This window comes from Mustela lutreola, chromosome X (genome assembly GCF_030435805.1).
Source record: "Mustela lutreola isolate mMusLut2 chromosome X, mMusLut2.pri, whole genome shotgun sequence".
NCBI classification, from domain to species: Eukaryota; Metazoa; Chordata; class Mammalia; order Carnivora; family Mustelidae; genus Mustela; species Mustela lutreola.
In genome coordinates, this window is record NC_081308.1 from 61,861,378 (window position 1) to 62,794,895 (window position 933,518).

Sequence of the window (933,518 nt, forward strand, 5' to 3'; positions counted from 1 at the left end):
GCACGTCAGGGTTCTCCTGATCCAACCTGGAGTCCTCATGACTCAGTTCACTTCTGGTCGTGGGTCTCCATCCAGCCCCTGCTAGCCTCCCACAGGCCCTGTAGGCAGAACTGCCAGCAGCTGCTGGTATTTCCAGCTCTTACTGGGAGATCCTTCTTCTGGCCGCCACTGTAAGCCTGGCTGGTGGCCTCCCAGCCCATGGTAGGGTGATTGCTGTACCCCAGGAGCTGAGTTCTGCCCCCATTCCAGATCCATGCTCTGACCTCGGGGCTGATGCGCTACAGCGGTGCTCATGGATGCACACTTCTGTGCATGTTGGGTACCTCAGCTTTTGAGCCAGACTGCCTTTGGGTGGGAGGGGGTCTTCTCTTTCGACACTGTATTTATTGATCATTGGGTACTCCAGGTTTGGTATAGAGGGATCTGTGACTGCCTTAACCAGAAGCGTACTCTAATTCCCTTGTGTGTCCTCTACGTGCTAGAGCCATCAATTGTCTAACCGATCTCCTAGAGTTGGACTATTAGTTGGTTTCCCATTTTTTGGCTAATATAAGAAGGTAACCAACATCCTTCAAGTACTTGTCTAATTCTTAATGCTAAGTTGCCGGATCAAAGGGTGCAGCCATGTTCCAGTCAGATACATGTTTCTTTTCAAGTGTATCACCCCAGCTGTCATCCCCACTGCCACCCTCAATGCACCATCACCAGCATCTGGCTTATGAGACAGAACGAAAGAGGCCCTGAGAATAAATAAGACTCTGCTTCTGTAAACTCTAACATGGTGTACACAGGTGAGGCATTCATTCTCAGATGGCTTCTTCCATGTCCCCGGGGCTTCTGGAAACCCAGCTCCTTCCCAGGAGTTCTTTCCATTAATTTGCATGACAGGCCCATAAGGCTAGGGAGGAAGGCAAGTCTCAGAGAGCTCAGACTGCCACCACCTGTGCTGTCACTGATAGAAAGGAGTCCACATATTGCCGAAGAGAAGCACAGACACTCCGGGGGGCCGGGGGGGGCACTTCAGGCTTTCTCTGATCCAGGCTTTTAGGGCTGTGTTAGATGTCTGGGTTTGGGCACTCCCACGCAGCCTTCACCCTGTGGGATGACAAGCACTAAATTTGCCAGTCAGGCTCAGCCACTCTAGTTAAGAAGCCATGGGCTCAGGGCACCTGCGTGGCTTAGTCGGGTAAGAGTCTGCCTTTGGCTCAGGTCACGGTCCCAGCCAGGGTCCTGGGATGGAGTTCCGCATCCGGTTCCCTGCTCAGCGGGGAGTCTGCTTTTCCCTCAGCCTGTCCCCCTACTCATGTTCTCTCTCTCTCTCTCTGAAATAAATAAATAAAATCTTTAAAAAGAGAAGAACCCATGCCTTCACCACACTTCTTCCTCTTCCTTCTCCTCCAGTCTGTAACCAGAGGCTGCTGTGCACAGGGGATAGCCCATGAGCTCCAGATTCAGGTAGGCCTGGATTTAAACACCGGCTCTGCCACTTTGCTGCTGTTTGAGCTTGGGCAAGTCGCCTCACCTCTCTGGGCCTCGGTTTCCATGACTGTAGGGTGGGAGGAATAATACCTCACTTGGAGAGGCATTGTGAAGATGAAAGGAAGTCCTGTGTGTCTGGCACATAAAAGAGATTCAAATAAAGTGTGTTTCTCAAAGAAAAACAGAGGCAGACCAAGAAACGGACTCTTAACTACAGGGCCTAAATTGATGGTTGCCAGAGGGGAGGTGGCGGGGAATGGGTGACATAGTTGATGGGGACGACGGACGGCACATGTGGTGAGAGCTGGGTGACGTATGGAAGTGTTGAATCAGTGTATTGTACACCTGAAACGAATAGTACATGGTATGTTAACTACCTGGAATTAAAATAAGCGAACAAACAAAGTCTGGTTCTGACAACAAGGGTAAAAGGCCCCTTCGCCATGACTGCCCAGGCAGTCATCTGTGGCTCATGCAGTCCTTCCTCTCTATCCAGTGTTCTTTTTTTTTTCCCCCTAAAGAACTTACTCATTTATTGGTCAGTGAAAGAAAGAGAAAGAGTGAGCACGTGCAGAAGCAGGGGGAGTGGCAGGCAGAGGAAGAAGCAGGCTCCGTGCACAGAGCAGGGAGCCCAACACTGGACTCACTCCCAGGAGCCCAGGATCATGACCTGAGCCAAAGGCAGATGCTCAACAGACTGAGCTGCCCAGGGTCCCTACACTCAGTGTTCTTCACAGCGTATGAGTGTTTCACATCCCTCTGCCCACCCCCGTGTTCCCTACTGCCAAAAAGGAGGAAAGGACCCATAGAGCCTGGAATGCAGCCACTACATACCTGCCTCCATCCCCTGCTTGTCTCTGTCATGAACTTTGGCAGAGCTGGCCTGGCTGAGCTGCCCAACACAAGTGTGGGCAGCCCACCTGGGACCCTGGACCCCACTGCCAATGTGAGCCAGGTGCTCTGCGACCTGCTGCATGCTGGGAGCCTGGCCAGGCTACCATCACGGGGGATTATTGGGCTGCTGCTGGGGCCTCCAGACTGCCCATGGCCCCAGAGCTGTAGCCTGCCAATAGGCCTCCCCTCCGCTCTCTCAGGGGGCTGCTGGAGGCCTATTGGAAGGCTGCAGGCAGAAAGAGAAGGTCCTTCCTCCACTGGAAGAGCCTGTGTTTGCATCACCTGGGAAGTTAGTGCTTGGGCCTGCCTTGGGTGGGAATCCCTGAGTGTGCCCAGAGCTGTTCAAAGCCAGAAAATCATCTACACCCTCTGTCCTGGACTGAGTGGCAAAGGGGGCCGTTCCCCAACCACTCCACAGATGGAAATCTGAGAAGGTCCATCTCAAGGCCCACAGTGGGAGAGAAGGAAAGGGAAGCCCATACCAAGTGAAGATTTTCCTTTGCTCAGCTCCAGAAAGGTGCTTAATTGAGGGCTCAGTATGAGGGACTGGGTTGACTGTTAGCTGAGGTGATGTAGGCAAACTTGGTGGCCCAGATGACCATGGCTGTCACAGCTGGACACCCGCATCTCAAGTCAGGCAGAAAGACTCTGTTCTGGAAACCTAGTAAGACTGGAACTTGAGGTCCAGGGTCTCCCAGCCTGGGTCACTGACACACTATTGAGGATCTCTGGCCAATCGTCTTCAGGTCTCTGTCCACTCATGACAAGCCGAGGCTCCTTGAGGTCTGCCAGGCCTACAACTCAGCTCATCCTTTCACGTGCAGCCTGCACAATCTCACCCACCCCTCAGGCTACAAGCATCACCTATGTGTCGATAATAATATTAAGAGCTAAGAGTCCTCGAGTGTTTCCTCCGCGCCAGGCACTGCTCTAAGCATCGCACGCATGTGAGTTCATCTTCACAACCACCCAACAAGGTTGGTGTTCTTATTACCCCATCACACAGACAAAGAAACTGAGGCCTGGAGAGGTTTGGGGACTGGCCTCAGGTTGCCCAGCTAGTAAGGGGTGATGCCTCCCAAACCACCCTCTTTTTAGCTGGTTCCTTTCCTTCTCTCCTTTCCTCCTACTGCTCATGGCATACCTTTACTGGAATGTCCCACAGGCTTCTCAAAATCACCAGCCAAAAGGGCACCAGAATTTCCCTTGCACCCACACCCAACCTCAAAATCTCCTCTTTGTCAGCTTCCTCCCAGAGCCTCACCTCCTGTGCTGGCTCTTTCATCTGCTAGAACCCTCAACTTACCTCATCCTCCTTTCCTTTAACCACCACCCCCCCTGTAATACCTAGAGTCCTACGCATTTTAATTCCTTAAATCCCCCTCCTCTTTGGAGAGAAGGGCATTCCTTGGCACTCCTCCCTTCTTAACCTTTAATTCTGGCCTTTGTATGTCATGCTTCAGGTCCCATCTCCTCCGCGACCATGGCCCTTGCTCTCTTGAAATCCTTCTACAACTCTCCATTACCAAATTCCTTCTCCGAGTGTTCAAGAGCCCCCTCCCCAGTCAGAGCTCAAACTATCTGTGGAGCTTTGTTCTTTGCTCTCCCCCTGCAGCCAATCTGGCCTCTTTGCTATCCTTCCATGGGAACTCTCTATGCCTCAACCCCATCTTTGGTGCACCTGAATCTCAGCCCACACACTCCCCCACACCCTCGGAATATTCCCCTCTTTCCCACTCATCCACCCCAAACCTCCATCCTTAAAACTCCCTTCCAAACTCCACCTTTCCTGTGAAACCCTCCAGGCCTCGCCTGTTGGATGTGCTCCTGTCTATTTTTGGACAACAGCAGTGCGGTGTGGGGGTCAGGAGAGACGGTGGGAATCGGAGAAGACACTGGGCCTGACTCCTGACTCTGGGTGGTTGGACATCTTGGAAAGCCCTCTAACTGCTCTGGGCCTCGATTTTCTCACTTAGAAAAAGTGAGACCCCCTCTCTTCTGGATTGTGAGGGCTGAAAAAAAGACGATGGACACAAGGTGGACAGGCCACAGGAGAGCCCCTCTCCTTTTCCCAGTGGCACTCCATGCCCATAGACTTCTGGTCCACCTCCCATCACCGAGGGTTGTTCAACTACCAATGACCTCCAGGAGGCTTTCTACCTCTTAATTTTCCTCCTGGCCCAGCACCCAGTGGCCCTAAGGAACCCATGAGGGAGGGAAACCTTGGCAGGAATGGCTTTGTTGGCCAGCCTCAACTGGGGGCTCGAGGTACAGGTTTTCCCCAGTCTTAGCAAGCAAGGCCTGAGTTGTTGCATTGCATAGGTGATGGTCATGGTCCCCAGCTCTAGTGGGTGCCAGCGGCCTCTGGCAGTAATAATATACACTGGCTCAGGCGACCAAGCACAAACCTCCATCTTTTGTTGGCTAGAGCAGTCTAGTGGCATGGTCTTTTTTCTCAAGAAAGGCTGTTTTGATGAGCATCATTGGATTTGGGGAGCAAGATAGGAGCTCGGACCCAAGAACCCTGTTCTGAGAGGAGGCCTGTACTCCTTGTTCCTAAATGTATACACCATCGGGCTTCTTGGCTTTGCTCCTAGGCCACAGGTCCAAGGACAGGTGGGGCATTTTTCAGTCTGAACGCACAATCTGTACTCTTCTGTGTTCTTCTCTCCCAGCCTAATCAAGGTTCTCTCCAGAACATTATTTCCCTGTTCCTTTAACACTGGCTTCAGGGCCATGCTGAACAGATACAGTGCTGAGTCCAGCAAACTGAGCCCAAGAGGCCTGAGACCGAGCAGCCCTTACACGTGCACGGCCCGTGGTCATTATCAGGCACAAATCCCATTCCCTGATTCAGAGGCCTGTGGAGTAGCAGTGCCAGGACCATCACCTTCCATCATAGCTGGGGAAACTGAGGTCCAGAGAGGGCCAGGGACTAACTCAAAGAGCATTCAGCAAGAGAGTGGCAGGGCCCAGGTCTAGACTCCCAGTCCAGGGTCCTGTCCTTTCTTCCCCACCCTTGACCTTCTCTGAAGAAGTAGTGATAAAGGGTGGAAGAAGCTGGGGGTGGGGTAACTGTTGTAGGAGGCAGGGACTTGAGGGGAAGAATGTGGGATTGCAAAGTCACTTGGAAGCCAAGCCCCTAGCACTGAGTGGCAGCCCACCCTGGAGACATGAGCTGAGCTATCAAGCTGCTTCCATTGCTGAGGATTAGCACAAACATCCCCCAGCTGGGGGCCTCCCTGCTGGCCAGCTGTGCAGGCTTTGGGTGGCGAGCCCCAGATGCAGGAAGCCCCAGGCTGGAGGCTGGACTTTCTCTCTGGTGACGTGGTGTGCTCTTTCGGCATCCAGAGGGCATGGGCCAGCCTCTGGCTCATCTCTGCTGTCAGGCTCAGTGAAGGACAGTCAACACTCCTGGCTGATCAAAGGCACTCCCACCCTCTAGACTCAGGAGTTCTGGGGGCAAAGGGGAGTGGTGCCATCCTGCCATGCTTTGAAGTCCTGGTGCATTCTGGGAAGGGACTTGCTTTGGAGTGGGACCCCTGCAACACAGACCTAATGAAAATTCCTGCCATATGTTGTGACAGAGGCAGGAGAGCCGAGTCCTAACACTTCTGGCCAGTCCTTTCACCTCTTGGGGCCTTGGGCCCCCCACCCCCATCTGGGTCAGTTGGACCCCATAGAGTAAGGGCCAGGCCAGCTCTGCCATCCCGTGTCTCAGATTTTTCTCTTCCTTCTCTCTGAAGTCAGGTGGGCAGGGAGGCCCAGGGTAGGCTTATGGTCAGAGGTGGGTACAGGCTGGACAGGGTCAGTGGGACAGCTGGGAGTGAAGGTAATGTATTCATTTATTAAATCAACTTATGCACCATGAAACACCTACGGTGTGCTTTAGCCCGAAGCCTTGAAACTAGGGCACCCTAGTTCCACTACCCACTACCCACTACCCAGGGGACCTTGATTTGGAATTGGCCCAAGCCCACATGGTGCCCTGAGTCTGTTCTAGAACGAGGATGGGTGTCATAGTTCTTTACTTTCAGCCAGCAGGGCTGTACCCAGCTAAGTTAAACCCCAAAAAAAGATCTACTGGAAGACCTTGGGAAGGCTCAGAGCCTGGTTGGGGAAGGCAGATAACCAACCTCAGGGAAAGGGAAGGTATCCAGCAAGGCAGGGAAGAATGTCACAGAGCCAAGGGCACTGCTCCTCCTTTTCCTCCTCCTGACCCAAGTCAGATGACAAGTGAAGTTGGGAATAATTTCTTAAATGTCCCTGCTTTTTCTTTTTTTTTTCAAATATTTTATTCATTTATTAGAAAGAGAGAGGGAACACAAGCAAGGGGAGTGGGAGAGGGAGAATCAGGGTTCCCACCGAGCAGGGAGTCTGACACGGGGCTTGATCCGGGATCATGACCCGAGCTGAAGGTAGACACCTAATGACTGAGCCACCCAGGTGCCCCAGTGTCCCTGCTTCTTTATGTGGGGAGCAATTGGTTGGCTACTGGGGAGCTGGGAGAGGGAGTTCTTCAAGCTTCTGGACGTCTGTCCATCCCTGCCCCTTCTCCAACTATTGAAGCCTAGTCCCAAGGTGCCTCTGTTTTATAATTGACCAAGCCCTTGGGGCTTCTCCTAACACCACAGGCATTCCAGGACTTTCTGGACCTGTCATGGTCTCCAAACAGCTTGTTCTTTTCCCTTCTGTGAGTGTCCTTCAGTTTAGAGGGGCTGACATAGCCCTCCCCATCAGTCACCCTGATCACCTTACACTTGGCCCCAGGCTAGTTCAAAGCCCTGTGCACTGTCTTGTGGAATCACCTCTGAGCAAACAGTGAAACTGGGGTACCAAAAGCCTCTTCCATCTTCTGAGGGGGGCACCTGCTGGAAAAACAGTTTGACCCAGACCTGTGACTGCCTTCATAAGACTCAGAGGGGAATCGGGTTTGCTCCAGGTCCCAGGGCCTGAGAGGGCCTGGTGCCAGCCTGGCTAGGAGCTGGGCTCTGTAGGGGGGCTGGAACAGGCTGGATATGGGAACCACGCATGAGAACAACTGTGCCGACCGCATCTTGTAGCTATTTGGTGAGCCCTGCTATCAGATGCGAAGGTGATCTCACATCTTCCACGTGGCCCACTGAAATGGCAATGTCCTGCCAAGGTGGGGGCCATGGGAGAAAAGCAAAACCGGCCTCACAACATTAGGGACACTATGTGACTTGTTTAAGGTTCTGTAGATGATAATGAGCAGAGCTGGAACTCCCAGCCCCTCAGTCAGGTGACAAAGTGCTCTAGCGAGGACCACACAGTACAGCCTCCTCCGGAGAGTTTTTGGGACCCCCTCCCACCCCGGGGCTTCCTTCCCCAGGCCTTAACTGGCTCACTTAGAACCACTATGTGTCAGAGCCTAAGACTTCCATTAGCAGTCCAGCCCTCATACACGCACACGCACATGCAGAGTGCAGATGGGAAATCAAGGCTTGACAAGGGAAAGGAGAATGCCCATCGTTGGCATGGGACTCAGTGGGTTCAGAAGTCAGATCTCCGAACTTCTCTGGCAGCCTTTGCTCTGTGTCCAGGCCTAGGTGCCTTCTTGTCCTTCTCACCTGGTGACTCCATCACAGCTTGATGTCACAGCTTGTTACTACCTTGAGTTTTGCATGCAGGGCCAGGCCTCTGGCTGGAGAAGCCTCGATCCTCTGCCTGAGCCCAGAGCATGCTAGGATCTTCCTGGTGGAAGAGCCACTCCACTTCTGGCCTACTTCTTTCCCTTCTGATAAAAATCCGTGGCAAGAGGTAGGCCCAGGCAAAGCAGCCCAGGATGCTAATGGAAGAGACATCTCCTACCCCTTCCATCAAAGCTTTGGAATCCAGAACTGCAAAGGCCCCAGGAAGAAATAAAAGGAAGCCGAGTTGCTAAGTGGCCTGCCCCCAGCCCCAACTGCAGATGCCTGGCTGGCGGGAAAGGAGGGAGGCCAGTAGAGGAATGATAATAACCATCCCTCGAATCTGGACAGCCTTTCCACACACCACTAACTAGTTTCCCACCCCTCCGCTTGTGTCAGCCATGCAAAAGGGTAATTTTCCCCATTAGCCAGATGGAGGCTGAGAGAGGATAAGAAACCTGCCTGAGGTGGCCTAGTGGGTCAATGGGCATTAGGTGCTATTCCACATCCCAGAATTCTGCATCTCATACCAATCCCCTTAGCCTTCTGCCTTGCCTATGAGCCCAGGCCCAGGGTTCTTGAATCACCGCCCCGGCCAGGAGGCAGAGGGCATGGGCCTCTGGGAGGGTGGGCCAGGCTGGGAGGGACCGCAAGAGAACAGGGCGGGGAATGGGGGAAGATGATGAGGGCCAACATGACACAGAAGAGCCAATCTATCCCTTTCCCAGGTTACCTTCCTTGCTCTCTCATCTGAAGAGCTTTCTTTAGCATTTCTTCTAGAAAAGATCTGCTGGCTGCAAATTCTCTTAGTTTTCCTTCATCTGGGAGTATATTCACTTCTGCTTCATTCCCAAAGGACATTTTCACTGGATATTGAGTTCTGGGTTGACTGGTCTTCTCTTCTGGGATTTGAGAAATATTGTGGCACTTCCTTCTAGCCTCCATGGCTTCAGGTGTGAACTCTACTGTCACTCAGGCTCAGCTGTCTTCTGACCCTAAGGGCCTACTCAAAAAGATTAGAGTCTAAGTGGGGGAGGAGACTCCAAGTCTGGGACTGGGAATTGATTGACCCACAGCGCCACCACTTCTAAACTGAAGGATACTGGGTGAGCCTCTCCACCACTCTGAGCCTCAGCATTGACACTGTTACCACAAGAGCATGGGATGGGACAGTCACACTAAGGGCCTCTCTTGTGGCCCTGCCATTCTCTGGGTTTCCGAGAATTACTAGGCTCCCTAGGACAGTGAACTTCGGGTAAAGAGGAGAGAGAGAGACATTACAGAGATATCCCTTGGCTCTGCCTGCCCGTGGAGGAGGTGGGCGAGCCCTGCACATTTGGCTCCCCTCACTCCCTTCACTAGCCTGGCCCATGGAGGCAGGGAGGGGCCTTAGGACAGTTCTGGCTTACCACACCGATCAACTAGGAGAAGCGCCTCACTCCCTCTCACCCAGGCCACTGCAGAGTCCCTTCTACTGGAGGGCATGGGGCAACCTCCAGGCCCACCCCATGTCTCTCTCCACCCTCACCCCATATAATCTACTCTGGCAGCCAAGCTTCCCCAGGGGCGCCCATGCTCCTTCATGCCTCCATTTTGTTTCCTCGGCCTGGGAAACCCTTTCTCCCTTGTCTACTTGGCAAGGCCTTGCAGAAGCTGTACTAGTTCTTCACCACTCTCTGCCTCCGTTTTTCTTCTCTGTAAGGTAGAGATAATAATAATTATACCCATCACATAAAGTTTTTGTGAGGATTACACAAGCTACTTCCTGCAAAAGGCTTTCAACAGTGTCTGGCCCATAGGGATGAACTCATCATTATAATTTTCATTGACGCTATTATAGTGTGGTGGTTAGGCACGCACACCCTGGAACCAGACCACCTGTGTTCAGATCCCTGCTCCAACACTGGCTGTGTTACCCCGGTCCAAGTCTCTTAACCTCTATGTCCTTCCATTGTCTCAGCTCTGAAAGGGGGATGACAATAGGTCCCATTTCATAGGATTGCTAACAGGACCAAATGAACAGGTGTGAACAGGTGTGAACACTTGGCACAGAGCCTCGTACACAATAAGCACTCAATAAATGTTAGCTATTATTTTGATGATCGTCATCCTCATTTCAGCTTCCTTCCTCCTAAGAAGGAAAGGAAGCAAGTGTTCCTAGGAGGAGGTCCTTACTGGAACTGATGCTAGGGAGGGAAACCCATGGACCCATGCCACTCTTGGGCCACATAAGGAACTTGGTTCTGGCGAGGAGGTGCTCTTGTGAGGCCTGTTCTCTATGCCTGAATCGCCCTCTGCCTCAACCCAGCTTCCGTGTCCCACCTTTGCAAAGCCTCCCCCAGCTTCTGCAGGCAACCTGAATTCTAGGGATCCTCCAGGGCACCCTCTGACCTACCATCTGATGTTCCAGCAGCATGGTTCTTCTGCGCCTGCCTGGGGCAGAGTGATTTCTGAACTAGAGCCCTAGATTCTACTCCTGGCTCTGTTCCCCACCTTGCTGTGTGAGCTTGGGTCAGGCCCTTTTCCTCTCTGGGCCTCATTTTTCATCTGAAACATAACAAGTGTGGTCCAGATGGCCTTTAAGGCATCTCTCAGATGGGTGAGTCCTAATAGTACTCCCTGTGGTCATTCAGAGCTGAGCTAGCTCAGTGCCCAACATCATGTGTGTGGTGAGTGGAATCAGACCGAACTGAAGTGGACACGGGCAAATGCCCTAACCTCCTGTGCTACCAGTCTGCCCTGTGGCTGAGTCTTTAGCCATCTCTGGCTCCCCAGCTCCCCAGTCTCTAAACTTACAGGGAGAGGTCAGAGCCTGGCTTCTGCCTGGAGGTTGGAGCCCTGGGGCCCCAGCAGGAATGTTGCTGGGTTTATTCTTGTCCTCTAAATTGAAAGGCCGGAGGGTCTAATTTAGCGCTCCCTGCCTGGAGTGGGAGCCCAGGCTGGGGTGGCCTGCCTTGGCTGCCTAACATGAGCCCCATACCAGACCACAGCCCAATCTCAGGCAGGGCTGCATAGCAACACCCCAGACAACAAAGTCCCCTTAACCCTCCTTCTCTAGCAGGGCGTGGGGTGACTGTCAGAACACTAGGAAGGCACAGACCTTTCCCATGGCCACAGTGGGCACCCTTCCTCTTAGAATCTTGGCAGGGCCCCAGAGGCTGCCCCCTGTGAGCTAGGCTAGACTGAGGAGACATGTGGCCAGGAGAGACTAAGGCCTAGAACCTGACCGGTAGCTGGGCTTTGAGGAAAGGGCCAGCTGTGTTCCATCTTCACTGAGGGAAGGAAACTAACTGGCAGGGGAAACAAGAAGATCTGTGGGTTCCAAAGACTACCCTCTGTCCTAGGCAGCCTGCAGAGACAGCAGGACTTCTGGCAGGCCCCTTCAAGCCACCCTCTGTACTGCTCTCAGAGATACCTTGCCAGCAGACGTGATCAGATTCTCTCTTTAATTAAAACATTTCAGTGGCTTCCGAAACACCCACAGGGGAAGACCCAGCCCTATGTTCAAGGAGCTACGGTCCTTCACATTGTGGCCCCAGCCTACCTTTCCACACGATTCCCACCTCTCCCCACCCTACCCACCCTGTAATATGGCTGCTCTGGCTCCGGGGTTTCTCCAGATGGTCCCATGTTCTTTCATGCTTCTGGTTTGTTCCCTCTGCTGGGGAAGTCCTTTCTATCCTGTCAACCTGGCCAACTTTTTCTTATCCCTGCAGTCCCAAGCCAAACGTTCCTTATTCTAATATAAAGTTAACTGTTCCCTCTTCGGTACTTCCACAGCATCTCCATCAGACCTTTATTCATCCAACCAGCATTTATTGGGCACCTAATATATGCCAATCACTGTTCTAGGCACTGGGGGCAACAGTGGTAAAAAATGATGTCATAGACTCTGTCCTTGTGGACGTTACACATGGGGGGTGGGTGCAGAAAACAAATAAGCAAACAAACAAAGGCAAAAGAGAATCTCAGATAACGAGATGCACAGGGTGTGCTGGTCAATGTTTAATAACCAGCTGTGGAGGAAGGGAGCTCTGAACTGCAGCACCTGCTGATTTCCTTGGTACAACTCCATCCATTGTGGCAAATTCCAAGCCACCAACCTGAAGTCACTGAACACTGAGATGGGAGGTGCCGGTGAGAGACAGCTCCAGCACACTACTGATAGAAGCCCCAAAATAGAAGACAGTGAATTAACAGAAGAAAAAGAAGTAACTGGGGTATGAGGTGGGGGGGGTGTTACTAGATCATATTACGAGGTGGAGGGTAGGGGTCAGGGAAGGCTTCTCTGAAGAGGTGATATTTATAGGGTCATCTGAATGACAAGGAGCCCACCATGCAAAGATCTGGGAGAATCTGTTGGCGTCCTGGGTTTCGAAAAATACTATTCCTATTGATCCTAAGTGTTAGAGCTCCATACATTTTTACCTAAGTATCAACCTATGTAACCAGGACCTAGATGGAGATACAGCACAGTTCCAGGGTTTCACTTTTCAGGTGTCTTCCCACCGAGCAGGGCCAGGATGTGTAGAGAGGAAGAGAGAGGCATGAGGTCACTGAGCCATGCCACTGCCCATGGAAAGGCAGGGCCCCAGGAGATTCTGCATGTGGTCTCTGTCCCCTTCCTACACTTTTCTTAGGAGGGAGGCAGGCCAGCAATTATTTTTGCCACTTTCCAGTTGTAGGAACAAAAGATCAGAAAGAGTAACCGAGGTCTTATCACCTGGCCAGTACTGGAAGAGAGATTCAAACCTGGGTGTCATTGACCCAAAGCCAGTAGGTTGAAGGCATCTAGTCGGTGAACAGGCCTAGGAGGAGGCCTCAAGGAGGCAGAATAGCTGGATAAGCAGGTTGGGACTCTGGTCTGTAGGAGGGCCTTGGGCCTGAGGCCATGGGCTCCAGAAGGGCCTACCTGGGGAGCCCTGCCAACATGTCCCCATGTAGGAGGGCTCACCTAGACCTCCCATCCTCCTTCTTCTCCCTATACCTCCTAGAGGAGAGTGAGTGGCAGAGAAGGAGCACCTAATGGGAAACATGTGTCCTCAATATTCCAGCTGCTGTTTCCTGTCTGCCCGCTTCCCTGCTCTGCCCCTCAAGTCCCCACCAGCTTGTGGCCGTGGATGGCCTTGTCCTTTGTGCTGCCACCTCTGACTCTCCTCCACCTCCACTTTGGTCCCCTAGGCCTCGAAGGCCCATATTTCCACATGCTACCCTTTCCTCTTTCCTTGACCCTTGGGAGCCCTGCCCTGCCCCAACCAGCAGGCAGAGGGAGAAGTGGAGAGCCCTATGCAGGGATACAAGTCACTAGAATATGGAGCTCTCAGTCCCGATTCTGCCGAAGATTCCTGCATGTCACTGTGCAGTCCCTTCTCATTTCCGGCTCCTTTCCCATATCTGTACAATGGGCTTCACTTTGATGGGTTTGTCAGCTCCGGGTGTCTCGCCAGGCAGCAATGGCTGGCACCTGCACAGGTCCACTTCCCTGATGAAGAGGAGCAGAAGCAACTCCAGTTCAGAGTTGAGAGCAGAGCCCTGGAGGGAGAAGGAGGTTGAAGGGATTCTGTTAAGGACAGACATCTTCTGGGCATAAGAGGGGACCAGGATCTCTTTACCATGGGCTTCTTGTCCTTGTTCACTTAATATTCATTCAATAAATTATTGTGGAACAGGAGCTCTAGACCAGATGGTGGGGTTAGTTGCTGGGGATACAGCAGTAGGTAAGGCAAATGTGGACCCTGCTCCCAGAAAAGTGACAATAGGTCCCTGGGTCCTCCATTTGGGCTTAAAACCCCATTCACAATATTCACCCCTCACCCCTGAAGAGACCTAGAGAAACTTGGTGCCCAATTGCCCAAGGCTACATGGAGAGCGAAACCTAAGACAGGGCTCAAACCCAGATCTCCTACTACCACTGGCCCCACTCTCCAAAGTTCTTCTCAGTAGAACCCTAGTCTCACTGGGTCTTCTACAAGTCCCTTAATTGCTCTGAAGAGCCCAGAGATTTGCAAAGGAAGCCATAACTGGACCACACAGCCAGCTGGAAAGCTGTGTGGGCCAGGAGATCCTCCTGGCTGGCCATTGACAGGACTGCCAGCCCCCTTCTCTGTGCACCCAAAGCACGGTGTTTGCCCTCGTTGGTCCAGCATGGGCCACATGAACTCCCAAGGCAAGAGGCGTGGGTTTGCTTTGCGGTTCCATCACTCACTAACAGTAACTCAGGCCAACGACTTGACCCTCGTGAGCCTTGCGTGCTTGCTAATAAGGTAGGGATTCTTGTAGTACTGACTTCATGCAGTCTCTGTGAGGCACCCAAATAGAGTCTGGCACTCAGTAGGTGTCCAGTGTGTGAAGTCAATGCACGCCCAGGAAGTGAACTGCAACCACAACTGCTGCCATTTTGACTTAAGGACTTACAACACTATTTCCCGCGTGGGCTGCCAGGAGCGGATGCTCCTTACATGTCATCTGTAGGCGGGGCACCTCAGCCCAAACTTTCTCTGGCACATGCTCTTATTAAAATGCAGATTCTGGGGCTGCGGGGAGGGGTAACAGGGTGAAGGGTATTGAAGAGGGCATGTGCTGCGATGAGCCCTGGGGTTTATAGGCAACTAATGAATCATCGGACACTACATCAAAAACTAATGGTGTGCTATACAGTGGTTTACTGAACGTGATAAAAAAGTAAAAAATAAATAAAATGAGGATTCTAACCCAACAGGTCTGAGGTTGGGCTGGAGACTGCATTTCTTTCTATTTCTTTCTTTCTTTCTTTCAAAATTTTATTTGTCAAAGACAGAGAGAACACAAATAGGAAGAGAGGCAGGCAGAGGGAGAAGCAAGCTCCCCCCTGAGCAAGGAACCCGATGTGGAACTCGAACCCAGGACCCCGAGATCATGACCTGAGCTGAAGGTGGACGCTTAACTGACTGAGCCACCCAGGCAGTCCTGAAACTATGCATTTCTAATGAGCTCTCAGGTAGGGCTAATGCTGCCGGGGCAGGAACCATGGCTTTGAGGAGCCCAGGCCAGTGTTACATACCAGAAAGGGCTACCACCTCTTGAAAAGCCAGTGTCCAGTCCTGTGCTAAGTGTGTCCCATCCAGGACCTCACCAAACCCTTGCCATAGCCCTGGAGGATATGTATTATCATCTCCATTTTACAGATAAGAAAGCAGAGATATCCGAGAAATCAAGTGACCTTCCAAAGGTTACATGGTTTAGAAGCAGCAGAAATGGGATTTTGAACTCAGGCCAGTCTGCCTTCCAGCCCCTTGTTGTTGTTGTTGTTGTTGTTGTTGTTGTTGTTGTTGTTTTTCCTTCTGGAACATAGCCTCCCTGTGGCCTGGCACTAGAGGATGTATGTCCCATTGAAGGAGAGACCTGTGGCACAGCTCTCAAAATGACAGCGAAAACCACTCCCAGCACACGGCCCTTGAGAGGGCCCAAAGCCTTGGCCCGGCTGTCCGAGGCCCGCCCGATAACCAGGCAGGGCAGGGACTAGAAACCCAGTTGAAAATGGCAAGGACCGAGAGAGCCGTGAGAGTGGCTGTGAGGGCAGGCGAGAAATGGAGGAAGGCCTACTGACTTCCCTGGCCCGGCTGCCTGAGGGACGGCCCCATGCCCCAGGAGCTATTCCTCATCCCTGTCAGCCTAGGACTCCATCAAGGTCACAGGACCCAGGGCCGCTGACTGCCATTGGCCCAAAGCTCAGGGATCTGAGGTCCAAGCCAGAGGGGTTCCATTGGTGTGCTTAGGCTAAAGCACCAAATCATCAGAGATGACATATTTCCATGGGTTCTTATCATAAGGTGAGCTGAGGCAGAGAAAACCTGGTGTTTCTGGTGGCTACTCAGTCCCAGCCATGCCAGGAGACAGCCTCACACCTTCTGGTTCCCTTATTACTCCTATTCTTGTCCCCAGCTAAGCCCACAGAAATTTTTTTTTTCCCCCACAGTGCATAATACAAGGAACATGTACTACCTTCTTGGGTTTTCCCTGGGTCTCCAACCTGAGACCATAGACCAGTAGGGTGTCTGAAAGATGGGTTCCTGAGGTCTAAGAATCTGCTAGAACTGCAGGCAAGACTGTGTGGATGTGTTTTCTGGAGTGGCTCTCTGTAGCTTTTGCCGTCTGTTTATTCATTTAGCAAATCTTGATGGAATGCCTTCTCTGTCTGTGCAGGGCACTGAGGTGGATGCAAGAGGTACAGTGATGAGTGAGGGAGAGATCTCTGTCTCCAGGGAGCTTCCAATCCAGGGGACAATCAGTGAATGAGTAAGCAGATCAAAAATGTATCCATAGAAGGACAAATGGTGATGCTGGATCCAGACTCTGTCAAATCCAGTGACATTCGCTCCGTAAACCGGCACTGCTAACATTTTTGAAGGGATGCTTGAGGGAGGCCCAGGCTGGGGTGGGAGGAGGGCAGGACTCGTCCAAAGAGATACAGAGAATCAGCAGCAGAACCCCAAATAGACTCCCTGGGCTTTAGGGCTCTCAGTGCAGGATGCTGACCACTGCACGTGTGTAACACTAAGTGGGCATAGAGCCAAAGGAGCTGCAGAAGATGACGATCACTTGGGGCCTGGAATCTTTGGGCCCATCACATTTTCTTCTGGTGTTCAACAAAGTCACTCCCACCTCCCTCTATATTCTCAGTCCATCCATTTCCAATGCAGATTGCCTGGCGGAGACCCTCACCCTATATCCCCTCACCTCACAGGCAGCTGGTCTCCTTCTAGCCTGCTGGGTGGGCTCTGGACTTTCCTGGGCCTCACTCCCTGAGAAGGTCCAGCTGGCGGGGCCCGATGGGGGTTTGAGGGAGGATGGGGCCCATCTGGAAGTGGCTCAGAGGGAGCCAGAGGGCCCAACAGGGAGGAAGAGTCCCTTGGGAATAGGAGACATGAGTTGGAAGAACTCTCCAAAGGGCACACAGAAGAAAGAAAAAAGCCAGGTGTCTGTGTTGGCATCATGAGAGCCTTCTGAGGACTGAGAGAATATTTAGGCGTCACTTGTACTCTCCCCACATCCATCCAGGATATACTTCAACTGTTTTTGAATCTATGTGAATCTTCCCAGTTTCCAAAGGCTCTAGGCTGACAATCGACCCCTCTCCTTGCCCCCTACTCCTTGGCACCAGCAGAGGTCTGGGATGAGGGGAGGAGTGGACCATGGTTGAAGAAGTCTGTTCTCTGCTTCAAAGGCCCTCAGTCTCATGGGAAAGACAAAGCCTAAATAATTTGCTCTAATCCTCCACAGTCAGTGCCTTAAGTCTTTGGAGGAGGGAGAGAGTAAATTTGCAGGTGGAGGAGGCATGGAGAAGACAGGAAAGGTTCTACAGGCTGAAGGCCCCCTCAGGCCTCCAGGGTCTGGTCTATTCTGCTCAACTTCCCACGTGATGTCCACCATCCTTCTACCATATTTCATCCGAATGCTTGGCTAGCCTCTGCTTTCCTACTTTCAGTGGTACGGAGTGAGCGAGCGAGTGAGAGAGAGAGAGAGAGAGAGACAGACAGACATCATCTCAGGGTAGCCCTAACCCTAAGAAAGTTCTTTCCCGAATCAGGCTGAACTCATTTCCTTGTGGCTTCTGCCCATGGGTCAGAGTGCTGCCTCCTGGGGCTGCCTAGACTGTTCCTTCTCCTTCCACTTGAAAATAGCCCCCGAGAGGTCTAAAACATCACCATCACTACAACCTCTGAGGCTTCTCCAAGCCAAACAGCTCCTTCAACTGTTCCTCATGGGACCAGGGCTATTCTGCAGTCTGCTTTTGTCTCCCTGGCCGTACTCCAGTGTGTCTGTGGCACCCTTAATATGTGGGGCCCAAAGCTGACACCATATCCCAGGGAAGTCTATCACTTCCTTTTTCTAGAAACTTCCATGCTCTCTGTGGATGCAGTCAAAGCTTCCTTGACTTTGTTAGGAAGCAGATCTCCTCACACTGCTTCCTGCCCTCTCACCAACTTCCCTCTAGCTAGCCTGTGTCTGGAGACTGGGTTTTGGGATCCAAGAAGGAAACCAGCCATTTTCCCTGGTCATACTTATTTTGTCAGCTTCAGCCCCTCCTTCTTGTCTGTTAAGAATGTTTTGATCAGCGAGCAGCTATGTCTGCACATGCACCACCAGGCACTTATCTTCACAAACTCATCCCAAAAGACCTTGTTAGATGCCAGAAGATGAGAACTTAGCTCCCCCATGCCGTGCTGCCTGGTGGCCCTGGGAGTCTGAGGGTATGCGCCAAATATGTTCAGGCAGCCACAAGGGCAGAAGGGGCAAGATACCAGTCCCTCGGCCTAGCTAGCCAGCAACCAGCTGACCTTTCTGGAGGCTTACTGGAGGCTCAGAAAGAGAAAAAAATTGTTCAGAGAGCATGCGGAGACATTGCGCACAGCCTCTGCCCTCTGGGAGCCTCTAGTCTCATAAGGAGAAAATCAGAGGCCTCCTAAGGTAATGGACCTAGCTGAGCAAGGTCCCAAAGATATCAGGCCCTAATCCCTCATACTGGTTAAGTGCCATCTTATTATTTGGAGAAGGGGTCTTTGCAGATATCATTAAGGTAAGGATTTTGAAATGAGAAGATTATCCTAGATCATCTGGGTGGGCCCTAAATCCAATCCCCTTACCTAAGGGAGGCACCCTTATAAGAAGAAGGAGGAGGAAGTTTGACCCACTGAGAAGAGGAAAAGGTCAGGAGATCCCAAGGGCAGAGATTGGCCAAGGAATGGCAGCCCCTGTCAGAACCTGGAAGAGATCAGAAATGTGCCCCCCACCCCAGAGTCTCCAGAGGGAATATGGCCCTGCCCATACCTTGATTTTGGCCCAGCAATATCCAGTTTGAACGTCTGGTCTCCAGATCTGTGCGAGAATACATTTGTGTTGCTTGGAGCTGCGGTATTTGCGGGGAATTGGTTACAGCCACCATGGGAAACAAACACAGGCAACGAGAGCAGCAGGTCTGTGAGGGGTCCAAGGTGAGCCCAGGGAGGCCTGGGAAGCTGGGGGCTGCAAATCTAAGGCAAGGCTTCTTGGACGAGGTAGGCCTGGAACCTGGGCCTCAAGAGAGGTGGTAGGAGGCGACAGGCAGAACAGGGAGACAGGGCTCGAAGGACTTTGGAAATGGGGCTTCTCGGGCCTGGTATGATCCGAGGATGCTGCCAACGCGGACGGGAAGGGGATCAGTGTGTGTGTGTGTGTGTGTGTGTATGTGAATCCCCAGGCAGAGAGCCCTTTCCCAGGGTGGAAAAAGCCGAGATGTGGGGTTAGACAGACCTGATTCTGGGCCCAGCCCCACGCAGTGTATTAGTGCCTGCCGCCTCCTTGAACCTCAGTGTCCCAGTCACTAAAATGGTAAGGCTGATAATGGCATTGTTTCCAAGGACACTTTTTCCCCCTCGTTTTCCAGTTTCCTTCTTTGCTTCAATTCCTCTTTTCTACAAGACGTTTCACGGGCCAGGATGGGGGTAGTGCTTTTTACACAGAGGGCTATCTGAAGCAGGGTGAGAATGCTTAGACCCTCCTGTGAAGGTGTGGTGCAGGTTTCACAAGATAATAGGCTGCTTCAATTCTGTGCTTAATGAACGCCTGTGCCCTCCCGCTCTTGCCTCCAGGAGCCCTGTGGGGTGGTGGGTGGGCAAGTGCCCCAGCTCCCCCAGAAGGCCCAGTTTTCCTCCACAGCCCCTGTCTCCTGACCCATGCGAGCCCTGCTCAGAGGAAGGTGCAGAGGACGGGCCTGCTTGGCTATTTATAATGCGGGATGTGATAAATACCACAAAGAGATATTTCCCGATAGACCAAATACGACAGAGATTACATAAGCGATTAGATCTTCTGAGCTCCCTGCTATCTTCTTGCTCTGAGGCCACCAAAAACGTGTGTGAGCAAGTCTTTCTTTATAGTCAGACATTTATACTTTACAAGGACATAATTGAAATGTTTCAGGAGGGCAAGCCAGCCCTCCCTCCCTACTCTACAACCCACCAGCTCCCTCTGGCCACCATGTGTGGCCAGGGGGCCTCAGGGGCCTCTCCTTCCCACCCAGCTGTGTGATCCCGGGCAGGTCTCTGTCTCTGTCTCTCTCTCTCTCTCTCTCTCTCTGCCCTTTGCTTACCCCTTCTATACAATGGGGACAAGAACACTTACCCCAGAGGCTGGCCTGCGAATTGCTTGAGAAATGGTCTGAAAGCTCTCAGCCTGGCCTATGGTGGGCACTCAAGGCATTTTGAATCTCAGAGTACCTTTCCCCTCTCTGGCCCAGGATGGGTGAGGAGTTTGGCTCCCAGTTCCTCTGGCCCACCCTCCCTTACTCCCAACTGTCTCTCACACCACTAGCCTCTCCCCAAGTGTTAATGCTTGCTTTCTAATTTATTAGGCTGTTAATGGACCTGAAGAGTGGTAATTGTCTCTTGCTAAGGGTGAAAGCTATCCACTCTCAAGGTTCATGCCTCTCCCTTCTTCCTGGCACAAGTGCCAAGACCCAGTGATCCCTAGTGCTGGCCCATCCCACCACAGCAGAATCTTTTGCCTATAAAAATGTCCAGTATCAACCCCCACCCCCAAAGCCTTAGAGTTCAAAGTCCCTGGATCCCAGCCCTCACTACTGTGGCTATCATGACCTGGCATACATGGGTCCAGCAGGCCTGCCTGCCCACTTTGTCCAGGGGAAGGAAAGGAAATGGAATGCATGGCTAACAGAGCCTGCGGTGGCTGGGGAACAGAGAGGAAGCCTGGCCCAAATTGGCACCACTCTCCCTGCTCTGCTTGTTTCCTTCCCACACCCTGAAGCTCCTTCTACACCTGGCCTCTCGCCCTGCAGTTCTCACCTCCAGCTTTTTTACCCATACTGTTCCCTCATCATGTGCTCCTTCCCCATGGAAGAGGTGCCCAGCCATTCTTCGAGTTCCTTTCCCAAGTATTTCCCACTTTCTGAAGGAAACCCTCACCAAGTCCTATACTCCCAAGGACTGTGTGTCACCCCGTCCTGGGACCGGAGCGAGCTGTGAGACTGGGCTTTCTCCCGTCCACTGTGGCCAGCCTGGAAACAGAAGTAGCAGTGAGTGTGGAGTGAGATATAGTCAGAGGACACCTGGAAAAGGAACAGCCATTGGGCCACTCTTAGCGTACTGAGCAAGGACCTCAAGAGGGTTATCAGAGGGTCCCTGGGAATACTGCTGCATAGATGGCAAGCAGTGTGTTCTACTGTGAGGCATAGAAAACATGTGGAAGCTGAAAACCACCACACAACCTGGTGTGTGATCTTGGCTGACTCACTTGCTCTCTCTGAGCCTGTCTGTCTGTCTCTCTTCCTCTGTCTGTACAGCAGGGATAGGAATTGTTGTCTCATGGAACTGTTGCAAGAAATAAATGATATAGGTGAGAGCCCCTGTGTACAAGTACTTGGCATTCCTTATGCACCCAACGAAACTACCATGTCCTTTTCCCACCGGCGCTACTCCCCCCCCACCAAGGAACTCACGGTCTGTTGTGGGGACTTATCCAGCAGAATCCAAATAATAATAATAAGTGCTGATGGCCTGAGAATCAAATTCATGAGTTTGTAAAGAGACATCTTCAGAGAAGGACAGAGCACAAAGGAGCAAGGTGAAAAGATTACAACCTAGCCGGCCATAGGTTAGATGTTAGGAAGATTGCCAAGATGATGAGAACTTACTACCAAGAGACCTTTACAGAGGAAGCACCCTCTAGAGACTTGCCACCCGAGCCGAGACCTGTAGGGCATGAAGGAATCAGCCATGAGAAGAACTGGGAGAAGAGTGTTCCAGACAGGAAATCACAAGTGCAAAGGCCCTGAGGCAGAAGCCAGCTTGTAGGGTCGTGGAACAGAAGGAATGAGGGTAATTAGAACAAAGTGAATAAAAGGAAAATGATCCCAGACCAAGTCAGAGGAGTCAGCAGGGGCCGGACTCTAGAGAGCCTCGCAGGCTGTGGTAAAGACATCACATTTTACTCTGAGTGACACAAGAAGCCCTGGGAGGGTTTTAAGCAGGGAAGTGACATGACGGACTTAGGACTGTAACAGATCACTCAGCTTTTGTGGGAATAACAGTTGGTAGGGAACAAAAATAGAAGCAGGGAGACTGTGAGGAGGCTCCTACAGTGACCCAGACAAGAGGTGATAGTGGTCTAGAGGAAGTGGTGGCAGGAGAGGTGTGGAGAAGTGGTCAGATCTGGGATTTCTTTGAAGATGGAGATGGCAGGACTTGCTGAGGAACCGGAATAAGAAAGAACGGTTACTCGGCATTTATTAATCCGTGAAGCCACCATCTCACTGCCCATCCTGTGAGGTCAAGCTAATTTCCCTCCATTGGACTAATGACAAAACTGAGGCTCAGAGAGGCAAGTGACTTGGCTAAATTCACACAGCAAGGAAGCAACAGACTAGAAGTAAGATCTGTGTGATTCCAAAATGCAGAGGTTGTCCCTAACACCATAACCCAGGCCCAGGCTAGGTCAGCTCTTTGGATCCCAGTTTCTCAGAGATGAGTTCTCTGAAGAGAAGTCTCCTGCTACTGCTGTGCTCTAAACCTGAGCTTGAGCCCTGCTCTGCCCCTCTCATTCTCCTCCCTCACTCCTGAGACCAGCTGCTTCTGGGGGAAGCAGCCTTGGTGTGTTCATCTGTAAAATACAGAACAGCCCATTGTCTCTGTGGTGACAGGAAGACTAAATGAGATGTGAGGTGAGGACTCCAATGCTCCTGCCCAGCGCCTGGCATACTCCCTCCCTTCTTCCCTCCTTTTTTTTTTTTTTTTAAGATTTTGTTTATTTATTTATTTGACAGAGAGAGAGAGACAGAACATGAGCAGGGGGAGCAGCAGGCAGAGGGAGAAGCAGACTCACCAATCAGGGAGACCGACACAGAGCTCGATCCCAGGACCCTGGGATAATGACCTGAACTGAAGGGAGGTGCTTAACAACTGAGCCACCCAGGTGCCCCTCCCTTCTTCCCTCTTAGCTGCTGGGTCTATGTGGGGCCAAGATACCCTGCAGGCTCCCTTTTCAACCCCAGGCCTCCCACCCCCAACTCAGAGGCCCACACCCCTAGCCAAGGCCCAGTTGGGTTCTCTTTCCTGCCCTTTACCGTTCATTTCTCCGGGGCCCAGGCAGATGGGATGAGTCCTATCATGCACAAGGGATACAGAAGAAAGGGGCTAAGCTCATGTCCTCTGGCATGATGCTTTTTATCTTACCAAAAACAAACATCACTGGCATCCACTCTAGGGCCAGGGAAGGGGGAGGCCCTGTGAGCCCCTCTGTGGAGACAGGGAGTAGGCCACCCACCTCCATCTCCCCATCCACACCCCAAGTGTTCAAGTCTCCTCCCACAAAGGTTCAGGAATGATCCACCTAGACGGGACCACGGGATCCTCTGGCTTGCTCTAGCATACCACTCTTCCCCTGTGCCTAAAGAAACCGAGACTCAGGAGGGGCTTGGCCAAGGGCACACAAGGAGACTCAAGGATGTCTACATTCGAATCGAACCTCTCACGAGCCCCACTGTGCCATGTTCCCCGTCCCCAGGACACAAGGTCCCATCGTGGGTTGTCCCCAAGGAGGGGCTCATTCCTCAAGCTGGGTGGGCCCAGAGCCCAGAAATGCAGGCCTGCTGCCAGTCTTTTGGTCTGGCCACCCACCTCCTTTGCCGGGGACGGATCCCTCCCCAGGTTACCGACACACCCATCCTACACTCTCCTAGCAGCCCCGTGGTTGACCCCAATGCAGGCCCCCTCCCACTGCCACCAGGAAGAGCAGGAGGGCATGCAGAGGCCATGAGGAAACTCGTGCTGAGCCGGCCCTTAGGGACCTCACTTTGGAGAGCAAGGAAGGGGCCATGGCCTCTGGAGGCGAGGGAGCCAGTGCGGGATTATGGGCTCCTCGCTTGGAAATGATTGGTCGTGACAAGCTCACTGCAGGAACAAAGCCATGTGAAATTGACCTCATCACCAGTGATCAGATCAGATTGTTTAGTGTGAGGTGAATGTGAGGGGGATGTTCAGCTAGGCAATGACCTAGTTAGGGCCTTAAAGAGGCAGAGCAGCTACCCCACTCTGGGGAGGAGGAGGCAAGAGGCCTCCTGGGGGAGGCCGCCTGCTGAGCGGAGGAAGGCCTGTTCCCAGGCAGGGTCTGACTTGGCCAGGACCAGCTCCTCTGACCCTCTGGCATCCCCAGAGGAGGGCCCAGCCTTAAGGGACTGAGGGACAGCAACAGAGGGGGCTGGGGTAGTAGCCGTGGGCACAGTTTTCATTGTCCTAGGAGAACAACAAGATAGATGAAGTGAGGAAACCCTAAGGCTGGGAGCTGGCAGATGCTAGGAGACTGGGGCTGAATTTATTTAACTATTTGTTTGTTTGTTTACCATGGCTCAGGCCTTATTCTGAGTACTTTCCATATATTAACTCGATCCTCAAAACAGCCCTATGATGTGGGTACTATGAGGGTGCCCATCACCATACAGATGGATAAACTGAGGCTCAACGAGGTGACAGGATTGGCCCAAGGGTACAAAATGGTTCTGAGGCTACCTGGTCTCGGAACCTGTGCTGTTAACTGTTACAGTCTTCGGTGTCTCCTCTGATGAAGGGGTTGACCAAATGTGGCATGCCAAATAAAGACACAAATAGGAGGAGTTGGCCTATGCGTCCGGAGCCTTTCTTTCCCATCAGGCCCTAGGAGCACAGAGAGGGGGCCAGGGGCTGGAGCATGGAAGAAGAGGCCTGTCACGAACTTTAGAACAGGTGCCCGCTTTCTCCTTGGATCCTGTTTCCTGACACTTGCGTGAGGAACCGGGGAGGGGGGCCAGGAGGGGGAGTGGGCTAGGGACATGTGGTCAGCCCAGACAGAGCAGGCCCCTTTCTGCCAAGCACTGCCTTAGGGAACATGACTCCTGCTGCCTGAGGGGTACAGGGGGGATGCCAGAAGGAGGAGGGAAGGGCTTCTGGTGGGGCACATGGTATTAACCCTTTCGTTGTTGATATGTGTGCAGGGAGCTTAGCCTAGGGCCTGGCACAGAAAATGAATGTCCCCATGAATGCAGAGAAAATAGCAAAATCCACTAAGTGTATGCCAGAGCCCAAGCCACAGCATGAAGGGTCCTGGTTGGCTACTGGGAAGAGTTCCGGGGAGGCCAGCAACCTCCCCGCCGGGGCCCTAAGCCTAGAAGAGACCTCCTGTCCCTCAGAAGGACTGAGAAGTGCCTGAGGCCAGCACCCGAGGGGACTGTCTTATAGGGAGCTGCAGGGGTGCTGGGCATTGACAGAAGCTGAAGTACATGGGCAACTAGTCTGCTAGGCCAGGCCATTGCCTAGTTTCATGCAGGCCGACAACTCCAGGCTAGCAGGACCTCGAGATCTCACCTTGCTCCCTGGAGGGTTGTAGCTGAGAAGAACTCTTGCAGCTCCCTGGTCCCAGCATTGAGGACCTAACTGAATGTTCTGTGCCCCCCTTTCTGCAGAGCAACCCGTTCTTAATGGGCCCCCAGGGCAGACCTTCCTGTCCACCGGTTCCCTTCTGCCCAGTTCCGTGGACAGCTGGGATTTCATGTCAAGGCTTTATGCCTCAGGCAGGGATGGGCCTGCATGCCTAGGACTCTATCCCATTCTCCAGCTTTTTTCCTGTCTTCCCTCTTTCCTCAAGGGCCAGTTCCTATTTCCGCACCCCCCTCACCTCACCTCAGACTGGATTTTTTAGATTGACCCAGTGGGCCTTCACTTGTGACTAGCGGCCCCTCTCTGGGATATTCCTGACACGCCTACCAACTCTCTCCCAGTATGGTTTCCGGTATGGTTTCCGTGGGGGTGCCCTCTCTCGGCATGTGGCACAACTACTCCGGGCTGGAGGGCCACTAACTCTGAGGGCCGACACTGAGAGGATGCAGGCCAAAAGGAATCTTGCTTCTTTGCGGAGGCCTCTGAAGAACCGCCAAAGGGCAAAGGGACCCCGAGGACCACAGGTAGGACCCGTGTGTGTGGAAGCGATGGGGACAGAGTGTTCAGTCCACTTCAGAGAAGGACTTCCTGTCCGGTTGAGCTTTCCTTCAAGGCAGTAGCTGTCTTAGGGTATAGTGAGACCCCTCTCCCCTGAGGCGAGCAAGTAGAGGCTGGATGGACATCCATGAGAGATTCTGTACAGAGCTAGTGGAAGAGTGGGACTATTCTTTCCTGTGTCACTCTATGTGTTCATTTTTTTTTTTAAGATTTTATTTGTCAGAAACACAGAGAGAGCATAAGCAGGGAGAGAGTAGCAGAGGGAGAGGGAGAAGCAACTCCCCAATGAGTAGGGAGCCCGATGCAGGACTCGATCCCAGGACCCCAGGATCATGACTTGAGTGAAAGGCAGACACTTCACTGCCTGAGACACCTAGATGCCCCTCTCTGTGTGTTTTTTTGTTTGTTTATTGTGGCAATGACTACAGACCCCCAGGAATGTTTGCCCTCCACTCAGTTTACCTCCCCGGAGTATCTGTGCAAGTCCTTGAAGTTAAAGACGGAAACAATGAAGCTAAGAGTAAATCTAAGACACAGCTAGAGGCGGAAAGGGAACAAGAAAGAGATCGGTAGAAAGGCCAGAGAAGGGAGGAAAATGAGAGAAAGGGAGAGTTGGGTAAGTAGAAAATGAGAAACAGAAAAGGACAGAAAAACAAAGAGAACAGGAGAGGCAGAGACAAGAGAAAGGGGGGGAAACAGACACTAGAGGCAGGGAGAAGGTGGGAAACAGCGATCTGCTCCCCAGCTCTGCTCCTGTGTCTCTCCCAGTAGCTCAGAGGTTTCTGCAGAAGTCTCCTTGCCAGGGTCAGCCTGTGATCCAACCTGTTTCTTCAAAGGCAAGGGAATGACCCCCAAGGGCAGCTGTGCCGGCTGCATTGGTCAGGGCCTTAAAAAACCCCTGTGGTCAGAGGGCCCCAATGGCACCTGACCCAGACCACCAGACCTCTTCTGTGCTGAACCTTTCGGGCAGAAAGCTTCCAGTGGAACACCCGTGGTTCCAGGACCCGGGAACCCAGGAGAAGACTCTGGGGGGATGGGTATCTGCCTTTGCACCCTGCCCACGTGACTTCCGCTCAGTTCTGAGGAGAACGTCAGAGCCAGCAGAGGTTTTTCACGTAAGACCCAGGCTTCTCAAGGCCAAGCAAGGCCCCCATGCTTGGAGGTGCGCTAGAGAGGCTGGCTGAATGCCCAGTGGTGGTGGAGAGAGGGTCAAGCCTCGATGGCTGTGAGTCTGATGAGCTTCAAAGCCCAAGAGAGAGTGGCTGATTCTGTGATTCCCATGTCCTCAGCAGGTGACACATCTTTCGAGCCCAAAGGAGAGAATCCTGCTGTGCTACTTTAAATAGCCAACCTTTCTAACAAGGCTTTAATTCACACTTTCGCATAGGAATGTTTCCCGTGCTTCTATCTTAAGAATTTCTATGTAGCTATGGAGTAACGTCTATAGCTATGTAACTATGCACCTATAATAGCTGTGCATTTATGTATGTCTTTCTGTTTAGCTATGCATCTCCATATCTTTGTATCTAAATGGCAATACACGTATGTGTGCATGTCTCTCTTTGCTATCTATCTATATAGTTCTGTATATACCCATCTCTCTCTCTCCCTTTACAAGAGCAGCTGGCAAAGACCCTGAGGGATCTCAAGCCCCCTGCTTCACCGAGCAGGCCTTCTCCATGGCCACTGCCTACCTTCGTGCCATTTGTGCAAGGCTGGCCCTTTTGCTCCTCCTTCCCGCCAGATGGTGACCATTCCAGGCCTAGGCCAAGGGGTTCTCGCAGAGGAGAGACTGGCCAAAGTCTAGAAAGCCACCCTCCCAAGCCGGAAGCAGTTGCTTTGACTGCATCTGCTGGGAACTGAGGCAGAGAGGAGAGCAGGGAGAGGGTTGTGGGCAAGCGTGTGTAGGGGGGTGGAAGCGCAGGGAATTTGGGAATGTGAGAGCAACTGAGGAGTGGAGAATTTTCATTATGGGAGAAATGGCATTCCCTTGCTGTGTGATCTGAGACGAAGTCCTGCCCCTCCGGGGCTGTCAGCGTGCCCAACCTACACCATGAGCATTTGTAAGGGTGCTTCCAGAACCGATGCTCTTAACTGATGCCCCTTTCGATAGTGGATCCTTATCTCTAGATCATCCCGAGTGTGCCAGCCCAATATATCCACAGGGATTTAGTGGGATGTAATGCGGTGATTATGAGCACAGCCTCTTGGGGCCAGCAGGTAAATGTGAGTCCTGGCTGGTCCACTGGGCAAGTAACCTGAGGTCACTTTTAAGGTCTGTGTTCTTGTTGCACCTGTAGGAAGAGGAGACAGAAGGTACCACTCAAGGCCATAAAGTGCTTGTGGTATGTGCTGCTCTTATCTCCCATGTATGATTTTGCTTGATGGTATAGGTCACAAAATGAATGCCGAATGTCAAAATTGCCCAAGGAGGAGCTCTACAGAAATAAAATATTCTATATACCGCAATGCTTTCTTCTCACTAGCATGAGAATCATGTTGCTTAGTGTGATTGCTTACCACCCTTTGCATTGTGACTCTGAGAGCTTGCTTAGCATCCTTTCTCTGTCTCTTGGACTCTGGCTCTACCAGGGAAGCCTGAGTTTGAGGCTGGCCCCCTGAGCTGACCAGGAGGCCAACCTGAACCTGGCCCCATCCCTCAGCATACAATCCCTCCTGGAGAAGCCCTATCACTCCAGGGGTCCTCTCCCAAAGCAGAGCTGAAGGCCCAGAGAGAGCCGCATTACCCCAGACCCTGAGGGCCAGCGTATTCTAAGGACCTCACACAGAGCCCAGGCTCTGCTTGCCTAGAGGCCTGCCTCTGCTCTGGTCCTCCTCAGCCTAGAGCCCCGGGGGTCAAGGTGCAGCCCACCTCCTCTCCCTCACCATAGCCAGCCTCAGTGGGGGAGGCACCAACCTGCCCACCACGGAGCAAGGACGCCAAGCCCTAGGCTCACCCTTGGCTCTCAGTCCCTTATTGGACGGAAAATCACACAAACTCTCCATTACTGAGCACTCGGTCTGCACTTTCCTAACAGATTTATGATGAACGAGTGAGGGAATCGTTTCTTCCTTTCCCCTCCATCGTCTCCCAAGGCACCTGCTGTTCCCTTCCAGAATTCTGGACCTGTTCGGAATTCCCAGCCTAGTGCGAACGGCTCCCAGTCCCCAGTTCCCCCACCCTTTTCTCTGGGAATGCAGCTCCGCGGGTCTGCACCCCCATGCCCCATGCTCGAGTCTCCCAGAGCCCCCAGCCCCGCCCCCATTCCCGCTCCGGCAGGACCCCTCCCGGGAGCCCCGCCCCCATCAGCGGCGGACCCGCAGGTAATCCCCTCCCCCTTCCTGCCCCCGCAGCTCCAGCCCCTTCCAATTAGCGCAGTCTCGGATCCCCTCTGCTGGGAACTGGGGGGCCCCCCTCCGGCTCCCTCCCCAACTCGGGTCCCACGTGGGGAGCCCCGGTCCCAGGCCTGGCCGCCCCATTCACATCGCCCTCCGCCATTGTCCGCGGCCTGTCACTCACGCATGGCATTAGCATTTCTAAAGCCGACTTCTAGCTGCGGCTTCGGTTTCAGCCAAAAAGGGGCTTACTTTGAAACCCAAGTTTTGGGAGAGGGTGCTTCCTAGGCTCCTAAAATAGCTTACTTTTAGGCCCTTAATTCTCCAGGCCTCAGTCTGTTTGCCTATGAAATGGGAGAACTGTTTTCCCTTGTTTTCAGGCTTAGAGTGCCCGGAATGTCTCGGTTTCAAGAGTGTTCCGGAAATGGGGCGGCGTCCATGCAACTGCCTGTTCCTTTCCCCTGACTTTCTTGGACCCTGCCAGTCTGGACCCTCCATTCCCCACCTACGTGCCAGGCGAGATATGTAATTTTGTCAAAACTGGTTTTCCCTGCCCTAACCCAAGCGGCCTTTGTTAAGGCCCTGGCAGGATGGGGCATGAATGGGGGTGACTTCTTTGCCCTGGCATCTGAAACTTGCCTAAGTAACTTGGGTGGAGAGACAGCACCACCCAGTGGCTCCCTCGGCTCTTTGCCAATCTTCCCTAGGGTACGTGGGTCCTTATGTACCTGAATTCTAGGCCCCCCAGTAAGGAGGCTTACTTGAGAAATCCTTTTAATGTGTGGAATTTCATTTGCATTGGTTTAGCTGCCTCAAGTCCAAGGCTAAATAAAGAGCTGGTGGTTAGAGTCCCATTGGCCCAGCTCTACCTCGGCCCCACCCCCACAATTCTGTTGGACTGATAATGACTCCTGCTCTGGGTTCTGTTGTCCATAGCCAGGGCTTTCCCCTTCCTAGGCTTCACTTTACTTTATCAGAAAAACGTCAGACTATTCCTCACCTCCATCCCCCAATCCTGCGTTACCCTCTGCTTTTCCTGGCTGGCTGGAGAAATTTGTGTGATGGGGAGGTGTGGGTCCAAGGACCAGTCCTCCAAGGCAGTCAGCTACCTGGACCCCAAGAACAGGCTTTGGTCCCATCCATTCGTCACAGCCTCAATCCCTAGCCTTAAGGCCCTGCCCAAAAACCCATCTGACCAACCCCTCTGAATGTTGGAAAATGGGACCCGCCCCTCCCCAAAGCCTACTTTCTTTCGTTCCTGCTCCCTGCTTCTCCCCTTCTCCTGCTACCTGCACTCTCCCCCCTGCTTGTTCGCCCTGTGCTACATTTGTGCCTGCATTTCTCTTCCAGCCTGGTAGGGAGCAAACTGAGGCAAGGGTAATCCCTGTCTCCAGTCAAAGGCCCACCCACCCCACTCCCCCCATCTCCGGGTCCCTTCTGAACCTGCCCTCGCTGAATGACAGCAAAGGGAACCAACAATCAGGCCCAGAGAGCTGGGGTGCTCAAGCTCCATCCTTCCTCCTAGTCTCTACCCACAGGCCCTCCCTCCATGTAGGAGAGGAGACTGAATGGACTTGGGAACGAGAAGAGGCAGATTAGGCCCAGAGTGTCTTGTGACTGGAGTCGGCTTGGACCTCCAGAAAAACTGGACTGATGGAGAGAGCAGAGGAGGGGCGAAGGCTTGGTCAGGGAAGGAGCAAAGGGTGTTAAACTCCAGTATATAGTATGACCTTGAAGCAGGATCCAGCCCAGACTTTTTTTTTTTTTTTTTTTTTTTTTTGTGGTCAGGAGGAAGAGAACTGAGAGCAGTCCCAGCACCATAGATCAGCAGCACAAAGGGCAGGGCTCCGCTGGTCTAGTCCTCTCTAGTTCTGCTCTGAGGAATTACAGAGGACTGTGGCAGCACTGTGTATGAGTGTGGGGTGATGTATTCAAGGGGTGCCCCCCAATCCTGGTTCAGCTCTACTTGGTCTTTTATTTTTATTACAGTTCCGGATGAGATTTTTGTCCAAAGTATTCTGCTACCAAAAAAGGAAGCTGAAAAAGCCCTGATTTAACCTATCCCTACAATATACAAAGGGGGAAACTGAGGCCCGGAAAGGTAAGTTAGGGTAGTCCTAGTGCCTGAAATAGAACCCAACACCCACAAAGTTCTCAATGAACATTTGTACAAAGAGCGACCGAATGCCATGAAATTCTCAAAGAATTTCAAAGCATGAACAAATCCACCTTAATTTGATACATGACAGTGCTATAGGACCTGACACCTTTTTAAACTATCGAAGAAAGCTGCCACACAAGACACAACAGAGAAAGGTGGGAGCTGACTCAAATGCTGGGAATCACCTGACATTACACTGAATTCTTACCTCTGAAGCAGAAACAGACGTAATGCAGAAAACTGGCTGATTGTCCTTATCTGCTGCCTGAGCTAGTATGTATGCATATATTTGTGTAAAGTCTGGTTAGTTTCTATCATGGGTCTAATATTAGTTTGCTAACATCTGACATTAAGAAGTAAACAAGGGAAAGCCTCCTCTTACTTTGAGATTGAAATGTGAAAGATCCAGTTGTATACACCTCAAGAGTCCAGCTGGGCTCCTCATCAACCCTGACACAGCACTTGGGTACTCTAGGGTCTCTCTCAGCCCACCATGGACCATCATGCATCACAGAGCAAAGCCTGTGGTTACACAGTGACCTGGATTCTTGAATATTCTCTGTGATTAACTCCAGACAAAGTCTAACCCCAGACCACTTTCTCTCTCTCTACAGGCGTTGATGGGCTATCAGGAAAGTAATCTAATGTTAGAAGCTGCTTGGGTAGGACATAATGATCAAGAGAAGCCATCTACCAAAAATGAGATTGTGTGTCCCAAAGACAATAGAAATAATTGGGTGGCTAAGCCCGGGTTGGAATTATCCACACCACTGCTTTGCCCTATCCTCCAAGGGCAAATCCCCGTGCACCCAACTAAGTAGGTAAGTAGGTTTCTACTTACCTAGGAAAGTAGAAAGAGCTTTCTGCTACTGACTCTCATTGAATGTGGCTTGGGGTGCATTTCCTCTCTGAGTCCCTGTCTCTCCATCTGTACAAGGAGAGTTAGGAATGAGTCATATATCAAAAAAGTTAAAGGGCAGCCACAGAATGGGAGAGAATACTTACTCATTGTATGCCTGATAAGACTCTATCCAGAACATATAAAGAACTCTTACAATTCAGGAATAAAAAGATAAATGACTCCATTAAGATGGACAAGCAAAAGTGGGAGAAGTAAACTTTCCCATTTTTTTTGTAGATGGCTTCCCTTGATCTTTCTGTCCTACTCTAGCAGTTCCTAATATTAGACATTTCTCCAAGGAAGATAAACCCATTGCTATTAGCACATGAAGAGATGCTCAACATCACAGTCATTAAAAAATATAAACCAAAACCACAGAGATATCGGGATGCCTGGGTAGCTCAGTCAGTTAAGAGTTTGCCTTCACCTCAGGTCACGATCCCCGAGTCCCTCATCAGGTTCCCTGCTCAGCGGGGAGCCTGCTTCTCCCTCTGCCTGCCACTCCCCCTGCCTCGCTTGCGCTTTCTCTCTCTCTCTCTGACAAATAAATGAATAAAATATTTAAACTTAAAAAAAAAAAAAAACCACAGACATGTCACTTTGTACCCACTAAGATGGCTAAAATAAAATAAAAAAACACTTGGAAAATAACAAGTCCTGGTGAGGATGTGAGGAAATCGGAATGCTCGTTCATTGCTGGTGGGAATGCCAACCAAGTACAGCCGCCACAGAAGACATTTTGCCGGTTCCTCCAAAAGTCACACATAGACTCGCCATTTGACCAAGCAATTCCAGTCCTTGGTATGTATTCAAGACAAAGGAAACCACATGTCCACACAGAACCTTGTACATCAAGCCTCATTGGCTTTGTACATCAAGTGGAAGCAGCCCAGTCCCATCCTTTGGTGAACAAGTAGACACAACACTGTCTACCCAGACAAGGGAATAATACTATCTGGCAATAGTAAGAAATGAAGCATGGTTAGATGCTACAATGTAGATGAACTTGAGAACATTCCACTAAGTGAAAGAAGCCAGGTACAAAAAGACACAGGTTCTATGCCTTCATTTCTATGGAGGGTCCACGAGAGGCGAATCCATAAAGACAGAAAATGGATTTGTGGCCACAGGGGCCCACGGGTAAGGGGAGATGGGGAGTGACTGATAATGGGTATGACATTGCGGGGAGGGGGAGTGGGGAGATGATGACAGTGCTCTGGAATTAGACCATGGTAATGGTCACATATACTAAAAACCCACAGAATTGTACATTTTTGAAAGAATGAATCCTCTGGTGTATGAATTACATCTCGACGGTGGGGTTTTTTTGTTTCTGTTTTCATGAATGAACTATATGGTGGTAGTTTACAGATTTGGCTACGTCAGTACTACTCCAGGTCTACCCCACCTCCTGGTGCTTCTGGGCCTGAGGAAGAAAAGGTTTTTTAACGTGCCCCTGGGGTGGTTCAGACACAGCCAGGTTTGGAAACCACCGGACCAGCTCCAACACTCCAGGGTCCTGCTTGTGTTTATAATGAGAGGTACCTGTAAACAGTTGCACACAGCCCCTCTCCCTGTGGGAGTTGGCCCCTCTTGGGTTCTGTATGCCCTGAAACAGCCAGATCTCACACCGCAAGAGGGACCTGTGGCATTAGCCACAGAAACAGACCCTTCTTGTGCTCCTGGGTCCACAGGGGGTTTTCCGACCTCTGAGGCTGGTCTGCTGCTGTTGGCCTTCCCAGGTGTTGGGGGAGGAGGGGCTCCCTCTGCAGAGCCTGAGATCCAGTGCTCTTTACTCTGGGGGCACCAACACCAGACCTACCCAGAAGGCCATGTGGTGGAGGAGCTCAAACCCCACTAGGGGATCTGGCAGGGAGGGGGCCATGTGGATGACCCTCAGGTGCCTGGGAACCACATGCCTGGGGCAGTTTGGCTCTGGTGCCTGGACCAGACTCTGAGCAGGGAGCTCTTACAGAGGAAATCCAGGCCTAGCCTTCAGATTGAAGCAGATGAGTTGTTCTGCCTGCCTTCGGCATGAGTGGGGATGTGAGTGTGTGCACAGGCCTAGCAAGGCCCCGGGACTCAGCTGTAAGCTGAGAGGCTAGGCCCTGCCCCCATTTGTTCCTGGCCTGCCTTACCCCCAACAATGCCCAGCTTGCATTCTTCCTTCCCAGTAGCTTCAACGATAATAACATCCCTTCCCCACACACATAGTCTGATTAAGGGCCAAAGCAAAATGCTTTGTGATAGTCTACTTAATTTCCTCCTCACCACAACTTTTTAAGGTAGGAAGTGCTCTTCTCACTTCACACAAAAAAAGTGAAGCTCAGTTACTTACTCGACTAATATTTACTGAACATTTACTATGTGCTAAGAACTCTGCTAAGTGCTGGATGTATACACGTGAATGAAGTCCAGCCCTATCTGGAGGGAGATGACACTCTGTCTCCAAGCATGGGAAAGAGATTTCTAGAAAGAGGTCCGGCTGGGATGGCAAGCCAGGTCCACTTGAGTCCACAAGTCCTCCTCCCTCGGGCTGCCCAAACCTCCACACAGAGCTCTTGACAAGCCTTCCCCGGGCTGCCCTGTGATTGGGTCTTTCCAGGACTATGAGAAGGAAGAGTGCAAGGCTTTCTAAATGTCAGTGGTTCATAGGTCAGCATCACAACTCTTGCCATAGTTTCATCCCACCTGTTTCATTATTTGCTGTTTCTCTTTAAATGTATGTGCTTTTTAACATGTGAACTTTTATATTTACCTTTCTGTCACAGTAAGCAATGATTTCTGTGACATCACATGTGGCATGCCAGTTGCATTTTTTCCCTAATAAAACTTAACAGGAATATATCGCTATTGACATGTAAATCTTTGGTTAGGTGCCACTTAACATACTCTCACTACCAGCAATATGAGCAGCATACTTAGGAAAAATACTGCACAAGTAAGAACATGTGGGTCCTTTAGACACCTGGAGGTGAGCTTGCATGGAGGCCACCTTTGCTGAGAAGTTGCCTGGGTCATCTTCCTTTAGGCTAGTCCCTGAGAGACTCAGGGCTCAGAAGTGAATTCAACTGAAGGTCTGTCTGTTATTCCTGAGGGGCCACGAGGAAGAGAAGAGGAAGTGCAGTTGGCAAGATGGTGGAAGTTCCTACCTGATGCCTGGTGACTCCTTCCCATGACCTCCACACCCCCACCTATCCCCGGCCAAGTCATTCCCCTCAAGAGAGGTTTGAGGTGAAGAGTGAAGGACCTGGGTCTTGGTGCAGACTGAAAAGAGCAGAATCCAGGCAGCAAACCACTGCATGTCCCAGAAATCCTGGGCAGGGCTTTGGATTCTCTCAAGGTTCAGGTCAAGTTTATCCATAGCTGCTAAGGGCAGAGTTCCTGGATCACAGTAACCGCATGGCCCTGGGCAAGTGACTTCATGCCTCAGCTTCCCCATGGGGAAATGAGAGGGCCTTTTTCATAGAGTGGTTACAAGGATTATGTGAGACATAATGTAAAAATGGAGTTTGATAAAGGTTTATCCAAATATTATTTTATTATTATGCCTATTCAACAAATTCAAAATAAATACTCATTGGCCACTTTGGGGCCCAAAGCATGATTCCAGGCACTTAGGTGTGGGGGAGAGGGAGCAAGGGGTCTGGAGGGGTGTGCAGAGATGAGTACAATACGTCCTGTACAGTCTAGGAGCTGAAGCAGACAAATAATTCCAGTTAAACCGTATGATTTTGCCAATATTTGATTGGCAAACTACAATACTACTTCAGGCATCAGGCAAAGTAAAGTGCGTACAAAATGGCAATGAAGAAGGGAATGATTTTCTTCTACTGGGAAGATGAGGGAAGTTTTCACTTAAGAAGTGACCTTTGAGGGGAACCCTCCTACACTGTTGGTGGGAATACAAGCTGGTGCAGCCACTCTGGAAAATGACATGGAGGTTCCTCGAAAAATTGAAAATAGAACTACCCTATGACCCAGCAATTGCACTACTGGGTGTTTACCCTAAAGATACAAATGTAGTGATCTGAAAGGGCACGCGGACCCAAATGTTTATAGAAGCGATGTCCACAATAGCCAAACTATGGAAAGAACCTAGATGTCCATCAACAGATGAATGGATAAAGAAGATATGATATATATACACACACATATGTGTGTGTGTGTGTGTGTGTGTGTGTGTGTGTGTGTGTGTAATGGAATACTATGCAGCCATCAAAAAACAAAATCTTGCCATTTGTGATGATGTGGATGGAACTAGAGAGTATTATGCTGAGCAAAATAAGTCAATCAGAGAAAGACAATTATCATATGATCTCTTGATATGAGGAATTTGAGAGGCAGGACGGGAGGTCATGTGGGGAAGGGAGAGAAAAAATGAAACAAGATGGGATCGGGAGGGAGACAAACCATAAGAGATTCTTAATCTCACAAAACAAACTGAGGGTTACTGAAGAGAGGGGGGAGGGATAGTGTGGCTGGGTTATGGACATTGGGGAGGGTATGTGCTATGGTGAGTGTGTGAATTGTGTAAGACTGATGATTCACAGACCTGGGCCACTGAAGCAAATAATATATTATATTTTAATAAAATAAAATGAAATAATAAAGTTTAAAAAAAAAAGGAGGTGACCTTTGAGCCTTGAAGGATGGGCTGGATGGCAGTCACCTGCAAACCAGGAAGAAGGACCCTGTGGGTGATGGTGGGGAGAATGTCAGCAAAGGCATGGGAGTGGGTTCAAGTAGAGCCTGTTGGGGAAATGACTGTGGCTGGTGTGCCTAGGCAACTGTACTGCCCAGGAGCCTATAAGCTTGGTGGGCTGCTATGGAGGGTCTTGGGTGCTGTCCTTGCCTTCCCGAAGGAGTTGGCAGCTACCCAGCAACAAACAGGAGATGATCATTCCTCTCTGCTCAGTGGGACCGGTGACACAAAGTGGAGCAACAGCCTTCCTACTTTGCCATTAAAAGCTGAAATGACGGGGCGCCTGGGTGGCTCAGTGGGTTGGGCTGCTGCCTTCGGCTCGGGTCATGATCTCAGGGTCCTGGGATCGAGTCCCACGTCGGGCTCTCTGCTCAGCAGGGAGCTTGCTTCCCTTCCTCTCTCTCTGCCTGCCTCTCTGTCTGCTTGTGATCTCTCTCTGTCAAATGGATAGATAAAATCTTTAAAAAAAAAAAAAAAAGATTTAAAAGCTGAAATGACTACAGAAGAAATTATAATTAGCCAACCCCCCCCAAAAAAAACAACCAAAACCAAACCAAACCAAACCAAAACAAAACAAAACCAAATACACACACACAAAAAAAACAACCAATCCAAAAAAGCTTTCTGGGTGTGAGTTGTGAGAACCTGTTCTAGACTGGCCAAGGAGGCTGAGGAATCTCTTCCCCTGGAGACCTTGAAAAACAGGAGAGATTCTCATCTGTCTGGTCCCAGAAGAATCTGCCCAGAGGCAGGGGGCTGGACTAGATGACCCATTTGGGTTCTTTCCAGTCTGCAGCCTTGATGATCTCATTGTTCCCTCTTCCTCTGGGTGAGTTGCCTCGCCCCAGCTCATACTCACTGGGGTCTTTCCTGTCATCAGAAATCTCCCAGGCCCCCAAAGCCACAGCTCTTCCAGTTAGTGACTCACAAATTTGTCAGCAAGATCATCCCAGTGTCTCGCCTCCATCCTCCTTGCTGTAAGCTTGAGTAAGGCTTGCTACTGTAAGACTTTCTCTTTCTAACTTCCTATCCTAATATAGCCAAGACCTTTCCCATTCAAACTTCCTCCCAGTGTTGCTGTCACCTCTGAAGAGACAGTGAGAGCCTCCCAGATAAGATAGGTTTTAGAATTGAAGGGCCTGGGTTTGACTCTTGACTCGTTGTAAGATTGTGGGCAAGCCACTGAAGAGCAGGGATTAAGTAAACTAAAGTTTACGGAGCACTTGCTGTATGCTCACATACTAGTTGAATGAATCACAGGTTAAGTATTATCCCTATTTTGTGGGAGGGGAAACTGAGGCTCCAAGAGGTTACCTTTCTTGCTCACTGTCCCCCAACTAGTAAGTAGCAAAGCCCAACTGGAGCTCGGACCTCACAGATTCCAAAGGCTCTGCCACTTCCAGCCCCTGGTGGTTCTTCCTGCCTCACCGCACAACCTCATTCCCTGTCGTCTGTAAAATGGGGTTAATACTCCTCATCCCCACAGAGTTATTGGGAGGGTTAAGAACATACATGCTGTGTATGGACGTGATGCATAAGTCAAAAAGCGCTAGGCAGATGCAAAATAATCACAACACTCAAGCCCCAGTCAATTCTCTGGGCTTCTGCCAAAACCTCTGAGAGGCTATTTCTGAGGCTAGCAGGCAGAGGTAACCTCTCACTTCCTCTGTCACTGTCGGATCGGATGAAAGAGACCTCTCTTCCATCACAGATTTTACCGCACTGGGCTGTAGTTCTTTTGTTAGCATGTTTACCTCTCTAATTCAATTATAAACACTTCCATGGCACAGTGCTTAATACAGAGTAGCTCTCAGCAAGTGTAGCTTGAATGAATGAATGAGGCAGAGAGGTTCTGCCACAGACCTGCTCCATTTCTGCTGGTAGTTCAGCTTCCAGCCTCCCTCCCCCGAGCCCAGTCTCCCAATGGGGCTGCCCACTGCTAGCCTTTCAATCCCACAGTCTCATGTCGGCCTTGCCAGTGGACATTCAGAGTCCTTAGCATCTGACCCAGCCCCACTCTCCTTGACACCTTCTTGCCTGCTCTCCTGCCCTCACACTGGCAGGGCACAAACCAAACCACACACCACAGTTTCCCAAACATGCCAGACACTTCCCTACTTCCTCGCCTCTGCTCACACCATTCCTTCTACCAGGAATGTCCCCCTCAATAAAGCCATCTTGTCGAAGTGTGTATTCCGCCTCCTTCATGAAGCTTTCCCTGACCAAACAATGTGTCCAAAATTAAGGCAATCTTATTTGCCCATGAACCCCCATTGCACAGAGTAGATACTCTTTAAAGGACTCCTTAGTATCCTCTACCTTCTCAGGCAGTCGTTTCCATCCCACCGTGTGACCTTGGACAAGCCCCTACCTCAACTCCGTCTCCAATCTGTACACCTGTGTCTAATGGCTCTTCCAAACCTGCCATCCTGTGACCTGGCTTCTTTGGGGCTCCAGGGGACAGTGAGAGCCCCAATAGGGGCCTTCAAATCTTGACAGCATGTGCCCAGCTTCGAGGCCGGAAAATCCGTCACTCAGATATTGGAAGCTAATTGACTTGCTTAATAAAGGGATAAATAAATATCTACTTAACATGGTTACTGTCAGAGGCCTGAGCAAGAGAACTTTTCCATCACTGAAGTTTTATTGCAGGAGAAGCTAATTAGCTCTAATTAGGGAACTCCCAGGTGCTTAAGGCAGAGGCCAATGGAGGGGAAGGGGGAGTGGAATACAGGTGGGGAAGGGGGAGGGAAGGGTGCTTCATGCTCCCCTCACAGTAACTTGCCTAATTGGTATGAAGGGGCTTGGGACTCCCCAGGAACCCCAAGCTTATTGACACCCGAAGCCCCTCACCCACCTGGGATAATGGAAGGAGGCTTCTTGAGAACCTATTATGTGCCCGGCACTATATCAAGTGTGTTCTGCTAGTGATTTCATTTGAACCTCACAGCCACCCTGAGAGGCAGAAATTCTTCATTGACCCATTTCTTAGATGAGGAAACTGAGATGCACAGAAATTAAGCCCCTTGTCTGAGTTCACACAGGAAGGGAAGAAGAGGAGCTGGGACCCGACCTGAGGTTAAGGGCTGGGGCTCTTGTCTTTGGTGTCCACTACCCCACCAGGTGACAGGCTCAGGGGTTTCGTGCTGTTCAGGGAGGGCTTTGGATAGGCAGTGTCTTTTCTTTGCTGTGGTTGTTGCTGAGAGGCACTCAGCCAAGAGGCTCTCCAGGGTGAGCCAAACTGGGCACAACCAAGGCTGGCATGGTACCTGAGTGAGTTGGTTGTCTTTTGATTCAGGAACTCCTCCTCCTTTGATTCAGATGTGGTTCTAGGCTGCAAATGCTAGATGACTAAGGGCTCCCCCCACCCTCAAGGAACTCACATTTCAGTGGAAATCTGTGAACATTTGAATAGCAAGTCATTTAAGTGTAAAAAGGTCAGTAAAGAGATGCATCTCTTCCATCATGTCATTTCTCTGCTTAGAAATTTTCCCTGGGGTTTTGAGGCCCTTAATCGGCACATTTGAGTTTCTTTCCATGAGATGACCTGGGGTACAAAAAAGAGCATGAACTGTGGAGCCGGGATTTGAACCCAGGTTCTTCCATTTATTGTGTGACCTTGGGCGTTTCCCTCTGCCTCTCTCCATGCTACCATGATTCTGGACCAAGCATTGCAGTCCTTATTTGGACCCATGAGCTCCTGGCTTCCCTGTCTGCTTTTCTGCTTCTCTAGAACCCACTCTTTGTGCTATAGTCAGCATGAGCTGGTTAAACAAGAGAGCTCATGTGATAAGGGTCCTTCAAAGTCCTTACCATGACCTGTGACGATTTCATGATCAGACTTCCGTTTACCTCTCTGGTCTCATCTCAGGCTGCCAAGCTCCACTACACCAGCCCTCTTAATGTTGCTCGAGAAAACTGACCTCATTTCTACCTCAAGGCCTTTATACTTGCTGTTCTCCCCCATCTCAGTGCTGCGACCCCAGCCATTTGCACTGCTGGCTCCTTCCCCTTCTTAAATGTCACCTCCTCAGAGACATGTTCCCCAACCATCCTATCTTAAATAGCAGTACCCTCTTTGTTCTCAATTTCAATACTCTTTGTTTCCTTTCAAACACCATGATTCGAATTTTTAATTTTTTTTTTATTTTGAAAGATTTTATTTATTTCAGAGACAGAGAGCATAAGTGACATGGAGGGGAGAGACAGAGGGACAAGCAAACTCCCCGTTGAGCAGGGAGCCCCAACACAACACACAGGACTCGATCCCAGGACCTTGGGATCATGACCTGAGCCGAAGGCAAACACTTAACTGACTGAGCCACCCAGGTGTCCCTATTTGTTATTCTTTTTTAAAAAATGTGTATATTGTCTCCTCTCATTCAAATGTAGGCATCATCAGGGTAGTGAATTTGTTTTCATCACCACTATGCCTTGGTCAGTGTTTGGCACATAGTAGGACTCAGTACAGTTGTTAGATGCATGGGTCATGGTTAGAGCAATGAGTGAATGAACACTTCTTAAAGCTGTTTTGAAGATTAAATGAGCTAATGCATGTTAAATGTCTGGCATGGAGCCCAGCAAAGAGCCCAACTCAATAGCTAATAGTCGAATTTGCATGTGACCTGCTGGCTGGTACCCATCCTAGCCAGCCCATCTTCCACCCAACCCCCTGCTCCCCACAAGGCTCAGCTCCTACTGCCCTGGAATAGAAACAAAGCCATTTTCACCCATGGGCAGCGGTGTGCTGGAGTTGAGAGCCAGTGGTGAAATACTCAAGAATTTAACAAGCAGATCGTTAAACTCTTGGTAGCTTAAGAGTGGTCGTGGTGGGAGTAGTTACACTGCAGATACTGGCAAACGTTACAAATCAAGACACCACCACCCCCACAAAGAGCCAGTTTACCAGTCCACTGCCACTAAACTTCACCCCTGCTGTCCCCCAGTTCTATCAAAGTGCTCTGCCCCACAATCGCAGGCAGGCCTGGGTCAACCCTGCCAGCCTGCAAGGTCTAGATCCAGCAATGCCTGCCCCCTCCCTCTAAGAAAGCACGCAACCTCCCTGTTCTTGCTCCTGCAGACAGCCTCAGTGCCACAGGCTAGGGTACTTATGACAGCATTTCTGTATATTGATTTTTGTCCTCTTTTTCTCCAAGTGAACATGAGAATCTTATCCCTGAAGCTTACATTGAAAATCATGAAAACAGGGACATAGTGGTATATATATTTTTTTCCTTCTAACCCCCCATGATGCCTAGCACAGGATTTGGGACTATGGGGGTACTCAGTAAAGATTCCCTGCAGCAAGCTGGTCGAGTGGTAGGAGTCTAGGGTGGAGAAACAGGAGCTCTGCATTTCAGCTCAGCTGAACCACTGACTTGCAGTGTGACCTGGGCCCCTCCCTTTCCCTTTCTAAGGCCTCAGTTTACCCATCTAAAATGACACTGGTGATTTTTGAAGCTTCCTTCAAACTTCAAAACCCAAAGGGTTTGTTCACTGACTGATAACACAAATGAGTGTTTATTGTTTTATGCAAAAACTCTTAGGGACTCTCAAAGAAACAATTCTTGGTACCTCATGCACCCCGCCCACCACAACAGAAACTTGGAAGGACCTTTAGGGGGGATGGAACCTAAGGCCTCTCTTCTGCAGATAATGATAGCTAGGATCTACCGATCACTTACTATGTGCCGAGTACTGTTCTGAACACTTCTCACTGATTCATTTAATCTTCGCCACAATGATGCCAAAGGGTAGACACTATTGTCAAGGCCCATTTTACAGATGAGGAAGCCAAGGTTCAGTGAAGTGAAACAAATTGCCCAAGTCCCATAGCTGGGAAGTAATAGAACCAATGCTTGAACTAGGCAGCCTGATTCTGAAGCCCATACACCTAATCAGTGTGCTCACTACCTTGTGCGGGCCCTCAGTGGAAGTGTTTGTCTCTCAGAGGCCCTGGGGCCACCAGACAGACAGCTTGCCTTTCCACCCACAAGTCCCACTATAGCCTAAGCTCTACTAACAGGCAGAACACCTTAGAGGGAATGTCACATCTTGCTTCCTCTCCTTCCCAGCTGTGTGACCTGGAGCATGTCCCTCTGCTCCTCTGAACCTCAGTTGTCCCATCTATTTCACACAGGGCTCTTGTGAGGGTTAGGAGAGGAAGAAAATTAGCATGTCAAATTGTCTCTGAGAGAGGAGCCAAGAGAGAGAAATTATCTCTACCAATTTACAGAAGCAAAAGCAGTCAGAAAGGATAAAAACCTCCTTAAAGCCATGCAGTCGGTTGGGGCAGAAACGGGATTCAAACCCAAGGCTTTGTGTTCTTTTGATTTAAACTCAATAAATGGATATTGATACAGTAATATGAAAGTCAGATTTCCTGTCCTTTATCTGTTGCGGGATCCCATCCGGGACACCACATTACATCTAGTCATCGTGTCTCCCTAAGTCCTCTTGGCTATGGCGGTTTCTCGGACTTTACTCACTTTTGAGGACGTTTGTGGTTTTGAGGAGTGCTGGTCCAGTATTTTCTAGAATGCTCTTCAATTGGGATTGGTCTGACATTTTTTCAAGGTTTGACAGGGGTTAGGCATTTGGGAGAGGAAACCCACAGAGGTGAAGTGGGCCATCTCATCATATCACACCAAGGATACACACCCTCAGCATGACTTATCCTTGTCAATGATGGCCGTGACCATCTAGCTGAAGTGTGTTTGTCAGGTCTTTCCACTGGAAAGTTACTCCTCATTTTTCTCCTCTCCATGCTGTACTCAGTGGAAGGAAGCCGCTGTAAATAGCCCATACTTACAGGATGGGGAATGGGGACATACATGCCACTTCATTGTCAGAAGACAATCAACATTAACTATTCACAATTCTTTGTGGGACATTTTCTTCTTTCTTCTCCCTTTATTCAACGCTTATTGCTATGACTATAGGCTCATGAGTATTTGTTTTATATTTTGGGTCATATCCCAATACTACATTATTCTGTCACTCCAGCTGTTCCAGCCTTGGCCTTTGGAAGCCCTTTCCATTGGTCCCTGTGTCCCTTTGACACACCCCCATCATCGTGGGTCTCATTTCCTCAAGCCCTTCCTCCCTTTCTGTCACTTCACGATGCTCCAGGATCATCTTGTTTATTTCCCGGTCCTGCCCTGGAATCAAGCTCTTCTACAAGGAACTCTGGTTGCTTCTGGGCCCTCTCACCTGACAGAATAAAATGAAATGTGTATAATAACTCGGGTTACTATACTGATCTGTAAGTGCAACCGATCTGTAAGTTCTTCTCTGTGTAACTATTTGTATCTATACTACGCTAAACCTAAGTTCCCACTGATAGTTCTCATTCTAATGCATTAGCACCTGGATCACTCCAGCCTTCCTTCTTGCTTATCTGTACACTCCCATTCCAATGGTGAGCATCTTGGCTCCCATCACCCACCATGTGACTTCATGCTCTTTTCACAGCCCTCCTCCTCCATTCCTGCCAGGTTTCCAGGGCCTACCTAGCAGCTGCAATGAGGAAGAGCTGTGTTCATCTTTCCCAGGCTCTGGGTGGCCTTAGGTGGGGGTGGTGATTTCACAGCTGGGGTAACTCTCACCATCTGGGCCAGGCCCTCTCCGGTTTGGTTTCTACAAGCATCCCTGAGGATAGCCTCTCTCAGTCCTTCAAATGGCCCAGGAGAGTTTGCCCTAGTACCTGTCTGTTGACAATTAAGGCTTTTTTTTTTTTATTTGTTTGTCAGAGAGAGAGGGAGGGAGAGAGAGAGATGAGAGAGAGGGAGAGCACAAGCAGGGGGAGGGGCAGAGTGAAAGGGAGAGGCAGGCTCCCTGCTGAGCAAGGAGCCTAATTCGGAACTTGATCCAGGACCTTAGATCATGACCTGAGTCGAAAGCAGATGCTTTACCGACTGAAACACCCAGGCATCCCTATTTTTTTTTAATTTTTTTAAAAGATGTATTTATCCACTTGAAAGTGTGGGGAGGAGCAGAGAGAATCTCAAGCAGACTTGGTGCTGAGCACTGAGCTGGACATGGGGCTCGATCCCAGGACCCTGAGATCGGGACCTGAGCCGAAACCAAGACTTGGATTCTTAAGCCACCGCACCACCCAGGAGCCCCAACTGAGCTTAAAGACCTGTTGGAACTCAGTGCTGCTGCTACAGCAGGCCCCCTCCTCCACTACTGGATGTCTCACTGCTCCCAGCCCCTCACCCCTGCCCTTAGCCAGCCGTGGGGTCTCTGGCTCGGCTCTGCTCAGACCAGCAGCTCCTGGGCAGTGGGCTGGGCTGAGATGTGATGGAGGATGCAGAGAAAATTGGAATTCCAGGCATGGACAATCCACAGCATGGAGGAGCTAAGGCTCCTTTGGCCAGGGTTCAAATTAGTTCGGCTCAGTGGCTGTCACCTTGGAACAGTATGCTCTATAAACCCACTCAAGCAGGGCCTCTGCCCCAGTCTTATGCCTCAGGGGTCCCTGTGCTTTGAAGGGCCTTCTTTCAAGCATGCTCATGTCCCCCCTGATGCCGAGTGCAGTACGGACCAGGGCCAGCACTGCCTCCCGGGTGGAGGGCTCCGAGCCCAAATACGGACCCATGTAGGTCCCAGTCCTCTTTTCTTCTCTTTGGGACATTCTCAACTAGTGACTCTATGCATGGAGTCAACCAGATGTCCCGAGGAGCTCCTGGACTTGCATCTATGATGTCTTCTTGGGGCCCTGGGGCTGAGCACAGTTCCAGGAGGACAATCTGGCAGGCAGATCACTCCTGCTGGGTGGCATAGTACTTTTTTTTTGTAGGATCATGGGAAAGATTAGGTTGCCAGAACGGTGCTAACATGCTGATTTTGGGTGGCTCAAACTGTTTATATAGACGGGGGCCTCATATATATATATATATATATATATATATATATATATATACATATATACATATATATATATATATGTACATATATATGTATATGTACATATATATATATATATCCGGTGTGTTTATATATATATATATATATGGAGGGGTTGTCCAGGGACTACATACTGTAGAGACAATACTTCCTCAAAACCTACAGAGTTAAAGAACACAGAATTTCCAGGCCTCAAGGGAGTTTTGAAGCCATTTAGCCCAAAGCATTCCTGGTGTATATGCATCATCTCTCACCCACCCCCCTCCGCCCCAAAATCTTCTCTGGGCCCCTCTGAGCTGCTGGGGATGGAGAGAGAAATAAGTTCCTGTCCTTGCCCTTCAGGGTCTCCCCGTCGAAAGGGGACACTGGCACAGAAACTGTCATTTAGGGAATTTAATAAAAAGAATAGCAGTAATCATCATCATCATAATGATAATAATAATAATAGTAGCATAGAAACCATCACTTACTGAGCTCTTACTATGCACCAGCCACTGTGAGACATGCTTTGCATGCATCGTCCAACATGCTTTCGGTGAGTTCAGGGAGTGGGGAGCAATAGTATTCCTATTTTATGCAGGAGGCAGCTGAGGCTCCGAGTGTCCCTCAGCTCTGTCCAGCTCCATGGCCCAAGTTCTTTCCCACCCTCAGGCCTGAAGCCTGAAGAGATGGAGGCCAAGTGGGGTAAGGTGACTTGTCCAGAAAGAAAGGACTTGAGCCCATGGCCCTCTGCCCTCAGCCCTGCAGGGAAGCCTCAGTTCTCTGCCAGAAAGAGAGTGGCATGTGTCCACACTCCTGGCTCCCTTTGCCTACCATGGTCTCATCTCCTGGCATGGCCCCAGCCCCAGACTGAGCCGGACAGGCCATGTGGCTAGCACATCTCCCTTTCAGCTCTGCCAAGCCTGCAGCTGGCCCACCCCTCACGTGCCCCCTCCGGCACCCAGCCCCCTCTCCTCGGCCAACAATGCAGCCCTCCTTCCGTTCAGCATTCCTGCCAGCTGGTGTGTGAACCCTGTGCAAGGAGGCTGGGTTGCCATGGCAGCCGTGGAGGGCTGGTATGGGAGGGGGGAGGCGGTCACACTGGTGCAGGGCTCCTGACCTCCCTAGGAAGAGAGGCAGTGGCCCTGGGCCTAGTCAGTGCTCCAGCAGGTCACCCCAGAAGGCCTACCCCAACCCCGCCCTGGCCCTCTGCCCACACCGGGTGTGCTTTAAGAGCTCTCACCACACAGAGAAAGAGATGAGCTACGGAGGAAAAATGCCCAGGCCCTTCAGAGCTCAAGCCCAATACAGCAGAACTAATTTGAAATGTCACTTAGGGCAGTCTCGCTCCCGGCCAGCGAAAAGCTGGTTTATTTACATAGTTGGCAGTGACAGGAGGCCAAGAACCCCACCATGCCAGGGCATAGGGGATGGGTAGCTGGGGGCCCTGTGGCCTGGACCTTGCTCAGAATCACCATCTGGAAACCCCCATGGGCAGAAGGGCCAGCTCCAATAGACCCCACACATACCTTCCCCACTCCAGTTGGTGCCCCCCCTTCCGGGGCCACAGGGCAGCACAGGAACTTCTAGTGGTTGCCTTTTGGCACCAGTCCTGCGCCAGGCGCTTGGTTGAACCCTTGACTCCATTATCTCATTGAGTCCTTGTCAAGCTCCGAGAGGAGTAGTGATTCTCCTCAGGTCACAAGTGAGGAAACTGAGGCTTCGAGAGACACGTGACTTTCCGGGGTGTTAGACAGCTGGCAAGTGGCCGCTGAGATTCAAACCCGGGACAGTCTCCCTCCTTAGCCAACGCTTTGCCTCTGGGTCCATGCTCTGGATCTTGAGTCTCTGGCTTCCACCTGCCCAGCCACTACCAAGGCTGTGGCCCGCGTGAGCCGCTGTGCCTGTCAACTAATTGTTGACGGCCTTTTACTTTTTTATTGAGATTGATTTTTTTTGTTGATGGCCTTTCATAGCAGACCCTACTGGATTGCCCAGTGAGCCACTGGTCTGGAGGCTGAGAGGTCAAGGTGAGGTCGGGCCTCCCACAGGAGAACTGAGGCTCTTCCTGATGCCCACCTATGTGCTTGATACAGGGGGACACCCTGGTGCCTGGCTGAGGAAGGGTTATGTGGAGCAAACAGTCCTGTCTATACTTCACTCTGTTATATAACAAACATACACAAAACATCTAGATGTGTGTGGGACTATGCTGGGTGTTGGGAGTGTGAGTATGGGAGAGACATAGTCCCCATCTTCCCAGAGCTCCCAGTCACTCTCAACAAGAATAGCACACCAAGTGCTAACGTTGAGTGGCCGACGCCAGGCGCTGTTTTATTAAGCAGCTCTAGTGGATGGATTTTATAATCTCTTTAGCAATGCTATGAGGAGTGTGCTTATTATCATCCCCACTTCACAAATGAGGAAACAGAGCCATTGGGAGAGAAAGTGCCTTGTACAGGGTCACACAACGAGCAAGTGACAGAGGCGGGGTCTGAACCCAGGTGGACTGCCTTCGGAACCCCTACTCCCAGTTCCGCATTATCTAGAATAAAAGCCAGAGGCCTGAGCATGGCAGCGAGAAGCATTGGGATCTGATGTAGAGCAGGCTCGCCAAGGGCACTCTGGTTGGCAACTCCAGGAGGATTTTCCAAGCAGGAGACCCTTCAAAGGGCGCTTCTTGGAGCCCAGAGGCTTCAGCCAGCCAGGGGCTAACACTCTGAGGGGACACACTGGAGAAGGGCCTGCTTTCTGTGCCAGGGCCCCAGGGAGAGAATGTGGCTGGGATCAAGATGCTGGCGGGGCAGAACGAGATGGGGAAGAACGTGAAGAAGGCCCAGAACCCAAGGCTGGGGTGTGGTGGGCAGCCACCCAGCAGACTCTGGGCTGAAGGGGTGAACACAGGGCCAGGGGGTAGGGGGTGTGGGAGCTGCTTGGAGACCCTGTTCTCTAAGTGGTCCTTCCCAGGACTCCAAGGTGAAGGGAGCAAACCTCTAGAGAGAAGGCTCAGAGTCGAAATGGAGACTTGGGCTGGTGGGTGGATGAGGGGGCTGGACAGTTCTTAGGCATGAGGCCCCTTGGAGAGTTAGGAGACCCTCATCCATGCTCCACTCTCCTGTGTGCCCCTCTGGGATTTTCCAGAGTGGCCCAGAGAGGAAGAGAGACCTCAGTGGAACTATGGACTAAGATGTCTCCTACCCCTGTCTCCAGCCCTAGCCCAGCACCCACCAGCTATGTGTTCTCTTAGCAGAAAGGAGCATACAGGACTCTCTTGTGCAAGTGCTACCAGCTCTGGAGAATTTTCTCTGGTAAGTGCTGGTTTCTTGACCTAGAAACACAAGGAGGAGTTGGAAGGGGAGTGGCTGCTGTGTGGGTAGGAGGCCCTGACCAAGATCCTTAGGCAGTTGGTTTCGAATGGACCCTGAGACTGCCTTGAGGAAAGGGGGCCACTCAAGACGGCATGTTGGTGACAATGCTGCTGGCTTCGGGGGCCTCATTTGGGGAGGAGGGGAAGGGAAGCTCATTTCCTTCCCGAGTCCAACCAGAAGGACAATGGGTTCGATTAGAACAGAAGGACTGTGTCACCAAAGGTCACTGAGAAACAGATGAGGTTCCATGGAACATTGGCACTGATCCTAGGGTTCCTCTAACCTCCTCAGGTGACTCAGGATCCCAAGGACCCATGAGCACCCCTGGGACGAGCCCCTTCGGTCCATGCCGCAGACCCAGCAGTGCTGCATCTGGCCTTTAGCAAGCAGGTGGTGCGCAAAAGGAGTTAGAACACCGAGTAGGAAAGGAGCGAGCAGGGAACACGGAGCAGCAGCGCCCTTCAGCATTCTCAGAAATGTCATCTAGGGGCCTCTAAGCCTGTGGGATGAATTCTCCAGGCCCCTGTCTCCTTTGATTCCACTCCCCTACCTCCACCTCTCTCCTTACAGTCCTTCAGTGACTCTCCGTGCTCCCCAAGGCTCCCTACCTGCCATTGTGTCTTGCTACCTTCTTGCATGCTAAGTCTTCTGACTCAACATTCAGACAAGCTTGCTTTGAAATGTGTGTTCCCATCCCTTGCCCACAGTGCCCTAGGATCCCTGGAGTAGGTGGCCAGAAGCCAACTGGGCCCCTGTGAGCCCTATATGGTCAGGGTACACATGTTCCGATAGGGCTTCTCCACATGGCCATAGGGTGGTCAACTCAGGCCACTGGAGAGGAGACAAAGGGCAGGGAAAGAGGGGGACAGCCTGGAGCCGCCCAAGCCCAGCAGACCTAGCAACACAGACCCTCAGGCTTCTGAGGCATGTGATGAAAAGCACAGGAGAGCAAAGCAGGGTGCTGCCAAGAGTGGTCTGGCAGGCAGCAGGCCAGTGGGCTGGGGTTCACCTTCCAGTAACGTCTTTTCCCTCAGCTTCCCGTAGAAGAAGTCTCATTGGCCCAGGTCCCAAGTTCCAGGTGAACGCTGGGCACTGGGGGTAATTGCCAGAGCCCTCTGGTTCTTCCCTTCTCTGAGGCTTCTGCTCAGAATCCCTGCCAGCTGCTCAGCTGGGACAGGGTCCTCACTCTCCTTTCCTCAACTTCACCCACGGTCAAGCACAGAAACACCAAGCCCCACCCATCTCAACTCCTACCACTCTCTCCTGTCTTTCCCACTCTGTGCATTTCGCTACCACTGCTCCTGGCATCAAAGCACCAACAACACTACCTATCTGCCACCGAAAGCTTTAGGGATGCCAGGTTCTCTGCTAAACATTTACATTCATTTGCCTCACTTAATCTTCCCACCAACAACCCCCCTGAAAGCCGCACTATTATTGGTTCCATTTTACGGGTGGGAGAGACTGTAGACCAGAGCAGTGAAGTCCCTCGGCCAAGGGATTATGCCTGCTAGAGGACAGAATTGGGATTCCAATGCAGGCAGTCTGCTTCCAGAACAGACACACACACACACACACACACACACACACACACACACAGATGGATTCACTGAGCTCCAGTGCCCCTCCCCTGCCTTTGCTCTTGGCAGCTCTGCCTCTCTCTTGCTGACTGCCAGGGTGGTTTCTCCAAAGCCCAGCACCGAGTATATCTGTTTGACTCCTGGTCCAGTGCCCTAGTGTGACTTTCTCTGAAGCCTCCGCACCACCACCCCTAGTCCCCCCTCACCGCCACTGCCCTAGTCCAGGCTGCTGACATCTCTTGCCTCCCGACTTCTCCATTCAACTGTCAGCTGCTTGAGAGCAGGGTCTGGTCTGCTTAATCACCAGCAGAGTGTCCAGATGCACCAGATAAATACTCACGGAGGCAACAGATGGAAGTAGGGACAGCCGGCCTCCAGTCTTACCCCCACCACCAGAGGGATCTTTCTGAGCGCAGTCCTGACCATGTCACGCCTCTGCTCCTGGCCTGTCCCCAGCAAATTCAACCCACAGATTCTACTTCTAGGAAATGTGTCCTACTGCGGTGCATGCACACACGAGGAATGACATATGCACTGATTATTGATCACAGCATTGTTGGTAATCCCAAATAACTGGAAATAATCTAAATGCCCATCAGTGAGAGCTTCATTAACTCTTGGACAAGAAAACAGTGGGTGAATGACAAAGAATGAAGTGGCATTCTAGGTACTGGCGTGAAGCCGTCTCCAAGGTGCAGTATTTGGTAGAACAGCAGCAACATGCAGAATCGTAGCTATAATGTGATAGATACCATTTATAGAAAGGAAAGGAGGGAAAGAATATATGGGTGTATTTGCTGTGTGTGTTACCCTACCTGCCCCCTACCTTTAAATTGTTACACTGTGTGAATACATTACCTATTGGCAAACTATAAACTTCAGTATTTGAAATATAATGATGCAAACCATAATTTTTAGAGCTGAGGAATGAAAGAGCACCCCATCAATTACATGCCCAACTTTGCTTATCCTGTTTCCTCGACCTAAATTACACTTCCCCAGCCTTCTGACTTCCCTGAATGTTTATACCCACACTCTCCATTCCGATGGTCATAAGCTGTATTCTGGCTTTCATTATTACCATGCTTTCAGGCACCCTGGGCTGGTCCCAAGCCCTGAAGTGAATACCGGGATGGACATAGGGGAGCTACCAACATAGCCCCCAGAGCCTCCCAGCTCCCAGCCTTGCCCCATGCTGGGGCCTGTCCATCCAGGAACTCTCACCATACCTGATTGCAACTCAATCACCAGGGACCCTATGGCCACATCCTAAGGTCATCCTGTCCACCCCTGCCACTTCCCCCATTTGACATGCTCCTCTACTCACAGGACTTGAGGCTATATGGGGGGCAGAAGCCTCAAGCAAGCCTCCTCTGAACGCCAGTGAGGTCTGGAGAGGTGTGACGGGCCTTCTTCTAGGAGATGTGTGTTTGCACCTCTAGGAGACGTGTCTTTGCACCTGTGACCAGCTTGGAAGGGGGCCTCTAGATAGCCCTTAGAAATGGAGGCTGGGTCCAGGGCTGAGTTAACCCCAGAGCAAGGACCATAGAGGCTATGGTCAGAGGGCCACGCTGGTTATGAGGATCAATGTTCTTGAAGCCAACTCTCAGCTTAGGTAAGTGAGGACTCCCCTGGGGTTTTTTGAGCATCTGCAGTATCCCAGGAGCTGCTCTCGGTAACTTCCTATGGCTTGTCTTGGTGAATCCGCACGAGGAGATAGGTATCACTATCCCAATTTATGGCCAAGGAAACTGAGGCTCAGAGAAGTGAGTTGCTCATGGTAGAGCCAGCAGTCAAACTCAGGCTCCATTCACCTACCAACTCCCCAATTCACAATTCCTCATTCATTCATTCATTGATTCATCACTTATTAGGTACTGGGGATACAAATATGAATTAATTCTTGTTATAGGCAAATGCTGAGGGAGAACTGAGGAGGGAAAAATGCAGTGACAGTTGGGAGGGTTTTCTGTCTGTGTGTGAAGTGTGTGGGGGACTCTGGCGAGCAGTGAGTGTCTCCCAGACAAGGCGATCCATGAAGAATAAATACAATTTCACTGCAGTGAGGAAGGGAAACGGGGAAGACGCTTTCGGGGAGGAATAGCTTGTGAAGGCTGGGAAGGCCTGACATGATATGGATGTTTGGTGGATGGTGACAGACAGCGTGTCAGGGAGCACAGGGGACATGTGGTGAGCTTAATGGGCCTGGACTGGATTTGCTGGGCCTGGGGAACTGCTGAGAGTGTTCAGCAAGGTCAGACCCTGTGACGGTGGGCTGTAGGCAGGAGTCCAGACAGAAGATTTCTGAACTAGGTCAGGGAAGAGGTGATCAACTATAGCTATAGTCTGAGGGACGGTCATGAGAGGACAAATGTCCCAAGACTTCCAGGTAACAGGTTAGACAGGAAGGCTTCAGTGCAGGGTATGGATGGGGGTCAAGAATGATTCCCAGGGGGGGCCTGGGTGGCTCAGTCGTTAAGTGCCTGCCTTTGGCTCCAGTGGTGATCCTAGAGTCCTGGGCCTGAGCCTCGAGTCCGGGCCCTTGCTCAGTGGGGAGCCTGTTTTCCCCCTCCCACTCCCCCTTCTTGTGTCCCTGTTCTCGCTCTGTCTCTCTCTGTGTTGAATAAATAAATTAAATATTTTTAAAAAATGATTCCCAGGCTCTGGCTGGGTCAGCTGGCTGGATGAGTTTGCCAGGCTATGAAACAGAAACAGAGGAACAGCAGCGGGCATGTTGAGTGGCAGCGCTAGAACAATTGCATCTGGAGCCCAGAGGTAAGGTGTTGGCCAGAGATGCAAGGGTCCTCAGCTGGTTTCCTCATTCTTGGTCTAGTGCTGTTCTTCCTGTTCCACCCAGCCCGGCCCAAATATCTTCTGTGGATGGAAGGTCCCAGTGATACAAACCATCCTGGATGGCAGAGAATTGCCCCTCAACTTAATTTAGCTTCTAGCTGCAGTCTGGCAGGGAGGCAGTGAGGTTTCTGTGGGGTTTATACAAATGTAGTAAGACTCAGAGTGGACAGACAGTGGACCGGACAGAAAGCTAAGACATCACTGTCTCCAGCTCAGTTCCAGGCAGGAGTGCCCCTCAACCCAGATTTTGATGAGCAGTGCCCTCCCACCTTCCCGCCAACCCCATCAAACTCAGTCAAGAAAAGAGCTGGAAGAACGCTGGGTAGTGCTCAGAGAGGAACAACCGGGGTGTTATTTGCATATAATTTGCATAAGACAATCTGTTCTCTGGTAATTTTCAAGTAAAAATGTTATCATTGCTCCCTGGAGGGTCATTGCATGATTTTTCTTTCCTTTGTTCTTCCACATACACAGACTGCCTAGGACTGCCCTCTAGGAAGGCCTAATGGAGATGAAGGGTCAGAGAGGGCTGAGAGAGGAGGGCCTGCCATGGCCACACTGTGTCCAGGCCTCCCTCCACCAGGGAATGGGGCAGATCTTAGCTTTCCTACCTCTCCTTAGGGCCTTTCACAGCGTCCCCCGACCTGTCTCCCACCCCCTTCCTGTCTTAGGCTGTTGCTTGCCTCCCCCTCACCCCTGGCTGCTGCCCTGCTCTGGGGTCTCCCTTGGGGCCCAGCTGCTCAGTCGGGCCCAGGCAGCTCACTGCATAGCCCTGGCTCTGGGGACATTTTCTAATAGGCAGATAATTGCCTCTGTTAATTGCAATTTGATTTTAGCAATTTTTCTCTAAGAGCCTGGAGGCCTTGGGCCCAGATAAGGAGAGAAGGTTCAGGAGTGGAGCCCTGCAGAACTTCCATCCTACTGGGCCTCCCCCAGGCTCTGTCCCTATCGGATAGGGCATCAGCTCTTTGACAAGAAGAGGCCACAGATGGCTCCAAACAGCAAAGCCTGGAGGCCTTCCTGCTGGAGCCAAGAGACTTGTGAAGTTCTGTCCCATGACCATCCCTTGTCTCTTAATCCCGTTCCTGGAACTACTACCACCATCGCCTCTTCCTCAGCACCCTTCCCTGTTTTACAGGGACCCTCCAAGCCTGGCTGCCTGACAGACCTAGACCGAGTTCCCTCGCTTCTGTGTGTTTTAGTTCCTTGCTCTTTAAGTGGGGAAATAATAGCCTCTACATAGTGTTGTCATGAGGATCAAACATTAAATGTGCGCAAAGCACAGACCCAGTTCCCTAAAAAGGACGGCTGTATTTTGGCTTTCATCATCATCCCCGCTTTCAGGCACCATGGGGCTGGCCCTGAGACAGGCAGCCTCAGGCGACGGGGTGCCTGGGGTTCCAGATGGAACCAGGTGGTAGGAAGCCCTGGTAAGAGACCCTGGATGGAGCAGGCTTCAGAGTAGGGGTGGGGCTGGGGTGGAAGTGGCTTGGCCTGAAGTCTCCTGAGTGGGAGCTCGTCCTTTTGAGACCGAGAACTCCAGAACCGAGACTAGATGATGCTTATTGTCCCAAATACTCTCCTCCACCCCCACCTACCCACCGGAACCAGCCAGTGCTCCTAAGCAGGACAACTTCTTGGACGAAGAGGCCTGCAGGGAAGGGGGAGGTTTGTGGAGTCAGGCGATGGTCTTGAAAAGGCACCTGGAGACAGGTGGACCTAAGTTAAATTTTTTCTCCCACTTGGTGGCTGCGTGCCTGGGGTCCCCCTTGTGTCCACCTCTCCCAGCTGCAGTTTTCCCTCTGTGCTGGAGACACTGTCCCCCCTCCCTCCTGGGGTGGCTGTGGGGAGCAGCTAGAACTCGTGGCAGCCTACAGGTAGGTGCTTAGTGAATAACCATTTCCTCCCCGCCCCTCCCCTTCCTTCACATGTAAGGGGCGCAATTATCTCCCTGTGTTTGTGCACGTCTTTCCCCACCCAATTCCTCAGCACGGAGGTGGAGGTGTCAGGCCACCGCCTTCCTTCCCACTGCACACACAGGCCTCTTCTGTTGCTGGCAAGGAGAGGGGAGGAGGAGGGAGAGGCACGCGATGGTTTGGGGCCCAGGGGCAGTGTCTCGGCGCCTGCCCACCACTTCTGGCCTGCTGCTCCAGGTTGCATGCAAATTAAGCCAGAAGGACCCACAGAACAGAATTGCAGGCCCCCGCCTGCCTTCCCTTCAGCCCCCAGCTGCATAGACAGGCCCTTTGCTTTGGGTTTGGGGGTGGGGTAGAGCCCGGCTGAGCGGTGGCCCAGAAAGGAAACAGAGGAGGGGCTGGCAGGGGTCTAAAGGAGCCTGGCCTGTTAGCAGGACAGGAACTGGGAGATATGAGGAGAAGGCCACAATTTCTGCCTGGTCCCGGGCTGTGCTGGGCCTGGTCTGGCCTAGCCCTGCCTGTAAAAGGAGGTGTTGACAGAATGATGGGGTGGGAGGTACCCTGATAGGGGCACTGCAGGGCCAGCATGCTGGGAGGTGACTGCTTGGTACCTTATCCTGGGGCTTCTGGCTCTACTACCTAGTGTCGATTTGGATGACTCGGGCACGTTGCCCTCACTCTCCTAAGCCTTGCTCTCCTCTCCCAAATAGAGCTGATAACAAATATGTAGTGAAAGCCTGCGTGGGAATGAGGCACACTCAGTTCAGGAGAGAGCTTTCCTCTGGGAAGGGTGGGAGGAAGGGGCCTGGGACTCAAGAGGAGTACGTAAGTGCCCTGATCTCTGTCTGGGTTGTTTTTGTTTTTCATTTTATTTATTTATTTGAGGTGGGTGAGGAGGTATAAGCCAGAGGAGGGGCAGAGAGAGTTGGAGAAACACACTCCCTACTGACCAGGGAACCCGATATGTTTTATTCCTAAAGCAAGATGTGAAACAAATATGGAACAATGCTATGATTTGACAAAGCTGGGTGACAGGTACACAGGCCTTTGTCACTTAGTCTTTCCTTGCATCTCGTCTGCATGTCCGAACTATTTCATAATCCAATAAATGCCCCAAGACAGCGCTTTATGGGGATTTGGAATGTGCTGAACCTAAAGCGTCTCCTAAGGGAGTGGAACTGACGTGCTCTGGGAAACCGTGTTAAGAGGACACTAAGCCTCAGTGCCAACGGCACCCCTGAGGTCAGAAGGGTATGCGATCCACTGAGGAGCAAAACACGTTCTCCAGATTCACATGCTCCTTTTGTGACATGGGTTCAAATAGACGTGTGGAACTGAGGAATAAAGTCAGAATTGTAAGTGCCGTAGTCCCCCCTTTGCCACAGTCTCACTTTCCACGGTTCTGGTTACCTGTGGTCCTCTGTGGTCTAGAAGCAGATGATACATCCTTCTGATGTATCATCAGAAGGTGAGGAGGAGCCTAATGCTATGTCACTGTGTTTACGTCATTCCCCTCACTTCGCCACATCGTGCAGGCAAGTTATCTCACGTCATCGTAAAAAGAGTGAGTCCAGTACAGCAAGTTGTTTTGAGAGGGAGAGAACGAGAACCTTCTTACAACTTTTATTACGGTATAGGGTTTTAATTGTTCCAGTTTATTCTTAGTTACTGTAGTCAATCTCTTACTCTGCCTAATTTATAGATTAAACTGGATGGTAGGTATGTATGTATAGGGAAAAAAAAGAGTATATGTAGGGTTTGGTACTCTTCACAGTTTCACGTATCCATGGTGGGGGTTGGGGGGAGTCTTGGACAGTATTCCCCGAGGATAAGAACGGACTACTGTAGAATGGGTGACTGGAGAAGGGGATGGGACCCCCCTCCAGGCCTGTTGCAGGGAGAGGGTGTGGCATGTAGAAGGCTGCTTCCACTCTGCCTCCACCACTGCCAATTGCTGGAGCACTGGGTCAAACATTATCCCAGTGACTATTTGGGTCACCGGTTCCCGACTCTGGTTGCACGTTAGAATCAACTGGAAAGCTTTGCCAAACTAGTAATATCCAGGCCCCACAACCAGAATTTCCAAGGGTCTGACTTCATTGGCCCAGCATGGGACCTGGACAGTCCTAGTTTGGAAAACTCCCCAGGTGATTCTTCCATGCAGCCAGGCCAGAGAACCCCCAGGGTTTGGCCAGCAAAGACTGTTCCCAGAGGCCCTCAGCTCTCCCTCTCACCTGCTTTGAGAGAAGACTCCAGAGCCAGGCACCGCCTGTTGCCCTGCAGAGGACAAAAATCTGCCACCCAAGACTTTAGAGCCCAGCCCCCAGCAATCCTGGCCCTCCTACCCCAACCCAAGGAGGTCTGTTGTTTTTTAGAGGATTGAGAAGATGGAAAGTGATGATCTCCCTTGCACGAGGCGGGGAGAGGCTATACTCAGAAATCGTTCTGTCCCTTGGCAACTTCTCCATCCACATCTTCTGGGCCTCTGGGCCCAGTGGACACAACAGGCTCCTTCTCAAAACTCTTCCCTTGGCTTCCATGAAGCCCATTGTCTTGATTCTTTTCTGGCTACTCTTGCTATGTGCCCACCCCCCTCGCTACACACACACTGCTTTCTCTGTTTCCTCCTCCTCTCTGTTCACTGACTCATCACAGCCCCTTGGCCCCCACAATGAGGTTCTGGCTTTGGCATACTGTTCCCATCTTATAACACACTCTACTCCCTTGGCTTCACAGTACCCCTATAAAAGAGGCTTTTTCAAATTTTTCTCTAGTTCCACCCTCTTTGCCAAGCTCCAGTCCTACACCCGCAACTATCTTGTGAACATTTTCATCTGGAATTCCCTCCAGCACCTTCAACCCAACACGTCTAAACTAAATTCAGCTCATCTCCCATGTCCCCTCCACCACCCATCTCCAATTTCAGCTTGTGGCACCACTCTCAGGCCAACAAGCTTCGATCATCCTGAATCCTTCCTGTCCTTGTTTTCCCCTTCCAGATCCTCTAGCCAATCGGTTAATTTCAGTCCACAGGCTGAATCACTAAATCACTGGCAATGTCTCCTGTTCTAGAAGATTTCCCTCCACCTCTGTCTAGGCCATGCTAACAGCTGCCTCCCCAGTGGCTTTGCTCCTTCTCGGTGTTGCTTCCCAACTTTCCAGAGACGGGTGGTGATGTCTCAAATTCTTCAGCATGGGAGACACAGCCCTGCTCAACTGACTCCAACTGACCTTCCAAACCTTGAACCCATGGTTTCTGAGGGGAACCTGCCTCTCTAGGCACTTGACTTTTATTGCGTAGCGGGGGTCCTCTCTGTCACTCAACAGTCTTCATCTCGCTTGCTCGTATGGGCTGAATAGGGAAGGGAAGTGAGTCAAGATGGCTGACTTGGCACTACGATCAGGAGTGGTAAGACATGTGGAGAACTGGAGAGGACATGCCCTGTTTTTTTTATTTTTTTTTAAGATTTTATTTATTTTTGTGAGATAGAGAGGCTGAGCAGGAGCTGAGGGGGAGAGGGGCAGAAGGAGAAACAGACTCCCACGCAGAGCAGGGAGCCCTATGCATTGTGGGACTCAACCCCAGGCCCCTGGGATCATGACTTGAACCAAAAGCAGACACTTAACCAACTGAGCCACCCAGGCACCTGAGGACATGCCCTATTTATAGGGGACAACAGCACTCTTCCATTCCTGCTAGCTGTGCCCATCTGGGAACGAGTAAATGAGCAATTTACTGAGTGAAGCCAGAAATCCCAAACTTGAAGGTGAGACGTTTAGGTTTTTCCATGTTAGCCAATCATTCAGATATAGATATATATATATATATATATATATATATATATATATATATTGTTTTACTGGGTCACACAAAATATGTCTGTGACTGGGTACTACTTGTAGACTCCAGTCTTACAATATCCAGTCACTCCTCACACCAATCCCCTGATTGGGGTACCCTCCCTGCACCCTGTGTCCCAAGCCTCCCTAGTCTTCAAGGCCCAGCTGTAATCCAACCAAGTTGGTCAAGACCTCCATGGCCACCTCAATCCTCTCCAACTTTCTGTAACTTTTTAACCTTCAACATCATGTAACCATATCCACGTAGGATGCATAGGGAGGCAGCAGAGCATGGAGTTTAGAGGTTGGGAGTGTGGAACTATAGTTAGGCTACCTGGATTTGAATTCTGACTTAACTACTTATTGGCCATGTGATCTCAGGCAAGTTTTTTGCCTTCGTTGTGACCCAGATTCTCTCTAGTGTGGTCATAATAAGGATTAAATGGGATAATCCATAAGAAGCACTTGGAACACACCCAGTTTATAATAAACACTCAATAAATACTAGCACTTGTTATTATTACCGCTTGGGATTGTACGCTTGCTAGTTACATATTCACTTGTCTGTTAAATAATAAAATTAGAGAGGACAGGAAACATACCTTAGAGCATCCGTAGGCTCCCCCATCGACACCCTCAATGCTCTACTACAGAGCGCCTCAACGCCTAGTTCACATCCAGGAACACAGTTGATGCTTAGGAAAATGCTGGTTCTAATGGACTGGGTTAAACCAGCAAGCATGCATTGTGTATCGACTCTGCGCCAGGTCCCGGTGCCAAGACCCAGGAAAACCAACACCAGCCATTGCATCAGGTACCCTGGAGGTTGCTGCTTTCTAGCTGCCTGAACACTGACCAATGACTTTACCTCCCTGATCTTGAAGTCAGCATCTACAAGATGTTAAGAATGGCTATCCCATGGGGTTGCCTGGGGGCATGAGAAGAGAGGTGTGGGTATCTCTGTCTCAATTTAGGTAATCTTTCTTTGAGATTCAAATGAAAGAACTTAGGTGTCAGTTAATGGGTGAAAAAGTACATCCATCCCAGAGGGACCCTGACTGAGAGACCTCCTCTCCCAGAACCATCGGGCTCTATCTATGGCCCTGAAGAGGTTCATCTTGGGATTGCCTCACTGTGCCACTGCCCCACAGGTTCTATCTCCAGCCACCATGGGTGTGTGTGTGTGTGTTTATGTGTGTGTGGCCAACTTGACTGAAGGCTGGAGAAGATGGAGAGGCTAAGGTCATGGATTCACAAGCAACATTAAAATGAGTTTTAACCAACTGAGCCACTCAGGCGCCCTACAATGAGTTTTAGACACTGTTTTTACAAAGTTCTTGGCTGGGCCCACTCTCCACTCCCCATCCTTTTACTACCCTCAGGCAACTAAAAATATATATATATATATTTTTAAATATATATTATATATTACAATTTTTATATATATTACATATGTCGTTATATTTTTAAGTATTTATTTTTACATTTAGATACTTATGGTAATATTTATTTTATTAATTTATTAATAAAATTTACTTGTTTTTATAAAATAATTTATATTATAATATTTATAAAATTTTCATAAAATAGATTTGTGAAATAAATTCATAAAACAAATTTTATTAATTTATTAATAGATACATTTATTATTAATACTTATTTGTTTATTTTTAAATATTTATTTTTAAAATATTATGTTATATAAATATTATCTATTAATATTGTATATTGCGTATCAATATAAAACATATAATATATCACATTACATATGTATTATATATGTGATAGATATATGAGACATACATATATATATTCCTTCCTTCTCACTTCACTATACTGAGCAAATTTACTTTCTTCAGCTCCTGCTCCCATATGGCTATAAGACTGCCTCCAACACCCCCAGCTCATTAATGTGCTCTACTTCACAATGGACCACCTATTTTCTGTCTCACCCTTTCGCTTTGCGATAGAGAGGGCGGCGGCGGTATTGAAAGGTATTCCCTCTCTCATACCCTATGTAATCTTGCTTCAGTCCCGTGAATGCCAGAAGTGACCACAGTCCCTTGTATTGGAGCGGTTTGTTTCTTCCATCAGAGAGACACATCTCCCACAGTGCCTGGCCTGTGAAAGGTGTGGATGCACGGTGGCTACACTCCCCCCCAGCCTACCCCAGAAAGAGATGTGATCCCTGCCTGCACCCTACTCAAGAGCTCAGGGTCCACAGGGGGAGAGGAAGAGCCAGACTTGCAAATCTGTGCGAGACCAGCAATCTGTACCAAGTACCATCTATAGGAGCAGAAAGAGGGTGGGGGGGGGGTGTCCAACCTGGGGCCGGTAGGAATCCAGCGGGCACGGAAAGTGACCTTTGAGCTGTGAGTCTACGGCTGCCTTCCTAAGGGAAGGGTGGGGGAGCATCAGGTGGTCCTCAGTGGCTGAGGCGGGGCGGGTCGTGAAGGTCGGTGATGGGAGGTGGGATAGGTTGGAGCCAGACTGTGACAAGCCTTGATGAAGGCGGGGTTAGAGAATTTGGACTTCATCCTATAGGCAGTAACGAGCCATCAGAGGTTTTCTAAGTAGGGGAGTAACCTGATCAGAGCTGTGTTTAAGGAAGATTAATTAAAAATAATGTCTGGTGTGTTTAATTCACGGCTAGCCCTGGGCTCTGGAAGAGACAGGAGATGAAGCAAACAAGGCCCCCGAAGAACAGGCAATTCACAAAATAATGGGCAATAAACATATGAAAAGATGTTCGACCCCCCACTACAACGCAAAGAAATGCAAATTACAGCAACGATGAGATACCATATTTGGCCCATCAAATTAGCAGGAATTAAAAATGATAATAGTTGATGCTGCGGAGGGTTTTGCGAGAACAGCCCCAGTGCCCGCTGCGGAGAGGGGCTTGGGGGCGACAGCCACAAATCACCCCTGCCTCTCCAAAGAGATACAAGAAACTTTATGAAAGTGCCCGTTGTGTGACCCAGAAATTCCACCCCACTTCTAGGTATTTCTTCGAAAGACGTCATTGTAGGTGGGAGCAAAAATTTATGTTACCAGTGTCCCAGCCCTGGATATTATTTATAAAAGCAAATAACTGGATTGAATGGGGGAAGTGTTCAGACTGCAGGATGGCGGCCTCCCAGACGGGACCTTACCATTTCTGAATCCTCAAAAGCTGGAGGCGAGAGACAAAACCACTATTTCTTTTTTTTAATTGCCAGTGGGGTGTTGCCCAGGGTCTCTAAAGGGAGCTGCTGAAATTTGTCCTGGGGGCAGACAGGGTCTTTGTTCTGCCCGGACCGCAGGCAGGCAGGCTCCTTGGTCATGCAGATGTACCTCAAGTACCTATTCATTGTCTTGGGGAGGCCCTGACTCCCCAGATGCAGATGCTGTAAATGGGGCCCATAGGAATTCTGTTTAATAATGTAAAAGGCTGGCTTCATTGTGGGCTGGGCCGCATCTCCGCGGAATCTCTTGTGATGGTAAATGATTTTCAGCTCCCTTTGGCTGGGCTCTGAGACAGCATGGGGGCAGGTGGGGCGGGGGTCGATGACAGCACTGGCATGGGAATAGAAAGGACAGAAGAAAAGAGTCTTGGGTTTGAGGAGGCTAGGGTCCCAGCAACGCCGCAGCAGTCTGGATTAAAGACCCTGACCGCCAGCAGTGAGCCCTGGGAAAGGGCAGACATTCTCTAGAGCAATAAGACTGCTGCTCCCCGTTGTAGTTTCCCATGCTGGTGTTACCCCAAGACGAGTTCTGTACATAGAGGATTTTAGAGGGTGCATAGAGGAAAAAAGAAGCTCAAATCTTGCTGAGGAAGAAGCTCAAGTTTCAAAAAATGATTGGGTCTATTAATAGGAAGACTCACATTAAATACTGGTCTATGCGGGACATGAATCTGTCAAGTCTTTGAAGGTGGCTGCAATTCGTTGACGTTTGGGACGAGGTACTCTGCGTTGTGTAGCTGTCGCTGAGGACGTGGGTAAGCTGTAACATGTTCACCTCAGTTGTATGTTGGAAAATTGAGACAGAGGCTATTGTCCACACGTGCGCCTGGGGGTACGGAACGGCCACAGCAGCACAGAGAGAGAAGCGGGGATGCCACAGGGATAGGGAGAATCCCAAAGCAGTGGGCAGGGGCTCCAGGTGGCAAAGGATAAGCCGAAGGACAGAATCCCTGGGACAGTAGAATGATCAGCTCAGCAACACAAGAAAGAACAGGTGTTGGTGAGGATGTGGAGAAAAGGGAACCCTCGTGATGCGTTGCTGGGAATGCAGACTGAAGCAGCCACTATAGAAAGCAGTATGGGGGTTCCTACAAAAGTGAAAAAAATAGAAGTACCCTATGATCCAGCTAATGTATTACCAGGTATTTACCCAAAGATTACAACAACACTAATTCAAAGAGATACGTGCATTCCTATATTTATAACAGCATTATTTATAATAGCCGAGATATGGAAGCAGCCCAAGTATCCATCCATGGATAAATGGATAAAGAAGTGACATATGCACACATGCACACACTGGAATATTATGCAGCCAGAAAAAGGATGAAATCTTTCCATCTGCAATGACATGGATGGAGCTAGAGAGTATTATGCCAAGCAAAATAAGTCAGTCAGAGAAAGACAAATACCATATGGTTTCACTCATATGTGGAATTTGAGAAACAAAACAAACAGACCAAGGGCACATGGGTGGTGTAGTTGGTTAAGGGACTGGCTTTGGGTTTTGGCTCAGACTGTGATCCCAGGGTGGTGGGATTGAGCCCTGTGTTGGACAGTGCGGAATCTATACTAAAGACTTTCTCTGCCCCTCCCCCCATCCTTTCGCTAGCATGCGTGGGTGCTCTCTCTCTCTCTCTCTCTCTCTAAAATAAATAAATAAACCTTGGAGTGCCTGGATAGCTCAGTTGGTTGAGCGTCTGCCTTCAGTTCAGGTCAGCCTGAGCCCAGTGCCCTGGGATCCAGCCCCACATCAGGTTCTCTGCTCAACTGGGAATCTGCTTCTCCCTCTCCCCCTCCCCCCACTCATGTTTGCTCTCTCTTTCTCTCTCTTCCTTTCTGAAACAAATAAATAAAATCTTAGAATAAGTAAATAAATCTTTTTAAAGAAACCAAACACTCAAATGGAAAAAGAGAGAGAGGTGCAAACCAAGAATCAGACTCTTAACTGTAGAGATCAAACTGAGGGTTACCAGAGGGGAGGTGGGTAGGAGGAATGGATTGCACAGGTGATGGGAGATCAAAGAGTGCACTTGTTGTAGTGATCCCTGAGTGTTGTAGCGAAGTGTTGAATCACTGTATTGCACACCTGAAGCTAATATTACACTGCATGTTAACTATACTGGAATTTAAATAAACACTTTAAAAACAAGAACTGGGAACTCAGAGGGGGCTCTAGGCTCCCTCTTCATACCCAGATGGGCTATTTGGCTTCTCAGAGTGATTGCACAAGGCTGGAGAATTTGGAGATGCTTAGGTCCTAAATGCATAGGATATCCGGGATATCCAGATGGTCCGGCAACCATTCAATATTGTAGTTTACAACGCATTTTTGATGGCATGGAGACCGATGAACAATCGTGAAGTGAGAAAGAGGAAGACAAAATGGTTGCAACCTTAATTACTTTAAAAAACAAACAAGCAAAGACTGGGAGGGAATAAACCAAACATTATGAGTGAATATCATGGAGGTGGGAGCCCTGAGGAGAAGTCCTGACCTGCCAGTCAGAGGAGTTCAAGAGACAGACATGTTTCAGTCAGGGATGGAAGAAATCAAATTGTGCAGGGCTACTCGATTCATTACCATTCCAGAAAGAGTATGTCAAGGGCCTGGGGTATGAGAAGTCTGACATGTTGGATCCCAGATGTTGCTTATGATCAGATCCATGTGACTTATTAGAGATCTTGGACCACTGAACAGAGGCTGTATTATGGAGCGTTAGAAGAAGGGAGAAAAGTCCCTCCAAGGCAGGTGACTATGTACTATACTCCTATGAGGCAAACGGGAAAGAAAGAACGGGCAGTGGGTTCAATAAATATTAAGGAGGTAGAATCTAAGGGACTTGGTGACAAATTGTATGTGGGTGAGGGAGAGGGTGGCCTAAAGGAGGATGCTCAGGTTTCTGCAAGGGTTTGGACACCGAGGTGGGGCAGGAGGCCTGGGTCTAGACACAGGTGGCACAGGACCAGGCCAAGGGAAGGCAGAAGCACAGGGCTCGCATCGTTATGGCTTAACTACCAAAGAGGAAACGGAGTTTCTCCCAATGCCTCTGATGGAGGGTCTCACAGAAGGACTCTGATCCGCTGGCTTGGGCCACATACTCACTGCTATGTCCAAGTGGGCTGGATATATTAAGCAAAGAAGGAGGAAACAGAGTCCAGAAAGGATAAAAATAATAATTGTCACAGATTCACTGGACTCGAAAGCTAGAGTGAAGGTTAACTCTGACTATGTCCTTTGACTAATACAGCTTCATCTACGTGTGTCTGCAGAAAAAGAAGGTTACCGCATCAGAAGCTCATGTTAAAATAACACCAGTCCATTCCTGCCTCCAAGCTGCCAATTAGTTACCCTCTCTCTCCTCTGCCACTGCCCAAGGTCAGGCCCTCAATATGTCTAACCTGGCCTCTTGCCCCAACTCCTCCTCCTCTCCCTGCCCCCAGGTTTGTACACAAAAACCTCTTGTGCACACCACATCTGTCACAGTCCCCAGTCAGGCTGGATCAGAGACCATGTAGCTCAGGGACCAGGAATGTGAGCTGTTTCTAGATCCAGGACCAGATGACTTCACGGGTGAATTCTACCAAACCTGGGCGTCTGGGTGGCTAAGCTGTTAAGCATCTGCCTTCAGCTCAGGTCATGATCCCCAGGTCCTTGGGTCAAGCCCCACAACAGGCTCCTTGTTCGGTAGGAAGCCTGCTTCTCCCTCTCCCATTCCGCGTGCTTGTGTTCCCTCTCTCACTGTCTATCTCTCTGTCAAATAAATAAATAAAATCTTAAAAAAAAATTTGAACAAACAGTTAAAGAAGAGTTAATACCTATTTTCCTCAAACTACTCCAAAAAATAGAAGAGGAAGGAAAACTTCTAAATTCATTCTATGAGGCCAGCATTACCCTGATACCAAACCCAGATAAAGATACTACCAAAAAAGAGAACAACGGGCCGATATCTCTGATGAACATGGATGCAAAAGTCCTCCACAAATTATAGCAAATCAAATCCAACAACACACGAAAAGAAAAAAAAAAATCACCCACCAAAATCAAGTAATATTTATTTCCAGGACAGGAGTGGTTCAATATTCACAAAACAATCAACGTGATAACTCACATCAATAAGAGAAAGGATAAAAACCATATGATCATTTCGATAGATGCAGAAAAGGCATTTGACAATGTACAACATCCATTTGTGATTTAAAAAAAAGAAAACCTTGGGGTGCCTGGGTGGCTAGTGGGTTAAACCTCTGCCTTTGGCTCAGGTCATGATCTCAGGGTCCTGGGATCGAGTCCCGCATTGGGCTCTCTGCTTGGCAGGGAGCCTGCTTCCTCCTCTCTCTCTCTGCCTGCCTCTCTGCCTACTTGTGATCTCTCTCTGTCAAATAAATAAATAAAATCTTTTAAAAAAACCCTCAACAAAGTAGGTCTAGAGGGCACATACTTCAACATAATGAAGGCCATCTGTGAAAAAACTACAGATAACATCATCCTTAATGGAGAAAAAATGAACTTTCTCCCTAAGTTCAGGAACAAGACAGGGATGACCACTCTCATCATTTTTTTTTCACTCTCATCACTTTTATTCAACACAGTATGAAAGTCATAGCCACAGCAACTAGACAACAAAAAGAAATAAAAAGCTTTCAGATTGGTAAGGAAGAAATCAGACTCTCACTCTTTGCAGATGACAGGATACTATACATAGAAAACCTGAGAGACTCCACCAAAAACAAGTGGCACAATAAAGAAGATGTGGTACACACACACACACACACACAAAAACACACAATGGAATACTATGCAGCCATCAAAAGAAAGGAAATCCTGCCTTTTGCAACAACGTGGATGGAACTAGAGGGTATTATGCTGAGTGAAATAAGTCAATCAGAAAAAGACAAAATATGATCTCCCTGATATGAGGAATTTGAGAGACAGGGTGGGGGTTGTGAGGGGTAGGGAAGGAATAAATGAAACAAGATGGGATCGGAAGGGAGACAAACTATAAGAGACTTTTAATCTCACAAAACAAACTGAGGGTTGCTGGGGGGAGGGGTGGTAGGGAGAGGGTGGTGGGGTTATGGACATTGGGGAGGGTATGTGTTATGGTGAGTGCTGTGAAGTGTGTAAACCTGGAGATTCACAGACCTGTACCCCTGGAGCTAATAATACATTATATGTTAATAAAAAAATAAAAAATTTTAAAAATGGTACAACTGATAGACAATTTCAGTAAAAATGCAGATTACAAATTCAAGGTACTGAAATTTATTGCATTTCTATGCACCAGTATTGAAGCAGCAGGAGGATAAATCAAAGAATCAATCCCATTTATAATTTCATCAAAAACAGTAAGATACCTAGGAATAAATCTAACTAAATAGAGCAACACTTGTACCCTGAAAACTATAAAACGCTAATGAAGGAAACTGAAGATGACACAAAGAAATGGAAAGACATTCCATGATCATGGAGTAGAAGAATAAATATTGTTAAAATATCTCTACTACCCAAAGCAATCTTCACATTTAATGCAACCCCTTTGAAAATAACACCAGCATTTTTCACAGAGCTAGAATAAACAACCCTGCAATTTATATGGAATTACAAAAGACCCTGAATAGCCAAAGAAATCTTGAAAAAGAAAACCAAACCTGGAGGCATCACAATTCCAGACTTCAAATTATGTTACAAAGCTGTAGTGACAAGGACAGTATGGCACTGGCACAAAAATAGCCACAGAGATCAATAGAACAGAATAGAAAACCCAGAAATAAACCCATATTCATATGGTTACTTGATGTTAGACAAAGCAGGAAAGAATATGAAATGGGAAAAAGACAGTCTCTTCAACAAATGTTGTTGGGAAAACTGGGCAGCAATATGCAAAAGAATGAAACTGGACCACGTTCTTACACCTACACAAAATATAAATTCAAAATGGATTAAGGACTTAACTTTGAGACCTGAAACCATAAAAATCCTTGAAGAGAGCACAAGCAGTAATTTCTCTGACATCACCTAACAACATCTTTCTAGCTATGTTTCCTGAGGCAACTGAAATAAAAGCAAAAATTAACTATTGGAACTTCATCAAAATAAAAAGCTTCTGTACAGAGAAGGAAACAATCAGCAAGACTAAAAGGCAACCTTGAATGGTAGAAGATATTTGAAAGTGACATATCCGATGAAGGGTCAGTATCCAAACTATGTGAAGAACTTATCAAACTCAACACCCAAAAACCAAATAATCCAATCAAGAAATGGGCAGAGGACATGAACAGACATTTCTGCAAAGAAGACATCCAGATGGCGAACAGACACATGAAAAAGTGCTCCATATCACTCGGCATCAGGGAAATACAAATCAAAACCACAATGAGATATCACCTCACACCAGTCAGAATGGCTAAAATCAACAAGTCCGGAAATGACAGATGCTGGCGAGGATGCGGAGAAAGATGCTCGACATTACTCATCATCAGGGAAATGCAAATCAAAACCACAATGAGACACCTGTCAGAATGGCTAAAAAAAAAACTCAGGAAACAACAAGTGTTGGCAAGGATGTGGAGATAAAGGGACCCTCTTGCGCGGCTGGTAGGAATGCAAACTGGTGCAGCCACTCTGGAAAATAGTACAGAGTTTCCTCAAAAAGTTAGAGCTAGAACTACCCTAGAATCAAGAAATCATACTATCATGCATTTGTTTCCAAAATTCAAAAACATTAATTTAAAGGGATCCATGCACCCCATGTGTATTGCAGCATTATTTACCATAGCAAAATTATGGGAGCAGCCCAAGTATCTACCAGTAGATGAATGGATGAAGAAGATATAGTACATGTATACAGTGGAATATTACCCAGCCACGAAAAGAATGAAATCTTGCCATCTGCTATAACATGGATGGAGCTAGAGAACGTAATGTTAAGCGAAATAAGTCAGAGAAAGATAAAAGCATGTAATTTCACTCATATGTGGAATTTAGGAAACAAAACAAATGAGCAAAGGGACAAAAATAAGAGCGAGAAAGAGGTGCAAACCAAGAAACAGACTGTTTACTATAGAGAACAAACTGATGGTTACTGGGGTGGGGATGGGTAACATAGGTGAAAAGGATTAAGAGCACACTTACCATCATGAGCACTGAGTTCTATGTAGAATCATTGAATTACTCTATTGTACAGCTGCAACTAATTTAACATTGTATGGTAACCATACTGGAATTAAATTTAAAAAGTTAATAATAATTTAAAAAAAAGGAATGTGAGCTATACCTGAGTGTAGCTACTAGCTCTGCTACTTACTAGCTTAACTACCTGAGCAATCAATCCGCTTTACCTCTCTGGGCTTCAGTTTTCTCACGACCATTCAAATCTTGTAAGGACGAAATGAGTTAATATTTGTAAGGTGCTGAGAGCAGGATTGGACATGTAGCAAGTCCTATGAAGGTGGTGTCAAAGATATGACTCTGTCAGGGAGCCTGGGCAGCTCAGTCAGTGAAGCGTCTGCCTTTGGCTCAGGTCATGATCCCAGAGTCCTGGGATCGAGCCCCACATATGGCTCCCTGCTCAGCGGGGAGTCTGCTTCTCCCTCTACTCTTCACCCTGCTTGTGTTCTCATTCTCTCTCTCTCAAATAAATAGATATTATCTTAAAAAAGAAGTAGGACTCTCATTCCCCCATTGGAAACCCAATTTATATCCTCTGCCTCTGGTAAACTCACCCCCTTCCGAAAGACTTCCCCGCCTTCTCCTCCCTGGCCTGCAAAGAAGCTTTGCTGTACCAAAACACACCTCCCTCCCCTGTGCACATCAGTCTCCCTTGGGTGTGGGGGGTGGTCAGGGGCTGTCTGATCTACAGCCTGGCCCCCAGCACAGAGCCCAGCGCCTGGCACAAAAGCGGGTCCTTGGTAAATGTTTTGTGCTTTACAAAGCGCTTTTCCCATCAGCGATCTCACTTAAACCACACCACGGTCCGTAGGCAGAATGCGTGTTCCTGTCCCCTTTTGCTAGACAGCGAAGCTGAAGTTCTAAGAAGTAAAGTGGCACAGCCCGGACGGATATGGCAGGGCTGAGGCACGAGCTTGGAGGTTCTGCTGTCAAAAGAGTGGCAAAAGAGTGAACTAGGTTAGTGACACCCATTTCCAATTTGGTTTCTTCTGTTTGAACCTGATCTCAGGCCTGCAGTTTGGTCACCTTTATCCCGAAGGGCTTGGACGAGAGGGGACCTGAGGGCCCTTCCACCTGCAGCATTCTGTCAGTCGCTGGGGGCTGCTCCCTTGAACCACCTCCCTAGTCCTGTACAGCTGCTTGACTCCTGAAATCAGCCCTTAGGAGAATGACCCTGGGGAATGAGGGGGGGGGCGGGGGTGGGTGGGTGTAGGGAGAGGTGCAAGCACTGGCTAAGGCCCCAGTGGAGCCTGAGCAGTTGAAGGACTCATTATATGTTAATGAACTGCAATTGAGCATATTGATTACCTCTCAAATAATTTCCTCCTAATTCAGTCCTCCAGGGTCAACAGGCCCCTGGCTTCTCTGGGCTTTCTGCCCACCTTCCTAACTAAACAGTTAAGGGCTTCCTGTAAGCGCTGTCAGGCTCAAGGGGAGCAGGGCAACCAGAGGGGAAATGCTAAGGTAGGAGCTCCCACATCTGCCTCAGGTCCCTTTCCACCTTCACTTCCCATCTGGTCAGGACCCGTTCCCTGAGTGAGCTACCCATGCAGTCCACAGGACTCCCACACTTGGTGTAATACTTCGCTGTCCCGGCTTCGAAATTCTTATAAGTTTGATCAAGAGGCCCTGCATTTGTGTTTTGCACTGGGCCTTGCAAATTATATAGCATACAGGCACAAAATCGAGAGTTGTTTATGTAAATGGTGCTCACTAGAACACACAAAATGGCCGCCCTGGCTGTGAGGCCCTCTCTTGCCTATTAGTTTAGTCTCTTGGATTCAGGCCCAGAGATGGAAATACACTTGCACAATGTCACACAGCCTAGACAGTCAGTGGCAGTGTGAGGATTATAATATAGATTGCCTTTTGTTTCTCTTCCCTGTAGACCTGCTCCCAATATTAAGATCCTCTGTGCTTCTCTGGACCAAGCTCCTGGATGAGATCACTCCTGTCGCCCTTACTTGACAATTGATCTTGTAAGTGTTCACGGCTGGAGATCTGTGAGGAGCTTACCTTACTGCCACTCCCGTCAGATAAAATGGGCTCTTCCCAGTTTTTCTCTCAGATTCCCATGCTTGCTTGCCTCTAGTTCCAGAGAGCTCATTACCTCACATGGCAAACCATTTTCCTGCTACATGGCTGTAACTTTTAGGAGACGTCTTTAAGAAAGTAAGGTGAGGGCACCTGGGTGGCTCAGTGGGTTAAGCCGCTGCCTTCGGCTCGGGTCATGATCTCAGGGTCTTGGGATCGAGTCCCGCGTCGGGCTCTCTGCTCAGCAGGGAGCCTGCTTCCCTCTCTCTCTCTGCCTGCCTCTCCGTCTACTTGTGATTTCTCTCTGTCAAATAAATAAATAAAATCTTTAAAAAAAAAAAAAAAGAAAGTAAGGTGAGAATTTACTTCCTTATAATACGTTCCAGTTCAATTCTAATTATTTTCTTGGGGAACACAGAATTAAGTCAGTGCTATCTCCTCTCAACACTGAGTTGGAAGCCAGCAAAGCAGCTTTTCCAGAGATGGGAAAATAGCTGAGGTGATATGCGCACCTTGGGTCCCATTAGCTCAAGGCATCAGAGGCTCCGGGGGGAGGCTCTGAAGGGGGCATCACAGTGAAAAGCACTTTGTCCGCCGTGCTCCCACGCAGGAGAGCCCGCAAGAGTTGGGAGTCAAGGTCTTTGGCCATGAGGACTGAGGTGAGCTCCGGGGCTGTGAGACTTCCCAGTTCCCCTGCCTCTCTGCAAATTCTGCTGAGACTTGTTACAGAAATGAGTCCACAGAAGGAATGGAAGCCACGGCACAGGGGGTGCCTTTAGGTCCCAAAAGTGTTCTTAGGAAGAAGGGCATGCTGCCGCCCCCTCTGTCTCCTGACTGAGGGAGAGCCTATGGGCCGGAGTCCCAATGGGAGGCCCACAGTTAGTCCCCTGGAAGGCCTCCGTGTGAGGCTCGGGACACATCTTACTGAATCAGTGCCCATAGATAGCTCTTCGGCCACAGGTGTTTGGCCCTGGCCACCGATCCGAATCCTCTGGGACCTGTTTAGAAACACCTGTGCTCAGGCTTCCACCCCACGCCCACCCCCCCAAAGCGTGCACGTTATCCGTTTGGGGAGGTGGCCTGGGCATCCACATTTTCAAACAGCTCCCTGGTGATTCTAATGTGCAGCTGAGGCTGAGAACTATTCATCCAGAGCTTCTCAAAACTTTCACATGAAGACAGAGTACAAGGAATCTTTTTTTCCAACGAGGACACAGGTTCTGCAAGCCTGTGCAGGGCCTGACATTCCGCGTTCCCAAAAAGCTGCCAGGCAATATCCTTGTTGCCAACCCCTGAGGGGATTCCGAGATGTCTGTAAGGCAAGAATGCCTCTGGAGTTCTAAGTCTGGGACTGAGTGATGGAGCAGGGTCTGAAGCTTGGAGATGGACTCGGTGGCCTCTGGGGTCACTGTGAACCTTCATGGCATGGGAAGCCGAGGTCCGGGTCCTCAAGAAAAGCCTTAAGTTTAGTTCTAAGACAGCAGTACTGATGATGTAGAAGTTTTCCCATCGCCAGTGCAGGAAGCTTTGTGAGCCAGTTCTTTGGAGCTCAAAATTTCTATCTAGAGGCCGAATCCCATAGCTCCTCATCCCCTGATCTTAAGGGCCTCGCCATGCACTGGTCCAGCCCTCTTTCCAAGGCTCAGCGACACGAAGATCCCAGATCCTTGGCTGCCTCAGGAGTGAGGCACCTTCAGCCTCCTTCCAACCCCCAACCTGGCTTCCAAGTTAGGCTTCGCACGGTGATGGGTGTCAGAGGGCCCAGATGAGCCCTGCTCTGCTCTCTTGGGCTGTCACTGTTCCCCAGGGCCCAATTAAGCTGGTGCTTTGTCTCTGGGCAGTGGAGGCAGGCGTCCCTGGCACTATTCCGCTCCACACTTGATCTGTTCATCAGCTGTTGCCAGACAGCCCACATAATGTTGGCATTTCATGCTCAATATTCCTGATGAAAGTGGAACATCAAAACCTCAGCGGGGTGGACACTTGGAGACTTAAGTGAGGCTCTCGCTGAAAGGGCTATCTTCTCAGCACAAGAAATCAACAAAGCTCCTTTTCCAAGGCTGTCTTGTATTACTACTGCCACTCCTGTTGTTGTTATTATTTTTCTTCCCTCACCTCTAAGTAGGAATAATAAGTTAGGCCTTGCTTTCTTATTCTCTCTCTTTCTTGCTGATAGCAATCTTTGCCTCTTGTTATAATAAATATTGATTGGCACTGTTAGGAGACGCCAGGCCTTTAATCTTCCGGCTGCCTGCTCCCTGGCTCACCAACATGGGTGTCAGGGAAGAAGATTGTATTATCTGCTCACACACCTGTTTTGCCACTCGCCTCTCTCCTGCAGCGAAACTTGGGCGATTAATGCCATGGGGAATTGGCTTTCCTGTAATGTTGCTTTCTCTCTTGGCTTTTCTTGTGGCTCCAGGGAAAAGCACTGCCAGTCCCGGGCTCTTCCCACCTACATAGCCCCCAGGGCCCAGGTGAAGAGAAAGGGGTGTGCACAGTCACTTACTCATCTATTCTTTCTTCGTTCTGTCCTCAAACGTGTGCCAAGCACCCACTGTGGAAGCAACCCCCAGCTGGGCCCCGTGAATGCAGGGCTCGGTGGGACACAGTCCTCCCCACCCCGCCCCAGGGCTCCTGGGGGAAGAGTGATCCCATGACAGCACAATCAGTGTGATAGCCGAGAGACAGAGCAGCTGTGTGAGTGGCACAGCAGAGGTGAGGGACATGTAAAGCTCAAGTAGGGTGGAAAGGTCCTCACGTCCTAGCTGAGGGTAACTTTGAAACCAGACCATCTGAGGCTTTTGAGAAATGGATGGCCCAAGAGGGGAAGAGAGGTGTCCAGAACACTGTTCACTTCTGCCACTGACCTGCTGTGACCTGGGACAGGTCATGCACTCACTGTTGTGCTCAGAGGACTTCAACAGGAAGACAGCAGCTTGGATTTCTACAGGAAGGGCAGGCTGAACAAGCACGGGGCCCTTGCAGGAGAAGAAAGAGAAAAGAATGAGCATTTTATTAGTTCTGGCCACACGGAAGGCGTGTTCACATATGAATCCCTGAGACAAGCCTATGGCGCAGGGATGATCCCACCCAACATCACTGAGGAGGAGTGAGGCTGGGGCGGAGCGAGGCTGGGACTACTCTACAGCAGGTAAGGGCAGGTGCTCTGGCTCAGGCTATCTGATCTGAAACTTGGCTCCATGGCTTAGTCACTGGGAGACTAGGGATAAGTTATTTCACCCCCAAGTTTATTCAACCCCATAATGGAGATAATAAGGATACTGACCTCGCTCGGGAATAAATGAGATAATATATGTAAACACCTTGGCTGACACACGGCAAGGGCTCAGACGTCGTTGTTGCTAATGGCAGAGGTCACAGAGTGAGCGCCTGGGAGGGCTCCAGCTTGACTTCAAGGCCAACTCTAAAGTCAACACTCTCAGGAGAGGCTCGGTGCCCTCATGTTTCTGCTGGCTCACTGGCATTGACTTTCGAGGCTTTCTTTCCAACTGGGCAGCATGAAGCAACTGAGGGACTCCTTCCTACCTTGTAGGTGTGCAGAATCTAGGTGCTAGATTTCAGTGCAGAGTGGTGAAAGCTGGAAGGGTAGACAAAACAAGGGCTCGAGGCAAACCCCTGACAATCAGCACTCCCAGGAGGAGAAGGGAAGCTGTTACAGAGACTGCTCCGGGCATTACCACCCTGTATCTGCTCTTCCCCTCCCCCTCCTGACAAAGCCTTGATTTTATCGATGATGGCAATACCCAACCCAAAGACTATACTTTCTAGCCTCTGGCATAACATGCCACTCAATTCTGACCAATTAAATATAAAACGAAACGTCAAGTGGAACTTCGAAAGAAGCTGCTTAAAAGAAAGCTGACTCAGCTAGGATGTGTGCCCTGGCCCTTTTCTGTTCTCTAGAAAGGTGATGTGATAACTGGAGCTCTGGCAGCTGTTTTGAACCCTCATGGGACCTTGAAACCGAAGCTGGCAGCAGATTGTTCCAGCAGAAAGTTGGAAGGAGCCAAGGCCCTTGATGACTCCATGGTGTCACTGTGCCATCCTTAAACTGCCTACCTTCAGGCTTTTTGAATGTGAGACTATAAACTCTCATGCGTTTAAGCCAGACTTTGGGAGGATTTCAGTTCCTCAAACTGAATGCAATTCCTAACTGATTCAGAAAGCTTCCTGGGAAAGGAATAATTTGCATGGGCCTTTAAGGTAAGTAATTCTAAGGTAAGTAATTCTTACCTTAAGGTAAGTAATTCTAAGCTGTCTAAGAAATAGCCAGCCCAAAGCATGAGGGGCTGAAATGTGTCACACATGTTAGAGTTGACAGGGATACCCAAGGAAGTGGACACTCCGAGTTTCAGCCACACAGGACTCCCGGCTAAACACATCATACACTCATTGTAATGTGTGCTCACCTGGCCTCCTCTTGAGTAACTCCAGGACCCGAAACTTCAGTTCTAATTGTTCACCAGCTCTTCCTTTCCTTATACTGAATCAAAATCAACATGACTTTCAGGGAGCCAGGCACTATGATCTCCATTTCGCAGATGAGGAACCTGAGGATTAAGGAGGTGTACTGATCTGACCTGGGTTACACAGCTGGTAATGGCAGAGCTGGGACTTGAATCCCAGTTGGCCTAAGTCCATTGCCCACTATTGAATGTGAAATGCTAGCATGTGGCAAAATTACCAGGAGAGCTCATTAAAGCACAGATTGCTGGGTCCTACCCCATTGTCTCTGATTCAGAAGGTCTGAGGCTGAGCCTAGAGTTTGAACAGCTAATAAGGTCCCAGGGGCTGCTGATGCTGCTTGTCCATAAAACTACTTGGAAAACCACTGGATTGGAGCATTAGCTGGGGACAGGGGTCTCCTTGTGGCATGTACAGAGTGGGTACTCTCAGGTTCAACAGGAGTAATAGGAAGTGAGCTGGCACAGAGTAGTGGGGGAAGTCATCCAAGGAGGAGAGCCCAAGCAGACCTGGAGACTCAGAAGAGAAAGGGTGGGGTAATCGGAATGTGCCTGGCCCACAGCCTCAGGGCAAGAAAAGGTTCTTCAGCCAGGAGGGCTCTGGCCTGGGCACAGGGGCAGCCTGGTGCCTGTGATGGGAGGGTCCGCCCTCAGCCACTTGGTTAGTGTGAATTATCTCCTCACACCCCCTCCTCCTTAGCAAAAAGAAAATAACCTGGGAACCTGGCTGAGTTCTGCAGACATCTTCATGACACACTGGGAGATTTGGGAGAGGCTGGCAAGGCCCTCCCAGTCTCCACCCTTCTCAGTGGCACATGGAAGCCCCACACAGCATCACAGTCCAGCCTCTCCTTACTTGTCTAGGAATTTCTTTACCTCCAAGGAAGGCAGCCTTGGGCATGTGGAGAAGAGCCTGACACTCCACCACTATTGCTTGTTGTGTCCTTTCTGGGTTTCAGTTTGCTCACCTGTAAAATAGAAACCGGGAGTCCTTGCCCATGCTTTTTACCTCTCAAGGTGGCCAGCAGGGCTCCCAAGAGATGAGATGCACAGAATACGGACTGCAAAGTACCATACAGAGATATAGGTTCAGTTTTCACCTGATGGCACAGACTGGGCTGGCCCAGCCGTAGCCTCTCCTGCTTGGTGCTGAAAAGCTTCCAACCTTAACCCCGACTTTCCTGGACACCTGCCATTCTCCTCTGGAAACCCCAGTGAGGCACTATGATTTAGCGAAGGGGAGCTTCGCCTGGAGCTGAGTCCTCTTGTCTGTTATGTGCCAGGCCAGGATGGGTGGCACCTGAACTGAGTCCAGGCCCAGCAGGAATGCTGAGAATTCCAAACTGGTTAGCTGCTGGCAGGATCCAGCTGAAATGCAAACGGACACCGCCCTCAGTCCCCCGGCTGGATTTCTTTGGCTTATTGGCTCCCAGCCTCCAGAATGGCTAATGCTGACCCACTGGGAAGAGAGTCAGGATGAAGAACATTTTTGTAGGCCAGAAACCAATCTGAATCTCATTACAAAGCTCCAACCAGATGTGAGAGATTCCATGAGCCCACAAGAGTTTGCTTGAACTGAAGACTATGGTGTAAATACTTTCCTACATATTCGTGCGAGGGGGTTTTCTTTTTGTGTCTTAAAACGGTGCCCTGTTGGCTTGTCAGTTTCCAGGATATAAATTCCTAGAGGGCTGGGAGTAGATTTACAGGGATGAGGAATTGAAAATAGTGCTGATGGGTGTGACAATGGTGAGGATTATGGTGTTGGGGTTGATGCTGGTGGGTACAGTTTAAGGAGCCAGGAAGAAGAGGAGGAGGGGAGACAGGAGAAGTGGTGGTGCTGGGGGAGAGGTGGATGTGAAGGTGAAGAAGGTAGATGGGAGGCTGATGCAGATGAATACAGTGAGTGAGAGGGTGATGAAGGCAGTGATCTGAGTTGTCCATACCCCTCTGAAGGCACTGTTCCCTCTTCTCTCCGTATATGTCTGCTTCCCCTTCTAGAACCTACCTCCTTTGGGGCAGGGCCTGTGTCTCACTTACCTTGGTGTCCTAGTACCTCCCCCAGTGGATGTCAACAGTGCTTTCTTCTGAATGAAGGAGTAAGGGACGTGGGGAGCAGCAGGTGTGGCAGGGACAGCCATGATGGCTGGGAGGAAGTGGCCATGTTGGAACAATCTTATGTGGGGCAGCAGAGGCACCACAGAATGGAAGTCCATGCCCCTGGAGACTGGAGCTGGCCCCAGGAGGCACAGCAAATGGTGCTCACGACACTGGCTGGGTGCAGAATGAGAACCAGTGTTCTGGGCCCAGTAGGGCGCAGCCTGGGGACAGCAGCAGAAATTTTCAAAATTTGTTGATCTGCTGAGCCTGCCTGCTGGGTGCATACTGTTTTCCCATAATCATCTTTTTTTTTTTTTTAAGATTTTATTTATTTATTTGACAGACAGAGATCACAAGTAGGCAGAGAGGCAGGCAGAGAGAGAGAGGAGGAAGCAGACTCCCTGCTGAGCAGAGAGCCCAACGCAGGGCTCGATCCCAGGACCCTGATATCAGAACCTGAGCTGAAGGCAGAGGCTTAACCCACTGAACCACCCAGGTGCCCTTCCCATAATCCTCTTTTGTCTGGCTGAACAATCGAGATGAGGCGGATGGCCAGACAAGTGGGACATAGCTTGATAGGACCCAGGAAGAGGACAGGAGGCTTCCCCACTACTGACAGACAGTTTCCCACTCCATGTCTCCCTTCCTAGCTCAGACACTCAGCTGCAGCTCCCACAGTGACCCCAAAGGCTGCTGAGAATCATCGGGGCCCCACCCCCAGCCAGGCTGGCTCACATACCTCCCTGCACACCTCTTTCCCTCCAAAGCTTCCAGGCTTTTGATAAATGCAGGCCAGTTCAGCCCTTGAGGAAGGCATGCTGCTCCTGGGAGGAGCCTTGTCGACATTCGACACTCTGGGAGAAGGATGGCCCAGCAAGGGAGCAGGGTGGGGGTTGGGCCTGCAGCCCAATTCCCTGCAGAACAAAAAGAGATTTCTCTCTCCTTTGCACCAGCTGCTGAGTCCCCAGCCCTGGTTCAATCATTTTTCAAATTGTAATAAATTAACATTTTCTGGAGCAGGAAAACCACACAGAGAGGCCAAATTACCAAATTTGGGGATGGACTTGAGCCCCTCTGGGCCTGCTTTCCCTCCCTCCCCCAGTTCTTGCTAGGGACTAGGGAGGACAGAGCCCCAAGAAACAGCTTCTTCCATATCAGTCACACCTTTCCTTGTGCTGGCTGGGCCCCACCCCTGTCCCCCCCCCCACACACACAGCCCTGCCTGTCACCTTCTCTTTGTTGACGTTCCCTCAGTCTCTCCCACTTCACAGAATGTAGTGCAGGCCTGTTTATTCCCATTTGGCAGGACAGCCAAAGGACCTGGGAGAGGGTAGAGGAGGAAGACTGGAGTGAGAACACAGGCTCAGCCTGATCTTGGGACCCTGAGGCAGATATTAGAAGTCCTGACACCCCAATTCCCCAAACCTAAAATCGATTTTTTTCCCCCACTGAATTGTGAAATTGACAGTTTAAATAGGACAAGGAAACCGGCAGGCTCTTGGAATCCTTCTCTTGTCTTAGTTGGGTTGAAGCTCCCCATTCTCAGCCCTCAAGGAATGACATTCTAAAAATTAACTCTGCTCTCTGGAAGTTTTCCTTAATATACCAGATCCTTCCTTGCGGAGGCACACGAGTGTTCACTTATTTGTGACGATGTGGTTGACATTTGCTGAGTGCTTACAATGTATCAAGCAGTAGGTCGGGTGCTTTCCCTGTGTCATCTCATCGAATCCTAGCATAATGGCTCCAGGTAAACGTCACTACCCCTGGGTAGCAAATGCGGTTTCCATGTGACAGAAACCAAGGTTTGGGAAAGTAAAGTGACTTTCCCAAGGTCACACATCAGAAGACTTTCCCAAGGTCATACACATTTGTATCCAGACCTACTAGTCGCCAAAGCCATACTTTCTTCTCCCCACCTGTCCCATCCCCTTTCCCGTGTTAAGGGGGCCCAGCGGCCCATCACGCCCTTCCCACAAGGCTCCTTTCTCCTCAGATCCCAGCGTGTACACACACCTGAACCAACTTTACTGTCCTCTGTCACAAGCTGAGTTGGTGGCCCTCTCAGGGCCACCCAGTCCTCACCCTTAGCAGTGGGGAACTGGACTCTTGGCCTCAGGATGGAACAAGGGGCTGGCTTGAGTGGGAAGCAGACACAGGGCAAGCTGTGTGGAAGGGGACTGCAGACGTTCACACACTGGAGTGGGGTGACTCTCAAGAGTTTTGTCTCACCAGGGCACGAGCTGAACTGGACATTGTCACAGGGGAACTCTTCTCTTTGATTTTTCCTAAAGGCAGCAGTGAATAGTGGAGAGTCCCGCTGTGGTCTGAGCGCTGGGACCGTTGCTCCCCTCAGCTCTGAAAGTGTTACAGTTTGGTGACACAAAGTCCCTCTGGCTCCCATCTACCTTCTGGGACTTATTTCCCACTCCTTGTCTTTATATACTCCAAGGTTCAACCAAACTCAATATTCCTCCTCCTTGCCTTCCTTCCTTCACTTGTACTGCTCCCACTGCCTGAAACACCCACTCTCCCTACTTTCAGCTATGCAAATCCTACCCACCAAGTAGGGCCCAGCTTAACCGTACTTCCTATAGGGAGCTGTCCTTGTCCTCCTCTCCATGACAGTTCCCTCTTCTCTGCCCCCTGAGCTGAAAGAAACTTCCCTCCTCAGAACCCCAACGGCACTTCATCTGACCCTCTCTTAAGGCAATATAGCTACTTTCTCCGTGCAAGTGTAATCATCCGGATCTACTCCTTTGATCCCCTCTAGACTGGGAACCCTCTGAGGGAGAAGCTACATCAGATTCATTTTTGTATTTCCCAGGCCCTCAGTTTCTTAGGAATGTGTTGAGCGTCTCCTTCACATCCTATGTGGTAAGAAGAGCACGGCTTTGGAGTCAGAGACTCCCGGGCCTTAAGCCCCGTTCTGGTTCTTCACAGCTGGTGCCCTTGGGCCAGGTACCCTCCCAATCTGCGACCTGCTTTTCCTCAGCTTTTATAGGATGAAAATAGTACTCACTACCACTCAGGGTTATAGTAAATATTAAATGTGGGACTAAAAGGCCGAGCCTCCCCTCCCTCTTGGCACATGGTTGATATCCAATAAATGTTTGCTTGTCATTCCTCCCTTGGACTGAATCTAATGAATGGATGAATGAACGAGGAGATGAATCAATGCTGCACCTTCCAGATGGCTTTACCCTAAGGTGCGGGGCCTTCCTTGGCCTGGCTGCCCTCTCCTCCAGGCAGACCTGCCCACCAGCAACCACCCTCCCTGACACCCCTCTGTTCTGGTCCCGGCCACCCCAGGCCCACAGTTTACGTGCTGAAATTCCCAGAAGCTGAGACTTCCAAACAAACCCCCCAAGTTTGGATTTTTCAGCCATGCTATTAAAACAGTCATTTTCAGCTGCCTAATGTTTCCAACTTCTGCTCTAATCCAGCGGGTAAATATTTACGGAGCCTGACACCACTCCTAGGCCACTCGCTCTGCTGCCAAACATTCATTTCCCTTGCAGCTCCACTGGTTTGATATTTTTAGGAGCAGGGGAGGATAGCGGTGGGTGTGTGTGCGTGTGCGTGTGTGTGTGTGTGTGAGTGTGTGTGTGTACACGCTGCAAGCGCGCCTGCTGGGTGTGCTTGTGAGGGGTAGTGGCTGGTAAGAGAGGCTCAGCCTTCCTTATGGTGAGTTCCCCAGTGAGGGGAGACAGGACAAAGTAGGCCTTGCTACTTCCTTCTGCTCAGATGCCCCCGCAATGGGTTGGGGAGGCATGGGCTTACTGCACTGTGCCCCGACCCTCAAGCATCCCCCTCCTCAGCAGCTGTCCCGTCCCGCCACCCCCGACCCAACACACATAGAACAATCTGGGGCAAATCGGTATCAGGCTGATTTGCTGTATACAGCCAGCAGAGAAGTGTTGAGAGACATGGACAGACTTGGGGGCCTACCTCACTCCTGCCATTTGCTAGGTGGGTGGCCTTGAGCATGTCCCTTTAGCACTCCGAGTCTGTCTCCTTATGCGTGAAATGCAGGTAAGTATCCTTGCCACCCCACCCCATCCCCCTTGGTAAGAGGACTTGTGGAGAGTGCTGAGCACAGCCCCTGGCTAAGGGGAGGGGTCCTGTAAATGGTTCTTTAGGGAGAAGATGCCAAGGTTACCCCCATACCCGCTGACGTCCCAGCCTCACTGAGAATGACCAGCAGTTATTCTCTTGGCACCTCCACACTCTGGCTCAGTCTCTTCCTTCCATCTGGAATGTCCTCAGCATAACTCAGAGCACATGGCTACCTGCTTGAAGCAGTCTTCCCTCATGGCCCTCGCCAAAACCACCACCACGCGCTATCCCTCCCTCTCCACCCCCACTCATAGACTGAGCTCTTGTAGTAGATGAAGGCTGCTGAGTCCTATTTGTCTCTACAGCCTCCGAATCAAGCAGAGAGCTACACAAAGTTCTCAATGGATTTTCACTGCATGTGTGAATATTTGTGTAATATTTGTGGGGCTGGTTCGTGGAGGAGAAGAAGCAAAGGATGGTTTTTTAGCTTGCACTGCCCAAGACTTTTCTTTATTCCCCTCACAGGGGAGAACAATAGGAAGAGAGAAGGAAAGCAACATTTTCTGACTATTCCATTCCTGCGGGAACCTTGTCCGTGTTATGGCTCCTGCACCCCAGAATTTATAATGGTGTCCTGACCCTCGACGAGCCCCCAGTGTATGCCAAGCGGCAAATGCTTCACAGGGATTAACACCCTTAATTCTTCCACCAGCTCTATAAAGTAGATGCCCCACTTTAGTGATGGGGTCACTGGTACACAGAGAGGGTAAGTCACTCGACTAGAGTCACACAGGTAATAAAAGGCAAAACCAGGTGTTGAACCCAGGCAGTCTGGCTTCAGAGCCTGTGTTCTTCCTACACTATCTTACCTCCCTTAGGAAGTACCGAAGGAATGTTCATTGAATGAAAGAATAAATGCCTGTTGCTGTACAGCTCACAGTCCCGTATAGTCTTATATTAGTGACTCCTGGCACCTGCCTTTCCTTGGAGGGCTGGCACAATCATCTTCATCACTCAGCTGCTGAAACTGCAGCTCAGAGATGTGAAGTAATCTTTCCCAGGTCACATACTTTGGAAGCAGCAAAGTCGGGACTCGCCTTCCATCCCCCTAGCATGCCTTTGGTGCCGCACCTGACTGGAAGCCCCATAGCAGGACCCACGGGGTGCTTTATTTGCAGTGCTTGGCACACAGAAGGGGAACAGCACTTCTGGACTCTGAAATTCAGCACCCCAAGAGGTCAGGCTGGAAATGACCATGGATGTCGTCCACCCTACACCATGCCCCTTGAGACTGAAGATGGAGTTCTGGGTCCAGAGCAGCTTTCCCAAGGCCACGTAGCCCCTAAGCCAGCGTACCTGAGCTCACACAGCCCCCCTGCTCCCCTATCTCTCTCAGGTATCTCCAGACCATCCAAGGGCCGTGGCCTGGCTGGACACACACACACACACACACACACACACACACACACAATTTTCCCTGGGGAATGGGCTTCTGTGAGCTAGAAACCTAGAAGGGTGTAATGAGGAGGAAAGAGTCCAGCAGGGAGAAAATAGGTTGCTTCAGGGAAAGAATTCCAAACAGAATGAGCTGCAATAGAGCCCCTGTTATTAGTAATTGTAGTATCATAAGGATGCCTGGGAAGATGGTAGTGATGACGGTGATGATAACATTGGGGGGAAGGGGGAGGGGGAGGAAGAGCATTGCTCGCTCGTCATGGTGGGCTATTGCCAAGCCTATCTGGCCGCTTGCTTTCCCTCTCAGATGAAAATTTGCTCAGCCCACTCTCAAGAAGGGACAGCCCAGGCAAGGCCACAGTTGGAAGACTGCATGCCTGAGCCCTGCTCAAAGGGTCTGACCCAGATGAATGGCAGGGGGTGGAAATTAAGCCCGGCTCCCTGCACTGGGCCACATGCCCTGCCCCGGCGCTGGCTTCACTACAAGGAGAAAGGGTGTCTTTTTCTAATTGCACAGACTCCATGTGGCTTAGCGGTGGCCCTGAGCTGCAGCGCACAACTACTGGGGGTGGATGGGGTGGTCAGAACGGTGCAATAGCTCATCTCTCTCCTGGCTGGGCCAGCATCCAGACACCCCACCCCCCTCCTCTGCCTTATCTGTGGAGCCGAACATCTCTGACCTGGAATCTGACTCCCATTACTGACTCTCTTGTAATTTGACCTTGGATATAACATGGTGCTTCTCTGAGCCTCAGTTTCCTTATCTGGAGGGTGGGACAGCACCCAGAGGGCCAAATGGCACGGATCACAGGTTGAACAAAGTAGGTGATAAGAACCAAATGAAGTTTCTACCCTCTCCCTCTTCCTCTTTCCCTGGGTGCCCAATCTTTGTTCTGCTTTTGTTTGGGACCCAAACCCCTCCCTGACACCACCCCACCCAGGAAGCAGGGGATGGAAAAGAAAACTTGGCTGGAGGACCTCCAGGGATCTGGAGTACCAATGGAGGAACCTCTAGGTGGTCTGTCTCCTGAGCATTTGCTGCCAAGATCTCAATGTCTGGGCCAGTGATGCCCTGCCTGGCTGTCTGGGAGTCTCCCATTGGGAACTGAGGAGACTGCAAGATCCCTGGGCCTTCCCGTCACGTCTCCTCCCCCTCTCCAAGGCTGCTGAGAGGCTGGGGTGATGGATGGGGCCCTGCCTTCCCCTCACCATTGCTTTGATGAGAAGAAAGAAAAGTCCACCTGAGTCTCAAATCAAAAACAGGTGAATTGCCTAGAAGTCAGGCTGGGCCCTCTCTGGGGTCTGCAAGAAGGTTGGGGCCTGGGGGGAGAAAGGGAGAATGTGAAAAATCATACTGGCAGCTGCGGGTGCCACTGTCCAGCTGTGGTAGGGACCGCCAGCCAGTCCTATGTCTGCCTTACTGCCATGATGAGTGTGCGCCCATCACAAGCAGTGGGAGCCACCAACGGTCTTTACCTACTTCCGCCTCCAACCCCGGCCCCAGCTTTGCCATGCCCGTGGGTGAGGACATGCACCTCTCCCTTCACTTTAGCTACCCAGTGCATGGCCTTGCCCACATCCTCAGAGCCCCTGAACGCCCACGTCTGGGAGGCAGGAGGTCTGGGGCCCAGCCTCACCTTGCCACTGCCTTCCTGCGTGTACCTGGGCAAGGCTTTGGCCCTCTTTGGACCTTGATTTCTTTATTTATACCACAGGGAAGGGTTGGGTTCTTCTGAAAGCTGAGACAGGCTGTGGGCCTTAGGTTTGTATCTCAGGGGTAGAGATCAGGGGGGAATGGGTCCTATGTGGGGTCCACAACCGACGTTTGACTTACCTCCTCCCCGGGCCTCTTCCAGCGTGGACATTCTGCAATTATCTGCCCCAAGTCCTACCCGAGGGCCTCCAAAGGCAGTGAGAGAATATGCCAGACAGATTCCTCAGCACACTGACTTTATGGCCCACGTCCAACCCCAGCCTTCTCCCAGTGCAGCACACAGACACTGGCCGGACTCTGTCCATCACACCAAGGGGAATGATGAGGACAAATCTGAGAAGGCGGATCTGGAAGAAGCAATGCTCAAGGCCTCCTGGGATTGAGACTCATTGCTGAAGAATTAAAAAATAAAATAAAATAAAAATGCAAGCTGGAAGAGTCCTAAGAAATTTAGCACACATTGTCTTGGGGGGCAAGTTGAAGCCCAGGAAGCAGATGGGAAAAGCTACACAGCCCGTAAAGGCCAGAGCTGAGACCAGGCCCCAGTATCTGGATTCTTTAAATCCACCCCCGCCCACTCCCAGAGGCTGCCTTTGCTAAGTGAACTGAAGAAAGTTTCTGACCCAGATCGTCTTTCACTCCCAGATTCCAGCAGCGACTGACTTCCCCTACCTGACTCCCTGTGCCAGCTTGTGGAAGGCCAGGGCTGGGGCCAAGGCCTCTCCCCTGGTCCAGCCTGAGGGGTCACTGGGGAGCAAAGGCAGAAGGGAGAGGAGAAAGGAAGCAGAGAAGGGAGAGGGAAGGCCAGGAGAGAAGGGAAGAGAGAGAAAGAGGGCCATGGGCGAGGAGAAGGAGGGCGTGGACGCTGATAAGGGAGAAAGAAGAGCACAGCTCCCAGAAGAGATTTGAAGCAAGGGCTATTAGAAGCAAGAAGTCAGGCCAGGAAAGGAACGGAGGGTGAGCAGGTAGGAGAGAGACACCCGCAAAAGAGGAAAGCTGAAGAAAGCAACAAGGAAACTGGTTCTGTGGCCAAGGGGTCTCCTCTCCCCACCTTTCATGGAGCTCCCCCAGGGGTAGTGGGGGCCAGTTGAAATGAAACACCTCGTTGCTGGGCCCGGGGATGTGACTCTCGGTATAAGAGGATTAGGGAGACTTCCAAGAGGAAATGGGAGGGTGCCAGGAGTGGGGGAGCGCAACACAAACTCCTGCTGCCCCCTCCCCAAGACGGGAGAAAGCAACCCACCCCCAGCCCGCCCGAGCCATGGAGCGCTAGTGCCCCCTTGTGGCAACAGTGCTCAGCTAGCCTGGGTGGCCCAAGGGCAGCCTGGAAAAATCAGGTAGGAGGGGGTGCCAGATTGGACTCAGGGCACCAGATTGGACTCAGGGCTCCAAAAGGAGGCAGGTGTGATGGAGAACCCAGCAGCTGGGTCATTGACTGCTGGAGACCTCCAAGACTTTCAAGCATTGGTAGAGACCAAAACATTGAGCCTGGGGGTTTTGCCTCAGCCTCTATTTTCCTCGAGGGGAGCTCACAAGGGGTCTGTGTGAGACCCTAAGGCAGGAAAAAACCAGAGCGAGCTCATGCCTCCCACCCCAGAAGGCCAGTTTCAGTCCCTGACATCCTGGTCTCTGCCTTTCTGGGATTCTGGGTGTTTCCTGCTTCACTCCCAAGGGTCTGCATCTCTGGGGCAGGGTACGTGTGGATAGGAGGTCATCTTGTGCACGGTAGGGGTGGGGACGCAAGCGGAGTCACCCCAAAGAGCACACAGCTGACCGCAGAGGCCTTGCAAGGAGCTGAGTGGAAAAGGCAGTCACCTGGAAGATTCTGGAACCCTAGGTTACACTGTGCTTCCCTGGCTGTCTTGCTGTTCAACTTTGAGTACATCCTTGCTCTCTCTGGGCTTCAGGCTACCCATCTGGAACCAAAAGGTCTGGACTCTGGTGATTTCTAAGAGCCCATCCAGCTGTAACCCTCTGCAATGCTATGATTCCTAAGGATGGAGCTTGAAGAGGAAAAGACTCCCCATGCTAGGCAGTGTTGGTACTGCATTGTGATTCTGACACAACCAGAAGGACATTGTACCCAGTCCCCAGCTTTAATTCTTCCAGTGCCCTCAGCAAAGCTTCTACCCTAGATCTGCTCAGAGAGACCCATGGGGGCCTAGTCAGGCTTGCTCGGTGGCACTGGGAGCGGGGTGCATTCTTTCAGACAAGGGGCCAAGGGCAAGAGGCCAGCCTTTCATCAGTCTGTGCAGTACTCTTCATATGTCCCTTCAGAGCCCAGAGCCCCAGGGTGGATGGAAAGTGCAAGGCCAGCAAGATCTCGTCAGTGAGCCCAGCCCAGGGCAGGAGATGGCCTGGAAAAGGAGAAACCTGAGCCTGGCTCAGCCCCCCAAGAGAGGAGGGGAGGGAATGGAGGGAGTACAGGGAGGTAAAGGGCACCTCAAGGAGGCCAGCTGGCTCAGGCAGGGGAGCCCTCAGCCAGCCCGGTTTGTGAAACCCCCGTGATTGAGAAACAAAGCCCTGAAATGGGGTGAGGGAGGTGGGGTCACCAATCTGGAGAAAGAAACCAGAAAGGAGGCTGAGCAAGGGTCTTTGAGTTTAGAGTTGGTTTGGTGCTTGAGTCTGTCTGTTGACCTCTCTGTGCCTCAGTTTCCTTATCTATGAAATGGAGACATTAGTACCTACCTTGCAGAGCTGCCATGAAAATTAAGTGAGTTACTATTCTTAAAAAGCTCTTAAATATTCCCTGGCATCTAGCGAGTGAGTGAATGTATGTGCATATGTGTGTGTGTGTGTGTGTGCCTCTTTCTCTCTATTTCTATTTTCAACCCCCAGGAAATCCTGTCCTAGAGCACACCAGACCAAAAAATCCTGGAATGTTCTACCTGGCAAGAAACTTCTACTCTGAGGGTAAAAGGAATTGATCAGGTTCAAATTCCAGTCCTGGCCCTCCTTCCACACAACGGATACCAAAGAGTACATTTCAGCCCAGAGAGGGAAAGAGACTTGCTTGAGATCACACAGCAAATCATGGCCCAGCTGAGATCTCTTTACTGCCAGGCCTGAGCCTTGCTTTTTGTCCTTCCTCTGATGGGTGTCCCCCCGTGCCCATGCTTGCCAGCCCGAGCCCTGCATCTTCCCAAGAGATGGGCTCTTGATAGGCATATCAACGAGCGGACCATGGCCCTGCGACGGGAGATGAGGATACTCACCTGTGGCTGGTCGGAGGTCCTGTTTAGCACTCAGTTTGCCTCCTTACTCTCATGTTCCTTGGAGCCAGAGACTTTTCCAGCTGGAAAGAACCTCGTGGATCTTTTCGTCCCCAGATTCCCCTTCTATCTGCCATCTGCCATCCCCAGCCTCCATCTCTGTACCCTCCACCCACCTCCCCAGACTCTGCTTCCTCTTGTAGGTATTTAACCCCAAATAACCCAGACCTTCCTTGGCCTCTCGTCCCATTTCCCTGGGGGGCTGACCATGTCTGGTTGAAAAGCTTGCTTAGGCTGGTAATTGACATGGAACAAGACAACCAGAGAGACAGAGGCCTCAGTCCAGTCCAGCTCAGCAGCCCTGGCCCTCCTGCCTTGCCACCGCCCTCCAGGCCGGCTGCTGGCCCAGGTGCTCTTTTCCCAGGTCCTGCTTGGAGCCACCCACCCCAGAGAGGATGGGATTCTGGACTGAGGCCCCGGGAAAGGAGACTAGAGCCCCCCTTCTCCCGCCACCGCCACCGTCAGGGCCCAAGGAGCTCTAGGCACCCTCTCCTCCTTCCAGTCCCTCCTCCTCCCTCCCCTCAGCCCAGCTTGGGCTGGACTATTCCCTAGTGCCTGGGCTAGACCTGTTTCCAATGATTCACGTCTATGCATTCCCACCTCGCCCCTGGGAGCCAGCTCTGCACTCTTAATAGATCTTACGGTTAAGAAGTTTTTCCTGCTACTCAGCGTTAGTGCTTAAAGTGCAGTTACACTCTGAAAATTGACCATAAAATGACACCATGGGGTCCACATTTATCCTCCAGCCACAATTCCAGACCAGCCTGGTTCAGTTTTCAGGTTGAAAAATGGCTTTTGGGGGCTTCAAACTCCACCCAAGTCCTAAATCTGCCTCGGTGCTTCCCCCGCCCCCAGTGGCGCCTCCCTCTCCCAGGCTGGGAGAGAAGCAGGCCCTTGGACTGCTAAGGTGGCAAGCCAGGCAGGCTCAGCTCAGCCCATTTCCTGCCAGAGTTGGGGGGCTTAGGTGGGGGGACAACTATAAGAGCATGAGGGCCGAGACCTCGATGTAAGAAGAGATGGGCCCTGTCGACCCAGGCTGGGAGGCCTCCAGTGGGACTCCAGGCTGTGATGAGCATTGGAATGAGTCCCTTGGCCCTTGGGCAGGACTGGGGACAGGCAGAGAGAGGGATCCCCTCTCTGCAGGGCGTCTGAGGCAAAGGCAGACCTCCATCGCTCTAACTCAGCTGCTCGACAAGATTCCTCAATGGTGTGGCCAGGGAGAGGGTCAGGGAGACCAGTCAGGTTAGGGCTAAGTAAGGCCTGGACTCAGACTCAGCCCAGTCCAGAGGTCACCCCTGTTATAAGTCAGGATGAAGAGGCCCCCGACAGAATGGATGTACGGCCAAAGGCTTTAGGACGGAGCCCTGGGGGCTGCTCCTTAGGCCCCGGGCTGTCCCCCCTAAAGCCCAGGCCCAGTACCTGTGGGAGGACCCTCTGTAGCGTTTCCCCTCTTGTTTACTCTGACAGGCTTGATTATCTGGTTCCCAAGCCCACAGCAAATTAGAAGCAGTAAATCAAAAGGAGGGCAGAGGGGCTGCTGGGAGCAGGCACACTAAAAGTGTCAAGAAGTGAGAGCTGATGGCCTGACAGCAGGGGAGTAGGCAGCAAACCCAGTAAAATACAAAACAACCCCAAGCAGGTACGAGAGCTCAAAGATCGCAAACAAACTGGGGCCATTTCGTGCAGGGGAAACAGGCCTGAGGAGATCACGACAGCCAGGGTTAATAATCATGGGGGGCTTAATGACGATGCCCCCAGAACTTTAGAAAGAGCTCGACTATGCTCCGTCGCAGGAAGCAGGGAAGACAGGGAATATGTTTCCTAAACACTTTCATGGAAATGAGTCACCTCTCTCTTTCTGTCTCTCTCTTTTTTTTAAGTACACATGCACGGGAATAAAACCTCACCTCCCAGACAAATCCTAAAGTCCAGCATGCCTCATTTCTCAAGTCCTGCCAAGCTCAAGTTGGCTGGGTTCCCCCATCCCACCAAGAACCAGTGCACCATGGACGTGCCCGTTTGCTTGGGAGCTGGTCCTGAGACTAACACAGGTTCCACCACTTACTGTCTGTGGGACGCTCATGAAGCACTTGCCTCCCTGAACCTCAGCTGTTTTCATTGGTAGCGTGTTCATAATAATACTTGCCTCCAGAGCTATGAGGATTAAATCAGGGAAACCAAAGCCCCCGTGTCCAGCCCCCCAGTGTGGAGTTGGAGCTCACTCGGTGTTTCCTCCTCCTTTAAGTTCTGTAGCCATGGCGCGCCTGGGTGGCTCAGTTGTTAAGCATCTGCCTTCAGCTCAGGTCATGATCCCAGTGTCCTGGGATCGAGCCCCATGTTGATATCCTTGCTCAGTGGGAAGCCTGCTTTTCCCTCTGCCACTCCCCTTGCTTGTGTTGCCTCTCTTGCTGTCTCTCTCTCTCTCTGTCAAATAAATAAATAAAATCTTTTATTTATTTATTTATTTATTTATTTATTTTTAAAGAAGATCTCTGGCTAGAAGGCTGAAAATAGCAGCCCAGCCTGTGGAAGGACCTTGGGAGTGGCAGCTCAGGGGGTCCTTCTCTCAGCACTTTTGGTGGGGACACTGGAGCTCAGAGGTGATGGCTGGCTCTGGGTAGGGCTGGTGTGTGCCGAGAGGTACGGGGAGGAAGAGAAGCCGGGCCCATAAGAACAAGGGTTAAGGGTCAGGGAGCCCCCTTTGCTTCTTCCTCTTCCCTTGGTTTCCGTAATCTTCCCCTTTAAGACCAGCTTCCCCAGCCTCTCTGATACCTCACCTGGTGCTTAAGCCAGGAATGGAGAGTAAGGGCCCACCTCCCAGGGATTAGGTGCCAACACATGTCATGGGAAAAGCACCTGTAGCACCAAGCAGACCTAGCCAGTGATGACATGGACCAGACAGAACCAGTATCTGCAGGCAGGCAGGTATACTTGGCTCCTACTGGCCTGGGCACTTGTATTCCAGGGACACATGGGACAGGGTCACTCTGCTCAGAGCCCAGCTTTAAACTGCCCCCTCCCTTGTCCTTAAAGAACACCTCCCCTCTGTGCCATTTAGACAGGACAGCAAAAGACAGGAAGGTTCCTGAGGGGATGGGAGATGTGTGGGTCTGTCGCGCCCGGGAGACAAAGTCAACACAGGACAAGTTCTAAAAAGTGTGGGAGCTGAACTAGCCAGTTTGCCAGAAACATGCCATATTTTGAATTTCAGTTATCCCGAGGAGCAAGGGCTGTGGTGATAGACACACTTGATTCAAATCCCAACTTGACCCATTCTTCTATGACTACAGGCAGTTCACTTCTCCTTCATAAGCTTCGGCTTCTTCTTCTACTCCATGGAATTTGTTGAAAAGGCTGAGTGAATAAAAGAATGTAGCATGGTATCTAGCACACAGTACAAATTCAATAAATAGTGGATGTTTGCATGACAGCCACTACTCTGGGTGTGGTACATGGACTGACTCATTTACTCCCACGGCAACACCATGAGACAGGCATCGTTGTTCTTCTTCTTCTTCTTCTTTTTTTTTTTTTTTTTAAGATTTTATTTATTTATTTGACACGGAGAGAGAGGGAATGCATGTGCATGCATGTGTGCACACAGGTGGGGAGGGGCAGGGAGAGGGAGAAGCAGGCTCCCCACTGAGCAGGGAGCCTGACTTGGGACTCGATCCCAAGACCCTGGGATCAGGACCTGAGCCAAAGGCAGAGGGTCACTTAACCAACAAAGCCACCCAGGCGTCCCCAGCCACTGTTATTCCTTTTTTAAAAATGATTTATTTATTTATTAGAGAGAGAGAGAACGAGCTGGGGGGGGAGTGTAGAGGGTGAAGCAGGCTCCCCACTGAGCAGGGAGGTGGATGCGGGACTCCATCCCAGGACCCCAGGATCTTGACCTGAGCTGAAAGCACATGCTTAAGAGACTGAGCCACCCCAGGCCCCCCAGGCATTGTTATTCTTATCCTCATTTTAAAGATGCAGACACTGAACTTCTGAGGGTATGAGTGACTTTCCCTATGTCCCAGCAGCAGAAGCAAAATTCAAACCCAAGCATCATGACCCCAAAGCTTTTTTCAACTGTGCCATAGCACAGATTGAGTAGACAAATGGATGCAAAAGTACTTGGTCACCCCTGATTGCTATACTAATGTGAGGGGCAGGTGTTGTGATTTACAGATCATGTTAGCAGCTAGTCCCTAAAGACCCCCCTGGATGCAAGTCTGCTGAGGGAGAGACACACCTCTCCCAGGTCCATCCAGCAGGGCAGCCCTCCCTATCAGGTCTCCTGTTTGCTGGGTTCCCCTAACCCATGCTCCTGCTGGCCTGGTCCTTTTTCGTGTGGAATTTCTCAACCGACACCCACCCCCTCCCCAGGGACCCAAGCCTAAGGAGGGTGGCTCAGCATCCCACAGCTGCCAGGAAGGAGACGTCAAAGGCACAGCGTGAGTGAAGCAGCTCCTGCTTTGTTTCACAGCCTGTGGGTTTTGTGCTGCACACGCAAGCAGACACACACGGGAGGCAGAGGAGACAGGGACTTTGGAGCTGGTGGTCTGGGTAGGAGCCAGGGAGGAGTAGTGGGGAAGGAGGGGGACAGGAAAATGTGGCAAAAGCCTGGGCAGAAGGAAGAAGGGAGGAAGGAGGGGACGTTGGTGTGGGTGGCTGGCAGGGCATGCTCCCCGTGTTACACTACTTCCGGCAGGACATCAAGCTGCCAGAAGGTTGTGGGTCACCATCACTGGGTGCTTCTTTCATTTATTCATTCATTCATTCATTCATTCATGCGTGCCTTCATACAATCATCAAACAACTAGCTATTCATCCGGAGAACTGCCACCCGCCTACCCCAGTGCAAAGGACCAGTTCTCCTTTATTTCTGAGGACTCAGTATCCTTGTGCTTTTTGAGAGATGATGAGGCCAAGGGAAGAGGTTCCATGCTCAATCAGGGGAAGTCCCACCACTGCTCCTGGCTCCCTGGTGACCCTGCCAGTCCCTTCCCCGGTAGAGCAAAGTGGGAAGGCCCCTGCCTGTGCTGATTCTGCTGCAGGTCTCGGTCGGAAATGCCTCCGAACTGCTGGAGGAAACATGGAGGGACTGTTGGTCATTGCTTACCCCCCACCCCGGCCCTGCCTTGGGGAGCAGAATCAGTGACGCTAACCCTGGGGATATCAACATGCAGAACATCTACTCCAAAGGGGTGGCATGCGCGTCTGCCTCACCCCTTTCTCTGTAGAGAGGCTCAATCACAGTATCACTCTGCATGCTGGGGAGCAAGATGGGCCCTGTTTTGTTGGTGCTGAGAAGGAAACCCTGAGGGGATCTCCACTGTGTCCAAGCAGGAACTGCTGCTTCCTCCAGAAGCCCCATCCTCTCTCCTTCCTCAGTCTGGGAGGACCCAGATGGGAGTGGTCAGCCCTGCCTCCTGTGGTTGCCTCTGTTGTCAGTGATGTCACCAGAAAGGCAGACTGGAGAGAGCAACCAGCTTCTCTCCTATGGCCTCCTCAGCCCCCCACCTTTTGGTGTGCAGAGAGCTTATGGTTAGGACATACTGTCAGGCCAGATGTGGATTTGGGTTCTAATTCTCTTCTCTTTTTTTCCCCCTGAAGTCTAAATCCTTTAAGTCTTTCTTGGTGCTTCCTGAGGAAGAGAAACACATGGTCTTGGGCCAGTGGGGCTTCTTTGCTCCCAGCTGCTGGAGCCAAGCTCCCAAGCCCCAGCCCCAGATCTGCCTCCAGTCTCACTCTGGCAATGGGGTCCCCGCCAGACCCCAGCCCCACCCCCGGGGGCCACCCTGCCACGGACCAGGCCCCGGGCAGCCCAGGGAGTGCTGGGCAAGCCCAAACAGGCCACCGCACAGTGCAGGAAGGACAGTGGGGTCTCTAGTCGTGTCCCCCGGTCACGCTCAGGCGATGATCTGGGCTTCTAACAGGCCATCCTGTGGGAAAGAGAAGGCTGGCAGCCTTGTTTCTAAGGGCCCAGGGCCCTCCATCCCATAGCTCTGGCAACGCCCTCCTTCCCCATTCTCCAGCACCTAAGAGAGCACCCACCCAATCAAATTCTTGGTGGTGATTGACTCACTGGATCCAGAGAGAAAACGTAGATGATAACTGAGGCTCATTTCTGCATGTTAGGGCTGCTTGGAATCTGATACATCATTTCCCCCTGGTATAAGGGGGAAACTGAGGCCTCAGTATAGATGAGGGACTTGAAAACTCATGCCAGGAACCAGGCAAGCCCAATGAACAAGGCCTGAGAGGCCCAGTTGCACAGATGAAGGGAACCAAGGCTCTGAGGATAACTGACTGGTCCAAGGCCACCCAGCTAGGGAGGGACTGAACTGAGATCTGAGCCCTGTGTTCTCTGACTCAAAAGTATTAGCTCTTACCCCCATAAGCAGACCGTCTCTGCACACAGCGAGGTGTGCCGGGCACGACCGCAAAATGAATCATGCCCTGCTCCCACCAGAGGACAAGACACCTCCACTGGCCCATTGGTGGCTACAGCACAGCACCCCCCCAACTCCAGTGCCCACACTGACCCACCCCCACAGTGATGTTCTCTTGCTGCTCTGAACTTTCACAGAGTTCTCCTTCCCGGTTCTACCCTCCCCTAGCTGAGAGTCTGACCCTGTTCCCTAGCACTGTGGCCCCGCTGTCCTTGGCCTCTGGAAGGGATCAGCCATCCCTCTCATTTGTAAAGTGCTATCACTTTGGTTGGATCACTTAGATCTCGCTCTGGGTGACTGGCATTATCTCTATTCACACTTAAAGGAACAGAGGCTCAGCCAAGGTTATATGTGTGAGGCCTCGAACCCAGGTCAGCTGATGGATTCCATTCCCAGGGCTCTCTTTTCATCTCATCTCAGACACCTCAACTCCAGTCCCCGTTGGAATTCCAGGCATGAAATGAACAGGTGGCATCTGTCCAAAAGCCATTTTCCTGGTACGAGTCCCCTACTTTGTGCTCATCAGCCTTCCCTGGGGAATCTGTCTCCCCCGCTGTAACCCAAACCTACCTTTCGACTGGGGAGGGGAGAGTAGTTCTAGCATTGGATGAGACTCTCATTGATGGGGGCCTACACCCACAGGTGCCCCTCCCCAAGACCCTGGGGCCATGGCTACCAGGCTGGGGCTTGGCCTGTCTTATCTAATATGATCCCTCCCTTGGTTTCCAAAAGTCCTCATCAGGGCTGATGGGAGCTCAAGTGGGAATTCCCACCCGTCTTCCCATCACTAGTAAGACTCAAGGCAGGGGAAGAGGGTGAACAGAACTACGAATAGAGGAGGGGGGAAAGAGAGAAAAGTGAAAAGGCAAAACCTAACAGAGGGGGGAGGAGGAGGAGCAAGAGGAAGAGAAAGGCAGAAACTTGATGACTGGGATAGGCAAAGCAGGCCCGTCTGTCATGTCACTGGTCCCCAAGGTAATGCAGTTGATCTGGGTATGGTTCCTGGAGGAGAAGTGCTCCCTGTTACATCAGTAGCACCCAGCAGAGTGCCAGGCACACAGTAGGTACTTAGCATATGCACACTCATTGGAAGGAATGAATGAGGACCCATCTGTCCTCACTGGATACCCTACTCATGACCTTGCGTCCCACGAACATCATGTCCACACCGAGAAGCTGTAGCGCTCCTCATCTGGTGCTTGGCATGGCCTGCCCGAGACTGTCAGTTCTCTTTCCATGTGCTTATGTCATAGATTCCTAGACTGTCAGAGCTGGCAGAGCCTGCAGACAACCTAGGCGCACCCCTCATGGGCCAGATGGGGGCAGTGAGGCCTGGGGCTGGAATGGGACTTGGACCGTGTCACTCAGCGGAGCTGAAAAAAGAAGGCTGGAGTTGGGCCCACCTGGGGGCTCAGCGCACGACTTCCCACATCTCTGGACTTCCCCAGGAGCCCATATGCAGCCATGCTGTGGGTGAGGTCAGAGATCTTTGTTCTGAAGCAGAAGGAATGACAGCTCCCTGTCCTCATGGTCTGGTGGGCAGCCCTGGCCAGCAAGGGGCCCTTCTTCCAGGAGAGGACCGCAGGAAAGACGGTACTCCGACTCTTCTCCCTAAATGCTGGGGGCGCTGATCAGGAGCTGACCCAGTGACCTGGCCTGTCCATCCTGCCTCCCTCTCCTGGCCAGCACGGGATTCCAGGGTCCCAGTAGGGCTGAGGCCCTGAACTTGAACCCTGACAAACTAGGATCTTCTACTTACTTGCTGTAAGTCCCTTCACTTCTTTGAGCCTTGTCAGTAACAGGGGGGCCTAACTCTAATTTCTACCTCATGTGATGTGTGTGAGAATTCAGGGGGCCAACACACATTCTGACAGGTATATGGCACGTGTCTGGCATATAGTGAATGCTTAATTAATGTGAGTAATCCTAATGTCCTTCTTCACCACCCTGGTGGCTCTGCGTCCTCTCATCTTGGGGGCCTCTTACTTAGTCTCAGAGATCCATACTCCCTCCAGCTACAGGAGAGGCAGGCTCTGGTCCCAGGTCCTCTAGGTTCCCTTGAGCTCTCAGAGTGACTGTGGGAAGCCCCTTCACCTACCTCACTTCTCTTATCCATCAGAGGCCTTCATGTGCCTCCACATATGTCCAGGCTTCCCTGGATCCTTCCAGGTTTAATATTGCATTTCTAGAACTGTCTATTTTTTTTTAAGGATTTTATATATTTATTGGTCAGAGAGAGCGTGAGAGAGCGGACAAGCAGGAGGAACAGCAGGCAGAGGGAGAAGCAGACTCCCATTGAGCAAGGAGCCTGATGTGAGACTCAATCCTAGGACCTTGGGATCATGATCTGAGCTGAAGGCAGATGCTTAACTGGCTGCGCTACCCAGGTATCTCTTTAGAAACCATCTTCGTGTGTTGAGCCAAGTCAGACTAGAATAGGCTAGATCCTCACGGTTGAGTTTATGTGTGTGTACATGTGTGTGTTCCTGTGCACTCCTGTGGGGAAAGCTGTGCCGTCTCATACCTCCCCCCTTTCCTTGGGCCAGCTTCTCCCTCACAGGATGAGGAGCCTGTGGCCAGTTGGATCCAGCACTAGCAGACCGACCTGTGATTCTCAGTGGACAGCACTTTGCCCTTGGCCGCTCCTCCTAGCCTCAGGGCTTGCCTCATTCTACCTGCTCCTACCTCTTCCCCCTCTGTCTCTGTAGAGGGAGCTCTTCCTGCGCCCCACCCCACAGTGCATCACCACACATCCATATCCCCTCCAGCCAGCTCACCCACTCCTTCTGTCCTCTTTTCCCAAAGCAAAGCCCTGATTACTCATTTCTATCCCTCCCCCCCACACCACCCCGTCCATCTTGGTTCCTGAGCCTGACTTTCTCCCTCTGCCTCTCTTAAACCGGTTATGAAATGAGGGTAATCGCACCTCCTATCTGCCAGCTTGACTGCCTCAGCCTCTGCCTCACGCCACAGCAAGGAGGAGGAATGGGCTAGAACCGGTGGTTGCTGGAGGCGGCCATGCCACCGTGCCTGGCCCTGCGGGCAGAGGACTGTGGGATTGCAGAGTCCTAGAAGGGACTCAGAGGCAAGAAAGGTGAACTACTCTGGGAATCCAGTGTCCCCTCCATGGGGTTCCCACTGAGGGGCTCTCCAGGGACACTGGGCTCCCTCTGCCCTTCTGAACTGCTCCCACAGAGAGAAAATGGGGCCATCTCCCAGGTGGGTGCTCTGTGGTAGAGGCTGGGAGTAATGTGCAAGGAAGGCTTGGGTACAGGAGGTACAACTTAGTTTCCTGGAGGACCAGGGCAAACCGTCCTAGTCCCTAGTCCCCATGTTGCTCCCCAACTGTAAATTTGCAAGTAAAGCCATTTCTTCGGGAGCCCCTAGGCCCGAGGCTGGGGTGGGGCCAGGGCCCACAGCCAGCCAGGTGGCTCCCATTAGGTGCCGGGCAGCCCAGGACAACAGGGCCATTAAACCCAAGGTTTATGGGGCAGTCCGGCTCGCCAAGGCACAAGGGCTCAAAAAGCAAACGGGAGTCTCCAAACGCCCGCACTGGTTTTCCTTGCCTTTTGTCCTGCGTCCCACTCCCGGCCTTTCTCTTCCATTCTTTGTTTCTGCACGCCACCAGCCACCCAGCCCCCCACCCCCATCCTCACATGGTCTCCCTGCTCTTTCTGCTGGGCCTCTAGGCAACTCATTGCCCTGGTGCCTCCTTGACTCCTTACTCTCCATCTTTCTCCATCTTTCTCCTTCTCAGCCTCCCCTCCCTTCCCTCAGCCTTTCTTCACAGATAGATCCTCTGGGTAGGGAGCTTTCGTAGCTGCAACGTGGGACCCCACCCTTGCCCTGTGTTCTTGCTCTGGGCCTTCTCTGTGCAACCACCTCCACCCCCCACCTTCTCCCAAGCGTCACTCATTCTCTTTTATTCCTTCCTCTTATATCTCCTGGCTGGGTTGTCTCTTCCTCCTGGGCAGCAGTAGGGGCTGAGATGAGCAATGTGGGGAGCAGATGTGGGACACCCTGCCCCCTTCTAGCCCCCACCTGGCAGATGTGGCTCACTGGGGTAGATGAGCAGTGTCATGAGCCCTCCTAGGCTGGGCCTACCAAGTGCGCGCATTCCTAGCCTGCCAAGCTACTTGGGCTTCAGGCTTCAGCAGGCTTTTGACTGACAACAGGAAAGAAAATCACCCCACTGCTCCAGACAGTGCCAGGCATGATCTCTGCCAGCAGCTTGGCACCCAGATAAGGAGATAGGGGCCCAGAGGAGCTACGGGACCCCCCTAAGGCTTATCTCCAGAAACATCCATCATTCCTGTGCTAAAGGACTCTCCTGTCACTGTCCTACCCCAGGGTTCCAGGCTCTCCCTCTTTATCCTGTGGTCCTCTTCATGGTGCCCCACTGGCAGGGCAGACTGCTCAGATATGGCCAGTCACCGGGGCCACCTCTGGTCTTGACCATTGCCGCAGGACCCCTCCTCCACAGTTTTCCCTGTTGCACCCCTATCAGATGCTTCCAGGGCAAGCCAGGCCCTTTGGGGTCACAGTTGCCCCTGCTCTGGTCCCAGGACAAAGCCGTGCACCCTCCTGGCTATTTGTTCCTGGATCTGTGAGCTCCTTGGGCTCTAGGCCCCTGTCTCCTTATCGCCATCTGTTCAAGTTTCTGAAAGATGCTGCTTAAGGACATGGTGTTGGGGACTGGGGAGGCAGAAGGAACCACCGGTGTTCTGGGCTTTGGGGCACCCTTGTCAGGAGCCTGCTGTGTTGGCACAGGGAAAGAGATTTCATTTTGTACCGAGTCCCAGTCCCTTTGGGGATCTTAGTCTGTTATCTGCGTATCAGGGCTTGTTGCCCTAAACTCTCCCTGGGCTCAGGATGAGGCCTAGGGTGCAGTTTGATCCTAGGAGCTTTGGAAGGTAGCTTTGACATCCTACGATGGCTCCCCAGCTCTGGAGGGACTTAGGGCTGGGGCCAATGGCTTTCCTTCTTCGAGTCTTTTTCTCCGTCTGGAAAATGGGCAGAAGGTGCCCAATAGGGAAAACCGTTCAAAGGAAAGAAAGAGAAGAGGCCATGCTTGGGGCCACAGTAGGCTGTGGACTATGGGGGGAGAGCTGGGGAAAGAGCTGGGGGTCAAGTTGCCAGGAAGAAGCCAATTCAGGGCTGGTATGTTGGGTGGGAGAAGGTTCTTCCCCAGCACTTTTGCCCTCGAGTACTTACTGGCAGGCCACCACCTCCTTTCCTTGTTATGCCAGCCTTGGAGACAAGGAGAAGGTGAAGGACTAGAAGGGGGCAGTCATTTGCCCAAAGTCACAGAGCTAGCTCTGCAGGCCCCATCCCACCCCACAGTGAGCTTCACGACTCAGTGAGGCGGCTGCCTCAGAGGGAAGACCTTCTGAAGGAGAGAAGGAAGAAAGCAGGCAAAACCTAGCAACCTGTCTCGGGAAGGGAATGGCCGAGAGCAAAGCGGGAGGTCAACACCTTCTCTGGAACTGTCCAGTGCGGGGAAGGTAGAACCGGCTGTCAAGGTGGAAGTTCTGGGCCTTGGTTAAATGCTCTGGGTGAGAGTTGCCGCTATGTTCTCCCAATACCCCTGAGGGAGTCTATGTGAAGGACACCTCAGGAATGCAGAGAACACTCTGCGAATGCAGTGCCCAATGCGGCACCCTTCCTTCCTACCCAGAACCTGCTATCTAGGTATTCCCAGGCCAGGCTAGCGCTCTCCCCTTCCACAGCTCCCTCTTGAGCCCACGTGGCCATCATCACTCCTGCCAAGGCAGGCAGCCTCTTCCCTGGTCTTATCAATTCTGCTGCTGACCCCTATAAATAATTCATCTAGCCGCCAGAGGGGTGGTGCAAAAATGTAAATCAGGGGGTGCCTGGCTGGCTCAGTTGGTTAAGCATCTGCCTTCTGCTTGGGTCATGATTCTGGGGTCCTGGGATGGAGCCCTGCGTTGGGCTTCCTGCTCAGCGGGAAGCCGGCTGCTCTCTCTCTATGACCCCTCCCCCAGCTTGTGCCTTCTCTCCCTCCCCCTCTCTCTCAAATAAATAAATAAATAAAATCTTTTTTTTTTTTTTTAAAGAAGTAAGTCATATGGTGCCACACCCCCACTCAACACCTGCTGCTGGCTTCTCCTGCCCTTACAATAAAGCTAGGCTCTTTACACAACCCTCAACGTGCTCCACGGTCTGGTTGTCCAGTGCCCTCTTGGCCACCCAGCCATCCAATGCTGCCCCAAGTATCTCCTACTTCCTTCACACTGATTCTGTTATCCTTTGTCCCAAACACTTCTAGCCTCCCTGTCTCTGCTGGTGGCCGTCCCTCCCCCTGAACACCTTGACTTCTACCCCTCTCTCCCCAAGTCTGTGAACCTCAGGAAAATGGGCACTCTGGTTCTGGAAGGGGAGGACGGCACCAGTGCCCTGCCAATCCTTTAAGCCCAGGGAAGGGAACTCGGGAATCTTTTGAGGTAGGGGATGGCAGAGAGTTTAGGGGGTAAGGGGATATCAAAATGAAGACAATTTAGGACTTAATTTAGAGCCTCCATCAAGCAAGAGGGCTAGCAAGATGGGCGTCTGAAGGACAGAAGGCCACTAATGTCCCTCAGCCCCTGTCCCATGCTGGGGGCTCCAGGGCCCAAACTACTCTGGAATTACTGAATTGCAATTCAGGGTGCAGGGATTGGGGGGGGACTGCACCCCTCTTCTCTGACTGAGGCTTTTAGTCATTTATACTTTGAAGGCAGCCTATTCTCACCAGCAGCTTCCCAGCATTTGGAGCCTTTCATCTGATCTCTTGGAATTAAAGGCTTTGTTTCCTGTTAAAAGAATTCCAGGCCCTTCCGAGCCTGGAGAAGGAGGGGAGGGGGCTGCAGCCCCCAAAAGCCTTCCATCCCACTGCGCACTGGACTGCAACCCTCTCTGTGGGCTCGGGCAGGTGAGGCAGCATGGGCTCCAAAGGCCTTGGTTGGACGGATCAAGAGGACCACCTCTGGGGCCCTTGCTCCAGGCTTCAAATGGACACCTTTCCCTGCCTATCCACAGCAGGCCAGAATGCAATTGGGCTGGTGGGTCAAGCAAGGGAGAGAAAGCCAGCCAAGGCGGCATGGGAAATCTGGTTCTGATGGCTTGTTAGCTGTGTTGTTCTTGGGCAGGTCGGCCTCCTCACCTCTGAGCCTCAGTTTTCTCATCTACAAAATGGAAGCAAGGCAATCTCTAATGGATAGGCCCCACCTGCCCCAAGGCTGTGGAAAGTGTTCTGTATTAAGAGTCAGGGAAAGAGAATGAAATTCCAGATGTGTCCCTCTGTCCTTTGGGCAAGAGCTTTCTCCTATGTGAGCTTCAGGCTCCCCCTTGTAAAATGGGCTGTTTGGTTTGAAGGGCTTGCCTCCAACTCTGGGATATTATGGGATGCTGAACCTCCAGAGCCCATTAGCCTGCTCCCTCCCCCTTGCCCTGACCCCAGCCTGGACTTGGTCCTCTGCCCTGTCATTATATTATTTTCATCCTTGTTCTCCAGGCCACCCTGGCTGCACAAGAGACACATTTAGGGAGAATTACAAAAATACCAAGATCAATCCCCAGAGATTCTGATTTCACTGTGTCGGGGTGGAGCCAGGGCCAAGTTTTAGAAAAGCTCCCCAGGTGATTCCAATGTACCACAGGGCTGAGAACCACCAGGCCATGCTGTCCAGCATCTTAGATACAGACCACTCAAAGGTAGATATCGGGAGCCTGGGCCCTAGTTTCTGGCCTTTCCCCACAGAGGCCAAGGGCAAGTGACCTGCCTTCATTGGGCCTTGGTTATCTCAGGTTTAGAAGTTAGGTGAGGAATTCAGTGAGATAATGTATGCAAAGGCCCCCCTTCCCACCCCAGGCCTTTAGAGCAGGATGGCCTGTAAGGTCGGATTTTCCCTTTTTAGTGTCTTTTTAGTAAGAAGGTTAATGAAGCAGGCATTACACTTGGGTAGACTGAGGCCCCAAGAGAGGGAAGTGACTGGTCCAAGGTCATGCCACTGAGGGATCTTTACAGGTCGCTCTATGAAGAGTGGGAGGTGGTAGAGTCCATTAAGCGTGCAGCCTCTGGAGCCAGACTGCCTTGGGTTCAAATTCTGGCTCTATCATTTCATCAGGTAAACTTGAACAACTTACTTTTCTGTCCCTCAGTTTCCTCATCATTAAATGGGGACAGTAATACTACCCGGCCCCACCATGGACACTCATTAAGCCAGTTCCCCTGTCTGTATCCCCAGCCACCTCCTATGCTGTATGTCAGGAAATTGAGGCCCAGAAGAGGAGAGACTCGTCCAAGATCACGCAACGAGTTTCCGGCAGAGCATAGCCAAAACTGGGGTCACCTGGGTGTCCTCCCAAAGGCCGCACACTGCCACTGTTCCTGTACTTCATGTAACACTTTGGTCACAAAGAACATTAAAAACTGGACAGACAGGTCATTGGCAATTTTCTGTCTCCTGGTGTTTGAGGGGGAAGAGCAGAAAAAGAATCATTCTCTCCAAGCGCTCCTATTTCTTTTTTTCCCCTACTCTGTGCACTCTCTCAAGCTGGCTCTCACTTGCTCTGTTGCCTCTCTCCCCTTCCATTTTCTCCCTCTTCAGTTCCCTCTGGTAACTGAAAACCATCTGAATGGATTTAAATAAACTTCTCCTCTCCAATAGTCTCCTTCAAGGGGGAGAGCATGGAAAGTTCAGCCCAAAGGGAGAATATCTTTGATGATTCATAATGAGGGCTGAATGGTGGGAGGGGGTGTGGGGGATGCAGAGCTTTGATATGGGGGGCACAAACTGAGGAGAAGGATGCTGCTAGCCAGGGATCAATGGAGGAGGGTTGGGGGGCCTATGAATGGGGACCCAGAGGAGTCAACACCTGGGGAGTCACAGACAGCCAAGCTTGAGAGGCCCAGAAGCCCCATCAAACCCAGTTCAGCTGTCTCTCCTCAGAAACACACACACACACACACACACACACACACACACACACACACACACCAGATGGGGGACTTTCCAAGGGGTTCAGGAAGTACCGAGTAGTGAAAGATCCTGTTAAATGGCCAAAGTGTCAGCTGGTGAGGGAATACTTTAACCCACTGGCTCTAGTCAGTAATGTGACACAAGTGGGTTTATCATTTACCTACAAAATTGCATCTTACGCATCTACAGTACCCAAGCACTGTGAGAGGCCAAGTAAAGAAAAGGAATAATAATGCCAGCAGCCAACCAGCTCTCAGCTCTTGCCCCGTGCCAGGCACTGTTTTAGGTGTCTTGTACACCTGGATTCACCAGATCTCGCAATAAGTTGAGGAAGTCAGTGCGATTAACACCCTCATCTTACAGATGGGGAAAGCAACACCCAGACGGGCTAAATACCTTGCTGGAGGTCATACAGCAAGCAAGTGACAGAAATGGGCTTAAATTTAGCAGTTTGGCTCTGGAGACCACAAACTTAAAGAGACTGCCACGTGGTGATGAGCCAAATGATCCCTTCCCTCAGAGGTAAGGGTCTCGGAAGAGAAGCCCTTCGGACATTAAAAACAAAACAAAACAAAAAAACACATTTCAGGGTAGCAAATGAGGCCAGATACATCACTCTGGAAGTAAGGAAACTGCATTCCAATTCTGAGTAGTGTGACCTCTGATGAGCTGGGAGGGACTCTTCCTCACAGGCTTGTTGGGATGAGCCATGAATGTGCAAGTGTCTGGGAACCCATACAAAGCTGGGGGAGGGGGTCTTAGCAGTAGCTTCTTCTGTCTGCTTGCTCATGATCCCTGTGTTGGACTCCCCACCCTCCAGTATATACACTGTGCGCTTACCCCACCGGGAACTTCTGCTCCCTGAGCCAACTCAGCCCCTGACAATCCTGCGGCACTCCGAGAAACACCCTTATTTGTAGACACACATGCACTTCTCCCCGCAAACGCATGCACTCTCCTTGTCCGATTGCACAGCACTCCTTGCCCACACGTGCCCGTCCCTATGCACACAACCCCTCCCTTGAAACCCTGGCTGCCGAAGCCTTGCCTGCAGGGCTCGGAACTGTAAATTTTTCATGCAACCTGCAGTTCTGTCATCCTGGGGGCTGCAAGCAGGTGGGCATTCACGGAGGGGGTGGGCCCAGAGATGGGTGGTGTAGGGTACATAGTACGGTGTAGAAGATGTTGGTCAGGAAGACAGCAGGGGCTGGTCAGGGCCGGCCTCTTAAGCAATCCGTTTAGCCCTAAAGCTAAGGAGCCCATTAGCAGCAGCTTCTCATTGCAGGTTTCCCAGCATGCCGTGGCCTGCAGACTGCACACTGTTTATTTGGAGAAGCTGAGAAAAATTGTTTGTATAATTAGAGTGGGGCCAAGGCCTGCCCTTGAAGGGGTTCTCTGCAGGGGACCTAGGCTTGTAGCAGACGCCAGCTCTGAGGCCCCACCACCCACCTGAGGAGTGCCCGGCTGGGGCCCAAGAACAACAGAGGCCTGGGGGCTGGCTGGGTTACAGGGCCTCCACAGTGGTCTCTCTGGCCCCCTCTCTTGGTAGTAACTGATGGGACAGACCACCACTGTTCCACCACAGTCCACCCAAGACTAGGCCAAGAGAGAGAGGGCCAAGGCAGCACGAAGTCAGTGCAGGGTGTGAAGAGCCCAGGCTTTCGATTCAGACCTTTGCTTCGCTGAGCCTCTGTGGGCCTCAGTTTCCTCATCTGGAAAATGGGGACGGTAGTATTCCAGTTAGAGCACGGGGGCTGGGAGGAGGAACAGGCTCCCTGTCTAGCAAGGCGCTGCAGCATCCCATAGATGCCTTCTTTGCCATCCTACTTCCTTGTTCCATCTTTTTAAAAAATATTTTATTTATCTGGGGTGCCTGGTGGCTCAGTGGGTTAAAGCCTCTGCCTTCGGCTCAGGTCATGATCCCAGGGTTCTGGGATGGAGCCCCACGTCAGGTTCTCTGCTCAGCAGGGAGCCTGCTTCCTCTCCTCTCTCTCTGCCTGCCTCTCTGCCTACTTGTGATCTGTCTGTCAAATAAATAAATAAAAACTTTTTTTTAAAAGATTAGTTGACAGAGAGAGAGACACCAAGAGAGGGAACACAAGCAGGGAACACAGTGGAAGAGGGAGAAGCACCCTTCCCGCTGAGCAGGGAGCCCGATCCTAGGCGCTCGATCCCAGAACCGTGGGGATCGTGACCTGAGCTGAAGGCAAATGCTTAATGACTGAGCCACCCAGGCACCCACCCTAGTTACTTCTTCATCCAGATAATCGCCTTTTGAAGAATCAGCTATAATTCGGCCCACCTCTGAGGGTTCAACAGTCTCTAGCAATCTTAGTACCACAGAGTCCCAGGGTAGGAGAGTCCAGACAGTTTGCTTTCCTTCTCTCTCAAGGCAGCCTGTCCTCTATCCTGTGGCCTTTGATCGTCAGAAATTCTGACTGGATCTAAATTTGTCCTTCTGAGGCAACTCCTCCCTTCCATTCTCCCTCATCCCCATACACAGGTGTGAGTTCTACTCCAAGCCACACCTCTGGGTAGGCTACTCTTGCCACAAGTCCTAGAACTGTGAGCCAGGGACCCCTGGTAGGGGCAGATCCCCACCTAACGAAGATTTCCCACTGAGGCCTGACCCTTCAGGCAAATCTGAACACCCCCTTCTCTGGCCCAGCTTCAGCGTGGCGCTGTCTCCCTTCTTTCTCACCAGTGCTGTTGTCCTGAGGTCCTGATTGCCCTCTGGGAGGCCTCCCTCCCTGGCTGTGCCTGGAGGGAGGATAAGGAGCAGTTACCTTCCAAGCTCCACAGTGGGGGCTGAGGTTTCCATTCGGGCCTTACTTTTGTCATCTGTGAAGTGGGGGGTGGGACTAGAAAGACTCCAAGACATTCCGTCCTCTTAGTGAAGGCTCACAAATTGCCTCCCAAGGTGCGTAGGGCAGGGAAGGAATCGGGTCCCCACATCTCAAGGCAGGAAGGGGCAGAGCCAGGATTCCAGCCCAGCTTAGATGAACTCCAGAGCTCCCATGAGTCCAAGAGAGACACCCACAAAACAGAGGAAAGGCAGGAGAGTTAAGCCTCTGGCTGAAGGGAAGCAGCCTTCATTCATTCATTTAGCCATCTATTTCTTCTTTACATTTGTTTGTTTTTAGACTGACATATTCCAGATATGCACAATGGTCTCAAGAATAACATAATAAACCCCATTATCCCTCATTCAGCTTCAGAAAGAAAATATCATAGATATCATCAGAGCTCTCTGTGTACCCTATTTATTTAATTGAGAGAGGGGGAATGAGCAGGGAGAGGGACAGAGGAAGATGGAGAAGCAGCAAGGATGCAGGGCTCAGTCCTAGGACGCCCGGATCGTGACCTGAGCCAAAGACAGATGCTTAACCCACTGAGCCACCAGGCGCCCCCCATTCTCAGACTTAACCCTCTCCACAGTAGCCACTCCCCTGACGTCAATGTGTTGAAAACTTTGCACTAGTGGCCTTCTGTGTATGATTAGTGACTGGCTTTCTGACTCCACATCATGTCTGTGTCTGGGTTAACCCAGACAGCCATAGTTTTATTCATTTTAACTGCTATGTGGTATTCCATTGTACAGATATACTACAACTTATTTATCTGTTCTCCTGATCATGAACATTTAGGTAGTGTCACACATTTTATTTCTTATAATGAAGAGTACTGCTATGAGCGTCCTTGCGCATGTCTCCCGGTGACATGCATGTGAGCATTTCTCCGGGGTCTGTGGGGTCTGTGGGTGTGTGTTCATCTTCATTCACCCTTACAGATGTTGATAAGTTGCTTAGGACAAATGTTTACTGAGTGCTTAGGAGCCATCTTCCTTAAAGTGACAAGCAAGTGGGGAGGGGGTGGCAGGAAGGAGGCAAGTGTAGTTAGAACTCAGGGAGAAGTGAGTAGCCAATTACCAAGAATTTGGGGAGAACTCTATGGGAGGAGCTTTCAGGAGGTTTATGGATTCCTCCTACCTTGGTTGACATGGTGGGGTGGGTGGGAGAGGGGAGAGAACACTTCCGCCTAGCCAGGTTCTTATGGGTGCGATCATGAGATGTGGGTACCGGCAGTCAACAAGTCCCGGTGTTGGTCTTGGTTCCACTTTACACTCACTGTGTGACTTTGGCTGGGTGCCTTCCACTCTCCAGACCTCAGTTTCTCAGTACATGAGATGGGGAGGCAAGATGATGCCCCAATCCTTATCATCTACAGTCAAAAGATTCGGGTTGGAAGAAGCAATGTATCCCATTATCCCTAGAGCCTTGATTTGTTCCTTTTCAACACAGACTTGCTGATCCCTACAGGGCAGGCCTCCAAAGGCTGCCAGGAGTGTGCTAGAAGGGTTACTCTTTTGAGCTGCTGGTCTCCTTTAGGTGCAGTCCTGTCGGAAGGTGGAGGAATGACAGAGACGGCTCCCTGAGTCCCCTCCTGACTTCTAGCTTTGGCTTCTCTCCTCCTTCCATTTCTGCTGGGCCTCTTTTCCAGATCCTGCTCGTACTCCACATCAGCCATCTCCACACACAAGGTATAAATATAAAAAATAAATAAACTCACAGTGAGCCCCAGAACTGGAGCAAATTGCTGGCAAGCCCTGGCCGCTCACTCATTAGCATGCATAGTGGACATGCAACTGGGCATATCAGAGAGAAACACATTTTACTGCAGGATTGAGCTATCAGCATGGGCTGGGCTGGGGAGGGATGCAGAGGGAGGGAGACCCAAAGGTGGTGCTTTAGCCAGACCCAGGGAGCCCAAGAGCTCCCTGGCCCCAGGGAGGGAGGCTCCAGGCTTCCTCACTTAGGCTGCTGTTTCCCATCTATGCTCCCCAAACCTGGGTAGGGGGTTCCCCTCAGTGAGCTAGAACTTGGGTACCAAGTGAGGAGGGTGGAGAAGGTGGGGGAAGCAGAGCCATAGGGATGAGGATCATAGAGGCCCAGGCTCCTGGCTTGGCCGGGTGACCTTGGGCAAGTTCATTCATCATTCCAAGCCTTCATTTCCCCATCTGTAAAAACAGAAGAAGAACAGCAACTGTTTTGTAGCATTGTGATGGCCCAATGAGGCAAATAGCATGCCTAACAAGGATAAGCACACAGTAGGAACATAAAAGGCAGACATGAGCCCTCTTTTTCCTCCTCTGTGGATCCAACAGGCTCCCACTGCCCCAGTGTATGGCTTGGGGACCACATACCAGGAAAAGTAAGGAGCAAGAGGATCATCTGTGTGAAATCTGTAAAGAAAGAAGAAGAAAAGTGAAAACAGTTGGAACGTGCTTTGCAGTCGGCATGATTTCCTTTAGGCTCCTCAGCCATCCTTTGCAGATGAGGACACTGAGGCACCGAGGCACTGAGGGGATGACCGACTTGCCCGATGTCACACAGCTAAGTGGCGGCAGACCTGGTGTTGAAGCCCAGGTGATTTGACTCCAGGTAGGTTTACCACATAAAATACAGGACACCTGAGTTCCATTTTAAATTTTAGACCAAGAACAAACACTGTTTTAGTACAGACTGATACTGAAAAGGACATACGTAGGCTAAAAAGTATCCATTGTTTGTCTGAAATTCAAGCTTCACTGGGCATCCTGTTTTTTATTTGCTAGATCCAGCAACCCCAACTCCAGAGGCTGCATTTTTAACAGCACTTACAAACACTTCCCCCTACTCCAAAGGCCTCGAAGGAAGAGGTTGAGGACCCCCCTGCCCAGAACCCCAAACTTTCTCTTCCCCATTTGCAATTCCACACCTGGTAATTGCACTTCTAGAAGCTTCCCAGGAGTTACTTTTAATGGAGAGAGGGTTGCATCTCAGACCTAGCTGGGGTCCTGAGCGGCCATTGGGACCCTGAAAAGGGAGGGTCAGAGGAACAGGTTGTCCCCCTGTCCCAGAGGCCTGAGTCCCAAGTGCAAGGAGAGGAACGGTGGAAAGTGTGTGCTTACTCTGAAGACCCAAACCTGGGTTTGAATCCTGGAGCCGTAATTTATGTATTGAACTCAGTTCAGGAATTCCATAGACTGGATGGGTTAAAAAATAAACATTTTTTTAATTTTTTTATTTTTTATAAACATATATTTTTATCCCCAGGGGTACAGGTCTGTGAATCACCAGGTTTACACACCTCACAGCATTCACCAAAGCACATACCCTCCCCAATGTCCATAATCCCACCCAAACATTTATTTTTTAAAAGACTTTATTTATTCATAACGGAGAGAGGCAGCGAGAGATGGAACAAAAGCACGGGGGAGCTGGAAAGGGAGAAGCAGGCTCCCCACTAAGCAGGGAGCCTGATAGAGGGCTTAATCCCAGGACTCTAGGATCATGACCTGAGCCAAAGGCAGATGCTTCATGACTGAGCCACCCAGGTGCCCCGAACAACAAACATTTATGTTCCCCAGTTCTGAGGGTTGGAAAATCCAAGGTCAAGGCACCAGCAGATTCTATCTGTGGTGAGAGTCCTCCTTCTGGATAATAGATGGCCATCCTCTTGCTGCATGTCTCACATGGTGGGAGTGGTGGGGGAAGGTGTTGACCAAGCAAGAGTGCAGAGGGAACAGGCTCTCTGTTCTCTACTCGTTAGGGCACCAATGCCATCATGAAGACCCTAACCTCATGACATCTTCTAACTCTAATTACCCACCAAAGGGCTTGCCTCTGAATACCATCCCATTAGGGGTTAGGGTTCAACATATGAATTCTGGGGGCGGGATGGGGGATGAAAACATTTGGCTCACTGTAAACTCTAGGCAAGCTACTTCACCTCTCTCTTTCTCCAACTAAAAAATAACAATAAGAGCACAAAGTTATTGTGGAAAGGAAAGGAGCTAAGGTATAGCATATTAGAAGCACTCAGGAATTGGGACCTGTGGTTACCAAGCACCCTCACGTTTCTCCCTCCTCCCACCTACCCCTACCGAGGGTCCTCTCCCGTCTGCACCACCAGCTTGCAATTTCTCTGGTTTCTCTCCAGGTGGGGAGAGAGAGAGAGAGAGAGAGAAGTCAGCTGAAGACGGTCCAGCCTCTGGGGTCACTTCCTGTGCAGGTGCCATGCTTGGCATGCGGGAACACCTGCTCCCATTCTCCTCCCCGCCCCCATCTTGCTAGCCAAGGCTCCTGAATAATTCAGAATACCTCTTTGACTGGATGGGCACTCTGGACGAGTGGTGTGGCATTTCGCCTAAACTCTGCTTTAGCCACATGGGAGATCAATCTGGGGAAGGCAGAATGGTACAGGGTAGAGAATAAGGTAGCAATGTCCAAGGGTGGAAGGAAGGATCAAAGAGTATAGCTTCATAGAAAACTTAGGGTCCCTATCCCCCTAAATGCTAATCTCCAACTTGGGAAACTAATGCAGACTTGGGAAGAGCTCAGAGCCTGTTTCTTTAGCCACTTTCCTTCCCTGTCTCTCCACCTTTCATAGGTGCACATTAAGTCCCTATATCATAGGGTCGGTGTAAGCAGAAAAGGAAGCTGATGGATGAGAAATCAATTTTTTCCTTTTTTTTTTTTTAAAGATATTATTTATTTATTTGTCAGAGAGAAAAACAGAGAGAGAGAGCACCCTCAAGAACAGCGGGAGAAGGAGAAGCAGGCTCCCCACCAAGCAGGGAGCCCGACTTGAAACTTGATCCCAGGACCCTGGGATCATGCCCTGAGCCAAAGGCAGATGCTTAACTGACTGAGCCATCTAGGCATTCCAAAAGGATTTTTGTTTGTTTGTGTTTTCCCAAACTAACGGTGCCCCAGAGGTAAGCCTCATTGCATCTGGTCCTCTGTTTTGCCAATCTGGAAAATGAACATGAGAATGCCTGTCTTCTGGGGTTGTTTTGAGGATTAAGCAAGATGTCCTCTGGGTTTCTCAAGCTGTTGCCTTTGCACAGGACATCACCTTCCTACCCTCAGGCCCCCTTGCCTGCCCAATTTTTGCTCTTTCATCAGGATGGTTCTAAAGGTTCCCTCTTCCGAGAAACCTCCCCATTTCCTCCCTGCCCCTTCAAGAGTGGCTTGGGCACCCAGTCCCCTGGATTCTTGGGGCTCCAGTCCTGGCTCTGACTCCCTTACCATCCTGGCCTGTTTCAGGGTCTGTCTCTCCACTAGGCAGGGAGCTCATGCTCTTGTTCCTCATTTCCCTTTGACCATCATGGGGCCTGGCAGTGGGTTTGTTCTCAGTAAATGTTTGCAGAATGAGTGAAAGTGCCTGTAAACACTGATATATTGTCCAGATATAAGGGGTTATTAGGGGGGCAACCCTTTGAAACCCAGGAATTTTCCTATCATCATTGACATCATTGTGGAGCTGGATTTTTTATTTTTATTTTTTTTACAACCCTGGGACCTCTCTTCATCTTAAGACTTTGGGACCTTTGTGCCCTGGGACCTGGGCAGTGGGGTCCAGGATGACAATGGAGCTGGCAGGTTGGGTGGGGGGCACCTAGTGGATTCCAGGGCCAGCTGGGGCAGTCTCTGCCAGCTGCCTGTCTCCCGGGCCTCTGGCCTGCTGTTCTACCCTGCCGAGCCCACTGCGTTCAGTCGCAGACACCTCATTATCGCAGCAATGCAGCCAAGCTGGAGGCAGTTCAGAGAAGAGCAGGGAGAGCGATGTGGGGTGGAGGGGGCCTGGCGCTGGTGCTGGCAGCAGTGGGGGGGTTGGGAGGGGAAGGGTGCAGTCCCTGGCGAGGCTGAGGCTGAGGCGCTTGGCTCAGTGGGGCCCAGCAGGGAACCTGAGAAGCAAAGCATCTGCGCCAGGGTCTGGAGAAGTGCCTCCCCAGCAAGGGAAGGAATGAGCTAGAATGGAGGGATACTTGGAACGAAGGGGCCTTCTTCCCACCTTGGGCTGGGGACCCAGGCAGGAGACAGCACAGGACCCTCACCATCACATTTTCAAGCCTTCAAACATCACCCCACCTGTTGCCAGGACTGCTATGCCTGAGGAGAGAGCACTTCCTCATAGTGGGAAGCCAAGAGAAGAGGCTGGCAAATAGGAGGCAATCCCTCCCTCCGCTCCCCTCCCCCATCTTACTGATGGTGACCGTGGCCTAGGGAGGCAAAGGAACTTGGCCAAAATTACACACGCAATTTACATTAGCTATGAGTCAGCGGTGCGGCCTGAACTGGAACCCAGGACCTCCGGACTCGAAGTTGTATCCTCTTTCCACTGTACGTTTCTCTTCCCAGGAACTGAGTGAGCCAGGACCCAGACTGTACCCCTCCATCAGCCCAGGGACACGCAACCCCTCTCCTGCAGTAACCTCTCCCAACACATGCGTTTGCCTTCAGATGGGGTGTTACTTTGGCTTTCCAAAACACCTTCCCAAAGGGTGATGCATAAGATGCAGATCAAGCCTAAGACTCCAGGGCGCCTGGGTGGCTCAGGTTGATAAACACATCAATGAAATGAGAAGCTGGTTCTTTGAAAGAATCACTAAGATGGATAGGGCACCTGGGTGGCTCAGTGGGTTAAAGCCTCTGCCTTCAGCTCAGGTCATGATCCCAGGGTCCTGGGATCAAGCCCTGTCCTGGAATCAAGCCCCGCATCGGGCTCTCTGCTCAGCAGGGAGCCTGCTTCCTTCTCTCTCTCTGCCTGCTTCTCTGCCTACTTGTGATCTCCGTCTGTCAAATAAATAAATAAAATCTTAAAAAAAAAAAAAAAAGCCCAAGACTCCTCACTCATGGTCGACACTCTGGCCTCTAAGCCTTTGTTCTTGCTGCCCCCTCCCTGAATATGGCCTTCTTCTCATCACAAGGGCATCAGTCAGTTCCAACGTCACTCTTCTCAGAAGCTTTCCCTCACTACCCAGTCCACTCTAGCCCATCGCACCGTTTCATGCTCCTCATAGCACTGAACTGTGAGCTTGTTTGCTTGTTGTCTCCCCACCCCCCAGAATAAAAGCTCATGAAGGGCAGAACCACATCTGGCTGGTTTCCTTCCATAACCCCTGCATTTTAGATAGTGCCTGGGATGTGTTTTTTTACTCATGGGCACACCCCCCCCACACACACACATACATTAAATGAATGAATGAATGAACCACCAAACCTAGAGCAACATTTGCCTTCCGGAAAAGATGTTCAGTGTGGGCAGAAAGAATACAAATTCAGGGATGCCTGGGTGGTTCAGTCATTAAGCTTCTGCCTTGGGCTCAGGTGATAATCCCAGGGTCCTGGGATCAAGTCCTGCATTCAGCTCCCGGCTCAGCGGGAAGCCTGCTTCTCCCTCTCTCCCCTGCTCACGTTCTCTCTCTCTCTCTCTTACTCTCTCTCTCACACACACGCATGAATAAATAAAAAAATATTTTAAAAATGTTTGCCCAGCCTATGAAACATAGAACACTTTCCCCAGCTTGGCTGAGGACAAAGAAGTTTGCTAGCTATAGCCCTTTCATTGGAAGTAGCATTCTGTTGCTTTTGCTGTGCTCCTTAATCCTGCCACAGTCCTCCTCACCCACAGAGGCAGTTAGGGTGAGCGAAAAGGAGCCCCATTTGGCAGATGAAAACAAATGAGAGCGAGAGAGTAGTGCTGACGGTCAATGTTTACCAAGTACTTTTCATTGACTCTTCACAAGGACCTTGGAATCCCAGCCTCTTTTGACAGATGAGAAAAAGGAGACTCAAGAGGTTAAGTGAGATTTTCCAAGGTCACACAGCTAGGTCATGGGAGAGCTGGAGTTGAAATACAGAACCTTCTCTCTACCAACTCACGTTTTCCGGAATACCACACTGCCCCCAGGGGAAGCAGTGGGAGGTTAGGAAATGAAGCCCCCGGGATATAGCAAGGTCATTTACACCCAGGAGCTGCTAATTAAGCAGCAAGGCATAAAGGAAACAATGTGGGCTTTAAAATCAGACACACTGAGCTTAGACTAGCAGAGTTGCTGTGCCACCTTGGGCAAGTTGCTTCCCCTCTCTGAACCTCATTTTCTCATGTCTGAAGCAGAATGAAGACTGGCGTCTACTTTGTGTGTTTGTTTGTTTTTTTTTAAATGGATTCAGTAGCATCTCGTGTGGGAAGGTGTCCTGTATAGTGCCTAGCACACAGCAGATGCCCAATCAGTGGGGGTTCTTGTTTATAGACATTCATTGAGGTATGCCTACCGTAAGTGTACAGGCAGAGGCTAGTGGTAATGTTGCCAGCCTTGGTTACCCGCATGCTTGGACAAGGTTAAGGGCTGGGGCTGGGCCTGGGGCTAGGACTGGATGAGGGTCCCAGCTGGTGTGGTGGACCTGTCAGCCTCAGGCCCTAGACTTCTTTGTCCTTCTAGGACAAGGACAGCAGCAACAGCAATGCTCTGCCAGTCCAATTGTTACCTTGGGACCCAGAAAAAAAGCTGGAGCCTGGGGGTCCGAGCCCAGCTTCTCTCCCTGTGGCTCTCATCCCACCTTCCCTTCCTATGGGCAGTAGAAAACAACAGCTCTCATCCTCCAAGCCTCTCTGCCCCTCCCCCGACCTAAGGATCCCCAGGGAGGGCCCAGGGCTGGTTAATGGGGTGGAGCTAGCTTTAATCTGCTCCGTAATGTTTCCAGGATCCTCATTAGAAACCATAATGTCCTATTAATATGCTGATGAGATTCCATTTGCCGGCTAAGGAAGGTGGGGTGGGATGGGGTGCTGAGCTTCACCACAGGGGTCCCAGGGGAAAGAAGCAGATTGGAGCTCATGGTGTCTCCCCCTAGCCCTTGGCAAACTCAGGAAGACTCAGTCCCAGGCCTCATCATTTCCTCCACCCAGGCAACCAGGGATCTGAGTCAGCTGTCACCTGGACTAACAGACATGCGCGCGCACACACATGGCTCCACCCTATAGCTGAATACCACCTCAGGGCCCCACCCCGGAGACCAAGGTTAGTCACCAAAACCTACACTCATTTCTCATTCATTCCTACTACTGGCATCTACACCGAATCCACTGGGGCCCACCACCAAGTTAGGTTCCCAGCTCTACAGACTTCAGTGAGAGCCAACATGGAACTTCTGGGCAATGGAGAGAAGCACCACATGTACAGTGACCCATGTGGAGTCGACCCTCAATAAATTGTGTTGCCCTTGTGCTGTTCCTAGTCTGGTGGGTCAGATGGGCTTTTCCCCCAGCCTCAATTCACCCTATTTCAGCTGCCCCAATTCTGTCTTTGGAATCCGACAGAACTGGTTTCTCACCCGGTTTCACCATTTAACTCCCAGGATTTCTTTGAGCCTAAGTTTCTCTATTTCTAAGCTGGGACTGTGTATCCCTGCCTGAATAGGCTCAATAGAGATAGTGGCCATTGAAGTACCTATCACAATGCTGGTCACTTAGTAAGGATTTCTCCTGCTACATCCATAGAGCCCAGGTATGAGGCTAGTTTGGCTTGGCCCTGAGGGTGAGTGGGTACAAAAGGAGGAGAATGGCCAGGAAAACTGACATGGCGGCCAAGGGTGGCCAAACACCAAAGCAAGCATAGGCATGAGGCAGGCAGTGGTCTCGGACAGTAGTGCCGATTGGACTCTAACCAAAAAGCCTTGTTATAAAGACCTGGTCATTCTCAGCAAGACTCAGGGATGTTTCCTGAAGAACTCAAGTCTACGTGAGGAACATGAAGAGGGAGACTGGCTGGGAAGTGATCCCTCTGAGTGGTGATGGGGACGCAGGGATTGGGAGAATGCTGACAGTGCTCTAATTAGCGAGCAGTAAGTGAGGTGAGTCTGAGGGCCAAGGGTCAAAGAGATTTCAAAGGCCTGTCCCTCTCTGGGACCAAGGCCTGCCTGAAGAGTTTTCTGGTGCCTGCTCTCTCTCTGGATGGACCTGGCTGCATCTTCCCTGGTTGGGGTTTGGAACATGGCAGGGTCTGAGACTGGAGTTGGGGAAAGCAAGGAACCATAACCTGTTTGATGTGAAATATCCCTGAGTTTCAGCCTGCTGGATGCTGGAGCAAGGAAGGACAGGGATGGGGGCAGGGACGAAGGGAGACCTGAATACTAGGCAGCTTTGGGAGGGCTCTAGGAAGATATGGAAAGCCTCAAGGGCCATCTCAAGCCAGTCATCAGGGTTCTCCAAAGCTCAGCTGGTCTCTGGGGATCTGCTCAGATCAGGAAGTTGTCAGTCTAAAAACATTAAGCACTTTCTAAGCACCAGACACCAGGGCTGGAAAAAGAGAGGGGAATTCCACAGGCCTTACATTCTGGCAAGTCACTATCTCTAAGCCAAGGTTCGTAGGGCACAGAGAAGGTGAGGGCCAGGGCCAGGGACAGGGGTAGAGCTCTATCCCCCTCTGCCACTGCTCTTCATAATACAGCCTTCTGCCTCTCTGAGCCTCAGCTTCTGCATCTGTACAATGGAGAAGGTAGGGGAAGCAGATGCTTTCTGATATTCTGTGAGTCTGAGTTGGGGAAGACGTTTGGTGGTCATGACAAGGGTTGGTTTTGACCAGGAATGAGCAGAACCCAGGTTTTCAAAGCAGACAGGGCTGGGAGGCTCTTTCTGATCCTAGGATGTGCCTGCTGCCCCTCAGGCTCCTGGCCCTCTCACATCTCCCAGGAAGGCCCTTTGGACTCCAAGGGGCTGAGACCATCTGTGAAACCCCTGTCTCACATCCCCTTCCACGGAGTGTGGGCTGCCCAGACATCTGCTTGCCCACCAGCATTCCTGCCCAAAGCATTCAGGTTATGGGCTGCAGAGGAGCAGCCACGGAGAACTGACATGGCTGTTTTGCTCAGAGGCCATGGACCCTTTCTGGTGACTATAGGAGGCTAATTAGTAAAGAACAACATGCTTCCTGCCCTGAGCCCTCGCCTACCACTGCCTGTGTCTGCTCAAAGCTTAATGGTCATTTGAGCTGTCTCTGGGGAAGGACGATGGGGCATCCACGGCCTTTCTGGCTCCAGAATGCAGCCTGGGTCCTGAAGGAAACCAGGGGACTAGAAGCAAGGTGCCTGTGGCTGCTGGGGAAACCCAAGATGGCAGGAGGACAACTCTTGGGGCCAAAGGGCAGCATCTGGAGCTGCTCCTGGTGCCTCCCCAGGAACTGATGTTCCCCAGAGTCTCCTCTGCACCCCTGCAAGGCCCCAGCTGGGTCTAAACTGGTAGCGAGCAGAGTAGTTGGCCAGGCATGAGCCTGGAAGGGCTCCTCTTTGTTTGGGAAGCTGCCGGGGCCTACACTCCTGACTGGGCCCTGTGTTCTTTCTTGCAGGTAGGATGTGATTACAAGGCCTTCATCCCAAACTTTCTAGGCTGGTCTGGAAAATCGGTTTGTCTGTGTGGGTGCTGTGGGGGAAAATGCTCAGCTGAAAAGGAGAGGAGCTGGATTGTGATTACTGATGCATTGCTTTGTGGTTTCTCCAACTCTGTGCCTCAGTTTCCTCATCTGTCAAATGAGTATTGCTGGCTACCTTACTGAGTCAGCTGACACAGCCAGAAACAGTGTCCTCAGAAAGCTCAGATAGATTGGGGGCAGGGGGCGTCTGGCATGGAAGGGCAGTGGGGAGGGAATCTGAGTCTGGAAAGATGAAGTCACCTCCTTAACAGGATCTCTGCAAATGCCCCTCTCCAACCTCAATTTGAAACCCAGCTCTGACCATTATTAGCTGTGTGGCTTCAGGCAAGTCTCACAACCCTTCTGCACCTTGGTAAGCCAGGCAGTAGATAAACCTGACTTACTCTTAAGATCATGGGTATAGGGGTGCCTGGGTGTCTTGGTCAATTAAGCGGCTGCCTTTGGCTCAGGTCACGATCTTAGGGTCCTAGGACCGAGCCCCTTGTCAGGCTCCCTGCTTGGGGCAAAGCCTGCTTCTCCTTCTGCCTGCCACTCTGCCTACTTGTGCTCTCTCTGTCAAATAAATAAGCAATTTTTAAAAAGATCACAGGTATAAATGAGGTAAACTTTGTAAAACCCCTAGCAGGGCTCAGACGGAGCTCAAGCAAGCGAGAGGGAGTATGGGAACACTGTCATGTGCAGGAAATGCCTGAAGGAGTCCTCAAGCACAGCTACCACAGACTGCCTGTCCCAGATTCCACCCCTCCCCCCATGAATAATGAACTGGTATTGATCTCCTGGTCGGGAAATTCTCTGTGACCTGTGATAAAAATATACCCAGTCTGTGAGTCTGGAGACCAAGATAGGTTTTCAGCAGCCAGAGCTGAGCTCATGTGCATTCCCCACCCCAAGCCAGCTGCATCAAGACGGAGAGCTCAGTTCAACGGGGCATCAGGGACCAAACTCTAACCAGGGCCCACTGTCCCCTCCATTCCATGGCCAGGGACACAGGGATCAAAGGAGCAGGATCGTCTATGGCAGGAGCCCTCCGTAGCCAGGTCCTGGGAAGAGGACATAGAGCACAGATCTGGGTTTAAACCCTGTCTCCACCACTTCCTGCAAGTGGTTCAGTTTTACCCACTATAGAGTGACCGTAAAATGGAGATTGAAACTCCTTCCTCACAGAATTGGTCTTAGATTCAAAGCATGTTCAAGTATATCAAGTGCTCAGCACAGTGCCTGACAAAAGGAGGCACTCAACAATGGCAGCTCAGGCTTTTAAATTCTCTGTCCTGTCCCCTTGACCTTGAAAAACTCAGGACTGCTTCACAGAGGAATGAACTTGAGTGACTCATTTTTTAAAAATAAGATTTTTATGGAGATATAATTCATTAAACATCAAATTCAATCTTTTAAAATGCACAAGTCGGGGGTGCCTGGGTGGCTCAGTCGGTTAAGCATCTCTTTGTTTCTGCTCAGTTCATGATCTCATGGCTTCTGGGATGGAGTTCCATGCTTAGTAAGGAGTCTGCTTGAGACTCTTTCCCTTTGTTCCTCCTCCCACTCTCTCTCTCTCATTCTCTCTCAAATAAGTAAACAAATCTTTTAAAAAAGTGCACAAGTCAGTGGATTTTAGTATATTCAGAGTTGAACATTATCTACTTTAAGATCATTTTCATCAACCCCAAAAGAAACCCTATACCCATTAGTGGTAACTCCCAGGTCCCACCTTCCCCACCCTGTGCCTCTGACAACCACCACTTTCCTTTCTATCTCTATGGTTTTGCTTTTCTGGAAGTTTAATATGAATGGATTCATGTCATATGTGGCATTTTGTATCCGGTTTCTTCCACTTAAACACTTCTTGCACTTAACATTTTAAGCTTCATCATGTTGTAGCAGGTACCAGTGCTTTCTTCCTTTTCATGGCTAAGTAATGTTCCACCCTAGAGATAAAACACATTTTGTTTATCCACTCATCACTTGATGGAAATTTGTTTTTTTTTTTCCCACTTTTTGGCTATTATTAATAAAGCTGTGCTATGAACCTTCATGTACATGTTTTTCTGTGGACACATGTTTTCATTATTCTTAAGTATGTACACAAGAATGGAATTGTTAAATCATATAGTGACTCTATATTTAATTTTTTGAAGAGCTGCTGGATTATTTTCAAAAGCAGCTACATCATTTTACATTTCAATCAGCAGTGTTGGATGGTTCCAATTTCTCCACATCCTTGTCAACACTTGTTATTAGCTGCCTTTTTTATTATAGCCATCCTACTGTGTGTGAACTGGTACCTCACTGTGGTTTTAATGTACATTCCTCTGATGGCTAATTATGTTGAGCACCTTTTCATGTGTTCTTGGCCAGTTGTATATCTTCCTTAGAGAAATATCTATTCAGATCCCTTCCCAATTTTTTAAATTGAATTGTGTTTTATTATTGAATTTTAAGAGTTCTTTATTCTGAATGTAAGTCCTTGATCAAATATATGATTGGCAAACATTTTCTCCCATCTTGTAATGGGTTTTTATCATTTGATTTTCTCCGTGGTGTCATTTGTAGCACAAAAGTTTGTAATTGTGATGAAGTCCGATTTCTCTATTCTTTTTTTTTTTGGGGTCACCTGTATTTTTGGCATCTCATCTAAGCATAAGAACCTAAATTTTTTTATGATTTTATTTATTTTAGAAAGAGAGAGTGCACAAGCAGTGGGGAGGGGCAGAGGGAGAATCAGACTCCCCGCTGAACAGGGAGACTGACCTTGGCTTGATCCCAGGACTCTGAGATCATGACCTGAGCCAAAGGCAGTGGCTTAACCAACCCAGCCACCCATGCACCCCAAGAACCTAATATAAGTTCTCCATTTTCTCTAAGAGTTTTATACTTTTAGCTCCTACATTGAATACATTTTGGATTAATTTTTGAATATGGTGTGAGGTAGGGGTCCAACTTCATTCTTTTGCCTGCAGATGTCCAATTTTCCCACCATTTGTTGAAAAGTTACTACTCTCTCTCTATAAAGAATATATATATATATATTTATATATATAAAGTTACCACTGTCTCTCTCTCTATATATAAAAATTATCTCTCTCTATATATATAAGAACTTTTTATTTTATTTATTATATATTATATATATATATATACATATAAAATTTCTTCCCTAATTGCCCTGGCTAGAACCTCCAGTACAATGTTTAATAGGAGTGGTGAAAGCATACATCCTTATCTTGTTCCTGACACAGAGCTCCATGACCTGAACCGAAGGCAGATGCTTAAGGAACTGAGCCACCCAAGCATCCCTCTTTGTGTTTTTTTTTTTTAAATTGCTAGTTCAATGTCTTTACTTGTTATAGTCTATCCAAACATTTTAATTTTTATTGCATTAGTTTTGGTGGTTTCTCTCTTTCTGGGAATTTGTTTATTTCATCAGTTTATTTTACTTATTGGCATACAATTTTTTATAGTATTTAGAGTCCTTTTTATTTCTGTCCTGCTTTCATTTCTCATTTTACCTATTTAAGTCTATTCTCTTTCTTGACCAGCCTTTTAATGATTTGTCAGTTCTGTTATTATTTTTAAAGAACAAAGTATTGATTTTGTTGATTTTCTCTATTGTTTTTCTATTACTTCTTTGGTTATTTTGTGCTCTAATCTTTAATATTTCCCTTCTCCTGCTGAAGGATTGATCTGCTCTCCTTTTTCTAGTTTTAAAAAACTTAAAAGATGGGAGGTTAGGTTATTTTTTGAAATCTTTCTTATTTTTTAAAATCAGGGCATTTACAGCTATGAAATATCCTTCTGGGTATCGCTTTAGTGGTAGCCCATAAGTTTTGATATGTTGTGTTTCTGTTTTCATTCATCTCAATGAATTTTCTTTTTCCCATGTTTTTCCTTTTTTAACCCATTATTTAGAAGTGCATTGTTCTATTTCCACATATTTGCAAATTTCCCAAATGTTCTTGTGTTATGGACTTTTAATTTATTTTCATTTTGAGTGGACGACACACTTTGTATTATTTTAATCCTTTTAAACTTAATGAGGCTTGCTTTATGACCTAACATGTGGTCCACCCCGGATAATGTCCCATGTGCATTTAAGAAGAGTATGTATTCAGCTGTTGCTGAGTAGAGTGTTCTATATAGATGTTTGTTAGGTTGGTGGTTAGTGTTATTCAAGTCTTTCTCTTTGTTGATCTTCTGCCTAGTTGTTCTATCCATTAATGAAAGTGGGGTATTGAAGTCTTCAACAATTATTGTTGAATTTCTTGTTTCTTCCCTCAGTGCTTTCTTCATGTAATTTGGAGCTCTTTTGTTAGGTGCATATAAATTTATATTTTTATATCTCTCTATTGAATTAAAACTTTTAGCCTTAAAAAACATTTTCTCTAGCAACAATTTTTGTTTTAATCTCTATTTTATTGTTATTAGTATAGCTACTCCAACTCTCTTTTGTTTACTGTTTACATATGTTTTTCCATCTTTTTATTCCTAACCGATTTGTGCTTTAAATCTAATATAGGTCCCTTATAGGGAATGTATAGATGATCATAGATTTAAAATCTATTCTACATTCTAATTGTGTATTTAATTCATTTATATTTAATGCAATTACTGAGATTGGAATTATACCTGCCATTTTGCTATTAGTTCTCTATATGTCTCATGTCTTTTTTGTTCCTTAATTCTTCCATTATTGCCTTTTTTGTGTTAATTTGATATCTTAGTATAATGTTTTAATTGTCTTGTCATTTATTTTACCACATATTTTTGACTTTTTTGTTTTGTTTTGTTTTGTTTTAGTGGCTGCCCCAGATATTACAATTAAGATCTTAATTTAAAGCAAGCAGTCTGAATTAATATATCTTAATATCAATGGTATGAAAACATTTTGCTCCCATAAAACTTAATTCCCTCCTCTCTCATTTATGCTGTTACTGCCATACATATTTCATCTTTATACATTACAAGCCTATTAACACAAAAATTGCTTTATATCATTTTCTCTTAAGTAAGATAGAAGAAAAGCATTACAAACAAAATTACATTTATACTGTCTTTTATATACTTAGGTAGTTCCCTCTACCAGTACTGTTTTGTTTTGTTTTTTTCTGCTGATTCATGTTACCATCTAGAGTCCTTTCATTTCAGTTTGAAGAAATCCCTTTGGTATTTCTTGTAGGGCAGTTCTGGTGATGAAATATCAATAGGTGGGCACCTGGGTGGCTCAGTCGGTTGAGCATCTGCCTTCAGCTCAGGACATGATCCTGGTGTCCAGGGATCAAGTCCCACATCGGGCTCCTTGCTCAGCAGGGAGTCTGCTTTGTCCTCTGACCTTTACCCCTCTCATGCTCTCTCCCTTTCTCTCTCTTTCTCTCTCTCTCTCTCTCTCCAATAAATAAATATTAACAAAAAAGAAATATCAATAGGTTAGGCTAGCAATGAAATATCTGTTTTTGTTTTTTAAATCTTAGAATACCTTAGTTTCTCATTCATTTTTTTAAATTTAATTTTGTATTTTTTATAAACATATATTTTTATCCCCAGGGGTACAGGTCTGTGAATCGCCAAGCTTACACACTTCACAGCACTCACCAAAGCACATACCCTCCCCAATGTCCATAACCCCACCCCCCTTCTCACAACCCCCCTCATCCCAGCAACCCTCAGTTTGTTTTGTGAGATTAAGAGTCACTTATGGTTTGTCTCCCTCCCAATCCCATCTTGTTTCATTGATTCTTCTCCTACCCACTTAAGCCCCCATGTTGCATCACCACTTCCTCATATCAGGGAGATCATATGATAGTTGTCTTTCTCTGCTTGACTTATTTCGCTAAGCATGATACACTCTAGTTCCATCCATGTTGTCGCAAATGGCAAGATTTCATTTCTTTTGATGGCTGCATAGTATTCCATTGTGTATATATACCACATCTTCTTTATCCATTCATCTGTAGATGGGCATCTAAGTTCTTTCCATAGTTTGGCTATTGTGGACATTGCTGCTATAAACATTCGGGTGCACGTGCCCCTTTGGATCACTACGTTTGTATCTTTAGGGTAAATACCCAGTAGTGCAATTGCTGGGTCATAGGATAGTTCTATTTTCAACATTTTGAGGAACCTCCATGCTGTTTTCCAGAGTGGTTGCACCAGCTTGCATTCCCACCAACAGTGTAGGAGGGTTCCCCTTTCTCCGCATCCTCGCCAGCATCTGTCATTTCCTGACTTGTTGATTTTAGCCATTCTGACTGGTGTGACGTGATATCTCATTGTGGTTTTGATTTGTATTTCCCTGATGCCGAGTGATATGGAGCACTTTTTCATGTGTCTGTTGGCCATCTAGATGTCTTCTTTGCAGAAATGTCTGTTCATGTCTTCTGCCCATTTCTTGATTGGATTATTTGTTCTTTGGGTGTTGAGTTTCCTAAGTTCTTTATAGATTTTGGACACTAGTCCTTTATCTGATATGTCGTTCACAAATATCTTCTACCATTCTGTCAGTTGTCTTTTGATTTTGTTAACTGTTTCCTTTGCTATGCAAAAGCTTTTGATCTTGATGAAATCCCAATAGTTCATTTTTGCCCTTGCTTCCCTTGCCTTTGGTGATGTTCCTAGGAAGATGTTGTTGCGGCTGAGGTTGAAGAAGTTGCTGCCTGTGTTCTCCTCAAGGATTTTGATGGATTCCTTTTGCACATTGAGGTCCTTCATCCATTTTGAGTCTATTTTCATGTGTGGTGTAAGGAAATGGTCCAATTTCATTTTTCTGCATGGGCTGTCCAATTTACCCAACACCGTTTATTGAAGAGGCTGTTTTTTTTTTTCCATTGGACATTCTTTCCTGCTTTGTCGAACATTAGATGACCATAGAGTTGAGGGTCTATTTCTGGGCTCTCTATTCTGTTCCATTGATCTATGTGTCTGTTTTTGTGCCACTACCATGCTGTCTTGATGATGACAACTTTGTAATAGAGCTTGAAGTCCGGAATTGTGATGCCACCAACGTTGGCTTTCTTTTTCAATATCCCTTTGGCTATTCGAGATCTTTTCTGGTTCCATATAAATTTTAGAATTTTTGTTCCATTTCTTTGAAAAAGATGGATGGTACTTTGATAGGAATTGCATTAAATGTGTAGATTGCTTTAGGTAGCATAGACATTTTCACAATATTTATTCTTCCAACCCAGGAGCATGGAACATTTTTCCATTTCTTTGTGTCTCCCTCAATTTCTTTCATGAGTACTTTATAGTTTTCTGAGTATAGATTCTGTGCCTCTTTGGTTAGGTTTATTCCTAGGTATCTTATGGTTTTGGGTGCAATTGTAAATGGGATTGACTCCTTAATTTCTCTTTCTTCTGTCTTGCTGTTGATTTAGAGAAATGCAACTGATTTCTGTGCATTGATTTTATATCCTGACACTTTACTGAATTCCTGTATAAGTTCTAGCAGTTTTGGAGTGGAGTCTTTTGGTTTTTCCACATATAGTATCATATCATCTGTGAAGAGTGATAATTTGACTTTTTCTTTGCTGATTTGGATGCCTTTAATTTCCTTTTGTTGTCTGATTGCTGAGGCTAGGACTTCTAGTACTATGTTGAATAGCAGTGGTGATAATGGACATCCCTGCCATGTTCCTGACCTTAGCTGAAAAGCTTTTAGTTTTTCTCCATTGAGAATGATATTTGAGGTGGGTTTCTCATAGATGGCTTTGATGATATTGAGGTATGTGCCCTCTATCCCTATACTTTGAAGAGTTTTGATCAGGAAGGGATGCTGTACTTTGTCAAATGCTTTTTAAGCATCTATTGAGAGTATCATATGGTTCTTGTTCTTTCTTTTATTGATGTGTTGTATCACATTGACTGATTTGCGGATGTTGAACCAACCTTGCAGCCCTGGAATAAATCCCACTTGGTCGTGGTGAATGATCCTTTTAATATACTGTTGAATCCTATTGGCTAGTATTTTGGTGAGAATTTTCACATCTGTGTTCATCAAGGATATTGGTCTATAGCTCTTTTTTGATGGGATCCTTGTCTGGCTTTGGGATCAAAGTGATGCTGGCCTCATAAAATGAGTTTGGAAGTTTTCCTTCCATTTCTATTTTTTGGAACAGTTTCAGGAGAATAGGAATTAGTTCTTCTTTAAATGTTTGGTAGAATTCCCCCGGGAAGCCATCTGGCCCTGGGCTTTTGTTTGTTTGGATACTTTTAATGACTGTTTCAATCTCCTTACTGGTTATGGGTCTGTTCAGGCTTTCTATTTCTTCCTGGTTCAGTTGTGGTAGTTTATATGTTTCTAGGAATGCATCCATTTCTTCCAGATCGTCAAATTTATTAGCGTAGAGTTGCTCATAGTATGTTCTTATAATAGTTTGTATTTCTTTGGTGTTAGTTGTGATTTCTCCTCTTTCATTCATGATGTTATTTATTAGGTTCCTTTCTCTTTTCTTTTTGATAAGTCTGGCCATGGGTTTATCAATTTTATTAATTCTTTCAAAGAACCAGCTCCTAGTTTCGTTGATTTGCTCTATTGTTTTTTTTTTTTTTTTTTTTTTTTTGGTTTCTATTTCATTGATTTCTGCTCTGATCTTTATGATTTCTCTTCTCCTCCTGGGCTTAGGGTTTCTTTCTTGTTCTTTCTCCAGCTCCTTTAGGTGTAGGGTTAGGTTGTGTACCTGAGACCTTTCTTGTTTCTTGAAAAAGGCGTGTACCGTTATATATTTTCCTCTCAGGACTGCCTTTGTTGTGTCCCACAGATTTTGAACCGTTGTATTTTCATTATCATTTGTTTCCATGATTTTTTTCAATTCTTCTTTAATTTCCCAGTTGACCCATTCATTCTTTAGAAGGATGCTGTTTAGTCTCCATGTATTTGGGTTCTTTCCAAACTTCCTCTTGTGGTTGAGTTCTAGCTTCAGAGCATTGTGGTCTGAAAATATGCAGGGAATGATCCCAATCTTTTGATACCGGTTGAGTCCTGATGTAGGACCGAGGATGTGATCTATTCTGGAGAATGTTCCGTGTGCACTAGAGAAGAATGTGTATTCTGTTGCTTTGGGATGAAATGTTCTGAATATATCTGTGATGTCCATCTGTTCCAGTGTGTCGTTTAAGGCCTTTATTTCCTTGCTGATCTTTTGCTTGGATGATCTGTCCATTTCAGTGAGGGGAGTGTTAAAGTCCCCTACTATTATTGTATTATTGTTGATGTGTTTCTTTGATTTTGTTATTAATTGGTTTATATAGTTGGCTGCTCCCACGTTGGGGGCATAGATATTTAAAATTGTTAGATCTTCTTGTTGGACAGACCCTTTGAGTATGATATAGTGTCCTTCCTCATCTCTTATTATAGTCTTTGGCTTAAAATCTAATGGATCTGATATAAGGATTGCCACTCCTGCTTTCTTCTGATGTCCATTAGAATGGTAAATTCTTTTCCACCCCCTCACTTTAAATCTGGAGGTGTCTTCGGGCTTAAAATGAGTTTCTTGGAGGCAACATATAGATGGGTTTTGTTTTTTTATCCATTCTGATACCCTGTGTCTTTTGACAGGGGCATTTAGCCCATTAACATTCAAGGTAACTATTGAGAGATATGAATTTAGTGCCATTGTATTGCCTGTAAGGTGACTGTTACTGTATATGGTCTCTGTTCCTTTCTGATCTACCACTTGTAGGCTCTCTCTTTGCTTAGAGGACCCCTTTCACGATTTCCTGTAGAGCTAGTTTGGTGTTTGCAAATTCTTTCCGTTTTTGTTTGTTCTGGAAGCTTTTAATCTCTCCTTCTATTTTCAATGATAGCCTAGCTGGATATAGTATTCTTGGCTGCATGTTTTTCTCGTTTAGTGCTTTGAAAATATCATGCCAGCTCTTTCTGGCCTGCCAGGTCTCTGTGGATAAGTCTGCTGCCAATCTAATATTTTTACCATTGTATGTTACAGACTTCTTTTCCCGGGCTGCTTTCAGGATTTTCTCTTTGTCACTGAGACTTGTAAATTTTACTATTAGGTGACGGGGTGTGGGCCTATTCTTATTGATTTTGAGGGGCGTTCTCTGAACCTCCTGAATTTTGATGCTCGTTCCCTTTGCCATATTGCGGAAATTCTCCCCAATAATTCTCTCCAGTATACCTTCTGCTCCCCTCTCTCTCTCTTCTTCTTCTGGAATCCCAATTATTCTAATGTTGTTTCGTCTTATGGTGTCACTTATCTCTTGAATTCTCCCCTCGTGTTCCAGTAGCTGTTTGTCCCTCTTTTGCTCAGCTTCTTTATTCTCTGTCATTTGGTCTTCTATATCACTAATTCTTTCTTTTGCCTCATTTATCCTATCAGTGAGAGCCTCCATTTTTGATTGCACCTCATTAATAGCTTTTTTGATTTCAACTTGGTTTGATTTTAGTTCTTTTATTTCTCCAGAAAGGGCTTTTATATCTCCCGATAGGGTTCCTCTACTATCTTCCATGCCTTTTTCGAGCCCAGCTAGAACCTTGAGAATTGTCATTCTGAACTCTAGATCTGACATATTACCAATGTCTGTATGGATTAGGTCCCTAGCCTTCGGTACTGCCTATTGTTCTTTTTTTTGTGTTGAATTTTTCTGTCTTGTCATTTTGTCCACATAAGAGTATATGAAGGAGCAAGTAAAATACTAAAAGGATGGCAACAACCCCAGGAAAATATGCTTTAACCAAATCAGAAGAGATCCCAAATCGTGAGGGGGGAGAAAGGGGATAAAAAGAGGTTCAAAAAGAAAAAGAAAAAAAAGAAAAAAATAGAAACGAATTAAAAAAAGAAAACGAATAAAGAAAAATATAAAAAAGAAAAAATATATATATTAGATAAACTAGTTAAAAAACGTTAAAAAAGAAAAGGGTAAAAGTTAAAAAAAATTGGCAGAAGAAGAGAAAAAAAATGTAAAGGAAAAAAATTAAATTAACTGCAAGACTAAAAAAATCACAGGGAGAAAGTCATGAGTTCCGTGCTTTGCTTTCTCCTCCTCTGGAATTCTGCTGCTCTCCTTGGTATTGAAACCGCACTCCTTGGTAGGTGAACTTGGTCTTGGATGGATTTCTTGTTGATCTTCTGGGGGAGGGGCCTGGTGTAGTGATTCTCAAATGTCTTTGCCTAGGCGGAATTGTTCCCTGAGCGCTTTCCGTAGAGTTCCGGAGGACGGGAATACAAATGGCGGCCTCCTGGTCTCCGGCCTGGAGGAGCCGAGAGCCTGTTGCCCCACTCCTCAGTGCGCCCTCAGAGAACAGCGCCCAGTTACTCCCATCTGCCTGACCGCTGGCCGCGCTCCGAGTTCACCAAGCCTGCGACCGGTTCAAGGTAACCCCCGAGTTGGGAGCTTACTGTCGGCTCTGTCTCTGTAGCCAGTTTTCCCATTCCAATACCGGCAAGCTCTGTGACACTCAGACACCCCCAATCCTTCTGTGACCCTGTGGGACCTGAGGCCACGCTGACCCCGCGTGGGTTTCGCCCCGGTTTAGCCTCTGGAGCAATGTCTCTCAGTGAAACAGACTTTTAAAAGTCCCGATTTTGTGCTCCGTTGCTCTGCCGCTTGCCGGGAGCCGGCCCCTCCCCCAGGGTCTATCTTCCCATCGCTTTGGATTCACTTCTCCGCCAGTCCTACCTTTCAGAAAGTGGTTGTTTTTCTGTTTCGAGAATTGCTGTTCTTCTTCTCTTCGATCTGCCGATGGATTTGCAGGTGTTTGCAATCTTTAGATAAGCTATCTAGCTGATCTCCTGCTAGCTGAAGTAGTCTCAGCCTGCTACTTCTTCGCCATCTTGACTCCTCCTCCTCTCATTCATTTTTGAAGGACGATAGTTCTGCTGGACAGAGAATTTTGCGTGACAGTCTTTTTCTTTTAGTGCTTTGCTTATGCTGTCCTTGCGTCTTTTGGCCTCTGTGGTTTCTGACAAGAAGTTATGTTCTCTCCATCTCATTAATCTTATTGCTGATCATGCACATGTGATTTTTCTCTTACTGCTTTCAAACTTCTCTGTCTTTTCTTTTATCAATTGTTTATAACATATCTATGTGGGTATCTCACTGTATTTCTCTTATTTGAAGTTCATTAAGTGACTTGCATATGTAGATTGGTGTTGTTGGGTTTTTAAAATCAGATTTTGAAATTTTGAGTCTTTTTTTCCTCCAAGTATTCTTTCTGCCCCTTTGTCTCTCTTTTTCTTCTGGAACTACCATTATGCATGTGTTGGTACACCTGATCCTGTCCCATTTGTCTCTGAGGCTCTGTTCATTTTGCTTCATTGTTTTTCCTTTTCACTCTTCAGACTGGAAAATCTCAGTTCAAGTTGGTTTGTTAATTCTTCTGACAGTTCAAATCTGCTGTTGAGTTTTACTAGTGAATTTCTCATTTTAATTACTCTACTTTTCAATTTCATAATTCCTACTTGGTTCTTTTGTGTTTATGTCTGTGTAGTAAGTTATATATAACATAAATTTAGCATTTTAACTGTTTTTGGGGTGGTAAATATAAATTTATTGTACACATTTTTAAATTAAAAATTGTTTTTCTGTGGTAAAACATATAGAACATAAAATTTACCATTTTAGGGGTTCTGGAGTAGCTCAGTCAGTAGAACATCTGACTCTTGATCTTAGGGTCAGTAGTTGAAATTCTATGGTGGGCATGAAATCTCCTTAAAAAAATAAGATTAAAAAACCTTATCATTTTAACCATTTTAATTGTACATGCTATTGGCATTAATTACACTTACATTGTTGTGAAACCATACCACCATCCATTCCCAGAACTTTGTCATCCTCTGAAACTGGAAATCTCCACCTCAGCCCCTTGGACAACCACCATTCTATTTTTTGCTTCTAGAATTTGATTACTCTGTGTATCTCATATAAGTGGAATCAGACAATGTTTGTCCTTTCATGTCTGGCTTATTTCATTTAGCATAATATTGTCAATGTTCATCTGTGTTGTAGCATGTGTCAGAATTTCCTTCCTTTTGAAGGCTAACTAATACTCCATTGTTCATACATTTTAACCGCTCATCCACTGACAGACATTTGGGTTGTTTTTACCTTTTGATTATCACAAATAATGCTTCTATGAACATGGGTGTGCAAATATCTGTTTGAGTCCCTCTTTTCAATTCTTCTGGCCGTATACCCAGAAGTGGAATTGCTGGATCATATGGCAATTCATTTTTTTATAATTTTGTCCTACTCTTTTCCACAGCAGCCATACCATTTTACATTTCCACTAGTAGTGCACAAGAGTTCTGATAACTTTTCATCCTGGTCAATGCTTATTGTCTGTCTGTCTGTCTGTCTTTTTCTTTCTTTCTATAGTGGCTATCCTAATGGGCACGATGTGGTTTTTATTTGCATTTCCTTAATGATTAATGATGTTGAGCATCTTTCCGTGTGCTTACTGGCTATTTGTATATCATTTTTCAGAAATTTAGATTCAATTGGGGCACCTGGGTGGCTCAGTGGGTTAAAGCCTCTGCCTTTGGTTCAGGTCATGATCTCAGGGTCCTGGGATCTAGCCCCACATTGGGCTCTCTGCTCAACAGGGAGCCTGCATCCCCCTCCCCCTCTGCCTGCCTCTCTGCCTACTTGTGATCTCTGTCTGTTGAATAAATAAATAAAATCTAAAAAAGAAGAAGAAGAAGCAGCTTACTAAAAAAAATAAGAAATGCTGATTCAAGTCCTTTGTCCATTTTTAAATTGGGTTGTGTGATTTTGTTGTCGAGCTTTATATACTCTGGACCTGTTATCAGATATGTGATTTCCAAATATATTTTCCTGGTCCATGGATTCTTTTCCTTATGTTGATAGTGTCCTTTAATGGACAAAATTTTTAATTTTGAAGTTCAATTTGTCTATTTTTCCTTTTGTTGTCTGTGCTATTGGCATCAATGCAATGCCATGAGGTCTTCCTCCCATGTTTTCATCTAAGAGTTTTAAAGTTTCAGCTCTTCTGTTTAGATTTTTGATCAATTTTGAGTTAATTTTTGTGTAGGGTGTTAGATAAGGGTCCAACTTTATTCTTTGGCATGTGGATATCTGGTTTTTTTCAACACCATTTGTTGAAAAGACAGACTGTCCTTTCCCTATTGAATGGTTTTGGTACCCCTGTCAAAAATTATCTGCCCCTACACAAAGGTTTATTTTAGGGCTTTCTATTCTATTCCATTGGTATATATGTTTGTCCCTATGCCAGTAACCCACTGCTTTGGTTGCTGTAGCTTTGTGGTAAGATATGAAATCAGAAAGCATAAGTACTCCAACTTTGCTCTTATTTCTGAAGTGTGTTTTGGCTATTCAAGCTACCTTAAGATTGCATATGAATTTTAAAATGTCTTTCCTATTTCTGCAAAAAACACTGTTAGGATTTTGATAGGGATTGCATTGAATCTGTAGATCTCTTATAAATATTGTCATCCTAGCAATATTAATTCTTTCAATCTATGAACATGGGATGTGTTTTCACTTTATGTGTCTTTTTTCATTTATTTCAATGTTATTTTTTAGTTTTCAATGTACAAGTCTTTTGATCCTTTTGTTTAAGTTATTCCTAAGTATTTTGCCCTTTTTAATGCTATTATAAATTGAATTGTTCCCTTAATTTTCTTTTTGAATTGTTCATTGTTAATGTATGGACATATAATTGATCTTTTTGTGTTGAGCTTGTATCTTTCAAATTTACTGAATTTGTTTATTAGTTCTAGCAATATTTTGTGGAATCTTTAGGACTTTCCACATATAAGATCATGTAATTTACAAACAGAAATAATTTGACTTTTCCTTTCCAACTTAGATGCCCTTTAATTTTTTTAGACATGTTTTCCTCCAGTATAAAACAAAACCAAAAACAACCCATATATTGACCAACCTATTCAGCAACCTTCTTATAGTTGCTTATTAGTTCCAGGAGTTTTTGTTGATTCTTTAGGATTTCTTACATAGGCAATCATGTCATCTGTGAACAAAGGTGTTTTTATGCCTTCCTTCCTAACATGTATACATTTTCTGTCTTCTCACATTAGCTAAGCCCTCCAGTATAATGTTGATTAGAAGTGGTGAAAAGCAGACATACTTGCCTTTTCCTGATGTTACTGGAAAATAGTAGTTTCTCACCATTAATTATGATGTTAACTGTAAGTTTTTTGTAGATGTTCTTTATGAAAAGAATTTTTATCAGGTACTGGTAATGTGCTTTTTTCCTCATCTACTAGTATAATCATTTTTTTTTCTTCTTTAGCCTGTTGATGTGATGTATTACATTAGTTGATTTTTGATGAATGTATTTGTAACAGCTGATTTAAAGTGTTTGTCTAGGGGTGTCTGGGTGGCTCAGCTGGTTGAGCTTCTGACTCTTGGTTTCAGCTCAGGTGGTGACCTCCATGTCAGGATATCCAGGTCCTGGAATCAAGCCCTGGTGGTGAGCCCTGAACTCTGCAGGGAGCCTGCTTCTCTTTCTCTCTCTGTCTTCCTCTCCTGCCCCTATCCCCGCTCTTGTTCTTTCTCTCTCTAAAATAAATAATTCTTAAAAAAATAAAGTGTTTGTCTAATAAGTCCCATCTCTGTGCTTCCTCAGGATCCATTTCTGTTTTGTTTTTTTGTTTTTTTTTCCCCAATGTTCGGGCCATACTTTTTTTTATGTCTCATTTTTTTGTTGTTGAAAACTGATCATTTCAAATAATATAATGTGACAACTCTGAAATTAGTTTCTCCCCTTCCCGAGGATTTGTTTTTGTTGCTGCTTGCTTTAGTTCTTGTTGTTTTCTATTTAGTGATTTTTCTTAACTATTTCTATAAAGTGCATTCTCTGTTATATGTGGACATTGAAGTGTATGCTTTGTTAGCTTAGTGGTCAGGTAATAATTGGACAGAGATTTCCTTAAATGCTTTGAATCAATCAATAAACAGCCACTCTCTGGTAAGAGCCTACGTGTGTGTGCATGCTTGTGTGTTGGGGCACTACTTCAATGCCCCTTCAGTTTACATCTCTACCTTAGTCATCATTTTCTACTTCTAGCAAGCCCCAATGTCAGACAAAGGTGAAAGCAAAGGACTTTTTCAGATATATTTCGTACATATGCACAGCTCTGTATATGCAAGTGGTCTCCTATATCCCAGGAATGTGATTTTTCAGAGCATTTCAAAGCCCCCATGAGCTTCTCATTCCCCAGGTTTTCATTTTAAGGTTTTGATCAGATAGCTTCTTGTTTGCCCCAATTGGTACTGCTGCTGTGATAGTAAACAGTTGTTACTGGTCATTTTCAACAAATGTTAGCAATAGGGCTTTCCCCACTGAGTGAACTGGGTTAGGTCAAATAAAAGCTCTGTGAAAGATGCTTTTCCAAGGAGCAAGTAGAAGGTTCAAGTAATGACAATTCTCTGGGAATTAGGTTTTTTCAAAATCTTCAAACCTGGTCTGCCCCCTCTGGTTACTGATAGGCTACTGGTTTTCAAAGTTATCATATATCTGGGAAGAAATAGATGAAAATAGGGCAAGTCCAAACATTACAAAACTTGCTCTTCTTACCCAGAATCAACAGCGGGTTTGTTTGTTTGTTTGTTTTTTGTTTTTGTTTTTGTTTTCCAAATAATACTCTTTAGATTGTAGCAAGCTTTTGTTTGGCTGCCAGAGTTCTGAAAAAGTTGAGTTTGACCATTTGTACTGGAGTTCTTATTGCTTTAAAGAAGATTTTTGGATGTTCTTACTCCACTATTCCAGATGATCTGCTGTGGTTGACTCTTATAGGTCAGATAGAAATCTAAGAACAAAGCAGAGGGAAATTCTAAACAGAAACAACTGCATGTGCAGAAGATGGAGATATGAGAATCTGTGCCTTATTTTAGACTAACAAGTGGCCCTGAGTGACTGGACCATACAGAAGGTGAGGAAGTGTAATTATTCAGGATTTCTCCTGTTGCAAGTAACTAAAACTCAACTTGATCAGGCTTCATGTTTTTTTTAAGAAAAGTATCAGCTCACAAAGTAGATAAGCTTATCTATAGGTCTAGCTTTAGATGCAGCTGAATATAAGGCTTCACTCAATCATTACAACTCATTCTTCTGCTCTCCTTTCAGATCTGCTCTCTTATGTATTTGTGCCATTCTTTGGTACATTCTCCCTTTGGCTGGCAGCCAACAGGTTCAAGTTAACATCCTCAAAGCTCCAAATTCAATGTAAAGAGAAATTATATCTTCACAACAATTCTTTCAAAAGTGGGTATTATGGAGGGCACATATTGATTGCATGGAGTACTGGGTGTGGTGCATAAATAATGAATTTTGGAACAGTGAAAAAAATTAAATTAAATTAAATTTTTAAAAAAGTCCCAAACTAAGTCTCATTGTTCCCATCTCTAAACTAATTTTCATGGCCAGGGGAGTTATGTGCTCTTCCCTTGAGCCCAGGGTGGTGTCAGTCCCTAACTGAATCAGAGAGACTGAGCATGGGAGAGGGATAGTTCCTTTAAGAATATATAGATCATCTTACCAGAAGTTAAATAGGAAATACTAATCAGGCAAAAAACAATAAACATATCCTCTAGGAGGAATAATAGAAACTGAGAGTAGGAAGTCTCCAGAGAGATCTTGCCATTTCAGGCCTCACCCCATAGGCCTAGCAAACCACTCAGCAAACACTGGTTGAGGACCAGCTCTGTGCTGGGTTCTGTACTGGGTACTGGGATACCAACCCTCAAGAAAGCTCCAGTCTAGTTTGAAATTCTCTCAACCTACGACTTCCTTGCTGAGACTAACCCAATAAATAATTTCAATCAAATTTTCAACTGCTCAGTCTAGCAATTTGGTGCTCAGAAAAGGCCAGAAACCTTACCACTGTCACACAACAAATTAGTTGCAAAGCTGAGACAAGGATCAGGTTGGCCTCTTTGTGCTACATACACAAACCACATTCATTCTTCATATTGTCTTTCCCAACCAACTTTGAGGACCCCTCCCAGAGTACCCCATCCCTGCTATAACCCCCAACTGAATGCTAACTGCCTCTGGGCTCACTTCAATTAACCCATTTTGGGGGACTCAATGTTGTCTTGCCCTCTGTCCAGTCCCAATATGCCTGTCTCTTATTTATGCACTAGGCTACACTGTTCTACCTTCTTTTGCTAACTAAGAAACATTTGCAAGTAGCCACTTTTACATGGGATGCACTGTGGGCAGCCCAGAGAAACAGCACTCAGATACAGATAGTGGGACCCAAGGGGTGCTAGTTATACCTCACTCTGGATAACATGGAACTCCCTCTGATCCCCACCCTCAGGGGAGCTCTCTGATGGACAGAGCAGTCACTCTTTCCACTCCTGCCCTAACCAAGGAGGAGAGATGTATAAGATAGGTCACAAAAAATCCCTGCGAGTAGCTTGAATAAACTGACTGTGTCCTTTTCCTCAGAGGGTGGTATCTCCAAACCCACCCACTGGTGAGGCCTTCTGTGCATGCTCTGGGGCAGGGAGGGCAGCTCTGGCCCTTTCTTGACCCTGTTCTCTGACCCACAGTTCCATGACAACCTCCCCCTTTCTGTAAGCTATGCCATTGGCTTCCCTGCTGACTTCTCTTCCTGACTCACTACAGCCCCTCTACTCCTCCATCACCTCTTGCCTGGATTATGGTAGTTGCCTCTTGACTGGTCTCTCTGCTTCTATTCAGGCTCTCCTCCCACCATCTGTCTATTCTCTAAACTAAAGCCAGGGGGATCCTGTTAAAGCGGAAACTGAACCATGTCCATCCTCTGCTAAAAAGCCCTCCTACGAGACCCCCATTTCAGTCAGAATAAAATCTGAATTCCCTGTAAGGCCTACAAGACCTGCACAAACTGGCTTATGTTAAATCTCTGACTTTGTCTCTTACAACTAACTCTCTCCCACTCTTACTCTTCCAGCATACTGATCTCCTAGCTGTTTTTCTAAGAGCCATTCATACTTTTACGTCCAGACCTTTGCACAGGCGGTTCACTTTTCCTGGAATATTCATCTCCCAGGTAGCTCTTTGGTGTGCTCCCATATCCAATTCAGATCTTTAGTCAATGCTGTTTCCTTGGTGAGATCTTCCCTGACTCCTTTTTTTTCTTAAGTTTTTATCCCCTACCCTTCTGCCTATCCCTTTTCCCTACTTTTATTTTTCTCCTTGGGCTTAACACCAGAGCATACAAAATGTTTTATTGATTGATTCCATTTATTGATTTCATCAAGTTCTATGAAGCAACAACTTTTGTCTATTTCCCCAAATGCTTTATTCCCAGCACTTAGAACAATGCCTGGTACATAGTAGGTACTTAATAAATATTTGTTGACTAAATAAATAACTATATAGTCCCAAAGAATCAGAATTTTGGACAGCTTCTTAGTCATGTAGAGTCAGCCTGGAAGTTACTTAGACCACTTCATCCAACTGCCCACTCCCATTTGACAGGTGGGAGTTAATTTAGTCAAAGTTATAGTGGGAGTTAATTTAGTCAAAAATCAGCAATTTATTCCATAGAATTAAGGAGGCATCCATGGGCTGTTTTCTTGGGATCCATCCTCTACTAAAAGAAAGCCTTTTCCTTCCTTCAAGGAAGCACAAAGCTGAGTTCCTTACAACTCTGACTTCACACATATGTCTATTTAGCCTTTCTACCCTCTATCTTGCATGGCTGGGGTTGGCGTTTGACTCCAAAGAAGTGTTGTTCCAGCTTTAAGGGAAAGCCCTGCCCTATGGCTCTTTCTTGAGAATGGAAGAACAGCCAAGGTTGAGGGAGATTTATGAGCAACTAATGTTTTTGAGGAGAAGGCAGGGGTCATGTGGGGTAGGTGGTAATATGGTAGTGAAGAGTAGCATATTGAATGCCTACTTTGTGCCAGGCATCACACCAGACATTTTATATAGGACATCTCATATTTTGTCATTATTCTTAACACTTTGAATAAGTATTCTTTCCCCCATTTTACAGATAAGCTCAGAGAAGAGACTTGCCTAAGATTACATAGTTACTAAACAACAGCAAAGATTCAGATCCAGGTATGGCTAATAGAGTCTGGAGTTGGCCAGAGTTAGCCAATAGGGTCTAGAGTATTTCTTTTAAGTTCCATCTCCAGCTTGCTCTCTGGGGACTCCAACTCTAGACTGGGTATCAATCAGGGGTTTGGAGATGAAGGCTTTTATGTACCCTGGAGAAGTAGCAGGTCCGGAACAGGCCATGGCAAGCTCAGAGCTGTGGGAGGAGTATCAGCGCACTCCCATATTACCTGGCCCAGGGCTTCCTTTTTCTCTGTCCCAGGCCTATAGAGCTGGGCTTACTTTAAGGGCTGGACAGACATTTTCCCCACAGATTATGGATGGTCCACAGTTAAGCCAAATGGAGGCCCCTCCTGCATGTGGGAGGAGAGGGGAAAGGGGGAAGGGGAGTGGAGCAGTCTTCCATAAGGGATAGCTTTGCTGAGTTTCAGCCTAATATCCTGGAGCTATTCCTAGGTAGATTGTGGTCAGTGGAATTATGCTTTTATCAGGCTGCTGGGAGTTTCAATAAAATCTTTATGGTCGGGAAAGTTCTCTTTATGGAAATCAGATTATTGAAGTGCCTGCTAGGGGGAGGGTTTCACCAGCCTGCCTTGTTCCCCACTGCCTCCCTCCTCCCCTTCAGAACATCTCCCCCACTCAGCTCCTTTCTTCCCTTCCCAGTAGGCCCCCAGCTCCCAGGAAAATTTAAGCTCCTCATGCTGAAACATGAAGAGGGCCTTGGCAAGGAGAGTGGCACTGAGAGGGCACATCAAAGGTGCTGGTGAGACTGCAAAATTAATGTTCAAAATAACCCATTCCTATTCTCCCACAATCACCTCCATTAAGGAGCCCTGGTTTTGCCATATCTGGGTCAATATTCTCTGCTCTTGGGTCAGTTTGTTGGCAGGTCCCAGAATCTGGTCCTGAGCACACAGCAGAGCCTCCCCCAACCATGTCCCATCTTCCATCATTCCCAACCGTGACCATCTGTCTAGAAAGCCTTCCTGCCTGTCATCCTGTGGGGTGGGGGTTGGGATATAACTCCCAGGCAGTGAGTTAGTTGCACCAGCTCTATGGGGCCTTTCTTGGGAGTACCTGGCCCTGTGGCTCTTTCTTGAGAATGAGTCGGCAACTATAGCTGAGGCCCCTCACACTCTACCCCATAAAATGCCTGCTTGGGGAGGGCCTACCCTACAAGGCTTTCCTTGTGGCTTTCTGGGAGGTTTTAGTTTAGTAAAAGGAAAGTGGTTTGGACAAAATGGTCTCTTTCAGGGCTAGAGTTCTTTTTAAAAGCCTTCTGAAATTTGGTGCTTTTGCCTACTCAAGTTCTTCACGGCCTACCTCCTAACATCGTTTCAGCAACATCTTCTTCTACTGGATGTCTAGGTCAGGAGACAACATGTTTTCTCAGGAGAAGAGAAAACTGATGAGGACCGAGTCTTTTGCTCAGCCTTTTGAAGGACTATCATGGGGCAGAGGAAGTCTATCTGTTCTGTATGGCCTAATCAGCAAAGCTAAACCAGGTCCTTGCTAGTATTTTTGCTTTATTATTATATAGAATCATCCCAATGACAATTTGGGATAAGGAGTATTGTCCCCATTTTACAGGTGAAGAAACTAAGGCTCAGGTCTATACAGCTATGACATGGTGGGGCTGCCTTTCAAAGCCAGGTCATCCAGCATCAAAGCTAGCATTCTCTACATCTTACTGCTCTGACCCACGAACAAAGTAGGCAGTGTAATGTTCGATACACACAGCTCTCTGTGTGTATATACATTGTGTGTATACAATATATACAATATACAATATACAACCAGCATCCCCAACCACAGTTATGTGCTGCACTGTGAAGGCTGAGCTTTGTACACCCTCAGGTTGCTCTCAGCAACTGTTTGTAAGCTACTCCCTGTTTAACTCTACATAGCTTCCACCCCTGACCCCATCTAGACTCATGGCCTGTACCCCAGCTCCACATCTGTCCCTAGCATTCCCTTTCACCTAGGGGCAGCACTCATTCTCCCAAATGGACTTGGCACTGTACTTTCTTTACTTTGGCCATCTCAGAACTGAATCCAGCCCAGGTAGTTGCCCTCTGTTTCCATCCTGTCTACCCCTGCCCTCCTGGTTTGACAATAAGGAAGAACTTTCTGTCAGAGCTGTTCAAGGATGGATGGGCAGGGCCAGCTGTTCAGCCTCAGGCATTGTCTGGGGGGCCATCCAAGCTGCGAATCCTTCCAGCAAGTTCTATTGACTTAGGTATTCATTTTCCTATGTGAGCCCTTCTATTATTGCAAAGGTTTGCACTCAGCCTCTCATTTCCCATTCCTTATCTCTCTTTCTTCGTCAGTCTCTTTCTATGCTTCTTTATTTTTCTCTTTCAGTCTCCTTGTATCTTTCCCTGTGTATTTTTACTTCCTTCTACTTCTCTCCACCTCTCTGTTCTTTTCTTGATTTTCTGCTTCTGTCTTCTTTCTCTTGGTCCTATCAGTCACTCTCTCTCTCACTCTCTCTCACTCTGTGTGTGTGTGTGTCTTTCTCATATTTCCCATCTTTCTCTGTTTCTCTCTCTGCCTCCCCTGCTCCAGCCCCTCCCTTCAGAACTTCCCCTGACTTAGGACCTGTTGTACTTGGCACAGCTTGCCTTCTTCAGTTCTCTGCAAAGTAACTACCTATTTCTTATTTTAAAATAAGAAATTTTAATTTTAAGTAAGAAATTTTAAACTACCTATTTCTTATAACTACTTATTTGCAAAGCAACTACCTATTTCATTTGTATTTCTCCAGTTTCTCCAGTCTCCAGCTGTGATCTTAGTAGCTGATATTGTGGGGCTAGATTTGCACAAGATCATCTTGGCCCCTCGGGAAGCTGGAGGAAGTCCTGGGTCCTGCACTGCAACTTCTTTCCCCTCAAAGGGAAGTGACATTTTTGGCTTCCTTCAGGTCCCAGTAGGAGCTCCTGGTCTGTTCAGAAATTGGAAAAATCAGTAATGAGGCAATGACACCTATGAGGCCCTATATTTGAGTCCAGCTCCACTATGGCTACCCTTTGTGCATATCTAGATGTTACTCATCCCTGATGGTACTCTCTTCAGTTTTGGCTTCAGCCTCATTCAGAAGAGCTTGATGCTTGCTCCTGAAGGAGCATAAAGAAGCCCAGTATTGTTGGAGTCTAGATTGTGGAATGGCTACCTGAGAGAGAGGTAGGAGGAAATGTCAAGAGATTGAGACTAGAGAAGTAGGCTGGGACCAGGCCAGGTAGGAGTTTGCACCTTATCGTAAGACTGCTGGGGAGATAGTAAAAGTTGTTAAGCGGAGAAGGAGATGATTTCTCTAAATTTATAAGATCACTCTGGCCACTAGGTGGATACTGGATTATAGAAAAGCAAGAATGGAAGCAAAGAGACCTTTGAGAAAGATGTTAATGTAGTCTGGATGAGAGATGTTGGAGGCTTGGACCAGGATGTAGCTATGAAGAAAGGGGGACTTTTTCTGGATGTGGCAGCAATGGGGGTTGGTGGTTGATTAGTTATAGGCATGGCAGAGAGGAGGATGTGAAAGCAGACTCTGGGTGGCACAAATGGGTGGCTAATGATGCCCATTGTTGGCCTGAAATCACGAGTGAAGAAACAATGTGATGACCAGTTGAATTTTAGATTGGCCATGTGGAATTTGAAGTGTTCATGGACCATCCAGATTGAGATAATGGTCAGGAAATGGTAGGCCATGGAACTCCACTCCAGACCTAAATATATGGAGATACTGGCAAAAAGACAGTCACTGAAGCCATGGGAGTGGGTAAGCTGACCCAGAGCAAAAGCATGGCATGAGGGGAAAAAAGAGAGCTAAGTTTAGGATCTGGGGAAACTTTCAGGAATGAGTAGAGCAGGAGAAAGTTTATCAAGGACACTGAGCAGGATTGGTTCAGAGAGGTAGGAAGTACATCTAGAAAGTACAGGAGCAAAAAAGGGCAAAAGAATATTGTCAAAAGGAAAGGGTAATCAACTGTGTCAAATGTGAAGTCAAATATAAGGAAGAGAAAGTGTTCAGCAGATTTGGTGATGAGAAGGTCCTTGGAAACCTTCATAAGAGCTTTTTCCAGTACTGATTAGCATGGTAGCTGGACTGAGTATTTGAAAAGGTAGAGACACCTCAGTGTATCTGCCCTAAATTCAGCTACATTCCATTCCTTTTAATTGTGTTTCTCTGTTTAGGAGTGAAGAGGAGCCAGCAAGCTTCCATTGCTTTCCACTATCCTCAGGTATCCTCAGGTATCCTCAGGTCTGGTTCTCCCTCTCCCCATTTTTCTCTACACACACACACACACACACACACACACACACCAGAAACATGCTTCCTCACTTTTTTGCTTCAGCAGGCTAAATTCTAGGACTTCCCCTCTCCTTTCCCACTTCAGACCCAGAAATAAATTGCTCACTGCCCCAGTGGTGAAACCTTATCTGGTCTGGTAAAAATGTGTGTCTGGAGCAGCTGAGCTCCATGCTTCAGCCAAGGGGGTGAGCTGGCTGCTGGCTGGCTTACATGCAGTTTGGGGTGGGGGCAGGGTTGGGAGATGGAGGGAGGGACACAAAGCAGAGATTGGAATGGGTGTGAAGAGCAGGAAAGGGGAGGAGAAAGAGGAAAGAAGATGAAGTAGGAAAGGGGGAAGGAGAACTGTGAATGCAGAGAGGCTGGAAATGACAGAAAAGGAACAACTTCGTGGAGTTCCAAATTTGTGTTTAAATTTAATCTTCACTATGTCCTATACCTGTGGGAAGTAACTTTCCTTTCTAAGCCTCAGTTTGCTCATCTGTAAAATGGACTGAATAATCCTACCTATCTCAATGGTACTCTTTATTAGGCAGAATATTTTATTATTATCATCTTATTCTTATATTGGGACAGAGCTGGTGTTAGGAAAAGGCCAGGGAACTTTCCAGGTATCTTTCCTGGGCTAGGAAAGCAATTTCCTAGGGCCCTGTACTCCCTGCTTGGTCTTCCAGGGAGGGATCAGAAGAGTCTGGTGCTGGCTTTGTCAGTGAAGATATACTGAAAAAGAATCAAAGGGGTCACTGGGCCCCAAGCCCAGCAGTTCCTTCAGAGCCTTTATTTAAGCTTTGGCCTAAAGACAGCCTACAGAAAAGAAGGCAGCTATCACTGGGGCTAGAATTCTATGCACTAAGGCCCACATCCCTAGCCACACAGGGGTTCATTTTCAGGTCTGATGCTTATAAGCCACAACCATAACTTTGCACAGAACATCTGGCCAGCTGCTTGCCACATGCTGCCTGGGTTTTGGAGGCTTCTGATGCCACAAGAGAGGCAGGTTGGACAGAAGAGCTAACTAGACTTGACCCCTGAACCCCTGCCCCCATAGGCCAGATGTAGAGGTCAATCTTGCTCTCAGGTCTTGGGCTAGCAATCCCTAGCTCCCCTTGCTCCTGAATCTGTAGGGTTCCAAGGAAACTCCAGCCCATGTCTGTTCCACTGTGATGAAAACACAACCTTGCCCCCAAATCCAACCTCCTGCCCTGTCAGGAGGTTTCAGCAAAGGGAGATCTACTGCTAAGGGGATCATGACAGATGGGAAAGAATCCATCATGGCCTTGGGGTGGCAGGAAGTGGAGAAACGAGACATGCTCTTCAGGTTGGGGGAGTGACACTTCCTCTTGATTGGTAGGGCAGGAAATTGGGGCCTGGATCAGCACAGAAGCCAAGCCAAGAGGGTTCCAGGGCTCCTCCAGGGTCTATGGGGTGGGAGGCAGCAGTGGTGGACTGGATGCAATCAAGCTTGCTATAACCTCATGGGGAGAAGGGGGGAGCTCCCAGAACTGAGTGCTTTGGACCTTGCTCCTACCAGTGGGGAAGGGAGAGGTGCTGTGTGGGGATGAGATATAGAGTATTTAGTGGAGTGAATGGGAAATATGAAGATGGACAAGTCAGAAGAGAAGGGAGAAGCTAGAGGGGCAGCTTCAGGAAAGTAGCCATCATCAACTGACTTGGGAAAACCAGTCTAGGAAGCAGATGCTGGGAAAGGGCTCCCAGCCCCAAATTCATGGATTCCAAGTGCGGCTCTTGCTTGGCAAGGCAGGGACAGCAGCATGTGGCAGGGCAGGTTTTAGATGAGCTCTGATCCCTGCTTATAGGGAAAGGTTGGTAACCCAGGTAGCTGGCAAGGACTCATATGGAAGCCCCCACAGGACCCAGTGTCGGAACACTGGGTCCTTATAGATGATCCTTTGAGAAGGTCTGCAGAGTGGAACATGAAAGGCATGAGATTCATGAGAGTGCAGAAGGACTGGTGAGGGGCTAAAGCCCAGCTCCCATTAGAAGCTGGTGCTTCATGGAACAAAGGAAAAAAGGGAACACGATTTCTGTTCTCAGTGTTCTGAAGGGCTGTCATGGGTGGGAGTAGAGGGAGCAGACAATGTCTGTGTGGCCTAAGACGGCAGATACTCTCAGGGCAAATCCACAGGGAAACAGAGTTCTTCAGTTCAATTCAAGAAAGAATTTTCTTGAGATCTGCCCATGTTCAAAATTGCGGAGGAGGGTGATAGTGAATGTTACATCACTGAAGGCAGGTGAACAAGGACTGGATGTCTACTTTGTGGTGATTCAAAGAGTAGATGGAGTGGTCCCTTGGCATCCTCTGGCCACCCTGTCATGAGTATCTGTGGCTCCAGGAACTATATGGGTTTCGTCTGTGAGCTGGAGTCCAAGGACCTGACATTCCTTGAGTTCTCCAAGTGGCTGTGACTTGAGTCTGCACCTGTCAGACAGCTAACTTGGTAGAGTAGCACCATGTAGTCATTTATTTTGTGGCTTTGCTGTTCTCTCATTATCTGCCTCATAGGCTTCCAGCCTCTCACCACCATCTCACCATACCAAGTACAGTGGACATCTTTAATAATTTTTTCATGCCACATGGCTCCTAACAGCATCAAATGGGGCTCAACACATGAGGCAATGATTAGTTCCAACTTTGTGGGTAATTAAAAATATTCTCAAAGTAATTCTGATGATCTGAAATTGTGCCTTACAGGCTGACTTGAGACACTATGCCCCTGTAGGGCACTGCTCCACCAATGACTTGATAGTGCTGCTAGGCACAAAACAGTGTGTTGGGGAAGAAGTGGTTGGAGGCTTGATAGGCTAGAAAGGATCTGTCTCTGGAGGTGTGGTGCTTCCATATTTTCCTTAACACAGGCCAAATTACCCTCCTGGATTGTCCCTGTTCCTCAGCTAGAGATCCTATTTGTTCTGCCTTCCAAAGAGATCCAGAATCTAATGATTTTTAAACCATTTTTTCACCTCTACCTCGGTCCAAACCATCATCATCTCTCATTGGGACAATCCCATAGCCTTCTTACTGCTTTTTCTTCATTCACTCCTGTCCTCCATGCTATCCATTTACTTCACAACAGCCACTGTATTTCTGTTAAGATGTCAGATCCTGTCACTTGCCTGATCAGAACCATCCAATGGCTCCATTCTCCTCAGAAAAAAAGCCAGATTAGGCCCTACAGGATCCACACCCCATGCCACCTCTCTGACTCATCTCCCATTACTCTCTTCATTATGTATTCCACTCTACTTTGCCCACTAACCAGAAATCCACTGAGCATAGGTCCACCTATATTCCTTTGATTTTCCCTCTACTAGAAACACTCTTTCCATAGAGCTTGATATACCATATCTTCAGGTCCTTCAATCTCTGCTCCAAAGTCACCCTTTTGGAAGAGCCTTCTCCCTGACTGCATGGTATAAAATAGCAACTTCACCACCTTATCCTATCCAGTAGTCCTTATCCATTTTACCTGCCTTTCCTTTCTCCGTATCACTTCTTACTGGTTGTATATTTGTTGCCTTGCCTTTATCTGACCACTAGTGTATAAGGCAGAGTCTTCTGTTCCTTGCTGTATCCTCAACACTTAGAACAATGACTGGCATATAGGAGGTTCTTAATAACTATCGAATAAATGAGGGGTTTAAAATGTACTCCTGTGAGTTCACCAAACAGGGCAGAGAGTCAACTGTCTCTACCCCAACACTGGAGTTCTCCTCTGTGCTTCTCCTCTGTGCTGATGATATATATATATATATATATAGAGAGAGAGAGAGAGAGAGAGAGAGAGAGAGAGATATCTCTTGGAAGGCCTAGAAGGAAACACCTGCCTTGAGAACTGCTTGGTTTCAAGTGGAGACTAGAGCCATCCAGAGTGAAAGGAAGGAAGATGTCAGATGTGTTTAGGGGGTAAAAGAAGGTAGACTTGGTTTCCCTGAGGCTCTGTGGAGCTTCCCAAGTGGTGACACCTGAAAAGTCTGGGAGCATGGCCAGCTTCATGGATGTGTAATCTGGGCACTCATGCACAGCCTTGTGCTTCAGAAAGGCTCAGTGCTCAGAAAGGCCTTGCACTTTGTTTAATGCTTTGATGTCATGGTCCTGAAATTCTTAATTTTTGGAGGCTTGAATTTTAATCTGACACTAGACCAGTTCTACAAGGGATCCTTGAGTCTTGGAATGATGGCCTTTCTCCATGCTTCCTGGTGTCTACCTTCCCACTCAAAGTCCATTCTGTGCATGGCTCCTGAGTACTGCCCCTAAAGCCCAGCTCTGGTGCTGCCATTCTTCTACTCAAGAACTTCTTGTGTTTCCCTATTGGTCATTGTTTCACTCCAAATAGCTCAGCCTCCAGAGCCTTAAAAGTCCTCACTTGGTCTGTTTTCTCAGAACTTCTCCTCATAGACCAACTCTTTCTACCTTTCAACATGTCAACAGTCCTCCAGGGCCTGCCTTGGTCCTCCCTCTGGAGTTTGGTGTGCTGCAAGCCTTCAGCACTTATAGACTGGAGAAGGTGCCAGGGGACCTGATAAGGAATTCTTCCTTTCTGCCAGCATCACCAGCTCCCCAAGAGCAGGGTTTTGATCTATTTTGCTTGCTGCTGTGTTCATAGAATCCAAGAAAAGATTCGGCACACAGTAGGCACTTAACAAATAGTGACTAAATAAATAGTAAATAAATGAATTCAAAGCTTTCCAAATCTGCTTCAACATGCTCCAGACTCCTACATCCTCCAGCCCAACAGAACAATTCCTTGTTCTTCATGTACATCCCGTGCTGCTCCCACAGCCTGCATTGCCCCTCTTCTAATACTCATGTCTTCAAATTTGAACCATTTTCAAGACCTAGCTCAAAATGCCATTTCCTTGGTTAAGACTCCCCTAAACAACACAGCTAGCAGTGACCTGTTTTTCTGGACTCAGTAGTTGCTGGGATCTTTCTTAAGGCAGCTCTCACTTTTTGTGACATAGCAGGAGAAATTAAACAGACAGGATCACGTCATTTTTTTTTTTTTTTTGTCATTTGCTGTGTGATCTTGACCAGCTACTTGCCTATCTGAGCCTCAGATACTTTAACTGCAAATTATACCTGCTTTGTAGTGTTCTGCTATGAATTAAATGCAACAACTTAGTGCTTAGTGCAATCAGTAGTAACGTTATTAACAATCAGTAATAATAATGTTATTAACAACAACAACAACAATAACAGCAAAATGTGTTAGAGAGCTTTCCATGTGTCTGCACAATTATCTTCTGAGGCAGACAATTATTATCCCCATTTTACAGATGGAGAAACAGACCCAGAGGTATAGGAGTCTGCTCAAAGTTACACCGCTAACATGCGGTGAGGCCAAGATTGAAAAGCCAGGCAGCCTGGCCTAGGCGCAGCCTCAGTGCTTCCTTCCTCTCTTACTCTCTTTCTACTCCTTCTAGGATTTCCTAAGGGCTGAGGCTCCCACCCCAGGCAGAAACCAGAAACAGTGTCAGCTCCAGAATTTGCCCTGGCTTGGCCCTACTAAGAGGGATAGCATTTGTTCTGAATCAAAGATGGTTTGTTTTGAAATGCAAATCATTTGTAATCAGAGGGGCAAGGTAGACATAGATGCATCTCTTTCTCTAAACGAATCCCTGGGCTGCTCCCCCAAGGGATATTATTTTCCTCATTCCTTTTTTTTTTGGCCTCGAGGAGGGCATGGTTATAGTGTGGTCTCAATGAGCTCTAAATAAAAGCAAACAAGGGCTAATTCAAAACTGGCTGCCTTGCCACCCACACCCTCATGCTTGCTGCTTCTCTGCCTTCCTTTCCACCATTCTGGCCTTGGATTGGTGACAGTTCAGTGATACCCCAGGGTGACTCTTAAGAGGTGCCATGAAACTTTCCTCTAACTTTCTAAACAAAATGAATTTGAACCTGATTTTAACTGAAAAATTAATGGAAACCATGTCATACTTAACTGAGGAGGCCAGAGGAGGGATGCCTAGGAAGTCCTTCAAAGAACCAGGAATTGTGAGACTGTACACATAGTGAGATAGAGAATAGAACTGATTTTCTCAATTATGAAACCCAAACCACCTCAGTCTCACCTGAACTGGGAACCACACTCACCAAGTCATCCTCAGCAGGGATTAACTCCTTGGCTTCTGTTCCCTGCCCCATCCTTCCTTCCCTACCAAACACCAGGTACTGGCAACACCACTCTCACAGGTGTTATCAAAGAGCAAAACTCTCTTCTCTCTGTGGGCGAGGATGAGGTAAGAGAGACACAGAATCCAGTTCTATGTAATTCAGAAATTTCCCTCCCTTTCCTCAGAGTTCCCTTCTTTGTATGGCTCCAGGTTAAGGGTTGGCTATAAGATGAATTCACACAAGATTTGGTAGGCAGAGTGTAGTGTCAGCCATTGCTCTCTGCAGGTTGATGAAGACATGCTGCTGAAGCTGGCCTATGTTGTTATCAGTCTACTCGCTTACCTCGCTGGCATGGGGCAGGAGTCAGACCTGCAACACTCCCAGCTCCCGAGATCTTGAGCTTCAGTGAGTCCTAGACCAGGAGCACATGCAGCTCTGTGGTGAAGGAGACCCAGCTTCTTCTGTAGGTCACCTACAGTCTTGACTGGAGGTGGTGAGAGATAAGATGTGGGTTCTGATTTGTCCTTACTCTCTCCCATTTCATGTTCAGTTTTTCTTCCTGGCTGCCAGCCTTGCTCACCTGCAATGACTTCAGTTCCTCCACAAGATGCAGAGGACACAGCCTTCCATAGGTTTATTCATCTGCTCCCAAGATGGTGGAAATTCTAACCTCCACACTAAATACCCTTATTTCAGATCATTCACAGTGGTTCTGTTTCCCTGATCTGGCTCAAACAGACACAGAGCTCAATAAATGCTATTTCATTAGTATTATTAGATAAGGAGTTTCCCAGGCTGGGACCAGGTCTTTGTCATCTGTATATATACAGAGGGGGCAGCAGAGAAGCTGTGAGTTGCTTCTGCTGTGTTTGATGAATAGAAAGGATTTGAGTCAAGACTCCAGACAATCGTCCAGTACTCTCCATGACCCACTGTGAGTTAAGTCTTGGAGAGGGCAGGATGGATACATAAATAAAACTGGATGTATTTGATGCACTTCAGCCCAAGAGGATATAGGACACTAACAATCAAAAATGACTAATGGCGAATGATAATAAGAATATCTAGCACTTATTGACCACACTTCATGTTTTACTCCACTTAATGCTCACACTAGCTTCTGAAGCAGGTAGGACTTGTGAAATTCAGAGAAAGTAAGTAGCTTTCCCAAATTCACACAGAATACAGAGTGTGGATTCCAATGGATGAGCCCAGGCTCCAGAACTCATGTGGAGTTGCAACTGCTGCGCCAGGCAGATGCTCCCTTAGTGAGGGAGCCCCTAAGAAGTCTGAAGCAAATTTTGTCCTAATACTGCTGAGTGTGAGAGCTCAGAGGCTGATTGGGGAGAACGCTGGGAAGGGGGCAAGGGCCAAGGGATTCTTCCTGGCAGGATCATGGGGCCGAGTTCGGCCCAAAACCTAAAAAGGACTGAGCCAATTCCCTTTCACAGTCTCTACCCATCTGCCACTGAATTCTATTAATGCTCATTGGAAATGTCTTTAATCCTCCCCTCTCTCCCATTTCAACCCTCCTGTCACTACCAGACTTCAGACCCTCTGCATCTCTGGCCTGGACCCTTGGCCCAGCCTTTTCCACCTTGACTTCTTGGCCTCCAGTCTTACCTGTTCAAATCCATGCTGACTTCAAGAGTTGTCTTTTTCAAACTCAGCTCTGATGATGACATGTCTACCCTCAAGATCATGACTCCACCACCTATTAGGGTCCAATGGAATGAAATAATAACATTAAGACTAAACCATATGAAGTTGCTGATTTTCAACTGTGACTGGTGTACAAAAATGGCAAAATGCTCTCATCATTTTAATATCGGTAATACTAATAGCCATAGACTATTAAACCCATATACTGTTTTAAGGCTAGACACAGTCCTCCAAACACATCATTTCCACAAGTTTCCCACTCTTTCCCCTCTGTTGTCTACCTGCCTCTTTGGGCTTTTCTATCTTACTCTGTCTGCTTCAGCATGTTTCCCTCTTCACCTTGATTTCATTTTCTCTGTTGCTGCTTCTCACGGTTTCCCACACTGTTTTGATCCAGAGAGTTTTCTCTCTGTCTCTCTGATTTTCTATCCTTGTCTCTATCTCTCTGTCGTTAGCTGTATTTCTTATACGTCTGTCTCATTATTTGTGTGCATGTGCACATATGTGCATCTCCAGACCTGTTTCCCGACCTCCCAGGATGCTGGTGTCCATGAAGCCCACTTAAAGCTGAGGCCCAGGGCTTCCCTGACTGGAAGCTTGGGAGACAGAACAGACTGGAGGAGGCTTCTGGCTCAGGGGGCCCAGTTCATCCTCAAGCCCAGACTGCCTTCAAAAAGGAAGTTCCAGAAGCTTGTGGCCTGCCCTGGGGCTGCAGCCTCACCCTGCCTGCAGCCAGCAAGGCAATTGGTGCAGATGGCAATCACTCAGATGTAAAACCCAGCTGTGCAAATTAGCCCAAGGCCTGTAAGAAATTAGACTGGATCTAAAAGAGATCAGGCTGTGGAAAAGGAAAAATGTTAGTTAAAAGAGAAAATTCTTACTCCCACCTCCAGGTCATAGATCACAGAAGAGAATCCTCAAGCCATGAGGGACTTCAAGGGGCCATCTGGCTTGGCTGCACCTCAGAACAGGTCAGGTCCCAACCAGCCAAGACAATGTCTGTCTTTCCATCTTTTAAGAACACAGGCCAGAGATTTTTTTTTTTTTTTAGAGTCTTTCCCCAGTACCTTGTTCTGGGCAACCTGTACTGTGAAGATATTTCAGGGAGAAGCCAGACCAATGGAATCACTCATGGTAGCACCCAAATTTGCACTCACACCCCAAGTTGCCTTCCTCAGTCTTCTACTCATTTCAGTGTCCAATACCACCATTTACCCAGATGCTCAAGCCATAACCTGGGGATCCTCCTTTCTTTCTCTTACCACCTTGTCCAATTATTCAATAATCCTGATAGCTCTAACTCTCAAATATATTCCCAGTCTGACTCCTTGCACAGCAGCAGCACTTACCACCATGGGTCAAAAGCCCCCATATGTCTATCTGGATGGCTGCACACCTCCTCAGTCCCCCTGCCTCTTCACTGTTACCCTGTACTCTCCATTCTCCAGAGAAGCTAGGCACATATTTTAAATGGTTATGTCATTCATATCACATAATTCTGTTCAAAACCCTACTTTGCCCTCTTATCACATCAAACCCCAAGTATTCACTGTGGCTGATGAAGCCTTATGTCATCTAACTACATATCCCCCCCTCACTACCCATGTCACCCACTGTACCCTAGCCACACAGTCCCCTTACTATTACTTGAACATACTAAGCCCATTCCCTTCTCAGGGACTTTGTCATTGCAATTACTTCTCCTCAGGATATCCTTCCCCCAGATCTTCACATGGTGCCCTCCCTTCCTTCATTCTGATCTCCACTCAAAGATCAACTCCTCCAAGAGGTCTGCTTTTACCATCCTGGCTACAATAGGTCCCACTTCAGCTCTACTCACAGCTACCCCTTAGTCTACAACCTTCCTTTAGTTTTCATCAAAGCACTTATCATGGCCTGGCATCATATTTCATATTTATTTGATGATTGGCTATTGCTCAATGCCCAGAATAGTGCCTAGCACTTGGTAGGTAACCAACAGTGACTGAATGGATAAATGAAATACTGTTACTTATAAACTGTGTGACTCTAGGAAAGTTATATAACTACTTCTAGTTTTAGTTTCCTTATCTCTAAGATGGGAAAAATTACACCTACCTTGTGAACTGTTGTGAAGAGTAAATGAGATAATAGGTATGATGAACACAGTGCCTGGCACTAGAAATTACTAATTATTAAAATGATCATTGCAGTTTCCACCAGATTTTTCTGGGTCTGTCCTCAATGGAAGCAGAGAGCAACTACTCCCTGCTCCTCAGGTTGAATAATTCCAATCCTCTTCATTTTTGTGATCTTAGAATATGGTGGTTTGGGAGGCAGGAGATGAAGGGAATAAAGGAACATGGCACTTAGCTGCTAGCTTCTTGGATGCTGCCCAGGGCAGGAGTGAGCCACAGACTTTAAATCAACTCTCAAATATGTTAAAAGACCTAAAGAAAATCATGGATGAAGAATTAAAGGAAACCAAGAATATGATGTATGAATGAGAATATCAATAAAGTTATAAAAGTAGAAATTCCAGAACTGAAAATTATAGCAACTGAATTAACTGCGAGCCACAGATGTCCCTTTCCTCTACTGAAAGGCCATAGGACAGGTGGCCAAGGTCTATGAGTTCGAAGTGCAAATCCCATGAGATTCAAAAAGGAAGTGCTTAATCACCATTAAGATGCCTTAAAATCAAATAGACCTGGGGTTTAAACCTAGCCCTACTGTGTTACTTTGGGCAATGGCTTACTCTCCCTGGCCTCAGTGATGGTAATCCTAATAGTCTGCCAGGGGGAGAAAATGAGAGCCTACATGCAAAGTACTTAGGCCAGCACCTGGCATGTGCTCAACACTCCCTAAATGGGAACTATTATTACAAGTATTATCATGATCTCATCCATCCCTTTCTCCAGGCAGCTCTGCATTCCAATGATTCTCTAGGAGTCTGACTCAAATCCTTTAAACCATCTCACCCTGCTGCTAGAAAAGCCACCTCTGCTTCAGACTAGCCACAACACATGGAGGTTTTGCCCTGCACAGAGCAATAGGGTACCAGCTTTTCTAGCCAAGGATATCCAGGCTGGAGACACCGCCCCTACTGTCTGGTACCTGTGGGCAAGAAGCAATGACCCAAGCAACATTGGCAAAATTGTAGAGTAGGCAGCTCCAAACCCATCCTTTCATGGAAACATCAGAAAGCACACAGAAACCATCAGTACCAACTTTGCCAGAACTCTGGAAAAGACTCAAAGGTATATAGCAACCAAGGAAACATTGAATCAAGAAAAAAAAAGCCACATTAAAATGCTCCTGCTTTTCAGGGAATTCTCTGACAAGACACTAGTTGAACATAAGGCAAAGTAATAGAGACTTCAGTAGCCATACATGACAACAAATATGATCTTTGCAAAAATAGCTTGGAAAACTACTAAATAAATGGAGGACTGAAACTTTTAACAATCAAGAACAGCAAACCCTGGGGAAGAAGAGAACCTGATTACAGGGTTACAACATTATAATATTCAAATGTGCACTTTTTGACAAATCAATAGAAAGAGAAGGAAGATATGGCCCACTCAAAGGAAAAAAAGGAAACTCAACTATTAGACTTACTAGACAAAGACTTTAAATCAACTGTCTTAAATATACTCAAATGCCTAATAGAAACTATGGGCAAAGAAGTAAAGAAAACCAGAAAAATGATACAGGAACAAAATGAGAATATCAATAAGACACAAATTATATAAAAAAATAGAAATTCAGCACCCCAAATCATAATAAGGCTGAATTAAAAATTCACTGGGGGTAAGGTTCAACAACAGATGTAAACAGGCAGAAAAAATAATTACTGAACTTGAAGACAGGATAATTGAAATTATCTGGTCTGAGAGCAGAAAGAAAAAGAAAATGAATAAAAGTAAACAGACCCTAAGAGACACCTGTGGGACACATTAGCCAGAGCAGCATACACATTATGGGAGTCCTAGAAGGAGAAGGGAGAGGAGGAAAAAGGGATGGAAAGATTATTTGATGAAATAATGGCTGAAAACATCCCAAATTTGATGAAATTCTCAAGTCTACACATCCAAAAATCTCAGCAAGTTCCAAACTATTGAAGGCCTAAACAAAGATTTTGAAAGCAGCAAGAGAGAAGTGACTTATAACATACAAAATATCCTCAATAAGATTATGGCTCAATTTCTTATCAAAAACCATGGAGACCAGAAGGCAGTGGGATGATATATTTAAAAAGAGAATACCATGAACAACTGTACACTAACAGATTAGATAAACTAGGGGACATGGATATAAATTCCTAGAAACACACACATTACCAAAACTGACTGAAGAAATAAAAAATTTCAATAGACCTCTTTACTCAGAGGTTGAATCAGTAATTTGTTTAAAAGAAGCAATCAGGGGCGCCTGGGTGGCTCAGTGGGTTAAGCCGCTGCCTTCGGCTCAGGTCATGATCTCAGGGTCCTGGGATCGAGTCCCGCATCGGGCTCTCTGCTCAGCAGGGAGCCTGCTTCCCCCTCTCTCTCTCTGCCTGCTTCTCTATCTACTTGTGATTTCTCTCTGTCAAATAAATAAATAAAATCTTTAAAAAACAAAAAAAAATAAAATAAAATAAAAGAAGCAATCAAACAAACAAACAAAAAAACCTCTCAACAAAGAAAAGCACAGGACTACATAGTTTCACTGGTCAATTCTACCAAAACTTTAAAGAAGATTTAACACCAATGCTTCTAAAATTCTTCCAAAAAATTGAAGAGAAAGGAACACTTCCCAAGTCATTCTAAAGTCAGCATTACTTTCATACCAAAGCCAGATAAAGACATCACAAGAAGAGAAAATTATAGACTAATATGATCCTCAACAAAATACTAGCAACACTAAATCCAGCAAGATATAGAAAGGATTATATACAATGACCAAGAGAGATTTATCTGAGAAACACAAGGAGGGTTCAAAGTAAGAAAACCAAACAGTGCAATATAGCATATTAACAGAATGAAACAGAGAGAGGGAGGGAGAGCAAGAGAGAATATCTCAACTGATACTAAAGTGCAAGGAAAAAAGCATTTGACAAATTCCAATGCACTTTCATGACAAAAACACTCACAAAGCTAGGAAGAGAAGGAAATTTTCTTAACATGATAAAGCCATATATGAAAAACCCATAGCAAGTATATCAATGTCGATGTGCTGAAAGTTTTTCTCCTAAGATTAGGAACCTGGCTACTTCTACCACTGCTATTCTACATTGTACCAGAAGTTCTAGCCAGAGCAATTAGGCATGAAAAAGAAATAAAAGGCACACAAATTTGAAAAAAAAAAAAAAAAAGAAAAACTGTCTCTATTCATAGGTGATATAATCCTATACACAGAAAATTCCAAAGAACCGACCACAAAAAGCCACTAGAGCTTGTAAAAAATTCACCAACATTCCAGGGTATAATTTCAATATTTAAAAATAAGTTATATTTCTATCTACCCAAAATGAACAATCTGAAAGGGAAATTAAGAAAGCAGCTCCATTTACAACAATATTCAAAAGAATAAAATACTTAGGAATAAACTTAACCAAAGAGTATATATAAACTTAACCAATATAGTATAATAAAAATTATACTATATTGTTGAAACAAATTAAAGAAGACCTAAATAAATGAGAAACCATCTTGTGTCCATGAATTAGAAGACTTAATATTGTTAAGATCTTGATACTACCCAATGCAATCTTCAGATTCAGTGCACTATATCAAATTTCAATGACTTTCTGCTAAAATGGAAAGACCAATCCTCAAGAAACTTATATGGAATTACAAGGGACCCATACAGCCAAACAATCTTGGAAATAAAAGTAAAGTTAGAAGACTCACACTTTCTAATTGCAAAGTTTACTCTAAAGCTACAATAATCTCTGGAATAGTGAGGCAGCAGCTCAGGCTGGTCAAGGACTACAAGCTTCCAGGCCCCTCAGGGTGATTTCTCTTTCTAAAAGGAACCTGCTAGTGCCTGCTCATTTCCTCTCTCTTCTCTTGGCTGACACTGACAACAACCTGGCCTTGAACTGGGGCATTTACTGCTCCACACTTTTATGAAGAAAGAATGAGATGGCCACAGGGAAACTCATAGAGGCAGGTTGGAGTCAGGGCTTGGCAAAAAAGGGGGCAAGAGTCTCTGTTCTGTGAACCTTTTCCCTCTGGCCCTCCAAAGACTAAAAAAGTCATGGTGTAGGGGAATGTCATAACCAGAAGGGCCCTTAGACAACAGAGTCCATCCGATTTCATTTTACAGATGGGGAGACAGATGCTTGGAAATGGTAACAAGTCATCCAAAGTCACACAACAGTTGAATTCAGCAGTTATAGGACTACTGGGATGAGAGACATCTTAAATGTACACTAGCTATCCTACCAACCCCAATTTAATGAAGACATGCTTTCAACAGTGTTCTCAATGACAGTGATTGTTGGGATGTGGCTTAAATACTCAAAAACAGGGTGCTCACTCCCTCCCGAGGCAGACCTGTGTTTCTGGCCCCCTGAGAAGAAGTGGGCTAACTGAGGAATTTCCTTCTTATTCAGCAACCCTGAATGACCATGGTAAGGCTCATCTCATGGTATTCCTCCAGGGAGACCTGGGGAAGTCTTGCCTCCCACCAGTCCTCACCCTACTCCCCTCTCACTCTCCACTGAGCACCTTTTCATTTTGCCTGTGGCTGGGATTTTGTTCTAGTAAAGAGTCAAATGGCCTCCATTTCCAGAAGCTGCCTGAACATACACTTTCCGAGTATCGCTAACCTCTAAATGAAGCCGAATGGCTTTCCTCCCAAATCCCCCTTTGGGCAGAGACCAGAAATGGAAAACTTCTAGGGTCCTTTGGTATATTTAAAGGGCTTGCACCAGGGTGGCCTGAATGCAGTCTGAACTCATAGTGCCACACCTGAGATTAGTGGGAAAAGGTATTCCAGAGCTCCCGGGGCTCTGGAAATTGTCAGCACCTCCAGGGTGTACCTTTGTTTGGGCAAAGGCCCCTCTCTACTCTCCCTCTGCCCCATCTCTGGCAGCCTAGTGTCCTACTTCCCTGCTCCCACACCTCCCCACTACGAACACTTCAATAACATCCCCATTGTGCACTATAGTCAAAACCCCAACCCCACCATTTTACAGGCAGGAAAATTGAGGCCCCCGAGGGATTGGGCTGCTAAAGATGTGTGGGTTCAGCACATGGAGGCTCCCAATAGTCTTCAGGAATGCCATCCTCACTCATTCCTTCCAGAGCCCTTGGCCTGACCTATTTTCATACTCTGGACATACCTTTTCTTACCTGACTCTGATGTGCCTAAGGTTGGGAAAGACCTAGGGTAGCCTCTAAGCCTGAACCCCAGGAAGGCCCTGCTAACAGCTTACTGATTATTACCATCATTATCAGATGGCCTTTCCTGCCCATGCATATTTGCCCATAGGCCCACATGTCCACCTCCACCCAGCCGCCAGCCCAACACGAGTGTGACACCAGGGCAATGGGACACACTAGCATCTGTCCAGCTCTGCTCAACCTGCCCAGGCCGCTGTTGTCCCTGGAGCACCCCTCTGATAACAGATCTGCCTGGTGGGAGGTGGAGTAGCAGCCGGCTACCCCCAGCCCACTCCTCTTGCCCTGTTCTGCTCTCTCTCCTTCATTTCCCTCCTCTGCTCATGGAACTTACTTATAAATCCTGAAAACCCAAACCCCCATAAATTCTCAATTCATTCTGCAGATATTTCCTGTGTTGGGGTTTTCAGCAGCATCTGCTGGTTTGAAGTTCCCTCTTTATTTGTCCTGGGGGCACCATTACTCTCAACTTTAGCAGTTTTCCTGCTCTGTAGTCCTTGCCAGACTCCATTGGAGGAAGAGAAAATTGGTGAAAGAATAATTATTATTATTGTTATAAATATATATTTCATTTTGGTTTCTTTTTTTTCCCCTCTAGGCCTTGATGAGAATCCCAGGCAGAGGTTAGCAAGGGGATGGCTTCTTCATGGACCTCAGGGTACTGGGCTTGCCCTGTCAGAGCCTGGCATTTTGCCCTCCCAATAAAGGCATCTGCCAAAAGGCCATTCTCTGCTATTCTGCCCAATTGTACCCAGTTCTCCAGCAGATTTTTTTCCCACCAAAAACTCCTGGATCAAGTTCCCAAGTCTCCAGGAAGTCTCCTTAAGCAAGAAGCAAAGCCCCTACTGCACGAGACACTTTCAATTGTGGGGTTTGACTATTTCTCATCATATCCTTATAAGTAGGTCATTTAAGTCCCATTTTACAGAGGAGGAGACTGAGGCTCAGAAAGGAGACGTTCATGGTTCAAGGAGATCCAGCTAGCAAGTGGAAGCACTGGGATTTAAATCCAGGTCTTTCTGGCCCCAAAGCCAGTACTCGTTCCATTGGGCGACATTCCCTTCCCTCCTATGAGTTCCTGAAGGATCTCTTTATGAACTCCAGTATGTCATGCTTGGAACCAAGTGCCTTGGCTTTCTTTATACTTGTTTCAGGAATCTACATGCTTATATAGATTCTCAGAGTTTGAGAACATTAGAGATCAATTAGTTTAAAGACTTAATACTACAGAAAGAAAAACTGAGGCCCAGAGAGGTCATATAGCTGGCACTTTGCACATTAATGGCTTTCTTCATGAAATATAAGGACAGGAACCCCTCATATTTATTATACATGTCTCCCTGACAGACACATATACAATTGTACACAACACTGAATACAATATTCAACACAAATAAATAAAAACTGTCACTTGTCAAGTGACAGTGACTACTGGGCATCAGTTATCTTATTTAATTGTCATGGCAACCCTACACATTCTAATTTCTAGGTAAGAACACTGAGGCCCAGAAAGGGGAAGTGGCTTGTCTCAGGTCACATAATAAAGAAACGACTGTGTCAGAATTAGAACTCGGGATCTGACAGGCTCTGAAACCCATGTTTTTGCGGTCATTCCACACAACCACTTGAACATCACAACAGCTAACTCTCCTGGGGTGAGCACTATGTGTGAAGGACTAAGGTAAATGCTTTATATGAATAGTGTAATTTAATCTTTACAATAACCTTATGAAGTTTCCTCATTTTGCAGACGAGAAACAAGGGCTTAGAGAAGCTGAGAAACTTGGCCAAAGCAGAAAAACTAGTGAGTGGCTGAGTGAGACTGATTTGCTCCCAGGGTGATCTTAACATTCTATAGGAGATCTTCTTGATCTGCAGATAATTGATACGGGGTGGGGGGGTGGAATTTTGCTTAAAGCAAATCTGTTTAAACTGTCATAGTAAAACATTTTTTAAAAGTGATGGGGATTTAGGGCTACACTAGTCGTGGTGATCACTGGGTATTGTATGGAAGTGTTGAACCATGATATTGTACACCTGAAACTAACATTACACTCTATGTTAACTAACTGGAATTTAGATAAAAACTTTTTGAAAAAGTTTATTTGAATTTGTCACAGAAAACAAAATCAAAAATTATGAAAAGCAGTTTATCTCATATTTCATAAATTTAGGTTGCAATTGCAGCTCTGTTCTATTTCTTGGGTCAAGCAAAGAATCACTCAAGCATTAGTTGCTTTATAATATGATTTTTCTGACAAAACTGAATGGCAGTTTGGCATAACATTTTTATTTATCTTTAAACAGTATGATCATAAAGATCATTTTATAACAAAATAATCCAAGGACTTAGGCTTTCCCAAGGATATCTTTTAAGAATTTGTGAGTCAAATCATTATCCTTTGAAGGCTTTATCTTGTTCTCATCTTTGATGACTTGCTCTTCTTTAACTGTTAACTGATCTGATTCTGCCAGGCTCTCATGTGTCCATGGTTTTTCTGAGATTCCAGCAGTTTTCCAGTATTACTTTTTTGCTGACTTCACGAACTCCTGAATCTTTTCTCATATTTGTAGTTTCACTTTGCAAATTGATTGGCATTGAATTTGTTCTTTACTCTCTGATGCTTATAATACCCAACAACAAGAAAAGACTGTTCTAGTGCTACTGTTAATCTAGGAGGGATGCCAGAGTAATTTAATGATTTACCAGTTCACTAGTGAATATCTTAATGGTCTCTTGCTTTGCTACCCAACCTTCTGACTGCAGGGACTTGGAAAATGAATACTTGGATAAAAAGGATTCCTTGTATAATCTCAGTAAGCTCTTAGCAATTAACAAGTATTCAATAATTAATAAGTAGAGCAAATAGGGAAGTACTATATTTATAACTCAGCTCTGTCCCTTACTGGGTATGTTACTTTGGTCAAGTTGTTCTGTTACTTCATCTCAGTGAGCTTTAGTCTCTTCTTCTGTACAATGGGAACATGGTAGTATTTTAGTGTTCTTCCTTCCATCTTAAATAAGTCAACTAATCCAATTATGTATTTTCCGTTCTCCTTGCTAATAACTGGTTCAGAAATGAACATGTGGCTCAATCCCAGCCAAGGGAACATGAAGGGAAGTCTATCTGGGAAATTCTTGGAGAGATTTCCTTCCTCCTAAGGAGACAAAGGAAGTTTTTCCCTTCCTTCAAGGGATGCTATACCTGGAAGTGATGTTTGGAACTACCTTAAGCATGTTTTCCTGAGGATGGCAGAACCAGAAGGTGAAAAGACCTGAATTCTCCAAGGACATTGTTGAGTCATTGATTTTGCCGGGCTTTAGGTCTGCTGCTCTACCTCTAGACATCCTGTTATTTGAGGACAAATTTCTTAATTGTTTAAGCCAGTTTGTATCGTGGTTTCTTTTACTTTCAGCAAAAAGCATTCTGATATATACAAGTACCTATTTCATACAGATTTTAGAATTAAATAAAATAATCTGTGTAAATGAGTTAGCTTAGGACTCAATACATAATTACTTTTTAGTGTTTGAAATTTTTTTAATTTTTTATTTTTTATAAATATATATTTTTATCCCCAGGGGTACAGGTCTGTGAATCACCAGGTTTACACACTTCACAGCACTCACCAAAGCACATACCCTCCCCAATGTCCATAACCCCACCCCCTTCTCCCAAACCCCCTCCCCCCAGCAACCCTCAGTTTGTTTTGTGAGATTAAGAGTCACTTATGGTTTGTCTCCCTCCCAATCCCATCCTGTTTCATTTATTCTTCTCCTACCCACTTAAGCCCCCATGTTATACACAATGGAATACTATGCATCCATCAAAAGAAATGAAATCTTGCCATTTGCGACAACATGGATGGAACTAGAGCGTATCATGCTTAGCGAAATAAGTAAAGCAGAGAAAGACAACTATCATATGATCTCCCTGATATGAGGAAGTGGTAGTGTTTGAAATTTTAAAAAGTGTTTGCTTATTTATTTACGGTCAAAATGGAGTTTTCTTGTGACTCTTTTTTAGGGAAGGGACAAGGTAACAATTGTACATCTTCCTACATATCTTCATGATTAGGATTTTGCTGGAGTTGGGGTAAAGGAGGAGAGCCTTGGTTCCACAACAATATACAGGTTGATGTCTATCTGAGATATCAGATGGGTTGAGTGCAAGCTGGTTGTTTTGACATACTAGTCATGCCAGTAAAGGACTAGAGAAATAAATAAATGTGAAAGTCTTGTGTGATCTATAAATTTCCCAGTCAGGATCTAGTACAACTCTAAGAAATTCCAGAATTTTCAAAACAGGCCCTCAAAAAAGCATTTACAGAAACTAGAATTTTCCAGTATAAAGAAGACAAGACTGAGGCCAGAGAAGTGTTCTCTATTGTTCATCTTAGAGAATGGCACCGCAATTCATGCAAAAACCAGGAGTTATCTTTGACACCTCCTTTTCTTACTACCCTCTCCCATATACAGTACAACTCCAAGTCCTACTAAAAGAACTCATTGAGCTAATAATGTCTGAAAGTAAGTGCTTGGGAGATGTTTAGTACATATTAAGCGTTCGATAAGTGTCAGTGGCTATCATTCCTAGGCCACATACCAGCTCCAGGATAAGTGCTAAGCTATCCCTTTGGTTCCCTCGAACATACTGATACTGACCAACATTTTCACAAGGAAAATTAACAAGGAGAAGGAAAAGGAAATCCTATAATTTATAAAACTATATGCAATGTGAAATAATCCATCTGGATTAGCTCTAGCTTAATCATAATGTAAAAGCTGATGAGCTTGGTGGACTGCCCCCCCCCCCCGATCCTGCCACTAGAAGTGATAACACTACACTCCTGATGATCTGACATAACTCCAGTATCTCTTTTGCCTGGTATCCCTCCTCCAGCTCCCTGCTTGCTTCAGCAATGTGTCTTCCCTGACCCAGGAACTTGGACTCTTATCTCATTCTTTCACAAGCAACGACTTCCTAACCCTCCCATTTACAACCCCCTAGTAGCTCTGGTCAGTGAGACATGTAGCTCACAGCTGGTTGGCAGAGCCATGGTGACTGAAGCCCTTGTGTCTCATAGAAAGAGGAGGCTTTTAGAAACCTAAGATAGCAGCCATGCTGTAGTAGATGATTTTGGGACCCAGGCCAGATCCCCCTTTCTGGCTGGTACATCTAGTTCTAGCTGCTTTGAGTGCTGTGGCTAATTGCAAGGCCTGTGACTTGCCCTTGGCTAATGGAAACCACTTAATCCAGAATTGTATGGGAGGTTATACCTGCCTCCTATGGGGGTGGGGCAATAAGTGACTAATCCAGGAATACAAAAATCCAGTACCTTTCCTGAAGTTGGTATAACTCTGTTGTGTGATTCATGCCCCAGAGCTCCCATATCCACTCTAGATCAGGTCAAGTCTAGACTTTTACTAAAGACCAAATCCTTTCTGGGCTACTTCTTCCTTATCCTGATTTCCTGCTTCACTTTTGGACTTTTCTAGAAGGGCATGGGCTCAATTAATCACATGTCCTGATCCCTGTTTCAGGCTCCACTTCTCAGGAGCCTGACCTAAGACACTCTCCCACAGCTAGAATTTGTATAAACACTCACTAGAGCAAGCTCCCATGTCTTCCTCCAAAACAGGAGTATCTCTTACAGAAACCCATAGGTCCAGCCCTAAAATAGAACCTGACCTTAATCACATAGTAAGCCAGACATGCACACAACCTGCAGGAAGAAGGGCAGGCTTTCTTTACACTACTTCTCAGCCATTCATAGGCTTCACACAGTTGGATAAACTAATCCAGGCAAAAATGTCAGAGTCAGGGCACTCTCCTGAGAATAGCTGGTTACAAGGATGGAGGAAGTATATTTCTAAGGTGATGGAGGAGAGAAATGTTAAGAGCTAGCCAGGGCCTCCAGGACAGGGATGATAGCTCCTCAGGCCAGCATCCTCTGGGTGCTGCACACATCTCTGATAAATTGATGTTGACCTAAGTAATAAAGATCCAAGAAAATGGAAAGAAATAACATTTGATTCAGCAGAAATGGGCCATACATCTGTTTCAGTCAAAACTTTTTGAGTCCAGGACATCCCAGTGTTCTTGTCAAGACATACCAGGACCAACATCAGTCTCAACACACCTTCCAGGCACCTGACAATCTGTACCTCTTACTTAATAGATCATTATGCACATTTAATGTTTAACAATGGTCTGGGAGTGCTATAATTGACATCTAGATTAACCCTAAGAAAGGATTTCCTGACCAGCAGGAGAATGTTCCGAATTACTGAGTGGTTGCTTAATGTCATATTCCAAATAATGAATACGTGAGCAACTTATCACTCCCATCACTTTTCAAGTGTTAGCAATTTAAATCACAAAATCAATCAGAAAAGGTAGTATCACTAAGGAAAAAGTACATTTCCATCTCAACTGTAATGTTTTCTGAATGCTCCCTCCACTTTCATCATTGGCCATCCGTCTGCTTAACATTTGCTATTTGAGAATGATTCTCCTCTAGGTCTCTGGTGGCCTTGCTTTGCTGCTTTCTCCACCCTTCGCTTCTCAGCAACCAGTCCTATGCAGAACTAAGAATGACTCCAGTAAGAGGAATTTAGGTGGGACCTAAGAAATGATTTTCTGGTTTTAAAAGATACGAAGCACTGAAAAAAAGTAGTAGAGGGAAGTTATGGAATCTCCGTGGGGGTGGCCTTTGACAGTTCCAACCCTCACAGAATCACAGATTCATAGAGTTTCAGGACTGCGGTGAACATAGGGGGCATCCAGGCTAACCTCTGCTCTAGAACTTAAGCCTTCTCTGCAACATTTCAACTAAGTATTCAGCTGGACCATGTTTGCACAGCACCAATCACGGAGAGCTCACCCTCTCTCAGTACAGACAGTTTTATGACAAGATCATTTGGATTCTGAGAAAGTTCTTCCTTGCACTGCATTCACATCTGTCTATCCATAACTACCACCTCTTATCTTGGAGGCACATAAAACATACATACCCCTTGTGTGGTCTCAAGTCTATCAAGTCACTCCTCCAGGCCTAATAGCCCCAGTGCCTCCAACTGTTACTTGTGGACATGGGTTCTAACCTGCTCCCCAACCTCGTCACTGCCCTGTAGACAGGCACCAGGGTTCCCTCAGTGTTTGGGGCCCAGAACTGTACACATATTCCAGGGAGCAGAGAAGGGTAAGTCTGTAACCTACTTCATTTTGGTCTCTTTACCTCTGTTAATACATCCAAGTTCCCACTAGCTTTCAGGGTATCATTTCTGTTCCATGCTTCCTTTCTTTCCTTTCAAGGGCTTTCTCTGCTGGGAATTTCAGCTGCTTACATTGGAGTCTGGAGCCTGCTCTGTACCTAGCTGGGTATACTTGTGTAACCTTGCATTAGTGAGTCCAGCTGTCTGAACTTGTTTCCTCATCTGTGAAATGAAGATTAAAAGAGTACCTACTCATACAGTTGTCATGGGAAGTAAATGAGATAATGGACAGAAAATGCCTGACACATGGCAAGAGCTCAGTATACATTAGCTTTCTTTCCCCTTTCTCATTTCTCAGCCCCAGGGCCTGGCTAACAGCTGGGGGCATCTCCAGGCCTGTGTGTGAAGGGGAAGCCAATGGGTGGAGTAACAGGACAGTAACCAGATGGCTCAGATTTCCAGAGACAAGCTTCATTTAAAATATTCTGTTCTGTGATTGGATGATGAATTAGACAATCTGGTCTGGTTTTTAGTTTGAAAAATATGGTCACTAGAGTTGATGATGACATAGCACGAATGTCCTATCTTGGACCAGCAGACCTGAGATGGCAGAGATTAGGCTCTGGTCAGGAAACAATGTGTCCATGCTATGTGGTAAAATCAAACAGTGACCTCAAGGTGATCTGGCAACAGAGGTAGAAGAAAATTAAGGTCTCCTTTCCAGCTCTAAGATCCAACCTGGACCCCTTTTTCTTTTATTTTTTTAAAGATTTATTTTATTTATTTGGGGGGGCAGAGAAGAGAGGAAGAGAATCCCAAGAAGACTCCCCACTGAGTACAGAGTCCAACTCAGGGATTTATCTCACAACCCTGAGATCATGACCTGAGCCAAAATTGAGAGTCAGAGGCCCAACTGACTGAGCCACCCAAGTGCCCCACCTGGGCCCCTTTTTCATATAACTGGTCCCTGTTCTAGAATGGACTAGGCTTGGGCTGAGGGAGGACAGAATGTTCTAATATGGAAGATTGAGTGTCCTTCACATTTGACTGGCTACCTGACTTCAGGTGGAACCCTAGAATGCAGGCCAGTTGGGAAATAAGCTTGTTGATACCAGAACAGCCTTACCCCACCTGTGTTTGTGGTCTCTCTCTGCTTCTTCCTGCTCCCCTTCTCTTTCTCCTCTGGCACTGACTCTCTTTCTCCTCTTGCACTGACTCTCTATGCCTCTGTCAGAGGTATCTGTCTCCATTTATGTCTCCCCTACGCAGTGGCAAATACTGGGTAGATCTTTGGGCAGTTAAGTATACTGTCCAAGATAGATTTTGGACAAAAGAACTGAAGTCCAGGAATCAGGAAAGGAATCAGGCTGTGGCCTGCTTACTGGAAATTTGTTTGTGGGATCTCAAGTAAATCACATCTTCTCTGAGTCTCAGTATACTCATGTGTAAGGTGGAACATTTGGACTAAGTGGCCTTTAAGTGTCCTTCCAGCTGGACACTTCCATGATTTCAGCATATGTGTGTGGATATAGGCCATGGAATCTCTTTATTTATTTATTTTTTTGTGACCTGTCAGCCCATTTCTCTGTCTCTCCATCTCTCCCTCTCTGTCTCTTTGTCTCTCTTTCTCTGCAGTTCCCTCTCCCTCTTAGGCTCTGTCCAGTAGCCCCACCACCACCACCACTTCTTCCTTCTCAGATGTCCTGTCCTGCCTTTTATCTTTGGTGAGGACGCTGATTTTCAGTAAAGACACACGTATCCTACCTCTGGGTGCCCCAGACACCTCAGCCTGGGCTCTCCGCCATAGGGCCCCACTGCACTCAGGGTACCAAGCTAGCCAACTTTGGGCCTGAGGAAGGGGGCTGGGCAAGCCTAGTAGACAAGGCCTAGGCTGCCTACCATGGTCCTCTGCTGCCACCTGTCGTTAGTCTGGAGTGACATAGCTCTGGGGGCTGCCTATACCCACAGGGGCCACAAATGCAGCTCCCACCAACAGGAATCCATTACACACAGTGTCCTGCCAGGCCTGATTTAAAGCTCATCCTGTAATCTGTCTTGCGCCCCCTCTGGGCCTGTCTCCGGTTTCCTTGCCTGTGAAATGGATGGAAGTTGTCTTCAGCTCTGGCAGAACGACGTGAGGAGTGGGGGCACAAGAACACCTGGCTTTCCATCCTGCCCCTGCCGTAGGCATGGTGGGTGACCTGGGGTGAGTCCTTCCCCTTCTTTGGATCCTGTGAGAGACAGACAAGGTTGAGAGAAAGCGGGCAAGATGGATTCTTATTTCAAACAAGCAATATGTTGCTGAGAAGCTGGAAGTGGATGTGCCCTCTGTGTCTACAAAACTTTGGCCAGGCCACAACTCCATCTTAGCAGCCAAGTCTTTCGTTCACTCATCCACTCCATTACTTACTCATCCATTCATTCTACCAAGTAGCCTGGGCTGTGGGAAACAGACCTCAGCTGGGAATCAAGAGCCCTCCCTTATTGGGTCAGCTCTGCCCCTGGCTCTCTAACCTGGGACAAACTTGTATTTCTCTCTGAGCCTCCATTCTCTCTTCTGTGACAGAAAGGGATTGGGATGGACCAGAGGAAGTCCCCCATTCTGCCATTCTAAGATGATGATTCTCTGATTGCAGGTGCCCTGACAAACAGGCTGGGTGATGGAACAATTACACATCCCCACACAGAGACCGGGATATCCTGCCTCATACTCCCCAGACACCCCTCATCTCCACCCCCCAGGCCTCTGACTGGCCTTCACAAAACCAACCAGCAAGGGAGCCCTTGCTGTGTTCCTCCTTGCTTCCTATAGGGCACTGCTCTAGTGCCAACTGTCAGGTCACATGGCTGGCACAGAGGACTAGACATTATCTAGCTAGCCCTGCCCACTTGGGTCCAGGAAAATCAGTTCCTGGCACTGACACGTGCTTTAGACTTCCTCCTGGCAATGCCAGACCCAGAGTCCCTGGAGGATAAACAGGCTGGAGCTGGTCCAAGTCAGACCCAGAGTCCCAAACTCCTGCCCTGTCAGGTTTGAGGCCATAGAAACCACTGCTGCCCAGCAAATGGCATCTGAAAATAAGGCTTTCTTGGGGAGCAAAAAGCCCATCCAGGGGGCTAGTGGCCCATCCGGCCCATCCAGAGGGCTGGTGGCCTCCTGGCCCAAGCTATGCTCCCAGAAACACTTCATTGAAACCAGGCTTCCTGGGTTGGCTGTGGCCTCTCAGCCTGGCTACTGCCATTGGCAAAGGACCATGCATGGAATTGCGGCCAGGTAGCAACCTCTCAAGAAGAGCTGCCTAGTGGTGTCTGGGAGCTGTTCCTCATCTTCCTGCCCCCGCAAGGCCCAACCCCCCACCCGCCAGCCGCCCATGAGGGAGGTCCTGCCCACATCTGTTCTGGCCGTCACATCTGCAATGAATTACAAGGCTGGCTCTGGCTCAGGCTCATCCCAGATGTGGATTCCCCTGGAATGTGCCTTCTCTCTAATTGTCCAGCCTCTGAAGGGTCCCGGCCCTCTCCTTTTTGTCCTCCCCTGCTGCACCCCAGAGAGCATGCTGAGGCCTTCCTCCTTTCCCACAGCTTGTGCCGGAACAGCCACAGCCGGGACTAGGGCCAGCCCAGTGGGGGGCCACACTCTCCTCCAGCCAGGTCTGTGGGTCTGGGGAGGGAGAGTGTCTTAGCCCATCCCCTCTTCTTTTTTCTTGGGGCCAGGCACTGAGGGGCAGAGGGGGAAATTCTGGAAAACTCACTAGAGGTGAAAGAATTTGGCTCTGCAGTGCAGGCTCCTCCTAATCCCTGGCCCTTCCTGGGAATGCCATTAACCTCCCCAGCCCCACTGATGGAAAGAACAGCTCTTCCCTGGGCCAGGCCAGCTCCTCAGAGGCTCCCAAATGACAGCCTGGTTGGGCGAAGTGGCTCTCCAGGGTTCCAACCGGCATCTTCATCCCCAGTCTGTTGCAACAGCCTCCCAAGTGGTAGCGTGGGCTCCAGTCTTCCTCACTTTAAGCAGTCATTCCTGGAGCCTACTGAGATATTTTTTAAGGCACAAATCCTTAGCCCAGACTTTGGTTTGAAATCCAGCTCTGCCACAAAGTGGCTGTGTGGTCCTAGGCAAGTGACTTCACCTCTCTTAGCCTCAAAAATCCTCTTGCATGAAAGGAAGATATCACCATCATTACTTTTTGCTGACATCTATTGAGTGCTTACTATGACCCAGGCTCTGTTTTAAGCACTTTACATGCTTTACCTCAGTAAAACCCTATGAAAAAAGTGTCATTATTGCCTCTGTTTTCACAGATGATGAAACTGAGCCATTGAAAATTGCATCACATGCCCAAGGTCACACAACTAATAAGGAGCCAGGATTTGAACCAGGCTATCTGATGCCTGAGCCTACAGACAAGAATGATTCCATTAATGAAATCTAGTATATTCTGCATTATTATTAAAAGTAACCTGATGGGGCGTCTGGATGGTTTAGTCAGTTGGGCATCTAATTCTTGATTTTGACTCAGGTCGTGATCTCAGGGTCGTGGGATCGAGCCCAGTGTTAGGCTCCTTACTCAGTGCAGAGCCTGCCTGAGATTCTCTCTCTCCTTCTCCCTCTGCCCCTCCTCCTACTCTGTCCCTCTGTTTAATAAATAAGATCTTCAAAAAAGAGTAATAATCTGAAAATCTTCCTGCTTAAAAACCAACAGGTCTCAAATGCTTCCAAGATAAAGCTTAAATTCCCAACCTGGTCTTTAAGGTCCTTCAAAATCTAGTTTCAATTCATTATTTTACCTTGGTTCTGCCCATTTTGTTCTAGGTCTTTTAGACTACATTTACCAGTTCCTCTCATTTACATTTGCTGTTCTGTGCCTGTGTACATTGTGGTTCTCTCTGCTTGGAATCTTTTTCCCTGTATACCTGCTGTTCTCCTGCTCATTCTTCAAGATTGAAACCAACTGTCATCACCTCTGTAAAGCCCTTCCAGATATCTGATTCCTCCTCTTTGCACCCACAACATTTTATCCATGTATCTATTATTGTTATTTTTATACTTTTTTTAAAGGGGGAAACTCTTGTCCCCTCTCTGGGCATTAGTATCCGTGGCGGAAAGCTTCTAAGGATTCTTCTAGACTGGCCTTCCTATGACCTCGATGTCAGCACTTGAGAAACCTTTAGACTGGATATGTCCCCCAGTCAACAGCCTGGGGAGGGGATACAGAGATGAAGAGAAAAGATAGTGTGGGAAAGAGGGACAAGGTCTTGAGTTCTGACACTTCTCTCTTTCTCCCTGACAGGCTTCTTTCCTCATCCCTCACAAACTTCTTGACAAATCCACTTCCTCCAGTCTTTCCTGCCCCTCTACCAGTCCCAGAAATGGGTCACCCATTCCATAACACCCCAACCCAGGAACAATGGTCTCCAAAACATCCACTCTCAGAAAAGGTTAATCACTGCTGTTTATTGTTTAGCTGAGGGGTGGTCCAGCTAGACATCTGTGCACATGTATCTGCGTCCCTGTATGTCTGTCCATTTTTCTGTTAGGATTGGTATCCTCCATTTGGAGGACCTATGTCCAGAAGCCTGATCTGAATTGAAGCCCTGGTTGAGAGCCCAAGTTAAGCCTCAGGACTACCATCCTTCCTTCTCCTGGACACAAAACTGAGAAAGAACCCCAGGGCACATCAGAGCTAGAAGGACCTTTAGGGCTTATTGCTGCCTCCTACTTGTTCCTCAGTGATGCAAATGGGGAGCTGTGGCTCAGAGAACTTGTTTGAGGTCCCACGGCTCATCAGAAACAGCTAGGAGTAGAATTCTCTCCATAACACAACCGAATCCTCAATTCTCAGTCTCTAATCCCTTCATTCAGGGTCAAACCCTAAGGTGCTTTGGTTGCAGTTAAGGATGGGGCTAAAAATCCCAGTCCAGTCGAAGTTCTTTTAGCACTTTCAAATGCTTTTCCTCTAGGAAACCTTCCCAAATTAGCCCTACACTTGTTCTGACAACTTCTCAACTGTTGCCTCCTTAGCATTTATGCCTTCACAGCACATTAGGCTAACAAGGATAGCCCTGCGTCCCCTCTGCCATGTGGTGTGGTATGTGTTTTTCCTATGGTCTGTGTCCCATCTCCTCTCCTAAAACACTGACTGATTGACAGAGATGAACAGATTGACTGGTTGATTGCTCAGCTGACCAAGAGTGGTTGACAAACAGATGAACTGTCTGGCTGTCAGACTGACAGACTGTCTTTTTGGCTAATAGAGAATGATAGTTGATGGACAAGCTGACTGACAGATAAACTGACAGACCTACTAGCTATGGAAAAACCCCAGAGGGCCCAAGAAAACTAGTACACCAAGCAAAGGGACAACGCATACTGAGAATCCCTCAGCAAGCTTGTGTCAAGACATCTCCAACAGCCTGTCACCAATGAGACACAATGAGACACTGAGAAGTGAAGGAGGGGTGGGGGGTGGGGATAATGGCTAATGGAAACCAGCCGCTGACCTGCCTCAGTGAGGAGACCCAGGTTGGGACTTGACCTGGCTCTTGGCACTAGGACATTCCTGGTGGACACCTTGCAGAAAGGTGGGAAGGAGCCAAGAGGGTACCTTTCCCAGAGCACGCTGAACCTCACCTGGGCTTTCAGGAAGAGGAATCTCATCCTTCTCCCTGTCATATCCTCCATCTAGTTGACACTTAAAAATAATAGACCACATCTGGCTTTTTACAAAGTAACAGGGCCTTCAGCAGGCTCGCAGGATTTTTGAGCTGGTTCCTATTAAGTTCTTTGCAATTGGAAGGCATTCCATTTCTCACTCAAACCCTCATCATTTTGCTGACAAGTGAAAGTGTGCTTGGGGGCTGCTTTCTCATGTTTTTCAGGATTGGTCATTTTGTCCCCTCCATGTCTGTCATGCTGCCTTTGTGCACTCATGGAAGGGGCAGGTATACATCTTGGAGGAGAGAGAGAGGTTTCCTCCCTCCCACCTTTTGAGCTTTACCTGAAGGAGCCTATTTGCTCATAGGATGAAAGCTCAGGTCCTGCAAGTAAAGAAAGTGAGAACCTCACTCCCTTCCACAGTCTTGCTAAGAACAGGCTGAGGCTACCAAAGAGGCCTCTGGAATCTGGGAGTGCAAGGGAGGGAGGGAATCCTGTTTCCAGACTGCTGGGGCCATGGTCAGTCACACATAATTGAAGTCATAACAAACACATTTGAAGCTCACAGACCTATGCAAAACAATGTGATGAATAAGGGAAGACATAAAGCAAATTAGCATGCCAGACAAGCAAATTGTTTTCAGGGCAATGGAGAAAACCAGAGGCCAGGCTGCTATACTGGCCACCTCGCTCCCACTGCACACCTGCCCTACCGACTTCTGGTCTTTTCCACTTAACCTCTCCCTGGCAAAAGCCAGCTGTTATCCACAGTCTAGGCAGCAGGAGGGGCAGGAGGGAGGGGACAAGGCCATGAGCAGTTTGCAGTGAGGGACAATTGAAAGGACATTTAGAGTCAAAGGACACGAGTTCTATCTAATCCTTACTCTGCTGTAGATCAGTTCCATCGTGCTGGTAGGTTAACAGGACACATCTCAGTTCAACACAAGGAAGAACTTTCTGGAAGTCTAGCTGACAAAGAGGGAAATAGTGAACACTTATACTTGAGATATGCAATTAGAGCATGGGTTTTAGCCCATCCATTGCGATGTTGTTGAAATACACTGAATACTTCCTTTTCGTGCTGTGGCTTTACGGCTCTGTGACCCTAGGCAAATCACCTAGTTCATTTGAATCTGACTCTCTCTTTTGGGAAGAAGGAATAATGAAAAGCCCTGTCCCACCTCCCTTACAATGATATTGTGAGGCCTAAGAGATACTGTATACATGAGCACTATGGGAAAGAATAGAGAACCATAAAGGATGATTCAGGGTGTCAGTGCTTCCTGATCACCAGCGTGGCCTGTATTTCTGGGGGAGCAGACAGCCTCCTAGTGCATTCCTTCTGCTTCCCTCAAACCCTTCCCAGCTTCCAAGACCCAGCTGAGATCCCACCTCATCACTTCTCCGATCTTACTAGCCTCCTGACTTCTTTGTCCTGACTGCTACAGATGGTGGCATTCATAGAATTTACTAAATATTCAATTACTTCCTATTTCTTTAATCTCATCTTGAACTGTTTTTAATCACCTCATCACTTGTCACTTGTCTATCTCATCATCCAGACAATATTTAGCTCTTCATCACACACTTTGTTCCAAAATTATTCAAAGCAGAATCTAGACGGCAAGCTCCATGAAGGCCAGGACTGAAACGTATTCATTTTAAGCAGACTAGACATCATATCAGTCAGGGTTCTGGATTACACACAACAGAAACAATTCTAGATAACTTCCTCATGTGGGAAGAATATAGCTCACAGAATCATCTAGAAGATTGGGATCTAATCATTAAACAAGGGAGATGGGATCGAGCCAAGAGCCTCCCTTAACACCAGACTGCTACATGCTGTCACTAACATTGCCACCTCAGAACACTTACCCCTGTGCCAGAAAATTCTGGGTTCTGATATAGCCATCACAAATAATCTCTTGACATCAGTGGAAGAATCTGATTGGCTGTGCCCAGGTCATATGACATGCCTAGAGCTGTTAGAGAGCTGTAAGGAGAAATACCTGTCTCCCTTTGGCTTCTGGACCTATCTTAAGAATGCCACCCCAAACAGGGTGCTTGGAAACTGGTCAGTCACCACTGCCTCCTCCTATCTGTTTTTACAGCAGTCATTCAGTAGTTGTGGTTGGGATTTGATTTTGGTGTTCATTGAGGTTTTCAGAGTCCTTTCAGGCTTCTCTCTACAACACCATTACCTACCACACTGCTGTGGTCATCCCCTGAAACTTGCTGTACAGCTAGGCATTGTTCCAATCTCAGAGAAGCCCCTAAGTGGGACATGGAAACTAATAATCCCTGCTCAGCCTTAGTCTGGAATGACTCAGCTTCACTCAGTCCTCACACCCCACCTTGTCCCACCTTCAACTTTCCAGGCTAAATTCTTTGTCGTTTATCCTCCTGCTTCCAACTTTACCTCACCTTCTTTCTCCAATGCTTTTTAAAAAAAATTTTCCAAATAGTGATCTCTTGAGCATCAGTCCTGACTCTATCCTAGCAATATAATTTCAGGCTGCCTTTGTTAACACCTCACTCCATTCACACCAGTTCTAAGGAAACCCCAACCCAACAGCATAGCTCCATCTCTTCTGTGAACCAGCTTCTCCCCCAGAGTACCATTTATACCCCTACTTCCACTACCAGACCAGTGCAGTCAGACCTGCTAGGAAAAACCTGTGGTGGAGAAGGGGATGTTGGGTAGATGGTCAGCAGTAGCCACTCTACTTGGATCTACTTGCTCATGAAATTATTGTCCTGGATCTCTAATTTTACAGTTATCTGCAGCCCCGTTTGCCTTGAGGAATAGGGCCTGAACTTCCTGGGAATCTACTCCAGAAGGCTTTGGAGAAGCTACACAGGAATGAGTTCTAGGTAGCCCAAAACTCAGATGATTCAACCTGGGGCCCCTTCAGCTCAGTTGGGAGCTTTCCCCCCATCTGAGGGAAGGTTTAGCTGTTCGTAACCCATACTGTCATTGGTGTAGCTGCCAACCATTCCATATGACTCTCCATAGCTATTTCTGCATCAACCACCAAAACCTGAGTTTGGGCCTCAAATGTATGTTCAGTTGTTCCAGGTTATCTTTAATAATAATAACTTCAACCTCAACAGCAGGAAGTAATTTTATCAACAGGGAAAATTCCAGTGCATTGTGGCAGAGAGAGTCAACTGCTCACTAACAATCAGTGCTTCTCTTGCACAGTATAAAGTTTTGCTGGGAACCAACTGCCCAGCTAGGGACTACATTTGCCAGTGTCCTTCTATCAAAATTAGGTCATATTATGGGTTATTGTGGCAACAGGAGGTGAGCAGAAATGATAGGTATCACTTACAGATTGAGATAGTTAATATTAGGTGTGCCTTTCTCACACTGTCCTCTTCCCTTGCAACTTTGGGACGTGTGGCAAAGATGCTGGCATTACAAGATGGATGAAGCTGGATCTCTGAATGACAAGAGGGAGCAGAGAACCCCCATACCTGCAGACCACGTTAAACTTTTATTATGTTAAGCCATTGAGATTTCAGGGTTGGTGTTACAGTGGTCAAAACCTTAAGCCAACTGTGCAGCCTAGTTTTGTCTTCCATAGCTATATGAGAAACTCCAGTCAGCAGTTTTGATCAATGCTTGATTCGTTATGGGGCTTTAGGCTCCCCTCTCTACTCCCTTATGTAAGTTGGTATTTAAACTTATCCAAAACACAGAACTTTGGATCCTCTTCGCCAGGGGACCAAGAACTTGACATATGCTTCCCCAGCACTTTCTCTCCTCCAAAGGACTTATATTAAATTCAACCACTGTCCATTGCTGATGGATTTTGTACTTTGAACACAGGTACCTCCTCATGAATGAGACCCTGGAAGCTTTCTGACATGCCTCCTTAGCATAGTCTCCAAGACATTTCTTTAAAAAAAAAAAAATGTATTCCTTAGAGCTACCCTATGACCCAGCAATTGCACTACTATGTATTTACCCCAAAGATGCAAATGTAGTGAAAAGAAGAAGCACATGCACCCCAGAATTCCTTATTGTGGCACCCGTCTCAGGCTCCTGTGTCCCTTTGGCTCCAATATCTGTTTGGTTCTTTCAGAATTAATTCTACCATATCCCTCAAGGAATATGGAGAACTTCATATCTCCAGAAGCAAACCAAATGTCTATAAAAATTCTGTGCCTGTGTTGATTTTCTGAAGAAAATCTTAGGCTTGAACCAGCCTAGAAAATTCCCAACAAAAAGAGGCTCCCAGCTCCTTGGTGAAGCACATCTATCAACTGTGACCCTCCTCCCAAAACTTTAGTGCTGAGGTCACAGCTCTCTTCACCACATCCCTCTCCTGCTGGGAGGGGCTCCCTGGCACCATTACTGTCTGAGCTGTGTCCACTTTGTCTCTTAAGCCCCAGGCCCATTTTGCTAACCATTTTGAGGCCAGAGGCCCACCCCTGGATTCAGCTCTTTAGCATGCTTTGTTTTAGGTGCAGTTAGATTGCATTACAATTTAACAATCCTGGACAGGGTCCATCCCCTTCGTGCCCTTGTCCCACTCCCCCCATTCCACATCATATAACCCTGTTATTATGCTTTTTAATATCAGAAGAGTAGGCCCATATAGCCCTTTATGGGGGGAAGGGGAAGGTCTTACTATTACCTGCTCAATCATACACAGAGAGTCCAGAACAATGTAAAGAATATTCTACTTCAAGCTCCCATGCCTCTTACAATCTGAAGAATCCTCCCTACCACCCTTCCTAAATTTGGAATTAGCTCCTCTGTCTGAGTCAATGGCCTTAGCAGGCCTTTGCTCTTCCCTTTAAGGGCCACCCACAGAGTTGTCTCAAGGAGCCTCTCCTCTGGAACTGCTTTCTTCCTCCCTCACCCCAACTGAGGCTCCTTGGCCTTTGAAGCTTTCTAGGACTCAAAATTTCATCTCTTCTCTTCCTTGGCATTAGGGTTGGGGTGTCATTCATACCGCTGCATCTAGTTTGCCCCTGAGTGGAGCTAGAAAGGGCTTTGGACACTTACAGGAAGAAAAGGAGATGAAGGAAAACATTGCTTACTGGTCCAGCTTCACTGTCAAGCTATTATAAGACAATCAGGCCTTTCACACTGACAAGACTGCCTCTCACCTTGCCCCCTATGTGTAATGCTGCTAGAAGAATCTCATATTGATCTTCTCCTCTTTGAGTTGCATGGCAAAAGTTCCCCTTGTTTACTTTCCAGCTTGGTATGGTTGGGGCCCAAGAATGGTACAGGGGGAAAAATCCTTCTAGCCACATCAGACAACTCCTTTCATGGGATACTACTATGGGCTTCTTCTTAACTTCTCTAGACTTCAGCTCTGCCCCCATCTTTCTCATTTATGCCATTTAATAATCATTCATTTGTCAAAACTCACTGTGCCAGGCCCTAAGTAAGGTGCAGGAGGTACAAATAGGTACAGATACCAATGTAGTTTCCACTCTCCGTGAGAAAGCACATGACGAAAACAGACAAATACAATATTCTGCACTCAGCACTATGACAGGAGGAGGCAAAGAAGACTGTGGGAACACAGGAAAGGGTCACCTTGTGCAGACTAGCATAGTTAGAGAAGGCTTTCCAGAGGAGGGGGCACTTGAGCTGAGGCAGCATAGGAGGCAACCCAGGCAGAGGTAACACCTAGAGGAAAGGCGGGGTGAAGTGAAGTGAGAGTAGTAAGCTATAGTCAGGCAACTCTGCGTAGTTTAGTGTTGCTAGAACATAACATGCAAGGGAGGGTGCGGTGAAAGGTGAGGCTGGGGAAAGTGGCAGGATGCAGGCCCAGGAAAACCTTGGCACCCAACTAAACACCTGGCTCCTATAACCCAAAGGTGGTAATCAAATATTTAAGATTAGAAGGGCATGCTGTCCAACCAGTAAAAATGAGGCAATGTCCAATTCAGAATAGATGCTGGCTGTGCATGGACCAATGATCGGTGAGGAGAAGGGTCTCATCAAAACTTTTGTTTTGCACCTGACCCCAGGATTTGCTTAACTCTGTTAGAGAAAAAAAAAAAAATCTGTTAATAACTGAGGTTACATTTCCCTAGAGCCCAGGAGGTGAAAATAAAAGTCAGATTTTGATTGATTTAGTGAAAATAAGGATATTGTCTATTTCTGGTACACTTGTCTTTGCCCTTATTAAAGAGTAAGGCAGGTACTAAAAAGAGTTATCCTGGGCCTGGAGTCCTCAGGTGCTTACCTGTGTGTATGGGTGAGGGACAGGGGCAAGAAAAGGCAGAGTTTCTCTCGGTTTGACTGGTGAAGCTCACTTGAAGTGGATTAAAACCTCTGGGGATACCCCACTTCTCCCAGCTTGATAGTATGTCACTTAATCAAATAATCACAGTGCCCTCTGGTGGGCTGCAGGGGTCCGGGGGGGTGAGGAAACCTTAAAATGACAGATTGGTGTGCCTGTTGCTAGTGATGCTCTGGGTTAGAGCACTGGCTTATGATGTCCATCTGAGTTCTGGCCTGCTGCATCTGGCTTCACACAACAGAGCCAGGTGAGATGGATCTGTAGCAGAGTCAGAGGATCACAATTACAGCAGATATGGACTGTGGAATGGGCTACTCTGAGTCAATAAGTGGTGGGGAGATGGGTGGGTCAGTGGTCTCCTCATGGTGGTGGAATCCCTGAGGTTGTCTCCATGCTGGTCTCACACTTGGGCTTGGTTAACAGTAAAAAAGGCATTTGCACATTTCTTGAAGCGCCTCCCCAAATGGGGTCACCACACAGGAACCTGGTCAGAGATGCAGATGCTAGAGAAGTGACTCAGAACATAGGTTTGAAGCCAGGCTGCCAGAATTCAAAGCCCAGTTCTATCACTTAGCTGTGCAAACTTGGGCAAGCTCTGTATCTCAGATTCCTTTTCTGCAAAATTGGGCCACCTATCTCTGGTAATGTTGTAGTGAATTAGATAAGAGGCATAAGGACTTAGAAGAGTAGCTGACACAGAGTAAGGGCCCAATCAATAATTGTTCTTGTTACAAGGGACCCAAGGCCAAGGGGAGTCTTACACTGTGTAAAGAAAGGCCATTTTTGCAGGGATTGTCTGGGAAGCGTGACATGATGACTTAAGGGAAAGGAGTTAAGATTCTTTGTATGGATTTGGTTCCTGTGGGAATTTGAGGTTTAGGGCTAAGTGTAGTGGTCCTTTTGGTTGTCTAGGCATAGTTTTTTCTATTTCTCTCAGCCTCGTGTCTCTAAGACATCTATCTTTATCCCAGTACTATAATATCATGATTCTTGTAGCTTTGTAGTAAGCTTTGAAACCAGGAAATGTGGGAGGAGGAAGCAAGATGGCAGAGAAGTAGAAGACTGAAATATCATCAGGTCCCAGAGGTTCAGCTAGATAGTTATAAAACCATTATGAACACCTACAAACTCAACAGGAATAGAAGAGAAGAAGAGCAGCAATTCTAGGATCAGAAAGTCAACCACTTTCCAGAAGGTAGGACATGTGGAGTAGTGAATCCAAGGCAACATATGGGAAGATAGATCGTGTGGGGAGGGGACAGCTCCTGAAAAGTGGTAGAGCAGCTGAGCAGAAAATGGGAACTTTTAGAAAGACTTCCACTGAGGGATGTCAACCAAGAAGCTAAGCGGGGGTTGGGGGGGTGGTGTGGTGTGTGGAGCCCTTGTGGGGATAGTGTGGTCTCAGGACCCACAGGGTCACAGAAAGACCGGGAGTGTCTGAGTGTGACAGCACTCCCAGGTATCAGAGCAGGGAAGCTGGCTATAGAGACAGAGCCAAGGAGTACACTCTCAGCCCAGGCTTACCTTAAACTGTGATCTGGGGCACATTCAGGCCACTGCTCTTCAAGCAGGGGCCCTGTAGGTGGCAGATCTGGGGAGATCTCCTTCCTCCTCCAGGAGGAGGGGTGTGGGAGTGCCCTGCAGAAATCTGCTGGGTTTGGAGACTCCAAATGGGGCCATGTGCCAGAGATAGAAAGGCTCAGTCACAGGCTGGGTGAGCTCAGAGTGTAACCAGAGACCAGAGAGATGGGAGGGATTGACTGATTTTCTCTGAAGGTGCACTGAGGAGTGGGGCCCTGAGCTCTCATCTTCTATGGGGCTAGAGATTGGGAGGCCGCCATACTCATTCTTGTTCTCCAAAGCTGTACAGAAAGCGTGTTCATGGAACAAAGCTCTGGATAGTAAACCCAAGCAAATTGCTTAGTCTGGCCCCTGGCAAGGGTGGCGCACTTCCACCTTGGGCAAAGATATTTGAGAATCACGGCAACAGGCCCCTCCCCCAGCCAAGACCAAAGTCACAGATCAATGAGAACTGTGGAACTCCAGAGCTACGGGAAAGCAACACATGGAATTCGTGGGTTTTCCCCCATGATCCTTTAGTCTTTCAAAGTTAGATTCTTTAAACTTTATTTTTTTTCTTATTCTACTTTTTAAAAACAATTCCTCTTTCCTATATTAATGTTTTTTGTCTATTTTATCTTATCAATCCCTTTTTTAAAAAAGTCTTTTTAAATTTTCATTGTTATACTCATATTGTATCCCTTCATTGTATTTAACCTTATTTTTTTGTATACATATAGGTTTTTTTCTTTAAAATTTTAGGATACAATTTCTTCTAATAGATCAAAATATACCCTAAACCTAGTGCATGGCTCTGTTCTAGTCTCCAGCTTAATCACATTCTTTCCTCTTTTTTTTTTTTTCTTTTTCCATCCAACTTATCTTATCAATTCCTTTTTTAGAATCTTTTAAAATTTTCATCTTTATAGTCATATTCTATCCCTTCATCATGTTTACTCTTATTTTCATATATATATATATATATTTTTTCTTTGTTTAAAATTTTGGGAGGCAATTTCTTCTAAGAGACCAAAATATATCCGAAATCAAGTGGGTGGCTCTGTTCTATTCACCACTCTAATATATATATATATATATATATATATATATATATATATATAATAACATTTTTCATTTTTTAATTTTTCCCCCTTTCTTCTCCCCCTGGTTTTGGGTCTCTTCTGATTTGGTTAGCAAATATTTTTCTGGGGTTTTTGCCACCCTTTTAGTACTTTATTCTCTCATTCATCTATTCTTTTTTTTTTTTAAAGATTTTATTTATTTGTCAGAGAGAGCGAGTGAGAGCGAGCACAGGCAGACAGAGTGGAAGGCAGAGTCATAGGGAGAAGCAGGCTCCCTGCAGAGCAAGGAGCCTGATGTGGGACTCGATCCCAGGACGCTGGGATCATGACCTGAGCCGAAGGCAGCTGCTTAACCAACTGAGCCACCCAGGCATCCCATCTCATTCATCTATTCTTATCTGGATAAAATGACAAGGCAGAAAAACTCACCACAAGGGAAAAAAAAAAAAGAAGAACAAGAGGCAGTACCGATGGCTAGGGACTGAATCAATATGGATATTAGTAATATGTCAGAACTGGAGTTCAGAATGACGATTATCAAGGTACAAGCTGGGCTCAAAAACAGCATGGAAGAATACCTTTCTGGAGAAATAAAAGAAACAAAATCTAACCAACTTGAAACCAAAAAAGATATTAATGAGGTACAATTTAAAAAATGGAGGCTCTTACTGCTAGGATAAACAAGGCCGAAGAGAGAATTAGTGATATAGAAGACCAAATAATGAAGAATAAAGAAGCTGAGCAAAAGAGAGACAAACAACTACTGGACACAAGGGGAGAATTCGAGAGATAAGTGATACCATAAGATGAAACAATATTCTCCCAGAAGAAGAAGAAGAAAGACAGAGAGGGACAGAAGGTATATTGGAGCAAATTATAGTAGAGAATTTCCCTAACATGGCAAAGGGAACAAGCATCAAAATGCAGGAAGCACAGAGAACCCCCCTCAAAATCAATAAAAATAGATCCACACCCCATCATCTAATAGTAAAACTTACTAGTCTTAGTGACAAAGAGAAAATCCCGAAAGCAGCTCAGGACAAGAGGTCTGTAACATACAATGGTAGAAATATTATATTTGCAGCAGACCTAACCACAGAGATCTGATTGGCCAGAAAAGACTGGCATAATATATTCAGAGCACTAAACGAGGAAAATATTCAGCCAAGAATACTATATCCAGCTAGGCTGTCATTGAAAATAGGAGAGAGAAAAAGCTTCTAGGACAAACAAAAATTAAAAATCTTTGCAAACACCAAACCAGACCTTCAGAAAATATTGAAAGGGGTCGTCAAAGCAAAGAGAGATCCTAAAAGTAACAGACCAGAAAGGAACAGAGACAATATGCAGTAACAGTCTTCTTACAGGCAATACAATGGCCTAAATTCATATCTTTCAATAGTTACCCTGAATGTAACTATGCTAAATGCCCCAAGCAAAAGAACATGCCCCAAAATCTGATACAGGGTATCAGGTTGGATAAACAAACAAACAAACAAACAAGACCCATCAATATGATGTCTGCAAGAGACTCATTTTAGATCCACAGACATCTCCAGATTTAAAGTGAGGGGGTGGAAAACCATTTACCATGCTAATGGACATCAAAAGAAAGGGTAATCCTTATATCAGACAAAATAGATTTTTAAGCCAAAGACTAAAAGAGATGAGGAAGGACACTATATCACACTTCTGTCCAACAAGAAGATCTAACGATTTTAAATATCTATGCTCCTAACATGGGAGCAGCCAATTATATAAAACAATTAATAACAAAATCAAAGAAACACATTGATAATAATACAACAATAGTAGAAGACTTTAACATCCCCCCTCACTGAAATGGACAGATCATCCGAGCAAAAGATCAACAAGGAAATAAAGGCTTTAAATGACACACTGGACCAGATGGACACCGCAGATATATTCAGAACATTCCATCCCAAAGCAACAGAATACACATTCTTTTCTAGTGCACATGGAACATTCTCCAGAATAGATCACATCCTGGGTCACAAATCGGGTCTCAACCAGTACCAAAAGACTGGGATCATAACCTGCAGACTGCAATGCTTTGAAACTAGAACTCAACCACAAGAGGAAAGATAGAAAGAACTCAAACATTTGGAGGCTAAAGAGCATCCTACTAAAGAATGAATAGGTCAACCAGGAAATTAAAGAAGACTTTTAAAAATTCGTGGAAACAAATGAAAATGAAAACACAACTGCTCAAATTCTGTGGGACACAGCAAAGGTGGTCCTGAGAGGAAAGTATATAGCCATACAAGTCTTTCTAAAGAAACAAGAAAGGTACCAAGTACACAACCTAACCCTACACCTGAAGGAGCTGGAGAAAGAACAACAAAGAAAGCCTAAACCCAGCAGGAGAAGAGAAATCATAAAGATGAGAGCAGAAAGCAATGCAATAGGAACAAAAAGAAACTAGGAGCTGGTTCGTTGAAAGAATTAATATGATGGACAAACCCCTGTCCAGACTTATCCAAAGAAAAGAGAATGGACCCAAATTAATAAAATCATGAATGATAGAAGAGAGATCACAACCAACAACAAAGAAATACAAACAATTATAAGAACATATTATGAGCAACTATACACCAGCAAATTGGACAACCTGGAAGAAATGGATGCATTCCTAGAGACATATGAACTACCACAACTGAACCAGGAAGAAATAGAAAACCTGAACAGACCCATAACCAGTAAGGAGACTGAAGCAGTCATCAAAAATCTCCCAACAAACAAGAGCCCAGGGCCAGACGGTTTCCAGGGGAATTCTACCAAACTTTTAAAGAAGAATTAATACCTATTCTCCAGAAACTGTTCCAAAAATAGAAATAGAAGGAAAACTTCCAAACTCATTTTATGAGGCCAGCATCACCTTGATCCCAAAGCCAAACAAAGACCCCATCAAAAAGGAGAATTATAGACCAATATCCTTGAGGAACATGGATGTAAAACTTCTCACCAAAATATTAGCCAATAGTATCCAACAGTACATTAAATGGATTATTCACTACGACCAAGTGGGATTTATTCCTGGGCTGCAAGTTTGGTTCAACATCCATATATCAACCAATGTGATACAATACATTAATAAAAGAAAGAACAAGAACCATAAGATACTCTTAATAGATGCTGAAAAAGCATTTGACAAAGTACAGCATCCTTCCTTGATCATAACTCTTCAAAGTGTAGGGACAGAAGGTACATACCTCAATATGATCAAAGCCATCTATGAAAAGCTCGCAGCAAATTCATTCTCAATGGGGAAAAACTGAGAGGTTTTCCCCTAAGGTCAGGAACATGGCAGGGCTGTCCACTATCACCACTGCTATTCAACATAGTACTAGAAGTCCTGGCCTCAGCAACCAGAAAACAAAAAGAAATAAAAGGCATCCGAACTGGCAAAGAAGAAGCCAAAATCTCACTCTTTGCAGATGGTACACTTTATGTGGAAAACCCAAAAGGCTCCACTCCAAAACCACTAGAACTCATAGAGGAATTTAGTAAAGTGTCAGGATATAAAGTCAATGCACAGAAATTAGTTGCATTTATCTACACCAACAGCAAGACAGAAGAAAGAGAAATTAAGGAGTCAATCCCATTTACAATTGCACCCAAAACCATAAGATACCTAGGAATAAACCTCACCAAGAAGGCAAAGAATCTGTACTCAGAAAACTATAAAGTACTCATGAAAGAAATTGAGGAAGACACAAAAAAATGGAAAAACATTCCACGCTCATGGATTGGAAGAACAAATGTTGTGAAGATGTCTACGCTACCGTAAGCAATCTACTCATTTAATGCAGCCGCTATCAAAATACCATAAATTTTTTTTCAAAGAAGTGGAATAAATAATCCTACAACTTATGGAACCAGAAAAGATCCCAAATAACCAGAGGAATGTTGAAAAAGAAAACCAAAGTTGGCATCACAATTCCATACTTGAAGCTCTATTAAAAAACTGTAATCAGCAAGACAGTATGGTACTGGCACAAAAATAGACACATAGATCAGTGGAACAGAATAGACAACCCAGAAGTGGACCCTCAACTCTATGGTCAACTAATCTTCAACAAGCAGGAAAGAATGTCTAATGGAAAAAAGACAGTCTCTTCAACAAATGGTGTTGTGAAAATTGGAGAGTCACATGTAGAAGAATGAAACTGGACCATTTCCCAACACCACACACAAAAATAGACTCAAAATGGATGAAAAACCTCAATGTGAGACAGGAATCTGTCAAAATCCTTGAGGAGAACACAGGCAGCAACCTCTTTGACCTCACCCACAGTAACTTCTTCCTAGAAATATTGCAAAAGGCACGAGAAGCAAGGGCAAAAATGAACTCTTGGGACTCCATTAAGATCCAAAGCTTTTGGTGGGAATGCAAGTTGGTGCAGCCTCTTTGGAGAACAGTGTGGAGATACCTCAAGAAATTAAAAATAGAACTTCCCTATGACCCTGCCATTGCACTCCTGGGTATTTACCCCAAAGATACAGATGTAGTGAAAAGAAGGGCCATCTGTACCTCAATGTTTATAGCAGCAATGGCCATGGTCGCCAAACTGTGGAAAGAACCAAGATGCCCTTCAACGGATGAATGGATAAGGAAGATGTGGTCCATATACACTATGGAGTATTATGCCTCCATCAGAAAGGACGAATACCCAACTTTTGTAGCAACATGGACGGGACTGGAAGAGATTATGCTGAGTGAAATAAGTCAAGCAGAGAGAGTCAATTATCATATGGTTTCACTTATTTGTGGAGCATAACAAAAAGCATGGAGGAAATGGGGAGTTAGAGAGAAGGGGGTTGGGGTAAATTGGAAGGGGAGGTGAATCATGAGAGACTATGGATTCTGAAAAACAATCTGAGGGGTTTGAAGTGGCGGGGGGGTGGGTGGTCGGGGTACCAGGTGGTGGGTATTATAGAGGACTGGGTGTGGTGAAAAAATAATGATACTGTTATGCTGAAAAAAAAAAGATCCAAAGTTTTTGCACGCTAAAGGAAACAGTCAACAAAAACAAAAAACAAAACAAAACAAAAAAACACCTGATAGAATGGGAGAAGATATTCACAAATGGCATATCAGATAAAAGGCTAGTATTCAAAACCTATAAAGAACTTACTAAACTCAACACCCAAGGAACAAATAATCCAATCAAGAAATGGAAAGAAGACATGAACAGACATTTCTGCAAAGAAGACATTCAGATGGCCAGTAGACACATGAAAAAGTGTTCAACATCACTCGCATCAGGGAAATACAAATCAAAACCACAATGAGGGGCGCCTGGGTGGCTCAGTGGGTTAAGCCACTGCCTTCGGCTCAGGTCATGATCTCAGGGTCCTGGGATCGAGTCCCGCATCGGGCTCTCTGCTCAGCAGGAGCCTGCTTCCTCCTCTCTCTTTCTGCCTGCCTCTCTGCCTACTTGTGATCTCTCTCTGTAAAATAAATAAATAAAATCTTTAAAAAAAAAAAAAAAACCACAATGAGATACCACTTCACACCAGTCAGAATGGCTCAAATTAACAAGTCAGGAAATGATAGATGTTGGCAGGGTTGTGGAGAAAGGGTAACCCTCATACACTGTTGGTGGGAATGCAAGCTGGTGCAGCCACTCTGGAAAACAGTATGGAGGTTCCCCCAAAAGCTTAAAATAGAACCACCCTAGGACTCAGCAATATGATTCAGTAAATATGACTGGGTATTTACCCTAAAGATACAAATGTAGTGATCAGAAGGGTCACGTGCACCAAAGTATTTATAGCAGCAATGTCCACAATAGCCAAACTACAGAAAGAATATAGATGTCCATCAATGGATGAATGGATAAAGAAGACGTCACACACACACACACACACACACACACACACACACACACACACACACTGTAGTACTATGCAGCCATCAAGAGTAACATTGCAATTATGTTCCATGATGGCTTGCAAGAGTAAGATTAATTATAAGATTTTTTAAATAAGTATTTCAGTTATGGAAAACCTAAATACATTTGAAATCTAGAAAATGGTATAAACCATTTCTCCCCTATTGCCATACTCCTTTAGTCCACAGAGTCTGCCTCAGAAAGGTGTCTAGAAGTCTCCCATGCCTGAATCCTCCTCCTTTTCTCTGTTACTCTTTTGCTCCTGCTTCCACTCTCAGGGCTATGGTCCTATTCTGCTTACCTCTGTGGTCAAGTATGGCAGGATCCATTGGATTTTTGTGGTCAAGACCATCAGAAAAGTCTCTTGTCTTTAGGAAGAGAGGGGAAACTTCCAGACCAACAGGCCACTTGATTATTTCTGTTTCCTCTCCAGAAAAAAAAAAAAAAAAGTCAATGTATTATTGTGATAAATGGCCTCCTCCTCACCTGAAGGAATATTGGGAGGAGGAGTTGGGTGACTTTTGTTGTGAAAAGAACCCCTCCCTTCTCACCAGGAGTAAGAATGATGAGGAACAAGCATCCTAGTAGTACCCTTGCAAGGAAGAGTACTGCCACTTCCTTCAGTGAGTTAGAATTTCCCAACATGTTCTTGGCGGACTCTCTCTGGATCCTCCAGTTAGACAAAGAGAGTGTTCTCTTCTCAAATTCACTAGCAGCATTCAGAGTTGTTTCTGTCACAGAAACAACTCTAAGTTCCAAAGACTTAAACTCTGCAGTATTTGGACAATGTTTTGTGGGTGGAAGCTTGCTAATTTCTGGTGCTTTGGAAAGAGCTTCCCACTCATCAAAGATTGAGGTACTCATGGAATACCCTTCAAAATATGTCACAAACACACACACCCTACTATCTGTCCCCATGTTCTCCTTTCTTCAGCAGGTTTGAGAATAAACAACAAATCAAATCATCATCATTATTGCTTTGAGTTTGGAGTATCCTCTATCCTAATTACTTCCCTGATGGATAAACATTGACATAATGCATTAGGTCAGTGATTCTCAAAATGTGGTCCCCAGGCCAGCAGCATCAGCATTCACCTGGGAACTTGCTAGAAATGTAAATCTTGGCCTCACTCCAGACCTAGTAAATGAGAAATTTTAGAATGGGCCTCAGTTAACTGTGTTTCAACAATTCCTACAGGCAATGCTGATGCTGTTCGAGTTTTGAAAACCATTGCATTATAGGTCCAGCTTCTGTTCCCCTTTCCAGCTGTAAGGTGGCAAGTATTCTAAACAGTTAACTACCAGCTACAGAACTGCTGTCCAGCAATATAGCAGTTTTCACATGTAGCAAAACCTGATCTCTGAATAGTCACTTGGGTGTCTTATGCAAGTGTCCTAGTGTTTTTCCTCTGTGTCCGGGGTACTCTGTTGCCCCCATCACCTACCCCATCAGCAAATGGTAATGTATTCCTTAGCTTACCTGAAAACTGAGCCCTTATTTACCCATCTGGGCCTTTGCCACTGATCTCAAACAGATTCCAATAGTCAGATAGGGTTCCCTTCAAAATATCGAAGAGATAGGTGGCAGACATACTCTTCATAGCATTATATGCATGCACTTGACAGCCCATGTGCCCATTCTACCTGATCCTATTATGGCCAGAGAGACCCCACCATGTTTATTAACATTTCTTAAATTTTAATTCAGAGACTCTTTGGATAATGACAAGAGTAATTCTCACTTTTTGATTCCTGCCAATTGAGACAGTTTCCATTACAACCAACTCTCAAACTCTCTCTTGGACAAAACGCATGGAAGTGAAATTGCCTCCTAACATACCTGTACTACCACAGATGTTCTCTGATTCCAGGCAAGTTTCACTGGGCATGACAAGTGTCAAGACACCAATATGTTGCCCAGATGATGACTATTTTATTCTAGGGAAAAAATCAATTAATTCTAGAGTTTTGAGGACTGACTTACATCATTTTGCTTGTGTGGGCAACGATTTTACTGAACATTTGAAATGTGACAAATGTCCATTTGTCACATTTTTCCTGAAATTCCTTGGTTCTTTTGGGCCAAAGAAATTCAATTAGCTTTACATACATTCTCTTTTAAAAAGTTTTAATTTTAATTCCAGTTAGTTAACAAACAGTGTTATATTAGTTTCAGGTGTATTTGGGTATATTTTGGGTGTATTCAAGTGTATTCAGGTGTATAGTGATTCAACATTTCCATACACCACCTGGTGCTCATCACAAGTGCACTTCTTAATCTCATCACCTATTTAACCCATTCCCCTCCTCCACCCCCAGTACAATCAGTTTGTTCTCTGTAACTAAGAGTTTCTTGGTGTGTGTCTCTTTCTTTTTCCTTTTGCTCATTTGTTTTGCTTTCTTAAATTCCACATATGAGTGAAATCATATGGTATTTGTCTTTTTTTGACTGACTTATTTCACTTACATTATACTCTGAAGCTCCATCCAAGTCATTGTAAATAGCAAGATTTCATTCTTTTTTATGGATGAATAATATTTACATGTATAAATATATGAAATATATATGTACCATCTTTCTTTATTCATATTTATATGTACCAACCATTTCTTCTTTATCCATTCATCTATCAATGGATGCTTTGGATGCTTCCATATCTTGACTGTTGTGAATAATACTGCTATAAACAGAGGGTTGCATGTGTGCCTTTGAATTAGTGTTTTTGTATTCTTTGGGTAAATACCCAGTAGTGTGATTGCTGGATTATATGGTACTTTTATTTAACTTTTTAACTTTATGGTAGTTTTGTACTTAAATTTTGGGGGAAACTCCGTACTGTTTTCCACAATGAAAGCACTAGTTTGCATTCCTACCAGCAGTGCAAGAGGGTTCTTTTTTCCTCCACATCCTCACCAACACCTGTTGTTTCTTCTGTTACTGATTTTAGCCATTCTGACAGTTGTGAGGTGATATCTCATTTAGTTTTGATTTGCATTTCAATGATGGTAAGTGATGATGAACACCTTTTCATGTGTCTATTGACCATCTGTATGTCTTCTTTGGAGCAATGTCTGTTCATGTCTTCTGCCCATTTTTTAATTGGATTATTTGTTTTTTGGGTGTTGAGTTGTATAAGTTCTTTATATATTTTAGATACTAACCCTTTATCAGATATGTCATTTGCAAATATCTTCTCCCATTCCATAGGTTGCCTTTTAACTTTGTTGATTGTTTCATTAACTGTGTAGAATTTTTTTTTTTTAATCTTTATGTACTCCCGGTAGTTTATTTTTGCTTTTGTTTCTCTTGTCTCAGGAGACATATCTAGAAAGAAGTTGCTATAGCCGATGTCAAAGTGGTTACTCCCTGTGTTCTCCTCTAGGAATTTTATGGTTTCATGTCTCTTCAAGCTCTTTAATCAAAAAGGTCTTTAATCCATTTTGAATTTATTTTTGTGTATGGTGTAAGAAAGTGGTCCAGTTTTATTCTTTTGTATGTAGCTGTCCAGTTTTCCTATCACCATTTGTTGAAGAGATTGTCATTTCCCCATTGGATATTATCTCCTGCTTTGTTGAAAATCAATTGATCATATAGTTATGGGTTCATTTCTGGGGATTTTATTCTGTTCCATTGATCTATGTATCTATTTTTATGACAGTACCATGCTAATTCACTAGTGCTTTGTAATATAATTTTGTAATAACTTTGTACAGAATCGTGATGTCTCTAGTCTTCCTTTCTTTTTCAAGGATGCCTTGGCTTTTCAGGGTCTTTGGTGGTTCCATACAAATTTTAGGATTGTTTACTCTAGCCCTGTGAAAGATGCTATTGGTATTTTGATAATGATTGCATTAAATGTGTAGACTGCTTTGGGGAGTATAGACATTTTAACAATTTCAATTCAAAAGTATGTAATGTGTTTCCATTTCTTTGTGTCATCTTCAATTTCTTTCATCAGTGTTTTATAGTTTTCAGAATACAGGTCTTTCACCTCTTTGGTTAGTTTTATTCCTAGGTATCTTACTGGTTTTGGTCCAATGGTAAATGAGATTGATTCTCAATTTCTCTTTCTGCTGCTTCATTATTGGTGATTAGAGATTCAACAGATTTCTGTACACTGATTTTTCATCCTGCAACACACTGAATTATTTAACATAGTCCAGTCATTATATCCTTTCATCCATAGATACTTTACATATAGTTCCAAAAAATGAGGACTTTATGTTTTTAATTTTTTAAAATCAATTTAAATTTTTTAAAATCAATTTATTTATTTTTAGTATTCATTATTTTTTCACCACACCCAGTGCTCCATGCAATCCATGCCCTCTATAATACCCACCACCTGGTACCCCAACCTCCCACACCCACCCGCCACTTCAAACCCCTCAGACTGTTTTTCAGAGTCTATAGTCTCTCATGGAGGACTTTATTTTTTAATATAACCACAAACACTGGAGGTATTTATACATGGGATTGTTGTGGCATGATTTGTATTTAAAAGATCACTCTAACTACTGATGGAGAAAAGATCAAAGGTATTCAATGATGGTAGTGAAGAGATTGGTTAGGTTACTTCAGTGGTCCAAGAGACAGATGGTGATCATTTGGATCATGGGTAGCATTGGAAATGGAGACAAGTCAGGCTGCTATAGATAGAAGGTAATAGTAGCTCTTGAAGCTAAGAAACTTTTTAATTATAAGGTTCTAAGGGAGCTCCTTCTCTGAGACCACAGTCACTTTTGTCAGCATTATCTAAATACTTTGAGGATAGTATGGCCTCAGGGAATTCTACTCTGGAGTGGCCAAGGATGATTGCTCTGAGGGTCACACATCTGGGCTGAGGTATAATTAAGCATGCTGCCCAAATATATATCAACTCCATAGCTTCAGAATACACATGGGATGCAGGTCATGGCATGGTAGAACACTCTTGGCACTACAAGATAAAATACTTGACCTGGTGGTCTGGGGTCCTAGCTGCTTGTGAGACTGCTGTGAATACTAAGATCATGGCTTCTGAAGGCCTGAAGTAGGATGGAGCTCTCAGAATCAGTTCTTGCCATACCAGCCAATAGCACTATAGCCACAGAAAGTCCTAGCTTTGGTTAAAATGAAAAGAGGAGAAGTACAAGTCAGAGAGTTGGGATTGAGTGTAAGATTTTACCTGAGGATTAGACTAGGCCATAAGATAACATGGGAAAAGGGAGGAGGATGTAAAGTAAGTCATAAGTTTGAGGCCAAGAAAATGAAAAACAGAGGTTAGTAAACAGTGCACAGCTGGTCAATGAAAGTGGTTCAGGATGTAGGCTGCAAGGTATGTCAGAGGTCTGTTCCAACTATGTGGTTTGAGATTTGGGTGGAACTGGGGGTGGCTGAGGCTAGGAATCCAATTGCGCATGATGAGACATGGCAGATATTCCTCCACTTGCCTTTGGGGTTACAGATGAAGGTATTATGTCTCCTGGTGCCTGAAGTTTCCAGTCTTATGTGGTCATGATTCCAGTACTTAGTTGTCTTAGAGGAATTTTAGTTTACTATTTTGAAGGGTGGGTAAAGTCTTCCTATTTCCCCAGGGATTTCTGTCAATAACAATTCAGAGCATGCATACCTCTGGCCCAGATACAATGTATCCCCATTTGATATAGACTGGACCATGGAAATGAGGAAATAACCCTGTCCCTCCAACTCCCAGGAGGAAGAAGCATCCTGAGCTTATGCTCCAAGAAAATCATCCCAGACACCACATAACTGACCAGAATTTTAGCTACTAACAGGGTGAGTTGGACAGGTGCCTGAGGGGCCCACATTAAGTGCTGACAGTAGATTGAGATGAAAGCCACTGCTTTACAGTGGAAAAGACAGGGAGTGAGTGACCACAAAAATTAGCACATTATCGTGGCCTCTGAGGAAGAAGTTCACGTGTAACAAACTTCTTAGCAGGAATCATGATGGTGATGATGATAATGATGATGATGGAATGGCTACCACTTATTGAGCACGTATTGTAGGTCAGACACTATACTAAATTTTAAATTAATATGTTTTATATTAATTGTCTCACTTAATCAATACAGTAATCCTGGGACGCTCTTATTATCCTCATTTTTACAGTTAAAGAAACAAAAACTTAGAATGGCTCATTAATTTGTCCAAAGTTACCCACTAGCTAGTAATGGGCTAAGTTCAAATTCAAATACATGCAATCTGAGCTCAGATCCTGAGCTCCTAGTTTTTATTTATTTATTTATTTATTTATTTTGCTATGTTGCCAATAGAATGTATCCATTCATAATACAAGATTGGGACAGAGAATCGGTAAGGTCTGATAGAGCAGATCCCCATGAATAAAACTTCGCATTATTCTGGAATATACTATGGCCTAGATTGGCAAGCAAACCCTATATATGAAAATTGGGCAGGCATGAAGATAGGATAGGGGAAAGAGCAGGCCCAGGAATTCAACTGCCCCATGACATAGATTCAATGATGCCTCTCAAAACATGTGTTCTTGGCACATGTTTTAGTAATAGTAATAGATGGTAGAATCACCCAAATACGTGCACTCTTTTTAGCTGCAGGAAGAGCCCAAGTAATAGTCCAATTTATACTAGAAAATATCTGTGGCCTCAAGTTCACATTCTTAGCCATATCCACTGAGTGGATCTTTAAAAATATTTTATTTTATTTAAATTCAATTAATTAACATACAGTGTATAATTAGTTCAGAGGTACAGTTTAGTGATTCATCAGTTGTATATAACACCCAGTGCTCATCACATCACATGCCCTCCTTAGTGCCCATCACCCAGTTACCCCATGCCACCACACACTTCTCCTCCAGCAACCCTCAGTTTGTTTTCTATAGTTAAGTCTCTTATGGTTTATCTCTCCCTCTGATTTCATCTTATTTTATTTTTCCCTCCCTTCCACTGTGTTTACCTGTTTTGTTTCTTAAATTCCACATATGAGTGAAATCATATAATTGTCTTTCTCTGATTGACTTATTTCAATTAGCATAAGACCCTTTAGTTCCATCCATGTCATTGCAAATGGTTAAGATTTCATTTTTTGATAGCTGAGAAATATTCCATTGTGTGCATGAACATTGGGGTACAGATACCCCTTTGGATCACTACATTTGTATCTTTTGGATAAATACTTAGTAGTGCAATTTGCTAGGTCATAGGGTAGCTCTAATTTTAACTTTTTGAGGAACCTCTATACTGTTTTCCAGAGTGATTGTACTAGTTTGCATTCCCACCAACACTGTAAGAGGCTCCCCCTTTCTCCACATACTCACTAATATTTGTTGTTTTCTGACTTGTTAATTTTAGCCATTCTAACTGGTATAAGGTGGTATCTCATTGTGGTTTTTATTTGTATTTCCCTGATGCCAAGCAATTTGGAGCATTTTTCCATGTATCTTCCGGCCATTTATATGTCTTCTTTGGAGAAATGTCTGTTCATGTCTTCTGCACATTTCTTGACTGGATTATTTGTTCTTTGAGTGTTGAGTTTGAGAAGTACTCTGTAGCTTTTGGATGCTAGCCCTTTATAAGTCATTTGCAAATATCTTCTCTCTGTAGGTTGTCTTTTGGTTTTGCTGACTGTTTCCTTTGTTGTGCCAAAGCTTCTTATCTCTATTAAGTCCCAATAGTTAATTTTTGGTTTCCCTTCATGTCTAGCAAGAAATCACTGTGGCCGAGGTCACAGAGGTTGCTACCTGTGTTCTCCTGTAGGATTTTGATGGATTCCTGTTGCACATTTAGGTCTTTCATCCATTTTGAGTTTATCTATGTGTATGGTGTAAGAAAATGATCCAGTTTCATTCTTCTGCAAGTGGCTCTCCAATTTTCCCAATACAATTTGTAGAAGAGACTGTCTTTTCCCCACTTAATATCCTTTCCTCCTTATTGAAGATTAGTTGGCCATAGAGCTGAGGGTCCATTTCTGGGTTCTCTCTTCTGTTCCATTGATCTACACGTCTGTTTTTGTGCCACTGAGTACCTACTTAATGAAATTTCCCACTTGGAACACCTGAGAGAATTCATTGTGTAGGAGCCCTGTCAAAGCCTTCTGAAAGTACCTACCAAGAAAGTGGCATCATCCTAAAGAGGGTTTGCACAAGACTGGAATTCCAAGGCAAAAAAAAAGCCAACTTGTTCCACCTAGACTCTTAGTGGCACATCACCTTTGGTAGAAATCAATACATTACTTTTAATTTTTCCAAGAATCCAGCATAACCACCATGCAGGGGAGATTTTCATGAGCATGCACTTGGAAAATCCAGTGTTTTGTCCTCTCTAATCAAGCTAGAAATCCTTCATCTTTGCTTCCATACTATAAAGTCAAAGCATTACAAAGCTTCATCACAAATCCAGGGGGCTTATCACCATGCAACTGTTCTCATGGTGGTTAGTGTGGTTATAGATTTTTTTAAAAGCCATGCTATGCGATTGATAGTCTTTATTCCTCATGTTCACCCTGATATTCTCTGGAGATTCTTAAGAATCCAATAAGTCCACAATCCACATTACTAGTTAACCCCAGAATATTGTCACATGTCCTTTCAGTGAGCTTGTCAGACATTTAAGCCAATTTATCTGCCTCTAAGTTACCTGGAATGCTGACTAAGAAAATAGCCTTCTATAATAATACAACTTTTCAGAAAAAGACAAGGAGAACTGCTTCTGTACTAGGATTTTGACTATACCACATGTTGATATACCAGAGCCCATATTTGAATAAGATAGCATGGTAGTCATCAATGCTGTTCACCAGTAATTTTTGGTTTTCCTTCTTCAGGCACAGAGTAGAATTGCACTTCCTTCTCTCCCTTAAAGTTAAGCATGGCCATATGACTTTCTTTGGCCAGTGAAAAATGAGTAGAATTGACATAGGTCACTTCTCTGTGGAAACTTAAAGGATCAGTGAGTAATTCAGCTGTTCTCCCTTGATGCAACAGTTTATGGAAATGATTTGAGATGGAAGCTCTGTCAGCTTGGGTCTTCAATGACTATGATAAGTAGAGTTCCCAGCTGACCCACAATGCACATGTAGCATAAACAAGAAATAAACCTTTATTGTACTCGTTTTAGGGACTGTCACTACAGCAAAACCTAAACTATCCTGACTAATACAGACAAGTATTTTCTCTCTCAGAGATGAAAGGTTCAGGAATTTAAGGATACAGATAAGACCTTAGGATTTTAGCTTTTCTGACTCCATTCCTCACTAAGACTTCAGCTCTTCGAGTAGAAGATAAGAATGGTAAAGTATGACTTTGGCAGAATTACTTAGCCTCAACACAGTGACTATAAGTAACCACTTCCTGTTTTGAATAATCTCAGCTTCTTGGGCCAGCTTAAAGAGTTATTCACAAAGTTGGACCTAGAGGAGATGTTTGTGAATACAGGAAGGTGGTGAGTGGAAAATAGCCTTCCAGTTATCTTTGAGGGCCTTGTCTTGCCAAACCAGCCTGAATCACCCCTGGAGCATGTGGCCAATGGCCAATAATGGTGGTCCTTCCCACTTTAGCTCTTATTTTCTCCCTTTCAGCGTTCCCCAATTTTCTACTCTATGTCTTTCATTTCTAGTCTTACTCTTCCACTTTGGACTCAACTTCCCTGATTTTTTTTGATGCTTGGTGTTTACTTATTGGATCTTGCCACCCCTGGACACCACAAAACAACAGCAGCCACAGTATTTCCCATTACTGAACACCCATTATGTTCCAGGCACTGTACTAAGTGTTGCCTCATCTAATTTGAATCTCAAAATAGCTCCTCCCAAAAGTAGGTTTTGTCAGAGTTTCCATTTTATAAATGAGAAAAAAAAATGAGGCTCAGAGAGAATAAGTGAGCTAGTGGATGATAATTCCAGAGTTCCAATTAATTGTATCCCATGTCACCCTAAAATCCATAGTTTACCAACTTTACAAGCATTCAGCTCTGGCCCTTGGATCTTAAACTATAGTAGCTACCTGACCACTGCCTAAATTTTCAAAGGGGTCTGTCTCAGCCCTTGGTAGAGAATCAGTCACTACAGACACTTAGGGAAGTTTGAATAATCAATGTTGCCCTTAGCAACAAATTCTGGATTGACTTTTCTAGCATCCTGGACCAAGGGGCTATGGTAAACCTGGATTATATTACCATTTATTCTCCAAAACTTACCCCCCAAAGTCCCCCAATCTGGGAAAGCCCAAGTCATCCCTACAGCATCACCTCTGAGCCCACACAAAATTATATGCCTGAAAGGCTGAAAATCTTATTCATGGACTTGGGCTTGTCAAATAGCTTCCCAAGCCATCCAGGAAATATTTAAGGACTTATTGAGATTATAGAGGCTCACAACCTATCTGTTTTTCCAGGCTGTTTCTGTGATCCATGCCACTGATGGGCTTCCTAGTAGTTACAAGAGAACTGTTCTATCACAAAAGGCCTCTGAACACTGGTAGAGGGTACTTTGTCTCTCATTCTTGTTTTTCTAGAAAGCTGATTACAGTGAAGATAAACTCTATAGGATGGGAACAAAAGCTGCTTCAGATGCCTATAAGACTTACCTTGGCGGACTCTAGACAATCTCTGACCACAAGGTCAAAACATCACATTCGTAAGCAGCTTCCTCTCAGTCCACATCAATGCAGTTGGTCCCTTTCCTTAGATATTTCAGATGCAAATCACCATCTCATTGTGAGCTCCTCCTTGCTGAGATACTGTGGCCCCAAAGACACAAGAAAAGTTATGTGACAAATAGATAAATGTATAAACCATCAAGATAAGGTTTATATATTTATATATATACAAGATATACATATATTACATATACAAGATAAGGCTTTCCACAATATCTTTCAAAGACTAGAAGAATGGGAGGTAAAAGAGGCCACTCCACCAGAAGACCACAGCCCATCCTATCAAGGAAAGACTTCAGACATATCAACCATTACACAGTCCTAGTTGTGCCTCCATAGACTTCTGGTGGCCAAAGAAGACTTGAACCTCACAAGACATTGGTATGAATGGGAGTTTACAAATCCAGGAGGCTATTGGGGCTATCAAAGTCCCATCGAGATCACTGCAACACTTTCTAACAGGAGATGCTTACCTCATGATCTGTGCTGAGCCTCATTTCCTTCCCAGGGCCATACAGCCTTATGGTGGTGGTAGGTGCTCTCACCATGGTGGTATATTTTACTTTGCTCCAAATTTTCATCAATCCCAGCTACTGCTGCCTTGCAAAGCAGGAAATTCAATTTTGTCTCACAAGTTTGTACGTTTGACAGTTTTCAAAACCCTCTCTGTCCACATTAGATTATCACCTACCATCCACAAACAAGACTATATACTGAGTCTGACAGCAGAATCATAGAAGGGTACCTCCTGATATAGACATTACAACTACCGTGGAGGCTCCACCTACATCCTGATCATAAAGTCAATATCTAAGAACTTTTCTTTCTTCACTAAGCATACCCTGGCCTAATTACAGGCTTCACTCTCTGCTTCCTCAAACCACAGAGTACCATCATAGCTACAGACCACCCAGAAAAACCTAGCATAAATTATGTATGATATAGCAAGAAGCTATATTAGGCACCAAACATCAGCCAAAGCTTGGCTTGTAGGCAGCAACAGATCCATTCAAAAGACTAAAGAGGTGGTTCTCTATATCACTGAATCAGATATGATTTTTTGTAAAGCATCCATTGTGCAAGTCCCTCAACTGTGCCTACTACATTTTTGGAGATGGTCCCTTTAATGTTGTATAAGGAGTAAGGCTATAGTAGTCTAATATGGGAGCCAAAGAAAACCTTCCCTAACCCTGTGAAAGGCTTATGCTTTAATGGAGGCCCTGAGTTTATAAACCTTTTAAAAAAACAAACTGCAAATTCCAATACAGCTCCTTTCTAACTCTTTTTTGCCATTATTGCCATTAATTATTTTTAAAAATATTTTTAAATTTATTTGAGAGAAAGAGAGAGAGCACAAGCATGGAAGAGAGGCAGGGGGAGAGGGAGAAGCAGACTCCCTGCTGAGTAGGGAGTCAGACATAGGGCTTGATCCCAGAACCCTGAGATCATGATGTGAGCAGATGCTTAACTGACTGAACCCCCAGGTGCACTTGTCTTTACTTTTTATACACTACAATTTCACTGACACAATTTTGTTATTATTGTTTTATGCATTCATCTTTTAAATTAGGGAAGAAAAAAGTAAAATCATATACTTTATACTGTCTTTATATTTATCTATGCAATTACCTTTACCATTGCTCTTTATTTCTTCATATGAATCCCAATTACCATCTACTATCTTTTCTTTTCAGTTTGAAGTAATAATTCCTTTTGGTATTTCTTGTACATAGCTACTGGTGACAGATTCTCTCAGTATTTACTTATATGGTAATAGATTTATCTTTTATTTTTCAAAGATAATACTGCTGAATTTAGAATTATTGATTCACAATCTTTTTCTTTTTCTTCTTTTTTAACTTATTTTACATAAATTTGATTAGTTAACATATAGTGTATCATTAGTTTCATATATAGAGTACAGTAATTCATCAGGTGTTTATAATACCCAGTGCTCATTATATCACATGCCCTCTTTAATGCCCATCAACCAATTACCTCATCACCCACCACATTCCCTCCAGAAATCCTGTTTGTTTCCTATAGGTAGAGAGTCTCTTATGGTTTGTCTCCCTCTCTGTTTCATCTTATTTTGTTTCCCTTCCCATTCCCTCTGATCCTGTTTAGTTTCATAAATTACACAGATGAGTTAAACAATATAATTGTCTTTCTCTTATTGATTTATTTCGCTTAGCATAAGACACTCCAGTTCCATCCACATCAATTAAAATGGTAAGATATCATCTTTTCTGATGGCTGTGTAATACTCCATTGTGTACATATACACCACATTTTCTTTTTCTTTCAAAACTTTAAATATACCATCACATAGTCTTCTGGTTTTCTTTGTTTCCGATGAAAAGTCAGGGATCATTTGTATGTGATAAGTCATTTTTCTCTTTCTGCTTTCAAGTTTTTCTCTTTGACCTTGGCTTTCCTCAATGTGATTATGATGTGTCTAGGTGTGGATCTCTCTGTATTTCTTATATTTGGAGGTCATTGACTTTCTTGGATATGTAGATTAGTATTTATCATCAAATTTGGAAAGTTCTCAGTTATTATTTATTCAAATTTTTCTGTACCCTTTTCTCTCTCTCCCCTCCTTCAAGGATTCTCATTATGCATCTGTTGGCATATTTGATGGTGTTCCCCTGGTCCCTCAGGCACTTTCATACTTCTTCATTCTTTTCTTTTTCTGCTTCTCAGAGTAGATAATTTGAATCAACTTGTGTTTAAGCTCACTAATTCTTTCTATTGCGAGTTGAAATCTCTATTCCCCTAACAACAGAGTATCAAAATACGTGACCAATAAAACCAGGATCTAATTGATATCTATGGAATATTTTATACAACAGCTTGATACATGTTTTTCTCAAATTCACATGCAACATTCACCAGATGGACCACATTATTGGCCATAAAACTCACCTTAACATGTTTAAACTGAAAGAAATTATTCGAAGTATGCTCTCAAATAAAAAAAGAATTAAACTAGTAATCAATAACAGAAAGGTAGCTGGAAAATCCCAAAATATTTAACAACACAGCTCTTTAAAAAAGTGATCTCAAAAGAAACTTTAAAATGTGAAAATACAACTTATCAAAATTTATGGGATACATAAAAGTGCTTAGAAGGAAAATTAAGCATTGAATGCATACTTAGGAAAAAAGGAAGATTTAAAAGGAATAAACCAAGGTTACAGCTTTGGCCAATTTATTTTTGACAAAGGTACAAAGGCAGTTCAATGAAGGAAGAATGTTTTCAACAAATTGTGCTGGACCAATTGTATATCCATGTACAAAAAAAAGTGAAAAGAAATAAAACAAAGAACTTTAACCTAAACCTCATATCTTATAAACAACATAATTCAAAATGGAAAATAAACTTAAATGTAAAATTTTAAACTATAAAACTGAGGAAAAATACACAGGATAAAATCTTTGTGACCCAGTGGAGGTAGAGTTCTTACATAAGATGCCAAACTATGATCCATAAAGGAGGAAGTTGGTAAGTTATATTTCATAAAAATTAAAAGTTTTTGTTTTGGTATAACCCTCAACTCTATGGTGAAATAATCTTTGACAAAGTAGGAAAAAATATACAGTGGAAAAAAGACAGTCTCCTCAATGAATGGTGCTGGGAAAATTGGACAGCTATGTGTAGAAGAATGAAACTCGACCATTCTCTTACACCATACAAAAAGATAAACTCGAAATGGATTAAAGATCTCAATGTGATCTTAATGATTTCTCTTCTCCTGCTGGGCTTGTGGTTTCTTTCTTGTTCTTTCTCCAGCTCCTTTAGGTGTAGGGTTACGTTGTGTACCTTAGAACTTTCTTGTTTCTTGAGAAAGGCTTGTACCGCTATATATTTTCCTCTCAGGACTGCCTTTGTTGTGTCCCACAGATTTTGAACTGTTGTATTTTCATTATCATTTGTTTCCATGATTTTTTTCAATTCTTCTTTAATTTCCCAGTTGACCCATTCATTCTTTAGAAGGATGCTGTTTAGTCTCCATGTATTTGGGTTCTTTCCAAACTTCCTTTGGTGGTTGAGTTCTAGCTTTAGAGCATTGTGGTCTGAAAATATGCAGGGAATGATCCCAATCTTTTGATACCAGTTGAGTCCTGATTTAGGACCGAGGATGTGATCTATTCTGGAGAATGTTCCATGTGCACTAGAGAAGAATGTGTATTCTGTTGCTTTGGGATGAAATGTTCTGAATATATCTGTGATGTCCATCTGGTCCAGTGTGTCGTTTAAGGCCTTTATTTCCTTGCTGATCTTTTGCTTGGATGATCTGTCCATTTCAGTGAGGGGAGTGTTAAAGTCCCCTACTATTACTGTATTATTGTTGATGTGTTTCTTTGATTTTGTTATTAATTGGTTTATATAGTTGGCTGCTCCCACGTTGGGGGCATAGATATTTAAAATTGTTAAATCCTCTTGTTGGACAGACCCTTTGAGTATGATATAGTTTCCTTCCTCATCTCTTATTATAGTCTTTGGCTTAAAATCTAATGGATCTGATATAAGGATTGCCACTCCTGCTTTCTTCTGATGTCCATTAGCATGGTAAATTCTTTTCCACCCCCTCACTTTAAATCTGGAGGTGTCTTCGGGCTTAAAATGAGTTTCTTGGAGGCAACATATAGATGGGTTTTGTTTTTTTATCCATTCTGATACCCTGTGTCTTTTGACAGGGGCATTTAGCCCATTAACATTCAGGGTAACTATTGAGAGATATGAATTTAGTGCCATTGTATTGCCTGTAAGGTGACTGTTACTGTATATGGTCTCTGTTCCTTTCTGATCTACCACTTGTAGGCTCTCTCTTTGCTTAGAGGACCCCTTTCACGATTTCCTGTAGAGCTGGTTTGGTGTTTGCAAATTCTTTCCGTTTTTGTTTGTCCTGGAAGCTTTTAATCTCTCCTTCTATTTTCAATGATAGCCTAGCTGGATATAGTATTCTTGGCTGCATGTTTTTCTCGTTTAGTGCTTTGAAAATATCATGCCAGCTCTTTCTGGCCTGCCAGGTCTCTGTGGATAAGTCAGCTGCCAATCTAATATTTTTACCATTGTATGTTACAGACTTCTTTTCCCGGGCTGCTTTCAGGATTTTCTCTTTGTCACTGAGACTTGTAAATTTTACTATTAGGTGACGGGGTGTGGGCCTATTCTTATTGGTTTTGAGGGGCGTTCTCTGAACCTCCTGAATTTTGATGCTCGTTCCCTTTGCCATATTGGGGTAATTCTCCCCAATAATTCTCTCCAGTATACCTTCTGCTCCCCTCTCTCTTTCTTCTTCTTCTGGAATCCCAATTATTCTAATGTTGTTTCGTCTTATGGTGTCACTTATCTCTCGAATTCTCCCCTCGTGTTCCAGTAGCTGTTTGTCCCTCTTTTGCTCAGCTTCTTTATTCTCTGTCATTTGGTCTTCTATATCACAAATTCTTTCTTCTGCCTCATTTATCCTAGCAGTGAGAGCCTCCATTTTTGATTGCACCTCATTAATAGCTTTTTTGATTTCAACTTGGTTAGATTGTAGTTCTTTTATTTCTCCAGAAAGGGCTTTTATATCTCCCGAGAGGGTTTCTCTACTATCTTCCATGCCTTTTTCGAGCCCGGTTAGAACCTTGAGAATTGTCATTCTGAACTCTAGATCTGACATATTACCAATGTCTGTATTGATTAGGTCCCTAGCCATCGGTACTGCCTCTTGTTCTTTTTTTTGTGTTGAATTTTTCAGCCTTGTCATTTTGTCCAGATAAGAGTACATGAAGGAGCAAGTAAAATACTAAAAGGGTGGCAACAACCCCAGGAAAATATGCTTTAACCAAATCAGAAGAGATCCCAAATCGTGAGGGGGGATAAAGGGGATAAAAAGAGGTTCAGGAGGAGTCAAGATGGCAGAGAAGTAGCAGGCTGAGACTACTTCAGCTAGCCGGAGATCAGCTAGATAGCTTATCTAAAGATTGCAAACACCTGAAAATCCTTCCGCAGATCAAAGAGAAGAAGAACAGCAATTCTGGAAACAGAAAAACAACCACTTTCTGAAAGGTAGGACCAGCGGAGAAGTGAATCAAAAGCGACGGGAAGATAGACCCTGGGGGGAGGGGCCGGCTCCCGGCAAGCGGTGGAGCAACCACGCACAAAATCAGGACTTTTAAAAGTCTGTTCCGCTGATGGATATCGATCCAGAGGCTGCCCGGGGCGAAGCCCATGCGGGGTCAGCGTGGCCTCAGGTCCCGAAGGGTCACAGAAGGATCGGGGGTGTCTGAGTGTCGCAGAGCTTGTTGGTATTGGAATGGGAAAGCCGGCTACAGAGACAGAGCCGACAGTAAGCTCAGCTCGGTGTTACCTTGAACCGGTTGCAGGCTAGGTGAGCTCGGAGCGCGGCCGGAGGTCAGGCAGACGGGAGTTCTCTGAGGGCGCACTGAGGAGTGGGGCCCTGGGCTCTCGGCTCCTCCGGTCCGGAGACCAGGAGGCCGCCATTTGTATTCCCGTCCTCCGGAACTCTACGGAAAGCGCCCAGGGAACAAAAGCTCCTGAAAGGAAACCTGAGCGGATTACTCACCCCGGCCCCTAGTAAGGGCAGTGTAATTCCCCCTGGGGAAAAGACACTTGAGAATCACTACAACAGGCCCCTGCCCCAGAAGATCAACAAGAAATCCAGCCGAGACCAAGTTCACCTACCAAGGAGTGCGGTTTGAATACCATGGAGAGTAGCAGAATTCCAGAGGAGGAGAAAGCAAAGCACGGAACTCATGGCTTTTTCCCTGTGATTTTTTTTTAGTCTTGCCGTTAATTTAATTTTTTTCTTTTTCATTTTTTATTTTTTTTTCTTGCCTTCTGGTAAACTTTTTTTTTTAACTTTTACCCTTTTCTTTTTTAACGTTTTTTAACTAGTTTATCTAATATATATATTTTCTCTTTTTTATATTTTTCTTCTGTGTTTTCTTTTTTTAAAATTCTTTTCTTTTCTTTTCTTTTTCTTTTTTCTTTTTTTTTTTCTTCCTTTTTGAAGCTCTTTTTATCCCCTTTCTCCTCCTCACGATTTGGGATCTCTTCTAATTTGGTTAAAGCATATTTTCCTGGGGTTGTTGCCACCCTTTTAGTATTTTACTTGCTCCTTCATATACTCTTATCTGGACAAAATGACAAGGCTGAAAAATTCAACCCCAAAAAAAAGAACAAGAGGCAGTACCGATGGCTAGGGACCTGATCAATACAGACATTGGTAATATGTCAGATCTAGAGTTCAGAATGACAATTCTCAAGGTTCTAACCGGGCTCGAAAAAGGCATGGAAGATAGTAGAGAAACCCTCTCGGGAGATATAAAAGCCCTTTCTGGAGAAATAAAAGAACTACAATCTAACCAAGTTGAAATCAAAAAAGCTATTAATGAGGTGCAATCAAAAATGGAGGCTCTCACTGCTAGGATAAATGAGGCAGAAGAAAGAATTTGTGATATAGAAGACCAAATGACAGAGAATAAAGAAGCTGAGCAAAAGAGGGACAAACAGCTACTGGAACACGAGGGGAGAATTCGAGAGATAAGTGACACCATAAGACGAAACAACATTAGAATAATTGGGATTCCAGAAGAAGAAGAAAGAGAGAGGGGAGCAGAAGGTATACTGGAGAGAATTATTGGGGAGAATTACCCCAATATGGCAAAGGGAACGAGCATCAAAATTCAGGAGGTTCAGAGAACGCCCCTCAAAACCAATAAGAATAGGCCCACACCCCGTCACCTAATAGTAAAATTTACAAGTCTCAGTGACAAAGAGAAAATCCTGAAAGCAGCCCGGGAAAAGAAGTCTGTAACATACAATGGTAAAAATATTAGATTGGCAGCTGACTTATCCACAGAGACCTGGCAGGCCAGAAAGAGCTGGCATGATATTTTCAAAGCACTAAACGAGAAAAACATGCAGCCAAGAATACTATATCCAGCTAGGCTATCATTGAAAATAGAAGGAGAGATTAAAAGCTTCCAGGACAAACAAAAACGGAAAGAATTTGCAAACACCAAACCAGCTCTACAGGAAATCGTGAAAGGGGTCCTCTAAGCAAAGAGAGAGCCTACAAGTGGTAGATCAGAAAGGAACAGAGACCATATACAGTAACAGTCACCTTACAGGCAATACAATGGCACTAAATTCATATCTCTCAATAGTTACCCTGAATGTTAATGGGCTAAATGCCCCTGTCAAAAGACACAGGGTATCAGAATGGATAAAAAAACAAAACCCATCTATATGTTGCCTCCAAGAAACTCATTTTAAGCCCGAAGACACCTCCAGATTTAAAGTGAGGGGGTGGAAAAGAATTTACCATGCTAATGGACATCAGAAGAAAGCAGGAGTGGCAATCCTTATATCAGATCCATTAGATTTTAAGCCAAAGACTATAATAAGAGATGAGGAAGGAAACTATATCATACTCAAAGGGTCTGTCCAACAAGAGGATTTAACAATTTTAAATATCTATGCCCCCAACGTGGGAGCAGCCAACTATATAAACCAATTAATAACAAAATCAAAGAAACACATCAACAATAATACAGTAATAGTAGGGGACTTTAACACTCCCCTCACTGAAATGGACAGATCATCCAAGCAAAAGATCAGCAAGGAAATAAAGGCCTTAAACGACACACTGGACCAGATGGACATCACAGATATATTCAGAACATTTCATCCCAAAGCAACAGAATACACATTCTTCTCTAGTGCACATGGAACATTCTCCAGAATAGATCACATCCTCGGTCCTAAATCAGGACTCAACTGGTATCAAAAGATTGGGATCATTCCCTGCATATTTTCAGACCACAATGCTCTAAAGCTAGAACTCAACCACCAAAGGAAGTTTGGAAAGAACCCAAATACATGGAGACTAAACAGCATCCTTCTAAAGAATGAATGGGTCAACTGGGAAATTAAAGAAGAATTGAAAAAAATCATGGAAACAAATGATAATGAAAATACAACAGTTCAAAATCTGTGGGACACAACAAAGGCAGTCCTGAGAGGAAAATATATAGCGGTACAAGCCTTTCTCAAGAAACAAGAAAGTTCTAAGGTACACAACGTAACCCTACACCTAAAGGAGCTGGAGAAAGAACAAGAAAGAAACCCTAAGCCCAGCAGGAGAAGAGAAATAATAAAGATCAGAGCAGAAATCAATGAAATAGAAACCAAAAAAAACAATAGAACAAATCAACGAAACTAGGAGCTGGTTCTTTGAAAGAATTAATAAAATTGATAAACCCCTGGCCCGACTTATCAAAAAGAAAAGAGAATGGACCCAAATAAATAAAATCATGAATGAAAGAGGAGAGATCACAACTAACACCAAAGAAATACAAACTATTATAAGAACATACTATGAGCAACTCTACGCCAATAAATTTGACAATCTGGAAGAAATGGATGCATTCCTAGAAACATATAAAATACCACAACTGAACCAGGAAGAAATAGAAAGCCTGAACAGACCCATAACCAGTAAGGAGATTGAAACAGTCATTAAAAATCTCCAATAAACAAAAGCCCAGGGCCAGACGGCTTCCCAGGGGAATTCTACCAAACATTTAAAGAAGAACTAATTCCTATGCTTCTGAAACTGTTTCAAAAAATAGAAATGGAAGGAAAACTTCCAAACTCATTTTATGAGGCCAGCATCACCTTGATCCCAAAACCAGACAAGGATCCCATCAAAAAAGAGAGCTATAGACCAATATCCTTTTATGAACACAGATGCGAAAATACTCAACAAAATTCTAACTAATAGGATTCAACAGTACATTAAAAAGATTATTCACCACGACCAAGTGGGATTTATTCCAGGGCTGCAAGGTTGGTTCAACATCTGCAAATCAGTCAATGTGATACAACACATCAATAAAAGAAAGAACAAGAAGCATATGATCCTCGGGCGCCTGGGTGGCTCAGTTGGTTGGACGACTGCCTTCGGCTCAGGTCATGATCCTGGAGTCCCGGGATCGAGTCCCACATCAGGCTCCCAGCTCCATGGGGAGTCTGCTTCTCCCTCTGACCTTCTCCTCGCTCATGTTCTCTCTCACTGTCTCTCTCTCAAATAAATAAATAAAATCTTTAAAAAAAAAAAAAAGAAGCATATGATCCTCTCAATAGATGCTGAAAAAGCATTTGACAAAGTACAGCATCCCTTCCTGATCAAAACTCTTCAAAGTGTAGGGATAGAGGGCACATACCTCAATATCATCAAAGCCATCTATGAAAAACCCACCGCAAATATCATTCTCAATGGAGAGAAACTGAAAGCTTTTCCGCTAAGGTCAGGAACACGGCAGGGATGTCAATTTTCACCACTGCTATTCAACATAGTACTAGAGGTCCTAGCCTCAGCAATCAGACAACAAAAGGAAATTAAACGCATTCAAATCGGCAAAGAAGAAGTCAGATTATCACTCTTCGCAGATGATATGATACTATATGTGGAAAACCCAAAAGACTCCACTCCAAAACTGCTAGAACTTGTACAGGAATTCAGTAAAATGTCAGGATATAAAATCAATGCACTGAAATCAGTTGCATTTCTCTACACCAACAGCGAGACAGAAGAAAGAGAAATTTAGGAGTCAATCCCATTTACAATTGCACCCAAAACCATAAGATACGTAGGAATAAACCTAACCAAAGAGGCACAGAATCTATACTCAGAAAACTATAAAGTACTCATGAAAGAAATTGAGGAAGACACAAAGAAATGGAAAAATGTTCCATGCTCCTGGATTGGAAGAATAATTATTGTGAAAATGTCTATGCTACCTAAAGCAATCTACACATTTAATGCAATTCCTATCAAAGTATCATCCATCTTTTTCAAAGAAATGGAACAAATAATTCTAAAATTTATATGGAACCAGAAAAGACCTCGAATAGCCAAAGGGATATTGAAAAAGAAAGCCAACGTTGGTGGCATCACAACTCCGGACTTCAAGCTCTATTACAAAGCTGTCATCATCAAGACAGCATGGTACTGGCACAAAAACAGACACATAGACCAATGGAACAGAATAGAGAGCCCAGAAATAGACCCTCAACTCTACAGTCAATTAATCTTCAACAAAGCAGGAAAGAATGTCCAATGGAAAAAAAAACAGCCTCCTCAATAAATGGTGCAGGGAATATTGGACAGCCACTTGCCGAAAAATGAAATTGGACCATTGCCTTACACCACACACAAAAATAGACTCAAAATGGATGAAGGACCTCAATGTGAGAAAGGAATCCATCAAAATCCTTGAGGAGAACACAGGCAGCAACCTCTTCGACCTCTGCCGCAGCAACATCTTCCTAGGAACAACGCAAAAGGCAAGGGAAGCAAGGGCAGAAATGAACTTTTGGGATTTCATCAAGATCAAAAGCTTTTGCACAGCAAAGGAAACAGTTAACAAAATCAAAAGACAACTGACAGAATGGGAGAAGATATTTGCAAACGACATATCAGATAAAGGACTAGTGTCCAGAATCTATAAAGAACTTAGCAAACTCAACACCCAAAGAACAAATAATACAATCAAGAAATGGGCAGAGGACATGAACAGAGATTTCTGCAAAGAAGACATCCAGATGGCCAACAGACACATGAAAAAATTCTCCATATCACTCGGCATCAGGGAAATACAAATCAAAACCACAATGAGATATCACCTCACACCAGTCAGAATGGCTAAAATCAACAAGTCAGGAAATGACAGATGCTGGCGAGGATGCGTAGAAAGGGGAACCGTCCTACACTGTTAGTGGGAATGCAAGCTGGTGCAGCCACTCTGGAAAACAGCATGGAGGTTCCTCAAAATGTTGAAAATAGAACTGCCCTATGACCCAGCAATTGCACTATTGGGTATTTACCCTAAAGATACAAACGTAGTGATCCAAAGGGGCACATGCACCCGAATGTTTATAGCAGCAATGTCCACAATAGCCAAACTATGGAAAGAACCTAGATGTCCATCAACAGATGAATGGATCCAGAAGATGTGGTATATATTCACAATGGAATACTATGCAGCCATCAAAAGAAATGAAATCTTGCCATTTGCGACAACATGGATGGAACTAGAGTGTATCATGCTTAGCGAAATAAGTCAAGCAGAGAAAGACCACTATCATATGATCTCCCTGATATGAGGAAGTGGTGATGCAACATGCGGGCTTAAGTGGGTAGAAGAATCAATGAAACAAGATGGGATTGGGAGGGAGACAAACCATAAGTGACTCTTAATCTCACAAAACAAACTGAGGGTTGCTGGGGGGAGGGGGTTTGGGAGAAGGGGGTGGGATTATGGACATTGGGGAGGGTATGTGCTTTGGTGAGTGCTGTGAAGTGTGTAAACCTGGTGATTCATAGACCTGTACCCCTGGGGATAAAAATATATGTTTATAAGAATAAATAAAAAAAAAAAGAGGTTCACAAAGGAAGAAAGAAAAAGAAAGAAAAAATAGCAAAGAAAAGAATTTAAAAAAAGAAAACGAATAAAGAAATATAAAAAAGAAAAAATATATATATTGGATAAACTAGTTAAAAAACATTAAAAAAGAAAAGGGTAAAAGTTAAAAAAAAATTTTACCAGAAGGCGAGAAAAAAAACAAAAAGTGAAAAAGAAAAATATTAAATTAACTGCAAGACTAAAAAAAAAAATCACAGGGAAAAAGCCATGAGTTACGTGCTTTGCTTTCTCCTCCTCTGGAATTCTGCTGCTCTCCTTGGTATTGAAACCGCACTCCTTGGTAGGTGAACTTGGTCTCGGCTGGATTTCTTGTTGATCTTCTGGGGGAGGGGCCTGGTGTAGTGATTCTCAAGTGTCTTTGCCCCATGCAGAATTGCACCGCCCTTACCAGGGGCGGGCTGAGTAATCCCCTCGGGTTTGCTTTCAGAATCTTTTGTTCCCTGAGCGCTTTCCGTAGAGTTCCGGAGGATGGGAATACAAATGGCGGCCTCCTGGTCTCCGGCCCGGAGAAGCCGAGAGCCTAGGGCCCCAATCCTCAGTGCGCCCTCAGAGAACAGCGCCCAGTTACTCCCGTCTGCCTGACCTCCGGCCGTGCTCCGAGCTCACCGAGCCTGCACCGGTTCAAGGTAACCCCGAGCTGTGAGTTTACTGTCTGCTCTGTCTCTGTAGCTGGCTTTCCTGTTCCAATACCCACAAGCTCTGTGACACTCAGACACCCCCAATCCTTCTGTGACCCTGCAGGTCCTGAGGCCACGCTGACCCCGCGTGGGCTTCGCCCTGGTTTAGCCTCTGGAGCGATGTCCCTCAGCGGAACAGACTTTTAAGTCTCGATTTTGTGCTCCATTGCTCCGCCGCTTGCCGGGAGCCGGCCCCTCCCCTGCTGTTCTTCTCTTCGATCTGCAGATGGTTTTGCAGGTGTTTGCAATCTTTAGATAAGCTATCTAGCTAATCTCCTGCTAGCTGAAGTAGTCTCAGCCTGCTACTTCTCCACCATCTTGACTCCTCCTCCCAGTATAGACATTTTAACAATGTTTATTCTTCTGATCCAAGAGCATGGAATAGTCTTTCATCTTTTTGTGTCTTCTTCAATTTCTTTCATGAGTGTTCTGTAGTTCCTCAAGTACAGATCCTTTACCTCTTTGGTTAGGTTTATTCCCAGGTATCTTATGGTTCTTGGTGCTATAGTAAATGGGAATTGATTCTCTAATTTCCCTTTCTGTATTTTCATTGTTAGTGTATAAGAACGTCACTGATTTCTGCACATTGACTTTGTATCCTGCCACGTTGCTGAATTGCTGTATGAGTTCTAGTAGTTTGGGGGTGGAGTCTTTTGGGTTTTCCATATAAAGAATCATGTCATCTGCGAAGAGAGAGAGTTTGACTTCTTCATTGCCAATTTGGATACCTTTTATTTCTCTTTGTTGCCTGATTGCTGTTGCTAGGACATCTAATACTATGTTGAACAAGAGTGGTGAAGGTGGGCATCCTTGTCTTGTTCCTGATCTCAATGGGAAAGCTGTAAGCTTTTTCCCTATACTTTGAAGCATTTTAATCAGGATTTGTCAAATGCTTTTTCTGCATCAATTGAGAGGACCATGTGGTTCTTCTCTATTCTCATATTAATTTGTTCTATCACATTGATTGATTTGTGAATGTTGAACCATTCTTGTAGCCCAGGTATGAATCCCACCTGATCATGGTGGATAATCTTTTTAATGTGCTGTTGGATCCTATTTGCTAGGATCTTGTTGAGAATCTTAGCATCCATATTCATATTGGTCTGAAATTCTCCTTTTTGGTAGGGTATTTGCCTGGTTTGGGGATCAGGGTAATGCTGGCTTCATAGCAAGAGTCTGGAAATTTTCCTTCTGCTTCAATTTTTTGAAACAGCTTCAGGAGAATAGGTGTTATTTCTTCTTTGAAAGTTTGGTAGAATTCTCCAGGAAATCCATCAGGTCCTGGGATCTTGTTTTTTGGGAGTTTTTTGATCACTGCTTCAATCTCATTTCTAGATATTGGTCTCTTCAGGTTGTCAATTTCTTCCTGGTTCAATTTTGGGAGTTTATAGTTTTCCAGGAATGCATCCATTTCATCTAGGTTGCTAAGCTTATTGGCATATAACTGTTGATTATAACTTCTGATGATTGTTTCTACTTCCTTGGTGTTAGTTGTGATCTTTCCCTTTTCCTTCATAATTGTATGAATTTGGGCTTTCTCTCTTTTCTTTTGGATTAGTGTGGCCAATGGTTTATCTATCTTATTGATTCTTTCAAAAAACAGATTCTAGTTTTATTGATATGTTCTACTGTATCTCTGGTTTCTACCTCATTGATCTCAGCTCTAATCTTGATGATTTCCCTTCTTATGTGTGGAGTTGGTTTGATTTGTTGTTGATTCTCCAGTTCTTTAAGATGTAGAGACAGCTGGTGTATTCTGGATTTTTCAATTTTTTTTGAGGAAGGCTTGGATGGCTATGTATTTCCCCCTTAGGACCGCCTTTGCTCTATCCCATAGGTTTTGGACCAAAGTGTCTTCATTCTCATTGATTTCCATGAATTGTTTCAGTTCTTCTTTGATCTCCTGGTTGATCCAAGCATTCTTAAGCAAGGTGGCCTTTAGCTTCCAGGTGTATGAGTTTCTTCTGAACTTTTCCTTGTGATTGAGCTCCAGTTTCAAAGCATTGTGATCTGAGAATATGCAGGGAATAATCTCAGTCTTTTGGTATCGGTTGAGTCCTGATTTGTGACCCAGTATGTGGTCTATTCTTGAGAAGGTTCTGTGTGCACTTGAGAAGAATGAGTATCCTGTTGTTTTAGGGTGGAATGTTCTGTATATATCTAGGAGGTCCATGTGGTCCAATGTGTCATTCAATGCTCTTGTTTCTTTATTGATTTTCTGCTTCGATGATCTATTTCTGAGAGAGGCGTGTTAAGATCTCCTACAATTAGTGTATTCATATCAATATGACTCTTTATCATGATTAACAGTTTTCTTAAGTAATTGGCTGCTCCCATATTGGGAGCATAGATATTTACAATTGTTAGATAATCTTGGTGGATAGTCCCTTTAAGGATTATGTAGTGTCCTTCTGTATCTCTGACTACAGTCTTTAGTTTAAAGTCTAATTTATCTGATATGAGAATCGCTACCCCAGTCTTCTTCTGAGGCCCATTGGCATGAAAGATGATTCTCCACCCCTTCACTTTCAGTCTGGGTGTATCTTTAGATTCAAAATGGGTCTCTTGTAGACAACATATGGATGGGTCCTGTCGTTTTATCCAATCTGCAACCCTGTGCCATTTTATGGGCGCATTTAGGCTATTCACATTGAGAGTGATTATTGATAGATACGTTTTTATTGACATTGAGTTACCTTTGAAGTCTTTCTTTCTGTAGACTGTCTCTATATTTCTGTTCAATGCTATTCTTAGGATTTTTCCTTTTTTATAGAACCCCCCCCCCCCTTAATGTTTCCTGCAGTGTCAGCTTGGTGGTTGCATAGTCTTTTAAGCCTTGCCAGTCTTGGAAACTCTTTATCTCTCCATCCATTTTGAATGTCAGTCTTGCTGGATAGTGTATTCTTGGCTGCATGTTCCTCTCATTTAGTGCCCTGAATATATCTTGCCAGCCTTTTCTGGCTTGTCAGGTCTCTGTGGACAGGTCTGACGTTATTCTGATGGACTTCCCTCTCTAAGTAAGGAGCCTCTTTGCCCTGGTGGCTTTCAAGAGATTATACCTACAATTATAATTCCTCATTTTGACTATTAGGTGTCATGATGTTTTTTTGGAATGTATAATCTTGGGTGGAGACCGTTCAGCCTCTAGTACATGAACGCTGGTTCCATTCACAAGATTGGGAAAATTTTCATGAAGGACTTGTTCCACTATATCTTCTAGACTTCTTTCTTTCTCCTCCCCTTCAGGGATTCCAATAATTCTGACATCAGAACGCTTCAAGGCATTTATTTCCCTGATTCTGTTTTTGTGGTTTCTAAGCTGCTTGTTCCAGGCTTCCTCCTGATCCTTTCTATCTGTTTGTCCTACAGATCACTAATTCTATCTTCTTTCTCAGTTACCCTAGATTTGAGAGAATTTAGATTAGATTGGAACTCATTGAGAGCATTTGAATCTCCTCCCTGATAGCTTTAAGCTCCGCCCTAACATTGTGAACATCCTGTCTGGTCGCTTTCAGTTTGGCCCTAATCAATTCCATTTGGTCACCCATGGCTTTCTCCAACCTAGCTATTGCTTGGATAATTGTTAGCCTGAATTCTCTTTCCGACATACTGTCTATGTTGATAGCCGTTAGCTCTGTTGCAGAAGGTCCATCCTCTGTATTTTTCTTCTGTTGGGCATTCCTATTCCTCCTCCTAGTCATTTTGGTGGGAGATGACTGAACAGATGTAGCTGGATGTATCAACTGTGTTGCAGTCAAGGTGCACCCTGCAACACTTCTGAGCAATCAGGATTCCCTACCCAAACGAGAGACAAAAGAAAAGAAAAAGAAAAAGAAAAAAGAGAGAGAGAGAGAGACAGAAAAGAAAGGGAAGATGAAGGAGAAGGTTCAGCCCAAATGGGCCCCAAGGTAAGATTTATGAAGTAGACAAACAAAAACAAACAAACAAAAAGACTGATACAATTATATGACAAGAGAAAAAATATATATATGCAAATAAAGGAAGAACCTCGTCAAAAAGAACCCCAAGTGTAAGATTTATATGCTATCAGGACAAACACAAAGACACAGAAACACTGGTGGAAGAAGAAGATGGGAGAGTGGTTATAAATTCTCAGTGTGTGTGAGGAAGGTTGTTTTGATTCTTCCTGGATGTATCTTGATATCTTCGTTAAAGGACTCAACTTTCCTCTCCCTGATATGAGGAAGTGGTGATGCAACATGGGGGCTTAAGTGGGTAGAAGAAGAATCAATGAAACAAGATGGAATTGGGAGGGAGACAAACCATAGTGACTCTTAATCTCACAAAACAAACTGAGGGTTGCTGGGGGGAGGGGGGTTGGGAGAAGGGGGTGGGATTATGGACATTGGGGAGGGTATGTGCTTTGGTGAGTGCTGTGAAGTGTGTAAATCTGGTGATTCACAGACCTGTACCCCTGGGGATAAAAATATATGTTTATAAAAAATAAAAAATTTAAAAAAAAGGACTCAACTTTCCTAAGATAAAGGGGATTAAAAATTGGTTTACCTATAGGGGTAGTATTGATTGGGGAAAGGGGATTACTTTGATGTTTAACTCTATATGAATATTAGAGGATAAAAATAAAAAGGAATAAATTAAACTAATCTAAAATTTTAAAAGAGGAATTCAAAAAATAAAAATGCAAAAGAAAAACATAGGTGTATGTATGAAAAAGTTCAGGTTAGAAGGGTATTATGGAATTTGATGTACTGTACAGTTCACTGTGATGGTAAATAGGTTAAAAAAATTATCTATGTGTAAAAAAAAAATGAACCAGAATGGTGGGAACAAGTGAAAAATAAAAATTTTCCTATGAAGTAGTGGTTGTTCTCTTGTAGTCCTTTTTTTTTTTTCTTTCTTGGTTTGTTTTCTGGGGGAGGTGCCTGCCACGTGGGTTGTTAGTCAATGATGTTTCCTGAGTTAAGTCCTCCCGCCCCCCTCAAGGGGGTGGGCTCTGAGGAAACTGTTTTTTTTTTTTTTTCCCCCAGGCTTTTGTTCTCTGGCGGTTTTTATGTTTGTTCACTTTTTTTTCTCTCACCTTGACCACTTTTGATGGTTTTTGTAGTTTTAGAGGAAAACAAACCACACCCTGATCTCTCTCTCTCAGAGAGAAGCCTCAGTCTGGGTGCAGAGCCTAAATAAGTTCCCCCTTGGCTGCTGGCAGAGCAGGTTCTAAGTTGCAGACCCTGGGGACGCAGGATCTTTTGCTTGTACCCAAAGCCAAGGCAGTGGCGGCTGTCTGGGAGCTCCCGACCGTCAGAGAGGTTCCAAGCTGCGATCGCACACTGAGATTTTCCCGCTGGCCCGGGCCGGGAGTGCCTGGTCTTGCTGGGTCTAAGAGTGCCCGGCTTGTGTGCACCTCTTTCAGGGGCAGCTATGGGTCGCACGCTAGTCTCAGGCACTGAGAACGGGGCGCAGGTCCAAAAGCACCAGGCTGGGCTTTTGTGCACCTCTGTCAGGGGAGAGTTTGGGGCGCGCGGCTTAGGCTCTGAAACAATGGCGCGGGTCAAAGAGCGCCGGATGGGCCTTTGTAACTCTCTCAGCATGAGGGATGTGCGTGAGTATCTCAGGCTTTGTAGTAGGGCTCGCGCGTTCTGCCCCTCACAGGAGCCAGAGCCCACGCATTCTCCCGCGCGCTCGAGGCTTAGGGACCAAGACCTGGTTTCTCTGCCGCACTCTCTCTGCCTCAGCACCAGGGGAGGCTGTCCTGGGACCGGGGACTTAAGCCCCCATCCCTGGCCTCCCCGATTCCCACAATTTCCCCCTGCAATCCTTTGCTCTTTTGGAGTGCTTTCAACCAGTCTCCAAGTTAATGCTGGTCCCCAGATGCAGGGCACTCTCGCTCGCTCGTATTGGGGTATTACTTTCCAACTGGTCGCCTCTGGTGGCTCCTCCCCCTTTTGTTTATCTTCCGATATCAGTCGCTGTTCCCACTCTGCTTTACCTGCCCACTGGCATCTTCTGCCCCTGTAGAGATCCAGACGTGTATAATTCTAATCTCAGGCTGATTTCATGGGTGAATGGAGTTCTTTGATAGCTAATCAGCTCACTTTGGGGTACAGGCTAAAAAGGTGCCTCCTCCTACTTCCCTGCCATCTTGTACCCCCTACATATATCTTTTTTATCCATTCATGAATCAAAGGGAATTTGGCTTCTTTCCATAATTTAGCTATTGCTGATAAGGTAGTATAAACATTGGGGTACATGTATCCCTTCAGATCAGTATTTTTGTATCCTTTGGTTAAATACCTATTAGTGCAGGGGCGCCTGGGTGGCTCAGTGGGTTGGGCCGCTGCCTTTGGCTCGGGTCATGATCTCAGGGTCCTGGGATCGAGTCCCGCATCGGGCTCTCTGCTCAGCGGGGAGCCTGCTTCCCTCTCTCTCTCTCTATCTGCCTCTCCATCTACTTGTGATTTCTCTCTGTCAAATAAATAAATAAAACCTTTCAAAAAAAAAAAAATACCTATAGTGCAAATGCCAGATTATAGGGTAGTTCTATTTTTACCTTTTGAGGAACCTCCATGCTCTTTTCCAGAGTGCCTGTACCAGTTTGGATTCCCACCAACAGTGCAAGAGGGTTCCCCTTTCTCCACATTCTCACCAGCATCTATTGTTTCTTGTGCTGATAATTTTAGGCATTCTGACTGGTGTGAAGTGATATCTCATTGTAGTTTGGATTTGTATTTCCCTGATGATGAGTGATGCTGAGCACTTCTCATGTGTGTATTAGCCATCTGTAGGTCTTCTTTTAAAAAATGTCTATTTATGTCTTCTGCCCATTTTTTTAAACTGTATTGTTTATTTTTAGGGTGTTCAGTTTTGTAAGTTCTTTATATATTTTGGATACTAACTCATTATCAGATGTCATTTCCAAATATCTTCTCCCATCCCATAGGTTGCCTTTCAGTTTTGTTGATTGTTTCCTTTGCTCTGTAGAAGATTTTATCTTGCTTTATTATTGATGTATAGAAATGCAACAGATTTGTGTACATTGATTTTGTATCCTGAGACTTTGCTGAATTCATGTATCAGTTCCAGCACCTTTTTGGTGGAATCTTTCAGGGTTTCTAAATAGAGTATCATCATCTGCAGGAGTGGAAATTTTATTTCTTCCTTGACAATTTGGATACCTTGTATTTCTTTTGTTGTCTGATTGCTGGGGCTAAGACTTCCAGTTCTATGCTAAACAACAGTGGTGAGAGTAGATATCCCTGTTTTGTTTCTGACCATAGGGGAAAATCTCTCTGTTATTCCCAAATGATGCTCATATTAACTGTGGGGTTTTCATATATAGCCTTTATTATGTTCAGGTATGTTCCCTCTAAGCCTACTTCTTTTTTTTTATGTTATGTTACTCACCATACAGTATGTCATTTGTTTTTGGTGTAGTGTTCCATGATTCATTGTTCACATGTAACACCCAGTGCTCCGTGCAATGTGTGCCCTCCTTAGTACGCATTACCAGGCTAACTCATCTCCCCACCACCTTTCCATTTAAAGCCCTCAGTTTGTGGGCACCTGGGTGGCTCAGTGGATTAAGCCTCTGCCTTCAGCTCAAGTCATGATCTCAGGGTCCTGGGATCAAGCCCTGCATCGGGCTCTCTGCTCAGCAGGGAACCTGCTTCCCCCTCTCTCTCTGCCTGACCCTCTGCCTACTTGTGATCTCTGTCTGTCAAATAAACAAATAAAAAAATCTTTAAAATATTAAAAAAATAAAACCCTCAGTTTGCTTCTCAGAGTCCATAGTCTCTCATGGTTTGTCTCCCTCTCTGATTCCCCCCTCTTCATTTTTCTCTTCCTTCTCCTAATGTCCTCCACGCTATTCCTTATGTTCCATAAATAAGTGAAACCATATGATAATTGTCTTTCTCTGCTTGACTTATTTCACTTCGCATAGTCCCCTCCAGTTCCATCCATGTTGATGCAAATGGTGGGTATTCATCGCTTCTGTTATGAGTAATATTCCATTGTATATATGGACCATATCTTCTTTATCCATTCATCTGTTGAAGGGCATTGTAGCTCCTCCCATGGTTTGGCTATTGTGGACATTGCTGCTATGAACATTGAGGAGAAGGTGTCACTTCTTTTCACTGCCTCTGTATCTTTGGGGTACATACCTAATAGTACAATTGCTGGGTCATAGGGTAGCTCAATTTTTAACATGTTGAGAAACCTCCATACTGTTTTCCAGAGTGGCTGTACCACCTTGCATTTCCACCAACACTGTAAGAGTGCTTCCCTTTCTCCAAAACCTCTCCAACATTTGTTATTTTTTGCCATGTCATTTTTTGTCATGGTGTAAGGTGGTATCTCAATGTGGTTTTGATTTGATTTTCCTTGATAGCTAATGATGATGAACATTGTTCATGTGTCTGTTAGCCATTTGTATATCTTCTTTTGAGAAGTAACTGTTCATGTCTTCTGCCCATTTTTTTTTAACTTACTTGTTTTTTGGGTGTTGAGTTCTTTATAGATGTTGGATATCAGCCCTTTGTCTGTAGTGTCATTTACAAATACCTTCTCTTCTCCCATTTTGTGGTTTGCATATTTGTTTTGTTGACTGTTTCCTTTGCTGTGAAGAAGGTTTTTATATTGATGAAGTCCCAAAAGTTCATTTTTGCTTTTGTTTCCCTGGTCTTTGGAGATTTGTCTTGAAAGAAGTTGCTGTGGCTGATGTTGAAGAGGTTGCTGCTTATGTTCTTCTCTAGGATTTTGATGGACTCCTGTCTCACATTGAGTTCCTTCATCCATTTTGAGTTTATCTTTGTGTATGGTATAAGAGAATGGTCAAGCTTCATTCTTGTATATATAGCTGTCCAATTTCCCCAGCATCATTTATTAAAGAGACTTTTTCCATTGGATTTTTTTCCTGATTTGTCAAAGATTATTTGACCATAAAATTGAGGGCCTATAGCTGGGCTCTCTAGTCTGTTCTGTTGATCTATGTGTTTGTTTTTGTGCCAGTCCTATGTTGTCTTGGTGACCACAGCTTTGCAATATAGCTTGAAATCAGGCAATGTGATGCCCCCAGCTTTGTTTTTCTTTTTTCAAGATTTCCTTGGCAATTCAGGGTATTTTCTGGTTCCATACAAATTTTAGGATTGTTTGCTTCAGCATTTTGAAAAATGCCATCAGTATTTTGATAGGGACAGTGTTGAAAGTATAGTTTGCTCTGAGCAGCATAGACTTTTTAACAATGTTGCTCTTCCGACCCATGAGCATGGAATTTCCATCTTTTTGTGTATTCTTCCATTTCTTTCATGAGTGTTTATCTCTTTGGTTAGATTTATTCCAAAGTATCTTACGGTTTTTGGTGCTATTGTAAATGTAATTTATTCTCTAATTTTTCTTTCTACAGTTTTATTGTTGGTGTATAAGAAAGCAACTGATTTCTGTGCATTGATTTTTATCCTGCCACATTACTGAATTGCTGTATGAGTTCCAATAGTTCGTGAGTGGAGTCTTTTGGGTTTTCCATATAGAGTATCATGTCATCTGTGAAGAGAGAGAGTTTGACTTCTTCTTTGCCCATTTGAATACCTTTTATTTCTTTTTGTTGTCTGATTCCTGCTGCTAGGACTTCCAGTACTATGTTGAACAACAGTTCTCAACATTTCCCCATTGAGAATGATATGGGCTGTGGGTTTTTCATAGATGGGTTTTATGAAATTGAGGAATGTTTCCTCTATCCCTATACTCTGAAGAGTTTTAATCAGGAAAGGATGCTGTATTTTGTCAAATGATTTTTCTTCATCAATTGAGAAGACCACGTGGTTCTTCTCTCTTCTCTTATTAATTTGTTATTTCACATTGATTGATTTGCAAATGTTGAACCACTCTTGCATCCCATGGATAAATCCCACCTAGTCATGGTGGATAATCTTTTTTTTTTAAAGATTTTATTTATTTATTTGAGAGACAGAGATCACAAGTAGGCAGAAAGACAGAAGGAAGCAGGCTCCCTGCTGAGCAAAGAACCCGAAATGGGGCTCGATCCCAGAACTCTAGGAGTCATGACCTCAGCTGAAGGCAGTGGCTTTAACCCACTGAGCCACCCAGGTACCCCAGATAATCTTTTTAATTTAAGTTGGATCCTATTAGCTAGGATCTTGTTGAGAATCTTAGTATCCATATTCATCAGGGATATTGGTCTGAAATTCTCCTTTTTGGTGGGGTCTTTGCCTGGCTTGGGGATCAGGGTAATGTTGGCTTATAAAAAGAGTCTGGAAGTTTTCCTTCTGTTTCTATATTTTGAAACAGTTTCAGGAGAATAGGTATTATTTCTTCTTTGAAAGTTTGGTAGAATTCCCCAGGGAATCCATCATGTCCTGGGCTCTTGTTTTTTGGGTTTTTGATCACTGCTTCAATCTTGTTACTAGATATTGGTCTATTTCAGGTTGTCAAATTCTTCTTGTTTCAGTTTTGGTAGTTTATGGGTTTCCAGCAATGCATCCACTTCTTCTAGGTTGCTTAATTTATTGGCATATAGCTGTTGATAATAATTTCTGATGATTGTTTCTGTTTCCTTGGTGTTGGTCATGATCTCTCCCCTTTCATTCATAATTTTATAATTTGGGCCCTTTCTCTTTTCTTTTGGATAAATCTGGCCAGTGGTTTATCGATCTTATTAATTCTTTCAAAGAACCAGTCTCTAGTTTCATTGATGTGTTCTACCATTTTTGGGGTTTCTAATTCATTGATCTCTGCTCTAATCTTATTTCCCTTCTTGTGTGTGGGTTAGGTTTAATTTGTTGATTCCTCAGTTCTTTAAGGTGTAAAGAGAATTTGTGTATTAGGGATTTTTCTTCTTTTTTTTTTTTTTTTGAGTGAGGCTTGGGTGGCTATGTATTTCCCCCTCATGCCTTTGTCATATCCCATAGGTTTTGTTCTCATTGGTTTCCATGAATTGTTTAAGTTATTCTTTGATTTCCTGGTTGACCCAAACGTTCTTTGTTTCTAAAGATTTTATTTATTTATTTGACAGAGAGAGGGAGAGATCACAAGTAGGCATAGAGGCTGGCAGAGAGAGAGGGGAAAGTAAGCTCCCTGCTGAGCAGAGAGCCTGATGCAGGGCTCCATCCCAGGATCCTGGGATTATGACTTGAGCCGAAGGAAGAGGCTTAACCCACTGAGCCATCCAGGCACCCCTAACCCAAACATTCTTGAACAGGATGATCTTTAGCTTCCAAGTGTTTGAATTTCTTCCAAACTTTTTCTTGTGATTGAGTTCCAGTTTCAAAGCACTGTGGTCTGAGAATATGCAGGGAATAATCTCAATCTTTTTTTATTGGTTGTGACCTGATTTGTGACCCAGTATGTGGTCTATTCTGGAGAAAGTTCCATGTGTGCTTGAGAAGAATGAGTATTCTGTTGTTTTAGGATGTTGTTTTAGTCCAGTGTATCATTCAAAGCTCTTGTTCGTTGTTGGTTTTCTGCTTAGATGATCTGTCTATTGCTGAGAGTGGAATGTTGAGATCTCCTACTATTAATGCACTATTGTCAATATGTCTATTTATTTTGATTAACAGTTGGCTTATGTAGTTGGCTTCTCCCATGTGGGGGCATAGATATTTTCAATTGTTAGAACTTTTTGTTGGATAAACTCTTAAAGAATGATATAGTAGGGGCACCTGTGTGGCTCAGTGGGTTAAAGCCTCTGCCTTTGGCTCAGGTCATGATCCCAGGGTCCTGGGATTGAGCCCCGCATCAGGCTCTCTGCTCAGTGGGGAGCCTGCTTCCTCCTCTCTGTCTGCCTGCCTCTCTGCCTACCTGTGATATATCTCTCTGTCAAATAAATAAATAAAATCCTTTAACAAAAGAATGATATAGTATATTTCTGTATCTCTAACTACAGTCTTTAGCTTAAAATCTAGTTTGTCTGATATGAGAATTGCTAACCCAGTTTACTTTTGAAGCCCATTATCTAAGTCTACTTTGTTGAGGGTTTTTATCATGAATGGATGTTGTACTTTGTCAAATGCTTTTTCTGCATCTATTGAGAGGATCATATGGTTCCTACTCTTTCTTTTATTAATATGTGTATCATGTGATTGATTTGTGAATACTGAACCACGCTTGCAGCCCAGGAATGAATACCACTTGATCATGGTGAATTATTCTTTTAATGTACTGTTAGTATTTTAGTGGAGTCTTAATCTGGCTTTGGAATCAAGGTAATGTTGGCTTCATAGAATGAGTTAGGAAGTTATCCTTTCTTTTCTATTTATTGGAATCATTTAAGAAGAATAGGTATTAACACTTTAAGTGTTTGGTAGAATTCACCTGTGAAGCCATCTGGCCCTGGACTATTGTTTGTTGGGAGATTTTTTTGATTACTGATTCAATTTCTTTGCTGCTTATCGGTCTATTGAAGTTTTCTATTTCTTCCTCTTTCAGTTTTGGTAGTTTATATATTTCTGCAAATGTATCTATTTCTTCCAGATTGTCCAGTTTGTTGGCATATAGTTTTTCATAATGTCTCTTATAACTGTTTGTATTTCTGTGGTATTAATTGTTATTTCTCTTCTCTCATTTGCGATTTTATTTATTTGGGTCATTTCTCTTTTCTTTTTGATAAATGGGTAGGGCTTTATCAATTTTATTACTTTTTTAAAGGAACCATATCCTGGTTTCATTGATCTGTTCTACTGCTTTTTTTTAGTTTCCATATCATTTATTTCTGGTCTAATCTTTATTATTTCCCTTCTTCTGCTGGCTTTACACTTTGTTTATTGTTCTTTCTCTTGGTCCTTTAGGTGTAAAGCTAGGGTTTTTTACTTTGAGATTTTACTTGCTTCTTAAGGTGGCATGTATTCCTATATACTTCCCCCTTAGGACCACCTTTACTGTGTTTCAAAAGTTTGGGACTATTCTATTTTCATGAATTCTTCAATTTTTTCTTTAATGTCCTGGTTTTGACCCATTCATTCTTTACTAACATGTGCTTTAACCTCCATGTATTTGTGCTGTTCCCATTATTTTTTCTTGTTTGACTCCAACTTTCACAGCATTGTGGTCAGAAAAGATGCATGGTATGATCTCAGTCTTTTTGTACTTGTTGAGTGAGGCCTAATTTGTGATCTAGTATGTGATCTATTATGGAGAATGTCCCATGTGCACTTAAAAAGAATGTATGTATACTCTCTTGCTTTAGAATAAAATGTTCCGAATATATCTATTAAGTACATCTGTCCAGTGTGTCACTCAAAGCCATTGTTTCCTTGTAGATTTTTCTGCTTAGATGACCTGTCCTTTGATGTAAGTGGGGTATTAAAGTCCCCTACTATTACTGCATTATTATCAATGAGTTCTTTTATATTTGTTATTGTTTTATATATTTAGGGGCTCCAATGTTGGAGGCATAAGTATTTAGTCATTAGATCTTCTTATTGGATAGTCCCCTTATTATGATATATGGCTCTTTTTCATCTCTTGCTATAGTCTTTGATTTAAAATCTAGTCTGTCTGGGGTACCTTGGAGGCTCAGTTGGTTAAGCATCCAACTCTTGATCTGAGCTCAGGTCTTCATCTCAGAGTTGTGAGTTCAAGTCCCATGTTGTGTTCCATGCTGGGTGTGGAGCCTTCTTAAAAATAAATGAGTAGGGACATCTGGGTGACCCAGTCATTAAGTGTCTGCCTTTGGCTCAGGTCATGATCCCAGGGTCATAGGATTGAACTCCACATCATGTTCCCTGCTCAGTGAGAAGCCTGCTTCTCCCTCTCCCACTCCCATTGTTTGTATTCCCTCTCTTTCTCTGTCAAATAAATAAATAAGTAAAATCTTTTAAAAAACAAATAAATGAATAAGTGAATGAATGAATAAATAAAATCGGTTTGATATAAGTGTTGCTACTCCAGGTTTTTTGATATCCATTTGCATGATATATATTTCTCTATCACCTAACATTCAATATGCAGTTGTCTTTAGGTCTAAAATCAGTCCCTCCTAGGCAACATATAGTTGGATCTTTTATTTTTCACCATTCTGACACTCTATGTATTTCGATTGAGTATTTAGTCTATTTACATTCAGAGTAATTATTGATAGGTATGTAATTATTGATAGATATGATATATAGATAGATAGTAATTATTGATAGATATGTCACTTTATTCCTTGTTTTGTCACTGTTTCTGGAGATTTTCTCTATTTCTCTCTAGTCTTTGTCACTTTTGGTCTTTAATTCTCACTCAGAGATTCCCCTTTATTATTTCTTGTAGGACTATTTTAGTGTTCACAAACTCCTTTAGTTTTTGTTTGTCTGGGAAACTCCTTCTATTCTGAAGGATAGCCTTGCTGGATACACTATTCTTGGCTGCAGATTTTCCCATTCAGCACACTGAATATATCATGCCACTCTCTTCTGGATTGTCAAGTTTCTGTGGAAAGGTCTGCTGCCAACCTTATGGGTCTTCTTTTGTAAGCTAGGGAATGTGTTTGTCTTGCTGTTTTTAAGATTTTTTTTTCTTTACCACTATATTTTGCAAATTTAACTATATTTCTTGATGTTGGCCTGCTCTTGTTGACTCTGATGGGAGAGAATTCTCTCTGCCTCCTGGAATTTGATGGCTCTGTCTTTCCCCAGATTAAAGAAGTTTTCACTAGTATTTCATCAAATAAAACTCCCCCCCATTTTTTCTTCTTCTGGAACTCCTGTGATATGAGTGATTATACATTTGATGGAGTCACTGGGTTACCTAAGTCTGCTCTCATGATCCATCATTCTTTCTTTTGTTCAGTTTCATTATTTTCCATAATTCTATCTTCTATATTACTTATTTGTTCCTCTGTTTCTTCCATCCTTGTGGTTATTACATCCAGTCAGTTTCAAAACTTAGATAGTGCATTTTTTATTTCTTCCTGATTGTTTTTTAGCTCTTTGCAGTAAGGATATACTTGATGTCTTCCATGTTTTCCTCAAGCCCAGCAAATATCCTTATAATTGTTGCTTTAAATTCTGCATGAGGCATATTACTTCTATCTGTTTCAATTAGATCTCTGGCCATGACCTTTTCTTGTTCCTTCCTTTGGGATGAATTCTGCCATCTTGACATTTTGTCTAGGTCTCTGTGTTCTTGTGTGTGTTAGAAAATCCTGTTATGTTTCCTGTGCCTAAGTAATAGCTTTATGAAGAAAAGGTCATACAATGTCCAGTGTCTGAAACTTCAGGAAGTGTCTCTGGACTACATGGACTCTGCTGCTGTGTTTTGACTGCTCTATCCCTCAGATCAGTCTTCTAAAGAGGTTCTCCTTGCCTGTAGTGGACAGTGTTTGGACCTTGGCCAGAATGTAATTAGTTTTAACTAGGTGTGCTCTGGTCTGCTTGGTAGATGAGACCTGATTCTATTTCCACTAGAACTGAAGCTTTGCAGAACCCTGTGGTCAGTAAACATGGTGTGTGAGGGTGTTTGTGCTGGCCTTCTGGGGAAGGGACCTGCTGTGCTGGTACTTTGGCACACCTGCCCAAGAAAAGCAGTATAGCCCTGCACAGGTGTGCAGGACCTTGTCTAAGCAGGTTAGGCAGCCAGTGCTGGTGCTATGCAAAGGAGGGAAATGTCACCAGTAGCTCCTTTGTCCCCAGAAAGGGGAGTCCATACTTGCTCCTCTCAGAGAAATTCCCTCAGAAAAACAAATAATGTCCCATCATGCATCCTAGGCATTTTCCAGATCACTATTTTCACATTATCTGTCTCTGGGTTGCTTATCTGCCTGGAGCAGAGCAGTGCACTTTGGGTTCTATCCCAGCCAAACCTGCTGACTTTTAAAACCCCAATCTTGGGTGCCTGGGTGGCTCAGTAGCTTAAGCCTCTGACTTTGGCTCAGGTTATGAGCTCAGGGTCTTGGGATCGAGGCCCACATTGGGCTCTCTGCTCAGCAGGGAGCCTGCTTCTCGCCCTCTCTCTGCCTGCCTCTCTGCCTACTTGTGATCTCTCTCTCTCTCTCTCTCTCTCTCTCTCTCTTTCTGTCAAATAAATAAATAAAATCTTTAAAAAAAAATCTTTAGGAACCTGGTGTAACAGGGACCTGCACTGGCCTTCTGGGTGAGGGGTTTGCCACACTCAGACCAATGCATGTTTGACCCAGAAGGGCAGTCATGCTAGAGCCCAAGGATGTGGGATTTAGAACAAAGGAGGCCAAACGGCCAGTATCCAGGTTAGCCAACCTCAGAAGATGTCTCTGTGTCTATGCTGAGGGGCAGAGGAGGGAAATGGTGCCTATAGGCTCTTTTGTTCCCAGAGAGGTATTGCCATTTCCCACAGATATGCTCCAAGAAGAGGGACCGGTGTCCCCTCCCCCTTGTGCCTTAGATGATCCTCAGTTTATGCCATCTGCCCTATGGTTGCTTACCTGCCTTCTTTCCAGGAGTAGGGCAGTGCCCCCAGGTCTCTATCCAGCCAAACCCACAGATCTCCAAAAATCCAGTCTTTGAGTCTGGCTGGTTGCAAAAACTCCAAATTCAGCCCCTCTTTTTCTTCCAGCCAATAGCTTTGGGTAAGTGTTCTCCATACACATATTTCTGTGCACTCCATTCTTGCTTGCTTTTCTCCATCCAGGTCTCCTTCCCTACTGCAACACCCATGGTTTGTTGCTCCCCCAAACTACAACTCTACACTTCCTGCCTTCCTCAGTGTGACCTCTTCTCTCCCTCTAGTTGGGCAGTTTGTTCTATCAGCCCTAAGGTTGATTTCTTGGGTATTTAGAATGATTTGATATTTTTCTAGCTGTGTTCAAGGGACAAGGCAAGGTTAAGGTTCTCATACTGTGCCACCATCTTAGCTCCCTCTCTATATATCATATTTTCTTTATCCATTTATCTATTGATGGACACTTGGATTGCTTTCATATCTTAACTATTGTAAATAATGCTGCAATAAACATAGCAGTGCACATATCTTTTTATTAATGTTTTCATTTTGTTTGGGTAAATACCCAATAGTGGAATTACTGGATTATATGGTAATTATAGTTTTAATTTTTTGAGAAAACTCCATAATGTTTTCACAGTGGATGCATCAATTTATATTCCTAACAACAATGCATGACAGTTCTGTTTTTCCCATGTCATCATCAATACTTGTTATTTCTTGTGTTTTTAATTTTAGCCATTCTGACAGATGTCAGGTGAAAGAACCTTCCAAATTCATTCTATGAGGTTGGCATTACCCTGATACCAAAATCAGATAAAGACACTACAAAAAAAAAAAAAAAAGAAAATACAAGCCAATATCTCTGATAAACATAGATATAAAAATTCTCAACAAAATATTAGCAAACCGAATCCAACAATGCATTAAAAAAACTATTTACCATGAGCAAGTGGGATTTAGTCCAGTGATGCAAGGGTTATTCAATATTTGCAAATTAATCAACAAGATAAATCATACTAACAAAAGAAAGGATAAAAACCATAGTATCCTCTCAATAAATGCAGAAAAAGTTTTGACAAACTATAATAGCCAATCATGATAAAAACTCTCAACAAAGTAAATCTAGAAGAAAAATACCTCAAACTAGTATGTCTTGTAATTTTTTTTGTTGAAAGGGTACTGAGTGAAAGGAACTGTGGTCAATTGACCTTTAGTAAAATAATGGTAAGTGGTGGAGTGTTCTATAGTCCTATTATTAGGTCTCAATCTTTGTTCAACTTGCATTTCTGAACTGTGAACTTCACCAGTGTTTCTCAGTCACCCTCTTCCCCTTAGGTGGAACAAGAGGGTTAGAGGGGGCTGGAGTTGGGTATTTCCCTTCTCACACATGCAAGATGAGTGCTGGCTGGTTTGGATAGTTCTCTTCTCCTGGTAATTTAGGTTCTGTTAATATCCCAGCACATTAGGTTCTGGTTAAGTAATTTGTCCTGAAGGCATACCTTCAGAGTACTCTGGTATATTTCAAGATGGTTCCTTTTCCTCTCCTCTTGCTGTTAGCACAAGGGATTTTTTTCCCCTGATATTTACTCCTGAAATCCTCAGAAGCATAGGGGCCTTACTATGACTTGGTCCCCTTGTGGTTTCTAACTCTCAGACTTGTCACTCTAAGTCTCCAGTAATTCATCAGTTACAGTTCAGATTTCCTACCCTTCCACTGGCTCCCACAGAGATGTCTACTTATTAGTTTCTGTGCTGGTAGGTTGTGAGTCTCTGTTTCTACCTGTCTAACTCTCTGTCCAATTTTGTAGGCAGCTGTCTTCCCGGTGACCTCACTCCTCTGACAGTTCAAAGAAGAGTTGTTGATTTTTCAGTTTCTTCATCTTTTTATTTGCCAGCATGGTGTGGTGACTTCTAAGTTCCTTATATACCGGATTGGAAACTAGAAATCCTATGTGTTAATTTAAAATATAAAATTCTGAAAAGAAAAAAATTCTCTGCCACTCCCACAGTCCAATGATGCCTTATTGCCTTGTACAAATAATGGTGAGAGACATCACTGGGCTTGAGACAAGGGTTATACTTGCAATGATAGCCTGTATGCCCCAAATTTGTCATATGTTCTTGATCACTTTGGGGGTTGCTATTAAAGTACTGTAGGAACTTTGTCCACTCTTAACTGAACCAATGGTTACCAAAACTCAGTGGCTTCAGAACTATTTTAAAATAATTAAAGTTAATCCTGGTCTCCATCCCCAGAATTTCTGATTTAGGAGGTCTAAATTAAGCCCAAGGATTTATTTGTTTGTCTTTGTATCTCTTTTGGATTTTTTTTTTTCTTCTTAGCCATTCTGATGCACAGCAAGATTTGAAAATCGCTACTTTCTATCTCTCAGTCAGAAATCTAAAATTCAAATCCCAAGCCTTCAATATGCATTTCTTCAGTATGACCTGCAGATGGTGCTGCTGTAGTATCTCAATATAACAGACCAACAACTAAAAGGGAAAACAGGTTTAGGGAGGAAATTAATATAAATTTAGGGCCCTAGATCCAAAAAGAATAAAAGATCTCATTGTTTAGATGACAGAACAATAAAGGTTAATTCACAGCAATTATATTACTAATATAATACCTTATATTACCCTCCAGTGGTTCTGAAATGACATTTTTAACCCTTCTAACTCTATCCGTAGGTACCCAGCAGGTTCAGGTTTATAAATACCTAGGCTCCTTTTATAACACCATTGCCTTTAACCACTGGAGACTTGCCATAACCAGAAATCTTCTCATTTAGTCTTTTACCAAAGAAGAAGAAGAAGAAGAAGAAGCAGCCAATGTCCATGGAGGAATTTGAAGATTTAATAAACCTCTTCCATAGATTTTATACATGGATACTTGTGTCTGGACCCCAATATCACTTTTCAAAGATGAACATCCTGACTATAAGACCCAAAAACAATGGGCACCTGGGTATCTCAGTCATTTGAGCATCTGACTCTTGATTTCAGCTCAGGTCATGATCTCAGAGTTGAGGGATCGAGCCCCACACTGGGTTTCATTCTCAGTACAGAATCTGCTTGAGGTTCTCTCCCTGTGTCCTTTCCCCACTCTCTCTCTCTCTCTCTTTCTCTAAAAGTAAAGAAATAAAATCTTAAAAAAAAAAAACTGAAAATCAGTCGAAGTTCTGATAAGGACTAGAACTTCCATTTCCTGTTCTGAAAACATTTCCCAAGTAGGTGACAATTTACTTGGCAAAGTGGGTTATCTGGTCACAAACCTGGTCCTAAGGTGATAATGTTGGCAGCACTTAAAGATGAAGTTCAGGGTCTCAGTTCCTCTAGCAAATGTTTGTAGGTCTCAAGATAGGTATGCCTAAGGTCAAACAGGCACATGGTCAGGGAGGGATTGTTTATATTATCTCTGAGCTTTAAGGGTAGAGGTGCCATCAGAAGCAAATGCCCTTCAATAAAGCAGAGCTTCCCAACATGTGAGCTGCAACACAGATATTAATCCCCTCAGCCTTAGGTGGCAACTGGAGCTTAGAGCAGCCAACTCTGACTGTGAGTAGTCTCCATTTAACCCACTGCACTATACAAATGTTATCAATTTCTATGTGCACTTTGGCATGAGAACGATTGGGAATTTTTAAATAAATTCTGCCAGGACTAGGGCAGGCCTGAGCCAGGTTGGCAGCTTGGCCTACTAGACCCAATTCCCCAATATTCTCAAAGACCAAGTCTACATTTTTTTAAGTGAGTACCACTATGCTCTCTACAGTTCCCTTGACAGCCAGGATATCTCTTGACTCAATGTGAGGCTCAGATAAAATTAAGGTTGTACTTGAGCCTACCCCATTTTCCTGGCACTAGCAGCTAGAATGTTTTCCAGGTATGGGTTCAGACCATGAAGCACAGTGTCCTCTTGTGGCCTGCTCACTAAGATGTTATCAACTAAGAATATCTCTCTCTCCAACCTATATCCTCATGTACTGTCTGAGATATATTATGTATTAGTCTCTATATCAATATGACCAAGAGATAAAGTCAAGTGACCAGCAGGATATTAATTCTAGTGTGTCCAAGAGTATGGCTGGTTCAGTGGTCTAGGCTAGTTTGTCTCAGATAAGACTCCTTCTTGAAAAGCATAGTCTCAAGGTAAGATTGTTCATATAAGTAGATAGGTCAGTAGAATGTGATGGAATAATGGCTTACTGACTTTTACCCACAGAAAAGTCAGAAAAGAGTGGTGTTGACATATTCTATCAAGTCATGGATGTAATGTGGCTAGAAGTATCATGGAATCTTTTCTGCGGGGGCTACCTATGTGTAAGGAACAAATTGTCTTTCCATAATAGTGATCCCCCTTTCTCCATAGGAGCTATGTTCCAAGACCCCTAATGGATACCTGAAACCATGAAATAGTACTGAACCTATATATACTATGGTTTTTCCCTGTACATACATACCTATGATAATGTTTAATTTATAAATTGGGCATAATAACAGATTAACAACAATGGGGTTATGGACATTGGGGAGGGTATGTGCTTTAGTGAGTGCTGTGAAGTGTGTAAACCTGGCGATTCACAGACCTCTACTCCTGGGGATAAAAATATATGTATATAAAAAATAAAAATAAAAAAGAGATTAACAACAATAACTAATAATAAAATGTAATGATTAAAACAATATACTGTTATAAAACTTATATCAATGTGGTCTATCCCTCTATATATCATATTGTACTGTACTCATTCTGTTTGCGATGATGTGAATGATAAAATGACTATGTAATGAAATGAAATGAGGTGAAGGATGTAGGCATTGTAACTAGTAGCATTAGGCTACTTGTGACCTTCTGGCCATACATGAGGAGAATCATCTGTTCCAGACCACTGTTGATTGCAGGTAATTGAAAATGCAGAAGAGAGGACTACTGTGCCTATCTGCCTCTCAACTGTACCCCCTTAGGAGGTTAGTAGATTCATGATAAATGCCACTAACCCAAAAGTTCCACAGAAGTCTACAGTGATAGAGACAAAGCCTGTTGTTGGAAGCCCAAAGGCATTAGCTTGAGTTCTGGGATCATTAGGACTGTGAACACAAAGTGAGTAGCTCTGCCCTGGCCTTTCCTCTTGGGGAGAAATGTAACTTCCCTCCATCATTCCAAATCTTAAGTAATGTCCAATATGCACATTCAGCCTTTTGTGGTGGACTACATTGAAAAAAGGGATAGGGCTTCAAAGTGGGTGTCAGGTACCCTGTCTTCCCACTCAATGAGGCCTCTGACAAGGTATCAACATTAACTCAGAGGGAACTACAGTTTAGGATGTACAGGTGGTGACAGGTTGAAGCAAAGGGAAAGAGTAGCAAGGATAAACACGTGGAACAGAAGAGCAGTACTCACTGTACAAGTCAGTAGTAGACAGACAAACCTCCTTTCCCCCCTCAAAATATACCAGAGGGTATGATTCTTGAGGGAATGTGGATATTGAAATCTTTAAATAGTTCTTATTTTAAATGATGGATTTATTGATATATAATTCACATATCATAAAAATTCACCAGTTTCAAGTTTACAATTCAGTGATTTTTAGTATATCAACAAAACTGTGCAACCAACACAACAATCAATTTTAAAATATTTTCATTCTTAACAAAAGAAACTCCATACTCATTGGTAATCATTCCCCATGATTCCACTAATTAACTTTCTGTCTTATCTCTATGGATTTTACTTTTCTGGACAATTCATATAAGTACAGTCAAACAATATGTGGCCTTTGTGACTTGTTTCTTTCACTTAGCATAATGCTCTCAAGTTTCATGCATGTTGTATCATGTATCAGTACTTTATCCCTTTTTATGGCCAAGTAATATTTTGTTTTAAAGATATACCACTTTTGTTTAACCATTCATCTGTTGATGGACATTTGGGTTTTCTACACTATTTGGTTATCATGAATAATGGTGTTATAAATATTAGTGTACAAGTCTTTGTTTGGGCATATATTTCTATTTCTCCTAGGTTGATACCTAGGAGAGGAATTGTTAAATTATATGGTAACTCTATATTTAAATTTTGGAGAAAATGCCAGACATTTTTTTAAATTTTCTAAAGTTATTATTGTGTACATCTAGTGCTTTTATGATAAAAAAATAAAAAAAAATTATCAGTAGACAGTTGAAATCAGAAAAGCTTCTGTAACCATCATATACTAACTGACTAAGAAAATCACTCCAAGATCATCTTGCCACTTTCTTCACACTTCTCCTTTTGTCTGACCCCTAGTTTCTGTCTTACTGGTATTATAACTAAATGAAGGCCATTATGCCTAGAGCAAAGGCGGGGGTTGCAAAGTCCCTCAGGTTTGAAAGTATACTTGCTGAGCTCAAGGGACAATAGCAAGCAGGTTCATGTAGAGCAGGCTGGATTAGAGCAAGCAAACAAGTGAGAGTGGTAGATGAAGTCAGAAAGGAAACAGTGTCAGTCAAGGAAGACCTCTCTGCTAAGGCAGTATTTGAGCAGATATCTGGAGGGAAAAATTCCAGACAAAGGGAACACCAGTACAAAGGCCCTATGGTGAGAGCATGTTTGGCTTGTTTGAGGAATGGCCAAGAAAGCTGAGGCATGGCTAGAGGACAGTAAGTGAAGTTGAGAGTGATAGGTGAGGAAGGCAGAGAGGCATGGTGTGGGACAGATATTGTAGAGACTTGAAGGCCATTGAGAGGGTATTTACCTTCAGAGAAATCGAGAGCAATGGGAGAGTTTTAAGGAAAGGACATGATCTGACTTACCTTTTAGAAGAATCTTTCTGGCTGTTGTATAAGGGGAGGTTCCAGAGGTAACAGAGGCTCTTGAACAACCTTGACTTTCTGAATCAAATGAAAGGAGCCCTAAGCTTTACAAAGCCTGATACTCAGGATATGTACAGCTACATCAGCCAGAGGTGTTTTGTTTTTGCTTCTGTTTATTACTAACTTAAATTCAATTACAGTGTCCCCTGTTTAACACCTTCCAGTATCTCCCCACCATACTCAATAAATTCCAGTGTCCTTGCCTGATGATTTCTTTGTCCTCTTCACCTTCTACTGTCCCCCTTCTTCTCTCTGTTCCAGCCGCATTGGGCTGCCTTCTTAGTTGTCCTCCCCCACCACATTCATCAGGTTTATTCCTGTGCCTAGGCCTTTGCACTTGTTTCTTTTGCTGGAATGCTCTTTTCTAAGCTTTTTCAATAACTTGCTTCTTATTAGTATTCAGATCTTAGCCAAAATGTCACCTTTTCAGAGAAGCTTCCCTGACATCTCACTATAAAGTAGCCTCCAGAGTACCCAACTTTCTTCCTTCTCAGAACTTATCTATCTTTGTAATTATATCTACTATTTATTTACTATCTAAATTCATCACTAAAATGTGAGCTCCATAAAGAAAAGGACTTTATTTTATTCAGTGTTGTATTCCCAAGAACCTAGGACAGTATTGACACACAGTAAGCAATTAATAAATGCTTGCTGAACAAAAGAATGTAAGAAAATCAAGCCTTCCTCCTCTTAATTTCCCTATCACTGTAGAGATAAACTAGATTTCTTGAAATAAAAGGTACAAAAAGTAAAGGAGGCTAAATATAAAACAAAGAAAGAAAATGCAAAAAGTATAGCAGAGCTTTACAATAAAACATGGGTCAGTAAAAGAGTCAGTGAGGCTACATCTACCTGAAACCAACAGGTAACATCATACTTAATGGTGAAAGACTGAAATCTTCCTGCTAATGCCAAGAACAAGACACAAACGTCCACTCTTGACAATTCTTTTCAATACTGTACTGTAAGTTCTAGGGAAATAAGGAAAGAAAACTGAATAAAAGACATGCAGATTGGAAAAGAAGTAAAACTACCTCTACTTGCAGATGACATGATCTTGCATATAGAAAATCCTAAAGAATCCACTAAAGAACTATCGGACCAATAAACAAGTTGAACAAGGTAGTAGGAAGCTTGCAGGGCAAGAAGGACTGGTAAATGGTGTTTCCTGCCCCTCCCAAAACTGATGGGAGTATCCTATACAGGTCTTCAGGTACCATTTTCATGGAATGAAACAGTCTAGACAGACAAAAACTCTTTCTGCCTTCCTGCAAGTTTATCCCCTGCCCCATTTACATCACCCTTCTGTGAAAAGGTTGAAGGATTGTATTCTCATACCCTGTGTTCCCTGTTAGCTGTGCCAGTCAAGCTAATCTGTAGTCAGAGAATAGTTATCTCAGGATAAGGAATCGGGACGCTGTAATGTATCTTTTCCTAAGCTTTTGTATTTTTTCTCCCTCACTCCAGTTTGTTTTTCACTTGGTTTCCTAGCAAATTTCCTTTTGAGAAATTCCAATATTGTCTCATCTGAACCGAAGGAAATAGGATTTGTCTACATCTCAGCTGCTGCAAGACTAGCTTGGGAGGTCAGAGGTCCCTTGAGGCCAGGTGTGGGGGTGGCTGAAGCCAGCACAGCTGGAGATGCAGGGAAGGGTTGTAGCTGTGCAAATTTGTGGGGTTTGGGTTTTTTTTTTTTTTTTTTTTTTGGATGATGGCTTAAGATACTGAAATGATAGGCTTTTGGCTAAGGATTGAGTGCATCTCACTAGGGAAGAATGTGGTTGCCTGGAGACTTGCCGATCTGATCAAGATGACTTTAACTGGAAATGGGGGTGGGGTGCAAAATGTGCCCATATCAGACTATAAGGACAGATACTATAGACAACAGCAGGCATGTCAGTGACAGAAAAATAATAGTGAAAGACACCCAGTGATTTGAAGAAGAAAATGACTGGGAAGGAAATTGGGAATGGTGTTCCAGCTTCAACTGTCAATGTGCCAATGTAATAAGTGAGAGCAGAAAACAAAGCCAATTGGAATCTGTAATACAAAGAAGTAAAAATAAATCAAAGATATAACTAAGACTTAGAAGAAAGGGATTCGCAACTGAAATATACTCACGGGCACTTCTAAAGACACAAATCTGATAGGAGGATTCAGGTTACCCACCAGTAGTAAGAGCCCTTTGCCCACATGCTCTGACTTTGTGGCATCCTAAGGCTCAGGTTAAGAACAGAGAATCAGGGGAGGAAGTACTAAGAAAAATCCAAGAATTGTGGAAATTCACCATTTGCTCGTTTATTCAGTGCCCTGCACTCATGGTAGGACAGTGAACAAGCCAGACAAAATTCCTTTTCTCATGGAGCTAGTACTGAGAGTAAATAGACAATAAACACATAAGCAAGTAAATTAACATATAAAAGATAGTTTCAGATAGTGAAAAGTTCACAGGAAAAATAAAACTAATAGACAGTGAAAGACAGTGAGGAACTATTATAGTTTGGGTGGTCTTGCATGGCATATCTGTAGAAGTGACTTTTTAACTGAAAAAAAGATAAAAAATGGGGATGGACTATGCTAATATCTGAGGCAAGAGCATGCAAGCAGAGGAAACAACAAAAGCAGGACTTGCAGGAGGAACAAGTTGGACCTGTTGAAGAAAATGGAAGATGGCCATTATCCCAGTTTTAGTTCTCCCAGATGCAGACCCCAGGACAAGGATTTGAGTGCAGGTAGTTTACTGGGAGATGTGGGGAATACCAGTAGGTCTGCAGGAAAATGACACAGGGAAAGAAAGGTAGCTGGTAGGGGTATGTTAATAAGCCAGCTACACAGTGGGTAACAGTCCTAATACCTCAGGGAAATGCTTGGAAATGGACAAAACATGCCTCGAAATTACCCCACTCGAAGAGTAAGAGAGTTGAAGTACTTATGCTCCAACTCTCAGAGTTACTGGTTTGATCACTGTTCTCCATGAGCAGAGTAACCTTCCAAGCCTCCAGAAAAAGCATCCAGGCACAACAATACAGACATTGGTCAGTAGAAAAAGTGCACTGAAATGACAGATCTGAGAGAGATGAGAATTCATTGACAGTGTCTGCTATACCTAGTGAGCCTGGGGGAGCAGTCAGAAAAAAAAGCCAGCTGGAGAGTCTACCAGGGGCCCAATCATCTAAGACCAAGGCTAGTTGCAACCTAGAGGCTGACAAAGGAGTGTGATTTGGTCTGAACAATGTTTTTGTTTATTTTGATTTTGTTTTTATTTGCCAATAATTAGAAATCAGATCTCACATCTAGATCTGGATTTCCAGTTCTCTTGGGGGACAAAATGTAAAGATCTGATAACACTGATTCCTCATTTGGCAAAGTGACAATCTGTTGGAACTGAGTAGCAGATCCCCATTTACAGAAGGGCCATGTGCTATCCACTTAAATAGTCCTCTTCAAGTTGTGGATCAGTGTATAGGCATTGTAGGACATGAGAAAGAGTTAGGGTTTCATCCTAGGAGTATGAGCCAGTTTTAAGCTGGTGATTGATACAATCAATTCTGTGTGCAGAAAGAGTCAAGAGTATAAGAAGGTAAACAACCAAGGAGGCTGTGGGAACAGCCTGGGCAGGAGATAGTGGGGACTTAGAATTGAGTTACAGTAGAGAAGAAAAGCAATGAAAGAATTCCATATATAATTTGGACTGGATTTGAAAGAATGTGCTGATGTAAAGAAAAGGAAGCAGTTTAGGATTACACCCACATTTCTGGCTTTAGTGTATATGTGTATGGTACTACAACTCACTGAGATTGGGAAGACTGGGAGGAACTGGTTTGAAGGGAAAACCAGAAGTTCTATTTTGAACACATTATATTTGAGATGCCTATTAGATATCCAAGTGAAAATGTGAAACAGGATATATGAGGTATCTCTTAGATATGAGGGGGCGAGTTCAGGGAGACAAATTCTATATCAGAATATAGAAATAGGAATACACCTTCCATTTCTGGCAACATTGTGTATGAGATATACTGATAATAACTTCCTCCTACAAAAAAAATAGAAATACTGGATAAAAGTTAATAAATATTCTTTTCAATACATTGCTGAGCTCAAAAGAAACCAAATGAAATCCCCAAGAACCAAAATAGGAGCCAAGCTTAAAAGAAGAGCCCTGGGTTGATGCTGCTTTATGAATACTAGCAACTATGAATTACTAGCCAAGCAAAGATTGAAGAATTTGGGGGTTTGTTTATTTTGGACCCTTTTTGGTTGAAGGAGAGGTGCCTACCAAACATCACATTATCCCTTTTTAAAAAGGCCCTATGCAGTTTTGTCTTTGGATTTACTTTTAGTATCATCTAAATTTTAAGCAATTACATAACCAATTTTAAGGTAAACTATCAACAAAAATAAAACAACAAATAATTTAATGTTAAAATACCAATAGCCTCTCATGACTTGTTTTTTCCATATCCAAACCTGGAGCACATTCATTTTTCTATTTTCCAATCCAATTTTTAAGGTAAATTTTTATTGAAGTTTAAAATGAACAAAAAAGCACAGATATCTCAGTGTTTGGCTTGATGAATTTTCTTAAAGAGGGGACATCCTATAACCAGCACCCAGATCAAGAAACAGAACATTACTCCAGAACTTTTCCCACCTTAGATCTTGTTCCTGGTCACTATCTCCCAAAGGTAATGCTATCCTAACTTCTAACAGTATAGATTAATTTTATCTGTTTTAAAACTTTTTATAGGATGGAGTCATATATTATGTATTCTTTCATGCCTGGCCTCTTTCACCCAATATTGCATTTGTGAGAGTCATCCATCCATGTTGCACTGTGCAGCAATAATCCATTCATTCTCCATTGCTGTTTAGTATCCCATAGTGTGGATATACAATTTAACAATTCAACTATTGGTAGACATTTGAGTTGTAAACATTGCCTCTTGTCTTATACATGTCTATTGATAGACATATATATGTAATTTCTATTGGGCATATACTTAAAAGTGGAAATGTTAAGTGATAAGATATGCATATATTGAGCTTTAGTATATCCAGTCAGTTTTCCAAAGTGTTCTACATTTTGTAAAAATTTACCCTCCCGCTAGAAGAATGTAAGAGTTATAATTGCCCTACTTAATTTTAGAATTGTTGGCACTTAATTTTATTATTCTTTTGCATTTTGCCATTCTAGTAGGTATGAATAAGTATCATATTGTGGTTTTTAATTCACATTTCCCTGATGACTAATAAAGTTAAGCACATTTTCATCTGTTTACTGGCCATTAAGATATTTTCATTTTTCTTTTAGATTACTTTCCATTTACTTATTAATGTGAAAGATAGATAAAATAGATAGAGATGATAGAAACAAAATCTTTTGTTGGATGTATGTAACACTTTTAATAAATAGAGGTTCTTAATTTTAATATAACACATTGAAACAATACTTTTGCTTATGTTTAGCACTCTCAGGTCCTTATTATGGCATCTTTGCTTATCTTACCAATTTTCCCACTGACCTACTGGTATTTCCTACATCTCCCAATAAACTAAATACACTCAAATTCTTGTCTTAGAGTCTGTATCTGAGAGAACTGAAACTGAGATAATGGCCATCTTCCATTTTTTCCAACAAGGCAATCTTGTTCATTATATACTTTAGATATTAACCCCTTATCAAATATATCATTTGCAAATATCTTCTCCTGTTCAGTAGGTTACTTTTTGTTTTATTGATGGTTTCCTTTGCTGAGAAAAGCCTTTTTTATTTTGATGTAGTCCCAATAGTTTGTTTTTGTTTTTCTTGCCTTAGGAGACACATCTAGAAAAATGTTGCTACAGTGGATGTCAGAAAAATTACTGCCTTTGCTCTCTCCTAGGATTTTTATGGTTTCAGGTCTCACATTTAGGTCTTTAATCCATTTTGAGTTTACTTTTGTGTATAGTGTAAGAAAGTGATCTGGTTTCCTTCTTTTGCATGTGGCTGTCTAGTTTTCCTAATGCCATTTTTTGAAGAGACTATCTCTTCCATTACATTTCTTGTGTGATGCTATTTTTATCTGCTGGTTTTAGTTGGTGCTGTTGGAGCTTCCACTGGCTTCTGCTGATAATGCTGAGTAGGCAGAAGGAGTTTCCCCAGGGCATCACATACGGGTAAAGAGTACCTCCTGTGCTATGCCACTTGTAGTGGAATCCACCTTTCTCAGGCCACCCAGCTACTTTGGTAAGGGCTGGGGGTACCAGGCCTGATGATGGTACTTCTTCTGGCCCCTTATTGCCAACTGATTTTCCCTGTTGATGCTGTCAGTTTCATCTGGAGTTGTCATCAGGATTCCCATTCCATCTGGGGAAAGAGTGACTCTACTTAGGCCTCCTTTTCTTGCTAGGTAGGGAATCAGTAGACATTAGGCATAGGTAGCCTTCTTCTTTTGGGTTCAATCATAATATGTCCTGTCAAGATTTCCTCCAATACTGGGGTCTTTTTCCACCTTTCAGAATTCTTTTGATTGCCCCTTGCATTATTTCCTGGGTTTATCTTATCATTGAGTCTGTATCATCTTGTTCAAGAGAAATTAGTCTAGGCCATCTTAGGCCCCTCTCCCATTTGTTTTCTTCTAATCTTTTCTATTTTTTTTTTGTCAAGATTCCCTATTCATTCAATTATTACAGCCATTTTTTTCTTTTCTGTTTTCAAAACAAAAAACAAAAAAACAAAACCCATAACCTGATAAACTCCTTATTCACCAATTCCAAAATATGACTTAACTTGTGTTGGTTTATATTGTCTTCTGTTTCTCTTGACATTGGGTCATATTTTCTTTTCTTCACATGTTGATTAATTTTTATTTTATCTTTGACCTTATGGATTATTCAGTGTAGAGGCTGTAGATTTTGTTTTATCCTCTAAGGAGTGATTTTTGTTCTAGTGGACAAATAAATCACTGGTTGATAATATTGAACTTTTGGGGGCATGGTTTTATACTTTTTTTAGGGTATATCTGTTTCAATTTTACCTTTAGTCTTAGGGTAAGTCACTTATCTTTGGATATAGTCTCCACTTAGAAGTCGATTGTCTTGGGGCACCTGGGTTGCTCAGTGGTTAAGTGTCTGCCTTTGGCTCAGGTCATGATCCCAGTGTTCTGGGATCGAGCCCCGCATCAGGCTCTCTACTCCATGGGAAGCCTGCTTCTCCCTCACCCAATCCCCCTGCTGTGTTCCCTCTCTCACTGTGTCTCTCTCTGTTGAATAACTAAATAAAAATCTTAAAAAAAAAAAAAAAGAAGAAGTCGATTGATTGTCTTCTGGGATTTCAGTGGAAACTTTGGGATATTTACCTCTTTTACTTGGCAGTACTTAAACTGTAAACTCTGTCTTCCCTGCACTGGGCAGCATCTAAAATCTATGTTCAGGATTTTTAAACTTCTAGCTGTTTTTTGCCAGGTCCTTGGAGTACCCCTAATTATGTGAAGTTCAGGGTTAATCAAGGATTTTAGGAGCTCCCTCCATAGTTCCCTTTTTACCAGACTTCCCTTTCCCTTTGCAGTTAGGTGCTCTGATGAGTACAAACTCTGTTTTCTGGCACTTCAAGGAAAAATGATAGGACTTCCTGCTTGAATTCAAGCCATTCTGTGGCACAAGAACTGAGGATTGGTCTTAGGGGATAGGACATAGAATTTTGGATCTCAACCTATGAGATTCTCTTCTTTTTTTTTTTTTTAAGATTTTATTTATTTTATTTGACAGACAGAGATCACAAGTAGGCAGAGAGGCAGGCAGAGAGAGAGAGAGAGAGGAGGAAGCAGGCTCCCCGCTGAGCAGAGAGCCCGATGCGGGACTCGATCCCAGGACCCTGAGATCATGACCTGAGCCGAAGGCAGCGGCTTAACCCACTGAGCCACCCAGGAGCCCGAGATTCTCTTCTTTTTAAGAGTAAGATCTTTTCCAGTTTCTGCCTGGTTTTGTTCACTCAATCTATAACGCATTCAAGTAGTTAGTCATTTTTCAAATCATGGTTTAAAAAAGATTAGTCTCAAGTTTATTGTTGTTATCTATGGGAAACTAATCTGAGAAAACCTACTCTGCTATTACTGGAGCGCAAACTCTCCTTGCACTCTTTTTTAACTCAGAGCCTCATTATCTCTGATCTAGGTTATTGTAATAGATGCCACACTGGCTCCATGCCTCCAGTTGCTCTTGTAATCCATGCTGTGCATTCAACCGTCAGAATGATTTTTGAACATACAAATCTGATCCTGGTATCTTCTGATTACAATTCTTAAGTGCCCTCACCCCTTCAACATACAAAATAAAGTCAAGATTCCTTGGTATGACCAGGTTCCTGCCTATCTCTTCAGCTTCATATTTGGATGGCTGCTCATCTGCCATGATATCTATGCTATAACCATACTGAATTACTTGCAGTTTCTCTATTATATCCTGCTATTTCATTCTAGGGTTTTTGAACCTTGCCTTCTCCCTGATATTAAAACAAACAAAAAAATAGGAGAAAATATATTGTGATAATAATGATAACAGACAACATTTATTGAGGGCTTTCTATGTGCCAGGTGCCACACTAGCAGTTTTTGTGGTATTGTCTTGTTTAGTTTTTGCAACAACCTTATGAAGTACATATCTTTGGTATCCTCATTTTGCAAATGAAAAAACTGGCTCAGAGATGGTACGCAGTAGAGCAGGATTATTCCAGAATCAGACTCTCCTCTACTGTCTCCCACTCAAGCAAAGTATAGGACTTAGAAATGAAAGAACTAAAATCGCCCTTGAGAGTTAAACTGTTGAATTAACATAAGATTAATATTAACAGAGATGTGCTGTAACATCTTAATAAGACAGAATGGTTCCCTTGTCAGCAAGGCTTGACTGTAACCTGATGGAAGTCATTGGCATATCTGAAGAAATAATGTGTCAGACAGAAGGGCAGCTGGTCAACTATGAATGCATACATAGAAAAAGCCACAGAGACAAACATGAGCAGCTCCCTCCAGACACTTTCCAAAGCATGTAGTATTTCAGCCTAAAGACCTAAACCTGATAACCAGCATACTTATTGTGGTGAGAGAGATATCCATGTTTCTTGGCCAAATATTTTTATATATTTAAATCATATAACTGATTTTCTTCACTTTTATTCCATGCTCATTAGATAAGCTTCCTGTTATAATTTTGACTTCTACTTGTCCTTGCCTACAGGTTAGAAAATGCACAGGTAAATTTACATGTATGTTTTGCAACTGTGAGGGGAACTGGACTAAGAGAACATGCTGAGGATGGTGTCATGGCTAGGATGGCAGAGAAAAAGACAGACATATCCTGGATCTGCTATTTCAGAATCACTGAATCAAGCAGCCTGGAACCATCCCTTCACTAGAGTTCTTGTGGGTGAGCAAGTACACGTTCTTTATTGTTTACATGAATTGACTTGACATTTTCTGTTATAGGCTGCCAAAAGCAACCCAACTTATGGAATGAGGCAAATGCCAATCTTTAATAAATGTGGGCAGAGGGGAAATTATGGGGATATTGGCGGATGACAGAAGTGAGTTGGAGGAAGGGCAGTATTATTCATGGCAGAAGCAGGGATTTTTTAACACCAGGATTGAAAACAATGGCTCATATGGGAAAATGGAGAGCAAGAAGGACACCCACCTCACATTCCTAATGTATGTCCCATAAAAGAAAAACCACCCATAGAAAAACTGGTGTGGTAAGGGACCCTCTAGATTGTAGTTAGGGCAGGAGATTGATGGAATGTTTGAAGAAGGTGAGTGAATTTGGCTAATCAAAGGTGTGAGTTCCAAAGGGTACAGTAGAAAGGTGTAGGCTAGATGAAAAGAGGGGAAACATTCAAGATCTGATTGGTTAAGAGGAAGTATGGAGTAATACAGGGAAAATATCCTGGTGATAATGATGTGCTGGGTATTACCTATTTCCTCTCAGTTTGATTACATGTTCTTCTTCTGTAAATGGTTACTCAATTGTCTTTGCCCACTGGCTTTGGCTTATGGAAAACACTGATTGAAATTGGAGCATGGAAGGAAGTCTAAACAAGGGTGTTCTCCCCTCTCTTTTCTTTAAAGAGCATTTTCTGGCAGTGGCTGAATCTTTCTCCATTGTTTCAGCTCCCCACCAGGTATTTCCATCACAGCCCCAGATTCCACCAGCTGGCCTTGGCTTTACCTAATCATGGTTCCCAAGCAAAAGAGACGGTAGAGGCTTCCTGCCATGGCTAAACTCTCAGCTGTTTCACAATGTGTTGCAAATTCCCTATATTAAATATCTTATCCCATTCTATAGGTTGCCTTTTAGTTTTGTTGATTGTTTCCTTTACTGTGCAGAAACATTTTATTTTGATAAGCCCCAAAAGTTTATTTTTGCTTTTGTTTCCCTTGCCTCAGGAGACGTATCTCCAAAGGAGTTCCTACAATCAATGTCAAAGAGGTTACCGCCTTTACAATTTTTGTGGTTTCATGTCTCACATTTAGGTCTTTAATTCATGTTGAATTTATTTTTACATATTGCATAAGAAAGTGGTCCCAGTTTCATTCTTTTCCATGTTGTTGTCCTGTTTTCCCAACACCATTTCCTGGAGAGAATGTCTTTTTCCCATTGGATATTCGTCCCTGCTCTGTCAAAAACTAGTTGACCATAATTGTGAGTTTTCTCTTCTGTTTCTCTTATTGTACAATACAGTAAGTTTCACTGATCTGTCTCTTTTTGTGCCAACACCATACTGTTTTGATCACTACAGCTTTGTAATATAACTTCACATCCAAAATTGTGATGCCTCCAGTCTTGCTTTTCTTTTTCAAGATAGCTTTGGCTATTTGGGGTCTTTTGCGCTTCTGCACAACTCTTAGGATTGTTTGTTCTAGCCCTGTGAAAAATGCTGGTGGTATTTTGATAGGGATTGCATTGTGTGTAGATTGCTTTGGTTAGTATAGACATTTAACAATATTTGTTCTTCCAACCCATGAGCATGCATGTCTTTTCGTTTCTTTGTGTCTTCTTCAATTTCTTCCATCAGTGGGTTGTGTTTTTTTTTTTTTTTTTTAGGATTTTATTCATTTATTTGAGAGAGAGAGCACAAGTATGCATAGAGGCAGGCAGAAAGAGAGGGGAAACAGGCTCCCTGCTGAGCAGAGAGCCTGATGCGGGGCTCGATCCCAGGACCCTGAGATCATGACCAGAGCTGAAGGCAGAGGTTTAACCCACTGAGACACCCAGGCGCCCATTCATCAGTGTTTTTTATTAGTTTTCAGAGTGCAGGTCTTTTATCTCTTTGGTTAGGTTAATTCCTAGGTATATTATGGTTTGGGGTGCAATTATAAGGTGAAAGATTTATATGATCTGAAGAGAAACTAGAGTATTGGGGTGCAATTATAAATGGGATTGATTCCTTAATATCTCTTTCTACTGATTCATTATTGATGTATAGAAATGCAAAGATTTCTGTATGTTGACTCTGTATCCTGCAACTTTATTGAATTTATGTGTCAGTTCTAGCAGTTTTTTGGTGGAGTCTTTAGGTTTTCTATACATGGTATCATGTCATCTGCAAGTAGTGAAAGTTTTACTTCTTCCTTACCAACTTAGATGCCTTTTTATTTCTTTTTGTTGTCTGATTGCTGCACTTAGGAGTTCCAATACTATGTTGAAGAAAAGTGATGAGAGTGGATATCCTTGTCTTGTTCCTGACCTTAGGGGACCAGCTCTCAGTTTTTCCCTATTCAGCTGTGGGTTTTTCATATATAGCCTCTTATGTTGAAGTATGTTCTCTGTCAACCTACTTTATTGAGGGTTTTGATCATAAATGGATGTTGTATGTTATCAAATGCCATTTCTGCATCTACTGAAACGACCATGTGTTTCTTATCCTTTCTCTTATTGATGTGGTGTTTCACACTGATTGATTTGTGAGTATCGAGCTACCCTTGCAGCCAAGGAATACACCTCATTGGATCATGCTGAATGATTTTTTAATGTATTCTTGGATTCAAATAATTATTTATTCAGAATTTTATTGATATTATCTGTATTCATGTTCATCAGGGATACTGGCCTGTATTCTATTTTCTTGTGGGGTTTCTTTATGGCTTTGGTATCAAGGCAATGCTGCCTTCATGAATGAATTTGATAGTTTTTCTTCCTTTTCTACTTTTTGGAATAGTTTGAGAGGAACCCTTCTTTAAATATTCGGTAGAAACCGCCTGTGAAGCCATTTGGCCCTGGAATTCTGTTTGTTTGGAGATTTTTGATTACTGATTCAGTTTCTTTGTTGGTTATTGGTCTGTTCAAATTTTCTATTTCTTCCTGTTTCAGTTTTGGTAGTTAATGTGTTTCTAGGAATTTATCCATTTCTTCCAGTTTGTCCAGTTTGTTGGCATATAGTTTTTCATAATTGTCTCATGATTGTTTGTATTCCTGTGGTATTGATTGTTATTTCTCCACTCTCCTTTGTGATTTTATTTATCACAGTCCTATCTCTTTTCTTTTGGATAAGTCTGGCTAGAGATTTATTGATTTTATTGCCCCACCCCTCCCCACCCCCGCACAAAGAACTACCTCCTGGTTTCATTGATCTGTTCTGTTGTTTTTTTTTTTAAATTTCTATGTTATTTATTTCTACTCTAATATTTATTATTTTCTTCCTTCTTCTGGATCTGGGCTTCTTCAGTTGTTATTTTTCTTGTTCCTTTAAGTGTAAGGTTAGGTTGTTAGAGATTTCTCTTGCTTCTTGAGGTAGATCTGTATTGCTATAAAATTCCCTCTTAGAACCACTTTAGTTGCATTACAAGGGTTTGGGACCATTGTGTTTTCATGTTCATTTATTTCTATGTAGTTTTTACTTCTTCTTTTATTTCCTGCCTGACCCATTAATTTTTTAGTAGCATGTTGTTTAACTCATGTATTTTTGGTCTTTCCAAATTTTGTCTTGTGGTGACATCTACTTTCATAAAATTGTGGTCAGAGAAGGCATATAGTATGATTTCAGTCTTTTTGCATTTGTTCAGGCCTGATTTGTGGTCTAGTATTTGATCTATTCTGCAGAATGCTCTGTGTGCACTTGATAGAATGTGTAGTCTGCTGTTTTAAGATATAAGGTCCTGAATATACCTGTTAAGTTCATCTTGTCCACTGTGTCATTCAAGTCCATTGTTTCATTGTTGATTTTCTGTTTGATGATCTGTCTATTGATGTAAGTGGGGCATTAATGTCCCTTGTTATTATTGTTTTGTACATTTGGGTGCTCCCTCATTGGGTGCATAAATATTTACAATTATTATATCTTCTTGCCAGATAGTCCCCTTTATTATGATATAGTGTCCTTTTTTTTAATCCCTTGTTACAGTCTTTGCAGTGTTTTGTTTTGTTTTAAAGAGAGAGAATGTGGGTGCCTGGGTGGCTCAGTTGGTTGGATGACTGCCTTCAGCTCAGGTCATGATCCTGGAGTCCCGGGATTGAGTCCCGCATCGGGCTCCCAGCTCCATATGAAGTCTGCTCCTCCCTCTGACCTTCTCCTCATTCATGCTCTCTCTCACTGTCTCTCTATCAAATAAACAAATAAAATCTTTTAAAAAAGACAGAGAGAGAGAGAGAATGCATGCAAGCAGAGGGGTAGGGACATAGGGAGAGGGAGAGAGAGAATCTTAAGCAGCCTCCATGCCCTGCATAGAGCCCATTGTGGGGCTTGAGCTAACAACCCTGAGATCATGACCTGAGCTGAAATCAAGAGTTGGATGCTTAACTGAATGAGCCACCCAGGTGTCCCTATTGTCTTTGCATAAAGTCTAGTTTATCCATTATATGTATTGCTATTCCAGATTTCTTTTAACATTGTTTTGACTGAAAAATATTTCTTCATACTTTAATCTTCAGGTGACTTCAGGCCTAAAATATGTCTCTTGTAGGCAGCATATAGATGGGTCTCATTTTGTTTTTTATCCATTCTGGCACCTTATGTATTTTGATTTGAGCATTTAGTACTTTCACATTCAAAGTAATTATTAATTGATATGTATTTAGAGCCATCTAATTACTTGTTTTGTCATTATTTCTGGAGATTTCTCTGATCCTTTCTTGTCTTTGTCACTTTTCATCTCTCTTTTGCACTCAAAGCGTCCCCTTAATATTTCTCGCAGGGATAGTTTAGCAATCATGATCTCCTTTAGTTTTCATTTGTCTGGGAAACTCTTTATTTCTACTCTTCTGAATGATAGATTTGCTGGATAAATTATTCTTGGCATCAGACTTTCCCCATTCAGCACTTTGAATATATCATTCCACTCCCTCTGGCTTACCATGTTTCTGTTGAGAAATCTCCAGCTACTCTTGTGGGTTTCCCATTGTAAGTTAAGTACTACTTTTGTTTTGCTGCTTTCAAGATTTGTTCTGTACCACCATATTTTTCAAATGTAATTACAATATATCTTGGGGTTGACCTGCTTTTATTGATTTTTATTTATTTTCCTATTGGATCTGGATATTTTTTCCTTCTCCAGAGTAGGGACATTTTCTGCTATTATTTTTTGAAATAAATGTTCTGCCCATTCTCTCTCTCTCCTTCTGGGATTCTTAAATATGCTATTATAATTAATGGGGTCACTGAGTTTCCTAAATCTATTTTCATTTTGATTAATTTTTCTTTATTTATTTGTTCAGCTTGAGTGCTTTCCATTATTTTGTCTTCTGGGTCATTAATTCATTCCTCTGTTTCTTCCATCCTACAGTTTATTGCATCAAGCCTGTTTCCAATCTCATTTACTGTACTTTTCACCTCTGATTGATTCTGGTTTAACTCTTTTATTTCTGTGGTAAGGGTCTTACTGATGCCTTCTATTGTTTTCTTAAGTCCAGTGAGTATCCTTATAATTGTTCTTTTAAATTCTCCATCAGGTATGTTACTTATATCTGTTTCACTTAGATCTCTAGCCATCTGGTCCACTGTCCAAATCTTGTTTTTTTATTTGGGGTAAATTCCTCTTTCTTGGCATTTCCTCTGTGTCTCTGCTTTCTTTTGTGTTTTAGAAAAGCCAGTTATGTCTCCTGCTCCCGAAATTAATAGCCTTGAAGAAGAGATCGTGTCATGCCCAGGGCCTGGCGCTTCAGGGAATTTTTCCAGTGTGGACTACAAGTGCTCTTCTGTTGTGTTTGGCTGCTATATCCTTAAATCCAGTTGTCTGCAGAGGCTCTCCTTGCCTCCTGTGGACATTGTTTGGTCCTTGGCTTGGATATGATGAGTTTTAATTACGTGTACTCTGGTCTGCTTGTGAAATGAGACCTGACACTACACCAAAACTGAGTCCCTAAAACTCTGGTCTGGAAATATGGTGTGGGCATGGGTTTGTGCTGGTCTTCTAAGGGAGGGTCCCACCATGCTAGGACTGAGGAAATCTTGACTAAGAAGGGCAGTCCCACCAGAGCCAGGAGGTGGGGCTTGGTGTAAGTAAGTTAGGCAGCCTGTGTTGACGATGTGCTGTTTCCTGCAGGTGGCTCTGTGTTTATGTTGAGGGTTGGGAGAAGAAAATGGTGCCAGCCAATGTCTTTGTTCCCAGAGAGGCTCTCAGTGAACACTGCCTCTCAGGGATGCACTCCCAAAAGAATGAATAATCTCCCCCACTGCATGCCACTGGGCATTCTTCAGATAGCTGTTTCAAAATCATCTACTCCCAGATTGTTTGCTTGCCTTCTATCCAGGAGCACGTAGTGCCCTCTCAGCTCTATCCTAGCAAAGTCCACTGATGTTTAAAACACTGGACTTTAAGCTCCTCTGGTTGCAAGCACACAAAATTCAGCCCCTCTTGTCTTTCAAGCCAATGGCTTAAGGGAAATGCTTTCCTTGTGCATTCTCCTGTGTGCTGTGCTCCAATCTTTCACCCTTCTCAGAAATCACATCTCCCTCCCCTCTGCAGCACCCATGATCCATTTCTACCTTAAACCATGTCTCTGCACTTCCAACCTTCTTTGATGTAGCCTTTTCTCTCCCTGTAGCTATAGAGTTTGTTCTGACACGCTTCACTTTGATTTCTGGGATATTTGGGATGATTTGATAATTATCTAATCGTGTTTATTGGAGCAAATGAGGCAAAGGTCCTCCTAATTCACTGCCGTATTCCTCTCTTTCTTGAAAATGATTAATAGAATGGTGAAAATTTTAAAAATTGAAAATTCCTAATGCTTGAGAGAATGCACTCATTGTTGGTGGGAATGTAAAATGGTGCAACAACTTTAAAAGTCAGTTTGGCAGTTTCTCACAAAGATAAACATAGTCTTATCATATGCTCTAGCAATTGTGCTCCTAGATAGTTACTGAATTGATTTAAAAACCTATGGCCATTTGGAAAGTGTCATGGTTCTGCTGGCATCCAGTTAGCTGGCCATTAAAAATCCGGGAGACAAGGTGTTAATCTTACATGAGACCATATCCATATTCACAGCAGCTCTCCAAGGAGAACAGCCTCTGGCATGTTGGAAAAAATAAAAATATATAAAAAATTTATAAAAACCTATGTGCACACAAAAACCTGAATAAATGTTTATGACATTATTATTATTATTATTATTATTATTTATAGCTTTATTATTATTATATCATCAAAAACTGGAAGCAATCAAGATGCCCTTCAACAGGTGAATGGATAAACAAACTGTGATATATTCATACAATAGGATATCATTCAGTGCTAGAAAAAATTGGCTCAAGCCACTGGAAAATATGGGGAACTCTAAATGCATATTGTTTAGTAAAAGAAGCCAGTCTGAAATAGTCTCATACTATATGATTCTAGTTGTGTGGCATTCTGGAAAAACCAAAACTATAGATACAATGATAAGTGGTTGCCAGGGGCTTGTGGTTGGGGGGATGGAAGAATGAAGCACAGGTGATTTTAGGGCAGAAAATATCTGTATAATAAAGTAATAATATATACATGGCATATATTTGGCATATATATTTGTCAAAGTACATTGAACTTCACAATGCAAAGAGTGAATCTTACTTAATGTTTGTAGTTTTAAAAAATAATTTAGAGGGTCAAGGATATCAGAAAGGAGCCCAGAGTGTGACAAGAGGGTCTAACTGTATTACAAATATATAAGACAGCCTCATGGAAGGGAGATGGTAGGGGGGGTGGTGGATAGAATAGGTCCTGACAGAAGTTAGTTTGGAAATAGGTCTATAAAACTAAAGACATGAGAAAAAAAAAAAAAAAAACTAAAGACATGAGGAACTGTCTTGTAATTGTAATTGCATTGTAATCTAGTTGATGCAGTTTGTTTCCATGGCAGCATGGGTTAACAATTCTGATGGGGTTATACATGTATGAAGGTATTAAAAACTAGATAGATAGATGTAAGATAGTGACAACCAGGTTTCTCACTGTTGGCATGGGAATTTATAGATTAAAAAGGGGAGAAAGCTAAAATTATCCAAGTGGTAAGGGATGAGAATTGAAGATATCAGTATGAGATAATATTTAACTTAATATAGATACAGATAGTACATATAAAAATGTTTAAAGATATGTGTATATACACAGGTTAATAAACATACACACATCTCTTTGCTGTGTCATCTATAGGGCCTAGAAGCAATGAGAACACAGGAGCAAAGAGCACATCTAGCACCCAGATATTGATTTCGAATACTATGATGGTTCCTTAGAGAAATAGCTGATTCTAGGACTGGCACAGGAAATATACAAGATAAGCCTGGTATCTTTTAGCACAAGAAAGTAAGGAAGTGCTTTTAAAAAAATTCATAAACGGATGGTGATATATCAAGGGAGCACAGGACCCAACTGAAAGAACTCTTAATAGCTAAAATTAGGAACTAATTTAATTAGCTAATTTAATTTAAATTATTTATTAATTCAGATTTATTAAATTTATTTATTTATTTAATAAACTTAATTAATTAGGAATAAATAAAAAATAGTACTGGATTATAAACCAAAGCATAAAATAAATACAGATAAGCCCATACTAATACAAATAAATGATTGAATAAATTAACAGATGGGAGAGAATAAAATCTATGCAGAAAAAAATCCAAATAATTTATGTAGATAATCAGCCCTCAAGAAGGGGAGAGTATAATGCTCCACTCCTTAGGTACGGACTACATATAGTAACATTTTCAAAAGAGTAAATTATGAAAGAGGGAGCAAAAATGTAAGTTTACAATGGAAAACGTGATAAACACTACCTCAAAAAGTTCAGCATCAACAGATATAAATCACGTGGATAGTATGCATCTTAGATATAATATGATAAAAATGGCACTTAAATTGTGCTCTTCCTCCCAATAAACCATAACTCTGGTCTTATATTGTGCTTAAGAAAAACACCAGACAAATTCCAATAGTGGAGCATCCTACAAAATACTGGACTTGTGCTCCAAAAATGTCAAGAAAATCTAAAAAACCACCATAGCCAAGAGAAGGTGAAGGAGACATGACAACTATTTGTAATGTGGTATCCTGAATGGGATCCTGGAATAGAAAAGGGGGATTAGGTAAAAACTAAGGAAATTTTAAAAACTATGGACTTTGGCTAATAATAATATAATAGCATTGGTTAATTAATTATAAAAATGCATACTAACTTAATATGTAAATAAAAGAAGCTGGTGCAGAGTATATGGAAAAACTCTGTGACATCTCAATTTTTCTGCAAATTTAAAGCTTTTCTAAAAATTAGTCTATTTGAAAATATTTGATAAACCAAAAGGTGACAAAGTCCATTTTATGGTTCTTATTTGCATTTCTTTGATTAATGGTAATGTTGAACAACTTTTCAGAGGTTTATTGTCCATGTGTATTTTTCTGTCCTGGTTGTCCTGTTCATGCCCTTTGCCCATTTTTTTATTGAGTATTTATCTTTTTGTTAATAGATTGTTAGATAAAGGAAATTAACCTTTGTCGTATGTGCTCTTTTCCAATTTGTCATTTGCTTTTCAATTTTATCTATGACATTTTCTGTTGTACAGAAATACTTCATTTTTATGTAGTCAAATCTGTCAATCATTCCTTTATGGTTTGTGCATTTCATATCGTACTTGAAGAGTCCTCTGCTACCCTGAGATTATAAAAATTTCCACTCAGATTTCCTTCTGTTGGTTTTATGGTTTCATTTTTTTTTCATATTTTATATTGTTATACCAAAAAATTGTATGGTAAAAACAGTAGAGCATTAATGCAGCTCTATTTATTTTCTGAATAATTAGCTGGTTGTTCCAATAAGCTTACTGAATATTTATTTTCCCTAGTAAATTGCAATGACAATTTTATAATAACTTCAATATATGGGTTCACTTCTGGATTTTCCATTTTGATTTGACTGATCTATTTCTGTTCCTAAAATAATGCTATAGTATTTCAATTATTGTGCTTTGCAATAAATTTTAATATTTGATAAGGCAAATTGTCTTTTATTTGTTTTACTCTTCAGAATTTTCTTGCTGGGGCGCCTGGGTGGCTCAGTGGTTTGAGCCGCTGCCTTCGGCTCAGGTCATGATCTCAGGGTCCTGGGATCAGTCCCACATTGGGCTCTCTGCTCAGCAGGGAGCCTGCTTCCTCCTCTCTCTCTGCCTGCCTCTCTGCCTACTTGTGATCTCTGTCTGTCAAATAAATAAATAAAATCTTAAAAAAAAAAAAGAATTTTCTTGCTGTTCCTTAACATTTATACATCTACATAAACTGAAGAATACTTTTATAAAGTTCCAAAAAATAAAAACCCCCCAAACTATTGGAATTTTCATTGGAAATGTCCCTAATTTCTAGGTTAATTAATAGCTTTTACAAAATTGAGTCCATGTAACTACAAGTTTCTATATTTATCAGTCTTCTTTATGTTTATCTTCTTCAGTAGAATTTTATACTTTCTTCCCAAGTCTTGTACTTTTTGTTGAATTTATATTCCTAGATATTCTATGCTTGCAATTCATATTGGCAATTGAATATTTTTTACCATTATATTTTCTAATCTTTATTATTGATATATATGAAGCTATTGAGGCAAGGATAAATACATGAGTTTGCATAAATATGTGTAAATGCATACACACACACACACACACACACACACACACACACCTCATTAAAACGGAGACCTCTAATAGTTGGGACTGCTTTGTCCCTTAAAGATCCAAGCTCCTAACAAAATCAAAAGCTTCTGCACAGCAAAGGAAACAGTCAAAAAAACAAAGAGGCAACCCACAGAATGGGAGAAGATATTTGCAAATGACAGTAGAGACAAAAGTTTGATATCCAGGATCTATAATGAACTCCTGAAACTCAACACACACGAAACAGGCAAACATATCAAAAAATGGGAAGAAGATATGAACAGACACTTCTCCAATCAAGACATACAAATGGCTATCAGACACATGAAAAAATGTTCATCATCACTAGCCCTCAGGGAGATTCAAATTAAAACCACATTGAGATATCATCTTACACCAGTTAAAATGGCCAAAATTAGCAAGATAGGAAACAACATGTGTTGGAGGGGATGTGGATAAAGGGGAACCCTCTTCCACTGTTGGTTGGAAGGCAAGTTGGTGCAGCCTCTTTGGAAAACAGTGTGGAGATTCCTCAAGAAATTAAAAATAGAACTTCCCTATGACCCTGCAATTGCACTCCTGGGTATTTACCCCAAAGATACAGATGTAGTGAAAAGAAGGGCCATCTGTACCTCAATGTTTATAGCAGCAATGGCCATGGTCGCCAAACTGTGGAAAGAACCAAGATGCCCTTCAACGGATGAATGGATAAGGAAGATGTGGTCCATATACACTATGGAGTATTATGCCTCCATCAGAAAGGACGAATACCCAACTTTTGTAGCAACATGGATGGGACTGGAAGAGATTATGCTGAGTGTAATCAGTCAAGCAGAGAGAGTCAATTATCATATGGTTTCACTTATTTGTGGAGCATAACAAAAAGCATGGAGGACATGGGGAGTTAGAGAGAAGGGGGTTGGGGTAAATTGGAAGGGGAGGTGAATCATTAGAGACTATGGACTCTGAAAAACAATCTGAGGGGTTTGAAGTGGCAGGGGGTGGGAGGTCAGGGTACCAGGTGGTGGGTATTATAGAGGGCACGGATTGCATGGAGCACTGGGTGTGGTGCAAAAATAATGATACTGTTATGCTGAAAATAAATAAATGAAAAAAAATAGGTAAAAAAAAAGATCCAAGCTCCTATTACTTTCTCCCCTGACCACATTTCTCTAGCTGAGAGCAATTATCCCAAGTAGAAAAGAGGATTCTTAGCAATCAAAACTACCAGTATAGTGGTTAAAAGAAAGGTCTCTGGGGTCAGACGGTAATCAAACTTAAGCTCCCTAATTGTGTGACATTAGACAAGTAACTTGATATCTCTATGCTACAGTTCTCCCATATGTAAAATGACAATGCTAATAATAGCACATTCTATCACAAAATTGTTTAACATTGGATAAATTAATATGAACAAAGTATTTTTTTTAAAACAATCCATTTATTACTCTATTTGAGAGAGAGAGAGAATGAGCTGGGAGAGAGACAGACGAGGAGAGAAACAGACTCCCTGTTGAGAGGGGAACCCAAATCCAGGCTCCATCCCATATGCCTGAGATCAGGACCAGAGCTGAAATCAAGATTCCAGCAACCAACTGAGTCACCCAGGCATCCCTGAGCAAAGTATTTAAAACAGTGACTTGGAATAGTAAATACTACCTGTGACTAAAATTTCCTTGAGGCTCCTCTTTCTCAGTCCTCTACAGTTCATACATATAATATCACTGTTTTTGTTTTTTTCTTTTTTCTTTAGTTTGTCATGTACAATTAGTGTGCATTGTAGCAGTTTATACTGAGTCAGCTAAGTCATCTAAAATGTTACCTGGTTATATAGCATATAATTGCCCATATGAAAGTGGAAAACAAATGGATTTATAATAGCTTTTGGCCATTTTGTATTCTAAAAGTATTAATAAACCTAACCTTTTAACCCAAATCTGAAAAAAGTTTCCAAAGCATGCAGTTTAGATTTTACTTACAATCTCACCATTTTATTACTATAGACACAATATTGAGGAAAAAAGCAGAGGGGATAAAATGTATTTAATAACATGTTCAATGTAAAAAGAGGACTAATGTAATTAAGTGGTCCACTTCCCCATTTTTACATTCTAAGCAACCATCCCATTAATCTAAATCATGAAAAAAATGTTAACCATATAACATAGTTTTTAAATAATGGCAACCTAAAACCCCTAAGGCAAAAAGAGAAATTCAGTGGGTGCCAAAGTTATGATATCTTCTAGGCAGCCAGACAACCAGAACCACTAGCAGGGATTTGGGGTAATGGGGTTGAGGGAGAGAGAGAATGCCATCTCTCAGAAACCAAAATTTTGGAGACAATGTTATAGGTCCACCCTGGTAAATTATATGACCAGAAAGTTTTTGTTATTGTTGTTGTTTTATCATTTTTTAAATTTTATTTTTTTCAGTGTTCCAAAATTCATTATTCCAGAAAGTTTTGAGGCCTTGTTATTCTGGTTGCAGTTAATGTCAACAATCCATCATAGACATTTGGCTGAAGTATATACACAATCCTGCTTGGCAGAGGTCAAGGGGTCAGCTCAGAGGGCTTCAAATTCTTGTTCCACTAGGACAAGTTATCTTTTGCCCTTGGCAGATACATTTCCTCCCTTCTTTCCTCAAGAAATATTTACTGAGCACTTACTATATGTCAGCCACTATATCAAGCACTGAGAATAAACACATTGTTTAGAAAAGAAATTGTTTCTGTCTTCTGGAAATTACATTTGAGTGAAGACAGTAAATGAGTAAACAAATACACAAGATAACTTCATATAGTGAAAAATGCTAAGAGTATTAAGCAAAAGAATGTGGTAGAGAATAACTGAGGGTTTACCATACATAGGATAGTCAGAGAAGATCCATCTTAAAGAGGTGATATTTGAGTTGACATATTGCCAAGATATGAAAAAAAAATTGTTTCAACAAGCACAAAGTCTTAGAGGTAGGAATGAAAAGAGTATGTTGAAGAAAGAGAAATGCCTGTATGGTTGAAATTCCTGCCACAGCACTACTCCAGAAGTTCATTTCTGTGGTCAGTAAAAATTCTAAATATAATCCAAGAGGATTTTTGGTGGCTTTATATCTAACATGACACTCTCCTGCTTGTACCACATGATACCCTAGTGCCATGATTCAAAGGCTGGGTCAAATGTCTTAAGTGGCTCCTATGCTTCACCCAGAATCCACCAGCCTTGACAGTGAGAGATGTCATTGCTGTCATTTCCCTGCACTACCTGTCACAACTTGGTCAATGCCTTGGGAGTCTCCAGGCTGCCAACAATACCTTGAAGAAAGCACCTCTGCTGATAAATACTGGTCATGCAGATGGGGGTGCTTAACATTTAGGGAACCTGGTCTGGTTCTCCTCCTGCCCCCATGGGCCCAGCCAATCTAATGTAAACTAAATTCCAGGTTTCTGAAATCATTGACCACTCCTTCCCATTACTTCAACATTACCTATAGCATTATTTTTTATGGAGATCTTCAGGCTTCTGCTGAGCTGTGTTCTCTGCTGCCGCAGTAACTCCCACTTCACCACCACAAACTACTTAAGATATATTATACTTTTATTGTGTATTTTCTGTCTTCCCCCATTAGCATGTAAACTCCATGAGTTAAGGGCTTGTCTCTTATTTGATACTGTATTTCTAGTGCCTACCACATAGTTCATGCTTTATAAACATTTGTTTAATGAATAAGTTCCAATTATAGATTCCTTCTAAGGGCTGGTCTCTTGGGTCTATTTCTAGATTCTCTATTCTCTTCCATTGGCCCATTTGTCTACTGCCCTGCCAATATCACTCCATCTTAATCATTATAGCTCTATAGTAATTCCTGATGTGAGGCAGAGTGAATTCCACAACTCATTCTTCAAAATTATATAGTGCGGAGTTTAAGACTGTGGAATCTGAATGTATACACACATACGAAGGGAAAAAGGAGTGTAGAATCTAGAAACAATTTCCCTTTCTGTATTTTCATTGTTAGTGTATAAGAAAGCCACTGATTTCTGCACATTGACTTTGTATCCTGCCATGTTACTGAATTACTCTATGAATTCTAGTTCTTTGGGAGTGGAGTCCTTTGGGTTTTCCATATAAAGAATCATGTCATCTGCGAAGAGAGAGAGTTTGACTTCTTCATTGCCAAGTTGGATACCTTTTATTTTTCTTTCTTGTTTGATTGCTGTTGATAGGACATCTAATAATATGTTGAACAAGAGTGGTGAGAGTGGTCATCCTTGTCATGTTCCTGATCTCAACGGGAAGGCTGCATGCTTTTTCCCATTGAGGATGATATTTGCTGTGGGTCTTTCATAGATAGATTTGATGAAGTTCAGGAATGTTCCCTCTATCCCTATACTTTGAAGTGTTTTAATCAGGAACGGATGCTGGATTTTGTCAAATGCTTTTTCTGCATTGATTGAGAGGACCATGTGGTTCTTCTCTCTTCTCATATTAATTTGCTCTATCACATTGATTGATTTGTGAATGTTGAACCATCCTTGTAGCCCAGGGATGAATACCACCTGGTCATGGTGGATAATCTTTTTAATGTGCTGTTGGATCCTATTTGCTAGGATCTTGTTGAGAATCTTAGCATCCATATTCATCAGTGATATTGGTCTGAAATTCTCCTTTTTGGTAGGGTCTTTACCTGGTTTGGGGATCAGGGTAATGCTGGCTTCATAGAAAGGGTCTGGAAGTTTTCCTTCTGCTTCAATTTTTTGAAACAGCTTCAGGAGAATAGGTGTTATTTCTTCTTTGAAAGTTTGGTAGAATTCCCCAGGGAATCCGTCAGGTACTGGGCTCTTGTTTTTTGGGAGGTTTTTGATCACTGCTTCAATCTCATTACTAGATATCAGTCTATTCAGGTTGTCGATTTCTTCCTGGTTCAGTTTTGGTAGTTTATAGTTTTCCAGGAATGCATCCATTTCATCTAGGTTGCTTAGCTTATTGGCATATAACTGTTGATAATAACTTCTGATGATTGTTTCTACTTCCTTGGTGTTAGTTGTGATCTCTCCGTTTTCATTCATAATTTTATGAATTTGGGCTTTCTCTCTTTTCTTTTGGATTAGTGTGGCCAATGGTTTATCGATCTTATTGATTCTTTCAAAAAACCAGCTTCTAGTTTCATTGATACGTTCTACTGTATCTCTGGTTTCTACCTCATTGATCTCAGCTCTAATCTTGATGATTTCCCTTCTTATGTGTGGAGTTGGTTTGATTAGAAACAATTTTCCTGGGTTTGAGTCACCCTGGCCAAATTCATTATAATCTTTCTGCATCTCAAATTTTCTCATATTTGAAATAGGCACAAAACAGTACCTACCTTCTAGGATTATTGTGAGGATTAAATAAGTTAATAATAGATGTAAAGCATATAATACATGATTAGAACACTGCCTGTAATATAGTAAGTGTTCAATAAATATCAGCTGCTAATTTTGACACTTTTCTCTTTGTTATAACTTTAATAATTAGCTTAAGTTCCACAAAAAATATGGTTTGAATTCTGACTGGAACTGTATTGAATTTATACATTACTTTGGGGGATCACTGACATATTTACAATATTGAGTCTTTCTATCTATGTACATGGCATACCTCTCTCCTCATTCAGACCCTTTAATGTCTTTCAACAAAGTTTTAACATTTTATAGAGATATTAATATTTTGAATAAGATTTTTGCTATGCTCATATGAAAGATCAGCCTGTATTTTTTCTCTTTTAATGTTCTTGTCAATTTTATTTTCTTTATTTTTTTTAAGTTTTTCTATTTTTTGAGAGAGAGAGCTGGAGGAGTCAAGAAGGGCAGAGGGAGAATGAGCATTTTAAGCAGGCTCCATGCCCAGTGAGGAGTCCAATATGGGGCTTAATCTCACAACCCTGAGATCATGACCTGAACTGCAATCAAGAGTCAGATACTCAACTAACTGAGCCATACAGACACCCCTAATGCTCTTGGCAGTTTTATTATCAAGCTTATAAAATCAATTGGGGGAATTTTTCTTATTTTTCTATCCCCTAGCTGAGTTCTGTGAGACTGGATTTTTTTGTTTCTCACATGTTGACAGAACATACCTATGAAATCATCTGGATTGTGGTTTTCAAAGTGAGGAGTATGGTAGAATTTTACTTATTGATTCATTGCTCTAAAGTTTATAGGCCTATTAAGGTTTTCCATTTCAATTTCTTCTGTAGTCATTTTTGTTAAGTTATATTTTCCCAGAATATTGTTCATTTTGTCTAAGAATTCAGATTAATCAGTATGAAATAGTTCACAGCAATAAATTATTTTAATTTCTTCTGTGTTTCTAGTTACAAACTTTCTCTTTTAAAAAAAATTTATTTATTTATTTGTAAGAGAGAGAGAGAGAGAGGGAGAGAAAGCCCAAGCAGGGGGAGGGGCAGGCAGAGGGAGAAGCAAGTTCACCACTGAGCAAAGAACCCTATGCAGGACTCGATCCCAAAAGCCTGGGATCATGACCTGAGCCAAAGACAGCTTAACTGACTGAGACACCCAGGTGTTCCTCTAGTTACAAACTTTATTTCATTTTTTTCCTTTATCTCTTTATTAATTGATGACTGTGGCCAAAAGTTTTATCCATTTTCAAAAAAAAAAAAAAAACCATCTTTTCAAGTATCAATTTGGTAGTTAAATTCTATCATAGTTTCAATTTCTTTTCATTGAGCTCTTGCCCTTATCTTTGTTATTGCCTTCCTTCTACTTTCTTTGGGTTTATATCATTGTTTCCTTTTTAACTTCTTAGGTTGGGTATCTAATGTATAAATGCTCATTCTTCCTGATTTCCTAATTAAGATATTTAAAGGCTATAAATTTGACTCTAAGCACACCCTACAGGTTTGGATGTGAGATATTTTTATTAGAATTTAGTTTTACATTAAGCTGCCTTCATTGTCCCATGATTTAATCAAATATGTGTTTTTAAGTTTCTGTATACATTTTCAAGGTTTATTTTGTTTTTGCTATTGATGTCTAACTTAATTGCACTGTAACCAGAGAATATGGTCTTTATGTTGTAGGTGTGTCTTTTGTAAAAGCATATAACTGGATTTTGAAAAAAAATCAATTATCACTTTGAAATTTCAGTATTTAACTGGTAGACTTCATACAATAACATGTATTTTGATCACTAACATTTTTTTATTTATTTATACTATCTAATTTAATGTTTTCTACTCACTCTGATTTTTCAATGCTTCTTTTTTTTCCCTTTCTTATCTTCTTTACAAGCATCTGAACTTTTATTATTTAATTTTTCCTTCTACTGCTTTGTATGTTGTATACTCTTTCTAGTCTTTTAGAAATTATCCTTAGATTTTAATATTCATACTTAAATGAACCAAGTCTAAATTTAATTAGTATCTATACCTTGCTTCCAGTGATACAAGGACCTCCTAATGCTTTAATGTTGATCACCGCCTCGGCTTACTTATTACTGTTGTTCACTAATTTAATTCCACCTTTTTAAAAACTCCCCAACTCAGCCCCTATATTGTTTAACATAGGTAATGGTTGTTTATATTTATCTAAATTCATTCTCTCATTATTCTTTCTTTCATCTCATTCTTCTTCCATTCTTCTGGAAATTCATTATAGAAGACCTGTTAGTGAGGATCTGATTTTACATGTCTGAAATTATCTTTATTTAGCTGTTATTTTTTCAACATTAGCTTTTTAAGTATAAATATTCTAGACTGACAGATATTTTCCTTTGGCACTTTTAAAGTACAGTTGATCCTTAACATACATTTGAACTGTGCAGCCCACTTACACATGCACTTTTTAATAAATATAGCATAGTACTATAAATGCTTTTCTTAATAGCATTTTCTTTTCTCTAACTTACTTTATTATAAGAATACAGCCTATAATACATGTAACATGCAAAATGTGGGTTTATCTACTATTTATGTTATCAGTTATGCCTCCAGTCAGCACTAGGCTATTAGTAGTTAAGTTTTAGAGAAGCCAACATTTACTTACAGATTTTCAACTGCACAGGGGTCAGCACTCCTAAGCACCCACACTGTTCAAGGGCCAACTGTATTATTCCTTTATCTTCTGACATTGTTGCTTTTGAGAAGTCTGGCCTCAGTTTAATAATCATTCTTTAAGGGATAATCCATCATTTCTGTCCGGCTCCTTTTCAGACATCCTTTATCTTTTTACTACAATGTGTCTATGCACATCTTTCTTTGAATTTGTCCTGCCTGAGATTTGTTGCAATTCTTGAATTTAAGGATTCAACTTTTTCATCAGTAAAGGAAAACTATCATCCATTATTCTTTGAATTTTGCTTTTCTCTCACTTTCTGCATTCTCCATCTAGAAATGCAATTATATTTATCTTAGATTTTTCATTTTATCTTTAATATTTGTTTAATTTCTCATTTATAATTCCTACCCTTCTCTCTCTCTCTGCTGTATTATGAGTAATTTCTTCAGATCTACTTTTCAGATCACTAACAGTTTCTTTATTTCTCTCTAATTTGTTATTTAACCTGCCCACTGAATTTTTTTAAATTGGCAATTCATTTTTTTTATTCTAGAACGCCTATTTTGTTCTCTGAAAAACTTACCTAAACTTTCAAGTGAAAGTCCTGTCCACAGGAAACACACATGAAAAAGAAATAAGAGGCAGCCATAATGGTAAAAAGAAGTTAAACTGTCACTATTTGCAGCTGATAGTATATTATATACATACAAAATCCTAAAGACTCCATCAAAAAATAATAAATGAATTCTGTAGTTATAGGATACAAAATCAATACCCAGGAATCAGTTCCCTTTCTACCCACTAATAACAAAGAAGAAAGAGAAATTAAGAAAACAACATAATTTATAATTACACAAAAAGAATAAAATAACTAGGAATAAATTTAATCAAAGAGGCAAAATACCTGTATCCTAAAAACTACAAAACACTGATGAAAAAAACTGAAGATGACAAAAAAAAAAAAAAATGGAAAGATATTCCATGCTCAGGGATTGGAAGAATTAACATTGTTAAATCATCTATACTACCCAAAGCAATCTACAAATTCAAAGCAATCCCTATAAAAATATTAATAACATTTTCCACAAAACTAGAATACTAAAATTTGCAGGTAACTACAGAAGACCATGAATAACCAAAGCAATATTGAGAAAGAACAGAGCTGGAGTCATCACAATTCCAGATTTCAAGATATACTTCAAAGCTTTAGTAATCAAAGCTTTAGTAATCAAATCAAACAGTATGCTACTGACACAAAAATAGACACATATATAAGTGGAATGAATAGCAAGCCCAAAAGTAAACTCATGATTACACAATCAATTAACCTATGTCAAAGAAGGCAAAGAATATACAATGGGAAAAAGACATTCTCTTCTAGTACTGGGAAAATTGATAGCTACATATAAAAGAATGAAACTGAAACACCTTGTAGCATCATACACAAAAATAAACTAAAAATGGATTAAAGACCTAAATGTGAGACCCAAAACTATAAAAATCCTAGAAGAGAACATAGGCAGTAATTTCTCTGACACCAATCATAGCAGCATTATTCTAGCTATGTATCCTAAGGCAAGGGAGACAAAACCAAAAAATAAACTGTTGGGACTATATCAAAATAAAAAACTTTTCCCCAGCAAAGAAAACCATCAAAAAACAAAAAGACAGCCCACTGAATGGGAGAAGATATTTGCAAATGATATATCTGATAAAGGAATATATATACCTGATATATCCAAAAACATAAAGAACTTAAACAACTCAATTCCAAAAAGCCCCAAACAGTCTGATTTAAAATGATGAGAGGACCTGAAAAAATATTTTTTTCCAAAGACATACAGATGGCAAACAGACACATGAAAAGATGCTCCAACAGCATGAATCATCAGGGAAGTGCAATCAAACAACAATGATGGGGGGGACAAGATGGTGGGGAAGTAGGAGGAGGCGCCTTTTAAACCTGTACCCTAAAGTGAGCTGATTACCAACCAAAGAACTCCGATCACCCATGAAATCAGCCTGAGATCAGAATTATACACGTCTGGATCTCTACAGGGGCAGAAGATGACTGTGGGCAGGTAAAGTGGAGTGGGAACGGTGAACTGATATTGCAAGTTAAACAAAAGGGGGAGGGAGCCACCGGAGGCGACCGGTTGGAAAGTAATACCCCTAATACAAGCGAGAGTGCCCTACGTCTGGGGACCAGCATTAACTTGGAGACTGGTTAACTTAAAGACTGGTTGAAAGCACTCCAAAAGAGCAAAGGATTGCAGGGCGGAAATTGTGGGAATCAGGGCTGCTAGGGACAGGGGCTTAAGTCCCCGGTCCCAGGACAGCCTCCCCTGGCGCTGAGCCACAGAGAGTGCAGCTGAGAAACCAGGCCTTGGTCCCTAAGCTGCCAGGGCACCCGAGAACGCATGGGGTCCAGCTCCTGTGAGGGGCTGGAAGCCTCGCCAGAGGACAGAACACACAAGCCCTGCTATAGAGGCTGAGGTGCGCGCGCCTCTCATTCTCCCCTGAAAGAGGTACACAAAGGCCCAGCTGGCGCTCTGTGACCCGCGCCATTGTTTCAGAGCCTAAGACTAGCGCCCCAAACTCTCCCCTGAAAGAGGTGCATTAAGTCCCGGCCTGGTGCTTTTGGACCTGTGTTCCATTCTCAGAGCCTGAAATGCGTGTGCGACCCACAGCCTCCCCTGAAAGAGGTGCACCCACGCTCTTAGACCCAGAAATACCAGGCATTCCCAGCCCCAGCCAGTGGGAAAACCTCAGTGTGCAATCACTGCTTGGAACCTCTCTGGCAATCTGGAGCTGCCCAGACAGCAGCTGCTGCCATGGTTTTGGGTACAAGCAAAAGATCCTGCATCCCCAGGGACCCCAACTCGGAACCTGCTCTGCCAGCGGCCAAGGGGGAACTTATTTGGGCTCTGCAGCCAGACTGAGGCTTCTCTCTGAGAGGGAGGTCAGGATGCAGTTTGTTTTCCTCTAAAACTACAAAAACCATCAAAAGCGGTCAAGGTGAGAGAAAAAAAAAAAAGTGAACAAACATAAAAACTGCCAGAGAACAAAAGCCTGAAAAAAACCAGTTTCCTCAGAGCCCACCCCCTTGAGGGGAGCGGGGCGACTTAACTCAGGGAACATCATTGACAATGCTCTCACTGAGTTCCAATCTAATCTAAATTCTCTCAAAGCTAGGGTAACTGAGACAGAAGATAGAATTAGTGATCTGGAGGACAAACAGATAGAAAGGATCAGAAGGAAGCCTGGAACAAACAGCTTAGAAACCACAAAAACAGAATCAGGGAAATAAATAATGCCATGAAACGTTCCACCGTCAGAATTATTGGAATCCCTGAAGGGGAGGAGAAAGAAAGAAGTCTAGAAGATACAGTGGAACAAGTTCTTCATGAAAATTTTCCCAATCTTGCAAATAGAACAAGCATTCATGTACTAGAGGCCGAAAGGTCTCCACCCAAGATTCTACATTCCAAAAAAACATCAAGGCACCTGATAGTCAAATTGAGAAATCATAATAGTAGGTATAATCCCTTGAAAGCCGCTAGGACAAAGAGGCTCCTTACCTACAGAGGAAAGCCCATCAGAATAATGTCAGACCTGTCCACAGAGACCTGGCAAGCCAGAAAGGCCTGGCAAGATATATTCAGGGCATTAAATGAGAAGAACATGCAGCCAAGAATACTTTATCCAGCGAGACTGACATTCAAAATGGATGGAAAGATAAAGAGTTCCCAAGACTGGCAAGGCTTAAAAGACTACACAACCACCAAGCTGACACTGCAGGAGATATTAAGGGGGGGGTCTATAAAAGAGGAAAAATACTAACAATAGCATTGAACAGAAATAAAGAGACAATCTACAGAAAGAAAAGACTTCAAAGGTAACAGGATGTCAATAAAAACGTATCTATCAATAATCACTCTCAATGTGAATGGCCTAAATGCACCCATAAAATGGCACAGGGTTGCAGATTGGATAAAACAACAGGACCCATCCATATGTTGTCTACAAGAGACCCATTTTGAACCTAACGATACACCCAGACTGAAAGTGAAGGGATGGAGAAGCATCTTTCATGCCAATGGGTCTCAAAAGAAGGCTAGGGTAGCGATTCTCATATCAGATAAATTAGGTTTTAAACTAAAGACTGTAGTCAAGGATACAGAAGGACACTACATAATTCTTAAAGGGACTATCCACCAAGATGATCTAACAGTTATAAATATCTATGACCCCAATATAGGAGCAGCCAATTACATAAGAAAACTGTTAACCAAATAAAGAAACCAGAGATACAGTAGAACGTATCAATGAAACTAGAAGCTGGTTTTTTGAAAGAATCAATAAGATCGATAAACCATTGGCCACACTAATCCAAAAGAAAAGAGAGAAAGCCCAAATTCATAAAATTATGAATGAAAACGGAGAGATCACAACTAACACCAAGGAAGTAGAAACAATCATCAGAAGTTATTATCAACAGTTACATGCCAATAGCTAAGCAACCTAGATGAAATGGATGCATTCCTGGAAAACTATAAACTACCAAAATTGAACCAGGAAGAAATCGACAACCTGAATAGACTGATATCTAGTAATGAGATTGAAGCAGTGATCAAAAACCTCCCAAAAAACAAGAGCCCAGTACCTGACGGATTCCCTGGGGAATTCTACCAAACTTTCAAAGAAGAAATAACACCTATTCTCCTGAAGCTGTTTCAAAAAATTGAAGCAGAAGGAAAACTTCCAGACCCTTTCTATGAAGCCAGCATTACCCTGATCCCCAAACCAGGCAAAGACCCTACCAAAAAGGAGAATTTCAGACCAATATCACTGATGAATATGGATGCTAAGATTCTCAACAAGATCCTAGCAAATAGGATCCAACAGCACATTAAAAAGACTATCCACCATGACCAGGTGGGATTCATCCCTGGGCTACAAGGATGGTTCAACATTCACAAATCAATTAATGTGATAGAACAAATTAATATGAGAAGAGAGAAGAACCACATGGACCTCTCAATCAATGCAGAAAAAGCATTTGACAAAATCCAGCATCCGTTCCTGATTAAAACGCTTCAAATCTAGGGATAGAGGGAACATTCCTGAACCTCATCAAATCTATCTATGAAAGACCCACAGCAAATATCATCCTCAATGGGAAAAAGCTTGCAGCCTTCCCGTTGAGATCAGGAACACGACAAGGATGACCACTCTCACCACTTTTGTTCAACATAGTATTAGAAGTCCTAGCAACAGCAATCAGACAACAAAGAGAAATAAAAGGTATCCAACTTGGCAATGAAGAAGTCAAACTCTCTCTCTTCGCAGATGACATGATTCTTTATATGGAAAACCCAAAAGACTCCACCCCCAAACTACTAGAACTCATACAGCAATTCAGCAATGTGGCGGGATACAAAGTCAATGCACAAAAATCAGTGGCGTTATTATACATTAACAATGAAAATACAGAAAGGGAAATTAGAGAATAGATTCCATTTACTATAGCACTAAGAACCATAAGATACCTGGGAATAAACCTCACCAAAGAGATAAAGGATCTCTACTCAAAAAACTACAGAACACTCATGAAAGAAATTGAAGACAAAAAAAGTTGGAAGACCATTCCATGCTCTTGGATTGGAAGAATAAACATTGTTAAAATGTCTCTACTGCCTAGAGCAATCTATACTTTTAATGCCATTCCGATCAAAATTCCACCAGTATTTTTCAAAGAGCTGGAGCAAATAATCCAAAAATTTAAATGGAATCAGAAGAGACCCCGAATTGCTAAGGAAATGTTGAAAAACAAAAATAAAACTGGGGGCATCATGTTACCTGATTTCAAGCTTTACTACAAAGCTGTGATCACCAAGACAGCATGGTACTGGCATAAAAACAGGCACATAGACCAGTGGAACAGAGTAGAGAGCCCAGATACAGATCCTCAACTCTATGGGCAAATAATCTTTGACAAAATGGGAAAAAATATGCAATGGAGAAAAGACAGTCTCTTCAATAAATGGTGCTGGGAAAACTGAACAGCTATATGTGGAAGAATGAAACTCGACCATTCTCTTACACCATACACAAAGATAAACTCAAAATGGATAAAAGACCTCAATGTGAGACAGGAATCTATCAGAATCCTAGAGGAGAACATAGGCAGTAATGTTTTCGATATCAGCCACAGCAAATTCTTTCAAGATATGTCTCCAAAGGCAAAGGAAACAAAAGTGAAAATATACTTTTGGGACTTCATCAAAATCAAAAGCTTCTGCACAGCAAAAGAAACACTCAAGAAAACAAAGAGGCAACCCATGGAATGGGAGAAGATATTTGCAAATGACAGTAGAGACAAAAGGTTGATATCCAGGATCTATAAAGAACTCCTGAAACTCAACACACACAAAACAGATAATCATATCAAAAAATGGCAGAAGATATGAACAGACACTTTTCCAATCAAGACATACAAAGGGCTATCAGACACATGAAAAAATGTTCATCATCACTAGCCCTCAGGGAGATTCAAATTAAAACCACATTGAGATATCACCTTACACCTGTTAGAATGGCCAAAATTAGCAAGATAGGAAACAACATGTGTTGGAGGGGATGTGGATAAAGGGGAACCCTCTTCCATTGTTGGTTGGAATGCAAGTTGGTGCAGCCTCTTTGGAGAACAGTGTGGAGATTCCTCAAGAAATTAAAAATAGAACTTCCCTATGACCCTGCAATTGCACTCCTGGGTATTTACCCCAAAGATACAGATGTAGTGAAAAGAAGGGCCATCTGTACCCCAATGTTCATAGCAGCAATGGCCATGGTTGCCAAACTGTGGAAAGAACCAAGATGCCCTTCAACGGACGAATGGATAAGGAAGATGTGGTGCATATACACTATGGAGTATTATGCCTCCATCAGAAAGGATGAATACCCAGCTTTTGTAGCAACATGGACGGGACTGGAAGAGATTATGCTGAGTGAAATAAGTGAAACAGAGAGAGTCAATTATCATATGGTTTCACTTATTTGTGGAGCATAACAAATAGCATGGAGAACATGGGGAGTTAGAGAGGAGAAGGTAGTTGGGGGAAATTGGAAGGGGAGGTGAACCATGAGAGACTATGGACTCTGAAAAACAATCTAAGGGTTTTGAAGGGGCGGGGGTGGGAGGTCCTGGTACCAGGTGGTGGGTATTATAAAGGACACGGATTGCATGGAGCACTGGGTGTGGTGCAAAAATAATGAATACTGTTATGCTGAAAATAAATTAAAAAATAAAACAATGATGTATCACCCTACACCTGTTAGAATGACTAAAAGCAAAAAGATAATAAAGAACAAGTGTTGGCAAGGATGTGGAAAAAAAGGAACCCTTATACACTGTTGATGCAAATGTAAATTGGCACAGCCACTGTGGAAAATAGTATGGAGGTTACTCAAGAAATTAAGAATAGGGGCACCTGGGTGGTTCAGTTGGTTAAGCAGCTGTCTTCAGCTTGGGCCATGGTCCTGGGGTCCTGGGATCAAGCCCTGTGTTGGGTGCCCTGCTCAGTGGGGAGCCTGCTTCTCTCTCTTCTTCTGGTCCTCCCACCACACTCACGTTCTCTCTCTCAGTCACTCTACTCCCGCTCTCAAATAAATAAATAAATAAATACATAAATAAATATCTTTAAAAAAAGAAATTTAAAATAGATATACCATATGATCCAATAATTCCACTATTGGATTATTACCCAAAGAAAGTGAAAACACTAATTTGAAAAGATACATGCACCCTTATGTTTATTGCAGCGTTACTTACAATAGGCAACATATGGGATCAACCTGTCTCCATTGATAGATGAATGGATAAGGAAAATGTGGTATGTACCCACACACACACACACAAATAGACTATTACACCACCATAGAAAAAGATGAGATAATGCCATTTGAGACAACATGGATAGACCTAGAAAGTATTATGATAAGTGAAATAAGTCAGACTGAGAAAGACAAATACCATATGATTTCACTCATGAGTGAAATCTAAAAAACAAAAGAACAAACAAACAAAAAGCAGAATGAGACCTATAAATATAGAGAAACTGATGATTGCTAGAGGGGAAGAGGGTGGAAGCCTGGGCAAAATGAGCAAAGAAGAGTAAGAGGCAGACTTCCAGTTATGAAATGAATAAGTCCATAGAATAAAAGGCACAGCAGAAAGAATATAGTCAAAGATATTGTAATAGTGAGATATTAGGACACATGATAGCTAGCTATACTTCTGGTGAACACAGCACAATGTATAAACTTGTTGAATCACTATGTTGTACATCTGAAACTAATGTATCATTGTGTGTAAACTATACTAAAAAAAGAGAAAAAGAGACAATGCATGGACCTTATTTGGAACCTGGTCAAATACACCAATGGTAATATAAAGTTTACCAGACAATCAAGGAAATTTGAACACTGACTAGAAATTTAATGACATTAAAGATTTAGTGGTATTTTTTTAGATGCTATAAGGTATATTTCTTTTGTTCTTTAAAAGCCTTTTCTTTGGGAGTTATATATTAAAATACTTATAAATGAAATTAAATGAGGCCCAGGATTTGCTGGAAAGTAATCCAGTGTTGGTCAGATATTTGAAGATGGCAGAAGAATAGGGGGACCCTAAGTTTGTGTCATCACTTCAAACCAACTTGGTGATTATCAAATAATTCTGAACCCCTGAGAAATTAATCAGAGGTCTAAAAAACAATTACTGCAAGTCTACAAGTAGAAAAGTGACATTTTGGAAGTTTCTTTTAACAAGCAAACCAAAACACACCCAGGATCTAGTTCTGTTTTCGTTTTTGTTTCATTTTCTTTCTTCTTTTCTTTTCCAGACAAAATGACAAGATGGAGAAATTCACCCCAAAAGCACAGAAGGTAGTACTCACAGCCAGTGATTTAATCAATACAGATATAAGTAAGATGTTTGTACTAGAATATAAAACAACAATTATAAGAATACTAGCTGGGCTTGAAAAAAGCATTAAAGACACTAAAGAATCCCTTACTATAGAGATAAAAGAACTAAAATCTAGTCAGATTGAAATTAAAAATACTATAACTGAGATGCAGCACCAAGTGGAGGACATAAAAATGAGGATAAACAAAACAGAAGAGACAATCAGTGATATAGAAGATAAAACTACGGAAAATAATGAAGAAGATAAAACTATGGAAAATAATGAAGCATAAAAGAGGGAAAGAAAACTTTTAGATCACATGGGTAGACTTAGGGAACTCAGCGATTTCATACAGTGAAATAATATCCATATTATGGAAGTCCCAGAAGAGTAATAGAAAAAAGGAGCAGAAAGTTTATTTGAACAAATTACAGCTGAGAGCTTCCCCAATATAGGGAAGGAAACAGGCAATCAAGTCCAAAATACACAGAGAATTCCCCTCAAAATCAACAAAACTCAGTCAACACCATGACATATCAGAGTGAAACTTGCAGATTGCAAAGATAAAGATAAAGTTCTAAAAGCACCTCAGGGAAGAGGTCCTTAATCTACAAGAGTAGACACATAAGGCTGGCAGCAGACATGGCCACAAAGAGCTGGTAGGCCAGAAAGGATCAGCACGATATATTCAACATTCTAAATGGGACAAATATGCAGCAAGAATACTTTAATCCATCAAGGCTATCATTTTGAATAGAAGGAAAGATCAAGAGTTTCCAAGACAAAGAGAAACTAAAGGAATTCATGAACACTAAACCAGCCCTGCAAGAAATATTAAAGGTAGCTCTTTGAACAGAAAGAGAGATCAAAAGTAACAAAGACTAGAAAGGAATGGATACAATCTACAAGAACAACAACTTTACAGATAATATAATGTCACCAAATTCGTATCTTTTGGGCACCTAGGTGGCTCAATCAGTTAGGCGTCTGCCTTCAGCGCAGTTCATGATCCCAGGGTCCTGGAATCAAGTTCCACATCAGCCTGCTTCTCCCTCTGCTCTTCCCCCCACTCATGTGCTCTCTCTCACAAAAATAAATTTTTAAAATATCTTTAAAAAAAAACAAATTTATATCTTTCAATAATTACTCTGAATGTAAATGGACTAAATGTTTCAATCAAAAGATACAGAGTATCAGAATGGATAAAAAACCAAGACCCATTGATATGTTGCTTACAAGAGACTCATTTTAGACCCAAAGACAATTCCAGATTGAAAGAGAAGGGGTGGAGAACAATTTACCATGCTAATGGACATTAACTGAAAGGCAGAGTAGCCATCCTTATATCAGACAAGCTATATTTTAAACCAAAGACTAATAAGAGATGAGGGACACTATATTGTAATAAAGGGGCCTGCCCAAGAAGAATATTTAACCACTGTAAATATTTATATGCCTAACTTGGGAGCAGCCAACTATAGAAATCAACTAATAACAAACTTAAAGAAACTCATTGATAAGAATACAGTAATAGTAGGGAACTTTAAGATCCCATTCACAGCAAAGGACAGATCATCTAAGCAGATCAACAAGGAAACAAGGGATTTGAATGACACACTCAACCCGATGAACTTAACAGATATATTCAGAGCATTTCATCCTAAGGCAGAAGAATACACATTCTTTTCATGGGCATGGGACATTGTCCAAAATGGATCACATACTGGGTCACAAATCAGGTCTCAACTGATTCAAAAAGCCTGATATGTATTTTCAGACTATAATGTGATGAAACTTGAAGTCAACCATAAGAAAAAATTTGGAAGGACCACAAATACATGAAGATTAAAGCACATGCTACTAAAGAATGAAGGGGTCAACCGGGAAATTAAGGAATTTTAAAACTACATGAAAGCAAATGAAAATGAAAACATGACAGTTCAAAACCTTTGGGATGTGGCAAAGTCAGTCTTAAGAGGGAAGTATATAGCAATATAGGCTTTCCTCAAGAAGGAAGAAAAGTCTCAAATACACAACCTAACCTTATACCTAAAGGAGTTGGAGAAAGAACAGCAAATAAAACCCAAGTCCATCAGGATAAGAGAAAGATAAATAATAAAGATTAGAGCTGAATTCAATGATATATAAATAAAAAACACATTAGAACAGGTGAATGAAAGAAACTAGAAGCTAGTTCTTTGGAAGAATTAACAAGACTGATAAATGCCTAGCCAGACTTACAAAAAGAAAAGAGAAAGGAACCAAATAAATAAAATCATGAATGAAAAAGGAGAGATCACAACAAACATTGAAGCAATGCAAACAATTGTAAGAGAATATTATGAGCAGTTCTATGCCAACAAATTAGGCAATCTGGAAGAAATGGATAAATTCCTAGAAACATATTAAACTCCCAAAACTGAAACAGGAAGAAATAGAAAATCTAAACTAACCCATAATCAGCAAAGAAATTGAATCAGTAATCAAAAATCTCCCAGCAAACAAGAGTCCAGATGGCTTCCCAGGGGAGATCTACCAAATATTTAAAGAATTAATTCCTATTCTGTTCCAGAAGGTGTTCCAAAAAATAGAAACAGAAGGAAAACTTCAAAACTCATTATATGAGGCCAGCATTACCTTGATCCCAAACCCAGACAAAGACCCCACTAAAAGGAGAATTACAGACCAATATCCCTGATTAACATGGATGCAAAAATTATCAATAAAATACTGGATAATTTTATCCAACAGTACATTAAAAGGATTATTCACTAAAACCAAGTGGGATTCGTTACCAGTCTTCAGGGGTGGTTCATTATCCACAAATCAATCAACATGTTATACCACCTTAATAAAAGAAAGTACAAGAACCATATGATCCTCTCAATAGATGGAGAAAAAAAACATTTAACAAAATGGAACATCCTTTCTTGATAAAAACCCTTTACAATGTAAGGATAGAGAGAAAATACCTCAGCATCATAAAGGCCATATACCAAAGACCCACAACTAATATCCTCAACAAGGAAAAACAGAGATTTTCTCTTAAGGTCAGGATCATGACAGGGATGTCCACTTTCACAACTATTGTTCAACAATAGTACTGGAAGACCTACCCTCAGTAATCAGACAACAAAAAGAAGTAAAATGCATCCAAATCAGCAAAGAAGAAGGCAAACTTTCACTCTTTGCAGATGATATGATATTCTATGTAGAAAAACCAAAAGACCTACCGAAAAATTGCTAGAACTGATACAGGAATTCAGCAAAGCCACAGGATATAAAATCAGCACAGGAGTCTGTTGCATTTCTATACAGTAAAAATGAAGTAGCATAAAGAGAAATCAAGGAATCAATACCATTTACAATTATACCAAAAACCATAAGATACCTTGGAATAAACCTAACCAAAGAGGTAAAAGATTGGTACTCTGAAAACTATAGAACATTTGTGAAAGAAACTTAGGAAGACACAAAGAAATAGAAAAACATTCCATACTTATGGATTAGAAGAACAAATATTGTTAAAATGTCTATACTACCCAAAGCAATCTACACATTCAATGCAATTCTTATCAAAATACTACCAACATTTTTCACAGGGCTGAAACAATTCTAAAATTTGTGTAGAACCTGAAAAGACCCTGAATAGCCAAAGTGATGTTGAAAAAGGAAACCAAAGCTGAAGGCATAATAATTCCAGACTTCAAAGTGTATTACAAAGCTGTAATCATCAAGACAGTATGGTACTGGCACAAAAACAGACACATAGATCAATGGAACAAAATAGAGAACCCAGAAATGGACCCTCAACTCTACGGTCAACTAATCTTCGACAAAGCAAGAAGGAATGTCCCATGGTAAAAAGACAGTCTCTTCAACAGATGGTGTTGGGAAAAGTGGACAGCCATGTGCAGAACAATGAAACTGGATCATTTTCTTACACCATATACAAAAATAAATACAACCTGAGGGTTTTGAAGGGGTTGGGGGGTGGGAGGTTGGGGGAACCAGGTGGTGGGTATTGGAGAGGGCACAGATTGCATGGAGCACTGGGTGTGGTGCAAAAACAATGAATACTGTTATGCTGAAAATAAATTTAAAAAATTAAAAATAAATAAATAAATACAAAATGTTGAAAGACCTAAATGTAAGACAGGAATCCATCAAAATCCTAAAGGAGAACACAGGCATAAACCCTTCAAAGCTGTCTTCTTATCTCTGCCTGGATGGTCAGACCAGTTTTCTGGCACTGTAGGTAAAGTAGTACTCTCTCAGAGAGCAATGAGACATTTCCCTGAGGTCTGTGGGGGAGGCTACATCTTTTGTATCAGATCAAGAACCTGCATCCTTTTCTATCCATGCTCTAATGCCCAATGGCATGCAGAGCCCAGAAGGTGAGAGATGGGCTAATACTACATTTCTCCCAATTTATGCACCTCTGGGCCAGAGCTACTTGGCAAAAAGCAAAAAAAAAAAAAAAAAAAAAAAGTTGAGTCATGGCTTCTGGGTTACTTCAAGGCACCCTTAGGAAGGATCATGTTCTTAGATATTGAGATGGGTGCTTGGGGGATAATAGGGGGTTTTGGGCTGGTGATTTTGGGGCTGAGCATGCTCTGAGAGATCATTCCATTCCCAGTATCTTAAATGCCTATTTTTTTTTTCCTTTTCACTTTCCACATTCCTAGGAGAGGTCTAGGCGTGGGGGAGAAATCTGGATACAAGCTAAAGTGGGTGCCAGCACCTTCCAGTCATGACCTAAACCTCTCCAGTATCAGGATTTGACCAAGTTGTTTCCCGCCCCTGACCCAAGAGATAGCCATGCTCCTGGCAACATTGCAGAGATTACTAGGGGTAGCTATAAGATGCTGGGGAAAATGACCAGTAATTTGGAGGTCTGACAGCCTTTTTTCAGAAGTCACCTCGAGTGAGGAAAAGTAACCTTATTTACCATGGAGAAGGCAGCAGAGGACAATTTACAGAATTCTCATCCTACACTCAGAACTCCTGGTTAGAATCTGTTTGTGCATGAAGTTATATCTGTGGTCAGCTCAATCACAGGCAACACCACCTCCCTGCAGGCCAGTACAGACTGACTCAATGTAGGAAGTGGTGAAAGGCCAAAAAGTAACCAGAGAAATCAGAGAAAAGGAAAGTCTCCAGGGAAGTGACACAGCCTTTGAAACAGCCTTTGCCACAATAGTTAAGTCCAAAGCATGATAAGGGAGGAGGGCAGTTATTTGTATATAATTTGCACAGATGCCTCTCCTTCCCTAACTGACTGTCACAAAGAAACATTCGTCCTCCAATTCTTATATTCTAGGCTGAGCCCTCCTAGCCTAGAGCTCCTGCTCAGTAATGTTGCCTCAACTTCACTCCCAGATCATTTTAGCAATGGCTTTTCCCCACATCCACCACGCTTGCCTCTTTGGCCTGGAAGAGCTACCTTTTTACCTTTATGGTCCATAAATTAAGGCTACCCAAATCTAAGGAGAGTTTCACCCTTCCCGTGGGTATAACAAAAAGGATGAATCATTCATCATTTCTTGGGGAAGAGGGCAAGTCTTATCTAATCAAGAGCTAGCTTGATTAGTTACTAAACTCAGAAAACATTAGCCATCTACATTCTGTAAATGAACTGAAAGCCAGAAGCACTCCTGAAAGATAGGACATTACTGGGGGAGTCCATAAGGAAGCTCAGACTTCAGAACAGAAAGAGATAACCTGTTAACTGACACATCAAAGTCTAAGATGGCCTTGGGAGGTCACATAGCTGATAAAATAAATAGGCCCAGCTATAATCTAGACCAACCCATGAAGGTACTGAGCGTCCTTGAGGTATACTTTAGGGAAGCCTCATGTGCTATTCCTCCTAAAGTTCCAGACCATGGGCCAGGTTCAGACCTACCCCGAGACATCTACTGACTTCCTTCCTAAAGGCCTAGGAACTCACCCTCCTTTCCTTTCCTCTCTAAAGCTATCCCTGACACTCATCTCTTTAGGTGGGGCACAGCTCTTCTTCAGACTGGCTAAAAGAGTGAGTTAAAGTTATCCTGGCACTCCCCCCAAAATAAATCTAATGACAATCCTCAGGTAAAGAGCTTTACTGACCACTGATAAGGCAGAGGTAAAATAGCAACACATTGCCCAAACTAGATTCATTGAATTGTTACAGTGGAATGAACATAAAATGGCAAAGGTTCCATTTTCCAAAGTCCCCAGATTGAAGAGACTGTGATTGAAGAGGTTAGGCTCTATCTCCTCACTCCCTTCTGAGATGACCACTAGAAGATCTATGAGGCTTTTCCCTCTGTATTTCTTATCTGGAGGGTGGCAATCACTTCCTCCTAACACTAAGCACACACACACACACACACACACACACTTCTCCCAACTCATGCCTGACAAGCTCCTTTTTCCTTATGGGCCATCTGTATCTCTGATGATATTATCCCCGCAGCCCACAAGCCTCTGCTAAACAGAGAAATTGTCCCCCCCACCCGGGAATTTCTTCCCAACAGAGAACCAGACTTAATAATATGCTGGCAAATGTGTTTCAAGCAATGGAATAGAAAGACACCATGAGAAAATAAAAAGAGAATGCTTACCTTGTCTTACAAAGAATATTTTAGGGTAAACTAAAATGTACTGAGGACCATGTGTGAGGCACTTTAGAACCATCAAGACATTTCATCTACACAACAAATTTATGAAGTAGCTATTTCTCCCATTTCACTGATAGGAAAACTGATAGGTTCTGACCACCTGTGCTCACTGGGATGCAAACCCAGGCCTTTCTGACTCCAAAGTCTATGCTGTTTTGACTACCAGTGTGCTACTTCCTGAAGAGGATGGGGACCATAGACCAGAGCCCACAAGGTCAGCTGAAAGAGGCAACTTCTAGATCACCGCACCATGTCCCAAACCTGAGAAAATGAACCATAGACCCTCCAGGAAACAGGATAGCTATAGAGCCAAAGCGCGGCACATGCCAGGGTGTCAGCCCCCACCCAAAAGCAGTGCAGTAAGAGGTTGAGGGAGGGACTGAAAGAGAAGTCCAATCCCAGGCCCAGGTCATGCTTGGACCAGCATTCAATGTCACTCAGACTCTAGTGCTCAGCCACTTCTGCTGCTTTAAGACCTCTACTTCATTCCCTTCTATATTCAGCTCTGCTGGTGGCAGAGGATGAGGCAGGCAGTGACTTGGTATTGAGCTGTGGAAGATGAAAGCCCTCCCTTCCTTCTCCTCTGATCCTAACTTTTGCCTTTCACCAGGTACTTCCCTGTGGCAGATAAGGCAGGAAGTTGTAGAGGGGAGATTTCTAGCCTTCACAAGCAATCTGCACCAGATCCCAGACCCCAGATCCTAGCCAACCATGGCTAACTCTTCACTGGCACTCACACACTGCCTGTATTATATCCAAGCTCCAAAATGGCATATGCCTGGCTCCTGCCCTCTCTGGCCGTAGCCTATGCTCACAAGGAGACCATTTTTTACCTCCAACCTCAGTGTGCAAATGTTTGAGAGGTGGATTCCTCCCCAACCAATACTGCAGAAACTTGAATCCCAAACTTCCTAGGGGCCTCATTTCTCAGTCCTGGTTTCCACACTAATGAATATATATTTCTTCTCAGGTGATTCTCAGGACTCCATTGTGGTTGATATCATTTATTATCCAGTTTAGGTGAAAGCCAACTCCTTATATTTGACCTGCATGACTTTGACCTGCACAGATTCCACAGTCTAACAGTACTTCAGTTTTAGATAACCCTTAACATCCAAATACCAAGAGTAGCCCATATACAGTGTAATATATGGCACCTCAATTCTCTGTACTGTAAAATGTGGGAACTTACATGTAGCCCAAAATAATAACCTTTAGAACTCTTTGGATACAGCCAAAGTAGAATATTTCCGTCCTTGCTGTGAGAAGCATGAGGAAATAGCTTTTTGTTTTGGTATGGTTTGGGTTTTTTGTTTGCTTGTTTCTAACTCTAAGGACAATTTTATTTTAATTAAAGCAACAGCCTTAAATTAGCTTTAGTACCAAATAGTATCCCAGATTCATGTAAACTGAAAAAAAAAAAAAACATTTGGGTTATTTTCTGAGTTTTGGAATACCCAAATCTTACAAGTGCTTGCCTTCAAACTAATGAAATGGAGTTGTTATACAAATGAATTTTAGCAATACCATCCACAGGTAGAAAAAAATATAACATACATAGATGGATGGATACACATACACATACAAGATACAAACAATTTTCTAGCTTTTGTTCTTAGTAATATTTGTAGAAAAGTCATTAACAGTCTTTTAGCTTTTGTTCTTACTAGTATTTGTGGAAAGACATTAAAAACCCAACGTCCAAATACCTTCCTTTTTGTAAAAAACTTTTCCCTAAAGTTCTCCCTTACTCTTTATTTCAAAGAATTGCCTGGAGTGCCTGGGTGGCTCAATCAGTTAAGTGTCCAATTCTTGATTTTGGCTCAGGTCATGTTGTCAGGCACATGAGATCCAGCCATGCAAAGCCAGCTGCATGAAACCTGCTTACGATTCTCTCTCTCTCCCTCTCCCTTTGCCCCTCTCACCCTGCTAGCAAACACACTCTCTCTCTAAAACAAACAAAACAAAAGAACACAAAGAATTGCTCTCAGATCCTAAAGAAGAAGGTGGGCAGAAAATTTACATCACAAAGGCAGAAAAGGAGTATCCATATTTCCTCCAAAGTGAAAATTTGGTGTGTATCTGTCTGTTACGAGGGGTGCCAGAGTCTGGGCATTCTAGCAGTTTTTCTTTTTTAACTCTTTCTCACTGCCTTCTTCAGTTTCATTCAATTTTAAGCTGTGTTTACATTTAAAGATGTAAAATGTATAATTTCACAGTACAGAAAGAATGCAGAGCAATTTTTGTTCTCCAGAATTTCAGGGTAATTGTAATTTAAAATTAAACTTCCTTTCTCCTAAGTACAGTACAATTTTGTTCTAACTCGATTTTTCACAAGAATAGGTGAGGTTTGGAATTGGTAGATAGGTGGGCCTTGACTTATTTCTGGAGTTGCATTTCTGGTTTCATAAAGATATGTAAGACAAAGAGTTGTTTTTAATTTTCCAAAGAACTAGATTCCAGCCTGAATATTAAGTGATTGGCTTACCTTTTTAACTGAATTTACTTCTTTATATTAGGGAAACTTTTAACTAAAATTGGAATCAAAAGATTTTTGTCTGTATAAAGCATTTTTAAAAGGCCTTCTAATTCACTCTTGGTTTCTATTAATCCCTGAATATTGGTCTTTCACAGATCATTAGTAGGAGGGACTAGGAGAAATTTTGGTCCTCTTTTCCTCTGAAAGGAAGGTAGTAAATAAGTCATCAACCTTTTAAATTTCTTTCACAATTTTGTGGGAACTTTTAAAAGTGGAGGTAAAGGGTTTATAATTTGAAAGTTTTTGCTGCTATGCAGGAGACACAATATATACATCTTTTGCAGTGAGGGTTCTTGCATACACCTGCAATGGACATTGCTAATGAATGCCTGCAGCTAGCGGAGTCTGGATTATCAGTCCCTGAAAGGTGATTTGTTATTTATGTACCAAACCCTAAAGTCACAAAACCTTGGATGGCAAAAGCTTTAGAAGTCATCTAGTCCTCTTGCGGCTATTTAAACAGAGGAAGTCATTTAACTTCTACTAGATACTACTTGCAAATTCCTTCACTGAGGGGAATTCACTACCTCTGGGGGAAATTATGAGAGGAAGATCCTCTGTTTCTGCATGTTGTGGTTGTGGTTCATGTTTGGTATTAAAACACAACCATGATCTGTTAGACACATGTAGCAGATTTGTTAGAGTAAAGGCACACCCCTGTGATGGGGTGGGGATGGTCTTGCTTGAGGTATCTATTTATCCACTCATACATTCATGCATTCACTCATTGAACAAATACTGAGTGTCCATATATTAGGTATTATACTTGTTGCTAGAGAAACAGGGAAAAATAAAAACAGATATGGCTCTTGCTCTGATGAGTTTGGAATGTAGTGGGCAAGACAGTAATAAAACAAGGAATTACAAAAATAAGGTGAAATACAACTGACATAAATGCTATGAAGAAAGGAAGACAGTTCTATGAGAGGTATAACAAAGGAACCTGACCTAGCCTAGAGGGACTGGTCTAGGAAACCTTCCCTGAGGAAGTGATGCTGGAACTGAAATCTGAGTATTAATTAGGTTAGATGGAGGTAGAAAGTGGAGCATGTTCTAGAAAGAAGAACAAACATGTGCAAAGGCCCTGTGGCCAACAAAAAATGGTAAATTTGGAACTTAAAGAAGACCAGTGTGGGTGGACCTTGGTGCAGATAGGACAAAGTGATGTGAGGCTAGAGATGTAAGTTTGGACAAGACCTTATATGACCTTGTAGGCCACATTAATGATTCTTTCCTCAAGTATCATGGGAAATTATTGGAGGATGTTCATATAAGATGATAACACAATTAGGTTTAACTTTTGAAAATATTACTCTGGTTTCTCTGTAGAAAATGGGTTGGAGAGAATCCAGCATGGATGTGTGGAGACCAGTCTTTGTAATAGATAAAATGAGAAATGATAGTAACCTAGACAAAGGTGGTGGCTGACAGTGTCATTGAAAAGATGTGGATATTACAAAGATATGGATGGAACTGGAGGGTATTAGGCTAAGCAAAATTAGTCAATCAGAGAAAAACAATTATCATATGGTTTCACTCATATGTGGAATTTAAGAAACAAAACAGAGGATCATAGGGGAGGGGAGGGGAAAAAATGAAATAAGATTAAATTGGAGAGAGAGAAAAACCATAAGAGATTCTTAACTCTAGGAAACAAACTGAGGGTTGCTGGAGGGGAGGAGGGTGGGGGGATGGGGTAACTGGGTGATGGGCATTAAGGAGGGCACATGATGTAATGAGCACTGGCTGTTATATGCAACAGATGAATAACTGAACTCTACATCTGAAACTAATGATACACTGTATGTTAGCTCACTGAATTTAAATAAAATAAGTTAAAAAATTTTTTAAAAAGAAGAAAGAAAGATGCTTTCAACACAGGAAGAAAAGCAGTGGATGAATTAAGAAACTTTTGAGAGGTAAAATAGAGAGGAATTAGTGATGGATTACATATGAGGGAGAGGGGTTGCCAAGAATGACTCCTAGGTTTCTGAACTGCATGACTGGATAGTTGGGATACCATTCACTGAAAATAGGAAAACTGGTAGAGGACGGGATCATAGGTTTGGTCTTGGATGTATTGAATTTGAGATGTGTTTCAATTATCTCAGTAGACACATAAATATTCAATATATACCATAGGCATGGATAAGATTTCCTAAGAAGAGAGTATAGAGTGAGAAAATAAGGCAACTTTGAGGAACTCCAACATTTAAAAACAACTGAGAGAAAAATGAGCTCCCAAAAGAAACCAATAAGGAGTTATCAGAGAAGTGGGAGAAAAACAAAGAAAGAAGGCTAATGGAAGAAAGTGTCTCAATAAAAAAGAAGCAGTCAGCAATGTCAAATGTCACTGAGAAGTCAAGTGAAATAAAGATTGTAAGCAACCTTTGGAGTTAATGACATTAAGTTCACTGGTGACCTAAATCAAAGCATTTTCAGGGTAATAATGGGGCAGAAGCAAGATCGAAAGCAGATAATTCTTATAGGAAGATTATATGGAAGGCAAGAACAATGAGTGATAACTGGAGAGGAGTGTGGAGTTGAGGCAGGCATTATTTTAAGACGACAGAGACTGTTTTACTTGCTACTGAGAAGGGTTCAGTTGAGAGAAAGAGGTTGAATACATAGAAGAGAAAAGGGATAATTGATAGTGTGAAAAAGTGGGAAGGGATAGGCTACAAAACACCAGTGCAAGGAATGGTTCTCTGAGAAGGAAGGACACTTCCTCCACTGTTAGAAATGGAAACTCCTACGTAGAATGTCATTGAGGTAATGTAGGAACTGGAGGCTCTGCCTGATGCATTAATCTTCTTGGTGAAATAAATGATGAGGTGATCTGCTATGAGAGAAAGTGAAAGTGTAGACACAGGGGTTGTAGGTTTAAGGAAAGAGTGGAGAAGATTTGAAATAGTCATCCTGAAGAGTGAGAGGTACTAATGAAATTCAGTATGAAGTAGGATCGTGAAAAAGTGTTGATGGCTCAACTGAGATTGATTATTTATAATGGAGCAGATCCAGTTTGTGACAATAAAGGTAGGTAGCTAAATGGAGTGGAAAAGATGAGGAAGTTTAGGAACCAGGAGGTCCAAGTGAAGGCTGAATCATCAACATGGATACTCAAGTCCCCTAGGATGATGGCAGGACTTAGAGTAGGGGGTGGGAAAGCCAATAAGACAGACACCAAAGTCTTCACTGAGAAAAAAGGGTGTATTCGTTATTTGGGGCTGCTCTAACAAATTACCCCAAACCGGGTGACATAAAACTACAGAAATTTATTCTGTAATAATTCTGGAGGCCAGAAGTTCTAAATCAAGGAGTTGGAAGGGTTGGTTCCTTCTAAAGGCTCTACACCATGCATCTCTCCATGTTTCTGATAATTGCTGACAATCCTGGCATCCCTTGGTTTATCCTGCAGACCTATCACCCCAGTCTCTGCCTCTATCATCACATTGCCATCTTTCCCCTGTGTATGGCTATGTCTAAATTTGCCTCTTTTTATAAGAACATTAGTCAGCGGCCCACCCTAATCCAGGATGACCACGTCTTAACTTGATAAGATCTATAAAGACCCTATTTCCAAATAAAGTCACCTTCACAGGTTAAGACTTCAACATATCTTTTGGGGAGGGTGACAATTCAACCCACTACAGAGGATATGACCAGGAGGTCTATACATGACAGAAATGAGAAGGAGTTAGTTATACATCGAAATTATGTCTGTCTCAAAAAAGCTGTAGTTTTTGCAAGAGGGGAGGAAACAAATGGTCTGAGAGTAAGTTCTGGCGGTAAGGAAGACATCCACTCCACTTTCTGACCTTAAAGTACTGAAAAAGACAACAAGAAACCTCACATAAGAAGACAGCAGAGGAAAAGGAGCCCTCTGGGTAGAACTAGATTTCTGTTAAGCAAAAGAGGTTGAGAATGCTGATTGGGGAACATCTGGTCAAGAGGGCTCTGGTGGAAGGCTTGGGGAGGTGAAGAAAAACTGGAGGGATGGAGAAGGTCAGGAAAAAAGCAGAGCATTATGAGAACTAATATAAGGGTGGATGTTAGGCTTACACTTTGGGGGTGGACTAATGACTTTGGGAGATGTAGGGCAGGGTGAATTTAGTCCTGGAATCTTTGAAGAGTCATCAGGCTTTGGACGTGGTTGTCAGAAAACCAGCGCTCTCATCCTGGGTTGGTGGCAGCTTCAGGAACTGTAGACTCTACATACTGTAAGCTTTAGGGTAGTGATGACAGCAGAAGTGGCCATCTTGTACCTTTGAGGCCTAGAGTGGAATGGAGTCTAATTCAGGATCACTTTGGCAGTTACCCAGGCGTGAGAATGTATTCCTTTTAGGAGAAGTTGGAAATGAGAGGGAAAGCCCAAGGTACACTAAGAGGTGGACATTTACTTCTCTTGGCCTCGACTGAGATGGTATTGAAATATCTAACAGGCATCCCCTGGGTTGTAGGTTTTAAAATAGGGCCCTCTATCTCTCTGCTCTATTTGCTAACTCATCCACCGGGGCCAAACAATCAAGCAAGCTGCAAATGCTACCTGGCGCTCAAATCTAGGTGATTACCCAGAATCACTAACACTCTTCTAGAGAGAGCATGAACTCTTGTGTTCAAATTCTGCCTCAGCCACTTGTTAACTGTGTGACCTTAGACAAGTAACTTAAATCTATCTGTCCCTCACTTTCTTCATCTGGAAGAAATAACGTCTGGAGAAATAACAGTTCCTGCCTCACAGAATTGTCGTCATAGAGGGTTAAGTGACTTGATCTATGTCAGTGCTTAGAACGGTACCTAATACATACTACACATTATATAAGCATTTTTATTGTTATTCGTTCTCTATCCCATCACCCTACTTAATCCCTTGACACTACCCTGCTTGCTATAATCATCTTGACTCTGAACCCTAACTTGAATAACTACTTCTGATCCTCCCCCTATGGGGGTTCTTCCCTGGGTCTTTTAATTAAGGCCAATTAAGCCCAGGTCCTTCAACTGTTCTTCATATGATGTGGCTGCTGGTTCACTAGCCTAGTAACCCACCTTTGGACACTTTGTACTTTATCTGTGTATCCCTGTTTAAATGGGTTGTCCAGAATGGAACACAGTGCTCCAGGTGGGATGTGACAAGTACAGAGAAAGGCAGAACCATCTTTTCTCTTGTTCTAGTTCTATACTTCTATTAATGCAGCCTACTATCTAATTAGCTCTTTTGGCAGCATCATCACTCTGTAGACTTGTCTTTTTCACATGTGCTCTTGTTAAACCAGGCAGGTCTCTTCTATCTTGTGCTAGAGGAACAAACCAGCTGTAGTTGCTGAAAGGAAGTCAAGTCTAGCAGTCAGAGTCCAGTGTATGAGGGGTTTAGTATAAAGGAAGGGCAGTCCAAGCAAGGAGTTGGTAGCTGGGGTTTATGGCAGATGCTATCAGTTGCTTACCCAATAAGGATTTATCTCTTCGTCCTTACTCACAGAATCCCAACTTTGTTCAGACAAGCAATGTGCCCAGCTAAAAGTAGTGGACTTTCTGGCTTCCTTTGCAGCTGGGAGTGTCCATATGGCACATTTCTAGTCAAAAGGATGTAGGTAGAGGTCACTGAGGAGAGTGTTCCATTCCTAATAAAAAGCCAAAGCCTAGGGCACCCGTGTGGCTCCGTCGGTTAAGTGTCTGCCTTGGGCTCGGGTTATGATCTCCAGGTCCTGAGATCAAGCCTCGTGTCAGGCTCCCTGCTCAGCAGAGAATCGGCTTCTCCCTCTTTCTCTGCCTCTCCACTGGTTCATGTGCTCTCTCTTGTCTCGCTCTCTCTCAAGTGAATAAATAAAATCTTAAAAAAAAAAAAAAAGACCAAAGCCTTTCTAGAAGGTTCTCTCTCCTTAGCCTTCTTGCACAGCAGCTGTTTCCCATTCTTCCTGTCTATAATGCACACATGTGATCCAGAGCTTCAGCAGGTGTCTTGTGACCATGAGACAAAAAGCAAACCTACCCTAAGGATGGTAGAGATAAAAAGCCAGGGCCTGGGGTTGCCTGAGCGGCCCAGTCTGTTAAGCATCTGCTTTCAGCTCAGGTCATTATTCCAGGGTCCTGGGATTGAGTCCCACATCAGGCTCCTTGCTCAGAGGGGAGCTTGCTTTTCCCTCTGCCTGCCACTCCCCCTCTCCCCCCAGCTTGTGTGTGCGCTCTCTCTCTCTCTCTCTCTCTCTCTCACACACACACACACACACACACACACACACATAAATAAATAAATCTTAAAGAGAAAAGGAAAGGAAAGACAAGACAAGACAAGACGAGAAAAGCCAAGCCAATCCAGAGCATTGATGGCATTGCTGAGCTGCCATATCAGCTTTGGACCATGTATTCAGGGACTTTTTGGTACACAAAACAAATAAACATTTATCTTAGATAGCCATTATTGTAGAGCTGTCTATTATTTAAAACCAAAAGCATACCTAACTGACATAGGGTTACCATATAGGAAAACTGGGCATCCAAATGGAGGGCTAACATAAGATAGGAATTTAGACACTTAGAAATACAAGTGGGCAGTTGGGGTCAGAGGAGTCCACCAGTAGGCCATCAGGCCTCCGCCACTTAGTGGGGACTTGGGGTCAGGAATTTCTCCCTATATGGTGGACTGAAAGAGCATACTGGAACTAGGACTTGATAGGATACTGGTGGTCAGGTAGGGTCATTGAATGGGGGACTAAGCCACAGGACAAGGAGAGAAGAGGCCAGGGATTAAACTGAGCAATGAGATAGAGGCTCAGTGGAAACTGAGGGGTTACTTGATGCTGAGTTCCAGTATACAGGATGAGGTTACTTCCATCCTTCCTCTCTTAGGACAGATGTAGCCTGCAAGTCGGAGGTAAAGTATTCCAACTATATGAAGGGAGGAGTGAAGACAGAAGGTGGGATCTAGGCAAAGCCTGACAAGCTATAGTTCAAGCTGTGCTTTAGCCATCCCTACACTCTTCTTACAGGTTCTTAGATTCAGCCTTAATTGCAAGTTCTTGTTTCCATCCTTTTCCTATGAACTTTTAAGATCTGAGCTTAACAGAAAGTTCCGTGTAACCATTTGGTCTCTTTAAATGGCTCCCACTTTTTCTTCTCCCTAATTTGTCGGAATTTCACAGTGGAAAACCTTCCCTTCCTCTTCTACTCCAAGTTGTCTCCCCCCTACCAGGTTTAGGGGCACTCTATCACTCTTGCTGGGCAGTGTGGGTCCCATCAGAAGTGACCCATCCTTAGCCTCCAGCTTTAGCCTCTGCTCACCTGGAGCAGGTAGAGAAAAAGGGCTGGGAAGAAGACTGGCCAGGGCCCACCAGTTCTAGGGAGCAACAGACCCCCTCCCCACTGGGTATTCTGCTGCAGGGGCCTGATTAGAGGCCAGTGCCTTCCCTTCCCCCAATCCCAACTTCTTGTATAATCTAGAGTGAGGGAATGAGAGCCTCCTCTGACCTCTGGTATGCTACCACTTCTCCTTTGTGTGCAGCAGGTACCGTGTAGGTAAGTTATTGTGATATTGTGCTCCTGTGATAAATGGACCTTTGTGAGACACTTTTCACCCTGTGTGTGCTGGGGGAGGGAGGGAGTCTTGCCTGAGTGACTTCTCACAGAAAGCTCCAGAGGTGCTCAGAGCTGATAGTCTAGGCCTGGCAGGCTGCTCTTTCATTGGCTTTCAAGGGTGTCAATCACAGTGGCCCTGCCAATCAGCTCCCAACCAGGTATCTGTAAGAGATTAGCCTTCTTTGTTTAACAGAACACTGAACCCTCCAAGGACTAAACAAAGAATGGCTCTGGAGAGACAGTTCCTAGGGATGCAGGGGCAGTCCTGCCAGTGTCACTAACTGGAACCCTTTGGTTTCATCTTCCTTCAAGCCCTACTTTATTCCTTGCATCTAGGCCAGTCCTAGGACCTTTTAGTTTTCTGTCATTTCCCTCCCATGTGGATTTATTCTCTTTACCTACTCCTGCTTTGCTTAGCCCTTAACACCTCTCATCTGAACTACTAACCAGTCTCCTAACCAGTTTCCCTGCCTCAAGTCTCCCCCTGCCCCTCCCCAAGCTCCATCCTGCAGCCAAATGAATCTTCTAAAAATACAAATCTGATTGTGTCACCTCCTGCTGAAAACCTTTCAGCCTCTTCTGTGGCTCTTAGTATCCCTGGCATAAAGTCCAAACTACTTAGCACAGCACCCAGGGCCCTTCATGATTTGACTCCTGCCAAATCTTCAGCCTCATTTTTGGCAGTGCTCACATTTTACACCTATTCACAATGAACTACTTTGCAGGTTTCTGAACATGCCATTCTTGGCTTTGCTCCTGGGCTTTTACACACCACATTCCCTCTGCCTGGGACATCCTTCACACACCACCTTTTCTCCTGTCTAGCCAATTCTTTCTCATCCCTAAGGCTTCAACTGAACTCCTTCAGCCTAAGACACATATTTTACTCATTCCCATATCTCTGATGCCTAGTACAGCATCTGGAACATAACAAATCCTCAAAAGATGTTTGCCAAATGAATGAATGAATGCTCCCAACTCATGTGGCTGTGTGCAAAGTTGTCTTTGAGGGAAGCTGGCAGAGCTGATCTGTCCTTTCCTTTATGGGAGGAAAACCTCCCCTTCTTCCCATTCATAAATATCCTCATTGCACTGGGTTGCAACTTCTTTAAAATATCTACATCCCTAATTCAACTATGAGCATTTCAAGGGTGGGGTCATGCCTACCTAGTCCCCTTCAGTCTCCCACCTAGTCCCCAGAATAGTATTTGGAACATAATGAATGAATAGGCCTCTCAAATGCCTGACAGATTTTTTCCTTGTCTCATAATCCTCTACTCCCTTCCCCCACAAGCTCTCACCACCAATACATCCAAACTGTACACTTGTGGCCTCAGAACTATACAGGGCTCCTCCTTGTCCCTGAAATATTCACCTGCATTCTTCCTAAGTGGAACGCCCTTCCCATCCCCCACCCAAATCCTGATATTTCTTTAAGAACCAGCTCAAATTTTCACTCTTCCAGAAACCATTCATTCACCCACCTCAGCCCACCCTGAGTAGTGCTAATGATTCCCACCCATCTCATTTAGCCCTTGGCATACCCTCGTGTTACTCAGGGGAAAACCAAGACTCAGAGAAAGAAGGGACTCTCAAGGACACATGCTATGCTCAGTAGTAGAACTATTGCTTGAACCCAAGTCTCCAGCCCATGAATCCTCCCACTAGCCAACTTTCATGCTTTTCCTCCTATAGACTACAATTTCCTTTTAAGGCAGGACTGTGTCTTCCACCCCTTCATTTTTCTGGGGCTTTCCTGGAGTGTTAAGAGAGCTCTAGAGCCAGACTGCCTGGGTTTCTGCCGTGGCTTCATCAGTTACCAGCTCTGGGGCCTTAGGCAACTTAACCACTCTAAACCTCAGCTTCCTCATACATAAATGAAGATAACACTAGTGCCTATCTCATAAGATTGTTGTGAAGATTAAATGAAATAATGCTTGTAAGGTACCTAGAGCAGTAACCTAGTACCTAGTATATGCTCAATAAAGGCAATTTTCTTTATTGCTGTTAGTCTTAATATTAACACATTTTTACTGGTAATGGTTGATTTAAAATTTGAATGGAAGAGTTACCGGGAGTGGGAGGGAGTGAGGAACGGAAGTAGACAACAGGACCAGTCCGAGATTTGGTGGAATCCAAACAAGGTTAGTGGCGTGGCAGGACATTTGTATGTCTGAGTTCCTAGTGCCATGTGACTCTGTAAGGGCCCAAGCACATGGTTCCATCCGGGCGGCGCAGCTTCCCTAACTCTCTCTCAGCTATTCTCAGCAGCCTGTAGGGGGAGCCAGGAAGCTAGGAAGGGGGAGAGGCTGCTGTAAATCTTACTAAGGGCAGAAACGACACCCTAATCTCTACTACCCATCCTTAGCCCACCGTCTTGCCCCCTCCAGGGAGCTCTCTGAGCCCGGTCCTCTGCGGTAGCCGAGCTGGGAGCTGTCCTTCAGCACCAGGGGCCGCCTTGGCCTCGGACAGGGCAGTGAGGGCGACTGCTGAGTTAGGGACACGGGACTGGTCCGATCCGCAGCCGGCTCCAGCATCGCCTAGTCACGGGGACGGAGGAGGCGACCCAGGGAGGCAGCGAGACGCTAAGGAGAAGCCTCCTGCCTCCTGCCACCAAGAATCACCCTCAGAAGTCCCCTAGCCCTCAAGGGGGAGCGAGAGGCCGCCCTGGGGAGGGAGGCGGGCGCCCAGGTGGGCGGGGGAGGGAGAGCTCCGGGGCCTGGGACTCAGCGTGTGGCGTGTGCACGCGGGGAGCGGGCGGATGAACGGAGGCGCTGAAGTGAATGGAGTTGGGGGTGGACTGGAAACATCCCCAAACAGCACAGGCTGCGGCCGGCGGGGGCTGGTGGCGGGGGGGGGGGGGGAGTGGGGGGGCAGCGAGTCCTGAGGCGCAGGCGCAGTCGGGGCCCCAGTCCCGCTCCCTCCTCCTCTCAGTGCCTCTTTCTCCGCCCCGCTCCCCCCCAAACACACTCGCACACGGGCTCTCAAGGTGTTCTCCGCACAGCGGAAGATGGCGACAGACTGAGGGGGCATGGCCAGCGGGAGCCACGGGGCCGTGCGGCTCGGCGGCCGCCACAGCGGTGCTAACGGGAGACGGAAGCGAGAGGCGCACTAAGTGAAGCCCCGTGTCGCCGTCCGGCGCCTGTGGCGCTGCCGGGAGCCAGGTGGCCCGCCCGAGCCGGAACTCCGGGAGCAGCAGGCTCGGAGCCGGAGCGGAGCCGGCCCGGGACCGGCCCGGGCGAAAGGCCAGAGCACGAGCGAAGCCCGAAGGGCCGGGCAGTGGGCCGGCCGGCGGGCCTAGGAGGGCGCGAGCGAAGCAGGGAGCGGCGCGGAGCAGGCAGCAGGCGGGCGGGCTGACTGGCGGGCGGGAGCGGCGCGGCGCGGTGCGAGCGAGCGGAGCGCGGTGGCCGGGCCCGCACGGCGGCGCTGAGGGGCGCAGAGCTGCGCCGAGCCGAGACGGCCAGAACAGAGTGCGAGCCGGGCGGCCACCGGCGCGGAGTGGAGTGGCGCGGAGCGGAGGGCAGCTGAGGGGCCCGACACTATGAGGAGTGCGGCGCTGCCGCCGCAGCCGCCACCGCCCCAGTGCCCCGCACCGCCCCCCGCCGGGACGCCGGGCAGTGCCTAGCGGGCCGGGCGGCGGCGCCCTGGCTGCGAGAGAGGGAGCGCGGGAGGAGCGCGGGAGGAGCGCGGGGACGGCAGGAGAGCACCCCGCGACTCTGGCCTGAGCGGTGCCCCGGGGCCGGCCGGCCGGCCTGCCTCACCATGCAGCCACCGAGGTAGAGCCTGGACGGCGCTGAGGAGCGCGGAGCGGCGCGCAGCCCGCTCGCCCGCTGGTGACGGCCGTCCGGCCTCGCGCCTGCCTGACCTCTCCAGCCCGGACACCCCCCCCGAAATATGTTCAGGGGCGCTTGGATGTGGCCCGGGAAAGACGCCGCCGCGCTGACTATCTGCTGCTGCTGCTGCTGCTGGGCTCCCAGGCCGAGCGACAAACCTTGCGCTGACTCTGAGCGGGCGCAGCGATGGCGACTGTCCCTGGCGTCCCTGCTCTTCTTCACCGTGCTGCTCGCTGACCATCTGTGGCTGTGCGCGGGGGCCCGGCCCCGGGCCAGGGAGCTGAGCAGCGCCATGCGGCCGCCCTGGGGGACCGGCCGGGAGCGGCAGCCGATGCCTCCTCGCGCGGTGCTGCCCCTTCCGCCGCCACCGCCGCCCGGCGAGCCCAGCGCGTCCCCGGGCACCTGCGGCCCCCAATACAGCAACCTGACCAAAGCCACCCCCGCTGCCGGTCCCAGGCCGGACTGCGGTGGCGTCCCAGAGCCCACAGGGCTGGACGCAGCTTGCACCAAATTGCAATCTTTGCAGAGACTTTTTGAACCGACTACCCCGGCCCCCCCACTGCGGCCCCCTGACTCCCCTTCCCGTTCCCCGGCCGAGTTCCCCTCCGCCAAAAAAAACTTGCTCAAAGGCCACTTTAGGAACTTCACTCTCTCCTTTTGCGACACCTACACGGTCTGGGACTTGCTGCTGGGCATGGACCGCCCCGACAGCCTGGACTGCAGCCTGGACACCTTGCTGGGGGACCTGCTGGCCGTGGTGGCCAGCCCGGGCTCCGGGGCCTGGGAGGTGTGTAACAACTGTATCGAGGCGTACCAGCGGCTCGACCGACATGCTCAGGAAAAATATGACGAGTTCGACCTCGTGCTGCATAAATACTTACAGGCAGAAGAGTACTCAATCCGGTCCTGCACGAAAGGCTGTAAGGTAGGGACTGGCGTCCGCGGGCAAAGCACCTCCCTCGGCGGTGGGAGCGGTGGCGGTGGGAGCGGTGGCAGTGGGATCCAGAGACAAAAGGAGGTTTCCCCCCACCCTCTATACACCTCACCTCCTCCCATCACCCCCACCGTTCACAGTAGGGCAGAGTGCTACCTTGGGACCCTTCCCAGAGAGGGGTGCCTCAGAGATTCAGGTCAAACCACCTGGCCAACTTCTATCAACCCCAGGTTTTGGGCCCCTTTGGACTGGGGCTTCCTGGTGCCCCGCCCCTGCACTAGGAGGGAGGGGTCACGGACAAAGGGGTGGAAAGAGGGATCTGGCAACCCCCAGCTTCCCTCCGCAGCCAGCTGGGCCCCTTCCTTTCCGAGGAGCCAGCATTGAATGTCCTGGGTCTAGTGACTGGTGCAGGGGGAAGGCCGAAGTGGGGAAGGAAAAATATTTGGCAGACTAACCCTCACCTTCATCACTGGCCCCTGCCAGTGGGTGAGAGGAGAGGCATTCCTGTTGGTGGGGCACTTGGCTCTGTTGACCTTATATGACCTGAGGTGGAGACCAGGGGTGCCTGTCTTCTCCCAAGGAGGGAACCTGCCAGCTCCTCTTCCCCAATAAGAGCTGGGGAACAGGGCGCAGTGGCTCGTGGGAGGGCCACTGGGGGTTGCTGCATTACAAAACTCCCAGTGCCTTCCCAGCACACTGGGGCACCAGTGGAGGGAAAGCTGGCTGTCTGGCTGCTGGGTACAGGCATTCAGAGGAGTGGGGAGGCCACTGCAGGATGGGCCTGCCTAGGGCAGAGCTGGGTATGGAGGAACTTCTTGACCCTCGGCAGGGTCATTCTGAACAATAGGTGCATGGCGACTGTAAACATTTGGGATGTGTTGCTACTGCTCTGCTTGCTCAGCTTGGCCCGGGTGGCCTGCCTTTGGGAGAAAAGAGAAACGCAAGGTCAAAGGGTCAAGTGCTGAGGAGACCAGGTGGGGTGGTAGCTTCACTCATCCTGGAGCTAAGGGCTGAGAGCTGGAGAGGAAGACAATGACTCCTAGCCTAGCTTGTCTCCTTCTGAGGCCTTGGGGAGGGGCAGAAAGTGCCCCTTTCCAACTAATGTGCCCGCTGTGGACTTCTTCAGGGTGCCATGCTCCTGGTGAGCTCCTTAAGGATTTGGGCAGGGGGTTGGGGAGGAAAGGGGTAGCTACTTGCTCCTGACTTCACTTTCTCATTCTCCTTTTTCCTGTTCTCGTAACCTAGCAGTCTCCCTCCCGCCTCCCTCAGCCTCAGCTGACTCACTGCCTCACTCACACTACCAAATGAGATATTCCACTTCTTAAAGGTGTACAGACAGATAGACAAACACACACTGCTATACACCACCACCGCCACCCCAGGCAAAGTCATGTGGGGATAGAGAGAGGTCGTCACACCCACAAACAGTGCCAGAGAGGCAGACACCCTGTCACACACACACATTATCTCTCTCTGATGCCAGAGTCACACAGGCAGGCGAGGCGGAAGAACTGTCACATGAAGAAGGACACATTTTGTCATAGAGACAGACACACACACCCTTGATGTCAGTCACAGATACACACTCAGTGAGAACAGAGGGATGTGGTCCACAGCATATGTATAAAGGATCTCGCTCTCTGTGGCCCTCCCTCCAGTCCCCGGGCCCTGATCATTTTCCTTCCCTTCGGCCACCAGCATGATTGAGAGACCACAAAACTTTCCCATGGGTTCCCCCCACCCCCGTTGTAGTCGGCTGCAGGCTCCGTCTAATACCACACTCAATAATCATCCCCTGTATTAATTATTTTTACCAAGCGCTTTGATGGAGGAGAAAGACAAACTGATGTCTTGGATTCAGGAGGCCTTATCACCTCTACCACTTGTTAGTGGTGTGACCTTGGGCACATCACTTCACTTCCCTAAGCTTCCATTTCCTCATTTGTAACATGGGACCCATGATCCTGGCTCTGCCCACATCCCGAGTCCTTTGTGAGATTTCAGTGGGAAGAGATAGCTGATAGATAGCATTTTGCAGTAATAATATGACACCTGACGTTGACATTATGCTTAGGGTTGTAACCTCTGTCAGAGATCTGACGAGATCACAACTGCCCAGGGAGGGTGGCAATACCAGTGCCATTATCCCCATTTTACAGATGAGGAAACTGAGGTGCAGGGGGATCAAGCAGTTTGCCCTGAGGCCGCTGAGCCAAAGAGCGGGAGTGCCAGGCTTCCAACCAGTGTGTTCTGCAGAGGAGCAGAGGCCTACTTTTGCCATAGCCTCCCATCAAGTTCCCCATGGCTAGGGCCGTCCCTGCTCTGCTTTGTCTCCTTGCCACGGTTGCTGTCACTGTCACTCTTTTGCTCTCCCTCTCAAGTGAACTCTGCCTGCTCTTTTGCTGCCAGCTGTGCTGGGAGAAGGGCAGTGCCTGCTTTCTCCTGGTGTCTCCCAGTCCTCTCTGGCACCCACTCCCTCTGCCGAGGCCTAGACCCACAGGACTCTGGATTCCAGCTGTATTATGGGCACAGAGGGGAAAGGAAGCCCTGCTCTGCTCCTAGCTGCAGCCCTTCTCCCTTCACCCCACCTCTATCCCAGTACTCTTTGCCCATTCCCATACCTGCCCCCAGGCTCCAAGCCCTTTCCTGTTTAGCCTCTACCCTAGAGGGGATCCCTTGGAGATGACACCTCATCCACAAAGCTTCCCCCCACCACCTGGTGGAGAGCCCATAGCCCAGGCCAGGATGAGGAGTCTTCCTCTATTTCTGGAAACCAAGCTTGGAGCCTCTGCTCCAGGCCCAGGTGACCCCCACCTCCAGGCCCAGGTGACCCTCCTAAGTGTCTCAGTCAGATCTTTCCTGGGCAGCTCCAGAAACCCTGTTATCTCCCTCAGCAGCGTCTGTCCCTGTTTCGGCCATGCGGGGCCCCACAAATCATATACCTGTCCTCACTGCTGCCTGTGACACCTCCCAATTTAGTACCAGCTGCAACATTTCCTTAATGTGAGACTTACTTCCTCTCGCACAGCAGGGGATGTTAAGTTAGGCTGGCCAATGCCCATCCCCACCCTGGCCTCCTGCAACCCCAGGCCACCCCCAGCCCTTATCTCCCTGTGCATACAACCCCCAAGCCCTCACCTCCCCCTCCCCTTGGCCCTCCCTTCCAGCCCTGCCGGAGAACCACCTCACCCCCCCACTCCCCACCCCCGCCCACACACACAGCTCTCCATCCTCTCAGCCCTGCTGCACCCCTGCCTGGTTCCCATCCCCTCTTCCCCCACCTCTGCCCCTCTCTGGCTCCAAATTTAGGACAGTGTGACTAGGGGAGTGGTGGAAACGAAAACAAAACACTGCCTTCTCTCATGGTTCTGATCCGAGAAGGGATAAAAGACCAAGAGAAGGATAGTTCGCTCTCTTACCTGCCATCGGGCCACAGAAGTAAAGGTTGATACCGAGAAAGGATGTGATCATTCTACTCTGTTCTAGACAGACCCAAACCCACATGTCCATTTCATTCTGGATCTCATACTGAACAGGTGGGGAGGAGGCTGGAACCCAGGTTCTCCTGGACAGAGTGGAAGGAGCTGTTTCACCAGGAGAAAAGACGACTCAGGAAGGTGTGGTCTCTGACTTCAAACCGCAGGAGAGTTGTCATGGTGCAGAAGAAGCAGGTCCTGCTGAGCCCCATAGGGACTTCGTAGTTCTAAAGTCCTGGGGTCAGACCCAGCTCTTTTATCTGTCCCTTGCCGTGTGACCTTGAGCTAGGTCCTTTGACTCTCTGAGCCTCACTTTGCTCATCTGTAAACTGGAGCTAATTCATCATACGAGCCCTGTGAGGTCATTATTACTGACAAGTCTACACAGGACCTAGGCCTGGCACATCGAAGTGGCTCAGTTAGCAGCTTTTTCTCTTCCAAAGAGGGAACAGACTGCCCGGGGAGGAAGTGAGCACCTGCTCTCCGCAAATGTCTTGGTCTGACTCAGGCAGACCCTTAGAGGAAATGCTGTGGAGACGACTCTCACTCCGGGTTATGGGAGGAGCTGGTCACCTCTGAGGACTGCTTCAGCACAGGGTTTAGGCCCATGAGCAGAGCCTGCTCCCTGAACAGCGGCACTGGATGGGAGGGGGCGGTGAGGGGGCTGACACCTCCACACAGAGGAGGGGGGACTGCCAGCAGAGCCAGTGCCTTGCCTTCTGCCCGTACCCGTTGGGGCCTTGCTCTTCCTCCACTCCGGCTGGCAGCTGTTTCTGCCTCGCTGCCTTCCTTTCTCCTCCCACCTGCCACAGCCTTCCTGCCAAGCAGGACTCCTGGGCTAACACTGATGCTGAGAGCCGGCAGCTCAGGTCACTGGGCAAAGGGCGGATGCTCTAAGTTGGCAGTGATCCCTATTGCCACCCAAGCTCACAGGCCGGGAGTTGAGCCCCACAGTTGGATTCCTGACCCAGGGTTCTCAGGGGCAAAGAGGGTGCCCTGGGCCATGCTGGGGCTGGGGCAGGGGTGGGGGTGGGGAGGAAGTGGGAGGCAGTCAAGACGTGGCCACCTGGGAACCATGGCAAAGCCTCCCCTGGGGAGGAGCCTTTAAATCCACAGAATTTCATTGCCCAGGAATGTGAGCATTGGGCTTCTGGGACGAGACTGGTGCAGAGAAGAGGCAATGTGTGTAGCTCAGCCAAGGACACAGTGGATTAAATGTGGGAGGGGAAAGTGACCTCATGCTGCCCATACGTCTCCAGACCACCTCACCCCCATCCTGACCCACCCCTACCCCCCATAGTCTTGCCAAATTTTAGCCCATGCCCAACACCTCCCATCCACATACCAGTGACCCCACAACATTTCCTATCTCTTCTTAGAAGATCCCCCAGACCCTTCCCAAACCACACCCCACACCTCACTTGCTGATCCTCACCTCTACACTCCTCCAACTCCCACTTCTCCCAACAGTTACCTCCAGCCCCTCGTCCCATCTCCCATCCCACCCCACTGCCCTCATCACCAACCTCTACCACACACCCCTCCCAACCTTCACCCCATGTCTTTCTTCTGGCCTCTCCCCAAGCCCCCCAACCCTGCACTGTTCCTCTCGCCCTTGATAACCTCCATGTCCCCTCACTCTTTGCATCTCTCACAACCCATCCACACTTCACCTCCCTTATCCCCATGCCTTCTCCTGCCTCCCCTTCTGTCTTCTGGTCCCCTCTTCTTTCCCCTCCCTCCCTCCACCCCCTTTTCTGCTTTCTACTGTTTCCCCTCCCTGCTCAGGGTAGACATGTGTATGTGTGCCGGTACACACACTTAGACACAGACACTCACATGGACACACAGTCTTCTTCATGGCTACTTCCCATCCTTTCCACAGGCTGGTGCCTGACTACTATAGTCACCATAGCAACGGGAACCTCCAGGAAGGATACACTGGTATCTCCTGAAGGTGGGGGTGGGGGGAGTTAGGTGGAGGAAGGGAGCCCAGCAGCCTCCCACCTAGTCTCATGGTCTGGCTGGAAGAGTCTGCTAAACACAGTGGAGGCAGTGAAGATGGGGGTGAGGAAAAGGAAGACAGTGGGCGGGGCTTACAATAAAGGAGGGTCAGAGATCTCTGAACACCTCAAGAGCCCAAGAGGGTGCTTCTAAGTCCTATGGGGGCATGTAGTCTCCTCCCTACGCTCTGGTACCTCATGGAAGGGGCACCCCCGCCCTTTCGTGTGTAGGTGGGGATGTATGTAGGAGGACATCTCAGGCTCAAGGGTGGGAGTTTGCCCTAGAAAATCTTCTCCCTCTGGGTGGTTCTTTTGTGTTCCCGCCCTCTGAGGCTGTTTACTTGCTTTGTGGCTGTGCAGACCTGATATCAGACCTGTCCCCCACCCCCACCTTAGCTGGAGTCTCGGCCACATGCGGACTCCAGCTGTAGGTGTTTGTCTGGAAAGCAGAGGGGCATCTGCTGAGGGGTCTAGACTAATTCAGGCTGCCAGAAGCACCATTGTCCAATGCTGACCTGGGAGGTCTCAGGGGAATGGGTATGTTGTGTTCCTGCGGTTACAGACACTTAGACTAGAGTGTATGTGGGTGGCCAGGAATGCCGGATCAGACTTCTCTCCTTAAGCATGGAGGAGGTTCAGAAAAGCTTGAATTTTTGACACCTTGAGCCAGGGAGGTGCTTAGAGGGGAGTGCAAGGGCACAGGCGAGCTGCAGCTGGCCCCAGGGAGGGAAGGAGTTGCTACAGAGTGAAAAGGGCTGCCAGGACCAAAGCTCTTGCTCAAATGGATCCTGGAGAAGGGAACTGGAACTTGGGTCACAGGTCTCTGCACTAGAAGGCTAGGCAGATGGGCGCCAAAGAAGAAAGGGGGGGGAAAGGGAAAGGGGGAAAGAAAACTGCAAGCTTTTGAAGGCCTACAAGATGACAGGGGCTTTCTTTGTGTCCATAGACTCACCTCAATCCAATCATCCCAGCAGGTAGCAACTATCATTATACCCACTTTGCAAAGGAGACGGCTGAGGCTCAGTGAGGGCAAATGACCCACCCATGCCACATAGCCAAAAGGTGGGAGGACTGCAATACAAAATCAGGTCTGTCCTTTCACTGGAGCACACATGTACAAAGAAAATGTTAATGATCTCCTCCAGCTGTCAGAAGCAGTGCCCAGCTGGCTACTGAAAAACTAGACTGCAAGGCCACCCTAACCACAGAGGAGGTCTAACAAGGCCTCCTGGCAGCATGGGCCCCCCTGGAGTGGTTGAGGTGAAAAGTGGGGACCCACCAGCATCCTCTTTGTTCAGCACCTCAGTCTCTTATCCTTGAGACCCAGCGACAGTCACTGGTATCGTCCTGGGAGAGTGACAGAGGATAGGCACCAGGAAGGGAGGTGTTTGGTCCCTCCTCTTTCTGCAGGCTCTACACAAGAGATGGGAGGAGCCAGGCTCCCCCTGCCTGGAGAGAAGGAACTGTACTATTGGAGGCCTCATCTGCTGGAAGGACCAACCAGTACAAGAGGGGAGGAGGTCCTCCTAGGTAGGCCTACTGCAGGCCCGAGCCCCACCCAACACCTGCTGGGAGAACTGGTCATGGAAACAGTGAAACCTTGTCACCCCAGAGCATGCTGACACCTGTCCTGAGCTTTGGACACCCACTGCCCATGCCAGTGTTTCAATGAGCCCTGGCCTGGGATGGCTAGGCTTCTCTTGGGAGTAGAAGGAAGTGCCAGCTCACCAAGTTCTGCCTGCCTGCTTGCCGAGGGACATGGCATGGTGGTGGGCCTTCCCATTATTTCCTAGAAGTTTATTTGGTTATTCAGATAGCCTGGTGACCTAGCAGATCTGTGGAAGACAAATGTGTCTGCTTAGTGTTCGACTCAACTAGAACTTCCAAACGAGTCAGCCCTCCAGAATTGGAGAACACCCTTGTTTTCCAATTACAAAAAAAAAAAAAAAAAAAAAAAAAAAAAAAAGTCGTTGAGAAATTCTGGAAAATAGAAGTATAACAGGGAAAAGGTCCCAGAGACACTCTTAATGTTATAGTGTATTTCCTTCTAATATGTGTTTTTGTGGCATGTGTAGAGACATACATTCTTTTAAAGATTTTATTTATTTCAGAAAGAGAGAAACAGAGAGAGTGAGCATGGGGAAAAGGTAGAAGGAGAGAGAGGGAGAGAGAGAATCCCAAGCAGGCTCCCTGCCGGGCACGGAGCCGGATGTGGGGGCTCCATCCCAGGACCCCGAGACCACAACCTGAGCCAAAATCAAGAGTTAAATGCTAACCAACTGAGCCACCCAGGCATATATATATATATATATATATATATATATATATATATATATATATAACTACAAAGATAGATATATATATATTACTATATTTATATATATTTTACTATAATGAAAAAACTACAAAGATATTTCTTTGTAGTTTTTTCATTATAGTAAAATATACATAATGAAATTTGCCATTTTAATAACTTTTCAGTGTACAGTTCAGGGGCAATGTTGTATGATCACCACCACCGTCCATTTCTAGAATGAATCCATTTCTGTACCCATTAAACAATAACTGCGTTCATTCATCCCTCCCCGAGCCCTGGTAACCTCTATCCTTCCTTCTCTCTCTATGAATTTGACTCATCTAGGAACCTCATCTATGTGGAATCACGCATTATTTGTCCTTTTGTGTCTGGCTTATTTCATTTAACATCACGTTTTCAGGGTTCATCCATGTTGTGACCTGTATCAGCACTTCCTTCCTTTTTAATGGTTGAATAATATTTTATTGTCTGGATTTTGTTTCTTCATTCATCTCTATGGACACCTGGGTGATTTCTGCCTTTGGGCAATTACGAATAAAGCTGCTACGGACATTCATGGATGAGCTTTTGTGTGGACATATGCTTTCCTTTCCTTTTACCCTTCGTCTATCATGAATGATGTTGTTATGGGCTTTGAGATACAAGTGTTGGTTCAGATCCTTGCTTTCAATTGTTTGAGGTACCTACCTAGATGTGGGCTTGCTGGATCACGTGGTAATTCCACATGTAACTTTTGGAGGAAGCACTGAGCTGTTTTCCACAGCGGCTATACCATTCTACTTTCTTATCAGCCACACACAAGTGTTCTTAATTTCTCTGCATCCTTCCCAACACTTACTATTTTACAGGTTTTGACAAGAGTCACCCTAAGAGAGATGACTATCTATTTTTACATAGTTGAAATCATAGTTTTTTTTTTACCCTGCTCTTTTTCAGTTATTGTTAAAGTTATACTGAGCATCTTTCCATGTAATTAAATATTCAAAAACATCAGTCTTGAAGAGTGTACAATATCCTATCACATGAATTCAGTGCAATTCATTTAAGTCGTTCCCTACTGCGAGATATTTACTTCCAACTTCTACCATTAGAATTAATGCTGTGATGAATATCTTTGTTCATACATCTCTATCAGATCTATGATTCCTTTTTTTAATAAATGCTATTTCAATCATATTTTTCTTATTTCTCTACTTCGCTGAGTTTCTCGAATCACAAAATAATGCATGCTCATGGTACCAAATCTAACAATACAGAGGTTTACAAAGAAAACATTAATAATCCTCTCAGTGCCACTGCCCTGAGGTCGCTGATGTTAACAATTTGGTGTGTATCCTTCTGCCCCTCTCTCTGAGCTTACATAAACATTTGAACACACAATGACTTTTTCTTTCCTTTGTTTTGCATACAAATGGGAGCATAAACATTAATTCCGCAGGATGAACATTTGGGACTCCTCTAACAGAATCAAAGAGTATTAACCTTTTCAAGGCTCTTGACATACAAATTTCTTCCTTACAAATTTCTTTCCACAAGGATTATTCTAGTGTATACCTTCACAGAAAGCATGAGGCTAATTTACCACCCTTTTCCACCATCGAGTATCTTATTTTTAAAGCTTTATTAATTTGGGATTGAAAAATGGCATAGCATTTGGCTTTTAATTTGCATTCCTTAGGTCAAAAATTTGTTTTTCTTGTTTATAGGCCATTTGTATTGCCTGTTTTGTGAATTGTCTGTTGGTGTCTTGTGGGTTTTTTTTTTTTTTTTACTGATTTTTATGTACTCTTTTATAGGTATTAATGATTTTATCCTTTTTCTGATGCCATTTGTGGCCGTTATTTTTCTCATTTGTTATTTCAATCTTAGAACTGAAAGGAAGGAATGGGAAAGAAAAGAACTATCCCAGACCCTTAATTCATATGTCTGCCTTGTGAAGTGCAAAAATACATATTCCCATTTTACATAGGAGAAGACAGGTTCAGAGAGGTTAAATAACTAACCCAAGGTCATTCAGCTAGTAAGAGTTGCAGCTGGGATTTGAATCCAGGTCAAATCCAGGGATTTGATTGCCAGAAGGCCGTGGTACTGCCCAGTCTGTGCGAGAGCAATTAAACTATAGGTAAAGCTTTGTGCTGGTTGCTTTACATACGTAATTTATAGAAAGGTAAGGATAGGTGCGTTTATTCTCTTCCATTTTGCAGGTGAGGAAAATGAAGATCAGGGAATTTAAGTCACTTGCTTGAGGCCCCATAACTGGTAAGAGCAGACCTGGGATTCGACCACAAGACGGAGTTTAAAGATGTTTGACCCCATCACATAGGCTGCCTCCCTAGAGACCACCTTCTTGGATCCACACTGAGGCCCAAAGAGGGAGAGTCCTCTGCTCATAAGCCGCTAATACTAGCCACAGTTGCTCATTAGCCGCAATTTAGTGGCTGAGTCCCCCACTCCTTATAGGTGACTTGTCCAAGTTAACAAAGCTAGCTCCAGAATAAGAGCACAGCTTTAGCTGACTCTCCATATGACTCCAGCAAAGGCTTGGCAATACAGACATTTCTGGGGCATGCTGGGTGGGAGCCATTAGGTAGAGTGCCCTGAGGCCTTTCTGAAGAAATGGCCTCTTGCCCTGGAGTCTTCCAGGGCAAGGCATTTCCAGAAGTCCTTAAATGATAGGACCAGGAACAGAAGAGCTGGTGTCCAAAGGAAAGAAAGCCCTTCTATGGGAAGATAGATGCCCTCCCTTCACCAGTTGCCAAAGATTAAAGCAGTAATAGCGAACCTTCAGCTCTGGGTAGGAAGCTGGTGGGTTTGGATGAAGCAAAGCAGTAATTGCCTCTTTTCGACGTCTTCATCTCCCAGGGCGTGTGTTTCTGTGTGTGTGTGTGTGTGTGTGTGTGTGTTTAGAGGTATGTGGGAAGGGATTGCTTTGAATGGAGAGTGGAAATGGTCATGTATAGCCCCTAGAACCCAAATGTTCTTCCCCCCACATCCCCTTAGAATGAAAATCTTACTCATATAAGAAATGGGCTGAATACACTGATGGTAGAAAATCACTCTCCCATCTAGTCCTAGAAATTTCTCCCCAACTTGACCTGCAAGTCCATCAAAAAGATTTGTTTGAGTGACAAGCTAATTCCTTCCATGGTAATAGTGAAATGGAGAGACCGCCAAGGGGCAACAGGGCATGTAAGAGCTTGGGCACTGAAATCCAGGTAAATCTGGCTCTGAAATCTGTCTTCTCCACAAACTAGTTGTTGAGACCTTGAACATGTTCTTTCACTCTTTTGGAACCTCACTTTCTTCACATTCGAAATTAAGAAGTAGGGTCATTTTGATCCTTAAAGGACATACAACATGCTAATCTCTTAAGACTGCAGTACCTGTGGGATGGAAAATGCTCACGAAATGGCAACCACCATTATTGTTACTGGCTGTGTGGCCTTGGGCAAGTTACGTAAACTCTCTGGTCCTTCCTGTCATCATCCATAAATATGTCTCCACCTCGGGAAGTGGTTACAAGCATTCAACGAGTTAATAAATGTCAGTTGCTTAGAACAGAGCCTGGCATATAGCAAGCACTTAATAAATGGCAGCCAGTATTATTCTCACTTAAATTAAATGTGTTTCATCCAAATGACTGTTGAATACCCAGTTGAGATTGACAACACTGGGATGGACTGCTTAGGAGAAGGGAAAGGTAATTTGGGAGCAGGCGGTGAAGTGTCTGGTGTGGGAGTGGGAGATCGGGAGCCAGAAGGCAACTGGTGTGACTCTAGTGAGTGAGGGCACAAAGACATGCTTAGGTAGGGGAAGAAAGAGGCAGAGATGGAAGGACTCCAAAGCCTTGATTCACCTCATCCCTAGAAACCAAGCATGGCTGACAGATTCTTTTATCAGGTCTCTGTTCTCCCCAGCCTCTCATCTGTCTATCAGGGTACTGCATTTGGAGAAAGAGGTAAGGCAGGGTCAGGGAGCTGGTTTCACAATGATCCCTGTGGAAGGCTAGAGATTGCTTTCTGGGCCTGGGCCCAGGGCTAGCAATGTGTGGCAGACAGCTGTGTCTGGGAGGGGGCAGTGGGACTTTATGCTGCACATGTCTGTGTGCAGCTCAGAGAAGCTACGGCTGTCACTGTCTCGCTGGCAAAATTCCTGTGGTGGCCTGCACAGCCGTTGGGCACAGAAGCCCCCAAAGCTCCTGTCCTCTCACATCATTTCCTCTTTTTGGCTACAGGACCACTCAAGTTCTGTTGGCTTGTTAAGCTGACCTGGCCCAAGCCCATGGCCCAGGCAGTGGGGATGGAGTAGATCCAGGACTGGCTGTGCGGGGCCTGGGGCTTTAGGGCTGAGTCTGGTGAGGTTGGTCAGATTAAGTCTCAGACATTTTTGTTTTATTGTTTTGAAGGTTCATGGATGCAAGGAAGCATTTTTGTTTCATTTTCACTTTATCAAAGTATTGAGTATACATATGTATACTCACTATTCAGAGTCAAACACTTGAAATTCTCCTTCCTTTTTCTTCTGATATTTATCTCCACATTTCTAATGGTATGCCAATACTACTGTTTCTTGACTTGTCTGTTTTAAATATCAGTGCGTGTGTACGTGTGTGAATTTTATATATACACATATATATGTACACACATATACACACACAACACACACACACACACACACACACACACACACACATATATATATATATATAATTTAATGTCTTTCAAACGATAAATATAGATCTCAGTGCTTATATTTAAAACAGAAGCCTTCTGCTCAAACCCTGAGCCTCACTCTTCAGAGTTAAATATTTCCAAATCTCTTTACCCCCGCATTTCAAAATGGCATGCCAATACTACAGTATCTTGAGTTTTTTGTTTTAAATATCTATTGACTTTTTTTTTTATTAGAGGAGAATTTAGCTCTCATACTACCAGCAGCACAGTATGTGCACACATAATTCCCCTCCCTTCATATATCCAATATTGGCATATCACAATTTCTGATTTTATCAGGATTACATTTTTACATTCTTAGGACTATAAATATTGTTCACAGCTGAGTCATGTAGAATACTGGATTACATTTCCTTCCTTAGTCAACTTGTTTTCCTGGAGTTAATATTTGCCTCATTTTGCTTAGTTCTGTATGACTTTTTGCTAATACATGTCCAATTTCCCCATCAGAGCTGTAAAATTCATGCAAACACAGAACATCACATAACCCATTACCTCTACCTTTTTATTGTAGGTCTCCACCTTACTTCAATCTGAACTAGTTGTTGGAGGCTTCATTTTCAAGTGCTCAGATTTCAAGTACTTAGCAAGCACCTTTTCTGTATACCTAGCTCCTTGTGAAACACTAAGGGCAATGTACAGATAAGTAAGATACAATTCCTGTCCTCAGGGAGCCTACAGTTTCCAGAATTTAATTTATACAGATGTCTTACTAGAAGGCTTGGGCTCCTTGCAGGGACTTTGATCCCACTCTCCAGGTGGGTCTTTTCTCTTTCCATCTCTTTCCACTGAATTACCAAATACCAGGCAGTCCCCAGGAGAGCAAAGGTGGTCTCAGGCTGCATTAACAGAGACAGAGCTTCCAGGTCAGGAGGGCTGATACTTCTACTTGACTATGTTGATAAACTATGTTTAGGAATTGGGTTCTGTTGCAAGGGACACAGAAAAATAGGAACTCATCTGAATATGAACAACCAGGATAGAAGAGAGAACTGGAAACCACATCTTATGAAATAATTGAAAAAAAAATGAATGTTTAGCTCCTTAGAAGAGTAGTCTACACATTGCTATCTCCATTTTCCTTCCTTTACATTTGCTTTTATTTTTTTTTCTAAAGATTTTTATTTATTTATTTGACAGACAGAGATCACAAGTAGGCAGAGAGGCAGGCAGAGAGAGGAAGGGAAGCAGGCTCCCCGCTGAGCCAAGAGCCCGATGCGGGGCTCAATCCCAGGACCCTGGGATCATGACCCGAGCCGAAGGCAGAGGCTTTAACCCACTGAGCCACCCAGGCGCCCCCCTTTACATTTGCTTTTAAATTGGCTACCAATTTGTTTCTGGTTTCTGCTGCCAATGCCCCACTGAAACTATTTTCACTGTGATGAGACTGCCACCATGTTTCTAAGTACGCATTTGCTGATCACTCCCTCTTCTTGGAAACTCTCTCCTCCCCTAATTTATAGAATGCTACTCTTTTCTGTTCTCCTCTAATCTTTTAAGCCACTCCCTCATCATCTTCATCAGATTCCTTTCCTCCACCTTTCCCTTAAATGTTAGTGTTTTCCAGGGATCCACTGTTGGTCCTTTTCTTTTTGTGCTCACTCTCCCTAGGCAAGGTCATCCACTTCTTGGCTTCCACTCTTGCTTTATCAGTCAGGGTGAGCTAGGATATGCTGCAGCAACACACAATTCCTAATTATCTGAAGCTTATCACAACAAACTGTTATTTCTTGCTCACAAAACATGTCCAAAACAGGTCAGCAGGGAGCATCTGTTCATGATAGTCACCATGAGACCCAGTGGTGACTAGGTGGAGACCTAGACCCTAGACCGAGACCCCACAGACCTAGTGGAGGGTCTGTTTCAACACTGCTTCCACGGTCAGAAGCAGAGGGAAGAGAATATGCCACATCATATGCCAACTCTTAAAGCTCCTCCTGAAAAGTGATCCACATCACTTCAATTCACATTTCATTGGCCCAAGTAAGTCATAGGGTCATGCCCAGCTTCAAAGGGTAGGGGAAAGTATACTTCTACTGTGTTTCTAATGATTAACCCCTTATCCCTTGGTAATTTGTCCCTGGCCCAGACCTTCCTTCTGAGCTCAGACCATTATGTCCAACTGTCTTCTTGACATTTCTATCTAGCTGAGCCACATATACTTCAAAGTCAATATGGTAAAAAACAATTCATCTTTTTCACTCCCAAATCTACTCTACCTCCTGATTTCCTTCTGTAATGAATGAAACTACTATTCATCCTGCCACCCAAGCCAGAAACCTGGTAGTCATCCTGGACCCCTCCCTCTCCCTCATTCTGCCTCCATAAGTTATCCTGTTGATCCTACCTCCTTGATGTTTCTTCTCACATCCGCGCCTTCTCTCCATTTCTTTTTTTTTTCAAAGCCAATTCTCTCCATTTCGTAATTGTATGCTACTGCCTTAGTTGAGGTCCCCAACATCTCTCACTCAGATTATTGAAGTAGTTTCCTGTCACCCTACCTGTGGTCTTGATACCTATACTCCACCATCCACACTTTCAGGCATCGCCTGAAAAGTTAGCCACAAAAGGGACATGTGATCTTTTAAAAAGATGTTATTTAAAACCCATAAAAGGCTTGGGGTGCCTGGGTGGCTCAGTGGGCTAAGCCTCTGCCTTCAGCTCAGGCCATGATCTCAGGGTCCTGGGATCGAGCCCCATGTCGGGCTTTCTACTAGGCAGGGAGCCTGCTTCTCTCTCTCTCTCTGCCTGCCTCTCTGCCTACTTGTGATCTCTGTCAGATAAATAAATAAAATCTTTTTAAAAATAAAATAAAATAAAACCCATAAAAAGCTTTCAATTATCTATAAGATGAAGCCCACCTCCTCCTCAGCATCCAGAGTATATCATAATATGGGCAAGGCCTTCCTCTGCAACTGCATCTCCCATTACACCCCGGCTTTGTAGCCTCTAACTAAGCTAAACTACCTATAGTGTCTGAACCCAGCACTATTTCACACAACCAGGCCTTTATACCTGCTGATTCCTTTGCTCGAATTACACTTATTCCTGCCCTATTCTGCCTAGAAAACTTCTTCCAATTTTTTCCCAAGTCCCAACTCAAGCCTCCTCCTCATGGAGATGTTTTCCTACCCTCAGTGTTCAAAATACAGTTGATCACTCCTCCCTCTATGCTCGCACTGTATCAAGTACATACTATTTAGCACAGTGGCTTATAATGATTGATTCACATGGTTGTCTCTCCTTCTTCTTGAAGATAGCAATCTTATCTTACTCATCTTTATCATATGCATCCCCTCATTGCAGTGCCAGATATTCAGAAGTTATTCAGATATTCAGATATTCAGAAAGTGATCCCTGCATGAACAAATGAATGGGAAGATCTGACTCAGGGAAGTTTACAAATAACTGCAGGGCTATCCAGGGGGACAGGAAGCTGACTGTAGATCTAGTAAGAGCCATGAGTAAAGCCACAGAAAGGCATTATCTCAGCTGGAAAGAAGGGAGAACTTCTTTAACTGCTAGAGTTGTCTAAAGATACGGGCTGCTCTGGGAGAGAGTAAATGCCCTCTGACAATAGCATTTGGTAGTGATGTTAGAGTGGAAATTCCAAGAGCAGACAGGGAAGTGGAGTGATGACTCTCACAGTCCCTTCCATTCCGGAGTGATCATGAACCTGCCTCCACTGCTCATCTGATTGATATGAATCAGCCAGGCTCCTTAAGAGCTACCCCTGCATTAGGAACACCACTTTTCCACTGAGCAGACTAACCCCTGAACAAGCCAGGCCCACCCAGCCATTGGCCTTTGAGCGGATGGCCTGGGAAGTTTGGAGGTGCAAGGTCCCTCTGGAACTGCACTGGCTTTAAATTCTTACACACCTCTCCAGCCATCTCCTCCAGGCCAGGCCAAAGCATTTGAACCCATGACTGCTCATTCTCTGAAGTAGGAAAGCTGTTGGTTATTTTTATAGCCACTTAAGCAAGGCTGTATCATCCACCTGGATTTGCCCTGTAATGCCTCTAATCCCAGTCTGACTCTGCCAATCCCAATGAACTACAGTTATCTTTAGAGTATTGTCCATGATCTCTTTTCCCTGATTTGGAGACTGACTTTGAACTTACTCTGTCCTGATCCAACTTCTTTGAAAGCCCAGAATCAGGAATAGGACCATGTGGTTCTTTCAGACCCTGCCCTAGGAGGTACCTCACTAAATTCTAGGTGTACCGATGGATATGGTGCAAAGAGGCATGGGGTTAGTTGTCAGAGGATGCATTTTAATCCTGGCTTTGTAGCTGATTTCTTGCATGCCTCCAACTCGGCTAAACCAATCCCTTTTTCTGGGCCTCAGTCTCCTCCTAGGTAAATTATGGGGGTGGGTGGTTACTTGTGTGCTGTGGACAGTGGGTTTCATTCCCCCAGTCCAGCCCAGATTGTTGCTCTGCCTCCACAGGCTCTGCAGCTGTAGCTCCTGGCCAAGGGTCCCAGGAGTCCATTAAGAAAACAAGCAGCCATAAAGATAAGGTCTGCAGGGAGGATTTGGGGGGGGCGGGGAACAGGCCCTAGGGACATTAGCAAGTTGGAATCCAAGAAGGAAACTGCTGACTTTCTGGCTGGCAAAAACAGAAGCTCTCCTCTCTGGATGGTTTTCCAGCTCTTAAACCAAGACGTCCGGGATGGCCTCCTCTTTCTAAACCCTCTGGCCCTGAATCTTGGCTTTGGGCACTGTGTGTGTATATACTCACCTGCGTGGATTCACACAGCATTGTGGGGGCCAGGAGAAGTCAGTCACTTCTTTCCAAAGAAGTATAGGAGTGAGGATGCCCTGGCCAGGGCTGCAAACCAGGAAGGAGGAAGGTAAGCCTTTCTCAGTTCTCCTGGCCCTCTCTAAACTGGCAGCTACAGAGCGCAGGAGGGTTTCTCATCTTTTCCCGCTCCCATTTCAAGAGTGGCTTAGCGGCCCAGTTGGGAGGAGGGGTGGGATAGTCTTCTGAGCTTCCTTTTTGGGTTAATTGGTGTTCCCTCTAGTTACTCCCTGCTTCCTTCCCCTCCCAGTTCCCATAGCAACTTGGCTGCAGCAGCCAGAACTTGATTGAGCCCAGTGGTGGCCTGACTGAGGTGGGAAAGGGGGTTCTGTAGGAAAAGGAGGGCACTGCTGGGTCAAGTCTTCCAACCCCACCCATCCTCTGCCACTACCTGGAAGGTCCAGGATGGTTAAGCTTAGAGGACAGCACATGATGCAGAAGGCTTTTCTGCCAAGGCTAGAGTTTGAAGAGCCTGAAAGCCAGAGCCAGCCTGGCTCTCAGCTGTCCTCCCCGATGCATGCCTTTGTCCCTGAGTGTGGAATTCAGTCATCAGTAAGATTGTCTGGTAAGAAGAACCATGGACTGAGAGCCAAGAAACCAGGTTTCAAGTTTATCCCTCTGTCATTATTTTATGTGACTACAGACAAGTCATTTCCCCTTTTCTGGGCCTCAGTTTCCTCATCTATCAAATGCAACTAGAGGGGCTAATCTGATAGTTCTCTGCGTATTATAATTACCGAGGGTGTTTTGAAAAATTATGTAAGTGTGGGTCCCACCCACAAAGAATCTGACTTTGCTGGTCTAGAGTGCATTTTTTAAAGACTCTCTGAGTCGTTCTAATATGCAGCCAGAGTTGAGAGACTAGAGCAAGAGATCTCCAAGTGTCTCCCAATGGACCATTGTCCTGTTTCGAAACATTTCTTCCTTTTCCCTGCATGTCCCACCTCCGGCAGGCCCCACAGCTTCCTTAACCCTGGCTCTCCTAGCTCTTCCCTGTCCTTACCGTTGAGTATTCAGGCCACCCCCTGTGACTGTCCAAATAGGCCGGTACCCTCTGGCTCAGTCCTCATACTGATCAGTCGGGGCAAGCTACTTAGGCTCTATAAGGGAAAAGGGATGCAGAAACTAAGGTAGGTTTGCTGCCCAGATGGTAGCCCCAAGAGACAGACTTTTCACTTGAGAAGGACCCTAGGCCAACTCCGAAGCAGGCGAGCCAGCAGTAGCCTCAGCTGGCCCTCTATGAGGCCAAGAAATTGGATTACCTCTCAGCCCCTTTTTGCTCTTCCTCTATGTCCCTCATTAGCTCATTGCCTGTTCCTGCCTAACCACCCACAGGCCTGGTGTCCTCCTCAGGCAATATGTCACCCACTTATTGTCATGGTGACCCAGACTAGGGGGTATGGGGCTTGAGGGAGGGTCTTGTAATTAAGGAAAAAGGCCTCACTCCTACTGTAACCCCCGACCCGCCACTGCCAACCCCTTCCTCCCACTCTCTCTCTCTCTCTTTCCCAGCATACAGGTGGGTGCCCAGCCATCATCCCCTGTTATTAGGCCAATCACAGTTGCCTGGGAGGAGGGCTCTAACTCCAGCTGGGCCTTCTCTCATAGGAGCAGGAATATTGAACTGGAAGAGCCCAGGGAGAATCCTACAGGGAACTCTGAACCCAACTGGTGGAAGAGGGAGCGATTCCACACACTTGGAGTGAGGACTGAGGAGGATCCTGGGTCCAGGCTGCTGATATTGGGGCAAGGCCTGTGGACAAAGCCTCACCTTGGCACTCTGGGTTCCAAAAGATGGAGGGGATTCTCTGAGGCACTGGGATCCTTAGCTTTAGGCATCTTCTTTTCTTTCTTGCCTTGCTTTTATTTCTTCTACCTTCCTTCTGCTCTCTTATCCATCTTCTCATCCCTACTTTTTTATATCCCCATCTTCCTCACCCACTTTAATTCCCCTGCTCACTCTTAACCTCAACTTTGTGACTTCTTGCCCCTCCTCTTCACAAACCCCCTCTTACACCCTCTGGTGTCCCCACCCTCTTATCCCCCTTCTCTTCCTAACCCTTCATCTTCTCCCACCCTCACTGCATCCCTATACCTCCTTTACCCTCCATCTCTTATTACTCTGCCCTTTCTCTTCAGGTCTACCCCCATATCATCACCATTTCCTACTCTCCAACTCCCTACTCTTGCTCACTCTCTCTTTCTTACACACTCCTCCTTCATACCCTATTACCCCACTTTCACTCTCTTCTACCCCTTAGGCTCCCTCTTACCAGTTCACTTCTCTCTTACCCTGCCTCTTACCCTCACTTGATCTCTTATACTCTCCTTTAATTCCCTTCTCCTCCCTTTGTACATACCTTTTGTCCCAACAATTTCACTTTTAAGAGCTTGTATAAACAAAATTTAACACAAGATTACAAGAGACATATATATGAAGATAGTCACCAAAGCATTGTTTATAATAGTGAGAACTTGGAAATTACTGAAATGTCCACCTACAGGAGATTGGTACTCTTCCCACCCCATTCATACAAAACTCTCTGTTCTTTCAGCATGCCATGAGTTTACTTACCTCTACACTTCCTTCACCTCAGCCTGGAATGCCCTTTGGCCTCATCTCTACCCATCCCATCTAAAATCCTACTCTGAATTCTAGCTTAACTGTTATCTTCTCACCGAAATCTTCCCCAGCTTTTCTATTTGCTTCCCTTCAATGGCCCATGGTTTACCTCTCCTACAGTATAGATCACACGCCATAGATTCAAATTAGATGCATCTACCTATGAAACTGGAATTTCTTCTAGGGTAGGGATTGGTTCTCATTTGCATGTCCTGTTCATTCAATCAACAGACTTGTTTTATGTATATTGTGCAGAGTACACAATGGTCAATAAGACAAACCCTGTCTGCTCTCATGCATCGTGCATTTTAGTGAGGCTGACTGAGAAAACCCAAACGAAGACGTGGACAAAGTTGTGCTTATGGTGAAGAAACGCTTAAGAAAAAGAGGGAGTAATGAGAAGGCATCCTCTAACTAGAGGGGTCAGGAAGACCATCTCTGAGGACTTGACCTGTGAACAGGCCTGAAAGATGAGAAGAACCTAGCCATGCAGAAAGGCCAGGGCGGGGTGTGGAGAGCATTCCAAGCCAAAAGAACAATATGAGCCAAGGTCCTGTGGTAGGAAGAAGTAGGGTATGTTCAAGGAAAAGAAAGAAAACCTATGTGTGTACATGTGTAGCATGATGAATTTGAAGGGAGAGATAGGAAATGAGCTTGGAGAGACAGATGGAAGCCAAGTTATGCAGGGGCTTGAAGTCCGTGGTCAGAAGGTTTGGGTTATATTCTACATGCATTGAAGGGTTTGAAACAAGGGAGTAATAGGATCTGGTTGTGTTTGAAGATCACTGTTACTCCTGTATGAACAGCAGATTGAAAAAATGAAGAGTAGAGGCAAGGAGGCCAAATGAGAGACTCTTGTACAGTTGACAGTAGTGGCCTGCACAAAGCTGTGGAAATGGAGTAAGAATTGGCAAGCCTCACTGATGGACTGCATGCAGGGATGCACAGAAAGAGAGGCTGACACCTAGGTTTCTGGCTTGAATACCTGGGTAGCTGGCCATGGCACTTCATTGAAATGGTCCAAACTTGGAAATGAGGGCAGATTTGGAGTAAAAAAAAAAAAAATGAAGACCTTCATTGTAAGATTTAGCGCATGTTTAATGTGAGATGTCGGTGAGCTGTCAAAGCACCAAGCAACACTCTGTTCCTCAGGGGGTGGATTTGCACTACAACCCACTACCACCCACCACCACCACCCATCACCACCCCCTGCTTTGGAAAAGGCTTCTGTGGGGATGCATTGTGAAAGTTCCTGTTCACGGTGAAGTTATTTGTATTTTACTGAAAGTGTTTAAAGTCAGCATAAGAAGCTCTGACCATGTGGTTCTTGATATGATGGAAAGGCTTCCGGCAGCACCATGACCAGGACTCTTGCTCGAAATACAGATTCCTAAGCCCACCTCAGGCCTCTTGAAGGTAATCTATTTAATAAGCACCCCAGGGGATTCTGAGGCCCATGGAAATCTAAGTACCTTTGCTGTGAGAAGCAACGATGACAAGGTGCCCCTGAGGATGTGAGGAGGCTAGGGGGCAAGGATAGCCCCATACAGGAGTTGGCTGGGCATCCTGTTGATGTGCTGTGTGGCAGGTCTGGGGCGGGGCCTGAGATCCTGCGCTTCTCACAAACTCCTAGGTGATGCTGAGGCTGCTGATCCACATCCACACTTTCAATAGCAAAGAGCTAGCTCAGCGGTTCCCAGTGGGGGATGATTCTGACCCCCTCCCTGACCCAGGGACATTTGACAATGGCCAGACATTTTTTGGTTGTCACAAAAATGGGAGGGGCGTAGGACTGGCAACTACTGGGTGGAGTCAAGAAATGTCACTCAAGGGGTGCCCCGGTGGCTCCGTCATTAAGCATCTGTCTTAGGTTCAGGTCATGATCCCAGGGCCTGGGATATAGTCCTGTGTCAGGCTCCCTGCTCAGTGGGAAGCCTGCTTCTCCCTCTCCCACTCCCCCTGCTTATGTTCACTCTCTCGCTGTGTCTCTCTCTGTTAAATAAATAAATAAAAGCTTTTAAAAAAATGTCACTCAGTATCTTATAATGCACAAGACAGTTGCCAGTACAAAGGATCCAGTTCATGGATATTTACCCAAAGAAAATAAAAACACTAAATCAAAAAAATATATGCACCCCTATGTTTATAGCAGCATTATTTGCAATACCCAAGATATGGAAGCAACCCAAGTGTCTATTGATAGATAAATGGATAAAGAAGATACGGGGTGTGTGTGTCTATGTGTGTGTGTGTGCGTGTGTAATAGAATATAACAATAGAAATAAAAGTCATAAAAAGAATGGGATTGTGCCATTTGAGACAACATGGACCCAGAGGGTATTGTGTTAAGTGAAATAAGTCACGCTGAGAAAGGCAAATACATATGCTTTCACTTATATGTGGAATCTGAAAAAGCAAAACAAATGAAAAGGAAACAAAGCAGAATTAGACCTAGAAATACAGGGAACAAACTGAAGGTCGCCAGAAGGGGAGAGGTTGGAGAGATGGGCAAAATGAGTGAAGGGAACTAGGAGATACAGGCTTCCAGTGATGGGACAATAAGTCACACGAGTAAAAAGCACAGCACAGGGATTAAAGTCAATGGTATTTTCGTGTTGTATGGTGGCAGATGGTAGCTACCCTCGTGGGGACTCTAGCATAGAGTTGTTGAATCACTATGTTGCACACCTGAAACTGTGTAACACTGTATGTCAACTGTATTTCAATTTAATTAATTAGTTGATTTAAAAGACTTTGTTTTAAGATTTTATTTATTTGAGAGAGAGAGAGAGAGAGCATGAGCAGGAAGGAAAGGCAGAGGGAGGAGAGCTGCTGAGCAGGGAGCCGGTTGTAGGGCTTGATCCCAGGATCCCTGGATCATGACCTGAGCCTAAGGCAAATGCTTAACTGACCCAGCCACCCACACACCCCTTTAAAATTAAAAGAAAAAATGATTTATTCAGTTCAAAATGTCAGCTGTAGTTACTGTGGAGAAAGTCTGGGCTTGATGATAACCAAAGAGTACAGAGCAGGGAACCTCAGAGAGGACCCAGTGCCTGGTTGGAGTGGGCTATATGAGGAACAGGAAGTATACTGAGAAGTGAATCTGCAAAGGAGCGTTTGTAAACAAAACGTGCCATCTGCCCCACACCGTAGCTGAAGCCAATGGGACAGAGCATGGATTCAGTAGAGCTTGAAAACACATGTGGTGCCTGGTTAAGGCAGATTCCTGTTTTCCTTAAAACTAACCCTTCACGTTGGTATTGCACTGCAGAGTTTACAAAAACATTTTCACATGTGTCTTATTATCTGATCTACGTAACATCCTAATGAGGGAGGGCAGGGATTATTCCTTCCACCACTTTCTTCAATTTAGAAACTTTACACATCAGCTGAAGAAGTGTTTGCTGAATGGAACAGAACTGAAGTTTACCTCATTGTAAGTGACTCCAGACAAGTCAGGATACCTCCTGGGGTCAACGAAACCAGTAGGGTTGGATGGGATGATCTGTAAAACCCCTCCCAGCTCTGACATAGAAGTAGTTTTGTGATTTTACCAGTGAAAAGAAAACATAAGCCTTGGAGGACTGCAGGTGAGGGGCCTTAGGACTTGGGGCTATGAGATGGGAGATTTTAGAGGAGGATTAGCGGTCTTTGACCCCCATCCTTCTTCACCCCCACCCCCTGGATCCTGGTGTTGGGTGGGTGGGCAAATACACCCCCTCCTTCATCCCTGTCTTTTGAGGAAGGAAGGGGCTGGCACCTGGGCTGATGCTCTTTCCTCTCCCCTTAGGCTGTCTACAAGGCCTGGCTGTGCTCCGAATACTTCAGCGTGAACCAGCAGGAATGCCAGCGCTGGGTGCCCTGTAAGCAGTACTGTCTGGAAGTGCAGACCCGGTGCCCCTTTATACTCCCCGACAACGAGGAAATGGTGTACGGAGGGCTTCCTGGCTTTATCTGTACAGGTAAAGGCAGAGCGTCGATGTCGAGGAGGGAGGAGGCTGGGGGCCCAGGGCAGACACCAGGTTGGGGGCGTGGGAGCAGGGAGGACGACACAGGAGAGTCAGATTAGAAGAAGCCTGGTGCCTTGAAGAGTGGGCAGCAAGGTCCCCAGTTTCGGACAGGGCCGAGCAGAGCAGGGGCGAAGAGCACAGGGGCCATCTCTCTCCGCAACTTGCCCGAGAAACTGTCTGGGATCCCTGGGAGAGAAGTATCCAGAAAGGGAAGTCGCCAAGGGACAGGGGGAAAGGAGTCTGGGCCAGGGCTACCAGTGCAGTCACAGCTTTGAAAAATCTCCTCTCTAGGAAAGCCACCTGTCCCTTTAGCACACCACCACACCTTCCTTATCCATTGGCAGGGTTGCTGGATACTTCGCCAAAGCGGCCGGAAACCAAGTGCTGTGACGTGCAGTGGGTCTCCTGTGAGTCGGAGAAGAAGAAGTTCAAGGAGACTGAGGCCCCCAAAACCCACCACCAGCAATTCCACCACTCCTATTTCCACCACTACCACCAACAGTACCACCATTTCCACCCCCGCCATGACCCCCCCGGCCACATCAGCCACAAGCCCTCCCTGCTGCCGGTCTCCGGGGGCTCCCGTCTCAGCCCCAGCAGGATCCGGCTCTATGTCCTTGTTCTCATGCTCCTCCATACCATGGTGTCCTTCTCCAGCAGCCAGGGCGGTGGAGGACTGGGGCTGGAGGCACTGCCGGCCCTAGATGAGGGCCTGACTCGGGAAGAGTGACAGCAGGAAGGGAGGACAGACCTCCACCGCACACTGACATCAGCTCCATCCCCCCAGGGGGAGGGGGAGGGGCTCCTCCCATGGGAGGTATAAGACCAGGTGGGGGGCGGGGGGGAAATTGGGGGCCACACATCACCCCCAACATACCTCCACCCCAAAAGCAGCTCCAGCAGTAGGGCCAGAGGGCCCCAGGGAGCTGCAAAACTCATCCGGGAGAACAAGGCAGGAGCAGCAGCTGCCCCCCCCTCAGGTCCCGGTCTATGGGGCTTAGCAAAAAAAGTGGGGGAGTGGGGGCTGGACATATCCACTCCTGCTGAGAGCCCTGACCCTAGGGAAGGAGGCTGCTCAACCAGCCTTGGCCCTGCAGGGAATGTTGGGGGGCATAGAGGGGAGAAGCTCTTTCCACCCTCCACATTCCTTTTGTTGCCACGATCCTTAATTCCCTCCTGCCCATACCCCTATAGGCAATGGCAGACGGTGCAGTGGCCCTTCTCCTACTCCAGCGCACCTTGCCCCATGTGGGGCCACCACAGGCAAGTGCCAGGCTGGGAGGTGAGGTGCATACAGTCATGGCTAGGTCAGGGCCCCGGTTAAGCTGTGCCCTGCCACCCTAGGCAATGAGGAGTAGGAATGGGGTACAGAATGAGTGGTGAGAGAGAGTGGAGATAGAGAAGAGGAAGAAGAGGGAAGAGGAGGAGAGTAGGTGAGGGGAGGGGAGAGGAGAGGAGAAGAAAGGAGAGTAGAGAAGAGGAGAGAGGAGCAGAGGAGAGGAGAGGAGAGTGTGGGAGAAAAGGAAGAGAGCAGGGCAGGGGGAGGGGAGGAGAGTAGGGGAGGGAAGAGGAGAGGAGAAGAGAGCAGAGGACAGGAGAGGAGAGAAGAGTAGGGGAGGGAAGAGAGGAGAAGAAAGGAGAGGAGAGAAAGGGGGAGAGGAGAAGAGAGTTGGCGGAGAGAAAAAAGAGAGGAGAGAAGAGCAGAGGATAGGAGAGGTGAGGAGAAGAGAGTAAGGGAGGGAAGAGGGAGAAGAGCGGAGAAAGAAGGAGAGAGGAGGAGAGGAGAGTAGGGGAGGGGAGAGGAGTAGAGACGGGAGGAGAGAGCAGAGCAAAGGACAGGAGAGAAGGGAGAGGAGAGTAGGGGAGGGGAGAAGAGGAGAGAGGAGAACAGAACAGAGGGGAGGGGAGGAGAGAAGAGGAACAGAAGGGAGGGGAGAGATGTGGGCAGAGAGCTTAGAGAAATAACTGAATGGTTTAGGGGAAGGTGGATCATCAGTGTTGAGGCAGGCTTGAGAACAGTTCCCCAAATCAGAAAGGGTTACATAAAGAGTCCTGTAGGGAAAGAGCACAGGAAGTCTGCTGTTGGGCCTCAAAACAGAAGGCTGATAGCACATGGTCAGACTGCCACTGTCTGAAGGGCCATTATCTTACAGAAGGTGCACATACTCCCAAGGGCCACTCTTGCCCTGGAGATCTTGGCCTTGAGGCCAATGATGTTTCCATTTCTGATCTCCATAGGGAGGAGGGACTTAAGCCCAGTGGGTCAGGCCTGGCCTGGGTCCCCATACACCCTCATTCTGTCCTAGCCCAGGCCTCCATGAAGGAGAACCTGGTGGCATTGCCCCAGGGCTTTCCAGAGATGAGCCTCCCCTGTCCCCAACCTGTCCCCACCCCCAGCCTACCAAAGAGTATTTGTCCCTTCCCATCCCTGACCCCATGGATTACTATCTCAATTGTGAAACAACCAGACTCTCCCTCACCCTGTAGCAGGTCCCCTGATCCAGGCACCCTTGCCCCCTCCTGGAGAAGGTCCGGAGACAGGCAAGAGGACCCACTGAATAAAGAGAATGTGCTGTCTTTTCTTGGCTGAGACTGGAAATACTCCGTCAGGCCTGAGAGCTAGACAAGAAATGAGGCCTCCAAGGCCCCTTGGGCACAAAGGGCTATTAGCCTTTGTGCTGATCTCCTGGGAGTGGGAAGCCACATTACTTGGGACATTTACGAGCCAAGAAGAGCAGACAAGAAAGGCAGCCCGAACTGTGTCCCTGGGACAGGCCAAGGGGCTTTCAGGGCCAGGAGGTCCTGTGTCCTAGGCTGCGTGTGATGCCAGTGAAGGGAGGGGGAGGAGGGGGAGGAGACAGCCTGAAGTAGTTGTCAGGGGAGAGATGGGAGACCTCCCAGGAGAGAGGGTATCATTCAAGGACTTCTGCTGGGTCCCAAATAGGCTCCATGAGACTGGGGAGTCCTTCTCTGCCAGTTTTCTCATTTGTCACAGCCTGTTTCCCTCTCCTGACTCCCGTGCCCTGCCCACACCCTCTCCTGTTTGGCCCACAGCACTTCGGGCCTAGCCACATGCCCCATCCCTAGAGTGCTCTTTTCAGCTGGGGAGGGGAAGAGGTGCTGGCTCCTTTCCAGAGACGCTTCTGTAGATGTGAGAGACCCTAGGTCCTGCCTTCTAACTCCTGCATCCTCAGGAGGGGCAAGGGGACTGGGAAGTAAGGGGGACCTTAGGGCCCCAAAGAGCAGACCCTTGGAGACTACCATCCTCTCTTCCCCATCACCAAGTGCCCAGGAGACCCCTGGCTCAGACCAGCCCAGGGCCTTGCCCAGTGGCAGGGGAAAGGGGCACCTCACTCCACCTCAAAGTCATTTGACTGTCCCTGTCCCCCTCACCACCCAGATCTTCCACCACCCCTCCAGCTGCCCCCTGCCCTCCATCACAGGCAGCAGAGCTGGGCAGCTTTCTTATGCCATTTTCTACACTGTGCTTCATGAGTAGACCTCTCTTGCACTAGTTCCTATGACTGAGTCTCCAAGCTGGATTCCTAGTAGTCCCCTGTCCCTTCTGCCCTCACCTGGCTATGATTCAGTTGTTCCCCTTCCCCCTGCCTCTGTGTTTCGGTGAGAGTCTCTGTATGTGTACTGCTTTCTGTTTTGTTGCATTGTGGGGCAGAGACCTCTCTGCCCTTGTTTAACCCCATAAAGAAATAAATGGTAAGACTTGATGATAACCCTCCCTTCATGGCTTTGTTCCATGGTGTCAAGCACTGGGAGAGAGGAGAAAGTCTAGGGTTTGTGGAAGGGGTGGGACCAGAGGACACTGACCACCCCTGCCCTACTTCTTGGTGGCTCAAGTCTCAAAAAAAAAAAAAAAGAAAGAAAGAAAGAAAAGAGGAAACTCTACAGGAGTCCATTCAGATGAGGAATCACAAAATCAACCATCCTCTGGGATCAGGCAGATAAGGGTGAGTGCACAAGGTGGGCCAGGCTGAGGCGAAGGTCACACTCCAAGTCTGTGAGTGGTGAGAAGGGCACGGTGTGTACATTCCGCAGGGGGCAGCTCAAGTCCAAGTTTGTCTTGTGGGAATGTGGGCATAGGGATGCCTTTTTTCTTTGTGAAGCCCCCTCATTTCTAAATGTTGGCTTACATCTGCAGAAAGCAAATCTCCATGTGGGCTTAAGACATCTGCTGTCCCCACAGGGCCCACGGGGCCTGGGGATCACTGGTTTCCCACATCTGCTGCAGCCTTTGGTTGCAGTCTACCAGCCTCATGTCTCCTCCGCTGCTTCACTGGGGGCCTGTGTACCCAGCATAGAAGTGAAAGGCCCCTGGGAAGAACTGCAGGAAGAGCGACAGACACAGTCCTCCACCGCCACCAGCTTTTCACATAAACAGGGCAAGGGAGGGCATGTGTTAAGAGGGAATCTGGTGTCCTTACCAGCTTCTGAATTCCTGTGCCAAAAAAGCACAAGTCCCCCCAACACCCCCCAAGGTAACAGAGCAGGGAGGTTAGGGCATGGTCACGAGCACAAACTCTAGCACTGATATCTCCTACTTGTCTGGCTTGGCACAAGTTCCTTGACTTCTTTGAGCCATGGTGACCTCATCTGTCCAAAGGGTTATTGGGCAAATTCACACAGCATACCTACAGCACTTAGCACAACAGCATCCATGGAAAGGAGCTGCACAAGTATTGATCATGATTATCATCACGCTCAGTCTTTTTTCTCTTTCCTTCACCTCCACTTAACAATCTTATTTATTTATCTATTTATTTATTTGAGAGAGAGAGAGGCAGGGAGGAGCAGAGGGAGAGAAACAAGCAGACTCCGCTCTGAGTGCAGAGCTGCACATGGGACACAATCCCGAGATCATGACCTGAGCCAAAATCAAGAGTCAGAGGCTTAACCAACTGAGACACCCACCTAGGTGCCCCTTCACTCCCCACTTAAAATGGTCACCAAGTTTTGTCACTTCTACCTCTGTCATGTGTTGGCTCCTGCCCCTCCTTTCCACTCCCTCCGACTCTGCCACTTAACAGGCCTGCGGTAGCTCCTGTCTGGACTACTGCAATGGCCTACCAACTCATCTCTTGTTCAGTCACTCCAACTCCGATCCATCCTCCCCCATCACAGGGTGCTGAGGCACTTAGGAGGCACTCCAGAAATATTTCATGAAAGAACTGTCACCATGCAGCACACAGCTAATCTTCCTAAAGCGAAGAGATTATCCCTGTGATCCAAACACTGGTTGGCTCCATGTTGCCTGTACAGTCAAGAGTACAGGCTCTGACTTTCAAGGTTCTGCATGTTCTGATCCTATCCACCAGTCTGACCTTCCACTATAGGCTACCCCACACTCAAGTCCCAGCCACATTTGCCTGGTGGCTGTTCCCTGAAGGAGCTCCTTGCTTTGTCATCTCCTACCCTTTGGTCACATTGTTTCTTTTTCTTTTCTTTTTTTAAAGATTTTATTCGAGAGAGAGTGAGAGCAAGAGAGAGAGGGAGAACACAAGAAGGGGGAGGGTCAGAGGTAGAAGCAGACTCTCTGATGATCCCTGGGGATCTTGATGCAGGACACGATCCCGGGACTCCGGGATCATGACCCGAGCCAAAGGCAGTCACCTAACTGACTGAGCCACCCAGGTGCCCCCACTTTGTTTCTTCTGCCTGGAGTGCCTTCTCTCCACCTCTACCTATCACTGCCTCCCCTAGTTTTCACAGTCCAGCCCAAATGCCCCCTCTGCTGTGAAGACTTCCACACTCCCCCCCTCCCAAGCCAAAAATGATCTGTACTTCTAGAACACTTTGCACACATTGCACCTTATCAATGGCACTTATTACATCCTGCCTCTATTCAACACAGTCATTTATTCATTGAAACATACCAATGGAGGAAAGCCTATACATGTCAGGCACTGTGCTCCATGCTGTGAATACAGCAGTAAAAGACCTACACACAATAGAGCCATGGGATAACCTGATGTTCTGTGTTCGGCAACCATGATAGACTTACTCTAACTTTCAAGTTTTTCTCTCACCACATGTCAACAAAGAGAGCCAGGCTCTCCTGGCAATGGGCATAGGGAAGAAAGGTGAGGGACTACAGGAGGCTATACACCCATGGTACTAAGGGAGTGAAAGACACCTTAGCCATGCCAAGGAAGTACAGGCACACTTCAGAAATATCAGGTTGTTCCGTTCCAGACCAGCACAATAAAGTGAGTCAAATGAATGTTTTAGTTTCCCAGTGTGTATAAAAGTTATGTTTATACTATTCTGTAGTCTATTAAGTGTACAGTAGCATTACATCTAAAAAAATGTACACACTAGGACGTCCAGGTGGCTCAATTAACCATCTGCCTTCAGCTCAGGTCATGATCCTGGAGTCCTGGGATGGAGTCCCACATTGAGCTCCCTGCTCAGTGGGGAGCCTGCTTCTCCCTCTCCCTCTGCCTGCCACTCTGCCTGCTTGTGCTCTCTCTCTCTCTCTCTGACAAATAAATAAATAAAATCTTTTAAAAAATGTACCTCCCTTAATTAAAAAATACTTTGTTCCTAAAAAAAATCGCTAGCCAACCTCTGAGCTTTCAGGGAGTTGTAGTTACTGATCACAGATCACCATAACAAATACAGTAATCACGAAAAAGCTTGAAATCTTGTGAGAACTATCAAAATGTCACATAGAGACATGAAGTGATCAAACGCTGTTGCAAAAATGGCGCCAACAGACTTGCTCCAGTCAGGGCTGCCGCAAAATTTCTGTTTGTTAAAAGAGCAAAACAAAACAAAACAACCCTGCAGTCTCCGCAAAGCGTGATCAAGTGAAGCGCAATATAATGAGGCATGTCTGTAGCTCTACCAGCCCCATTTTGCTCTTCAACTCCTGGAGACTGCCCAGTAGCTGCCCCCCTGAGCCACCCATTTGCCCTGGGCCCAGGCCCTGGTGCTCTCCCTTCAGACTAACTGCACATAGCCTCAGACCCCTCCAGCCTCAGCATATGCAAGGAGGCGCGGGGGCAGGGCACCATAGTGTAACAGAATCACTTGGAAAGCTCTTGCCCCCCCCCCCCCCCCCCGCCAACAGAGATTCAGACTGACTTAGTCTAGGTTGTGGTCCCAGCTTCAGCATTATTTCACAAACTCCACAGGAGGTTCGAATGTGCATGTGCAGCCAGGCTTCTCAATTGCTGGATGAAGAGGAGGCCACAGCTCCGGCTCCGTCATTTGAGGATAAGTGGTGCTAGAAAAAGGCCACTTACAGTGAACCCACTTCAAGTAGGGCCCAACACTTCACAGTGTAGCGGGGGGAAAGGGCAAAAGAGTTTAGCAGGGACTTTATCTTGAGAAAGAAGATGGAAAACGGAGACAATATTCTTGATTTTTTGAAATGTGTCAATAATTGCAAATGTGCACTCATTCTTAGAATGAACAAAGAATGACTCAAGCTTTGAGGGATAACATAATTTCCTGACCAAAGTGCATGGGAACACAATAGCGCCTCTGGCCCCACCATCATACAGTTTTGTTTCGTCTTTCCAAAATTAGAGAGCTTCTTCGATTATCCCAAGGACCCCTTATAATCCTTTGAGAGTTGAATCATTTGCTTTGAAACCTTGATCTTGTCATTACCCAGGTCAGTGTTCTCTTCTGCCAAGGGTAACTAGGCTATCTCTGCCAAAGAACCATTCATCAAGGACTTCATATGACGTTAGTGATAGTCTTCGACATCAACTTTCACTGAACTTCAGGAAACCCTGAATCTTCTTCAAGGCCCGCGGTTTCACTCTCAAATTTCTATGCACCATGTAATGCTAACAATTAACAAGAGAATGGAAAGAACTTAGCATGATGGGTACAGAGAAACAGAATGGGAGTGTGAAATGGGGGAAGGAATTTACTTAGGACTCAAAATTATGACTATTTTGTGCCATGACTTTGCCTTTCATCAAGTCCCTTTGCTTTTTTTTGAGTTTCAGTCTGCTTATCTCTAAAATGAAGGAATGGGATTAGATGTTTTAAAGATTAAATAAATTAAGTGAAGTCATATATGTAAAAGTTTCTAGCACACAGGAGGGATTCATTATTCCTGCTTTCTTTTCCTTTTAAGACTGTTTTAGAAGACCCTGGGGGACAGAGAAAGGAAAAGGGAGAAGTGCATCAGAGGAACTAGAAAGAAGACCCAGAACTGCTGCCCCAGGCCCTAGTTTCTGTCTTACTGCCACTCTCTGTTGACACATTCTCTGTGGAGGGTCACAGATCTATTCGCTAACCAGTGAGTACCTCTTAGACTAACTGCTTAGGGGTGTAGGGTGGAAATTTGACCATCAGTCAGTCAGGGAATCTGCCCTCAAGAAGCTAGTGGGTTGGTCAGGAGGGAAGAACAGGAATAGAAATCGCTTAAATTATGAGATTCTGACCATTTCTCCTACCTCCATTGTCACCACCTGGACCATGACACCACATCTCTCTCTCTCTCTCTCTGCCATCACTCTCTCCTGGGCCACCTAAACTGGTCTCCCTGCTTCCCAATCTTGTCCCCCTGCCACAGTCCACCCAGAGCTATCTTTGAAAAATGCAAATCAGATCTTGCCTTTCTTGTGCTAAAACCCTCCATTAGGTTCCCATCTCAGTAGGAATAGAATCCAAACTCTTCATCCTAACCCAAGGGGCCTTACCCGACCTGTCGTCAGTCTCACCCGGTACACTCCTCTCACCATCCTCCAGCAACCCTGCCTCATTTCTTTTCCTCTCATATACAGAGCTTGTTCCTGTCTGGAGACCTTTGTACTCGGCCTTCCTCAGTCTGAAATGTTCTTCCCCCAGAATTTTGCAAGGCTGACTGACTCCTCTTCACTCTCCTTCGGAGATCGTCAGATCTCAGCTCCCATATCACTTTTGTACAAAAGCCTTTGCTGACTACTCTAAATTATGGCTGTCCCTTCTTTCTCCAGACACTCAGGCCATCCTGCCTTTTATACGATCTGGGGCTGATAACAATGCTATACATTGGCTTTCTTGTTCATTGCCTCGCTCTTCATTTGCACATAACCTCTGAGCCAACAAGGATCGTGTCTCTCTGTTCCTTGTTCCCCCAGTGCCTTAGTAAAAAGGCCCACGGGGTCAGTGGGTGTGAATGCCATGAGTGATTCTTTTGGGTGGTAGAAGGTGGTAAGATGTGTGGAGTAATAGGCAAGAAATGAAGCTTGAAAGACGTGGAAGACCTTGAAAGTCAAGGTAGGAAATGTGGGCTTTATACTGAGACCCCTTGGGAGCCATGGAAGAGTTTTGATTGCAAGAGAATTATGTATCATCGGCTGACCTAGAGTAAGATTTATCTAGTGCCACGTGCCAGATGGATTGGTGAGCGAAGTGAATGGAGGGTCTGGCTTAAGAGCCCATCAATTACCGTGTACCCTACCTTCATACTCACTTGCCTCCAGGCCCTCCTCTGGGGCCCTGTTCACTCATCCGCCCCCACTCTTTCCGGCCACTTAAGAGCCCTGCCATATCCCGCCACCGGCCGCTGGGTGGCGCTGTGGCTCCTCCTACCCGAGCTGTAGGCGGGGGGTTGGAGTGTGGGAGGAGGAGAAGCAACTGAACCCGGCCTGGCGCGGGGGTCAGTCGCGGCCTGCGGAGCGCGCTCTCCCTAGTCCACCTCTTTCTCCCACTTCCGCGCTTCCCGGGTACAGCCCCGTCGCCGCCCCCGCCCCTGCCCCCGACTTCGACCCCTGCCGCCGATGCCTCTGGCTGTCTTCGGCTTTCGGACCCGCCAGGCCAAAGTGGAGACGAAGCCCGGGGCAGGGAGGGGTGCAGGAGCGGCTGGGGCCGGGTGGCGCCCTCCCTTTGTAGCCCATTCAGGCTTCGATCCTCCCCGGCCCCTGGGATGAGACGGAGCTCCCACCACAGCCGTCACCCTTAGCCGCCCCCTCCCCGCCAGCCCCAGCCAGCCTCGAACTAAAGGGAGGTCAGGGCTACTACGATGAAATGGGGCTACAGTCATTAAGAGGCCCATTCACTGTCCATGTTTAATAGCCCTGCCTTTCCTCTAGGCCCCTGGTGCAAGAACGCAGCTCTCAGGGACTCCTCCTTGGGTCCCTTACACTCCCCTACCATATGACCCAGATATCCTTTATCTCTGTCTGTGTATGTTCTACATCCTCAACTGAGCCCTTCATCCTCATTAACTCCCCAAGTGGCCTCCAGCCTGCTGTCCTTGCAACCCAGACTTCCTTGCATTGAGCCAGGAGCCTCCTGGAGCAGTGGCCTGGCGTCCCGCCTTGTAACAGTTCCCATTGCTTGGAAAGTTTGAAAGCTGGCTTTCGAGACCCTCCACGCTCTGACCTCATTCTTTTGGCCTGGCCTCAACTCAGATTCAGAGTAAAAGGCCTCCCCCGGTAGGCTGCCCTGAGTGGAAAAGGAGCTAGAACAGGAACTGAGCACCGTGGGAGGCTCTGTGGGACTCTGCACAGGGCTGCATAGACATCTGTGTGAATAGTGTTTACTCACCAGCACACTGTCACAACACTGGAGAAATGCAGGGAACACAGTGCGTGCCTCCCCTGGAGCAGAACACTTCCATATTCATTCCTTCACCCTCTCCCTTTGTTTTCCCTGTCCCCTAGATCCACTCTTCCCCAGTCTTCCTGTTCCTCTCTCTGTTCATGTGGTCCGCTCTCCTGTGATCCTCCTGCTGGGACATGAGGATTTTTCTCAACAAGGACACACCATCCTTTCACAAAGTGGTTGATGACAAGAAAACCAGGTTTCTTCATAATGTTAAGTCTTGCTTTCAGCCTGTTTTTTTTCTTTTTTCCCCTTTAGCCTAGCCTGCACAGATGTCAAACTATAGGTTGCTCCTTATGAGCAAAGGTTTGATATTCCTATATTCAATTTAGCCCGCTGAGCCCAATACACAAACATATAAATTAACATGGAAAAACGTACAAGTGAAGCAAGAAAATTGGCAAAGGCAGAATTCATTGGCAAAGAAAGCACACCTGAATTTCAGGCTGCCCTGTGCCTTTGGACTCCAGGAAGCCATGCCCAGAGTTAGATATGTCTCATTTGTGGTCTTAGAAGCATCCCAGTGGACGAAAGAGCTTGGGATCAAAAACATAACCCCGAGGTGGGTGGGATAAGAGGAGACAGCTCATCTTTCCTGACTGCATCTCAAGGTAGCTTCTTCTGGGAAATGACAGCTTGCTGTCCCCCAAACAAGCTCTACTTCTGAGAATATCTTCTTCCATTTCTATTGCACATGTACACGCAGAGTGATGTTGCTCCTCACAATAATCCGGAACGGTAAGAATTATTAGTTTGGGTTTAGAGATGAAGGAACTCAGAATCAGAAAGGCCAAAAGAGAGGCGCCTGGGTTGCTCAGTCGGTTAAGCGTTTGCCTTGGGCTCAGGTCAAGCCAGCATCTGACTCCCTGCTCAGCAGGAGAACCTGCTTCTCCTTCTCCCACTCCCCCTGCTTGTGTTCTCTCCCTCACTGTCTCTCTCTGTCAAATAAATAAAATCTTAAAAAAAAAAAGAAAGGCCAAAAGACACCCCGTCCCCAGCAAAATAAAAATCATTACCAAAAACAAAACAAAACAAAACAAAAAATACCGCAGAGCAAAAGGCCAAGCATGGAAGCCAAGAATTCTAACTCCTAAACCAGCGCCAGCACGTTTTCACCTGCAGTTTTGTGATCTGTTGAGGACCCAAAGCTAGGGCCAGCCTGTACCCTCACTCTGTCCTCAAGAACACCTGAGAACGCCTGCAGTATAACCAAGGCTGAGAAAAGGGCTTTCACCAGGCTCCGTCCAGGTCTATGCAGACCCCTGGCATGGGTCCAACAATGGCAGGGGTCTCAGTCAATGTTGAGGTTTGAAGGACCAGGTGAGCAACAGCTGGATACCCTCTAAAGGGGAGGTGTCCAACTGGAGACTTCCAGAGACACTTTGTTTGGCTTGGTAGTGTTGGTCTGTGCAGTGCTTAAATTTGACTTAGGTTTCCTCAATGAGAGACTTAGAGCAAGTGTTCAATAAAAGTTCAACAAGAGAATGGTCATGAAGGACATGGCCTGAGTTCACATCCTGACCCTGCTACTGGCTCTGCGTGACTCTGGGAAAGTGACTGAAACTCTCTGTGCCTCACTTTCCCCATTTGTAAAGTGGAGAGAAAAGGTAGTACTAAAGCCCATAGAGGTACAGTGAATATTGGGTTAGGATATCTGAAGCCCTTAGACCAGTACCTGCTACACAGGAAGTGCTCTATGGGTGTTTGCAATTACTGTTATTATCATTGTAGTATATAAGTTGAGACGAGTTCACATAAAATCTGTATTTCTAGCTTATTAAAAATTCAAAAGACCTGGGACTCCTGGGTGGCTCAGTCAGTTAAGCATCTGCTTTCTGCTCAGGTCATGATCTCAGGGTCCTGGGATCCGGCTCCCTGCTCAAGGAGGATCCTGCTTCTCCCTCTCCCTCTGCCCTTCCTTCCTGCTCTTGCTTTCTCTCTCTTTCTCAAATAGATAAATGCATTTAAAAATAATCCAGAAGATCTGACAGTACTGGACCCCACTGCCAACTGGAACTGACTCTACCCTCTTTAGATGGAACTTGCTTTATCCTGGTTAGCCCCACCCCCACCATCCCCCATCTGGTTTATAAGACTGAAGCTAAGTGTCAGTTGCCATTTATTGTCTTGCACACAGCTTGTTTCATGGATTTCCACTGTCTGCCTGGTGTCTGAAACCAGTCTGTCATTCGGCCACTGCCTAAATGTCACCAAATAGGAATTGTTGGCCAAGGGGACATTGTTAACCAATAGGGCTTAAACTCCTGCCAGGCTCTTGCCCACCTTCTTCTTAATGTCCCAAAATGGAGAGCTTGAAGGTCAACAAAAGCAGCAAAGTGATAAAAGAAGGCAGTTAGGCTTCTAAAACACTCCAGAGTGTTCCCTCCTGTAGCCTCACACTTGAGCTTAAAATCTGGCTCAAGAACTCTGTAGTAAGATAGACCCACATCTTGGCCAAATTATATATGTTCAAGAATAGTTATGAGTGCCTGTTTGGCTTGGTTAGTTAAGCCTCTGCCTTGGTCTCAGGTCATGATCCTGGGGTTCTGCAGCAGGCTCCCTGCTCAGCAGGGAGTCTGCTTCTCCCTCTCCCTTTGCCCCTCCCCTGCTCATGCTCACTCTCTCCAATAAATAAATAAAATCTTAAAAAAGGAATAGTTATGGCAGCATTTCAAATAATAGAAATGATTAGAAGAAACTCAAATGTCATTAATAAAAGATGGGCTAAATAAATTTTGTTTACACATACAATGAAAGGCTATGTGGTCATTAAAAAAAACATGAAGAGCATTGTATACAGAATACTTTTATTTCTTTGGGAGAAAGAAAACATAAACACACACACAAACATTATTTGTTTGTATTTGTATAGATATCTCTGGAAGGATATGTAAATATAGTACAGGCAAAACATAATCTGTGGAAGGATATATGTATCAAGAAATTGGCAACTATGGTAGTCTCTGGGGAAAGATATGTGACTAGGGAAGGAAGGAGATTTTGGGGTTTTTTTACCCATTACAGTGGATACAAAAGGAAAAAAGTAACAACAATCAAACAAAACTAACTCCAGAGTCTCTCAAGAGACAACCCAAAATCATCTGCCAGTCAAGGACAGCTGTACGGAAAACAACATGGCACCTGTAGTTCCCAAACCCTTGCTTGGTAAGCTGCTTCACAAAGTTAATTTCCACAGTCAGCATTCCATGTCCAAGTGTACTCAGATCAGTTTCACTCTGCTCCTTCTTGCCCAGGCCACCTCCACTACTCTGGTCAGGTTGGATTTGCTCAACTGCTAAAAAATCCTGGTTTGGGCTGCCTCTTCGGCACCCAGAAGTGAAACCTTCTAGAGATTGCTGCCAAAGTGAAAAGCAGCTTGGCAGGAGTGATGCCCCCAAGACCAGTACTTAAGCCCTCCTTCTCCAAAAGTGCTTCTCTTAGTCATCTGGGAGGGAGCGCTGAGGTGAGCAGAGCCCTTGTGTCTGAGTAGATCACCTTCCCAACCAAGGCGCACCTCCTTTACCTGACCAACGGTCCCCAGTTCAATCCAACAGACTGCTTTATAAAATCTATGCAAAGCCCTGGGCCCGGTGTTAAGATTCCAAGGTACTGGGGACAGAAGATAAAGGATACTGAGTGCCAGCCTTCTAGGGATACACAGCCTAGATTATGAAAAAGTCTGATTTGGAAGGAATATGGGGAGATAACTGAGGTAATAGCTTTCACTCAGAGTTCTGTGTGGGACCTTGGGATTTACAGAGGAACTTTAAGGGTTCTGAAAACATTGGAGATGTTGGCAGATTTCAGACAGCAACCAAATGCTGTGACTGTTCATTTCAAACCATTGATTTGATCAAAAGAGCCCCATAATTCTCATTGGTTTACTTTATAATAAAGTAAATGGCATAAATTTGAGCTTAATAAACACATTTCTATTACTAAAGTAATTGCTTTTAACTGCTTTATACAATAGGGTTCTGTTTAAGATTTCATGAGATGGTGAGAGGTTCAGCTGCTCCAGAAGGTTCTCCTTATTTGACAGAGGAAGGAACAGACCCAGAGAAAGGACAGGATTTGTGCAAGGTCACACAGCCTGATGGAAGTAGAGCCTGGTCCAGAACAGGGCCCACTGCCCACCAGTACTAGGCCATGCCCCCTCTACCTCTTAAATATTGATACAAAAGCTAAATGAAGAATTGAGTTGGGTTAGATGTATCCGTCCCTTTGGGATCTTAACAGGGCTAGAACAGATATCCCAGGACACTTTGGGTCTCAACCAGCCCAACAAACCATTATTTTGTCCATCATATGACCCTCTTATGGGGTCTAAGCTTTCAACAGGCTTCAGGTCTAGGCTGTTTTTTTTTTTTATTATTTTTCACTGTCAGAGGCACCATTCTCCTGCTTGCTCTGTTCCTTGGGGCTTCCTGGGATTCCCTCAAGCCAGGGCCTAGGCTAGGAAAGCCAGAATTTATTACTTGCTCAATATAGCAAGACTGAGGGGACTTGACTCCCCGAAGTCTGAGGGGACTTGGGGACTTAACTCCCCAAAGTTAGATCTGAGCTCTGAGTCTCTTGCCTTCCCTTCCTTGCTCACCTTCCTTGCCTTGTTCCCACTCATTTCACCCCCTCCTTCCCAGGTGTTCACTTGCTTCAACACTCACTTGCTGGCAGACACTCTTGTGGGCCCTTCGCCTTAGTCACCACTCCCTCTGAAACCACTATTGCTGCCTCAGACCTCCTGCCTTTTATCTTGCCCCAGAAGCTGAGTGAGCCCTCCAGTACCTTAATTGTTCAGGTTGCTCTTTTCTGAACTCATTCCAATTGAGCTCCATAAATTGAAGATAATTGGACTGTCTCGCTCAGCTTATGAGCCCCTGGGGCAGTGTCTTCTTGGTCTGGTAGAGCCCTGCCCAGAAAGGGGAGAGGGTGAGGGAGAGGGACACAGAGGAAGTCAGCCTAGGAGTATGGCTCAGACCCCTGGGGAGAAGACACAGGGTCACAGTACATATATTCCTCTAATGGCTCAGTTTTGCAGCCTTGATCCCTGTTGCCTGCCTTAGTGCTCACAGGTCAGCTGTGTGAGGGGCCAATCTTTCTCCACCAACAATGCTGGCAGTAATTATCTGGTATACTTTTTTCAAATAGCATCGAAGAAGTTCTAAAATTCTGGTTAAAAGACCCTCATTTGGGGGCACATAAGTGAGTCATCAGTGAAGAGCTAGAGGCTTATGGGGGGAAACTGAGACTAAGGAGAATCCTGGGTAAACTGTCCCTTGGTTCCACCAATAACATCTTCCCAAAGAAATTTATGCTGCTACCCATATTGGGTACTGCTAGGAAAGTTGAGTTGGTCACATCCTAGGTATCCAGGGATATGGGAGATAATTGTTGTTCTAAGGGAGTGAGTGGCTAAAGTAATAATCTTTTGTTCCAGACTCAGAATTTCCTCTTTGCCCACCATTTTATGATGTCCCATTGCCCTGGTGCTGCAGTGGGCCAGACACATCCTGGGGCAGTTCTTTGTCCATTCTTCCATGCTCTCTCCCCACTACCACCAAGGTTATGCTTCACAGGCTCATCTCCTTCTACTTTTCGAAGTCAAAAGCTCCCATCATTATCCATCAATACTCCTGAAGGCAATGGAGCCCATTATCATACCCTCAAGGCCTGGCATGGGGCCAGCATAGAGTAAATGAATGAATTAATACATGCAAAAATTATGATCTGAATTCTTCCATGCTTTAGACCTCTAAAGAAACTACCCCTTCCTTCCCTTGTGGGTGTAACATCATAGTTTTCCCTCATGGGAAGTGACAAAGGGAGAACATATTGTCTGTACCCTTGCCTCCAGTTGGGACTGCATTCAAGTGCTTCTAAGTGGAAGGGTTTTTAAGATTTCCATGAAATGAGGCTGAAAGGGATGCCGCTGGGCTGTAGTTGATTGAAAGAGCATTCAAACTTCAAACCAGAAGACCTGTTGTGAGATTTGCTCTTGCACTCACTAGCTAGAACCTAAATTGAAGGAAAGGAAATGAGGCTAGAAAATAGAAAAGTCTTTGTATGGTACCCCAGAAAGCATTTGGACATCCGTTCATTCAACAAAACTTTACTGTACCTACTATGTCTCAGGTACTATTCTAAAAAATTTTTATCACTCTGGCCACTGGATGAAGCCATTATTGAGGATCAAGACTCCAGACAGGGAGAAAAGTTAGGAGTCAGTAGCATCACTAGTCCTGGTGAAGAGATAAAGACCTGAGTGAAGGCAGGAGCAATGGACAGAAGGAACCACACTGGAGAGCTATTTAGGAAGTAGAACTGATAGAACTTGATGATATTCATCTAGGTAACTACACTCTAGATAACTACACCCAGGTTTCTGTTGTGACATACTGAGTGAATAATGGTATAACAAAGATGAAAATCACTGGGCTCTGGTTTCATAGTTTGATGGAAGAGTATTCAGGAAAATAGTGAGTTTTTTTGTGGGGGGCATGCAAAATCTGAAGAGGAGGAGTGATCCAATAGATAGTCTTGAGTTCAGCCAAAAGGCTTGATTGGACTGAGGGTTTGGGGAGTCCTCCTTATGAAACTATCTAGGGAGAAGGCATATAGAAAGAAGTGACTAGGGATAAGGGCAGGACTTCAAATCTGCTGACTTTTACAATACACATAAAAATCAACAAGAACTGAGAAGAAGCATTCAGAGAGGTAAGAAGTGAGCCATGGTAGGGTAGAATCAAGAGAGCCAACCTAAGTTTTCAAAAGACAATAGTGGTTAGCCCAGATAGGGTAGAGAAGTATCCCAATAAAAGAAAGGTCTGGAAATGTCCCTATGGATTTTGTCCTGATTATTGTCCATGCAGTTAGTGGGGTGGCAGGAGCTTAGTAACTGTGATCTGAGGAGTAACTGAGAGGTGAGGAATTGGCGACAATGAATTAGACCACTCTTTCAAGAAGCTTAGCTGAGATCAAACAAATTAAGTTGGTAGCTGAAGGAAAATACAAGCTTGAGAAAGTTTTTAGATGAGAGAGACTTGCTGTGTGTGCGTGTGTACGTGTGTGTGTGTGTGTGTGTGTCTAGAAACCAGCAGAGGTTGACAACTGAATAATGAAGGAGGTATGACGATAGGATCCAAAACACATAAAGGAGGGGTTTGAGTATGTTAAGAGAGTTTGTTTACTTTTAAGTGGCATTTAGAGAGCACACATTGGAATAAGGGCTACCACACTGTTCATATTGGGGATGATGGGGCTGGTGAAAAAACCAGTTCAGAGCAGTATGAGAGTGATAAAATAAGGGAATGTGATCATAAGAGACTTCTGTGCTCCTCACTCTTCTTGCTTCAGGTTTTCCTTTGGCTTCATGAAGGAGTAATTTTTTTTTAGTATTTAAAGCATATTTATTTTACACTTTTTATTACCTAATCATTGTGGTAGTTCTTGTATTCAAATTCAATCAATTAACATATAATGTATTATTTGTTTCAGGCATACAGGTCTGTGATCCATCAGTCTTATATATTACCCAGTGCTCATTACAACACATACCCTCCCCAATGTCCATTACCCAGTTACCCTATCCCTCCACCCCTACCCCCTCCAGCAACCCTCAGTTTGTTTTTTATGATTAAGAATCTCTTATGGGGGGCACCTGGGTGGCTCAGTGGGTTAAGCCTCTGCCTTCGGCTCAGGTCATGATCCCAGGGTCCTGGGATCGAGCCCCACATAGGGCTCTCTGCACAGCAGGGAGCCTGCTTCCTCCTCTCTCACTGCCTGCCTCTCTGCCTACTTGTGATCTCTGTCAAAAAAAAAAAATCTTAAAAAAAAAAAAAGAATCTCTTATGGTTTGTCTCCCTCTCGGGCTCATCTTTTCCTCTCTTCCCATATGATCCTTTGCTTTGTTTCTTAAGTTCCACATATGAGTGTGATCATATGATAACTGTCATCTTCTGACTTACTTAATTCACTTAGCATAATACCCTCTAGTTCCATCCACATCATTGCAAATGGCAAGCTTTCATTCCTTTTGATGGCTGCATAATATTCATGTGTGTGTGTGTGTGTGTGTACCACATCTCATGAAGAGCTAATTGAACAGGTTTTGTATCCCCTCATTTCAGGTGGGTCTCTCTTTTAATGGCTTTCCCTTTACATTTCTCAATTCACCTTTTCTCTTAAATTTTTCTCGTGCTTTTTGGCCACTTGCTCCTTACAATGTTCTGGTAGGCCCCAGCTTGAAAGAACATCTTTGTAAATTGATTTCACCATGTCACCTTCCATTCAGAAGTCAGAGAGTGAACCCAGTCCCTCTATGGTAGTGGCCTATCTGCAGTTTCAGACAGGCTGCCATGGTCTTTTACCAGAAGGCTTCAGTGGGGCATATTCTTCTCCAAACCTGATTTTTTTTTTAGGCAGAAGGGATGTAGTAGAAGTCTCTGAGAGAAATACAAAAGGACAAAAAGAATACCATGGCTAAAAAAAGTCACAACTAAAAGAAATTTTACCTTTGGGCTTCCAACACTGCTTAATAGCTCAATGTCAGTGACAGAATATGGACTCTGTTGATGGTTAGAAAATAGATCACAAGAGAGAATGGGCATTGCCCACATCAATTGGGCCTATGACAGCCTTCTGTTCTGAGTTGGCTAATCCAAGCTCTTAATTTTAAAAGAAAAGACTCATGTAATAGTGCCCTTCCTCCACCCTATGCTTTACTTCACCACAAGACCTATTTTGTTCAGATATGAGCACCCAGCCCTAACTATGGAAAGGAATGACCAAATCAAATTTCCTTGGAGCTTGGCACACACTTACCCTTGGCATGTACAAATGCACCCAAAACTACTCTCAGCTCCCTGTGAAACTTTCCAAATGAACCAGTCCTCACTTGGACAAGACCTTAGGGCTAGGCAGAGTTTCTCAAACCCAGGTGAGGAAAAGCTGAGTGTGAATGGATATTCCCAACATGTAATAGACAGAAGTCTAGGATGGCACCCCCAATGATCCACACACCCTTATATAATTTACTCCCTCTAAGTGTGGGTGGACCATTAAATATGATGGGCTATCAATCCCATAATTATGCTACCATATAGGAAAAGGGATGCTTCAGATGTAATGAATGCCCATATTCAGTTAATTTTTGGTAAATCAAAAGGATGATTATCGTGGGTGGGCCTGACTTAACTGGGTGAGCTCTTAAAAGAGATAAAAACTGTTTTCAACAATTGATGTTGCTGTGTTTGGATATTCATAGGCAAAAAAAAAAACAAAATAAAAGTTGACATACACTTTGTACCTTATACAGAAATTAAGTCAAAGTAAGTCACAGATTTCAATATAACGAAATAAGTCAAGCAGAGAAAGACAACTATCATATGATCTCCCTGATATGAGGAAGTGGTGATGCAACATGGAGGCTTAAGTGGGTAGAAGAATAAATGAAACAAGATGGGATTGGGAGGGAGACAAACCATAAGTGACTCTTAATCTCACAAAACAAACTGAGGGTTGCCGGGGGGAGGGGGTTGGGGAGAAGGGGGTGGGATTATGGACATTGGGGAGGGTATGTGATTTGGTGAGTGCTGTGAAGTGTGTAAACCTGGTGATTCACAGACCTGGGGATAAAAATATATGTATATAAAAAATATATGTTTATAAAAAAAAAAAAAAATGTAAAACAATAAAACTTTTAGAAGAAAACAGAAGACAATCATTGGGACCTATGAATTAGTGAAGAGATTTTAGATTTGACATAAAAACCATGATCCATAAAAGAATTAATTTGATTTCATCAAAATTAAAGATGTTTTCTGTGAAAACCCTTGTTAGGAGGAAGAGAAGACAAGTTCCAGGCTGGGAGAAAATATTTGCAACCACATATATGATAACACACAGTTATCTAGAACATATAAATAACTCTCAGAACTCAACAGTAAAAATAAGAAACCCAATTAGAAAAGAAGCCAAATGTACAAAGAGACATTTCATTGAAAAGAATATACAAACAGTAACTAAGCACATGAAAAGATGTACAACATCATTAGCCATTAAGGGAATTGCTAATTAAAACTACTTTTCAAAAGGCTAAACAAACAATACATAGTGACAACAGCAAATGCCAGTGAAGATTTGAGAAACTGAATCCCTCATAGGTTGCTGGTAAGAATATAAGATATTATAGCACTCTGGAAAAGACTGTGGCAGTTTCTTTTAAAGTTTTTTAAAACTATGCATATGGGGGGGTGCACCTGGGTGACTCAGCTGTTAAATGTCTGCCTTTGGCTCGGGTCAATATCCCAGGGTCCTGGGATCAAGCCCCAAATCCAAATCCTGCTCCCTGCTTGGTGGGGATCCTGCTTCTCCCTCTCCCACTACCCCTGCTTGTGTTCCCTTGCTCACTGTCTCTCTTTCTGTCAAATAAATAAATAAAACATCTCTCTCTCTCTCTCTCTCTCTCTCTATATATATATATATATATACACACACATATATTTAAATAAACTATGAATATAGGGTACCTGGGTGGCTTAGCTGGTTAAGTGTCTGCCTTCGGCTCAGGACATGATCCCAGTCCACTTCTCCCTCTGCCCCTGCCCCCACTCATGCACTCTCTCTCCATGTCTCTGCTTCTGTCTCTCTCTCACAAAAATAAGTAAATAAAAAAAATATTTAAAAATCTAAAACTTTAAAAAATTAAAACTACACATGCATTTAAGATATAACTGAGCTATATATTTATCCCACCAAAAATGGAAACCCATGTTCACACAAAAATCTGCGCATGCTTGTTCATAACAGCTTTATTTTTAATAGCTGAAATAGCCAAACTGAAAACAATCAGTCCCTCACAAGTTGATTGGTTAAACCAACTGCGGTGCATCTGTACCATAGACTACAGGGGGGAGGGGAACAAACCGTTGATATATGCAAGAGCTTGTATGGATCTCAAGGGCATTATGTTAGGTAAAAACCAACAACAACAAAAGCCAGTCTCAAAAAGTCACCTACTGTGTGTTATATAGCATTCCCAAATGACAAGATTACAGCGTTGGGGAGCAGATTAACAGTCGCCAGGTGTTAGAGATGGTGGGAGGGAAAGAGGTAGATATGACTATAAAGAAGTAGCACAAGGGAGACTTTTGAAGTGAGCAAACAGTTCAGAATCTTGACTGCAGGTGGTTACACAAATCTATATATATAATAAAATGGCATAGAACTGTACGCACACATTGCACCAATGTCATCTGGCTGGGGTGGACATTGTACTATAATTATATAAGATGTAACCATTGGGGAACACTGCATAAAAGATACATGGGACTTTTCTGTACTATTTTTACAACTTCCTGTTATTCTATAATTATTTCAAAATAAAAAGTTAAAAATGAGGGAGGAAGGGATAGAGGGAGGAAAGAAGGGGTGGAGGGAGAGAGGAAGCCTCAGCAGATGCTCTCTTTTGGGCCTTGAGAAGCAAGGAACCATGTTGTGAACTGCCTGTGGAAAGGGTTGTGTGGCAAGGACCTCAGGGTTGGCGGCCTCTAGGAGCTGAGAATAATCCCTGGCCAACAGCCACCAAAAGGAAGGAAGGAAGGAAGAAAAGAAAAAAAGAAATATGGGAACTTAAGCTCTACAATGACAAGGAAATAAATTCTGCCAATAGCCAGTGAGCTCAGTAGAGAACGCCAAGCTTCACATGAGATTGCAGCCTTGTGAACCCCTTGATTTCAACCTAGTGAAATCCTGAGCAGAGAATCCAGCTAAACTGTGTCCAGACTTCTGATGCATGAAAACTATGAGATAATAAATGTATGTTGTTTGGGGTGCCTGGGTGGCTCACTCGGTTAGTCAGCTTGGGTCATGGTCCCAAGTTCTGATTGGGAATGGAGCCCCATATCAGGCTCCCTGCTCAGCAGGGAGTCTACTTCTCCCTCTGCCCTTCACCCCACTCATGTTCTCTCTCACTTGCTCTCTGTCTAATAAATAAAATCTTTTAAAAAATTTACGCTGTTTTAAGCCACTACATTTGTGGTAACTTGTTACACAGCAATATATAACTAAGCCACAGCCCCAAGAGTGAGGTGCCACTCAACAACTGGGAGCTTTGTTTCCAGGGGTCACAGGTGGGGCCCATACACTGTGACAAAAGAAACCAGCAACATCAGTGGGGAGGAGCCAGGCTCCGAGTTGAAACAGATGCTCATGGTCTTTCCCCCAAAATATGATTTTTCCATTAAGAGTCTTGAACTGCCTCCAAACCAACCCAGTTCTGCTGGCTGCTTGACCCAGCAGTCAGCTGTCATATCGCAAATATGCTGTCCACAATCACAAATGAATTGCACATTGATGGCACTATGCACTTGCCTTGCTTCCTGCTTCAGTGTTTCAGCTGTAGCTAATTCCTTTTGCAGCCTTCCTGGCCCTGCCTAGAGAGGTGGCCTCGCATCTAGGGCCCCAGCTGCTCCAGCAGCCCTATCCAGTTCACAGGCAGCTACCTTAGGCCAGCCTGAGTCTCAGAAACTGGCCCTTTCCCTCATCCTTCTAGTCCCCAGACCTAGGCCAGCAGGACACCCAGGCTGGCTCTTGGTGAATGCCAGGAAGGTCAAAGACATAGAGTAGGACTGCACAGGCTGGAAACTTTCCTTCGATCTTGCTTTCTGCTGCTATATTTCATGGTCACCGTCTTATTCTACTCAAGCTGCCACAACAAAATATCACAGACTACACAGTTTCAACAACAGAAGTTGGGGCACCTAGGTGGCTCAGTGGGTTAAACATCTGTCTTCGGCTCCGTTCATGATCCCATGGTCCTGAGATGGAGTCCTGCATCAGACCCCCTACTCAATGGGGAGCCTGCTACTCCTTCTCCCTCTGCCTGCTGCTCTGCCTACCTGTGCGCTCGCTCACTCTCTCTCTATGTCAAGTAAATAAATAAGATAACCTTTAAAAAAATAAAACATACAACAGAATTTATTTCCTCACAGTTCTGAAGGCTAGGAAGTACTATATCAAGGAGCCAGCTAATCTGATTCCTGGAAAGGACTGTCTTTCTGATTTGTAGAGAACTGCTTTCTCATTACTGTCATATTATGGCAGAGAGAGAGTGCAAATGTGAAAGAGAAAGAGAGAGAGAGAGCCCATAAGCTCTGGGATCACCTCCTGTTCTATTGAGTACAGCAGCCTACGGGATTAGGGCCCCACGCTTACATCCTCATTTAACCTTTATTACCTCTACACAGGTCCTATCTCCAAATATAGTTGCATTGGTTGTTAGGGCTTCATCATATGAATTTAGGGAAGACACAAACATTTAATCCACAACAGTCACATTCTGCTGTGCTGCCACCATTCACAAATACTATTTCAGTACAGGTGGACAGGGCTGGGAAGAGGTGGAGACAAGAGCCATTCAGTCATGCCCTCATAGGTTTGAACATCTTTACTTCAAGTATTGGAAGCTGCTATGGTATAGTGGCAAGAGCATGGACTTTGGTTTTAGGCACCTGTTTCCTCTTGCTAGTTGTGAGACCTTGGCAGAGTCATTTAAATTCTCTGAGCCTATCATCTGTTAATGAAGATTAGAATACATATTCTTCATTGGTGTTGTTAGAATTAAAGGAAATAATGCATGTAAAAACACCTATCAGCACCTAGTGGATATTGGGTAAACATTAGTGTTATTTTCCACTGGATCATCTCTCAGCCCATTCCCTATACCATCTACTTTCACTAGGTCCAATGCATGCTCTAGCTACTACACACACTGATCTCCTTTGTTCTGGGTAGAAGATAGCAATTTTCAACATCCCTGAACTGGATGCTGTTGTAGGTAGAATTTCTAAGAATGGCCCCAGAAGTCCATATTTTTATTCCAAGAACCTGTAAATGTGATGAGATATTGCTTGCATGGTTGTGTTATATTATGTGGTCCAGTTGACCTTTAAAAAGGGAGAGTCGGTAGAATATTATTCAACCTTAAAAGGAAGGGAATTCTGACACATGCTACAACATGGATAAACTTTGAAGATACTATGTTAAGTGAAAGAAGCTAGTCACCAAAAAAACCCCACAAATATTGTGTGATTTCATTTATATGACGTACTTAGAGAAGTCAAATTCATAGAGACAGAAAGTTAAGATGGTGGCTTCCAGGGGCTGGGGAGGAAGAAATAGGGAATCATTTTTTTAATGGATATAGAGTTTCAGTTGGAATGATAAATAAGTTTTATAGCTGAATAGTGGTAATGATGGTACAACAATATAAATGTACTTGGTGACACTGAATGGTACACTTAAAAATGGTTAAAACAGTCCATTTTATGTTATTTATATTTCACCACAATTTTTTTAAAAGAAGATTTTTCTGGATGAGCTTAGTCTAATTATATGACCTCTTAAAAACAGAGAACTTTCTCCATCTGGTGGCAGAAGAGGAAGGAAGAAGGGAAAATCAAAGTCAACACACTGTCTCTGTTTTGAAGATGGAACAGGGCAGATGAGAAGAAATGCAGGTGACCTCTCTCAAAGCAGTGAGCAGCCCCCAGGTGACAGCCCACAAAAAAATGGGGCAGACCTTAGACCTATAGCCACAGGAAGTGGATTCAGCCAACAACATAAATCAGTGTGAAAGTGGATTCTTACTCCCAGCCTCTACACAAGAGCCCAGACCAGCTGAAACCTTGATCTTGATTTTATAAGACCCTGAGCATAGAACCAGTGGGGCCCATCCAAACTTCTGTACCTAAAACTGTGAGCTAATTAAATAGGTCTTGTTTTAAGCTGCTAAGTTTGTGTATATGTGTATGGAAGCCATAGAAAACTAATATAGAGGTTTTGAGATTTTAGTAATATGAAGAGGCTCCATCCCAAATCCTAGAACTTTGTTGCTGTAAGCTTTATTCATATAGATATTTATGCATGCACTTTTCTACATATTTATTGAGTGCCTCCTATGTGCCAGACATTGCTAGGCCTTGAGGATATAGCAGTGAACACAGACAGAACTATGGAACTTCCAGTCTAGCCCAGGGGCAGTATTGTCTCCCTCTGGCCTAATCTGGAAGCAAGTATTCTGCCCTGTTATCAAAATCCCATTAGGCCCTCCCAGCACCCGCATGCTGGTGCCAATCCTAAATGATTGTGATGGGAATGGCAGAAAAGGCATTGACAGAAATATACAGGCGGGGAAAATCTCTCTGAGGCCCAGAGCCCGGGCACAGCAATTTTGTTCCATACCACATAGATATTCCTCAGAGATGCTTGTGGCAGTTGGGTAGGGCTGTCAGCATCTTGGGACAAACTGAGGTCCAAACTACTCAAATCAAAAGTTCTACCTGGACTTCTGAGAGACTAAGAGTGGGAAGGGGAGAGATGAAGTGGGTGTTATCTGGGGCCATTTTCAAGGTTCATATCGGGTATTTGTAAAGGAGACCCATCGAGGGAGGCACATGGTGGTAAATATGCTTGAGGAGTACTGGGAAAATAGCTGGGAGCAGTGAGATACTGGCAAGAGATGGCAAAAGTGCACTAGGGAGATGGGCAAGAACCCAGGCTTGAGAAGCAAAAAGACTTGGAGTGGGATTCCAGGTAGAGAAGCCAAGGAAAAGGGGGCAACAGTGAAGAGAGGCCCAGGTCTCACCAAGCTCAGGGCTTCCCTCAGCAACTGAGAGGCTAGGTGGAGCCTGGGCTTTGGACACCCAATGCCTCTTCCAGTTCCTTCTGGGCAAAGCTGGGGCCTAAGTTTGGGGGGAAGTGCCAGGGGTGGGGCTGGTGACAGCTCAGCTCTCCAGCTCTTTAGCAGCCCTTCCAGACTAACTGGTAATCTGTTTATGTGTTTATTTACAAGATTGGTTTCTGCTTCAGTGAGGGGGAACTTGGCTTTTTGCCCTCAGGCCCCCAGTTCTGAGTTAAACTCTCCTGCAGGGCAAGATGCCTGCTCCCTGTCCCATTTGGCTGACTTTCTCTTGCCTTTTCTGTTCCTTTGGCCCCCTGACTGGTGGACGAGAAAGTTTTAAGGAGCTGGTCCTCTGGGACTGGTTAGGGCTCTGGTTCCCTACAGGCCCCAGACATCTGGGGTGGGGGCGGGTTGGGTCTGGGCAGGAACTCAGACTCCAAAAGAACCCTGAGAAAATCACACTGAAATCCTGCCCAGGAAAATCTGCAATTGTCCAACAAGAGCTTCTCTTTAATACATGTGGTATTTTTGTGTGTGTGCTTATTCTGACTGTAGCAGCTGCAGAGCGAGAGGTCTGTGAGGGGAGCAATGTGACTGGAGTGGGGTGACAGGGTGGAGAGAAGGTAAAGACTGGGTTGCCACCAAAGGCCAGAGCCTAGTATAGGGTGAAGGGGAGAGATTCTGTCAGTTTGGGGTATAAGAGAAGAAATCATCATGAAATGCAGGACTGTGTCTGAAGGGAGAGAAGCAGGGGAGGTGCAGTGGCAGCCAAAGGGTGGGGTGAGGGCCTGATTGGGGTGGCACATCAGGCAGAGCAGAGGAGGGAGGGCATGAGAGAGCAACCCTTTTACTGTTGATGAATATGGTCTATTATTATAACTCAGCATGTGAAGTACTTTTCTATTGCAAAACTGGAGAGATAAAATTCTAGAAGGTCATTCCCAAGGATAGGAGAGGGGCACTTGAATGAATCATCAGAGAAACCCTGGGGAAGTAGGGGGAATTCATAACCTGAACTGGGAAAAGCCTGATGATTCACTGGGCTCAAGATCTGTCAATCCTCTCTCCTCTACCAACAGACTGAGAACTGGAGGGTTTCTTCAGACAAGACTCTGGACTTCAGTGAGTGCTATAATGGAGGAGGGGAGTGAGTTTTGAAACAGGAAGAGAAAGGGAGTGATCTTTGAAAGGACCTGATCTGAATTGTAGAACTAGAAAGGACCTCATGATCTCTGATCTAACCTCTTTATTTTACACTTAAGGAACTGGAGCTCGGAGAAGGAAAGTGATTTGGCCAAGGTCACAAATTTGTGTTAGTGAACTAGGCAGACAGACAGGCTTCAGAAAGAGGCCATATAGGCTACCTTAGCTTCAGGTATTAGTCTAGATGGAGTCTGCAAACACTTGGTGCCACCAAACTACTGCAAATACATAGTGCCCCTTAACTACTCTTGCACCTGTTGTGAACATTGCTAATTAGTCATTGCACCCCAACTTCAGTGCTGACTCTACCTGAAAGTCCTTCTTAACTGAGTACTCTAGGCAATGGGTCAATATTGACCTAGAAAGGAAAGCAATTTGTAATCTCAGGACTAGAACAACAGCTGTGTGTCACAAAAGGCTAGAGTAGTCCTAATATCTAATCAGGTAGATATAATTATCTAAGGCCCCTTTGGTTGCAAGCAAAAAAAGGAAGAATTGCCCTCAGGAAGGGCAGGAACCAGGATGGCTCTGTAGAAGCCATCTATGACCCTTCTTCATTAGAGCACTACCACCCACGGGACTCAGCTCCAATAACTGGCTCCCCTGCTTTGTGTCTCCCATTACCAGTTTTAAATTCCCCACAGTGAAGTTGATTGGACAACCTGGAACAGATTTTTAAACCTTGGAACAATAAGTGATGGAGGGAGGGCAGGGCCATATAACATAGGGCCAACTTGACCACTGGGTCTGGGAATTGGGGCATTCCCAGAGATGCTTTCAGCTGCAATTAATAGAAAATACATCAAAAAGAGACATAAGCTATAAAGGAAATTTATTGTCAATACAATATCCGGGGTATGGGGTTCTGGGATTGGTTAATTTGTCATCAAGGACACAGCATATTTCCATCTGTTAACAAAAGGAGTGGGGAAAGAGCTATAGGTAGACAATAAACAGTGACTGTCATAGGGGTGTTGTGAACCAAACCACCACTGTCAGCCGTGTCTACCCTTGATATGCTTCAGGAAAACCAAAAGGGACCAAGAAAAACAGGCTAGGGGTAAAGGTGAAGATGGGCTTTTCAGAGACCAGAGCCATAAAGGCTCTGTAAAAGGAGTTACAGAAACACCTGTGAGGCCTCTTGCAATTCAGGAAAGGCCTCTCTAGGGCTAGATGAGGAAGTGCTTTCATCTCTCTTGGGACCAAGAACTAGGGTATTTCTCTCAGGGAGCCAGAAAAACTACTCAGGACAAGTACAGACTTTCCTGGGACCCAGAAGCAATCTGAAAAATGTTCCCCATATCATCCTCCAAAGCTAAATTAACAAAGCAGGTTCAGGAAAAGACGGAGAATAGCACCTGCCCTACTGGTGGCACCAACTCAAACTTTCCAGGCAATGAGTCCAAGTAGTGTGGTTGAGCATCCAACTGAGACAGGATTGAGGCCAAGAATAAGAATGGGGATTGAGTGCCCTATAAACTGTGCCAGCCAAGCCCATCAGGGGAAAGATCTGAGTTCTATTAGGAAAAGGAATCAATCTTCTGTAAACTCATTTATTTCTAGGGTTTTGTAATTTAAAAAAAAATGTTGTGTTCCCCTCAGCTTCTGAGAAAAGTTCCTTTTGAGAACCCCCATCTTGTCTCAGATCAATTCAAGCAAAAAGGCGTTTGACTAGATGAATCATAACAGCTAGGAAGATTATCAAGCTCCTAAAGGGGAGGAATGGAGGTGGCTGGGATGGGCCACTTGAAGTCTTGAGATGAGAAGATGAATTCGAGGTAGATCAAGAGGTGTCGCATTTCTCTGAAGTTTAAAGGTCCTTCCTGGACTTCTCCCTCATGGAAGTGAAATGATTGTGGTCTGTAGATAGGATATTATTTGAGGGCTCTGAGCCTGAGGGCCAGATGAAGCTGGTAAGAATTCAGGTTGGGGCCCTTTTAAAGAAAGAATACCCCTAGGGAGGCTCAATTCTTCTCTCTCTCTCTCTCTCAACTTTCCCTCTGCTTTGACTATATATGTGAAATTATGCATGTTACCAAATCTCAGAGAGTCCCAATTTCCTCATTTCTTAAGATGGAGATAACAGGTAGGGATACTGTAAGGGTTAAATGAGATAATATATGAAGTGTTTAACATTCTTGGACCCAAGCAGGTGGTGAAAGTCAATAAAGTCAATAAAGTATACTTTTTTTCTCCTTAGTTCAGTGTGTGTGTGTGTGTGTGTGTGTCTTTGGGCCAGACATTGGACCACTGGACACTCTGCAGGAAGCTGGATAATCAGAGATGAAATTATACAGTCCCTTCCCTCAAGTATCTTACAGTCCAGGAAATAGTTAATGAAACATCGTTTATAATACAGTTTCTATTAAAGATATACACATACAGGCTCATTGGCAATATGAGGTAAGTGAGACCAAAGTCTACCTGAGGAATTCACAGAGGAAGTAGCATTTAATTTGGGCTCTGAAGGATGAGTAGAAATGTGCTTAGTGTACAAGCACGGGGATAGTCTTCAAGGTAGAGAAAACAGCATGTGCAAAACACAGAGATACAACAGAACAAACTTAATTTAGTATTCCTGGAGCGTTACCGGTTACCATAGGTAACAAAAAAGGTAAATTTTTCTATTAAGTTTTTAATTTTAATTCCAGTATAGTTAACCTACAGTGTTATATTAGTTTCAGGAGTACAATATAGTGATTCAACAATTTCATACATCATCCAGTGCTCATCACAAGTACACTCCTTAATCCCTTCCCAATCCCTATTTCACCCATCCCCCCAAACACCTCTCCTTTGGTAATCATCATTTCCCTCTATAGTGAATAGTCTGTTTCTTGGTTTGTCTCTCAAAGAAGTTAAATTTAATTCTATAGTCCAGGACATCTTACTTAAGAATTTTGTGTAGGAAAGTGGCTTATCACATTAGCAGTAATATTTAGGATGATTTTGAGGGATAATGAAATTAGAAGTTAGACGAAAAATAACTATTGGGGGCAAAATGGCACTGGTAAATGGAGATGAAGAGGAGATGAATTAGAGAATTATTAAGAAGACAGAACCTTTAGAACTTGAATTAGATGTTATTATGAATTAGATGAATTAGAGGTGAACAACAAGAAAGGAAAGGATTCTAGTATTTGTCTGGTATATGGGCAACTGAATAGATTAGGATGACATGCACTGGGATAGGCAACACAGGAGGAAGAGGGAATACAGTAAGGGGCAGGAAAGAGATGATGAGTTCCATTCTGAAATGTTATGTTGAAGAGCCTGTGGGATGTCCAGGTAGAGATGTGCAGGAGAAACCCGAGCTGGAAATGGAAATTTAGAAGATGCCAGCAATAATTACGAAGGGAAGAACAACAACATCAAAAAGGTGGACAGATGCCCTTTGAAAGATAGACTGATAGTTCTTTAAAAGGCTAATATAGAGTTACTATTTAACCCAGCAATTCTGCTCCTAGCTATATACTCCAGAGAAATGAAACGTTCATGCAAAGCCTTGTACATGAGTGTTCATAGCAGTACTATTCACAGTAGCTGAAAGTTGGAAACAATTTAAATGTCTCTCACTGGATGAATGGATAACCAAATTGTGTCATATTCATACAATAGAATATTAATCAGCCAAAAAAAAGGAATGAAGTACTCACACAGGTTACATTATGGATGTTAAGAAGCTAGAAGCAATTTGCTAGACACAAATAGCCACATATTGTATAATTCTATTTATATATGAAATGTCTAGAATAGGAAAATATAGAGAGACAGAAAGTAGATTAGTGGTTGCCTAAGGCTGGTGAGGATTGAGAAATTGGGGGCTTATGGCTAAAGGGGTATGGGCTTTCTTTTTGTATTAATGAAATCCCCTGGAATTAGTGCTGAAATTGCACAACTTGGTATATATACTAAAAGCCACTGAATTGTATACTCAAATGGGTGAGTTGTATGGTATATGAACTATACCTCAAATAATCTATTGCTAATTTTTTTTTTTTAAAGATGAGCACAGAAAGAAAGGCCCTAAGTGGAAATTGTAAAAAAAAAAAAAAAAATGTCTAAGAAGTAGGATAAGCCAGAGCAAGTGCTAGGGAAAATACATGGAAAATCAGAGCAGGTCAAGAGAGCATTCCAAAACAAGGGTCAAATGCCATGGACAACCCATGCAAGATCACAACCACCTCTTTTCTTCCCTCCTCCTTTTTTCTCCCATCTGGATAAAGAGGTGTCTCCACTATGGTCCCTAGAAGGCAGGAGGGTCAGAGCCCTCTCATATTCAGACATTAGGACCTGAAAAAAGCCCAGGAGTGTGTGAACAAAACAGAAACTTGTTTAGCCAAAGGCAATGATCATATGAGAGGAAAGGACAAGTTCCTTACTAATTAGAAATATTAGGATAATCTCCAGTCTCTTCAGGTGACCATTTTTTTTTTTCCTGGAAGAAATATGATTTTGTCACCTGCTGGTCCCACAACTAAATTTCAGTGGGGTATGATATGAGGGGTAGAATGGCCCTTGAGTACCCTTTACTTTGGCAAAGTCATCATCAAAGAGCACTGAAAAAATCATTTTCTATACACAACTCTACATAAAGTGTTTAACTAAGTGGATCTTTTGCCTTCAATTCTTCCTTGAAAAGAGTTTACAATCCAAATCAGTGAAGGATATGTGTACACTTAGACCATGAGTTCCATCACTGAAAATATCACTTGTGGGGCACCTGGGTGGCTCAGTCAGTTAAGTGTCCCACTCTTGATTTTGGCTCAGGTCATGATCTCAGAATCTTGAGATTGAGCCCTGCATCAGGCTCTTCACTCAGCATGGAGTCTGCCACTCTCCTTCTGCTTCTCTCTCCCTCAAATAAATAAATAAAATCTCTAAAAAAACTAAGAAAAGATCACGTGTCATTCATTTCTACTTGTCCAGCATCCCACATGGGACCTGACACAATATAGATGTTCCTTAACTGACCGATTAACTGACTGAATAGACAAACGAAGCAAATGGACATACGTTGACAAAACAGCAACATGTGTAAAGGTTGGGAGATTGGAGAAGTTAAATTTCTATTGTAGAGGGGTAAGGAAAGTTCCAGCTGCAGTTGAGGAAAGCCTAGTTGCCTTGCCAGTCAGATTAAGCAGGAAAAGTTCCTGAGTGAGACAGTAGGGAGAGATGGACCTGGGAAGAAACAGAGAGACATGCCCAGTCTACAGGCACTCCAGTTCCTACTTTTGAAAGCACTGTGCCCAACAAGTAAAACCACAAGCTTAAGGGCCATACTTTGTAACCTTTAGGAAGATTTCTTAAGAGGAGGTGGCAGTCAGAAATGTTTGAATGAAGGAAGCAAGCAAGCTCATTAAGTTGCAGGAAGTGTGCAATCCAGGGTCAAGTTGGGGCAGATTGCTCAGAGAAAGGGAAATTTGATTTAGGGACACTGAGAGGCCAGTCAAGTGAGAAAGAAGAGACTGAAAAAATAAGGTTAGCTGGAGATACTGGATAGGAGACAAAGTCCCAGTAAGAGAACAGTGAAAAGTCACCCCAGGAGAAAGAGGCATAATTTATCACTCCCTCCATATACAGCATAATATCACAGTTATTTGCTGAGGTGCATGTCTTATCATAGACAGCACAGAGCCTTCATCTGATTGTTCTGAGCATGTGCCCAGAGGTTCTGAAAAAACTTTCAGACTGAATAAACGGTTGGATAAATGGATGACCGGATGAGAAGAGGTGCATTTAATGAGATAGACAGTTTAAGAAACTATCCAGAAGAAGAAAAATCTCTGTGTATAAAGATATTTATTGCAGCATTATCCATAATAGTGAAAAATTGAAAATACTTGAGTAAATGATGGTGTGTCCACTCAATGGAGTATTACATGGCCATTAAAATGATAATTATGAAGATGCTGTAGCAACACGGCAAATGATTATGATATCATAATGCTAAATGACACAAGCAAATTGCATCTATATTATGATTACAAGTACATAAAAATGATATATGCATATGGCCAATCTCCAGAGAGGAAAGCATAAAAAATAAAAACAGATGCCTCAATGGAGTGGCAGGATTATCAAAGAATTATTTTTTCTCTTCTTTTGATTTATGTTAATGTCAGTTATGCCATTACGAAGAATAAAATAAATTTGATAGTTGGGAAAGAAATGAAACCATGGCCTTGAAAATTGGACAAAGAGGGCAGTTGCCAGAAATGGGAATCCCCACAAAATGATGTTGTCGAGGTGAAAGATGGCTGAGGCTGAGGCTGAGGCTGCTGTCATAGAAAGGAGTGAGTTTCGGAGGTGTATATTGTTATTATCTGCCTGCTCCCACTTCTGCAAATCTGTGGCCTTAGCAGGTTGTACCTGTGCTGGAATCAAGAGAGCAGGGAGGGGCGTTTGTGTGGCTCAGTGAGTTAAGGCCTCTGCCTTTGGCTTGGGTCATGATCCCAGCATCCTGAGATGGACCCCCGCATCAGGCTCTCTGTTCAGCAGGGAGCCTGCTTCCCTCTCTCTCTCTCTTCCTGCCTCTCTGCCTACTTATGATCTCTGTCTGTCAAATAAATAAATAAAATCTTCACAAAAAAAAAAAAAAAAGAGAGAGAGAGAGTGAGCAGGGAATTTGAAATCAGAAAACCAGAGTTCTACTGCTTACTAGCTATGTGATCTTTGGGGCAGGTTTATTAAACTCTTGGAAACTCAGTTTGATAATATTTAAAATGGAGCTAATAATCATTAACTTGCAGGGTTCTTGTGAGGATTAAATGGAAGAGAATGCATATGAAAGCCTTTTGTAAATGAAAGAGCTTATACACCCATAAAGAGTTGTTATTACTGTTATCAGTGTCATAATAATTATTATTATGCCTCCCAATTTGGCCTTAAATTCTATTAATTAGAGACTTATTTCCATAACAAACAAATGCTTATGGAAGAATTTGAAGGAGGACTATCAGTCATTCAAAGAGTCAATATAGCCTAGTCCAGTGGGTCTCAAATCTGGCTGCCATTAGAATCATGTGGGAGAGGGGATTTTTAAATTGATGCCCAGTCCCCACCTCTTACAAATTAAGGCAGAGTCTCTGGAGGTGAAACCCAGAAAAGGGTATTTTCTTTTTCTTTCATTTTTGAAGATTTTGTTTATTTATTTGACAGGAAGATCACAAAGTAGGCAGAGAGGCAGGCAGAGAGAAGGGGGGAAGCATTCTCCCCGCTAAGCAGAGAGCCCGATGTGGGGCTTGATCCCAGGTCTCTGGGATCATGACCTGAGCCGAAGGCAGAGGCTTTAGCCCACTGAGCCACCCAGGTGCCCCTGGACAAGGGTATTTTCTAAAGCTCCTAATTTGCAGCTGGGATTGAGATCTACTGGCAAATGGGCCCTGAAGTTTAAATTTTGTTTCCTCCATTTACTCAGTGTGTGAACTTGGAGTAGTTTTATAATCTCTCTAAACCTTACCTCCTTTATCTTTGAAATGGAAACAACAATGGTAACTACCTCACTATGGTTGCGCTGAGGATTGAATCAATTAATACATATGAACCACTTTAGTACAATTCCTGTCACACAGTAAGTGCTGTGAGATGTTAGCTAGTTTTGTTGTTGTATGTGGGCTCTGCTTTCAGCCTCATTCTGAAGGACAAATCTTGACCTCATCAGTGGAAAGAGTACGGCATGGAATCTGCTTCATCATCAGTCTTGCTCTGACTTCCTAGCACCAGGTTCCCCCTGACTAGCTTCTTGGCTCAGATGTTCTAACACCTGAGACTCGAGTCCCTAGCAAATGACTTTTATGGCTGCCCCTTCTTAATGAAAATTGGCTTTGTCTGGAGATCTCACATGCCCATTTTTCTCAATATCTAAGCCAACCATGTGTTATGCACTCTAGTCTTTGTTGTTGCTTAAATAACAGGCAACAGAGCTTGTCTGTTAGGCCAGATCTCACCTGCCCACTTTCACCTAAGTCTTGCCCAGTCAGCTCCCATGCAACCCAAATCTTTCTTCTGAAGCATTTCTGAAAAAGAAAAACTGCCATATTTGTGCACTCTATGTCTTTCTGGAACAAAGGATAGAGATAAGACAAGTGACCCCAGATTTCTAATTTATATGGGAACTGAGAGGATAGTAGAAAAAAGCGGGACACCTGTCTTCACTGTGTATAATCTATATTACTGACAGAGTATCTGCAATAACTCAAAATGCCTGAATATGTTTTGTATCCTGTATTAAATTCCTATAGTTGCTATAACAATTACCACTTGGTGATTTAAAACAAACACTTTGGGACGCCTGGGTGGCTCAGTTGGTTAAGCAGCTGCCTTCAGCTCAGGTCATGATCCCAGCGTCCTGGGATCGAGTCCCACATCGGGATCCTTGCTCCACAGGGAGCCTGCTTCTCCCTCTGACTCTGCCTTCCACTCTGTCTGCCTGTGCTCGCTCTCACTCGCTCTCTCTCTGACAAATAAATAAGTAAAATCTTTAAAAATAAATAAATAAAACAAACACTTTTATTTTATTTACATATCTTTGGTCACAAGTCCAAAATCAGTCTCACTGGGCCAAAAGTAAGGTGTCAGGCTCATGCTCTGTCTGGAGGCTCTAAGGAGGAATCCAGCACTTTCCTTTTCCAGTTCTGGTGGCTGCCAACATCCCTTGGCTTGTGGCTACATCACCCCGATCTTTATGTCCTGGGTCATACGGCCTTGTCAACGTTTTCTCTGATTCCCATTTGTAAGGATACATGCGATTGCATTTTAGGACCAACCCAGGTGGTCTAGGGTAATCTCCCCAACTCAAAATCCTTAGCTTAATCACATCTGCAGTGTCTTTTTCTACCATATAAGATCAAAATTATAGTTTCAGGGAGTTCAGATGTGGATCTCTTTTAGGGGCCATTATTAGCTTACCACATACTCCATGATGCTTTCTCCTTTAATTCCCCTCAAGTTCTCTGCTTGTTCCCTTCTACCTGAGAAATGAAGCCATTCAAGCTTTATGGATTTTGTGTCTTTTCTACGTGTGTTTATGGTCTGTTTGCTGTCTGTTATACATTTGAATGGCCATTGCAGGGCCCTGAGCACTCAGTAGCCTGGGAATTTGAGCATTTTTGTGAGAAATTTCCCTTCTTTGGCTGTATGGATCTGGGTCTCACTGGGGCAGAACTCAAAGGAGCTGAGTGGTTTGTTTCTCTGAAGAAACTAGACAATTTCTGGCCTGGAACTTCCTGCCTCTTCCTGAGTCCCTTGCCCACTTTTTGATTCAGCTCCTTTATACTAGTAATAACTTCTGAGGCATAGCCCAGTAGTCTACTCTGCCATGTAAGACTGCTGTACTGGGGAGATAGATGAGAGATAGATGAAAAAGTAGATAGATAGATAGATAATACATGATAGATAATATATAGATGATAGATGATAGATAGATGATAGATGGATAGATAGAAGTAATTAACAGGGGAGAGAGAAAGTAAACATGATATCAATACAACATGCTACGTGTGATACCAGCAATCCTAAGGTATTATGACTCCACAGAGCAGAGACCCCTGACCCAGATGGGAGGTGTGTGCAGGTGGTCAAAAATGCCTGAGCTGCCACAGATAGAATGGCTATCTCACTTGCCATGATTGTCCCTACTCCCAGATGCTCCAGGGCATAGTACAGGTATAACAGTAATTACACTTGAAGTGGAGCCCTGGGTTTCTCATATTGTTGCATGACTTTGCCAGGTTACACTATCATCTGAGCCTCAATTTCCTTTTGTGCTAAAATTGAGAAAGGAGTGCTTAATCATAATAGCTATACTATCAGTCTGTTGTATGGATTCAGTGAACAGTATAGGCAAAGGGCTTTATAAAATATAAAAATCATAACCTGTTCTAGTTGCTATTCTCAGTTCACCATTTAGTCTTTTCCTTCCTTAACCATTCTCCATCTTCCTTCAGGCTATTTCATGCTAATCTTTTGTTTTAGCTAATTCAATCCTGATTCTTTCATTGTTTCCTTACTCATTCCTTGCTCCACACACACCAGGGAACAATTTGTTTCTCACCTATTATTCTGCTTTCAATCAGTCTCTTGCCAGTCATACATTAACATTTACAAACAACCACATTTATAGAGAGGCACTACTTCAAAGGGGGTTATCAGTCTTCCAAATTTGTGCTCAATCTAGATAAAAATTTTCTATTGAGTTCCAGCCACTCATTGCAGTCAACCAATACTTATGGAGCACCTATTATGTACCAGGTACTACATTAAGCACTAGGGTACAGATGAGAATAAGACAGTCGTGGTCTCTGGCCTCAGGGAGCTCATAGGCTAGTGAAGGAGTCATACAAGAAAACAAGTGTGTTTAGTGTGTAGGTACCATGAGAAGAAAGCACAAAGTCTGTGGAAACAAATAAAAAGATAGCAGAACACAGACCCAAAGGGCAGGGGTGATAGAGGGGAGTGGGGGAAAGAATTTTCTGAACAGAAGGAATGGCATCTATTCTGGAGGAATGGAAAGAAGTTTAGTGTAGCAAGAGTGTGGAATGTGAGGAGGGGGTTGGTGGGTGGTGACCAATTGAGGATGGACGGAGAGAGTGGCAGCAGCCTGATTGTACTGGTCCACATTCAAAGCCATATTTTGACTTTACTTCAAGGTAAACATGAAGTCATTAAGGAGTTTTCAAGATTACATTATCATATCTACATTTAAAAAATCCCTCTCGCTGTTTTATAGGAAAGAGATTGAAAGGAAGCAAGAATTGGATGCAAGGGGACTGGTTAGGAGGTCCACGCAGGGATCCAGATAAAAGAATATGGTGACCCAGATAGGGTAATGGCAGTGGGAAAAGAGCAAGTTAGAGAGCAATCCAGTGCAGGTGCAAAGAAGAAAAAAATATTTAATCGAATTTTGGACCTTTAAAGTGTCTGCAACTTAACTATAAGAAACAATCTGAGGGTTGCTGGAGGGGAGGTGGGTGGGAGATTGGGGTAATTGGTTGGTGGGCATTAAGGAGGGTACATGATGTGACAAGCACTGGGTATTATATGTAACTGAAAAATTATTGAACACTACATCCAAAACTAATGGTGTACTCTAAGTTAGCTAATTGAATATAAATTTTAAAAAGGGTCTGCAAAATATCCAAATTTGTAGAGATACAGAACTAAAGATCAGGCAAGAGAGTTGTGGCATCAACTGAATAGGGCTGATCACTGAAGTCATGCAAGTCAGTGGGATGGCCCAAGGAGAGTATATAGAGAGAAATGAGGAACGGGGTTGAGGACAGAGCCTTTAGCAACCCCAGTTTTTAAGGAATGAGGCAAGGAATAAGAGCATAGAAATTGCCTCATAGTAAATACATAATAAATATTGCTGCATGAATGAAAGAAGACTGAGAAGAATAGGTTGGTGATAACTAACCCTCTCTGAGATGGGGATAAAGAGAGACAATGCTTCAGAAAGGAGGTCAGACTTGAGCTAAACTGAGAATAACAAGGAGTTCACCAGGAAGACAAGGGAGAAAAATTTCATTTCAAGAAGAGTAAAGAGCATGTTTAAAGTTTCAAAAGACAGAAAAAGTCATGGCCTTTGCAAAAGGATTCCTCCAGATTCCACTCATATATTTTTCCCTGCTGACCTGGCTGTGTATTCTTAATAAATCTTAACATCCTTAACAAACCCTTATAATAAATCTTAGCCATGAGTGTGAAAAAAAGTCGTGGTGTACTCAATGAAGATTTTCTGATCTACTGTGTCAGTGTCTTGGTTTTCTTTTAGAGCTGTACTCATGGCTCTCCCTAGAACCAAAGGGACCTGGATTTAAGACTGCAAATACACTTCCTGCTGTGCCCCAACAGAATGGTAGGAATTGCTTACAGTGATATGCTGAAAAGGAGTCTGAGGCTGCAAGTGAACTCAGTGATAGATTGCCATGATTGATTAATTATGTCTTCCATGGATGAAGGAGAAAGGAATTGTAGTACATGTGCCTTACGTTTGTCATGCTGGCCTAGACTTTTCCCTTTTGCTTTGACCTCTCCCTTGCCATCTGAACACTTGGGTGAGAGGATGGGATCTCATGAGTCATGAATTGGCAACTCTCTACTCCTAAAGAATATGGTCTACATGAGAGAATAAATACTTGCTGAGAATATACCCACTGCTCAAACATTAACTGACTGTGTACTATACACTGAGAACTAAAGCTAGTCCCTGAGGGTTCCATATAGAATACATAACTATTCACCTAGCGCGGGCTTCATAATGTTGAACCAATGGAGTAAATCCTAGATTTGGGGATCCATGTTCAAAGAAAGCTTGGCTATCTTTATACCCAGGTCCTGAGAAATGTTCATATTTAACTTTAAGGTACTAGCATGCAGTAAGGGTCTGTTTATTGTGATCTGGTTCTATGTTCTACCTTAGCTTATTGTGTGGTTACTGGCCCAGTGAACACAGGAAAAAGAGCTGCTTGCTTTTAGCAAAGATATGTAAATCATACAAGCATAGTCTGTGCAGTTGAGCATACTTTTTCTCACAGAGAAACTGTTCAAAGCTTTTTTTGTATCCTCTTCATTTTACATGAAGGTGATGCATCCCTCATCCTTTCTGTTCTTGCATAAACCTCTGTAGTGGTTCTAAAACACACTGCAGGATTGTTCTGTATATTGTGTGATGAAGGTCTTGTTATATTGTGGACCTGAAGTGGGTAATAAAGAGAGCTCACTAAACCCTTATAGAAGGCCCCAGGGCCCATTATGGGGACTCAATGATGGCAATCATTTCTTTCCAGCAAACTGGCTATGAAATAGGTAATTGCAGCAGGCCAAACATCAGAATTGAAAGTGTGAACCCTTTCAAGGCCTGGGAAATTTGAAACAGCAGAGTGAGGTTTTTGGCAGCTGACAGATGGAAATTGGGAGACAGAGGTGAGAGAGATTAAGGGCTGGGAAGTCCAGAAGGCCTCATGACCAAGCAGCAGGTAAGGTGTATGGTGGTGGAAAAGGAAAAGGTGAAGATCCCTGCCAAACCACAACAGCTCATCAGTGTTAATTGGTTGTGAACAGAGCTGTTGTTGAATGGAGCATGTTGTGCATGGGAAAGGTGTGGAAGCAGGGAAAAAGTCTTGAGAACCACTGACCTAAACAGTAAATCTATCTCAAGGGTTGGGAACTCCATAAAGAAAGCTTTCACTGCTTTAACTGGGTTCATGGAATTCAAAATCCATAGTGTAGAAACATGACTGTGCTGTTACTATTTTCTTTTCTTTGAGATTTTACTTATTTATTTGTCAGAGAGAGAGAGATCAAGAGAGTGAGAACAAGCAGGAAGAACAGCAGGCAGAGGTAGAAGCAGGCTCCCTGCTGAGCAAGGAGCCCCATGTGGGACTCTATCCAAGGACGCTGGGATCATGACCCAACCAAAGGCAGATGCTGAACTGAATGAACCACCCAAGAGTCCCTATTACTATTTTCTAAAATTATTTACTGTTTTCTCTTAAGCTTTAGTAAAATTCCCTTGGGTAGGTAAGTTATGCTAAGGAAAACCAGAAAAAGGGATTTTTTTCAGAGTGGGCCTGATTTTAAAGGGAGAGTGGAAAATCCCAGAGGGTTGGGCATCATTCATCCATTAATTCATTCATTCATCGAATAGTTAAGTACTTACATGTGCGAGGTACTGTACTAGGTGCTAAAGATTCAAAGAGGACTAAGATATATCAAGAAACTTCAATTCTGGGGGCGCCTGGGTGGCTCAGTGGGTTAATCTGCTGCCTTTGGCTCAGGTCATGATCTCAGAGTCCTGGGATCGAGTCCCACATCGGGCTCTCTGCTCAGCAGGGAGCCTGCTTCCTCCTCTCTCTCGCTCTCTCTGCCTGCCTCTCTGCCTACTTGTGATGTCTCTCTGTCAAATAAATAAATAAATAATCTTTAAAAAAAAAAAAAAAGAAAAGAAAAGAAACTTCAATTCTGGAGCACCTGGGTGGCTCAGCTGTTACGCATCTGCCTTCGGCTCAGGTTATGATCCCATGACCTTGGCAGGAAGACTGCTTCTCCCTCTCCTACTCCCCCTGCTTGTGTTCCCTCTCTCACTGTGTCTTTCTCCATCAAATAAATAAATAAAATCTTATAAACAAATAAAAAGAAAAAAAAAAGAAACTTCAATTCTAATAGTCGAAAGATTCACATAAACAGTAGTTGTACTAAATGATTCAAAATAGCACAGATATATAGCCAGGGTAGAGGATGGTATAATAGTTACATAAGGCTACTTGCTATAACATATGAATTCCCAATTTAAGGGACTTAGAGCAAAAATGTATTTCTTGCTCACATCAGAGTTTATTGTAGGCCAGCTTAAGAAGGGAGGATCTACTCTACAAAGTCATTTAGAGATCTAGGCCTGTTCCATCTTCCACTGAAGATCACTAAGCATCACCTAGCTGGCATATGGGGAGGGCCAGAATAGAGAAGATATATCTTCTTATAACCATTTTGTCCCATAAGTGACAAAGCATGTGGTTATGTGGCCCCATATAGATGCAGGAGGGCCAAGAGTTACAATCTAACCATGTGCTGAGGAGCATATTTGAAAACAGGGTTTGGTGAATACATAGTTAGACTGCACAGATGGAATGGTCTATTCAACCTAGAAGGGGTGAGAATGCCTTTATAGAGGAGATAATCTTGAGTGGACTATCTAAAGAGAAGTAGGTGCTGGGTATTAGCATGAAATAATGGTGTGGGAAAAATAAAGCTCCAGAAGATGAAGTTGGAGTTAATTATTACAGCCACATCTTCCCAACTTGAAAGTCTCTTTCCAGAACTCTCCCCCACTACTCACCCACCGTCTTCTTTCCTACTCATCCCAAAAGTCTTAGTTTAAATGTCACTCTTTCAGAAGTCTTACCTGATCATTAGACTGGGGGAGGGTCTCCTATTAGGTGTTGTAACTATTTAAATATCTGTCTTTCTTCTTATACTGTAAGTGCCATAAGGACAGGGACAATGTCTGGTTTTAATCACAATTGTATTTCTAGTGATTAGCACTGTGCCTGTCACATAGCAGATCTTTGGTAAGTGTTGAATGAATGAATGAATCTGCCTTCAAAAAGCATCTCTTATATAATACTATCCTTAGTCATTCATGTGGTTGATTGGTCAATAGATATTCAGTCCTCATTAAGTGCTAGATATTCTTTTGTATACTGGAGTTAGTGATGAAATACTGTCATTTTTGTTAGATTGTAATTGCTTGTATTCTCATTCCCTCAAAAAAATGGATAGGGCAGCCAACTCATTCTGGTTTGCCCAGGGCTTTCCAGGGATCAGAACTAAAAATATCATATCCCAGGAGCCCTCCACTCTCATTCCCAGTCCTGGGCAATCTGGGACAGTTGGTCACTCTGCAGTATGGTTTCTTTCCTATCTAGCTCCCAGATATCTAGCATTATATCTGGCACATTATAAATTTTTTTAAAGATTTTATTTATTTATTTGACAGAGGGGTCACAAGCAGGCAGAGAGGCAGGCAGAGAGAGAGGGGGAAGCAGGCTCCCCACCAAACAGACAGCCCAATCAGGGCTCGATCCCAGGACCCCTAGATCATAAACCAAGCTGAAGGCAGAGGCTTAACCCACTGAGCCACCCAGGTGCCCCCACATGGCAAGTTTTCAATGAATATTTGTTGAGTATAGGTGGGTAGGTTGGTGGGTAGATGTGGACTTAAGTGAGTGAATAGGTGGCTGGGTGGGTGAATGGATATGCTTGTTTGGGGAAATTTTCAGAATCTGGAGGACAGGCAAAGAGACACCTAGAAATCTCAGAACACTCAAGAAAGGTCTACAGCAAAGAGCTGAGAGGGCAGAGGCAGCCTTCCAGGAGTTTAAGGTAGTAACACCCTCCTTTGGCAACTTGTCTGAGACTGATCTGGAATGTTCTATAGACCCAGAAGTGGGGAAAGTTTGCCCACTGAAGGAAACTCCCAGCTAGGATGATGGGTGTCAGGGTGACTTGGCACAGAAAGTCCCCATTCTGATTTGCCTGTCACTGGCATTATTATCCCCTGGTGGCATCCTTAGAGGAGGTCAAGGTATAAGTATTTCAGGACCTTACTTTGGGGAAGAAATGTGACAAGCTTTGATGCTACTGTGTAGAGGATAGATGTGGACAGGTAAGAAAATAGCTAAAACTTTATTATTGTAGTTAATTATATTTTCAAGAATTTAATTCAGCTAATAAAATTACATTTACTTTTTTCCTGCCCAGATTCCTGGTGGAGAAGTTCAAGTTCTTCAAATCATTATTTTAAGGATATTATGGTAGCTATTTTTTCTTAGAAATTCATTCTCTTCTGTCTTCTAGAATACCTCTCAGCCCAGTTTTGCCCTTATTCCTCAAAGATGAGTCCCTATGCAGAAGCCTTTTTGATCCCTCCTAGCACTCAGAGCACTCTGCTAATACCTTTTATGGCACGTACCCTTGAGTAACACTGTGAATTATAAATACCTGCTCTTCCCATTAGATGGACACTACCTATGGTACAGGTATAGATTCAAGTATTTACTCTGCCACTTATCAGTGTGTAACTTCTAGCTAGTTACTTAATTTCTCTGAGCTTCACTGTTTCTTTCTGTAAAAGGATAACATTATTTGTCTCACAGGGTTGTTACAAAGATTAAATAAGATAATATGAGATATCTCCAAACTGCCTAGCACTACTGGGCCTTGCATAAATGTCAGTTGCCTCCTTTTTCCCCTTCTTTGAGGAAGGAACTGTGCATTACATACTTGTTTCTGGGTATCCAACATAGAGCTTATCACACAGCATGCCTCAAATGTCAAAGAACCACATTTCATTGGAAGATGATATTAAACAAAGGATCAATTACAATGACATGGTGTAAAACATAGTAAACAGAAAGTGGAAGCTCACACAAAACCATTCGCAAAGTTTAACATGAACCATATTCAATTCATCTATTTCTGTCTCTACTGATTCAGTATTATGGCTTTTATTCACTTTTTTGTTCACACTGTACTACTGGCATACTGTGTCTTAGTAATTATCATATTATGATAAAATTATATATTTACACTTTCTCTCCTCAACTGAATTATAAATTCCTCAAGTACAAAGAATGTGCCTTATGCATTATTGTGTCTCCCATACCTAGAATAGGCATGCATTTGTTTTCTTCCTTCCTTCCTTTTTTTTTTTGTTTTACCAGTTGAGCTGTTTTCAGTTACTCTGACATCTTTATTTAGTGAGAAACTTCTCCCTAATGTGCATTTTGTCTTTTCAGCTATATATTTTTTAAAGATTTTATTTATTTACTTGACAGAGAGAGATCACAAGTAGGCAGAGAGGCAGACAGAGAGAGAGAGAGGAGGAAGCAGGCTCCCTGCAGAGCAGAGAGCCCGATGCGGGACTTGATCCCAGGACCCTGAGATCATGACCTGAGCCGAAGGCAGCAGCTTAACCCACTGAGCCACCCAGGCGCCCTCTTTTCAGCTATATTGATAGTTCTTTCAAGTAATGCCTGGGTGGCTCAGTCAGTTAAACATCTGCCTTCCGCTCAGGTCATGATCCCAGGGTCCTGGGATCGAACCCGACATTGGGCTCCCTGCTCAGTGGGGAGCCTGCTTCTCCCTCTGCCTGCCACTCCCCCTGCTTATACTCTCTCTCTCTCTCTTTCTCTGATAAATAAAGAAATAAAATTTTAAAAGAGAAAGTTCTTTCAAGATTGGAAACCATGTTTTTCCTGTAAGACCCAGCACAGGGTGAGACCCACGGTGGGTGCTAATTGCATATTTAGTTGACCAGTGCATATTCTCTCACAATAGGCAGGTGTCATTCTACATCATAAAGAACATTTCTGTATGAATTTAAGATATACAGGGTTCTGATATGGCTCATTAATGTCACGCCTTATCAGATAAAATTTGATTCCAATACAACCAAAGAACAAATACAGTTTTCTTTCTTCTGAGGAAGGAGGGAAAAAATTATATTACTGTTTTTATAAAAATAAAAAAGCAACAGATCACCCAAAATTCTACCATCTAAAAATAATCAGTGTTAATATTTTGCGAACATTATTTCAGACATCTCTCTATGTGCATATTCAGAAAAGAGATGGATGGATGGCTAGATAAAAATGATTTTATGAAAATAGGATCATAGTGTGCAGGCCAGTTTTATTAAAAATATTCAATCTAATTTTACTTGAATTTAATAGAAGACTAAAATGAAACCAAAGGAATTGCTAACCTTTGGATAAATATTATTTCACCTCAAGAGATACTGACTTCACACTAGGGAAGATAAGATTATCACTGTTATACCTCCTCTCATCTCCTCTCCCCCAACCTCCAGATTTTTATTAGTTATATCATCACTCTGTCAATGTTATTAACTGTTACATGTTGCCTGGCTACCAGCATTACCTCCGTCATTTAGGGGATGTATATGTAGTATAAATATTTACTTATATGAATTCAATGCTCCACCAGTGTTCTTCAATCATGGTTTATCTGTTCCCAGACTTTTTAATTTGATTTTTCCCTTTTGGTTGGCTGGATTTTGTAGGTTTTATGAATGCTGTTTTCCCTGAGTTCTACATGTTGCATTTTTATTTGAAAAAGAAGTTTGCTGGGTATGATATCTTTGAGTCTCACTTAAGCCTTCTTTCAACATTTTAAAGGCCTATTCCATTGTCTTTTGGTATTGAATCATTGTGAAGTCTGAAACCCGGCTGATTTTTCCTTCATATGAATATCTTGCTTTTTTCTGTCTACACACCTGAAAATCATTTCTTTATCCTTGATGTTCAATCATGCTTTTCTTTCTTTCTTTCTTCCTTTCTCCCCTCCCTCCCTCCCTTCCTTTTTTTCTGGAGCACAGTAGGTCTTTTCTGCCTACAGATTTGATTCTTCTTTTATTTTAGGGTAGCTTTTCTTTTTTTAAGATTTTATTTATTTATCTGACAGAGAGAGAGAGAGACAGCGAGAGAAGGAATACAAGCAGGGGGAGTGGGAGAGGGAAAAGCAGGCTTCCCACTGAGTAGTGAGCCCAAGGATGTGTGGGAGATGACACACACGTTTGGTCGCAGAACCCTGAGATCATGACCTGAGCCCAAGGCAGATGCCTAACGACTGAGTCACCCAGGCGTCCTGAAATTTTTCCCTATTACGTTTCTAAATATGTTTTCTGTACAATTTTTTGAATTCACCATAGACTTTAGGAACCCTAGCCAGCCTAGTTAGATGGTTTTCATTTTCCATGGATATTATCCTATGAGTGAATTAATCCCTTTGTCCTTTAGCTTTGATTCACTATGATTATCACAATACTGCCTTTCATTATCAGTGATTCTATTTTTAGGCATGGGTATTTTAAGCCATGCTGTTTTCTAATTTATTAGGTCTAAAATGGTATTGCTTTCTCTCTTACTATGTTTCTTTTTCTAAGATTTATTTATTTATTACTTATTTGAGAGAGAGAATGAGCAGGGGAAGGAGCAGAGGGAGAGGAGAGAGAGAATCTTAAGCAGACTCCCTGCTGAGCGCAAAGCCCTGTTTTACTGAGTTCTAAAATACAAAATGCTCAGAATTTTTGGTGTGTTTCTTCAGTTATGTTTTCTTCCATGTGTTTTTATTTTAATTGAACTTTTTATGAAGATCACTGTAGCTTCACAGACACTCATAAGAAATAATACAGGCAGGGGCACCTGCGTGGCTCAGTGGGTTAAGCCTCTGCCTTCAGCTCAGGTCATGATCCCAGGGTCCTGGGATCGAGCCCCACATAGGGCTCTCTGCTCAGCAGGGAGCCTGCTTCCTCCCTCTCTCTCTGCCTGCCTCTCTGCCTACCTGTGATCTCTGTCTGTCAAATAAATAAAATCTTTTAAAAAAAGAAATAATACAGGCAGATCCTGTACACTCTTTAACCAGTTTCTCCCAGAGGTAACACTTTGCATCTTAGAGTACAAATCACAACCAGGATATTGACATTGATACAATTAATCCATTTTATTCAGATTTACTTATATTCATTTGTATATCTGTAACTTTATGTAATTTATTACACGTGTAAGTTTGTGTATCCATCACCACAATCAGGATATAGAACAGTTCCAACATCACAAGGATCCTTTGTGTTGCCTTTTTATAACCACACCCTCCCTCCTGAGCTTCACTATTCCTAACTTCTGGCAACCATGAATTTATTCTCCATTTCTATAACTTTGTCATTTTGAGACTGTTTTACAAATGGAATTATATAGTATGTGACTTTTAAGGATTGGCTTTTTTCAATCAGCGTAATTACCTGGAGATCTATCCAAGTTATTGTACATGCCAACAGTTTGTTCTTATTATTGCTAAATAGTATTCCATGGTATGAGTGTACCATAGTTTGTTTAACCATTTGTTCATTGAAGTACATCTGGGTTGTTTCTACTTTGGAGCTATTATGAGGAAAGCTACTATGGACCATTTGTGGACAGGTCTTTGTGTGACTGTGTTTTCATTTCTCTGGGATAAATGCCCAAGACTGCAATCTCTGCTCCATATGGACTTTTAAAAATTTCTTTCCAGTGTTCCAGAATTCCTTGTTTATGCACCACACCCAGTGCTCCATGCAATACGTGCCCTCCATAATACCCACCACCAGGCTCAACCAACCTTTCACCTCCCTTCCCTCCAAAACCATCAGATTGTTTCTCAGAGACTACAGTCTCTCATGGTTCATCTCCCCTTCAATTTCCTCCAACAACCTTCTCCTCTCCAGCTCCCTATGTCCTCCATGTTATTCCTTATGCTTCACAAATAAGTGAAACCATATGATAATTGACTCTCTTTGCTTGACTTATTTCACTCAGCATAATCTCTTCCAGTCCCATCCATGTTGATACAAAAGTTGGGTATTCATCCTTTCTGATGGAGGCATAATACTCCATAATATATATGGACCACATCTTCCTTATCTCTATATGGATTTAATCTCTTCTTTGCATACTATATTTCTTCCTTTTTCTTCTTTGGTTGCAGTGGTATGTTGGCATGGTAGCCATGTCTTTTCTTTTCCCCTTGCTTGTGCTCAACATGATCTTTCCAGGGCTTCAATTTGTTTTGATATAATTTGGTTGAATCTTCCATGACAACCATCCTAGTGTATCTAGAACCTTTTAATATACTCTTCCAAGGTCTCCTTTAAAAGCAGAATGTTCTGTTCATTATTCTGTAGCCTTCAACTAATTTATGGGAAGTGAAAACAGCTAAGGTTGTGCCTTTCTTGCTGAGGAGCCTGGACTCTGATCTCTGTCCTCTGATGTTTTATTAAATGTCAATACATGACCCATTTAAGCCTGCCAGGAGTATATTCCACTCCCAAAGCTTTGGGTCAATACTTTTAAGATACAGGGATGGAGGGAACCTCTGGAAAAATGCCAAGCCCTTATAGCACCCTCTGCCTTGGCAGACATCCTACAGTAATATGTTGGGACTTCTCCTCTTGGAGGTATGTTCTGGACCCTTCCTCAGGTGCTGTGTTCCTCAGCCCTTTACCCTGTCCATTCCAAACTCCTGTTGACTACCCTCCAAATTGGTGAGGTTTAGTGATGACTTACAGGATTTTGTTGACTTGCCTTTTCCTAAGTGCTGTTCTGGGGCTTGGAACGGTTAGGAACACTTTGGCACTGTCCCAGGGTCTTCAGTTTTCTTCCTTGGCTGCTACTTTTGCAAATTTACATTTTGAAGTTTTACTCTTTTCTTTGTTTATTGCTGTTGAAACTGTTAATGTTTTTTAAAATTATGATTTATCTTTGTTCATTTTGTTAGGTACTTAGTAGGAGTGGTAAGAATTTAAGTAAGAGTCTGTAGGTCAACATTATTCTATCAGCTTTCCCAGGAAATCTCAGATGGTGTTTTTTTAAACTCCTCTTCAGTGCTAGAGGACCTGAGTCTGGAGAAGAGCAACACTTTTAGGAAAGCAAGGAAGTATAACAGAGTTGGGCAGTCATTGCAACCAGGACCAGGAAGGGAGAACCTAAGTTAGGAAAATGTAGCATGGCACACTCAAACATGGAACTAACCTGGGATCCCTTAACTGAATATGAACCTTCCTTCTCTTCACTATCCTTACCAAACTCTTTCCAAGTTCTGTCATTTTGCCTCGAGATTCTTCTCATGTGTGTCCCTTCTTCTCCATCTTACTGTCATTGCTTTTAGTCAAACCTCATGTTTTTTCTCTTGGTTTCTGCAACATTATCCTAACAGGGCTTCATGCCTCTAGTTTCTTTCAAATCTTTGAGGTAGTTATAATTATCCTCATTTTGCAGGCTATCCTCCTCACAATGCCACGGAGTCAGTGTTCCTAAAACGCCACTTTGTGTATACCCTCTTCATTCAAAGGCCATCAGAGACTTCCCAATTGCCAAAAAAATAAGTTCAAACTTATTAAAATGGTCTAAAAGCAGGTAACATTTATATATTTCCCTAATGCTGAGAACATTCTAATTGATTTTTACATATTCAATAATTTCATCTTCAAATCTTTGAGGCAGTTATAATTATCCTCATTTTGCATATGAGAAACCTGAGGTAAGGAGATCCCATAATTTTCCTAAGGTCACACTGCTAGTAAACTGAAGAAATGGGATTCAAATGCTAGCAATGTGGCTCCAGAGTCTATGCTTTTAAATCACCTACATTGTTCCTCAACAATGGCCTTTATTGTCTGCCAGCCTACTTGTAAACTTATCACTCTCTCATTACCACCCATACATGAACATTCTGACCACATCAAGCTATTTGCATTTCCTTGAACACATCGTATTCTTTCATACCTCTGTCCCTTTTCACAAGGTATTCTCTCCATGGAACACTCTCACTATACCCTACCAAATCTACTTGGTAAACTCCCATTTATAATTTTTCTTCTGCTATTTTTACTAAAGTATAAATCTAATTTAGCAAAGCCTGGTTTTCTTTCAGTGAGGATTCATGGTCGTTAGGATACATGCAGCTTTCTCAGTATAGTAGATAAGTCTCTGCAAGATCCAGGTCCTGTCTACCACACAACTGTCATCTTTTCACCTCTCCCTTCATACTTCAAACTCCACCCATACCAAACCACTTCAATGTTCCTAACCATACCGTTCTATTCTATGTCTCTATGCTTTTGTCCTTGTTCTTCCTTCTGACTGGAATACCTGTACACTCTTACATGTGCATCAAGACTCAGTACAATCATCCTCTCTGCAGTGAAGCCTTCCCTTCCCTGACACGCATGCCCTCCTTTACTTTGTTTAAGCAGAATTGGTTCTTCTTTTCTCAGTGCCACCCATGCACCTTGTACATTACTTCTGTTGTAGCATTTGTCATACCACGGCACAATTATTTTTTTTTACATAGCAGGCTGTGTAAAGTTAATAAACTTTCTTGAGGAGAATGGTTATATTTTTATTTCTTTTTTAAAGAGTTTATTTATTTGACACAGAGAGAGAGATCACAAGTAGGCAAAGAGGGAGGGGGAAGCAGGCTTCTTGCTGAGCAGAGAGCCTGATGTGGGGCTTGATCCCAGGACCCTGAGATCATGACCTGAGCCAAAGGCAGAGGCTTAATCCACTGAGCCACCCAGGCACCCCTATATTTTTATTTCTTTAAAGTTTATTTTAACTTGTACTTGGCATATAATAGTCACTCCCAAAATATGTGGTGAATGAATAAATTTTTTTTCAGATTTTAAGGCTTTTTACTTGCATATTTTAAAAAATTGTGCATTCCAATAATTAAAGTCATTTGAACAACAACAACAAAAATGGCACTCTGATTAAATGGCATTTTACAGCCTGCAGAGCACCTTGAACCATCCTGGGGCACCTGGGTGGCTCAGTCGTTGAGTGCCTGCCTTTGGCTCAGGTCACGATCCCAGAGTCCTGGGATCAAGCCCTGGACTGGGCCCCCTGCTCAGTGGGAAGTCTTCTTCTCTCTCTCCTACTCCCTCTGCTTGTATTCACTCTCTCGCTCTCTCTCTCTCTCTCTGTCAAATAAATAAACAAAATCTTTTAAAAAAAAATAGAACACCTTGAACCATCTTGGTTTTTACTCTAAATTTCACTGTCATCCCACCCATCTTCTTCCTTCACCAACATGCAAGTTCTTTTTCTACTCTGCCAGCCAGACAGTCATATGGGAGAGGAAGACACGGCCTTCATTATCAGTAGTTCTTTATCCTTCGATGTGAAAAGGGGCAGCACAGCCATTTAAACTTGATACAAACTCTTTGCATCTTTCAAAGTTAAACAGCTAAAGAAGTAAAATAAGAAGGGAGTGCTTGTGGAATGTACAGTGCATATTTGCAGTGCATGCCTCATTAAGATTCGCCTGATTGCTTCTCCCGTTCAGTCATTTCTTTTGAAGGCATTAGATTTTTCTCTTGCGTTTTTGTCTTCTTCAATTTCAACTTATCGAATTTCTCAATCTCAGCCATATTGAGTTTGTCAGACATGGTTGCAGAGGAAGCAGAGTAAGGCCAGTGAACTAGTGATGCCTGGTTTGTGCAGTGGCCACTTTCAAGTCATGAATGAATCTTAATATTCCTTAGAACAGTTCTAGGACACAGTAGGCCCTCAATAAATAGCTGTTTACCTAACAAATAAATGTTTATACTCTTTTTTTTTTTCACTGTTATTTGTTTTCTTTCCAGGTAGTTTCCTACATCTTCAAATAAATCCTTTAGTAGGAGCCCTTAGTGCCTCAGAGCCAGCTTGTGGGTTATTTTTCAGAGCAAAGAGTGACCTTGAAGAGAACAGCACAACCTAAGGAAACATGGCTAGAGGAAAGAGGCTGGTTCAAGATGGGAGGAGCAGAGAAGTGTAGAATATTTGACAGGACCTAAAAGGCTTGGGTGTATAAAGGTAGCTCTGTAGGTATGGCAGAGTCTTTCTGGTAGCAATGATTCCAAAACTTGAGTGGCCATTAGAATTAGGGAATAATTCTCCATAGATTTCTGTATGTCCTGTGAATAGAGGCACTGACTGCTTGTGCTCCAGACTTTCTTTCTAAGGGTGTTTACCCAGTGAACAGCCTTGGAAGATAGATTGTATTCCCTTCCAGGAAAAAGGACAGGTTTATTTCTGTCACATATAATAAAGATAATCTCTTCTTCTAGAATAAAGATCAGGCATACTTATCACCCATCATAAAAAAAATTAAGTTCCCTAAGCTTGGTGTCCTTTTGTAACACAACTCACTGCATGTTCTTGCATCACTTAGCCCTCCTCATGCCATCCTGTGAGAACTAAGGCATGGAAAATGGATACACTGATACTCTGGCTGTAGGTATTGATGAGTAATAATAACTACATCATCATCATCATCATCATCATCAACAACAACTCTTGTCTCTGGCCCAGGAATTTCATGTGTTCTATCAGTATCCATGAAACCATGACAGGCTAACTTGTTAACTTACAAGTAGGGTAAAATCTCACAGTTCTTGACAAGGATCACCAGGAGAACTTGTTTAAAATGCAGGCTCTTGGTTCTCCTCCCAGTTATGATTTGATAGTTTCAGAATGCATTTTAGATAAGTGATTCTAATGTTAGAGGTCCTTAAACTTCCCTTCAGAAACATTGTTTTCAGGAGTATGCTAATCTATAGACTACAGATTTTACTATAGACAGATGACAACTCTTTCTTCTTGCATACATAGAGGTAATCATAGATTAGCACATGAGTTCCTTTGGCAATTGTTCTGGTTCAAAAGAAACTGTTAATGTAGAAAATGTCTGCTGACTATAAATAATATATAAGAGAAAGTTATGTACTGGCTAGAGTAAAATAGAAAGAAATAGAAATGCAAGTACAAACTTGTAGCTTTGTCACTAAACTCAATTGTTTAATCACTGTCAAAATTGAACTTGGGTTTTTCTTTCTCCTCTGAGAAAAAGTGGTAAGTGGTTCTTCACCCTTAACTCTTTATTAGATTGGTTAATTCAGCCTGACTTTCAAAAAATATTTGCTGAACACCTATTATGTGTTGAGCACAGTTCTAGGAGTCAAAAATATATTGATGAATGAGGCAAAGTCCTTGCGTTTGTGGAGCTTATATTCTAGTGGAGGGACATAGAAACCTCACATATTTTCAGATGATGAAGAAACCAAAACGGAGTAATGGGATAAAGAATGACTTGGTGAGCCAGTGGTTAGTGCTGAGGGACATATTAGCTACAGTGGTCAGAGAAGACCTTTCTGAAGAGGTAACATTTGAACTGAAATCTAATTAAACAAGACATGTATCTCTGTCAGTCTCTGCCTACTAGAAAATTATGCATTTGTAGGAAGTGAAACTCTTTAGCCTTCATGAGGCCTTCCTTAGCACAGCCTCACCCACCTCCTGCCAAGCCCAAACACTTATCAGGAACTTCTCACTGGTAGCTAAAGTTCAAAATTAGCCTACTGTCTGAGTGATTAAAGATAGCAGCAGAGTAGGAGGACCCTAGGCTCACTTTGTACCACGAGTACAACTAGATTATTATTGATCATCCTAAAATACCCCAGAAATTTACCTAAAAACTGGCAAAACAAACTCCACAACTAAAGGTAGAAAAGAGGTCACATTGAAGAAGTTAGGAAGTATGGAGATATGTTTTGGGATAGAAGTGGATCATAGCCACTATAATGGGGAGGGAGCCATAGTCATGGAGATAGGTGAGAGGCAGGCGCCTGGTGGCTCAGTGGGTTAAGCCATTGCCTTCGGCTCAGGTCATGATCTCAGGGTCCTGGGATCGAGTACCGCATCGGGCACTCTGCTCAGCAGGGAGCCTGCTTCCCCTTTCTCTCTCTCTCTCTGCCTGCCTCTCTGCCTATTTTTGATCTCTCTCTGTCAAATAAATAAATAAAATCTTTAAAAAAAAAAAAGGTGAGAGGCAAACTAACACATATGAGAGTGCACAAGGGAAACTCATACCCACAGCAATGGTGTATGGAAAGAGAAGAGCCAAATTTCATGACTTCCGGCAGCCAACAGGGCTAGAGTTTTAATGGTCAGAGACCTTGGCTGGAATAAAGCCTGGAAGACACTGCACTGCTCTTGGAAAGAAGGCAGGCAAACACCTGCAGACATACAGTGTGGAAACAGTAATCTGAATAGTGCCTGGGGCACAGAGTGGGGAGATTATTTGCTCATTTCAGAGTATATCCCAGAGAGGTAGTTTTCACAGGGAAACCTCTCAGAGAACAAAGAAACTAACAGGTGTCATTTCCCTCACCCACCTCTCAACATATGCACAGAGTCACCTACTGGACCCACTGCAGCACTGAGACCTGCTACCTAACTTGCTTATACCAAGACCCATCTACCCCCACACTCCAGTGGATCTACCCTTCCCAGTCGCACTTGCCTCAGTTCCAGCATGACAGGCTCCTTCCCCCAGAAGACTGGTCCAAATCTCTCTTCACACTGGTCCCAAGACAGGGGAGTTCTGTGGGACTCATTCCCAGTGGCAATAGCAACAGGTCTCATTTCACAAAAAGACCAGAGCACACCTAGTTAAAATGCACTGCATTCAGGCCAGGGACCAAACACTGCCCACAACAGGCAAAGAGAGCCTCTGCAGATAACTGATCTGAAGAATAAAACAGCCAGGACAAAATATCAGACCTCACTTAGCACACATTGGAGACATTCTGGAAGCAACAGGCCCTAAGGAAAAGGAGGCACTACATGGCAGGGCATTACAAGACTTGTTCTTCATAAGGTCATTACACTCAAGTACCCCATCCAGAGGTGTAGTTGATGTTCCTAACACAGAGAAAATAGGCACAGAGACTTAAATAAAATGAGAAGACAGAGAAAATTATCCCAAATGAAAGAATAGGACAAGGCCATGGCCCAAGAGCTAAGTGAAATGGATATAAGTAACATGCCTGATGGAATATTTAAAATAATGATCATAACAATACTGGATTTGAGAAGACTGGAAGACATGAGTGAGACCCTTAATACAGAGATGAGGAATAATATAGTAGAGATATAGGTCTCAGTAAATTAAATGAAAAACCCACTTGATGGAAGGAACAGAAGGCTCGAAGAAGCGGGGAATGAATTAATGACCTAGAAGACAAAATAATGGAAACTAATCAAGCTAAACAAGAGAGAAAGTAGAATTAAGCAACATGAGAATAGACAGGGAAACCAGAGACTCCATCAAACATTTGTATTATAGACATCCCAGAAGAAGAAGAGAGAGAAAGAGGACAGAAAATTTATTTCAAAAGTAATAGATAAAAATGTCTCTAAAGTAGAGAAGGAAAGAAACATCAAGGTGCAAGAAGCACAGAGAAATCCCATCAATATCACCAAAAGTAGACCCACACAAATCATATTGTAATTAAATTAGCAAAATATAGCGATAAAGAGGGCACCTGGGTGGCTCAGTTGGTTAAGCAACTGCCTTCAGCTCAGGTTCTGATCTGGGAGTCCCAGGATCGAGTCCTGCATCAGGCTCCCAGCTCCACGGGGAGTTTGCTTCTTCTTCTGACCTTCTCCCCGCTCATGCTCTCTCTCACTGTCTCTCTCTTGAATAAATACATAAAATCTTTCTTTAAAAATGAAACCTTTGGGCGCCTGGGTGGCTCAGTGGGTTAAGCCATTGCCTTCGGCTCAGGTCATGATCTCAGGGCCCTGGGATTGAGTCCCGCTTCGGGCTCTCTGCTCAGCAGGAAGCCTGCTTCTTCCTCTCTCTCTATCTGCCTGCCTCTCTGCCTACTTGTGATCTCTCTCTGTCAAATAAATAAATAAAATCTTAAAAGAAATGAAACCTTTAAAAAATATAGTGATAAAAAAATTTAAAATGAGCAAGAAAAAGAAGACGGTAATATACAAGGGAAACCCCGTAAGGCTAGCAGGGGATTGTTAAGAAGAAACTTTCCAAGTCAGAGGGAGTGGAATGCTAATTCAGAGAGCTGAATGGAAAAAACCTGCAGCCAAGAACACTCTGTCTGGCAGGTCTATCATTCAGAATACAAGGAGAAATAAAGAATTTCCTAGATAAATAAAAACTGAAGGAGTTCATGACCACAAAAGTAGCCCTACAAGAAATACTAAAGAGAAAACTTTGAGTGGAAGGGAGAGACCAAAATTGACAGTAAAAAGGCAGGAAACACAAAAGCAGTAAAAATTAATATTTCTGTTAAATGTCAATCAAGGAATTCAAGAAAAAGTATATAAAATATAACATATACCTAAAATGTGAGAAGGGGAGGAGAAAAGAATGGGCTCAAACTTAAAAAATAATCAACTTAATATAGAATAAAAGGTTATATACAAACCTAATGGTAACTACATATCAAAAATGACTAATAAATATGCAAAGAATAAAAAGAAGGAAATCCAAATATATCACTAAAGAAAATCAGCAAAACCTGAAAGAAAGACAAGAAAGCATCAAAAAAAATCATCAGGAACCACCATAAAACAAGTAACAAAATGGAAATAAATATATATCAATAATTACTTTGAATATAAATAGTTAAGTGTGAAAAGATATAGGATGTCAGAATGGATTACAAAAATGAGACCCATCTATATGCTGCCTGCAAGAGACTCATTTTAGACCTAAAGGCAAATGATAAATGAAAGTAAGGGTATTAGAAAAGCATTTATCATGCAAATGGATGTCAAAAGAAACCTGGTTTATCAATACTTATATGTAACAAAATAAACATTAAAACAAACACTGTGACAAGAGATGAAGAAGGACACTATAGAATAATAAAGGGAAAAATCCAACAAGAAGATACAACAATTGTAGATATTTATGCACTCAGTATTGGAGTACCCAAATACATAAAACAATTAATAAGAAACATAAAGGAACGAATTGATAATAACACAATAATAATAGGGACTTTAACACCTCACTCAAACCACTGGCTTTGAATGATACATGGAACAAACAGATGGACTTAACAGATCTATTCAAAAATTTCAATCCTAAAAGACTAGAATACACATTCTTTTCAAGTGCCTATGGAACATTCTGCAAGAGAGATCACATATTAGGTCAAAAAAACAGGCCTCAATAAATACAAATAGGTTGAAATCATACCATGCACCTTTTCTGACCATAGTGCTATGAAACTAGACATCAAACATGAGAAAAAATTTGGAAAGACCACAAATACATGGAAGTTACATAACATGCTACTAAACAATGAAAAGGGCAACCAAGAAATCAAAGAAGAACTAAAAAATTACATGGACACAAATGAAAATGAAAACACAATTGTCCAAACCTTTGGGATGCAACAAAAGTGGTCTCAAGAGGGAAATATATAGCAATACAAGTCTACCTCAAGAAGCAAGAGAAAGCTCAAATAAATAAACTAACCTTAAACTTAAAGGAACTTAAAAAAGAACAAGTGAAGACTAAAGCCAGCAGAAGGAAGGAAATAATAGATTAGAGCAGAAACAAATCACATAAAAACAAACAAACAAAAACCCATAAAATAGATCAATGAAACTAGTAGATGTATCATTGAAAAAAAAAAAACGAATAAAATTGATAAACCTATAGCCAGACTTATCAAAAAATAAAAAGGACTCCCCCAAAATAAAATCATAAATGAGAAAAAAGAATAACAACCAACACCAAAGATATAGAAACAATTTTAAGAGAATATTATTAAAAATTACATGCCAACAAGTTGGACAACATAGAGGAAATGGATAAATTCCTAGAAACATAAAAACTACCAAAACTAAAACAGGAAGAAACAGCAAACTTGAATAGACCAACCAGCAAAAATATTGAATCAGTAATTTTAAAAACTCTCAAGAAACAAAAATCCAGGGGCGCCTGGGTGGCTCAGTGGTTTGGGCTGCTGCCTTCTGCTCGGGTCATGATCTCAGGGTCCTGGGATCGAGCCCCGCATCGGGCTCCCTGCTCCGCAGGAAGCCTGCTTCCCTCTCTCTCTCTCTCTCTCTCTCTCTCTCTCTGCCTGCCTCTCTGCCTACTTGTGATCTCTGTCTGTCAAATAAATAAATAAAATCTTTAAAAAAAAAAAAAAAAAAAAGAAACCAAAATCCAGGATCAGATGACCTCAGGCCAATTCTTCCAAACATTTAAAGAAGAGTTAATACATATTCTTCTCAAATTATTCCAACAAACAGAAAAGGAAGGAAAACCCAAATTCATTTTATGAGGCCAGCATTAATCTGTTAAAAAAAAAAAAAAAACAGGTGAAGACACCATTAAAAAAATAGAACTACAGGCCAATATCCCTGATGAACATAGATGCGAAACGGTCAACAAAACACCAGCAAAAAATATCCAACAATACATTAAAAAATCATTCACCATGATCAAGAGGGATTACTCTTGGGTTGCAAGGGGGATTCAACATTTGTTATTCGATCAACATGATACACCACATCAATAGCAGAAAGGGAAAGAACCATATGGCCATTTCAATAGATGCAGAAAAAGCATTTGACAATATCCATTTATGATAACAAAAAAAAAAACCCTCAACATACTAGGCTTAGAGGGAAAATACCTCTACATAATAAAACCCACGTCTAATAACGTTCTCAATGGTGAAAAACTGAGAAATTTTTCCTCTGTGCTTAAGAACAAGACAAGGATGTCCACTCTCACCACTGTTATTATACATAGTACTGGAAGTCCTAGCCACAACAATCAGAAAACAAAATGAAGTAAAAGGAATATAAATGAGCAAGGAAGAAGTAAAGTTTTCACTATTTTCAGATGATATGATACCATACATAGAAAACCTGAAAGACTCCACAAAAAAAAAAAAACTGCTAGAACTGATAAATGAAATCAGTAAAGTTGCAAGATGCAATATCAATGTACAGAAATCTGTTACATTTCTACACCAATAATGAAGCAGCAGAAAGAGAAATTAAGAAAACAATAAGATACTTAGGAATAAACCTAACCTAACCAGAGGTGAGAGACCTATACTCTGAAAAGTGTAAAAAACCAATGGAAGGAATTCAGGACAACATAAAGAAATGGAAAGACATTCTATGCATATGGATTGGAAGAACAAATATTGTTAAAATGTCTATACTACCTAAAGCAATCTGTGCATTTAGAGCTACCCCTCTCAAAATATCAACATCATTTTTCACAGAACTAAAATTTATATGGAACCACAAAAGACCCGAAATAGCCAAAGCAATCATGAAAAAGAAAAGCAAAGCTGAAGGCATCACAATTCCAGATTTCAAGTTATATCACAAAGCTATAGTAATCAAAACAGTATGGTAGTGGCACAAAAAAAGATACATAGATCAATAGAACAGAATAGACAACCCAGGAAGAAACCCACAACTATATGGTCAATTAATCTTTGACAAAGCAGGGAAACCTATCCAATGGGAAAAAGTCAGTGTCTTCAACAAATAATGTTGGGGAAACTGGACAATATGAAAAGAAAGAAACTGGACCACTTCCTTACAGCATACACAAAAATAGATTCAAAATGGATTAACAACCTAAATGTGAGACAAAAAAAAAAAAAAAACATAAAAATCCTAGAAGAGAACACAGGGTAACAGCACTTTGACATTGCCCTAGCAATTTTTTTCTAGACATGTCTCTTTTGAGGCAAGGGAAACAAAAGCAAAAATAAACTGTTGGGACTTCATCAAAATAAAAAACTTCTGCGCAGTGAAGGAAACAACCAACAAAACTAAAAGACAACCTATGGAATGGGAGAAGGTATTTGCAAATAATGTATCTGATAAAGGGCTAGTATCCAAAATATATGAAGAACTTACACAACTAAACACCCCAAAAACAAATACTCCAAATTAGGCAAAAGACATGAAGAGATATTTCTCTAAAGAAGACATACAGATGTTCAACAGATACATGGAAAGATGTGAATCATCACTTATCATCATGGAAATGCAAATCAAAATTACAATGAGATATCACCTCACACCTGTCAAAATGGATAAGAGCAATAGCAGAAGAAATAGTAATATATGAAGAAAGAGGAACCCTTTTGCACTGTTGGTGTCAATGCAAACTTGTACAGTCATTCCAGAAAACAGCATGGTGGTTCCTCAAAAAGTTAAAAGTAGAACTACCCTATGACCCAGCAATGGTACTACTGGATAATTTCCCAAAGAATACAAAACATACAAAAACACTGGTTCAGAGGAACACATGCAGCCCTCTGTTTATAGCAGCATTATTTACAATAATCAAGATATGGAAGTGGCCCACGTGTCCATTAATTGATGAATAGATAAAGATATACCACTTCTATATCTATATCTATATCTATATCTATATCTATATCATCTATATATTTATATATCTCTTATATCCTACTGTTCATATATATGTTATTATTTTTGAATGGAATGTTATTATATATGTTATATATATAACATATGTTATATGTATACATATGTTATATATGTATATATATGTTATATATATAACGTATATATTATTGTATTGGAATTCTATTACATCTAATGGAATAATATGCCATATATATATATATATATATATATATATATATATACACATTATTCAGCCATAGAAAAGAATGAAATCTTGCCATTTCCAACAACATGGATAGAGCTAGGAGTATAATGCTAAGTGAAATAAGCCAGTCAGAGAAAGACAAATACCATATAAGTTCATTCATATGTGGAATTTAAGAAATAAAACAAAGGAGCAAAGGATAAAAAAGAAGAGTGACAAATTAAGAAACAGGTTCTTAATTATAGAGAACAAACTGATGGTTACCAGAGAAGAGGTGGGTGGGGGAACAGGTTTAATAGGTGATGGGGAATAAAAACTGAACTTGTTGTGATGAGCACTGAGTGATGCATGGAAGTGTTGAGTCACTATATTATACACCTGAAACAAGTACACTATGTGTTTAAAAAAAAAAAAAGACATATAACAATTCAAGGAAAGTAAATAAATAAATTCAACATTTGTTAAAAAGAATTAGCCTGCTGCCCTAAGGACCTATCTGGTGTGTTTGAGGAAAGCCTTAGTCTGAAGAACTGGGCTTCATTTTTCTGATACATATTTATGGTAAATGTATCTGTGTCAAAAATTATTCTAGGCACTGGGGATATGTCAATCAATGTATAAGAGAGACTCCAAATCTCACAGGGCTTCTAGAAGTTTCTATGGCAATTGCTGGTTTAAATCCCCCCTACCCCACCAGCCAACTGTGAGTTTGAATCTTTTTCAATGCAGAGTAACCCCTGGAATTTAGAAACCTCTACTCAAATTTCTGTGATTATTACTAGTATGCAAATATTACTGTTCTGGTCACTAGACTCCAAATTGACTCTCAAAACAAATGCAACTAAGACTTTAATTAGCCCCATCCCCTTGGACCCTGTGATTTGGACTTTTGTTCATCTCCCTTATTCAGGTTGGGCCCTATACCCTAGAGGTTTCCTTCTCCCCATCACTACTTGCCAGTCTTCTCTGTCTTGCCCCTGTCTGGGTCCCTTTTGCTGTGCCTGTGCCCATGCCTGTTGCTGTGGTTTTGACACTGACTCCCAGAACTGCTTCTAGATTGCTTGCTCATTACCTGATGATCAAAGCTAAATGAAAACAAAGATGATGGAGGCAGCAGCGCCTGCATCAGCAGCTCCTCTCTAGTGAAAGGTTCCTTCCAATCAAGAAGAGGTTGCTGTGGAAACCAGATCTCTTATTTCTAACCTACTCTAATCCCTCTCTTACCAATTCTGATTACAATTGAATGAATTTTGTTTCAAGAGACAACTTTCTCAACCATTTTTACAACCACTTTTTTTTGGCACCAGTTAGGCTTTCCTTACAGGGAACAAATCCTTTCCCTTTCTGAATGCTTTCCAGTAATTATTTCAGTGCTTATTATACGCAAGGAAGTGTGGTGGACCTTGGTGGTAGATATAAAAATGGAAATTTTTATATGATGTGTGCAATTTATAATCTGGACCTATATTACCAAATTGCTCTCTAAAATAATTGTACCAAGCTACTATCTTTCCTTTGGATATATATCAAGGAGTGAGATTAATGGATCATATACTAGTCCTATTTTTAATTTCTTAAGGAGTCCCCATACTGTTTTCCATAATGACCATACCAATTTACATTCCCACCAAACTGTGCAAGAGCTCCCTTTCATCCTCACCCTTGCCAACACTTGTTTTTTCTTGTTTTCTTGGTAATAGATAGTCATGGCAACTGGTGTAAATTAGTATCTAAGATTTTATTTTATTTTTTTAAGATTTTATTTATTTGACAGAGAGAGAAATCACAAGTAGGCAGAGAGGCAGGCAGAGAGAGAGAGAGAGGGGAAGAAGCAGGCTCCCTGCGGAGCAGAGAGCCCGATGCGGGACTCGATCCCAAGACCCTGAGACCATGACCCGAGCCGAAGGCAGCGGCCTAATCCACTGAGCCACCCAGGCGCCCCTGATTAGTAATCTTGAACACTTTTTCATATACCTTTTGTCCATTTGTATCACATCTTTGTAAAAATGTATATTCAGGAAATTTACTCATTTATACTTTTTATTTTTTATTTATTTATTTAGAGTCTACTTAGATAACATAAAGTTTAATATCAGAGTCAGGTGTACAATATAGTGATTCAACATTTCCATACACTTCCCAGTTCCGACACTTCCACACAACACCCAGTTGCTCTTCACAAATGCACTCCTTAATCCCCATCACCTATTTAACCCATTCCCCTGCCCTCCTCCCCTCTGGTAGCCATCAGTTTGTTTTTTAAGTTAAGGTTTCTTTTGTTTTTTGTTTTTTGTTTTTTTTTTAAATATTTCATTTATTTATTTAACAGACAGAGATCACAAGTAGGCAGAGAGGCAGGCGGGGGTGGGGGGGCAGGCTCTCTGCTCAGCAGGACCCTGGGATCATGACCTGAACCAAAGGCAGAGGCTTAACCCACTGAGCCACCCAGGTGCCCCTAGAGTTAAGTTTTTTATAGTTTTTTTTTTTTTTGTATGGCTTCATGGTTTGCATTTCTCTACTTCTTTCTTTTTCCCTTTGCTCATTTGTTTCTTAAATTCCACATATGAGTGAAATCATATGGTATGATTTTCTCTGACCGACCTATTTCACTTAACATTATGCTCTCTAGCTCATCCATGTCATTGCAAAGGGCAAAATTTCATTCTTTTTTATGGCCAAATAATATTCCTATAGATAGGTAGATAGATGATAGATAGATAGATAGATAATAGATAGATAGATAGATAGATGATAGCTAGCTAGATAGATTCTATATAGATATAAATATATCAAGGAGTGAGATTGTTCACTATATGTGGGGTGTGTGTGTGTATGTGTGTGGGGTGTGTGTGTGTGTGTTTCTTCTTTATCCATTCATCAATTAAGGGACACTTGGGCCACTTCCATATCTTGGCTATTATAAACAATACTGTTATAAACAGAGGGCTGCATGTGTCCCTCTGAACTAGTGTTTTTGTATTCTTTGGGAAATTGCCATTGCTGTTGATAGGGTAGTTCTATTTTATAACTTTTTGAGGAACCTCCATTCTGTTTTCCAGAGTAACTGCACCAGTCTGCATTCCCACCAACAGTGCAGTAGCGTTCCTTGTACTGCATATCCTCACCATCTGGTTTTTCTTGTGTTGTTGATTTAAAAAGAAATGATTACAGGAGAAGCAAGCAGGCAGATCCTAATGAGGCATGTGCCACCAAGACAAGGTTTTCCCTTGTAAGTTAAGGACTTCCTTTGTCTTGCTGCTTTCTTCAAGCAATTCATTTTGTAAATTTACTTACAACAAGTCTTGGTGTTGGCTTGCTTTTGTTGATTTTGATGGGAGTTGTCTGTGCCTCCTGGATCTGGATGTCTCTTTCCTTCCCTCGATTAGGGATGTTTTCAGTTATTATATCTTCAAATACTTTTTTTTTTCTTCAAATAAATTTTGTGCCCTCTTTTTGTTCTCTTCTTCTGGGACTCCTATAACATGAATGTTATGTTTTATAGAGCCACTGACTTTCTCTATGTACTCTCCTAATGCATAATTCTTCTTTCTTTTCCAGCTTCATTATTTTCCATTGTTTTGTCTTCTAGGTCGCTAATTTGTCCCTCTGCTTCTTCCAGTATTCTGTTCATTACATCAAGCCTTCTTCCATTCTCATTTATTGCATTCTTCATCTCAGTTCTTTCTCTGTGTTAAGGTTCTTGCTGATGTCGTCTATTAATTTTTCAAGCCCTGTGAATATCCTTATGATTATTGCTTTAAATTCTCCATCAGACATGTTATATTGATGTATGTTTCACTTAGATTTCTCACCATGGTCTTATCTTATTATTTTATTTAGGATAAATTCCTCCTTCTTGGCTTTTGTCTAAGTCTCTGCCTTCTTCTCTATGTTTGAAAAGCCAGTTATGTCTCCTGCTCCCAAAAGTAATGGCCTTGAGAAATGAATGGATTAAGAAGATGTGAGATACACACACACACACACACACACACACACACACATATGCACACACTGGAATATTACTCAGCCATAAAAAATGAAATCTTACCATTTGCAATGAAGTGGATGGAAATAGAGGGTATTATGCTAAGCAAAATAAGCCAATCAGAGAAAGACAATTATCATATGATTTCATTCATATGTGGAATTTAAGAAACAAAACCGATGAACATAGGGGAAGGGAAGGAAAAGTAAAATAAGATGATATCAGAGAGGGAGCCAAACTGTAAGAGACTCTTAACTATAGGAAAAAAAACCTGAAGGACTCTAGAGGGGAGGTGGGTGGGGGCTGGGGTAATTGGGTGATGGGCATTAAGGAAGGCACTTGATGTAATGAGCATGGTATTATATACAATTGATGAATCACTGAAATCTATCTCTGATACTAATAATACACTATATGTTAATTAATTGATTTTAAATTTTAAAAAAGCAAAAAATAATAGAAGCGATGACCTTATGAAGAAGAGCTGCTGTAGTGTGCAAGGCCTGGAGCTTCAGGAAGTGTCTCCTGTGTGTGGTTTATGTACTTTCCTGATGTGTTGTGGCTGTTCTATCCTTCAGCAATAGTTTTCTGCAAAGGCTCTCCTTGTCTGCTACAGGCAGTGTTTGGTCCCCAGCTTGAATCTGGTGAGTTTTACCTAGGTATGTTCTGGTCTGCTTGTGAAATGAGACCTGACACCACCTTCTCAGGAACTGATGCCCGAAAGAACCATCTGGTTGGGAGACATGGTGTTGGCAGGGGTTTGTACTAGTCTTCTGGGGGAGGGCCCTGATGCACTGGGACTGAGGGATACTTGGCTAAGAAGGGTAGTCCTGCCAGATCACCAAGGTGTGGGCTTGGTGTCAGGCAGTGTGGGTGCACACTTCCTTCTGCAGGTGGCTGTCTTCTTTATATTGAGGGGCAGCAGAGGGAAATGGTGCCAGCCAGCTTCTTTGTTCCCAGGCAGCTGTGTCCGTGAATGCTCTCTCTCAGGGATGTGCTCAAGAAGAGTGAATAATCTCCCCATGGTGTGCCCCAATTGTTCTTCAGATAGCTATTTCTGTGGGGTCTGCCCCCAAGTTGTTTGCCTGCCTTCTCTTCAGGAGCAGCACAGTGCCGTCTGGACTTTATTAGAGCCAAATCCATGAACATTTAAAGTTCCAGTCTTTAAGCCCTGCTGGTTGCAAGAACACACAAAATTTGTCCTCTCTTGTTTTTTAGCCAATGGCTTTGGGGAAACCTTCTTATGTGTTCTCCTGTGTGGTCCTCTCTCTTGCTCTTCTCCTTAACCATGTCTCCCTGCAGCACCTGTGATCCATTCTCCCCCAAACCATGTTTCTGCACTTTCCACCTTCTTATATATGGCCTCTTCTATCCTTTTAGTTGTGGAGTTTGTTCCGTCAGTCTTCAGGCTGATTTCTGGGATATTTAGGATGATTTGATAGTTATCTAGTTGTACTAGTGGAATGAGAGGAGCCTAGGGTTCTACTCTGTTGTCATCTTGTCATTTTCCTCTTTTCTCCCTCCTTTGAACCCATTTTTAAATTATATATATGTATATATAATTTAAATTATATTTAAATGTATTATTTAAATTAAATATATAAATATATCATTTATAATAATATGACTTAAATTATATATATATATATATATATATATATATATAGAGAGAGAGAGAGAGAGAGAGAGAGAGAGAGTTCCTTATATGTTTTGGATATTAACCCCTTATTAGATAGATGTTTTGCAAATATTTTCTCTTGTTCCATAAGTTGCCATTTGATTTTGTTTCTTTTGCTGCATAGAATATTTTTAGTTTGATGCAGTCCCACTTGTTTATTTTTCCCTTTTTTTGGTCTATGCTTTTGATATCATTACCAGAACATCATCAACAAGACCAAAGTCAAGGAGCTTTTTTCCCTGTTTTTTTTCTAGGAGTTTTATGGTTTCAGTCTTACATATAAGTTTTTAATCCATCTTGAGTGAACTTAGCTGTCCAGTTTTTCCAATGTCATTTATTGAAGAGGCTGTCCTTTCCCCATTATGCATTCATGGCACTCTTGTCAAAGTTTAGGTGACGATGTATGTGTGTGTTTATTCTTTGGTTCTCAATTCTGTTCCATTGATTTACCTTTCTGTTTTTATGCTAGTGCCATACTATTTTGATTACTATAGTTTGTAGTATAGTTTAAAATCAAAAGTGTGATGCCTCTATGGTCTTTTGTGTTTTTATCCAAAGTTTTGGAATTTTTTTTCTATTTCTGGGAAAAATGCCATTGGAATTTTGATAAGGATTGCATTGAATCTGAAAGCATCCAAATCAGAAAGGAAGAGTTAAATTTTTTGCAGATGAAATGACGTTATATATAGAAAACTCTAAATCTTCCAGCAAAAACAAAACAAAACAAAAAATAAAAAATACAAATAAAAAACCGTTAGAATGAACAAATTCAATAAAGTTGCAGGATACAAAATCAACAAGCAAAAATCAGTTGCATTTTCTATATACTAGTAAAGAACTATCTGTAAAATAAATTAAGAAAATACTATGATGAATAAGAGGTTTCATTTAATCCATTGTCCCTGGAGATGCCCAGTGGAGATAGGGTGGTAATTTCCAGGACAGGGGTGGACCTGGCTCTTGCTTTGGAGGGTAATAAAGGAGAGGGAAGGAGATGCAAACATTTGTTCTTTCTGTGAGTGCTCCATAGAGCTTCCCATATTCACATCAGTTGGGTGGCTGGCATGAGCATTGATAGTATTGCTTTTGGGTACTTGTGTCCTTAGGAAGAGATGGTCCCCAAGGAACTCTCTATTTCTCAGAAAGACCCAGGCACCCAAACTTATAGGCTCTCCCTTCCCAATTGATCTGCAGCTGGATATGAGTCCAGAAACAATGTCATATTGGGAGTTCAAGGATGTGGCAAAAGAGAAAAGGGAACTTAGAATTCCCTTTCTCCCCTTATTTGCAAGAAGGTCTATCACAAAACTCCCTTAATATAAAGGGGATAATGACAAGAGTGGTTAAAAAGATCAACATAAAAATATCCTAGGTGAACCTGGGTGGCTCAGTCAGTTAAGAATCTGCCTTTGGCTCAGGTCATGATCCTAGGGTCCTGGGATCGAGTCCTGCATCAGGCTCCTTGCTTAGTTGGGATCCTGCTTCTCTCTCTGCATGTACTCTCTCTCTCTCTGACAAATAAATAAGTAAAATCTTTTAAAAAAGAAAATATTCTAATAATGGCAAATATGATTTAAAATAATGTCCTTATGTAAAGATTTTTAAAGTATAAATATTTTTTCAATTAAAAAAGGGAAAGCAATTCTATTTATAATAACATCAAAAAGAATGAAGTACTTGTGAATAAATTTAACCAAGGAGGTAAAAAATCTGAAGACTGAAAATTATAAGATAGTGATGAAAGAAATTGAAGAAGACAAAAGTAAATGGCAAGATATCTCCTGTTTATGGTCTGGAAAAGTTAATAATATGATGCCTTTTCTGATGTGTCAGTTTGGCTAGGTTACAGTTCCCAGTTACTTAGACAAACACTCTTGCTGTGAAGATATTTTTCAGGTAAAACTAAACCCTCTAATCAGTTGATTTTAAGTAAGGTATTTTCCCCCAAAATTATGTGGGTAAACTTAACATTGGAAGGCCATAAAAGCAGAACAGGTATTTTCCTGGAACAGAAAACAATTTCTACTTATGGATCACAGCTTTGGCTGGTATTACCATAGAGTTCCATTGTGCTTATGATCTTCTCTTCTTGGCTTCCTAAAGACAGTTGTTTCAGCCTGTGCCATGGGTTCTAATGTGCCTGCGATCTTTCTTTTCTGACTGCCTGTTCTATGCATTTAATATTTGCTTAGCCACTCCTCACATAACTTCATAGTTGTGTGAGCCAATTCCTTGTCATAAATCTTTCTCTTTCTCTCCATCTCTCTCTCTCTCTCTCTCTCTCTCTCTCTCTCTCACACACACACACACACACACACACACACACATCCTACTGGTATTACTTTCTGATGTAAGTCACCCTAAGACTCCCAAGTCATCCTTCAATTTGAATGTAGTCAGACAGCTCTGCTTATCATTTATGGCCCCATCTTCCTCCTCTCCAACTTCTGAAATCCTCCACAATGTTTTGTGGAATTTGTGGACAATCATCACCAAATTCCCCTATATCTGCAACTACTTCTCTGCATATTCCCTTCATCTTCTTACTTAATTGAAATTAGCCTCTTCTGTAAGGTCCTTAGTGTCCCTGAAACCCTCTTAAATGGTATTATCTTCTTTCCCATGCCACAAGGCCTGCAGGTAGAAAAGATGTCCTTGTTGTCACTTCCAGGACATCCTCCTATCTCCTCAAAATAAGCCCAGGTTTTTTGTTATATCATTCACTATCTGTCCTCAGGGTGATCATTGACCCTTTATTCCTTGAAGATTTTAGCACCTGGTTCACTGTTACTCCCTGTAATACTATTCCTGTCATAATTTTTGGTTATTTCAGTATCCATATAAATGATCTTTATGATAGTCTGGCCTCTCTGTTCCTTGACCTCTTCTCTGCAAAATGTCTTATCCTCCACCCTACTTTATCCATTTACCCATTAATTCACATGGCCAAACTATTGACCTTATAATTAATAAAAACAACACAAAATCATTCCTCTCCTTTCTCAATTTCAAACATCCCATTCTTCAGCTATCACCTTCTTTCTAACTCATTCCTTATCATTCCCCCACTCTAACAAAATTTCAACCCCACTCATTGAATCTACTACTTTCACTCCATGTCCTCACTGCCTCTGTACTCAATGTAAATACTGTGGTCAATCATTACATTAATGTCTCTACCTGTACTCACAGTTCCTATGCCCCTCTTTCATTTATTCAAATGGCCAAACCTCAAGTCTGGTTAGATCCAACTCTCTACCTATTATGAACCTAATGACTGAATTTTGAAAAACACACAGCCATGCCTCATTTTATGTTCAGGAGGAATATTGATCTGTAGTTTTCTTTCCATGTAGTGTCTTAGCTTGGGTTTGGTGTTAGGGTAACACTGGCTTCATATTATGAGTTGGGAAATTCTCTCCCCTCTTTTATTTTTTGGAAGAGATTGTGTATGATGATATTATTTCTTTCTCAAATGTTTAGTAGAATTTGTGAGAGGAAACCAGCTGGGCCTGGAAGCTTTTTTACTACAAGTTACATTTCCTTAACAGATATGAGACAATTCAGGCTATTTTTCTTTTTGAGTGAGTTTTGATAATTTGTACCATAAAGGAATTGATCCATTTCATCTAAGGTGTCAGATTTATGGACATAAGGTTGTTTGTAGTATTTCTTTATTATACTTTCAATGTCAGAGGAGCCAACACCCATTAAAATAACAAAACAAAGAGTTATAGCCAAGAATCTAAAGAAGAAGACACAGTAGAATAATTAAAATTATTTCAATAATCCAAAAGAAGGCAGAAAAAGAGGAAAGAGTAAACAAAATACAGATGGAACAAATAGCAAGATGATAGATTTAAATCTAAACACATATAAAATTACATTAAATAAGAATGATCTCAACATTTCAGTGATAAAGCAGATTGTTAAATTGTATAAAAAATCAATACCCAACTATATTTGCTACCTCCAAGAAAAACACTTTAAATATAAAGCTACAAATATGTTGGTTAAAAGCAAGAGTGAGGAAAAATACTATGGTAACCCTGGTCAAAAGGAATCTGGTATGGCTATTAATATAAGAGAAAACTGCCTTCGGCTCAGGTCATGATCCCAGAGTTCTGGGATCAAGCCCTGAATTGGGCTTCCTGCTCAGGGGAGAACCTGCTTCTCCTTCTCCTTCCTACTTATGCTCTTTGTTGCTATTTTTGTTTCTCTCTCTCTCTTTTTTTCTCAAATAAATAAAATCTTTTTTTTTAAAGAAAGAAATGTTGCCTCATAATTACAAAGATTTAATTCATCAGAAAAGTAATAATATTCCCAAACATTTATGCATCTAATAAATGCTTCAAAATACATGAAGCAAAAACTGATAGAACTACAAGGAGAAATAGACAAATCCGTGATTTTGATTGGAGATTTCAGTACCCCTCTTACAATACTTGGATAGCAGAAAATCATTTAGGATACAGAAGATTTGCACAACACTATCAACCAATTTGACCTAATTGACATTTATGGAAAATTCTACTAGATGACAGAAAAATCTCATTCTTTTCAAGTGTACTTAGGATATTCATCAAATAGACCATATTCAAGACAATAAAAGAAAACCTTAAGAAAATTAAAAGGATTCAATTCATACAAAGTATGTAGCCTCACTTTAATAGTTAAATTAGAAATCAATAATAAGGGGTGCTTGGGTGGCTCAGTTGTTAAGCACCTGCCTTTGGCTCAGAGTCCTGGGATCAAGCCCCATTGGGCTCCCTGCTCAGCAGGAAGCCTGCTTCTCCCTCTCCCATTCCCCCTGCTTGTGTTCCCTCTCTTGCTGTGTCTCTCTCTGTTAAATAAATAAAATATTTTTTTAAAAAGGAAAAAAAAGAAATCAATAACAAAAAGATAAATGGAAAATCTCCAAGTATTTAAAAACAAAATAATACCTTTAAAAATAACTCATGAGTCATGTTGTATTTAAGAAACAAAACAAATGAGCAAAGAAGAGAAGGGGGATGAGAGACAAACCAAGACCTTTTTTAAAAAGTTTCTTTATTTGTCAGAAAGAGAGATAGAAAGATAAAGAGTGCCCACACAAGCAAAGGGAGCAGCAGGCAGAGGGAGAAGCAGGGTCCCCACTGAGAAAGGAGCCTGAGCTGGGACTTGATCCTAGGACCCTGGGATCATGACCTGAGCTGAAGGCAGACACTTAAACAAATGAGCCACCCAAGCATCCCAAAACACTCTTAATTATAGAGAACAAACTGATGGTTATCAAAAGGGAGGTGGGTGGAGTCATGAGTGAAAAAGGTGATGGGATTAAGGAGTGTACTTGTTTTGATGAGCACCAGATGATGCATGGAATTGCTGAATCACCATATTGTACACCTGAAACTAATAAAACAGTGTATAGTTTTATTTTTTAAAAAAGGTAATTGGAACATATTTTAACCTTAATGAAAATGAAAATAAAACACATCAACATTTGTGGAATGTTGCTAAAACAAGAAAAAAGGGGGAAATCTGTAGTACTAAAATAGCTATATAGAAAAGAACGAAAGGTCTAAAGTCAATAACCTCAGGTTTAACCTTAAGAAACTGGAAAAAGAAGAGCAAATTAAAAAAAAAATAAGCAGAAAAAGGAAATAATAATAATCATCAATAAAACATAAATCTCTAGCCAAACTGACCAAGAAAATAGAGAAGACATGCATTACTAATAGCAGAAACAAGAGATGGACATCACTACATGTCCATGAAATGTTAAAATGATAATAGAATATTATGAAAAACTATATGCCCATAAATTTGACAATTTAGATAAGATGGACAAATTGGGGCACCTGGGTGGCTCAGTGGGTTAGGTCTCTGCCTTTGGTTCAGGTCATGGTCTCAGGGTCCTGGGATTGAGCCCCACATCAGGCTCTCAGCTTGGCAGGGAGCCTGCTTCCCCTTCTCCCTCAGCCTGCCTCTCTGCCTACTTGTGATCTCTCTCTCTCTCTCTGTCAAATAAATAAATAAATAATCTTTAAAAAAAGATGGAGAAATTTTTTTAACAAAACAAAATACTAAATTCCACATCAGGAAAATTAGATAACCTAAATAGTCCTGTATTAGTGAAATTGAATTGGTAGTTTAAAACCTTCCACAGAAAACATACAAATGGCCAACAGACACATGAAAAAATGCTCAACGTAACTCGTTATCAGGGAAATACAAATCAAAACCACTATGAGATACCACCTCACACTAGTCAGAATGGCTAAAATTAGTAAGTTAGGAAATGACAGATGTTGATGAGGATGCAGAGAAAAGGGAACCCTACACTGTTGGTGGGAATGCAAGCTGGTGCAGCCACTCTGGAAGACAGCATGGTGGTTCCTCAAGAAGTTGAAAATAGAGCTACCCTACTGCCCAGCAATTGCACTACTGGGTATTTAGCCCAAAGATACAAATGTAGTAATCCAAAGGGGCACATGTACCCCAATGTTTATAGCAGCAATGTCCACAATAGCCAAACTCTGGAAAGAGCCCAGATGTCCACTGATAGATGAAAGGATAAAAAAGATGTGAAAAAATATATAGAGAGAGTAATAATATGCAGCCATCAAAAAATGAAATATTGCCATTTGCAATGATGTGAATTGAACTAGAGGATATTATGCTAAGCAAAATAAGTCAATCAGAGAAAGACAATTATATGATCTTACTGATATGTGGAGTTTAAAAAACAAAACAGAGGATCATAGGGGAAGAGAGGAAAAAATAAAACAAGATGAAACCAGAGAGGAAGACAAACCCTCAGAAACTCTTTAACTATAGGAAACAAACTGAGAATTGCTGGAGGTGAGGAGAGTGAAATGTTGGGGTAACTGAGTGATAGACATTAAGGAAGGCATGTAATATAATGAGCACTGGGTAGTATATAAGACTGATGAATCACAGGCCTGCTCCTCTGAAACCAATAATACATTATATGTTAATTAATTGAATTTATATTGAAAAATGTTTTTAAAAAAAGATGGTCCATTAGTTGTCTTCTAATCCAGGACAAAATTATGGTGTCTCATCATCCCTGCTTTATTGTAATTCAGAGTAAAAACAACAGCAACCCACAAAAACAACAACAACAAAATTCCCACAAAAGAAGATGTTTTAAAAAATTAATTTTAAGAAAAAATTCTAAAAAATAAATAAAAAGCAAGAACCTTTCCACACACGCACACACAAATGCAGGCCCCGAATGACTTCACTGGTAAATTCTACCAAATATTTCAAGAATAAACAGTACCAACTCTACACTGGCAGTTCCAGAAAATTGAAGAGGGGGAAATACTTTCTAACTCATAACAACTGATAAAAATCTTTTCTATAAGGCCAGCCCTATCTTAGTAAAAAAGTTTTCTAGACAAAATTTCACCAAATTGAATCCAATAGCATATATGAAGAATAATTATACATTATGATGAAGTGTGGTTTATCTCACAATGTGGATATGGTTTAACACTTGAAAATCAGTCAATGGAATTCACTATATTACCAAACTAAAAATGACAAACCACATGATCGTCTTAAAAAACACAGAGAAAACACTTGACAAAATTCAATATCCATTTCTGATGTAAATGCTTAGCAATGTGAGAAGAGAAGGGAACTTCCCTCAACCTGATGAAAATCATCTACAAAAAACCCTACAGCTAGTATCATCTTTATTAGTAAAAAATCAGAAATAGGAAAAGGAATGTCCAATTTTACCCTTCTTTTCGACATTATATTAGACATTCTAGACAGTACAATCAGGTAGAACAAAGAAATAAAAGACACTGAATTGGAAAGGAAGACCTAAAAAATTGCCTTCATTCATAGACATAATCATCTATGTAGAAAATATGATGGAATTTTCAGTGCATTTATCAAGATTGCAGAATACAAGATCAATACATAAAATTGTGTTTCCATACACTAACAATGGAAAATTGATAATCAAATTAAGAAAACAATAGTATTTACAATAGCACCAAGCACTTAGTGATAATCTGATAACTAACCCAAAATATGTAGGGATGAATTTGACAAAAAATGTGAAAAATCTGAGCATTGAAAACTACAGAGTACTGCTGGGAGAAATCAAAGAAGACCCAAATAACTGGAAAGATATATCATGTTTATAGTTCAGAAGACTCAGCTTTATTAAGGTGTCAACTCTCCCATAATTGATCTATAGATTCAAATGCAATCCCAATCAAAATCCCTTCAGGCTCTTACAGAAATTAATAAGCTGATTCTAAGCTTATATAGTAATGCAAAAGACATAGAAAAACGAAAACAACTCTAAAGTAGAACAAAAAAGACTAATATTACCTGATTTCAAGACTTCTTTTAAAATTATGCTAATATAGACAACATGATATCGGTGCACAATAAATAAATAGATTAATGGAACAAAATAAGAAGTCTAGATATAGACTTACACATATGTGGACAACTAATTTTTTTTTTAATTTTTTATTTTTTATAAACATATATTTTTATCCCCAGGGGTACAGGTCTGTGAATTACCAGGTTTACACACTTCACAGCACTCACCAAAGCACATACCCTCCCCAATGTCCATAATCCCACCCCGTTCTCCCAAACCCCCTCCCCCCAGCAACCCTCAGTTTGTTTTGTGAGATTAAGAGTCACTTATGGTTTGTCTCCCTCCCAATCCCATCTTGTTTCATTGATTCTTCTCCTACCCACTTAAGCCCCCATGTTGCATCACCACTTCCTCATATCAGGGAGATCATATGATAGTTGTCTTTCTCTGCTTGACTTATTTCGCTAAGCATGATACGCTCTAGTTCCATCCATGTTGTCGCAAATGGCAAGATTTCATTTCTTTTGATGGCTGCATAGTATTCCATTGTGTATATATACCACATCTTCTTGATCCATTCATCTGTTGATGGACATCTAGGTTCTTTCCATAGTTTGGCTATTGTTGACATTGCTGCTATAAACATTCGGGTGCACGTGCCCCTTTGGATCACCACGTTTGTATCTTTAGGGTAAATACCCAATAGTGCAATTGCTGGGTCATAGGGCAGTTCTATTTTCAACATTTTGAGGAACCTCCATGCTGTTTTCCAGAGTGGCTGCACCAGCTTGCATTCCCACCAACAGTGTAGGAGGGTTCCCCTTTCTCCGCATCCTCGCCAGCATCTGTCATTTCCTGACTTGTTTATTTTAGCCATTGGACAACTAATTTTTGACAAAGGTGAGTAGGCAGTTCAGTGGATAAAGAATCATGCTTTCAATAATTGATGTTAAAACAATTAGGTGGATATCTGTATGAAAAGAAAGAACTTGCATCCATAACTTGCACATATAAAAACATAAACCCAAAATGGATTATAGGCCTAAATATAATACTTCTAAATAGATCATAAACCTAAATATAACACTTCTACAAGGAAATAGGAAAAATACTTTGAATTTGGGTTAGGTAATAATTTCTTAGATATGACATCAAAATAGAATCCATTAAAATTGATAAATTACACTTCATAAAAATGAGAAACTTTTCTTCAAAAGATAGGTTGAAGAAAATGGTCCACAGAATGAGAAAAAATTTGCTTGTTTGCAAAATATATAAAAAACCATTGAAACTTATCACTAAGAAAACAACCCAATTAAAAATGGGCAAAAGATATGAACAGACATTTCATCAAAGAAGATATATGGATGACAAGCAAGCATATGAAGAGATTCTCAAACGTCATTAGCCCTTGGGGAAATGTTAATAAAATTGCAATGAGATAAAGACTATTAGAATGGCTAAAATTAAATTTTTTATCATATTAGGAATTGGCAAGGGTGAGGAGGAACTGGAACTCTCATGCAGTGCTGATGGGAATGAAAATGTTACAACTATTTTTGGAAAGCAGTTTATCAGGTTTTTAAAGTGTTAAACATATATTTGCCATATAGGTTTTTACCAAAAATAAGTTAAAGCATGTGTTAAAATAAGTACTTGAACATGAATGGTCACAGCAGCTTTATTTGTACTGGCCAAAAACTGGAAACAACTCAGATGTTCCACAATTGGAGAATCAATAAACGAACTGTGATATGCCCATACAATAGAATACTGCTTGGCATCAAAAAGGAATAAATTATTCCATATGATTCCATTTATGTGAAATTCTTACAAATGCAAATTAACATGATAGTAGAAATCAGATCAGTAGTTCTTGAGACAAGGCTGAATGGGAAGGGATTACAAAGGAGCATGAAGAAACTTTGCAGGGTGATGGGTATGTTCAGTATCTTTAAAAAATATATATTTTTTAAGGATTTTATTTATTTACTTGACAGAGGGAGAGATCACAAGTAGGCAGAGAGACAGGCAGAGAGAGAGCGGGATGCAAGCTCCCTGCTGAGCAGAGAGCCTAATGTGGGGCTGGATCCCAGGACCCTGAGACCATGACCTGAGCCAAAGGCAGAGGCTTAACCCACTAAGCCACCCAGGTGCCCCTAAAAATATATATCTTAATTGTGGTAGTGTGCACATATGTCAAACCTTATTAAATTGTGTGCTTTATTTATGTTAATACCTAAAATTGCATTAAATTGTAAATGAAGTACACATTTTAGAAAATGTGAAAATAGAGAAATGTATAAAGAAGAAAACAAATCACCTATAAGTCTGCTATTGTTATGGTTATACTTTCAGTCTTTTTCTATGGGTATAGATGCTAAATTGTATACTTTAAATATATGCAATTTTATTGTATGCCAATTATATCTTAACAAAGTTGCTAATTAAATGATCCCAGCAAAGGCTTTTCTAGACATAGACAAACTTATTCTAAAATTTATATGGAAACACAAAGGACCTAAATTAACTAAAGCAACCTTGAAAAAGAATAAAGTGCGAGGAATCACTCTACCGAATATTAAGGCCCACTATATAGTCGCAGTAATCAAAACAGTGTGATATTGGAAGAAAGATAGGCACATAGATTGTAGCAATGAATAGAGAACCATATGAGTATGCCCAGCTGAATTTTGACAAAGTTGCAAAACCAATTCAACTGAGGAAGCATAGACTTTTCAACAAATGGTATGGAAGCAATTGAACATCCATAGACAGAAAAATGAACCTATATCTAAACCTCAGGCCTATACAAAATTAACTAAAAATGGATCACAGACACCTTATACAGAATTAACTTATTCAATGACATGGATTACCATAATTTGTTTAATAATTCACATAAATGCTATCTATGTTGGTGAAAGCTATCTAAACCATTTCCAAGTCTTCACTGTTATGAGTAAAGCTGCTATGAACACTTGTGTACAGATTTTTTTAAAAATTGAGATGTAATTAACATATCATATCAGTTTTAGGTGTATATGATTTGATATTTTTATATATTGCAAAATGGAATACTACTCAGAATAAAAAGGAATGAACTATTGATACACACAAAAACTTGCCCAGGTAATTATGCTGAGTGAAAAGCTAACCCGACAGTTGTATGCTATCTGATCCTGTTTACATAATATTCTTGAAATGACAGAGAACAGAATTATGGCTGCCAGAAGTTCAGAGTGGGATGACGGAGGGTGTATGTGGAAAGATGATCTGTGTGATTTTAAAGGGGCAAGAGGAGAGATTCTTGCAGTGATTGAACTGTTTGTATCTTGACTTCAGTGGCAGGGATAAGAACCTACACATGTGATAAAATTGCACAGAACAAAATAGACACACAACTGAGTCCAAGTAAAGTTAGGATATCTGAATACATTTGGTAGAGTGGATCAATGTTAATATCAAGGTTGTGGTAGTGTACTATAGTTTTGCAAGATACTGCCATTGGGGAAACTGGGTGAAGTATAAATGGGATCTCTGTATTATTTTTTATAATTGCATGTGAATTTACAATTGCCTCAACATTAAAAGTTCAAAAGCAGAGTCTTTTAAAAAGATCTCTGTTAAAACACCTCCAAAAGAATTAAATGATAAAAGTTATGTAAAAGTTACTGGCATATTTTACATACTTTAGAAAACATTCAGGAAAAAATCATAATCATAACAAATTATCCATTCAATCAATTATTTGGCATATATTTATTGAGGGTATACTATGTATCGACAATTGTTCCAAGTTCTGTGTTATGCAGCAATGAAAAAAATTAAAATGTTATCCACCCTCACAGAACTTACAGTCCAGGGAATGGGAGAGAAAACAAATCAAAAAGCAAAAAAAAAGCAATCATTGAAATTGCAAATTTTGAGATATGCTATGAAAGAAATGGACAGGGTGGTGTAATAGAGAACAACCTGGGTGGATATCCTTTTGACAGGGTGATCTTGGGAGGCCTCTAAAAGGGATAATATTGAGGCTGAGAGCTGAAGGATGAGAAGAAAGAAGCTATACTCTCTCATATAGATAGATAGGGGTAGAACAGTGCAGGAGTCTAAAGGGAAGTCCAAACAGAGGGAATTGCAAGTGCAATAACCCTGAAACAAGAGAAGTTCTATAGGGTTAGGGGGAAGGGATACAGAAAGAAGACAGTTGAAGCAGAGCATATCACCAGGGAGAGGAGATGAGCTCAGAGATATAGCTAAGGTCAAGACCATGTAGTGCACTATAGACAATAGTAAGAACTTTGGATTTTGTTCTGATTAAGATGGAATTCATTAGAGAGTATTAAAGTGAGGAGTAACATGATCTGCTTCATATTTTAAGCAGATCATACATGCTGGTATACACACAGAATAAAGTAGAAAGTAGAAAGGCCTATTAAAAGTTTGCTAAGTTAAGGGGTGTTAGTTTTGCTAGGTTGAAAAGGACTTAACTGTTAGCTTTGGGAAATGAGGAAATGGCCAATATTATGGCTATATTAAGGTTTCTTGTTAATAGAAAAGGTGGTGTTGAATGTGAAGTAGTAGCAAGTACCTCCAGATGGCACTTTCCAAAAGGTGGCTAGAAATCCAAGAGATCAGCAGGGACTGAAGATATAGATATGGGCATCATTGTCATTAAGGGTATCATTGAATGTGAGTCATTGTCATTAAGGGTATCATTGAATGCATGGAAGAGATGACATCACCAAAGGAGAAGAGCCTCAGGAGAGAATAAAGAGGAAAAAGGGTAGAATTGGGGATAGCACCCAGATACATTTTATTTTTCTAGTAAAAACTAATTTTTTAAAAGATTTTATTTATTTATTTATTTATTTATTTTTTATTTGAGAGAGAGAGAGGGCACAAGCATAGGGAGCAGCAGGCAGAGCAGAAAGCTGAGCAGAAAGCCTGATGTAGGGCTCTATCCCAGAACTTGGGATCATTACCTGAGCCGAAGGCAGACACTTAACTGACTGAGCCACCCAGGTGCCCCTAGTAAAAACTAATTTAAATTACAAAAGTAATACAACTATATCATAGGAATTTGGAATGCAGAAAAAAAGGGAAAAATCTACAAAAATCAAACCACCTAAATCAACCACTTATCATTTGAAAGTATTTTTTCCTTGTAGGCTTTTCTTGTACATTTTTTAGTGTGCATGTAGTCTTATATAGTATTTCCTCACTTAACAGTTTCAGAATAACCTACTGCTGGCAGTGGGAGAAGAGGCCCCAACAAAGCCAACAGAGGCAGTTAGCAAAAGGGAATAGTTTAAATGAATAAGTGGCATTAGGCTTTTATTGGTGACCTTGTAGAGGAAATACAGGTATGTCTATAGATGACCAGTTTTTAATTTGCTGGCAAAAGGAAAGAAAAGAACTAAATCTTGAAGCGGTGACTGGATATAGGGACAATTTTTAGAATGAGAAATATCTGAGTATGTTTATAGACAACGTAAGGAAGAAGAAGACAGGGAGAAATTTAAAAATGTTGTTGACAGGATATAATTAATGGTCACAGCCTCTAAAGAAGTGGGAGGGTTTGGGATTAAAAGCGGAGAGTGAGACAAATTTCTTTCTCTCACACAGGAGAGAAGAAGAGACTCTAACATCATCTAGTATAGTTCCTCATTTATAGTTGAGTGGTTGAGGCCCAGTTTAAGAGAGGTGAGCCAATTACACAGCTAGCAAGAGCTAGAGCTAGAATGTGAACTTAGGTCTGCATAAACCCCTGTCCAGTCCAGGAAAGCAAGTTTAATGCTTTCCTTCTGATCTATCCCATAGGAGAGACATTCCCCCATCTAGTCAGACAAAAACGGGCAAAGCCCAGCAGCAGTTTTATTCCAGCTGTCAGTACTCTCCAAAATTTCTGCTTTCTTTTTTTTTTTTTAAAGATTTTATTTATTTATTTGTAAGAGAGAGAGAGTGAGAGCGAGCACAGGCAGACAGAGTGGAAGGCAGAGTCAGAGGGAGAAGCAGGCTCCCTGCGGAGCAAGGAGCCCGATGTGGGACTCGATCCCAGGACGCTGGGATCATGACCTGAGCCGAAGGCAGCTGCTTAACCAACTGAGCCACCCAGGCGTCCCTCTGCTTTCTTTCTAATACTCATCTTAGTGGACAATTCCTATTCTAGAATAGTGGAAAGCCAAATATAGGCTCTCCAAAAAAAGGGGGTTAGAAGTCTTTTTATCTTAATAAGTTAGATAATACTTCTCAAAAGAGCTTCTTTCTGGGGAATCTGGGGGCCTCCATTGGTTAAGCAACTGCCTTCAGCTCAGGTCATGATCCCAGTGTCCTGGGATCAAGTCCTGTATTGGGCTCCCTTCTCAGCAGGGGTCTGCTTCTCCCTCAGCCTCTATCTGCCACTCTCCGTGCTTGTGCTCTCTCTATCTCTCTCACTCTGTCTCTCTCAAGTAAAATATTTTTTTAAAAAGACCTTCTTGGGGTGCCTGGGTGGCTCAGTGGGTTAAGCCTCTGCTTTCGGCTCAGGTCATGATCTCGGGGTCCTGGGATCTAGTCCCGCATCAGGCTCTCTGCTTGGCAGGGAGCCTGCTTCCTCCTCTCTCTCTCTTTGCCTGCTTGTGGTCTCTCTCTGTCAAATAAATAAATAAAATCTTTTAAAAAATTTAAAAATAAAAAATAAAAAAAGAACTTCTTTCCTCTTCATCAGAAGGAAATATAGACTAGCAAAAAATTGGAAACAACTCAGGATGACCAACATTAGGGACTCGGTTTAATCAATAATGATCCACAAGAGTAGGAAATACAATACAGTCATTAAAATGATAACTAGGAATGCCTTAGTGGCTCAGTCAATTAAGCATCTGCCTCTGGCTCAGGTCATGATCCTGGGGTCCTATGATCGAGTTTTGTATCAGACACCCTGCTCAGCAGGGAGTTTAATTCTCCCTCTGCCTGTCCCTCCCTCTCTTTGTGTGCTCTTTATCTCTGACAAATAAATAAATTTAAAAATCTTTAAAATAATGATAACTATAGGGCGCCTGGGTGACTCAGTTGGTTAAGCATCAGACTCTTGATTTTGGCTCATGTCATGATCTCAGTGTCACAAGATCTAGTCCCACATTGGGCTCCAAGCTGAGCGTGGAGCCTGTTTGAGATTCTCTCTCTTCCTTTCCCTCTGCACCTCCCCCAGTAGCACATTCATGTATGCTCTCTTTCTCTGTAAAAAAAAAACCCACTTTAAAATGGTAACAGGAATGAAAACATTCCTATAGAATTGAAAACATGCTTATGATATAATGGTTAGAGAAAACATGATTCAAAATAGGATGTGTATGATAACTGCAGTATGTACAAATCATATGCTCATTGCAGGTAACAGTCAGAAAGGGAAAATTGATTATGTGATGTAATTATGAATGTTTTGATTTTTAAATGGCCTTTATTCTTATAACTTCTATTCAAGTAACATTTAATAAGTAAAAAGTAACTATTATGTCCTCTGCAAAAGAAATACTTATTTTTACAGTTGCTGAAAGTAAATGTATTTTATTGTTAAATAAATTTAAATAGAGTCACAGAGGAGAACCTATTCCACTGAAATGCCCAACTTCTTCAGCATAGTAAACTGAGGCATTCAGCAGTAATAAGTCTTCTGACTGTCACATCCATTTCTTGCATTCCTCTCATTTAGCAACACTGCTTTTTTCTCCCTTTCCTTCCTGTGGGATTAGAAGCAGATGGCAGGAGCTGGTAGCTCTGGAAGGGCCCCAGGGAGCAGCCCAAGGGCAGCATTAAGCTACTAGGTGTTAGGCCAACACAATTTCATTTATTTATTTGCTTTAAGTTTATTTTAAAGATTTTATTTCTTATTTGTCAGAGAGAGGGCACAAGCAGGGGGAGCAGCAGGCAGAGCAGGCAGAAGGAGAAGCAGGCTTCCCACCGAGCAGGGAGCCCGATGTGGGACTCGATCCCAGAACCCTGGGATCACGACCTGAGCTGAAGGCAGACACTGAACCCACTGAGCCACCGCGCTGTCCCAGCTTTAAGTTTATTTTAAACTTGTTTTTTAAACTATGCTCCATAATAGAAAAAGGAAGAAATCATTTTTTGAAAGATTTTATTTATTTATTTGACAGAGAGAGAGCACAAGCAGAGGGAGAGGCAGAAACAGGATCCCTGCAGAGCAGGGGAAGCCCGATAAGGGAATCGATCCCAGGACTCCGGGATCATGACCTAAGCCAAAGGCAGTGGCTTAACCAACTGAGCCACCCAGGTACCTGGAGGAAATCATTTTTATCCTGTAATCTCACTACCAAACACAGTTGTTTCTGGAGATACCTTTTTATAGCATTACAGTGAGAAAGTCTATACAGTTGTATGTTTTATTTTTGCTTCTTAACCTCTGAATATTACTGTATTTAGGCTTTTCTATGTTTATTACAGTTCTCAGAATTATGATTTTTATTGCCTACATAATATTCCAGTTGATATGTATCTTAATTCACTTAATTATTTTATTTTGTTGGTTATTTGGCTATTACGTTTTTTGAGATTATTCATAATGGCATATAAAATGTGCTTTGTATGTATAGTTTTGTCTTTTTAAAAGATCTTATTTATTTATTTATTAAATTTATTTAAATTAAAATTAATTTAAATCAATTTTAATTAATTAATTAACTTAATTAATTATTGAATTTATTTAATTTGATTTATTTTAATTTAATTTATTTTAAAATAAATTAAATTTGAATTTGAATTAAAAATTTAACTAACTTTTAATTTAATTTAAATTTAAATTTAATTTAATTTAATTGTAATAAAAATAATTTAATTTAATTTATTTAGATTAAATATTAAATTTAAATAAATTTATTTACTTATTAAATTAAGATTTATTTATTACTTATTTGAGAGAGAGAATGACAGAGACAGAGCATGATGGGGGGAGGGTCAGAGGGAGAAGCAGACTCCCCACTGAGCAGGGATTTATTTTTTTTAATTTTTTCAATTTATTTATTTTCAGAAAACCAGTATTCATTATTTTTTCACCACACCCAGTGCTCCATGCAATCCGTGCCCTCTATAATACCCACAACCTGGTACCCCAACCTTCCACCCCCCCACCACTTCAAACCCCTCAGATTGTTTTTCAGAGTCCATAGTCTCTCATGATTCACTTCCCCTTCCAATTTACCCCAACTCCCTTCTCTCTAACACCCTTTGTCCTCCATGATATTAATGCAGGGCTCCATCCTGCGACTCCAGGATCATGACCTGAGCCGAAGGCAGTAACTTAACTGAGCCACCCAGTTGTCCTAGTTTTGTCTTTCTTTTGAATGATTACCTTACTGAAAAATTTCCAGGAGTGAAATTGTTATGTGAAAGGGCATGAATTTTTTTATGACTTTTGATATGTATTGTCAAATTGCCCTTCAAAAGAATTGTCCTAGCTTATCCTACTGCTGGGACACATGTAGATCTCTTTCTATCCTCTCCCTCCAAACCAAACCAACAGCATGGTTGATAATATTTTCTGCTTTAATAAACACAAAATGGTTATTGTTCTTTAGTACCAGTATGGTTGAATGTGTTAAATCACATCATCTGAGAACCACAGGAATTTTAGATTATATCTAAATCTGGGATTAGATCTGGGTAGCTCCTGAATTATAATCAAGTGGGTTTCTTTTCTGTGTGTGTGTGTGTGTGTGTGTGTGTGTGTGTGTGAATGATCTGTTCCATACCTTTCACAGTTGTCTAATGGAGTAGGTTGTTGATGGAGAGGAGAGCAGGGAAGGGATAACTTCAAAAGTGTTCATGTTACCCCATGTCATACATTGTTCTTCCATACTATTTAAGAGATTCCAGGATGCCAGGTATCTCCAAGCTAGTCAATGAAGGAATGAGAAAAAAGGCAAGTTGATGAGTATTGCCAAAAAATGGATAAAACTGCCAATGAAAAGTCTCCAGTTTTCTTTGGATTTCTGGACTTCTACTGGTTTTTAGGCATACATAAAACCAGAAGGTGTATAGGCACTTAATAGAAAATCAGTTACACAATACATGAAGTGCTAGAAAAACTGGCAGAATTTTTCACAATCCTCCCTAATGTGTTCCTGAAGTTTCCCAGTGGGCCTGTTCATGGGGATTGTATTTACTTGTACTTTGTTGCTAGGCAAGAGTCAAGGTGTTGTATTTCAACCAGATGTCATGAGTTGGGCCCTGCAAGATAGAGTAGCAAAGAGAGCCATGTGTTTTCCTTTAAACCGACCTTCTCAAGCCATCACCAGCTGCTTTCAGTCTCATGGGTGGATCTCTCCACTTGTCAGATTTTCTAGCTCCCGAGGCTTTGGAAAAGCCACCCTTCATATCTTTAATCATTTAGTCATTGCTAATTCCCTTGTAAGTGTCAAATTACACTCCCAACAGTTTTCTTAGGCCATCCTCCTGGCTGCCTCCTAATCAGGGCCCCAAGGGTTATGGAGCCTGCTGACCTTAAAGCAGTCTTATTGCAACAGTTCTTCTAGTGTCAAGGAAATTTGTGAAAGACTGAATGGACAAAAAGATTACCGGATTTCCTGACCTGTGCACTCTTCTGTGTTACAGGCTTTTTGTTGGCTTTGAACTATTCAACAACTCAATAAATTATAGAAAACCAATAGAAATGCAAAATGTTCTTACCCATAGAAGTGCAAATGAATCTTGTCTGGTGTAATGTAATTGGTTATTGTCCCATGGAGATTGACCAGTTTGCATCTATTTGAAAATTCATTCCAGCTTTCATAATTACCTGTGGGAATCTATGTCCTTTGAATTTTCCTTTGAATTGGTTGTACATCTTACAGCTTCTCTCATTAATTAATGAGTTAAATAAAATGTTTGACATGTGTTCCTTTTATATTTGCATAAGAGTCATGATTTTACGTTTAAAAAATTATCCTTCAACACTAGTTTGCCTTTCTATACGCCCAAATAGGCTTCTCTATTTTCCTGTTTGTTTGAGCTGGAAGCATTCAGCTCTGTTCACTATGACATTTTCAATTTAACTTTTTTCTAAAGGAGAATTCAAAACAACAACTATGTTAGCTATAACTTCAACTAATGCTTCCTCCAGCCAGCTCTTCTCAGAATTCTGTTCACTAGCTTTCCCAAGAGACATATTTGGAAGAAGCAAATTACTTTGACATCAAGTTTTTGGCCTCATCAGATTCTGCAGAAAGAAGTTTCCTGACTTGTCCAGAATATGTCTGATCACCCCCTTGGAGATTGGGGCTTCTTATAATAAGTCAAGTGGTAGTTTGCCAGTGGGGACCTTTCCAAAAGGGAAATTTTATGTAGAAACCATTTGTAGTAGAAACTTTTCATTTCTTCCTCAACTTTAAAAATGTTAAGAGGCAGAGTAGCATTTAAGGGGCAGAGCAGCAGCTGCTTCCTCAAAAATAAATGTTATTAATTAAAAAATTAAGATCAGTTGCACAATCCTTTTTATGGGGAGATTCTGAGACAGTCAAGGTAAGATTAGGATTTGTATTCAACAGGTTGATTACAGGAATAAGACTGGGTAAAATGGAGGACTACCTCAGGGCAAAGTACAAACTGGGCAAATTATTGGGGGTTGGTAGAGAATAGACCTAGAAGTCAGAAGCAAGACTGGTGATTTCCAATCAATTTCTTGTTTCATACTTTGAATTCAGCAGAAGTTAAACAAAAGTAATTCATGTGCTTTGAAAATGCTTTAAGGGACGCCTGGGTGGCTCAGTTGGTTAAGCAGCTGCCTTCAGCTCAGGTCATGATCCAGCGTCCTGGGATCAAGTCCCACATCGGGATCCGTGCTCAGCGGGGAGCCTGCTTCTCCCTCTGCCTCTGCCTGCCATTCTGTCTGCCTGTGCTTGCTCTCTCCCCACCCCCTCTGATAAATAAATAAAATCTTAAAAAAAAAGAAAGAAAATGCTTTAAGATTGTCAGGTATAGATACATAAGCTAGGTTTAGGGGGAAAACAGGGAGGAACAATTGATTCTAGTCTAGTTAATTCATTAACTCAATGGGCATGATTGTTGATCTTTCTGGGCTTCATTTTCCTCTTTCAAAAAATGGATGGGTTGAACTAGGTGGCCTCCAAAGAGCCTTTTAGTTCTGACTTCTTAAATCAGCTGTAGAGGCTGAGAAAAGAAAATGGTCATGATTTTTGGAACTATAAAGGTTAAACAAAGTGAAGTTCTGTTAAACTAGGGATGTCACATCTAGTCTTGCAGGACTAAGAACTTTGGGTCCAAGGGTGGGTAATAGTGACACTTAGAATCATCTAACTTCTGGGTTAGAAGGCTTGCCACCTTCTTCCCTGTCAGAAACCAGCCTCCTTTGTCAAGTAGTTTGGCACATGCCTAAGGGCAGCTTCTTTTCCTTGGACATGACTTGGTGTCCCAAATTCTGCTTCTAAGGATCCTACTTTCTGTTTGTTGCTAGTTAAAGCTCAACTTCCAGACCCCTCCTCCAGACTCAGTTGGTTGAAGCTTATTCTTCAGTGGCCATTGCTATAAAGCATATTTCAATCAAGCAAAACCTGTCTTCCTAGAGTTAGAGATAGGTTCCCACAGGAAAAAACAAAATCCCTAAGTGGACAGAGTTGAGCTGAACTTGTATGAAAAGACGGGTTAAGATGGTGGTCAGAACTGCTGCAGACCTATGACCAGCTGACTTGGGGCTCCTGAGTATTCAAGCATTTGCTCACAATGTTCACAGAAGTTCTGTGAGCATGAATGCCTACAGCCAGTGCACAATAACTCTTTAGAGGTGGAAAGATAAATGAATGAAATTACAAATATACAAATGAAAGAACCAATACAAGGCCTTCTGGGAAGTTTTCACTGAGACTAATTGTGGTAATACTTTGCAAACTCCCTCTGCCACCACACAAACTGCCATTTCTCCTTGGTGCTATTTTATCTAATCTCCTGAGTCCCTATTTTCTGCTCCTAGGGTTTTCTTATTTGGTTTTGTTATTTTCAAGATCAGTTTGGCTTGACTGCAGTATTGTAATCTTCCCATTAAACTGTAATATTATATTGGGATGAAGAAATGGTACCACGGAATGCAAGCTGGTACAGCCACTCTGGAAAACAGTATGGAGGTTCCCCAAGAAGTTAAAAATAGAGCTATCCTACAACCCAGCAATTACATTATTGGGTATTTACTCCAAAGATACAGATGTAGTGAAAAGAAGGAACAAATGCACCCCAATTTCATTGCAGCAATAGCCAAACTGTAGAAGGAGTTGAGATGTCCTTCAACAGATGAATGGATAAAGAAGATGTGGTTCATATGTGGAATATTACTCAGTCACCATAAAGGATAAATACCTACCATTTACATCAACATAGATGGAACTGGAGGGTATTATGCCAAGTGAAATAAGTCAGTCAGAGAAAGACAATTATATGGTTTCACTCATATGTGGAATATAAGGAATAGTGCACAGTATTATAGGGGAAGGGAGGTAAAACTGAATGGGAAGAAATCAGAGAAGGAAAAAAACCTTGAGAGACTCTTGATTCTGGGAAGCAAACTGAGGGTTGTGGAAAGGGAGGTGGGTGGGGGAATGGGATAACTGGGCTTAGGCATTAAGGAGGACACGTGATATGATGAGCACTGTTACATGCAACTAATGAATCATTGAACACTACATCAAAAACTAATGATGTGCTATATGTTGGCTAATTGAATTTAAATAATAAAAAAGAAATGGTAGCACCATCTATTACCTAATAGATTGCAGCTTGAAATTCTCTCAAAACTCCTTATTTCTTGGGTTTCTGAGTGTGTAAAATATATTGTTTATTATGGCATAATGGAAAAAAATGTGGGCTTTTCAATTAGGACAGACCTGCATTTTAATCTTAACACTACCATTTACTAGTTGGGGGGCGTTAGACATGTTCACTTTTCTTTAGGCTCATTTTTCTAAACATGTAGAAAAATAAGCAATTTACCTCAAAAAGTTGTTACTGAAGTTTAAGTGAGATAAACACAGGTGATTTTGCCTAGCATAGTATCTGGCACACACTAGAGACACATACAAGGCAGCTATTACTCTTTTTTAAAGATTTATTTATTTATTTATTTATTTGGGAATGAGAGCAAGAGAAAGAGAGAGAGAGAGAGAGAGTGCCTGTGCACGTATGAGTTGGGGGAGGGGCAGAGAGAATCTTCAGGCAGACTCCCTGCTGAGCACAGAACCCCATGGCAGGGACTCAGTCTCATCATGACCTGAGCCAAAACCAAGTTTTGGATGCTTAACCGACTGAGCCACCCAGGTGTCCCAAGGTAGCTATTATTTTAAAATCTTAATCTATATAGCACTTTCTCTTTTACAAAGCATCCTCTCATACCTTCTCTTACTCATCATACACACATACAGACGCAAACAAGTTTCTTATTAGACACTGATGCCCTAACAGTCCAGTTCAACTCAGAGTTTATCTTCAGGCACTGATTGTTGACCTTTGACCCAGGCTCCCATGTTTCCCACCCTTCCAGGAGCCAAATGGTTACTTCATTAAGTTCCTTTCCTGGGCTTTTACTTAGCAAGTGCTAAGCAGATAAGAGGGGTATGCACATTCTAATAGACCGTTTACTTAGTATTTCTTACACCAGAGCTGCATTCACTAGTTTTCCTGATTTATTTGGAGGAAAGCCTTTGAATTAGTATAATTTATACCTTTTGCTCAATGTTTGGAGATCCTGAAACTATTAGGATATGACCCACTTAGGAGTGTACCTAAGAGTTTGGCCCAGCTCAGAGGTGTAGTGGAAGGAGGGATAAGGCCATTTAAAGGCACTTTGCTATTAAATTGTATGTGAAAACAGAGTTCTTACTATTCAATTATAAATTGGGTAATTTTTTTTGTCTATTGGTGTATCCCTAGCATTCAAAATGGTATCTGTCATACAGTAGGCAGTCTATGAATATTTGTTGAATGAATGTAATACTTAAACCACACAAATCCAACAGTACTCCTTCAATATAATCTAATAGGTCAGGGAAGCTGGTGCAAGATTGGGAAACTTATTATAACTCTAAAGTCTTCCAAGTCCTGTCTCAGGTTGCTTATCACAGTGTCAGTATTGTATCCCAAGGGTCCCTGACTCTCTCTGGCTCAGATCCCTTAATCTGTTCTCTAATTCTCATGATGAGGAGATGTATATTATGAGCATGGTCAATAAACTCTTTGGCCAGATCAACTAGCAAACATAAGTGTGGTGGCCTTTGACAGTTTAGTATAAAAAAGAACCCTAGGCTGAGTCAGGTACCCTGACTGTGTGACCTTGGACAAGTCATCCTATCCCTGAGGGCTTCAGTTTCCTCCCTTTTTAAATGAAGGCAAATGGCCACTCTATATAGCACACATAGTTGTTTGGAGGATGGGAAAACCTATAGAAACTCTCTGCCAAAGATTAAAGCCCTACTCTGCCAAAAACTAAATCTGAGATCTCACTATAATCCTGATATAACATGTAGCAATAGCTCTGTGGAATATGTAGCCTGTTTCTAGGTTACTTGGTGGCCTGAATGGTGGGACTGACACACATTGCAGGGGATGAATGCAAATGACTTTCTGCCAATGACAAGGTTTTCTATTTTTGAATGAAATATTCCTCTCATGAAGTGAGAGCCTCCCCATATGCTCAGCCACCCATGAGTAGCCAAAGACTTCATTGCAAAAATGAATATTCCAGCAAGAAATTTTATCTCCTTATCATTGCTTCATGGACTTCTGGAAACATTCCTATGTCAGCCAATGGCTCCAGCAAGTTAGAGGTCTGCTGCCCTTCCCCTTCTTTGTTGTGTGTTTTAGTTTTTCTTCAATATTAAATGGGCTCAGCATTCCATTTTATTCTACTTATCATCTAGAACATTTGTCTTCTCTCCATTAAACCCTTCTGCCTTCAAACCCTTGCTCAAATTAATTTCTGCAGTCTTTAGTCATTAACAAAGATTTGGGAATCACCTACTTGAGGTAGGCCACGTGGGAGCTAAGACAAATTCCCACCCTTTGAAGAGCATTGGCTATAATTTGGGAGAAGTGAGACAGTCACACAGACTGGCAGAAGGATTCGTAATTGTGAGTGGTATATTCTGAGTGCCAGAGTTGTAAAGGGAAAGTATTCTAGTTGAGAGCACTGTGGGCAGGCAGGATGAAGTGGGGAGGCTTGAGCTGGGGCTTTGAAGAATGTGTTGATTTTATTTATTTATTTATTTATTTATTTATTTATTTATTTTTAGATTTTTATTTATTTATTTGACAGAGAGAAATCACAAGTAGGCAGAGAGGCAGGCAGAGAGAGAGAGAGGAGGAAGCAGGCTCCCTGCTGAGCAGAGAGCCCGATGCGGGACTCGATCCCAGGACCCTGAGATCATGACCTGAGCCGAAGGCAGCGGCTTAACCACTGAGCCACCCAGGCGCCCAAGAATGTGTTGATTTTAAGTAGGCAAAGGGGAATGGACATGATATTGGAAAGAAGAAGGGGGAGTAACGTTAGCAAATGATAAAACAGCAGGAACGTAGACTTTTGTTCCTGGACAATGAGAGTGACAGCTATGCAGAGGCTATATTTTATCAAGGCCTAGCAACAGCATGGCTGGAATGATAGTTTCAATCTAGCCACATTGGAGGGCCTTTGATGTTGGGATAAAAAGTTTGATTACTATTAAATAGTAAGGGAAGGGAGAAGTTATTAAGAGTTACTGTACAGAATAATGACCTGATGGGCCCAGATTTAAGCACATTCATCTAATAATAGTATGTACAGTAGCCTTAGAGTTGGGGTATCCTTGTGTCAGTAGCAGCCAGGCTGATGGGAGAAGAAACTCTGACTTCCAGCTGATTTATCACTGCCACTAGAGGAATCTCGCAGTCTATCCATGTCTAGCTTTATGAGGCTGAATTTTGGATCTGTCTATAGTTGGGAGATAAGTTTGAGAACTGAGCATGGAACATTTGAGCCAGTCAGACTTGGATTTCAAATTCAGACTACTACCTAGTGGCTATATGAATTTGGGCCAGTTATTTAACCTGTCTCTTAAATGCCTCAGTTTCCTCATCTGTGAAATGTTCATAATACTAATCTCCCACAGAAGTTAATGAGCACAGCTAGCACACAGGAGATAAATATTTAATCAATATTCCTTTCCTTCCTTACCCCCTCCTCTAGTTAGTTGCGTGGCCTTTTGCATGTCTTTCTCTGAGGGAAATTGCCTCATATACAATGAGAGAGCTATTCTTTCTACTTTACTATGCTGGAAGTTTTCATAGGACTTTTTCCTTGCCTATGTTGTAACACATCTGACCAGTCCTCCTTTCTCCTTTCTCTTATGCCACTGGAGGATGAAGTCATTCCATCAACAAACCTTTACTGAGATTCTGTTATGTGTTGGGTACTGTTCTTGGTCTAATAGATAAAACAGTGAACAAAAACAGACAAAATTCTTTTCCCTCATGGAGCTGATAGTCTAGCTGTAGCTTCAGGAGAGTCACACAATAAACACATGCATGTATAATATGTCAGATGATGATAAGTGCTAGGAAGGAAAACATAGCAAAGGAAGAAGACAGAGAGTGATGGAAATTTGGTCAAGGAAATGTTCTCTAAGGTGACACCTAAGAAGAGACCTGGAAGAAGTAAGGAAGAAGTCACATAGCTATCTGGGAGAATAGCATTCCAGGCAGAAGGAAAGACAAATAAAAAGACCCTCAAGTGGGAGCATGTTTTGCAAGTTCAAGGAAGAGCAAAGAGATCAATGTGTCTGGAGCAGAATGCAAGGAGAACAGTAGCAGGAGAGGAACCCAGTATGTGGCCATCACTCACATCATGCAGGGCCAAGGCAGGGACTCTGAAGAAGGTGGGGAGCCATTGGAGGACTTGGAACAGAGGATTGATAGGCTCTGCCTTAACACTTTAACAGAAAGCCTCTGACTTTCTGTTAGCCTCTGATAGGGTAGAGAATAGAATATAGGATGACAAGGACAAAAGCAAAAAGCATGGAGACCTGGGAGACAGCTAAAGTAGTAATAGGGTAAGAGAACATGGGAGCTTGGATGATGGTGGTGATAGGGAGGTAATGAGAAATGGTCAGGTTCTAGATATATTTTGTTTTGGTTGTTGTAGATTTTTAAGTAACCTCTACTCCCAATGTGGGGTTCAACTCATGACCCCAAGATCAAGAGTCACGTGCTCTACCAACTGAGCCAGCCAGGCATCCCCTAAGTATATTTTGAAGGCAGCACTTGCTGACAGATTGGATGTGAGGTGTTCAAAGAAGAGAGGATCAAGGGGCATCTGGGTGGGTCAGTTGGTTAAGCATCCAGCTCTTGATTTTGGCTCAGGTCATGGTGTCAAGGTTGTGAGATAAAGCACCCTGTCAGGATCCACACTAGGTGTGGAGCCTGCTTGGGATTTTCTCTCTCCCTCCCTCTCTCTCTCTCTAAAAAACAGAGGGGGCGTTCGAGAATAACTTCACAGTGTTTTTCCTTGGGCAGTGGGAGGATGGACTTGCATTTGTCGAGATGCACAAGACCAAGGGAAGCACATTTTGGGAGAGAAAGGATTTGGATTTGGTTATGTTGATTTTAAGATGTCTATTAGATATTCAAGTGAAAAAGGAGAGGAGGAAGTTTGATACATGATACACGAATCAAGCATTCAGGAGAGGATGATGAGATCATAAGGGTCTTATCTCAACTTCAAGAATGCAAAAAGAAGAGAGCAAGCATTTGGCAAGGGCAAAGCATGTGGATGCTTTTCTGCATTTTTACATGCTCTTGAGTATTGCTATGTAGTTTTCCTCTCATCTCCTTTTGGAGGAAGTCTCCTATAGAACAGGGACTAATATTTACTGTGCATTTAATATGTGCCAGACACTTTGACATATAGCATCCCATTTTAAGCACAGCTATCTCAAAAACATATGTTGTCATTTCCATTTTACAGGTGAGAAAACTGAGGCTCTGCAAGACAGGTAAAAATGATCTGTCCTAAGTCACACAGCTGGTAAGTGAATATGCTGAGATTTAAACCAGGATCCAAGTCCTAAGACCATGTCCCCCCACCCCCCAGCTATCTATCTGCTTATCACCAGCTGGGGCAGAGTCAACTCTGTGATTTATAGCTCAAGGATTTGTTCTGCAGATTTTTTAAAGGATTTTATTTATTTATTTATTTGAGAGATAGAGTAAAAACAGGGTGGGAGGCAAAGGGAGAAGCATGTTCTCTGCTGAGCAGGGAGCCCAACACAGGACTGGATCCTGGGACTCCGGGATAATGACCGGAGCTGAAGGCAGATGCTTAACGGACTGAGCCACCTAGACAATCCTCTGTAGATTAACCAGAGCGAAGAGGTATTTAATAACAGCCCTTGGCCAACACCTTATCATATTCTGCCAGAAGTTGTCAACTTGTTTTGAATGTCTATTATTCAGGCATTGACAACTACATTATTTTAATATTAGGCCCAGACAACCAAAATTAGGAAGGTAAACTTGATGGGACAAAAAGCCTTTGAAGTACTACAAGCCAATTATATTTGAATTCATGGGTTATTTACTTTTCTAGGTTATCCAAAACTCCAACAGTAGTACAAAAAAAGAGGATAATTTCACAGTTGTCATTTGGTTTAATTTTCTTTATATCTTTCCATAATGTGTTAGGCAGTAACACTAGTGCTAGTACCACTTATGAAGCACAGTAGGTGCTTCATAAGTGGTACTAGCAGGCATCCCTTGGCCCACTTCCATTTTTAGATTTCTAGATAATCTAGGTTACCATGGCAGACTTCATGCCCAATTAAGTTGACAAACAATACTGCTGTCTACTATGAGGTGGGTGCTATCTAGTCACACTGGGACTACCGAAGTGGAAAGGGTGTGGTTATTACCATCAGGGAGTTCATAGTTCCATGATGAGAAAACGTGAAAGAAGAAAAATACAATGTGGTTAATGATATTATTGACATGCTCAGGGTACCATGAAAGCATAAAGGAAAATCTGTTTGGAGTGAGCCGTGGGTCTGCACCAGAGGGAACATGTGATATGCTTCTTGAGGAAGTTAATCAGATGTCCAAGGTGGGGGCATTCCAGGCAAAGAAACCAGTTTGTGCAAAGACACGGATGTGTGAGAATTGTCCGTGAATTTAATTTTGTGGGAGTATGGGTTCCTTGTGGGATGGTGGCAGATGAAGTTGGAAAGGCAGATTATGGGTCACGATAAGGAGCTGATTTTTGTCTCCTAGAATACATGTGGCTAGACAGGTAGGGTAAATGAGTGATAAGGGCAGTAATGGAGACTAGAGGAAGGATATGGGTTGACAGTGTGGCACTTGATTGTTCTAAGGGGTTAGTTCTAGGTTACTGTAGCCATATGGGAATGTGGATCCAGTGTTAGCAGGTTTTCTGATTTTTTTTAGAGAGAGAAAAGCAGGAAATCTGATTTTTTTATGTGAAATGTCCTAATTTCTAAATGCTGGTAATTAATTTTTTTAATTCAAAGTTTTAGCCAACACTGCACCAAATACAATCCATCTGTTTGCTGGATGTGGCCTGTAGGCTATCATTTTGAGACCCACACTGTAGGGGATGGGGTATTTATGGAAGCATAGAAGCTATCTGAAGTAACACTTCAAAACACTTGTAAAAAATAACCATGTAGGGGTACCTGGGTGGCTCAGTCAGTTAAGTGTCTGCCTTTCGCTCAGGTCATGATCCCAGGGTCCCGGGATTGAGTCCCACATCGGGCTCCCTCCTCTGCAAGGAGTCTGCTTCTCTCTCTGCCCCTCATTCCACTTGTGTTCTCTCTCAAATAAATAAACAAAATAATAAAAAAATAACCATGTACATTCTTCACCAGACTGCTCCATTTCAACATACTTATTGCATATGAAGACATGTTCTTCCTCTGGGGAACCAGAGTGAGGTTCTAGGTCAGATGCAACTCATAGGTCTTCTGAGAGCAACGGTGCAACCCAAAGTCTCAGTCAGGCTGTTAAAAACCTAGTAGAAGAGGGTAAGCTGGGATCCTTAAGGCCCTCAAGCACCACCACCAGGAGATGGCTTGTTAAGTTGTTTCCTTTTCGCTTTAAGGAAACCAGGGGCAGTCTCTTTGAACTGTGTATACAACCAAATCAACATAGCCAGTGATAACACAGATAAAACACAATATCATAGCTGTTAAAGTGCTACAGTTGGGGAAATTAATGTTTCTGGCCAAAAAGCACAGTGACTTAATCAGAGTGACCGAGCGAACCAGTGGTAAGGTGAGGTCTACTGACTTCTAGTTTAACATTCTAATAATCCTAGGCTGTGAGGGGCACCTAGGTGGCTCAGATGGTTAGGCTTTTGTCTTGGGCTCAGGTCATGATCCAGGTTCTGGGATCTGGCCCCAGCTCAGTGAAGGGTCAACTTGTCCCTCTCCCTCTCCACTGCCACTGCCTCTTTTCATGCTGGTGCACGCTCTCTCTCTCTCTCTCTCTCTCTGTATCTTTCTGTCTCAAGTGGATAAATAAAACCTTTTTTAAAAAAAAATCCTAGCCTGTGATAATGAAGGTAAATCAGCTTCGTAGCTCCCCCTAGAATTCCTAGGGTGCCTGGGTGGCACTTAGAATTCCCAGATGGAGCAGGAAGGACTTGAGATTAGCTTAGCTGGTAAATGCCCTTTTACATTTTCTTATCTGCATGATGATGATACTCTTTGCAAACTTTAATCTTCATGGGTAAAGGCCAGTGAGGGGACAAATAGATCTCTGTGAAGCACTGAGATCATTCACAGAGTGTCTGGAAGAAAAGTTGGCCATGGCTAATATATTTAAGGTTTTATGACCTCTGTAGTTTTTAGACTGGCCTTTCCACTGGGTGCTTTGCTTTTGTTTGTTTCTCTGCTTTTGTCTTCTTTTCTATATCTCCCTATTTTTCTTCTTTCCCCTCAGCCTAGGTCTTAGGCCTATCCTTGACAAGTCAATAAAACTGCTAATCATTCATAACATGGGAATAGGAGTACACAGTGACCAAGAAGCATACAGATTTCCCCTGCTATGGACATTTAGCTCTCTATAATCTCAGACTAGTAACTCTTGTCATTGTGACTCAACTAATCCTTTCCATCCTTCATTTCAGGGTGTATTGTTCTGACATTTGCCTTTTTGGGGGGTTTTGTTTTTGTTTTTGTTTTTTTGGTTTTTGCTCTGAAATATTTTCTCATTGGTTCAGCTGTTGAAGATGCTGCAGTTGCAGCAGTGTACATCTGGAACATTTGGCTGACTTGTTGAACTTCCCCCAGGGACTACTCCAGGGAGAGGAGGGGAGGGGTGGAGAGGCCAGAACAGTTGCCTGCAAATAGAGATGCCAATATTGCCTGGCTGTTCTGTGGACCACCCTTGTAAAAATGCACCTCACCTGGGCCTCGGTTTCCCCAGTTGTGCATTGAAGGCACATATTCTTCATTCAAAACTCCTGTTGCTGAGGCAGAAGAGAAACTCCACTGGCTGTGGATCATCTCCTACAATACTTGTGGCATTGCGAAGGGACCCACACATATTTGTTGAATTTATTAATATATCAAGAAATCTCAGGGCACTGTTCGAACCTGCGTGGGACAACATCACTTCAGTTCCACTTGGCATAGGTGCACTTTTGGCCTCTTATATTGAGGCCCCAGATTCACTCTAGGAGTAGGGCTGCCTCAGTCCCATCCCAATCTCACTCCCTTTGGCTCCCAGGCTTCTGGGTCTCCTTTTTCTTTTGGCGCGCCACAGGATTGCAAACACAGCAGGCATGGTTTCATTCCAAACCAAGAACTGTTTTAATTAGTTTAACGTCTGTTAAACTCTTTGAAGATTGAAAGCAACAGATAAGTACTGGATGATCTTATTAACAACTGCAGTTAATTGCAAACATTTCTATTAATTCTAGTTTCTGTTTCCTTTTCTTTGCTCCAGTTTCTTTCCAAGGTTCCCAAATTCTTCTCGGCCTCCCCCCTCCTCGCTTTCTCCTCCCCCCCAACCGTAAGGCGCTATAGGGTTAAGTTGGGGCGGAGTCCAGAGATGAACGACAGCGGCGGTCACCAACTGGGACAGGCGCAAGCGGGAAGAACTGGGTGGGGCAGTCAGGCAGAGGCGAACCCACACGCCCCCAAGGCCCCGCCCCGTGGCTGGGGGCCCAGGGTGGAATGGCAGGGGGCGGGGCACCAAGGCTTGGCGGGCCGGTGGTTGGGCGCCTAGGCAGCCTCTTGGGGGATGGGGCGGGGTCGGCCTGGGCCACCTCCCTCATTCTCCCCGCGGGCCGAGCCGCCCCTCTCTCCCGCCCCTCCTCCTCCCTTTCCCACCCCTCGGAGTGGAGCTGCACATGCGGCAGCTCTCTGCTCTGTTCCGCCCAGCCTCCGTTGCTCTGGAACGGGTCCCTGCAGCCCCCAGCCGATGGCAGGGCAGTAGCCGCCTGTCAGGGGTCCTGAACGGCTGAGGCAGACGCTGCGGCTCCAGGGCCTCAGAGTGTGGGTGTCTCCGGAGGCCATGGGCTACCCAGAGGTAGAGCGCAGAGAACCTCTGCCCACGGCAGCGCCGCGGGAGCGGGGGAGCAAGGGCTGCGGCTGTCGCGGGGCCCCTGCCCGGGCGGGCGAAGGGAACAGCTGCCGGCTCTTCCTGGGTTTCTTTGGCCTCTCGCTGGCCCTCCACCTGCTGACGTTATGCTGCTACCTAGAGTTGCGGTCCGAGTTGCGGCGGGAACGGGGAGCCGAGTCCCGCCTTGGCCCCAGCACCCCTGGCACCTCTGGCACCCTGAGCAGCCCCGGTGGCCTTGACCCTGACGGTCCCATCACCCGCCACTTCAGGCAGCCATCACCTCAGCAGCAGCAGCCGCTGGAACCGGGAGAAACCACACTCCCCCCACACTCCCAGGACGGGCACCAGGTGAGTCACCTAGGAGGGGCGGCGGCGGCGGAGGCCCCTTCCCCTTGTGGGCAGGGCGGGGGCCCTCCCCGACAGCGCCCTGGGGAGGATTCTGCCACCTCCAGCCAAGTTGCAGGGCCGGACCAGGGAGGGGGCAGACGAGCCGGGAGAGGTTGCCCCGGGGCAGGTTGTCCTGGTCTAGCTCACCCAGACTCCCTCCGGACCCCTGCACTTGGGAACCCTGGCCGGCGGCCGCCGCCTGCCGCCCCCAGCTACCGGCTGCCTTCGGGGAAAGTTGGCGGCTCTCCCGGCCGCCGAGGTGCGGGTGCTGCCCCTCTGGCGGACTAACGGCAGCAGCTTGGCCCTTCTGCTCCTGGTGAGATTCTCTGCCCGCGGTGCTTGTTTTTTCGTGTCCAGAGCTGATGCCAGCAGGAGCAGGCTCTCCTTTGGAGTGGGAGCTGTAACACTGTAACAGCTGTAATCACTACTCCACAGTTGAAACAACTTTTAATCGTATTTTCAGCGCGGGTCCTTGAGCACTGACCAGAAGGTGGGCTTGTTCACACTTACCTGCAATTTGAGACTGATTGTCCTCCGTGTTCTAGTGAGGATCAGCGCCCCTGTGGAATTCTGGTAGAAATATGCCGTCTTGCTAGACAACTTCTGAGCAGCAATTTAAAAAATCTATGGAAATAAACTCACCCTTTGCATGCCGGTTCTCTTTTTTGGGGGTAGATAGGATGAGTGTGAAGTCTATTCACTACTGCTAGTTTGCGAACAGGAATCTTACTGATGGAATAATTAATTACTCAAGAGTAACCTTTCACGAGCAGTTTTGTTTTGTGTGTTTTGTGATCTTTATGGTGTTTGTGCCCTTCTTAGCAAACCATTAGCTTTGGTAGTTGTCTTCCACTTGTTCAGCCCTTTATTCAACTAAATTTAGCGAACTTAAAATAAGTATTTTCTTAACTACCATATTTTGTCCTGTGAAATTTAAGAGAAGCAAGCATTCAAGAATCATTTTGAGGAGGTTAGGAGACTAATAGTGAATTTGTTCCTTTTGGGGAAGAGGGCAAGTTGTGCACATAAGTTTCTTGGAATGAGGGGCCCAGGATTTCTGTATTTACTACCACATTCAGAGTCGTCATTGTGATACTCTAAACATCATTTGTGCTCTTTGACCACCCATCCTAAGCTGGCATCACATTCATGACAAAACTATAATGTTGGGACTGACATATCTTCTACATTGTGCATTGTAAAGTTACCCTGAGCTGAAAAATGTCTTGCTAGCATACTCCAACTTATATAACAGCTTATCAAAGAAGAAAATCAGTAGACATGCTTCTCATACTTGAAACTTTAAACACTGTAGCTAAATGATAATTAACTAGGATTCTGGCTCCCTTTATCTATCCACCCCCGCCCCCACAATGCCCAGTAGAGAAATACTTAGCAGCTGAACATTGATATTCTGTGAAAAGATGAAGTAATTGAACTTCCTTAGTCAAATGGTAGCCAAAGCTTTTTGGTATTTAGGGTGGACAGACCTATGTTTATAGACTGAGGATTAGCAGGACAGCTGCACCCTAGGGCTTCTGTGATGGTATGGGACTCTCAGAGGTCTAGAGTGGCATTTAGTTGCCTGGTATTTGCATGGCACTTTGAATAGTTCTGTCTAGATTTAAATACAGCTCCCCATTTTCTGTCCTTGTGTTTTAATCTTTTGGAGCAGTGAAAACAAGCATACTGGCTCTTTACATTTGCTGGCATCAGTTGGAGTCTCGGATTTTTAGAATTGTGAGGGGCCATGTGAGTCCATTTTGTTTGATCCCCTTGGATTGCACAGAGGCCCTGAGGTAGGGGGAATGATTTGTCCAAGATCAAATGATTTGACCATACAATGATTTGACCCTACAACTATGGTCAATGGTAAAAGGGAAGTTGGTCTCTTGATTCCCAGTTCAAGAAAGTTTGTTTGTTCCCCTGTAGCATACATCCCTGGAAGCCTTCTGGGAGAAAGAGGGATGGAGCTCCATAGTACAATTCTTGCAATGTAGAGGGCTCAGATTTGCATCAGTTTCTTTTACTCCACCTGTATTTTAGCCAAAGTTTAACGTGTTTTCCATACTCTTCCTGAAGATAACTTTCAGGAGAATTGAAGTATACTTTAAAGGAATTTTAGCCCAGATTCAAATTATGATTCTCTTGAGGATATTAGTTTTAGTATACCTCCCATTCCTCCACCCCCCGCAAGAAAAAAAAAAAAAAAAAGGAAAAGTTGATTGGCTATTAGAGTTAAATTGATACTGCTACATCTTGGGTAAAATTTCTAGGGCCCTGGTGCACCCTCTGCTGGCTTTGCAGGGACATTTAATTGCAGTATCTGCTGACAGTCAAGATTCTAAGTTGTGCTGACAGATTCTGATTCATAATCAAGGAAGTAAACAGCCTTGTGGGATTTGGCCACGTAGGTCACATTTTTATATCTTAGTTTTTCAACATGAACAGCTGCTGTTACATCAACTCTTAGATGGAGAGGAAGAAAGATAAAAATATACACCCTTCAGTGGGCGGAACATTCAGGTTTCTCACCAGTTTATTTGCAAGGAGTAATGAAAATAAATGAAATGAAAATAAACTAATGAAAATAAATTGCAGAAAGATCTCAGACCAAGTGGACAAAACAGAGGCACTTCATTTTATAAGGTCATACAAACATATCCATGTTTGTGAGAAGATGGGCTCAGTTATGACTCAAAAAAGATCTAGAAATCACTGAGGAGGTTCATCTATACCTCTCAATTTAAAAACATTTAAAACAAGATACAGAGGAAATTAGGGCAGTCGGGATACAAAGCAGATGTATCAGCCAAGTTCTCCCAGGGGATTGTTAGAAAAGCCTCCCCAGTGGGGACACTGCTAATGAAAAAGAGTGAGAGGGTCCCCTCAGACCTTTTGGAATCATAACGGTATCCTTCAGCTGGAGTAGCTGAGGAGTAACCTGTAGGTTCATCCAGCTACTCACTGAAGAAGACCTAGGGACATCTCACCAACTTCTGAGTCAGACAGTACACAATATGATTGTTACAGTAAAAAATGAAAATCACTGTTGATCATTCTGTGAAGAAGTTGGCCCAGTTGTGATTGTGGTCTTCAAAGCCAATAATATGATAGACATCAGCAGGAAGGATGTTGAAAATGATGACAAAACAAAACCCTTATCTTTTCCACCTAAAAGACCAAAAGTGGATTTGCATCCATAATCATGTAGGAAATTCTGGCGCCTGCTTCTCAAAAAAAACCCATCACCTGATAAAAGTCCCTAGAAACTCAATTAAATTGATCAAAAGGATAGAGGGATTTTCTAGTTGTTGTTGTTTTTCCGGTCTGGAGAGAGAGAGGATTAAGGGAGGGATATGATCAAAGTCTACAAAACCATGAGGCAGATGAATAAGGTTAATATATTGGTATAATTTAACAGTTTAGCTCAATAAATAGCCTGCTTTTAGCCAGACACTACGTCAGCTATGAGATATCTTATAATGGTTGAGAGTTTATTTTGGAATAGAGGCAAGTAAAAGTAGTATCTCATTCAAATGATTGCCCTAAGAGATCATCTAAACTGGAACTCTAAGATTTAGGAAGTGTTTAGAAAAATATATATGGGTAGATTAATGAGGATTTATTTGGGACCATTGGGGATATTTGGAAAATGTTCCTAATTATTTGAAATGATGACATAGAAATCAACTTTATCTTTCCACAAAACATTTCTTGGTTTAACTAGATAGGACATTAGTGTATACAAATTTTACATTACTTATTAAGGCTGGTTGATCAAGAAAATGACTAGGAGTCATTAAGTCCAAGAACTTTTTTAGGGGCATGGAATCCAGATAAAATACCTTTCTATAGGTTTAAATCTAGAGTTTAAGGTGTGACATTCATGGTTTTTGATCAACTAGCTCCATTATTCCTATCCCGTTCTCACTAATTCTACTCCTGCAACCCACCTACCATATCTTGTCTTAGGATCATTCTCTAGTTGTTATTGCTGTTTTTTGGTTTAATAACTCTTGTGTCTTTATATAGAACTCTTCAGAAATCTGCCTCCTTTTTTGTCTTTTTCCACAGTACCTGACTCATTGCTAGTTATTAAGGTATTTTAATACTTGTTGAGTTAAATATTATGTTGGGCCTTTGGAGATAGTCATGTGAAACAAAGACATTTTCTCTGTAACAAGCCCACTTTCCTCAGGTCTTGCTAATAAGCCTGTGTCAGCTTTGCTTAGGTGAGTAAATTGTTCCACTGGCAATGTTTCATTGGTTTCTAGAATTACTAGAAAGTAAAATAGAAAGGAGCCCTAACCACATTACCTTCAAAGTGGTGCAGAAAGCTTTCTGTGATACATCATTTGATGTTTTATTTTGTTTTTAATTCTCACCTCTTTCTCTCTTAGATTTTGTGAAAAAATAATTTATAATTTATCTGTAAATGCCTTATAGGAAAGATCTCCTTATAATAGAGAGCTTCTGAAGCCACTTAATCCCCAAAAACATTATCAAGAAAACCATTTGTCTTGCCTGTTAGGGTGGCCCCCAGAGACGACCAACTTTACCTATTGTACTTAGCTGTTCATTTTTTTCTGTATTTCCCCCACTTTTATATTGAAGTGTACTTCTTTATATTGAAGTATTGCATATATACAGAAAGGGTAACAAATGATATAGTTTGATGAATTATTACACAGTGAACACACTGATATTACCAAAACCCAGGTTAAGAAATAGAACTATCATTTCACAACCCCCACATGCTCCATTCCTATCATTGTACCTTTCCCCTCCAAAGTTAATGACTATCTTGACTTCTAACATCATAGATTAGTTTTACCTATTTTGAGCCTGATGTAAGTAAAATCAAACAATATATATTTTGCAGGGGGTCTGTTTTTTTTTCCTCAACCCTGTGTTATCCATGTTGCATAAAGCCATAATTTTTTATTTGTATTTTTGTATATTATTCCCATGTTTGAATATACTACAGTTTATTTATTTGACTGATAATATTTGGATTGTTCCTTGTTTGGGTTATTGTAAGTAATGATGTTATGAATAGTATCATACCAACCTTTTGTTTATATGTACTTGAATTTCTTTTGAGTATATACCTAGGATTAGAATTTTTGGGATGTAGGGAAAACATATTTTCAAATTTATTGATAATGATAGTTTTTCTAAGTGATTATACCAATTTAAATTCCACCAGAAGTATATGAGAATTCTAGTTGTTCCACATTCTTGTTAACACTTGTTATTATCACCCTTTTAAATTATAGCTATTCTGGTAGATGGGTTTATAATACTATCTTATTGTAATTTTAATTGCCATTTCTCAGAATCTGATTAATGAAGTTCAACTCTTTTTCATATGTTTATTATCCATTTGGATAGATGCTTCTATGGAGTACCTGTACAAGTATTTTGCTCATTTTTAAAAATTGGATTATTTGTCCTTTTTTTGTAAATTTATAGGAATTCTTTATATACTCTGGCTATGAACCATTTTTGCATTTTTTATGTTGCAAGCCCTTCCCAAATCTCTTCATAGCATTCTTTGAGGAACAGACATTTTAAATTTTAATGCATCTATAGGTTTTCATTATTTTCCTTTATGACTGGTGTTTTTTATGTTTCCTTTAAGTAGTATTTTCCTACCTTTAGATAATGTAGATATTCTATGTTATCTTTTAGGAGCTTTATATTTTTGACATTCACATTTAGATCAACAATCCATCTGGAATTGATTTATGTGTATAGTGAGATATCAGGGGCCAAGCTTTATGTTTTCCATATAGACATTCTACTGACCCAGGCCATTTATTATAAGGAATGTCTTTTTCTTCACTTCTTTACAATGTCATCTTTGTCATAAGTTGTCTGCATATGTGCAAGATTGATTCTGAACTGTTTGTTCTGTTCTATTAGTCTATTTGCCATTGTAACACTACCATAGCCTTAATTACTGGACTTTATAATAAGCTCTTGATATCTGGTAAAGCAAGTCCTTCCACCTTGTTTCTCTTCTTTAAAAGTATCCTGGATGTTCTTGGCCCTTGGCATTTCTCTATATATTTTAGAACCAGCTTATCATATTCCACAAAAGAGAGTAATTTTAAAGGGAATGATGTCAGCAAGATGGTAGATTAGGAAGTCCTGAACCCTTCTCCCTGCCCCCAACACACTTATTTAGCAGTGATTCAAGGAAAAATTCCCTTTGTGAGAAATTAAGGGACTAATTGAAAGGCTCCTATACCTGGGGTGAATATAAAACCAAACTCACTGATATCAGCAGGGAGATTTGGGACACCCTCTCACCAGAGTACCTGCTACCAACTCAGGGGCCATATGATGAACAGAGACCCCCCTAGCTTCTAGCTTCTCCCAGGGGAGGGAAGGAGTTCTTCCAGCACTCCCAAGTTTTCAGAGGACTGACTTCTGTCTTGCCAGTCTTGAAACTCTGAATGGCCTGCCTAGGAGAAAATAGACAGTGTCTTGGGCTGGTAGATATCATAGATCATCCCTCCTGCTGAGTACAGAGCAAGAAGACAAAAAAATGCCAACTCTCAATATTTCCTTGGAGAAGAAAAGTTTATCTGTGCATCTGGTGCTCCAATTTCTCCAGGGCTGCCCCAAGAACTGGCATCTGACTTGTCAGTCCACGAGTGCAAGGATCTGGCACAGTCTAGTTATGGAGGTGAACAGAAATGATGGCTAGGACTTATAGATGCCATAGTTCCTCCCACCCTGCTCATCAGAGTGTGTAGATGAAACATTTTTAGTGTTTAGCTTACTTATGGAGATGGAAGAGCTGATTTCTGGTTTCAGTGCCACAACTTCTGCAGGGTTGCCCAAAGATCTGGCATCTGTATTGCCAGTTTGGATCTCTGATGGGTCTGGCATAGTCTAGCTATCTGGGGAAGAATGGAGATGGCAGTTTGGACTGGTAAATGGATAGCTACTCTACTCTGTACAGAGTAAAGAGAAAAAGCCACTGCTGCTTGCTTCTCTTTGGGGAGGGAAAGAATTGATAGAAGTAACCAGAATCTCTGATTGGTGAAGTTCTTTTATACAAGACCAATCCACAGAGCTTAGGAGAGATGTTTTCTTTGTGTAATGTGTAGACACCAACATGGAGAGTCAATGAAAATGAAAAATCAAGGATTCCTGGGTGGGTCAGTCATTGGGTGGCTGCCTCCAGCTCAGGTCATGATCCTGGGGCCCTAGGATTGAGCCCCATATCAGACTCCCTGCTCAGTGGGAAGCCTGCTTCTCTCTCTCCCACTCCAGCTGCTTGTGTTCCCTCTCTCTCACTGTCAAATGAATAAATCTTTAAAAACAGAAAATGAAAAATCAGCAAAGATGTTCCACACAAAGGAAATATATGTCCAGATACTGACCCTAATGAAAGACTTATGAAATATATTTGACAAAATTAAAAAATGACATTATAAAGATGCTCACCTCAATATCAAGGGAACAGTGCATAAATACAGAATTCTAACAAAGAGGAAATAAAACCAAACAGAAAATATGGAGTTATAAAACACAATAATCATGAGCAGGATTCAACAGCAGATTAGTTAAAGCAGAAGGATCAGTGAACTAAGATTGGTCTTTGGAAATAATTCAGTCAGTGGAGCAAAAAGAAAAAAAAAGAAAAATAGTGAGAAAGCTTAAGAAACTATGGGACACCATTAAGCAGAACATTATAGGCATTAGGGAAATCCCAGAAAGAGAAGAGAGGAGAAAAGTCCAGAAAGCTTAGTCAAAGAAATAATGGCTGAAAACTTCCCAAATCTGGGAAAGGAAATGAACAACCAAATTCAAGAAGCCCAAAGATTACTAAATAAATAAACCCAGAGAAAGCCATACCAAGACACATTATACTCAAATTATTAAAAATAAAAAAAAATTTTGAAAGCATCAAAAGAAAACCAACTTATCATAAACAAGATAGCTCCCCCTAGGACTATCAGGAAATGATTTAGCAGAAATCTTGCAGACTCAAGGGAGTGGGATAATATATCCGAAGTGCTGACGGTGGGGGGGAGCCCTACCAACCAAGAATATAATACCTGCCAAAGCTGTCCTTAAAAATAACAGATACAGGGGCAGCTAGGTGGCTCAGTGGGTTAAGATTCTGCTTTTGGCTCTGGTCATGGTCTCTGGGTCCTGGGATCAAACCCTGCATCAGCTCTCTGCTCAGCAGGGAGCCTGCTTCCTCCTCTCTGTCTGCCTACTTGTGATCTCTCTGACAAATAAAATCTTTTTAAAAATAATAGATATGGACATTCCTAGAAAAATAAAAGCTGAGGAAATTTATCATCACTTAGACCTGACTTACATGAAATGCTACAGGGAGTTTATTAACTTGAAAGGATACTAAAGAGCTCTGTGATAGCATAAAAAAGTATGAAAGTTATTGGTAAAACTAAATATATAGACATATACAGAATACTGTATTACTGTAGTGGTTGAAGATAAGTCACTTTTATTTCTGGTATAAAAGTTAAATGGCAAAATTATTAAAAATAACCATTAAAAGTTACACAATATGAAAAAAACATATAATATGGATAGGTGTAGGATGTGACAAAAATAATAGTGTATGAGAAATGTTCGCTTGTAGAGTTTTTGTATGCAATTGAACTTAAGTCATCAGCTTAAAATAGACTTATAAAAAAATTAGAGCATATTAATACAAAAACAAAGGAAGGTAGCAAGAGAGACAATAAAGACAAAAGAATCTCAAGACTAATGGGAAACAACTAACAAAATGGCAATGGTAAATCCTTCCCTATCAATAATTATTTCAAATGTAAATACACAAAACTCCTCCAATCGAAGATATATAGTGGCCAAATGGATATAGTGGCCAAATAGTGGCCAAGACCCAGTCATGTTTTTCTACAAAAAAACTCACTTTAGATTCAAGGATACGCATAGACTGAACATAAAAGAATAGAAAAATCATGTGGTATTTGTCTTTCTCTGACTGGCTTATTTCGCTTAGTGTAATACTCTCTAGCTCCATCCTTGTCATTGTAAATGATTGCAGTCATGGAATTTAAGAAACAAAACAAATGAACAAAGAGGAAAAAAAGTAAACCAAGAAATAAATTCTTAATTATAGAGAACAAACTGATGGCTACCAGAGGGAAGTAGGTGTGGGTGGGTTAAGTAGGTAATAAGGATTAAGGAGTGCACTTGTGGTGAGCACTGCATGATGTATGGAATTGTTGAATCACTATATTGTATACCTTAATACTACTCTGTATGTTAACTTAAAGAATAAACTAGAAGAATAATAAAAAAAAGCTAGTCCATGCAAGTGATAAACAGAAGAGAGCAGAATTGGCTGTACTTCAGACAAAATAAACTTTTAAAACTATCAGAAGAGGCAAAGAAGGATATTATATAATGATAAAATGGTCCATTCAGCAGGATGATATAGCAGTTGTATATGCACTAGCATCAGAAAACCTAAACATATAACACAAATATTGACAGAACCAAAAGGGGGAATAGACAGCAATACAATAATAGTAGAAAACATCAATGCAGGGCACCTAGGTGGCTCAGTCATTAAGCATCTGCCTTTGGCTCAGGTCATGATCCCAGGGTTCTGGGACTGAACCCTGCATCAGGCTCTCTGCTTGGCAGGAGACCTGCTTCTCCCTCTCCCATTCCCCCTGTTTGTGTTCCCTCTCTTACCGTTTCTGTCAAATAAATAAAATCTTGAAAAAAAAAAAAACACTGCTTTAGTTCCAGTAATGGATAGAAGATCTAGAGAGAAGAACAGTAAGGAAACAGAGGACTTCAACAACCGTATAGACCAAATGGACCTAACCTGCAGAAAATTCTGTGCAACAGCATAATACATATTTTCACAAACACATGTTCTAGAAAAGATAACATATCAGGTCACAAAACAAGTCTTAATAAATTTAAGAAGATTGAAATCATGCTTTGTATCTACTCTGAACAGAATAGAATGAAACTAGAAATCAATAGCAGAAAGAAAACTGGAATATTCACAAATATGTGGAAATTAAACAGCAAACTCTTAACCATTGGGTCAAAAAAGAAAAGAAATGAGAAAATACCTCAAGAAAAACAAAACACAGGGGCAGCTGGGTGGCTCAGTGGGTTAAAGCTTCTGCCTTCAGCTCAGGTCATGATCCCAGTGTCCTGGGATCAAGCCCCACATTGGGCTCTCTGCTCATTGGGGAGCTTACTTCCTCCTCCCTCTCTCTCTGCCTGCTTGTGATCTCTGTCAAATAAATAAAATCTTAAAAAAAATTCAACCTACCAAAACATAAGGGATGCAGCAAAAGTAGTATTAAGAGAGAAGTTAATAACAATAGATGCCTACATTAAAAAAGAGGAAAGATCTGAAATAAATGAGATAACTTTAGGGAGCTAGGAAAAAACAATCCAAAGCTGAAAGAAAGAAGGAAATAAGGATTAGAGCAGAAATAAGCAAAATAGAAGATAGAAAAATTGACAAGAGTTTTTTCAAATGATAAGTGACAGCCCCTATCTAGACTAAATTCAAACAACAAAGCCCTCAAAATCAGAAATGAAAGAACAGCTTTGGTGAGTGCTGTGAGGTGTGTAAACCTGGTGATTCACAGACCTGTACCCCTGGGGATTAAAACATGTTTATAAAAAATAAAAAATTAAAAAATTGAAAGAACATTACAACTGATGGCACAGAAATAAAAGAAGGATCCTAAGAGACTACAATGAACAATTATATGCCAAAAATGGGGTAATCTAGAAGAAATGATAAATTCCTAGAAACATGCAACCTACTAAGACTAAATCATGAAGAATTAGTCTGAACATACCAGTACCTCATTTAGAGATTGAATCAGTAATCAAAAAGGGCACAAGGAAAACACCAGGACCAGGTGGCTCCACTAATGAATTCTACCAAACATTGAGGGAAATACCAGGCTTTCTCAAACTCCTCCAAAAAACTGAAGAGCAGGATCACTTCTAAAGTTATTTTATGAGATCAACATTACCCTAATACCAAAGCAAGACAAAGACAACAGAAGGAAAGAAAACTACAGACCAGTATCCCAATGACTATAAAATACAAAAATCTTCAGCAAAATACTAGCAAACTGAATCCAACAGCACATCGAAAGGATCATACATGGGATGCCTATGTGGCTCAGTCAGTTAAGTGTCTCCTTTCAGCTCAGGTCAAGATCCCATGGTCCTGGTATCAAGTCCCACATCAGGCTCCCTCCTCAGTAGGGAGTCTGCTTCTGCCACTGCTTGCTGTTCTCCCTGCTTGTGCTCTGTGGCTTGCTCTCTAACAAATAAGTAAATAAAATCTTTAAAAAAACAAAAAGGATCATACACCATGACCAAGTAGAACTTATTCCTGAGATGTAGGGATGATTCAACATACAAAAACCAGTTAATGTGATACAATACATTAACAGAATAAAAGATACAAATCACATTATCTCAATAGATGCATAAAAATCATTTGACAAAATTTATACTTTTATTATAAAACTCTCAACAAACTAGAAATAAGAGTAAAATACCTCAAAATAATTAAAACAGTATATGGAAAGCCCACATCTAACATACTCAATGCTGAAAAACTAAAAGCTCTTCCTCTAAGATTTAAAACAAGACAAGGATGTTCACTCTCTATTTCTATTTCTATTCAACATAGTATTAGGAGTCCTAGTTAGAGCAATTAGGCCAGGAAAAAAAAGCCATCCAATTAGAAGGGAAAATGTAAAGTTATCTTTGTTTGCAGATGTCATGAGTAAACAAATTCAAAAAAATTGCAGGGTACTGAGTCAACATACAAAAATGAGTTGCATTTCTTTTTTAAAAAAACTCTTTGTCAGAAGAGTCCACCTACAAGCAGGGGGAGTGTCAGGCAGAGGGAGAAACGGGCTCCCCACTTAGCAGGGAGCCCAATATGGGACTCAATCCCAAGACCCTGGGATCATGAACTGGGCCAAAGGCAGATGCTTTACCAACTGAGCTGCCCAGCATCCTTCAGTTGTATTTCTATGCACTAAAAATGAACTATCTGAAAATGAAGTAAAACAATCCCATTTACAATAGCACTGGAAAGAATATAACATTTAGGAATAAACTAAGGAGGCAAAAGATGTCTATACTGAAAACTACAAGGCATTGATATATTTAAAAAGAAACACACAAAAAATGGAAGCACATCCCATGTTTTTGGATTGGAAGACTATTGTTTAAATGTCCATACCACAAAAATCAATCTACTGATTCAATGAAATCCCTATTAATAGTGTAATGGTATTTTCCACAGAACCAGAACAAACCTAAAGTATTTGCAGAATAAAAGACCACAAATGTCCAGTTTAAGGAAGAACAAAACTGGAGGCATCACATGTTCTGTTATCAAACGATATTACAAAGCTTTAATCATCAAAACAATATAGTGTTAAAACACAAATGTTGGTGAGAATGTGGAGAAAAAGGAACACGTGTGCCCTGTTGGTGGGAATGCAAACTGGTGTAGCCACTTGAAAAAAGTATGGAGGTTCCTCTAAAAGTTAAAAATAGACCTATCATCTAGCAATAATACTACTGTGTATTACCCAAAGAATGCAAAAATAATAATTCAGAGGAATACATGCACTCCACCATTTACAGCAGCATTATCTACAATAGCCAAATTATGGAAAGAGCCCAAATATCCATTGACCGAAGAATGGGTAAAGAGGATGTGAGATATTTACTTATATATATAATGGCATAGTACTCAACCATAAAAAAGAATGCAACCTTTCCACTTGCAACAACATGGATGGAAGTAGAGAGTATTATACTAAGTGAATTCAGTCAAAAAAAGACAAATACCATATGATTCCACTAATATGTGGAATTTAAGAAATAAATGAGCAAAGGGTCAAAAAGAGATAAACCAAGAAACAGACTCTTAACTATAGAGAACAAACTGAAGGGTGCTAGGAGGGAGGTAGGTGGGAAGATGGGTTAAATAGGTGATGGGGATTAAAGAGTGCACTTGTGATGAGCACCAGGTATTGTATGGCAGTGTTGAATCACTCACTAGCTTTTACACCTGAAACTACTACACTATATGTTAACGAACTAGAATTTAAATGAAAACATAAAAAATAGAATTAGCACATGATTCAGTAATTCCACCACTGGGTGTTTACCCAAAGAATACAAAAAAACTAATTCAGAAAGATATATGCACCCCTATATTTATTGAAGCATTAGTTAAAATAGCCAAATGATGAAAGCAACCCTAGTGTCCATTAATAGATGAGCAGATAAAAAAGATGCAGTATACACACATACACACACAAACACACAGAGAGAATATTACTCAGCCATAAAAAAGAATGAAATCTTGCCATTTGCAATGACATGGATGGATCTAGAGGATATAATGCTAAGTGAAATAAATCAGAGAAAGACATACCATATGATCTCACTTTGGAATTTAAGAAACGAATCAAATGAACAAAGGAAAGAGACAAAGAGACAGACTCCTGACTATAGAGAACAAATTGATGGTTACAATAGTGGAGATGGGTGGGAAATGAGTGAAATAGGTGAAGGAGATCAAGGGTACATTTGAGTCTTGAGTAATGTATAAAATTATTGAACTATATTGTACACCTGAAACTAATAACACTGTTAACTATATTGTAATTAAAATATTTTTTTTGAAGTATGGTGTTGGCCTAAAGACAGGCATTTAGGCTAATCAAACAGAAGAGAGATCCCCGAAATAAATCTGTCTGTATATGGTCAAGTAATCTTTGGAGAGGGTGCCATGAGTATACCGTGGGGAATGGATAGTATCTTCAACAAATAGTGTTGGGAAAACTGGATGTTCACATGCAAAAGAATGAAGTTGGACCCTTATCCACAAAAAATAACTGAAAAGTGATTAAAAAGTAAAGTGTAAGACCCAAAGCTGTAACACTCCTAGAAGATCACATGGGAAATAGCTTCATGAAATTAATCTTGGCGGTGATTCTTGGTTATGACACCAAAAGCACAAGAATAAAAAATTAAGTGGGACTACATCAAATTACAAAGCTTCTGCAGAGTGAATAGTCAACAGAGTAAAAGCAATGTACAGAATGGGAGAAAATATTTGCAAACTATATATCTGATAAGGGATTAATCTCTAAATATATGTAAGAAACTCCTGTAACTAATAGCAAAAAACAAATTATAGAATTAAAAAACAGGCTAAGGACTTAAATAGACATTTGTCCAAAAAGAACATGTAAATGGTCAGCACATATATGAAAAATGCTCAATATCAATAATTGCCTGGGAAATGAAGAAACCACAATGGAATACTACCTCACACCTGCCAGAATGGTTATTATCAGAAAGAAGATAGGGAAAAACTGGAACCTTCTTATTGTTGGTAAGCATGTAAACTGGTGCAGTCACTATGGAAAACAGGATGGAAGTTTCTCAAAAAATTAAAAATAGAAATACCACATCCAGATTTGGGTTTTTTATCCAAAAGAATTGAAATCAAGATTTTGAGGGACATTTGTACTACCATGTTCATTGCAGCACTATATACAATAGCCAAGATGTGGAAATGATCTATCTGTCAATTCATAAGTGGATAAAGCAAGTGTGTGTGCGTGTGTGTGTATGATAGAATACAATTCAGTCTTGAAAAAAAGGGAGAATCTGCAATATATGACAACATGGATGAAACTTGAGGAATATGTTAAGTGAAATAAGCCAGTCACATAAAGACAAATACTGCATGATTCCACTTATCTGAGGTTAAAAAAAAAAAAAAAGGGAGTGGAATGATGGGTGGGGGTAAATATGGAGTTACTAATCAATAGGCATTAAGTTTAGTTTAAGCAAGGTATGTTCTAGAGATGTTCTGTACATCATTATATCTATAATCAACAATGGCATGCTTAAAATTTCATTAAGAGGGTAGATCATATGTTAAGTGTTCTTACTACAATAAAGTAAAATTAAGGAAAAAACTTCTCCAGAGGGGCACCTGGGTGGCTCAGTCATTAAGTGTCTGCCTTTAACTCAGGTCATGACCCCTGGGTCCTGAAATTGAGCCCCACATTGGGCTCCTTTCTTGGCAGGAAGCCTGCTTCTCCCTCTCCCACTCCCTCTGCTTGTGTTCCCTCTCTCAATGTGTCTCTGTCAAATATTTTTTAAAAATCCTTCTGAGATTTTAATTTTGATTACACTGAATCTAAAAAATCTGGGGGAACATATTTTTACAGTATTGAGTCTTCTAATACCTAAATATGGAATATGCCTTCACTTATTTAGGTCCTTAATTTTGCTTCACAATATTTTATAGTTTAATGTGTGGAACTCTTATACAGCTTTCATTGTATTTATTCCAAGGTATTTGGTATTTTTGAAGCCATTTAAAGATTTTATTTATTTGTTTGACAGAGACCCAGCAAGAGAGGGAACACAAGCAGGGGGAGTGGGAGAGGGAGAAGTGGGCTTCCCACTGAGCAGGGAGCCTGATGCAGGGCTTGATCCCTGGATTCCAGGATTATGACCTGAGGTGAAAGCACACGGTTGATGACTGAGCCACCCAGGCGCCCCTTGAAGCCATTTTAAATGATATCTACACTTAATGCCATATCTATCACCAAAGTCCCACTTCGGGAATGAAAGACCTATTCCATCAACTGCTGAGAGTGCTGTTAGAAGACCTCTCAGTTGACAGTCCCCTTTTGAATTAGTCTTTGTGGAAGAAAACTGTCTCATCCATTGAGATGCCACCTTTCAGGACATCCTACACCAAATGACTGATCAGTTAGGAGGTATGAATGCTTGACTTTCCCCCTAATTCAGGAAAACTTTGAAGGACCATACCAGCTCCAGAGCTCCCTATGACTTTGCCTATGGCCTTTTGGAAATTGCTTTTTTCCTTTCTCTTGCACATGTTGAACTTCCCTTTCTCTTGCACATGTTGAACTTCCCCAAATTAGGAAACAAAAGTCCCGTATGGTAATCCATGTCTCTCAGTCTGCTTCATAGGAAAACCAACCTGGGACTATATTATTTTAAAATCTCATTTTTAGGGATGCCTGGGTGGCTCAGTTGGTTAAGTAGCTGCCTTCGGCTCAGGTCATGATCCCAGCATCCTGGGATGGAGTCCCACATCGGGCTCCTTGCTCAGCAGGGAGCCTGCTTCTCCCTCTGCCTCTGCCTGCCTCTCTGTCTGCCTGTGCTCGCTCGCTCTCTCTCCCTCTATCCCTGACAAATAAATAAAATTTTTAAAAAATTTATTAAAAAAATCTCATTTTTAAATTGCTTCTGGCTGATGCTTAGAAACATATTTTATATATTGGCTTGGTATCTGGAATCTTGCTGAACTCATTAATCCTAATAAGTTATGTGTAGGCTCTTTTTTTTCCTGCATACATTATTATATTATTTTTGACAAATGACAAGTTACATTTTTTTCTTTTCCAATATTTGTACTTGAAAATTTTTTCTTACCTTATTGTACAGAGCTTTCAGAACGATGTCCAATAGAATTAGTGATAGTAGGCATCCTTATCCTGTTCCCAATCTCAGGGAAAAGCTTTTAAAATTTTACCATTAGGTATGATGTTTGTTGTAGGTTTTTTGTTGTTGTTGTTGTTCTTTTTTCTGGACCAGATGGACCTCATAGATATATACAGAACATTCCACCCTAAAACAACAGGATATTTATTCTCCTTGAGCACACATGGAACTTTCTCCAGAATAGACCACATTCTGGGTCACAAATCAGGCCTCAACCAATAGAAAAAGATCGAGATTATGCACTGCATGTTCTCAGACCACAATGCTTTGAAACTGGAACTCAATCACAAGAAAAAGTTTGGAACAAATTCAAACACTTGGAAGCTAAAAACCATGCTGCACAAGAATGTTTGGGCCAATCAGGAAATCAAAGAATATAAACAGTTCATGGAAACCAATGAGAATGAAAACACACCAGTCCAAAACCTGTGGGATATGGCAAAGGTGATCCTAAGGGGGAAATCCTTAGCCATCCAAGCCTCACTCAAAAAAAAAAAAAAAAAAATCCCAATATACAAATTCTCATTATACCTTAAAGAACTGGAAGATCAACAGCAAATTAAGCCTAACCCACGCACAAGAAAGGAAATAATTAAGATTAGGGCAGAGATCAATGAATTAGAAACCAGAGATACAGTAGAACACATCAATGAAATTAGAAGCTGGTTCTTTGAAAGAATAAGATGAATAAACTACTGCCCAGACTAATCCAAAAGAAAAGAGAAAGGGCCCAAATAAAATTAAAAATGAAAGAGGCGTGGTGATCAGGACTAACACCAATGAAATGGAAACAATCATCAGAAACTATTATCAAGAGCTAGATGCCAAAAAGTTAGGCAACCTGGAAGAAATGGATGCATTCCTGGAAACCTATAAATTTCCAAGGCTGAAACAGGAAGAAACTGACAACCTGAATAGACCAATAACCGGTAATCAGATTGAAGTAGTGATCAAAAATCTCCCCAAAAACTAGAGCCCAGGAACTTATGGAGTCCCTGGGGAATTCTGTCAATCATTCAAAGAAGAAATAATACCCGTTCTCCTGAAGCTGTTTAAAAACAGAAACAGAAGGAAAACTTCCAGATTCTTTCTATGCGGTCAGCATTACCTTGATCCACAAACCAGGCAAAGACTCCATCAAAAAGGAGAATTTCAAACCAATATCCCTCATGATAATGGATGCCAAGATTCTCAACATGATCCTAGCTAATAGGATCCAACAGTACATTAAAAGTATTATCCACCATGACCAGGTGGGATTTAACCCTGGGATGCAAGGATGGTTCAACATTTGCAAGTCAATGAATGGGATAGAACAAATTAATAAGAGAAGAGAGAAGAACCACATGGTCCTCTCAATTGATGCAGAAAAAGCATTTGACAAAATAAGCATCCATTCCTGATTAAAACTCTTCAGAGTATAGGGATAGAGGGAACATTCCTCAATTTCATAAAATCCATCTATGAAGCCCCACTGGAAATATCATTCTCAATGGGGAAAAGCTGAGAACCTTTCCCTTAAGATCAGGAACATGACAACGATGCCCACACTCACCACTATTGTTCAACATAGTACTAGAAGTGCTAGCAATAGCAATCAGACAACAAAAAGAAATAAAATTTATTCGGATTGGCAAAGAAGTCAAACTCTCTCTCTTCACAGACAACGTGATACTTTATGTGGAAAACCCAAAAGATTGTACCCCCCAAATTACTAGAACTCATACAACAATCCAGTAATGTGGCAGGTTACAAAATCAATGCACAGAAATCAGCTGCTTTCTTTACACTAACAATGAAACTCTAGAAAGGGAAATTAGAGAATTTATCCCATTTACAATAGCACCAAAAATCATAAGATACCTTGAAATAAACCTAACCGAAGAGTTAAAAGATCTATACTCGAGAAACCATAGAACACTTAGGAAAGAAATTGAAGAAGACACAAAAAAAGGGATAAACATTCCATGCTCATGGATTGGAAGAAAACATTGCTAAAATGTCTGTACTGCCCAGTGCAATCTATACTTTTAATGCCTCCTGATCAAAATACCATTGGTACTTTTCAATGTGCTGGAACAAACAGTCCTAAAATTTGTATGGAACCAGAACAGACCCTGAGTTTCCAAGGAAATGTTGAAAAAGAAAAAGCTGGGGGCATCACATTGCCTGATTTCAAGCTATATTACAAACAGTGTGGTACTAGCACAAAAATAGACACATAGACCAATGGAACAGCGTAGAGAGCCCAGATATGGACATTCAACTTTGTGGTCAAATAATCTTCAACAAAGCAGGAAAAAATATCCAGTGGAAGAAAAACATTCTCTTTAATAAATGGTGCTTGGAAAATTGGACAGCTATATACAAAAGAACGAAACTCAACCATTCTCTTACACCATACACAATGATAAACCCCAAATGGATGAAAGGCCTCAATGTGAGACAGGAACCCATCAAAATCCTAGAGAAGAACATAGGCAGTAACCTCTTTGACATCGGCTACAGCAACTTATTTCAACATGTCTCCAAAGGCAAAGGAAACAAAAGCGAAAATGAACTTTTGGGACTTCATCAAGATCAAAACCTTCTGCACAGCAAAGGAAACAGTCAACAAAACAAGGAGGCAATCCATGGAATGGAAGAAGATATTTGTAAATGGCACTATAGACAGAGGGCTGATATCCAAGATCTACAAAGAGCTTCTCAAACTCAACACCAAAAAAAAAAAAAAAAAAAAAAAAAAAAAAGTTAAAAAAATGAGCAGAAGACATGAACAGACACTTCTCCAATGAAGACATATGGATGGCTAACAGACACATGAAAAAAGTGTTCATCATCATTAGCCATTAGGAAAATTCAAATCAAAACCACATTGAGATACCACCTTACACCAGTTAGAATGGCAAAAATTAACAAGACAACAAGTGTTGGAGAGGATGTGGAGAAAGGAGAACCCTCTTACACTGTTGGTGGGAATGCAAGCCAGTGCAGCCACTTTGGAGTGTGGAGGTTCCTCAAAAATTTAAAAATAGAGCTACCCTAGGACCTGGAAATTGCACTACTATGTATTTTCCCTAAAGATACAGATGTAGTGAAAAGAAGGACAATTTGCAGCCCAATGTTCATAGCAGCAGTGTCCACAATAGCCAAACTGTGGAAAGAGCTGAGATGCCCTTCAGCAGACAAATGGATAAAGAAGATGTGGTCCATATATAGTATGGAATATTAGTCAGCCATAAGAAAGGATGAATACCCAGCTTTTGTGTCAACATGGATGAACTGGAGGAGATTATTCAGAGTGAAATAAGCAGAGAAAATCAGTTATCATATGGTTTCACTTACTTGTAGAACATAAGGAATAGCATCGAGGACATTAGGAGAAGGAAGGGAAAAATGAAGGGGGGAATTGGAGGGGGAGATGAACCACCAAAGACTGTGGACTCCAAGAAACAAACTGAGGGTTTTAGAGTGAAGTGGGTAGGGGGATGTGTTGACCCATGGGTTTTAAGGGAACCTTACCCACCATTGCCATCAATGTACAGAATGATTTAATCACCACAAAAATATCCCTTGTGCTACCCCTTATATTCACCTATCTTCTCACTCCCCATGATTTCTTACACTAGCAATAAATATTTTCTCTATCTCTACAATTTTGTCATTTAGAAAATATAAACATTCGTTACAGTGTATTAATATTTTGAGATTGCCTTTTTTTCCACTTAGTATAATTAGTATAATGCCCTTGAGATTCACACTGCTTGTTTCATGTATTAGTAGTTTGTGTACTATAGTGTGTTTTAATCATTGGCTTCTAATTTATATGATCTATAGTTTTGTCCCCTTTTCATTTGAATATATGGTGTGCACTCTTCTTCTTGGTTAGTCTCATCAGAGATTTATCAAATTTATTAGTTGGTCTATACAATGGACTGCACGTTTTCTATTTCATTAATTTCTGCTATTTAAAAAATTTTCTTATTTCTATTTTTGTTGGCCTTAATTTGCTTATTTAAAAACATATAGTGTATTGAGAAGATGCTTAAATCATTCTTAAATTTAAAAAACTTTTAAAATATTTTAATTATTTATTTGAGTGAAAGAGAGAAAGAGTGAGTACACAAACAGAGTGTAGGGTCAGAGAGAGAAAGAGGGAGAGACAGACTCTCCGCTGAATAGGGAGCCCTATGCAGGGCTGGGTCCAAGGACCCTAGATCATGACCAGAGCCAAAGGCAGACCCTTCCTTAGCGGACTGACCCACCCACAGGCCCCAGACATTCTTCTTTTTTAATATGTGCATTTTAGAGTACAAATTTCCCTCCAGGTGCAGTTCCTGAATGTCACATAAATTTTGATCTGCTATGGTTTCATCACTCAATACAAAGAGTATTTTTGGTTTTCCATTGTAGATTATGTACTCATTTTAAGTGTATGTATTGATTTCCAAACACAATATTCTAGTTATCTTTTTGTTACTGATTTTCAGCTTAATTCCATTGTGGTTAGAGAACATCTTTGTATGATTTAAAGTATTTGTTATTAATGGTGACTTTCTGGCCAGCATGCAGTCAGTTTTTATAAATGCTCTGTGTGTCTTTGAAAGAATATATGTCTGGTAGCATAGTGCTATTTATTTACTATATAGGTGGAATTGTGTTCTTCAAATAATTTTTGACCTCTCTCATTTTGTTTACTCATTCTATCAGTTGCTGGGATATTTTTGTGAAAAATCTCTCATGATAATTATGTATTATCCATATCTTCTTTAATTTTTTAAATTTTTATTTGTATTTTTAAATTTAAATTCAGTTAGCCAACATATTAGACATTGTGTTCAGTGATTCATCAGTTGCATATAACACCCAGTGTTCATCACAACACGTACCCTCCTTAATGCCTATCACCCATTTATCCCATTCCCCCACCCACCTCCCCTTCCGTAACCCTCAATTTGTTTCCCAGAGTCATTGTCTCCCTCTCTGATTTCATCCCAGTTTTCCCTCCCTTCCTCATGATCCTCTGCATCATTTCTTATATTCCACATATGAATGAAGCTATATGATAATTATCTTTCTCTGATTGACTTAGTTCATTTAGCATAATATCCTTCAGTTCCATCTACGTTGATGTACATGGTACATATTCATCCTTTCTTATGGCTGAGTAATATTCCATTGTGTATATGAACCACATCTTCTTTATCCATTCATCTGTTGAAGGACATCTTGACTCCTTCCACAATTTGGCTATTGTGGACATTGCTGCTATGAACATTGGGGTGCAGGTGCCCCTTCAGATCACTACATCTGTATCTTTGGGATAAACATCCAGTGGCACAATTGCTAGGTCATAGGGTAACTCTATTTTTAACTTTTTGGGAACCTCTATACTGTTTTCCAGAGTGGCTATACCAGCTTGCCTTCCCACCAACAGTATAAGAGGATTTTCCTTTCTCCACGTCCTCACAGCTTTTACTATTCTCTGTCTTGTCAATTTTTGCTATTCTAGCTGGTGTAAGGTGGTATCTCATTGGGGTTTTGATTTATATTTGCCTGATGACAAGTGAGGAGAAGCATTTTTTTCATGTGTCTGTTAGCCATTTGTATGTCTTTTTTGGAGAAGTGTGTTCATGTCTTCTCATTTCTTGATGGGATTATTTGGGTTTTTGGGGGGGGGCATTGAGTTTGAGTTTATAGATCTTGGATACTGCCTTTTATCTGTAATGTTATTTGCAAATATAGTCTTACATTCTGTAGGTTGCCTTTTAGTTTTGTTGACCATTTCCTTTGCTGTGCAGATGCTTTTTATCCTGATGAAGTCCCAAGAGTTCATTTTTTTGTTTCCCTTACCTTTAGAGAAGGTAGGAAGTTGCTGCAGCCAAAATTGAAGAGGTTACTGCCTTTGTTCTGTAGGATTTTGATGGATTCTTGTCTCACATTTGTTTTTTATGCATTTTGAGTTTATATATGGTGTAAGAGAAAAGTCCAGTTTCATTCTTCTGCATGTGGCTGAATTTTCCCTGTACAGTTTATTGAAGAGACAGTCTTTTTTCCATTGGCTATTTTTTCCTGCTTTGTCAAAGATTACTTGACCATAGAGTTGTGGGTCCATTTCTGGGGTCTCTATTCTGTTCCATTGATCTATGTGTCTGTATTTGTGCCAGTGCCTTGCTGTCTTGATGATCACAGCTTTGTAATACAGCTTGAAGTCAGGCACCATGATGTCCCCAGACTTGGTTTTCTTTTTGAAAATTCCCCTGGTGATTTGGGGTCTTTTCTGTTTCCATAGAAATTTTTGGATTGTTTGTTCCAGCTCTGTGTAAAATGTCAATGGTGTTTTGATAGGAACTGCAGTGAATGTGTAGATTGCTCTGGGCAGCATAGACATTTTAACAATGTTTGTTCTTCCAATCCATGAGCATGAAATGTTTTTCCATTTCTTTGTGTCTTCCTCAATTTCTTTCATAAGTGTTCTGTAGTTTTTAGGGTACAATCTTTTACCTCTTTGGTTTGGCTTATTCCTACGTATCTTTGGGTTTGGGGGGCAGTTGTAAATGGGATTGATTCCTTAATTTCTTTTTTCAGTTGCATCGTTAGTGTATAGAAATTGAACTGATTTGTGTGCATTGATTTTGTATCCTGCCACATTGCTGAGTTGCTGTATGAGTTCTAGCAATTTTGGAGTGGCACCTTTTGGGTTTTCCACTTAAAGTGTCATGTCATCAGTGAAGAGTGAGAGTATGACTTCTTCTTTGCCAGTTTTAATACTTCAGTATTTCTTTTTGTTGTCTGATTGCTGAGGCTGGGATTTCTAGCACTATGTTGAAACATAGTAGCCAAGTGTGGGCATTCCTGTCATGTTCCTGACCTTAAGGGAAAAACTCTCAGTTGTTCACCATTGAGAATGATACTCATTGTGGGCTTTTTTAGATGGCTTTTATGATATTGAGGTATGTTCCCTCAGTCCCTATACTTTGAAGAGTTTTAATCAAGAAAGGATGCTATATTTTTTCAAATGCTTTCTGTATCAATTGAGAGGATCATATGGTTCTTTTCTTTTATTAATGTGATCTATCATATTCATTCACCACCCTTGTTGAACCACCCTTGCATCCCATGAATAAATCCCACTTCGTTGTGGTGGATTATTCTTTTAATGTATTGTTGGATCCTATAGGCTAGAATCTTGGTGAGTATTTTGTCATCCATGTTTGTCAGGGATATTGGTCTGTAATTCTTTTTGATGGGCTCTTTGTCTGGTTTATTCATGTCGTTTAGTTCTTATAGTTTTTGAGTCACATTTTGAGATTATGTTACTTGGTGAATGCAAATTTAGAACTGTTCTGTCTTCCTTTTAAATGGAAGGAACCTTTTATTATGAAATGTCCTCTTTATAGTAATGCCTTTTACCTTAACATCTACATTGTTTGATATTAATAGTGCTACTTTGTGTGGATACCTTTTATATGATGTCTTCCATCTTTTAAAATTAAAAGTTTTCCACATGTTTTAAATATATTTTTCATAAACAGACATATTTTTTGTTTTTTAATTTAGCCTATGGAACTGACACATTTAATCAATTTTAAATTAATGTAACTAAGTATATATTTGGCTCTAAGTATACCCTCATAATATTTGTATTCTATTTTTGCCCTTTATTCATTATTTTTTCTTTCTTCCCAAGTTTTAGTTTGGGATAATTTCCTTTCACTCTAATAACACTCTTTAACATTCCCTTTAGTGTCCATATGCTGCTCATAATTGTTTTTTAGTTTTTGTCTGAAAATATGTCTTTCATATTTTTACTTTTGTCATTTTATCTTTATTTTCTTAAAGATATATTTATTTTTAGAGGCAGAGGGAGGGGCAGAGGGAGAGGGAGGAAGGGGGAGAGAGAGAAAAGAAAGAAGCATACTCCCCCTTGAGTATAGAGCCTGACATGGGGCTTGATCTCATGATCCTGAGATCATGACTTGAGTCATAATCCAGAGTCAAACGTCCAGCTACCTGAACCACCCATGCCCCCTCACCTTTATTTTTGAAGGACATATTTTTTTTTTACTAGATATGCAATTATAGTTTAGTAATTTTTCTTATAAAATGTTAAAGATACTGTGTCAATGATTAAAGAACTCCATTATTTCTTTTCTTTTAAGATCTTAAATATTTATTTGATAGTGAGAGACACAGTGAGAGAGGGAATGCAAGTAGGGAGAGTGGGAGAGGGAGAAGCAGGTTTCCCGCTGAGCAGGAATTCCCCATGTGGGGCTTGATTCCAGGACCCTGGCATCATGATCTGAGCTGAAGGCAGATGCTTAGCAACTGAGCCACCCAGGCACCCCTAAAGCTCTCTATTATTTCTGTTGGGAAATTTTTATATTTGCTTTTCTGAAGGTAATGTTTGTTTTTGACATTTGATTTTGAGGTTTCTCTTTGTCTTTGGGTTTAGTTTTTGGCTTTTAAAATTTTTATTTTAATTCAAATTAGGTAACATACAATGTTATACTAGTTTCAGGTACACAATGTAGTGATTCCACAATTTCATACAACACCTAGTGCTCATCACTACAATGCCCTACAGTGCACTTCTTAATCCCTGTCACCTATTTAACCCATCCCCCACACCATCATCCCCTGGTAACTATCAGTTTCTTTATACTTAAGAGTCTGTTTCTTGATTTGTCTTTTTTTCCTTTTTTATGTTTTCCCTTTTAAATTCCACATATGAGTGAAATCATATGGTATTTGTCTTTGACTTATGTCATTTAGCATTATACTCTCTAACTCTATCCATGTCATTGCAAATGGCAGGATATCATTCTTTTTTTAATGTCTGAATAATATTCCATAATATATTGTATGTATATGTATTTTATATGTACTTTATATACACACATATATAAATGTATGTGTGTATGTTGTGTGTGTATGTGTGTGTGTATATATATTCCTTTATACACACTACACATACACACACACACATCACTTCTCCTTTATCCATTCATCAATCAGTGGATACTTGGGCTGCTTTCAGAATTTGTTATTGTAAATAATGTTGTGATAAACATAGCAATGCATGTATCCCTTTGAATTAGTGGTTTTTTAGTTTGGGCTGCTTTCAGAATTTGTTATTGTAAATAATGTTGTGATAAACATAGCAATGCATGTATCCCTTTGAATTAGTGGTTTTTTAGTCTTTGGATAAATACGAAATAGTGCAATTGCTGTATTATAGGTATTTCTACTTTTAAGTTGTTAAGGAACCTCCATAGTGTTTTCCAGAGTGCTATACCAGTTTACATTCACACCAAGAATGCATGAGTGTTCCTATTTCTGCACATCCTCACCAACACCTCTTGTTTGTTGTGTTTTGATTTTAGCCATTCTGATGGGTGTGAGGTGATAACCTCATTGTAGTTTTTTTTTTAAATTTTATTTATTCATTTGACAGACAGAGATCACAAGTAGGCAGAGAGGCAGGCAGAGAGAGAGGAAGGGAAGCAGGCTCCCTGCTGAGCAGAGAGCCCGATGTGGGGCTTGATCCCAGGACCCTGAGATCATGACCTGAGCCGAAGGCAGAGGCTTAACCCACTGAGCCACCCAAGCGCCCCTCATTGTAGTTTTGATTTGCATCACCCTGATGGTAAGTAATGATAAACAGTTTTTCATTTCTCTGTTGGCCATCTGTATGTTCATGTTTTATGCCCATTTTTAAATTGGATCATTAGTTTTTTTTTTTCTTTTTGGTGTTGAATTATATAAATTCTTTATGTATTTTTGATACTATCTCTTCACCAGATATGTTATTTGCAAATATCTTCTTCCATTCCATAGGTTGCCTCATAGTTTTGCTGATTGTTTACTTCACTGTGCAGAAACTTTTTATTTTGAATAGTCTCCATAGTTTATTTTTGCTTTTGTTTCCCTTGCCTCAGGAGACATATCTACAAAGGAGTTCCTACAGCCAAAGTCAAAGAAGTTACTGCCTGTTCTAGCATTTTCATGGTTTAGGTCTCACATTTAGGTCTTTAATCCATTTTGAATCTGTTTTTGTGTATGGTATAAGAACATGGTCCAGTTTCATTCTTTTGCATGTTGTCCAGTTTTCCAACACTCTTTGTTGACAAGACTGTCTTTTTCCCATTAGATACTCTTTTCTACTTTATCAAAGATTAATTGACCATATAATTTTGAGTTTATTTCTGGGTTTTCTTTTTTTAAGATTTTGCTTACTTATTTGACATCTGGTCCTGGAGTTTTGTTTGCTGGTTGTTGTTGTTATTGTTTGGTTTTTGTTGTTGTTACTGATACGATTTCTTTGCTGGTTATCAGTCTGTTTTAATTTTCTTTTTCTTCCTACTTCAGCTTTGGTAGGGTGTATGTTTCGAGGAATTTATCCATTTCCTCTATGTTTTTTTTTTTTTAAAGATTTTATTTATTTATTTGACAGAGAGAGATCGCAGGTAGACAGAGAGGCAGGCAGAGAGAGAGAGAGAGAAGCAGGTTCCCTGCCGAGCAGAGAGCCCGATGCGGGACTCGATCCCAGGACCCTGAGATCATGACCTGAGCCGAAGGCAGCGGCTTAATCCACTGAGCCACCCAGGCGCCCTCCATTTCCTCTATGTTGTCCAATTTATTGGCCTATAGTTTTTCATAATGTTCTCTTATAATTGTGTTTCTTGTGTTGGTTGTTATTTCTCTTTTGTTTCCATGTTTATTTGGTTCCTTTCTCTTTTTTTTTTCTTGATATGTCTGTCTAGAGATTTACCACCAGTTTTTAATTTTTTTTTTTTTCAATGAACCAAGTCCTTATCTGGCATTGGTTTTTGTTGTTGTTGTTGTTGTTTTTAGTTTCCAGTTTTATTTATGCTCTAATCATTATTATTTTCTTTTTCCTGCTGGCTTTAGGCTTCATTTGTTGTTGTTTTTCTAGCTCCTTTAGGTGTAAAATTAGGTTGTTTAAGATTTTTCTTGCTTCTTGAGGTAGGCCTGTATTACTACAAACTTACCTCTTAGAACCACTTTCACTGCATCCCAAAGGTTTTTGAACCATTTTGTTTTTATTTGCATTTGTATCTATGTACTTTTTTTGGGAGAGAGAGAGAGCAAGGGACAGTAAGAGCATGAGTTGGGAGTGCAGGGGCAGAGGGAGAGGGAGAAAGAGAATCTTAAACAAGCTCCATGCGCAGAACAGCGCCCAGCATATGGCTTGATCTCACAACCCTGAGATCATGACCTGAGCCAAAATCAAGAGTTGGTTTCTTAACCGACTGAGCCACCCAGGCATCCCTCTATGCACTGTATTACTTTTGTTTTCTTAATTTCCTGGTTGACCCATTCACTCTTTAGTAGCATGTTATTTAACCTCCATTTATTTGTGGTCTTCCCAGATTTTTTCTTGTGTTTGACTTCTAATATCATAACATTGTGGTCAGAAGACATGTATCTTCTTTTTTTTTTTTTTAAAGATTTTATTTATTTATTTGACAGAGATCACAAGTAGGCAGAGAGGCAGGCAGAGAGAGAGAGGAGGAAGCACGCTTCCTGCTGAGCAGAGAGCCCGACATGGGGCTCGATCCCATGACCCTGAGATCATGACCTGAGCCGAAAGCAGAGGCTTTAACCCACTGAGCCACCCAGGCGCCCCGACATGTATCTTCTTGAATTTGTTGAGGTTTGTTATGTGGCCTAATACAGAATTTATTCTGGAGACTGTCCGTGTGCACTTGAAGGTGTATTCTGCTGTTTTAGGATGGAATATTCTGAATATATCTATTAAGTCCATCTGGTTCTGTGTATCATTCAAAGCCACTGTTTCCTTGTTTATTTTTTGTGTTGATGATCTGTCCATTGGTGTCAGAAGGGTGTTAAAGTCCCCTATTATTATTGTATTATCATTTAGGTTTTTTATTATTAACTGTTTTATGTTTTGGGGTGTTCCTATGTTGGGTGCATAAATATCTACAATTATTATATCTTCTTGTCTGATTGTCTCCTTTATTATTATATATGCCCTTCTTTGATTTTTATTTCAGTCTTTGTTTTAAAGTCTTTTGTTTGGGAAAAAAAAGTTTGCTACACTCTGTTTCTTTTGACATTCCTTGTCCCTTCACTTTCAGTCTGCAGGTGTCTTTAGGTCTAAAATTAGTCTCTTATTGACAGCATAGACATGTGTTTTTTCATTCATTCTGTCAACCTATATGTTTTGACTGCAGCATTTAGGTCATTTATAAATAATTACTGATAGATATGTATTTATTGACATTTTTATTATTTGTTTTGTTGTTTCTAAAGGTTTTCTTTGGTCCTTCCCTGCCTTTTTTTTCTCTCATGGTTTGCCAGTATTCTTTAGTAATTTACATGCATTTCCTTCTATTTATTATTTGCATTTTTTAGTATTTTTTGATATATGTTTACCATTAGATTTGTATATAACTTTTCTGCATATAGCAAGCTATATTTAGTTCATGGTCATTTAAGCTTGAACCCACTCTTTACTCTTTCCCTCCCCACATTTAGATGTATGTTGTCATATTTAAATCCTTTATTTTATGAGATCCTTAACTTTTTTTTACAGAAATATTCCTTTTTACTGCCTTTATGTTTTCTACTTTCATACTGTCACTTTTGGAATTTGCATTCAAGGAGTCCCCTTTAATATTTAATTTTTAAAATTTAATATTTCTTACAGGTCTGGTTTGGTGATCATGAACTCCTTTAGGTTTTTGTTTGTTTGTTTTTGTCTGGAATACTCTTTATTTCTCCTTGTATTCTGAATGCTAGGCTGCTAGGCTTGCTGGGTTGAGTATTCTTGCCTGCAGATTTTTCTCATTCAGTATTTCAAATATGTCATGCTATTCTCTTCTGACTTGTAAGTTTTTGCTGAAAAGTCCCCTGTAGCCTTATGGGGTCTCCCTGGTATGTTACTGCCTTCATTTGCCTTGCTGCTTTAAAATGTTTTGTTGTATCACTATGTTTTATCAATTTAATTTCAATGTGTCATGGTGTGGATCTGGTTTTGTTTATTTTGGTGGATGCTTTCTGTGCCTCTTGGATCTGGATATGAGTTTCCTTCCCCAGATTAGGAAAGTTTTCAGCTATTATTTCTTGAACTAAATTTCTATCTTCTTTTCTCAGTCTTCTTCTTTTGGGACTCCTATAATATGAATGTTATTACATTTGATGGAGTCACTGAGTTCTCTAAGTCTATTCTTGTTTTTCATAATTGTTTTTTTCTCTTTGGTCAGCTTGAATGCTTTCCATTACTTTGACTTTTAGGTTATTAATTTGTTTCTCTGCTTATTCCAGCCTGCTGTTCATTCTGTCAAGTGTGTTTCTAATTTCATTTATTGAGCCCTTTATTTCTGGTATGTTAAAGGTCTTATCTCTATGTTCGGGGTCTCAGTCATGTCTTCCACTCTTCTTTCAAGTGAAGTGAGTATCCTCATTATCATTACTTTAAATTCTCTCTCAGGCATATTACTTACATCTCTGGCCATGGCCTTGTCCTGTTCTTTCATTGGGGATAAATCACTCTGTCTTCTCATTTTGTCTAATTATCTCTGCCTTTTTGAAAATGTGTTAGGAATGTCAGCTATTTTTCCTGTTTTTGCAGGTAATGGCCTTATGAAGAATGAGTACTGTGCTGCCCTGCCATATAGTGTCCCCTCTTCTACAGGGCCTGGTGCTTCCTGGAGTGTCTACAATGTGTGCTACATGTGCTCTTCTCTTTTTTTTCTGGCCACTTTATCCTTCAGGCCAGTTGTCTCAAGGCTCTTTTTGTATGTTATGAGCAGTGTTTTGTCCCTTGGCTGAATGTGGTGCATTTTAACTTAGGTGTGCTCTGGTCAGTTTTTGAAATGAGACCTGTTGCCAGTGCTGCTGGAACCAAGACTCTGCAAAACTCCTGTATTAGGAGACTTGTTGTGGAAAGGGATTTGGGCCAGCCTTCTGGGGGAGATGGCCTGCCATGCTGGCACTGAGGTAAGTGTGACTGGAAAGGGTAATTCCACTGGAGCATGAGGAGCAGAGGCTTGGTGTCCACAAATTAGGTAACAAGTATTGGCAGTGCACTGGTTCTTGCAGATGGCCCTGTGCTTATGCTCAGAGGTGGGGTGGAGATATGGCACCTGCCACTTCCTTAGTTCCTGGAGGGATTTCTCCCTGAATGCTGCCTCTCTGCGACACAGTCTGAGATGAGTGAATAACTGCCCCACTATGTACTCTTAAATCACCTTTTCCACACTGTCTGTGGGTCATTTGCCAAGAGAGTTTCAGGCTCTATCCCAGCCAAGCCTCCTGACTTAAATCTCTAAGCTTTCAGTCTTGCTGGTTGCAAGAACTCATGAAAATTGTCCCCTCGTATTTTCCAAGCCAATTGCTTTGGGGATTTTTCCCATATTCTCTCCTGTGTACTAGTCTGTCTCTCACCCTTTTCTGTGATTACAGCTCCCTCCCTATCACAGTGGGCACTATCTGTTTGTCTTTCAACCACATCTCCACAGCTTCTGCCTTCTTCAGTGTGGCTTGTTCTCTACCTTTAGTTGTGGAATTTGTCCTACCAGTCTTCAGTTCAATTCCTGGAGTATTTAGGATGATATGATAATTACCTGGTAGTATTCATCAGACAAGGTGACTCTAGGGTCTTCCAACTCTGCTGCTAATTTTCCAAATGAAAAACTTTATTTTTGTCTTTTAGTCATTTTTCCATGATGTTTAGGTGTGATTTTCTTTATAGTTATATTCACTGGGCTTCACATATTCAAGTACTTGAATCTGTGGCTTGACTTTTTTTGTCATTTTTCAAATATTCCCAGCTATTACCTCTCTAAATGTTATTCCTGCTTATCTCTCTAAGATTCATTTACAATGTGTCCCTGTATATCTCTTATGCACTTTATATTTTGTCCGTTTTCTCTGTGTCACATCCTGGTTATTTTCTTCTGACCTATCATTCAATTCATTGATTCTCTCTTTGGAATTGTCTAATCTATTAAACTCACCCACTTTTATTTTTTAATTTAAATTCAATTCAATGAACATATACTATATTATTGGTTTCAGAGTTAGAATTAGAATTTAGTGATCCATCACTTGCATTCAACACCCATTGCTCATTATTTCAGGTGCCCTCTTTAATGCCCATCACCCCATCTCCTCACCAACCTTCCATCCAGGAACCCCCAGTTTGTTAGAGTTAAGAGTCTCTTATGATTTACCTTCATCTCTATTTTTGTTTAATTTTATTTTTCTTTCCCTTTCCCTGTGTTCATCTGTTTTGTTTCTTAAATCACATATGAGTGAAATCATATGATATTTGTCTTTCTCTAACTTTCTCTGATTTCTACAATTTTCATTTTCTTTTTTCTTTCTTTTTTTAAGATTTTACTTATTTATTTGAGAAAGAGAGTGCATGTGAGAGTAGGGAGTGGGGAAGAGGGTGAGGGAGACAGAAAGGGAGAGGGAAAGAATCCCCATAAATCAGCAGATTCCGTGTTGAGTGTGGAGCCCAATATGGGGCTCCCCAGGACCCTGAGATTATGACTGGAACCCAAACCAAGGTCATATGCTTAACTGACTGAGCCACCCAGGTGCCCCTATCATTTTGTTCTTTTTAAAAATAGTGTCCAGATCTTTGCCAAACTTAAGAAAAGACTATTTAGAGAGAATTTTTGCCATCATGGAGCTTACAGTCACAGGAACAGGCAAATATAATACAATGTGATAATGTAATGTTAAGGTTAATCATAGGATGATCTGGAGAACTAAATAGGAATATCTGACACAACCTTTTGAAATCAATGAGCAGTTTCTGGACAAAGCATCTTCCGAGCTTAGATCTGAAAAATAAGTGAGAATTTTCTAGGACAGGATTGTTTTAATCAGAAGGAATAGCCTGTGCAAAGACCTGGAAGTGAGAGAGAACTTGCCATATTTAGGGACCTGAAAACTCAGTTTCTATAAAGCTACAGTTGTCAAGATAGTGTGGTACTAGCACAAGGATAGCTATATAAATCAATGGAACAGAATTGATTGTTCAGAAACAACCCTCACATTTATGGTTGACTGATTTTTTTCAAATATACTAAGACAATTCATTGGGAGAAAAAAATACTCTGCTCAACAAATGGTGCTGGGATAGTTGGATATGCCAGTTCAGAAAGATCAACTTAGACCCTTGCTGTACACTGTACCCCCAAAATTAACTCAAAATGTACAATAGCAAGGTGCCTTGGTGGCTCAGTTAGTTAAGAGTTGGCCTTTAGCTTGAGTCATCCCAGGGTCCTGGGATGGAAATCTCCATTGGACAAAAATGTACAAGGGCACCTGGGTGGCTCAGTTGGTTAAGTATGTGCTTTCAGCTTGGGTCATGATCTCAGTGTTCTGGGATCGAGCCCTGAATCAGGCTCCCTGCAAAGCAAAGAGTCTGCTGCTGCTTCTGCCTCTCCCTCGTGCTTGCTCTCTTTCTCTCTCTCAAATAGACAAATAAATAAAATATTTTAAAAATGTACAGTAATTTTATTTATTTTTTTCTTTTTAAGATTTTATTTTGTTAGAGAGTGCGAGTCAGGGGGGAGGAACAGGGAGAAGGAGAAGCAGACACCCTGATGAGCAGGAAGCCAGATGCAGGTCTCCATCTAGGACCCCCCGGGGTCATGACCTGAGCCAAAGGCCATCTCTTACCTGACTGAGCCACCCAGGGGCCCCCAAAATGTACAGTAGCTTAAAATGTAAGTGTGAAAACAGTAAAACTTTTAGAAGAAAATATAGGGGAAAATCTTCAAAACTCTGGGCTATACAAGGATTTGATAAATAAAACACCAAAACACAGTGCAAAAAATAGTAAAATTGGTAAACTGGATTTCATTAAAATATAAATACTTGTGTTTTAAAAAAATTAAAAATGAATAAATGTAGCAGATGAGGAGAAAATATTTGCAAAACGAGCATTCAATATAGAATTTATCCGGAATTTTACAAAGGACTCTTGGAACATAATAATAAGATAACCCAAGCACAGAATGGTCAAAAGATATAAACAAATATTTCAGCTCAGAAGATATTCATATTGCTAAATAGATACATGAAAAGATATTTGACATCATTATCCATCAGGGAAATGCAAATTAAAACCACAATGGAGAAAATTACCACATGATCTCAGTAATATGTGGAATCCAACAACAATAACAAAACCCAAGCTCATAGATATAAGAACAGATTGGTGGTTGCCAGAGGTGGAGGGTGGAGGGTGGGTGTAATGGGTGAAGGAAGCCAAAAGGTACAATCTTCCAGTTATAAAATAAATGAGTCATGGGGATGTAATGTACAGCATGGTGACTGTAGCTAATAATACTGTATTTCATATTTGAATGTTGCTAAAAGACTAGATCTTAAAAGTTCTCACTACAAAAAAAATTTCTGAAACTATGGTGAGAAATGTTAACTAGACTTACTGTGGTGATCGTTTTGTAATATACACAACTATCAAATCATTATGTATAGCTGAAACTAAAGTAATATTTTATGTCAATTATATCTCAATAAAAATAATAAATATTGTTTTAAAACCACAATAGTTCTACCATTTCACATTCACTACAGTGGCCATAGTGAAAAAGACAACTCGTGGAGATGTATAGAAATGAAAACCCTCATAAACTGCTGGGGGGAATGTAAAATGATGTAACTGTTTTAGATAACAGTTTAGTACTTCCTCAGTAAGTTAACATACAGTGACTACATGATCCAGTGATTCTTATCCTAGGTATATACCCAAGATAAATGAAAGTATATATGAACAACCCAAATGTCTAATGGATAAATGTAATGTGGTATAATATTTTCTACAATGGAACATTATTCAGTTATAAAAAGGAATGAAGTACAGATACATGCTACAATATGGATGAACTTCAAAAATATTATGCCAAGTGAAAGAAACAAGTTACAAAACACATAATGTATGACTCCCTTTATATACAGTATCTAGAATAGGAAGACCTGGTGCCTAGTTTGGTTTCTGTGTCTCAAATGGAAATAATCCCCTGGGTTTTGGGACAAACAGATATGTAGAGACAAAAATTAGATCAGTGGCTACTTGGGCCAGCTGGATGGAATAGGAATTAAGTGAATATGGGCATGAGAGAGTTTATTCAGGGAACCTGTTGTATTAAACTATTTTAAAACTGATTTAGCAGAGTCAGGGTGGTGGCAGTGGAATTAGAAGAAAAGAAATAATCCAAGAGATATCATGGTTATAGAATTTGGTAAAGTTACTATAAAGCATTGAATTGTATACCTAAAACGGATGAATTCTATGATATGCAAATTTTATCTAAATTTGTTATTTTAAGAAGTGGCACATGGAATATGGTCGATAAACATGTAGGAGGTGGTTGTTTCTGTCTGAGTGATACCATTCTTTAGAGGAAGAGAATCTTCAAGACTGTTCCTCTCAATGACCCTCTGAGTTATCTATCATTAATTAGTGTGCCCAGGATCCCAACATAGATTCAACTCATTTAGAAGCTCCAGGATCCCAACATAGATTCAATTCATTTAGAAGCTCTCTATCATTAATTAGTGTGCCCAGGATCCCAACATAGATTCAACTCATTAGAAGCTCTAGAAGCTCTAAGGGTAGAAGTTTAGTCATGTATATTTTTTAAAAGCTCTGTGGGTGATTCTGGTATATATTCTTGGGTAAGAATCTGTGATTTATGGAATTGCGAGTGGCTTGGTATGGTTCGAACCTAGAGTGCATGTGGTGTCCACTGGCTTCTTGCACTAAAATGGGCATACATGAAGCGAGGAACTTGATGCAAATTAATCTGTCTCTCTCCATCTCATTCTTTCCAATAGAAATATTCCTAGATCCTACTTAGAATTTTTTATGGCAATTATAGGGTTAAAATATATTATACAGATTGCCAAATGCAATGGTTCTTTTTTTTAAGATTTTATTTATTCACTTGACAGAGATCTCAAGTAGGCAGAGAGGCAGGCAGAGAGAGAGGAAGGGAAGCAGGCCCCCTGCTGAGCAGAGAGCCCGATGCGGGACTCGATCCCAGGACCCTGAGATCACGACTTGAGCTGAAGGCAGTGGCTCAACCCACTGAGCCACCCAGGCACCCCAAATGCAGTGGTTCTTAACCACAGGTTCTTAATGCACACGATACATTAGGGAACTTTTTCAAATGCACATTTCACTGGCTACAATCAGGCATACATCATCAGAGCCAGTAGAGTGCAAACATGAGTATATATTGTTTGTTTGGGAAAAGAAAAGGCTTCTTTATTGATGCTGATCCTCATTCCATTTGAGAACTAATGCTCTAAAGGAAGGACTAAAGCAAAGAGTATACATGAGATAACAATTGTTTTCCTATGCCTAACTTCAGTTCCTCTGTTATGGCTTATTTAGTCTTTATCATCTGTGATACTGGGACTACTTTTGAAGATCACTGGGCTATAAGCATGGGTGATAGCAGATTCTTAATAAATATCTCTATGAAATACCATTTGGGAAATCAACTTATAAACTCTATGTATTTGGCGAGAGAGGGGTTTCAATTGCTACTTTCTAAGCTAGATGATAGTTCTGTGTGCTTGGAATAGCCAAGGGATGAAGGTGGTTCCCTGTATCCTGTGGCTTCATGGAGACTTCCCTGCTGCTAGCTGCTGAAACAATTTTAAAATAATAGACTGTTGAGTAATTTTCTCTATGCATATCCACCTGTCAATGGACCTGCACTTCAGAGATGAAGAGTAATTTTTATTGGAGTGATGGCATATAGCAGGGGTTGAAACTAAACAGCTACAATGAAATTGATTTTCAAAAGATTACTTCTGAATTTTACTTAGTACTTTGTAGATCATTATCCTTGTTTTGTGCCGCAATACCAATGGCCTACAAGGGCAAAAAAATACTGAATAGTAGGGTTTTGGATCAATTCACAAGGCTCTGTGCCTAGAAGCACTGCATGCTTCTAAAGCACTTTTTTCTTGGGCCGGGGGAACTTTTGAGGTTTTATTATGGAAGGAAGATTTGTAAAGCTTGACATAGACTCAGGGAGAAGGAAGAGGAGCAGAGTTCAGGGGTTCTCTTGATTGAACCACCACTTCACTGAGTCCATATTATGTACAGGACACATTGATAGTGAGGATTCTATTCCTCAAAGCTGATTTAGCTAACAAAGACTCAACCAAGGAATGCAGACCTCCTTTGTTTTTAATGATGTTAGACAAATCAAATCCTCTTGGTACAGTTTGTTTCTGCTTGGATTTCCAGCTGACGTCTCAAACTCAATAAATTAAACTGAACTTATCTCCATTCTTCCCACCTCCCACCACACACACTGAATTTTACAAAATTAAACCCTAGTTTCATTCTCTCATTCACTCAGGCATAAAACTGTGGAGGTTTTTTTTTTAAATTTAGCAATCAATTGCTAAGTTGATTCATACTTTGTGGAGTTGATTTATACTATTCATGATGTTTCTTGCATCACTCTTTCTTTTCAGTCCACTGCTACCACTCTGAGGTTGTGTTGAGGTTGTGTTTGGCTTAAATGATCTTCAAGGTTCCTCCCAACCAAGAAAATCTGTGATTCTACCTTAGTTCCTTGTTACTTCACTCCTACAGTGGTTATCCAGTTGAGAGTTGCTTTGTTCTTTATATGCAACCCTCAATGAGATAATTTTATTTCAAGTGTCGCTTTGTCATGTCACCCCCTTCTTAATCTTTTATGTCTCTCACTGTTACTGTTCAAGTTTTTTTTTTTTTTAAAGATTTTACTTATTTTATTTGACAGAGAGAGAGAGATCACAAGTAGGCAGAGAGGCAGGCAGAGACAGAGGGGGAAGCAGGCTCCCTGCTGAGCAGAAAGCCCGATGCGGGGCTTGATCCCAGGACACTGAGATCATGACCTGAGCCGAAGGCAGCAGCTTAATCCACTGAGCCACCCAGGCGCCCCCTGTTCAAGTTTTTTAAACTGGCATTTTAAACTCCTCTGTAATCAGGCTTGAGATACCCTGCCACTCTTCTTGCTACTCTACATCTGAATCCTATTCCATCCAGATTGATCCATTCATAGACCTCTCACATTCTCGACTTCATTTACCCATTCCTCAAAATAGAGTGTCCTTCCCTCCAACCTACCTCTTGAATTCCTTAAGGTCCTTTGCAGCTCAACTTAAATCTTACCACTTCAGCAAATTCTTCCTTGTCCATCCATCTCAACACTTTCATCCATCTCAACATCCATCTCAACTACATGCCTCATTTGGCACTGTGTTGTATTATGGGCTATCTTCACTTAGCTAATGAGCACACTTCCTCAACCAGAGGGAAAGTTTTGAAGGCAGAGACTGGGTCTTAGACTTTGCAGCTCCTACAGTTATACTAATCTGTACTCTTTAGTTAAAATTGAAAGTAAATCTTGATGGGCACCTCGGTGGCTCTGTCAGTTAAGCAGCTACCCTTGGCTCAGGTCATGATCTCAGGGTCCTGGCTTCTAGTCGGGCAATGGGCTCCCTGCTTATTGGGGAATCTGCTTCTCCCTCTACCCCTTACCCCTGGTTGTTATCTGTCTCTCTCAAATACATAAAATCTTTTAAAAAAGGAAAGTAAATTTTGATATTAAAATATTCCCCTTAGTATTGGACTCTAAAACAGTTGTATACATTTATTGAGGGGAATTTCATGCTACCTTAGGATCGGTGATTTTTAATGGTGTCTATCACTAGGGCTTCTTTCCTTTTAGAACCCTTCTGAAGGTCAAACACCCTCACAAAAAGCATATGGGACTCTAGAGCCTTTACCCTCAATTTTTTCCCCTCCTTCAGATCTTTAAAAGCCTCTCACATAGCATTCATACTCCACTTTGACCTGCTATGTACTTCCTGATTCCCTCAACCTAGCAAGTCCTTGCCTTTACAATTCTTTTGTAATTAATTTTCCCCATAGACTAGTAAAGTTACCTCAGTTTCTTGACCTTTGTATTCTAACTGGTTTGCCAGGTCACTGGAGGCTCCATACCCAAGTTTCCTTTAAAGTTGAAAGCCCTTCCCCATCATGCGTCAGAGTTCCTAAACTTCTTTTTTGTATTTTTTTTTAAAAGATTACATCTGTTTGAGAGAGAGAGAGCACACAATCGAGATGGCAGAAGCAGGGGGAGCAGCAGAGGAAGAGGGAGATGCAGACTCACCCCTGAGTAGGGCTCAATCCCAGGACACTGGGATCATGACCTGAACCAAAGGCAGCTGCTCAACCAACTGAGCCATCCTGGCACCACTCCCCCCCGCCTTTTTTTTTAAAAAAAGATTTAATCATTTTTAGTTTTTTTAAAAATATTTTTAACAATATCTCATTTAATGTGTAACTATGGGTACACTTAAGGAAAGGTCTCTATATCTAGTATAATACGAAATATGCCAGTGTTCCAAATGATAAAGGCCTAAAGAAAAATCAGAGTTGTGGTTAGGGGTGTGTGTGTGTGTGTGTGTGTGTGTGTGAGAGAGAGAGAGAGAGAGAGATAGGTGGGTGGGGGGAGTAAGAATAGACCATGTGCGTATATATTTAAGTATTAAACACTGGAATTTTGTCCATTGGGAGATGTATTATATATCACAGCTGCGTAGGTAACTTAATTTTACCTTTTGACATCATCCCAGTAAGAGCAATTTCAATGATTTCTTCATTTCTAATAGGATGCAAAGCATATGGTTTGTGACCTGAGGATAATGACATTATAAAGTTATATTTACCAGCCATAGACAAGAGGTGTGTGGATTGAAATATATGCCATTAAATTGCTAAATTGAACAAATAATTGCTCTGTACCTATTATGTACCGAGAATTTCTAGGACAGTGTATTCATAGTTAAAAATAACACCAAGTAGTATTGCTATCTCATAAACTACCCTCTCACACTTCCAATTAACCTATTTTCTCCTCAGCCCCTTTCTTTACTCAATTACAAAGCCTTGCTTCCACCTGCTAAACCAAAGTACCTCATGCTTGTTCTGTTGTATTTTGGAGATTTGCATTTTCTTGGAAGTTGTGGAAAGAGTACTGGAATGAGTTCTGGCTCTTCACATAGCCAATTAGCATATTTCAGTGTCCTTTGCAAAATAGGAAAGGTAATACTTTGTCTGTCTCCTTTACAGTGTTTTTCTGTTTCTCTGAGGATCAAATACAAATAAATGGGAAAAATTTAAAGCTGTAGTTATTTCTTAGGGGACTTAACGATTAATGTGTCTCTTTCTCTCAATGTATAAAATTTTTATTCTCATTATTCCTTTATATATTCCGTATAGTTGTCCTGTCTGTTATCATAAATTCACAGGAATTGGTGGTATTGTAATTCTTCAAGTTAAATGCCTTTATGTATACTTCCTTTTTATATTTGCAAATTCTTTCTTTCAGTGAGGCCATGTCATAATTTCTTTCCATGTATGGTAGAAAAAAACTAAATAGAAAATTAGGAGAAACAGGTACTGGTCCCAGGTATGAGTCTAGTTATTCTCCCCTAGTTAAGTTGGGCCAACTTAGGTAGTAGGTCACTTCACCTTTCTGGTTCTCAATTTTCTCATCTGTAAAGTGTTGGAAACTGAAGTTGATGACCGATAAGGTCTCATAATGCTAGCACTTGTGTCACCACAGCTAAATAAAACCCTCATCATTTTCTTTTCCCCCACATTTTCTTACCCTGTTCCCCTCTTGAAAATCACTGGCCTAATAAATATAGTTCCAATGTTTTAGCTGGCCATTCAAGACCCATGTCATGTTGGTTTGCCAGCATTGTCTACTGTTCATAATAAGAACCCCCCAGTTATACATAAATTGGTTATCTTACTGAATATTCCTACCTTCATTGTCACTTGTGTCATCCTTTCTATTAAAATTATCTTTTTGGCAGTAGAATACTTACCATCTTTTAAAGGCAAGCTAAAATTTCACACTTTAATGTGAAGCCCTTTCTGATTAATTAGCCCTTAGTGATTTTTTTTTCTGTTTCATCTGAACTCAAACCAGTATTTGACATGTTAGCCACTCTACTTGGCATTTTAAGAGATAGAAAGATTTTTAAAGTCCTTGACATTGGAGACAGGCTGAAATTGTGATTGAGCATTCTGAGCAAAGGGAATAGCATGAGTGAAGACTTAGGAGACAGTAGAGTAGAGGATAAGGGCTTATTAGAGCTCATGGACCTTACTCATTTGGTCTGTATATTACAGCAGTTCTTGTGATAGTATGCTACTATGTAATATAAAATTACGGTTCAAATATAACACCGTATGTTAACTAACTCGAACTAAAATACAAACTTAAAAATCAAAATTATGGTTCATTTGTCATTTATTGGTCACCTAGCTTCCATCCTTTTCTTAATAGCACTGTATTTTCATTTTGGAGTAGTCCCTCCCCATTATTGTATAGTTTGATGACATGATTAAGCTTTGTGCCTGTACCCCACAAGAGAAGCCAAAGGGGTCAGGTCTGTCTTTTTACTATCCCAGCAAAACTACAGTGGTAGCCATGGGATGCAAGATCAACCAGCTTACATTCTCTTTTGAAACTCACTTAAATTTTTATCCTTTTACCCGTTATGCCAATTACCCTCTTGTAATTACTCTTAAGCCTCTTGAGTCCTTATTTTCATTATTTCCCACCTTAACAGAACTCGCAAAACTGCAGTTATTCCATTCCCCTCACTCACTGGAATACCTACAGATTGAACTTTCAATTGTACCCACTCCCGTGCTCCTGTCTCCATAGAAGAAGTATGTTTCTTTGGTCCAAGACAAGTCCTTTCACCTAGGCTTTGGATATCTCCCCTCATACTTTCTTATGGTCCTTTCTCTGGCAGTCATTTTCTCTTATTCTTGTATCTTTGGCCTCATTTTTTTTTCTTTTTAGCATGTAATCATGTTTATATCTCAGTGGGGGAACTTACTTTGACCCATTGTTCTTGTATTTATTTATTTTTTAAGTAACCTCTTAAGAAATATGCCTGTATATATTTAGTTTGCTCAGTGAACATCCATTGCTGTTGTATTTATTTTTAAGTAATCTCTTAACTTTCTTTGATCCAGTATCTTCCTAAAACAACCCTATTTTTCATTTACCTTAATAGTCAAACTTCTGAAAGAAATGGAATAAACTTGCTGTCTACAGTTTAACAACTCATTGATACTTCCTATGGTTAGGTTTCTATGTTCCCCTCACCACTGAATCTTTTCTTCCTAAGATCTCTAGTGACCGGCATATTGCAAAATTTAATGGAATTCTTTTGTTAAAATCATATTTTACTTTTCTGTCATGTTTGATACTGCCCAATCCTTTATTTCTTTTCCAGTTGCTTTTTAAAAAAATGATAATAGAAAAAATGAATAGAAGAGAAAGCTGCTTAATGTTATGAATTTACTGGTGACAGAATAGAGTTATTTCAATTATCAATTTTCCTCAGTGAATATACATAGTGTAAAGCTTACATTATGTTTTGTTTCAAAATTGGTTGAGCGGTACCTGGGTGGCTCAGTTGGTTAAGCATCTGCCTTTGGCTTAGGTCATGATCCCAGAGTCCTAAGATCAAGCCCCACATCAGGCTCCAAGCTCAGTGGGGAGCCTTCTTTTCCTGCTCCCCTGGCTTATGTTTTCTCTCTCTCTCTCTGTCAAATAAATTTTAAAAATCTTTAAAAAATAATAAAAATAAAATTTGTTGAGATCTAATTCACATTAGATCATAAAATTCACCCTTTTAAAGTGGTGATTTAGTATATTCACAGAGCTGTGCAATTATTACCACTATCTAATTCTAGAATATTTTTATTACCCCTCCCAAATATGTATCTATTAGCAGTCACTCTTCAATTTCTCATTTTCTCCTGGCCCCTATCAACCACTAATCTACTTTCTGTCTTTCTGGACTTGCCCATTCTAGATATTTCATATAAATGTAATAGTATGTGTCTGGCCACTTTTCACTTAACATAATATTTTCAAGGTTCATTCTTAATTGTAGCATGTATCTGTATTTCTTTCCTTTTTATGGCTCAGTAATATTCTATCATATGACCATACCACTTTTATTTATCCATTTATCTACTGATGGACAACTGGATTGTTCCTATCTTTTGGTATTATGAATAATGCTTCTGTGAACAATATTGTACAAGTTTTTGTTTGAACACTTGTTTCACTTCTTTTAAACTTATACCTAGGAGTAGAATTGCTGGGTCATATGGTAATTCTATATTTAACTTATTGAGGAACTGCCAAACTGTGTTCCACAGGTGTTGTACTAGTAGTATATGAGAGTTCCAATTTCTCCAAACCCTTGCCAACAGTTGTCATCTTTTGTCTTTTTAAAATTCTATCAATCTTAGTATGTGTGAAGGCGTATCTAATTATTTTAATTTGCATTTCCTTAGAGACTAAGGATACTGAGCATCTTGCCATGTGCTTATTGGTAATTTATATATATATATTCTTTGTAAAAACTTTTATTCAAATTCCTTGCTTATTTTAAATTGCATTATGTTTTTTTTTAATATTGAGTTGTAGGAGTTTCTAATGTTTTCTGGATATTAAATTCTTATCAGAGAACTGATTTGCCAATATCCCCCCCATTCTGTTTGTTGTAGTCCTTTATTCTTTAAACTCTCTCCTCTTGGTTTGTGTGACAGTGGGCCTTCCTGTTTGTTTTCCTACCTCTATGACTGTTACTTCTCAGGTTCTCTTAGAAGATCCTCTTCTGCTCATCTTTTTTTTTTTTTTTAAAGATTTTATTTATTTATTTGACAGAGAGAGATCACAGTAGGAGAGAGGAAGGGAAGAGATCACAGAGAGAGGAAGGGAAGCAGGCTCCCTGCTGAGCAGAGAGCCCGATGTGGGACTCGATCCCAGGACCCTGAGATCATGACCTGAGCCGAAGGCAGCGGCTTAACCCACTGAGCCACCCAGGCGCCCCTCTGCTCATCTTTTAAATGTTGATATATCCCTTGACATAGTTGGCTTTTTTCTCTTGTTACTCTATATATTCTTCCAGCATGACTTCTTTCATGCTTTCCTTTACTCTCCTACCCACTGAGCTCCAGTACAGCTTCTATTGGGAATCTCTTGTCCATACACAGTTTAAAATCAATTTATCCTAAACACATTTCTCTCTTTTATACCCCAAACCTGCTTCTCCTTTCCTGTTTACTATCTCAATGAGTAGCACAACTGTCCACTTACTTATCTAAGCCAGAAATGTTATTGTTTCAATTCCTCCTTTCTATTCCTTTCCCAACTAAATTCTAATACTGTCTTAAACAGAATATATTTTTTAAATGTTTCTTCTCTCTTCTTATTTCATACCACCTCAAATTCCACTCTAACCAGTTTAGTTTAACTTTTAGTTTTTACCCCCAAAGTTTAGATGTCACCTACTCCAAAAATTTTTCTCTTGACTTCTCTCTGCCAAATCTGAAATATATGCTCCGTTGTGTTCCCAGAGTGTTCTAGGAATACTCCTCTTCCTATACTTAATGGTAGTATACTATTCTGTGAATGATTTTTAATCTGCTTTCTCTACTATAGTTCTTCCCTACTAAGACCTATCATATGTTACTTGATATCTTCAGTGCCTTGAACAATGTTGTACACACAGTAGGTGCACAAACTTTTTGTTTTTCCTTCAAACCTTTGAAGGAAGGAATGAGAGTGTGATACTTTATTATGAATTCCCAGGCAAAATAAAATTCATCCCTAGGAAAAATAATGTTCAGGGAAACTTTTTCTTGCAACTAGCTTTTTGTTATCATAGCTGTTTATTTATTGAGAAGATTCTGTTCTTGGTGGGACCTGGACTTGTGTGAGGTGAAAAAAGAAGATCAAGTATGCTCTGTCAGATATACTATCTGACTTTTTCCATCTTGCTGCAGTGAAGTGTTGTAAGGTTGCGACACTGTTACGAGTGGGACAAGGGATTGGAGGAAAGTCAGGGCAAACAGACTTTTTAATCAGCATTTTTTTAAAGCATTGCCCTGGAAGATCACACAATAGTAGAGCTGAAGAGAATCTGAAGAGGCTGTCTTGTCCAGGACTTCTACCTTCAAGGAGGTGAATTCTAAAGCATTTATGACAAATGGTTACTCAACAATATCCAATGTGAACAGAATGAAAAGATATAAAGAACACATATAAAAGTGCAAAAAAATAGGTATGTCAAGTAGTCTACAGTTGTACTTCAATATAGAGAAGAGATGAATTAGGAAATGACTATCTAATGTGCAATTTTATATATAGAACCCTATTTTCTCATTGCCTTCCATTAATGCATGGGAGGTTTCATTTTTTTAGAGAACTAAGCACTATTTCTGGGATGGAGTCGAAGAAAATAAATTAGAGAACAAAGACAAACTCAAGTTGCTTCTAAGATCTGGACTAAGGAGTGTCCAGATGCCTTGGGAAAAACTCATAACAGATATATGAGTTATACTGCTTAGGGATCCTTAATTAATAAGCTTGAATTCTCTAGTGACCCTTGGGTATAAAATCTGAGGACTGGTTTAAAAAGATAAGTGCAGGGGCGCCTGGGTGGCTCAGTGGGTTAAAGCCTCTGCTTTCGGCTCAGGTCATGATCCCAGGGTCCTGGGATCGAGCCCCGCATCAGGCTCTCTGCTCAGCGGGGAGCCTGCTTCCTCCTCTCTCTCTGCCTGCCTCTCTGCCTACTTGTGATCTCTGTCTGTCAAATAAATAAATAAAATCTTTAAAAAAAAAAAAAGATAAGTGCAGCCATATGTTTATTGAAACATTATTTGCAATAGCCAAGATATAGAAGCAACCCAAGTGTCCATAGATAGATGAATGGATAAAGAAGATGTGGTGTATATACACATATACAATGGAATATTACCCAGCCATAAAAAAGTTGAGATCCTGCCATTTGTGACAACATGGATGGACCTACAAGGTATTACACTAAGTGAAGTAAGTCAGATAGACAAATATCATTGTCACTTCACTTATATGTGGAATCTAAAAAACGACTAAAAAAACAAAAAGCAGACATATTCATAAATACAGAGAACAAACTGATAGATGCCAGAGGGGAGGGCAGTGGGGCGAATGGTAAAATAGGTGAAGAGGAGGAGGAGATACAGGTTTCCAGTTATGGAATAAATGCATCACAGGAATAACATGTACAGCATAGGGAATATAGTAAAAAAAAAAAAAAAGGTTTGAAGACTAAGGTTGGAACATAGTGTTGTAAAGAGACTGCATTCAGGGTGCCTGGGTGGCTCAAACATCTCTCTTCAGCTCAGGTCATGATCTTGGGGTCCTGGGATCAAGTTCCACATTGGGCTCCCAGCTCAATGGGGAGTCTGCTTCTCCCTCTCCCTTTTACTCTACCCCCTGCTCGTACTCTGTCTTTTGTTCTCTCTTTCTCTCTCCCTCTCTCTCTCTTTCTCAAATAAATAAAATCTTTATAAAAAATAAAGACTTTGCATTCTAAGTGGAGGATTGTGGGGAGGTAGTCCACATGGCATTTAGATCCATGGACTGTGCAGCTTGAAGTCAGGATTTTAATCTAAGCTCTGCCTTTTACTAATTTCCTACTAGCCTTCTCCATTTCTTCATCTATAAAATAGAAATGAAATATCTACTCTGTAAAGTTGTTATGAAAATCAAAGAGGAAATGCATATGAACCTTAGAGTATACTGCTTGGCATGTAGTAAGTGTTCACTAAATGTTAGCTAGTCATAGTAGTTAACAGCCCCAGCAGTGTTTTAATTATTATTGTGCTGTACTGTAGAAGCAAAGAGGAAAAATCTTGGTCAGTCTTAAGTAAATGAAATTCTTAGTTATTTCATATTGGTAGTGCTGGTGATGGTAGCAAAGAAAAAGTACACTATTACACCAGTAACATAAAGGCCTAGAGAACCTTCTTGTGGGTACCTGGATTCTATCACATTTCCAGTTTTAGACAACATTGCCCATTATATGTGGGTTACAGCTATTACATGGGATTTGGCATAAAAACAATTTCCACTGTCTTAATACTTTAGGCTCTGCCTCTCCTCAATACAAACCAAAAAAATAACTGGAAACTATTTTACAAAACAACTTCCTGAATTTCATTTACAGTGCAGTTAGCTATTTTCCTATTTGTAGCATGAATTTTTATTCAGCCTGGCTCATTTGAAATTGGTCTTCAGTAATGCATTTGGGGCTTGATAACTGCATAAATGGTTTTCTCAAACAGCACTGGGATGATGCCAAGTGCTCTGTGTGCTTTTTGTGGCTTCACCAAAATTGTACATTGGACCCTGAATATGCTGAACGAAGCTTCTCTGGGCTAGTCTAAACAGCAACTACTAGGCACTGTACAATTGGAGGTAAGAGCATAGGCTGAAGAATCATAAACCTGCTTTGTTGTTGTTGTTGTTGTTTTTACTGTGGTAATATTTGTAACATAAAATTTATCATTTTAACCATTTTTAGGCATATAATTCAGTGTCATTAAGTACATTCACAGTGTTGTACAACCATTAACCACTATCCCTTTCCAGAATGTTTTCATCCTCCCAAACTGAAACTCTGTGCCCATTAAACAATAAGACCTCATTTTCTACTGCCCCCAGACCCTGGCCACCACGATTCTATTTTCTGTTTCTATGAGTTTGACTATATTAGATAACCACTTTAGTGGAATCATGCAGTACTTGTACTTTTGTGACTACTTATTTCACTTAGCATTGTCTTCAAGGTTCATCCATGTTGTAACTTGCATCAAAATTTCATTACTTTGTAAGGCTAAATAACATTCCATTACATTTTGGTTATACATTCACCCATCATTGAGTACTTGGATTGCTCCCACTTTTTGGCTATTATGAATAATGCTGCTATAAACATGGATGTATAAATATCTATGCAAGTCCCTGCTTTTAGTTCTTTAGGGTATATATCCAGAAGTGGAAATGCTGGATCACATGGTAATTTTATTTTTAGTTTTTTGAGGAATTACCAAACTATTTTCCATAGCAGCTGCACTGTTTTACATTTCTACCAGCAAAACTCAAGTGTTCCAATTTCTCCACATTCTTGCCAATACTTGGGTTTTGTCTATTTTTTTTTTATAATATCCTAATGGGTATGAAGTGGTATTTCTTTTATGGTTTTGATTTGTATTTTTTTAATGATTAGTGGCACATTGAGCATCTTGTGCTTCTTGGTCATTTGTATATCTTCTTTGGAGAAATGTCTATTCAAGTCCTTTGGCCATTTTTAAATTGGGCTGTTTGGTGTTTTTTGTTGTTCAGTTGTATGAGTTCTTTATATATTCTGGATATTAAATCCTTATCAGATAAATGATTACAAATATTTTTTTCCATTCTGCAGGTTGTCTTTTCACTTCATTGTTCGTGTTTTTTGATGCACAAAAGTTTTTATTTTTGCTGTAGTCCATTTCATTTTTTCTTTTATTGCCAGTGTCCATGAAATCACTTTTGGCGTCATGTCCCTGAAATCAATGTCAAATCCATGTTCTAAAGTTTTCCTTATATGATTTCTTCTGAAAATTTTATGGTTTCAGCTCTTATATTTAAGCCTTTGCTCCATTTGAGTTAATTTTTGTATAGGGTATAAGGTAAGAGACCAATTCTATCCTTTTAAATGTGGTTATCCAGTTTTCTTAGTACCATTTGTTGAAAAGACTGTCCTTTCCCCCATTGGATTGTTTTGTCAGTGTTGTCAAAATTAATTGACTGTGTGGGGTGCCTGGGTGACTGAGTCAGTTAAGTGACCAATTCATGATTTTGACTCAGGTCATGATCTCTTGGGTGGTGGGATTGAACCCCACATCAGCCCCACGTCAGGCTCTGTGCTCAGTGGGGAGTCTGCTTGAGAATCAGTCCCTCTGCCCCTCCCCCCACTTACTCATATGTGTGCTTTCTCTCCGTCTCGGTAAAACTTTCTAAAAAATGACTGTGTATATGAGGATTTATTTTTGGGCTTTCTGTTTTATTCACAGAATAAAACCTTGCCTTTGTCACTTATAAGGTGATAATCTGTGGGTTACTCCACCTCTCTGATATCTCCCCATGATAGATAGTAAACTCCATGAGGGCAGAAATATTCTCTTCCAAATTTTTAAATTCCAGCTAGTTAACATACAGAGCAATATTAGTTTCAGGTGTAGAATTTAGTGATTCATCACTTACATACAACATCAGCTGCTCATCATCAGTGCCCTCCTTAATACCCATCACCTGTTCAACCTACTCCCCCAACCTCCCCTCCACTAACCATCAGTTTGTTTTCTATTGTTAAAAGTTTGTGTCTTGGGCTCCCCCCATGTTCATTTGTTTTGTTTCTTAAATTCTACAAATGAGTGAAATCATATGGATTTATCTTTCTCTGACTGAATTATATAACTTAGAATAATACTCTAGCTCTATCCATGTCATCACAAATGGGAAGATTTTATTCTTTTTTGTGGCTGAGTAGTAGTTCATTTTGTGTGTGTGTGTGTGTGTGTGTGTGTGTGTGTGTGTGTGTGTGTGTGTGTGTGTGTACACCACCTCTTCTTTATCCATTCATCAGTTAATGGACGTTTGGGCTCTTTCCATAATTTGGCTTTTATTGATAATGCTGCTATAAACATTGGGGTATATGTATACCTTCAAATGAGTTTTTTGTATTCTTTGGGTAAATACCTAGTAGAGCAATTGCTGGTTTATAGAGTTAGCTCTATTTTTAACTTTTTGAGGCACCTCCATACTGTTTTCCAGAGTGGCTGCACCAGTTTGCATTTCCACCAACAATGTAAGAGGGTCACCTTTTCTCTTCATCTTTGCTAACACCTGCTGTTTCTTGTGTTGTTCATTTTAGCTGTTCTGACAGGTGTGAGGTGATATCTCATGTAGTTCTGATTTGCATTTTCCTGATGATGAGTGATATTGAGCATTTTTTCATGTGACAGCCATCTGGATGTCTTCTTTTTTTAAGAGTTTATTTTAAAGTAATCTCTATACCCAACATGGGGCTTAAAATCAACTCTGAGATCGAGAGTTGCATGCTCTAATGACAGCCAGCCAGGTGCCCCAGCCATCTCTATGCCTTTTTTTGAAAAATGTCTATTCTTGTTTTCTGCCCACTTTTTAACTGGATTATTTGGATTTGGGCTGTTGAGTTTTATAAATTCTTTATATATTTTGGATACTTAGAGGGTAGTAATTTTTATCTTTTTTGTTTACTATTATTAGTGTTTAGAATAATCAATTAATTACAAACAAAAATTTTGTTAAATGAATGAACAGTAACCTCCCTCAGAAGGCTGTTTATAACACGGATGGAATTAGAGGGTATTAGGCTAAGCGAAATAAGTCAGTTGGAGAAAAACAATTATCAGATGACCTCACTAATATGTATAATTAAAAAAAAACACAACAGGGTATCATAGGAAAAGGAGAGAAAAATAAAACAAGAAATCAGAGAGGGAGACAAACCATAAGAAACCCTTAACTATAGGAAACAGGGTTGCTAGAGGGAAGGTTGGTGGGGGGATGGGGTAACTGGGTGATGGGCATTAAGGAGGACACGTGTACTGAGCACTGGGTGTTATATGTAACTGATGAATGAACTGAACTCTACCTCTGAAACGAATAATATACTATATGTTAATTAATTGAATTTAAAATTAAATTTTTTAAAAGACTGTTTTAAGAATTAAACATTCAGCATACTTCCTGACAAAGTGTGTAAGAAATGATAGCTATTTAAAATATCAATATCAATTATATAAGTCCTGTGGATTAAATGAGTAATAGTAAACAGACACTATAATTTGGTGGGTTTCTCTTCAGATATAAGGCACAGGGTGTGTGGAGTTACTTTGACTTTAGTTGCCCTCAGTTGGTAGGCTTTCAAGAACTCATCACAACTATCTTCTCTCTCTTCTAGATTGTTGATACTGACTCCCTTATTTCTGGTACTAGAGACAAAGGTTAGATGAACACCACTTCTCAGATGTCAAAAGAGAAAATGAGGAATTTATGGTAAAGTGGAGGGATGAAAACTGGCAGCTCTTTAGGTCTGAAAGGACCAAAATTAGTATCATCATTCTGTAATCATTTTGCACTAATGTCAGTCCTGGCAGGGGGATTAGAGGGATTTGGATCATTAAGGTTCTACCATGTGCTATGTGCCAACCATTGGATTAAGAGATTTATAGTTATTCTAATGTACTCTCCACAGTTTTTCTGCAAATTAGTTTTTATCCCTATTTTCCAGATGAGGAAGCAAGCTCTAAGAGATTAAATAACAGTAAATAGCAGAACTGGGTTTAAACCCATATCTATTTTAGCTCCAAGGCCTCTGATCTGAAGGAGCATGGATTTTGTTTAGTTTCCTTTTCAAATTCCAGCCCTTCTGGAAAGGGTGGGAATAACTAATATAAATTTTTGGACTCATGTATTATTTTGTTGTTATTTTTCTGATACATAACTGCTTAGCTTTTGGGTTATCCCTGTGTCCTGGTCTCTTGTTTTAAGTGGCAAGTTGGAGGTTGCAAAGCTGCTAACAGTTTTTTTGAGAAATGTAATATTTTCTAAATTATAAGCCTATGCATTTAAAATTTTTAATTTGTGGTAGCACATCATGAAGATAAATAACTTTATGAATAATAATAATAATTATAATTGTCATGTCATCCTGGTACTAAGTCTTGGACCAGTTTGTTTCACTCTGCTTCCGAGCTAGACCAATCATTTTTTATAAACTCATACTATTGCTTACAAGGTAATAAGGGCAGAAAATTCATCAAAAAGTTATTACCTTTGCCATACATTAACAGGAAGGGATAACTTTCTGGGCAATTATTGCCATCTTTATAGAAGGAGAGGCTTGAATGTATGCATGTGTATATATAATGGTATCACAGGAGTTATGCCAGGACTTAAATGAGTGCCTTCCATTTGGACTGTAAGAAGGACAAGAGGTCACACTTCAGAGCTCAACTTCATGGCTTTGAATCTTTGTTCAAACAATAGCTTTGGGAACTTGAACAGTTATTTAAAGAAACTGAGACTCAAATTTCATGTGAAAAGTGGGAATAATAACAGGCTATCTGCCCCTTAGGGTAGTTATTAGAATAAAATAAACCAGTTGATTCTTGAACAACATGAGATTGAACTGCAGTGGTTCATTCACATGTGGATTTTTTTTTTAAATAAATACAGTACAGCACTGTAAAGGTAGTTTCTCTTCCTTATGACTTTTCTTAAAAATATTCTCTTTTCTCTAGCTTACTTTATAGGAAGGATACAGTATATAACATATAATATACAAAATATGTGTTAATGAATTCTGTATGTTATCACCGAGGCTTCCAGTCAATAGTAGAGTGTTAATATTCAAGTTTTGGTGGAGTCCAAAGTTATACATGGGTTTTCAATTGTGTGAGGTATTGGTACCCTTAACTCCCACATAGTCCAAGGGTCAACTGTACTCACAAAGCACTTAGAAAAGTTCCTGGCTCACACTAAGTATTCAGTAAGTATTAGCTGTTATGGTTGTTATTGTTGATTACTGTTTTTATTGCTAGTAGTCATAGCGTTAGTAATATAGATATGTCACAGACTGATAATGGTTGAGGAACTAATACCATATAGCCACAAAATTTTAGCTTTTGAGGTTGGAAGGCCTAAGTTTGATTACTGCTTTAACTTAGAACTTCTCTAATTATTCTTTCATTTGTAAATGAGTAAAATCATACTGTTAATGTTTACATTACAGTATTGTGAAGACCAAATTGAAATTATAAATGTACTTGGTAAGGGAAATACTGTATATTGTATATGTATTTTACTATTAACTACTTTTCTTATAAAGAACCCAAAAGCATTGAGAATGATATTTAGAATAACAAAGCATTGATGCTGCCACAATTAGTACCATATAAAAGATAAAGCAAGCATACAGAACCTTGAATTATTATTATTATACTATTTGTTGAGTATTTTCTTTGTACTAAGTACCATGATATATACTTAATAGATCTTGCTTTGTGTATTCCTTGCAGTAGTTCTGTCAACAGGAATGACAAAAGAGAGCACCTCAAGTGAGAACAACATGTGTGAAGGCCCTGGTGCAAGAGGGAGATGGCACATTTAAGTAGAATTGCAGATAAAATACTACGTGCTCAGTTAAATTTGCATAATTTCTAAGCAGAATTACATCTCATATAATATTTGGGACGTATTTCTATTAAAAATACTTGTTAACTGTTAAGTTCAAATTTAGCTGAGCATTCTATATTTTTACTTGCTAAATCTGGTAACCCTAATTTATGAGACTAAAAGATCAGAATAGCTGGATTAGAGAAGGTAGGCAGACAGGAGACCATGCAGAGCCTTTGAAAGATTTGTGGAGGACTTTGGTCTTCATTTTAAGGGTAACAGGAAACTATTAATGATAGAACAAATTTAAGTTTTGAAATAGTACTGTAGCTACAGTGTGAAGACTTCCCAAAAGAAGGAACTGAAGTTAAGAGAGGTTAACTTGCTTATGACCACAAAACCAGTGACATAGCCAAGACCGGAATCTAGTCCTAATTCCAAAGCCTCTTCTTATAACTGAAATTGGAAGGTGGTAGTAGGATGTGAAAAGATATTAAGGAAAATACTGTAAAAGATGGAGTAGAAGTTGGACATATATAGAATTATTGAAGATAGTGTGATATTGTGATGTATAATAAATATATATTTGATCTCTGTTCCAGCTCCTAGCACAAACTCCTAAAACCTTTGTAATTTCCTTAATATTTCTTAAAAATTTTTAAAAGATTTTATTTATTTGACACAGAGAGAGAGAGAGAGATCACAAGCAGACAGAAAGGCAGGCAGAGAGAAAAGGGGAAGCAGACTCCCTGCTAAGCAGAGAGCCTGATGCAGAAATGGATCCCAGGACCCTGAGATCATGACCTGAGGGGAAGGCAGAGGCTTAACTCACTGAGCCACCCAGGCACCCCACAATTTCCTAAATATTGAGAGCCATCCACATGTCTTTTATTATGTTAACAAGGTTGCTTTTGCAAAGCCCCTAGGTAACCTAAGGATGGAGGCTGACTGCCAGGGGAGCCAACCAAAGGATTAGAGGTTTGGAACTTTCAGTCCCACCCCATACCTCCTGGGAGGGGAGAGGGTCTGGAAATGGAGTTCAGTTACCAATGGCCAGTGATTGCATGAATCAAGTCTAGGTAATAACACTTCCAAAATCCCAAATGGATGGGGTTCAGAGAGCTTCGGGATTGGTGAACCCCTGGATATTCTGGGAGAATAACTCAGAGAGGGCATGGAAGCTCTATACCCTCTGCATCTCTTTTATCTGGCTGTTCATGAGTTACATCCTTTTATTTTTAAAAAATGGTATTCTGCTAAGAAAAATGTTTCTCAGTTTTGTGAGCCACCATAGGAAATTAATCAACCCAAGGAGGTCTTTGGAACCTCTAGTTTATAGCTTGTAGGTCAGAAACACTGGTGACAACCTGGATTTTCAACTGGCTTCTGAAGTGGAGGACTGTCTTATAGGATTGAACACTAAACCATGGGATCTGATTTTTCTTCTAGGTAGATAGTATCAGAATTAAGTTAAATTCCAGGACACCCAGCTCCTATCAGAAAATTGCTTGGTATGGGGAAGGAACCTGCATACTGGAAATGGTTTCAGAATTGTAGATCCTGTATAATCCCTTAATAAATGTCTTTCTCCTTTTAGAATAATGCCTAGTACATAGTAGACTCTTAACAAATAATAAGCTATTACTTTTATGTATAAAATACACCAAAACACATGATAATACAAAGAGCTAGTTATATTTTGAATTCTTAAGAAATAGAATATTAGGTAACGCATATAATAGTTCCTGAAACAGTTTTGGTGAATTTTGAGTGCATAAAAATGTGAAGCTTGGTAAATTATAGCCTGGTCTATTTAGTTCAATTGTCAGAGTCAGTAGGAAAATGATAACTCTATTAACTTATATAAAGAATGTAATTGTGATGTCTATCTGGAGACTAGATACTGGGAACCCACTCACTGACAGATTTAAGAGGTAGGGCTATTATTTCTTCACTTTTATTAGCTTATAGCAAGCACCCCAGTAGAATCATATTACATGCTATGAAATAGGCGAAGTGAATGCCCAAACATAATTCCTTTGTTTCCTTGTAGTATGTGAGGTATAGTCTCTCTCTCTCTCTCTTTTTTTTTAAGGGTGAAGAAAGAGTCCTTATCTCAGAGAAATTCTTCAAACCAAAGAACTGGAGTTGAGATTACCACATCTTTATGGGAAATGTAGCTCAATGAGTTCACTATAGTTTTTGTGTTCATACAGCAAAGAACATTGCTGTTTGGTAAGGTAGAATAGAACAAGAGCATTTAAAAAAAAACCAAGAGCATTGAATTTGGAGTTAGATGACTTTAGTTCTACTACTTACTGTGTGACTCTCTACCTATGATATGGGATAATGATGATGATGGAGCAGAAGACAAAGTATAAGCAGACACCCTGCAACCACCCCTCCACTCCTGGGTGGGTTACCTGTAATTCTTCCAGGAAGCTCCCAACCATCTTAATGTTAATGCTATACTAGAGAGAAAAACAACCTTAGCTTGAAAATGACAAGGCCTCTGGTATCTTGTAGTCCTTTTTAGCACAGGAAAATCTTTTTGAAATCTTTCTTTTCCTTGCTTCCCCCAACTCCCAAGTATATAATCAGCCACTCCTCACAACCCCTGCACAGCAGCTCTTTCTGCCCATAGGTCCTGTTCCTGTGCTTTAATGAAACCCCCATTTTGCACCAAAGATGTCTGAAGAATTTTTTCTTGGCCATCGGTTCTGCACCCCACCCCACCAAACCTCACCTGTATTCCAAAACCACATCAGTAACACCTTGCTTATCTCATAGGATATTGGGAAATCAAAAGGAAAGGATAGATGTTAGTTCATATATTCCTTCCAAGGTTATTATTTAGTTTATTTAAAGTATTATGTATTAGATGCATTTGGCAATGAACAAAATAGATAGTATCCTAGCCCTGACATAAATTATAGTCTAATGACAGAGATAGCCAATATATAAGTAAATATTTGTTTACAAAGGGCTCTAGAGTGTTCTGTGAGAGAATAATAAGGGAGGACTTACTTTAATTAGAATGAACAGAGAAGGCCTTGCTAAGGAAATAGTACTGATACAGAGACATAGAATGAGAAGAGAATTACATATCAAGTAATGGGAAAGCTTATTTGGAGTTTGTGAAGCAGGAAAGATCTCGGAATATTGAAAGAACTGAAAAAAAGAGCAGTGTGACTCGGAAATAGTTAGGTAGAAAGTTATGCAAGTTGAGGTTGTAAAGTCAAGAGGATCCATATCTTCTTAGCCATAGTTAGCAGCAGAGTTTGGATTCTATTCTAAGTGCAAAGTCCTAAAACAGGAAAGAGTTTGGCATGTTCAAAGTATAAGAGGATGCCAGTGTGATTAGAGTGTAGTGTGAGTGGGAATTTGGTAGGGACAAGGAGTTTGGATTTTTTATGTAAATGCCTGAGGATAATCTATAGAGGAGAGATTGAAGATGCATGAAAACCAAAGTGGCAAAATCTTGGAAAGGTATACATGATGGTTTTTGAATATTGGTGAAGTCCAGAGCCGAAGGCCAAGAAAGATTTCTTGAGATGTCTTTGGGGGAAAAGGTGATTTTATTAAAGCACAAAGACAGGACCAGGGCAGTAGACAGAAAGAGCTACTGCGCTGGGGTTGTGAGGAATGAGTGATTATATACTTGGAGGCTGGAGTAGGTAAAGAAAAAGGGAGGTGTCCCAAAAGACTTTCATATGCTAAAGAAGACCCTTGGGATACTGGAGGCCTTGCTATCATCAGGCTAAGGTGGTTTTTCCCTCTAGCAAACCATTAACATTAAGGTAGTTGGAAGTTTCCTCCAGGAAGTTAGGTAATTAATAAGAATGTTTTTTTCTTTCATCAAGATATTTGTAAACTAAGGGTGGAGACTCAAGTCCTGTAGGACTGTAATCTCTAGAAGTTAAGCAGTTGTTTTTCTTCCTTTACCTTTAGGGCAGCCAGGAGTACCTGAGGACTGTCACTTATTCCACCTGGGATTGGGGTGGGGATTGCAGGGTGTCAGTTTGTGCTTTTTCCTGGGAGAGAAATGGGATACCATAGTTCAAGTGGAAGGTTTGACCTTCAAGAGGGAGAAGAGAAGTTCATCTACTATAATAGGAGAAAAGAAGAGAAAATGTGTGCGGATGGAGATCAGATGACAGGTTTAGGGATGAGAAGAAGGGAGTCCCCACTTCTGATGGTACCTCTTCCTTCACTCTCCTCTGCCCTCTACTCTGATGATCTTGCCTCCAAGATCCAAGAGTGAAGGAAGAGATTTGAGGAGGAAAAAATAAAATAATTATCTTGGAACAAAAAGTTAATAGAGAAAAGGAGTAGATTTCAAACAGGCAGCATTTAGTACTTGTCTGATGTCTGTGATCATGAATTTAAGTGTAACCTCTGAACAAGACTGTGGGATTTTCTCTAGGAACATTCAACTGCTCAGATGCAAATTCAGAGCAGATAAATGGTTGGATTTATCCAGGATCAAGGATTTGCCAAACTAATTTACTGACAGAGTGACCAGGACATTGAGGAAGTGATAATAATGGTAGGCCATTGAATATGCTCGATAAGGAGGGAGAAGACAGGAGGAGGTGAGAAACTGGCATGCTCAATATATTATAATCTTAAGTCCATCCGTTTATCCATTCACCAGTGAATTTTAAAGGTTAATATATACAGTAAAACATTAAAAATGAAAAATATTAAAATGGCTAACAGACACATGAAAAAATGTTCATCACCATTAGCCAGCAAGGAAATACAAATCAGAACCACATTGAGGTACCACTTTACACCAATTAGAATGGCAAAAATTAACAAGGCAGGAAACAACAAATGTTGGAGAGGATGTGGAGAAGGGGCAGTGCTCTTACATTGTTGGTGGGAATCCAAGTTGGTACAGCCACTTTAATACAGAAGTAGTGAAAAGAAGGGGCACATGCATCCCACTGTTCATAGCAGCAACGTCCACAATAGCCAGACTGTGGAAGGAGCTGAGGTCCCCTTCAGTAGATAAATGGATAAAGATGTGGTTCATATATACAATGGAATATTACTCAGCCATCAGAAGGGATGAATACCCACCAATTTGCATCAATATGGATGGAACTGGAGGGGATTAGGCTAAGTGAAACAAGTCAAGCAGAGAAAGACAATGATCATATGTTTGTTTTACTCATATGCGGAATGTAAGGAATAGCACAGAGGACATTAGGGGAAGGAAGGGAAAAATAAAGGGAGGGAAATCAGAGGGGGAGATGAATGGTGAGAGACTATGGACTCCGGGAAACCATCAGGGTTTCAGAGGGGAGGGGGTAGCCTTGTGTTGGATATTAAGGAGGGCACATATTGCATTGAGCACTGGGTGTTACATGCAAATAATGAGCCATGGAACACTACATCAAAACCTAATGATGTACTGTATTGTGACTAACATGGCATAATAAAAAACTAAGTAAAACTTCAAAAAAATGGAAATATAGTTAAAATAGCAAATTTTTACTGTATGTGTTTTACCACAATAATTAGGGAAAAAACCCATAGCAGACCCAATAGAAAACCAGCTGTCACTCTGAAAATAAAGCCAAATTAACAGCAACAACAACAAAAAAATTAAAAATAAAAATAAGATATATAACAATAAATATAAAAGATTAATGACCCAGAGAAGACTGAAATTATAATCCATAGTATTGACTAGGATGAGAGGCAAGTAGAAGAGGTAAAAGGATCATTAGGGACAGTAGGAACATGTTTTTGGTGCAGCCAAAAAATAAGCTTTTAAAATTCTAGACATATTTCATATGTGACTACATAATCCTTTAACTTGCCTTTTTTAGCAGGCTTCCAACTTAAATATTTCCAGTAGAAAGTAGCTTCACTATTCAAAAAGCTCATCATTCTGTTTTTGACCTTTTGTCTCTGGCTTCCATGAAGCTAGTCCAGGAAATAATCTTATAATTAACACTTAATCTCTCCAACTGTCCTGTTAAACTACTGCCAATACATACCTATCTCCTAAGAAAGAAATAAGCGATAGTACTTAAAGATAAGTATCAATATGTTAGAAAATTTTATATTGATATAATCATAGAATCAGCTTTTGTTTATATGAATTATTATTAAGAAAAGTCCATACTTGGTATTTGGTTAGCATTCTTGGATATAAAAGCATTTTCCTATATTCATTCACCTAAATATTCATAAGCTCCTACTATTTGCCAGGCTAAGTGCTAGAGATACACTAGCAAACAGGACAGTGAAGGTGCTTGCCCTTAGAAATCTTACATTCCTGTCCCAGACCTTATGATTACGTGGGAGTGGTGTCATGACTTTCTTTTACAGATAACAAAAGTGAAGCTAGATTACTCAACTTGGACCAGAAGCCAGGTCTTCAGACCCACAGTTTTGTCTCTCTCCTATTCTGCATCATTTCCTTATTAGCATGATGACATCTACCTTTAGTTACCGATCACTTTTGGATAAATTTGAAGGATTTTTGACACATTATTTTCCCCATGATACTGAATTCATTTCAGTTGTGTATATGTGGGTACAGGGCATCAGAAGTGTCTCTACCATTATTTACATCGTTATAATATATATTGTACTTTGTGATTTAAATTATGTTACAAAAGGTAAGGGAGGGACAGACCTAATCGTACACAACAAAGTACTTGTTCCCCTGTCCCATTTTTTCATTCTTCATTATTAATCCTGTCCTAGGAGCCTATGGACCTCTCCACCTCACTATCAGTTAGGTGATAATGTACTCCATTGTCTGCTGACTTTGCCCACCATCAAATTTATTGCCAATTCAGGCAAAATGACCTTTGCCTTCCTCTTCTAATTTCCTTAGGCCATTATTTGCCAGGTATATTGCCTTGTCTGCAAATCTTGGGTAGCTCAGCACTGCTTGAGGAAATCTAGGACTGCAGCTGACCTCTAAAATCCCACCCTTGTACTACTTGGTGTCCAGTAAGTGTTCACATGCTATTGTCTGATTAAAACCTGTGTTGAGGCATTTTTGAGCCTTTCATGCACCTTAGCCAAATCCTACCAATCTGATCTTTAGAGAATCTCAGTCTTCTCCTTTTTTATTTCTACTTCCACCACTCTAATGCAGGCCCCTGGCATACAAATGCCCTTTAGCCCTTTTGCCTCCTTTCACTTGTTTTTGTTCACTTGGCAAAATTACAATATTGGCAATTTTCTGTCTGCTTGGTGCTTGTACCTATGTATTGAAAGAGGCTGGAAAAAAACACATGACCACTCTGCCTGGTCTCACTTTCAATTCAGGACCACCACAGAACTCAAGTTAGACACTTGGTGCTGCCCTCCCAGTCCATTTCCTCCTTCCTGTTTCTAGATTTTTTTTCATATTTTTCATATCACAATCACCATCTTCATTCTCAACTGAGAACTTTGCTTCCTATATTTGCATAGTACTTAAAAGTTTACAAAGTACTTTTGCATGCCTTTTCTGACTTAATCTCTTCCTCTTCTATCCTAGGAAATGGCTACTTTGAGCAGCCTTCTTCTTTAGAGCCAATGACTCTTGGTCATTCACTTGGTTCTAGTATTTCCTTTACCTAGCTACATTTTAGAAGTCCTCACCATTTAAGCTGCACAGATCAACAACCTCTGCCTGTATTTTCCATTCTGAAAAAGGATCCTCATAACCTGCTTCTTTCGTGGGAACACTGTGTGAACATTTGTCTGTACTCTGATCCTTTTAAATTTACAATACAAAGGAACAGATTTGTGATCCACATTCTTTGCCAGATTAATGCACAGCACTACAAAAGATAACCACCTTAGACTGGAGATGTAGTGATTACTGTTTGGCTCCAAAGTATATGTTCTGCAGTTTGCTATTTAAGAAAAATACCATTTGCACTATAACCTAGATTAGCTTCTACTTAAATATTGGTGTGCCCTGTTTTAATGTCTCTGTATATTAAGTCAAAAATTTCAGAATAAAATATAAATGAGCTTTATCTTTCTAAAAGTATTCCTTCTCTTACTAGAAGGGTTCCTTTTGGATTAAGCAGGTCCTCTGTAGATTTTAAATGATTTCACTTATAGAAATTCAGTTTACATTTATACCACCTTTCAGGAACATACCTTTCATGAAAAGGGAGCTACATTGTAACAGGCTAGTTCTAATTTTCATCACTGTGGTCTCCCTGCAAATGGTGTTATAAAATGGTCATATTTCCCCACAGGAACAATATTATAATTGAGTGGTTGTGTTCCTGACCAAAAACTCAGCATCAAATAAATCATTGATATAATTGACAGTGCAGCATAAAAGCAAGGATATAGGAACTATAGATTTCTAATTATTTTAAGTACTTACAAATTATAGTCCAAGTCCTATAAAATGAACATAAATGTAGTATATGCAGTCATGCAAGGCACACTGATGGATAAAGCTCTTAGAATACAACTTTATTGTATAGTAAAGTTTATTAAAAATAAACCATTAGTCTTGAGAAATCTATTTTCAGCAATAAATCAATACTTTCTTTTGCTATCATGTAATATAGAAATGGGGAGGGGGCATGTGGGAAATGACCCATCTAAATGACTTAACTTTGGTTTTCAGGCAGGACAGTACATAAGAGTTTTAAAAAGGCAGATTTCTCAGCCTGAACTCACAGAGTAGGCCTGGGGGTGGGACAGGAAAAAGAATATGTGTTTTTAAAAATTCCCTAGGTGATTCTAATTTCTAATACATGGCCAGGTTAAGAACCCTAAGCATAGATATGTCAGCACAGAGATTTTTCTTTTCTCCTCCCTTTTCTTCTTCCAGTAAGCTGATAACATTCAGGATCATTCCATTGGCCATAAAATTTGTACAGGTAATATGTTTATAATGTTTCCAAGGTGTTTCTTCCATTAAAAACATTTTTAGAAGTAAAGAGTGTCTTGAAATTTGAAAAATATTTTTATAAGTCAGGACTAACCACAATTCTCTCCTCACCCACTTCTGTCTGTAGCTTTGAAAAGTCTCAGGGCTTATAAGAAACACATGCTCTTAAATCATATTTTAGAAAGTGACAGTTTTATTGACAGCCATTAGAGTTCTTCACAGTTGATTGGGATACAGTAAGAATTGCTAGGTCTTTAATCACTGTCTTATTAAGGAGTTGCACTTGTCACCTATTAGAGATACTTGTTTAGTATCTTTTTCCCCCCTAGTAGATTGAAAGCTCCATGAAGGCAAAGGCCAGTTCTTCATATAGCCTTTAATCTCCCCCATAAATCCTAAGACACAGAAGAAACTCAGTAAATATTTATTGAACACTGAGATTATAGCACCTCCCCCAGTTGAGAAGACAAGCATCAGATGGTATTTCCTGGCTCCTTTTTGTACACTTTTAAGAAAATATTTTCCTGGACAGGTTGCATTCAAAGTTCCTGACATGTCAACCTAAATTTTATTACCATAGCATTTAGAGCTGGGGGACACTTAGGTAATATTATGTACCTATCTCTTTTTTTAAGATGAGGAAACTGAGGCCTGGAGAAAGTGCTTTGTTAAGGTTATCATGCCAAGTTTTTTTTTCTTTTCTTGTTTTTATCCTTTTTCCCCATTTATTATGTATTTGAGTACCTGCTATGTGCTACCCTTAAGGAGTTAATGGTCTGTTTCTTTTGGGAAGTAAAATGTTATTTTCAAAAAAGGGATAGAGTTGGGGGTTAGTGCTCTGGAGGTTTGAGGAGAGGAGAAAAAATATGAAAAAGCTATGCCAGAAAGTGAAAAATAATATATTGACCAGAAAAACACAGCAAGATTGGTGAGCAGTGTTCAAAGCCCTGATGTAGGTCTGACTTCAGTTTTATATATTGAAACCCATCTGCCTAATGTGTGACTCTCTCCCATAATTAGCTATTAGACACTGGTACAAAGAAAGTGGATAGTAGGAATGATCAAGGGTTGGACTTTGGCTATATGAATACAGAAGTGTCATCATCCTCATCAACAACAGCATCATAATGAGGTGAGAAATTTGTGGTTTTGGCAACAGTGTCACTGAAGTGATGCACTATGGAACCTAAGCTGGATAAGGAAGGAGGTGAAAAAAAAAATTCTGACGAAGAGGGAGAAAATAGAGGAGGAAGAAGGATCAGTGAACTGGAGATCATAATGAGCTGAAAAAAAAATAGTGATAGTGGGAGTAGTTGAACGAGCAATCTTGAAGGTTGTAGACAGAGAATGTCATGTTTGAATTAGTGATTTTTGGAGATGGAATGGTAAAGGGTGATGATAATTTCCAAAGTGCAGGGCATGGGTGGCTGACATGGAATGGGAAAGTCATTGGAGATGAGGAGGTTAAGAAACTAAGAAGTCTCAGTGTGTTAGATGTGCTATAGCATACTTTCATTAAATTATCTTCCTTTTAAATGATAATGAAAAGACAACCTACACACAACAAAATTTTAATCTATTCAGAAAAAATAAATTAGAAACAAAGTTTATGAAGTGAGGTGAATACATCTATAGTCTGAGGAAATTCACGAGAGCTAATAACATTCAGTAACTAATTCCTCTTTGTTTAGTAGTTTTACTGCGAAATTTATTATCTGAATCAAGCTTTTTTTTTAGGTGGAGGATGGAATCTTTATTAATGTTCACAAGAGACATATTTAAATGTCAGCTCTAGGACAGTTATTCTAGGCTATTCAAAGTCTATTCTCCAAGGAATTGAAGAGCTCTCAGAATGGATATGTTAAATTAGCTGTTGCAGTAAGAAACATGTGGATTTTCAATCTCTGTCTCTCTGCTGTCTTCTTTGTCTTGGCACATGCTCAAGTTTCCTCTTCTAAGAAACATTTCCTCAAACCCTGCTTCCCCCTCAAGCTACCCTCTCAACTTTCTTCTTCCTTTCATTGTTATAAATATTTACTTTCCTCTTTATTGGAAATAGCTATTTTTCTTGAAATATACTGGAGGGAGGGGCGCCTGGGTGGCTCAGTGGGTTAAAGCCTCTGCCTTCAGCTGGGGTCACGATCCCGGGGTCCTGGGATCGAGCCCTGCGTCATCGGGTTCTCTGCTCAGCGGCAAGTCGGCTTCCCTTCCTCTCTCTCTGCCTGCCTCTGCCTACTTGTGATCTCTGTCAAATAAATAAATAAAATCTTAAAAAAAAAAGAAAGAAATATACTGGAGGGAAAAGAGCTGTAATCCTGACATCATAACATATTGCTTTTGTTATTTGAGGGTATACTTTTCTCTGTCTGCATGTATGTATATATTTTTCAGTTTTTAAAAAGTTTTATTTATTTTAGAAAGTGGGCGCTTACACAAGTGAGTGAGCCGAAGAGGTGGGGCAAAGGAGAGAGAGAATCTCCAACAGATTCCCGACTGAGCACAGAGCCAGATGCAGGGCTTAATCTCACAACTCTGACTGAGATCAGGACCTGATCTGAAATCAGTGGTTGGAAGCTCAACCAACTGAGCCACCCAGGTACCCCTATTTGTTCAGTTTTAATCACAGACTATTAAGTTTTATGAGAACAGAAGGCCTGTTTTGTCTGCCACTGTATATCTAGTATGTGCCTAAAATATTAGGAAGAGCTCCATAATTAAATGTCGAATAGATAAATGATATATACTTTAAATTTATATTTTTATTTTTTCTATTTAACATATCAAACATTTCCTGATTTTCTTTATATTCTTTATGATAGTTAACAAGTATTTTATTGATTTAATATATCATAAATTACTATTTTCCTATAATTTAATATTTCAAATAGTTTATAATTTTTTATTATGCCTGACAATGTATGTCTTTCTGTGTTCATGTATTTGTTTACTGTTGTTTGTTGAACCATTTTTTGAGATAAATTCCAAAGAGTAGGATTATTAGGCAAAAGAGTATAAGCATTTTTATTCTATGGAGCTTACTAAAAAAAAAAATTGTGCATTTCTTAAATGCCTTAGAATTTGGCTCCTACCCTTGCCACTTCAATGAAACACCACTTCTTAAAGGTCACTAATGGCTTCCTAATTGCCAAATCAACCCGCCTGTTCTAAGAACCCTTTTGACCTCTCTTGCAATATTTAATACTAATTTACCATCACTTTCTTGAAACTCTCTTCACTCTTGGCTTGATGACATGGCATTATTTTGGTTCTCTTTCTTCCTCCCTGACTTTTTTTGCTTTGAACCTCCTAAATGAAGCCTTTCCCAAGGTTTTCTTCTATCTACTTCAACACTATTATCTATATTAATAACCCCCAAATCTGTGTCTTTAGTGTTGACCTCTTTCTTAAGCTCCAGTCTTGCATTGCTTGACTCTCTTTAATGCCCCCATAGCATATGTCATCATGTCTTTTTAAAAAAAATCATTAACATATAATGTATTATTTGCCCCAGGAGTATAGGCCTATGAATCATCAGGCTTAACATATTTCACAGCACTCACCATGGCATATACCCTCCCTAATGTCCATAACCCAACCACCCTATCCCTACCCCCCACCCCCCCCAGGAGCCCTCAGTTTGTTTTGTGAGATTAAGAGTCTCTTATGGTTTGTCTCCCTCCCAATCCCATCTTGTTTCATTTTTTCCATCATGTCATCATGTCTTAACAATGAATTAATTTTCCCTCTCCAGTCAGTTCCCCTATTTTATCCTCTGATAATGCTACTGCCATCCCTGGAGTCTGGGCACCATGGAGACATTTTGACCATTTTTCCTTCCTTGCTCAATCCATTGCATCAGTTGCTCTGTTACAATAAATTCTAATTCTACAGTATCCCTTGTTTCTTTTGTTTTGTTTTTCCTGAATTCATTCATTCATTCATTCATTCATTTAACAAATACTTAGAATTGTGATATGCCCAGCGCTGATTAATGCACCAAGGATATAGGCAGTGAACACAATAGACAAAAATATTGGCCATCATGAAGTTGATATTCTAGTGGGTGAAATATATAGAATGTCAGATAATGAAAGTTATATGACAAAAAATTAGGGAAGTTGGATAGGGAAAATTGAGACAAAGTGTGTATGTGTGTACAATTTGAAAAGGTATTCTTTTAAAGATTTTATTTATTTATTTGGCAGAGAGAGAGAGATCACAAGTAGGCTGAGAGGCGGGCAGAGAGAGAGGAGGAAGCAGGCTTCCCGTTGAGCAGAAAACCCGACATGGGACTCGATCCCAGGACCTGAGACCATGACCTGAGCTGAAGGCAGAGGCTTTAACCCACTGAGCCATCCAGAGGCCCTTAAGCAGAGATTTGAAGGAGGTCAGGAAAGGGTTAGATATGGAATGGCACAATTGAAGCATTCCAAGCAGAAGGACTGGCAAGTGAAAGGCCTTGAGATGGGGGAGTATAAGTGTTCCAGAAATAGCAAAGTGGCATTGTGGTGAAGCAGAGCGAATAAAACAGTGTCATAAGAGGTGTGGTCAAAGAAGGTGAAGGGAGAGAGGGAGAGGGCCAGATCTGGTAGGGCTTTGTATGCCACTGTAAGGACTTGGGCTTTATTTATTTATTTATTCATTCATTCATTCATTCATTCATTCATTTATTTTTAACTTAAGTGCAATGGGAAGCCATTGAAGAGTTTTGAGAAAAGAAGCAATCTGATTTGACTTTTTTATTAATAAAAAAGCTCTGGCTTCTGGGTTGAGATTAACTGTAGTGGGGCAAGGGTAAAAACAGGAATAAGGAAAGAAACTATTGCATTAAGCCGGGAGAGAATTGATGGCTTGGATATGGACAGTGGTGGTGAAACTGAAGAAAAATTGTTGGATTCTGGATTTGCTTTTGAATGAATATAGGATGTGAGAGGAAGCAGCCATCAAAAATGACACCAAGGGGGCGCCTGGGTGGCTCAGTGGGTTCAGCCTCTGCCTACGACTCAGGTCATGATCTCAGGGTCCTGGGATCGAGTCCCGCATCGGGCTCTCTGCTCAGCGGGGAGCCTGCTCCCCTCTCTCTCGCTGCCTGCCTCTCTGCCTACTTGTGCTCTCTCTCTGTGTGTCAAATAAAAAAATAAAATCTTTAAAAAAAAAAAAAGAATCTGTTTAAAAATGACACCAAGGTTTGGCCTGAACTGGAAAACAATGGTTTTCAACAACTTGTGTCTGTGTGTGTCTGTGTGTGTGCATGCACACGTGTGCCTTTTTATACCTTTTTCTTGGAACTCCCATAAATCATATTATGTTACCTGTTACATTACATTATGTTGTATTCCTTAATTACTTTTCACTTGGGCTATGTTAGTAGTCTTAATAAATATTCAGTCATAAATCTGATCTCCTCTCCTAGCCTTTCTCCTAGTTCATCCTTTTTAAAATGAGGCTTTAATCATATGACCATCTTGATGACTTCCAATTACACTTAATTCAGCAGGTAGACTCCTCTGTCTTGCCTTCAAGGCCCTCCATATTATAAGCCCAATCTATTTCTTTAGCTCTGTCCTTTATTATTCCCTTACATGTTCTAAGTAAATTGGCTTACTGCTCCTCGAATATTGTGTTTAAATTGGCATCTAACATGTTATAGATCATTCTTACATGGTGTAACATAATGGTTAAGATCACAGAATCTATAAATGAACACACCAGGTTGGAATTGTGGTTCCATTTCTCATTGTACTTTATTTAACCTCTGTGTCTATTTTCTATCTATAAATAGGGGTAATAGTAATTCTACTTCATAGAAATTTTTTTTCTTTTTTTTTTTAAGTTAAGGCAGGGGTTTTTTTCCTTTTTAAAAATTTTATTTATTTATTTGACACAGAGAGAATGAGAGCACAAGCAGGTGGAGTAGCAGGCAGAGGGAGAGGGAGAAACAGACTCCCTGCTGAGTAAGGAGCCTGACACAGGGCGCCATCCTAGGAGCCTGGGATCATGACCTGAGCCAAAGGTAGTTGCTCAACCAACTGAGCCACCCATGCACCCCCATAGAGATGTTTTGAGGATGAAAAGGTTTTATATGTAAAGCACTTAAACAGTGCCTGACAAAGTGCTCTAATGTGTTAGCTGTTATTATGGTTATTACTATTAGTATTTTTGTTTGTTCTCATTCTCCCCTCTCACTCTCCTCACCTCTACCTCCATAATATCAGCTCCATGAAGGCAGGGATTTTTGTTGTGTTCACTGCTCTATCTGTAGTAACTACAGTAGTGACACATAAGAAACACCACTCGGTAAATATTTGTGGAATGAATGATTGCAGTTTCCTCAGCCTGAGATCCCTACTACTGTTGCCTCTTCCTCCTACTCTGTTCTCTTAAAAACCCATCGAACCTGTAAGTCTCCTCCTGAATGACATTTATTCCATGGAAACCTTGTTATTTTTCTGATTCTTCTCCCCAAACTAAATTTAATCTCTCATTTCTTTGAATTCCTATTATATCTTATTTATGCATTTCTTATATCCCTTATCTTTCTTTCCCTTAGTCATTTGTATCTCATCTTGCCTACTAGATAGTAAGTTCTTAAAGCACGGACTGTATTACTCATTTTTATATTACCTGTAGTGTCTGGTATAATACCTTGAACATACTAGATGCTCAATAAATATATGCTGATTGAATTGAATTTGTCCTCCTATTTATATAAATTTTATATGAATTTTCAGATTTCTAAGTTCATGCTTCAAAGTATTAAATCTCTATGTAATTTATTTCTTAGGTATCCTAAGTGTTTGAGTTTTTAGAAAGACTATATTTTTTATGTTCAGTTGCAGAAGAACTACATTTGTCTTAAACCTTCGTTTAATTGCCTAAAGACTGTGCCAGATCATAAATTTTTCTAATGGTAAAAGGGAGGGTTTATCAAATATGGTATCTTACAGCTGGAATTCAGTGGTCTGGTAACTTCTAAGAAGTAGGATGAAGCGAAAAGGCTTTGTGAAGATATAGTATGTGTCACAAAATCCATGCACTTAGGCTCATGCACTTTATAGGGTAAGCTCCTCAAATCCTCACTCATTATTTATTCATCATTATGCTTAAATCATGATTATCGAATTTCCCCGCCAACAGCTGTGGTGAGGCAATTTAGAAATGTTAGGCTCATAGAAGATAGGAAGGAGGGACAGCTGACTATAAGGAAGCAGACTGGAAAAACAAAATGAAACAAAACAAATAGCAGGCCAAGGACTCACAGCAGTGTGGGACTAATAACCTGTATTGCTTAAATAGGCCTTGAGGGCATCAGTGTGTTATAATAGAGTACAGTAATTGATGTTCATAATAATGACCCAAATTCATCAAAAATGATTAAATTCTGATCACCATATTCTATTTATGAAAATAAGCAGCAAGTATTGTGTTTACATTCCTATCCATCAGATTAAATTAAAAATGGTTTGTTTATAAGGTAATAAGCCTTAAACTAGCTGGACAATGTGGAGAATTCAATTTGAGAGATTGTAGATAATCAAGGTTTTCCTGAATTTACTATATACTTTCTTATTCAGGTTCCTCTAACTGGAATTGAAATACAGTTAGGAGGCAGCATGAGGCAGTAAATCCATAAAAATGAATTGTTCATTTACCCTACATTTATAACATAGGAAATACAATTATAGAGCAGATGTTGACTGATTGAAATGCTGTATGCTCAATCATGTTAGTGTTTATTTGATAAGGAATGCCATTTGTTTAGCTTTGCTCATTTATTCAGTGACTGTGGCCTGGAATTTTATTAGATGCTATATAGCTGTACCCACCAGAATGCTGAGAGATGTGGAGCTTGAATGAAATTGGTAAGAACTTAGAATCTTTAGTTTGGGAAATGAAAATGGAAAGAAGTCTTTAATTTGGAGTTTACAATATCAAACCTCTTGGTTTTGTTTAATTTATATGTGGGTACTGGAACACAGAAACGACTAATAAGATTGGCAATATTATTTTTTTAACTTTTTTCTGAAAACACATTTTCCTAAGTCTTTTTAGTGACTACCCAGAGAGAGAACAAAGAAAATTTCCTAAAATGGAATCATTTACAGCTAATGTGTTTCTGAATAATAGAGAAAACTAAAATTTAATTTTAAAAGTACTTCAATACTAAATAGCTCTTATATTTGAAATAAAGTTTCAACTAATTCTTTATTCTCCCTTGGAGCCAGTTAGCAAGTATCTTTTGTGTTGTAACAAGATTATAGCAAATGATTTCATGGAAACATTTATTCAAATCTTGTATTTTATTAGCTGGTAATATCTGGGCCTTTGTGATATAGAAATGAGTACAATAAATATTTGAATGAATAGATTTAGGACCTAGGTAATTTGGAAGAATTTCAAAACTTGGATTAACTATGATATCTAGAACTAGTGTTTTAGGCCATCTTGCAACATATTGTACAATTCAAGATACAGTGAAACAGATTTTAAAAAGAAAAAAGAGAAAATAAATTTTGGTCCCTATCATTACAAAACTCTTATGTCAACTCTGGACTGGTTACTAGACTGGTTGTGAAAGATTACGTGTTAATTAAGCCATTGGCATCTATCCATTATTCAGTGCAGCTAAAGTGGCATCCTTATCCTAAAATAAAGTAGATCTTTATTTTAAAAAAAAAAAAATTAAGACCTTAAGCAATGTATTTTATTTTTTTCAAAAGACGTATTTATTTTAGAGAGGGGGTTGCAAGAGAGTGGGAGTGGAGGGAGAGGAAGAGGGAGAGAATCTCAAGCAGACTTCTTTCTGAGAGTAGAGCCTGATGCAGGTCCATTTCCCCACCCTGAGATCATGACCTGAGCTGAAATCAAGAGTCGGATGCTCAACTGATCGAGCCACCCAAGTACTCCATTAAACAGTGTACTTTGGAAAGAACTTTATTTTAAATAATAAGATAAATAGGTTTCTAAACCCCCATCCAAATATTTTTGTGTATATTTCACCCTCTTGAGAAAGGCAGAAGAGGATTTTTAATAGTTGCCATTGCAGGTCAAGAGTTTTTAACCTTTACAAGCTACACAGCATAACTGAAATTGGTTCAAAAAGATGTGGTATTTTATACAAATGTAGCATGTTATGCAGCATTACAGGTTTCTTATGATCTCTATAAATAGCCTTTAAAATACATTAATTTATTTAAAAATAATAATTCCAATACATGTTAACATGCTGCTTCCTCAAGAGCATTCCTAATGATTTCCCCACAGGTGAACACAGTGGCCACCAGTGTAGTTTGGTGCATTGCCTTAATCAATGACAAGGTGCTAGGAGTTTTACTCATCACTGCTTTTATTTTCAGCAACAGTTTTATTAAGATATAATGCACATACCATACACTTCACTATTTAAAGTACACAGTGGTTTTTTAGTATATTTACAGAATTCTGCAATCATCATCAAAATCAATTTTAGAGTCACAAAAAAGTCCCAAATCTATAATCACTCCCCACTTCCCTCTAATCTTCCCCTCCTCCAACCCCCCCAAACCATTAATCTACTCTCTGTATCTATATATCAGACTGTTCTGGGCATTTCACATAAATTGAATCATATAATCTGTGTTTTTTTATTATTGTCTTTTTCACTTAGCATAATATTTTCAAGGTTCATCCATGTTGTAGCATGAATCAGTATCTTATTCTTTTTTTGGTGAAAGAATATTCTATTCCATAGATTCTATATTTTGTTTATCCATTCATCAGTGGATGGATGTTTTTGAATTGTTTCTACTTTGGGCTATTATAGATAATGCTGCTATGAACATTTGTATACATGTTTTCGTGTGGACATTTGTTTTCAGTTCTTTTGAGTATATACCTAGGAGTGTAATTTCTGGGTCATATGCTAACCCTATGTTTAACTTTTTGAGGAGCTGCCAGACTGTTTTCCAAAGTGACTGTAGCATTTTACATTCCCACAAGGAACATATAAGGGTTCCAGTTTTTTCCCCACATTTTCATCAACACGTAATATCTTTTTTATTATGTCTATCCCAATGAATCTGAAGTGGTATTTTGTTTGTGATTTTGATTTCCATTTCCCTAAAGGCTAATGATATTAACCATCTTTTTATGTGCTTATTGGCTAATTGTTTATCTCCTTTGGAGAAATGTCTGTGCCAATCCTTTGCCTATTTTTAAATTGAGCATTCATCTTTTTATTGTTGAGTTGTTAAGAGTTCTTTATATAGTCTGAGTATGAGTCCCTTATATATATATGTGACTTAGAAATACTGTCTCTGATTCTACGGGTTGTTTCTTTCACTTTTTTGATGGTGCCCTTTGTAGTACAAAAGGTTTCAATTTTGATAATGTCCAATTTATTAATTTTTTTCTTTTGTTGCTTGCGCTTTAAGTGTTATTTCTAAGAAACCATTGCCTAACCCAAGTTCACAAGGATTTTTACTCCAGTGTTTTTGTCTAAGGTTTTATAGTTTTAGCTGTTACATTGAAGTCTGTGATCCATTTTCAGTTAATATTCTTGTATAGTATGAAGAAGGGATCCAATTTCACTCATTTGCATATGGGTTATGCATGTCCCCACAACATTGTTAAAGACTTTTATTTTCCCTCTTTGGATTGAATTGTCTTGGCATGTTTGTGAAAAATCAATTGATTGTAAATGTGAGGACTGATTTCTGGACTCTCAACTCTACTCCATTAATCTGTTGTCTATCCTTAAGCCAGTCCCACTGATAAATATGTCTCTCTTTATGCCAGTACCACACTGTATTGATTACTTTCTAGCTTTGTAGTAGGTTTTTAAATCAGGAAGTGTGAATTCTCTAACTCTATTTTTTTAAATTGCTGTGCCCCTTGGATTTCCATATGAATTTTAAGATCAGCCTATCAATTTTATACAGAAATTCTGACTAGGATTTTGATAGGGATTATGTTGAATCTATAGATTGATTTGGGAAATATTGCCATCTTAACAGTATTAAGTCTTCCAGTCTGAACATGAAACATCTTTCCATTTATTTAGATCTTCTTTACTTTCTTTCAACAATATTTTGTAGTTTTCAGTATATTTTACACTTCTTTTATAAAATTTGTTTCTAAGTTATTTTATTTCTAGCTTCATTGCAATATAATTAACATAAAATTATATAAATCTGAGGTGTCTGATGATTTTATATACATAATTTATTTCAAAATAATTACCATAAGATTAGTTAATACATAGATCACCTTACATAGTTAACCATTTTTTTCGGTGATGAGAACTTAAAAGATTTACTCTCTTAGCAACTTTCAAGTATATAGTACAGTATTGTTAACTGTAGTCACCATCCTACATCCAATCCCCAGAACTTATTCATCTTATAACTGGAAGTTTGTATTCCCCAACCCTCCCCCACTCCCCTTGCCATGGCCACCACTGATCTTTCTTTTTCTACAAGGTCAGGTTTTTTTAGATTCCACATGTAAGTAAGATCATACACCATTTACCTTTCTCTGTCTGACTTATTTCATTTAGCGTAATGTCCTTAGGTTCATCCATGTTGTCACTAATGGCAAGATTTCCTTTTTTCATGACTGAATAACAACATGCTATAATATGTATAGAATATTCTGTATTCTATATAATAATACACACACACACACACACATATTACATCTTCTTTATCCATTCATCAGTTAAAGGACATTTAGGTTGTTTTTATGTTTTGGCTATTGTAAATGATGCTGTGAATGTGGGAGTTGCACATCTCTTCGAGACAGTGATTTCATTTCCTCTAAATATATACTCAGAGTGGGATTGCTGAATCACACGGTCCCTCTATTTTTTTAACTTAATTCTAGCTAGTTAACATACAGTGTTATACTACTTTCAAGTGTTTGATACTAATTCAACAATTCCATACCCCAGTGCTCATCACAAGTGCCCTCCTTAATCCCCACCACCTATTTCACCCATCCCCCCACTCACCTCCCCTCTGGTAACCATCAGTTAGTTCTCTGCTGAGTTTCTGTTTCTTGGTCTGTCTCTCTCTGTCTTTTTTCCCTATGTTCATCTGTTTTGTTTCTTAAATTCCACATATCAGTGAAATCATATGCTATTTATCTTTCTCTAACTGATTTCACTTAATGTTATCCTCTCTAGCTCCACGCATGTTGTTGCAAATGGCAAGATTTCATCCTTTTGGATGGCTGGGTAGTATTCTATTGTATATATATATGTAACACATCTTATTTACCCAGTCATCAGTCAGTGGACACATGGGCTGCTTCCATATCTTGGCTATTGTAAATAATGCTGCTATAAGCACAGGGCTGCATGTTCCCCCTTAAATTTGTATTTTGTATTCTTTGGCAAAAGAACCAGTAGTGCAATTGCTGGATCTTAGGGTAGTTCATTTTTAACTTTTTGAGGAACCTCCATTCTGTTTTCCAGAGTGGCTGCACCAGTTTGCATTCCCACCAGCAGTGCAAGAGGGTTCCCCTTTCTCTACATCCCTGCCAAAACCTGGTGTTTCTTCTGTTGTTGATTGTAGCTGTTCTCACAAGTGTGAGGTGACACCTCATTGTAGGTTTGATTTGCAATTCCCTAATGATAAGTGATAATGAGCATCTTTTCATGTGTCCCTTGGTCATTTGGGTGTCTTCTCTGGAGAAATCTCTGTTCATGTCTCTGCCCATTTTTAATTAGATTATTTGTGTATTGAGTTGTATAAGTTCTTTATAGTTTTTGAATACTAACCTTTTATAATTTGCAAGTATCTTCTCCCATTCAGTAGCTTGACTTTTAGTTTTGTTGATTGTTTCCTTCGCTGTGCAGAAGCTTTTTATTTTGATGTAATGATTTATTTTTGTCTTTGTTATCCCTTGCCTCAGGAAACATACCTAGAAAAAAAGTTGCTACAACCAATATCAGAAGTTACTGTTCTAGGATTTTTTAGGTTTCAGGTTTCACATTTAGCTCTTTAATCCATTTTGAATTTATTTTTTGTATGATAGAATAAAGTGGTTCAGTTTCTTTTGCATGTTGCTGTCCAGTTTTCCCAAGACCATTTGTTGAAGAGTCTGTCTTTTTCTCACTGGATATTCTTTCTTGCTTTGTTAAAGATTAATTGAATAATTAATTATGGGTTTATTTCTGGGTTTTCTTTTCTGTTTTGCTGATCTGTGTGCCTATTTTTTTGTGCCAGTACCATACTGCTTTGATTATTACAGCTTTGCAATATAACTTGAAGTCTGGAATTATGAAGCCTCCAGCTTCACAATCTTTTTCAAGATTACTTTGGCTATTCGAATTCTTTTGTGGTTCTATATAAATTTTAGGATTGCTTCTTCAGGTGCTTTAAAAAAGTGCTGTTGGGGTTGCCTGGGTGGCTCCGTGAGTTGGTTGGCCAACTCTTGATTTCAGCTCAGGTCATTATCTCAGGGTCCTGGGATCAATCCCTGCATTGGGTCCCCTGCTCAGTGTAGCGTCTGCTTAAGGATTCTCCCTCTCCCCTTCCTACTGCTCACACTACTTTTTCTCTCAATTAAATAAATCCTTAAAGAATTTTTTAAAAATGCGCTTGGTATCTTGATAGGGATTGCATTGAATGTGTAGATTGTTTTGTGTAGTATAGACATTTTAATAATATTTGTTCTTCCTCACATGGTAGTTCTATTTTTAATTTCTTTTTTTAAAGATTTTATTTATTTATTTGACAGACAGAGATCACAAGTAGGCAGAGAGGCAGGCAGAGAGAGAGGAGGAAGCAGGCTCCCCCCTGAGCAGAGAGCCTGATGTGGGGCTCGATCCCAGGACCCTGGAATCATGACCTGAGCTGAAGGCAGAGGCCTTAACCCACTGAGCCACCCAGGCGCCCCCTATTTTTAATTTCTTGAGGAATTTCTATATTGTTTTAACAAGTGTTTATACTAACTAACATTCCCAAAAACAGTGCAAAGGGGTCCCTTTTTTTCCTACATATTTACCATCTCTTGTTATCTGTTATCTTTTTGATAATAGTCATTCCAATAAGTATGAGGTAACAGCTCATTGTGGTTTTGAATTTCATTTTCCTGATATTGACCTCCTTTTCATGTATCTGTTCACCATTTGTATATCTCCTTTGAAAGAATGTCTATCTAGGTCATTTGTCAATTTTTAATTAGATTATTGTTTATATTTTGGTTTTGATGCTACTGCAAATGAGTGTTTTTTTAAATTTAATTTCCAATTATTCATTACAAGTATAGACATGCAACTAATTTTTATATTCATCTTGCATCTTGTAAACTTGCCAAATTCATTTTTTATAGGATTATTTATTTTAGAAAAAGATAGCATGAGTGGGAGGAGTAGAGGGAGAGACAGATTCTCAAGCAGACTCCATGCTGAGCATGGATCCTGATGTGGGGTTCAATCCTAGGACCTGAGCCAAAACCAAGAATCAGATTCTTAACTGACTATGTCACTCAGGCTCTGCAACTTCCCAAACTCATTTATTAGTTCTAGTAGTTTTTGTGGATTTCTTAACATTATCTTTATATACTATTATGTCATCTGTGGGCAGAGATAGTTTTACTTCTTTTCCAATCTGAATGTCTTTTATTTCTTTTATTGCCTAATTTCATAGGTAGAACCTCTACTACAAGATTGAATAGAAGTGTGAGAGCAGATGGCCTTGGCTTGTTCCAGTCTTTCATCCTTTCATATTACAGTAACTCTGGGTCTTTCTGAGGTACCCTTTATCCAGATGAAGAACTTCTCTTCCATTTCTAATTTGTTGAGTGTTTTTTTTTTTTTAAATCACAAAAGGGTGTTGAATTTTGTCAACTTTTTTTTTGTCTTTTGAAATAATTTATTGGTCTTTTTTCCTTTATTCTATTCATATGGTATATTTCATTAACTGATTTTGTTATGTTAAACCTTTTATTCCTGGGATAAATCCCATTTGGTCATGCTGTAAAATCCTTTCTATATGTTTCTGGTTTCAGTAAGGTAATATTCTGTTAGGGATTTTATGGCTATATTTATGAAATATTGGTCTATAATTTTCTTATGATATCTTTGCCTGGTTTTGGTATGAAAGTTACACTGACCCCACAGAGTAAGTGGGGAAGTGCTCCTTACTTTCTATTTCATAGAAGAGTTTGTGAAGGATGGCTGTAAATTGCTCTTTAAATATGTATTAGGGACACCTGTGTGGCTCAATGGGTTAAATGACTGCCTTCTACTCAGGTGATGATCCCAGGGTCATGGTATCAAGGCCCTGCAGTGGGCTCCCTGCTCAGCGGGGAGCCTGCTTCCCTCTCTGCCTGCCACTCCCCCTGCTTGTGCATGCTCCCTTTCTTTCTCTCTGACAAATAAGTAAATAAAATCTTTAAATGTGTGATAAAAATTAACCAGTAAAGCTGTCTGAGCCTAGGCTTTTCTTCGTGAGTTGTTTTTTAATGACTAATCTCTTTACTTGCTGTAGTTCAATTCAGATTTTCAATTTCTTCTTCAGTTACTTTTGGATGGTTTTGTCTTTCTGGGGACTTGGCCATTTCAGTTAAGTTGTCTAGTTTGTATACATACAGTTGTTCATAGTATTTTTATATCTGTACAGTCCCTCGTAAGGTCCTTATTCTCATTCCCAGTTTTAGTAATTTGGCCCTTTATTTTTTGCTTCATCAGCCTAGTGTTTGTCAGTTTTGTTAATCTTTTCAAAGAATATAAATAGCCTTTTGAGAAAGGAAGCAACAAATTAAAAATTAGAAGGCAGCTAAGTAACCACTATATAGTGATGTCACTGGTAGTGTGTTTTGACTACTTGTTTCTTAATATCTGGAGACTAAGTTGCTTCATTTATAAAATGGGGCAGTGAGGCTTGCCTCACTGATTTGATTATAAGATTAGATGAAATAACATGTAAAATCTCAAGCATATTACCTGTTCATGGTAGACTTTCAGTAATTGCTCATACCCTTTTTTTCTATATCTTTATGCTGACCCCACTTTAACTTATTATTCTTTGGTTGACAGTCTAATTCAATAAAATAAACATTAGAAATTACTTTTCTCCTAAAGTCTAAAATATATTTTTCTGCATTTTCTGCCTATCAGAGAACCAAGTTGATATTCATTTTCTCTAAGAGTTAGGGACACATCAATTTATGAATGTTATCAGGTGAAACAATATTAATATTAATCTAGATGATTCTAAAAGCACAGCTGAGATCCTATATAATAAATTATTGTGATCTGTATTATTTTAATCTTTTTTTCTAACTTCAGAAGTAATTTCATTTTCCTATCAGATATCCATAGAGATAATTTCTCTTCTTGAAGGGGAGCACCATCTCTGTGATAACTTTAACGTTTCTGAGAGACCATTATAACCTTTTAATGAACTTTATGATAATTTAGTACTGCTATAAAAGTTATCAAAAGTGCCTTCAAGTTGTGGTATACAATTTATTTAAGTAAAGAGAGGGAGCTCTGCAGTGGGCTGGTGAGAAAGGTACCTCTGATCCAATTTTACTTTTTATTAAAAGTTTCTACATCCCGTTAGTAGAATTGACATTTTCTCTTTCCTGAGTATCCTTTGGCCTAATCTCCTCCATAGGTTCATACTCTCATTGCTTGCTAATAATTTGGGGAAACAACATTTTTCTTATAAACTTTGAGTCCGTGAATAACGACTCCTCTTTAGAAATAGGAATTGAATGTCATTTTCACAAGTATGAACTCAACGTTTGGCTGAGATTCTTCTGAAATGAGGAAGATTTGATAATGCCTCACTTCATATGTGTCTGGCTAGCTGTGGTAATATGTATCTCATGAGCCCCATCACTGGCTTTACCCTGTGGATGACTGACATAGCTGGAAAAATTGAATTGCAGAGTAGGATTATAGTTAAGTTATGATAGGATCTCTGTGGTCCACACTGACACAAGTAGATCACAAAACGGTCATGATTCTAACACTGATGATAGGAAAGCACTCCATCTCTTCAGGGCCCTTATCAGTAGTTACCAGAAGCAGATACTCATCTCAGTATATCCCCAACTCCAGCCATAAGACTTTTTATTTCCCTGTGGGATATAGATAGTGAAGACTCCTGAATGGATGAGAATTCATTTCTAAGTGACCTCTCTTTTAAGACAACTCATACTTTGCTGCAATGTGATCTTAGGCAAATTGTTCAACTTCCCTGAGCTTCAGTTTTCGTATATATAAAGTATAGGTGGTGATAACAGGGTGGTTGTAAAATTTTAACAAGATGTGTGTAAAGTAAATATATATATATGTGTGTGTGTGTGTGTGTGTGTGTGTAAAGTACTTAACATAGTACCCAGTTAATTGTAAGGAATCTTTGCCGAAATACCTTCTCTCTAATGTCCCAGCTGGGTGAGGCAACAGACTTATTAAAGCTTTCTCTGACTACATTTAAAATTTTGGATTTTAGACTATTTGATTTTAAATCTTGTTTAAATGTTTTGTAGATTTGTGCAAGCTAATTTACTACAAGTAACAAACCATGTTTGTTTACCCTGTCCTGTTACTGCAACTAACTCTTGCCACTGATGGTGTTTTTTTGGTTTCTGTCCAACTCATGAGTATACTAATTTATATACTGCCACAAGCTTTTATAATCCTGCTGTACTTTTAGTACACTTTGAGTGCTACTTACTTATCTAGGATGGCTCAGGCCCCCAGCTCATCCTGGCCAAATGGTATCTTACCAATAAAAGTAGATCCTTTTGGCTGGTATGTTTTTTGTGGTAGCAGGAAATGAATCTCATTAGATGAGATTCTTGCATTATAAAAGGTGAGAGACTTACATCTACTTTGATGTTATTACCTCAGCATGTTTACGGTCCCCAAAGGTTCTTAAAATTAGAAGCTACTTTAAAGATTATCTTGTCCCATTCAATAATGATATCAGACATACATTGAGTTTTTATTGTATGCCAGGCACAGTGATACTTACCTGAATCATTTCATTGAATTCTCACAACAACCTACAGAAGTATCCTGGAAATACAATCAGAGGTTAACTTGCTTTGGTTTACACTTCACATAGTTAATCAAGATCCAGATTTCAAACCCAAGTCTGATTCTAGAACTGCATTCCTCAATACATTATATAGTAACTCTCCTATACTGCAAGTATTTCCTCTAGAGTATTCTTGCAAGATTATTCTGTATTCTGCTTGAATATCTTCAAGGATGCCCAGTTTACTAGTCTCCTGAGGCAGTTCTTTTTCCATTATTTGACAAATTTAGTGGCTAGTGGGAAAAATGTTGAGCTAAAATCTGATTCTTTGTAAAAATGAAATCATGCACTGTTAGAGTAGGAGAGACTAGGAGATTGTCTTACTCATTCTCTTCATTTTACAGATGAGAAATTTCAACCTAATGAAGGCAGGTGGACAAGATCTCACAGGACTTCCAGAAATTTTGTCCCCTGGAGCCTGACAGAGTAACTCTGTTCTATGTTCTTTAGTTCAGTACTTTCAGTGTTTAAGATAGCTTTTATGATTTATGATTTCTCTTAATTTTACCTTTATGCCAAACATCCCAGTTTTTTCATTCCTACTTTGTATGAATGATGTGCAGGATTTGTATTATTCTAGAAACCCAACTTGGAATCTACCCTCAGTTATTTATTTCCTCCTTTAAAATGGAGCACAGAGAACTGAACCTCATACTTTAGAGATTATTTGTCCCATCCAGAGTACAGTGGGATTATGCCTTTAATTCTATCATTAGACTTCTATTAGTATAAACTAAGATTACTGTAGAATTTTCTTTTCAGCAGCTATTTTGTGAATTGTGGCCAGATCAAAAGAAATATTTCTGAGGCAAGAGACATTTCTGAAGTCAGAATTCTGAACCTCTAATTCAGGACTTACTTTTTCAGCACTGAATATCTGCATGTTGGTTTTATTAGTAATCTATTTGTGAATAAATAGAAAAATGAAATAGCATTTGTAATTATGTATTAGATATTTTTATACCGATATATGTGCATTTGATTAATTTATATGCACCAACATATTCCACATTTGCATTCAAATCTCATCTAGATGGACTAGCTTATAGACCATTGACTTCAAATGTAATTGTGAAGTTAATTCTTACCTGGACAGTATCATTAAAAGAAAAAGAAATTGTAGAATGAAGACAGAATCAGTTCTGATTAACTTTTACTATTTCTTGGATTATTCAGGAGGGATTTTTAAAGAAGAAATCTTAAAGAGCAGGAGGGAAGCACTAAGGATTGAACCTCATTTTATCCCACTTTAGATGATATCAAGATTATTTTGTTACAGGGCACCTGGGTGGCTCAGTCAGTTAAATGTCTAACTCTTGATTTCTGCTCAGGTCATGATGTCGGGGTCCTGAGATTGAGCCTTGTGTTGGGATTCTTTTTCTCTCTCTCCTTCTGCCTCTCCCCTTGTTGGTGCTCTTCTGCTTGCTCTCTCTCTCTCAAACAAGTACATAATTTTTTTCTAATTATTTTGTTACATTAATGTTTTAATATGTAAATGTTTACTCATTGTAGTATATAGAACATTTACAAATATTTAAGGATTTTTGCCTTTGAAAACCCTTAGCTTCCAGGACTACACTTTTTTGTACTTCAATTTCCTTATTTATGAAATGAGGATAAGAGTACTTAGAATGCTCCTCAGCTTCCTAGTCACCCCATACAGAAATTCCTCTGTCTTCCCACTTAACTTTTCTACTGCTTTAAACTACTCCTAGGAGCTCACATATAAATTGTATAAATTGTGATTACATGTACATATGTTTTATATCTCCTACTAAATTATAGTCATCCAGGTCAAGAGTTAGTTTTTGTCTATTTGACCTTCACAGTTTCTGGTTTAGTGCTTACATATTAAAATACACTTAAATATTTCTTGTAATCATTTTAGTTGCTTTATTTAAATCATGACTTTTGTCTCTTTTTTAAAAAGATTTATTTATTTATTTTAGAGGGAGAGAGAGATCCAGTGGAGGGGGTAGGCTGGGGAAGGGCAGAGGGAGACAGATTCCTCAAGCAGATTCCTTCCTGAGTTAGGAGCCCAAGTCACAGCTTGAACTCAGGACCCTGAGATCATGACCTGAGCCGAAATGAAGAGTTGGCTTCTTAACCAACTGAGACACCCAAGTGCTCCTGTGTCATCTTCCTGTGTCAGCAGGAATTTATTTAGGTATATGGAGCAGAATGAATAAGAAACAAGTAGAAAAAAAGGAAAAAAAAAGAACAAAATAAGTATACTTGACAAAAGAACCAAATTAGGAAGCACACAAGGAACAAAAAATGTGTATGATTTAAATTTAAGCAGGAAAGCATCAATGACTATTTTAAGAAGTCTGAGGGAGAGGACTAAGTGACATTACTCTTAGTGATAAGTGAAAATCAACTTGATTAGGCATGGTAACAGTGTTGTAGAGAAGCAAAATTAGAAGAGATGGGGCAGTGAGATGTGAATCACTGATGTGAGAGAACACTGAAGTCATATTTCTTTTTATCTCTGATAATTAGTTATAGTTCCCGAGTGTTCTGAGTATGAAGAAATCCAAGGAAAGCAACTGCTTTGGAATCAAACGGCCTGGCTTTGCCACTTAATTGTATGAACTTAGCTGAATTACTTAATTTTGTTTACATTGTTTCCACTTACATAAAATGAATTTTTTATCTACTGCAGAGGATTGCTGTAAAGATCAGATAAGGAAGTGTGTGTCTCAGTGTAATTGTGTTACACATTTAAGAAACATCAGTTGTTGCTGGTTGTGTCTTCATGAAATTTATTTACAGTAGGGAAGTGAAAAGGGATAATAAAGTGGGAGGTGTGACCAGAAATACTATGTGAGTGAGCTGGGTGACATAGAATGAAGTTTGACTGGGAAGAACTAGGTGGAATAGTAGTAATAATTACTTACAATATGTAATTATTATTATTGATATATATGTTTAGCACTTAATTTCTGAAGTGTTTTCCAGTACATTAAGTCATTTGGTCTACACTTCACTTCAACCTACTCCAGCCCTCTAGAGATCTGATTGATTTTGGTATATGTGGAAAAGCTGTTGTTTATTAAGATAGTGATATAGAGAAGAGTTGTGATTGTCAAACCTGACACCTTCTCCCCTTCCCCCACTGTCCCTTACTCATTGCCCTAATACCTATGATTAGAGCAGGTTGACATTAGTCAGTTTGCTTACCAGAAAATGTAACAAACGCATTCACCTTTTCTCTTGCTCTCATTTTTGTGACATACACACAGCCTTCACTCTTTTGAGCAGCACTTTAAATAGAGCAATGTTTCAGTTTATGTGTGGGATATGGTCTTTGAGGTGTGAACTTAAAACTTCAATGAAACCACAAGAAAGTAATGAGGAGCATAGTTCAGCAGGTGGAACAAATTTGTTAAATCTGTTTTGGGAAAACAATAACTGGTTTTAGAGTAGTAAATCAGCCTCAGGTTTACTGTTTCATAATCAGGGTGGGAACAAGGGAAGAGAGAACGTATAGGTTTTATGATGACATCTGAGAATATAAGTATTATCTCAAATATGGCAGATTCCAGTGCAGAACAGAACTCCTACTCACATCCAGAAAAAGTGGGAGGCTTGTCATTAGCTCTACTGTGAGGCAGATATGACTTCAAAAGAACCTGTTCACTTCATCTTGTATATGTTGTAGTAGATAACAATATTTCAAACTATCACAAAACAAGGAATTTGGAGGATGAGATTAAATCCTAACATGTATTACATAGAGAGACATGTCTATTCTTAAGACAGAGCTGGACAGAGATATTTATTGTAGGACTTTTATTGGAAAAGAGTGATTTTTCCCCTCCTTTATCTAAAACAGACCAAAAATATCAGGGAATCTCTGTGTTAGAATGGACATAAAGATCATCCAGCTTAAACCCTCATCTCCTCTGTAAATCACCTCCACAACATCTCTACCAAGTGGTGATCCTGGGCTTCAAATGTGTCAGTAATGAAGACTATGCCCTCAACCAGAAACAGTCTATGTTGTTTGCAGACTAATCTAATTGTTATTAAAAGTCTTCCTTATTTAATTAATACTGCAGTCAACTACCCTGTGCCTCCCCTCTACAAACTCATAAACTCTCTTCCACTTGATAGCCTTCAGATAGAAGACAGAAATCACCATGTACCCTTCAGTTATCTCCCACCTGCTTTAGACTGAACATCTTCCAACTGTTCCTTTGTTACTTTGTTGCACCTCCCACACTGTGTTGTCATAATTTTAAAGGTGTATTTTCACACATCCTCTGAGTGCTGAGCTCCATAAGGGCATGGACCATATCTTATATTTGAATGTGTATGATATATAACAAGTATTTGAATGAGACAAACATGGTACTAAATATCTTCTATGCTACTTTTGCTTGGGTGTCCTCTGGTTTGTCTTTCATAAGCAAATACTGAATGCCACTGTGCCAGCATTTAGGAATGTAACAGTGAAAAGAGACAGATATAGTCCCTGACTTCCTGGATCTTAAAATCTATTGTAAAATATAGACAAGGAAATGAGCAGTACAATGTAAGGTGATAAGGCTATAGAACAAAAAGGACACAGCTCATGGCTTTCAACCAAGGCTTTTTGAGGTCAGAGAAGGCTTTTGTTTGGTTGGTTTCTTTTTTGGAAAATATTCTGTTTTCCTCTAAAATGTTTAATAAGAATAATACTTTAGATGTGATCTGACCAGCTCTGATGATCACATTCTTCATCTCGATATATGTCTGTTGTTACAGCTTCAGGTGATGAGCCATTTTTAAGCTTACTACTCTACTTACTACTAATGAATGCTATTCATTCAATAAATTTTTATTGAACACCCACTATGCATGAGGAGCTGTGCTAGGAACCGGCACTACAACAATAATTAGAAGTATATTTATGATGAAGCTAATAAAACTTAAGCTCTAAGGCCCCTCACTTGTAGGTCCTCTTTCCAAGGCCCTCTAGCTAGCTTTGTATTTATAATTTCATATGATTTTTCTTTTTTTAGGATTTTATTTATTTATTTGACAGAGATTACAAGTAGGCAGAGAGGCAGGCAGAGAGAGAGGAGGAAGCAGGCTCCCTGCTGAGCAGAGAGCCCAATGCGGGGCTCGATTCCAGGACCCTGGGATCATGACCTGAGCCGAAGGCAGAGGCTTTAACCCACTGAGCCACCCAGCACCCCTATATTGAACATCTTTTTCATGTACTTCTCTGTCATCTTTTTTTTAAATTTTTTATTTTTTATAAACATATATATATATTTTTTAATAATTTTTTATTTTTTATAAACATATATTTTTATCCCCAGGGGTACAGGTCTGTGAATCACCAGGTTTACACACTTCACAGCACTCACCAAAGCACATACCCTCCCCAATGTCCATAATCACACCCCCTTCTCCCAATCCCCCTCCCCCGAGCAACCTTCAGTTTGTTTTGTGAGATTAAGAGTCACTTATGGTTTTTCTCCCTCCCACCAGCTAGATAGCTTCTCTGTCGTCTTTACATCCTCTTTGGTTAAGTGTCTTTTAAGTGTCATTTCTTTTTTCATTATCTAGGAAGATTCTTCTTTTACTGTTGATTTTTGACAGTTTTTCATCTAAATATGTCCTTTGTCATATTTAGTCTAAATATGTCCTTTGTCAAATATGTAGTTTGCAAATATTTTCTCCCAGTCTTTAACCTTGTCTTTTTATCTGTTGACAAAGGCTGTCAAAGAACAAAAGTTTTTAATTTTAGTGATACTCACTTTATCAATTTTTCCTTTTATGGGTCATGCTTTTGGAGTCCTGTCACCTCTGCCTAACCCTAAGTCCCAAAGATTTTAACTGTTTTTCCTAAACTTTTTATAATTTTACTTTGACACTTAAGTTTGTGACTTACTTTGATTTAATTTTTGAATAAGGAATAGAGATTAGGTCAAGGTTAGTTTCTTTGCCTATGGATATTCATGGTTCCAGCACCACTTCTTGAAAAGACTATGCCTTTTCCATTGAGTTGATTTTGAAACTTTGTCAAAAGTCAGTTGAACATATTTATGTATTCTTATTTCTGGGTTCTCTATTCTGTTACATGGATCTATATATTTACTTCTCCAACAATACCACACTGTTTTGATTACAAGAACTATATAGTAAGCCTTAATATGTGGTAGGATAATACTTCCCAATTTTTTGTTCTTTTCCAAAGTTGTTCTACCTATTCTAGGGATGTGCCTTTTCAAATAATTTTTGGGTAAGTTTGCCTGTCTACAAAATTCTTACTGGGATTTTGATAGGAATTATAAGCCTGTAGATCAGTATGAGGAGAATTGACACCTTTACTATATCATCTTCTAATCCATAAACACAGTCTATCTCTCCATCTATTTAGATATTTGATTTCTATAATCATCATTTTGTAATTTTCATCTTGTACATGCTTTGTTAAGTATGTAAGAAATTCCATTTTCTCAGAGCAGTTTTTCTTCAGAGTATTTTCTTCAGAAGAATTGTGTTTTTTATTACTTAAATATAATTGTTTTATTGGTTTCAGATGTATAATACTATTGATTTGACAATTCCTTACATTACTCAGGGTTCACCATGGTAAGTGTTGTATGCATCTGTCACCATATGATGTTATTACAATATTATTGACTATGTTCCCTGTGCTATACTTTTCATCTCTGCAGAGTGGAGGAGACTGGAGAGATGGGTGGAATAGGTAAAAGGGATTAGGAGGTGTGAACTTCCAGTTAAAAAATAAGTCACAGGTGATATTGTGTTTTTAATTTTGGTTTCTGCATATTCATTGTTAGTATATAGAAAAGCAATTAAATATTTGTGTGTTGATCTTCTATACTGTGACCTTGGAGAACTCACTCATTGGTTTCAGAAATATTTCTGTACTTTAATTGGGACTTCTACATACACATGGTATCTGCATGTTTCCTTCTATACACTGTTTTTTTTCACCTTCAAGTACTATGTTAAATAACAATATTAAGAGCAGGTATCCTTGCCTTGTTTTAATCTTTTTCTGTTTTTCATCATTAAGTTTGATGTTAGCTGTAGGTTTTCAGTAGATATTTTTATAAAATTTCTTTTTAGTGTAACAGTATTCATTGTTTTTGCACCACACCCAGTGCTCCATGCAATCCATGCCCTCCCTAATACCCACCACCTGGTTCCCCCAACCTCCCACCCCCGACCCCTGCAAAACCCTCAGATTGCTTTCAGAGTCATAGTCTCTCATGGTTAACCTCCCCTTCCAATTTCCCCCAACTCCCTTCTCCTCTCTATCTCACCATGTCCTCCATGCTATTTGTTATGCTCCACAAATAAGTGAAACCATATGATAATTGACTCTCTCTGCTTGACTTATTTCACTCAGCATAATCTCTTCCAGTCCCGTCCATGTTGCTACAAAAGTTAGGTATTCATCCTTTCTGATGGAGGCATAATACTCCATATATATGGACCACATCTTCCTTCTCCATTAGTCCATTGAAGGGCATCTTGGTTCTTTCCACAGTTTGACAACCGTGGCCATTGCTGCAATAAACATTGGGGTACAGATGGCCCTTCTTTTCACTACATCTGTATCTTTGGGGTAAATACCCAATACTGCAATGACAGGGTCATAGGGAAGCTCAATTTTTAATTTCTTGAGGAATCTCTACACTGTTTTCCAAAGTGGCTGCACCAACTTGCAGTCCCACCAACAGTGTAAGAGGGTTCCCCTTTCTCCACATCCCCTCCAAAACATGTTGTTTCCTGTCTTGCTAATTTTGGCCATTCTAACTGGTGTAAGGTGGTATCTCAATGTGGCTTTAATCTGAATTTCCCTGATGGCTAGTGATGATGAACATTTTTTCATGTGTCTGATAGCCATTTGTATGTCTTCATTGGAGAAGTGTCTGTTCATATCTTCTGCCCATTTTTTTTTTATATGATTGTCTGTTTTGTGTGTGTTGAGTTTGAGGAGTTCTTTATAGATCCTGGATATCAACCTTTTGTCTGTACTGTCATTTGCAAATATCTTCTCCCATTCCGTGGGTTGCCTCTTTGTTTTCTTGACTGTTTCCTTGGCTGTGCAGAAGCTTTTGATCTTGATGAAATCCCAAAAGTTCATCTTCGCTTTTCTATCCTTTGCCTTTGGAGACATATCTTGAAAGAAGTTGCTGTGGCTGATATCGAAGAGATTACTGCCTATGTTCTCCTCTAGGATTCTGATGGATTCCTGTCTCATGTTGAGGTCTTTCATCCATTTTGAGTTTATCTTTGCGTAAGGTGTAAGAGAATGGTCGAGTTTCATTCTTCTACATGTAGCTGCCAAGTTTTCCCAGCACCATTTATTGAAGAGACTGTCTTTTTTCCACTGTGTATTTTTTCCTGTTTTGTCAAAGATTATTTGCCCATAGAGTTGAGGGTCCATATCTGGGCTCTCTACTCTGTTCCACTGGTCTATGTGTCTGTTTTTATGCCAGTACCATGCTGTCTTGGTGATCACAGCTTTGTAGTAAAGCTTGAAATCAGGTAACGTGATGCCCCCCATTTTATTTTTGTTTTTCAACATTTCCTTAGCGATTTGGGATCTCTTCTGATTCCATACAAATTTTTGGAGTATTTGCTTCAGCTCTTTGAAAAATACCGGTGAATTTTAATTGGAATGGCATTAAAAGTATAGATTGCTCTAGGCAGTAGAGACATTTTAACAATGTTTATTCTTCCGATCCAAGAACATGGAATGGTTTTCCATCTTTTTCAATTTCTTTCATGAGTGTTCTGTAGTTCCTCAAGTACAGTTCCTTTATCTCTTTTGTTAGGTTTATTCCCAGGTATCTTATGGTTCTTGGTGCTATAGTAAATGGAATCGATTCTCTAATTTCCCTTTCTGTATTTTCATCATTAGTGTATAAGAAAGCCACTGATTTCTGTACATTGACTTTGTATCCTGCCATGTTGCTGAATTGCTGTATGAGGTCTAGTAGTTTGGGGGTGGGGTCTTTTGGGTTTTCCATATAAAGAATCATGTCGTCTGCAAAGAGAGAGAGTTTGACTTCTTCATTGTCTATTTGGATACCTTTTATTTCTCTTTGTTGTCTGATTGTTGTTGCTAGGACTTCTAATACTATGTTGAACAAGAGTGGTTCATCCTTGTCATGTTCCTGATCTCAATGGGAAGTCTGCAAGCTTTTTCCCATTGAGGATGATATTTGCTGTGGGTCTTAAATAGATGGATATGATGAAGTTCAGGAATGTTCCTTCTATCCCTATACTTTGAAGCGTTTTAATCAGGAATGGATGCTGGATTTTTTCAAATGCTTTTTCTGTATCAATTGAGAGGACCATGTGGTTCTGCTCTCTTCTCTTATTAATTTGTTCTATCACACTGAATGATTTGCAAATGTTGAACCATCCTTGTAGCCCAGGGATGAATCCCACCTGGTCATGGTGGATAGTCTTTTTAATGTGCTGTTGGATCCTGTTTGCTAGGATCTTGTTGAGAATCTTAGCATCCATATTCATCAGTGATATTGGTCTGAAATTCTCCTTTTTGGTTGGGTCTTTGCCTGGTTTGGGGATCAGGGTAATGCTGGTTTCTTTGAAAGAGTCTGGAAGTTTTCCTTCTGTTTCAATTTTTTTAAACAGCTTGAGGAGAAAAGTTGTTATTTCTTCTCTGAAAGTTTGGTAGAATTCCCCAGGGAATCTATCAGGTCCTGGGCTCTTGTTTTTTGGGAGGATTTTGATCACTGCTTCAATCTCATTACTGGATATCGGTCTATTCAGGTTGTCAGTTTCTTCCTGGTTCAATTTTGGGAGTTTATGGTTTTCTAGGAATGCATCCATTTCATCTAGGTTGCTTAGCTTATTGGAATGTAACTCTTGATAATAACTTCTGATGATTGTTTCTACTTCCTTGGTGTTAGTTGTGATCTCTCCGTTTTCATTCATAATTTTATGAATTTGGGCGTTCTCTCTTTTCTTTTGGATTAGTGTGGCCAATGGTTTATCTATCTTATTGATTCTTTCAAAAAACCAACTTCTGGTTTCATTGATACGTTCTACAGTATCTCTGGTTTCTACCTTATTGATCTCTGCTCTAATCTTGATGATTTCCCTTCTTATGTGTGGAGTTGGTTTGATTTGTTGTTGATTCTCCAGTTCTTTAATGTGTAGAGACAGCTGATGTATTCTGGATTTTTCAATTTTTGAAAAAAATTTGAGGGAGGCTTGGATGGCTATGTATTTTCCCCTTAGGACCAACTTTGCTTTATCCCATAGGTTTTGGACCAAAGTGTCTTAATTCTCATCGGTTTCCATGAATTGTTTCAGTTCTTCCTTGATCTCCTGGTTGATCCAAGCATTCTTAAGCAAGGTGGTCTTTAGCTTCCAGGTGTTTGAGTTCCTTCTGAACTTTTCCTTGTGATTGAGCTCCAGTGTCAAAGCATTGTGATCTGAGAATATGCAGGGAATAATCTCAGTCTTTTGGTATCAGTTGAGTCCTGATTTGTGACCCAGTATGTGGTCTGTTCTTGAGAAGGTTCCATGTGCACTTGAGAGGAATGAGTATTCTGTTGTTTTAGGGTGGAATGTTCGGTATATATATATGAGGTCCAATGTGTCATTCAATGCTCTTGTTTCTTTATTGATTTTCTGCTTTGATGATCTGTCTATTTCTGAGAGAGGCGTGTTAAGATCTCCTAATATTAAAGTATTCATATCAATATGACTCTTTATCTTGATTAACAGTTTTCTTACGTAATTGCCTGCTCCCATATTGGAGGCATAGATATTTACAATTGTTAGATCATCTTGGTGGATAGTCCCTTTAAGAATGATGTAGTGTCCTTCTGTATCTCTGACTACAGTCTTTAGTTTAAAATCTAATTTATCTGATAGAAGAATCACTACCCTGGCCTTCTTTTGAGGCCCATTGGCATGAAGGATTCTTCTCCATCCCTTCACTTTCAGTCTGGGTGTATCTTTAGGTTCAAAAAGGGTCTCTTGTAGACAACATATGGATGGGTCCTGTCGTTTTATCGAATCTTCAAGCCTGTGTCGTTTTATGGGCGCATTTAGGCCGTTCACATTGAGAGTGATTATTGATAGATACGTTTTTATTGAGATCGTGTTACCTTTGAAGTCTTTCTTTCTGTAGGTTGTCTCTATATATCTGTTCAATGCTATTCTTAGGATTTTTCCTCTTTTATAGAACCCCCCCTTAATATTTCCTGCAGTATCGGCTTGGTGGTTGCATAGTCTTTTAAGCCTTGCTGGTCTTGGAAACTCTTTATCTCTCCATCCATTTTGAATGTCAGTCTTGCTGGATAAAATATTCTTTGCTGCATGTTCTTCTCATTTAGTGCTCTGAATATATCTTGCCAGGCCTTTCTGGCTTGCCAGTTCTCTGTGGACAGGTCTGTCTTTACTCTGATGGGCTTTCCTCTGTAAGGAGGCTCTTTGTCCTAGCGGCTTTCAAGAGATTGTGATTTCTCAATTTGACTATGAGGTGCTTTTGATGTTTTTTTGGAATCTATAATCCTGGGTGGAGACTGTTCAGCCTCTAGTACATGAACGCTCGTTCCATTCAGGAGATTGGGAAAATTTTCATGAAGAACTTGTTCCTCTATATCTTCTAGATTTCTTTCTTTCTCCTCCCCTTCAGTTATTCTAATAATTCTGACGTTGGAACGTTTCATGGCATCATTTATCTCCCTGATTCTGTTTTCATGGCTTCTAAGCTGTCTGTTCCAAGTTTCCTCCTGATCCTTTCTCTTTGTTTGTCCTCCAGATCACTAATTCTATCTTCTGTCTCAGTTACCCTAGCTTTGAGAGAATTTAGATTAGATTGGAACCCATTGAGAGCATTCTAAACTTCATCCCTGATAGCTTTCAACTCTGTCCTAACATTGTGAACATCATCCCTGGTCACTTTCAGTTCTGCCCTAATCAATCCCGTTTGGTCATTCATGGCTTTCTTAAACCTAGCTATTGCCTGGGTAATTGTTAGCCTGAATTCTCTTTCCAACATATTGTCTATGTTGATAGCCATTAGCTCTGTTGCAGAAGGCCCATCCTTTGTATCTTTCTTTTGTTGGGCATTCCTCCTCCTAGTCATTTTGGTGAGAGATGACTGAACGGATGTAGCTGGATGTATCGACCATGGTGCAGTCAATGTGCACCCTGGAACGCTTCTGAGCAATCAGGGTTCCCCACCCAAATGAGAGAAAAAAGAAAAGAAAAAGAGAGAGAGATAGAGAGAGGGAGAGACACGAAAAATAGGGAAGATAGGGGCGCCTGGGTGGCTCAGTGGGTTAAGCCGCTGCCTTCGGCTCGGGTCGTGATCCCAGGGTCCTGGGATCGGGTCCCGCATCGGGCTCTCTGCTCAGCGGGGAGCCTGCTTCCCCCTCTCTCTCTGCCTGCCTCTCTGTCTATTTGTAATCTCTGTCTGTCAAATAAACAAATAAAATCTTTAAAAAAAAAATAGGGAAGATAAAAGAGAAGGTTCAGCCCAAATGGGCCCCAAGGTAAGATTTATGAGTGTACAAACAAAAACAGACAAACTAAAAGACTGATAAAAGTACATGAAAAGAGGAAAAAAAAGTATATATATATATATATATATATATATATATATGCAAATAAAGGAAGAACCTCATCAAAAAGAACCCCAATTTTAAGATTTATATACTATCAGGACAAACAGAAAAACACAGAAACACTGGCGGAAGAAAAAGATGGGAGATTGGTTATAAATTCTCAGTGTGTGCGAGGAAGGTTCTTTCGATTCTTCCTGGATGTATCTTGATATCTTTGTTAAAGGACTCAAATTTCCCAAGATAAATGGGGATTAAAAATTAGTTTACCTATAGGGGTAGCATTAATTGTGGGAAGGGGATTACCATGAACTTTAACTCTATATGAATGTTAGAAAATAAAAATAAAGAAGGAATAAACTAGACTAAACTAAAATTAAGAAAAAAATTTAAAAATAGAAATGCAAAATAAAACACAGGTGTATGTATCAAAAAGTTCAGGTTAGAGGTTATTATGGAATTTGCTGTACTGGACATCTCACTGTGATGGTAAATAGGTTAAAAAGTTATCTGTATTTTTTAAAAAAGAAACCAGAATAGTGGGAACAAGTTAAAAATAAAAGTTGTCCTATGAAGTAGTGGTGTGGTTGTTCTCTTGTAGGTTTTTTTTTTCTTTTTCTTTTCTGGTTGGTTTTCTCGGGGAGGGGCCTGTCACGTGGGTTTTCAGGCAATGATATTCCCTGAGTTAAGTCCTCCAGCCTCCCTCAAGGGGGTGGGCTCTGAGGAAACCGGTTTTTTCAGGCTTTTGTTCTCTGGGCATTTTATGTTTGTCCCCACCCCCTTTTTTTTTTCTCTTGCCTTGACTGCTTTTGATGGTTTTTGTAGGTTTAGAGGGACACAAACTACTCTCTGACCTCCCTCTCAGAGAGAAGCCTCAGTCTGGTCCCCTGTGGGTGTTGCAGATTCCATATAAATTCCCCCTTGGCCACTGGCAGAGCAGGTCACGGTGAATGGAGGCGCAGGATCTTCTGCTTGTACCCAAAACCATGGCAGCGGCGGCTGTCTGGGCAGCTCCAGACCGCCAGAGAGGTCCCAAGCAGTGATTGCACACTGAGATTTTCCTGCTGGCCCGGGCTGGGAGTGCCTGGTCTTTCTGGGTCTAAGAGCGCCAGGCTGGACCTCCGTGCACCTCTCTCAGGGGAGGGTGAGGGGTGCGCACATCTCAGGCTCTGTAGCATGGCTTGGCGTTCTGCTGTCTGGCCAGATTCCAGCCCCTCACAGGAGCCGGACCCCACGCATTCTCGGGTGCGCTGGCGGCTCAGGGACCAAGACCTGGTTTCTCTGCTACACTCTCTCTGACTCAGGCTGTCCTGGGTCTGGGGACTTAAGCCCCTGTCCCTAGCCACCCTAATTCCCACGCTACCCTCCCCCCCACAATCCTTTGCTCTTTCTGAGTGCTTTCAACCAGTCTCCAAGTTAATGCTGGTGCCCAGATGCAGAGCACTATCATATTAGGGGTATTACTTTCCAATTGGTCGCCTCTGGTGGCTCTCTCCCCCTTTATATTCCAATATCAGTCCAACGTTCCCACTCAGCTTTAGCTGCCCACTGGCATCTTATGCCCCTGTAGAGATCCAGACGTGTATAATTCTGATCTCAGGCTGATTTTATGGGTGATCTGAGTTCTTTGGTAGGTAATCAGCTCACTTTAGGGTGCAGGTTGAAACGGCATGTCCTCCTACTTCCCTGCCATCTTGTCTCCTCAGTAGATATTTTTATCAAATTGAAGTCCCTTCTATTCAAAATTGTTGAAAGGGTTTTCTTTTTTCACGAATAAGTATTGAATTTTATCAGATACCTTTATTTAATTATTTATTTTTATTTTTTATAAACATATATTTTTATCCCCAGGGGTACAGGTATGTGAATCACCAGGTTTACACACTTCACAGCACTCACCATAGCACATACCCTCCCCAATGTCCATAGCCCCACCCCCCTTCCCCCAGCAATCCTCAGTTTGTTTTGTGAAATTAAGAGTCACTTATGGTTTGTATTCCTCCCAATTCCATCTTGTTTCATTTATTCTTCTCCTAACCCCTTAAGCCCCCCATGTTGCATCACCACTTCCTCATATCAGGGAGATCAGATGATAGTTATCGTTCTCTGCTTGACTTATTTCGCTAAGCATGACATGCTCTACTTCCATCCAGGTTGTCACAAAACCTTTGGCAAGGTTTTATTTATTTTGATGGCTGCATAGTATTCCATTGTGTATATACACCACATCATCTTTATCCATTCATCTGTTGATGGACATCTAGGTTCTTTCCATAAGTTGGCTATTATGGACATTGCTGCTATAAACATTCAGGTGCACGTGCTCCTTCGGAACACTACATTTGTATCTTTAGGGTAAATACCCAGTAGAGCAATTGCTGGGTCATAGGGCAGTTCTATTTTCAACATTTTGAGAAACCTCCATGCTGCTTTCCAGAGTGGTTGCACCAGTTTGCATTCCCACCAACAGTGTAGGAGGGTTTCCCTTTCTCCACATCCTCGCCAGCATCTGTCATTTCCTGACTTGTTGATTTTAGCCATTCTGACTGGTGTGAGGTGATATCTCATTGTGGTTTTAATTTGTATTTCCCTGATGCCGAGTGATATGGAGCACTTTTTCATGTGTCTGTTGGCCATCTGGATGTCTTCTTTGCAGAAATGTCTGTTCATGTCCTCTTCCCATTTCTTGATTGGATTATTTGTTCTTTGGGTGTTGAGTTTGCTAAGTTCTTTATAGATTTCCTTTATCTGATATGTTGTTTGCGAATATCTTCTCCCATTCTGTCAGTTGTCTTTTGGTTTTGTTAAGTCATTACTTTGCTATGCAAAAGCTTTTGATCTTGATAAAAATCCCAACAGTTCATTTTTGCCCTTGTTTCCCTTGCCTTTGGCGATGTTCCTAGTAAGGTGTTGCTGTGGCTGAGGTTGAAGAGGTTGCCTGTGTTCTCCTCAAGGATTTTGATGGATTCCTTTCTCACATTGAGGTCCTTCATCCATTTTGAATCTATTTTCGTCTGTGGTGTAAGGAAATAGTCCAATTTCATTTTTCTGCATATGGCTGTCCAATTTTCCCAACACCATTTGTTGAAGAGGCTGTCTTTTTTCCATTGGACATTCTTTCCTGCTTTGTCAAAGATTAGTTGACCAAACAGTTGAGGGTCTATTTCTGGGCTTTCTATTCTGTTCCATTGATCTATGTGTCTGTTTTTGTGCCAGTACCATGCTGTCTTGATGATGACAGCTTTGTAATAGAGCTTGAAATTGGAATTGTGATGCCACCAACTTTGGCTTTCTTTTTCAATATTCCTTTCGCTATTCGAGGTCTTTTCTGGTTCCATATAAATTTCAGGATTATTTGTTCCATTTTTTTGAAAAAGATGGATGGTACTTTGATAGGAATTGCATTAAATGTGTAGATTGCTTTAGGTAGCATAGACATTTTTACAATATTTATTCCCCCAATCCAGGAGCATGGAATACTTTTCCATTTCTATCTGTCTTCCTCAATTTCTTTCATGAGTACTTTATAGTTTTCTGAGTATAGATTCTTTGCCTCTTTGGTTAGGTTTATTCCTAGATATCTTATGGTTTTGGGTGCAATTGTAAATGGGATTGACTCCTTAATTTCCCTTTCTTCTGTCTTGTTGGTGTAGAGAAATGCAACTGATTTCTGTGCATTGATTTTATATCCTGACACTTTACTGAATTCCTGTACAAGATCTAGCAGTTTTGGAGTAGAGTCTTGGGTTTTCCACATATAGTATCATATCATCTGTGAAGAGAGATAGTTTTACTTTTCTTTGCCGATTTGGATGCCTTTAATTTCCTTTTGTTGTCTGATTGCTGAGGCTAGGACTTCTAGTACTATGTTGAATAACAGTGGTGATAATGGACATCCCTGCCGTGTTCCTGAACTTAGCGGAAAAGCTTTCAGTTTTTCTCCATTGAGAATGATATTTGTGGTGGGTTTTTCATAGATGGCTTTGATGATATTGAGGTATGTGCCCTCTATCCCTAAACTTTGAAGAGTTTTGATCAGGAAGGGATGCTGTACTTTGTCAAATGCTTGTTCAACATCTTTTGAGAGGATCATACGGTTCTTGTTCTTTCTTTTATTGATGTGTTACATCACATTGTTTGATTTGCGGATGTTGAACCAAACTTGCAGCCCTGGAATAAATCCCACTTGGTCGGGGTGAATATTCCTTTTAATGTACTGTTGAATCCTATTGGCTTGTATTTTGGTGAGAATTTTCGCATCTGTGTTCCATCAAGGATATTGGTCTACAGCTTTCTTTTTTGATGGGATCCTTGTCTGGTTTTGGGATCAGGGTGATGCTGGCCTCATAAAATGAGTTTGGAAGTTTTCCTTCCATTTCTATTTTCAGTTTCAGGAGAATAGGAATTAGTTCTTCTTTAAATGTTTGGTAGAATTCCCCCGGGAAGCCTTCTGGCCCTGGGCTTTTGTTTGGAGATTTTTAATGTCTGTTTCAATCTCCTTACTGGTTATGGGTCTGTTCAGGCTTTCTATTTCTTCCTGGTTCAGTTGTGGTAGTTTATGTTTCTAGGAATGCATCCATTTCTTCCAGATTGTCAAATTTGTTGTTGTAGAGTTGCTCATAGTATGTTCTTATAATTGTTTGTATTTCTTTGGTGTTGGTTGTGATTTTTCCTCTTTCATTCATGATTTTATTTATTTGGGTCCTTTCTCTTTTCTTTTTGATAAGTCGGGCCAGGGGTTTATCAATTTTATTAATTCTTTCAAAGAACCAGCTCCTAGTTTCGTTGATTTGTTCTATTTTTTTTTTTGGTTTTTATGTCATTGATTTCTGCTCTCATCTTTATGATTTCTCTTCTCCTGCTGGGTTTAGGGTTTCTTTCTTGTTCTTTCTCCAGCTCCTTTAGGTGTAGGGTTAGGTTGTGAACCTGAGACCTTTCTTGTTTCTTGAGAAAGGCTTGTACCGCTATATATTTCCTCTCAGGACTGCCTTTGTTGTGTCCCACAGATTTTGAACCGTTGTATTTTCATTATCATTTGTTTCCATGATTTTTTTCAATTCTTCAATTTCCTGGTTGACCCATTCATTCTTTAGAAGGATGTTGTTTAGTCTCCAAGTATTTGGGTTCTTTCCAAACTTCCTGTTGTGGTGTAGTTCTAGCTTCAGAGCATTGTGGTCTGAAAATATGCAGGGAATGATCCCAATCTTTTTATACCAGTTGAGTCCTGATTTAGGACCCAGGATGTGATCTATTCTGGAGAATGTCTCATGTGCACTCGTGAAGAATGTGTATTCTGTTGCTTTGGGATGAAATCTTCTGAATATCTGTGATGTCCATCAGTTCCAGTGTGTCGTTTAAGGCCTTTATTTTCTTGTTTATCTTTTGCTTGGATGATCTATTACAGTGAGGGGAGTGTTAAAGTCCCCTACTATTATTGTATTATTGTTGATGTGTTTCCTTGATTTTGTTATTAATTGGTTTATATAGTTGACTACTCTCACGTTGGGGGCATAGATATTTAAAATTGTTAGATCTTCTTGTTGGACAGACCCTTTGAGTATGATATAGTGTCCTTCCTCATCTCTTATTATAGTCTTTGGCTTAAAATCTAATGAATCTGATATAAGGATTGCCACTCCTGCTTTCTTCTGATGTCCATTAGTATGGTAAATTCTTTTCCACCCCCTCACTTTAAATCTGGGGGTGTCTTCTGGCTTAAAATGAGTTTCTTGTAGGGAACATATAAATGGGTTTTGTTTTTTTATCCATTCTGATACCCTGTGTCTTTGCATTGGGTCATTTAGCCCATTAACATTCAGGGTAACTATTGAGAGATATGAATTTAGTGCCAGTGTATTCCCTGTAAGGTGACTGTTACTGTATATTGTCTCTGTTCCTTTCTGATCTACCACTTGTAGGCTCTCTCTTTGCTTAGAGGACCCTTTCAATATTTCCTGTAGAGCTGGTTTGGTGTTTGCAAATTCTTTCAGTTTTGTTTGTCCTGGAAGCTTTTAATCTCTCCTTCTATTTTCAATGATAGCCTTGCTGAATATAGTATTCTTGGCTGCATGTTTTTCTCATTTAGTGCTCTGAATATATCATGCTAGCTCTTTCTGGCCTGCTAGGTCTCTGTGGACAAGTCTGCTGCCAATCTAATATTTTTACCATTGTATGTTACAGACTTCTTTTCCCAGGCTGCTTTCAGGATTTTCTCTTTTGTCACTAAGACTTGTAAATTTTACTCTTAGGTGACGGGGTGTAGGCCTATTCTTATTGATTTTGAGGGGCATGCTCTGAACCTCCTGAATTTTTATGTTTGTTCCCTTTGCCATATTGGTGAAATTCTCCCCAATAATTCTCTCCAGTATACCTTCTGCTCCCCTCTCTCTTTCCTCTTCTTCTGGAATCCCAAGTATTCTAATGTTGTTTTTTCTTATGGTGTCACTTATCTCTTGAATTCTCCCCTCATGGTCCAGTAGCTCTTTGTACCTCTTTTGCTCAGCTTCTTTATTCTCTGTCATTTGGTCTTCTTTTTTTTTTTTTTTTAATTTTATTTATTTATTTGACAGACAGAGATTACAAGTAGGCAGAGAGGCAGTCAGAGAGAGGAGGAAGCAAGCTCCCTGCTGAGCAGAGAGCCCGATGCGGGGCTCGATCCCAGGACCCTGGGATCATGACCTGAGCCGAAGGCAGAGGCTTTAACCCACTGAGCCACCCAGGTGCTCCATGGTCTTCTATATCGCTAATTCTTTCTTCTGCCTCATTTATCCTAGCAGTGAGAGCCTCCATTTTTTATTGTACCTCATTAATAGCTTTTTTGATTTCAACTTGGTTTGATTTTAGTTCTTTTATTTCTCTAGAAAGAGCTTTTATCTCTCCAGAGAGGGTTTGTCTAATATCTTCTATGCCTTTTTCGAGCCCGGCTAGAACCTTGAGAATCGTCATTCTGAACTCTAGATCTGATATATTACCAATTTCTGTATTGATTAGTTCAGTAGCCTTTGGTACTTCCTCTTGTTCTTGTTTTTGTGGTGAATTTTTCCGCCTTGTCATTTTGTCCAGATAAGAGTATATGAAGGAGCAAGGAAAATACTAAGAGGGTGGCAACAACCCCAGGAAAATATGCTTAAACTAAATCAGAAGAGCTCCCAAATCATGAGGGGCGAGAGAGGGGATAAAAAGAGGTTCAGAAAGAAAGAGAAAAAAAAATCAAGAAAGAAAAGAATTAAAAAAAGAAAACGAATAAAGTAAAGTATAAAAAAGAAAAAAATATATATACATATTACATAAACTAGTTAAAAAACGTTAAAAAAGAAAAGGGTAAAAGTTAAAAAAAATTTAGCTGAAGAAGAGAAAAAAAATGAAAAAGAAAAAAATTAACTGCAAGACTAAAGAATCATGGGGAGAAAGCTATGAGTTCTCTGCTTTGCCTTCTCCTCCTCTGGAATTCTGCTGCTCTCTTTGGTATTGAAACTGCACTCCTTGGTAGATGAACTTGGTCTTGGCTGGATTTCTTGTTGATCTTCTGGGGGAGGGGCCTGTTGTAGTGATTCTCAAGTGTCTTTGCCCCAGGCGGAATTGCACAGCCCTTAACAGGGGCTGGGCTGAGTAATCTGCTTGGCCTTGCTTTCAGGAGCTTTTGTTCCCTGTGCGCTTTCCGTAGAGTTCTGGAGGATGGGAATACAAATGGCGGCCTCTTGGTCTCTGGCCCGGAGGAGCCGAGAGGCCGGGGCCCCACCCCTTAGTGCGCCCTCAGAGAACAGTTCCCAGTAACTCCCGTCTGCCTGACCTCCGGCCGTGCTCCGAGCTCACCGAGCTTGTGGCTGGTTCAAGGCAACCCCGAGCTGTGAGCTTACTGTTGGCTCTGTCTCTGTAACTGGCTTCCCTGTTCTAATACCTGCAAGCTCTGCGACACTCAGACACCCCCAATCCTTCTGTGACCCTGCGGGACCTGAGGCCACGCTGACCCCACGTGGGCTTCGCCCCGGTTTAGCCTCTGGAGCAATGTCCCTCAGCGGAGCAGACTTTTCAAAGTCCTGATTTTGTGCTCCATTGCTCCACCGCTTGCCAGGAGCCGGCCCCTCCCCCCGGGGTCTATCTTCCTGTCGCTTTGGATTCACGTCTCTGCCAGTCCTACCTTTCAGAAAGTGGTTGTTTTTCTGTTTCCAGAATTGCTGTTCTTCTTCTCCCCAATCTGCCGATGGATTTGTAGGTGTTTGCAATCTTTAGATAAACTATCTAGCTAATCTCCTGCTAGCTGAAGTAGTCTCAGCCTGCTACTTTCTGCCATCTTGACTCCTCCCCCTCAGATACCTTTTCTGCATCAATTGATATTATCATATGATTTTCTTGTTTAGCATGTTGATTATGGTTGATTATATTGATTGATTTTTGAGCCCTGGATCAGTCTTAGATTGTTGGAATAAACCCCACTTGTTCATGGTATATAATTATTTTTATGTATTATTGGACTCAGTTTGTTGATATTTTGATGAGTTTTACATTTAAGTTCATAATATTGGCAAGTTTTCTTTTTTTGTATTGTCTTTTGTCTGATTTTGGTATCAGTATGATACTGGCCTCATGAAATGAGTTGGGTAGTGTTACTTACTCTTTTAATTAAAATTCTTCTTTAAATGTTTGGCAGAATTCTCAAGTGAATCCAGCTGAGCCCAGAGCTTTTTTTGTCAGGAACTTTTACAAATTGAATTTTTCTGCTGAATAAAACTGGAAATTATAAAACACACTTCTATATAATCCACGAAGAAATAGCAAAGGAAATCAAAATTTCCCATTGCCTATTACTGATTTCTAGTTTCATTTCATTGTTAGATAATGTACTGTACGATTTTAATTCCTTTACATTTATAGAAGTTTTTTTATGGGTCAGGATATGGTCTTTTTCATGAGTACTTGAAAAAGATGTGTCTTCTGCTTTTAAGTGAAGAGTTCTATGTACATAAATTAGATTCTTTTTGTATTTTTCCAATCTTCTATATCTTTGTTAATTTTCTCTTTTGTAGTTCTATCACTGGCTGAAGGCAGGGTGTGTAAGTTCTTAACTATTAATCCTGGATTTTTCTATTCTTTCAGTTTTTTTTTCATGTATTTTGTTTGAAGTTCTGTTGTTTGTTGTGCACAAATTTAGAATTGCTACATTTTCCTGGTGGATTGGTTCTTTATTATTATGTAATATCCTTGTTTGCTTGTAGTAATTTTGTTTGCTCTGAAATCTACTTTATCTGATATAATATAGTCATTCTTGCTTTTTTAAAAAATAAGTTAATTTTGAATGGTGTATCTTTCTCAACCATTTTACTATCAACTTAAGTTATTGAATCTGAAGGGAGTTTCTTGTAAAGAATGTTATTGTTGGGTCATGTATTTTTAGCCACTATGTAAGTCTGTTTTTTGATTAGTATATTTAGACCTTTTGCCTCTCTCTCTCTCTCTATATATATATATATTTACATATTTTATATTATGTATAATAATATATTATAATATATATTATTACTATTATATATATATAAAATAGAGTCAAATGGTCTAAATATACTATGTATGTATGTGTGTGTGTGTGTGTGTGTGTATATATATATATGTGTGTATATATATATATATATGTGTATATATATATATATATATATATATTTTAATGGTGCCTCCTCTAAGGTAATATATATATTAATGGTGCCTAAGTCTGCCATTTTTAATTTTTTTAATTTAAACTTTTATTTAAATTCCAGTTAACAAACAATGTTACATTATTTCAGGTGTACAGTATAGTGATTCACCAATTCCATACATCACCTGGTGCTCATCGTTGAAAGTGCACACCACATGGATGGAGCTAGAGACTATAATGTAAATGAACTCAGTCAGTAGAGAAAGTCAGTCATTTTATTATCCATTTTGTCTGTTTTCTCTGATTCTCATTCTTATGTTTTCCTTGTCTTGTTATGGGTTACTTGAACAGTTTTAGCTTGATTCATTTATAGTGTCTTTTTAAAAAAAGATTTTATTTATTTGAGAGAGAGAGAGAGCAAGTAAGTGAGCATAAGCAGGGGGAGCTGGAGGAGAGGGAAAGAGATGTGGGGATTGATCCCAAGACCCTGGGATTTTGACCTGAGCAGAAGGCAATCGCTTAACTGACTGAGCCACCCAGGCACTCCTATTTATAGTGTCTTTGAGTACATCTCTTTATATAATTTTTGTAGTGGTTGCTCTGGGTATTACAATATTCATATGTGATTAACAGTCTACTGGTAACCTTTTATCCCTTCAAGTGAAGTTAAGAAACCTCATTTACATTTACATCTCTTTACCTTCCCCATAGTTAAACATCATTACCTAGTATCAGATGGTGCTATAATTTTTGTTTCAATTACCAGAAAAGATTTATGTAACTCATGAGAACAAGGACAGTCTACTGTGTTACCTATATTTCTGCCCTTTCCATTTGTTCCTTTTTCCTTCCTAATGTTCCAGGGTTCCTTCTTATCTTTTTCTTTGTGAAGGAAAGAAGAACTTCGTTTGGAAGAAAAGAAGAACTTCTTTTGGCCAGTCTTTTAGGGTAGGTCTGCTAGCAATAAATTCTTTTAGTTTTTCTTCATCTGAAAATATTTGTTTCCCTTTCACTCCTGAAGGATAGTTTCACCAGATACAGAATTCATGGATGACAGTTGTTTTCTTTTAGAACTTGAAAAATATTATGATATTTTCTACTGGCTTCTGTGGTTTTAGAATAGAAACCATTGGTCTTCAGATTGTTGTTTCCCTATAGGTAATGTGTCATTTCTTTCTTTCTGCTTTCAAGATTTTGGGGTGGGGGGTGGCTTTAGTTTTCAAAGTTTTAATTAGAATGTGTCCTGGCATGGATTTTTTTTTCTTGAGTTTATCCTATGTAGAATTCACTCAGTTTCCTGGATGTGTCTTTTACCAAATTTTGGAAGTTTCAACCATTATTTCTTCACATATTCTTTCAGCCCCACATCCTTTCACCTGTCTTTCTAGGACTTAGGTGATACAAATTTTGGATCTTTTGTTACTTTTCCACAGGTACCTGAGGCCCTGTTCATGTTTTTCCAATCTACATTTTCTTTGTTGTTCAGATTGGGTAAACTCTACTATTCTGCCATCAGGTTCATTGCTTCTAGCCCTTATCATCTCCCATCATTCTGTTGAGCCCTCCAGCAGTCTTATTTTTCCTCTCATTATATTTTTCAGTCCTATTGTTTCCATTTGGTTCTTTTCTTATAATTTCTATGTTGAGGTTTTCTATTTTTTCATTTGTTTGAATAAGATTTGTGAAATGGTTTTTTGAAGCATTTTTTTGATGGCTGCTTTAAAATCTTGTCAAAGAATTCCAACATCTGATTCAGCCCAGTTTTGGCCTTAGTTGGTTGTCTTTTGTCCTTCGAGTTGTTATTTTCTTGTTTCTTGGTAGGATGAGTGATTTTTTACTGTATCATACATAAATGCATATCTATCATATTAGGAGATTCTGGGTCCTATTTAATTATTTTATTTTAGCAGACAGCTACATTGCTTAGGTTTAGCATGAGGGTCTGGCCTGCTTTTGTGGGTTCCAGGGTAGTTTGATTTTCATAGACTTTGTGGTATAATTTTGGTTTGCTTGGTTTATCTGGTGCTGCTGGGCTCCCACTGGCCCCTGCTGGTGATGCCTGATGGGAAAGAAGGGGTTTCCCCAGGCCTACCACAGCATGTCTCTGAGTGAAAAATGGGCACAGTGGGTTCCTCTACCTGTCTCTGGGAAGTGTATGGGAGTATTAGGTCTGTGAGGCAGAGAAGCTTCCTGGAACTGGGATTTTTTTTGTGACCTGAGTCCTATGTCTGGTTTTGTTCCCTCCCAGTGTCTTTGGGTAGGGGTACAGAGTTTGGGGCCTGTAGGGACAAAGAGGCTTCCCAGACTAGGCTGCCTGCTATACCTGGGTCCTTCTTGTATGTGCTGCCTGTCATCCTCAGGATTTCTGTGTAGGCAAGGAGAGTTTCAGGCTTGGTGCAGAGAGTACCTCTCCTGGCTACTTATTTCTTTTTTTTTTTTTTTTTTTTTTTTTTTTTTTTTTTATCTTATATTTTTAAATATTCTAATACATGGGTAATTTAAATTGTTTTAGTTTTCAATATTTGGTGATTTTGTTGAGAAATTAGTTTACTTCTTTAAAACTACTGCTTATTTTTTTTTTTTTAAATTTTTATTTATTTATTTATTTATTTATTTATTTTTTATAAACATATATTTTTATCCCCAGGGGTACAGGTCTGTGAATCACCAGGTTTACACACTTCACAGCACTCACCAAATCACATGCCCTCCCCAATGTCCATAATCCCAACCCCTTCTCCCAAACCCCCTCCCCCCGGCAACCCTCAGTTTGTTTTGTGAGATTAAGAGTCACTTATGGTTGACTTATTTCGCTAAGCATGATACGCTCTAGTTCCATCCATGTTGTTGCAAATGGCAAGATTTCATTTCTTTTGATGGCTGCATAGTATTCCATTGTGTATATATACCACATCTTCTTGATCCATTCATCTGTTGATGGACATCTAGGTTCTTTCCATAGTTTGGCTATTGTGGACATTGCTGCTATAAACATTCGGGTGCATGTGCCCCTTTGGATCACTACATTTGTATCTTTAGGGTAAATACCCAATAGTGCAATTGCTGGGTCATAGGGCAGTTCTATTTTCAACATTTTGAGGAACCTCCATGCTGTTTTCCAGAGTGGCTGCACCAGCTTGCATTCCCACCAACAGTGTAGGAGGGTTCCCCTTTCTCCGCATCCTCGCCAGCATCTGTCATTTCCTGACTTGTTGATTTTAGCCATTCTGACTGGTGTGAGGTGATATCACCTGGCTACTTATTTCTTATATCCAGGTGAGGATCCTGTAATATTGTGATTCGTAAGAAATACACATTTGGTAACCCAGATGGCTAAAATATATTTCTCCTATATGGTACCTGTCTCACAGCTCCCCCAACACTTGGAATTTCCTGAGTGACAAGAGCAATCATTGGGAACATCTTTTGTCATAATACTGAGTTTCTTGTCTTCAACCTCTGAAGTTTCTTTGGGGCCATAAAGGTGAAATGGGTACCTTATTATTTATAACAAGGCCTTTTCCACCACAACTGGGTTTAAGTTAATGAGGTAACTTTTGGAAAGAACCTAAGGGTGGGAGCTGGTTGCCAGGGGAAATAACCATGATTAGAGGATTGGAACTTTCAGTTCCACTCGTTGATTTCCAGGGAGGCGAGAAGGGCTGGAGGGTTGAGTCAGTTACCTATAGACAATGATTTAATCAATCATACCTATGTAAAGAAACTTCCATAAAAACCCAAGAGGAGGGGTGCCTGGGTGGCTCCTTTGTTAAGCATCTGCGTTCAGCTCAGGTCATGATCCTAGGGTCCTTGGATCAGGTCTGTGTTGGGCTCCCCACTCAATGGAGAGTCTGCTTTTCCTTCTCCCTGTGTCTCTCCCCCCATACCACCCTCTCAAATAAACAGATAAAAAAGCTAAAAAGAAAAAAACAAAAGGAAAGGGTTCATAGAGCCTTTAGGTTGGTGCACACATAGAGATGTGGGGAGAATACCATGCTCAGTGAGGACATGGAAGCTCTGCACCCTTTCCCCATACCTTGCCCTACGCATCTCTTCCATCTGGCTCTTCCTGGGTTATATCCTTTTATAATAAAACATTAATCTAGTAAGTAAAATACTTCTCTGAGTTCTGCAAACTGATCTAGCAAATTAATCAAACCCAAGGAGAGGGTCATTAGAACCTGTGGCCTATAGTCAGTTGGTCAGAAGCACAAGTGACAACGTGAACTTGAGATTGGCATCTGAAGTGAGGGAAGGGTCAGTCTTGTGAGACCAAACCCTTAACTTGTGGGATATAATGCTGCCTCTGGGTAGACAGTATCAGAATTAAGTTGAATTTTTAGACACCCTCTTGGTGTTGGAGAACTGTTGATATAAAAACAACCTCCCTTCCCACAGGTTGGAATTGGGTACAGAACCCCTTTGGCTCTGAATCAATTCTGTATAGTGGTGATGTTTTCAGGCATACTCCTGTTTGATTCTGGGGAAGAATGAGTCTACCTGGGCTGATCTCTTACTAGTGTAGCAGATATGGAAACACTGGGTCTGGGTGGCCTTTCTCTGTTGGGTGTAGGTATGCAAAGCATCCTGGTGTACTGTTCTCTAGTTCTCATTTCCCCAGACCATTCAGTTTCTCCTTACCACCCTTCAGAGTTCTCCTTTGGTTGCCTTTTATACCATTTCCAGGTTTTATACTTCTATTTAGCTGACAGAAGTAGGAAAAAACACCATTCTACTCATACCAGGAATCTTTCCATTCAACTTGCTTAGAATTGAGATTAATTCACCAGCTTGCAAACATGACTTTTTTTTTTTTTAAATCGAGACTACATTTGCCTCTCTACAGAATTCTGTCCCTCTCTCACTCTGTTTAGATAGCATTTTGAAAATCTTAGCCCAGGGTCTTTCTAGTATCCTGGAATGTGATTATTCTAGGACAACTGCTTCTTAATCTCTTCTTGTGTCTCTGTTTTCATTTTTTGTACTAATATTTGTTGTACACTTTCTTGGTCTTCCAATTGTCTTAGCAGAGGATACATGGAGATAAGGAGGAGTGTTTCCTTCTTTCTCTGCATCATTTAACATTAGATTTCTTTTTATTTCTGATGGCAATTTCATATGCTCAGAATGTATCTCTTTCTAAGACTCAGGGTATTCTGAACTTTAGCTTTTTTAGTGTTTTGCCAACTTGAGATTTATGTTTGAATCTTACCTCTATTTTTTTTCTAGATGTGCAATTTGGGATTGGTTATTTAACCTCTGAGCTTTTGTTTCCTCATCTATAAAGTAATAACTACTACTTATAGGAACTATTTTATAGGATTGTTCTGAAGATTAAATGAGATAATACACATTAACTGTGAAGCACAGTTCCTGACGCAGATTAAATACTCAATAAATGTTATTGCTATTGTTACACGTTTTTAAAATCCAAGATTATAAAAAACTTCTGACAGCTATCTCATTTGATACTTACTGTTTTCTCTCCTTCTTTGCAGTTTTATAGTCAGAATTTCATGTTTGAGAGTCTTCAGTCAGCCTATGTAAATTATAGTTCTCAGGAAAGGAGATTGCATATCCTTTAAGTTGTGAAATTTCATCTAATTTAATTACAACTGGCATTCTTATGCCAGTGGTGTGATGGCCTTCTTACTGAGTAGTAAATGCAAATATTTCACAGCTCTGTCTCCATGCAATTGATGTGTAGGTGTTAAATTAGCCTTTCTGGTTAACCATCCATAAACATTTCAAAATACATACCTCATGTGAGTATCCAGCTTGCTTCTACATGCTACAAAAATTCTTGCTTGTTAGACATTTCACATTATCATATGTCCTACCTATATTTCTTAGGATATTTTAAAGTAAGTTTATGGTTATAGTATATTTGCATACTTCTCTGGTAAAATATGGAGTTTATCAGGCACTTAATTTGAACTCTCCAAACAAAAATCGTATCTAATTTATATTTTATACAGTGTCTACCCTATTGTAATTCAGGTGTTTATCACTAACAATTGTCTCTAAAATGATGTAGCAGTTGTATAAAGGTCAACAAATTAACATTATGAGTGTATTCCATCTAACCTGTTTTTTCCCAAACGTTTTTTTTCCTGAGTTGGTAATCTTTTTAATCTCGGTAAATTCTTTAGGTTTCACATTTGATAGCTATAATTCTGGAACCTCCCAAAACTATCTTAATTAGAGGCATGTTGGAATGTGTTTGTAAATTTTCTATTGCAGTTCAGTTACTTCGGAGTAGTATTATGTAATCTTAAGGATGTGAGTTTTCTTCAGGGATTCAATCTTTCCTGCTTTCTTCCACTTATATTTTTAGCTCCCCTCTTCCTCCCCTGGCAAGAATGGGAACCCAAATTGCTGTTAGTGTTTTGGTGGTGTTTAGAACTATGGTCTTGCTAACTCTAACCTTTGAACATTTTAGATTGTTTTTGGGGAACAACACTGGTATTGCGGCCAAATTCTAACTTGGGTATTAGATTCTGATATCAGAATTCTAATGGAAATGGCACAAGATCTAGTATTTTCCTTCTTGCTGTCATGAAATGGTGGTATGCAGTGGATAGGTACCATCCTTTCTCAGTAATATTTCATTGGTGAATTAATTGCTGGATGTGATTTCCTTAAATGCTTGTTGAGTTTTCTTGAAGCCTTTTGGGGGAGGGGGTAAAGGATTGATTAGTAGTTGTTGGGTATGTTTTATGTTAAGTTACAGAATTGTAATTTGCCAGCAAAAATACAGACTGAGTCCTTGGGCCTGAAATGAGGATGAGCCCTCTCTGTGCTTTCATGGCTTACTTCTCTTTCCTCATCTCTTCCTTTAGCCCAGTCCATGACTTTTCTTTTCTTAGAGAAACATAACCTGGCTTCTTCTTTGTGCAAGATCCTCTTTCTGCTTTCTTCCACCTATATTTCCTGTTTCCACCATGTTTCTGGAAAAATGCCCTCTCCTTTGTCTGCCAAACCCTTTCTCTGCCGTCAGCCTGTGAGAGCTAGAAATCACATCTTCTTCATTAAACTCTGTTGACCTGAGTGTCACAGAAGTGACAGTGCCCTGAGGCATAGATCATGTAAACACTTCTTCTTGTCAGTTTATGTAGGTGTTCAGTGTTTTTATACTGCTGTCTTGGTATCTTTGTGGGATGGTTATCTGTGTTGTCTAGCATCTTAGATTTTTTTTAAAGATTTTTTTTTTAATTTTTTATTTTTTATAAACATATATTTTTTATATACATATATTTTTATCCCCAGGTCTGTGAATCACCAGGTTTACACACTTCACAGCACTCACCAAATCACATACCCTCCCCAATGTCCATAATCCCACCCCCTTCTCCCCAACCCCCTCCCCCCGGCAAGATTTTATTTATTATTTTGACAGATCAGAAGCAGGCAGAGAGGCAGGCAGAGAGAGAGGGAGGAAGCAGGCTCCCTGCTGAGCAGAGAGCCCAATGCGGGTCAATCCCTGGACCCTGAGATCATGACCTGAGCCGAAGGCAGAGGCTTAACCCACTGAGCCACCCAGGCGCCCCTAGCATCTTAGATTTTTAAATCCAATCAAAACTCCTGTCAGACATACTGGGTATTCAGCCTCACAAGTAAGTAGGCATTTAATAGATAGCTGTTTGATGGCAATGTCATTAAGGGCAAATCTTGACAAATAGTCTCTGCAAAATTAGAACTCTTGTTGTTGCTTGTTGAACTTTCTAATAGATAACTGAGCTTACATGGTTAGGAAATAAAACAAATCATTTCAATTCTTGGCCACATAACATTTGCTACAGTGTTGTAGATTTTTTTATCTTTATAAACTAGTCAGGTGACTCAAAGACTTAACCTCATTGCTTAGTAATCCTATTACATTGCTTAAGCATGATAATACTGCCTTTGAATTTATAAGCCATTGACTGGAGATGTCTTAAATTTCTGTTGTTGAATTCTCCATGAATTGGACTGAACATGTGGTAGATATCCACCTCAGGGAATGTGATTACCCATAAACAATCTAAATAATAACTTTTAGGGCAAAGACAGAGCCCTCCACAATCAGAACTCTGTCTGCATTTCCTCCTTTATGTTCTGCCACACTCTATCACTTATCTAGTTCCAATAGTACCAAAGTAACTGAAATTTCTCATGCTTACCGCCACACTTTTACTTATATAATGTTATCTCCTCTTGCAGTGGCTTTCTTCTCTTGCTCCCACTCCTTATTCACCTGGTATATTATTTGTTTTAAAATTTTTATTTATTTTTAAAATTTCTTTTCAGTGTTCCAGAATTCATTGTTTATGCACCACACCCAGTGCTCCATGCAATATGTGCCCTCCATAATACCCACCACCAGGCTCACTCAATCTCCTTCCCCTCCCCTTCAAAACCCTCAGTTAGTTCCACCTGGTATATTCTTGACCTACTTCAGATATCTTCTATTCAGTGATACCTTTTGATTCCTGAACCAAAAGAAGATAATTACTTTCATTTCTCCTTTATAGTATCTTCTAACACCTCTAGTTTTAAACACTTCAGCATTGTATTTTCACTATTTATTTGTAGTCTCGACCTCCATTGATTTTACTGTGAGTTTCTTAAAGACAGGACTTCTTGTTTTCCCAGAGTCTTGCACAGTTATTGACACCTACCATGTGCTTAATACATGTTGGAATGAATGAATGGATGAACCAGGGACAGGCATATCAGTGGAATTAGAAACCACAGGTACGCAGACTTAGACTTCTCGCTTTGACATACTAAACTGTGTCAGACCAAATATCCCTCAGAAAGAACTAGAAAAGTTGGATAAAATTATAAAATACTTGTTTGAAAGCATCAGAAAGCTACATGCAACTAGAGGTCTAAATCTCAGAGAGGAGAGACAGATTGAAGTGAGCACAACATTCTGAGTGATATTTCCTTTCAAGGCATTTGCCAATATAAGTAGTGTAGGTAGAGGGACTGAGAAGGCAATCTGAAAGTAGTAATTAAGAGACAGAAAGCCTGAGCAGAGGCTTTAGCATTTCACAGAGCTATAGAGACAAAAATTGGAGTTTCAGAGCTATTGTGATAATCAGGACTTGAGGGTCTAAGATGCCAGAGAGAGAAATTACAATAAATTAGTTTAATATTTTACACTACCTTCCCCTTGTGTCATTTGCTGATTTCTAAGTGTTACAGGGCAAAGAAGTTGAGAAATTAAGCAGAAAGTGGCAGATACAAATCTGAGTAGCTAAGCAGAACTTTCAGCAAGTTTCACAACACTGGAGAGTTAAAAATTGAAGTTAGAGCCTGCCAAAAAGGAGGGACACTGGTAATTACCTCAAGTTTTCATTTGGGATCTCCAAAGGGCTAAACTCCAGGAGAAAGGATAAACTATAAAAATGCCATTCCTCACAAAGAGTAAAACACAGCTTTGAATCAGTTCAATTTCAGGTAGGATTAAGGTGATCTGTCCTTCAGCGCCTGGCAGGAACAAAAGTAAATCTTCTCTGAACTAAAATAATATCATCCAGAACTCCTCCAACTTGTAATATGCAATGTCTGGCATTTAATAAAAAATTACTAGGTTTACCAGTATGAGTTTAACTAGAACTGCCATAACAAAGTACTACAGACTGGGTGACTTAAAAAACAGAAGTTTATTGTCTCCTAGTTTTTGGATGCTAGAAGTCAGAAACCAAGGTATTGGCAAGGTTGACTCCTTCTGGGGACCATCAGTGAAGGATCTATTCCAGGTGTCTCTAATGGTTTGTAGATGGTTCATCTTTTTCCTGTGTCTCTTCATATTGTCTCCCTTCTATGTATATCTCTTTGTCCAAATTTATTCCTTTTTATAAGGATACCAGTCATATTGGATTGGGGCCCACCCTAGTGACCTCATTTTAATGTAATTATTTCTGTAAAGATTCTTTCTCCAAATAAGGTCATATTCTGAGGTTTTCTAGGTCAGTAGAAAATATTCAGACTGAAGAATCAAGAAAAAAGAAATTACAAAAGAAACACATCAACAATTTTTTGGCTTCACTTTGGTGTACTTGTTTGAAGCCTTGAAAGCATCAACTCAGCATGAATAGTGAATAGTAGATTTACAGTCAGACAGATGTGGTTTAGAATCCTACCTCTACCTCTAACTCTTTTACTATGTGAAGTTGGATTAGTGATCCTCTGAACCACAGTTTCTTCATCTGTAAAAGGAGGACAGTAAAGCCTACCTGACAGGATTGTTGTGAGAATTAAATAAGGCAATACATGTGAAAGTGCTTTGTAAACTGCAGGGCCCCACATGTGACAATTTTGTTCTTTAGTATGCATAATATATAAAACCTTGGAAAATTTCTCCTATTCTGAGCAGAAGTCTACAGATAACTTGTTTTCTAGAGTCAATATGTGCCTTAACAACACTTCAGAATAAAAACTTACTCCATCTGTTGTTGTGCATACTTGGTGAAAAAAAGAGGAGTGTTTGCTGTGCTAAGCATTATTCTGTCAAGTCTCATTTTTATCATCTTTGTCAAAAGTTAAATCTGCTTCTTTAAGGTTGCTGAGATTTTCTATTTTTCTATTCCTAAAACATTTTATAGAAGTATATCTTGTTGGGTATGTTAAAGAATGTTTATTTGTATTTCATGTGTCAACTTGTATTTTTGTTTTATTGCTGTTTCTAATCTCTTCAATTCTACAGTCAACTCATTCAATAAACATTTGTTGATACACTATGTGCCAGACAATGTGCTAAGTGCTTGTGACAAAAGGTGAATAATATATCTAGTGGGGAAGTTAGATACATAAATACTTACGATATAGTGAGATGAGTGCCATAGAGGAGGCACTCAAAAGAGGTCACCTCTACATGTGGTGCCACTGAGAAGTTGACATTTGAGTTATGTCTCTAATGATTAGTAAAAATACCTTGTTGAGGAAGGGCAGGTGTGCATTTCAGGTAGAGGAAACAAGATGTACAGGGGCAAAAGGGAATTGAAGGATTTGATATATTCAGGGACCAAATGTAATTTGGCATGGCCGGGGTATAGGGTATGAGACAAGAAGAGACTGAGTGATAAATTCTGTTGGAAAATTTTGCAGGGCCTTAAAGAGAAAAAGAGGGATAATAATGAAGGGTTTTAAGCAGGGGAGTTGAATAAATTTACATATCAACAGTGATATGGATGATGGACTAGAAAGAGGTGAGGGGAAAGGTCAAGAGCTCAGTTAGGACGCTGGTGCAAAAGCCCAAGTGAGAAATGATGAAAGCCTGAACTAGGGCAGTGGGCCAGTGGAAATGGAGAGAAGAGCCCAGGTTTAAGAGGTGTAATAGAGCCATACCTCTTGGTGTAGAGGTTTCTCCTCACAATGGAGTGGATAGTTTGTCCCTATTATTCTCTTTCTATTAAACAATAAAGTACCCCCTTTGGATGAAGATTTATTGAAGGAATCAGAGCAAATAGAGAGCACAGTTGAACATCTACCAAGTAAAAATCAGTCTGGCTGGGTGGAAATTGATGTGAAGGTACTAGGGTTTGGTAAAGTGAATGACTGGATCTGGGTAAGTTTGGTCAGGGTATCTCCTTGGATGAATATTTGCTGGCCTCTTTTCTGTCATTAAATCTTCATCACATTTTTTTCTCTTTACTCTCAGTTCCTCATTTCTCCTTTTACTGAGAAAAGACAAAACAATCAGTTGGGAACCTCCAAAAGTTCCTACTCTCACACCTATTCACCTACCTGCATCTGTGCCTATTTTTTCTATCTTCTCTTATTACTATAAACTGTACATGCTTTGATCTAAAGTCAACCCATACACTTATGCACTAGATTCCATCATCTGTTGCCTGTTTATAGGGTATAAATGATGGAGGAATGTCCTTTTGTTTTATTTGACAGTGCTAGAGGGAACACAAGGGAGTGAGAGAGGGAGAAGCAGGCTTCCCACTGAGCAGGGAGCCCGATGCAGGGCTTGATCCCAGGACCCTGGGATCATGACCTGAGCTGAAGGAAGATGCCCAATGACTGAGCCACCTAAGTGCACCATAACTGATCTTTCTGCTTCCATCCTTCTACCCTATTTTATTCTAATCTCTAAACAACAACCATATGGTCCTTTTAAAACATATCAAATCATGTTGCTCTTCTGCTCCAGTTGGCTCCTTATCAAAACAGTCCTCAATATGGCTTACATAAAGCTATCTTTTTTACCACATTTTCAACCACACCACCCCTTTCTCTTGGTACCAATCATGCCAAGTATGTCTTTGGGGTCTCTGTACTTTCTGATCCCTCTATATGGAATATCTTTCTCCATCTCCACAGATAGGCACCATATGGTTTTATTCCTCACATCTTTTGGGTCTTTTCTCGAATCACAAATATCCTTCCAGACCACCTTTTATAGCACACAAAAATCTTCTGCACAATCCTTGTTTAATGTCCTTGCTTGCTTTATTTTTCTTCATATCATTTATCCATTAGTTTACATTTTTTTTCATTTATTTGTTTATTGCATGTTTTCCCCCTAAAATGACATAGTTCTGTGAGAGAGGGGATTTTGTTGTTTGCTACAGTATCCACAGTACCTAGATGTATTAGGTGCTTGATAAATATTTCTCAGTGAGAAAGTGAATTAATTAGTGAATCAATCCTGAAGGAGAAGCATCTTGAACATTTTCAAAGCTTGAAGGGATATGACTTGGTGGAAAAGAGGATGAAGGGCATTCCAGACAGAAGCAGTGTCATTTACCAAGACAAGACTGTTAGAATGAGCTCTTGAGGTTTGGGGGATAGCAAGCTTATTGTCTTACTGCTATGAAATGGCTGTAAAGATGTGAATTGAAGTAGTTGGCATTATCTTCTTGCTTCTTAAATTGTATCCAGTCTTCAAACCTTTAAACCATCCATATCTCTCTGGGGCCTCATTTAACACTACAAGTTTTACTTTCATGACTATACTGTTAGTTATTTGGAGGCAAGAACTTTAGTTAAGTCTTGTGTACTTGATAGATACTCAAAATGTGTGTGTGTGTGATGTTGGAAAGAGAAGTTGCCCAGTGTTGTGAGTACTTTAGTAAAAGGGTCTATGTTTTGTGACTTTTGATCAGTGGACCATAATGAAAAATATTTATGACACTTAACCTATCTACTTTATTGCTTTATATAAGGTAGTGCTACTGAACATGTATTAATCCCCAGATATAAGTTTCCTGCCTTTATTCTGGGAAGATAGTCATATATGTCAAACTTCTTCAAACTTTTCATTTAAATTGTTTGAGTTTACTATACTTTAGTTCTTCTTTAAATATTTAGTAGAATTCTCTAATAAAACCATGCCAACCTGCTGTTTTCTTTGTTGGAAGGTTTATAACTATAAATTAATTTAGTAGATCTAGAACTGTTCAAGTTACCTATTTCTTCCTCAATGGCTTTTGTTATTTTGAATCTTTCACAGAATTGGTCTATTCCAACTCCATGTCAGATTTATGGGTAGAGAGTTTTTCATAGTATCCCCTTTCTGTCTTTTTAATGTCTGCAGGGTTTTCGTGTTAGCCCCACTTTCATTTGTCATATTGGCAATTTCTTTCTTCCTTCTTTTTTTTTCTTGGCTTGTATAATCAGAGGTTTGTCAATTATATTAATCCTTTCAAAGATTCAACTTTTCTCAATTAAAAAAATCATTAGGGCACCTGGGTGGCACAGGCCATTAAGCCTCTGACTCAGTTTCAGCTCAGGTCATGATCTCAGGGTCATGATATCGAGCCCTGTTCCATGCTCAGTGCAGAGTTCTGCATGAGATTCTCTCTTCATTTCCCTCTGCCCCTCCCACTTGTTCTCTCTCTCTCTCAAATAAATAAATCTTTTTAAAAAAATCACTGATTTCTTGGGGCACCTGGGTGGCTCAGTGGGTTAAAGCCTCTGCTTTGGGCTTGGGTCAAGATCCCAGGGTCCTGGGATTGAGCCCCACATCAGGCTCTATGCTCAGCAGGGAGCCTGCCTCCCTTCCTCTCTCTCTGCCTGCTTGTGATCTCTCTTTCTGTGTCAAATAAATAAATAAAATCTTTTAAAAAAATAAATAAATAAATTTTAAAAATTCACTGATTTCTCAATGGAGCAGAATTGAGAGCCCATAAGTAAACCCATGCTTATACAGTCTATTACCAAAGAGCAAAGGAGTCAAGAATATCCAATGGGAAAAAGACAGTCTCTCCAATACATGGTGCTGGGAAAAGTGGACAGCTACATGCAAAAAAATGAAACTCAAAATGGATTAAGGACCTAAATGTGAAACCTGAAACTGTAAAATTCCTAGAAGAAAACAGAGGCAATAACTTCTTTATATCAGCCCTAGCAACATTTTTCTGGACAATTTATTCTCATGCGGGGGAAACCAAAGCAAAAAGAAACCATTGGGACTACACCAAAATAAGGTTTTGTGCAGCAAAGGAAACCATCAACAAAGTGAAGAGGAAACCTATTGATGGAAAAAGGTATCTGCAAATGATATATCTGATAAGGCATTAATATCCCAAGTATATAAAGAATTCTATAACTCAACACGCCCCCCCAAAAAATAACCCCAAATAATCTGATTTAAAAATGGGCAAAGGACCTGAATAGACATTTTTCTAAAGAAGCCATGGAGATGGCAAACAGACACAAGAAAAGATGTGCAATATCACTAATCATCAGGGAAATACAAATCAAAATCACAAGATATCACCTCACAACTGTCAAAATGGCCAGTATCAAAAAGACAAGAAATACCAAGTTTTGGCAAGGATATGGAGAAAAAGGAACCCTTATGTACTGATGGTAGAAATGTAAATTGGTGCAGCCACTGTGAAAAACAGTGTGGAGTTTCTTCAAAAAATTAAAAATAAAATTACCATATAATCCAGTAGTTCCATTACTAAGTATTTGCCCAAAGAAAATGAAAATACTAATTCAAAAAGATATGTGCACCCCCATATTTATTGCAGCATTATTTATAAGAGGATATGAAAGCAATTCAAGTGTCCTTGGATAGATGAATGGATAAAGATGTTAGGGAAATAAGACCAGAGATCTGGACAGTTTTTATGCCCAAGATGTCTCAAATTCATTCTTAAAGAACTGAGAACTTCATCTCCAAAAATGTCAAAAAGACCGTCTTATGCCCCACTTCCCAACCCAGCTCCTGCAATACAAATGCTCAGCACACCAGGGTTTGTGGGATACAATCCATATAGTCGTCTCGCCTACAACCATATGTTCGGAGGTAACCCAGGCACCCATGGCCAGGTCATGGCATCCTCTGTTATTATGATTTCAAAACCCCCAAAGCCACCAAATAAACCAGTGTTGCCCTACATGAGGTACAGCAGAAAGGTCTGGGATTGAGTAAGAGCTTCCCATCTTGATCTAAACTTCTGGGAGATTGGCAAGATTATTGGTAGCATATGGCCAGATCTCACTCATGAAGAAAAATAAGAACATTTAAATAAGTATGAAACAGAAAAGATAGAGTACAATTAATCTTTGATGGCCTATCATAATTCCCCCACATACCTTGCTTACATAAATGCAAAAAGTTATGCAGAAGCTGCTCTAGAGGAAGAAAGTGTACAGAGACAGACTTGCATGGAGAAAGGAGAACCTTACATGAATATTCAGCCTGCTGAAGATCCAGTTGATTACAATGATAGCTTTTCAGTGAAGTGTATAAGCCACCACCCATTTCCAGGGAAACCACCACCTTATCATTGAAATCCTTAGTGAGAGTGTGGTGCCAAATGTTCATTTGCTTGTCACAACAGCTAGAATGTAGGTCCTCAAAGGATGGATCCAGTCCTCAATGGTTCATCAATAAAAACTAAAGCAGAACTTCTTCAAATAGAGGAACACAGCAGTAAAAGAAGGGGAAATTCATGAAAAGCACAGAGTAATAACAATGTACTTAAAAGGCGGTGTGGTTTGAAAGTAGAAGTGTATATGGAAAAAAATCGCCTCTGAAATTGCATGGGTAGAGGACCAAACCCACAGAAGACAGGAGAAAAGGGAGAAATAGGCTGTAGAGCAAGCTGAATGTAGTCAGAGAAGAATGGTTCTTGAGGAAAAGCAAGATGCTAGTAAGGCCAAGGAGAAGAAAGATAATGAGAGCATCCCACTGGGATGCACAGAGGAGAAACACTTTGAAGAAGCGACAGAAAGCGGACAGAATGATGAAGAAGGCACATCTACTCCTGAGGACAAGTAGAGCAGGCAGGAGGGGATGGACAGTATGGCTGAGGAAAGGACCAGTGATAGTAACCCTGGTTCAGAGAGCAACAGTGCAACAATGGAGGAACCACCGACAGACCCCACAATGGAAGACAAAGAGAAAGAATAAATGCTGCCTCATTTAATGTGTTCTCAATAATTTTTAAATAAAAAAATTCCATACAAATTTTAGGATTGTTTGTTCTAGCTCTGTGAAAAATGCTGTTCATATTTTGATAGGAATTGCATTAAATGTGTAGATTGCTTTTGGAAATATAGACATTTTAACAAAATTTGTTCTAGTCAATAAACACAGAATGTTTTTTTATTTCTTTGTGTCAACTTCAGTTTCTTTCATCAGTGTTCTATAATTTTCAGAGTATAGGTCTTTAACCTCTTTAGTTTAGTTCTAGGTACTTATGGTTTTTGGTGCAATTGTAAATGACATTGATTCCTTGATTTCTCTTTTTGCTGCTTCATTATTGGTGGGTTAAAATGCAACAGATTTCTGTATGTTGATTTTCTATGCTGCTGCTTTACTGGATTTGTTTATCAGTTCTAGCAGTTTTTTACACACACACGCAGGAATATTATTCAGCCATAACAAGAAAGAGGTCTTGCCATTTGCAATGACAGGGATGGAGCTAGAGAGTATTATGCTAAGCAGAATAAGTCAGAGAATGACAAATACCCTATGATTTCACTCAATGTGGAATTTAAGAATAAAACAAATGAACATAGGGAGAACAAAAGAGAGGAAAACCAAGAGACAGACTATTAGTTATGGAGAAAAAAAGTGGTGGTTACAAGAGGGGAGGTGAGTGGGGAGATGGATTAAATAGGTGATGGGGATTAAGTACTGCACTTGTGATAAGCACTGAGTGTTGTATGTAAGTATTGAAACAGTATATTGTATACCTGAAACTAATATTATACTGTATGTTAAGTAACTGGAATTTAAATAAAAACTTTTAAAAAAATAAGTATTTTTTGAGTTTTAATGGTGTTATGTGGTTGGTTTATTAATACTTTTCTTGTCCATATCATACCACCAAAGGCTTTTGGAACATTTAGCATCATGAGCCAAATGACATAGTCACCTTTTTAAGCCATTGTGAAGATGGTTCTTTTCTATGGGTCTTATTTCTATTCCTCAACTACTGAAAGTCTTAGAATTTAAGTTAATTGAGAAAATGCCCATGTCTTTTAGTTAGTTATTCTTTGATGCTGCACAATCTACTCTTACAAATGCCTTCCTACGACTCACTGGGGTGCTTTCCAAAGCCAGAGCCATAAACCTCCCAGTTCCTATCAACAGCTTACTGAAGGTTCCTTTTCCTGTGTACTTCCACAAAGAGTGCTTCTTGAAAACATAATCATATATAGGTAGGTATTTATTCACTTACCCTTTTTAAAATTTTTAATCAATGTCAAATGCCAAGAGTTGTGTTATGGAGTTAAGAATAGTTACTAGCTTATGAAGTGGTCATTAAAGTGAACATTGGACATATACATTATGTATACTACTTTTGTTATAATTAATATTTAGTATGTTAAGTTCATCCTTATTGCACAGAAAATTACTTTTAACCCACTGAGCCACCCAGGCACCCCCAGAAAATTACTTTTTTACCACATTTTCTAAAGACTGAATAGGTCGCAAAGCTTAAGAAATTGAATATTCTTGTAGTGAACTGTTTAACTTCAAAACATTTAGCCCATTCCAGAAGGAAAACAGTTGGTAATTAAGTTTTCCACTTGAAATTATTCTATAGTAATCAAAACATTCAAACCTCAAGACTCAGGATATCATAGGTCAGAGCCTACTTCTTAAAAAAAGATTGTGTTTATTTATTTTAAAGAGGTAGAGAGAGAACAAGCAGGGGGAATGGCAGGCAGAGGGAGAGGAAGAAGCAGGCCCCCTGGCGGACCAGGAAGCAGGATGCAGGCCTCAATGCCAGGATCCTGGGATCATGACCTAAGCCAAAGGCAGACTCTTAACTGACTGAGCCACCCAGACATCCCACAGAGCCCACTTTTTGATAAACTCTTAATAAAGACTAGAAGAAGGATAGTTTGTGACATGTATGCTTCCCCAAAACTAGATTTTTCCCACTAGAATAGTGGTATATCTGAACATATATGTTTCTTTTTTAAAAAAAGATTATTTTTATTTTAGAGAGAAAGAGAGTGTGTGAGTGGGGAGAGGGGCAGAGGGAGAGAATCTAAAGCAGACTTCTCACCAACCACTGAACCTGACATGGGGCTCCATCCCACGACCCATGAAATCATAGCCTGATTCAGAAAGGATGAATATCCAACTTTTGTAGCAACATGGACGGGACTGGAAGAGATTATGCTGAGTGAAGTAAGTCAAGCAGAGTCAATTATCATATGGTTTCACTTATTTGTGGAGCATAACAAATAGCATGGAAGACATGGGGTGTTAGAGAGGAGAAGGGAGTTGGGGTAAATTGGAAGGGGAGGTGAATTATGAGAGACTATGGACTCTGAAAAACAATCTGAGGGGTTTGAAGTGGCAGGGGGTTGGGAGGTTGGGGTACCAGGTGGTCGGTCTTATAGAGGGCACGGATTTCATGGAGCACTGGGTGTGGTGAAAAAATAATGAATACTGTTAGGCTGAAAATAAATAAATTTAATTAAAAAAATCATAACCTGAGTTGAAACAAGGTGCTGGATGCTCAGCCAACTGAGCCACCCCAGCACCTCTGATGGTATATCTTTTTTAAAGGTCCAAATATAATAATAAATGGGGAAAAAAGATGTAATATATGTATACAATGAAATACTATCAGCCATAAAATGAATGAGATCTTGCAGTGTGTAACAACATGAATGGACCTAGAGGATATTATGCTAAGTGAAATAAGTCAGAGAAAGAAAAATTCTATATGATTTTACCTACTGTGGAATGTAAAAAAAAAAAAAAAACTGAACAAAGAAAAGGCAGAAACAGACACATAAACAAGCTGATGGTTGCCAGAGGAGAGGAGGTCAGAACATGGCAAAATGGTTGAAGAGGATTGGGAGATACGACTTAAAGTTATGAAATGAATAGGTCATGGGGTTAAAAGATATAACATAGAGAATATAGTCAATGGTATTGTAATAGCATTGTAGGGTGATAGATGGTAACTCTCCTTTTGGTGAACATAGCATAATGTATAGACTTGTGGAATCACTATGTTGTACACACCTGAAAGAAATGTAATATTGTGTGTCAACTAAAAGATTTGATTTCTGTTCTTATTATTTCATTTTTCTTACTTTGAACTTCATTTACTATTTTTTTGGTCTAGTTTATTAAGTTGGATGCTTAGACTATTCAATTAAGATCTTTTGTATTTTCTTTTTTTTTAAGATTTTATTTATTTATTTGACGGAGAGAGATCACAAGTAGGCAGAGAGGCAAGCAGAGAGAGAGAGGGAAGCAGGCTCCCTGCTGAGCAGAGAGCCTGATGCGGGACTCAATCCCAGGACCCTGAAATCATGACCTGAGCCGAAGGCAGCAGCTTAACCCACTGAGCCACCCAGGGGCTCCCCTTTTGTGTTTTCTAATGTAAGCATTTAATGCCATAAATTTCCACTAAGCACTGCTCTAGTTGTTGAATTGAAATGATAAGAATGTATATCCTTGTTTTTCTCTTGATCTAAGGGGGGATTTATTAAATCTCTCACCATTAAGTATTTTGTTAGCTCTTGGGGCACCTGGGTGGTTCAGGTTAGGAAACCAACTCTTGGTTTCGGTTCATGTTGTGATCACAGGGTTGTGAGATCAAGCCCTGCATGAGGCTCCACATTCAGTGTAGATCCTGCTTGAGATTCTATCTCCCTCTCCCTTTGCCCCTCCCACTTATTCTCTCTCTAAAACAAATAAATAAATATTTTAAAAAATATCTTCTTAGCTCTAGATTCTTAATTGATGCTCTTTATCAGATTGAAGAGGTTTTTTTCCCCCTTATTAGTAAATAACAAAAATTCAACTGAATAAATGTAAAGATCAAATTGGCTCCATTCAACAATTCACTAATTGGACAGCATCACATCTACCAAATATAAAGGAGCTCCATCAAGTTTCAGAAAAGGAAAGTTTTTTTTTAAAGGAAGAGAGGGAATAAAAAGAAATTATTAGCAAAGAATACATTTTCTTGGGCAAGGTCACCCTCCCTAAGGAGAATCCAGTCAGTAGATTACCTCCTAGTGCTGACCAGGAAATTTACAGGTTGGATAGTCAAAAGTCATATATCTGGGAGAAGTTGCAATTAGGTTAGGTATTAAGTCTTGGTGAGGATTAGCATATGTGGCTCCATTGAGGCCTGCTGTCTCCTTTTTAACACTAGTTTACTTAACATTTTTTTCAAGAATAGATGCTGAAATTTATCAAATGATTTTTTTTGTTCCTATGAAGGATCATCTGCTTTTCCTTCTTTATTCTGTTTATATGGTGAATTATGTTGATTAATTTTTTAATATTTTATTGAAGTTTTTGCATCTATGTTCATAGGTGATATTGGTCTATAGTTTCCTTTCTTGTAACATTTTGTTTGGCATTGGTTATCAAGGTAATAATAGCTTCATATAAAATGAGTTGGGATGTTTTCCCTCTTATTTCTTGGATATTTGTGTGAGATTGGTATTATTTCTTCCCTAAGTGTTTGTTAGAATTCAACAATGAAGCCATCCGGGCTTAAAAGTTTTTCTTGTTAAAAGGTTTTAAACAATGACAACAATATATTTTTTAAAGCTTTTATTTGAATGAGAGAGAGAGATAGGGAGAGAGAGCACAAGTTGGGAGGAGCTGGCCTGATGTGGGGCTCAATCCCAAGATCTTGGGATCATGACCTGAGCCAAAGTCAGACACTTATGACTGAGCCACCCAGGCCCCCCAAAACAACAAAAAATTTAAGATAGATGTGTAGCTATTTGGCTTCTCTATTTCTTCTTTATTGAGCTTTAATAGTTTCTGGAGTTTTGTTTTTGTTTTTTTGTTTTTAGGAATTGGTCCATTTTATCTAAATTGTGAAACTGATGGGCATAGAGTTATGGATAAAGGAGGTGTGTTATATGTATGCAGTGAACTATTTACTCAGCCACAGAAAAGAATGAAATCTTGTCATTTGCAATGACATCGATAGAGCTAGAGAGTATTATGCTAAGTGAAATAAGTCAGTTAAAGAAAGACAAAGACCATATAATTTTACTCATCTGTGGAATTTAAGAAACAAAACAAATGACCATAGAGGAAGAAAGAGAGCCAAACCAAGAAACATACTCTTAACTACAGAGGAAAAAAACCTCATGGTTGCAGAGGTGAAGTGGTTAAATAGGTAATGGATATTAAGAACTCATTTGTCTTGATGAGCACTGGGTGTTGTATGTAGGTGTTGAAACTAATATTCACTGTATGTTAACTAGAATTTAAATGAAAATTTAAACAAAAACCATGTAGAAACTTCCTCAGAATTCAGGAGTCATTTAGGCAATCAAATTAATGGTATTAATTAGCAAAAAGACAACATTAAAAATGAAAAATCTTCAAATGTAAGGAGAATGCTTGTTCTTGTCTTTGATATGCATTTATATGAACATGAGAAAAAAAGTATTTTAATTTAAAGGAAGTCAAGTCTTTGTGCTCACTCTTTCTTCAAATATAATCTCCTGTCTGCATACCCCTCACTATAGAACTTCATCCATACTGACCTGCTATTTCCAGCAAGGATGATCAGCTAACTGTGAAGCTCTCTAGGTCTTATTCTTAGTGTTTTGTTTTGTTTTTTTAAAACCACAATTTAAAACATTTTGGGTTTTTTTTTTATGAACCAGAATATGGTCTAACTTGGTGACTATTCCTTGTGCACTTGTAAATATTATACATTTTGCTCTTGTTGAGTGGAGTGTTCTATAAATGTCAATTAGGTAGAGTTGGTTAATAGAGTTGTGCGGTTCTACATCCTTACCGATTTTCTGTCTACTTGTTTTATTGATTGCCAAGAAAAGAGTGATAAATTCCCCAACTATAGTTATCGATTTTCCTATTTCTCCTTTTCAGTTTTATCACTTTTTGCTTCATGTATCCTGAAACTCTGTTGCTAACAGCTTGCATATTCAGGATTATTATGACTTTTTTGTGAATTGATCCTTTTATAACTGTGTAATGTCCCTATTTATCCCTGGTAATAGTCCTTTTTGTGAAGTCTGCTTTGTCCTTTTTTAATATAGCTACTTCAGCTTTATTTGAATTATATGTCTTTATATTTAAAGTGGATTTCTTATAGACAACATGTAGGTTCTTCTAAACCAGTGTGACAGTCGTCTTTTATTAGGTATCTTTTGATAGCTTACATTCAATGTGATTATTACTATGGCTGGATTCTACCATTTTATTATTTGTTTTCTGATTGTACTATTATTCTTTTGTTTTCCATTCTTGCTTTCTTTTGGAATATTAGTGTTTTCAGTAGTCCATTTTTATTTATCTATTGGTGTTTTGCTGTATGTCATATTTGTATGTTGATGCTTGCACTGTGGATGACAGGTCACATAATATTACATTTCTACTTTTAAATTTATTTATTTATTTATTTGTCAGAGAGAGAGAGAGAGAGAGAGGGAGAGAGGGAGAGAGAGAGTGCACACAAGCAAGGGGAATGGTAGGCAGAGGGAGAAGCAGGCTCCCCACTGAGCTAGGATCCCGATGCAGGACTCCATCCCAGGACCCTAGGGAATCTTAGGATCATGACCCTAGCTGAAGGCAGACACTTAACCAGCTGAGCCATCCAGGCATCCCACATTGTCTACTTTTTTTTTTTTAAGATTTTATTTACTTCTTTGACAGAGGGAGAGATCACAAGTAGGTAGAAGAGCAGGCAGAGAGAGAGAGGGAGAAGCAGGCTCCCTGCTGAGCAGAGAGCCTGATGCCAGGCTCAATCTCAAGACCCTGAGATCATGAGCCAAAGGCAGAGGCTTAACCCACTGAGCCACCCAGGCACCCCCCACATTGTCTATTTCTTTAAGAAAAATTTATTATTTTTTTTATTTGAGAGACAGAAAGAGAGGACATGAGTAGGAGGAGGAGCAGGGGGAGAAGGAGATTACCTGCTGAGCAGAGTGCCTAATGTGGGGCTTGATCCAGGGACTCCAGGAACCTGACTTGAGCTGAAGGTAGACTCTTAACCAGCTAAGCCACCCAGGTACCCTGCATTGTCTGCTTTGAGTTAATATAGTACTACATCAAGCATAATATAGACAACTTACAATTGTATGGATCTGTTTACACTCTTCCACTTATATCAGTGATACATGTATTACCTACATACATTGAAAATTCCACATATCACATCATGAGTTTTGCTTCTAAAAGTCATACAGATTTTATAGAACTTGAATATAATTTTTAATATTTGCCAGATACATACTATTTGTCTGTTTTCTATCATTCTTATAGATCTGAATTTTCCTGCGCTCTTGTTTCCCTTCACTTAGAAGAATTTCTTTTAGAGAAGATCAGCTGGCAATGTATTCTCATAGTTTTCCTTCATCTGAAAATATCTTCATTTCACATTTATTTCTGAAGATTATTTCATTATATATAGAAGTCTTGGTTTATAGTTCTGTTTGTTCAGCACGTTAAATTTGCTTTTCTACTGTTTTTCTGACCCCTATGGTTGTTTTGTTTTGTTTGAGAAATCCATGGTTCTTTGAATCTTTGTTCCTCTATATACAGTGTTGAATTTTAAAAATCTGATTACAATATTTTTTTTAGTTTTTTTTTTAATTTTTTATTTTTTATAAACATATATTTTTATCCCCAGGGGTACAGGTCTGTGAATCACCAGGTTTACACACTTCACAGCACTCACCAAAGCACATACCCTCCCCAATGTCCATAATCCCACCCCCTTCTCCCAAACCCCCTCCCCCCAGCAACCCTCAGTTTGTTTTGTGAGATTAAGAGTCACTTATGGTTTGTCTCCCTCCCAATCCCATCTTGTTTCATTTATTCTTCTCCTATGATTACAATATTTTAAAAAATCTTTGATTACAATATTTTAAAAAATCTTTGACTTTCACACTTTAGTTATGATGTACCTAGGCATCGTTTTCTTTGAGTTTATTATGTTTGGAGTTACCTGAACCTCCTGAATCTTAAAAGCATGACTTTGCCAAATTTGAGAAGTTTCTAATCATTATTTCCTAAAATATATTTTATATGATCATTTCTTTCTCCTATGACTCCAGTGACAAGAATGTTAGAAAGCTTGATGTTGTTTCACAAGTATGTTAATATTTTTTCAATACTTTTCCTCTGTTACTATTACTTGATAAATTCTGTTGATCTCTCAAATTTTACTATTTATTATGTCATTTACATTATATTGTGAGCCCATCAAGTTATGTTTTTAAAATAGAGATTTTGTATTTATTTCTAAAATTTATATTTTTATAGTTTATTTTTTTCTGCTGAAATTACTATCTTTTCATTCATTTAACATGCTTACATCATAAAGCATAATTCTAATAGTTGTGTGTTCATTTTCTATTGCTGCATAACAAATTGCCACATGTTTAGCAGCTTAAAACAACACACATTTGTTACCTTTGTGGGTCAGGAGTCTGGCCATCGCCTAGTTGCTCAGTGTCTCTCAAGACTGTAATCAGAGTGTCACCTGAGCTACATTCTCATCTGGAGCTTGGGGTCTTCTTCCAAGCTTACATGGTTGTTGGCAGAATTCAGTTCCTCGCAGCTTATAGTTCCCTCCCACATGACCTTCTCCATAGGTAGCTTCAATATAATATCTTACATCTCCAAGGCCAGCAAAAAATCTCTCTTTGTAGTCTGCTGAGACAAAGTCTAATACAGTATGGCATAATCACTGAAGTGTTATCTCATCAACTTTATCATGTACTATAATCTAATCACTGGAGTGATATCCCATCACCTTTGTTATAATCTACTGCAAGTCACAGATACTGCCTGCATTCAAGGGGGAGAAGATTCCATTAAGCTATGGCTACCATGAGGCAAGAAATCATTTGGAGGTCTTCTTAGGATCTATTTGCCACAAGAGGCTTTTTAAAAAAAAATTTTTTTTTAAGATTTTATTTATTTATTTGTCAGAGAGAGAACAAGCGCGAGTGAGCACAGGCAGACAGAGTGGCAGGCAGAGTCAGAGGTAGAAGCAAGATCCCTGCAGAGCAAGGAGCCCGATGTGGGACTCGATCCCATCATGCTGGGATCATGACCTGAGCTGAAGGCAGCCGCCCAACCAACTGAGCCACCCAGGCGGCCCAAAAAATTTTTTAATTTAATTTTTTTTCAGTGTTCCAAAATCCATTGTTTATATACCACATCCAGTGTTCCATGCAATATGTGTCCTCCATAATACCCACCACCAGGCTCACCCCCGACCCCCTTCCCTTCAAAACCCTCAGTTTGTTTCTCAAAGTCAATAGTCTCTCATGGTTTGTCTCTGCCTCCGATTTCCCCCAACTCACTTTTCCTCTCCAGCTCCCAATGTCTTCCATGTTATTACTTATGATCCACAAGTAAATGAAGCCATATAATAATTGACTCTCTCTGCTTCACTTATTTCACTCAGCATAATATCTTCTAGTCCCGTCCATGTTGATACAAAAGTTGGGTATTCATCCTTTCTGATGGAGGCATAATACTCCATTGTATATATGGACCATATCTTCTTTATCCATTTGTCCGTTGAAGGACATCTTGGTTCTTTCTACAGTTTGGTGACTGTGATCATTGCTGCTATGAACACTGGGGTACAGGTGACCTTTCTTTTCACTACATCTCTGTCTTTGGGGTAAAATACCCAGTGGTGCAATTGAAGGGTCATGGGGTAAGTCTATTTTTAATTTCATAAGGAATCTCCACACTGTTTTCCAAAGTGACTGCACCAACTTACATTCCCACCAACAGTGGAAGAGGGTTCCCCTTTCTCCACATCCTCTCCAACACTTGATGTTTACCGTCTTGTTAATTTTGGCCTTTCTAACTGGTATAAGGTAGCACCTCAATGTGATGATTTGTATCTCCCTGATGGCTAATGATGATGAACATTTTTTCATGTGTTTGTTAATTTGTATGTCTTCTTTGGAAAAGTGTCTGTTCATGTCTTCTGCCCATTTTTTGACATGATTGTCTGTTTTGTGTGTGTTGAGTTTGAGGAGTTCTTTATAGATCTTGGATATCAGCCCTTTGTCTGTAGTGTCATTTGCAAATACCTTCTCGCATTCCGTGGGTTGCCTCTTTGTTTTGTTGACTATTTCCTTTGCTCTGCAGAAGGCTTTGATCTTGATGAAGTCCCAAAAGTTCATTTCCACTTTTGTTTCCTTTGCCTTTGGAGACACATCTTGAAATGGCCAATGTCGAAGAGGTTACTATCTATGATTTCCTCTAGGATTTTGGTAGATTCCTACCTTACATTGAGGTCTTTTATCCATTTCGAGTTTATCTTTGTGTATGGTGTAAGAGAATGGTCAAGTTTCATTCTTCTATACATAGCTGTCCAATTTTCCCAGCTCCATTTATTAAAGAGACTGTCTTTTTTCCACTGTATATTTTTTCCTGCTTTGTAGAAGATTGTTTGACCATAGAGTTGCAGGTCCATATCTGGGCTCTCTACTCTGTTCCACTGGTCTATGTATCTGTTTTTGTGCCAGTACCATACTGTCTTGGTGATCAGAGCTTTGTAGTAAAGCTTGAAATCAGGCAACATGATGCCCCCAGTTTTGTTTTTCTTTTTCAACATTTCCTTAGTAATTTGGGGTCTCTTCTTGTTCCATACAAATTTTAGGATTGTTTGTTCCAGCTCTTTGAAAAATACCAGTGGAATTTTGATTGGGATAGCATTGAAAGTATAGGTGGCTCTAGGCAGTATAGACTCTTTAACAATGTTTATTCTTCTGATCCATGAGCATGGAATGCTCTTCCCTTTTTTTGGGTCTTCTTCAATTTCTTTCAAGTGTTCTGTAGTTCCTTGAGTACAGATCCTTTACCTCATTGGTTAGGTTTATTCCCAGGTATGTTATGGTCCTTGGTGCTATAGTAAATGGAATCAATTCTCTAATTTCCCTTTCTATTTTTCATTGTTAATGTATAAGAAAGCAACAGATTTCTGTACATTGATTGTGAATCCTGCCACATTACTGAATTGCTGTATGAGTTCTCGTAGTTTGGGGGTGGAGTCTTTTGGGTTTTCCACATAAAGTATCATGTCATCTGTGAAGAGAGAGAGTTTGACTTCTTCATTGCCAATTTAAATGCCTTTTATTTCTCTTTGTTGTCTGGTTGCTGTTGCTAGGAATTCTAATACTATGTTGAACAAGTGTGGTGAGAATGGGCATCCTTGTCGTGTTCCTGATGTCAAAGGGAAGGCTGTCAGCTTTTCCCCATTGAAGATCATATTCGCTGTGGGTTTTTCATAGATAGATTTTATGAAGTTGAGGAATGTTCCCTATATCCCTGTATGTTGAAGTGTTTTAATCAGGAAAGGATGCTATATCTTGTCAAATGCTTTTTTGAGAGGACCATGTGTTTCTTCTCTCTTATTGATTTTTTCTATCAAATTGATTGATTTGCAAATGTTGAACCACCCCTGCATCCTATGGATAAATCCCACCTGGTCATGGTGGATAATCTTTTTAATGTACTGTTGGGTCCTATTAGCTAGGATCTTGTTGAGAATCTTAGCAGCCATATTCATCAAGGATATTGGTCTGAAATTCTCCTTTTTGGTGGTGTCTTTGCCTGATTTGGGGATCAGAGTAATGCTGGCTTCATAAAAAGAGTTTGGATGTTTTCCTTCTGCTTGTTTTTTGAAGCAACTTCAGGGAAATAGGTTTTATTTCTTCTTTGAATGTTTAGTACAATTCTTTAGGGAATCCGTCAGGTCCTGGGCTCTTGTTTTGGGGGAGGTTTTCGATCATTTCCTCAATATCGTTACTAGATATTGTATATTCAGGTTGTCAGTTTCTTCCTGACTCAGTTTTGGAAGTTTATAGGTTTCCAGGAATGTATCCATTTCATCTAGGTTGCTTAACTTATTGGTATATAACTATTGATAATAATTTCTGATGATTATTTCTATTTCCTTGGTGTTAGTCATGATCTCTCCCTTTTCATTCATAATTTTATTAATTTGAGTCCTTTCTCTTTTCTTTTGGATTAGTTTGGGCAATGGTATATTGATCTTAGTGATTCTTTCAGAAAACCAGCTTCTAGTTTAATTGATGTGTTCTACTGTATCCCTTGTTTCTATCTCATTAATCTCTGCCCTAATCTTGATTATTTCCCTTCTTGTGTGTGGGGTTGACTTAATTTGTTGTTGATTCTCCAGTTCTTTAAGGTGTAAAGAGAGCTGGTGTATTCTGGACTTTTCAATTTTTTAGAGGGAGGCTTGAATGGCTACATATTTCCCCTTTAAGACCACCTTTGCCGTATCCCATAGGTTTTGGAATGAAGTGTCTTCATTCTCATTGCTTTCCATGAATTGTTTAAGTTCTTCTTTGATTTCCTGATTAATCCTAGCATTCTTAAGCAGGGTGGTCTTTAGCTTTCAAGTGTTTGAATTCCTTCCAAACTTTTTCTTGTGGTTGAGTTCCAGGTTCAAAGCATTGTGGTCTGAGAATTTGCAGGGAATAATCTCAGTCTTTTGGTATCAGTTGAGCCCTGATCTGTGACCCAGTATGTGGTCTCTTCTGGAGGAAGTTCCATGGGTGCTTGAGAAGAATGAGTATTCTGTTGTTTTAGGGTAGAATGTTCTGTATATATCTATGAGGTCCATCTGGTCCAATGTGTCATTCAATGTTCTTGTTTCTTTATTGATTTTCTGCTTGGATCATCCGTCTATTACTGAAAGTGGTATGTTAAGATTTCCTACTATTAATGTATTCATATCAATATGACTTTTTAACTCGATTAACAGTTGTCTTATGTAGTTGGCTGCTCCCATATTTGGGGCATAAATATTTACAATTGTTAGATCTTCTTGGTGGATAGACCCTTTAAGAATGATATAATATTGGACACCTGGGTGGCTCAGTGGGTTAAAGCCTCTGCCTTTGGCTCAGGTCATGATTCCAGGGTCCTGGGATTGAGCCCCGCATCAGGCTCTCCGCTCAGCAGGAAGCCTGCTTCCTCCTCTCTCTCTCTGGCTGCCTCTCTGCCTACTCTCTATCTGTCAAATAAATAAAAAAAAAAAAGAATGATGTAGTATCCTTCTTTATCTTTGACTACAGTCTTTAGTTTAAAATCTGATTTACCTGATCTGAGAATCGCTACCCCAGATTTTTTTTTTTTTTTTTTTTGAGGCCCATTGGCATGAAAGATGGTTCTCCATCCCTTCACTTTCAGTCTGGATGTATCCTTAGGTTCCAAATGGGTCTCTTGTAGACAACATATGGACATGTCCTGTTGTTTTATCCAATCTGCAACCCTGTGCCATTTTGCAGGAGCATTTAGGCCTTTCATGTTAAGAGTGATTATTGAAAGATACATTTTTATTGGCATCATGTTGTCTGTGAAGTCCTTGTTCCTATAGATGGTCTATCTTCTATATGGTTCTATATTCTGTTCATGACACTCTTGGTTTCCAGAACCTGCTTTTAAGTCATTGATAATTCAACATCTAAATCATATAGGGTATAGAATATGTTGATTGGTTTTCCCTTGAGAACTGGTCACAGTTTCCTTGTTCTGTGTATGTTGAGGAATTTTGCATTGTATCCTGGGCATTGTGAAAGTTCTGTCATGTAAACTGTATGTCACACTATAATCCTCTAGAGAATTTTTTTAGAAGGTACTCAATCAAGTTAGGGTCAGACCACAAATTTAATCCTTCCTTCTGTGGATAGTGATTCTAATTTCAGTTCAATTCCAAGTCATTAGTTTACTGTTTTATTTCTGTTCTCTGCATGTGCCATTCAGGTGTTTGACCACTGGGTAGTAGTTTACTTTTTAAGATTTTATTTATTTATGTAACAGAGACCACAAGTAGGCAGAGAAGCAGGCAGAGAGAGAGAGAGAGAGGAGGAAGCAGGCTCCCCGCTGAGCAGAGAGCCCAATGCGGGGCTCAATTCCAGGACTCTGGGATCATGACCCGATCCAAAGGCAGAGGCTTTAACCCACTGAGCTACCCAGGTGCCCCAGTAGTTTACTTTTTAAAGATTTATTTATTTATTTTAGGGACAGAAAGAATGCATTAGCAGAGGGAGGAGCAGAGAAGGGGTGGGGAGAGAGAGAGAAAATCTCAGGCAGACTCCCCACTGAGCATGGAGCCTGATGCAGGGCTTGATCTTACCACCCTGAGATCATGACATGAGCCAAAACCAAGAAGGAGATACTCAGCTGCCTGAACCACCCACCTTCCCTGGGCATAGTTTAAATCTTAGTGCATTCCTCATGCCCTTTGTTATGATCTTTTGGGTCTTCTCTGCTTCTGTGGAATTTAGGGATGAGCATAGGACTTATATGATTCATTCACAGAATTAGGAGATTATTTTCTCTTGCTCTCTTATATACAGAATTTCCTTCACAAGCCTACTCTTGAGCCCATGGTACCCCCTTTCCTAGTTTCTCTGGACAGAAAGAGTATCCCTTGGCTATTTGGTTGCTTACTCAGCCATCACTGCCATACCCCTCTGTGACTGGGCAATTCTGCTCAGGAAAACAAAACAAAACTGAACAGAATTACATCCTCCTCTTTGGCTCAAATAGTCCCTACTATGGTTACTTTGCCTAGTAATACAGGGGTTTTATTCAGATTTTCACCAGTCATGTGACTATACTGCTGTGTAACTCTGACACTGGGATCCACCCTCAGGAAAAATCTGCAAGAGAAAAAATATATATAGCACCCACCTTGTCATGGGCCCCTTCTCTAAGTTTTAACTCCCTTTCACAGTCTACCGGCTTTGATTACTTTTCAGTCTTCAGGTACTTGGTTTTTTTAAATTTTGTCCATCATTTTTAGTTGTTTATTAGAAGAAGAGATAGTTAATAGTTGGCTTATTCTATTTTGGCCAGAACTGGAATTTGTTCTTTCACTTGTAAAGTATCTGTATATTTATATATTAAGTTGGTTTCTTATAAACAGTAAATACTTTTGCTTGTGCTTTTTTAAAATCCAGTCTGACAATATATGGCTTTCAATTTGAATGTTTATATGATTTTCATTTAATGCAGTTATGGTTATGTTTGGATTTGAATCTACCATTTTGGTATTTGGATTCTATTTGTTCCATTTCATCTTCAGTTCATTTTTCCTCTCTATTCTTGCCTTCTTTTGGAGTAACAGAATTTTTTTGAATGATTTCACTTTATCTCTGTTATTGGCTTATTAGCTATACACCTTTGTTTTTAGTGGTTGCAGTAGGATGCTCTTATTACAACCCCCCTTAATGTGATATTACACTATTTTACATACTGTAAGAACCATATACTTTATTTTGCCTTTTCCATCCTTTGTGCTATTGTTGCCATCTGTACATTTTACTTTTACACCTACTATAAACCCCACAAAGCATTGTTATTATTTTTACTTTAAACAGTTATTTATCTTTTAAGGAGATTTTTTAAATGACAGAAGGTCTACATTTAGCATTTGTGGCACCCTGTATTCCTTTCTATAAATCAAAGTTTGCTTCTGGAATAATTTTTCTTCTACCTAAAGAGCTTCATTTATTTTTTTTTTATAGTTTAGGTCTGCTAATGATTAAATCTCCACTTTTGTTTGCCTGAAAAAAGTCTTTATATAGTGCTTAATTTTGAAAGACAACTTCACTTGATAAAAAATTCCAGGTTGACAGATTTTTATTTCACCACTTTAGAGATGTCACTCTACTGCCTTCTAACTAGCATAGTTTCTGATGTCTGTGATCATTCTTACCTTTGTTTTTCTATATAATATAGCTTTAATTTGAACACTTTTAGCATTTTTCTCTTTATGACTAGTTTAGTGGAATCACATTATGGACACTTTTGTATGGTTCTCTTTTTGTTTATCCTGCTTGAGATTTGTTGACCTTAAATTTTCAGGCTTATCATTTTTAATAAATTGAAAAATTTTGGCTTTTATTACTTTTCTCTATATCTTATTGGCAGTCCAATTATCTACTTATTTTAAAAATTTTTAGTCATTTTGCTCTTGGTGCTTCATTTGGGGTAATTTCTATTGCTTAGTCTTCAAGTTTACTGATCTTTTTCTTCAGTATCTAATTTATTGTTAATCCCATTCAGTATTCTTTTCATTATAGATATCATAGTTTTAATATTTAGACATTCTATTTTTTATTCCTGTAAAGTCAGTAATGATTTCCCCTATTTCTTTCCTGAGTCTACTAATTTGATTATTCTCTCTGTTTTGATTTGTCAGTCTAGCTAGAAGTTTCTCAGTTTTTTAGATCTTTAAAAATAATCAACTTTTGGTTTTATTGATTTTACCTATTATTTTTCTATTCATATTTGAGTAATCTCCATTCTAATCTTTATTATTTCCTTTCTTCTGCTTGCTTTGGGTTTAGTTTTTTCTTTTTCCAGTGTCTTAAGTTATTGATTTGGGATTGTTTTTAATATAGACCCATCTATAAATTTGTACATATTAGTTTAGCTATAGCCCGTAAGTTTGATATGTCATATCTTCATTTTTATACATCTCAAAATATTTTCTAATTTCCACTGTAATTTCTCCATTGACCTTTTGATCATTTAAAAGTGTTTTCTTTAATTCCCACATGTTTGTGAATTTCCCAAATTTAGTTCTGTTACTGATTTCTAATTTCATTCCACTGTAGTCAGAGAAGATTATTTGCATGATTAATGTCTTTAAATTTATTGATGCTTGTTTTATGGCCTAGCATCTAACCTGAGGATGTTCCATGCACATTTGACAAGAGGTTGTATTCTATTTTGGGATGGAGTTCTATTCAGGTCTGTTATATCTATTTGATTTATAGTTTTGTTCAGGTCTTCTGTATCTTTGTTGATCTTCTGCCTAGTTGTTTTAGTCCTTACTGAAAGTGGGATATTGTTGGCATTGCCTATTATTGTTGAGTAACCTGTTTGCCCCTTCAACTGTGTCAGATTTTGCTTCATGTATTTTGGAGCTCTGTTGTTAGGTACATACATGGTTTATTATTTTTTTTAATTTATTTTTTTATTTTCAGCATAACAGTATTCATTATTTTTGCACCACACCCAGTGCTCTATGCAATCCGTGCCCTCTATAATACCCACCACCTGATACCCCAACCTCCCACCCCCCACCCCTTCAAAACCTTCAGATTGTTTTTCAGAGTCCATAGTTTCTCATGGTTCACCTCCCCCTTCCAATTTCCCTCAACTCTCTTCTCCTAACTCCCCATGTCCTCCATGCTATTTGTTATGCTCCACAAATAAGTGAAACCATATGATAATTGACTCTCTCTGCTTGACTTATTTCACTCAGCATAATCTCTTCCAGTCCCGTCCATGTTGCTACAAAAGTTGGGTTTTCGTCCTTTCTGATGGAGGCATAATACTCCATAGTGTATATGGACCACATCTTCCTTATCCATTCATCTGTTGAAGGGCATCTTGGTTCTTTCCGCAGTTTGGCGACTGTGGCCATTGCTGCTATAAACATTAGGATACGTATGGCCCTTCTTTTCACGACATCCGTTCTTTGGGGTAAATACCCAGGAGTGCAATGGCAGGGTCATAGGGAAGCTCTATTTTTAATTTCTTGAGGAATCTCCACACTGTTCTCCAAAGAGGCTGCACCAACTTGCATTCCAACCAACAGTGGAAGAGGGTTCCCCTTTCTCCACATCCCCTCCAACACATGTTGTTTCCTGTCTTGCTAATTTTGGCCATTCTAACTGGTGTAATGTGGTATCTCAATGTGGTTTTAATTTGAATCTCCCTGATGGCTAGTGAGGATGAACATTTTTTCATGTGTCTGATAGCCATTTGTATGTCTTGATTGGAGAAGTGTCTGTTCATATCTTCTGCCCATTTTTTGATATGATTGTCTGTTTTGTGTGTGTTGAGTTTGAGGAGTTTATTATAGATCCTGGATATCAACCTTTTGTCTGTACTGTCATTTGCAAATATCTTCTCCCATTCCGTGGGTTGCCTCTTTGTTTTCTTGACTGTTTCCTTTGCTGTGCAGAAGCTTTTGATTTTGATGAAGTCCCAAAAGTTCATTTTTGCTTTTGTTTCCTTTGCCTTTGAAGACATATCTTGAAAGAAGTTGCTGTGGCTGATATCGAAGAGATTACTGCCTATGTTCTCCTCTAGGATTCTGATGGATTCCTGTCTCACATTGAGGTCTTTTATCCATTCTGAGTTTATCTTTGTGTACGGTGTAAGAGAATGGTCAAGTTTCATTCTACATATAGCTGTCCAGTTTTCCCAGCACCATTTATTGAAGAGACTGTCTTTTTTCCATTGTATATTTTTTCCTGTTTTGTCAAAGATTATTTGCCCATAGAGTTGAGGGTCCATATCTGGGCTCTCTACTCTGTTCCACTGGTCTAAGACAGCATGGTACTGGCATAAAAACAGACACATAGACAATACATGGTTTATGATTGTTATGTTTTCATGATGGGTTGACCTTTTTATCATTATACAGTGTCCCTGTTTTTCTTTAGTAATTTTTTAAAACTTTATTTATTCATTTAACAGAGATCACAAGTAGGCAGAGAGGCAGGCAGAGAGAGAGGAAGGGAAGAAGGCTCTCTTCTGAACAGAGAGCCTGACAGGGGGCTCCATCTCAGGACCCTGAGATCATGACCTGACCTGAAGGCAGAGGTTTTAACCCACTGAGCCACCCTGGTGCCCACTTTAGTAAATATTTTGTTCTAAAATTCTATTTTTTGATATTATAGCCACTCTAGCTTTCTTATACTTGCTGTTTGCCTGATATATCTTTTTTCCATTCTTCTATTTTAAACCACTTTATGTATTGAATCTAAAGTATATGTCAAACTCAACACCCCCAAGTCCAATAAATCTAGTCAAGAAATGGGCAGTAGACATGAACAGATATTTTTCCAAAGAAGAAGTACAAATGGCCATCAGATGGAAAAATGCTCACCAACACTTGTCATCAGGAAAATTCAATTAAAACCACAGTGAGCTATCACCTCACACCAATCACACCAATGGCTAAAATTAACAACTCAGGAAACAACAGATGTTGGTGAGGATGTGGAGAAAGAGGATCCCTCTTATACTCTTGGAGGGAATGCAAACTAGTAGATCTGTTCTGGAAAATAGTACGGAGGTCAAAAAGTTAAAACTAAAGCCATCCTATGACCCAGCAATTGCACTACTAGGTATTTATCCAAAAGATACAAACTTAGTGATTCAAAGGGGCACATTCATCCCAGTGTTTACAGAAGCAATGTCCACAGTAGCCAAAATATGGAAAGAGCTCAGATGTCCATTGACAGATGAATGGATAAATATATAGTATAGATACACAGTGAAATATTACTTAATCATCAAAAAAATGAAATCTTGCCATTTGCAACATGAATGGAAGTAGAGGGTATCATGCTAGGTGAAATAAGTCACTCAGAGGAAGACAAAATAGCATATAATTTCACTAATATGTGGAATTTAAGAAACAAAACAGATGAACATAGGGGAAGGGAAGGAAAAAAAGATGAAAACAGAGAGGGAGGCAAACCATAAAAGACTCTTTGGTATAGGAAACAAACTGAAGGTTGCTGGAGGGGAAGTGGGGTAATTGGGAGACAGGTATTAAAGGAGGGCACTTGACGTAATGAGCACTGGGCGTTACATGCAATTGATGAATGACTGAATTCTATTTCTGAAACTAATAAAGCAGTGTATGTTCATTAAATTGAGTTTAAATAAATCTTAAAAAATAAATTAAAAAATAATGTATATGTCCTATAGACAGTATATAATTGAATCTTACTTTTTAATACAGTATGATAATTTCTGGCTTTTTTTTTTTTTTTTTTTTTTTTATAAACATATATTTTTTATATACATATATTTTTATCCCCAGGTCTGTGAATCACCAGGTTTACACACTTCACAGCACTCACCAAATCACATACCCTCCCCAATGTCCATAATCCCACCCCCTTCTCCCCAACCCCCTCCCCCCGGCAACCCTCAGTTTGTTTTGTGAGATTAAGAGTCACTTATGGTTTGTCTCCCTCCCAATCCCATCTTGTTTCATTTATTCTTCTACCCACTTAAGCCTCCATGTTGCATCACCACTTCCTCATATCAGGGAGATCATATGATAGTTGTCTTTCTCTGCTTGACTTATTTCGCTAAGCATGATACGCTCTAGTTCCATCCATGTTGTTGCAAATGGCAAGATTTCATTTCTTTTGATGGCTGCATAGTATTCCATTGTGTATATATACCACATCTTCTTGATCCATTCATCTGTTGATGGACATCTAGGTTCTTTCCATAGTTTGGCTATTGTGGACATTGCTGCTATAAACATTCGGGTGCATGTGTCCCTTTGGATCACTACATTTGTATCTTTAGGGTAAATACCCAATAGTGCAATTGCTGGGTCATAGGGCAGTTCTATTTTCAACATTTTGAGGAACCTCCATGCTGTTTTCCAGAGTGGCTGCACCAGCTTGCATTCCCACCAACAGTGTAGGAGGGTTCCCCTTTCTCCGCATCCTCGCCAGCATCTGTCATTTCCTGACTTGTTGATTTTAGCCATTCTGACTGGTGTGAGGTGATATCTCATTGTGGTTTTGATTTGTATTTCCCTGATGCCGAGTGATATGGAGCACTTTTTCATGTGTCTGTTGGCCATCTGGATGTCTTCTTTGCAGAAATGTCTGTTCATGTCTTCTGCCCATTTCTTGATTGGATTATTTGTTCTTTGGGTGTTGAGTTTGCTAAGTTCTTTATAGATTCTGGACACTAGTCCTTTATCTGATATGTCGTTTGCAAATATCTTCTCCCATTCTGTCAGTTGTCTTTTGATTTTGTTAACTGTTTCCTTTGCTGTGCAAAAGCTTTTGATCTTGATGAAATCCCAGTAGTTCATTTTTTCCCTTGCTTCCCTTGCCTTTTGCGTTGTTCCTAGGAAGATGTTGCTGCGGCAGAGGTCGAAGAGGTTGCTGCCCGTGTTCTCCTCAAGGATTTTGATGGATTCCTTTCGTACATTGAGGTCCTTCATCCATTTTGAGTCTATTTTTGTGTGTGGTGTAAGGAAATGGTCCAATTTCATTTTTCTGCATGTGGCTGTCCAATTTTCCCAGCACCATTTATTGAAAAGGCTGTCTTTTTTCCATTGGACATTCTTTCCTGCTTTGTCGAAGATTAGTTGACCATAGAGTTGAGGGTCTATTTCTGGGCTCTCTATTCTGTTCCATTGATCTATGTGTCTGTTTTTGTGCCAGTACCATGCTGTCTTGATGATGACAGCTTTGTAATAGAGCTTGAAGTCCGGAATTGTGATGCCACCAACGTTGGCTTTCTTTTTCAATATCCCTTTGGCTATTCGAGGTCTTTTCTGGTTCCATATAAATTTTAGAATTATTTGTTCCATTTCTTTGAAAAAGATGGATGGTACTTTGATAGGAATTGCATTAAATGTGTAGATTGCTTTAGGTAGCATAGACATTTTCACAATATTTATTCTTCCAATCCAGGAGCATGGAACATTTTTCCATTTCTTTGTGTCTTCCTCAATTTCTTTCATGAGTACTTTATAGTTTTCTGAGTATAGATTCTGTGTCTCTTTGGTTAGGTTTATTCCTAGGTATCTTATGGTTTTGGATGCAATTGTAAATGGGATTGACTCCTTAATATCTCTTTCTTCTGTCTTGCTGTTGGTGTAGAGAAATGCAACTGATTTCTGTGCATTGATTAATTTCTGGCTTTTGATTGGATTGTTTAAATTATATTTAAAGTTCTTATTTGATGTAGTTGAATTTATATCTATCACTTTACTTTTGGTTTTCTATATTTTGTCCATTTTTCCCCTCTATTTGTGTTTTGATGCTTTCTTTTGATTAAAATAAATTTTCTAGCATAATAGCTTAATTTTATTATTTTCCACTACATTATTAGTTACTTTACTGCTTTTTGCTCTAGAGTTTACCATTACATTTAGTTTATTATAATCTAGTTCATATTTTTACAAACTTAATTCGTGTGAGAGATGGACACCTTACCCATGTATAGCTCTATCCTGCCTCCCTAATTTTGTGCTATTGTTGTTATATATCTGTATGTGACAAATCCAATAATATCTTATATTTATTATGTTACAGTTTATATTTTTAAAGAAGGTGAGAGAATAACAGCAAAGAAGTATATCTTTATATAGTTTGTCATGTTAATCTTTCTATTACTGTTCTGATTTGCTTCAGTTTTTCCTATAGATTCAAGTCACTATTGGGTTTCATTTCCTTACTTCAATACAGCTTGCTCTCACCCACCTCCTTCGTGCTGCTATTGCCAAACTTATTATATTTCTATAAGTTATATGACAAACAATTTCATAAGACACATATATTTTCATATAAGTAAATTAAAAGAAATAAGAAAAATATACATTTGAGTATCTTTTATAATTATGGAATTACTTTTACCAGTGTTGTGTGATTTTATTGTGGGGATCAAATTATCTTCAGTGTCTCTTTATTTCAGCCTAAATAACTTCTTTTAACATTTCTTGTCAGTCAGATTTGCTAGCAACAAATTCTCCCAGTCTTTGTTTTTCTGAGAATGTCTTTGTTTTACCTTCATTTTTGAAAGATCGTTTTTCTGGATAGAAGATTCTGGTTAACATTATTTTTCTTTTAATACTTTAAAAATATCATCCTAGTGCTTTTCAACCACCATTGACTTTGATAGTACTTCAGCTCTTAATCTTATTGGGTTCCCTTGTATGTGATGAGTTGTTTATCTCCTGCTGCTTTCAGGATTTTAACTTTCTCTGTTTTGACATTTTTGCTATTATCTGTGTGGGTGTGAATCTCTTTACCTTTTTTTAAAAATTAAATTTATTTATTTTCAGCATAACAGTATTCATTATTTTTTACCTTTATCTTATTTAGAGTTTATTGAACTTTCTGTATGTGTAAGTTAATGTTTTTCACCAAATTTGGGGATTTTTTCAGCCATTATTATTTCTAATATTTTTCTGCCTTTTCCTAGCTCATTCTATTACTCTCTTACATGTTTGTTGGCTTATTTAATACCGTTTTGCATTGCTCTGATGTTCAGTTCATTTTCTCTGTTCATTGGGTTGCACAGTTTGCTAGTCTTTCTTCAAGTTCACTGATTCTTCTGCCTGTAAAATCTATATGTAACTCTTCTACTGAATTTTTCACTTCAATTATTATAATTTTAAACTCAATAATTTCCATTTGGGTTTAAAAAATTCTATTTATTTAGATTCTGTATTTGATGTGACATTGGTTTTTTGTGTTTTTTTTTTTCCAGTTTAAATTTTAGTTAGTGAACATACATTGCAATATTGGTTTCAGGAGTAGAATTTAGTGGTTTATCACCTATATACAACTCCCAGTGCTCATCACAAGTGGCTTCTTTGATACCCACCACCCATCTTGCCCATTCCCCATGATATAGCACTGTTATGATAGCTTCCTTTATTTCTTTAACAATGGTTTCCTTTAGTTTCTTAAAAACACACTCATAGTATCTGCTTTGAAAATTTTATTTGCTTAATCCAATATCTGATCCCACTTAAAGACCCTTTTCTATTGCCTACTTTTCCCCCTCTGTATGAATCATACTTTACTGTTTCTTTGCACATCTTGTAGGTTTTTGCTATTGTTAAAAACCAGACATTTTAGATGATTTATTGTAGAAAAATGAATACGGATTATAGTCCCCTCTTCCCAGGCTGCCTTTTGCAGTCTTTTGTTGATTTGTGTTGTAACTTGGCTGTACTAGTTCATTAAAATCTATTTCCCTCACTGTGTCAGCCTTTGATATCTCCTCAGAGGGTACAGGATTGGTGTGTGCATAGTCACCTTGGTATGATAATGGTTTTGGCAGAACATATTTTACTGTCTCTTCCTTTGGTCTCTCTGTTGGCTGTCTCTATTGGTACAATCAGCTATTACCATCATTAATTGCTATCTGGTTGTTTTATTGTTTTTCACAATGTCCTGGAGCATAAGTTTCCATCCGATCCAATTAAATTCAGGCCCTTTTGCAGGGTAGTTTCTTTGTTTGTTTAGGATATTTATTTATCTGCTTATTTTTAAAGATTTTGTTCATTTATATGAGAGAGTGGGGGAGGGGCAGAGAGAGAGAGAGACAGACTCCCCACTAGAAAGCCCAGTGTAGGGCTCAATTGCAGGATCCTGAGATCATGAGCTGAGCCAAAGTCAGATATTTAACTGAGCCACTCAGACACCCCTTATTTATTTATTTGAGAGAGAGAGAGAGACCAGGAGAGGGAAGGATGCACGAAGAGGAAGAGAGAATCTCAAGCAGACTCCATACTGAGTATGGAGCCCAATATGGCAGTCAAAATGCTGAGATCATGTCCTGAGCCAAAACTAAGAGTCAGATGTCCAACCAACTGTGCCATCAAGGCACCCCTGCATGGGTAGTTTTGAAACCAGTATTTGAGATATATTCTGACCCTGGGAGGCCTCTTCTTACCTGTATCTTTCCCTGGTTCTCTCTCTTCAGCTTCTGGCTGATGCATGGCTTTGTTATCATGAAGCAACCAACCCCTCCTGAAGGGCTCACCACGGAAATCTCCATTGTTTTATATAGTTCTCTGAGGTTTGAACTTCCTCCTGCTGTGTTCAAAATAGTCAGTTTTTTGGGAGAGTTCTGGAGTTTTTAATTTAATCATCTTCCTATTCTGCTGGAAAAACATTTATACCATTTATACCATTTATACATTTATACCATTCCTCCAGAGCTGGAGGTATAGACTGTCAAAGAAATACAGGGTGCCATAAATGCTGAATATAAGAATTTCAGTCAGAAGTTCTGAATTTCAGATTTTAAACTTTCAGATTTAAGATTTAAGACTTTCAGATTTTAAAAATCCCCTTAGAAGATAAGTGACTGTTTAAAGTAAAAATAATAACAGTGCATTGTGGGGTTTATATTATGTGTAAAAGTAAAATATATATGTAGCAACAATAACACAAAGGATAGAAAAGGCAAAATAAATGTATATGTTTCTTACACTCTATGTAAAATAGTGTAATATTACATTAAAGGAGGTCATAATAAGAGCAACTTAGTGCAACCACTGAAAACAGTCTGTGTTTTATTAATTATTTTTATTTACATATAATGTATTATTTTCCCCGGGATACAGGTCTGTGAATTGCCAGGCTTACACACTTCATAGCACTCACCATATCACATACCTTCCCCAAAGTCCATAACCCAAGCACCCTCTCCATACTCCCTGTGCCCCCCAGCAACCCTCAGTTTGTTTCATGAGATTAAGAGTCTCTTATGGTTTGTCTCCCTCCTGATCCCATCTTATTTCATTTTTTCCTTCCCTTCCCCCCAACCCTCCCACTCTGCCTCTCAAATTCTTCATATCAGGGAGACCATATGATAATTGTCTTTCTCTGATTGGCATATTTTGCTCAGCGTAATACCCTCTAGTTCCATCCATGTGGTTGCAAATGGCAAGATTTCATTTCTTTTGATGGCTGTATAGTATTCCATTGTATATATATACCACTTCTTTATCCATCATCTGTTGATGGACATCTAGGTTCTTTCCATAATTTGGCTATTGTAGACATTGCTGCTATAAACATTCAGGGGCACATGCCCCTTCAAATCACGACATTTGTATCTTTAGGGTAAATACCCAGTAGTGCAATTGCTCGGTCATAGGGTAGCTCTCTTTTCCACTTTCTGAGGAACCTCCATGCTGTTTTGCAGAGTGGCTGCACCAGCATGCATTCTCACCAACAGTGTAGGAGGGTTGCCCTTCTTCCGCATCCTCTCCAACATCTGTCATTTCCTGACTTGTTAATTTTAGCCATTCTGACTGGCGTGAGGTGGTATCTCATCATGGTTTTGATTTCTATTTCCCTGATGCCTAGTGATGTGGAGAGCTTTTACATGTGTCTGTTGGCCATCTGGATGTCGTCTTTGTAGAAATGTCTATTCATGTCCTCTGCCCATTTCTTGATTGGATTGTTTGTTCTTTGGGTGTTGAGTTTGATAAGTTCTTTATATATTTTGGATACTAGCCCTTTATCTAATATGTCATTTGCGAATATCTTCATCCATTCTGTAAGTTATCTTTTGGTTTTGTTGACTGTTTCCTTTGGTGTGCAAAAGCTTTTGATCTTGATGAAGTCGGAAGAGTTCATTTTTGCTCTTGTTTCCCTTGCCTTTGGAAATGTTTCTAGGAAGAAGTTGCTGTGGCTGAGGTCAAAGAAGTTGCTACCTCTGTTCTCCTCAAGGATTTTGATGGATTTCTTTCTCACATTGAGGTCTTTCTTGCATTTTGAGTCTATTTTTGTGTGTGGTGTTAGGAAATGGTTCAGTTTCATTATTTTGCATATGGCTGTCCAATTTTCGCAATACCATTTGTTGAAGAGATTTTTTTTTTTTTCCACTGGACATTCTGAGGGTTAGTTGACCATAGAGTTGAGGGTCTATTTCTGGGCTCTCTATTCTGTTCCATTGATCTATGTGTCTGTTTTTGTGCCAGTACCATACTGTCTTGATGATTATAGCTTTGTAATAGAGCTTGAAGTCTGGAATTATGATGCTGCAAACTTTGGCTTTCTTTTTCAACATTCCTCTGGCTGTTTGGGGTCTTTTCTGGTTCCATATATATTGTAGGATTATTTGTTCCATTTCTTTGAAAGAAAAATGGATGGTATTTTGATGGGGATTGCATTAAATGTGTAGATTGCTTATGGTAGCTTAAACATTTTCACAAAATTTGTTCTTCCAATCCATGAGCATGAAATGTTTTTCCATTTCTTTGTGTCTTCCTCAATTTCTTTCATGAGTACTTTATAGTTTTCTGAGTATAGATTCTTTTGCCTTCTTGGTGAGGTTTATTCCTAGGTATCTTATGGTTTTGGGTGTAATTGTAAATGGGATCGACTCCTTAATTTCTCTTCCTTTTGTCTTGTTGATGTATAGAAATGCAACTGATTTCTATGCATTGATTTTATATCTGACACTTTACAGAATTCCTGTATGAGTTCTAGCAGTTTTGGAGTAGAGTCTTTTGGGTTTTCCACATATAGTATCATATCATCTTCAAAGAGAAAGAGTTTGACTTCTTTGCCGATTCAGGTGTCTTTAATTTCTTCTTGTTGTCTAATTGTTGAGGCTAGGATTTCTAGTACTATGTTGAATCGCAGTGGTAGTAATGGATATCCCTGCCGTGTTCCTGATCTTAGAGGCAAAGCTCTGTTTTTCCCCATTGAGAATGATATTCTCTGTGGGCTTTTCATAGATGGCTTTGATGATATTGAGGAATGTACCCTCTATTCCTACACTTTGAAGAGTTTGATCAAGAAAGGATGCTGTACTTTGTCAAATGCTTTTTCAACATCTATTGAGAGTATTGTATGGTTCTTCTTCTTCTTTTTTTTTTAATGTTTGTATCACATTGATTCATTTGTGGATGTTGAATCAACCTTGCAGCCCAGGAATAAATCCCATTTGGTCATGGTGAAATATTGGTCTGTAATTCTCTTTTTTGATGGGTCCTTGTCTGGTTTTGGGAAGAAGGTAAGGCTCCCCTCATAAAATGAGTTTGGAAGTTTTCCTTCCGTTTCTATTTTTTTGGAACAGTTTCAGGAGAATAGGAATTCATTGTTCTTTAAATGTTTGGTAGAACTCCCCTGGGAAGCCATCTGGCCCTGGGCTCTTGTTTGTTGGGAGATTTTTGATGACTTCTTCAATCTCCTTATTGATATGGGTTGGTTCAGGTTTTCTATTTCTTCCTGGTTCATTTGTGGTAGTTTATATTTCTCTTGGAAAGCATCCATTTCTTTCAGATTGTCAGATTTGCTGGTGTATAGTTGCTCCTAATATGTTCTTATAATTGTTTGTATTTCTTTGGTGCTGGTTGTGATCTCTCCTCTTTCATTCATGATTTTATTTATTTGGGTCCTTTCTCTTTTCTTTTTGATAAGTCTGGCCAGGGGTTTATCAATCTTATTAATTATTTCAAAGAACGAGCTCCTAGTTTCATTGATTTGTTCTATTGTTTTTTTTCGATTTCTATTTCATTGATTTCTGTTTTGATATTTATTATTTCTCTTCTCCGGCTAGGTTTAGGCTTTCTTTGCTGTTCTTTCTTTGGCTCCTTTAGATGTCAGGTTGGGTTGTGTACTTGAGACCTTTCTTGTTTCTTGAGAAAAGCTTGTATGGCTATGTGCTTTCCTCTCAGGACCTCCACAGATTTTGAACAATTGTGTTTTCATTATCATTTGTTTCTATGAATGTTTTCAATTCTTGTTTAATTTCCTTTTTGACCCATTCATTCTTTAGTAGGATGCTTTTTAGCCTCCATGTATTTGAGTTCTTTCCAACTTTCCTCTTGTGTTTGAGTTCCAGCTTCAGGGAATTGTGTTCGGAAAATATTCAGGGAATGATCCCAATCTCTTGGTACTGGTTGAGACCTGATTTGTGACCCAGGATGTGATCTATTCTGGAGAATATTCCATGTGCACTAAATAAGAATGTGTATTCTGTTGCTTTGGGATGGAATGTTCTGAATATATCTGTGATGTTCTTCTGGTCCAGTGTATCACTTAAGGCCTTTATTTCCTTGTTGATCTTTTGCTTGGATGATCTGTCCATTTCAGTGAGGGGGCTGTTAGAGTCCCCTACTATTATTATTGTCAATGTGTTTCTTTGATTTTGTTATTAATTGGTTTATATAGTTGGCTGCTCCCATGTTAAGGGCATAAATATTTAAAATTGTTATATCTTTTTGTTGGACAGACCCTTTGAGTATAATATACTGTTCTTCCTCATCTCTTAGTATAGTCTTTGGTGTAAAAATCTAATTGATCCGATATAAGGATTGGCACCCCAGCTTTCTTTTGTTGTCCATCTGCATGGTAAATTGCTTTCCACTCCCCACTTTAAATCTGGATTTGTCTTTGGGTCTAAAATGACTTTTCTGCAGACAGCATATTGATGGGTTTTGTTTTTTTATCCATTCTGATACCCTGTGTCTTTTTTTTCTTTTTGAAGAATTTTTATTTATTTATTTATTTGACAGACAGAGATCACAAGTAGGCAGAAAGGCATGCAGAGAGAGGAAGGGAAGCAGGCTCCCCGCTGAGGAGAGAGCCCGGCGCGGGGCTCAATCCCAGGACCCCGAGATCATGACCTGATCTGCCGAAGGCAGCGGCTTAACCCACTGAGCCACCCAGGCGCCCCTACCCTGTGTCTTTTGATTGAGGCATTTAGCCCACTTGCATTCAGAGTAACTATTGAAAGATATGAATTTAGTGCAATTTTATTACCTGTAATGTACTATTATTGTATATTGTTTCTTTTTCTTTCTGGTCTACTACATTTAGGGTCTCTCTTTGCTTTGTGGACCCCTTTCAATATTTCCTGTAGGGCTGGTTTGGTGTTTGCAAATTCTTTTAATTTTTGTTTGTCCTGGAAGCTTTTTATCTCTCCTTCTATTTTCAGTGATAGCCTAGCCTGATATAGTATTCTTGGCTGCATATTTTTCTCATTTAGTGCTCTGAATATATCATGCCAGTCCTTTCTGGCCTACTGTGGATATGTCTGTGGATAAATCTGCTGCCAATCTAATATTTCTACCATTTTATATCACACACTTCTTGTCCTGAGCTGCTTTCAGGATTTTATCTTTGTCACTTAGTCTAGTAAATTTTACTATTAGATGATGGGGTGTGGACCTATTTTTATTGATTTTGAGGGGGTTCTCTGTGCTTCCTGGATTTTGATGCTTGTTCACTTTGCCATATTGCGGAAATTCTGTGTTATAATTTCCTTCAGTATATCTTCTGCCCATCTCTCTCTTTCTTCTTCTGGAATCCCAATTATGCTAATATTGTTTTGTCTTATGGCATCACTTATCTTTCATATTCTCCCCTTGTGGTCCAGTAGTTGTTTCTCTTTTTTCTGCTCAGTGTCTTTATTCCCTATCATTCGGTCTTCTATATCACTAATTCTCTTTTCTGCCTCATTTATCCTAGCAGTAAGAGCCTCCATTCTTGATTGAACCTCATTAATTCCTTTTTTTTTTTATTTCAGCTTGGTTAGATTTTAGTTCTTTTATTTCTCCAGAAAGAGATTTTATTTCTCTAGACAGGATTTCTCTAATATCCTTCAAGTCTTTTTTGAGCCTAGCTAGCTTCTTGATAATTGTCATTCTGAACTCAAGATGTGACATATTACCAATGTCTGTATTGATTAGGTCCCTAGCTGTTGGTATTGCCTCTTGTCCTATTTTTATGTTGTTTTTCAACCTTGTCATTTTATCCATATAAGAATATATGAACGAGAGAACAAAATACTAAAAGGGTGGTAAAGACCTAAGAAAAATGTATGCTAACCAAATCAGAAGTAACCCCAAACTGGGGGGGAGAAGATAGGGGGTAGAAAGAAATGTGTTTTATATGTATTTATATGTATACATGTAAAAAGAAAAGAAAGAAGAAAAAAAAAGGTTGGGGGAGAGAATGTGCTTAGGCTGGAGACTAGAGCTATGCCCTGTGCTAGATTTAGGGTGTATTTTGCTCTATTAGAAGAAATTGTATCCCAAAAGTTTTTAGAAAAAGTAAAAACCCTATATGTATACATAAGTTAAGGTTAGGGGCTCCTGGGTGGCTCAATGGTTTAAAGCCTCTGCCTTCACCTCAGGTCATGATCTCAGGGTCCTGGGATTGAGCCCTGTGTGGGGCTCTCTGCTCAGCAAGGAGCCTGCTTCCTCCTCTCTCCCTGCCTCTCTGACTACTTTTAATCTCTGTCTGTCAAATGAATAAATAAAATCTTTCAAGAAAAATAAGGTTACGGGGCACCTGGGTGGCTCAGTGGGTTAAGGCCTCTGCCTTCGGCTCAGGTCATGATCCCAGGGTCCTGGGATCGAGCTCCGCATTGGGCTCTCTGTTCAGCAGGGAGCCTGCTTCCTCCTCTCTCTCTGCCTGTCTCTCTGCCTCCTTGTGCTCTCTGTCTGTCAAATAAATAAATAAAATCTAAAAAAAAGAAAAGAAAAGAAAAATAAGGTTGCATACAATGAAGGCTAAAATATGACTATAATAATGAAGGTTTACAAAGATTTTTTAAGATAGGTATTGTTAAGATAAACTAGTTAAAAAACCTTAAAAGAGAAAAGTTAAAAAAAATAGAATAAGAAAAAAATAAAATTAAAAAATTTAACTTTAAAGACTAAAGGCCTATGGTGAGAAATCCATGAATTCCATGTATTGCTTTCCCCTATCTCTGGAGTTCTGCTGTTCTTGATTAGTGAGCTTAGTCTTTGCTGAATATTCTTGCCTATCTTCTTGGGGAGGGGCCTGTTGTGGTGATTCTCAAACGCCTTTGCCCAAGGCAGAATTGCACTGCCCTTGCCATGGGCCAGGCTAAGAAATCTGATCAAGTTCCTTCTCGGGGAGTTTTTGTTCCCTGAAGGCTTTACGTATAGCTCTGGAGGATGAGAATGGAAATGGCATCATTCCAGTCTCTAGCCCAGAGGAGACGATAGCTCAGGGCCCCACTCTTCAGTGTGCCCTCAGAGAAAAGGGGTCAGTCACTCCCGTCTCCCTGGTCTCCAGCCGCACTCTGGGCTTACCTGGCCTGTGACTGAGTGTTTCTGTCTCTGATGCACAACCCTATTTGGAGTCTCTAAACCCAGCAGATTCCTGCCTCCAGAGGAGTAAGTTGAGTCTCCCTGGATCTGCCACTTGTGGGGTCCCTGCTCAAAGAGTAGTGTCCCAACTGTGTCATGGATCCCAGTTTAAGGTAACCCTGAACTGAGAGCTCACTCCTGGGCTCTGTCTCTGTAGTCAGCTTCCCCATTTCGATACCTGGGCGCTCTGCCACACTCAGACACCCTTGATCTTTCAGTGACCACATAGGTCCTGAGATTACACTGTCCCTGCAAGGGCTCCATCCTCGCTTAGTGTCTAGAGCAATGTTCCTCAGGGGAGCAGACTTCTAAAAATTCCAATTTTGTGCTCCATTGCTCTACCGCTTGCCTGGAGCCAGCCCTTCTCCCCGTGGTCTATCTTCCTGTCCCCTCAGATTCACTTCTTCACATGTCCTATGTTTCAGAAAGTGGTCGATTTTCTGTTCCTAGAATTACTGCTCTTCTTCTTTTCAGTCTCCTGTTGAGTTTGTAGGTAAACGTTTGGAATGGTTTGATAACTATCTAGCTGAACTCCTGCAACCTGATGTCATTTCAGTCCACTACTCCTCCACCATCTTGCCTCTCTCACTACTAAAAACAAAAACAGTCTTAACTAGCCTGCTTCTTAGTTATATCCCTACTTTATTCATGGTGTTCTGGGTTCAGATGGTAGCTTCTGGACTTCTTGGCTTTCCTCTCTGGAACCTCATCTTATAAGGAAGCTAAGGTGAGGGCATTCTTGATCTACCATGCCTGGAGCAGAGTTTCTGCCTTATGAGTAGTAGCTGAGTGTAGAAATGAGATCCCAGACATTTCTGTCATGCCCATTCAGATTAGAGCTTCTGAAAACAGGGTTGAGGGATGATGATTAAGGTGGGCATCCTTTCACACCCCATGTGACATCGTAATCCTAGGTTTTGATTTGGGGGGAACTGCCCTGTGTTCTTGGCTACAACTGCTACAACACTGAGTTGGGGAACATGGGGGTAAGGGCATAGAATGAATCATATTTTAAAAAGCCACAGACTGTCACTATTCTTACCAAATCTAGATTTTCTTAAAGGAATGTTTCTTGGTTTGCTGTGTGTCCTTAGGACAATTTCCAGAGAGTTTTAATGATTGTTACTTTTTTTTTAATATTTACCAGTCATGTCTGTCAAGCTCTTCATGCCACTATTCTATAAATCATTCCCCCTGTTCCTTTATTGTGGTTTTATCCCCAGCTTTTGAGTACCTTATGCATATGTGATTCAGTAATCATCCAAAAACTCCAGGAGATCTCTTAGTAGTATCTCCGGAGCTCACACTCTCTGTCCAACTCCCTCTTCTCCTGTACTCTCCTGTACAATTTCAAACCCCATTGGCCCCTCTGAACTCCAGTCTGTCTCTTCAACTCTATGAGCTCTGTTTGAATTCCCTCTCCTTGCACTGTGGCCTTGAAACTGCCTCCACACAGTAATACTTACCTTGTTTATTTCCCTTTTGAGGGAGATCACAACCCTATGTTACTTGTCTGGCATTTGAGAAAAGATTGTTTTACATCATTTTCTCCTGATTTTCTAGTCACTTAAGGAAGTAGAGTAAATCTGGCCCCTTTTACTTCACCTTGACTGGAAGTTGAATTCTCCTTCCAGTGCTCTTCTGCTACTTACTTTTGCATAGTGGTTAAGAGCCAGAATTCTAGGTTTGATTTCTGCCTTTCTAGTGGTTCAGGCAGGTCACTTCACTTTTCAGTGCCTCATCTTCTTCTACAAAGTGAAGATAATAGGAGTACCTCCCTTCTAATATTAGGAGGATTAAGTGAGTTAATGGCTTGTTGGGTGTGTTATGGTCAATAAGAAGTTGAAATAAGTTTTAGGTACTATTATCACCACCACCACTATTGCTATTACTACTGTCTTCATTTCCAGTATATCATTGGGGAAATTGCCTACAGCATTACTTGTGGAAGAGATATAGAAGAGGACTAGATCAAAATATCTAGCAATTATTGCTAAATATTAGATACTATAGAGTAGCTGTATTTTTGTATGAACTCTCATTTATTTGTATTACTGTACAAATTTAAGATGCTAGACTCTTAGAGATGTAAGAGATCACATACATTGAGTCACTTATTTTGCACAGGAACAATGTTAGGCCTATAGATATAATTCCCTGGGCTAAGTCAGTCTCTGACTTCCAATAAATGCTTTTGGTGTCACACCATGATATTACTTGTTTTTTCTATACCTCATACTTTCCTTTACCACAATCCAAATGAAAATGGTGCTAGTAAATCTCCAAAATTTTGTGATTTAAAAAATTGATGTATAAGATAATGTTGACTGCCCATATGAAGTCTTGGGGTAATTCACCCTAGGGGTAGGTGAATATGTTCAATACCCAGGCATTAGCAGAGTATCCATGGCCTGTTTCTATTTTATGAGGATCTGGAAATTGTTAAGGTGGCTAATTTTGGAAATGTGTTGCATTTCCATCTGGTCTTAATCAATGAACTTGAACTTTATGCTACATGAAATGGAGACCTTTTTTTTTTAAGTTTTTATTTAAATTCTAGTTAGTTAATATACAGTGTAATATGAGATTCAGGTATACAACATAGTGATTCAACACTTCCATACATCACCCTGTGTTCATCACAAGTGCACTCCTTAATTCCCATCACCTATTTAACCCATCCCCCATCCACCTCCCCGCTGGTAATGATCAGTTTTTTTCTCCACAATTATGAGTCTATTTCTTGGTTTTCATCTATCTCTCTTTGCTCACTTGGTTTGTTTCCTAAATTCTACATTTGAATGAAATCATATGGTATTTGTCTTTCCCTGACTGACTTATACTGTCTAACTCCAGCCACGTCATTGCAAATAGTAAGATTTCATTCTTTTTAATGGCTGAGTAATATTCCAGCATATGTATATGTGTGTGTGTGTGTGTGTGTGTGTGTGTGTGTGTGTACCAACTGTTCTTTACCCATTCACCAGTCAGTGGACAGTGGGCTGTTTCCATAATTTGGCTATTGTAGATAATGCTGCTCTAAATAGCAGGGCACATGTATCCCTTCAAATTGGTATTTTTTGTATTCTTTGGGCAAATACCTAGTAGTGCAATTGCCAGATCCTAAGTTAATCCTATTTTTGATTATTTTTTATGTTTTGAGGATCCTCCATAATTTTTTTTTAATTTTTTGAGGAACCTCCATACCATTTTCCAGAATGGCTGCATCAGTTTGCTTTGAGGTGGAGACATTTTATAAGACACCAGTTTTAGAGACTGTTATATAATGTTTCCAGAATCTTTTTGTGTTTGAAGTTTAATTACTTATCTGGGCACAAATAATGGGGTATTCATACTATCTGATGAAGAAAGCAAATGGATGCCTCCTATTGACTTGGATACCCTGCTTTGAGCCCTCAAACTTTCCCATCATTCCCGTGTATGAATGATGTACTGTATTGGGAGAACAATGCATTTGATACTTTACTGTAATACTCTTCACCCTGTCAAGGTGGTATTATAATAAAACTGATAATCTGTTATTGAATATCTGTGCCCAGACATTGTGCTATACCCTTTACATGCATTATTTCCTTCCTTCTTACAGAAACATTTGGAAGTGAGTATTATATTCCAGTTTTACAGAGGAGGAAACTGAGGCTCAAAAAAGATGAAGTATCTTTTCCAAGATTACACAGCAATCAGGGGTAGATATGGGGTTTTGACCCTAGGTGTCTTATTCTGAAGTCCTGTGCCTCCCACAAGACTTTGAACTACTACTGTGATCTTTGGTCGTAAACTGATGGAAAGGTTTAGAAGCCACTGCACTAATAGATCAGATAAGCAGTTCTTGTGGTTAATGCTGTTTGAGATTGGTGATCTTGCTAGCTAATGGTTCTGGCTCCTGTCTTCCATTAACTCACTTTTAATCAGAGCTATAAAAAAAAATACAAACACGTGGCTTTGAGCTCCAAAATCTTTTGACTTTGTCTCGCCTGTGCTCTGGAGCATCAAAGTGACCTTTTCTTTGCTCATTAAGTAGAAAGAGACCCCATAAATAAAATACTAAAAGCCTCACTAATGGAATTGACTTATCAGAGTTCCAAAACATTGAGTGCTCCAGAAACATTTAGTCATAAAAGCTAAATTATGAAAACAAAGATCTTCTACTCCCCCTTCCTCCTTCCTTCCTTTCCCTCTCTCCCTCTCATTGTCTTTGTTTCCTTTCATTCTCTCTTTTTTCCCTTTTACTTTTTCTCTCTCATTCTCTGTCTCCTCACTCATTCTCTCTCTCTTTTCCTTGTTCTCTCTTTGCCCCCCCCCATATTCATATTATAGCTGCCTCTCCTTTATGCAAACACTAAGCAAGAAGTATGTTTGCTTCAGGTTGCCATGGAAATGTTGCAAGTAGGCCTTTTAAAGAAAATTCCCTGTTCCATTAGTGAAATTACCCAGATCTTCTAAGGTTGGTAATTTAGGGACAGTTTCCTACATAGAAATTACAGCTCAGGACTCTGAAGTTCAGCCACCCCTCCACTTGAATTTCCATTTTCCTTCATATAGTTTCTTCTCTTCTTAGAGATTTGGGTATAATTTTATTAAAGGAAAGGGTGAATTTCTTCAGACATCTATTATGATTTAGTTTTTTTAATCCACAAAACATCTTTTGTGACTTCCAATATGCTCTTTTTCAGAGCAGAAAAGAGGGTATAAATTGGAAACTTAGACATACAAAGCCTGGCTTGGAATGGGAGCAAAAGGGTTTTGGAGTAAAGAGAGCAAAGTCTTAACTCTGGTAAGGAGAGGCAGATAGAAAAAGATTAAGATTTTTGCTGGAAAAAGGGGGTTCCTTTCCCCTCATTTGGCACCAGACCAAAAAAAAAAAAAAAAAAATGAAGAGCAGCACCAGCCTCTGAATGATAGGAAAAGAGGAGGGCCATACTTTCCTGGCCTGTACAAATGGTACTGCTCTGGTCCCAAGTGGGAATGGATTTGGTGTCCCATACAACCATAGAGAGGGGCAACCTCAGGAAAGCCCAAACTTCTGTAAGAGGTATCTAACACCAACAGAGGTTTCTGCCATGCTCTGCAATAGGCAGCTGTTTCCTCACTTCCAAAAATATGTTCTGAGAGTTTAGGCACTGGGGAGACAGCTAGGAATGGACATAGTCCCTACCTTCCTAGAACTTACAGGCCTACTGTTAGAGGTGGTGTAGCAACAAATTTCAAGAATAGTTAAGAAAAAATGTCAGATGGTAATCAATATGAAGAAGAATCAGCATATTAAGATAAAGATAATAATGATGAGAAGCAGTTATGATAAATATTTAGAAGGCCTGTTTGAGGTGATAACATTTAAACTAAGCCTTAGAGATAAGATGAATCTAGCTAAAGAGTTGGGAAAGAAAGAGTGTTACAGATAAAGGAAAAGGTGAGTTCAAAACCCTTGAGATTAGGACAAGTTTGGCCTTTCTTAGAACCCAAGGGAAAATATGAGTGGAATGAGACATCAGCAGAGGCCAGATTGTTCAGATGGGATTTATCGGTCATGGTAAGCTATTTGGATTTGTTCTGAGTTTAGTGGGAAGCCACTGGAAAATTTTAAGGAGGAGTGCAATTGGTCAGATTGTGCTTTAACAAGAGTACTGTTTGCAGAATGAGCATTGGACCTCAAGAGTGGAAGCAGGGATACTAGTTAGGATGCAACTATTTTTGTCCTAGAGAGAGATAATGCGGTCTTAGATTAGGATGGTAATGATGGGGAATGAGAGAAGTGGGAGGATTTGGGTTATAATTTGAACATACAGTCATCATGGCTTGCTGATGAATTGGTCATGGGGCTAGAGAAAAGAAAAAAACTAAGACTATCCTCTCTTTCTAGTTTTAGTATTTGTGAAGCTCAAACTAGAATGTTGGAAATTTGGTGGTTAGAATTAGCTGGTGAGACAGTTACTTGGAAAAATAGAAGCCCAAATAAGACTGGAAGTGCTCAGGAATTGACAGACTAACAGCAGTCAGTTCAACAGCTGCCATGCCAGTGAGGAAGGCAAGTGCAAGAGGATGAATAATAGCCCCTTGGAGAGGAGACTGGTGGTAGAAAGCTGCTTAGCCCACTCCTGTGGTGGTGGGGAACAGTTAGCAGGTACCTGAGAAATCCTGCCTGGCCCAGGAGAGAATGGAAAAACTTGGAGATTCAGGATTTGGGTCAGGGGTACTGGGGTAGTTTGCCGTCTCTTGGTCACCTTCATTGTGATCCAGATATCTTAATTTCAGCCCTCAGGCTACTAGGATCCATATAAACACCTGTCAACAGGTGTTTGGAACAGAAAAACAGAACAGAAAAAAAATCTTTGGATATGAAAAATACATTTTTCTACTTATAATAAAGAGCTGATTAGGTACAGGGATGAGAAATAAGATGATTTGCAAGTTCTGTTTCTACCCATCTCCAGGAATGTGCAAAGCTCTATTACTAAGGACTGTGCTAAAAAGGCCTGTCATGTGGTATGTTGTAAGTGTGCATCATGTAAACAGTGTTAGGATTGGTGGTGCTGGTTGCCTTTAAAGAATCATTGCTTTAATAGTACTACATTTTAAAAAAAGGAAAAGCAGGGGATCTTTAGGATAATTGGTAAACCAACAACCATCATTTGCCTATCTCCTTTATGAAGACAGCATAGTATAGTAGCTAAAAGCATGGACTTTTGAGATGCCTGGGTTCTAATCTGTGTTCCGCCACTTACTTGAAGCATGACCTTTGGGTCAGTTATTTAATATTCTCTAAGCCTGAGTTTTTGTCATCGATAAAATGAGGATAATGTGGGGTACCTTGGTGGCTCAGTCGGTTAAAGCCTCTGCCTTCAGCTCAGGTCATGATCCCAGGGTCCTGGGATTGAGCCCCGCATCGGGCTCTCTGCTCGGCAGGGAGCCTGCTTCTCCCCTCCCTCTCTGCCTGCCTCTCTACCTACTTGTGATCTCTGTCTGTCAGAATAAAAAAAAAAAAAAGATATGTTGATATTTATAAAGTGCTTAAAACACTATCCTATTAGTGTTTGTTAAATAACATAAAATAAACAAGCACTTGGATAGGAGGCTAATCAAAATGTAAGACTGACCCAAAATACTGGGTCACTGTGTAGAGTGAGCAGGACAAAAAAAGCAATTGACTGGGAGTTAAGACGCAGGTGTAGAGAGGCTCTGAAGTAGGACTGGGGGTGCCTGTTAGGACTTGATTAGTCTTTTTCTGGTTATAAGAAAGGAGTTAATATAGATCTCTTGAGGCCCAGAGATAGGTGAAGAATCACTAGATTCTCTAACACTGAACTATATATAAATAATTGAAATAATGCCATGCTGACATTAGAGCTAATAGAATATTCATCTCTGAAAAACCACTGTTTTTCCAAAGCTAAATTTAACTCCTGTGTCCTTCTAGAAATGATGTCCTTACAGAAACCTCACTGAACTTCCTTCTTTCCTTCCTTCCTTTCTCTCTCTCTCTTACTTTCTTTGTTGGAGGAGAGGGAGCTATCATTTCTGTCAGGAGAAGGGATGAAGTGTAAAACAAACAAACAAACAAACAACCTTTTATACTTTATTTTCCTCCTATTAACCGAGACATTTCCTCCTCTGTCCTATTTTATCCCAAGTGTTCTTATCCAAAAGACATAAAATTGCATTCTTTATATATTATACTGAATAGTGCTTATAAACATCAAATGGCAAAAGTCAACATCTGTGGATGGATCATGATAGTAATTATAAGTGGCACATTTAACTTATTCCATCTGGGAATACACAGAGTTAAGACCCTTTTCAGAGTTATAGAGCTACATGGATTTGGAGGGGCCTCATCTATCTTCCTCAACTCTACCTACACCTTTCTAGAAAGATGAATCTCTTATTTTTACAGGGCCCTTGGGAATGAAATTTTGTATCCTCCTCCTAAGTTCTTTATGTCATGAATATAGTTGCAAAAATCCTCAACAAACATTAGCACCGAATCCAACAATACATTTAAAATATCATACACTACAATCAAGTGGGTTTTATTCCTGGGATGCAAGGGTGCTTCAATATTCACAAAACTCAATGTGATATGTCACATTAATAGATGAAAGCATATAAATCATATAATCATTTCAGTAGACGCAAAAAGCATTTGACAAAGTATAACATCCATTCATGTTTAAGGCCCTCTGCAAAGTCTAGAGGGAGTATATTTTAATATAATAAAGGTCTTATGTGAAAAAGCCACAGACATCATATTCAATGGGGGGAAAAGTGAGAGTGTTTCCCCTAAGGTTAGGAAAAAGATAAGGATGTCCTATCTCACCAATTTTCTTTAGCATAGTACTGGAAGTCCTAGCCACAGCAATTAGACAACATAAAGAAGTAAAAAGCATGCAGGTTGGTAAGGAAGAAGCAAAACTCTGACTTTATTCATATGACATGATATTATATATAGAAAACCTAAAAGATTCCACCAAAAAACTGCTAGAACTGATAAATGAATTCAGTAAAGTTGCAGAATTTAAAACAATGAAACAGCAGAAAGAGAAATAAAGAAAGAAATCCCGTTTACAATTGCATCCAAAACAATAAAATATCTAGGAATAAACCTAGCTGAAAAGGCGAAAGACCTGTATTCTGAAAACTATAAAACACTGATGAAAGAAATTGAAGATGACACAAAGAAACGGAATGACATTCCATGCTCATCGATTGGAAGAACAGATATCATTAAAATGTCTATACTACCCAAACAATCACACATTTAATGAAATCCCTATAAAAATACCAAAATACAAGAGAGAGCCCAAGCTCTCATTTTTCACAGAGCTAGAACAAACAATCTTAAAATTTGTATGGAACCACAAAAGATCATGAATACCCGAAGCAACATTGAAAAAGAAAAGCAAAGTTGGAGGTATCACAATTCCATACTTCAAATTATATTACAAAACGGTAGTGATCAAAACAGTATGGAACTGGCACAAAATAGACATATAGATCAATGGTACAGAATAGAAAACCCAGAAATAAACCCACAACTATATGGTTGATTAATCTTAAAGAAAGGAAGAATGAATATCCAATGGGGAAAAGACAGTCTCTTAAACAAAATGGTATTGTTTTGTTCATTCAAAAGAATGAAGCTGGACCATTTTCACCATACACAAAAATAACCTCAAAATGGATTATGGACTAAATATGAGACCTGAAACCATGAAAATCCTTTCAGAGAGCACAGGCCATCATCTCTGACATTGGTGGTAGCAACATTTTTATGGATAGGTCTTCTGGGGCAAAGGAAACAGAAGCAAAAATAAACTATTGGGGACTACATTAAATAAAAAAATTTTCTGCATAATGAAGATAACAATGAACAAAACTAAAAGGCAAGCCGTTGAATGGGAGAAGATATTTACAAACCACACATCTAATAAAGGGTTAGCATCCAAAATATATAAAGAACGATACAACTCAATACCCAAAAAACAAATAATCCAATTACAATATGAGCAGAAGACATGAACAGACATTTTTCCAAAGAAGACATATAAATGACCAAAAGACACATGAAAAGTTGTTCACCATCATTCATCATCATGAAAAAGAAATTAAAACTACAATGAGATATCACCTCATACCTGGCAGAAGGCTAAAATAAAAATACAACTAACAATGTGGTGAAATCTTGCACTGTTTGTGGGAATGCAAACTGGTGCAGCCACTATGGAAAACAGTATGGAGATTCCTCAAGAAGTTAAAATTAGAACTACCCTATGAGCCAGCAATTGCACTACTGGGTATTCACCAAAAAAATACAAAAACATTATTTCGAAGGGATACATGCACCTTTATGTTCCTATGCTTATTACAGCATTATTTACAATAGCCAAATATGGAAGCAGTCCAAATGTCCACTGATGAATATATAAAGACATATATAAAATTCAGAAGTGCAAAAGAATGAAATAGTAACATTTTCAACAATATGGATGAAGGTAAAGAGTATAATGCTACATGAAGTAAGTCAAAGAAAGACTATACAATATGATCTTATATGTAAAATTTAAGAAATAAACGAGCAAAGGGGAAAAAGATAAACCAAGAAACAGACTCTTAACTGTAGAGAACAAACTGATGGTTACCAGAGGTGATGGTGGTGGGGAAATGGGGGTAATAAGGGATGAGGATTAAAGAGTATACTTAATCATGATGAAAAAAAAATTAATAGCATTAAAAAGTCCAAACAGATGACCCAGTAATTCTATTAGGTATATACTTGAGAAATCAAAGCATATATTGACACAAAAATTTGTACAAAGATGTTCAAAGAAGCATTATTCATAATAGCCAAAAGAGGAGACAACCTGAATGTCCACCAATAGATAGTTGGATAAATAAATTGTGATGTCACAGCACAATAGATTATTATTTGTATTTAAAAAGGAAGTTCTGATATATGCTACACCATGGATGAAACTTGAAACATGCTAAGTAAAAGAAACTGGTCAAAAAGATATATATTATATTATTCCTTTATATGAAATATCCAGAAAGTACAAATTCCTACAGACAGAAAAGTAGATCAGTGACTGAGACCAGAACAGGGATGAGGGCTGCAGCAGGAATAAGGAGTAACTGCTAATGAGTACAGGGTTTCTTTCTGGGATGTTAAAAATACTTTCAAGTTACACTGTGGTGATGGTGTACAACTCTGTGTACTGAAAACCACTAAAAACTATATACCATAAGCAGGTGAATTTTATGGTATATGAAATCTGTCACAATAAAAACTGTTTGAAAAGAAAAAGAAAGAAAAGAGTAAGAAGCAATCCAGCTACCTTGCTGGAAAGACTAAATGGAGAGGGCATATGGAAAGAAGTAGCACTGGAACTACATGTGGAAGGAGAGATGCCCTGCCTTCCCAGTGTTAAAATCAAGCTTTCAAATAACTCCAGCCCCAGCCATCAAGTACTGCAATTGTACAAGAGAACCTGAACAAGATTAGCAGAACTGCCCAGCTGCGTCAAATCTACACATAGAACTATGGAATCTAATAAAACCAATTTTATTTTAAGCCACTAAGTTTGGGGATAGTTTGTCATACACTGAGAGATAACCAGAACAGCAATTTGGGAAAAGATACCATAGACTCCAAATGGGTCAGAGATTTAAATGGAAACCTGAAACAGCACAAGTATTAGAAGAAAATATGGGCAAATCCTTCTATAACCAGCATAAGGGGAAAGATTTTTCTAGTTGTGTTTCAAAATAAAGATGTAATAAAGTAAAAGATTGATACATATAATTACTTTTAAAAAGTAAAGGGTTTGCAGGGCAGAATCTCCATTAACAAATAAAGGGGGAGATGCTGCAGACCAGGAACCCAGAACTGCTCCAAGGAAGTGACTAATAGCTCTTCATGTCTACAATTAAAAAAACTTTAAGTCTGGGGCACCTGGGTGGCTCAGTGGGTTAAGCCGCTACCTTCGGCTCAGGTCATGATCCCAGGGTCCTGGGATCGAGTCCCGTATCGGGCTCTCTGCTGAGCGGAGAGCCTGCTTTCCTCTCTCTCTCTCTCTGCCTGCCTCTCTGCCTACTTGTGATCTCTCTCTGTCAAATAAATAAATAAATAAAATCTTTAAAAAAAAAAACAAAAAAACCCCAAAACTTTAAGTCTTCAAGTCCAATAAAACTACATTTCCAAAAAAAAAAGGGGGGGGGGGAAGGAAAAGAAACAGAATTGGAAAAAGTAAAAAAGTAGAAGAAGCAGATCCTGAAAAAGTGGTGGAAAAAGTATTGAACTGACAGTGGGAAGGTGGAATATTTCCTGAGGAGGAAGGGATTTTACAGATGCTGACAGTACTAGGGAACCTGAAGAATTTTTTCATTGTCCAGAGTTAAAGGATTTCTTAATTCTCAAAAAGCTGTTAAAGAAAAATAGGGTACAAAAAGAAAACCTGTATCTGACAGTGAATCAGATGACAGCAAATCAAAGAAGAGATACTGCTGATAAACCAAGAGGCCTTGCCAGAGGTCCTGATCCTGAAGGAAAAATTGGTGCCACAGACAGCAGTGGAAAATTAATGTTCCTCATGAAATGGAAAGATTCAGATGAGGCAGACTTGGTGCTAGCAAAAGAGTCAATTATGAAGTGTGCTCAAATTATAATTGCTTTTTATGAAGAGAGACTAACTTGGCATTCTTGTCCAGAAGATGAAGCTCAATAATTGTGTTGCTTTTTGTATATATTACATGTAAAATCTAGGTTTTGGTTTTTGGATTTATTAGCATGAAGTGACATTCTAATGAAAATCAAGTTTGATATATTCATTTTGAAGTAGTATTGGGGGGGGGGGTTGCTGGGGAGTTTTTTTCATCCAGAGCACTGGTTAGCTTGAACAAATAAAAGCTTTCCATTATCAGAAGAGGATATTTGAGACCATGGTATATTATTCTCCTGCATTAGAGAACACCTTTTTAAAGTATTGGGGGAAATCTCCATAATCATTACACAATCAGAATTTTGTTTAACTCCCATATACCCGAGTTTTTTGTTTGTTTTAGGTTTTTTGTGTGTGTGCGTGTGCATAAAAATACATATGTAAATGGTTTTCTTTCTTTCTTTTTTTTTTTAACATTTACGGAAACAAAAATAGCATTTTATCATCATAGATAAGCCTGTGTTTCTGGGATGCCATCATTTTCAGCAACCTAAGAAATCACTTGAAGTTAAATTGAAATTTTTCTGAAGTCTTAGCCTATCAAATTTTGTAACTAATTGGACAATTTAAATATAATGTAAACAGTTTAAATCGGACAATTTTAAAGCAGCTATATCAGAATCCATATGCCTATCTACAGTCCTATAAATGCAAGTTTATTTGCAAGATCACTGAATAGAAAATTTTATCACTATCAACAACCTCCCCACCCAAATGAGAAAGCTAGACAAGTCCTGATATGTTTTAATTAAGTCAGTAAAACTTACTTAAGTGGACGTTTAAAGGAAGAAGTCAAAATCCTTGCTTTGCATTGATTAAAAGGTCCTGATTCATGGTATGTCTATGCCTTTGTTCATGGAAATCTAATCATAATCAGAAAGTTAGAGATGTTGACCATTTAGGACCTACTGGAATAAATGATTAACAAACTTCTATATTCTAAATTCTTTGACTTGCATGTTTTTCTTTACTCCAACTCATTCCTTAGATGTAGCCTCAGTCTTCTCAATATTTGAGTTACTAATTCAGCAGAAACCAGAAAAACCAGTAACTTTGCAGTAGTCAGAATGTTATCCAAATTTATATTGTTTACTTTATTGTAAGTAATGGTAAACAATGGTCAATAGTTTTTTTGTTTTTGTGGGTTTTTTGTTTTGTTTTGTTTTATTCAGGCTCCATGCCCATCGTGGAGCCTGATGTGGGGCTTAAACTCATGACCCTGAGATCAAGACTCGAGCTGAGATCAAGAGTCAGACATTTAAGCTACTGAGCCACTTAGGTGCCCCAATAAATGGCTTTATTTTTCTTTAAAATAAATAAAGGGCCCTTGGGAATGAAGTTTTGTAACCTCCTTCTAAGGCATTTCTGAATGAGATTTTGTAGCCTCCTTCTAAGCCTTTCTTTGTCAGGACATCTTCTGTTTTATTCAAGTAAAATCCCATTACAAAAGCGAAGGTATTCCATACCCTCCTGATGCTCTATAGTAATAGTGCTTCTTTGCACTGACTGTAGTGGACTACATTACTACAAAAAAACCTATACAAGAAAATGCTTTTTGGGGGTTCTGATTTAGTAACAGCTTGTTTATAATACAAATATATGGTTTTATGTCTGCTTTGTGTGGGGAAGAAGAGGATAAAACTCTACAAGAGGTATGAGAAGTTTGCTTTCATAACCTTTCCTTGTTACTACTAGGTTGTGATCACATCATAATTTATCATTAACAGCATGAAGGGAGTGCTCTTATTTTCTGGGCCTATCTGATTTCTAGCTACACCAATTATTTTAAAAAATTCTACTCAAACCAAAATATGAGGGTTAGTTGAGGGGAGAACAATTTGTGGGGAACTCTGACCTGCATTTAATATGTGTCCCCTTTCTTTTTCCCAGTATTTGTTAGTCTCTGGGTCCTTTTGCTGTTCTAATTTTTCTTAATGTAGCCTAGGAGAAAGTCCTGGTAGATCCTACTGAACTCAGAAAAAAGTAGTTAAACTAAGTCTCCTTAGTAATTAAAGGGTGTGCTTCGAATAATTTAGTAATTAAAGAGGGGGCTGACCAAACTTGGTTGGTCAAGTGTGATAGCTCACAGTTAACATTTATTTAGCCAACTTAATTCCAAGGTTGAGCATAAAATCTCTTTTTCCGAATATTATTGATTGTATGATCCTGAGTATTCAGGATTAAATCATGTTAATCCAATATATCTCTTGTAGGTTATCATCTGGTATACATTTGACTTACTGTAGTCCATACTCCTTTCCTTATAACTTAAAAGATATTCTAACTTCATCCCAGCAGATACGATGTTAGCTCCTTAACATGTCCATAAGGAAGAAAATCTTACACATTTAATTCTGCCTGGAGGGGGTACTGCAAAGCATTATGAACAGAAAGCTGAAGTTTCATAATAAAACCATTGTAGATAAGGTGTCAAAATGCCGTTTTAATCAGATTTTAATCATCTTGACTTCACCTGTTACATCATATTTTATTTTCTATTAGTCACACACCTCTGAAATGCTCAAAGGGGCATTGGTGATAGAATCTACACCTATCCTGATATGTTTGCATGGCCAGGATTTGATAGATCTTTGTGCAAAGATCTCCATATGGGTGCAGTCTCTCCATATGGAATAAACTTTTATGTGGCTACAGATAAGAACTTAGTAGCATCTCTTGGCTATAGAGTCATCCTTCTCAAGCAATTTGCATTCTTGTTGTGTATCACTCTGAAGTAGGGTTATACTGAAATGTACTTTAGATGCTAAAATAATTCATGTTTGTATCCCTCCAGTTCTATTACCATATGCTCTTTGTAACTTTTATTTAAGACTACTTGCAAATGTCAGGTACAGTGTTTAGAAGGTGTCCATCTCCATCTGTATAACAAAGAGTAAGGATTGGGCATTGTGATTCATCTAGATAATTGAGCATAAACTAAAAACTCCAGGGGGATGGAGAGTAAGACTATAGCTCATGAATTGGATTAAATAGGGACCTTATATGAAGTGTTCCAATGACACGGACTAGATTTTCCTAGAGAAAGAAGATTTCGTGTTGAAGTGTTACCTCTATGTTTTTAGAAAGAGTTTGAGAATCACAGTTTATGGATTATTCTAGTATGCTTGCTTCTCCCTCTTCCTTTGCCCACATTTGGGCTTTTTTTTTTCCCCCACTGTTACTTAGGCCTAGGAACAGCATTTATATTCAGCAAATATTTTTTGAGCAAAAGTTTGAGACAAGTTTGGAAAAAAAAAAAAAAACCCCAAAACATTTTTCTCCATGTTGATGTTTATTTAACCAGTTGCTGAAGGGGGTTTGGGATTATGTCTGATTCCCACTTCCACACAATTTACATATTATTTGATTTGTTTATCTTCTAATGCATTTTTATTTTTATTTTTATTTATTTTTTTAAAAGATTTTATTTATTTATTTGACAGAGAGAGAGAGAGATCACACGTAGGTAGAGAGGCAGGCAGAGAGAGAGGGGAGGAAGCAGGCTCCCTGCGGAGCAGAGAGACTGATGCAGGGCTTGATCCCAGGACCCTGAGACTGTGACCCAAGCTGAAGGCAGAGGCTTTAACCCACTGAGCCACCCAGGCACCCCTGCATTTTTATTTTTAAAGTCTACCTCAAGTCATTAAATATTTGCATTAATTGAAGAATGGAATTTATTATCCAATAACTGTGTATCTTAAAGTTGCTTTACCCTCTTTTTTTTTTTTTAGGGAAATCAATGGCTTTATGTTTTGTTAGGCAGCATTGTTCCTCTAATATAGCATTGTAACTAATGATAGTTAATCTTTATATTCAATCATTCAACCAATGATTGAATATATTCAATTCCAAGTGGACCAGTGTCATTTTTCTGTATAGTGGGAGTGAATAAGATTATCTGTAGATTAGCTAGAAAGAAAAATAGCTTTGTGTTTTACCTTTGTAGCAGACTCTTGGAAGGTATTTAATTTGATACTGTTATCTGTAAGAAATAGAATAAAGCAGGATGAAGCATGTACGTTCAAATAAATGTGTAGCTGATGGCACTCTTGAAAGCAGAAAGTGCTAATTTTTTACTTTAAAAAAAATCTGGAAGAGAGCTGAAAATAATTCAGGGGAGGAAAAATTATGTCCAAGAAAAATCACATGACTAAGTAGATAATTCCAGTGAAACCCAGGAAGAACCGCATTAGTGATAGTCTGTAAGTATGTATACACAGTACTTTACAATAGGTTGATTGCACTAAACAAAGAAGAAAATCCTTTCTCTGAGGAGCTTGCAATCTAAAGATACAAGTTAGTACAGTACAGTATAGAATGAGAACAATAAGTGAGCCCCATAGTGGGTGGTCTTCATAGCTGAAATGCTTCAAAAACAAATGCCTTCTTGGAAAGGTAGAGGTTTGAGAGGGAGTGGTCCAGGCGTGCAAAGAAGTGGAAAGCTATTCTTTGGGGGCTGGGAGGTGAGGGGAAGGAAGGAGGGTTGGATTGAGTGTCTGAAAAGAGGCCCAATATAAGGACGAGTAAAAGAGATCAGACTAACATTGGCATAGTACAGTTTGGTGATTTAAAGAACAAGATGAAATGCCAGTAGAGGAGGATTTAGACAGAGGGGACAAACAACATACCATCCGACTTTCTATTACAGCAAATACCACATCTTTAAGACCCAGATATGGAGAATGCTGCTTGCAACAGCTTCTTGCCAATGTGAATGGCTTCTACAACAGAATAGTCCGGAATGGTTCCATTGAGATACTGTATGTGAAAGGGCTTTGTAAGCAGCAAAGCAGTACAAATGTAAGTCATCATCATATTGTGCTTAGCTTTGACTTCATTAAATTTTTGTTTGGTTATATATTTTAAGACAAAAGGTTAGCAGTAGAACTTCCTATTTTCAGATATGTTGTCAAGAACAGATTTGTTATTATAAATGCTTCATTTATTTCCTTGTTAGATTATTACAAATGCTTATAGTAAATGTTCCTCAGAGAGAGCTCTCTACTTTCCTTAGAGTTGGACTAATATTACTGAAGATCTTTTTCATCTTCATTCTTGCTCCCTCTCTTGCTACCTAGTTTTTTCTTTTCCACCTCTGTTCATATGGTCATGTATTTTTTTTTTTTTAGTATCATATGTCATTTTATACTCTACCTCATTCTAACAGGATTTGAGTTGGTTTATTGAGAAATTAATACAAAAACAGGATGAATAAATTGACAGAGAAATGAGTGTGAAAGAATAATAAATGTAAGAAACTGAAATGAGGCCATGGTAAGGTTTAAACCGAGTACACAGTACTGGAGATTTTATAGCTGTGCCCCAAGTTTGGCTCTGAGTGTCTTAGCAGACAGATCAAAGAGGGAAATATTTGCTATAAGATTTTCAGGGTCCATGAGGTTAAAATGAACAAATTTCTCAGAAGAAGCAAGCATAGATTTTTCTTTAGACGTGTGAGAAATTCTTCCCATGGTTTTTATGAATATCAGTTTGGTGAGTTTGGATTTTATCCTGAAGGCACTAGGAAGACAGTGAAAGCTTTTGATCCAGGGGATGACATACACAAAGATATCTTTATAGCAGATATAGGAAAGCTCAAATGAGTTGGGAGAGATTAAATATAAGAAAACAAGTTAGAGATGAACTCTAAGGGTTGGGACGAGGATGTATCAGAAAGAATGGAAAGCAAAGGAAAGCTATAGGAAGGGTTAAAAAAATCGCCAGGGTCACTGCTTAGATATGAATGGAAAGGAAGGAATCAAGGATGCCTATAGGATTCAGTTCTACCTAGAGTGATGGCATCATAATCCCTGGCAAATATAAGAGGAGGAGCAGTATGTTAAATGAGAAAGCACAGAAAATTTTGAAAAAGGTAAGATAACTACTATGGATTCTTATAGTCCCATTTTGGAGTAAGCAGAACAAAATAAATGGAAAGCTACCATTTTTTAACACTTTGTTTTACTAAGTGCTTTTGTGTACAGTATTTTATTTTGTCATTATGACAGTCCTATAAGAGAAGTAGTAAGTATACACATTTTACAGATAAAAAAAAAAATCTGTGACTTAATGCTTAACTGATGCACGTGAAGCCATATGACTAGTAAGTGCCTTGTTTACCCACCCCCACTTTGACACCACCTCAGGAACACCTTCTGCTTGGAGTTATTCATGTAATACTATATGACAAAATCAAGACAAGGTTAGAGTTTTACCAAAATTATGACCTCAAATTTTTCCTTTGCTCTACTATACCTGTTCCACTGGGGACACTCAATATGACTAGAACTGTTTGCCCCTACACTAAATGTCTCTAGACTGCTATGCTTTTTAAATTTCGTATCTGCTTTTTATAGTTCTTTAATCTCTTCCACCACTGTCAGCTGTTACTACTTGATGTATTTGGCAGTTCCCCATTCCTAATCAGTGCCCCTGGAACCAGATAAATATGCTTGTTATTTTTAGACACGATTTTAAGAGTGACTATACATTAAAGACATAGGCAATCCTATTATGATAACCTAACCCTAATGTTATGTTTTGCTATATTTTTATGAGCAAATATACATCTTAATGCTTGATCATTAGAATGTATGTTATTGGCTGTCTTCTAGGTTATTGGCTAGATAGTTGAAGTGTCACCTTGTGCCTAGGTTATTGGCTAGATAGTTGAAGATACTGGATAAGTTACCTAGAAAGGTGTGTATGTGTGTGTGTGTGTGTGTGTGTATATATATATATATATATATATATATATATATATATATTTACTGTACAAACACCGAGCATTACTTTTCAAAAGCAGATGCTGTTGGTGGCAACAGGGAAATGTAACAATGCTTTACTCACAGAAGTTTGTTATTTTTGGTGCATAGCAGTCTAGTTGCCAAAGGCTTGAGATGACTACCCAATCCCCTTTATTCCAGAATGATTTGTGGCCACTTGTCTGAGTTCCCACTGCCCTCTCCTAGAAAGGTTATGGATATTCCCTTTTGTTTCCAATAAGTCTTCCCTCCTGAAACAGCTACAGAAGCTTCCAACCAGCCCTTCCCTGGTTCACTTGTCTCTCCCCTTTTCCTCTCTGTGAGGAAGCTTTTAATAAAGATTTATTGACTACCCACAGGGGCATCGTGCATATAGGAAGCACTGCACTCCTCAGTGTGAAATCTGTGTCACCAGCTGGCTGAATAAAACATTTTGTGACACTTGGTACAGTATGTGCATAATTCAGATGTGTAGATTGTGGACAGCCTGGGCTTTATGAGTGCCTAGCCTACCTCTAAACACAAATGATGTTTTCTTCCAAATTTACTTTTCAAATTTATTTTATTATTTTTAAAATTTTATTTATTTGACAGAGAGAGAGCACAAGCAGGCAGAGCAGCAGGCAGAACGAAAGAGAGAAGCAGGCTTCCCACTGAGCAGAGAGCCTGATGTGTGGCTTGATTCCAGAACCCCGGGATCATGACCTGAGCCGAAGGCAGATGCTTAACCCCCTGAGACACCCAGGTGCCCCTCAAATTAATTTTAAAGATGATGGACAGTCAGTAATCAGTACATTATTAAGCGAACTGAACTGGATGGAAATAATAGAGGAAGAAGATAGGAAAGGTGATCTCCCCTTATATGCTATTGGAAAATGAAATTAATAAAAGTTGTTATCCTTAGAACTCAACAAAGTCAGTAACTGAAATTCTTGACCTTTCAGATGTTGATAGGTAAGATTGTATTCTTCATGGTGTTAGGAAGGGCAAGTGTTTATTTCTTTGCATAGGTACTTTGTGACAAAGAAGCTACTTTTATTGTTAGCTAGAAATACCTACATATCACCTTGTGCCCAGGAAAATGAGAATGATTTTGTATTTGCTGTGGCCTATGGAAAATATAGCTCTGCTACTAGCATATCATGGCTTGAAATTGGGCTTTGGTAGAGAGTTTCAGGATTGAAGGTCTTTGGAACCCATTACCACAGATAAGATTTACAAAGATGATTGGTAGAATACAATTCCTGATGCCCTTACATAAATGCATTTAAGCCATCAAAGTATTTTCTGGAAATAAACAGAGCATTCCAGCCTTCCTGAGAGTGAAGGAGATTTCCTAGAAGCTTTTGGACTTTGGTGGTTGTCCTGCTTTGCAAGTGACCATGTCATTATATCCATTTTTGACTGACCATTCAGGAAAGAAATTGCTTTCCATTTTTTTGCTCTTTTGTCTAAGTATCTATTACAGGAACATACATTTGGTGGGCAATCAAACATCTCTGATGAGATGTTTATTGGTGAATAAAAAATGTTTTCTGAAGGGAGCAAGTGGTATGAGTATGCTCTCTAAAGATAATCAGATTTATCAGTTTGAAAATATGACAATGCAACTGAAATATCTAGATTGAATGGAAAGCTATGAATTATGCCTACAGAATGCTTCAGCTCCTCCCTTATGTAACCTTGACTTTGGCAGTATAATGAAAGTAAATTATTAAATTTAAAAGGCTTCACTAAATGAAAACAATTAGTGGCTTGATGTGTTATATTTGGACCTAGCACTAGAGAGGCTTTACTGGTTATAGTGCTTGTGAGCACTGAAGCCAGCCCTTGATATTTGAGGTACATTATGCACATTTCCCCAGAGCAGCATGATTTGGAGTTCTCTGTCTGATGCATCAGTTAGCTTTAGTGCCCTCTGACTAAAAAGGATATGATGATGGGTGATTATCAGGCATAAGATTTAAACCAATGAGATTCGAGGCTCTAGACTTTAATTGCGTTTCATCTGTCAACTGCATTGAACTTTCCTTTCAAAAACCAGACTAACATTGACCTGCCAGAGTCTATGCAGAGGCTCTGCTATAATGAATCTTGAGTAGGTATCAGTAGATACAATAGGGACAAGCAATGAACCAGCCAGAAAGGGAGAGGTGGGCATAAGGGACATATTTTGAGATGAGAAGAGAATGAGATTAGACCAAAAGAAGTTTGTATTCCTTGTTGTCCTTCCTCTTTGCCACTACCTTGGTCTAGTACTAAACTTTACTTGCAGATCTCTTCTCGTCTTTTCGTATTTTTGTTTTCTTGCACCACTACCACCCCCATTCATTCCTTGCTCTTGGGACTCTGTCTTAGTGGAAATTCCCTATTAGGTTATTACCTAATAAGAGAAAGACATCAAAGAAAACTGTTAGTTTTCCTTTTTTTTTTTTTGTATTTTTGGAAAATACTTCCTACTTTTACCCTCTTTCTCTATTAATGGTACCCAGATAAACCTTTATTAGATAATATTATATTTCATATTTTTATAAAGTGATTTTATTATAAATGGCTGGAGCTGAGATCATTATATTTATCTAAAAGGAACATTTTCTTTATGGCATCTTGATTACTCTGGTATCATGTCCTCTAGGGAGGTATCGCAGAGTATTAACAATCTTATTAATGGTTAGTGTGAATTTCTCCAACCAAGTTAAAGTTGGTTTGGATAAGATCACCAAATCAAATGGTCATAGGCCTAGCACTGCCTAATAATTGGTGCTTTGGAACAATGGTTTTTAAACTATTTTACTTCTGGAGAAAATAAAATTCTATTAACACTCCACCCTAAGGAGGAAAAAAAAAAAAGAAGAATTTATCACCAAAGATTCAAAATTCTGATCTCCCCTAACCATCCATCCCCTCAAAAAAGCTTTTAAAGGCTGAGATAATGTAACAATAATGACATAGATAAGAAGGAAACTGTCTTACCCATTTATTTATTCATTCAACAAACATATAGTGATAGCTTGCTATATACCATCATCGTTCTCTACCTTCTTATTCAAAAGATAATGTTCCCAAGTTTGAAAATAACCATTCTCTAGGGATGTGTAACCTATACTTGAATTAGAGTAACCGTCAATTTTATTTCTCTTTGGTAGTCAGTGATTCAGTACAATGTACTTTGGATACAAGAAGTATAATACTTTTGTTTTCCAACTCTAGGATGTTTCTGTGGCCTGAAGAACCTTATCCATCATTCATAACCTTCATTCATATTTTTTATATTATGCTTCTAGTTATTTCCAATGTCTTGATTTTATTATTTCTTTTTTAACATTTCATGTTAAAATATTTATTACTAGTATAATATAAAACATATGTAACATTTTAATCAATATAAAATTTAATATAAATTTGAATATAAAATATTGAAATATTTTAAAATAAGATTTTATTTTTAAACATTCATAGGAAGTTACAAAAATAGTACAGAGAAGTCTCTTTTACCCTTTATCCAATTTCCTCCAATGTTACAGTTTATATATAGCTAGAGTTCTATATCAAGCCAGAAAACTGACATTGGTACTCAGTGTGTATATAGGTCTATGTCATTTTATCACATGTGAATATTTGTATAACCAACCAAGAGACAGCACTACTCCATCACCACAAAGATCTCCTACTTGCCTCCTATGCCTTTGGAATAAAGCCCACCCCCTCCCATCCTTCACTTATCTCTAACTTCTGACAACCACTATATTTCCATCTGTAAAACTTGGTCATTTCCTTAGTATTATATAAAGAAAATACCATATGTAACCGTTTGAGATTGACTTTTGTTCACTGAACATGATACTTTTGAGACACCCAATTTGTTGCCTGTATCAATATTTTTTCCTTTTTATTGTTAAATAATATTCTCTGGTATGGATGTACTATAGTTTGCTTAATCTTACACCTATTTTATTGTTCTGTTTTCAAGTTTTCTGATTCTTTATTCAATTTCTTCTGCTATTGAACCCATCCATTGAGTTTTTAATTTAGCTACTATATTTTTCAGTTCTAAAATTTCCATTTGGTTCTTCTTTATAACTTCTTTCCCTTTGCTAAGAATTCCTATTTTTTTCTATTTGTTTCTGTTGTGTTCATAATTGCTCCTTGAAGAAACTTATTATGATAGCTGATTAAAAATCTTAATCCAGATAATTCTAATCTCTTGTCATCTCAGTATTGGTTTCTTTTGATTTTGTTTTCTCTTTCAGGTTGTGGTCTTCCTGGATCTTAGTATGATAAGTGATTTCTTATTTTTTTGAAGTTTTTATTTAAACTCAGGGTAGTTAAAATACAGTGTTTCAACCTTTCTTGACACTCTAGTCAGGAAGAGGATGCCTTGTTACTACTAGGCAGAGGTGGAAGTTCAGGCTCCCCATGAGGCTTCCACTGATACCACCCTTGCAGGGAGGAGTGCCTTCTTATTATTAGGTGGAAGTGGAAGCCCAGACTTAACCAAATGGTTTCTACTGACATCAAGGAGTGGGGAAACCTTGTTATGGCCATACAAGGATCTCTACTCAATCTTCTCTGACATCTCTCCAGTGGAGAGGCAAGAGGGGCACCTCCTTACAACTAGGCTAGAGTTAATATCCAAGTTTCCCACTTGGCCTTTACTGAGGGTGATGTGAGTTGGGCCACAGTTTTATCTGTGGTGTTTGGGTAGAGTAGGGAGATGATTGTCTACATGCTTTCTGTCTTGCTAGTCTGCCATTTCCCTGGTCCTTTGGCTAGAAAGACCTGGGTTTTCTCGGGGCTTCATGTTAAACACTTAGAAATCTTTGAAAATAGTTAAATAATTATGAATAGCATTGTGATTGTATTAACTATGCCATATTTTTCCTTGTAGTATTTTACACTTTTATTGAGATATAATTGACATACAATAAAACACATTTCAGGTGTACAATTGGGTGTATACACCCATTACCACAGTCAAGATAATGAATATCCAGGGCGCCTGGGTGGCTCAGTGGGTTAAAGCCTCTGCCTTCAGCTCAGATCATGATCCCAGTGTCCTAGGATTGAGCCCCGCATTGGGCTCTCTGCTTAGCAGGGAGCCTGCTTCCCTACCTCTCTGCCTACTTGTGATCTCTGTCTGTCAAATAAATAAATAAAATCTTTAAAAAATGATAATGAATATCCAATACCCCCCAAAATTTTCTGGTGCCTTTTTGTATTCCCTCCATTCCCTCTTCCCCATCACTTCCTTCCCTTCCAGGCAAATACTAATCTACTTCTTATCACTATAGATTAGTTTGCAGATTCTAGAATTTTATATAAATGGATTCATTCAATATGAACTCTTTATCTGGCTTCTTCCACTCAGAAAAACTATTTTTATATTCATCTATGTTGTGTGTATGAATAGTTCATTCATCTTCTACTGTTTAGTATTATATGACAATCTGTTTTCCCTTTCAACTATTGATAGCTGTTTGACTTATTTTCACTTTTAGCTATTATAAATAAGGCTGCTATAAATATTTGTATACAAGAGTTTCTGTGTACATATGCATTTATTTCCTTTAGGTGAATGGATTGTGGAATGTCTGGGACATATGGAAGGTGTATATTTACCTTTTTAAAGACTGCCTAACTTCTAAATTTTACACTACCACTAGTAATGTTTGAGAGTTCCAGTTCTACATCCTTGCCAGGACTTGGTATAGTGTTAATTGTAGCCATTCTAGTGGTTGTATAATATTATCTCATAGTGGCTTTAATTTGCATTTCTCTGGTGGCTAATAATATCAAACATCTTTTCATGTGCTTATATGCCATCCAAATATATTCTTTGGTGATGTGTCTAAGTAGTAAGCTCAATCCCAGGATCCCAAGATCATGACCTGATGAGAAACCAAGAGTCAGAGACTTAACTGACTGAGCCTAGGTGCCCTAGCATTGTTTTCTTTTTCTTTCTTTCTTTCTTTCTTTCTTTGCATTGTTCTTTTTAAAAACTGTTTTGACTATTGTAGGTGCTTTACATTTCATTATAAATTTTAGGATCACACTGTTAATTTCTGCAAACATTTCCTTTTATGTGGATTTAATTTGTTCTTATTTTACTACTTCATGTAAAAAGCTGAGGTCATTGATTTGAGAACTTTGTCTTTCTTTTTTAAGATTTATTTTAGTAAGAGAGACAGTGTGCACAAGTTGGGGGAGGGGCAGCGGGAGAAGGAGAGAGTATCCTCAAGCAGACTCCCCACTGAACAAGGAGCCCAATGCGGGGCTCAGTCTTAGGACCCTGAGATCATGACTTGAGCTAAAATCAAGAGTCAGCCACTTAACCAGCTGAGCCACCCAGGCACTCCTCCCCTTTTTTTTTCTTTTCTAATATAGGCCTTTAAGTGCTATAAACTTCCCCTGAATTTTTTATTCTAATATATTGCATATTCATCATTATTCATATCAGTCTTTTTCTACTTTCCCTTTTGATTTTTTCTTTGACCCATGGATTAGCTAGAACTATGTGTTACCCTAATTCCCAAATACTTGATTATTTTCCAGATGTATTTCTGTTCTTGATTTCTATTTTAATTCCATTGTGATGAGACAATACGTTATGAGACTTAAAATCCTTTTAAATTTATTGAGCCTTTTTTGGGCCCAGAATATGGTCTATCTTGGTTAATGTTTCGTGTGCTGGTGAAAAAGAATATGTGCTCTTCAAATGCTTACTAGACAGTTCTTTACATAACAGTGAGATCACCTTGGATGATAGTATTTGCAGTCTCTGTTTCCTTTCTGATTTTCTGTCTACTTACTTTATCCCTTATTGAGGAAGGAATAATGAAATCTCTCTATATAATTGCACATTGGTCTATTTTTTCTTGCAGTTCTACCAGTTTTTCATTTATATATTGTGAAGCTCTGTTATTATGTGCATAAACATTTAGAATTTTCCATTTTATGAACTGACCACTTTATCACTATGAAATTCTTTGTTCTCAGTTATATTCTTTTCTCTAAAATCTACTTTGTATGATTAATATAAATAGCCCAGATTTATTTTGATTAGTGTTAATATGTTACATCTTTTTTTAATCCTTTTACTTTTAACCTCTTGTGTCTTTTTATTAAAGTATATTTGTTGTAGGTAGCCTATAGTTGAGTCTTGCTTTTTTGAATCCAGTCTGACAGTCTCTGTCTTTTAATTGGGGTTTTTAGAATATTTACATTTAATGTAATTGTAGATGTGATTAGGTTTTAAGTCTGTCATCTTGTCATTTATATTCTGTTTGTCCCCTCTATTCTTTGTCTTCCTTTCCCTCTTTTTCTTTCTTTTGAATCAAATGAGTATTGTTATGTTTCTATTGCATGCGTTATTAACTATAATTGTTTTTGCTTTAGTGGTTACTTTAGGGTTTTTAGTACACACAATAAGAGAACAATCTTTCGTAATTATTTTTTTTTTGATGCTCTGTATTTCTTTGTAGAGATCCATATTTCTGTCTGCTGTTATTTGACTTTTTCCTAAAGGATGTGTTGTAACATTTTTTATACTTTGGGTATGCTGGTGATGAATTCTTTTAGCTTTTATAGCTCTAAGAAAGTATTTTAAATTAAAATAAACTTTTTACTTTGAAATAATAGTAGATTATAGGCACACATACAAAATAATAGAGATCATGTGTATCCTTCACCCAGTGTCCCCCAATATTAACATCTTGAAAAACTCTAATACAATATTAAAAAATAAAATAATGCCGCAAAGATACAGAAAAATTCCATTACAATTATGATCCCGTTGGTTGCCCTTTTATTAGCCACACTTATGAAACCTTTATGTTTAACTCATGGCAATCACTAATACATTCTCTATCTCTATGATTCTCTCATTTCTAAAATGTTATGTAGAAGGAATCTTATATGTCCTTCTGAAATTGGCTCTGTCCATTCAGCAGTTTCAAGTGAATGTGTGAATCAATAATTTGTTCCTTTTATTGCTGCAGTTTAACCAGTCACATGTTGAAGAACATCTGGTCTGTTTCCAGTTTGGGGCTATAATGAATTAAGCTGTTACAAATATTTGTGTACAGGTTTGCATGAACATAAGTTTTTATGCATCTGGGATTATTGCTCAAGAGCAAGTGTTGGTTGCCTGGTTTAGTTTTGTAAGAAACTGTCAAATTGTTATCCAGTCTAGCTGTATTATTTTGCATTCCCATCAGCAATGTATAAGTGATCCAGTTTTTCTACATCCTTTCCTGTATTTGGTATTTTCACTTTTTAAAAAAATTTTAGCCACTTGAGTAGGTGTGTAGTGACATGTCATTGTGATCTAAGGTTGTATTTTTCCATGGCCAATGAGGTGAAACATCTTTTGATGTGCTTATTTGCCATCTGTATATCTTCTTCAGTGAAATGTCTCTCTTCATGACTTTTTTTTCATTTTCTAATTGGATTTTTTTTAACCATTGCATTTTGGGAGCTCTTTATATATTCAGCATACTAGTCTTTTCTTGGATATGTAGTTTGCAAATATTTTCTCCAGCCTGTAGCTTATCTTTTCATCCTCTTAAGGTCTTTTGAAGAGTAAAAGATTTAATAAGGATGACGTCCAATTTACCACTTTTTTTTTTAGTGGATTATGCTTTTGGTGCCAACCCTAAGAACTATTGCCTAGTCCTAAATTCTGAAGACTTGCTTTCTTTTATTTTTTTTCAATCTCTTATAAGTTTCTTTTTTTTAGTTTTGTCTTCTACAATTTTTTTAATTGAAATTCAGTTGCCATACAATGTTATATTAGTTTCAGGAGTACAGCATAGTGATTATTTTACATGATACACCTACATTCATAGTCTATATTGACTTAAGCTTGTATAAGGGTGAAGTTAAGTTCAAGACTGATACTTTTTTAAGTCTATGGATGTTCAGTTGCTCCAGCATCATTTGTTGAAAGACTATATAATTGCCCCATTAAACTGCTTTTGCTTATCAAAAATCATTTGTGCCATAACACTTAATAAAATATTTATACATTTATACATAAACTTTCATTAATCTTGGAAACATGCTAAGTAAAAGATGTTAGATGCAAAAGGCCACACATAGTATTCAATTTATGTGAAATATCCAGAATAGGAAAATCTGTAGCAACAGAAAGTAGATTAGTGCAGTGGAAAATGTGGGAAAAGAGTGAGAAATGACCATATTAGGGTATAAGGTTTCTTTTTGGAGTAATAAAAATGTTCTAAAATTAGATACTGATGATGGGTGCACAACTCTGTGAATATATTCAGTACCACTGGATTATATAACTAAAAGGGTGAGTTTTGTGGTATGTGAATTATATCTCAATAAAGATGTCATAAAAATAAAATAATTAGGCATATTTTTGTGGGTCCACATGAAGTTGTCTATTCTGTTGTATTGATCTGTGCATGTATTGCTCTGCCAATGTCACATAGTATGATGTTATCAGCAGGTATTTTGTAGATTTTTTTTTATCAAGTTGAAGAACTTCCTCTCTATTCCTAATTACTGAGTTTTTTCATATTTATCTGTTGATATGGTATATTTCCATATTAATAATATAATCAACCATATTAATTGGTTTTCAAATGTTGAGCCAGTCATGCATACATGGAATAAGGCTTACATGGTCATGGTGTATAATTTTACTCAATGTTTGCTTCAATTTGTTATTATCTTTTTTGAGGTAAACATTACACAACATAAAACTCACCATTGTAAGCCATGTTCAAATGTACAATCAGTGGCTTTTAGTACATTCACAATCTTGTATAAACATCTCTACTACCCAATTCCAACGATTTTCATCACCTCGCAAATAAACACAGTAGCCATTGAACAGTCACTCCCTATTTCTTCCTTCCCCCAGCCGCAGGCAACCACTAATGTCCAAATTTATAGATATATAGGAAGTACATTTCATGTAAATGGAATCATACAATATGTTTTTTGTGGCTGGTTTCTTTCACTTAACATAATTTTTTCAAGGTTCATCCATGTTGTAGTATGTATCAGAATTTCATTTCTTTCTATAACCAAATAGTATTCCATTCTGTCAAAATACCACATTTTTGGGGTGCTTGTGTGGCTTAGTCATTTAAGTGGCTGACTCTTGATTTTGACTTAGATCATGATCTCAGGGTCCTGGGATCAAGCCCCACATGGGGCTCCATAATCAGCAGGGAGTCTGCTTGAGATTCTCTCCCTCTCTCTCTGCCCTTCCCCCCACTCACTCATGTTCTCTCTAATAAATACATCTTTTAAAAATGTCACATTATATTTGTTCATTCATTTATTAATGGACATTTAGGTTGTTTCTGCCATTTGGCACATGTAAATAATAATACAGCTATGAACATTCATGTCCAAGTGTCTATTTGAGTCCCTACTTTTACTTTTTTTGGTTTTACATCTAGGAGTAAAATTGCTGAATCATATGGTAATTTCATGTTTAACTTTTTGAGGAACTGCCAGAGTTTGCCATAGTGACTGTTATATTCCCACCATCAGTGCCCAGTGATTCCAATTTCTCTATATCTTAACAAAAACTTGTTATTTTCTGAATTTTTTTTACTTAAATGTTAGTTAACATACAGTGTAGTGTTGGTTTCTGGAATAGAATTCAGTGGTTCATCACTCACATACAACACCCAGTGCTCATCAGAGCAAGTGCCCTCTTTAATACACATTACTCCTCTAGCCCATCCCCCCCATACAGCTCACTCCATCAACCCTTAGTTTGTTCTCTATCATGAAGAGTCTTTTAGGATTTGTTTCCCTCTTTCCTTTTTTCTTTTCCCCCTTCCCATATGTTCATCTGTTTTCTGTCTTAAATTCCGCATATGAGTGAGATCATACGGGATTTGTCTTTCTGTGACTGACTTATTTCACTTAGCATAATGCTCTAGTTCCATCCATGTCATTGCAAATGTTAAGTTTTCCATTTTTTGACAACTGAGTAGTATTCCATTGTGTGTATATGTACCATATCTTCTTTATCCATTCATTAATTAGTGGATATTGAGGCTCTTTCCATAGTTTGGCTGTTGTTGATAATGCTGCTATAAACATTGGGGTACATGCACTCCTTTGAATCTTTATTTTTGTATCCTTTGGGTAAATACCTAGTAGGGCAATTGCTGGATCTTAGGGTAGTTCTACTTTTTAACTTTGTGAGGAACCTCCATACTATTCTCCAGAGTGGCTACAACAGTTTACATTCCCACCAATAATGTAAGAGGATTCCCCTTTCTCTGTATCCTTACCAACAACACCTGTTGTTTCTTGTGTTGTGAACTTTAGCTATTCTGATAGGTGCAAGGTGGCATCTCATTATGGTTTTCATTTGTATGTCCCTGCTGATGGGTGATATTGAACACCTTTTCATGTATCTGTTAGCCATCTAGATGTCTTCTTTAGAAAAGTGTCTATTCATGTGTTCTGCCCATTTCTTAACTGGATTATTTGGTTTTTGGATGTTGAGTTTGGTAAGTTTTTTATAGATTTTGGATACTAACCCTTTATTAGATATGTCATTTGCAAATATCTTCTCCCATTCCATTAGGTGTCTTTTAGTTTTGTTGATTATTTTCCTTCCCTATGTAGAAATTTTTTATGTTGGTGAAGTCCCAATAGTTCATTTTTGCTTTTGCTTCCCTTGCCTCCAGAAATGTGCCTAGTAAGAAGTTGCTACAACCGAAGTCAAAGAGGTTTCTGCCTGTGTTCTCCTCTAGAATTGGGTGGCTTCCTGTCTCACATTTAGGTCTTTGTTGTAGAGACTTTTTTTCACTGTATATTCTTTCCTGCTTTGTCAAAGATTAGTTGACCATATAGTTGTGTTGTTGTTGTTGTTGTTGTTTAATAGCCATCCTAATGTGTGTGATGTGGTATCTCACTGTATTTTGATTTGCATTTCCCTAATGATTAGTAATGTTGAGCATATTCATGTATGTCTTTGGAGAAATATCTACTTAAGTCCTTTGCTGATTTTTAATTGAATTGTTTGCTTTTGATTTGTTGAGTTGTAGAAATTCTTTATATATTTTGGATATAGTTTTCTGGGTGATAGGTATTTTGTATTCCATTATATATTCGTTAGCTCTGTTCTGGGCTACAATTAAATTTCTAGAAAACTGGTCCTTCAAGTACTGCTTTTAAAATTAGTTAGATGCATACAGACTAACCTCAGTCTAGTACTAATTATTTACTACTCTTTAGGCAATACCATATTGGTTATTCTGCTTAGTGCCTTATGAATTATGACTTTTATTCTAGCTGACACAAACAGGCATTATTCCTATGTGATCATTGGGTGTAGTTCCCTCTAATCCTTTTGGACGTTTTTCCTCCCTGGTCTTGGGTAGTCTTCTCACATTCAAGGTACTGGCAGTGATGCCTGCTGGATACTCAAATGGAAACCTTTAAGATCTCCAGGACTTTCTTCCTGTGCTGCCCTTTCTCCTTTCTATCCCTATCTCCTGTACTCTCTCCTGTGAATAAGAGCATGAAACCTTGGTCTTCTCATACTCTCAGTTCTGTCTTCTCAATTTCAGAGTCTTCCAACTGGTAACTGGATTCTTCCTGCACTGCAGTCTGGAAATTCTCTCATAGCACTAAGCTGGGGGCAGTCAGTGGGCTTATTTCATTTGTTTCCAGTCTCACTGGGATTATTCTCCTTTGTTGTCTGATGCCCATGGTCTTGAAATCCTTTGTTTTATATATACATATACATATATATATATTTATATTTATATTTATATTTATATTTACTTCTGGTCAAGATGGAGTAACAGACTGTAACATTTATTTATATATATATAAGTAAATTTATATTTATATTATAAATTTATATATAAATATATTTATATATATAAATAAATATTTATATTTATATATAAATTTATATTTATATATATATATAAATAAATGTTACAGGCTGTTACTCCATCTTGACCAGAAGTAAAGCTGTCATATTGTTTTAAATTCTAAATTTTTACTGATAGCTCAGAGAAATCTCTGACCCCAGAGACTTTCCTAAACTTGCACAGCCTCAAGTTCTTTAGAAATATTTAGAAGGTCAAACATACAGATGTAATAGAGAGATCAACCTAATCATCTCAGTTGTTCTCTTTGTTCATTTTCCAGCCCTGTTACTCAATTAACTGGAAACATTTGCCTATTTGCAAGCTACCCTCTCAAATTATTATTCTGTGTTGAATAATGTTTATTATTAAATGTGGAACAGAAGTATGTGGAATGTGTCATAGAAAGGCATGATTGCTCCTGCTGTCCCCAACCTCCTATGTTTAAAATAAGCTCCATGCCTCCTAGTTCCCCCAGTAAAATATATGGCTCCATTATTCATGAACTTAAACCTTTAAAATATATTATTTATATTTATATTCTGAAACATCTTTTGAGAGTATCTTAAGTTTACTGCCCACCATGGGAAGTACTCCTTCTGATTTTCTTAGTGTTTCCTAATTCATACCCCTAAAATTTCAGACAGAACTATATTCTTCCAGTGTTTTTGACAGACATGTTTGAGTTCATCTCCCCCATGTTGTTCATATAATGACATGTGATAATATCCCATTTTGATCATCATCTTTTAAAACTGAAGAGAACTCATTCATCTTTTTAATCTATTATTACCACATAGTTACCTTCTTTTCTGTCCTCATACTAATCCCTTCAGTTGTTTCTCTGTTTCTATTTTAAGATATAGCTCCCAGAGTATTGTATATTATATTTAAAATATTTATATCATACTATGACAGAGAAGAATATGTTACCTTTTTCCTTTCTTGAAAACTTCCACTATTTAAAAAAAAACTTTTTAAAGTTTTTAGGACATCACTTATACTTGACATCGCATAGGTTTGATATTGATATCTTCTGGAAATATCCCCACATTTCTTTTTGACTTACACAACTAATTCAAAGCACATCACATTGTAAGTTATTTATATTATTATTCACAAAGTTCATTCCATTATCTATATAAAACTCATCTAGTTGGCATAATTTATTTATTTATTTATTTATTTTTTTAAAGATTTTTTATTTATTCATTTGACAGAGAGAAATCACAAGTAGATGGAGAGGCAGGCAGAGAGAGAGAGAGGGAAACAGGCTCCCTGCTGAGCAGGGAGCCCGATGTGGGACTCGATCCCAGGACCCTGAGATCATGACCTGAGCCGAAGGCAGCGGCTTAACCCACTGAGCCACCCAGGCACCCGGTATAATTTATTTTATATGTTCAATTTTTATAATTTGCTATAAAGTCAACAAATTAGGATAACATTGTTTTAATGAACACCAAACTTTGAAATAAGGAGATTATAGATGATAGTTACTACTATATCTATCTCAACATGTATATTTTTTTAATTTTGCTTTCAATGCTTAGTATGGGGAAACTCTTAATCCATGCAGATAAATAATTAAATTCCAACAAATTTTAATATATCATCTTAACAATCATAGACCATTATTTAATTAACTAATCATGAAAACTGAAAGAGTACTAGGAACCATTTGAAGTTGAATCATTAACTATCTGACAAGTGCTCATATTCTTTTTTTTAAAAATTCTCATATTCTTTATCAAAAATAAAAGAAATATCCAGAACTCACAAATAAGTACATTAATGATAATATAGTGTGCTAGCATCTTTACTTGTTATTTTACAACTGACCCTTGTAATATGACAAAAGCATGTGTTGAACAGATGTGCACAGTATCAATTTGATGCCAGACAAGTCTTACGTACATATTACCATAGTACTGTACTTGATTTAAAATTTTATATCAGCAGAAATGCCTTGCCCTGTATAAGATGGAAATTATCTTCCAAATCAAACCTACTCAGAAGAATTTAATTGCACAGAAATGGCAGGCCAAGATTTATTCTGAGGTTTGAACAAACAAATTAATAATTAGGTTGTCCTCAACATTATATATTTTGTATAAAACCTAATCAGGTATTTGTACTGATACGTCATGACTTTTATTATAGATTTTAAAATAGCTAAAAATAGTTTTAAATGATTTTGAAATAAAATATTAACAGAACCTGTGAAGCAACTTTGTATCTTAGAGTTTGGGTGAATACAGTTTTAAAATAACTCAAAATCTAAATATTTATTATTATCCTTTGTCTAACTTATTATTTCTCTCCTCAATAAATTCAAATGTTTCTAGTCAGGGACTGTTTTTCTTTACAAAAACTATGAGCCTATTCTCTAATAGCATATGGCAATGGTTTCTTTTGATTCTATTTCATTTTTAAGGCAGGTTTTAGAAACTTACCCAATATGAAGTTTAAGCTTTATAGTTTGTGGTTCTGTAGAGATCTCTAATGAATGTTGAGGATGGGTGGGTATGTATTTTGTTGACAGTTCCTCAGCTATTTGATATGATGCCCATAAATCATAGTAAGCTATACTTTTATAAATGGTAATTTTGATTTCTCACATGTGTTTCTTTAAAAATTATGAGTGAGTGAGACTGCAGTTATTTTAACTATATATATAAAGTTTATCATTTGGGTGTTAGGAGTTGCCATCAGTGAATTTAGTACATCTAACGTGTGTTTCATGAGCCAATTTGGTAATAAAATCTAATATTCTCTAAGTACTAACTCAGAATTTTTGTTTAATCTCTGATAGTTCTTTTTTATCTATGTCTGCATCCTTTTCACTGTGATATTCAAGTGGACCTGTCACTTTCTTGTATGTTAAATGGTATGACCACAGCCATGAACCAAGATAGACTATGTTGTTTCACTTGTAACGCTGTAAGTGGAAAAAGAGAAGTTTTGTAAAATTGCCCCCAAATTAAGCATAAGCCACTTCCATACAGTATAGTTTTATACTACTCAGCATACACACACAGCTACCTAAGGGAAGAAGAATAGCACTGATACTGGCTGCTTAAGTCGATTACACCAAGCCCCAATCCCCTGTACTCCTGTGGAATTGTCCTTCTCAGTCAAGCTTGCCTTAGTAAACTTAAGCAGACCCCTTCCACAGGAAATTAGCACAAACTCCTACGAGCCCACACTACCTCTTTAAAGCCTGAGTTTTAAAGACCAATAGTCTTGACTGGAATAGAGCCAGGAGGACACTGTGTTGTTGCTGGAGAGAAGTCAGGGAAAGAGAAAGAAAGAGAGAGAGAGAGAGAGAGAGAGAGAGAGAAAGAAAGAACAAACAAACGAACAAATGGAAAGGAAGGAAGGAAAAGAAAAAAGAAAGAAAAGAGAATGGAAACAATGATCTGAAAAACACCTGGGGCATACTGTTGGTAGATTATACCCTATTCTAGAGCCCTTCCTTAAAAGACAGAATTCACCAAGATATCTCTCCAGAAACAAGGGAGCTGATGGTGCCATTTCCCGGCCCTGCCCCTCAACATAAGCACAGAGCCACCTGAGGGAAACAGCTCAGTTCAGACACTGGCTGCCTAATTTGCTTACACCAAGCTTCAAGACCCTGTGCTCTGGCAAGACTACCCTTATAAGTCAAGCGTGCCTCGGTCTTGTTGTGGCAGGCCCCTCCCCCTGAAGACAAGCACAAAACTCTGCCCCCACCAGCATCTCCCAACCAGAGAATTCTGGTGGAGTTGGTGTTGGGTATCATTTTACAAGCAGACCAGAGCACACCTAGGTAAAACTCACCAGATTCAGGCCAGGGACCAAACACTGCCCACAACAGGCAAGGAGAGCCTCTGCAGATGACTGGCCTAAGGGACTGAGCAGCTAAATATCAGGGCACACACAGCAGATGTGAGACACTTCCAGAAGCACCAGGCCCTACACTATAGGACCTCTTCTTCATTAGGCCATCACTTTTAGGAACAGGAAACATAACACAGAGAAGAAGGCAGAGACTTAGACAAAGTGCCAAGATGGAGGAACTTGTCCTGAATGAAAAAAAAAAAAAAAAAAAAAAACAAGATAAGGCCACAGCCAGATAGCTAAGTGAAACAGATAACAGTAGCATGCCTGTTGGAGAATTTAAAGCAACAGTAATAAGGATACTTACTGGGCTTGAGAAAAGAATAGAAGACATGAGTGAGATCCTTACCATAGAGATACAGGAGTTAAATAAGAACCAGTCAAGATGAAAAATATAATAAATGAGATTGGAAATAGGCTGAGACAATGAACAGCAGGCTAGAAGAAGCAGAGGAACAGATCACTGACATAGAAGACAAAATAATGGCAACTAATGAAGCTGAACAAAAGAGAAAGAAGATTTATGGAACATAACAATAGACTTAGGAACTCAGTGACTTCGTGAATTATAATAACATTTATAGTATAGGAGTCCCAGAAAAAGAAGAGAGAAAAGGGGGAAGAAAATTTATTTTAAGGAATAATAGAAGAAAACTTCCCTAATGTGGGGAAGGCAAGAGCCATTCAGAATAAGGAGGCACAGAAAACTCCCATCAAAATCAGGCTAACACCAAGACATATTGTAAGAAAATATACAAAATAAAGAACAAATCTTAAAACCAGTAAGACAAAAGAAGTCCTTAATTTACAAGAGAATACCCATAAATCTAGCAGGAGATTTTTCAACAGAAACCTTGCAAGCCAGAAGAGAGTGGCATGATATACTCAGTGTGGTGAATGGGAAAAATCTACAGCCAAGAGTACTCCTCTCATCAAGCTATCATTCAGAATAGAGAAAGAATTTCCCAGACAAACAGAAACTAAAGGAGTTTATGACCACTAAACCAGCCCTGCAAGAAATATTAAAGGGGACTCTTTGAGTGGAAAGGGTAGACCAAAAGTGAGAAAGACAAGAAAGGATCAGAGAGAATCTCCAGAAACAAGAAAACAAGTGATAACATGGTACTAAATGCATATCTGTCAATAATTACTTGGACTGTGAATGGACTAAACACTCTAATCAATAGGCATAGGGTGTCAGAATGGATTAAAAAAAAAACAAGAACCACCAGTATGCTGCCCTCAAGAGACATATTTTAGACCTAAAGACACCTGCAAATTGAACGTGAAGGAGTGGAGAAAATTTTATCACATAAATGGATATCAAAAGAAAGCTAGAGTAACAACACTTACATTGGACATAGACTTCCAAACAGTCTGTAAAAAGAGACAAAGAAGGGTTCTATATAATAATAAAGAAGACAATAAGGAAGATATAATAATTGTAAATATTTATATACCCAACAAGGGATCACCCAATGATATAAAACATTAATAAAATTAAAGCACTAATTGACAATAACACAATAATTGTAGGGGATTTTAATACTCCACTTACATCAGTAGACAGGTCATATAAACAGAAAATCAACAAGGCAACAATGGCTTTGGATGACACACTAGAACAGGTGGATTTAACAAATGTATTCAGAACATTCCATCCTAAAACAAAATGCACATTTTTTCAAGGGCACATAAAACAGTCTCTGGAATAAATCACATATTAGGTCACAAAACAGGCCTCTACAAGTACAAAAAGATTGAAATCATAACATTTACCTTTTCTGAACACAATGCTGTGAAACAAGAAGTCAACCACAAGAAATAATTTGGAAAGACCACAAATATCCAAAGGTTAAATAACATGCTACTAAACAATGGATGGGTCAACCAGGAAATCAAAGAAAAAAATACATGGAAGCAAATGAAAATGATAATACAGTGGTCCAAGTAAACAAAATAATAGAAAAATTCAGTGAAACCAGGAGCTGGTTCTTTGAAAAACTGAACAAAATTGATAAATCTCAAGTCACATTCATGAGAGAGAGGGAGAGGACTTAAATAAACAAAATCAGAAATGAAAGAGGAGAAATAACAACTGACACCAGAGAAATACAAAGAAAATATTATGAAAAAATTGTATGCCAAGAATGGAGAAGATATTTGCAAATGACATTACAGATAAAGGGCTGATATCCAAGATCTATAAAGAACTTCTCAAACTCAACACTCAAAAAAAAAAAAAACAGTCAAAAAATGTGCAGAAGACATGAACAGACACTTCTCCAAAGAAGACATACAAATGGCTAACAGATACATGAAGAAATGCTCAACATCACTAGCCTTCAGGGAAATACAAATCAAAACCACAGTGAGATATCACCTTATATCAATTAGAATGGCAAAAATGAACAAAACAGAAAACAGCAAATGTTAGTGAGGATGTGAAGAAGGGGGAACCCTCTTACACTGTTGGTGGGAATGCAAACTGTTACAGCCACTCTGGAAAGCAGTATGGGGGTTCTCAAGATATTAAAAATAAAGTACCCTTAAACCCAGCAATTGCATTTCTAGGTATATACCCAAAGATACAGATGTAGTGAAAAGAAGAGGCACCTGCACCCCAATGTTCGTAGCAGTAATGTCCACGTAGCCAAACTGTGGAAGTTGCTGAGATGCCCTCCAAAAGATGAATGGATAAAGAAGATGTGGTACATACATACAATGGAATTTTTTAAAAAGATTTGATTTATTTGACAGAGTGATCACAAGTAGGCAGAGGGGTAGGCAGAGAGAAGGGGAAGCAGGCTCCCTGCTGAGCAGACAGCCTAATGTGGGGCTTGATCCCAGGACCCTGAGACCATCACCTGAGCCAAAGGCAGAGGCGTAACCCACTGAGTGACCTAGGTACCCCTACACAATGGAATTTTATTCAGCCATCAGAAATGATGAATACCCACCATTTACATCCACATGGATGGAACTGGAGGGGATTATGCTAAGTGAAGTCAAGCAGAGAAAGACAATGTGGAACATAAACAGTAGCACAGAGGACCCTTAGATAAAGGGAGGGAAATCTGAATGGGGAGAAATCAGAGAGGCAGATGAACCATGAAAGACTATGGACCCTGGGAAACAAATTGAGGGTTGCAGAAGGGAGTGGGTTGGGGAGAGGGGGTAACAGGGTGATGGGTATTAAAGGGGGCATGTGTTGTGATGAGCACTGGGTGTTATATATACTAATGAATCATTGAATAGTACATCAAGAACTGTATAGTGGCTAACAAAACATAATAATAAAAATTATATGCCAACAAGTTGGGCAACCCAGAAGAAATAGATAAATTTTTAGAGACATAAAACCTACCAAATCTAAAGCAGGAAGAAATGGAAAATTTGAACAGACCAACTACCAGTAAGGAAGTTGAATTGGTAATCAATAAACTTCCAGCAAACAAAAGTTCAGGATCAGATGACTTCACATGCAATTTCTATGAAACATTTAAAGAAGAGTTAATATCTGTTCTTCTAAAACTGTTACAAAAATAGAACAGGAAGGAAAACCTCCAGATTCATTCTATGAAGCCAGCATTACTCTAGTACCAAAACCAGATAAAGAATACACTAAAAAGAACCACAGGCCAGTATCCCTGATTAACATGAACATGAAAATTCTCAATAAAATACTAACACAGCAAATGCAATGATACATTAAAAAAATACCTCACCATGATCAATTGGGATTGATTCCTGGGTTGAAAAGGTGGTTCATTATTCACAAATCAATGTATTAAACCACACTAATAAAAGAATGATAAGAACCATATGATAATTTCAATAGATGCAGAAAAAGCTTTTGACAAAGCACAATATCCATTCATGATAAAAGCCCTTAACAAAGTAGTTTTGGAGGGGACATACCTCAACATAATAAAGACTATATGTGAAAAACCCACAGCTAATATCACTCTCCATTGGGAAAAAACCTAGTGCTCTTCCTTTATGGTCAGGAACAAGACAGAGATGTCCATTCTTACCACTGTCATTTAACACTGTACTGGAAGGCCTAACCAGAGCAACCAGAAAACAAAAAGAAATAAAAGACATCCAAACTGGCAAGGAAGAAGTAAAAACTTAACTACTTGCAGATGACATACTTTATGTAGAAAATCTGAAAGACTCCACCAAAAAATTGCTGGAACTGATAAATGAATTCAGTAACATTGCAGAATACTCAATCAACATACAGAAGTCTTTTGTGTTTCTATACACTAATAATGAAGCAGCAGAAAGAGATAAGGAATCAATCCCATTTACAATAGCACCAAAAACAAAATATCTAGGAACAAGCCTAACCAAAATAGCGAAAGACCAGTACTTCGAAAACTAAAGAACGCTGATGAAGGAAATTGAGGAGGACCCAATGAAATGGAAAGACATTCCATGCTTATCAATTGGAAGAACAAATATTGTTTAAATGTTTATATAACCTAAAGCAATCTACACATATAATGCAATCCCTGTCAAAATACCAACAGAATTTCTCAAATAACTAGAAAAATACTAAAATTTGTATGGAACCATAAAGGGTTCTAATAGCCAAAAGAACCTTGAAAAAGAAAAAGCTGAAAGCATCATAATTCCAGACTTCAAATTATATTACAAAGCTCTAGTAATCAAAACAGGATGCTACTGGCACAAAAATAGATACACAGATTAATGGAACAGAATAGAAAACCTAGAAATGAACCCACAATTATATGGTTAATTCATCTTTGGCAAAGCAAGAAAGAATATGTAATTGGAAAAAGATAGTGTCTTCAGTAAATGGTGTTGGTAAAACTGGACAGTAACATGAAAAAGAATGAAATTGGGCACTTTCTTATACCATACACAAACATAAATTCAAAATGTATTAATGACCTAAATGTGAGACAGTAAACCATCAGGATCTTAGAGGAGTACACAGGCAGAAGAAACCTCTTTGACATTGGCCATGGTAACTTATTACTTGATACATCTCTTGAGGCAAGGGAAGCAAAAGCAAAAATAAACATTTGGGACTTTAACAAGATAAAAATCTTCTGCACAGCCAAGGAAACATTCAATAGAACTTAAAGGCAATCTATGATATTGGGGAAGATATTTGCAAATGACATATCTAATAAAGGGTTAGTATTCAAAGTATATGAAGAACTTGTAAAACTCAACACCCACAAGCCAAATAATCTAATTTAAGAATGGGCAGAAGACATGAATAGACATTTCTCTAAAGAAGACAGAGCTGGCCAAGAACTGATCATTAGGAAAATGCAAATTAAAACTATAATATGCTATCAGTTCACACCTGTCAGAATGGCTAAAATCATCAGCATAAGAGACAACAGGTTTTGGTCAGGATGTGGAGAAAAAAAAGGATGTGGAGAAAAAGGAACCCTCATACACTATTGGTTGGAATACAAACGGGTGCAGCCATTCTATAAAATAGTATGGAGGTTCCTAAAAAAGTTAAACATACCTGTACCACTGGGGATAAAAATACATGTTTATAAAAAATAAAAAATTATATTAAAAAAAAAAAAGACTCTAGCCATTCAAAAAAAAAAAAAGTTAAACATAGAACTACCCTATGACCCCTCAATTGCATACTAATGAATACTAATTCAAAGGGATACATGAACCCTGATTTTTATAGCAGCAATATCTACAATAGCCAAATCGTTGAACCAGCCCAAGTGTGCATTGGTTGATGAATTGATAAAAAAGAGGAAGTATATATTTACAGTGGTATATTGCTTAGCCACTAAAAAAGAATGAAATCTTTCCATTGCAATGACATGGATGATGCTAGAGAGTATTATGCTAAACAAAATAAGTCAGAGAAAGACAGATACCATGTGATTTCACTAATATGTGTAATTTAAGAAACAAAACAAATGTACAAAGGGTAAAAAAAAGAGGGATGCAGATGAAGAAACAGACTCTTAACTATAGAGAACCAACTGATGGTTACCTGTGGGATGGGGCGAGATGGGTAAATTAAATGATGGAGATTAGGGAGTGTACTTGCTGTAGTAAGCACTGGGTGTCTTTTGCAAGTGTTGGATCACTATACCATACTCCTGAAACTGATATTACCCTGTATGTTAACTAATTGGAATTTAAGTAAACACTTTTAAAAAGATCAATTAACATTTTTAAAAATGTTTGCAAAAATGCATGTCAAAGTTGAATGTGCAGCATATGAAAAAAGCTTATACCTTTTCTTGTCCAGGGAATGAATTTTTACTTCCAATAAATAAGCATTCTTATAGATATATTCCTCTGTGTGTGATGTACAACTTCTGTCATAAGACACAGGTGGTGTTTTGTAACAAAGTTTAAATTCCTATTCTTGTCCAATTTATATAATGACCATATCTAGTTGAGTTTCTGAGGTTTATCTTTTAATACAAACCTTTTGTATAATCTTGAATGTACAATTTTTTTCAGTGGCATTTAGATTTGTTTATAGCAGTGTAATAGGAAAGTAAAGGTGAAGATGCAGGGATTTTAGAAATGCTGACAAAATTATTTGACTTCCCTAAATATAGTTGAGATTTTCATTAAACATTTGAATTCAAGCTCGTGAGCCAAAACAAGAATTTTTATAGCTATAGAAAAATGAAAAGAAGTATGTTTTTATTATTAGTCCATAATATTATTGATTGAGGAAAAAATAACTGGAGGTAGGAGGTGAATCAGATTTCTGAACAGATAAATAGTGATCGGAAATTCATACCACTAAAGATTTAAGAGTCTGAATGCCATGAGGTACTTGTTAAATGTCTCCTCCATGATCTACTTAAACTGTTCTGGCTTGTGTGGTCCTTTCATTTCCTTTCTTGAATAGCTTGCTAAGTAAACTTTCTAAAACTTCTTGTGGTAAACCATGATTATGTCCTATGGTTTCAACAATTGAAGGGTTCATTGGATTTTTATGCTGGCTATTAAATACAATAATCATTAGTTCAAACAAAGTGTAAGATGTCTGGCTATCTATTTTCCTTTACTTTTGAATTGCAGTTAAAGCATTTAAGGCAACCTCCTGTTTGATCCTGTGTCTTGCTATTCCAAGTTTTCTTAGTGATGAAATTGAGCAAACCAATAATTGGCCCATGGAACCTTTAGAATAGTGAGATAAAAATCCTTCCTACGATTTTCTGACCCAAACTTCTATGACAGGAGTCAACAAATATTTTCTCTAATGGACCAGATAGTAAACATTTTGAGCTTTGTGAGCCATAAGGTCTCTGTTAGAGCTACTTGACTCTCTTCTAGTACATATATAGCCATAGACAGTACCTAAAAACATGAGCATAGATGTGTTCCAATAAAACTTTATTTACAAAAACAAGCAGCAACATTTCTTCAAAGAGTATGCACAAATGTCCAACAAGTACATGAAAAGATGTTCAACACTGTTAATCATTAGGGAAATGCAAATCATGATCACTTTGTACCCTACTGGGATGTATGTAATTTAAGAAAAATGGAAAATAATAAATGTTGGTAAGCATTTGGAGAAATTAGAATCCTTTTATATTGCTGGTTGGAATGTAAAATTGTTCAGCCTCCGTGGAAAAACGTTTAGCAGTTCCTCAAAAAGTAAAGCATAGAATTACCATAACCGAGCAATCCTACTCCTCAGTATGTGCCCCCGAACAATTGAGAACAGATATTCAAATACTTGTACACAAAGTGTTCAAATAGTGACTGTTCACAGTAGCCAGTAGGTGGAAATGACCCAACTGTCCATCAATGCATGAATGGATAACAAAATAGTTGTATATCCGTATAAAGGAATGTTATTCAACCATAAAAAGGAATTAACCTCAATAGTATTCTGCCAAGTGCAAGAAACCAAACACAAAAGGTCATATATTGTATGACCATATATTGCATGATTCAATTTATATGCAGTATCCAAACAGATAAATTCATAAAGACAGAAAGCAAATTAATGGTTGTTAGGAGCTATATGAAGGCAAGCTATATGTCTGCTTAATGGGTATGGAGTCTCCTTTGGGAATGATAAAAATGTTTTGGAACTAGTTAACCGTGATTAGTTGTATAGCATTGTGAATGTACTAAATGCCACTGAATCGTGCCCTTTAAAATCCTTAATTTTATATGAATTTCACCTCAATAAAAAATGCAGAAAGGGTAGTAACACTGATTAGCTATAGTTTGCTGACCCCTGCTCTACCTAATGCATAATTTCCTTCTATTTTCTATCTTTGTGAATTACCTTCTTCTCTGATGTCATATTTTTACTTGAGAATATGTTGTGAAGTAGTATAAAAAGCTTTTATGGCTATGGTGCAACTTGAGTGCCACAAAATGCCAAAGTATGCACCAATAAATTTTTTATCTGAGGAATTTGTGAGTCACTTTAGTGTATCTTATTTAAAGACAAAAACAAAACTCGTGGTTTCTGGTCTTAATCAAAAATATTTATTAAGTTACCTATGTATGTATATGTGTGTGTGTTTGTAAATGCTCAAAAATTCTGTACCTGACCCTGAGCTCCTATAACATTTATAATGGAAGACACAAACATTAATAGAACATATACAGGTGAAATCTTGTATCTACATGAATGTTGTGTATGTGTATATATATAGCTAAGATTTTTTACAACTTTATCCTATAGAGTAGGAGTTGGCAAACTATGGCTGTCAGGCCATATCCAACCTACTGCCTTATTTTTGTAGATAATTTTTATATAGCAGCTTTATTCATTGTTTACAATAGTCAAGACTTGGAAACAACCTAAGCTGTCCATTAACAGATGAGTGGATAAAGAAGTTGTGGTATATATACAATGAAATATTATTTAGCAGTGAGAAAGAATGCCATTTGTAACAACATGTATGGACCTTGAGGGCATTATGCTATGTAAAACAAACAGAAAAAGACAAATATAATATGATCTCACTTATATATGGAATCTGAAAAAAAAACAAAAATGAAATGAAATGAAGTGAAAAATAAAGAAAAAACCAAGTTCGTAGACACAGGTAATAGATTGATAGGTGGGGGGTGGGGAGTGGATGAAACTGGTGAAGGGAGTCAAAAGGTAAAAATTTCCCACTATAAAATAAATAACCCATGAATATGTACTGTACAGCATGGTGACTATACGTAATATTATTGTATTGTATTATTGAATAATGCTAGGAGGGTACATATTAAAAATTATCATAAGAAAAAACTTGCAACTATGTATGGTGACAGATGTTAAGTAGACTTGTAATGATCATTTTGCAATATATACAAATATTGAATTATTATGATGTATACCTGGAATTAATGTTACATGTCAATTATACCTCAATAAAAACATGCTCTATAAAAAAGAAAAGCATTTGACCATAAAAAACAGCAACTTTATTGAGATGTAATTGAGATATAATTCATATATTATATAGTTTACCCATTTAAATTGCACAAGTAGGTGACTTTTAGTAGAGTTCTTAGTAGAGTTGTGTAATTGTTACCACAATCAGTTTTTAGAACATTTCATCACCCCCACCAAGGAAGCCATTAGCAGTCACTCCCCATTTCCCCCTAAGACCCCCATCTCCTGACAACCACTGTTTTGATTTCTGGTACTATAGATTTGTCAGTGATGGACCTTCCATGTAAGTGCAGTCATACAACATGTGTCATCTGTGACTTCTTTCACTTAGCATAGCATTTACAGGGTTCACCCATGTTGTAGCATATATTAGTACCTAATTTCTTTTTATGGCTTAAGAATAGTTTATTGTTATGAAAGTACATTTTATTGATCTATTCATCAGTTCATGAACATTTGGGTTGTTTTCTTCTTTTGGCTACTATTAATAATGGCTCTAGGAAATTTTGTAAGCAAGTTCTTGTGTAGACTTATGTATTCCTTTCTGTTATATAAGTAACTGGAAGTAGAATGATTGGAGTATATGTTAACTCTGTGTTTAACCATTTGAGGAACTGTCAGATTGTTTTCCAAGGGGGCTGCACCATTTTACACTACCACCAGCAGTTTATTAGGGTTCTTGTTAGTTTCTCCACACCCTCATCAACACTTTTTATTACTATCTGTCTATAAATAAAGTGTTATTGGAACACCACCACACCTAGTCATTTACAAATTGTCTATGAATACTTACAAAGTACAGTGGCAGAGTTGAGTTGCCACCTGCTGCTGTGGAGGTATTCTTACATAGTTGAAGTTAATCATGTTTTGAATATGTTAGTGACATTTGCTAATTAGAGGGATTCTCTAGTACATTCTTTCTGTTACTCTCAAATGGTCTACAGAAATCTGTAGTTGCTTGAAACAAAGTATGCCTGTATAACAAGTATCTAAGATACCTAATTATATCTATTAGGCAGAAAATTGATTCAAAAAGAAGATAATTCAGGGGCACCTGGGTTAAAGCCTCTGCCTTTGTTTGGCTCAGGTCATTCCCAAGGGTCCTGAGATCATGCCCCACATCGGGCTCTCTGTTTGGCAGGGAATCTGCTTCCCTTTCTCTCTCTGCCTGCCTCTCTGCCTACTTGTGATCTCTGTCTGTCCAATAAATAAATAAAATCTTTTTTTTTTAAAGAAGATAATTCATAGTTTATTATAAAAAGCTTTGTGATAAATGGTAAAAACACCAGAATCTCAAAATATTAAATGACAGTAAACACAATATCCCAGAACATGTAAAATATGTATCTTGGAGTATCATAGAATGGGGAGGGCAAGGTTAAGTTTTTTTTTTTTTTAAGATTTTATTTATTTATTGGACAGACAGAGATCACAAGTAGGCAGAGAGGCAGGCAGAGAGAGGTAAGCAGGCTCTCTGCTGAGCAGAGAGCCCAATGAGGGGCTTGATCCCAGGACCCTGGGATCATGACCTGAGCCAAAGGCAGAGGCTTTAACCCACCGAGCCACCCAGGCGCCCCGGGGAAGGTTAAGTTTTTAAAGCAGGAATGGTTTGGGGAAGGGATTTTCAGGGAAAAGACATGTTAGACTTCTAAGGATAAGGCAGGTGCTAAATCTTAGAAAAATCTTCACCCCTCACTTGTTCCCAGAAGCAGCTACAGACAAGTCACCCCTGCCTTGTTTTCCATTCAGGGTGCCAAATACAGACGGGTGGCTAGAGATTTGGAAAGCTGCTGTCTAGATGATTTGTTCTTTTTGATAAAGGAAAAGACTATAAATTAGTACTACCAAGGTGGAGAAGGGTGTGAATGGGGGAAAAAGTAGAAAGGTCAGTCAATCACACAGAAAACTGTATTTCTTGGGTCCTGAGCAGGGTTTTTTTTTTTTTCCCCGCTTTGAATTGTGTGTAAACAAAGAACATTGCACTTGCTAGAAAACATCAAACAGGCATTAAGAAGCCTTAGACTAAAGGGAGAGGGAGAGGTTAAAAAGATTTGCCCACAAGTTATTTTGTTCTTCTGTGGCCACATGAATGTGTAGCTTAAGAACTCTGTTCAACTGTGAGGCACACTAGTGGTGCTTTGTGTAATTACGAAGTGGTATTTGTTTTAAACAGAGGCAATATCATTGTACAAGAGTTGTATTCCTGGAGGATTTGTTAATTGAGGTGTCCCAGTGATCGAGATCTATCTCAAATATATTGTAAGAAATCACGGACTTAGGGAGCAAGCCAATAAAGCACATGAAACCTGGCTTCTCTATTGTCAGTTAACCACCGAAAAGGCCTCTGAAGCCAACCCAGGACTGGGAGAGCTTGACAACATATCTAAAATATAACCTGTCTGAATTCTCAAACTATTATTGGAGCAAAACAACATGTATATACATACTCAAAATGAAAATGGGTTTGAGTGACTGATATGGGTTACTTTTTACTTCCCTGACTTGTACTGCAGAATTATTTCTTGTATAGAATGAAATAAAGCCACATCAACAAATGATTTTCTGTTGATCATTCACCAGGTTACAGAAATTGTTATATTCTTCAGAATTTAAGTCTTGCTTTGATAGGCATGATCAATAAAGCATTACAAAATAAGGAGTTAACATCAGTATATGTCAGAAATAACTTCATTTAAAATTAAACAGTGGTGGGGGGGTGCTCCTGAGTGGCTCAGTGGGTTAAAGCCTCTGCCTTCAGCTCAGGTCCTGATCCCAGGGTCCTGGGATCGAGCCCCACATCGGGCTCTCTGCTGAGCAGGGAGCCTGCTTCCCCCCTCTCTCTGCCTCTAGGCCTACTTGTGATCTCTGTCAAATAAATAAATAGGGGCGTCTGGGTGGCTCAGTGGGTTAGGCCACTGCCTTTGGCTCGGGACCCCCGCCCCCGTCGTTAACTAATTAACTGCTCTTTTGTTGTGTAAGAGTACCCCTCCTCCCCTTGCAATGAAAAGACCCTTCCCCCAGGGTTGAATTCAATGTAACTGCTCTTTTGCCTTTCTGTAACCGCTTGGCTTTTAGGGCATGACACTTGTCTCCTGTTTGAACAAGATACCTTCTCCTAATAGCCGAGGCATGGTCACGCAGGCAAGGGGGCTGCATGGTCACGTAGGTCGCGTAGACAGGGGGCTGCATAGTCACGTAGACAGGATGTCTTTCTGCTGAGTAATAAGGTCAAACTTCTCCTCTTTGTTTCCCCTTCCCGCCTTTCTCTTCGTGCGAGGGGGTCTTCCAAAGCCAATCCGCTAACACCAAGTATGCCTTTTTTCAAATGTTCAAATTGTCAGCCAATCGGCCCCGTCCCATCCGGGACTTGTATGTACCTGTCTATAAAATCCTGCACCACCCCAGCCAGGTGTGCTCAGCTAGCAGGAGCTGCTGACCACCCGCAGGCGCACGCTGACCACCCGCAGGCGCCTGCGTAACAATAAAGAACCTCTTGCTGTTTGCATCCTGTGGCAGTGTTGAATTCTTGGGTAAGGGGATCCGCGGGTCTTTCAGGGTCATGGTCTCAGGGTCCTGGGATCGAGTCCGGCATCGGGCTCTCTGCTCAGCAGGGAGCCTGCTTCCCTCTATCTCTCTCTCTGCCTGCCTCTCCGTCCACTTGTGATCTCTCTCCCTGTCAAATAAATAAATAAATAAATAAAATCTTTAAAAAAAAATTAAACAGTGGGGTTGGGGTTGAGTACACTACTGTCACTGGAGTTAAAAGTTTAAGCAAAGCATTGAAATAGATCTCACTGGATGACAAAGGGATGGTTTATGGAGAAGCTGAAAATTTAGAATATTCTGAATCTCAGAAGAGATTTTTGGTGAGCCACTGTGGTGAACACAATCTAATCTTGTTTCTTAGAGGTAGCAGCAGAATGACCAAACAGAAGGATTAATGAAATTAACAATGATAGTATGTGAAAAAGTCATCTCAGATTTCTTGGGGGCAAAGTTTTCAAATCAATGCTTTAGACTAGCTATTTTTATTTCCTTGCTACCCTTCTTCCTTGTTATTTTACAGTATATCATCCATCCACTGTCACCATTCTATTACAACCTATGTCAGTATAGTTTCAGGCTGAATTTTGAAACCCATTGGCCTTTCTCAGTCCTTATGCTTCCTGATCTCTTTGCCATATTCAATGCAACTTCTCAAAACTATTAATTGTCTTAGTGATACTTGTGCCAACTGAGCTTTCCTTCTGCTTTAAAAAATATTTCTTTTTCTATCCCTCTTTATCTCTTTTTCCTTCCTTTTCTATGTTCACTCTCTTGTAAGGCCATCCACCTTTCGGGTTGCAGTTACATAGTCTCTTGTCATAACTTCAGAAATTAGACAGGTGATTTGTTACCATAGTTAAACATACCAAGCAGCTGATGGCATAGCTTTCCGAAATGGAGAGGGAGAAATCAAGTCAAATAAGTGCTTTATGATTTGGTAAGTGTTAAAATAATGTACTAATTTGGATCTAACTTTAATATAAGTTTCTGATACGCAGGCCTGTTTTAGAGCCCTTTCGAAGATGTTTTTCTAGGTTTATTCTGTCAGCACATTTTGAGCATCCCAAGTGTTTTTTGCTTATCGTGTGGTGGCTGCTTAACTAAATTATCTAACCCTTAATACACCCTGATATCTCTGATTAGTGAGTATTCAAATGAAGTTGGTGAATGAAAAATATAAAGGTAGCCTAGGAAGTAAATGGGACCTGTACCATGAGAAAGCATTTTATGTTTTCTTCTGTCAAGATGTGTGTGTGTATGTGTGTGTGTGTGTGTGTGTCTGTGTGTGTGTGAGAGAGAGAGAGAGAGTTCAGATTATACTTTTGCCCATTAAGTTGCTTAGCTATATGATTTGTTTAATCCTAGTTCAGTTGATAGCACATTAATCAAGAAAGAATATTCAGTGTGAGAGCAACTCAGTGACTGAAATATCCTGCTGCCAGGAGTCCCTTATTATATGTAACACGCCTTCTATGTTTAATAAGACTATTTAGACTCACAAGTATAACAGAACAAAGGATGAGTCACCTGACAACCAACTTTTGTTGTTGTTTCCTCAACTTTGTATTATATTACAGAATTATATGTTTAACATGAACCAGCATCTGACTGTCTTTTTGGAGTAAGTGGAGCAAAACTTCTAGATGGTTTACCCTGCACTATAATATTTAAATATACTACTAGTGCCAGCTGTTCACCTGTAGTCCAAAGTGCCTTGTAGAATTTCCTGGATGAATTGAAAATTTTGGTAGCCAGTGATTTTCTTATTACTTATTTTTGGTTTAGTCAACATATGCTCTAAAATTGTGTAATCTTTCTACACATATACCCCCCAAGCCAGCAAATGGAGTAGTATATGTGAGTGAATTATAGTGCTTTGCTTTTCATTTGAATAAAATACTGCCTTTGGAATGGCATATATGCTTGTACTTAATTTATGACAGAGAAGATTTGCCTCTTTAAGATTTTTCACTCTTTTTGTTCTGGAAAATTCAAACATGTACACATAATAGTACAGTTGCCACCCCATGTATGTATATACATCATATAGCTTCAACAAAGTATCAACCCCTGATCATTGTTTTTAAATTTGGATTTATAAAATTAGAAAATAATTATGGATTCTCTATTTACATCTAGGAACTTGATAGAATTTACAGATAATTAGGAAGTTCTGAGATAAGAGTAATAATAACAATAACAAATATTTACATATCAGTACCAAGTCCTTTTTAAATGCTTTACTTTATTAGATGCTTGATTCTCACAAAACCCCATTTCATGGGCATTAGATTATTATAATTTTACAGATAAAAAATAATCTGAGGCACATAAATATAATGAGTCTAAGGTACCCCACTTGTGACAGAATTGGGGTTTGATCTCAGGAAACCTGGCACCAAAAATCTATGTTTTCTACCACAAAATGGAGAATAACAGAAAAAATAAATGTGATATCCAATTGAAGGTCGGTCATAAATGAAGGCTGAATCATATGAAATTATAATGTACGCCAATAGGCAAATTCTAATTTTATAAAAATCTGATTAGCTCAACTTTTTAAGGCTCTATCTGGTTCACAAAATAAAGACATACCTATAGATTGCAAGGGAACCCAATTAAGATGGCAGAAGCCCTCTCATATGAGTTTTATTTTTAGTCCGCATTCTATCATGTTGTATCATCTTTGTCAGTTTCAGTCTTTTTAACTAAAAGAGACAAAATACACTCCAAGTGGCCTTAACAAAATAAAGTATTTTTACATATATCTTGGTAAGGGGCTCACTATTTACGCCTGTCCCTCCTGTGTATTTTTCACTCAACAAATATTTATTTTTATTTTTTTTAAGATTTCATTTATTTATTTGACAGACAGAGATCAAAGTAGGCAGAGAGGCAGGCAGAGAGAGAGAGAGAGAGAGAGAGGGAAGCAGGCTTCCCGCGGAGCAGAGAGCCCGATGCGGGGCTCGATCCCAGGACCCTGAGATCATGACCCGAGCCGAAGGCAGCAGCCCAAACCACTGAGCCACCCAGGCGCCCCTCAACAAATATTTATTAACTGCTCTTCACTCAGAAATGTTTGAGTTGAAATCTGAAGGATGAATAGGAGTTTAACTAAACAAACAAAGGAGTGACTAGGAGATATTCTGGACAAAAGAAACACCTGTGCCAAGTCTCAGTAGCATAAAAAAATCATGGTATACTCAAAGGACTGAAAGAAGACTGGGGTGGCAAGCACAGAGAACAAAGGGAAGAGTGACTTTTTTCTTTTAAAGAACTTTGTTTGCAATAGAGGCAGAGGTCAGACTGCAGGGTTTTGTAGGCCATAGTGAGGGTTTTAGCATTTAGCCTAATTGTAATAGGAAGCTATTGAAAGGCTTTAAGTAGGGGAATACTGTGATCAGCTTCGCATTAATTTTTTAACTTTTTATTTGTAAATAATTTAAATTCACAAGCTTCAAAAATAGTACAAGGAGCTTCATACCCTTTACCCATATTACCCAGTGATAAGATCTGAAATAACCATAGCACAATTACCAAAACCAGAAAACTAACATTGATATGATACTAATAACTAAAGTATAGACCTTTTTTGTATTTCACTAGTTATAAGTGTTTAAGAGATCCTTTTGGCGACAGTAAAGAGAATGAATTGAAGGACTAAAGTGTATGTGGGGAGACCAGTGAAGAGGCTATTGAAATTGATGAGATGAGATGGTTTTAGCTCAAAATAAGGTGTTGGCAGTGAAGATGCTGAAAATTAGATTCACTAGATATTTAGGAGGTAAAATAAAAAAGACTAGGTGATTTATTTTATGGGATATTGAGGTGGGGGGAAGGTAAGGATAACATCTAGGTTTCTGGATTGGAGAAATGGTAAAAGGTGGTATAATTAACTGAGATACGAACTAGATTTGTGGGAGATGTTAGAAGCTCACCCTTGGATAGAACTGTTGAGTAGGAAGTTGGATATGAAATTCTGAAGCTTGAAAGAGGGCTATGTAGTATTCTGCAGTATGAATGTACTGTGACATACTTATTAGCTCTATCTTATTAGATATCAGAATTGTTTCCAAGTTTTTCCTCCTATAAACAGTGGTACAGCAAACTTAATTGTAGCTACATCTTTGTGTATATCCTTAATTATTTCCTCAGAATAAATTTTCAGAAAGATAATTTCTGGGTTAAAGAATATGTACATTTTATTGTTAATACCTTTCTCTAAATCATTAAAAACAAAATGATACCTCATTAGCAGTTTTTAAGCTAGAATATTTAATGTGGGAAGGTATTGAGAACTTCTAGTAGACTGTAATATTACTTCTAAGCAACAGGAGACATCATAACAAGTCAAAAAAGTTTGTGGTGCTATCTGTGGAATCAGTAGGTAGTCAGGCATGGGACAAAATTCAATATTCCAAGAGAGGCTGGTTAATAGAAGCCTGGTTAATAAAAGAGACTGGTTAATAACAGAAGGGAACTGAGACTTTGGGAGCTTGGGAAGATGATGGGGTAGGAAGACCCTGAGCTCTCTCCTTTACACATTCACAAGTAGATATCATCCACATCAAAGTAAATAAAGCAGAGAGTGTTGCAAAGACTAACAACAAACTCCACAATTACATACGGAGAAAAGTCTGCATCTGAAAAGTTAGGAAGTTCAGAAAGTTTGAGGGCGGCTGCCCACAGGACAGAAGAAACTGCACACATGGAGAGGGCAGAGAAATGGGCCCTCATACCAAGGAGTTCACAGGGGAATGATTAATCCCCATAATGTTTGGCTTTGAAAACCAGGGGGTTGAATTCCATGAGTTTGTATAATCACTGGGATTTGGAGCCTGGAGCTTTAAAGGTCAACTGACTCAGATGCCAAGCTATAGCTGAGTCCCCACCCTTAAAGAGACAGAAGACTGTATGGAAAAGCAAAATAAAAATGCCAGTTTATACAATACTAGTAACAAATGGGAGATATATCTGAATCTTGCTATTCAGCAAGTTCATGCTGAATTTGGGACATGTTAGGAGGGAGCTGGTAGGCACCATTTTCCTCCCCCACTACCCAGCATAAACACAGAGCTACCTGCAGGATGCAGCATTGCACAGACGCTTGCTTCCTAACCAGCTAGCAGTGCACCATGCCCATGAATTATCCTGAGGACTTGTCCACTCCAGGCCTGCTAGCCTTGGCCCAGGGTTTGGGAAAAATTTGATAGCACATGCACTCTGCCCAGCTGCCAAGTGCCCAGCCACCACCACACACCCTACCCCGCCACCAGATGCATAAGCTGCCACTTGGCACCATGCCTAGCCACACGTCAGCACCCACCATTGCACACTGGACCCAGCTGCACCCAGCCATTACCACACACTGTGCCCATCCTTGCACTCCCTGGCTGCCCTGACATGCAGCCCATAGCCACCTCAGTGCTTTGGGAGATCTGGGGTAGGACTAGTGGCCTAGCATAAATTTTGCTAACACCCCCACCCCACTCCCAAGTTCCATGGAAGTCAGACACCCTCAGAGCTGGCCTATGGGTCCCGCTAATAACATAGAGATCAAGAACAGCCCATAACAGGCAGAGAGTTAGTGCAGACAACTACACTGAAAAGAAAAGTGACTCAGACACAACAATGGGGCATAAGCAACACACATAGGATGCCCTCCTGAAGTGCCAAGTTCTGATGACTAGGGAACACTGCACAATAGGGCACTATAAGACCTCTTTGATCAGTCACTACTTTCAAAAGCAGAAGACATAGGTGACTTTCATATAGGGGAACAGACATAGGCAGACACAAAGAGGAGACAGAGAAATTTACCAAAATGAAAGAATGGAATAAGGCCAAGGCCAGTGACCTAGGCAAAACAGATATAAGTAATATGCCTGAAAGAGAATTTAAAACAATGAATGTAAGGATATTCTCTGGACTTGAGAAAAGAGTGAAAGACAAGAGTTAGACTCTTAACACAGAGATAAGGGATAACATAGCAGAGATAAAGGCTCAATAAACAAAATGAGAAACACACTTGATGGAATGAAGAAGATTGATGGCTGGAAGAAGCAGAGGAATGAACTAATCACCTGGAAGACAGTAATGGAAAGTAATCAAGCTGAACAAAACTGAGAAAAAAAATTAAGCAGTATGAGAATAGCCTTAGGGAATTCAGTGACTCCATCAAACATAATAAATCCTATTACAGGAGTCCCAGAAAAAGGAGACAGGGAAAAAGGGACAGAAAACTGATTTGAAGAAATAGTAGCATAAAATTTCCCTAATCTGGGGAAGGAAAGAGACATCCAGAACCAAAAGGCACAGAGAACTCCCAACAAAATCAACAAAAGCAGGCCTACAAGAACACATATTGTAAGTAAATTGGCAAAACACAGTGATAAACAAAAGAATCTTAAAAGCAGCAAAAGAAGTCAATAACTTACAAGGGAAAGCCCATCAGACTACTAAGAGATTTTTCAACAGAAACTTTGCGAGACAGAAGGGAGTGGCATGATATAGTCAAAGTGCTAAATGGAAAAATCTGCAGCCAAGAATATGCTGTTCAGCAAGGCTCTCATTCAGAATAGAAGAGATAGTTTTCCAGACAAACAAACAGTAAAGGAGTTCATGACCACTAAACCAGTGCTCCAAGAAATATTAAAGGGGGCTCTTAGTGGAAAGGAGAGACCCAAAGTAACAGTATAAAGGTAGGAAACATAAAAGCAGTAAAAAGGAATATTTCCGTTAAAAAAAAAATCAAGTAACTCACAAAAAAAGGCGTATATGACACCACAAACCTAAAACATGGGGATGAGAGGAAACAGGAAGGGTTTCAAACAGAAATAACTATCAACTTAATATAGACTGCTATATGCAGAAGATGTTACAAACAAATGTAATGGTAACCATATATCAAAAACCACTAATAAATATGCAAAGAATAAAGAAAAATCCAAATATATCACTAAAGAAAACCAGCAAACCATGAAAGAGAGATAAGAAGGGATCCAAGAGCACCTTCAAAAACAAACACAAAGCAAGTAATAAAATGGTAATAAATGCATATCTATTAATAATTACTTAAATGTAAATGGCCTAAATGTTCCAATGAAAAGACATAGGGTGACAGAATGGACAAAAACAAAAACAAGACCCATCTATATGCTGCCTACAAGAAACTCATTTTATTTATTTTTTAATAAGTTCAATTAGCCAACATATAGTAAATCATAAGTTTTTGAGGTGTAGTGTTCAGTTATTCATTAGTTGCACATAACACCCAGTACTCGTCACATCACATGTCCTTCTTAATGCCCATCACCCAGTTACCCCATCCCTCCACGCCCCTCCCTTCTGCAAACCTCCATTTGTTTCCCAGAGACCATAGTCTCTCATGGTTTGTCTCCATCTCTGATTTTTCCCCAGTTTTCCCTCCCTTCCTCTGTAGTTGTCTGTGATATTGCTTATATTTCACATATTAGTGAGACTGTATGATAATTGTCATCTGCTTTTATTTCACTTAGCATCATACCCTCCATTTCCATCCATGACAATGCAAATGGTAAGCATTCATCTTTTCTGATGGCTGAATAATATTTTATTGTATATATGAACCACATCTTCTTAATCCATTCATCTATTGAAGGACATCTTGGCTCCTTCCACAGTTTGGCTATTGTGGACATTGCTGTTATGAACATCAGGGTGCAGTGTCCCTTCTTTTCACTACATCTGTATCTTTGGGGTAAATGCCCAGTAGTGCAATTGCTGAGTCATAGAGTAGCTTTATTTTTAATGACTGGAGGAACCTCTATATTGTTTTCCAGGGTGGCTGTACCAGCTTGCATTCCCACCAACAGTTTTTTTTTAAGATTTTATTTATTTATTTGACAGAGAGAGATCACAAGTAGGCAGAGAGGCAGGCAGAGAGAGACAGAGGAGGAAGCAGGCTCCCTGCTGAGCAGAGAGCCTGACTCGGGACTCGATCCGAGGACCCTGAGATCATGACCTGAGCCGAAGGCAGCGGCTTAACCCACTGAGCCACCCAGGCGCCCCCCCACCAACAGTTTAAGAGAGTTCCCTTTCTCCACATCCTTGCCAACATTTGTTGTTCTCTGTCTTATTAATTTTTGCCATTCTAGCTGGTGTAAGGTGGTATCTCATTGTGCTTTTGATTTGTATTGCCCTGATGGCAAGTGTATGTAGATATGTAGATGCATTTTAAAGCTAAAGGCACCTGCAGATTGAAAGCAAAGGAGTGAAGAAACATCTATTATGCAAATGCATGTCAAAAGAAAACCAGCAGAGATTTTGAAACAAAGACTATAACAAGAGACAAAGAAAAATGCTGTATAATGATAAAGGGAACAATGCAACAAAAAGATATAACAATTGTAAATATTTATGCACCACAGGTGGGAGCACCAAAATACATAAAACAGTTAATAACAAACATAATGGAGCTAATTGATAAAAACACAGTAATAGGGGACTTTAACTCCCCACTCACATTAATGGACAGATCATCTAAACATAAAATCAACGAAGAATAAATGACTTTGAATGACACATTGCACCACGTGAATTTACCAGATATAGTCAGAACATTCCATCCTAAAGCAGCAGAATACACATTCTTTACACGTGCACATGGAACATTCCCCAGAATAGATCACATATTAAGTCACAAAACAAGCCTCAACTAATTCAAGAAGATCAAAGTCATACCTTGCATCTTTTCTGACCACAACACCATGAAACTAGAAGTTAACCACAAGAAAAAATCTGGAAGGACCACAAATACATGGAGGTTAAATAACATACTAATGAATAATGAGTGAATCAACCAGGAAATAAAAGATTTTTTTAAATGCATGAAAACAAACCACAAAACACAACAGTCCAAAATATTTGGGAAGCCACAAAAGTGGTTCTAACAGGGAAATTTATAGTAATTCACGCCTACCTCAAGAAGCAAGAAAAATCTCAAATAAAGAATATAATCAGGGCACCTGGGTGGTTCAGTGGATTAAAGCCTCTGCCTTTGGCTCAGGTCATGATCCCAGGGTCCTGGGATTGAGCCCTGCATTGGGCTGTCTGTTCATCAGGGAGCCTGCTTCCCTTTCTCTCTCTCTGCCTACTTGTGATCTCTGTCAGATAAATAAATAAAATCTTTAAAAAAAACTTACATTAAAAAAATGACTATAATCTTACACCTAAAGGATATAGAAAAAGAAGAACAAACAAAACCTAAAACCAGCAGCAGGAAGGAAATAATATTAGAGCAGAAATGATATAGACTGATATAGAACCTAAAACACATTAAATAGATCAATGAAACCAGGAACTGGTTCTGTGAAAAGATTAACAAAATTGATAAACCTCTAGCCACACTTGTCAAGAAAAAAAAAGAGAAAGGACTCAAGTAAAATCACAAATAAGAGAGGAAACATAAAAAATGCCAGAAATACAATTAAAAATATTATGAAAAAGCATATGGCAACACACTGGACAAGCTAGAAGAAATGGATGAGTTCCTAGAATTGTATTAACTACCAAAACACAGGAAGAAATAGAAATAGAAATAGAAATAGAAATAGAAAATTTAAACAGACCAATTACCAACAAAGAAATTGAATCAGTAATAAAATGGAACAAACAAACAAACAAAAACCCTCCTAACAAAAAAGTTACCAGTAAAGAAACTGAATCAGTAATAAACAAAACAAAACAAACCTCCCAACAACAACAACAACAAAAGTTCAGGACCAGATGTCTTCACAGGTGAAGACATTGCATCAATAAAAAAAGTATAAGAAATGGGCAGAAGATATGAACAGACACTTCTCCAAAGAAGATATACAAATGGCTATCAGACATGGAAAAAATGTTCCTCATCACTAGCCATTAGGGCGATTAAAATTAAAACCACATTGAGATACCACATTACACCAGTTAGAATGGCCAAAATTAGCAAGACAGGAAACAGCATGTGTTGGAGAGGATGTGGAGAAAGGGGAACCCTCTTCCACTGTTGGTGGGAATGCAAGTTGGTGCAGCCTCTTTGGAGAAGAGTGTGGAGATTCCTCAAGAAATTAAAAATAGAGCTTCCCTATGACCCTGCCATTGCACTCCTGGGTATTTACCCCAAGGATACAGATGTAGTGAAAAGAAGGGCCACCTGGACCCCAATGTTTATAGCAGTAATGGCCACAGTCGCCAAACTGTGGAAAGAACCAAGATGCCCTTCAACGGATGAATGGATAAGGAAGATGTGGCCCATATACACTATGGAGTATTATGCCTCCATCAGAAAGGACGAATACCCAACTTTTGTAGCAACATGGATGGGACTGGAAGAGATTATGCTGAGTGAAATAAGTCAAGCAGAGAGAGTCAATTATCATATGGTTTCACTTATTTGTGGTGCATAACAAATAACATGGAGGACAAGGGGAGATGAAGAGAAGAAGGGAGTTGAGGGAAATTGGAAGGGGAGGTGAACCATGAGAGACCATGGACTCTGAAAAACAACCTGAGTTTCTTGAAGAGGCAGTGGGTGGGAGGTTGGGGGAACAAGGTGGTGGGTATTAGGGAGGACACGTATTGCATGGAGCACTGGGTGTGGTGCAAAAACAATGAATACCATTACGCTGAAAAGAAATTTTTAAAAAAGTATAAGAAACATCATTTCAGTAGGCACATAAAAAGCATTTGACAATGTATAATATCCTGTATGATAAAAACCTCAACAAAGCAGGTTTAGAGGGAACATACCTCAATAATGGCCATATATAAAAAACCCACAACAAACATTATCATAAGGAAAAACTAAGATCTTTTCCCGAAAGATCAGGAACAAGACAAGGATGTCAATTCTCACCACTTCTATTCAATAAAGTATGGAAATCCTAGCCACAGCAATCTGATAATAAAAAGAAATAAAAGAAATCAAAATAAATAAGGAAGAAGTAAATGTTCACAGTTTGCACATGACATGATACTCTATATAGAAAACCTGAAAGACTCCATCCCAAAACTGCTAGAATTAATAAACAAAATCAGTAAAATGGCAGGATACAAAAATCATTGTATATATTGGAATATTACTCAGCCATCAGAAATGACACAACATTTGCATCAACATGGATGGGACTGGAGGAGATTATGCTGAGTGAAGTAAGTCAAGCAAAGATAGTCAACTATTATATGGTTTCACTTACCTGTGGAACATAAGGAATAACATGGGGGACATTAGGAGAAGGAAGGGAAAAATGAAGGGGGGAATCAGAGGGGGAGACAAACCATGAGAGACTGCAGACTCTGAGAAACAAACTGAGGCTTTTAGAGGTGGGGGGATGAGTTGGCCCAGTGATGGGTATTAAGGAGGGCACATATTGCATGGAGCACTGGGTGTTATATGTAAACAATGAATCTTGGAATACTACATAAAAAACTCATGATGTACTATATGGTGACTAACATAACAATAAAAAATAATAAAGATACAAAAATCAATGTACAGAAATCAGTTGCATTTCTATACACCAATAATGAAGCAGCAGAAAGAAATTAAAACAATCCCATTTACAATTTCAGCAAACATAATAATATACCCAGGAATAAACCTAAGCAAAGAGGTAAAAGACCTGTGCTCTGAAAAGTATAATGCACCAATAATAGAAATTAAAGGCCACACAAGCAAAGGTAAGAAATTCCATGCTCATGGATTAGAAGAACAAATACTGTTAAAATGTCTATAGTACCAAAGCAATCTATACATTTAATGCAATTCCTATCAAAATACCAACAAGATTTCTCACAGAACTAAAATCAATGCAAAAATTTGCATGGAACCACAAAAGACCCCAAATAGCCAAAGCAATCTTTAAAAAGAAATGCAAAGTTGGAGCCATCAGAGTTCCAGACTTCAAGTTGTATTGCAAAGTTGTAGTGATCAAAATAGTATGGCACTGGCACAGAAACAGACACATAGATCAATGGAACAGAATAGAAAACCCAGAAATGAAACCACAAATATATGGTCAATTAACCTTTGATAAAGAAGAAAAGAATATTCAATAGGAAAAGGACAGTTTCTTCAACAAAAGGTATTGGGAAAACTGGACCACTTTCTTATACCATACACAAAAATTGATAATGGATTAAAGACTTAAATGTGATACCTGAAATCATAAAAATCCTAGAAGAGAACCTATGTAGTATCCTCTTTGACATCAGCCATAGCAACTTTTTTTTCTAAATATGTCTCCTGAGTCAAGGGAAACAAAAAGTAAACTGTTAGGACTACATCAAAATGAAAAGTTTCAGCATAGTGAAGAAAACAATCAATAAATCTAAAAGGCAAATTATGGGATGGGAGAAGATATTTTCAAGTGACATGACTAATAATGGGTTAGTATCCAAAATATATAAAGAACTTATAATACTCAACACCTAAGAAACAGATAATCCAATTAAAAATGGGCAGAAGATATGAATAGACATTTCTCCAAAGAAGGCATTCAGATGGCTGACAGACACATGAAAAGATATTCATCATTACTTACCATCAGGGAAATGCAAAACAAAACTACAATGATATATCATCTCACATCTGTCAGAATGGCTAAAACCAACAATACAAGAAAGAACAGGTATTGACGAGGATGTGGCAAAATGGAACTCTCTTGCACTGCTGGTTGGAATGTAAACTAGTACAACCACTCTGGAAGACAGTATGGCGGTTCTTCAAAAAAATAAAAGTAGAAATTTCCTATGAGCCATTACTCCCACTACTGGGTATTTACCAAAAAATATGAAAACACTAAACAGAATGGATATTCCTTTATGTTTATTGCAGCATTATTTACAATAGTGAAGATAGAGAAACAGCCCATGTACCCACTGATTGATTAATGGAAAAGTAAGTGGGAGATATATATATATATATAGTTACCATTTGCAATGACAAGGATGAAGCTAGAGAGTATAAGAGTAACAAAAGTAAGTCAGTTGGAGAGACAACTCAGAAACAGATAATAATAGAGAAGGAACTGATGGTTACCAAAGGGGAGAGTAAAGGGTATTTGGTTAAATAGGTGATAGGGAGTAAGGAATGCACTTGTTGTGATGGGCACCAGGTGATAAATGGAATTGTTGAGTCACTTTCCTGTACACCTAAAAGTGAATATGACACTATATTTTAACTAACTTGAAGTAAAATTAAAACTTTAAATAAATACATGAAGCAAGGAAACCAAGTGATCAAAGATTCAGTAATTTCTGTTTTTTCCTTTTAATATTTTTCTAGTGGCTGAAATAATTATGTAAAGCTGATACAGATACTAAGATTTCTGAGATGCATTCATACCAGTGCTTCTGTGAACACTCTGAATTAGATGCTTTTTGTCTTTTAGCATTTCAAAAAGATAATTCAAAGATGATTTTTTAAAAACTTATGTTAGAAAAATGGTCCTCAAACCATGCTTAATGACTAACATCAGTGAATTCTTTGCCTGTAATCATCACTGTCCTAATAATCCTATCTTATATCAGTTGTAAAGGATGTGCTTTACTAATATTACTTTGATATAAAGTAGATAAGATTTATGTCTGCTGAAATATATAACTCAAAGTATCATAGAAATCAGAGTTAAAAACACAGTTTACTCTGCTGAGAAGACTGAGGTTTTGATTTAATTTTTGTCTCCACATCTGTGAACTATTATTACAAATGGATGCCAGCCACCAATTCTCTTTCTTTCATGTGAACAAAACTAAAAGGAACAGGCTTAAAGCATATTGGGAGTGTTAAAACAGGCTTAAATTTTATTGAAAGTGTTAGGTTACATGTAAGGAAGAAATGCTCAATAACACGTTTTATTAAATACTTGATCAGTCAACCACAGGAGATAGCTGAATCTCGGTCCTGGGAAAAACCTTATGAAATAAAATAGGCAATCATCTAACATGATTGAGTAGTGGGAATGATATTCATGTAACTAAATGGTCTCTAGAGACTCCTTCCAAACTTTGCAGTCTGTAAAAATAATTTAATTAAGAACTGTTAACCAAAATAAACATATAGCTTTTAATACCAGGTAGAATTGTTTAATGAATGTTCAGTAAGTGTTTACCAAATTCTTATAGAAATATAGAATACCTTGAAGGCTTATTATAATGTTGTCATAGGATCTTTGTTATTGATGTTGTTACTGTTTAAGTTGTAACATTATTCTAATAGAAGAGGAAACTAAGGAACAGAGTTTAAATAATTTGGCTAAGGTCATAAAGTGGCACAGGACTAGAACCTACCTCCATTTTTACTCCTAATTCAGAGCTTTCCATCTCACTGTCCTAGTGACTCTAGGCTTTCTGTCCTGGGCCTGCTTGGAGATGAACATTTCTTTCACAGGGACTTTCTGAAACATCCTAACTAATTCCCTTGAGAAATGTCCTGGACTAACTTAATGTCAAATTCTGATCTGTATCAGAGCTACAAGAAGTAGAGGAGGAGCTTCAGCAACCTTGAAATTAAAAAAACACTCCAGTTTTTTCTGCCTCTGGAAAGGCCTGTGCTGTTATGTATAGTCAGTCTCACCTACTACACTCAAAGGAACCATATCTGCTTTTTTCTCACTACTGAATCTACAGTGACGGCACAGAAAAGGTACTTAAATATCTGTTGAGTGAGTGAATGTATACAAATGAAATTAACCTTTTTAGTTATCAGACCTGTATTGTGGCTTTGGGCCACTCACTGTATGGTTTGAAGTGGCAGGGGTGGGGGTTGGGGTACCAGGTGGTGGGTATTATAGAGGGCATGGATTGCATAGAGCACTGGGTGTGGTGCAAAAATAATGAATACTGTTACGCTGAAAATAAATAAATTTTAAAAAATTTGAGGAAAAAAAACAATAAATGCATTTTTATAGAATAAAAAAAAAAATAAAGTGGGTACATTCTCTCTCTTGCTTTCCAAAATGCCTTGCCAAGATAAATAATTTTTATTTTTTATTTCTTACCTTCTCTGCTTATAAAAGTTAAACAAAGGTGAACTAAACCAAAAACCATTCTACTTTTTCCCAGGTAAGAATCTCCATGTTGGTTTGCCTTTATGGTAAAGCCAAACTCACTTCAACAATTAACAACACATGCTGTTAAAATCAACACCAATGCAAAATGCTTTAATTAAGCAAGGATGGTGCCCAGCATTGCTGGTTGGAATTAAGCAGCTCTGGTGCCTGCTTAAACTCTAACCCAGGAGCACCTGGGTGGCTCAATGGATTAAGCCTCTGCCTTCAGCTCAGATTATGATCTCAGGCTCCTGGGATCGAGCCCCACATCGGGCTCTCTGCTCAGCGGGGAGCCTGCTTCCCCCTCTCTCTCGGCTGGCCTCTCTGCCTACTTGTGACCTCTGTCTGTCAAATAAATAAATAAAATTTTTAAAAAACCCTCTAACCCAAACATTCCTGCTATATCTGAAAAGTAATCAAAGTTTTACAAATGACAAATAGATATCCTAAATTTATTTACACATATTTGTTTGACTTGGTATACAGTGTGCCCTAATATAGAAAAGCCCAAAATACAAAAATCTGAATTTTCTGATAACCTAATCTAAGGTTTAGGTTACAACATATCTATCATTTATTGACTACCTACTGTGTGGTAGGTATTATGCTGGAGGATCTGTGTGTTTTTTCTAACCCTCACATAAACCTTATATGATAGGGATTATCCTCGATGTACACACAGAGAAATAATTTGGGAGAAGTTAAGTATTTTACCCATTGTCACACTGTATATAAAACAGAATTCTAGGCCAGGTTACCTGATTTGATAATGTATGATTTTTCTATTGTACCATCTACCTTGTGTGATGTAGTAGAAGGGACACTGGAAATATAATCAAAATATCTGAATTGCAGAACTTATTCTGCATTGAAGAAGTCACCCAAGTCAGTCTAGACGTCAGTTTTTTCATTTACATAATGGAAAAGATGGATTATTGTCCATGTTAGGGCATGCTTGCAGTGGCAGTATTTCCTAAATGAATAGTCTTAACTTTTCTACAAATGAGAGTATGTGTTATTGGGATTATCAACATAGCTAAAGCCTTTTTGTATTTTGTTGGAAGTGCACGTTTATTCATCTAACAGATACTGGTTGAGTACTTAAAATATGCAAGGCACTGTGCTGAATGCTGAAATGGGGTGGAGAAAAAAAAGTCTCATCTTCACTGAGCTTACAACAATTTAAGGGGAGAGACAAACATCAGAAATCACCAATAAATGTAAAATTTACAACTGTGTTACATGCATCAAAAGAGAGAATATAATGCCATGAAACCATATGATAGCATGCCTTAATTCAGTCATGACAATGATCAAGATTTTCCTGAGGAAGTGAGAAAACTAACATCTGGAGGAAAAGTAGGAGCTAACTAGACAGGGTTGGGAATAGGTAAGCTAGTTCCAAGCACAGGGAATGAAATGTGCAAGGTCCTATGGTAGGAGGGAGCACAGTAAATTAGGACAAATGAAAGGATTTAGGTTTAGCTGGAGTAGGGAGAGAAAGAGGGAGAAAGTGAAGCAAGAGGAGGCTTTAAGGATAAGTAGAGACTAAACCATGCCAAGACTCACAGGCCATGTTAAGAATGAGGTTAAATTCCATTTGCTAATAGAATTTAGATATTTCCATTGTCTAATTTGCTTTAGTCTTTATGAAAAAGAAATGATGCAATTTTATATTGTATACTTATGTTTACCCAGTAGCTTTACAGAGAAATTATGTTGTTATATGCCCTCCACACCTCAACCAATTAAGGGTAAACAGTATTTGGAAATGCGACTGAGTAATGAATGACATACAGTTGTAAATGGGAACTAGTAAGAAAATTTTATTTAGATAAGGGGAATTAAAATTGCTGACATGTAGTATCTTAGGAGGATTCAATCCATTATGTATGCAAAATTTAAAATATATTGTGCATTTTTGGGACTACTTTTGTACAAGATAATGTTAAATAAGAAAAATAATACTGTATATGAGTATAAGCTAAAGTGACTGGGACAGGTAAGTGCTGATGGAAGCAAGAGAGAGAACAAATGGCTATGGGCTAGTGTAGTCTGGGAAAACATTATCAAGATGATTAGACTTGAATTCATCCCTGAATACTGGGTAGGATATAGATTACTGGAGAAGGGCACCTCTTCCATGTCTCAAAAACACAAATAATAAATTCAGATTTTGGAGCATAGAAGGGAGGCAAGTGATTTCTTAGCCTTTATCTCTGCTATCATAATTCTCCCATCCAGGGTAAATAATCTAATGACAGTTGAGGAGTTATTTCCTAAACTAGAACTTGTGTATGTCTCCCTATCAACCAATTCTAATGCCAAACAGTTTCAAAGTTCCTTAGAGGCCATATGGTCTACTTCCTTAAATGAATAGATTGAGAAACAGGCTCCTGAAATGCACTGGATCAGAGCAACCAGTGTCTACGCATCTGATCACTAACAGGGAATACTCAAAAAGATATCACTTAAAGAGAGAAGTGGTAGCTCAGGGACATCTGAATGTATCAATATAAAGAACATGAACTTTGAAATCAGAAGATCTGGCTTCCCAATCCTGATATTGCCAAAAACCCTTGAATAGATCACATGAGATCTCTGAACTTAATTTACTTCGAGGATATTTTATTTGAGAAAATCTCAAACAACCTAAACTTTTACCTAAAGGAGCTGGAAAAAGAAGAACAATCAAAACTCCAAACCAGCAAAAGGAAGGAAATAATAAAGATTAGAGAAGAAATAAATGATGTAGAACCTTAAAAAAAATAGAACAGATCAGTGAAACCAGAAGCTTGTTATTTAAAAGATCAATAAAATTAATAAACCTCTACCCAGACTCAAATCAAAAGAGAGAGAATACTTAAATAAAATTACAAATGAAAGAGGAGAAATAACACCACAGAAATACAAAAAAAAATTGTAATAGAATATTATGAAAAATTATAAGCCAAGAAATTGGACAATGTAGAAGAAATGGATAAATATCCTAGAAATATATAACCTACCAAAAGTGAAGCAGGAAGAAATAGAAAATTTGTACAGACCAATTTCCAGCAAGGATACTGAATCAGTAATCAAAAAAACTCCCAACAAACCAAAGTCCAGAGCCAGATGGCTTCACAAGTAAATTCTACCAACCATTTAAAGAGGGGTTAATAACTATTCTTTTTAAACTATTCCAAAAATTTAAAAAGGAAGGAAAATTTCCAATTTCATCCTATGAGACCAGCATTACCCTGATCAAAAACCAGATAAACACACCACAAAAAAAGAGAAAAACAGGCCAACACCTCTGATGAACATAGAAGCAAAAATCCTCAATAAAATATCAGCAAACTGAATCAGTACATTAAAAAACATTGTGGGCGCCTGCGTGGCTCAGTGGGTTAAGCCTCTGCCCTCGGCTCAGGTCATGATCCCAGGGTCCCCGGATGGAGTCCCGCATCGGGATCCTTGCTCAGCGGGGAGCCTGCCTCTCTCTCTGCCTCTGCCTCTCTCCCTGCTGGTGCTCACGCTCTCTCTCTCTGACTAAATAAATACATAAAAAACATCATTCACCATGATTAAGTGGAATTTATTCCTCAGTTGAAAGGGTGGTTCAATATTTGCCAATCACTCAATGGGAAATCAATAAGGGAAAGTATAAAAACCATATGATCATTTCAGTAGATGCAGAAAAAGCATTTGACAAAGTACAACATTCATGATACTGTGAAACCAAAGTAGATTTGGAGGGAGCAGACCTCAACATAATAAAGGCCTTATATGAAAAACCCACAGATGACATCATCCTCAGTGGTGAAAAACTGAGAGCTTTTCCTCTAAGGTCAGGAACAAGACAAGGATGTCCACTCTCATCACTTTTATTCAACATAGTACTGGAAGTCCTAGCCACTGCACTCAGACAACAAAAAGAAACAAAAGCCATCCAAATTGGTAATTAAGAAGTAAAATTTTGACTACTTGCAGATGACATTCTTTATGTAGAAAATGCTAAAGACTCCACCAAAAAACTACTTGAATTCAGGATACAAAATCAATGTATAGAAATATGTTGCATTCCTATACATTAATAATGAAGCAGCAGAAAGAAAACAATCCCATTTACATTTGCAACAATCATAATTGGGTACATATGAATAAACCTAACAAAATAGTTGAAGGACCTGTATTCTGAAAACTATAAAACACTGATGGAAGATACTGAAGATGACAAATAAAAACGGAAAGACATTCCACACTCATGGATTGAAAGAACAAATATTGTTTAAAGTGTCTATATTACCCAAAGCAATCTACACATTTCATCCAACCCCTATCAAAATGCCAACATCATTTTTCACAAGCCTAGAATAGACAATCCTAAAACTTATACGGAATGACAAACACCCCAAATAGTCAAAGCAATCTTGAAAAACAAAACTGGAGGTGTCACAATTCCAGACTTCAAGTTATATTACAAAGCTGTTATGGTATGGTATGGTATGGTAAAACAATATGGTACTGGCACATAAATAGACAAATAGATCAATAGAACAGGATAGAAAGCCCAATAAACCTACAACTATATGGTCAATCTTCAACAAAGGAGGCAAGAATATCCAGTGGGCAAAAGGCAGTCTCTTCAAAAATGATGTAGGGAAAAACTAGACAACTATATGCAAAATAATGACATTGGACCACTTTTTAACACCATACACAAAAGTAAACACAAAATGGATTAAGAACCTGGAGTTCCTGGGTGGCTCAGCCAGTTGAGCATCTGACTTAATTTCAGCTCAGGTCATGATCTTGGGGTTATGGGATTACACCCTGCATGGGGCTCTGCACTGTGCCTAGGGTCTGCTTAAGAGTGTCTGTCTGTCTTTCTCTCTCACTCCCTCTACCCATGCCCCTCACCCATTGTCCCTCAAAAAAAAAATGCATAAGGACCCAAGTGTGAGACCTGAAAACATAAAAATCTTAGAGCACAGGCAGTAATTTCTCTGATATCAGTTGTAGCAATATCTTTCTAGACATGTCTTTGGGGGCAAGGGAAACAAAAGCAATATTGGCACTACATCAAAATGAAAAGTTTCTTCACAGCAAAGGAAACAACAAAACAAAAGAGAAGTTTGTGATTGAGAGAATATATTTGCAAGTGATGTATCTAATAAAGCATTAGCATCCAAAATATATAAGGAACTTAAAATGCCCAAAACCTAAGAAATAAATAATCTGATTAAATTGGCATAAGACACACATTTCTCCAAGGACATACAGATGGCCAACAGACACATGAAAGGATGCTCAACATCAGTCATCATCAGTGAAATACAAATCAATAATAAGATACCACCTCACACCTGTCAGAATGGTTCAAATTAACAATAGAGGAAACAACAGATGTTGGTGAGGATGCAGAGCACAAGAAACACCCTCTTGCACTGCTGGTGAGAATGCAATCTAGTGCAGCCACTCTGGAAAACAGTAAACAAAAAATTAAAAACTAGAAGTATCGTATCCAGGAATTGCACTACTGGGTTATTTACTAAAGAATATGAAAATGCTAAACCGAAGGAATATATGCATCCCTATGTTTATTTATGTTTTAAATTTTACTTAGCATATGGTACAATATTGGTTTGTGGAATAGAATTTGGTGATTCATCGCTTACATACAACATATACTTACATACAACAACTTACATACACTTACACACAACACCCATTGCTCATCCCAACAAGGACCCTGCTCAATACCCAGCTCCCATCCAACCCATCTCCCACCCACATCCTTACATCAACCTTCAGGTTCTTTATCTTTAAGATTCTGTTATGGTTTGTATCCCAATCTCCTTTTTTTCTTTTCCTCCTTCCCATATGATCATTTGTTTTCTGTTCTAAATTCCACATATGAATGAGATCATATGGTATTTGTCTTTCTCTGGCTGACTTATTTCACTCAACATAATACATTCTAGCTCTATCCATGTCATTGCAAATGACAAGATTTCATTCTTTTTGATGGCTGAATAATATTCCATTACATAAACACATATATGTAAACAACATCTTTATACATTCATCATTCAATGGACATTTGGGCTTTTTCCATAGTTTGGCTGTTGTTTACAATGCTGCCATAAACATTAGGGTGCCCATGCCCCTTGTATGTGTATTTTTTATCCTTTGGGTAAATACCTAGTAGTACAATTGCTGGACCATAGAGTAGTTCTATTTAACAATTTAACTGCTTAACTATTTAACTTTTTATTTATTTATAAATAATTAACTATTTAACTTTTTAATAATAATTAACTATTTAACTTTTTTTATTTATTTAGTACTATTTAACTTTTTGAGGAACTTCCAAACCATTCTCCAGAGTGACTGCACAAGTTTGCATTCCCACCCACAGTGCAAGAGTGTTTCCTTTCCTCTGCATCATTGCCAACACCTGTTATTTCTTGTGTTTTAATTTTAGCCACTCTAACAAGTGTGAGGTGATATCTCATTACAGTTTTAACTTGTATTTCCCTGATGATCATCCACCCCTATGTTAATTGCAGCATTATTTACAGTAGCCAAACTATGGAAGTAGCCCAGGTGTCCATTGATAGATTAATGGGTAAAGAAGATGTGAGATAATACCCACCACCTGGGTATTATAGAGGGCACGGATTGCATGGAGCACTGGGTGTGGTGAAAAAATAATGAATACTGTTTTTTCTGAAAATAAATAAATTGAAAAAATTAAAAAAAAGAAGATGTGAGATAGATATATATCTATATCTACATCTATAGATATATATAATGCAATAATATATATAATATCTATATCTATAGATATATATAATGCAATATTTTTTTAAAAACACCAAAAATATTTACAAAAAAACCCCAAATCTTGGCATTTGCAACAATATAGATGGTTCTGAAGAGTATAATTCTAAGCAAAATAAGCCAGTCAGAGAAAGACAGATACCATATGATTTCACTTATATGTGAAATGTAAGAAAGAAAATGAAGGGAGAAAAGAGATAAACCAAAAAATAGACTCTTAACTATAGTGAACAAACAGATGGTTGTCAGAGGAGGAGGTGGTTGTGGAGATAGGTGAAATAGGTGAAGGGGAATAGGAGTATACTTATCTTTTTGAGCACTAACATATGGAACTGTTGGAACCCTATATTGTACACCTGTGACTAGTATAACACTATTCACTGAAATTAAAATTTTTTGAGAAATATTTTTAATATTCCCTCCAGTATCAGAATAGGAATAAGAATAATACTACTTCTACAAATGGGCATAAGGATTAAGTAAAATTATACCTAAAAGTTTTTGTAGTAAAAAAAAATTTTGTAAATTATGAGACCTTATGCAAATATAAATTGCTCTCATGACAGGATACACCAATCCAAATTGTATAACCAATGACAGCAACTGTTCTCGCCTTAGAGTTGTATTTTGGCTTCCTCTTTTTTAATTTTCCCTATTTTAATTCATTACTTTTATTATTTATATATTGTATATTTTTTGTATGTCATTTATTAGAGGGATAGCATACAAAAATTCAGCCAAAGGAAAAGACACATACAGCAATGTCAGGGAGTGCTCCAAACATAAAGCTTTTGTTGTCCTCAGGATGAGTTACCCTCCTGGCATCAATACATATCAACACCAAGTATTGACAACCCAGGAAAACTCATTAAGCTTTCATGTCCAGACTTTTTACTGGGTCTTTATTACATAGACTTGATTGATTGATTTATTGATTGCCCATGAGACTGAACTCAGTTTTTAGGTCATCTGATACTACATGACTCAAAGCCTCCATCCTAAGTGATATGGTTTGTCTTTCTAGCATGGCCAGCCCCATTCTAAGAGTCTCAGGTGTTTAATATTTTATCTGCACTCCTTGAAAAAGTTGGATGCATTTAAGGTCTTGCTGACAAAGATCTTACAACAGGGCTATTGATATCCCCTATGAGTAGCCAGGTGTATTGTATCTCTTTGAAGGTGAAGGCAAACTGCTACTGAGCAGATATTGAAATTGGCACTGAATATTAACCAAATCTATGAATGCAAAATATTTTCTGGTTCCTGGAGTCAGTAATTTTAATATTATTATGTTGGGAGACCTTAATTATGAGTACTATGTCAGCAGGGTGATGGTAATCTACTGTTAAATGTCATTTATTTTTATCAGGTATAGACATTAGCCAAATTCGGCTATTCAAGAGGAAGACAATAGAAATAATGGCCTCTTTATTCAGTAGGCCTTGTATAATGGGTCTATATATTTCTATAGGCCATTTTTTAGTCATATTGGGCCATGTTAACTATTTTAACTATGGCTGGATGGTCCCTTGTGTATTATATTTCAAGCTTATAAGTGTCAATTTTGTTTCAATCTACTTTTTAAGATCTTATTTATTTGAGTGAGAGAGACATAAGCAGGGGGGAGGGGCAGAGGTAGAGGGAGAAGCAGACTCCCTGCTCAGCAGGGAGCCTGATGCAGGACTCCATCCCAGGAAGGTATCAAGACCTGGGCCAAAGGCAGACACTTAACCCACTGAGCCACTCAGAGGCCCTCAGTCTATTAGTCTTTAAGTCAGAGCTTCAGTGTCCATTATGAGGTATTTTAGGCCAGGGAGCACCATGAACATGAGATATTTAGGCAAGGTAAGAGTTTCAGTGGTTAAAGTGAGGCATACCTCTTTGTCCTCTATTTTATGTTTCATAACTCCCCTAAGGGGCATCTTGTTTCTATTTAGTGGGATCTTCAGATATAATTATAACTAGAGACCCAGTATTGATTAAGTCTATGAAGATTTGCCAAGTGGTACATCTTGATAGATGTTAAAATTAATTTAGAACCTAAGTTGTAAAGCAAAGCCAACTGATACCCTGTTTACCTTTCTATTGCATAAATAGTTTTAAGCAAATTTTAGATTTCTAATTGTGGTAAAACCATGGACCTCCATTTTAGTTTCTGTTTTCTTTCCCTTTATCACAGTTTTTGTTTATTTGTTTTTGCCATTATTGGACATGCTTTGAGGGGAAGGACATTCTGTCTGCCCTGCTTGTATTTATAAGTTTGTTCTTCCAGAGGGTCTCAGTTCAGTTCCACCAACGTTAAGGGCCTCTCCCATGGTGATTATTGATTTACTCGGTTTAAGGACCTTGGGTTTAAGTCACATTTGAATTAACCTCTTGGTACATTGACAAGCCATGGCACTAAACTGAACCAGAGTCTTTGTTGTTCCCTTTTGCATTTGTCCAATAGGGTGATGGTGTCCTCTGGACCTTTTTAAAAGGTTAAAATAAAGGATTCACAGCTGATTTTCATAAGGGCCTATGCTACCGGGTGCTGTGGTGTTCCTCTATAACCATGAGGATCAAGATGTTCTTTGGTGAGGTAGCAGCAGAAGCAGTAACAAATGCATTCAATAGGGTCTTAGTGAGCCATCTGACTTTCAGAGTGTGGACTTCAGCATGCCACATGCTGACTACTCTTCTTCACATTACCAACCATCTAATGGGCCCACATATTATACAGCATGAAGTTTTTCTCCTAAACACTCTATAAAATGAGGCCCAGTCCTCATTAAGACAGTCAATAGTCATAGGGTAAGTCTTTTCCCTGAGCCTAGCATCAGCCATGCCTTACATTAAAATCAAAACACATGATTCAATATTAAACACACCAATAGACCCTGGCTGATAGACACAACCAGAGTTACTTTGAGGAGGTTCCCAAACCCATACCCCTATCCTTAAATGTCACTTACTGAAACTTCTGAATTAGGTTGGTTAGATCCATAACAGGCTCAATAGGACTTGGCAAATACAGTATAACACATCACACATAGCACAAGTTGGACCACAGGTAGTAGCAATGCTCAAAGTGCACCCTGGCCAGCAGACAGCAAGCCAAAAGCAAGAGAAGATACAACCCCAGGTGGTGATGGTTATTGCATCAACATCCTACTCACAGTACTAGTTGTCTTATAGTTTCCCTGCAAGGGATAAAATCAATCCACTCATCTAAAATGTGGCTCAGGGCGCCTGGGTGGCTCAGTGGGTTAAGCCACTGCCTTCGGCTCAGGTCATGATCTCAGGGTCCTGGGATTGAGTCCCGCATTGGGCTCTCTGCTCAGCGGGGAGCCTGCTTCCTCCTCTCTCTCTCTGCCTGCCTCTCTGCCTACTTGTGATGGCTGTCAAATAAATAAATAAATCTTTTTAAAAAAATGTGGCTCAGACATCAATGATGCTATATAAACACTAAAAGGCTATGAAAACGCTTATTACTCATATAATGAGGTTTTTTGGAGAGAGCAAGTCTGGGTCCCAAGCCAGTCTGAAATGGCTTGAGGAAAGGGAGCGGCAAGTGGCTTTGGCTTTGATGGTGGTTAGGTGATAAGGTTGAAAAGGGGTTTATTGTGCTATGATTTGCATGGTTTGAACTGTCCTGTCAGCATCATGACAAGGAGTGCCCTACATTTTCTTAATAGTTTCCCTGATGGGCAAAAAAGGAAGAGAAGGAGGGATGGGTCTCAAAAACTATCATCAGTATACCTCAAAAATGATGTTAGACTCTTGTAATTTCCATCCCTAAAAATAAATTCCAGCACTACCAGTAGAAGGCAAAGTTGAAGCTTGCAAGCTAAACAAAAGGCTAGCATGAAAAGGAAAATATTTAGAAGCTTTTTATTTTTTTAATTTATTTTTTATTTATTTTCAGCATAACAGTATTCATTATTTTTGCACCACACCCAGTGCTCCATGCAATCCGTGCCCTCTATAATACCCACCACCTGGTACCCCAACCTCCCACCCCCCGCCCCTTCAAAACCCTCAGATTCTTTTTTATTTTTATTTTTAAGTCCCAATAGTATATTTTTGCTTTTGTTACCCTTGCCTCAGGATACAGATCTAGAAAGAAGTTGTTATGTTCAATGTCAAAGAAGTTACTGCTTGTGTTACCTTCCAGAAATTTTTATGGTATCAGGTCCCAAATTTAGGTCCTTAATCCATTTTGAATTTATGTTTGTGTATAGCATAAGAAAGTGGTCCATTTTCATTCTTTTGCATATAGCTGTTCAGTTTTCCCAGCATCATTTTTGAAGATACTGTCTTTTTCCCACTGGATATTTTTTCCTGCTTTGTTGAAGATTAATTTACCCTATAGCTGTGGTTTATTTCCAGGTTTTCTATTCTGTTCCATTGAGCTGTGTGTCTTGTTTTTGTGCCAGTACCATACTGTTTAGATTACTACAGCTTTGTAATATAACTTGAAATCTAGAATTATAATGCCTCCAGCTCTGTGTTTCTTTCTCAAAATTGCTTTGGCTATTCAGGGTCTTTTCTGGTTCCATACAAATTTTAGGATTGCTTGTTGTAGCTCTGTGAAAAATGCTCTTGGTATTTTGATAGGGACTTCATTAAATGTGTAGATTGCTTTGGTTAGTTATAGACATTTTAACAATATTTGTTCTTCTAATCCATGAGCATGGAATGTCTTTCCATTTGTTTGTGTCCTCTTTAGTTTCCCTCATCAGCATTATATAGTTTTCAGGGTATGGTTCTCTCAACTCTTTGTTAGGTTTTTTCCTAGGTTTCAGTACAACAAAGAAAACAATCAACAAAACTAAAAGGCAATCTCTGGGGAAAAGATATTTGCAAATAACATCTGATAAAGAGTTAGAATCCAAAATATATAAAGAATTTATAAAACCCAACACTCAAAATATGGATAATTTAATTAAAAATGGGTATAAGACATGAATAAACATTTTTGTAAAGAAGACATACCAAAGGGCAACAAACACATGAGAAATATGCAACCACTGATCATCAGGAAAACACAAATCAAAGCTACAGTGAGATATCACCTCACACCTGTCAGAATGGTAATGCCAAAAACACAAAAACACCAGGTGTTGGTGAGGATGTAGAGGAAGAGGAATCCTGTTGCACTGTTGATGGAAATGCAAACTGGTTCAGCTACTGTAGAAAACAATACGGAGTTTCCTCCAAAAGTTAAAAATAGAACTGCTCTATTATCCAGCAATTGCACTACTAGGTATTTACCCAAAGAATATAAAAATGTTAATTCAAAGGGATACACACACACCCTGGTGTTCATATAAGCATTATCCATAATAGCCAAATTATTGAAACAACCCCAGTGTCCATTGACTAATGAATCAAGAAAGAAGATGTGGTGTATAGTTCACTCACATGTGGAATTTAAGAAACAAAACAAATGAGCAAAGGGGAAAAAAAGAGGGGCAAACCAAGAAACGGACTCTTCACTATAAAGAACAAACTGATATTTTCCAGAATGCGGGTGGTTGGGGGATAGGTAAAATAGGTATTGGGAGTAAGGACTGCATTTGTCGAGATGAATACCAGATGTTGTATGAAATGTTGAATCACTGTGTTATACACCTGAAACTGATATTACTCTGTACTGTATATTAATTAACTGGAATTTAAATAAAATCTTTTTTTAAAAAAAAAGGTTAAAGTGTTCAGTTTTTTAAAAACTAGTGCTTTAATGTACTGATATTAATAATCTCATATTTTTTATTAAATTCATTCACCATTTTTGCCATTATGATGAAAATTAAAATGTAGTAGTGATACTTATTTCCCTTCTACTATGTAATTCTCTTTTTAGGAGTCCTACGTAGCATTAATAGCATGTTTTATCTTGAAAATACATGGTTTCATTTGTATATATTTTTATCTGTCTTAAAAGAAAGCCAAATATTGCCTCAAAGAAGCCAAGACCTCTGGTCTGCATAGAATGTATTCTATACTACAGAGGTATAGTAATAGTATAGTATGGTATAGTATAATATAGTGTAGTATAATATTGTGTGGCTAACATTTTATTCTGTGTTTCATATTTTCTTCTGTAAATTGACCCATCCAACAAAATGTTTTTAATCTACCATGAGGTAGATGTTGAATGAGGTGCTCAGGGTACACAGCTGAATAAGGAAGGCATGGTCCCTTCTCTTAAAGAGCTCACAGTCTGATGCGGGACATATATATCTGCAGTTGCAGCATGGTATGATAATTGCCATATGAGAAGTATTCACATGGTACTAAGAATAATAATTATAAGGATAATAATCTTTATTCTCCTCACTAGGAGGGGAATAAATTGAGAGCAACCATATTAAAATACTTTGGGATGTATAAAGCTAAACACAAGTACAAACAAATACCCTGCATCCTTTCATCTAATTTATTCATTTTGAGCTTAAGTACTTAGGGATTTTGCTACTCTTAAAGTGTATTTTTGGAATATGAATTATTTTGGGGCAGTATTTAATGTATTTCTAATTAAGATTCAATTTTAATTTCCAGTGTTACGTTCTCCAGATTATAGGATTTGTGTGTTCCTCTTACCATAATGGCTGAATGATGCTCTAGCAAATGACAAAACTGTGCAGAGTGTAACACTATAAAATTATGGTTTCTAAAGACCTCAAGTGGGCGCTTAGCATGCCATTTAGCAATTCTTAGGACACTTTAGCAATTCTTGAATGTATCCTTAATTATTCCCCTCTCCTGTTAGCAGTGACTGCCCTTGGAAACTACTGTCTTTCCCATGACCACGGCTGCATGCATTCTCTTTAATATAACCCCTGCCAGCTTCCTCAATCTTACCTCCCCATTCGCTAAGACACAATTTTGCTCTATCCCTATCTTAACTATTGAGTGGCCTGTGTTGCTTTAGGTATCTGTACCTTTGCACCTCTGCCTGGAATCTACCTTCAACACCAAACTTCTGCTTTTGTCAAGACTCAGCTCCAATATCTCAACTCTGCGAGGCCTTCTTTGACAACCCAAGTATAGCTGATGACTCCATTCTTTGCACCACCACTAGACAAAGTATTTTCTGCTACTATAGAATGTATTATACTCTGTTGCACTTGTTTAGTTTTACAACTATCTCCTCTAATAAACCATGAAGTCCTAGGGAGAAGGAACTACCTCATTTATTTCTGAATACCCAGCTCCTATTGTAGTGCCTGGCACAAATACTTACTGAGTGAGGAAGGGGAAGAAAGCAACATAAATATTAGAAGTATACAACTTCTTTGAGAACACAAAGCCACTTTTTAAATTACTTTCAAACTTTTAAGTTAATTTTCAATGGTATATCCCTGTTTCCTTTTTCTCTCAACCTTCAGGAAAATTTCTTTCCATTTAATAGATGCTGAAAAAAATTTTTAAAGGAACTTTAAGAAAGACATCCGTCTGACAGCTGTATACCATCTGTACTTTCAGGCCTGGGTAAAAATCTCTGGCTACTTGAGAATAGAAGCTCTGTACTAAAGGAGTTTTCTAGCATGGTGGTGATTAGTATTCTACAAATATGCCTTGCATTGTCCGAATTTGACATGATAATGTATACAACTTGTCCCTCTAAATTTTGAAGTTTCTTTTTGCTTGTATACCACAATGAAGGTAAAATAAATGTATTCACATTTTGCCCATAAAAAATGCTTTTATAGTAAAAGAAAACATAGCAGTAAAATTAGGTGATTAATGCAAAGGAGTATGTCATGTGTACCAACTCATTTATGCTGTTAGGCAACAACCTGTACTAAACAGAAATTTCTCTTCAGGCAAAATAATTAAAGTCCAAACATCCTTTTCTTTATTTTTCTGATTTGGAACTACCTCAGAGTATTTCCATAAAAAAATACTTGGAATAAATGGAGTATAAAAAAACCTTTATTTTCTGTGTCAAAATGCTTGCAGTGCTATCTAGCTATATTTAACTCTCCTTGATAAGCCTCCTCTAAACTTGTACATACCAATTCTGAAAAACATCTTATTAGTTACCATGAGTAGCATTACACACACACACACTGTTTATTCCAAATGTTCTGCCTTTAATAAAACTGTGAGTAACTATCAATAATAATGGCATTTGAATTTCCAAAATTGTGTTCAAATACCATATATCTCAGATTTCACAAGTGTGATCCAGGTTCATTCAGTATCATTTATGTTATCTTCTGTAATCAAGGTATAAAATATATCATAGGGGAACCTGTGTGGTTCAGTTGGTTAAATATCCAACTCTTGATTTCCACATGGATCATGATCTCAGAGTTGTGAGACTGAGCCCCATATCATGCAGGACATTGAGCCTGCTTAAGATACTTTCTCTCCCTCTGCCCCTCCTGTCCGTCTCTCTCTCTCTCTCTCATATATATATATATATATATATATATATATATATATATATAATCTTAGATGATTAGTCTCAGTAATCATTTAAGAGCTTAAATGATTAGCCTTGCTTATAATTTAAGAGAAACATGAATTTGGTAATTACTCTTCATTAGCTTAATTTTGATTTTAGCACAGGATTGACAGAAATTCAAATTCTAGTGCCATGATTCTGATGTGTGTGTGTGAAGATAAGAGCAAGCATCAGATGGAAGTCTAATATATTAGCATGTGGTTAATAAAATGAGGTAGAATGCCAGTGGTGCCCAGTACAACACATTTTTTCTTCTGGATGCCCATTATGTTGTATCTATACCTGTTAGAGAACAATTAAGTCTATGACTCTCACTTCCACCAGAGTGCAATTTTTTGAGAAACCATTTTAAATTCAATTTTAAATCTTCCTAGCACCTAACATCATGCATACCAAGTGGTCACACATGACTATTGAAAATGTTTAGTGAGTATACCACAACTCTGTCATTGAGAATTGGGGTCCTCCCCAGCCAGTGGTTGAAGACATGGGCCCTAGAGCAGAGCACTGAGGGGCAATATAGTAATTGCCTTTGAATATTTGAAAAGGAAGAACTAGAGTCAATAAGGAAGACTGGCATCATACCAATTTCAATTCAGATTAAGAAAAGCTTTCTAGTATCTGAGATACTTCACAATTGAGTGGGATGCTTTAAACACTGAAGTTGTTTAAACAGTAGAACAATGACTATATATGTGGAATACATCATGTGGGAGAGTAGACGAAATGCGTTTTAACATCCTTTTGTGATTCTCTTAAAGTTGGAAAGGCATGGAGTGGTAGTCATGTTTACTGTTATATTTTTATTAGCCCATCAGTGAAACAGTCTTCTTCACTTATTTTACATTGTGATGTCATCTTATTCAGCGACAGCCGGTGTACCCTTTACCTTTTTCTGTTTTCTCTGCCCATAGTATTCTTTTTTAAATTTAATTTAATTTAATTTAATTTAATTTTTATTTCTTTTCAGCATAACAGTATGCATTGGTTTTACACCATACCCAGTGCTCCATGCAATCTGTGCCCTCTCTAATACCCACCACCTGGTTTCCCCAACCTCCCATCCCCCACCCCTTCAAAACCCTCAGATTGTTTTTCAGAGTCCATAGTCTCTCATGGTTCACCTCCCCTTCCAATTTACCCCAACCCCCTTCTCCTCTCTAACTCCCCATGTCCTCCATGCTATTTGTTATGCTCCACAAATAAGTGAAACCATATGATAACTGACTCTCTCTGCTTGACTTATTTCACTCAGCATAATCTCTTCCAGTCCCGTCCATGTTGCTACAAAAGTTGGATATTCGTCCTTTCTGATGGAGGCATAATACTCCATAGTGTACCATAGTGTATATGGACCACATCTTCCTTATCCATTCATCCATTGAAGGGCATCTTGGTTCTTTCCACAGTTTGGCCACCATGGCCATTGCTGCTATAAACGTTGGGGTACAGATGGCCCTTCTTTTCACTACATCTGTATTTTGGGGGCAAATACCCAGTAGTGCAATTGCAGGGTCATAGGGAAGCTCTATTTTTAATTTCTTGAGAAATCTCCAAACTGTGCCCATAGTATTCTTCTCCAAGATAGAGCTTCAAATAACAGTGCCATTTTTTTATCACCCATACCTCAAGTCAAATGCCATCACTTCATAAAGGCCTTCCCTCACCATCCTATTTAAAATAGCACACCCATCATCACTTCCCATTACTCAATCATTTCACTTTATTTCTTTCAGATAAATAATTATACTCTGTGGTTTCCTTATTTGCTTTTTTTCTGTCTCTCATTGATCAAATATAAGCCCCATGTAGGCATGAGCCTTGTCTGTCTTATTCATAAATAAATCCCTAGTTTCCAGCACAGTGCCTTACATAAAGTAGGACTTCCGGTGAATATTTGTTATATAAATATATGAAGATTCTCTCTCACAGGTTGGATTTTGTGTTATGTTAAAGCCATTTGGGGTTGCTCACAGACAGTTTGCACTTTTCCACCACCCAAATTTATGTATTTGGGTGTTCAAGGTTGATAAATTTTTCAATTTTTGACATATAATAAAAATTGAATACTGGCTGCTGATGAGGTAATGATTTATTAGGCCACTTAGCCACATGTATATGTTTATTGTTGTGGCTATTAAATCTCCAAGTATTAGAAATCCTCAAAGCTGAAAAAAAATTCTGCATAAACCTCAAAATATTAAACTTCCATAAACACTATTTACATAGATGCCATGTAGATTGCATTTGAAAATCAAAAACAGCACCTGGCTGGCTCAGTTGAAAGAGCATGTGACTCTTAATCATGGGTGATGAGTTCAAGCCCCACACTGGGTGTAGAGATTAGTGTAAAAAAGAAGTGAAGTTATTTATCTATGCTACAACATGGATGAACTCTGAAAATCAAAAATGAAGGAATTCAAAGAAGGGTAATATTTGTATAACATCATGAGTGATAATCACTCAAAAAATATAAAGTATAATAACTGATAGTGTATCTTTTGGGTATCCCATGGAAATTTTTCTTGAAATAATGAGTAAGACAGTTTTTTGTATGAAATAAGCTTTCAGAAATCATGTGGCTAACTAGATATTTGGTGAAATAGAATGTTTCCCAAATTCCGGCCTCTGGTGGAATATTCTGAGGCCTTGAATGTATATATGTTTGTAGAACAGCTTTTATCAAACTTGGTTTTTCGGAACCGTAGTGTAACATATGATATGAATTATTTGGCCTGAGAAAAATAAAGGATTTTATAGCCAAAGAAGTTTGGGGAAGACTACACACTGTATTTTCCCCTTGGATCCTTATAATACACATTAACATATTAAAAGTAGTGAAAAATACCTATTGTTTGCCTTTATCTTATCCATTGCTTCCAAATTTACTTTAAGAAAAATCCTTTTTATAATGGGTCAACTATAAATAAATTATGAGATGCTAATTTTTCTCAGAGCACAGTTTGAAAAATTGTTTTAAAATACCCTCCAAAATTTACTAGCTGGATAAGCCATTCTCTTAGTACTCAAATTGGGAACTTGCCAAAGCTTTTCTTTAGTAAATTTGAGAATGTTTCTGAAGTACCTCATTAGCAAACTGGAAGAATAAAGTCTAGACAACAGTCTAAAGATGAGTATATAGTTAAATCAAAGGCTATAGTCAGAGTTACAGCCCAGTCCAGTTCTCTGTTCTTTATTTCTACAGTCAGTCCATGATGCTGCCACACAACCCTGTCCCACTGCCACAAAACCTGACTTTTATTTTGGATTCTTTCATTTTAATTGTTCCATAAAACGGGCGCCTGGGTGGCTCAGTGGGTTAAGCCGCTGCCTTCGGCTCAGGTCATGATCTCAGGGTCCTGGGATCGAGTCCCACATCGGGCTCTCTGCTCAGCAGGGAGCCTGCTTCCCTTCATCTCTCTCTGCCTGCCTCTCTGCCTACTTGTGATCTCTCTCTCTCTCTGTCAAATAAATAAATAAATCTTTAAAAAAAAAAATTGTTCCATAAAACTTCATTGTATTAATGACAAACTGAATTACCTGACACTGCTTAAGAGACTCATAGGCCAAAGTTAAATGAGGGTTCATAGAAATTATAAAGAATGGAGTTGTAATTATTTTTCTATATGTTAACCCTTGAACATGACTTTCAACTCTGCAGGTCCACTTATACATGGATTTTTTTAATAGTACTGTAAATGTATTTTCCTTAGCTTACTTTATTAGCATTTATTTACCTTACTTTATTTTAAGAATATAGTATATAAGTATATAATATAACATACAAAACATGTGTTAATCAACTATTTATATTATCAGTAAGTCCTCCAATAACATTAGGCTATTAGTAGTTAAATTTTTGGAGAGTCAAAGTTAAATGGCATTCTCTACAGGGATGGAGCAGTTGGCATGTAACCCCTGCATTGTTCAAGGGTCAACCATAATTATAACACAGCCTTTTCTTTTTCTTTTTCTTTGTTAAAGATTTTATTTGAGAAAGAGAAGGAACAAAAGAGAGAGAGCACACGAGCATGGGCAGAGGGAGAAGCAGACTTCCTTACTGAGCAGGGAACATGATGCAGGGCTCAATTCCAGGACCATAGGATCATGACCTAAGCCAAAGGCAGACATTTATTTAACCCACTCTCACCCAGGTCCCGCAACACAGCTTTTAATAAAGATCATGTTTCTCTTTCTATTCTTCAAGGCACATATAAATAAATCCTGTTTCTATTCATTCTATAACATGCTACAGAAAGTTGTCTATGTACAAGCAGCTCAACTGAAAATCAATGCCTACAATTTAAAGTGCCTGCCACTGTTACTTATGAATAATCGTGTAAATACCCACTCATCAGCAAATGCATAACTCTGAAAGCAAATGGATCATATAAGAGAATCAGTGGTGTCTGCAGAATTAATTGTCCCCTTTACCATACCCTGTTGAAATCTGCTGTTATAGGACCTAGTGCTGAATTCCATATATTATTCCTCGAATTAAGCTTTCAGAGGGATCTGGTAACTCAGGAACTAATCTCAATATCATTTTACCATTCCATCTTTAATCTGGCCTTTCCATTTCAGAGCCTGACAATGGTGACACATTTCAGACATTATCCAGATGTTAGATTTCTTTGGGGCTTTTCTTTAAAATTACTATCTGCTTTCTCTATCATAGTGTTTCAATATGGTAAGGGGGATCTCTTGCTTTTGATAGCCACATATCTCCTCATGTTAAACTTCAGTCAACTTTATGGTAAAGAATAGGCTCTCCGTTTCAGTAGACATATAACCTCTTAATGGAATTCTGTTTCATCTACTCTGGTAGGGGATGCTGACTTGCACTGGATGATCAAATACTCCTTACGTTGGGTGGCAGTTGCCCCTGAAAGAGCATTCTATACTACCTTTCTATTCAACTACCAAATGATCTTCTCATCTTATTTCTCTTTCGTTTGCCCTGAAAACTGTCTATCTCTCATGTTAGACCCTTAAGTGATTATTAGTTTTAGATTGACTTTCAGATTCTCAGAATTTTCATTTGCTTTTAGTTTTTGCCAGTCTATTTGTCCATTTTCAAAATGGCATTATCTTAGTCAAGTTCTAATGTAAAGTCACAATAACAAAATTAAATCCAATATTAAATTAAATATAAATTTATTAAGTAAATTAAATAGAAATTATACTTATATATTTAATATATATCTAATATATACTAAATAGAAGTTAAATCAAATATAATTATTAAATAAATTAAATCCAATATTGTAAATATTTAGACACTTCTACTCGTGTTAGATACAAGAACTGTAAATTTGTGACTCCAATTAATCAACATTTTAAATGAGATACATTCTCAGCTATATTTTAAGTCAGACTATACCAATTTTGTTGAATTGTTGAATTCCTTATTTTTTTAAGATTTTATTTATTTGACAGACAGAGATCACAAGTAGGCAGAGAGGCAGGCAGAGAGAGCTGTGGGGAAGCAGGCTCCCTGCTGAGCAGAGAGCCTGATGCAGGGCTCCATCCCAGTGTTCTGGGACCATGACTTGAGCCGAAGGCAGGGGCTTTTACCCACTGAGCCCCCCCAGGCACCCCAAATTGTTGAATTTCTATCCAACTGTTTTCAGTAGTATGGTAACAAATAGGCTGAAAGTTACTTTTTTGTTTAGAGAGATTAGGTCCAATAGGCTTCAGAGCCATTCACAAAACCACTTCAGACATAACTTCTTTTGCTTATATTCATCATCTATCCCTCCCTTCTCAGTAGAATGGATTTATCTAGCTCCTTCATCTTTTTAACGTACACCCGTGGTTGAACCTTTCCAAAAACTATAACTTAGGCTTGGAACTTCCTACCCTAACCACCCTAGCCTCTACCTTTAGTCATTCAGAAAGTTCTTGAAATCCCCACATGCTTATCTGATCACATGGCATTAGCTAACTGAGAGAAAGTTGGTATATCTTTTGCATATTTCAGTCTAAAACTATTGTACTATTGGGCCTTAATTTGTCATATCACACTATGCACTCATTCCTTTGCCTAGTCAAAAGAATAATATGTTATTTCCTTTTGAAAAGATTCTGTTCAGTACTTAGTTATCTATATGCCCTTCATGACCATCTATTTAAATTCTTCCCTTTTTAGACAGTATCTCACAAATGTTTGCTACTGACAAAACTATATGTGATGGAGGGTAAGGGTGAGGAGAGAAGCCAACTCTGGCATCAGAGAAGACATGATCAGTTTAATGGTGAATTAGCCAAAGAATGGCATTATCAGCTATAGTTGGGAAGCAACATGTGATCAAACTGAGTATTTCAGAATTAGAATGGACTAACTATACCAATGTTTCTCAAACTCTGCTGCAGTATGTTAACAAGTGTTAAAAAAAAAAAAAAAGAAAGAAAGAAAAGAAAAGGGAAATGTGGTAATATTTAACCTGCTGCATTTACTTATAGCTCCGTTGCCTAACACTCTTCAGTAGCTACTCTTTGTATTTATAAATACTCTTGTATTTCGAGTAATTTCCAACCTCTCTAGCATCAACTATAAGTTTCTCTCTCCTTCTAGAAACTCATGTGGTCCTTTGCTTCTCTGAATTCAACTATGCTCCAGCCTCAAACTTTCTTTTCCTCAAACTCCCCAAGCTTGTTCCTAATTCAGGCATTGCACATGTTCTTCCTTCTGTCTGGAAAACTTTTTGCTAAGCTAATGCATGGCTGGCAAGAGAAATCACTCCTCTTTCATGTCTGAGCTAACATGCTGCCTCCTCAGAGAGATCTCCAAACCTATTCTTCTCTGTTTATTTCTTTTATAGAAATTATCATGTTTAATTAATTTTCTTGTTTATTTTCTGTCAGTCTTCCCCTACTAGAATAAAAGCAGAGTCCTTGTTTATTTTGTTTACCTTTGTGTCTGTAGAACATAGAATAATGCCTAGCTTACTATAGGAGCCTAGTAAATATTTGTTGAATGAATGAATGCATGAATGAAATGTTAGAAAGAATGTAGTAAATAACCTAAATGTCCAAAATTTAAAACAAATAATTAATAAAAAACTAAACTAAATAATTAAATTGGTTTATTATATTTTATTATATTCAAAATTGTTTTATTATATTCAAAATAATAATTTTCTGTTATTATAAATAGCAGAAATATTAACTTATAGCAGAAATAAGTAACTTTGTTAGGCTAACTGAAAAATGAAGAATACACTGAAATACATATATCCACATAAAGGAAGTATCACATATATGGAATGGGATTATAAAACCTTCACTGAAATGAACAGTATAAATGAGATGACACCATATAATCTGTATGCTACACTGAAATATGTATATATGCATAAAGGAAGTTTTTGTGGGGATAGTGGGCTCAACTGTTTTTTCCTGTTTTAAAATGTTTGTATTACGATCAATGTATCTAGGAATCTAGTTAACAAAAGAAATGTCAGTGGGTTAGCCTTGTTATTATGGAGAATAGTGCTAGAAGACAACAACAGGAACTTCAAAATCCTTGTAAATGCCAAGATCTGTGCATCAAATTTTGTCTGGAAAGGTATATAGAACTTGGAGAGGTTTAGGGGAGTCTGGATACAGAATTAATAGAGAAACACTAAAGAAATTCATTTTCTTCTTCAAGCAGAGTAATTCTAATTTATAGTTCGCATTGAAAACTGAATGAGAATTAAGGGATCTAAATTATAGTAAATTATAGAATATGGAAATAAACTTTAGAAATTAGTATCTTAAAAGCAGGGAATTTGTGGAAAATGGGGCTTGTGACGTCTACAAAGGAGAGCTGTGAGCAACAAGGAATCTAGATGATTGTTTTTTAGTCAGGACTGCATTGAGTATAGTCCCACTGAAAGGAAATGAAAAGATAGGTTTTCCATGAGATTCTTTCAGGCTGGTCATTCTACTTCTCTCACTTTAAAATGATTTTTTTAAAGATTTTATTTATTTATTTGACAGATCACAAGAAGGCAGAGAGGCAGGCAGAGGGGGTGGGGGGAGGTAGGCTACCTGTTGAGCTGAGAGCCCAATGCAGGTCTCAATCCCAGGACCCTGAGATCATGACCTGAGCCCAAGGCAGAGGCTTAACCTCTGAGCCACCCAGGTGCCCCTACTTCTCTCAAATTAAGAAGAAATATATTTTTACTATGTACTGTATAGAATGAATTCATTTCTTTGGATAACTTTTTCAATAAGCATCTAATTTGTTCAGGGTTTGATACTGTAAGGTGAGGAATACAAAGGTATGTATAATGAGGAAAGTGCCTAAATGGCACTTATGAATCGTAAACTATCTTTGATAAAAATAAACAATGGAATATAATTTCCTCTACAAATTAAAATGTAACTTCCCCAAACCATCACAGCAATCCTTTGACAGTCCAAATTTGCTAATTTTACTCTTTCACAGAGATGTAGATTTTCTCAGCTTGTTATTCTCTTCTATTTGACAATTCCCCAAAGAAAGATATTGACTATCTCATTTTATTATATAAAATATTTCTCAGTGTAGTACAGGGGAAAGAACACTAGATTTGGAGTTAAGAGTCAGTGTTTTTCATGCTGATTTTGCAGTAGCCTTACCTATAAAATGGGGATGTTAAGACTTTCCATGCTTACCTCATATGAATACTTTGTAAACCGTGAAGTATCACATATATGGAATGGGATTATAAAACCTTCACTGAAATGAAACAGTATAAATGAGATGACACCATTAAAAAGAGGAGGGGGAAATAAAATATGAGAAAAAATGTAGTTCATGATAAATTTCAACATAGGCTTTTATAGTTCCTAGGCATCAAGAATGGATTTCTGACCCAATTTTGACCCAGTTGAGGTGGAAAACATTAAAGAGATGATGAGAAAACATCATAGAGTCTCATTTCCTTGAAAGATAAATTCTGAATAAACTTAGTTTTTTGGTTTCACTATTTGCTAACTTATGAAAAAAACAAATGGGCTTTTATAAAATATTCCAGTGTGGTTAACAAACACTGTTATATTGGTTTCAGGTGTGCAGTATATTGATTCAACACTAACATATATTACTCAGTGCTCATCAAGATAAGTATACTCTTAATCCCCTGCATGTATTTTGATAGGGATTGCATTAAATCTGTAGATTGTTATGGGTACTATAGCCAATTAAAAAACATTTGTTCTTACAATACATGAGTATGGAATATCTCTCCATTTCTTTATGTCATCTTCCATTTCTCTAAACAGAATTTTGTAGTTTTCAGGTTACAGGTCGTTCACCTATTTGGTTGGTTTTAATTCTGGTTACCCTATTATTTTGGGTGCAATTGTAAATGGGGTTATTTTCTTATTTTCTCTTTTTACTGCTTCATTACTGGTGTTTGATTTTGTATCCTGCAACTATACTGAATTCATTTATCAGTTCTAGTAGGTTTTTGGATGAGACTTCTGAGTTTTCTATATATAGTGTCACGTCATCTGCAAACAGTGAAAGTTGTACTTACTTACGAATATGGAAGCCGTTTCATTTTTCTTTGTTGTCTGATTAATGCAGCTGGGACTTCTGGTACTATGTTGGAGAAAAGTGGGGAGAGTGGACATCCTTGTCTTGTTCCTGACCTTACTGGGAAAGCTCTCAGTTTTTCCCCTTGAGTATGATGTTAGCTCTGAGTTTTTCATATACGGCCTTCGTTATGTTGACGTATGCTACTTCTAAACCTACTTTGTTGAGCGCTTTCATCATGCATGGATTGAAATGATCGCGTGGTTTTTACCCTTTCTCTTATTGATGTGATGTACCACATTGATTGATTTGCGAATACTGAACCCCCCTTGCATCCCAGGAATAAATCCCACTGGATCATGGTGAATGATTCTTTTGATGTATTCTTGGATTTAGTTTGCTAGTATTTTGTTGAGGACTCTTGCACCTATGTTCCTCAGCAATACTGGCCTGTAGTTCTCTCTGTCTCTGCCTCTGTCTCTCTCTCTCTCTCTCTGCGGTGTCTTTATCTGGTTCTGGTATCAGGCTGATGCTGACCTCATAGGATGAATTTGGAAGTTTTCCTTCCTCTTCTAGATTTTGGAATAGTTTGAGAAGCATAGCTATGAACTCTTTCTTTAAATGTTTGGTAGAATTCACCCGTGAAGCTGTCTGGTCCTGAACTTCTGTTTGTTGGGAGTTTATTGTGTACTAACTCAGTTTTCTTGCTGGTAGTCAGTCTGTTCAAATTTTCTATTTCTTTCTGCTTCAGTTTTGGTAGGTTACTGTGCTCCTCATCTCTTATTGGTTCTTTTTTTTTTTTTTAATTATCTCTTTGTTAAGGGTCTCACTGATGTCCTTCACTCTTTTCTCAAGTCCAGTGAGTATCTTTATGACCATTATTTTTCATGAGAGACTATGGACTCTGAAAAACAATCTGAGGGGTTTGAAGTGGCGGGGGGGTGGGAGGTCGGGGTACCAGGTGGTGGGTATTATAGAGAGCACGGATTGCATGGAGCACTGGGTGTGGTGAAAAAATAATGATACTGTTATGCTGAAAATAAATAAATTTTTAAAAAATTGAAATTAAAATCAGTAAAATTCCTGAATGGACCTCTTGTCAGAGAATATGTGGAGGTGGAAAATGAGCATAAGAAAAGATGCTTAAGGGATGCCTGGGTGGCTTAGTCTTCGTTAGGCCACTGCCTTTGGCTCAGGTCATGATCCCAGGGTACTGGGATCGAATCCTGCATCAGGCTCCTTGCTCAGCAGGGAGCCTGTTTATCTCTCACCCTCTACCGGATTGTGTACACACTCTCTCTCTCTCTCTCTGACAAATAAATAAATAAATAAATCTAAGGGGGAAAAAAGAAAAGAAAGAAAAGATGCTTAATATCTGCTTTCAGCTCAGGTCATGATCCTAGGGTCCTGGGATCAAGTCTTGCATCAGACTCCCTGTTCAGCAGGTAGCCTGCTTCTCCCTCTCCGTCTGCCCCTCCCCCTACTTATTATCTTCTCTCTTTCTCTCTCTGTCAAATAAATAAATATAATCTTTAAAAAAATAAAAAATAAAAATAAAATTCTCTATCAGGCATATTATTTATCTTTGTTCTGCTGAGGTCTCTTGCTATGGTTTTGTCCTGGTCTTTCATTTGGGACATATTCCTGTCTCCTCATTTTATCTAATTCTCTGTGTCTGTTTCTGTATATTAGGGAAGTCAGCTATGTCTCCTGCTCTTGCAGGTGATGGCCTCATGAAGTAGTGGTCCTGTAGCACCCTGCAGTCAGTGTCCCGTGTTCCCCAGAACCTGGTGTTTCAAGGGGTGTCTCCTATGTGTGTTGCACGTGCCCTGCTGTTGTGTCCTGGCTGTCTTTTCCTTCAGTCCAGTCATCTGCAGAGGCTCTTTTTGCCCCTTGTGGGCAGTGTTTGGTCCCTGGCCGGGGTGGGGCATGCAATTTTAACAAGGTGCATGCCAGTCTACTTGTGAAACAAGACCTGCAGCTGCTGCCTTGGGGACCAAACCTGTGTGGGTGGGGTGTGCAATTTTAACAAGGTGCCCCTCGGGCTTCCACAGGGCCTGCTGTTGACACCACCACCACCACCACCACCACCACCACCACCACCACCAGGACCAAGGCCCCACAAAGCACTCTGGTCAGCAGATCCAGTGTTGGCAAGCTTTGTGCTGGTCTTCTGGGGGAGGGGACCCACAGCACTGGAATTGAGGCAAGTATGACTGGAAAGGGTGGGTCTGCTGAAGCATGGAGTGGGGGGCTTGGTGTAAGCAAGTTAGGTAGTGCATGGTAGGGTGGCACTGGTTCCCGCAGGTGGCCGTGTGTTTATGCTGCAGAGCAGAGGAAGGAAATGGCACCTGCCAGTCCTTTGTTCCTAGAGGTGTCTTCCTGCAATCCTGCCCCTCTAGGACACCTCTCTGAGATGAATAAATAGATCTCTTTCCTGTGTGCCCCAGGCATTTTTCAAATTGCTTCTTCTATGCTATATCTCTGGGGGCTGTTTGTTGTATTGGCTCCTTAAGGTGGAGGGGGCCTTGTGGCCGTGGGGGAAGGGGGGGACACTCCATTTCCTAACACTCTCCCAGGCTTTCCCAGAGGAAGAGTTGCTGAGTTTTAAAATTCTAGGCTTTGTATAAGTGATGAATCACTGCATTCTACTCCTGAAACCAATATTTTTACATTGTCTAACTAGAATTTAAATGAGAATTTGAAAGGAAAAACTTTTAAAAAATAAGACCTAGGCTTTAAGTCCTGATATGAGGAAGTGGTGATGCAACATGGGGGCTTAAGTGGGTAGAAGAAGAATCAATGAAACAAGATGGAATTGGGAGGGAGACAAACCATAGGTGACTCTTAATCTCACAAAACAAACTGAGGGTTGCTGGGGGGAGCGGGGTTGGGAGAAGGGGGTGGGATTATGGACATTGGGGAGGGTATGTGCTTTGGTGAGTGCTGTAAAGTGTGTAAACCTGGTGATTCACAGACCTGTACCCCTGGGGATAAAAATATATGTTTATAAAAAATAAAAAAATTAAAAAGAATTTTAAAAAAGTCCCTCTGATTGTAACAACATGTGTAATTTGGCCCCTCCTCCTTTTGGAAATGAAATGTTGTGCAGATTTATCTGTCTAGTGTGACAGACTGTTTCTCACCCTTTCTCCATGCCCCCAGCTCCCTCTCCCACTTCAGACAGCTGAGGTCCATCTTGTTGCCCATTGCCTCTCCCTTCTTCCTACCCTCTTCAATGAAGCTTCTCTATCGTTAGTTGTGGAGTGGTTTTCTGGGTTATTCATGCTGATATAAGTGTTATCTCATTGTATTTTTGGAATGAGGTGAGCTTCGGGTCCTCTTACTCTTCCATCTTCCCAGCCTCCCCAAAAGGACTTCTGATTAGCCCTTTTTATAAAAGTGGTAGAAAATATAGGAGGTTTTTCTAAGACTGTTATTGCGGTAATCTGTAGAAGTAACCAAGGTGTTTGAATTTGATGCAGAATTATGCTTCCAAGCATGGTGAGTTTTCCCTGTTTGGGCAGAGCTACCTAGTACACTTAAGTGTTGCATGCTTATCCCTTATACTTCTGCTTTTAGGTGAATTGGAAAAAATGTATCCATCTCTTAAGTTATAACCATTAGTCTTCTTAGATAACAGAACCAATTCTGTAATGCAGGTCTCCATCTCAGGATTATAGGTAGGATCTGTGTAAACTCTAGCCACTACTTGCACATGTTTTCCCTCTGCAGACATTTGTTTAGAGCACTCAACATCTGCTTTTGCCTCCATAGTCCCACAAGCACGATACATTCAGTCCTATATAAAAATGGCATGAAATGAGGATGATGGAACCTGGTGTAGTAATGACCATTGAGTTCTCTCCATTCTTTCCTGACATAAATGCCATCATCTACAATCTAGTTCTAGTCATTGTTTCCTAGCAGTGACCTCAGCATAAGTACATTTCTCCTCTTCAGGCTTAAATTTGATTCTCATGGAATATGTAATTAAAGTCTTGATGAGTTGAGAGTAGGGAAATGAGAGAAAGGAAAATAAGTAATTATCACCAGTTGGTAACCTCATAAACTTGGCTTTTCATGGTACTCATAAAATAGCATGCAAGTGTATTGTAGTTTTTCTCCTACAAACTCTAGACATTGAAGCATTTTCATGTATTAGGGTAGCTCTATTTCAGATAGTTGAATGGGAAAAACATTTTTGGTTTACATTTTTAATTTGAAACAGAGGCTTTGCTTGCATGGTAGTTTAACTATGGATAAGCTTTTACATATACCTTCGTTACAGTTGGTTTTCATGGTTATCCTTGTAATACAGTGGTCTGATTCTTGAATGTACTTTTCATACATTTGGCTAACTAGAAAAGCAGTAAAATTGGTCTCTGTTCATTTGTAGATTTTCAGGATACTTATTCTTCATTTTTCTCTTTGATGTGCTTTTGTCTCTATTGCCTAATTATAGCTCAGCCTTACCTGTACAAGACTTTATCTTTCAAATACTTGACATCCTAATGAGAAAGAAGAATTATTAACCTTAGGTATCATTTCTGTGTTAGCCTTCTTTTGCCAGGGGTAATTGGTTAGCCTTTGGCCTTGATCAAATCTATTAGCTTAGAAGTTATAAAATTCTTTCCTTGACCTGGAATAGTGATAGCCAATCTCCAAGAAGTTCCCTATTTATCCCTATATCCTGGTATTCTAATGCCTTTGTTGTCATTCTTTCCCACACTGAGTAGGGCTGATCTGTGTAGATCATTGTGGAAATGATGGAGTCTGAATTTCAAGGCTAGGTCATAAAAAAAAATGAGATTTCCACCTTGCTCCTTCTTAGATACTTGTTCTGGAAAAAGCTAATACCATGTCATAAGGGTATTCAAGCATTCTATGGAAAGCCTAGAATTGAGGCCTCCTATAAATAGCCAGCAGTAGTTGAGGTGCTGAGGCCTTCTACCAGTAGCCATGTAAGTGCACCATCTTAGAAAACTCCTCCAGCCCCAGTTAAGTCTTCAGATGACTGCTCCCCCAGCTGACATCTTGATTACCATCTTATGAAAGACTTAAGGCCCAAACTATGTAAGCTGCTCCCAAATTTCTGACCCCAGAAACTACAAGATAATAAACATTTACTGTTTTAGGACACTTAAATTTTGGGTCTTTGATTGAGCAGCAGTAGGTAACTAATGCAGAAGTCAAAACTTATGAAATTCAAACATGGTCCAGTTTACTAATGGCCAGGTTCAGTGAAGAAGCACTTTTTTTTTCTCTTTTTCAAATAAATAGGGTTTTTTTTTAAAGGTTATTGAAATCAGAGGGCTAAGGAAGGGAAATTTATTTCACAAAAGTTTTGCTTTTTCTTCTTGTTATTGTTTGGGTTTATTCTGTCAGTCACCAAAATGGGGGAAAAAAGGTTGAGAAGATACTACCTGTGTTAGAAGATACCAACAAAAGTGTAGCCCTCCCTTCCCCCATTTGACTTGATAGTATTGAGAAGAAGGAATATAGATTAGTTTCCATAATACCAAACACGACTTTCAGAGATATTTGGGAGATTCTGGGCCCCTAGGAAGTCTTAAGGAACATTTGTCTAATTAACTCCTGGCATATGCCAAAAAGAAATCTTGGTCTCTTCAGATTCCAGAGAAAAAAAGTGCTTTGGAACTCATTGATACCAGCCTCAAGCTTTAATATTCTCTCACTCTTACCTAATAATCTTCCCTGCAACTTCCCTGCAATTTTGAGTATGTGAAAGTAGTAGAGACTAGAGTAGCTTGTTATGATGTTGATAAGAGCAGAAGACTAGATACTTTGAAGAATTGATGGATAGGCAGATTACCCTGTGAAATAATTTATGTGCATGGAATTTGGGAGAATAAAGTGGATCCTGGGGTTGTAATATGAATTATCAGTGCTTACTGAGAGATATAAGATGGAAATCACCTAAGTACGTTTCAAGTACCAATGAGCAAGTTTCCTAAGTCCATCTCGCCCTCAGTGACCTTGGCTAGACATACCAGACATTAAGGGAACTGACAAATGACTATTTTGTTTTTTTAAATAACATACAGTAAAATTTACTTGTTTGAGAAGGGAGTTTTACCATTCAATGAATTTTAATACGTGTATAGGTTCACTTAACTATTGCCACAAAGAGTAAACAGAAGTTCCATCAATCAAAAAAAAAAAAAAACCTCTTCTTGTGTTACCTATTTACAGTCATAATCTCCTTTCTCCACTTATCCCTTGCAATTACTGATCTTTTCCATCACTGTACTTTTGCCTTGTGTATAAATCCATAAATATGGCATAAAGCCTTTTGAGACTGGCTTCTTTCATTCAGCATAATGCTGTTGAGATTCATCTAACTTTTTTTTAAAATACATTTTTCTCAAGATGCTTAACTCTTTTTTTGTTTTGTTTTTGAGATTTTATTTATTTATTTGACAGACAGAGATCACAAGTAGGCAGAGAGGCAGGGAGAGAGAGAGAGGAAGGGAAGCAGGCTCCCCGCTGAGCAGAGAGCCCGATGCGGGAGCTTGATCCCAAGACCCTGGGATCATGACCTGAGCCAAAGGCAGAGGCTTTAATCCACTGAGCCACCCAGGTGCCCCTAACTTTTTGCTTATAACAAGAGCTCATTACATTTTTACTACTAGTATTCCTTGGTCTGATGTGTGAGTTTATCGGTTCACACACTGAAGAACACTTCAGATGTTTCCAGTTTACATCTAATAAACATTCATGTACAAGTTTTTGTGTGAACATAAGTTTTCATTTTCCTGGGGTGAATACCTAGGAGTACAACTGTTGGTTTGTGTGGTAAGTTTATGTTTTCACTTATAAGAAACTGCCAAAATGTCTTCCACTTTGGCCATGTTATTTTCCATTCCCCCCAGTAATGTAGGAGAGGACTACTTTGTCCACATCCTTGCCACCACTTGGTATTTTCACTTTTTAAAAAATTTTAGCCATTCTAATAGGTATGTAATTATATATTTGTAGTGACTTTAATTTTACATTTCCCTAATGGCTAATGATGTTGAACATCTTTTCATATGCTCATTTCCCTAATTTCTGTTTTGCAAAGGGCATTTAATAAATATAAAAGAATATTTTAACATAAGAAAAGTAAATAATTGTAGTTTCACAAAGGCTCACTACATTATCTCAATACTTTTCATTTTACCTCGGGTCAGTTGAGATATGATTGTGATTATGCATTGGTCTCCTAACAAGCATTTGGGAGCCCTATAGTCCAAAACTTGTTATTTTGGCATTGGCATTATTGTAAGAATGCTTGGATCCATTGTAGTCAATTTACCTTACTGAAAAGTCCCACAGGATAAATCTTCACTGGCTCTATTCCATTTATAGGGTCACATTTAACTGGCACGGTCACATGTAACTGGCATGACAGTTGAGATACTTCATAATTTTTCTTCCCACTGCCTTTTTCAGCTTTATCTTCTACCATTCCCTCTACCACTTTGCTTCCAGCAACCTTACTTATCTGTCTCCCATGGAGAAAAAAAAGCCTATTCAAATCCTATTTATTCTTTGGGCTTTTTTTTAAACTTCAGTGTTTTTATATCATGAAATACAAGTACAAAATACTCTATGAGTATAAGTTTTACTACAAGGAGATAGAATAATAAATAAAAACACAAATTTATTATTCTGTCAGAATCTGTATCACCCAATGCCAACCACTATACCAATGGCATTCCACAGGGATTTTCTACTATTCCCATGAGGTTTTATCTTTTACTCAGTGTTTCACAACGTATATGCTGAGGAACATTGGCACTGGAGTAATCTGGAATTGCTCTAAACATATAGTCTTTTGGGTCCTGCTCTGGCTTTACAGAGCTAAACTTTCTGGTGATGGACCCCAAGAATCTGCATTTTAATAAATGTTCCATATATGATCCTTAGTCTAAATCTAGATTTAGAGACTAGTTGCTGAGGTCCTGCCTCAGTAAAGCTATCCTATGCAACTTATGGTTCACAGCGATTTCACCTTCTTTTGAAGGACTGTTGAACTCCCTTCCTATTTCAATTCATCAATAGCACTCATTTGGGAATTTCTTCTGTTATGTTATTTTGTGATTTTAATATAATGTATGGTTCATCTTATAATCCCCTGAAGGATAGGGATTATTTTCATGCCCTCTTTAACCTGTAGCATAATATAGCATGATATAATACACACAAAATCTTTATATATTTACTTAATTGAGCATAAAAAGTAAATAAAAGAATGTGAGAAAAAGCAGTGAAAGAGAAAAAAAAGCACAAGCATGTGTACACTGTGTGTGCGTGCGTGCGTGCATGTGCACACGCGCGCACACACACACACACACACACACATTTCCTGACTGTATAATGAAATCTTAAATATCCTTTTTCCTCTTCCATTACTCATTTCTTGAATTTGCCTTTTTTTTCCTGGAACCTCTTTGTTCCTTGAGAAAATAAACAGAAGTCATATGTATATACACAGTAGTTAGAAAAGGTCATTTTATTATGTACAGTAAGTGAAACTAGTACATCCTTCTGGGAAGGGGGTCACACACCTTATCTTGTATCTAAGTACTTTAAATGTGTTAGGAAATTGGTGAAATATGAGAATACACTAACCTTCCCTTAAAGACATCTAAATTTGGACATATAATTTGTATCCTTTCTGTAGTGGAGTTCTGAGTTTCAAAGAGATCAACAATGGTTTCTAATCATTTTTTTCAAAGGCATAGTTACTCTTGTGAACAATGATGATGTAAAGCTTAGAGAATCTTGCCTTTCATTTGAGATATTGTCTACTCATAGTGCTGAGTTAATTTAATCCTTTGAACATCCTATTGACGCTTTCAAATATCTTAAATATTTTTTATTTTAAAAAGCAGCAATGTCTTGGGGCGCCTGGGTGGCTCAGTGGGTTAAGCCGCTGCCTTCGGCTCAGGTCATGATCTCAGAGTCCTAGGATCGAGTCCCGCATCGGGCTCTCTGCTCAGCAGGGAGCCTGCTTCCTCCTCTCTCTCTCTGCCTGCCTCTCTGCCTACTTGTGATCTCTCTCTGTCAAATAAATAAAATCTTTAAAAAAAAAAAAAAAGCAGCAATGTCTTATTGAATTTGTAGTGTGTTGACTAGCCAAGTGTGATTATCCCTGAAATATACCATGATTTTTTCCACTTGCTCCCCAATACTTTACACAACCAAAATTGTGTATGCTATCTTCCCTTCCTACCCAAATCTTTCCCATTATTCTAGTCCTACAGCAATTTCCACCTCCTCCAAAACGTATTGTTACCACTCAAACCCACGAGAACTGCTCCCTCCTGTAAACTCCTAGTACTTCCTGTCTATAGCTCTCATTTGACAAACATATAGATTGCCTGGTAGCCTACTGTTGTTTTGCTGTGTTAACTCTTGCATTGTTTAGCTTTCCACAGGTGTCTTGTTTTATGAGCTAGAAAAGACTCCTTGATTAGGGACCTTTATTTTGATACTTCTCTAGCATTGAAAAAAATGAATGAATGGAGACTTAAGTAGTTGTAGCAATACATTGACCTTTGTAAACACAACTGTTGGTGAAAAGAATGCCACAAAGCTAGTTTCTTAAGGAGGAAACCAAAAGGAGTCCAAGGAGGAGTTCAAAAATAAATATTATATATAAACAGATCTACTTGGACATGACACACAAGTTTAGTGTGTATTTTTCATTCCTTGCTTATAAATGTTTTCATAATTTGCACTTGATAATGACTAATGATGCAAGGATATGATTGAGGCCATATCCATATTGACCTGCATACTGATCTGTGAGAAGCATGCTAAAACTACTCATTTTTGCCATCTTTATAATCAATATTAATTACTGTGGCTGAATCCATCATATGTTGTATCCCAATAGTTGTTAAGACAATCCTAGAAAGCAGATGGCCAGTGCATTGGTCTGTTGTTTCTACATGGATGTGGCCTTATATTTCAAAGGTCAGGATAAAAGTAAACAGCACTGCTATGGCTTTTTGGTAGAATTGTTCTGTTTCAAAGGGTATACCTAGGATACTGAGCTTGTTGCCCTTTTCCAAGGTTCAAAGGAGTAGAAAAGGTTTGAGCCCCTGTCATCATCTGAAATCTCTTTGGTTCAGAGGCTGCTTATCCAATCTACAAACCTAAGAGTCACCCTTAACTATTTCCTTTCTCTGATTCATTTAATCCAATCAGGAACCAAGTCCTGAATAGTCTAGCCTTATAATATATCTTGAGCCCATGCTCTACTCCCATTCTTTTTTTTTTTTTAATTTTTTTATTAATTAATTTATTTTCAGAAAAACAGTATTCATTATTTTTTCACCACACCCAGTGCTCCATGCAATACGTGCCCTCTATAATACCCACCACCTGGTACCTTGACCTCCCACTCCCCCGCCACTTCAAACCCCTCAGATTGTTTTTCAGAGTCCATAGTCTCTCATGGTTCACCTCCCCTTCCACTTTCCCCCAGCTCCCTTCTCCTCTCTAACTCCCCATGTCCTCCATGCTTTTTGTTATGCTCCACAAATAAGTGAAACCATATGATTATTGACTCTCTCTTCTTGACTTATTTCACTCAGCATAATCTCTTCCAGTCCCGTCCATGTTGCTACAAAAGTTGGGTATTCGTCCTTTCTGATGGAGGCATAATACTCCATAGTGTATATGGACCACATCTTCCTTATCCATTCATCCGTTGAAGGGCATCTTGGTGCTTTCCATAGTTTGATGACCATGGCCATTGCTGCTATAAACATTGGGGTACAGATGGCGCTTCTTTTCACGACATCTGTATCTTTGGGGTCCAATAGCAGTTTCTTAGTTGCTGTGCTTTTACTGCCTTAGATGAGGTAGTGTTGGATATGTAAATTTGTTGTTCTTTTACAGGGTTGCTTTGGCTAGAAGAGGCTCTTTGCATTTCCATGCAAATTTCAAAATTACTTGTCAATTTCTACTCACAATCCTGCTGTAATTTTGGTTCAGATTGTGTTGAATCCGTAGATCAGTTTAGGGAGAATTTACATGTTAACAAGCCTGAGTCTCCTTTTTTTTTCCATTTATTTATTTTCAGCATAACAGTATCATTATTTTTGCGCCACACCCAGTGCTCCATGCAATCCGTGCCCTCTATAATATCCACCACCTGGTACCCTGACCTCCCACCCACCCCTGCCACTTCAACCCCCTCAGATTGTTTTTCAGAGGAATCCATAGTCTCTCATGATTCACCTCCCCTTCCAATTTACCCCAACCCCCTTCTCTCTAACTCCCCATGTCCTCCATGCTTTTTGTTATGCTCCACAAATAAGTGAAACCATATGATTATTGACTCTCTGTTCTTGACTTATTTCACTCAGCATAATCTCTTCCAGTCCCGTCCATGTTGCTACAAAAGTTGGGTATTCGTCCTTTCTGATGGAGGTATAATACTCCATAGTGTATATGGACCACATCTTCCTTATCCATTCATCCGTTGAAGGGCATCTTGGTTCTTTCCACAGTTTGGCGACCATGGCCATTGCTGCTATGAACATTGGGGTACAGATGGCACTTCTTTTCACTACATCTGTATATTTGGAGTAAATACCCAGGAGTGCAATGGCAGGGTCATGGGAAGTTCTATTTTTAATTTCTTGAGGAATCTCCACACTGTTCTCCTAAGAGGCTGCACCAACTTGCATTCCAGTCAAGAAAACAAAGAGGCAACCCACAGAATGGGAGAAGATATTTGCAAATGACAGTACAGACAAAAGGTTGATATCCAGGATCTATAATGAACTCCTCAAACTCAACACACACAAAACAGATAATCATATCCAAAAATGGGCAGAAGATATGGACAGACACTTCTCCAATAAAGACATACAAATGGCTATCAGACACATAAAAAAATGTTCATCATCACTAGCCTTCAGGGAGATTCAAATTAAAACTACATTGAGATATCACCTTACACCAGTTAGAATGGCCAAAATTAGCAGGACAGGAAACAACATGTGTTGGAGAGGATGTGGAGAAAGGGGAGCCCTCTACTCCCATTCTTACTGCTTTTTGCCATATTTCAGAATTTCCCATTTCATCAGGATTCACTTTTTCCTTGCCTACACTCTCATCTTCCTCCTAATACATCTTACACGCTGTCTTGTGGGGGGAATCATGTTATTCCTGCTTAAAATGCTTCTAAGACTCACTGCTTAAATGATAAAATCTAGTCTTTAGGATGGTACCCACAACTTCTAGCCACACTGGGTTGGAGTTTCCTGGATGAAGCCATGCTGTTTCATGCATCCATGGCTTTCACATACTGCTCTTTGTAAATTGGAATGCCCTTCCCCAGCTTAGCTACTGCATAAAGGCTCTGAGCAAGTACTGTTTCCAAGTTGAAGCTTTTCCTGACCATTCCTATGTCATCTCTGTTTCCACTACTCCCTATACACATGTCTATCTTAGCACTTGTAAAATGTGTATTAAATTATTTGTTTACACTTACATTTTTTAAAAGATTTTATTTATTTATTTGAGAGAGAGACAGTGAGAGAGAGCATGAGAGGGGAGAAGATCAGAGGGAGAAGCAGACACCCCGTGGAGCTGGGAGCCTGATTCAGGACTGGATCCCAGGACTCCAAGATCATGACCTGAGCTGAAGGCAGTTGCTTAACCAACCAAGCCACCCAGGTTCTCTACATTTACATTTTGTGATACAAAAGTGAATATTTATTTAGAATGAGAAATGACAAAAATTACAAACTTTCAGAAGTTGACACCACAACATCACGAAATCTGTAGCAGATAGACATAAAATTTACCTTATGTGTACATACATACATATATATCCATATACACTACATATATGTATATATACCAATATATGTATATGTACACATGTATACATATGTGTGTATATTCATGTAATGTATATATGTCTATGCATATATACATATATATACATTTTTAAGAGTAATCTTTTTTCAAAGACTTATTTATTTTAGTGAAAGTGTGAGCAGGGGAGGGAGAAAGAGAGGGAGAGGATCTCAGGCAGACTCCCTGTTGAATGTAGAGCCTGACATAGGCTGAGATCACGAGCTGAGCAAAATTGAGATTCAGATGCTTAATTGAATGAGCCACCCAGGTGCCCTTATATGTATACATATTGTATATATCATTAATAGTTCAACACACTTCTTTTTTTTTAAGATTTTATTTATTTATTTATTTATTTATTTGACAGAGAGAAATCACAAGTAGGCAGAGGGGTGGGGGGAAGCAGGCTCCCCACTGAGCACAGAGCACAATGTGGGGCTTGATCCCAGGACCATGAGATCATGACCCGAGCCGAAGGCAGAGGTTTAATCCACTGAGCCACTCAGGCGCCCCAATAGTTCAACACACTTATATAATACTTTTTTACCACGTATTTTTGGCTACCTATTTTTTCTAAATTGTGGTAAGAACACTGAATATGAGATCTATGCTCTTAATAGATTTTTAATTTCATAATATGGTATTATTTATAGATACCAGGTTTCAAAATATCTCTAGAACTCAATCATCTTATATAACTGACAATTTATACCCATTGAAAAGAAACTCATTTCCTCCTTCCCCCAAAACCTGACAACCACCAACTTACTTTCCACTTCTGTTTGTTACTATTTTAGATAACTCATATAAGGGGAATTGTGTAAGATTTGTCATTCTCTAACTGGCTTAGTTTACTTTAGCATAGTGTTCTCCAGGATCATCCATGTTGTAACATATAGCAGGATTTATTTCTTTTTTTAACAGTTTTTTTTTAAAGATTTTATTTATTTATTTGACAGAGAGAAATCACAAGTAGTCGGAGAGGCAGGCAGAGAGAGAGAGGGAAGCAGGCTCCCTACTGAGCAGAGAGCCCAATGCAGGACTCGATCCCAGGACCCTGAGATCATGACCTGAGCCGAAGGCAGCGGCTTTACCCACTGAGCCACCCAGGTGCCCCTACTTCTTTTTTTAAAGCTGAATAATATTTTGTTGTAAGTACATGCTATATTTTCATTATCTATTCATTTGTTGAAGGACATTTAGGTTGCTTTCCACATCTTGGCTATTGTGAATACTGCCATAGATATAAGAATGAAGACCTCTTCAATATCCTGTTTTCAATTATTTTGGATATATATCCAGTAGGATTGCTGGATCATATGGCAGTTTTACTTTTAGTTTTTTAGGTACCTCCTTGCTGTTGTGCATAGCACTTGCACCATTTTAAAGACCCATTAAGAGTGTATAGCGTTCCAATTTCTTTACATCCTTGGCAACACTTGTTATCTCTTGTTTTTTTTTTAATTTTTTATTTTTTATAAACATATATTTTTATCCCCAGGGGTACAGGTCTTTGAATCACCAGGTTTACACACTTCACAGCACTCACCAAAGCACATACCCTCCCCAATGTCCATAATCCCACCCCCTTCTCCCAAACCCCTCCCCCCAGCAACCCTCAGTTTGTTTTGTGAGATTAAGAGTCACTTATGGTTTGTCTCCCTCCCAATCCCATCTTGTTTCATTTATTCTTCTCCTACCCACTTAAGCCCCCATGTTGCATCACCACTTCCTCATATCACGGAGATCATATGATAGCTGTCTTTCTCTGCTTGACTTATTTCGCTAAGCATGATACGCTCTAGTTCCATCCATGTTGTCGCAAATGGCAAGATTTCATTTCTTTTGATGGCTGCATAGTATTCCATTGTGTATATATACCACATCTTCTTGATCCATTCATCTGTTGATGGACATCTAGGTTCTTTCCATAGTTTGGCTATTGTGGACATTGCTGCTATAAACATTCGGGTGCACGTGCCCCTTTGGATCACTACATTTGTATCTTTAGGGTAAATACCCAATAGTGCAATTGCTAGGTCATAGGGCAGTTCTATTTTCAACATTTTGCGGAACCTCCATGCTATTTTCCAGAGTGGCTGCACCAGCTTGCATTCCCACCAACAGTGTAGGAGGGTTCCCCTTTCTTCGCATCCTCGCCAGCATCTGTCATTTCCTGACTTGTTGATTTTAGCCATTCTGACTGGTGTGAGGCGATATCTCATCGTGGTTTTGATTTGTATTTCCCTGATGCTGAGTGATATGGAGCACTTTTTCATGTGTCTGTTGGCCATCTGGATGTCTTCTTTGCAGAAATGTCTGTTCATGTCCTCTGCCCATTTCTTGATTGGATTATTTGTTCTTTGGGTATTGAGTTTGCTAAGTTCTTTATAGAGGAACTTATAGTTCTCTAGTCCTTTATCTGATATGTCGTTTGCAAATATCTTCTCCCATTCTGTCAGTTGTCTTTTGATTTTGTTAACTGTTTCCTTTGCTGTGCAAAAGCTTTTGATCTTGATGAAATCCCAATAGTTCATTTTTGCCCTTGCTTCCCTTGCCTTTGGCGTTGTTCCTAGGAAGATGTTGCTGCGGCTGAGGTCGAAGAGGTTGCTGCCTGTGTTCTCCTCAAGGAATTTGATGGATTCCTTTCGCACATTGAGGTCCTTCATCCATTTTGAGTCTACTTTCGTGTGTGGTGTAAGGAAATGGCCCAATGTCATTTTGTAACATGTGGCTGTCTAGTTTTCCCAGCACCATTTATTGAAGAGGCTGTCGATTTTCCATTGGACTTTCTTTCCTGCTTTGTCGAATATAAGTTGACTGTAGAGTTGAGGGTCTATTTTTGGGCAATCTATTTTGTTCCATTCATCTATGTGTCTGTTTTTGTGCCAGTACCATGCTGTCTTGATGATGTCAGCTTTGTAATAGAGCTTGAAGTCCGGAATTGTGATGCCACCAAAGTTGGCTTTCTTTTTCAATATCCCTTTGGCTATTCAAGGTCTTTTCTGGTTCCATATAAATTTTAGAATTATTTGTTCCATTTCTTTGAAAAAGATGGATGGTACTTTGATAGGAATTGCATTAAATGTGTAGATTGCTTTAGGTAGCATAGACATTTTCACAATATTTATTCTTCCAATCCAGGAGCATGGAACATTTTTCCATTTCTTTGTGTCTTCCTCAATTTCTTTCATGAGTACTTTATAGTTTTCTGAGTATAGATTCTGTGCCTCTTTGGTTAGGTTTATTCCTAGGTATCTTATGGTTTTGGGTGCAATTGTAAATGGGATTGACTCCTTAATTTCTCTTTCATCTGTCTTGCTGTTGGTGTAGAGAAATGCAACTGATTTCTGTGCATTGATTTTATATCCTGACACTTTACTGAATTCCTGTACAAGTTCTAGCAGATTTGGAGTGGAGTCTTTTGGGTTTTCCACATATAGTATCATATCATCTGCAAAGAGTGATAATTTGACTTCTTCTTTGCCGATTTGGATGCCTTTAATTTCCTTTTGTTGTCTGATTGCTGAGGCTAGGACCTCTAGTACTATGTTGAATAGCAGTGGTGAAAGTGGACATCCCTGCCGTGTTCCTGACCTTAGTGGAAAAGCTTTCAGTTTTTCTCCATTGAGAATGATATTTGCGGTGGGTTTTTCATAGATGGCTTTGATGATATTGAGGTATGTGCCCTCTATCCCTACACTTTGAAGAGTTTTGATCAGGAAGGGATGCTGTACTTTGTCAAATGCTTTTTCAGCATCTATTGAGAGTATCATATGGTTCATGTTCTTTCTTTTACTGATGTGTTGTATCACATTGACTGATTTGCGGATGTTGAACCAGCCTTGCAGCCCTGGAATAAATCCCACTTGGTCGTGGTGAATAATCCTTTTAATGTACTGTTGAATTCTATTGGCTAGTATTTTGTTGAGAATTTTCGCATCTGTGTTCATCAAGGATATTGGTCTGTAATTCTCTTTTTTGGTGGGATCCTTGTCTGGTTTTGGGATCAAGGTGATGCTGGCCTCATAAAATGGGCTTGGAAGTTTTCCCTCCATTTCTATTTTTTGGAACAGTTTCAGGAGAATAGGAATTAGTTCTTCTTTAAATGTTTGGTAGAATTCCCCCGGGAAGCCGTCTGGCCCTGGGCTTTTGTTTGTTGGGAGATTTTTAATGACTGTTTCAATCTCCTTACTGGTTATGGGTCTGTTTAGGCTTTCTATTTCTTCCTGGTTCAGTTGTGGTAGTTTATATGTTTCTAGGAATGCATCCATTTCTTCCAGATTGTCAAATTTATTGGCGTAGAGTTGTTCATAGTATGTTCTTATAATAGTTTGTATTTCTTTGGTGTTAGTTGTGATCTCTCCTCTTTCATTCATGATTTCATTTATTTGGGTCCTTTCTCTTTTCTTTTTGATAAGTCAGGCCAGGGATTTATCAATTTTATTAATTCTTTCAAAGAACCAGCTCCTAGTTTCATTGATTTGTTCTATTGTGTTTTTTTTTGTTTGTTTGTTTCTATTTCATTGATTTCTGCTCTGATATTTATGATTTCTCTTCTCCTGCTGGGCTTAGGGTTTCTTTCTTGTTCTTTCTCCAGCTCCTTTAGGTGTAGGGTTAGGTTGTGTACCTGAAACCTTTCTTTTTTCTTTTCTTTTTTTTTTTTTAATTTTTTTTTTTTTTAAACCTGGTGACCTTTCTTGTTTCTTGAGAAAGGCTTGTACCGCTATATATTTTCCTCTCAGGACTGCCTTTGTTGTGTCCCACAGATTTTGAACCGTTGTATTTTATTATCATTTGTTTCCATGATTTTTTTCAATTCTTCTTTAATTTCCTGGTTGGCCCATTCATTCTTTATAAGGATGCTGTTTAGTCTCCATGTATTTGGGTTCTTTTCAAACTTACTTTTCTGGTTGAGTTCTAGCTTTAGAGCATTGTGGTCTGAAAATATGCCAGGAATGATCCCAATCTTTTGATACCAGTTGAGTCCCGATTTAGGACCGAGGATGTGATCTATTCTGGAAATGTTCCATGTGCACTAGAGAAGAATGTGTATTCTGTTGCTTTGGGATGAAATGTTCTGAATATATCTGTGATGTTCATCTGGTCCAGTGTGTCTTTAAGGCCTTTATTTCCTTGCTGATCTTTTGCTTGGATGATCTGTCCATTTCAGTGAGGGGAGTGTTAAAGTCCCCTACTATTATTGTATTATTGTTGATGTGTTTCTTTGATTTTGTTATTAATTGGTTTATATAGTTGGCTGCTCCCACGTTGGGGGAATAGATATTTAAAATTGTTAAATCTTCTTGTTGGACAGACCCTTTGAGTATGATATAGTGTCCTTCCTCATCTTTTATTATAGTCTTTGGCTTAAAATCGAATTGATCTGATATAAGGATTGCCACTCCTGCTTTCTTCTGATGTCCATTAGCATGGTAAATTCTTTTCCACGCCCTCACTTCAAAATGGAGGTGTCATCTGGCTTAAAATGAGTTTCTCGGAGGCAACATTAAGATGGGTTTTGTTTTTTTATCCATTCTGATACCCTGTGTCTTTTGTCAGGGGCATTTAGCCCATTAACATTCAGGGTAACTATTGAGAGATATGAGTTTAGTGCCATTGTATTGCCTGTAAGGTGACTGTTACTGTATATGGTCTCTGTTCCTTTCTGATCTACCACTTGTAGGCTCTCTCTTTGCCTAGAGGACCCCTTTCAAGATTTCCTGTAGAGCTGGTTTGGTGTTTGCAAATTCTTTCAGTTTTTGTTGGTCCTGGAAGCTTTTAATCTCTCCTTCTATTTTCAATGATAGCCTAGCTGGATATAGTATTCTTGGCTGCATGTTTTTCTCGTTTAGTGCTCTGAAAATATCATGCCAGCTCTTTCTGGCCTGCCAGGTCTCTGTGGATAAGTCAGCTGCCAATCTAATATTTTTACCATTGTATGTTACAGACTTCTTTTCCTGGGCTGCTTTCAGGATTTTCTTTTTGTCACTGAGACTTGTAAATTTTACTATTAGGTGACAGGGTGTGGGCCTATTCTTATTGATTTTGAGGGGCGTTCTCTGAACCTCCAGAATTTTGATGCTCGTTCCCTTTGCCATATTGGGGAAATTCTCCCCAATAATTCTCTCCAGTATACCTTCTCCTCCTCTCTCTCTTTCTTCTTTTTCTGGAATCCCAATTATTCTAATATTGTTTCGTCTTATGCGGTCACTTATCTCTCGAATTCTCCCCTCGTGGTCCAGTAGCTGTTTGTCCCTCTTTTGCTCAGCTTCTTTATTCTCTGTCATTTGGTCTTCTATATCACTAATTCTTTCTTCTGCCTCATTTATCCTAGCAGTGAGAGCCTCCATTTTTTATTGCACCTCATTAATAGCTTTTTTTATTTCAACTTGGTTAGATTTTAGTTCTTTTATTTCTCCAGAAAGGGCTTTTATATCTCTCGAGAGGGTTTCTCTAATATCTTACATGCCTTTTTCAAGCCCGGCTAGAACCTTGAGAATTGGCATTCTGAACTCTAGATCTGACATATTACCAGTGTCTGTATTGATTAGGTCCCTAGCCTTCGGTACTGCCTCTTGTTCTTTTTTTTGTGGTGAATTTTTCCGTCTTGTCATTTTGTCCAGATAAGAGTATATGAAGGAGCAAGTAAAATACTAAAAGGGTGGCAATAACCCCAGGAAAATATGCTTTAACCAAATTAGAAGAGATCCCAAATCGTAAGGGGGGAGAAAGGGGATAAAAAGAGGTTCAAAAAGGAAGAAAGAAAAGAAAAGAAAAAAGAAAAAAAAAAAGAAAAGAAAAGATTTAAAAAAAGAAAACAAATAAGAAAAATATAAAAAAGAAAATATATATATATTAGATAAACTAGTTAAAAAACGTTAAAAAAGAAAAAGGTAAAAGTTAAAAAAAAATTTTACCAGAAGGCGAGAAAAAAAAACAAAAAATTAAAAAGAAAAAAATTAAATTAACTGCAAGACTGAAAACAATCACAGGGAAAAAGCCATGAGTTCCGTGCTTTGCTTTCTCCTCCTCTGGAATTCTGCTGCTCTCCTTGGTATTGAAACCGCACTCCTTGGTAGGTGAACTTGGTCTTGGCTGGATTTCTTGTTGATCTTCTGGGGATCGGCCTGTTGTAGTGATTCTCAAGTGTCTTTGCCCCAGGCGGAATTGCACCGCCCTTACCAGGGGCTGGGGTGAGTAATCCGCTCGGGTTTGCTTTCAGGAGCTTTTGTTCCCTGAGCGCTTTCTGTAGAGTTCCGGAGGACGGGAATAGAAATGGCCGCCTCCTGGTCTCCGGCCCGGAGGAGCCGAGAAGCCGGGACCCCACTCCTCAGTGCGCCCTCAGAGAACAGCGCCCAGTTACTCCCGTCTGCCTGACCTCCGGACGCGCTCCGAGCTCACCGAGCCTGCGACGGCTTCAAGATAACACTGAGCTGTGAGCTTACTGTCGGCTCTGTCTCTGTAGCCGGCTTTCCCGTTCCAATACCCGCAAACTCTGCGGCACTCAGACACCCCCGATCTTTCTGTGACCCTGCGGGACCTGAGGCCATGCTGACCCCGTGTGGGCTTTGCCCCGGGTAGCCTCTGGAGCGATGTCCCTCAGCGGAACAGACTTTTAAAAGTCCTGATTTTGTGCGCCGATGCTCCACCGCTTGTCGGGAGCCGGCCCCTCCCCCCGGGGTCTATCTTCCTGTCGCTTTGGATTCACTTCTCCGCCGGTCCTACCTTTCAGAAAATGGTTGTTTTTCTGTTTCCAGAATTGCTGTTCTTCTTCTCTTGGATCTGCCGATGGATTTTCAGGTGTTTGCACTCTTTAGATAAGCTATCTCCTTGATCTCCGGCTAGCTGAAGTAGTCTCAGCCTGCTACTTCTCCGCCATCTTGACTCCTCCTCAGTTTTTTTTTTTTTTTAAATAGCCATCCTAACAGGTGTGAGGTAACATATTGCTGTGATTTTTATTTGCATTTCCCTGATGATTATTGATGTTGAAGATCTTTTCATATATCTGTTGACAATTTGTATGTCTTCTTTGGAGAAATGTCCATTCAAGTCCTTTGCTATTTTAAAATCAAGTTATTTGTGTTTTTGCTGTTGAATTTCAGGAATTCCTTATAGATTTTGAGTATTAATCTCTTATAAAATATATAGTGATAAATACCGTCTCCCGTTCCATAAATTGCTTTTCACTCTACTGATGGTTTCCATTGCTCTGCAGAAGCCATTTAGCTTGATATAGTCCCACTTATCTATTTTTGCTTTTCATGCATGTGTTTTTGGTACCATGTCTGAAAAAAGCATTGCCTAGAACAACATCATAAAGCAGTTTCCCTATGTTTTCTCCTAGGAGTATTACAGTTTCAGATTTTATGCTTAAGTCTTTAATCCATTCTCAGTGATTTCTATGTATAGTGTAATATAGGAGTGCAACTTCATTCTTGTGCATGTGGATATGCCATTTTCCCAGCACCATTTATTGAAGAGACTTTCCTTTCCCTGATCACTATTCTTGGCACCCCCATCAAAAATGAGTTGACCATGTAAGCTGTTTATTTCTAGGCACTCTACTGTGTTCATTTGGTCTGTATGCCTGTTTTTACATCTGTACCATTGTGTTTTAATATGTTGTATTATATTATATTATATTATATTATATTATTATAGCTTTGTAGTGAATTTGAGAACAGGAAAGGTCATGTCTTCATCCTGGTTTTTCTTTTTCAAGACTTTTTTGGCTGTTTGGATTCCTTTGAGGTTCACTGAAATTATGGGATTTTTTTTCTATTTCTGTAAAAATGCCATTGAGATTTGGATAGAGATTGCATTGAATATAGATTGCATTGGGTAAGATGAACATTGTAATGATATTAAGTCCTTTAATCAATGAACATGAAATGTCTTTACATTTATATGTATCTTAATTTTTTCATCAATGATTTGTAGTTCTTAACATACAAGTCTTTTATGTCACTGGTTAAGATTATTCCTATGAGTTTTCTACTGTTGATGATACTGTAAATGTAATTATTTTTATAATTTCCTTTTCAAATAGCTCAGTGTAAGCCTACAGAGATGCAGCTGATATTTCTATGTTCATTTTGCATTTTGCGCTTTATTGAATTTATTATAGCTAAAAGACTTTATGGAATCTTTAGGGTTTTCTACATATAAGATCATTTCATATGAAAGCAGAGATAATGTTACTTCTTCCTTTCCCATTTGCATACCTTTTATTTCTATTCCTTGCCTAATCACTTTGTCTAGGACTTCAAGTACAGGGTAAAATAGAAGTGGTGAGAGTGTGCATCCTTGCCTTGTTCTTGACTTAAAGGGAAGGCTTTAGTTTTTTTCACCACTGAATATAATTTTAGATGTGCGCTTGTCATATGTGCTTTTAATATAATTTCTTGGGACAAACAAATGTGAAAACACAATGTATGAAAACTTATGGGATACAGCAAATGCAGTACTAAGAAGTATACTGTGATAAATTCATATGTTAAGAAAGATCTTAAAATGAAGAAGACAGTTTTACCCCTCAAGTAATTACATAAAGAATAAACTAATCCCAAAGGTAGCAAAAAGAAGGAAGTAATAAAGATTAGAGCAGAAATAAACTTGCAAACTAGAAAAACATCAACAAAACTATGAGTTGGTTTATGGAAATGGTAAACTAACGAGTCTTTTGTTAGTCTAAATAAGAAAAGGTAGAGAAAAAGAAAACACAAATAAAAATCAGGGAAAAAAAAGAACTCCACAACTAACAGTGGAGAAGAAGCTACATTGAAGAGGGTAGGGGGCACCTGGGTGGCTCAGTGGGTTGAGCCTCTGCCGTCAGCTAAGGTCATGATCTCAACGTCCTGGGATCGAGTCCCACAACGGGCTCTCAAGCTTAGCAGGGAGCCTGCTTCCCTCTTTCTCTCTCTGCCTGCCTCTCTACCTACCTGTGATCTCTTTCTGTCAAATAAACAAATAAAATCTTTTAAAAAAGGAAATAAAAGAGGGTAGGAAGAACAGAGAGGGAGTGGGAACAGATGGACCTCAGGGAACAAGATGAACCTCAGCTGTCTGAAGTGGGAGAGGGAGCTGGGGGCATGGAGAAAGGGTGAGAAACAGTCTGTCACACTAGACAGACAAATCTGCACAACATTTCATTTCCAAAAGGAGGAGGGGCCAAATTACACATGTTGTTACAATCAGAGGGACTTTTTTAAAATTCTTTTTAATTTTTTTATTTTTTATAAACATATATTTTTATCCCCAGGGGTACAGGTCTGTGAATCACCAGGTTTACACACTTTACAGCACTCACCAAAGCACATACCCTCCCCAATGTCCATAATCCCACCCCCTTCTCCCAACCCCGCTCCCCCCAGCAACCCTCAGTTTGTTTTGTGAGATTAAGAGTCACCTATGGTTTGTCTCCCTCCCAATTCCATCTTGTTTCATTGATTCTTCTTCTACCCACTTAAGCCCCCATGTTGCATCACCACTTCCTCATATCAGGACTTAAAGCCTAGGTCTTATTTTTTAAAAGTTTTTCCTTTCAAATTCTCATTTAAATTCTAGTTAGACAATGTAAAAATATTGGTTTCAGGAGTAGAATGCAGTGATTCATCACTTATACAAAGCCTAGAATTTTAAAACTCAGCAACTCTTCCTCTGGGAAAGCCTGGGAGAGTGTTAGGAAATGGAGTGTCCCCCCCTTCCCCCACGGCCACAAGGCCCCCTCCACCTTAAGGAGCCAATACAACAAACAGCCCCCAGAGATATAGCATAGAAGAAGCAATTTGAAAAATGCCTGGGGCACACAGGAAAGAGATCTATTTATTCATCTCAGAGAGGTGTCCTAGAGGGGCAGGATTGCAGGAAGACACCTCTAGGAACAAAGGACTGGCAGGTGCCATTTCCTTCCTCTGCTCTGCAGCATAAACACACGGCCACCTGCGGGAACCAGTGCCACCCTACCATGCACTACCTAACTTGCTTACACCAAGCCCCCCACTCCATGCTTCAGCAGACCCACCCTTTCCAGTCATACTTGCCTCAATTCCAGTGCTGTGGGTCCCCTCCCCCAGAAGACCAGCACAAAGCTTGCCAACACTGGATCTGCTGACCAGAGTGCTTTGTGGGGCCTTGGTCCTGGTGGTGGTGGTGGTGGTGGTGGTGGTGGTGGTGGTGTCAACAGCAGGCCCTGTGGAAGCCCGAGGGGCACCTTGTTAAAATTGCACACCCCACCCACACAGGTTTGGTCCCCAAGGCAGCAGCTGCAGGTCTTGTTTCACAAGTAGACTGGCATGCACCTTGTTAAAATTGCATGCCCCACCCCGGCCAGGGACCAAACACTGCCCACAAGGGGCAAAAAGAGCCTCTGCAGATGACTGGACTGAAGGAAAAGACAGCCAGGACACAACAGCAGGGCACGTGCAACACACATAGGAGACACCCCTTGAAACACCAGGTTCTGGGGAACACGGGACACTGACTGCAGGGTGCTACAGGACCACTACTTCATGAGGCCATCACCTGCAAGAGCAGGAGACATAGCTGACTTCCCTAATATACAGAAACAGACACAGAGAATTAGATAAAATGAGGAGACAGGAATATGTCCCAAATGAAAGACCAGGACAAAACCATAGCAAGAGACCTCAGCAGAACAAAGATAAATAATATGCCTGATAGAGAATTTTATTTTTATTTTTTATTTTTTTAAAGATTATATTTATTTATTTGACAGAGAGAGAAAGAGAGAAGATAATAAGTAGGGGGAGGGGCAGACGGAGAGGGAGAAGCAGGCTACCTGCTGAACAGGGAGTCTGATGCAAGACTTGATCCCAGGACCCTAGGATCATGACCTGAGCTGAAAGCAGATATTAAGCATCTTTTCTTTCTTTTCTTTTTTCCCCCTTAGATTTATTTATTTATTTATTTGTCAGAGAGAGAGAGAGAGAGTGTGTACACAATCCGGTAGAGGGTGAGAGATAAACAGGCTCCCTGCTGAGCAAGGAGCCTGATGCAGGATTCGATCCCAGTACCCTGGGATCATGACCTGAGCCAAAGGCAGTGGCCTAACGAAGACTAAGCCACCCAGGCATCCCTTAAGCATCTTTTCTTATGCTCATTTTCCACCTCCACATATTCTCTGACAAGAGGTCCATTCAGGAATTTTACTGATTTTAATTTCAATTTTTTAAAAATTTATTTATTTTCAGCATAACAGTATCATTATTTTTTCACCACACCCAGTGCTCCATGCAATCCGTGCTCTCTATAATACCCACCACCTGGTACCCCGACCTCCCACCCCCCCGCCACTTCAAACCCCTCAGATTGTTTTTCAGAGTCCATAGTCTCTCATGAAAAATAATGGTCATAAAGATACTCACTGGACTTGAGAAAAGAGTGAAGGACATCAGTGAGACCCTTAACAAAGAGATAATTAAAAAAAAAAAAAAGAACCAATAAGAGATGAGGAGCACAGTAACCTACCAAAACTGAAGCAGAAAGAAATAGAAAATTTGAACAGACTGACTACCAGCAAGAAAACTGAGTTAGTACACAATAAACTCCCAACAAACAGAAGTTCAGGACCAGACAGCTTCACGGGTGAATTCTACCAAACATTTAAAGAAAGAGTTCATAGCTATGCTTCTCAAACTATTCCAAAATCTAGAAGAGGAAGGAAAACTTCCAAATTCATCCTATGAGGTCAGCATCAGCCTGATACCAGAACCAGATAAAGACACCGCAGAGAGAGAGAGAGAGAGACAGAGGCAGAGACAGAGAGAACTACAGGCCAGTATTGCTGAGGAACATAGGTGCAAGAGTCCTCAACAAAATACTAGCAAACTAAATCCAAGAATACATCAAAAGAATCATTCACCATGATCCAGTGGGATTTATTCCTGGGATGCAAGGGGGGTTCAGTATTCGCAAATCAATCAATGTGGTACATCACATCAATAAGAGAAAGGGTAAAAACCACGCGATCATTTCAATCCATGCATGATGAAAGCTCTCAACAAAGTAGGTTTAGAAGTAGCATACGTCAACATAACGAAGGCCGTATATGAAAAACTCAGAGCTAACATCATACTCAAGGGGAAAAACTGAGAGCTTTCCCCGTAAGGTCAGGAACAAGACAAGGATGTCCACTCTCCCCACTTTTCTCCAACATAGTACCAGAAGTCCCAGCTGCATTAATCAGACAACAAAGAAAAATGAAACGGCTTCCATATTCGTAAGTAAGTACAACTTTCACTGTTTGCAGATGAATTCAGTAAAGTTGCAGGATACAAAACCAAACATCAGTAATGAAGCAGCAAAAAGAGAAAATAAGAAAATAACCCCATTTATAATTGCACCCAAAATAGTAAGTACCTAGGAATAATCTTACCAAAAAGGTGAAAGGCGTGTATTCTGGGATATGTGGGAGGGAGGCTCACTCAATTAAATGTCTGCCTTCTGCTCAGGTCATGATCCCATGGTCCTGGGATCAAGCTCCCTGCTCAGTGAAGAGTCTGCTTCTCCTTCTACCCCTTTCTCCTGTTTGTGCTGTCTCTCTCACACTCTCTCTCTCAGAAATAAATAAAATCTTAAAAAACAAAAACTAATGTCTGTCCTAAGGCTATCTATTGTTTATAAAAGGACATGTACTCTGAAAGCTATAAAACATTGATCAAAGAAATGGAATACCACACAAAGAAATGGAAAGACGTTCCATCCTCATGACTTGGAAGAACAAATGTTGTTAAAATATGTATACAGGCACCGTGCAGATTTAAAATAATCCATATAAAAAAATTGGATTTTAAATGTTGTAGAAGAAAAAACCCTGAAATTTGTTTGGATCCCCAATAGACCCTGTGTATCCAAAACCGTTTTGAAAAAGAAAAACAGAGCTAGAGGTATCACAGTTCCAGACTTCACAGTATACTATGAAGCTATAGTGATCAAAACAGTAGGGTACTGGTGCTAAAATAGACACATAGATCAGTGGAGCAGAGTAAAAAACCCAGAAATGAACACACAATTATATGGTCAATTAATCTTTGACAAAGCAGAAAAGAATATCCAATGAAAAAGAAAAACAGTGTATTCAACAATTAGTATTGGGGAAACTGGTCAGCTAAATGCAGAAGAATGAATCTGAAGCAATTTCTTACATCATTCAGAGAAATAAACTCAAAATGGGTTAAGAACCTAAATGTGGAACCTGAAACAATAAAAATCCTAGGAGAGATCCTAGGCAGTAATTTCTCTGACATCAGTCTTAACAATATCCAGATATGTTTCCTGAGGCAAGAGAAACAAAAGCAATATGTCAAAATAAAAAGTTTCCGCACAGCAAAGGAAACAACAAAAGTAAAGGACAGGCTACTGAATGGGAGAAGATATTTGAAAATGACATATCCAATAAAGGGTTAGTATACAAAATATATAAATAACTTACTTATACAACTCAACACCAAAAAGAAAATAACCACATGAAATAATCCAGTGTAAAAATGGTAGAGGACATGAACAGACATTTCTCTAAAGAAGACATACAAATGGCCAACAGATACATGAAGAGGTACTCAACATTACTCATTATTAGGACAATGCAAATCAAAACTACAGTGAGATATCTCACACCTGTCAGAATTACAAAAATCAAAAATTCAAGAAAGAACAAGTGTTGGTAAGGATGTGATGAAATAGGAACCTCTGTGCATTGTTGGGAATGGGATCTGGTATAGTTACTGTGGCAGGTAGACAGTGTGGAGTTTCCTGAAAATCTTAAAATAAATCAACCATACATTCTGAGAATCACAGTACTGAGTATTTACCCAAATAAAATGAAAACACTATTTCAAAGCGTTTATAGAAGCATTATTTATTATAGCCCTATGCTTATAGAAGCATTATTTACAATAGCCAAAATATGGAAGCAGTCTACATGTCTATTGATAGATGAATGGAGAATGAAGTGGTATATGAATGCAGTGCAATATTCTTCAGCCATTAAAGTAAATGAAATCTTTACATTTGCAACAACGTGGGTTGATCTAGAGAGAATAATGCTAAGAGAACTAAGCCAGTCAGAGAAAGGTAAGTACCACATGATTTGATTCTTCTGTGGAATTTAAGAAACAAAACAAATTAACAAAGAGAAAAAAGAGAGAGAAACCAAAAAGCAGACTATTAACTATAGAGAACAAAGAGATGGTTACCAGAGGGGAGGTGGATGAGGTGATGGGTGAAATAAGTGAATGTGGCTAAAAGTACACTTATCTTGATGAGCACTGAATAATATATAGACCTGTTGAATCACTATAGTGTACACTGGAAACTAATGTAACACTGTATGTTAAGTACACTGAAATTAAAATTATATCTGTAAGCCCAATTTAATAGCCCATTAAAAGAATCATACTCTATCTTCAAGTAAGATTTATCATTTGAGTGACAAGATGATTCCATATACCTACATCAGTTAAGATGACACCCCACACCAACAGAACAACGGATAAAAATCAATGAACATCTCAATAGATGCAGAAAAAGTATTTGACAAAATTCAACACTTTCATGATAAAAACTCTCAACAGAGTGGTTTTAGAAGGAATTTACCTCAACACAATAAAGGATATACATTACTGTGTTTTAAGCAGCATATTTATTTTATTCTTTGGTGTAGTTTCCATCTCTTTTCCAAAATTATTCGTGTCTTTGTATGCTATCTTTCCTAATAAAGTCTTTAATTTATTAATCATGGTTGTTTTAAATTCTCTATAATTTCACACGTCTGCACTTGATTTTTTTAATTGATTTGTCACTTGACAATGAATTGTTTTCTTCTGTCTGTGTACCTTGTAATGTTTGATTGCAGATCTCTCTCTCTCTCTCTCTCTCTCTTTTTTAGTGTCTGGACCAGTGCCTTTTATTTATTTATTTATTTTTAGTTTCAGGTACCTCATGTGTAGAACAATAGAGACTCTTGTAAACAATCATCATCTTAAAAGGGGACAGTCATTCTCTTTGTTCACTGTTGCACCTAGTAATCAATGGTTTAAATCTTTGTACAGGTATTGTTAAATTATACAGAACTACTTCTATTGAAGTATGGTATTTCTGTGCTCTGCTTGGCTAATCTTAAAGAATGATGACTTTTGGGGTGCCTGGGTGGCTCAGTGGGTTAAGGCCTCTGCCTTTGGCTCAGGTCATGGTCTCAGGGTCCTGGGATCAAACCCTGCGTTCGGCTCTCTGCTCAGCAGAGAGCCTGCTTCCTCCCTCTCACTCTGCCTGCCTCTCTGCCTGCTTGTGATTCTGTTTGTCAAATAAACAAAATAAAATCTTTTTAAAAAATGATGACTTATTCATTTTACATCAATGTTAGTTGACCACAACTTCCAGCATCATATTATATCTTTTAGATATGATGATAAAGACAATGGTCGCTATAGTGAGGAGTAACTAAATGCAGGGGACATCTTTGCTGAGATAGTTGCTTGGCCTTAGCTGTTTTACTTAATACGTGAAACAAATAATGTAAAAAAAAAAAAATACTAAGTTGAGAGACACATTCATGGACCATTTCTACTTTCTCTTCTTTGCTCTTTTAGAATTATGAAGTAATTCACTTATCATGTAATTTAAAGTGTGCAGTTCATTGGGTTTTAGTATATTTTCTCAGTTATGCAACCATCACCTCAATTTAATTTAAAACATTTTCATTTCCCCCAACAAGGAATTCTGTGTCTATTAAGCCCTCATTCCACATTTCCTTGTCTTCCTCCCTCCAGCCCTAGGCACTGTTAATCTACTTTTTATCTTTATAAATTTGTCTATTCTCGATATTTTACATAAATGGAATCATAAAATGATGTCTTTTGTGATAGGCATCTTTCACTTAGCATATTTTCAAAGTTTCTCCAGGTCATATCATGTATCTGTCTGTATTTAATTCATTCATTTAGCTATTTGAATAGTGCTGCTATGAATGTTCATGTACGAGTTTCTGTTTGAATACCTGTCTTCATTTCTCTTCAGTATATATCTAGCAGGGGAATTTCTGGGTTATGTGGCTACTCTATGTTTAGCTTTTTGGGGGAAATGTCAGCTATTTTCCAAAGTGGCTGCAATATTTTCTTTCCCACCAGCAATGTCTGAGGATTCCAATTGCTCCATCTTCACCAAGATTTTTTTTTAAAAGATTTTATTTATTTATTAGAGAGAGTGTGTGTGCATGCATACATCAGTGGGGATGGGGGTGGAGGGGCAGAGGGAGAGGGAGAAACAGACTACCCCCTCAGCACAGACACTGATGTGGTTCTGGATCCTAGAACCCTGAAATCATGACCTGTGCTGAAGGTAGACTATTAAACAACTGAGCTCCCCAGGCACCCCCATCTTCACCAAGATTTATTATTGTCCATCTTTTCTATTATAGCTATTCTAGTGTGTGTGAAGTGGTGTCTTTGTGGTTTTGAATAACATTTTCCTAATGAGTAATGACATGCATCTTTTCATGTGTTTATTGACTATTTGTATATCTTCTTTGGAGAAATACCTGTTTAAATCCTTTGCCCAATTTTTTTTTTCTTTTTCAAAGATTTTATCCATTCACTTGTCAGAGAGAGAACGCACAAGCAGCCAGAGGGAGGAGCAGGCTCCCAGACAAGCAGGGAGCCCAAAGCAGGACCTGATCCCAGAATCCCGGGATCATGACCTGGGCCGAAGGCAGACACCCAGCTGACTGAGCCACCCAGGTGCCCCTCCTTTGCCCAATTTTTAATTGGTTTACTTCTCCTTTTTTTTTAAGATTTTATTTATTTATTTGACAGACAGAGATCACAAGTAGGCAGAGAGGCAGGCAGAAAGAGAGAGAGGAGGAAGCAGGCTCTCCGCGGAGCGGACAGCCCGATGCAGGGCTCGATCCCAGGACCCTGGGATCATGACCTGAGCCGAAGGCAGAGGCTTTAACCCACTGAGCCACCCAGGCGCCCCTACTTCTCCTTTTTATTGTAGTAAAATACATATAACAAAATTTACCATTTTAACCATTTTACAGTATAGAGTTCTGGGGCATCACGTACAGTAAGTACATTTACATTGTTATGCAACCATCACTATTATCCATCTCCAGAACTTTCTCACCTTCCCAAACTAAAACTGTGTACCAACTAAACACTAATTCCCTTTCCCCTCAGCCCTTGGCAATCACCATTCTGCTTTCTATCTATATATAATTGTCTCTCTTGTTTTCTCATGTAAATAGAATCTTGTAATATTTGTCCTTTTGTGATTGGCTTGTTTACTTAGCATAATGTCTTTAAGGTTCGTCAACATAGCATGTATCAGAATATCCTTCCATCTTAATGCTGAATAATATTCCATTGTATGTGCATATCACATTTTGTTTATCCACTTGGGTTGCTTTTATCTTTTGGCTATTGTGAATAATATTGATATAAACAGGAGTGCAGTGATATCTGATCAAGTTTCTGCTTTCAATACTTTTGGACTTATACCCAGAAGTGGGATTGCAGAATCATATAATTCTGTATATACCATTTTCCACAGAAGCTGCATTATTTTATATCCCCACTAGTACTACACAAAGGTTCTAATTTCTCCACATCTTCATCAACATTTATTTTTTGTCTTGTTTTATCTGTTTATTTTTTAAAGATTTAATTTATTTATTTGACAGAGACGCAGTGAGAGAGGGAACACAAGCAGGGGAAGCGGGAGAAGGAGAAGCAGGCTTCCCACTGAGCAGGGAGCCTGACACAGGCCTAGATCTCAGGACCCTGGGATCATGACCTGAGCCCAAGGCAGATGCTTAGAGTCTGAGCCACCCAGGCAACCAGCCCTGTTTTGTTTTACTAACAGTCATCCTAATGGGTGTAAAGTGGAATCTCACTTAGTTTTTGATTTGCACTTAACCTCGTGATTAATAACGTGAACATCTTTTCATGTGTTTTTTGTTGGCTATTTGTATATATTCCTTAGGGAAACATCTACTCAAATCCTTTGCCCAATTTTTAATTTTTTCTATTTTTATTATTGATTTGTAAGAATTATTTATGTATTTTGGAAATGAGTCTCTTTTCAAATATATGACTATGACTATTTTTTCCCATTCTGTGGATATTCATTTTACTTTCTTACAGGGTTTTTGTTTGTTTGTTTGTTTTGTTTTGTTTTGTTTTTTTCTTTACAGGGTTTTTAAAGACAAAAAATTTCCTTCTGTTGAGTTGGATTTATCTATCTTTGTTCCTGTTGCCTGTACTTTTGGTATTGTATCTAAAAATCAATTGCCTAGCCCAAGGGTATGAATATTTATTTCTGTTTTCTGCTAGCAGTTTTATACTTTACCTTTTTCATTTAGGTCTCTATGATCTTCTTTTAGTTAATTTTTTTTCATGGTATGACACAGCAGTCCAACTTCATTCTTTTGCATGTGGATATTCAGTTGTCCCAGTACCTTTTGTAAAAAAAAAAAAAAAAAAAAAAAAAGACTATGATTCTTTCATTGACTTGTTTTGGCATACTATTCACTTTTTTAAATTCAAAGTGAGTGCACAAGGTGTATGGGTTGTTAGAAAAAAACAGAGGAGAAAAATTCTTATGTGGTGGTCTTTAGAAGCTCAGTTTTAAGCTTGTTAAATCTTCGTATTTCTAATAAATATAATATGATAATGAACTTAGTAAGATACTTTTTCACAAAATATTGGAGGGTACATATAACATTTTCAGAAACCATTTAACTTACAAATATAAGCCACATATATGCTTCTTGGATTCATACTTGCCAATAATAATAGAAAGAAAGTTTTTGAATTCCTTTTCTGCTAAACAGAATAGGTTGAAGTGTAAATGTCTTTTTCCAGTTGTAAACTAACACTACATTGTCTTTTAGTTTCTTCTCCACACACAATAAATGGAAATGATACAGACAAAGAGCACACATCTTGGGATTTATTTTAACAGGAAAAGTGTCTGACATCTCAATTTTTAAAAAATATTTTATTTATTTATTTGACAGACAAAGATCACAAGTAGGCAGAGAGGCAGGCAGAGAGGAGGAAGCAGGGTCACCGCTGAGCGGAGAGCCCAATGCAGGGCTCAATCCCAGGACCCTGAGATCATGACCTGAGCTGAAAGCAGAAGCTTTAACCCACTGAGCCACCAGGTGTCCCGCTGATGTCTCAATTTTAAATGATCCTAGAAAAAAGTGTTTGCCATGTTTCTTCTTTAGGTATGAACTAAAAAAAAAGAAAAGAAAAAAAAGTTGCACTTATACTGTGACCACTGCTAATATTGTCCCCACAGTGCTAGGGAACCAAAAAATAATTTTTCAGTTCTAATCACATATTACATTGCTAGGATGAACCAAATAAAACATAGGCAACTAGAGCATTAAGAACATTAGAGATTATCTAATATTTAGTCCTAAATTTAGTTTTTTTGACACATAGTGTTTTAAAAATTAAAATTACTTCTCTTCATTTTTGAATGGAGAAATTTCAAAGAAAAGATTGAATTTAAATTTTTCTTGAAATCCAAAACCTTTGGCAGTACTGAGCCTACATTCCCAAAAGGTAATGATAGGCTAGACCTGAAGAGACATTCACTTTGTTTTCTCTCTGACATCAAGATACTTGTTACATTTTTATTAAGCATTACCCTTACACTTGTGTTTCATGTAGCAACCCATTTCATTCATTTATGTTACCTACCTGGAACCTCATACCTGAGGCCATATTCACCCACTGTGTTAGTTTTTTAAGACTGTTTCAAATTACCACAATTTTGGTTACTTAAAACAATAAAAGTTTATTTTCTCATACTTTAGGAGGCCAGAATTCTGAAATCAAGATGTTGGATTGTTTAGTTCCTTCTGGAAGCTCTGAGTTCCATGCCTTTCTCTTAGCTTCTAGTTGATGTAGGCAATTCTTAACATTCTATGATTTATAGATCCACCAATCGAGTTGCTGCCTCTACATTTATGTCCCCTTATTTGTGATGGTCTCAAGTCTCCCTCCACCTTTTTCCTTTTTTAAAAAATTATTTTTTATTTATTTTCAGCATAACAGTATTCATTATTTTTGCACCACATCCAGTGCTCCATGCAATCCGTGCCCTCTATAATACCGACCACGTGATACCCCGACCTCCCAATCCCCGCCCCTTCAAAACCCTCAGATTGTTTTTCAGAGTCCATAGTCTCTCATGGTTCACCTCCCCTTCCAATTTCCCCCAACTCCCTTCTCCTCTCTATCTCACCATGTCCTCCATGCTATTTGTTATGCTCCACAAATAAGTGAAACCATATGATAATTGACTCTCTCTGCTTGACTTATTTCACTCAGCATAATCTCTTCCAGTCCCCTCCATGTTGCTACAAAAGTTGGGTATTCATCCTTTCTGATGGAGGCATAATACTCCATAGTGTATATGGACCACATCTTCCTTATCCATTCATCTGTTGAAGGGCATCTTGGTTCTTTCCACAGTTTGGCAACCGTGGCCATTGCCGCTATAAACATTGGGGTACAGATGGCCCTTCTTTTCATGACATCCGTATCTTTGGGGTAAATACCCAGTAGTACAATTGCAGGGTCATAGGGAAGCTCTATTTTTAATTTCTTGAGGAATCTCCACACTCTTCTCCAAAGAGGCTGCACCAACTTGCATTCTCACCAACACTGTAAGAGGGTTCCCCTTTCTCCACATCCCCTCCAACACATGTTGTTTCCTGTCTTGCTAATTTTAGCCATTCTAACTGGTGTAAGGTGATATCTCAATGTGGTTTTAATTTTAATCTCCCTGATGGCTAATGATGATGAACATTTTTTCATGTGTCTGATAGCCATTTGTATGTCTTGACTGGAGAAGTGTCTGCTCATATCTTCTGCTCATTTTTTGATATGATTATCTGTTTTGTGTGTGTTGAGATTGAGGAGTTCTTTATAGATCCTGGATATCAACCTTTTGTCTGTACTGTCATTTGCAAATATCTTCTCCCATTCCGTGGGTTGATTCTTTGTTTTCTTGACTGTTTCCTTTGCTGTGCAGAAGCTTTTGATTTTGATGAAGTCCCAAAAGTTTATTTTTGCTTTTGTTTCCTTTGCCTTTGGAGACATATCTTGAAAGAAGTTGCTGTGGCTGATATCGAAGAGATTACTGCCTATGTTCTCCTCTAGGATTCTGATGGATTCTTGTCTCACATTGAGGTCTTTTATCCATTTTGAGTTTATCTTTGTGTACGGTTAAGAGAACGGTTGAGTTTCATTCTTCTACATATAGCTGTCCAGTTTTCCCAGCACCATTTATTGAATAGACTGTCCTTTTCCCACTGTATATTTTTTCCCATTTTTGTCGAAGATTATTTGCCCATAGAGTTGAGGGTCCATATCTGGGCTCTCTACTCTGTTCCACTGGTCTATGTGTCTATTTTTATGCCAGTACCATGCTGTCTTGGTGATCACAGCTTTGTAGTAAAGCTTGAAATCAGGTAGCGTGATGCCCCCTGTTTTATTTTTGTTTTTCAACATTTCCTTAGCGATTCGGGGTCTCTTCTGATTCCATACAAATTTTTGGATTTGAAGCTCTTTCAAAAAATTGAAGCAGAAGGAAAACTTCCAGACTCTTTCTATGAAGCCAGTATTACCCTGATCCCCAAACCAGGCAAAGACCCTACCAAAAAGGAGAATTTCAGACCAATATCACTGATGAATATGGATGCTACGATTCTCATCAAGATCCTAGCAAACAGGATCCAACAGTACATTAAAAAGATTATTCACCATGACCAGGTGGGATTCATCCCTGGGCAACAAGGATGGTTCAACATTCGCAAATCAATCAATGTGATAGAGCAAATTAATATGAGAAGAGAGAAGAACCACATGGTCCTCTCAATTGATGCAGAAAAAGCATTTGACAAAATCCAGCATCCGTTCCTGATTAAAGTGCTTCAAAGTCTAGGGATAGAGGGAACATTCCTGAACTTCATCAAATCTATCTATGAAAGACCCACAGCAAATATCATCCTCAATGGGAAAAAGCTTGCAGCATTCCCATTGAGATCAGGAACACGACAAGGATGCGCACTCTCACCACTCTTGTTCAACATAGTATTAGAAGTCCTAGCAACAGCAATCAGACAACAAAGAGAAATAAAAGGTATCCAACTTGGCAATGAAGAAGTCAAACTCTCTCTCTTTGCAGATGACATGATTCTTTATATGGAAAACCCAAAAGACTCCACCTCCAAACTACTAGAACTCATACAGCAATTCAGCAACATGACAGTACACAAAGTCAATGTACAGAAATCAGTGGCCTTCTTATACACTAACAATGAAAATACAGAAAGGGAAATTAGAGAATCGATTCCATTTACTATAGCACGAAGAACCATAAGATACCTGGGAATAAACCTAACCAAAGAGATAAAGGATCTGTATTCGAGGAACTACAGGACACTCATGAAAGAAATTGAAGAAGAGGGGCGCCTGGGTGGCTCAGTGGGTTAAGCCTCTGCCTTCAGCTCAGGTCATGATCTCAGGGTCCTGGGATCGAGCCCCACATCGGGCTCTCTGCTCAGCGGTGAGTCTGCTTCCTCCTCTCTCTGCCTGCCTCTCTGCCTAGTTGTGATCTCTCTCTCTGTCAAGTGAATAAATCTTAAAAAAAAAAAAAAGAAAAATTGAAGAAGACACAAAAAGATGGAAGACCATTCCATGATCTTGGATCAGAAGAATAAACATTGTTAAAATGTCTATACTGCCTAGAGCCATCTATACTTTTAATGCCATTCCAATCAAAATTCCACTGGTATTTTTGAAAGAGCTGGAGCAAATAATCCAAAATTTGTATGGAATCAGAAGACACCCCTCCACCTTTTTCTTGAAGGATGTCTGTCATTGAATTCGAGGCCCATCCTAAATCAAAGATGATCTATAAAGACCCTTTTTCCAAATAAGGCCACATTCATTTGTTCCAGGGGTGAGGACTTGGGCACACCTTTTTGGTTGCCACCATTCAAACCACCACACCTTTGTTTCACAGGTAGGAAATTCAGATTTTATTCTGAATCCAGAATAGATTAGGTTACTTGTCCAAAGGTAACACAGAATCAATTCAAGAACTGAGTCCTCCAATGCCCAAATGAGTCTCCTTTCAAAGCACCATTTTACACAGCTTTTTCACTTCTGATCAGTTTATGTTCCAAACAAAATAAAGAATAAATGGAAATAATAAGTTGCCTCCAGCTCTATTGCTTTGCAATTTTGTATGTTATTTTGGCTGATAGAAACCTTTAAAAGCCATAGTCCCTTTGGAAGTATTGTTACTTTATATAAAAGCAGTAAAAATTAATAAAGAAAAAGATGGAGAAAAGAAGGAAACCAGTTACATGTTCATTTAAAGCTGTCTGAAGAAAATATTTTTTTAGGTTCAAATTCCAGCTCTGCTACTAACTTGTTATATGACCTATTCTCTTCTCCCAAGGCTTCAATTTGCCATTGTAAAATAAGGGGAAAGGACCAGATGATTTATTTCTAAGGTCCCCTTTAGTTTCAACTTTGTGGGATTCTGTTTTGGCAGAATTATTCTGAATGTTGTTAGTCAACCACTTTGAGATCCAATTGCCCAGATAAGCAGTCAGTAAAAATTCTTGTCATTAGGGGCACCTGGGTGGCTCAGTGGGTGAAGCCGCTGCCTTCGGCTCAGGTGGTGATCTCAGGGTCCTGGGATCGAGTTCCGCGTCGGGCTCTCTGCTCAGCAGGGAGCCTGCTTCCCTCTCTCTCTCTCTCTGCCTGCCTCTCTACCTATTTGTGATCTCTCTCTGTCAAATAAATAAATAAAATCTTAAAAAAAAATTCTTGTCAGTAAAAGTAGCTTTCAATAGGAACACCTATTCCACTACCACCCCTATTTTGCTGGGGCTACTTTAATGTTAGTTTTCAATGGTGAGGATGGATTTGTGTGAGCTATGCACAGCCATCCTCCCCCTACATTTTCTCTGTAACCTTCCCAGAACTAAACAATACACACTGATTCACACACCCTATTATCATTCTCCTGTTCCAGTCTATAGAAGAGACCCCGAATCGCTAAGGAAATGTTGAAAAACAAAAATAAAACTGGCAGCATCACATTACCTGATTTCAAGCTTTACTACAAAGCTGTGATCACCAAGACAGCATGGAACTGGCATAAAAATCAGTCTATAGCCATTAAAGAACAAGCTAACTGACAGATCAAGATAATCAAACCTGATTTTAAGCACATTAACAATATCCTGGAACCAAAAAATAAGCCATTTTGATTATAAATTAAGTAAAAGTAAAAATAAAAGATCTTACCTTATATAAATTTTTTTCTGGTAAACTGTTCTCACCTGGTTTCTGTTTATGATGTTCTAAGGTTTCAACTCCCTTAACATTTAACTTTATAGGATACAACTTTCCACAACGGCAATTATCATTTCTTCTGTGGCTAGTTTGGGAAGCAATTCTGAAATTGGGAACCGGGATTTATTAGCTTAGATGTAAAAGCTTATACCCTTTGGAATAAATTGAGTTTTCACTCAAATGATGTACTGTATTAGTTTGCTATGGCTGCCTACAAGAAGCAACAAACTGGGTTGCTTAAACAACAGATTTCTTTATTTCATTATTTTAGAGGCTAAAAGTCTGAGATCAAAGTATTGTTTGAGTTGGCTTTGTTTGAGATCTCTTGCCTTGGCTTAGAGATTGGCTTCTTCTTCCTTCCATTTCACACAATCTTTTCTGTGTGCATGTATTCCAGGTATCTCTCTGTGTGTTTTAATCTCCTCTTTTTATAAGGACAGCAGTTGTATTGAATTATTACCTCATTTAAACTTAATTACCTCTTAAAAGGCTCTGTCTCCAAATAGAGTTACATTAGGACTTCAGCATAATTCAGCGGTGGGGAGTGGGGGGAACACAACATAACATGTACCGTATTATTTCACACACTTTGAAATATTAGCATTAGAAGGAACTTTAGAAACTAGTATAGTCCCCTCATTTTGTAGGGACTAGAGAGAGGCACAGGGAGGTTAGGATACTTGCCTAAGGCAAGCAACGTGGAGTTAGTGGCTGGAACAAGATTAGAAATCAGGTCTCCTGGCCCCAAGTTCTATGCCCTTTCCACCATACCATGTTGCTACTTTTGTTCATTTGATTTATTCATACCTTTAATATCTCTCTTTCTGTCTCTCTCTCTCCCCATGACTATTCAGGATAGATTTGACAGGAGAAAAAAAGATATGTTTGAAAGTATATTTGTTTTTATTTTCCTATATCTAGTCCTCTCTACAGCTCACACTTTGAAAAAAATTTAAGGGACTTTCTGCTTAATTTCTTATCACTTTCCATTTTACACATACATTTTTCATTCTTGCTTTAAAATAAATCTTTTCCAAGGTAAATGAACTTGTCTTTCCCTGGATAGACAAAGGACTAATATCAAAGGAACCTCAGCCTTTTTTTCACCTTCTTGGGATCTGATGTGGAGAGAGAAAGTTAGCACAAACCTATGCTTCTCCCCTTCTTTTTGCCCGTCTTCTTTCCTTACAGTAGGAAGTCAAGCCTTCTAGGAACTTTGATATACACCTGTCCTCTCCATCCTCTCTCCTATCTACTCATCCCAAGACCATAAGTACCAATATTGAGCTGGTATTTTTAAAAAACTGCCTGATTGTTCTTCTTTAGCCAGAGGTATTTAAGCTCAAACCTTGGAACTGGAAAGAAAATTCTGAGTGCAAATGTACCTTTTCATCACTTGTAAATCATCACTTGTCTTTTTAGAGTGATATACAGCAAGAAAAACAGAAGAAATTTTGAGTTATAAAGTGCAGGAACTGAACATTTAAAAGATTTATTTAACTTAGGTGTATGCTTCCATTTACTCCTTGAGAGTTTTGCTTTAACAACTGGCAGAAGCTGTTTTTCTCAACAGTCCAGCTAGTTATCTCACTAGATAGACCAAGGAACACTTTCTCTGAGAAACTCTCCAATCATTTGCTTCTTGAGAGATAGGTGTTTAATAATAATAAGTCATTCTTTAAGGAGCCTATTGGGTTACATAGCCCCCACGTTGTCCCTCTCTTACCATCCTGATTAATAAGGGATCCATATGGTTAAGCCATCCTCTTTGGAGACATGAGAGGGGCAGGGATTCTTTCCATACTGCCTCTAGTGCAATATGTCAGAGGTTCATCCTGTTGCCCACTTAATTTAGTACAGACCAAAACATTGGGAATAACATTGGGAATAAACTATTATAGGTGCCTTTGCCAGTAAAGTATAAAAGGCAATTAAATCCATATTCATCAAGCAGATCTGTATGGTACCACAGTCTTAATGATGTTGACTCTCCAGGAGATAGGGAAATAGATTGAATTTGACTGGTATGATCTCAAACTAGGTGTGAATATGAAGGTGATCATAGGTACAGGATCATATTATTTAATAAACACTATGGACAACATGAGATAATAAAGCAGTGATTTCTTTTTCAAACTGTATTCTAGAAATTCCTTATTCAGTAGGCAGTGTTTGGCTACATGGCTGTAGTTCACCCTCTACTCAAGGTTGTTTCAACTGGGAGTTCCAATATATTATTATAGTTCATATATATACACATATATGTATATATATATGAGCTTAAAATGTGAGCACTGGGTGTTATACACAACTAATGAATCATTGACCATTATATCAAAAACTAATGATGTGCTATATGTTGACTAATTGAATTTAAATTAAAAAAAAAACCAAAGTTTTTTTTATGTTTTAAAATTTTCAGTTCTGTTTAATATTTCCGGTTTTTTAAGATTTATTTATTTATTTATGAGAGAGAGAGAGAGCGAGAAGAGAATCAGGCTCTCCACTGATCAAGGAGCCCAATGTGGGACTTGATCCAGGACCCTGGGATCATGACATGAGTCGAAGGCAGACACTTAACTGACTGAGCCGCCCAGGCACTCTGTTGAATATTTCATTTGAACAAAAATTTCTCGCCTTCTAAAAAATGTTCTAACACACTCCAAAAGAATTTCTTCCTGATCTGTAAATATATTTATATAAAAATTCTTGAATATATAAAATATAAATAAGTATTGTTATATCCTTAAATATTTTTTACTGAAAAAATAATAAAATTAGAACTGCTTTGGTTGCTGTACCTATTGAAAAATTTTCCTTCTCATAGTGATGATTCATGTGAGCCATCAGCTTATCCCCATTCTTGTTCTCAGCAATAAGAATAGCAAGTGCCACTATGTTGTGTGATGTATCTGGAGCCAGGCTATACTAGAGACAGAATTGTACTGATTTCTTCTTTTGCAGTTACTAAGGCTTTCAGCAGACATTTGCACCCTTGTAATTTGGTGGCTGCCACTCTTACTGTGATTTTTAAGTGTTTTCCTCTATTATAATGTACAGTACTAAAGAAGAGCTATGGTTCTAGTGGATGGTTCTTTTATGAGATCATGCCATCCAATAAACCACAGAAGAATGTATTGAAAGGAGATATTTGAGAACCACTTCTGTCTGTTTTCAGCACTACTGCTCATCACAAGGGATAGAAGTAGTTCTGTGAGAAACAAACAATGCAAGTACATGTAGTGGGCTAGATTTGCTGCAGTGCCTTATCAAATGGTCCATGTTAATCATAGCAACCTGTAATTGCTTTACCATAGCTACAGGTTACCATTTGTAGCAGTCTTGGATGGTTTAGTAATGAACTGTATTTAGCCTAACTGCAAACCTCAGGTCTGCTTAGCAGACCTGAGACATTATCAGAAATACACTATCCCTAGTAGCATAATCTAAATTCTAAAAGACCATGTTGCAAATAGGAGGGAGGTCATAATTCCTGAGTACTGTATATTTTGGTTATTACACATAAAATTTCTTAACTGTTTTTACCCACTCTCTTCATTAATTCCTTATAATTATATAGTACCTCCAAAGTACTTTCACATACACTCCTGTTCAATCCTTACACTCATCCTTATGAGTTTAAAATTGCTATCTATTTTATAGATAAAAAAAGTGAGTCTAAGATAACATATCATTGGTGGGAATGTAAATTGGTGCAGCCACTGTGGAAAACAGTATGGAGGTTCCTTAAAAATTTTAAAAAAGAAATACAAATCCCAAAATTCCACTACTGGGTATTTACTCAAAGAAAATGAAAACACTAACTGGAAAGGATATATGCACCCCTATGTTTATCGCAGCATTATTTATAGTGGCCAACATATGAAAGCAACCTAAGTGTACAACAGTAGATAACTGATAAGGAAAATATGGTGTGCATGTATAATATGGAATATTACACAGCCATAAAAAAGATGAGATCATGCCATTTGAGACAATATGGATGGACCTAGAGGGGATTATGCTAAATGAAATGTCAAACTGAGAACGGCAAACACTGTAGAATCTACTCATAAGTGGAAGCTTTAAAAAAATGAATTAACAATCATAAGTAGAAGCTTTAAAAAGTGAATAAATAAACAAAAAGCAGAATCAGACCATAAATACAGAAAACAAACTGATGCTTGCCAGAGGGGAGAAGGGTGAGGGGTTGAGCAAAATGGGTGAAGAGGAGAGGGAGATACATGCTTCCAGCTTTGAAATGAGTAAGTCATGGGAATCAAAAGCACACCTTGAGGAGTGCAGTCAATGATATTGTAATACTGATGTAATGGGACAAATGCTATGTTGTGGTGAACACAGATAATGTATAGATTTGTCAAATCATTAAGTTGTACACCTGAAACTAATGAAACATGTATCAACTATACTCAAATTTTTAAAATAAATGTAAAAATAACTATGAAGAAAAAAGAGGTAACATCTTGCAAGATTTCAGAGCTAGGAGATAGTTGGGCCTAAATTGTTTTTCTGATCTCCTAGCCTACTGCTTTTGCCTGTTACACCCACCTACCTTTGTTTCAGAGGCAGTGTGTTATAATGGAGCCAGACTACCTGGATTTTAATCACAGATCACTTCATTCCTAGTGGTGCAACCACAAGTTATTAAGCCTCTCTGTGCCAAAATTTCCACATTTGAAAAATGGGAATAATAATTATCTCATAGGGTTGTTGTGAGGATTAAATGAGTTGTCAAGTACTTTTAGCAGCGCCTTGAGTAGTCAATGTTGTATTCGTGTTTGCTGCCATTATTACTTTTATTATTTTTATCCTTGTCATACTCAGTAGGAGCATTATCATATAACATGGTACTTAAGATTCAGTCATTGAATGCAGTACTTAAGATTTCAGTCATTGAACGCAGACTGCCTGGGTTCAAATCCAGACTCCATCACTGACTGTGTGACCTTGGACAAGATTCTTTGATACTCTCTGCTTCCACTTCTTCATATATAAAATGCTAGTCACACAAGAAAAGTTCCCCTAAACTGTTAAATGAGTTAATCCATGTAACATGCTTAGCCCTATGCTTGGTGCATAGAACTCCCACTTGCCTTATTCCTAACATCTTGGCTGCAAACTCAAACCCGTGAACTATGGCAGTTGTGCATTGTATGTGGCATATGTAATTCATCAGTCCTCTATAGTCTAATCACACAAGCCAGTGGTTTGGTTGTCATGGTAGTTCTTCAGTAGGAATGTATTTGTCATATAAAAGCTATTTTTGGTCAATCAGTGTGGTGTGGTAAAATTAGCATTCACTGGAGATCTGGTTCTATTGCTGAGTAGTCTTCCAAGTGAGATTATGAAACCTAGAAAAGCTATTTTAACAAGAATAAGAAATAATAATTCTCCAGTCATCCTCTTTTCTCTCTGCTGCTTAAGCTGCAGTGCTATCGTTTCCAGCCTATAGTGGAATAGGCCTATACTGTGTGATATTATTATACTTAGGGACAAAAAAATATTTCTAGTTTGTAAATTTTTCAAGTATTATACTATAAGTCAATTGGACAATGAGATTTACTTAACACTTACTTTAGAAGTAACTTTTATATCTCATTCATTAGACACTAAAGGGAATTCTATGCACAGTTTCACAGGCAAACCCTCAGTTTATGAGATGATTTCATGTTTGGCAAGTTGGTTGTTTGGCAGTTGTATGTTTTCTTGTAGAAACAATGTTACTATGGTGGGGAAGATCCCAGGGTAGCCCACAGAATTGGATTTAACCTGTGATAGGACTGAAATACCGTACATGCAGTTCATAAATCATGTGCAAGAATGCTGTCTCAGTACCAGTAATAAAAGCAAAAATATGATTGAATAAGAAGTAGCACCTTGAATGCTAAAGCCTGAGAATAGCAGACTTAATTACAGGTTGAGATAGATGGAAGCTTTGGGAGATTGTTTCTGAAGAGCACTTCTGGTTACTTTCAGTGGACATTAGAAGTTGATGGCACATGTTTTACAACTAATTTCACTTCAAAAAGGACAGCTTTCCTTTTCCTTAATATATAGGTATCTCACTAACAGTGCTCTTATAGCTTCCAGCCATGATTATGGTTATTTGGGGTTCACAAAATAGAACAAAGGGGTGGAGAGAAAGGTTATCTTGAAGTAACTGGGCAAGAGAAAGGGGAAGAAAGAATGATTTAAAGGGAAATATGAATCCATGTGAGAATATATGATTGTTTAAATGGAGTAAACTAACCATAGTGAATAATAAAAGAAGGGAATGGTACCTCAGGCTGTGTACATGATCCCAGCAGAAGGAAAGAAAGTGAGAATTTTCTGTGATACTACAGCATCTTTTTAAGTTGTGTTCACACACTGTCCCTAGACTGCAGTTCTTTGTATGTGTCCTCTCTCTCCTTCTGGACAGCCTCTTGGAGGGCAGAAGTGCTTCCAACAATACCAAGCGCAAAGTAGGTATACAACACCATGTGTATTGAAATAAAATCAGATATGCTTTTTATTTGACGAGGGCATAAAGAGCTCTAAAAGTGTGCACTCAGCCACCATGTGGTACATAATACTGGTATTTGCTAGAGTTGAATTCAGAATTGGGAAATTGCAAATAGAGAATTGAGGATCCACACATGTGTTATCTGGTTATAGACATATTCTCTTCTCCCCATTCATGGTTGACATGTTTTACTCAGCTCTTCTTTATCTGCCTACCTTGGAGCAGGGTCTGGCTAAATTAGATTATCAAATAATCCATACTTGGAGTTTTGGAGGTTCCCTGATTGACAAAGCTCTCTGCTGATATAGACTTTATAACTTCCCTCAGGAACATACAACATGCTTGTTCTGAAGAAGTAGTATGGAGTTTGACTGTTGATTCTTTGTCTTCCTCTTTGCTTTTGTTCTGTTTGACCCCATCCTTGATTCATTCCTGCTAGAGACAAAGCCACATGCTGAACCACAGGGGAATAGTCTGTAATGAAACAACAAGCTGCTCTCAATTTTAAATATTACATGTTGGGGCAAAGGCAGAGTTCCTTTTCCTCTAAAGCTATAATGTTAAAAAAAAATTCTGTTTGATATTCAGAGTTATTTGATCTGGCAGTTTAACAACTGTTGATGTTTTAATTACTTCTTTAAAGGATTTCAGCTACATTTCTGCTTTATTTTTATTTTACACTGAAGGAATGTCAATATTAGCCATCACTTTGCCCAGTAAGTTACGATTGTAGGACCTTGGAGTAAAATCCAGTAATTACTGGAGCTGGTAACTTAAGACCCTGTTGAGAAACTTGGCAATTTCCCTTTTCCTGAGGAGGCATCTCTACCCTGGGAGCTAGCAATCATTTGTTGATTTCAATCAGTTTTAAGCAGGTGTTGTACCTTTAAGATCAACTTTCTATGTTCCTTTGGAAGAGACTGAGGTCATTCTACTCTGAGTGAAAGAATAATTTTAAGTCATTCTTAATTCAGACAAATGTACAATTGTAGGATGTGCTACCAAGAAAAACTTAGTGAGCTGCTAATCTATTAGGGTCTTACTTCATTTTTATTTGCCCATTTGTATTCTTCCAGAACCAAATAGAGTAATTTGTTAGCATACTACTTACATGGGTGGAAATAGCCATTTAAATTCTCTGAACTAAGTTACTTGCATTCAAAGCTCTTTAGAGATAAAAAGGTCTTCTGAGATCATCTAGTCTAGTCCCCTATAAATGCTTTAACTTGTATTTATTAATCAAAGGAAGGCTGGTTGAGCTTACATCTTTGTTCTTTTGTTATATAGCCTTTGAATTATTCCCATGAAAAAATGTTTAAATGCTTACACACTGAACCCAGTCCAAAGCAATTTGGTTCAGATGACACGGTTCTTGGAGTTTTGTATCTCACATGCTAAAACCAACAGCACTGACATACTACATATTGACTTTCACATAATACTCTTCTGAAATTTCTTTACACTCCCTCCCTCACCACTACCACCTCCAACACACATACATTTTGAGGTGATGAATGAAAACAAATATCCTAAACATTCATTTTTCTGCGTTGAATCAGAACTGCCAGAAGAGGCTTCCTTTTGCAGGACATGCTTTAGCCTTGTCAGGGATAATCAAAGGTTAAATGAAAAGACCAGCCAACTGATTGATGAGAGGGGCACTGTCTAGGATGTTTGGGGAGAAGTGGGCTTAGGTACCAGGTATATTCTTCAGCTGCCCATTATCTTTTCCTGCTTTTACCCTCTCTCCCAAATACTAGGAATATAAGACTTAAGACTTTACTTACAGGGGGGTGCCTGGTTGGCTCAGTGGTTAAACATCCAACTCTTGATTTCAGCTCAGATATTGATCTCAGGGTCATGAGATAGAGCTCCCTGCTGGGAGTAGAGCCTGCTTAACATTCTCACTCTCTGTCCCCCCAGCCCCTCCCCCCTAAAAAAAGACTATACTTACCCAATGCTATGAACAACATTTTTGGGGGAAATGGAACCAATTATGAGTTCAGCTGTCTGGTTCTTCTTCTGAGATACATTTTTTTAAAAGTGCTTAGAACTAGAAACTTTCATATGAAGCTCCCAACTTTTTCTACTTGTCATTTCTTATGCTTCTTTACTAGGCTTAAGTTCATCCTCTTTTTGGGGCTATGACTTTATGATTGTAACTCTGGACTGTTTTTTTTCTTGGAGTCCTTTTTCAATAGATAGCACTTAGTCACTAAAAATTTAAAAGACTGCTACCATGTGAGGAATTCCAGAATATAAACTATGGTAGTTAGAAAATTATATATATAAATGTTAAAACTTGTTTTTGCCTTTATCAGTTTTATTGAGTCTGCCTCTTTCTGCCAGTGTTAACACATTCTAACACTCCTCAGCCCAAGTGTTGTTTTTTTCCCCTAGACTTCACTAGACTATAAACTTCATGAGTGAGGAGAATACCCTGTCTGTTTTATTTATTATCTCATATGCCTAACACAATCCTTTGTACATAGAAGGTACTCATAAATACTTATTGGCTGAGTTAAGCAGGCAATAATCTTATCCTAGCCCCTGTATTTGTTTCTATCACAAGTGTAGATAGAGTTTTCTGGCTGAAATCTACCTGGTTATTGGTGAAGGACCTCCATTGTTCTCTGTTTATCTTTGAGTATAGACTGCACTCCAGCAACCCTCTGCTACCTTCCTATTTCTTTTTTTTTTTTTTAAGATTTTACTTATTTATCTGTCAGATCACAAGTAGGCAGAGAGGCAGGCGGGGGCGGGGGGAGCCAGGCTCCCTGCTGAGCAGAGAGCCTGATTGAGGGGCTTGATCCCAGGACCCTGAGATCATGACCTGAGCCAAAGGCAGAGGCTTTAACCCACTGAGTCACCCAGGCACCCCTACCTTCCTATTTCTAATGGCAATATTTTTCAGTTACCTGCTCTTGAAACTTTTCAGGTACCCTCTTCTCACACCAGATTTCTCTCCTAACCATCCTCTTTCATTTCTGATTCATTCTTTCCTTTATTTATTGTACACTGTTTTTTTTTTCCAAGATTACCTGGTTTCAAAACATTTCATGCAGTGAACATCCTTGCAGTCAGTCTTCAGCTTGATATTCTACAGAGCACAAATTTACATTTATAATTCTATTTACATAAGGGCCAACTTATTTCTAGCCTCCCCCAAAGGGCTACCCCAAGTCACAAACAGTGAGAAAGATCTTTTGAGCACAAGGACACAAAGAAACAGGGTAACTCCATTTTTTAAAGCAGTTTTTTTTTTTAAAAATCACATTAAGGTGATGGTGTGAAAGTACTTCCTAAAGTTAAATTTGCACGGGCCTGCCTTATTCTCTCCTCTGGATATGACACTGGCACATCTGCCATTTGAATTGGATTTTGTGAAGCTTTTGAATTGGGAATGGTGACACAGAATACTGTGGCTTTTGGATTGTCTTTCTATTGTTCCCTCCTGAGAGCCAGGAAGATGGGATATATTACATTGATGCTGTCTGTACTCCCAATCATCAGTGCAAATTGACAGCAGTACCATAAAGTCAGGTTTATTGGCAAAAAAAAAAAAAAAAACCCCACAGATTGTTAGAGTAAGAATTCTACACTATTTATGTAAAGGAAAAAATAAATACTTTTAGCTGAAGATAATGTCTTGTCTTCCCTGTATCGCCACACACAGCTGGGAATATAGAAGACATTCAGTGAGTATATGACAAAGATTAAATTGTTACCTTGATGACAGTTTCATTTCTTAAGATGAAGAAAAATTCAAGCAAAGAATTGCTACTTTGGTCATAATTCTGAACAGTAAAGAAGAGCTGTTTGGTGAGATAGTGGTGATAGGAACCTTGGGAGAAGGTGAGTCTATCATCAGAGTTTATAGTAATGAAGGAAGGAAGTGCTGTTTATGGCCCACATCTATTACAGTCTTTAGAAAAGCATATTTCAAAAAAACATATTTCAGAAATTAGGGAAATGAAAGGTAAGTATGACCCACTTGTCCTGATGTAGTACATTTTTTAAAGGATGGGAGATTCTCATAATCAAATATTCCTAATTTCTGAGTTATAGAAAGGGGAAGGAAGTATCTGAAACAGTCATACTCAACCTCTTATGCCCCAACACACCAGAAGCGACATACCAGAAGGGACATGACAGATACCTCATAGTCGTACTCACTTCAGAAACTACAAAAACACATACCACAATTTGTAGAGAAGAATACGTAGTTTGAAATCCCACCAAAAAGAGCATTCTTCCTTCCCTAGCCCAAACAGTATCATTAATCTGAGAGACTGCACAGGAAGTTATTTGATAAGTCAGATTTGACATGATAATTGGAAGAGCATAAAATCAAGCACACATTATAGAGGACATAATTTTTTAAATCATGTCATGAAGGCCAGAGCCATGTAAAAGCAGTGCTAAGAACCACTAAATATGTGCATATATTTAGTTCCATTTAGAGCTGAGAACAAAGAAGAGTTAAACCTACTTGGTCATGCTATTAAAAGTGACAGCTATGCCGAGTGAAATAAGTCAAGCAGAGAGTCAATTATCATATGGTTTCACTTACTTGTGGAGCATAAGGAATAACACGAAGGATATGGGGAGATGGAGAGGAGAAGTGAGTTTGGGTAAATTGGAGAGGGAGACAAACCATGAGAGACTGTGGACTCTGAGAAACAAACTGAGGGTTTTGGAGGGGAGGGGGATGAGGGATTGGGGGGAGCCTGGTGGTGGGTATTAAGGAGGGCACGAATTGCAAGGAGCACTGGGTGTGGTGCATAAACTATGAGTACTGGAACACTGAAAAGAAATAAAATGAAAAAATGCTAAAAGGAAAAAATAGAATAAAGGCAATATTGTTATAGCAAAAAATTAAATTAGAAAAAATAAAAGTGACAGCTGACAGAGCAATTTGCCTAGAACTTTTCATCAGCGAGAATAACATTCTAACAGAAAGGGTGAATAGAATAAGGTTAAGAAGGAATTTGAAGCTCAAGAGAGATGAAAAAATTAGAGGAGATATATCTATTCCCTTTGGGTTGCCTAAATCTACAGGCCCAGAAGAATTGGATCTAAAAGCACTGAAAAAATAAAAAAGCTGCAGAAGTAATGTGTCATTTTCAATAGGATTACTAAATTAGATGTTAAGGGAAAGACATAAAATTGGGATCTAGTAGACAATTAACCCTATATCTTGTGTTATCCTTGTGGAAAAGAGGAAATAAGAGAAGTTTTATAGCAATTAGGGGGATTTATAGTTAACTGAACTCTGTATATTTATTTCAGCCTTGAGAAAATTATGTAATGGTTTACCATGGAGCTCTACCCTATTCAACAATTTTATCAATAACTTTGAAAAGATATTGAAGGTATATATATTAAATTTTTTGATCATACAAAGTTATAAACGATAGCTAATATGTGCATGGCAAAATCAAAACTCAGAAGATTAAGAAAGGCTTGAATTACAGCCAATAAGATGAAAACCAAAGTTACCATATTTTTTTCACTGGCTTGTCTGGTAATAACCAAGGCTGGGTAGCATACTTCAAGAATATAGCCAAACTGTGGAAGGAGCCAAGATGTCCTTCAACAGATGAATGGATAAAGGGCCTCCTGGGTGGCTCAGTTGGTTAAGTGACTACCTTTGGCTCAGGTCATGATCCCAGCTTCCTGGGATCAAGCCCCACATCAGACTCTCTTTAGGAAGCCTGCTTCTCCCTCTCCCACTCCCCCTGATTGTACTCTCTCTGTGTCAAATAAATAAATAAAAATCTTTTTTAAAAAGATGAATGGATAAAGAAGATGTGATTCATATACTATGTGGTTCCATATACTGTGGAATAGTACTCAGCCATCAGAAAGGATGAATACCTACAATTTACATCTACATGGATAGAACTGGAGGTTATTATGCTAAATGAAATAAGTAAATCAAAGAAATTATCATTTATGGTTTCATTCATATGGTTTCATTCATGTGGAATATAAGGAATAGTGCAGAGGATCATCAGGACAGGATGGGGAAAATTGAATGGGAAGAAATCAGAGAGGGAGACAAACCATGAGACTCTTGACTCCGGGAAACAAACAAGGTTGTGGATAGGGAGGTGCAGGGAGGGATGGGGTAACAGGGTGATGGGCATTAAGGAGGGCACATGATGTGATGAGCACTGGGTGTTGTATGCAACTGATGAATTATTGAATATTACATTAAAAAATGATGCACTATATGTTGGCTAATTGAATTTAAATAAAAAAATAAATTTTTTTTAAAAAATGCACTTCAGAGCATAACCACCATACAATAAAACGTTAACAGAAATCATTAAAATAGAACCATACCTTGTCAAGATAAAAAATATATATTGCATCTGGACAAAGGTTTATTTAGAGGTTGGAAACAATGTCCAATAACAGAAGGAATTTTTAGCCTGGAGAGTAAGAGACTTTAATTGGACAGGATAGTGGTCTTTAAATATTTGAAAAACTGGCATATATATGAGTAGTTAGAAGGCTGAGGGAAGAATTGAGACCAGGTGGAGGCAATATAGGAAGGAAGATTTTAGTTTTGTTGAAGACAAATTTTCTAACAATATTAGCTATTAACATTACAGTGGTTTGTGTAGTAAGGTAGTATATTCCCTATCGGTAGAGGAATTCAAGTAGAAACTAGATGACCATCTTTGGGATTATTAAGATACTTCTTTCACTGGAAGAAAATTTAGACAAGATGAGTTCTAAAGTCCCTTCAACTTTGATTCTATGGTACTGTCTATACTGGTGATTTCCTTTGTCAACAATAGTTTCTATCATAATTTTCAAAGGAAAACTTGTAATTCCGAAAGCCTCATCACAGATACATATAGAGCTTTAATCCCCAAATGTTTATTTTCCCTTTTCTTATACCTTTCCTCCTTTCTTTCCTTCCCCTGTACCCATTTAAAGATATTCTGTATTATTAACATACCCACAGTGATAATCAGAGCCCTACTTGTTTATACTTTGCACAAAAGACTATTTGTGCCATCAGAATAAATTATAAATATTTTTGTTCTTAAAATGTACAAGCATACCTTGTCTTATTGTACTTCACTTAATTGTGCTTCACAGATACTGTAATTTTTTTTTTTTTTTTTACAAATTGAGGGTTGTGGCAACCCTGCACCAAGCATGTCTATTGGTGCCATTTTTCCAATAGCATTTGCTCATTTCATGTCTTTGTGTCACATTTGATGATTCTCACAATATTCCAAACTTGTAGTAGTAGTAGTAGTAGTAGTAGTTGTGATGATCTGTGATCAGTGATTACAACTTGTTTAAAGCTTAAATGATGGTTAGCATTTTTAGCAATTAAGTATTTTAAAATTATGGGATATACAGTGTTTTTTAGATGTACTACTATTGCACACTTAATAGACTACAGTGTAGTATAAACATAACTTTTATCCTCACTGAAAAACCAAAAATTCGTTTGACTCACTTTATTGTGATACTTGCTTTAGTACAGTGATCTGGAATCAAACCCACAATATTTCCAAGGTATGCCTATATGTGTCTGAGGAAAAAAGAAACTCTGACAACCATATTTTTAAAGAACTAAATCAATAATTATTTTGTATAAGTAGTATATTGCTCTGTCCTCACCATATATTCAATGAAGTATTCTGCTTTAGGTCAAGCACTGTTTTGTAACTTAGGAAGTTGCCTGAAAGGATTAAGGCTATAGTCCAAGCATTCCAGTATCTCCTATTAAGCCACCGTGGGTTTCTCTCTCTCTTTTTTTTAAGATTTTATTTATTTATTTGACACAGAGAGAGAGAGATCACAAGCAGGCAGACAGGCAAGCAGAGGAAGAGGGGGAAGCAGGCTCCCCATCCAGCAGAGAGCCCGATGCGGGGCTCAATCCCAGGACCCTGAGATCATGACCTGAGCTGAAGGCAGAGACTTAACCCACTGAGCCACCCAGGCGCCCCTGTGAGTTTCTTTTTTACCTACAAATGTATATAAACTTCTCTTGAACCTTTTCTTAAGTATTTCTGTCTCCAGTCTAGATAATTTCTCAGTATAATGATAATGAATTCACAAACCTTGAGTAAAGTAGTATATCTTTTCTTCGGCACAGATGTTTAGTATTGCTGTATATCTCTTTTAAGTGAATAATTTAACAGTTATTGAGCTGTATTCTAGTTATTACCTATGTGCTAGCCATTCCTTTTAAAAAATGCTTGTTGAAATAAGTCAGAGAAAGAACAATATAAGGATTTCACTCATGGGGAGTTTAAGAAACAAAACTGATGAACAAAGGGGGAGGGAAGGAAAAATAAACAAGACAGAAAGAAGAACCATATGAGAGTCTTAACTATAGGGAACAAACTGAGGGGAGGTAGGTGGGGGAATGGGATAATTGGGTGATAGACCTTAAGGAGGGCACTTGATGGAATGAGTACTGGGTGTTATAGGCAACTGATGAATCACTAAATTCTACCCTGAAACTAATAAATTATTATATGTTAATTAAATTGATTTTAAGTAAAAAAATTTTTAAAAATAAGAAATAACAAGGGAAGTAGATGAGATTACTCACAGGCTTTAACTTCGGTTTTCAGCACATTGTCTGTGAAGTGCCTAGGTAGGGTGTGTGTGTGTGTGTGTGTGTGTGTGTGAGTGAGACTCTTGCCAGGAATTTACTGTACTTTCTTAATATTTGAGTCTATAAATTTATATCTTTGACCAAATTTGGGGAAATTTTGACCATTTCTTCAAATATTTTTCTACCTCATTTTCTCTCTTCTAGGATTTTAATTACACATATATTAGATCATTTGATGTCTCACAAGTCTCTGAGTTTCTGCTTATTTTCTCCAACCTTTTTTCTCTGTGTTATTCAGATTAGACCATTTCTATGAGTCTATTATCAAGTTCACTTACTATTTTGTCATTTCCATAGAGAATGCTACTGTTAAGTCCAGAGAGTGAATTTTTATTTCAGATATTGGCTATTTCTGTTTTGGAATTTTTATTTGGTGATTTTTTTTTTTTAGTTACTATTTCTTTGTTGAGATTTCTTAAATTTTCATTCATAACAATTGTATTTTCCTTTATATCCCAGAGCTTTAAAAATCTTTAAAAATCTTATCTGATTTCCATTTTTCTAAAGAAGACATACAGATAGCTAACAGGTACATGAAAAGATACTCAACATCTTTCGTCACCAGGGAAACACAAATCAAAACCACAATATGATACCACCTCACACCTGTTAGAGTGACTAAAATTAACAACACAGGAAACAACAGATGTTGGTGAGGATGTGGAGAAAGGGAAACCCTCTTATACCATTGGTGGAAATGCAAAGTGGTGCAGCCACTCTGGAAAGCAGCATGGAAGTTCCTCAAAAATTTAAAAATAGAACATAGAACTACCCTGTGTAATTGGTAGGTAGTTGTACTACCTACCAATTTCACTACTAGGTATTTACCCAACAAATTGCACTACTAGGTATTTACCCCAAAGATACAGAAATACAGATTTGAAGGTATACATGCACCCCAATGTTTATAATAGCATCATTGACAATAGCCAAACTATGGAAAGAGCCCACATGTCCATCAACTGATGAATGGATAAGGAAGCTGTGGTCCATATACACTATGGAGTATTATGCCTCCATCAGAAAGGATGAATACCCAACTTTTGTAGCAACATGGACGGGACTGGAAGAGATTATGCTGAGTGAAATAAGTCAAGCAGAGAGTCAATTATCATATGGTTTCACTTATTTGTGGAGCATAACAAATAGCATGGAGGACAATGGGAGATAGAGAGGAGAAGGGAGTTGGGGGAAATTTGAAGGAGAGGTGAACCACGAGAGACTATGGACTCTGAAAAACAATCTGAGGGTTTTGAAGGGGCAGGGGGTGGGAGGTCGGGGTACCAGGTGGTGGGTATTATAGAGGGCATGGATTGCATGGAGCACTGGGTGTGGTGCAAAAATAATGAATACTGTTATGCTGAAAATAAAAAATAAATTTTAAAAAAATTTTTAAAAATAATGATAATAAAAAAAGGAAGCTGTGGTATATTTTCAATGAAATACTACTCAGCCATCAAAAAGAATGGAATCTTGCCATTTGCAGCCATGTGGATGGAGTGTATTTAGCTAAGCCAAATACTCAGAGAAAGACAAATACCATATGATTTCACTCATATGTGGAATTTAAGACAGAAAACAGATGAACAGGGATGCCTGGGTGGCTCAGTTGGTTAAGCGTCTGCCTTCAGCTCAGGTCATGATCCCAGGGTCCTGGGATCGAGTCCTGCATTGGGCTCCTTGCTCAGCAGAGAGCCTACTTCTTCCTCTGAGTGCCATCTCTCTCTCTCTCTCTCTCTCTCTGACAAATGAAAGAAAGAAAAAAGGAAGGAAGGAAGGAAAGAAACAGATGAACAAATGGGAAGGGGGAAAAAAAGAAGAAAGCAAAACATAACTCTTAACAATAGAGAACAAAGGGAGAGTTGATCAAGTGAGTTGGGTGGGGGATGAGTTAAATGGGTGATGTGTATTAAGAAGGGCACTTGTTATGATGAGCAGTGGGTGTTATATATAAGTGATGAATCATTAAATAAAATCTTGTCTGATTTCAAATGAATGTATTATTTTGGAGTTGGCCTCTGTTGATTTTCTTTTCTCTTGAGAATGGATCATATTTTCCAATTTTAAAATATGTTAAATAATTTTAGATTGTATTCTGGATATCATAGAACATTATTTTATAGGTGTTCTGGATTCTGTTATTTTCCTCCAAAGAGTATTATTTTTTTAAGTAAGCATTTAACTCTGTGAAACTTAAACGGTAAATCCTATCTTCTCTGCAGTAGGAGGCAGCTCAGTTCTAACTTCCGTACTTTTAGGCTTAGCTGGGCTTCCTGTAGTCTGCCTGCACATGTACAACTCAGGGGTCAGCCAGAGATTCAGAAAGGAGCTGTACATATAATTTGGGTTACTTCCCTGGCTTTCTCTATTGCAGGATTTCCTCTCACTTTCCAATGCCTGTGGTTTCCCTTGAACTCTGTCTTCTAGTTCTTCAAGCCGGTGAGATTACAGATCTCTATCTGAGTTTAAGCCATCCCATGAGGTGCTTAAACCCATTTTTAAAAATGGTAAATTCACTCAGTGTCACTCCTTTTAAATGTCAGTCTCTCCATAAATGCCATTTGCCTATTTTTGTTTATTTTCCAGGACCATCAGGTCGTGCTTTTTTTTTCCTCCCTATTTTATCCAGAGTGTACAGTTGCTATCTGCAGAAGGGTTTGGTTTGGCGGGAGTTTATCTGACTATTACTAGAACTGTAACCATCTTGCAATGTATCTACTTGGACATTTTAGAAGAGGAAACTGAGACCCAGAAAGCTACAGCTTATAGGTTTTCTAGATCCAAATTCAGAGCATCTCTGTATTTTTTTAAAATATTGGTAATACTCTTCCTCAAGCATTATTCTCCCAGATTAGTGAGTCGTGACTATTACCCATGTAATACCTATTCTTCCTATCACCTTCATTCATTTTTCTTATAGATGTCCATTAAACATTTTCAACTTCCTGCTAATCTCCTGTAGGTTCCCGCCATGTTACTGCAATGGGTTTCACTGCGTAAGAGTAAGAAACTTGATTTTGCCTTTCTTTCTAATGATCTTTCTGAATAATGCCCAGCAATGTTTTCACGGAATAGTTTGTGGTGCTTTTAGACATAACTTCTTTGTTAAAAGTAAAAGCTCAGAGACTATAATCTTACATAATTCAAATTATTCTCTTTCCTCCTAAAATGTTACCCTATTCAGCCTCAGGAAATTTTACCTTTTCTACCTCTTGTTGTAATGTTTACCTGTTGTTATATCATCTTATATGGAGAGAACTTTGTTTCACCTACAATCTTAAACCCACACTTTTCCATAACATAAGCAAAAGTCTTAAAATCGACTCAGTTATAATTAATAAAAAGAGCATTACTACAGGTATACGTTCATGAACAACTATTTTCTGAGTGTCTACTCTGTACTCAGCATTTTACTGAGTGCTGGAGATCCAATAATGAGCAAAGCAGACATAATGCTTGCTCTCTTAGGGCTTTTACAGTCTAACAGAGAAGTCAGACAACTAAATAAGCAATAAGAGAAAAAACTAAGTACAGACATGAGGGGGAGTAGAGGGTACTACTTTCATAGAAAAATTTGAGAAGCATTGTGTGAAAATACCTAGGGTATACCTATGTCTGGTACATAACAGGAGCTCAGTAAATGATAGTTGTATCAACACAGATCTGGTGAGTGTTCATCATTTACATTTTTTCTTCTAAAACCATCTCCTTTGTTTATTATCTTTAAAATTGTTCTCCTGGTCTTACAGATCCTGTATTAACTCATTTTTAAGTAATCTTTGGTATGTGATCCTGAAAAAATACTTACTGAAAACCCAAGTGAATTGCACCCCTTGGTTTTTTGTCGACCATATCCTAATTTACCTCCCCCAAAAGACTCATAAATGAATTAAGCTATGATTTATTTTAAAACAATATTTACTTATTAAGAGAGAGAGCAGGTGGGGAGAGGGAGAGAGAATCTCCAGCAGACTTCCTGCTGAGCACAGAGTCCAATGTGAGGCTCAGTCCTATGTCACTGATATCATGATCTGAGCCAAATCACTGACTAAGCCACCAGTTGCCCCAAGACATGATTTCTCTTTATAGAAAATGTGTTCCCTTTTCCCCAATAGGTTATATTTCCATTTGTATATTTGATCTCATATAGATTAAGGTGTTTGAACTGAAAACTAAGAGAATATTTTAAACCCAACTTTTAGTGTCTGTGCTAATAGGCAAAAGAATATAATAACCATGGATAAACATGATCCACAGATAACCCTCAAACTTTCCTTTTAGCTGTTGTTTGAACACATTTTCTCCTCAGAAACTACATGACAGAAGAGAAAAATTGACGAATCTCACTTTTTATTTTCTCCACCAAGTTATCCCAGATTAACTCTATCTTATGCTAATGACTCCTTTACACCTAATTCCCCTGCCACTTAGGTTTTCTATTTTTTAATAATAGCATTTTTAATGTAATATGTTTTAAGTCAGTCTCAGATTTTTATATGCCTTGTATTTTACTACCCTGAAAATATCACCAACCCCTATATAATTATGAAATATATTTTAGGGTAGCCTATTCTGTAATGTCTGGTAATTAACAAACTTTGCACAATGTTAACTAACTGCATACCTTCCTGTGGGTGTAATTACCCTGAAAAAGGCAAAGGAATATCAGGAGGAAGGCAATAAAAGGGAATTAATGATGGTAAGTAATTGTGGGGATGAATTACACCTAAACTGAATTATTTCCCAAAATCAAGACTAGACTAACCCATCATTTCTGCTAAAGGAAGATGAACACCTATTGAAAGTGAAAGGTAAGTTGAGCTCTCTGGAAAGAAATCATTATTCTGAAATAATCTGCCTTACTATGAAGTGACAGTTCTCTAAAAATGTATTATCTTTCTTCCTAACAAAAAGAACTTTAACTCCTTTAGGTGTCAAATGAGTTAATTTCCTTTCGGTTTTTTTAAAACCATTTCTAAACTTCATCTTAGTTTCTCCAGTGAAGGCAGTCAACTTTGGTGGTATTGGTATAAACGACTGGTTTTTAAAAATATCTACAAGAATTAAACATAGGGTTCCTTTAAAAGTAACTGGTTGGACTCAATCTAAATAGATTTATTTTTGACAGATACTTCAAGTATTTGTGACTGGTTAACAGCAGGAATTATAATAGAGCCTATAATTAGAAGGAGTCAAAACTTGAGAAATGGCCATTGATAATGAAAACCCTTAGTTGAAGGATAATTAAGCATTTGGAATACCATAAAATTGGGCAGAAAAGGCACTCTTAATTTATTATATTTTTTGTTCCCATTACAAAAGACTCTTTGGTGCATTTGCAAACACATAGACTCGAAACATAACTGGGATCACACCTGGACTATTCAGCTTCTCCAAACTCATTAACTGCAAAGATATAGATTAATTGGAGAGAGTTCAGAGAGGAGTAACAGAAATGATTATGGGGCCAGAGGGATTGATTTATGAGCAAAGATTAAAAGAATTTTGTCTATACAATTTAGCTAAGTGATGACTAAGGGGGAAAAGGGTGGGGATACAACTGTCTGAAGGGTGTAAACACCAAGGAGAGAGGAGAATAATTTACTATGCAACATGAGAATATAACTAGGGCTAATAAGCTATAATTACCCAAAGGAATAACAGAATAAATATTTCAGGGAAACTCAGAACCATAAGACCGCCAACTTGTTTCTCAAGGAGACAGTTACAGACATTTATAACCCTAGTCTCATCCAGATCAACAAGTATATGTAGTGTGAATTAATCATCTAATGCCACTGATCTCCCTCCTCTCCCCACCCTTCTCTCCAAAGGTCTTTCCTTTAACATTATTATGGCATATTACAAGTCCAGCATACGGGTCTACTTAATTTTGTCTTTATTGGTGCCAGTGAGTCTTTCAAAGTTCAATTCCAATAATGGCCATAGCAGAGTCCTTTCTTTTGGATTTACTGTGGATTCCACTGTAGAGCATGAAAATAAGGAATTAAAAACTGGAGGTGACAAAAATTGGATTCTACTTGGGATTGTAAACAAATCAAAAGTCATAGTGTTTGTGTTTGGAATCCCCACTAATGAAGTTTCAAATTGTATTCCATGTCCTAAAAAGTTCAATTTTAGCATTTTCCAAAGGAAAAAATAGGCACTAAAAAAAAATCTTTGTAGGCTTCATGATTTGTGTAAACTTTGGAATGTGGTTCTTCAGAAAACAAATTAGTCTGTGGGTAACTGCAGGCTAAATTATTTGGCTAATTCCTATTGTGCTATCATGACATTCCAGAGCATTGCTATTTAACCTTGCCAGATAAGATTTTGCATGTCACTGCAGTGAAAGCTGCTTCTTTTGTATGCATACTTTTCTCCTTTTCTTTTGTATTGAGAATCTTCTTAGGGTGATCCCACTTGAGAAATATCTTTTTCTACACCATTGCTTTGACAAATTCTTCTGGTTTTTATCCTAGATTATATACTTGGGAAATTTTTTTTCTAGGTAAATCATATCTCAATGCAATATTTTAAATAATTTTTCTATATTACAGTAGTTTTAGATTTACAGAAAAGTTGCAAAACTAGTACAAAGTTTTCATATACTCCATCCCTAGTATCCTAGTATCACTTATTACCTTAGCATGGTACATTTGTCACAACAGATGAACTAATACTGATATAATATTATTAACTAAAATTCATATTTTATTCACATTTCCTTAGGTTTTATGTAATGTCCTTGTTCTCTTACAGGGTCCCATCTAGGATGCCATAGTACATTTAGTCATCATGTGTCCTCAGTTTCCTCTTAGTAACTATGGCAATTTCACTTTCCTTGTTTTCAGTGACCTTAACAATTTTGAGGAGTACTAGTCAGCTATTTTGTAGAACGTCCATTGAATATAATCTGGCTGATGTTTTTCTCATTATTAGACTAGGATTATTTATAGGTTTTGGGGAGGAAGACAAAAAAAGTAAAACATCATTTTCAACGCATTATGTCAAAGGTAAATACCATTAACATCGCTTATCACTCTTTTTGTTTTAAAATGGCTTATTACTCTTGATGCTAACCTTAATCACCTAGTGAGGTAGGGTTTGCCACTCTAAAATTACTAATTTCCCCCTTTTTCATGCTGTATTCTTTGTAAGTCATGATGTACAGTCCATGCTTAAGGAATGGAGGAAGAGTTAATGTCCACCTTCCTGAGGGTGAAGTAACCACATAAATTATTTGAGATTCTTCTGCATTGTTGGTTTGTCTACTCTTGTTTGCTTAGTCATTTATGTAAGTGCAGACATAAGGATATTTATTTATTTATTTTTAATTTATTTATTTGACAGAGAGAGAGAGAGAGATCACAAGTAGGCAAAGAGGCAGGCAGAGAAAGAGGGGGAAGCAGGGTCCCCACTGAGCAGAGAGCCAGATGTGGGGCTCGATCCCAGGACTCTAAGATCATGACTGAGGCGAAGGCAGAGGCTTAACCCACTGAGCCACCCAGGTGCCCCAGGATATTTATTTTATACTTTGAATTATAATCCAATACTACTTTATCTTGTTCAAATTGTTCTACCTTGGCCACTGGGAGCTCTCTCATTTGGTTCCTGTGTCCCTTTGACATACAACTGTCCATGTGGACTTTTACTGAATACTTCTTTACTTTATGGCACTATAAGATGGCACTACAAGATGCTACAGGCTCATATGTATATTTCTTGCCCATTCATTCCTATCATCAACCAATTCTCCATGGATTCCACTTTCTATTGAAGAGTGGTATTATAAAGCAAGATCTGAATGCTAGGTGTGCTTGTTGCTGCTATGGTGTTATTACTTCTAGGCCTTCCCAGCTGACAGAAGAAGGAAATATATGAGTATATCCTAGCCTGCATTCATACACTTATCTATAAACATTTCTAAATGTAGCTATTTGTATCTATATTAAGCTAAATATGAGTTCATATCAATTTCCCCAACTCTAATCCTTTACCGTGTGGATCATTCTAGAATGAATAGTCCCACTCCCATCTACCAACCATTTACATAATCATCCAGTTGTATAGTAGTTTCAGAATTGTCACCCACACCTGTGAAGAGAAAACTTTATCAAATAGAGTCATGCTTATTTACAGTTTCTTTTGTCTTCAGTCTGGGAAACTTCACTCATTTCCAAAGTTACTTTAAAAAGTTACTTTTTCTCCCTACCTCCAATTAAGTGTTTGGAACATATGTTATATAATTAGATCCTTAAGTCACATTCTGCAACTCCATCCTGAAATCAGTCCCCTCCCTTTTAAATTTCTGCATTCATTGAGATTCACTCTTTGTGCTATAAGGTTCTGTGGGTTTTGAAAAATGTAGGATCATATACCCACCGTTACAGTATCATACAAAATAGTTTTACCAACCTAAAAACCCTTGTGTTTTACCTATTCAATCTTTTCTCCTCCTCCTCAAACCTCTGGCAACCACCAATCACCTGTTTATCTAATCTCTATGGTTTTGTCTTTTCCAAATGTTCCAGCCATGCGGTGTGTAGCCTTTCCAACTGGCTTTTTTTTTCACTTAGCAACATATATTATAGAATCATCCACATCTTTGTGTGGCTTGATTGCATATTCTCTTTTTTTCACTAAATAGTAATTCATTATATGTATGTGCATGCTTTGTTTACCCATGTACTTATTGAAGGATATCTTGGTTGCTTCTAGTGTTTGGTGATTATGAAGAAAGCTGCTATAAACATTCACATGCTACTTTTTGTGTGGAAATAAGTTTCAAATCAGTTGTGTAAATACTTAGGAGAGAAGTTTCTGGGTTTTATGTTAAGACTATGTTTGTTTGTTTTTAAAAAAAGAGCCTTTAGCTTTGTAAGAAAATGCTACTGTCTCCCAAACCATGTTTGCATTCTCACTGGCAATGAATGAGGGTTCCTGTTGCTCTGCATCTTTCCAGCAATTGATATTGTCAGGTTTTTGGATTTTAACTTTCCTAATGGGTGTTTGGTAGTATCTTATTATTGTTTTAGTTTGCATTTCACTAATGACAACCTTGCTTGCTTTTGATTGGCAGTCTACAGGTGTTTTAAACAACAGTTTTGGTTTTATTTACCAATTCTTCCTTTATGGGAATTGAAGGAGCATATATTATAAAGTATAACTTTATACTTTAGACTTTGTTTATATGAAAACAATTGTTTAAAATTCAGGTGATTACCTTTTTATAAGTGTGCATTAATTAGCTACAACATAGGCAAAGGAAGCATCTGCTAAAGTAAATGCTAAGTCACTAGTGGCACAGAGTCAATTCAATGTGTTTGTTGTGCAGAAAGTAGAGGGAAATTTATTGGTAAGCAAGATGTCTATAAGCTAATTATTTTTCTGAATATTTCCAAATCTTCCCTTTCTTCTTCCCTCCCTTACTACCATCACCATATACACCCTAATTTCTATCCTCCCCACCTAATATATACAGCATGATTTCTTCTTACTTTAGGAAGAGATAATCAGAGTGACTTAAATTCCTTTTCCCATCAGAATGTGACTTGTAGATACATAACTTCTTCTAAAACTATTAATCACATCTGATTTTTATTGCCCTGTACCCCAAACTTAGGTCCTCACTTTCTGATATACACATGTTGCCTTTATCTCTTCCAGGCTGCAAACTTGTCTTTCCCAATTTAATCCCAATTTTACCTTATCCATTCTATGTTCCATTCCTTCAGGGTCATATTAGCTGGAAAAAAAAAAAAGGCTAATTGGTTAAATCAACTTTACTTTAAATGTTAGAGCAAAGAATGCCACTAACACTGAACATTTATAATGCACAGGAACTTTCATACGTGTTCTCATTTTATTCTCACAATGACCCTGTGAGGTGACAGTTTTTCCCTTTTTATAGGTGAGAAAATTTAGAGTTAAGGAGTATGCTGTAATAGTTTTACACATGCTATTCCCTCTGCCTAGGGCACCCCTTTAGTTCTATCTCTATCAAACTACCAAACCTTCAGAAGCCACTTCAGATTCTACTTCCTTGGGTGGTGGTCTCAGCACTGCATAAGTAAATTTTGAAAAGACTTTATAAGTAATTCTTTTGTTTGTTTACTGCCATTGCCTTTTTTTTCATTGATATAATGTTGTGTAAGTTTAAGGTGTACAAGGTGATGATTTGATACATGTATGTATTGCAAAATTATTAACCACAACAAAGTTAGTTAATACTTCCATCACCTCACATAATTACCATTTTGTTTGTAGTAAGAACATTTAAGATCTACTCTCTCAGCAACTTTCAAATAGTCTGTAATACAGTATTGCTAACTATAGTCATCACACTGTACTTATTCATTTTATAGAAAGTAGCATATCTCTTTTTAAAATTTTGAGTACAGTTGAAACACAGTGTTACATTAGTTTCAAGTACACAACCTAGTGAATTGACAAGTTTACAGATTATGCTATGTTCACCATTAAGTATAGCTATGATTTGTCCCATTGCATCACTATTGCAATATCATTAACTGTATTCCTTGTGCTCTGCTTTTTATTCCCATGACTTACTCATTCTGTAACTGGAGGCCTGTATCACCCTTTCCCCTTCACCCATTTTTCCCAACCCACCACCTCCCTACCTTCTGGCAACCATGCATATTTGTTCCCTGTATTTATAGTTCTGATTCTGCTTTTTGTTTTTTCATTTTTTTCATTTATGAACAGAATCATATGGTATTTCTCTTTCTCAGTCCAGCTTATTTTACTTAGCATAATACCCTCTAGGTCCATCCATGTTGTTTCACATGGCATGATCTCATCAGTTTTATGGCCGTGAATCATTCCATTGTATATTCTACATTTTCCTAACCCATTCATCTGCTGACGGACACTTAGGTTGCTTCCATGACTTAGCTATTATAAACAATGCTGCAATAAACAGAGAGATGTATATATATTTTTGTATTAGTGTTTTTGTTTTCCCTGGGTAAAAACCCAACAGTGGAATTACTGGATCATATGATATTTTCTAAGCAATTCTGATACTTGCCCCTGGTTAAGAGCCATCATGCTAAACTATGGGATGTTGACCAGGGCCATATCTTACTAATATTCATATTCCAGTTAAATTGCATTGTATCTTTTGCATTCCACAGTATTTTCTCAGTCAGTATTTATTAAGTGAATGATTTGGGGGTTTATGGGAATGTAGATATTGTATGTGTGTTGCACTGGGTTGGCAGATTTACAACCATTTGAGTATATATATACAGATAACTGCTAGACCTTTAAGGAGCAATAGAAAGAAATGAACAAGCAAATGAAATAAAAGACAAACAAAAAGATTCTTAAATACATAGAACAAATGTGGCTGCCAAAGGGGAGGTTTGTGGGGGAATGGGAAAAAGAGGTAAGGGGAATTAAGAGTACACTTATCTTGATGAGCATTGAGAAATGTATAGAATTGATGAATCATTACTTTGTACACCTGAAACTAAAATAACACTATATGTAAATTACATTTGAATAAAAAAAGGAAGATGGTGATAACTATGCATGAAACCTGTACAGACACTGAGGTGATTATTTTTAGAATGAAGAGAATGCTTATCATATTTTTATTCTATTTTAGAAACAGACTATCTAGTGGCCTCATAATGCAAGCTACAAAAAGTAAAGTCACAAGAGACTCTTAAATATAGAGAATTAAACTGAGAGTTGCTGGAAGGGAGGTGGGGGGGGATGGGCTAAATGGGTGATAGCCATTAATGAGGGCACTTGTTGGGATGAGCACTGGGTGTTGTATGTGGATGATCAGTCACTGGGCTCTGCTCCTGACACTAGTGCTGCACTGTATTTTAACTAACTTGAGTTTAAAGAAATAAAGAAAGAAACAAATCTAATGAACAGAGGGGGGCCAAAAAAGAGACAACCCCCCAAAAATCAGACTCAACTATAGAGAACAACTGATGGCTACCAGAGAGGGGATGGGGCAGGATGGGTGAAATAGGTGAAGGGGGTTTACGAGGACACTAATCTTAATGAGCACTGAGCAACATATCGAATTGTTGAATCACTGTATTGTACACCTAAAACTAATATAACACTGTATGTTAACTATACTAGAATTTTTAAACTTTTTAATTGAATAAAATGTGAAGTCTGATAAAGTCTATTTAGCTGGTACTGATATACAGCAGATAATTTTAAGCCATTCCTTGGTAAATGAGTTGCCATCAGAAAGAGGGATTTCACATTGTCACAAATGGCATGATCTCATCCTTTCTTATGCTGACTTTCTAGTATTACATTGTGTATTATACATATGCCACACCTTCTTTATGCATTCATCTACTGATGAATGCTTAGGTTGCTTCCATATTTGGGCTATTATAGTAATGTTGCAATAAATATAGGAGGGCATATATCTTTTTGAGTTAGTGCTTTGGTTTTCCTGGGTAAGTACCCAGTAGTATTTATTGGATCATATGGTATTTCTATATTTAATTTTTTTGAGGAGCCTTCATACTGTTTTCCACTGTAGCTATACCACCAACAGTGCACAAGGGTTCCTGTTTCTCCACATCTTCACCAACACTTATTTCTTGTCTTTCTGATTCTAGCCATTCTCACAGGTTTAAGATGATATCTCACTGTGGTTTTGCTTTGCATTTCCCTGGTGATTAGTGAATATTTTCATGTGCTTTTTGGCCATCTGTATGTTTTCTTCAAAAAAATAGTTTTTTGGAGCGCCTGGGTGGCTCAGTGGGTTTAAAGCCTCTGCCTTCAGCTCAAGTCATGATCCCAGGGTCCTGGAATCGAGCCCTGCATCGGGCTCTCTGCTTAGCGGGGAGCTTGCTTCCTCCTCTCTCTCTGTCTGCCTCTCTGCCTACTTGTGATCTCTGTCTGTCAAATAAATAAATAAAATCTTAAAAAAAATAGTTTTTTGTTTTGTTCTATTTTGTTTTTTGGACCTAGATGGTATTATTCTAAGTGAAATAAATCAGACAGAGAAAGACAAATACCATATGACTTTACTTACTGAAATCTAAAACAAAACAAATGAATAAACAAAAAACAATGAGACCTATAAATACAGAGAACAAACTGATGATTGCCAAAGGGGAGAGGGGTTGAGGGATGGGCAAAATAGGTGAGGGTGGGAGATACAGACTTCCAGTTATGGAATGAATAAGTCACGGGAATAAAAGGTATAGCATAGGAACATAGTTAATGATATTGTAATAACATTGTAAGAAGACAGATGGTATTTACACTTCTGATGAGCATAGCATAACATATAGACTTGTCAAATCACTGTGTATATACCTGAAACTAATGTAACATTGTGTGTTAACCATACTCAATCTTTTAAAAAGAGGGACATAAAGTGTTAAGCATTTATTAAATTGCATAGATTAAGGGCATCTGGGTGGCTCAATTAAGTGTCTGACTCTTGATTTCGGCTCAGGTCATGATCTCAGGGCAGTGAGATGAAGCCCTGCATCGGGCCGTGTGCTCATTGCAGAGTCTGCTTTTCCCTTTCCCTCTGCTGCTCCCTCTACTCCTCCCCCAGCTTATGTTCTCTCTCTCTAATAAATGAATAAAATCTTTTAAAAAAATACATGCGTACATGTTTTTACATGTACATGCATACATATTTTTAGGTATTCCAAAAACACTACAGTAGGAACTCATAAAAGTTTTGGTAGCCTAATATCCTTTATAAAAAAAAAATCCTTGTGATTCATATCCTTTGGTTGCCTTGAGCCCTATTATATTGAATGTTGCTAGAAATAAATGTGCCACCAACTTACACCTGGAAGTTTCTTCATTCTACAAAAGCTCCCATTATATGTTTAAAATATTTGTTTTAACAGAATTTTACCATTTCTAATCAATTCTCAAGCAGGATATGGCAGCACTTTTCACATGACTAGGTATCAACTGATGAGAGATGAGTTCTCTTGATAATGATTTCAACAGTTACCATTAGTATCAGTCAAAATGAAAATTATGACTGGCAAGTGATCAAGGATCTCCATACTAACATAATTCCTCATGTTATATATTGCTTAACACTGGGCTCTATCTACATGGTCCCAGTTCGATGTCAGTTGAAGACCCCAGCAAGATACTATACAGTTAACTTGATTTGCCAAAGAAATTTGAAAACTTGTTTAAAACCATTAAAAGCATTCTTGCTGTTTTTTTGGCAGTGCTAAGTAGAACTTGGCTCATCATGGACCTGGGGTAATCAGAGAGTGAGCAAATGATAATTTAGGTCCTTAGGCAAACATACAAGCTTTGAAGCTAGAGTATTTCTAATTGCATACCTAATGCTTGATTGACATAATTCTGAGATTAGACAACTACCCCCAAGAAACTTCTCGTAGTTTCTGATTGTTTACCAGTGACCCTCAGGTCCTTCACACCGAGCTATGCTTCACAAACTGGAAATGGTCTGCCAGCATCCAGAATTTGTCTTTCTGGAGCATAGACCCTACTCTGGGTTAAAGAAAATCACTATATCAAATAAATAAATAAAATCTTTTTTTTTAAATAAAATCATTATATTTAAACAAATATATATTGTTTTAGAACACAAAATTATTTTTGAATGAGTGGGGAGGACATTAGGAAGATCAGAAGAACTTCTAAAGCACTGCTGTAAGTTATGGCCTCTTTTCTGAAATATGCTTCTCTTTCACCTCTGCCTAGAAGTCTCCTGCTTACTTTTTAAATGCCAACTCAGAAGTCATTTTCCACAGTTCCCCCACCCTGAGCAGAATATCTCCATCTTCTGTGACTCCATTGACTTTCCTCAATTATCTTAATATGGCATACATCCCATTAATGTGATTAGCTATTTATCTCCTCACTAGATACAGTGTGAGCCTCAAAAACACAAGGTCTACAATGTTCTTTATATCCCCAGTTCCTTGCACAGGATTTGGCCAGAGCAAGTGCCTAGTGGACAGATGGATGGATGATAGAAAAGACAGACAAAAATCTATTCGTCAAGGTCTACTCACTTGAACAAGATTTTGAACTCTCCTAACATTCTAGTTGAATATAGAACTAGATGCCCACTGAGTTGTTTCAACTTGTGTGTCAGTTATGTCTTAATTCTATTTTAAATAGGAGGATATCAATGTGATTCACCCTACTACAAGGCTCAGGAGGAAAAAAAATCGTACATCAACTCAAACAAAACATTTAACAAAATATAACACCAATTCATGATTTTAGAAAAAACTCAGAAAACTAGGAGTAGCGGGAACTTTATCAAAAACCCTATAGCTAACAACATACTGTATGATGAAAGACTGAAGGCTTTCCTTCTAAGATTGGAAACAATATATGCCTATCTGCTCTTATCACTTCTAGTCAACATTGTGCTGGGAGTTCTAGCCAGTGCAATAGGAAAGAAAAAAAAATAAGAGGCAATAAGTTTTGAAAGAAAATAAGACAATCTTTATATGCAGACAGTGTGATCATCTTTGTAGAAAATTTTACAAAAAAATCTACAAAACAACTACTAGAACTAATAAGTGAATAAGTTCACAGGACACCAAATTGCTATTAAATAATCAATTATATTCCTGTATACTAACAATAAACATAAATTGAGATTTTTATAAATACCTTTAATGATAGCATCTCAAATATGAAATACTATTAACATGTCAGTTTTCCCCAACTTGATCTACCCTAACTTTTCTTGTAGAAATTGACAATCCAATTCTAAAATTTATCTGGAAACTAAAATTTATCTGGAAAGGCAAAGGACCTAAAATATCCAAAACGAGTTTGAAACAGAACAAAGTTGGAGGACTTATGCTACCTGATCTCAAGGCTTATTAGAAGGTAACAGTAATCAAGCAAGATACAGTGCTCCTAATTAAAAAATAGATAGTATATCTTTTCAAATTAGTGTCTTTATTTTCTTTGAGTAAATACCCCATAGTAAAATTATGGGATCATATGTTTATTATATGTTTATCGCAGCATTGTTTACAATAGCCAAGGTCTGGAAGCAACTCAGATGTTCATTGATAGACGGATAAAAAAGTGTGGTATATATATATGTGCCACACTTTTATATATATATACACACATATATATATATATGTGTGTGTATATATTTACACACATATATATATGTGTGTGTATATATTTACACACATATATATACACACACATATATATATACATATATATATATATATAATGGAATATTACTCAACCATAAATAAAATGAGATCTTGCCATTTACAACAATATGGATGGACATAGATGGTATAATTCTAAGTGAAAAAAGTTAGAGAACGTTATTTATCTTTTATATTTTTTATTTATTATCTATTTATATTTATTTATGCCATATGATTTCATTTATATGTGGAATCTAAAAAAACAAAACAACAAAAAAGCATACTCAAATACAGAGAACAAACTGATGACTGCCAGAGAGGAGGTGGGTATGGGCATGGGTGAAATAGGTGATGGGGATTAAGGAGTGAACTTGTGATGAGCTCTCGGTGATGTATGCAATTGTTGAATCACTATATTGTATACCTGAAACTAACAGTGTATGTTAACTAACAGGAATTAAAAACTTTAAAAAAAGTAAAATAAGCAATTGAGTAAGTCATCTAAGAAGAATTGAAGTAGCTAGTGTGGGCATTTGTGTCCCACAACAAAGATTTACATTGTGGAATTTGGAGGTCCTCAAGCATAATGGCTCTATTACATAGGGGTGGGCCCTACAGGCATCATATTTGGGGTAGCCAGTCATTTTTCTCAATCCCTAGACACATTATGAAACTTCAGAACATCAACAATAAAAAGAAGATCCCAAGAGCTCCCATAGAGGTAAAACATTAACAATGACAGGAACAAGAATTGGAATAGATAGATCAACTCATCAGCAACACTGCATATTAGACAGTGAAGAAATGCCTTCAAAGTTCTGAGGGAAAATTATTTTGAGCCTAGAGTTTTATTCCTAGCCAACTATAAGTTGAGCTTGATAGTATAGAAGCACATTTCTAGATTTCAAAGACTTAAAGTTCACCTCTCACCTTTTTCTAAAGAAGTTACTTAGGAATATACTCCAGCAAAATGAGGTAGTAAAGAAAGACAAAGATATACACTGGATTCTGGAAACAGTGTACCTAATACCAAAAAACTAGTAAAAGTAAATCCAAGGGCAACAGTTACACAACAGGCCTGAGGAGCATTCTGTCCAAGTGGAAGAAAGGAGGGCTTCAGGAGGGGCATCCAAAGGCAAACAAGGAGAACCAGGGGCTCAAGATTTTATCCACCTTTAAGAAATTAGAGAAACTGCTGATTTATTAATAAAATTTAAGCAGAAATATAGTCAGAGTATTTTGATACTTATGGTTAAGCATTATCCTTTTATTATTAACATAATATATATGTTTATATGTATGTGTGTATAACACATATTTATAAATGTTTGTGTGTGTCCTCTAGCTGCCTTCTTATATCCCCATGTGTGCACCTTATCTCAGCTGGTCCTCCTAAGACCCCCTGAGCACCAATTCTAGTGCCACAGGTGGTCCCATTACCATGCCAACAAGATGAAAGAAACTATCATAAACCAGGAGAAACTCACCAAACTTCAAGCACAAGTGTGCATTGGTGGGAAAAGAACTGCTCACCAAAAGAGGGCGTTCGTAAAACAAGTACAAGAGATGATCAAAACAAAAACAAAAACTTTAGTCCTTCTTAAAGAAGTTTGGGGTAAACATTATCTCTGGTATTGAAAATGTTCACAAAGCAGGAAACAGTGATCCACTTTAACAACTCTACAGTTCAGGCATCCCTAGCAGTAAACACTTTCACTGTTACAAGCCATGCTGAGACAAAGCAGCTGACAGAAATGCTTCCAAATATCTTAAGCCAACCAGATACAGACAGTCCAGCTAGTTTAAGAAGACTGGCTGAAGCTCTGCCCTAGTATTCTGCAGACGGAAAAGCACCACTTACTACCAAAGAGAAGGATGATGATGAAGTTCCAGATCTTGTGGAGGATTTTGATGAAGCCTCCAAATGAAATAAACTGAATTGAGTCAACTTTGGAAAAAGATAAAAGTTGAAGTTACTAGGAGCTACTATTTTATGTCTGCTTTTTAAAATCTTGTTCATGGATCTGATAAAATCCAGATCTCTATTATTTTTAAACCCCAGCCCCTTGGACACTTCAGTTCTTTTCAGTTTTTGGCCTATGCACAATTCACTCTTTGCAGCTAATTAAGCAGAAGAAGCCTGGGAATAAAGTTTGAAACAAAATTAATAAAGTTCTTTGCCTAGTTTTTAAAAAAAGAAATTAGAAAAACTATAGATGTTGCAAACAATGCAAGAAAAACAAATAAAGGTGATTAGAAAATCTAAAAGATAGTAACACCTCAAAGAAGGAAGACAAATTCTGGATAGCCACAACAATATAAACACTGCATACTGATTTTCAACTTTCAGAAAAAAACAATGTACACAAGCACAGGGTACTTAATTATAGAGGTAGTTAATTATAGATAAAGAGCAAAACACAAATGTTATCCCTCTTAGCAATGTGAAAAGTAAAAGTACAAATGACAAAAGTTGGTAGATAGAATAGGTAAGAGATAATAGGAAGAGCAGGGAACTAATAGCCTTCCCTAAAAAACAGAGTTAAGTGATACTGTCTGTAGTTTATGAAACAAGAAATAAAGGTCTAAGTATATCCCTCAAACAAATAAATACAGGAACTAAAAATCACAATAACTACATTGGGATGAGAGGTAGAATAATTGAGGTAAGGCCTCATTTATCACAGCACAAAATTAGTAGACAAAATCTAAAGTAGATAAATCAAATAATAGCCGTATATGAGGAAGAAATCACCAGAAGAACTAAACAGAAACAGTTAATAGGGTTAAAGATAATAATCTCAGAAGATTAGGACTGGGATAGGGAGGGTTAGAATAGTGAAATGTTGCTTACATTATGTGCCTTTATGTACATACCTCATATTTTTTAAAAACCATGTGTGTGTATGACTTGGCTACCTCAAAAGCAGCTGGGACATTGAAACACAAATCTTTTGCCACTATGAATCCTCACCTGAAAAAGAGTGCTGGCGAGGGGCTGTCTAAGCAAAGCTAGCTCCTGACTCTGTTAGTCATCTTGCCTCTCCCCTAACCCCTGCACCAAAGCTTATGGTCTTTCTCTTATGACAGAAATTTAACACAGGCGGGGTGCCTGGGTGGCTCAGTGGGTTAAAGCCTCTGCTTTCAGCTCAGGTCATGATCCCAGGGTCTTGGGATCGAGCCCCGCATCCGGCTCTCTGCAGGAGAGCCTGCTTCCTCCTCTCTGTCTCTCTGCCTGCATGTCTCCTTCTTGTGATCTCTGTCAAATAAATAAATAAAATCATTTTAAAAAAAAGAAATTTAACACAGGCAATGGATTAATTATGAGCTGCTTCATTCTCAGCCATGGAAATTACTTTTTATGACTTTATATGAATATAATAAATATTTAAACATACAACTTGTTAAATTTTGACATATGTATGTACATATATGTATACTGGTGAAGCCAGCCTCATAATCAAAATATCCATTACCCCCAAATGTTTCCTTATACCCCTTTGTAATCTCTTTCCCCTCAGTCTAGTCTCCAATGACCTCTGCATTCCTAGGCAACCACTGATCTGTCACTATAGTCTAGTTTTTATTTTCTGGAGTTTTATGTAAATAGAAACATACAGTGTTTTCTCAATTGTTGGTCTGGTTTCTTTCACTCAGCATAATTATTTGAGATTCATTCATGTTATAACATGTATCAGCAGTTAATTCCTTTTTATTAATTAACACTATTTTGTTGTATGGATGAAACATTCACCTGCTGATGCATTCCAACTTCTAGTTACTACAAATAAAACTATTACAGACATTGGTATACAAGTGTTTGTGTGGACATATACTTTCATTTCCCTTAGAACGTGCTTAGGAGTGTTAACTGTTGGGTTGTACAGTAAGTATATGTTATAAGAAACTGACAAACTTTTCGGAAGTGAATATCATTTTACATTCTCACCAGTGTTGTATGAGAGTTGCAATTTCTCATATCCTCATCAAAAGTTGGATGGTCAGACTTTCTAAGTTACGCTGTTCTGATAGGTGTGTAGTGGTCTTTATGTGGTTTTAATTTGCTTTTTCCTAGTGATTAATGATATTGAGCATCTTTTCACCTATCTTCTTTGGTGAAGTATCTGTTGAAATCTTTCACTCATTTCTAAAAATTGAGCTCTTTTTAAAATTTTATTTAAATTCAGTTAACATAACATCAAATAAATAAATAAATAAATAAATAAATAAATTCAGTTAACATATAGTGTATCATTAGTTTCAGAGGTCAAGTTCAGTTATTCATCAGCTGTAAGTAACACTACTGGGTACTTACCCAAAAGGTAAAAATGTAGCGATCCAAAGGGGCACCCCAATGTTTATAGCAGCAATGTCTACAGTAGCCAAACTATGGAAAGAGCCCAGATGTCCATTGGCAGATAAATGAATAAAGATTATACACACACACACACACTGGAATATTAGCCATAAAAAATGATATCTTACCATTTGCAATGACATGGATGGAACTAGAGGGTATTATGCTAAACAAAATAAGCCAGTCAGAGAAAGATAATTATTTCACTCATATGTGAAACTTAAGAAACAAAATAGAGGATCATAAATGAAGGGAGGGAAAAATAAAATAAGATGAAATCGGAGAGGGAGACAAACCCCAAGAGACTCTTAACTATAGGAAACAAACTGAGGGTTGCTGGAGGGGAGGTAGGTGGAGTAATGGAGTAATTGGGAGTTGTTTCTTATTATTGAATGTTCAGAATTCATTATGTATTCTGGATACAAATTCTTTATAGAATATATGATTTGCAAATATTTTTCTTCTAATCTGTATCTCCTATCTGTCTTAACAAGAACAGAGTTCTTAATTTTGATGAAGTTAAATTTATCACTTTTTTTCTTTTATAGATCCTCTTTTTGGTGTCATATCTAAAGAATCTTTGCCTCATAGTTTTAGAATTTACATTTAGGTCTATGGTCCAACTTGAATTATATTTTGTAGAGTATGAGGTATTAATAAAGGGTTTAAATTTTTTTAAGCTTTTTTTTTAACTTTTAATTCCAGTTAACATACAGTATTAACATTAGTTTCAGATGTATAATATGGTGATTCAGCAATTCTATACACCAGTTTGTGCTAATTACAAGTGCACTCCTTATCCCCATCAGCTATTTAACAAATCTCTTCACCCACCTCCCCTCTGGTAACCACCAGTTTGTTCTCTGTATTTCAGTCTGTTTCTTGGTTTATCTCTCTGTTTAACTATGCTCATTTGTTTTGTTTCTTAAGTGCCACATATGAGTGAAATCATATGGTATTTGTCTTTCTCTGATTTATTTTGCTTAGCATTATACTCTAGCTCCATCCATGTCATTGCAAATGGCAAGATTTCACTCTTTTTAATGGTTGAATAGTATCCCATTGTATATATATACCACTTCTTCTTTATCCGTTCATCAATCAATGGACGCTTGGGCTGCTTTCATACCTTGCCTATTCAAATAATGCTGCTATAAACATGCAGCTGCATGTATTCCTTGGAATTGGTGTTTTTTGTATCCTTTGGGCAAATACCCACTAGTGTGATTGCTGAACCATAGGGTAGTTTTATTTTTAACTTCCTGAGAAACCTCAATACTGTTTTCCAGAGTGGCTGCACTAGTTTGCATTCCTACCCGTGGTGCAAGAGGGTTCCTTTTTCTTCACATCCTTGCCAACACCTGTTGTTTCTTGTGTTGCTGATTTTAGCCATTCTGACAGGTGTGAGGTGATATCTAATTGTAGTTTTGATGGTAAGTGGTGATGAACATCTTTTCATTCGTCTATTGGCCATCTCTATGTCTTCTTTGGAAAAATGTGTGTTCATGTCTTCTATTCATTTTTTAAAAGATTTTATTTATTTATTTGACAGAGAGAGACAGCAAGAGAGGGAACACAGGCGGGGGGGAGTGGGAGAAGCAGGCTTCCTGCTGCTCAGGGAGCCTGATGCCGGGCTCAGTCTCAGGATTCTGGGGTCATGACCTGAGCCAAAGGCAGATGCTTAACGACTGAGCCACGCAGGCGCCCCCTTCTGCTCATTGTTTGATTGGATCTTTTGTGGTTTTTTTGGTGTTGAGTTTTAGAGCTTCTTTATATATTTTGTATGTATATTAACCCTTTATCAGATATATCATTTGCAAATACCTTCTCCCATTCTATAGTTTCCTTTTAGTTTTGTTGATTATTTCCTTTGCAGTGTAGTTTTTTATTTGGGTGCAGTCCCAATGGTTTATTTTTGCTTTATTAACCCCCTTGTCTCAGGAGACATATCTAGAAAAAAGTTGCTATGGCCAATGTCAAAGAGGTCACTGCCTGTGTTCTAGGATTTTTATGGTGTCAGGTCTCACATTTAGTTCTTGAATCCATTTTCAATTTATTTGAATGAATAGCATATGGTGTAAGAAAATGGTCCAGTTTCATTCTTCTGCATTTTGCTGTCCAGTTTTCCCACCATTTGCTGTCCTTCTCCTGTTGGATATTCTTTCCTGCTTTGTTGAAGATTAATTGACTATATATAGTTGTGGGCTACCCAATCGCTTTAAAGAAGAACCTTCTGAATTAATTTAATTTAAAAAAAAAAGAAGAACCTTCTGAATTGGTTGAGGTTTTTTGGGTTTTTGTTTGTTTGTTTTGTTTTGTTTTGTTTGCCTTGGGAATAAACACCTGAATACTAGGAATTCTATGTACAGGAGCAGAAAATAATTCAGTACATATGGTTTCAATGAATTTTTCATGATTTATTCTTACTGACTCCCTTACCTGGCATTTCCAAGTGTCAAACTTCTCTAGGGTCCTACAGAGCAGAACAACAGCATCCTAGGCTGTAAACCCCCTCTGTCACTTCTCTGAACTTCTTTATCAATCAGCGTCACGTCTACTGTCTTTCAGAAACATATTGAAATCATTTTCTCCTAATTCCTTCTATTATTACCTTCATTTATAAAAAATTTGTTTAATGGGATCTTGACAGGGAAAGGAAATAAAATTGTTGGTTAATCAGCCACCTTAATCCACAAGTCTATATACTTGTCAAATTTTAAAGTTCAAAGTGTTTTCTGAATTGGGGGGGTATATTTGTAATCAGGAGCAATTAGTGATAAGCTGGACAAACCTTACATTGTTTACCCATTAGTAGAAATTTGAGGATTCATTAGAGTTAAAGCTCTATAAAAGAGATTAGTAGACAGCAATGAAATCTAATTCTCCATTGCTCCATGGAAAGATGGATTTAGTCCCTAAACTAACAGTCAAATAATGGATATGCATAAAATTGACTCTAATGAATAGAGTATTTTTGCTATACTTCATTTCATTTGTTTATATTTTATCCTAATTCCTTTTTGAGTGGGTAGCTCTGTTGAGATGCTATGGAAACTATTTATGAGACAATACTCAGCATGGGGCTTTCTTCACTCACTCTCATGGTCATAAGCAAGAGTTGGGAATTTTCCTCTGAGAAAAGAAGATTTCAGTACACTCTAATGTACTAATCAACAACCATATTGAAAAAAAAATCTGTTTTATAACTACTGAAACAGTATTGGTCTGCCATTATGTCACATAACCAGTTGCTTTGTATTTGCCTCAAGGGAGGGCCTAGACACACTTGGATAAAAGAGGCTAAAATGCCAAGTTATCTAAGGACAACGTTGCAACTCTAGATTTATCTGATCTCACAGTGAAATGGTTTTCCTGGCCTCTCAGTTTTATTGCCAGTCCTTTTCTCCCCCTTGGTGATTCTAGTTTTACAGTGTTTAAAGTTCTGAACTTGTGTCCCAGGCCCTTTACTGTTTTCCCCAACAGTAGTTTGTGCTTCACCACAATTAACCTCCCCGCCTTTGAATTAAATTTACTAACCTCTCCCTCTGGACCGATCTCTGAGATTCACTTTCTATACTCACATTTCTGTAAGCCAGTCCTTGATTAATAGTCCACTAGGCATGTACCTATGTTCATATTCTTATCCACCAACCCCACGGGAATGTTTGGACCATTGTTTTTTAGCCTTTTGAACTTTTGCCCACAACATATTTCAGCATCAACTTAAACTGATAATATATCTTTCCCTAAAATCCTTCCCAGTGTTTAATTTATCTACAATGTTTAGAGCATTTTTGTCCTATTACAACCAAGAGCCATCTATTTCTTTTCTTTTATTAACGTATAATGTATTATTTGTTTCAGAGTATAGGTCTGTGATTCATCAGTCTTACATAATTCACAGCATTCACCATAGCACAGACCCTCCCCAATGTCCACCACCCAGCCACCCCAGCCCTCCCACCCCCTCCACTCCAGCAACCCTCAGTTTGTTTCCTGAGATCAAGAGTCTCTTATGGTTTGTCTCCCTTTCTGGTTTTGGCTTGTTTCATTTTTCCCTCCCTTCCCCTATGATCCTCTGCCTTGTTTCTCAAATTCCTCATATCAGTGAGATCATATGATAATTGTCTTTCTCTGATTGACTTATTTTGCTTGGCATAATACCCTCTAGTTCCATCCATGTCATTGAAAATGGCAAGATTTCATTTTTTTGAGAGCCATACATTTCTTAATTTGCTTCTTACTTGTGTCCTGTTCCCCTCTTCCTCAAGTTCTGACTGTTGCAACTTTCTTTTCACTAGATACTTCTCTTTTACCCTTCCTCCATACTTGCTCTTGAGTGTTGTGTTCAAATATGGCTTAGAGATAGTTTATGTGATTTAGGTCTCCATTGGGAACCAGAATGGATTTTGTAGAGTGCTAATGATAGTGAAATTTTGGACAAGGGGAAAATCTTAGTTTAAATTAAATGAATACCATAGGCAATCTCATTTTGGCCATAATCCTACTCTAACCTTCACTGGTCCAGCTTTGTAAAGGTAAATTGCAATATTGTTATAAAATTGTCAGAAGTAATTTAAGAATTCATAATTAAGAGGATGTATTTGAGCTAATGTTTTCTGAATCCAGAGCTCAGGATTACTGGAATGGTTTTATCCTAATGCTTCTATATATTTTATAGGTATATTCTAATTTATAAACTGATTCCATTCACAAATGATAATCTTTAGTAATTTCCAAGTATTACAAGTGGAAGTGTGTGTTTTTTTCTCCTTATATGGTGAAGTGTCAAACTTCAGAATTTTGGGGAATTACAAATTAAGCAGACACTACCAAGGGCAGGCAGTGACATCAGTATATACTGCTGACTTTCTTATTCAAAGATGTCACTGATTTTACCCACACTTGTAGGGAACAAAGCCTAAATCTTCAACCAGAAGCCCTTTATATATGACATAGATACAAACTGCTTTTTGATTTGTGACTGCAGCTGCTACTTGTAGAGACTGTCACCATTGGTATTTCTGTGTTCAAACTGTGGTCAGCTAAAAAAGCTTTGCTCAGAAAGCTTCCAAATTCCATATTGTTGCATTCCAAGCTTGCCTCTGCTGTTACTTTCCCAAGCATCCCACAACTATGTTATGTTATTTTAAGCTATGCTTTAGTGCATCCTTTAGAATATTTCTTATGCCACCCTTACTTATGGTTATGCCATAAAGCTCATTGTACCAAAGATACTTGGGTATCCTTCTGTCACTGCATCTCTGCAAATGTCAGCATTGAACATTGTTTAAATGCTTACAGACCAACCGACATCCAGAATCTCAGTAATGGTAGTATTCTCTTGCTATTTCACACTAAATATGATTCTGACTCTGACAATAGAACAGTGCAATGAGGTAAATTGACATCTGTGGTGGTTATGGATTTCAAAGTCATACAAAAGTTGGACACAACTTACATTGACCATTGATGAGAATCAGTTCAGTAAGCTTCTATACTTCCAGCTTTGTTCTGGATATTAGGAATAGAACTGAACCTAGAAACAGATGATCAGAGAAGGAGCCCATTTCCCCCCCTTTGTGTTAGTAGTTGTGTGTTTGAAATAACTCATCCTTCCCCTTGATGTGCATCTTACACAGATTTCACCTTGTTCAGAGGATATGTTCCTTTAAGGAGCTTCTTATCAATGGACGGAAAAATTACTACTTAAGATATGGAAGGCATTATTTGGCAAGTGTTAGGTGATCCATAAGCCCAAAACTGGGAGTTAAGAAAAACCAGAGATTGAACTGGTTTGTCGTATAATTTCTTGCTATGGTAATCTCCTTAAACAAAGATACTGTTCTTTTTTATTCTTTCTACTTTCCAGTTACGTTGCATTGATGGATAGTGATTTTTAAGTCAAACTACCCAGGAAGCAGAATTCAGTGACTGCTTTTAGCTCTATTGAAAACTGTTGATTATGTTTGGGTTCCATGTTTAGCTTTACTACATAATTTCAGTCATCATCAAACATATTTACAACAGGGGATGGCAATCCCTGGCACTCACACCAGAGATGTCCAAGGTGCCAATTTCCTTCAGCATTTGGGCTGATTGCTGCCATCTCTAGCCCCACCCCACTGGGGCAGCTTCCATGAAATGCTGTGACCCATGTTGAGTGTTCTTGTTTGTTTGCTCTCAGCAGCTGGCACACTCCGTTCAGCAACCGGAACATATTGTGCTTCTCTTCTTGTCACACTGCTTCTTCAAAACTTTACTATCTCCTGTTATGTAGTGCTGTCACTGTACTACAAAGCAACTGGGGATGTGTGTTTTTTGTCTGTATATGTTAAAGATAGTATCTAATTCACTGTCTTCCATATGGTAAGACTCAGTGCTTATTCAGCAAACAACAATACCCTGAGTGACCATCTCCAGACCTTTTCTGAAAATCAGAGCATGCTAAGGGTTTTTATAAGATTGGAAGTGTGTTCAGTGCCAGCTTCTGTATTCATTTTGTATCCATGACATACTCCTCAAACTAGTTTGGGCAATCCTACTTCACTCATTGGCACTGGGACACTCACAACTTTCCATGGTAGAATCACATGGAGATTTTGTTAAATACCCTGATGATTGCTGATGGGTGATGGTAGTAATTGCAGTGGTTGCAATAAGCAAAACAGACTTAAGAACATTGAAAGATAAATCCTTAAAAACCAGTGATTTACCAATTTTAGAAATCCTGGTAGGTACCCACCTCCTCTTGAAAAAGATGAAGTACTGGTTTCTATAAACACATTAACTCTAGGAATGACATAATAAAAAGTGAACACCATAATCTGTATGAGAGCCCTATTTTAGCAGTAGTAAAAGAAGACAGACTTTTCAGTCTCCATATGAACCAGTTAAGTAATGTACAATATAGCAGTTTCTCTAAATGTGGTTCAGGGACCTCCTGCATCAAAATCCCATAGTGAGCAAGTTGAAAAGTCAGACTCTAGTGTCTCACCTCAGCCTGTTCAATCTAAATTTGGAGAGGGAGAGGCTGCATTTTAACACCCATACCTAGTGATTCTGATGCACAACAAAGTATGAGAGCCATTGACCTACCAAGTCTCTCACTCTCAAGATCCCTTTGATTTTATTACTGTCAATAGTTTTTAGTGAGTTTTTAGTCTACCTTGCCATGATTAACCCTAAGAAATAGGCCCAATTAGGGTCCAAGAAGATTCTGGCTTTAAGGAATGGTTTATTGATAATCCTATTATTCTTCCAACAAGTAGGTATTTATTATGGTCCTACTATGTGCCTTTAACTCTCAAGAAGTTTATGAATAATTTTCTATGAATTATCCATATAATCAAGTACATTAACCATAAAAAAATAAATTAAATTTATTCTGTGTCATGGTAAAAGGACAGAAAAGTACCCAATAATTTTGTTGGTTTAGATATTAGAAAAAAATATGTACCAGTATCTGGAGAGTCACTAGCAGTAATGGGTATATCCCTCATGTCTCACTGTTAATGAATTGTTTCCAGCTGAGATACCTGTAATCTGCAGGTGCTGTTTACCATGTAATTTACCATAGGAAACAAAGGTGTAATCAGTTAATAAAGTGTAAAGAATTATGTTTTTTCCCTTGAGCAAAATTTCTAGCTGTGACCTCCTCCTTATGCAATAGGAAAGCAATATTCAAAGAGTGAAGGCTATTTTGTTCATATTCTTCACCTTGCCTCTGGAGGCCTTGCTAATGAATGCAAAACTCAAGCTAGAATTCTAGACTTTTTGTATGAGCAGTCACTGATTTTTGTCTTTGTCGTTGTACTAAACAGAATATAGTTTCTCATCCTACCTCTAATTGAGACTCAAATAAGGGCATTATGAATAGGGATCCTCTTTCAGCTTAAGTAGTGTTTCATGTTGTTTTCATCTGTTTTTTATTGAGAAAATAGAAACTATATTTAAAACATTTTCATATACAGTCCATACCCTTCTAATAAACATGATTTATGAGTGTTCTATACACATCAGCAGCCTCTCTTAAGGGACTTTAAGCTACTCCTAATACCCGTGGAAGCTACGGTTGTTTCTGCTATCTGAAGGAGTTTGTTTCTCCCTTAGCCTTCCTCTTCTGGAAGCTTGAGTTCTCAGAAACTCCCATCAGACCCTTTGGAACAATTAATATATGAGCATATTCTCCTACTATGACCACCAGGATACAAGAATGTGCTAGAGGCCCTACCAGAACACCCACAGAAACTGAGACCATGAGGGAACACAGAATATGAAAAAAAAATCTGGAATATAATTGGTGATGGCAAGGAGGGTCTCCATCTGGACTTCAAAATACCATTCCCCCTAGAAATGGCATATACTATAACATACTTCTGTAAAACTCACTTATCTGGACAAATTCACCTATCCAGACCACAACCAGGAATCAAGCAGTAAACAAATGGGCTCTAAACTGCCAGAGAATATGTATTTTACTTACTGGAAAAGCCATTCAAAAATGCACTGACTGCCTGTTTATTCTGTTTGTACATTATTCTAATTAGTTTTAACAAGATGTCAAGCCTATAGCAGATTATAAACAGTAAATTTAAAGGGACTGGAAAAGATGTTATAGGTAGGTGAAGTGAAATCTGATAGTTGATAGCAAGAGAAAAAAAGCATTTTAAAAAGTTAAGAATTCAAAAACCAACCACAATGAAATACTATATCCACAAGAATGGTTAAAATTTAAAATGCTGACAATGTCAAGTATAGTAAAGATGCACAGAATCTGAACTCTCATACATGGCTGATGGGAGTATAAAGTGGTACAGGTATTCTGGAAAACAGTTTAGCAGTTCCTCACAACAAATAGATACCATATAAACCAGAAGTTCTACCCTGGGGTGTTTACCCAAGAAAAATGAAAATAGAGGTCCCCAGAAAGACTCATATATAAATGCTCATGTCAACTTCATTCATAATAGCCCCAAACCGGAATAACCCAAATGTCCCTCAATAGATGAATGCATTAAAAATTCTGGTATATCCGTACAACAAAATACTATTCAGCAATATAAAGGAAGGAACTACTGATACCCAAAAGAACATGGATAAGTTTCATAGACATTATTTTGAAAGGCAGAAACAACACACAAAAATAAGTCAATCATATTGCATGATTCCATATACTTAAAGTTCTAGAATGAGAAAAACTAAGTTATGGTGATAGAAACAAAAACAGCGGTTTCCTGGATTAGGAGATAGAGCTGAAGAATGACTGAAAGGGTCACAAAGGAAAATTCTGGGGTGATGGAAATGTACTATATCTTGATTTTGGTGGTGGTTACAAAGGTGTGTATGTTTTTCAAAACTTCTTAAACTGTATGTTAAAAATGTGTGCATTTTGCTGTCTATAAATTATAGTTCAAATTTTCATAAATTACAAAACTTTACAAAGGAAAAACCTTCAGAGGATACCCCCTCTTGCAGGATAAAACCTAAATTTCTTAACATGCTCTGGCCCTTATTTAATGTCTCTTGGCTCATTTTTTGCCATCCCACCCCACCTCATTTAATCTATTCTAAGGTACTTGTCTTTTCAAAAACTGCCATTCTCTTTCCTTTGAACTTCTAAACACAATGCTCTTTTTGCCTGGAATTCCTTTTTGGTTTCCCATTCACCACTGAATCTTCAACATCCTTCAGGACTCAGAGGTAGCACCTCCTCCAAGAAAACTTGTCCACTCCCAGTCTGTATAAGATACTTTTCCCTTGCTCTCAGAGAACTGTACAATTCTAACAAAGTATGTATTGCTCTGTAATACAGTTATACTTTTTAAAAACTTAAAACTGTAGTGGACTGGGGCCATTTACTGTACAAGCAAATAGTCTTATACATATTCAGTAAACCCTCAATTAAATCATAGATTGGAGATATGTTTCTCTCCAAATAGCTGAAGTTTCAGCAAAGTTATCAAGAAAACTCTTTATCCAGGGTGACTTGTTCTTCTAGAGTTGCAAATGATTGAGATTTTATTGTAAATAGCGGTTTTGGTTTATATTATTAGTAGTAGGATAGCTTGTTTATATTATAAGTTAAGTAACTATTTATGGGCTTTATTTGGAAACTCTGACAGACTTTATTAAATTGATTCTATAGGAAAATCCATTTTAAATTCCAATCAAATGATTTAAAAATACTGCTCGGTTGAACTGTGTGAAATTATTGATATTCAAGCATTTTGGATACAAAAAAATAATTTCATATAGATCAACCTAAATCTTTTTAAATACAACCCTATGGCAAGTTGGAGATTATCTATATATTCATTTATTAATTTTATATGTAATACATGAATATATTCTGCAAGACACTAATCATATATGGTTATTGGGTATAATTGTTCTATGTAAAGAGTAAATCACAGGATTTTGAAGAAAGTTTGTGTAGAATGGTAAGGCCTTCTTAAGTCCCACCCATTTTTTTTTTCAATTAATCAGAGATGCAGCAGACATGAGTGTTCTGGAATTGTTTTTTGAACTAACACTAGGATGAAAATGCAGATTTATTTCCTCTTTTTTAACCCTCAAACTATCTAATCAGTGTAACTGGAGATTAATTTTAACAATAGTAATACTAACATTTATTGAGTGAATATTAAATGCTGGATTCTGGATTCTGTAGTAACCCTACAACTACTTTATGTGCAAACTACTATTATTATCCCTATGTACAGAAGAGAAAATTAAAATTTAGATAACTTGTCCAAGGTTACACAGCTACGAGTGTCAGAGTCAGGATTAGAATCATTCTCAATCCTACTATTCAGTCCACAGTTTACCTCAAGCATATTTTTTTAACCACAAAGAAGCACTCATACTGAAAGATTATGATTGACTTAAACAACTATATATTTAAGCTATGATTATCATTAGTGAAACCAGGCCCATTCACATATGAAACATTCTATTATTATGAGAGATCATCATAAGACAGTAAAGGACTAAGTACCAAATGAGTCTTATAGACTGTGAGTGCTGTCGGAGTTCTATGGAGTCTAGGAAAGGAAGCACTTGTGCGCTATGTCATGGCAAACTCCCAGAAGACTGTTGACATAACTGGTACTATCCAATCATAATTGGATGCATAGCATTCTGGGAACAAACCAAAAGTTCACCCACAAATACGAATGTGAAAAAGTTGTGCATGTATAATAATGCAGTCCCAGAGGGAGGAACAACCTGAAGTCTAATCCTGGGCAGACATCAGTATAGTATGCAAGGGAAGTTAGAAATTTGTGACTGAGCTCTCTGAACTCCAGAACTATGTGGAGAAATGGGACTTGAAGGATTACTTATTAGATATTTGGAGCAGAAGAGAAGGGATTCAGAGATTAACCAAAATTTCCTGCTGGGAATGATTGGAATAATGCATCAGAAGTAAAAGGATTTGGGGTAGAGGAGGAGTTAAGATGGTGGGATAGGAGAACCCAGGGCTTGCCTCTTCCCTCAAACATAGCTAGATCAACACAAATCATTTTGAACAACTAGGAAATTGATCTGATGAGAAAAACAATCTGCACAATTTTAAGGAGAGCACTGGCAGATGCAAGGTTTGGAGACGTGAATTGGGGGAGGAAAAGGCCATGGCGCTGGGGAGGGGAGGTTAGTGAGAGCCCTTTTCATGGAGAGAATTCAGGGAGAGAGCAAGAGAGCAACACATAGGGTTCGTGCAAGATGCCAGGGTACAGGGATCCCCTGGGTCACACTGGGAGAGAATATTCCCCTTCCTGTAGTACATTTGGAAGAGGGTATATTGCCTCTCCAAGGACAAAAGGCCCACCAGGTGGGTGCCATTGAGCAGCCATTTAACAGCAGGCGACAGAGGTGCACTGAGGGCAGATAACAGTTGTAGCTGTTTGCTGTGCTTCACCATAGACTCCTGGCACCTGGGCGACCATGTAACTACTTTTCTAGGACAGAATGGTGCCTAGCACAGTGCTACAAGCCTCTCCTCTAGGGAGAGCATATCAGCATCTTGCCCTGTACCTTAACAGTTGGAGTTTTGAATACCAGTCGCTGGCCAAAGATAAAACACAGAACTGTGGCCGGGCATACAAATGGCCCAGGCACAGACAGGTTAAGTGCAGGGATATGATGAAAGCCTGGGACACTGGAGGGGATATTGTTCACTTTTCTGTGAGGTCCTCCTGAACAGCAGTGGCTGGGAGTTCCCCTACCTTGGGACGACAAGGCGGGGTGATGCAATCTAACCCCCCCAACACAATTGCCCCACCAGCTGGCACAGTCAGACATCAGAGCACACCTCCAGTGGAGGACAGACTCACAGCAAAACCTGACCCCTTCACCTTACAGAAGCATCTTTACTAGGGCAGTTCTGACTATGAGGCAGCACAGCAAGCTTCTGCCTCACAAGACCAACACTGGCCCCCCACACACATATAAGTCTACTGATTATAGAGTACTCAAAATTGTCAGTTTTACTTCTGGTGGAAATAGGGTCAGGCTTCTTTTTTTCTTCTTCTTTTTTTTTCCCTTTCTTTTTCGTTTTTTTTTTTTCTCCTTTTTTAAAAAGTTCTTTATTGCCTTTTTTTCCTTTTTGTTCTTTCTTCTTTGGAATCAGGCTTCTAGTTTTCTTGTTCTTTTGTTGGTTTCTTTCCTTTTCTCTCTCTCTTTTTTTGGATCAGCCTCCTTTTTTTCTTTTCTTTTTTCCTTGTTTCTTTTTCTTTGGAATCCGGCTTAGAGTTTTTTGTTTGTCTGTTTGTTTGATGTTTTGTTCCTTTTCCTTTTTTCTTGGATCAAGGTTTTTTTTTTTTAATCAGACTTATCCTAACAAAAAATTAGAGGACACCTATATAAAAGTCCAAACACCAACTGCAAGGAGGAACTCTGCACAGGACTGAACTGTAAAAAAAAGTAGCCAAAAGACAACAGCAGGATGCACACAGCATACACCAGAAACATATCCTGAAGAGCCAGGCCCTGGACAGTGTATGACACCTTCTTTTTTTTTAATTTATTTTTTATTTTCAGCATAACAGTATTCATTATTTTTGCACCACATCCGGTACTCCATGCAATCCGTGCCCTCTATAATACCGACCACGTGATACCCCGACCTCCCACCCCCCGCCCCTTCAAAACCCTCAGATTGTTTTTCAGAGTCCATAGTCTCTCATGGTTCACCTCCCCTTCCAATTTCCCCCAACTCCCTTCTCCTCTCTAACTCCCCATGTCCTCCATGCTATTTGTTATGCTCCACAAATAAGTGAAACCATATGATAATTGACTCTCTCTGCTTGACTTATTTCACTCAGCATAATCTCTTCCAGTCCCGTCCATGTTGCTACAAAAGTTAGGTATTCGTCCTTTCTGATGGAGACATAATACTCCATAGTGTATATGGACCACATCTTCCTTATCCATTCGTCTGTTGAAGGGCACCTTGGTTCTTTCCACAATTTGGCGACCGTCGCCATGGCTGCTATAAACATTGGGGTACATATGGCCCTTCTTTTCACGACATCTGTATCTTTGGGGTAAATACCCAGTAGTGCAATGGCAGGGTCATAGGGAAGCTCTATTTTTAATTTCTTGAGGAATCTCCACACTCTTCTCCAAAGAGGCTGCACCAACTTGCATTCTCACCAACAGTGTAAGAGGGTTCCCCCTTTCTCCACATCCTATCCAACACATGTTGTTTGCTGTCTTGCTAATTTTAGCCATTCTAACTGGTGTAAGGTGATATCTCAATGTGGTTTTAATTTTAATCTCCCTGATGGCTAGTGATGATGAACATTTTTTCATGTGTCTGATAGCCATTTGTATTTCTTTATTGGAGAAGTGTCTGTCTATATCTTCTGACCATTTTTTGATATGATTGTCTGTTTTGTCTGTGTTGAGTTTGAGGAGTTCTTTATAGATCCTGGATATCAACCTTTTGTCTGTACTGTCATTTGCAATATCTTCTCCCATTCCGTGGGTTGCCTCTTTGTTTTCTTGACTGTTTCCTTGGCTGTGCAGAAGCTTTTGATTTTGTTGAAGTCCCAAAAGTTTATTTTCGATTTTGTTTCCTTTGCCTTTGGAGACATATCTTGAAAGAAGTTGCTGTGGCTGATATCGAAGAGATTACTGCCTATGTTCTCCTCTAGGATTCTGATGGATTCCTGTCTCACGTTGAGGTCTTTTATCATTTTGAGTTTATCTTTGTATACGGTGTAAGAGAATGGTCGAGTTTCATTCTTCTACATATAGCTGCCCAGTTTTCCCAGCACCATTTATTGAAGAGACTGTCTTTTTTCAACTGTATATTTTTTCCTGTCTTGTCAAAGATTATTTGACCATAGAGTTGAAGGTCCATATTTGGGCTCTCTACTCGATTCCACTGGTCTGTGTGTCTGTTTCTTTGCCAATACCATGCTGTCTTAGTGATCACAGCTTTGTAGTAAAGCTTGAAATCCGGTAACGTGATGCCCCCCCGTTTTATTTTTGTTTTTCAACATTTCCTTAGCGATTCGGGGTCTCTTCTGATTCCATATAAATTTTAGGAGTATTTGCTCCAGCTCTTTGAAGAATACCGGTGGAATTTTGATCAGAATAGCATTAAAAGTATAGATTTCTCAAAGTAGTATAGACATTTTAACAATGTTTATTCTTCCGATCCAAGAGCATGGAATGGTCTTCCATCTTTTTGTGTCTTCTTCAATTTCTTTCATGAGTGTTCTGTAGTTCCTTGAGTACAGATCCTTTACCTCTTTGGTTAGGTTTATTCCCAGGTATCTTATGGCTCTTGGTGCTATAGTAAATGGAATTGATTCTCTAATTTCCCTTTCTGTATTTTCATTATTAGTATATAAGAAAGCCACTGATTTCTGTACATTGACTTTGTATCCTGCCACGTTGCTGAATTGCTGTATGAGTTCTAGTAGTTTGGGGGTGGGGTCTTTTGGGTTTTCCATATAAAGAATCATGTCATCTGCAAAGAGAGAGAGTTTGACTTCTTCATTACCAATTTGGATACATTTTATTTCTCTTTGTTGTCTGATTGCTGTTGCTAGGACTTCTAATACTATGTTGAACAAGAGTGGTGAGAGTGGGCATCCTTGTCGTGTTACTGATCTCAATGAGAAGGACACAAGCTCTTTCCCATTGAGGAGGATATTTGCTGTGGGTCTTTCATAGATAGCTTTGATGAAGTTCAGGAATGTTCCCTCTATCCCTATACTTTGAAGCGTTTTAATCAGGAATGGATGCTGGATTTTGTCAAATGCTTTTTCTGCATCAATTGAGAGGACCATGTGGTTCTTCTCTCTTCTCATATTAATTTGTTCTATCACATTGATTGATTTGCAACTGTTGAACCATCCTTGTAGCCCAGGGATGAATCCCACCTGGTCATGGTGGATAATCTTTTTAATGTGCTGTTGGATTCTGTTTGCTAGGATCTTGTTGAGAATCTTAGCATCCATATTCATCAGCAATATTGGTCTGAAATTCTCCTTTTTGGTAGGGTCTTTGCCTGGTTTGGGGATCAGGGTAATGCTGGCTTCATAGAAAGAGTCAGGAAGTTTTCCTTCTGCTTCAATTTTTTGAAACAGCTTCAGGACAATAGGTGTTATTTCTTCTTTGAAAGTTTGGTTGAATTCCCCCAGGGAATCTGTCGGGTCCTGGGCTCTTGTTTTTTGGGAGGTTTTTGATCACCATTTCAATCTCATTACTAGATATTGGTCTATTCAAATTGTCAATTTCTTCCTGATTCAATTTTGGGAGTTTATGGTTTTCCTGGAATGCATCCATTTCATCTAGATTGCTTAGCTTATTGGCATATAACTGTTGATAATAACGTCTGATGATTGTTTCTACGTCCTTCATATTCGTTGTGATCTCCCTTTTCATTCATAATTTTATTAATTTGGGCTTTCTCTCTTTTCTTTTTTCTTTTTTTTTAATTTCTAATTTTTATAAACGTATTTTTATCCCCAGGGGTACAGGTCTGTGAATCACCAGGTTCACACACTTCACAGCACTCACCAAAGCAAATACCCTCCCCAATGTCCATAATCCCACCCCCTTCTCCCAACCCCGCTCCCCCCAGCAACACTCAGTTTGTTTTGTGAGATTAAGAGTCACTTATGGTTTGTCTCTCTCCTAATCCCATCTTCTTTCATTTATTCTTCTCCTACCCACTTAAGCCCCCATGTTGCATCACCACTTCCTCATATCACGGAGATCATATGATAGCTGTCTTTCTCTGCTTGACTTATTTCGCTAAGCATGATATGCTCTAGTTCCATCCATGTTGTCGCAAATGGCAAGATTTCATTTCTTTTGATGGCTTCATAGTATTCCATTGTGTATATATACCACATCTTCTTGATCCATTCATCTGTTGATGGACATCTAAGTTCTTTCCATAGTTTGGCTATTGTTGACATTGCTGCTATAAACATTCGGGTGCACATGCCTCTTTGGATCACTACGTTTGTATCTTTAGGGTAAATACCCAATAGTGCAATTGCTGGGTCATAGGGCAGTTCTATTTTCAACATTTTGAGGAACCTCCATGCTGTTTTCCAGAGTGGCTGCACCAGCTTGCATTCCCACCAACAGTGTAGGAGGGTTCCCCTTTCTCCGCATCCTCGCCAGCATCTGTCATTTCCTGACTTGTTGATTTTAGCCATTCTGACTGGTGTGAGGTGATATCTCATTGTGGTTTTGATTTGTATTTCCCTGATGCCAAGTGATATGGAGCACTTTTTCATGTGTCTCTTGGCCATCTGGATGTCTTCTTTGCAGAAATCTCTGTTCATGTCCTCTGCCCATTTCTTGATTGGATTATTTGTTCTTTGGGTGTTGAGTTTGCTAAGTTCTTTATAGATTCTGGACACTAGTCCTTTATCTGATATGTCGTTTGCAAATATCTTCTCCCATTCTGTCAGTTGTCTTTTGGTTTTGTTAACTGTTTCCTTTGCTGTGCAAAAGCTTTTGATCTTGATGAAATCCCAATAGATCATTTTTGCCCTTGCTTCCCTTGCCTTTGGCATTGTTCCTAGGAAGATGTTGCTGCGGCTGAGGTCGAAGAGGTTGCTGCCTGTGTTCTCCTCAAGGAATTTGATGGATTCCTTTCGCATATTGAGGTCCTTCATCCATTTTGAGTCTATTTTCGTGTGTGGTGTAAGGAAATAGTCCAATTTCATTTTTCTACATGTGGCTGTCCAGTTTTCCCAGCACCATTTATTGAAGAGGCTGTCTTTTTTCCATTGGACATTCTTTCCTGCTTTGTCGAAGATTAGTTGATCATAGAGTTGAGGGTCTATTTCTGGGCTCTCTATTCTGTTCCATTGATCTATGTGTCTGTTTTTGTGCCAGTACCATGCTGTCTTGATGATGTCAGCTTTGTAATAGAGCTTGAAGTCCGGAATTGTGATGCCACCAATGTTGGCTTTCTTTTTCAATATCCCTTTGGCTATTCGAGGTCTTTTCTGGTTCCATATAAATTTTAGAATTATTTGTTCCATTTCTTTGAAAAAGATGGATGGTACTTTGATAGGAATTGCATTAAATGTGTAGATTGCTTTAGGTAGCATAGACATTTTCACAATATTTATTCTTCCAATCCAGGAGCATGGAACATTTTTCCATTTCTTTGTGTCTTCCTCAATTTCTTTCATGAGTACTTTATAGTTTTCTGAGTATAGATTCTTTGCCTCTTTGGTTAGGTTTATTCCTAGGTATCTTATGGTTTGGGGTGCAATTGTAAATGGGATTGACTCCTTAATTTCTCTTTCTTCTGTCTTGCTGTTGGTGTAGAGAAATGCAACTGATTTCTGTGCATTGATTTTATATCCTGACACTTTACTGAATTCCTGTACAAGTTCTAGCAGTTTTGGAGTGGAGTCTTTTGGGTTTTCCACATATAGGATCACATCATCTGCGAAGAGTGAGAATTTGACTTCTTCTTTGCCGATTTGGATGCCTTTAATTTCCTTTTGTTGTCTGATTGCTGAGGCTAGGGCCTCTAGTACTATGTTGAATAGCAGTGGTGATAATGGACATACCTGCCGTGTTCATGACCTTAGCGGAAAAGCTTTCAGTTTTTCTCCATTGAGAATGATATTTGTGGTGGGTTTTTCATAGATGGCTTTGATGATATTGAGGTATGTGCCCTCTATCCCTACACTTTGAAAAGTTTTGACCGGGAAGGGATGCTGTACTTTGTCAAATGCTTTTTCAGCATCTATTGAGAGTATCATATGGTTCTTGTTCTTTCTTTTACTGATGTGTTGTATCACATGGACTGATTTGCGGATGTTGAACCAGCCTTGCAGCCCTGGAATAAATCCCACTTGGTCGTGGTGAATAATCCTTTTAATGTACTGTTGAATTCTATTGGCTAGTATTTTGTTGAGAATTTTCGCATCTGTGTTCATCAACGATATTGGTCTATAGCTCTCTTTATTGATGGGATCCTTGTCTGGTTTTGGGATCAAGGTGATGCTGGCCTCATAAAATGAGTTTGGAAGTTTTCCTTCCATTTCTATTTTTTGGAACAGTTTCAGGAGAATAGGAATTAGTTCTTCTCTAAATGTTTGGTACAATTCCCCCGGGAAGCCGTCTGGCCCTGGGCTTTTGTTTGTAGATTTTTTTTTTTATATTTTATTTATTTAATTGAGAGACAGAGATCACAAGGAGGCAGAGAGGCAGACAGAGAGAGGAGGAAGCAGGCTCCCTGCTGAGCAGAGAGCCTAATGCGGGGCTCAATCCCAAGACCCTGGGATCATGACCTGAGCTGAAGGCAGAGGCTTTAAACCACTGAGCCCCCCAGGTGCCCCTGTTTGGAGATTTTTTAATGACTGTTTCAATCTCCTTACTGGTTATGGGTCTATTCAGGCTTTCTATTTCTTCCTGGTTCAGTTGTGGTAGTTTATATGTTTCTAGGAATGCATCCATTTCTTCCAGATTGTCAAATTTATTGGCCGTAGAGTTGCACATAGTATGTTCTTATAATAGTTTGTATTTCTTTGGTGTTAGTTGTGATCTCTCCTCTTTCATTCATGATTTTATTTATTTGGGTCCTTTCTCTTTTCTTTTTGATAAGTCGGGCCAGGGGTTTATCAATTTTATTAATTCTTTCAAAGAACCAGCTCCTAGTTTCGTTGATTTGTTCTATTGTTTTTTTGGTTTCTATTTCATTGATTTCTGCTCTGATCTTTATGATTTCTCTTCTCCTGCTGGGCTTAGGGTTTCTTTCTTGTTCTTTCTCCAGCTCCTTCAGGTGTAGGGTTAGGTTGTGTACCTGAGACCTTTCTTGTTTCTTGAGAAAGGCTTGTACCACTATGCATTTTCCTCTCAGGACTGCCTTTGTTGTGTCCCACAGATTTTGAACCGTTGTATTTTCATTATCATTTGTTTCCATGATTTTTTTCAATTCTTCTTTAATTTCCCGGTTGACCCATTCATTCTTTAGAAGGATGCTGTTTAGTCTTCATGTATTTGGATTCTTTTCAAACTTCCTTTTGTGGTTGAGTTCTAGCTTTACAGCATTGTGGTCTGAAAATATGCAGGGAATGACCCCAATCTTTTGATACCGGTTGAGTCCTGATTTAGGACCGAGGTTTGATCTATTCTGGAGAATGTTCCATGTGCACTGGAGAAGAATGTGTATTCTGTTGCTTTGGGATGAAATGTTCTGAATATATCTATGATGTCCATCTGGTCCAGTGTGTTATTTAAGGCCTTCATTTCCTTGCTGATCTTTTGCTTGGATGATCTGTCCATTTCAGTGAGGGGAGTGTTAAAGTCCCCTACTATTATTGTATTATTGTTGATGTGTTTCTTTGATTTTGTTATTAATTGGTTTGTATAGTTGGCTGCTTCCACGTTGGGGGCATAGATATTTAAAATTGTTAAATCTTCTTGTTGGACAGACCCTTTGAGTATAATATAGTGTCCATCCTCATCTCTTATTATAGTCTTTGGCTTAAAATCTAATTGATCTGATATAAGAATTGCCACTCTTACTTTCTTCTGATGTCCATTAGCATGGTAAATTCTTTTCCACCCCCTCACTTTAAATCTGGAGGTGTCTTCGGGCTTAAAATAAGTTTCTTGGAGGCAACATATAGATGGGTTTTGTTTTTTTATCCATTCTGATACCCTATGTCTTTTGACAGGGGCATTTAGCCCATTAACATTCAGGGTAACTATTGAGAGATATGAATTTAGGGCCATTGTATTGCCTGTAAGGTGACTGTTACTGTATATGGTCTCTGTTCCTTTCTGATCTACCACTTGTAGGCTCTCTCTTTGCTTAGAGGACCCCTTTCAAGATTTCCTGTAGAGCTGGTTTGGTGTTTGCAAATTCTTTCAGTTTTTGTTTGTCCTGGAAGCTTTTAATCTCTCCTTCTATTTTCAATGATAGCCTAACTGGATATAGTATTCTTGGCTGCATGTTCTTCTCATTCAGTGCCCTCAATATATCTTGCCAGCCCTTTCTGGCTTGCCAGGTCTTTGTGGACAGGTCTGACGTTATTCTGATGGGCTTTCCTCTGTGTAAGGATCTTCTTTGTCCTAGCTGCTTTCAAGAGGTTCTGCCTACAAATTTAATTCTTCATTCTTACTGTTAGGTGTTTCGAGGACTTTTGAGAATCTGTAATATTGGGGGAAACCTTTCATCCTCTAGTACATGAACGCTGGCTCCATTCACGAGATTTGGAACATTTTCATGAAGAACCTGTTCCACTATATCTTCTGGACTTCTTTCTTTCTCCTCCTCTTCAGGGATTCCAATAATTCTGACGTTGGAATGTTTCATGGCATCATTTATTTCCCTGATTCTGTTTTCATGGCTTCTAAGCTGTTTGTTCCAGGCTCTCTCCTGATCCTTTCTCTCTATCTTTTTGTCCTCCAGATCACTAATTCTATCTTCTTTCTCAGTTACTCTAGCATTGAGAGAATTTAGATTAGATTGTAACTCATTGAGAGCATTGTGAAGCTCATCCCTGGTAGCTTTCAGCTCTTCCCTAATATTGAAAACATGATACTGGTCATTTTCAGTTCAGCCCTAATCAATTCCATTTGGTCATCTATGGCTTTTTCCAACCTAGCTATTGCTTGGATAATTGTTAGCCTGAATTCTCTTTCCAACATATTGTGTATGTTGATAGCCGTTAGCTCTGTTGCAGAAGGTCCATCCTCTGTATTTTTCTTCTGTTGGGCATTCCTCCTCCTAGTCATTTTGGTGAGAGATGGCTGAACGGGTGTTGCTGGGTGTATCGACTGTGGTGCAGTCCAGGTGCACCCTGGAATGCTTCTGAGCAATCAGGGTTCCCCACCCAAATGAGAGGAAAAAGAAAAGGAAAAAAAGAGAGAGAGAGAGACAGGAAAGAAAGGTGAGATAAAAGAGAGGGTTCAGCCCAAATGGTCCCCAAGGTAAGATTTATGAAGTATACAAACAGACACAGACAAACAAAAAGAATGATAAAAGTATATGACAAGAGAAAAAAATATATATATATATATATTTGCATATATATATATATGCAAATTAAGGAAAAACCTCGTCAAAAAGAACCCTGAGTGTAAGATTTATATACTATCAGGACAAACACAAAAACACAGAAATACTGGTGGAATAAAAAGATGGGAGAGTGGTTGTAAATTCTCATTGTGGGTGAGTAAGGTTGTTTTGATTCTTCCTTGGTGTATCTTGATATCTTTGTTAAAGTACTCAACTTTCCTAAGATAAAGGGGGATTAGGAATTGGTTTACCTATAGGGGTGGCATTGATTGGGGAAAGGGGATTACCTTGAAGTTTAACTCTATATGAATATTAGAAAATAAAAATTTAAAAAAGGAGTAAACTAGACTAAACTAACTAAAATTTTAAAAAAGGAAATTTAAAAAATAGAAATGCAAAAGGAAAACACAGGTGTATGTATCAAAAAGTTCAGGTTAGAAGGTTATTATGGAATTTGATGTACTGGACATCTCACTGTGACAGTAAATAGGTTAAAAAATTATATAATAATAAAAAATTAACTATATTTAAAAAATGAGCCAGAATAGTAGGATCGAATTAATAATAAAAATGGTCCTATGAAGTAGTGGTTGTTCTCTTGTCATCTTTTTTTTTTTTCTTTTTCCTTTCCTGGTTGGTTTTCTGGGGAAGGGGCCTGCCACGTGGGTTTTCAGTCAATGATGTTCTCTCAGTTAAGTTCCTGAACCCCCCTCAAGGGGGTGGCCTCTGAGGAAACTGGTTTTTTCAGGCTTTTGTTCTCTGGAGGTTTTTTTTTTTTTAATATTTTTATTTATTTATTTGATAGACAGAGAGAGATCACAAGTAGGCAGAAGGCAGGCAGAGAGAGAGGGGGAAGCAGGCTCCCCGCTGAGCAGAGAGCCCGATGTGGGGCTCAATCCCAGGACCCTGAGATCATGACCTGAGCTGAAGGCAGAGGCTTAAACTACTAAGCCACCTAGGCGCCCCTCTCTTGAGGATTTTTATATTTGTTCACTTTTGTTTTACTCTCTCACCTTGACCGCTTTTGATGGTTTTTGTAGGTTTAGAAGAAAGCAAACTGCACCCTGACCTCCCTCTCAGAGAGAAGCCTCAGTCTGGCTGCAGAGCCCAAACAAATCCCCTCTTGGCTGCTGGCAGAGCAGGTTCCCAGCCGCGGTCCCTGGGGACTCAGGATTTTTTGCTTGTACCCAAAACCACAGCAGCGGCTGTCTGGGCAGCTCCAGACTGCCAGAGAAGTTCCAAGCAGTGATCGCACACTGAGATTTTCCCGCTGGCCTGGGCTGGGAGTGCCTGGTCTTTCTGGTCCGAGAGCACCCGGCTGGCGCCTGTGTGCACCTCTCTCAGGGGATGGCACGGGGCACAACTCAGACTCTGATGCATGGCAGGGCACTCACGTGGGTACTGCTGTGCTTCTTTTGGCTGGCGAAGGTCCCAGCCCCTCACAGGAGCTGGGCGCCACACACTCTCAGGCGCGCTGGTGGTTCAGGGACTGAGACCTGGTTTCTCTGCCTCACTCTCTCTGGCTCTGCGCCAGGGGTGGCTGTCCTGGGTCTGGGGACTTAAGCCCCGACCCTAACACCCTGATTCCCGCAATTTCCTTCCGGTGATCCTTTGCTCTTTTTGAGTGCTTTCTACCAGACTCCCGAGTTAATTCTGGTCCCCAGGCGCAGGGCACTCTCGTATTGGAATATTACTTTCCAGTGGGTCGCCTCTTGTGGCTCCCTCCCCCTTTTGTTTATCTTCCAATATCAGTCCAACTTTTCCACTCCGCTTTACCTGCCCACTGGCATCTTCTGCTCCAGTAGAGATCCAGATGTGTATAATTCGGATCTCAGGCTGATTTCGTGGGTGATCACAGAGTTCTTTGGAAGGTAATCAGCTCACTTTAGGGTACAGGTTGCAAGGGCGCCTCCTCCTACTTCCCCGCCATCTTCTGTATGACACATTCTTAATATAGTATTACTCTCAAGAGCAGAAAATATAATGAGCTTTCATAACACAGAGAAAGCAGAAACCTAGATGTAATGACAAGATGGAGGAATTCTCAAAAGATAGATCAAGAAGAAATCATAGCCAGGGATTTGCTCAAAATAGACATAAGCAATATATCTGAATAAGAATTTAGAAAAACTGTCATAAGGCTACGAGCCAGGCTTGAAAGAAGCATAGGAGACACCAGAGAAACCCTGGGTGCAGAGATAAAAGACCTAAAAACTAATCAGACCAAAATAAAAAATGGTATAACTAAGATGAAAAATCAACTGGATGTAATCACAATGAGGATGGGAGAAGTAGAGGAACAAATAGGTGACAGAGAGAAGATAAAATTATGGAAAATAATGGAGCTGAACAGAAGAGGGAAAGCCACTATTAGATCATGAACATAGATTTAGGGAACTCACCAATTGCACAAAGCACAATAATATCCATATCATAGGAGTCCCAGAAGAAGGGTAGGAAAGGGGGCAGAAGGTTTATTTGAACAAATTAAAGCTGAAAACTTCCCTAATCTGGGGAAGGAAGCAAGCATTCAAGTTCAAGAGTCACAGGGAATTTCCCTTAAAAAATCAACAAAAATAGGTCAACACCAAGATATACTGAAATTTACAAAATACAAAAAATAGAATTCTGAAAGCAGCTAGGGACAAAAGATCATTAGCCACAAGGATAGACACATAAGGTTAGCAGCAGACCTCTCCACAGAACCATGGCAAGCCAGAAGAAAGTGGCATGATATATTTAACATGCTAAATGGGAAAAAATATGCAGTGAAGAATACTATATCCAGCAAGACTGTCATTCAGAATAGAAGGAGATATAAAGAGTTTCCAGAACAAGCAAAAACTAAGGGATTTTGTGGACACTAAACCAACTCTTCAAGAAACATTAAAGAAGACAATTTGAGAGGGAAAGAAAGACCAAAAGCAACAAAGATTATAAAGGAACAGGGATAATCTACAGGAACAGTGGCTTCACAGATAAAACAATGGCAGTAAATTCATGTCAATGGTTACTCTGTAAATGGACTAAATGCTCCAATCAAAAGATATAGGGTATCAGAATGGATTTAAAAGAAAAACAAGACCCATCAATATACTACTTACAAAAGATCAATTTTAGACCCAGAGACATCTCCAGATTGAAAGTGAGGGTGTGAAGAATAATCTATCATGGTAATGGATATCAAAAGAAATCTGGAGTAGCCATACTTAATCAGACAAATTAGATTTTAAACCAAAGACTGTAATAAGAAATGAAGAATGGCACTATGTCATAGTAAGGGGGTCTATCCAACAAGAAAATCTAATGATTCTAAATATTTATGCCTCCAACTTGGGAGCACCCAAATATTTAAACCAATTAATAACAGACTTAAGGAAACACACTGATAATAATATGACAGTATTGGACTTATATTAATGGAGAGATCATCTAAGCAGAAAATCAACAAGGAAACAATGACTTGGAATGACACACCAGACCAAATGGATTTAACAGCTATATGCAGACCAATCCATCCTGAAGCAGCAGAATACACATTCCTTTCAAGTGCACAGAAGACATTCTCCAGAAGAGATCACATGCTGGGTCAAATATAAAGCCCCACTAGTATAAAAATACTGAGACCATACCTTCAACATTTTTAGATCACACCACTATGAAATTTGAAGCCAACCACAAGAAAAAAATTGGAAAGACCATAAATATGTAGATTAAAGAACACTCTACTAAAGAATGAATGGGCTAACCAGGAAATTAAAGATGAAATGCAACAATACATGGATGAAAATAAATATGAAAACACAACACTCCCAACTTTTCGGATACAACAAAGGTAGTCCTAAGAGGAAAGTATATAGCAATACAGGACTTCCTCAAGAAGCAAGAAAAGTCTCAAATACACAATCTAACCTTACAACTTAGAGCTGGAAAAAGAACAGCAAATAAAGCTCAAAACCAGCAGAAGGTAAATAACTAAGATTAGAGCAGAAACAAGTGATACAGAAATTTAAAAAAAAAAAAAACAGTATGACAAATCAATGAAACTAGGAGCTGGTTATTTGAAAGAATTAACAGAATTGATAACCTCCTAGCCAGATTATCAAAAAGAAAAGACCCAAATTAATAAAATCACACATGAAAGAAGAAAGATCAGAACAAACACCATAGAAATACAAGAAATTATAAGAGAATATTATGAGCAAATATATACCAACAAATTGGACAATCTAAAAAATGGATAAATTCCTAGAAACATATACACTACCAAAACTATAACAGGAGGAAATTGAAAATTTGAACAGACCCGAACAGACCCATAACCAGCAAAGAAATTGAAGCAATAATCAAAAATCTCCCAACAAACAAGAGTCCAGGTGGCTTCCCGGGGAATTCTACCAAATACTTGAAGAATTGATACCTATTTTTCTGAAGCTGTTCAAAAAAATAGAAATGGAAGAAAAACTTCCAACTCACTCTAGGAGAGCAACATTACCTTGGTTCCCAAACCAAGGACCCCACTGAGTACAGATCTATGATGAACATGGATGCAAAAATTATCAACATGATACTAGCCAATAGGATCCAACAGTGCATTAAAAAGATTACTCACCATGACCAAATGGGATTTATCCTTGGACTGCAACTCTGGTTCAACATCCACAAATCATTCAATGTGATACAGTACATTAATAAAAGAAAGTGCAAGAGCCATGTGATCCTCTCAATAGATTCAGATAAAGCATTTGACAAAGTACAGCATACTTTCTTAAAAAAATCCCTCAAGTAAGTAGGTGTAGAAGGAACATAGCTCAACATAATAAAGGCCATATAAGAACCACAGCTAACATCATCCTCAATGGGGAAAAACTGAGAGATTTTCCCCTAAGGTAAGGAATACAACAGGGATGTTTATTCCCATCAATGCTGTCAACATAGTACTGGAAGTCCTAGCCTCATCAATCAGAAAACAACATCAGTAAATAAATAAATAAATGGCATCCAAAAGGGCAAGGAAGAAGCCAAGCTTTCACTCTTTCCAGAAGACATGACACTCTGTGTGGAAAACTCAAAAGACTCCACCAAAAATTGATAGAAAGATTCATGCATTCAGTACAGAGACAGGATATAAAATCATCATACCAAAATCTGTTGCATTTCTATACTCCAATAATGAAGTGCCAGAAAGAGAAATCAAGGAGTAGATCCCATTTACCATTGCATCTAAAATCATAAGACACCTTGGAATAAACCTAACCAAAGTGGTAATAGATCTGTACTCTGAAAACTATGAAACACTGATGAAAGAAACTGAAGATGACACAAAGAAGTGGAAAAAGACGTTCCATGCTCGTGGATTGGAAGAAAAAATATTGTTAAAATGTCTATACTACCCAAAGCAATCTACACATTCAGTGCAACCCCCATCAAAATACCACGAGCATTTTTCACAGAGCTAGAACAAACAATCCTAAAATTTGTATGGAACCACAAAAGACCCCAAATAGCCAAAACGATGCTGAAAAAGAATCCAGAGCAATGTTGAAAAAGAAACCAAAACTGGAGGCATCACAGTCCCAGACTTCAAGCTGTATTACAAAGCTGTAATAATAAACACAGCATGATACTGGCACAAAAATGGACACATAGATCAATGGAACAGAACAGAGGACCCACAACTATCTGGTCAACTAATCCTCCATAAAGCAGGAAAGAATATCCAATGGAAAAAGGACAGTCTCTTCAACAAAGTGTGCTGGGAAAACTGGACGGCAACACACAGAAGAATGAAACTGGGCCAATTTCTTACACCCACACACAAAAATAAATTCAAGGGGTGCCTGGGTGTCTCAGTCAGTTAAGTGTCTGCCTTCGGCTCAGTTCATGATGCTGGGGTCCTGGGATTGAGCCCCACATCGGGAATCCCTGCTCAGCAGGGAGTCTGCAGCTCCCTCTCCCTCTGCTGCTGCCCCTGCTTGTGTTTTCTCTGTCTCTCTGTCAAATAAATAAATAAAACCCTTAAAAAATAAAATAAATTCAAAATGGATGAAAAACCTAAATGTAAGACAGGGAACCATCAAAACCCTAGAGGAGATATTTGTTATGCTCCACAAATAAGTGAAACCATATGATAATTGACTCTCTCTGCTTGACTTATTTCATAATCTCTTCCAGTCCCGTCCATGTTGCTACAAAAGTTGGGTATTCATCCTTTCTGATGGAGGCATAGTACTCCATAGTGTATATGGACCACATCTTCCTTCATCCAAGATGAAGGGCATCTTGGTTCTTTCCAAGGGGTGTTAGAGAGGAGAAGGGAGTTGGGGTAAATTGGAAGGGGTGGTGAATCATGAGAGACTATGGACTCTGAAAAACAATCTGAGGGGTTTGAAGTGGCGGGGGTGTGGGAGGTTGTGGTACCAGGTGGTGGGTATTATAGAGGGCATAGATTGCATGGAGCACTGGGTGCAGTGAAAATATAATGAATACTGTTTTTCTGAAGATAAATATATTGAAAAAAAAATCCTATAGGAGAAAACAAGCACCAACTCTTTGACCCTAGCCACACAAATCCTTACTAGACATGTCTCTGGAGGCAAGAAAAACAAAAGCAATGAACTCTTGGGACCTCATCAAGATAAAAAGCTTCTTCACAGCAAAGGAAACAATCAAGAAAACTAAAAGGCAACCAGTGGAATGGGACAACATATTTGCAAATGACATATCTGCTAAAGGGCTAGTATCCAAAACCTAGAAAGAACTTATCAAACTTAATACCCCCAAAATAAGAAAATCCAGTTAAGAAATAGGTGGAAGACATGAGCAGATATTTCACCAAAGAAGATATCGAGACAGCTAACAAACACATGAAAAGATGCTCAACATCACTCATCATCAGAGAAATACAATTCAAAACCACACCTCTTCTGAATGGCTAAAATTAACAGTATAGTAAACAGCAGATGTTGGCCAGGATGCAGAAAAAGAGGAACCCTTGTGCACAGTTTGTGGGAATGCAAACTTGTAGAGCCACTCTGGAAAACAGTATGGAGGCTCCTCAAAAAGTTAAAAATAAAACTCCCCTACCATCCAGCAATTGTACTACTTGGTATTTATCCAAAGGATTCAAAAGTCCTGATTCAAAGGGGCACATGCACCCTGTGTTTTAGCAGTATTTATAGCAGCACTATCAACAATAGCCAAATTATGGAAAGAGTCCAAATGTCTATTGACTGATGAATGGACAAAGAAGATGTGGTATATATATTCAATGAAATATTACTCAGCAATCAAAAAGAATGAAAGCTTGCCATTTGCAGCAACAGGGATGGAACTACAGTGTATTAATAAGTCAGTCAGAGACAAATGTCATATGATTGCACTCATATATGGAATTTAAGAATCAAAACAGATGAACACAGGGAAGAGGAAGGAAAAATAAGATAAAAACAGAGAGGGAGGCAAACCATAAGAAATTGAAAGTGATAGGGAACAGACTGAGGGGAGGTCAGTGGGGGGATGGGCTAAATGGGTGATGGGCACTAAAGAGGGAACTTGTTGGGATGAGCACTGGATATTATATGTAAGTGCTGAATCACTAAATTCTCCTGAGACCAATTCTACACTATGTGTTAAATAATAATAACAACTGGTGGCAATGATGGTACATCCTTATCATGAAATACAGTATAGTCATTAAACATGAAGACACAGATTCCTTGGACCATAGAAAATATTTTTTTGAATGAAGAAAACAGGGTATAAAAAGTATAAAACCAAATGAAAATAATCTGTTATGTAAAAAATATATGTATAGAAAAATAATGGTGGTTATCTAGGAGAGATGAGATTCTTGTGATTTTTACTTTATTTTTAATATTATTTAAAGTTTTACAATAAAAATAAGGTTAAGCTATGCTCCAAAAAATTAAATATATTTGTACAGTGTAAGAGAAGATGGTTCAGGTTTCAGATACACTGATTTCAGGTTAAGTTAGACTCTCTACAGAAAGCCAGTTTTTTTGTTTTGTTTTAATTATTTTTTTTTATTTTTTCATAAATATATAATGTATTTTTAGCCCCAGGGGTACAGGTCTGTGAATCAACAGGTTTATACACTTCACAGCACTCAACATAGCACATACCTTCCCCAACGTCCATAACCCCACCACCCTCTTTCAACCCCCCTCCCCACAGCAACACTCAGTTTGTATTGTGAGATTGTCTCTTATGGTTTGTCTCCCTCCCAATCCCATCTTGTTTCATTTATTCTTTTCCTACCCCCCAAACCCCCTATGTTGCATCTCCACTTCCTCATATCAGGGAGATCATATGATAGGAAAGCCAGTTTTTTATGTTGGCTCTGGTTGATGAGGGTCAACCTTTAACTCATCTCCTTTTTATTTTTGTAGATGGCCCTTCTGAATTTCTTCTTCCCTGATGAAAAATCATACTCTGAAGAGGAAAGTAGGCGTGTTCGCCGCAATAAAAGAAGCAAAAGCAGTGAAGGTGCAGATGGTAAGTCTGTTTGGGTGATCTTTTATCACATGTTATGATAAATGAGGAGTACCCTTTTGAGCACTGCCTTCTCACGTGTGCTTCACTATCTCACATATTGTCCGTTGATCAAAGGTCACAGAATTTTTTTTTCAGTCTAAACTACAAATCAGTCCATATAGCTTGACACAGAATTGACTATACAAGGATCCTCTCTCCTTCAACTCCAGATATTTTCAGTCCTTTCAAGTGTATCTGAGAGCCATGGTGGCATTTATATCTCTCAAGATCACACTCCATAAGGACCCCACCTCTCCTGGGGACACCCCATATCTATCTACTAAGGCCACCAAGAAGATTCACTCCTATTCTTGAAATTGACGGAATGTCATGGTGGCACTTACATGGTGTGTTAATCCCAATGGTATTCATGTCAATGTTGGTATTAGCTACCATGCTCAAATATGAATTAGAACTTCGAACTCATCTGTAAGTTCCTTGAGTGTAGGGGCTCATTTATCTTTATATAACTGTAGAATCTATCCCAGTACCTGGCAAATTGTTGGTGTTTGTAATTAAAGTTGATGATGTTGATTTCCCTGTCAGCAAGTTTATGATGTGCCATTAGAACCCTTCTTACTGAGGATGAAACAATTTTGAATTGACTAGCTATGCACTTTGTGGGGTATAACAAGATGTTGCACTAGCTCCTGGGCAGAGTCATTGAATGCTATTTCAACATCACTCTGTCAAATGACAGAAAGTACCTCCTTGGACAGGAATTTGTGGAACACAGAGCCTGGACTGCTGCAAAGCCATCTGGATTTAAAGATAGCATGTGTCTACCCCTATCAAAATATCACCAGCAAAATACATTTAGGTTTTTCATCCATTTTGAATTTATTTTATTTTTTAAGGGTTTTATTTATTTATTTGACAGAGAGACAGAGAAAACACAAGCAGGGGCAGCAGCAGAGGGAGAGGGAGCTGCAGACTCCCTGCTGAGCAGGGATTCCCGATGTGGGGCTCAATCCCAGGACCCCAGCATCATGAACTGAGCCGAAGGCAGACACTTAACTGACTGAGACACCCAGGCACCCCTTGAATTTATTTTTGTGTGTGGGTGTAAGAAATTGGCCCAGTTTCATTCTTCTGTGTGTTGCCGTCCAGTTTTCCCAGCACACTTTGTTGAAGAGACTGTCCTTTTTCCATTGGATATTCTTTCCTGCTTTATGGAGGATTAGTTGACCAGATAGTTGTGGGTCCTCTGTTCTGTTCCATTGATCTATGTGTCCATTTTTGTGCCAGTACCATGCTGTGTTTATTATTACAGCTTTGTAATACAGCTTGAAGTCTGGGACTGTGATGCCTCCAGTTTTGGTTTCTTTTTCAACATTGCTCTGGATTCTTTTTCAGCATCGTTTTGGCTATTTGGGGTCTTTTGTGGTTCCATACAAATTTTAGGATTGTTTGTTCTAGCTCTGTGAAAAATGCTCGTGGTATTTTGATGGGGGTTGCACTGAATGTGTAGATTGCTTTGGGTAGTATAGACATTTTAACAATATTTTTTCTTCCAATCCACGAGCATGGAACGTCTTTTTCCACTTCTTTGTGTCATCTTCAGTTTCTTTCATCAGTGTTTCATAGTTTTCAGAGTACAGATCTATTACCACTTTGGTTAGGTTTATTCCAAGGTGTCTTATGATTTTAGATGCAATGGTAAATGGGATCTACTCCTTGATTTCTCTTTCTGGCACTTCATTATTGGAGTATAGAAATGCAACAGATTTTGGTATGATGATTTTATATCCTGTCTCTGTACTGAATGCATGAATCTTTCTATCAATTTTTGGTGGAGTCTTTTGGGTTTTCCACATAGAGTGTCATGTCTTCTGGAAAGAGTGAAAGCTTGGCTTCTTCCTTACTTATTTGGATGTCTTTCAGATATTTTTCTTTAAACAGTATACTTAAGAGGAACCCAAGAGACCTTAGAAGTAGGAGTATAGAATGTCTAGAGGTCCTGGGATTCAAATAAATTTCTAGCCTTTCACCTGGGAAGCTACAGAACCATTTATTTTCTTTAAATTTGAGCCATTCCTATTACTATATTGAGTGTATGCTATATTTATTCAATGCATTCATCAAATATTTACTGAGAAAATATAGCAGCTTATTATAATTATATAATGGAAATGCCAGAAGGATAGTGGCATTATCTGTTTTGTTCATTTTTATATCCCCATGGCCTAGAAAATGACCTGGCACATAAGAGACCCTCAATAGATGTTTCTTTTTGCCCTCAATGAGTTTAACTTACAGTGTAAAAAAAATAGACAATAAATAAATAAATTTGGTCGTGGTAAATGTTGTGGAAGGAAATATAGCAGGGAAAATGGGAAAGAAAGTGTGTTGTGTGCTGGGAAGTTATCAGGGAAGATCTCTCCAATAAGGGAGCATTTGAGAAGAGATTGGAATGAAACGAAGGTATGGGCCCCCTGTATATTTTGAGGAGAAGAGAGAGAAGAAATAGTAAGTACAAATGCTCTGTAGCAGAAATTTTCTTGGTACGTTCTAAAAAGATCAGTGTGGCTAGGAGCAAAGTGAGCAAGAAAGTGTAGGAAGGACATGAGATCAGTGAGCAAAGTCAATACGGACCCTTGTAGGACAAGGGACCAATTGGAGGATTTTGAGCAGAGACTTGACAGGTCTGGCCCCTGTTTTAACATAATATCTCTTTCTGAGTTATTGAAAATAGCTGAAGGCAATTTTGGTGGGAATGCAAACTGGTGCAGCTACTGTGGGAATCTGTATGGAGAGTCCTCAGAATTTAAAAATAGAATTACCCTATGATCCAGCAATCCCACTATGGGGTATTTTCCCAAAGAATACAAGAACACTAATTCAAAAAATACAAGGGCACTATGTTTACAGCAGCATTATTCACAGCAGCCAAGATATGGCAACAACCCAATTGTCCATCAGTTGATGAATGGATAAAAAAGATGTGGTATATGTACAGTGGAATATTATTCAGCAATAAAAGTGATGAAATCTTGCCATTTGCAATGACGCGGCTGGAGCTAGAGAGTATAATGCTAAGTGAAATAAGTCAGAGAAAGAAAAATGCCATATGCTTTCAGTCATATGTAAAATTTAAGAAAAAAAAATGAGCAAAGGAAAAACAAGAGACAAACTAAGAAATGGACAATAGAGAACAATGTGATGGTTACTACAGAGCAGAGGTCTGGGGAAATAGGGATTAAAGAGGGCATTTGCCATGATAAGAACCAGGTGAGGTATGGAATTATTGATCACTGTATTGTACACCTGAAACTGATATAATATTGTTTATTAACTATACTGGAATTCAAATAAAAAATCAAATGAGAAAATAGATGCAGAGAGAAAGAACAGAAGCAGGGTGACCTGTTAGGGGAGTATACCAATCATCCAGGGAAAAGATGAGGTTGCTTTAGACCAGGATGGGGACCATGTGAGTGGTGAGATAGTGGTCAGATTCTGGGTAGATTTCAAAAGAATAGCTGACAGGATTGTCATATTGATTAGATAAGTAGTACGAAAGACAGAGAAAAGCCCAGGATGATGCCACAGTTTTGGACTTAAGGTACTAGACTAGTAGAACTGCCATTTCTGAGGTAAGAAAAAACAGAGGAAATACAGGGTAAAGTGGTACAGAGAAAGAATCAAAAATTCAGTCAGGTGAAAATAGAGGAGCATGAGGTTTAGAATGGGTCTAAACTTAAGTGACTATCAACTGAATATAGGCTGCTGTATGCACAAGATACTTTATATGAGCATAATGGTAACCACAAATCAAAAACCTATAATATATACAAAAAATAGAGAAAGGGATCCAAGCACATCACTAAATAAAGCAATCAACCACAAGAGAAAAGAACAAGAGAAGAAAGGAAAAGAAAAGAACTAAAGACGGGGCACCTGAGTGGCTCAGTCTGTTGAGCATCTGACTTCTGTTCAAGGCATGATCTCCAAGTCCTGGGATCAATCACTGCATCAGACACCCCACTCAGTGGGGAATCTGATTGTTCCTCTGACCCTCCCTCCACTCCTGCGCTTGCTCTTGCTCTCTCTCTAAAATGAATAAATAAGATCTTTTTTGAAAAAACTAAATGCATAGATAAATAAATAAAATAACTAGAAAAAAACATAATACAAGTAACAAAATGGTACTAAGTATACACCATTTATAATTATTTTGAATGTAAGTGGACTAAATGCTCTAATCATAAGACATAGGTGACTGGATGGATAAAAAGGCAATGCTGCCTACAAGAGACTAATTTCAGACCTAAAGACTCATGCAGATTGAAAATGGAGGGATGGAAAAACATTTGCCATACCAATGGAAGCAAAGAGGGTATCAATAATTCTATTAGATATATCAGACTTAAAGACAAAGACAAAGATTGTAACAAGAAACAGCACACTACACAGGGACACCTGGGTGGCTCATTCAGCTGAGCATCTGCCTTCAGCTCAAGTTATGATCACAGGGTCCTGGGATCAAGCCTCACATTGGGCTCCCTGCTCAGTGGAGAGTCTGCTTCTCCTTTAACTTCTCCGTGTGCACCCGCTGTCTCTCTCAATCTCTCTCTCTCTCAAATAAATAAATAAATAAATCTTTTAAAAGAAAGAAAGAAACAAAAAAAAATGAAGAAACAAAGAAAGAAGCCTTGTTAAAAAAAAAAAAAAGACACCACATAATGATAAAGGAAGCAATCCAACAAGAGGATATAACAATTCTAAATATTTATGGACCCAAGATAGGACTATCTAAATATAAAAGGTAATTATTAAAAGATATAAAAAAAGAAACTGACAGTAACACAATAATAACAGAGGATTTTAACACCTTACTTACATCAATGGATAGGTCATCCAAACCAAAAATCAACAAGGAAACAGTGGCTTTCAATGACACACTGGACCAAATGGACCTAACCAATATATTTAGAACATCCCATCCTAAAACAGCAGAATGCACATTCTTTTCAAATGCACATTCTCCAGAATAGATAACATGTTAGGCCACCAAACCAATATCAGTAAGTTTTAAAATATTGAAATCATATTGTGCATCTTTTTTGACCACAATGGTATGAAACCAGAAATCAATCATAAGAAAAAAATCTAGAAAGAATACAAATACATGGAGGCTAAATAAAGTGTTTCTAAACAATGAAGGATTTATTTAAGAAATCAAAGAGAAAATAAAAAAATACATTAAGACATATGAAAATGGAAAAACAATGATCCAAAAGTGTTAGGATGCAGCAAAAACTATTCTAAGAAGGAAAATTATAGGAATATAGGGCTGCATCAAGAAGCAAGAAAAATCTCAAATAAACAACCTAAACTTTAACCTAAAGGAGCAAGAAAAATAAAAGCAAATAGAGCCCAAAGTCAGTAGAAGCATGGAAATAATAAAGGTTAGAGCAGAAATAAATGAAATAGAGGCTGAAGAAATAATAGAACAGATCACTGAAACTAGGAGCTCATTCTCTGAACAGATAACATGAAACTGGAGGTTATGCTAACTGAAATAAGTCAATCAGAGAGAGACAATTATCATATGTTTTTATTTGTATGTGGAACATAAGGACTAGGACAGAGGAACAGCAGAAGGGAGGAAAAACTGAATGGGAAGGAATCAGAGAAAGAGACAAACCATGAGAAGCTTTGGACTCTGGGAAACAAACTGAAGGTTACAGAAGGGAGAGAGAGATGGGTAACTGGGTGATGGATATTAAGCAGGGCATGTGTTATGATGAGCACTGGGTGTTATAAGCAACTAATGAATCCTTGAACACCACATCAAAAACTAATAAACTATATGGTGACTAAGTGAACATAATAATTTTTAAAAAGGCAAACAAAAGTGATAAACTTTTAGCCAAACTCACCAAAGAGAGAGAGAGAGAAATTACTTAAATAAATAAAATCAGAAATGAAGGACAAATAACAGCCAGCATCAGAGCAATACAAACAATTATAAGAGAATATTATGAAAAATTATATGCCAATAATTGAACAACCTAGAAGAAATTTCTAGGATAAATTCCTAGAAACATATAACCTTAAAAACTGAAAAAAAGAAGGGTTGCCTGAGTGGCTTAGTCAGTTAAGCAGCTGCCTTTAGCTCAGGTTATGATCCCAGGGTCCTGGGATCAAGTCCCACATCGGACTCCCTGCTCAGTGCGGAGTCTGCTTCTCCCTCTCCCTCTGCCTGCTTCTCTGCCTACTTGTGCTCTCTCTGTGTGTCTCTCTGTCAAATAAATAAACAAAAATCTTTAAAAAAAACTGAAAAAGGAAGTGTTACAAAATTTGGATAAACTAATTAGTAGCAACGAAATTGAGTCAGTAATTTAAAAAAAAAAAAAAAAAAACTCCCAACAAACAAAAGTCCAGGACCAAAGGACTTAACAGGTAAATTCTGCCAAACATTTAAAGAAAAGTTAGTACCTATCCTCTTTTTATTTTTAAGATTTCATTTATTCATTTGACAGAGATCAAAAGTAGGCAGAGAGGCAGGCAGAGAGAGAGGGGGAAAGCAGGCTCCCCGCAGAGCAGGAAGCCCAACACGGGCTCGATCCCAGGACCCTGGGACCATGATCTAAGCCGAAGGCATGAGCCACCCAGGCACCCCAGTACCTATCCTCTTAAACTATTCCCAAAAAATAAAGGGAAAGGAAGGTTTCCAAATTAATTGTATGAAGCCAACATTTTCCTGATGCCCAAACCAGAAAGAGGCACATCAAAAATAAAAAAAGAAAGAAAGAAAGAAAGAAAGAAAGAAAGAAGAAAACTACAGGGGCACCTGGGTGGCTCAGTGGGTTAAAGCCTCTGTCTTCAGCTCAGGTCATGATCCCAGAGTCCTGGGATCGAGCCCCACATTGGGCTCTCTGCTCTGCAGGGAGTCTGCTTCCCCTTCTCTCTTTTTCTCTCTGCCTACTTGTGATCTCTGTCAGATAAATAAATTAAATCTTTATTAAAAAAAAAAAAGAAAACTACAGGCCAATAGTCTGATGAACACAGACACAAAAATTTTCAAAATATTAGCAAACCAAATAAAACAACACATCCAAAAACCTCATTCATCATAATCGAGTGGGTTTTATTCCAGGGATCCTAGTGTGGTTCAATATTCATAAATTAAACAATGTGATACATCACATTGACAACAGAAAAAAAAATAAAAATCAATGCAGAAAAGGCTTTTGACGAAGTACAACATCATTCATGATTAAAAACTCTCAACAAAGTAGGTTTAGAGAGAACATACCTCAACATAGTGAAGGCCATATATGAAAAACCCACAGCTAATATCATTCTCAATGGGGAAAAACTGTGCTTTTCTTCTAAGATTAGGAACAAAACAAGTATGTACACTCTCACCACTTTTCTTCAACATATTACTGGAAGTCCTCCTAGCCATAGCTATCAGACAACAAAAGGAAATAAAAGGTATCCAAATCAGCCAAGAAGTAAAACTTTTGCTATTTGAGGATGACATGATACTATATACGAAAACCTGAAAGACTCCACCAAAAACATGCCACAACTGATAAATGAATTCAGCAAAGTTGCAGGGTACAAATCAATGTAAGAAATCTGTTGCATTTCTATACACTAACAATGAAATAGAAAAATTAAGAAAGCAATCCCATTTGTAATTGCACCAATAATAATTAAGTACCTAGGAATAAACTTAACGAAGGAGGTGAAAAACCTATACTCCAAAAACTATAAAACATTGGTGAAAAAGAAATGAGGATAACACAAGCAAATGGAAATATATTCCATGCTCATAGATTGGAAGAACAAAATTGTTAAAATGTCAATGCTGCCCAAAGTTATCTAGAAATTCAGTGCAATCCCTATCAAAATACCAACAACATTTTTCACAAAACTAGAACAATAATCCTAAAATTTATCTGGAATCTCAAAAGACCTCAAAAAACTAAAACAAACTTGAAAAAGAACAACAAAGCTGGAAGCATCACAATCCCAGATTTCAAGATATAGTACATAGCTGCAATAATCAAAATAGTATGGTACTGGTACAAAAATAGACACAGAAGTCAATGAAACAGAATAGAGAGTCCAGAAATAAACCCAAGCTTTCCTGGTCTATAATTCTACTACAAAAGAGGCAAGAATATACAGTGGGATATACAGTTTCTTCAACAAATTGTATTGGGAAAATTGGACAGGTACATGCAAAAGAAAAAACTGGACCATTTTCCTATACCATACACAGCAAAAAAACTGAAAATGGATTAAAGATCTAAATATGAGACATGAAATTGTAAAATTTCTTGAAGGAAACATAGGCAGTAATTTCTGCCAATGAAACACTTTCTGCCATAGAAATATTTTCCAGATATGTCTCCTCTGACAAGGGAAACAAAAGCTAAATTAAAATACTAGGACTATACCAAAATTGAAAGCCTTTGCATAGTAAAGGAAACCATCAACAAAAAAGGCAATGTACTGAATAAGGGTAGATATTTCCAAACAATATGTCCAATAAAGGGTTAATATCTAAAATGTATGAAGACCTTATACAACTCAACACCAAAAAGTAATCTAATTTTAAATGAGCAGAGGACCTGCTTAAACATTGTTCAAAGAAGACATACAGATGGCCAACACACATGCAAAGATACTCAACATCACTAATCATCAGGGTATTGCAAATTAAAGTGACATTAAATATCATTTTATACTCATCAGAATAGTTAAAATAAAAAACACAAAAAAATAAAAACTGTTGCCAGGGATATAGAGAAAAAGGAAATCTTCTGCACTGTTGGAGTGAATGCAAATTGGTGCAACCATTATGGAAAATAGTATGGAGATTCCTCAAAAAATTAAAAATAGAATTGCAATATGACCCAGTAATTCCACTGCTGGGTATTTACCCAGAGCAAATGAAAACACTAATTCTAAAGATATATGCACCTGTGTTTATTGCAGCATTACTCAAAATAATCAAATTATGGGAGCACCCCCAAGTGTCCATCAATAAATGAATAGATTTTAAAAAAAGGTGTGGTTTATATACACAATGGAATATTACTCAACCACAAAAATATTGAAATCTTGCCATTTGTAACAACATGGATGGATCTAGAGGGTATAATACTAAATGATATAAGTCAGAGAAAGACAAATACTATATGATTTCACTCATGTGGAAGTTAAGAAACAAAAAACTGTAAAAAGGAAAGAGACAAAAAACAATGCTTAAATATAGATAACAAACAAGTGGTTGGTGGAGGGGAGGTGGATGGGGTGGATGGGTGAAACAGATAAAGGGGGAAAAGAGTAACTTCACTTTTTTTTTTCAGTGGCAAACATTTTTTGAAATTTTATTAACATATAATGTATTATTAGCCCCAGGGGTACAGGTCTGTGAATCGCCAGGTTTACACACTTCACAGTACTCACCATAGCACATACCCTTCCCAAATTCCATAACCCCACCACCCTCTCCCTACCCCCCTACTCCTGGCCATCCTCAGGTTTTGGTTTTTTGGTTTTTTTTTTTTTTTTTTTTTTTTTTGTGAGATTAAGAGCCTCTTATGGTTTGTCTCCCTCCCGATCCCATTTGTTTCATTTACTCTTTTTCTACTCCCCAAGTCCCCCATGTTGCATCTCCACTGCCTCATATCAGGGAGATCATATGATAGTTGTCTTTCTCCAATTGACTTCTCTACGCATAATACCCTCTAGTGCCATCCACATCCTCACAAATGGCAAGGTTTCGTTTCTTTTGATTGCTGCATAGTATTCCACTATATTTATACACCACTTCTTTATCCATTCATCTATTGATGGACATCTAGGTTCTTTCGATAGTTTGGCTGTTGTGGACATTGCTGCTATAAACATTCGGGTCCACGTGCCCCTTCAGATCACTACATTAGTATCTTTAGGGTAAATACCCAGTAGTGCAATTGCTGGGTCATAGGGTAGCTCTATTTTCAACTTTTTGAGAAACCTCCATGCTGTTTTCCAAAGTGGTTGCGCCAGCTTGCATTCCCACCAACAATGTAGGAGGGTTCCCCTCACCAGCATGTCATTTCCTGACTTGTTAATTTTAGCCATTCTGACTGGTATGAGATGGTATCTCATTGTGGTTTTGATTTGTATTTCCCTGATACCAAGTGATGTGGAGCACTTTTTCATGTGTCTGTTGGCCATCTGGATGTCTTCTTTGCAGAAATGACTTTTCATGTCCTCTGCCCATTTCTTGGTTGATTATTTGTTCTTTGGGTGTTGAGTTTGCTACGCTCTTTATAGATTTTGGATACCAGCCCTTTATCTGATATGTCATTTGCAAATATCTTCTCCCATACTGTCAGTTGTCTTCGGTTTTGTTAACTGTAACCTTTGCTGTGCAAAAGCTTTTGATCTTGATGAAGTCCCAATAGTTAATTTTTACCCTTGCTTCCCTTGCCTTTGGCGATGTTCCTAGGAAGATGTTGCTGCAGCTGAGATCGAAGAGGTTGCTGCCTGTATTCTCCTCAAGCATTTTGATGGATTCCTTTCTCACATTGAGGTCCTTCATCCATTTTGAGTCTATTTTCATGTGTGGTGTAAGGAAATGGTCCAGTTTCATTTTTCTGCATGTGGCTGTCCAATTTTCCCAACACCATTTGTTGAAGAGACTGTCCTTATTCCATTGGACATTCTTTCCTGCTTTGTCGAAGATTAGTTGACCATAGAGTTGAAGGCCTATTTCTGGGCTCTCTATTCTGTTCCATTGATCTATGTGTCTGTTTTTGTGCCAGTAACATACTGTCTTGATGATGACAGCTTTGTAATAGAGCTTGAAGTCTGGAATTGTGATGCCACCAACTTTGGCTTTCTCTTTCAATATTCTTCTGGCTATTCAAGGTCTTTTCTGGTTCCATACAAATTTTAGGATAATTTGTCCCATTTCTTTGAAAAAAAATGGATGGGATTTTGATAGGAATTGCATGAAATGTGTAGATTGCTTTAGGTAGCATAGACATTTTCACAATATTAGTTCTTCCAATCCAGGAGCATGGAACATTTTTCCATTTCTTTGTGTCTTCCTCAATTTCTTTCATGAGTACTTTATAGTTTTCTGAGTACAGATTCTTTGCCTCTTTGGTTAGGTTTATTCCTAGGTATCTTATGGTTTTGGGTGCAATTGTAAATGAGATTGACTCCTTAATTTCTCTTTCTTCTGTCTTGTTGTTGGTGTATAGAAATCCAACTGATTTCTGTGCATTGACTTTATATCCTGACACTTTACTGAATTCCTGTATAAGTTCTAGCAGATTTGGAGTGGAGTCTTTTGGGTTTTCCACATATAGTATCATATCATCTGCAAGGAGTGAGAATTGGACTTCTTCTTTGCTGATTTGGATGCCTTTAATTTCTTTTTGTTGTCTGACTGCTGAGGCTAGGACTTCTAGTACTATGTTGAGTACCAGTGGTGATAATGGACATCCCTGCCCCTGCTGTGTTCCTGACCTTAGCTGAAAAGCTCTGTTTTTCTTCATTAAGAATGATATTTGCGGTGAGTTTTTCATAGATGGCTTTGATGATATTGAGGTATGTACACACTATCCCTACACTTTGCAGAGTTTTGATCAGGAAAGGATGCTGTACTTAGTCAAATGCTTTCTCAGCATCTATTCAGAGTATCATATGCTTCTTGTCCTTTCTTTCATTAATGTATTGTATCACATTGAGTGATTTGCGAATGTTGAACCAGCCTGGCAGCCCTGGAATAAATCCCACTTGGTCGTGGTGGATAACCCTTTTAATGTACCGTTGGATCCTATTGGCTAGTATTTTGGTGAGAATTTTCACATCTGTGTACATCAAGGATATTGGTCTGTAATTCTCTTTTTTGGTGGGATCCTTGTCTGGTTTTGGGATCATGGTAATGCTGGCCTCATAAAATGAGTTTGGAAGTTTTCCTTCCATTTCTATTTTTTGAAAGAGTTTCAGGAGAATAGGAATTAATTCTTCTTTAAATGTTTGGTAGAATTTTTCTGGGAAGCCGTCTGGCCCTGGGCTCTAGTTTGCTGAAAGATTTTTTTCATCTTTTCAGCGTAACAGAATTCATTGTTTTTGCACCACATCCAGTGCTCCATGCAATACGTGCCCTCCTTAATACCCACCACCTGGCTCCACCAACCTCCCACCCTCCCACCCCTTCAAGACCCTCAGATTGTTTTTCAGAGTCCATAGTCTCTCATGGTTCACCTCCCCTTCCAATTACCCCAACTCCCTTCTCCTCTCCATCTCCCTATGTCCTCCATGTTATTTGTTATGCTCTACAAATAACTGAAACCATATGATAATTGACTCTCTGCTTGACTTCTTTCACTCAGCATAATCTCTTCCAGTCCCATCCATGTTGCTACAAAAGTTGGGTATTTATCCTTTCTGATGGAGGCATAATACTCCATAGTGTATATGGACCACATCTTCTTTATCCGTTCGTCCGTTGAAGGGCATCTTGGTTCTTTCCACCATTTGGCGACCCCTTCAATCTCCTTACTGGTTACAGGTCTGTTCAGGTATTCTATTTCTTCCTGGTTCGGTTGTGGTAGTTTATATGTCTCTAGGAATGCATCCATTTCTTCCAGATTGTCAAATTTGCTAGCGTATAGTTGCTCATAATATGTTCTTAGAATTGTTTGTATTTCTTTGGTGTTGGTTGTGATCTCTTCTCTTTCATTCATGATTTTATTTATTTGGGGCCTTTCTCTTTTCTTTTTGATAAGTCTGGCCAGGGGTATATCAATCTTATTAATTCTTTCAAAGAACCAGCTCCTAGTTTCGTTTATTTTTTTTCTATTGTTTTTGTTTGTTTGTTTGTTTGTTTCTATTTCATTGATTTCTGCTGTGATCTTTATAATTTCTCTTCTCCTGCTGGGTTTAGGCTTTCTTTGTTGTTCTTTCTCCACTTCCTTTAAATGTAGGGTTATGTTGTGTATTTGAGACCTTTCTTGTTTCTTGATAAAGTCTTGTACTGCTATATATTTTCCTCTCAGGTCTACCTTTGCTGTGTCCCACAGATTTTGAACCATTGTGTTTTCATTATCTATTTCCATAAATTTTTTCAATTCCTGTTTAATTTCCTGGTTGACCATTCATTCTTTATTTTTTTTTTATTTTTTATAAACATATATTTTTATCCCCAGGGGTACAGGTCTGTGAATCACCAGGTTTACACACTTCACAGAACTTACCAAAGCACATACCCTCCCCAATGTCCATAATCCCACCCCCTTCTCCCAAACCCCCTCCCCCCAGCAACCCTCAGTTTGTTTTGTGAGATTAAGAGTCACTTATGGTTTGTCTCCCTCCCAATCCCATCTTGTTTCATTGATTCTTCTCCTACCCACTTAAGCCCCCATGTTGCATCACCACTTCCTCATATCAGGGAGATCATATGATAGTTGTCTTTCTCTGCTTGACTTATTTCGCTAAGCATGATACGCTCTAGTTCCATCCATGTTGTCGCAAATGGCAAGATTTCATTTCTTTTGATGGCTGCATAGTATTCCATTGTGTATATATACCACATCTTCTTGATCCATTCATCTGTTGATGGACATCTAGGTTCTTTCCATAGTTTAGCTATTGTGGACATTGCTGCTATAAACATTCGGGTGCACGTGCCCCTTTGGATCACTACGTTTGTATCTTTAGGGTAAATACCCAATAGTGCAATTGCTGGGTCATAGGGCAGTTCTATTTTCAACATTTTGAGGAACCTCCATGCTGTTTTCCAGAGTGGCTGCACCAGCTTGCATTCCCACCAACAGTGTAGGAGGGTTCCCCTTTCTCCGCATCTTCGCCAGCATCTGTCATTTCCTGACTTGTTGATTTTAGCCATTCTGACTGGTGTGAGGTGATATCTCATTGTGGTTTTGATTTGTATTTCCCTGATGCCGAGTGATATGGAGCACTTTTTCATGTGTCTGTTCGCCATCTGGATGTCTTCTTTGCAGAAATGTCTGTTCATGTCCTCTGCCCATTTCTTGATTGGATTATTTGTTCTTTGGGTGTTGAGTTTGCTAAGTTCTTTATAGATTCTGGACACTAGTCCTTTATCTGATATGTCGTTTGCAAATATCTTCTCCCATTCTGTCAGTTGTCTTTTGGTTTTGTTAACTGTTTCCTTTGCTGTGCAAAAGCTTTTGATCTTGATGAAATCCCAATAGTTCATTTTTGCCCTTGCTTCCCTTGCGTTTGGCGTTGTTCCTAGGAAGATGTTGCTGCGGCTGAGGTCGAAGAGGTTGCTGCCTGTGTTCTCCTCAAGGAATTTGATGGATTCCTTTCGCACATTGAGGTCCTTCATCCATTTTGAGTCTATTTTTGTGTGTGGTGTAAGGAAATGGTCCAATTTCATTTTTCTGCATGTGGCTGTCCAATTTTCCCAACACCATTTATTGAAGAGGCTGTCTTTTTTCCATTGGACATTCTTTCCTGCTTTGTCGAAGATTAGTTGATCATAGAGTTGAGGGTCTATTTCTGGGCTCTCTATTCTGTTCCATTGATCTATGTGTCTGTTTTTGTGCCAGTACCATGCTGTCTTGATGATGTCAGCTTTGTAATAGAGCTTGAAGTCGGGAATTGTGATGCCACCAAAGTTGGCTTTCTTTTTCAATATCCCTTTGGCTATTCGAGGTATTTTCTGGTTCCATATAAATTTTAGAATTATTTGTTCCATTTCTTTGAAAAAGATGGATGGTACTTTGATATGAATTGCATTAAATGTGTAGATTGCTTTAGGTAGCATAGACATTTTCACAATATTTTTTCTTCCAATCCAGGAGTATGGAACATTTTTCCATTTCTTTGTATCTTCCTCAATTTCGTTCATGAGTACTTTATAGTTTTCTGAGTATAGATTCTGTGTCTCTTTGGTTAGGTTTATTCCTAGGTATCTTATGGTTTTGGGTGCAATTGTAAATGGGATTGACTCCTTAATTTCTCTTTTTTCTGTCTTGCTGTTGATTTAGAGAAATGCAACTGATTTCTGTGCATTGATTTTATATCCTGACACTTTACTGAATTCCTGTATAAGTTCTAGCAGTTTTGGAGTGGAGTCTTTTGGGTTTTCCACATATAGTATCATATCATCTGCGAAGAGTGATAATTTGACTTCTTCTTTGCTGATTTGGATGCCTTTAATTTCCTTTTGTTGTCTGATTGCTGAGGCTAGGACTTCTAGTACTATGTTGAATAGCAGTGGTGATAATGGACATCCCTGCCGTGTTCCTGACCTTAGCGGAAACACTTTCAGTTTTTCTCCATTGAGAATGATATTTGCGGTGGGTTTTTCATAGATGGCTTTGATGATATTGAGGTATGTGCCCTCTATCCCTACACTTTGAAGAGTTTTGATCAGGAAGGGATGCTGTACTTTGTCAAATGCTTTTTCAGCATCTATTGAGAGTATCATATGGTTCTTGTTCTTTCTTTTATTGATGTGTTGTATCACATTGACTGATTTGCAGATGTTGATCCACCTTGCAGCCCTGGAATAAATCCCACTTGGTCGTGGTGAATAATTTTTTTTTAAAGATTTTATTTATTTATTTGTCAGAGAGAGAGTGAGTGAGAGCGAGCACCGGTAGACAGAGTGGAAGGAAGAGTCAGAAGGAGAAGCAGGCTCCCTGCAGAGCAAGGAGCCCGATGTGGGACTCGATCCCAGGACGCTGGGATCATGACCTGAGCCGAAGGCAGCTGCTTAACCAACTGAGCCACCCAGGCGTCCCAATAATCTTTTTAATGTACTGTTGATTCCTATTGGCTCGTATTTTGTTGAGTATTTTCGCATCTGTGTTCATCAAGGATATTGGTCTGTAATTCTCTTTTTTGGTGGGATCCTTGTCTGGTTTTGGGATCAAGGTGATGCTGGCCTCATAAAATGAGTTTGGAAGTTTTCCTTCCATTTCTATTTTTTGGAACAGTTTCAGGAGAATAGGAATTAGTTCTTCTTTAAATGTTTGGTAGAATTCCCCCGGGAAGCCATCTGGCCCTGGGCTTTTGTTTGTTGGGAGATTTTTAATGACTGTTTCAATCTCCTTACTGGTTATGGGTCTGTTCAGGCTTTCTATTTCTTCCTGGGTTCAGTTGTGGTAGTTTATATGTTTCTAGGAATGCATCCATTTCTTCCAAATTGTCAAATTTATTGCCATAGAGTTGTTCATAGTATGTTCTTATAATAGTTTGTATTTCTTTGGTGTTAGTTGTGATCTCTCCTCTTTCATTTATGATTTTATTTATTTGGGTCCTTTCTCTTTTCTTTTTGATGTCGGGCCAGGGGTTTATCAATTTTATTAATTCTTTCAAAGAACCAGCTCCTAGTTTCGTTGATTTGTTCTATTGTTTTTTTGGTTTCTATTTCATTGATTTCTGCTCTGATCTTTATGATTTCTCTTCTCCTGCTGGGCTTAGGGTTTCTTTCTTGTTCTTTCTCCAGCTCCTTTAGGTGTAGGGTTAGGTTGTGTACCTGAGACCTTTCTTGTTTCTTGAGAAAGGCTTGTACCGCTATATATTTTCCTCTCAGGACTGCCTTTGTTGTGTCCCACAGATTTTGAACCGTTGTATTTTATTATCATTTGTTTCCATGATTTTTTTCAATTCTTCTTTAATTTCCCGGTTGACCCATTCATTCTTTAGAAGGATGCTGTTTAGTCTCCATGTATTTGGGTTCTTTCCAAACTTCCTTTTGTGGTTGAGTTCTAGCTTTAGAGCATTGTGGTCTGAAAATATGCAGGGAATTATCCCAATCTTTTGATACCGGTTGAGTCCTGATTTAGGACCGAGGATATGATCTATTCTGGAGAATGTTCCATGTGCACTAGAGAAGAATGTGTATTCTGTTGCTTTGGGATGAAATGTTCTGAATATATCTGTGATGTCCATCTGGTCCAGTGTGTCGTTTAAGGCCTTCATTTCCTTGCTGATCTTTTACTTGGATGATCTGTCCATTTCAGTGAGGGGAGTGTTAAAGTCCCCGACTATTATTGTACTATTGTTGATGTGTTTCTTTGATTTTGTTATTAATTGGTTTATATAGTTGGCTGCTCCCACGTTGGGGGCATAGATATTTAAAATTGTTAAATCTTTTTGTTGGACAGACCCTTTTAATATGATATAGTGTCCTTCCTCATCTCTTATTATAGTCTTTTGCTTAAAATCTAATGGATCTGATATAAGGATTGCCACTCCTGCTTTCTTCTGATGTCCATTAGCATGGTAAATTCTTTTCCACCCCCTCACTTTAAATCTGGAGGTGTCTTCGGGCTTAAAATGAGTTTCTTGGAGGCAACATATAGATGGGTTTTGTTTTTGTATCCATTCTGATACCCTGTGTCTTTTGTCAGGGTCATTTAGCCCATTAACATTCAGGGTAACTATTGAGAGATATGAATTTAGTGCCATTGTATTGCCTATAATGTGACTGTTACTGTATATTGTCTCTGTTCCTTACTGATCTACCACTTGTCGGCTCTCTCTTTGCTTAGAGGACCCCTTTCAAGATTTCCTGTAGAGCTGGTTTGGTGTTTGCAAATTCTTTCAGTTTTTGTTGGTCCTGGAAGCTTTTAATCTCTCCTTCTATTTTCAATGATAGCCTAGCTGGATATAGTATTCTTGGCTGCATGTTTTCCTCGTTTAGTGCTCTGAAAATATCATGCCAGCTCTTTCTGGCCTGCATGGTCTCTGTGGATAAGTCAGCTGCCAATCTAATATTCTTACCATTGTGTGTTACAGACTTCTTTTCCCGGGCTGCTTTCAGGATTTTCTTTTTGTCACTGAGACTTGTAAATTTTACTATTAGGTGACGGGGTGTGGGCCTATTCTTATTGATTTTGAGGGGCGTTCTCTGAACCTCCTGAATTTTGATGCTCGTTCCCTTTGCCATATTGGGGAAATTCTCCCCAATAATTCTCTCCAGTATACCTTCTGCTCTCCTCTCTCTTTCTTCTTCTTCTGGAATCCCAATTATTCTAATGTTTCTTCATCTTATGGTGTCACTTATCTCTCGAATTCTCCCCTCGTGGTCCAGTAGCTGTTTGTCCCTCTTTTGCTCAGCTTCTTTATTCTCTGTCATTTGGTCTTCTATATCGCTAATTCTTTCTTCTGCCTCATTTATCCTAGCAGTGAGAGCCTCCATTTTTGATTGCACCTCATTAATAGCTTTTTTTATTTCAACTTGGTTAGATTTTAGTTCTTTTATTTCTCCAGAAAGGGCTTTTATATCTCTCGAGAGGGTTTCTCTAATATCTTACATGCCTTTTTTAAGCCCGGCTAGAACCTTGAGAATTGTCATTCTGAACTCTAGATCTGACATATTACCAGTGTCTGTATTGATTAGGTCCCTAGCCTTCGGTACTGCCTCTTGTTCTTTTTTTTGTGGTGAATTTTTCCGTCTTGTCATTTTGTCCAGGAGCAAGTAAAATACTAAAAGTGTGGCAACAACCCCGGGAAAATATGCTTTAACCAAATTAGAAGAGATCCCAAATCGTAAGGGGGGAGAAAGGGGATAAAAAGAGGTTCAAAAAGGAAGAAAGAAAAAAGGAAAAAAAAGAAAAAAGAAAAGAATTTTTAAAAAAGAAAACACCTAAGAAAAATATAAAAAAGAAAAAATATATATATTAGATAAACTAGTAAAAAATCGTTAAAAAAGAAAAATGTAACAGTTAAAAAAAAAATTTTACCCAAAGGCAAGAAAAAAAAAAAAAAACAATAAATGAAAAAGAAAAAAATTAAATTAACTGAAAGAGTATAAAAAATCACAGGGAAAAAGCCATGAGTTCCGTGCTTGGCTTTTTCCTCCTCTGGAATTCTGCTGCTCTCCTTGGTATTGAAACCGCACTCCTTGGTAGGTGAACTTGGTCTTGGCTGGATTTCTTGTTGATCTTCTGGGCGAGGGGCCTGTTGTAGTGATTCTCAAGTGTCTTTTCCCCAGGCGGAATTACACCGCCCTTACCGGGGGCCCGAGGTGATTAATACGCTCAGGTTTGCTTTCAGGAGCTTTTGTTCCCTGAGCGCTTTCCGTAGAGTTCCGGAGGGCGGGAATACAAATGGCGGCCTCCTGGTCTCCGGCCCGCAGGAGCCGAGAGCCCAGGGCCGCACTCCTCAGTGCGCCCTCAGAGAACAGCGCCCAGTTACTCCCGTCTGCCTGACCTCCGGCCGCGCTCCGAGTTCACCGAGCCTTCGACCGGTTCAAGGACACCCCGAGCTGCGAGCTTACTGTCGGCTCTGTCTCTCTAGCCGGCTTTCCCCTCCAATACCCGCAAGCTCTGCGACACTCAGACACCCCCGATCCTTCTGTGACCCTGCGGGACCTGAGGCCACGCTGACCCCGTGTGGGCTTTGCCCCGGGTAGCCTCTGGAGCGATGTTCCTCAGCGGAACAGACTTTTAAAAGTCCTGATTTTGTGCACGTTTCCTCCGCCGCTTGCCGGGAGCCGGCCTCTCCCCCCGGGGTCTATCTTCCTGTCGCTTTGGATTCACTTCTCCGCCAGTCCTACCTTTCAGAAAGTGGTTGTTTTTCTGTTTCCAGAATTGCTGTTCTTCTTCTCTTCGATCTGCCGATGGATTTTCAGGTGTTTGCAATCTTTAGATAAGCTATCTCCTTGATCTCTGGCTAGCTGAAGTAGTCTCAGCCTGCTACTTTTCCGCCATCTTGACTCCTCCCCACTGACCATTCATTCTTTAGCAGGATGCTCTTTAATTTCCATGTATTTGGATTCTTTCCAAATTTCCTCTTGTGATTGAGTTCTAGCTTCAGAGCATTGTGGTCTGAAAATATGTAGGGAATGATCCCAATCTTTTGTTACCAGTTGAGACCTGATTTATGACCCAGGATGTGCTCTATTCTGGAGAATGTTCCATGTGCACTAGAGAAGAATGTGTATTCTTTTTCTTTGGGATGGAATGTTCTGTATATATCTGTGATGTCCATCTGGTCCGGTTACACTTAACTTTTTTTTTACATTTTTATTTAAATTCCAGTTAGTTATCATAGAGTGTAATATTAGTTTCTGGTATTCAGCAATTACATGCATAACCTGGTGCTCATAACAAGTGCCCTCCCTAATCCCTATCACCTATCTTTCTTTTAGTTATTTTTTTAAATTTTTACATTATTTAAATTCAGTTAGTTAATATATAGTATATTATTAGTTTCAGAGGCAGAGTTCATGATTCATCAGTTGCATATAACACCCAGTATCACCTGTCTTCTTTATCCATTTATCAGTTGATGGACACTTGGACTATTTCCGTAATTTGGCTATTGTACATAATGCTGCTATAAACATTGGGGTGCATGTGTCCCTTTGGATTAGGATTTTTGTATTATTTGAGCTAGTAGTGGGATTGCTGCATCATAGCTTATTTCTATTTTTAACTTTTTTGAGGAACCTCCGTCCTGTTTTCCAGAGTGGCTGTATCAGTTTGCATTCCCACCAACAGTGCAAGAGGGTTCCCCTTTCTCCACATCCTCACCAACACCTGTTGTTTTTTGTGTTATTGATTTTAGCTATTCTGACAGGTGAGAAGTGATACCATTATAGTTTTGGATTTCTCTGATCATCAGTGATGTTGAGGAGTTGTTGGTTGGCCATCTGTATGTGTTTTTTGGAAAAATGTCTATTAAAGTCTTGTACCCATTTTTAAATTGGATTAATTGTTTTTTGTGTCTTATGTTTATATTTATTTATATCTATATATTATATGTATCATATATGTATATACATATAGGTATAAATATCTATTACACATTATATAATACTTATATATTATATAATACATAATATATTATATGTTATTTACAGCTATAAGTTTATATTATGTTAGTTACTAACCCTTCATCAGATATGTCATTTGCAAATACTTTCTCCCATTACATAGGTTGCCTTTTAGTTATATTGATTGTTTCCTTTGCTGTACAGAAGCTATCTATTTTGATGCAGTCCCAATGGTTCATTTCTGCTTTTGTTACCCTTCCCTCAGGAGACATAACTAGAGAAATGTTGCTATGGCTAGTGTCAAAGAGGTTATTTCCTATGTTCTTTTCTAGAATTTTCATGGTTTCATGACTCACATTTAGGCCTTTCATCAATTTTTTGTTTGTTTTTGTCTGTGGTGTAAGAAAGTGCTCCAGTTTCTTTCCTTTGTATGTTGCTGTCCAGTTTTACTAACACCATTTTTTAAGAGACTTACTTTTTTCCTGCTATGTTAAAGATTAATCGACCAGAGTTTTAGGTCCCTTTCTGGGTTCCAATTCAGCTCTATTTATTGATCTGTGTATCTATTTTTGTGTCCCTATCATCCTGTTTTGATCATTACAGCTTTGTCATACAATTTGAAATCCAGAACTGTGTTGCCTCCATCTTTGCTGTTCTTTTTCAAGGTTGCTTTGGCTATTTGGGGTTTTTCTGTGGTGCCATACAAATTTTAGGATTGTTTATTCTAGCTCTGTAAAAAATGCTGTTGGTATTTGGATAGGTATGGCCTTAAATGTGTAGATTGCCTTGGGTACCACAGACTTTTAACAATACTTGATCTTCCAATCCATGAGCATGAAATGTCTTTCCATTGCTTTGTCTCATCTTCAATATTTTTTTATCAGTGTTTCATATTTTTCAGGATACAAGTTTTTCGCCTATATCATTAGGTTTACTCCTAGATATCTTATTATTTTGGGTGCAATTGTAAATTGGATTGTTTTCTTAATTTCTTTTTCTGGTGCTCCATTACTGGTGTATAGAAATGCAGCTGGTTTCTGTACTTTGATTTTGTATCCTGTGAATTACTGAGTTTGTTGATCAGTTCTAGCAGTTTTTTTGGTGAAGTCTTTCAGGTTTTCTATATAGAGTATTATTTTTTATTTCAAGATTTTATTTATTTATTTGACAGACAGAGATCACAAGTAGGCAGAGAGGCAGGAAGAGAGAGAGAGAGAGGAGGAAGCAGGCTCCCTGCTGAGCAGAAAGCCCGATGCAGGGCTTGATCCCAGGACCCTGGGATCATGACTTGAGCTGAAGGCAGAGGCTTTAACCCACTGAGCCACCCAGGCACCCTTCTATATAGAGGAGTATTATGTCATCTGCAAATAATTAAAGTTTTATTTCTTTCTTGCTGATTGGGATGCCTTTTATTTTTGTTGTTGCTGTTGTTGTCTGATTTCTGTAGCTAGGACTTCTGGTACTATATTCACTAAAGGCAGTGAGAGCGGATATCCTAGGGTATTTTTGTTTTGTTTTGTTTTTTTAATTTTTAAAAAAAATTTTTTTTATAAACATATATTTTTATCCCCAGGGGTACAGGTCTGTGAATCGCCAGGTTTACACACTTCACAGCACTCACCAAAGCACATACCCTCCCCAATGTCCACAACCCTACCCCCCTTCTCCCAACCCCCCTCCCCCCAGCAACCCTCAGTTTGTTTTGTGAGATTAAGAGTCACTTATGGTTTGTCTCCCTCCCAATCCCATCTTGTTTCATTGATTCTTCTCCTACTCACTTAAGCCCCCATGTTGCATCACCACTTCCTCATATCAGGGAGATCATATGGATATCCTAGTTTTTTTCCTGAGCTTAGCAAAGAAGCTTTCCGTTTTTCTCCATTAAGGATGATACTAGCCATGGTTTTTTAATATACAGCATTTATTATGTTGAGGTATGTCCCCTCTACAGCTACTTTGCTGAGGATTTTTATCATGAATGGATGTTGTAACTTTGTCAAAATCTTTTTCTGCATCTATCCAAAGAATCATATGGCTCTTCTTTCTTTTATTAATGTGATGTATCAAGTTGATTGATTCATGAATATTAGACCACATTTGCAGCCCAGGAAAGAAATCCCACTTGATTGTGGAGAATGTTTTTTTAGTGTATTTTTGGATTTGGTAGCTAGTATTTACTGAGGATTTTTGTATCTATGTTCAGAGATATTGTAGTTTGTTAGTTTGATTTTATTTTTCTTTTTCTTTTTTTTACTGTGGTCTTTATCCAGTTTTATTATCAAAAAATGCTTGCTCATAGAATGATTTTGGAAATTCTCCTTCCTTTTCTGTTTTTTGAAATAGTTTAAGAGGAATAGGTATTAATTCTTCTAATATTTGGTAGACTTCACCCGTGAAGCCATCTGGTCCTGGACTAGTTTTGTTGGGAGTATTTTGATTACTGATTCAGTTTCTTTGCTAGTAATCAGTCTGTTTAAATTCTCTATTTTTCCTGTTTCAGTTTTGGTCATTTGTATGTTTCTAGGTATCTATCTATTTCTTCCAGGTTGTCCAGTTTGTTGACACATAGTTTTTCATAATTTTTTCTTAGAATTGTTTTCTATGGCACTGGTTATTATTTCTCCTCTCTCATTTGTTATTTTACTTATTTGGATCCTTTTCTTTTTATAATTCTGGATAGAGGTTTATCAATAATGTTGATCTTTTCAAAGAACCAGCTCCTGGTGTCATTTTGTCTGTTCTATTATTTCTTAGTTTCTGTATCATTTATTTCTTCTCTAGTCACCATTATTTCCTTCATTCTGCTGCTTTTAGGTTTTATGTGTTATTCTTTTTCTAGCTCCTTTAGGTGTAAGGTTGTTTATTTGAGATTTTTCTTGCTCCATAAGGTTAGCCCGTATTGGTACAAACTTCCCTCTCAGAACCACTTTTGCTGCATCACAAGTGTTTTGGACTGTAGTGTTTTCATTTTCATCTATTTTCATTATTTTTTAAAATTTCTTCTTTACATGTATGTATCTTTTTCATGTATCTTTTAATTTATGGTTGAACCATTAATTATGTAGTAGCAGGTTATATAAACTCCATGTGTTTGTGGTCTTTCCAGATGTTTTTTTCTGGTCAATTTCTAGTTTCATAGTGTTGTGGTCAGAAAAGGCGCATGGTGTGGTTCTATTCTTGAATTTGTTGAGGCCTGTTTTGTGACCTAACATGTGATCTGTTCTGGAGAATGTTCCATGTGCACTTGAAAGAATGTATTGTGCTGTTTTAGGATGGAATGTTCTGAATATATCTGTTAAGTCCCTCTAGTCCAGTGTGTCATTCAAAGACATTGTTTCCTTGTTGATCTTGTGTTTAATCTGCCCATTCATGTAAGTAGGGTGTTAAAATCCCCTACTATTACTATGTCATTATCAGTTCCTTTATTATTGTTTTATGTACTTGGATGCTCCCATGTTGAGTGAATAAATATTTACATTTGGCATATCTCCTTATTGGATTGTGCCCTTTGTTATTATATAGTTCCCTTCTTTGTCTCTTGTTACAGTCTTTGAAAGTCAGTTTGTCCAATATGAGTTATTACTACTCTGCTTTTTTTATATCCATTTGCATGATAGATGTTTCTCTATCCCCTCACTTCTAATCTGTAGGTGTCTTTAGGTCTAAAATGAGCCTCTTGTAGGCAGCATATTGATGGGACTTGTTTTCTAATCCATTCTTGCACCCTACATCTTTTGATTGGATGAAATTACATTCACAGTAATTATTAATATTGATATTATATTTATATTATATATATATATATATATTTGCATGTTTATTAGTGGTTTTTGACACATGGTTTCCATTAGGTTTATATATAACCTATTCTGCATACAGCAGCCTATATTAAGTTGATGGTCACTTACGTTTGAACCTATTCTTTTCTCCTCTCATCTGCACATTTTAGGTTTATGTTATTATATTTTATATCCTTTTTGTGTGTGCGAGTTACTTGATTGATTTTTACAAAAATACTTATTAGACTACTTTTCTATTTTCTACCTTAATACTCTCACTTTTGGTCTCTTCTTTCCACTCAGAGTCTCCTTTATTATTTCTTGCAGGACTGGTTTAGTGGTCAAGAACTCTTTGAGTTTTTGTCTGGGAAACTCTCTTTCCTTCTATTCTGAATGATAGCCTTGCTGGATAGAGTATTCTTGGCTGCAGATTTTCCCATTCAAAACTTTGAATAAATCATGCCACTCTTCTGACTTGCAAATTTTTGTTGAAAAATCTGCTAGCCTTATGGTTTTTCCCTGGTAAGGTGCTCATTTCTTTTGTTTTGCGGCTTTAAAATTTTTTTATCATTATATTTTGCAAATTTAATTATTACGTTTTGGTGTAAGTCTGCTTTTGTGGATTTTGATGAAAGTTCTCTGTCTTGGGCATCTAGATGTCTATTTCCTTCCCCAGATTAGTGATGTTTTCAGTTATTATTTCTTCAGTCAAATTTTCTGCCCCCTTTGTTCTTTCCCTGCTTATGGGACTCCTGTAGTACATATGTATTGATGGAGTCACACAGTTTTCTAAGTCTCTTCTCTTTTTACATAATTCTCCTTTCTTCTTCTTCTTCTTCTTTTTTTTTTTTTTTTAGCTTCATTGTCTCCTTTACTTGTCTTCTAGGTCATTAATTCGTTCTTCTGCTTCCCCCAACCTGTTCATTGCATCAAGCATGTTTCTAATCATGTTTATTGCACTCATCTCTGATTGATTCTTTTTTAACTCTTTTGTCTCTGTGTTAAGGGTCTCACTGATGTCTTCAGTTCTTTTTTCAGGACCAGTGAGTATCCTTATGATTACTGCTTTAAATTCTCAATCATGAATGTTACTTATATCTGTTTTACTTAGATCTCTGGCCGTGGCTTTAACTTATTCTTTCATTTGGGATGAATTCCTCTGTCTTCTTGACACTGCCTAATTTTTTTTTTTTTTTTTTTTTTTTTTTAGAAAAACCAGATATGTCTCCACCTCCTAAAAGTAATGTCCTTATGAAGAAGTTATATAGTGCCCATGGCTTGGCAGTCCTCTGTGTGTTGTGTGTTCCCTGATTTTGTGTTCTGGTTGCTCTATCCTTCAGACCAGTCATCTGCAGAGGCTCTCCTTGCCTCCTGTGGGCAGTGTTTTGTCCCTGGCCTGAATGTGGTGAGCTTTAATTAGATATGCTCTGGTCTGCTTCTGAAATGAGATCTGTCACCACCATCACCAGAATTAGGGCCATGAAAAATTCTCTGGTCGGTATATGTAATATGGACTGGGTTTTCTGCTGGTCTTCTGGGGGAGGTGCCTGCCACATGGGGAAAGAGGTAAATGTGATTGAGATGAGTCTTTCACCCATAGCACAGGGGGGTGGCGCTTAATGTAAGCAAGTTGAGCAGCCAGCGTCTACAAAGTGCTGCTTCCCACAGGTGATTCTGTGTTTATACTAAGGGGTGGAGGAGGGAAATGGTGCTGGCCAGCTCCTTTGTATCTGCATGAATGCTGCCTCTCAGGGTCCTCCTCTGGAAAGAGCAAATAATCTCCCCACATTGTCCTAGGCATTCTTCACATCACTCTTTCAATGCTGTATGCACCTAGGTTGTTTGCTACCTTTCTCCAAGAGCATCACTGTGCCCTCTAGGCTCTATCCCAGTCTAGCCTCCTCACCTTTAAAACTCTAGGCTTTAAGCCCCACTGGTTGCAAGGACTCACAAAATTCAACCCCTCTTGTTTCCAAGCCAATGGCAGGGAAACATTTGCTTTGTTCATTCCCATGTATGCTCCTCTCTCTCTCACACCCTTCTCTGTGACTCTGTGTCCCCTCTGCTGCAGCCAGGATCTGTTTTCCCCTTAAACCACATCTCTGCACTCCCCACATTTTTTGATGCGGCCTCTTCTTTCTCTTTAGTTGTGGAGATTGTTCTGTCAGTCTTCAGGTTGATTTCTGGGTATTTCAGATGATTTGGTAATCATCTAGTTGTATTAATGGGACAGAGTGAGACTAGGGTCCTCCTACTTCAGTGCCATCTTCCTATCTCCAAGAGTACACTTAACCTGATGAACACTGAGAAATGTATAGAATTGTTGAAACATTATACTGTACACCTCACACTATTATAACTCTATATATTAATTATACTTGAATTTAAAAAAGAATTCAGAAGATGGAATATTAGGAGGACCCTAGTCTTGCCTCATCCCTCAAACACAGCTAGATAAATATCAAATTATTCTAAATACCCAAGAAATCAATCTGAAGACTGAAAGAACAAACTGAACAGCTAGAGGGAGAGAGAAGGCCACATCTTTGAAGGTAGGAGGTGTGGAGACATTGTTTGGGGGAGAAGCAGATCACAGGTGTTGTGGAGAAGAGGGAGCCCTGGTCACAGAGGGAGACATGCACATGCATGAGAGAGAGGAATACATAGATCACACACGGAAGACTGTTCCCCAAAGTCACTGACTGGGAAAATGAGAGGGGCTGATTTTCATGAGTTTTTACAACTAGTGAGGTTCAAAGACAGGAGTTTTAGAAGGTCAGCAGTGTGGCTCATGTGGAGCCATGAGAGTGCTGCATTGCTCCTGTGGAGGAGAGCAGATATCATGGGGGCAAAGAGCACAATCTGAGGATCCCCTGGGACACATTGGGAGGCAGTTTCCCCATATTGGAGTGTATCCAGGAGAGGTGCCAAATTCTCTCCAGGGACAAAAGAGCCAGCAGGCACCAATGCCTCCCTCCCACCCCCACCTCTTAGCATAGGTACAAAGATACCTCTTTAGGCCAGCGAATCTGGACAGTGGTTCATTGCTGCACTTGACTCCAAACTCCATGCCTCTGCACTTCAGTGTGACTGCCCTTCTGGGATAAACCTGCATCAGTCCCAGGATAGCAGGACCCTCCCCCAGAGGACCAGTACAGATCCCTGCCATGGCAGGTCCCTACAGTTTAGAGTTTTAAAACTCAGACTGCCTGCCTAGGGTAGAGTCCAAGGTGTACTGTTCTGCTGGGCAGGCAAGTAGCCTGGACACCGATAGGATCAAGGCACCGATCTGAGGGATGACTAAGACATGGGAGGGGAGATTCTTTACTCTACCAGGAAGGCTTCCTGGATAGCAGAGGATGCAAACACTCCCTCTCTGGAGATTAGGGAGCTGGCTGGCCCCATTTGTCTCCCCTGGCATTCAGCATAAACTAACTTGAGCAAGAAGCACAATGCTAACACTAGTGGGCTAAACTGCTTACACCAAACCTTGTCCCCCTGCACTCTCCTGGTGCTGCTTTTCTGGAGCAAGTGTGCTTGAGAACCTGCATAGCAGGCCTCTCCCCGCAGAAGACCAGCACAACTACCCCCATGCACACACCACATCTGCTGACCACAGAGTTCTGCAAAGCTTCAGCTCTAGTGGAACTAGTGTCAGTATCTTTTAACAAGCATATCAGAGCACACTTATTTAGAACTTGCCACACTCTGGCCAAGGTCCAAACATTTCCCACTGAAGGCAATGAGAAACACTGCAGAGGACTTACCTGAGGGAAAGAGCAGCCAAAATGCACCAGCAGAGTGCACACTGCATACACCGCAGACACATCCTGAAGCACAGTCCCTATATAGTATATGACTTCTTATTTATAAAGCTATTAATCTCAGAAACAGGAAACATAACAGGATTTGCTAACACACACCAAATGCCAAGATGGAGGAATCCATCCTAAAAGAAAGAGCAAGAAAAGGTAATGGCCAGAGATCCAACTGAAACAGATAAAAGTAATATGCCTGGTCCAGAATTTAAAGGAACAATCATAAGGATACTAGATGGGCTTGAGAAAAGCATGAAAGACACCAGTGTGTCCTATACTGCAGAGATAAAAGACCTAAAAACTAGTCAGGCCAAAATGAAAAATGCAATTACTGAGATTCAAAACCAATTCTATATAATGACAACAAGGATGGAAGAATTAGAGGAATGAGTAAGTGAAATACAAAGTAGCCTCACAAGCCTGCAGCTCAGGTCATGACCTCAGGTCATGAGATTGAAGCCTACCCAGTGTGGAGACTGCTTAAGATTCTCTCCCTCTCTAGATAAGCTATCTGGGGGCTTAAGTGGGTACGAGAAGAATAAATGAAAGAAGATGGGATTGGAAGGGAGACAAACCATAAGTGACTCTTAATCTCACAAAACAAACTGAGGGTTGCTGGGGGGAGGTGGTTTGGGAGAAGGGGGTGGTAGTATGGACATTGGGGAGGGTATGTGCTTTGGTGAGTGCTGTGAAGTGTGTAAACCTGGTGATTCACAGACCTGTACCCCTGGGGATAAAAATATATGTTTATAAAAAGTAAAAAATTATATTAAAAAAAAAAAGATTCTCTCCCTCTCCTTCTGCTCCACCTCTCTCTCTCTCTCTTTCTCTCTTTCTCTCTCTAATAAATAAAATCCTTTAAAAAGAAGGTAAAATTATGAAAATGACAAAGCTGAAGAGGGAAAAAATATTAGAGTACAAGTGTACATTTTGTGAACTCAGCGAATCCATAAAGCATAATAACATTTGTATCATTGGAGTCCCAGAAGAAGAAGAGAGAGAAAATGGGACAGAAGGTTTACTTAAGAAAATTATAGCTGAAAACTTCCCTCATCTGCAGAAGGAAACAAATTTCCAAATCCAGGAGGCACAAAGAACTCCCATCAAAATCGAGAAAGTGGGCCAGCACTAATACATATCAGTTAAATTTGCAAAATAGAGAGAGAAAGAAGAATCCTAAAAAGCAAGACAAAAGAAGTCCCTAACTTATAAGGTAAAACAAATAAGGTTAGCAGCAAATCTTTCCACAGAAACATGGCAGGCCAGAGAAGAGTGACATGTTATATTCAGTTTGCTGAATAGGAAAAAATCTGTACCCAAGAATATTCTACCCAGCAAGGCCATCATTCAGAATAGGAGAGATAAAGAATTTCCGAGACAAACAGGGGTTCCTGGGTGGCTCAGCTGGTTAAGGGGCTGTTTTTGGCTCAGGTCATGATCTCAAGGTCCTGGGACTGAGCCCCACATCAGGCTCCCTGCTCAGCAGATGGTCGTTCTGCTTCTCCTTCTCTCTCTGCCACCTCACTCATGCTCTCTGTCTCCCTCTCAAATAAATAAGTAAAATCTTTCTAAAACAATTCCAAGACAAACAAAAACTAAAGGCATTCATGACCACTAAACCAGCCCTTCAACAAATTCTAAAAGGGACTCTTTGAGTGGGAAAGAAAGACTAAACACAACCAAGACTAGAAAAGAACAGAGAAAATGTCCAGAAACAATAACAAAACACGTAATAACATGGCACTAAATTCATATCTATCAATAATCACTGAGAATGTAAATGAAGTAAGTGCTCCAGTCAAAAGACATAGAGTGTCAGAATGGATTTAAATTTTTTTTTTTAAAAGCCCATCTATATGCTGCCTAAAAGAAACTCATTTTAGACCTAAAGAGATACATGCAAATTGAAAGTGAAGGTATGGAGAAACATTTATCATTCTAGTAGATGTCAAAAGAAAGCCAGAATAGCAATACTTATGTCAGACAAGCTATATTTTAAACCAAAAATTGTGCCTCAGTCAGTTGAGCATTCAGTTCTTCATCTCAGGGCTGTAAGTTTGACCCCCCACATTGGGTGTGGAGATTAATTAAAAATAAACTCTTAAAAAAATAAAATAAACCAAAGACTATAACTAGAGATGAAGAAAGGTGTTATATCATAATAAAGGGGTCTATCCAACACAAAGATCTAACAGTTGTAAGTATTTATGCCCCCAACTTGGGAGCACCCAAATATATAAAACATAACAAACTTGTGAATCATAGAACATAATAATAGAGGACTTTAACACCCCACTTATAGCCATGAACAGGTTATCTAAGCAGAAAATCAACAAAGAAAAATTGCTTTGAATGGCACACTGGACCAGATGGACTTAACAGTTATATTCAGAACATTCCATCCTAAAGTGATAGAATACACATTCTTTTTGAGTGCACATGGGACATTCTCCAGAATAGATCAAATACTAGGTCACAAATCAGGCTTCAACAAGTACAGAAAGATTGAGATCATACCGTACATATTTTCAGACCACAACACTATGACACTTGAAGTCAATCACAAGAAAAAAATTTGGAAAGACCACAAATTCATGGAGACTAAAGAACACATGAATGTGTCAACCAATAAATTAAAGAAGGAATAAAAATACATGGAAACAAATGAAATTGAAAACATGATGGTCCAAAACTTTTGGGTTGCAGCAAAAGCGGTCATAAGAAGGAAAGTATATAGGAATACAGGCCTACCTCAAGAAGCAAAAAAAATCTCAAATACGCAACCTAACCTTACACTTAATAGAGCTAGAAAAAGAACAACAAATGAAGCCTAAAGCCAGCAGAAGAAGGGAAATAGTAAGATTAGAGCAGAAATAAATGATATGGAAACAAAACAAAAAAAAAAACAGAACAGATGAAACCAGGACCTGTTTCTTTGAAAAAAATTAATAAGGTTGATAAAGAACTAGCCAGACTTATCAAAAAGAAAAGAAAAAGATCACAAATAAAATCATGAGTGAGAGAGGATAAATCATAACCAACACCACAGAAATACAAACAATTCTAAGAAAATATTATGAAAAATTATATGCCAACTATTGGGCAATCTGGAAGAAATAAATTCCTAGAAACACATAAACTACCAAAAGTGAAACAGGAAGAAACAGAAAACTTGAATAGACTGATAATGAGCAAAGAAATTGAATCAGTAATCAGAAAACTTCCAAGAAACAAAAGTCCAGGACCAGATGGCTTCACAGGGAATTCAGCCAAGCATTTAAGAAGAGTTAATACCTATTCTTCTCAAACTATTCCAAAAAATAGAAATGGAATGAAAACTTCCAAACTCATTCTAGGAGACCAGCATTACCCTGGTTCTAAAACCAGACAAAGACCCCACTACAACAGAACTACAGGCCAATATCCCTGATGAACATGTATGCAAAAATTCTCAACAAACTACTAACAAATCAAGTCCAACAGTACATTAAAAGAATCATCCATCATGATCAAGGGAGATTTATTCCTGGGCTGCAATGGTAGTTCAGTATTCACAAGTCAATCAGTGAGACACACCACATTAATAAAAGAAAGGATAAGAACCATATGATCCTCTCAAGAGATGCAGAAAGAATATTTGATAAAATACAACATCCATTCTTGACAAAACCCCCAACAAAATAGGGATGGAGAGAACCTACTTCAACATAATAAAGGCCATACATGAAAAACCCACAGCTAATATCATCTTCAGTGGGGGAAAACTGAAAGCTTTTCCTCTAAGGTTAGGAAGAAGACAAGGATGTCCACTATTACCACTGATATGTCACATAGTACTAGAAGTCATAGTCTCAGCAATCAAGACGACAAAAAGAAATAAAGGGCATCCTAATTAGCAAGGAACAAGTCAAACTTTCACTCTTTGCAGATATTCTATAGTAAAAACCCCAAAATACTCCACCAAAAAATTGGTAGAACTGATAAACAAATTCAGTGAAGTTGCAAGGTACAAAATCGATGTACCGAAATTTGTTGCATTGCTCTGCACTAATAATGAGGCACCAGAATGAGAAATCAAGGAATTAGTCCCATTTACAATTGTGTCTAAAACTGTAGGATACCTAGAAATCAACCTAACCAACATGGTAAAAGAGCTGTACTCTGAAAATTCTAAAACAGAGAGGGGCACCTGGGTGGCTCAGTGGGTTAAACCTCTGCCTTCGGCTCAGGTTATGATTGAGCCCCGCATTGGGCTTCCTCCCCTCTTTCTGCCTGCCTCTCTGCCTGCTTGTGATCTCTTTCTGTGTGTCAAATAAATAAATAAACTCTTTTTAAAAAACCTATAAAACAGTGATGAAAGAAATTGAAGATGACATAAAGAAGTGGAAAAATATTACATGTTCATGGATTGGAAGAGCAGATATTGTTAAAATGTCTATACTACCCAAAGCAATCCACACATTTAATACAATCCCTATCAAAATCCCACCAGCATTTTTCACGTATATGTATGAATGTATGTATCCATGCATATACATGTGTATGTATATATGTGTGTATATATGTATAAATATGTGTGTGTATATATACATACACAGAATGGAATATTAGTCCTAAAAAAAGAATTAAATCTTGCCATTTGCAATGACATGGATGGAGCTAGAGTGTATTTTGCTAAGCAAAATAAGTTAGAGAACTACAAGTACCACATGATTTCACTCATCTGTGGAATTTAAGAAATGAAACAGATGAACATAGTGGGAGAGAGAAGCTAATGAGAAAATAGATTCTTAATTAAGAGAACAAACTAAAGATTGCTGGAGGGGAGGTGGGTGGCAGGATGGGTTAAATGCATAATGTGTATTAAGGAGGGCACTTATGATGAGCACTGGGTGTTTTATGTAAGTGATGAATCTCTAAATTCTGTACCTGAAATTAATATTACACTGTATGTTAACTGGAACTTAAATAAAAATTTGAAACTAAAGAAAAATTCAGTTAGGCATGCTGTGTTTGAGGTTTCTTTTATATAACCAAGTATATATGTTAAGGGGGCAGCTGGATATATAAGTCTACGCTGTATATCACCATGTCTCAAGACAATAAGCTGATGGTTTTATAAAAATAAGTAACTTCTCCTTGAAAAAGTGTATCTGAAAACCATCTGAACAGAGAAAGAAGTAGGATGGGATAAGTAAATCATAGTGGTTGTGTTAATGAAAAAAAAAAAGCAAAAAACCTCACAGATGTTAATTTGAAATCCAGAAGTTACTGATATAATGAAAATTTAGCTATCCAGCTCATGTTTGCATCACAAGTGTCAAAGAAAAAAAGTCATTTACTTTGAACATTTAATAACATGACAGATTTCAGGAAGAAAACCTTTTTCAAATGTCAAAAATAAAGATTAAGTTCAAAAAGAGCAAGAAAATTTGTTGTAGTTCCTTTATAAATATTTTGGTCTGTTACTGCCCTTTCATTTTACTTCAACTCTCAAAATTTTATTTTATTATTATTTAACAAGTCTCTAGGCTCTACCAGAAAAAGTATAAACATAAATAAGACCCTCTGAAAAGCTTATACTTTAATGAGGATGTAGATACATTTATAGGCAATAGGTAAAAATGAAACAAAGGTAGGGTGGTGAATGCAGATCCTGGAGTTTACCTTACACAGCACCAATACATAGAAGACCCTCAAACTATTGTTAAATTAATGACTCAAAAAACAAATGGGGATGGAAGGAGTCTAGATTTTCTATTTAGGAACTACACAAATTAAGTTTGATGATCTTCAGTAATCTCTGTAGGAGAAACGAGTTTGCATAAGTTCACCAAGAATAAATCAAGCTACAAAATTTTTTTCCTTGTTTCCACTGGACTACTTAACTAGTTGATTAGAGGCATAACATAGGCATAGTATACCTTGCATTTTAAAATGTCAGTGGCCATATCCAGCACCTATCCAATCTTTCTAACCCACCATTTAAGGAATTCTTGGATGCATCTCAGTTTCTCCATTTGGATTATTCTATAAATGAGGGCATTGAATAGGAAGCAGGAGTTCCAAACACAGGATTAGTTCTCATCCGGTATAAATCGTGGTCCTATATATCATCAACTCTCAGAAAATAAGTGACGTCTTTTTCTTTACTACATCTCTACCTTAAATTCACTACTCCTGTTTTGAGTTGGCCAAAAACATTTGATACAGGTTTTCAGCTAATTTTTGCTAATTATATGAGATCTTTTAGCTGTGTTGTTCTGTGAGGAAAACGTGATCCCTTCATTGTAGGTGTTGTGAGTCACAACAGTTCCAAAAATCTGTGCCAGGATTTCCTGCTGAGACCCATTGTTGTGATGTGTTTCTGAAGTAATGATAGTATAATAATAGCTCTAGGTGACTTGCTTCATTGTCTTTGCAGGGTTCTCCAGAAATCTGTAGACCTTTATTTTTTAGTTGGAATGAAATGTAGGATACATGCAGACTGTCATGAGGTCTTAGAATCAGATAATATGAATTCAGAATTCCCAGGGGGTGTTTTCTATATCTTATAAATATTATTGTAAAATCATCTCTTCTCTTCCTGTAAGATCATTTTCAGCAATCAATAAGAATATTAATCCCTCTCCAAACCTTCCTTCCTCCAATATTTCTGTCCTTGTAAAAGAATAAAAATTAAAATGTAGCATGGTGTAATAGAAAAGGTACTAGACTGAATCACAATTTCTGGATCCCAATCTTCATGTCACTGCCCCCATAGTAGCCATGTGACCTTGGAAGAATGACATCCCTCCAAGCTTCAGTTTCCTTAACTTTAAAACTTTAAAGCCTTATTTACCTCATCCTGTTGTTGTAATGATTGAAAGCATTAATGTACACAATGTTTCAGAAATTATTAACTGCTATTACTATATTCTCTCTGGAAAACAAATATAGTAGCATGGTCTCACAGGCATTTTAGGTACTCATATTCATTAATTTATAGATAACCCATTATAAATTTTGCAGAGATACTCTCTTTCAACCAGTTTGTCCGTTTTGTGCTCACTAATAGTATCCAAGTCCATAGGAAGAAGACTCTAAGCCTCAAACTATGGCCTACCTGATAGAAACAAACGATCACATCTGTATAGTTCTGTGTCACTCTCTTACCATTTGTCTGGCTATTATGTGTCCCTTTTTGTCATTATCTCTTCTTTGTAGTTTACTTTTGCACAGATGAAAAAAGTATACTTTTTTGCTATTATAAAAGAGTAAAATGGAGAAGCAAGATTGAAATATGCACTTTATTCTTTGTTTCATAAAAATAATAATGAAATAGAGCATAGCTACCACTAAGTTGATACAGGTGACATGAAAGGCTATGGCCTCAAAGAAACAGATTTTCTACCAATACATATGTTAGCTAGAATTAATAAGTGTCCTCATTCTAGTATTTCTCTTATACTGATTGCTTTTCAGTGAACCATACTGTGCTGTTAACAAATAAGAAAAAATAAAATCATTTTGAGAGCTTATAGGGGTTTGTTCATGAGGCTGAATTAAAGCTTTTGAGGGTTTACCGTGTAGACTTGAAAAGGATTGTTGATTTCAGATGTAGAGTCCCCAAGGTCGTCTACTGGTCATGGAAGCCAACAGCATAAGTGCCCACAGCAGAACCCTCTAGCGAATGTCTTTATATCAAATAAGATATTAAATAAGCCAAAATGTCTTAGCTTGCTCATATTGCAAAATACCCTTTAAAACTATATTTTCACTGGTGAAACTAGCTCTGCAGTAGATGATTTCAACAAGCTTTTACCACTGATATTTGATTAACAAACATTTTTAGAATACCAGCTACTTGTAAGACATTGTACCAGGCTCTACAGTTGGAAGAGCTACCAAATTCCTGTCCTCCATACCTAAGTCCTAAAGTGAACTGAGTATAAAGGTTAAACATTAGGCTGCTTAAGAAGATATGAACAAACACTTCTCCAATGAAGACATACAAATGGCTATCAGACACATGAAAAAATGTTCATCATCACTAGCCATCAGGGAGATTCAGATTAAAACCACATTGAGATATCACCTTACACCAGTTAGAATGGCCAAAATTAGCAAGACAGGAAACAACATATGTTGGAGGGGATGTGGAAAAAGGGGAACCCTCTTCCACTGTTGGTGGGAGTGCAAGTTGGTGCAGCCTCTTTGGAGAACAGTGTGGAGATTCCTCAAGAAATTAAAAATAGAGCTTCCCTATGACCCTGCCATTGCACTACTGGGTATTTACCCCAAAGATACAGATGTAGTGAAAAGAAGGGCCATCTGTACCCCAATGTTTATAGCAGCAATGGCCACGGTTGCCAAACTGTGGAAAGAACCAAGATGCCCTTCAACAGACGAATGGATAAGGAAGATGTGGTCCATATACACTATGGAGTATTATGCCTCCATCAGAATGGATGAATACCCAACTTTTGTAGCAACATGGATGGGACTGGAAGAGATTATGCTGAGTGAAATAAGTCAAGCAGAGAGAGTCAATTATCATATGGCTTCACTTATTTGTGGAGCATAACAAATAGCATGGAGGACATGGGGAGTTAGAGGAGAAGGGAGTTGGGGTTATTGGAAGGGGAGGTGAACCATGAGAGACTATGGACTCTGAAAAACAATCTGAGGGGTTTATAGTGGCAGGGGGTGAGAGGTTGGGGGAACCAGGTGGTGGGTATTAGAGAGGGCATGGATTGCATGGAGCACAGGGTGTGGTGCAAAAAACAATCAATACTGTTATGCTGAAAATTTTTTTTTAAAAGATAGTAAAATCCTGAGAATTCTCATCACAAAAAAAATTAGGCTGCTTAAAAATATCTGTGTAATTTTTAAATGATAAAAATAATACTCATTATAATAAACATAAACAATACAGCATCATGTAAGGTAAAATGTGAATATGCCTGCCTCCCATTAGAAAATGTTGTAAAGTTAAGATATCTTTGAGGAATCTCTTACTTGCCTGAAAGAGGTCAGAAACCCACTTGACCTGAGGTTCTCTAAAGGTATTTCTGGTCTGTCTCACTGTCTTAAATTCCTTCTAGTTATTTGTTTCTAAATATTATGAAAAATGATAACTCTGAGCCAGGAGGCCCAGACTATAGTCCCAACTCTGCCAGTTCTACTAGCATTTTGATCTTGGGTAAGTATTTACTTCTCTGATCTCAGTTTTTCTAAAGTTTAAATTAGAATCAGTGACTCTCAACTCTGGTGTAAAAAATTAAAAATCATCTAAGGAGGTTCTTTTCAAGGTATACTCACTCCCTGGAAATTCTGATGACTGCCCCATTAAGAATTCTATAATGAGATAGTACTCTTACTGAAGAGTTTATATCATATCCTTCAGATATGCAAGGGTAAGAAAAAAATGAACTACTAGAAAGATGATCTGTTTCCTTTTAATTCTCAGAATAGGTAGGGTAGTCTTAGCCAATTAGATGAAGTCTGGATGATTAAATACTCAGGATTTCAGTTTAGATGGTCAAATGTGCCTTTTCATTAACATCCATAAAGAGGCTCAGTAAGGTTTTAAGAAGTGAAGGCTGTAAGAAGGTTAACCTGTTGGCCAAGTGATAAACTGTCAGTTCCCTTTTGTGTGGCTCCTCAAAATGCCACAGGAAGATGCAGATATGCAGGCAGATGGCTCCTATTGGATCTATAGTGGATTACTTATGCAACCCTGCCTTACTCTAGATTCTACTCCTAAACCTGTAGGTCCTCTTTTGTCTCACATGTGAAGAGCTACTAGGGCTTCCTCCCCCTCCATTCATTCATTCAAATAAATGTTTATTAAGTACCAACTAGTTGTTAAATAAATATTTATTGATCTCCGTTTGAACCACTATAGACACAGAGTTGAATGAGATAAGACCCTACCCTCATTAGTCTCACAGCTGGATAGTTTCAACACTGTATAGTAAGTGATATAATTGGGTAAATACAGGATGCTGTGGGATGCAGCAGAACCTGACCTACACCTGGGAGGTTCAGGAAGGTCTCCTAATAGTCTCTTGAGCTATAACCTGACAGATGCTGGAGAGTTAGCCAAGTGAAGATGTGAGGGAAGGGTAAACCAGGCAGAGAGAACATTAATGTTAGAAGGCTTAGAGTAAGAGGGGCTTGGTTCATTTGAGGAACTGAAACAAATTTGTACGGTTAATATAAATTCTTAAAGGGGAAGTGATAAATGAGCTGACCAGCAGGGGACAAATCATATAGGGACTTGGAATCCATTTTCTGGGGCATAGAAATTATCCTAAAGGCAATGGGGAAGTACAGGATCAATGTCAAGAATAGATTTTATGGAGTAGTCCTCAGGAGCAGCATTGTCTAGAGCAGGAGCATTGCCGTCGGAAGCAGGAACTTCACCAGGGAGCAGAGCGACTGGGAGTGTCATCATTGGGAAGGGTCGTCCTCAGAGACGTGTGTTACAAAAAGTTGCAGTGGCTAAGGTTCAAGAGGTTGCTGCCTGGTTTTCCTCCAGGATTTTGAAGAATTCCTGTCTCACATTGAGAAGTGTTCCAGGGTGCACCTTGACTGCACCACGGTCAATAAATCCAGCTACATCTGTTCAGTCATCTCTCACCAAAATGACTAGGAGGAAGAATGCCCAACAGAAGAAAAAAACAGAGAATGGACCTTCTACAACAGAGCTAATGGCTATCAACATAGACAATATGTTGGAAAGAGAATTCAGGCTAACAATTATCCAGGCAATAGATAGGTTGGAGAAAGCCAAACGGAATTGATTAGGGCTGAGCTGAAAGCAACCAGAGATGATGTTCACAATGTTAGGGCAGAGTTAAAAGCTACCAGGGAAGAGGTTCACAATGCTCTCAATGAGTTCCAATCTAATCTAAATTCTCTAAAAGCTAGGGTAATTGAGACAGAAGATAGAATGAGTGACCTGCAGGACAAACAGATAGAGAGAAAGGATCAGGAGGAAGCCTGGAACAAACAGCTTAGAAACCACGAAAACAGAATCAGGGAAATAAATGATGACATGAAACGTTCCAACGTCAGAATTACTGGAATCCCTGAAGGGGAGGAGAAAGAAAGAAGTCTAGAAGATATAGTGGAACAAGTCCTTCATGAAAATTTTCTCAATCTCGCGAATGGAAACAGCGTTCACGTACTAGAGGCTGAACGGTCTCCACCCAAGATTATAGATTCCAAAAAAAAAAATCAAGGCACCTGATAGTCAAATTGAGGAATCATAATTGTAGATACCATCTCTTGAAAGCCGCTAGGACAAAGAGGCTCCTTACTTACAGAGGAAAGCCCATCAGAATAACATCAGACCTGTCCACAGAGACCTGGAAAGCCAGAAAGGCCTGGAAAGATATAGTTAGGGCACTAAATGAGAAGAACATGCAACCAAGAATACTTTATCCAGCAAGACTGACATTCAAAATGGATGGAGAGATAAAGAGTTTCCAAGACTGGCAAGGCTTAAAAGACTATGCAACCACCAAGCCGACACTAGGAAATATTAAGGGGGGTTCTATAAAAGAGGAAAAATCCTAAGAATAGGATTGAACAGACATATAGAGACAATCTACAGAACGAAAGACTTCAAAGGTAACACGATGTCAATAAAAACGTATCTATCAATAATCACTCCCAATGTGAATGGCCTAAATGCACCCATAAAATGACACAGGGTTGCAGACTGGATAAAACGACAGGACCCATCCATATGTTGTCTACAAGAGACCCTTTTTGAACCTAAAGATACACCCAGACTGAAAGTGAAGGGGTGGAGAAGCATCTTTCATGCCAATGGGCCTCAAAAGAAGGCTGGGGTAGTGATTCTCATATCAGATAAATTAGATTTTGAACTAAAGACTGTAGTCAGAGATACAGAAGGACACTACATCATTCTTAAAGGGACTATCCACCAAGATGATCTAACAATTGGAAATATCTATGCCCCCAATATGGGAGCAACCAATTACATAAGAAAACTGTTAATCAAGATAAAGAGTCATATGGATATGAATACACTAATCGTTGGAGATCTTATCACACCTCTCTCAGAAATAGACAGATCATCGAAGCAGAAAATCAATAAAGAAACAAGAGCATTGAATGACACATTGGACCACATGGACCTCCTAGAGATATACAGAACATTCCACCCTAAAACAACAGAATACTCATTCTTCTCAAGTGCACATGGAACCTTCTCAAGAATAGACCACATACTGGGTCACAAATCAGGACTCAACCGATACCAAAAGACTGAGATTATTCCCTGCATATTCTCGGATCATAATGCTTTGAAACTGGAGCTCAATCACAAGGAAAAGTTCAGAAGGAACTCAAACACCTGGAAGCTAAAGACCACCTTGCTTAAGAATGCTTGGATCAACCAGGAGATCAAGGAAGAACTGAAACAATTCATGGATACCAATGAGAATTAAGACACTTTGGTCCAAAACCTATGGGATAGAGCAAAGGCGGTCCTAAGGGGGAAATACATAGCCATCCAAGCCTCCCTCAAAAAAATTGAAAAATCCAGAACACAGCAGCTGTCTCTACACCTTAAAGAACTGGAGAATCAACAACAAATCAAACCAAATCCACACATAAGAAGGGAAATCATCAAGATTAGAGCTGAGATCGATGAGGAAGAAACCAGAGATACAGTAGAACTTATCAATGAAACTAGAAGCTGGTTTTTTGAAAGAATCAATAAGATTGATAAACCATTGGCCACACTAATCCAAAAGAAAAGAGAGAAAGCCCAAATTAATAAAATTATGAATGAAAAGGGAGATCACAACGAACATGAAAGAAGTAGAAACAATCATCAGAAGTTATTATCAACAGTTATATGCCAATAAGCTAAGCAACCTAGATGAAATGGATGCATTCCTGGAAAACCATAAACTCCCAAAATTGAATCAGGAAGAAATTGACAACCTGAATAGACCAATATCTAGTAAGGAGATTGAAGCAGTGATCCCAAACTTCCCAAAAAACAAGAGCCCAGGACCTGATGGATTTCCTGGGGAATTCTACCAAACTCTCAAAGAAGAAATAACACCTATTCTCCTGAAGCTGTTTCAAAAAATTGAAGCAAAAGGAAAACTTCCAGACTCTTTCTGTGAAGCCAGCATTACCCTGATCCCCAAACCAGGCAAAGACCCTACCAAAAAGGAGAATTTCAGACCAATATAGCTGATGAATATGGATGCTAAGATTCTCAACAAGATCCTAGCAAACAGGATCCAACAGCACATTAAAAAGATTATCCACCATGACCAGGTGGGATTCATCCCTGGGCTACAAGGATGGTTCATCATTCGCAAATCATCAATGTGATAGAACAAATTAATATTATAGTCTTTGGCTTAAAATCTAATGTATCTGATATAAAGATTGCCACTCCTGCTTTCTTCTGATGTCCATTAGCATGGTAAATTCTTTTCCACCCCCTCACTTTAAATCTGGAGGTATCTTTGGGCTTAAAATGAGTTTCTTATAGGCAACATATAGATGGGTTTTGTTTTTTTATCCATTCTGATACCCTCTGTCTTTTGATTGGGGCATTTATCCCATTAACATTCAGGGTATGTATTGAGAGATATGAATTTAGTGCCATTGTATTGCCTATAAGGTGACTGCTACTGTATATTGTCTCTGTTCCTTACTGATCTACCACTTGTAGGCTCTCTCTTTGCTTAGAGGAATCCTTTCAATATTTCCTGTAGAGCTGGTTTGGTGTTTGCAAATTCTTTCAGTTTTTGTTGGTCCTGGAAGCTTTTAATCTCTCCTTCTATTTTCAATGATAGCCTAGCTGTATATAGTATTCTTGGCTGCATGTTTTTCTCGTTTAGTGCTCTGAAAATATCATGCCAGCTCTTTCTGGCCTGCCAGGTCTCTGTGGATAAGTCAGCTGCCAATCTAATATTTTTACCATTGTATGTTACAGACTTCTTTTCCCAGGCTGCTTTCAGGATTTTCTCTTTGTCACTGAGACTTGTAATTTTACTATTAGGTGACGGGGTGTGGGCCTATTCTTATTGATTTTGAGGGGCATTCTCTGAACCTCCTGAATTTTGATGCTCATTCCCTTTGCCATATTGGAGAAATTCTCCCCAATAATTCTCTCCAGTATACCTTCTGCTCCCCTCTCTCTTTCTTCTTCTTCTGGAATCCCAATTATTCTAATGTTGTTTCGTCTTATGGTGTCACTTATCTCTCGAATTCTCCCCTCGTGGTCCAGTAGCTGTTTGTCCCTCTTTTGTTCAGCTTCGTTATTCTCTGTCATTTGGTCTTCTATATCGCTAATTCTTTCTTCTGCCTCATTTATCCTAGCAGTGAGAGCCTCCATTTTTTATTGCACCTCATTAATAGCTTTTTTTATTTCAACTTGGTTAGATTTTAGTTCTTTTATTTCTCCAGAAAGGGCTTTTATATCTCCCGAGAGGGTTTCTCTAATATCTTCCATGCCTTTTTCGAGCCTGGCTAGAACCTTGAGAATTGTTATTCTGAACTCCAGGTCTGACATATTACCAATGTCTGTATTGATTAGGTCCCTAGCCTTCGGTACTGCCTCTTGTTCTTTTTTTTGTGGTGAATTTTTCTGCCTTGTCATTTTGTCCAGATAAGAGTATATGAAGGAGCAAGTAAAATACTAAAAGGGTGGCAATAACCCCAGGAAAATATACTTTAACCAAATCAGAAGAGATCCCAAATCGTGAGGGGGGGAGAAAGGGGATAAAAAGAGGTTCAAAAAGAAAGAAAGGAAAAAAAGGAAAAAAGAATTTAAAAAAAGAAAACAAATAAAGAAAAATATAAAAAAGAAATATATATATATATATATATATATATATATATATATATATATAAAATAAACTAGTTTAAAAACGTTAAAAAAGAAAAGGGTAAAAGTTAAAAAAATTTTAGCAGAAGAAGAGAAAAAAAATGAAAAAGAAAAAAATTAAATTAACTGCAAGACTAAAAAAATCACAGGGAGAAAGCCACGAGTTCTGTGCTTTGCTTTCTCCTCCTCTGGAACTCTGCTGCTCTCCTAGAAACCGCACTCCTTGGTTAGGTGAACTTGGTCTTGGCTGGATTTCTTGTTGATCTTCTGGGGGAGGGGCCTGGTGTAGTGATTCTCAAGTGTCTTTGCCCCAGGCGGAATTGCACCGCCCTTACCAGGGGCCGGGCTGAGTAGTCCACTCGGGTTTGCTTTCGGGAGCTTTTGTTCCCTGAGCGCTTTCCGTAGAGTTCCGGAGGACGGGAATACAAATGGCGGCCTCCTGGTCTCCGACCCAGAGGAGCAGAGAGCCCGGGGCCCCACTCCTCAGTGCGCCCTCAGAGTACAGCACCCAGTTACTCCCATCTGCCTGACCTACGGCCGCACTCCGAGCTCACCGAGCCTGCGGCTGGTTCAAGGTAACCCCGAGCTGTGAGCTTACTGTCGGCTGTTTCTGTAGCCGGCTTTCCCTTTCCAATACCTGCAAGCTCTGCGACACTCAGACACCCCCGATCCTTCTGTGACCCTGTGGGACCTGAGGCCACGCTGACCCCACGTGGGTTTTGCCCCAGTTTAGCCTCTGGAGCGATGTCCCTCAGTGGAACAGACTTTTAAAAGTCCTGATTTTGTGCTCCATTGCTCCGCCGCTTGCCGGGAGCCAGCCCCTCCCCCCGGGGTCTATCTTCCCGTTGCTTTGGATTCACTTCTCCGCAAGTCCTACCTTTCAGAAAGTGGTTGTTTTTCTGTTTCCAGAATTGCTGTTCTTCTCTTGGATCTGCCGATGGATTTGCAGGTGTTTGCCATCTTTAGATTAGTTATCTAGCTGATCTCCTGCTAGCTGAAGTAGTCTCAGACTGCTACTTCTCCGCCATCTTGACTCCTCCCCAAACTGTTTCTCTACATCTTAACTGATATGTTGTCTCTTATCTTTTTGATGATAGCCATCCTAACAGGTGAAAGGTAACAGCTCATTGTGGTTTTGATTTGCATTTCCATGATTATGAGTGATATTGAGCATCTTCCTATATGCCTGTTGGCCAATTTTATGTCTTCCTTGGAAAACTGTCTATTCGGGTCCTTTGCCCATTTTTAAATCAGGTTATTATTATTTATGCTATTTTTGTTATTATTTGCTATTGAGTTGTTTGAATTCCTTACATATTTTGGATACTAACCCCTAAACCGATGTATATTTCCCCCATTTCATAGGTTGTCTCTTTACTCTGTAGTTTATTTCCTTTGCAGTGCAGAAGCTTTTTAGTTTGATACAGTTCTGCTTCTCTCTTTTTTTTTTCTTTTGCCACCTATCCTTTTGGGATAATATCCAAAAAATTATTTTCCTGACCAACGTCAAGAAGCTTTTTCCTGGCAGCCTGAGTCCCGACCTCTTGACTTCCTCCCTGAACAGAGGAGCTTCACCACTCAGGGCTCCATGCATTCACCCAGCCGTCAGGTCTGCCCTGTCAGAAGTGTGGCCAATACTTATGCAGGAGCTAGGGACTCAGACTCCTGGATCTCTGTGTCCTGTTCCACCAGCTTCTAGAGTGACTGGAGGTCTGGGTGCCTGACCACAAGAATGACAGGGCATCTGGTGGGCATAGGGGATATTCAGAGTGAGAGGGAAACCATCAAAGACCTGAATGATGACCTGTCTTCCTGCCTAAAGAGGGTGAGGAGCCTGGAGGCTGATAATCAGAGACTGGAGATCAACATCTGAAAACACCTGGAAAAGAAGGGACCACAGGTCAAAGACTGGGGGCATTACTTCAGGATCACAAAGAACTTGAGTGCTCAGATCTTTTTAAATTCTGTAGACTATGTCTGCATTGTTCTGAAGATTGACAGTGTCTGTCTTGGTACTGATAACTTCAGAGTCAAGTATGAAACAGCTGGCCATGTATCAGTCTGTGGACAGTGATATCCTTGGGCTCTGCAGGGTCACTGAAGACATCAGTGTCACTCAGTTGCAGCTGGAGATGGAAACTTACTCTCAAGGAGGAGCTATTATTCATGAAAAAGAATGATGAGGAAGAAGTAAAGGGTCTACAGGCCCAGATTGACCATGGAGTTGGATGCCCCCAATTTCAAAACCTCAACAAGATCATGGTGAACATCCAACCCCAGTATGATGAGCTGGCAGAAGAACTAAAAGGAGCTGGACAAATACCAAGCTGGCCCCAGCAGATTGAGGAAAGCAGCATAGTGATCACCTTACAGACTGATGAGATAGGAGCAGCTGAGTCCTTGGAGATCAACCTGGACTCCATGAGAAATATGAAGTCCAACTTGGAGAACAACCTGAGGGAATTGGAGACCTGCTATGTCATGCAGATGTAGCAGCTCAATGGAGTCCTTCACCTAGAGTCAGAGCTGTCTCAGAACCAGTCCGAGGGGCAGCACCAGACCCAGGAGTACAAAGCCCTGCTGGACATCAAGGCCAAGTTAGAGGCTGAAATCACCACCTACTATCACCTGCTGGAAGACAGAGAGAGGGCTTCAATCTTGGTGACACCCTAGACAGCATAAACTCCATGCAAACCATTTAAAAGACCATCACCTATAGGACTGTGGATGGCAAAGGGGTGTCTGAGACCAATGACATCAGTTTTGAGGCTTTGAAGCAGCAGAAGCACTCTTCGGGGAGCAGGACGCCAATAAAAAAGTTCAGAAATCAAAACAGTTCTCCCCTATGTTTTCTTCCAGTAGTTTTACAATTTCAGGTCTGTGTTTAACTATATCCATTTTGAGTTGATTTTTATATACGCTGTGAGGTAAGTGTCCAGTTTCTTTCTTTTTTTTTTTTTTTTTTTTTTTTTTTTTTTGCATGTGGATGTCCAGTTTTCCCAGCAGCATTTATTGAAAAGACCGTCCTCTCCCCATGGTGTGCTCTTGGCATCCTTGTTGAAGATGGATAGCTTATAAATGCATAGATTTCATTTCTGGGCTCTCTATTCTGTTCCATTGGTCTATATGACTGTTTTTACATCAGTACCATACTGTTTTGATTACCCTATCTTTGCAATATATTTAGAAATCAGGAAATGTAATGCCTTCATCTTTGTTCTTTTTGCTTAAGTTTGCTTGAGGTATCTATGGTCTTTTTGTGGTTCCATATGAATGTTAGGGCCTTTTTTTCTATTTCCATGGAGGAAAAATGTCATTGGAATTTTGATAGAGTACGAAATCTGTAGATGACGTCGGGTAATATGAACATTTTAACAATATCAATTTTTCTAATCTGAGAACACAGGATATCTTTCTAATTTTTGTGTATCTTTTTCAATTTCTCTCATCAGCATTTTATAGTTATCAGTGTACTGATATACTATATGTAGGTTTATATCGTCAACAGACAGAGACAATTTTACTTTTTCCTTTCCATTCTGGATGACTTTTATTTCTTTTTCTTGCCTAATTGCTCTGGCTAAAGGATTTCAATTACTATGTTGAAAGAAGTGGCAAGAATTAGTATCTTTGTCTTTTTCCTGATCTGAGAGGAAAAGTTTTCAGTGTTTCACTGTTAAGTGTGATGTTAGCCATGGACTGGTCATATATAGCCTTCTTATGCTGAAATACATTCCTTCTGTATCTAATTTGTGGGGAGTTTTTAATCATGAAAGAATGTTGAATTTTGTCAAATGCTTTTCTAAGTCTATTAAGATGATCGTATGATTTTTAGCCTTCCTTCTATTAATGTAGTATATCATATTTGAGAATATAAATTATTACAATCATTTTGGATATTAGCACAACTATCCAGTCAAATTAAACATTTGGATACCTTTATAATCTAGCACTTCCAGTTTGGGGAATCTATCATACAGAAATAAGAATACTGGTACATAGGCCATATATACAAGGATATTTATTATAGGACTATTTTAGTGGCAAAAAGAGGTACAACCTTAGTATCGATAAACAAGGAAATGGTTGAATAAATGATGACATAGCCATACTATTTAATCCTAGCAGCTATTAAAATGAATATTTTGCAGTTTTATGTATGGACTTAAAGAATAACCATGTTCCTTTGCTAGGTCATAAAAATTAAGTTGCAGAGTAATGTGTAAAATAAAAAAAAAATCCCATATCTATAAAAAAAGAGAAAGATTTTGGGGTACCTGGGTGGTTCAGTTTATTAGGCAACTAATTGAAATCAACTAATTGATTTCGACTCAAGTCATGATCTCAGGATTGTGAAGTCAGTCCCCACATTATGCTCTTCACGCCAGGCAGACAGAGACTGGTCAGAATTCTCTCTCTCCCTCCCCCTCCACCTCTCTTACTGCTCACTTTCCCTCTCTCTCTCTCAAATAAATAAATAAATAAAATCTTTTAAAAAGAGAAAGATTTTAACCCCCTAAAAATGTTACTAGATACAGGTATATGGATATAAACACAGAAATAGATGTGGAAAGCAGAAGCACCAAATTCTGAATTATTGATTATATCAAGTGGAAAGAGGTTGGATGGGAAAGGGATAACTCTTAAGTGGTTCTTTGTGTAGCTCTGTACTGTTTGACTTGTTACTAAGTATGTTACTATAATTGAAAATATAATGAAAAAGTGGAGAAAATGGAGAGAAAAATGAACTAGAAGGAGTATAAGGAAGACAAAGAAGGCAGCTGGGAGGCCAATGCAATGATATACATAAGAAATGATGGTGACATAATTAGAGTAGCGTCAATGAAATAGAAATAGATTTACTTAGTGGGTAGAAAAAAAATTAGGACTTGGTGATTTGACTGAAGGGAGAAAAGGGGGCAGTCAAGAAAGCCACCCAGGTTTCTGGCAAAGTGCTATATTATTCACAGAGATAATGATCAGAAAAGAAATATGTGTGGTTTTAAATAAGTTTTGACTTTCAGGTACCTGTGGGAAATTCAAAGAGAAGAAATTTGTAAGCAGTTGGGGATATGCACCTGAAGCTTAGGAAAAATATCTGGGCTGGAAATATAGAAATGGAGATCATTAGCTAAGTTAGGGCTCTCTCAGTTGCCAGGTAGCTGGCCTAAACTGGATTAAGATTTTTTTTTTTTTTAAGAAGAGGTCATGGGGTTTATTGGCTCATTTACCTGTAAAGCCCTTGATGAAGCTGGCTTACGATATGGCTGAACCTTGGAGATCAAATTATGTCGTCAGGTATCTCTCAACTCTGCTTTCCTTTGTAGTAGCCTCATTCTTCAGGCAGGTTCTCCCTATAAAGTGGCAAAAACAGCTACTAGCTTACAATTATCCAACTTAGCAAAACCAATGGAAAGAGTGTGTTTCACCCATCTACTTGAAGTCAGTAAGAAGGATGTTGTTGACAACATTGGTGAGAGCAGTTTTAGTAGAGTAATAGGGACAGAAAGATTGAGAGTCAAGTTAGATGAGTAAGTAGAAAATAGCAAATACAAATGAAAGGGAGGGAGATAACAGAGTAATAGCTTGAGATTTACTAACCATCTACTATGTGCAAGTCACTGTGCTACATATCATGCAGGCATACAAAAATGAGGAGGATAAAGTTCCTTAGTTCTGGAAGCCCATGGTCTTCATAAAAGAGAGAATCTTATAATTCCCAGAGGTGATAAGTACTTATATGGAGGTATAAGATCACGTGGACGTATAGAGGAGGGAGCTGCAGAATGGCCAATCAAATACATTAAATACATCTCCAAGGAGATGTCCATAATGGCTGGCACATACCAGACATGCATACTTGAGTGGACAAGGTGGCATTTGAATTGGATTTTGGAGGATGAATAGGACTTTGATGAAAAAAGTAGAAAATGCATTTCTGACAAAGGTACAGCAGGTGCAAATCCCCTGCCTGTTGGTTCTCCTTATACCTTAAAAACAAAACAAAACAAAAACAAAAACAAACAAACAAAAAACTCGTACATAACATAGGAACTTGGAAGAAGTACTGCGGGAAGCCACAACCATTGGGCAGAGAAAATGTGACAAGAGCCCAGAAAGAGAAGGTTTCAAATGCCCACTTGGGCATTTGATAAATGGCATTTTAATCCCAAATTATCTTGGCATCTTCCCCACCTCACTGTATCTTTTTTCTACCCTCCATACACTTGAGAAAGAAATATTAGCAAGGCCAACACAACTCTTCCTTTTTACAAAATACAATATATATAAGCCATGTGTAACTTTGGTAGCAGTTTTAATTTCCTTGATATTCTACCTATGCATCTCTGGTGCAAGGTAGCAAAATACATTTAAAACCTCAACATAATTAGAATCAATTACTGATATTACTATTTTGTTTAGGACTCTAAGCTGACTTAGAAGACATAGATCCTATGCCATTAACATGTTCAGAGATGTAGAGAGAGCCATTTTTGAAATAACATATCGGGGATGCTTTGCTGAAGACGAGTCTTGGCTGCATTTTAGTACTGCTACTAGTATACAGCCCCTTTAATAAATCTAGTACTGTGGTCAGTTCTTGAGAGTCTAGCCTAACTTAGGCTCTATGTACTCAAGCCAGGGTTCTAGCCAATGTATGCTATATGTCAAATAGTGTACTAGATAGAAGGTGGCTTTGTGCAGATCTCTTCTCCCTATAGCAAAACAACTCATGGGCCTGGCCTGCTGCCAGAAAGTTAGTAGTGTCATCTTTATAGATGAAATTCAGTGCATCATTTTCTTACATTGTGCCGTAAAAGAGGGAAGAAGACTGATTTGGTAATTCACTATGTTTTGATCCTAATCTGTTTAGAAATATGATTTCTTAAAAAGGAAATGGAGAAAGAATGTGTTTTTCTCATGATAGCTTCACAGTATCTCCTGAGAGGATGTTCAGTTATTGTAAATACAGCAATTTGATTCTCTCCTCAAATCTCAGATATATTTCATCTCTTTAAAAAAAATAAACTATAGGGAGAGAGTGATGGGGTTATGGACATTGGGAAGGGTATGTGCTATGGTGGGTGCTGTGAAGTGTGTAAACCTGGCAATTCAAAGATCTGTACCCCTGGGGCTAATAATACATTATATGTTTATTAAAAAAATAAAAATAATTTTTAAAATCTACATTGAAATGGTCAAATTCTAAAGTATGATTTGCATTCTTTCAAAAATGAAATTTTATATTTCAGGTCACACATATAAATCTCTGTTTTGTCCAAAAGAAAAAAAACAAACTTCTTACATGAGTCACAGTCTTTGGTTTGTATCATGCATTTATCTTTTCAAGTCATCCCCAAAGCTCTTTATAAACAGAGGTTTACACTGTAACCTATTTAAAGGAGAAGGGTATATTTGTGGTACAAATATTTTAACTCAGAGGTGGTTTTCAAGTTTCAGTTCAACATTTTGAATCTAATCTGTTCTTCCTAGCCCCTAGCATAGTATGCAAAAATGTAGAAGCTATCAGAAATAGGGCCCAAATTTAGTTCAGTAAGCTCCCAGTGCATGGATAAAATATATTACAGAAAAGAAAAACTCAGTTGACATTAACAAACAATCTTTCTGACCCTTAATTTCTTTCTTAGACAGCCTGAGGTAAAGAAAAAACTAGAATTTAAAGCCACATAGACCTGATTTCAAATTTTAAATCACAGAGACGTGGGGCACCTGGGTGGCTCAGTTGGTTAAGCATTCCACTCTTGATTTTGGCTCAGATCATGATTTCAGGGTCTTGAGATCAAGCCCCAGGACAGGCCCCATGCTCAGCAGGGAGTCTGCTTCTCTCCCTCTCTTTCCCTCTACGCTTAGACCCACTCCCACTCTCTCTCTCTAAAATAAATAAATAAGTGGTACCTGGGTCACTCAGTCTGTTAAGCATCTGCCTTCAGCTCAGGTCATTATCCCAGACTCCTCGGATAGAGCCCCACATTGGACTCCCTGATCAGCGGTGGTTCTGCTTCTCCCTCACCCTCTGGCCCTCCTCCCTGCTTCTGTTCTCTCTCCCTCTCTCAAATAGCATGGAGGACATGGGGAGTTAGAAAGGAGAAGGGAGCTGGGGGAAATTGGAAGGGGAGGTGAACCATGAGAGACTATGGACTCTGAAAAACAATCTGAGGGTTTTGAAGGGGTGGGGGTGGGAAGTCGAGGTACCAGGTGGTGGGTATTACAGAGGGCACAGATTGCATGGAGCACTGGGTGTGGTGCAAAAACAATGAATACTGTTATGCTGAAAATAAAAAATAAATTTAAAAAATTAAATTAATTAAGAAATCTTTTTTTAAAAAAATCAATGTGACCTAATTTTAAATCCTAGCTCTACTATTTTTAGCTTTGTGGCCTTGGCCAAGCCATATAATCTCTGTCGGCATACATTTTCTCATTATATAAAGACAATAATGGTACTTTCTTTGATAAGCTATTAGAAGGATTAGAGGTAGTATAAAATTCCTAATTCAATGCTGACACATAACAGAATCTCAATTCTTGGTAATTATTAATATCAACTGTAAAATGAGAATATTACTAATCTATCTACTTCTCAGGTTATAGATAAAATAAATGAGAATGCTTTTTTTAAAACACCACAGTGTCTTAGCCACTTTTATAGTTGAGAAAAGAAGCTACTCTGCTTATTTCACATGATTGTGACACTCAAAAGAGATAGTATATACTAAAGTACTTAGAAAACTATAAAGTGCTATTAAAGATCAAGGTGAAGTCTTTGGTTTAAATAAGCCTTGTCTTAAAAGTTCTCTTTTTCTTCTCCCACCAAGGAATTAAGAATTCAATAATAAAAATTGAATATCTCAAACTGATATTGATAGTTTGTTACATCTGATTTTGTCCATTTGCAGAAATATATATATAATGTGAGCATTGTAAATAAAATATATTCTCAGTATACCTGATTATTCAAAGGTCTTTTTTTTAGCAACTTTAAACATCCAGAACACAGCCTGGATACCCAAAAGGAGGTGGGATGAAAGCCATATGATCTGGAAACAAAATCTCAAACCAGTGAGGCCTCTCACTCTACACCTGTAAGATATGAATAGTACCAACTTTACTAAGCATCTTGATTTAGTGTTGTATATAAAAGGTTGCTTACTGATAATGAGCTTAGTTGTCTTGACAACTAATTAAAATGAGAGAAGGAATCCACTAGATGTGAGAAAACTGATACTCTAAGAAGGTGCACTTAGCAGTATAAAGAACAGAAAAATTCTAAAGACAGAACTAGAAAAATGAAGTCACGTGGACCATTTATGTAGGGGTTTAAACTTCACCTTGTGCCTTAGTAGACACTAGCACCTCATTGTATGGTCCAGTAGGGGATTTTCATAGTGATGCTTAGTCCTCAACAGACAACTATATCTGACAAAACAGGACAAAGAAATCTCAAATCATTTTAGAAAGGTTTCTGTCAGATTTCAAAGTTTCCTCATTTGGAGTCAGTTTTAGTTATCCAAAAAACTCGTTTCTGCACCCCCGCTTCTATGGTGGCAAGTAAGTGAGGTGTTAACTATGCATACAACTGCTAGGTGAAAACTATATAACATTGTAATTATATAGAAACCTGATTTTTTAAAAATCTGATATATAGTATTTAACCAACTCTACTAGAAGCCATCTTAAAGTTTATATAATAAATTCTAAAATATTTGATATGGATTTTTTTTAAATGTGAATAACCAAACATGCTAAACCTAAATAATGACCCATGACATAATTTAATAATTCCTGATGCAAGAGGTATATCAGAATCTTATAAGACTTCAAAAATATCATTTATTAATATCAATTATTGGTCAAACCTGTACATGTAAGTGATGAAGATTGAGTTGAATCTAATCTGGATTTAAGTCCTGAGCTCCCCCACTTACTGGTTCTCTTAACTTGAGGGAAGTCAGCCTCCATGTCATTTTATGGGATTGTGTTAAGGGTCAAAAAATGGTGTAGATACAAATGCTATGTAAACTATACAGTGATGCACAAATGTGAAGTGTTACTTCTCATAAAAGTTGAATACAGAAAAAATATGGTTTTTTTAAAAGATTTTTATTTATTTGACAGATCACAAGTAGGCAGAGAGGCAGGCAGAGAGAGAGAGGAGGAGGAGGAGGCAGGCTCCCTGCTGAGCAGAGAGACTGATGTGAGGCTAGATCCAAGGACCCTGGGGTCATGACCTGAGCCAAAGGCAGAGGCTTTAACCACTGAGCCACCCAGGTGCCCCAAAAAATATGTTTTATAAGAGGTAATTGGTTTGGGGATCTCCAAGCAGTAAGGGATAATAAGAAAACCAACATTTTATTCTTTTTTTTTTTATTATGTTATGTTAGTCACCATACAGTACACATCATTAGTTTTTGATGTAGTGTTCCAGGGTTAATTATTTACATGTAACACCCAGTGTTCCAAGCAATAACCTTTACTTATTCTTAATGTGTCATGTAACATTGCCATGGGATGGCAACCACAGCAGAAAAATAAGTGGTCTTATTTTTTCACCAAACCTTGCTGGGTATAGCCTCTTGCTTTTACTAAATTAGTCACCCCTTGCCCATCTTGTCTTATCCATCTGTTTAGAATCCAGCTCTAAATTTTCATAGCCTTTAAGAGGCTTTAATGGATGGCTTTCCAGACAGCTCATCTTCTTAGTTTACATTCTTCCATGTGCATGTTTAAGACATTGACATTTTCTATATCTCTTTCATGTACTTTTCTCATCTTCTCAGCTAGATAATAAGCCACAAGAAATCAGGGATCCCTTCTACCTCAGTGTGGCAAATAGCACAGGATAAACAGTCAAGGAGTTCATGAAAGTTTACATATTGAAAGAAAACATGCCATAGGTCCATGCTGAAGCACACCCTCTTATAATAGAGAAAGCTACACAGTTGACCCTTGAACAACATGGGTTTGAACTTCACAGGTCCACTTTTGTGCAGATTTTCTTTGATAAACACAATATAGCACTGTAAATGTATTTTCTCTTCTTTATGATTTTCTTAATAACATTTTGTTTTCTCTAGCCTACTGTATTATAAGAATACAGTATATAATACATATAGCATATGAAATACATGTTAACCTACTGTTTATGTTATCAGTAAGGCTTCTGGCCAAAAGTACACTGTTAGTAGTTAAGTTTTGGGGAATTCAAAAGTTTTACACAGATTTTCAACTGTGCAGGAGGTCAGCACCTCAAAACCCCACGTTGTTCAATGATTAATTGTATTTGAAAGATCTTAAGAGACAGGTAGTAGACAGTGGAGATGTCTATGCAGCCACAGACATTATATATAAACATATATAATGGCAAATATTTGGTAGGTCTTTGACATATTGACATATTGACATAGGAATTGTTACAAATTATTTCTTCATGAAGGGGCAACCTACAGGCCCTTTCTAGTACTATATCTGTTCCACAGTAATGGTGTTGTCCACAAATGGCTTCTTCAAAGCAAAAATTTATTTACTTATTATGTAAAATACATATAATGTATTATTTACAATTATTACAATATATAACATTATTTACAATACATATAATGTTCCATTCTCACATTTAAACACAAATGAAGAAATAAAAATTACATTGTCATTTATCATCACATATTAGTTCACCCTTCATCCCCCAGATTTCATTACTTCTCTGACTGTTGCTATATAATATGGAATATCTTGACCTGTGGTTGCCATAATTCAGAGCTTGGATAGCATTCACATGTGGGACTTGTTTCCTGGGATCCTTGTAGTTCTATAACTAGACCCGTTTCTTTTTTGCTCAAGAAAATCTATCAGAATGTAAATGAGAGGAACATTATTACAGAAACATCATGAAATCTATTTCAATACCTTCAGTACTTTGATAGCAACAATACCTATAGCTCACTTCAGTACTTTAGTTGTAAATTACTGGGGTGGTATTGTTTTCACATTCAGGATCCTGGGTTCAAGTTGCAGGTCTGCTACTTACTTGTTAGGAAACTTTGAACATGCTAATTAATCTCTCAGCCTTACTTCCCATAAAATAGCATTAATGGTACACCTCTTTTGCTGGGTTACTGTGGGGATTAAATATATGATTTGAAAAGCACTTTTTAAAAAAATTTAAAGCCCTAGGCAAATCTGAGTTCTATATATTCATATGTACCTGTGTAATTTTCCTTTTCTTCATTGTCAGGCCTTTGACTTAGGTCCTGAAATACCTAGTAATTTGTCTCATTCTTAACTTTATATAAATTCCTTAGCCCCTCTTCCTTCAAAATCATTCCCTTGTAGTCAATCCAGCTAATAGTTCCAGATATATGTTTTTCCATTACAGCCAGCTATGTAAGCCCTAACTCCTAGAGGTTATTCTTACGGTGCTCATAGTGATGAACTTAAACGCAATCTAAGATGGAAGAAAGCTCCTTATCTTAGAATTCCCCATCTCTTTGCCACTCCCAGAGAATGCTGTCAAATACACCAAAAGTCAAGCTCTTTTCTTGCCTTGTCAGTACATCCAGCATATACCTGCATATGGCCCAGTGCAGAAAGACAACTTGAGGGATGCATAGGAAGGGAACTGACCTCCAAGAACAGGACAAGTATGGAGGGTATAGGGAAAACAGGACCCAAGTTTTCAAGATGTGGTCAAAGATGGTCAAAATTTGTATGGGAACCTTTAGCTGGAAGACCTGGCTATTCCTGCTGCTACTGTTCCAAGCTATAACTCCATATGCTACAGCCCAGTGGATCAAAACAGGATTGGAAAACTAGGACCACCTGCCACTCACAATGTATCTTGGGACTCCACAAGCAGTCCCATTCCCACCAATTGCTCTTCCTACTGGTTCTGACCTATATTGGAGCTCCCTACGGCTGATCCCCATTGCCTTTCCCTTCATCCATTATATAGTTTTTTTTTCAGTTGGGTGAGAATTGTAAATTCTTAGATCTCTACCCAGAAGAAACTCTTACATGTACACAATAGTAGTCTTAGACAAGAATATACAGTAGCAAAATCTAAAAACCCAAATGCCCATCAATGAAATAGTGTATGGATAAACTGTGACATATTCATGCAATGAAATATTAAATGGGCAAATCAATGACTGCAGCAACACTTACTGGTATGGGTGAATCTTACAAATACAATTTTAAGCTTATAAAAAGTAAGTCCCCTATGTTGAAGTTGTCACAAACACAAAAAGCCATGTATGTTCTGAGTATACATCTAGAGGAAATAAAATGTCTATCTCAAAGAGATATTTGATATTATGAATATTTCATATTCACTGCAGCATTCTTTATAATAAACAAAACATGGAAACAACATAAGTGTTCATCAATGGATGAATGGATAAAGAAAGTGTGGGGTGTGTGTGAGCATGTGCGTGTACACACACGCACACACAATGGAATATTGTTTGGCCATAAAATAGAAAAAAATCCTACCTTTGTGACAACATAAATGGACCTTGAGGGCATTATGCTAAATTAAATAAGTCAGAAAAAGAAGTTGTATGATCTCACTCATATGTGGCATCTAAATAAAACAAACCCATAGAAGCAGAGAACATACTGGTTGCCAGAGGCAGAGGGTGGGAGATTGGGGAAATGGATGAAGATTGTCAAGAGGTACAAACATCCCGTTATAAGATTAATAAGTCCTGGGGATACAACGTACAGCTTGGCAACTATAGTTAACAATACTGCATTGTATATTTGAAAGTACTTAAAACAGTAGATCTTAAAAATTCTCATCAGAAAATAACATGGAGGACATGGGGAGATGGAGAGGAGAAGGGAGTTGGGGGAAATTGGAGGGGGAGACGAACCATGAGAGACTATGGACACTGAAAAACAATCTGAGGGATTTGAAGGGGCAGGGGGTGGGAGGTTGTGTGAGCCTGGTGGTGGGTATTGTGGAGGACACATGTTGCATGGAGCACTGGGTGTGGTGCATAAACAATGAACTCTGGTACACTGAAAAATTTTTTTAAAAATTTTTTAAAGTTTTCATCATAAGAAAAAATATTTGTAACTATGTGTAGTGATGGATGTTAACTAAAATTATTATTATAATCATTTCACAGTATATACCTATATCAAATTGCTGTCTTGTACACCATAAACTAATGTTATATGTCAATTATATCTTAATAAAGCCAGAAAAATAAAATAAAAACAATATGTATTAAATGCATTTAAGAAACAAATCACTGTGGACCTATCATAATAAAAAAGCTATTTGAATGCTAAAAAATTTTGCAAAATATTAATACAGTATAATAACCTTTATATAGTTACATACAACTAAGATTTTTTTCAAAGCTTTTTAGGTATACATATAAATGTGATACAATTATATGAAAAGGAAGTCGAGGGAATGATGAACACAGGATTCAGGATAGTTTACCTTTGGTGGGGGAGAAATAGGGAGATGAGAATAAGAAGTAACTGCATGTGTGTTCTTCAATTTCTTTCATGAGTGTTCTGTAGTTCCTCGAATACAGATCCTTTACCTCTTTGGTTAGGTTTATTCCCAGGTATCTTACGGTTATTAGTGCTATAGTAAATGGAATCGATTCTCTAATTTCCCTTTCTGTATTTTCATTATTAGTTTATAAGAAAGCCACTGATTTCTGTACATTGACTTTGTATCCTGCCACGTTGCTGAATTGCTGTATGAGTTCTAGTAGTTTGGGGGTGGAGTCTTTTGGGTTTTCCATATAAAGAATCATGTCATCTGCAAAGAGAGAGAGTTTGACTTCTTCATTGCCAAGTTGGATACCTTTTATTTCTCTTTGTTGTCTGATTGCTATTGCTAGGACTTCTAATACTATGTTGAACAAGAGTGATGAGAGTGGGCATCCTTGTCGTGTTCCTGATCTCAACAGGAAGGCTGCAAGCTTTTTCCCATTGAGGATGATATTTGCTGTGGGTCTTTCATAGATAGATTTGATGAAGTTCAGGAATGTTCCTTCTATCCCTAGACTTTGAAGCGTTTTAATCAGGAACGGATGCTGGATTTTGTCAAATGCTTTTTCTGCATCAATTGAAAGGACAATGTGGTTCTTCTCTCTTCTCTTATTAATTTGTTCTATCACATTGATTGATTTGCGAATGTTGAACCATTCTTGTAGCCCAGGGATGAATCCCACCTGGTCATGGTGGATAATCTTTATAATGTGCTGTTGGATCCTGTTTGCTAGGATCTTTTTGAGAATATTAGCATCCATCACTGATGAATATCAGTGATATTGGTCTGAAATTCTCCTTTTTGGTAGGGTCTTTACCTGGTTTGGGGATCAGGGTAATACTGGCTTCATAGAAAGAGTTTGGAAGTTTTCCTTCTGCTTCAATTTTTTGAAGCAGCTTCAGGACAATAAGTGTTATTTCTTCTTTGAGAGTTTGGTAGAATTCCCCAGGAAATCCATCAGGTCCTGGGCTCTTCTTTTTTTGGGAGGTTTTTGATCACCATTTCAATCTCGTTACTAGATATTGGTCTATTCAGGTTGTCAATTTCTTCCTGATTCAATTTTGGGAGTTTATAGTATTCCAGGAATGCATCCATTTCATCTAGGTTGCTTAGCTTATTGGCATATAACTGTTGATAATAACTTCTGATGATTGTTTCTACTTCCTTCATGTTCGTTGTGATCTCTCCCTTTTCATTCATAATTTTATGTATTTTAGCTTTCTCTCTTTTCTTTTGGATTAGTGTTGCCAATGTTTATCCATCTTATTGATTCTTTCAAAAAACCAGCTTCTAGTTTCATTGATACGTTCTACTATATCTCTGGTTCTACCTCATCAATCTCAGCTCTAATCTTGATGATTTCCCTTCTTATATGTGGAATTGGTTTGATTTGTTGTTGATTCTCCAGTTCTTTAAGGTGTAGAGACAGCTGCTGTGTTCTGGATTTTTCAATTTTTTTGAGGGAGGCTTGGATGGCTATGTATTTCCCCCTTAGGACCGCCTTTGCTCTATCCCATAGGTTTTGGATCGAAGTGTCTTCATTGTCATTGGTTTCTATGAATTGTTTCAGTTCTTCCTTGATCTCCTGGTTGATCCAAGCATTCTTAAGCAAGGTGGTCTTTAGCTTCCAGGTGTTTGAGTTCCTTCTGAACTTTTCCTTGTGATTGAGATCTAGTTTCAAAGCATTGTGATCTGAGAATGTGCAGGGAATAATCTCAGTCTTTTGGTATCAGTTGAGTCCTATTGAAGAAGACACAAAAAGATGGAAGACCATTCCATGCTCTTGGATCGGAAGAATAAACATTGTTAAAATGTCTATACTACCTAGAGCAATCTATACTTTTAATGCTATTCCAATCAAAATTCCACGGGTATTCTTCAAAGAGCTGGAGCAAATAATCCTAAAATTTGTATGGAATCAGAAGAGACCCCAAATTGCTAATGAAATGTTGAAAAACAAAATAAAACGGGGGGCATCACGTTACCTGATTTCAAGCTTTACTACAAAGCTGTGATCACCGAGACAGCATGATACTGGCATAAAAACAGACACATAGTCCAGTGGAACAGAGTAGAGATTCCAGATATGGACCCTCAACTCTATGGTCAAATAATCTTCGACAAAACAGGAAAAAATGTACATTGGAAAAAAGACAGTCTCTTCAATAAATGGTGCTGGGAAAACTGGACAGCTATATGTAGAAGAATGAAACTCGACCATTCTCTTACACTGTACACAAAGATAAACTCAAAATGGATAAAAGACCTCAACGTGAGACAGGAATCCATCAGAATCCTAAAGTAGAACATAGGCAGTTATCTCTTCGATATCAGCCACAGCAACTTCTTTCAAGATATGTCTCCAAAAGCAAAGGAAACAAAAGCGAATATGAGGGCGCCTGGGTGGCTCAGTGGGTTAAGCTGCTGCCTTCGGCTCAGGTCATGATCTCAAGATCCTGGGATCGAGTCCCACATCGGGCTCTCTGCTCAGCAGGGAGCCTGCTTCCTCCTCTCTCTCTCTCTCTGCCTGCCCCTCTGCCTACTTGTGATCTCTCTCTGTCAAATAAAAAAAAATCTAAAAAAGCGAATATGAACTTTTGGGACTTCATCAAAATCAAAAGCTTCTGCACAGCCAAGGAAACAGTCAAGAAAACAAAGAGGCAACCCACAGAATGGGAGAAGATATTTGCAAATGGCAGTACAGACAAAAGATTGATATCCAGGATCTATAATGAACTCCTCAAACTCAACACACACAAAACAGACAATCATATCAAAAAATGGGCAGAAGACATGAACAGACACTTCTCCAATGAAGACATACAAATGGCTATCAGACACATGAAAAAATGTTCATCATCACTAGCCATCAGGGAGATTCAAATTAAAACTACATTGAGATATCACCTTACACCAGTTAGAATGGCCAAAATTAGCAAGACAGGAAACAACATGTGTTGGAGAGGATGTGGAGGAAGGGGGAACCCTCTTCCACTGTTGGTGGGAATGCAAGTTGGTGCAGCCTCTTTGGAGAACAGTGTGGAGATTCCGCAAGAAATTAAAAATAGAGCTTCCCTATGACCCGCACTACTGGGTATTTACCCCAAATATACAGATGTAGTGAAAAGAAGGGCCATCTGTACCCCAATGTTTATAGCAGCCAAACTGTGGAAAGAACCAAGATGCCCTTCAACGGACAAATGGATAAGGAAGATGTGGTCCATATACACTATGGAGTATTATGCCTCCATCAGAAAGGACGAATACCCAACATTTGTAGCAACATGGATGGGACTGGAAGAGGTTATGCTGAGTGAAATAAGTCAAGCAGAGAGAGTCAGTTATCATATGGTTTCACTTATTTGTGGAACACAACAAATAGCATGGAGGACATGGGGAGTTAGAGAGGAGAAGGGAGTTGGGGGAAATTGGAAGGGGAGGTGAACCATGAGAGACTATGGACTCTGAAAAACAATCTGAGGGTTTTGAAGGGGCGGGGGGTGGGAGGTCGGGGTACCAGGTGGTGGGTATTATAGAGGGCACGGATTGCATGGAGCACTGGGTGTGGTGCAAAAATAATGAATACTGTTATGCTGAAAATAAAAAATAAATTAAAAAAAAGAAGTAACTGCATGATTGAATGTAAGTTTTTATAAAGTCCTAGTTTTTGTTTTGAGAGATTGGTTCCCAGGTGTTTGTTACACTGTTTTTTAAAACTAACTAAATAGGGGAATGAAAAGAAAACTAAAATAAGATGAAAATCAAGAGGGAGGCAAACCATAAGAGACACTGAACTCTAGGAAACAAACTAAGGGTTGCTATAGGGATAGGGGAGGTGAGTGGTATGAAGAGATATTTGGGTGGTGGAAATTATGGAGGACACTAGATGTAATAAGCACTGGGTGATACTTGGAGCTGATGAATCACTGAAGTCTACTTCTGAAACTAATAAAAATCCTAAATAAATAAAGTGAGTTACACATCGACCAGTGTGAATCACGATATGCTATAAATGTGAAATACATGCCAGGTTTCAAAGATTTTGCAATAAAAACATCAATGTAAAACATTTTGTTAAAACATTTTTATATTGATTATGTGTTGAAATTATAATATTTTGGATTTTCTTTTTTTTAATTTTTATTTATATTTTAAATTTCTTTTCAGTGTACCAGAATTCATTGTTTATGCATCACACCTAATGCTCCATGCAATACATGCCATCCATTTCCCACCACCAGGCTCACCTAACCTCTCACACCCCGCTCCTCCAAAACTCTCAGAATCCATAATTTCTCATGGTTCTTCTCCCCCTCCAATTTCCCCCAACTACCTTCTCCTCTCCAAATTATAATATTTTGGATATGCTGAGTTAAAATTTAGTATTAAAATTAATTTCACTTTTTTAGTCTTAAATATGGTTAATAGAAAATTTAAAATTGCATTTGTGGCTGAAACTTGTGGCTTACATTATATATCTGATGGACAGTGGTGGTGTAAGAACTCTAGAGCACTAGTCTTTATATTTATAACCAGCTGTTTTCAGACTTAAAGCTATTTAGTTTGACTTTTAAGGCTTAATAATTCTAATTTACTTATTTTTGCCTTCAAAAATCTGAGTTGAAAGTTTTTTCTTCTGTTTTGATTTTTATTTATTTTTATTAACATATAATGTATTATTAGCCCCAGGTGTGCAGGTCTGTGAATCACCAGGTTTACACACTTCGCAGCACTCATCCTACCACATACCTTCCCCAGTGTCCATAACCCCACCACCCTCTCCCTACACCCCCTACCCCCAGCCACACTCAGTATGCTTTGTGAGATTAAGAGTCTCTTATGGTTTATCTCCTTCCCGATCCCATTTGTTTAATTTATTCTTTTCCTACCACCCAAATCCCCCATGTTGCATCTCCACTGCCTCATAACAGGGAGATCATATGATAGTTGTCTTTCTCCAACTGACTTATTTTGCTAAGCATAACACCCTCTAGTTCCATCCACATCCTCACAAATGGCAAGGTTTCATTTCTTTTGATGGCTGCATAGTATTCCACTGTGTGTGTGTGTGTGTGTGTGTGTGTGTGTGTGTGTACCACTTCTTCTTTATCGATTCATCTGTTGATGGACATCTAGGTTCTTTCCATAGTTTGGCTGTTGTGGACATTGCTGCTATAAACATTCGGGTGCACGTGCCCCTTCAGATCACTACAGTAGTATCTTTAGGGTAAATACCCAGTAGTGCAATTGCTGGGTCATAGGGTAGCTCTATTTTCAACTTTTTGAGGAACCTCCATGCTGTTTTCCAGAGTGGTTGCACCAGCTTGCATTCCCACCAACAATGTAGGAGGGTTCCCCTCACCAGCATGTCATTTCCTGACTTGTTAATTTTAGCCATTCTGACTGGTGTGAGGTGGTATCTCATTGTGGTTTTGATTTGTATTTCCCTGATACCGAGTGATGTGGAGCACTTTTTCATGTGTCTGTTGGCCAACTGGATGTCTTCTTTGCAGAAATGTCTGTTCATGTCCTCTGCCCATTTCTTGATTGGATTATTTGTTCTTTGGGTGTTGAGTTTGCTACGCTCTTTATAGATTTTGGATACCAGCCCTTTATCTGATATGTCATTTGCAAATATCTTCTCCCATTCTGTCAGTTGTCTTTGGTTTGGTTAACTGTATCCTTTGCTGTGCAAAAGCTTTTGATCTTGATGAAGTCCCAATAGTTCATTTTTGCCCTTGCTTCCCTTGCCTTTGGCGATGTTCCTAGGAAGATGTTGCTGCAGCTGAGATCGAAGAGGTTGCTGCCTGTATTCTCCTCAAGCATTTTGATGGATTCCTTTCTCACATTGAGGTCCTTCATTCATTTTGAGTCTATTTTCGTGTGTGGTATAAGGAAATGGTCCAGTTTCATTTTTCTGCATGTGGCTGTCCAATTTTCCCAACACCATTTGTTGAAGAGACTGTCCTTATTCCATTGGACATTCTTTCCTGCTTTGTCGAAGATTAGTTGACCATAGAGTTGAAGGCCTATTTCTGGGCTCTCTATTCTGTTCCATTGATCTATGTGTCTGTTTTTGTGCCAGTAACATACTGTCTTGATGATGACAGCTTTGTAATAGAGCTTGAAGTCTGGAATTGTGATGCCACCAACTTTGGCTTTCTCTTTCAATATTCTTCTGGCTATTCAAGGTCTTTTCTGGTTCCATACAAATTTTAGGATAATTTGTCCCATTTCTTTGAAAAAAAATGGATGGGATTTTGATAGGAATTGCATGAAATGTGTAGATTGCTTTAGGTAGCATAGACATTTTCACAATATTAGTTCTTCCAATCCAGGAGCATGGAACATTTTTCCATTTCTTTGTGTCTTCCTCAATTTCTTTCATGAGTACTTTATAGTTTTCTGAGTACAGATTCTTTGCCTCTTTGGTTAGGTTTATTCCTAGGTATCTTATGGTTTTGGGTGCAATTGTAAATGAGATTGACTCCTTAATTTCTCTTTCTTCTGTCTTGTTGTTGGTGTATAGAAATCCAACTGATTTCTGTGCATTGACTTTATATCCTGACACTTTACTGAATTCCTGTATAAGTTCTAGCAGATTTGGAGTGGAGTCTTTTGGGTTTTCCACATATAGTATCATATCATCTGCAAGGAGTGAGAATTGGACTTCTTCTTTGCTGATTTGGATGCCTTTAATTTCTTTTTGTTGTCTGACTGCTGAGGCTAGGACTTCTAGTACTATGTTGAGTACCAGTGGTGATAATGGACATCCCTGCCCCTGCTGTGTTCCTGACCTTAGCTGAAAAGCTCTGTTTTTCTTCATTAAGAATGATATTTGCGGTGAGTTTTTCATAGATGGCTTTGATGATATTGAGGTATGTACACACTATCCCTACACTTTGCAGAGTTTTGATCAGGAAAGGATGCTGTACTTAGTCAAATGCTTTCTCAGCATCTATTCAGAGTATCATATGCTTCTTGTCCTTTCTTTCATTAATGTATTGTATCACATTGAGTGATTTGCGAATGTTGAACCAGCCTGGCAGCCCTGGAATAAATCCCACTTGGTCGTGGTGGATAACCCTTTTAATGTACCGTTGGATCCTATTGGCTAGTATTTTGGTGAGAATTTTCACATCTGTGTACATCAAGGATATTGGTCTGTAATTCTCTTTTTTGGTGGGATCCTTGTCTGGTTTTGGGATCATGGTAATGCTGGCCTCATAAAATGAGTTTGGAAGTTTTCCTTCCATTTCTATTTTTTGAAAGAGTTTCAGGAGAATAGGAATTAATTCTTCTTTAAATGTTTGGTAGAATTTTTCTGGGAAGCCGTCTGGCCCTGGGCTCTAGTTTGCTGAGAGATTTTTTTTTTCTTTTCAGTGTAACAATTCATTGTTTTTGCACCACATCCAGTGCTCCATGCAATACATGCCCTCCTTAATACCCACCACCTGGCTCCACCAACCTCCCACCCTCCCACCCCTTCAAGACCCTCAGATTGTTTTTCAGAGTCCATAGTCTCTCATGGTTCACCTCCCCTTCCAATTACCCCAGCTCCCTTCTCCTCTCCATCTCCCTATGTCCTCCATGTTATTTGTTATGCTCTACAAATAACTGAAACCATATGATAATTGACTCTCTCTGCTTGACTTCTTTCACTCAGCATAATCTCTTCCAGTCCCATCCATGTTGCTACAAAAGTTGGGTATTTATCCTTTCTGATGGAGGCATAATACTCCATAGTGTATATGGACCACATCTTCCTTATCCATTCGTCCTTTGAAGGGCATCTTGGTTCTTTCCACAGTTTGGCGACCCCTTCAATCTCCTTACTGGTTACGGGTCTGTTCAGGTTTTCTATTTCTTCCTGGTTCGGTTGTGGTAGTTTATATGTCTCTAGGAATGCATCCATTTCTTCCAGATTGTCAAATTTGCTAGCGTATAGTTGCTCATAATATGTTCTTAGAATTGTTTGTATTTCTTTGGTGTTGGTTGTGATCTCTTCTCTTTCATTCATGATTTTATTTATTTGGGGCCTTTCTCTTTTCTTTTTGATAAGTCTGGCCAGGGGTTTATCAATCTTATTAATTCTTTCAAAGAACCAGCTCCTAGTTTCATTGATTTTTTTCTATTGTTTTTATTTTTATGTTTGTTTCTATTTCATTGATTTCTGCTGTGATCTTTATAATTTCTCTTCTCCTGCTGGGTTTAGGCTTTCTTTGTTGTTCTTTCTCCAGCTCAAGTGTAGGGTTAGATTCTGTACTTGAGACCTTTCTTGTTTCTTGAGAAAGGCTTGTACTGCTATCTATTTTCCTCTTGGGACTGCCTTTGCTGTGTCCCACAAATTTTGAACCACTGTGTTTTCATTATCATTTGTTTCTATGAATTTTTTCAACTCTTGTTTAATTTCATGGTTGACCCATTCATTCTTTAGAACGATGGTCCTTAGTCTCTATGCATTTTGATCCTTTCCAAATTTCCTCTTGTGATTTAGTTCTAGCTTCAGAGCATTGTGGTCTGAAAATGTGCAGGGAATGATCCCAATATTTTGATACCAGTTGAGACCTGATTTATGACCCAGGATGTGATCTATCTTGGAGAATGTTCCATATGTGCTAGAGAAGAATGTGTATTCTGTTGCTTTGGGACGGAATGTTCTGTATATATCTGTGATGTCCATCTGGTCCAGTGTGTCATTTAAGGCCTCTATTTCCTTGTTGATCTTTTGCTTCAATGATCCGTCCATTTCAGTGAGGAGAGCGTTAATGTCCCCTACTGTTATTGTATTATTGTCAACGTGTTTCTTTGGTTTTGTTATTAATTGGTTTATATAGTTGGCTGCTCCCATGTTAGGGGCATAGATATTTAAAATTGTGAGATCATGTTGGACATACCCTTTGAGTATGATATAGTGTCCTTCCTCATCTTTTATTATAGTCTTTGGCTTAAAATCTAATTGATCTGATATAAGCATTGCCACCCCAGCTTTCTTTTGATGTCCATTAGCATAGTAAATGCTTTCCCATCCCCTCACTTTAAATCTGGAGGTGTCTTTGGGTCTAAAATGAGTTTCTTATAGACAGCATATTGATCACAATTTAAGGTAACCCTCAGTTGAGAGCTCACTCCTCAGCTCTGTCTCTATAGCCAGCTTCCCTGCTCTAATACCTGTGAGCTCTGTGACACTCAAACACCCCCAATCCTTCTGTAACCCCACGGGACCTGAGACCACGCTGTCCCTGCATGGGCGTCACCCCAGTTTAGCCTCTGGAGTGATGTCCCTTGGTAGAGCAGACTTTTAAATGTCCTGATTTTGTGCTCCGTTGCTCCACCACTCGCCAGGAGCTGGCCCCTCCCCGCCACGGTCTATCTTCCTGTTGCTTTGGATTCACTTCTCTGCCAGTCCTACCTTTCAGAAAGTGGTCAATTTTCTGTTTCTAGAATTGCTGGTCTTCTTCTCTTTGATCTGCTGTTGGATTTGTAGGTATTCGAAATGGTTTGGTAAGCTATATAGCTGATCTCCTGCTACCTGATTTCGTCTCAGCCTGCTACTTCTCCGCCATCTTGACTCCTCCCCCAAAAGGTTTTTTTAAAGATTTATTTTTTTATTTAAGAGAGAGAGAGAGAGCATGATCAGGGGAAGAAGCAGACTCCCCACTGAGCAGGGAGCCCAATGAAGGGTTCAATCTCAAGACCCTGAGATCATGACCTGAGCTGAAACCAAGAGTCAGATGCTTAACTGAGTGAGCCAACCAAGTTGGCTAGAAAAAATCAGAAAGCCAATGGGATATTGTAAAACCAGAATTAAGAATCACTGTTTCAGTGTATTGAATTCCAACAAAGGCTTCTGGTGAGAGTGTAACGATCTGAAGAAAACAAGATGCATACATTTCTCTTCTGTCATAGGTTCCTCTCTACTCTTAGGAAATAGTTTAATGAAGGTAGCTGAAGAGAAAAAAAGAATACAAAACTCAGATTTGAATTATATGCTAGATCTTGAAAATATTCTTTCCATATTGCCCGAGGCTCTATATAAAAATCATTAATAGAGGAATAGCTTCTCTTTCAAATCCCATGGAAATTACTGAAGCTATTTTCTTTGTTCACATTATTTATTGATAAGTTCAAAGATTCTGGATGCATTTCCTGGAAAAAGCAACACAATAATTTGACATTTTTCCTTATTGTCCATTCAGAGAAGTGAATGCATGCAATGTTATATTCTTAAGAAATATGCCAATGAACTTTTGAATTGCATTCTATATGATCTCATTTTGGGCATTTGTTGAGACCTGCATGAGAAAAATAAATACAAACTGCACTCTTAGTGCTATTCTGATTAGGATCTCTTTCCTCTCCCTTTTACAGTGAAACGACAGACTTGAAATTGGCATTCCCACTAAAGCTTTTCTGAAACTCTTTTTAAGTCATTGTTCAAAGCCATCCTATCTACCCTCAAGTCCACTATCATTTTTTCTCTAACAGAACTCTCTTTATTCTTCATTCCAATTTATTTGTCTCTTTATTGGTCATGTGTTTGTTTTTGTCTTACCTCCTTTTCCTGTTAGATTGACACTTGCTTAAAGTTAGAGACCATGTCTAGATCTGATGCACATATACAGAAAATACTTATGAACAATATTATTATGTAGAACCCATTTGCCCTGAATCTTGCCTGAGTTTGTTTTTGCTATACAGAAATGTGTCCTGTTTATGGAGCACTGTGTGATCTAATTGATTGAACATAATATTAGATTGAACAGAGCAATTGGCAGAAAATAGATTTAGAATTCAGATCCAGTCCATCTACTAACTGTGAGACTTAGATGGATGAAACTTCTGCTTAATATCTTGGGCATGGGAGGTACATGGCCTAACACTCATCCTGATCACTTTACAAGGCTAATAACAGCACAAATACATCAGAAAATATATCAGACATGGATAAAGAAGGTGTGGTATGTATGTATATATATAGATAGATGATAGATACACAATGGAATATTACTCAGCCATCAAAAAAATGAAATTTTGCCATTAGCAATTACATGGATAGAGCTAGTATGTATCATGCTAAGTGAAATAAGTCTGTCAGAGAAAGACAAATACTGTATGATCTCACTCATATGTGGAATTTAAGAAAGAAAACAGATGAACATATGAGGAAGGGGGAACGAATAAAAGAAGAGAGGGAAACAAACCAATAAGAGGCTCTTAACAATAGAGAACAAACTGAGGGTTGATGGAAGGAGGTGGGTGGGGCTGGACTAAATGGGAAATGGGTAAGAGGACACTTGTTTTTATAGCACCAGGCGTTGTATCTAAATGATGAATCACTGAATTCTACTCCAGAAACCAACATTGCACTATATGTTAACTAAGTAAAATTTATATTAAAAAATATATCAGAAAGTGCTTTGTAAATTAAATACCATATAAATATGAGGTTCTTCAGATGTGATTACATTTGCACTTCCAACATTCAGGAGAAAATTCTTTTACTGAAAGCTTCCTTTGTAAGTTTGCAGATGTAGCCACAAAGTACTTTGGCCTTTGTCAGTATAGTAAAAAAAAAACTAGCCTTTAGACAGATGTAATTTATTGGAGAAAATGATATTAGCTCATGTTTATTTTTTTAATTAAAATAGAACACTTTATTAAATAGATCAACCTAATAATACAAATATTATTTTAATATTATACACACAGCAAAATTCCAAAGCACCTAATATATTACTCACTAATTATTGACTGTTATAATCCCCATTATTGCTTTAAAGCAGCTTTATTGAGATAGAATTCACATATCATACACTTTACCCATTAACATGTACAACTCAGTAATTTTTAGGATATTCACAGAGTTGTAACAAAATCAATTTTAGAACATATTCATTACCTCAAAAAAATGTTTAGCTATCATCCCCCAACTCCTCTATTCTCACTCCCAGCCCTAGGCAACCACTAATGCATTTTCTGTTTCAATACATTTGCCTATTCTGGACATTTCATGTTAATGGACTCATACAATGATTTTTTGTGTCTGACTTCTTTCCCTTAGCATAAGAGTTTCAAGGTTCATCCATTTTGTAGCATATATCAATATTCTGTTCCTTTTTTGTGGCAAAATATATGTGACATAAAATTTACCATTTAACAATTTTTAAGGATACAATTTGGTGGTATGAAATTCATTGACAATGTTTTGCAACTGTCACTACTCTCCATTTCTAAAACTTTTATCCTCCCAAAGAGAAACTCTCTATTCCTTAAACTATAACTCCCCTTTCTCCACTCCCACCAGCTACTGGTAGCCACTCTATTAATTTCTGTCTCTATAACTTTGCCTCTTCTAGGTTCCTCATATAAATAGAATCGTACAACATTGGTCTTTTTGTGTCTGGCTTATTTTAATTAGCATTATGTTGTAACATTCATACATATTGAAGTATATATAAGTACTTCATTCTTTTTATGGATGAATAATATTGTAGGGATATACCATATATTATGCATTCATTAGCTTATGGATGTTTGAGTTGTTCCCACTTTGGGCTGTTATGAATAATACTGTGAACATCCACAGTATACATTTTAATGAAAATATGTTTTCATCTCTCTTAGGTATAGACCCAAGTGTGAAATTCAGGATCAAACAATTATTCTGTGTTCTCTCTTTTGAGAAATTTCCAGACTGTTTTCCAAAGCAGCTGCACAATGTTACAGTCCCACTAGTAGTATATGAGAGTTTCAATTTCTCCATATCCTCAACAACACTTGTTATTATCTGTCTTTTTTATTATAGCCATCTAGTCAGTATGAAATAGTCTCTCATTGTGGTTTTGCTTTATGTTTCCCTGATGATAAGTAATGTTAAGCATCTTTTTATGGGCTCATAGGCTCTTTGTATACAGTCTTTGGAGAAACATCTACTCATATCTTTTGCCCATTTTTGAAGTGGGTTATTTTTCATTTTATTCTTGAGTTCTTTTTTTAATCATGTATTTATTTGATAGAGAGAGAGCATGAGAAGGAGGGACAAAGGAAGAGGGAGAGAAAATCTCAAGCATACTCCACACTGAGTGTGGAGCCCAATGCAGGGTGTAATCTCATGACGTAAGATCACCACCTGAGCTGAAACCAAGAGTCGACACTTAACCAACTGCATCATCCAGGTGCCCCATCTTTTTATTATTGAATTCTCTATATATTCTGGATTGAATTCTTGTAAGATACATGATTTGTAAATATTCCCTCCCATTCTGTAGGTAGTCTATTTACTTTCTCGTTGTTATCATTTACAGCACATAAGTTTTTAATTTTGATGAAATCCACTGTATCTGTTTTTTCTTTTGTCACTTGTGTTCATCATTTTTGGGGGGGACCTCTTCTCCATTTTTTACCACTTATTTACACTGGTGTGCACTCCTTGATATTGATAATGTATTCTGTGTTTTATTTTTTAAATTTATTTATTTATTTTCAGCATAACAGTATTGATTTTTTTTTTTGCACCACACCCAGTGCTCCATGCAATCCATGCCCTCTATAATACCCATCACCTGGTACCCCAACCTCCCACCCCCCCACCACTTCAAACCTCTCAGATTGTTTTTCAGAGTCCATAGTCTCTCATGATTCACCTCCCCTTCCAATTTACCCCAACTCCCTTCTCCTCTCTAACACTCCTTGTCCTCCATGATATTAATGCAGGGCTCCATCCTGGGACTCCAGGATCATGACCTGAGCCGAAGGCAGTAACTTAATTGAGCCACCCAGTTGTCCTAGTTTTGTCTTTCTTTTGAATGATTACCTTACTGAAAAATTTCCAGGAGTGAAATTGTTATGCAAAAGGGCATGAATTTTTTATGACTTTTGATATGTATTATCAAATTGCCCTTCAAAAGAATTGTCCTAGCTTATCCTACTGCTGGGACACATGTAGATCTCTTTCTATCCTCTCTCCCTTCTCCTCTCTAACTCCCTATGTCCTCCATGCTATTTGTTATGCCCCACAAATAAATGAAACCATATGATAATTGACTCTCTCTGCTTCAGTTATTTCACTCAGCATAATCTCTTCCAGTCCCATCCATGTTGCTACAAAAGTTGGGTATTTGTCCTTTCTGATGGAGGCATAATACTCCATAGTGTATATGGACCACATTTCCCTGTTGAAGGGCATCTTGGTTCTTTCCATCATTTTTTTTATTGCTTCTGTTATAACTTAATAAAGAAAAATCCAAGGTATATTTTTTACTCTCCATGTGATTTGATGTTCACAACTCAAACAGCTCTGATTTTACCATGATTTCAGGTCTCCATAGTTTGTTTGACAATGGTGGTCTACAGACCACCCTACAGAACTGAGTGGTCTAAACTGGGAAACAAGAAGTCACTACTTCCTCTCCCTCACCTTTTTGTAAGGACCACTTCTTTCTATGATTCAGTTGGCAGAAATTGAGTAAGATTATAATCATATTGATATATCTGTGCTTTAATATCTAACCAATATACTTGGTCTCTTTATTAAATTGATTGAATTTTGCCTACAAAGACCTACTATAGTAAGTATGCTATAACACTTAACTATGATGTTAACTGTTAGACTCTAATAACACATGTTTTCTTCTGAATAACTTAGTCATAGAGTATGGTAGCAAAAGAATTTGTATGAGCTCATTACAACATAAGATCAAATTTCTGCCAAAACAAAACTTTTACACATTTAAATCAAAAACCTTCAATGACCTCTAGGGTTTCTTCCAACTGTGAAATTATGTTCATTTTAGGCCGACTTAAAGTTGTTTCATAAAACTATTTAACATATCTAATTCATTTATTATGGACAAAATAAACCAATTGCTGTGATATAGACCTCAGACTCAGTTCTAAAAATAACTTTCATCTATTGTATTCCTACTATGATCTGGACATTGTGCTAGGCATTCTAATCCTCACATTACTCTTAGACATGAAATGGAGGGTATTCTCATTTTACATACAAACAGAATATCAACCTCAGAAATCCTAAGTAATTTGAGCAGAGGGCACAAGTGGTCAGAAAAGATAAGAACAAAAATGAAGTCTTCTTGTGTTAGTTTGCCCCTCTTGGCAGATGTTCATTTTGCCTTTTGATGCTTCCAGACCTAATCTTAACCTTAAAGTATAATGTTGACCTGTTCTTACCTGAGTATTGGGTACCCTTTTTAAAAGAGCTTTTTGGCTGGAAACTTCTTCTAGCCATAAGCATTCCACTAGGGTTGCGGGGCATGACCTTACTTTAGTGTTTTGGGTGAAAGAAGCTAAAAGTGAATTTTTAAGTTTTTATTTAAATTCCATTTAGTTAACTGACAGTGCAATATTAGTTTTCAGGTGTACAATATAGTGATTTGACACTTCCATAATTCATAAAAGTGAGGTTTTTTTAAAATGAAAATTTAGAATCTTAGTAAAGCCACAAGACATACACCCATTCCCAAACTACTGTCTTGGTGATGTTCATCTCTCTTTACCATTAATGAGATGATGGGATAAAACCTTGGACATTATACTAGTGGTATACAGTATCATTAATACCCCATTACAACTCAAAATTTAGGTTCAATTTCCCCATTCATACACATAAAAGCAATCTTTTACTATAGAAACAAACTTGTACTATAAAATATAAGAGAACTGAGCAAGAGATATTTCAGTTGCATTGCAAAATTTTTTAAATTGTTGTTTTTTCCTTTGAGCATCGTGGGCTTCTAGTCTAAAGACTGGGGGTAGTAACTATAAACATAAGGATAAAATGAGCATTTCAGTATTTTCCTGTTACAAACGAATGATAGGTTCTTTGTCCCATAAGCTGTAACATGCATAAGTACAGGGATTGAATTTAAGGCATGGGAGAAACAGGAAACAAGTTGTTACATGGTCAAATGGGAGAAATATTGGATGAATATAGATATAATTGTCAGAGGCTAGTCGTGTTCCTCAGAAGCTTTTTCAAAGTTGTTGAACACCAAATTTAGGCCCTTACTTTATGTGTAAAGAATTCAGTGAATTCTCATAACCATCCTGTAAAATCAATATGATTGTTCTCATTTTACAGATGAGCAAACTGTGGCTTGGAAAAATTAATTAGCCCAAAGCCACACAACTAGTTAGTAGCATATTCAGTAATTAATCCACGGTCTTTTTTATTCCAAAGTTCTTTCAAATATGCTGCTCCAAGTGACTTAGCACAGTCAGACACTTGGTTTTTTCCTTGTAATATTTAATTCTATAATCAGTCTGGTACCAGTAATGCAGCAACATCTAAAGCATACTGGTTTGAGGGGGAGGGGAGAGTTTAAGGACCAGAAAATGGCATATAAGACAGGGTTTTTAAAGTGAAGACATTGGCCTTTTATAAAACATTGAATTTGAGTTATATAGTTTACACCAAGAATCCCAACAAGTAAAAGTCACTACTACTTTGAGTTGAGAACGTGTGTATGGGAAAAATGTTCTGCTGTTGCTTTTGAGACTTAAAGCTGCTGCTATGACAACACCCCTGCTGCTATGACAACTTCCACCAGTCTTACTTTTACTTAACAGTAACTGTGAATGTCAAATCTTGTTTTATGTACATGGAGCCAAAGTTTCCCTGCCACTTATATATTTCCCCCAAGAAACAAAAAGCTTTATAAACCCACAAAAGAGAACTTGGACTACACCAAGAGTAATTGGTTTAACATTCCACAAAATTTCCCTTAAAATTAGGAAAGGTATTTTGCACTGCCTTTCATAAACCTAGTAAATTTCCGTCTCTTTAAGTTTTCCTAGACACCCTTTCAGTATAGTTTATTCCTTAAATCACTACTATTGTCAGAAATCCACTTAGATGTCAAAAAAAATCCATTATTGAGGATATTGTATGCTCTGCTGATTTTTTTTTCTTAAAAACAAAATAGAGGGCGCCTGGGTGGCTCAGTGGGTTAAGCCGCTACCTTCAGCTCAGGTCATGATTTCAGGGTCCTGGGATTGAGTCCCGCATCAGGCTCTCTGCTCAGCAGGGAGCCTGCTTCCTCCTTTCTCTCTCTCTGCCTGGCTCTCTGCCTACTTGTATCTCTCTGTGTCAAATAAATAAATAAAATCTTTTAAAAAAATAGAAGATGAAGAAACCTCATTCCTTCTAGGTTTTTCCTCTTACACCAACATCCCTTGGGCATTAGACACACAAACAAGACTGAAAAGTGGAAACAACAGGCAGAGGGCCTCAGAACTTGAGGAACAATATAGTGGTACACTCCCTGGGTTTCCTTTTTGTCTCCCATATATCCCAGACAGGTCACTACAGAAGCCTCCAGTCCACAACTGCCAACAGGCACAGACAAAAACATCTCTAAGAAAAGCCTGATCCCCATATCTAAAGAAAAAGAGGAAATGGTTGCCTAACAACAGAAAACCTTTTTGACAATACCTGCTCTACTATAGCCAAATACCAACAGGAAAATCATACCCTCCCCACTGCCCCCTTATTTCAGTGGAGCCTATAGGAAGGAATATTTCACTCCACTCCTTCCCACAAAAAAGCAGGCAGCATGCTCCTATCCCACTGTTGGGTGGTGTTGGCAGAATTGGACAGACAGTCTTTCTAATCCCCTATTTGGCAGAACTAGGTGGTGCTCCTATTCTCCTTCCAGAGTATTGTCATCCCAGTCAAGTGGCAAGCTAAGCTGCCTCATTCACAGCCAGAATCAAAAAGAATTAACAACTAGGTGCAATGCAGGGCTAGTCACCACTGGACTCCATCACCATCTCTGTATTAATGGGGCCCAGTGGAAAGGCTGAGCTTCCACCCCTTTCACATTAAAGAGACTGAATAAAGGGATGCATATCAAGGCTAATAAACACACTGCTTCCCCCCCACCCCCGTTGTCAGGGACACCCAGTGGGAAGCTGCAACTGTACACCCATCTGGCAGCAATGAGACTGAAAGAGGCAGTGTAAACCAGGGTTAGTCAGCACTCTTATGCCTCACTGCATCCCCATTTCAGGGGGGCCCAGTGGAAAGCAGAGTCTTTATCCCCAGTCTGCATCAATGAGTCTTACATTAATGAGGTGGTAAAGGTAGAGCTAGTTGTTACTTTTCTTTCCCTTCCACTGGTGTCAGCAGGTCCCATGAGAGAACTGAGCTTATACTTCCATTCAAAAATAACAAAAGCCAGGGGAAAAAAGGTAACAAAACCCAGAAGCCCTGTGGATCAGTGGCCCACTTTCACTGGAATAGTGCCAGCAGAGACAGAGAGGTAGTTGACTGAACTTCCATTCCATCCATTTGCAACAAGGAAGTATGAGTCAGTGCCCCACTTTTACCAAGGTCATGTCAGTAAGATGCAGCAGGAACATGCACACATACTTTACTCACATTATACATCAACACCACCTCCTTAAAAAGAAAATTAAATATAATCTTGTCTAATAATACAGTATCCCAAAACCTCCCTGTTTTAAAAAGAAATAACTCATAAATGAGAACAGACACCAAAACTCAGATGAAACAGATTTTATCTGACAAGGATTACAAAGCACCCATAATAAAAATGATCCAACAAGCAATTACAATTTTTTTGAAAAAAACACATACAAAATCTCAGCAAAGAAATAGAAATTATTTTTTCAAAAGAAATCAAAAATAGAGAATCAAAAAAATAAATGAAACAAATTCAGTGAATGGGCTCAATAGTAGAGTGGAGATAATAGATGATAGAATCAGTGGGCTTGAGGTCAGAGCAGTAGAATTTACTCAGTCTGAACAACAAAGAGAAACTAGACTGGGAAAAAAATGAACAAAGACTCAGGGAATCTGTGGGATAATAACAAAAGTTTTGCATTCATATCATTAGTGTCCAAAAGGAGAAAAGAGATAAAGAAGTATTGAAAGAGGACTTGAAGAAATGGCTGATTTTAAAAGGATAGAAATTCTGATGTGCTAAAACATGGATGAATCATAAGGACATTATACTAAGTGAAATAAGCCAGTCACAAAAAGACAAATACTGCATGACTCCACTCATATGAGGTACCCAGAGTAGTCAAATTCAGAGAGAATTGGATGATAACTGACAGGCACTAGGGGTAGAGGGGAATGAAGGCTGTTTCATGGGCATAGAGCTTTAGTTTTGCAAGATTAAAAGAGTTTTGGAGATTGAGTGTAAAACAGTGTGGAGGTAATTAGCCCTACTGAACTATACACTTAAAATGGTTAACATGGTAAATTTTATGTTATGTGTATTTTATCACAATTAAATTTTTAAAGAAATTCTTAAAAAGTAATGATGGCTAAAAACCTGATATTGGCAAAATACATATTCAAGAAGATAAGTGAAATACAAGTATAATAAACCCAAATAAATCCATGCTAAGACACATAATAATTAAACTCCTGAAAACTAAAGATATTTTTTAAATTTTGAGAGCATCCCGGAAAAAAATGATGCTTATAAGGGAACACAAGTTAGATTGTCAACAGATTTTTTATTTAAAAGCATAGAGGCCAGAAGGAAATGGTACAATATTTTTCAAATGCTGAAAAATGGTCAACCACAGGTCTGTATCAAGAAAAATACCTTCAGGAATTAAGAGAAAATAAAGGAATTTTTAGATGAAGAAGAATATTTGTTGCTAGCAAACCTGCACTTAAAGATTGGCTAAAAGAAGTTCTATTAACAGAAATGTTAACAGAATAAGGCTCAGAACTTCAGAAAAGAAAGAAGTACACCTTTATGATGAAAAGAGGAGTAAACATAATAGACTATGCTAGTTCTTGTGAATTTCTAAAATCATTTCTGAGGGTTGAAGCAAAAATTATAATACCATAAGATGTGGCCAAATGTATGTACAGGAAATACTTAAGGCAATTAAGATATATTTATATTGAAAAAGAATGGAGAGTACTCAACATCATTAGCCATTAAGGAAACATAATTCAGAACCATAGTGAGATACAACTTCATACCCACTAGGGTGGCTATAATCAAAAAGACAATATAACAAGAGTTGGCAAGGACATGAAGAAACTGGAACTATCATAAATTTTTGGTGGGAATGTAAAATGATGCAACCCTTTTGGAAAAAAACAGTCTGGCAGTTCCCCCAAATGCTAAACATACAGTTACCATATGATCCAACACCCATTCCCAAGTATAACCAAATAACTGAAACAGATATTCAAATATTTGTACATCAGTGTTCATAGCAGCATTATTTATAATAGCCAGAAAATGGAAAGAGCCCAAATATCCATCAACTGAGAGATGGATAAGTAAAATGTGGTATATTGATACAATGGAACATTGATGTATGGTACAACATGGATGAATCTTGAAAACATTACAGTAAGCGAAAGAAGCCAGTAATATGTTCTGTGATTCCATTTATATGAAATGCCCAGAAGAGGCAAATCAATGCAGACATAAAATAAATTAGAGGTTCCTTGGGGCTGGAGGAAGTTGGACAGAAATGAGGGTGACTGCTAAGGGTTATAGGGTTTCTTTGGGGGGTGACAAAAATGTTCTAAAGTTAATTGTGGTGAGGTTTGCACATCTCTGAAAAACCATTAAATTGTACATGTTTAAAGGATGAATTGTGTATGTCAATTGCATCTCCTTAGAGCTATTATCAAAAAAATTAAATTCAGAAAAAAGTAAAATAAAAACAGAGAGGGAGACAAACCATAAGAGACTCTTGAGCATAGAAAACAAACTGAGGGTTGCTGGAGGGGAGGGGGTGTAAGGATGGAGTAACCAGGTGATGAACATTAAAGAAGGCATGTGATATAATGAGCACTGGGTGTTATAGAAGACTGGTGAATCACAGACCTTTACCTCTGAAACCAATAATACATTATATATTAGTTAATTGAATTTAAATTTAAAAATATTTTTAAAAAATTAAAATTCAGAGTAAAAATGGATCTAATTAGGAATAAGATTTCTGTGCTTCATTTGAAGTACTAAGCCATCAATACCAGTAGACTGTCATAAGCTATGTATGTATCATAATCCCTAGAGCAACCACAAAAACTATATTGAGTAGAAACCTCAAAAGTATTATAAATAAAAATTCAATCCTTAAAAGACATTCAAGTGACCCACAAGAAGGCAGTAAAGAGAAATCAGGAATTATACAGAGAAAGCAAACAGAAAACAAAATACAAAATGGCAGCTGTAAGTGCTAACAGATCGATAACTACATTAAATATAAATGATCTAAATATGCCAATTAAAAGATATTAGCAGAAGAGATTATAAAATATTCTCCAACTATATGCTGTCTACAATAAAATCATTCTGAATACAACCAAATAGGTAGACTGAAAGTAAAAATGAAAAAAAGGTGTATCATGCAAAAATTAATGAAAAAAAGCAGGGATGATTATATGAATAAAGTGTAATATGATAAAGTGTGATTCCAAGCAAAAGGAATAACAGAAGTACTATATACCTATAGTAATCCGCTGTTTTGTTCCTTATACTGGTGATTTGTGTCTATTCTACTTTTTTTTTTTATTTAAGACCTTTATTAATGGGTGTTTGCCGTTTGTTGCCTTTTTTCAAAAAATCAAGTTGTAAACTTTTATTACAAATTAAAAATGATGTTCTTAAAAATCTCAACTTGACCAGATATGAAACAATTTAAAAACCTTTAAAGGTGTATTGAGAAAAACCAGGCTTTTTTTTTTTTTCTTAAAAAACACGTTTGTCAACGAACTCCTCAAAGTCAACACACACGAAACAGGCAAACATGTCAAAAAATGAGAAGAAGATATGAACAGACACTTCTCCCATCAAGAAATACAAATGGCTATCAGACACATGAAAAAATGTTCATCATTATTAGCCCTCAGGGAGATTCAAATTAAAACCACATTGAGATATCACCTTACACCAGTTAGAATGGCCAAAATTAACAAAATAGGAAACAACATGTGTTGGAGAGGATGTGGAGAAAGGGGAACCCTCTTCCACTGTTGGTGGGAATGCAAGTTGGTGCAGCCTCTTTGGAGAACAGTGTGGAGATTCCTCAAGAAATTAAAAATAGAACTTTCCTATGACCCTGCCATTGCACTCCTGGGTATTTACCCCAAAGATACAGATGTCGTGAAAAGAAGGGCCATCTGTACCCCAATGTTTATAGCAGCAATGACCATGGTCGCCAAACTGTGGAAAGAACCAAGATGCCCTTCAACAGATGAATGGATAAGGAAGATGTGGTCCATATACACTATGGAGTATTATGCCTCCATCAGAAAGGATGAATACCCAACTTTTGTAGCAACATGGAGGGGACTGGAAGAGATTATGCTGAGTGAAATAAGCAGAGAGAGTCAATTATCATATGGTTTCACTTATTTGTGGAGCATAACAAATATCATGGAGGACAAGGGGTGTTAGAGAGGAGAAGGGAGTTGGGGTAAATTGGAAGGGGAGGTGAACCATGAGAGACTATGGACTCTGAAAAACAATCTGAGGGGTTTGAAGTGGCGGGGGTGTGAGAGGTTGGGGTACCAGGTGGTGGGTATTATAGAATGCACGGATTGCGTGGAGCACTGGGTGTGGTGAAAAAATAATGAATACTGTTTTCTGAAAATAAATAAATTGAAAAAATTAAAAAAAATAAGTCAAGCAGAGAGAGTCAATTATCATATGGTTTCACTTATTTGTGGAGCATAACAAATAGCATGGAGGACATGGGGAGTTAGGAGAAGGGAGTTGTGGGAAATTAGAAGGGGTGGTCAACCATGAGAGACTACGGACTCTGAAAAACAATCTGAGGGTTTTGAAGGGGGGGGGTGGGAGATTGGGGTACCAGGTGGTGGGTATTATAGAGGGCACGGATTGCATGGAGCACTGGATGTGGTGCAAAAATAATGAATACTGTTATGCTGAAAATAAATAAAAAATAAATAAATAAAAATAAAAAATTTAAAAAAAACACGTTTGTCATTACCAAAAAGAGACGTCTTTAAGTAAAAATAATAAAAACCCCATGCTGCATAGATAATGCAGATAGTTCTATTTATCTGGTCAATGGGCAAAAATCAAGTACTTAAGGTCTTCAGCTCCAATCTTTTGTTCATTTCTTTTTATTTATTTTTTATTTATTTATTGGACAGATAGATCACAAGTAGGCAGAGAGGCAGGCAGAGAGAGAGGGGAAAGCAGGATCCCCGCTGAGCAGAGAGCCGGATGTGGGGCCCGATCCCAGGACCCTGAGATCATGACCTGAGCCGAAGGCAGAGGCTTTAACCCACTGAGCCACCCAGGTGCCCCTGTTCATTTCTTATTGCTGGAATTTCATCTTCATTTCTTCGTGTTGGATGACTAAACCGGATGATGGTAGAGATGGTAAGCCGGCATTTACTCAGCCCCGCCCTGCTCAGCCTCGGGAGCGGACAAATTCTCAGCTGGTGGATCAGCTGCTTTTGTCTCTTTGCCATCTTGTGGTTTAGGGTTTTCTGGGCGTCTGCGTCGGTAATTGAAGTTGCGGCGGTATCGACGTTGAGGTGTCTGCTGACCCTGGGTCTCATCTCCTTGATTTTCCTTATCTTCCTCGTTGCCGCCCTCTCTAGGTTGTCTTTGGCAGGAGGACCCCTGCGGAATCGTGGTCTATCACCCCGATACATATTCTGTCTCACTGGTCTACCTTGTTCTCCTGCACCCTGGTTGTCAGCACCTACCATCACTTCTCCCTGCACTGGAGGGTTGGAATGCTGTGGTCGACGCCCATAGGGTCTCCTCATGTAGTAAGGTGGGAACCGTCGCCTGCGGTAGGGCCGGCGCTGTTGGGCCTGGCCTTCGGGAGCACTTTCCGATCCCTCGTTCTTTTCCCCACTCTCACTATTCTGGTAATTTTGCTGGTAATTGCGTGGAGGACCCCTGCGACGTGGATAGCATTTATAATGGTTACGGTCTGCTGCATATTTACTGCCTTGCACTGGAACTCCACCAGGGCCTGTCACATTTGCTGCCTCCGCACCCTTTTCTCCTTCAACAACATCAAACTCCACAGTCTCTCCATCTCCTACACTGCGAAGGTACTTCTTGGGGTTATTCTTCTTTATGGCAGTCTGGTGTACAAATACATCTTCCTTGGTGTCTCCCTGTTGATGAAACCATATCCGTTTCTTACATTGAACCATTTTACTGTTCCCAAAACCTTCTTGTCCCCGCCGGCAGGCGCCGCCGATGTGAGGCCGCCCGGGCCGCCGCTCCCTGCGCTGCTGCGGGTGGCGGCGGGCGGGTGCTGGGTCTCAGCCTTGCTGTTCATGGTTGCGGTGATGGTGACTGGGGCCGGCTGCGGCAGCTATGGCTCCTCCCGGGGTGTGATGGTAACTAGGCCGGCGGTGGCGGTGGGGCTGCTCAGGGCTTTCTGGGGTCCGCTCTCTGCTCCCGCTACCGATCGAACTGTATTCTACTTTCTTAATAGAGACAAAGAGGGACAATATGACAAAAGGATCAAAACATTGGGATAATGTAATAATCATAAAAGTATACACACCAAACAACAGAGCCTCAAAATACATAAAACAAAAATCCACAAATATAATTGAGATATCAACAACTTGTAACAATTCATAGAACTAGTGGACAGAAAACCAACAAAGACAGAGAAGAACTGAACAACACAATGAACCCACAAAATCTAATTAACATATATAAAACACCACTCCCAACCAACAGCAAACTACACATTTTTTTAAGCACCATGAGACATTTATCAAGGTAAAACATATATCCTGGACTGTGAAACAACCCTCACCAAATTTGAGAATTATAATTAAAGAGTGTGTTCTCTGATCATAATGGAATTAATAAGAGAAAAACAACAGGCAACTCTCTGAACACTTAGAAATTAAATAACATGCTTCAAAATAATCCATCAGTCTAAGAGGAAGTCTCAAATCAAGTTATAACATATGGTTTGTCTCCCTCCCAATCCCAGGGTTGCTGGGGGGAGGGGGTTTGGGAGAAGGGGGTGGGATTATGGACATTGGGGACGGTATGTGCTTTGGTGAGTGCTGTGAAGTCTGTAAACCTGGTGATTCACAGACCTGTACCCCTGGGGATAAAAATAAATGTTTATAAAAAATTAAAAAAATACGATTTTATCTCCATTTATGTATTGGTGCATGTATAGGTGTGTGTGTGTGTGTGAGAGAGAGAGAGAGAGAGAAAGACTTGGTGCTTTTTTTTTAATTTGGATTTTTAAAGGAGAATGTGTGGTAAAATTCAAATAAATCATAGTTTCTTTAGGAAGATTAAAAAAAAAACATACAAAGAGCTGAATGTGATTAAAATCTCTTTTAAAAGGAATCTCCAAGCCCAGATGATTTCATGGAATAACTCTACCAAATATTTTAAGAAATAGCACCAATTTTACACCATCTACTCCAGAAAGTAGAAGGGAAGGGAATATTTCCCAATTCATTTTATGAGACCAAGATCACCCTGATAACAAAATAAGTCAAAACAGCACTAAAAAGGAAAACTAAGGACCAATATCTCTCACCAAATTAAATGCAAAAATCCTCAACAAAATAGTAGCAAATCAAATGTCACAATATACAAAACAATTATATATCATGACTAAGTGGGATTTATTCCAGGTTTTATGTAAGAAATTAATAAATTTAGCCCCACATATCAATAGGCTAGAGAAGAAAAATTATATGATCACATCAATTAATGCTGAAAAAGCACTTGACAAAATCCAACACCCATTCGTGATTCAAACCCTTAGCAAACTGGGAATAGAGGAGAACTTCCTCAGATTGATTGAAAGCATCTACAAAAAATTATATCTAACATAATGCTTTATGGTAAAAAAAAATGAATAGTTTCTTTCTAAAATGGAAACAAGGCAAGAATACATATTCTCACCATTCTTAACATAGTACTGGAAGTACTTTGCATACTGATCAGAAAGAACTACTGTTTAGACCATTTACATTTAAGCTAATTATTGATATGTTAGGGTTTTAATCTGCCAATTTTTTTCTCTTTTCTTTATTCTCTGTTTTGTGGTGGTTTTTTTCCCTTTTCCTGCTTTCCTGTGAGGTATGTAAGGGGAATCCATTTTTTAAAAAAAGAATTTAGGGGCACCTCGGTGGCTTAATCAGTTTGGCATCCAACTCTTGGCTCCAGTCAGGTCATGATCTCAGGGTCATGTGATTGAGCCCCTACATCAGGCTCCACACTCAGTGTGGAATCTGTCTGGGATTCTTTCCCTCCCCTCTTCTTCCCCTTGCTCACACGTGTGCCCACCCTCACTCTTTCTAAAATAAATAATAAATAAAATCTTTTTTAAAAAAGAACTCCATTTTAGTAGCACTTTTGAATGTATCTCTTTGTATTGTTTAGTGGTTGCTTTTTTTTTTTTAAGATTTTATTTTATTTGTTTGACAGAGAGAGATCACAGGTAGGTAGAGAGACTGGCAGAGAGAGTGAGGGAAGCAGGCTCCCCGCCGAGCAGAGAGCCCGATGTGGGACTCAATCCCATGACCCTGAGATCATGACCTGAGCCCAAGGCAGAGGCTTAGCCCACTGAGCCACCCAGGCGCCCCTAGTGGTTGCTTTTGATATTACATTGTGTGTACATAATTTATTAGTCTACTGGTATTGACATTTTACCAGTTCAAGTAAAATTTAGAAAACTTACTTCTCTTTAAGTCCCTTTATTCTCCCCCTCCTCCATTTATAATATAATTGTCTTAAATATTACCCCACATAAATTGTGAAACACTTAAGACAATGTTATAACTTGATTTAACTGTCAAATGCAACTCAGAAAGACAAGGAAAGAAAGTCTATTGTATTTACCTTATTTTTGCTCTTCTTTTGCTCTTTCTTCCTGATATTCTGAGATTCCTTCTTTTATAATTTCCTTTCTCTTCCAGAACTTCCTTTAGCCATTATTTTAGGTGAGGCCTGCTGGTGACAAGTTTTGTTAGTTTGCCAATATCTGACATGTCTTGATTTCCCTTCAATTCCTGAATAATATTTTCACTGTGTATAGGATTCAGTGTTTGGCAGCTCTTTTCTTTCAGCATTTGAGAAATATGCCACTTTCTTCTGGGCTTCCTGGTTTCTTATAAGAAATTCACTGCCATTTTGTTTTTCCCCAAAAGGTAAAGTTTCAACTTTCTCCAGCTGCAAAGGTTTTCTCTGTCTTTAGTTTTCAGAAGTTTGATTTGGTGTGACTGCTGTTTGAGCCCATGAACTAAACTTTTTATTTCAGTTGTTCCTTTTCAATTCTAATATTTCCATTTGGTTCCTCTTTATATCTTCCATTTCTTTGCTGAGACTTTCTAATTTTTGTAAGTCTTTAAATTTTTTTTCGTTTATTTCAAGAATATTCATATTTACTCACTGAAGCATTCTTATGATTGCTACTTTATAAATATTTGTTATGGAATCCTACCATCTCTATTATCTTACTGCTGGGTTTTATCTTTTTTCATTCAGTTTGAGATATTCTTGGTTGTTGCTATGACAAGTGGTTTTTTTTATCAAAACCTCCACATTTTACATTTTATTTTAAGGCTCTGGATCTTATTTATTTATTTTTTTTTAATTTTTTATTTTTTATAAACATATATTTTTATCCCCAGGGGTACAGGTCTGTGAATTACCAGGTTTACACACTTCACAGCACTCACCAAAGCACATACCCTCCCCAATGTCCGTAATCCCACCCCGTTCTCCCAAACCCCCTCCCCCCAGCAACCCTCAGTTTGTTTTGTGAGATTAAGAGTCACTTATGGTTTGTCTCCCTCCCAATCCCATCTTGTTTCATTGATTCTTCTCCTACCCACTTAAGCCCCCATGTTGCATCACCACTTCCTCATATCAGGGAGATCATATGATAGTTGTCTTTCTCTGCTTGACTTATTTCGCTAAGCATGATACGCTCTAGTTCCATCCATGTTGTCGCAAATGGCAAGATTTCATTTCTTTTGATGGCTGCATAGTATTCCATTGTGTATATATACCACATCTTCTTGATCCATTCATCTGTTGATGGACATCTAGGTTCTTTCCATAGTTTGGCTATTGTGGACATTGCTGCTATAAACATTCGGGTGCATGTGTCCCTTTGGATCACTACATTTGTATCTTTAGGGTAAATACCCAATAGTGCAATTGCTGGGTCATAGGGCAGTTCTATTTTCAACATTTTGAGGAACCTCCATGCTGTTTTCCAGAGTGGCTGCACCAGCTTGCATTCCCACCAACAGTGTAGGAGGGTTCCCCTTTCTCCGCATCCTCGCCAGCATCTGTCATTTCCTGACTTGTTGATTTTAGCCATTCTGATTGGTGTGAGGTGATATCTCATTGTGGTTTTGATTTGTATTTCCCTGATGCCGAGTGATATGGAGCACTTTTTCATGTGTCTGTTGGCCATCTGGATGTCGTCTTTGCAGAAATGTCTGTTCATGTCCTCTGCCCATTTCTTGATTGGATTATTTGTTCTTTGGGTGTTGAGTTTCCTAAGTTCTTTATAGATTCTGGACACTAGTCCTTTATCTGATATGTCGTTTGCAAATATCTTCTCCCATTCTGTCAGTTGTCTTTTGATTTTGTTAACTGTTTCCTTTGCTGTGCAAAAGCTTTTGATCTTGATGAAATCCCAATAGTTCATTTTTTCCCTTGCTTCCCTTGCCTTTTGCGTTGTTCCTAGGAAGATGTTGCTGCGGCAGAGGTCGAAGAGGTTGCTGCCCGTGTTCTCCTCAAGGATTTTGATGGATTCCTTTCTCACATTGAGGTCCTTCATCCATTTTGAGTCTATTTTTGTGTGTGGTGTAAGGAAATGGTCCAATTTCATTTTTCTGCATGTGGCTGTCCAATTTTCCCAGCACCATTTATTGAAGAGGCTGTCTTTTTTCCATTGGACATTCTTTCCTGCTTTGTCGAAGATTAGTTGACCATAGATTTGAGGGTCTATTTCTGGGCTCTCTATTCTGTTCCATTGATCTATGTGTCTGTTTTTGTGCCAGTACCATGCTGTCTTGATGATGACAGCTTTGTAATAGAGCTTGAAGTCCGGAATTGTGATGCCACCAACGTTGGCTTTCTTTTTCAATATCCCTTTGGCTATTCGAGGTCTTTTCTGGTTCCATATAAATTTTAGCATTATTTGTTCCATTTCTTTGAAAAAGATGGATGGTTCTTTGATAGGAATTGCATTAAATGTGTAGATTGCTTTAGGTAGCATAGACATTTTCACAATATTTATTCTTCCAATCCAGGAGCATGGAACATTTTTCCATTTCTTTGTGTCTTCCTCAATTTCTTTCATGAGTACTTTATAGTTTTCTGAGTATAGATTCTGTGTCTCTTTGGTTAGGTTTATTCCTAGGTATCTTATGGTTTTGGATGCAATTGTAAATGGGATTGACTCCTTAATATCTCTTTCTTCTGTCTTGCTGTTGGTGTAGAGAAATGCAACTGATTTCTGTGCATTGATTTTATATCCTGACACTTTACTGAATTCCTGTATAAGTTCTAGCAGTTTTGGAGTGGAGTCTTTTGGGTTTTCCACATATAGTATCATATCATCTGCGAAGAGTGATAATTTGACTTCTTCTTTGCCGATTTGGATGCCTTTAATTTCCTTTTGTTGTCTGATTGCTGAGGCTAGGACCTCTAGTACTATGTTGAATAGCAGTGGTGATAATGGACATCCCTGCCGTGTTCCTGACCTTAGCGGAAAAGCTTTCAGTTTTTCTCCATTGAGAATGATATTTGCGGTGGGTTTTTCATAGATGGCTTTGATGATATTGAGGTATGTGCCCTCTATCCCTACACTTTGAAGAGTTTTGATCAGGAAGGGATGCTGTACTTTGTCAAATGCTTTTTCAGCATCTATTGAGAGTATCATATGGTTCTTGTTCTTTCTTTTATTGATGTGTTGTATCACATTGACTGATTTGCGGATGTTGAACCAACCTTGCAGCCCTGGAATAAATCCCACTTGGTCGTGGTGAATAATCTTTTTAATGTACTGTTGAATCCTATTGGCTAGTATTTTGTTGAGTATTTTCGCATCTGTGTTCATCAAGGATATCGGTCTATAGCTCTCTTTTTTGGTGGGATCCTTGTCTGGTTTTGGGATCAAGGTGATGCTGGCCTCATAAAATGAGTTTGGAAGTTTTCCTTCCATTTCTATTTTTTGGAACAGTTTCAGGAGAATAGGAATTAGTTCTTCTTTAAATGTTTGGTAGAATTCCCCCGGAAAGCCGTCTGGCCCTGGGCTTTTGTTTGTTTGGAGATTTTTAATGACTGTTTCAATCTCCTTACTGGTTATGGGTCTGTTCAGGCTTTCTATTTCTTCCTGGTTCAGTTGTGGTAGTTTATATGTTTCTAGGAATGCATCCATTTCTTCCAGATTGTCAAATTTATTGCCGTAGAGTTGCTCATAGTATGTTCTTATAATAGTTTGTATTTCTTTGGTGTTAGTTGTGATCTCTCCTCTTTCATTCATGATTTTATTTATTTGGGTCCTTTCTTTTTTCTTTTTGATAAGTCGGGCCAGGGGTTTATCAATTTTATTAATTCTTTCAAAGAACCAGCTCCTAGTTTCGTTGATTTGTTCTATTGTTTTTTTGGTTTCTATTTCATTGATTTCTGCTCTGATCTTTATGATTTCTCTTCTCCTGCTGGGCTTAGGGTTTCTTTCTTGTTCTTTCTCCAGCTCCTTTAGGTGTAGGGTTAGGTTGTGTACCTGAGACTTTTCTTGTTTCTTGAGAAAGGCTTGTACCGCTATATATTTTCCTCTCAGGACTGCCTTTGTTGTGTCCCACAGATTTTGAACCGTTGTATTTTCATTATCATTTGTTTCCATGATTTTTTTCAATTCTTCTTTAATTTCCCGGTTGACCCATTCATTCTTTAGAAGGATACTGTTTAGTCTCCATGTATTTGGGTTCTTTCCAAACTTCCTTTTGTGGTTGAGTTCTAGCTTTAGAGCATTGTGGTCTGAAAATATGCAGGGAATGATCCCAATCTTTTGATACCGGTTGAGTCCTGATTTAGGACCGAGGATGTGATCTATTCTGGAGAATGTTCCATGTGCACTAGAGAAGAATGTGTATTCTGTTGCTTTGGGATGAAATATTCTGAATATATCTGTGATGTCCATCTGGTCCAGTGTGTCGTTTAAGGCCTTTATTTCCTTGCTGATCTTTTGCTTGGATGACCTGTCCATTTCAGTGAGGGGAGTGTTAAAGTCCCCTACTATTATTGTATTATTGTTGATGTGTTTCTTTGATTTTGTTATTAATTGGTTTATATAGTTGGCTGCTCCCACGTTGGGGGCATAGATATTGAAAATTGTTAGATCTTCTTGTTGGACAGACCCTTTGAGTATGATATAGTGTCCTTCCTCATCTCTTATTATAGTCTTTGGCTTAAAATCTAATGGATCTGATATAAGGATTGCCACTCCTGCTTTCTTCTGATGTCCATTAGCATGGTAAATTCTTTTCCACCCCCTCACTTTAAATCTGGAGGTGTCTTCGGGCTTAAAATGAGTTTCTTGGAGGCAACATATAGATGGGTTTTGTTTTTTTTATCCATTCTGATACCCTGTGTCTTTTGACAGGGGCATTTAGCCCATTCACATTCAGGGTAACTATTGAGAGATATGAATTTAGTGCCATTGTATTGCCTGTAAGGTGACTGTTACTGTATATGGTCTCTGTTCCTTTCTGATCTACCACTTGTAGGCTCTCTCTTTGCTTAGAGGACCCCTTTCAATATTTCCTGTAGAGCTGGTTTGGTATTTGCAAATTCTTTCAGTTGTTGTTTGTCCTGGAAGCTTTTAATCTCTCCTTCTATTTTCAATGATAGCCTAGCTGTATATAGTATCTTGGCTGCATGTTTTTCTCGTTTAGTGCTCTGAAAATATCATGCCAGCTCTTTCTGGCCTGCCAGGTCTCTGTGGATAAGTCAGCTGCCAATCTAATATTTTTACCTTTGTATGTTACAGACTTCTTTTCCCGGGCTGCTTTCAGGATTTTCTCTTTGTCACTGAGACTTGTAAATTTTACTATTAGGTGACGGGGTGTCGGCCTATTCTTATTGATTTTGAGGGGCGTTCTCTGAACCTCCTGAATTTTGATGCTCATTCCCTTTGCCATATTGGGGAAATTCTCCCCAATAATTCTCTCCAGTATACCTTCTGCTCCCCTCTCTCTTTCTTCTTCTTCTGGAATCCCAATTATTCTAATGTTGTTTCGTCTTATGGTGTCACTTATCTCTCGAATTCTCCCCTCGTGGTCCAGTAGCTGTTTGTCCCTCTTTTGCTCAGCTTCTTTATTTTCTGTCATTTGGTCTTCTATATCACTAATTCTTTCTTCTGCCTCATTTATCCTAGCAGTTAGAGCCTCCATTTTTGATTGCACCTCATTAATAGCTTTTTTGATTTCAACTTGGTTAGATTTTAGTTCTTTTATTTCTCCAGAAAGGGCTTTTATATCTCTCGAGAGGGTTTCTCTAATATCTTCCATGCCTTTTTCGAGCCTGGCTAGAACCTTGAGAATTGTCATTCTGAACTCTAGATCTGACATATTACCAATGTCTGTATTGATTAGGTCCCTAGCCTTCGGTACTGCCTCTTGTTCTTTTTTTTGTGTTGAATTTTTACGTCTTGTCATTTTGTCCAGATAAAAGTAAATGAAGGGGCGAGTAAAATACTAAAAGGGTGGCAACAACCCCAGGAAAATATGCTTTAACCAAATTAGAAGAGATCCAAAATCGTGAGTAGGGAGAAAGGGGATAAAAAGAGGTTCAAAAAGGAAGAAAGAAAAAAAAAGAAAAAAGAAAAAAAAAAGAAAAGAAAAAAATTTTTTAAAAAAGAAAACACCTAAGAAAAATGTAAAAAAGAAAAAATATATATATTAGATAAACTAGTAAAAAATGTTAAAAAAGAAAAAGGTAACAGTTAAAAAAAAAAATTTTACCCGAAGGCGAGAATAAAAAAAAAAAAAAAAAAAAAATGAAAAAGAAAAAATTAAGTTAACTGCAAGACTAAAAAAAAATCACAGGAAAAAAGCCATGAGTTCCGTGCTTGGCTTTCTCCTCCTCTGGAATTCTGCTGCTCTCCTTGGTATTGAAACTGCACTCCTTGGTAGGTGAACTTGGTCTCGGCTGGATTTCTTTTTGATCTTCTGGGGGAGGGGCCTGTTGTAGTGATTCTCAAGTGTCTTTGCCCCAGGTGGAATTACACCGCCCTTACCCGGGGCTGGGGTGAGTAATCTGCTCGGGTTTGCTTTCAGGAGCTTTTGTTCCCTGAGCGCTTTCCGTAGAGTTCCGGGGGACGGGAATACAAATGGCGGCCTCCTGGTCTCCGGCCCGCAGGAGCCGAGAGCCCAGGGCCCCACTCCTCAGTGCGCCCTCAGAGAACAGCGCCCAGTTACTCCCGTCTGCCTGACCTCCGGCCGCGCTCCGAGCTCACCGAGCCTGCGACCGGTTCAAGGTAACACCGAGCTGTGAGCTTACTGTCGGCTCTGTCTCTGTAGCCGGCTTTCCCGTTCCAATAGCCGCAAGCTCTGCGACACTCAGACACCCCCGATCCTTCTGTGACCCTGCGGGACCTGAGGCCACGCTGACCCCGTGTGGGCTTTGCCCCGGGTAGTCTCTGGAGTAAAGTCCCTCAGCGGAACAGACTTTTAAAAGTCCTGATTTTGTGCGCGGTTGCTCCGCCACTTGCCCGGAGCCGGCCCCTCCCCCCGGGGTCTATCTTCCCGTCGCTTTGGATTCACTTCTCCTCCGGTCCTACCTTTCAGAAAGTGGTTGTTTTTCTGTTTCCAGAATTGCTGTTCTTCTTCTCTTCGATCTGCCGATGGATTTTCAGGTGTTTGCAATCTTTAGATAAGCTATCTAGCTGATCTCCGGCTAGCTGAAGCAGTCTCAGCTTGCTACTTCTCCGCCATCTTGACTCCTCCGCTCTGGATCTTATTTAAACCTTCTGCTTTAACTGGCTTTTCATGACCCTGTTTTGCCAGGGGAAAGAGGGATTTTTCACCTCATTATTATCTGATAGAGATAGAAGTTCAGGTTCCACACTTGGTCTTCTGTGACCAGGAAGGGGCTCCTTATTACTGCTGCAAGGGGATAAGAGTTCCAGCTCACCACGTGGTCAGTCTTTTCTGATATTGCAGGTGGGGGAGTCTAGTTACTTGCTGCTGGGGATGAACGTCCCAGCTCCTTATTTGGCCTTCTCTGACACCACATCAGCCAGGGGTTGGCATACTTTGTTATAACTTTATTAGGGTGGAATTTTAAGGTTTCCAGTTGGCCTTTGTTGGCATGGGTGGAATGGAGCCATGGGTGTTTTTCTGTAGTGTTGCCTGGAGTACAGTGGTTATTGTCTAAAGTTGTCTCTCATGCTAGATTACTCCTTTTCTGGCTCTTTGGCTCAAAGAGGATTTTGTTAGGGCTTTTTTTTTTTTTGCTCCTGTTGGTATTTCTGGGCTTCTAGCTTCTTCAGTTCCAGGCTTAGGAGAAGCCTGGAAAAAAAAACCTGGAAAACTTATCATTCTGTTATCTTTGGGTTCCAAATTTCCTAGAGAGTTTGCCTTCTTCTCTCCACCTTTCTGAATCTTCTTATATTTGTTTTATTATATAATGTCCAGGATTTTTTGTTGTACTTAATGAGAGGAATAAGGAAGAGTGTGCCTACTTAGGAAACTTAATATCCATTTAATGGTTATAGGATCTATAGTAATCCCCTGTTTTGTTCCTTATACTGGTGATTTGTGTCTATTCTACTTTTTTTTACTTTTGTCAGTCTTGTTAGAGATTTATCAATGTTACTGATTTTTTATAAAGGACCATATTTTTATTTCATCGATTTTTCTCTTTGTCTTCCTGCTTTCGGTTTCATTTATTTCTTCTCTTGTCTTTATTAATTTCTTCCTTCTGATTATTTTGAGTATATTATGCTCTTCTTTGTTTAGTTTCCTGAGGTAGGAATTTAAATTTCTTTGAGACCTTTCCCCTTTTCTTTTTTTTCCCTCTTTTCTAAATGTAGGCATCCAGTGCTATAAATTTCCCTGTTATCACTGCTTTAGCTGCATCCATAAATTTTGATATGTTGTGTTTTTATTTTCATTGAGTTCTGCGCTTTCCCTTTGAGAATTCTCTTTGATTCATGGGTTGTGTAAAGTGTGTTTTTTAAGTTTTCAAGTGTTTGTAGATTGTCCTATTTTCTCTGTGTCACTGATTCCTAGTCTGATTCCCGTTTACTCTGTGAACATATTTTGCATTCTTTCAATGCTTCTAAATTTGTTGAAGTTTGCTTTTTGACCCAAGATATAACCTGACTTGGTGAATGTTTCGTGGGTGCTTGAAAAAATGTATTCTTCTGTTGTTGAGAGACTATTACAAAAATGTAAATTAGGCTCTCTTGAATAATTGTAGTGTTTAGTTTTTCAATATTTTGTCTAATTTTCTGTCTAGTAGCTCTAACAATTGCTGTGAGTGGAGTGTTAAAGTCCCTAACTATAATTTTGGATTTGCTTATCTGTCTTTTCAATTTGGTTTTGGTTCATGTATTTTGAAGCACTGTTGTTTAGTGCATACACATTTAGGATTGCTGTGTCTTTTTGGTGTATCTATACTTTTAACATGTGGTGACCCTATATCTCTCTAATTTTCTTTTCTCTAAAATCTCCTTTATCTCATAATAATGATCTTCATATTTTGCCCAATGTTAGTGTGATATTATCTTATTCCATCCTTTTGTTATTTACCTATATCATTGTGTTTGCAGTGAATTTTTGTTAACAGGATGTAATTGGATCATATTTTTTAAATATACTCTCCCAATCACTGTCTTTTAATTGAGGTATTTAGACTACTTATGTTTAAAGTAATTATTAATATGTTAGGGTTTAAGTATGCCATTTATTTATTTATCTATTTTTGTTTCTTCCCCCTCCTTTTTTTTTTTTTTTACTTGCCTTCCTGTGGGTTTCTTACACATTTTTAAGGATCCTATCTTGTCTTATTATGACAGTTTTTAGTCTATTACTTAGTTGCTCTAGGTATTTGTGTTTGTGTGTGTATATGTAACTTATCACAGTCTATGCATATCAACAATTTACTGTTTTGAAGAATTGAAATCTTACTACATAGGAACATTTAAATCCTTCCTACTTTTTAAATATAATTGTGTCAAGTATTTTTTCTACATACATTGAGCACTAAAACAAACACTGTTATAATTTTTACTTCAACCACCAAATACAATTTAGGAAACTCATGACAATTAGAATAGTTTATTACATTATTCCATTGATCTTTTCTTGGAACTCTGAGCTTTTTGTTATCATTTCCTTTTTGTTTAGAGAGCTTCCCTTAGCTATTTTAAAGGACATGTCTTCTAGCAAGAGATTTCTCTAGTTTACCTTTGAGAATCTCCTTAATTTCTTCCTGAATGATAGGTTTGCTGGATGTAGAACCTGTGATTGACAGTTTCTTCTTTTAGTATATGAATAATATTGTACCACTTCCTTCTAACCTCCATGCTTTGAAAGAAGAAATCCTCTAGTCTTCAGATTGATTTTTTTATTGGTAATACACTATTTCTCTCTAGTTGCTTAATTAATTAATTTCTATGTCTTTAGTTTTCAATGTTTAATTATGATGTTTATTGGTGTGGGTGTCCTGGGTTTATCTTATTTGATGTTCATTCAGTTCATTGAAACAGTAGGTTTATTTCTTTTGCCAAAATGTGGGTAGCTGTCAGCCATTAATTCTTTGAATATGTTTTTGGTTCCACTCTTTCTCCTCTCCCTGGGCCTCCCATGATACTAAATGTTAGCTATCCTGTTACTGTTCCACCAGTCCCTAAGGTTCCTTCTTCACTCTTATCAAGTGTTTTTGTTTATGTGTTGCTCAGATTGAATAAACTCTATTCATCTGTCCTCAAGTTCCTTATTTCTATCTTCTGTGATCTCCTAATATTGGGTGTATTTAGAGAATTTTAAATTTTGGTTATTTTGATTTTTAGTTCTAGAATTTCCATTTCATTTTTTATAACTTCTTTTCTGGGTTTTTCTATTTTCTTACATTTGTTTCAAGGGAATTTATAATCAGTTGTTGAAGCAACTTTATGGTGGCTACTTTAAAACCTGTTTCAGATGATTACAACAATCTTATCTATCTCAGCATTGCATCAGTTGATTTTCTTTTCTTGTTCACATTGTGATTTTCCTGGTTCTTGGTATGATTAGTTATTTTACTGTATCCTTGGATATTATATTAGGAGATTCTCAGTCCTATTTAGACCTTCTACTTTAGCAAGCAGTAAGCTGGTTAGGTGTAGTTTGTCAGTTCTGGCCTACTTTTGTAAGCCATAATTCCAATGACAATTTACTTTTCTAAGTCCTTACAATGCTATTATGGTCTGTTTCATGTCCTAGCACTACTTGAGCTCTGGGGGCAGAAGATACTCATGGGCCACCCAGTGTCATAAGGTAGAAAGTCAGGAATACCAGAACTGTGGGCAGAGAGCATTTCCCCTTGCCTATTCTCTGGCTATCCAGTGCTGGTAGGATCTCCACTCCATCTCTACTGGTGTGCCTACAAAGGAAATAATCACCTAACTGGGTTGCCTTCTTCCAGGTAACACAGGCTCTGTATAGGTCTTTGCTACTCTGTTGAGGTAGAGGAATCTTTGAGGCTGGTTCATCTTCTGCCACACATTATAGCACCAAGAGACATTTTGAATAGGAATGGATTTCATATACTAAAAGTACCTAATGTAATGCTAATGTTATATTAGCCCCTATATGATTTTATCATATTACCACTACTGGATGTTGGTTTCTTATTGACCAATTATATTTCCCTTTTTTTAACTCAATGTCCTTTGCTTTCTGAGACTTAAGAAAGTTGTATAGGTGGCAAAAATGACAGATTTGTCATCAAAAAACCTGAGTTCTGCCTTTGACTGTGAGATCCTAAACAAGTGATCTTCTCTTCATTGAGCTTCAGTTTTACTCCTTATAAAATTGACACACTGCCACCCACCCACAGAGCTAATGTGAGAATTAAATTAAAATAATTGTAAATTCACTTTGTGAAATGATATACAAAAATAGACAGCACTTTTCTTACTCATCTATTGTTCCCTATAATCATTTCTGTTTCTGTCATATCTACTTGTACCACCAGTACCCCACTAGATAACCTTAATGCACCAACACTAAAATTCTAATCCTTGAACTGGTACCAGGCTGGGCATGTTTTTGAAATACAGATTCTCTGGTTGACCCCCCATATTTTACTTAGCAGATCTGAGATGAGACCCAGAAATCTGTGTTTTAAAAATTATCTCCAGGGCGCCTGGGTGGCTCAGTGGGTTGGGCCGCTGCCTTCGGCTCAGGTCATGATCTCAGGGTCCTGGGATTGAGTCCCGCATCGGGCTCTCTGCTCAGCAGGGAGCCTGCTTCCCTCTCTCTCTCTCTCTGCCTGCCTCTCCATCTACTTGTGATTTCTCTCTGTCAAATAAATAAATAAATAAAATATTTTAAAAAAATAAAAATAAAAATTATCTCCAAATAGTTCATTAAACACAGACAGATATGGGACCCACTTTGTCTTAAACACTTAGCACCAAACCTTGCACATGGCAGACAGTCAGAAAATGGTTGATAAATTAAGGAAATTCTGGAAAAGAGCAGTCTATATGTCTAAAAGGATAGAAAGTGGGTTCTTGGGAGGAGGGGAGAAAGGAGATAGAGCATATGAGACCAAAGATGGGGGACAGTTCATGGCTGTTTTCTATAGCACAGTGGATTATTTTGAAGACTCTAACAAATTTTGCCCCATTTGTGCAGTAAATTAAACAACAGGCAATGAGCTTAAATGGTAACAAGAGCAATTTCCATTATATACTAGCCACATGATCTCTTAACATTCTCTCTCACTTCTATGATTCCAGCTACATCATGGGTCTTTAGAAGCAAAGCCTGGTAAATTAAATCAACAATTATTGCCTTTTAAAATTCTAGTGATTTTAAGGGTTTTCTTTGAAAAGTCTTAGTCAATAGGAGTATAAGACTATGAATAACACCAAAATATTTAGCTGTCTATTGAAAATTCTTTACAGTATCAAATAAAATGGGAACAGATGCAACTAGACCAGAGCTTGGTTAGTAGGTAACAGATTTATTGGACTTGCTCATTTTAAAAATTAAGGTTATAAACAACATATGTTAAAAATCCTATAAAAACTGCTCTGGAAATCATCTTCCTGGAAAGCCAAAATCCCTGCTAATGTTCTGAATTTGCTTTTCAGAACTGAACGATGACATCGTATACATTTGCAGCACTGTTTGAAACAATGCTTCTTTGAAACAGAGCTTACTCTGTGTGCATTCAGTAGCAACCCCAAAGTTTCAAACACCTGGTCTCTTCCCAGAATATAATGCATCTACTCCCTTGAGAAATACAGGTGATGTTGCTATGAGTTACAGTTTTCAGGAAGTTTTCATAAATAGTTCATGATTTTAAAGGAAAAACAAGTCATATGAGAGTGAAATCAACAGATCTTTGGTCTATCCTGAAGGCTAGAGACTTGAGGAGAATCTCAACTGGCTCTTTTTATTCTTGTTGTCATGTATGCAAGTCTCCTGTTGAATCTCTCTGGTCCACTGTTCTGTCTAATGAAGTCATGTTCTGTGCTCAGGGCAGTAATATCCTCAGAAGCAGATGTCTCCCATAAAGCATGACCTCATTCCTTGGAATACAAGAGCCAGCAGTAGACTGTTGGTGTAATGTGGTGGGGGTGGGGGGAAGGGCCTTGTTTAAAAATAGTTTTCTCAAATAATTTGTTCAACTTTTTTATAAATTTCTATTAAATGGCAAATCTAGTTGCTGTTGTTGTTGTTGTTGTTGTTGTTGTTCTTGACCTCACTTCTTAATTCCAGAAGGGTCAACCACTAGTCCAGAAGGAACAGAATCCTCATAGAGCACAGTCACTTCCATCCAATTGTTTGTCAAAGACAGAATGACAGATTTGGGTATAAAAGGGTAAAACTTGGGATTTTCCAGATGCTAAATCTAGGCTGTATATTAGACCCTACTGAATCACAGCCTAGATTCCAACAAGCATTTTATAACGGGCCTGAAGCTCAACAGATATAAATTCAAGTACCCAAGGAAAGTTACTGACCCAGATGCTCTTAGCAAATTAGGCAAGTGGGAACATTGCTAGAGAAGGAAAAGGTAGGGGGAAAGAGTGGACCAATTAGAAGGATGAAGTTTGAGGCCAATCCATACTTGGTTGGGAAGATGGCTATTCCTGTTCCAGATGTAGGGCAGTTCCTGAGCACTAACTTCTCAAATTATTAGGAATAACCAAAATTCATGACATTCTGCACTCTCTGACATCTTATAACCAGGCCTTTTGGTCATAGCCTACATGTCCTAGTGTGCTCCTCACTTTTCTTTGTGTCTATGCAGAAAGTTAGCACCCTAAGAAAAGGTCCAACAAGCTAATTTCCTAAAGAAAAAAGGGAAGTCCTTTCCATAAACAGCATCACAAGGAAATATAATGTACTTACCATCTGAGCTCAGCACCTACAATTTGTAAGTTTAAACACTACATCCCATAAGTTTTTTTCCATTACAGTTGTGCATTAAAAAATGAAGAAATGCCAATAATGCTATAAATATTAATTGACAATGATAAATACTGAAATTATATTTCCTTCTCCAACTTCCTCATTAGTTGCCTTGGCTGGCAACTAGTAATCCTTCAAAGAATAATTTAAGCCTCATCCCTACCATAAAGCAAATCTTTCCAGAGCAAAATATCCCAGACTTCATTTCTCGTGCTCCTTGAGGCCATCCATCTTCTTTCCTGCTTCCACACCTCATCTTCACCCCTTCTACATCGGCTTCCTCTGGAGGCAATGACATTGGTACTAAAAATTAAAGTACACAGAAAACAGATAAGAGATCAATGGTCTTCTGTAAAGTTAGTGTGGCTGGGAAAACTGTTTAAAAAACTGAGGTCATGTATCAGTTGTCCCTCAAGAAAGTGCTACAAACTAGAAATAGCAGTAAATTTTTTTTAAATGAAGGCTACTGTACATTTTTTTTTTCTGCTGGTAATAAAAACCACCCAATGATATCATAGGAGAGAAAGGATTAAGCCCAAATAAAAATATTACAGAACAGATATTTCCCATGTTCTGTTAGCCATTGCAAAGCATAGAAAGGAAAGGAATGTTTCCTGGCTTGCTTTACGAAATTGGTATGACCCAGTAACAAACTCTTCCAAAAACAGCATCAAAAAGGAAATTTAAGATGTCTCTTAAAAATCCTAAACTACTAGCAAATCAAATCCTGCAAAATAAAGTATATGTTATACCCAAGTAGGGTTTGTCTTAGGAAAGCGAAGATGGCTCAATAATAGGAATTCTTAATAACATGTTACATCATCAGCTTAAAGAATGTAAGTTATATGGTCAGCTCAGATTTCATAAAAACTTAACCCCCTTTACTGATAATTTTTAGTAAACCAGGAGTAAAAAGATATTATTTAATATTATAAGAATTTCTTAGCCTAATAAGTAGCATAGTGCTTAATGATAAATATATCAGAGGCATTCCTGACAAAACCAGTAAAAAGACCAAGTGATCATTGTTTTTTACCAAGATACTCATTATAACTGCTGATGTTTAACATTATTCTTGAAGTTCTAGCCAATGCAATGAGGCAAGAAACTGAAATAGAAGTCACAACTCTTGGGGAATTATAAAAGTTATTATTATTTACAGATATGATTCTATAGCTAGAAAACTCAAGACAAATTAATTGAAAGGATAGTTAAATAAGACAGATCACCAAGGTTGGTGAGTCTTATACTGTTTGTTCTCTGTAGTACAAATATAGTACTAAACATCTTTTATTCAGACAACATTTATAAGTTGAATATAATTGAACAACTAACTGAAAAGAAAAACTTTCTGCAGGAAGTCAAATCCTTCAAGGCCATTTCAGAATCTTGCTGTGCCTTAGGATCATCATTCTGAACGTCAATTCATATTAAATTAAAAGGCTTAGTTAGTTGTTTGCTTGGATTTGTGGTGAATGAAATTCGTATGATTATGAAATTTTGCAAAGAAATGAACTTGTAATTTTTGAGTGCTTAGAGAATATCTTAAATATGCTATTTATGTTATCTTTTATAATCCTTACAATTCTGTAAGATTAGTAATAGTTTCTCCATTTTACAGTGAAGGTACACTCAGAGAAATGAAGCCATTTGCTCAATGTCATACCACACTTAGTAAGTGGTGGAGCTGGAACTTGAATTCAATTATGTGGCTTACAATTATGCATCTCTCTGCAAGGGAAAAGGTATTTCCTGGAACAAAGTTCTGCAGAGTACAATGTATAGAAGATGGCATGAACAATGTGGGTGACAATACTGAAGATAGAAAAGGCAGGCTAACATTTACCAGGTTGAAAGATAACCTCAGAAATAAGCCAAGTAGGTATACCCTTCTTGGGGAAAAAATAAAATTGGATTGGCTTCTTCCTAAATCCTAAATCAAAATATAGAGCAGCACTTCCATCCTAGGGAAGTAGGATGTAAATGACCAGGGTACACACAAACTGAGCATTAGAAATACCAAGTTTGTTCCATCATGAGAAAAAGCCCCTGTGATTCAGACTGAGTCCCATCTGATTAAAGGGGCAGTACTACATGCACAGTGACACAGCAGCTAGCCATCTTGAAGAATTCAGGAAACCAGCTTAGAGCCATGTTGCAAATGTGTAGTTCTCAATGTATCTGTGGTTTGTGTTTTGGCTGGCCACTTGTGGCTACACTCCTCCCCAGTAAAGGGGGAGCCAGAGGACCACCTAACCACTTTTAGCAAGGCTGACAGAATTGCTTCGGGGAACAACACAAGGCACCTGTGGGTGCCACATCCCATGATGGGGTTCACCTGCCCACAGAAGGATAGTGTATCTCTGAAGATTTATGTCATATCCCAAAAGTAGATTGGTTCTGACTCCTCTTCTCTGAGCAACAAAAAGGTTAAGATGATAAAAATTTAACATGTTTAATGAGTTAACACATCTCAACTACTAAAGCAATCTACTTAATTCTTGTGCATGAAGTAATTCATGGGCCTAAAGTAATTCCTTGCATTTCCTTAAAATGTCACAATTTCCAAAATTTGATTTTGTTTCCGTTATCTCATTGATCCCCAGAACTGAATATGAATATCCCTGATTTCAAGCCCAAGGGAAGAGGAGAATGGTGCTACCATTAACAGAAATGAAGGAAATGGCACTTAAAGATTGATTTAGAACAGTGGTTCTCAACCTTGGCCACACATTAGAATCACCTGGGGATCTTTAAAGAATTCTCGTGCCCATGCTTAGATCCAGAACAATTGCATCAGAATCTCCAGGAATTAAGTTTTGGAAGCTACCAGGTGATTTCAATGGATGGCCAGATTTAAGAACCAATAACTTCAAAGATGAGTTTGATCTGAAGTTTATGAGTTCCAGGTAACAGGAGTGCATTCAAATGGCGATATCATGTAGTAATTGGAGACATGGGTTGTGATTTAGGGACTGGGATTCTCCACAAGGGTTGAAGCCCTGGAAAGAAATATACTTGTGAAAAAGTGTGTGAATAGAGAAAAGGAAGGGCCTGAAGGCTAAACTTTGATATTCCTAGTGTTTTTTTAAGATTTTATTTATTTATTTGACAGACAGAGATCACAAGTAGGCAGAGAGGCAGGCAAAGAGAGAGGAAGGGAAGCAGGCTCCCTGCCGAGCAGAGAGCCCGATGTGGGGCTCCATCCCAGGACCCTGGGATCATGACCTGAGCCAAAAGCTGAGGCTTTAACCCACTGAGCCACCCAGATGCCCCTGATATTCCTAGTGTTAAGATTTCTGTTAACCTAGCTTTAAAAAAAAGGCACATGTTTTCATAATAAGAAAAAATGACTAATAGAAACCTTTGTAGAAGAAACTGTGCATGTATCTAAAAGGATCAATGGGTATGATTTATTTAGACACTAAAAAAACCTTTAATTAAAGTGCTACAGCAAAGGTTGTTATGCTTTAAGTTGTGTCATTATGCATCCTATGAAGAGGGCTTGAATGCATATCTTGCTAGGTTGGGAAGCATAAACAGTAGAGTTTCTGTAATAGCTGTTTTTTGTTTCATTTAACATTTTCATATATGGTCTAAGTGTGAGCTTTTAGTGAAATCTCCAAGGTCATAGATGACAAACCATTTAATCCACATACTCATTCAAAGCTCTGCAACTTACTGTCTGTGTGACCTCTGACAAGTTACTTAACCTCTCCTGTTTCCCCAGCTGTAAAATAATAAAATTGGACATAAACATCTCAGCTAGAAATTCTGTAGCTTAGCTTAACTCAGATCCTCATTTTGTGTCTACAATGAAAACAACACATAATCAAGTTCTTTAGTTGATTAGAGCAATGTTAGAGAATGACAATTATGGGGTCAAGGACCAGAGAAAGCAATTGTTATACAGAACTACTCACTATACAGAGTTCATTGTAACCAGATTGGCCAAAACTGTTTCTGCTAGCCATCTGCTGGATCATAAAAATAGCTTTGTTATACAGAACCATCCTTTATAATTGGATTTAACCTGTACCACAGATTTCTTCAACAATATATTTATAAATCTCTTATATAGCATTTTAGAGTTGAGGTTCATAAAATTTTCTAGTAAGAAGTCACCTCGTCCATACCTGTATTCGGCAGAAGGAAAGAGAAATGCAGACAAGTGAAGTGATGCATGCAAGGTCAGACACCAAATAATAAGTCATAGAGCTGTATCTCTGAACAACTAGTCCAGCTCCCTTCTTCCTATACTCAGATCCCAACATGATGAGAAATATAGCCCTTTGAGACTCTGGCTAGACCTATTTTGAAGCTGCTTTGGCAAGCCTGTCAGGTAGGCATGTGGCTTGATAATAATAGTGATGAAAAATAAGTGTGGTGATTATACCTACCATTTACTGAGTACCTATATGTGCCAGGCATGTGCTAAGTTCTGTGCATTATCCCATTTAATACTCCTGAAATCCCCTTTGAGATAGATATTATTGTCCCAATTTTCATAAATGAACAAACTGATTTAAAGAAGTGAAGTCACGGGGCACCTGGGTGGCTCAGTGGGTTAAAGCCTCTGCTTTCAGCTCAGGTCACAATCCCAGGGTCCTGGGATCGAGCCCCACATCGGGCTCTCTGCTCAGCAAAGAGCCAGCTTCCTCCTCTCTCTCTCTCTCTCTCTCTCTGCCTGCCTCTCTGCCTACTTGTGATCTCTATGTCAAATAAATTAATAAAATCTTTAAAAAAAAAAAAGAAGTGAAGTCACTTGCCCAAGGTCACATAGCTGTTGAATGTTAGATCTAGAATTCAAATCCAGTTCTGAAAGAATAACAAATCTCATGCTCTTTCCATAATCTCAGTATTTTCCAAACAGCATAATCCAGAACATTAATTCAACAAGAGACAGGTATTTCTCATAAAAGGTTATGTGGTCCAATAGCCAAACTATGGAAAGAACCTAGGTGCCCATCAACAGATTAATGGATAAAGAAATGTGGTATATATATATATATATATTGGAATACTATGCAGCCATCAAAAGAAATGAAATCTTGCCATTTGTGATGATGTGGATAGAACTAGAGGATGTTATGCTGAGCGAAAGAAGTCAATCAGAGAAAGACAACTATCATATGATCTCCCTGATATGAGGAAGTTAAGAGGCAATGTGAGGGACTTGGGAGGTAGTAAAGGAATAAATGAAACAAGATGGGATCAGGAGGGAGACAAACCATAAGAGACTCTTAATCTCACAAAACAAACTCAAGGTTGCTGGGAGGAGGGGGGTAGGGAGAGGGTGGTTGGGTTATGGACACTGGGGAAGGTATGTGCTATGGTGAGTGCTGTGAAGTGTGTAAACCTGGTGATTCACAGACTGTACCCCTGGGGCTAATAATATATTATATGTTAATTAAAAATTTTAAAATCATTTTTTAAAAGTTTAAAAAAAGGTTCTGTGGTCAAATCAGACTAGGAAATGCTGCATTTCATATTCTATTTTGGAGAGTCACCTTTCCCATTCATATATTAAAAGATCAAGAAGTCTGCATGAAGAAATCTGTTTATTTTTCTTTAACCCTGTGTTTCCCAAACTCTTTTTGACCAAGGAATCCTTTCCCTAAGAACAACTATTAACATCACAAAGGACTCCAGTGTTCCATGGAGCAGTGTGAAAAACACTGCCAGAGACCACACAATCCATTCCATTCATCTTTCCAATCTTCTGAAATTGCTGCTCTTAGGCCTGGCTTTTTCATCCTAACCACTAAAGCAACCAAAGACTGGGTGTTGCAAAATATTTCCTTAGTAAGAGCACACACCTGTCACTTTGGGAGCATCTTTGGTAACATGAAGAAACCTATACCTCATGGAACTTTGAGAGATCATTAAGCTTCTGAAATGTCAGCAGTTAGTGGTACTGTTACAGTGTTGCCTGAACCACAGTAATATTTTTTATAATATTTTTTAGTCTTTCCCAAAACAAGCCAGAACTGAGCTAGAAAAGTTTCACCCTGATCATAACTTTAAGTCAGGCTTGTGGAGCCAGAAACCCCAGGCATGATCCCCTACTGCAAGGGCTAGAGAGAAATCTTTGGATGAAGGACGCAAGGCTTCTCGTATTGGAAATACTTAGAGATTGGGATGGGATGTGTAAAGTTTTTTCCGGCGAGATAAACACAACACCAGGCAAAGTGGGTGCAAGGCAAGATTTATTAAAAACGCTCTCCGGCGAAGTTTCAGGGCTCAGGAGAAGGGGAGCCAGGAAAGTTGCGCCGGGAGGAGGTGGGCACCCTCGGGCGAGGTTCCGCCACTCTGGAAAGCAGAGTGGCGGAAGTCGCGTCCAAGGCAGGGAGGAGGGGGCTTTTAGGGGGTCTTGGGGAAAGCTCAGGGGTCTTTGGGCAAGTTTCCCTTATTTGGATATCCCGCCGCTCATCGGGATCTCATTGGTCCACAGGAGCCCGGGGCGGGGGTCTCAGATTCCTGCTTGGGCCTTTGTTCTCCTGTCCCAGCTCAGGTCTTGTGGCGGGAACTTTCGCCATCTTTAGTAGCCCTTCCTGCCAGCCCAACAGGATGGGGTGGGAATCAATATATACAGCCCTACCATTTCTTGCCTTTCTGTCATGCTTACAGCAGATGTTGGAAATGTAATCTGGGCTCTGAATATGGGCATTCCATGTGGTTCTCATTCAAAATTCTCACTCCTCTTTGAAACTAATGGCTTCCATCTTCTTCAGATGTATTGGACATGCCACATGTATCTGTGCATTCTGTTTACAGTTCTAATGGTGTGAGACAGAACGTGAGATAAACTCCTAAGATTACAAGATTTGAAAATGTGTACTATGGTGATGGTTGTTTTGCTTTTTTAAAAAAAGAAAATTTGAGTCCTATATCTGCTCCTCTACCAGCCACCATCCCTACTTTCCTCCTTACTGTTTCACTATGGTCCTGAAGAAATGTTGGCCATGTCCTCTTCTCTGATGTAGCTCTCTATATCAAGGAAGGAAAGCATGAAATTAGGGAGCTACTACCTGTATAATCAAAGAACAAATGAAATTAAATAAACATTAATTGAGTACCTACTATAAGCACATCACTTTTGTTCCTTTAGACTGCAAAACAACTCTATAAAGTGAGACTGTAAAACAGCTCTATAAAGCAATAGAATTATGCTCACTTTTCCAATTGACAATTTTTGATGTATTTTTAGCATGACTGTGATTTTGTATTCATTATTTTTATTAATATATAATGTATTATTTGCCCCAGGGGTACAGATCTGTGAATCGTCAGGCTTACACATTTCATAGCACTGACCATAGCCCATACCCTACGCAATGTTCATAACCCAACCACCCTCTCCATATTCCCCCTCCTCCCAACAACCCTCAGTTTGTTTTGTGAAATTAGGAGTCTCTTATGGTTTGTCTCCCTCCCAATCCCACCTTGTTTCATTTTTTCCCTTCCCTACCCCTAAAACACCCTGCCCTGCCTCTCAAATTCCATATATCAGGGAGAACATATGATAATTGTCTTTCTCCAATTGACTTATTTTGCTAAGCACAATACCCTCTAGTTCTATCCACGTCATCACAAATCGCAAGATCTCATTTCTTTTGATGGCTGCATAGTATTCCATTGTATATATATACCACTTCTTCTTTATCCATTCATCTGTTGATGGACATCTAGGTTTTTTCCATAGTTTGGCTATTGTGGACATTGCTGCTACAAATATTCAGGTGCATGTGCCCCTTCGGATCACTACATTTGTATCTTTAGGGTAAATACCCAGTAGTGTGATTGCTGGGTCATAGGGTTGTTCTATTTTCAACTTTTTGAGCAAACTTCATACTGTTTTACAGAGTGGCTACACCAGCTTGCATTCCCACCAACAGTGTAGGAGGGTGCTCTTTCTCCACATCCTCACCAACATCTGTCATTTCCTGACTTGTTAATTTTAGCCATTCCGACTGGTGTGAGGTGGTATCTAGTTGTGGTTTTAATTTTTATTTCCCTGATGCCGAGTGATGGTGAGCACTTTTTCATGTGTCTCTTGGCCATTTGGATGTCTTCTTTGCAGAAATGTCTGTTCATATCCTCTGCCCATTTCTTAATTGGATCATTTGTTCTTTGGGTGTTCAGGTTGATAAGTTCTTTATAGATTTTGGATACTAGCCCTCTACCTGATGTGTTATTTGCATAATATCTTCTCCCATTCTGTTGATTCTCTTTGGCTTTGTTGACTGTTTCCTTTGCTGTGCAAAAGCTTTTATCTTGATGAAGTCCCAATAGCTCATTTTGCCCTTGATTCCCTTGACTTTGGCGATGTTTCTAGGAAGAAGCTGCTGTGGCTGAGGACAAAGAGGTTGCTACCTGTGTTCTCCTCAAGGATTTTGGTGGATTCCTGTCTCATATGGACGTCTTTCATCCAGTTCGAGTCTATTTTCATGTGTGGTGTAAGGAAATAGTCCAGTTTCATTCTTCTGCATGTGGCTGTCCAATTTTCCCAACACCAGTTGTTGAAGAGACTGTCTTCTTCACATTGTACAGTCTTTCTTGCTTTTTTGAAGATTAGTTGACCATAGAGTTAAGGGCCCATTTCTGGTCTCTCTATTCTGTTCCATTGTTCTATGTCTCTGTTTTTGTGCTAGTACCATACTGTCTTCCTGATTACAGCTTTGTAATGAAGCTTGAGGTCCAGAATTCTGATGCCAACAGCTTTTGTTTTCTTTTTCAAAATTCCTCTGGCAATTCTGGGACTTTTCTGGTTCCAAACAAATTTTAGGATTATTTGTTCCATTTCTTTGAAAAAAAATAGTATTTTGATACGGATTGCATTAAATGTGCAGATTGCTCTATAGCATAGACATTTTCACAATATTTATTCTTCCAACCCATGAGCATGGAACATCTTTCCATTTCTTTGTGTCTTCCTCAATTTTTTCATCAGAGTGTTATAGTTTTCTGAGTACAGATTCTTTCCCTCTTTGGTTATATTTATTCCTAGGTATCTTATGGGGTTGGATGCAGTTGTAAGTGGGTTCAATTTCTCTTTCTTCTGTCTTGTTGTTGGTGTATAGAGATGCAACTGATTTCTGTGAATTGATTTTATATCCTGACACTTTACTGAATTTCTTTATGAGTTCTAGCAGTTTTGAGGTGGAGTCTTTTGGTTTTTCCACATAAAGTACCATATCATCTGCAAAGAGTGAGAGTTTGACTTCTTCTTTGCCAATTCAGATGCCCTTTATTTCTTTTTGTTGTCTGATTGCTGAGGTAGGACACCTAGTACTATGTTGAATGGCAGTGGTGACAGTGGACAGCCCTGCCATGTTCCTGACCTTAGATGAAAAGCTCTCAGCTTTTCCCCACTGAGAATGATATTTGCTGTGGGGTTTTCATTGCTCTTGTGATATTGAGGTAGGTACCCTCTATACTTACACTGTGAAGAGTTTTGATCAAAAAAGAATGCTGTACTTTGTCAGATGCTTTTTCTGCATCTACTGAGAGTATCACATGGTTCTTGTTCTTTCTTTTATTAATGTATTGTATCACACTGATTGATTTGCAGGTGCTGAACCAATCTTGCAGCCCAGGAATAAATCCCACTTGGTCATGGTGAATAATCCTCTTAATGTACTGTTGGATCTTATTGGCTAGTATTTTGGTGAGAATTTTTGCATCCATGTTCATCAGGGATATTGGCCTGTGATCCTTCTTTTTGATGGGGCTTTGTTTGGCTTGGGGATCAAGGTAATGCTGGCCTCTTAAAATGAGATTGGAAGTTACCCTTCCATTTCTTTCCAAAAAATGGAACAGTTTCAGGAGACTAGGTATTAATTCTTCTTTAAATGTTTGGTAGAATTGCCCTGGGAAGCTGTCTGGCCCTGGGCTCTTTTTTGTTGGGAGATTTTTGATGCCTGCTTCAATCTCCTTTCTGGTATGGGTCTGTTCATATTTTCTGTTTCTTCCTGGTTCAGTTTTGGTAGTTTATATGTCTCTAGGAATGCATTCATTTCTTCCAGATTGTCAAATTTGCTGGTGTATAGTTGCCCATAATATGTTCTTATATTTGTTTGTATTTCTTTGGTGTTGGTTGTGATCGCTCCTCTTTAATTCATGATTTTATTAACTTGGGTCCTTTCTCTTTTCTTTGGATACATCTGGTCAGTGGTTTATCAATCTTATTAATTCTTTCAAAGAACCAGCTCCTAGTTTCATTGTTCTACTGTTCTTTTGGTTTCTATTTTATTGATTTCTGCTGTGATCTTTATTCTCTTCTCCTTCTGGGTTTAGGCTTTCTTTGCTGTTCTTTCTCCAGTTCCTTTGGGTGTAGAGTTAGGTTCTGTACTTGAGACCTTTCTTGCTTCCTGAGAAAGGCTTGTACTGCTATATACTTTGCTGTGTCCCAAAGATTTTGAACATTTGTTTTTTCATTTTCATTTGTTTCCATGAATTTTTTAAATTCTTCTTTAATTTCCTGGTTGACTCATTCATTTTTTAGTAGGATGCTCTTTAGCCTCCATATATTTGAGTTCTTTCCAAGTTTCCCCATTGATTGAGTTCTAGATTCAAAACATTGTGGTCCAAAAATATGCAGGGAATGATCCCAATCTCTTGGTACCAGTTGAGACCCGATTTTTGACCCAAGATGTGATCTATTCTAATGTTCCATGTGCACTAGAGAATAATGGGTATTCTGTTGCTTTGGGAGGAAATGTTCTGAATATATCTGTGAAGTCCATCTTGTCCACTGTGTCATTTAAAGCCTTTATTTCCTTGTTGATCTTTTACTAAGATGATTTGTCCATTTCAGTGAGTAGGATGTTAAAGCCCCCTACTATTATTGTATTATTGTTGATGTGTTTCTTTGATTTTGCTATTAATTGGCTTATTTGGCTGCTCCCATGTTAGGGGCATAGATATTTAAAACTGTGCGATCTTGTTGGACAGATCCTTTAAGTATGATATAGTGTCCTTCCTCATCTCTTATTATAGTCTTTGGCTTAAAATCTAATTTCTCTGATATAAGGATTGCCACCTCAGCTTTCTTTTTATGTCCATTAGTGTGGTAAATGGTTTTCCACCCCCTTACTTTTAATCTGGAGGTGCGTGTAGGTCTAAAATGAGTCTCTTGCAAACATCATATTGATGGGTCTTGGTTTTTTATCCATTCTGATACCCTGTGTCTTTTGTTTGGGGTATTTAACCCAATTACACTCAGGATAACTATTGAAAGGTATTAATTTAGTGCCATTGTGTTGCCTGTTAGGTGACTGTTACTGTATATTTTCTCTGTTCCTTTCTGGTCTATGTTACTTTCAGGCTCTCTCTTAACTTAGATGACCCCTTTCAATATTTCCTGTAGAGCTGGTTTGGTGTTTACAAATTCTTTTAGTCTTTGTTTGTCCTGGAAGCTTTTAATCATTCCTTCTATTTTCAATGTCAGCCTACCTGGATATAATATTCTTGGCTACATATTTTTTCACATTTAGTCCCCTGAAATATCATGCCAGTCCTTTCTTCCAGGTCTCTGTGGATAAGTCTGCTGCCAATATAATGTTTCTACCACTGTAGGTTACAGACCCCTTGTCCCAAGCCACTTTCAGGATTTTCTCTTTGTCACTGAGATTTTAAATTTTTTTTTAAGATTTTATTTATTTATTTGACAGAGAGAGATCACAAGTAGACAGAGAGGCAGGCAGAGAGAGAGAGGGAAGCAGGCTCCTTGCTGAGCAGAGAGCCCAATGTGGGACTCGATCCCAGGACCCTGAGATCATGACCTGAGCCAAAGGCAGCAGCCCAACCCACTGAGCCACCCAGGTGCCCCGAGATTTTAAGTTTTATTATTAGATGATGGGGTGTGGACCTATTTTTATTGATTTTTGAGAGGAATTGATTTTGATGTTTGTTTTTGGTCCCTAAATTAGGGAAGTTCTCTGCTATAATTTGCTCCAATATACATTCTGCCCCTCTCTTTCTTCTTCTTCTGGGTCCCAATTATTCTAATATTGTTTCATCTTATGGTATCACTTATATCTAGAATTCTCCCCTCATGATGCAGTAGTTGTTTATCTCTCTTTTTCTCACCTTCTTTATTCTCCATCACTTGGTCTTTTGTGTCACAAATTCTCTCTTCTGCCTCATTTGTCCCAGCAGTTAGAGCCTCCATTTTTTATTGCACCTCATTAATAGCCTTTTTTATTTCAACTTGGTTAAATCTTAATTCTTTTATTTCTCCATAAAGAGATTCTCTAGTATGTTCTATGCTTTTTTCAACCTCAGCTAGTTTCTTTATACCCATCATTCTCAACTCTATTCCCATAATTCTCAACTCTATTCCTGACATCTAACTAATGTCCATATTCATTAGGTCCCTGGCAGTCAGTACAAGCTCTTGTTCTTTTTCTTTTTTTAGGTGAGTTTTTCAGTTTTGTCATTTTGTCCAGAGATGAATAAATGAATGGGGTGACAATGACCCCAGAAAAATATACACTAAACAAATCAGAAAAGACCTGAAATCAGGGGAAAAAGGAAAGGGGGAAAAAATAATACCATCATGCTGATTAATATAACAGAGCCACATACTAGATTTTTTTTTTAAGATTTTATTTATTTACTTGACAGAGAGAGAGATCACAAGCAGGCAGAGAGGCAGGCAGAGAGAGAGGGGGAAGCAGGCTCCCTGCAGAACAGAGAGCCCAATGTGGGGCTCAATCCCAGGAGCCCAAGATCACAACCTGAGCCAAAGGCAGAGGCTTTAACCCACTGAGCCACCCAGGCGCCCCCATATGCTAGATTTTGAGTGTATTTTGGTATGTTCAAAGAAACTGTCTCCCAAAGTTTTAAAGAAAGAAAAAATATATATATATTTTAAAAATGTGTGTGTATGTATATGAACACATATGTGTGTATGTGTATATATATATATATATATATATATATACACTAAAATAAGAGTAAATATGATGACAAGATGGAATATGACTGTAAAGATGAAAATTTCAAAGTATTTTTAAAAAGGAATTGATTAAGTAAGAAGTTTGTTGAAAAAAGAAAGAAAAAAAAATTCTAGAAAAAAGGGAGAGAGAGAGAATGTGATCAGGCAGGAGACTAGAGCAAAGCCATACACTAAATTTAGGGTATATTTTGGTCTGTTAGAAGAAACTATATCCCAAAATTTTAAAGAAAGAAAGAAAGAAAGAAATATATATATATATATATATATATATATATATATATATATATATATATTAGGTTAAACATAATGAAGGGATAGAATATGACTGTAAAATTGAAAATTAAAAAGATTTTGCTTTTTTAATTGATAAGTATTTGGTAAGATGTTGCTTTAAAAAGAAGAACAAAAATTCAAAAAAAAAATAGAAAAAGAAAAAAATTTACTTTGAAAGACTAAAGAATCATGGGGGGAAAGCCATGAATTCAATATGCTGTATTCCCCTAGTGCAAGAGTTTTGCAGTTCTCATTGATGGGTAAACTTGGTCTTGGCTGGATGTTTTTGCTGATCTGGGGGAGCAGCCTGTTGCAGTGATTCTCAAATGTCTTTGTCCAAGGTAGAATTACACCACCCTTGCCAGGGGCCAGGCTAAGTAATTTGCTTGGGTCTGCTCTCTGTAGCTTTTGTTCCCTGAAAGCTTTCCATACAGCTTTGGAGGATAAGAATGAAAATGGGGGCCTCCCAATCTCTGGCCCGAGTAGCTGAGAACTTGGGGCCCCACTCCTCAGTGAGCCCTCAGAGAAAAGCAGTCAGTCACTCCTCTCTTCGTGGTCTCCAGCCACACTCTGTGGTCACCAACCTTTCTGGCTCTGGCTCATAACCCCGTTTGGAGTTTCCAAACTCAGCATATTTCTGTGGTACACTCCTGTGCCACTCCTCCTGGTGGAGAAAGAGGAGTCTCCCTGGATCTGCTGCCTGTTGGGTCCCTGCTGAAAGAGTAGTGGTCCAACTGTGGTGCAGATCATGGTTTATGGTAACCCCGAGATGAGAGCCCCAGTCTTTTCAGTCAGCTTCCCTGCTCTGATACCTGGGAGCTCTGCCACACTCAGGCACCCCCAGTCTTTCTGTGACTGCAAGTGTTCTGAGACCACACTGTCCTAGCAAGGGTTCCACCTCCCAACCCCATGCCCACTTAACCAATGAAGTGACATCCTTCAGTGGAGCAGACTTCTAAAAGTTCCAGTTTTGTGCTCTTCTGCTCTGTCACCTAACAGTGGCCAGCTAATGGAGGGTCCCTCCCCCATGGTCTATCTTCCCATATATCACCTTGGATTCACTTCTTCACACATCCTACCTTCCAGAAAGTAGTCACTTTTCTGATCATAGAATTGCTTCTATTCTTTTCTTTGATCTTCTGTTGATTTTGTGGGTTTTAAGAATGGTTTGATCACTATCTAGCTAAATTCCTGGAACCAGATGAAATTTAGGTCTCCTACTCCTCCTCCACCTTGCTGCTCCTTGATTTCATTCATTTTTATGGATGAGTAATATTCTACTGCGTATAATATACCTCATCCTCTTTATCCATTCCTCAGTCAGTGGACACTTGGGCTGCTTTCATAATGTGGCTATTGTAGATAATACTGCTAAAAACATTGGGGTGCATGTATCCCTTTGAATTAGTATTTTTCTGTTCTTTGGATAAATAACTACCACTGGGATTGCCAGATTATAGGGCAGTTCTATTTTTAACTTTTCGAGAAACCTCCACTCTTTCCCACAATGGCTGAACCAGTTGACATTTCCACTAACAGGACAAGTGGGTTCCACTTTTGCTACATCCTCCCCAAAGTCTGTTGTTTCTTGTTTTGCTGATTTTAACCATTTTGGCAGGTATAAGGTGATATCTCATTATAGTTTTGATTTGTGTTTCCTTGATGAGTACTGTTGAACATCATTTCCTGTGTCTTTTGGCCATCTACATGTCGTCTTTGTAAAATTGTCTATTCATGTCTTCTGTTCATTTCTTAACTGGATTTTTTGTTTTTTGGGTGTTAAGTTTGATAACTTCCTTATAGATTTTAGATACTAAGGCTTTATCAGATGTGTCATTTGCAAATATCTTCTCCCATTCCAAAGGTTGCCTTTTACTTTTGTTGATTATTTCCTTCATTGTGCAGAAGCTTTTTATTTTGATGAAGTTCCAACAGTTTATTTTTGCGTGAGTTTCCCTTACCCCCAGGAGACATATCTAGAAAGAAGTTGTTATGGCCGATGTCAAAGAAGTTACTGTCTGTGTTCATGAGGATTTTTATGACTTCATGTCTCACATTTTAGTCTCCTATCCATTTCAAATTGATTTTTGTATATGGTGTAAGAAAGTGGTCGAGTTTCATTCTTTTGTAAGTTGCTGTCCGTTTGCCCAACACCATTTGTTAAGGAAAGTTATTTTTCCCCATTGGACCTTGTTTCCTGCTTTGTCAAGGATTAATTGACCATATAGTTCATTTCTGGGTTTTCCATTATATTCCACAAATATGTTTGTCTATTTTTATGCCAGTACCATCCTGTTTTGATCACTATAGCTTTGTAATATACCGCAAAGTCTGGAAATGTGATGCCTCCAGCCGCTTTTCTTTTTCAAGGTTACTTTGGCTATTCCAGGGTCTTTAGTGGTTCCATACAAATTTTAGGATTATTGTAGCTCTGTGAAAAATGCTAGTGTTGTTTTGATAGGGATTGCATTAAATCTATAGATTGCTTTGGGTGATACAGACATTTCGACAATATTTGTTCTTCCAATACAGGAGCATGGACTATCTGTCCATTTCTTTTTTTTTTAAGATTTTATTTATTTATTTGACAGAGAGAGATTATAAGTAGGCAGAGAGGCAGGCATAGAGAGAGGAAGGGAATCAGGCCCCCTGCCGAGCAGAGAGCCCGATGTGGGACTCGATCCCAGGACCCTGAGATCATGACCTGAGCCGAAGGCAGTGGCTTAACCCACTGAGCCACCCAGGCACCCTATCTGTCCATTTCTTTATGTCCTCTTCAATTTCTTTCATTGGTGTTTTATAGTTTTCAGAGTACAGGACTCACTTCTTTGGTTAGGTTTATCTCTAGGTATCTGTTGTTTGGGGTGCAGTTGTAAATAAGACTGATTCCTTAATTTCTTTCTGCTGCTTCATTATTGGTGTATAGAAATGCAACAGACTCCTGTACATTGATTTTTTATCCCACAACTTTACTGAATATATCAGTTCTAGCAAATTTTTTGGTGGTCTTTCTATAGAGAGTAACATGTCATCTGAAAACAGTGAAAGTTTTACTTCTTCCTTATCAATTTGGATGCCTTTTACTTCTTTTTGTCATCCGATTGCTGTGGCTAGGATTCCAGTACCTTGCTGAAGATAAGTGATGAGATTGGGTATCTTAGTCTTGTTCCTGACCATAATGGAAAAGCTCTTGGTTTTTCCCCATTGAGGATGCTATTAGCTGTGGGTTTTTTATGTATGGCCTTTATTATGTTGAAGTATGTTCCCTCTAAACCTACTTTGTTAAGGTGTTTTTTTTTTATTCAAAAAAAGGTCCTGTGCTTTGTCAAATGCTTTTTCTGTATTTATTGAAATGATCCTATGGTTCTTATCATTTTTTATTAATATGGTATATCAGCTTGCTTGATTTATGAATATTAAACCACCCAAAGATAAGTCCCACATGATGAAGATGAATGGTTTTTATAATGGATTCAGTTTGCTAGTATTTTATTGAAAATTTTTGCATCCACATTCATCAAGGATATTAGCCTGTAGTTCTCTTTTTTAGTGGAGTCTTTATCAGGGTAATTCTGGCCTCAAAGAATGAATTTGAAAGTTTTCTTCCCTCTATTTTTTGGAAATGATTGAGAATAGGTATTAACTTTACTTTAAGTATTTGGTAGAATTTACTTATGAAAAAAAATTTTTTAATTTACTTGTGACATCAACAGGTCCTGGACTTCTGTTTGTTGGGAGGTTTTTTGGTTTTGTTTTGTTTTATTTTGTTTTGTTTTGTTTGCTGGTTATCAGTGTGTTCATGTTTTCTATTTCTTCCATTTACAGTTTTGGTAATTTATGTTTCTAGGAATTTATCCATTCTTTCCAGGTTGTCCAATTTGTTGGCATATAGTTTTTCATAATATTCTCTTAGAATTGTTTGTATTTCTGTGGTATTGGTTATTTCTTCTCTCTTAATGATTTTATTTATTTGAGTCCTTTCTCTTTTCTTTTTGATACATCTGCTAGGGATTTATCAATTTTTGTTAATATTTTCAAAGAACCAGCTCCTGGTTTCATTGATCTGTTCCATTGTTTTTTTTTTTAGTTTCTATGTCACTTATTTCTGCTCAGATGTTTATGATTTCCCTCCTTCTTCTGGCTTCATTTGTTATTCTTTTTCTAGCTTCTTTAGGTGTAAGGTTAGGTTGTTTATTTGAGATTTTTCTTGCTTCTTGAGGTAAGCCTGTGTTGCTATATACTCCCCTCTGAGGGCCACTTTTACTGCATCCCAAAGGTTTTGGACTGTTGTTTTCATTTTCATTCATTTCCACATATTTTTTATTCCCTCTTCGATTTCTTGGTTGACCCATTCATTCTTTTGTAGCATGTTGTTTAACCTCCATGCATTTGTGGTCTTTCCAAAAAGTTTCTTTTGGTTGATTTCTAATTTCATAGTGTTATGGTCAGAGAAGGTGCATGGTATGATTTCAATCATTTTGTATTTCTTAAGGCCTGATTTATGACCCAATCTGTGATCTATCCTAGAAATGTCCCATGTGCCCTGGAAAGGAACGTGTATTCTGTTCTTTTAAGATGGAATATTTTGAATATATCTATTGAGTCCATCTGGCCTAGTGTGCCATTCAAAGCCATTGTTTCCTTGTTGATTTTCTGTTTAGATGATCTACTGGTATAAGTGGGGTGTTAAAGTCCATTACTATTATTGTATATTATCAGTGCCTTTATGTTTGTGATTATTGTATATATTTGGGTACTCCATTGTTGGGTTCATAAATATCTTCAATGTTATATCTTCTTGTTGGATTGTCCCCTTTAATATGGTATTGTGATCCTCTTTATCTCTTGTTACAGTCTTTGTTTTAAAGTCTAGGTTGTCCAATATAAGTATTGCTACTCCCTCTTCCTTTTGACATCACTTTGCATGAAAAATATTTCTCCATCCCCTCACTGCCAATCCACAAATGTCTTTAAGTCTGAAATGAGTCTATTGTAGGCATCATATAGATTTTTTTATCCATTCTGAAACCCTGTGTGTTTTGATTGGAGCACTATTTCATTTACATTCAAAGTAATTACTGATAGAAAGTAATTATTGCCATTTTATTACTTGTTTTATCATTGTTCCTGGAGATATTCTCAAAACCTTTCTTACCTTTTGTCACTTTTGGTCTACTCTTTCCACTCAGAGACTCCCCTTTAATGTTTCTTGCAGAACTAGTTTACTCACAAGCTCTTTTTGTTTTTGTCTGGGAAACTTTTTATCTCTCCTTCTATTCTGAATGATAGCCTTGATGGATAGAGTATTGGCTGCAGATTTTTCCCATTCAGCACTTTGAATATATCATGCCACTCCCATCTGCCTTGCCAAGTTTCTGTTGAGAAATTTCCTGCTACACTTATGGGTCTTCCCTTATAAGTTAAGGACTTATTTTGTCTTGCTTCTTTTTAGATTTTTTTCTTTATCACTATGTTTTACAGATTTAGTTACAGTGGGTCTTGGTGTTGGCATGATTTTGTTGATTATTTTAGAGAGGGAGGGGGAGGGACAGAGGGAGAGAGAGAATCTTAAGCAGGCTTCACACCCGTGCACAGCCCATTGCAGGGCTCCATCTCACAACCTTGAGATCATGCATGACTTGAACTGAAATCAAGAGTCAGATGCTTATCCAAATGAGCCATCCAGATGCCCCATGCTCTGTTGATTTTGATTGGAGTTCTCTGTGCCTCCTGGATCTGGATGTCTCTTCCCTGCCCCCGATTAGGGAAGTTTTCAGCTACTATTTTCTCAAAAAGATTTCTGCCCCCATTTTCTCATTCTTCTTCTGGGACTCCTATAACATGAATGTTATTATAGTTCATGGAGTCACTGAGTTCTCTAAATCTATTATCATACTGCATAATTCTTCTTTCTCTCTTTTGTTAAGGTTCATTATTTTCCTTTGTTTTTTTCTTCTTTGTCACTAATTTGTTCCTCTGCCTTTTTCAGCCTGCTCTTCACTGCATCAAGTCTGTTTCTAATCTCATTTATTGCATCCTCCCTCTCTGATTGATTGGGGTTTTTTAACTGTTTTATCTAGGTGGTAAGGGACTGCCTGATGTCTTTTATTCTTTTCTCAAGGCCACTGAGTATCCTTATGATTGTGGCTTTAAATTCTCCATTAGACATGTTACTTATATATGTTTTACTTAGATCTCTGACTATGGCCTTATCTTGTTCTTTCATTTGGGATAAGTTCCTCTGTCTTTGCATTTTGTCTACTCTGCTTTCCTCTTCTGTCTTAGAAAAGATAGTTATGCTTCCTTCTCATGAAAGTAATGACTTTATGAAGAAGAGGTCATATAGTGTCCAGGGTCTGGCACATCTGGGTGTTTCTCTGGTGTGTGATACTTGCACTCTGCCATTGTATTTTGTCTGCTCTGTCCTTTAGGCCAGTCATCTGCAGAGGCTCTCATTGTCTTCTGTGGGCAGTGTTTGGTCCCTGACCTGAATGTGGCAAGTTTTAACTATGTATGCAGTGTTCTGCTTGTGAAATGAGACTTAATATCACTTCCAAAAGAACTGAAGCCTTACCGACCTCTCTGGTCAGGAGACATGGTGTGGGCAGAGGGTTGTGCTCATCTTCCCACTGTGCTGAGACTGAGGCAAACTTGACTGAGAGGGGCAGACCCACTATAGCACAGGGGATTGGGTCTTGGTGTAAGCAAGGTAAGCAGCCGGTATCAGTGCTGCTCTGCTTCCCACAGGTGACTCTATGTTTTTGCTGAGGGGCAGGATGGGAAATAGCATCTGCCAGCTAATTTGTTTCTGGAGAGATGTCTCCATGAATGCTGCCTATCAGGGAAGAGCTCTGAGAAGAGTGAATAATCTCCTGCCTGAACACCCCAGGTGTTTGTCACATCACTGTTTCCATGCTTTCTGCCCCTGGAATTTTTTTTTTTTTTTTTTTTTTTTTTTTTTTTTTTTGCCTTCCTTCACTCCAGGAGCAGGGTAGTTACCTCCAGGCTCTATCCCAGCCAAGCCTGCTGACCTTTAAAACTCTAGTCCTTAAGCCCTCCAGTTGCAAGAACTCGTAAAATTCAGCCCCTCATTTTCCAAGCCAATGGCTTTGGGAAAAACTTCTCCTTGTGCCTTCTCCCTGTCTGTCCCTCTATTGCCTTTCTCTGTGAGCATGGCTCCCTTCCTCTGCATCACCTGAAATCCATTTCTCCCCTAAACCATGTCTCCACACTTCTACCTTCTTCAGTGTAACCTCTTCCCTCCCTTTAGTTGTGGAATCTGTTCTGTCAGTCTTCAGGTCAATTTCTGGGGGTTTTAGGATGATTTGATAATTACCTAGTTGTGTTCATGGGGTGAGATTAGTCTAAGGTCCTCCTACTCCACTGTCATATTCCCTCTCTCTCTAGCTCATTTCTTTTTATAACTGAATAACATTCAATTGTATAGATGAACCACAGTTTGTTTATGCATTCACTATTGAATGATAGCTTGGTTTCTTCCAATTTTTGGCAATTACAAATAAAGGCACTATAAATGTTCATATGTTGGTTTTGTTTGAGGATAAATTTTCAACAAATTTGGGTAAATACCTAGGAGTACAATTGCTGGGCTATGTGGTAAGAGAGACTCTTAACTATAGGAAACAAACAGGGTTGCTAGAGGAGAGGTGGATGAGGTGATGGGATAATTGGGTGATGGGCTTTAATGGGGGCACATGATGTGATGAGCACTGGGTATTATACACGACTAATGAATTATTGAACTCTACATTGGAAACTAATGATGTACTACATGTTGACTAATTGAATTTAAATTTAAATTTAAAAAAGAAAGAACCCGTGAAACTCTCTTCCAAATTGGCTGTACCATTTTGCATTCCCACTAGCAATAAATGAGCATTCCTGTTGCTCCACATTCCTGTCAGAATTTAATGTCATCACTATTTTGGACCTTAGTCATTCTAATGGGTATGCAGTGTTATCTTATTGTCTTAATTTGCATTTCATGTACTTATTCATAATCTAAATATGTTCTTTGCTGACATGTCTGTTTAGATCTTTTTCCCTTTTTTTTTTTTTTTTTTTTTTTTTTTTTTTTTTTTTTTTTTTTTTTTAGGTAAGCTCCATGTTGGAGCCTACTTAATGTATGGCTTGAAATCAAAACCCGGAGATCAAGACCTGAGCTGAGAGGTGCCTGAGTGGCTCAGTTAAACATCTGCCTTCAGCTCAGGTCATGATCCCAGGGTCCTGGGATCAAGCCCCACATTAGGCTCCTTGCTCAGCATGGATCCTCCTCTACCTCTCCCTCTCCTTCTGCCTGCCACTCTGCCTGTGTGATTTCTCTTCTTTTCCCTCTCTCTCTATCTCTCTCTCTCTCTCTCTGTCAAATAAATAAATAAAATTTTTGAAAAACACCCAAGCTGAAATCAGGAGTCAGCTGCTTAACCACCTGAGCCACCCAGGTGCCCTCTTTTTCCCATTTCTTAATTGGATTTTTTGTTTCTGATTGTTGAGTTTTACGAGTTTTCTATTTTTGATACAAATCCTTTATTAGATATGTGTTTTGCAGATTTTTCCCCCATTCTGTGGCTTTTATTTTGATTCACTTAACAGTGTCCTCCATGTGAAAGTTTTTAATTTTAATCTAAGTTATCCATTTTTTTTCTTTCATGGTTTGGGTTTTTAGAGTGCTACCTAGAAGCCCATTGCCAAACCCAATGTACTTATATTTTCTCCTTTGCTATCTTCTAGGAGTTTTAGAGTTGCTGATCTATATTGAGTTCATGTTTGTGAGCGGTATAAGGTCAGCATCTACATTAGTATTTTTTTCATATGTGGATGTCCATTTGTTCCAAGACCATTTGTTGAAAAGCCTGTCCTTCCTCCATCGGATTGCCTTTGCCCCTTTGACAAAGATTAGTTGAATATATTTGTTTCGACCTATATCTGATCTCTATATTCTGATCCATTCATCTGCCTGTTTATTACTCCACCAATACCACACTGTTTTTATTACTATAGCTTAATGCTAAATCTTGAATCAGGTAGTGTCAGCCTTCCAGTTTTGTTCTTATTCTTCATAGTGTACTAGATACTTTGAATCTTTTTCCTTTCCATATAAACTTTAGAATCAGTTTTTTTTAATATATTCACAAAGTAATTTGCTGGGATTTTTTTAAAGATTTTATTTATTTATTTGACAGGGAGAGATCACAAGTAGGCAGAGAGGCAGGCAGAGAGAGAGAGGAGGAAACAGGCTCCCTGCTGAGCAGAGAGCCTGATGCGGGACTCGATCCCAGGACCCTGAGATCATGACCTGAGCCAAAGGCAGCGGCTTAACCCACTGAGACACCCAGGCGCCCAAGTTGCTGGGATTTTGACTGGTATTGTATTGAATCTATAAATCAAGTGGGGGGATGACATCTTAACAGGATTGAGTCTTCCTATCTATAAACATGGAATATCCTTCTATTTATTTAGACTTTGATTTCTCTCATCAGAGTTTTGCAGTTTTCTCTAAATAGATTTTGTACATATTTTGTTTGATTTATACTTAAATCAATCTCTCTCTCTCTGTCTCTCTCTCTCTCTCTGGTGCTAATGCAAATAGTGTTGGGTGTTTTATTTCAAATTCCAGTTGGAATTCATTGCTAGTATATAGGAAGGCAATTGACTATTATATATTGGGTTTGTATCCCACAGTTTTATTATATTTGCTTGTTAGTTCCAGGAGATTTCTTTTGTCAATTTTCCAGGACTTTTTATATAGAAAATCATGTCATCTGCAAACACAGACAGTTTTATTCCTTCCTTCACAACATGTATAACTTTTATTTCCTTTTCTTGCCTTACTGCACCAGCTAGGTGTTCCAGTATGATTTTGAACAGGAGTGGTGAAAGTGAATATCTTTGACTTGTTTTCTACCTTAGAGGGAAAGTATCTACCTCTCACCATTAAGTGTAATGTTAGCTATAGATATTTTGTAGACTCTTTTTTTTTTTTATCAAATTCATGAATTTTCCCTCTGTTCTTATTTTGATGAGATTTCTTAGCATGAATGGATGTTGGATTTTGTCAAATGATTATTGAAATGATCGTTTGGTTTTTCTTCTTTATCCTGTTGATGTGTGATGGATTAATTCATTTTTGAATGTTAAATCAGACTTGCATACCAGGAATAAATCCCATTTGGTTGTGGTGCATAAATCTTTTAATACATTGTTGGATCTGACTTGCTAATATTTTCTTGTGGATTTTTTAATCTATTTTCAAAAGAAATATTGGTCCATTGTGATGGAACTAGAGTGTATTATGCTAACCGAAATAAGTCATTCAGAGAAAGACAAATATCATATGATTTCACTCATATGTGGAATTTAAGAAACAAAACAGAAGAACATAGGGGAAAGGAAGGGAAAATAAACTAAGATAAAAACAGGGGGGCGGGCAAACCATAAGAGACTCTATAGTTAAGAGAACAAACTGAGGGTTACTGGAAGGGAGGTGGGTGGGGGGTGGGCTAAATGGGTGTTGGGCATTAGGGTGGGCACTTGATAAATCACTAAATTCTACTCTTGAAACCAATACCACACTATATGTTAACTAACTTGAATTTAAATTTAAAAAATGAGGAGAATGGATAAACAAATTGTGGTATAATCATACCATGAACTGTTACTCAAAAATTGTAAATATTGTCTCCAGTAATGTATTTTGACTTCTTCAAAATTTATATATGAAATTTTTCCTAATTTTCTCTCACTTTTCCCTTCTTAATAAATGAAATTTACTATTGACATTTAATTGAAAAAAAAGAGAGAGAGATGTTGGCCTGTAGTTTTCTTTGTTTGTTATGTCTTTGGTTTTGTTATTAGGGTAAGCATTACCTCATGTGATGAGTTAGGAAGTATTCCATCTGCTTCTGTTTTCTGGAGCAGGTTGCAGAGAACTGATATAACTTTTCCCTTAGCTTTTTGGTAAAATTCACCAGTGAAACCATCTGAGCCTGGTTCCTTCTGTTTTAGAATGTTATCAACTGTTGATGCAATTTCTTTACTATATATAAATGGATTAGCATTTATATATTATGCATTCAAATTATATATTTTGTGTGAGTTTTAATAGGTTGTGTAAATTTGTGGGCATGGAATAGTAGTAGTATTTCTAATATTAGTCATTTGTGTCTTCTCTCTTCCTTTCTTGGTTAGCCTGTGTAGAAGTTTATCAATTTTATAGATCTTTACAAAGAACCACTTTTTGGTTTCTTTGATTTTTTTCTATTGCTTTCCTGTTTTCAATTTCATTTATTTTTGTTCTTATTTTTATTATTTCCTCTTCAAATTGCTTTGGATTTAATTTGCACTTCTTTTTCTGTTTCCTAAGGTAGAAGCTTAGATTAGATATTTTCCAAAATAACTTAGCTCTTTCTCTTGTTCTAATATATTATTTTCAAGCTATCTTTGCATTGTTGATTTCCAGTTTAATTCCATTATCATTTAAGAACACAGTTTTTATGATATCTATGCTTTTAAATTTTTTGAGATGCATTTTATGACACAGAGTGTTTATCTTAGCAAATATTCTATGTGAACTTGAGAAGACTGCATACTGTTGGATCAAGTATTCTATAAATGCCGAGATTTAGTTGATCATGATTCTATTCAGCTCAACTGTATCCTTAATGATTTTCTACCTGCTGGATATTTCAATAGTAATTGAGGGATGTTGAAGTCTACTATAATAGTGGATTCATCAGTTTTTGCCTCATATTTTTGGCACTCTGTTATTTGACATATACACATTAAGGATTGCCATGTCTTCTCACAGAATTTGTCTCTTCATCATTTATGTAATTCCCCACTTTATCCCTGATCATTTTCCTTGTTCTAAAGTCAGCTTTGTCTGAAATTTATATATATATATGTAAATATATATGTAAATATGTATGTAAATATGTAAATATATATGTAAATATATATATATATTTCTTTTTGATTATCATTAGCATGGTATAGCTTTCCCCATTCCTTTATTTTTAATCTACCTGAGTCTTTATATTTAAAGTGTGTTTCTTATAAATGACATGTAGTTGTTTCATGGGATATTTTATCTACTGTAACAGTGTCCTTTAACTGGTATATTTAGAACATTCACATTTAAAGTGATTATTGATATAGTTGAAATAATTTCTACTATTTTTGTAACTAAATTTTTATATATCTACAATACTTGCTTACTATTCACTGCCCGTTTTCTTTGTTTTTTTGTCTTCTCCTTTACTGACTTTTCTGATTTTAATGAAGCATTTTATATAATTCCATTTTCTCTCCTCTTTTAGCATATCAATTATACTTCTTTTTAAAAATTGAGTGATTGCCCCAGAGTTTGAAATGCACATTTATGGAGCACATTATAGGTGCACATTATAGCACAGTCAGTTAAGTGTCCAACTCTTGGTTTCAGCTCAGGTCATTATCTCAGGGCCGTAAGATCAAGCCCTGCATCAGGTTTCATGCTCAGCATGAAGTCTTCTTGGAGCTTCTCTCTCCCTCTCCCTCTGTCCCTCCTCCCCACTCTCACTCACTCTCTCCCTAAAATAAATAAATAAATCTTTTAAAAAAGAATATACATTTATGACTTAACCAAATCCACTTTCAAATAACACTATGCCACTTTACTGGTAGTACAGCTACCTTATAGCAAAGTATTCCCAATTCCTCCCCATTCCTTAGAGCACTGCTGCCATTTCTCTTATCCATAAACTATAATCACTAAATACATTATTGTTATTATTTTGAGCAAAATATTATCTATTCAATCAGTTAAGAAAAAGCAAAACAAAAGATTTTATTTTACTTTTATTTATTCCTTCTCTAACATTCCTCCTGTCTTTACATAGATCCAAGTTTCTAACTTATTCATTTCCTTTCTCTGAAGAACTTTTCACATTTCTTACAAGGCAGTCCTACTAACAAAAATTTCCATCAATTTTTGTCCAAGAAAGTATTTCTTCTTCATTTTTTGAAGGCTAATTTTGCTGGATATAGAATTCTAGCTTGGCATGTTTTTCTTTTAACACTTTAAATATTTCACTGCACTATCTTCTTGCTTAGTTTTTTAAGATAAGCCAATGTAATTATCTTTGTTCTCTTATAGGTAAGTTGTCCACCACCACTCCCAACTTCTCTGAATATTGTATCTTTGTCTTTGTTTTTCTGCAGTTTGAATATGATGTGTCTGGGGTCAGCCCTTTGGTATTTATCCTACTTGGTATTCTCTGATCTTTCTGGATTTGAAATTTGGTGTCTGTAATTACTTCTAGAAAATTTTCATTCAATATTACATCAAATAATTCTGTTTCTTCCTCTTTTTTCTCATTCTAGTATTCCCATTATGTATATGTTACACCATTTGTTAATTGTCCCACAATCATTAGATATCCTCTTCCAACTTTTTTATTCTTCCTTTCTCTTTGCATTTTATTTAGGAATTTTCTATTAACATATCTTCAAGGTCCCTGATTCTTTACCATCAAATGAATTCTTTTATAATGATTTTTTTGATTGCCAGAGTTATTTTTAATTTAATTTTTTAAACTAAAATCAAAAACAAAAAAATAGTTTACTCACTTCTGCCCTGCCCCACCCACTGCCCCAATTCTGGCAAGCACCAATTTGTGTCTGGATTTATGAGTTTAGTTTTTTGGTTTTTATTTTTTTAGGTTCTACATATAAAGGAGATCATATGGCAGTTGACATCCTCTGGCTTATTTCATTTAGAATAAAACCCTCAAGGCCTATCCATCTTGTCACAAATGGCAATATATTATTTTTATGACAAAATAATCTATTTTATACACAAACACACCACATCTTCTTTAACCATTTATCCATCAATGAACACTTAGGCTTTTTCCATATCTTGCCTATTATAAATAAATGCTTCAGTGAACATGGGGGTACACATATCTTTTTGATTCAGTGTTTTCATTTCCTTTAGATAAATACCCAAGAGTGGAATTGCTGGATCATATGGTAGTCCTATTTTTAAATTTTGAGGAACCTCGTTACTGTTTTTCATAGGGACTGCATCAATTTACATTCCCACTAACAATGCACAGGGTTCCCTTTTCCCTATATCCTTGCCAATACTTACCAATCTTTTGTCTTTTTTTTTAAAGATTTTATTTATTTATTTGACAGATAGAGATTGCAAATAGGCAGAGAGGCAGGCAGAGAGAGAGGAGGAAGCAGGCTCCCTGATGAGCAGAGAGCCTGATGTGGGGGTTCATCCCAGAACCCTGGGATTATGACCCGAGCTGAAGGCAGAGGCTTTAACCCACTGAGCAACCCAGGCGCCCCTGTCTTTTTTTTTTTTTTTTTTTTTTTTTAAGAGAGCACAAGCGTGTGTATAGGCAGAGGGAGAGAGAAAGAGAGACTCTTAAGCGGGCTCCATGCCCAGTGTAGAGCCAGACACAGGGCTCAATCTCATGACCCTAAGATCATTACCTGACCCAAAATCAAGAGTCAGATGCTTAACCGAGTCACCCAAGCACTCCCAATTTTTTGTCTTTTCGAAAATGACCATTCTGACATGTATAAGGTAATATCCTATTCTGATTTTGATTTGCATTTCGCTGATTAATGATGTAAAGCAAGTTTTCATATGTCTGTTGGCTATCTGTATGTCTTTGGGGGAAATGTATATTCAGATCTTATGCCCATTTTTTAATTGGGTCATTTGGGGGCTTTTTTTGCTATTGAGTTGTAAAGTTCTTTATATATTTTAAATATTAACCCCTTATCAGATAAATGATTTGCAAATATTTTCACCCATTCAGTAGGCTGCCTTTTCATTTTGTCAATGGTTTCCTTTGCTGTGCAGATGTTTAGTTTGATGTAGTCCACTTATTTGTTACTTCTCTTGCTTTTGCCTTTGATGTCAGATTCAAAAAAATCTTTGCCAAGACCTTTTTGTCAAGGACCTGACCACCTATCTTTTCTTCTAGAAGTCTTCTGATTTCAGGTCTACATTCAAGTCTTTAATACATTTTGAGTTAGTTTTTTAACATGGTGTAAGATAGTGGTCCAGTTTCATTCTTTGCATATGGATATCCAAATTTTCAAACACCATTTTTTGAAGAGACTGTCCTTTCCCCATTGTATATTCTTCACTCTTTTGAAAATTATTTCACTATATATGCATGGATTTATTTCTTGGCTCTTTATTCTGTTCTATTTATCTATATGTCTTTTTTTATGCTGATAGCATACCATTTGAATTACTAAAGCTTTGTAATATAGTTCGAAATCAGGGAGCATGGTGCCTCAAGCTTTGTTCTTCTTTCTCAGATTGCTTTGGCTATTCAGGGTCTTTTGTGGTTTCATACAAATTTTAGGATTGTTTGTTCTATTTCTGTGGAAAATGCCATTGGAATATTTGTAAGGATTTCATTGAAATTTTATTACTTGGATAGTATGAACATTTTAATGATATTAACTCTTCCAATACTTGAACATGGTATATCTTTCCATTTATTTTTTTCTTTTTCCATTTATTTCATTAATGTCTTCTAGATTTCAATATACAGGTCTTTTACATCTCTGGTTAGGGATATTCATAGGTATCTTACGGTTTTGGGTGCAATTGTAAACTGTTCCCTTAATACCTATTTCAGATAAACCATAATTCATGTATACAAATGCAACCGATTTGTGTATTGATTTTGTATCCTGCAACTTTACTGAATTTATTAATTCTAAAAAACATTTTAATAGTCTTTAGGGTCTTTGTATATAATATCTTGTCAACTGCAAATAGTGACAGTTTAAATTCTTCCTTCCCAATTTAAATGCCCCTTAACTCCTTTTCTTAAATAATTGCTCTAGCTAGGACTTCTAATACTCTATTGAATAAAGGTGGTGAGAGTGGACATCTTTGTATTTTTCCTGATCTTAGAAGAAAAACTTTCAACTGTGGCCTTTATTATGTTGGGGGTACATTCTCTCTGTATTTACTTTGTTTAGAGTTTTTATCATAAATGGATTTTGTCAAGTGCTTTTTTTGCATCTTTTGAGACCATCTTATGATTTTCCTGCAGTGTATCACATTGACTGATCTACAGATGTTGAACCATCCCTACATCCCTGAAATGAATCCCACTTGATTGTGGCATATGATCCTTTTAATATGTTGTTGAATTTGATTATTTATATTTTGTTGAAGACCTTTGCATCTAATGTTCACAAGGATATTGTCACATATATGTGATCTTTTCTCGTGGTACCCTTGACTGGTTTTAGAATCAGGGTAATACTGACTTCATAAAATAAGTTCCCTCCTCTTGTATTTTTTGGAAGAATTTGAGTATTGATATTATTTCTTCTTTGAGTATTTGGTAGAATCCACCAGTGAAGCCTTCTGATCCTGGACTTCTGTTTATTGAAAGATTTTTTTTAATGGATTCATTCTCCTTACTAGTAATTAGTAAGATTTTCTGTTTCATCATAATTCAGTCTTGATAGGTTGTATGTTTTTAGGAATTTATCCACTTCTAGGTTGTTCAAATTGTTGGTATATAATTATTCACAGTAGTGTTTTATGATCCTCTATATTTCTGTGGTATCAGTTGTAACATTCACCCTTATTTTCTGATTTTATTTATTTGAGTTATCTCTTCTTCTTGGTGAGTCTAGCTAAAGTTTTGTCAATTTCATTTTATCTTTTCAAAGAACCAGCTCTTAGTTTCAGCGTTTCTTATTGTTAATATTTTTTTCTTACTTACATCTACTTTTTTAAGAACAGTTTTGTGTTCACAGCAAGATTGAAGGGAAAAGAGAGATTTACCATATATACTTGCCCCTGCCCATGAAAAGCATTCCCCTTGTTATCAACAATATCCCACCAGAGTGGTACATTTGTTAAAATTGTTGAACCTACATTGACACATGGTATAATCACCCAGCTCATAGTTTACACTGCTGTTGTACATTCTGTGGGTTTGGAAAAATGTATAATGACATGTATACATCATTATAATATCATACTGACCTGAAAATCCTGTGCTCCAACTATTTATCCCTCACCCCCAATTTCTAAAAACCACTGATCTCTACTGCTATGTTGTAGAGTCTGTGTTTAGTTTTGTAAGAAACCACAAAACTCTTCCAAAGTGGCTGTACTATTTTTACATTCCTACCAGCAGTTAATGAGGGTTCTTGCTGTACCACATCCTCAGCAGCATTTGGTACTGTCTGTATTCCAAATTTTGACCATTCTAATAGGTGTGTAGCTTTATCTCATTGTTGTTTTAATTTGTATTCCCCTAATGAGAAATGATATGAAGTGTTTTTCATATGCTTGCTTTCCATCTGTGTATCTTCTTCGGTGAGATATCTTTTAAGGTCTTTGGCCTCTTTTTTTTTAAATTGTTTTGTTAGTTTTCTTTTTTTATTATGTTATGGTAGTCATTATACCATCATTAGTTTTTGATGTAGTGTTCCATGATTCATTGTTTGCATATACCCAGTGCTCATTGCAATACATGCTCTTCTTAATATCCATCACTGGGCTAACCCATCCCCCCATGCCCCTCCACTCTGAAACCCTCAGTTTGTTTCCCAGAGTCCATAGTCTCTCATGGTTCATCTCCCCCTCTGATTTCCCTCCCTTCGTTTTTCCCTACCTTCTCCTAATGTCCTTCATGCTATCCCTGATGTTCCACATATAAGTGAAACCATATGATAATTTTCTTTCTCTGCTTGACTTATTTCACTCAGCATAATTTCCTCCAGTTTCATCCATGTAGAGGCAAATGGTGGGTATTCATCCTTTCTGATGGCTGAGTAATGTTCCATTGTATATAAGGAGCACACCTTCTTTTTTTTTTTATTTCTTTTCAGCATAACAGTATTCACTGTTTTTGCACCACATCCAGTGCTCCATGCAATCCGTGCCCTCTCTAGTACCCACCACCTGGTTCCCCCAACCTCCCACCCCCTGCCCCTTCAAAACCTTCAGACTGTTTTTCAGAGTCCATAGTCTCTCATGGTTCACCTCTCCTTCCAATTTCCCTCAGCTCTCTTCTCCTCTCCATCTCCCCTTGTCCTCCATGCTATTTGTTATGCTCCACAAAAAAGTGAAACCATATGATAATTGACTCTCTCTGCTTGACTTATTTCACTCAGCATAATCTCCTCCAGTCCCTTCCATGTTGATACAAAAGTTGGGTATTGGAATATTACACAGTCATCAGAAAGGGTAAATTCTTATGTGTGGAGTTGGTTTGATTTGTTGTTGGTTCTCCAGTTCTTTAAGGTGTAGAGACAGCTGGTGCATTCTGGATTTTTCAGTTTTTTTGAGGGAGGCTTGGATGGCTATGTATTTCCCCCTTAGGACCGCCTTTGCTGTATCCCATAGGTTTTGGACTGAAGTGTCTACATTCTCATTGGTTTCTATGAATTGTTTAAGTTCTTCCTTGATCTCCTGGTTGATCCAAGCATTCTTAAGCAAGGTGTTCTTTAGCTTCCAGGTGTTTGAGTTCCTTCTGAACTTTTCCTTGTGATTGAGCTCCAGTTTCAAAGCATTGTGATCTGAGAATATGCAGGGAATAATCTCAGTCTTTTGGTATCAGTTGAGTCCTGATTTGTGACCCAGTATGTAGTCTATTCTTGAGAAGGTTCCATGTGCACTTGAGAAGAATGAGTATTCTGTTGTTTTAGGGTGGAATGTTCTGTATATATCTATGAAGTCCATCTGGTCCAATGTGTCATTCAATGCTCTTGTTTCTTTATTGATTTTCTGCTTCGATGATCTATTTCTGAGAGAGGCATGTTAAGATCTCCTACTATTAATGTATTCATGTCACTATGACTCTTTATTTTGATTAACAGTTTTCTTATGTAATTGGCTGCTCCCATATTGGGGGCATAGAAATTTCCAATTGTTAGATCATCTTGGTGGATAGTCCCTTTAAGAATGATGTAGTGTCCTTCTGTATCTCTGACTACAGTCTTTAGTTTAAAATCTAATTTATCTGATATGAGAATCGCTACCCCGGCCTTCTTTTGAGGCCCATTGGCATGAAAGAAGCTTCTCCATCCCTTCACTTTCAGTCTGGGTGTATCTTTAGGTTCAAAAAGGGTCTCTTGTAGACAACATATGGATGGGTCCTGTCGTTTTATCCAGTCTGCAACCCTGTGTCATTTTATGGGTGCATTTAGGCCATTCACATTGAGAGTGATTATTCATAGATATGTTTTTATTGACATCGTGTTATCTTTGAAGTCCTTCTTTCTGTAGATTGTCTCTATATTTCTGTTCAATGCTATTCTTATGGTTTTTTCCTCTTTAATAGAACCCCCCCTTAATATTTCCTGCAGTGTTGGCTTGGTAGTTGCATAGTCTTTTAAGCCTTGCTGGTCTTGGAAACTCTTTATCTCTCCATCCATTTTGAATGTCAGTCTTGTTGGATAAAGTATTCTTAGCTGCATGTTCTTCTCATTTAGTGCCCTGAATATATCTTGCCAGACCTTTCTGGCTTGCCAGGTCTCTGTGGACAGGTCTGACGTTATTCTGATGGGCTTTCCTCTGTAAGTAAGGAGCCTCTTTGTCCTAGCGGCTTTCAAGAGATGGTATCTACAAATATGACTCCTCAATTTGACTACGAGGTGCCTTGATGTTTTCTTGGAATCTATAATCTTGGGTGGAGACCGTTCAGCCTCTAGTACATGAACGCTGGTTCCATTTGCGAGATTGGGAAAATTTTCATGAAGGACTTGTTCCACTATATCTTCTAGAATTCTTTCTTTCTCCTCCCCTTCAGGAATTCCAATAATTCTGATGTTGGAACGTTTCATGGCATCATTTATTTCCCTGATTCTGTTTTCGTGCTGTTTGTCCCAGGCTTCCTCCTGATCCTTTCTCTCTATCTGTTTGTCCTCCAGGTCACTAATTCTATCTTCTGTCTCAGTTATGCTAGCTTTTAGAGAATTTAGATTAGATTGGAATTCATTGAGAGCATTGTAAACCTCATCCCTGGTAGCTTTCAGTTCTGCCCTAATATTGTGAACATCATTTCTGGCCACTTTCAGTTCTGCCCTAATCAATTCTGTTTGGTTATCCATGGCTTTCTCCAACCTAGCTATTGCCAGGATAATTGTTAGCCTGAATTCTCTTTCCAACATATTGTCTATGTTGATAGCCATTAGCTCTGTTGCAGAAGGCCCATCCTCTGTATTTTTCTTCTGTTGGGCTTTCCTTCTCCTAGTCATTTTGGTGAGAGATGACTGAACGGATGTAGCTGGGTGTATCGACCGTGGTGCAGTCAAGGTGCACCCTGGAATGTTTCTGAGCAATCAGGGTTCCCCACCCAAATGAGAGAAAAAAGAAAAGGAAAGGAAAAAAAAAAAGAGAGAGAGAGAGACAGGAAAAAAAGGGAAGATAAAAGAGAAGGTTCAGCCCAAATGGGCCCCAAGGTAAGATTGATGAAGTATACAAACAAAAACAGACAAACAAAAAGACTGATAAAAGTATATGACAAGAGAAATATATATATATATATATATATATATATATATATATATATATATACACACACACACACACACACACACACACACACACACACACACAACTAAAGGAAGAACCTCATCAAAAAGAACCCCAAGTGTAAGATTTATATACTATCAGGGCAAACACAAAAACACAGAAACATTGGTGGAAGAAAAAGATGGGACAGTGGTTATAAATTCTCAGTGTGGGTGAGGAAGGTTGTTTTGCTTCTTCCTGGATGTATCTTGATATCTTTGTTAAAGGACTCAACTTTCCTAAGATAAAGGGGGATTAAAAATCGGTTTAACTATAGGGGTAGCATTGATTAGGGAAAGGGGATTACCTTGAACTTTAACTCTATATGAATATTAGAAAATAAAAATTTAAAAAAATAAACTAAACTAAAATTTAGAAAAAAATTTAAAAAATAGAAATGCAAAAGAAAAACACAGGTATATGTATCAAAAAGTTCAGGTTAGAAGGTTATTATGGAATTTGATGTACTGGACATCTCACTGTGATGGTAAATAGGTTAAAAAATTATCTATATAAAAAAAATGAGCCAGAATAGTGGGAACATGTTAAAAATAAAAGTTGTCCTATGAAGTAGTGGTGGTTGTTCTCTTGTAGTCTTTTTTTTTTTTTTCTTTCCTGGTTGTTTTTCTGGTGGAGGGGCCTGCCACATGGGTTTTCAGTCAATGATGTTCCCTGAGTTAAGTCCTCCCACCCCCCTCAAGGGGGTGGGCTCTGAGGAAACCGGTTTTTTTCAGGCTTTTGTTCTCTGGAGGTTTTTATGTTTGTTCACTTTTTTTTTTTTTTCTCTTGCCTTGACCGCTTTTGATGGTTTTTGTAGGTTTAGAGGAAAGCAAACTGCACCCTGACCTCCCTTTCAGAGAGAAGCCTCAACCTGGTCCCCTGTGGGTGCTGCAGAGCCTATATAAATTCCCCCTTGGCCGCTGGCAGAGCAGGTTCTGAGTCACGGACCCAGGCGGACGCAGGATCTTTTGCTTGTACCCCAAACCACGGCAGCGGTGGCTGTCTGGCAGCTGCAGACTGCCAGAGAGGTTCCAAGCAGTGATTGCACACGGATATTTTCCAGCTGGCCCAGACTGGGAGTGCCTGGTCTTTCTGGGTCTAAGAGTGTTGGGCTTTCGCGCACCTCTCTCAGGGGAGGCTGAGGGGTGCGCGCGTCTCAGGCTCTGTAGCACGGCTATGCATTCTGCCATCTGGCTCCCAGCCCCTCACAGGAGCCAGACCCCACACGTTCTCAGGCACACTGATGGCTCAGGGACCAAGACCTGGTTTCTCCGCCACACTCTCTCTGGCTCAGCACCAGGGGAAGCTGTCCTGGGTCCGGGGACTTAAGCCCCTGTCCCTAGCTTCCCCGATTCCCACAATTTCCCTCCCCTCCCGCGATCCTTTGCTCTTTCTGAGTGCTTTCAACCAGTCTCCAAGTTAATGCTGGTCCCCAGATGCAGGGCACTCTCCTATTAGGGGTATTACTTTCCAATTGGTCGCCTCTGGTGGCTCCCTCCCCCTTTTGTTTATCTTCCAATATCAGTCTGACATTCCCACTCTGCTTTACCTGCCCACTGGCATCTTCTGCCCCTGTAGAGATCCAGATGTGTATAATTCTAACCTCAGACTGATTTCATGGGTGATCGGAGTTCTTTGGTAGGTAATCAGTTCACTTTAGGCTACAGGATGAAATGGCGCCTCCTCCTACTTCCCCGCCATCTTGTCTCCCACACCTTCTTTTTTTTAAGATTTTATTTATTTATTTGACACAGAGAGAGGAATCACAAGTAGGCAGAGAGGCAAGCAGAGAAAGGAGGGAAAGCAGGCTCCTTGCTGAGCAGAGAGCCCAATGCGGGGCTCAATCCCAGGACCCTGAGATCACGACCTGAGCTGAAGGCAGAGGCTTTAACCCACTGAGCCACCCAGGCACACCATGGAACCACACCTTCTTTATCCATTCATCTGTTGAAGGACATCTCAGCTCCTTCCACAGTTTGGCTCTTGTGAACATTGCTGCTATGAACATTGGGGTGCAGCTACCCCTTCTTTTAACTATATATGTATTATTAGGATAAATACCCAGTAGTGCAATTGCTGGGTCATAGAGTAGCTCTATTTTTTTTAAGATTTTTATTTATTTATTTGACAGACAGAGCTCACAAGTAGGCAGAGAGTCATGCAGAGAGAGAGGAGGAAGCAGGCTCCCCGCTGAGCAGAGAGCCTGATGCGGGGCTCGATCCCAGGACCCCGAGATCATGACCCAAGCTGAAGGCAGAGGCTTTAACCCACTGAGCCACCCAGGTGCCCCGGGTAGCTCTATTTTTAACTTTTTTATGAACTGCCATATTGTTTTCCAAAGTGGGTGGAACTTGCATTCCCATCAACAGTTTCTCCACATCCTCTCCAACATTCATTGTTTCCTGCCTTGTTAATTTTTTCCATTCTAACTGGTGTAAGGTGGTATCTTTATGAGATTTTGATTTGAATTTGCCTGATGGCTAATGATGTTGAACATTTTTTCATATGTCTCTTAGCCATTCATATATCTTCTTTGGAAAAGCATTTTCTAATTGTTGAGACTTAAGAGCTTTTTGTGTATTTTGGATAACGGTCTTTTACCAGGTGTTTCTTCCATAAATACTTTCCTCCCAGCTTGTGACTTGTCTTCTTGACATTGTCTTTCAGAGAGCAGAAGTTTTTAATTTTAATTAATCCAGGTTATCAATTATTTCTTTCATGGATCATGGTCCTGTATCAAAAAAGTCATCATAATGCCCAAGGTCATCTAAATTTTCTCTTATATTATCTTCTAAGAGTTTAACAGTTTTGTACTTTAAATTATGTGTCTGATCCATTTTGAGTTAATTTTTGTGAATAGTTTAAGGTTTGTGTCTGTATTCACCTTTTTGTATGTCAATCTCACGTTGTTCAAGCACCGTTTTTGAAAACACTTTTTTATCCTACTATATTGTCTTTATTCCTTGTCAAAGATCAGTTGACTACATTTATGTGGGTTAGAATTTCTTGTTTTATTTTTTCTTAGAGTTTTCATCTCTCTGCTTACATTACCCATTTGTTCTTGCATGTTGTCCAGTTTTTCATTAACACCCTTTTAATGTTAATCATAGTTATTTTAAATTCCAACTCTAATAATTCCAAAATCTCTGCCATATCTGAGTCTGGCTCTAATGCTTGGTTTGTCACTTCAGACTATATTTTTTACCTTCTTGTATGCCTTTTAAATTTTGACTGAAATCCAGACATAACATACTGGGTAAAAGTAATAGAGGTACATAGGCCTGCAATGTAGTATTGAATGTTTATCAGACTAGGAGTTAGGCTGTGTTTACATTTGCTGTAGCTGCGGTGTCAGTGACTAAAATTTCCTCTTTTATTTTTTTGTTTTAGTCTCCTCTTGTTATGTCTGGGTGTCCCTAGAAACTCCTAAAATATAGCATGAAACTTGCAAGGTCTTTAAGTTATAATCTGCTGTTACTATATAGAAGCCCTGTTGATGTGGTGGTAAAATGTAAGTGGAAGGGAAGTATTCTGTAGTCCTATGATTAGGTCCCAATATTTTACTATGCCTTAACTTGGTATTTCCTGTTCCTTGGGTCAGTTAGGCTCTGGTAAAACCCAATCAGTTAGGATCTGATACAATAATTTTCCTTCAGAGCAGTCCTTGTTAAAGAGAATAGAGAAAGCCAGGTACATTTTTAAATGGCTACTTTTCCTCTCCCCTTGCCAGAAATACAAGGGAAATGGTCTCCAATCTTCACAGTGACAACCTGGTAGGTCTATTGAAGGTAAAACTCATGAAAGTTTGGGTGCCCACCTAAGACTGGACTCCCTTGAGGTTTTTCGCTTTTAAACTAGTTCACACTGAGCCTGTAGCAATCTGTCAATTACAGTTTTAAAGTGTTCTTACTGATACTGGCTCCAGCAACAGGCTTCTACTCCTCATAAGCTGTGATTCTGTATATCCATCAGAACAGCAGTTTGCCTTGTAGCCTCAGTTCTTTGATGGATCTAAGAGTTGACTTTAAGTTTGTTCAGCTCTTTTATTTTTGGGAATATGGGAGTGATGACTTTCAAGCTGTTGACATGTCAAACCAGAAATGGGAAATATATAGATTTACTTTTAAGTTTTCAAAACACATCTAGAATAATATGAATCATCCTGAAGTTTCAGTTTATCTTAGAATATCTATAGGTTGTGTGACCTTGTAAATGTATTTATTTATATTTTATTATTTATAAATTTATTTAATACATCTCTTTATCTATAAAATAATAATAACAAAGACTACTTTGCTGGATTATTGTAATTCCTAAGTGAATTATCTAAAACAACTAAGGCTCATGTATATTCAATAAATGTTAGCTGTAGTTATCACATTTTTATCTCCATCAGAACCCTAGACCTTGAATAAAGACAAACTATACAAATGTTCCCTAACTTAGGAAATGAAGAATCAAAAGAAAAGTGTCACTTGCCCTATCATCCTTTTGTGGTTCAGTCAGGACCAGAATCTGACTAGGACTGTTGCTGGCCTTTATGGCCCTGATGCTGTTACAAGACCCCTCCTTCTTAATGTCAAATAGCAAATTCCGTGTTCACCTTGATCAAAACCTGTCAAATCTCAATTGTACTCCTTCTTGGACTGGACAGCTGTCTGTCCTATTCTGATGAATTTGTGGGTTTTGCCTACAAAAAGCATGATGGTTACAAACAGAGGGAATTGGAATGATATAGAAATATAGCCTGTTACCACAGAAGCAGACATGTGTCAGTGGTAGTACTCTGAGTGGGTATGAAAAATGTTCTGAAGTAGAGAGAGAAAATAAATAAATATATATAAGATATATAGAACTCAGTAGAAGCTGCTGTTTTTTTCTGGGTCAAGATAGCCATATCTAACATGAGATAGTTCTAGTTCCCTGGCATTTTCTCTCTTGAAGCTGGACAACTACAGTGGTCTCAAGTGAAAGAAATGGGTATGGTGGCTATAGAGCCAGGGCACTGAGATCCATGTTAAAACTCATAAAAATTATTTACTAACTGTGGTGAGCTATATTAGAATAAGAAAGAAAGATGATGTACTCACTACCATTTGTGAGAAATGTAATACAGTCTAGTGAAAATCTTGTCTATAACTCTTCATCCTCATTTTTTTTCCAAGGGATATGCCAAATAGCCACTGAGTAGAAGCTCTCTGATAGCCCTTCTGTGACACAAGTTGAAGTAGAGAAAGGACAGGCTTTAAGACCTATTGCTCTCAGTATTCTTTATTTCATGGTCATTTGGAAAGTAAAAATTTTAATTAGCTCTTTAGCTCACACTGTATGCTAAAATCTGTACTAAATTAAAGATCTAAACATAAAAGTAAAATCATAAAATAAGTAGAAAAATATGAAGAATTACCTTTATGATGCTGATGTATCCATATTAAAAATGATAATGCAGAAATATAGTTACTGACATAGAAAAAATTTTCTAACATTTTTTACTCTATTTTGCAAAAATACATGTACATATGACTTAAGAAATTTCTAGATACACATTAAGATGTTAATACTCGTTATTTGTGGGTAGTTTAATAAGCTGTTTTGTTTCAAACAAGATGCAACTATATGCTGCCCACAAGAGATTAACTTCAGACCTGAAGACACATATAGACTTGAAGTGAATGGATGAGAAAAAATACCATGCAAGTGGAAGAAAAAAAAAAAGAGCCAGGGTAATGATACTTGTCTCAGACAAAATGGACTTTAAAGATTTTATTTATTCATTTATTAGAGCGAGAGGTCATAAGTAGGCAGAGATGCAGGCAGAGGGGGAGGGGGAAACAGGCTCCCTGCTGAGCAGAGTGCCTGAAGCGGGCTTGATCCCAGGACCCTGAGATCATGACCTGAGCCAAAGGCAGAGGCTCAACCCACTGAGCCACCCAGGCACCCCCAAAATGGACTTTAAAACAAAGACTGTAGCAAGAGGCAAAGAAGGGCACTACATAAGGATAAAGGGATCAATCCAACAAGAGGACTGAAGAGGATATAATGCTTGTAAATATCTTTTCACCCAACATAGAAGCTCCTAAAATACATAGAGCAAATTTTAATAGACATAAAGGGAGAAATTGACAGCAACACAATGATAGTCGGGGACTTTAACACACATGTACATCAATGGAAAGATCATCCAAATAGGAAATCAATAAGGGAATAGTCTTTGAATAACACATTAGACCAGATGGACCTAACAAATACACACAGACTATTTCATTCAAAAACAGGAGAATACAAATTCTTTCTCAAGTGCACATGGAACTTTCTCTAGAATAAATCACATGTTATCCCACAAAACAGGTCTCAATAACTTTAAGAGACTGAAATCACATCAAGCATCTTTTCAGACCACAATGGTATAAACTAGAAATCAATTACATGAAAAAAAAACTGGAAAAACACAAACACATGGAGGCTAAACAACAAATGGGTCAATGAAGAAATCAAAGAGGAAATAAAAAACACCTGGAGGCAAATGAAAATGAAAACACAACAATCTAGAATCTTTGGTAGACAGCAAAAGGAATTCTAAAAGATAATTTTATAATACAGGCCTACCTCAAGAAAGAAGAAAATGTTATATAAACAATCTAACCTTACACCAAAGGAGATAGAAAAAGAAGAACAAACAAAGCCCAAAGCTAGTAGAAGAAAGGAAATATATATTAGAGCAGAAGTAAATGAAATAGACTTAAAACAGAAGAACAGAGAAATGAAACCAAGAGCTGGTTCTTTGAAAAGATATAATTTATATACCTTTAGCCAGACTCATCAAGAAAAAAAAGAGGATTCAAATAAATAAAATTTAAAATGGAGAGAAATAACAACTAACACTATAGAAATAGAAAGAATTGTAAAACAATATTATAAAAAGTTACAATGCCAAAAATTTGGACAACCTAGAAGAAATGGACAAATTCCTAAAAATATATAATCTTCCAAAACTGAAGAGGAAAAAGTAGAAAATTTGAACAGACCAACTAGTAGTAATGAAATTGAATCAGTAATCAAAACCCTCCCAACAAACAAAAGTCTAGGACCAGATGGATTCACAGGTGAATTCTGTGAAACATTTAAGAAGAGTTCATACCTATTCTTCTCAAACTATTTTTAAAGAAGAAAAACCTCAAAATTCATCCTACATACCCACCAATTACCCTGATACCAAAACCAAAAACATTACCAAAAAAAAGAAAAAAGAAAAGAAAACTATAAGCCAATATTTCTGATGACCGCAGATGCAAAAATCCTCAAAAAATATTAGTGAACCAAATTCAACAGTACATTTAAAATGTTGTTCACCACGTTTAAGTGGGATTTATTCCTGGGACACAAAGAGTGGTCCAATATTTGCAAATCAATGTTGTAAATCACATTAACAAGAAGAAGAATGCAAACCATATATGGTAGTAGTCTCAATATGTAGTAGATATAGTAAAAGCATTTGACAAAACACCATATCCACTCATGACTAAAAGCTCACAACAAAGTAGATTTAGAAGAAATATACTTAAACATAATAACAGCCATATATTGAAAAAAGTACAGCTAATATCATTCTCAATGGTGAAAAACTGAAAGCTTCTTCTCTAAGATCAGGAAAAAGACAAGAATGTCTACTTCACCAGTTTTATTCAAGATAGTACTGGCAGTTCTGGCTGCAGCAATCAGAAAAGAAAAAGAAATAAAAAGCATCCAAATCAGCAAGGAAGAAGTAAAACTCTCATTATTTGCAGATGAAATGATACTATATGGAGTCTTAAGGACTCCACCAAAAAACTGTTAACTAATAAGTAACTTCCATGAAGTTGCAGGATACATAATTAATTACAGAAATCTGTTGGATTTCTATACACTAATAATGAAATAGCACAAAGAGACATTAAGAAAACAATTACCTTTACAATTACATTAAAAAAGGAATAAGCTACAGGAATACATTTAACCAAGGAAGTGAAAGGCCTACATTCTGAAAACTCTAAGACATTGATGAAAGAAAGTAAAGACCATACAAACAAATGGAAAGATATAGCATGCCCATGGATTGGAAAAAATTAATATCATTAAAATGTCAATACTATTGAAATTACCTACAGATTAAATACAATCCCTATCAAAATACCAATAGCATTTTTCATAGAAATAGAACAAAAAAATCCTAAAACTTATATGGAACCACAAAAGACCTCAAAGAGCCAAAGCAATCTTGAGAAAGAAGAACAATACACTAGAGGCATCACAATCCCAGACTTCAAGATATATTACAAAACTACAGTAATCAAAACAGTATGGTACCAGCACAAAAATAGATACATAGATCAATGGAACAGGATAGAAAGCCCAGAAATAAACCTATGCTACATAAAGAAAGCAAGAATATATAATGGAGGAAAGACAGTCTTTTCAATAAATGATGTTGGAAAAACTAGATGGCTGCATGCAGAAGAATTAAACATGACCTCGTTCTTATACCACACACAAAAATAAAATTGAAATTGATTAAAGACCTAAATGTGAGGCTTGAAATCATAGAGCTCCTAAAGGAAAATGCAAGCAGTACATTCAGTCTTAGCAACATATTTATGGCTCTGTTTCCTCAGGCAAGGGAAACAAAAGCAAAAGTAAATGACTGGGACTACATGAAAATAAAAAAGACTTTTTCATAGCAAATAAAATTAAAACACAAAACAAAAAGACCAAGTGAAGATATTTGCAAATTATATATCCAACAAGGAATTAATTAAGGAATTAATATCCAAAATATATAAGAAACTTATACAACTTGGAGTCCAGGAAGACAGCAGCAGAGTAGGGTGACCATAGGCTCACTTCATCCTGTGAATACAACTAGATAACTATCAAATCATCCTAAATATCCCAGAAATCAACCTGAAGACTGACAGAACAAACTCCACAACTAAAGGGAGAGAAGAGACCACATTGAAGAAGGTAGGAAGTACAGAGGTGTTGTTTGGGAGAGAAACAGATCATGGCCACTGCAGTGGGTAGGGAGCCACAGTTGCAAAGAATGGCAGGGGACAAACTGACATACTGGGGAATGCAAAGAGAAAATGCATCCCCCATAGCAACTGGCTTAGAAAGTGAGAGGGGCAAAATTTTGTGAGTTCTTGCAACCAGCAGGGCTTAAAGCCTTGAGTTCTAAAGGTCATCAGGCTTGCTCAGAGAGAGCCCAGAGGCATTGGAGCTGCTTTTGGAGAGAAGGCAGGGCAAACAGCCTGCAGACATACAGTGCAGAAACAGAAATCTGAAAAGTACCTAGGGCACACAGCGGGAAGGTTGTTTGCTCATCTCAGATCATGTCCCAGAGAGGTAGCATTAATGGAGATACTCCTCCAGGAACAAAGGAACTGGTAGGCACCATTTCCCTTCCCCGCCCCTCAGCAGAAATACAGATCCACCTGCAGGAATCAGGACAGAATGGACACTCACTACCTAAGTTGCTTACACCAAGACCCAACCCTTGTGCTCTGGTGGAACACCCTTCCTAGTCACACTTGCCTCAGTCCCAGCATGGAGGGCTCCCTCCCCCAGATAGACCAGCCCAAACCCCTGCCCACACCATGTCTCCTGACCCAGGAATTTAGCAGGACCTAAGTTCCAGCAGCAATAGTGTCACTTCTTATTTCACAAGTAGATGAAGCACATGTAGTTAAGACCCACCACATTCAGGCCAGGGACCAAACATTGCCCACAACAGGCAAGGAAATCTTCTGCAGATGAAAGCAGCCAAGACACAACTGCTGAACACACACAGCACACACTAGAGACACTCCCTGTAGTTCTAGGCCCTGGGAAACAGGAAACCCTACACTGTAGGGTACAAGTCCTCTTTTTAAGGCCATTACTGTCCACAACAGGAAAAGTAGCTGACTTTCCTAACACAAAGAAGCAGGCAAGAGACTTAAACAAAATGAGAAGATAGATGAATTTTTCCCAAATGAAAGAACAGGACAAGGTCATGGCCAGAGATCTAAGTGAAACAGATATAATGTGCCAGATAGAGAATTCAAAGTAATGAACATAAGGATACTTTCTGGACTTGAGAAAAGAGTGAAAGACATGAGTTTGACTCTTAACACAGAGATAAGGGATGACATAACATAGATAAAGGGTTCAATAAACAAAATGAGAAACACACTTGATAGAATGAACAGGCTGGAAGAAGCAGAGGAATGAACTAATGACCTAGAAGACAGAGTAGTGGAAAGTAATCAAGCTGAAAAAGAGAAAATTATGAATTATAAGAATAGACTTAGGGAATTCAGTGACTCCACCAAACATAATAACATTTACATCATAGGAGTCCCAGTGGAAGAGAGAGAAAGGAGGGCAGAAAATACATTTGAAGATATAATAGCTGAGAACTTCCCTAATGAGGAAGTAAACAGATATCCAGATCCAGGAGACACAGAGACCCCCAGGAAAATCAATAAAAGCAGATCCACCTAAGACATACTAGAATTATAATAGCAAAATATGGTGACAAAGAAAGCAATTTTAAAGCTGCAAGACAAGTTTCTTCAACAAATGGTGTTGAGAAAGAAGTGAGAGACCTGTACTCTGTTGGCAGGAATGTAAATTGATGCAGCCACTACGGAAAACGGTAAAGAGTTTCCTCAGAAAATTAAAAATAGAAATAACATATAATCTAGTAATTCTACTACTGGGTATTTACCCAAAGTAAATGAACACACAGATTCAAAAACTCCTATGTTTATTGCAGCATTACTTACAGTAGCCAAGATATGAAAGCAGCCCAAATGTCCATCAATGGATGATATGGAATATTATTACTCAGCCAGAAGAAAAATTAGATCTTGCAATTTGTGACACTGCTGGACCTAGAAGATATAAATGCTAAGTGAAATAAGTCAGACAAAGAAAGATAAATGCCATTTTCTTTCACTTACATGTGGAATCTTAAAAGTAAAACAAATGAATAAACAGATAAAAAGCAGAATCAGAGCTATAAATACAGAAAACAAGGTGAGAGTTGCCAGAGAGGAAAGGGGTAGAGAGATGGGCAATATGGGTAAAGGAGAGTGGGAGATATAGGCTTTCTTTTTGAAATGAATAAATCATGGGGGTAAAAGATACAGCATAGGGAATATAGTCAATAATATTATAATAGCAATGTATGTGGACAGATGGTAGCTACACTTGTAATGAGCATAACATATAATATAGAGTTGTTGAATAGCTGTTATTCACCTGAGTTAAAAATAAGATTCACTGAAAAAAAAGTGAAATAAAGCTAGTTTTGTTTAAAAAATAAATTTTTCCTTTTTCTTCCCCCTTTTATGTATGTATGTATGTATGCATGCATGCATTTATATACGTACAATGAGTTGGTTCCTGGTAAACACAACAGAAGTTTAAAAAGAAATTCTAACTTCCCTTTCCCTCTTTTCAGTTGTTGATTTAAGTCACACTTTCTCCAGGAAGTTTGGGTTTGTTGGTTCTTTTCTCAAATAGCCAATATAATTCCTTGTCTCCCCTCTTTGATATTTTTGTATCCAACTGAATGGTCTTTTCAGGTAGAGTTGTTTCCTTATTTACCTTGCTGCCTTCCAGAGGCACGCTTGGTGAAGACTGGTTGCTTGTGATAATCTGATCTCCTCAAAACCTGCTTTGAGAAGGGTGATGTGACAGTGCTGAAACTTTAGGCAGCTGAAATGGTCAGAACCTTGTCCAGGGCTAGCACAGCTGGTCTGTGAGTGCAGTGTCGCTGCACTTTCTGTGACCCCACTGCTCTGCCCTGCGGAGGTGGCTGGCTCGCTGGCTGGTAGCTGGCTGATGGGACTGGGCCTTTCTTCATAAAGCCTTCCTCCAATAGCTTTGGTTTTGGTCAAAGAGGTGGCCCTGCTTATGTTGAGTTGTTCCATCTTTGTAGTATTTGCACAGCTATGCTTCCTTGCCAGAACCCCCATGCACATTATCAAGGACTCTCAATGCCATTAAACACATAAAGGATAAGCAGCAAAGGAAGAAGACAAAGGCTGAGAGGAAGAAAAAGGAGGAGCAACAAGGATAAAACAATGGGGACTGATGACCTTCAGTGCAGCCAGTTGCTGAACCCAACCTAATACATCCCATGTACATAATAATACCTACTGTTACACGTGAAATTTAGCAGGGAAGCTACAAAAATAAAATTCTTTTGCAAGGGAAGGCCAGACAGCCATTTGTTATCAAAGGACCTATGCCTGCCTCTGATAGAGCCTGCTCTTACAGGTAAAGATCATTCTAGGCTTGTTGTAAAAATAAAATGAGATGATAAATGGAAATAACCAGGTTTTATGGGTTATAAAACAATATGCAAATGCTTGGTGTTCTTTTTGTAAGCTCCTGAGGACAATGACAACGGTTTAATGTCCAATAGTATCTTCATGGGAGTTTGGAACAGATTTTAAACACCTGCATCTAAAGAAAATCAAATCCACCTACAGAATGAAGAGAATTGGGTCCCCAGGAGGGGAAACATTTGTGGAAGATCCATAAATTGTGTGTGTCTGGGGAGTGGTTGTCACCTAACCATATAGCAAAAGTTTTCCCATTGAGTATCCTCAATTGATTAGAATTGTTTTCTTTAGAAGCAATTTCCAAGAAAACGCCTGTGATTTCATTGTCAGTGAAACTGTTGACACTTCTTTTTTAAAGTGTCTGTTAACTTATAGTCAATTACATCAGGAGTGCATGTGGTACCCACATGAATGTATTTTGGTCACACTGCTTTAATAACTAACAATTGAAATCACAATAAGTGACTCCAAAGTCGTCTGCTGCTGCTGCTGCTGCTGCTGCTGCTGCTGTTTGTTCTATGAAAATGACCCTCTTTTCCATTTAGCTTCAATGCAGGAGACTTCATACCAGTTCTTCACCTGAATGCGTGACTCTTCAATCTCAGGACTCGCAGAATTAATGGAATGCCGTCCTAAGGTTGTTGAGTTCTGCGTTTATAGGCATTTCATCTCTACAAAGAAGTACCCATTCCCTCACTGCAAAGATGGAGACTGAAAGAGTTTTCTGTGGAAAAATCTTTCTTGTAACGTTCTTGTTACAATAGTCAAAAAACAGAAACAGACTGGAGAGGTCTGATAATTGGGAGATACCTTGCCAATGACCTGACCCTTGGTGTGGGGCTCCCTCAAAATCTGCAGTGTCTTTGGAGTTTCTCCTATGACTGTCTTGGAGAATAAACACTTTATGTTAATTTCCAGGGACTTAATTTTCCATTTTCTTTTTTAACAGGTCCAGTTAAAAACAAGAAAAAGGGTAAGTTAAGCTCCTGATTTTATAAAATTGTTCTCGTGTCTTTTCTAAAATTAGAAGGAAAAAAACCAAGGGAGTAATATTTTTATATATTCTTTCAATGTTGGTTGTCCACTGTTTTAGTCAATCACCTGTGACCTCCTTGAGTATGGTAGCTTCCATGAAACAAGAAGTAGAGATTGTTTTTCAGTGATGATTCATGAAATTGCTTCTCTAGCAGTATATGAAAGTTGTTTTTATTATTCTTTCTTGCTCCCTCTTTTATACAATTAAATTTACATCTCTTTCCTTCATTCTTCATTACTCTTTCCCCTTTCCTTTGTCCTTTCTTTACCTTCCTTTATGGAATCAATAATCACGTATAAATTAAGTCCTAAGACAGCTTGTGGGGATTAGGTATACCACCTCCCCGAAAGATGTCAGTATCCTGTTCTTGGCCTTAAAGCTATCCCTACCCTATGCCTTAGATAGTCAGAGAAAGTATTTCTCACTTTGGGGTTTCAATGTCATTTTCTCTGTGATGGGAAAAGGAAAGCTGGAGGAATACCCTGATCTTTTGGTCCTTTCAAAGAAGCTTCTGGTTGAGCAGATCCATTGTGCCACTGTTGGGTCAGTATGTTTCTAATATACTTGCAACAAGATTGACCCAAGAGCTTGTACAAGCACTTGCACACTTGAATAGGAGAACCCAAAAAAACAGAACAAGTTCCAAAAGACAGAATTATGCTATTTCCGTGTTCTGACCTGGAAAGAAAATAAAGTGAAATTAATGATTTTCACTAAAACACTTTAAGTAGGGGCACCTGGGTGTCTCAGTTGGTTAAGTGTCTGCCTCTGGCTCAGGTTATGATCCTGGGGTCCTGCTCAGTGGGGAGTCTGCTTCTCCCTCTGCCCCTCCCCTATGCTCCTGCTCTCTTACTCTCAAATAAGTAAATAAAATCCTTTAAAAAATAAAAAAATCAGGGCACCTGGGTGGCTCAGTCATTAAGCATCTGCCTTCAGCTCAGGTCTTGATCCCAGGGTCCTAAGATCGAGCCCCACATTGGGCTCCTTCTCAGCAGGGAGCCTGCTTTTCCCCTGTGTCTGCCATTCCCCCTGCTTGTGCTTACTCTCTCCCTCTCTCCCCTTTTCTCTCTCTCTCTCTCTCTCTCTCTCTCTCTCTTTCTGTCAAATAAATAAATAAATATATTTTTAAAATAAAAAGTGAAATGCTTTAAGTAAAATGATTCTGTTAAGATTTCTGGAGCTTTATAGAGTAGATTATCAGTCCCAGAGTAGACCAAAGAGACTGGCTTCAGCTGCAGCCTGCTCCTTCTCTGAGCACGAGGGTACTCTGGTGGCTCACAGTACCATAGCCTACATGGAAAACCTGTGCCCCTGTTGTAAAGAAGCTGAGGATTGGCCTGGCTTCCTGAGCACCTGATCCGAGCAAAGTTGGAAACAGCCGAGAGCTGGGGTCAATGAAGAAAGCCTTCTCCATTGGGCCTGGCCATTAACCAAGATATTACGGATTTACAAAAGTACATTTGATTTTTTCAGCATGTCGGTTTTTTCTAGTAGCTTATTTTTAGAGCAGTTTTAGGTTCACAACAAAATTGAGGGAAAAATACAGAGCATTCCCATATATTTCCTGCCCCACACAGGGACAGCCTCCCCCACCAGATTATGTACTACCAAGAGTAAGTACATTTGTTATAATTGAGTAGCCTCCATTGATATATCATCATCACTCAAAGTACATAGTTAACATTAGGCTTCATCTTGGTACTGTACATTCTAGGGGTTTTGACAAAATGTATAGTGACATAGATTCCCATAGAATACAGTATTTACAGAATAGTTTCACTTCCCTAAAAATCCTCTCTGCTTTGCCTTTTCATCATTGCCTCCCCCTAACCCTTGGCAACCACTGATCTTTCTCTTTTTTTTCTTTAAAGATTCTATTTATTTATTTATTTATTTGTCAGAGAGAGAGAGAGAGAGAGAGAGAGCGAGCGAGCACAAGCAGGGGGAGTGGCAGGCAGAGGGAGAAGCAGGATCCTCACAGAGCAAGGAGCCTGATGTGGGACTCAGTCCCAGGACCCAGGGATCTTAACCTGAGCAGAAGACAGATGCTTAACAGACTGAGCCACCCAGGCACCCCACCACTGACCTTTCTGTTGTCTTTTTAGTTTTGCCTTTTGAGATTGGCTTCTTTTACTTAGTAATATGCATTTAAGTTCCTCTATGTCTTTCCATGGCTCAATAGATCATTTCTTTTTCTTTTTTTATTTTTTTAAGTTTTTATTTTAATTCCAGTTAGTTAACATCCAGTGTTATATTAGTTTCAGGTGTACAATGTAGTGATTCAACAATTCCACACATCACCCAGTGCTCATCATCACAAGTGCCCTCCTTTATCCCCATCACCTATTTCACCCAGCCTCCACCCACCTCCCCTCTGCTAACCAACAGTTTGTTGATTATAGTTAAGAGTCTGTTTCTTGGTTTCTCTCTCTCTCTCTCTCTCTCTTCCCATTTGGTTATATGGTTGTGTTTTTGTTTTTGTTTTTCTTAAACTTCACATACGTGTGAAATCATATGGTATTTGTCTTTATCTGACTGACTGATTTCACTTAGCAGAATACTCTCTACCTCCATCCATGTCATTGCAATGGATGCATTTCTATGGCTGAGCAGTATTCCATTGCATATATATGCCAAATCTTATTTCTTGATTCATTAGCCAGTGGCCACATGGCCTATTTCCATAATTTGGGCCAGCGTAGATACTGCCGCTATAAACATCAGGGTGCATGTATTCCTTTGAATTAGCATTTTTGTATCCTTTGGTAAATATCTAGTAGTACAATTGCTGGATTGTAGGACAGTTCTAGTTTTCACTTTTTGAGGAAACCTCACACTGTTTTCCAGAATGGTTGCACCAGTTTGCATTCCACCAACAGTGCAAGAGGGTTCACTTTTCTCCACATCCTCACCAGCCAACACCTGTTATTTCTTGTGTTGTGATGTTAGCCATTCTGACAGGAGTGAGGTGATATCTCATTACGTTTTGATTTACATTTCCTAATGATAAGTGATGTTGAGCATCTTTTCATGAGTCTTTTGGCCATCTGTATGTCTTCTTTGGAAAACTATTCATGTCTTCTGCCCATTTTTTAATTGGACTATTTGTTTTGAGGGTATTGCCTTTGAAAAGTTCTTTGTAGATTTTTGGATACTAACCATTTATCAGATTTGTCATTTGCAAATATCTTCCCATTCTGTAGGTTGTCCTTTAGTTTTGTGATTGTTTCCTTTGCTTTGTGAAAGCAGAAGGATTTTTATTATGAAGTGTATTTTTTTGCTTGTTTCCCTTGCCTCAGGAGATATATGTATAGAGATGTCGCTATGGTCAATGTCAAAGAACTTACTGCCTATGTTCTCTTCCACGATTTTTATGGTTTCAGGTCTCAAATTTAAGTCTTTAATCCATTTTTCTCTATGGTGAAAGAAAGTCATCCAGTTTCATTCTTAGGCATGTCACTGTCCAGTTTTCCCAACACCATTTGTTGAAGAGATTTTTTTCTAACTGGACATTTTTTCCTGCTTTGTCAAAGATAATTGACCATATAATTGTAGGTTCATTTCTGGGTTTTCTACTATGTTCTGTTGATCTATGTGTCTGTTTTCATGCCAGTACCATCCTGTTTTGATTACTCTAACAAGCATATACTTTTTTTTCTTTCTTTCCTTTTTTTTAATTTTTTATTTTTTATAAACATATATTTTTATCCCCAGGGGTACAGGTCTGTGAATCACCAGGTTTACACACTTCACAGCACTCACCAAAGTACATACCCTCCCCAATGTCAAGCATATACTTTTTAACTTTTATCACATCCCCTTTAAAATGGAAATTGTAATAAACCTAGAAAGCTCACTTGGATTTGACAAGGACACCCTCTGCTCCTTAACAAGTCCAAGGGTGACTTCCCTTCTTAATAGGTAGACTTGGGAACACTCTCTAATTACAGCTACTAGATTTTTCTTTTCACTCATTCACTGGACCATGAATAAGCACCTTATATTTGTCAGGAATAGAGATACCAAGATAAAGAAAAATGGTGCCTGCCCTCAAAAATCTCCCAGTGTAGCTAGAATAGTGGAAGTACACACAAATAATTACAGTATGGTATCAAAAATGCTCTCATTGAAGCATGAACAGTGTGCTGTGGGAGCACAAAGAAAGAGCAAGTAGTTCTCCCTGGGGGAGTGAGGAGCAACATCGCAGGGGAAAAAAAAAAAGAAAGAAACGGCATTTAACCTGGGCTTTGATGGATGAGGGGAAATGGACATTCCAGCAAAGGGAAGAGCATACTCAGATCCCTCAGAAGCATGAAAGAACATGGCCTGTTTGGGGCAACAGCAAGTAGGCTAGCAATGTACCGAAGTGTAGGTCATGTGTGTGGTGGGGAATGGCAACCAGTTGTAGGTCATCCAATGAGTGAGCACTGAGAGAACATACTTGCTAGTGACAATAGAAGACAACTGCCTAGGCTAGAAGCCCTATAATTACAATTCTGAGAATCCAATGCCTCTGGCAGGGACTCGGATCACTGCCCAGCACTGCCACCTTGTATATGGGCCATTATTAGAAGGAGAATGCACATAGATCTTAAACATTTTCTTTGACTGAAAGTGATTTAGAAGCCATTTAATAAAGATTTCCTTGGACACAGTGAATAGGCACATGCCTGAAGAGGTAAATTGAGTTGTTCATTTAATTTCCATCTTTAATAGAATTTTCCCCTCCTACAACTAACTTGCTAATGTTCATTCCCTCTCCCTCCCTCGCCCTCCCCCTACCCTCACTTTCATTCACTTGTTTTTATTTGTTCTTTCAACAGTTTGGCCTTCACTAAAAGGTTAGTGAAGTTTAGCTTGGAAAAGAATGTGAACATTCTGTCATCGAAGACTGCACTGGAGAATTTTCTAAGTAGAGAAGTCTCTGGGCTTTTGTATCATGAAGTGTTCTGGTAACATCAGGAAATCCGGAGAAGGAATTCAATCCTCTAAAGTCAACCTCTTGTCCAGGGGTCATTTTGTACCTGTTCCTCTCTGGGCCAACTTTCTGTAAGGATGCAAGTATGAGAAGTACACTTGCCTAAACCTAGTTACAGAGGAGCAAAGAGGACCAGCTGCAGAACAGGAACTTTTTCCCAAATGTCCTCTAACATTTTCATAAGTGAAAATCCTGTTTTCACTGCAACCATTATTCTTTTTGACTAGAGAAGTTTCTGGCTGTAATTATTCCAAAATTATATTAGCAATCACAGGAGAGTCACAGTCTTGACACTGAAGTTTGTCCTACCCACAGAACACCCTCCAGCTTCAAAGTCAGTTAGGCCTGGAAATTCTGGGACATAGAACAGTCTAATATGCACTTTTCTCTGTGTCTGTGCCAGTAGACACAGAGGAAGAAGAGGAAGAATAGAGAATAAGGAGGAAGAAGCAGACCTTACAGTCAGGCTAGGGAAGTTTCCTGACTGCCAAGAGTAAGTCAGTCTTCCTTACGGTACCTCAACCTTGGGAGGAAACTTAGAGTAATCATCAAGGCCAAACTCCTCGTTTTACCAGTGAGAAACTAAGGCTCAGGGAGAGAAAGGAATTTGCCCAAAGTGCATCTGTGGCAGGGCTGGGGCTTCGAGCCTTATCTCCTGACTACAGATTTTGTGTTCCTTCCACTGCACTAGCTGGAATTGAAACTTGGGTGCTGAATAAGCCTGACTTGGAAGCTGCCCAAATCTGAAGGGAGATGGCTTTCCTGTTCAGCATCTTGAAATTGGCTAATCTAGAAACCGGGCAGATCCAGTCTTTTGCGGCTGCTACCTGCAGGGAAAATAAGAAAGCTCCCTCCTGCCTCTAGGGCTCTAAGGCTACAGGGAGTCTCCCCAGGGCAGGAGCCCCACCGTGACCCCGTTGTTTCATACCAAATGCAGAAGTCATTAAACATGGACAACTGGCCTCTTGAATTTCTGAAACACAAGGCATTATTTTTAAAGGGGGGCCTGATAAATCAGGACAGGATTCTCCTAAGAGCCTGGGGAGCAAGGAGTCAGAGTTGTTAAGGAGGTGTTTCGGTGAGACTTAAGAGGGTTACATTTAGAACTCAGACAGTACCACAGGTGGAAATACTGTCGCGGAGTCTGGTCAAAGCCTTCTGTTCCTGGGATTTCCACAAATTGTGAAAAAAGTAGTGAAAGGTAAAAGACACCCCCCTCGGGGTCACCAGTCGTGCATGAATTAGGCTGCACAGAGCAGAGGAAGTAAACAGGAGCTGTGGGTTTTGGTACAAGACCACAGTTATGACTCAGTCAAATACCTACATCCTGGTGGGGATGTTGGAAGGACTGGAATATGGAATAGAAGGGCCGGGATCCTTCTGAAAGGATAGCGAGGAGGGAAAGGGAAAGGAGCTGGTGGGCTTAATTAATAATATGTTGGAGAATCGGGCCTCAGAGGAAAGATGCTGGAAAGCCAGATTATTTAGCCTATTTAAAATAGAGGTTGACAGGTGACTTAAGTAAGCATATGAGGGTTATTATGTGTTTGATGGTAACTATTCTCTAGCTACACAAAGAATAAATTAAAAGCTCAAATTGCCACAGGAGGGATTTCAGCTAAATATACAGAAGAACTTCCTAACAGTGAGGGGGTGATAACCACCAGAACATGTTACCAGGGGAGTTTACAGAATTGCCTTTCCCAGAGATCTTTAAAAATAGGGTTTAGAGAGGTCAGCTGAAAAAGCAAAACTGCCAGCTGCTTCCTCGGCTTTTTCTACTCTTTTTTCTACTGTTTCCCCTTCTTTCCTTCCATCTTTCTATCCGCCCCCTCCCCCACCCCCTACCTCTCATCTCCCAAATTCCTTCCTGATCCTCATTCGCAGCTGCCACCACCTCTATACCAACCCCTAGTTCCTGTATATCCCAACTTCTGTAGGAAACCTTCCTGGTGTTGATATTATTCCCAAGGTCAGGCTGTCCTCCTAGCTCCCTCTTCTCATCACATCAAGTCCTCCAAACCGGGCAGCAGACATGAAAGCCCACTCTTCAATGGTAGCCCAATTCTCCATTCAAAAAGGTGACCTGGTCACTTGGTAATTCTAATCTTTTGGACTCATCTGAAAGGTAACCTCCTTTATGAAACCTTCTCTGACCTCTTAAGCATTTGTCCCTACTACTAATATGGTACTTGGACTCCCCTGTGACTGTGTCTGTTTCCCGAGTAGACTGAGCTCCTTCAGGGTCATTTATTTCTGTATCTTCAAACCAGCTCTGTAAATAATTATTCATGAAAGGGGATAGGGTGTGTGTGTGTGTGTGTGTGTGTGTGTGTGTGTGTGTTGTATAATAAAGTGTTCACCTTTTTAGCAGCAGGAATTCCCAAAGGGCTGACTTTGTGTCCTTGGAAGTGTGTAGAAGTCCTGACAGTATATTTGTTTTGAGTCAATAACTACAAATGTAATACTGAATCTTGTCTTTTAGGAAAGAAGGCAGGACCTCCTGGGCCCAATGGCCCTCCTGGACCTCCAGGACCCCCAGGACCCCAGGGACCCCCAGGGATTCCAGGAATTCCTGGAATTCCAGGAACAACTGTGATGGGACCACCTGGCCCTCCAGGTCCCCCTGGTCCTCAGGGACCCCCTGGCCTACAGGGACCTTCTGGTGAGTTCCTCTGCCTCTCCAACCTTCCCCTAGGCTCCTTGCAAGTACTTGAAAAGAGCAGGTGTGGACTATCCTAAGGGCACCTTCCAACGGTGGTGATGGCTTTGGTGAACAAGAAGAACAGGTCTCCTATCTCAGTGGAGAGCTAGGACTTGAACAAGCCAATAGGCCCTGACCTTCTCTAACTCTGCCTGCTCTTGACCTTTCTATTACAAGCCCTCCCTGACTCTAGGCCTCCCTGTAGTGAGCCAGGAAACTCCCATAAGCCAGAACCAGAGGCCCCAAGGCCCCACTAGATTTCCAGTGGGGGATGGATTTGGTCTGCTCTGATTTCCAGCATGTAGCACCAAATGTTTATGTCTGATTGAAAACAGGCTATGGAGAGGAATGTTGGGGACTGGAAGAAATGACCAGCCCTAGAACAGTCTCATCCCATGAACTCTGAAGGGCCTTTCTCGTAGCGGTAGACAGTCACTGGTGACCAGGGAGTTAGAAACTTACAGGTCACCGGGGCTGGGGAAGAAACAAACACTGTCTCTAAGACTGAGGAGCCAAGTGCCTGTTCAAATAGCATCAAATCTCTTTGTGTCATTCCTCTTGGGTCCAGAAGGGCATCTGGAAGGTAGAGATGCCAATCCAAACCCACCTAATTGGAATTGACAGGAGTCATACTGCCAGGGCTTGGGTCAGTTGTTATTTCCTCCTGCTGCTCCCCTCTTGTTTCTTGGCCCATTAAGGAAATGGACTTTTTACACAGCTGATCTCTCTGGGTCCGAAAATTCTGTAGCAGGACTCAGATTCTTTGACTCAGAGTTCAAATGGGGTTAATCAGCATTACCATGACCATAAGAGATGGAGTTAGAGGTTTTTGGTTTGTTTCTTTTGTTTTTTGTATCCCAGTCTTTCTACAGATACTGAGCACCTTCTGTGTGCAAGAGATATATTGATAAGTGGGCCCCATTCTCACAGAGTTTAGGTCCCAGGGGAGGAGAGAGGCGATTAAGGAAGCAAGATATTTACAACGGCAATGCTTTCTATGAGGACCCTGAAAGAAAGGGAGCAAAAGACTAAAGACGCAAAGGGCACCGTCTCGGGGTCACGGGGTCACTTGGTGGCAGGAATGCACTGTCCTCTGTCTCTACCAGTGCTCAGTGAGGCTTGCCTTGGAGCCAGCGTTAGCCAGAGTCCACTTTCCCTGCTGGACGCTGGGCCCACTGAGGAGGCAGGTCAGGGAGGAGGAAGAGAATAGAGCAGTATCCTCTCCCATCCCAGGGCCTGGCTGCCCAGAGCAAGGTTCACTGCCACTCACTGCCTAGCTGAGGAGAGAGAAAGGGAAGGAGCATGCCCTCTGATTGTCCTGTCCTATTTTGCAGGTGCTGCTGATAAAGCTGGACCTCGAGAAAACCAGGTTGGCTGGGAATTGCTTTCTTCCTGGGGAGGAGGGAAGGCCATAAGGCTAGAACCACATTCCAGTGGCTCCCTGTTAAGTTTGTGAAGATGCCCTGGGCGGGGCATCCCAAAGTTGTTCACTCACAGCCCCCTCGGGTCCCAAGGAATAGAAAAGCTTTGCCCCAGGGCCTGCCTTTAACTCAGCCTTTCCATGGCCATTTCTCCCCACCTCCCCACACAGAAGACAGAAGGTCACCATATCCAAGCGCAGTCATACCCTGAAATGAGCTGCCAGTCAGGCCTATCCACCCAAGCCTCCAACCTCCCACCCACACCAGACACCTTGTGGCACTCAGACCGCTGGGGATCAGGAGCTTGAAAATCAGCCAACCAGCTCCAGGCCAAACATAGCCTAGGCTTCTGCCTTAAAGGCCTGAAGGGCTCCTCCCTTGTCTTTGAGCTTCCTAATCTGTCTGTATTGGCAAGTTGTGCTGCGTTGCCTTGGCTCATCTCAGCCCCCTTCACTCACCACAGCTGTTTGGCCACAATTATAAATCTACATGGCGGCACAGTGCTTGATAGCTTGCAGGGAATTGTAGATCTGTCACCTCATTTGATCTTCAGACATCCCTGTAAGAGAGGCCAGACAGAGATTTTTAAATTCCCATTTCACAGTTAGGGAAATGAGACTTGGAGTGGGGGTGAGAGGATTACATTCCGCTGAGGTCACTTAGCCAGGAAGGGGCGGAGCTGCAAATCACATGACCCACCAGCAGAGATGTGCTCCCTGGCCTCCCAGGACGGGAGAAAGGGATCCGAATTGGGAAATGAAAGGATACTGGAAGTCAGAGGTGGGAACACGTTGACTGGTGGCTAAGCAGGTGGCTAAGCAGGCAGCCATTTCTCTCAGTGACGACTCTCTCTGTCCTTATCCTCCCAGCCAGCTGTGGTGCATCTACAGGGCCAAGGGTCAGCAATTCAAGTCAAGAATGGTAAGAGTCAAAGTCGTCTCTCTCCCTAAGAGGAGCTTCTCCTGTCTTCCTTATTCGCAGCCTTCAAAGAATCACCAGCCTAGCTCCTCCGTGGGCCCCTAGAAGTAACCTGGGCCGTTGGCGGGGTGGGGTGCGCATTCGCTACTCCGTCTGCCCTCTGCTGGCTATCCTGGGTAATTGCTCGCACCTAGACTGGTGCGACCTAGACTGGCACAAATTGCATTTAGAATCTCTGATGAGAAAGCAGAAAGGGACTTGAGACATCATGGAGGCGGGGAATTCTTGGCAGATGAAGGTGGTATCAGAGTCACCAAGGGGACATGTGCAGTTTGATCAACATCTTCACAATACATGCTAGAGAAGATAAAACCACAGAAAAGTAAATTGTTGTCTGATGAGTCTCCGCAGAAAACAGGTGGAGGGAGCATTTCCCGGGGTTGGGGGAGGGAGGAAGCATGCCAGACTCTCCTGGGAGTATGAGATGCTAGTATCTGTAAGAAGGGGAAACAGGTTTAAGGGGCTTAAGAAAACTGACTTAATGTAATCCCTGCATTTAAAAGATGGGGAACCAGAGTCCCAGTGAGAATGGATAATCCCTTAAGAAATCATACTGCTGGGGCGCCTGGGTGGCTCAGTGGGTTGAAGCCTCTGCCAGGGTCCTGGGATCGAGCCCCACATCGGGCTTTCTGCTCAGCGGGGAGCCTGCTTCCCTGCCTCTCTGCCTGCCTCTCTGCCTACTTGTGATCTGTCTGTCAAGTAAATAAATAAAATCTTTTAAAAATTTTATTTTTAAAAAATCATACTGCCTTATATTTGGATGGTCCTTTGGAGTTTTCAGCATGCATTCTTTTGTCTTTCTTTTTTAAAGATTATATTTATTTGAGAGAGAGAGAGATAGCACGGAAACAGGAAGGAGGGACCGAGGAAGAGGGAGAAGCAGGCTCCCTGCTGAGCAGGTAGCCTGATCCCAGGACCCTGGAATCATGACCCTAACCAAAGGCAGCCACTTAACTGACTGAGCCACCCAGGCGCCCCTTGTCTTTCATTTCCTGTGCTCCTCACAGCAACCCTGTGCTGCAGGTATTAGTTCCTTTTTGCAGAGACAGAAACTGAAGCTCGGAGAAGTTAATTCCTTGGCCCAAGAGTTCAGTTAAGTGTAGGGGCTGGATTCAAAACTATGTCTGTCTGAGTCTTTCCATGGTGCTGGGCTCCTTCAGTGATGTGCGTACACTCCACTGAATGATTAGGTTCATTTTCTCCCCCAAAGAGACATGAACATTCATTAAAGAACAGCACTTCAAAATAATGTCCAGTCCCCAGGGTGCACGTAGCCTAAAATGCCTGACCTCCCGTCCCACCGCCCCAGGACCCTTAGGAAGCAGCAAGCCAGCCAGGATGCCAGATGCTTAAGGAGCCTGGAAAGGAAGGGAGGGGCTCTAAGTGCAGAAACAGTGAATGAAGTTTAGGAAACCTGCTGCATGGGGACAGCTCCTAAGAGTCCAGTCTGCCCTGAACCGACTGTGCTGAGCTGCCCTAATGATCATGCTTAGCCACATCCTGGACTGCCACCTGGATGCCTGAAATTTAATCACCTCCAAAGTAGAAGGAGGAACAGAGCAGTAGCAAAAACCAAAGAGTCCTGCTGGGACCAAGTGCCTTGGGCCCTGGGGCCCTGGATGGGCCATAATCACCATCTGTCCAGGGAGGAGTGAGACAGGCAGGAAACAGATTCGTCTGGGTGGACGGGTGGCCTCCATGCTCAGTCTATGCCCGAAGCTATGGATTTTGCTCCCACTACCATGCAACAAGACCAGCTCCAACCCTCTGGGCCAATCCCTAATCATAGTTTATGCTGATCTTAAGTTGCAGCGAAAGCAGAAGGGAGGGAGGAGGGGTGGAAGTACACCAAGCAGAGCAGTCACCTGGAGGGGCTGCACCAGGGCATCTCTTCCTAACTCCTGTCCCACCCACTGTCACCTCAAGGAAAGATGACCACCTATTCCAAAAGGCCCGTTTCCTCACACCTCTGAGAGGCAGGCCTCCTGAGACTAGCGAAAGATGAACATTCACAACATAATTCCTTGGGTGAAGAAGGGAAGGTTTTGAGAGGGAACAGTCCCCTGAGCTTAGACTCTCTCCTCCAGTGGTGGAAGGAGGGAACATCCCTCCTTCTGCAGGATTGAAAGGGAAGCTTTTCCTTCACCTTCCCATACTGGCTCTCATTGTCCAGCAAAGGCGGTAGGATAACCCCTCTTCCCTCAATGGGATTGGGCTGGCAGATGCTTTACCAGGGATAACTCAGCTCCCAGATACCCTTGCTGGCTCTAGTGCTGCTGGCTGGTCTATCCTCACTCTCATAAAGTTTCCCCTCTCATATGGGGCCTTAGGACGGGTGGCCACTCATTCCAGCTGTCATGAAGTCTGACTCACCCGCGATCACTAAGGTTCTCCAGGTAGACAGTTCCTTGGGCTGAGTGGTTTCCTGCATGGGGCAGGGAAGCCTTCCAGAAGGGAGCGGGCACGAAGGAACTGTAAAAAGGAATCTTTAAAGGAGAAAGAAAAAACCCATGAACCTGAGAGCCAGAGGAGGGATTCAGGGGCTAGGGCTGGAGAAATAGAATGGAATAATAAGACCTAGCCTGCCACTCAGTGTCTGAATGTTGCCTGCACAGGCCCCAGAACAACAAAGAAAATAGGGCAGCATGCCCACTGTCTTCTTGCCTTCACCCCTAATTCCAGCTGCAAGGTGTTGGTTAAAGACCCTTCTAGATGGAGGGGTCAGGAAAGGAGGGAGGGAGGCAGACAAAGCCCCCCAGAGGCCTGAGGCAGGCCTGGCAGCTGCTGGACAAACAGAATGCTTCCACACGCTCTTCTGAAAGCAAACAGCTTGGCCTCTGGGGTTGTCCACCTTGCGCTGGGATCTGGGTGGGGGTGGGGAGGGGTGCTGCTCCCTGTCTCTTGTTTCTGTTGCCCGGATTCTTCGGACATGTACTGAGTGACTGCCCTTCTCTCATACTGAGATCTTTCAGGTGGAGTGCTCAATGACTGGTCTCGCATCACCATGAACCCCAAGGTGTTTAAGCTACATCCCCGCAGCGGGGAGCTGGAGGTACTGGTGGACGGCACCTACTTCATCTATAGTCAGGTAGAAGTGAGTACGGTCTCAGGCCTAACTCTTCTTATATCCAGAATGCAGATCCGGTGCAGGCCACATAGGGGCACTGTGGAGCCAGCCAAGACCTGCTAACTTCCCCCTCTCTAGGGAGACTGGGGTGGGGGCGCTACCCTGGGAGGCAGTTGAAAAGGGGAAAGAGAGAAGGGCCCGTTTTGGTTGGGGTCCCCCCCCCCAGCCGGTTATCCTTGAAAAACTGCAAACGGGCCCCTCCCACACCCCCACCATCTGATCCCCTCCTGCTGGGCCCCAGGCCCTCGTTGCCCCATTCTACTGCCAAACTCCATCTCTGGGTCAGTATATATCCTCTGAGCATACCCCCTTCCCCCGCCGACACCGCTAGCTCCACATTAAATAGTGCTCCTGCAGGCTTTCTCTCCACCTCAAAGCCATTTATTTGGGATGGTATTTCCTTCCTCTTTCTCCCTCTCCTGTCCACCTTTCTGTGTCTCTGTCCATTCCATCCAACATCCTGCCACCATTCTCCCAGCCCTTGGGGTTCTTTCCTTGCCCTCCCCTGCTCCGCACTGGATCTGCTCCCCAGGTGTGCCCAGCCACTCCCGCCCCTGTTGTTTGCCTCAGAACTAGAGGTTAGCTGAGCCCTGATGCTGGGGCTTCTGTGGGGTGGGCAGCGAGTAGGCAGATGGACAGAAGGACTACAGAGCCAACAGAAGGGTGTCTCGGTAGAGTGGCCAGAGAAGATGGGTTAACAAGCATTCGATCAGCCCATCCTGGCATAGAAATACTGCACCTGTATACACTGCTCCCTCCTGAAGAGGCTATGGAGGGAACAAACTTTCATAAAATGATTGAGGATGACCGATAGCCCCCTTGAGGGGGGGGTCAATCCCCAGGGAGCACACGGGTATAATCCTATAGGCATAGGCCATTTCTTCTAAGCTCCTTTGTGGGGGGGGGGGGGGGCGGGGGAATCAACGCTTGGGGTGGGGTTATTTTCCAGGCCCGGAATAGATCGGGAGAGGCCTCAGGCCTTGAATGCCATGAAAACTGGGAAAATCCCCCCTTGAAAGCAGGCCAGTGAATGTGGGTTGGCACTTCCCTATGGCCACAAAGTAAAATCAGGGGCCTAGGTTTTGTCCTTCCAAACTCCTTAGCTCATTTATGGTGGATAGCACTCCATCTCTCCAGATATGTTTCCTTGATCATCAGGGGGCCAAGGGGCACCATAAAAATCCAGGAGAGAAATTCAGCCACAGGGGAGAGTGAGCTGCAAGCTCGAGGCCCTAAAGAGCCAAAAAAACGACAAGATGTTACCATGCCCGAGGCCCTAAAGAGCCAAAAAAATGACAAGATGTTACCGTGCCCTCTCTCAGGAATCAGCAACTTCCAAGGTCAGCCGCAAATAGTCCTTAGGGCACGGCATGGGAAGTCAATTTGTATCCATTTGTCCATAGCACTGATTGACCCCCTACTGTGTGCAGAGCCCTGTTGCCTCTTGCTGGGGCTGAGCAGGGTGGAGGGCAGGGGAGGGGCTGGGGGAGCTACCTGAGTGAGAAAGGCCTGGATCCTACCCTTGACAGAGCTGACAGCTGGCGAGTTTTTGCAAAGAGATTTGCAGCTACCCAAGCCCCATGGAGTGCGGAGGGAGTGGAGTGTATCATCCCATCATCTTGCCTTTCTTGTTGACCAGCGAACATGCCCTCAGGTGGCACTGCCCCCTTCACGAGGTGTATGGGCCAGCTCCTCCGAGAAGGTCCCGTGGGTCCTGGGCAGGGAAGGGCCCCACCCTCTCCTTTGTCTCTCCCCCAATCCCTTCTCCTTGCCTCTCACCCAGGTCTATTACATCAACTTCACTGACTTCGCCAGCTACGAGGTGGTGGTGGATGAGAAGCCCTTCCTGCAATGTACCCGCAGCATTGAGACAGGCAAGACCAACTACAACACTTGTTACACCGCAGGAGTCTGCCTCCTCAAGGCCAGGCAGAAGATTGCCGTGAAGATGGTACATGCCGACATCTCCATCAATATGAGCAAGCACACCACCTTCTTTGGGGCCATCAGGCTGGGTGAGGCCCCTGCATCCTAGATTCCCCCCATTTTCTGCCCATGCTCCCGCCCCTGCCCCAGAGCTGGGAGCTGGGACTCCCAGAACCTCTCAGTGCTGCTGTGGAATGAGGTGTGATGGGTATCGCAGCCACAGAAATCGATAATCCAGGGCTATTTATTCCCCAGCGACTCCAGGATGATGAGGAGGCCCGCTTGACTTTCCAGAATGACCTTGAGTTCACAGGAGGGTTGATGGAGCCCCAGGGTTTGTAGGAAGCAGGACCTTCTTCCTTGGCTCCGTGTCAGCTGGCTTATGGCTCGACTCTTCGACCTCAAGGTTGCTTTTGTCAGAGTGATTGTTTCTTGCACTAAGGTGGGGAGTCCAGGGCAGCAGGCAAGAGAAAGCAAAAGTGGACTCCAGACTGTGGGGGCAAGCCTCTGACCCTAAAGGGGCTGCTGTTCCTCTCTTGGGTAGGGCTGGCGGCAAGGGTGGCGCGGGAGGGGAGCAGTAAAGCCTAAGCAGATGGATGGGGAGGGGAAAGGCAAGCACTGGTGGCAGAGACCCAGGGAGAAACCTGCCAAACCTCAGGGTCCAGAGGAACAGGGCAGGGGGTCTCTTCCCACCCTTCCCACTCAGGCTGTGAGCCAGCTCACAGCAACTTGCTGGGCTTTGGGGGCAGGAGGTTGGCAGGGAATAGCCATACACCCCCTGCTGGGAGCCTGCTCAAGAACCTGAAGGCAGACTTGGGGCCCCTTGTCTTCCACTTTGTTTACAACCATGTTCCACACTCAGAAAAATCTCTGGGTTCCTTTCCAATTGCCCCCTTTCCCAGCCGGACCAGAACTCCTGTCTTCTTTCTCCACAGAGCCTACCTCTGTCTAAGACAGGTGCCTCCCCTGGGACCTGTGCTTATGTGAGTCTGGGACACTCTTCCCATGACCTGGGTGCAAAGAGTCTTTGCCGTTTATTAAGCGACACAAATATTCATCTAGTCGAGTTGTGTCTGGGGCAAAGGGTTGGACTGGGTGACCTCCGGGAATCCCTTCAAATTCAAATACTTAGGCAGCTTCCAGGATAGCCTACAAAAATTCCCAAACCCCAGCCTACCCCCTAGGCATCAGCAAGGCAGAAATTTTCTGCCTGACCCCAAAAGGGCAAGAAGTGGGTTTTTTTCTTCTCAAGGTTGCTGTGGCCTAAGTGGCCATGAGCCAAGGTGCTATCCAAAAGGACAGCCACCAATGCCCTGCAGACCCACCTTTCCTCACTCTGGCTTCAGAAAGCCATAGCAGAATCACCAGAGATTCCAGGGCCGTTCACCTGAATCCAGGCTCAAGAAAAGCCAGCATCTAGGCATCAGGCAAGGCTCTGCCCCGTAGCCAGGTCCAAAGATCCCTTACCCACCCACCCACCCACCCCCCGACCCCAAGTTCCCCACTGGATCACATAGTAGGACCATTCAAGGGCCTGATCTCTCACTGCCAGGGGCCAGCCTGGTTTTTGGATGCTGGGTCTAGCCCAAAACTAGGGAGGGCCAACATTGTACAGTCCGCTACTTTTGCTCCTGAAACAAATTTCCTTTGGAGGAGAAGAGAGAAGCGGAGAGGAGAGGAGAAGGAAGGGGAAAGGAGGGGAGGGGAGAGGAGAGGAGAGGAAAGGAAGGGAGGGGAGAGGAGGGGAGGGGAGAGGAGGGGAGGGGAGAAGGGACTTATTCTTCAGGCAGCTGAAATCCACCAAGAACTGGTACTCATTTCTCCACTGTACCTTCCCTTTCCAAAGAGCCATAATGCTCGCCCCATGGCAGGTCCAGACCAGAGTGGCAGGCTATGCCACCATTGTCTGGTTGCTAATGACAGCCTTGCAACTCCAAGTGGGGTGAACTTGAGGCATGCATCTGGCCCAGGCTCCTGGAAAGTACCTTAGACTGCCCTGAGATGTAGCAAGAACTGAAGGGAACCTCTCCTTAAAGTCTGGAAAGTACTTTCTCATTATCTCCTTTGAGGATACTATGAATCCCATTGTGTAGAAAGGGCCCGGAGAGGTGAAGTGCTTTTCCAGGATCCCCACCAGTTTAGGCCACGGCCCGGGGCTTCGGCCAGATCCGCCTCCAAAGCTATTCCATTATGCAGCATTGTGTTGAACTTGCAGTCTAGAGAGAACGAACAAAAATGGGAATAAGGACCCCAGATCCTTTAGCATCCCAGAGAGAAACCCAGAGGTGCTTGTTTTCGTTCCTTGATGGTAATTCCTTGATGTTCTTTTGGTTCCCGGGGACTTTGTGGCAAAAAGAGTAGGACATTTCTTTGGGAAACTGCCATCAGCCTTAGGGCTCTTGTGGTCAGAATTGTCTCGGCACCATGTCGAAGCAGCAGGCCTCCAGTACCCCCAGAACTATACCCCTCATGCTCTTCCACCCACCCATTGGGTACTGGAGCCCCTGCCATGTGCAAGGGCCTCCACTGGTTACTGTACAGACAGGTCACGGGAGCCGGTCCACTTCCCACAGCTACTCAGTGGCTCCTTGGTTCTTCCTAACATCCCACGGAGGGCTTTGTTCTACCAGGATGTCTCCTGATGAAGGAAAGGCCCCAGAGAGAGGCCTGGCTCTAAAGGCAGATGTGTGTGAGGAGAGGGGAGGAGGAGGCTTCCAAACTGTACCCCTGAAGGACATTCTGACTCCCATCCGGAGGTCCAGATAAGGAGGGGATTATAGGGGCGATAGGCTTTCTCATGGGACCCTGTCTTCATTGTGAACCCTCCAAAGGAACTAGAGGGAAGGAGGCGAGGACAGAAGCAATAGACAGCTGGGGACCCTGTTGCAGTGAGCTCATCAGCAATGTGGTGAAACAACTTACTAGCAAGAGGATGTGGGAATAGATTTACGGTCTGAAATGGCGCTGACGTGAGTTCATCAGAGGGCCGGGGCTAGCACGGGGAATGGGATGAGGACATTTGCGTGAGCAAACGGATGGCGGAGGTTTGAAGGAGAATTGCATGGCTGGGGCCTTGGCCAGCTGCTTGGGCTTCAGCGGCCAAGGCCAGCCTAAAAGCCAGCCATTGGGGGCTGTTCACCTCCTGGTTCCTTGGGAAATGTCATCTTTGCCTTCTGGCCCCCCTCATCCATCCTGAGCCAGATTCCTTTAGCCGAAGCAGGAAAGGGCTAAGAAGCCTGGAGGCGAGCAGAGATTGGATCCCTGTGCAAGCACGTATGTTTTCTGTAACTTCCAGTGGATACGAATAGAGTCAGAGAACTTTAGAGGGAGCCCCAGAGGCCCAGAGATGGAAGGTCATCTGGCCAAGTGACCGAGCCCTGACCTGCCGACTCAAAAGAGTGAGGGGGTGGAGCAGCCTCTGTCCTGCCCCAAGCCCTCCCTTCTTCTACCCCCAGACTCAAGACTGGAAGTGCTGGGCTGCCTTCAGGAGCCCAGCCAGGCAGAGGAGAGAGTCCCCTTAGGGGCCATCAGAATTCTTTCCCCCTCCCCCCAGGCATTCTCCCTACAGTGTTCTCTGTACTGGAAGGCTCTGGCCCACTACCAGGAAGTCCTAGGCTACCCAGGCTCTCCCTCGGCCTGGCCCGGAGGCTCCCCTAGGCCGCAGTGAGCACAAAGAAGGAAGTGGATTGTTTCTTTTAACGCCCTTGGGGGCTCTCTCCAGGGGGACTCGGGGTGTGTCATTTATTGATTCAAAAAACTTCCATCTGGGGTGGGGGGGTGGGCTTTGTGGTGAGAATGGCCTGGAGCAGGCCCAGTGCTGCTTTGGGGGATCGGCATCCAGTGTGAGATACTATGTATATAAACTATATATAATGTATATAAACTGGGATGTAAGTTTGTGTAAATTAATGGTTCATTCTTGGCAAATAAAGCTTTTTTTTTCTTTCGCCCCCCCATTCTTGAAATCAACTTAAGTGCTTCCTGTGTGCCAGGGGCCGCTTTGCATGTGCCGCCACAGGTGAGCCTGGGGAAGTGCCAAGGCACCCATTTCAGAGGAGGCAACCAAAGATTGTTGAAGGTTCCTGTCAGAACTTCTCACATCCTCTGTGTGTGCCAGACCACACACGTCCCCATCCCTACCACCTGAGGTCTTTCCCATCACCGCTTGTCCGGGAAGTTAGAGGTCCTGTGGGAAAGAATTGCTGTTCTGAGGGCAGAGATGCAGCATGGAGCTTTTCTCAGCCTGACACTATGGCATCTGTGACAGACATCTCAGGCCTGAGGCCCTAACAGCATGGGAAGATCCAGCCTCCAGCTCCCCATGAAGTAACCTCCCATTTGGCAGATGAGGAGACCAATGCTCGGGGATTCTCAGTAGCTCACCCAAGGTCACCCAACTGTAGAAAGGCGACTTTAACATTCAAAGGGCTGCTGACCAGAGCTTACTCTGTACACTTTCTTTCAAGCATCAAGATGCCATGAAATTGAGGGCAGAATCTGCTCAAGGATGGGAAATGGGCAGAATGAGTGGAGGAGCCTAATATGGGGTAGCTGTCCCATTTCCAGAGGTCAATCACATTCAGTATCATTGGCCTTCCCAGTAGCCTCTGAGGTAAGCAGAGGAGGGAGGGATTCTGGGTTCCATGTTACAGGTGAAGAAGCTCAGCCTCAGAGATGACACCTTGTCCTGTGTCACATGGCTTGAAGGCAGCGGAGCCTGAATTCCCAAGCGCACAGGTTCCCAAGGCACCCAGTCCTGCAGGAGCCTCGCTGCCAGGAGATGGGGCGGCTTGAGAGCTAGAGAAAACAGCCATGAACCCAGGGACCCTCAGCCCTTAAAACAGATGAGTTGGACCACAAGCAGTATCAGAAGAAGAGCTTTTTATTCTGTCCATTGTTCTCCTCAGTACTGATGCTGAGTGGCCGTGGGTGAGGCAAACTTCAGGCTACCTCTCGGCTAGGGCTTTCCCTGCCTTTGGGGGCTACTTCCCTGGTAGCCCCGAGGTGAAAGCAGAGAAGAGCTGGAAGGAGGCAAGAGATGAAGGAAGAAAAAAAGAAGAAGAAGAAAGAGAGATGAAGGAAGAAGCAGGGCCTAGAGAGTAGCTTCCTCATATTGCGGACTTAGCCAGATCAGGAGGAGGAGGCCCACAGGTGACTTCTGTCCTCCTGTTCCACAGATTCGAAACCTTCCAGCCCAGGCCAAGAAGCCGCTGGGGGTGTCTCTCAAACAATCACCAGTTCCTGGTCCTCTGAGACGCCATACTTGGTCTTATGCTGGTCAAAGAGTTGGCGTAGGGCATCGATGTAGAGTGCATGGTATCTAGCCACAGTCTCCTCGCTCGGATTCTCAATCTTGGGCAGTGGTAGCGGCTTTCCGACTGCCAGAGGAGACAGAGAAGAAGGGAAAAGCATCAGAACTGCTCACTCCTCAGAATGGGCCTCAGCCCGAGCCTCAGCCCTCAAGCCCAGGTTCTCCCCGCCCTTCCCCCCACCATACCCCTCATTCCAGTCTACCTCCCTGCCTCTGGACACAGCCAGAGCTAAGGTGAAGCCCCGGAAGTGGATCCAATATCCTAGACATGGCTGCCAGTGGGCGGGCTCACTCACCAACGGTAGTCACAGGCCGGGCGAAGGGCAGTAAGCCCCAGGAATTCTCCGTGAGGCCACGCCCATAGAAAGCACAAGGGTAGATGTGTATCATACGCTGAACCCACTTCTGGAAGCGATTCACCAAGCCCCCAGGGGTGAAAATGTGCTGATTGTAGAGGTCTGTCTCCCCAAAGGCATAGGCAGGGATTAGAGGAACTCTGCGGAGGAAAGACATATCCTTCGATGGCCAGATGCACTGACTACTTGCGGTCCCTGGGTCTGCCTCTAGACTTCTTGGCCCGTGACTTAGGGGGGGCCGAGGTCCAGACTAAGTGGGAGGGCCCCGCTCTCTACCCTAAGCTTCGTGTGGAGGCAAAATAGCAGCAAGCTCAAGGAAGCAGGTCCCAGACCCTCCTGTGAAGCTACAGGTCTGAAACACTGGAAGAGAAGACCCAAGGGCCATTTCATTTGGCTTTCTTCCCTCTAACCCACACAGCAGTTTGGGGTCTCTCTGACATGAGCTTGTGGCCAGTGGCCTTTTATAGAGGGACCGGCCCAGATGAGACCCTAGCGTGAGGGAGAAGAGCTGAGGGCTGGCCCTCCAGCTTTTCCTCATAAGCAGAAATGCCTCGAGGACCCAGCCCAGACTCTACTCCCACATAGAGGCTGCTTTCTACCTCCCTTTTTAAGTATCACTTCCTCAAAAATCCCTTACTCCTTCCATGCTGGGCATTCAGAGCTGTCCTTACCCATGCTGAAGGGCCACACGTACAAAGCCAGTCCGTTTCTTCAAGAACAGGGTAGTAGAGCCTGGCAGGCTATAGCTGCACTCTGCCAGGCCACCAACCACCACAATCAGCATGTTGCCTTTGCCTTTGTGTGTGAGCAGAAAGTCCATGGATGCTTGACTCACTGAGCAGGCCCCTGGAGGGGAGGGGCAGAAAACACTGAAAGCTCATTGGCCACTTCCCCAACCTCCTAACTTTCCTCCCTACCTCTTCAAAGGAGGGAAGAGCCTCGTGTCAGGCAGGTGAGCCTAAGGTAGCTTTCTAAGACTGGAGAGGATCACCGAGTAGGCCTTGCCTCTCTCCCATTCCCCAACACTTCTCCCTGGGGGAGCCATGTTTCCTTTGGCTTTACATCTTAGGAGCCAACTCACCTGAAGACATGACATACTCTCTGAGAAACGGCACCCAGAAAAAGGCTCCCAGGGTGAGAATATGAGGAGTGATACCGGGAAAGATCTTGGAGAAGCCTGAGGTATCTGTGGCAAAGTGGCCAAAGCATGAGTGGGACAAGAGCCCATGAGGGTGGCACACAAGGATGTAGTTGTGGTTGGGGGAGATATCATGAGTCTTCAAAAGCTGTGGAGGAGAAGAGAGTCAGGAGGGGAATGGCCAAGAAAGGGTACTCCTCTTCCAGACAGAGCCCAGGCAGGGAAATTGTGGCCATGTCCAGTCAGGCAGGTGGGTAACACACAGTGATGGGGGGCATCATTCACATGGGGCTCAATGGGAATGATGCCCCCAACCTCCACCCTGGCCCAACTGCTGGCCTGGAGTTGGGGCTGGGCCCAGGATACAAGTTGGGGGTGGGAGGACCTAGGGCTATTCACCTTGAGGGGGAAGTAATCACAGTACTGTTTCCATATGCACCATCTCCTCACACAGTCAATCCGGCGGCCCCCTGAAAACAGAGCTAAAGTAGCCACATCTTTGTTGTTTTTTTTTTTAAGATTTTATTTATTTATTTATTTGACAGAGAGACACAGACAGCAAGATGGGGAACACAAGCAGGGGGAGTGAGAGAAGGAGAAGCAGGCTTCCCAGCGAGCCACGAGCCCAATGCAGGGCTCGATCCCAGGACTCTGGGATCATGATCTGAGCTGAAGGCAGACGCTTAACAACTGAGCCACCCAGGTGCCCCAGTAGCCACGTTTTGTCCACCCCCATTGTCTCCTCCAGAGCCCCTTTGGGCCAGCTGCAGGGTATCCCCTCATCCCCTACTGTCACCTGGCCTTGTAAGCAACAAGGGAGGCGAATCATGTCACATCAGGGCCGATTTAGGACAGGCCCAGCTTGCTGCTTTACCCACTGCTTTTCCCGGAACCCACTCTGGGTCTGTTCTAGGCCTTTCCAGCATTTTTTTTTAAAGATTTATTTATTTGACAGAGAGAAATCACAAGTAGAGAGGCAGCCAGAGAGAGAGAGAGGGAAGCAGGCTCCCTGCTGAGCAGAGAGCCCGATGTGGGACTCGATCCCAGGACCCTGAGATCATGACCTGAGCCGAAGGCAGCGGCTTAATCCACTGAGCCACCCAGGCGCCCAGGCCTTTCCGGCATTTTGAAAAGGCTTCTTCCCTCAGCTTCTCTAACCCAGGGAGCAGAAACAAGCTAAAGGGCCACCTGGGAGTTGACCAGAGCCTCTCAGGACTATGAGAAGAAGAGAGAAGAGAGCGTGTGGCCAGTGGCAACACAGCCCCAGAGGGACCCTTACCTCGCTGGGGTGTCTTCCAGTCGAAAGCCAGCCAGCTGAGAAGGAGCACAGTGACTGGCCAGTATGACGTGAACAGCACCAGGTAGATGTTGACAGAGATTACGGTGAAGACTGTAAGGAGCCCAGCCCAGAGTTAAAGAATTGTAAAGAGTCCTCCCCACTTGCCCTCCCTCCGGGGGCTCTCCACCCCAAGGTTACACACACTCACCCACACTCACCAAATACTCTTGCTTCCTCACCCTAGCACGGGGTCTGCATGCCCATGTCCCCAGCCCTCCCTCTCCTGTCGGTCCTAGGGACCCCTGTTTTGGATCTGGAAGGCAAGGTGCTTTCCTCTCCAGCTGTGTCCCATGCGGTAAGCCATCTGCTTCCCAGGACGTGCCCTGGCCCTGCTCTGAGCTGTGTTCAACAGCGGGGAGCCACCGATGGGCCACTCTGATCTAAGATCTAACCCTCGGAGGCTGGGAGTCCAGGAAAGACAGAGTCAGGAACGGTTTTCCCCCATGCTCACATTTTCCTCTCCAGATCTTCTCTGTGAGGCGTCAGCGAAGGGAATACCAGAGAAAGAGAAGACCTAACTTCAGCCAGGCTGGGAGCACACCAGTTGGCAAATGAGAAACAAAAGACAACACGAGCTGGGACCCAATAAGGACCTGGGCTGTGTCAGGCTCCAGTGAGACAGGAGCACTGTAGGGTAGAGTAGTTAGGATGAACTTCATGGAGAGAGTCCTAGGGAGCCACACTCAGAAATATGAGCAGACTCCATTTTTAAAACAGCTGTGACTAAGCTAGCTGTGAGAGAAAGCGGGTAAAACCAAAGGCTAGAAAACAGAACACACTTCTAACTGAGCGTGGCAGACTGAACATAAGCTGTTTTTTTCTTTTTTCTACCTTGACTCCTTGCCAAGGCCTCATGAAAATTATCCTAAGAGTTTGTTGTTGTTGTTTTAAGATTTATTTATTTGACAGAGAGAGAGAGAGAGAGAGAGAGAGAGACAGCAAGAGAGGGAACACAAGCAGGGTGAGCGGGAGAGGGAGAACCAGGCTCTCCGCCGAGCAGGGAGCCTGACACGAGGCTCGATCCCAGGATACCGGGACCATGACCCAAGCCAAAGGCAGACCCCCAACCAACTGAGCCACCCAGGCACCACCCCCCACGAATGTTTTTAAAAGATAGAACTCTGCAGTGAAAAAAAGAATTTGACGGAGACAACAGTGGACGGGAGATGCCTGCAGGATATTCGCACGCTGGAAAGTAGATGAAGGAGGCAGTAACTGACTTCAGACAAAGAAAATTGAAAACTGGTTACCCACCTGGGAAATGGCTATAGAACCAAGCCTGTTTGTGCTGGACAATCTGGGAAAAACTCAGAATCTAGAGCCAGCAGGTGTCACACAAAAGCAGTGTGAGGCACGGGCCTTGACTGAGAGTCTACTGAAGAGGTAGTTAGAGCTCCAGGTCCCCTTCCCTCCCCTATACAGTTGGACAATGGGAAGGACTACTCTCCACAAATGGAACCAAAGAGACTTTAGACTCAGACACTTGCACTCAACACAGACAGCTAAGATGAACTCGGTATGCAGCCAAATTATTAATCAAGCATAAAAGTAGAATCAAGACAATCTCAGACATACAGTCTGAGATGGTTCGTCTCCCATTTCTCTTTCTCAGGAAACTACTGGAGGATCGGCTCCTTGAAGATAAGAGAGCCAGCCAAGACAGAGGAAGGCACAGGATCAGAGCAGGGGGCAGGAAAGGAGCCAACAGAGGGAGGAAATGACCAGGTCCAGGGCTAGGGCAAAGCCAGCCAGGTGCCTAGGGCACAAAATGGAAGAAAACAGTCCCAGGGTCAAGCAAGTACTGACCCAACATTCGCACAACCTGGAGAGTGAGCACCTTCTTAAACTGTGCACCTGTGGTGCCTGAAGGGCCCTGGAGGTGAGAGCTGTGCGTTAAGAAGACCAGTGCTTTGTAACAAGAGGATGCTGGGTTCCAGTAGCCATATCCTCCAGGAAATAAGCAGTGGGGGAAGACCTGTAGATTCCTGATGTGTTCACACATATGGAGAGATCACTATGTCTGTGGAGGATTCAAAGATGACTTGGTGTAGTTAATGGCTATCTGATAGATAACAAAAGAAATTTAGAATGAGACGACGATGAGTTCAGGGAAAACAGAAAGTTGTCACAGGCAAGGACATAGGCTCTCAGTACACAAAATGGCTCCACTAGTGATATTCCCAGTCATAGTTAGTTAGGCATTGAGCCAAACTATTACAGTCTCAGGAGGATGGAGGAAGAGGAAAGATCTAGCAACAGCAGGTAGAGCCAAATTCTCATCTTCCACATCAGGAAATCAGTGACAACGTCTAAAGCCATCCAGTCAGAAATACTATAGTAATCTGTAGACATCTTAAGTAGTAAAATGTAGGAACCTGGAGATAAATAGCAGAAGAAAAATCTAGAAGTGACTGCCTCTAGGGAAGAGATCTAAGGCTCATGGTTTTAGCCTTTTGATTTGCCCTTTCTAAGACTACTGGACTTTGTTGAGAAAGAGAGGAATGGGTCTAGTCCAGAAGAGACCTCCCTGTTTCGCTGAGGCTTTGCTTAACCCAGACAGTGTCGGGGACATCTTGTGAGGCAGCGTGGCCTCAGGTGGAGTGCCTGGGCAGTGAGATGAGTCCCCGATCCGCCATTTCCCACGAGTGGGACTCACACGGCCCCTATCTGCCTTCTCTTCCTCACAGACTTAGTGCAAAGGTCTCTTCTCGAGGCCTTCAGGGTCCAAAGAGATATGAATCCATACACAGGGTGAAGAGCTGGGAAGGCTTCACCCACCCCACGTGAGCTAGCACGGATCGGGGGAACACTGAAACCTCCGTCTCCTGCAGCCCAGGCCTAGAGCCCTTCTGCCTGCTCCACACCACATCTCTGTATGCCCCACCATTGGTCTCTAATGCAGGGTTCCCTGGCACAGTTTTCTCCCTGTACTAATGTTTCTTCCAGCCACTCTCCTCCTTCAGCCTCCTCTGCCCCCTCACAGCGGGCCCTACGCCCTCTGTCTTGCCTCTTCTATTTCTGTCACACCTGTCTTCTGATCATCAGGCCATATTAATTCCATTCCAGTTTCTCCAGTCTCCCCTTTCCTCCCCTCCTGTGTGCATTCCTCTTCCTAGACGGATACAGACAACAGCCTCTTCCCAGAACCAGTGCGCTATACAGAGCAAGAGTGAGCTCTTGAAAACACAAACCCAACATTGTTGCCCTGTGCCAAACCCTATCATGGCTCCCCATGGCCCTCAGGAGAAAGCCCAAACTCTTTTCCTTAGTTGGCAGTGCCTGGCACAATCATCCCCTGTCTGCTTCTCCAGCGTCCTCTTTTCTATCCCATTCATTTATTTGATACACATCAGGCGTCAGTTCTGGGCCTCTTGCTCTTCACCCCACTTCACCACCCACAGCTCCTTGGACGCTTTACGCTCTCCCCATCCTAGCCTTGCCTCGGGTTACCCACGCGCTGCCCCGAACACTCGTCCTTCCCCGACTTCCTGCATGCCCTTCAAGAGTCAACTCATTCAGGAGAAAAATGGGCAAAGGTCGTGAACAGAAACTTAAAATGAGACAGTTAGGGATTAGAGCACCCTCTGGCTTAGTATGTGCTCCGGGGACATGCCCAGACCCAGCTGCAAGGATCAGCAGTGAACGAGCCGATGCAAGAGGTAGGGAAGAGATCTCACTGACTGGAATCAGATCCTGTGGGCTCAACTCCCAGGACAGCCCCTCGGCTTCCTCAGCTCTGTGATTTTGGACAGACCACTTAATGCCTCGTGCCCCTTAGCACCCTCATCCGTACAAATGGAGCTTATTAGCCACGTAAGGGGCTTAGAACAGTGCCAGACATGAAAACAGGGTGCAATTAATGTTAGCTAATATTATTCACACTTATTATGTGTGTGTAGCTATTAGTATATATTATTATGCATAATGATAGCTTCTACCTCATAAGGCTGGCAGGAGGCTACAAGGAAATAATAGATGTGAAAATATCTGGTACGAAGTCGCGAATACATATGAATTCCTTTCTGCTGGGCTCTTCCAGCTCTGACTGCTAATCATTCCTAGAATAACACCGCTCTTTCAGCACAGAGGGGTCCTGGTGTCCACTCCAGGCAGTCCTCCGAGCTTCCCATTCCCTGTCCTCTAGCCCACTCTCCCGAATGACTAGCAAGTCCTGGATTCCCAAGGCCAACTTGAGTTCTTCTTTCCCAGTTATCCTACAAGATCATTGGTTCACACCCTTGCCTCCTGCTTATCCTCACCTAGACCACCTGACAAATGAGAATTTTTTTCCAGCTTCCCCCCACCCACTCAAACACACACACACACACACAGGGCTGCTTTTCTCTAAAATCCAGGACACAATGGCCAGTGTATATGTAGTTTCCACAAAGCAATTGTAGTGTAAATAGTAGGGGGAAATGGCTGGATAGATGGATGAACTGTTCCAGGCAATGGACTTTCAGAGCCTCCATCCACCACCAGGCAGCTGCTCAAGTGCATGAGGTTGTAGCTAAGTCCTTTTCCTTGAGGAACCTCGATGGCACTGCTCCCCATCTTCCCCACACATGCCCTGCGTGCCCCAGTGTAGACCCAGGAGGGTTCACCATACACATTGGCATCAAGGCTCGTTTGCACACACACACACATGCACGCACATGCACTCCCGCATAGGCACACACCCACACATACCCTCATGTACGCCATATTCCATGAGTACTGTGCCCCGGCAAGTCAGGCGAGACGCCGAGGTGATTAGTCACCCGGATTTGTCTGGGACAACCCAGGTTTTGCCATTCAAAACCGCACTCAACCCTAAAACTTCTCAGTCCTGGGAAGACCACACCAGGTGATCAACCTACGGAAGGCTGAAGACTCACCGATGACAAAGACACTCAAGACCCACTGGAAAACAGCAAAAACCTCCAGGGCAGTCTTAAGGTCCTTTTTGGAGGGCAAGAGCATCGTGTTCAGGGTTTCAGAGGCTCCAGGTAAGTGCTACTCCTTTGGCTTCCCAGCCCCTGTTGTTCAGGAGCCTTTGAGGTTTCCTCTTTTCATGCTTTGTGCGCCAGCCCCCCACTAGTCTCCACCCCCCCACTCCCACCCCTACACATGATAGCAGGGACACACGTCACCTCTGCTTGCCCAGGTCCTTCCAGCTGTCTACCCACGGGCACTTTCACCCATTTGGGCACAGCCTTGGCTGAGATTGTGACACACCCTGGCTCACCTGCACAGAAAAAGCTCTGGTGTGGGAAGTGAGTGGGAGGGGCTTGTGGTGGACCAGGGTCCTCCAGAGCCCAGGTGGATGCGGAGAGAGGCGGGCAGCCAGGAACCAGTGGTCTGCATTTCTATTTATGAGGCCCAGCTGTGCATGTGGTCTCTCAAAGACAATGCAAATGCAAGAGAACAAGAGACGAGGCCAGAGGCCATGCCTAGAAACACCTTCAGTCATTTGGTCAGTACCGGAGAACTCATTACTCCCCGTGAACAGACATCAGATACAGGTCTACGAGCACTGGGTAGGTGCTGAATAAATTTTTGTGTGGAATGAATAAATAAATGTGAGCACCTATCAAATTATTCTGTGTACATGGAATTCCAGAAGAGGCAAAAAATAATCTATGGTGAAAAACTTCAGAGTAGTGGTTGCCCTGCTAGCAAAATGACTAGGAAGGGGCATGATGGAAATTTGGGGGCTGATGATGATGTTCTCCATCTTGACAGAGCTTTGAGTTACACAGGTCAAAAACTCATTTGTCAAAGCTCAGTAAGTGTATGCTTAAGATGTGTGCAATTCTTTACATGTTCATTTTACCTAAAAAGCAAACAAATATTGAATTCTCCTTAATGCTGAAGTATTTAGGGGAAAAGAATGCCAATGGCTAAAATTTACCCTGAGACGCATATAAGATGTATTGATGGATGGACAGAGAAATATGTGGATAGATAGATGTACAATCAATCAAATGTAGCAAAACATTATTTGTACAGTCTATGTGGTGGCTGTTCACTGTGCAATTCTTTCAACTATTCTGTAGGTTTGAAATATTTTTATAATTGAATTTTGCTAAAAAAGTTCCTCAAGTCAATATTAAAATTTAATTTAGGGGCACCTGGGTGGCTCAGTGAGTTAAGCCTCTGCCTTCGACTCAGGTCATGATCTCAGGATCCTGGGATCAAGCCCCACATCTGGCTCTCTGCTCAGCAGGGG

At 40.6% G+C, this 933,518-nt stretch overlaps 3 protein-coding genes and 4 pseudogenes across 8 annotated transcripts; 5 read left to right on the top strand and 2 right to left on the bottom strand.

Annotated features, from left to right (window-relative positions):
* The first annotated feature begins 290,870 nt into the window (after positions 1-290,870).
* On the top strand, positions 290,871-320,395 carry NALF2 (NALCN channel auxiliary factor 2). The gene is made up of 3 exons (XM_059157784.1): positions 290,871-292,685; positions 316,445-316,616; positions 317,009-320,395. Exons 1-3 carry the CDS (start codon positions 291,822-291,824, stop codon positions 317,392-317,394), a joined length of 1,422 nt encoding a protein of 473 aa, XP_059013767.1. The 5' UTR covers positions 290,871-291,821; the 3' UTR covers positions 317,395-320,395.
* Positions 320,396-414,917: 94,522 nt separating this feature from the next.
* On the top strand, positions 414,918-920,881 carry EDA (ectodysplasin A). 6 transcript variants are annotated; one of them, XM_059158285.1, is made up of 8 exons: positions 414,920-415,620; positions 758,222-758,327; positions 903,943-903,966; positions 911,493-911,672; positions 913,046-913,080; positions 914,002-914,053; positions 917,083-917,204; positions 919,021-920,881. In XM_059158285.1, exons 1-8 carry the CDS (start codon positions 415,225-415,227, stop codon positions 919,270-919,272), a joined length of 1,167 nt encoding a protein of 388 aa, XP_059014268.1. In that variant the 5' UTR covers positions 414,920-415,224; the 3' UTR covers positions 919,273-920,881. The 6 variants fall into 6 exon arrangements, with proteins under 6 accessions (XP_059014270.1, XP_059014271.1, XP_059014268.1 ...); XM_059158286.1 differs by having other exon boundaries at positions 917,083-917,198; XM_059158283.1 differs by having other exon boundaries at positions 414,921-415,620; positions 917,074-917,204.
* LOC131821926 (SWI/SNF-related matrix-associated actin-dependent regulator of chromatin subfamily E member 1-like) lies at positions 528,099-537,700 on the top strand (annotated as a pseudogene).
* Positions 571,757-578,187, top strand: LOC131822083 (chromobox protein homolog 3-like; annotated as a pseudogene).
* LOC131821925 (keratin, type I cytoskeletal 18-like) lies at positions 801,588-804,472 on the top strand (annotated as a pseudogene).
* Positions 839,466-842,075, bottom strand: LOC131822084 (Y-box-binding protein 1-like; annotated as a pseudogene).
* Positions 920,882-924,168: 3,287 nt separating the features above from the next.
* AWAT2 (acyl-CoA wax alcohol acyltransferase 2) lies at positions 924,169-932,269 on the bottom strand. Its single transcript, XM_059157782.1, has 7 exons — positions 932,185-932,269; positions 927,248-927,358; positions 926,368-926,438; positions 925,912-926,116; positions 925,502-925,676; positions 924,771-924,970; positions 924,169-924,541 (listed from the first exon to the last, which is right to left on the bottom strand). Exons 1-7 carry the CDS (start codon positions 932,267-932,269, stop codon positions 924,387-924,389), a joined length of 1,002 nt encoding a protein of 333 aa, XP_059013765.1. The 3' UTR covers positions 924,169-924,386.
* Positions 932,270-933,518: the final 1,249 nt, after the last annotated feature.

Excerpts from the sequence above, each read along its gene's own strand:
- NALF2 (XM_059157784.1), top strand. The coding sequence starts at position 291,822 with ATGTTCAGGGGCGCTTGGATGTGGCCCGGGAAAGACGCCGCCGCGCTG. Across the intron at positions 292,686-316,444 it reads CCTGCACGAAAGGCTGTAAG|GCTGTCTACAAGGCCTGGCT; the intron begins GTAGGGACTGGC and ends CTCTCCCCTTAG. Across the intron at positions 316,617-317,008 it reads TCCTGGCTTTATCTGTACAG|GGTTGCTGGATACTTCGCCA; the intron begins GTAAAGGCAGAG and ends ATCCATTGGCAG.
- EDA (XM_059158283.1), top strand. The coding sequence starts at position 415,225 with ATGGGCTACCCAGAGGTAGAGCGCAGAGAACCTCTGCCCACGGCAGCG. Across the intron at positions 914,054-917,073 it reads AGCAATTCAAGTCAAGAATG|ATCTTTCAGGTGGAGTGCTC; the intron begins GTAAGAGTCAAA and ends TCTCATACTGAG. Across the intron at positions 917,205-919,020 it reads TCATCTATAGTCAGGTAGAA|GTCTATTACATCAACTTCAC; the intron begins GTGAGTACGGTC and ends CCTCTCACCCAG.
- AWAT2 (XM_059157782.1), bottom strand. The coding sequence starts at position 932,269 with ATGCTCTTGCCCTCCAAAAAGGACCTTAAGACTGCCCTGGAGGTTTTT. Across the intron at positions 925,677-925,911 it reads AGAGTATGTCATGTCTTCAG|GGGCCTGCTCAGTGAGTCAA; the intron begins GTGAGTTGGCTC and ends CCTCCCCTCCAG. Across the intron at positions 924,971-925,501 it reads CGTGTGGCCCTTCAGCATGG|AGTTCCTCTAATCCCTGCCT; the intron begins GTAAGGACAGCT and ends TTTCCTCCGCAG.